The sequence below is a fragment of the Ischnura elegans genome, chromosome 7 (genome assembly GCF_921293095.1).
Source record: "Ischnura elegans chromosome 7, ioIscEleg1.1, whole genome shotgun sequence".
NCBI lineage: Eukaryota > Metazoa > Arthropoda > Insecta > Odonata > Coenagrionidae > Ischnura > Ischnura elegans.
The window spans coordinates 85552077-86397768 of NC_060252.1; the positions used below are offsets into that span (position 1 = coordinate 85552077).

Sequence of the window (845692 nt, forward strand, 5' to 3'; positions counted from 1 at the left end):
GGGAAACAAACCCACCCACCTCCGAAACTACTACCGTAATTCGCTCCTGGGTAGTGTTGAATTTGCTTAATTTATTTGACTGAAGTATATCAGATAAATATCTGCTGAAGGCGGGTGAATATATTCCTCTTATTGATGATGCATGTGTTCCCATTGTCCAGTGGTGGATGGAGAGGTAAGATATAAAATTTATTAGCGAAAATTGAGGCATTAACACATAAAAATAGCTTTTTAGTAATCAGAACCAAACGTAAAATAGAAATATTAGGAATGTACGTTAATAAAATGTTAATTTTTACAGCTTTATCGATAAAAATAATCTTTCTTCTTCTTGAGCCGTTTCAGAAAATTATTTGTGATCCTCTTCGATTTGAAAATTAGCGCGGAATTTATACACAACATAAAGATGAGAAATACCTCGAGAATTTGAACAACATTACCTGAACGCCAATCTACATTCACATGTTTTATTTGAAATGTTTGAAATTTGTATTGTGGTTAATTCATAGTGTCTGCCCCCCATAACTGTCACTCACTGCTGCAAAGTGATTGTAATATGAAGGCGCAGTATTATATTAGAGAATTATGGTATCGGAAACTAGTCGAATGAATTATAATGCCGCTGAGACTGGAACAACATCACTTGGCATGGCGCCAGAGATTTGGAGCTGATGGCTGTGACGTAATGGATTTTCATATTTTATGCACTTTTGTTCATAACGATAGTCATCAATTAACAAAATAGCACGCATTCCAAGTAAAAAATTTAAACATTAGTGAGAGGGTGAAATTTTATGAATACATTATGAAATTGGCGATGTGATTACCAAATAATTTATCACTTGCGATGCCATTTGCTTCGACGCGTAGTGATACGACCTGTTAAAAGAAGGGGTGCAATACGTCTGTATCACAATGTTGATAGCAATTATAATTTGGCAAGAAAGTTTATCATCTTAAACGGTTTAATGTTTGCTGTCAAAGGACGTCTTTGAAATTGTTTTTGGCCGAATAGCAAAGAGATTAAGTGAGAGTGAGCCCATTTTACGAGAAGTGTTAACTTTTCTTCGAAGTTTGTATAATCAAATTTCGATTTTAGTAACAATTTTTGATTGTGTACTTACTTATAACATTTGATCGCAAGTCATCACAGAAGCCTTCATTGGTGTTCCTACCGAAAATATATCTGAGTGCACGGATGGTCGTGACCTAAATTAAAAGTGAGTACCATGCAGAATTCTTTCTGCTCCTGATTGTTCATATATTTTTAATGTGAACTGATGTTTTGTTCCGTGGCAAAAATGTTCATGTTTGAGCCTTTTCGAAATGTATTTGAACTCACAGCTGAACGTTAATAGCCATTAATCGGGCGAAATTGTTCGATCCTATTTTTAGTAAGTGACAAATTAACGCGGATCGAATTACTTATAATGTGTACAATCTGTTAAGGAAAGCACAATGCCTTCAGATTTGTATTTATAATACTGCTTTATATATTACGTGTTAAAACTTGAATGTTTGGCTGGGGTTGATATCGGCTCACAATCACTTGTGCCGAAGTTGCCCTAAGGCTCTCCTCATAATCATATCCCTAATGCTATTCTTGCAGTTACATGTGTTTATGATATATTATTATAATTTTGTTTTGCCCAATGCAATGCTTTTGCTTTGGAGTCGAAATTTCGTCTGCAAAATGAGGTGTTTACTTGTTATTAATGATAAGCTTGTTCGAGACTATTTTGGTGTATAGTTTTAAAAAATATATATAATCCAAAATCAATATCCGATTCTGAAAAGGAAGAGGTATTATATGTGAGTTATGGAGTCTTGAGAGTCACACAATAGCCTATGACAGGTAGGGAATCATACCCTTTTTTCTACAAGTATTTACTTCCTATTCTGAACTTGCTGCACATATTCATAGGCACTCCACAGTCTTTATTAGGTTGGGGAAATCGATGGCTTTCTTATGCCATTTTCTATTGTCTTATGTGCAAATTTACTGCAAATTAGTTATAGTTATTCTGCATAAAAACAAATCTTACTAATTGATATGATGAGAGGACCTTCACTAAACATGAAAATGTGTCTATGTGAATAGGCTTGAAGCGTAGTGTATAGATAGAGAGTATGCAGTTTCGGAGGTTAATAGTCACATACCTCGCCGGTTACAGTTTGCAGTAGGAAAATAATTCTTATTGATATTAATTCTAAGCATGTGAGGCCGAAATCCAGATTGCCTATGATTAATCTTCATTGTATAGTGATCTTCTGAATGGCTTCTCCTTATTTCCTATTTTTTATTTCATCTCTTTGTCCATCCCAAGTTGATGCATTAATCAGTGGGTTAATTAAATATAACTAAATAGAAAATCATAGGAAGAGTCATTGGTTGGTGCAGATTTGAAAGGAAGCGTGTAAGCCAGAGAAAATTTTGTTGTACATGTTATGAAAAGATATCTATGTAGTGGACTCTTTATACTACAAAGAGAAAGGGGAAACTTAACTATTGCTGGTGAATGGAATAACATAAATATCAATTGATTGTGAACAGTGATAATGTGTTTTTCAATTAAGTTCTGCAATGCTTATTACCATAACTGTTATATAGGCTATGAACCAGCACATATAGGGGGCCACCCGTGTTGCCGAACACTGCAGAACCACAATTGTTAACTTTTGTGTATCATAAGATGGCATTGTCTTGTAAATGTGTTTCAGTATTTATGAATCAGTAGTAGTAAAACTTTCTTAAACTTTCCATGTGACTTGATTGTTTTTTTATTATGATAAAAGTAAAGGTAACTCATGATATCTTTTGCACCCTCTTGAGTTTTTTCTGTATCTGCCACTGCTATGAACTATGTCTGTAGATAGTCTGTGGTATAGAGCTTTTTAAGTATGGAATTAAATTTAGAAATGTGCACTGAACTAATCTGTCATTACAATTCATGAAAATTCTTTGCCTCGTGTGAAAGCACGGGTGCGTATGTATTTGTAAACTAGATGCAGCTTATTCCTACCTCCATTTAATTCTACTTCACTTTGTAGGTAGCTTTGATTATTGCAACAGCTACTGTATAGATTGTTTTGATTTTTATGGGATTCTTAATTAGAGATAAATGATATTGAATTATTGCTATCTAATCCAAAAATAATTTTAATGATACATTTCCCAAAAAATATCTTGAATATTGTCCTAAAAATACGTTAAGTGACATTGTAGAAAGTTTTCTATCGTAAATTATGTTAGGATGAAAAAAGTAGTAGTATGGCGAGGGAAAACAAGCCAAGTGTTGGCAATTGTTGGAAAACGTTGAAAGCTTTGGGCGAAGACTTCTATCGTGGTTAGATGATGCGGTAATGGTTCTTGGGCCTTTTGTATGGTGGTTACTGACACGAGCTGGCAGTTCATCAGTCTTCAGTGCTGAAACTGGTTTAATATTCTTCAGTCATATCGTGGCCAGCTTTAAAAGGTCCATACGACACGAAATGTATTGCAAACTTCATTGACATGTAGCCATAAGCTGTCTCGTGCATATTAATTACTTTTACGTGAAGAGTTCTTGGGATCGCCACCAGGTCAGGAACTGCATTAACTACCATTGTTTTGATGTCCGACTCGGCCATCATCCACAGGGCTATCCCTGAACTCTTAACGAGGTCCATTTGGGATAGCGCTAAATGTATTAATTCTTTTGCTAGCAGATTTTTCTAGTTTGATACAAAATTTCTCAGCATCTCTTTGCTCATTCAGGTCACTCATATTTAATCCTACCATAGAAAAAATACATGTGCCATAAACTGCCAACATGAGCTGTATACCCAACCCCATAGTCATGAAGCCTCGGTAGCGTAACTGGCTAACGCACTCGACTGGAAATCGGGGGATCCGGGTTCGAATCCTGGTCAAGGCGAATGATTTTTTGCCGGCCTCGGTGGCGGCGGGGTAAAGTCCTTGCCTGCCAAACATGAGGTATCGGGTTCGAGTCCCGCCTGGTTAGCTTTCACCTATCCATGGCATGGTAGTTCATGCACGTGTAATTGTTAAATTTGTTGAACACCCTGGCATAAAATGGACAATATGAGCTGTATTCGGTGGTTTTGGAATACACTAAACTAAACTAAAACCAAGCAATCAGTACTGATAATTTCAATCTCGAAACTGTACCTTAATCAACTAACCTTAACAAATATGTCGGCAACTAACTAGACCCGGGCAGCTCAAACAGTCTTGTGTATTTTTTGAACTGGCCTCATACAGTGAGTGCTATAGTGAGGAGATTACAATAGAGGGGAATTTTTAATAATGCAGAAACATGGGGTATTCCTAAGGAGGATATGAATTGGCCGAAGGAACTGGCGAGAAGTAGATTTGGAGAAGAATTGTGGCTGTAGCCCAAAAGGAAAATAACTAAGAAAATCCCTGGCATGTTTTTTGAAGGCAGTAGATAGAGTTGATAGGAATAGTTGGCTGTTGTTGAATCTGTAGGGTAATGGGCATGCTAAGTCAGTGGTAAAAGTAAGGGGGCTTGGAAAACAGTGGAGGGAAATAGTCTTTATGAACTGAGTGATGAGAGAATATATGCCTTGGTAAAGAGTGAATGGGTATGAGATATTAATGGCATTTATTTTTTTAAATAGTTGTGGATGATTGAGCTTTGGTAAAAGCCTTGAACTGTAGCTTGTTGGTAACTTCAATTTATTAGCTTTATTAATTTCACTCCTTTCCCTTAGGCTATCAGCTTGTTGTTGAGGGAGGGCTTGCATATTTAAATGACCCTTAGAGGTGCTGGTGATAATAATTCTCTGCTGCTCCTGGTAGGGTCTCCCATATCATGTAGATTGAAGGTAGTAGCCTGAAGACAAGTAGACCACATGCATGCAGAAGGCCTGGAGACATGGGGGAGTTAGAGATCAGAGTGGGATTGATGTCTCAGTCAGTGAAGTTTTGCGATGATTAGGCAGTGATTTGCTAGTGAGCAAAAGGCTAACAAATACTAATAAATGTGCTGGGTAAATGGGGGAAAATACTCCATCAAGATAAACCACATGTATGTAAAGGTTATGTGATCTTTGAAATAATTATTGATAAGATTATGTAAAATTTGAGAACCAGAAATTTAAGATTGAACGTAAAAGTAGATTGCCACAAATTTGTCGAGGTAGAAGATTATGGGAGGTAATTTAGAGGCAAAGAGACACAGGTGCAAGGATATGAGTTGGAGGATAACTTTAGAGCAAGAGGTGTTTTCAAATATGAAAGAGCATAAGGGAGAATCGTTGTGCAAAGAAAAGGCTTGTGAAATGTCTGATATAGAGTGTGGCCCTTATAGTATGGAAACATGGATGTGGAGGAATAAAGATTAGAAGCACCTTGAGGCATTTGAGTATGGGTGCTGAGGAAAATTAATAAGGTGAAATCAATGAATAGGGAAACAAATGAAGCGCTGGACGCTGAGGCACACATGGGGGGCGCACGCCCCCCCCCCCCCTTGCGGGGCTGCCCACATTGCCGAACATTGCAGAACCACAATTGTAACTTTTTTTATATCATTAGATAGCATTGCCTTGTATATGCGTTTGAGTTTAAATAAAATTATCTTCAACTTTGCATGTAAGTTTATTTTTCATTACCATAAAAGCATAGGTACCTTAAAATATCTTTTGCACCTCCCCTTGAGTTTTTTTTTTCTGCATCTGTTACTGGCTGGACAGGGTGGGGGAGAAGAGGAAATTGCCAGAGGAGATATGGAGAAGACAAGTTTTAAACATAACGAGTGCGAAGTAGGGAGGATATGCTAGTAGAAATAGGGACTTAATAGTTAGTCTTGATAATGATGGTATAAACGTCAAAACTAGTAGACTGTTAAAATAAAAGTTTGTGGAATAGTACTGAGTTTTGTTTCACCATGAATATTTCATCGTTCCACCAAGTAACGCCCAAATCAGTTGACTTTAATAGTTTACTAGCTAAGGTATGTTTTGATGGAGGCAGAACTAGCTTGTGTAACATTTTACATGTACCAGTTCTGGCTTTCTTACCCAATGTATTTTTTAAACTCAGTATACCATCAACCTCTTTTAATCATATCTATAAAACCTATTCTCTTTCTACATTCTCTGATATGTATATGTCCTTACCGATATTATCATTTTTCCTCTCAACTCCAATGACTTTCTTCTACCTCTTCTTTCCTCTTTGTATTCATGAAGTTTCTTTGATAATCATACCTGAATAATCTTTATTTGCCCTTGTCTATATCTAAATCCACCTTATACTTATATTCATGCTTACAGATTGTGCATAAATAGAAAAAAATAATCGCCTTGACCAGGATTCGAGCCAGGATCTCTCGATTTCCAGTCAAATGCTTTAGCCAGTTAAGCTAATGAGGAGTCTTTTCCCTCTGTGGAAATTTGTGGGCTATACCTATCAAGATGGTCTGGACTGCTTAGCGTATTAAGTTACTAGCAGTCTAAGTTGTGCGCACTATGCCACAGCTAGAGAGAAAACCCTGAACTCTAAACACTAAGAGGTGTTAGCTCTAGACAAATTTAATTATACCAGGACAAGCTATGGAAAAAAAATCAGAATCACCCTCAATGTACAAATTGTGCAAAAATTCCACAGAGAAAAAAATCATTAATCTTGACTGGGATTCAAACCTGGATCCCCCGTTGTCTGGTCAAGTTTGTGCATTGTGGGTGACTCCGTAAATGTTTCCCCATGGCTAGTCTCGGTATACTTAAATCATGAATGCAAATGTTTCAGAGAGCCTCCTGTCCACCAGCAGGGAATGCCAATAATGATGACGTCTAACGTTGAAACCATGGTCGTGAATAAATATTAATGTGAAAGCACAAAGTTCTTTTTTTAATTTAATTATGAATCACTTTCACCAAGTTACGCCTCAAACAATCAATTTTGCCAATAATGCCTAATCTTTTTTTAAGCATTTTTTTCTTTTTTTCAAGTTGTTACACAAATTACCCATCACTGAAAATATCCTAATTAATAGAGTATATCTCCCTAGCTGCGGCAATTTTCTTTGTGAAAACCTTGCCACTATCTCTCTTGATACTTGAAAAAATACATTTGGTTCTCCTTGTCCTATTAGTCTCACTGTTTAATTGCTTTTTTTTCGTGTTTCTTTTAAAACTCACTCACTCCGTGTTCAACCCGATGGTTACTTTGAAACCATCAACCTTAGTATTCCTTTGTTTTATCTACATTCTCTGTCCTATGAATCTCTAAATGGCCCACAAAGGACTGTGGGTCTATCAAAGTGCTTAGTAACTTTCATTGTAAATGGTGTAGTTATTTGCTTCTAAAATATAGTTTAAAATTAAAATCTTGTGATACTTTCCACAGATAACATGCCATTTTAATGCAAGTTTGAAAGGAAATAGCCATGATTTTTCGTTCATAGCCACAATCCATGTGAAAGTCTGGCATCGAAAATTTAACTGTGGCTTACGGTAAAAAAGCCCCTTTTTTAATGTACAAAACAAAGTAACATAGGTATCTTCAATTGATTCTTTAATGATGTTTTTAGTTATTTTTTCCTTAATAAACCCAAAGTGGTCATAATTCTGTAAGTTATTTTCCTTCAAAGGTCTTTTTTCTTTTCCCTCACCAATTTTTTTCTCCATCCGTAACATCTGAGTCTGCATTACTTTTACTTGTATTTGCTCCTTTCTTACGATATATCTTTTATATCACCCATATTAGTTGGTTTTGTTCTTGATTTAACATTCCATCATATTTTTACAACTGCTCTCATCTTCATCTTCTGTTTCTACTGCACTCTGGATTTTATTGGTTCCATTCCGCCAACACTAATCAGTGGAAATCCTCTCCAAGATATTTTGCTGCTCAGTTTTATTTCATGTTGTTATTTTTTACCCTAGGGTTATAAAGCTTGTATTTTGGGAAGTAATGGCCTATGAGCTGGTCACTGTGTGTGACCTATGATTCTGCCTTAAGATTTTGATCAATGTCAACAGCTTTGGCTGTAATTAACATACTGCTGGACATAGTACCTTCCTTAGTCAGTGGAGTGCTATTGTTTTCTGCATTGATTATGATGTTGCTGACTAGTATATTGTTGAAGGAAATAAATAATCGCCGAGGTTTTTAAGTTAGTATCAACAGTATTAACGGTGATTAAGGAGAGACGTACGGGTGTATGCTGCGTGATGCATCGGAATTGCCCCGACATTTCATGACCAACTTCTGGCCACTTCTTCAAGGGAATGTGCTTGAGTTTTGTTCTGCTGCCTTTTTATTAGAAGTGGCCAGCAGTTGGTCGCGAAACATCGGCGAAATTCGGATACATCTCGCGGCATACACACTAGGGGCGGTCATCAAACAACTTTTTTCGAAAGTCAAAGTTCGACATATTACAAAATGTAGCCCGACGTACCAAATGAACGGAGAAAAAATTTTGTTCATGTAGGTTGACATCCTACGGTTGCACCAGGGCCGTTTATGTTAAGCTTAGGCAACCCGCAACACATTCCCTCTTTTTACGCTATTTCGGCGATAAATGTCGTGATTTTAATGATTTTTTCAGCCGATTCTGCACCAGTCATGTACGAAATAGTCGAGGTAAGCAACATAGGTCGAATAATAACGTTTATTATACAATCACCGGTATTAAAATGCAAAGAAACATAAAAAACTTTGAAATTTTCTTAATTAATGGTATATATTTTAATTTGGTGTACTCGTATGGGCATGATCGCACTGATCTGACCCTACTGTTTATATACAACAACATTTTTCCCCTCTCTCATCCTAGAGTAAGGATCTCCTAATCTCCCTATGGACCGCCTATGAACTGATATAAATACACTGGTCAGGGATATGAAAAGCCCTAATGCCTTCATCTGGCGAATAGGTCTTTCTTGCCTGCAATATCCTTTGGAAGGCTACTCTTCGCGCTTCGACCCTTTCATCATTCACCAATGAGGATGTTTTCGGGATGAGCGAAGAACGCTTTGCTCTGGATGAATTTCTCAAGAACTCTACTTTTTACGGAATTGTCTTATTCTCTTAAGCATTTCCCAGATATGTTCTGCTTCTGTAATCTTCCAATTTTTCTTTATTGTGAACCCCATAGGAATATAGAGTTTCATCATAGTCTCGGTTATTGGATTCAAAGCCACTGTTGGTCGTCTTGTTTCTATGTAAACTCGGATCACTCTGTTGGCCGTCATTCCCCATCTGCTGTTATTCATTTCCCCATTATCGCGATAAGCCAGCTCTTGTGGGATGTATCCCCTGGAAATACCATGAGCCATGTCCAGCGAATAATTTTGGTATTTGCTGATGAAAGATGAATTTAGTTCAGGATCAGGTAGACCAAGATCAATCGTCTGAAATTTCATTAGAGGTAGCTGCGCACAGGTCTTTAGTTGGCGACCAACTGACCCAATGTAGATATTTGGTCCCGTCGTTGGCCGATCAAATTTCTCCATCATAAGTCGAAGAGGAAGTTCATCTGAATGCAGAAGGCACTTAAATCTATAAGGCACGCCCGAGACGCACGTCGATAAAACATATAGCGCCTCCCTTCCAGCCGGTCGCGGTGTTCGAATGTGATCCATCACAACCGATGCACCGTATGAAAGACGTGTCAATTATAGCAGCTTCAACTAATTCGAGGATAGAGTTTCCGAGCCATTCTGTTTCTCCTGTTTCAGTTTATGCATGTCCCAAATGAACCCCGCCGGGTTCTGCAAGGATGACTACATGCTCTTCGGTTATGTCGTGATGCGCACTTCATTGTTGCTGCACAATTCCCTGATTTTCGTCTTCTCTTTTCTTCCCTCGAAGAACAATGCTATCCTCGGTTGATCTCTAAGCTTTTCCATATCCTCTGAAGTCGCAAGTTCTCTGTCTTTCTTCCTTTGTCACGCAATTTTCTTCCGGTCGACAATCATCGATGCATTTTCAGGTGTGACCTGGCCGACGTCTTCAAACGCTCCAGTCACGAGGGTTGCTGCAAACCGCTGGCTACGTTGTGCCTTTTCACCGATTGGCAGGTCACAGGCAGCTTCAGGATGTTGCGCGCAGAGCTATTATAGGATGGGCGGGAGAATGGTTGCCATTCGTCGCCGAGCACAGGTGGCGAGTCATTTTGAACTTTAGAGCACTAAGACTTGAATTTAGAACCAATTTTCTGGGCAAATGATGCCCTATTTTCAAATGATTCGTCCGTTTTTATCATTTTTTTTCTTTGGTAGCCTTCTTCCTATGTTTTTTGTGGTTTTCCAATCAATGGTCCCAATCACTAGTTCTCCGGTTGATCTTTGGTCTAAAAGGAATGATACTTCTTCATTTTTAATTTACGTCATCGGCTTACAAATACACTAGGCCAATTTTGGAAGACACATTGAGGAAAATAAAACAATATTTTAACATCTTCCTTAAATTAATAAAGTCTCGATGGGCAACAGAGGAATTTTTCTTCTTTGTGCTCTTCATAATTTTTTTACATTTCGTGTTGTATCTCTAAACTGCCATGAGGATGCCGCGGTTCGACATTAAAGGTCCAGACGTGTCGTTCTACACTTGGTCCACTCTGTCGGTGACAACATGGGCAATCTCCTGGACCGATTGATCAAATTCTCATCTTTCTTGCATCTTTTCCATCTTCACCCATTAGTAATACTTCATAATATCTTCATGTGTGGGAAGATATCTCCCAAACATCTGTCGAGGAGCGCCAAAGAGATGACTCTCAACTGAAGAGCGTGTCAATACATTCATTGTTTATTTTAGTTGCTTCTCCATTAAAAAAAATCACTTCGGCACGAAATCCTTGCCTCACAAAACCTTGCGAAAGGCCATCCACATGTACAAGACAATTCATCAATAGCGTACAGGGAATATGTATATAGTAAAGGAGAATGGAGGGGAAATGGAGAAAAAGAGAGGATACCGGCAAATGTTACTTTGTTTTAATTTGTATTTAAATAGCCTTCAGCAGCTCACTTCCTTCCAATCTGTTTAATTACCATTTATCTCCACCAATTTTGGATAAAAAAAGATTGCATCTTAACTTGTACGTCATAAGACTTGAAGGGTGGGTAGTAATGGGAGAAGCTCGAGTTGGAGCGCCCTCCACGTGGCGAGTTCTGCGTCTCCCTGAGAGCCAGAGTGGCACCTGTTCTCATGGTGGGTGAAGAACTGCAAAATTTGGAACACGGAGTCATTTTCGTAGACGATGTAGCCTGAGCAGTGCGTTGACATTAGTTCATAGGGTTCATAGGCCGTAGGGAGACGAGGAGATCCTTACTCTAGGATGAGAGAGGGGAAAAATGTTGTTGTATATAAACAGTAGGGTCAGATCAGTGCGATCATGCCCATACGAGTACACCAAATTAAAATATATACCATTAATTAAGAAAATTTCAAAGTTTTTTATGTTTCTTTGCATTTTAATACCGGTGATTGTATAATAAACGTTATTATTCGACCTATGTTGCTTACCTCGACTATTTCGTACATGACTGGTGCAGAATCGGCTGAAAAAATCATTAAAATCACGACATTTATCGCCGAAATAGCGTAAAAAGAGGGAATGTGTTGCGGGTTGCCTAAGCTTAACATAAACGGCCCTGGTGCAACCGTAGGATGTCAACCTACATGAACAAAATTTTTTCTCCGTTCATTTGGTACGTCGGGCTACATTTTGTAATATGTCGAACTTTGACTTTCGAAAAAAGTTGTTTGATGACCGCCCCTAATACACACATATGTCTCTCCTTAATCACCATGAGCCGCGAAAGCTTTAACCAAGAAAGTATTAACAGTAATTATTTAATGTGTAGTATTCATCTCTTTAATTTGAGTTGTTTTTATTTGGCTTCTTATCCTTTAATTTGACATGGGTGACCCTTCTGTGTGCAGATGTTTTTCCTCCCATCCATCCAACTCTTAGGGATATTTTATAAATTAGTGGTTCTGGAGATCTGTGACTAAATAATCTAAATAATTGTGCCATTTATGTAGGTTTCATGAAATTCATATTATTTCAACTAATGTACCTGAAAATAATAAGGCACTCGATCAAAAATTGTTGTATTATATCCTTAGAGAGAGACATAGCCAATCTGTAATTTTAATACATTAGACCTCTACCAGATCAACCCTGCTAACATATTCTGTAGTCATTCGCAGGTACGTTTCATCCGCCTGCTGATATACTTCATTCTCTTAATGACTTTGGCCCGTAATATCTCATTCAAGCATCTTCCTCCCATCTCTTGCATAGATTTTCTTTCCTCACTTTTCACATTGACTACCATTTCGATTGTCTGTATTTATTTTATTTTTATTTTATGTATTGCCTTCCAACCGAAAACAGCACTATTTGGCATTTACATCATAGCATTCAACAAATAAACATGCATAAACATCTATGTCCTGGGTAGGGATGGCCTAGTGTGTTTCCACAACATTCACTTCAACTCTTCCTATTCAGCTAATCTTCCATCTTTTTCTTAGAATTTTAGATCGTATCCCCAATGAGAAGTTCTTTCTCTCTCTTGCTAGTGTCTTTTTCATAATTTTTTTCTTTCAGCAACCTTCCCTATAGAATGTTATCCATATAAATACAATTCCACACTGACTCTAAAATGTTATCTTTAGATTTCTCGATGTTATAAGACCATTTTGCTGGTTACTTATTGGTGATGCAAGGTTCTTTCTAAGAAAAGAAGAAAACAATGTAAATTAACAGTGATAACTGAGGTAGAATGTTTGCCAGGGTACTTGAATTATCAGTCATGATTGAATGGATTACAATTGAATTCTACTCCGCTACATGTGGCTATGTTGTAAGTTTATTTTCAGTACTGCAGGCTCTCTCGAAATTTCTCTTACGTTTTTCCAGATTTCCTATTCCTAGTTTTTCAAATTTCGATTGCACGAAGTATATTTGTTACTTTTTTATACCCATTGAATATTCATCCAAGTTGCAATAGTTTTTATGGTGATGCTTTTACGTAAGAATGCAGCAGTTTTGTATTTTCCGCGATTAAAATTAATCAATGCACTATCTCGGTCTTCGGGGTGAACTCGCTTGTTGATCGCTCGGTGTGCCCAGAAGGTGGAGTGCTGCATCGCCTCCGGAACGTCGGCAAAGCATGTGAACAGTGAAAACTCGACCTGGCTTCACTCCGAAGACCGAGATAGTTCAGTGATTTTGCATTTATGCTTTTATTCGTATATGACGCGGAGATCAATAGCGAAAGCCTAACATAGGCTCAGGTTTAGGCTTCTCCTTGTTACCAGTATGATGACAGGCTATATCGCTCAAGGAATGTCATTTGAACGTTTGTTTTCTCGTAAGTGTGATTTCAATTTCCATAATCTCATCGCGTGTCTGTAGGCTTTATCGTTTTGAATGTTTTGTCTGGCCGTGGTTCCGAGAAAGCTCCAGAGAATGGATTTCTTGACTAGGACATGTGTGTCATTTTCACGTTGAATCTGTATTAATGTTTTTTTGTGAGCAAAAATCGTTCACTAACAGTATCTCCTTTTCGATATACTCTTTTAATTTGCTTCTGGTTGTAGGTGCTCTGTCTGTAGGGGGGCGCCAATTAATTACGTCTGGTGATTTTGGCGATTTTTTGGACCCCCCTCCCCTTTGGTGAGATATCGTGAGATTTGTATCGACCCCCTCCCTCTAATCCCAGTGACAGACAGATGATAGTTTAAAATGCGCATTTTCAATGTATGTACGTTAATCTATTCTTAATTGCGTTGGATGTGTTAAAAAAAACAATGTTTCGTTATTTTTATTTGAGATTAGTTAAGACTTGTATTTAAGGTCGCAGCTTTGCACTGTATCTTGCCGAAAAAATTACGTGATACTTGCCAGGACCGCCACGTGTGATTGGGTGAGAATAGGCTTGACCCCCCCCCCCCCCTAACCGCCTCACGTAATTTACGGATGCCCCCTTACGGATGACAAGGCATTGGTGTCTTTTGAGCGTATTACATCCTCTTTGATTATCCTTATTATTCGTAAAATCTTTCCAGTTGTGGAATATTAACTCTGGAGGTAAGAGAGCTCACAGTCCAGAGAAACTCTGGGAGAATTGCTCTTCCCGTGGACGAACCCGGAAGTGGGCGGAACGCCTGGTCCACTGCTTGTTTTTCGTCGTTAGCTTTCCTATTCTTATGCCATTTTTCCAAGGTGAATGAACTTGTTATGGTCGGCATATCAGGATATTCCTTTTCTTTCGGAGATTATCGTTTCTTGATTCCAATCTTCGAACATGTTCGGCGTGGTTTGTTTTTCCGAAAGAAATGGTAATTTGATAGTATATATGATGTAGAGGTCACTTTTTGGATATACGGGAGAGTAATTAAGTTTCTATATGTAAAAATATATTTCTTTGAAAAATATATCTGCACGAGCACCAAGATTGTTATCGCAATAATAATAGAAATTTTTGGGTCGTCCGATTACTTACCTGTTCGATTTCTCCCTCGAAGGAACATCATAATCGGTATGAGAGTTCGTATTTTGAATGTGTAGTAGAGTTACCTATTCGGCTATCTGGGGAAGTTATACTCATGTATTACCTGGAAGAGAAGTGGTTTCATTCTGGCCTTTGTTGAGCCTTACTATTTTATCATATTCTCACAAATATTTTATTTGAATTAATTGACAATTTCGTTTAGGAAATTTTATGTGGGGGCTTTTTCATTGCGTGTAACTTATTTGTATGTTGTAAAAACCTGGCACTCTTTTTATTTTTATTTAGGGAACATTCATATGTATGGGTGGACCTACCGGAAGTTACGTTTCTCTCTACGTTTTTTCTTTATTTCTCAACGAAGATTTTAGGCGGTTGAAAGTTGGCCGTGTTTGGTTATCTGTAACAGTTATTAAGTTTCCTCTATTGTTTTCCTGTGATTTTGATTATATTTCTTTGAGCGTTTTTTGCAACCTTACCTTTTTTCGTATTTTCCCCTTTGCTCTCCTATCTGACTCTGTTTTGTTTTTCAATTGTGCGACTAAAAAAGGCCTCTTATCAGTTTTCGAACTAATCCTCATCGGCAGCATTTAGCTCTCGAAAAGTTTGAATTAGGTATTTCACTTTCGATATCGATCCTCAAAATGCTATGATCTAATCATACCTCATCATCATTAGTCAACAATCCTAAGATTGATTTGACGCAGCTCTCCATTTCTCTCTCCTATCCGCTAATCTCTTCATAGCTACATATTTATTCTCTTTTACATCCTTTATAACCTGTCCGATATAACTCATTCGGGGCCGTCCCTTGCCCTTTTTCCCTTCCACTTGTCCTTCAACGATTGTCTTCATCAAACCATCGTGCCTCAAAATGTGGCCAACTAAGTTGTCCCTTCTTCTGCTTAATGTTTCAATCATACCTATGGGACAATTTATCACTTAGCTTCAAGTTAAAGTATCAATCCGCGTTCCAAGACTGACTCCTTTACCTTTCCCAGCCTTACCGTAGCATCGTCTGTCATACGAACTTGGATCCACCTTGGCAGTTGTCTCCGTAATCATTCCGAACATTTTTCGCGGATCAAAGTTCTATGCGAAGTACTTTATGAGGATATCATATTCTTTCGTCTCCATAGTGACCTCATAGTGCTTTTTGTCCGATTTCTTCGTGGTGTTGAAAGAGGGATTGGAGAGAAAAAGTAATTATGTCCCCACATTTCGCTTCGTTAAAAAAAATATGATTCCTTGCAGTGTTTTACGAATCCTGATGATATCGAAAGATTAATGGAACATAGCATATCTGAACCCTTGCTCATGCTCAACCACCATATCAATGGCTAAGTTCCAACAACAAGTATCTCAAAAGTTGCAACTTTTCGGGAGAGCAAAAGAAACTATTTATATTTTTAATTGTACACAGAAATTAAAAACCAAAAGTTCATGAAACTGAAAAAGAAGCATTCATTTGCAAGCAAAGAATTGCTTTTGCTTGAATTTTATTTTTTTAATGTCATTACACTTTGTTTAAGATACCTGTCTCAAACCGACCAAATTTTGATGTATGTGTTGTTAAATCTTAGCCATCGATATGCTTTAGTTTCGGCTTGAGTTTGGAGTGTCCTTTGCTCCTCCTAATCGTCGAACCACGGTTTACTCCGCGAGGCATATTTCAAGCATGAGGTGACACTCTCAGCGAAATGGATACTGTAAACTGGGATACTAATCCTCGTAATGTTTGATTGTGAACGTGGAAAAAAATCAAGTGAAGAATAATTAGTTTTCCCGGAGTGTTGTGATGATAAATATTTCTCGGGTTTCCAACCGTGTTTGTGGGTAGCGACGTTTCGATAGCGTAGTCTGCTATCATCATCTTCAGGATTGATGAATCTCTGTCATCAGCCGTAACTCTATGGAAGATTTGACGCTCACAAAAATCGTTACCCGATTGAAAACCCGTGAAACCTTAATTAATTTACTTGTCTAGTGTTTTTAGGATGGTCAATCGGGTCCTCGTGCTGTTTATGAGGCACCCAGAGACATTGTTCGAATTTTTAATCCATTTTGATTGGGATTTAATCATATCAGATGACGTCAAAGCGTTACGAATTTTCAGTCGGCTTCCCCTGCGTTTTGAGGCTGCATTTCTCATGCTTTTGATCTGCGAGCGACTTTCCGATGTCATGATGTGGGGCTTTGTGTCCAACAGCACCGCAGTGAGACTCCACGCGTCGACTTCCCCCCTCGGGATGCACGTTCCCTGGGTTGAAAACTATTCTATAAAGTGTGTCGCATGCATCAAAGTGAAGGGGAGCGATTTATTAATCTTCGCACATGCCTCTGAAATTTCTCACCCACGTTCTGCAAAGCCGGTGCTGTACGGAGCGTGTATTTTCCCGGTGTGAGAAACGTGTCGATCGCTAGCTTGCCATTGTGGGTATTTATTTTAATAACTCGATAAACTGTATATCTTAGTGGCTTAGGAGTGATTTGTTTTTTCTTTGATGGTTGAAGCGTTAAAGTTTATTCGACTTGATAGTTAAAACGTCATCGGTATCCGCAGTCAGCAATCCGAGGATTGGTTTGCTGCAGTGCTCGTCACTGTCATGATGTTTGTTTTGCGGCTTTTTCTCGCACCTGTATTCATGTTAGCTCTCCTTAAGATTGTCGTTTTTCATAGAATTAAAAGCAAAAATACATCTCTTAGTGGTTAACTAAATGAAATGATCGCGGTATTTCCCAAGTCAAAGAAATATTTAATTTATACTTCCAGGTTTAACAAAATATCATTTTGTTCAATGAAATACTGTGAAATATATCTGTATGGAAATCTGCATACTTTTTGGGCCAATTCGAAGGGGAATTTTATTAGTCATTCTTCGTTTCTTTCTAGTCTCTCTGTGTATATTTGTTCGGTAATTCCTCGTGGAGGTTTTCGCGGAGGTTCGAGGTTCGGCAGAACATTTAATTGTATTACCTGTAAGATAATGGTAAATTTATTTGTTTTGACATGATTCGAAGCATGATGGTAGGTTATTTATAAGCCAGCACCTTAAATGTGAATTCTAAGTTGTGATCTCAAAAAAAACAATAAGCTATGATGTTATCGTGATCAACTTGTTAACGCCAGTCAAAAGCCGTCAATAGTTCATAGGTAATGGACTCCTCTGCCGGACGAGATATTTTCTCTGAATGTATTTCCACGTGGCGTTGTGGTAGTCCTTAGTACCTTTGTCATAAATTATCAAACTTTCGCGAATCCATACTCTCTGCCCATGTGAAAGGTAGTCAGTAATTCAGCCACCACATTAAGCGGAATCAGTTAAGCAGACGTGGGCGGTTCGCAGTGGGGAGTTCGCAGTAGATATCTCCCTTGTTTACATATTAAATTACCATTCCAACCGGTGTAAGTCTCGCACTTTCTAACCAAAAACCTGCGGCGTGCCATTGATAAAAGTTGATTCCCAATTGCGCTCATCCATCTTGCCGGGGTGTCTTATCTCATCACGTCATTTTATGCGAAATCGCGTCTCATGATATGGACATTCGTGAAGTTTTCTGCACATTCTCAAACACTACACATGAATTAGGAATTTTTAATGAAAAATTTATTTTGTATCGACACAAAAAGTGCTAGGCTCATGACTAAAACAACAAAGTTAATAACTTTCTAGTCTCTATGGCCTCAGTACAAAATGTTCTGTTATCATTATGCTCGAATTTCGGTGGTGAATGGGAAAGATTTTAAGCTCATCAATGTGTGAAACAAGTATTTTGTTTATTTGATGTAGAAATTTATATTGGTTTACTCATGTGAGAGCTGAAAACATCATTCACGACTTCTCTTCCGTTAACGGTTGAACTTTCTTGTTGATATCGACGTCGAGGGCTGGCAAGAAAGACATTAATCAGAGTCTATCTCAGTCGGAGACTAGCTGGCCAGCTCTACCCTTAGGTTACGAACTTCAAGGCGTGAAATTTGCATGAGGTTCCTAACAATGCGTTTATTTTGAGTTACGAGGGATCAGTTGCGGATCCAGGATAAGAACAAGGGGAGCTAAGTGGGGGTTAAAATTCCAGCAGTACTTGGGGTCGGAACAAATTTATCAATCTATCTAGTGTAAATTGGATACCCAAGGGGGGAGGCTTCAGTCCCCCATAGATTCGCCATAAGAGGGATGTGACTCGGCGGTATTTCTTGTCATAGGGAAGGCGTCCGAAGATCTGTTCAAACCTGTGGTGAACTTGGATGTGTTTTCAAAGGAAAAGCGGATGTCCGTCATGGTGGTAACTTTCTCCGTGGTGTGTAGTGGCTGGATCATTTCCGCTTGGCGACTGACCCATTCCTGTCGATTCGGAAAGGTAAAGCACCCCAAGATATCTCTATTATTTCTCGTCTTTATTTCACATCTAATAGTACTAGCTGTGTAAGTTATTTTAAGATAGTGGCGTTTTGGTTCAATTAGGTTCTGGGAGCTTCATTCCATATACTGCACCCACAAATTAAATATACGTATCGAAAATGAGATAGAATGAACTTACCAGCAATTAATCACAATTAAATGTAGTGATATCTCGTCTGATTTCCGTGTAGAATTATTTTTGCTCCTTTCACCCTTTTTCCGCGTGGTATTTTTTAATATTTATTTATATAATTAGGATTGGTAAATGTGAAATGATTTAGACGACTTGTCATAAAATGTGAGCATCCAGATCTAAAAATTGATTAGTTTCTCTATTTATATGTGATATTATGTTTCTCTTTGTTAGATAGTTAATGTGGCCCTCGGGCTGAAAAGTTAGGTGACCCTTGATACAAACGATGATAGAATTTTCAAAAATCCTGACAATTGTTTCCTCGATCACTTGTCCAAACATCTCGTCTTCCTGCGAAATTGCGTCTCATGATATAGCAATTTGTGAAGTTTAATGCACATTCGAAGACGCTATACATGAATTAGGAATTTTTAATGAAAACTCAATATTGTATCGTGACAAAAAGTGGAAGGCTCAAGAAGAAAACAACAAAGTTAAAAACCTTTTAGTCTCCATGGCTTAAGCCAAAAATGTGGTTATTTTTATACTCGAATTTCGCTAGTTAAATGGAATAATTTTAAGCTAACAAATGTGTGAAAAAAAGCGTTTTGTTTAATTGGTTTATTTCGGTTTACTATTTTCTCCTGTTGTCTTGGATGAGGCTGAACATTAGTTTCCATAGTCTTTCTCGTGATCCTTCCTCCCGTTAAGATTTTTGTCCCTTCCGTGTCTCGTTAACATCCACCGCGAGGGGGGAATAGCGCTCTGGGGAGCGTGGCTTATCGTCTGCTTCGCTTTCATGGGCGCTCTTGTTTCGTGGCCCCTCCGACACCCTATCCCTCCCTCCCTCCTCGCTGGTTTGTTCCGTGATCGTCACCAAGGGCAGGCGAAACCCTGAAAGTGCCCACGTGTTCCCACACGGGGCCAGCCGCTCGCCATCTTTTTAAACGAATGGTTTCTTTCTTGTGCCTTTCGTTGAAGAGTTTCTCCAGTTTGTTCGTGTGGGTGCTGATCGTAGAGAGTTGAATTCGGGATTGTGTGGTCACATTACGGGCGGAGAAACAGTATTTCCCACTGGCGATTTGGCCGGGAAACCATGATTCGCTTCTCAAATGAGGGGATGAGAAGCCAAGGGGTACAAGTGATTTCTTTTTCTAAACAGAGTTAGGTACAGAAATTAGGTATAGAAAGCAAACTAGATCAATTAGGTGTTTGGTATAGCATTTGATTTTCCACTGGATGTCACCACAGAACATAGACTCACTCGTAGCTCTCGGAAACCAGGTTTTTGTGCATTTCTTCCAATAATTAACTTAACATAACTCTATTTATAAAAAAATCACTTGTACCCCTTGGCTTCTCACCCCATCAAATGTAATTATTCGAGTCGGATATCAAAATAACGAATCGTATTCGTTCGTCGGCTCGTGCTTGCTATCTATACTGTCGGTGCCGTATAATTTATTTTAGCAGTACTCATTTTGATATGGTCCTCATTACCGTGTCATTCAACGCACCGCCATAGGGTGAATAAAGAAAATTCAATCCGGTACACGGAAGGGTTTGAAAACTCATGACATATTAGGATAGCATGGAAAATAATGGAAACCGAAATCAGAGCGTTAATATGCGACATGATCTGGGTTCTATCTCGGAGTAGTCGTAGTAAAAACTTAAATACCTATTTATATATTATTTGTTGAGGGAGGTATACATTGAATCTTCAGGTGAGAATACCTTTAAGAGAAAATAACGGCTGGCTAGTCGATAAGGTGAGAGAGTAAGGAATGGGTGGAGAGGGTTCTCTGCTAATGGACTAAAACAAATTTAGTGCTCGCAGGTTTCTTCTTATTGAAGGAATATATGAGATTTCGATAGCGGATTTGATTAGACAAAAATGGAAGAAAGATATTTAGTCCAGGTTACGATTTTACTAGCCCTCCCGCTGGTGCCGTTATATCTTAGAAATTCACCCTATGAACGCAGAAGTTTTAATACCGTAAACGACGTTGTGGTCGCTTTAGAAAATGTACGTAAATAATAATAATAATAATATAAATAATGGATTTCGTTGATGTATTTACTTGCTGAGCTGAGGGAAGTAGTGCGGTAAAAGGAGTTTGAACGCTAAACTACTGACTGAAGGGTTCCAATTCGTTAGTAAAATTAGACATTGCAATATTTCCACTGAGTTTTATTATGACACTACGCGTTTCGCCGTTACAAACAACAGTATCAAGAGTTTCCAATTCGGTTGATATCGGGTCAATGGCTGATCGTCCTCAAGAAATTTCTTCGAAAATAAGGAAAAACAGTAATCACAGTCGTGGTTTTCCAGCGCGAGGTTTTAAATCACCAGCTCAAATTAATGTGCCGATGCGTTTAGGTCTCATGTATATTTTTTCTTAGAAGTCACCACAAAATCCTCATTTGGTGATAGGTGTCTTTAATATTTCCGGGGCCGCAATTGGTGGACCGAAATCCCCCCTCGAAAAGACCTCTTTAATCTGTCCCTGGTTAACTAAATTGGCACTTTTAACTAAATTAGCTTTAATTAACTTCAGATGTTAAGTTTAGAGTGAAAATTGTATCTACATGAACTTTATGCCTCATGCTGTTGAAGTGTTAGGCTTCGATTAAAATCTTTCGGAGCGTTTATGGTACTTTTTTAAGCTTTCATAACGTCGGCCCCTTCCGAAGTTCATCATCATCATCATCATAGTCAATACTCAACAATCCTAAGATTGGTTTGACGCAGCACTCCATTCCTCTCTCCTATCCGCTAGCCTTTACATAGCGACCTATTTTATCTTTTTTGCATCCTTTATAATCGTCCATTCAATTTTGGCCCTAGCTTTCGGCTCCTGCGCACCCATGTTGTATACTCAGGTACTTGCTGTGTGAACTACGGACGTAATCGTAGAGCCGCTTTCCTCTCATTGCCATGTATACATCACTGGGCTCTTTCTCACGTCGTGAGGCGATTCAGTACAGGCGTAATTGCGAGCAGTTCCTGCGTGGAATGTGATCGCGATTGCTATAGCGCGCAAGAAAGGTCCGTGATCGTGCCCCTGGTGGTCTCGGCAAATTAGCATTTCCCTGTTTGGTGAAACTCCAGCGGATGGTAAATGGAGCGAATCGGGACACCGGATCCGAGAGAAGCCTTTCCAAGGATAGTCTTCGGCATCGGCTTCAAAGGTCATGCCGACTACGGGAGAGCGAAAATGATCCGTGCTAATTAGTCCTTTGAGTATATATTTTTGATTAATACATTATCCAAACAGTTGGTTTTTTTAGGGCTCCTACATAGGGACTTATCTTTTTGGATTGCCTTCTCCAATATCGGTTCATTTATCCCGGTGTACACTCGGTCTGGGCTGCTGTCTGAGAAGTTCAAGTTGATTTAATAGCTAAAGTCTTGGCTCTTCACCTTGAAGGACCCGGGACCGACGCAAACGTTTTCGAGGAATTCAATCGTAGGTGTTACGTTGGGCATTCAAAGTACAGTCCGTCGGATGGGACGTTGATCTGTTGTCCTCTTGGCGTATTTCGCTAATTAAGGACCAATTGCAACACGGGCATTCTTTTAATGCTCTTATTTCTCCAGTGGTGAATATGGCCCCGGTAGTCGTTATTCTCCTTCGATTCAACTAGCCACGAAAAGTTTAAATTTGACGTTTATTCAATCAATAACAGTTGCGACATAATTCGATTTCCAATTAAACGTGTACATAAATATTTCGTGTAGGTATGTGAGTTGAATTTTTGTAAAAAGGTGGGAAATTGTGATTGAGAATGTTAATTAGTCTTGAAAGCGAAGAAAAGTCCAGAAAATGCATCGGAAACCTTTCATAGCAGCCACTTCTCCCAGCTGTATCGCGTAGGCTGAAAATAGTTTTTTATTTTTATTTTCTAAAGATGTTATAGTACCTGCTGCTGTTACTGCTGTCCTTTAATGACGAGGATTTTTTAAATGCTGGATCTTTTCAGAAAACAATCCAGCTCTATGCTGTGCATACAAGGCTATGACCGTAGGCAATTGGTGTTGACCATTCCCTGTTTATTCAATTAATACCCAAGTTAATAAATATTTAAGAGAGTGCCTCCCTGTCTGTAAAAATTTTAATTAGTCTTTAATTCTTAATATTTGGATATTTATTTGATTTTACATTTGTAATCGTTTCTTCTATTAAACTTTTATTGCGTTTAGTCATATTTGTATGACTAGAGGAGCTTTATTTGGCACACGGTTTTTCTTTGTTCGTAGTTCTCTTCCGCACTCCTCTTCTCTTGTGTTTTTACGCTAATTATGCATATGTAGGTCTTGGATCTTTTTTTGAGCTGTATTTCATCACTCCAGAGTATATAAATCCCCATACGATAGAAGGTCATGCTCTTTTTTATTGGCATCTAAATTGTTACAATCAAGGAAATTCGTATTATCTATCCTCGGGGGTGTAATCCTCACATAACAGACTCCTCACACTCCTAGGCACTCTTGGTAGTACGAGGGGAAGTTGCTGAAATCGTGCTCGATGAAGTCTATGGTTGGTTTCGCAGTAGACCTCGGCAGTTTCAAAAAATTATATTCGTTTCCTATTTTTTTGCTCTTCCTCGGTCCCATCCGTCGTGTCGCCGCATTTTTCGATGAGAAAGAATGAATAGCATTCCAACACCTTTTGCCCTCTCCTCCTCGGCTGCTTACACAACGGACCTGACGGGCTATGCCTGCAGAATTACGGTGGTGTAATTGCGTTGCCTCGTCATTTTTTAGGCGCTCGCTTCAGTATTCGTGTACCAAGTGTGGTATTGCAATGGTCACGGGTGAAGGCCAGGTGGACACATTACGTGTCGCAATTGTTTCGAATAGCGCGGCCTGCTCTTGCGCACTGTTTGCATCTCCATTTAGTGAAACATTTTTATGACACGGGTTGAATAGTTTGGGTGTAGATCCTTGGAGGAAAAATGGGGAATAGGCATCAAAAACTTGCCTAAAACTTTCATACAGCCTGTTTTACGCGGGACACAAAATTGCTCATATGCAGGCTGTTTTTTTTTCAATCAGACGCGCAATAGTTTTAAAAGTAGAGCTATTTTCCTCCTTGTTTTCATGTGTTTGAGCATGCGTTAATTTAGTTCACGGATTTGCACAATTCGTTTTGAAATGTGCATTCGTATGTGTATTTAGTTGTGCAATCACAAGCCACGTGTACAACGGGCTTAAGAAAAGCGGTATCAGTGGTTGGTCCCCGTGAAACAATGCTCATTAATTAGTGCATGAGTGGTGCAAAGTTATGAAGATGGGTATGGTAGTCATAATAATTAGAATCTTTAGCATCGATTGGGTGTGAAAAGTGGGTATTTTTTTAATTGATCATAAAATATCCCTGGTCAGAATAAAACTCTTTCAAGACAAGGCGTTAAAAACCTGAATTTATATTTTGGGCATTTAGGAAGTAAAATACGTTTTAGTATTGATTTTATTTTGCTCCGGGACCCTCAAGTTCGACTATATTTTTAAAGGAACGTGAAGTGGACGTAGGTTTGACAAAGAGAACTTATTGTAAGTTGTGCATGTAATTAGTTCGGAATAACATTAAAACACTGGGTATCGAGAGCTGGACTTAATAGCGGTGTCATTGCTAATGCCTGGAATCTCAATTCCGTTCGATTACGCGAAAGGAAAGCTCTGTGAAATAGCGGTTGGAACCTTCATGGTGTTGCAATTGAAGCCTTTTGATACTCATGGTCCAAGAAGTATTTTTTCACTCGCTTTCACGTCTTTGAAAACTTCGAAAAGTTTAGGCTGTGTGGCTGAAAAATATTCTAGGTGCGAACTTCCATCAGAATTTTGGGTGAAATCTTTGGTTTTCCTTAGTGTCGGAAGTTTTTTCGAATTATGTCCACTCTAAACATTCGGTGTCTCACAATGTCTGTACAATAAAATTGGGGTTTGTATTTTTACCAAAATATCTAGCATAAAAACAAGTGTTTTAATTTGAATCTACCAGTATACTGGTTTTTAGGGAGCTCAGCTCCCATATGAATCATATGGCTTCGGACGCTCACGGTATATGTTTTTATGCAAGCTGTGCTATTACTTGGATATGATAACTTGACAATCTATTGTCACATTCACAAAATTACTTTTCGTTTTCTACTATTTTTAGTTTCTTATGCACTCCGTCGCCATTGTCCTCAGGTGTATCAGGATATAGGGTGCATTATAAATGATGCATTGATTGTGTCAGTATTTCAGTGGGCGAAAGTATATTGATATCGCGTCTACCGAATTGATCACTTTCTGAAATCATCCGCGTATCCCCTCTTTGTGTCCTATAGCGGTTGTAAACATATGTTCTCGCTTACCACGGGGCCTTTAATTCGCCCTGTAAACTGTCCACCTCGTATTTGTAGTTGAGTTCAATCATGCCATCCTAAATTATGTGTAGAAAAACGTTTGAAGCATTTAAACTCTTTTGGTAAAGGCGAATGCTGTATTTGTACTTTATAATTCAATTTTTTGACTTGGGCGTCGGATTTCTCACGTTGTATTGAGGAATACATAGCCGTGAGCAATGGATTTTTTATTCCTATTTGTAGAAAAGGAGGTATTTAAGCTAGTTTTCGTTTATCATGCCGTTGTTTGCTTAGCACTTCTACGTATTTTTTCCTGATAATTACAATTGAGAAAGTCCGTGCTTCACCTAGTAGGGACATGTTGTGCCTGGAGAAAGTGGTGGATTATAATCACGCGAGTGAGAAAAAATGGAACTTGTTGGTCGTTTTTTTGCGTACACGTTTTTTTGTTGAAATGCATTCGTCGAATTAAAATTAAAGACTGTAGATGTGAATAATTTGTTGCTTCATACGTATTATTTACAAACGTTCTCTTTGTCTTTCGAGGATGTATCTCATTCTTTTCCGTTATTCTCTTTCACATTATTCTTCCATGATCTTACTTTATTTACGCAAATTTTAATAAACAATTTGAGAGGTTATTCTTTTTCGGATATTCTAGAAACATAATTATGCTTTTACTTATGCCTATTTTTTATATAAAAGCTCGAGTGATTATCATTTTCCTATCTTTCCTATTTCACGGTTTAAAAAAGATTTTATCGATGCATTAAAGACTTTCGAAATATTTGTATATTTTTTAATCGTCGTAATTTGATGCATCGCTCCTCGTCGTTACCATTCAATTGATTGTTTGAATAATGCGGTACCGTAAACCGGGGGTACTTTAGGACAGTTTTTATTTTTTTATGGATGTATGAAAACTCTTAGCATAATTAACGGGCAAATCCAAGTGATGAAGCGGTAATGAAACCCGAATCAGTATCAATCAATTGGGAAAATAATTAAGAGCTGAAATACTCAGCATATCCGCTTAATCGGTTCTATAGGGTCTCTGTTAGGGCCTTTTGCAGAGGGGACGTGGTCATTAGGCGAGTGAAGTTGGTACACAACTATCACTCTAATATCTCGGATATCGTTTTAGGACATATAAGAGCATATTCTGCCGCACTGCGATAAACGATGCCATCCGCTTAGTGTAAGTACACCTAGGGAAGGGGTGAGGAACACGGTGATTCATACTCGAAAGGCTTCATTTGAGTAGAGATACGGTAGACGTTCTAGGAGGGATGGATCAACCAGCCAGATAGCCAACCAATGTTTGATGCATTGGGAAGGAATAAAACTTACTTTAAAAATAACACGTATTCTAAAAAGTGTATTTCTCTCGCACTTCAAGACCCTATTTATGAATTGTAGTTGAAAATTTTGTCGAGGATGGAATCCGGATAAAATAAAATCTCTTTTTGAAAATAACCTAACTTCCTGGCGTAACTCGAATGGCAAAAGTTGAATCACATTATGACTAACGTTGACATAGTTGGTGAACTGGGCCGTTTTTTGTTTAGTTACATTCATCTTTACATTTATAACGTCAAGGAAAGCTATTTAAGGCTAGATTGGGAGCGAAATAAATTCTGTCGTATTGAAATAATGCCTGTGGTATAGTTTTCCTTAATCTTGAAGTTATGTTTGCCGTGATTTCAACGAGAAGGACAACGTGGGACTAGGAAAATGTATTACGAGAATTAATTTGAGGAATATCACTTATGAAGAAGGCCTCTAATACTTGATTTACGTGTAGGCCACAGTGCACGTCTCGGCAATGCGTGGTTTCGCTTACATTTGCGTTTTTGAGATTTATTTTTGTTATCTGAGAATAGAAGCTTCAGGTCATGTGGAGAAACCCACATTCTTTTTCTCAGTGGTTTACCCGGACCGTATTCATTTTCTCTTGACAACCTCGCTGGACATACCCCGCGGCCAAAATGTGATGTCCACGCAGTTGTCTCGTGTGCGGAAGAGCGTAGACACCGGGGAACTGTTCCTGTTATTCCTATTTAGATACATTTTATTAAGAGAGAATTTTAGTATATTTGTACGATTCCTAAAGTAGATAAATCGTTTTAATTATCTCAAAATTTCCTGCTAATCGGTTTCGGCATGTCACTTATGTCTTCATTCATTTATATCAAATATAGGAGCTAATTAAGGCTGAAACACGTCACGGCTTATCTCTCTTGGCAATGGAAGAATTGATAAGTGCGGATGTTATCGACGATAAATCTCTAATTCCTGATTCTCGTCGTGAGGTGCCGTTATCTTCCAATCGGTGGGATGTGTGGAATTGTAATTATTCATTCATGCAACGAAGGTAAACCAGGTGGTATCACGTGCGTTCGTCATAGACTTGAGGGATTGGGAAGAATATGGTATTCTTTTTTTGATTTTTTTCTGCTTCCTCTGAATTCTTGTGATTTTTTTAGACGTTCCTGATTATATTCACGTGGGCATTATAAATTAGATTATTTGTATGTTTAGGGCTTATATTTTTTTAACCGCTTGCGAAATGTTGCCAATCATGGAGTACTCTTCGTCTCCTTTAAGTTAATGTAAATTTTTATTAAATTATGATGAATTAAGATTCTGCTTGAATTAATACCAGCTCTTGATTATCTTTGGGTGAAAGTTGTTTTGTTTTGTTTTTTAGGAGTTTGTGCATTATAATGCGATATTCGTTTATTTTGACGTTTAAATCATTGTCACTTATCAAAACGGAAGTCTTGTAAGTTCCCGCGTCATATTCAGAAACATTTTTGAAATATATACATGGCATCATGATATTAACCTTTTTGCGTTATTTTAGAAAAAAGATTATTTTATAATTAAAATTTTTAATGGACCAATGATCGTGGCTAAAATCAATAAGTTGGTAATCTATTACTGTAGAAATAAATACGTGGTTATTCCGAGAAGGCTTAATATTTTTTACTTCTTTTCTTTAAAAACTGCTGACTCTACAAACTGTACTTGAAAATATAATCAATGGAAGCCGTGTTAGAAACGGAGGGAACAGTAATAGAGAAATACTACGGTCATGTAGGATATTTTGGGGATGTATTTCTGGCAACGATCCCGTCGGAATTCGTTATGCTGGAATACGTCTTTATTTGGGTGAAGTCTGGGTGCTTTTGTCAGCACTTGATTAAAGCTATTAAATCAATGCCCAATTTGCAGACGTTTCAAGGGAACGTTACGTTTGAGAAAATTGCATTTAGGCTCGCAAGAGTAGTTCGGGTAAGATTATCGTTCGTTGCCCCGTAACAGCTCACTTGCTGCGTGATTGTCGGGACAATTTTTTTAGGTTTCATGTTTTAAGTATGGGTGTACTTTATGTTTGTATGGCTTTAGTGATGGATTTAAGAGAATGTCGCAGGTCAATACGAAAAATTTACGGAGACGGCTGCACTCACTATAATTCCTCGAGCTATTTTAATTTTTTATTTTGTGTAGAAAAATGTTTTGTGAAGCATAATTAATTAAGTTCATTTATGTAGAAAAAGCTCCTTTGTATCGGCGGTGTGGATAGGTACGTTCATAGGTTAAAATTGCACTGTAGTGCACTGTTCCCTTGGGTTTTATCTTTTGCGTAGGTGTATTTATTAGTGAATTAAATATTAGTTGCGCCGTTAATAAAACATGATTAAACCTTACTCACCCGTAGCCCAGCAGGTTTTCAGTTTTTCTCATGATAAGTGAATGGCTACCTGGAGTGAGGTTCGGGGTTCGCAGTGGAGCCTTTTTCGCGTCGCTTGGTGAAGATTTAAGTCGCCGCCGGGTCGCGACCGCCCGAATGATTGGCCGGCGCCGCGTGTGTTTGGGTGCAGGATGCGTAATCGATTTCCACTTGGCCCAGCCGGCGACGGCTCGTGCGAGGTCACGCCTGCGGTCATTCGATGGTCTCGGCCATGAACTTTTCGGGGGCGAAGTATGCCTTGGTGCATCTCATTTTTATGGTTGGTAGCTGTATTTCTTTCCCACGTGTGTAACACACGAGGGACGTTTTTTTTTCAACCTCAGATAGCTCAGCAAAAACACCATACAAGCGACAGGGGGGTATTGCACGCATAGGGCAACTGCGGATCCTCCGTACCACACGCTCAAGTCATTGCTGATCTTAAGTTTTTAGTGGTTAGTAGCAATCTTATTAACTACACTGCCTCAATGGATTCTCCCGCCAAGTGTGCACTGCGAAGCGACATCCAGAAAATTCGCCGAATGGCTTCAGCATTGACATGTCTCGACCTTTATGCCGATAATAGAGAATTTTTTAATGCACTGTGGCTAGAGTGTGAAACAGAGTGAAAAATTACACCCATTCCCATTCAAAACAAAAGAGGAGACATGCTGACTTCTGGAAGTGTTCTGATCCATGACAACGACCGTCATCTCAGCGCTGATGCAGCCCAACTGCTCCTCGAGTAATTTCAATGGGTATTTTCGATCATCCGCCGCGCAATGTCGACATAGTGCCGTATGACTTCTATCTTAACATTGAAGTGAAGAAATGGCTAGGAGGGAAGGGTTTTCAAACAGGCTTTGAGCTTCAGAACTAAGGCAAAATTCATTTGAGATCACTTGCGGCAACATCTTCTGAAGAGGGTATAGTAAAACTTGTCCACAGGCACGACCAATACCTCAATTGACGAGGCGATGTCGAAAGGAAAACACAAGTGTGCTCAGCATTTACGATTGAAATAATTTTTAATCAGTGTTCTGATCCATGACAACGACCGTCATCTCAGCGCTGATGCAGCCCAACTGCTCCTTGAGTAATTTCAATGGGACATTTTCGATCATCCGCCGTGCAATGTCGACATAGTGCCGTGTGACTTCCATCTTAACACTGAAGTGAAGAAATTGCTAGGAGGGAAGGGTTTTCAAACATGCTTTGAGCTTCAGAACTAAGGAAAAATTCATTTGAGGTCTCTTGCGGCAACATCTTCTGAAGAGGGTATAGTAAAACTTGTCCACAGGCACGACCAATACTTCAATTGACGAGGCGATTATGTCGAAAGGATACCACAAGTGTGCTCAACATTTAGGATTGAAATAATTTTTAATCATTCTCTTCGTCTTCTGATCATGACCCACCGGAGGTTGAAAAAAAAACGTCCCTCGTACAAAGCCGGTGGAACTCACGTGTACTATGGATGTACCTAAGTAGTGGGGCACTTCAGTAATTTAGTGTGGGGTTTTATTGCTATGTGATTTATCATGAAATTGACTGTAAACAATGTTATTTATTCCCATTTTTTATAAATTATAAGTAACTGGCAATGTTTCTCAAAGACTTCAATTTCCTTTCCTTTATGGCGGTTCTTCACTCCTTTGATACAGATTCGATGAAGGGTCACTGAAAGAGGTGTCGAAGATTGGGACCGCACACGGTAATGATTTCAGCCTTTATCGACTAAGATTATCAGTGATATGGTTTACATTATTCGCGCCTGAGTCTTAAAATTACTACTGTTTCTACGTAAATACCCCACTAAAATTATTGTTGTGAAAATTCCAAACCGGGTGACTCTGACCGTGCTTAGCGACCCAGGTGCGGTAAGCGCACTTTAATCAAAGGATTGTGGCATTAGGTATGCATTATTTATCGAGGAATGTAATTTATGATGAACAATTGAAATACTGAGTCGATTAACAGTAATATTTTCGAAAATTTTATTTCCGTTGCATCACAATCGGCTTCAGCTTTGTCACGAATCATATTTTAACGGTCGTTCCTCCTGCGAAGCTTAACAAAGACTTTTGGTTGAGATGCTGAGTTTCAAAATGTTAAAAGTTTTTTCATTTAAACAGAGATTTCCTCAGCAAACGTGGAAATCAATTGAAATAATCATAAAACTTGGATCCCTAAAGAGGCTTGGATGTAGGCGACTATGCGATGTCTACCGCAACCAAAGAACCTGCGTAAGCAGGCATCCTATTGACCGTTGGTTTGTATGCCAAGTGCACATATGTTCTGGTCAGAATAAATTAATAGCTATTTTTTTCCTCTCGGATTTCCCCGTGGAGCGATAGCTAACGTACTGGTTATGTTAAGGCTTCTTTTTGAAGTGTGAAACTCAGAAGTGGAAATTAACTGTAACGATCGCTATTATCAATTTTGCAGGTGATCTAGTATATTGGGAACAAGCTGACGTAGTTATTTCACTGTTAAACTTCATCTTGGTATCGCCTTCTTTCTTAATTCCCCCTCTCGATGTATCCTCAAAAGTATTTTTCATTATGAAGAATATCCATTATTAGCAATTCTCTAAGGGTGTACCGATATTGCCGTACACATTAGCTATAATCTGAAGGCGAAATGATTGTCCCTCTATAAAAGGCAATTTAAGGCCGCAAGTCGAGAGCTGCATTCCCTCTGTTCTCCATACCTGGTAAACAATATCCCTTTTGTCATGCCGAACTTCACCTGATTTTCTTCGGCAGCGAGTTTTCTTAGGGCCGGTTTAAACTCATGAGGGTCTCAAGTTGTTCATCTTCTTAGTATTCTAATCCTTATGTACGACATGTTTACGAAATACCCTTGACTGTCACCCTTCTGCAAGCACGAAGAAGAGTTATTTGGTGATTATAATCTATGCACCAATCCGATAGCGAGCCGAGACCTATTCCTTGCCAAGTGAGTGAATTACTTCATGTCCCTATTGACCGAAGTTATTATTTTGCGGAGACGCAACGCCGAATTCTCCGTCAGTGATAAATGCCATTTTTGATATTGCTATTAGTTTTCTCTTTCCATTTAGTGTAATTGAAATTTCTATAAAATTTTAATCAAACGATTATTTGATATCGCCTGTTTTATTTGAATTATCTTTGTCCAAATTCACGGAATTTTCCTGCGATAAGTACGAACTATATTTCCCTTCAGATGAGCATATTAATTACGGACAATAGTTTGAATTTTGATGTATTTTCATCGGGAACTAACCATCAAATCTCCTGCATATTTTTACACTTTTCGCTGAACTGTAAATATTTTTTTTATTTTTCGTGCGACAGTGAAAATACCACCGTTACGATGCAAACTTGATTACAGCAAGTAATGATTTCAGCGTGTTCACTTGTAAAGAATGTGATTTCGCCATCTCTTGAATTCAACCTATCCCATATGTTAATGCTAATTACCTTGAAATTATTTTTTTGTGAATTCATATATTGACTTCTGCATTTGTACTTATAATGCTAATCTGGTGGAGTCTCACGAATGTTTAATAATTGGTTGAAAACATTTTCTGTGGCGATGGGTGTGGAATATTTCGTACTTCACTGTGTTAAGAAAACCTTCGTGAATTCGTTTTGTTCAACGTTTTTGAACAATTGTCTGAAGCAGTTAGAACCCCAAAAAATCCACTTCCACGTTTTTTGTTGCTTATCGACTCTTTTTTATGTCCTTCCTTCATTCGAGCCTTTTATTATCTCCCTCTTCCACGGAAGCATCTGCAGCAACAAGTGGCCCTTCGATGTCCGCAGAGGCTTGGGATAGATCGATCCTCCGTCTGGGTTTCTAGACGGCTGCCTGTGATAAGCAGTGCATATCGCGTTGGCTTGACTCCGTGTTTGCGGAACGTGGGTAGTAGTGCAATATTTGTTCGGATATTTTTTGAAAGGGGTCATTTATCCGTTAATATTAAGGATAAAGTTATTTGTGTCTTATAGGAAACAACTTATCTAGTAGATCCGTGTGCACAAGGCTTCTTACACCTGATTGCGAACCTATTTTCGGTCTAAGAGATTTCGTGTGGTTTGTTTCTGTTACGTAGTTGTAATGAGCACAAATGCAAATCCGTAAGAAACATCCTCTCTTAACTGTTTTCAACGTATCAGATTTTCAGGAATTTTTGACGTTGCTAGTTTTTTTTATCCTTCTGTTGGTCGGTTCTACCCTTAAACTTTTCTTATCAAATCTAATTGTTGGAACGATTATAATCCTATTATAAACCTCTTAATGGTTTCAAACTGCCATCCTCTGTTAGTTCCTCAAAATGAAAGGGTACACAATTTGGTTCAAATTATAGGTTTCATAAGAGTTTAGAATGAAACAAATTATGTTTATGTCATTTCTTATATTAAGTGACTATTCAATCAGGTTGACTAGTTGAGTATTGATTTTGTAGAAGTTGGTGTCTATGTAATTAACTATCTAAGTGGCCCCGCCATTAGGTCTTTGTGTAATTTTAGACAAATACAAATAAGAATTTTTCGATGCCTAATTTTACAGTATTTTATCATTTTGCGTATCTGTGGTAGGTTGATACGCGGTTATGTGGAAAACAAAGGCAAATTCTGGACGTTGATTTTAGGGTGTATTTAAATTATGGTTCAAGCAGACGTATTTGATGATACATATGATTTTTAGATTTGGGGTTTCTTTGAGAGGCTGTAATTGGTATACCGATTTCGCGGTATAGCCGATGTAGATGCGTTTCGGCTGACTACTTTCCTTCATTAGTTGATTTGATGTAAAGAGTGTTTCTTGTCTAACGATTTAGTTTATTACAATGACTGACCAAATGACGTCATTGAGGAAGAATGTTCTTTAATGTTATGCTGCCTTATCTATAATGACATGGATTGAATCCCTTGGGTGAGAGATATTTTAGTTGGATAAGGACCTTGCTTTCATGCAATGATTTCATGCTTAACTCTGTGAAATCTTTCCATTATGGAAAACGAAAAAAAAATAACTTTGATAGGTTGACTAATATATTTGAAAAGGCACAACCCGGGTTTCATTTCATAGTTACTTGACGATTTTACCATGTTATGAAACCCGGGTCGTGATTTTTCAAATATATTAGTGACCCAAACAAAGTTGATGTTTTTCATTTTCAATAAGTTAATTTTACTTTCAGGTATTCTTAGTTCAGTAAGTTTGACTGGCAGATGCGTCTGAGCTGTTCTTCATTCTTTGTGTGAACCACTTTCCACGCCATAGCTTCATGTTATTTCTGTGATGAATGTATCTCACCTGCCAACAGTTTCCACTTATCCTCCGATTGCCATTCTGACATTCTGTTGGAAGTTCAGCGCTCTTGTTGAGCCAATTTCCCCTTCTGTATCTCTCTTGATGAATCCACTGTTGAAAGTGACCTTGGCGGACGACCTAGCCTTGGCATATTTATTCAAACATTCGTGTTAGTTTTATTGTGATAGCGTAAATCTCACTCCACGAAAGACTGCCCGCGGACTCTCGATCTCGGCGCTGAAGTGCGGCCTCAATGCTCCTGTAAATGACGCGGTCTAATTGTTTTATAATTCCAAGGTTCAACGTATCGTTGTAGTCAGCGTTCCACGTTAATCAGACTGTGCCACGGTATTCCTTACTTTATTAGCGCCGGGATGCGCGTAGCGGAGTGGAAGGTTGTAGTCAAGTGGATGTACTTTCTTCTTCATTCTATTGCTGCGTATCATCGATTCCTTACTGGATTACGCATTCGGGCTGACAATGAGTTTTGCATGGCAAACTCCTTTGGGTTAACTTTTTCCAAAGCTCGTAGTCCATGCAGTTTTATTTACTGCGTCTAAGATTAACTTTTCCATAAAACTTATTTTTGATTGGTCTAACCTGTTTGGATGTTTTTATGTATCATCTTTTGGTAGAGTCCGTCTATCTTGGAGAAAACCAAACGTCTAAACTGAGCTATAACTACTGCAAACTTTTGAGTTGTGTCTTACCAACTAACGATAGTTAATTTCATGGGCATATTCAACGTTTTGAGTCTTTATTTTATATCTAAAAGAAAATTTCATTTTGAATGGAATTTGAACTAGAAATTCTTTCTTAGATATTCTACTCGAATTATAGGCATTAGCATAATGTATATCATAAATGCATAAGGCTTGTTTTTTCTTCTTGAATTACGAAGGACGTTTTTCAATGGGTAAATTTTGTTCCTGATTGCAGTCGCTGCTCAAAGTTATTTATTTTGTGTATAATTCCATTCAATTCTCCTTTTTGAGCTTCTTCGTTCTTTTAGTTAGGTATTAAATACTATTTTAAATCCATATGGTACGTTCTACTCATTAGACGCGGAAATATGCATGATATTCATCTATTGAAACTGTTAGTAAAAATGTGATGATTGTGGCATTTTTTAGTGTCCCCCCCCCCCCAAAATTTCTGGTACCCCCCCCCCAGAAATTCCTCGAACTTCCTCGAACTTCCTCCGAACTTATCCGCAGAACTTCTCCCGCCAAGAACTTTTCGCGCTAAGGTTTTTTCGCGCAAAGGATTTTTTGCGCAAAGGGTCCCTGTAGCAAAGTGCCCTGTCTCGCAAAATCCTGTCTCTGGAAAATCCTGTCTCTGGAAACAGTCTCTGAAACAGCCTCCGAAGCAGCCTCCGAACCAGCCTCCGAACCAGCCTACCTGCAATGCAAGACTTATATAGGACTACTGCGGAGAAATACTTCTCCTTGGCAAGCAAGGGGAAATCGGTGCTAAGGCCTTAGTATTGCACTTGGAGTGAGAAGTTTTACCATTGTCCTATCACAAACTCTCTCTCCCTCCAACACCTCACCCCAGTATCTCCTTCCCCTCCATGTGTTCCAATGAACGATTCCTCTGAGGTCTCCAACCCAGATGTTGAGGGGAAAATTCTGGGTGCTGGCTTTGTCTCAAAACCAGGGAATGGTGTTTTGCGGAGCGGCCGTTTCTGCAGGGGCAGTGACGCATCAGTGGGCGGTTGTTGAATTCGCCTGGCTACCCCTCCACTCCCTGGAAGAAGCCCTCCCCTCAAATGCTGTCTCGCCTTGCTTAGGCGAGCCCCTTTTTCTTCCTGACCTGCATGGGAGTCACATGTCTTGTGAGCCATGGCATATTTAGAGCAATTTTCTGCTGGTAATGTTTCCTTGGGATCATGAATTTACTATCATTGTTTTCTGTAATACTTCTGATTTTTTTTTGAATACTCTACTTTGAATAGATATCGTACGGTAATAACTCGTAAATTATTTTTTGGCTGCCTTTTTCTTGTGAGCTGTTTTTCTTGTTTGTGGAGTCTTTTCCCTGATCCAGCATGTGACCGACGGTTGGAGTATTTCCCCTGTCTGGACTTACGTGAAAAATCAACCAGATTTTACGACGTAACGTTACATATTGGTAGCAGAGCGTGGTTCGATTTCCTGTCCTTTCGTCGAGGTCTCCGAGTACTGGACAATGGTGACATTTCTCCACTATTTCTCCACTTTTTGCAGTTTCTGGTTGTTTCTTCTCTTAAAAGTGAGTTATTTTATGTTCCATTAAGTGCTTTTTGGTTCGTGTGGGATTACGTGACTAGTGTTGCCGACTTTTCCTCGTGGTCATATGCCATTTGACATTAATGTTCGTAATGCTCGTAATGTTCTTGATAATTTGGATAGCAGCTAGTTATTCTCGCACCCCTCTTTTCTTATTGGATTCTTCCAGTAATAAGAGATAGTTTTATTTCTCGCTTTTTCTCTCTCTTTTTCTCGTTGTCGTTACTTCACTTTTCAAAATGCCTGGAGGTACTGACAACCAGTACGAAAAAACTTATTTAACTACGGGCGAGGATCGTAAGGCCAGGGGTACGGCTAATGTGTCCGTAGGAAGTGAAGTTTCTAATAATGAACGGGAATCTTCTTTAGAAGTGGTTCCACCTCGCCCAACGCACGAGGAAAGCAGTGATTTTCACGTCTCTCACGAAATGTCTGCTTCTCAGACATTGCCAGTTTCTGAAGGGTTAGTAATTGTCAAACAATTACTCAGTGATTTTCCGCCATTTGAAGTGTCAAACAGTGAGAATTGGTTTAATTTCATGTTAAAAGTTAATGAAATCGTTTCTTTGTCTTTGGTTCCTCTGTCAACGTTATTGTACCTTGTAGTATCTAAACTACCTGCCAGCTCTCGTCATTTTTGGTTGTCTATGTTAAACTTGAATCTCGCATGGTCTCAAATCACAGAAAAAGTTTGGGCTAGAATTGTTAGTGACAGAGAGTTTGATCGTTTGATCACTACGAAAGTTAAGAGATTTCAGTTCCCTCGCGAAACGCCCCACGATTTCGTGTGTTCTGTGCGTAATGCCACTCAGGTGCTGGGTTTGCAGTATTCTGAGTCTTCTATTGTGCGACTCATTATTCAAGGGTTAAATCCTTTAACAAAATCTGCAATTATGTTCTCAAATCAGCCTAACACATTTGTAGAATTGGACTCTGTTATCACGCAGGCTTCTAAACATTTAATGGACTGTGCTGAATATTCCAACACTTTCCATCGTATCTCTAGGAATCCGTCTTCTGTTGCCTCTTCCAGTGCGCCTAGGGAAGTTTCTTTTCCTATTAATTGTTCTTACTGTCATAAACCTGGCCACAAAGTGAACGAGTGTCGCAAAAGACGACGATTTACTCAGCCTGCCGTGAGTTTGATGAGTGTCCGTGACAAGTGTACGACTCGATTGCCAATATTATCTATTAATCTTCATTCTATGCCATGCCAGGCTCTAATTGACACTGGGTGTTCAGTTTCACTGTGTGATGAAGATTTCTTTGCTTCTCTGAAATGTTGCCGGAGAAAAATTATTCGTCAAAATGTTGACGTCGATTTAATCACGGTGTCGGGGCAGCCTTTTCATATTAATTCCTCTGTCTCACTCAAGGTTCAAATAGGCAAGTTTTCTTGGAACCACGTGTTTTATCTAGCTAATATCCCGTTTCCCGTGTTACTGGGTGTGGATTTCATTTGTAATTCAAAGATGATTATTCGTCCGGCGAACGTCAGTTTTGAAATTGCCCCGAATTCTCTTTTTTCTTTTACGGACAATTGCGAAGCGTTTAAATCGGCGCCAGTTAGTAACTCGTCCGAATCTCATGTTCTGTCGTCCACTGAAATCACGTTGTGTGATAAGTTGAAGGGCTTATTGTCTAAATTTCCTGATGTGATTTCTCAAGAATTGGGGGTCACATCTGTTATGACATACGAAATTGAACTGCTAGATTCAACTCCGATTCGATCCCATCCTTATTCGTTGTCACCTCCAAAGGCTAATTTAATGAAGAAGCACATCCAATCTTTACTTGATAAGAAAGTGATTGAGGTTTCCAATTCAAACTGGTGTTCGCCAGCTTTTCTAGTGCCTAAAAAGGATGGATCTGAAAGATTAGTGGTTGATTACCGTAAGTTGAACAAAGTTGTTAAATCAGACGGTTATCCAACACCTTCTGTTGAACATGCATTCCAATATCTTGCTGATGCAAAATATTTCACTGTTCTTGATCTCAATTCTGCCTTTCATCAAATACCATTATCTGAGAATTCTAAGAAATTAACTGCTTTTGTGACGCCGTTCGGAGTGTACCAATATAATAGATTGCCATTTGGTTTTGTAAATTCTCCTCAAATATTCACTCGTCTCATTAATGAAGTATTGGGCGATTTGAAATATTCATGTGTCTACCCATATATTGATGACTTGTGTATCTATTCCAAGTCTGCTGAAGACCATGTATCTCATGTTAATGCTGTCCTCAACAAACTACGCAGTGCCGGTTTGACGGTGTGCGAGGACAAGGTTAAGCTTGGTGTGGAATCACTCACTTTTCTGGGCCATCTCATCACAAATGGAACCTTGCAAGTTGATCCTGAGAGAGTGAGACCAATTGCACAATTCCCAGTTCCCAGAAATGTGAAGGAAGTGGCCAGATTCATTGGACTTTGTGGGTTTTACTGCAAATTTATTCCAAGGTATTCTGAAATTTCTATGCCACTGAATCGCTTAAAACGTAAAAATGTTCCTTTTCAATGGACAGCTGTTGAAAATGAGGCTTTCTGTCAGTTGAAGAAAGCTCTCACCAATCCACCAGTATTATCTTTCCCTCGATTTGACGAGGAATTTCATTTATTTGTCGATGCCAGTAATTTGGCGGTTGGTGCCGTTCTGAATCACAAAGTAAATGGTGATTTTGTCCCTGTGGCTTTCGCTAGTAAGGCACTCTTGGAACATGAACGTAAATTTTCTTCTTATGAATTGGAGTGTCACGCAATTCATTTTGGAATTCAAAAATTCAGTGTTTACTTACAAGTAAAACCATTTCACTTGTACACTGATAATGGTGCCTTGACATGGCTTTTCTCTCATCCTAAGCAGTTGGGCAAATTAGGCCGGATGGTTCTTAAATTATCCTCTTATAAATTCACTGTGCATCATGTTCGAGGATCAGCTAATTCTGTCGCAGATTGTCTTTCTCGCATTGAGCCATCCTCATCTACAAATAGTCATTTAGATGTGGAATCAATCACTCATAAGGAGTCAGCTGTTCCTTATTCTTGTGTGTTACATAAATTGCCTTTGTCATTCGTTGACATTCGAAAACACCAAGAAACTGATCTCGTTCTAAAGGATATTTTCAATCAGATTAATAATAATTCCTTGAACGACAAAAACTATTTTCTGAAGGGACAGCTATTATGTTATGGGAATTCTAAAATTAAGCGAGGAAGAGCTGTTCTGCCTACGGTCTTGAGGCCTATGATTTTTCAATATTTTCACTGCTCTAGTATGTCTGCTCACTTGGGCATGGCTAAAACTTATGATAAGATTAGCAGACACTTTTGGTGGAAGGATATGAAAAGAGAGGTTTATGACATGGTCAGAAAATGCCATCTGTGTCAAACTTGTAAACCCAGAAATGCTCCACCTCCTGGCATGCTATCATCGAAAAATCCTTCTGAGGTTTGGGAAAGACTTTATATTGACTTTGTGGGTCCTTTACCTTTGACTAAAGGTGGACACCAATATATACTTTCTCTTATTGATGGTTTTTCTAAATTCTGTTTTCTTGAGCCAGTTCGTAAGGCTACTGCTGGTTCAGTTGTTTCAATACTCACTCAAAGAGTATTCCCGAAATTCGGTTTTCCTAAATATTTGGTGTCTGATAATGCACAAGTTTTCAAATCTCATGCCGTTAAGGAGATGTGTTTGCAACTGGGGGTTAAGCAAATTTTTGTTTCTCCATACTATCCCTGTTCTAATCAGGTAGAGAGATTGCATAGAAATCTAAAATCTGCACTTGCTATTTTGTGCAATAATGCTCACCATATGTGGGACTCTATGCTTGCTGACTTAAATTTTGCCCTGAACACTGCCTCACATGAGAGCAGTGGATTTTCTCCTGCCAAAATAATTTTCGGCAGAGAACTTAAGCATCCTTTAATTAATCAGTGGGACATTCCAAAATCTTTATTCGAGAATGATCTCAGCGATAATGACAGACAAGCCTGCCTGAATCATGTTATTGCTAATTTAAAAAAGGCCAGAAACAGGTATAAAGAATCCTATAATAAATCTCACTCCCAAATCACTTTCTGTGTGGGAGATCTTGTTCTCTGCAAAAACCATCCTGTCAGTTCTAAAGGTGAACAGAAAATGGCAAAACTGGAACCTCTGTGGAAAGGACCTTTCGTCCTTAAAAAGTATCTCTCTCCTGTAACAGTTATTCTGGAAGTTTCTCCTGGGAAAGAGAAAATTTGTCATGTTTCTCATTTAAAGGCATATCATGGTGGCATTGCTAATTCCAGTAATTAAAAGGAGAGAAATATCATTGATTTTTTTTTTATTTTTTTTTTTAATGAATGCTAATGTTTGCTCTCTCAAATACTATTTGATGCTTGATTTCGGTGTTGTATTTCTATTGATTCCTATTAATATTGTTTTGATTAATGAATAATAAGTCTATTTCTATGCTTGTAATTGAAATTGTTCTGAAATATTGTATTGTACTTGCTTATTCTCATCTGCTTAATTCACTCATGTAATTTAGTGTTGGTCTACTGTGATTGTGAGATGGGGTAAGGTGGAGGAATTATGGGTGCTTGGAGGGAGAGGACGGGAGATTAACTTGGGGGGAAATCCCCGAGATGGCTCGTTTCCAGATAAGCTGTGGAGGTGGCCCCAGTTATTAAGATTCAATTGTGTTTTGTGTCACCTTTTCTCCACCAAGACTTTATGGACATTCTCACAATTCTGGACAGTGATAAGTGTCGTGATTTTGCAGTGTTCAATATTCTATCGATGGCTGAGTGATTGAATTGATCAGCTGATTTTAAGACTGCCTACTGTGTTTTAGTGTGGCTTTTGGCGTTGAGTTGCGACCTTCATCGCCCGACAAGTATGAACTTTCATCTTGTCGCAACCAGCATGTAGCTCTCATTTCTATTGTTAATTGAAGAGTGAAATTTAGAGTGATTTCTTTTGTTGATGCAATATGCAGTTCTCATTTTGTTAGCATCGCCTATGATTCTTTTTTGACTTGTTTAATTAATACTGAGAGATATATATACACATCTTGATTAAATTTAGTCAGTACTTGTTCAATAGCTGACATGAATACCATATGCCTTATAAATTGTTAATAATTATTGGAAAATCGAGGAATTTAGTGCAATCTATTGTCATTTACGTAATCTTGTTGAATTTTGGAGGATTCTTTATTGATAATTAATTATGGACTGATAATATTTACAAACATGGAGGGTTTAAATGGGAGAAATACTAATGCCAATGTATATTAATTAAGTGAGACACATATTATGCTGAATATTTTTGCTGGTATTTTGATAACTAATAATTATTTAGTGAATAACCGTATTTTTGAATAAACTTGTACTTAATGATTATATAATATGGGGTATATATTTTGTTGGTCGACCCTAACTTTCTCTTGGGTTGCAATATGAATTTTGGGTAGAAGTTAAAACCCATTTTTGTGAATCGTTGTTTTTTGATAAGGTGGTTGAACCCAACTAATGGGACAACCCAGGGTTCCCATGAACCCAACTGCTTCACCAACCCAATCTTGCCCATTTACTAAGTGGTTGGTTATTGTATTGCTTTACTTGGTTTTTAAAAAAAAAAAACCCACAAAATATCTCTGATGAGAGAAGGAACATTTGAGTTTGGTAAAGATATCCTGGTGTTATACCAATAAAAATCTTCCCAGTTCCTTCTAGTTGCTGATGGTAATTATTTGTAATTTTGATTCACTGTTCACCGAAACAAGCATCACTTTATGACATATTGATTATTAATTTTATTTTCTTGCTATGTAATACTAAATAATTTACTCTATATCTATCAGCAATATTTCTTGTCTCACTCTTGTAATTATGTCATGTTACTCACTTAAGAATTCTGTTGAATTCCAAACATCACTCCTGAGGTTATTATTTACAGAGTGATAAAAATGTATGTTCTTGTCAAAACTATTTTTGAGTGATATTTCTTGAATACTATTGTCTCAATCAATAAACTTTTTATATTCAGTTCAATTCTAACCACTGAATAATGGTTTTTGTGAAATTCATGGGGGTTAAACAGTGGGGGTTCATCCAGTGAAAACCAGTGGACCTGTGATGCCTCGATAAGTTTTCTAGGCATTAATCAGTTCTTGGTGGACGTGTCTTGGTCCCCAAGTTCAAGCAATTTTTGTGGTCATTTTCCTACAGAGGATGTGGCATTTTTTAGTGTCCCCCCCCCCCCAAAATTTCTGGTACCCCCCCCCCCAGAAATTCCTCGAACTTCCTCGAACTTCCTCCGAACTTATCCGCAGAACTTCTCCCGCCAAGAACTTTTCGCGCTAAGGTTTTTTCGCGCAAAGGATTTTTTGCGCAAAGGGTCCCTGTAGCAAAGTGCCCTGTCTCGCAAAATCCTGTCTCTGGAAAATCCTGTCTCTGGAAACAGTCTCTGAAACAGCCTCCGAAGCAGCCTCCGAACCAGCCTCCGAACCAGCCTACCTGCAATGCAAGACTTATATAGGACTACTGCGGAGAAATACTTCTCCTTGGCAAGCAAGGGGAAATCGGTGCTAAGGCCTTAGTATTGCACTTGGAGTGAGAAGTTTTACCATTGTCCTATCACAAACTCTCTCTCCCTCCAACACCTCACCCCAGTATCTCCTTCCCCTCCATGTGTTCCAATGAACGATTCCTCTGAGGTCTCCAACCCAGATGTTGAGGGGAAAATTCTGGGTGCTGGCTTTGTCTCAAAACCAGGGAATGGTGTTTTGCGGAGCGGCCGTTTCTGCAGGGGCAGTGACGCATCAGTGGGCGGTTGTTGAATTCGCCTGGCTACCCCTCCACTCCCTGGAAGAAGCCCTCCCCTCAAATGCTGTCTCGCCTTGCTTAGGCGAGCCCCTTTTTCTTCCTGACCTGCATGGGAGTCACATGTCTTGTGAGCCATGGCATATTTAGAGCAATTTTCTGCTGGTAATGTTTCCTTGGGATCATGAATTTACTATCATTGTTTTCTGTAATACTTCTGATTTTTTTTTGAATACTCTACTTTGAATAGATATCGTACGGTAATAACTCGTAAATTATTTTTTGGCTGCCTTTTTCTTGTGAGCTGTTTTTCTTGTTTGTGGAGTCTTTTCCCTGATCCAGCATGTGACCGACGGTTGGAGTATTTCCCCTGTCTGGACTTACGTGAAAAATCAACCAGATTTTACGACGTAACGTTACATGATCCTCAGACATTTTCTTTTCGTATCGTTATCTTCGAAACCATTCTGGAAATATTCTAGTCAAGTTTACTTATGTTTTTCAAGTAAATATTTATACGTTACTGGATTGAAAAAGTGACAAATTCTTTATGCAAGCGAAATATATTATTGTATTCTGAGCTTCTCTTTACCTGTTCTAGGTTATTTTTATAAATGTTTTTCACATTTCAGAATAAGTTTTATTTTGCCGTGAAAAAGGTAACCCGAAAAAGGGGACAATTCTGGTTAGTTATCATAATGTACTACACAAACCTGCTTGAATCATAATAATTATTTGTCATGGCTAATTGAACGGAAAAGCGCTAATCATATTTCGACATTGAAATATAAATTGTGCGACATTGTACTTTGTCACTTACGCCTTTTCCGGCATCACCGTTTTTATAACTGTGAATGCATTGCGTTACGTTTGCGTTACGTTACGAGTAGCATTGAGTTTTTGAAACATTTTCCATTCAACCGAAAGCGGCTCATGATTTTAACAAATTATAGTTTTTATAATTTTTTACTTCGCGTGTACGAAGATGAAAAGTACGCACTCCAAAGCGATCGAGTTTATTATATGGGATGGGAAAGTATAGCATTGAAAGATATTGTTTATTTTGAATTAGACGTTAATTTTCACAAAATTATTGTTTTTGAAGAATTTGAAATTAACTTTCATTGCGTAAGCATGTTGAAAAGGCTGCTTGAAGGATTATCATTTCGCGCCCCTCAAAAATTCACAGCTGGGCAAGTTGTTACATGGCGGCAACCTGTAATTTTTGTAAGTAATGATTTTAATATTAATGATGATGCTCTTCTCTGTAGGTTAGAAGTCGTAAATTGTAATGGTGCGTATTTTGAAGAGTTATTTAGCCACAGTAAAGTTTGACTCTTGGGTCAACTCAGCTCCTTTCCCGTATTCAGGTGTTGAGAATATATCTTTGTAGTGCGTTTTAGCCAGCGTGTTTTGTAGACAGTGCTTCCCTGTTACGCATATTGCAATGTCAATAGCGGTGAGCGTGGAGGCGTGGTGGTTTCGCTTCAAATCCAAAAGAGAAGAAAAAGTTGGATTGAAATGCAACTCGACCTCGTTCGCTTTGCACGCCGTCCGGACCACTTTCTCCTCTCCCAGCTCACGTCACATTGAGGTCTGGATCTCTTGCGTTTGCCTCGTGAACCACACCTTTGCTGGTCTTTTTGACGCCCTATTAAAATATTTCAAAGGAATAAAAAGCCCGAAACTCCTCGAAGGTCATCGCGGACATAGTTGTGAAGTGTATAAGTTGGTGCTCTACTTGTAATACATTTTCTCTTCGACATTTTGCTCTGCTCAATGCTATAATGCGTTAGGAGAGATTATGACCATCTATTTTTCCGTTTTAGCGAATTTCATATTGTGTTGCTTTCATGCTGATATTTTTTATAGTTAGTGTTTTATTTTATCGACTTATGTATTATCATCTACATAATTTCAAAATGTATATCTTTACTGTTGCAGTTGTAGGGTATAGAAGTTCTATTAGTTGCAATTTTCCTATACTCAGTACGTTAGAATAGATGATGTCCATTTATTTTTTGTTTCATATATTTTGTTCGAGGTCTTCCTTTTCCGTTCTTGCCGTCCACTTGTCCCTCGACGATAGTCTTCATCAGGCCATCATGTCTCAAGATGTGACCTATAAATTATCACCTTCATAACTTCAAAATGTTTATCTTTATAGTTACGGTGATGGAGGGTAGATTTTCTAATAGTTGAAATATTGATATTACATATTTAATATTATATAAGTCCATATAGATAGAAATAAATGTGTTCAATCATACTCTTACCGACGAATTGTGACAGAACCTTGTTAAACTTGAAAACTTACGTAGTTCCTTGACTAAGGCGTTTCATTCAAGTATTAAAAGAAGGCATCGTCTTCGTATGGTTTCGAATGCCGTTGTTCGATTCCGACTAAAGAGGTTTTGTCTGTCGTGTGCGTCAATGCTCTCGCTTTACGAGAAACGGAGTTCCAACGTTGCACAAATTACCCTTAGATCTGTCAGGACTATTGTCAAGACTTGAGTTGAAAAGGGAATTTTATTGAGTGGGTTATTCTCATTTTAAGCTGGCATAAAGTTATGGAAACTTGATTTTTATCTAGGTCTATTATTCCGCCTCGAATGAAACGTTGAGTCGATCATGTGTTCTGGCTGGCGGCTGATTTCCTTAAGCTGTGATTTTGTAACCTATTGTTATATTTTGTTAAGGATAAAATATTTTCAAAAGATATATAAAAGATATAGATGGATCATTCTCTACATGGGGAAAGCAAGGCGTGGAATTTTTAGACGGCGCGGTGCTTGAAATACTTAGAAGCTCGTAATGAAGCGTTGTAGGTTCTGGATAAATATGTCGTATGTTCTTATATAGTTATATTAGAATTCGTATCATCGGCGATCCACTTGATTGATGTGGATTGGAAACATCATCAGCTTTGAATACTATTACTAGTTCTGATGTTATTTGTCATATCATCGTTTTCTAAGTCTGAGATTTCAATTTTTCTTGCCAAAAGCGCGATCTTTTAATATTTTTACTAATGAATTTGAGCGGGAGACTATACGTGAAAACGATCAACGATACTTAGTTCAAATGAATTGTAAATTTTAAGCTTGGGTTGAATTTCTGTTAAAATTTTAATCGTATATCTATATTTTCGATTGTTTATTTTTTTAAATTTATTTTAATTTTTTCCATTTTTTTCGTCAAATTTATTTAATTACTTTTTATAGCTATGCGAATTTTCCCTGCTGAAAAATATAAAAAAATGTTAAACATAATTCATATTTATTTATAATCGTACTGTTAGTCTATTGTAATTAAATTTGCCTCCAGTTGAAAGAGCTATTAACCTATTTAAAGAATCGTACTGACGGTGATAAGGACCAATAGGGAGCGAGAGGGAATATCTAACTTCCGCATGCTATTGTTGAATGACGTAGATGTGTTTTTTTTATCCATGAGATATCAGCTGCGGACTGAATCGAATGAAGGACGCTGTTCAGTCATGAATGAATACCAGGAAAACGTGGTGCGTTACGGCATCAGCTGTCTGCGTACGCAATTACTCTTACTCTTAATATTACTACTACTATCACCTCTACTACTACTACTACGCCTTTCTACTACGACTTCCGCCCCTCGAAATGTTTGAGCTTCCTCGTGTGCGTCCGAGGTGCTCTTTCGTTCCATCAAGCGTCATGAACGAAATTTTTGTTGTTAACGACGATGAAGAGGATCTCTCGCGTGCGTGGGATGCTTTTGTGGAGAAGAGGAAAGGTTTTGTCGAAAAAAGAATCGCTCGACCAACACGCATCTACGCCTGCGTGGGATGCACTTCAACATATCGATTGTGCTCAGCGCACGGCGCCGTCCTTCAATGAATTTATTGATTTATTCAACGGTCACTCTTTCGCTAATTCTTCTTGACCTATTTTCAATTAAAGCATCTCTACTTCGCCTAATTTGAATGGATTCCCACTATTCCATTCTGGGGAACTTTTAATTTTTACCAAGAGAATTTCCACGAGTTTCGTTGAAGCCTGATTTAATTCTAACGGATTCCTACGATTCTATTCCCGGAAACTTTTAACTTTTACCAGGAACATTACCACCAGTATCTTTGAAGCCTGTTTTGGTGTATTATCGGTGTGTGTGTCGCAATTTTCGAATCGGGTGAATATCTCTCGTTCCATTTTATTTGAAAATGGACTTTCTATCTCAATTCTTATCGGCGATTTAATTTATTGGATCGGCTCCGAGAGTAATAAAGTTGCGATTTAGTAATGGAAGGGATCAAAATAATGTCATTAGACGATGATTATTAAAACTTATTTCAGAAAGGGATATTAAGAAAAATGCCGACATTAAAATTTCGTCTTCGACGGCGTATAGGTGAAGTTTTAAACCAAAGGTCGCGTGTTCGAATCCATCTTGATCAATTTACGTCTATTGCCGAGTTAGTAACGAGGAAGTCCTAAGAAGGGTAGGAGAGGAGAGAAGCCTCATGAAAACCTTAATGAGAAGACGGAACATCCTTATAGGCCACATCTTGAGACATGATGGCCTGATGAAGACAATCGTCAATGGACAAGTAGATGACAAGAACAAAAAAGGAAGACCTCGAACAAAATATATGGAACAAGTAAAGAGAGATGTGAAAGAGAAGAAATACGTAGGTGTGAAAAGATTAGCTGATAGGAGAACTGAGTGGAGAGCTGCGTCAAACCAATCCTAGGATTGTTGACCAGTGATGATGATGATGATGTTCGTAAACTAACCCTTAAAAATTGGATGTTAAGGGTCGTTTTTACTACTATTGGAGTCGTTTGAGACTATTAAATGTATAAATTTTAAAATCCCGTTTTATTTCGCCTCCATAAACTCCTGCTGATGTTTTGTGTTTCGTAGATATTTACCGCTCATTATTTATTGTGTATTTCTCTTGTTTAATAGCAAATTTTATCCTTGGTTATTTTTGTGTTTTACTTTATTTTTATCCTTAACATGTTAGCTGTAGAGGTAATTATTTCTCTTTATTTGCTGTTTTCTTCTTTAAATTTCATTTATTAAAATGAAAGGGAGTTATTAAGGTACAACTGGATCCGTTAAGACCTAAAGTATTTTATCTTTCGATAAGATTTAGTGTTGTAATATTTTTTTGGGAATTCATCGCTTATTGGGGTAGTAACTTTTCTTATGCGGTGAATGTGTGAAAAATCGATGTATTTCTCAACACTTGTTAAGGAATTGAATTTTAAATGCATATTTTTAAAATAGTTTGTTTATAGTGATGTATCCCGTGCGAGATATTGTATTCATTTAAGTTGGACGTATGATGTCTGTTGGCTGTTGGCTGTATGCCTACCTCTATGCACTCGTCTAATTTTTCTAGCCTTAAATTATCTCATCCAGCAACTGCGTTTATTTTTAGCTCATCTCAGCTTTCAAGTAATTCATGGAGAGTTATTCAAACTATTAATCTCAGATGTAGTGTCTGTATGGAAAATATCGGAGATTCCGCTCGCCATCTAATTAATCGTGAAAGTGGTGGCGTCGGTGATTTTCTGTCTTTCATGGTGTTAATTATTCATCAAATAAATTTATAGAGTCGTTTTAAATTATACATATTTATTTAATTATGAAACCAGGATATCCTCTCGCCTTTAAGAATTTCTTAAATACTTGTATCTTATAACTGATAACTTCAGGCTTGACTTTGTGAAGCCTCTCCAATCTCCACATTGGAAATAAAGGAATAAAACTTTGTAAGGTTCACTGTGATATTAATATGGGCACGACCCGGGTTTCGTAACGCAATTACATATTCAGGTGACTGATCTTACATGCAAAAGATTTTCTTCAACATTCAATATGTATGTATAAATATAAGATGCATGTAAGAGCAGTCACCTGAAGATGCAACTATGCAAGATGAAACCCGGGTCGTGCCCATACTAATATAATAGTGAACCTTATAAAGTTTTATTCCTTTATTTCCAATACTAGTTTCCTGTCCGTTACTTGTTATTTATTTCGCGTTCCAGCCGGAACTTAAGCCATTAGTATTTGGGAAGGTCATGAAATTATTCGTGTTTTATAGTTTTGGTAGATACTTGTTTATTTTAGGAAGGAAATTCACGAAAGACATTCGAAACCAAAATTTATAAAAGCACGAATACATGTAGCGTAAGTCATCAAGGTTCACTTGGCTTGGCTTGTGGTTTTCAAAAATGGCTGACATTTTTTTAAATATACCACGATTGCTTGAAATGGAGACGAAATGAAAATGAAGCCTTCCAACCCAAGGACCCATGGCGGAGGCAGATGTCCTTCGAAACTTTAATGATTGTTAAATGCAATCGAATCCGAAAGTCATGCATAAATTTAAAGTGTGACTATCCTAGGATTTATGCACTGCCTCTCTCCCTCCATTTAACTCTTCCCTATGCCAGTTCAGAATTTATTTTTTTTCATTTAATTTTAGATTTTATTCATTTTTTTGGCTCGTCATGCCTTATTTTCGAAGTCTCTAGGCACTGCGCACCGCATCGAATATTTAAACTTTTCTGGGGCTATGGCCAAAAAAAATAAATATCCGGAGAATTTGACATGAAAATCCCTCCAACTTCTATAAGTGGTGGAAAGAGGAGTAATAAGAAATGTTTTTTAAATTTGATTTTAATCAACGCGTTCTTTCCGTATTTTAATAAAATTTTTATGATAGACTGAGAACGTATTCTTGCGTTGTGGCGAAATGGAAAAAAAGTGCCATAAGGTTTTACATACATTTTTATTTCCAAAAATAGCAAATTGAGGTTATGCTCCAAAGTTGAAACTGTAAATTGCATTTAAGTTATAAAATCTTCTGATTTCTTCAATACGATTGCTGATATCCCTTGGAGGGTGAAGATATCATAGTTATCCTTGATGTCGTTTCACTATTCACCCGGGTGCCGATTAAGGAGACGGTGCAAATTCTGCTGAATAAGTTTAACTTAGACACGGCGAACCTGTTTCACCACGCCCTGGCAACAGCCTATTTCAACTATGACGACGCCTTGTGCGATCAAGCGGAAAGAGTGGCCATGTGGTCTCCACTATCTCCGGTGGTCCAGTGTCCAATTTCTTTATGGAAGCGTGCGAGGAAAAGTACTCTAGTCCCCTCCCTTGAAACTTAATGCTTCTACAGGTATGTGAACGATACCTTCATCATTTGGACACCTCTTAGAGTACTTTCTAAACCACATTAATAGTCTACATCTCAATATACAATTCACAATGAAGGCCGAAGCAGATCGCTGAATACCTTTTTCGGAGAGAGGATGGCTGTGTCTTGGACATGCTGCATATCGAAAACCAACCAATGGAAGTGCTTACCTTCTTCACCTGACTCAGTCATCTGGCGCACTCTGCAGTCAGTATCCTTCTCATAGGAGAGCAGTTTTATCACCCTGCTCCGTGGGGCAAAAGCTATTCGACGAGGAAAGTCTCCGCAAGAAGACTGAATATCTAAAGATTTTTAAACAAAATGTTTACGACGAGATTAAGATCTTTGCGTAATAGTAGCCAGTTTCTCTTTCTCAGTCTTCGGACTTCCCAAGAATTCTTTTCACAAAACGAACAGCCAGCTAGCTACTGGTTAGCTACGGAATACAGACGTACGGATTAGTGAACTTTTTTCGACCCTTTTCGACGGTCATATAATGTGCGGAATACTTATGCGACCGATCTTAGGGTGCTATAATATCGTGCTAGGTGCTCCCTACGGTTTATCCATTGACTAGCTTGGAGGTTGCTCGGGAAGGATAGTACCCAGTGAAATGGGAACTTGGAGCTTGGAATTCATGGTTACATGTCGGGATTTTTATGTAAAAGGAAGAAAGCAGGTGTGATGATGGTATAGATAGCAAACAATGGAAAGACCGATTTCCGTATACCACGCACGAGATCAGCTTATACCCTGCTCCATAATATTGATCATTATGGAATCCTCCGTTCGTTCGGAGACAAAAAACGTCGTGTGAACGAATACCCCAGAAAAAAGGCTTGCTCCAAGGGGATAAATAATTAATTGTAGAATTTTTGTGTTATGTTTTCACTTTGAGCGTGTCACGAGGTGTGACTACCCGACAGGATGTCCTACCGCTGAAATGGGGAATTCCCCTGAAAATGGATGATTATGCGATTAAAAAAATATCCTTCGTGCTGAAAATTAAAGTGAAATCAGTTCTTCTCTAACCTCCGTATTATTTGTAAAATTCCACTTTGAAAATCATATAGTAATCTTGCGCTCCAAACGACCCATCGTCATGTTGGCTGAGCGTGGCGTCAGAGTCCAGTAAACAATACGTTTACGTTGTGCCAGTAGACTATCTATACCAGTTTTAGAAAAACCTATGTATCTCAGTACAATTTATTTTTTTCATAGCATTATATGTTAATTTCATCATCTGTCATGTGAAATATTTATCCTGAATAATGGACAGGTTTAAAGAATTTATCCATAATGGAAGATGCAGCACAGTCTTGACAAATAGCACTTATTACTTTTCATCCTCCTCATCTAAGGCGATTTCCACAGTATAAGATTATTGTTCTCACTTTTTGTTCTGGCGTCACCTTAGCCCCAACAGTGCAAACGCTCAAATTTATTAACAGTTGAACCTAGCAAACTGCTGAAACACCGTATGTCTCTCTTCCAGACCTTAGGAATGATAACTAAATCGGCGTAAAATATGATCCGTTGCATTTCTCCAAAACGTTAACTTCACGTATTCCAATATTGCACCAAGTACACATTAAAAGGAATGAGTAAGTGACAGTAGTTAAATGAAATACAAACCAATCTTTAAATTACTAGCGAACGAGATTGTTGATTTAACTTATATTACATTTCAATTTCGCGGCTTCTCAACTCCGCGCCGAAAATTCTTCATTACTGGAGAAGAAACAAGCGACCATGAATTAATCTACCTTCAGAATGTTCCCAGGAAGCGTCTTTACGAAGTCGGAGTCGGCCTTGGCGCAATACACGCACCGTAAAAAACTTAAACTATTCACCACTGTTTTTCACATACCTTTGAAGTTATGAATCAGTATCGTCGTAGATGTTTGTTATCGTCGCTACTGTTTTGTTGTTGCCTTGGAGCGAATCTGATTACTCGCATTATGACGTCACAGGGCGTTCTTGTAGCGCGAATGAATTAAGTAATTTCTGCTAACTTTAAAGCTCTTTGACAACAAGAATATTGATAATTATGAAGTCATATTTTGCATACGTCAATAAATTTAACTTACTTATCTAGACATGTAACAAAGTTACCTTTTCATTTTATGGGAGCACAGAAAAAGAGAGATACGGGGTAACAACTGATACTGGGAGAACGGCGCCTAAGACTCATGGGACACAATGGAAAGGAGGTCTACAGGCTTTGGAAGCGTCATTTGCATCTATGTACAAACTTGCTATCCGCTGAGTCGTATGCAAACGCATAGCAGACAGACAAACAGACATCCTCTGTTATATACATAATTATTTTTTTTTGACAAACTGGCCTTCAAACGTGAATACATCCCTCAAACCCTCCTTCCCGCACTCTCAAACCACAGTCGGAGAAGGCGGATGGCGTGAGCCCGTATTGGTCACGTCACGGTCTCAAGAGGGTCTTTTGAGACGGCCTCGGAGAGGAAGAACGCTGACCTACCGCATGCCGCTAGATAAACGCTTCCCCGTAGTCGGGGGCGGGTGTCCAATCGATTACTTCTGCTTAATTTCAGCGGCGATAGATATTCCGGAGAGGGTGCACTTGAAGTGGTTACGTCGGTGTGTATTTCCTACACGAGGTGGCGCCTCTTCCCGCCCACGGGATCGCGAGGGAATATCATTAATCCCCCTTCCAGCGGGAACCAGCGATATTTTTAGTGCCGCGCCTCAAGGTTACGTTCGAGGGTATATCGCCGCAGCGGCCTTCCGTGACGTCTCCGTTGGCCGTTTCTCGGGTCATGCCTTTTTATCGAGTTTACGGTCGCGGCCTGCGATCTTGTAGTCGACCCCGGGATTCGGGAAAAAAGGTGTGATGAATCGCGGTCTTGATTTCTGGATTTTTTTCTCTCTTTGGGCCTTTTTTCCTCTATTTCTTTTGTTTTGGCGCCTACCGTCTGGTTTTTATAAATCAAACAAAACAGCATTGAATTTTTACTCTAAATAGCTGACAATAACATTACGCAATTTCATCACAGATACTTGGATACTTTACGCAAGCCGCTTCGCGCAATAATTTATAGGATATCAGGAATGAATTAATGAGGATTTATGTGAGAAATTTATGACCACGATTAAGAATTATGACCGCACATACTTGAGGTAGAATATAATTTTTCTGTATTTAGTATTCATTATTGACATTGGATCCGCTCATAATTTCAGCTATCCAGCTTGAAAAGGTTCTGCTTACATTTTATTAAAATGGGTTAAACAATACTCGGTGGAATTTGGGAGGTCTTGTTTTAATTTTTGAAGATAAAGGTATTATTGTATGATGCTGTAATATGTTGAGGATAATTAGAAAACTATTGCGATGCCGTTAGAGAGTCATATTATTCTGAGAGATGAAAATAAATTATATTTGGAAAAAATCGTACGGATTTTTGTTGAAAGCAAAAAAATAAATTCTTCGTAGCCAGAGAAAGTGTGCACGTTTGAATCCGCATATCCATAATTTACGAATCCATAATTTACGAGAAAACGCCAGTGATAAGAAGGATGTAATGTTAATATTTTTCTGTTGCAATCATCAGATTTTTATGGAATCTACCTTCCGTGATCATAAGAAATCCTTTGTAATTTTAATCAACCTTCGAGGCTTGGCTTCGAAATGTTGGGCATGAAATGTATTTACAAAATCGACTGTGATTATCGCGATTCGCTTTGGAACTGCGGTACTCCTCCCGCGTCCGTATTCTCTGTCGACATGTCTCATCAAAGAGGTTTACCTCTGTCGTAGTTCCCCCAAGTTGTCAATCTGATAACCCGTCTCAATACCTGTCCCCTCGGATTCTCCGGAGAATGACGTTGCAAGACGGAGGAATGTTGGAATTCGCGTAGCTCTTATGCGATTCGGAATAATCTACTGGCATTCATATTCCGCGGGTCGTGTTCTCCGTGGGTCTTGGGGCAGGCGAGACATTTTGCTCAATAAATCCTAACGCTCCGCTCCAGACGGTTGCAGAGAAAAAGAGCTTCTGGGAGAGAACTCATTAATCACTCCAGCAGTCTTCTCTAATTTCATCGTCCAGACGTTTCGAATGCAGAATAGAGGCGAGTGGGAGGTGCCTTTTGGTAACTCCGCCTTTTGGCAAGAAGGTCCCGAATAGATTATTGCGATGGGTCGCAAGAATTGATGACTGTCACTGCTAAATGGTTTGACGACAAGGAGATAATGCGGAGTCGACGGGATTCCATTGGTATCTCTGTGCAGCCCTAAATCGTTCCCTTTGTCCTCTTAGCCTCCTTGGAAAGGTATTTCCGTGCTTCTTCATTTACTATCATAGGTAGGTGTTAATTAAGCTAGGAGAGCACTTCTTGTTTCAAAAAGTGGATTTTAAATCCCGTATTAGTCCTAAGTGGAGATGTCTATCGACTTCGTGATCGCTATTAGTTTAACATTCCTCTGACTTTGAAATTGCCCCACACAGCACTCAAGCAGAAATCGGGCATCTTGAAAAAGTCTCCGCTACCAACGATATTAGAACCTGGTCGCACTGAGTGGTTGGCTAGCAGTGAAATCACCACACCAACCCAAATCCACCATTCGGTGGGATGCATTCACCTGTTTCAGTGAGTACCTTTAGCAGGAAATGGTGATTTTGAGATGTAGCCCCATATAATTGTTCCTTTCAACAATCGATCGGATAACACCCGAAGAAGTGTCCATCGAGGAATAATTTTGGTGTTTTTTTTTCTCAGGTTGACGGACGTCGAACCATAAAGACCTTCTGAAAATCCCCACACTAGCAACAATTGTAGTTACGACATTGCATATTTATTAATGACTCTGCTTTATTCAGTCATGGTTGAGGCGGTCATTGAAATATTCTGATGAAGAAATAAAAAAAATTACTATAACTTTATTCTGTAACTTCTTGTAAGTTATCGGATTCGTCGTAGTAATTCACTGATTGACAGTCACACGCATAATACATTCAAAGTTCCTCTACCGAAGTGATTACCTTTTTGGCTATTTTACGATACGTAACCTTCTTGATTAAAATTCCTTAGGAGGTAAAAAATTTACAGCAGCAAGTAGCATGACTCCGTGGGAGACTGTTTTGGGTTTGTATAACTGTGACGGATTTGTAGTTTTCGTTGAGTCCCAGGTTTTTTTTTATGAACTAGTGGTTATAAAGTGACCTCTGATTGTAATTATTTTAAAGAGGTGAATGTGAAGGCCGTGTGCAAATTCGCTTTATGTCGATGACGGTGTGCGAAGTCCGTTCCTGGTCGTTTTGCGATATGCAATCGCTAATCTTTTCCATGTACTCCGACTTATCTGCGGCATTGCAGTGGAAAATTTGTTTGCGCAGGAATTAATATTTCATACTTTGACCTTGAATGCTAACCATATCTATGGCGTGTTTGTTTTCATCTACATATTCCCTTGTATTTATTATTCCAGAACTATTTTTCCGGGATATTCTTTCAATTATAACTCCTTTCTCATTCACCATTTTCTTATTTATCCGCGATGGTATTTATTCCGTCGTTTAAATGCCCATATCTAGCATTCGAATTGTTGAATCTCTGAATCCCTCATTAATGGCGAGAAATTGGTGGAATTGAGATTTAGTGATAATCTGTGTATTTGAAATGCATGCAATAATGTGCATGGTGGTAATCGAAGCTGATATTTCACTTGTATTGCAAAATATTTTAGAGACGAGTATATAATAAGGTCTTCATTGATAGCTTGCTATGTGCTAATAAGTTTTGGATATGCGCCTCACTACTCAATGTCGCCGAATTAATGACTTGTCTGGGTATTTTAGTTTGCACGTTGATCCCCAGTGTCGATTGGTATACGCACAGAATACAACACTTAGACCATTAGAACTTTCCGTTACTTACTATCAACGGAATACAATATGTTATCCTGAAGTAAATTTATTCAAATTTACACCTTTGTCGTTAAGCTTTTGGGAAATTACTTATTGTTAAATATCGTTCCTTTTTGCGTTTTCTCTCATAAATATTCTTTCAAAGCAATATTTTAAACGTTTCTACCAGGGTTGATAAAAATCATGATTAAAAAAAAATCATTTTTGTTGATTTTTTTTATTTAAATCGGATTTTATTGATTTAAATCGGATTTTATTGATTTAAATCGGATTTTATTTATTTAAATGAGATTTTTATGATTCTCCCTTCATCAAAAATTCAGTTATTTGCAAAACTAGCTATTTGGGCAGCATATTTGAGAATGATCGTTTGCAGAAACAATAAGAGGCAACATACTCCAAACTTAATACAACATTTAGTCAATCAGGGGAGAGAACTGTGGAAATGCCAATGGTATCAAATTAAAAATTACACCAGCATAATATAAAATTGCCATTGGAAGTATCAAATGTGCTATATTATGCGGTTCTAAAGCAAATGAAGTTAAGAAAAATTCTGTAATTGCAACTTTGTATGGTGCCTACGCTTAGAAGTTAAATCAGAAAACAATTTTTTTTTCAACGGATACATTAGTATTTTAACCAAAGCCATTTTTTTAAATGTTCATGTTACATGCATTCCTACAGTATCATTTCTATTTAAGAGCCACCATTGTGCTGATAACTGTCGATTCATTGTATTAATTAAGAAAGAAAAATCAAAATTATACACTTACAGCTTCCTTTTCTTGACTCTTTAAAAATCAAACATCTGATTTAAATCACCTGATTTAAAAAAATAAAAATCAAGTAATTTAAATCGTGATTTAAATCATGATTTAAATCAAAGTGATTTAAATCAATCAACCCTGGTTTCTACCGTCTTCATACATTTCGCTTTTATGGTTTTGGTATCATTTTTCCATCTTTTATTCATCTACAGCTTTTCATTCATAAGCTGCACTGTTTGATATATTTCGTTGGCCATTTTAACTCCCTCTTCCTCTGTTTTTGGTGTCGTTAAAGATTCCTGAAAATACTTCTCACATTTTACTCAATTTATTGATCTTTTCATGCTGTTCAAGGATACTTAGCTCACGCTCAGTGCTGGAATGGGTGCAGACTTAATTCTGGAACTCGGTGGATAATGGGTGCAAAGCTCTAATTCCTGCAGACTGTGTGAATTAATTGTGTTTCGATTTCTTCGGAATGCAACGCCGCAGTGTAGGTGATCTACGTCTATGGTTATTAATCATGCTATCAAATTTTCTTTGAAAAAAAAATTGGTACAGAATGGTCTTAAATTTGGGTTTCACCGAGTGGGGCTTTTTTTTACGCGGCGTTACGATGTTTTGTTCCTATTTATAATGTCGAACGATTCCTGAATGTATGGAGTATATCACAGAACGGATAACGATCGGAGGTGGTCGACGTATAATGCCCGCCTTTGCCTCCGATGCCATCCACTCTAGCTCTGTGGAATAGAAATGACCGTGGTGATATTAAAATAGTATGTAGCCTTATCTTGACTCTCTTTACGACTATTCTATAATCAGCTCTTCTTATTCATGAGCGCCACTAACGCAATTATATCCTAGCTTGTATGTCCATTTCCATCTAATGAACTGCCTAAATCGGTAACCCTTCCGCCGGAGTTTTTGACCACTAATGAAAATAATTGATGGGAAAATGGTAAGCGCAATGGAATATTATATTAAATGACAGTTATCGTTTGTTACCTTAAGAATATTGGGAGGATATTGTTTGATGATAATGTGAAATGTTTCGATTTACGGAATGTTTCGATCACTGAAACGTCTCGATTAATGAAAAGTTTCGATTAATGAAACTGTTCGATTAATGACATTTTTTGTATTCTCGACGTGTGAAGTAAGTATATCGAAGACCGCGTGTCGATCCGAGGTGGTACATGCATAGTGCAAGACGGCCCCTGCCTTCTACCCTTGCTCGCATTCCTCGGCTGAATGGAAGGGACGAGTCATTGAGATGGGTGTGGTTCTCCGGCATCTCCCCGCACCCACCCCTTGCCGTTCAACACGGCCATCTCCTCCAACACACACACACACACACCCAAGCTCCCCACTGTTCCGGCTCCCCTCTCCCCCACACCGCGCTTGTCCCGCCACCTCTGTCCTAAAGCCCGTCCCCTCACACTCCTTATCCTCCGCTCTTATCGAACCACCAGGCCCCATCGATCCTGCCCCCACTCTCTCCGCCCCCGCCCGCACCCCCCCACAACGATCCCTAGGGTACGTGCCCCTCCATAACCTTTTCCACCCCCCTCCCCGCTCTCCTCCTCTTCGGCCTGCGTTGTTTTGCCACCGTAGCGCATTAGGGCCTCAGGAGTGTATTTTTTTATCCCTCTCCTCCTCTTCTTGCTCCTCTTCGACGAGACGAACGGAAAAGAGCGTTTTGTTCTCGACTGCGTGCCTTTTGTCTTCAGCGATCTCCTCGCCGAGTTCTATCCCGTGTCATTTTTCACCCCCCTCTGCTAGGATATTTTTTTTATTTTATTATTTTCGAACCTGTTTTGTTTGTTTAGATCCTAGTGGGTGGATGTCATTCGTAGCCTTGAGCGCTGTCGTGATGTGGCCATGCTGTCAAGAGTAAGCGAATGTCGTTTGGTTTTTTTAGAACCGTGGAGAAATACTGATGAAATTGCTCATCCAGAAGATATTGAACGTATCTTCAGACTGAAGGCTGCTCAGGTTTTCCATTAGGGCAGATTAATATTTTGTGTTATTACAAAATTCAATTAGGCCATCGTCTTTAGGGATAGGCTTCGCGAGGAAAAATCATGTAGTTTCTGTTTAGAGGTCAAGCCGGTTAAGCATCATATATTACGTGTTATAGCTATGCTATGTAGAATTAAAAAAATCTGATTTGATGGAATTGAATCAAGATCATATTTGAATCCAGCGCAAAAAGACAAATAGAGTTCAGCCATGAAATGGAAAAAAATATCATCGGAGGCTATTGCAAGTATGCGAATCAGATAGTTCAATAATATTACGAAAAAGTTCCTGGGAGCATTTGCGGAAGCACACGTAAGAGTATCAGCAATTATAGTTACCTTATAAGCGTAATTATTTTAATTAAAACTCAACAACTCGTTCAGAAAACCTTGGCATGAATTATGAATTCTATCTGCCATCTTCTCGTTGGTAATATTTACCAGGGTTGTAGATGCAAGGGTAAAATTGTAGGGATTGGAAGAGAACGGATATTTCTTGTTGAGATTATTATGGTCTGATCGAGGCCGCTAGCCTTGGATCCGGGTTCTTCCGCTTAGAATTCTGATTCGTGCTTTTCTCTGTGCCAGACCGTTCTGGGGTATCTCAAAAGGGAAGAATTGACTCAGTATCCCAAGTACTTGAATTTCGTTTGCCGTTTAGCTTCTGTTGTGGCATGGAAATATTCTCGCTTCGGATGAAACTACTGGTCGAAGACTGCTCTCCAGTCTGTCAACACGGCCTGTGGATTTCCTACCTAACATATTGCGCTGATGCCTCATCGTCCTGGTCGCAAATTACTAAGCTATTCCTTTTTTTATCCCGTGAGCTTTGGGGGAAAATGATGGATATATGTTTCCAGTGGTATAATAATTACAGTATAAAATTTATTGTCCTGGGATAATATCCTCTGTAACATATGAAGTATACATTCACACAATTGGACTCCGTAATATCACAATATAGGGTAATGTAAATAATAAAATGAGGAAAAAATGCGTTATTGATAAATACACCAACAAAAGAATGGGTACAGTATAAAATCAAAGTCATCAAAATGAAACAAAACTTGTCAATTCAGATATATCATAAGGATATGCAAAATAGATTTTTAGTCTAGCGCATTCAACAGTAATGCTGCTCCATTAAAGAATGCACGTAACTAAACATCGTCAATGGATATATCCAGGTACATGTAAAGAAATAATGCATTTCATACCCCTAATAATAAGCTCGTAATTAGTGAGAGAATATTTACGAACGGTAACATGGTGAAAATTATTTACATAAACGTAATAAGTAGGTAATACACAAATATCTACATTTCGAAATAATAATAAAAACATTTAAAGTAAATTTTCAGCTTAATACAAATAAATAGCTGTTCAATTAAAAAGTACAGAACATAAACGTGGAGAAGGCTGAATATATCAACTGATATTAAAAGGTACCTAAGCAAAAAAATAATCCAGGACCTCATTCATGCATGACAGCTATTACAAACTTCGTATAAACAAGATAACAGTTTCAATTAAAATTTATGTATGTTTGTAGAGTTGACAATTTCGTCCTGAATTCTATTCCATATCCTAAGCACTGAGGGTGTAGTTGACGAGAGATGAAAATAAGTTCTGCACTGAGGGATTTTATATCTCATTCTTCTGGCTCTCACTACTCTGTCGGAGGTATGAGAACGAGGCAGGAAGTTAAAAGTTGATGGACGAGAGGAAATGTTTAAAGGTCATTAGCAGAAGGCGGAAGTGTGCTGGGCCGTAGTGTGTGCTGCATTCCATGAAGAAAAGGGAAGAACGCGAACTAGGAATATATGTCCACATAAAAGTTATTGCTGGAAGATTATTTTTTCTCTTATCATGGATTATGACGAAGATGTGTGGGAATGGCATAAATTTCCTTCGAAAATGATGAGTTTTTCATATTAATATGTTTCGAAATCATTCGCAATTCAATCATTGCGATGTAATAATTATTCTCATACGATGTTAGGGAGAGATCCTTACGGGGTAGTATTGTAAGAGTATAAAAACTACACACTGAATTCAGTTCCAAATATCGTAGAAATAAGAGAGTGAATGAGAAATTAAATCTGTTGCACGTACCAAAAAGTATATGCACCTCTCATTTCATTAAAACGCGAACAAATATGTATTGATCATTCGACGCTATTCTCTCGGCCCAAAGAGCCATTCAGTAGGTATTCATTTTGTGATCGATTGAAACATACGCGGTCAAAAGTCCCCGTGTAAGCTTTAACAGTTTTCCATTTTTTCCAGTTCCCTCGGCTTGAAGGACGAGATGGAGATAATATGTAGTGGATAGGTATGAGAGTGGATATGGAAAATATACTAGCACTGGGTAGTATTTAGTTATTTTATGAAAATATATAGTCGTAGGTAACTCCAATAAGTGACCTACACGAGGGGAGAAAGAAATCTTACTGGTATCAGGGAATTAAGGTTTTTTGTTAGCCTTGTGCTTTCGTCATTGCCATCCGAGCTGCTTTTTCTGCCTCGTTCACTTTCTCCGTATCTCCTCACCTTCTCCTTCCATTTCGCCTTTCTTAATGCCCCATTCCCTCTCGAGTTGGGGAGGCGGTCGTATGCCTCCCTAAGCACTTCCGTAGCCCCTTAACCTTATTCAGCGTCCCGCTTAATCCTCTATATCCCGCTGCTCGCCTAGGTGGCGTCTCCGCATCTCATCGCTCCTTACAGCCTCACAGAGGCGGAGTGATTATGCGATTGAGGACGCGTGCTGAGATGCCGGGTTGTCAAAAGGATGCGACTTCCGTACGTGTCACGATAGTATTCCAGGGAGTCCGGTGACCGGGAGAATCGGGAATTATACGTGAATTTTTTAGTCCTGGGGATTATGCATGAATTATTCATGAATTTTCGATCCAACCCGGAATTTCGAAATCTTTAATTTCAAATTCATTTCACATAAAATTCTATTGCTTCACCGCCCAATTTCTGGCCTAAGATGTATTAGTTGTAATTTTAAGAGCAGTAGCTTAGTAGAATTTTTACAGCCGCATCGAAACGTGGAACGTCAGACAAGACACCAGAATCGAAATTTCTAGCACTCTTGTCTCTAGTAAGATTCTAAAACTTTTCTAAGAGATTCTAAAAGAATTGAATGCCAGGCGACGTCAACATCTACTTATGAGGTTCAAAGAAGGTTGCACTGAATAATTATAAACGAATTCTTTAAATTAGTTACACAAAATAATACATAAGTATTATGACGGAGGCTTCCGCGGTGATTAAATTGATGATTAGTTTCCGGGTTAATTCCGCGTCGTCTCTTTTTAGGCGGACGACAGTTTCAGGCGCGTTCCAGCTCCCGTCCTCGGGTCCAAAGACGGACCCGAAGGGTCTACCCGTTCGGGTATTTGGGCCCGAAGACGGGAGCTGGAACGCGCCCGAAACTGTCGTCCACCAAAAATTAGTCGACGCGGAATTAACCCGGAAACTAATCATCAATACATAAGTATATTAATATTTTCAAAGTTTTACAGTAAATTTGGATGCTTAAAAATTCTTACCTGTCGCAGGAATCACATATGTGTAATGTTTGGTTTGGTGGTGGAGACGATGGGCGAGTTGCTTATCGAAACGTTGGAAGGAGACAAGGAGGACCTGACCCGGTGCAAAACCCGAGAAATCTTTATTTCTAACATAAGATTAACCTGTATTTTTTAAAATTTCCTTGGAGAACCTGGAATTATGCGTGAATTTTTATTCTTTTTTCTGGCTGGACATGCTGTATTACGTATTGACCCGCTGATATATGATGGAGTGATCACGATATTCGGTTTTTCTAGGTTAAGATGGTGATTTCTCTCCTAAATTTTTTTTACAGTTGGGCATGTGCATGTCCATGCTATTTTTTTCTATTTCCGAGGTAGGTTTCACCATTTAACTATATTAACATCGATAGAATTAGGGTTCCTCAAAAATAAATCGCCGGATTAGTATTTAAATTTGTTATTCGTGATGAAAAATTAATGAAACTTTTAAGTGCTGCTTTGTGGGAATCCTTTTCTTTGGGCATTATATTTTTTTGGCTTCAATCCTCAAATTTATTTTCCAAGTAAGTCAGGCTTCTGTAATTTTCCCACGTTATCAGCTATTCGGTATTCGCATGTAAGCAGTGGAAGCAGTAATTTTATTAATTTTCCTCCAAATGGCATGCGGTATCAAAAAAATTAATCGGTGTATATATAATGTGATTATCATTTAAAATACAGCTGTAGGCGATTGTTAAATAGAGAACGAATGAGGAAGATCGATTATCGGGATTATTTCGTCCTCAGGAGTCAAGAGGATATTTTTCTTTAACTCTTAACTACTTGCGCGGTTTTTTGAGACGTTAGTACTGGCTTGGGGACATACAAGATCCCCAAACTATTTATTTAATTCCTAATTAACTACTGACATTTTGTCAATATCACCATGCATTTTTGAAAGTTTAAATTGTTTTCAATAGTTGTAGATTATTAGATTTTGATATTTTCAATATTTAATATTTTTTTCATATTTTTAGAAAAAACCTTGCATTCTTTTAAGGAGAAAGGTTAAGGAGAAATCATAGTTTTGCCGGGATCCGTAGCTACTTATTAGTATAAATTATTTTCATACCAGGATAACGCATAATGTGAAAGTGTTGCTTCGTTACTAGTTTTTCCGTATGGGATTAAGTATTATACATATATGCAATTATCAAGTTTCACATATTTTCAAGTGTATGGGAATATCCTTTTTTTCAGTTTTGTTCTTCAGCATTTTTAGCACGAGCTAAACGTGGTTGAGCACATCGAGAGCAATTAGTGCTTCATTCACTGCATGGCAATGAGGTTGTCTATCACTTCGCGGTTTCCCGCTCTCCTTTTTTGACGTTCATTTTCACAAATGAAAATAAAACGACTTTCCACTTCACAGCCTTAATTTCCACTAACATATATTCCACAACGTTGCCTGGTGATCGAAGTTACCTGACTTGTGGAAATTTGTAATTCTCAGAATCGATCCGGTAGTGTAGAATAAAATTTAATTTTTAATTTTTGGAAGTGAAGTTTCATTTCATCTCCAGTCGGGTGCATGCTGTTGTATAAAAAAAAAACTGTCATCCTTACAGCTATACAATGGCTTGGCGAATTTATTTCCGTCTACCCTACCTGTGTGAACGTACAAACTGCGACCTGCTTTTCACTTCCCCTGTAGCGTGGAAAAACTCAAAAGAATTCTAATGAAAGGCGGTAGGACTTTTCTCTTTTCTTCCAAGGTTGACCCATTTCTTGCATCGATTCTTTCATCTTCATAACGCGTGAATCACTTTGTTCCAGCTACCTTTTTCACTCGTAATATTCTCCTCCTCCTCTCTTCAAGAGTCTCTACGTGTCCGCTGCGCTCATCCATGACTTTCTCCGCTCATCCGTTCCTGTCACAGCCTTCACTCTCCTTTGTCATAATCGACCCCTGTGGCGTGGAAAAAAAGATATTACGGAAGTGACGGGGATATGGATCGGGCTCGCCGGTCGATGTGGACAGTATCGTTATCGTTTTGTGTACACACGTCTGTACGCGGTAATCGAGCCGAGGGTTGTTTTTGATGGGTGAGTACGCCGGGCTCATATCGTACCAAGCCTCAAAGGGTGAAAAATCTGAGCACTCTATATGCAGCTGTGAGCGCTTTTTTATATCATGCTCGTGGAGTGCCTTGCGTTGAGTTATAAGTTGACGTGAGCGAAAGATGAACACGGGAATAAGTGTCACTGTCTTAATGGTTTCGGTGGAGGCGGGATTAATTCATCTCCTGCTTAAGTAAAGGTCTCGATATCGTATACTTGATGGGTTTTTCACTATCATAGCATGGATATATATGTTTAATTGTTGCTATGGGTGATAAATCCGTGTAGAAGTGAAATCTCGAATGAAATATGAAAATAAATAAATGGATTTTCTTTGTTAGCTAATTCTATAGCATTTCTAGGTTAGCTAATTTTGATTAAATTTATATATTTTTAAATTTTATTTGGCATAATTCAAAACCCTACCAAAAACTACTACGCTACGTATTGGGGGGCATCCATTAATTACGTGAGGCGTTTTGGTGAGGGAGGTGGGGGTCAAGCTGATTCTCACATAATCTCACATAATCACAGTTCCTGGCAAGTATAACGTAATTTTTCCCGCAAGAAACAGCGTAAAATGTGATTTTAGATTACGATCTTAGTAATCTTAAATACTAGTCTTAATTAATCTTAAATAAATATAATTAAACAAATTGTTTTTCATAAATCCGACGTAATGAAGCTTAGATTAACGTATTTACACTGATAGTACGCATTTTGAACAATGTCACGTGAGATTAGAGGGAGGGGTCGAGCCAAATCTCACTAAGGTGGAGAGGCGGTCCAAAAATTGTCAGAATCACCTCACGTTATTAATGGACGCTCCCTCACCTTATTTTCATTGAGTGATAACCCCGACACAAGAAGATATCTTCTGAGGTGCCGAATTACACCGATTTTCTTTGTAGTTTGGTGTGATTTTTGGGCTGCGAAGTAAAGGTCTTTGTTTTTATTATAACGTACACACCTGTACTACTAATGCGTAATATGCTTCATGCTTACATTTTCCGACAGATGAAAGCTCGGCACATAAGAGATGACATAATATATTATTCCTCACGCGTGGCTTCAGTCGTGACCCACAAACAAGAAAAACCAAGGACGTCACCTTTGAATGGGATTAGTGCACAAATTATTTACGATCTCTTTCTCATTCCTTTGAAATATGTGCTCTTCACCTGATGGGGGAATACCGCAGTGCCCAACCTTTTCCTCTCGTATCCTCATGGGAACCTTAAAAATTCCCCCGCTACGCGCGGACGTTCACGAAATCCTTCGCGAGGCTGTAAAAAGAGTGACGAAATATCACTCCGAACTCAACACATGAAAGACAGAAATACGCCAACCCAGCAGAACAAAGAAAAAAAAGGCATCGCGGATCCCCAGAACTGCAGGGTGGCTGGAGATTTGGGGGAAATGAGACAGGAAGGGGGATGGACGGGCAATGCAGGAAACAATTATCGTTATACGGGAGCGTAGTGTAGTGGCGCCCCCTTCAGCGCCATACAGTATTTCCGCCAGCGTTTGCGTCGATTGTGGCGATGTGGAATGGGGCTCGGCTATACTCGAAGTGGGAAATTGAGTAGCTATCGTGGTTGAGTACCCTGACAAAGAGGTTCTTCTTCTACTACTTGCAGTACTTTAGAAGTAAGCTATTCATCAGATGCTTACGTATGGAGCATGTTTCCCTACAGGAGCGAGGCTTGGACGTTGACAGCAGCAGAGGAGTCAAGAGTGGAAGCATTCGAAATGCGGTGCTGCCGAAGAATGACGAAGTTAAAATGGATCGTCTGATTAAGTATTGAGGGAGTGCTAAGAAGAGTGAAATAAAAGAGAATTATTCTAAAAACCTTAAGGAGAAGACGGGACAACTTAGTTGGCCACGTTATGAGGCATGGTGGCCTGAAGAAAACAATCGTAGAAGCAAAAGTGGAAGGGAATAAGGGCAAGGGACGGCCCCGAATGAGTTACATAGGACAGGTTATAAAGGATGTAAAAGAGAAAAAATAAGTCTGTATGAAAAGGATAGCTTATGGGTGAGCGGAATGTACCTAGATCTACGTCAGACCAATCATAGGATTATTGATTAATAATGAAGATTCAGTTTTTTAAATACTGCTTTAACATATTTATTTAATTTCAACCGATTCAAGCGTGATATAGTGGTAGTTCGACGTATTGAAATGAAAGGCAGTTCCACTTTTCCACGATTATTACCAAACGGAATTTCACTGACAAATCCAGGCAGTTTGGCCTGATATGCTATCATAAGTTCAAAGTTCATACATTATTCTGCATAAGTTCAACAGCATGCATACATAGATCACTCTGCATAAGTTCAACCGATTCAGGCGTGATATAGTGGAAGTATGCAGTGATTGTGGATAAGTGCTAATACCTCTCATTTAAATATAACTAATTAGGTTGATTCTTGACGATTAAAGTGTGAAGAGGCATCAATAACACCTCGAATAAAAAATTTGGGAATCCACAAATGATGAAGTAAAGTATTAAAAATCATAATTAATAAAGATTCCTAGCTAATTTAATGTAACTATGAATTTTGAGGTCGTCTACTCCCACCTTCTCCTGTGATTTGCCTTGATTTCCACTTGTTCTTAAATAAATCTGCCTTGACCGTAATTCGTACCCCATCACCGGTATTGGCGCCCTCGTGCTCGATCCCTTAAGCTGCCTAGACATGTCGATTTTGGGGACGTTAATCGGATGGTTTCCTTTTATTTTTTATTGCCTAAATCGAAAGATTATTACTCTTAGAGTACGTGTTTCACGCTTTTAGATTTTTAAATGACGATATCTATTCCCTATTACATGAAAAGTGAAAATTTTCAAGCGCGCGAAAACGCGACGGCTATGTATGAATTCTGGGAAAAGCCCGTGTGACGTCATTCTGGTTCCGGCCTCCGCTGTGTGAGGCCACCTTGGTGCGAGGCTGTGAGCGCTGATACGATGCAGGCTGCCAGAAGGTAGCAGAGTACCCTGCTAGAAGGTAGCGCTTGGCTTAAGTAAGGGTAATTAATACCCTATCAAACGAAGCAAACTTTTTGTCCATAGGCAATTTTAATTGTTGATTATTAAGAGATCTGAGCTCTATGCCTAATGCATGCATTGGTAATCTCAGACGATGTAAAACTCTTATCTACTCGTATAGAATCTAAGTCCCTGTGACGTCACGTTTAGTGGCATCGCATGGGCGCCAATCTGGACTTTTTCAGATGAGGTTAAAATTGACTATTAACATTCGTCAAAACTGGGATTTCTAAAACCAAATAATTTGCATATTATGAATACTCTAACGAATCGCAATCAATGCCTTTCGTTTTCTTTGATGAAGGAAACTACCCTATTCCGGGGATATTGGTTCCAATTCCTGTCGGGGCAAATGATTTTTGCTTTGTGGACTTTTGACGCACCTTGTGTGCACTTGAGGTGAACTCCATAGAGTCGCGCGCTGGCTCTTTCGCAATTATTTCATGCAGTATTACTATTGAATTATCACGCACTATTTGACGTTTAATGCCTTTTGTATAGTGTGGTAGGTCTCGTCCTATACTAACGAGATGGAAGGAAATTAAGCGTGAAAATTTTAATCTACTAACGAATGTGAACTTGTATCAAATTCCAGATACAAAAAGAACTTAATGACTTTTCACTCGAAAACTTTGATGAAAAATTCATGTACACACACTGCGACACCCTCTTTCCTGAAGTGTTCCCCATAGTCGTAGAAAGGCGCTAAATTATTTGAGTCTAACTCCCTCTCAAACGTTCTCCCACTCTTCCTGCATCATTTTTATCGGTGGGTACTTCTTATTGGAGGGTCACAATTGATGAAATGCATGAGGATAAAGACATTTTTCATGTAATACATTCTTAGGCTTCAATTTGTGCAACCACGTAACGATATTATGGAAATAAAATCACTTCGTAAAATTTAGGGGACACCCGCCCCCCTACACCCTAATGATGAATATAAGCCAGCTCGCCTTGAAATGTTATTACCTTGATAATGGCTATTTTAGTTGAAATCTTGGTCGTTGAAATAAATATCTTTTGAAATTTACAAAGTGATGACATTAATTAATTAACAAACTGATAAAATGAAATGTTATCTGTTATATCCCGGCTCACTGCTCATTTTTTGCTTGCACTGTAACTGTTATCTGTGAAGTGATAGTACAGTATGATCTTTTTGAAAAATATGTTTTAAATGAAAAATACTAACGAATATTTGTATTTCCAGGTTTTTTACGTTTAGAATTATAGTATCTTTATAAATGGTAATTAGACAAGTCATCTCATCCTAGAATTCATCGTTTTCTACCTGTAACCGTATATTCCATGATTGCTAACGATCTTCTTCAGTGGAGACAAAGATTTTAAGCATTGCAATTATTTTTTTGAAATCTGGATTAGCTGAAGAAGTAAGTGGTTAGTCTTGTTTGGAGAAAAGCGGATAATTCTTAGAAAATTAAGAGATAAAATTGATTGTGCGACCAGGTTAATTATCGTAGTCACTTATGTTGTCGAATATTCGATTGAACCTGGCCTGGATAGTTTTTGGAGTTTTGAAATGAAATTTCAGATAATTGAGCTAGAAAATGTGTGATGGTCGTATGGTTATTCTATGACGGTTTTATTTGATTTTACCGGTATTGACTTATATCAAATTGATGGTAATAGAGTTCATTATGTAATGATTTGAATTCTGTTTTATGACGCTAAAATTCTCTAACTATATTATAAGTTTTCATTATTTATGAAAAATATACTAGGTGTTTGCAAAAAGGAGGGAGCATATTGATTTTACTATGCCGACAAGGAGAAATAAATTCATTCGAAGCCTAGGTGCCTGTTCGGTGATGAATGTGCAATAATTTGTGTGTAAGCCGATTCAATCTGGCATATCCAGGGGGTCACCGCCAATAAAAATAACATTGGTAGTTTCGTGGTCGGTAGTGATTACTGAGTAAAACAAATTATATTCAAAGGATTGTACAAGTTCTGTGAATGCTGTGAGATGTTTACTTAATATTTGTGAGCACTCAAATTATTCAGTATTACAACCTTATTTCAATTAATGTTTTTAGAAATGTTTTAACAGTAGTGATTTTTAGAAAAAATGAAATGAATCACCTTTAAAAATACGTTATTTTTCAAGACGCAAATTACCTCGTAGACTTTTGTGTTGGATGACATGTCCCGTACTGTTGTAAAATCTTTGCTTTCTGCTCTGTTTAAATATAGGAGGCACATTTTCTCTTTCCTTCGCGCAAACTTGAATTGCTAACGTTTCTCGATAGAAGTGGCGTGTGGACTACTTATTTTTATGTAGGTCGTTCAGTTCCCGCTTATTTTGAGTCGCTGTCCCCAAAAGTCGTATTCGGGTCGTGGAACTGTTGACGAAAGAACTTTGTGATATCGTGATGAGCGTGTCTCGAAATATCTCCGTATTTTGTGTTTAGCATGGATTTGCTTCTTGTCTGACGCAAAAGTGTGATATATCTTCGTGACAATTTGCTGCTATCTTTTCCGTTGATTAGTCTTTTGGAGTATAAATCTTGAAGAATTCAAGAGCAAATTTTTGCCAACGTTTCAGTATATGTTTTTGTCTTCATTAGGGCTTTTTCATTTTTTTTTATTACAAAAAATCCCTGATGAAGGTATATAAATGTACCGAACGTTGGCGAATTTTTTCATTCAAATTCGTCAAGACTTATACTCCAAGGCTCTAGTCAACGTTTAACATAGAGGTCAAGAGAAAGAAGAGAGCAACTCAAGCTATGTTTTCCGGCTTGGAATGTTTATACCACGGATATTCCTGAGACACACTTCCTTTCACCCTTGGTGGAAGTTACTCCAGAGTGTCGGTTCCAAGGGTGAAAAATGGTGTGATTTTTAAAATTATATTTTCTTACTGAAAATCGGTATGAGTTGGGCGATAATCGAAGTTCCCCCATGACATCCTAGGATTTAAACTTCAATGAAAACTATCGCGGAATGTTTTACTTATTTTTTATAAGTATTATTGTTCATGCTCATTGTCATTGAATTGTGGTTACTAATATGGTTTCGATGTTGGTATTCACCATAGTAGCATTCGTTGGTGGAAGTAACTTCAGCATAACAATGTAATAACAACATAACAAACTTCAGTGAAAACTTTCGTGGAATGCTTACGTTATTTTTTATATAAATACTATTGTTCATGCTCATTTTAATGAACTACGGAGACTCATATTTTTTATATGTATTAGCATTTCATGGTATTATTCGTCAATGGACATGCGCCTTAGCAACTTGATATGACCCACCTAAGGAATTTTGTCCGCCTTGGTTGATAATTCCGTGAATATCGTCGCTAGTTATTTCCGGTTCACTGTTCATGTTATCGCCAAGTTCTGTGACTGTTATCTGTCATCACTGTTGAGCCGTTGAGTTCAATCGAACTTGTTTGAGAAGCGCGTCGCACTTGTACATCTCTGCTTTTCATTGAGTATTTTTAGTGAGATTTGACGCCAGTGGGGTAGCCAGGAATTTCCTTCGGGGGGGGGGGATTTTTGAAAAACAGGGTACTGAGGAGAGAGTTTTAAACTAATGTTAGAACTTATAATAATCGAAAAAACTTCATTTGTCAACGAATTTTTTGTGAATTCATTATTTTTCATTATTTTGTTTTAATTTATAAAAGAAAGTAATTGTGTTTTTGTATTTCGGTAAGGAGGAGGGGGTCCGGACCCCCTCGACTTATATGTATATATATATATATAATCTTCTCTTTTAATTCTAAGAGAGCTAAGAATTTTACGGTGCTTATTTTTGTCAGGAATTAATCGATACATCCCAGTTCTCTTAATAACCGATATTGGAAAGACGACGATGGGTTGGCAAAGTAGTGACGCTAGTGAAAATAAATATAGAAATCACATCTATTTATTCAAAAATATGCCTAATAATATACCGGTCACTCATGGATTGGAATCGATCTTCTTCGAAAATCAATATGCGTCATTCTTAATGAACCCAGATCTCTGGATATAAGGTATGGAGGTTTTTCATTGATGTATTTTGATAACGTAAAGGAGAATAATATAGCAGGCTATAGAATATCAGTGCTGGTATGGAAAGGTGTTGGACGATGTGCAAGTTCGTGAAGCTCATGCCATCCAATTAAGTTCCAAATTTTACTCACTTAAAAAGTTAAGATATAATTTTCAAGCCTTATCGTAGTTGCATGATATAAATTATTATTGTATGAATTAGATTGTATAGTGTTTATTAATGGGTAGCTTACATATTTTTAGCATGGAAAAGTTCTTTTTTTGTGTTCTCCAGTTTTGTTCAAAAAGTGTCTCTTTTGTCAACTCCAGTTGATATTTCAATAAATATGCATACCAATGAAAGATCAATTAATGCAAATTTTAGCCGTAAAATCCATATTTTGAATACTCACAGAATGGTTCAAAAAGTTTTTTTTTTTGCTTTCATGATCTCTAACTTTTCGATTGCTTTTCGTGTGGTGTATGATTTCTTTTCTTACCTGCCACCATGTTTAATGATTGATTGAAATAACTTTTTCAAGTATGAAGTCGTAGGCAAATGCGCTTTCGGAGGAAATAATGTAATATCTATCAATTTCTAACTACCTCTGATGATTTTTGTTTGTGTGAGTCGCTGACTTATTGCTACGTGTTTATTTTTGCACTGTTATACGAATTTAGGTCTTCAAATTTTTAAAATTATATTTGTCGATGTTCTAGTCAAAATTTATTTTTTCCTGGGAAGTTTGGGATAGTTTTAATTTCTTATTATTTATGATTTCCTCGGTCATTTTACGTCGTAATAAAATTTGGAATTTTGTGGAATTGCTATTTCATGATTAATGTTTTTCCCTTCTACACGCAATTGTTTTTTGCAACCTTTTTAACCTTTCATTCCGTTTTTTTAGGTAAGTCGTCTGTCTGTCCCCTCTCGCTGCCGAGATGTATATTCATGAGTTCGGTAAGTAGGATGGTGCTTGTGTGTTACTTTTTTTGAAATTCAAAGTTCAATATGTATCATAAAATATAGCCCGAAGTAATACATGACATGAAATGTTATTATTTTCAAGAATAATAAATTATTACGATTGAACCGAGGCTACTTTTGAAGATATTGTGCGACTCGCATTGCACATTAGCTTTCTGCTCTATATCTCCAGCTCATGACGAGTTGAGTGTATTATTTTCTGCCAAATGAACACTTATCGTTTTCAAGTTTTTAAGGAAGTCGCAGAGGTGAGAATACCGCTTGATTGGCACATTTCCTCTTAAAATTCAATTTATCGTCAAATACATTGAAAATTTCATCTGAAACGACTGAAAACAAATTATTCACATTCGTATGGATTTAAAGCATTCGTACAGCCCTTTCTGTTGGACTAGTGCACGGTGCACACTCATCAAACTTGAATAGCAGGCGTGATTTGAGTAAATTTGGCAGAAAAGATACCATAATGACAATACCAAATTTACTTATGCGGTATGTGAACAATGGCTACTTTTTGTGATACGTCGACCTCTGAATTTCGAAAAACGTTGTATTATTTGAGCGCCCCTATCATCTATAGATAGCTTTCTACCTATTGTCTAATTAAAAAATTTTATTGATGTTTTTGTGTATGGATGCTCCGCAGTCTCTGAGGCCCTTCTTTGGCACGTATGATAAACGAGATGTCTGATTGAAGTCAGGCTGTCGTGTATTATTCTTTATTTTAGTGCTTTAAATTGATTGGTTTCCTTGTAGTTGTGTGTTTTTTTTCTAGTTCTCGAACAACTTCTCAAACTCGATCTTTGGGATAGTCTCTACGTATAGTACTCCTAGGGCCGGGGCCCAAAGGACCCGGGCCCTGTGCCACCCACAAAGCATGAGCCTTCCGCCAATATAGAGTTAAATCTCACAAATTCGGAAAAACAGAAAAAAAACATGTATGAGGGGATTCCAATTGAATTTTTAAAAGTATACCGGGACTAGTCACGGTGATAAATTTTACGGGAGTCACCCGCAATGCACAAATTATGCGAAATTTCCACTGAGAAAATATCATTCGCATTCATTCAATCGTAGTCAAGGCGAATGATTTTTTCTCCGTGGATTTTTTACACAATTCGAATTGAAGTTGGGTTATTTTTTTGTTAACATTTACTCTGGTAAACATTGAGTCAGGCATACTCCGTGAATTGGATTTCAGTGGTATTATTGCCGGCCTCGGTGGCGGCGGGGTAAAGTCCTCCTGTCCCAAACAAGAGGCCGCGGGTTTGAGTCCTGCTTCCGCCTATATCTCCAGCTCATGACGTGTCGAGTGTATTATTTTCTGCCAAATGAACACTTATTACGTTCGTAAGTTTCTAAGGAAGCTGCAGAGGTGAGAATGCCGCATGGTTGGCTCAAAATTGCTCTTAAAATTCAAATTAACTTCAAATACATTGAAAATTTCATCTGAAACGACTAAAAACATATCTATTCACATTCGTATGGATTTCGTATGGGTATCTATGGTAGTTCGTGCGCGTTTAATCGTTGAATTTGTTGGACACCCCGACATAAAATGGCCAACAGGAGCTGCATTCAGTGGTTTGGGAATAAAATAAATTAATTAAATAAACTATCAGTGATTTTGCTGCATGAATACCAAGGAATATATCTGGATTGTTAAACTTAGTCATTGTTAATAAATTTTCTGAAAACTGAGTTACTTTCACTTCCTGTTACTACGTTACAAATTGCAAAACCTTGAAACAGTGGGCCTCCCACCAAAATGGGCCCCGGGCCACCCACATGCTAAATACGGCCCTGAGTACTCTGCGTCTTCATAGTTATAGCAAAAAAAACTGCCGTAATACATGCACCCGCCAGCAGGCGGCGTAAGCTCTCGCCGATCATGCATTACGGCTCTTCGAGTTTTCTCCCAAGCTCGCAGCGCGCCCGGAATTCTATCTCTCTCTTCGCATCTCTGTATCGAGTCATTCGTGCACATCAGCTTGCGAAATGCTCCTCGGCTCCGGAGCATGAAAGTGCGGTGGTTGTCCGTGCCCCGACATAGCATGTAGCGTGCTGCCTAGAGCGCTCGCTTAGTTCCCCCTGCGGAGTGTAGTTGTCGCTCTACCAACTTCCGTCCTTACGATTCTCTCACTCACGAAAAGAATATCATCAAAATTGCCTCTAAATGTGTTGTCACCCATCGCTCATTTAAATTGGTTTACAATTGTCACCTCTCGCGTCGCTGATGGACAAATTGATCTGAGTTTCACGGGAAAATAAGGTATAATTAGGGGTGTTAACCGAAATTTATATACATGATCAGTGGCGTAACTAGGAATATGCTCTGGGGGAGATGAGTAGGGATTAGCGAAGGGCGACCTCACACCCACCCTTTTAGGAAAATTTTGGAAAAGTTGCATGACTGCAATACATTTTACATAATTTTAGCACTTAAAATTTGGGTTTAAGTAAAGGTTGCGTTAAAATTTACTATAAGTCAAAACGAGACAATAGTTGTGAATATTATTTTTATTTCTCTGAGGCTTTGGGGCCATCTACCCCTCTGATCCCCCCCCCCCATAGTTACTCCACGGTACATGGTGATATGATCTATCACATTTATAGCCTTTCCATGCTAATCCTTGCAATTTCAAACATTTATATGCAAAATATTGAAAAAAAGTGGATCGCATTGCTCTCATTACCGCGCCGCGTACATTTTTGAAAACAGATTAAAATGCGATATGAGTGGCAATAGAAATCAGCGTTCCATTGGACTCTTCTATGCAGTCCTCTTGCTCTCGCTTTTGTTTTCATCGAAAAAAATGGAATAATCTTATTGTCCTGAAGGATTTGATTCTTTCCCGGCGAATTGTGGTTGTGAACGTCTGTTAGGTTTCCCACCGGGTTATGCTATCTATTTGTGTTTACGTTTCGATGAAATACTTGAACGTCGTTCTCAGGGCTGGTTGATGAAAACCAGCCAGACAAACAGTCAACTAGCCCTCAGGGCGATGAAAAAGTGTTTCATCGAAACGTCGGCAAAAACGGAGTGCCTTACCCGGTGGAAAGCCTGAGAGATATTCCCAGCCTTCTTATCGTCCTCTCATCGTGGCTGGTTGATGAAAACCAGCCAGCCAACCAGTCAACTAGCCCTCAGGGTGATGAAAAGTATTTCATCAAAACGTCGGCAAAAATGGAGTGCCTTACCCGATGGAAAGCCTGAAAGATATTCCCAGCCTTCTTATCGTCCTCTCATCGTAGAAGTTTCGGAATTACGAGGCCGGCCTCATGATTGCATCCCAACGGTATATGCAATGTTCTCGATCCAATTTCCCACGAAAAATGCCAAAATATTTTGGCTTATGTTTCTAGCTTTAAAGGCTTATTTAGGGGCCGCATTTGATGAAAGTTTTCTGTGCTCTTTGTGTGGATAAGAACATTCATTCTCTAAGTATTGAAAACCCTTGACATTGATTAACCTAAAGCTTTGGTGTCAGCAAATAAAAATATATGCGAATGATGAAGTCACTACACCAGCCGCACCACTTGAGGCAATATAATCATTGAATTGTTATGATGCTCCTGTCGCTATTGTCAACAGTAGATTAGAAAATATTATCCGAGCATCAACACTCTTCCATGAAGTCATGAACTGCTAGCCGTGCACCACTAGCGTCACACGGCTCATGAGTCGCGCCGCGCATGCGCATTCCGGAACAACTTGATCAAAGCGATGTTATGAATGAGCCTCTCGGGTGAAAAGATAAGTAATGTGACGTCATTGGTCCATTTTGGTGTTTGAGCCAACTTCTTCAGTGGTTACCTGTGTAAAGAAGCTAATAAACGATATGTATATTATGGAAGAATATCCCAATGATTCTGGTTTTAATTGTTCTTTTAACAATCAGTTATCAGAGCACCGTGAGTCCTGAATGGTTTTGGCTGTTCCATGTGGAACCTTGCTCGTAAACACCCTTATACCCTTACCCGTCGACCTGAAGACGCTGGCAGGATAGCCAGTGAGACTGTTGTCCTCAAGTCAACTGAAGCGGAAGAAATCCCGAGAAAAACGTAGAGATCAACACCCTTAAATTTTATAACATTTCTATTTAACCAGTATTTCAACGTATTCCATTAAAAATGAATCCATATTACGCAATCATCCCTGAAACCTCCATAGGCAACAACTAATCTTGGTCAGTATTTCATAAAGCTATCGAGACATAATCTCTTCAGTTTCATGTTTTATTTTTTATTGATATTGTCATATGTGTGTAGGCGTCAGTATTTTTCTTGCCGAATGCTTTTCAGCAGATTATTGATTATTAAATTTAGTGAATCGTGTCCTAATAAATTATTTTAATCTCTCGATTAACCATTTCTTCTCGAGTGTAATAATTACTAAATTTAACGAATTCTAACTATAGTAGAATCATTGGTTTAGAATAGTGGCTTACTTAGTGACGCGACATCATATGACCACTTCCACCTTGAAGTTCATTAACTCATCAATGATGACATTTTCCGCCTTGTGCTGCGTGTTTTTCTCCGATCAACTTTTTAAAATAAAAAAGGAATGGGTTGCTCATATTTTTTGTCACGGTTATGTGAATTTCTTGCCGAAAACGTCGTCAAGAATAACCTTTGAAGCCAATGAAATGAATCAATCGGGTCAAGAAATTTATTAGCACCGAGAATTTCATTTAATTTTAATTTTTTAAATTTAATTTTTAAGGAATACCTTAAACTTTTTTTCCTCTGAATTTTTTTATTAAAACACCACCATGGTTTCGATGATTAAAGTCATCTTCTGGTCTCGTAAAGTCATAAGGGCTGTACCGGTGAGTCAAAAACTCGCCCCAACCAACCAGTTGACAAAAGCAATTTTAAAATGCGCGTGTGTACCGTTGTCAGTATTATATGTTGTTTGTGTGGAATAAGAAACTGAAATCTAGTAAACAAGAGCAACAATTATGCGTTGAATTACAAGTTCACGGTTATTTGTTGAACTTTGCTCCTTTATTATAATTTTTTTGTAATTTTATTTTTGTTTTAATATCTTTCCCCCCCCCCCCCCCAACTGTAATGGATTCAATTGAATTTATCCCTATTTTTTTCATTGTAGTTGTGCAATATTGTGTTGCAGTGAAATCAACGAGGAAGCAATACAAAGTTTAAGGTATTTATCGAAAATGTTCTGCAAATTCCATAATCTATCGCAGGAAACCACCGTCATGATAAGAGGCCATAAACAAACGTGTAATCTCGGTACCGGAAAGAGCATACGAATCAGACACTATGCGACGATACTCGGATATTTTAAGCTTGCAGGCCCCAATGCCTGATTCACCTCAAAGAGTTCATATCCCTCCCCTCTCCCGTGACCTTCTCTTTATCTGAAACTCCCACCAGGGGGCCTCTGCGATCGGCTTGCGAAGTTTTCCGCTCTCAAGTCATTTCAGGTCGCGATTTGAATTTCAGATGCGCCCTCTGCCTTGCATGCACTCTCGCGCGGGGACGTCTTAAAGAGCGCCAAGTTTGTTTACCCTCGTCGCCCACTGTCGAGGACGAATTGTTAGTTTTTTTTTTTAATTTTTTTGCCATCGTCATTGGCGTCGCCCGTCAACATGCTCATGTCTTCCGGTGCTACGAGATGAGAACTAGGCTTGAGTTGACTCCACTTTTATCGCTAGCTGGATAATTTCTCCATATAACTCGTGTTTTCGAGTCTCTTCCCCAATCATCTGACCCTCTTCACTTTTTAAAGCTAACGATAATTAATTAAATTAGTCCCATTACCGATTTAGTTATGTTTGTATGGAGTATTAAAGAAGCTTTTTGACATCCCCTTTCTTCATGGACTTACCTCTTCAATTCACGATAAGGTCTACTGCCTTTCATTTTACCGAAAATTCCTATTCCCTTCCGTCCTTTCCCTTAAGTTCAAAAGACCCAGTCACACAAGAAGGTAGACTAACATCCATTAAATCAGGCCATAATAAAAATGCAGAGACAATATCTAACCGCAGAAGGTACTATTATATGTACTCTAAATGACACTATTTTTATTAGGTAGTACTGTAAAAGCCACCCCTTTTTCTGGTATTATCAAATTATTCTACCGATTAAGGTAGGTTTCCATGGAGAAGAAATATTTCGTGCTTTCCCGGCGAATAGACTCAGCCCTGAGAACGATGACCGAGTCGGACATCGAAACGTCGGCAGTTATGGAGTTACTGACCCGGTGGCGATCCCGAGAACTCTTCACTAAGGTTTCCATGGAGTTATAAAGAAGCTTTATGGCAGCCTCGTTTACCCAACATTCTGCCATCTAACGCTGTTCCCAACTTCCCCTTCCCTCTCATTAGTCGCTCCATCAATAGTGACAATGAAAGAGCTAAAATGAGCATGTTCACTCATTTGTTATTTTTCGTATAGATAATCTATAAACGGATCCGCGTCATCCTTCGATATTTCTGTGGTTGAATTCATTCAATTTGAGGACTTGACAGTGTTTTGATTCGTTTTTTTATGAATACTTTGCGGTCTTGTCATGACAAACCTTTTTTTTAAATGGAAGCGCCAGTACTATATCGTACTATATCGTTAAGAGACTTCCTTCCACTGCTTTATTCGGCTTCTATTCATCGTTGTGAATAATACTTTTTCCGCTTTCCAATTTACTTCTTGGAGGGCTTGATGAGGATTCAGAAACAAAGCGGACATAAACCAGATAAAACTTGGCCGAAAACTAGATAAAACTTGTTCTTGAGTTATTGGATAGACGCGGAGAATGTGAGAGAGAGCTAAGTCTGTTTTCTTCAATTCCAGTACCTTGCGGAAGAGAGTGGGAGGAGTGTACAGTATCTTAATGTGTCACGCTTAAGTGATTATATCGGTATAATGTTTCCATTCTTAGTCCCCATTGAAATATTATTTAGTACCGCATTGGGTTGGCCCCCCTGATTGATCTTTCACATTCAATTCGTATGTTCGTTGAATCGCTCGTTGACTGCTCTTAAGTCTTTCTCTAAGGGTGAACGGTATTCGAAATTAGCTCTCGTGTAGAACAGATTTTCGTGCTTAAGTTTGCTACTATCCTTAGAGGAATTTGGAATGATCGGGACTGGGGAATAATTTTTGGGAAGATGTGTTCAGATAAATACCATTTTTGATTCTAAACTTAGAGGTGTATTTCTGCACATCGTGCTGTAGGAAAATGCGAAGTTGTTTCGTAAGAAATGGATGTTGGGAGAGGACCCGTGAGCAGCATCGTAGTTCTTCCGAATTCCGATCAAGGTTTTTTTAGTGTATTATCAGGGTGACACTCTCTTGGAAAACCTGTATATCTAGGGAAAGTCGTGGAATTATTATAATGCCAGGTGGAGTCGTAGGATACCAGGGGAAATGAAAAACGAATCAGGAAAAGTCATCTTTGAGATTTAATTAAAATGGTGGACTTTTCCTCATTATTGAACGCATTGGTATAGCTTCTTTAATTTAGAATACTATTTCAAACTTGCCATTGCGGTGTAGCTCCATAGTTGTTTGATATCTTTTAACATCGTCATTTTATATTATATGAGGAATATTTTATCATTTTACATCTCTACATCATAATTTTATCATCTTTTGCTGTTATTATAATACCGAAGAGTAATAAAATTTACACGATTATTTACATGAAAAGCCATGTGAATGAAAACAAACGGAAAAAAAACTTACAAGCGATATTTTAGTAAATAGAATAAAGTTGTTAAGAGAATTTATCGCGTGGACGCGGTAAGTTAGGTAATTTTTCCGCAGGGTCAACTTCAATTTGCGCTTTCGAATTCGATTTTTATTTTCAGATTTGATATGTAATTAGGGGTATTGTTTCTTATAAGTTCAACAGATTCAGACTTCAATTGGTGGAAGTTAGACATACTGAAATAAATAAAAGATCGTAGCACTTGTGGAGATCTAGCACTCTTGTGGAAAAGTGCTACGATATTTTATTTATTTAAGTTGTTAATTATATTATCTGTATAACTATGATTTACACGACCGTGGTTTCAACAATTAGCTTCATCCTGAAGACTTTTAAAATTGAAGCCACCTTCAGAATGGCGTTAATATTCGAAAACACAGTCTTTATAATTAATATTTGGTATAAAATAATTCCTTCCCCTTTCTCAAGATTAATAAATCGGAAATATATATCCAATTTTTTTTCCAATAATTCCAGCCTATCGTTGAAACATTATAAATGCCATCTATACAGACATTTTCATTTTCATTTCAGCTGATTTTTAAAAACATGCATGGCAGCATTCACATGGAGCGTATTTTAGAAAACAAGTAGACTTTCTTCAGCATCAAGGGCGTACCCAGGATCATAACGGGAGGTTGAAGGGGGCAAGCCATGGTCTAGGGGGAGGGCAAACCAAGTTGTGACATTAGTTTATGAGATTATTTCCTTGAAAAAATAGTTTTATTTTAGTTACATATCTTATACTAATGCATATCATTTTTCGTGGGTTTGAAGATAATTTATTGAATGATTTCATTCAATTCAGTACTGATTTTGCTTGAAGGCTTTTGCGATTTTTGCTTCTAGGGGGGAGGGGGGCAGCTGCCCCCCTGCCCCTCGCTGGGTACGCCCATGTTCAGCATAGTTAGTTGCGCACCCATCCGAAATGTGGTGCTAGTGTTATTTTCGGTCTTATAATCACACCTTATAGCACCTAATATATTTTGCTTAGGGTTGCGTCAACTCCAAAGAATCATCAGCTCCTGATGGACGGAAGGCGATGTCGAGGAACGATCGGTTCTCCGGAATATCCCCTTGAAATAGCAGCAGGCCGTTTTACACGGGGCGCGTGCTTGCACATTCTGACGGGTGTACGAAGGCGCAGTCAAAATTGCGTCGTGTGAAGCGGTGAATTGCTGGAACGCATGCGGGAATGCGTGGATGTGAGATGGCAAAATAACCCTTGTTCTAATGTCTTTCGTGCGTTCGCGCCATTGCCCGCAAATTGAGAGGTTCGTTATGTAAGAATTTAAAGAAAAAGTTGGCAAAGAGTCTGATCTGGAATGTAGCGCTTTACAGTGCAGAAACGTGGACACTTAGGAGGGAGGACGAGAAAAGACTGGAGGCATTCGAGATGTGGGTGTGGCGAAGAATGGAGAAGGTGAAGTGGATTGAGAGGAGGAGGAATTACGAAGTGGTGGGTGAAGAGAGGCAGCTTTTAGATGAGATACGGAGGAGACAGAAGGTATGGATGGAGCGAGTACTTACCGGGGAGGGGATGTTGAAAACAGTGTTAGAGGGTAGAATGATAGGTAACCGAGGGAGAGGAAGGAAAAGAATAGGATTTTTAGTTAGAAGGAAAGTGAGTAGGCCTTATTGTGAACTGAAGAGGGAAGTGGTGGATGGGGAGGGAGGATCCAAGAATTCTTCTCAAGTACTCCATGGAAACATACCTTAATCAGTATAATAATTTAATAATAATAATTACCCATCAATGTCTTTGAAACATATCATTCGAGTTTGAAATCGTAAGCGAAAGCGTTTCCCGTGGACCGACTTTGATTTTCCCTTTCAGTTCAATCGTATAGCATTTTCCCGTTTTCTTCATCATCGGCTAGCCTCTCAAAAACTTTCATTTTTTGCCATTGACCGAATAATCCCGAATGTGCTCCATTACCCGATCTCACCGATAGCTGTCTGCGCAGCCATCACTTCACACGTCCCGGGCTGTCGAGCGTCGCTTCTACGTCGATTTCGCCCGTGGCAAACATCTGGTGTACGCGAGTGATGTTTACGGTACCGGCTACGTCTGTGCTCCAGGATTTTATCAAAGAATGCCGAGAATGGAATGTCGGAGTATGAATCGGGTTATTCTTCTCATTTCCTTCCGAAAGAAAGGTTCGGCCTGCGATGTATAAAATGCTTTCTAGATTACAAGATTCTCTAAATGCCCACGTTTTACTTGTGGCATCGTTTTACTTTCGTCGTTTTGAAGTGCATGTTTTCATATTTATTTTTTCTTAACCGTTTACCCTAACCTTAGCTTGCGATTCCAATGAAAAGCATTAAAATTTAGCTCAAAAATGACTTTTTTCTCTTAGGATTGAGCTTCCTTTTTATCGTTGGAAAATCATAAATACCGTTACATATTTTTTCATTTGTCATTTCAGTTGTTTTTTTCAACACGCATGCATAATGGCAATATTCATAAGGAGCGAATGTTACCTTACAATCAGACTTTCGTCAACTTAGGTAGTTCTATCTGAAGTGTGATCGTAGTGTTATTTTCGGTCTGCTTTTAAGTTGACAGATGAGCTTGCTTTGAAGTCATCAAATGACCCATTATACCCGATTTCTGCGGAAAATGTGAACCATCTTCGATGAAAATTTCTTTATATCGAATCACGAATGGAGAATTCTCCTGTGGACTACTAAATTTGTTATCTCCCTCACGCATGAATGTGTGTACCGGCGCTGACGGTAGAGAGATCCGAATATCACGGGGAAACACCTTTAATTAGGGATGCTAACAGCTATTTATATTCGAGATTTTCGCTAAAAAAACGAATGAAAAAAATAAGAAGAGGAAAAAAAATAATAAAGACATGATATAAAAAAGTATTCCAACTAATGAAAAAAATATACATTTCATATGCTATTTTGAATATTAATTGTTTAAAGTATTATCAAATTCAAGATTTAAGTTTCTCTTTCTCACAAACAACATTATACACCAAGAACAGGACACGTGCGTCCTTGTAAATATTATTGTAAACTGGCTGGTTGGGGTGAGCCGAGGCTCACCGTGACAGCTTTTATTCGCGCCTTCGGCGCGGCTATGCCGTGGAATATTTTCGTCTACGTAGTCTCTCCCCAAGTGAAAGGTATTCCGTGAGAGATTCGCCATTGTATCTTTATATAGCGAACTTCTCAATGGCATTTATTGCGAGTGAAAATACTAAATTGCAAACATTGGGGATAAATTGCTCGCTCTGCGCTCGTCGCCGCTCTGCGGGCATTTATGAAAACCGATGAAAAAGCGGGCGAAATTGTGGCACTAATCAAGAGCTTCACGGGACGAACTGTGGCCTCCTATATGTAGTACCCTTGGGTTGCAGACTGGTTTCCATGTATTTCGCATCGGTTATGGGATATGGCGCAGCCTTTATATTGCAAAGCGGACCGCAAGAAAGCTTTTTCCATTAGAACCGCCGCGCACGGAGGGTCTCTCTGCCCAAGTGAAAGGTGTCTCGTGAGAGATTCGATGGTCTACTTTCTCTTCGTCATCTGCCTCCCCGCGCGCTACACCGCCGATCCATTGCGAGCAGTGGGGAGGGTCCCTCCTAACCCTCCCGGAACCAAAAGACAGCCTCGGCCGGCTATCTCACCTCTCCGATGGGATAGCCTCTCGTTCGACTTCGAAGTTTATCATTTTTTTTCTTGTGACCGTTTTAAGTCTTTTCGTGTGATTTTTTTTCGCATCCAGCCTAGAAAGTTATAGTGCTTTTTTGGGACGGCGAATTCACTAGTATGAGGGCGTTTCAAGTGGTGGTAGGGGAGACAATTTTAAGTATTTTTGTCCCATAAACATGAGGTCGCTACTCCTGAGTTACTGAGTTATGACAACGCAAACATACTGTAGGATAAACTTTGCAGTTACCATGAAAACGCTGAATAGCGTTATGGGCAGCGATGGAAGGGATGTGAAACTTGTGCTTATAATGCTTGAGATGTTTCGTTCATTTTATGCTATCCACAAAGAGAATGGTAGTCTATTTTTACAATGTGGTGAACCTGAACATTGCAATGAATTTTATTCGTCTCCAGTTCCTGTGTGTCAATCTTTCACTATTGCAGCTAATCGCCTCGGGAGTTGAAATGTCTACGATTATTCGCAGTACGCATTGCGTTATTCAGCATTTTCATGGTAACTGCTAAGTGCATCCAACATAATGTTTTCGTTGCTATAGCTCAGTAACGTAGGAGTTGCGACCCCAAGTTTACAGGACATAAAATGCTTAAATCCCAACCACCCCCTGAAGTATTGCAGACTCTTCCTGTAACATTACACGTGCACGAACAATCATACCTTAGATAGGTTCAATCTATCAATGAGGGGCTCAAACCCGCGACCTCTTGTTTGGCAGGCGAGGATTTAACGCAGTCGCCACTGAGATTGGTGTGTGTGAAAATTATTTTCATATACCAAGACTTGTATTATCAATGCTCAAGCGAATTTGAATCATTATTGCACAGAGTATTGAATAAAATCCAATTACTGAGTTTTATGAATTGACTGTCTATCTGAATGAGAATTGGTGACTCAGTTGAATGAAATTTTTGCTTAAAAAAGTTCAGGAACCGCTTTCAGTCTATGATGTAAAGAACTGTCGGACTCTGCTCGAGTTCGAGGTTTACGTCGCCGCCACAGAGGCCGGCAATATTGTATATTATGAATACATTGAATATCATATGTGTCATCAGAGGGTAGACTGTTGGAACCCGTCCAAGATAAGATGTTGGCCTGTGATCCGTAATTTACCGAATCCATCCGGTGTCTAGCTTCTCCAACTGGTGTCCGCTTTGCGTGCAGCCGAACGCAATGACATGCTCGCCCTCTAATTGGGGTCATAGCGAAGCATATTGAGCAACTGTTGTACCGCAGGGCTTTATTTAGGGCACCTCTTAGGCTTCCGAAAGTCGGGAACGATGAAGATGTCTGAGCTTCGAGCAGGTATCGAGAGGATGAAACCAAATGCTACCGATATTTTTTGTGCGGTCAACACTTATTTCTCTCTGCTTAGCCGAGGTTCTTCTTCTACCTACTACGTACAGGGCTCCCACTCAACCGTGAAAACCTTAAAACCGTGAATAAGCCGTGGATTTCCTCTACCGTGAAATGACCTGGAAAAAGCCGTGAATTTCGTCATAAAACCTTTAAAAATCTATAAAACTTGATTTTAGTGGGGATCGGGTTGGTGTGGTGGCTAGAGTGTTGGCTTTCCACCTGGCGGGCTCGGGTTCAAATCTCGGCGGTGTAGGAGAATTTTCAGTGACTGCCCGATCCCTGCTTGAATGCTGTGTGGAGGACATTTCAAGTCCAACACTCCGTCCGTCGGATGGGACGTTAAGCCGGCGTCCCCTTGGCGCCTTTCGTTAAGAGCAGGCTAATGCCGACGCCGGGTTTCTCTCCACCCTTCCTTACCTACCCTTCCCTCATGGCGTAAATGACCTCAGCTGTCTGTCGCCTCCTTCAAATACCGTACCACTTGATTTTAGAACTACGATTGATAGATCAAAATAAAAATCTGAATTTCCATCATATTTCAATGTCATTCACGCGCAGGCACTGTCCACGCATTTACCTCCACGCGTATATTCGAAGCGCAATTATTGATCCATGTGCCATGATGACACATTGACCTTAAGCCTGTACCAAAGCCGGAAGACTGGTAATAATAGTGTTCATTAACCATGGCGAAAATTCAGACACTTTTTTAATTTCCCTGGCACCCTGGTCCCTCCGTTGTCCCGTTCACAACCTTTAGCGTGAGCTGAATTTTGCAAACGATATGTGACGTCAGGAGAGAGAGAGAGCACTTTCATAGCTGCGTTTTCATTCACGGCGTCTGTCGTGGTTGATAAATTTTTAGTTAACGTGAGGCCGATGATCGTTACGTGATCAATATTTTTGCCTATAGTTCTATAGTTTTATCTAAAAACCGTGAATTTGACGACATCTAGACCGTGAAAACCTGGAACAAACAGTGAATTTTATATTTTAGTTTGAGTGGGAACCTTGACGTACCTTTAAGCCACCAAAGTGTGAGTACCTGGAAATATAATTGTCTAGAAAACTACCAGTATTTACTCATTAAAAAAGTTCGTGCCTAAAGGTAACCGGCATAAACACCTCTTTCAGCACGATTTGTGATTGTTTTTTATCTGCTTTTGTGTTTTTCCTTCCTGGCGATATTGTAAGGTAAAGGAAACCTGAAATATGTGTGGGCATATTGCTTTGAATTACTATATTAATCCATTAACTCGAATGACTGAGAATTTCTCTATGCTCTCTCGAAAAAGATTTCCTACGATAACTTGAGGAGTATTCCTTGCTAGGAATCAGCTCTTAGTTCTGGTTTACCAAGGCTTTTCCACAGATTACCTCCTTTAAGCCTGAAATAAGTCAGAGATTCCATGTGCATACCTACTTTAGTCTTCAAGTTGTAAACAGTTGTTTCCAGCGGTCGTTATCAGTGGAATAAATCCCATTCTCCTTCGTGTATGTCACCTTGAAGACTTAAAAAAAGGGATTCCTCGTATCAGTGAGAGAGATAACGGGTAAAGCATCGACTCCAATGGAACTTCTTGCTTAGGCAATTGAACTCCACCGGTATTTAGTATTTGGCTTCTAATGTAAACTGCGAGAAACATATTCTTTTAAGTGTAATTGTGTTCTTATATCCACCATTTTCAGCTCTGGGCAATGGAGAGTTGACACATGATAGAAAATGTGGCTTTTGATGACTTTTTTTAGACAAATAATATGGTCAATTTAACATGGGATGACCCTCAATTATTTTTGGAACCTAAACATGGTTGCGATTGAAATAGATCGAATGAAGTTATTAGGAAGAGGCTGAGTTCAATTATTGGGTGGTAGTGACATTTAGGAATTTGAGATAAGCTCTGTGGGGAGTTCTAGAAGATGCAAAGTAGACCTGTATATTATTGAAATGTTCCAATTAGGAATCATTAACCTGATGGCCGCATGTGGTCTGGTGTGATGTGCCTGTGAGTGATGTGGTCTGCTCTGGAAATAGTCGTAAATTATTTAATTACTTTTGACAATGTGAGTGCTCATTGAGGTTTACTTATAAATTTAGTCCCCTCTGTGTATATTCACGATAATAACTGGTGAAAATTAAAATAATGCAAATCATATACAACCTTCCAATTTTAGCATGCAGATTCTCTCTAAAGCCGATTCCTGGTGTAGATAAGTTAATTATTTTAAAAGTGTTAGGGAAAGAGATCAGTTATTTAATTTCAGATAGAATGAAAAAGTTAGAAATTTTGATTAGCTCTTAGCTTAATTTTGAAGGTCAGCTATGGTTTTGAGTTATGGAGAATTTTCCTGCTCAATTGTATGTCTATCGGCTCGTGCTGTCTAAAAATATTTGTGAGTTGATATCGGGATAGTTTCTTACTACTAATGTCAATTGACGTGTTCCTTGAACTGCTGTGACGTTTTAGGCTTACTGCAGGTTGGAGTCTTGTTGACAATTGAACGAGTTTGAGATAATTTTTAATATCTTCTTTGTGTTTTCTTTGTGATAATTTCGTATTAAAAATACTTTTTTGATAACAACCGGAACGCTATTTTCACTTGAAAAATGATATTTGTCATATTTCTGGCGTTTCCAGTTTTGCCGTGATGAAAGGATCATTCGAGTGATATGAAGTGAATGGAAATATATTATTTTTGCATACATCTGACAATTGCTTTCTATGAGTAGTTTTCAATTTTTATCGTAAAATTTTGAGCCTGAAAATGTATTAAAAGAGCTTCAATATGCCTTCTGCATATTTCATTCGAAATATTTTATTTTTCAAATGTTTGTTTTTTTTCTTTCTTTTCTTGACCTTATTTAATATATAATATGGTATTTCCTGGAGTATAGGTCATTTATACAAAAGTTAGCAGCCAACGTTTCGATTTATTTTCTTAAATCATCTTCAGGGCTATGTTAGAAAAAGTGTGAAACAATATAAAATACAGAGAATAAGACGATACACAATATTTATACATAAAGAAGGAACAATTGGGTTTTTTCTTTTATATAATACAATATTATTTAAAGAAATATGTATTTATAAACATGTATATAAGAACAGAATGGAATATACAAAAAATTTTGACACTTTTTCTAACATAGCCCTGAAGATGATTTAAGAAAATAAATCGAAACGTTGGCTGCTAACTTTTGTATAAATGACCTATACTCCAGGAAATACCATATTATATGTTTTTTTTATTTTGAAGTTTTGACGTGTTTTTAATTTGAGAAATTGGAAAATTACTATGATTATGATAGCGTTAATTCTGTATCCACCTTATGAGAAGAATTCAAGGCTGCCCATTCTACAGTTTTCCATCATATTTGCCGGTGCTGCTTCCTCGAGAACTTATTTTGTTCCACTGTATATTCGACATGTGGCTAATTCAGCTAATGGATTCGCTCGGTAATTAAATGGGAGTAATTAATGTCCCCTAGCTCAAAAAGGGAACATCGTTTCTGAAATTTGACGCGGAGTCGAAACTAGGTGGAACTTGGCCGTTTTTTTCCCTCATAGTGTCACTCTCCAGCGATTCCTCGGAATCTCGACCGCTTCCTTCCTGTGCGCTCCTTCACAATCAATTTTTTCTATTCCTAACTAAAAAAAAAGATTCTCTCGGCCCTTGCTAAAAGTGGATAAGCGTGTACATAGACGACATACTAATAAATAAGTAAAAAAAATGATCAGTGAATTTTAGAGAAAGTCGGACTGCTCGGCTTCCCCTTGAGAAAATGTGGTAGATACTGTAAAATGTACCATTGTTTTCCAATGCGTGAATTTCTCGGAAATTGCTGTAAAAACCTTCTCCGAAGCATGAGGACTAACTAATTGTATTACTTGAATAGATGTAATGTACTTATTAAGATCTTTTGCTGAGGTAATTGAAAGTGTGCTATGTTTATACCCGGCTGTGAAATGGGCTATGCGATTTGAATCGTGATTATATGTTAAAACTATGTTAAGTTTACGCATAGAAATGATCTTACTAGTATTTTTTTGCTCCACCTTGCCCATTGACTTGAAATTTAGTGGTTTTAAGTTTTCTAGTGATCTATTTTCGAGTGGCATCAAACTGTGGTAAGTTTGTGCTTAAAAATGATCCTAATAGAATTTCTTTGTTCCATTTTCCCTAACAACGTGAAATTTAGTTTCTTCTAAGTCGTTTCGTTATAGTTCAAAAATTCATTAATTCAAGGCTCTAAACGAAATAGTCAGTTCGGTGGAGTTTTATGGCGTTAGTTGGGAAAATAGGATCTTAGTGCGTCCGAGTTCCGCGGGAACGCATCGTAATATTATTGACCATTCCCCTTGCGGCGCACACTATTTTCTCTCGTTCACGGCCGGTATTCCCGATAAATACGTTGCCGTTTATTCGAGAAATTTCACCTTATTGGAGAAAGTGGTTGAGGGGAGAAAATTGTAGGTTCTCGAGTTTTGTTTCTATACCTAATACATTCTGCGATGCAAAATTGTTGGGTTACTAATATTCAGTATTTTCAAGACGATTATACTAGAAAATTCAGTTTGCAGCATGTTTGAAATCAGTACCTAAAACGTAGTGCAGTTTTTGGCGTTCTTGTTTGTCATTCATCTTTCCTTACTCTTTTACTTTTATATCTACCAACATCGTTTAATTTTATTGTTATTAGTCCAGGAAATGAAGCTCATAAAAGTGAAAAACCTTGCAATTTTTTCAAACTGAATCGATTTGCACCAAAATTTGGGATTAGACTAATTATACCCCCTACTTCAAAATCTATATTGTGCCGTAGGGCGCTTTTTATTTTTTAGGGGTGAAAACTACCCCTAAAAGCTGGAACTTAAAAAATTATTTTTTAAAGCTAAATACGTGTAAAATTTAGTTTAAATTATATGTATAATTATTTTTTTATGTTTGGTAAATAATTTTAAGGTGTTTCAACCCATAATAATCAACCCTTATTGGGGGTTAATGTAAAAAATAATTTTCAAACTGAATCGATTAGCATAAAAATTTGTGTTTATACTAATCATACCTCCTTTAAAATTTTTTTTCAAACCGAATCAATTTGCATAAATATTTGGGATTAGACTAATCATACCCCCTCCTTCAAAATCTATATTAAGCCCAAGGGTGCCTTTTATTTTTTAGGGGTGAAAACAACCCCTAAAAGCTGAAACTTAAAAAATTATATTTTAAAGCTAAATACGAGTAAAATTTAGTTTCAATTATATGTATAATTATTTTTTATGTTTGGTAAATAATTTTAAGGCGTTTCAACCCATAATAATCAACCCTTAATGGGGGTTAATGTAAAAAAGAATTTTCAAACTGAATCGATTTGCATAAAAATTTGTAATTATACTAACCATACCTCCTTTAAAAATTTTTTTCAAACCGAATCGATTTGCATAAATATTTGGGATTAGACTAATCATACCCCCTCCTTCAAAATCTACATTAAGCCCAAGGGCGCCTTTTATTTTTTAGGGGTGAAAACAACTCCTAAAAGGTAAAACTTAAAAAATTATATTTTAAAACTAAATACGAGTAAAATTTAGTTTCAATTATTTGTATAGTTATTTTTTTGTTTGGAAAATAATTTTAAGGCGTTTCAACCCATAATAATCAACCCTTATTGGGGGTTAATGCAAAAAAAATTATTTACCCTAAAAATAAAAATTATTTATCACATTGTATCATCTTATTCACTTTCTTACTCCTTTCATTATGTATTCACTTTTTTCTCTCATGATTTTAATCACAGCACAGAAAAGATATAACAATAGGATAAACAGAACAAACTTCGTCATGGTAACATAAACAAATAAATCTACATTTATGTAGACATTGCATGAAACACAATCAAACGGAGACTGTATGGCTTCCAGTCTTCCCATCACATGCATGCTCACAGGTCATTGTGAGCGAGAGCACACATACTCACATATGTGTATGTATATATACATCTTATGGGTATGTGTGTTTATTTTGTAGCAAATTTGAGTGTATCGTTAGCTTCTAACGTAAAGTACACAAAGTATATGCTGATTATGAGGAATATTATGCTCTGAATTGTGGATTTCGAATTTTTCGAAAATAAATTTGATTGGTATTTCAAACATAGCTCCTTTATTTTTTATGATAGAAAGTTCATTTAAATTGTATTTTGTAGGGTTTTTACTGACTACAAGGTCATGTGAATTACATTTTTTTCGAGTCATTATTTTTGAAAGGGGAGGGATTTAAGGGTTTAAATAAGGTGGAGCTCCCTTGGAAATAGAGATTTTAATTATCAATATCTCACCAAATATTTATTATATAGAAAATTAAAACACACCAAAATATTTAAAAATAAAGAAGCCACAATTTAATACTCTTGCATTTTTTTCATATCTCCAGTTTTTTTGGAGTTATTTTGAAAAAAAGAGCATTTTTAACGAAATTGTAGAAAATGACTTTTCACTTTTTCCTCCAATTTTTTCAAAATTTACAGTTGTACATTAAAAAAACTTCTAGGATCAATTAACAATACTTAAATAAAGAGAAATACTGAAGGGCATTGATAAATTTTGTCTAGTGTGGTAATAAGGAGTTGTTTTCCCTGATTTTTTCGTACAAAAAAGTAGGGACTGATCTTATTTTTAATCATAACTCGTTCAAATTTCATGATAAAAATTTTTTTACCTCATTATAAGAAAATTTTTTAAAAACACTTTTAAACAGATTACATAATTTTTCCTCAAAAATTACATTTTTCCCGCTATTTGGTATTGAATCTTTCAAATTTAGCGTATGGCAAACAATACATGACCATCAACAAGTTGTAGCTCGGTTCGAATTGGTCATAAAGGAAATATAAAATAACATTTTTATTTAATGTTTTACAAGCTACAGTTTTGTAATTCACAATTTCCTAATAAAATTAATACTTTTGAAGTTATTTGCCTATAATCGATTAAAATCGTTGATTTTTTCGTCAAAAAACTGTTACTTTCAATCGCAAATAACTCGAAAAATATTAATTTTACGCAAAAAATGGAAGGAACATTTTATTCTTAGAATTTGTTTTTCTATCGATTCCATTGGTCAAAATATAATTAAAATTTTCCACCCCCGAGATGGGGTGGAAACCACCCCCAGGGTAAAAGCGCCCGTCGGCATGATATAGATTTTGATTCTTGGTATATTCCCTACTTATTGTGAAAATTTCAAGAAAATCGATTCAGTTTGAAAAAATTGCAAGCCAAAATGCTTCATTTCCTGGACTATATTTTGGGTGCTAATTTTCGCTCCGCTGAATTCAGGTTCCTCACAGATACGCGGAAAGCAATGAATGATTGGGGAGAAGTGAAGGAATTTGAGATCATGAGCATTTATCAAGAAAGACTTGCTAGTGTTTGAAACAGCAGTCTCGCTGGGGCTGAAAATCTGTCAAATTTTTCCTTCGAAAGACGGGGAGGTATCGTTCTGTATAAGTATGTTCAAATCATTGCGAAAGAAGACCAACATTCAGTTGGGTTTTATTATTGTTAATTCTCACAGTTTCAATTTATGGTGCAATCCCCTTTCTATCTGATGCTCAGCGTCAACGAAGTTCTTTTTTCTCGCTATTCGAAAAAGATAAACATTCCGCCAGAATTTTACGTCGTAATTTGAATGACCGTTAGTGTAGGTACGTGTAAACATAACTAACTTATGAAACCTATAGATTCGGCTTCAACTTTGTGAAAATTCATGATAAAATGAAAATAAACTCACTTTGTAAATTCAATGAAAATCTTTGAAATCTAAATTCAGTGAAAATTTACAAAGTGTGTCTATTTTCATTCATAACTAACTTACGTTGCTTGAAGAGGTCTCTCTCACATTGATGTTTGCTCGCCCTTTTCAAATATCCTGAAATGTCTCCTCTAACCATGAAGTTATCACTTCTCCATTAGTAGTGCTTTTGAATGCTTTGAAAGTAAAAAGCGGGTATATAGAGGACACATTCAAGATAATGCTTGGAAGTTTTCATTTTATATCTATCGTCTTTGTCCCTTTTCGTGGAGAATTCGGTAGCGTTCCGTCGCTGACCATCGCTTGGGCAGCGATTTTCTCTTCGCTTTGGTTCCATAGCTCAGTTGTTGCCTCGATTGCTACTTTCTCTTTGGTGATTACGTGGGAAAACGTGGTGAAAGAAGACCAATGCTTAATCAGATGGTCTTATTTTCGTTGATCCTCCCAGTTTAAATTTATAGCGTAATCTCTCCTCCCTCTTGATGTCCAGCGTTGAAGAACCTCTTCTTCGCTATCTGAAAAATAAGTTGTAAATTCCAGCAGTGGCGTAACTAAGAATATGCTTTGGAGGGGGATGAGAGGGATTTGGGGGGGGGGATGATCGGGCTTTGGGGGGATGAGATAGGTTAGTGTGGGCTAGCCCCCCAGGGAACAGGGAGGTTAGGAAAAAATTTGAAAAATAATATGCCTGAATATGCATTTTACATCATTTTAGCTTATAAAATTCAACTTCAAGCAGAGGCAATTACTATATATCAAATCCATAAAAGATTTTAAAATACTTTTTTGATTTTTTCGAGGCTTTTGGGGGGGAGGATACATCCCCTCATCCCCCCCCATAGTTACGTCACTGAATTCCAGCATCGTTCTGCGTTGTACGATTTGCAACACTGTTGGTGTAAGTACGCAGGAGCGAAGGTGACTTCGGAAGCGGGAATAGGTCCTGGGCGTAGCGTGGAATTCGTCGTGAGGCGATCTTAAATGTCGCATAGTTCACACGCGTTCTCTGGACTCAATGGAATTTCCACTCTTATTATTGGCTGTGTCTATAGTTGAGAAAGTTAAAGGAATTTAATCGATTGAAATTTGTGAATAAGCTCTGAAAAAACTATTCGTCAACGTTAGTAGTTACTAGTGTATAAAGCGCCTGATTATTTAAAGTCAATAAACAGTAACTTTATAGTTAAAAATTTCTTTTTGAGTTACTTAATAGTAGGATTTTGTTCCTTTAGATGCTTTTAGGGATTAGTTACTTACTATTACATATTTTTCACGTTATTATTGGGCGACTTTTGAGCGTTATTAGTAATAATAAAAATCGCACTAATTCCCCTTGGTCTTGTGGGCTAGCTATAGTTCTAAATTCGGCCAGATCAATTTTCGCCAACAAGTTATGAATGAATTGACTGAAGTCAGTTTTTGACAGTTTGGTAATGCATAATTTTAACTAATAAATATTTTAACGAAGTACTACCATTTTAACAACCGTAATAAGTGAAGATCAAAGTAAATATCCTGAGTGTTTACGATTACTCCTACTCATTAATGTTTTAATCGTGTTTGTTATTCGTATTCCAATCTCTCCACCGAGCCCAGAAGTCGTCAGCGTGTGTAGTGCGTTCATCAGCTGATTCACCCTGACAGCGGCCTCCACCATATTTACAAACATCCATTGAGCGGCAAGGTGGAGGTGGATGAAGTCACTATTTGACACTGGGGATTTTGGGTAGTTGTCTGATAGTGCCTATGAAAAGACTTGATGCCTCGACCGTCCTCTCCTGAGCTCGAGTGAAACTCATTCCATCTCAAGCCGAGAAGTGATCCAACGAAATTGCCAATGCGTTGTAGGTCCCCTCTGTGCGACATATTAGGAGTAAAGATTTTTATGACCTTTGATTCATACCTAGTGGATGTAGGCCGTCAGTGTTTTCCAGGTTTTCTCTTTGTTTAAAGGTAGCCGTTTTGGGTTACCCGTCAACGAAACATATCTCAGTTTATTTCAGCAGCATAATAATAACCTTCTGCTTAGCTGGAGATATTTTCTCCCGCTGGAGAATGCATCGTGTGGAATTTGAATGCGCGCAATCAATTGTGAATCTATCACTGAGATTCGCCCAAACCTAAATTTTAAATTCTTGAATTTTAGATTGGAGAAGCAATAAGAAAATGGTACTACGTACTTTCCTTGTTGTTATTTTCGGTGCAATTGTTTGAATCGGCCCCGTAAATTGATGTGGTTAATGAATAAATGAGGTATTGGTGGAGTTGAGTTCTTTACCACTCACTAATTCTTGCTTGGATTGTGGATTTTGATTCTATCATCTAAAAGCTTTGATTCAAAGAACGCCTAATACGAATCGCTAACAGCAGAAAGGCATCATGTCCAAGTTGGGCGATTTTTCTTTTTTTATTTGAGTTGTTGCTAGGTGCAAGACTAAACGTTTCGTACTAAAAGGAAGCATGTCATGCTAATAAAACCGGGTGGACATGTTTCATTTTAGTGGGAAACGTTGAGCGTTGCATCTTGCAACAACTTAAAGAAGAAAATAGAAAAATCGTCCAACTTGGACATGATGCCTTCCTGCGACTAGCGATTCATATACGTATTCAGTTAACTTAGAGTTAAGCCACCGTTCTTACTATTGAAGTATATAAATACTTACATACTTACAAGAAGGAGAAAGGAAAAAAATCTCTTGGCGATGATTATCCGAAACTTTATTTCACTCAAAGACTGTGTATGTAGAAGAAAATTTTAGAAGTGAAATGGAGATGAAGGTAATAGGGTTTTTACCGATAAATTATAGAGATAAACTTAATTAAAAATCTTGGAAAGTACCTGTAAGAATAAGAGGAGTGATTGATAATAATCGAACGATTACTAACGAGGAGAAATGAGTATAGAACTGTAGTAACGCAACGGGATAGTTAGAATGAAGAATATCTCTTCCTCGAGCATTTTCATTAAACCTTGTGGCGTCCGTAACCCATTACCTCCTGGTGATCTTATATGAGATCACCTAAAAATTAACAGATTTCGTAATTATCTGTCTGTATATTTGCATATCGAACCTCCATGCTATATCTATTAGGTGAATTTCTCTGATGTCCACGTGATATTTAAAAAAATAGTAGGTAAAAAATTAAGAAATTGTTAATTTTTAGTGATTATTTTATTTAGTGATCATATTTTGTATCGTTATGAAGGAAGCCGGGATGTTTATTTGGTTATGTATTTAGATCAGAGACTGGATTTTAAAAGGGCCTTGCTGATGGAGTACCAATAATTCAATTATATGAAGGTGGAGATGGTTTATCCATCTCCACAACCTTAAGGAAGCGAAGATGCGTGTCATTTTCTCTCGGTAGAGCTCTCGATTGCCATATGCCATTGAATTGTATCTCTATCGTAGAAAAGGCGATAAAACTTGAGCATTCCGTAGAAATAGCGCGGAGTACGAATTCCCAAGTGCAACAACCAGCGCTCACGGTTCACGATTCAGCGGTCTTCGCTTTCCAGCAAATCCCGCAGGCCGTATAGTTTATCGCAGGGGATCACGACTCAGTTGGGTATTCCCCTTTGGCATCCACGGTAAACCGGGGAGAGAAAAACCTTTTACGGGTTCGACCCCGGGAGTACCTCTTTTCAGTCCCTATCTCTCGCGTTCTTTGCGCGCGCGGAGATTTTATCCGGCGGGGATCTCGTGCCCCGGAGAAGGACGTTTCCCGAAGGGTGTCCCGGGCGAGTGGATGCGGCCGTTCAGTGCGGAGAGAGCAACAGGTTTGGAAACCCTTTGGATCACGGGAGGGGAGAAAGGCCGGAGAGAGAGAGAGAAAGATTTCATCCGGCCACCTGGGGGAGGGTCGTTATCGAACGTCCTTTCTGAAGGACTGCGTGTGAAGGGTTTTGTGTGTCGGCCTCAAGGCCGTTCCGTGGAAAGAATTAACGCCAAATTAAGCCGTGTGTGGGAGGAGTGTGGTTTGATTCGATGAATATTAATCGTGCAATCGTCTGTACTCATCAGGGCCTATTTAGGTTTTGTAGCGTGACGTTTCGTGCACGCAGCATAAAGGTTTCAAGGAGGAATACGCCTACTGTCGGTTCCTGTTTTGGTCTTATATGTTTGTTTCGTGGTTCGCATGGAACTGTGGAACCTTATGGACACGAATATTACAAAAGAGGATCCTCAACTCGGCCTCTAAATGAGTTGTCACCCGCCGCACATTTAAATGTGTTTACAGAAGTCTCCACTCGCGGTGCTGACGGAGGAAGGGATCCGAGTTTTACGCGGAAATAAGAAATAATTACTAGTTCACTGTAATTTATATGGATGATAAATGTGATATATCAAATTCATACATTTTAAATGCCATTCCTCGCAATTTATGAAGATTACGATGAAGAATATTCGAAAAAAGCGGATCGCATCACCCATATCACCGCGCCGCGGACATCTTTGAAAACCGATTAAAATGCGTCCGAAGTGGCAACAGAAATCAGCCTTTTGTGGGATGGAAATGGGCCTCCTCTGTGCAGTCCCCTTGATTATGGCCCACCGTTCGTGCATGAGCCCACCTATGCGTTTTGAAAATATATATGTGCGTACGAATTTGTGCTTGTAGGATATAGAAACAGCAAAGTTTTTCATTCACAAATCAGTAAGATGGATTTCTACAACGTGAAGGCCTCTACTATTCAGTGCCCTTGTAGGATATCATCATCATCATCACTGGTCAACTATCCTAAGATTGGTTTGACGCAGCTCTCCGTTCTCCTATCAGCTAATCGTTTCACACTTAAGTATTTCTTCTCCTTCTTTACCCGTTCTATATAATTTCCTTAAAATAGAAATCGGAAAATGCTGTTAAGTTTATGAATTTTAAACCACTCTACATTAAGAGGGGAATATTGCGATTGCATCATCACGATTCCCGAGGTCCTTTGAAAAGAATTAATGCCACTTCCGGTGCCTTGTTGGTGATGACGGCTTTCGCTTAATATTATTACATCAAATCTGTGTTGATTACCGAAAAAATATTTTATAACTTAGGGAAATGCAAGGGTCTGCATCAAGTTGAAGTACAGACTTGAAATTTAAAAATGTCTTAATTTACTAAATCCAGGTCGTTTAGTTGGTATATTAATTCCATCGCCAGCGTACGTATCATCTCAGGAGATATTTTTACGAAATCTATTGTTCATTTTACCTTTTATATATCGTATCTGTGTTACAATGGCTGAATCGGTATCGGATAAAGATTTTAGTTCTTAAAATATTGTTTAATCGGCATTCTTTTTATTACCTATCCTTACCATCCAGCTAGCACGAGTTCACATATATTTACATTGACGTGTTTTGATTCGTATCTCTAAAATTATTTCGTTTCATCGTTAAATAAGTACATCTGCCAATAAATAAGTATATCATTATCGAATTCCTGGAAATGTTTCCTACTTCGATGGTGGCAATGCGACTTTTTTTTGACAGTATTTTTATTTTACTACCCACTATTGCTAGATCATTTTAATTTATTATTTATATTTCACTTGTTTCTCGTGCTTTTCTCACGAAGCCAGCAGAACTACAAATTCAGTTTGAAGAAGATGTGTATGGGAAGGAAAAGATTTGTTGACATGCTTATTTACGGAGGAAGCTATCTCGCGTACTTGGCCTCGACGTGTGGTACATACATTGCTTCCATCTCATTACGGCTTACCGAACCGCTCTCCGAACATTCGTTGCTTACCGAACGGACGGCTATAGCTTCGTATTTTTCTATCGAACGTCCTTTAGGGCCAGCTGTCCCACTCTTTCCTCTTCGTATCCATTCTCCCCTCCCTCTCCTGTCCTTCTCGATATCCTCTGTCTCCCCCCCCCCCCCCTTCCGCCCCAATCCCCCACCACTTCCCTCCCTGCCCATCAAGACTCACCTCGTTGGCCAAGTGTGCTACGGTGGGGCATTGAACTTGGAGAAACTTAACGGCATCCACCGCCTCCCCTGGTCGCTCCATTCTCACTAGTCCACGCAGCCTCTACCTTCCTTCCTTCTCTTCCCACCCCTCAATCCGAGTCTTCATCCCGTCCCATTCCCGGAGGTGTCCTGCACCGTGGGCCTCTAAAAAGAATGGTCCTCCGCCTTCGGTTGCGCCAGTTCTATCACCCCTCGCACCCCTTTGGTGGTCATCGCTTGAATTGGATCTTTCCTGCCCACGAAAACCTTGTGTGCAAAGGATCATGTCAGTCTAAAATTCGAGGAATCAAGCGAGATGGAGTGGAATGATTCATAATGAAACACTGACTTGCAATTTTCCACAAAAATAAAATTTAATTCGACTCGAGTTTCGATGTTACTACATCATTTTCAAGGTACAACTGAGAGAGGAGAAATGGGGTGGAAAGTACTCAAGGAGGTGGCTGGAAATTGGTAGAAGTGCAAGGCATGGGGAGGGGGGGGGGGGGAGGGGAGAGTGGAAAAACCCCATTCCACCCCATTTCTCCTCTCTCAGTTGTACCTTGAAAATGATGTAGTAACATCGAAACTCGAGTCGAATTAAATTTTATTTTTGTGGAAAATTGCAAGTCAGTGTCTCATTATGATCATGTCAGTCGTCATGTTTAAGTCAACGAAGTTACGTACCTGTTTTTTTTATAAGAAAGTTTGGCTGCGACTCCATTTTATCAGTCCATTAGCAGGCCACCGGGCGTTGCTCGGGAAGGATAGTACCCAGAGAAGTGGGAAACTTGTATTTTGTAATTCATGGCCATAAAGCAGGATTTTTATGATTTCACTTTGAGCGTGTTAAGAGGTGTGGTAGGACGTGACGTAACGAACGGTAATGAGAAAACGACGCAAAGGACGTATCGGACGCTACCGAAAGTAGCACTACTGGGTTTGGGAGCACGAGATGCACCTACTGTATGTACTAACTTTACGCTGGAATGAAGATGTGGCTGGATGGCAAGCGTTTTCAAACGGGCTATGAGCTTCAGGACAGGCATAATTCATTGGAAGTCATTGGCGGCAACATTCCATGCAGAAGGTATGGTAAAGCTTCTCCAGAGGAACGAGACCAATTGCTCAATCGCCGAGGCGATTATGTCGAAAGGACACCACAAGTGTGCTCAGCATTTAGCTATGAAATAATTTTTAATCAACCACTTCGTCTTCTGATCATGACCCATTGGAGGTTGAAAAAACAGCCCTCGTGTATGGTTAATTTAGCTGTTTTAATGTGTAACTAATTATAGTCAAATTGAGAAAAATTTCAAACGTATAATCATTGAATAATTTGTGTGCAAAGGATCTTGTCAGTCCAAGACTACGCTGGGGAGATTAAGTTCAAAAAGATATGCCAAGGCTCAACGTAACACCGGAGCTGATGCTGGAGCGAGACGGATGGCCAGCAGCTGTTTATTATTATAGTATTCTACCGATTAAGATAGGTTTCCATGGAGTATTCAAAAAGTGATCTGGGAGCCTCCCTTTCCTTCCAGAACTGCCTTCTTTAATTCACAGTAAGGCCTACTCTCTTTCAATCTATCTAAAAATCCTATTCTTTTCCTTCCCCTCCCTCGTTTCCCTAACATTCTACCCTCTAACACCATTTTCAACATCCCCTCAACGCTAAGCACTAACTCCATCCATACCTTCTGTCTCCTCCGTATCTCATCTAAAAGCTGCCTCTCCTCGCCAACCATATCCAGCACTTCATCGTTCCTTTTCCTCTCCGTCCATTGCACCCTCTCCACTCTTCTCCATACCCACATCTCGAATGCCTCCAATCTTCTCTCGTCTTCTTTCCTCAGTGTCCACGTTTCCGCACCGTAGAGAGCTACACTCCAGATCAAACTCTTCACTAACCCTTTCTTTTAACTCTTCTACATAACGATCCTCTCAGAAGCTCCTTCCTGTTCACGAACGCCTCCTTCGCTAATGCAATTCTCTTCCTGATGTCCTTACTACTGTATCCGTTTTCCTCTAACGTACTGCCTAAATAGTTGAATTGCTCAACCTGATCAAGTTTTTCACCACCCACCTTTATCTTGAGTCTCACATTCCTTGCTCGTGATGCTTTACAAAACCGCATAACCTTAGTTTTCTTGTGATTAATCCTCATCCCATACTCCTCGCAACGCTCGTATAACGCATCCACTAGAGCCTGAAGCCCCCTCGATGACTGGCTAATCAGCGCCTGATCATCCGCGAATCTCACTGATTTGAACATCATTCCTCCCACTTTTATTCCAGCTTCTAACTCATCCCACGCTTCCCTTACCATCTCTTCAGCGTACACGTTAAGAGCAGCGGCGATAGAGGACAGCCTTGCCTCACACCTCGGCCAATGCTTGCCCACCCAGATTCTCCGTCCGCTACCCTCACTTGCGCAGTCTGGGCCATATACAGATTACGAATCAGTTGTCTATCCCTCCAATCTACACCTATTCTCTTGAGAATATCCATTGACTTTACCCAGTTCACCCTATCAAACGCTTTCTCAAAATCCACGAAACACGCATATACGTCCTGGTCATATTCTAGGTTCCTCTCGACGAGGGACCTCATTATTGCTATTGCAGTTGACGAGGCCGAAAACCTTTTCGGGTTTGATTGGCCAAATGGATAGATTGACATATTGTGGTGCATGTTAAGAATGTTATGTTAAGATTTTAGTTATGTTAAGTTAAGTTATGAAGAAGTTATGTTAAGAAGCATGTTAAGAAGGTGCATGTTAAGGTTTTCGGCCTCGTCAACTGCAATAGCAATAATGAGGTCCCTCGTCGAGAGGAACCTAGAATATGACCAGGACGTATATGCGTGTTTCGTGGATTTTGAGAAAGCGTTTGATAGGGTGAACTGGGTAAAGTTAATGGATAGTTAATGGACTCATCCCTTGCGATTCTAATTTGAGTCTACCATCGTGGAACCATTTAGATTTAGATATACCACGTCACATTTTCGATGCAATATTATCTGATATAATTCTGGAAGGAAAAAATTTTATATTGGGTAAGTGCAACCTTGCTTACTGAATTATTATTCGTTCTTTGCTTTGTAAAAAAAATCAGCTCTGTGCTACTCAAAAGGAATAATTCGGTGCATTGATCTTTCTTGTTGTGATTCATGGGAACCTTTTTGTCTTACTGCGCGAATAATTAATTCTGTGTCTGTGCAATTTTTGGTGGCCAGTATGATGAGCTGAAACTTCGAGAAGTATCCTGCGTGTTAGTAATGATATTAGCAAATATGGGTAGGCTTTTTCAATAGATTTAAAAAAAGTAGAAACCCTATTTTTGTTTATTTTTTCCCTTGCCTATTTTTCGATCAGCTCGCCGTGGAACACCCTAGATGTATCCATATCGTAGGAATGCATCGATTTTGTCCACGTTAGTGGCTGTTTTTCGATTAATTCGCCGTGAAACACCCTAGATGTGTCCATTTCGTAGTAAGAGCATCGATATTGTCACGTTAGTGGCTGTCTGTCGTCCAACCGCCATGGCGCTACGGAGAGCGTCCCTTCATTCGCTTTACGAATCGCTGCTCTGAATTATTAGTATCTCAAGACGCTACGGACTTCACGTGGGTGGTGCCTTCCGAGAAATTTGTTTTACCTTCATTAACTAATGAGTCGCTGAACGAAGGTGTTTATTTCTCTTCGCGAAAATATATTTTTCCTTTAATTAACCGTATTCTTTGATGAAACGACGCGTCGAATTGAAAGAACTCATCAGGTGATATCAAATCCGAGCGGAATCGAAAAGGAATTATATATTTCTTATTGATTGTCAGCTTAGCGACAGTAAGATGTCGCTGGTTTATTTTCTGCTACGTGTGACAGAATACCAGTATCCAGCACAGGGGCTGTGCCTTCGTTAGTCTGGTTGTGCGGGTATGTACGAATTAGTGCGCGCAGCGTTCCCAGCGCTTGTTTTGTTTGCTCTCTTCTGTTTACGTCGGCTTCCAACGCGGTGGTCGCTTGGTTGCCGCCCTCGCGTTTGCTCCGGGATAAAGGACATTTTGCATGTTTGCCCGTGTTTTCCGCAATCGCTGTTCTTTGTCAACACTTTCGTGAAATTCAGTGCGGGTACGTTGAGCACGTCCCTCAAGCCCAAATTTGTGTGCTCTCATACGGATTTGCGGATTGCGGTGAGCCTCGGTGTCAAATTAAATGACCATAAATATTAGGTGTGTGCCAACTTAATTTTCAAATTGCCAAATAGATTTATCACATATATTTTCTCATAAATCGTGGCCTCTGAGATCTGCTCTGGTGAACTTGTTGGCTAACTTTTTTTTGTATGTAATCATTGAATGGTTTTGAAAGTTCGCGAATGACAATCATTCATGACGTTCATTGTATGAGGGGAGAATAACTTATTTTGGAAGAAAACTTATATAAAATATGGCAGAATATAGGACGTAACTTGTATATTAAATACACTGAACGTAAAAGTGAAATGATAAGTCTTCTTCTTGTGTATTTTATCTAAATTCTTAATTATATAATTTCTCTTTACTTATTTCAGTTCCAGCGTCTGTTATATATTCTCGCTACTTCATTTATAATGACTTTATTTACCCAGGGCAATTGTTCATCTCTATTTATTCCGCGCTAATATCACGTTATTTCCTGTTGGGATATGTTGTTATTTTTCATCTCCTTATTGCTTACTATTTATTATTGTGAAAACCGAGGAGACAGGAAAATGTTTTGGTGCAATCTCATTTTCTCCGAAATGAAAACAGATGGATAATCATGGGCATCTAATCTTCTTCCGAAGCACTGTTTCCAGTTTCTCTTCTTTTCTCTTAATTTATCGCTTCTATCGGACCTGGAAATATAGTGTGGCTCTAATATTATGTTCTCTGTGCCGCTCTTAAAGATACCCAGTCTCAATTGTTCTAGCCATCTAATCCTAGCGCGCAGCTTCCGAGTCTCAAGCGGCTCCCAGCCTAATTCGCTTAACATCTGAGTAACGACTTAGTGGTTAAGTTCGTTTCGTAGTCTTTTCTCACTTCCTTAGATACTCTGACACCTTCTTGCGAAAGTAACGCTATTCTGTGGGAGATTTTTTTCACATTATCCTTCGATTGTTAACAGTAATGAGTGTAACTAGATGTCGACATCAATAATCGAAAATAAAATGGATGGCCTCAGTAATTGTCACCCTTAAATGGAGAGGACGTCGTGGCTTCTTAGGTTTCGGGCTGCGGATCGGAGGTCCTTGTTCAAATCATGGTGAAATTTTGAGTGGATGTGTGACATTTTCCCTTAAACATCTTCGTCTTGGGTGAGCTCTATGTCCCTCCCCTCAAACTACCCTCCGGGCTGTATTGTGTCTGTGATTACGGTCTGATTTACTGCCATCGTACGTAAAAAAAAAGTTTCAAGCAGAATCGTCGGAAAATTATTTTTTTTAGGAAAGGGGTAGAATGGATGCGTATTGAGTGAACTAATCTTACAATTGAGCGATTCAAAAGTAATTATGATAACTCTAGCGGTTGTACTGTCCGTGGTCCATATATGAGCCCTTGGTCATTGCTGGCCTTAGTGATCGGTGCAGAATATTCCATAGTTTCACTGTGTACCCTGTTACGTGTCAGTCACTACCGGGACCATGTCAGACATATTGTAAATAGCGAGTCTCTATATTTTTCTATGTTATTGGCCCCTAATACCGTAAGTGGCTTCCCACAGATGACCTATTGACAAGTAGTTCTTTAGCTCTCTCTTGTAATGCTTGTGGGGACGAAAGAGCCCTATTCGTGCACTCCTTACTCGTAAGTTGTATCTTTGCCTTCAGAGTAGCCACCCTGCCGGAGAATCAGGGAGTTTCATTGTGTCTGGGAAATAATACATTGCACTGGAATTAAAAAAAAATTATCGGCCCAATCATCTATGCTGTAAAAATCAAATGGTGACTTTTCCTCTCACGAGTTGGTATTTCTTCGACGTTTGACCATATTCCACATTTACATAATACCCTACGAGCCACGTCTAAGGTGTTTGACTGGGATTGATCAATTACCAGCATGCAGCATGCTAGAGGATTCCCACATGCACACCACACGGACTGGAAGATGTTACGAATACTAACAAATTATACTTCCACATCCATGCAAAGGCAAAACTTGCCAACTGCTAATGAAGGCAATCTGCCAATACAGCTAAAACGTACAAAAAATGCTGTTAGAAATATTAAGAAAAATATTAATATCAATTCTGAAAAAAATCCGAAATATGCATAATTTAGCACTCTCTAATTAATGTGCATAAGTTAGTAGGCTGGAATACATAAGTTAGTAGGCTACACTACAAGTCAACTAACCTATTTTTAAGTTCTAACGCTGCCAGCAGTCATTCAATCTGTGCTCCATGCACGTTTGACTTAATTTAATTTCATAATATCATATTATTTAATCATACCTTCATTTTATGTCATACTTGTGCATAATACATTATCACGGAATGCTGTAGCAGTAGGCTGGAAAACAAGGGCAACTCGGGTGATTGTGAAGTGGTATTTGTGTGGCCGCAGATCCTTTGAATTTTACCTGAGGTATTTTTCGCCCACGGTTATATCGCCACTTTGGTGAGCGTTGCTTCTATCCCTGCCTTCATAGAGTTCACGAGGGAGTGCCCGCAGGCTAACTCGGGAAGCCGAAGTAGGCCACGCGCACGTTGCAGTCAGGCCGGCCTATTTACTCCTACATCGATCTGTACATTTCGCCCGCTAGCTACAAAGTTTACTCTCCACGGCTGCATGGAATTTGGGCTAATTTCTTGCAGGAGCAGGAAGTCCTGTTCGTTTGGTCGGGCATTTCGTCCGCTTCTCATTTCCCACTCCTTCCCGTTGCCTCGTCGGACGACGGTTCTATTATCACAGGAATACCTGCAGGATTGTGATCCTCCATAAATGCGCCCGATAGTCAATATGTCATCTTGTTCACCATCACCATCGTCGTCCTCTTTGTTGTTCGTTCGCTTGCACGGGTAAAAGTTTGAAGCTGCTCCCTCGCAGTTGTCGAGCGCTCTTGCTGGAAGTGTTTTATTGCTTGCGGCTTATTATTACTCGCCATGAGCCTGCACGGATTCTTCCTCCAGCTTTCCGTGATGTTAGTGATATGACCCCGCGTACAGAATATAAAGGTGGAATTTCGTTGATATTAAGTGGGTAATAACTCAACTTGTAGTTGAATGTGAGAGGAGGGCGCAATAAAAGTGAATGCACTACGCGATATATTGTTTCCAGCTTTACACCTTTGAATCCCTTTGTGTTTTAAGAGGAGGACTTCCACGGTTTTAGAAGCTTCCACGGTTCTGGATTTCTATTATTTCTTAATACTGTTTCCATTGAGATCGCGAGCTAACTCTTGATTTCAGTTATACCTGTATAGTACTTTGCAATCCCAATGCAAAATATGCGACGTTATGTTTTTTCCAGATGTACTCCTCGAAACTCCTGCGTCATTTAATAAGATATAAGAGTAATTAAATAACCCAATACATTTTAGGTCATATTTACCTGCAATCCAAGAAACTGATTTGAATTTTTAAAAACTTACTGAAACCTGGCCCAGTTACTTGCGCTACCTTTTGTGCGTGTAGCATGGTGTAAGTATTCTGAAATACTTCTCAGCTGCTGCATAGTAATTACAATGGAAGTGTTTTACTACCGAAAAGAGATTAAATATGCCTAATTTAATGCGAAAAATATGATATTACAATGATAACAAATAATGTTTGATCTTAAACCTGTTCTTCCTAGAGTGAATTGGCCGTTTTATGTCTAAAGATTTGTATTTTTCTGTTGTCACAAAATATTGGTGTACTAATGAATGCTGTGGATTAATTTTAATCTCATTTTGACTATTTTTTTAACTTAAAACTGTCTGGTTGGTGAAAAGTCTCTTCTAATGGTTTGAAATAAGCTAGTGGCATTAATGAAACGAGTGTCCACGGATTTTACTGCACAACAGCAGTTTCGCTAATGTTCTCCACACTTTTTTGGGGTTTAAAATTTATAACACGTGGACCCAAAGCACTAGAAATCAAATACAAATGAGGTCAAATAAGGAATTAATGGAAAAGTCTCTTATCTTATCGTATCATTTTCCCAGCACTTAATGATGAAAGCAAATTTATGACTATCTTATGCAGCGTCTCTTCATTCCACGACAGGTAGACTTTCTCATTCCAAGATACTGAAATTTCTTTTCAAGAGCATATACCTTACCGATTAATTCGTTGTTAGTGTGGTCAGTAGTGCAGAGAGGATAACTAGCTTGAAGTGTCTGCATGGATGCTTTCGCCAAGGGTGGTTAGCTTATATTCTATGACTTTTGTCGTATTCGTAAAAATGTGTTGTACCCCTCGTTTCCCCATCAGCCTACGTGATTTAGTATTTTTATTTAAAATATATTATTTATTATTGAGTATCGATGCAAGACACACTCTTCAAAACTCCCTGGAGGTGGTTAATAGGTTGCCTTGTAGTTACTTAATCATCTACTTACTTGGGCCAGTAGCCACAATTCCTGCGATACGCTAAATGATTCATTGATTCAGAAACTTTTTCATCCGAAGAAGCTTATTTGCGACGATTGACCTCTGCCTTAGCAGCCCTTTCATCTTTGGATCTCTTTCCCTAATCTTTTTGATTACGCCCCAGTCTCCCATACGAAGTCAGATCGAGTCGATGACGCATTGTCGGAGAATTGAAATTTCGATCAGGTCGCCTCTTCTCCGCTACTCGTCGGCCTTGTGCATGGGATTTGCGTGATTGATTCTTGTTTACCCCCTGTTGAGAGATTCCTTCCCTCGGTGTAGGGTTCTATCCGGAAGAGTAAATGAACCGAAACTCTAATTGCGTCAACAACTCATTGAAAGTGGGCGGCGATCGTCGCATTTATTTTAAAATCATGAGAGAATGGCTGATTGGTAAAGATTTCATTTAAGCGTAATCTACGGATCAATCTATCTTCCTTCCATCTATCGAATTATTTTAATGAACTGCGATTTCGGGTCTTGGTGATCTGAATTACTGCCATGGACAGGTTTCCCTCATCAAATTATAGTATCGACCTTGCACGTGGAAATCTCTAAAGGCCGTTTTACACGGGGCACGTACTTGCACAATCTGACGTGTGTACGAAGGCGCAGTCAAAATTGCGCCGTGTAAAGCGGTAAATTGCTAGAACACATGCGAGAATGCGTGGACGTGAGATGGCAAAATAGCCCGTTCTAATTTCGTTCATGCATTCGCGTAGTTACACGCCACTTTATAAATTAATGTAGTTCTAACCTGCGCAATTCCGTGCCCCGTGTAAAACGGCCTTAATAGGGTATATAGACGAATGCGGAATCTCATTTCAACATTTTTATTTCAATTTCGAAAAAAAATTAATAATGGATTAAGTCTTTTTCATTGAATATTATATCGTCTTTCTTTCCTGTTTAGTTTTTTTTCGCTGAAACTAGCCATGTGATTGATTTTATGTTTTACGTAATACTTCAAACAATAAAGTTATTCCACGCATGACATCTTTAGAACTAAATAAATAAAAGATATGGAAAGACTTATAGTAGAGTAACTTGATATGGCAGTATGTATGTTGTTGGAATCTTTGGATCATTATTCCAAATGTTTGTAATTAAGGTATTATCGGTTGTCCCGAGCCTTGACTTAAAATGTGAATAATAAATAGTTCGCGTGCCTGAATTTAGTCGGGCGGTTCTGGGTTTGGGTTTCGGTGTATAACCGCGGAATGCTGGTTCACTGGGAAGCTCGATTCCCCCGCCCCCCTCTTGACATGACTGACTCCCCATGCATATGGTAAATACGGACTGTTTAAAACGGGTACGTATTTTTGGAGCAGCTGTGTGCGTGAGCCGAATCAATAAGGGCACGACCTTGGGTTCTTCGTGAATCCTTTTCGAGTCGTCGTCGCCGAGTGGAAACTGTAATTGTCTTGACCCGCTAGGGAAGCTACTTTTTCTCCACTGTTTTTCTTTCAGTAATTCGTATCAGTGGTCGAAGGCTGCCTTCGAGATTCGCTCGGCCGCTTATCTTAATAGTTTTAGGAATAAATTTGCGTGAAATTAATTGGAATTCGCCCTCAATTTTTTATTTCCGGTTTATATTTACCATGATGAATGGTAGCACCTAAGGCATCCGATTGTCTCTTAGTCTCACGATACGCCGATAGTGTTCGTATTCGCCATAGCTTGGAAGAGAGTATTGCGGTGAATATACAAGTTCTGCCCTTTATGATTTATATCAATGGTCCAAGTCCGCCTCCATAATTTGTCTATTTCTTGATTTTTAGGAAGAATTTTTTAAATCATTTGATTGAAGGTTGCCGCAGCGGATAGTGTTTTTGAAAGACATACATTCTTGTTGGTTCTTAATTTCGATTCGGTGAGCATAAATTTTGGTATCTTAGTTACAAGAATACTGATTTTTATAGTTCACCGTGATGCAAAAGCAGTATGTATCCTAGTATTCCTAACTTGATGAAGGAAGATTTCCTTTCATTGATATTGCAAAAACAGTATGTATCTAGTTTTCCTAATGAAGGAAGATATCGTTTCTCACAGCTTTTTTTCGTTCGATGCGTGTATCGAGGTTTAATTTCAAGATTGGGTCGGTTATGATTGATATTAGAAATAAATTATTTTGGAATGGATCGAAATCAACTCATCATTTTCGTTTCCGTGTGCTACATCATCATTTCCTTAATCAAATTTGGCACCGAAGTCCAAAGGTATCTAATTTTTATTGGTCCTCCCAATTCAAGAGGATTATTCATTTTTTTTATGTACCGGGATGTGGGTCTCGTCGTGGTGGAAATGTTACGCCTGATTGCTGGACGCTCAAGCCTCATGAATTTGAAATGTTGGTGCACGTCTGTGGTACCAGCACGACCCATACGTGACCTAGACGAAGAGGATCGGCGAGAGCTATTCACCCCGTGGGAGTTTTTTTGGTGGGTGCATACGTGATGGGATGATGTAAGAGTCGAGTTATGGCTTTTTTATTTTCGTCGTGATTTAATACTCCATTCTTCATTTCATCGTAGCGATATGAAACATGGCTGAATTTTTTTGCTGTATTCGTCCCGTTGCTAGGAAGTTAACTACAACCCCGTCCACCAAATTGTCTGTGCCTTACCCCTTAGTTGCGACCCTAGCAATGAATTGCGTCGGTTAACTTTCATTCTTCACGCCATGGATAATATTCTATAATTATGGATGTAGGTATTGGAGTTGTGAATTGAAATATTGTGGTTGTATGCATACCTAACTCAACTGTGTAGTGTCCCCTATTCGTTTCATCTTTTTCTTCTACATCTTAAAACTTTCTGTCGATGAATTAAATTTTTTGTAAGAATATTTATGAAGAAATCTTATGTGCCGATAAAAATAATTACAGGGCCATCTCTATCGAATTAATAATACAAAATTCGCTCCATTTTTCATTATTCGATTTACTTACAATTCTCTTTTTTTCCCAATTATTTTATTACTATTAAATTTAAAATTCGTTAAGTTAAATACGCAGCCTAGAAATTGGCATTAATTTCAGGTTATCATTCTTTGACCTGCAAACATCCGGAACTCATTCAAATTATCCCGAAGATGAAGGTTAACCGAATGAATTCCTTGCATGCATGTACTTTCATTTTAACATTTTGTGGTCATTCCACAGCAGAATATAAGCTCTCTACAGATAGACAGACCTTTGAGCAGTATTTGCCTACCATGTGTTTATGTCCATTTCGGGAGAGTTTACTCTGTGGAGTTAAAATTTCTCCATTGGAATAATATGAGTTTTGATTAATTTTCAAAAGTTAATTCAGCATCTACATTTTTCTAAGCGGTGTCAGGGATTCATTTTGCCTCGGGCGCAGTCATGTTGTAAACTAATCAGGTTGTAATCTACCAATTTATCCGAGAATTCCAGCCGGTTGTAATCTCTTGGAAACGTCGTCCTCTCATTTCTGTGCGAAGTTGTCTCGAATACGTCCTTAGCGGCAGGTTGGCGAAGGAGTCTCTCTCTCTCTGGATACCTGGAGTCTTTTCTGTCCGGCGCTGTCACCCAGGCCCAACGATCGTTTCAGATTTGTTTCGGGACAAGCTTGCTCTGCCAGTAAGCCGCTGCCGGCCTCTCTTCTCCCGTCGCTCTCCCCAGCCAGCCTCCCACTTTCCATCTAACAGGAGCCAATGGCTTAGCGTGCCCGCGGGGGTCGAAAATGTTGCGAACCCAAGGTCAGCGGTGATAAAATTCTCTTCGCCAAGAGTCCTATATGCGAGGCGATGCTGTGGGATCGTCACCACACGCCCGTAATGCCGTGATTCGGAAAGTTGGTTAGTGCCGTCTCTTTCTTTATTGTGTTTATTTCATCAGATTTACCGCACGAGCTCGTCCCGTGATCATGGCTATATTTATAAAGAGGCTGTCCACCGAGTAACGGTTGTTTATAGATGGAAATGGAATGGCCACCAACTACCCTTAAGCAGTATTTGCTTACCATATGGTAATGTCAATTTCGGGAGAGTTTACTCTTTGGAGTTAAAATTTCTCCTAGGGATGAATGTGACTCTTGATTAATTCCAAAAATGATTTCTGCATCTTTATGTTTCGTTGCTGTTTCAAGGGTTCATTAATCCGTCGCACAATCAGGTGAAAGAATCACGTGCAATTTTCCACGGTAGTAAAATTTTACTCCCCCCCCCTGGTTTCGATGTTACTACAACATCCTCGAAGTACAAGATAGTTCCGAACTATTTTGTACCTTGAGGATATTGTAGTAACATGAAAACCTTGGTCGGAAGTAAAAATTATAATCGTGGATAATTGCACTTGTTTCTTTCAATATGGAAAAATTCCACTCCATCACGCTTAGTCCTTCTGATTTTATGGGTTGAAAACTATAGTAATCTGAAGGAATATTTCTCGGGTTTCCCACCGGGTGTGGTTTAAGGATAAATTTCCCAACGTTTCGGAGGCTGAGGCTTCCATCGACTGAAATAAATAACTAACTGTCTCCTTATTTTAATCCTGCAGACGACAACCTTCGAAACGTTGGGACCAATTACCCAAAACCAGACCCGGTGGGAAACCCGAGAATTATTCCTTCGAACTATACTCCGGGAAAAACTCAAATTCTATATCGTAATCTTATAATGCTTTGTTTATTGTACCCGGCTAAACATTACCGATTTCCGCCTACGTCTTGCTATATATTTGTAGTTAAATTTTCGGAAGTTACTATTCTTTTCAATTGCTCTTAGGTAAGTTATTATTTTTTGTTAACTTACTCAATTATGATCCACGAGCACCCTTCCGTTTCGCTTGCGTCCGTTTAATAGGGTCAGCAGACAGTATTCGGCCTAGGTGGGGATGAATGTCTTCCCGACCCACTTCGCCGCGTCCGATCCCAATTAGATGACGAGCGGGTTTACTTTTCCCTCGGTCGAGAGTCACTTGTCGGTGCGCCTAGACGCGCTAATGAATGGAAATTGGTGGGGTGAGGAGCCTGAGCCGTTTCAACAGTTTGCCGAATCATGTCCGACTGTGATAACTAGTGTCTAGTGAAATGGTCGTCTCGAATCTTGTCTCGTAGAGCGTATTTCGGCGAGTTTGCCAGAGATTGTCTCGCTGACACTATTGTGACTTCCATGTGAAAGTTTTCTCTGAAAGTAAAGTGAATGCATTTTTCGCTGAGCATATTCATATAGAGAAACCTAGTTTTTATTAATATATTTTTTAAGGAGCCATGGTTTAGCCGATAGTAGGTTGTATTTACGAAGAGAAAATGAAATATTCATAATGTCCCGTGACAAGGAGTGCACCAATCTGTCTCATTTCTTGGCGGTTTACTTTTACACGTATCTGATGGATTCTTTGCTAATGCTATCGAATTTTTGAGTTTTATTTGATTTTTTCTGTCCCAGGGAAATCTAAAAGTAGTGCTTAAAAATGGAATCTTCATGAGGTGCCGTATTAATTATATATATTTGCCGGCCTCGGTGGCGGCGGGGTAACGTTCTCGCCTGCCAAGCATGAGGTCGCGGGTTCGAGTCCCGCCTGGGTAGATTTCCCCGATCCAGGGCATGGTCGTTTGTGTACGTTTAATTGTTACATTTGTTGAGCACCCCGGTGTAAAATGGCCTATACGAGCTGTATCCGGCGGTTTGAGAATAAAATAAAAAATAAAAAATAAAATAAGCGTGGCGACGAGTGATGAATGTCAATGCGATTGGTTAATAAGTGGTGCTAGGCTGTGGCATCTACTGGGTTGAGGACCATTGTCATGCCACCTATAATGTGTTATGAACAGCACTATTGTTCCTGGGATCCAAACCTATTTATTTTCAGACGAACAGTTTACGATATGAGGGTACATTGCTATATATATATATATATATATATATATATGGTATATTAAACGTACATGGTAAAGTATTTGGAGGAGGCGAAGAAAGGCGCCAAGGGGACCACGGCTTAACGCACCAAGTGACTGACGGAGTACTTGTGTACTTCGTGCCCTCCACGAAGCACTCAAGCTAAGCTAGCGAAGTTTCTAAAAAATCTGGGATTTGAACCCTGACCCTCAAGGTGGGAAGCCAGAAACCCCTTCCCCACTTGACTTAATGTGGTGATTGTATGCTTTGAATAAAATTTGATAAATAGACTGCAGAAGGAAAATATTTAGAAATGTTCATTTACGGTACGACAGAAAGCAATAATTGATATCCTCGGGATTCTTTACCCGTAATTCGTCAGGTAACGTTACTAACTAGCTCGTTATCATATCATTCGGTGCGTCTATATTGTCCTAAAATGTAAGCAGCTTTCATTGACTCTTTTTGTGGTTCAGTATTTCTTCGAAAATCCCTCACTGTATACATGCTCAGTGAGAGACGTTCATGTCATTGTCGTAGCTCAATCCTCTCGTCCAGGTCAGTGTCGAAAGATTTTTAGAAGTGGTCGGTAAAAACTGGCAATTCATAAACGCTCTTTGATTGACTTTCTGGTACTACCTTCGTGCATCATGGATACTGATCATATTTTATCCCAACTGTTCCTCGCGAGGCATCAGAAAGGGAGCGGTTTCATGTTACAGGTAAAGTGGTGGAGATCTCATTCTGGGGGCGTTCTATATTCAAGTATCTTCAATTATTACACCTTTTTTGTTTATAATAGTAGTTATTGGCCTCGCCATCGGCTGACCAGGGTTAGAATACTGAACGGCGTCGGGATAGTCTATCGTCAATCCCTTATTTGTTGCTGTTTGGATGGCGTGTAATCCGCGAACTCGTCGGCATGCTTCTTTGCAAATATTTTTACGAGGTCCGGGTGTTGCATCCTTCTGCTGTTTTTATTTTTCCTTTATTGGTACTCGCGTGTGTTATCACTGTGGGAAACTTAAGAAATTCGGTTTGTTCTTCTCTTCAAACACCTGCTGTAAGTGTAGACGTTTTTGTCGTCTATTAGCACGTTCAATGCATGGTGAGGTAAAAACTGTATCTGAATAAAATCAACGGATTTAGGCGTTACTTGGTGGAACGATGAGATATTCATGGTGAAATAAAAACACAGTACTATTCCACAACCTTATATTTTTGCAGTCTACTAGTTTCAACGTTTACACCGTCATTATCAAGACTCTTGATATTGATTGATTAGCTATCTTGATAATGACGGTGTAAACGTTGAAACTAGTAGACTGCAAAAATATAAGGTTGTGGAATAGTACTGTGTTTTTATTTCACCATGACTGTATCTGAAGTTTCCGCGGCGTTTTTCCACATTAGTTATGGCTTTTAGGCGTCCCTCCGCGTAGTTTTGTCTAAAGGCAACGACAGTTTCCCCAGCCATCCGTCTGGCGTCTTCAGGTCGTCGCCTTTAGACAACATTACGCGGAGGAACCCCCGAAAGTTGTTTCTAACGCCAGGTAAAAACGTTTGAAAGAGAGCAAAAGGCAATAAGAGGGTATTAATTCGTCTCATTTATATCATTAAGTGACCTAGACCAACCTATCTGTATGTGTGTCGTGCAAATAGATGTAAAAAATTGTCGATGGAAGTGGAACTGCGAATGAGTGTATAATGAAAAGATCCTGGGTTGGGCATCTCTGCCGCCATCCAATGTTTGAACTGGTCTCGGTGGAGTTCTGGCCTGCGACCGTTACCTTTCAAAATCTGAGGGGCCCCCGCCAGCCTTTAACCCAGAGGTCCTCTCACACGATAAGCAGGTGCTCAATCGCTGGCTGTGGGACGAAGATTCACGAGGACAAGTGAGGGGCCAACGGTATTGGTGAGGCCCGGTTTCAAGAGTCTGGGTAACCTCTCTACACATTGATTTGCGTGAATAAACGCTAATTGCATTGGCTAAGGAGTCTTAATTGTTTTGAATCCATGCTTATATCCATTTGTTTTTGTGACTTAGATTGACCAAATATTTCTTGCCTGTAAAATTTTTTAATTGGCAGTGATACCAAGGTCAACAATCGAGAGAGCTTAAAATTAAAGTATTCGTACCGAATTATAGGGAATCAGTGGATCGAAAATGTGGGTTTTTGACTATTATTAAAGTATTCTGTCGATTAAAGTTGGTCTGCGTGGAATATTTAAGAAGTATTCTGGCAGTCTACCCTCCCTTCAAGCTTTTCCCTCTCCAATTCACAATAAGGACTGCTCCCTTCCATTCTATCTAAAATTCCTATTCTCTTCCTTACTCTCCCTCGTTTGCCCAACATTCTGCCCTCTAACACTATTTTCAACGGGTCCTGTTTTTAGTAAATAGTTTTTAGTTTTCCTAAGTATTAAAAAAACATTGGAAAGAAGTTATCGATGTATACAATTGTAACGTTTTTCTCTTTAGTTGGGCCTAACTCACAGTAGTGATTCAAATTACATTTCAGCCTATTCTTTTGTCATTGGGTGAGCGAAGATGGTTCAAGTTAATCTCTATAGTAACAGGCTAAACTTTGTGGAAGTTCATTTCAATAAATAAAAACGAACAAACTATGTATTAATCCACCAATTTATTTATGTGGTACGACTAGTTTCAACGCAGCGGCGTCATCCTCAAGTACCCGAGGATGACGCAGCTGGATTAATACATAGTTTGTTCGTTTTTACTTATGGTTCAAGTTTATGAGGAAGTTGCCGGTCTATTTGATCTAGTGCGCTATAGGAGATCGATTTTAAGAAGATGCCTATATTTGATAAACCCGTCTTTACGAGGAAACCTCTTTTAATTTTCCCGGGAGTGTTTTCTATCTTGATAGCGGTAGGTGAGACGAAACGTCGCGTCGCACAGTGGGCGGAAATCGGAAAAAGCCGGACAAAATTACAAAATGGCTTTTTTTGAGTTATAAGCTTGAAACTTCGCAGGTATACTCAAAAATGATTGAAATTTATTGATATGTACTTCATTTGACATTGATTTTACCCGTTTCTGAGATACAGAGGCTCAAACGTGAGCAAATTTCCATAAAAACGCCCGTCTTCAATTTTCTCTGAAAATCTTTCAAAGTAAGTGGATGGTGAAGTTATGGGTGGATTCTTGCCGAATAAAAAACCACGTAATCTGTTGGCATGGTGTTTTTTATTTATTTTTCCGCAATCTTAAAGAATACAGTCCATAAAATCTTACCGTGCAGTAACAAAATGGCGGATACTGTTTTTCGACGAAGTTTTACATTTAGGTGGAGTTTCAAATAGGTTTTCGGCAAGGTCGCGCAGAGTAACTTATATGAGAGCATTCTTTGAAGATTTATTGAGGTCTTTATGCAGTTTTCTTTGAAATAAGTTTGCGTCGCCGGAAATCACATTGATTTTTCGATCGCGCGGCCGGGTTCGTCGACGCGTCGTGGCAAAGAACTACGGAACCATGGATCTCTGAAAGTAAATTCTGTTTAATATTGTCCATGTAAAGTGCATCATGAAGTAACCGTCATTGGTAAGGGTTGTGAGTGTGATAAAATATAAAAATTGGCATAAAAAAATAAGACGATTGGGTAAACGATTACAATGAATGTGTGAGGATGATGAAACAGGAAACCTGTGAAGTGGATCGACAGACATTCCTGTGATGGGGAATTACCATCATTGAGAATAATAGCCATTGTTACCATAGGAGGCAGTGTTGTTGGATGAATAAAGCGGAATCGGAAAGGACAGTGTATGGAAATCGAACGAATAGTTGGCTGATGATAATGATCCTTTGGAAAAGTATTTATGTATCCATATTCTCTTTGATAAATGGAAATTTTTGGTCCATGCAAATTTTATAGAACTGTGAAATTCAGAAATAGTGGGATATATATCGATAGCCGATAAATTTCGAAATTAGTGGCCAAATAGTAAATTTTATCTTATATAGTTTGCACATTCTCTATGTAATTACTGGAAATTAAAAAAACGTTTACTTCGGTATTTTTTGCTTTGTTATAATGAATATTGGTACTGGGCAATGAAAAGCAAAGAATAATTTACATTAACAATAAGGAGCAAGGGAAGGAACAAATTTTGTTGGTGCTATGAAGGGATTGACGACGTTTCTCTTGCCGACGAAATGAACAGAATTGGAGAGCAGTGGCATTCGTGTGAATTATTGGGAAGAAAAATTCACCTTGTCCGGCTATTAAACCATGTAGTTGTATTATTTGGTCAACTCGTTGGCAACCGCGCCGAATTTTATTCTTAGACAGTTTATGGGATTCCAGCGGATCCGTGGCTGCGTCACGTATTGGCTTGGAAATCTTTACCCCTAATTACTCCCTAAGCGGGGATTTTTCCGCATTTTCCGAGAATTCGAAATAGCGCGTTTACTGCGTATAGATCACTGGTGGCACACTTTGATATTCTATTTCTGCCCTTTTTCCTCGACCTAGAACATTATCGCCTGCAATTCCTTGAGAAAAATTATTCAAAGTATTTATCAAGAAATTTGCATATTAATATGCTTTATTTTTGTTTATGAATGAAAGAAAAAATGTTTTAAAGGATTTTAATCATTATAAGTTATCCAAATGCGTTAAAATACCCTAAAATTTTTATGTTCATTTAGGAAAACAAAAAATATTTTAGTGCGGCAAAAAAGCCGCAAGCGTGCACTGGCGATATCCTCGCCGGTACGTGTAGCTAAGGTTTAAGGATCGTGATTCGATTCCCTGTTTTGATTTATTTTCAAATGCATGCAAAGGTATGGAATTATATTGCCAATTTTTACGGAATATTCCGAATTTTCACGGACATATTTATGAAGACATTCATATCTGCTCATTCATATCATATCATTCAAATAGCCTTGAAATGGAACACGACTAGTTTGTTTAGTTGTAATCTGTGTGCCGTTTACTTATGAGCCCTATTTTCTCAAAGGGAATGGTGGAAGCTGATACTGATACTTTGTGGAAGTCCATTGTAGAATATAATGTGAATTAAAGACGCTTTATGAATTTCCATTTAAATATTCATATATTGAAAAATATAGTTCATAAATATTGAAAAATTTGTCAACATGTGTCATTGCAATGCAGCATCACCAAGACTCTAGATGCTGATAGTGTGCAGTGAAACATGTTGATTCATTTTTAAATAAATATTGTGTGGGAAAATGCAAAGTATCTTTACTTCATATCCTATTTTCTCATTGGATTCACCTGTAAAATAACTTGGTCCTTATCACCCTCTCTCGTTTCTGATCTCCAGTCTCAGGCAGTGGCGCAGCGAGAGGGGGTTTTGAGGGATAAACCCCTCCCCCCCCCCCCCCAGAGCTCAGAAAATTTTTTAATTTTAATCCATTTCACTTAATTGGATTAATATTAGTTATAGAATAGTGCAAGGATTAATAAAATATTCTTCAGAAAGCCGTAAAATTCACCATTTCGAACTACTTATTTGAAAAATAAGGGCCGCCGCACCTCCCGCTTACCCTGGCGAGTATTCCACACCCTCAGACCCCCAAGTATTAGTTGCGCCTAAAACCCCCCCTGGTCTTAATTCCTAGCTGCGCCCCTGGTCTCAGGTACCCTAACGCTTGCAGGCGCCCGGTAGCGCAGTGGGGAGGCCAATGGCGGCCTCTTCCCCCTCTTCCATTCATGAATATTCGTCCTTTTTCTGGGTGGACTCACTTTCGCGGATGGCGCGTAACGGGACCGGGCTGCCTTGGAGCAAACGGAATGCTTACCGTCCGTTCCGCGGAAGATGGCGTCCGCCGTTATGGGTGCGGCGGGAGTGACAAGTGCGCGATTATAGCAGCCGGAACGGTTTTACTCGGAAAGTGGTGATCTCATCGCGTGCCCCATCGGTTTCGGTTCGTGAGGAGTTTGCCACCGTTTGTCCCGCAGTGTTGTTCGGAACGAGAGGGTAACGTTTGAGAGGCATAATGTGGAAGCTTATCGAACTTTAATTGACTCTAATCGCGAGGAAAACTATGCTAAGGTTATATTTATTGGTATGGGAACTTGGTCAATAACATTAGAGGAAAAAATTAGATGCGCAATAACATAAAAATTGTTTACTATAGGTGTGCCGAGCATAGATGGAGGAAAATGATTTTATGAACAATCGTAAAGACGGCTTGGAATACGACATGAAAGATTCGTATAGATTCCAGGGGTGAGGAGCCAAGGGGTTCAAGTGGTTTTTTTATTGACTTAGATACAGAAATTGATTGAAGAAATATACAAAGAATTGGGGGCCAAGGGATACCGCTGAGTCTCTGTTTTGTGCTGACATCGAGTGGAAATAAATGGACTAAGTACTAAATATCCAGTTCATCTCGTTTGTTTTCTTTACCTAACTCTTTTCAGCAAAAAAATATTGCATTAAATCTGCCTTAATAATTTTTCTTTATTTAGCTATTACCTGCGCGCATTTGAAAAATCCCGTAGATGAATTTTTTCTTCTCTCCCGCTTATGGAATCGGCACAAATTCAATATCCACCGCAGTTTTGAAAAAAAATCCAAGTGCGCGTAGATGATAATTAGAGGAAATATGAAAAATATCCTCCGCATAAACGTTTTGGAAGAAATATATTTTACAGCTCTGCTTTAATCGATTACATGATTCATCACAAAAAAGTGGAAAATAAAAGTACAATAAAAAGATTTGAAAAACACGCTTTTCCAAATGAAAAGTGTATAAGACATACAAAAAGTAAAACAATAAGCTCACTCGCATAAGCAAGCTTGGGTACTGATTAGATTTGGATACATTGAGTGCCAATATTTACACACCTATTGTGCACTCCTAAACTCATTTCTTCATAATCTTAATCAGCATCCTCGCTTAGGTAATTCTCCGAGTGATGAAAAGCTTATTTTGTTACTTTTTAGTGCACTTTATTCAATTTTAGGATTTTTTTACTTTTTAATTTTACTTTTCTGTCGTTTTATTTTATAGCTATCGTCGTGGTCATTCCGTCATGGGCCACAATATATTTTGGAACAAATTCCCTCTCTTCTTTATTGCCGTAGTAATGAATTTTGTACTGACCAGCTTCAGCGTCCAGCTTCCTAATGCCGTAGTCCAACAATGTATGCGTAATATGATTTTGAGCGCCTCTCACATTCGATGAGCGGGCAGCAAGAATTCTCTTTCAACAAACCGAGCAGCTCTTGTCTAACGGAATATGCGTCAGGAGAAACGCTGTGTGAGTTTGGATGATTAAGTGGCCAATAATTGATTAATGGGGATAATGGGCCATCGAGTGTGCTGTTGATGGGAGGTGTTGGAACCGCCATTTCACGGGAAGTGGCCGTTGGAAAGTGCTCCCGCATTCCCGCAATGTTTACGTGTTATATTTGGGAGTTTTGGAGGTATTGTTTAGAATGAAACTCAAATTAAAGTAGGGATGCATTCATTTACAGTGAAACCTCTCATATACGGACACTCATTGGCGGATCTATGGGAGGGGGACTAAGGGGATTATACTCCCCCCCCCCCTTGGCCATCCAATTTACACTAGATAGAATGGTACTTTTGTTCGGGCCCGCAATACTTCTGCGAGTTTACCCCATACTCAGCCCCCCCTTGTCCCTTCTCTGGATCCGCTACTGCGGACACTCACGGTCCTCGAAAATGTATCCGTAAGTCGGAGATGTCCTTAACAAATCCTCATTTTTACGCTTGATATTACCCTGCAAGTAGGATTTTAAGCCAGCCGAATGAAATCTTTTAATAAAAAACAACTATTTTTGAGAGACCGTTCAGAAAATCCATGGCCATGGTGTCCGTAGAAGAGTAAAATTGCGTCTATAAAGTGTCCATGTCCGTAAGTGAGAGAGTACGTGTACTATCTTTATACAAATTCATGTCCTTCTGCCGGGGAATTGAATACTGTCCTTAAGTTAGAGGTGTCCGTAAGTCCGAGGTGACCGTGAATAGAGGTTTCACTGTATTTTGAAATATACTCTCTCGAGTCTTTCTCGGTAAAAATTAGCTCTAATTTCGTGACGATTTTTAGTTATCATAAGCTCCCCTGGAAACTTCTCGTGCAGGAATTCTATTATATTCCGCCCATTTATCGCTTACAATATACCGTTCTTGGATATTGAAAGTGATCATCTATTCGTGTGCTCAATTACTTGTGGCAGGTCGAAATATACATTGATCAAAAAATCAATCAAACTTAAGATAATAACGCCCTTCAGTAGATACCTGCCGTGTTCGACTTTAATGAGCCTTCGATACATGCACACATTCCTTTGAATGGATTAAAGAGATAATCTGTAGAAATTAAATCCTGCCCTTTTTGTGAGGTGAGGTCTTTGGATTTGGGTTGATATATATTTTTTTAATTTTCTGCTCTTTTCATGTGCTAATATGACAATTTCCCAAACCTGTATTTTTCTCCTTGTTCTGAATACTGCATAGCTGTACTTTTTCGGTGTTCAGTAATTGACTTATTTATTGTGCTGCTTCGGAAAGAATCCCGGGGTGTAGACAGCAAAGGACGTTGGTTCAGCTCATTTTCTTCTGAGACTCCGGTGGTTTCCTCACGCGAGAATCCCCTGGGGGGTAAGCTCGTAACTTGAAAATGTCTCGGTTATCCAAGTCATTTTTAATGGCCTAAGTAGAGGTGGGAAGGAACTCCGTCTTGAGATAGTACAGTCAATACACTCTCCTGCATTATGAGCTGTTATGTACTGTGCTTCATCAATTCCTTGGTCAGCTACTCACTGTGGTGAAGCTTGAATTTTTGCTCTAAGTATCGTCTTATAATTTTGTAGAACTGAGTCTTTAATGAAAACAATATCGCCAAAATGCTTGTAGTATTCCTCGTTAAAACTTTCGCGGGTACTCTTCATGTTAGTTGAAAACTTTGTTAAGTGAAAAACTGACGTGGCGACACAGCCTAAAATGAACATAAATCAATGACCGATGAACCTCAAGCAAGCAGAAAAATATGTCAAAAATGCGAAATGGCTGAAAAATTGAAAAGATTCTCATGGGTAGTCTTAATTTCCTCACCGTATCAGCCGGTGGACAAAAATCATATGTGGTACACCTGGTGGATTCAAATACTTTTCTCTGGACAGTACAGGTAGTGTGAAACTTTGACATGTGAAAATGCATTTCTTATGACCATTTTTGTGTTTCTATTTCCTCCGCCTTTCCATTTTAGAAGGCTTTCATGACCTACTCTTCTCAGCGAAAGATTCTTGAAGCGTTTGGTGTTGATGTTTTCCTTTTGTCTGCTTGGCTTATTCCTATTGTTTTGTTTACTCTGATGAGTGATCTGCTCTTGGACTGTCATTTTTTAGATGGCTTAGAGGGATAGATTTTATAGATTTCATATTGGGCTGTTTAATTGACTTTTTATAATTTAATATTTTACTGTACGATATTTGTTTTAATTGCATCGTTAGGTTTGTTGCTCTTGTTGGGACTATACATGGTATTTTTCTGCAATCGAAGAAGATTACACTCGTCATATTTACAGCGTATAAAGTTCGTAATATTCGTTAAACCAACGCACCGAAATTGTAAACGATGCAGCTCATTATTATTTCCTGTAGTCTTCAAGGGCCTTGACTTAGTCGCTTATTTGGTTAGGTCTTTGTGGGTGTGAGTAAAAATGGATTAAAGGGTGTGTTTTGCTCCCGTGTAGACAGTTGGAAGTAAACATTGGGAGAATCGAGGACAGCCGTAGGAGGATGACTGGGTTATTTCCAGGTGATAAGCGTTTTCAAGAATTGATTTTAGTTGCGGATCGATGTCGGATATTAGCATACAGTAGTAAAAGGAAAGAGAAACTACCCCAGCTGTGACCCATATTTTTTTACGCTTTTTCAGAGAATTTTTTTTTTCTTCTCCTTTTTCTTGACCTTATTTTAATATATAAAATGATGTTTCCTGGAGTTTAGGTCAATAAATTAAAAGTTAGCAGCCAACGTTTCGTTTTATTTTAAAAACATCTTCAGGGCTATGTTAGAAAAACATAACCCTGAAGATTTTTAACATAACCCTGAAGATTTTTCTAACATAGCCCTGAAGATGTTTTTAAAATAAAACGAAACGTTGGCTGCTAACTTTTAATATATTGACCTAAACTCCAGGAAACATCATTTTATATAGAATTTTTTTTGTTGCCCGTTCTTGTCCTGTGTATGCATTTTATGCATATTTATTCTAAATTTCTCTTTAATTTCAGCATTTTTATCTGAAAGAATAGGCATTGCTTTTGTTCCTCGGAATTTCGGACATTCAATAGGAAATTTGTTCGCTTAGCAGCATGATTTTTGTGCTCCTTGTGGTGAAGTATTTAATCGAAGAGGATAGCGTGTGTGTGTGATAGCTATCCACCTAGAAGTTTGATTGTGATTTTTTTCTTGTTGTATCTCTTGGTGATGGTTCTTCATAATTATTTATGTAAATGTCCTCTTATTCCCAAGGGCTTTCCCCCCCTTTTGCACTTAAAAAATAAATGTCCATTTGTTTGTTTTAAATGGTCTCTACTTACTAAAGTTTTTCCTTGCTTTGAAACAGTTATTTTTTTCTGGTCGATTTGGATAGTTGAACTGTGACCTTATTCCCTCCATAACTTAAGTCAATGCTATATTACTTCAGCAGCATCGCCAAACAGGGTAGCAGTTTAGGAGATGTAATCAATCCAAATACCGTCGTAGAGTGTAAATTGTGTCATATGTGTACGTTCAACAATGTATCAACGTGGAAAAGGGTTTGAATTCTTTTAGCATAAAGTTTTTATTTATTTCTACCCTTCTGAATGGTTTTATGGTATCACGATCAGTGTATACTTATATTTTGTAGCCAGGGTTCTTTCTTTCATTGATAATTGCCAAATTTTTTTAATCCCTTCCGCTTCTTATTGGAATAGTTTATTTTAACCCGTTTTTTAAAATCCAAGAATACCTCCCCTTGCTTGAACACTGTCTTTAACTTTTCAATCGTCATCGATTCTTAACTCGTCAGGAGTTCTACCGTAGCGTGGGGAGCTTTTTTTCAGCCGTAATCGAGGCAAGCGGCGTGTTAGTGGAAGTATTTAGTTTTTTGGGTGTTGTAATCTTGCGGTCATAATCTTTAGGGCCCTTGCGTCGATGACATCCCCACTTCGATAACCTTCGGGCGTCGGGAAGGGCGGAATACTATTTATTATTGGCTCGTCTATAAATATTTATTGACACTTATTGGTACAGTATTCTATTGCGACCAATATCTCCGTTTTGTTGTAATATTTCTGTGATCGTGGATCTTAGAAGCCACTTACTCTGTCATAAAGAGTTGTATAGTTGATTGAAATCAACTGAGATGATTTTTACCGGATGAAGTATAATGAACCCGTGATCGTCGGCAGCCATGCAGTGCAATTTGTTTTATTTTATTCGGACATACAATTTTCGATCGTAAATGATATTTACTGATTGTCGAAGTCATTCAGATTTTCGATTGCTTTCCTCTTACTTCGATAGTCCTTGGTAATCAGCCACAGTGGCGTAACTATGGGGAGGGATTAGGGGATAGATACCCCCCAAAGCCTCAGAGGAAAAAAAAATTTAAATGTACTGTCTGATTTTGGCATATAATAACTGCTTCTGCTTAAAGTTTAAGGCCATTTATTAATTATGTAAAACGTATTAACAGGAATATAATTTTACAAAAATTTCCCCTTTGAATGGGGGCGGGGTCGCCCCCCAACCTCTCCCCCAAAGCGTATTCCCAGTCACGCGAATTATCAGCCATGTATTTTACAATGCCCTCCTGCATTTTCCGAGCCCGTCATTGAAATCAAGGCATCGATCCTCGATATCCAAAATCGCCCATCGGACAACCCTCCTGTTGGGACTGGGGCAACTATTCGGTCGTGCGCGAATCATCAGCTCCCTTTATTAGGCTCATCTATTGCATTTCTGCTGCCACGTCCTTGGGTTAACGCGAAATCATTGTTTTCGTCCTTCGACTCTCAAGATCTCCTGTCTACAGTGTGCGGATAGGACTGGCAGTTCGCGTTTTGGTCGTTTATTTGATTAATGGAAAGTGCAAGCTATGGTGCTTTCGTTTCTATTTTTTTCCTCTTCCTCCCTCTCCCGCGGGCTCTTCGAACTCTCTCTCTTCCCCACCCCCCTCGTTTGGTTCGTTTCTCCCTTCCTTTCCCCTCTCACAACCCCCCTCCCCATTCTCCGTCACTCCTCTTTTGCGTTCCTCCGGTTAGGTGGGCGGTCTGGCGGTGTGGTCGCGAGCGCCTCCACCGGGGGAGGCGGCGAAAGGGCGCAACACGACACGTTCTCTCTTTCTCTCCCCCCCAATCCCTTCCCCTCTCTCTCCGGGACCGTTGAGGGGGGGATGGAAGCCAGTTGGGCCGCCGTTGGCGTAGCGTGTGCGCATAGTTCCTCGTATCTCTCTCTCTTTCGGAGAGTCCTGTATAAGATAAAAAACGTAACCCCACGCATGGTGTGAAAGAACCGTTTCTGTTTCTCTGTAGGCCATCAGATTACTCAGTGAAGAAGGATCATAGTAGAGATTCGATTACATATTTTGTGCACTTTTCCCATCGCATTACTGGTGTGTTTTCGGTGCCCACGTGACTGCCGTTGGTGCTACCTGGCGAGTAGTGAGCACACCCCATTTAGAAGTTCTGTTACCTTTATGGTGGATTAACCCCTGATATATTATAAGTGCTACGGCGTTTTGGTTTCCACGCAAAACTCGAGGGAGGTGTTACAAAAACCTGAGAGATCGTGGACTGAGTGTTCTTTTGGGGGAAACCCGGCCCTCTCCTTCGCCAGAGCGAAGGGTGTGGATATAAATATACCCAGAAATACATGGTACATGTGATAGGCCCGCTGTTTCCCCTTTCCGCCGCGGATGGGATGGTGTTACTTAAGTCTTGAGTGTGTGTGTGAATGTGTTTGTGTGCTCGTTGCTGTTTATTCGCGGTGGAATGAGAATGTAAATACACCGCTGAGAGTCTGCGGAGGTTAGAATTTGTCGCGTTGCTGTATCGTTCTCGACCCATGATGGTCTCGGAACGTGTGGCAGGCGTCGCTTCATCGTCGGGTCCATGGCTGTCGGCGGGCTCATCGGGCCCGACGGCGAAGGCGGCTTCAGGCCACCGGCAGTAAGAAGTGTGCCCCACCGGGAGTGGAAGGGGGCTGCGGCCCCAGCTGTCCCAATTGATCACGGCAGCAGTAGAGGCACGCTTGCCGGTTCTTTCCGTAAACCTTCGGGGGGGAATAGAAGTGTTGAGTATAGTGATTGTTGTGCGGGTGTGCCTTCTTCTTTCGAGTGAGTTGTTGTTGAGGAACGGGACTACTCGTGTCCTCCTAGTCGTGTTGTGGAGTCTGCCGTAAAGGCAGAGGGGTGTATGAAGTGCTCGCACAGGAATATACCCGGATGAAATAGGACACGACCCTAAACGTGTCCGGTTGAATATAGGTCTCGCGCACGACTGCGGAGCCGCTCCGTGTTTCGTTCACGTGTTCTGTGTGTGATATTCCAGTGTACATACATAAAAGGGCCTCTTTTGACTGCTTTTAAGAAAAATTATCGTTTTTGCATTTGTGTTTGTGTCTTATAGTTGTTTCCCCGTGAGTCATTTGCTGCGATTACAACCCTGGCCCTTGTGTGTTGAATTCGCAGGGCTGGCTCGTGTGTCCTCAGGAGCCTTAACCTCTGCCTTAGCCGGCCGCTTACGGTAATAAGCAGCGGCGTTGGTGCCGAGCCGGTGTTTGAGTCGGTGCTGGTGCGGTGGCGTCGTGCAGCGGCGGGCGACCGCCTTGGTGCGGTGATGCCACTGCAGCCCCTCGGCGGTGCATCTTGGGCAGGGAGGTGGTGAGTGGCGGGGTGCTGGAGTTGATTCCGGAGGCACCAAGATGATGGGCGGTTACTGTAATGGACCCAATCCGCTTCTCAAGGGGACGCTCTCGAGGTAAGTGTTCTTGTTTTCCTTTGTTTGATTTTTAATTTACCCCCCTATGCCACAGATGGCGACAGAATCTGGAAGTTAGGTAATTCACTTGGAATTATGAAAACAATGGGTATGCGAAGCTGATTTAATTCGCTTACTGGTAGCAAGATGTGCGTAAGGAAGGCTATGCGAATTTTAATATGTTGAAATAAATACTTGCCATTTTCCGCGATCATAACATGTGTTAAGACCTAGGTTTCAGTGTCACTACATCGTCTTCAAGGTGTAGTGACATTTAAACAAAGGTTGGGAATAAATTTTATAATCGTGGAGAATTGCAAGTTCTTATAGTTCAATATGAAAAAATTCCGCTCCTTCATGCATGAATCTTCGGAGTAGTTTTTAGATAATTACGCGACTATCTTCTCAACGTTTTGGTGGCTTGCTCAACTACCTTCTTTTGAGATGAGGGGCCGCGTTCCTTACCCCTAGCGCAGTATCTTTGAAACCCTAGTATCTTTTGTCATTGGCGCGATAAGTTGAATGGTTGAGCGAACATATGGAAGAAAAGTATTCTCCTTAAGTCAAGTTAATTACGGGGCAATGTTTACCCCTTGAAATATGCACCGAAATGTATAATATCCCGCATGTTATGTAGCTGCAGGTTCCAGTGCCCATTTACTCCATGTATATGGAATCTCGACTTTACACTTTCGTTGAAAATGATGGAATAATCATCCCTGAAGTGTCTTGTACCTATAGTCTTACGAAATTTCGATGCTCTTAACATTTTTTGATCGAGGTTAAGACTCGGAACACTTCACTCATCTAGTATAAAGTTTTTTTCAGTGTTGAATCATCAATGTTACGTTTTGTCGAATCCTAACCAGGCTCGTATCAAGATTGGGGTTAAAATAAATTTCAAATGTGCGCGGCTGAGAATTCGGCCTTTCTACCGTGGTTCCTATGAATCTCACGTAGGAGAGGATATTTGCAGAATCCTGTAATATTAAGTATTAACAATGGCTGTTGCTACTGTTTTCCTCGAATTAACACCATGCGCGATGCGTCAACGTGATCTGACGACAAAATATGCTCAGCCGCCGTGTATTTTTAAATGATCTATATCGTGAGTTCAACCGATTCAGGCGTGATGTGGTGGAAGTTCGGCTTATTGAAATGAAAGGTAGTTGCCCTTTTTCACGACAATTTAATGCGTACGACGCGTTTCGGCTTAAAAAGCCATCATCTGTTACAAGACTTGGTCTGTGATCAATGGTCTATATTGTGTTTTGAGTGCATAGATGAAAGAAAGATTGACCGTGAATTATTTTTCGATTGACGTGATCTGAAAAGTACTTGGATTTGATTTGTCTACGTAGAAGTGGTTTTTTTTCTGTGCCAATATAATGAGGTCAATTGCCGGTTCAGTAATGTTTTGGCAGTTCGTTGCAGCGTTGCCGTATGGTTGCATCTTATGTATGGTTATGCTTGCATCGCAATTTTTTGCGATGAGTTTGATTGACACGTAGAAATATAAATGCGGGGGAGATCCCAGAGAATTTTACTTTCCAGCTTGTGTCGCCACCATGTTCAATTCTGCGTATCTGCCCCTCGTTCCACGCGCATAGGCCGACCGTTTTCTCGCAACGGCCACCCACCTCACCCCACCTCATCTCTCACCGTCCTTCCTCACTCAAGCCGCCTTCTCCTCCTCTTTCTCTCTCCTTCCCCTTCTTCTCACTCCCTCCTTCCACTCCCCCTTCCCTCCCGGCACCACAGGTGAGGTGGGTTCGAGCCAAAACAAACCTGTTATTGTCGCCCAAAAATGGCTCCGGGATTGACGAATGCTCCGTATCGTTGCGGGGATGATCTTCTTCGCCACCGCTACCGTTCTTGCCGCGGCCTCTTCCGATTCCCGAATGATAGCGTACTCAACCGCGTACCTTAATATATGATTATGGTCGAAGTGGTCGGGAATCATCTTCCATCAATTTCTTTTTAGCCCGGTCAATCTGGTTCGGTTTCCCGTTTCTGAAATTCCTTTTTGTCGGCAATCGACGAAAAATTGACGGTATGAAATGTATTTGGCGAGATATTGCGGTTTTTTCCCCTCTATGGAATGCATTTAAGATCGGGATGAATCCGTTATGGCAGGGATGGGCAAATTGTGGCCCAACACAGAATTAAAAAAATGTGATAGGGCACACTTGTCTCATTAAATTCATTATATAATTAAATCTGCTAACAGATAGTAATCTAACTAATACGAGGAACTTTTTTTTTCAACCTCCGATGGGTCATGAACAGAAGACGAAGTGAATGATAAAAAATTATTTCAATGCTAAATGTTGAGCACATTTGTGGTATCCTTTCGACATAATCGTCCCGTCCATTAAGGTATTGGTTGTGCCTGTGGACAAGTTTTACTATACCCTCTTCAGAAGATGTTGCCGCAAGAGACCTCAAATGAATTTTTCCTTAGTTCTGAAGCTCAAAGCCTGGTTGAAAACCCTTCCCTCCTAGCCATTTCTTCACTTCAGTATTAATATGGAAGTCCCCCGGCACTATGTCGACATTGCACGGCGGATGATCGAAAATTTCCCATTGAAATTACTCGAGGAGCAGTTGGGCTGCATCAGCGCTGAGATGACGGTCGTTGTCATGGATCAGAACACTGATTAAAAATTATTTCAATCCTAAATGTTGAGCACATTTGTGGTATCCTTTCGACATAATCGCCTCGTCAATTGAGGTATTGGTCGTGCCTGTGGACAAGTTTTACTATACCCTCTTCAGAAGATGTTGCCGCAAGAGACCTCAAATGAATTTTTCCTTAGTTCTGAAGCTCAAAGCCTGTTTGAAAACCCTTCCCTCCTAGCCATTTCTTCACTTCAGTGTTAATATGGAAGTCACACGGCACTATGTCGACATTGCACGGCGGATGATCGAAAATGTGCCATTGAAATTACTCGAGGAGCAGTTGGGCTGTATCAGCGCTGAGGTGACGGTCGTTGTCATGGATCAGAACACTTCCAGAAGTCAGCATGTCTCCTCTTTTGTTTTGAATGGGAATGGGTGTAATTTTTCACACTGTTTCACTCTCTAGCCACAGTACATTAAAAAATTCTCTATTATCGGCATAAAGGTCGAGACATGTCACTTAAGCCATGAGACTTAAGCCTTTCGGCGAGTTTTCTGGGGGGGCCATCCCCCCCAAAGGCTCAGAGTAATTAAAAAAAATATTTAAAACTAATGCTTAGTTTTGACATTTAATAACTAAATCTGCTTTAAGTTACTTTTTTCGTGCCAAAATTATGAAAAATTTTTTAGGCATGTCATATCCCTGATACCCCGTTACCTGGGGGGTCGCCGCCCCAGGCCATCCCGTCCCTCCCCCAAAGCATATTCCTAGTTACGCCAATGCGCCGTAGTAAGCTTGTTTTAATCTAATAACTGAAAGGGAAATGTTTGTTGGAATACAGTAACATTGTTGGTACAAAGGTTTTTTTGTATATACGGCAGTAGTGGACATGGTCAGCACCATATAACTAAGCGAAGGTGAGTTACGATGAGATCTTTTTCTCATCTACTCTGCTGCTACTGTCACCAGTTTCCTAATGCGGAAATACAACCTTTTAAGTCCTCTGTTCGACTATTGGCGTTATCTCTTATCTCATGCCTTTTCATGATCAAATTTAACCTTTTATCTTAGGATCCGTCGGATTAAAAAATAAAACACCAAACAACATTTTTATGTGGCCCCGAAATAGATGCGTTTAGCCTATCTTAGGTTTTCAAATTTTGGTGTGAGAGTTAACTATGTTGTGATAGGCAGATAGCGATTTCCGCTTGTATTCTCTTAAATTGATTGCTTTAAGCTTATAGTTGCTTCCTTTTATTCGCTTGTCTTAACGGACAGTTAGACCCGTCTTCAAGGAACTCCCTTGCCACAAAATGGGGTTTGAAGGAATACCAAAATTGGGCATGGATTTTAATTAGTTTTCTCTATTTATGTCTTGGTGTATACTTAATCGGTAGTGGATCGGGAAAATAGTTTTATGAAATCGAAAATTGTTTTTTAGATGCTCTGTAAAGTAGTTTAGAATCAGTGTGATTTCTTTTTCAAGACTATTCAGGTTTTATATGTATAATTTTGAGTGTTCAATGATTTAGCTATCAATTTTAAATTCTCCAATTCCTCCTGGAAAGTGGTGAGTTTCGAGAATATTGTGGTTGAAGTCTTAAAAATTCGTGAAAGCAGCGACTGGTATTTCGTTTTTAGATGTGCTATGCTTTACATGGGACAACCTTTTGAAATACTTTGGGAAGACATACATGGGACAACTTTGCGAATTGTAAGTTTTGCAGTCTGCGTTTTAATTGTTCATTTTTTGTTGACTTCATCCAGTATCATAGTACCACTATAATTATAGCTTGGTAAATATTTTACATGAAACGGCGATGTAGGTGTAGTCCACTAGTGCTACTCACCGCTCTGATTGCTGATATTGAATGTAGTGCTCCTTCACTTGCGATCGAACCAGTATCCTGCGATTAATTAAGACGAGAATTCTCATGTATTTTATGCACAAAAGTTGGCGTTAATAGCTCAGGCTCGGAATCTAAGGTTCCTAGTTTGAGATAGTTTACTTTTTTAGTGTGCCCGAATTATAGAAGAGGCCGTCAAAATGGGGAAGGGCGCTGAGCAATGTGTAATATGGTGGATAATGAAGTTAGCTTTATTAACTCTTTCCTCGTTTTATTTTTGCAAGGACTACATTTTTTTTAGAATTTGAGTTCTCTTGATGTCGTACCCGACACGGTATATTTGGTTAAATTATTATGCGTGGTTGCGGTTATACAAGCGGACAGCGAGACCTTTGACGAGCTCTCTAAAATAGAAGTAAAATTGGACATTGCAATATTTCCACTGAGTTTTATTTTTTACACTATGAGTTCTACATCTACATCTACATAATACCCTGCGAGCCACCTCTAGGGTGTTTGGCAGGGGGTGAAAAATCACCAACATGCAGCATGCAAGAGGACCGCGACATGCACACCACACGGTCATAGAAATATTATGCACACTAGAAAAATGGTTAGTAATTCCTAGAGCAAATACATGCAAGGTTAGAACTATGAAAAAACATGCAATGAGTGATTCTTGCGAGCGATGCCATTAATCCCATCAATTGAGACATCTATCTATCTACAAAGCTATCCTTAATAGTACGAGGGCAGAATGACATTTTAAATCTATCTGTTTTGCAGTCTATTTCTTTTATTTTATTCGACATGATCGCGTCTACTATAGTACGATGGTAAACGAAGGATATGATTCACGTCACCTGAGAAAATATCTTCTTCAAGTTTCCTAAGTAAGTTAAGCCTATACTTCGATCTACGCTCCTGTAAAGATTCCTATCCTAACTCGTGTAACATACTTGAAACGCTGCACTTTTTGTCGTAACAATTCATCACAAATCTGGCCGCCCTGCGCTGTACTCGATTGATTTCAGCTATTAGTCCTACCTCGTAAGGGTCCCACACGCTAGCAGCATGTTCCAAGTGAGGTGAGTTTCGTTGCTACAAACAGCATCACACTTGTTAATGTTGTTTGTAGCAACGAAACGCTTAGTTTCAAAAATAAAACTCATTGGAAATATTTCAATGTCCAATTTTTCTTATATTAAGAACTCCCACCACATCGTGCTTAACATCAAACATCTCAAAAATAGGATGCCTTGGATCGTTTTGGATGAAAATCGGAGTTTGGGTAAAACCTTGTATTGATTGGATATTTGAGCAGTAGGTGTCTTCCGACCCGCTCCCTCAGCTAAACAACTGGATATTTTACTCCTCACCATTTTTTATTTATACCTGGCTTCCTGCGTCATTCTAAATATAAAAAAAATTCTTGTGTGTTATTAACAAAATTTCCCTCAACGTTCTCTTGTGTGATTTTTTATCTTCTTAGAGCTCAAATACCTTACTCTTATTTTGCTTTTTTGATTTTGGGTTTAAAGTCTTGGTAGCCGCCATGACTTTACTGTAGATAGTGGATGTGCGAGGTACCTCGTTTATCTCTTGTTTTGTACCTTTTGATTCGGGTTAATTTTCCTAGGCTCGCGGATAATGAATAAAATGTTGTAATTCGTATGTTTTCCGTGGGTGTATAAATGGGATAATATGCGTTGTTCTACTTTATTGAATATCAAGCATACCACAGTACTTCGCTTAATAGATAGAATGACTATCGGACGACATCATTTCGTCTTCGCAGTGATTCGCCGTCACTGTCGAGTGTAACAGTCGACTTCTGCAGCAATCAACTTCGACCTGGAGACAAGGTATATAATATTCTACAGTTATCGATCGTAGAATATCGTAATGCGTATTGTTGCTGTCAATATACGATCATATGTACTCATCATTGTTCTTACCGTTACCATCGGAAGCGGTCAAACGATAGATAGTATTCTGATTAACATACCACCGAGCTAGCCCTAAGTGCTGATGGTCAGGGTCAGGCTTTGCTGAGAACAAAATTCGTATGGAAAGATATCACCTTTTGCCGTGATAATAATTGATATGGCTCTTCATACCTCCTTAATGGCCCCTTTTGTTTTGCTCGTTTCCATAGTGAATCTCTTTTAGATAGTTTCTTTATTCATGCACTTATAGTTGCTGATAATATCGTGATGTTGTCTTACCGGGTGCGAAATTATTTCAACTCGATATGGCAGCTACTTTTGTCCATGAGGGAATAATTTCCGAGCGTGAAGATATTCCGTTGCGGCCGCGGTTCGTTTCTTCGCCTCGTAAATGCGCAAATCGGAGATGAAACATTTGGCAACGGCGTACGCTGCATCCGGGTTTGTCGTTAATGTGTCCGGTCACAATTCGCCCTTTTAACTGGAGGCCGACAAAGGAATCTCGCCCTTTTGCGACATTCGCCGTAATCTCATGTCGTCGAACATTTTTAAGGCCCGAGTTTGCATCGCTAAGTCTCTTAAATGGTTCTCCTGCTGCTTTAACTGATTCATGCTTCATTCTGGGTGGGTCGCTCGAGTATTTTCTCTTTGAATCACTTCCATGGGTAGTCTTCCGTGGCGCTAATGATATTTTAAAGGTGTAGACGTTTCCATTCCGAATTAATTCCGTTGAAGTGTTGGTGTAATCCTCTTCGGAGAGAAAGACAAAGCGATCGCGGAGTAGCGCTAATGATGCGATCCGATTCGAGACGCAAGCCTCAGTAAGCATTAATATTTCAGTCAACAACTCAGTCTAAAATGTTGTAATCTTCTTGATTGTCTTGTGTTCTATGTTCACATGATCATCTTGGTTTAATATGGTAAGAACTTCTGTTTGTATGGAAGTAATGGGGATTTCGATTGGCGATTACGTGTGCGTATCGTTTTTTAATGGTGCATTTATTATCACTTGACCTGATGACTCTTTGCGTGTCATTGTTGCTTTTTTTCTCGTGCAGAGCCTGCTGATGTATTTTGTTCTGGACGTCAATTTTAATATACTTTCATTCGTCTGTGTTTTTCTAATTGCATACTGAAATAAAATAAATGTGCCTTACCGTAAACTCCTATTAAAATCATTGTACTATGAAGTAATTCTGGTTACACTCAAGAATAAGGCTTACCACCCACCCTCTCAGGAATGCACACTTTTCTGGTAAATAAAGTATCGTCCTTGTGTAATCCGGTTAAAATAATCACTGGATTGGGAACCTAGCTCTCTCAGAATACGTAAATGAAGATTCGTAATACCTCGTTGCGTGTTATGTGGAATCACGCAGTTCATAGATATTTCATCTAAAAATGTTTGTGGTGTTATATATCAATGCTGTATCGTCTGCTCCTATCTGGTTTCTCGAAGTAAGATTCCGATGTTATGACTGTTTTTCTCAAATTGAGGAATTAGTATTTTTGGTCGTTTTCATTATATTTCTTTAATTCCGTCCGCATTCATTTCATCTAATCCTTATGCTTTTATGTTTCAAGTCTTATCTGTTGGATATATCTATCTTTAGTCAAAATGTATTGCTATTTATTGTCAGTTAATAGTTACGATTATTGCTATTTCATAGGTAAGAGTTCGTATTTCGCTCGGGCCGCTGGCCTGTTACCATTTTGTCGGCGGTTCACGGTGAAATCTCTCCGGCGCCCTGGAATGCAAGTGAAAGCACTCATCCTGTTTGTGTGTGCGAATCGCCAATATGATGCGTCTTCACCCGCGGCAAATGCAGATTCTTTTTTTCTTTATTTTTCGTCCGTGACTCCCCTTTCAACGGCACCAAATTTACGTAAGTGCTCTGTAATTTAGCTTATGGCCTCCTGTCCCACCGTCTCCCTCTGTGTCGTCGTCCCCCCCTTTCTCTTCGAACGAAATGTAAATAGAAGGCGCTGTGCGTCTCTCAATTGTTTTCTTTTGTGACCGCCGTCGCCGGGAAATGTGAAGGAAAAGAGAGTGTGGTACGAGAATCACTTGGGCGGCATTGCAAAAAGGAAGCAATTGAAGTATAACGTTAGAGTCATTCTCATCAATACGACTTATGCGTATAAAATTATACTGTTAAATTTCCATTTCCGTAGCTGGTCGTGACCTTTTTCCTGTGCACGTATACCTTGAGAGTAATACGCATTTGCGATGATGCTAGAGATTGCTTGGATTGAGGCCCTCCTATCTACTTGTTTGAGATCTTGCGTGGTATTCCTAGGGTGTTCGGCATGGACGAGAGATACCGTGCCCAACATGCACTAAGCTGGTTGTTCAAGTTTTGAATGCCTTCATAGTGATCTGTACATGTATGTGGCAAGCATTTGAACCAAGGAGCGTCATTCATTCTTCTATCGCAATAACCCAGAGCTATATGTATTGGGAATGGAGGACTACGTACCCGATATGAACTGCTCACATCGATCTGTTAATACTATCGTATTATGTATATTGCCTGTTACAGTGGAGTAACTAGGAATATGCTTTTGGGGGGATAAAATGGGTTAGCGGGGGCTACCCCTCCAGGAAATAGAGTTTTCAGGAAAAATATTGAAAAATAACATGCTTGAAAATGCATTTAGCTTCATTTTGGCTCTTGAAATTTAACTTGAAGCAGATGCAGTTATTACATGTATAATCCAGACAAGATTAAAATTTTTTTTTTTTCTCTTAGGCTTTGGGGGGGGGGGGGGTCAAGGTATATGTGCACATCCCCTCATCCCCCCATAGTTACGCCACTGGCCTTTTATTATTGAAAAAAAATTAAATACTTTATTGAATGGATTTCATTTACCAAGTTGAAGATTCAAGTTCGGAAGTAAAGTCATCCTTTATGATTAACTGTTTAATTAAATGCACTTTTCCACATATCTTAAAATAAATCAATTAGCGGCACAACGTGGCGAAAGACGATATTTGAAATATAATTTGTTTCTATTTTGGTAATTTTATAATATGTCTATTCCGGGGATTTAAATAATCTTATAAATACAGGGTGATTCGCGCATGCTTTTATAGGATCCTTTCAGTTCACTCGCGTACGTGTGCTCATTGCTACTTGCGTTGTTTGAAAGGAGAATAAGAAAAGGAGGGTTGTTAGTTTTTTGTTTTTGCGTCACGTTTGTTTTGAAACGGTCGCGTGTGACGTATGGGTGGATCCAATGAGCGTCGGCATTGATTACGTACTGCGGGCGATGAAACATATTTATTTCTGCTGTCTAAACATTGTGCCGCGGGGGCGTTCTGGCTCTTGCGAAGTTCTGCTTCGCGCATTACGGCTGCAGTTTTATCGTGCCGGTTGCGCGGTGCGGGAGAATTTTTTTTACCCATCGACAGCTGCTGTCACGCTGCCGTTACGTGTTCCCCGACATCTATCGATAGAAGTAGGAAACGTCCGTTTGCTTCTTTGACATTGCCCTAGGTTTTGAAGATGTGCTGCGAATCTAATTATCATGTTCCGCTCCGCTTCTGTAGGTTTATGTTGCGTGATGTTTTTAGCATTCATTAATCTGGAAATTTCCCAAGCAGCTCATGATTCATTATTTGACCAACTAGTATCCTAACTAATATCCTCTCGACCCTTTGAAGTTGTGCTTTTTTCCTTGCTGTGAACTCATTTTCTGTTTGTGATTATTGAAAAACATGAAACACTTGAATTGTATTAATATCAATTTTTTTGAAGATTCAAGTTCAGAAGTAAGTTCAGAAGAAAATCAGAAATGATTAACTTAGAATTAAATTCATTTTTCCAGTTAAATTCCCATGTTAAAAAAATGCAATAAAAATATATCTTCAATACTCTTTTGTTTTCTAGTCTTTACAGATATTGTGTATCGAAACTAGATGTCTCATTGCAGTGGCGTAACTATGGGGGGATGAGATGGATATTGGGGAGATATATGGATAAAGATCCCCCCCCCCCCAAAGCCTCAGAGAAATAAAAAAAAATATTTAAAACTATTGTCTAGTTTTGACGTATAATAACTGCATCTGCTCAAAGTTAACTTTTTAATGCCAAAATGATGTAATATGTGTTTCCAGGCATGTACTTTTTCAAAAACTTTCCAGGACTCCCCTTTGTGTGAGGGGGGTCGCACCCCCCGGGCCCTCCCATCCCCCCCCCAAACCATATCCCTAGTTACGCCACTGTCACATTAAATCATATAAAAGTGTAAAATAGACTTTAAATCAGCGGTACATAATGTAGCAATTCCACGGCATTGACCCAAGTAACAGTCGTTGTTTCTTGCATTCTCCCTTTGGCGACGTATGATCTGTTGTTAATTGATTTTGAAGGTCCCATCTCGTTCTTGTATCTAATATGTTCTTATCTCCGACATCCCGGCTACTCTAATCGCATTGTCATATTTATTCTTCCTCTAATTCTTTCTCCGGAAATTATTGAATTTTCCCGCGTTTCCGCGAATTATTTGTCCTGAATAATTATTTATATGAGCACATAAGGTACCTAAGGTTGGAAACAATCTGCTCACCCACTCGACCACGGCGAATTTGTCCTTTTTTCCCCACCCGCTTCGAGAATCGTTGGACGCGCGTCAAGCCCGAGATAAAATGTCAAACTCGTAATGGATTGCCGCTTCAGTTCTTGCCTGCGGCACGGTAGATATCGAGCAAGTGAGCCGCGGTTCGGAGTCGATGCGGGGGTGTTGTGAAACCGTGAGGAGGGGAATAATGGAGTCGTCGAACGAACGAACGAAATGGGAATATGGAAAACGTCGGCGTGCCTTCGAAAACTGCGTCTTGGGAAACGGCTAATGGTGTCACGTTAATTCAATGCCCGTGAAGAGGATGAACGCCGTTGTAGTCTTTCGGGATGTGGGCTCGGGGGAGGGTGGAGAGGATATTGTTGGGGAGGAGACGGGAGATGTGTTGATCATAGAATGTGGTTTATAAGAAATTGAAGTTAGTTGTGAGTGCAGTGTAACTTAGTTATAACGTCATTTAAATATTGACGCTATATTATGAATTTATAAGTGTGCAAATAGACTAGTACTTTCCTTCAAGTTTTATGGAAGTCAATTGGGAATAGGCTTTTTCTCTATTTTCTTTTTAAATTGGCGGTTGTGATAAGAGTGATGGAAAGAAAGAGACCCGTATTTTTTTGTCTCTCGATCCGTCGCCAGTTTCTCGAGGTAAACTGTCGATGACCTTTTCGCCGATCGACGTCCTGGGCTCATGCCGAGCAGGTCACCGCCTCTCTGCTACTCCTCTGCTTCTACTAAGTGGTTCGTTATTGTTTTCACTATTGTGGGCGGTGTCCTCCCTCAATGAGGGCTTTTCCTTGCGCGAGTTAATGAACCAGGATTCTAATGACGTCATCAATTGTTGAAAGAAATAAAATCTCCAAGACCGCACTCTTTGCTGGGCAAAGAAGGGGGACAGGAAGGGGAAGGATCAGAGGAAGGGAATTGGGAAGTTATAAAGGATGTCGATGGGGTGAAATACAACAAAATATACTGGCAAAAATAAAACAGACACTCATATGCAAGCTCACTCACTCACTCAGATTTGCCAATGGAACTAGTTTCCACGTTGGTCTCAATCTCGCAATTTTTTAGGTTTACGAAGCTTGCGCTTACGCCAGTGACCCATTCATACTAAGAAATAGGCAGTTAACAGTGAAAATTAAGAAATGCACGCTCAAGCTTAATTAAACGGCCGTAGAACGTTGATTTACTGATTTTGTCACTAACTCACGAGACGTGGACGGCAACTTGCGCGGTTTTACTGTTTATATGAGAGAGGGGTGAATGAAGAAGGTTTTTTTTTCGTTGTATGTCACTTGTCCCATCCCATACTGAATCTTTTAATGTTTGACATTTTCGGGTCTGGTTGAGTGGCCCAATTAGAAGTTTGCAAAAAGTGATTTAGAGAATTTGTGGAGTTCAAAGAGTTGAACGAGAGGGTGGCGGTTGAAAAAAATAATTAAATTCAGGAGGTGGAAGGATGGGAATTTTGAAAACGCAGTTGGAGGAGCATGAAATATTAATTAATAGTTTATATCCTGGTTGATGAATGACCAGTGTAATGAATTCAACTGCTACGGGATGGATAGTTGCATTTATTCTTCGTCTTCAAAGTATAAATGCATGGTGGAGAACATTTGTATTAAAATTTTCTTCTCGGACTAAATTGTTAGGATTAAAGAGTCTTGTGATATCTATTATGTGAGGTCCAACTAACTGGAACTTCTTGTAGTGAGGGAAAATCTTGCAGTTGCCATAACATATTGTATTTATAAGGCATAGCTTTTGGGTCCATGTGGTAGAAATTTATGGCATCATTTACAATAATAAAACTCCTTCGATTAAACATAATTTAATACGTATCGAAGATGGTTTCAACTCCGCGTATCACCGAAACTCTGTAACAACACTATGGATGATGTTTATAAAATTGTGTGAATGAAAACCAATTATTTTACTTATTAGTGGCCCTTCGTGTTGTTTCTAAATTACTCGATTTTCAGTGGCATTACATTTTTATTAAACTTTGTTAAACTTTTCATCGACGTTATTTTTATACACGCCCTTATCACATTTGAGAAGATGAGTATGTAAACACGTGCATTTGGATGAATATGTATGAGTGTATGCGACTACGGTAGCGAAATTTATGTTTATTTTTCTCATTGATGTCATTCCATGATGTAGGAAAATAGCTTAGAAACCGTTAGATGTTTATAGGTAGGGGAACTTCAATGAATGAGCGAGTTATTTCGAGACCGCCCTTTGGCGTTTTAGCCGCATCAGCCTCAGTGATATTTGGGATGCTTTTGATATCTGAGGATGACGTCACTAGATCCAATTACGCCTTTTCGATGTTATTCTCGCCTCGTGTATCATGGCCAATCATTCACGGATGACCCGCTGCACATAATAGACTCAAATTATGGGCGTATTGAGGATACTCTAACTCACTCCAGGTATCATCGGGACGTGAGAAAATAATTGGTCTTCGTTGTAATGGCCGAGCTGTGCTGTAGAAAGAATAATACGCTACCGGTTGGATTTCAAGCTTCATAGTAATTTTCTCTATCATCTCGCGACGCGTTTGTCATTAAGAGCGTATTTAATTGCACGCATTTCCTATTTCGCTCCCATTTATTTTCAAGGCGGCTATGGTAGCGCACTATTTCCTTTCATCTCATGGAGCAATTTAGTTTATGGCATAAGGCTCTTACGTTGGGGAGTAGGATTGTGGCGACTTATTTGCTAGTAATTGTGTCAATAGTATAGTTGTGCTGAATAAAGGTTACAAAAATCCAAGAGAAATTAATTTTTTAATAAGATATTTTCCATTAAGGAAAGATTATTCGCCTTGACCTGTACTTGATCCAGTATCCCTCAATTACGGGAAGGATGTGCTAAAGAGGCCTGAGTTTGGTTGATTCTTTTGGCTGAGTAGTAATTCTTGCTGTGCAACATCAAGAATTACTACTAAGCCAAAGGTTTTCGTTTGAAAGAATCAACCAAATTTAGGCCTCTTAGCACATTCTTCCCGAAAGTTCTTTTAGTTTTCCCGCAATTTTTAAATGAAGAAGCAAGTTATTATTTTTTCATGGTCGTGTATGGGTTGAAAATTTAGTGAAGTGATGCCATATTTTAGTGGGTTTTAACCTGGTTACCTTAAATAGTTTAGATACCTGTCAAGTGGTATTTTTGAATATCGCTGGTGGCAGTAGGTTGTTGGATTGGTAAGGTAACATAGCATTAATAGAGGAAATTGAAGAACTTGTTGCGTATTGTAAGGGTCGTTGTGTATGTATCAACTATATTGCGTTTAACTTAGACACTCTTACAGTATAAATAAAGATTTAACCCAAAGTTTTCTCCGAAGCTGGGGGTTACTTGTGCTCAGCGTAGTGCCACTATTTCTTTAGAATAGGATCGCCTTCGGTTGAACACTGCGAAGTCTTCAGTGTAATATAACGATGTCATGGAAACGAGATTGAACGCTGAATCTTATTCGGACTCACTTGGTCTGCTATGATGCCGTCAGAGGGAAACCTTGGGTTGCTTTCGTTTGAAAGTTTTGAACCTTGAAAGCTTGAATAAATATCAATCGGAGCTTCACGTGTTGCCGTCTGTCATGCGCCTCACTCGGGCTGCTTTGAGGTCAGCTTTATGGTAATATCACTTTTAGTACTAAAATTTTGTGCTATCATAGCCGAGCGTATCATAACCCTTGGTGGGGGGGATGAGGGGATGTATCCTTCCCCTAAAGCCTCAGAGAAATCAAAAAATTATTTAAAGTATTTTCTGGACTTGATGTATAATAACTTCATCTGCTTAAAGTTAAATTTTAAGTGCCTAAATGACTTAAAATGCATTTCAGGCATGTTAATTTTCAAAATGTTTCCTAACCTCCGCGTTTCCAGGGACCCCACTCACCCTCCCTCATTCCCCCCTAAGCCCCCACCTTCCCCAAAGCATATTCCTAGTTACGCTACTGACCTGGTGTAAAGTCATTGAATGTTTAGCGGTTGTTTAGTTGTTGTTATGCAGTTTTATTCTGCCTGTGATGAGGGACCAATTGTCAAGCGTATGTGTCGCCTAATAGACATATCTTGTTGTACTAACTGTAAAGTCGTGGCCACACCCATGCTCGAAGCGAAATACGAACCCTTGACCTTTGTGTCGCAAAGCCAACCTGTCGAGACTGGCTTTTTTTTTTGCTTTATTATTTTCGTTATTCACCCTACTTTTCTGAAGTAATTAGGAGTTTCTTTTAATGGTTTTAGTTCGAATTTTTAATGCTATATTTTTTTCTTGATTCAATTGTTTCATTGCACCCATTAATTTTATTATGTCAACGGAACAGGTCTATGATACTGGGGACAGGGTGTGCTTTGAGTAAATGGATCCACTTTGTAATGAAGATAAGCAGGGAGTACCCTACGTTTAATTGGTAAGCACTCAAAAGAAGTAGCGGTTGAGCAGGTATATGCTCTTTTCTGTTTGTTGGGAGTCGGTTGCATTAATATCCGCCTACATAATAACTTTGTTGGTATATTTTTAGTATTAGTTTTTCTTGTAAAAGCCTCATGACAAAAACATTATGAAGGTTCCTTATTGAGTAATTAATTCAGTTTCCCATGATAGCGTCGTTATTATGCTTTTGTTTATTTTACTTTGCTCACCATATCTACGAAGCGTATTCATAAAGTAAAGGCCGTTTGGTCACGGGAAAAAATGTACTCATATGAAGCACATTTTTTTGGCACTTTTAGCCGGTGACAGACCTACTTCTCTTCTCTACATAATCGCCGATCACTTCTAAGTATTTTTCGTACCGCTGCACCAGCTTCTTTAACCCCTCTGCAAAGAAGCTCGCCGCCTGAGAGTTGAACCATTTGACAACGCCGTTGAGTTCCTCTTCGGTTTCAAAATGTTGTCCACAGAGCCACTGTTTCAAGCGCAAGAAGAGGAAGTAGTCACTAGGTGCAAGGCAAGGACTTTACGGTGGCTGGTAAAAGAGTTCCCAACGAAAATCTTGAATTTTCTTATTGGTTTTGACAGCAGTGTGAGCCTGTGGTTTAGTTCAATGGGTTCGACTCACCGGCGGCGAGATTCTATGCAGAGGGGTTAAATAAGCTGGTGCAGCGGTACGAAAAATGCTTTGAAGTGATCGGCGATTATGCCTTCTTAAGGCCTACAAGCGCCAATAAAATGTTTTTCGTATGAGTATATTTTTTCCTATGACCAAACCGCCCTTACTGTATGCATATACCTCGTATTTTCATTCTGGAATACCTTTAGCGAGTTGTTTTTTTGTCACGATGGTGCTATACCAGTGATTTTTTTAGTTTTATATTATTTGTTAGTATTTCCCCTCGAAGCATTGTGGGTAGGGTAGTCGGAGACAAGGTGCACTCTTTCATCCCCCTTCCTTGTTGTACCACAAAGAAACCGGGCCATAAAATTCTTTTCGCTCATCAAAATTTCATGGCTCGGGTAGACCATCGCCATACGCAGCCGCGTTTTCTTCCGCTCCGCAATTCGATTTTGAAGGGTCTTGTTTTCCACCTCGCCGTTTGTTTTACTGTGTCAACCGGGGTGGGTCGTAAAAGTCGCCTCCAGCCGGGAAATTGGTCCTCGTACTGGGGCGGTACTACCCCATGAAAGTAAGAAAAATCTCCCTCCATCTTTCTTTTTTTATTATTACATAGATGTGGAGCGCTCCCCCAGAGGCCGGTGCAAGCCACGCTCCTTCGGATTCCTTTTCGTCGTTTTTTTTCGTATTCATAAGGTAGTCCGGTGGAAATGTTTCCTTGAACACGCAAGTACATGGTTAATGCCTTGGTCATCCAATGTCCTCACCCCATGACCTCCTTCCTTTCCTTCGTCTACCATTCCCGTTGATCGTGACCCACTGCCATGTCGAGCTCGGGCCGGCTGGCGCTGCCACGACTACCGGACCCTGTCAACCCGTGCGCGTTTGTATTTTTTTACGTCCTTGAGTAAGATGAGGTTTGGAATGTATCCGAACGCACCACGGTCCGAAAACAAACCAAAACTGCATCATGATACGAAATATGGACTTGCAGTGTCAATGTCTTGCGATAAAATAATTTTCACTATCAGGTCCTTCCATTTTTGTGCCCTCATGTGCCATGCAGTAAGCAATTTAGTTTTTCTGTTTAGTTTTTGTATTTTATGTGGGAATACGCATTGCATTAATATTAGGCGTTAGATGTGAGTTGGCCCATTAGCTCCTACTAGTGGTTACGTTATTTTAGAGTTTTTTTTTTTAATTTGATTACGTCGTATAAAATTAAGAAATGTTGAAGTTTAATTTCATGTGTCCAATGATCTGACCAAAAACAATTCTTTGCCATTGTAATTTATTCTTTTATAAAACATTACGCAGGGCTATTTTTGTTTCAATTTTTATTTATGCATGTTTTACCCTCCATTTTTTTGCTGCTCTATTATCCTAATTTTCCATTTTCTAGTTATTTTCCATTTTCTAGTTATTTTCCATTACCTGAGTATTAAATAATCTCTCTTGAATTACTGGTGCACGTAATCTTAAAATTATCAGGCAGAACTTACCGTAATCAATCCTTCCTACCGGCGCTGTATAGTTAGAAAGAAGTCGAATGAGAAGCAGTCTATGTATTTTATTATAAGGAGTATTTTTTTAAATTTAGCCATGTTGACAACATATTATCTTCTTTTGCCGCTCATATTTCCGTAGAATGAAATTTTATCACCTGTTATTCTGATGAATGCTATCTGAAGTTCTTTTTTGAATGGTTTTGTAAACATAACTTATATTCGGTCTCTTTTTTTTAGTTACAAACGACGTTGGCATGACAGGTCGAGATGTACTGAGTAAAGGCATTGAGACCTCAGAACTCATGCAGCCACGAATTGGCAATCATTTAAATTGACTGTCATTTATTTTTGCATTCAAATTTTCCGATCCCTAGTATTGATTTCAAATGGATACTTTGTGGCTTTCACTACCTCCTATCTTTCTCCTCTCCTCGCTTGTGGCAGCAATTTATGTCAAAGTAGAACTTCTAGAGGAGTCTAGTGACGTTTTCAAGTGGTAACCACCCGTGATGTAGTCCAGTGGTATTCGTATATAATTATCCATAAATGGGGTTATACATAAGTCGTTAGAAGTGTCGAATAAATCGTCGTGAATCAGGCCGTTAAGAAAAATTCATGCAATAATTTTAGCGATAGTGGTTGATTTCGTCATAAACACGTAAGTGTTAGTGTACCTAGTTATCGCGATGTGAATGTCGGCCTTTGCCGCAGCTATGCCCTTTATTCAACCTTATCGTTATTAATAAACTCATAGATGATTACATTAAAAAAATCTAGAAATATAACCGGGATTGCGGCCCGAATAAGATCGCGCGAAAGACTTTTTAAGATATAGTGGGCATTTATTTTACGCGAACTTGTGATTGGCCAATGACTGTGAGAGATGAACAAAATTCCTTGTATGGTTCAAAGTATTGTAAGCAGCTTGATATATTTGCTGTATGCAAACGATAGCGTGCATGCCACTTGGTGTGTCGTCACATTGTATGGTTCACTATATGATTTGCGATAGGCAATTCAGGTGTGAATATTGAATGCATTTTACGACTATAGTCGCGTACACATGACAAATTTCTGTTTGTTCTGCCAAGAATATTATCATTAACTCGCTGGAAATATACACTAATTGGCTAATTCACTTTTTAAATGTCATCTTTTTGAGCCTCGGTGATATCCTTAGTGATAACCTCAGTGATAGCCGTTATCGTTTGTGAAAAGATATTTTTTTTATCCCTCCGCAATTTGTCTCGATTTTCCTAATTTTATACTTGCGTTTCGATATTATTTTAAGCCACGTGAAATGTTTTTTTACGTCAAGTAGTAGCCCGGCTTCGATGAGACTTTAATGTTTGAATTATGAGGAAAGACACTAAGTTTTGATGCTTTTGAGGGATATTTTTTTCTTACTAGCTGTTGCTTTGCCTTTGTAACGCCAATTAAATTTTTGTAGCGGTATTTTGCACTCTAGATTCTACTATAGTTTCACTTGAATGGTCAGACGTTTTTATGTTTTTGATGGACCCATTTCGTAACTATATGGTCTAGGTTTTTCTTTTAAGTTTTTATTGAGGAATAACTTGATTCAAACCATTAAGGTACTTATTTTTATTAAGTGTATTATATATAGTATAAATAGTGTACTATTCCCTGTGTTTTTAATAACATGTGTATCTCATGTGTATCGGCCTCGCGTTGTGATATCTTTTTCGTGGATGCTTTTCCACAGAGAATTTTTGGGCGACCTCGGTGTAGTGTACCTACGTCCCCACTTCATAATCTGATGCAATTATCGTTGTTCCGTTTCTACACATGTCTCGGAAAGAAATAATTCGTTCCTGAAAAAGCTTACCATTTTTTATTTATATGCCTAAATGTGTTGGGACAGTGGATTCCGAACGTCCGTCAGCGTAGCCCCAGTTGTTACGCGTTGCAGAACACAGTGCGTTCACTACGCTCAATTTTTCCTCAACTCCATACTTGGAATGAGATCTCCCTCCCCAAAAATTCCGGTCAAGGAAATTCCCTGTTATTGTCTGGAAAACAGCTGTCTGACTCATCAAAATGCAAGTCGATTCATACCCCAGCGAAGCGCAACGTTTTTTTATTTTTTTCCTTTTCCCTTTCTTGGCTTTTTTCTATCGAGGCGGTCTGCGGACGGGAAGACGTCCTTCCGGTGACATCTAGAGCATTCGAGAGAGGTGTGCTCCGTCTTCGGGAAATCGCTAAGTGGATTTGACCCTTTTTTCCCTCCCAATAACCCAACGGTGGGAAGTCTTGGGGGAAATGCTAAGGTGACAGGGTATGAAGACTGTTCAGGTGCTTTGTAGGGTGTGCGGTGGACGAGCATTGCAGTGCTGGTAAATGTGGGCTTGACCATAGTTTGACACGGAGAGTGGGTGTGAGAACTTCGCTGTCGTTATAACTTCGCGTTCAGTTCCGCGTGGAGTTTTCAGACCTGTGACGCCGGGATCCCTCAAATAATACAAACTTCCTTGAAATTATTCAAATTTATATTTCCCCTCTTTATCACACGTCTTCTTTCTTAAACTTTCTTTCCAACAACCCCCTTCTTTCGTCAACAACGCAGAGCAACGTTTTATTTAAACAAACGATAAACTATCTAAAATACCAACCTAGCAAAAGGTGCGTTTAAATATTAATGAATAATATCAAAAATCCTAATAGCGAACGAAATTAAATAAATAAAGTTAAATAAAATCAATGAAAATGGAGTTGGACGAGGCACGACGTTACAGACCATAGATGTACTAACAGCTCGCTGTTTTTGCTAGGGACGTGAATTTCCTCTCCAAATAAACTTGATAGTAACTGGGTACTATTAAAATGAAGCAAGGGAAGCGGAGACGTTTAAAATGTTCGTGGATGTGAACAAGCAGACTGATAGATAAACCGAGGAACATTTTAGATGGCTGTGCAGAATATAAAACCAAATAATGGGTTCTTTAGAACCTTATCGGTACCTTTGTTGAAAGTTGTTACCCGGCCCAGTAGAACATGATTTTAACATTGAGAGAACTATTAATTCATGGCAGAGAGTTAGCAATAATATCTATTGGAATGAAGTCTGTGATAATCTCAAAGCTTCATTAAGAACAACTTATCTGCTACCTCATATGTACGGCCTATTTGACAACAGAAGATATTACTTTAGTATTGGCTACTTAAATAAAATTACCGTGGAGATTTATTTGTAGTCTTAACTTCACGTTTTGATCCTTTTGTCGTATCCACAAATATGACACTAATTCAGTCACTCGGCCCAGAGGTTAGAGTGAGAGTGATCACCCCAGGTTAAGCCACATGCGTGTAAATGAACTATGCCTTTCGTTGGGCTACGTCGTACTTCGAGAATGTTCGATTGGACACTCGTAAACTTCGCTCGGGATTTAACCTGGGACCCTACTGTCAGTAACACTGTGCTTTAACTACTAGGCAACCACACTCCTCCGCAAATATGGTGTGATTGTTTCCAATGCCTAAGGGTAGAATCGTATATTGAACCTTTAGTACTGGCACCTTATTTAAAAATGACTTATCCGCTGTTTATTAAGGCTTGGCGAAAGGTAATATGATTAATATTTGATATATACAATGCTTATCAACTATTAAAATAATTAGCTCAATACGTTTTCTTATTTTGTATTGTTTGTTTATGATATCAAACGACTTGATCGTTGGATTATTCTTCCTAATAAGATAATCCTCCAAAATCGTTAGAATAGCGATGGCTGTTGCCTGGTTTCGCTGGTGGTAGGACCCGCCCGTCTTTGTGACGGTGCGGGATTCCTCGTCCCATCCCTTCTTCCCTATCCCGTCCCAGGAGGCGTCGTCGGGCTCCTACCGCGGCGGCGCCTCCTTCCTTTCTCCTTCCTGGCCTCCCCCTTCAGCGGTGCAGAGGTAAAAAGCGTCATGCTTACAGGCCCTGCCCCAGGAGTGTATCCTTGCGAGCCCGCCCTAGGAGTCTCGTTCCATTTGTTTGTTTATGATCAGTTATCATAAAATTATTGGTGGCTCAAGGTAGAGGTGTTTTTCCTTAAGTGACTAAAATGCGTGGGCATGCATAATATTCGGAGTATATAACTGCTAACTCACTCTGACTACTGGACTTTTAACGCTTTCTAATCCAAAGCTGCTTCTGAGAAAAATTTAATTTCAAGACTTCTCATTTTAAAAATGTGCAAATTTTCTACTTAATCGTAATTATTTTGACTTGTACTTATATCGCCATTAAACTTAACAGCGCAAAATAACTTTTAGTTTAAATATTTCCTGAATAGCGTTGAAAATTTATACATTTTTTGATGTCACTTAAAAGCAACATTGGGTTACAATGTGTTAAGTGACAACTTCGCTCCGTTTGAAGATAAAATATATGTCGGCTGTGTGTAAACACAGCAAATAAGTGGCGTTTGTTTCTATCCTTCGTCCTTCCTTGTTCCCTCCCACCTCACTCCACGGGTTAAATGGCGAAATGCAATTGCTTCCTCCTCTTCCTTTCTGACACAACGGTCGGCCGCCTGACTGACTCGTGAATGATTCACGCTCCGCAAACGCCGGAGTGGACTGACTGACTGCCCGAGGCGTTTCACTTCATCGCTTTCCTCGCGTGCGTTTCTGTCGGGGAAAAAAAGTATGAGCGGCGGAAAAATGTACGGAATTTCTCAATCGTTCGCGGTGCATAAAGGACCGTTCGCGCCACACGGAATAACATAACTGAAGAATTTAACGCGCTGTTATCGCTCGCTAATGCTCACGTTGTTGCGCTGTGAATGACTCGAAGACCTGGAGGTGACAATTTTAAAAATAATGATGAGCGGAATTGGAAGTGTGTGTATAGTATCTCTAGTTCCCTTGTTTCTCCGTTACCCTTTTTTCTTCCCATCCTTACCGCCGTACTAACGCTATAACTTTTCTAGCTGGTCTCACTAATTTTTGCTCGTTTCGCATATTCGGGCTATCAAATACTTATATTCACTTATGACTTATCAATAGCTCTCTCTTACTATGAATGAATTAATGGGAATTTTTTGTTCCTATGTCTAAGACACGTATAATCGCAATTCGAGTGGATTACATTATATTTTTATTGCTAAATTCCCTTTTTAATGACACAGTTTTGTTTAAGTAGTGCTTTTTCGTTCTCTATCCACTGAAATACAAGACGTGAAACTAACGAGAGTGAGACTTAAGTGGGGTATATTTTTTTCCCGATTTCCTTTTTGAACGTTCTCAATTCGATACTTTATTAATATCCAAGCGTTGCTGTCAGGAGACCTTAATTAATCTTTAATGACCCGTGAATTCCGCTGTGTCGTGTTGCTCTATTTGAGGAAGCCACTGCGTCAATATATTCCCTCTGTTTTACACTTACCTTCGAATGGGCGGGAACTCGCGGACCTTGCGTAATGGAATGGCGTGATTGTGCTGGAACTAGCTGGTTTGGAATTTACTTTTGGTGCCACCTAGTTCGTCCGAAGGTCGGATTGTAACGATGGGTCTTAACTTCCTATCCGGGAGGCACGGACTCGTATCTGGGCACTTAAGGCATTCCACTGTCGTCCCTAACCCTTATTTTTCGTCACTATACGTCCAGCACTTCATTAATCGAGTGGCACCTCTAATCGTAAAGTAACCACCTAGGAATTCACTCACTCGGTGATTAAATCCGGAGGTAGGTATGATTCAGTGGAGGGTAGAGCTCACCCCAGATTAAACCAGAGGCGTGTGACACACATTCGAGGTAGGGGGTTAGGTCAGGCTAACTACTTTCCGTGGGTCACCCTGCACTTTGAGGATTTTCTTTGGCCTTCATCCGGGATTTGAAGCCGGGACCCTGCGATCAGAAGCCCAACCCTTTAGCCACCGCTCTCCCATCGCCCTACAAATATTCGGCAAAATTGTCTTACAGGGATATGCCTACTGGTTGGATCCTCGTTGATTTTTTTGTGGAAGATACCGCTTCCCCATGTCCGTGACCGCTCTGTTCCTGCCGTACTTAAATGCTGCAGAAGACAGATTTCATCGGCGGTCGATGTCCTTTTCGGTCCGTTTTATCCGCGAAATCGTTTTGCAATCCATGTGCCCATCACTTTCATGTGTGAAAAGCTTGTCTTATATTTCCGCATTTTAGTATGCTGGAGATTTTCAAGGGCCGACGAATCAGCTTTTAATAATGCTCTGAACTTAAATATATTATAGAAAGGTGATTTTATCTCTTCCAATTGATCTTGTACTATGCAATTCAAATCGACCTAATCTATATCTTACCCTTAAAATTAGTCTTCTAAAAACCTTAAAGGAGAAGATGTGACAACTTAGTTGGCCATATTATGAGGCATGATGGTATGATGAAAACAATCGTAAAAGGACAAGTGGAAGGGAAGAAGGGCAAGGGACGGCCCCGAATGAGTCATATAGGACAGGCTATAAATGATGTAAAAGAGAAGAAATACGTCGCTATGAAAAGGCTAGCCCATAAAAAGGAAAAAGGAGGAATGGAGAGCTGCGTCAAACCAATCGTAGGATCGTTGACTGATAATGATGATATAATAAATTATGCTGTTTATGATTGAATGAATTATAATTATAGCAATTTCAAAGGAAATAAATATCCTCCCCAAAAATTAGTGCATTAGAATTTTCGCGAATGCATGTATCATAGGTGAATGACGTACTAGGTTGAAGGGGTAAAAATTAATTTTAAGGAACGTTATGGAATTTTCTGTGGAGTGTGAGGATATTGCATTTGGAGTTATGGAATTTATGGTGTTTCCCGTGGTCAAGGTAGTCCTCAGAATATCATCCGGCCGCATCCCTGTCCTTCAACTCCCTTGCCTCCTTAACTGTTTCCCCTGAGCACTGGTGGATGAGACTTGGTGATGAGGTGGAATTCGCGTTCTGACCTACGGCTTTTTCGGTCATTAAGTCCGAGGTGTTTCTCAACCGGTAGTCTGCGAGGCCGCTAGCGGTTTTATCGCACGCATGACTCCCTGAGGGAAAGGGTTGGGGAAGGGAGGGGATTCCGCTGGTACACTGCTGTCCTGTGTTTGTGTTCGCCCAGTGAATTCCTCTCTGTCTGATTATCTTGAACGGGCCTATTTTTTATTTTGGACACGTGTCAGAGATCTCTGCCATGCATTCTTGGACCTTTGATTGCAACGGTAACCTTCTAAATTTAACTTCTCGCTCGCTTAAGAAATTTCCCACTAGAAAGTCGTTCTAAAGATTTCGCTGGCCGCGAAAGTCTTTTTCTATTTTCTTTACGTCTCACATTCGTTTTCGACCGTGTTGAATTTGTGTTTTAGGTTGAAATATCCTGCTGGAATTATTTGATTTCTTTATATATCAGAATCGGTATTGCTGTTAGTCTTGTTGTACTGTTGTTGTATCTATATTAGAATGTATTATTATAAAATTTCTCTTGAAATGTATATCAATCACTCTCATTGAAATTCTGTTGTATCATATTTTGGTTCATGAAATTTCATGTTCATGCATTTGTGTCCAATCTTGCTTGCTTTGAAAATACGTCAGTTTTCGCGTCATTTTTTTCCTCATTACCGGGCCGATCTTATCAGAAATGATATACTGGGAATCCGCGTTTGCTTAAAATTTAATGAAAACCCGCTTAAATAGTAAAACATTACTATGGAGTAGGAAAAGATGAAGTCTTAACTAAAGGAATGCATTTAAAACTACAGTGTAGACAAAATGGATACATTGGGATTCTCCTTCTCGTCCTCAGTGAGCGTGACATTATTAGATAATAAAATAGTCGTTACTGTGCATATTTAAGTATATGTTGCATCAAGCAAGCATCCTTTTTAATGGCTGAAACTAAGTTTAAATTTTTATCGTTATTACTTGTTGTGTGCTTTTGAGATTACAGGAATTGAGTCATTATATCCCTGGCTCTGCCCTCTGGCCGCCTGTACGTAGGCAGTGTTGCGTGTGCTATTTTCCAGTCCGGCAGCGCAGTTAAATTCAAAATAGACCAGCGGGGCACGGTGTGCGCGGGTTCTACTCTGAAAACAGGTCAATCAGGCTTAAGCAACTTATTTCTTGCTTACTGACCTAGTGGAGGAAATGTTTCGCGACACAGACGTTCACTTCTCCGTCGAAGCATGAAAAGTTTGTCCTGGGTGTGTGTGAAATTCATCGCCTTGAATCGTGTCGGCAAATCAGGAACTTGTATGACCTTTATTGAAGCAGTCTGTATTGATTTTGCAACTTGGTGAAATAATTCATGTAGGAACAGTCATTTCGTTTTTGAGACGTGCTGAACCCAGAAATTTTGCTCTCGCTGAAGCCTAAAAGATTTTTTGCGAGTGAAATTAAATGTCTCTACCGCTCATTATTTGTTATTATAGTATCCCGGCTATTAACGATCATTTTTTGCTGTTAGGAATCTAATTTCGTCGTATAACACACTTGGAATTCCTCTTTTAGGTTTTTGCGTGGGAGAAGTGTGCTTGGCCGAAGGAACTTGTGTTTGATTCTCATCGAATTAATCCTGTGGCCAGTTATTGAATTTCATAGCATAGGGCAAGGTTATTAGTTTGGATGTTATGATAAACGTGTGTGATAATTTTATTCACGTGATTGATCGCTGGATCTCGTCAAGGCTCTATTAACCAGCCTGAGATAGATTGTTCTGGGGGTTTTATGTATCTCCCTCCCCCAGAAATATTAGGCGGTCCCGCCTTTCGTGAACACCCTCAAAATTGTCCAAACATAGAAACTCATCTCCCCACGTCATGACACCCGTTCCCCGGGAAATATGTGTAGACTACGGCCTTGGAACACGTTGGCATTCGTAGGTTTATCATTTCTAATCACTTTCTAATGAAATATTTGAGTATTTGAAGACAGTTTCCGGCAGTGGTGCCTCCCGTATGCCGCATCTACTGTAGAGAGTTCTAAGTGAAAATGCCTGAAAAGTCCGCGGTTGATTTCGTCGCGGTATTTAGGTCAACTCACTTCTCTTTTGAGGTTGCCCATTGCGTAATGAATTCTTTCTCAGCGTGAGCGATTTAAATATTTCCTAAGCCCCCTTCTCACGAACAGGAGGATTCATGAGGGCTCATCGGAACTGACTTTCGTTATCAGAGTTATTCTGCTGTTAGGACGGTCTTTTTATGAAAGAATATAATGAATGAAATTTCGCGTTGAACTTCCCAATTTTACTTCAAACAAGATTCTATGATATCCGCCAAAGTAGTTTGTGGTAGGGGATGAAGTCATCAGCCGTGTTAATGAGAAATGGAGTTTATTAAGGTAAGAGTATGTTGGGTCTCTTGAGACACGTGTACCTCCTTAACAATGTAGATTGGGTGTCATTTTATTTTTTGCCAATATTTTGTAGACCTAGACACTAGTAACTGATAAAATAGAAACCATACTTTTAACCTCAGATAGCAATCTTTCATATAAAATATAGTTCACAATGCATGGTAAGGATTAATACGAGAATCATCAGCATACCGACCAGGCTTTTTCCCCCTCAATAAGACATTCTCAAGGTCATCATCGAAATTTAGGCCGCTGAGTTATTATGGTTTTTTTGCTTGATGCCCTTTTCCTGTCATTTTAATTCTCCACCGTGGTGTGACCACACGTGGAAGGAATATGAAGATTATTTTTAAGGGCGATGAGGAAAATTGTTGTCGCAATACGAACAATGAGTAGTTCTGTAATTCTTGTGGTAGAGGGGACTATAAATTATTGAGAAGAAATGATGAGCATGATAATTCGCTGGTCTGTAATTTGTCTGCAACGATATGTATGAGTGATTCATGTAATTCGTGCTACCAGGAGATTGGTTAATGGCATCTTTCCGCTCTGTCATCCACCTGCTTACTTGTTTGTAACTCTTCTGCTATTTTTTTCTCAATCAGTTTCATTTTAACTACACGATGTGTCAGTGCAATATCGCACCGCGTCAGTGAAACAGTTCGCTGAAATTATGGGTATTCGAGCAGCTAAAGGAAACTTTGTAATGTTATCTCCATTAGACTGTCTCAGCGGAGGTAATGATGTCATTCGGGATCGAGCTGGTAGCGCTCGGATAGCATATGCCAAGGTCCTATTTTTTATTCAACCGCTCATTTTTTTAAAGAAAGACCCATTTTCATAAAGCAGCTTGAATAATGGTGTTAATAGCTTACGCCGTAGTTATACTTTCTCGTTGGTAATTTGTGAATGATCTCATCTAAGTAGGTATCCGGAGACCTAAAGCGAGTGCTAGTGACGATGAAAAGCTGGCGAAAACAACTGCCTGTGCTAAAAGAGATTCTCTAGGTGCGACATCGTGAAGGAATCATTACAGGCGTAGCCAACACGAAGGCTTGGGTTCCTACCCTTATTTTGACGGAATGGCGAGCTGTCTCACGATATCTCACCTTGCTGATTTTCAAATTACGGTGCCCAGAATTATCATCTGCCTAAAATAAGGTATTGGTGCTGATTATATCTTCGATTGAGGCGATCTGGTGTCACTATTTGTATCAATTTTCTGATTAAAAAGCAATTAGTTAGAATATAGCTAATCCTTTTTCATTTTCCGTCAGCAAGTCGACATCCCATTCTCTGTGCTTTCTGTTTCCTCTTATTTTTTTCGAGGACAATTTAGCGTTTAAAAATATGTTTGAACGTGGCTAAATTTGGAGTGAAGACTAATTAGGCCTTTATAACTCTACTGTAAATTGCAATGAAATATGATTGGGCTTTCGACCGGGTTGGGCACTCTATAATTGCCGACTTTTTAATTGAATACTTATTCTATCATCCTTAGCAGTGGCGTAACTATGGGGGGATGAGGAGATAGATAAAGCTTCAGAGAAATAAAAAATATAATTAAAAATATTGTCTAGTTTTGACGCATAATAACTGCATCTGCTTGATTTTTTGTGCCAGAATTATGAAAAATATATTTCGAGGCATATTTTTTGTTTTAATTCTCTCCGGAACCCCCCCTCCGTTGCATGGGGGGTTGGGGTCGCCACCCCAGGCCACCCCATCCCCCCTCAAAGCATATTCCTAGTTACGTCACTGATCCTAAGGGATGCTAAATGAGAACACTTGAGAAGTATTCCACCAGGTTACCCCCTACTTAGTCCATCCTTGTCCCTATCATGGATCCGCCACTGGTCGCAGATAAGGTCGGCACCAGCGATCATGAAGGGGTAAAACGTCGGAGAACCATACCGTTCACTTTAATTCTCCTCCCGAGTCCAGAAATGGCAGTCGACCCGCATCCTCTTTTTTTTCCTCCCTGAGCAAAATTATGAACGGACAGTCACTCCGAAAAGTGGGTCTCTCTCTCTCGCTCTTTCTCACAGGGGAAAATTTCACTTTCTAAAAACGGTGGCGGCGGTGGTGGTGGTGGTATTGTCAAGGGAGTCTGGAACTTTCTCGGAGAGCGCATGAAGCGAGCAAGAGGAACGAAATACGCCTCACACGCTAAATCTACCTTCGTACCATTCGCAAGTTTTCTTTTACGTGGTTACTAGCATATATATGGAACTGTAATTAACTTGACCGTACCTTTCGCAGCTAACACATTGCTTACGGACAGCTAAATTGTCGTCATTTAGGCACGTCAACGTAAACAATTTTAAAGCATGCTGCAGGTATTTACAATTAGTAGTACGTTTTCAGTGGTTGCTACGTTACTTACAAATGAACCTAGGCTGCGTTCAGCGTTGGTCCTTGAGGGGTTCCACTGGTTATAAGTTACAGGAGCGCAGCTAAGAATTAAGGCTGGGGGGGGGTGCAACTAATACTTGGGGGTGTGGTGGTCTGGAATACCCTCCAGGATAAGCGGTAGGTGCGAGATTAATAAATTGCGGAATTTAAGATAAATGGTTCATAATGGTGAGTTTATCCCCCAAAGCCCCCTCCCCTCGCTGGGCCACTGATAAGTTACTTCGAGGCTATTGTTTTTCATTGGTAAACCCCACTGGCGGTGATTTGTTTATAAAACAAGCCAGGTGATAGAAGAAATAATATTTTTAATGAGTTCCAGGATTAAATATTTGTGTTCGTGAAAATAATCGCTAGAGTTTCGAAGTACTGCGATGAATGTTAGGAAGACTATAAAACTCAATAACAAGATGGTTGAACGTATTACGTCTGCATTAGCCTGGTTAAGAGCCCGAGATGAATACCTGAATATTAGGTTTCAACCGATTAAAAAACAACAGTAGCTAAAGCCGTGATTCTCGTCCGGTGTTTTTGCCTGGTGGCGTATCTATTTAGGTTATCCCCCATCCATCCGATACATGTATAAAATCGCTATCAATGTCTCCTGTGGCACTATGAGGATTATTTGTGTGGCAAATCGGTGGATGGTTGTTGTTTAGATATGTGTGCATATCTCTCAGAACACTTTAAGTGGCAGATTTGAAAAATTCATGCTAGTTGGTAGATGAGCTCAGCCACGTATACGTACTCAGATGTCTCAGTTAAGGGCATAATGCGAGTGTGATGTGTGTTTGTTAAGGCATTGCCATGTATCTGACTCCTTTGAGGAATTGATATGGTGGATTTCTATGGGAAGGCTACGGAGTAACTGGATTGGCGCATGTTGCTGAGGCTGATAATACTAACCGTGAAGAAGAAAGGAAAATTGTTTTGGTATAGGGAGAAGGAAATTCCGTAGGTAACATTTTTAACTGTGTTATTAACATTACACTGAGAATAGTTATTGAAATTCCGATTGTATGTCAAATCTTTTGTACAGCCTCCATTATGGATTGCACAGGCTTCACGAGACTAATGTAATTTGTTTAAATCAATGACCAGAATTGAGGACCTCATTAGCCAAGGGAGATAAGTGCATTTTTTTATTTTTGTAGATAAGTACATATAATGGTTGATGGGGTATACACACTATACTGTTGTGGGAGAAGGATACAAGTGAATCACTCATAAGCATCTGCATGTAGATTCAGTGATTTACATGTATGTCTTTGTTAAAACACTACTGTGTACCCCCCAGCCATTCATTATCTGCAATTATCTCCAAAAATGAAAAATTGCACTTATCCCCGTAGGTTTCTAAGGCCCTCAATTATTGAATCACTTTCTCGTGTATTTTTTTACATTTAGCTTCCCAGTTTGATAGCTGCTTCAAATCATTTTCTGGGGTTTTCCTGGCATGATGCGCTGTAATCTCACCGTTGATGTCATTGCGGTTTATAGGTGACATACTTAGCGTTTGAGACTGACGTTTGTTTCAAGAATTCTTTCGAACGTTTTTGACCTGATTCTTTTCCAACTTTATGTCAATACTTCTCTTGAAGTAAAATTGAATGTTCTATTGTTGATGTCCACACTACTTGTGCAAATACCTTTGTTTCTGAAATTTGTATTGCTGTTGTAAATATCGGTAAAAGTTTCTTTTTTATCCTTATTTTGATGTTTGATTTCGCCCAAACATGGGTTCCTTTTGGGGTAAATTTTGCTTGCCGTAGCCAAGCGTGAAATTATGACTCGTTATTCGCTCCAGGAGGGTTGTGCTCGAATCGCTCGTGATAAACCAAGGACTCACTCAACCGTGAAGTAATGAGCTTTAGGGTTCATTGCATGACGAAATCAATCTCTAACGTTTCAAAGTTCAATTCAAACACGCCCCTCCCCCTTGGCAAGGGAAAATTAAGGAATTTTCTACTTCACTTTACTTTGGCTCTCGCTTGCAGATTTTATTTTGTCCTCCTTTGCCTAACCGATCGCTCATATTTTATTTGTTTTTTTTTGTTGGGAAAGAGAACAACTCCTTTACAGTTACTATTAAGATTTCGTTTTTTCTATAAATTGGGATAATATTCTTACAGCAGTTGGTTCTTTTTGGAACTAACTTATGGAAAACTATGGATTCGAAGTAGAAAATAAGTAATACTGAAAACCTTAAGCGTTTATCGATTCATTTTACCAAAGGCGGGAACCAAATTTATGATCTCCCTGATGTTTGAACCCAATGCCGTGTCCGGACCATCCTCAGTTTTGAATTGGCCGTTTTACCTAAAATGGAGGATGCGTCAAGGCAACCGAAACGTTACTTACCAAAGTACTGCATGGATCAATTGACTTTGTACGCAGTTGCGCGCACGGCTGCAAAGTTATATGCACCAAGGATGAAGTTCGCTTAGAAAAAGTATTTGGCTTTGCCGGGATTCGAATCCGGATCTCCCAATTTATGGTCAGTTACAGCACCAATCCGTCTTATAAGACTTACTTCGATCACAACAGGTTTCAATGTGTATTGCAAGATTCCCATAGAGCAGATGAAATCACTTTATAGTAACGACACTATTACACGTGTTATGAACGAGTATTTCTCTTATTTTATCCAAATTTCGTTTTTGTAAAGATTCGTTTGTATGCAACGATAAACGTGGTAGGTAGCGAAATAGGAGTACTTATTTTCCTCAACTTAATTGAAGGTGTTATGTTCTAATTCTTACACTTGCTTCCTTTCCTGCGGGGAAAGTTATTTTCAGGCAGGTCGGGCCCCCTCGTATTTCAATGTGGACGCGCTTTGAATTATTTAAGCCATCGCTGTAGCGGGGGATACTTTGATCACAAAGGCTAGGGAAATTGCCTGAGTCCCGATGGGCTTAATTGCTCAACTGCTGAGCCTCTTTTTTTCTCTTCCCCGGTTGCACCTGCTCTCTGTCGCTTCCTTCTGTTCCAGAAAACACTCGTCCGACCTGGAATCCCGCTCAGGTTTTCGACGTAAGTTCTCTTGCCCACTGCAGAGGTGTGCGTCCGTGATGCGTGACTGATTATTGGAATAATTTTCTGAGATGGGACGTCACCGCGGCTTAGAGATTATTAAGGAGAATTGAAATGTAACTTCAAAGACAGCACTCTCTTGAAATGAAAGGTAGTTGAAGAATCTTGTGCCAGATGATGGCTCCGTGATCCGAAACGCGTCGTACGCATTAAATAATTGTGAATGAGTGCAATTACCTTTTATTTCAATATGTGTAACTTCCAATGTTTCACGCCTGAATCGGTTGCTTTTACATCACTCTCTGCTGATTGCTTTTCCTCTATGGCATATTTATTTCTACCGCTTGTATATTTGTAAAGATGGCTTGCGGCATCAAAGTTATTGATTTAAGCGTAGTTTGGTGTAGGTAGTCCCCGACGGAATCCAGGTTATTAGTTTGAGCATCGTGTAATTAGAAGAAGGCACAACGGAGGTAGGTTAAGATGGAGATATTATCAGTTGATATGGAAATGAGCCAATTTTATGGCCCAAAATCATAAAAAAAAAATTCTCATTCATAATTCAGCGAAGGGGAACGACGTGATGGTACTGGAAGTGCTTCCATATTTCTTCTGATATTGAAATAATGCTTTCCTTTTTAGCACGTAAGAACAGTGCTGTATATCATTACGGAATACGAATATCTTCTGGATTTTATCCCTGCTTTACGGGTAGTTCTGATTACGGCAACCACTTGCCGGTCGTCCGTGGGTGAAAAAATCCCCTAGAACTAGCGAGAAAGAAGAGCGAACCGACATGCTAATTGCTTCTGTCTCACGAAGAGAGTAACCGCTCCCTTGTCACCGTTCTTGCTGTCTTTTTTTTATCCTTCCTCTCGGGCTTCGCGGCGTTTCTCCGGTGTGGGGTTGCTCTTATTTCTCAACTGCGACGAATTTCAGGCCCGTGCCTCCGTCGACTGTAACCGTTGGCCTCCTTATCCAGTCCAGGATCAACCTTTTTTTTTGCGCGTGAGTTTTTTTTCTCCCTTCGGCTTGTGGCATTTTTTTATTGTAGTCGTTCTGTCGTTACGTGGAACCTGTAACCGTTTCCTTTGCCCTCGCATTGCGATAATCCCCTCCTTTTTTTCCCTCCACTCGTCGCTTTTCCTCGCTCTTCAGTCCTTTTCCGCACGAGGATCGCGGCTTTACTTGATTGGATCTCGACGTCATCCCTCTCCCATAGTACGAAATCCACTCAAGGTTGTTTACGTTTTTGTCTCCTCTCCCGCAAGCCTCGGGAGTCCGCTCGGCGTCGCTATTGTTGACATGCGTCTTCGGTTGTTTTCGGGGCGGATGCCATGGCAGCGGGGGTGGGAGTGTCGGTGTACGGGTTCTTAAGCACATCATTGATTCGTGGGTAATGTTCAGTTAAGTTTTCAGTCGAAAATTGGCGTGTTTTAATTAATTGGATAGTGCTTTGAAGGAAGCAAACGTAGTTGGGAGCAGTGGTGAATTCAGAGGGGGGTTAGGGGGAATAGGAATAGCCCGCCCTTTATGTAATCAATTTACACTAGATAAAATGTTAATTTTGTTGGTACTCTCAATACTGCTGGGATGTTACCCCCTCTCCCTTGTCCCTATCCTGGATTCGTCACTGGTTGGGCGTGCGATATTTGAAGGATAATATGGTTTGGGTTGGAGACTTATGTCCACTAACGCGATAACTTACGACTATTATCTTTAGTTTTCTAGTTTAATAGCCATCAGCTTTTGTTGCATAAACGTGGGAATGAGATTAAAGCAGCTTCAGGCATTTGGTTGATGTGTTGGGAAAAATTTGTTATTTAAGTATTTGTGACGTTATAATTACGGTGGCATATGGTGAACGTGGTGGTTTAAGAGAGGCTATTATGGAAGCAGAAATAGATGTTGCGGGCTGTGTAGTCGGAGCGGTAAATGAGGGGCAAGAGAATTCATAGTGTATGTTGGGAAGATGTTGGAGAATGGGGATGCGGACAAAAGACGATTTATAGATGGCGTGAAAGGTACGTCGATTTTTAGCTGCTCTATGAATCTGGTGAGAGGGATCGTGGGCATTCGGCAATGAAACAGTAAGACATGTTCACAATTATATTTGTACGGTTGGCCACTATAATGGTAATTTTCAAGATGAAGGAAAGTTGCTTTTTCGCTAAATATAAACTTTTTCTCGAATACTATTTATTTGCAAAGGTGATCAGACGTTTAGTTGGGAAACTGATCGAATCGGAAGTATTTGTTCTTCTGATCGGAGCGACGGATATAACATACGCTTATATTAACCATCTGAAGTGTTGGTCAAGTAAAATGTAGATGGATACCATTTCGCTTAGAGGTTGGTCCAAAGTGATTGGAACCTGGAGTTTATCACTCGGAGATTACCCAAGTTTTGTGCTTAAACGTTAAGGCTTCTTTGAGATGTCGCTTTTCCCCTTTGAAACTATTCCATGTTACGTTACACCGGTAAAAGTGATGGTTATTCAGGTAATCTGCTGATTATGTACCATTGTAATTATATTCCGCGCAATTACCCTCATTTGTATTGATATTTCCCCTGTATATACATGGCCAGAAATCAGTTGTCAAGCCATTTCTACGACCTTTTCCGTGGGATTCTGAAGCGCTATTTGTTTGAATTATTAGACACTTTGTGTAATATGACGTTCCTCCATAATTTCCTCGCCATGAAGCGATATCAGGCGTACGCATCGTTCCTGGCACTTGAATGTTATGCGCGGATTCCGCATTCTCCTTTCCGTGTCTCGTTTTGCGGTCACGACATTTCCTGTGGTATTTGGGATTTTCAAGACGTGATGCCGCCTACAGAGTACTCTTAGGATTTGACCTTGGTAGTCTCTATGAGCACTGCTATGTCCCAGAACTTTCTCCTTATTAGACAAAGGTATTCACGGATGTAGTCGGCTATATCTAATCAGCTGATGTTCGTTACCTCCATTTGAAGTGATGGTTCACGCAAGTCTAGACTGACTATGCAATGCTCGATCTCATCAGAATTTCTGTCACTAAGGTTGTGTTTGGTTCTCTTTTGGGAAGAAGTAAATTGTTTCACGAGGAGTGACCACCCTCTTTACTTGAACTCTGCTTGGAGAAATTTCATTTACATATAAAATAATTGCGTCATTTTTATACAAATACACTCATTTATTCTTACGCATGCAACCATAACTGCGCTGTGTTTTCATCTTTATTCTGAAACCTTAAATAAATTAATTCAGCTGAAGTTCGAAATCGTGTTCCTGAAATCAATTTGGTAACTGTTTGGTAGGAAGTAGAAAAAAAGGACAGTCATTTGTTCGAGTCATTGTTTTGTAAGCAAAAACCCTAGAGGTGACTCACTGGGTATTATGTAGATGCACTAGTTTATTTATTTGTCTTCTCCCGAACATTCGACAAAGTGAAGTTAGACGATAACTTCGACGTGGACGGCCACCGCGTTGGCAGCGTCGGTACTTAGCAGCGAAGTACATCCCGATAGTTATGGTAGGAAAAAGGAAATAAGGACAATCATTTATCTGAGTCACTGTTTTGTAAGCAAACACCCTAGCGGTACTCGCTGAGTGATATGTGTATGTAGTACTGTGCGTATTTTTTTTCTCCCAAATATTCGATCAATCGAGGTTCGAGGATAACTTCGACCTGGACTGATAGCGCGATGGCAGCGCCAGTAGCAGAGGAATGCGTCCCCATAGTTATGGAGCCGAACGTCAGACGTCCCTTTGTTTTTCACCTCGTCCGCTTGAGGCCCCGATTTTCTCGTCCCGCGTGACCGACTAGTTTTCTTTTCCCGCCGTGGTGGCGGCCGGGTATTTTTTACTTTTTTGTTTCGGCGTCCGCCGGCAAGCTGCGACGAGATTGGGCGGCGACGGGCGAATTGGGGGCAAGGGAATCGGACACAGTTGGAAACGTCACGGGGGGTAGGCTGCGAAGATTGGCGCAGTTTGCTATAGAATCGGTGACAACTATATATTGTCGCCTTCCCACGCTTTGTTTTTAGGGTAAGAAATTGTGTTCACGGGGGCGGCGGTAATGTTTCTTTGTTGACCCAATCCCATTGCTTGGTAGTGATTTTAATTATTGGCCTCGGTGGCGGATTTATTCCTTATTGTATTTTGCGTGGACCTCTATTGAACCATCCACCTCAAGCCGTTCTTCTGAGTGGCCAGATTTGTCAGTTGCATATTATTGCCGGCCTTTGTGGCGCCTGGGGAAAGTCCTCGGCTGCCAAACAAGTGGTCGCGGGCTCGAGTCCCGCCTGGGTAGATTGCTACTATCTAGGGCGTGGATGTTCGTGCATGTGTAATTGTTAAATGTGTTAAACGTCCCGATGTAAAATGCCATGTGTATTGTTTTCGGTGGTGTGCGAATGAATAAGAAATAAAATTAATAAACAATTTGGGTGAAAATAGAATCATGCATGGCAAACCGCTATACCTACCTACGCCAGAAGGGCCCGTGATGATGATGGCGGATCCCGCAAAATAAAGAACCGCCTACCGGCCATTTAACCCCCTTGTGGTTGGCCCTTACGTGTTGCGTCGCTGGCATTAGATGTATCGTGAATTGATTTTATGTGGAAGCATAAAGTATCAAATGATGCATTGGAACGATTCTTCTTATTTTACTCACTGTATAAGGGTCCAAATTCGTGATTATGGCGGCAGTTTTTATGGTGCCTCAATCAGTAGCGGATACAGATCAAACTCAGGGAAGGGGTGCAAAAGATATCGTGAGTTACCTTCACTTTTATCGTAATGAAAAATAATGAAGTCACATGCAAAGTTTTACTAAGGTTTATTTAATATGATAATTCACATATGCAAGACAATGCCATCATATGATAAAAATAGTTAACAATTGTGGTTCTGCAATGTTAGGCAATGCGGGCGGCACTGCAAGGGGGGGGGGGGGCGCCCCCCATTTGTATCCGTCACTGTGCTCAATGCGATACCTTTGGTATGAATATTACCTTGTGATATCTGCAGAATTACTTTTTGCAGATCGTCATTGCATGGGTTGACCAAATAAAGGTTGCGAGCATTTAGGATCTTGAGTAATTAAATTTATATATGATCACTTCTCGGGCTATTCAAATGTGGGAGAACACAATGGATTCCACGTCGCAGAATGGATTCATACGCAGTTGATGGGCTTATGTCTACGTAGCTACGAGTTATCGACCTCAGAATTAAGTTTGATGCATCCCTTCTCAATTTCATAGCCAAATAGTACCATATCTGCGTATTTCAGACATTCACTGTTTGTATTATATTCCTTCGATATATTCACCTCTAGTTAATTCCACTACCTCCCTTCATACGGCTGTCACCAGCTCCCCTTGTATTTAATATTATGTAGTCTTTTCTTATCTTCAAGGTTCGTGTGAGATATCTGTCATTTGTTATCTGTGGGTATCTAATTGTTATTTTTTTTCATCGACCCATTTTATCGTCATTATCATCCTGTCTAATCATAAGTGCTAAGAAGTTTTGATTTATATCTGTTCACTTTTTAATGCAAATACGTGTAGGCAAGAAGCGTTTCAACACCTGAACACCATCCAGTTTATCTCATCGTCCGAGAATAACTATTATGCGTAGAAGCACTTTCTGTTTGTAGGCATGTTCGTTTAACGATGGAAAATTTGATGCCTTCAATTTTTAAATCGATTTGCCGAAAATGGTATCCCATTGACCTTGATTCAATTGACTCCATTCTCTTGAAATACTAATTTGATCAAGCTTCCGTTGTGATAGTGTTTCCTGAGATCAATGCATTCCAGCCATGGTGAATGTTATGGTTCGGGAGGGGAGAAAGCTGACGTTTTTTTTATCCAGCTAGGTCAGATGAGTGATGGAGCAATGCAGCTAGGTGCAGTACTGATATAATGGAGAGAATTAATGCGTGGACTTGTTTAAGGATTGAGCCTCATTCTTTGGGTCACGGAAGAAAGAGCGGATAAGAACGAGAGAGGAAATACTTGGAACAGATTAGCTTCAGTTAGGGTAGAGATATTTCGTGTCAGTGGAATTATTTTTAAAATTTATTGTAGATTGTGTTCAATCAAATCTATTACATCGTAGTGAATTAATTTTTAATTATTTAACTATTGTTAATAATTATTGCACGCTCTTTGTAACTAAGTGCTGTTATTATCTGTTGGAAGTGGTCTCTATTTTTAAAGGTTAGAAATATTCGTTCCATGCCCCTAAGGCATTTCTGTTTCTTTCTGGAAACAGAAAAAAACTAGATAGGTTTTTTTTCAGCAGAAGACAATGGAATTGAAAGTGACATTGTGTGCATACTGCACAGAGCATGTTTTTCGCTGATGCTTGTGTGAACTAAATGCGTACGTCAATAATTCGCCTGCGAAAAGGCATTGAGAAGCCGTGCGATCATTTAATTTCAGAGTTAATATACAGGGAATAACCCTATTTTCCAAGTTCTTCTCCTTATATCGTATCGTCTGCTGCATCCGAAATTTGGAGGGAGTATTGCGTCCAGAAATAAAACAGTACACTTAACGTAATGTTGGTTGGTAAATACTATTCGATGAGACCGATTATCTCTGAAGCAAGTGTTGAATGTGAGTACCTGCAGGAAAAAATGTTATTTTATGGAACTATAATATTCCCTTAAAAATCTTAGCCGGCACAGACCCTGCTGCTGTAAATCGGGAGAAAAAAATATTTTGGAGGTGCTGGGATTTGAACCCAGGACTTTCAGCATGCGAAGCAGACACTCTACCACTGAGTTACACCCCCGATGAAGGAAGGCAGCGGTGAATAGCGTTATAAATCCTACGCTGCTTTATCGAGAAAATTAGTAATGTACCTACCCTCTTTTTCGTGTAGAGCCATTGGTTATCGTTTGAGCACTTGTGACGCCTCACGGAGGCAGTTGAATATGGAGGGAATGGCAATGATGCCAAGGTGACTCTAAAATTCTGTGACGTAGCTTTTGACTGAAGCTTGGTAGGATCACATGTTTGAGCATGGTGCGCATTATGAATATAAGTGTAGTACATGATGATATAAATTCTGTTATACCAACAAACGACGACGGAATAGATGAAACTTTTTACCGAACTCTCATTGCTACTGAAGGTCTTGGTTCAAAAAAAGTTTACTTAATGAATATTATTGTAATCAATTCACATTCATCTATAGCGTTTCATTAACATTCGCAGTTTTATTAGGAATAACTCCTCAGTTAATTCTGATTGCTCTGCTGGCACAGAAAGATGTCTTATTTGCGTCGGTATGAAGAGGAATAATTGATGTTTTTCTTTGACATGTTCTTTTTTTTATAAGAGAAATTTTTTTTACTGGCTATCCGATTGATCGTTGTGTTTTGTGGCCTCGCAACTCAGGAAGAAAGGAAATGAGGGGCAGCAGATTATATTTTTCTGGAGATTATTGGTTTTAAATTTTTTTATTTTTTTTAAAATTTAATTCTGCAGATGTGATCAAAGGTTTCATTTACCATAATATCTGCTGAACTCTCTCTCAGTTGTGTAGGTTCGAAGACTTTCGCGGCGTTGATCAGACGATCTCAGCATTTTCTTCGGGTTCTTAACGCGTCCGTTGTTTTTTGTTGACAATAGGGAAACTGTTGTCAATGAAAGCCAATGGACACGGTGGGAAACCGAAGAAAATGCATATATAACTCAGAAAATGAAGATAAAGTGGTATTTTGAACTAAAAAAGCCACACCAGTGGCTTGTGTAGTTCAAAATACTCGGGTCTCTTTTAAACCTATCCTTTCGGTGGCTTTTCGGTAGTTCTTTATTCTCATCGGTGCCCACAGCACTTTCCTAAACCTAGCCTAGCGCAGCACGCTTCTAACAGGTTGGCTAACCTGTATCGGAGAATTTAAACTCGCTGAAGCTGTGTTGTGAGAGTAAAGGTAAGATCGACCTTAAAGCCACGACCCCTGGTTTACGAGGACCCTCTAAATTTAAGCCTTGATTCTTTTCTTCCTGTTTTGGCAATGCTTCATTTTTTTCTCCTGTTTTGTGGAAGAGTCTTGGGACCTCTTTAGAATTCCTAGACCTGGTTCCCCACCCCATGGAAATGTGGTTCAGGGAGGTTTGTTGACGCCTTTTCTTTTGGGCACCGGTTGTCGAGACTGGTTGGCGGCGGAAGTGCTGCTGACGTGTTTGACCTTCGTGGTTCATAGTAGTTGAGGCTTCACCTGGCTTCCTGCATAGGGTGGGCTTTGGTCTATAGATGTTGCACCTTGCAGATGTCGTATGTGACGCACAAAAGATGTGACGGCCTCGTATCTGGGTGATGCAAGGGATGATTTAACGGCCATATTTCTTTCGAGTGGTTCCATGTTTAGACTCGCGTCCTTAGGAATGCGCGAAAGAGTTCTGGAAGATGGGAGGTAGCAAAGTGGAGCTATTCTTAATTGGCCTACTTGTAATAGTGTCCATAAGGAACAGTAAGAGGCATGTTCGCTCCTTGTTCCGATTTAAGATTGGGAATAATATTCTACTTTTACTATATCAGTTCAATTAAGGAATTAATACAATTCGTTCTCACTATCCATTTGTCCGTGCTACTTAAATCATTTTTAATAAAGGCACGCGTGACATTTTTTATCGTGGGGGCCCCCTCCTGATACCGTATTGGCTTGCAAATTCAGTAATCCTTTTGTCCTAGTCCATTTAATGCATGCATATTGATTCTCTAAAACCGACTGTAATTGCGAAATGGAATGAGATTTGCATTTGCTGCAGTAAGTAAATGAGGAATTAAACTAATTGAAATCAATGTTGAAACTCATGGCGCCGGAGTTTATCCTTAGATGAAAGTTCATGATTAATGTATTCTTCACTTTTCGAAATACCCCGTCGTGTTAAGCTCGAAACGGTGTTTTCGCAGCAAAATTCCAATGTAGAATGCATTAATTTCTATGGCGCCCGGCAGGCAATATCATTCGATGCCCTCATATGTACAAATAGCTGTACTCATCCTACACCGGCACATCCTACGAGGCTGCTAAGTGGGCCTGTTGGCAATCGCCCAGCCACAGAGTACAGCGAGAGTACTCTGTTTCCCAGGTGAATGAATGAATGAGCGTCGCTTACGTTGTCCCGCTTTATCCCAGCTACCTTTTGATTGTTGAGCGAAGCATGCATGGCTTTTGTGGGGGCAGGGTGAGTTGAGTACGTGAATAGGAGCGAAGTGAAGGGAGTCGGAGAAAGTGGTGGGGATGTGTGGGAGAAGAGAGAAAGGAGGGACCGAAATGTCTGAGGGACTGTTGGGGAGACTCTTCCGGGTTGGCGGGGGTGTCGCTGGTCGACTACATTATCCCCCACCACCCCAGATATTCTCTCCTCCCCACTTTGTCCAAACTCGGAAAGAGAAGACTAACGTACGTGAGTTCAAACTTTTTGGTGGGGAGGGTGTGGGTTTTTTGGTGGCCTACGTAGATGGCAGTGGTCCTTTTGGAGTCCTCTGGGTGTTACGAAGTGGAAGAAATGGTATGATTGGAAGGCGGCAGTGTGAGTTTTGGCCCGGTGGGTGATGCAATAAATGTGTACATTTTTGAGCAACAAAAATGTACAGATCAACAATTTCGAGGCAACATAGTGAAAAACTTGACATAAATGAATGCAGTATTCACAATTAATACAATTACTTATTATTTGTTGTGTTGTGTTTTTTTGGAGATCTTTGGTGATGAGTCTTACTGAGATATAGGCCGGAAGACGAGGAGTAGACGGGTTTCTTATCTGCATTGTAATAGGAAGAAGCTGTAATGCGCAGAAGAGTTTTAATTGTTTACGGTTACATTACATATGAAAGAGTTGAAGTTTAAAATTATATTATCCTAGGGCAGACAACCATTTCATACAAGCGGGCCTCAGGTTATGTTTGGCATGTGCTACGGAAATTCTTGAATTTACATAGGATACATCTCATTAATAGATGCTTATTTGACTAGTTTTAATTACTTTATATGCTCTCAGGTACGTAGTTCTCTTAACATCCTTTGTGTGAAATAATCCATTAGTATTTTATATCTGGCCTAGGCGTCGTATATTACACTTGCAAAAACCTAGGCCGGTGAAATTTTTTTTGGGAAATGAGAAAGTGATTTTATTTTCATACTATCGGTAAGGGTCATAAATCGCATGATGCGGTATGTTTAGATTTTCCTAACGACGCTTAACATATGATTTTGCTCTCAATCCGTGTAAGTTAACGGATCACGAAGCCTGAAATGAAATCAGTTACAGGCTAATAGTAATGAGTTTAACTTTTTTTCCGCAACACCCAGAGAATTCCTTAGTTCTCGCCATGTTCCCGAAATCATTCAACATACCTCGGCCGTCGTGATTCTTCAGCAGGAAAGCATTCTTCGTCTTTAGCAGGAAGAATTCTTGGCTTCTTATCGGGTGGTAATTCATTTTTTTATTTATCAAATTGTCCACGTACAGCATAGTTTGCCATTTTATAGTTGCCATTTTATATATAATTCGTTGGATCGCTTCGTTTCGATTCGTTTACCAATAAATACACGCTGAAGACGGTGGGGGGATCATCACTCGAAACTTCGTTATCCAACCAAATTACCCCGCGGAGGGAATTACCCCTTTAAAATTTGCAATTGCTCTTTCATAACCTATCAAGGCTCTTTTGGTCCACCGTTTGGTAACCACTGCCTCAGGTGATGGAAGCTCGCTGATTTAATCGCGCGGCTGCTGGTTGGGACTTTGTTGCGCAGAAAGGCGAGAGAGACCTTGCTCTGACGGCGAAGTGTTTGTTGTGCGGAGCTGGAGAAAGTTGGGCCCGAAAAGCGAGCGACGACGTCTGTGGAAGTGCGGGGTCTTCATCGGCCACCTTAGCGCGGTGGCCAGGGTAGAACGCTCTCTCGCGGCAGCCCAAGGAGAAATTGAGGTCGGTGGGCAGCTGAGCGTACGTGCGCCTGCACGCTTATCGCACGAGAGCCACCCGGGGCTTTGCGGTTGTCGTCTTCGGTGGGCGGGAATCATGACTGTTCCTCGCAAAGGCTTTGGCTAAGCGTTTCTTTTCTCCCGACAATATGAGCCTGCAGGTGAGGGCATTGGTTGTAATCGCATCAGGGAAAGGCTGCCGGGTGCGGGAATCGGGTTGATGTGGTGGCTCAAGTGTTGGTTTTCCATCCTTTGGACCTGAGTTCAAAACCTGGGGGCGCGTAATAGGAAAATATTGTTTCAGTATATAATAATCTTCTCAGCAATTATTTGCTGATAAAATAAATGAAATCCGATTAATATAAAGTCCCATTTTGTCTGTGAACGAAATAACGGATAAGCTATGAACGACCTTTATTACTTAGCCATCGATCTGATTAACTTTTGATTATTATTTTTTTAATTCCCCATTTTCCTACACGTTAAAATCTCATTAATGCTAGAGGATGCGTACTGTTCATTGTTGTCTGTAGTCGTGTACCAATACAAGTTTTATTACCGTAGTTTCCATGAAAATATGACTTGTATACTGCTCTCCTCTTTCATGAATAACAATTTCCTTGCCACATTTTACTGTACGGGCGAGGGGCTTGAAACCTTAGCATAGCATAGCTGTTCTTTGGGTATGACTTAGTTGTTTTTCGTGATGAAAATGTCATCCAGCCATTCATGCTAGCGTCGTTCACAATCCAATCTCCGTCGCTTAGTGAAAGTTTCTGGGGCTGTGAAAGCATCATTTACGCATACCAATAGCTCTCCCTTTTGAAGCCAAGAATATCATTCGTGATTTTCTGGAAAGACTGCTTATCAAAGTGTATGAAATACGTCCAAAGGTATGACATTTGGTACTCTAGCCCATAATTCCACGCTACGGTGATATGAATCAACTTTCAAATTTTAATGCAATAAATATTGATTCTTCGAAAGTATCTTGGTGCGGTACTAAGCCGAAGTTTTTTACTGGTAGTGAATTCAAAGCGTGATTAAATATAAAGGAACGAAATTGGCGAAGAGCTTAGCTGTCATTAAATAATATTAGTCATATATTTAAGCAGTCTATGTAAAACAGTAATTAATACGCCGTAGGAATGATATTATTATCTGGGTATACAACTGAGATTCGCATAACTTCCGTTTTTTGCACCTTGTCTATTTCTTGGGTTCCTGGAGGAAAATATTTGTTGTGTAAATTTGAAATATGCCTCTGAAAACAAGAAGCCTGGACTCAACTACGAAATTATTGATGCTGGAATTAAATTCCTGGAGTTCATCATCTGGCTATTCATCCCAAATAATTTTTCTGTAATCATATGCTGCTGATTAGTATTCGTCGCCAATTTTTTATCCGACCTTCATAATTTTACTCCATTTTCATCGTTTGATTACGTCTTTGTTAATGACGCAATTGGATCAGTAACTTCGTTTCGATTGTGAAGTGCAACTTAAATGCAGTTGGAACTTATAACAGGTTTTTAAAATGGTGTTGTGTGGGTTTATAAATATAGCAGGTGTGTATAAAATGTTTATAAATGTTGTGGTGACCATTTGTTATTGCTATTTAAATATATGCCCGAAATATTTCTACATATTCTCTAATGGCTTTGTGCGGTATATTTCAATGAATTTAACTCTGATGAAGAAGGATACGAATCAGAGTGTTCTTTAAATCTATTGGTAAGTTAACTTTTGCTGTTTTCATTCCCCAAATTATTACTGAAGTTGGGGTATCAGTGTTGGTCTCGGCATTCTGCACAGCCATCACAGTCAATCCTGTTTATTTTTCTTCCATGGTTTGGACACTTACGACTACGTCTTGATCGTTGTTTCGTTCGCGCGCTTGCGAAAGGAGGAATTCCCCCGCTCTCGGTGGGTGAAGCCGATTTTTACTTTCTCCGATCAGTCGGAGGAATCGCAATTGCCGACTCTGTGGGACGACCGCGTCGGCGCGGGGTTGTTGGAGAGCAGGATATCTCAACAGGCAGGAAGAGACGCGGAGCGTGGTTTATTCAGATTCACCGCCTCCCCCATGTTGTTTTCCACCGAGAGAGAGAGAACACTTCGCGAGTACATACATGCGGTTCCCCGTCTGCCGGATGTGGAACGCGGGACCCTTCAGCGTCTTTTCATCAAGTTATAGTGGTCCGACACGTATCGTCGGTCGGTCGGGCCCTCGACCCTTCCGACTTCCTCCTCCCCTGCCGTGTAATTTGCCTTCCTGTCCTCAATCTTTGTTCCATCGCGTTAACGATCGTGGCTCGCACAATGGCGAGTTCCAGTCGTTGTTTGGCGTGAATGGACACGATCGAATATTGGGTGCTAGTGTCTCATTTGTGCGGAAAATTGAATTCGTGGGTGCGCTCATCTGATTTGTAACGAAAGGTGTATCTGGTGGCTGTGAACTGGAGCGTCATTTTCTGGAATAGGGTAGTTTCCTCCATCAAGGAAAACGAAGGACGTTGATTGCGATTCGTTACCCACCATTACTGTATTCATAAAATACAAATTATTTGGTTTTAGAATTACCGGTTTAAGACGAATGGCAAGGGTCAATTCTATCCTCATTTGAAAAAGGCCAGATTGGCGCCCATGCGATGCCACTCCACGTGACGTCACAGCGACCTAGTTTCTATACGAGTAGATAGGAGTTTTACATCATCCGAAGTTACCAATGCATGCATGAGGCACAGAGCTCAGGGAAACATGTCCTAATAATCACCTATTAAAACTGGCAAAGGTCGGAAAGTTTTCTTCGTTGGATAAGGTATTAATAATCCTTATTTAAGACTAGCGCTACCTGCTAGCATGGTACTCTGCTACCTGCTAGCATCCTGCGTCGTATAAGCACTCAGAGGCTCGCCCCAAGGTCACCTCACTTGCGGCAGCGGGAACCAGAACGACGTCGCACGGAGTTTTCCCGGCATTCACACTTAGCCGTCGCGTTTTCCCGCGCTTGAAAATTTTAACTTTTCATTTAATCGCGAAAAATAGATATCGTTATTTAAAAATCTAAAAGCGTGAAATACATACTCCAGGAGTAATAATCTTTCGATTTAGGCAGTAAAAAACATTATAGGAAACCACCATATTGATAAGAGATCTCACTGCACGGTTGATCGTCAGAATTTGCAATTTGGTGGGTAAAGAATCGCAAACAATGACTTTCGTTTTCTTTGATGAAGGAAACTACCCTATTGCTGATTATTCACCAACGCTAAAGCAATTTTTTTCAGCATGCATGAGTGCTATTGTAAATGTTAAATATCAATGAGATATACTAGAAACCTGATATAGTATTGTGTGATTCTCATTAGGTGATGTAAGTTTTTCTAATCCATGCATAAATTTCGACCTTTAAAAATTTATTATAAAAAAAATAGAACACTATGTTCTCCACCACTCCCATTGTTCGTAGAAAACGTAGACTACACTACGCCCGAAAAGTCTTCGACATCATGGAATCAGAGTGTGGCAAAACGATTCGGAATTTACAAAAATGTAATAGTGGTGTATAAGTAAATAAAAACGAGAAACAAACTCCCAAAACTTAAAAAATACTGAGTTATAACTCCTCGATCCTCCTACAGTCTGTGTAACAATAATATTTGGACGAATGCGATAGAAGTATAGCGCGACGAAGGAATTAACTAGGCAGACGGAAGAAGAGCAAGCGTGCGAATATTATACTGCCAGCGATTAATTGTAAGTCCGTGGTTTTTGTTAGCTGTTAACAGCGATAAACTCGGTGACTCAAGCTTGTTCAGGGAGGCGCCTGAAAGAAGTACAAAATCTTATAGGCTTAAATGAGTAAAAATAATGTTCTCGAACATGATAGCTCCTCCGTATTCTTCGGCCAAGAACTTATTTGCTAAGATTGATTTATTACCGGTGAAATTCTCTCGGGGTTTCCACCAGATGAGTTGCTTGTAGGCCGACGTTTCGATGGCTGCCTCTGCTATCCTCTTCAAGGTAGGAGAGAAACGTATCGTCGAGTTACAAGGAACTCACCCGGTGGAAACCAGGAGAAGATTTCACTGGTAGTAAAATAATCTTAGCGATTTAGGTCTTGACCGAAGAATACGGAGGAGCTATCATCTACAGTACTTTTACTCACTTAACCTTAAAGATTTTATGCTTCTTTCATACGTCGTAATAGAACACAATCATATATTTTTCTACCCTCTCATGTAGAGGGGTTTAGATTTCACTTCCAGCTATCTCCGGTATTCTGAATTAGATTCTTACAGTCCAATTTGGAGTCCTGTGTAAAGCAGCGGCTTTGATTTGAATCATGACTCCTCGTTCGGCGCGTTCCAGCCTCCCTGAGCTCAAAATGGCTCGGTCTATCCGTCGGTGGGGTGAGGCAGACTTTTTGTTGTGATAGGCCGCATGGATCCTACGGAGGAGCTCCTTTTAGGCCGTTACGGGGGCGTGTCTTGGGAACTGCGGGTTACTCTCGCCGTGCGTGGGCTTATGCAAAAGGATTCCGTTGGGATCAATCTAGCCGGCTGGTTTGGGGAATTCGCCGCGGGCGGAAATGCCATCGTAGTTCCATTTCTCTGGACGGACGTCAGCGTCCCTAACTGCACTTGGTGTCTCTCGCTCCATCTTTGGTTGCCGCGTGCGTCGGCGTCGCCCGGCACGTTAATCATCGCGCGGAAGTCATTGTCCCACTGATCCTCAGGCGACACCTCCTCCCGGTTTGCGCGGGAGCAATTGATGCCCATCGTTTACCTTCAGTTAGTCTTTGAATCGGTACTAATTTTTCGGCTGTAAAGCTTACGATTTGTTAAATGAATGTTTTACACTCGAAATTTTCATTAAAATTATCTCATGTTTTTAGGAAGTTGTTCTCTGTTGTTGCGCCTATGCTCACTCAAAACCTTCCCAAAAACGTCAATTAGTCGTGGATGTTCATACGTCATCAATTTGTTGTGTTTTCGTCGTATTTTCAGCTTCCGATGCCCAAAAAATCTTATCAGTTGGTCATTCCACATTAATTGGCACGCGGTCCCCTTCACGGGAATTTCATCCACAGGCAATGAACGTGAATATCAAGTCTTTATCCGGGAGAACTGAAATGCAATTTTGCAGATAGTCGGTATCTCATAAACGTGCGTCTAAGGATTGCCTCCTTATGTCAAGTAGTCCGAATTTATTTGAATTCAATTAATTTAATTGATAAACTATTACCCTTTATGTTGACAGGTAGAGTTTGGGTTTATTTCTTGTTGCATATTCCATGGACCTCCATAGCAACATCCACCTCAAGACAATATTGTTAGTTGAGAATTTTGTGAATTGCATATTATACGCCATTTGCCCCGCACATTGTTTCTGTAAAAGGTAAGGTTTTCATGTTGTTTGAGTCATATCTCTCTGAGCAATTAAATAGATAATTACTACGATACCCATAGCCGTAGAAGCAATGAGTTTGTTTTCTTGATTCATCTTGAGTTACTTTTGAGCATCCAGGCTAATTTTTTATCTTTAGCGTACCTTTTTATTATATCATAAGTGAATAAATGAGTTACAAGCGTATCGAGTCTATCTTGCTGCTGTTTTTGCAGTCTCCGAGTGCATCACTATATCCGGAATTTTCCTTTGTTATGATTGTCTTGCACTGGCGGGTAGAAACCTAAAGAGGAAAAGGATGTGGTGATTCAATTTTCTCTCGTTCTTTTGCCCAATGTAAAGAATTAACTGGCCTCTCGAGACAACGTTAAAGGTGTCCGTCTACTAAACGAGGAAATTGTTACTGCGTTCGTGGCGAGTAGCGATGTGTGAGGTTGGTATTTTGGTGGCAGGAAGTGTCTGCTCCGAGGGGAAATTTCAACCGCTAAAGTTGCACGTACTAAATTCATTTCCACCCTGTCTTGCGCCGTCGTAATCTCATTCCCCACCCAGGGGGCCCAGCACTCCTCCCCAGGTGGCTACCAAGGGTTGGCGCTTGATAAGAACTTACTTCCGTCGATTCAGTGAAGTGTGGAGTGAGTTCAACGCCTCAAGCGGTTAGATGTTCCCCGTGGATTTAATCTTGTATGTTCTATTATCCCAATTTTAGCCTTCTGCCACTCGTCGAGGCCAGTTTCTTTGCGGTTTAAAGTACTGTGGAGGCCAACTTAAGAACCGAGCCACCTGAGCCGCCGGAATTGCTTTTTCCTGCTTAAATGCAATTTCTGTTGCTATCTATGACATAGACGTTATTTATAATTTGGATATTAAAGTACAGAAAAAAGGTAATAATTTTTGTATAAAATTTGCAACTTAATTATATTTTTGTGCGTTGATATGTTGATTATTTCCTAATCATAATTGAAGGAAGCGTGTTGGCACATTAGAACTAAATTTTCAAACAGGTTTAATGCAGTTAAGGGAAGAATTTAGTGAGAATAATTTTTCTTGAATCTTCCATCTCATTAAATATTTCGTCCATATCATCGTAATCATAACAGAGAGGAGTAGGTACTCAATAACACTCAGAAAGGTTTCTTTTTTAGCGGATCCTTGGAGAAGACACATGAGCACATTGTATCGGGATTATCGAAAATGTGATTTCCGTAGGTAGGAGTAAGCTTTTGGCGTCGTTACCTAATGTGCCCACTTACCAGAAAATAATCATGATCCATGAAACCTAGAAATTATATTTTATATTCTGGCTTGTAAGTGATGCGTTTTTTGATTGGCCGGGCAGTCCTAAAAGTGTTGAGAAGATGATTTACGATGTTTCTTCACGCTTAGCCCGATATTACGTCTCCTCTCGCTCTCAGCCTATTTCTCAAGTTCACGTCAGTGTTATCGGCTCGGCGGTCGACAATCGGTCATTCCACTTTCTGGAAGCTTAATGGACGCTCGTTTCTCTAGCCTCGGCCGTGTTTACCGTGCACAAATGGACTGATCTCCCGCGTTGAAGTCGCATTTCCGGTGACACCTTTCCCCCGCTACCAGAGGGTCACTTATTGTTAGCTACCACCCGCCATCCATTGTGACGTAATATCCAGATCACTCCCTTCAGGTGTTTCTTACTCGAACTCATGAGTCGTAACAAATTTGATTCGTTCTGCGTTCTTTCATTACTGTGTACTCTTACGACTGCATGCATTTATTTACTTGGAATAATTAGTTTAGCTCCGGCGCTGTTCGTCGGAAATTTATTTTGGTGAGCGAGTTCTCGGACTTGGAAGCGTATTGTTGCTAAAATTTAATCGAATTTTTCATATTTTACTTAGATGGTTTTAGTTTTCAACTGTATATTTTATGTGAACAGTGTCCAATTAAATTAAGAAGTGCTTAGTAGAAGTGAGAATGATTTTATTGAAAATAGTTATGGTGTCGCTCCGGAAAATTTATGGTAGTCTCGAAAAGAAACTTATCTACATTTGGAAAAATACCTGAAATTATAAAAAAATCACATCTTTGTTCCGTAAAAGTTAAATTTATTCCCTCAAGTGTGAAATATTGTTGTACTATTGTGGGTGTAACATTAGCATGCATTTATTCGGAGTCACATTGAGAAGTATTGAGGTGATTATGCTGCATTGTACGCGACATGTTTCTAAGGCGTACATTTTATGATAACCACAGCTGAATGCTAAATTTCAAACATTTCCCTTAAAATGGAGTTTCACAAAGTACCTGTCACATTCATCAATTACATATTGTGGATGGTACATTTTGGACAATTTTCTGTTACGAGTACTCGGAATGTGCTGTTGTTCAAGCATATCGAGTCGCATACACCAAGTATGAAGTTCGCCATGATGATTGTGACCCGGATAAGCCAAATATTTTTTCATGGCGAAGTTCATCCTCCGTTACATTACACCCGGGTATGCGACTATCCGTGTATGAATGCGTACAAAGCCACTTGTTTCGTGCAGTGTATCAAGTCGCCTCTTTGATCAGAATTTTGCTTAGACCGAAGGAATTGAATTATTCTGGGTCATGAATGTCGCGCACCACATTTAGGAAAAATGTTGGTGTCAATATTTGGAATATGGGTAGATTTCTTCGTTAAAACTTTCGCGAGTACACGCCATGTTAGTTAAAAACTTTGGAGCTATGTCGCCGCGTCAATTTTCGGTTGGCCGCTACGTTTTCCAACCAATGCTGGTCGTTTTTTTTCTGACATATCTGGAAGATTCGCTTTAAATTCACTTGCAAAAGCGACAAGCATCGGTCAGGAAACGTTGGGGCCACCCGAAAATTGACGCTGCGACATAGCCCAAAGGTCTTTAACTATCATGGGTCGATTTGGTAAAAAAAAACAAAGATATCCTTGTGTTGAAGGACCAGATGATGACTTTCGTGGTGGTATCTCGTTCTACGGCGGTGTCGTTTGTCACCCGTTTTTGAGATTCAGCGCTCGCATCAAACCGGTTGCCTCTCTCCAAAAAACCGCACGCTCGGCGATGTCGAGGAAGACCTCCCGTCCGAAGAAAGTCTTCGGCGCACTCCCGGTGACAAGAAGACCGGGGGAAAGGCGAGCATGGCCAGCCAGCACCACGCTGGGAGGGTCAACAACCGAGACGGCACCCGTGCGCGCGCTAATGGCCGGCACAGAAGTTATTTTTGCCCGGCATACGCACGGCACGTAACACTTGCTCACATTTTTGCGATCTTTCTTTTCATTCTTTCTTTGTCTCTCCCTGCCTCGTCGCTCGCTACAGATGTGACTCCGTGCGCACAAAGGAAGTACTTCCTAATCGGCCCCAGTCGGTTTCCTTCGGTTATTTTCGCCCACGCGCGGCCAATCAAAGAATAAAGTTAGGAATCCAACGGTTGGGAATGCACGTCTTCTGACGTGGCGCGTATCGCACGTGTTGCTAATGATGGAGTGCGAGAATGTTGCGCTTAAGTGATTACAATGGTTCTCCCAGCTGGTGCTTACGAATTAAATTTTGGCTTATTACGGTGTGGCTGTCTAAGTGGACTATGTATAAACTCTAGTTGCAAAGCAGTTGAAGTTGCAATCACTTCGGAACTCGTGCAAATGAGTAGCCGCATACAGGTCGACTGAAACGCAGCCTATTGAAATCGGTTTCCAATTAGTTGCATGCAACCGGGGTTTCAGGTTTCAAAACCCATTCATTTGCATGGTGGCATAGAGCTAAAGTTTTATCAAGCTTAGCCCGTAAATACATTTTTTCTTTCATCATCATTAGTCAACAATCCTAAGATTGGTTAGACGCAGCTCTCCATTTCTCTCTCCTATCCGGTAACCTTTTTGTATTTCTTCTCTTTTACATCATTTATAGCCTGTCCGATGAAACTCATTTGGGGCCGTCCTTTGCCCTTTTTCCCTTCTACTTGTCCTTCAACGATAATTTTCATCAGACTACCGTGACTCAAAATGTGGCCAACTAAGTTGTCTTCTGTTTAAGGTTTTTAGGAGGCTTCTCTTTTTTCCCACTCTTCTTAGCACTTTCTCGTTACTTACACGGTCAATCCATTTTATCTTCATCATTCTTCGGTATCACCACATTTCGAATGCTTCCACTCATTGACTTCTATGCTGCTGTCAACGTCCTAGCCTCGCTTCCACATCTGTCATTTAAAAAAACATTACGATGGGAGCCTCCCGGCGTAGATGGTAGAGCGTTCGGCTACTGAGATGGGATTCCTTGGTTCAAATCTTGATTAAGCCTATGGACTTAACCAAAATCCTTGTGGTTCGAGCATCCCTGATTTGCTAGGAACTCTCGGCGTGATCACGCGTCGCCTGCCTTCACGGCAGCTAGTTGGTTTCCTGGTTTCTTGTATTGCCGTGCGCGATCACGCTCCATGATCTCAGATCCGCGTATCGCAGCAGTTGCCTCCCGGGCAACTTTAGCGCGACGCGACTGCGTGGCATGATGCCTTGCAATGTAGTTTTCTACAACGCGCTGTGGTTCTGACGCATTCATGCAAATCACTCCCCTGGATCTGTGATCACGCCGCCTCGCATCACACATTACGCCAGGTCGAGCTACACCGACAAAAGTTCAACGTATCTCTTATTTTATTTAGGAATTTTTTTTAAGAAATCAGGAAGAAAGAACATTTAAGTGCTTACAAAAATAACAAAGATGAAAAAAGTAATTTTGCTATACACTTAATATGCAACTACCATAGGAGCGATTTTAAAATTAACATTTTAAAATTTTGCAATGACTGTCGTTAATTGGACTCTAGAGAGCAGTCAGGACAGTACTCTTATGAATGAATATCTTTACCCATCCTTTTCCCCTATTCTGGCGTCCGTTTTAAAATTCATCAAGTAACTAGGTAACATTAATAAGATAAACAGATGTAAGATTTCACTTTTTCCCGGCGTATGATGGCGGTGAATTCTTCTCGGGTTTCCATCCGGGTGAGCTCCATCTCCATCGCTGCCGACGTTTCGATATATAAACCTGGCACTTTCCTACTGGCATCATCGGCCCTGATGACGATAGAAAAGGATTCTATCGAAACGTCGGCAGCGATGGAGATGGAGCTCACCCGGATGGAAACCCAAGAAGAATTCACCGCCAAGATAAACAGATCATAATTTGCGCCTGAAGATGATGATAATTCATCGAAACCCGGGTCGCCTTCTGTAAAAAAGAAGTGGTGTTAGTAATTGTGTAATATCCAAGAAAACTCAGAAACTTTTTTGTTAAATTCCACTTGGAAATAGACGCCTGGAAGGTGTTAGGCATCATGTTCCAATTCCGATTTGTAATTTTTGTCTGTTTTTTTAAACAAAATTGATGAAAGAACTCACGCTGCAACAAGCGTTGGGTAAAAAGTAGACCAACTATTTTGTTTTTCTTTCTTCATCCAAGGCTATAGGTTAACTGTACCTGGAAGAAGTTTGAAACTTTTTTTTTAAGGATTTTTATTTTTGCAATCTAAATGCTAAAGATTCTTATCTCATGACAATCAATAATTTCATGTAATTTAATTATTTTGATCCCCGAAGTTGATATTTTTATCATTCTTCTAAATTAGTTTTTATTCTTCTAGATGATTTTTTATTAATTTTCTAAATTTCTGTTGAAGTCTTATTGTAATTAATTGTCGGTTCAGTTTACCTCGATCGATATATAGTGATGGAGGTTAGAAGTACTTTTTAACTATTTTTTGCGCTATTTGTTTTCTACCTAAAGATATCCTAAACGTATAGTAGGTACAGATGAGTCGATCAGCTAATCAAATTGCGCGGAAGTCTTGGATCTCCCCGTTAAAGAATAGCTATTGTATCATCACGTTGGCATTGGGGTATTGTCCTCGCCTGCCTAGTGTAGGAGCAGCGGCTCCCGTTACAGCTGGGTGGCTTTTTCACTCTATAGGGCATGATTTTTGGCCTACTGTTTGTCGGTTGCTGCTTAATTATATCCCTTGCTCACTTGTTTTTTTATCTTAATAATACAGCAATTCATATTTTTTCCACATAGGATCAGTACATCATCTTCTTCACAATCGTTCTTAAACCAATTACTCAAATAAATGAAACAACACGGTGCACTCTATTATTGCCCAATCGAGTTAATATAAACCGCGTTTTTTCAACTTCAAACCTGGATGGTTCTCTCCATAATTATGCCGCCCTGGCTCGGGGGAGGATGGGGCCGGATTGTGGCCTCACCCGAGCCGGGTAAAATAAAACAAAAGTCAAGTCCATAATTATTACTAGTTTTATTATATCTGCCTTCTATTTCCAATTTGCCGACATAATTTAATTATTTTATTGTCTGCGGCAATTGAAAGAAATGACTTTTTGAGGAATCGTCATCTTTTCCAATATTTTAATTAATTTAGTGTTCATCCGTGATACACAAAATCTTTGAATAGCAATCTCTTTTTTTCTTCTTCCGATGAGAGTTGTGATCAGCTGTCCCTTTTTTTCTGCGAATCATCGTGCGGGAACCATTATCGGCCTTCCGAGCTGAGCCGTGTGTATGGCGCACGTTAAGTGCCCTCGTGCATTATGAAGCCAATTTTCGTCTTCTCCATTAGCGCGGCCTTTTTCAGCGTCTCCTTCTCCCCGAGGGATGGCTGCCGTGCGTATGGGTGCTCTCTTTTCACCCTCGGATTAAATTTGTATCGCCGCGAGTGGCCTTGCAATTTGCTCTTCTCGACATTCTTTGTCGATTATCCGCTGACCGGCCTCAAAATGGATTGATGGCTAGGGAATTACAGTGGAACGCCTCAATTCACTTTTGTTAAGACCGTATGGGGTTGGATAACCCCCTGGTAGCTAAGTTTTCGTGCCATCATCGGAATAAATGGTGGACACATATCAACGACCATACGCTTTCGGTTTCGGTGGAGGTAATGCTTGAGTTATTTCCGGTGTCGATGCCCTGTGCGCGTATAGCACGAAGATCCTACAAATCAACAAAGCAGTGCGAGGCCTGAACGATGTTCCTTAAAATTTAATTCGTTCCATGGCTTAAGATAATCCCCGCGAATATCGTTTTAAGGACGGTCATATCAGATTGGGTATTCCGCTTTTGATAAAGTAAATTTAACTATTATGTTGTGTATCTATGCGACAGGCTTATATTCGTCCTACCTTTAATCTCAGTAAGCTCTGGTATTATCGTTGATAAAATGTCTAAATGATAGCATTCTTCCTGCACAAATCTGTAGCTTGGTTCGGCCATTTATCTGTAGTTTTGTATGCAATGGAATAATATATTCGGCCCGAGGGAATAACTTGCAATGTAGTTGTGTACTGAAAATTCTTAACGGGCGTTTTATGTGCCACGTCACTTGGCGAAAAACCGCCGTAGCGACGAAATTGAAGGGCATTGATGGTACGTTTAGGCATAGTATATACGAACTACCTTGGGTTGAACATGGGTTAGGTCTCTGAAAAGAATATGCCTTAAATCGTGCACTGTAACCTATAATATAATTATGTTATCGATTCATAATTTAAGTCCACATCTTACGAGAAAGAGGATATTGACCTTCATCTTGCGCCGTTTTAAATGTATTTATTCTTGAAAATCGTCAGCATGGTGAAAAATATTGCATCAAGTTCCTAGGCCGGTAAATCTGACCTCGTAAAAGTAAGCGAAACGGAAAGAATAACTTTTACCCCCTTTAAAACTTTGCCCATCTATAGTGAAGTTTTGACCGTAGAAATGGATCGATGGTCTTACTTAAGCATACAGATTTCTCCGAAGTAGCCTTAAACAGTATGATAAACATGACTAATTTTCGCCGTATCTCGCGTAAATCCGATGGTACGTAGTCCTTCGGGATTTGTGGGACCTTCTCTGTTGAAAAATCTAGGGGAAGCCTCGATGAAATGTTCAGTCCGGAGAAACGGGCTAAACCGGTATTTATCCGAATCTTTCCGTGGTTTATCAAAGGGAGTTAATGCTAGCCCATACAAGTTCTCGGCGCATGGTGTGTCAAGCACGCTTTTCACATTTCGGAGTCGTCTGATTTTTTCACAGTCGCTAACGAGGCAGTAATCAAGGAGGATTCGGAACGCCTAGCGGGAAGGATTTGATTAGCGGGGCAAGCGCGTAGACTGAGGTTTTCGGTTCTAAGCCGATTTCGAACCCGGATGAGGAAGAAGAGTCGGCAGGGCACACAAATCGTGTCATCATTTGTAGGGTTTCGCTTCTCCAGCGACAAAGGGGGCATTCCCCGTGCAGGGGCAGGAGCCAAATTTGGCCCTCCTTAAGTCAGCCCCTTAGGGGAGTTATTATTAGAGTGGTTACTGTCAACCCCTGCCACACCCGGGGTTTGATACTTTCCCTCGATCAGGCTGGTGTTTAGGAACCTCATCTGCCCCCGTTAATTGTCTCTCCGGGAGAGCTCTAAATTAGTCGCCTGGGCTGTTTTTTTTCGTGATTGAAATGCAGTGAATTTGCTAATCGTTGAATATATCTACTAAGTAGTCGCGATACGAGGTGGGTTAGGGAATGGAACTGTTCCCCTAACCAAGATATGTACAATTTTTTTCGCCTTTAATTTACTCTGGGGTGAGCTCTACCCTCACGTATTCAAATCAACCTTCAGGCTGTAATAATGAGTGTGGTAGTTGCTTTTATCTCCTCTTGACTCTGTTTCATGTTTGCAAAGATATTTTGAAAGATATTATTTATATCTCCGATATCTTATAATGTATGAATATGCTTCACGTGTACGTGAAGCCTAAATACGCCTCCCGCATGTTGTACGATATTTTTAGATTTTAACCCCCAATCTATGCTATCTAAAACGATACTTAATCCGCAAATTACACCAGGTTATAGAAATCCACTCCTATGAAACTCAATTGATCTCTTTTTGTCGTTCTTGCGATCTGTTAATTCTAATTGTAATGCACTCTTTCACATCCGTGTTTACGCGAAGTTACAGTGTGACCATCTTAAAAGATGTCCTTCCAAAACTTTGTTGCATTTGAGACAATGCCCCAATCGTTGTTACATTTCCCGATATCGCTGTCTATATCTTTGTTGAATAAATCACGACAAAGATCATCTGAGGATGTCATCACAGGGGCAGTCAGTCACCCATTAGAGTCTGCGGCGGGACTATCATGCCATTCGAATTCGAAAACGATTCGGATTCCGCTAGCGGTAAAACTAACGGAACACTGAGCAGTTATCCAATGTTCTCATTAGTTCTGCCAAGTGTTTTATGATCCCTACGCCTTTTTCTCCGGTGTTCCTGTCATCGGTGATGCGCTGCCGAGTCAATTTTCGGGTTGAGTGACGAATGAAAGTTCTTTGTCTTTGACGTGAAGACAACTGATTTTGAGTAGTCGCTGGCTTCTTGTTCAGGTATTATTTGTGTACAACCAACCAAATAGAGACTACTGATTGAAAATCAGTATCTTTATGAGGAAAATTCAATGAAACTCTTCATCTGATGGGATTTAAGTCTATTAGATATGTTGAAGGGTAGAAGCCAATCCATAGGTGGTATCTAGTTATTAACGATGATAAATGGAATGTGGAACTGTAACATCCCTCATTCCCGAAAATACTGACAGACGAAACATCCTACTTGTCTGGAGGGGTAGGAATTGCGCTAGCGGGATCTAGTAGTTGATATCGGCAAAAGTTAAGTAAACGATGGCTGCTTCCATAATTTGGGCTATGCTTTTTAAATTCTTATTCTGTAAACTAAAAATAGGTTATTCCTAAAAGAAAAAACTGTATTTTTACCTCTCAATTTTACTGAATATCTATAAAGCTTATAATTGTGCAGATTTTAAACAAGGCTCGTTAACTAGCATTTTTTACAAGTCAGTCGAAGTTTGAAGATTTAAATGGTCTATAGTATGTCAATTATTAAATAAATCGTCATTTTCGGCGATCAAGTGGCAAAGAATGTGGAAGTTTGAATGCTTCTCAGATTGACTTGGGAAGGATTTGATTTTCGCCGTTACTTGTTCCCAATTGCAGTGGGCGCTACCGATCATTTCACTATCCCTTTCCTTTTTCTTTCCACGTTATCTGTGATGTCACGGACTTATCAATTGGTATGTGTGTTGTATGTCATAGAATTTCTTTTTCGTTGAAAATCGATGTATATGGCCTATAACAATGACCAATACAATTGAGATAGCGATCCGATTGCTGTGTGTTAAAGGCCTACACTCATGTGATGTGCGATTTCCTTGAGTTTATTCAGGTATGACTCATTGATAAAAAATCGATGAATGAAACCTGAAAGAGCAATCTCTTTATGCACACAAAAGGATAGTTTCCTTCATCAAAGAAAACGAAAGGCATTGATTGCGATTCGTTACCCACAATTAGTGTATTCATAATGTACAAATTATTTGGTTTTCGAAGTCTCAGTTTGGACGAATGTTAACGGTCAATTTTAACCTCATTTGCAAAAGGCCTGATTGGCGCCCATGCGATGCCACTCCACGTGACGTCACAGGGACCTAGATTCTATACTAGTAGATAGGAATTTTACATCGTCTGAGATTACCAATGCATGCATGAGGCACAGATTTCAGGGGAACATCTCTTAATAATCACCTATTAAAATTGCCTGAGGTCGGAAAGTTTTCTTCGTTTGATAGGATATTAATAATCCCTATTTAAGCCAAGCGCTACCTGCTGGCTGGTTACTCTGCTACCTGCTAGCAGCCTGCATCGTAGCGGCGCTCATTGCTTCGCACCAACGTGGCCTCACACGGCGGGAGCTGTAACCAGAATGACGTCACATGGGCTTTTCCCAGCATACATAGTTAGCCGTCGCGTTTTCGCGCGCTTGAAAATGTTCACTTTTCATTTAATCGCGAAAAATAGATATCGTCATTTAAAAATTTAAAAGCGTGAAATACGTACTCCAGGAGTAATAATCTTTCGTTGTTAGGTAGTAAAAAAATAAATAGGAAACCACCCTATTTATGTTGAAAGTGTACCAAAATGGAAACGTAGGTCATCGCCGTCTGTGTAACGTTAAGAAGTTGCCTTATTTTTATTTTTCACGTGGAGTTTCATAAAACATCTGACATGAGACTGACACCTCCAAGACTTGGCGCGAATATTGTTCCCCGATTATTGAGAGTATTTTCCGTGTCGCGATGGGGACGTTGGTCTCACTATGGGACATCAAGTCTAGATGTCCGCGCTCCAAATGGAGAACGCGGAAAACGTGGCAAGTGACAGGGGTCTGCGGAGTTCCCCATTCGCGGTCGACTGGTCCCGGAGAGGGGGGTGCGGAGTGCGGTGACGTCATTTTTATGGACTGTGGTCTACATGGCGCATTTTGATTTGCCGAGTTGCGTATCTGCCGTATTTACTTTCCCGTCGGTGCGTGTTAAGAGTTGATCGTAACGCTCATTTTGCATTCCAGTTACATTGCAGTCCTTGGTTTTATTTTTAGGTTCATCAGTGTTCTTACCATTTCTTTAAATAGTATCTTTTATCACATATACCATATATTGTGAGGGAAGGTTTATTGGTTGTACGTAAAAAAAAACGTTCTTTCAATCATGAACGGCCAGGGTGACGGTAGGTTTTTTTGGGTATTCACAAGGTTATGTATTTTGTTGTAGACCAATGCGTGTTCATTGTAATAGCCGTTTTAAGACCAATTAAAAAGTTTTGTTTTTCATTGCAACGTCATGTATGGGTTAAACCAATTCATGTTACTCGGTAGAATGGTTGACTTGTAACAATATTTTAAATAATAGTATCCTCTTAAGATTAATTTTGGCCTAGTAGTCCAATTCCCCCATCTCTCTACTTTTAAACACATTTTAGAGATTATATACAGTTTTCTTGTTCCTCGTCAACATGTGATAATTTGCTAGTGGGTTGTATGATGCTATTTTCTAATTGCTTACGCGTTTTCTTCCCATTGATTGGATACTTAGCCCCTTGAAAGGTTGTAAAAGTGTGCATTGTGTGATAGACACGAGAGTTAGTTGCAGATAGGAAAAGATACGTCGAGTGGAAGAAGAAAGACAAACGTGGGTGTGATTCGCTACGGGAGTAAGGCGATAGAATATGAAGAGACGAATGAGCAATATGTGTTAATGGAGCGTGAACCTGTGAGTAGGAGGATTCTGAAATCCGAGATTGAGGGAACGGTGGTAGATGTGCATGGAAGGAAACAGAATAGATTACCTATATAGTCATGGTGAAGGAAGTTCTTTTTCTGCGTGGATACGAACTCTCTCGAACTAATGGATGAAATCGCGTAAGGAAACTGAGCCAGCTCCCTGTAGATGTTATAAAAGTTAACTTTCCTTCGTCAGAACATATTCTAATCGTTCAATAGAATGTGATAATTGTAAAGTGACAGTTTTGTCAATTTTTAAATTGGAAAGCCACGAGTTAATTTTTAGTCTCTTTTCTTATTTTCTTCTCATCAATTACCGCTTTAGTAGGTGGTTTGAGCCGAATATAATTCAGTTTCGATAGTACACTGAGTGGTAGGGTTGTTGATATTATTGGACACGTTTTCGTTTTGATCCATTTTTTATTACTTGATTACAAGGAACTCATTGTAATGTTTCATACCATTTGGTATAATTTAGTCACGATAGTACACCGAGTGGCAGGATTGCTGAGATTATTTTAAACATTTTTGGTATAAACACATTTTAATTAGTTAATTACTGGGAACTCATTGAAATATTTCATGCCATCCTTTCAATAGGAGAGTGCTCTTAATAGCTCCACTAAAATTCACGCGAATAATGTTCTGAAGATTATTCTCACACCTGCGCGGTCAAAACCCTCCCGCAAAAGCGATCGATGTCCCTGAGAAGCAAGGCCTGCGACGTAATCCCGCAGCCGTCTGTTCAGACGAGTATTGAGAGTAAAGACGGAGTGACGAGGGGAGAGTAATGTCTCCTCAGGGAACGACTGGGTGGTTGTTCCGAAGTCCATTTTATGTTCATTTAGTTCGAGGAAGGAAATCGCTATTTTTTCGCTCCTTTGTCCGTCTTGCCCGATTTTGTGAATCTCCTCAAATGCACTGGCGCTTTCAGGGCGTGTGCCAAGGGATTTCGTCGCTCAAGAAATCAGCAATGGTTGGGATTGGGAGAAGAGCTATAAGGAATAGAAGATAATTGTTGTATTTTATGAACTTAAGTTCTTTAGTTGTTATAACTTCAAACGGTTTAGGCGTGATGTAGTGAAAGTTCGACGTATTGAAATAAAAGGCAGTTCGAACGACGAGTTAAATAAGTGTGGAAAAGTGCAACTACCTTTTATTTTAAAATTCTCTCGTTTTTGTATATTTGTCTAGAATAATTCTTTGTATATTTAAATGTCATCGTTGGGAAATAAATTAGCTCTGGTTAACCGTCGAAACTTCGGACTTAAAAGGAGAGAAATTCCATTAGCTGTGGAAAGGTATGGTTCTCCCAATCCACTCAAACGTGTTCCAGGTCTCAATTATCCACTCAGTAAGGATCGAGTAATAATGTATTAATGCGCCAAAACAACTCCCCTGCCTTCACGAGGAACTCAATGATTTCATCTTTAGTATAAATTTAAGCCTGTGTTTCTAACGGCATAAATGGGGGAGCAACTGCACTATTATGAGTAGGCTTTCCTCTTGTTCCTTCCTGGTTGCAGCTCTAGGTCCGTAGCAGCTGCAGAAGGAAGATGTGTGATTGCGTGTTAAAAATAACATAAAAGGGGTTTTATCAATCGCCGTCCGTGAGATGATGGGGCTTGGTCTTAACGATACGTTTATGTAAGATTTGGTTTATAACCTCTTTAAGTTTCTCCTTGCTCAAAATCAAACCTCCAGAGTGGCACCGCTTCACCGCCTGATTATTCATGTGAACGAGTTACAAATTCATGTTTTTTTTAATCTCGTGGTTCACGTACAATGCTTTCTATAGCCTATTTGAGGATTACTCACTACCTCCAACTACCCTTACTGTGGCTCTTGGGGTATCATGTAGATATATAGTTATGCTTACGAGTCCACGTAAGTGCATACTTCCACGGAAAAACGTCCTCATTTGTTTGTCTTTTCTTCTAATAACCACACGACCTAACTATTTTATTCATAGCATACACAACTGCCTGCTCATTCGTTCGCGCCTTGTTTTTTTTGCTATTCTCTTTATCATTGCCGTAGTTGGGACCATATGGCGCGGCGGATCAGTAATTCCAACGAAGCGTCGCGGCGCTAAATTGACAGTGAAACTGCTACGGCCCGAGAAATTTAATTATGCATGCGATAATGGGGCGATTTTTCGCTTCCGATATGGCAATGTGATTCGGGTCGATCGCTTCCCACGGAGTGCGTTCTATGGGGTGGAAATGTCTTATTCGCCTACGTAAAATTAGCGATCTGTGTCTAGGGTGATTACCATGTATGAAGTGAAGGTAAGCCACTCGGGGGGAATTGGGGATATGGATTTCATTTTCATAAGAAACCTTCTATTACTCATCAAGATTCAAACCAGGATTCTAAACGAACATTGAAACTATTTTCAGCCCAATAAAAAAACGAGTGCTTGGAGATACATGGTTTTCCACTACTATTTCAGCCGCGTGCGTAGGACTATTATTGCCATTGGGGTTGGAACTACTTGTGGACATAGTTGAACTAAAAAAATAAGGAAACGCTGAAGTAACTTATTGCCATTATCTTACACCGGCGCTCTTGAGACCCAAAAGCATGGATACAATAGTATCATACCACAGTAGCATGCCGGCCTCGGTGGCGGCGGGGTAAAGTCCTCGCCTGCCAATCCGAAGGTCGCGGCTTCGAGTCCCGCCTGGGTAAGTTACCCTTATCCAGGGCATGGATGTTTGTGGTTGTTAAATGTTATCAACCCCGATGTAAAGGCCGAGCAGTGCTGTTTTCGGTGGTGTGTGAAATTAAAAAAAAAATAAAATAAAATACCCTTGCTGTTCAATCAAACTGTTAAAATTGGGTACCACATTTTCATTTCCCTGAAAAATCTCCACTCTTCGTTTTGAACCCGGGAAATTACGATATGACACCAGAAGAGTCTCTTTAATCGTAATAAACGGTAAAAGTGTACTTCGATTATCTTTCCGCTCCAACCGACGAGGAATTGTAAGTAGTAAATGATTTAATGCTGGACGTTAGGATAGAAAAGAATTCCTAGACCTGAGGTTGGGAGATAATTGGCGCATAAATTTTTCCTGCTCGCTGGAAATGGTGCTATTTCATTTTTATGGCTGGAAATCAAGTATTTTTTCACGGTGAGCTAATCTTTATTGCTCTTATTAATTAGTATCCTCAAGTTACCTTCGTTGAAATGAATTATTTGGTCATTCTCGGACCGTAAGTCGATTTTTAATTATTAAGTATACAATTGCTGTTGATCCATAATCGGATTTAAAGCGATGCATATTTGAAGATATATATGCCTTGGGCGACATATGCCTGTATCTCTTTAGAGTCGTGGCTCACCGAAAAGTGGAAATGAGTATTGAAAATGCTCAGAAAAAATCCTAAAAGGTGGTGACGTAAGGTCTTATGGAAATTCGTAAGTTTTGTCATAACATTGTATATATAGGCATTCTATTGTGTAAATGAATTGGTAATAATTGATTTTGCCGTATATCTTGCGAAAGAAATGATAGTCATTTGCACTGTGGGAAAGCTGTCGATTGCGCCTTTATCTCTATATAATGACTTGATTGGATGGAAGTGAGTGTTTTAAGTTACGCCTCCTCGCGTCATTTGCATTGTCATGATTATTTGTTATATCAAGGTAGTGTGGTGGAACAGGTGAGCTAGAAAATTCAATCCCTTTCTTTTCTCATATTTTCGTATCGTGTCGCTTGTAGACCACAGTTTCTATCTATATTTTTGCTACAAATTTTCCATATTTGTCTTTTCTCCGTGTAGCTTAAATGATATCTCATCCAGGTGATATCAATTTCGAGTCCATCATGTAATGATGGCCGATGAAGTTAAGATGCGATGTACTAATTTGGTATTTGTAAAAAGCATATAAAATGTGTAGCAATTATTTTAGATTCCGAAGTTGATTATATTCCAAGGAACTGAAATAAAAACGATTCCTTCCTTTGTTTATCATTTCTAATGTTCTGTTATTTTTTCTTACAGGTGAGTCGCACATGTTCTCGTACTCTGAAGCTGGAAATTATCCAGGCAAGGTGTTTCATGTTCAAAGTATGTATTTCCTTTGGTTTATTGCATTATAGGAATATATTTGGTATTGTGACATTGTTATATTGTAGCCAGAAAAGAGCTTTCCACATTATTTAATTGATCAGTTAGCATTTAATTTTTTATATTTAGTTCACTCTCTTGTGTTTGTAATAAACCAAAATACAGTGTTTAAAATTAAAAGAAATAGGATTAGGAGTCGTCGAAGAAATTACTTTAAATGGGCGTTGATGATTGAGCCTTCCCGGACAAACTCAAGCGTTCACGTTGTGCTGTATGAACTGTGCATGATATTGATATTTGTGGTCTATCAGTTAAGTCAGGGTGTCAGTGGAGTAGGTATAATATTACCATAAGGTTGTTTCTTTTGATACCATTTCAATCTTCAGTTCCGAGCGAATAAATCTCCTCGTCTAGTAATTGTCGTTCTTTTCTTGTGCTTGCCTTCCTTATACCAGATGTCAATCATTAAATCAAGGAATTCAATATTCTCTCGCCCATCAGTGCATATTGCTATCAATCTCCTAGTCTATAGCTGTTCAAGTTTTTGTTAGATATTGCAAATATTAGAGCCTATGTCGGTGATAATGAAGGGCATTTTACAGTGTCTTTTTGTATGTAACAAATAGCTAAGCGTTGTGAAGCCTCTTGATTGTTATTATAGGTATTATACCTTAACGATTGTCGCCAAAATTTTGTTTTCAGTGGTTAGAAAGGTAAGCCCGAAATCAGGAATATTTAGCCTCTGTGGGGATGTACTGTTGGGGTGCGAGCTTTTAGGGCGCGGAGCTTCGTGCAAAACGTGGTTGGGAGTGGAGTGCGGCATCGAAGCGCGTGTACGTGCGTGACAGAGGTCGTACGGAGCAAGGGAGAAGATGTCGGTGGAGCTGAGTGGGTGTAGAGCAGTGTAGGGGCTGCTGGAGAGTTATATGATTGCTCGCTAATGGTAGCTACGCTACCCCGTTCAAAATCATCATCATTTGCGTTCGTTTACTTTTTGGTTGTGTGTGATAGGTTTTCGCGTGATATTTATGGATTATTCTCGTGTTTTCCTCAAGCTGTAATGATTGCGTAGCAAAATTTTTCTTATCTCCGTTTATTTTTTTCGAAAATTGTCTTCTTAAGATACATTTTTTGCTTTAAAATGTCTCCGATTGTAGTCCTATGACATAATACCGTGTATATTCGTTAGAGGGTCATAGTTTCAATTAAGGTGTATTGCGCGAAGTCATGGAATTCTAGTTCGCGGGCAAGACTGAATAATTTATGCAAATATTCGCAAGAATTCGTATTTCCGTTGGTAGTCATCGTAATTTAAGGATAACATTAGTGCATCTACCAAATTGATGTCCTCTATCATCCATCAACTGGTCTTGTATTCCCTATAAAAGACATTTCAATGCCTCTTTCACTCAACTAAATGGTTGCTTCCCTAATTATTCTTACCCTAAAACCTTTCGGTGGTTCGTAGTTTACGGAAACCTTAAAATATCGGGGAGTTTGGTCGTATAGTTACTATCATCTTCATGTTCCAGTGGATGGTTTTGACGTATGCGGGACTATCTACCACACCCAAAAAATGAGTCTTTCTACACAATGGAATTTCCGACTACGAGTCCTCCCCTTTTTCATCTTCCCGCAGTCCCTCATCCTTTTTACGATCTCGCATACCTACTTCCTTCCCACTATAACGTACTACTTCAACTGTCCCGCGACCCTCAAAACCTTCTCCAGCCCATTTCTCGCGTCCCTTCCGTTTGTCATTCAACTGTTTCATCTCTTCTCGAGCTATAGCGAGTATTTCCTTGTTTGTTTCCCTTTCATCGATCATCCTCTTCCACACCCACATTGCGAACGCCTGAAGAATCCCATCCTTCTTCCTTATGGTTAACGTCGTTCCCTGGTTAATGTGATGGCTACGAGACGCTGGTACGACAATTATCTCAGCAATTTAAAGTCCATGCATCGATTCTCGGTAAAAGTGCAGAAAATCCATCTTAATGTCATTTCTGTTCTTGTAGCTTGCTTGAATTTACAACATGTGGTTCTCTCTACGAAAGAGTGAATTCTAGATTTAAAGAATATCCTTAATGTTATGGGAACAATCTGAATGTTCAGGTGTTTGCGCTATCATCAAGCTCGATGGCCAGAAAATTCTTCTAAATACTGGTCGTTTAAAAAAATTGTTTTACATGTAAGTTACATGTATGATTTAAATTTTTGATGCAACATCGCTATTTAAGCCTCGAGAAAGAGGATACGATGCCTTGTGCTCATCTCTTCGTACATATGCCGGCCTCGGTGGCGGCGGGGTGAAGTCCTCGCCTACCAAATAAGAGGTCACGGGTTCGAGTCCCACCTAGGTTGCCCCTATCCAGGGTGTGGCCGTTCACACACGTGTAATTGTTAAATTTGTTGGACACCTCGATGTAAAATGGCTTTATTCGGTTGAATGGGAATAAATTAAATAAAAAATAAAAATATGTTCTGTACACTCGTACACTGTTTGCCGCTCATTAACTCTCTACTGTTACCTTTGCTATTGCTGCGCCATCCCTAATGTGTTGACCCCCGCGACCTCCGTCCTTATGATAACGCAGTGACCTGTGGTTCTCTCACTGGCGATGGCGCTCGGGTTGTTTTCCGAAAGCGGGGACGTTGAAAACAAGTGGAGGCCTCGACCGCGGGTGGTGGCAGGCATTGGTGTGGTGGACCAGAAAGCAGTCAGGGGCGGGCGTGGTGGCGGTGCGTCGGAAACTGAAAGCTCGGAGCAGCGGGGGTGGGGAAGGCTCATCCCCTCCCACATGCCCACCCCCATCGGGGTATTGATTGAGCCCTCCCGCCCCACCGTGTGCCCAACCCCCTCTTGAAGGCTACGAGATGTAGAGGGCGTTTTGGAGAACGATGAAGGTTGGAAGGGGTTGTAGAGGGAGGGAGATAGGGGCTGCTGAGGGAATGTGCCTGCCTATCTTAGGCGAGTGCGAATGGAGATGGTCGTATCGAGTGAATGCCCCATACGTTCGTTTCAACACCATTTTTAGTATCAAGTTTTATTTATGACAACTGTTTCACCTCTGTAATCATCCCCTCCGTACGCAATCCCCTTGAGGTCTACGGGATGTAGAGGGCTTTTGGAGAACGACGAAGGTCGGAAAGGATTGTAGAGGGAGGGAGACGGGACGAGCAGATGAGGGAATGTGCCTGCCCATCTTAGACGAGTGGGAGTTGTGATGGTCGTATCAGATGAATTCAGTTGCATAGTAAAACAATTATGTTTCTCATAACACCAATGGTATTCTCTAAAACTTAGAGGATCGGGTTAGTGTGGTGGCTTGAGTGTTGGCTTCCCACCCCGTGGGCTCGGGTTCAAATCCCGGAAATGGTAGAGAATTTTCAGAGATTGCCCGATCTCTGCTTGAAAGTTGTGTGGAGGACATTTCAAACAACACTCCGTCCGTCGGATGGGTCGTTAAACCGTGTGGTCCCCTAGGCGCCTTTCGTTAAGAGCAGGCTAACGCCGATGCCGGGTTTCTCTCCACCCTTCCTTACCTACCCTTCCCTCATGGCGCAAATGACCTAAGCTGTCGGTCGCCTCCTTCTAATACCATACCTTTAAAACTAGAATTTACTATTTCATATGGAAAACCGCGCGTTGTAATTGTTTAGTAAAGGTCGTATCAGTTGAATCAGTCCCATTCGTGCGTTCCTCCAGAATTTTTAGTATTAAATGCTATTATTGGCAACGCTTGCATCTCTGTAGCCCTCCCCTCTTTGCGCATCCCCTCTGAAGGCTACAAGATATAGAAGGCATTTTGGAGAAGGATGAAGGTTGAAATGGAATGTAGAGGGAGGAAGATGGGTGAGAAGAAATGAGGGTTTGGTACTCCTACGACGAGTGCGAATAGAGATGGTCGTATCGGGTCAATGCCCCATACGTTCGTTTCACCACCATTTTTAGCATCCAATGTTATTTGTGACAACGTTTTCATCTCTGTAACCATCCCCTATTTGCTCAACCCCCTCTTGAAGGCTGCGAGATGTTGAGGGCGTTTTGGAAAACGATGAAGGTTGGAAAGAGTTATGGAGGGAAGAAGATAGGGGCGAAGGAATGAGGGGGCTGGCGAGGGAATGTGCCTGCCTATCTTAGACGAGTTCGAATAGTAATGGTGTACAAGATGAATGCCCCCGTACGTTCGGTCCACCACCATTATTGGTATCAAATGTTATTCGTGACAACAGATTCACCTATTTTACCCTCACCTCCTTGCTCAACACCATTGAAGGCTGCGAGATGTTGAGGACGTTTTGGAGCACGATGAAGGTTGGAAATGATTTAGATTAAGGAAGTGGTCAAACGAAGGAGCTGGATTCTGCCTATCTAAAGACCTGGTTACTCGACACATCAACCCATTCGAGTCAATGTCTACTTGTATGAACGCAAAAATGCACCGTTTCGCTGCCAAACTTATGCGAAGGCATGTACAGGAAATATAACCTGTTCTTATTTGGTTCATGCGATCGTACACTTTTCGTTCCGCTCCGCCGAAATCGTTCATGCATTTATACATTAATTATTTATTGCAGTTTAATGTACCGCGTAACCAGGCCGTTAAGGCTACTATTAACTGCGCGGTGAAACACCTGAAAGCATGGATAATTCAACGTGGTAACACCACGATATCAATCACTGTTGTAGATTCTTGGTATCCGTTGGCCAGATTTAATCCATGTTGAAGAAGTTGGGGAAAAGTGGAGAACTTTTATAAAGCTAAACCCGTCTTCACCTTATGGTTGTCACTTTTACGATCATTCTGAATAGTCATTCTTCCGATTTTGTATTTTCGAAAAGAACTTCCAGCTGGCGGAGTGAGTGAGTGAGATCACTCTGACTGATGGGAATCACTTTGGTAACTCTTATAATTGTTGTTGAACTCTATGACGCAACTCCGTATCTCCCTCCGTTGCTGATATAACAATTCACGAAATTTAAACGATTTTGCCAAAATTATAAGTGCTCCGATCGGTATGAAAATTATTTTCTCGGCGTATGACATGGTTTAGATTTGAAAAGTAGTATTTTTGAACAATCGATTTTTTTGACCCGCAAAAGGCATATAGGCAGAGGCATGGAGACAGATGGCAACAATATAATAAATAGAAAATTTTCGGCAAATATTCCTAAGGTTAAAGACGATTTTCTTGGGGATCGATATTATGATTTTTTTGTCGTATCTCGCCTTATTCACCCCAAAAATTTGTATGAATCAGTCAGTAACTGGTCGGAAGTGAGTACATTGATAGTAAATATTGAGAATGAAAGAATCGCTCTCACCTCATCGTCGCGCTCAAGGGGAGTGCTTAGAGGAGGCTAAATTCAATGTTGTAGAAGGCTGATTTCTATTGCCACGTCGGTCGCATTTTAATGTTGTCAAAAATGTCCGCAGCGCGGTGATAAATGCTATGCGATCCACTTTTTTCCAATATTTTGCTGTATATCGTTCGTAATTGCGAATAATGGCATTATATAGTCATGAATTTGATCGGTCACATCACCACGTATATAAATTTCGGTTGACACCCCTAGTTATGCCTAATTTCCCCGTGAAATTCGGGTCACTCTGTACGTGAGCGATGCGAGTGGCGACTTTTGTTAACCCATTTAAATGAGCACAGGGTGACAAACACACTTAGCGGGCCGACTTGAGGATCCTCTTTTGTAATATTCGTGGCCGCCCTGATGACAATTTTGAAAACCGGTTAAAGTACTCTGAAAGTGTAACAAAAATCTATCTTCAATCGGTTGGTGCCCACTGTAGGTATTGCCTTCACTTCACCTTCATTTGCTACGACCGCGTTTCCGAGCGCCCCGGCACTGCGCTCCACGAGGAGGAGAAATAAGAGATAAAATATTGACGCGCGGGAGTTGTGTCTGGGACGGGCGAAAGGCGGAACGTGGGGGTTGGGTTGTGGTGGTGGTGGGATTTGGTGGAAGGGAAGGGTTGCGGTGGAACAAGTCGGTTGCATGCAGAACCGGATCTTTTCGTAAGGACGTTCGTCGTCTCGGGTTTTAAACGTCCCTTCGCTGGGGAACAGGATTGTATGTATGTACGTATGTGTGCGATCTCATCGAGGTTTATTTTTGGTCCCGAGAAGGGTGTAGGAGATATCCACTCGTTCTCAAGGACGCCTTTGCGCGTTGATTTTAATTGAGTCGGCGAGGAATATTGTAGGGATAAGCTCGTTGGCCAACTCGTGGATTAATTAAATTAAGCCGCTCTTGTTGTATCAGCTGGTCTCTTCAATCGTCTGCCGATTGAGTGGATCGTCGCTTTTCAGTAAAGTCTTCCGTGCCGTCAGTGTGACTAAAAATTGAGTCTGGCAAATGTGTTCTCAAACCGGTCTTGATAGAGGCCGAGCGGAAAATCGGCAGATTATCATTTATTAGATGATATTTCTCTTTGTAGCTGGGTTGCGTGATTAGTTTGAATATTTTTGTATCTTCCGAATATCTTCTCAGGCATTTGTATTCCATCTGGTCTTCAAATGTATGCTATGTACCCTAGTTTTGCGAAATAAACGATTTTTTGTGCAACGCTTTACGGTTTGTTGTCCTTATTGTTAATACGACATAAAACTTTATTGTGATTATTTTTAATGATACCAACTGTAGGATCTCTACACTTATTATTTCTTATGGGGGTAATTGTCGTTGTAATTTGGTATGTACTGGTCTTATGGTATGCTCCCTGAACTTTCTCACGTTGATAATTTCAGTGTTGATTCTACGAACTTATCGTTTGTGAATCTTTAATATTGTCTAAAAATTACGTTTACTATTTATTTTTAATTTTTTTCTCTTCTGCTCTTAAGCCGTATATGCGTACAATTTTATTTTCTCTGGGAAAGCATTATGAGAGTTTGAAGGAGAATATATGCTATTTGTTATTTGCTATTTATTCGTGGTTTTCTTATTGTTCTTTTTAACAAAATCTTGTCCCTATTTAAATTTGTTCTTTCGGCTGAGCGTTTATTATCGAATAAAATTAGTTCAAATTTATAGAATTTTTGCATTATTTTGCATTCAATATTTTTTAGCTGATGTTGTGAAAACTTTTTCGAAGAGTTTTTTAGTTGTTAAAAGATTGTTATAAATAATTACTTTTCTGACTTAAAGCTGCAGTTAATTTTTTATTCGCATCGAAAGCGATTTCGCTTCAAATTTTATTCTTCAGTCGAGGAAGTACACTTATGTTTGATATATCCACCGTGAGTGAAGGAGCGGAGTCATCTTTTCGCTGTCTCCCCCTTAAATTTTCGTTTGTGTATGAATGTGGCCATTTATTAGTACCAGATAGTGATTTTGCGAACTTGGAAATCCTCCACAGGATTTTGCTGATGAGGTATATACATTTTAAATGACTGGACTTAAATTACTATTTAATCGGTGTGAAAGCATTTTAATCTCCTTCTTTGGCATTTCATTAATCCTAATTAGTGAATGCTGGCCAGATTTTCTCTTGTCACTTGAATGAGTGAGTGTATGTTTTATTGCTAATCCTTTTAATGTCTATGGTCGGCTGTTGAGTTTCCTTTCTGTCATAAAATAATATAACTGCTTTATCGAAAGAATGCATCTTCCCTTCTCGAAGTGTGCTTAACTATTTTCTTTCATACTGTCGCATTTAAACTTACGGCTGCCCTTTATTTCATCGTGGTAGAGTTTTAATTAAGCATCCTCCCGTTGCAAGATGCACGAAGTCCGCCAAAGGAGCATCTTTGAAGGGATCCCGGCGAAGACCGTGACCATTCCTTTGATCACTGCTTTGGTCGCTTTGCAGTTGTGGATGCGTATTAATCCAAGTATGACTGGCGCACGGTAAGCTTTTGAGCGTTCATATAGAGCTTTCGCAGCGGGGACCACGGTCGGACGGCCTCTTATTCACGGGATAAGAAACTTAGTGGTGGCCTTATGTCAGTTCAGCGATGGTAATTTTGTTTGATCATTACCATTCCCGCCACTCTCTGAACCTATCTTCGGAATTATTATGAAAGATTTACCGGGATAATTGTATTCTCGTTTAGGACGTAATGGGAATCTATATGTATCTTTTTCTTTTGGTTTTTGTACGTTATGATTAACTTGAAAGCTGAAAAACTGTTGACACCATTTCGGGCACAGGATTGTTTTTAATAATTACTTTTCTGCCTATGGAGAGATTGTACACGTGTATATTCGAGTTATTACTTGGTAGGTACCCGCTCACTAGTAATTTTATCAATCTTCAATACCTGCTATGTGAGGAAAATAAAAGCTTATTGCGTCAAAGTAATTCCTAAAAACGTACTTTAATGAGTTGGCAATAGCTATTTATGACTAATGAAGCATTGGAAACCTTGTTTATTAGTTGATATTTTTTTGCCTTTAGTTTTTCATCTTTCATTGCGTACAGAACCCTTAGAATGGCAAAGTAATCAGCGATAAAAATGATAGATGAGTACATATGGTGAGTAAGATTTGGAAAGGTACTGGTGCCTGGGAGCCTGGGCCAGTTATATGAAGTACCAGGATAAATACGTCATTAATAAGTGGGAGAAGTGTGACGAAACATCTCGAATCGTGGTATAGCGCAGTGATTTTTTTGTTTTGGGCCAGCTACTATCTACTACATCCAGCTGCATGTCTTATCTACATCTCTACTAATTGTACATGAGATACGTAGGGTACAGAAGGTATGTATGGAGGGAGTACTGAGTGGGGAGGGATATTGAAAACGGTATTAGAGGGTAGAATGTTGTGTACACAAGGGAGGAGAAGGTAGAGAATAGGATTTTCCGATAGGATAAAAGAGTGTTGGCCTTGTTATGAATTGAAAAAGTAGATCCACTGAGAGAATCGAGACTGCCAGGATACTTCTAAAATATTCCATGCAAACCTATTTTTATCGGTGGGACACTTGTATATATTTTTTACTTACTAATTTATGTGGAGACGAAATGTTCTTAAAAATGTTTTGGTTCACCCGCTTTCGCACATTGAGTGGTTCAATCTAATAATGTCAACTTGCATCGTGTTTCGAATTTCATTTGGAAAGCAAAATTATGTGAGAGGAGGGGACAATTGCACAGAGAGAGGGTGTTGAGATTATTTATGTCTACGGCTACTTTGATGCTCTTTGCGGGCGGCGGAGCGATAACGACATCTGGTTGGTTGCTTGCTACCTCCGCGCCGTGTGTCGGTCTCGTCGTCATTAGCGTCTGCTGTGCTGCCGGGAAGCGTTGTAGGTCAGCAGAATTCCATACCTCTTTGTGGAGTGCTCGGGGTTCTTTGAATTCCGATTAGTTTCCAAGCTCATGGAACCTGTTCTCAAAAAGGTTAGGCGCTCCGCGCACGCTGCAGTTCCTGCCTCCTTAAAAAGCTTGTAAGGTTTAGCGCACGGGGAGTGTCTGGCAGTGCTCGACTAGTGTTGAAAATCCCCCACAAAAAGGTTCCTCATGTCTCGCCTTTGACGGTCGGAAACCCGTGTCATTTTCCTCGATTTTTCTTCCTGTAAACCCACTCCTTGTATCTACATGTTCCCACCACGAGCTCCGTGAGCCGATCTCGTTTACAGGTGTAAGTGTCTCAGTCGGTCGTCTGCGTGAATCGTTTGTAGTTTTCGCACCCGTCTCTTGGAAATAAATGCCTCTCGTTGTCAGATGTAATTCACTAGCTTGGGGGCAACATTGCCTTTGTTATTGGAGTAGTTTATGGAAAAAAACATGTCTTACTACATTATATATATATTTGAAATGCGTTACTTTATGTCGAGTAAATTATTGATCTGTTCCACTAATTACTCTTTAATTTAACTATTTACAGATATTTTTTTTATACATTCAACGTTTATTCCTTAATGTATTTCTAATTCTCTCCCGCTCCTATTACATGTGCGATGGGGAAAAATGTTCTAATCGGACCTAAGGAGCGATATGCATTGCAAAATGATATTCGCCAAGTTCTTGCATTGATTTTGATTGATATAATGGTTATTTACGGTTTCTCATTCCGTGTGCCATGATGATCCTTCCTTTGCGATGAAAATTTATTCGGTGTATTCTCGAAGTCTATTTGGTGTTGATGTTATTTCCTCCATGAAATCTTGATATTATACAATGTGGAGAAGTACGTAATTTGGATTTAATCCGTGAAATGGTGTTTTTTTTAACCTCAATAGAATTTAAATTAATTGAGAGTTTGTTTCCAGCTAAGCCTTTTGTTACATAAGCTTTTATTATATTCGTTTTCCGATGGTATTATTTGAGGTGGTGACTTACGGCTCATTCATACGCTACCAAAATCGATTGGTTTCAATCAGATCTATGGGTCCACCAGCACCACTTACTTGCATTCGTCTGTTTAATCCACGCGATCCTTGTACTTGCGCCTCTTAGGAGCTAAATAGATGCGGTGGTATAACGTTAGGAGGATGTCGTCAAATGAATGTCTCAATGAAAATTTATTTGCTCTACCTACATTTTCTTGCCCAACTAGATCATTAGCAGTACCAGAACCGGATTATATTGTGAAGCCACCGAGCAATTACCGCATAAAACGTAAATGCGAGCGGTTTATCCCCAGCTTATCCAGTAAGTTATGTGATGCTCACGGATGAAAGCGGGCCATTGAGGGTCCCACTTTATTCTTGTAAGTATGGGACGGCCTCGCGGTGCTCACTGGGATTATACGCTGAAGCCATGACTCTGCATCATTGGATTAGCATCTAAGAAGCTCGCAAACTCCGCCGTTGTCATAAGACTTTTGGCTGACTATAGGGATCTTTTGTCATTAAGACAGCTTTCCCGTGACGGGCAGATATATCTCTTAACTCGCGGCAACTTATTAGGATTCGAAATGTGAAATAAATGAATTGGCTAAGTTCTTTTTATTTTCAAGATAAAGGGCATGATCATTTATGGAGGTATGTTTTGCCATCGTCTCCTCATTTCATCTTAGCTCTGAGACAGTTCGGTTTATGTGGCCATCATCGGGTTTAGTCATTCAAATCCTCTACTCCATTAAATCCTCAACTTGGGAAGAATATGGACTGATGGAAATCAGCGAGCCACGACGAAAAGTTTAGCACTTGGCCCAAAAATTGGCCGTACGTAAAAAACTGTAACTCTCTGGAATATATTTTAAATGGCAACTTTGGGTAAACAGTCAGTGCTTCCTGTAAATAGCAATTTTACTGTTACTATCACTTAAAAGATGGCCAGAACTCAGTTCAAACTTTACACAATCGTGATGAATAGGTTAAATTTTCTAAAATCGAGTATTTTTTCATTATTTTTTTAGGCAATGTATCATCTCATTCGTTTCGATATTTGGGATTTTGCTTTTTATAGAATTATTATAATAGTATTCTACCGATTAAAGTAGGTTTCTATGGAGTATCTAAGAAACATTCTGGGAGCCTTCCTCGCATTCAATCACTAACTCCTTCGATTCACAACAAGGCCTACTCCCTTTCATTTTATCTAAAAGTCCTGTTCTCTTCATTCCTCTCTCTCGTTTACCCAACATTCTACCTTCTACCTTTTCTCTGGTATCTTCCACAGGTACTTCCAAGTCTCCTTCCCCGAGGTCTTCGCTTTCGTGGTATGAAACGATGCAATTCTTATCGCTCTCATGTCATCTTCGTGTGTCTGTAATTGGCAATTTTCTCAATTTTCGTGGCGTCAAGTGTTGGTAACAACTCAATGCATTAGATAACCCGATAATTTTTTTCTGTTATTAATAAATGTCATCCAAAGGTTTTCAGAAGCGTTGAATTGAGTTTCCTGAGCAAGTTTTCCTAATCCCCCTATTTAAATATGAGGATATTCTTTGCTCTGAAATATAAATTCTATTCCTTAAGGTATATATTCTTTATATTATCACCATTTTCAAGTTTTGTATTTATTAGGAAAATGGAAGGCGCGAAAGACGGCCATGTATGATGTCTGCAAAGTATATATAATGTTTGAGGAAGAAAATTTTCATTGACCATGTAATAAGAAGTAAATTGAAACTTTTTTTATTATCTTCATTCATTTAGGATAAAATATGGTTAGAAAGGTCTTTACAAATGTAATGAAAGCTGTTGTGTGGTTAAGTGTAAACTGTGATTAAAATTGTGTTAGAAAACAAAGACTGACGCATTGGTGCATGGGAAGGATGATCCTGCTTTTACTCGTAACTATTTTGTTGTAGTGCTAATTCATTTTATGAGAATGCCATTGTCTTGAAATAATAGCTGGTGTTTTTAGGCCACTTGCAGCTTAATGACTTGAAATATGAGTGACATTAGTAGCAAGCCCTTTAGGAAATCATTCAAGTCACTATCGATTCGCATGCAAAGCGTTCCGCTTGGCGCAGGTATAGAACAGATTGTACTGAATGGAGACATACTGTTTAATCGGTGTACCTGCCGTCATTATGATTTGATGCCCCCAGTGCATGTCTTGAAAACATAGACTTGAGTCGGTGAGGTCCGGTTGGATAGCCGTATTCCTACATCCTTGAATTGAGCTATCAGCTCTTGATGTGCATTCAATGTCGCCTACTTTCATTGTGGTGACCCTCATGGCGACACTTACTTCCAGCCATAATCCACACTTCTAATTTGAGGTATATCCGGTCGCGCAGAACTCATTGCTGTATTAGTTACTGAGACTCTTGGTACTGATTTGGGCCCGTATTCTTAGTCGACCCTCTTGGGCCAACCGACCCTGGATACGTCATCAAAAAGCGATCTCGCCCTACATACGCCACATCAAGCCCTATATATGGCATTTTTTGGAACTAAACGGGCCCTACTTGATGTAGAGTACCTGAACCAGCCCTACACCCTACAAAAACATGGCGGCCAAATTTCGTCCGCTGATCATGCTGCATGCTGTAGATTGATCACCCCCTGCCAAACACCCAAGAGGTGGCTCGCTGGGTATTATGTAGATCACTTCGGTTAAAGAATCTACGTTACAATGGATATTAAGGGAGACGAGCTCACGCGAACCATTTTAAAATGTACAGAAACACAGCAGAAAGGTAATAATACTACCACATACCCATCAAGTGAAATAAATAATAAAATTGACTGAGGTATAATTAGTACAATATAGTGCTATACATCACCTTGTTCCTGCGAATATATATTAATATTATTCTCGTTTGGCACTTGGTACGCTTTTATGAAACCAACATCGTTTACGTACTACCATAGAAAACATTTTCATGCCGCTATTTGCCACATAATAAACTTACTTAGGGAAGAAAAAAGCGAATGACGAACCTTGATAATGCAACGTAAGTTCTCACGTCAATGATCATATTTGCCCCGCACTTATCATTATCTAGCACATGCTGCTTTTGAAGTAATTTAAAGATAATATGATTTTACTTTTGGCTCGATATGAGAGTATTTGTAGCGAAAGTTAATGTATCGACACGACCTGGTGGACGACACCGATTGTTTATTTACCTTGAGCCGTTGCCCTAACAATACGCCCAAAAATTATCGGACGTCTTTTCATAGTTAGGTCTCATTATCTAAGCAACCAGAGTGGAAAACTGGCGGTGTGCCATCATCTACGTCATTTCTCAGAACTTGACGACGGAATTACCCCCTACCACTTATGTTGGGTCGACTGAGAAACGCATGTAGGGGCGTCTTGCTACGTAGGGACAGATATGTAGGATCGACTAAGAATACTGGCCTAGGAGTGCCCGTTTTTACTTTTTTCCTATTTTTATCTCCTTCTCGAAACCCATACCATACTTCATAAATTGCAATCTTATTACTTCAAAGTTATGTTGAGTGGAGAATGATGTCTGACCTTGCAGACTTAATAATAATGAGAGAAAGATAACCCGAGTAATAAATATAAGGCAATATTTTTGGAGATATTTTTTCCATCATTCAAGTCAGTTGCACCTTAGATAAAGAGGCGGTTGTCTTCGTGTAGAGGGAAGAAGCGGAACTTACGAGTAATTTTTCCGCAGTGGATAATAAATACGGGAGTGGTAGTGTTTAATGGCAAAAAATTGGCTTTTCGCCTTGGTTGCTATCGTAATATTATCATATTACGATAGCAGAAGTTTAACGTATGCATTTGTTGATGAACAGGAAAAGTTAGCTTGTTCTAGAATATCAATTTCTTATCAATTGACACTCCTGGATGAAACATTTGTTGGGAGATATTGGTAGCAAACGCTTCCGAAATAAATATGTTGGTTGACGAAATGCTCAGAGGACACGAAATTGAGAAAGAGAATGCCGTTAATTTAAATAAATGCTGTAAATTAATTTGTGAAAAATTAGAAATCTTCGATGTAGCAGCTAGCTTAACTTGCTTTGCATGAAGACTGTCGAAGTGATTCCAGGAGGTTTGATTGATAATTCCGGAGGAAGGAATTGAGGATGAACTCTAATTCCCGACGGCAATTCCGTAGACGATGCCTGGGGGTTGAAGATACTTTTATGAAGGAAATTAGGCAAAAACTGCTTTTGCTGTACATCTACATACTACCCCACAAGCCGCCCAAAATGGCCTGTGGCAGGGGGTGTTAGGACACCATCAGTTTACGTATAAAAATACCAATGCTCAAACAAAATTACGACCATTATTCATTGAAGTCCTTTATGGGTCGGGGGAAAAACAATTTCCCATATATATCCGTTCGTCAAAATATCTCCTTTAATTTTTCGCTTCTATGAGACCTGGAAATTTAGTGGAAATATATGATGTTCTCCGTGTCGCTCTTTGAAATAACTATTTTCTATTATTAATTCTATTGCTCAATAAATCTAAGCCTTGCGCGCAGCCTCCGAGTCTCCAGCGGCTCCCAGACTATTCGCTTAACATCTGTGTAACGCTTTTTGTACTCCCGTAGCAGTTGTTGACTAATTGCGCAGCTTTCCATAGTATTTTTTTCAGTTCACGGATTATGTTTTTCTGCGCCGGATCCCATATGCTCGCTGCATATTCAAGGTGTTGTCGGACGAGTGCGAAATTGTACCTTTCATTTACTTAACCATCAGAAGATGTTCCCACAACACGCTTGATGTTGTCCGTGTCTCTCTTAAAGATGTCCATTCGTGTGGAATGTTTGGTTAATCCCGCATTCACTGGGCGGAATGCTGTATGCTTAGATTAAAGGTCCCGTGGAGACTCAATCGTCTGGTGGAGGAAGTGATTTAGTCGCTGCGATCCGCTACGTAGGCAATCGCGTTTCTGTCTCGGGCGTGGGCGGATGGATACCTCCCGCATGCCCCGGTGCGTCACGGTCGGGGGAAGAAGAAATCACGCCGCCACACTGTGTCTCTTGCCGTGGGGTTGGAGGGATGCGCTTCGTAGTGGAAGGGCTGCAACAAGTGCCTGTGGCTCTCTTTTCCTCTGGCCCTGTTCAAGATGGTGGGGCCAGGAGGAGCGGTGGGGAGAGACTTCTTTTTTTTTATCGCGCACTCCCTTTTTTTCCCTACCCTCCCACGCAGAGAGAGCTCGTCTCCGCTTCCAATCTTTTCGGAGCCGAGCGGTGACGAAAGCATGACGTAGCTCGTCTCCAGACGTCAGTTCGGATTTCCCCTCCGAATCGTCCCCTTCCCTCGCCGGGTAGTCGCGCTATCGTGCTCCCCCTCCCCTCCGCGATACACCTCCCCTCTCACGCTCCTCGCGGTGGTGACGTACTACCGTTGCAGGAGAGGCCGGTGACGTAGTAGGTGTCCCGTGGAGGGGAGGGAGCGTTGGGGGTTAGCGCCGGCGGAGGGGGATGTGCGGTTTTCCCTTGGCCCCGTGGGGATGGGGTTCGGCGGGGGTGAGGTTGAATGGCGCGGGGGTCGCCCTCTTTTTTTCTCCCCGAGGCGCAATTCCCCTCTCCGTGGGCGTGTGTGGGGGGGCGGGGTGGTTGCTGAAAATAGCGCTCTTTTCACCCACTATTTCGGTGGGGTCGTGTGGGGGTGGATGATCGGAAGATAGTGGGCGTCGCTTACGTGTGTCTTATCCGCTCGCACCCGCGTCGTAATAATAGTGGCGGGGCAGGCACCTCAGCATTGGTGCAGGCCGTTCTCCCCCCCGCTTTAAATTTGCTCGAGAAATTTATCGAAAATTTTAGTAATCGAGTTTATCCTCGAAGAAAGTCTGACTAATTGTCTCATTTTAACCAATTAAAGATTTAGAAATTTAATGGAAAATTTTATTAATCTATTTCGTTTCTTGACCTCAATTATATAATAATTAGTAAAGTTTTGGAGTTAGTTCTGGGAGTGAAATGCAAAATCTTTCATGCCTTCATGTTTTAATTTATTTTTAACCATTATGATTCATAACGCTGGAAAAGATATAAGAAATAGGCAAACAATTTTGCATTTCATTCCCAGACCTTTACTCCAAGACGTTGTTTATTACTGAAAACTTTATAATAAATAATTACGCAACTGTAAATATATATTCACACACCCAAAGAAGCAAGACATTATATAATATAAAACCCAACTGGATATAGCCTAATCTAAATAAAACATCGGTACATGAGAAAGAATATAATAATGCTCTTACGAGTCTTAAAAATGTATTGATCTTCGAGAAAAAATTGAGTGCTGCATCATATTCTGATTTGAAATTTTTGCTTTTGAGTATTTGACAATCAAATAAAAGCAGTTCTTAGGGCGAGGCACTATGGCGTTAATTCGATTTTTAATCATTCAAACATAAGATGACGAGCTCTATTTTATGCTTAGTTTCCGTTAATTCTAAAAATAATAAGCCTTTGTGTGTATTTTGTTTAGGTAATGCAGATTTCACCGCAAATATGTGGAATAAAACTTGCGAATAAGCGTTGAAATGCCGTCAAGCGTAGAGGAATTGGGGTGGGCATACTGTAGGCAATACTTGAAAATTCATTATGTTTTATTATGAGTCTAAAGAAAACGACTGCCATCGACGCGTTTATTTTCCTTGTTCCAAACCCTTACGTAGTTACGTGTTACATTGTTGAATAACGAAATTAAATGAATGAGTTCGGGGAATTTTTAGCTTCATTTAATTTCGCCCGAAAGAACTTGCTTTCGGATCGACTACCAGGTAATTGTTTATCCTAATAAATTCGTGGCGCAAATGAGGAAGTTTTCTGTTTCAGAGTTGACGAAGTTTGCCTTCTTATAATTAATTTGGTTGTATTCTTTTAATTTCCATCTGACCTCGTCAATTTGCATGCATAGATGAGGCATTAATTCAGAAAGATTGTGGCGGAAAACTTCGTCCGAAGTCGTGAATATATTCTTGCCAAGTGAACAAATAGTAAGCAGTTTTGAAACTGGTGGTGGAAAAGTGATTTCTAAGCAGTGATTTCTTATAAGTGATTTCTAAACAAGAGTTACGAACAGAAATTAGGTAAAGAAAAAAAAATGAGACCAACTAGATATTTACCAGTGCATTTGATTTCCAACTCAATCTCAGCAAAGAAAAGAGGCTCACTCGTATCCTTAGGCAACCAAGTTTCTGTATATTTCTTTTTCCCCTTATCTTGACCTAATTTAAACAATATGTGCAAAACTAAGCCCTAATGAAGGTTTTAAAATAAACCGAAACGTTGGCTAACAACTTTTTTGCATTATACATTATATATGACCAATACTCCAGGAATTATTTAATCATTATATTTCTTTAATCAATTTCTGCACGTAACTCACTGTTTAGAATGAAAATCACTTGTACCCCTTGGCCTCTCACCTCCTCATTTGTACACTATCGTCATACCTGCTTTGTTCCTTTACCTAAAATTCCTGCCATGTGACCATAAATTCCAAGTTCAAAATTTCTCGCTTCTCTGGATACCATCCCTCGCGAGCAACGCCTGGTGGCCTGCTAGTATTTGATAGAGACAAATGTTTTGTGGAGTCGCGTATCATCTACAACTACATAATACCCTGCGAGCCACCTCTAGGGTGTTTGGCAGGGGGTGATCAATCACCAGCATGCAGCATGCATTTGGACTCCCACATGCACACCACACCGTCCAAAAAACGTCCCGTATACTAACAAACTATACTACTATATGCTGTTAGAAATAATGATTGAATTAAGAAACATGCATTAAGTTTTACATAGGTTAGTAGGTTACACTACAAGTCATGCAATCTATTTACGAGTTCTATTGCTGCCGTTATAATCTCTTATTGATCGTGGAAAAAATGACATTTGTAATCTGTCTGTTCTACAATCTATTTCTCTTATTTTATTTATATGATCTGATCTTCCGTAGTATGTTGGCGTCCGTAAGATATGGTTAACTTCGTCAGAAAAGACACTGCTCTTGAATTTATCTAAAAGGTTTAGTCTATTTTTCAATCTACGGTCCGGCAGAGATTCCCATCCGAGTATATCTAAGAGGTCAGTTACACTAACAAGACTATCGTAACGACCTTTCACATACCTGGCAGCTCTTCTTTGCACGCGTTCTAACTTTGTTATTAAGCCTTTTTCATGAGGGTCCCAAACACTGGCAGCGTATTCCAAATGTCTAACGAGGGAAAAGTAGCTAATTTCTCTCACTTTGTCGTCGCACTTTCCTAATATTCTTTTAACAAAACCCGTTTTACGATTAGCTTGACCGGTTATTTCTCGAATATGTTTATTCCACGGTAGATCATTATTGAGTCTAACTCCTAGATATTTCACGGATTCAACAGTCTCTAATTGGGCACCCCGAATTAAATAGCTACGTTGTAGGTAGTTGTTCTTCTTCCAGAAATTCATTTCGTTTTCGTTTGCGTTTCACGGTGAAAGAATGATGATTAGCATAATTACAGAGAGCCCTCTTTATGTCATAACGTAACGTTCAAGATTCTTTCCACTGCATTTCCCTCTCGATGCGTCGGATATCCGTGAAGGGTGTTGGCACGTGTGAAGGTTGTTTATGGCGCAACGCTAATGGTGCACGGTCGAGTAAAAAGCGTGACTACTGACTTCCACGCGGTACCTCTCAAGTGGGTAAAGCCCCGCCATGGGTCGAGCGTTACTTACGAGAAATTACGAAGGAATTCGTGACTCCGAAATTCAAAAACCAATACTTTTCCCGTATTAAATGAATAAGGAATTTTTCCATAAAAGACGACATCCTTTGGGCTAAATTAATTCATAGAATTTGGATTATCCAAACCTTGCATTTTTTTATTTATTACCTTATCCATCTATTTGGGGTGACCGTAGAACCATTTTTGTTGTGAAGAACGTGATTTGGCTTCAATTTCAGCATTCATTTGCTTAGAAGTTATCCTGTAACTGACTTAAATCATATTTTTATCATGTTGCCTCTTGCATAACGAACATGACATCAGTATTTTGTCGAAACGAAGCATATTCTAACATTTACCGAAGGTTTTAACATGATTAGGCAAGTATCGCCATAATAAACGGTATTAAAATGCGGGTTTGTGAATGTTATTTCACGGTAATATTGTAGGAGGTCATTTTTTGCCGCCGTCATAACTGAATAAGTTTAGCTAGAGTAGTATACTGTGATATTTTCACTAGGTATGTGTTTTTCCGACCTACCTACTTAAATTCATGTGATCAATTAATTCCTCAATTCAATACTCCTATCCACAAGAGAATTTACTCAAGCGTCTACTCCAACTATACCCTGAAGTTGTAATGTGCCTTATTCATCACTGAGTGTGATGTTTCGGTAGCCTGTTTTTAAAAAGTTGTGTTTTTTTACCCTTCGATTAGTCTAAAGGCTGATCTCCTTGCCTAATAAATAATCCTTGGTAATAATCAATGCCTTGGGCACCAACCAGTTTAGGAGTTGGCACATAATCTTCATAGTTATGTTATCTTATTGCTTCTCTGTTGATTATTCATCAACATCTGAGCTGTCTGGATCGTGGTAATATTGCGTTGACTATTATGGTGTTTCTGTGCTCATGTTAAAGCACTCGAATGATGTCACTCCAAATGAATGCTGCTCCAGTTTTAGACTGAGGCAAGTCAAACAAAATCTCATGTACCTACAGTATTAGAAATTTCTCCCGTAGTAAATAGGCTATCCTATGCGGAGTATTGTGCTGAACTTGATTCAGGACTTACTTGCCCAATTTTAGTTTGTATACAGTGATTATGAAGGAATAGTGGACTCCATCAATTTTACTGATGTGCATGACGATGATTGCAAGCCAATCGAAAAACGTGTATTAGAGCTGTGATATACATTTTAGTGGGCATTGCGATATCTTTGATATGCTGTTCCACGATATCTCTCCAGAAAAAGTTGAATGTATTATAAGTACTGGTGACGAAACGACGGCGGAATTGATGTTCACGATCAAAATGTCAGCTTCGACCAAAACTCCATGAGAAATTCTCTCTTTAAATAAAATCGTGGAATCAGAAGGGGCATAAGAACATTGCCAACTATAGGTTAGTTAGTTAGTTAGCTAGAACCCACCTTATACGGCGGCTGCTTTCAGCATCATCCCCAAAAACGGAATGTTTCTCCAGCCGTCGATTATAAGCGAGAAACGTTTTACAAATGTAGGACTTTTTGCATGATTTTTAGTTTCTTATTAATCAGTCATCTCTTACTGCAGCCCTCTTTTTGGTACTTTCTGTCGAGATGCTGCGGATAGTCCAGCAATATTTTTCCTATTGTCTTTTGGGTATATTCCTCTAAAATAAAGTCTTATATGTGAGTATTTCATGTCGCTTGATGTTCTACTTGGGGATAGGATCGATATACATTCATTCTTTCCAGTAGAAACGAGTGCATACTTACCCTCTAATGGTCTTACGAGAGCTTTCAAACTGCTGAAGCTGGCCTCCATCAATTTTACGTTCAGTTCATTGGCTTTTGCGTGGCTGACAAGGATGGAGGGGTCCTCCCATTTTTTTGGCATCATGTCCAGTGGGAAAATTCTTGTGTACGAAAAAGTTGACGTCCGCGCGTCGGCTGACATCGGCGGTGACCGACCGCTAATTAGATGCGAGGGTAATGCGCAGTTGAATAATCTCTTGTCCTAGTGAGCGTGATGCGTCGTGTTTGTTTTTTCCCCTTCCCATACCTTCAGAGGGCATTGCGTGTACCAAACAAGGGGGCTGGGCCTCTTCATTTACGCCCCCGGGCAACCGGCCACGGAATGGGGTCGGGAGTGTGATGGCCCGGCGCCCAGAGTGGGCACGCCGAGATAAGGGAATTCGCGTGGCGTGCAGCGCAAGCGGCCAAGAGCCGTACATTCCGGCCGTGTTGGGACGAGGATGTTGGGAAAAAAAAACTTAACCGAGTTATGATTGAGGCTGTTTGGGAGTCCCCGAACTGTCATCATCATTCTGGGTTTATGCCAATTTCATCCGTGACGAAGAATGATGCTAGCCGCGCCAAGGGCGTATGGCAGAAAGTGTAGGAGCTCCTTCTAATGTGTAAATATAAATTCGCAAATGATGGAGTCTATTTATTCTTAAACTACAGCTGTTTGGGAGTCCCCAAAGTTTCATCGATATTAGTTAATGCCAATTTCGTCAGAGACGAGGTATTATGCTGGCCGCGCCAAGGGCATATGACAGGGAGTTTTTGGGGTAAATATAAATTCACAAATGTTGCCTATTTATTTTTTAAATTGTTGAGAAACGAAAGCTGTTTGGGAGTCGCAGAACTGTCATCATTCTGGGTTTATGCCGATTTCATCCGTGACGAAGTATGATGCTAGCCGCGCCGAGGGCATGTGGCAGGGAGTGTAGGGACACCTATTAACGCAATAAATACGCAAAAATTGTCGTCTATTTTGTTGTAAATTGCAGAGGAGACTAGAGAATTTGGATGAAGCAAAATACTGAGCGGGGATGGGATGCTAAAAGCGGTGTTATATGGAAGACTGTTGGGAAACGGAGAATAGGAGGAAGATAATAAGATTTATGTTCGGAATTAAAGAAGGTAGGCCTTATTTTGAATTGATAAGGGAAGTCCAGTGGGGAGGGGGAAGAGCGAACGGCGTGTTTCGCAAAATGCTCCATGTAAGCCTACCTTAATCAGTATAATAATAATGATTAAGGTATTTGTGAATAAAAAAGGGAACTTGCCTAGTGCCAAAGGGAAGGGCGGCGTGATTCGTAATAAAATGCCCTATGCAGATCTGCATCAACTGGTAGAATACCTTAAACAATAATGTTATTTTTCTATCCACTACTTTGTCAACTAGGTCCATAATGCGTAATAAAACTACACCAATTGATTCTTGTTTTATACATCATATCCCACAATATGTGGCCGGATTTGATGATTTTGTCTTTTTATCCGTGCTAGTATTGCTCCCATGGCAACCTCGCGGTTTGGCTGGGAGAATGAATTAGATAGAAAGAGCCGCTGTGGTCGTATCGGCGATGCCTTCAGCTACAAACGCAACTAATAGTCAAATGATTTTCTCAGCAGCACTTGTGCTAGTTCATATCTATCGGTTTCTTTTTCAGCTTGTGTGGGTTCGATTTAAATCTGAATTCCATGTATCGCGCTCGATAATTTCTCATTCAATAAATGCGTGGCAGGTTGTCTACCGGATTAGGTGTTTTCATTTGGAAAACCCGCAAATAATTTACTGCATTAGTTCACCGGAACATAGATAAATCCTAGATAACTTAGCTGATCACAAAGGGATTGGTCATCATTCATCTACAAACTTAACATTTGATTTTTACTTTTGTAATTCTTTGGTAAGTCGTTATAAAAAATGCATTCTGATAATAAATGCCGTTATTTCTTCAATTCCGCCACCAATCAGCTGTTGATTTATAAACAGTGTTGGTTGTCCGCTGATGATAAGGAACTATGTTTATGGGTCGTTGATGGTCGACTCCTTGCATTATACTCTTCCCTTTCAAATATTTCCTTCCTTTATTTTTTTAGAATCCCCCTTTTCAGTCTGAAAACCTGCAGTTATTGCCATCCCAAATTGTCGAATGAATCTGGCATCAATGCCTGAAATGTTATCACACTATTATTGAGTAGTGCTGTTTCTGGCTTTGCGTTGCTTCCGCCTTATTATATAAGCTCTCTATCAAATGTATATGTAACAATGTAAAATTTTTGTGTACTTAAGCGGGCTTGAAAATGCATTTTATCCGTAAATATTAAAATTGGAAGCAGTAAGATGTACCCTTCAACCCTCGTATAAAAATAACTTACGTGTTTTTTGTTATTTTTCTGTTTTCTTTGAATATCATGACGAATATAGTTATTGCTGGAAGGTGGCATTTACATTATCACCTCTGTCGTATCCATCGTAATTGTTACTTTTTCTGGTTGGATAATTGCTGGCTCCGATTTTACTTAGCTTTCGCCTTATTATTTCAGATCTCTCTTCAATTTCACGCATTTCCTCTCCTTTATATACTTCTGCTTTATCGTAGCAAATGGATTTAACGACATAATTTATTTGTATTCTTGCGTTAGCTTAAAATGCATGCATATGGAAATGTTAAAACAAGAAGCAGTAGACGTCCGCTATAAATATTATTCACCTGTATTCTGTTATTTTTCTGTTTTCGCTGTATACTATGACGAATAACGTTATTTTTTAAAAATAGGTTGGCATTTTCGTTCTCACCCTTGTCGCGACCATCGTGTAAGTCACTTTGGGAAAGTCTGGGAACTTTTTCGAGGAGTAGATGCCGAATTTCATTCTCGTGCTAGCAATATTGTAAGGTGACATCACTGTGACGCAATTTCATTATCCTCGGCTCTTGTTGAGGGAAGGATGTGGGTGGATGATGGAAGGGAAGCCAGATCTATTTATGGGGCCAGATGCATCTACCTCCAGTTACATATTCTCATTTCGAGTTCCATGAACGCTTTGGTATGAGTGGCCGTGGTAATTTTAGAAGCGCTCGGTTCACCCCGCTAAGGAAGTGACTCATCTTGGGTCGATCCCATCGATGGGTGCATAGATGCTGAGTTTCAATGATACTTTAACGGGTGAGGTACTGTACCTGAATTTAGGCCGCTTGTTTAAATTTTTATGCTATGCTTAACATTTTTCCGCTATATGTAAATTATGTTGTTCAGTAATACCTGCGCAGTTGTGGAAGATGTTATCCAATCTTGATGATAACATTGGATACCATTTATCATAACTTTCACTCAAATGTTTAACATGTGTCTGCTTAAAGGCCGAGATAGTTGTTATTTAATCTTACGAGATTTTATCTTTTTGCCAGAATCAAATTTTATCCGTTATCTTTTCAACAATTTTCTCTTTTTCATTTTGGCATCATTTAACGTTTTCAGTATCTGGTATAAGCGTGTTTTATGTGGTGGAAGTTTTAAAAATTCTAACCTTAATTAAATGGATACCCACTTCATCATTTTCTTGCGCGCATGAAGTAGTTTAAGCATTTGGTTACCAAAATCCATTGTGGGAGTGCTTGTTCAGGGCTATAATTTTGTATGGTTTCTAATTATTTTGAACAGACTGTCTCGACCATTCATCTTAAATTCATTTCTTTCTGCAATGGAAAAACTCTAACGATTTGTGTTTTATCTATGCTTCGAGAGGATTGTCATCATTTTCTTCTTGGAAGTCTCTCTTCGTGTTCCATTTTCAACCATGTGTTCAGTCACGACGAGTTACCATATCTGTGTTCATATTCATAATTATTAATCTAAAGTTTGGAATAAAATTCATATATTTTTTGTGTACGAATGCTTAAAGTTATTTTAATTATATTATTTTGTTTTAATGAGCACGGCAAAACAAAACTTTAAATTAATTTTTTATGCCTTGAATTTGCTGCTGTTCTATTGTTTAAACCTCCAAATATATTTGTGGTTACTAAAATAGTCACAAGCATGTGATATGGTACTTCATTTTACCGCTCTTCATGTTAATGCATATTTTAGTTAGTAGGTATTCATCGTTTTTAGTATCATTTCAGCGCTGTGAAATACTCAACTGAAGTCATCGGAGCGTAATTAATTAAAGCACAATAGAGATTAATTGGTAATGTTATCGGGGTCTCGGAGCGGAGTTTCACTTTCACTTGCATCAATTCTCGCGCTTGGCATCACTGCTTTCACCTTCACTTCCACGAATCTGTCAGTATCGATTATCCGGTGAATCGCTTTAAAGCTGCTTTCAAGAAATACTCGCAAGCCTATATTAGCCTGTGCGTATTCGATTATAATATTGCGAAGTAAATGTTATCAAGGCATGGGTTGACACGGGTGGATCTGTTTCTTCGTGGCAAGTTATTGTGACGTAGATGTGCCTTATTGTTATTATGCTTGACCGCACTACACGCTACTGAGAATTTGACCTTCGAAACTGGTAATGTGGTACGCCCTTCCCCTTTATTGAATGAAATCGCTTAAAATTAATCGAATCCCCTATTTCTGTGAAAATATTTGTCACAGGCCTTCGCTGAAGGAATAGACTTTGTGGACATATTTTTTGGAACAACGAACGTGTCAAATATCATGGCTATTAAATCGAAACTTGAAGCTTTTCCGTGGTGGAAGGACTATATATTATTGATAGCAGACACTTTGTTACTTCCACAATCTATTTTTTTATTTCTATTTTTGTCCGGTCAAAAAATTGCCATTGGCTGTTATTGATAATATCATGGCTATGTTGATACTTATGTAATTTTACGTCAAAAACATTTTTATGGATGTGAATTTGATTTGGTTAGCATAATTACTAATTCTCGATTTTTTACGTAAGATTAGTTGTTTTCTTAGACCATTTAAGTAGGGGGGAAGGGAAGGGAGCGGAGGGGAGATGTTGGCCACACGGCGAGCCATGGGTAGGGGTGGGGAACGGCGGGTCTACTTACTTATATGGTCTAAGGTTGTTTTTATTTCAGATTTTGTTGTAATATTTGTGACAAACCACAATTTGTTTTATTTTATTAAATTGGTTTTGTGGGTACTAATCGATTTTGAAGTCAATGTAACACCCCATTAAAATTTTTTTTTTCACTTTTCATTTGACACTAAATGTGAAGTGTTTTCATAGTATGAATAATTCGGATTCATCGTCGCAGAAAACCTGGTTCAATCTGGTCGACCAAACGACTGCTCCAAAATTTATGGGAAAGGATGCTTAGATCATTGACGCTTGAATTCCATATGAGATGCCGTTGTGTGTAGTAATAATTCGAGTTATCTTATGCTGGGGACTTATCATGACGTAGGGTGAAAGAAATTATAATTTATTCCACACGCGTAGCGTTATCGGGTGATATCCATACCGCCTCCCATCTTCCTCATTTCTTTGAACGGCGTTGAGCAAGCCTTCTTGGCTCGACGGTCTTAGTCGCCTGAACGATTAAATCCTATTTGAATTCTCTTCTTTACTCGTCGGCTCCGCCGACTAAGGGGTATTTAAGTGATGCATCTGAGTGTCTTATTTACTTATTTAGTTGGCGTATTTACAACCTGTCACGGTCACCACCCGCGCTAGCTGGTTAGCAAACCAAGGCAGCGACCTCTCGCGTCCTCTCAGTGTCATCCGGAGATGCTAAGCGATCTTGTGATTTCAGCGTGCTGGGAAGCGATCATCTCCTAAGAATCACATTAATGGAGTGCATAATTCTGTTCGTTTAAGGTCTGTTTGGTTTGCACTGCACGGCACGTGTTTGTAACCGGGTTTGTCTCGAAAATGTAATCCATGTTCACCGAGCTTGTTGAGTCCCTATGTTTTACACACGTAATATCTATTAATTAACGATGGGACGAAAATAATATTTTCAGTGAACAAATGCGATTTTTTATATTTTAATTTTTTTTTGTTTTTTATATTTTAATGTTTTAAACGTTTTTAGTAATCCTTTACATCCTGAAAAGAGGTGTATTGATTAACGGATATTAGGATGCGTCATTAAAAGTGGTTAATAGTTCTAGAAATCACCATGCTGTGAGATTTGACATTTTCCATAGTTTTTCATGAAAAACAAGTCAAAAAGTTTTCAAGTTTTCTTCAAAATTTGTTTTTATTTTCACTTAATTGATATAAACAGCCGTAATGTTACTAAATGTTGTGCAATCATGTTGCCACGGGAGATAATAATCTTACCCGCAGCAATGAACCAGCTTTTCTATTTATTTATAATAAATTAAAGCGGAAGAAGGGCGCCCTGTCAAAGTAACAGACTTCCATTCTTTCATTTTATCTAATATAATTTTTCTCGCCATGGCTTTAATAATTAAACGCTTGTTTAGTGATGCTGGAACTTAGTAATTACCTTTAAGCACATTCCCGACCCTTTTTTCTCTTCTGTCAATGCAGGCCTTGTTACTGATTGCACTTTTCTCAAATCTTGCCGTGTGATGTTAGCTCAAAATGAAAGCTGAATACTGTCACAATTTTCCATCGAAGTTTGTGGAATTCTTCGGAATTTCGCCGTGGTAATTGTTCGCGCGAAAATTATCGTGCGTACAAATTTGCAATCTCTCACTTTGTTGTTAGATGGCCGTAAAAATATGATTGAATTTCGCTGTTGGCTGCATATGTGAAGAATAAATTAGTGCGTGGTGATATTTGGCCTCTGTGGTCGGGTATCGTCGCAGACTTTCTGTTTTAGTGGGTGATATAAATTTGAACGCCGATTGAACCGCTTCCATTCACCTGAGCTCTGAAAATGTCCTTCTCCGCAAGTTGAAAGAGGGGATTTAGCTACATCTTTTTCACCAAACAGGACTCCTGTTTTGTTCAGGTTAGCATCAAGACGGTCATTGTTGTCTTCACAATTGCCATTCTATCAAATTGTGGGAAAGGTCAGTCTCAACCATTGATTTGGTTCACAATGGACTCTTGGAAATTATTTCGGAACGTGACACCCTTTCACATATACCATTTTTTACCCTTAGTCGAGACACTTGCAGAAAGTATATGGTATTTTGCTGTTTTAATATTTCTGCGGTGAGGTTGGTATCTGAGCGTGTTTTTTCGGGGCTGAAAAACAGATCCGAGTCTCAGGACGTATTTCTTTTAATACTCGATGACGCTTTATATTAGGAGAGTAGTAATATCAGAACCTTGTAATTGAAGATGAGAATAATGAAGGGTTAGTCAAGGTGGAACGTAGCCATTTCTCAAAAGCACTGTCCTATTTGAATGGAGTATGAGCTCGTGGTATTGTTCATTGCGGTACAAATGGTTGTGGAAGTGAAATTGAGATGAAAGTTCGGAGGCAGGTGTAGAAATAAACGTGTTGGAAGCGTTTTTTCGTCGATCAATATTGGATTCATCCCTCTTACCCCGTCAAAGTAAATGTACGGAACACGAGTATATTTAGATAATTATTTTTAACAATATGATAGGAAAAGATACATAAAATCGTGGAGCATCTGTAATAATGTTACCTTTCTGTAATGTAAATTAAAAATTATATTATACTCAAGTGATGGGAATTCTCTCCAGGGAAAAGATTTTGTCTAGCCATGCCGCATCAATCTGACCGATGCAGTTTTCCAAATATAGGTGTGTAGATATTCGAAATATAGTCTAACAGCATCTCAATATTGTCTTTTTCCCTTTGTTACGTCGTCATCCGCGAATAATATCCGCACTATTATAAATTTGCAGTGTGTGTCCTGGAGGCAATTAAAATATGAATCAGTCTCCAAAGGAGACATGCACTTCATGATATGTACTCCCAATGTTTATTTCAGGCTATTAGCATCTCCTCATCATCATTTTTGTATACTCGCATTGTTCACTTATAGCATCTCATGTCTTTTAATTCATGTCGCGAATATTTCGCGTGCCTTTGATTGGTGAATCATTGAGCCTTTTTCGCGGTACGGGTTACTCTGCCCATCACTTACCATGTCGCCTTCGCTCATGACTCACTGGGACTCATCGCGGCCTCAACTTCCTCGTGGCATTTCGTAGGCGAATGTGGTCAGAAGAGCGGTGGTAGGGGCATCCGTCGGCTGTAACTGAAAAATTGCATTGGGCAAGTTGATTTATTAGAAATAATCCATAGTCTAACTAAACTGGGCCGTGTGGTACAGCCATTGGAGTTATTTATACTTAAGAATGTTAATGAAAAAACTATTGCTTAGTGACTTGCGCAAAGTCAATTTGGTCATTAATCCCGAAATTATGTATGCGTGTAGTTTTTAATTTATGAAATCGATAATGTGTGTAAAATTATATATTTTTTTAAGAGAAGTAGATTTTCTGCGGTCAACCAATCGGTCATTGATACGTAATAGGTGTCCGCGAAAGTTGTCTCACGCTATAACTTAGCGATGGCACTAGATATTCACGGGGTCCAATCTTGTTCTGGTCCTCGCTTAAAGCATTTCCCATATAAGTATTGTTTTTTAAATTTATTGTTTTTTTTGGTACTGAATGAACGATAAATTTTGAGGTGCACCACGGAGCTTCCTTCCTTGATAGGTAGACTCGGGAATCTAATGGTGAAACTGCAATATTTATTGTTTGGTAGTGGTGTGGTGCTCTGCACAATTATTAATGACTGTGTTGTTATTTCGTCGGAAATTATATTGTCCGAGACTCCACTAGAAAGCTTTAATAGATAGCCCGCAAAATCTTGATGTGAGTAAACAATCGGAAAAGCGTTCGGGAAAATCCCAGCAAATTCACGCGGTCACCGGAAGAGCTAAAAGGAGAGGCGTAGGCTTTACCAATCGTCCCCACTCCGGATTTTTGGGGTTTAACTCTTACGGTGTGTGCGTAAATTACGTTTTCGGCATTCCGGTAAGATCATCCTTTGCAAGCAGATTTCGTTCCGTTGATAAGAATGGACGGACATAATGAGGAATCGATTCAAAGAGTGTTGCAAATTGGTTTTCGGTGGTTCGCCGGTCTTAAACGTGATCAAGGAGTTCTCAGTCATTGTTCTGTTGCGTTTCACTACGTTAACTTTTATTTTTGGTTTTTCTTTGGTCGAATATTTCCGTAGGAATACCTCAATGCGACTTTTAGTGGCTGACGAAAACTAAAGAACATTGATTTTAGATTTTGGCCACTCATATTTAAAAGACGTGGAAAGAAAGCCTTTGCCCCTAATTCGGGCGATGTGTTAAACCCCAATTGCTCAATATATTGTTTTCACCAATATTTTAAATCTAATACTACAATGTGCCATTGTTTAGTAACAATTGCGGGCCAGCCATCAGTAATGCATCGACCCCACTGCCTCACGCCCAGCCACAATTGATAATCTCCTGTGTGCTGTAGCTTGTTTTGTTGCAGTTGGGAGCGCCATGGTTCGTAATAATTTTTATTTAATTTTCATTGCCGTTTCAGAATGTCAGTTCTCACAATTACCTTTGCATGTGCTAATGTATGCAGTATTACTGGAGATGTGTAGGGTGTGTAGTACTCCTAGTTGCCGTACCTCAAGCAAGTTATGGATATTATATATTATAAATGTACATATCGGTGAGCGGCTATTCTTTGGTTGTTTCTAAATAAATAACTTAATATGGCATGAAATTTTCACGAAAACAATTCATTTTTCCAAAAACAGCCGGGTACCATCGCTTTCGTTTTATGGCATGTAATGTTAGGATCAATTTTGACGAGGGACGTGCATGCAGTTCTCGCACCCACTCTGTATGTGCTTATTTTAAGTCTTACTTTGCATTAGGTGGATATGGGGTGCTCTTTAGTGTGCCATTTTTAGTCATGGCAGTGCAGATGCATTTGCCTTAATATTATCTCCTCTCACCAAATCCCAATAATCGGGGATAATTTAGTTCTAGAGTAGCCATCAGTAAGGGTCCAATATTTTCCCGGTGGATGGTTCGGTTGGATTCTCATTGGGTTTCCCATCGGTTTATTTATTTATTTATTTAATTCAGTCCAAAAACAGCACGAGGCCAATTACAGAGGAAAGAGAATAACAAGAGGATAATTTACTAATATTAACCAACAACGAATAAATGATATTCAACAGTATTTACAAATAAATAACAAAGATTGGTAGACTTCATCGGGTGGTGCGAGGAGTAGCGGGAGAATTAGATTCTGCATGATAGATGCCGACGTTTCGTGGTACAGCGTTGAACGCGCCTTCGGCGCGACAGATAATGTGACTACGTTGAGGAAGTGTGCCATGGAAACAACATCCATTATGCAGAAATAGTTGTTTAGGACACCCGAGAGCAATTCACCTTTAGTTCCATTCGATGATGTTGTTTAAACAAAATACTTATCAGGAGATGTAGTGGGCGGTTGCAATTTCTGCAAGCCGGTTGCGTCAGCCCAACTCTCGTGCGTAAAGGTGCGTTTACACTGTGTAACATGTGATATGAACACGTCAAATGTAGTATGTTACAGATTCAGTCCTAGCTCACCCGTCAACTGGCTATCCCCATCATGCGCCTCACCTCTTTTCTGTAACATGTTACGCATTTTCCCACTTCGTGCGGGAAACCAAAAACTTGTTATGCAACACGAATTTTTGTTTTGTAATACAATGTTACATGTAACTTGTTACACGGTTTTGTAACATTTTCGTAAAACATGTTGACTCATCATTTGATGCGTCGAAGGCTGCCCCGGTAAACCATATCAGAGAGGAGAACCATCCTCACCAACCGTCCTCGACCATATTCACCCTAACCAGCCAGTTCTCATAACAATAATTATTGTGCGCCTATGATCGTGTTGTATGGTGTTTGTGTGAACAGAAACTTAAAACTAATACTTTGTTTGGCGTAAGATTTTTTGTGATTATTATTTTTTCTATTATATTCTTTTTTTAATTTTTGATTTTATCTTTTTTGTTGCAAGTAGCACTTTTTCTTTTCTTCTTTTTTGTTATTTTTATTCTTTTTTAAATATAATTTACAAAATTAGAACAATACATGTTATATGTAACTTGTTTATATAAATTGTTACACGGTGTAAACGCCCTTTAACTCTTGAAATACACGCCCGCGGAAGCTTCCCTCCGTAATTGTTGTCCGTAATTGCAAAACCGGGTGTGTTATGACTTCGTCCGGTGTGTTTAATAAGTGAGTTTGAGAGGGAAATTGCGACGGAGGAAAACCGCATGGGGCTTGGAACCGGTTCTTTAACCGGTATACAGAAATATTTCGGTCTTCAAGAATTTTCAGTGACGCAGTTCCCTCTCTCTCCAACTATCCATCGAGAACTCGTTTTTTGTTTACCACCGATGTAAATCCTTCAACAAAATTCTTTCTCCTTGTGTCAGTAGTTATTAGATTTGCCATCTATCGCTACGGTATTTATGCCTGTAACCCACTTCCTGTTAGGAAAATGAAAACGTATCCTTCCCTGGACAATTCTTTCAGAACACCGAGTCAGATAACTTAATAATGTGAGTACAAATTTAGAGAAAACCTACCTGTGGACGCTGTTATTCAACGAGTGCTAAATTTCGTGAATCACTCTATTAGGATGAGCTGATAGTGTAAATATCTCTGTTATTTTACTTGATTCAACAGTCTTCAACCATCTTAAAATTATTTATTTAGAGTAAAATATTATGGGAATACGCTTTCTATTGTAAATTTTAATGGGCTATAGATTAATGACTATTGTGAAAATGTTCGTGACAGGTTAAATTCTTCCCCTAACTTTCCTTACGCCAGATTTTATTTCACTTTTGTGCACTTTTTATCTTCTTCATTTTTATACGTGACGCTCTGAATCGTGACATTTCTCAAAAAAATGTCTGGGGTTAATTTTTTAATACCATGTTGTCAGAGCGGTGTGATGTTTCATAGCCAATCCGCATCAGCTTAACCTGGATGTATTATTAATATTTTGCAATAAAAGTTTTCTTCTTTCAGAAATTGGAGAGTTAAATTCATATTGTCGAAATTCCATCGTATAGCGCCTGTTGGTGTTCATGTTGTAACTTCTTTATTATTAGGTGGCGGGTTAAATCTGGGAAATTCTCAAAATTTATCGGGGTTACTGTTTTGTGATAACCTTTCTATCGCAGCAGTGGGAGATGCTTTTCCTGCGGACGCCTCTTCCTTCTTATCTGCCCCTGTGTTCTTGAAGAAATCGTGCGATTATTCTCAACCCCGCGTGATGAAGTTGATTCCAATTTATGCCTTTAGCTTTTCCTCTCACATACCTGTTTCGTAATATGTATCACCCAGATTACCGTTAATAATGGGATATAGATATTATTATTCACGGGAACTTGTTAAAAAAATGTTTTTATCCATGGAACACAGCGGGATCATCTGCTTGAAATTCGAGTTAATGGTAGTCGGGGGAAGTTCACTGGAGGCTTAGTAGTATCACCGGACCTTAACAAAAGGGTTCACGAAGATGATTTGTATCTTCAATGGGGTCCCACGAGTTTTGCAGTGGACAGAGATAATTAAGTCTGAGTGGTATCATACCAACGATTTATCCTTGCTTGAGCATACTGTAGCGTTCCATATTCTCATACGATTTGGAAAAGAAATCCCCATATGGGAATATCTTGATGTTGAAATAAAAGCAGAAATTGGAATAGCATTAATGTTACCTACCGGTGAACGTTGGAAGTAGAAAACAGAATAGAAATCATTTATGATAAGTTACGGCTTTAAATATGGATATATGCACGTCAAATATGAACGGAATAACTGTTTCCTTTAACGTATAGGTTTTTGCTGGTGCCAATTTAGCATCCCGTCATTTTCTAGGTTGCAACGTTATTCTTTTGTAGTATATACTTAAGCGCATTGATTTATGTCTTGAACTTTTGTTTTTAATATGTTCATTCCGTTACGCATTACGGCCGATGATCCGTTCTCGATCATTGTTCGCGCCAAAGGCGCTTTTCTTAATGTGTATCGGTGAGTCAAAAACTCGCCCCAACCAGCCAGTTTACAAAATATCAATGTTAATTGGCGTATGTGCTTGCGTTGTCGGTTGTAAAAGTTTTTTATTGTGTGAAATGAAAGCTTAAAATTAATAATTTTTCACAAAATACATGAAACAATCTCACCAGTGGCAACAGAATGCAAAAATCGACAATATTATAGCTATATAGTACGATGCTGGTGAGTTAAAACTACTTCTGTCGCGTGCCGTTCACAGAGGGTAGCGTACAAAGTACCCATCATAATTGAAACTCATAAAATTATCCTCGCAGCGGAACTCCCTTGGTAGTCAGCGCTTTACGACCATGGGAGAAGTCCGTGTTTTGATCTTTAGTTGGGATCTTTAACCAACAGGGCGGCGCCAGTGGTCCGCGCGCTCCATGCGCGCTCTCTCTCTCTCTCCTCTCCGCTTCTCGATCGCTTTGCTCACTCCCCTCCCTTCCTTTACTCCTTTTCCCTCACTACCCCTCCCTTCCCACTCCCCTCCTTTCCCCTCCTCGTACTTTCCCCTTCTTCGTCCGCCCCCTCTCGCCCCGGCAATCGCCAGTCGGTGTAGAAGGACGGGCCGTCTCAACATGGCTTCGCCGACCGCGGTGGTTGTGTCGTTGTGATAAGTGCATGACAAAATGGACGTTATTGGTGTTTCCCGTCGCTTGGTGTGATGCCCCGCTGCCGTGATTTCGGAGTGACTCACCGGGGTACGGTGTGACGTGTTTTCTCGACAGTTTTTACAAACGCAGGATCAGAAAGTGTTCAAGGAGGCGGACGGTCGTCTTCTTGCCCACGATCACGTGTCGCGTCGATGTCGGAATACTTGTGGAGTGTTTTTGCCTCTGGGATGGGAGGTGTTGTGTGGTGATCCTTTGTGAGTCGTGTCGCCGCGCCGGAGACGGACTATGGACGATCTACCGTTGCGACGCATTTGCGAGCCGATTCTGAAGTCGTCGCGACAGTTCCCGCTTTAATTTCATCTGCATCCGAAACGGTAATGTTGCAATCCCCCGTCCTGCGGCCTTTCCACATTCTTACCATCCCTTTAAGTGGTCGGCAAAGGGATCGCGATGAATTGATGCGGATCTCCGCCGTGTATTGGTTGTTTTTGTTTTGCAGCCCAAATGAGTCTGAAGGCCGCTTTCAGAGTTCCAATTGTATCTGGCACCGGAACGATAAGGTGCTCTTGCAGTGCTGCGGTTTGTCATCATTCGCAGTCACGAGGAGTTGGTTGTAAAGGGTTTCGGGATGAATTTATTAGGATACCACCCTTGTTTTGTTTGTTTTTCTTCGCTCTGCATTCACTTTGCCAACCTTCGCGCTGTATCGTTCCAGTGAGCGATTCGTTTTTGCGTCCCGGCTTGGATTGGTCTCTCCCCCACCGATTTTCGCGAATTCCCGTGACGTAGTTTGCCAGGAATCGGCTCTCCAGTGCGCGTTTGCGAGACTTGGTTCAAGTTTTACGGAGGGTGGGGAGGGGGGAGGAGAAGCAAGTTGATGATCGCGATGAAGAGCGGGAGGTCGTGTGGCATTGGGAAAGGGGAATCGGCAGCGCGGAGTGGGGCGGGTAGGAGAAGGAGGAAACTGGGGAAAACCTTCGGGAGTACTTCTGCGTGTAATGAAAGTGTTTGTGCTCGCTCCGAGAGCGGAACGTTGTGTTAAAACTGGATGGGCATAATAATATTATTCTCCCTTTTCGGCCGTCAACGATCTGGGAGAATGGCCAAAGTAAAGGGTATCCTTACGAACCTTTCAATTGGCCGTTTTGGGATGCATTCAACTCAATGCGATTATTCAGTGCGGCCGCGCATAACTGGATTAGTGCGTGTATCAATGAGAATTTAAACGATCCATTCTGTACCAGCGGTCGTAGGAAACCCTACGTTTCAATTATCGCCACCTGTGGACATTTTAAAGGGGTACATGATATTTCGATGCTGATAATCGTAGATTACCCATTGTTTGGTGGAGAAGGGGTGAAAAATGTAGGGATAATTATGATGGTATTATTGTTTGTGTGTTGTGACACATCCTGGTGGTATATGGTTTTTTTTCGGCGAAAGAATTTATAGCAAATGTAAATGGACGTGTAGTGTTTTATCTAAGTCAATGTTAATCGGTATGGTGCCGTATTTTAAACATAACATTTCAATGTGACTTTGTGGGACTTGGCTTGGTTATCGGAGAAACGTGATGTTGTTCTCTGCTTTGATCTTTCCTCCACCGGCTCCATTAATGAGCACCTCTTTATCCTCTTCGTGTTGAGGTATGCTGTTTGTTGCCTCCTTGTTGTTTACTTTTTTGGCGCCACCTGGGGCTCTACCGTGAAAACTGGTGCCAGCCCTTACTATTTGAAGGCGTCCCGTAGATTTTGTTCCAGGAAATCTTAGTGAAATCACATTCTCAAGGTTGCCGTTTACCGTCACTGGCATTTTTCGCATTTGAAAATAGCCTCTCTCTTTCAGTAGCTTGTTCTTTTCAGCATCATGAAAATCATAGACTACTCAGTTTATGCGCTACGGAATTTTGTCTTGCGGGAACTGCTGAGAGCGTGCATGAGGTCTTTACCGAAAGGATGTAAACATAAATAATCATGCGCCAAAAAGTCAGAGAATAAGGTACGCCAATTCCCAAACGGCTTGATCATTGTAATCAGTGGCTTTAGGTGCTTTTGACTTATTGCCAGTGGTGTCATAGTGCCAGGACGCCGTTCCGGCACTGGTTAATTAAAAGGCATAATAGTCAGATAACACTTTTATCAATTTTACGGCCTCAAAATTTCTAATTTATACATTCATAACCAAAACAAGAAATTAGTTATAAAATGTAAATGATGGCTGGTAATAATAAAAACACCCAGAGTAATATTTCACTTTTAAAGACGGTTAAGGAAAGTGCATGCCGGCACTGCTAATTTTGCCATGACGTCACTGCTTATTGTGTTCGTGAAAACCTGCCTGTCTCCTATATACACGCTTAAGCTTCGTTTACATCATCTGATCAACCCTTAATGTCAGGTGTCGAGATAAGTTTCGCGGAGTGGTCTGTATGTGTCCCGATATGGTATTGCTGTGAAGCTTTGTCACTTGATTGATGATTCAGTGTGATCCCACGTTTGTTTACATGGAAACCTTCAAAATTGCAACGTGTAATAAATACAATTTCCCGGAATACATGTGTTGGCATAAACTTTGTTAAATATTCTAAAATTTTCCCTTTTTTCCGCGCCTGTTAATTACTTTTTTCCACCATGGATGGGAACGAGCTCATGGCTGTGAGCTGAATAATATCGCTAATAAGGTTGTACTTTTTGGCAGCGATCTCATATCTCGTGATCGTCTCAATGCGGTGCCGAGAAGATTCTCAGTACGTTGGCATTTAACCGATGCATCTCCTTCGATAAAGGTTATTGGTGTTTTTCTCCCCGGTGCGATTCGATTGCGAAATGTTGGCGTAAGCGTCGATCGGAAAAACGGGAGCGTGCAGTCGGCGACTTCCGCACGTACTCATTCGGTTCCAATCCAGTGTCAAGATTTTCTGTGGCCATCTCGTGGTCCGCACGGGCCCTACTATAGGTGCAGATGCCCGTGCTGTTTTCCTGCGACACGAATAACACGAGTTGCGCCAAACTACTCCCGCCATTTGACTGGTCGAAAGCGGGAGTCGCTCGCCGCAACTGCGCGAAGAGGATCGTGCGTTCGAATCCGAAATCTCAGTTCTTTAGTACAAATCGGTAGTAGACGGGAGGAAAAGATAAATTGTTGCAAAAAAATTTATATTTTTTTTGTTTTTATTTATCCTCGCCTCTCCGAAAACAGCGCATTTAAGGACTTAATATCAAGGGATTCTAACTGTAAACAACGATGGCCTATCACAAACACCCGTGACATAAAGACGCGGATATAGCCGCCCTCTTTTCACGATTTAGTGACGTCATTAGAGTTCTGCATCATTAACTTGTAAGGGAGAAATTTTCTCCATGGGAAAGTATTGCTCACAAGATTGTAAGCAACAAAGAGCCACTCTCGGTCCACGCATAAGACCGAGGGTTAGCTGAGAAGCGGTTAGGTTATGACGTCATCAATTAGTCCGCTAAAGGGTTAAGTCCATAGATATTTCATCGCAAATAGCTCGGGAAGTAGTAGACGGAAAAAAGGAGAAAATGAGTGGTGTCTTAAGTTTCAAAATTCAAACTTAATCGATATTAGTAAATGGCGAACGAGCCGATTGTTATTCGTAAGGAACCGCGCGCTTCTCCGCAAGAAATATCTCTATTCAATCGCTATAGCTTCGTCGTCCAGGGGATCCTAGATTTTCGTGGCTGGTAGATAGGAATGCCTCCTTTTGGGGTTCCCTCAAGCTGTTTCTTTTTCTGTTTCGACCGGAACTCTCCCCTCCGCCTCTCCTCCTCCAGGAAACTTGTTATCAGTTGTTAACCTTCTCCGACATGGGAAGTCTAGTCGTCAAACATGCGTTTGCTGGGTGTCTCTGAGAGAGGCGTTCTAGGGGTCGGCCTTAGAGATTTTCGGATGAATCTCTGGAAATATCAGTGAACTATGATACTTGTTTATATTCAGCATTAGGAAGATCATGGGAGTTAGTTGGTGAGCTTATGGAGCGTTTTATTGGGTGGGCGGGTGATAACCAATGGGTCCCGGGTTCAAAGCCCGCGTGTAACGTATTGATTTTCGTGCTCGTCATGGTAAAAATTTGTCATTATTACTATAAATTTTGATGGAAAGTAGAGAAAAAATTGGCTATATTTTAGCTTCAATAAAGGGAACTAGGAATTTATTATTGTCGCACTCGTGAAAGAAGTTCGTTTTTTATTAGAATGTATTTACTTAGCTTGAGTTTAGAGGCGGAATGGCTTCCCTTTAGAAGATAAATGTCTTAATTACAATTAAAAAGTCGAATATTGATGAAGAGGGAATAATAAGTGTATAGGATAGTGAGGAATAGGCAATGGCACTATCATAAATTGCCTGTCTACGTAATGTGCATGACTGAATTTAGTTATTTCACTTTCAATTTGCAGTGTGATGAGCGTTGTTGAGTGAAATTTTTGTTATTTCTGTTTATTTTCGACTTCCTAAACTTCAGCCATTGGTTTTCATAATTAGGTCTGAAAATATCTGGAAAAATTGGCGACTCAAATTTTTTCTATATTTATAAGTTGGAAAGTTTCTCAAATAATCATGGTCGAGTTAGTAATGGTATATTAGAGATCGTTTTGGTTTGCAGAAGTGGTACCAAGTTGTTTTTCGCCGTAGTAAGTTGACAGTGTGGCTAACGGTTCCCTGCGTGTGGTCGGCATCGCTGCCAGATACATCGAATCCGGAAGTATGTGACCAGAAGAAAGAGGAGGCGTCAGGAATGTGGGTGAAGCTACCGTCCAACGAATTTGATCGTCATCGACACGGGAACTGCGGTCACGTGAGAAAATGCACCACTCAGTGAAATGGAATTGTGTCATAATTTTGTTATTTTAAGACCTCGCTCATATAAAACACTCATTAACGTGTTTAAATTTCCATTTCTCAATGGCCATAGCGGAGAATTCAGTGGTGGTTTAGCGATGGGCGGTAGTTGGAAAGGAACGTGATCATTAGTATTCCCTCAAAAGACCATTTAATCCCCTGTCAGACCATAAGCGCGAGTAGTCGTCTGCCTTGCTCGTAAATAGATTGATTAGAATTACTCGTTGGGAGATTATGATCTTTTTTTAAAATATGACGATGTAAATGAGTACATGCGCGAAGGTGGGAAAAAAATGATTTATCAAGCATGATGGTGTGTGTGGGTGTTCAAGTATTCCTCCGCTTTTTTACCTAATGTCGTGGGAGAGGAGAAACGTATGGGATACGGTGCCGAAGTGCTTGTAAGCTATGAATAGTATAAATTATTCCGAGTATAAATAGTGATGCATCAATGGGGAATAAGAGAGAACGATTACTAGGATGGAAATTCAAAGCATGTCAAATAAAGCTAGGAGTGATTTGGGAAATATGAAATTCGTAGTGTATACACTTTATCTGGTGTTCAGATTCTTATTTTTTATTCAATGCATTGACGAAGTTTATATTATTTTCAATGAATCTCATGAATTTCTAGTATTCAGGAATCATATATGAGATTGTCAATCAGAATCTGGCCGATTGCCGGGTAGAAATAGCTACTGTTGAAAGATTGGTCGTAGATTGCAGAAGCAGCGGATAAGTATGGCGAATGGCATTCGTTATATCAATAATTGTAATAAATATTAACCTATTGGTTTGAAAGAAGCAAATATTTTTTTTCCCACTGGGGTGGGGAAAATTTTCGCGATTAAAAAGATACCGATTCTTTTTACCATTTGCATTTTTGTACTATATTATAATTTAGGTACACTCGAAAAAATGTTTGTTGACACTGGGCAAGGTTGAGTTGTTAAAACTTATAACGGGGGAAGGAAGTACGGTAAGCAAGGAAGAATTTATCTACTTTTTGGAAGACTAGAATATAATCTCATGGAGAATTCGACAAGTAACGCACTACAGCTTCAATCCTTGTGAGTACATAGTGTTGGTATCTCTGCTGCCCTCTAAATCCTGCGAATCGCTCCACTCGTCATATTCGCCTGAATCGTGTGATGGAGAGATGAGGGACCACCAAGGCAGACGAAGTGTTGATGTTCACCCAGCGGCTTACGAAGGATTTAGAAGTGGGGAATAATTCAGGCTCTAATGGCTCGAACGAAGGGGTTTGATGGAGCGGCGAGCGGGACAGGGAACCAATATCCGGATTGCCCGATGATTCTGGAATGTGGGTTGCTCGTTTCGTTTTGGGGGGCTTTCGAACGATAACCGCGAGCCCTCGGGTTTTATGCGAAGCTGGCGGAAGCCGGGGAGGCGTGCGTGATCCGCTGCGCTATTTCATTGCGGCGCGGCGTCGTCTCGCCTTTCCACTCAGCCGGTTGTTGCTTTCCATGCAGTCCGGGTGCAGAGTAATCTCTTTTCATACGCTTCCGCTCCTCTTGAGGGCATCAATGGAGTGCCGCGGGGGGGCGTAACAGGTCATCAATGCATGTGTGCGGGAATATGTTGACGCCGCGGCATGGGCCGCTCTTGCTTGCCGCATGGATTTCGTTTCTGCTGCTTTCGAGCAAGAGGAATTTACTCGAACGTAGAGCTTAGGTAGCCGTCCGTATTGTGCGTGTGTCCTAAGGGTGATTGAACGGCTAGCTAGTGCATTCATTATGAGTATATGCCGTTGACCGAGTGGGTAAGACTGCTATGTATGCTCGATTTACTGTAATAGGTAAGTATCTATTCTACGTACGATGAGTCCCAGTTGGAGGCATTATAAATGTGGGTGTGGAGAATTGTTCCTTTGTCATCCTGTTGCATTCATATTTTATGTATTGTTATTATCTCGTGGAATAAACATTGTTGAACGGAACTGAGGATGGAGAAGGGGAAATGGACAGAGAGGAAAAGGAGCGACGAAGTGCTGGATATGGTGGGTGAGGAGAGGCAGCTTTTGGATGAGATATGGAGGAGACAGAAGGTATGGACGGAGGAAGTAGGTGCTTAGCGAGGAGGGGATGTTGAAAACGGTGTTAGAATGTAGAATGTCAGGTAAACGAGGGAGGGGAAGGAATAGAATGGGAATTTAGATAGATTGAAAGGGAGTAGGCCTTATAGTGAATTGACAAAGGCAGTGCTGAAAGGAAAGGGAGGCTCCCAGATTACTTCTTTAGTACTCCAAGGAAACCTACCTTAATCGGTAGAATTTAATAAAAATATTTAGTCTCAATACACATTGTAGAAATTCTGGCAGACATTAAATTATATGGTTTATCGAAACCAGTAACATATTACAAATCATAAAAGGAAAAATTTGCCATTTCCTCCATGTGTGGAGAACGATAGTATACGGATTATTGCATTTATTCAGTTTGACGGAGTAATGTTATGGTTGAGAAATATGTGTTTGTCTTTTATTCAGTTTTTGTCGTTCAACGTGTCCTATGGAATAGTTATAGCGAAAGAGGCAGGGGGATTTTTTCTCTCATTTAGTTTTGTGCGGCATCAAAATATCAACTTTGAATATTTTTCTTTCCTTTTAACGGATACATCAATTTTCCATGACATTAGATAATTAAGGAAAAAAATATTTATTCATTTTACTTTGTTAAGTCAAACCATGGCATTTTTTTGTTTTGAATAGTTTAATTTACTTTTGATATGTAATATCTGCTTCGAATTTAGACATGTTTCCCTTGATCGGAATTAATGAGATGATCATGACACAAGTTTTTTACGCGTTGAAAATCCATTTAAAATAAGTGGAGTCCTGCCAGTTATCGTGTTGATCATTAATATACAGCAATCAGTGCTTGTCAAATGAATGTTGCATATACTGAAAAAAGAGCCATCTTCACCGATGAATCCTTTTATTTTATTCGCAACTTTGACGTATTCCACTGATCCGTTTGCTGTATCGTTATCTACGCGTGAAAAAATTGGAAATTTTTCCTCTTTTTATTTTTAAATGTGTGACGATTAGTTTCCATTTTCTTCATTAGTTGATAGTAAAATGATTTTCCACCATTGCCAAAAATACCTCACGTTTTATTACGCTATCGTTTCGAAAATTTCGGACCTAAAATGGTTGACTTTTTATTGGAACTTAAATTTTAAGCTGGAGATTTTGTTTGCCATTCTTCCGTGATACTCAGGTTATGAATGTTCATATAAGAGATTCCGGTATTTATTGACATGACCTGACTACAGAGAGACCCTCAAGTTAGGACACCTCCGCTCATGGTTAAGACTAATTCCTGCATCTCGGGGCTAAACCGTTATATGGTGTCCGATCACACGTCAAGAAAAGTCCTTCGGTAAGGTCCTCGAGTCTTAACCCATGGATTTCAGGATTTTCTCGGGCCAGAGCCGAGGCTATCCTCTATCCATTTTTCCGGCTTTTATCGCGCTAAGTTCTCCCTCTCACTTTTTATCTCTAGTATCGCTTGTTTTCCTCGCTGCTTTCTAATCCTGTTACGTACATCTACGTATACCTCCTCGGCGGCTCAGTTAGCTTTTCTCTAAGTTTCTTCCCAATGGAATGTATCGTTTGAAGTGGCTATTTTTCCATTATTTTCCCCGGATTCCTTCACGTTTCTTGAATATGCGTCTCATTTTCTTATCTTTTTGTTTAAATGGACCAAGTTTAAAGATTCGGCACGCAATTTCATCGCGGTTACGGTTCAATTCACTAATGTAGTTATTTTATGTACGCTTCTTGTAAACGGTTAAAATTAATTTTTTGGAAGTGAATGCACTTTAAATCGGTTTCTTATTTAACTGCATCATTCAAGTATGATGAAATGGGTGTAACTTGACGAGGTTTTGACAGATCCGCGCGAAACTAAGTAATTTTCGTGAATATAGGTACCGGAAAATTTACGTGGATGGTCAAATTGCTTCTGGTTTAGTTGGAAATTTTAAAAAATTCATGTTGAAAAAGAATCCTTCTTTCTCTCTTAAAAAACAACCTCTATTTTCTTGGAATCTAGTGATTAAATTGAGTGACTGGTTACGTGAATTCATGAAAACCTACGTAAGTATATCGAAGTTTGATTATTGTCGAGCTTCCTTCTCTGTATAATTAGCCTTCATAGGCCCTTAATATTATCTTTGCTGTATCACTATCAATAAACATTCTATAATTATTACTTTCTTTTACTTATTATTCATAGAAAATACATGTTCTTTTTAAAGTTAAAAATACATCACCTTGGCTCTTGTGCGAATTACGAAATTATTTCTGGGAACTTAACTGGGAAAATTAGGAATCCCGCTTGAATTCCTGGAAGGATGATTCAGGGTTTGTACTTGTCTGGGAAATCGGGAAAAAAATCGTGGAGCTGTCGGGAGATATTGCTAAATGGCGGATATCAGTCCCATGATCAGTGTACAACGAACAACAACTCTGCGAAAAGTTAAATTTTTGTCTCAATTTTGTCTTCATTAAATAATATTTTTTAGCAAATTTTATGAGTTAAAATAATATTAATGTGTTTTTTCAGCTTTCATTGGCACGTAACCATTTTTTCATAGAGGCTTTCGCGGTTCATGGCTGATAACAATAAACTTTTTCTGCCCTTACGGCGTACTTCAGGTTATATCCCGACGCTTCGGGACCCCTGCTGGTCTCTTCTTCAGAGGTGTTAGGGCTGCTCTTGGTGTGGGTTGAAATATATGCTATACCCACCAACTTGAACAGTATACGTTTCAACCGTCACCGATAGCAGCCCAATCACCTCTGAAGAAGCGACCAGCAGGTAAGCGAAACGTAGGGATATAAATTAACTCGACACTTGAAGTTTGTGCGTGGTGGAAGGGCTCCATATTAGCAATTAAAACACTTCGTTACTTCCACAAATTATTTGAAAAATATTGCCGGTTTCGGCTGTTTCGCCATTATCGACTTATTGCTTAGCATCGCAGAAGCTACCGGGGTACTCTCTCAACCTATCTGCCGATGAAAATATATGTAACAATGTATGAAGCAATCTATTAGGGTTTAGCGTATTCTTGTACTTGATATGGGCGTTACAGCCGATACCGGTAGTAATATTTAAATAAACTTTGGAAGTAACATAGTATTTTTCATGTCGGGATATTACTTGAATTACGCGGTAACACGAATAAGTTTATTTTTACGTATATTTACACGGAAATAATTCTGCCGAGGGAAAATTGAAAATATTTGTCAGGTAAAGGATCAGGAGGTAAGCGTCGAGGATGTTCTTTTCCACTATATTTCAACGTCGATGAGCATACTTCAGTTTAGTATTTCGACCTTAGTGAATAGCCTTTGGCGTTTTCTTTCCCCAATCTTTGAAAGCGCCACCAAGTATCGTCCCGTCTGTTTGCGTGGTTGCCAGGGCCGATACTTCCTGCTCTCCTCCCGCGCCGCTACGCCCTTAATTAGCACTCCCGCCCTCCTTCTGTAATTATAAGAAGTCAAGGCGTGCTTTTCTCCACGACGATGCGATAGGCGGGTAAAAGGCGGCTGCTGGGAAATATCATTAAGGGGTTGTAATTTTTATTTTTTCATCACTTTATCTTTGGAGATGAGACTTGGACTCAGTTTTTTATTTATTTATTTGAGAAACAGTCGGTATATTGGGTATTTAATGCGTTGCATCGTGTTAATTGTGAGTTCAGACTGCAAAGAGAGCCCTTAAAATTATTAACTTCGATTGTCCGTCGGTATTTAAGGTTGTAATAAATTTACCTCATTTTGTGATAACGGTATTGTTAAGTTTTGAGGAACAAACCTATATGCCAACGGAAACTTCATATAAACTCTATGTAGTGTAGCATTTTCTCCTATGGGTATTCTTTATAAAATAAACAGAATTTTATGCATGGCTTGCAACATGATCGCATCGAAACCGTTTGACGTCATTGGTCCGGGTAGAGGTTGGGACAAAATGCTATTGTCGCGAAGTGTACGAAGGGACGTGTTTATTTAAGTTCGTGATCCAAATTCCGCATGACTCGTGCTTTGCCTAATGAAGTGTCCTGTTGGTACTTTTCGACGCCTCTAGGTCCCGCTTCATCGGGTTGTGGACTGGGTGGTTACGTCCGCTGCGGTGGCTCTAGGACTTTACTCATTTTTTTTCAATCGTCTGTCCTTCTTGAGCGCGGCTAATGAGCGCTTCCTCAGGAATTTCGATGAGCTGCGGCCGGCGCGTGAGCCTGTGTTCACGAGGGCTTGCGATGTGGCCCAGATCTTTGACCGCTGGGATCGGCGGGCACGATCTTCAGCTCGCTTTTTTATTCGATCTTTGTTGCACCATCTCTTCCCTATACGTGCCGTGTCCCTGCACGCGTGTATCGTGATTTGGTTGGCCGGTAAAGGAAGTCGGTGTTTCCGTGGTGATCTTAACGATGATGAATGGGAGAATATTTTTTTTAGTCGAGAATTTTTGGGCATTGTAGAGGGTTATCATAAAAGATGGGTGCGGTTTCAGTGATTAATAGTAGGAAAGTAGTGAAATTTCAAAATGTTGTATTGGATGACGGCCTAAATTAAAAGTAAATCAATGATAAATTCGCGGCCTTAACCTCTTAATGAACATGATTAATGAAGCAATGGCCATTAACGAAGAAATGTTAACTAATGTTTGCACAGAAGTTGAGTATCGTTGGCACAATTGTCGAGCGACTTAGGGCTCACATATTGGACATTATTAAGCTTGTAAAAACTGTTTGAAACGACAAATTAGGAAAAAATAACATAAACTGTAGGTGATTCTGTTTTCATTTAAACCATGTTCAAAACCGCACCATTATTTCATGATAGCCCTTTATTCGTAGTTTAAAGGGTATTGAAATTGTCATGCGCCCAATTTCAGCCGTGATACTTCAGACTTCCAGACCTGTTACAATCATCCACCTCATTTTCCCTTAGAGGGTAATAATTCGGAATGAATGTTGTACTCGAGGCTTGGAAGAGGCTAAGAGGTTATTGAGGTTTGGTGAATGTATTGTGTAAAATCTTTCGTGAAGTGTAAATTCTCAACGGAAGGGGACGATTTTGTATTGAATCCATCTTCATTGCGTACCTACGTATTTTACTTTCAGCCATCCCCTCTATATTTATTGCTATCCTGTGGGTTCCGCCATTTTTGAGGAACTTGTATTAATCCTCAAAATACTCTCCTGTCCGTTAAACTTTTTACTGTGAAGTAGTGCAAAGTATGGCCATCGGATCAATATCTTTATAAGTCTGTTCCATAAATGTGTTGTTTCATGCTCTCCGTTATCCTCAGTGAAAAAGTGCCAATCTTTACGTTTCTTGGAATTATTATCCATCTCTTGGCTGCATTTGCGTCATCCGTGCATCGTTAATTATCTTATCATTTGCCTAGGTATTCATATTATCTCACGAGGTACTCAATTTGCGTGCAAGATGCGTTCCACTTATGTGTGTATTTCTTGGAATAGATTTTAAACATTGTGTTATAATGTACGAGTGCCTTTTTCATGAGACCGAGAATGTGCCTCACGTATGTGTGTATATGTTTTATTATTTACAATTAAAATGATGATTGAAGCTTAATTTGTGGGCGTGAAACGAGGAGATCCGTGATAAAACGTCAATTCGTGCATCATTATTTTGTCATCTCGAGATTGGTTGTAATGAAATTGTTAGCTAATATATTTGCTATTTCGCTGAATTTTAAGTGTAGCCAGCATTTTTTATATCGATTTATATTTCTCCACAAATTGTTTTTATCCATTTTATACATTATTTTTAGGACTTCTAATCTGTTGAACAAATCGCATATTTAAATTAGGCCTCCTCAGAACCGTAAAGTATTGGTAAAATTGCCTAGGTCTGTATCGTCTTCGATAACATTATTTTTAATGCCCTCAGTACATAAGTAATTCTATCCTCATGTGTATTGAGAATTATATTTTGGCGTGTTTGTGAACTTAATTTTCTCCAAGATTTTTCTCGCAAGTTGTTCTCTGCCAATCCATATCCGGTTCTAAGCAGTATTACCCTTTACTATCCTGCCTTTGCATAATTTTAAGAGTTATGAGTAATTTGCAATTTGCAAAGGGTTTTCTTTTGAGACTGTTAAGATTTGAAATGTTAGTTCACGCGTCTGGATGAAAGCTCTTTTTCGATCTGGGTAACGTGAAACAAGTAATTGAGTGCTTTTCGCCGGTTCAGTAGTGCATCGGGAGAAACATTTCGTGGAAGGCAAAGTTTTCGCCGTCGTCGCTTGTTTTCATCAACTTCAAAGCATCGTTTACCTGATGATAAATTTTGAAAGAGAGAGAGAAAGATAAAATTCTCAAAACGGTTCGCGGGGATAGGAAGCACTTTAAGTCAAATTATGAAAGTTATACACTTCGGTTGCTTCCTGTAGTTCGCCTCTCGACTTCATCCTGCTTTTTAAGTAAGCTTCTTTTCACTTGAGGCGCAGTGCAAAGTGCTTGAAGCACTTTAGATAACGAGAAAGACTTTTCGTTAACGGAGTTTGCTATCGATTGATCTTTTTTTTGGTGTGGAGTAAATACTCTTTGGTTCTTCAAAAGGTGGTAATTTACTTATTTGTCATTCATTCCCGGCATACATGAACAAATATATTTAATTTATAAAATGATGAAATAAACTTTTTATAAAGCGCTTGCCTATCATTACTGGTAGAATAAAGATTCTTCCGCCTTGGAAATATTTTGTGCTCAATTTGTTGTTTTAGTTTTATTATTCTTAACGAAAGAACCGCCATTCGGTAATACTTTTGTCGCTCGCTGTATTATTTGCAAAGCTGTTGTTCCGTGAAATTCTGAAACAATAAAAAAATTAATCCCTGGCGACCATAATTAAAAACTTATCTTCAGTGATAATTTTCTGTTGACATCGGCGAAATTTTTCAGTAGGCCCGTATTTATTTGCTCTGAAATGTTATGATAAATAACTCATATCAGCTGTGCATGATATATTTCACGTACCCTCTCTTTTTTTCATTCCTATCCCTCCTTATTAGAGATACAAATGATTCCTCTCACAAAAACTATTCGAATCAATGCCAAAGGTTTATGGAAGATTCGCCGTAAGTATTGTGGCATGGGCTGTTACGTCCTCGGTGAACGTACTTGTGATGGTGAGAAAACGTCGTTAATACCGCCTTGCTCATGCTTCACCCACCCTAGTGTAGCTCTTAATAACGGTCTTGTCTTAAAAACGGGCCATTTTCCCTTTTCATGAACCCTAAATGCGTTACGTTTCCTGGAGAGACGTAAAATATTCTTTGATTATTGTTCAGGGCAGACGTCCCAGCCTCCCGAGTACCTCTACATTTCCTTTGTTAATGGTTGAGTTCCGCGATCCTCTTAAAGTTGCTCTCTTAATGAGGCTTTCCACTAATCTCTTTCCAGCGCGAATGCTGATAGGTCACGGCGTCGACAGGCGCTTCCCTTCATTGGAAGCGGTAATTCTTTTAACTGCTTTTATCCTCCCGTCTGTTACACCTCTTCCGTGGTGTCAGTAGTCATTTCCCCAGTGATTCGAGGTGATCGTTGTGTTCGCCCAGATTGCAGTGATGTTATTTCATCGTCTGCGGCTTGATTCATTGAGTAGACTAGAAGTTGGATCGAGGAGGTATTAGGTTGTCTAAATGATACTCTTATAGTTGAAAAATATAATTGAAAATTCATCATGTGGTTTAAAATAGTGTTTTATTTAAATTTCAAAAAAAATGGAATGCTATATCGTATTATATTTATAAGGCATTTCAGGATTTTTACGTATTTTGATTACTTTCTGTCTAATGTGCGTGGTTTTATAAATCTCAGGGGAGATGGTATGGGGACTCATTTTGGAGGAAAAAAAAGTTTGTGAAAGATATTTTAAAAGAAAGATCATTTTTTCTCTCCTTCCTGGGTTAACTACAGCAATATAGCTTTTCGGGGACCGCAATAATGCTAGTGCTTCTGTCAGCTCACCACGTCGCTTCATTCGCGTATCGATTGTCGAATGGTGATTTGTCTGACACAATGTTTTGTGTTAAGCGGTCGTAGCCCTTAATTATGATTGAATATGTGTCAAAAAATCGCCTCGGCATGGATGCATATGAACGCCATGGAATCATGTATTTACCTTTATTGTGGATCGCTGTAATTTGATAAAAACGGTGTTTCTGCTGAAAATTTTATAATTATTGTCTTCTTCCGAGTGTGTGTAATATTAATTGGTTATGAATTCAATTATTAGGCGTTAAAAATTATTAAACATCATTGTAAATTACTCGAAAAATACCTATAGCATTTTCGATCTACGGTCCCTGAACTTTGATGTAGGAGTGAAAATTTTTCGAGTGAGTGGTTACTTTATGGTATAACTGGGATCGGAATGCTTAACTGGGTGTGGATGTAGATTCCGTTACTTGAGTTTACAAAAATCGACTTTCGAGTTCGCAGTCTGACTTTTTTGTTACTCGCAATTTGGTTTCAAAATTGCCTTACATCTAGTCAGCCTTTCATCACCGTCCTTATAAATTTTGTTTCCTCGTTCTGTGGCAGTTTAAGCATGCTCGATCTAGTCCGTGTAAACATCTGCAGAACCGAAGGGTACGGAGCGATTAGTTTATCTTGTAATATCTCGGGTTTGGAGGTCGCCTTTGTGATGGTATGTGCTGTTGCGTCAAGGGCTTCCGGTCGAGTGGGACGCGATCGAGAAGTCGTGCTGTTTTATTCGCGTCCGCAGATAACTCTCATCGCAATAACAATTCCCAATGGAGTTTTTGGGGCGTAATTTATCCTAGAAGAAAATTGCTGCCCCCCTAAGGGGGGCATATCTTCTAATCTTTAAAACCCCCCTTCTTAAGGGGGGATATCTTCTAAGATACTGCAATTAAAGTGAAAAATGATAACTTGGTGGAAGTAGGCGTAACATTGTGAAATACTTTGATGGTTAAAATAATAAAACTTCAAAGCCTCTCCATAACTTTACAAATTTTGACTTTACTAAGACTTTAATAGGTTTTTAAAATTTTTCTTATCATGCTTAATATTTAGTTGTTGAATTCTTTTCTCAATCTTTAATTACATAGTTGTAAATAGCATGTCAGAAGTCACTACAAATGGCCCCGTGGCATTTCATCAGCTACTTCTACCCTATGTATCTTTTTTCATTCGTATTGTTTTTATAATATATGGAGAGGTGATAACTTGGTTGAAGTAGGTGTAATCGTGTGAAATGTTTTAATGGTTAAAATAATCCAATCTCAAAGCCTTTTCATGAATTTACAAATGTATTCTGTGTTGGTCATTTTCTAGTTTTTAAATTTTACTCTTACATTAATATTTAAACGTAGAATTCTTCACTCAATCCTTAATTACACAATGGTTCATAGCATTGCAGATCTCAATACAAATACGCCCGTGACATTCCCTTGGTTCCTTCTACACTAAAATCTACCTTTTTTCCTTCGTCGTACTACCGTAATATTGGTTTTAAATTATCATTGCGGTACGGAAATACGCGTTTAAATAGGTTTTTATTAAGACAGTAGGACAAATATTGGCTTGTTAGGTTAATTAATTGAGTATGAGTGTGCAGTGTAATTTTTTCGGAGTTCCGTTTCGAGGTCTCTATCGCTGATTTTTTGTTTCTTTACGAAATTTCGTAGATTTTTATTTTACGTCGTACTTTATCCTTAGGATATTGAATGCATCGTCCTTGCGTTGGGATACGCTTTTCCTGAACTTGATCACTGCGATGTATGATCTTAGGTTTTCCCGGCGTATCAGTTGCAGAAAAGTTTCTCGGGTTTTCCACCGGTTGAGGATGGCGCGAAAACCTCAACAAGCGTGAACCAATCAGGTTACACCTGAACTCGGATGGAGTGTATATATACGGGAAAATTTTGAAGAACGGCATTCGGAAGATCCCCTGAGGATGATCAGCAAGTCGCGGATCGAAACGTCGGGAGACATGGACGACATCAACCGGTGGAAAACCCAAGAAACTTTTCTGCAATTGATCACTGCGAGTTTGGATGTGTCTGCTGTGTATGACGGTAACGATTTCAAGGCTTGATTATGACCCTGCCACGCCTACATATGGTCAGGAAGGGCGGTGCTCTTGATAGTTGTTGCGTTTTTGGTCGACCTGTTTAATCACGAAGGAAAAAACTGAAGGTCTGTTGACGCTTTCTTTATACGTCATTGCATTTAGCAGATTGAGTATTCTGATCGCGATTTATAGTGTCACAGTCCGTTTATAATTTTGCTCTTCGGCGACCGCTCAGTATGGGAGTGCGGTCGGCTTGACATTATGAAACCAGTACCAGTTCTTCTATCTTGTGTGCAGGAGAGACTTATTGCTAAATTCTCGGGGATGCAAAAGAGAATCATCTCATGACGTACAATGCTACTGAGCAATATGCTGTTCCCTGTCGTGATGATGAGTTTCCTAATTTTTACGTTTTTTTATCCCTATGCAAGGAAAATGATTACGCATACGGAGCGAATGCTGGAGTGTCCTCTTCAGTAGATAGAAATCAATCTCGTTAATGCGTTTCGTAATTAAACCAACATTAGATATCTTGTGTTTTAATGATTCAGTTTCTCTCGCAGAGGTTTTTGAAAATGCAGCTTGTATTTTTAAGAGAACATTTATGGCTAGGAAGTTCTTATTGATTCAAGCATTTTGCCAAAGAGGCTTTCCTGATTTAATGGATGGTAAAGACTATTTTGGCATCTTTTGTTAGCAGAATTGAATTTAGCAATTTCAATGCTTCAGTAATGATAGCTCGTAAAATATTGAGAGCGGTTTCTGAAAGAATTTCGATGATGAATTTTCATCGTTAGCGAGTAATTAAAATATCCTTTGCCGCAGATTTCCTGCAAACCAAGTGTTATTTCCATGCCGATGAAGTCACTATACGTTGTAAACATGTCTATTCTTATTCACATACGTTCACCTATTGCTTCTCTGGGTAATTCTCTGATAAACTTTGCTCCGTTTTCACAAGACCTCCACGGGTGCTTGGGAAGTTAGCTATTTTATCTTTTTCGGCTTATCTATCCAGTGAAGTAGAATAGCCTTTATCTTATTCTTGGCGGGCGAGGTAAAAAGGCCTTCCTGGGCTTATTTTGTTCCACAGGGAAGTGAAGCCTTTTTTATGTATGAGAATAGCGAACACGCGGGATGTCGTACCTTCTCCGTGCCATGTGATCTACACTCTAGGATCGTGCCGTATTGATTTAGTTTTAGGTATTTTGGGCGTGACCATCTGATTTTTAGAAATCCCCTTATATTTCTTTGCATATTTTGCTGAGGATACTTTTTATTAATATTTTTTGTGTGTCTGATATTTTGTTCCCCTAGTATTAATTTATTTGCTACAGAAATGTGATAACTAATCTGAGTACGAGTACTAATGTCTCGTTTTTCTTTCCTTTTCAGGTGAGTCGTGCATCACTTTTCTCTTAGAACTGCATTCCAAAACAAGGTAATTATTTTCATTATAAAATCAGTTAAATATCATTGCGTGCTTACATCACATCGCCGTATTCAACGAGAGAAGCGTAATTCGACAGGAGCTTTTTATTTTGTTGACATTTTTATCCTGCCTTTCCACTGTCCACCTACCCGCTATTAGTCACCCATAGCCAATATAAGATCTATCACTCAACGATGTGATGGATGTGACAAAATTTTTAACCATTTTTTAACCGGAGTTAAAACTTAATTGACCGACCCGTTTCATCGCTCTGCGAGATCTTCAGGTGTGTTTGATTTGTTTAGATCAGAATATGTCTTATGGCGACGAAAATGGTAGTGCGTTAAAGTTTTCATCTATGTGAAAATTGTGGTTAAAAGTTTTCTTTAATTTTGACATTTACGATTTTTTTACTGATTAAATTCTTCGATCAGGAAGCCATTTCGCGAAGTCTTGCCTGCTGCGTTTCGCTTCTTTATTTCTCCAGGAACCCAGTTTATTTCCTAGATTTTCATCGTTTATTCAATACCCTTTGCTCTGACACGGTTAACTTCATCATCTCTTACCTCAGCACATGTTCTATTCATAACTAATATCCTAATCCTTAATCAGCCAGGAAAACCAGATAGTTTGAGTCCCGGCCATCTTCACTCATGAAAGATGATTTCCTAGTTGAAAATTGAAACGACGGCCGTGGAAAATCTCCACCGGGAGAGAACCTGAGAAGAATTTCTAATAGGATTTTTTTTAATCGTAATCGTTTCCCTTTCATTTACCGCATTCATTTTTTGAGTTGCGACTTTGGGTTTGAGTGAAACCCCTATTTCGGCAAAGTTATAAAAGACTTTTTGAATCATTCCGTGGTGCATAAAAAGGCTGCACGTCGATTGGGTGACAATTAGAAGCCGGGAAGACAGAGAGAGAAAGAGAGGGGCACATCTTGCGCTTGCAATGGCTCTCAAGGCCGCGGGCGGGGAGTGGGAGGGCCGTTAATATAGCAGCCAATCCCGCGGTACCCTGCGGAATCTCACCGGTTCCGGTTCAAAAATATTTGTGTATATCGTTCCCGCGGCCAAGTGTCACGCGTGCGCGCGTGCGGTCTCGCAGGGAATCGTGTGAGGGTAGAGCATGGAGTGGACCGCTGCGAGGGCGTTCTAGCTCTTTGGCGTGTTGTTACGCGAGGAATTTCGTTGGCTATCCAGCCAATTTCTAAGTGAATGGTTTCACAGCGGGTTCTCAGTTCAGTAGATGTTGTAACGTTTAATTATTGATGCTGATAAAATTCTTTTTTTTTTTTTTAACTATATGGTGTTCCATTTTAAGGTTTATTGGATGAGTAACTATTACCATTTCTTTTTTTTTAATAAAGCGACCCGAGTTTCGATAAACAATCTTGCGTAAATTATTAGCCAATGAATACATGATAATGATTTTTAATTGAAATCCGGATCGCTTTAATTAAAAAAGGAAGTGGTTTAAGTAAAAGATATTCATCCAAGAAACATGAATGCTGATGTTGTTAGGGAGTTGTTGATGGAGGAGAGGGGGGATTGTTGAGGAGAGGAAAAAAGGGAAAGTTCCTCGGAGTAAGGAGGCAAAAAGAAACTGTATCTTTAAGATGAAAGACAGAAAGAGGATTTTGAGTAAAACAATCGTCTGTTGTTATAATTTAATGCATTTAACGATTTCTCTTCGTAAATAAACGGGCCTCTCGTGCAATCGTTGTTGTTGTGTAGTTGCTATAACGTATAATATTCTTTCCCCCTCTACGGAAACGGCCTATGACAATGGACCAGTTTTAATTACGTATTCGTGATTGGATATTCAATACATCCCTTCAGTTCAATATTCCTTTGTATCCATTGTTCTGTTATAAATTATGTCTTATTAATAGTTAATCAGTTAATATCGATTATGGCAATGCTGAGTTCTTCCTCTCGTTTTTGTCCGGGATGTTATAAATTTATCATTCCCCTTTTTATGGGCCAATTATTGTATTTATTTATTCTAGATGACTTTTTAAGAAACCCAGATGGGTATATCAGTTTTTGTACCTGTTGAGTTCTTTTTTCCGATGAATTCTCTCTCTTTTTTTTACGAATTTTTTATTAAATGTTCATTCATGCGATTATATGAGGTAAGTGTCGATGTAGACTTGAGCCACATTAGCATTGCCTGCGATTGCGTTTTGTTTTTGCATTCATATATTTATTGCCTTTTACTGATTAGGCCGGAGTAAAGATAAAATTGTAGAAGGTCCTGCAGAGTAGCTTTAGGTGACCCAGAAAAAGGACACGTTCCTCCGAGCCTTGTGCAACTGCTGGTGTCGGTGGATAAGGTGCATCCCGGAAATTACTCGGCGATCTAATCCCAGTGTTCGATGCATGTTTATTGACTGGTTTTCTACCAATTTCCGGTACCTCGCGCTATCCAATTCTTCCAATTCACTCCTTGCCTTGTGATCATCAATGGTCAGTCGTCGCTGAACTACGGTCTCCTTAGTTGGTCTTGATTTGAATCACGATTTCCTTTCGTTTTAACGATTTAAGTGGTTGCTGTGGACGTATTTCAAAGAAAACATCTCAATCTGGACTACTGCTCGTGATATTTCCATCGCTATTGAAATAGAAAATTTTACTGCCTGCGCGCCATAGCTGTATACGATAATATTTTTCGTCCTCTGTTCATTTCAAGATCTGACTTAAGTGGGTCACCCGTCTCTTAGCCGTTAAAAACGTAGAAATTGTGCCGTGTCGACCTTCGACGTTCCAACGTCATCGCGTTGCAGTGTGCATTGCAAAGCAGAGCAACGATTTTGGTTGTTAACGACGGAGTTTTCGGATTTGCGATTTCCACATTGAATGGTATATGATTTTTTTCTGCCGGTGATGAACTTGGGAATTAGGATTAAAGACTGATAATAGGATTCTGTCATGTCATGTTTCACTATGCTATACCATTGAGTTTGAAGATAGATGGAAAGAATACTGGAAAATGCAGATGGACTAAATAAAGGAGAATGTTGAGTTCTAGTACTTCTAGATGTACGACTTGAAATATGAATTGTATTAGTCGTAAAATTCAGTGTAGCGAATCGATTGTGAGATAAAAAGAAACGAGGAAGTTCTACGTATGGAGGGTAAGAATGAGAAACTTCTTGGGGAGATAATGTAGAAATGGAAAACATAGAATGTGCTAGAAACACTCCATTTGGTTCGAGTCAGTACTGATTGTAAGCTGAGATGAATTGTTGGGAGCCGTGGTGCAGGGAAGGCCCCCGGCCAAATTTTTGTAATTGGAAAATGTGGGAAATTCGAATGTGAACGAAGTGCTTTCTCGAAGTGACCTCGAATTGAAGATCTTGAATGGTCATGGTGACTGATTTCTCATCACATTATAAGTTGCTGTTGTGTTATGGTCTGAGGAAAAAGTTCCAAGTCGCATGCATTCCTCGTGCACCGAGCACTATGCTTGGAGGTCCTCCCCAGCATGGCAAGATGGGTAACTTTTAGGCTTCACTTAGGAATGGATTATCGCAATTCGATTGTATTGAGCTCAGTGCTGCACAGTAATCGAAATTAAGCAAGAAAATGTGGAAACTTTTATTGAGGTTGTATCACTTTTTTGAATGGCTCGCATTATTGAAGCCCAACAGTTAATCATTAAAATCCAAATTTGAAACGAAAAATATATGCTCCGAAAAAAAAATATTTTCACTGCTGGATGCATTATGCAGGTATTGAAAGGGTGCGCGCTGCACTGACGTCTATCCGTAGATTGCCGGATTCTCCATTCTCTGCCTTCACCTGCAAATGGGTGTCGTCAAGTCATTGTATTGGGCTCATTGCTGCTCTCGGGAATGCGCGTATGAAGTCTTGAAGTTGTATTTTCTCCCCGCAATGTCTGGACCTTGCTCGGATTGTCTCTCATGCGGCTTCCCCTCCGCGCCCTTGGTGATTGACGAGTGATTAATGCTGCTGCCTCTTTTCGAGTGTTGACGGCTTGCGCTGTGTTGTGTCATCGCGCGGCGCAGCCAGTTGGCGTGCGCATCCCTGCCCGTCTTCTCTCTCGGAGACGAAAGCAGTGCCACCGCCTTCCCCCCTTGAGTCGCACAGAGCGCTGCGGTTTTGTTGATGCACGAATATTACGATAGAGGAGACCCCAGTCGCCCTCTGAATGTGTTGTCACTCACTGTGAATAGGTTTATCATAATCACTGCTCGAAGACTAGAAGGGAAAGGGTGAAGGCACTGAATGATCAATTGGGTTACCATGGTGGATACAATATATTGATAGCGCATATGGAGAATATATTGACTGCGCATTGATTAGTGGCCTTTGCGTGAGGTTGTTACATGTATATTTCGTTCTGCTAGTAGTTATCACTTTTGGATTTGCCTTTTTTGGATGATTTTGCCGTTTTGGAAGAAGTATTTAGCCACTCATGATGCTGAATATTTAACGGACAAGTTGTCAACGTCATATGACGAATTATACTTGTTGATTAATTATAATTAACCTTGTTGATTGCTGATTTCGATTGAGTTTAATTTACCAGTTCGATACCGTCGTTGAGTCACTAGAAAATTAAGAAAAACCATTATCCACTCAATACGATCCTGTCTGAAGTCAACTTTATTAGGTCGTCCAGGTCGTCTCAATTAGCTCTGTCCGTTTCTTCAATCCAACGCTGTCACGGAAGGTACTAAAGAAGTCTCCATCGAATTCATGGTTCCCTTTCTTCCCTTGGGACTATACTATCTGAATTTCGTATTCAAAGTATGATTCATATTTGTCCTACCATATTTGTATTCCCCGATTCACATTTTTTTCTCTTCTAGACAAGTACTTGTGGCTGACAATTAATCTGGAATGTATATTATGCATCGCAACATCTCGTATTCGACTAATGTTTTTTCCTTGTGGACGTAGACATGCAGTGTCAATTTTCTGAATTTTAGCGTATGCTTAGGAAGTTTAGCACTTCCACGGGTCGTATTAGCGAAAAAGACGTTACTTTGGGGTCATCAGATTCAATTAGTGGAGTAGTAAACATGAGACTTGTATCTACTGTGCTACAAGGTCTATTAATTATCATGTCTGAGACCTTTAAATTATCTTTTTTTTTTAGTATTAATAGACGGAGCATGGACCGTCCATTTAACCGCGGCGACATGCGAGTTAATAATTTTTGTCAACAGTGACGTTATTAATGCTAGCGCCTGATTCACAATGATCGATTTCTTTGGCATTGCAGATATCCTCCTTTTGTTATGTAGGAAAGCGATGGCTACTGAAGGGCGATGAGATACTGAAATCCTTGCTTGACTGAAGAGTGAGAAAGAAGAAATAGGTTTAAAAATGTGATGAAAGGATATTTCTTGAAGTTATGATATAAGCATCTAATGTTTACGGATAATGGCTGTTGACGCTGTGGAGAGTTAGGAAGTGATACGGTATAGCTTCAATCGAGACCTATATGAAGTTGATTTCTTATAAACCCTTGGGAATGTGATTGAAGTCAGTAATAAAACTTGGTGCCAAAAATGGCGTAGTTGAATTCAATAGATTTTGGCGTGATAAAGTTGAAGTTTGACGCATTGAAAGAAAAGGTATTTGTCTATCCTACAATTCTAAATTACAAATGAGCGGATGAAGCGTTCATAGAAGTGAAGTATTACGTGATATCTGAATGTATTTAATTCAGGTTTGTTGTTGTTGTTTCTTGGTATACTTCATTATTTAACCATTTGTTAAAAGGTCTCATGTACTGCTTTTGGGTTTATTGCAAATAAATAAATAAAAATTATTTAAATTCAGGTGACGCGTTTTGGCTCACAGATCCATCATTCTGTACCAGAGTCATGTACCAGGTGATAGCTCTGAGAGCCAAAACCTGTCGTTCCCATTGAAATATCTGTGGAAAAGTTCAACTACCTTTTATTTCAATAGGGCGTGGTTAGTGCAGTGAAGGTCCAAAAACATCCCTGTCATTCGTCGGTGATGGTGGTCCTCATCTTGTTGGCGGACGTGTCGTGATTCGGTGGGAAAATGTATCTCAGAGGAAGCACCCGTGGTGGGCTTTTATTTTTTTTTAATATCTCGGGGTTCCCCAGTTCTCGCTACCCCTCCTCCCGCCATGGCCATCGCGTGAGCGGAAACTCCTCGGCGTTTTGTGCGATGCTCTTGAATCTCGGCTCCCAACCTTCTACCGTCTTGTGTCCCCCACCCCTCCTTCCTAGGCGGCTGGAAATCGCTGTCTTATTCCTCTCCACCAGGATCTTTCTCGCGTGGGATCCGATGTACCTATCTGAGATCCATACGATGTTGGCGCATTTCGAGTGGCAGCGCGTGCAACGAAAATCGGCGTATGTGTGTCCAGCGTGGTCCATTGGATAATTTATTTATCACATTTTATGATATTTCTTGGAGTTTAGGTCAATAAACTCCAAGAAATATCATAAAATGTATTAAACAAGGTCAAGAATAGGAGAGGAAAAATAATTTATTTATCGTTTGGAGTCCCTCGCAGCATGTATTACAAACGCCCCTCTTTGATCAGTGTGTGATAAAATCATTTATCCTCTAATTTTGGGAAGTTATAGGATATGCAAAGGCGACCTATGAAATATTTTGAGAAATCTCACTAACTTCACTTCTCTATCTTGATTAGTTAGATAAATTAACGAAAACAATTAATTTTTGCATGTTACCAAAGCAGTTTTTATTTTATAGACATGGCTTTCTTTGATGCTCTTGAGGAATATTTCGGTTGTATAGATTAAATCTGATTCAATTTGAATGCTTCTTTTTTATGTTGACGGCTTTTTTAAACTTGACGTATTTTGTCCTTGGTTGCAGATTTATCTGCAAGTAATTGATGAAGTAGTATGTTGATGTGGGTTAAGTTTTATATTACTCATGACTCCTACGCTTTGACGCAAATTTGATCAGTTTTTGCTACAATTAATTTTTTCTAGTAATGTACTCTTTAATAAATATGAGATGTGTTTGGGTATAGTATTGAGTCTCGTGAGTATCAAATAATTTTTTTATGTACGAGGGTTATAGCTTGGGAATATATTTTTTATTCAAAATTGTATTTACTGCGTCTCTTTTGGAAAGGAAATGTAGATGAACTTCCTGTCATCCCTGGGCTGTTTCGTGCCTTGTACTCCTGAGTGTGTGTATTCAAAGAGGCGCGTGTGACACCCGACAGCTTCTTGAAGGACTTTTTTTACAGGAGGTGGGGGTGGGAGGAGCTAGGTGGGAGAAGTAAGATGGCGAAGGGCGTCGGGTCCGCGATGAGATAGTGTTGGGGCGGCCTTGACTGGCTGTGTGTATGTGTGTGTGTCCGATGGAATCGGCGTCGTCGTTTCAACCTTTATGCGTTTAGCTAGCTGTTCATTTCCCCTTTCACGACCGAAAGGATTTGCTGCTACATAATGACGTCCTGGTCCGGTTAATGCGATTGTCTGTATGATAGTTGTACTTAAGGGGACTGCATAGAGGAGGCCCAATACCATTCCTTAAAACGGTGATTTCTGTTTCCACTTCGGTCGCTTTTTTTATCAGTTTAAAAAGATGTCCTCCGCGCGGTGATGAGTGCAATGCGTTCAATTTTTTGTGATATTGCGCATTATTTTGTTCGCAATTACGAGGAATAGCATTGAGCTTTGATTCATTTGATGGATAGGCATGGATCCCCCTGCCAAACGCCCTAGAGGGGGCTCGCAGGGTATTATGTATATGTAGATCACATCATCATGTATGGAAAAGTCAGTGAGAACCACTAATTATACCTTAATTTCCCGTGATACTCAGTTCACTTTGTCTGAATTTCGAAACCCATTTAAGTGACGCGAATGATTTTTTACGCGGTGGTTGACAACACATTCAGAGGCCGACTTGAGCATCTCCTTATGTAATATTCGTGGTGCGATGGTTCGACCTAAAGTGAGCATAGAGTTTTTGGCGGTCGGCGATGCGGATTATATACCGTGATGTAATTGACTGTCGTCGATTCTATGCCTGAAAATCAACAACTGTTTCAAGCTAACAGAGTTACACAGCTTTCATTTGAATTAGGGTGGGGGCAACTGTAGAATAGGGGGGCTTCAATCTAGTATTTGATTTCTTGAGCAGTTAAGAATAAACATATTTCAGAGCGACAAACATGGGAGCTTCATCTTGGAACTTGACTGTAGTTCTACGTCCAGAGAAACGGTAGAATAAAGAGATTTTACGCTGAGCGGATATTTAAATGAATGCGTTCGTTTGTCATTTACGTATTCGAATTTTCGCCGTCCATCATTGATATTTAAGTACCGGAATAGACTGATTAACCTTTTGCCAAAAACCTGCCTTGGTACTTGGTTAATGTCAGATTCCTGTACTACGTGCGCAGGAATGCACGTTAAAATCCTTAGTAGAGAAAATTTTCCGTCTCTCGCTGTTATCAGTATGTTGCCAATAGCGAATTTCTTTCCTCCTTCTTGCCCTTCCAACATATGGTAGTATCGTTTCGCCCCTGATCTATTACCTCGTTCGCCATATGCTTGAAATTCCGATGGAAAGTCAGGCGAAAATGTACACTATTTCGTTGGCGTTAGGTCAGGGGCTCGCAAAATCTGATCTCTCCGTACTCCACCGTTCCCGCTGATTGCACTCGAGACAGACGCTTGATTCGGATCACGTTCGAGGGTTCTCTTCAACATGATAGCATTCCACTATCGTGTGACACTGCGTGCTTGGAAACGTTTCGGACTATCAAGCGTGATCTCTATCATGCTTTCGGCGAGTGATTTAATTTCATTTTTGTTGCTGTACTATCAAGCTGCCCGCTTTTCGTAGTAACTAGTCCTTCGCCTATCTCGTTTAATGTTGCAGTTGAGTCAAATACTGTGTTAGAATTGGCAGTCATTGTGAATGGAGCGTGTGGTGGAGGACGAACACTTGCTATGCCAAAGGAGATTATTTACCGGGAATAGTGAGGAAGGGAACGGAGTTCATGTAATTTGGGTCGGATAAACTTGAGGGGGCACACAGGTTTGTGAAAGTGAAAATCAGCCTCGGAATATAGGGGTGCGGATATAAATAGTAAATGATTTGTGTTGCCTCATAAATTAACCTATTTTTTGTACTGAATTACCCATATGGCAATTCATTTTAATTAATTTTCCGAAGGTTTCGAACATTAACATACTTTAGTATGTCATTGGGAATGTGATGTTGAAATAGCTTAAGTGGGCATTGAATTTTGGAATAGGGCCTCTCAGACCTGTAGAAAGTCTTAATTGGGATTTTCTGAAGCCATTAAGACAATGGGAAGGATGTATTCAAAAAGGTAAAGAATTGGTGTCGTGCACGAAGACACAACCTTGGGGCGTTGGTAGATATTGCTTCCCTCAAAGCATCAACCACAATCTTAGCACACAAGATAAGACTCAGGCACCGTCAGCTGCTGTTCCCATGTTTCCGGTGCTATAGGTTCAGCGCTGTTACAATGATTTCCTTTACAGAATATCCGCGATCGTTGTGTTTATAGATTTCTATATTCGGGGTAGTCTAAGAAAACCTATTTTAATTACAAACTTTTTATTGACTCCCTTTTTCGTTTGTCGTCCTATATGGGCCATTTATCGCAGTTCAATTTTAACCCACTTTCCTATTCAACTCGGAACCAGATGACAGTGCAATATCATATCACTTTTATTATGATTCGAATTGTATCTCGATTTTTTATTTAGAATTTAAAATTACGCATCGAGATTAGTTCAATAAATGAACCCCAACACCCGATGGCAGTGCTGTAATCACTAAAAGGAAGGAAGAGAGTAGAACTTGACAATATTTTTGTTTGCCTTTTTTTGTAATACCTGCTTCTCTAGTAAGCGCATTTATTTATCAGGTACTTTCTAAATTTTCTTATCTTTCTTAATTTCTAATCACTTATCAGGTACTTGATTGTCACAACTCTGAAATTCGCTTTGGATGAAGGTGGCTTGATGGTGTAAGTAACCAGTGCCATAAATGATCGGCAATTGGGAGATATGGGTTAGAATTCCGGCTAAGCCAAATGATTTTTTCATGACGAATTTCATCTTGGTGTACATAACATACATAATAGTATTAATATATATTAAATAGGGTGTTAAAGCGGAACATGAGCCCGACGTTTTTCGTTAATGAAGCAATTTATCAAAGACCCGGTCAGGCTCATTGAAAACTTATTTTGTTCATGTTAGTTCTTGAGAAAAACATTGCTATTTTATTAAAATTTTATTTTTGTGTTGTGATACAATTTTCGTGCCATTTAGCATTTATACCTTCTTTTTTCTAATATGTAGCAGCTTCTCCAGTAAGTGTACACGCTTATCATTTACTGCATTGATGTTAAGAACAGATAGAGTGATACAGTGGCATATGCGCCCAAAGTTGTTCGCTGCACGTGAAGAAATTTATTGAGAGACTCGGTGAGGCTCGTTGAAAAATTATCCTTTTCCTTTTAGTGCGCGAGGAAAACTTTGTTTTTTTATTATTTATTTTTATATTTTAATATCATCTTCTTGCCTTTTAGCATTTCCATTTTCTTTCATTTTTCAATCAGCTTCCTTGAGGTTAGCCGGACGGGGCAGGCTGGCCCTGGCGCATTCAAACAGTATGTGATGACGAGTGGGCGGAGGGGGTGGTGGCCGTTGGCTCGAGTTAGCGGAGAGCGGTTTTGATTTCCACGAGGGGAGGTTTACATGGCCGAGGACAATGAGCGAGCATAATGAGAAGGCGCTAACAATGGCCCACAGTCACGTGTCTCCCCGCCACCGCTGGCTTTCCTTCCATTTTCACCACCCCTCTTTTTTACACCACTTCTCTCTCTCACTCTTCCTTCTGCCTCCCTTTTTTCATCCGCGGAAACTGCTCCCCTGGCGGCGAATGAACGGGTTGCGTATTAAAAAAAATAATATGCGAGCTGAGCTCTTTTTTCCTCGCGTGGTTCTTTTCATTCTCTCCCGGTCCACCAAGCTGTACACCCATGATATTATGGTCGAGGGAGAGAGTTTGTGGGCGACAATTATTGTGCCTCCTTTTTTATTTGGCCCCCTTGTGCCTGTTTCCGTGGCGTATCCGGAAAGTTTTTTTTTCGTGACGTCGATGTCCACCTTTTTTCCGGCGATGGAAAGGTTGAGCTGCTGTATTTTAAACTGTACTGATGGGTGGTTTTTATTTGTTCACTCCGTAATAATGTAGGTAAATATTTATCATTGTAATCAGTTGGATATTCATCGGTCGGACCTTATGTTCCACGGTGCCGAAAGTGCGTCAAAACTTGATTCTTCATGTGCACCTGCATGAATGTTTACCTTTGTTTTTTTATAATTTCTACATATTTTGTTTACCATTTGGTGCGCATTCTGCATGGCGGTGGTTGGTTATTCCTGCCAACCGCCTTGGAGGTGGTCATCAGGGTGTAATGTAAATGACGATTTAGCAATGATTGATTAATTGTAAACAGTCACGACAATTGAGCTGTAAACAGATATCTACGACTTTATCATATAATCTCATGGAAAGTAGGTTTTTCTTAAAATCACAGTTTAAAGAGGCGTATCGGGGTTGCTTTGTCAATTTTCATCATTGTAATAGCCTACAGCTCTGCTTTTTATGGTACTTTAATTATTATTCCTGCGTCCCATGGAGACCACGAAATCTATGGGAAACCAATCAGTGCGGCGGAGTATGACTACACATGGTTGTGGTTACTGGCATCCGTAGTATACTACCAAAACCCGCACGGTGCACCTTACACTTCGCGCTTTAAGTTTTAGTCAAGGTAGTGGATAGGCTTTGATTCACATTACCTTGTATTGTAATTATTCGTGCTATTTTTTGAAATAGTGAGCGCGTTGTTAGTGCCTTCGTTGTAATCAGTTGAATTATCGTTGTTGATGTCCTAGTGTTGATCCAACTCTGGTAGTACACAATACCAGTGGCGTAACTATGAGGGGGATAGATCCCCCCCCCCCCCGAAGCCTCAGAGAAATAAAAATAATAATCAAAACTATTGTCTAGTTTGGACAAATAGTAAATTTTAAATAACCTTTGAATGAAACCCAAATTTTAAGTGCCAAAATTAAGTAAAATGTTTTTGCAGTCATGTCGTTTTTACAAAATTTTCCCAAACTGGGGGGGGGGGGGAGGAGGGGGGAGGTCGCCCTTCCCCATTCCCCCTCAAAGCATAGTCCTAGTTTAGCCGTTGCACAATACTGAAATAAAATAATAATTCAGGAGGGGGATTAAATTTCTTTAGTGCAAAGGTTGAGTCACAATTCTTCGGAATATGGAAGTCATGATTCCGTTTTGTAGATAAGTATTTCCTCCCTGATTCTTTGGAATCCTAATATTTTAGAGATTGTACTTTTTGGGAGTACATAAGGAAGTGATGAGAGGTATAACTTAATCCAAACTTTCTTTGTAATCCTTTTGCCCGATGGAGATCTTGAAAGTGTGAGGATAATTGTTCATTGTATGCCCTGCAATTAAAAAATATTCTCGCTTACGCGCGAAGTGCATCCAATCTAATCCACGCACTTCGAATTTTTACTATTTCCCGTGTAAACGTCTGTTGTATAGAAAGCTGTCGGGTAGTTTCTCAATGCACTTGCGAGAAATTAACTCAAGCAATTTTTATGATGAAGTTATGATTAATTTCAAAGCGTTTTACTGATTGACACCCTCCGCTTTAGCTGGCAAAGGTTGGCGAACATAATTCGAGCTATTTGTCAAGGAACAACTCCAATGCATTCACCTACGACTTGAGGGAACAATGTAGTTGTCATATCTCAAGCCGATTCACCGAGGGAAAGTCTGGCTGGAGCGCCGGAGTCGATCGGTTCATGCCGATAACTCGAATGTTATTAACGACCTTCCCCTCTTAGCTCCAGCGTTGCCGCCTCTCTCGCCCACAAATACGCGGACATGCTCCGTCCGATGAAGGATTTTTTCCTCCCTCCTTCCGCGCCCGACTCCGCCGAGAGGTTTTAACCGCTTGATGGGAGATTTATCGCGGTAATTAACCGAGCCGCGCCTAAATATCAAGGGCCTTCTCTTTAAGCAGGGGGGTGTTCCTCTTTACTTCTCCTCCCCTTTTCCCCGCCTCTCTTCCCATTTTGTTTGTGTGCAGTAGTGATTCCCCATATCGGCCTTAAGCTCTCCTCGTGTGTTTGTGCAAGCCTTTTGTGTTTGCCGTCAGTCAGGCTCGCTCACCAGCCCGGAAAGTTCCTTCGGATAAGCATCGCCCCCCTTCCATCTCCTGTGTGCCGGTCACCTCGCTCCGAACGTGAGAGATATTTCGAATTTTTTCGCTTTCCCAGAACTTGAAGTATGTCCAAGCAAAGTCCTCTAGGAGGAGAGGATACAGAAATTTTTTCGCATATTTTTATCGGTATCCGCACTCAATGTCGTTTACCTTACTTGTTCCGCATTTATTGTTATGCTTCCAATACATATTTTATGAGGTTTGCAATCTTTTCCGTAGTATAGAGTATTGGCGAAGTACCGTACGGATTTTCTTTACTCGCCCGTCCATTGCAGTTTATGGCATTATGATTTTCCATTAAATTATTTTTTTCCTAATAACTTCTATGGGCATTTTGATTTCATGTCTTATTGACCGAACGATGTTGTAGGAACTGTCCCTTTTGGCGTTGGTTACATAATGATGGGTGTATCAAAGTTATGATTCACTGCTTAAATGACTGAGAGATTTTTTTAAACATTTTCGTTATCAATTGAATGTTGCTATATTTTCGCAAGTTTTGCTTTGACGCTTACATTACTTCTAATACAAATGTAATACCTTACTTTCCCGAGGATTCTCGTTGATATAGAAAACAACCGGAAATTTCCGTGTTAAAAATCATCATAAACTTTTGGTATGCCCGAATATCTTATGGATTTCAGTTTATAGGTCATAGGGTAACTTTAAATCGATCCACCGTCAAAAGAATGAGTCCTGTGGTAATGTCCTCTTAATCTTCTTAAGGTGGAAATGGAAAAATTATTTTCGTCGCATGCAGCAGGGCAATGAGTCAAAACGGTCAATTTGAAACGGCATTATGTTCTATAATTTACCCCGTTTCGTCATGATACCGTAAAGGGTAATTTACTCGCGGCCTTGAACCGCCGCTTGGCAGTGTGACTCTGCGGAAATATTCTCTTCCTTAACTTTGTGTGCCTTTAAATTAACGTTGATTTATGGGTGTCAAAATTTTATCGTGCTTGAAATCCTCTTCGCTGGGACTGGGAACAGCAAATGTCGCATTTTTTCGCAAGGTCACCTAATTCAAAATGTTTCTTTATCTTTCATCAAACATCAGGGAAGATTTTTTCGTATTTGAAATTTACCGTATTTGACGGAATATAAGACGCACCGGCATATAAGACTTACCCTCATTCCGGTATGGCACGCACCAGAAAAAAAAGTCCGCGCGAAGACACGGCACTCCTACAACTTAGTTAGTTCGTTTTAGATATTATGCGATCGTATAATTCGAAGCGAGATATCAAACAGGCTTGATCGAATTAAAGCGGTCAAGCTCGCTCGATATCTCGCTCCCAACTCCTTCGATATCGCAGAAGCAAGCGAAACGATAGTAATATGCAATATCATTAATAAATGATAAATAACATCCATAATTTTAATGAGCTCAATAATTACAATGAAAACAACCATTCTTCAGTTGAATAAAAATGTATTAGTAAATATAATTGAGTCAGTGTTGAACTTTGACCCATGGAGGTCGAAGCTTCGCGTGTAAAGGCCGTTTTACACGGTACACGGAATTGCGCAATCTGACGTACGTGCGAAGGCGCAATCAAAATTGCGTCGTGTAAAGCGGTGAATCGTCAGAACACATTCGAGAATTCGTGGATGCGAGACGGCAAAATAGCCCCTGTTCTAGTTTCGTTCATGCATTCGCGCAATTCCGCGCCATTTTAGAAATTAATGCAGCTCTAACCTGTGTCCCGTGTAAAACAGCCTTACGGCGAAGGTGATTTTTTTGAGCTTTTATTTTGAAGAAAAAGTAACGTTTCATATGCCATCAAATACGTTATATGTGTACTCACTAAGGGTATGCTCCATTATTTTTAAGATATATCAATATTTGCGTATGCTGTTTCTTGAGTGTTTCCGCAATGTCGGTTGAAGCGTTAAATGACTTGACGAGTCGGAGAAATCGCCGCGTTCTTCCCCTCCGCTTGGGTATTAAGGGTTAAGGATTAGGTGTTGGCGTGGTTCATCGGTAAATAAAATTAGTGGGGGCATTGAGGATCGATCCTTCCCGATTTTAGATTCTCTCAGCGGTAATAATGGCTTTTCTCTCGGATTATTTTGGTCGAGTGCTATTTTGGGTCGCCCTTCCCTTTATTGAATGGTTATTGGCAATTGGATTTCATCCGCCAGCCACTTCAAAGGAGTAGGAAATAATGTTGCCTTCGGTAGCTCCATGAAAGGGCACTGTAGTAAGGAGAGTTCGTCCTAAGCTTCTCCTAAATCCGCACGAGTTCGGTGAGTGGCCCTAAAACTCTCAAGTGTATTGACAGTTCATACAGTTAATAACGATAAGGTTTTACAAAATTAGCCCCTTAAAATAAACTAAAGGTACTTAGGTCCTAATTTGTTCAGGAGTATTAACTCAGAAAAGACTTAATATTTATGCTTTTATTGTTATGATACATTTCTGTGTCTTGGAAACGAAGTAATTTGTACGTTTGAGTAATATTTGGCCAGAATGAGATGGTTCTAATTACTTCTCCTAGAAATCAATTGACATTTTTAGTGAAAGAAAATGAATAATGACCGCGCAATGATTATGGCTGGATTAAACTCTCTTGGAGAAATAAATATGTTTTCGCTCAATTTTTTTCAGTTTTCAATTACGTATCCCTTCACCAGTAATTATTTATTCATTTGTAATTGATGACCTGTCGAACTGAGCCGCGAATCGCACATAATTCCGTGAGGTGCGAAAGAATTTTGCCAAAAAAATTATCGTGAGTCACTGATATTTTTAATTCGATTACACTGAACTGGAATTATTATTTCTCAATGAAAGTTTTAATATATTAAAACTCTGCGGCGGGATGAATACCTTGTCACATGACTAAATGACTAAATAAATGCCCTTCCCCTTCTCCATGCTCAAATCGTCCTGCAGCGGTTTTATATATTAATTTTTTTATACGCACCTTTTCAGAATTGATGCATGCCACCATTTGGGTGTCAGTAATTTGAGGAAACCCGAATCGCATTGCCCTCTGCGTCGTACATAACCTCACCGTTCATTGTTCGTTGTTAGTTTCGGCATCGCTTAACGATCGACTCTGTTAAATATTTGATGAATTAATTACCTAGATTTCAACCCTTTCCACTAATTGTGCCCATATTTCATTCATGGGCTCGGAAGGCACCCCGTGGTCCGGTGATTTTTTTTCTCCCCCCCAATGAATCATTTTTCACGCCGGCCTCGCCCAGCTGCCGAAATCCATTCGCTTTCGAATTTGGAGCGTGTGACAGAGGACCGGGAAACGTCATCTGCCTTCCCCGGGAAGCGAGTGGACTCCGCTTTGCTTTTGTTTTTTTTTATATTTTTTGTTGACGGGAGGCCCTCCGATCGGGTATCGATTTTGCTGCGAGTGGCGATTTCGTAGAATCTTTGTGTGGACCACTCCCATGCAACCGGCTGCCTCCCTGTCCACGTGTGGCACATTGAATCCCTCCCTTAACTTTGAGCTGAATTTAATGTCAAAAATATGAATGAATATTTACAACGTCTACAAATTCAGGCCCGAAATGATTCCTCATAAATGTTTAGGTTTGTTCGGTAGGGAGTTTTCACGTGATACTTTGGCCGTCTCCAAAATGTAACAAAGAGACCAATATAGGGTGATTGCACCGTATGTTAGAAACTTACGTTGCCAGACCCAGTAAAATCCATAAAGAGAAAGAGAACGCTGCCGATCGGGTGTCTTAAATTATTTATTCAAGGAAATTCTTTTGGTCATTTATCTTTTGTCCCATTTCCAATTGATTGAAGTGGAGGATCGTCGAGATTTCAATAAGAACAAGTAAAGAATATCTAATTTCACTGGGCTAGTAATCACGTGATAACTTTCATAGGTGGCATGTTATGCGATATGATGTTAAAAATGATGATATAATAAATGAGATCCTGCGGAGAGTATAATTATTCCTGACTTTGTTACGATAAAATAAGTTCACATTGGTCCGCGCCTGCTGAGTTATTGTATTCGAGCGTCAATTAACTATCTTATCCTTTATTTGGGGTGCTATTAACAGTTTAGGTAGGCAACGCCTGACACAATCAATTTGATTAGTTACGGTGGATTTGCAAGGAGCACTTATCACCCAGGCTTGTCCCCATTTTCAAATAGAACTTTCCCACTCTAACTCGCTTTAAGACCTATTTCTTTTTAATCTATCCATAATACCTTTCCTCTTCCTTCCTGTTCCGCGTTTGCCTTCCCTCTGACACGATTTTCAGCATCCCCCATCCCATTATTTCTCGCCTCTTCAGACTCTGTCTCTACTCCTTTAAATTTAGGATCCTCCTCGCTCGCCACATCTAGCACTTCCTCGTTCCTTTCCCTTTACGTTCATCTCACTAGGGACTATCACAGCATCCAAACGAGAACTCTCCGCCCGGATTTGTGCGAGAGAGGGAAAAAGTGACCCTATACTCTTTCCTTCCTCTTGATTGGAGCAGGGCCCCCTAAGGTTTTGAGTCTGCATAGCTTCTCGGGAGGTCGGTTGCTACTTTTTCCGAAGGGTGCTCCGTGAATTCTGCATTCCTCTTTCGGGAGAACCTCCGTCCCAATGTCGGAATGCTAGCGATATCCCGGCCGGCACGTGCTACCTGGTACTTGGGCGGTCGGTCGCGGGCGTGCATCTACGTCACTGGGTCTGGTGTCAACACGGGCCTTGGAAACAAACGGAGATGGGGAAGAGATACCAAGTTTTTCGAATGCCAAGACCGATACATGTAACCGTCTCTTTATCGCACTCGTTTCCGCGCTGTAATGTGCTAGTTACCCTAAATAATTTTAGGCCGGCTCAAGGGCGTACCCAGGATCAAAACTAGGGGGGGGGGGCAGGCCATGGTCGTTTAATTTGTAACATTTTAGCATGGAAACCTTAATGAAACCAACATTTTAAGAGTGTTTTATTATTTTTACAAATTATTTGCTTGAGAAAAAACTTATTTGGTTACATGTCTTGTACATATATCATTTTTCGTGAGTTTGAAGAAAATTTCTTGAAAACTTTCGTTTCAACCCAGTCCTGATTTTCCTTAAAGAATTGAGATTTTTGCCTCTTAGGGGGGGGGGTCAGCTGCCCCCTCCTGTCCCCCGCTGAGTACGCCCATGGGCCGGCCTCCCCGCTCACTATGAAGGTAAATCTAGAACCCGCAGGGATCTCGTGAAGAAACGCTATTGAGCCGGGATATGCTAGGCCGAGACTTTTCTACCCTGCTCAACGAGGGAGAAAGGGAAGAGGCGCCGCTGCTATGATGAGCTCGACAACGCCTCAAGGGTTGGGATAGGGAAGGAGGTAAGAGAAATTGAAGAATATCCCGCCGTCATTAAGACGATACGAGCCTACCATCAGCGAAACCAGATTTTAATGTCCCTATAGAGAAAGGGAAGATCATCCCGTGAGATTGATGATCCAGAGATTTGTCACTCCATTACCCAGAAGACGCTGGAAATGGATATGATTCGGTGACGGTGTGTTTTTTTCTGCGTTCTCGATCGAGCGTTGGACGAGATGCGTGTGACCGCCATTTGCCCGTCGTCATTTGCTTCCCGCGTTTCGTCACCGATGACGCGGGAATCCGCGGCGGGGAGGAATCGGGACGCTGCAAGTAGGTTAAAACATTGCGGAGCGCGCAGTGTGCATAAGTGGCCGTAACTCTTTTTAGTGTCGCGTCGGTAGGAAAAGCTCTCGATTCGGTTGCATCAACCAGCCAAACCCACCTATTGGCAGTGTTCGTTTCGCTGGGTCGAGCTTTCGTCGTTCCCATATTTCGCACCGACGGAGTGCGTATAGGAGGCTGCATGATTGAGCGGCCTTGATTACGAGAGGTAAATGGGTTGGAGAAGCGCGTTGGACAATCGAGATGGCTCAAGTGCAGGATTATCCGTCAATCCTCTGCCTATTTAGACTGTTTGAATGCCTTAACAGGTGAATCGTTGGAAGGGCTGTCCGGAAATCAGGATCGGGGGAAAGAGTGTAATATATTTTTATGAAATTTTCAAATATATAGTCTTCTAATTGTCCTCCGTCGATTGAAGACCGTCAAGATGTATTTTTTTGAGCTTGAATTCCTGAATAATGCATTTGAAAAACCGCATTATTAAGCAGGCATATGTGCCAGTAATGGCTCTACCAATGGTAACCATAATGATTTACAAATCATTGGGTGATGAAGGTGGGGAAATACAGGTCACATGAGATAATTTGTCGTAAGATGTAGCTATAAATTTTCGAAGTAAATAAATCCGGACGTATATTTTGTGATTTTGGCCGCATTGATATGCACTTGTCCCTGTATTATTTTATTGCGCGGCTTGGCGTAAGTCATTTAATCATCACTATCATTAATACCCATTTAGGTTGCCTGACTGGTTGTGTAGAGGCATGGGTGACGATGATTACCGAAAAATAATGTTTTGCGGCTTTGAATGAAGCCGAAAAATCTACTCACCTTCTCTTGCGTTGTTGCAGTTTGAATTTTTTGTGACCCATTACTTAGTTAATTCCTACTTTATCATCTTGGAATTTTCAGGGTATATAGACCTTTTTCAACATAAGCCAGCGTGTCAAATACTTGGTTATCATTAAAGAATGGTGTGGTTTTGAACACGGTTTAAATGAAAATCGAATCAATTACAGTTTATGTTTTCTAATTTACCCTCATTTGTCGTCTCAAATGCTTTTTCTCGTAATTAATAAATTTAAATATGTGCGCCCTCAGTCGCTCGACAAGAGAAAAATCGGCGTTGACATTTGCCTTCTCTTGACGAAAGGCGCCAGAGGACCACGGCTTAGTCCCATCCAACGGACTGAGTGCTGTACTTGATGTGCCCTCCTCAAGACACTCAAACAGACAGGGATCGGTCAGTCTCCGAAAAATCTCTAACCCTATCTTTGCTATCTTCCTCTGAATTACTGAAACCACAGCATTCTTTTCTGATAACACTATAAAAAATGCGTATTTGGAAGAAATACCTAGGTAAAATTTTCGAATTTGAGTTGCGGGCAAATGTTGTCCTGGGCGTACCTTCGGTAACCCGAAAATGTCGAGATGTTAAAATAATTTTTGAAACGGGTCGTTCGTCGCCAAAAATTTTGATGACAGGGAGTGATTCGGATCGTAGAACTCTCAGATTTTCTGTGTTGAAGAGAAAAACGTTATAAGTCTGCTCGCACGCTCTCTCCCTAATAAAGTCCAGCATCAGAGCTTCTTCCAATACGTATTTCCCCCAAGTTTCGTAACTCATCGTCCGTCCGCTGGGAAAATCTCAATCCTGCTTCCGCTTACCTCTTGAAAGCATTTGCAGCCATTTCCACCCACGGGCGAGCGGATTTGAAATTTAAAAGCCGCCATTTCGTCGACGCCATAATGTATGCGCCTCGATCACGATTCTGACCGACGAATAAACTCCTCCCATCCGTCGTCCCCACGATAGGCGCGGACTCACTGTAGCTGCATCCCCGGGACATCGTCATCTTCAGGGAGCCCTCCCCAGTGACGGTTGACCGACAACGCCTCCTCCGTTGCCGCTTTGAAGGTAAGAGCGCCACCGTCAGTGCGCTGCGTATACCGACCTTGTCCTCAATCTTCTGTTAAATCAGAGTCGCAACTGTGTCACCTCCTCCGTGTTCTCCCCTAACTTCGTTCTCGTTGGTTAAATAGTTTCCACTTAAATGTAAAATATGATCACCGTTATTTTTTAACAGAAAATATCGAGTCTCGCCAGTCAACTGTTTCGACCGTTTGGTGATTGACATCATCAAGGATCCCGCGATCACAGGTTTATGGAGTTTGCAGTGATACCGTTAAACTGACCATGAAAAAAGGATTGGCAAATTAGTTTTGGATTCGGTGTTACTAAAGACTTATATTTTTTCCGTGGACTCTCTTACGGAATCGAATGTAGTCTGTTAAGATTGGTTCAAGCGCTGCAGGTTTCAGTTAAAAGTTGACGTAGTTTAGCCGGCATCCCGGTGTTTTACTGAAAAATGATGGTCAGTTCACCATCATCATCATCATTAGTCAATAATCCTAGGATTGGTTTGACGCGGCTCTCCATTTCTCTCTCATATCCGCTAACCTTTTCATAGCTACATATTTCTTCTATTTTACATCCTTCATGACCTGTTCGATGTAACTCATTCGGGGCCGTCCCTTACCGTTTTTCACTTGTCCTTCAACGATTGTCTTCATCAGGCCACCGTGCCTCAAAATTATGTGGAATATTATTGAAAAAAAGTGGTCAATGAGAAGAAGAGTTCTCGTTGGTGCTGCTCCGGGTGCTAGCACCGCCCGGTGCGGCTTCCGAGTCGGGTGCTGCAGTGCGTGTGTGTGATGTAGGCGAGCTAAAGGGGTCGCCGGCTAACCGTTTCGTTTTCGTCGGTGCCCGAAAGAATGGCGTCCGTTGCGTCATATTTGCCGGTGGCACGAGTCCGGCCGCGTTGCCCTTAGCGGCACTGGTGACCATAACCCCGTTTTCACGCCGTGGAACTTTCCGCGTTTCAGAAGCATGTGTGTTTCACGGTCGTGAGTCGTGGGTTGGTTCTTCTACCTGAATTCGAATCTTAATTTCAGTAGCGTTCCCGGAAGGATTTATCTGTGCGAATTCATCGACAATTGTGAAATTTATTTATTTCTACCTTAATCGGTAGAATACTATAATAATAATAGTAATTCAGTTTAGCTACAAGTGGGCTATTGCCTGGTAGCAGCACGAGGTTGAAATAAATCAATGGAAAATATGATTATCGGAGAACAAAGTAAGCGATAGAAAATACACATATTGTACAAAAAAATGCATTAATTCGAATATCATACCACTATAAAATGAAGTTCCAGCCAAATAACCCAGTTGCTAACTCTCCAAAATAAATTACAATGGCGTCAACCAAGAATCGATGAACACTTACTCTTAAAAAGTTAAGCATTTGCGGGTAAGATCTTTGAAATATCCTCTGGTAATCCGGTCCACTTCTATTTTTCTCTATGCGGGATGGATTTCTTAAAAATATCTGTTTTTTGCTTCTGGAACTTAATTTTGAATTTATGATCATTCCTTCTTTTGTAGCAGGGTGAGTCCAGCCTTTGACGTATTTCATTCCAACCACGCTCGTTTATAAAGGCTTTGTAGAACACTCATTATCTATTTATGGTTCTTCTTAATTTTAATGGTTTTTAATATCATAGCTGTGACCCTTTCCCCCCCCCCCTCTATGCCTCCCCAGAGTTTGTTGTTAGTTCTTATGGTACAGAATTGTCCCTCGAAATTTCTCCGTGGGTTTGTCATCTAGTTTGCTCGAGGCCAATTGATTTGTGGATTCTGATGGTTTTTTTACGAACTGAAAATTGTTTTACGACCTTGAGATTTTATTTTATGCGTCGTCCATGTTTAGGGAAGGCTAGGAGAGAGAGAGATGATTTTTCTATCGTGTAGTTTCATTGATTGATAATTTTTAAATAATAGATTTTCCAATAACTTCCAAATTGTGTGGTATGGTCGACGGACTTTTTAAAAATAAAAATGAAAGTGATTCCACATTTTATCTGCTATAGCCGAAAAAATCGGCATTTCTTGTAGATGAATATGCGTGAAATAGAAATTCCACGATGAAATAGGCGTTATACGCTTTAACCGGATTAAGTAATTTTTACGTTGAATTAATATTGGAAAAATTATTTTTTTAAAGTAAACTGTGCGTAATGGACTGCTTCTCATCAGTTCTCATACTCATTACCACTCGTTCCTTTTGAATGGTGTTACTGCGTAATTTATCCTACCACATGTCGTTCCGGTGGCTTGCAGGAAAACCTCTTTTCATGAGCTGTATTATTATTATTTTATAACTAATACTAGCGGGCGTAACTTGGTGGAAATCCTTACTCGTAGTAATAGAAGGAATAATAACTTTGCTATTTCCACATGGAAAATTTTTGAGACCGAATTTATTGGGTCTTAATAAATTACCATGTGGAAATAGCAAAGTTATTATTACTTTTATTGCTACTATTATTATGAGTCGTCTGTACCCTAACTCCGCCTTGGATTATTTTGTAACTGAATTGTTGACACCATTCACTCATATAAGATTCCTGCGTTCGCGAGTGCTTTCTCTTCGTCATCTTCAATTTTTCTCTCCGTTCTCCTTTTATGCCTACGATTCTACGTACCTTGGACGTTTTGGTGCCGTCACCATCTGCACCTGGACTTATCCTTCCGATTCATTATAGCAGTCAGTTCTCTCCATTAGGGACAGCAAGTCTTTCTTGGCGTTTAGTGTTGTCGTTTGGAATTGGGCCGAGGCCTTGATCCAGCTCCATGGTGAGTGCTCACTAGGCTTCTCTTCGTAACAGTGTTACAAGTATTGTTTAAGAGTGCGATAACGCCGTGGAGAGCTTGGGTGGGTGAATGTCGTTCGAAGGCCATCTCTTGGTCGTGGAAGGGAGCGGGTAATTACATCGTACTTACCTGTGAAAAAATTTTTCGCCAAGGTCGGACGCAATTACTCCGTAATATTTCACCTTTCATATGCGATTGCTGGCCAATTTCTCTTCGTACCGATATGAAATCGGTGCGGTTCAACTGTGAAGATAACTAATCGAGTGATCTCAGCACCCCATGAAGGGTCAGCCGTTGCGTTGGTTGATATTTGGTTAAATATATTGCGTTGTATAAGGAAATGGAGAGATGGACCCTAATGTGCCTGTAAGTCATTCTGACCTGGAAGGCTTTACATTTTTAGGGGCTCACTTCATGTTTTTGCTATTATGTACACGTTATATGAATTTTTATCCATCTCCACCCATTATGACGGTGTTTCCATAAATACTGAATATTTGACCCTTTTTCCCTATCCCCTCTGGCTATATCGTTTTGAAACAGTTATTTTCGAATGGATATTTTTCAAGAAGCACTGCGTATTGGTCTAAAAGTTCCCTGAGACCACCTGATAAAGATTAACGGGTGAAGCTGTGACTCTGATAGTGCAGGTTGAGATTTTTTTAAATCTCTCTGAAAGGGAAGGATTTAATTTCTCAATACTTGAAGAAATCTTTAATGTACATCTTACAAAAGGAACCTGTTTGGCCATTTTTAAATTATCTCTAATTATCCCTGTACAGAAGACTACAGACACCAGGGGTACAGCCAGATACACATATGCTGTATTTTGTAGCACACTGTAACACGATATGCAGTGATTCTTTGGTATCATAATTAAGTGATGAAATTTATCACAAGTGCATTTAAAATACGTAAAATTAAAATCTTTTTCTTAGAAGTAGAAATTAGATTTTTCTAAATTCGTGCTACCAAAGTTGTTGTAATTAAAATACATATTACGGAGTTATTTTGTGATTTATTTTGGTATCGAATATTCTTAATGTGGTATTGTCGCACTTGAAAATGTATATATTCATGCTTAAGTTACTATTTATTTGATTTTTCTCTTAGGAGTTAGTACTCAGAGCGGTGAATGTATTACCAACTTACTTTCTCACGCCCTCATTTCTATGCATATTGATGATCGGTTGGTTGTGGTGGATCCGTTGTTTTCTATTATCCTTTCTAAATAATCATTTTCGCTCTGCGGAAACTGTGGCGTCAGAATCAAGGCTACATGGTGCTCAAATGAGGCCTTCAATGAATTTGTTTTCATGGGCCTGGATGTGAGCTCGTTGTGAGGAAGAGTAGTGGTTGTTGTTCTCTTTACTGACAAGATTCATCCATCAAGGTGCCCGTGTCTGTGTGAGACATGGTAAACATTCGTGGGAGGGAGTGGGATCACTAGGAGATATGATTAATGGTTAAACTTTCATTTGTGAATAGTATGTGTTACACGATGTGGGAACTTCTGCATAAATTTGTCTAGACATCAGCTTGATTTCTGGAGGGTTCTTGTAATTATTTGTGGCGATACCTTACCCATTCTTTGGATAAGGGTGTCATCTTGGACTGCTGGATCTTGTTATTTTGTATTTAAATATGCACCTCAAATATACTGGTAGCATTTAAAATATACATTAGCATGAACTATTAAAAAATGAACTACTCACCTTACCTTTGGCGATGACTCAATGTAACCAGGTATGTTCACAACAAAATTTTAGTATAAAGAAACCATCACGATTTGATTTGTCCACAGTATTATTATATAGCTAATATGCAATGATGATCCCTACGTAGGAAACCCAATCATTTCGATTTTTTCTCTTCTTTCACGAGGCTTCATTTGTTTATTGAAATGGATTTACAGAAAAAGCCTGCGAGTGCAATAGTCATTTCATGTTCATCTGTTTTTATCAATTGAAAGAGTGACATGCCGCATTTTAAGAATAGAATTAAAATCGCTTCAGCTGTATGTTCACGTTTTTTACTGATGGCGGATAAATTTCCTTGCTGCTGTATAATGGGTCTTTTATAAACCCAGTTGACTTTCGTTCACGACTTCCTTGCATTGTATTTACCGAGGTGAATACTTTGTGGACCAGTGCTTTGCAGCTGCGTTATCTTATCTCGCGGCAACACGTCATCACCTTGGAAATAGGCTCTCGTGTTGGCCGAGGTAGATCTCAAAAAGAGAAATCTCAATGCGTCTCTCCATAGCTACGAATCCTCAATCAAAAACTGATTTGTTCTCGCGACTCATGATTATATCCATGTCGATTTTGTCAAAAGTTTCGGTTGCATTAGTTTTCATTGACGACGTGACTTCAGCTGACAGAGAAATGAAATGATGTTTTGTAGTTTGTGATCAGCGTAGAACAGAAAAATAAAAAAAGTGATTATTATTTCATATTGTAAAGTATCTATTTAAATACGTCGAGAACACAGCTATCGCTACTCGTATAAAATCATTTTATACCTTCCAACTTCCTATTTCATGAAAAATGATTTCTTTATTCATTTACATAATGGATGTTTTAGCATAGGTAAACTTTCAAAATATCAATATTGTTCCTCTAAATTGTGCTAAAATTATGAAAATCTTACGACGAACTGCACCCTTTATTTCCCTCTATGGCGTCGGAAGTTCATGACGACCTAGACTCGTCATTTCAGTGCAACGGGTTAAGAACGTAGCGTTTTGTATCTCTGTGAACACGTCGTACATAAATACGAATGCATAAAATATATTTCACACGACGTAATGATAGCTCAATACCGACAAATTAACTGGAAAAATCAAAAAATAGCCAACAGTGTCAATGATTTCTCAAGGTGGTTTCGTTAGGTAAATGCATGGTATCCTCGACGCTCTACTTCCGAATTCGGCCGATATTTGGCGTCTCACTCGCCTGGATTCTCGAGTAGTAGTAGTAGCGAGATATCGTTTTTGAGGGAGTATCATTGCAGTCAGCTACGATGTGTTAATTTTGTCCTGTGATCCCGTGGAATGTCGCCTGCAGCTGCCCGTCCTTTCCTATACGGTGGCCATCCTTCGTGAGACAGCCCACGGCGGCGACGTCCGGTGCGCAACAGAGTTTTATTTCCTTGGACAGACCGGGGGGGATTATCTTCCCCTCACCGCGTCGCTCTTGAATATGGTCGGAGTGAGATTCCACGCTGTCTTCACAGTTCTTGAAAAAATTTCCATCCGCTTCCCGGGGCACGAGGACAAGAAAGAGATGGCGGAAATTTGGGTGAGATGGGTGAAGACCGCGCTGCATGAGTTGAGGTGACTTCATGTTCGCGATGGAGGTGGTTGTTTGTCAAAAGCGTGATTGAGGAATTGCAGGAGAATTCTGGAAGGCATACTTTTTAACCAAATATCGGGTGGGATCATATCTTTCGATGTCTTTCTTGGAAGGCGATGCCTTGACTGCTAGACACGGAACGAAGGTTGGAAAAGAAGCCTCGTGCATCAACCTAGCATTTGTTTTATTGGTTTTTTTATCGATGACTAGATAAGATGCTGAAGAATGTGGAAGTTCTGAAGTCAGTCAGTTATGCAAGGAAATGCGATGTTGGGAAAATAGGGCAGGGGATGTGCTTTTTTTGTGTGGAATATAGGAGTTAAGATATATGGAATACTGAAGGATTAAATGCTGTTATAAGAAAATAGTTTGGATCTCGAATCATGATTCTTGGCCCTGCTATCATGGAGCGAGTTGTTTCTCTGAGAATCATCCACCCAGAGCTAACTTTTCATCTTGAGTAGGTACCCCTCGACATTTTCGTGGTATAGCAGCCTCCTTAAGGTTATCTTTGTTGCTGCAGTCACGACTTCCAACAATCTTTTTCCAGCCTTCCTATCTTGTCATTGTAAGATGTCATCCCTTTCTCAACACCATCACCCCTAAGCTATGAAGTTCTCGGACGCCCTCTCAATATATTTCGTGGAAGTTTTCCTTCCATATTATTTTATTTTATGTCAGTTTTGAGCAAGTGTCCGATGAGATTTGCATTTCTTGTTTTAATTGTGTCCAATAGTTCTCTTTCTTTGTGGACTTCATTCCTTGCTCACTAGTTCTTCTGTCGGTCCGCCTATTTCTTGTAACCCTCCTTCAAAACCACTTTTATTCAGCTTCAAGTTTGGTTTGTGAAAATGCGGCCAAACAGTCCAAACCGGCAGGGTATGGATTACGAGGATTCCGGTGAAAATTAATGAAAAATAAAATAAATAAATGATGAGAGTTTTTGCTTTACTCTATCGCGGATATGTATTCACTCGGAAGCAGATGACATAGATCGACTAGCAAACACAAAAGAACCAAGTCAGTTGATGTGAACGCGTGGCGCGGCTCGACGGAGTCAAGTTCCTATTGTGTGTACAGTAAAAACTGCTTATAACGCGTCCTGCTAAACCGCGTTATCTGATATACCTTAGCTCTTTTCATTTCCCGCGAAGTCATGACATTATGATTTAGATTTAACTTTTTACTCTTCTATTTATGTTTTAGGGTGACTTTTCGGCAAAATTCATCATACCAACTGCCGAACGCGCCGAAAGAAAATATCATATTGTTTTAGCATCTCCCGTTAAAATAGATCGCGGACGATACCTTTGGCGACTCAAAAACATTGTTTTAAGCAAAGCAATTTTGCAGTATAAATATAGCAATTAGTTTTCGGGGGAACTCCGTGTCGGGAGAACTCCGTCCCCCCAGATCCGCATTATAACCGGATTATTTTGCCTCGCCGAGGTTTATGCTGCTTACGCAATCGAAGATTTGTGGATACCGCGCGCTACGCATGGTGATCCCTTCTGTCCGTTCGGTTGAGAGTTGTTTAATGCTGGTGGCCTCCCGCCTCCCCCCCCTCGCTCCATTTCCCCTTCTTCAGATCCCCCCTCCCCGTTCGACCTCCCCCCTCTTCGCATTTAGCCATCTTTCCCCTCGGCCTCAACGTTTCGCAAGACCTCTGACGTCAGGAGGAGACGGTGTCGTCGTTTGCAGTTCAAACGAGCGGGGGCAAGAGGGGGGTGGGTATTAAACGTGAAGCGGAGGAGGGGAGGGGGAGTTTGTGTATTATAGCAGTGGGACAATGGAGCTTCCTTCCCCCTCAGATCGAGAGTATGAGGAGGTAGGATGCACAACGGAAGAAACTACCTTGGCGGGCGGTAGCGACAGCTCTCCACGTTGGCTTTGTGTCGGCACAAAAGGGGCGGGAAAAGTAGGAGTCCGCTCCTTGTACCCTCCGTTGGAGATTTAATGAAATCATAGGCGATGAGTCGGTTTACCTGGCGTGCGCTGCTTGAGATCTGTTGCATGAATATGCGAGGGCTCTTGTAGCTGAGACAGTTAAGGATTTGACGCAGTTTCGGTTGCGCCTCCCCGAGATGCAGTGAAAATTGTACCATGTTAAGTTTCATATGTTGGTCTATATTGAAATGAGAAAGGTGGTAAAATTCCACTCTGAACGTTTTTTAAACACCGAGAATGGGTTCAACATATAGTGTCATTATTAAGGCCAATACAGCAAGTCTCAGGTATATGCACTTTATAATGGTACAATTACTCTGGTATCTCAGGTATATTTATTGTGTCATGGTTTCAAAACATACTGTCGTTATCAAGGTGAATCCAGCTCAAAAGTCTCTGTTATATACACTTTTATAATGATATAATTATCCTAGTACCTCAAGTACATTTGTTGTGGTGTTCCAATTTATAGAAAATCCGCGAGGAGTGTGAGTGTGTGTTTCTTTATTTGTTTTTTGTCTATTTTATCGTGTGAGTGAGGCACTTGCTTAAGCGAAAGCTTCGTAATCCTGTGTGATTGTGTGACGTGTCATTGAGACTTACGGGCAAACTTGTTCCCTTGGCTAATCTGCTAGGTGAGCGATTGAGCTTGCACTTTTGTCGTTAAGATTGTACTTTCAGTTTCTTTGTAGTATTTCATCCCATTGGCATCATCCTTGACATTGACTCTTCCCAAACCTCCTTATCCTCACTCTACCTGACCCCCCTTTTTCGCCCAGTAAAGAGTACGGACTAGTGGAATTTATTTCTTTCAACTACATTTATGTTCATAGTAACAGTGTGTGTTGAAACCAAGGACGATGTTTAATAAACGTTTAGTGTGGAATTTTACCAGCTTACACATTTCAATGTGGATATTCAGAATTTCCATAAAGTAACGCCTGACGTTGTTTAGTCAAATGTTGGTAACTAGCCTTCGAATTTGGGATGGAAATAATTTCTATCATTGATGAGCGTTGTTCGGGTGGCTGGATTTCAAGATTATCTGGAGAGTAATGGTATGTCAGGGAAAATTTTGATTTTTCTCATCCTATGTTGCAGACGTCTTTCGCCAGTATTTGAAAAATCCATTCCTAACATGTCATTTGGTAGTCGTTTATAGGTGCAAAAATTCATCTTTATAACGTGGTTTTACTTAATATAATCGAAGGTACGACTTGTAGGGTAGTATTCCGCCCATTTACCCATTGCATTAATTTCATACTTAAGGGAAAGGAGTGACGCCATTAAGAGTAAACATCTTCCGTATAAAACATCAAATCGTCTGTATGATTTTGTGAATGTCTGAATGACTGAACGGGAAGTTGGACTTGCTCTAGCTTAATTCATAATATTTATTTTTTCGTTCATTCGTTGAAGATGAACTGATTAATCATGCAGACTGGCTTTTAAGTATGACTTAGAAAAGAGTTATAGAATTCAGAGTTCTACCGTCTGTCTATTACGGTCTCTAAAGATCCTCGTGAAGTTTAATGAAGCACCGAATAAAAGAGAATTATGAGTTAACCTATTTTTCAAACTAAGGCAGCAACACCGTTGGTAAGTGAAATTAATGCCTCGTGAACCGTCAAGGACGCTGGATGCAATGCGAATAAAAATTTGTTTGCGGTTTGAAAAATTACAAGGCCGCGTTGATCATTCCGCTAATATATTTGAATCGATTCAGTTTTATCGAAATTGGGGCAAGGATATATAACACGTTTTATTCTTTTTATTGAATTTGATTCCTTCTAGATGTAACCGATCTTGTGAATTGGTTCCTCGTCGAGGTGTGAATGCACCTCTGAATTAGATATTATCGAGTGTTGGATCATGGCTTGGTTCCCTCATTGTCTTTCATGACTTCTCCTTACTTCCCAATCATAAGGCACCTCACCGTGAACACATCAAATTGGGATTGTGATTCACTATTTCACTATTTCAGAAATATGGGTTATGACGCGGATGTCACTCCCACGGGAAGTAGGTATTCGAGCTATCTATTATCGTTTGAATGTTTTGTAGAATCTATTGTTTGACTTTTAAGACCTTTTTGTAAAACAATATCCGCTGTATTTATGTGCTGTATTCATGTGTTCAGTACTGTGTAATATTCTTTTTTTAATGACATTTAGAAAGAATAAAATTTGCCCTTGATCAGGTTTTGATCAATGGCATATTTGATTGTTCATGTTTTTGGAGTAACTTGGAATTATGTATCATTTCTTTGCTTCTTTTAATCAACGTGATTTCATCGTCGACCTTATTGTAAATGGCAGCATTGGAGGGAATTTTGGAATTCTTGAGAGAATATTATACTCGGTCATAAAATAGAATAAATTTTAATAACTCTATTAAGAAAAATAGAGAGATTTGTTTTCGAACAAAGACCATGTTAATTAAAGTTAGAATATACAAAATCACGGTAAAATCAGTAGATAAGCATTTAAAATAACTTGTAAATGGTTATCCGAGATCAAATTATCATTTTTAATGTTTTCTATGAATCTTTGTAAGGTGATCCGATAAAACTGATTATCTATTTGGATTAAGCATCAATATATTGTAGTTCTGTAATTTTTATTTGATATATTAGGAGATGTCTATCAAACACACAAATGTTAGTTTTCAAATGCCTTTAACCGTACTTTTATTTCAAATGCCTTTAACCGTACTTTACTTATTTCTTCAACCTCCCAAAGGGATTCTATTTGCGTGGTCGTTTATTTGAGTTTTTTTCCGTTAGAATATCACTAGGTTTAGTTTTAGTTTGATACGTTTCATATGATATTTATTTTAGGAAAATGTCCTTTGCTTATTTCTTCAACCTCCCAAAGGGATTCTATTTGCGTGGTCGTTTATTTGAGTTTTTTTCCGTTAGAATATCAGTAGGTTTAGTTTTAGTTTTATACCTTTCATATGATATTTATTTTAGGAAAATGATCAGTTAAAAGAATGTGCCGATGGATTGAGAGGACCACTCGAAGCATGATGGGCCGGTGTGGGAACTATTTATTAGCGAGCGCGCTGCAAGGGAATGAGGTCTTTTGTTTGTGATTCGTTGGGGGTGATCCAAATCGGACTCCGCGAGGTTCTCCATGGGCATCGCTCGCGACGGAGACGTGGATCGCAGTATTTCCATTTCGAGGTGGCCCAACAAGGGCATTCGAGGTCATGACCTCCTCACCTCAGGATCAGATCTTATCTAGAAATCAGATTGACGGTTTGGACCTTCGATCATTTACGTTTACCAATATGTCAATGTGGACACTTAAGCATGGAGACAGTTGATCTGCGGAACAAAACCCCGAACATTAACGTTTAGTTGTTTTTATTTTCACCTAAGGAACCAATTCATGACAAGGTTGTTTCAAATTGTTCGGCTCATGAAGCCCCTGACGCTTTCGGTCCAGAGAAAACTCCTCATGAAAAAGTTCTGATGTTGGGACCGATACTGGGCCCTGGAAACGTATCTTCAGTTTGTATTTGTCGCACTGGTGGCAAAATGACGCTCAGTTGGTACAAAATGTATTGTTTTGTACAATTTGTACGATGTAGACGAAAACCATTGAAGATGTTGTATTAATCCATGAGAGTTGTTATGATGATTCCAATCCCATAAAAAGTGAGCGCATTTATTTTCACGATTCTATAAAGAAGAGAACGACGAAGTGCTGGATATGGTTGGCGAGGAGAGAAAGCTTTTAGATGAGATACGTAGGAGACAGAAGGTTTGGATGGAGTTAGTGCTTAGCGGTGAGGGGATGTTGAAAATGGTGTTGGAGGGTAGAATGTTGGGGAAACGAGGGAGGGGAAGGAAAAGAATAGGATTTTTAGATAGATTGAAAGAGAGTAGGCCTTACAGTGAATTAAAGAAGGCAGTGCTGGAAGGAAAGGGAGGCTCCCAGATCACCTCTTTAGTACTCCATGGAAACCTACCTTAATCGGTAGAATACTATAATAATAATATAAAGAAGAATATTCGTGGGCAAGGAATATTCACTATAAACGTATTACTATGATTTTAATGAAACGGCAACCACAGTAGATCAAGCGAAAAAATAACGACACATAATCTTAAAAAGTAGTATCTAGTAAAATCTTGAGTTGAAATTCCACTCAAGATACCGGTTTATGCGGTAGATTTTAATCCGAATGTAAAGTTAGTCATGCAAATGTATTAGAAGTTTACAGAGTTAAATTTATTTTTCAATCAAATGAATTAACCTACAAACTATTGACGAAATCGTCTTTCATTCTTAATAAGTTAATGGAAACTTGTCGATGTTGGCCAATCATTTTATGTAAACAGAAGCCGACACATTTGTTTCGAAATGTGGCCCTCCGATACCTCATCCAAGATTGTCCAGTGAGCATCTAAGATCTTCTCTGATGGGCTGAATTTTTAGCGGCCAAATGATCTAATTCTATGGTATGACTGTAGTAGTAAAATTGTTCTGGCGTCTTAGCGGGGTCCTTGGCTTTGCTACAGTTTCCTGATCGAAGAGTATTTCATGACTTGTCCATACAGCGGTTAACCTGCGTGCTGATTGCAGCCAGTGGAAGGATGTTTCTCTATTGAATCCAAAGGGTATAAAAATAGATATTCTTTTTGATTGAATCTGTCGACAGGGACGGTTTTGTTTTCTTCTCACGCGATGGATACGCTTTAAACCGCTCCCGGCCTTAGCGCGGAAGTGCGCTGTATACATTGTCTCCTCTTGGCAAAGAAGTGCGCGTCTTTTTATTTTTTGTAAGAATGCACCGTAAGCACCCAAGGTGGGGCCAAGTCGTTTGCGCGGCTCGTGGGAAGATCGTGAGCGAGGCGGGGAGGGTAGCGGGCGGAAGCATTTCGCGAAGAGGTCCCCAGTGGGCGGACGCTTCCGTCTCAGCTCGAGAACTTTCCCGCGAGTCCAACTCCCAAATGACTGTCGCGCTGGTGTCGGTGTCACTCCTAGAACCTCAAGTACGAGAGACCTCAATCCATTTAAGAGTTTTAGATGCCCAATATCTTGTGTAATATTCGGCACGATGTGGTGCAGTGGCGTAATTAGGATTATGCTTTTGGGGTGGGGGGGATGGGATAGCCTGGGGTGGCGATCCCCCACTCCCGTTGGGGAAAATTTTTGAAAAATAACATGCCTGGAAATACATTTTACATCATTTTTTGCACTAAAAAATTAACTTTTAAGCAGACGCAGTTATTAAATGCCTAAACTAGACAATAGTTTAATTTTTTTTTCTCTGAGGCTTTGGGGGGGATCTCTCCCCCTCGTCCCCCCATAGTTACGCCACTGATGTGGTGGTAGTTCTTATTACTAGTTAAATGAAACATTGCAATATTTCTACTGGATTTATTCAAAAAATACGTGTTTCGTTGTTACAATTATTAAGTTGCCGTGACAACGAAACGTGTCGTGTTCGAGTAAATCGTGTGGAAATATTGCTATCTCTCATTCAACTGGTGGTGGATACCCGATTTTGGAGTATCGTAGTGAAATAACTACTCGTCCGATTACAACGTCCTTCACATAATAATGTGTGGGTTCTTTGTTGGTTTGTGGCACCATAAAAATTTTGCGAGGCAATTTTTATTCAACAATGGGAGGAAAAAGTGCCTATTTTTTTGGACTTTCTGCGCAGTCTTGAGGTTTGCGCCCTTTATTAGCCGAGACTTATTTCACAGGTCTGCAAAAAATATTTTGGAGCCGAAAAGTTTTGAACGGATTTTCTTCATTTATCTACTTATTTGGAGCGCCGAATATGGAATGTATAAAATCAATCGATACGGCTTTAACTTTGTGTACTTGAGAATGACGCCTCAGCGTCGAAACGCGTCGTACCAATAAATAATTTCCATTGAAAAGTTACCAAGGTTTTGTATTTTTCAACATGGAATACATGGAATCAGTTTTGTCTATTAGTTCTACTTTTGAGGATGTAGCATTTTCATCCCTGAAGCATAATTTTCTTTTTCATCCCCGAAAATAATTTTAAATTGAGTCGATAACCATCTGTAGTTTTGGACCAGCTCCGAGTGAGTTGTTTAAGTCCAATCAAAAGACAAGCTCAAGTATTACAAATGGCGGCTCGTAATTTCGATGATTATTTTGCGGTAATCCCTCCAGATGTCCACTTGCGGTACGTACATGCCCATTACAATTCAATGTTAGCGTGATACACATTGCGATCCTGTCGGTGCGAATGAGGCATCTCTTTCGATTCGTGGTCGTTGCAGTAGCTACATTCATGCGCAGCGGGACCGCGATAGGGGGCGTTACCCTCGCAGGAAACCACTTGCCCCCAATGCTTTGCGATCGCTCTGGGTGGATGTTTCTTGGCGTGGAATCTTCTCTGATTTCATCGGCAAAAGCGTCGTGCGTCGATGCAGGGTCTTCAACCTCCTCTAGCCGCGCGATGCCCACTTCCTCTGAAAATGCCTTTGTTTGGTTTGCTGGCGAAGTTTGTTTACCGATTCGACTGGTTTACTTTCGTAAGCATTTGGTTTTACGGAAGTGATGATGCTTTGAGTGTAAACTGTAACCAAAGCTAGGCTGCAACTGAAAAATATGATTCCTATTGTGTTATCCTTATTCTTAAAAGGTGTGATAAAGTTTTATTTTCTTGGTTTCCTTTAAATGGTTCATTAGATCATAATTATGTACAGTGCAATTTGGAGTTCTGGTGATCTGCAAGCTACGTATCTTCTTATTTGCATCTAAAACGTGATTTCGAAAAGCGCCTTAATTCTTGATGTTTAAAACCAGTGACTATTTCTCCTGTCAGAGCGTTTATGATGAATAATGGTTAGACAAGCGTGTTATTCTCTTAATACCGGTAAACTATCGTGGTTGAAACTGTTGATTTTACCGTCTAGACAGTACAATGTAAAAACATGTCAAGTTATTGGATGTTATTTCTCTTTTGTGGATGGTGGCTGCCTCTTGAGTAATTTTGTCACTGAAGTTTCAAGGAACTCGACGTCAAGGAGGCAGTATTTAGTCACTAGGCGAAAGCCCTCTCCTGGATTGGCGTATCTACGTCCTCAAACACTTTATTTATTTATTTTATTTATTTATTTATTTATCACATCCCCCGTAAACAGCACATAATGGCCTTTTACAACGAGGGTTTCGAATTTTAACAAAGTACAACACAAACATCCATGCCCTGGATAGGGATCACCTACCCAGGCGGGATTCGAACCCACGACCTACGGTTTGGCAGGCGAGGACTTTTACCCCACCGCCACCGAGGCCGGCTTTAGAGGATGCATCGCTCTTTCTCGACTTTCTCGGCGTATTTTGTTTTTCACCTTCGTCGAATCACCTTCTTCAAATTAGCATTGTTATTTTGAAGTTATCAAGGCATTTAGTTTGTTTTTCTGTCCAATTACTCGCTTCAAAGTAATGATATTATCTTGAAATTTTCAGGGTATTGAGCGGACCTTTCTATACATTTACCCTAATCTCAAGTCAATAAAAAATACTTATGAGAAAATACTGGGTTAAAAATTTCAATTTTCAGAAACTGATAAGAGTTGAAAAGGTTCTACTTCATATTCTTTAAACACATGACGACGGCGTAAGTGAAAATAAAAATACGTCACGATGAAAGAGCGGTGGAGCAGGAATATATCGTCCCCGTAAGATTCTAATAAATTCTCTCTTTAACAAGTCATCCTCTTTTAAGCCTTCAATTGATATGGGCCTTTTGAATCGCTTTTGATTACTAGCAATGATCGTCGTGCTTCGCGTCATGTAAGTTATCCTATCATCTATTCTTTCGAAATGCCGCCTAATCCCCGCAGGGCGCGAGGATGCTGTAGAACAGACGTAGGCACGTACGAATGGCGAATAGTGTTAGTAAAACTGTTTGGACTCGCGTTCGCGTTTCGTGTTGTAATTTTCGGCAGTCGTCGACCTTGGCACCGAAAATAGCCGCGGTTATGAAAGTGTTCGTAGATGCTGGGAGCGGTCACTATGGCAACCTCGGAGGGTGATTCCGGAGGATAAGTGGTTGCACGGACCGCTCAGAATGTTGATCGCCGATCTGTATTGTTGCGGTTTGCTTGGAGGGAGAAAAAAAAGAAATAAGTGTGTGGTACGGACTGAAGTTGGCTGGGTTCCGTTTTCAATCGCTTTAATAGAAGGCTCTTGTGGCGTCCTTGCGTTCCAGTTCCAATTCAGTCGTGAATTAAATCTTTTTGTGTGCGAAATGTATGTAGGTGCTATGTGAATCGGTACTGATAGTGTTTTCTCAGTTGTTTTTGCTATCGCCCGAGAGTTTTAATCATGCCGTTTTAATGTCGCCGTCTAGGAAAATGATTTATTTACGGTATTAGAGGTGTGGAGTGCTGGAACTCGTTGATATCCTAGTCAGGACGTAAAGATAGGAATTATCTAAACGTTTGATATGTTTACTGCTCTATATTATGTGCTGTGACATGTTATTAGTCTGGGTTCGATTATTTCATTTTATTCGGCCACTCAGTGATTTGACGAATTACCACAGGATACTAAATACAAATATGAATACGATAATAATATTGGAAATTAATAGATAATTTACCTTCGAGTATATTAATACGTAGTTATTCGAAAGTGTGGCTCCCTGCTTCATCGTTTCGACTATATACAGTTTTAAGTAATAGCTCATGACAGTTGATTAAATATTTTTGCTTACAATAGCTGAGATCAGTGTAGACAAGTTGTTACATTCAGAAAAATGAGATTTGATGAGACGCATACCCTAATAACATTGAGATAAAATTGATAATGAACTAATTCACTCATCGGAATTGTATTAATTGGCGTAAATGACGCAAATGATGCCCAATCACAGAAACAATTAAATATGTATCCTATTTGAATTGAATACATACCTATGTTGAAATAAAAAGTGTGGAAATTACCATTTTTGTTTTTATCATGGACATCTTGTATCTCATGCTGTTACTATGTTATTTTTCGCTGAATACAAGTTTCAACGTAGATGTGCATCATGTATATATTACCCTGGGAAGTGCAAGATCCTTTGGCTGCGTGCCATATTCACTGCACTAGAGGAAAAAAATCCGTCCTACCTTATGTTCAGCGAATTCGCCTTCCTCTCGTGAGAGGTACTTCACCGAGAACCATTCTGCGCCTAAGTTGTCTTTGGGGGAGGGACTCAAAAACGGCGCTCAAGAGTAAAATAGTTGCGGCGCTCATTCCGAGTGAGTTGAAAGTATCGATCCGGTTATTGGTCGCCCTTCCGCATCGGTTGCGCAACGGTTGAGTGTCTCCCTGCCGCCTCAGTCCTCAGCCGGAAGGAAGTCTGCGACATTCCAGCGTTGCAAGCCGAGTGAATGAACATTGTCGCTTACGCGTGTCCATCCTGCCATCCTAGTGTTGACTATTTTAACTACTCACGGGATAATTGTCTTTGTAGCTCCCTTCTTGCTCAAGGGAGCTCATAGATGACGGCAAATATCTCATTTCGAGGGGTTATGGCGATTATCTGAAAGAGTCGACGTGAAGCTCGTGGATAATGATGTTTACCTGTTTTTTTGCTTGCTTTATTCATTAAAAAAAACATCGTTTAAAACTTTCTCATACTAATTTTGTTCATTATTTGTTCTCATAATTATTGGCTCTCGTGTTTTTATTTAAGTTTTTTTCTCTCTTTCACAAGTTTTTATGACGAATTTTTATGGAACGAGTATCACTTCTTACCTTATTTTTTTACTCTCTAAGAGAATATATGATGAAAAAACCTTTGCGTGTTAGTGTATCATTCATTTTTCACGATATATATGTCCGTTGCTCTAACTATTTTACTGTCTCTCTCTTCGTTTTAGGGTGATACACAGCGCGGTCCTCCTTACATTATTCTGTCTCGCACACCATCCCTATCTATAATGCTAGAAAATAAATTAAATGCATTATTCGCGATAGGGATTCTTAAAAATATTCCCATTTTGCCCACCCGAGTAGTGGATGATTCGAAAGACAATGTTTAATGCAATCCGAGTCATTTTTTCGAACATCTCGTTATTTTTGTCCATATCTAGTGTCTCTTACTATTCTATATGGCTTAATTACTGACGCCCTAATAACTAGTTTATGCGACTAACTGGAAAGTGTGTACCCTTAATTATTAATCGCATCGAAACAATTTATTCTTGGTCCTCAAGGTACCATCAGTGCCATTTTTATCGCAGAATAAAATTTAAACTGACATAGAAATTACTTTTGTTTTTGAGTTCATCAAAATAGCTGAGAAATGAAGCGGCATGGTTTTACAAGAAGCTTATTGGATAAACGGTGGTAATTTAGTGCGTTAATATTATTTAATTTCTTAGGAATGATGTATTGAAATATAGCATGTAAATGATGAACATTTACGTGTTGATTATTAAGTGGTTGGCATTATTTTAGCTTGTATTCATTTACCTCTTGTAAGATATAGCCATTGCATTAATCTGCGTTCCAGTACAACGCCAGATTCGTGCACTATCTCTTGAGAAATCGAGGGCAACCGATCCGGAATCAGCTTCCGCCTCTACGAGATACACGGAAGTTATCTTGTTGCAGAAAATGTCTTCGAAGGCCAGAAGTGGAGCATAAGAGGCGTGAAATAATCTTGTCTCTAGCCATTCTTACCCCTGGATGGCCTTCTATTAGTTCCGTCTTTTATCTAACTGTGAAATAAAATTAATGCGTATGAAAGGAAATACATTTAAGTCAATATTTTATTCACGAAGCACACATGCGGTACAGGAACGGTCATGGGACTGTCTATTTAATATACGGAGTCTTAAAGGCAGCGTGGGTGGAAATGTCCATCGGAAGCTATGTATATTTAGGAAGATAGTAATGCATCCAGTGTCCAAAAGAAAGAGATGCCGTTTTGAAATTTGCCGTGAAACCATTATTGTAACAATTGCAGTTAAAGACAGTAGGAAATCATCGTTGGTTCAGTGTTGTTTTCTTATCAGCGCAATGTAAAAATTTCCGCGCAGCCCGTTCCTCCCTTGCCTTCGCCCTTGTAGGGATAGAAATGGAATGTTTTCCTTTCCTATGTGTCCTATCCCCTTATCAAGATGTGTGTACTCGAATGATGATAACATAACTTTAATTTCATTTTTTCGTCCTTGAAAAAAGCAAATGGGGTTGTCCACTGAGATCCAAAAATGTACTATACAAGAAGAATATTGTAGATGGAAGGGAAAAGCAAGCTACGCCGTGAGGCAAATCCTTCCCAATCAGCCATTCTCTCTCAAGTTTAGCTGGCAAAGCACCAATGTTGCCGGCCACTTTTTATGAGTACGATTCGTCATTAATGTTTTGGTTCATTTACCTGATCGGGAAGAACCTTTCGTTGAGGGAAACGGTCACAAGAGTGTGAACAACAACGAGCCATACGAGGCCCCATGCGCATACGAGTCGGAGAAGTAGAAGGGACGCGGTGACACGCCAGACATGATTTCGTGGCGTCATCAACTTAACTGCGAAAGGGTTTGGACCATAGATTTTTCGTGGCGAATAAGTTGGCTTCGGATCGGAAAATGGAAAAATACGGGTCTCTCTATTTTTCTATTGCAATAATTTTTAGTAAATGATTAAGGGAATGTAATTTGCCGGCCTCGGTGACGGTGTTTGGGCATGATTGTTCGTGCACGTGCCATTGTTTTTGTTGAAACCCCCTATGGGATATGCTGTTTTCGGTAGTGAGTTTTTTTCCGCAAGAAACAGTGTAAAATTGCGATCTTAGTAATTTTAAATACTAGTCGTAACTAATCTTAAATAAAAATAATTAAACAAATTGTTCTTTTTACGTGTTCAACGCGATGAAGCATAGGCAAACGTATTTACACTGAAAATACGCATTTTGAACAATCTCACGTGAGATTATTGGGAGGGGGTCGAGCCAAATCTCACGATATCTCACGAAGGAGGTAGCGTTTCAAAAGTCGCCAAAATCAGCTCACGTAATTAGTGGGCACCCCTTGAAAATAAAAACTGATGAAAGGGCTCATTATCTTCGTGTCTGTAATGCTGACGAGTCAACAGGTGACTGAGTCGTGGCTTTCCGGTCATTGGTAAGAAGACATTGAGGGGTTGTGCGGGAGTTGAGTCTCTGGTTACCTTCTCGGCGGGGTCGAAGTTTGCCTGGAGAGAGTTGGAGCGTGGATCGGGCAAATGAAGGACCCGGAAGTGTCCAACTCACCGGGGAATGGAGTGAAATGGAAGGTCAGCCCCTTGGCACACTCGTGTTTGCCTGCTTCGACCCCTTGCCATCTCCGTCGGAGCGCTTCCCGGCGTTCGGAAGCTCTGACGTGATTTCATCGGTGTGCGAAAGCTATCCTATCGGGATCCCCAATCGTCTTCTCCTCGATCAGCGGTTCCCAACCTTTCTTTCCTCCCGTACCCTTCTAATTGTGTTCAGACTCCCATAGGTCGTGTGCCATTTTGACCTCTAATTTTAGTAACTTTGCAGCGAGCAGTAGTCATAAAAATTGGCACACTTATGGGGAAAAGTTCTAAGTTTTGTTGAGTGTAAGCAAAATGTTACAGTTTTGACCTTTTGACTTCTCAATGTGGGTCCAAACCAAATATTTGAATTTGCCTTATGGGGTTTAAATGTAAAAAAATCGAGATGGAAAAAAGTCTGAATTTCATTGACCAAGATGTCAATTCTTAGGTTTTTGGACACGAGAAAACCTAAAATAACACTTTTATTTACGAAAATTCAACCGATTTAACTAATATTGTACCCCCAAAAATGTTACGAGCACATTTTATTGCATAATTTCACTGAGGATAGGTGACACTTTTTGCTATCGTTGTATAAATAAAAACTATTTAAAATACCCCTTAAAATATATCCTGGTTTATAGATTCTTATTTCCTGGCGTCCGCCATTACCGATTATTTTCGGCGTTACCCCGACTGGATCGTCTCGTACCCATAAGGGATACGCATACCACCAGTTGGGAACCGCTGTCCTAGACCAACGCAATGGGGTCGTTCACTCGGATACGAAATCGGTAGATGGGTGATATAGATAAGTTTCGACGTAAAAAACTGTGTTTATTGTGTCTTTCTCTCGTAATATTTAAGTAAAAGAAGGTACAATTTTCCGCCCTCTTTTCATGAGTTGTTTACGTCATTTTTGGAAGTTTGGGCTCATTTACTCGTTGAGAGAGAACCGCTAATCGGTGGAGGAAATCGATTATAAGAAAGTAAACAACAACGAACTACGTTAGGTTAAGGAGTATCTGAAGAGCGGTGATCCCTTCAGCTGAAGTTGATTACGTCATAATTTTTATTTGACACGAGAAAGGGTTAAAATAACTCGTGAAGTGGGCGAGGGATTGAAATATGGATGAATAAGGGTCTTTTAATATTTCATATACTTTCAGACTCCACAATTCTCAAAATATTGGTGGACGATCCTATTCGTGGGACCTGGGTTTGAATCCCGATCGAGGAGAATGATTATTTTCTCTCGGAAATGTCAAATTATTCGTAAAGTTACGCCACGTCGCTACAGCGCGCTGGCTATGGTCCTCTGTTATTTCCTTGAGTGAAGATAAACATGGCCGGCAGGTGGGAGTGCCGTTGTCTCGGGTGGTAGTGAACTCTGTGATGATGAACATGCCTCCTCCCGTTCTCAGAGGCGCCTCAAAGTAACCTCAGCCGTGGGTCTCCTCCTCCCTCGACTTCCACTTAAGGGACTCTTCTTGTTGTGGTTCCTCGGCAGCTACTCCTCCTCCACTGGCCGAATTCCGAGGATTCCGCCTCCTAATGGGGGTATGGGGGGGGTCTCTCCACCGCCTTTCCACCCTTCCGCCCATTCTTCGAGGAGAACCTCCATTTGTGGCCGACGGGAACGATCTCGAAGGCCACGAATTCATTCATGATGACGGACGGTGGTGAAAGACTACCATGCTCGGGGCTTTATCGTGTCACTCTAAACTAAACTGAGTACATAACGTATAAAATCGTTTCAGACTTGATTTTGTGGAATATTGCTATATCCATGATAAAACACAAATGGTTTCGACGCTTAGTGCCATTTTCATAATGACACAAAGTGTCGAAAAGCGGTTGGTCTTTAAGTGTTAAATTAATTAGTGTGGAAATTACCATGTGTGTATTTATCATGAGTACATAAATGCGCGATTCATATAAAATTCCGGGGTTGCTGTCTAGATGTGGAATCATTTGGTTACATTTCGTGATTGTTGTAACATTTTGAGATGGTAAAGAACATTGAACATCACTTTCTGAATCTACGGAAAAAATCTTTTGTAAACATCTCTAAATTTGATGAAAAAAACAAAGCCTTGTGTATTAGTGTTATTGGCGAGTGGCAGGTTTATCAATTAACCTCGATAATGTTGAAAATTCACCTGTTATTCAGACACATCTATTTGTGGAATCAGTGAAAACATTCGCTATAGAAATAAGAAGTACTAACTGAGTGCATAAAGAGCACGATTCATATGGAACTCTGGGGTTGCTGACTGGGTATTAAATCGTTTGGTTCCATTTTCGTGATTGTTGGAAAATATTGAGGTGATTAAGGATGTTGAACATCACTTTCAGAATCGACGGAGAAAATCTTTTTTATACATCTCTTAATTTGATGAAAACCCCAAGCTTTGGTTATTAGTGTCATTCAACTCCGCCATAGTGATTTCCACGTGCATTAATTTACCTCTGAAATTTTTAAAAGCTGCCAATTTTTCCGGAATCTATTCGCAGAATCCGTGGAAACATAAATCGTTTGGTTCCATTTTCGTGATGATTGTTGGAAAATTTTAGGTGATTAAGGATTTTGAACATCAATTTCGGAATCTACGAAAAGAAATCTTTTGTGTACCTTACTAAATTTGATGAAAAAACTAAACTTTGTGTGTTAGTGTTATTCATCTTAACCCTGGCGTTTTCCACGTATTTTAATTTACCTCTAGAATGTTTAAAAGCCACCAGTTTTTCACCCCTCTATTCGTAGAATTCCTTCAATGAATCTGTGGAAGCAGTCGCGGATAAAAGAAATCTGTATCCAGCTTTCGGGGTGAGGCTTACACTCGAGCGAAAGCACGATAATGTGTTCCCTGTTCTGTTTCCTTTCTAAAGTCTCTAGGGTTCGGGGAACGGTCCCCATTGTCGAGCGGGAGAGAGTTTCTTTTCTCCGTGGACTTATGGGGATGATTCGGAGAAGGCGCCGTCCTCCCCTAGCCGCCCCTTATCGGTGCCGGAAATTCCCCCGAAGCAACTGGCTACTCATTTCCGCGTATGAGATGGCTCCCCGCGGTGAACTCCAGGAATTCTTCTCGGAAACCTCGCCCTAGGATTAGATAAGTCACTCCTGCATGAATCACTCTTAGTTTCTTCAGGTCGACTCGCCTCGATTCGATGTGGAAAAAATCGATATACGCGCATCGATTCTCGTGTATTGCTCGAATCGGAAATAGTTTTGTTTGTATAATTTATGTTGTCAATAAACGTGAAATCCTTTCGTTGACAACGATTTACGTATCGATTTATTGACTTCAATGTACATTACGGAATATTTTTAACTGTGGACAATATTCAGTCGAGTCTTAAAATTTTCTTGTCTCTTGAATGGTGTTTGTTAGATCTTAATGTCTCTAAATGTTAGAGGACTTCCTTTCAAAAACTTTAGATTCGTAGGAATCGAGGGTCTACCTTCGGTTACATCTGAGCTAAAGTCTTACCTGAATGCGGCTCTTGTTCTCAAACAATATAATTTCATTTTCTTATTCTAGTTCCATAAGTGATAGTTATCTAGTCATCCATCCTAGGCATTTTCAATTAAATTTAGGGCATTGCTCATGTATATGGTCACCCTTCACTACATGACGACGTAATCACTGCGATACTCTCTCAGTAACTTCAAGTCATGGATAAATCATCTTTTTCTGCTAATTCCGCCAACTTCTTAAGTGAGTGTTTAATGCGGTTAAATCCTTTTTCTATATCTTTCATTAAAAGTCCCGGCCCTCTGTGGGTAATTTAGTTTTCTGTGATTTATCTTCTTTTATCGATGGATTGCATCATTCACCGTGTGTCTTCTTTCTTTCTTGCTTTCACTGTCATGACGGTGAAAGCAAGAAAGCTGCAGCTGCCCGATTACTGATCTTATTCCTTTCGTCTGCAAATTTCAACTTGACTGCCGCACTTTCATTGCGAGTATGTATTGCGATTCATTTGGTGCGGAATGGAAGCCTAAAATGTTTCGTTTTATGTTTTGTTTCTGCGGCGTCGTGTCCAACGTCTACCATCTCTATCCGTTCGCAATTCAGTTGCTACGAGGTGCAGCAGGTATTGATTGTTGGAGGTTAGTGATCCCCCCTCAGCGTCCCCATAGGTCGTATGTAGTTACTGTCGGGTACGAACCTCTCCCTTAATGTTTTCATTCATTATTTTATTCACAACGAGGTCTCGCTTCGTGCTTTTCAATATGGCGTGATTACTCAGTCTAGTGCCGAGTAGGTACGAGTATTATTTTTTGTCAGTGCCCTTGTTTTTCGGTTCAACATTCTCTATCAACTGTAAACTACGCGATATTTTCTGAATCTCATTAAAAATCAGATCAGTACTCACTGCAATGAGTGACATACAGCGTATTTTCTTTTGATTTCTCAATTGTTTGCTATTGTATTAGACTGGAGACCTCTTCTGCAAACTTATATCTAACACCACAATCAAAATTATTGAAGTTATTTTCTTAAAAAAATGGTGAAAATCGCAAAATATTCATCATGTGTAATCATACAAAGCCTCAGACTAAAGTCGTGGATTCGAGACCTGTGCATCATCATATGTTTTTGGAAATGGCATTCCATACCGAAACTAGAACCACCATCGAAATCATGTTATATTTCATGCTTTTCTATGAATTGACGTGAAAGTGAGGACAGATATTTGTGTATACAGGCAAACCGAACTCAATCGCGCCTTTTTTCCATGTATGAGAAAATGCGCTAAAAATTAAGCGCGAACTTGGACCATCGTGTCTACATAATACTGTGAGTGTCGTCGGCTGGATATATGGTTGTCTCGTCCAGGGCCTCTACTTAAAATGTGAAGTAAGCTTTCACTCTCTCTTGACTAATGTTATATTTATTTCGTATTACTTAAGGGGAAGTGCGGTGATCACGTTTGCGCGCTTCCACCTGTTTTTGTGTCCCGGAATATACCTACTTTATAAAAAGCCTTATCGACCACTCGTTCGAAGTATGGTGCCCGTAGGACTTGACACGTGATCATAATCATTTTCACGCTCCTGTCTCAAAATTCCGCTTGCTGTTATTTTCGTATCTTCTTTGTTTCTGTTCACTCACTAGCACGCTTATCTGAGCTTTCCTTTCGCTTTTGGGTGAAATGAATCCCAATGGTCCGTAGTTTTGCTAAAATGAAACGCTCACGTGGATCGCCAATCCACGCATGTTAACTGCTTGGATTAAATGTATTAAATTGCTCCTACCTCAACCACGGAAGTAAATTCACTCTGCTAATGACGAGGAAATAATTTAATGGGTATATACTACGTGTGGTTATAAACCGTTGCCCTCTGTAGTTCACTTAATAATTTCAGTTAATTCATTTATAGACCGCGGAAATTTCAATTTCGACACACAATATGTATGTTTCTGTAAGTTTTTTTTTTAGTTTTCCTGTCGATAACATTCAGGATGCTTTGGAGCTTTAAATTCTAGGTGTACTTAAACATATCTGACAATGAGTATTGATAACTTTCTAATGACCTAAGTGGTCGTTAGAAAACTGTGATCGAAGATCGTATTATATGATTTTTTTATTTTCTTATACCCAGGTTCCTCAAATTTATGTCGGAAACGTTCAGTAGTGTTAGGGACATCATTATTGTCTATGTGAGTTGTCGTTCCATTTCGTAAAAAAGTAAATGTAATTTTCTTTGTTCTATGAAAATTATGTTTGGGTTGGAACTCTTCTTCGAGAAGCTGATATCAGTGTGGAAATATTGACTTTTCATTCCATAAAAGTATAATTTGTGTGTCAATTTTGAAGAAAATGTTAAAAGTATTGCTATTTGATCTTTGGCAGTATCTATTTTCATTTGGGATGGATTAAATTTTAGGCACCAAACGGGGCGTCAGAGGAACTTCATTTTACTCCCAGGTAAATTCGGAGGTATGATGGCATACTCTAAAAACGTGGCCGGATAGGGATTTCAATACGAATGATACGCTCTAAGCTCCCCGTAATACAGCACATATTTAAAAAAGGTATCCCTGTTGTGCTTCATTGATGCTTTGATTTGGAAGTGTTTCTCCGGAGATTAACTTTAATAAATGGACATTTTTGTCTTTTAAAAATAACATTTAATTAATCTATCTGGCAGAAGTCCGCTCAGACATTAGATGATCTAGACGGTTAGAATTACTCTGAAATCTATGAATTTATGACCGCTTGCGAGCGAAAAATTACTCTCTAATCTTGAAACTTTTTGGTGCGGAAATTTTTATCTTTCATTTAGGCGTTGGTAGTTTATAATCCCTGGGATAACAAAAAATTATAATGCGGTTCGCCAAATCTTTGGTCCGGGTGGGTATAAGGGTGGTTGAAAATTTAATTTTTAATTCCATAATGGGTGTATTGCATTAATTCATTTGGTCAATGTGATATTTCAGTGAGTGCATTAATAATTAATGTTGGGATTTTAATTTATTAAAAAATTAAAATCCCAACATTAATTTCCAGCAGTTTGTGGGGAATATGGATGCATCTCGCTCTGCGGTACATTAAATATTTATATGATTTGTTCCATGCGATGAGTTTCCATTCAAATTTGCTGTTGGAAAATACTATTTAAATTCGTGTACATTAACATCATTCTAAATGAGCTTGCTAATGATTTACTGTGAAGCTCCTAATCTATTATTAATAATTTTTTATGGTTGATATCCGTTAGAATGTTATTTAAAATCCGTGCAACTGTTACGTATTCTTGTTTTGTGCAGTATGGAGGTTGGCGTTTGCATTTACCCCTATAATTACCCACCATAGTACTAATGGTCAATATATCAATCATACAATCATGACTACATTTTCCCTCCTGTTAAATAGTAATTATTCTCCTTTTGTTTATTTTCACATATTAATTTAATTAATCCTGAGATCAAATATCTACTTACCTCTTTAGCAGACATTTCAAACCGTAGAGTTATTTGTGGAGTTGATTCTTGCAGACTACATAAACATTTTTAGCTCGGGAAGATGAGTAGAACGCCGGTTAAGGCAGCAGTTCTTTTAATCCTTGCATTTCTTTCAAAATGTTCTTGACGTCTCCTCGAAATTGCGTCGCGTGAAGCGGTGAATTTCTAGAACGCATGCGAGAATATATGGATGCGAGATGGCTAAATAGCCGAGCTCGCTTTCTTGAAATTTCAAAATTATTTTCCAATGCTAACCTGCGCAATGACATGCCCCGTGTCGTTACTTCCAATTCATCATATTTTATGAAATATGGATTGTATACATTATGGATGTTTGTAGAATCGTTAAACTTTCAAAATATTGTTCCTCCAAACAGAGCAATGAAAATTAATAATAATAATAATAATAAATAATTTTATTATTCCACACACAAATTACATGACTATAGCAAAATTGAGTAATTTTAGGTAGCCGCGAAGGATAACCTGTTTGAGGCTACCATCCAAAATAATAATAATTTATGCTTTACATATAGTGTAGCTCATTTTGTGTTACCTTGATAATCTATACTAACAAAGCTTAAGTGCGTACATGAAAAAAAACAACTTAAGCAGTATTTATAATTCGTTTATATCAATATTTTTTAACAATATTTGTTCTACACTTTCTTTAGTGAGAAGCCAAGAATGTGCATTTTGCAAAAACATTTTCAAAGACTTAGAAATAAAGCATGAATGGGGTAACAAATTAAAAACCTTTGGTCCTACGTACATGAAACATCTTTTAAACAAAGTCAAATTTGGTTTTGGTAAGGGCACACTTATTTTACGCAGGGTAAAGGGAGAAGTCAGGGACTGAAATATTTTAGGTTTGCCACTTCTAGCATAAAAACATATGAAATTATGAAAATTTGATGGCGAGCTACTCTAGTCTGTGCACGATTTGGCCACGGAAGTTCGTTACGAGATAGACTCGTCATTTCATTGCAAGTGGTATTTAATTTGTCGTTTTATTTTTTTCGTTGCAGCGTGGAGCGCGACCGGCTTCGTGAGAAGGAGCGGCAGGCCCGCGCTCAGATGTCGTCGCAGGCGGCCGAGGAACCGGACATCCGCCACATCCTCAACCTGCCGCCCGAGCTCTCGCCCCAGTCCGCCGTGATCCCGGTGGCGGGGGCTGTTCCCGTGGGCGGTGGGGCGGCGGTGGGAGGGGCCGGGGTCGGCGGGGGCAGCGGTATGCCCCTCTTCGCGGCCCCCGTGAGGGTGAGTGCCACATCAATTCTACTCTCTTGATAAGTCCAACTTATTCAGGCGTTACACAGTGGAAGTTTGACCTATTGAAATGAAAGATAGTTGCACTTTTCCACATTAATTTAATTCGTACGACGCGTTTCGGCTGACAGAGCCATTTTCTGGTGCAAGTCACTGTAGTGCATAAGAACATGAAATTTGACTCCCTCAAAGAGATAAATGTCATGTTATTATGTACTACAGAGTCTTGTGTCAGATGATGGCTCTAAGAGCCGAAATGCGTCGTAAGAATGAGGTTATTTTGGAAAAGTGCAACTACCTTTCATTTCAATATCTTGTGGTAGCTTAGTACAGCGCTGCAAGATCGTGAGGAATCCAAGAAAGAAGAAATATGGAAGAATTCACGAAGAAAAACGGAGTGGGGAAGTAAATTAAGGAGGGGCCGGGGTCGGCGGGGGCAGCGGTATGCCCCTCTTCGCGGCCCCCGTGAGGGTGAGTGCCACATCAATTCTACTCTCTTGATAAGTCCAACTTATTCAGGCGTTACACAGTGGAAGTTTGACCTATTGAAATGAAAGATAGTTGCACTTTTCCACATTAATTTAATTCGTACGACGCGTTTCGGCTGACAGAGCCATTTTCTGGTGCAAGTCACTGTAGTGCATAAGAACATGAAATTTGACTCCCTCAAAGAGATAAATGTCATGTTATTATGTACTACAGAGTCTTGTGTCAGATGATGGCTCTAAGAGCCGAAATGCGTCGTAAGAATGAGGTTATTTTGGAAAAGTGCAACTACCTTTCATTTCAATATCTTGTGGTAGCTTAGTACAGCGCTGCAAGATCGTGAGGAATCCAAGAAAGAAGAAATATGGAAGAATTCACGAAGAAAAACGGAGTGGGGAAGTAAATTAAGGAGAGTGAGAAAAGTGAATGTACAAATATGAAGGATATTTCCTTTTTCATCCCAACCTTATTAGAGTCAAGTTAAACGCTTATACCACCAAAGGAGCATGTTAAGGGATGAAACTTACATCCGGTACGCTCTATTCAACTTGGACATTTGGATAGTGATGGAAAAATCGAAAATCGAATTTTAAATGGCATAGATCGAGGAAATCGAGATCGATCCATGATTTTCGAGTTTCGATCCAAAAGCGATTTTTCAACTTAGATCTTAACCATTTCGTTTGATATCAGTATATTCAGTACCAGCCCGTCATAACGTAGTGCGTCCCGTGTGAAAGACTTTTCTCTGAGGCCGGTAAAGTTGGAAGGACACGCCCCTCGATCATAAAGAAAGCATCTGAATAAGTTGATTTTTCCAAAAAAAATAGTATAGCCGAATGGTTCCAAGCGTTGATCCCAGAACTGGGTTCAAATTTCAATTTTTATTGAAAAATCGAGTTTTTCATTTCGATTAAAAATCGATTACTCCTAAAATCCATTTGGACCAACATTTTTCCATCACTACATTGCGAGTGTAAATTTTTCTCGACTTAATTGTCAAGGCTCGTTCGCAACTACGTAACGTGGCGTAACTTCGCCAATTAATGCCGGGAGGCGTAACTTTGAATGAGATCAGGAGGATCCTTCTTTCCCTTCCCACAGCTCAACTTACGAATTAAAATGCTCGTACGTTTGGCCAAATACATGTTCATGTCTTTATCTTTAGGTTAGCGCAAAACGTGAAAATTTAATGGAATTTGTCAACAACAAATGTGGAAAATAAATTAAAAAATCAATAAATAAATGGAACTGAAAATCAGTGCATAAACATATAAACCAATATGAGGGAACAGTTTACCACAACTATTAAAACAAAACAGGAGAATATAGGGTAATGGGTGAATGGGGAAGATATTTTTTCGTTGTAACTTATCTTTCTATTCCAGGGTCCAAATTCTTTCTATGGAATGCGATTTCTGGTCAGAGGGAACGGCCCAATTTTCCACGTTCTGATATACGTGCTTTTTTCCTTTTTGCCATCAACCGATATTATCTTCTTTTTAATAGCACACCTCAAGCCGCCTCAGTATTCGTTTTGCGTGGTTGTAACGACACCAGCCCTTAAAAAGAAAAAAAAATGGTATGGCGTTGCGCGTACTAAGTCCCACCTGGCATTTATTGAAATCGTTTATTACGCGGAGGAAAAACACATTCCTGTACCCATCTGTTCGGCTAAATATCTCAATTAATTTATCGTTTTTGTCGGACCTAGAAATATGTTGAGGTTCTTAGATGCTGTTCTCAGTGTTCCTCTGAAAAATCTATACTGTATTGCTCTAGCGATCTCAGTTGCCATCTATGCGAGCAGAATTAATAAAGCTAGTAAGCTATAAGCATTTTGATATTCATTCGCGATGGAAACTCCCACGAATATTACGGAATAGGATCCTCAACTCGGCCTCTTTTCTGTTTTTTCATCCACCGCGCACTTAAATGGGTTACAAAATTCGCCGCTCGCGGTGCTGAAGGACCAAGTGATCCTAGTTTCACGGGAAAATAAAGTATAATTAGTGGTGTCAACCGAAATTCATAAACATGATGATGTGATCTATCAAATTCATAACTTTCAATGCTATTCCTCGTAATTATAAACATTATGCAAACTATAGGAAAAAAGTGGATCGCATTTCACTCATCACCGCGCCGCGGACTCTCATTGATGCTAAATAAAGCTTCACAACATGTAAAAGGCCTATATCATTAGCTCTGCTTTGATAAATTCCACCATTCTATTCAGTCTTGGCATATCTAGAACGGAGATTTCGGGATTTCCCTAACATTCTCACCACTGCCTACTCACTGTGGGGTTGAAAACAGATAAAAATGCGACCGAAATGGCAACAGAAATAAGCCTACTATGGGATGGAATTGGGCCTCCCCTATGCAGTCCTCTTGGAAACCCCTCTCGCTTTTGCTGTCGCCTATCGTGCACCTTTTGTTTCTTTCTCTTCGTTCCCGTCATCTTCTTCGCTTTCTTCCCCCCCTCGCGAAGTCGCCATCTCGTGCGCGCAGTTTCTCTGCGGTGGCGAAGCGCAAGGTCTTCGTCGAAGGCCACTTAACGTCGTCTTCGTTTTTATTTGTGATCAAATAATGCAGTTCCGCGGACTGCGGGGAGTGTGGAGAGTGAGAGCCCAAGGCAGTTACGTTTTTTGCCGATCCCAGGGCTGAGGGGGGTTGAATTTACTGTTTTATTTATTGCGGCCGCCGCCGGGACGTAACGGTCTCCGTAGTCATTTTAAATGAAGCCTCTCTTCTCACACGCTTGTTATAATACTCGGGATTAGGGGGATACGACAGTTGATTGTTTATTTTTTTAAATTATTTTATTTAAAGGTCTATTTATACGGGTGCACAATAACTCCTTGCGTGTTATCCATATCGCGGCTGTTTAAATTCCGTGTCGGTTTTGCGACCGCGTTTTAAATTCACCTTTGGATTCCGCGATATTTCTCGCAGTTCAGCGTTACAAACGACGCCGCTGTTTCTTTTATGGCCCTATAATTTTTTGTTTTGCATTATTCGACGGAAGTGAGAGGAATACAATATTCCTTATAAGCGCCTTATATATATTCCTTATAAGCGCCTTATAGATGCCACAGATGACTCTCATTTCTTACGCCTTCTTACTTCCTATAAACTTCATCGCCCATATTTTTCTGTACCATAATATTTAAGGAAATTGAATGAATACGACGTCATTATTGAGTCTCTCGTCATATTTCTTTTATACATTGTATAAACAAGAGGCGTTTATGTTTCTAGTGAATCCCACTTTTACGTCGTAAAGGCTTGGAAATTGTTTTTATTGATTGAAGTAATATCTTGCTTGTACTTACGAATCCACACGGTCAACCCTTTTTTTTTAACCAGTAAACATTCAGGAATACTACAAGGTCATCATCCAATACATTTTGATTTTTTAAAACATCGGTTTAATAATTATTTTCATATTTAGTTCCTAATTTATTATAGATCCCTTGTTTTTTTAATGTTGTGATGCAGTTGTTATTTCATGTATTTTGTGTTCAGGGGTTATAATTACGATACTATTATCCCACTCAGTTACACTGTACAGCACAAATAAAATATGCGCCAAACGTAAATATATTAATTGTTGATCATTGGATATCGGGTCCCAGTATAGTAATGATCTGGAGGATTAATGCGGAATCAAAGATCATCGCTTAAGATCCCCAGGGTAATGTTTTAGCAAGGAATAATCGTGAATGTCTCAGGGGACTCTCAGATTTGTTAAGTTCGCTTGAGTCTTCCATATTCCCAACCGCGACAACTGGGTAGAAGTGCTTCCGGAAAAAAGTACTCTAGGTACTTCATTTAGAAATTTCTGTTTGAAATTTTCAATTTATAAAACGTTCATCGTTATCTAAAAAAAACTGATTTCTCGATGAATACTCTAAATAACCCTCATTCTATTTCATGGAATGCGATGGAAAAAAATGCACCGAGGGATATGTACCTGGGGTGAAAATTATTTTCGTGGAAAGGTATTAGGCTCCACTGGGCTTGGAATCTTTCCGCCGTAAAATGAAAGGGACATTCGTTAATGGTGTCAACCCACGCTCGAATTTTCATCAACCGCCCAAGCTCGACGAATGAATTTTTGCGATGAAACGGTTGCTCACCCGGCCGAGAAAATACGCTGTTTATAAAAAAAAGTATGAATGGCGCGCTGATTGATAGTATTGACGAATGTGTATATAAATTCTTTTATCGGCTGGGAGAGGGAATAAAAAAAAAGTAATTTTTTTTTGGAAATGAAACCAGCCAGTCTGGGATGCTGGGAGTCGCCATTTTCGCTACGGCGGTGAAATATGGATCGCATGGGCCTTTCCCTCGCGGCGGATACTGTCGGTCCTTCTCTCTCCCGCTTTCCCGAACTCTCCATGGTTTTGTGGATCTCTTTCTCTTCCTTTTTGTCCCTCTCGCCCTCTGCAGAAAAAGGCTAAAACTCCGTCAACCTCGGCCAATCCGGCGCTCCCGAAGCAACCTGAGGGGACTTTATAATGAGACGAACGTCAGCGAAATAATTCAGCCATAAATTTCTCATCCTTTCGGCTCGAAAAATAGAAGAGAAAAAAATCGTCATCCTCTCCGCTTTTTCGTGCGGCGCACTGGAATGAAATGGGCGTAGAACACGATGGTTATTATCATGGAGTAGTGTTGGCTGAAAAAATTGGCGTTTCATTTAAATGAAAAGGACCTTTGATGAGAGGAGTAATAAAAGTGGTACATAAGCACGCTGCGTAGGATTTGCCCATGATACAAGCGAAAAAAAAATAGGGAAGAGATGACATAGAATAGGAGATGAAGGAGGGGGAATGCTAAAATAAGGGGACGATATTTAACTCATCGGAGAACGGAAAGAAGTGCAACAGTCTTCATAGGATTGGTTAATGAAGGGAGATATGACTGCAACTCTGCCCACGTTCTACCTGACTTCATTTTTCATATTCTCCTTCAATCCATATTCATGAACCCTATTTTTTTTCCATGGTCAATTACAATGTTTAATGTTACCATCTTCGTTACCATTTCCTCACTTAATCGATAAGAATCGGGTTTATATTTAATTGATGATGCCCCGTCTTGAAACCTGTTTCTTAGGCTAAAAAAATCATTTGCGCTTAAATTTTTCCCTGCTCTCTGAACGTCATAATTCTCCAGAGGGTTGTGACTATTGTTATGTAAGAATTGTTGGGGAATTTATTTTCCAGAATTTTTAACGACAATGCGTTTCGCTGGATTTTATCTTGACAATTTTTGTGTGCAAGTCTACGTCTGCAAACGTTTTCCGACGTATATTACGGTAGTGGCCATTTTTAGTGAATAGCATAGAATTTCACCGACTTCCGAGAAATAGAGTTATTGCAACAGTAGCTTGCACACAATAATGACGTCCTTCACTCAGACCCGAAATCTAAAATCACTTAAAGAAATCGTTAGAGGGAAGGGAAAGATAAGTTTCGGCGAAAATATAATCGTACTCATTCAGCCATTTTTTTAAATCTCAAAGTAAAAACGCGAATCTTGCCGAACGATTTTCATGAGTTGGTGACGTCATTTGAGTTTCGGAATATTTACTTGTTGAGGGAGAGTCGCTCGTTCACTGGAAGGATTAGCCAAGCACAACCAAGGAAGAATAATCGCGCGAGGCTGATGCTACCAAGGCATGAGTAGGTAAGAAGCGGCGACCCGCTCTGCGGAATTCGGTGACGTCATCAACTACGTTGCGAACAGGTTAAGTCCGTCGATGCGTATAGCTCAAGAAGTGGTCAACGGATCTAAAAAAAGGATAAGAATGTGTCTCCTTATTTTTCAAACACTGTCGCAATCGACTGTAAAAACAAATCCTGGGGAAAATCCATTGTCAGTTTAAATCTAGGTTTACACTCGTTTTTTTTTTGCTTTAACCCACAAGCTCTTTGATAGGGATTTATTGGAGGTAGTAAGAGGTTTACCCTTTATGAATCTACGTGTGCATAGGGGGATCGCATAGAGTGGGCCACCCACGCGGCGTCGCCCCCGAGAACGGAATCACCTCCGCCCCCGCGTTTGCCCGCGAAAACCTCATCTCTGACCTCGTATCCCAATCCTCCCCTCCCGCCCTTTTGAAGGCTGGTCGCTGGGTTGCGAAATGTAGCTCTCTTGGAGGTCATCCCTCAGGCCGGTGCTTGCATGTTAAGTGTGGGTCGTCGTGGAGGGATAGCTTTTTATAGATAGCGCTTGGCATTTCAGATGCATGGATGCACTCTACCCCGGTATCCTGACATTATTCATCATAAAAATATTTGCCTATTGCTGTGAGCACGGCCTGTTCGTGTATTCGGATGTCACACTGTGCCGTGTCAACGCCAGAAGCCTTTCCCTTATGAGCTCTGTTCTTTAGGGTAACCTCAGCGTAGTAACGTCCGGTGTAGAGCAATTAAATGCTTATTATCCCCTGTGCCTTCGCAGCCCGCCAGAAAATTCGTAGCGCTTGGATTCTTACGATAAGGTCGGGAAGGGAAATTATCCATAATGCCCAGGGTAATCGCCAAAGGCACAAATGCTGAAGACAAGAGAATTTGTTGACGTCACAAAATTTTCCTTGATTTTGTCTAAATGAGTTAAGAACTTTAGATTTGGAAATTTAGAATGTTTCGCATGATAAATATCCACTGTGGTTTAAGATTTCAAAAAGTCTAGGTTTTTACCTGTAAAAGTATACTTTTTCGACCAAATGCACTTGGGTTAACGAGTCCACTGCATCCATTTCCGGGTATTTAATTTGTCTCCGTCCCTCACTAAAATAAAATGTCATCAATTTGACCGTTTCTTCATTTTCCTCGTCCAATTAGTCCCTAGTTTCTCGCTACTGCAGCGTTATTTCCTCGTTAAGCTAATCTCTAACTAATAGCTGTATATAGCTTCTCTTTAACCCGATTATTTGTCATCAGACGAATTTGCCGTCTCCCTTCCATCTTAATTCTACGGCGTCTATCTTTCTATGTTTACGAAGGTCCTTTTTATGGAAGCAATACTACCATGAATGGCGAAATAAAGGTTTATTGTTGTCTCATTTTTCCAGCATCAGCTTTCATCGAGAGTAATAGTTACCGGGTTGATACTTTTTCCGCTATCCCTCCGGAAAAAAGTGGTCGTATGCATGGAATTCTTGGAATTTAGGCTAGATTCTAGGAATTTTAGCGGAAAAGGAGCGCGTGAAGAATTTTTTTAAGGGCTTGGGAGTTTTTCCTCGTGATAAATACGGTGTGGTTGAAATATCAACTCCTATTAATCGTGTTACGTTGTTACTCGCAGTATTTTACAGTCAATTAGAGTTTTTTTTCCGATTGTACTCTGATGAATTATGGAAGCATTGAATCAGACTCGTGGTTATTATTTTATTTACATATTTTAACATATCAATAATGTTTATTCTCTTTATACATTACTAATAGTTATTTTTTCCATCGTGTGAACAAGCAAAATTTATTTCACGGAAACAATTGAATCAAATTTTTCGTTTTATTTCGTAAAATTGACTGAACAATAAGTCTACATCGTGGGAAATAATACATCTGGATCCTCTCAATGACTTCATTGAATGTTTTACCTACATATCCTTAGCCGTATAGCTTCCAATGAAATGTTTAATACCCATATCGCTATTTTTTCGTGTGCTCTTCGGAATTTTAGTGATTCATATTTTTTTCGAATATGATTCAGATTAAATAAATCAAATGTCACTAATATTCATCAATTAAAAAGGAAATTTTTTTCTGTATTTTTTTTATTCTGACCTCAAATGTGTGTAGTCGCCGCTATAGTGAGACCGTTGTTTGACAGTCGATGCGGCCCTACGGATGGAACGTTTTGAGACCCCTGGTATATTCTTTCATCGCCCTGTCCTCAATGACAGAAGACTCTTCATAAATATTATTTATGGCAAATACAGATAATCTGACCTTGTTTCTCTTTTCTCTCTTCGTGTTTCTTCGCGCACGACGAGGTTGAGTGACCTATTTCATTGTTTCACCCCCAGCCTTACTTTCTTAAAACGTTCTCTTCTGTTGAGACGCCCTTATTTCTTTTACTCCAATTCAAAATGTGTTCCCAATTTTGATCTTTTTAATAGGTACATCCATCATGTATATTGCACCATCTCCATATTATTTTTCCCTTACTCCTGGAAGCACCGCCCTATGAATACTATCATTTTTTTATTATTATAAGATATTGCTGTTGAACATTATTTTTTTCATTGTTGTCTACATGTTTCTTACTATTTTTTTATTTGTTTTCATTGCTACTATGAGGGATACAGCTCGGAATACACAAACTTTGTTACTATGAGGCATTAAGTTCGGAATAAAAAAATATAAAAATATAACTTTCTTTTAAATTATTCACGGTAGCATTTGATTTATTTTACCAGGATCTAATTGAAAAAAATATGAATTAATAAATCCCGACAAGCTTTGGATTAAATAACGCTGTTGGTATTAAACATTTCATTGGAAACTATGTGGCTAGGGCCTATTGGTGGGTAAATAATTCAATAAACTCATAGCGCGGATCCATAAGTATCATTTCCCATGATGTATACCCATTGTTTAGTCAATTTTACGAAATGAAATGAATAATGCGATTCAATTGTTTCCGCGAATACGAAATAAATTTTGCTCATTCACGCAATGGTGAGTTTTCATTTACCCTCCTGCGTCGTACGGCGTTTTCAAATGTCGTTGGCGGTCGTGAAGCGCACACGTGAGCGCGGAATCCGCGCTGGAGGTGTTGGGATTGGGAACGGGATGTTCGCCCATTTGCGTGGCTGACTGAGTGGGCGGGAGAGCCTGCAGTCTCATTGTCTGGATCCTTCCTCACCCACATTTGACCTGAGGGCGCGACTAAGCGCGCAAGCACCGGAAAGAACCGCCACCCACTCGCGGCACGAGGAGGAGGTGCGTTATCTCCCTCTAGACTCCGACTCGGGAAATTTCTCGAACTGCCGGAATCGATGGAAATGTCACTTACCCCGTTTTAAATGTGCTTTGTGCGTAGTTCCCCCCCCCCCCTCCCTGCTAACCCTCATGAATGTAATCCGAAAATAATCGATTGCCATTAATGTGCTTCGCAAATGAAATTCAAACATTAATGCGCATTTTTAAACATGATATGAGTCTCATTGCCTAGGACAGGGGTCTTCAACCTTTTTTAATGCAAGGGCCAAAAAATTAATTTCACATCGTCGGTAGGGCCAAAATGATCCACGTCACTTTACCACCACATCAATAAAATAAAAACAAACATAATGTCAAAGTGCAATTATCTTTAATGGTTAAAAATTTTAATCAATCAATGCGATTGATGCGTAGTTTTCCGCGGCGTTGTCTAGACGATGGCCTGAAGACGCCGGTTGGAATACCAGATCGACCTGAAGACGTCGATTGGAATACCGGAGAAACTGTCGTCGCAAAAAAAATCCACGCGGTGAAACCCAGAAGCATGGAGAAATGAATGCAATTTTTATAGCGAAAAACGCGGGCGCATAGACTGTATCTCTTCTAACTAGGTGTCGCTAGCGCCCTCGGAGTGTCGTTCGCAGGCGCGGCGCGATACAATATTTTATTTAGCCTCTAGGGGCCGCAAGAAATTAGTCAGCGGGCTCCTGGTTTAAGACCCTGGGCCAAGGATTTTTAGCAGCTGTCAGGAAGTTATCTGTTTATCGTGCACGGTTCCCATGTTCAAAAACTCAAGTTAGTGAGAAACTTTTAGGCTGTGATTTTATTGAGTAACGTCAGACGTTTGAATTGTACATATTCCTCTTTATTTCCTTTAGGACAGTCTCTCTTTACCTCAGTACTTCGAGCAACTTTCCCTTTTTTCTATTTTCAGCAATCAGTTATATATCCTCTCATCAACCCCCTAGACATATATATTTAAACATCAACTTATATATTTAAATATCAAACGTTACAATGGAGTGATACTCATATCTTGATCTTTTTGATATTTTTCCATGATCATGTTTTGTAAATGGCAGTCTTTTTTTAAATTATTCTAGATTCACTTTTATCGGGATGAATTTTTGTTTCCATGTATCAAAGATATGTCCTTTTTTGTGAGAATTCGTCCATTTTCTAACATTTTATCGCATTATTTCATTGTTATCATTTACTGTTTTAGCCAGTGGCGGATTTAGGGAGAGGATAGGGGGAGCTATATCCTCCCAATGGAGTATACAATTTACAATAGATAAAATGGTAATTTTGATCGAACCCCCACTACTCTTGGGAAGTTACCTTTCAGTCCCCCTTCTTTGTCCCTATCCTGGATCCGCCGTTGGTAGTAGGAAAATATAATTCTCCTAAACGTTGGTTGAGAATCGAATAGTTTCACGTAAAATTCTCCCCCTCGATATTTGTCATTAAATGATAATTAATCTTGTAGCGTACTTTAGCCTTACTTGCTGTTGAGTTATAAGTAAGTTGACGTTGTCCTCTTTTTCTACTAAATCCGTTTTCAGTGTCTGTAGGAGTGTTGCTCTTGTCCCTTCAGCCTCGCTTCGCTCCGTGTTCTTTTCCCGCGTCTTCCCCTCGACCCCGTTAGCCTCGTCACCTGTTGTTCTTCCCTTTGTACCGTCCTCAGTCCCTGCCGCTCACCTCAGCCGCCTGCCGCAAATTTTACGTACCTTGACTCATGTTGCACCGTGGATGTGGGCGAAGTTGCTGTCATAAGACGGTGCTAAGTGACTTATGAAGTGACGCCTCGGGAACACCCGTTTTGTGCGTCTTCGCAGGCTACTCTTTCATTTCCAACGTGTGAAAGATTGCCGAAACGTCGGCGAAACGGTCTAGGAAAATAAATGCATGCGTAGAAAATCCCGAAAAATTAGCAAAGCTTTTGGAAGCAGTCCGCTAAAACTATCATCCATAATTGCTTACTCTGTAGTTTGCTGGTCTATTTTTTGGGGTTTCCTTCGCTTTTAATTAAGTTCTTTGGGCTATTTTTCGCTGCACTATCCTACAGGGGTGCACAGGTTACGGACTCATGTCAGATCAGTGACCTGAGGAAGCCTGCAGGATAGCTCAACGAATTGCCGTCCTTATAAATGGAGTGATGACTTTTACCTGTCGTCCGCTTCGATTTTTATGACGCATATGCTTATAAAGCCAATCCCCTTGTATGTAGATAACTATGCATTTCCAGAATGATTGTCCGTTGTATTCGTTTTCGTCATCATTCTATTACCCCAAGGTGTGATCAGCAGTTATTTGCTAGACCGTTTACTTTGCCGTTTTATTCGTCAAAGAAATCATATGAAGACTTTCATAATAAAGGCTATCAATTCCAAATTAGCTTCATTTTTGTTCATGTATATACAACTACGTTATTCGTATCGGTGTTTGTTCGATGTCTTATCAAAAGTCTTAGCTTCAAGCGAAGGAATAATAACGCGTAGCTGTGTTTCTTCTCATTGATCATTATTATTGTAAAAACCATTTACTTAGCAAGCGGTTGGGAAAACAATCAGTTTTTTTAAATTCAAAACTCATGAGGCGTAGTTGTGCCTTGTAGCCTTCCTTTTTTTCCCTCATTCGACTATTTCGGCTTCTTCGTTCGAAGGTAAGGAGAAAGTTTTAGGTTTGGGAGTCGTCGTGAACGTTTTGCGCTGCCTACTGCTGTGATTAATCGTCTCACTAAAGCGTGAGTTTGTTCTTTTGGCGCGGGCGTTTTTATTTTCTTGTTTCATGTCAGAAGTTTCCTGCCGTCGTCTAAACTACGCTTAACTCTTCGTTATCTTGGCCGAGAATAGATTGGTGGAAATTCTCCTCGATGAAAAACGAGGGCTCATGTGAATCTTCATCAAAGTGAATGCTTTGGTGCCGCTGGTCGGAGATCTTCTTGAGATTTAGGATTCTAAATTCAAACGAGAAGAAATTGCGAAATGGTAATTCCATGAGAAGAAAATTAGTTGTGCTACACTTTTGGAAACTGATAGTGCTCAGGATATATTAAACCGAGTTACTATAAGCATTTGTAATGGAATCGTTAGAGAAAGAGGGCATTCATTTAAGGGAATATAATTTTATTCCTCTTATTTTTATGACTATTTTCCATCCCGTGATAATTATAATGTTATAACTATGTGTAAAAATTAGGCTATTTTTTTAACACGGAAGCCGCCAGAATGCTTCTTAAGTACTCCATGTAAACGTACGTGAATCAGTAGAATCCTTAAATAATAACTGGCTGCTAATCATTTCTTGACTTCAAGGGTTATAAAGGCCTCTGTTCTGTGTTATGACGAAAAAATGTGGTTTTGGTTTGAAATCATTCGTGGAGTATTTTTTTTTTCGGGTGAAGGTGGTGTTACATAAGATCCGTAACACCTTTACTACTTATCTTTAGCGGTTTCGCCGCATTTTCTTACCATCCAACGTGTTCTTACGGTTGGAATTCGTTCTACCTCCTTTAATCACAACGAAGTAGCTTGTTTGCTCTCTGTGCTCTTTTCCTCGGCCCCAGCATGCGTATCGTACTCATTTCTGCATTCCCTCGCGCTTTCAATCCCAGTTCTCCTCGTCCTGATATCCTCCCGAAGTTTCCTCTCTTGTCTCGAGAGTTTCCTCGTTCATGTAATGAAAATTTCCTTGTGACTTCGCTGTATTTTAATGCCTTAGTCGTCGTTTCCCGTAACTGGAGAACTGTGATGGAGGTGTGACACCGGCTTCTTCCTCGTTTACTTATTCACTTCCTTCTTCCTAAGGTTTACGTTTGATTGTGCGTACATCTGGGTGGCTCAGGAAACCTGGGAAGTCATGTGTTTTCATTTTGTCTGGAAAGTCGGGGTTCGTCTGGTAAAATGGAAGAAAAATCCTTAGAAAATCATTTTTGCGGTAAATGCCATTGGGTGACTTTTCCTCACCCTTTCACGTATTGCTACACCTCCGACATTTGAACATCCTGTCCTTGTGACGGTCCGAAACTACTTTTAAAATTGATTTTTATATTACGAATTTACTTTAATCGTTTATAAAATGTTATTTTGCTAAACTTAAAAAGTGTAATAATATCTCCCGCTGCAAAGAAATTCCGTGGAAATTCTTTGCAGTACTACTGAAAGCTGAAAAAGAGTCCGGAAAGTGCAAAAAAAGTTCTGAATAAAGGAGATATCAGGTTGATATTTGAGTGGCCATACCAGGATATTTATGTAGGGGAGGGATATTCTCAATGGTAACCAATAATTTTCTGCTAACACTAACAACACACTTTCACACAATACAATCAAATGCTCTCCATTTTTTTTAAGTTTACCGGTACAGCCTTTGACGCCTAATAATCTAATAAAAGGTAATTTAGCTCTACGGATCTATAGATTAAAGAAAGAATAAGAAGAAGAAAATTATCTCCAACCGTCATAAAATTTGGCACCACTCGTCGAACTAAAAACCAGAAAACCGTCCTATGGTAATTTTCGGGAATATTACTTTCCCACCAGGGACCACCACAGACCACTCCACCACCCAGATGTAAAATACCAGATGGTAACCGGAGTTAAAACTTGTGGTCCTCAGCGACGTCCCTACAGCCTTGCAAAGGTTTTCAGTCGGTCTTTGTTTATACCGCTGTGGTAGTCCCTGGCGAGGAAATGATATTTCCGTAAAGTACTACTGGAGGATTTTTTTTAAGTTAGACGAGTGGTGCGAAATTTTACGGTCAGTGAAGACCCTTTTCTTCATCTGTTAAGCCAAATAATGTGATTCCATGGGAATTGTTTCATATCGCTCCAGCTCGTTGCGAATGGGATCTGCTCTGGCAGCCGTTGGCGTTCTGGCAAGAGTCGCCATATGGCTCTGTGGCCGCGGCACCACTGACCTAGACAACGCGAAGACGTAAACCCCCCGCGGGTGGATGTGCCGTCCGCCGCGGGGGGAAAAAAAAGAGGACGTGCGCGCGATGATGAATTGACAGCCATAGCCGCGTTTACACTCCCCTCCCCGCTTCCCTCTCTCGAAGATGTGCCTTCCAGGGTTCTCGGCGGACTTGGTCATACTCTCTTCTGTCCAAGTCATCGACACCTGGACGCGAGCGTTCTTGCGAGATTAATATCCTCACGGTTGGATGTCCCCGAGTCGCGAATCGCTTCTTGGCATGATTACGTGTTCAGGTGTCATTGGAGGGGAGGAGGAAACTGTTACAATATCGACTACGGCAATGGGAATGCCTGTATGATTGGAGGCGATAGTGTTTTCAACGTTTAATTTGCCATCCTGATTAGATATTGAACTATGTTATAAAATATTCATCCCGGATATTGAAAGTGTTAAAAACAAATAATGCGTTAGGTTAGCATGCAGTGTAAAGTCTTACATTCAGCCATCATATTGGAAAAATATTAAATAATTGGTTCCTCGACAGCTTTTATTCCCAGCTTATTTCCTCGTTGCGTGTTAGAAACAAATTATTCGTGAGGTCCGCATTTAGTGTAACGTCTTACGTCTTCAATCAGCCGTGCTGTACTTATCACAAATCTGTATGGAGATGAACGTGTGTATTGTTTATACGGAAGTCGGATAAAATCGAATCATCGATTTAACCATTTTCTGGTCCCTCTAATGTGCATCATATCTTTCATTTACGGGTCCTACGTGAAGTTGAAATATTTCCTTTCAAGATTTATTTAATATTGTAAATTTCCTTCTGTTCCTCACCTTAATGATCGAAATACTTTTTAGGCGTTACTAATTTTGCATTGTAATTATGCCATATTTAGAGGTAATTTAGGTATTGCAACTTGCATTCATTAAAAAGAAATGGTTATTTCTTATAGATATTCAACACTGCAAAATCGGCCCGGGTTTTGTACAAGTCCTGTTTCATAACAATACATACTGTTCATGAGAATGTACGATTAGATAATTATTGCTAACTAATGAAAGGAAACTCATGTGATTCGGCATTCTCCTGCAGTAGGTCACCGACTTTCAGGTTGTGCAAAAAGTGCAGAAAATTTGCAAGAATCACCCGATTTCATACTCAACTTCTCAACTAATCAAACTATTGTGGGAGGGCGAATCAAGCAAAATAGTGAAAGGACTGTGCCACATTGAGGGTTTCTGGTTCCAGTCCATATCATGGCGAATGATTTTTTTCTCCATAAAATTTTTCCTTTTAGTATATTTTCTCGTTATTCCGTAATGGTATTCCCATTGGACTGCTGGAGACCAAGGGAACGTTAGATCATCCACGCTTGTTTCTAGCATAGTTGGGTAGGTAATTCAGCGATCGGTGTGGAATAAACGATATGATGAACGAAGATATTGTACTCCCCACTAATTTTATTTTAGCAGCTTACGACACTTGTTTCGATTGCTACACAATCATCATCGGCACCTGATTGTAAGCTGCTAAGATAATGTTAGTGGGCGGTACGATATCTTTGTTTATCATTCAACATTATGTTCCACGATATCTCTCCCCAAAAATTTGACTTAAAGCGGAATAAATGATAGTTATCCAGCATTTTGTTTACTATGCCAAACCGTCCCGCATTCCCTGAGAAAATATAAGTTATCTGTCATGTTTTTTTTCAAGTTCTTTGGTCGCCTCTTCGTAACTTGTGCATCCGTTTTATTTGTCTTTTCCGCAGGTGGTATTCCTCTTCCGCTATCACCGCAATTCTCCCGTATACTCTCTCGTTATTCCGCAATGATATTCTGCTTGGACAGTAGGAGACCACCATAGAGACATCAGATCGCCCGCAGTTGTTTCTGGTGTGGTTGGGTAGTTGATGCCGTGGAATAATTGAGTGGTATCCTACATTTTGTTAACCGTACAAATCCATCCCGCTACCCCTGAGAAAATCAAGGTTACGTATATGTTTTTCAAGCTCTTGGGCACCTCTTTGGCTCTTGTGCATCCCTTTTATTTGCCTTTACCGCGAGTGATGTTCTTCTTCCGCGATAGCCGCCATTCTCCATCGTGGCCTCATTTCTCCACACGTCCTCCAGCCACTTGAGTCGCCTTCTTCGACTCCCCTACCGCGCCCAGCACCACAACCGCCACCGCTCCTTCCTTGCTCACCCGCCCTCCACATCCCCGTTCTTCTCCGCTCCAATTCTCCTACGTATAGGCTCACTCTCTTCTTTCCGCAGTGATCACGTCTCCGCACTGCATGCCTCCTTGCTCCGTATTTGCTGTTTGAGTATTACTTCGACTGTTTTATCTTCTAGTATTGACATTACCGCACCACTTCGCTGTTGCAAGCAGTGTTGAAGTCAAAGTTACTCCTATTTTTGCTCCGAAATGTTTTCTCGTGGGAATTTGTATAAAAAATTCTTCAAATAACAAAAAAACAGCTAGAAAACATAAGATGTGGATTTCCGTTCATTTTGAACTTTTTTACGATTTATATTGAAGTTTTCCATAATCAGTTCTTCAATTAATACATTAAAAGTAGTAAAAATTTATTACTATGCAAGAATTCCATCTGGGCAAGTCTGAATCAACTCTCGATAAGAGTTTCCCTGCAAGCTTCCGTGGAGATTTTGACTGACGGCAGTGATTCTTCCGGTTTTCCTATCGCGTTTATTCATTTTTCTCGATAAATATTTCGCCAAGGTTCCATTTGGCCTCCTCAAGTGACCTTCAGTGAACCTGAGGGAGCTTACTGGAACTTTGGCGAAATATTGTCCAGAAAAATGGATAAACGCGGAAGGAAACCGGGAAAATTCACTCACTACATCACTATAATACTTCTTCAAATTCGAGAGATTCGACTTCTTATTTAAGGTCCGCAAATACTTGCTACCTACATCCCCCTCACACGAGAGTGACAATGGTGAAGGAATGATGAAAATAATAGGTCCTGCTAGGGCGGATGATGAAAATGTCCGAACCGTTGCGGAGTGGGGGGTGTGGCCCGCGAGTCTTCGTGGGAGGAGGGAGAGCAACGTCGCGCCTGAGGGGGCGGCGCGGAGTCGCCGTCGTTCTCTTCGTTTTGGCGTTCCCGCTCGCTCGCTGGCTCGTGTGTGTTCTCTCGAGAGGTGGGGGCGGATTGTTTTTCCGTGGGCGGGGCTCCGCGGCGTTAGGAGGGGTTGGAGGGGGCTAAGATGGGGGTTGGTGGGAGGGGTGTTGTGGGGTACCGCCGCCTTCGGTTTACTTTCCCCTTCGTCTCGCCACCGCCACCCCCTCCACCACCACTACTATACTACACCCCCGTCATTTTCTTCTTTGTCGCGAGTTCGGCAGGGTAGTATCTCGTTTGCGTTACGGGGTGCAGGAATATAAAGATCCCCCCTGCCCGCGAAATGAGGAAAATGTTTAGCGGTGATGCAGTCTAGCACACGCCAATTAATACCTGCCCGCCGCAGAGTTATCTATGTATTTCCTATCCATCAGATAATAAAATCGCACTTATGTTTGCATAAATCTTTTATTTGAAGAGTACAATATCGTGGGCGAATACAAAGAACATCACACCTACACATGAAATGAGGAAAATTTTAAGCAGTCTACCACCCGCTTCTTAATCCACTCCGTAATTCTTAGCACTTCCTATCCATCTGCTAATACAAGCCTACCTATTTTTGTAAAATAATTTTATTTGAAGTGCAAAATATCGTGAGACATCCTTATATAATGCACTAAACCTAACCTCATATTGATCTTGCTCTCCCAAATGTATATATATCGATATTCATCACCGTGTGCAGTGAAGGTGGCTTTCATTGATAGTGGACAGATGATGGACAGTCCAAAGAGTCTTCTTAAAATTAATGATATCATTTAATCCATTAACGTATTTTCCGCTAATTTATGGTCATTAACATCACGAGTCGGCAATCCTAAATTTGGTTTGAAGCAATTATCACTCATTCCTCGTGTGAGCTAATTCTTCTCACTCACACAGGTCATGTCTCATTCTCTCACACACATAACCTTCATTACATGCCCCCACTCTTCTTGTGACTTTCTTATTACCTACAATGTCGATCCACTTGATTTTCATAATTCGTCTTTTGCAGCTTATACCTACTCTATTTTAACGAAAGAATGTACAAGGAGGGAGTTCTCCGTCTTATGGTACCCCTTTACGATTTTCTTCCGCACTGTATCTCCTAACTGCGGCCTTAAATGACAGCTCCCTGCCACTCGTGTGCGTCTAAGTGTCAGGATTTTGACGCTAATGAACATTAAGGCAGTCGGGCTGCCTCGGTTCCCATTCCGTTCTCCGTGGAAAAAGCATCGTCTGGGGAAACCTCCCGTGCCACACGCACGTGTCTTGAATGTTCCCGGAAGTCTTTCGCCTTCGTTGCTTCTCTTGATTCTTGCAGCCTTAGGTCCCTAATCTCATGGATATGTCCTCGTGTGCAAGGAGGAGTGTTAGCTTGACTTTTTCCCAACTCGTGCCTCCATCGGATTTTCTTGCATCGCTCTGATTTTCTTCTAAGTCATTCTTTAATGGAGTTAGGTGGTTTTTGGGTTGATTTAGGGGAGAAAGTAGATCTGTTTCATGATGGAATTTGAAAATTATGATGAAGAAATCAGTACAATATCCTTTTTTCCTTCCCCGAAAGAAGAATAATTATTTTTTCGCCTTTTGGTAGTATCGTGATATTGAAACGCAACCAGATAGAGAGTTTTTATGGAGCAGTACGTGTTGTAAATCAGGATAAATTTCGTTGGAAAAACGTAGGTGTGAAAAGATTATCTGATAGGAGAATTGATTGGAGAGCTACGTCAAACTAATCATAGGATAGTTGACCAGTGATGATGATGAAACATCATTAAACGACCCCAGAGGGATTTGTAAATTAATTTTATATTGTTGTTCGGAAACATGTTTTGCTGCTGCTGCCGGCGTCGGTGGTGGCGGAGTAAAGTCCTCGCCTGCCAAGCAAGAGGTCGTTGGTTAGAGTCCCGGCAGGATATGTTGCTTCTATTCAGGGCATGGTTGTTCATGCTCGTGTAAATGTTAAATTGTTTAAAAACACCGACGTGAAAGGCCAATTTGCTGTTTTCGGTGGTATGGGTATTAAAAAAATAAAAATGAAATGAACGTTGGAATACCAGTGGCTTGAGTTTCTGCAATAGGTAAGTTTTTTTATTTAATGGCTGTGAAACCTCTGGTTTTCAACTCAATCTTCGATTATCTCGAACGAATCGGAAACGGCCATTGCGGTCAAGCGCACAGTTTTTTTTCGCTGTTCTGCGCTCCCAGCCAGCAGTCGAAGCAATTTTCAAGCCCGAGCATTATCTCTACCTTTGTGAGTCGCACGTCTTGAACGTAATCATGTTCTTATACACTACTAATACTGTGATACAAGATTTAAAAAAAAACATTTTTTAAAAGAAGTTTTAGGCACGTTTTCGTCAATACAAGAATTTTATCACTATCTAAGTGTGTGAAGTGGAGGTTATAAGCCACTTTCCCGCAAGTTAAATCTCGATTACTTCTAGGAATGAATTAAAATATGAATTATTTTAAACCTTCGTAATTTTGAGCAAATTTTCTTTAAATCCAAGAAAACTGATATAAGTATAAAACATGTAATGAACATTTAAAAATTTTATTTTTGAGCAAACCATTTTAAATACTAATGAAGCGCTGTTGTAATTTTCTTGAAATTTTAGTTTCCTTTACCTTTTTTGTGTTACAACTTGTACGACCACGGCTTGCACCCCTTTAGTTTTGATCCTGGGTACGCCCTTGAATATGATTGGCGCATTGGTTGAATAATGGGTTTGTAAATGGTGCAAACCCATAGTGAATGTAGTTAGTATCAAAATCTATCTTTTTCTAACGTTTTATATTCATAGTTACGTCTATAAGGGCAAGTGTCATTGGAAATATAATTTATTCATGATGCTTTGGAAGGTATTCTATTAGATTAGGCTAGTCTTTTCTTGTTCCCTCTGGCATGCTTATGTGAAAAAAATACTTATTATTGGAATGTTTTCTGGAGGAAAAACACTTGCTTGTGACTACTCCAGAATATGAATCGGTCGATAGTGCCATGCGAACATTATTTCGGCCAATGATGAGAGAATAACTCGTGGTATTAACTCGCTTAGGGAGTACCTAGTGTGGGCTGGAGACAGCGATCTTGAAGTGTCGTAGTTATTAGTAGATAATTTGCGGAGGTAACTCAATTGGTAGACATTTAGAGGAATTTGTTATTTTCATATGCTCCTTTCAGGCAATTACCAAGCCAATCTATTTCGTAATCTTGGTGAGGGAAAGGCACGCTTGTTCATTACAAGTCCTACGCTCGAGTCGCCACGTACTTGTACTGTCCTTAACCCCCATTGAAAACAGACATTGACTCATTGCTGCTTTCACCGCCAGCCGTATTTGTTCAGGTGCTTGTTCCTCCTGCAGCGAACGTTCAATCGTCGCTCAATCTCCGAAAATGGTGTCTCTAGAGACTACTTGAAAGCAGTCTGGGTCGGTAATATTTAAATTTCGTATGTACTTATGCTGAGGTGGAATACAAAGTGATCTACATCTACACAAAATCGTGGGAGCCGCCTCTAGGATGTTTGGCAGGTGGTTATCAATCACAACCATGCAGCATGCAAGATACCCACATGAACAAGATACTCGGTCATAAAAATATCACGCGTACTAAAAAATTATACGTCCACATTTATGCAATGGCAAAACTTACCAACGGTTATTAATTCCTATAGTAAATGCATGCAAGGTTAGTACAATGGAAAAAAATACATTCTATGAGTCATCTTAGCGAGTGACGCCATTAATATTACTAGTCGAGACACCTTTGCTGTCCTGTTGCTATCAAGGTATGTGAAGCCTTGCCGTCCTCACTAGCCCCTTGCCTTTCAGTGATTATTCATCAGATAATGCCTCACGTGTTCAATTAAGTTGCCCGGTCTTCTGCTCAAGATTTTCAGATTACTTCTCTTTTCTCGTACTCTTATTTGGGCTTCAAATGATATCAATATTTTATGAATGAGTCTTTTATGACAATGCCGGTCCCAACATGAAGAATGTAGTGATGATTAAGTGAAAGTTCTCCGCCCGTGTGAGATCGTCTTCTAATCAGTCGACCTATGACCTTATATGCGTCTCGCGCCCCGAGCGAAAAAGAACGTCCCCTTGCCTTTCGGCATTCTCCGCGATGTTCCAGTACTTTGTGATGTGCCGAGTGTGTGTGCTTGATCGTTTTTTTTTTCGACGGAGGATTTGAAAATAAATCTATTCCTTATTTCATGTACTCAAATCTACCGTCGTACTGTCTTTACTTTGAATCATAAGTTACGTTTTGCGGTTTTTGCCAAACTCGTTTCACGTGAAACTAATAATTTTTATTTCCGTGCCGATCTTCCTTTACAACGATCATACGACTATTTCCGGGGTCTTCAGTGAGAAACGAAATTTTTTCATTCTCTTTTATTAGATTATATGTTAAGGAAGAGATGCGGGAATGCCAGCAAATCTATAATCAGACTTACATGAAATACTATTTGTAGACATCGCTATGACTAACAGTCATCGAAAAAGAATGCGAAACCTGACTCGGTTGTAAATATCTTACGCGCGTACACTTTTTTCGACGGGTGCAAGTTAGTAACTTCGTCTTCATGCTAGATTGAGGTGTGAATGATGTTACCTCTGTTGTAAGATTGCAATCAACAACTGAATCTTTTATTTAATTTTATCTACATTTTCTTTGTTTCATCTGCATTATATATCGCATCATAATTTGTACCGATATAATTTCCATTCTTAATCAAATTCTGTGTGTGATATTGCTATAATCTCGGTAATATTTCAAAGAAATAATTAATCCGCAGTTGCGGTAAGGAAATTGAGAAGGTTTTGGCGTAAAATCCGTAGAATGTAGTGGTTATTATTATCACCGACTTTAGAAAATGTTTTGAATGTCATGATCATCAAAATCTTTCATTATTTTTATTTTTTCTGATCGTTCCTATTTCATGGATTCAATTATCTGTCGTGGCCCTGAAGAAGTCCTCCTGAATGTCTCATCCATTGCGATGGAATCCTATCTCGTGAATCACACTTACGAATTGAATTTTCCTGCCGGTACGCACCGACCATTGCATTTCGGGGATGCTTCAAATATACTTCAGTGGGTGCGGTTGGGAAGAACGGGGAGGGGCCGGGCGAAGCATGTGTGAAGCGAGGGATCCTTAACCCAGATATCCTCGGCAACCCCTGGTTGGTGCTGCGGGCTGTGATCGTCTCATCTTTCCCGGGAACACCATTTGATTCCCCTGGGAGATCGGGGGGATCAGGATCTCCTGTTCCCCCCACCCCTCAATGAATCTTAACCTCATATTACACTGGCGAACGGCCATTTCGTTGCCTTAGACATGTGACTTGTTTTTGACCAACTTTTGGCCTCTGTTAAACAAAATAACCTCCGTTTTCTATCTATCACGTCAGGTTTTTAAGGAACAGGATGTCCTCTTTTTGTCCATATGTGTCGTACAAAATTTGCATCTTAAAAAAATTGATAGGAAACCTTACCAATTATACCAACCATGCACATTTTTTTTAATCTATACAAAATATATGGCTGATTTAATTTAAGGTACGGTCTGTCAATTCGTTTAAATTATAACATCAAAATATGGCGTTTACATCGCGCTTATAACATAAGCTCTCACTATTGTGTTTCCTATGTAACTATAACACTAGTCACCTGGCGTCAGTCGGGGAAGTTTAATGCCAGCCAATGGGGTAGTTTCCTTCATCAAAGAAAACGAAAGGCATCGATTGCGATTCGTTACTCACCATTAGTGTATTCATAATATACAAATTATTTTGTTTTAGAAATCCCAGTTAAGGCAAATGTTAATGGTCAATTTTAACCTCATTAAAAAAGGCCAGATTGGCGCCCCTGCGATGCCACTCCACGTGACGTCACAGGGACCTAGATGCTATACGAGAGTCAGGAGTTTTACATCGTCTGAAATTATAAATGTATGCATGAGGCACAGAGCTCAGGGAAACATCCCTTAATAATCATCTACTAAAATTGCCTAAGGTCGGAAAGTTTCCTTCGTTTGATAGGGTAATAATAATTCTTATTTAAGCCAAGCGCTACCTACTAGCAGGGTACTCTACGCTACCGCCATGCTCGGCAGCAAGCAGCCTGCATCGTAGCGGCGTTCATAGCCTCGCACCTCGGTGGCCTCTCACAGCGGCAGCCAGACGTCACACGGGCTTTTCCTAGCATTCATACTTAGCCGTCGCGTTTTCGCGCGCTTGAAATTTTTCACTTTTCATTTAATCGTTAAAAATAGATATTATCATTAAAAAATCTAAAAGCGTGAAATATGTACTCCAGGAGTAATAATCTTTCGATTTAGGCAATAAAAAATCATAGGAAATCACCCTATTAAAAAGTTATAATGCCTCTTGTGATCTGCACTCAGTCTAATAATTCGGTCACAGACACGCAAGGAGTAGGGATGAAACTTGACATGGTGGACGTTAACTAGCTAAAGATTTGAAATCAGCATGCTTATTTTACTCTGAATCAGTTTGAAAATCTAAGGTGACAGAAAATATGTTAAGTAAGTCTTTCCTCAGTGTTATTTTTCATTAGCTCCCCCTCCCCTCTCTTCCACCTCTTTTCTCCTCGCTTCCTCCTTTCTCTTTGACCCCTCACCTCTAACTTATACGTCAGGCATTTTGTCGCCAAACCTCCCCGCCGCCCGATGCTCATATGATTTCGTGCATGGCGTCACGTAGGTGGCGCGGGCGGGCGGTCGGACGGAGCGGGAAGTGGCGGCGGCGGCGCGGGCGGCCCCATTTCACGCTTCCCCTCTCCTCTCTGCCGCCCTTCTCGTCAAAACAAGCCGCAGCGCGCGCTGGCTGGCTGGCTGGAGTGCTGCTGTGCCTCACTCTGTTTTTAAGCGAGTATCTCTCTTCGCTCAAGTGGAATGTATGCATGGTCGCTCGAGCGCACTCATATGCTGCGGAGATGTTCGTTCCTCGAGTTTTCTTTTTTCTTTTTCGGCGGGAAAAATTGAATTAATTTCGCGATGTGACTTCTCGTCGGTGCATTGATAGTGTGAAGAGCACTCGGTGTTTTATTTGATGATGATATTCGTGGACTCGCGCTCGGCTTCCCGTGAACCTCTTGATTGATGCAATTAGGTGAACGACCTGAGGTTGCCTTTTTCGTGTTTTGGAAGCCCTTGTTTTCTTCGATTCACTCGAATACACAATTGTGTGCTCATTAACTTGTTGTACCATGAGAGCCTTTGTGGGAAGGTGAAATTATTATCTAATAAAAGCATAGCATCGATCTATTTTGCACTCCCGGAAGTGTTTTTTTCCAACTTGGAAAATGCTGTGTTCTGTGATATTTGTGTACTACGCGTTCTGCGATGCTGGAGTGGGGACAGTCTTATCATAAACTCATTAGCTGTGGTGAGGTGTACTAAAAAGGTACTGTGTATTTATGGACACCTGTGGAATATTCCGATTTAATTCTTTTTGAGCTGTAATTACTCTCTGAATAAGTGAGTATACTAAATTTTTTAATACCTGTGACTTTATGGGAGCTTTTAGCGACGCCAGGCTTACTTTTTCTCGTGAGAAAAGTTTATGATACCCGGTCTTCGTCAGACGCGTGCAAGTCGGTTATTTTTTGTTAGTGATAATCCGATATCGAATATTAATAGGTCAAACAGTCAAGAAATGTGAGCATTACACATTGTGCTATTTTCCTTGGTTGAAATAAATGTTTTAAGGGAATGGAAGAATTGCTGTAACAGAGTTCTTGCTCTTAAGAAAAATATCTTTTGGATCTTTTCTTATTAGGTAGACCATAATGGGGTTTTTCGGGTTAAGTTAGGTGACCAGTTCGTGCGTAGTTCCGATATTCATATATAGTTCATTAATGTAAATGGCTACGATATTATTTTTTTCATCAGAATGATTGATTCGATGAAAGCTCTTTTGGAAGCACCATGACTGTTGATTAGAAGGCATCTCACCTCCACATTGTGTCGAAATTAAGATGTCGTGTTTCACTTTAGGTTTCGTAATGAATAATTAGATTCGTTCCCAATACCCGCGTTACAGACCATACCCACATAATATTCTAATTCGAAGTACAGGTACGCATAACATCGTAACCAAGACCTTAATTAAAAGTTGTCTCTCGCTTTGCGCTTTGTGTGGACAAGTTCTGTTAGGGATTGGTTGAAATGATCGATTTAATGACTGTCTCACGTTCTTCATGGCTTTAGTTTCGGGTGGCGGCGCGTTCTCGTAACTACGGTAGCTACCATCTCCTGTCGCTTGAAGAGCCCCGATGTCACCCTCCGTCTTTCAGTTGGCTGTCACGGTGTGGCGGTCGCCCTCCTCCCCATCGGTTCATATCTCCTTTGTCCGTGCGCCTAGCGGAAAGATTCCCTTTTCTTTTGTTTTTGCTTTTCCCCTCTTTCGGGCATCCGAGGAAGATGATCCCCCGAAGTTATCCCTTCCCCCTGAGGACGTCCTACCGCCAAGGTTTCAGCCTCCCCTCTTTGTTTTTTTTGTAATCAATGGAGAAGCCGAGAAGTGTGGGGTCGTGCTGGAGTTTAAAAGAAAAGAGGACCTTGTTGCCCAGATGGCTTTGTGAATTTATTTTTTTTACATCTGAGGAATACTGGTGTTTGTGTTCTTTATCTTATTCTTTATGGGCTCGAAATTATCATGGTCAGAAATGATCTCCTGTAGCATTTCCTCAAGAGCAGCATAATGCACTCTCCAAGTTTTTCCGTACTCTTTTACAGCCATATCCCTGCATTGCAGTAAAATAGTGTCCAGTAGGAATGTTTCAGGGTTATTGTTGCTTATTATGTTATTATGCTATGATGTTTGTCTTCTTGGTAACCCTCACGCTTTTGCATATGATTACGCGTGATATAATTAGAGGTTTTTCTCACATGGTAGGTGGTATTCAGTCTACCTCAAATTTTACGTAAGCTGATGTTAATGCCCCTTTCAAAGACCCTCGAGGTGGCGTGAATCCCTCGATGTTGATTTAATTTTAAGTGGTGATAAGCATGCGTGCGTTTCTTAAGGCGAATCTGAAGTATCTTTGATTCATTTCAGTGCGTTGAAAGCTATTATTCAATGTGTAAACGTCTTCTTACTATTTTCTCCTTGGCGGGCGTGAAGATTTTCGTTTATTTCTTCCGGATTTCCCGCCTCAGTTTCAGCGCCTCCACTTGTTATTTTCGTGATTGAAGTTAGCGGTATTGGCGCGAACGTGGACAGAAGCGAAGCGATTATCTCTCGAGCGCAGGGGATGAGAAGGCTATCGGATCAGATGTCTGGCGCGGTTAGTATCCTTCCCCACGATACTTATCTCAATCCAGGAGCCGCGTCGGAAATGGGACACTTCAATTGGTTCTGTTTGGAGAACAGAAAGTAGTTCAGTGTTACGCTGCTTTCCTTTGTGGTCCCTCGTGCACATGAGCACTAGCAAATAACCACATCGAAAATCATTGCTCCGAACGTATTTTAATACACCTATTATTGTAATTTTTTCTATACTTCTTTACGTGTATTGATTGGTGTATCGAAGGGCGTTGAGGAAATTGCTTTAGAAAAACAATGAGGCCTCAGTTTCGGAATATATATATTTTTTCCTTCGCAGCGGCTAGATGGGGTAATCCACTCATTAATGAAATCCTAAGTGAGAGGAGATAGATGGTAATGGATTAATAAAATGGCCTGCCGATTACTTTGCACAATTTTGTATCAATATTCTTTCAGTGTTATTTTAGGGAAATTTTTATAGTAAATTCTCCTTGATGAATCAAAATTCATATTGGTATGTTCTAAATATAAGTGCCTGTCGTTTTTAGGTTTTAGTCAGTGGGACTAATCAATGGTGAAATAGTTATCTGTGATAATAATTCGAGGTTGGAATAAATTGTTTCATTTTTACTGTCGACACTCTCCTGATACTATTGCTTATACTTAAAACGTTGGTGGTAATAATTGAAACATTTTCGTGGTATCTTTTCCGTGGGCGTTTTCATGTTGGTCCCGCATATTAAATTTGTTTTACCAACTCAGTTTCTATAAATCCAAGTTTGAGACACTTTTAGAGACTAGAGAACACCTTTTTCGTCTGTTATTATGTTGCGCCCTTGTTGCAAAAAGAAAAAAAAAAAACTGCCGACATCCCTTTTTCAGGGCACTGTTGTCGTGTGCCGTGTTGCTCGCCACAGCTCGGCGTAGATTATGGCTTCCTCGGCTTATATAATTGTTATCTCGTATTCACCCTTTCGAGAGAGGCCCTCTCCTCTCACTCCCCTTGCGTTTTTGTTTTGTTTTGCATCGATCAGGGCGAGGCTAACGGTTTTAAGGTCGTTGTCATCTCAGCCGAAGGGGATAAAGGGAGGGGAAGGAAGTTGCGAGGAGGAGGGGCAAGGGTTGGGGGAAGGAATGAAACCTGGCGCAAACCTACCTCTCGCTTGCCCTTTAGGGTTGTTTTAGAGGGAAAAGTCAGGGAATTTCGTCGACGGTATCGGAGAAACTTGACATGATGTTCTGGTTGGACACCTGCGTTCCACGTCTAAATTCTTGAATTTATACTTTTGGATTGATTGACTGTCGATTGAAATTTGACTCCGTAGGTATTTAACTTCCACTCGACTTCAATGAAATTTGCAAATACTTAGTTTGATTAAAATTAAGTTAGCATTGTTAATTACGAAATTAATTTGTTTGTGTTTTCTGTGTGTTAGTCGCAAAGTCTTTTTTACGTGCCCATTTGTATTTGACACCTTTTATTAGAAATTAAGTTTACAATTTGTCAAATTATTTGATTCAAGTAACTGTTTTTCTAATTCTTCATGATAAATAAATGCGTTCTAAAAGTAATTTAAATTTATTGCATATAGAATTCGCATTTTTAGACTTTTGCCCCTCAAAAATTTTATGTGATTATAGAAAAGAAAGTCAGGAGAAATATAGAAATTTGAGATTAAGTGTGGGAATTTGTATTGTGAAATCTGGTAATAACCCCGGCCTTGAGTTGATGTTGACAAAGCATGTTTTGGTTTTTTCAACGCGTCTTTTTCATCTATTTTCCCTTTCTTAGATTCACTGAAAAAAACGACCAGTATCGGTTGGGTAACGTTTGGGCCACGTGACACTGTGACAAACACTGGAAGTTCTTTTTTCTTTCAAAATGACGAGCACACGCGAAAGCTTTAACGATGAATTCGTCTTGAGGCATTTCACGCCTTGCACGCCCACAAGCGAATGTGTCGAAATTGTATGCTTGTTCGAAGTTAATTAGACCGTGTTGTAATTGCCGTTCGGTCCTTAGGGCAATTTCTCAAGCGGTCATGCATTTAAACATTTTACGCTGTAAAATGTGTGACTTAGATGGGAAAAAAAATATTTGGAGAAAATCTAAGAGAAGTTTCTTTAGGGAGACCGATTCAAACCTACACCTATTCCGTGTTCAAACCGGGTTCAAGTAATGATGAGGTATATTTACTCTATCACTATTTACATTATTTAAGTACAAATAACACGGAGCTTTAATCGAAGTAGGGGATAGCTTTGCATGAACGTCAAGAGATTATGTAAGATTTCACTTTTTCCCGGCGTATGATGGCGGTGAATTCTTCTCGGGTTTCCATCCGGGTGAGATCCATCTCCATCGCTGCCGACGTTTCGATAGAATCCTTTTCTATCGTCATCAGGGCCGAATTTCCAGGTCAGGGCCGATGACGATAGAAAAGGATTCTATCGAAACGTCAGCAGCGATGGAGATGGAGCTCACTCGGATGGAAACCCGAGAAGAATTCACCGTCAAGAGATTGGCTTGTAGTTAAGTAAAATGAATGAATGCAGTGAACCTATCGTAGAATCAGGGCAGTTTAAAAAATGAAAACCTAGCCAATCGATGTATTATAGTGGATATCGAAAATCGCATATCGAACGTAATTGGAGACGCTCGGATCCTGTCGCCTAGGGATGCTCTTCGAGCCAGGCTACCCGACGTGTGTACCTACCCTTTCCAGGTCACGGCGTGCGCCATTAACTATTTCGCGGAGACGCCGTCATCCGGGGCGTCAAGACCTCCCCCTTCGAGCACGCTCGTAGCATTATTTAATGGAGCATCGAAACCTTTTCGCGGCGTGCGAAAATGTTACGTTGGTGGTAAATGAGCGTGGGCGTTTTTTCGGGATTTCGTAAAACGTGGTCTAAAATTGATCGAGCGTGACCTTTTTAATATATTTTTTTTTTCATTTTTTTCGCGAGTCGAAAGAAAAAGGAGAAACCGATTGTGAGGGGAACGGGGGTTGGCGTATCCGCTTATTGTTTGCCGATGCCGACCTCTCCCTCCCCTAGACTTTCTCCACCACTCCCGGCGTGTCATTATCTTCAAATTGTCCCTCCATTGTGCGGGTATTGATTTCTTGATAGGGACGCTGCCGCGGCGGGACATGATCCCGCTAATGTCCCTCGCCTATCTGGGGGTCCTGTTCTCTCAAAAATCCCCCCTTTTTAGGAAGGAGGGAACGAAAACCTTTTGTGTGGGGCAAAAAGAGCTGAGTCAATCGTGAATTGAGCGCCAACTTAGGCTGGTGAAATAATTGTGTGTTGACGGTAGCATCTTCCTACCTACCAGCAGTACCTATTTCAATCTTCGTTCCAGGTGCAGTAACTATTTTTACTCCTTGTTTATAATAATAATAATAATTTCGTTTATTTTCGTGGGCACTGAGGCCCATAAGAAAAAAAAGTACAGCTTTTTACATTTTCAGCTTTGGCAGATAAATAGAAGAAAAGAAATAAATAAATTAATAGAATTACAGACAAATGCAACCAGTGCAGATCGCCAAGAGCATGAAAACAATTCAGCAAAAAAATATTTTCTACAAAAGAAAAAAATCGCACTTAGATGTAACAGACTAATTACAAGTACAATAATAACTCCCTTTGCCTTTTTAATAGCTACTCAGATTGACCAGCAGTAGTAGGCGGTAAAGTTCTAAAGTTCAAGGCGGTTTTCGATTGTGTTTAGCAGTTTCGATCGTGTAAACACTTGGTGCATTGCTAAGACAAAATATGTTACCCAGCATGACTCCATGAGTTGCTCTCTATATTCTCGATCTTTTTCTCGGTCCAGACGCGTCACATCATTTCGTTCTTTAGTCTCGTCTCCAAAGAGATGTATGAATTTTCGCTTCAAGATTGGTAATAGCATATCGATGGCTAGGTTCTAACAACACCTACGTCAAAAATAGCAACTTTTCAGGAGAGCAAAATAACCGATTCATTTTTTTTATTGCATATAATTTTAATTGAAATTAAAAACTAAAAATACATACTGAAATAAACTGAAAAAGAAGCATGCATTTCCAAACATAGAGTTGTTTTTTGCTTGAATTTTATTGTTTATTAACAGTATTAGCAGTGTTATTTCAGACCTGCAAAAATTTGAGATACGTGTGGTTAGAACTTAGCCATCGATAGCCTATTTATTTTATACGATATCATTACACAAGGAATAACCGCGGACTTGCCAGCGGTGAACCTTACGGAGTGTCCCGCTTACGAAGGGGATTGGTATTACCGTGAAACCCTTTTTTAAGGGCTGCTTAAGTAATCAGGTAGGTAAAAGAGGCATCGCTGATGTGTGGCTAGCATGCGGTCTCGGTGTATGTGGGGAATCCGTCCGCTGTGAAACGTTTAGGTTCGGTTTTGAATTGTTCGTACTGTTCTCTCTTATTGTGCTAACGCATTTTTCGGATAAATATCTGATTCAGCGTTCCAAGACCCTTCTCCTCATCGGATAACTAGGGTAAAATAGGCATATCTAGGGCAAAGTAGTCTTCTATATCTCATTTTCACTTGTAGACTCTTCTTGTGTGCGTGGTAAATCGTCGTTTCTTCATATCTCTGCCGCAAAGTGATGCGATTCCGTTCCAGATGAGGATGAGTGGATGGGGCCTTGCGAGGAAATTAAAAGAAAAGGAACGACAAGAGTTTCAGTGCGGGATGTAGCGTTGTACGGTTCCATAACATGGGTTCGGGACGAGGAGGAGAGCGGAGCATGCTCTGCAAACCTTAAAGAGACTTCTGGTTTTGGAAAAAGGATGCTGAATGCGTGGTAGGAAGGAAGAAAAGAGGAGCACGGAAGCACTTGAAATGAATGAGTGGGTGAGGAGAGGGAGTTATTGAGAGAGATGAGGAGGAGGAGGTTGGTGGTTGGAGCGGGCACTCACGGGAATGGGATGTTGAAGTCCGTAATGTTGTGGGGGAGAATGTTGCGCAGAGGAAGAGAGAATGAATGGGATGACGAAAGAGGAGATTCCGCTTGCTCCTTGAATTCCCTTCTCTACAAGACCCTTTCGGGGACGAAGAATTAATTTGGCAAGGAGAACGCGTGTCCTTTTGGACGAGTTGGATACACCTGCTCCCACAACCTAACTTCGAAGTCGTGGATTGACCGGCAGATCTCTCGGCGATTATCAATCCGGTTTTACGCGATGATTTTACCATTGCAAGCTCGTAGCGGGGCAAATTCTCGTATAGATTCACGATATTAAAGCTGGGAATGCTCTCTATGCATGAATTTGTGAAATTTTGGATGTTTACAAGGTTAATCAGTACCCGCGCGGGTAAATGCATCGTGTAAACACGCCTTCATTATTACGTTGGATCCGTTCGAAATAATGTTGTGGAGGGGAATGTAGAAATTAAAGGGGACATTGAAGAAAAAGTCCGCGGAAGTGCTTGAATGGACGTCGTGTATGAGGAGAGGAGACATGGAGGTGATAAGGGATGTGGATAGAGCGATTACTAAGTAGGGATGCTGAGAGCAGTTATTGAAGGGATGTTGCGTTTAAAGGAAATAAGTAGTACCTAAACAGCGCCTGTAAATGGGAAAGCACTAACAGGGAGAGAGGATGCTGGCAACAGTGTTAAGGATGTTAGATGTGCGTCGAAGGGGAAGGGAGAGAACATTTGTTTATTTATTACATATTACTGCAAGCAGGCCATTGGCTGATGGCAGTATTAGATTTGAACGAATGAATGACAATTCTACCTATCTAATAACAAAGTAAAGAAACAGAAAATGCACCTCTAACATGAAAAATATATTAATTCATTGATAGAGTAAGTGGTTTATGTCTTCACTGTTAACGTAACAGCCTCAGGTCTATAACTGGAGAATTCATCCAACATGGATGTAGAAATAAGATAACTCAATAGGTAGATGGAATAGGGAGAGTGGGCGGGTAGATCGAGTCGGCATCCTAAAATTCAGCTGAGAAAGGAGTTCAGTGCAGTCAGAAGATGAGTTTTAAATATTATGAAGAATTGAAATGGCATTGAACCTTTTTAAAAAATTAGAGCAGGACATTGAACGATATTTGCGTTCCCATATCTATCCGTTGCGAAGAGAATACCCTCTTGAGTAGAAAGATTCTCTGTTTTAACTTACCAGAACCATTAGGAGACGATTTCAGCCCACTGTTGGCCGCGTAGAAGATTCACGTGGCTGAGCGTTCCCCGCCGTCTGAGACTATTGTTTATCTCTCCCAGTTCTAGGGAGCGTTCTTCCCCATGCTGAAATGTCTCGGCGCGTTCCTAATAATATAGATAAAGTGTCCCGAGGGATTTGTTTGTGTCCCGTCATCGTTTCGCCCGCGGGTCCCCTCAGCCCTTGGCTATTTTTCGCTTCGTGGTGCAGAGGGAGGGGACGACGGATCCGGAACCCAGCGACTTGGACCTCTTTAAGCGTCCGGAAAGATTTCGATGCTTATTTAACGACTTCGCCACTCTCTACGATGGTGGTGTTGTTGTAGTTCTGAAGGACGCTCTACGCGTGCCTAATTATTCTATCACTACCGTTTTCACTATTCTATTAATACTGCTATTATTTTCTTTGATAACATTTTTAAAAAATGAGTAGAGTAGTCGCGATTCCTAGTGATAATGATGTCATAGTTTCCTCTTACCTTCCATATCGCTCTATTACAGCTGTTGCAGTATATGAATTGTGTTCAGGTTTTGTTTTGAGAGAATGTGTAAATCCTATAAATTACTTTCCTTTTTCTCTGAGTGATAAGTGGTCAAACGTTTAACGGTAAATTTGACGTGTTGTAGGATTATTAACTAATAAACGTAAAGGTTTCTGGATAGCTTTAAAAAATGCCTTTTGGTTTACTCGGTTTTTAAAATTCCTTATGTATGATATTGAGCGTCATGATTTTATGACGTGGGTAAGATTATTCAGCTGTTGTTCAAGATGTGTGAAAGAAAGACTAACACAGTAATGTTGAGACTCAACGTTAGTGTCTTAGGGAAGAGAAAGTATCTAGATCGAGGATTTAATTAGTATTTAGCTTGGAGAAAGTTTAGAAAAAGGTATAGGATTATTAAATTATGCCGTGATGGACCAGAAGGTGGCTTAAAAGCCCAAACCAGTCCTTTTAAGGTTGAAAAATGGGCAGGTATTACTTCCTTCGGCATCTATGAGTAGTTTTATTTTTCTTCAATTCGGCCTAGAATGGGACAAAATATCTCTTCGGTAATATTCCGGCCGCAGATGCCTTTATCGTTGTTTATTTTTCATCCATTCTCTCTCCGTACCTCCATTCAACTCATGCAAGGGTCGTGGGTGCCTGTTCTTTCCGTTTCCATGGAAGCGACTTTCTTGTAAGGTTGAGGCAGATGCTCTTTTAGATTTTAATTGGTTTTCGGTGGGAATCCAGTGCTTTATGAAGAACTGGGTATCATTGCGTATGAATGGGGTGCTTTTTTTAAACTCAAGTACGAAAGTATACGAGTATTCGGTCTATAATTAAACATCCGAGGGAAGTTTATGTACCTGTAAGTGCATTGACCGGTGGTTAATGAGGATGAAAGCCTAGTTACGGAAGTATTAGAATCGGTAATTGTGATTTCTTAATTCTCGTCGTTTGAGGCGTTAATCCGATTTAGGAACTTTCAACAGGTTTTGATACACAATGGGTGAACTTTTAAGACAGCTAAAGTTAGCCGATTTAGCACAGTATATTGCCAAATTGAGTTGAGTGTAGCATATGAAATAAACTGTCTGATTAGTGAGAAACGTCGTAAAATACCGGGATATCCCCATTTCCGACCAGGCATGCTACCATTTACACCACTTAGTAATCATTTCTCGAAGCGGAAATCGAGAGGTCCGGGTCAAATAAAAATATTTTTTGTGGAAAATATCTTCCTTTGGCCCTGATTTTTTTACCCCTCGACTGCTCACCGAATCACTTTTTCATGATATGCTCTTTCCCTTTATTTTCATTGGCATCGTAATTTTCTTTTTAAAAAAATAATTTTAAAATTTATTTGGCGTATTTCATGAAAATTATCTTGGCAATTTTTTTTTCTTTTGAAGTTCTCAAATTTGTGCAACGATTAATTGAAAAATTCTGTAGTGCAATGGGCAATTTAAGGTATGCATTAAGGTATTCATATTTCTGTGACCATTTATATCCAAGTGTTCCTGTCATCGCCCACATCTTGCCCTCTTAACATTCGATATTCAGCATCCGTCTCCGTAATCATGGCCGTGCTCGTCTTGTGATTAATCCGGCCTTTCCGTCGTTTTCTGGGCTCATCCGCAAGCGTATCCCGTCTGGAATTTTGTATCGGATGCGATTTACGCCGTCATCGTCTAAATCTGCGGTGACATGCACCGTACACCATGAATATCCCGCCTTTGGCTTCTGTCGCCAATTTTGGTGGTCGCAAGCCATCCGCTAGCCCACTGGTAATCTACGTGACTAATGCAATTTGGTAGTAGCTGCTAATCATCGCAATGTTATTTGCGTGGAAAAGTTAGTATATCATTGGATGTTGACTCACTTTGATCTAATTGTGCCTATGCCTATAACCTAGTTTTATGGTGAAATTCATAGCGTGACTATTTTAAACGAAATTATGTATTCAAGACTATGAATATGTGGCAATTACTGCGTTTCATCGTAATATTTTTCCTTAAAACCCGCGAGAATTAGACTAAAATAATCGTAGTTTGATTTTTCAGTTGGTCAGACTTTTGCTGAAAACCTACGACAGTGAAGAGGAATCCCTTGACCTGAACGTTCGGATTTCTCAACCTTCGTTAGGGACGGACTGTACCTTCTCCAATGTAAGAAAAGTTAGGTTGTTGTGAGCAGGCAGCCCGAGTAAGCTTCGGGATATCTTGGGGTACAGAATTGCATTCTCATTAGGCCGTACGGTGCGAAATTAGTTTTCGAAATCGGGGTCTTCCTCGACGTAAAAGTTTCTGTATAGCTTAAAAAAATGCCTTTTGAGGTCACTGGGTTTTTTATATTCCTTATTTATGATATTAAGCGTCATGATTTTATGACGTGGGGTAAGATAATTCAGTTGTTGTTCAAGATGTGTAAAAGAAAGACTGTAACGCTGTAATGGTATCCCATGTTTAGACTCAACTTTAGTCTCTCAGGGAAGAGAAATTATCTAGATCGAGGAGTTAATTAGAGTTTAGCTCGGCGAGAGTGTACGAAAAGGCTCAAAAATACATAAAAGTGTATTTGTAATACATTCGAGGATTTAAGGCTTCTTAAATTCTTGTTTCATTTATTCTCTTGCCTTTGTGGCATGTCAGGAGATCATTCAGTCATTTCGAGACGTTCCGGGTGAAAAAGGAGTGTCGAAATGTGGTATTCTGTATGATGAATCAATTTTTGTTCCTTTTTTCACGGAGACAAATTCGCACGACTGAGGGGGGTTGTTTGGCTCGACGAGAGTTCCGTTGGAGTGTTTTCGCGTGAGAAATTTCGCGACGGGCGTGTTAGGATTGTTATGGAGGGTGTTTTGTGGATCCCATGCTGTGGTTGGATCCCATGTTGGGAAGAGAGAAATTCTATACCTCTGTGGGAATCATTGTTGATGGCCTTAAGAGATAAAACTGCATATTAATGTTAATCTATTGATGTATTATTTCGCTTTCCTTTTCCGGTGAAAACTGATTTCACGGCTGTGTTCGGTGGTTTTTATTGAAATTATAGGGTCTGTTGAAACTAGTTTGTTTATTTTTTTCGTTATTCATTCCCGTTTGACGTTGGTTGTTCTTCTCGAGTGAAATTGCTCCATGTAATATTTTGTCGGAGTGGAATACGGTCATTTAGAGGGCTGGGGGTCCTTTCTTAAATTCCTTCAGTGGACATTTTTATGTATGCTTATCATGTGACTATAGCATTCACTTGCATATTTTTAATCCTGTTTCTCTTACCTCCATAATGCTATCTCTTTCCCTGAATGAGAGTACTTTCTATCGGATAATCCCAAACAGGATTTTACCCTGATCTGGAATGCCGTCGGCTCAATTCCGAATTAATCAGTGTTGTATTGAAATACTCAGTAGTGTCTTGGCGCGTATGAACTTTGGTATTTATTAAGAGCAGTACCAAATTCGACATGAGGATCCGTGTGTAGTGAACACATGCATCAGATCAATTCACGCCCTTTTTTCCAATAGATTGTTCTCTGGAAAGGGCGATAGAATTGTAATCAATGTATGTTAATGAGTTTGCATTGTAACGCAAATAGAGTTGGTGCATCTAGTACTCTTCAAGGCTTCCTGAAGGGTATTATCATAGTTATTTACCAGATTTCCATCGAATTCCTAACGTTATATTTTTAGAAAGGTGCACAATTTGCTATTTTTGATGGTGTATGTAAATACGTGCATATACGTTGAGAGCCTGTACTATTCATGGACTGTATGCTTTTCATTTATCCTCATGAGTAAGGTGGACTCACTGATTTAAATTATTCCTACTTGTTAATTGCTGAAATTTAATGTACAAGCATAGTTATTTTTATTAATTATACATAATTATCCTCTTCGTAATACATGTATCCACGGAGGTGTTCTATATTGAAGTAAGTGCTCGAGTAAAAGGAGAATAATTGAAGCTCTTCGGCGCACCTAAGTCGTCAATTTTTTTAGAACGCGGGAAACTCGCTCACTTCCTGTTCCCAAAGTTGTTACCCCAGGAATTCCTATTTCTTCCGCGCACTTGTTTTCTTTTCGTCAAAGATCCGCCACTCTTCCCACTCGCCGAGTCGTTTTTGTACGCAGTAACTGGGAACTCGTATGCTTCCGCCCGTTGCTGCCGTTTAATCATAGATTCACTGGAGGGCTTTCCGACTTAGGATGGATCCATAGATTCCTCAGCGGGGTCTCGCGTCGAAATTGAGGTCACCGGGCGTCCAGTGCGTCAGTTGGTGAGAAATCGTTTGGGAAGCATTTCACAAATGCGCTCTGAAGGGCCGTAAAATTTTAGGGATCACGAATTTCGCAGTATTGTCGGGGAAAACCTCGAAAAAAAGGGAACGTCCTTGGGTCTGAGTAGAATTCATGCGAAAGCTTATTTTTAACGTGAAGAAATTTATGTATACCTGACTCCGTTTGGTCGACTTTGCTATGATTTACTCTGCTACTTTATCACGCTGTAACAATCTCTCTTTGACGATGGGGGAAAAACGATGGAGTCGAACAATAATGGAATACAATTGTTTACGACGCGGAACAAAGAATCCTGGGAGTATTTGACTGAAAATAATGGCGTTCGGGTGTACGTCGCTCCCAATATTTTCGCCGGAGTAACGTATAATAAGTGTTTGCAATTTGTATTGACCTAATTTGTGAAGTTACGTAGTAAAAGGGAATGTAATAACGCTCTTTAATTTGTATTTTTTTAAAGTTGCCGTGAACGCAACGCGTGTTTCCATCGTACCCTAAGTCCCTTATTAAGAGACTCAACGTTGTATAGTTGAAGGTGTTACCGTGGTTACTAATGCTTATGCGTGGTAGGGTTTAAGTCTCTCCGAGAATTCACCATTTTTTCATTGAAGATAGTTGCACCCATAGTTATGTACATCCCACAACCACGGACATGCCAAAAGAATTCGCTTTTTCGAACCTACTTGCTTATTGCGTGATAGAAATGGATTAGGAAATCAACCAAGTATCTGCGAATAAAACATTATTCAGTTTCTCACGTTAGGGGAATACGCTCCCTATTAGGCGGCTAGCGGAGTGTTTTTCATTTTTTGGTATCAATGAATCTATTTCGTGTTTCTCCTAACTACCCCGATCACAATTAGTCGTCCCCTTTCAACGGCGAAGCGTCGCGTAGGATTGGATTTGGATAGACCGAAACGACTGTTAAATGCGTCAAAATCAATCACGTATTTTTGTACCTGCTTCTCTTCGCTCTATCCACGGTCAATATTTATTACACGTGAAATTTAATAATGATGGAAATGTTGAACCAAGATTTCACTTCTCGGATACAGGTGTGAATTCGAATGTTTTTTTTTTTTTTTTTTTTTTTGACGCTTGTTACAGCAAAATGTTATCGATTAAATTTGGAAACGAAGGATTGATGAGATTGTGTTATCGCGGCCAACAGCTTGAAGTAATTTACGTACAATATACTGTGGGTCGATGTTTAGTCGTTGAACCTCTCCAAGCGTTTCCGTCCACGCGTGCTAATAATTTAATTCCAAATTTATTCCTGAAAGGCTTTGAGTTCGCAATTTTGCCCTGTATATCTCGCCCGCTGAGATTTGAGCAATCGCTCCCTATGTTTCCAAAACATTTCTTTGTCCTCTTTGCCATGAGAGTATTTTTCTCCCTCTCGTGAGGATATAAAGGAAAGAATTCCTTGATGGGATGTAGGAGGAGTAAATATAGCGGCCGAGTTGCGAAATCTTGCGAAGAAACTGTTCAGTTCGCTTGAGAGTGTGTGGTAAATAGGGAGTATTTTCGTTCATGGCTGACCGAACTTGCCCCTTCTCGATGGGACTTCTTCCTAAAGTTCTGATGAAATTTCCATCATATCCCTATGATTATTCCCTTTACCCTCTGTTCTTGAAGCTCCCGTATTATTTTCTTGTTATTAATCCTGATAGTACAACATACCACCTGCCTCCAGTGCTTCCTGTAAAATATGTGAAAGGACTGTAATGGGTCCGCAAACTCTCCCGCGATGGCGTTTAAGTGGGGAATGTTAAAGCTAAGCGCATGGGGTGTGGTAATTGCCATTAATGGGGATGAAAGACAGGGGAATACGGTGTACGGAAGTTAAACGTATGTATGCGATTAAGCGTCGGAGCTGTCTCTCTACGTTTTTTTATGTAGTCTTTTATTGGCGGTGAGAATAAGTTAGAGTACCTTTCGCATTAATGAATTCGCATATATCATGAGGAAGGAGGATGAGGAGAAGCTGGAGGTGTTTGAGATGTGGGCATGGAGGGGAGTGGAAAGTTGAGATAAGTTGAGTGGAAAATAAACAAGGAATTTCTAGGCATGTTAGATGAAGAGAGGGAACAGCATGGGGCGAAAGAGGGTGAGGATGGAGCAGGTAGCAAGCCGAAAAAATATGTACAAAACCGTGATACCGTGAGCGTTGATAATACAAGTCTATGAATATGAAAATAATTTTCACCCACGCCAATCTCGGTGGCGGCGGGTTAAAGTCCTCGCCTGCCAAATCAAAGGTCACGGGTTCGAGTCCCATTGAGTAGGTTGACCCTATTAAGGGGGTTGTGCTTGACACTGTTCGGAATTATTCCGATCGGATATTATTCCGAACGGTCGATTCAGATTGACCGCGATACGATCGGAATTTGTTGATTGAAAATTCTCTCTCCCGAAGACTCACTACGAGGGCTTGCATCGACATCAGAGTGAAAAATTTCGTTCGTAGGAACTTAACCGTTCCTTACCTAATCATCTGTTGTTCTTGCGTGTGGCCATCACCACATAGCTCTACTTTTTATCTTTAAATCCTTCCCTTAACAGGCGTTTGATGGAAAGGTTAGGACGATGGTTAGATGTTACGGTTCTGTTGCTTAAATAAAGACGATTTACGTAATGTAAGCGGGCAATCCTGAGATTTATATGGGAAAATCCTTTACCATGGATATGACTAAATCACATTTGTAGCAAAATAGAGCGATGATCCCCTGAAATTCTTTACGAGCGAGTTTTACTGTAAATAAATAAATAAAATTTTTACCAATTTAAATTTCCCAAACAAACTCTGCGAGCCAAAGATCCGTTTGCACTCGAGTGCCATCAGATGTTAATCGAAATGTTGGGGACGCGGATGGCGGTGTCGCTTTGTTGCGCGGACACCTGAGTGGAGCGCGGGAACGTGCGAAGTTCCCGCCACAAGCACCGCTGCCCCACTCCCCCGTGTGCACGCGTGAGCGGCACCACGCGTGGAGAGAGAAGCAGGGAGGACTCCTCCAAACACTTCTTTTATTAGACGCGCCCGCCGTGGCGACGATCCCGCTGCTCATTTGGGTGCGAGCCAGGGGAATGCGAGGTCGCGAAAGTTAGCTGTCAAAGGCATCCAATCCTATTACCCTTACCCCATTTTCTTAGCTGCCAAGATGGTTGCTTGGTTTCCTTCTTTCCCTCCACTCTGCTCACGGACCCCTTGTTGCGCGGGAGACGACGAAGTGCGGTGGGATGTGCTAATGGGAGACTATCAAGGGGGTTAGATCAAGACTAATCCTAAGAAAACTGTTGCTATTCTTTCTAAATGTTTAGAGTTATAATTATTTAATGTGTTGCACTATTAATTAGTAAAATTAGAGGATATTGTACGTATAAATCAGAGTTTTTATTGTTTCCTGTTATAACACACATATTTCGATCATGATCGATCGTAAGCAAACTATTTGTTTTCTACTCTTTTTTAATATTCAAAGAAATTATAATTTAATAAGTGACATCATTAGGCATTAAAAGTCATAACCATCCCACCTAGCATGGAGATCATTCTCTATAGATATATTTTTATTGAATATTAATATCATCATAGGTTCGATCCTGAGCAAACTATTTTTCTATGCTCTTTTTAAATATTTAAATGTATAATCTTTCAATATGTGACATTATTAAAACTTTGAAGCTATTATACTTAACGAATTTTCATTGTTTTCAATAGTAACCCACATTTTTCAGCCGTATGAGTCGACCTTGGTGCCATTTTTCATCAGAACTCATATTTTCTAATCATTTACAACATTTGTTCGCAAATGACTCCACCACCGCCAATTACCTCTTATACGGTGGCGGGAACGCTTTTTTTATGCTTTCAGATTTTTTAAACTCAGCTTGTGTTTAGTTTGTGATGTCGTAGGATGTAGTGAAAAAAACGTCCCAGTTAGTGACTTCATTCCGTAGATAGTGCCATTTCACTTCGTCAGTCATCTTCTTTTTCATCCGTGTCTCCTCAATTCTTTTTCATACCGACATTTCGGATGAGGTAGAGCACCGCTATTGATAATTCACTCGTTCACCAATTTGCTTTAACTGTTGATTGTGATAGAGTTTGAAAGTAGAAAATGTGTATCTTTTCTGTTTTTCGATTTGCCGCCTACTTCTTTAACTTTTCGCGGCGAAATATCGACGTCCTTAACCCTCCCACTATTGTTAAGTTGATGACTTTACGCGATCCTGACGAGTTTATGAACCGAAACTCTAATGACGTCTCCAACTTAGGAAAAGTGGGCGGCAACTTTCGCGTTTTTTTAAGCAGAACTTTTGAGGGAAAGGCTGAATGAGGAAGTTATTTTATTTCATTGCATTTTTCATCTTTCTCTTCCCTCTGCTCTATTCTTGAATGAATTTTGATTTTTCGACATCTTCGTGATAAAATGAGGTACGGAGGAGACAGAATGTATGGATGGAGCGAATACTTTGCGGAGAGGGGATGTTGTAATTGGTGTCAGAGGGTAGAATGTTAGGGAAACGAGGGAGGGGAAGGAAAAGAATAGGATTTTTAGATAGATTGAAAGGGAGTAGGCCTTACAGTGAATTGAAGTAGGCAGCGCTGGAAGGAAAGGGAGACTCCCAAATCACTTCTTAAGTACTCCAAGGAAACCTACCTTAATCGGCATACTGCTATAATAATAACGTGATAAAATATCACTAATGTTAACAAGTATATGTTGCGTAACCTTGAAAGTTTTATCAATACTTAGGAATGCATTTATTGATATTATTGGAACTTGTCAACCCGACCTGAACGCATAATCTGGATCGCAACGGTCTTCCATGTGTGTGTGTGTTACCTTCAGGGAGCGTAGGGACTCGATGTTCGGCCCACCTGGGTCGGGGGGTTCGCAACTGTGCATCCTGAACACCCCTTACCCCCTTTCTTCCCCCCCTCCGTAAGTGAAAGGCCCGGTTGCCGGTTCCCTCTACCTTTCGCCGTTGCGATCCTTTGTGGGGGAATTGCCGAACCCTGTGGCGTCACAGAGCTTGAGCTACCTCACGAGTCCCTCTCAAACACGCGTTGCTCTGTGAGGTACGGTTGAGATACGTCCGTCATATTGAAAATTGACCAAACATCTTACGGATTGTTTTCATTCGTCAGTGTCGCATTATGTCTGTTTTCTGCGCTGATCTTAACGAGGAGGAGAGAAGTAGGGTAGTGATTTCAACTCTTCACTGGTATGAACTGCAAAATTTTTGCGGAACTCAGGACTGAAGTAATAACCGTGCGTCTGTCGTCACCCTGTGATGAATTTGAGTGTGGTGATCCTCGTGGAGAATTGTTATTTGTGATGAAATTTGTTTTAGCGTAATTACCTGGCACAAATCGTATCCCACCAGCGGCAAATTCAATGGTTTCTCTAAGATGAGTATGAGGAGCCGCAGGGTAGGGGAACCAATACAGTTTTGAGGTATGCTAACTCAGCTCTGCTGTTATATCGTGTTCAAACGTGCTAAACGTTTTTACTGCGGAAAGGTGTTTGTTGATAAATCAGAGATTTATCTAAATATTATGAAATGTGTTCATACTTCTCGCTCCTCGAATATGCTGACCACTAGTGACGTGCATAGATATTAAAATTGAACGATTCGTATGTGGCTTAAGTGAAAGGATTGACTACAACCCTCCCCTCCCCTTCCTCATTACTGGGAAACCTGTTGTTTCTTCGTAAGCTTCCGTTTTCTAATGTGCTGTAATTTTAGTTGCGAACATAATTTGGGGCGTTCCTCAGGAGTTGAATTTCCTCGTTATGCCTGTCATAGTTATTTTATTTTTAAGTCGTTCATCTCTTAAATGTGTGCTTTTAGTTTCCCTCAACTTTTAGGCTTGTATTCTCATTAATATCTCTTTGTTGTCACATGCTCATAGTGTGTCGTCCTTAACCGTCAATTATCCCTTCCGATCATTGGTCATGTTAGTGACAACACCTTTTTCCAGCTTTAGAGTTTTGCGAATGTCCTTCGTTTCTTTCCGTGAAGGATGTGCATTCGTAGATACAGGGCTCCTTGATTTTCGAGAATGCGCATTTTAGCGATTTCGGTTTTTTTTGCAGTTTTTAGATGTGTCATTGGGGTCTGAAAACCGTTCAAATCGCGACAAAAATTGTAACAAATCGCAACAAAAGCTAGTAGTCATGGAAAAACTGCAAGCAACAATGAGTCAAGAAAATTATTATTCTCGAAAATCAAGGAGCTAACAAGTAAGTGACATACATTTTATTTTTATCTGGTGCCGCCGGTTATTCAAGCTCCTGTCAATCACTTTCGGGAAAGTTATCTTTTGATAAAAGACGTCTTTATTTGGAATATTTTGCATGCGTTATCGTCAGTGCTTAATCCGTCGCGAGTCAGCTTCATATCTTGATAGCAGTAGTCTTCATATCGTTCTTGTTGTCGCTGCTTAAGCGTCATTTCCACTTTTATTGGTGTGTGCTCGAAGTGTGTATAATTTTATTTTCCCTAGGTGATGTGTGCGGTCATTGTTTTTCCATAGGAGATAGGCTAGATACTGTGGGGTTATTTTTTATTTAATGTGCATGAATAACCCCTTAAACAGCACTATTGTGTCTTAATATTGGGAGGCGGATATAACAAATATCAAATGACTATCAAAAACATCCATGCCGAAGATTGGGGTTATCTATCCCTGCGGGACGCGAACCCGCGACTTGTCAGTTTCGTAGGCTACAAATGTAACCCGCCGCCGTCGAATATTAACGCAAAATGTTTTATTGTGTTTTTGGAGGACTTTGATTTTGTGCTTTTTAATTGCACGTTTGTTTTGGTTTAGATCACTTATTTTTATCACCGAACCATGAGATTTTGTATTTACAACGAGGGAGGTCTTTTGTTGTGCTAGAAGATCTGTGACTCAGGTGTGGTTTTATTATGGCTATTCATTTATCAATGATAAGTAGTAGAAACTACATCGTATATCATGGTGAGGTGTTCCTTAGCTGCCAGTTATCTCTAAAGAAGCAGGAATTGATCAATGCATTAAAAGAAATTTTCAACTCTACTGAAACTATGTGTGAAAATTTTGCCGTGGATTATTGAATGCATGCGTCTATGGGGTAATTATTCAATTGGATAACTGCATGGCCCACTTATTTTCCTTGAATTCACATGTTTTTATTAAAAGAGATAACTTTTTTGCTGCCCTTAATGAAAAAAATAATTAATGAAATCTATTTCATCATGTGAACATCAGTATGCAAAGTGGTTTATTGAATGGAGGGGAGCTATGATTATTGCAGCATTGATTTGGTTCAAAATTTTCTCCAAAATTCATGAAACAATACCTCTCATAAAATCAGCTCCCGTAAATAATATTCTTACTCATCCATGCAGATTCTTAAGTGTACATATCTTTTAATTGGATTGGTAATGATATTGTGGTGATGCATTTTTTGGTGACAATGTGGATGGACTCTATACTTTCCTTATGTCATCTAATAGCATACTTCCTTCTGCAGGTGACCTCACCCGATAGCATGACCAAAGAGATCCAGCGCACGCTTGGCGACTATGAGCACGTCATGCCGCACCTGCTGGGCGAGCCCAAGGGCCTCTTTGGCGTCGACCAGCCCCTCCCGAGCCCTGCATCCAAGATGGCCGCCCCCTCCACCCACTCGTTGTCGACATCGGGACCAACGTCCGAGTTCTCGGCCCCGAAAAGGCCGTTGGTCCCGAGGCCGCACATGGAGAGCAAAAGCCAAACAGTGCCTTCCCGAATGTCCTGTGGCTTCGCTAAACCCACCACAGAAAACAAGTACAACTCGAGAGGTATCCACCCACGTCCGAATGGTGCTCCCATAGCCAATGGTGCATCGAAGCTCTCGCCCAGCAATCCCCCCAGCAGCTCTTCCTTAAATCCTCACCCAAGCGTTCCAGGGTCGAGGATGAACCAGAGCGGAAGGGGCCTTCCACGCCTTAATGTGGAACCACAGGTGAGTGTTCATCATTCTTTACATCCTTCCTAATTTGGGCCTATTCCTCTCCAGTTTCCCTTGGCCCTGCTGCTCAGAGCCTGAGAAAATAACTATAGGGTAGTGATGAGTCCCCTTGATTCCTTAAATCTATAATTCTAGTGATAGAATTCAAATCAAGTCCTTCAGAAGGTGTAAAATTGTTATGATTACTTTAATATCACTGCCATAGTCACCATTTAGATTTTTGCACCTTATTCTCGCTGTGGAAAGTAACATCTTTCAATCGTTTGAAATGCATAATGGTTTTTTAAATATATAACCTGAAATTTGTGACAAAAATGTTGCTTTTTGGGGTAAAGTCACTCTTCCTGTGATATGTTCTGACATAAAGCAGTTACTATCAATTTTCCTGTTGATAGATGATAAATGTTTGTGGGAAGTGGGTCCTTTCTCAAGTTTTTTCTATCATACCTGATCTTGAATGAGGCGTGAGGATTAGCTGTATATATGTTTTGGATGAGATGGATATGGCATCATTTGAATCAGTCAGAATTAATTGAGATTGGAATTCCTAAAAATTCTGAATCACTCATCAATACAAGGCAAATTCATTGGCTCCCAGTGTTTTTAGAGGTAATTTTTCAGATTGACCTGATGAAAAATTATTGTAATATTCCAGTTGAACTCATGATCATTTTTATATTTCTTTGGGTGATTCAGAAATCTAGATGATAGCCATAATTTGATTTGAGAGTTTCCTACATTATGTGGTTCAAATGTATGTAGATATTGCAAAATTTTGGAAAAAGCTAATGTGTTCCAGATGTGAGTTATTTTGGACAGTATGACATTGCCCTTGATTTTGTTTTAGGATGCTTAAAAATAAGATTAAGGCTCTGCTGTATACCCTCTCCATTTAAGTGACTTAGAATTATTTTTTTACTGTTCATCAGAGCAATTAATATTGATTATCTACTCAAAAAAGTATTTTAAATGGGTGGAGCATTATTGGGAATGCAAATGTGTTGTTCTTGAAAAAGCTGCCATTTATCATTGAAAATATATTTCTGCCACTATAAAAGCAATATGTAAAGTTAAAGGTCGGGCAGGATGTACAAAACCATCTAAACAAATATGTTCACCAAACAGGAATCATGGGTATAGAGAGATTGAGCTTCTGCTAAATACATACAATAACCGTCCGATATGTAGCTGAAGGGTTAACACCATTAATTTATGGTTTCACTTAGAATGAAACAAAATTGTAAATTCATGAACCATAATAATCATGAGGGATGAGAATGAGTCCATTGTAAATAATTTATTTTAGTATTGTTTGTGATTTATGTTGTGAAACATGCTGGAAATTCACTAGTTCACCATAATTCCACTACCAATTTATATTTCTTAATGTGTGAGTACTATCATTCAGTGCAGTGGCGCCGACTCCATGGGGCCTGAGGGGGCCCGAGCCCCCTCAAAGATTCGTTTGGGGGGGGCGGAGCCCCCTCAATAATTCAAGAAAATAATTAAGTTATATTATGCTTTGTGAAATCACAAAAATATATTGGTAATTTTTATTTCCCATGTTTGACGATAGTTACCTTTTAAATAAATTCAACAATGTGTGTTGAAAAAAATAATTATAAGGTTAAGCAGGTTAACTGAATCAAGTGGTGTGAATCATGGTAGTGTTTCGGTGCTGCGACACACTTTGAATTTAACCTCTTCCCGGGGCAAGACCTCCGATATGGGCCCCCCCAATATTTTTTATAAGTCGGCGCCCATGATTCAGTGTTGATAATTAATTCTTGTACATGAAATGCATGTGAATGTGAGTATTTCATTAGGTATGTCATTCCTTCCTAGATATGATGGATTTGCAGTTTTGCCTTTTTTTCTGGTGGTCATGGAGAATCAATTGTGTGGCTTTATCACATCAAAGATAACATTTTTTTGTGGTAATTTACATGTCAAAATGGCGATTGCAGGTGATATAGCTCACACTTTCCTAATAATTCTTGGTGAATTCTTAGAGCCTCAATCCAGAGTTATTTGGCTGCCAGTTAATAATTTATTACTTTTTTGTTATGGCTCAATTTCACCGATGATATATTTTTTGCAACAGCGAAACATGTCCCTACTAATTAGCATAGAATTTATGTTTCTTCATTCCTGAAATTGATCCAATGTCTTACTAACTGTGCTATTTGTTTAAACAATCATTTATAACTTGACAATTTGGACTGTATTTCTAACCAAACTTGTGCATTTTAATTGGAGGCACGTGAAGCTAATTTGTCATTTCTTGTTATCTTTGCGTGCCAGCTGGATCTTACTTTAATGAGATACTATTTTCCATGAATATGAATGAAGTGACTTCTAGGTGCTTTAGTTAATACAGCTTTGAAAAAAAATGATTGAAATGTATATTTTGTACATTAATTTCCTATAAAGCAGTGCTGTAAATCCTTTTTAATCCATTTTTATAGCTCTGCTTGTGCAAGCTTTTCTTGAGTCAAGGCGTTTTTTTTTAAATTGAAAATTGTTTGAATTTACCTGCCGGTCTGATTTTGGTCTAAATTCAAAGTTTTTATTTCCTCTCTTCACACAGTTACCACCTCCTCCCGTTGCTACTAGTGTCTCTGGTGGCCACACAGCTTCTGGCAATGGGACCGCTGAAGTAGAACATATACTTAAGGTTTGTAAAACAACGTGTTTCTTGGCTTTACTTCTTCAGCATTGCGGCCTGGAATGGGCTTTGCCCTCCCTCATAATGCCTGTCAGTTCGTCACTTTCTCTCAGTACTTCATGTAGGAAACACTAAACAGAGAATTTGACAAATCATGGTTACAGACCAGGTTAATTCTGCACTAATTGCGAGAACCATGTGATCATGTTTTTGATGCTTTGATGGATTGTTCTATCTATAGTTTTTCAGAGGGTGTGGAAATAATAGCTCAGATCAATTATTTTATGGATCACATGGTCATTTTGGACATCTCCACCCATGATCCATTGGTTACCTTCAAATGCTTAAATTATCACTGCTCTCATTCTATTTAATGTTAAACGTTGCTATTGCCCTTTACGGATTTGATCGCCTTGATAAACATACAATTTTGGTCTCTGTGGTTAAGATTTTGGGATGAGAATGGCATCGCTCCCACCATTCTGTACCAGTAGAAAATGGATGGGAACTGAACGAGAGAGTGTAAAGAGGGCATTTAGGCTACCCAATATGCATGGTGTACTTCATGGTGCTTTTGTAACTGATATAGGGAGGAATAGGTGGTAGGCATTCAAGATGTTTAAATTGTGCTTGTTGGAGGAAGGAGGACTTGGAACAAAGGATGTAATTTAGTGGGTCAAGAGTATGACAGATGATAAAAGGGAACTTCTACATGGAGGAAATATAACTGAAATATGGAGGAGGCTGAGATTATTAATTAGAAGTGAGCTGAAGGAGGAGTAGATACTGAGACTTCCCTGGAAGTAATCTTATTGTATATACAGTAAATTTTGTAGTAAAGGCAGAATAAAACAGTGAGTGCTGATGCGGGATTTGCGTCTGGTAGAAGAAACAATTAGTGTGGGGAAATAATTAATCAAAGCTGTAGTATGTATTGTGTAAATTTACTTCTGCCGCAATCAACACATACCTCAGCTGGTGACAACTTAGTGTATGTTATGATATTGCATGTTTATATTTGTTATATGAATGCTTTTCGATTGGCTCTTAATTTTGTAAGTCAGCTTGAAATTTTTAAAAATTCCTGGGAAATTTTAAATAATTCGGCACAACTTGAACAGTATTTTATATCTCTCCAATAAGGTTTTTATGTTTTGAAGAAATAGTCTTGTTCAAAGTTAGGTTTTTTTTAATTTATTGAAAAGGTGATTGTGATATATTTGTATTTTTTGGGAGTTGCTCAGCTCATTTTGAATGCTGTATCAATTTCATGAGAAATTTTCACATATTTTTATGAAGTTTTCATAATTAAAATGGCTGCATCAACCATAAAAGATATGACTTTGGAGTTAAGAAAGCCTATGACTGCTGTTTGTTTGGGTATTTGAAACATACCAACTGCATCATATTTTTTTACCTACTAATATTTATTTTGGCCTTTTCATTACTAAGGGAAGGAAAATTTCTTGGTCTTAAATCAAAGTAACTTGTGAACTATCATTTTGAATTCATAATGGACTTGTAACTTTTGCCTGTATTCTATGTGGCAAGTTTGTCAATGCATATCTAATATTGTGTTTTTAATATTCATTACTATGTTTACTTTCTAGGAAATGAGACAAGTGATGACTCCACTCACTGCCATTGCTACACCTCGCAAAGAACCCAATGAATCTAAATTCAATTTCAACCTGATGCCTCAGGCCAGAAGCAGAAAGGTTGCCAGTCCTCCTCCAATTTTATCTACAATCTCATTGGTAAGAACTCATCAATTCTTTTTTATTCAGATGAGATAAATCCATTCTATCTGTGTAAGCTGGCCTCGGTGGTGGCAGGATCAAGTCCTCGCCTGCCAAACCGGAGGTCGCGGGTTCGAGTCCCGCCTTTGTAAGTTACCATTATCTAGGGCATGGATGTTTGTGCACATTTGATTGTTAAATGTCATCATAAACCCCAAATTAAAGGCCGAATAGTGCTGTTTTCAAAAGTGTTGAAAATAACTAAGTAAACATTATGTGTGTAACATTCCAAATTCTACATAGGCTTGTAACCTAACTAGGTGAGAAGCCTAGGTTAAGTTGTCCATCTCCATTGGTGTTCTAATTAAGGATTTTCAGTTTGGTTTGAATTCCGATCAATCTGAGTTCATTTGGTGCATGTAGAGATTTTCTAATCAATGCTTAGGCAATATTTAACTGTAATTCTCTTCACTGAGAAAAACATAACTGTCTTCTGGGATAAAGTATATAAGATGTCCTAAGGGGAAGTAAAGTGAATGAATTAAGCCACTCAAGGGCAAGGTAATTATTTAAAGACAGAATTCCTTGTCAAATTGCAAGCCACACTAATTAAATGTCATGACTGATGGTATTGTTGTAATATATCATTTCAGTTTCCTAATATACTCTGAATATTTGGCTATTGACTTTGACTGAAGCTCAATGCTACTCATGTGTAATATCCCAACTCACTAACTGAATATGATCGATTGAAGGGAAAGAAAATTTACAATGAAAAAATGTCTCCCTCTTTATGCCATTTACTCATAAGTTTGGAATAATAAAATGTGAATGTTGTCACTCACTTTGCGTGAGTTAGCATTGCGATTGAAATTCCGATTCATTACCTCAAATTGGGAAAACTGCTTTTAAAGATTGAACCGCTCAAAAAAGTTTAGGCAACAAAAAATGGTGTGAATCCTATTTGCTTGGCCAAAGACTACCAGAGCCACTTAACAGAAGTTTTTGACATCATTAACTTATCTACGAAAGGGTTAAGACTATTGATTTTTTTTCTTTGGGAATTGCGGTGGTGGTCAGTTAGTTAGTTGTTGACGGATTGGAAATGGTAAACTATGAGTTTCTTCATATTTTAAACTCTATCACATTAAATAAAAATAACAAGATTGTGGGAAAGCCAATTGTACATGAGTTGAATGCAAAAATCAGTGCCTGTCCTTCATTAGAGACATATTATGTGTCACTGGCAGCCACTCAAAGTATACAAATGGAAGATTTCCTTTTCTTACAGTCAAAAAATCTTAACACAATTCTAAAATTATGTGATGTTTTATTTTTCTTCTTAATTTTCTCAACAATGAGGTCGATTTCTCTATAATGAGAGTTTAATATAATAAAAATTGTGGCGATAAATTTGTCTGGCTTCCAATGGAGTGGCTAAGGTCATGGGTACAGGTAACTGGCACCTCTTGACGTAAAGATAAAGGTTTTAGTCAAGAATTTTCCTAGAGTCTAACCAAACTCACTTTATATGGCCAAGGGAGTTGAGTTGATTGCTGTTATTCTCATACCAAATCATTCTTTCATGGTGTTCAATGTGTTATTTTACTGCCTTCTATTCTAAGAACATCAATTGGGTCTGAGTACATGAATTGCATAAGCAAATCCAGGCAGCGGACAATGTCATCAGATTACCTTAATATTTAGTTATAATACGTAATTAGACATGTTGTGACAGAGAGAAGCAGCGTAGAAATTGGAAGTTGAGTTTTATTCTTGGAATATGCTTGTATTGTAAGGATTTTTTTCTTGTAAGTAGGTGGTTTATGTTACCATTTTGCTTTTGCACAATCTTTGTTCCAAAGAACAATCCTTTATGGGAAAGGTATTTCATTGTATTCTTGCTATATTTCAATACGAGCTACAATTACCATTCTAAAAAAATGCTGGCAAAATCATATGTATATACTATTGAATGAAGCTGTATGCAAGCTTCTGTGGCTATAAATTTTGGGCTGTTTGTGTGGAAGATTTACTCCTGTAGTGGGTTTTGCGTTCTCTGGTTAGGTACATATTGTTCCATAATACCTGTAAATTTACCCATGAGCTTTATTCGCTACTGTGTAAACATTCTATTTTGTGTATAGAAATGGTGATCTCCTTGAAAGAGTTTTGTACTGAGTTCCACGCCGAGTTCCCATTCTTTTGACTTGCATTTTAATTATTATTATTTATTGGATCACATGAAGTTTTTACACAATGGTTTAAAATAGGGACTGACAGATATTTGCGGCACTATTTTATGGATTGCGGAAGTGTCTTTGTAGTCACTGTATGGAAGTATAGGGAAAGATAAGTTAGAGTAAAGAAATATGTCTTCCTCATTAAGCCATTATATCATGAGTTTAAAATAATAAAATGCTGTAATTGCCACTCTCTTTTCATGAGTTTATGTTGTCTTTTTACATTTATTCAAGGAATATAAGTTGGAAGGCTGCATAAACATTTATGGTCCATTTATCATTAGGATTGAATTAAAATTTTGTGAATTGTGATAGAACTTTGACAGTCATATCTTGCAAATGCAGTTAAATGACCTATAAATGATACCTTACTCCTCATTCAATTTCTTGTGTTGTTTCCTGCCTTCAAAACATTCTTCTGGCTATTCAGTACAATGATTTTTAATGCAATATATTATCAGCTGCTTAACTTTTCTGTATTTGTTAATTCATCTGGTTCTTGTGGTTCTTGGCTTGAGGGAATTTTTCCTCTTGATGAGTAAATCAGATAAGCCTCATTTCTTTTTCTTCCCATTTATAAAAGAACAAATATTACGGGGTGTTTTATCATGGATGAATGAAATGAATTATTTATTTTAGAACAGACTCTGTAAAAATGTAACACACACTTTTTAAACATGACCTTTGCTAAATTTCTATATACACAGTTAGTAACAGTTAACTAGGTCATCAGAAGATTGAAGTAATTAATATTTCTCATTGCGTGAGGTAGAAAGGTTGCATGCATTGTATTGATTGAAAGTTATTGTAATAACTGAGTACCATATATATCATAAAGTACCTTATTCTAGAGGAAAGGTGAAAATTATTTAATTAAATTTTGAGAATATCATTAAATTTTGTTAAGCTTTATAATAGCTCATGAAGAAAAATATCTTAAGGAATTTGGAGTGACCTACCGATTATTTTACATATTTATCAGATCATTTTCATGTCAATGTGGATAACAATTGTCATTAGTTCAGCCAATTCTGGATTAAATTTATACCATGAGAAAGGTTTTCCTAAATGTTTACTATTTTGTAATCATGAATTATTTTTTAAGGAAATATGTTAAGCATATTTTAATGTTTGACCATTGGTTGAGTTGAACATATGTTTGCAATTGATCATGACCGGTTTTATTAAATGAAAGTCATTGTGTCTTCTATAACACTGCAGTGGACGTTAGCATGTGGCCATCAGTTTAAGATGCTTATGAAACCACCGAAATTGCAACATGCAACGAAGAGTCCTCATTATTATTATCATTAAATTCATTAAACATAATCAGTCAATTCGAGAAAGCCTTTGATGCTGGTTGGATGAGGTTGTGTGAAGTACAGTACAGAGCATATATGTCAGCTTTTGTTTTCGTCAAGTGATTGCATCATCTCTTTATAGTTTTCTTGCTTTCTTGAGGAAACACTAATAATTTTCAATACATCGATTAACGACACGCGTGCGGTGCATTGAGAATTGGCAATAAATGAACCTTCATGATATCATGAGTGGCTTCATATGCCTCTTAAACTGAAATTGCTAAACTTAATAATAGCACGTGAATAAAAAAATGGGAATACATAATTGCCGTTGGATGAGTATAATAATAAAAATTATGATTAGGGGCTTTGTGGCTTATTCTAAAAAGTTGAAATCATAGTTAGGACGTCAGATTTCTCAGGTCTCTCCCTCCTATCTTGGAGCTCATTGTAAGAGAAAGTTCGATTCAAGGCATTTGGAAAATCATGTGGGTCATAACCGCTGACTTGAAGTTGGCTTCTGGAATCAGAAAACCAGATAAACTATTCGAAGGAATTGTAAGGCATAAAATTATCCTTACAAGAAAATATACAATTATTTCTAGTGACAGCTACTGTTGAAAACTAGGGATGGTCGGATCGGATACCTCGGATCCAAATATAATATCCGCAGATATTGCCCTTCATCAAATACATCGGATCCAAAGTCACGGAAGACATCGGATCTGGATCCGAAATTTTAAATAATAGCTTCAGTGAATGCAACGCCCCATTAGGGTGGAAAGAGTTCCAGTTCTATCTTCGAATGCATCGTCGCATGCGATTCTTGTCCTACTCATGAACTGTTTTGTTTGAAAGCTCTCGCAGAGGTTAGGTAGGAGAATTTCAGCAGTGGAAAATAAAAAAGGCAAAATACGACTGGCACATAGTGTGACTCTTCCCAAGAAATTGAACAATCATCGGGGGAATCTCAACGTCAGGAATTTGAAAATTCATTTGAATCCGAAAATATCCAATCCGAAAGATCCGGGTCCGAAAATCAAGGATTCGATCCGAAAAATATCCTGGATCCGTCCATCCCTATTGAAAACTTCCTCTAAATTGATATTATGATTCAGCTACCAAGTAAAGGGTCTCTCGGTTGATATTTTTCCCTGAATACATGCAATGAAGTCTAAATCCCATTATATTCAAAGGCTATCTTATTTTAAAGATTGTTTTCATCTAAAATCTTTCACCTTCGAGCATTGTAAATATATCACAACCAATGGGAATTCTATAGTGAATTAATTCTCGTATAAATTAATTAGTACTATCTGTAATCGAAAATAGATGAATTACATACTTTTTTAGAAGGGTCTAAATCACAAGTGTTTGTATTGAGTTATTTGAGATAATTTCTTTGTGAAAAAACTGTTTATGTTTCCAAAATTTTGCCCATGTCCTCTTCACCAAGTCCTATTCACTAAGGTAATTTTTGAGCATTAACGCTCAGACAGGGTGATTTTCTGACCATTCAGTAAGCCCTTTAATTGGAGCTGCTATGATTTTGCCACCAAAGACACAGGGGGTGCAGCATGAAAAATTGAGACCTCTGACAGAGCTTTTGAGAGTGGTGCCCCTAATCTAGGCCCAAGTGGTTCATTTTTTTGCCCAATATAACCATAGATTTAGTTTAATTCAATGTTTTATAGTATAACTAACAGTGAGTTTCTACTATGTTAATATAAAACAGTTCCTTTAGGACTTAGTATTAGTTTTGGAACATTAAACGATTCCTTTTGATGGAAGAAAATTCTTAAAATGTAAATGACTGTGAATGAGCTGCCTTGCTTTTGTAGGGAAAAAAAGTATTGAAATTTATATTAGGTAACACTGATGGAAATGGCCAAAGCTAATAAGCAGGTACAAATATGTGTTAAGTATGGCCAGAATCCATTAAAAAACTTAGTCCGAGAGGAACCGGTTAAATTAAATTAGTTCTCAAATAAGTTTAATGCTGCTAATATATTTCAGTGCCTCATATACTCGGCCTTAGTAATTTTTATTGTGTCATTCTTAAATACGATGGAATTCAATATTTTTAGACAAAGGATGGAAAAGCAATCTCTTTCCAAACAAAAGTTAAGAAGGCACTGGGCTCAGTAAATCAAGATTGAATGCCAATAGTTTATGGCTTCGGTATTGGAAAAGTGTTTTGAAAAAAAAACTGAAAAGTTATGTCTCGTAAAGAAGTCTACTTCAGGAATGTATTCAAGAGGTTTCTGTCCATCTCTAGTTTTCTTGACACATTCAGCTTATACCTGGTGGAATAGTTAGCATCTTCTCTTTATTGGTTCTTCACAAACTTATGTAATGTAACCTTATTCATTGTTTGTATCTTTCCTTTTTACAGTTATTTTCAATGAAATAATCAAACATCGCCTGGGTAAAAACACGTAATTTTTATTAGGCTTTGATGTTAAATTTATTTTATGGAAAAAGAATCCGCATTATGAGTACCATGCTTTTAGATGGTCTTCATCTGAAGCTTTTTAGTATAGAACATGAGTAGTAGTAATGATAGATGTGTCAGGAATGATACTTCTTGGGTGGCCTCCAACCAGTAGTAGCTGGTGGGCATTCTTGCCTCTAGTGTTAGTGGTGATGAGCTTTGTTGTCATGTATAACCTATCCAATATGGAAATGGAATTAGGGTTACAGTATTTAGTATTTACATAAATATCCGGAATCTGAATTCAGACTTCTACTTGGGGCTTCCAATTGATGTGCATGAGCTGAATGCAATTGTTGTGATTGATATTGATTCAATTTAGTGAACCATTGAGGGAATCTCTCCATTATGTACTTATCCTTCACCCTGCTAAGTCCTATGAACTTAATAATTTTTTAATGCCTTATGTATTCTGTATCATTTCTGAAAGAGAATATTGCAACATGGGAAAACAGGTGTGTTCTGTGTTGCTGGCATGTTTCACCTAAGTTCCTCTTTGGTTTATTTTGATATTTCAATGTTATTTACTCACAATTTTGTAGGTTTAAATCTGTTGGGTGTAGAGATATAATGACAAGGTCAATCATTTGTTCTGCTGAGAGGGATGGAAGTTTTATTCCGTGAAATTTCAATTTCTCTGTAAGCTTAAAAAATTTCATTAGAGCTATGAGGACTTCATGCATTTAGCTGCGTAGGCATATGGCTGACAGGTCTGCAAAATGTCAGTTCTTTTATGAAGACTCAAATTATGTGACTAACTTGGTACATGCCTACTTTCTTATGGTGGCTTTTGGAGTTACTTGAATTTTCAAGTGTTTTTTTTTGGGGTTTTACACCTCCTTGGTCTATTTTTCCAATATTTTCATCTTGAAGTGACTTGACTCTAGCTGCAACAATAGAAAAACATTTTGCCATGCAGAGGGACTAATATGGTGAAAACCCTTTTGAAAACTATTTTTTTGACTTTTACGTATCAATTGTTGAAATTCCATGACAGTTGCAACACCTTGATACCATATTCAATTTTCAATTAATAGGTTGAAGGTACATTCTCGGGCTGTAACATTTTGGAGGGAAGACATGCATAGGTTCACATCTAGAACTCAAAGTTTTTAGTTTATTTTTGGTGAGTTAAGTCCTCATCATCCACTATCATTTTTTGTATTGAAATTTTCTCAACATATACAATGCTAGGTTGGCTTGGGGGAACTTATATTTATAAAATTTATTTGAACGCTCCAATCCCATATTTTTCCCTTCGATGGGTTTCCGAAATAATTTGCCTTGTTTGGATTGTAAACAATGTGAGTTTTGACTGTGGTGAGATAATCACTTCAAATATGGAAGGAATTCTTAAGTAAGTATGGATATTATTAGAGTTTTTGCTATGCATTTATTAATATGTCCAGACTGATGTGTGAATGTCAGACCCTCCAATGAATATAATGGTGGGATAAATACTTGCTTATTCTTTTCAGATTCCTGATACAATCCTTCAAAATCCTCCTCCACCTATTGAGCCCATCATGTCCCGTGAGTACTTTTGCTTCAGTATTATTTTCTTTGACTTAAACCATACACAGTTACTTAGGGAGGTCTAAGTGTGACTGAGCAGCTCAAATCCCATATGTATTTAGCTGAAAAAAGTTTTCCTTTTATAGTTTCCAGCCTCTAATGTGAAAGAGCTATACATATAAGGTTACAGGGAATTAATGTCACATGGAATTGATGTTACATGTTAGAAATTACTCAATAATAAATTAACAAGAGGTTTTTATGGCATGTGTATTATTACATTTTTATGGCTTATTAATACGAATTATTAGGAAGAATGAAAAATTGACTATTGTCTTGTCGTGAAGTTCATGGGACGTTTTATCCTAGAAATTATGTTTATAAAAAATTAACGATTCAGTGCTCTTGCTTAACTAATGCTTTTTCAAGGTGTATCATCATTTAATAAATGTTTTCTAACTTCCATCACAGTATTTATTTGCCCTTTATTCATAAGTATTCTAGCTGTAATGAACACGTCAGGATCTCTGTAGCAGCCTTTGTCAAACTTCTGATATTTAAATGCAATTTGTAGAATATATGGTATGTAGTGAACTGAAGAGCAAAGTGCTTGAAGGAAGGGAGGCTCTCAGAATGCTTCCTAAGTACTCCATGGAATCCTATCTTAATTGGTAGAATACTTTAATAATAATAATAGTAATGGCATGGAAAGCCTTTTTGGCCAGTCAGGAACGTTGCCAGGTAGTGGCTTTGTGGAGTGCTTGGATGGTATGTAGTTTGCCAAAATGATGTTTTGCTGTAAATTGACACACCTCAGAAAAGCGTGCATTTCATTAGATCCAAAATATATTTTGTTTGCATAGTGCTGAAAGTTAAATTCATCGTTAGTTATTTGCAGGCATTATAAAATGTTACCACATACATATCGAAAAATGGAGTATCAGAAGAAGGGTTTCTGGGCTAGTCAGATATATCCTTAGTAGTTACCACAAAGGAAGATGTTTCAGTTGGGGAGGGATTTAGTGTCTCCAAAACCACTCATCTACCCCTGGCTATGTGCCTGGTCATTTGGGTACAGTTAGAAGTTCATCATCATCATCTGCAGTCAACAATCTGAGGATTGGTTGATGCATCTCTTTGCTATTTTGGAATTTTCCTGAAAATGATAATAATTTTTTTTCCCAGAGGAACATTATTTGATATTTTCTTCTTTCAAAATGATAGTGTTCAAACTAGAATTCATCCTTAGCGAGTTATTTTTTAGTTTTTGGTTTCTGTGTCAATTTTTGTTGCTTGTCTTGAGAATTCAGCTAAGTAAATATTTCTTCCTTCCACTCATATTTGCTATAAAAAAATCAACCATTTTTCTAACTCTATGAATTATGAGGAAACATGAAAAATTGAGTGTCATGTCTTGTCATGGAGTTCATTGGTTGTTACATGCTAGAAATGTTGCAATAAATAGTATTTGTTTTGAAGTTAACACCTTCGTATTTTCTTCCTCATAAATCTTTTTAAAAATTTACCCAGATACAGATTTCAGTGTGGACTTCTCTATGAAAAAACATAAGTTCTTACTTTTGGTATTTTAGGATGTCACTTTTATGCATGCCATAAAAACCTCTTGTAAATTATATTTTACAGGATTTATCATCTATTAGATTATGTATTTTAAAGCAATGTTTAAAATATGTCTCTATTCAATTTTATATCATCGACATGCATAGGTACTAATAGAAAAATAAGTGGCTGGCTTCCTAAGGCAAGTAAATTGCTGTGCTGAGGCAGAAGCTCAATTATCGACGTAATGTTTTTTGATGCAATCCTGAAGCAAATCACTTAATGGTAAATTAAATGTTCAGTTTCCACGAGTGAGGGGCTATTATATTGCTAGAATTGTGTGCTACTTAGGCATATGAAGGCTATTGGCAGTTTGTAGGTTTTCCATTTCCATGTTAATGTATAGGCTTTTCACAAACATTTTATATTGGTCTGTGTATAATTTAAACATAATTGCTCTCCTTGTGTCGAAGTTCAATGTCAAGGATAACATTTTTCCACTTATACGTTTCATGCCCAGTTGCAGACTTAAAGTATTGTGGCTTAAGAATTTATTTTTTTGTTACTAACGTGTTATCAGGTCCCTATTTTAGAATCCAATGTCTCATTGAAAATTATTTTTGGAATAATCCACTAGGTTCGTATGATTCTTGATTATATATGTCAGAGGGGAATGAATTCGCCTATATGGGTGTGTTATGATTCTCATGGTAAAATAACCGTATGTCAATCATAGGTGTGGTAATTCTGCCTTCCGTTCGAAATTTGGAGTGTTATATGCTATAGAAGTGGAACTTGTGAAGAAAAATAGGTTAAGGAAAGAGGTGTATTCATGACTTGAAATATATGCCTCTGCATGAAATAACGAAATAATAGAGTGATTTGACTTGAGCCGCAAATTTTTGAATTGCGTGTTGATATGAGCGGTATTCGGACTGTCGTCACTCGCGTGTAAAAGGTGAAGTCGATCAATCGAAATCCGATTAGTGGTTTGGGCGTCGCGACGTGTTGAAATGTTACTCGACCTGTGTTCTTGAAAAGAAAAAAAAAACGCGTCGTTTGAGGGACAAGCGTGTGCATGCGACTGAAAATATCGTCATCTCGTATCTAAGTTGGGAACATTATGTTAATGAAGGGTTGTTAATTGTTGATTTCACTTACGACCAAGGCGATTTTTGAAGTGTTATTCGCCGATTTTTGCTGATTTAATCAGTTAATTTGCAATTCCAAGTCTTGGTTTAGTCGTTAATGAGTTCGCTGTACCGAGTTTTTTTTATCAATTAGCTTAAAAAATCACCTTCATCTCTCCCCAAAAATTATTTCGTCGCAAACATTACCGTCAGATTTGATAATGACCATGCTAATGTCAGCCTTGATCACTTTACTGAACTTTTCGTCGGGTAAAATCTCTCTTTGCTATAAGTTTTCAGCGTGTCACACACCCACAAAATTAATCACCGTGTTATATGAAGTGCTCTTTATTTTTTCGGTTCCATTATTCACAATCGTTACAGTAATATTTGAGATATACCTCCTTCGCTATTCTACAGTATTTCGAGATGGTTTTCCTTGAAGGAACGCCGGTAAGGCAAAACTCAAATTCTAACACTGTGGTGCAAGCGATGTAATTAATGCGTCAGTCAGTATTTGGGATTAACGGAAGCAGTATCTAGACGGTTGCGAAACTTTTCCGTTCCGATGCGTATCGAGATGGCGCTTTAGCACTTGAATGATCCTTAAAATTTCGCAATTAGTTCGAATGCGTCACACAAAGCGAAACCGGTCGCGAAGTGCAGCTGCCACCCATTTATTTCGTAGTGTTAGGGACGCCTGTTGCGCCTCGTTTTTTGTTCTATTCCATTTGCGATTCCCCTCGCCATTGCTATGGATGTGTTCATTCCGAGCTTATGCAGATCGCGTGCTAAACGGTCGGCCTTCGGCGGTATGCTAATGTCATATCCTGCGTTGAGCCGTAAAGTCGGAGAAGATTAGGAGCGAACAAAAGCAATCGTGACGTCGATAGCCCTGGAAGAAAAGAGAGGAAAGTGTTTACACGCTTACTCGTCTTCAAGATATGTTCCAATTTCAGGTTTCCACTCTTTTGTTTGCGCGCCGTAATGGCTGAGGGTTTGGGGTGTATTGATCTCGCTCAACCTCCCGTGATATATATATTTTTTCCCCCTTCCCCACCGCTTCCCGAAGCTCTCTCTCTCTCTTGCAGACGTTGTCTCCGTCGTGGGTTCGGCTTGGCAACGCAGAAGATTTACACCCCGGAACACTGTCCTCCTCCCCGCGTCGATGCACGCGGCAGTCCGTGACGCTGCCGGATGATGGCGTGAAAAATCTCATTGGCCGCTGTTGTTTCCCTCGCTAAGGGTTTTCTCGTGACTTGCGGAAGTTCCTACTCGTTTTCTGGATCAGAGTAATGCTTCTCACGTTCAATGTGATCAGCTCACGGTTACTAAAATTTTCATCACGCATCTCGAAGCATTAATCTAATTTTATATTCGGAAATGAATGGCCTTTTTTGCTTTTATTGATTTATAAGTCGTTCCGGTGACTTCCGACTGTTGTATCATAAACTTAGTCTTCTGTTGTTTCGTTAACGTGCATGATGTGCGAATAAACTCCAACTAAATCGAAGAAAACTCGAAAACCCATTTTAAAGGATAAATGTAATTGAAAATATGGTTTTTATATCACTTTTAGCGATTTATTTCACATTATATTTCGGTGAATTTCGGGTGTAACATTATATATGTGATCCTCTGGAATTGCGTTAGCCCCCAATCCCGCTTCACTATGAACTACATGATCTAACTCCAATTAAAACGAAAAAAGCATGGTGAGTTCCAATATTTATAAAATTTTTGTGGTCGACCAGTTTTGGCTATTGAGACGTCACCAGATAAATGCTGCAAGTCGTATGAAGATTAACTTTTCCTAATGTTAATTATGGAATCCTTCCTCCACAACGCAGCTTAAAATTTGTTGTAGTATTTTTTGGAACCGGAGCATTCTTAATGATAGCAGGAGAACAATTCAACATTTTTATTGCCTTCGTGCTCCTGCTATGAGGACAGTTTTATTTAAATGCCTTTTTAAGTAAATTCTGCTGCAGGTATTATTTGCTCTTTACTTCGCCGAAAGGCTCTGGCGTTGGTATGTGTAGCATGTGTTTCTGTATCGTTCTTACTTCTCTCTGCCATTCCGAATCCTGTTTGGTGGATCCTATAGAGGATATATGGCACGCATTTGTGGGACCGTAAGGCGAAACTGGGTTGTTGAAGAGAATCGGGAGTCATTCTCTGCGTTTTATTTCGCGAATCCATGCGGGTTGCGAGGGAGAGGAGGGAATTGCCCCTTTCCCGTGTTTTATTGACCGCGTGCCGAGTTGTGTATGTGTGTGTGTGTGTGCATGAAGAGTTCCACATGACTCTCTCTCTCTCTCCTCGGCGTCCCTCGCTTCCTCCGTCCTCACGCTGGCCACACATACTTAAGTACAGTTATTCGAGTATCCATGCGGGATGGAAGTATCCAGCCGGATAAGTAAATACCCCGATGAGTTGACAAATAAATACGTAGTTACCTGCCTGATCCTGGTGCTGATATTCGTGTATTTGTATACGGTTGAATACTGCCGCGCACCTCTAGTCGTGTGATTACTTATGTGCCCGATCGAATGAATTGTTTCCCGCGAGTACTTGCGTGTTTTTTAGGCTCTCGAGTATCCAGGAGATGCATCAAACGTGTTATTGCCCAGTTTGTTTCAGTGACCACATGTTCGAGATGAGGAATTTGTGTTCCGCATATAATCCCGATCTTAGCTGACCGATTTCGTATGTTTTTAATTGGTGTACTCGTTTTCACCTCCTCCTTTTTTGGTCACTCTGCCAGTAGTTAAAATTTTTGGTGAACTCGTATCTCCCTCTGTTGCTGAGGTGATAATTCACGAAATAGTGAAATTGCACGATCTGGCCAAAATTAAAAGTGGTCGTATCGGTCTGAATATTAGTTTCTCGACGTCGATTTAAAAAAAATTGCATTTTTGAAAAAAATCGATTTTTTTTTTACCCCCTCCAAATGCCCTCAAAAATTATAGGCAAGAAGAGTCAGTTGGCAATACTTTTAATAGGTAGAAAATTTTATGTTTCGAAAATTTATCCTAGTGTTTCAAACGATTCTAACACTTTTGTGTCATATCTCTTTCTCGTTTACCCCCAAATGCCCAGTGGTCGGAAGTGGGTTTCGTAATGTATAGACCAGTTGGACATTTGGTGTGGGTGCGTCTCGTCCATCGCGAACATTTCGTGGCCGCCCTCCCCACGATTCTTCCTTGCCCAATTTGATGCGCGCCCCACTCCTCATCCCACCCCTTCCCACCCCCAAGAGGTGCACTTCCTCTCTGCACTTTCCGTGCTCAATCATCTGAGGCCTCCTCTATCCTGCCCCTCCCCCACGCTTCCTGCCTCTAGACCACCATCTTCTACACCCCTTTCCTTCCTTCCCTCCCTCCCATATGCACCCCCCCCCTCTCTCTCTCTCCCCTTCCTCTTCGGCGACCTGTAATTGCTTTCAATTTGCGGTCCCACCGAGTGCTCGCCGTGAACTGCCGAGGCCTCCGCTTAGAGTTTCAGTAAAAAAACAAGAAAAAACAAATAATTTTGATTTGTTTTGGTTTTTTTTTTGTCCACCGTGCGTGCCTCCCTAGGCGGCAGCGCGGTTTTAATGAAATTCTTTTCCCGCCATTTCGCTCCGCAGTCGTCTTGGCGCCATCTATCGGATTTATAGCAATATGGCTGTCGCGCGCGCGAAAAAAGGCCATGTCTCTTAAATGGGCGCGAGGGATGAAAGCTATTCTGTGTACCATTAGGGTGGTAGTCTCTTGAGTAAAGATAGGGAATAGCGAGGTTTGGGTGCTGAGAATACGGCTAATATTAAGCTATACCGAGCCATGTGACCTACCTCCACTCTTCCGTATTTTCGTGACAGAGCAAGGGCGTACCGAGAGTCATAACTACAGGGGGGGGGGGGGCAAGCCATGGGATTTATGAGATTATTTCCTTGAAAAAAATAGTTTTATTTTATTTACATATCATCTACATAATACTAATATATATCGTTTTTCGTGGGTTTAGAGAAAATTTGTTGAATACTTTCGTTTCAATTCAGTACTGATTTTGCTTAAAGACTTGTGATTTTTGCTTTTAGGGGGGGGGTAGCTGCCCCACCTGCCCCTCGCTGGGTAAGCCCATGTGACAGAGAACGCTTCTTATTGGCGGAATCGTAGTGGTCAGTTCGTTGATTTAAGAGTGGAAATTTTAATTTCGTTTAAGTTGGAACACATTCCTGGAAAATAAGTATCAGGTTATTATTTTGATGTGATATAAAACAAGCATTAGTAAACTTATTCCATTTTCCGCTAAAATTGCGCCATTCTTTTCCGTATCCACATGGTTTCAAAGTTTCCTTCAGCTTTGGATCAGTGCTCTTAGACGTTTTTCATTCTTTTTTAATATGCTTAGAGATTATACTCTTTATGAATATACTTTGAGGTAGTGGCATGGTTTAGGCTAATGGGCGTGGAGGAGTCATGACTGTGATAGTCGATAATGTGGAGGTCGCCGTATTCCGCTCATTTTTTTCAGCGCTCCGCACGGTTGAGTGATAAGCGTCGACTGTCGGACGAAAATAGCCGTCACTTGTTCGCGCTTCGGAGAAATGCATGCTCGTGGAGGCGGAAAGTTGGGCTTATTCTACCCGCCAATGGGAACGCGTTTCTTATGTGTGCGGAATGATCAAGAAGTTGGACTTTCGTCGTTTTTTGCGTCTGTTTATTACTTCGAATTATCACGTGACTAAGTGGCGTGAAGGATGTAATTCTCGGTAATATTCTCTCGATTGAGTGTTCCCTGTCAACGTTAAAGAATTTATTCTAGCTTACTGTAGTAAACGAGGTGTTTAATGAAATGTTTAAACGCGATTTACGCTGAAGTGTTACAGGTATGCAGAGATGCGCGCAAAGGATAACTAGGTTGTATTTAATTTATTGAGTCTATAGTTTTCCCAACAACATTACTTCTGGGGAAACTCAAGCTCTCTTCTCGTAAATCTGACAATTGTTTATGAACTATGAGTGGTCATATTATATCATTGAGTTAATATATTTATAACAATTTGCCTCCAAAAGGCTGCGATTTTGTGTCTTCCTGCTTAGTTGAATTTTGAACTAGTAATGCGAAAGTCATCATAAGAATAATATTTCGTAATGATAAAAAAATTATAGTTTAACGGCAATATTCGTAAATTAGACCAATTGTTTTCCTCCGTTTGAGGTAAATTTAAATTTTAAACAAAAATTATTCGATAAAACGTTTGATCATTTTTACATTTACGTTTGATCTTCGTTAACATGATTACCAAAATAAACTCAGACAGCAGTAAAATTCCGTTTATCTCATTTTATTACGAAATGGTAAATAAAGACATTATGTGTGACGTCTGATTATGAAAAAATATGGATTGTAGAGAGCCGTTTAGATAGCCGACATCCTACCTATCTCGCGGACTTCCTTGTCTCTAGGGTTGCTATGGAGTAACGTAGCTGTTGGCTGACTTATGATGAGCTTAACATCGATATCGTCCCTCTCCTCTCCGCTAATCCGTCTGGCTTGTTAATTCGCGGAGTAGTCCGTGGTGGCATTTTCAGAGCGCTTTCTTTGCCTGCTAGGTTCAGTTTGCGGTGGCCGCGGAGCATAATGGATGGGGTTGGCTTTAATTAAAGTAATGGGGGTTGTGCAGCGCTCGTGGTTTCTTCCGTCGGAGTTGCCTCTGGAATAAGATGACGCCAATCGATGCGTTCTTTTTTTTTCTTTCTCCTCCCTTTGCGAGTTCCATCTTCGCCTCTTGCCTCTCCGACCTCGCGCAGAACTCGCCCCCGCTCTTCCCTCCCCCTCTACGTCTGCCTAGCACTCTGCGACGTGCCCCTAGGGTGATTGGCAGGGATTGTGTAAATGCTTTTACACCGTTAGGGTCGCCAACTTTTTCGTTGAGTTGTGAGCCTGACATTTTACGTGCAGTGAAAGACATGCTGAGTCCATGCATACATCAGCGTCCATCTTCCGGGTATACGTTGCGTCGGTTGATTTTTCGTGACTAGAGTTTCGTCCCCTGTCCTGGAGATTTCCTCAGATAGTGTGACGGTGGTTAGGGTTTTTTCGAAGGAGACCCTATCCCTGCTTGGTTGTTGTGTAGGGAGCTCCTCAACCTCAACATTTCGAGCGTGGTGTTCGACGTTAAATTGTTGTCCATTCAGCAACTTTTGTTGACTGCTGACTGTTACTCAGGGTGCACTAAATATGCGGACATACGTATTAGTGGTGAGGGATGATAGGAAGCAGTTATGGTACTGGGTGTTTTCCTTCGATAGTTTCCACTTAAGTAATTCGATAGATGACCTCCTATTATTTACTGTGCGCAGACATTTCGGTGTACATAGGACCAGAGTCTTGGTTATCTAACCCCAGATGCATAATGTAATGCCAGGAAGCCCTTATTTCATTGCTCGAATCAGATTTTTTGACGTATCCGGTGCGTATATATTCTAGAATTCGTGAGTGCGATGAGCTCGTGTTCCTTTTGTCTTGTGCTTCCGGTCCATGGAGGATGTTGTTGATTTAATTCGAGGGTAAAATAAAAAAAGCGGCGGATACGAGCAAAAAAAACTTATATTCCCCTTCCACTGAGGACCATCTGGAGGGCCCTCAGTTGCAGATAGCGTTGGCTCGAGAACTTCCTCTGGTGTGTGGAACTAAGGAAATTTAGTCATGGGCTTCGGGCAGATCAGGCTTTTGTTGCGATTGTATTCCTTTACTAGGACGTGGATTTATCACTCGGTGCCGAGATTTACTCGAATAAAACTTCTTCGATGGATTTTCATTTGGTGGGTTACAGTGATGCTATGTAAACGTCAGCAACCCGCAACCTTAGCATCTTTCATCTATTGGAATAAAATGACTGTGTCAGGGATGCTTACGGGCTATGTATTTTTTGGCGAGCTAGAGGCTAACGCACACGTAGAATAACGTTAAGAGGGCTCTCTTGTCGTAAATAAATATCTTACTTGTGGAGCATGTGCATATTGTGGTTTCTTTGCTTGGTTATTTTCTAACTTTTCATTTTATGAAACGCTTCGCTGATCAACCTGCCGTGAGCAGTGTAGTATGTCTTCTTTATAAATTGAAAGTTACGAGAACTTTCCACAAATACATTTTTCGATACATTTTGAATTATCTTCAGGTAAAAAATCAAAATATATTGGAATGGGTAGTGAAATGCAAGTAACTTATGGAGCCAATAACTTCTTATTTATTTGCATCTTAGAATTCCTCGATATGAACCGAGGAAAAATATATTTACGTGTTCCCTTGATTTATTGTGCTCCTTGGTCGTATGGTAATTCACGGGAAGCTTATCACGGATCATTTTCGAATTAGAATATTGACGTTAACTGCTCTGTTTGTCGTGCGGGAGATGCAAGTACAACTTTCAACCGATTTTCTCGTATTCATAAATGTGGTAGGCCTGTTCTCCCACCGTCCACGGGCGTAGTCCAGTACAAGCTCCCAGTGCTCCGAAGCACTGGAAGCGATTCTTTTCGTGGTCCAGTAGAAGCTACAAAAGCTCCCGTGGCGCTCTCGTACGTCACGCATGACGTCACTATATTCGCTTCTCTCTCGCTACAAACGCTCCCAAGAAATAGGTAGGGCGGCTGGAGCGAACCGGTTTTCAGCTCGAATTTGAACGGGAAGGAAGGCAAAAGAAAATGGTGTTCATAACAATTGTGGACCTGGCCGGCTATAATATGACCATTTGGAGTTGATGGAAGAAGTCGCTAAGAGAGCCTGGATAGTAAATGCTAAAAACAAATGGTTAAAGAACTATTCGGGGGATATTACGGTGAGGCAAATGGCTGTAACTCAATGGTTTCACAATTCAGAGTCGCCACGGGCCAGATCGGGGAAGAAATAGAGCGGCAAGACCAAGATATCTTATAAAATTTGTTGTGATAATTAATTATATATAATATTATTTAATTATTAGTGGTTTAAGCTTGAGCTAGCGAGAAGGGGAGATAGAAAATGGCTATTCGAAATTAATAAGACATGTAGTGAGTGAACTTTCCGGTCGAAGCATTCCGTCAGTTACATATAAGATTTATGTTAATTTTGTAAGTTATATTGATTTATTTGTTATTTTGATCAATTATTAGTTATTTGAACTTGATATTGCGTGAAATTGAGATAGAATATGACTTCTTAGGTTAGGGTACGTGAACTTCTAGTCAAAGCATTCCGTTTGTTGCTTTTTGGCGGCCAACCTAGGTTTTCTTCAAGCTTTCCCCATGAAGATTGTATTCTCTGTTAAATGATGATATCTTCCTCTAATCTTCAACTGAAGTTTAATCAATTATTGATGTTCAGTTGTATTTTACTTATGTAATTTTCTTAAGGTCAGGTTGACACGCATTGCATTTATGCTTAAGGCTCGTTGTTGACGAGATTGGTTCAAGTGTAGGACTGCTTTTGAGACTGTCATACAATGTCATGAGTGCAATTGATAAATCGTATAAAGGACACTCCACTTAAGGCCTTTTTACACCTACATAAATCCGTACAAGTCTAAATGTATGAACGCGAGAAAGAACACGAAATGTACCGTACGGTTGCGTTGTTAAGTGGTTTCACGTGTAACCACTCAACTTGTGCAAATGCATGATCGACAAATTTAACCTATTTTAGCTAGGTTCAAACATTCGTACATGTTCCGTTTCGGTCCACAAAAATAATTCACGCAAATAGGCATTAACTTGTACCTGTATCGTTTAAACGCAGGCTTTTAGGTGAGTTAAGTTAATTAGGCTTATTTTTCGTTTAATTGAAATTTCTCTAATAAGGTATTTAATCAGTCTTATCTTCTTTCATATGTATCATATGATCTGCTCTTTATAGTTTAAGTTTATCACCTTGTTGTTAGAGGATTTGCAAATCAGTGGGTAAAATCCTCAGGACAAGCATCGGTCTGCTGTGGTGCCCGATCATGGTATCCAATGAAGATCTAATATTAAATAGATTTCTTGTGGTGTACCCCATGGTCATATTCTTTTTGTCATTTATATTACTGACCTCTCTAACAAGCTAAGTAAAGTACAAGGGGCTATAACAATCCCTAATTCAGACGATCTAATATCCGAGCAGACGATACTAGTAAAACAAACGACTAACAAATGCTACAATCGCTCCAGCCGTGATCCAGTAGGGTAGCACTGGGAACGATAGGAGCGAAAGTGGACCACGAATCTGTAGCGTCTGTAGCGGGAGCACTTGGGAGCATTGGGAGCGTGTACTGGACTACGCCCCACGACTGTTGCTATGTTACCTCTTGCACCTCTCAATCCCTCTAAAACCCTTCTTTTCCGCTTTATCCTTCCTCTCCGTGCTTTGACCCTGCTCCCTGAAGCCCCTCCTCCCCTCACCCCTCCGTGTACCCTCAGCAAAAGAAGAAGAGAAATTCCTCGCTAAACTTCACTCCCCTAAGCTTCCGCGCTCGCTGGAGTCGTTGCCGGCCGCCTCCCCCTCCGATCCCCGTGTTCCTTTCATCTTCGCTTCCTTCCTGCACTCCGCCTTTGTCCCATCGACGTCTTTGCTCGACCTACCTCCTCCCTTCGTTGCTACCTCTAATTTTCCTGTTCTCCTCGCCAACTCGCCCAAAACAATTTCTTCGTGTTTATCGGAGATCGCAACCGTGAGATAATTTGGTTTATCCATCGTCTTTTGGACCGGAAAATTCAGATGGTCGTGCAATCGTAAATTTTTAGTTGCTGAACTAATCGTATTGCCCTCTTCTATGATTAGCGCTGGCGTCGCGGGACGAAATAGTCTATTTTGATCCGTTGTTTAATTGAGGACTGCGAAGTTTCGTTGAAACTCGTCAACTGTTGTACTCCAAGGCATTTGGAGGAATATCACTTTAAAATGAAAAGATCCGCTTGATATCTGATTACGTAGTATGAGATAAAGCAAGAATTTAATCTAAACTATATGAATCCATGAGGACAAGAAATTATGTCACTTTTTTGCGTAGTGAACTCCTGTCCGAAATACTAGGAGAGCAGGGTACAATCGGCTTTCGCGTTCGTTTGCCGGTGGCGGCGTAGTAAAGTCCTCGCCTGGCTAACAGGCGGTCGCGGGTTCAAGTCCCGCCTGGGTAAGTTACCTCTATCCAGGGCATGGTTGTTTGTGTACATTGAACTGTTAACATGTTAATAATCCCGATGTAAAAGGCCGTATAGAGCTGTTTTCGGTGGCGTGGAAATAAATAAATAAAGGTATGCAGGTCTCGACTAGAAGTAATTTTTTGGGCCTCTTCAAGTGGACACCGTTAGACCCGCATCGCTCCTGAGTTGAGTCTTGGAATGGGGAGCCACGTTTACGTGCTTTTCTCATGTATACTTACTCTTTCCTTTGCCTTACCTCCTTCTCCCGTTCCCCCAACGGATTCCTCAATATTCCTTTTGCTGTACAAACCTTCTTTTCATTCCAGTGCCTGTATAAGTGCTCCAGAGTATTCAGTCTTTTGAAATCCACCCGGTTCTCATATGTTCTCTCGATTTTTCCTTCGGTGATCTCAGGCGGATAAATCCGATAGGCATTTCCTTCCCCTCATGTGAGACGAGAGTTTTTATGTTCTTCAAAATCATGACCTTTGGGAGTTCCCAGTTTAATTCTTGATCTTCTCTATCCCAACCTGAATTCACCACGTTCTACCAACTGCAAGGACTTTGGCGAGTGAGCTACTTCCGTTGATTTGGCATGAGACGGCCGCCTTACGGAATTCAAGCCTTCGGTGCCGTAGAAGCCATTTTATCGTCATTGGCCACGAATTACCTTGAAGAATTTACTTTTGGATACTGTACGCTTTTTATAGCTATAGATTTAACTTCATGCGTTGGCCTTATATTTTTCAGTTATCATTCTTAATTTTTATCACCTTTTTTACGGGAAGGCGTAAGCATGAAGGTATTGCCATCATATTATATTTGCGTCCTGAAATATTTTTTTGTGTGCTCGCATAAAATATTTTTCCTGGTTGCCGATTTCATATTTTTCCGCATTATGCAAGTTCATTTTGACCTCAGAAAAATATCGGCAATGGAAATATGAAAGAAAAGAAGTGCCTAGTCATAGATTAATCGTCTAGAACCGGAGGGTAAGGGAAACATTTAGCGGTATATCGTCATGTGTATAACTTCCAAATTTCGGGAAAGTGCGTTTTCGTATGGGAGAGAAAATGGTCACGGATGATAGTGGTGACAGAAACGGTAAAAGAGGCCGATGGATGGTTTGTGGAACTTTTGATGCCGTGTAGGAGGGAGACAATGTGAACTGCGGCGAGATCTTAGGCATAAGATATGAAAACATTTGTATAACTTTCACCTGCGTGCTTTCTTTTTATGATTATTTTGACCTTTTTTTGTCTATTTAGTCCTTAAATCCTTTGTCATCGACGTGTTTATCACTTTCCGGCCTTTTTGGTAAAAGTGAAAGGCCTATAAAACGTTGATTATCTTGTTTCTTTTTGGACAATGGCTAGGCTTGTCATGTGAAAAAAAATTCAATCAATATATTTTATACTGTGCTATTTACATGCAGGCGTTCTGACTTCATGTTAAGGGATTTTTTGGTGTATTTTCAAACATAACGGATGCTTATAAATGCGTGAAGCTCTTATTTGGTTGATGAGTGTCTCATGGTTTTATAATGGAGTTCAGAAATCACCACCGACTTGATTCATACTAGTATCTTCCCTCTACTCTTTTTGATTTCAATGAATAATGCTTGCCTGTGTAAGTTTTTTATGCATAGTGTATGAACTATAATAATGACATTTATTGACTCATGACATTTAACATCAAACACCATCAATGTAGTGTTACGTATTAATAAACGAAATAATTTCTTATATTCATTAAATATGTATATTTTATAAATAATCGCTACAATTATTCAAATTACATTACTTAGAACGATAATTTTTACCTGAATACGCTTCCGCTCTCATGCAATTTTCATTTGCACTTTTTTCATTCTTTCTGATTTCTAGTCGCCCTGGAAATAGCTTGTGGCATTAGTTTTTTTCATTGCGTTGATTCCATTTAGTTTAAGAAGAAGAAGGATCCAGGTAACATTCACGTGAAGAAAATGTACACGGAGGAATGCTCCAGACGTAACGTGTAATCATCCGAGCGACGCAGGCATGGAGCTATTTATTGGTTCAACGAGCTGTCAATAAAGGTTGCACTTAACCGTGAATCAGATCGCATCCGCTGCCTCGGAATCCCGCTACAAATTTTCCCGATAGATGCTGCGTCTTCGCGCAGAAATATGACATTTACGGTTGCTTCTTGGCTTGGCTCACTTTCTCCCGGGAATGGAAAAGGTTGGCGAGCGTCAATTTGGAGGAAGTATTCGAAAAACGAATCCCGCACCGTCTCGAAAAGTCGTAAAGTTAAGGATCCATGAACCGCGGCGGGAGATGCTATCGCATATACGCTGTGAGTAATCATAATAGACTTGGAGATGTCTGCAGATTTTGGTCCGTGATTTTCTCTCAATTTTATAGATGATGTTTTATGGACATTTTTTCCTTAAAATTTGGAATAATTGGAAATTTGACTCTCTCAATTGTGGATGTATTGATATATGGACATTTTTTCCACTGGAAGGAGTTTATTTTTTTCTGTGACCTTTAATTTTTTTTTAATCGTGGAAAGAAAATTTTAGCGATTAGTCTTTTTATCACATGAATAGATAGTTATGCAATTAGTATTTTCTCGAGGAAAACTTCCTTTTCAATTGATTTTTTGTCTTCTATATTTCCGCTGTAAAGATTCAATTGCTTATTAATCACAAATATTATACGAATATTAAACGAATTGAAACCCCTTTCAAAATTCTACATTGCGTAGATAATAATGGGTGTTTGACTATGACATCTTCAGCTACGTTTCTGTGAGAGATTTTCTTTGAGAGTCATTAATTTCATTAATAATTGTTTACTCTATTTATTTTCTTGAGCAGTAATATATTCACAATTCATTCTTAGGGCATGAAGTGTGTTAAGGACCCTGCAAAACTGAACGTTTTCAAGCTTTCTTTTGCAAGATCAAAAAAAGGAATAGGTAAGAAAATCGAGGACAAATATCTGCTAGCATCTCTTGGTGTATATTGGTCCTTAACCACGTCGCTGTCTCTCATGGCCTTCGCTGATTCCTTTGACCTCTCCTCGCATATATTCTACGCATCAAAACATCGATTGCAGTCTTCAGAGCCCTCTCTGTTACTCATTTTCCGTATGGGGTTGGTGCTGGTTCTCATGTCGACTGCGTCCTGAATTCTTAATGAACGAAAAATGGGTGAATGATTGCCCCCTGCATCAGCTGTGTATTCCAAGCTGTCGGCGTTGTGCTAAAATCGAGTTAAAATCAATACATCGATCGTAAAGTGTGCGCGCTTTTAAAATATACGTTACTGTGATTGCCCAATCACTTGAACGTGCACGAATAAATGGTTTCTTTCTCTTTCTTTGGGCTATTCTTAGGGCTCTCAACCTCTACAAGTGCACATCATGCCTCTTTGTGCTTGCGTTTGTGTTAAGATAGAAAATATATCGACATTTTTATACTACCTCGGCAACGGTTTCCAAAAGAAAGTAAAGCAATATTTTCTGTTAGTAACTAATTCAACTGAAAAAAAATAAGAATTGAAGCTTTGATCGCCGCAGAGTTCAATTACGTAATTGAGTTGCGTCGAATCTAATTTTTCGCAAAATAATTCAGCGATGCAGGAATCATCCACTATTACTGGCAGCATGTTCACTACATTCTTCCTATCACAACTGGAAAACATTACAACATTAAAATTCAGATAAGTCGGTAACTTCTGGAAAAAAATGAGGAATATATATTCACTCTTGGGACGCATATTTCAGCGCGCTAATTTTTTAAAATTTACATCCTACAGCATACAATTTTTTTTATGGTGTTATCAACATAAACGTACGCGATTAAATCGGAAAGCCGGTAATGAAAATTTGATTTCGAGAAAAAAAAAACTATTTTTGAAGCCTTTTCTTCGAAAATAACCGAAGACAGCGATAGAAACCTATAGAAAGTTAAAAAAATTGTTGAAGAAATTTTAAAGCGTAACTACGCGGACACAATAGGGAAGTATTTTCAAGGTAATCCAGTTGTGGAAGGATGGATGAAGGGAAAATTAAGTTTGAAAAACTCAACTTTTGTCACAGTACAAACAGCTATAGTAATTTTGCGCACTTTTTAATGTGCTCAACCGGTTTCAATTTTTTCATATTAATATCAAGAGCTGTCTCTGGCTAAAAAAGTGTGGAAAATTACTACTGCTGTTTGTATTATTAGTATCGATGAATTTCCACGAAGTGAAATCGTCGACAATCAATCTGAAAGTTAGTCATTTGTTACCGATACCGAGTGTGTTTGAGAACACCTTTTGGCATGCCCTCGGTCCAAGCGGTGCTTTGCTTCGTGTATAAACGCATTGTCTGTTCCACTCAATATCCATTCCCCTTTGTGCCCCGAACCCACCGCGCCTATCCCCCACCTCCCCTCCCCTTCGCACCACTCCACTGCCCTCGGTGTCCTCCCACCTCGACCGTCCGTACCCTTCCCACCGGACTCTTCCCATTCTCTCGTGGAGAACACCCTCCCCCTACTCCTTAGCTTTCTCTTCCTTCCTCACATCTCGTCAAGGGAGAGATCCCCTTCCCCCATAGATATCCTTCCCCTTTTCAACGCTCCATGTCTCTTTTTGTGTAATGCTTGCTTCACGCTGCCAACACGCCGACCATCTTGCCATCGCGAGCTGTAAAACGTCTCCTTTTTTTCTTTCCTTCGAAAAATGGTCGCTCATCCTATCGTAAATTTTAGTTTCCATTATTTCTGACTTGGCGTGATTAGCGCTATCATCGCGAGAAGAACGACTGAGCTGGAGTTCTTCCATGTCTTGCAATTAGTCAGTGAAATGATGTCGTCCTGGTCTTTCCTTTTGTTCGTGCATAATTCTGGGTGCTAAAAATGATGAATGAGCTGGTAACGCGGGAGAAACCGGAAAAGTTGTTGCATTTTCCCTTGTCTTGTGCTAAAAATGGATCACGCGTTGGTAGCGTACATTATCTCTTTGAAAGTGTCCTCCTGGTGTCACTAGCTGGGAGTTGATTTTCTTAGAAACGGGAGCACATCTCATCAGTTCTTGTATTGATGGTGAATGAAAACGATCTTTTCGTTAAAGAATCATTCTTTAAACTCAGTAGCAGAAGGATGCACATTTGTACCTCCTTTGTGCTGTTATTCCGATGCATTTTGTTTAGAAAATCCTAGATTACGACCCTTGATGTAAACTGTGTTAGGATGTAAGATAGATCAAGAACTTTGGATTAACAGACAAATCTTGTTCAAGTCTTCGATCAATATATGAAAAAAAACTGTAATTATTATGTTTTGCTCACAGTTGGTAATTATGGTTTCCTTGCAAATATATCTGTTGATAAAAAAGTCGATCCTGAAAGGAATACGAGCTATGCAGTATGTTAATTGCTGTGCATTTCTTTTGGCTCATCTGTAGCAGAAATCGGTGTTTTTCAAACGAGTAAGCTTTAAGTTTTTCAGTGCGTTGCTGAAGAAATTGAAGTTCGATGTTTAGTTGAGTTTAACGTCTTTGGAGAAATAGAGAATCGATATCACGATAAAGAAGAGCAAGTTGTTTATGTAGACATATTTTATATATAAACCTACTTTCTCGCTTTTCGACAATATATACACTGTCGAACCTTGGTAGTTGCAGTGTATATTTTCGAGGTCGGTTAAGAAATAAAATCTGTGTAAATAAAACAACTGCAATATCTTTATCGTGTCTCAAATGTTTAGTTTTTTTTGCATGCGAATCCTTTCGATAAATCCGGTGACGTCTTGTCTACTTAGTTGCGTCGATCGCTTAAGCTGGTGCGTGCAATTGATAGCGTGTGAAAGGGGCCGAGCATATATCCCTCTTTCACTCCCCACCCCCCTCCTGAAATGTCCCCTCTTTATCCCCCCTCCCCCTTGGGCACTTTCGCTCCACGCGCTGTGTGCAGTGCGCAGCTGCTTCGAGTCCTCCACAGCGCTTCACCGGAAGGACTCCCCTGACCTCCCCCTCCTCCTTTTGCCGCCCCTCCTCCTCCTCCTGTGTATATGTTCCTTTTCACCTCCCCTCCTCCTCCGTCACCCTCCCCTCCACCGCCTCTCGCCGAGAGAGCACTCCGGAGGTGGGCTTTTCGATTCATTTCGGTGATTAGAGTCGTGTGAGTTCGTTCATGACGAGGAGTCGTTCTTTCGAATCGTTCATTTTGAGATGTAAATTAACCCCACGGACCATCCGAATAAAATGAGCACAATGAATGAATGAACGCTGCCGATCAAAATTGTATCTGCGAACTAAATGAACACTGCGAATGAACATGGCCTCTGACATTATTATTGTGTATTTCAACGAACCAGTAGCGAAGCTTCCGAATCAAAATGAACCCTATGGATCTAATTGTTAAAATTATTCATAATAATGAGACGAGAAACAAATCCATTGAAGAGCGCATCTCGAAGTGCTTTAGTTTACATCTACGTATTATCTTTTGACTCTAGAAAAAAAATGTAGATTTTAGAGTTGAATACTTAATGTTGTTTTTATGAGAAGAAATGTAAAATGTTACATATGCGATTATTTAAATTTTTGATGTTTCAATTCTGTTACTAATTTAAAATTTTGATTTCAATGTATTCTTTATTATTGTGTCACACATTGCCTGAAATTCTGCTCGTCGCCATTATAATTGAAACTATGTTTGAAGTATCATCGCGTTAGGCCCAGAAACATTACTTTAGTATATATTACCATGTAACAACATATTTTTTGCTTGATTTCATTTCTCCAAATGCAACCATTCTTCGTGAATCAATTTCATTAATTATGGGCCATTTAAAACAAGAAAGTGATTCAATCCATTCGGTTCATAGCCATGAATCGTTCATTTGATGAACGAATCATTCATGAACGACACAGCTGTACGCTGGAGAGGTGGGATAAAGCTTTTCCCTCTGCTCGCGCGCAGTTAGCGGGCAGAGTGGCGTGCGGAGTGGTGGTCGTCTTCCGTTTTCTTGTGTCGTATTTTCGGGTGAAGGGGGGAGAGGGGAAGGCGGCGGAGGGGGGCGTGGTGTATCCGTGCGTTTGTGTTCCCTCGCGGCGGCGCGGGTGCTTGCGTACTCGGCCAGTGCGTAATGCGCGCCAAAATGTCCCTCGCCGACTCCATCACGCGCCCCCAGCGCTGCTCTTGTTGTTGTGGGCAACCGGGGAAGCTCCCCGTGGCAGTCGTGTGAGGCGTCCCGTGGAGGAACGTTGATCTTCCCTCGACCCCTCAGGGCGTCTTTTGTTTTTTGTTGTCGGCGCTGGTGTTTTTTCTCTCCTCACCGTTGCTTGTTATTTATTACGATATAGTGTGTTGTGTTTGTGGTTGTGTGTGATCGGGCTCGCAGAGCGTTGTTGCGTTGCATTTTATTATTATCATTGTTTATTATTGAGTCCTCCGAGGTGGATTTGTTGGGGAAGGGAGGTGACATAAACGCAGTTTTTTTCGCTGTTGGATTGAGTTCTCTCCCCTTCCGATGCACGGTCGACGTTTCCGGAGGTTGTTTCTCGCTGGTGGATAAGTGAAGGAAGAGAGGATCTCGGAGACATATTGAGGTCGGCGGGGGGGAAGTTCTGTTTGGTGTCTCGGGGGCCGTTGGATGGTGGTGGCGGCGGTGTCTGCCCCCTCTGCTGCGCATTCCCGCGGTCCGACGGGGGTGGTGGGAGGGGACGGAAGTGGAGGAAGCGGCGGGGGAGGCGGTGGGGCAACCGGAGGATCATACCACGCCCTCGGCCGGAGGATCTCCCCGCCTTCACTAATGATTCGGACTTGGTGGTCGACTGGTAAATACACTCCCTATCCAATAAAACATTATCACAGCTACTTCCTCTTTGCAAGATCAAGTCAATTTCAATTCGGTATGCTAGGGAAACGTGTTGATGGCACCTTGACCATGTATTTGTTTTTAATTATCCATGATTTGCCGGATAAATAGGCACGTGTATGTTCCCATCTCAGTGGAGGACGGGGAAATTTTAATTAAATTTTTCTTTAGGGAGATTTCATTACTACTTCTCCCACTCTGGATAATTAGTCGATTTCAATTCGTTTCTGTGGGAAATATGATGGTAGCTTCTTGTCTCTGTCTTTGTTTTTAATTATCATTGATTGGTTGGGTTAATCGGTACTTACGAGCACAACCCATTCCAGTGTCTAACGAGGGAGTTCACATCGATGAAATATTTAAGCGATCCTTATTTTGTGGGAGATTTCCTTATTATTTCCTGTTATTGTTAAGAAATTTTCTTTGAAGAAATTTGGCGTACCTGCTGTATATTTCCAGGCTTTCTTCTTAAATTAATCGTACACTTTTTAAAATTAATCGTCGTTTTTCATCCGTGCATATTATTTTTTATATTATTGTTACATATTAATAATATTTTCTCATTTCTCCGGAACACTTCCTATGCCAAACTTGTCTTGCATTAGTGAATGCGTATTACAGGTTAATGATGACTTCTTCTCTTCTATACATTCGGAAACCAATAATTTTGCTGTTGAGGATTTCATTGTGAAATTAACGTATCTAATACCTGGACTGACTCAGACATAATTTTCGCATTGAAAATAATCGTCGCATGTGGATATCGTTGCATGCGAGCTTCTCTGCTTATTTGTCCAACAGTATCATCATGTCACGACGCACGTGTTTGTGTCCATGCTACAATGCGCGTCACGTCACCATTCTTTTCTTCCCCTCGACATCTTTGAGTGCATGCTGAAGTCGTTGCCCAAGATCTAGAAGGGCACTTCCTTCGTTGGTGGTCTCGGGAATCTCGTGGAAAGAAGAAAGGGTTCGGAGCGGATAAACTCCCACCAATGTGGGGACGGGGGGGAGGGGGAAGGGGTTACCACCATGATGAAAGGGTTGAAAGGGGCACCTCACCATTCTTTTTAGTCGCTCGTCTTTTTTTTCCTCAATATTCTCCCTCCCGCACTCAGAGCGGCGCGGTGTTGGCGCCCTCTTCCCGCTCGTAAACTCCGCGCCTCTTCCCCTCCTCCCACGCGACTTGACTCTTTCGAGAACACGACATCGATGGACGGCCGCGTCGACCTTCGGATCTCGCATTAGAAATCACAACATCTCCATTTTCTCGACTCTCGCGCGGGGAAGAGGAGGAGGGGAGTCTTGTTTGTTATCGGTCGAGCGTTAGTTCGTCGTCTTGTTTTTCCCTATCCTCTCTTCCCAGCAGTGGCGGGTTTAGGGTCTCCGGAATGGCAGCAGGGTGTAAATACATAGCCAAGATCTTAGTTTTCTCTGTTATCGCCGCGACAGTTTTTCGTGCCAGTATCTCTCTCTCTCTCTCAGGTGCTTGCGTCGTATTGAAAGCGTAACGTCATAGATGGCGCGTGTTCAATTCCGGTTTAGGGATATTAGTTTATTGCGGTGGCAATGCGCAGTGGGTTATATAAAAGTCACTTAAGTGAGGTGATTTGATTTTCATTTGGTTAATTATAAGTTGTTAGGTCTCTTTAATTATGGCATAATGGTCATTGACTGTTATCGGCTTTTGTTGGCGTGTGATATTTCAGTCAGCAATTTTTATTGGCGTGGATGACCCTAGTCGACTACCGTGATTAGCGCTTAATCCAGCAGTTGTTCTGCTATTGTCGTTGGTCATTCACTGAGGATTCCTCCGGCCGGTGTCTCGAAAGGAATATTTCATATGCCGTTTGACGTCACAATTTTTTGTGTGAGCGTCTTCAGCGAGTGGCCGCCATGGGAGATTGTTTTATAAGCCGCTGCATTTGATCGCAGAAATGATGTCGTATCAACGGTGACTTGCACTTCGTAAACAGTGCGCACTGTAATGCGTTTGCGGAAGCGTTTGTTTTTTAGCCGCTCGCTTTGAGATCCAGATAACTTAACTTCCAGAGATGGATGCGAGAATTGGAGCGCCAATAATAAATCATGTTTTTATGGGCGCAAATTATCTCCTGCGCCTTTTGCATGAGCTGCAATCGATCCGTGGTCGCTCCTTGTTACTCCTTGTCGGCTTGTACGTCCGAGAGGAGTTATGAATGGGACGTAATTATGCTCGGCATGTCTTATTCACCCTTGGCGATGGTGTTACGTGCCTCATCTTCTCCCGCCGAATGGCGGCTCGGCAGTCAATGCGTGACGTCACAGGCGATGCGAATCGTCTTGTCGCTCAGCTTGGATTACTCTTGCGTGCGGAAATTTTGTTGTTCGTGTGGCCGGAAATTCTTTTACATGGAATTTTTTTATTAAACTTGGTACACGTGTTTTATTTAGTGATATCCGGGAACAATCGAAAACTCATTTTCAATTCATCGATTAATTTTATTGATTGCATTTTGACATGTTTTATTGCGGAGCATGATATAAATCTCCCTGTGCTCAATTGTAGCAATGTAGGGTAACAAAGATGAATTCAAGAAAGATCTTCTACGCAAAGAATGAATTAGGGTTCCTTAGAAAATAAGAACGGAATTCTTGGACCAGTAGTTTGTAAAATTGCGTTTCGAAGACGTAAAATGTTAATATGTTTGCGGTTTCCGCTGCTGTGACATAAGGAGTCCCGAGTCGTAATTATTCTGACCTTATGCGTAACTAAGATCCCCTTTGTATCGACGTATTTGTAGAATTTATTAGTACGTGGGTTACAAGACGATTACCGCTTCAACGGGTACACACATTGACGTCTGCGTTTTATTTTAGTGCCTGAAAAGCAATTTCCGCCCTTGTCGCAATGTCTAATTCTAAACCAGCGGTGGAGCAGACTAGTCGACTTTATTTAATAAAAGTCCTTACCGTATTTTATATAGTTAACCTTACGTCGAACTTAAGCTTCAAATATATTCTTCAATCTGCTTTTAATTGACTGTATTTCTTATAATTACGATTGATTTTTTTTCCTACAATTTTTTCTTTGTCCACTATAGTCATATGCATAAACACAATCTCGACTCGCTCAATCGATATTTCTGATTTCATAAATTTATAGAAAACTACGAAGAGACTTCAAGTCAGGATAGAGAGAAGTTTTTAATTCTTGTCTGTATTTTTGAATGAAGTGATAATCATTTTGAAACGTCCGACTCGACAAAGGTATCAGCTCCGTTTGTTTGCTCTTGCGATTAATGACTTACATGTCATATCCGGTGATGTATATCACGAACTTACGAGACCTTTTAATGAGCCTGGCCTTGTTTCCATATATTCGTGGAGGAATATCATTAATGACTTCGCCGCAATTATCAATAGATATGCAATGAAGGGACTAGGCAATTGGCCTCCATCAGGTGCAATGCAGCCAGTGATATTCTTTCTCTTATAGCTGTTGTTAATTCTTCCTGGAAATCTGGATTTTCTACCCGTAAAGAGATCAATAGGATATTAAATTACAGCCCTCCATTAGCTTGATATGTGACTTATTCGCGTGCTCTCGGGGTTTTTTCCTTCTCGGAATATATTTCTGTTTATATTAACAGCGCGGAAGGCAGTAATGGTGCGCCGAGGAATAAATTATGAACATACCGGTTCTTTATCTTCATCACTTTGGGCGTTAGCGAGTTGCTTTAACCGTGGCATTGAGCCTGACCGCGATTATCGTTCCGTTTGCTCCCCGTTGGCGTGGTGGGGGATTATGCTTAATTTAGCTTGTTATTATTATCAAATCCTCTGATAACCTTTCCTGCGCTATCCTCTCGCTTGGTTTGCGATACGAAATGATAACGTCGGGCAGTGTAACGCTATCAAGAAGTGAAGGACGGATAGTGGTGTCACCAGTATATTTTGTGTATGGTGTTGAGATAAATAACAGGTTCGAATGTGGAGGTTTTAATGTTGTTGTTGAATTACCGAATGGTGTGCTGTTTATGCATGGATGGGGGTGTTGGATCCTTGTCAGTCTTTTAGAAAGATAAAATAGTAGTTGGCGTAAGAATGACATTCAATTTTGAGTTTCCTTTTCCAATGATGGCACCAAATTGGAGGATATTTATGGAGATAAAATATCTGGAAGGATATTAGGGGAAGGAGCAGAATTTGAAAACGATTGGATATTTTTATAAGTTTATTCTTTTCCGGCGTATGACACTGGTGAAATCTTCTCGGGTTTTCCACCTTGTGAGTTGCTTGTAGACCTACCTTTCGATAAATGTCGATAAATTTCCTAATATTTACCTACATATATCTCAAATATCCCGCCTAAATTTATCTAGAATCTGTGTTTGTTGTCCGAGGGTATAATTTTCAATGTAAAGGCTAGTTACACAGTCACTAGCGAAGTGTAACCCATTCACGGTGGATGATCCTTATAGTTATATAGCGGCGCGGTGAAGTGCTTTTATTTTTAGCCCTGGCGTGTTTTTTTCCCCTCCCACTCTCGAGGCAGGTGTAATGGTGTTGGTCAGTATTAATGTCGCCGCGATTAATTACCCGCACCTCGGCGTGCGGCTGTAGTTTGAATGAGCCTACACCCACGCACCTTCGCGATCCTTGTCACCTTGGTGCGTTTTCGGAGGTGAAGTGGGTGCCAACAGGTAGGGGCAAACGATGCTTATCTATCGCATCCGCCCACTTGTTTTTGCGCACATCTAGATGTTGAAGGTTGTGCGACAGAGGGCGAAATTACACACAAATGATCGCGATGCCGCGCTCGTTAAGGGATTTGCTTTTTTTTTTGGGAGGTCTCGGGAAATACAAAGGGAAACCTGTGCTATGTAAATGCCTGCTCTATTTATTTCTGCACGGTTCATTGCGAGGTTATTTATCACGGTCTATATTTGTCCCTCTTTCAGATGTGTATAATCAAATCTTTTCACTGTGCTTAGTTATTTCATTATTCCAGAAAGTTTTTTACTGTGTGAATAGCCCTCGTATTATAGGTAGATAATGTCGTTAGAAGATCAAATGGCAGATGCTGTGTCAGAGTATCTGATGATAATGATGTAATGTAATCGAGTAATTTTGTGTAGAGAAGAATCAATGCCAATAAGTATCGAATTGTGGCTTCATGTTCTGGGAAGAGTTTTTTGTATCAGATATTTAAATTTATTCGATGAAGCTTGGGGGATAGCAAGGTATTTTTGTCAGATCCATAGATAAGAGTGGAGAGCTTGACGTAGTTTTGTATTAGGGTAAGTGCGAATAATTATTTTCGCATTTTTTTACAGCAAATGCGAAAACATAGTAGCTGCAATTTTATCTAAGTGAACAAAAAAATGATTGATCGTGATGATGGTTCGCTGAGATTCTCAAAGTATTGCCATTTATCCTTCATTTCGTAGGTTTTTACTTCGGCAATATCGATATAATTTTTTTCGATTGAATATTTCATTTTTTATTCCTTCATATATATATTGTATCTTGGCTTAGACAGTGGGCGAATGCGAATAATTATTTTTCCCCTTTTTATAGTAAGTGTGAGGTCATGGTAGATGCAAATTTATCCGAGTGAACTTTAAAATAATATAGTGCGTTATGATATTTTGTGCATTGGTATTTTTCCATCTTGTAGATCTTTACTCAGGGATTACCAATCTAATTTTTAAATGGAATATTTCATTTATATTTCTTTATCTTATTTTTCAACTTGACCTCTCAGTGACAAAAAGCGTGCTTAGTGTAGTTCATCCCTTGCTGAGATTTTGTGGAATCGATCATTGCTTACAATAGAAAAGTAGTAACGTTCCCCTCATCCCATCCCTCACTCGCCTCACCTGCTTCGGCATTTCATTCTTCTGTGATTCTGGCGGCAACTCCTTATGTTTTTTTGTCTGTTTCTTTTATTTTTTCTCTCTCTCTCTGTGGGTCCGGCAGCCACGCTTGCGTGGTTGCCTGCCACTTCCCTGAAGTAGCTTAAGGTCATGACTGTTTATTGATTGGCTCCCCTGATACGAGGCCAGAACAAAGCGTCGAGTTAGTCTCGCCCGTGTCGCCCTATCCAGATCCGTATCGCGATGGCTTAACCGTTGGTCGTGCTCGGTTCTAAATCATCCTACCCCTCGCTGCCGAAATTTTTATGCAAACATACTCCTCGTTTTTGAGTTTTTTTTGGACTTAAATGGGATCTTTGTGAGCTGAAATTCATAACCTGCCATAACCATAATTCCACTTGTAAAACTAAGATCATTTTTATGTCCCATACCGTATTTAAACGATTGCATTACCGGTGAATCATATATTATATCGAATAATATATGTGAAATTAAACACCATGTGGAATGTGTTACCATGGATGGCGTTCATAAGTGTGACTCAATTTTTTAAGTTCCTCTATTCTTGTTCCTTTGTACTCGGTACCTGTATTTTGAATTTCATATAAATGAATTCATTTAATAAAAGTTTCTATTGGGATAAGGCACGGGGATGGGGGTAATATTCTTAGGTTAATGAAAGATGGCGATTTAGATTGAATATATCTATCCGCATGTGTAGACAGTACCCTAGGCATGCTTTTCTTTGCAGAAATAAGATTTCTAACACTTTTCGCGGGTCGTTGTTGACTTAGGCATAAGTATATACCATGGTAAGTGGATCAGAAAACTATAAACTGGAATGAACTCTCAACTATCGAATATCACCTCTAATGAACAGGCGTTTCGCTATATAAGGTATTACTTGTAGCTGCTAGCATTTTAGAAACGTAAAATAGTGTCACGTGTTCCTCTTGATGTTGATTACTGCAAAGTCTTGGACGTATTTAGTTCAGAACTTTGGCATATCCGTGAGGAGGATTTATTCTAATTTTTCTATGATCCGCATTCCATGCGGTAGAAAGGTTTTCCATAAGGAATGTCATTTGTAACGGTCCACAATCGGGCGGAGATATTTTAAATGTTAACAAGCATATTCGACCAATGCTTGATCTTGGTTTTCTCAATCATCTGCTGTACACAAATCATGGCTTGTAAATTATGCGTCGTGTTCTGTATCTCTGTATGAGTAACCTTATAAACTACGTTTAGACAGTACATGAAAATCACAGCCTTTGATGTTTGTAAGGCCGTCCTTGGTTTTTCACCTATTTCCTAAATCTTAGTTTATCTATCATTCATAAACTTAGACCCCGTTTGCCCACTTTGCACCAATTTATTTGGCATAAGCGTGGTGGCTTTCATCCGATTTTGTTATTGCTTCAGCGAATGCAATGTAGGAAGTGAAAAAAATCGCCATGACCGAGTTTATCTTCCCTAATACCAAGAACGGTTAGAAAAGTGTATACTCTTTCAAATTCAAGGAAATTCAATTGCTTCAATCTATCACGCTCTTTTGAGAATCAAATGGAATAAAGGGAGTGTATACAGTCTGTTATTTTTCTCGAAAAATGTTTTTAAGAGATGATCGCCAATTGGGTACACATCCGAGACCTCTGAGCTCTTGCGTGTCTCGGATATCATGTGATACACATCTTTTCTTTACCCGTTCACTTTGGTAGGAGGTTGTTTCGTGCGAAGGAAAGCGTTTGAAGGGTTCGTGAAATGCATCGTGAATTTGGGAGGAGTCCCCGTCGTTAAGACCTTTCCTTTGTTCGGAGCTACTCCGAAACATGTCTTTATTCTATAGGTCCTTATCTCCCGGTCCAGGCTTATCTTTATTGGACGGGGCTCATCGCGAAGTAGCTTCCGTTCTATATTTCCGGAGTGGTGTGCGTACAATGCCGATGTTTTCCAAGGACACGCGTTTGCGATGTTTCTCGGGGGCCCGGTCTTTTCATCGACCTTGTGGCGATGATGGTTAGAGAAAGATTCAAAGAATAGGTGCTTGCAACAATTGAAGAAGAGCTTAGTGGAATATGGAGTGATTTTTTTGTTGAGATTGTATGGGATTTCATAAGATTTCCTTGCCTGAAACCAAGAAATATCCAGTTAGTATTATCATTGTGTAAGGAAGTAATGAGCTATTGAGAAAAGTCATTTTTTATTCAGAAAATCCCTTTCATGAATTGTTTTTTATGAAACTTTCATTTACGTGTCGATACTCCAAATGCTTATTCCTAAAAGCCCTTCAATCGAAATATATCGAATATATTACACCACACGCATGTATATTCAGTAATATTATTGTTGGACTTTAATTCATTCATTATACAATACTCAAATTCCACGTTGAATTACATTCATTCAAAATGCAACACTGAAATTCCACATTGGATAACATTCAAAGAACTTCCTTGAATGTGATCCTGAGTGTCATCTTTCAATTCATTTGGTGATTCAAGTGGAATAAGATAATCACTGCAAACGTTTGGGTGTAAAAAAAAGAAAATGCATAATTTCTATGCATCTCATAATCATGCATTTCATCTGTGCTCAAAAATACCGTTAAATTAATAGGATAGATGGGCAATTGATAGGATTGTTGATGTTTATGAGCATTCATGCGTGCTGTGTAATAAATTCTATATTTAACTTGAAGGGCGTTAAGGAATCAGAAGATGAGGTGTGGAAAAGAGGGGGTTTGTATCCGAAAAGAAATGTATACAATCGATTGCGCTGCGGAAATGGAGATTTAATCAAAAAAGCTTATTATTAAATCAGTGGGAATGATTTTTCTCTGATCAGATTTCGAGACGTTTTACTTACTCTCTGTTAGCAAGCGTGCTTTATTGCTATTTTGTATGCCGTGTGAATTCGATCGAATTGACGGATCGATGATGTTTCTGGTGTCATTGCCCGTTTGGCGTCCGTCAGCTGTTGTTGTTTTTGTTGTGGTCCCCTCCTCCCCCCCCTCTACTCCCCACGTCGAGCGTCCGTCGGCTGTTTTTGTTTCGCCGAGTGCCTTGCGTTTTTGCTGACGAGGTTTTGTCGCCGCGCTGAGAAAGGACTTGAGCCCGGTCCCTCTATTCAGCAGATTCCCAAGGCCGTTCGAGGACGGTCCCCTACACACTATATGAGCGAGTTCAATGCTCAGCCTCCGCTTGGATCCACCGTCTTTGTTTGACGATGATCCATGTGCTCGGAACCGGATTCATTCCACGTGAACATGGACATTTTGGTACATTACGCTCTTAAGGCCGTTTTACACGGTACACGGAATTGCGCAATCTGACGTACTTGCGAAGGCGCAATCAAAATTGCATCGTGTAAAGCGGTGAATTGCTGGAACACATGCGAGAATGCGTGGATGCGAGACGGCAAAATAGCCCCTGTTTTAATTTCGTTCATTCATTCGCGCAATTCCGCGCCATTTTAGTAATTAATGCAGCTCTAACCTGCGCAATTCCGAGCCCCGTGTAAAACGGCCTTTAGAGTCTTGAACATGAGCAATATTTGATCGCTCAAAATAACTTGCGGCCCAAACGAACGATGGGGATCGGGTTAGTGTGGTAGCTAGAGTGTTGCCATCCCACCCCATGAGCTTGGGTTCAAATCCCGCTGGTGCGAAATAATTTTTAGACTGCCCGATCCCTGCTTGATTGTTGTGTGGAGGCAATTTAAAGCGCAACACTCCGTCCGTCGGATGGGACGTTAAGCCGTGGTCCCTTTGGCGCCTTTCGGTTAGAGCATGCTAATGTCAACGCCGGTTTCTCTCCACCCTTCCTTCCATATCCTTCCCTATGGCGCAAATGACCTCAGCTGTTGGTCTCTCCCTCCAAATATCACTAGGACGGTGGGATTCGACCGAAAATTACCGGTTAGACCCTTTGACTACCTCTGTCAACATTCGATATAATTTAACGCGCAGTCTGACGGTGCTTGATGTAGATGAGTTATAAACGAACGAATATTTTCATTCTAAGCAAATTATACGAATATATTAAGATAATGCATGGAATATCAATTTAAAGTTCCTTGGGGATAATGAATGGCATTTAGGAATTAGAAATATCATTAAACTATTTTTTAAATGTCGTTTTAAACGTAGCTGACTAGTATTTAGTAAAATCATGTTTCGAGGTAAACAGAAATATAAAATGCGCCTAACTCTTATTTCTTTTTTCAATAACTCATCATATTCAATCTATTGTGACCACTGTGACTACATAATACGAGCGCATGTATCCATCTTGAGAATCGTCAATTCACTCCTACTTCCTCGTTATATAGAATGACTGCTCACTCAGTTCGCGCGTGCACAATTCGCCCTGATATTCGCGTATTCATCGTGCTGGCAAACTTCCATGCGTCGTCACCTTCCAGAAAATCGTCCCACTCCGCCGCGCTGGGAAGGAGTGAGTCCCCGTGAACCTATGCGGGAGGGAGGAGGGAGTATCCGCGGGAGCTGTCGGTGGGTGTTGTGGGTAATGCCTCGCGGTCGCGGCCTTCGCGTGTTCGTATTTTCGGCCGAGTGAGATCGCATCTAGCGGAGCAAAGATGTGCCAGGACACCCAAATGTATGGGATGTTGGTGGAATTTGACACATGCGGAGAGAGAAAGCAGTAAACTTCGGCCACCGTATGGGCTAGGTTTATTTTTCCGCCCAAGTCCTGCCGTTTCACTTTGTCACGAAAGGCTTTTTGGTCGCTAAGAGACGGAGATATGTTATCCGTTTCTGGATTCAAATTCTTCCCCTCTAAGCCTTTCGTTTCATCCGTGTTCAACTGCTTCGTGAACGTCGAACATCAACAAATAGTTGCGAAGTCACAAGTTACGAGAGCTGACGTATTTTAAAAAATTCAGCGAGAGAACACCTATTTTAAACTCATGGTATTTGTATTTCGAATCGGAAACTTATATTGTTAACGAAAGTCTACCTTTTGAACATTATAAAATGCTGTTGCGTAGAATATTCTTGTACATTTTACATCTTTACTAAAGATCTCTTGTGTTCAAAATCGAAATAACATCCAATCTGTTTTACATCTACTGCAAAGTTAATAAGCAGTTTCTTCTTGACTGTGGAATTGACTGACTGAGTGAAGTAAATACGTTGATAACCCCCCTCCTCCCCCGTGATGGTGTCTGACGTTAAAACAAATAGCATTAGTGGGAAGTGTTCGAGCCTGCTTCATCATCCTCATCGGTCAATTGCTTTTCTTTAACGCAGCTCTCCTCTCAATTCTTCTATCAGCTATCTTTTCACACCTACGTATTTCTTCTCTTTCCATCCGTCTTTACCTGTGCCATATATTTCATTCGAAGTCTTTCTTTTCCGTTCTTGCCATAAACTTGTCACTCTACGATTATCTCCATACGGCCATCATGTCTCAAGATATGGCCTATAAGGTCGTTCCGTCTTCTTGTCAGGGCTCTCGTGAGGCTTCTCTCCTACTCACGAATGAAAAGACGATTTCGTTGACTTCCACTGATTAATTTCCTTGCTACGACATGTTTCGATCCATACAGGTCATTTTCAAGTATCGCTTGTACAGGTACAGGTACTTGGAAATGACCTCTATGGAACGAAACACGTAGTACCTGGGAAATAAATCAGTGTAAGTCAACGAAGTCGTATTTTCATTTGTGAATATCCACGTCCACATAGTTGAGCCTGATATCATTGAACGTATTCTCTTCTGCTCTTCTCAGGACTTCCTCATGAGGTGCGTACGGAAAAAACGTCTTTCCCGAAGAGTCAGGAACGTGCGCCGAGAGTGATTCGCTCAGCCTCCACTCACCTCGGAGGGTTGGATTTTGGTAAACCTGCGTTTCCATTTATGAAGGCTGATTGCGAGCGCGCCTATAAATTATCGCAACCGTACCATTATTGACTTGCAGCCGTGAACGCCCTCGTAGGAGCCGGTGGTTGATTGACCTTCGAAGCACTGGTTGATCGAGCCTGATCGAGGACCGGTCGTAAAATCCAGGCGAATCTCGAGCACTGCTCGTGTGAAGCCCCCTCAGGCATACAAGAGCATCGCTCGCGATAGGTGTTCGCAGTGCGAAATCTCCGAGTTTTATGCATCCGTTTTAAAGCCCCCCAGGGCGTCATAAAACTTGAGCGGTCATAGCCACCGTTCCTGGCGGCTGGCCCTGTCTTGTGCCAGCGTGTCGTATCGCGCGCGCTTATCCAGGGGTACACATATTGCGGCATTGCTTTGTTGGGGTACCGGGCCAGGGTCCGTGCCCTCGTTTCGTCCCTCAACCTTTCCAGGTACACAAACATCCCCGTCATCCCCTCTATAAATTCCAAATGCGAGTGTTCCCTCACCACCCTTACCCGTGTTTTGAAACGAGGCGGTGAAAAAGGGGTTGATTCTGTGCCGTGTTGCCAGCTCTCACTTGTGGAGTGTGTCGGTTTTTAATAGGTTATACGTCGCTGTCATGTTTTTGCGGCCTATTTAAAATGAGAGGGGTGCGGGAGAATGGGGGACTGGTCCATTTATTTGCGAGGCCGCGGAGGGGATGAGGAAGTCATCTAATGAAGAAGCGCCGGCCTGGCTGTGAATTAAAGGGAATTATTGGAAAAGAGAGTGAATTGGTTGGAGGATATTGAAATACGTGGCAGATGGAATAGTATGAGGCTATGAGAAAAAGTAAAGTAGAGAACAAAAGTTTAGAACTGTATAAATTCCTCATTAGTAAATTGTCAATTTCTATCTGCTCTTCCATGATGCGTAACGGATTGGCCATATTTACATGTAGGAGTTCGGTAGTTAAGGGTATGGAGATAGGTATATTGTTTTTGTTGCATGCGGTTAGTTATACTTTGCGGCTAGGAATTGATATTCACTTGATGGAAAATTGAAATCGCTGTGCAATTGCCGCGAGCTTCCGAGAAATTTTGATTGCTACAAAACCCTATCATTAGTTAATTGGAGACATCGAATTCACTCGTAGTCTTAGCTTGCATATTGTTGATCCGCATTGAGATATGCGAGAACTCATGTACAGGATCGCCATAGTTATCTTGTTTCAGGCAAGCTTAGCGATGGTTTACGTTAGAGAATAAACTTTTTAAGTATGAAATAAGTTGGTGGAACATAAGGTCAGGGCTAAAATAACCTGTAGTATGTAGCCACGCTTGCATGAATCTTTTGATAGGTATATCTAATTTTCTTTTTCTGCGCGGAGTCAATATAGGCAATAGTTCTTCCGATCATCAACAGATATTAATGAGGCGACTTCATAATGCCATTCTAATTCTTTTACCAAATGACTGAATTATTTCTCTTGCATGTGGGAAGCATTGCGTCTACCTGCTCATTTAAGGTTCAATGTATTCATGCTCGTAATGGCAATATTGTTTACCCCCCTTCAAACCTAACATTTTGAAAGAAAAATACCAAAATATTACATTCTGATCACGTGGAGTTTTCGAAGTCCATGCACCCCTCCCCTCCATTCGACGCGTCGTTGTTTACGTCATGTGGGAATGATTAATGAGGTAATTTAGTCTCCTCTAATTGCTCGTGGTGATTTGATGCGTGGAAGTGACATTAAATTTATCCAAGCGTGAAATGATCGGTTATTTGGAATTCACCCACAGCCAAAAGAATCGTATTTGTGATGATTTTCAATCAGGTGATCTTTTTCCTCTTTGAATTATACGACTGCTCGTCATTGTATCCCATAAATTTCCCCCGCCAGGTGTGAATATTTACCTTCGGAATTACACTGTGGCGGCCCTCAATCAGAACTAATTGACTCGGTATTCATATCAATTGTAGAAAGGTTTTGTATCACCGCAATACAGTTTGAATTTAATGGATGGAATTCTGAGGTCACCGTTCCCCACAACGGGAAATACGGTAGGGTTAGTCATGTTTTGGTTTCCTCTGTCTTGTCTTCTGATTTCCTTCCTTTTGTAACATTTATGCGATGGCCTGGTTTTTCTCTGATTAGATTTTATGCATTTCGATCGAAACCGACTGGCCTTTCTTTCTCACGTTGATGCACTAGACTTTTAAGGTGCTTGCAGGTATTAATGTCCTTACTTAACAAAGGTTAAATTTTACTAATTGTAATTCGTATTTATTTTTGTCAATTTTTCACTCATATTCCTGTAAGTTTCACCCGTGGCCCATCTGCGTCATTATTCATTACGGCGTGACGCTTATAATTACAACCATCCGCGATTTTTTTTTCCGAGAAGTATAATTTAGAACAGCGATGTGATACCGTGATACTCCTCTTTTTGAGTGAATTTGTTACGTATTTGGGTGAATTAGTTACGTATTTGACGCATATCAATGTGGCCGTAATTTCTTTATCCTCATTATAAATGTATAGCTTATTTTCTATACTTATGAAAATTTGGTCAAGTTACATCGCTTGAGACTCAAAACGATGAAAAACTGATTGTTCTTTTCATATGTTTATTTTCAAATATCCCTTGAATTTCCTCCTTCGTAAGACTTCCCCCCCTAAGATTACTTATAAATCATGCGTTAGCTTGTATATTGTGTTGTTCATGACGCCAAAAATCAATTCTCTTAAAAAAAAAGCATATTTTGAATCGGCGTATATTTGGGCGATGTTGTTTTGCTTGAAAGTGAAAAAAAACTTTGTTACGCCTTTTGGTAATCTCAGGTGAGATTATAGAGGGAGGGGGTCTAGCCAAATATGTCTCCCTAATGGGGCAGAGAGGTTCAAAAATTGCCTAAATCACCTCACGCAATTAATGGACGACCCCTTGTGAAGTTTATTACTCCAAAAAGCAATTCTATGAAAAAGACGCATCAATTGAATCATCGTATCGATGGACGAAGCTGTGTTGCTTGAAAGTGGAAATAAAATGTTAGGAACACGTATCACTTACCGTTTCGCGGGCGATCTGTGCGTGTTGCCTTTTCGTCTATTTTGTTTCGCGTCCAGTGGGCACCGGAAATGGGAAATTTCGAGAGAGAATGGCGGCGTGTGATTTGCCTCCGACCACCCGCCATGTTTGCCCTTGGCGGTAAATTGCGAAGAGGGGGTAATCGATGATTTTCAGGGTGTTTTGCCTCAGGTTGCTACGTTTCTCTCGGAGCCTTGGTCGGAATGGCTCCGCGTGAGCTCGACCGCCCGACCCGTGGTCCTGTTATCGAGCGGAAAGGGGTCTAGAGAAATTGTTTTCCCTCCCATTGCCGCGAACTGGCGCACCGGAAGTTAGGCGATCCAATTGAATGATCCCGAAGTCAACTTGACTGCCTCGCGGAACCGTCTTTCCTGCGCTGTGTAGCACGCCAGGTAGCTTTCGTAGCTCTCCGTAGCTTTGGAAGCTATCCACTTTCGTAAAAGGTGATTTTTAAGGCCTTATATTTGAGCGATACTAATTAAATTGCGGAATAAGAAAGCGGGAAGTTATTTTTTCATTTACTGGTTACAGAGCAGCCTGAAACTGTATTATTGTTCAATACCTCGAGTGATTAAGTTTTAGCGCAATTCATCCTATGGTATCCCTACCATTCTCAGTTATGTCAACGCAAATTCTAGCAAATAGCGTCGTGATTCGCCGGCAATAAGTTTATTTAGAAACTACGTTGTTCCGATGTAGACGAGTATTTTCCTCTTTTTTGCGCGTGTTTTTTTAATATGCATTCACGATCCTCACACGGATGGGAGGTTAAATGTGTGGTACTTTTTTATTCCTTGTTTACTCTTGCAATACGATTTTTAACATCTTTTGCCCCACTTAAAATCGACATTTTGCCGATAAATTGTATCCAAGCATTACTATAGTCACATGCTTTACGGTTAGTTTCTTTTCGTTTGAAACGTGATAGGGATGTTTAGCTTGGTATTGTATTTTAATCGTCTCTGTGTTTAATTATAATGCAGCGGTGTTCAGTCGAGGCTCGTTCGGAAAGAGGAGTGTACCTCGCCCTTTTTTTCCGTGACTTAGAACAATCAGGTGGTGTCCGTCGCTCTTCGTTCGCGAGTGAGTCACCGTTTCGGAGTCGAAATGTCACCGACTTCGGTTTCCTCCAATTTCGTGACGCCGCGTATCGGGAAACGGTAGGCTCGTTCGTAATATCGAGCAGCGCTTCTACGTATTCTAAGCCCTTTCTTTCTTTATGCTTGGTGGAAAGATTCCAAGACGCGACCCCTCTACTTTCAATCGTTATGATTTACTCGGGAGTGTCCCCGTCGAGGTTAATGAGACCTTACTTAGTCTCAAGATATCTTATGTGTGTTGAGAATTCGTTGATTTTTTCGGGAATACATTTGCATCGGGAAAAGTCTTTGACGTTCATCCGCTCACTCACAAATTAATTTTTAATTTCGCTTCCTCTTAGTCCACAAAAAAAAGTCGATCGTGCCCATCGATCCGTAGGAAAATACACCCTTGCCAATCACAGAAAAAAAATCATTATTCGGATAGGAAGCTTGAACGGTTACCGAGCTCGATGAAAGGGTAGGTAGCCCATAGATTCTCATTGCGCGCGTAACAATAAAAAAAATAGAGTACACTTACACATAATTTTGAAATGACAGCATTCATTTCTCAGCACCGCCCACTGGCTAATTTTAATAAGTAAGTTTTGCTGTAACTTTGTAAAGTGTGATGGCAGGATGATAGATCTAAAGAGAATTGGATTGTGGTAAAGAAATTATGGGGTTTAACGACATGCAAAATGTAGTAATTCCGTATATATTCAAGGGAAGAATGCGATTATAATAAAAGAAGTATAATGAAAAAATAAAGAGCAGTAATAAAACACTTATTTGGTGTGCTGGCTTTTTTTAACCTTCCATGAAAAGATAGTTTTGTGCAATAATTATGTAATTAATATTTACTATTCAATTGCGCCCAGAATCTCCGACGGAACAATGGGTTATATCGTATTATGGGTTATATCTCCGTATTGTCGTTTAGGCTTGGTGGCAGTGTGTCCATGGGTGTTTGAGCCCAAAAATATCTTTTGTATCCATCCCCTCCGCAATCATTTTGTAGAGCTCTTTTCCCAAGCGCTGTCGATCAGTCCTAGTTGCTTGCCCAAGCGTTCGGAAATCCCCCACCCTATCTTCTCTCCGTCGAAGGCTAAATTTAGTGCATTTCCATCGAAGCGTCTGGGGAATGTGCCTCCAACTCCGTCCTCTGCTATCAATTTATTTATAAGCTCCTTTGCAGCTTGTCAACCTCGCGCACAGAAATTACCCATTATCAGTTTCGTTTCTACGATTCAATGCGTTTTTGAGTGACGCTTTCAGTACGTCCACTTGGCTGTGAATCGCGATGCGTGTCAGCATTTTAGGAGGGAATTCATTTTAAATTATAGAGTTCGTGTGATCGCTTTGGATCAAAAGCGCCCGGCCAATCCTGGAAATACTCAGAGACGTTCTTTTGTGTTGAGCTGAGCAGCAACTTGGCAGCTTTCTTTTTTTCTCGAGATATCTCAATCGATTTTATTCCCATGCTTGTTTTTTTTTCCTATTTCCTCGCTAAAGTAAGACTGTCATGGTTCATCGAATCCAAGATCAGCCGTTGGAATGCTTTTTTTATTCCTATCGTTGTAACTAAGTTTCTGTTAGTCTGGAAATTCTCTTCCTTCGCAGAAAAAATCAGGAAAAAATGTTTATTTTGAGGACGGTGATACAGTGCACTTCTTTAGGGAGGTAACGCTGAAAATGTCAATTACTCCCTCCAGAAAGTGGTTTTGCATTATTTTTTCCCTGTCCTTTGCATACATCTCAATCCTCCGGTACTCGGAAGTCATCGGAATGCGTCCTCATATGGACCGTGGGATCTGGTCGCGAGATGGTTCTTTGGGTATTCTTCTCCCCTGATTCCCGTGCATCTCGGCTCAAGGTCGTGCAACCGGTCCTTGACACCAGCGGCGTTGGAAGGGTTGAAAAACCTCGCCGAAAATCGTGGCTAGTGGGTGTTTCTGAGTCATCACGGCTTCCTTCTCGCATGCTTTGAGGGTGATCGTTCTTGGAATACCTTCATAGTTCAAAACGCATGCCCTTTCTCGATGTATTTTTTGAGAGCGCTCTGCCTTCTTTTCCTTGTTCTTTTCTGGCATGTCATTTACGTTTTATTAGCGTACTGCATAATCTTGGTTGGGAAGGATGATCAAGCCGGTGGTTTGTGTTTCTGCTTCGCCTTATTATGTGATTAGTATGCTGTGGTCCTATCGAGTAAAGATTGATCTTTATTTTACTGAACATCTATATACGCTACCTATTATTTTTCGCGTATTTGTCCGAAAATACATTTTCCTTTTTCAAGTAGTCCATCCATTCACTGCCATCTGTGGAACTACTACGCCCACTCGGCATATTTGTATGTTATAAGGATTTTTGATCGGTAGTTAAGGTGTTTAAATAACGACGTTACTCTGTTTTTTATGTCATTTGCTTTGTACACAATGTTACTGCGGGCCATAAGTTTTCAGGCTTACCAGTTAATTTGTTGATTTGCGCTTATTCCCAACTCTGCTTTTAATCGACTCTGGAGTAGCTACGAGCGTATTTTGATTTGAAAGTATGGCTAATTTATCATTCTCCGATGATATTGTTGCTCATGTTTACAATTATTAGCTAGATTGAATAACTATTTATGTTTTCCCTGCCTCCTAATGGAAAAGTGCGTGTATCCGCGGAAGAATTTCGTTTTACAATGTGAAGGAAATTCGAGGTTGAGTTATCATCGGGGAGGGGGAACTATTCGTCTGAAATTAAGCAGGTTGGTTATGGGGAAATTTTGAGTTGACGGAATGATCGCGTTAGGAGCTAATGCTTTATAATACCGTTCTGTGATGAATGGCCTCTTTCCTCCGCATGAGTGGTCACTTCCGGTCTGGGTATTTTTTCTCACCCTAGAGTGGGAGGGTGTTCCGCGGTCTCCGGCTTCTCAGTATTTCACTCGCCTTGTGCCTTTATAGAGACATATCGATTGACCACGTTATTCAGCCATCATTTTGAAATCGTGCCGAAACTTGTGTTTTCCCGTTCTAATCTTACGAGTTATTTGTAGCTTCTTTCCAAGTCTTTTTTTGATGAATGATTTACGTTTGTTAACTAAATAGTTACCTAACACTTTCTTTAATTGTTGGAAATAGTTTATGTTGACGAAAACGTTGGGAGTAAACTAAGCGGGTCAATAAGGTTTTGCTAATCCGGGCTCACTACCAGGAGGAATGTTTCCAATTTAATTCGAAGTTACATGTTCAGTAGTCTCTTTTGGTGATGGTACTCTTTAATTGATATCTATTTTTCTGTCGATCAGTTTGTCAGGGGACGGTCATTATTCCATCTTTAGAGAATAGTTTGAGACCTTGGGTATCTCCTCTGCAGGTTGGCTCATTTTTGCCCGCGGTTAATGATATTATACGTAGGCGATTTCCACGTATCCTTTTCCTACCCCTTTCCTGAAAATCTCTTGCGGTGCACATTTATTGAACCCATCATCAACTATGTCTCGTAAAGCGTTTTGCTTTTAGCATATTTTCTATGGCTAAATTAACGATTCTTTATTCTTTCTCTACGTCGAATGTTTCGTGTTAGTCGCCTTAAGTTGTTACTTCAATCGTTAGGGAATTATATCTGTGAACTGCATGAAATATTGCATTTAACGTGCATATAGGTGTCGCTATAAAGGCTGTTTTAGGTATAATGTACTCTTCATTAGGTGAAATTTCTTGCATAATAGTAAAAAGCACCATTTTAAACCCGTATGTGACCATGAATGTGCTGTGCGGTTGTCCTCTGTTCTTAAACGTAATTAAATGCATCGTGGCGTGGTGAAACTTGTTTAATTCTTTCGTTTTTAGAATACCCGTGGCATATCATCCCCTATCCACTTACCCGGCCGTTTATTGAATGAAACGCCGCCACTGGCGCTATTATTTCAATGAACGTCACAGTAATTAAGCCGTCCGCGCAGACTTTTCGATATTTGCCGTGCTTCCTCTTTCCTTCCCCCTGCAGTTTGCGAGTAAATTGCCTCAATTACGAAAGTTATTGTGTTTACATTTATCTTTCCCCTCTTTGATTAGTTCACGGCATAAAAAGTGTACGTATTGCATTTGGAATCGGGCATATGGAATTAAAGTGTGCCCTTTAAAAAAAACAACACTCTAGCGTCCTTTTTCAGATTATTCATTTTAGATTAACCGTTAAAAATGCCATAACAAAGTCTTGAAAAAACTTTCCGTTGGAGGACGCGCTTTTAATTTTTGTGAGACGTGTTGTGCGAAGCGTCTGTAAAATTCGCTCAGTTACTGCGCCAGTCATTTTGATTGTAACAAACGAATGATCTTCCCGGTAATGAGTAGCGTCGGGTCAATTGGTTTTGAGAAAATTAATTTTATTAAACCCATCCCAAACTACGTTTACAAAAAAATTGTTTTCATATCGATGTTATGCTGGAGAATCTTGGAAAAACGCCCTGGATATTTTTCTTTTTATTTAATCTTCAGTTTGATTCCAGAACTCTTTGAATACGGTTCCTGTTATCACTTTTATTCAAACAGGCGCATCTTTTTTTTTCTGTGTTGTGATTTCTCTCAGAGATAGAGATTTTCAAATGTTGGTCTCTGCCTTTTCATTTTTTTATCACCCTTATCATGATACTCTACTTGGAAAACTTGATTATCTCCCTCTTTAACTTTTTTAGCGTCTGCCATCAGTGTTTCCATATCTGAAGAAATTCGTATCAGTATATTGGGAAGCGCGAGTCAGTGTACTGTGTTTGGTTCCCACAATGTTGTTCCTCTAATCTACTGGCACTTTCACGTCTTAGGTCATTATTTTTGTCTTTTTAACTTTTTTTTTACTTATCGTTTCTCCTATCTACGCGTTCTTCGCATTCTACCTTCCGTTTTCCCATTTTGAACCTAGAAATTCTTTGTCGGTTGAAATACGAAAACAATTTTTATTAGTCGACGCTCTGTTGTAGTTATAGTACTTAAAATAGTTTGCGTGACTGCTTTCTCCCTTTATGTCGTGGTAAAGAAAATAGAAAGCTGTGTTCGGCGAGTTGAATACTACTAATAATGCTGTTGGCAAATTACTTTCAATTTGTTGGCCTTCGTTTCGCAAAGAACCGATGGGAAATATGTTCGGACGGCTGCTAACACGTGTTACCCTTTTCTATCCACGGCAGTTTCAACCTTTTCAACCCCTTGCCTACTTCGAAGCATTCTCTATTTTTGCTGGTGGACTTCCTCAAAGTCTTACCAAGTAACGTAGATCCTGCTCTGGTTTAATTCGCGTTGCGTCAGCGTTCACGTGGCGAATGACTCATGGAAGAAAACTTAGGAAAGGATTCGCTGTTCCTCCTCTTCCGTGGTACTGCCGCATATATGCGTCACAGCTCCATGTTCCTGACGAGAAAATAATTTTATTCTTGAAGTTCCTTTAGTCTTGAAATGCTTATTTAGTAACCTTGGTCTTTCGGAATGTCTTGTTTAAAATAATTTTTTACTTAGATCCCGAATAGCTGTTCACAACACGGTTCTAATTGCGCGTATAGTACAGGAAATAAAACAAAAATGAATCAATATTCATGTATCTACAAAGATTTCTCTCGTCCCAGATGGTTTTCTTCTATTCCTTACAGACATTACTATGAAATGATCACACTTTGAAGGTGTTTTATGCCGATTAACACTTTTTCCTCGCTGATCAGTGAATAGCATAGTTTTTCAAGAACTGATTTATTTCAATCAAGCGAAGATTTTTATCTTCTGCGGATATCGGTCGATTTTTTGTACGTAGTTACTTCTGTCGCTATCTCCTCTCCGTTTGAGATCAGCGAGTAAGATATAATATGTTGTATAATTCTTTTTAGGCTCGTTAAAAAAAGGTATCAGTGCGCGTTTTTCTATTTCTCACGGGTTATTCGTTTTCGTTGAATTTCAGTGCGCATGAAATTGTTTAAAACGATCATTTCTAGTGCGAACACCACCTCTATGGTTTTAATACTTGTGCGTAATTTATGTTTGTACATCGAGGAATGATTCCCTACTGAGAGTTGTAATTCTTTCGTCATGAGCGGGTACTCGCCATGTGGAACATCTGAAAAAATAACGAGTGCTCTTAGAAGTTAAGCTGTAGGTAGGTAGTAAATTACTGCTCATCTACTTATACGAGTATTTGATGCGTGGTAGATTAATAGATCAATCGCTATTTACTGTATTTTACGTATCGAAAACTTCTTTGTCAGTATACCTATACACTTACCACTGTCTGCCATATAGTTCTTTCCTATGAAAATATTTCGTTAATTTATCGAGTTTTTTTTTCGAATTAATGCATATTGTGGTGATTAAATGTAAGTCACTTAATGTTCGTTGAAGATGATCCAACATCCTTTGTGTTAATATTCTTTTTCTCACTTAATCACTTATTATTGTGTGATAGACCTTTTACTCGACTCTTTGTCTTGTTCACCCGTTTTAATTCACTTTAGTAATCACTCCGAAAGAAGGCCATTTTTAGACATCGTTTGAAGCTGCAAAGGATGGTTTTTTTTTTTGAGAGGACAGGATCTGTCTGTGGCAATGAGTCTCGTACACATTGTGGTCGATGTACACGTGACGATTCTTGCTATTCTCCTTGGTGAATTTTCGTGGAGCGTTAATTCAGGTATAAAATTTCCTCTAAAATTCCAAGCGGCGTCGCGTCGTTTCGCTCTGTTTTTCTCTCTGCATTGCTCACGATCTCTCTCCACGACGAAAATATAATTTCGCGCATTCCGACACGGATGACCGTGTAACTGAATTTTCTTATTGTATCGGTGAAATTCCGGCGAGTTACGACAATATTTTCGGGATCGTTGGGGATAGTTATACGGAAATTATGACCGAGTAAGTAGTTATCATCACAAAGAAGTGTTAGAATTACCCATTTATCTCTCTCTCTCTGTTATGACCTCCGTTAAGGAATAGGTAGCTGGAAGTTACTTTAAGCTCGCGACGCCAAAATGAGTCAAGGTTGTTGAAATGGTTATAGCTGCTCTCCAAGAGCCCATATTTATAACTGCGTCCATAAATACTAGGTTCATGGTACACGGAGGAACAGGTGAGTAGAATTTGGGATTCATTGATGCTTTAGCTTTGATAGCTACGGAAGAATTTTATTTTAAATTTAGTCTTTTTTAAACATGTATTGATACACTACTGGCCCGTGTCGTCAGCACAGAATATATTAGTAAGTTCATTTTCTCTTTTCATTTAATCGATTAAAATGCCATTTTTTGTCTTCGAATGCACTGTAAACATATTATATGACTGTATTCACAAGAAGACCTTTATCTCTACGTTTGTAACGGGTTTTCGTGGTTAGGTATATGTATCTTGCTATTCTAGACTGCGTTTTAAAACTGAAATGAATATCTATGAAACCACTCGGCGTAGTATACTTTTTTTAAAGTTTTATCCTTGGATATCACAAAAACAACATGTATTAGAAGTTTCGTACAAATATGCACATTATCAAGAAAACGCTTCTACCAACTTCAAATATCTTTTATCTGTTGAGGAACCGACTCCCGACCGCAAAAACGTGAGAGGTTTTCGGTGGTGAGTGGTAGTGGAGGTGGATATTTACCCGACGGAGCGGTATGGCATCCTCAAAGTTGAACAGTATCAGTTAGACCAAGTTTTCGCTCTTAATCTATCACTTTCGGAGTCGGGACGTTGCTCAGTTGGCCGCGAAAAACCACCACTTTGAGTCGTCGGCGGCGGAAGTCGTTGGCCGAGAACCAGACTTCTGGGTGATTCACGCTCGAACGTATTTATTTTTCTCGCGGGAATTTTTCGCGCGCAACTCCCAACGAAATGCTTGGCCCCCCCCCCCCCCAGCTCTCCCCATTCGGTCTCTTAATGAATAGCAGAGGCGCCTGAAATTGGAACGTCGTCATTTGTTTTGTCCCCGGCGACATGATGGCCGTGCTCATACGGCGGGCCTCTCGATATGAGGGTTGCTCTTGAAACAAAAAAGAGATAATTCCATTTTTCTTCGTATGTGGGCAACATAAACGTGAAAATAAAAAGCCTATCGCGTTTTTGTGCCACGTGTGTCGTTCCTGCTGTGAGGAACTTGAATCGAATGTTCTGGAGACAGGAAATTACGTATCCTATTTGTGCTTTCGTGAAATATTCCAGCCCAGGAAATTCCAGGGCGACTCACTGTGGTAACTTTTTCGCCCTCACTGCTGTTGTTGGTGACATAAGAGTGAGGAAATGAGAGTATGTCAGGGGATATTTTCGTATTCTCGCCCACCATTTATAACCGGAGCTTTAGCAGACCGCCATTAATAAACGTAGCCATATCATGTATTATTGTCTGTCTCAGCCATGGCATCCCAGCGATGATTTGCGGTAAATGTTAAATCTTTATCATCTTACTTTATTTTTCCCTTAATACTACCTTAAAATAAGCATGTCCGTACAACTGGGTGAGTCCCTTTACATTAAGTCGTTGTAAGTCTTTCTTTAGGGTCCCAACTCTTTTCGTCTCAGGGGACCTATGTGCTCAAACGCGGATAATTCATTGCACGAGGAAAAAATTACTAATAATTCTTATTGTCGATATTGTCTTATAATGTATTGTCGTGGTAGACTTTGAAGAATCAGGATTCTTAAGGAAAATAATCCTTTGTAACACAGTGTTACCTATAACGACATCAAATTTGATGTCTGCCAGTTTGAAAACGCGGGCGTTTTCAGCTCCATGAAAGATAGATCTAGCCCACGAGTTATTTTTAACTGTAAAATGAAATCCTCAAATTTGTTGTTGTCGTAATAATAAGCATTGAGTTGATAGTGTACACCTTTTTTTGGATTAATAAGTCTACGTATTTGATTTTTCTCAGTTACAACTGATAGAGTACCTCACATGCGTAATATGCCCACTAACACCATTCTAACTTCTCTCTCCATTCACAATCTTCCTTCTGTATGTCTCAAAAGTGACCTTAAATTTATCTACAATATCCTAAACTCAATCACAGACTGTCCTGAACTCCTTTCTTTTCTTAATTTCCGAGTACCCTCCCGCCCCACGCGCACCCACTCACTGCTCCACACACCAGTTCCCCGATTATCACTCATTCAACGCTCACTTTTTTACCGCCTTCCTTCACTTCTGAATTCCCTTCCTCCGAGTATTGATCCCTTTTCCCTATCCCCGAAAGTCTTTACTAAACTGGCTCTATCTTATCTCTCTGAACATCAGTAACAACGCTTCCCATTTCTTACCATTGCTACAATTTTCCTTAGTTTAATATACTTGTGTCCTTTAATTTCGAGGTTTTGATTCTCGTTATATTCTATGTACGTGATTTTTGCATATCCTAGGTTGATGTGATTCCCGTAACATTATGTGTATTTTATTTCTTGTTATATATTATTTATTATCTTATTATTGCGCCACTGTAAATTGGCAATAATTGCTGTATGTGGGCTTTTGAAATAAATAAATAAATGGTATAGTGATTAATGGGAAATGTGGATTATAGGGAATAATGTTGTCGTGTCTGCAAGTATTAAACCAGGAAATGACAATCAAATTGTGCGCGGGTGGGGAAAAACGCTTCGCGTAAGCTTCATTGAATCCACCGCGTGGTAGGTATTTCGTCGATGCAGGAAGGGAAGGGGTGTGTGACGGAGTGGCGTCCTTTCACCGTCTTTAGGGGACCTCTGGAGAGCGGGCGTGAATCAAGAACCGGCGGGGATCATTGACTGCAATCGATTCGGGCTCAATCATGTCGGCGTTTAATGGTGTGCGGTCTTCGCGGACCGAGAGGCAGTTGCCGTTTTTCGGGGAATTGGACGACGATTTCTCGCCACTGGCCTCCGCGGGAGATTCCTTTCGGCGTTCTCCTCTTCCTCCACTTCTCTAATTCTTCCGACTTACGTTCGGTTTTTTTCCGCATCGAGATGCTTTCGCGGAAAACAGTGGGTGTGAACAGTGGAATCGGAATCCAAGGTTGGAATTATGAGAAATCTGCGGTGTGTAAGCTCGTCGGTCGCGAATTATGAAATTTGGCGAATATTTCGAGGAGAAAGGTTACAAGTTTTTAAAAAGTTTTTTCACTTGAATAATTTAGTTCCTTCCGCTCATTATATAACCTAGTATTCTCTTTTTCGGCTGGATTTATGTTATCAAGTTTACAGAAGGAGGAAGAGAGAAAAAAAGAGGAAGCTGGGAAGTAAGTGCGCCTTTGATTATATCTCTACTGTTTATTTAGTACCACGCCTACTAAAACAGCTGTATTTGGCCTTTTATATCGAAGTTTTCTTAAGACCTAACAATTAAACGCTCACGAAAACTCATGCCCAGGATAAGGACAACTTATCCAGGCGGGACTCGATCCCGCGACCTTTAGTTTCGCAGGCGAGGACTTTCCCCGCCGCCACCCAGGCGCTCAAATTATAAATGATTTCAAATAAATATTCCACGTTTCACGGCTAAAATTAAGTGATGTCACCTGTAAATATCTCCATCGTGTCCAAGAGTTATTCTGTATCCCTTTGCAATCTTTAATTAATAAACAATATGTGAATCTGCTTTCTCACCGGCGAACGCCTTTTCGTCTCCCCAAATCAGTCGCGGCATTGATACGCGCTCCGCAGGTGGCCTCGGGATGGGTGAAGATTCACGGACACTACCCTGATGGGCAGGTAGTTTCCCGCCCACCTCACCGGCGCCGGCACCAGCCTGCACACCAATCGATGGGAGTCCTCTAATTGATGCATCGGTGCGCCTAATTTACGATTTGACGTGCTGCCTGCCGCCCTCGTGTAACGGTAGAGAGGCTTTCAAGTCTAGGATCGGGTAGTGTTGTTCCTTTTTTTTGTATTCCTCCTCCCGCTGGTTATTCATGGCGCTCACAAATGAAAGCGGAGATGTAGCAACCCCGCCTTGATAACGATAGCATGATGGAGTGTATGCTCAGAGGCGAGGAGGGAAGCTGTTGAGGCGGGCGCGTGGTCCGCCTCCTCCTGGGGCTGTAAGGCCTCCTCTCCCCCCTTGCAAGAGATGAATGAGATGATGATTCATCACCTCCAGGTGGTGGGCCGGGAAGGATTATAGTTCGTTAGCATACGGGGCCCTCCCGGGATGTCTCTCCTCTTCTTTTACCAGCGTTGAAACCTCACCTCCATCCTGCATTGTAAAGCCGACTTCCTAATTGTGAAATGATTCTGAATTTCATAATGATCTCAAAGACGTCTTTATGTCAGGCTTGCTAAAACTTAAGGGATTTGACGCCCTCCTTAGTTGCTTTTAGTTTCTCCGCCTGAAACGCCATGTATCCCTGGATCAAGCAGGTAATAGTTTCTAATTGACTGATAACAATTTAGATGCAAGCACCTTCCTAATTCCGTTTCTACTTTTCTATGTTACACGTGCTTGTAAAAGTAATGTTTTTTGTACTGCATAATAAACATATTTGTACGTGGAATGGTACATGTTGCGACTGAAGCTCATTTCTATCAAAAATGTTTGTTAACACCAGTTGTGATGTCAATATATATTCAGGCCGAAGCTCACGTGTACATTTAGGTTACTTGTAGATAAATAAGTGAAATATTATTTTTTTGCATATCGATGATAGTATTTTTCTATAGAATCCCGTCACTTCCTTTTGATGCAGGAGTTCCTTGAACTGCACGTGCCAACTCGCAGGATTAATTTTTTTTAGAAATGTAAGAGAATATTCAGTCATAGCGGGGTGAATAATCTCTCTAACCAATTAAGGCCTTCAGGTTTCATCCATTTGGGTGTGAGGTGAATGCGTAAATTTAGCTCGATAGCGGCGAAACATGCGGAAAATATAAGGGGATTTTTTTTAGGACTGGAATTTAAAAATTTTCCTGCAGGCGTAATTTTGTATAATTTCCGTTGATAATTATCTATTCTCAGATATGATATGGACGAAATGATAATGTGCATGGCGTGGAAGCTCGTACATTACTGCCAGCGATGATGTCGGAAAAGCCAAGTTAAGCCGGGGCTGATTAGTCCGTGCAAATGCATTCAGGTGTATAATCTAGCTGAATGTGATAATTAAAGGGACCGTCCTTTAAAAAAATTTTGTACGAAACCTGTAATTTTCCTGGATAAGTGATTGGTTTCCTCGTTGTACGATTTCTTAATTACGTTTCCACAGTAACCATTTCTTTTGGCCTTTCATTCGTGAAAAGCGGAATTTATTTGAATGTTTGGAAGTTTTTTCTCTTATTTACGTACGTAGCTTTAGATATATGAAAGAAGTGTTTGGGTTTTGTAAAAAAAAGGTCACAATCGTGTCAATCGTTTCAATTGTTTTTATTTGGACTGGAATAAGAGGTATGGTTCGAGGAATTAAAAGTGTGGTATCTGTGTCGGATTTGTTTTTTTAACGACCGGGATTTACTCCATTCGTGGCATTTCTTAAGATCGGTGTTTTTTATTGACTGTCTTATCTGGTCGCCTAGTCATCGTAATCAAATGACAAGTCAATTCGCCGTTTCCATTGGAAACTTTCTGTTATGTTAGCGGTTTCTGTTCCTTTGAAGGCGCCAAGTCTCTTCATTGTACGATTGGGAACGTTACGAAAATGCGCGAAAGTCCACGGAGAGAGGTTTTACGATAGGTTGCGACACTTCCGAAGGCGCATTCTCATATTGGTCTCTCGGAGGAAATTCGCAGGGCAAACGCTTTGAGTGTTAAGGGATTTCTCGAAAGTGTTGTCGGTTGTAGAAAAAAAACTACATTCAAAGGAGCGGCAACTGGCTGAATTAATACGCTGGCAAGGAAACAACGCGGTGATTGGGGTCTCTATGATAAAAACCAATCTAATTTGGTAACTGCACTTACCCATATTCCAATGATAAAACTCGCAAATTTGATCTTATCGTCATCATGTCGAGTGAATCTGTATATAAACTTGTTCCCTTTTCAAGTTTGGGTTTTCATATTCGAGCGTCCTGCGTTGTTGTCAACGTATCGTTTGCGGGGTCGAAAGGAATATCGATCTCCGTCTTCTTTTGTTCTCATCTCGATATCGGGGCACTTACTGCATAGTTTTTATCACTGCATTATTGGTGCAGCGGAGGCGATATCGAGTGACGGAATTTTAGGCATGCGAGATCTGATATTGGTATCGATTTGCTCTCATGTATATATTTGCGTGTTCAGCAGCGTAACTAACGATTTTTCGTGACGGAAGACTGACCGCTATCTCAAAGCAATTCGGTACGTTTTATTGCGACCTTCGCGATGTCATGGGTGAATATTTATGGGGTCTCCTGGGTCAGGTTTCCCGTATCTTCCGAATTCACGATTAACGGGCTCTTTTCATCGTGTTCAGAGATAGAAAATTTTTTCCTCTTAGATTCCGAAGCGACGATATTTTTATCTCTAATTAAAATTTATTTAATATACAATGGGGTAGTTATTTTTCCGACATTTCCGATGATCTTAGTCGAATTCCGCTCTGCCTGACAAAACATATTTCCAATTTATTTGCGAATGCATCCGTTAGTCTGAAATTGTTTCATGCCAGCGAAATCCATTGTGATGGAGATTGGATTTATCGTGAAGTCACATCTACATCTACATCTACAAATTACCCTGCGAGCCACCTCTAGGGTGTTTGGCAGGGGGTGATCAATCACCAGCATGCAGTATGCATTTGGACTCCCACATGCACACCACACCGTCCAAGAAACGTCCCGTATAATAACAAACTATACTACTATATGCTGTTAGAAATAGAATATAGAATAGAAATTCAGAAACATGCAGTAAGTTTTACATAGGTTAGTAGGCTACACTACAAGTCATGCAATCTATTTACGCGTTCTATTGCTGCCGTTATAATCTCTTATTGATCGTGGAAAAAATGACATTCGGAATCTGTCTGTTCTGCAATCTATCTCTCTTATTTTATTTATATGATCTGATCTTCCGTAGTACGTTGGCGTCCGCAAGATATGGTTAACTTCGTCAGAAAAGACACTGCTCTTGAATTTATCTAAAAGGTTTAGTCTATTTTTCAATCTACGGTCCGACAGAGATTCCCATCCGAGTTTATCTAAGAGGTCAGTTACACTAACAAGACTATCGTAACGACCTTTCACATACCTGGCAGCTCTTCTTTGCACGCGTTCTAACTCTGTTATTAAGCCTTTTTCATGAGGGTCCCAAACACTGGCAGCGTATTCCAAATGTGGTCTAACGAGGGAAAAGTAGCTAATTTCTCTCACTTTGTCGTCGCACTTTCCTAATATTCTTTTAACAAAACCCATTTTACGATTAGCTTGACCGGTTATTTCTCGAATATGTTTATTCCACGATAGATCATTATTGAGTCTAACCCCTAGATATTTCACAGATTCAACTGCCTTTAACTGCGCGCCCCGAATGACATAGTTACGCTGTAGGGAGTTATTCTTCTTCCAGAAATTCATTACGACGCATTTTTCCAAATTTAATTCTAACTGCCAAGCATCGCACCAAGCTTGGATAGCAGCAAGGTCACGTGGTCATGGAATTAATTATCTTTTTTGACTGTTTTGTGCATGAGCTGTGTTAAAGTAGAACTGATATACACTTAGTTATTTTATCGATTGACAACAAATGAAACTTTGCAAATTCCGTGAGACGAATTTTGATGCTAAAAAATCGTGACGATTTTATCAATGCTTGTTTTAAGTCAAGGAAGCATTGTTATTGAAATCCTAACTATTTAATGAAGTCTGTATTAAAATCCCTGCGTCCCTACGAAGGAAATCCATGTACTTTATAATAATAACTTGCGATTTTCCACGATTATTGTGGCAAATTTGTTTTAAAGTATTTATTTTTTAAATGGAAAAATTCCACTCCATCCCGCTTGAATCTTCGGATTTTCATTTCATGCAATCCCCACTAATGCAATTTATCATTCATTTAAAAGGTATATTTCCAACATACATTTGGATTTCAAGGTCATTTTCCTGTTGATTTATTGACTTATTAATGTTCGTATGGATTTATAGTTTTTATAGTAAGCGGTAGTCCCAATTTTTGTCCCTCAATTGATTCCGTTCATTGGGCGCAGCGTGTGGCTCTCACGGGTCCAATTCCATTCCAGGACTGCGTTTCAATCGTTTCAGAAAAAAAATAAACTGATTGGATTCCGCGGGATGTTACAATGGCGCCCTTCTCGCGCGCGCGGGATTTGCATTCGACGGCAGCGCCTCTCGCGTCGGTTTTTTTATGTTACTGTCACCGAAAAGAGCGGGCGGCGATTATATTCGCGAAGCAGCGACCTCTCCGATTTGCCGGAAAAAAAACTAGTGCTCGAGAAAAAGCGAAGAGGGTCGAAAGGCGATAAACGAATCTGCCGTTGCGTTGCGGTATTGCTCTGGAGGGCAATGCGGCGTCCAGAAAAAGAATAATAGTAAAGGCAACCTTACTCTTCCCTCTCCACCTTTTTTGCAGGACTTCTGACGTAATCGGAAACATGCAAGAGACTTGTAAAACCGTTCCCTGGCGTTACTTTTTTATCTATTCCTTCGCTCGGGACCTTTTTTTGTGCCCCGCACTTCAAATTCGCCTTCCGATCTCGCCGAGGATTCCATGGGGTGTTTACAAGTGGGTAAGAGTCGTCACAGGTTTTTTTGCTTTCTGGTAGGCTTTTTGAGGTGTAATGGATTTTTCTCATCAAAGTGTGTCCGTGAATGATCGAAGTCTTCCTCTTAGTTTTGCCGTCCCGGAATGATGGTGACATTTTTATAAACATGCCACTCTTGTCGCGGCATAATTTCGTCATTTTCTTTTCGTCCTTATGACACAAATGCTTTCGAACTACGGTTAACCAACGTACGGTAAGCGCCGAGTTGCAAGAATTCACTCTCTTGAATTAAATGATGATTTTTCCCTCTCGTTACAGACAGGGTTCCGTTTTCCAGTGTCAAATGTAAAAGTTAAATATCCTCGATAAGTTCCCAATGGAATTAATGCTCTCCTTTTTTATCATTTGAGTTGAAAAAAGTTTTGACGCGATGGTTCTTTTAATTTTCTTCATTCTGTAACTTTTAGTTGAAAGTTCGTTGGAAAATGTTTCGGATATAAGCTCATATTTTTGTAGACAGTGAAACCTTGTTCGGAAGTAGTTCCATGATTACTTAGTGAATGATGATCAGCCAATTCAATCTAAAAAAAATGTAAGATATAATTTTCATTTCTGCTGCTAATTTTCAAGTAATTGGAAGAGCGTGGTCTTCGCGGGGCTTAATTTTTTACTGGCGTTAATTCGCGTTTTCGTGATTCCTAATCCAAAGCTGTAACTCGAGGTGGTGTCTAACATGGGATTATTTTCCTTGTCTCCTCTCTCCAATCCCCCGATAAATATCACTGGTCACTATTAGTGCCTAATATTGTTATTGATATGGTCGTGGATCCAATGATTAGTGTCGTTAGTCTTATATTGACGTGTGGAACCGCTGAATCCCGCTTTAACCCGATGAAGGTGGTCAGAGTCACTGCAGATTTTATTTCGAATGCTCTATAAGCCTGTGATATGCATATATTCTGTATGCATGGTGGTCGGCTTCTTTGATTTATTTTCAATCGCGAGGTGGAAAATCTCTTGACGCGGCCTCAGGTAGGTGGTCACCGTGACGATTGATTTATCGTTCCTACGAGGCTTACCGCAAGGATTATGTGGAGGGACTTCTGGGAGCGGGTTGCGAGGACCATGCATCTCTTGCGTGCCTACATTACGACTATTGACGTCACCGGCGTACAAACTCATAGCGTGTAAGGAAATTACGTTTTAACTTTATTTGCTCTTTTGAATCGTATGCTGTGCTGTGCTATGCCTGTGGGGAAGCCGGAAAGGGTTGCAACGTTTTTTTTTACGAAAAAGTGCATTATTTATGTCGTCACGTATTGTGTATATGTCTTAAAGTTAAGTTTCATTTTTATTATTTTCTCAGAGTAATGCAAAATGTTGAGAACTCATCCTTATTGTCAATAGGGCTTTGATAAAGTAACTAATGGTTAACCTCATCGCATTATGTAAACTTAAAATGTATAGTGGCTAGTGGTGGTGGTAATGTTGCAGGAGGTACCTGAACCAGAGCTCCTTCATTGGTTTTAAGTTATCCAAATACTTCTTTGGAACTTTCCAAGTCATGGTCATAAAATAACTGAAACTGTCGTTGCAGAAGTTTTTTTTAGAGTAATTTAAACTCCTTCAATATTTATTTGCGGACAATCTCTCGCGACATCTTTGATTATACTTATTTTTAAGCTTTCGTAATTTATTTTTTATGTCTTGTAATTTGGTGTGAATAACATTGGATCTAGGCTAACTCTTTGTTTACAGTCGAGGGCCACGGTCTATAACACAATTTGGCCTAGTTCTCTTACGTTTCATTTCTCTCCATCCCATTTTAAATTTCCAATTTCCGGCAGTTATTTGCTCATGTGATGCAATTGCCCTCCTGTGCTTAGTTTCGTTCGTAGTTTCACGAGATACCTTCTTCGAACTTCATAGACCATATTGTGTGGACAGAAGGGATTGTAATAGGGAGTAGATGCCGTGTGCTTGAAGCTGCTCCTCGTCAACCATTGCGTTGCGCGAGTGTAGTACAGGAGCATGATAACCGGCGTGCGGTAGAATCCTTAGGGTTAGGACTTAGGAGCCTCAAAGGGGTCACGCACCGCGGGCATTTGCAACGAAACGACGCGGTTACGTCACCGCTGTCCGTGCGTGAGGTGTCGAGGATGCTCCTTTTCTTCTTTTATTTTGTTTTGTTACCCTTGTTGCGTTGCATGCCGGCCGGCACGGGGGGGTATGGGCGGGCGGGCGAGAGAAAGGGGTTTATACGGCACTGTTTAGTCGCGGGGAATCGTTGGGTCGAGATGCGGGATAATGGCGGCCGTATGGCCGACCGTTTTCGTCCTTGCTTATATGCCTCTCTCTCTCTCTGTCTCTCACACCCCCCACCATATCTTTCTCCCGCTCCTCACCCTCCCGCTCCTCTGCCACCGCCGTCGAGGGGCGAAGCCTCTACCCCAGGGGCGCCTCTTTAAGTATGCGGCGTGTATAGCCTTCCACCCACTTAGCCTCCTCGGCCAGGGTCTCGGCCAAAGAATTTTCCCAACCACCACCACCACCACCTCGTTCTCTCCCTGCTCCTGCACTCCCCTCTTGCTTCCCATCCCATTGCGACTCCCATCCCTCCCTCCGTGAGGCTAAAACCTCCCACCCCCACCATGCGCTCTCTTCTTTCATTTCCCTCTCTCTTCTCTCGCGAGCAATCCTCTTCTTCATGCTCATTTTTTTTCGAGTTCAACTCCTCCTCCATTTCCTTCTCTCCCTTTCCTCCTATATCTTCTTCCAGTGGCGTCCGTCCTCCCGTATCACGCTAGTTCGCGTGTCACTCCGAAAAAAAGAAATGAACCCTTTTCGGTGGATGGTCTCTCTCTCTCTCTCTGCAATGTTGTTAGGTTTGTTGTTATTGTTGCGCGCTCCCCAAGAGGTGGGGGGAGAGGTTCAAGGGGGCGTACCTTTGTCGCCGGAGGTATTATAGCCTCATCCGGACTTGTATATGTGTGGTCGTCGCGTCTTTTTATCCTCCGCCTACCTCCTGTCGTCTTTTGTGTCTACATGCTCGCGATTCCGCGAATTCCCCGCGAGTTTTTACATGCGTCCCCGAGGCCGTAATAAAAAGAGAGGGATATGTGTTCAAACGTGTGTGGAATCACCCGTCCGACTAATTCCAGTGGTGATTTGTTTTATCTTCCGTTTTGCTCCTTCGCCTTCGTAGATGAGGATGATGGGGAGATTTAGGGCCGTGTTGAGCCCCTTACGAGGATAATAAGAGTGCTGCTGTCGCAATTTAGCTCTTGATCCCATTACTTTCCCTTCACAGGTCGAGGATGTATTACATTCAACATTTTATTGAAATCGTGCGTTAGGTGAAAATTGATTGTCATAGTTTATAGTCGTATCAGATAATGATAGTCCTGAGATAAATATTTATTTGACTGAGAAATCATATTTTGAGTGTTTTATCTAATACTCTCTTTTATTAAGACAATTGGGAGTTTTTGTGTGTCTGCCACCTGTTTAGGACCATCTGAGGTCCATTGACAACTGAAATGCGAATTGACTATTCATTTATCTTATAAAAAGCCAGCAAAGGGCTTGTGCGTGCTATCCCTACGAAATTACTATAAATATAGGAACCATTGTAGCTAAAATTTATTCCTTTTTTTAAGAGCTCTGTAAGTGCAGTCTTTAAGATGGTAGTCGAAATGTGATGATGATCCGAAGTGCTAATTGAACATCTTCCAGCTAGTAAGTATGTTCTCTTAGACCATTTTCCTGCCTGGAAAGGGAGATCTCTCTTTCTCTCCACAGAGTCGACATGGTCGCTTTTGCTGTCGTTTAGCACGCATGAGCGATGGTTTCTTCGAGACCTTGATTCAGTGTCAGCGATGTGTGAAGCCTTTATTTTCCAAGCGTCATAATTCCCGCGCATTGACGTGCGAAGCCCTTCGTTTTTCCTTAGCCCCGTCTCATGCTCTCGAGGAAACCATTTTAGCCACAATTTAGTCCTGTTTAAAGACTTTCCTCTTGATCAATGGAAGGCTCGCCCTTGGTCTTGCGAAATAATGCTTTTGCTCTGCTGTATATATTTCTCATTATGTTAGCAAGTCCTTCGATGCGGAATTCGCGGGGAATTCGCGGAATCGTGTGCATGTAGACACAAAAGACGACAGGAGGTAGGCGGAGGATAAAAAGATGCGACGACCACACATATATAAGTCCGGATGAGGCTATAATACCCCCGCAAGCAAGTCCTTCGATGATCCCCCTGCCTTGTTTAATTTTTTCAATGCGTCGTGGTGGAGATAACATTTGTCTTCATGTTCTCACTTTGTGCTAAGTTTAAATTCATATCAATTTTGTGCAAGCTACTTAAGCAGGAATTTCCGGATGAATTCAAGTTTAATTAATACTGACGGGGAATATTTGAGAAGTTAAAACTACATAATAACCTGAGAGACACCTCTAGGGTGTTTGGCAGGGGGTGATTAATCACTAACATACATCATGCTAGAGGACCATAAGAGGCGTATAATTGCAAAAAATATGTATTCATTCATGTTAATTTCAGTTGGTACGAATGTCTTGCTATTTGCCGACACCATCTTGTAGAAGTAATTGTAATTCCCTAACCTTTTCTCTATGAGTCGATTACAGAAGGTGATGTTTGCGCTTAAAAACTGCCTGCGTAAATCCAGCTTCACAAGCATATCGACCTGTCGTAAACCCAACAGTTTTCCACAAGAGGCGGTTTAGTGGGTGCTTTTTGTGATACTGCTTACGGATCGCGTAAGGGGAGGCTTTTATCGTTCAAGTTTACTCTCTGCCGGCCATCGAAATGCAGTGTCATGGACCGCCTATTCAATTCCTCCTTCCTAATCCTTTTGTTCCTCTCGTTGACAATGCCCCCCATATGATCCGGTGCGCTATGCTATCGACCGTTGCCAAGAGAGACCAGTTGACTTTCGATTGGTAGCCTAGTGGAGGGGAAGGGATTTCACGAAGACCGCCGGATCGTTAAACTTGGGGTTTCATGGTGAACCAGCCGGTCGTCTAGCGGGATGAACACGGGTTCAGTCCTTGGCGGTCGTCTTTTATCGGGAGTTGAATGCACAGCGGTAACTCAGCGGTTCATTGTGTACCGGTTCTCTGAAACGAGGGGAGTGGGCTAGGAGTATTTACAACGTCATTAGCGATGCTAATCTGACCTTTAGGATGATCTTGCTCTGGTAGTCTCTATGACGGCTCGGCTCCATGCATTGGTATCCGTTTTTCGGCTTGGTGGTGACAGGCGTAACTTGGTGAATATCCGTGTTGGAATGAAAATATCATATTGACTTATCAAGCAGGTGAAACATCACTAATTTTCAATTTTTCATTATCCGTTATAGTATGATTTTGATCTTTCCCGGCGTATGATACTGGTGAAATCTTCTCGGGTTTTCCACCGGGTGAGTTGCTTTTAGGCCGACTGCCTCCGCCATCGTCCTCCGAGCATGACAATCCGAATAAATAATACCCGAATCCATTTTCGGATTGTCATGCCTTGAGGACGATGGTAGATTCAGCCAACGAAATGTCGGCCAACAAGCAACTCTCCCGGTGAAAAACCCGAGAAGATTTCACCCTTATCCGTCATAGTTTTTGTTACTGGTGTCAATTATCTCTTGCAGTTTCGATTTGTTTTTCGTTGTGGAAGAGATTTCGGTACGCCTAAGAGATGGATATAGGTAATTGTATTGATGAATGGATTAAGTGGGGGATATATATTTCCTTAGTTAATATTAATGGAATGGTAATTATGATCTCACGCATATTTTAATGTTCACTCATTTTCATCTCTGCGAATCTTCCGGGTTAGCCATCGTAACTCGATCGAGGCTCATTACCGGAACTTACTCATGATGATGGCCGCGGCGACTTCTGTTTATTTAGTTTTTATGTCTCCTCGGTCTCCTATCTCTTGCTCTGCATTGACCCACCGTCAATAAAGCCGGCGTTGTAACTAACTTCAGGAAATAATTTTTTCGAGCTTGGTATCTCGTTTATTTTTCTCGAGTTGGTTTAAAATGCTCCGCATTTATCGAGTGAAATATGAGGTTTAATACTTTTTTTCTCAGCTCGGAAACTGAAGTTTCGCTTCTGCGAACTCTCTTACTTTTTCGTGGTATCAATTTTTGTGTGAATGTTTTCCTTTTTAAATGGGTTGGTTTGAGGCTGGCGAAATGGTTTAGAAATGTAAACCTTTGACCCCTTGTACTCTATGGCATCCGTGGTTGATATTCTCATCGCGCCGTCTTGTTCTTAACGCACGTCTCATCTTGCGCTCGCAGGAGACGCCGACGGTCGTTGCACTGTTCTCGGAATCGTGCGAATGCGAAATAATATACTGACAATGAGCGCCTTTTCTCGATTGCTTAACCCAGCCAAAACGCTCGCTATGCACATCATCCCAAATAAATTACTGTTTCTTTTCTTCGCTTTTCATTTTTACAAATAGTAATGTTTTTGTGCCTTTTTTTGGTCTCAAAACTTTCTTGCGTGGAATTTCCCGTGAAATGATGTTCTTATAGGAGAAGACAATAATATAATTAGCGTTTATTCGACCGCTGTTTAATTTCAGCTTGTTATTTTGATGATTAAAAAAATATTTTTCTTTCACAATTTGAAATCACGAGAGAATTATTACTAATGTTTTATCCAATATGGAATTTAACAATCCATTATTAAGTGAGCAACTTGTAAGGACTTTCCGAAAATTGATAACTGTTTATGATGAATTCCAAAATATATCGCATCCTTTCGCACATTTCGATGGTGGCGGATTCATTGATGTTGTGGTGTGAACACAATGGGTTTTATGACCGTACAAAATTGAAAATACGCCTGTTTTGGCCTTCTGCTAATGGTTCTCTAGAGGCGCATTTTGTGTACGAATAGTAGCGTTGTGTGTACGAATGGTCAATTATTTTTTTGGTATTGTGTTACTACCACATATATTTGACTTGCGGTTCGAACTGGAAATTCTAATGGCCAAGATCTTTGATTTACGGATCTCAATATTTAACGCGTGATATTCCCTACGTAGTATGGTGGAATTTGTTGCCTGTTTACCTTTTTATAAAATTAACGTTGCCATTTATGATACAGTTAAATATATATTTCTTCCTTTAGTATTTACACTGTGTCAGGTAGGTGTTAGATGTATACGTTTTTTATTGGAAGCTCTGTGACTGCTGATTGAACATTTTTTTCCTCAACGATCGTGTCATTGTCCAAAAACGTGAATAGCTTACCCAATTAGCCAAATTACGTGTGAGTATACATAGTGGTGGATAGAGGTTGATAGAGCAGGGGTATTTTTGGACAACAAGGAACATCATGCGAACTAGTCTAATGACAAGTTAATTACTCCCATCCATCCCCCAATTAATTGGAATAAAATGAAAGCAACATTTTATTCAATGCTGAGTAATTGTTTCGTCAACACATTTATTAGAAAGTTTTATTAAATTTGTAGGATGATTAATAATAACACTCGAGTGATTTTCTCATTGGAACTCATCCTCCTGGTTAGAATGATAATTTATCATTCACTTCTCTTTCTCGCCCCCCATCATGTGTAGCAATAATTTTGAACGGCGCACTCTAAAAATAGTGCTATTTGTGTACTGTTTTATTCTCGCAAACCTTCTAAACGCGGTGAGCTGCGGATTTATGCGGTATCCGTGCCCTTTTCGTGCGTATTCGGGATGGAATGAAAGCGCTGTTAGCAGGAGGGAGAATGGTCGACGCTCTTCCTTAAAAAATCGATCCAATTCCAACTCCGCCACGCGACAAATCACCCAAGCTCGCGAGAGATCCTCATACATCATGGCAGTGGAGAGGGCGCAGTCGGCGTGTTGTTTAGCGCGCCGCGTAGCCCGCGCGCGGGAAAGCTACGGGATGCAGATAAGTGAACTGCTTCCTATAGCCCAATCTGCCTCCTCGTTCGAGTTAATGTCTCGTACGTTTCTGCGTGTTGGAGTCTGTGACTTTTAGCAGCGGTTTAGGAGCACGTCGCGGGGAGGGTGGTGAGAAATTTGTCGTCACAGCCAGTGGTGTAGCCAGGAATTTCGTTCGGGAACGGGGGTCCAAAACCAGGGAGGCCAGGGGGAAAATATTTGAAAAACAGGGCACCAAGCACACAAAGGTTTTTAAACTAATTTTTAACAATGTAGAATTTTAGGTTTTCCCGGCGTATAGTTTGATGAAAATTTTCTCGGGTTTCCCACTGGGTGTGGTGTTGGGTTAATTATCCCAAAGTTTCAACAGCTGAGTCTACCATCGCCTTCAGGGGTATACTTTTTACGGTACTTATTTATTCATTTCCTTGGTTGCCCTTATTGTTTTTATCATCTTTTCAGCCGTTGAAACGTTGGGAGAATTAACCCAATACGACACCCGGTGGGAAACCGGAGACATTTTTCTATAATTTTCAACACTTTTCTTAATCGAAAAAAACTTCATTTTACGAAGAAATCTTTTGTAAAATCATGACATTTCGATCTTTTTATATTTTTCTGTGAAAAAGCAAAGTAATTGTGTTTTTTTATTTCGGGGAAGGGGGAGGACCGGACCTCTCCCCTCGGTACGCCACTGGTCATAGCGAAACGTCATATAGTCTAATGCCGTGGTAGCGGGCCGAGAAAGGCCCCTGTCGGTCAGTGTGTAGAGAATCGAAACACTAGATCCCATAATCTTCACGACGGTAATCTTTATTTTTGCTTTCCATGGAACGTGTGATTCTCGTCGAGAATATTCCGTAAGCCGTCACTTTTTGAGTATCCACTTGTGACTGCATGTTGATGCCAAAACTGTGAAACTGGCGAAGGATTTCGTGCAGTGGGCGAGGTTTATTTCCGTGGAGTCACGGACACAAAGACATTTTCCAAATGCGATAGTCCGGGACCCGATCTGAATGCGACTGAAAGGTTCTTCTTCCGTGTATTTTATTAATATTATTCCGATTTATTTACAAGTATCAGTTGAATTCAGTACGGTGAGGTTGCGATGTAAAGTTAACTCAAAATATACCGTGTTATACGGATTATGAACAAAAAAATAATAATAAACATTAAAATAAATATCAATATATTTGATAAGATTGTATAAATGGTGCTCATCAATGTCAGTATTTGATAAGATTGTATAAATGGTGCTCATCAATGTCCAAGCATTAAAATATCATATTTATTTTTTAAATGCCTGTAAGGGTTTAAAACAACTCTCCAGGTAACTGGTTCAATTCTACACTTGTCCTGTTGAGGAATGATAATCATTTTAACGTTTCTTTTTTTAGTGATCTCTGTTTCACTTTGAACATGTGATCATTTTTGTTCATGAAGGAAGGATCTTCGTTTTTTTCCAACTTAAATGTCGCGTCTTGAAAGAAATCGAAGTTTCGTGATCGTGTGGGGGGAAATCGGCCATCAATGTCAGGGAATCGTTGCGTGCACAGTGAGGATGTATGCACTCCTACGATTGAGCGTGTGCTTAATTACTGCGAGTGCACTCCGACAAAGGTATTGTTCGTGCCAGTTCCACGGCCGACACTGATATTTCTCGGCGATTCCTTCAGCCTTGATTGATCGATGACCTGAATAGTCCGGCGTGTTAGGTCTGTGCAGCATTGCTGGTTCGCGGAAGCCGCTGCAGGTGCTTGCAATTGGTTTGGCTCTCCCTAAGTTATCCGGATTTCGAAGTGTGAATATCGTTGGGTTGTAATTCTCTACTGATACGCGGTTTTTATCAATTACTTCTCTTTTATTTGAAGATACCTCAATCTACTTTCCCCTGCCAAACACCCTGGAGACGGCTCGCAGGGTTTTATGTAGATTTAGATGCACTAAAACTCAAGAAATGAGTCAGGTAAAGAGCCTCGTGTTTAACCTGCACATTTTCCGAACACACTTGCCCTCTGCACCTATTTCTTTTTTGAAGTATTTTTTTTCTTTGAGGTGCTCTTTGTTTTTTGTGATTTTTTAAATAAATATTTGTTAGGAGGCTGTATAGAGAAGGCTCCAGTCCATCCCGTAGAATCTTGATTCCTGTATTTTCATGTTTTCAAAAATGTCCGCCTAGTAATGTTGAGCGCTTTAATATTCTGCGTTTTCTACGGAGTATTTGCACCCGTGAGGCATAGCATAGAAAATGTATGATTCGATGGATTATATCACCAAATATATGTATACATTTCGGTTAATATCCGTAGTTGCAGCATTTTTTACCTTTGAAATTCGGATCGCTCTGCCATCATCGTCACTAGCGTGTATTGTTGGAAATCCATTCATACGCGCGGAGGGTGACATCGCAGTTAGTGATCGAATAAAGAATCCTCTATCGTAACATTCGGGAACAGCGGTATAAGCTGCATGAGTATACCTCTTTTCGTTGCCTTTATAAGCAATGGTGGAGCTGAGACCATAACATTACGCAATGTGAGCCTCAGATCTTACTTAATTCAATTAATTCATCAGTGTCCGTAAGTTGTTGTTAAGTGAACGAAGGGAAAGCTGCCCCCTGCGGCGTATGAGGAAGAGGGTAGCTATTACACTCTGTAGCTGGCAGTGACGGATTTAAAGAAGAGGTGACCACCCTCCCGTAATTCCTGGTGAAAAGAGAAATGTTTTTCGTAAAGGAGGTGTTTCGACGATGTTTTCTATGTCATTAGTTCAACTCACGCTGTGTCTATATTTCAAATTTATTTTGTTATTTTCCTGAGACGATTCTCCTTATTCAAAATTTAATAGCCGGCGTTGTACTTCGTCCAGGCGCCATGTAATGAAGTGAAACATCAGCCTCCAAAAATTACATCTTTGTTCTGTCTGTCATATCTGGCTGCCATGGTTAAACTGTCGAAACACATTTGTTTCCAGGATGGTCATGTTATCTCTATAAAACCTCTACGGAACGGCACTAAGAGAGTAGTGCTGGACTAGTAGTGTAGTGGCTGAGACTAGAGGTGTTCAGGAACTAGCTATTCGAATGTTTGTTGTCTGATTTTATCGTTTTTCTTGCTTACTACATAACTAAGAGCAGAAGTGTAATTATGGCCAGCTTTTGAATATAAGTTGTATTTTGCATAGCGTTTTCCGCCTCTTAGCAATTATCAACTCGTGAAGTGCGATGCTCGGTATTAAAGTTTTTTTTTAATCCCTGTGGTTAGCCCAACGTTTCTCAGTTAAAAGTCTGTTACTGTTTATCAATGGCAGTAATCTACCGGTTGAGGGAGGTGTGAAGGGAATGGAGAAAAAATATTTGCCTCGTCCAGAATAGCGTGTGTTATTCCTCGATTTCATTCCGTCTCTCTTCATTTCATCAATTATTCTTGCTCCTGCTCTTCCCATGAGAATCCGTAAGCGTTGGTTGTAAGCGCACGTCGATTCTTCCGTATCCATTGTATGGAATTGCGTCCGTAATCATCATGGCATCTGTTTTGATGATGTTGAAACTGTCGGGAGTAGCGTATAGCGGTTGAAATGTTATGGCACGCGGTGATGAAGGCAATTGAAAACTCGGTAGCTTACTAATGAAATGAGAGGATGGGCGTTGCCCTGTTGCTATGCGTGAATCGCTCGTCACAGTCTGTTGGGTTAGGTATTATTTGTTCATGAAAGTCCAGCATAATTATCATGAACTTCCTCCCTGCATGAATTAGGTATTTTAAGTACGAGCTTTTATAGTGACGCTCAGGACATGTATATTTGACCATCGATATGAAAACGTGTTCGTTAAGCACACAATGACTCATTTACATTGAACCATTTTTTTTCTAAGTTTTTGGTGATTTAATTGAGGTCGGTTTAGTGTCAATTCCGGAAAGATTTTTCCTTTGCTCGACATTTTTACCCTTTCAGTCTTCAAAACGCATGTTGCGCCCACTCCTTTCAGCGGTGGTGCGGTAGTGTTGATTTATCTTGTGCTAACGGAAGTGTTTTCTCCCGGTATTTGCTCGCAGGTCTATATTTTTCTTAACCTTCTTCAATTCTAGTTTCGTTTTGCGACGTTTCATTCTATAATTTGCTGAAAACTTGTTGGGTACGAAATGAAGTATTTTTTATTAACGTTCTGGGTATCCTTCTTGTTTATTTTCGGCGTTTAATAAGCTAGTTATGTTACCATCAGTGTAAATGCAATTTGAGAACGAGGACATGCAGAAGTGATTAGTTGAGTCAGGAGGAATATTGCCTTTCCGTATAAACCTAAGTATCCAGTATACAGTACCTGCATGGTAATAATTCTTTTACCGTGGTTTTTCCGCTTTCGTGTTGGTACCCGCTGAACATGAACAGGGGTGTTTGTCAGCCATCTCCCTTCCTTTGGCCAGGGGGCACGTACAGTCTTGTTTGTCCATTTAATAATTCATCTTTTTACACAGGATTGTCCCAGTTTCGTCCATTTTCCTCTGACAATGTCCCATTGGTGTCTTGTCGGTGAGTCCCCTTGAGTTTCAGCAGATGTTGCTTGCGTGATCCACGATTTTTTTCGTTGACATGCTCCGTTTGTTTGTCTTCTTCGATTCGCGAGCTCCGTTTTAATTTCTTTATTTCCCGGACACGGTTCTCTTCCCCCTACCTTCTGGGCGTTCTCTTGGCTCGCCTGGTTTGAGGGTTCGACACATTTTCAGAAAGAATGAGCACATTTTTGCATTTCATGTGCTGGAAGGGTTCGAAAATAATAGCTACTACAGTTCTGCGTTGTTGCTATTAACCAAGGGTAGCTTTTATAATTTTTTTGTTTGATGAACATTTCATAAGAGATTGTAGCACTGAGCCATAAGCGTATGCGTGTCATCCTCAATTTTTTTATGTTAATAATGGTAGAAAAAATAATTTTTTAATGGCTTCTCCTTAGAAGAGGTTAGGCACTTGAATAATTGAGCCAGTATTGTGGTATTCTATTTTGTATCATGTTACCATATGATTCATGCACGAGACGGCTGATTGCTTAAGCACATGCTTGAATGCTGAAATGTATTTATATATTAAATATTTCGAGTGGCTGGCTACTGGTAGATCATTTAATGCCAAACAGAAAAAAAGGATGTTGGGTTAATGGGAAAGCAAGGGCATTAGTCAAACGGATAAAAGTAGGATAAGGATGAGATCTGATAAGTGAAAGAGTTAAGTCGGTAAAAAGAACCTAGGCTACTAAACATAAATCAAACGTTTCAGATTCCATTTTACACTGTTGATTGGAAGCGGTCAGTTGATGAAAAAGATAATCTTGTGTAGACAAGTAACAACCTTAAGTCGAAGATGGAATCCAAAAGTGCGTACGATCTTATCTTCTATGTGTAAATAGATGGAATACTATGTCAACTTAGTGTCATCACTAGCTTTTTACTTGCTAAACTTCCTTTGATGAAATGAATTTGGCGTAATATTCTGTCTCTTTATTTGGTGAAGGTAACATCGTTTTTTCGGAAGCGACCTTAAATGGGTGAACGAAAAATGACAATCGACGGTCCTCTACAATCAGCAACCTGTAACAGCTATTTACTCCTTCGTTGTAGTTGTCAATTATTTGTTCCCGTAACGGAATTGTTCTCATGATTTCAGATTGGAATTTTATTGTAGGCTCAGTGGTTGCTACCCCACCCGCGTTAACGTACGACGATGTTTCTGGTGGCTCTTAGCCGGCTATTATTAGAGATCTCGGTCGTAGTGTGACCTCCGTTCGTCCGAAAAGTGACTCGTGCAAAGCGGCGCTGATAGGCCCTCCAGTGCATCCTGACACCCGCGCGAGTCGAGTGTTTGTATCCTGTTCGGGGTTTATTTTTCCTCTCGGAGTCGACCAAAGGCGTGATACAGTAGGCGTTTATTTGTACTACTTCCCGCTTAGAAGTGCCCTTGTAGGCGTAATTTAATAGTTTGGCATTGATTCCTAAAAAATATATATGTTTTAACGTGTTTTTTCTTTAAAATGGATTTAAATTCCTGTAGTCTCATCGGCAGAACTAGATGCTTGGGGCGAAAAACAAGTGCATGCTATTTCTTTGAAAAAAGTATTATCATTTTTAGAATTCAAATTCGTACCAGTGATTTTTTCCGTTTTTGTTAAACTTAGTTCAAATGCATGTATTTACACCTTTATTGATACAATTTACGACGTTTTAACGATAATATTTTATATTCCCGGTTGTGGATGGTTTCATTTAGACGTGGGATATGTAGCGAGAACAGAACTAAACATGAAAAATTTCTCAAAATTTATTTCCATTTTCCATTCCAATTTCAAAAGTGACAGTTGGAGACATCCGTATCTCCTCGGTATCATTCGATTAGACTGAAGTTTAATTACTCATGGAGAGCATACTTTTTGGTAATGTTTTTTTTTACGACGCGTAGTGTAGATTTTATTTAACATTTACAGAAACTAAAACGGATCTGAATTAATAATCCATTAAGGTGCTCCATTTTGCTACTACATACTATATATTGTACGCAATTGCAGATATAAACTGCTCCTACTGCTTTATCTTTTACCACAATTTAACTTTAACTTAATGCAACCTCAATGCTGCATGGAGACGTGTTAAAATTCTTATTGGGGTGATTTATCATTTTATGTTGCAAAGCTTCTCCTTTTATTACACTTGAAATTATTTTCCATTAATTTCTGATCCAGTTCTTCGGGACATTTTATTAACAACTACCTAACTGGCATGAAAACCTTCTCTACTGTCCTCATCTAGAGCTGTGGATTTCTATACGTATAATGCTTGGAATGCAATGCTACGCGCCCTCACGTGGTAAATCAGGTAAATAGAAGATTCGAAGAACTAAATGCGAATCAAACGACCAGTACTTTTAAGAGTATTATAATTCTTCATGTGAATGAGCCTTCGCATTTTTTTCCTAGCCACGAATTACGGTCAGAAACCGTAAAGTGTTACCTGTTGACTCCTTTCTGCTCATAGAATGTAAGCGTCAATTGCAGGAACATAATTACTGCACTCATGCCTACTCATTTTTTTCCGCTCATGTGAAGCTTCCGTAAGGGAACTGGAGCAAGCCACGCTCACACTTCCTATTGCTTCCCCCTACTGCATTCATTCATTCCTTTTACGGCTATCTTGAGTGTAACATGACATGATTAAAGGCTTCTGGCCCAACACACTACCTTCACGGTGGAGTTATGAGTACTTCGTTGATATTGACGTCAATTCTGGAGACGGCGTGGCGTGAGAGATGCTAATAATGCCGTTTTGATCTATCGGGTATGATAGTCGGTAATCTTCGTGAGCGTAATATTTATACTCACGATAAGCTATGGGAAAGGTCTAGTACCCTTTATTACTTAGTACACATTCCGTTGACGATTACTTTATGGTGTGATTCGGCACGCGATGCCCTTCTAGAAATGAATGTTTAGTTATCCACATCTGCGCAGTTCCAGTAGTCACGTGCATGCACTGGAGGTTATTGTACAGAAGGTGAATTTGTTATGATAGTAATTCGGGCCTATAGTGAAATTTTTCCTTGCCAATGCCATCGATTTAGCTCATCTACAGAAGTAATACCCAGGGAGTATTCAACGCATAGAAGGGATAATGTTCAAGAAGCAAATAATTATTTCGTAGGTGGAGGGGTAGAATCTCGGGTGGAGCCTTGGGCGGAGAACACATGTGTACGGACAGTATACTCTGTATGTAAATATTTTTTCCTCGTATCAGAGGAGGCTCGTAGAAACTTAACACTGTCGCAGATTTTCATAGTTCGCGAACATGGTCGTCGATTCAGGGATATAAGTGTCTCCTCGAAGCATTTTTTAATTTTTTTTTGCAAAAGGTTGGAATGTTAAATGGGTTCAAATTAGTGGGATAAATGTTCAAAATATATACATATATGTGACGGGAAAAGGGGCCAGGTGAAGATCGGAAGAGATTTTAATGGGTTCAAATGCTGGTGGGAAATTTTACCAAGAAGGTTAACTTTGGTTTCAAAATAGAATGTTAAATTATTTGTGCTTGGGAAAACTTCATTTTATAATTAATTTAGATATTTTAAAAATTATGTATGCTTTGTTTGCTACCAAGCGAATCCAACGGTAGAATAACATTCACTCCAGTTACCAATGTAAAGTAAAAATTAGTAAATATGTGTGGGTGGAACAGCTATTTTTTCAGTAGCTATTCCTACCGCTTGTAATCGCATTGTACATTCTATGTATGTGGCGAGGTAAAGGAATGGTTAAAAACTACACTTTTTAAGAAGGGAAAGGACGTGTCGAATAATAGTTGGTTGCAAAAATTCGTAGTAGATTCAGTAATTAACGTCTTAAAAAATTTTCTAGAGAATTGCCGAAGAGGAAACTCTTCAGTAGGAATTATCTTTAGAATTATCCGGCAGGAGTTGTTAATTTTTTTAGTGTTAGTATTATTCTCGATGCGATTTCCATATGGTCTTATTGCAAATATTCATGGTACTCACTGTTTGTATTGTGGGTCTGCACGCCCCAGAAAACTGGTTCACTCATACGGAGAGTGCATTTTTATACGATTAATGCTCCACGAAGTAAAAGAACACGCATCTTCGTGACTGTTGTAACTATCTGCGGGCGACTGCCCATTACTGTAGGGTTTCAACTTTGTGATCTGTGTAGCATTAACAAATTGCCGTAATTGAAAATTTGAAAAAAAAGGAATTGCTTTTCCACCCCTGCCGCATTCAAGTTTCGTCGTATTTCCTATTTATTTTTTATCGTAGCTCAATTTTTTGCCGTTATCCCCTTTTACCGAGAAACCATTTTCACAGTTACGCGAAACCCAAACTAGCGCATTGTTTTTGTCTCGGGATTACTCTTCACATTTTTATCGTTGTTAGGGGTAAAAAAAGAGCTTAGAGTACTCATCTCAGTCCCAATTGTGCGAAAGGTTTGTGGCCCTAGAAAAATGAAAAAGGCTTATCGTAATCATTCTGGTAACATTTAATTTGTATGCTTAGTTTATATGGATTTATTTTAGGTGTTATGATGATTGGTTCAACTCTTTTGATTTCGGACTCGGCTTTTTTTCGTTTTATACTTTCACCTAGTGTGTTCTATGTATCCTACGAAGCTAGTTCTCCGCAAATCAATGTAGAAGCCTCCACCATTTCTCTTCAACTAATCCGACCTGGAAACTATTAATTTTTTTAGGTCTTTTTATTTTAATTGGCAAATATTTACCCGAACGTTATTCGTGCTTTTTAGCAGCCGGCGAAGAGAGGAAATGTTTCAGCAGTCTCATCGATTTAACCTTATCAACGGTAATAATAGTGTTAATTTACTTTTGGTACATAACTATAACGTTCATTAGCATACGTAATCGCCTCATACTCCTTATACATTTACATTAAAATTTTGTTCTTTAATATTTTTATCATCGATTATTGTTGAATAATTTTCTTTGAACTTCTCGTTCATATTTTTTCTGTTAAAGTATTTTCAAATTATAAGCTGTAAATGGTGTTAATCATGTTAAAATTATTTATCATCAGTGGTCAAAAATCCTAAGATTGGTTTGACCCAGGATTCCACTCAAGTCTCTTATCAGATAATATTTTCGCTCATCGACGTATTTCATCTCTTTCACATCCTCCTTTAACTGTTGCATTTACATATATGTATTTGTTCGAGGTCTTCCTTTTCCGACTTTGGCATCTACTTGTCCCTCGACGGTTGTCTTCATCGGGCCATCATTTATCAAGATGTGTACTGTGTGTTGTCCAGTCTTCTTATCAAGGTTTTCACGAGGCTTCTCTCCTCGCTTCTTAATACTTCCTCGTTACTAACTCGGTCGATCCATTTGATCCTTATCGTTCTTCTGTAGCATCATAGTCATTGGTAGTTTGAGGCGTGACTTGGTAAAATTGCTTCGTGTTGAATCCATGGTAAATTTCACAAATGAATTGATTAACGACCAGCTTCGTTGCTGTGCGACATCTACAGATGCAAATACAGGAAAAGTATATAGTGTTCGTCGTACATCGTCAGGTTCAAATAAAGGATACAGGAATGTTACATACTCTTCCTGTTACATTCATTTGCACCAATCGATGTCGCACTGCGACGAAACGTCGTTATTATACTCATTTATGTGAAATTTACGAGATTTTTTTATTCATCCGTAGTCGTGTATAAATTGGAGCACTCATGTGATCATTTTGGCATCAATCAAGTTTTCATATCGGTAATCAAGTAGCTATGAGGGATTACTTTTGACACGCCCCTGACGACTGCATGAGTTGGCGGCCCCTCGCCACAAGCGGCAACTACAGAGATCGCCCCCGTGTGACATAAGCTTCAGAAGGAGTCGGTCGAGGAGGCCTCTCGGAGGGTCGGGGCGTGAACGAAGAGGCGACGATTGCCACATGCCGTCTCTTTTGTCTTCCCTCTCCCCGCTCCTTAAATTCAGATTAGCTCCATTTACGGTCTCCGCGTGTCGCAATGCCTTTCTTCCCTAAGACCTCGCGGGGATGAGGCCCCTTCCCTTCTTCGCGAAGGCTATTAAGTTGTTTATTCTTGCCCTCCTCCACGTAACGACAACAGGCATTGCGCCGCCGAGAGGAGTATGTGCGCCATTTTGTCAACAAATTCGCGCCATTTTATCTTTCGGGAGCTTTTCCGTTTCTTCATCCGCGGCGTTGACCCGCTAAATGGTCTATTAACTTATGCTAGACCCTCTTTTTCTCAAGAATAGTGTAATTGTAGCTGTATCAACCATTTTCCTGTGTTTGGGCCTGAATTGCAGTTACAGCCTTTGTAAAATATCTATCTATTTGGTTCCATCTCACTGAACTGAACGATGGCCTTTTACATCGGGGTTTATTCAACAATTCAACGAACAATAGTGCCCTGGATGGGGTTTACCTTCCCAGATGGGACTCGAACCCACGACCTTTTGTTTCTTCGGCAAGGTCGCCACCGCCGCCACCGAGGCCGGCAACTGTTATTCAATTCTAACATCCAGATTGTGTAGCATGATAAGTCCAGATTTTTTATCCTTAGTGAATGTAGAAGAGCATTTTATTTTATTTTCGTGAAAATGAAGGATTATTCGTTTCCCGTTGAAATCTCTATTTTAATAATTATTATTTACGCTCCATGTCGTCCTGGAGAAGAGTCCTAGTAGTCTGTATTCTGGGTGGAACAGAGTTGGAGTATTTCCGCGAGTCCTCGTCCCTTAAGCGTGGAGGTTTTATCCATCATTATCATTTTTTTCCTTTTCCCTGTCTTTTCGCCTGTCTCTCATCATCAAGGTTTTTTTTTATTCTGCTTCCTCCTCGTCGTCTAGAGTCGTCCCCGATAGCGTGCGTTTCATTCCCCGGGAACGCCGCGGGCATTTCCGGCGCGAAAATGTCTTCCACTCGTCCTCGGATCATTCTGTCTCATTTTTACTCTCCCGTTTTATTTTCCCTTCCTCCTCATTTCTATTTGTCGCGTGTTTCGAAAAAAATCCGCTGCCGTTTTTTCGGCGCGTGCGCCAATATAGGTTCCTCGTTTTGTTTTCTCATTTCCGTTTCTTAAATGTTTGACCGTACTCAAACATTAAAATGAGTTTTTAAGCGAAAAAATAAGTGTAGATTTTATGGAATGTGCAAGGAAAAAGGTATTCGAAATGATAATTTGGAGTTTTTCGGAAGCTTTTATTAGGGAATGTGAGGGTTTTAAAATTGATATTGCAAGAATAGGATTTGTCCGGCGTGGGGAATATTGGAGAAAAAAAACTTGAACTGTGGGGAAGATTGTGCAAGATAGCCCTAAGAAATTACTAGCAATGGATGATCAAGGGATAGTAATAAAACCCAAGAATGTTCTACAATGATTGACCAGTTTTATTTCACATTGGGGTATTTTATCGTGTTGATTCGATAATCAACGAAATTGCGAAGTTTTGTCCTGGTTATGAGATCTTGCATTTTTTCACCGCATGTACTCTAAATACTTAAGTATTGTTGAAAATACAACCTATGCTACAGCGTGTTGTTCATCTACAGGTAATAATTATACCCCACATGCCTCACATATTTTTAAGAAGTTTAAGAATGTACCGGTGCTTCCACAAGGCTCAACGACTTAAATGTTAAGTTTTTCTATGGTGGTGACTTTTCAGGTTCGGCCTTTGTCGTTGCTAAGTCCGTCGTTTTTACTCTTTTTGATTTGTATCTCAACCTTGCTATTTCATTTTTTTTCTCTCGGCCTCACGGCTGGCTGCTTCTTCGACGTTTATAAGGGAAAGAGGGGTTGGGCTGGGAGCAGTGTATTCTTCTTCCAGTTTTATATACCTCATCCACTCGCTCCGAACCCCGCTCTCCCATGTGTAATCCCGGCACAGCACAAGAGCTCTTCATGGGCGATGCACTCTTTTCATATTTTTTTACCTCTTTTCCATCTCCCGCTAACCCTCGCCGTTCGTTCTGCGGGCCTCCACCCCCCACCAATCTCTTCTCGTTGCTGTTCTTCCTATTCGCCTTCCACCCCACTTTTCATTCGTGTACCTCCGCTCGATGGCGAGAAAAAAGGAGGATATTTTTATTTTCGCGATTTTTTTTTCGCAATTAAGGGCCCCCGGGGGCCCTTGCCGCGCGATTCTTTCTTTCTTTTCTTCCCCATCGGGGCTCTCTCTATATCTCTCCTTCCCTACCATAGCGTTCCATTCCGCCGTATTTTCCAAGTTCGCCACGGGATGGATGGATGGCGAGCGTTGCGATACCGTGCCGCGAAGTGTGTGCGTGCGCGGGGAGAGATATTCATTTGTTTCGTCGTAACTCCGTAACCGTCCGTTTTGGCGTGGGAGCGGGGCGCGCGGGGATGATGCACAGACGGAATGTCAATAAGAAGCCGAGGGACTTGTTTCTCCCGCCCCTCCTGCGTGAAGCCATGCTTTGTTTTGCTGAATCGAAGGTACTTACCGGGATCCGTAACTCAGTTCGCAGTCCGAATGCATTCCGCATCCTTTTTATTTTTCTCGGTGCCTTACGGAAACGGAGAGTGGCTCAGTCCAGTGGTTTGCGTTGACCGAGGCTAATCGCATTCTCATAGGTCGTGCGCTTCAGTCTCAAGCACTCCTTTGCTGCGATTTTAACGGGAATGTTGACCGATAGCTCCTTTGTTGATCAGCATCCTTTTATTCTCGTGGGATGGAGGTTGTCTTGGTTTCACAGATGATACCGGTGAATGCTCTGTCGAATTAGCTTTAAGTATGGTATTGGAGGTTTCAGCCTAGCAAAAGGGAATAACCTACTGTCAGGCATCCTACTTTGAGATTTGATTTTCTGTTGTTCTGTGAGGGATCGCGCAAGGCTTGCATTCAACCTTTTCTAACCCAGCGTTGCTTCCAAGTAACATCGAATTTGAGGATTTGTTATTTTTTTAAATGTGCATTTTCAGCTCCACCAAAGATAGACCTGAACCACGAGTTATTTGGTGTCGTTAGAATTAAGTGGTCATGTTCATATGTAAATACCATGATAATTAAGTTCAAAACATATACGTTTTAAAAAGTAAATTGTCTTAAAATTTGTTTTTACTAGGAAGAAATGCAGGGTTTGAAAGGGTTAAAAAGAATGGATTTCCTCGGAAGTCGGTTACATTCACATATGTGTCTATGTTGTTGGGGTTCCTCTATATCCACGAAATAGTTTTCATCCGCGGGGGAAGGAAGTTCACCTCTGTGTATCTTCGACTATTTATCGCCAGCGATGTTCTTGGTGTTAGATTTTTTAGCTCAGCTAGGGAAGTAAGGATCACTTGTCGCTAAAGACTTGTTCGGAATTAACTGTAAGTAGATCATAGCTAATGGGAAATGGAGGTCTAGTGTCATTGGCGACTCCGAAGACACCCACATTAATAATGCATTTCAATTTTTTTTTTTAAGTATTACTGCTCTAAAATATGTTTTATCGTTGGAGGAATTAAGGCTTCAATATACCTCATCCCCAGGCTTTTAAGTCTTTTGCTGTCCCATTCTTCAGGCCTAGGAAAGTCATACCTCTCCTCATCTCTTATATTTAATCCTTTTCGCATCAACCTCGCCCCGTTTTCCGAACCCCCTCCGTCCAATACGGATTCAATGCTTGTCATAGCCCCTATCCCTCTTCTCCCTATTTCTTTCATTGCTTTTATTCCCTTTCCCACCCTTGAGAAAACTCTTTCTTCACTCTCCCGGTCTATTGAACCTTCTGCAACCTTTTTCTGGCGCCTAGCACCAACTGATCATCATCATCCATCCGCAAGATTCACGTTTTAAACATTGCTCCAACATAAGCTCTGTATGTGGAATTTTTTCTCCTCGTGTCCCCTATTAAGTCTCTCCCCATAAAAAAAGCCACCTTTGGTGAAGTAACTTTCTTTTTTATTTCCTCGCCGGTGAGTCATTTCTCCATCAGCGTAGCCCTCAGAGTAATTTAACTGCTCATCTACATCTGCGTTACATCTTGCAAGGATCTTGAGGGTGTATGGCAGGAGGTGACCTATCACCATCATGCAGTATGCAAGAAGATCCCTACATGCGCACCTCACGGTCAAAAAAATTTTACGCATTACAACTTAGAATACGCGTACATTCACACAAAGGTAAAACTTGCCAAGGGTTCGTAATTCCAATAATAAATCCATGCAAGGTTAGAATAGTGGAAAAAATAAGAACATGCAATGAGTCGTCCAAGCGAGTAACGTCATTAAATCTATCTAGGGATTTAATCTTTAATAGTTCGAGGAAAAAGTGTATTGTTAAAGATGTATGTTCTGCAGTCTATTTCCTTTATTTTCGTATCGTAATCACGTATATCATATTACGATTCTAAACGGAAGATATTTTTCATGTGGTCTGAGAAAAAAATCCTTTCTGTATTTATTTATTAAATTTAGTCAATGCTTTTCTCAACGCCCCTAAAAAGATTGTCTTTCCAACTCGCCTGACACATTAGAAACGCTGCACTTCTTATCGTAATAACTCATCGAGAATCTGGCCGCCTTGCGTTGCACTCTATTGATTTCATATGTCAGTTCTCCTTCATTAGGGTCCCACTCGCGAGCATCATACTCCAAATGAGGCTTTACTTAAGTCAGGTTGCCTACTCCTTTCACCTTTACCGAGCATTTGACGAGATTTCTTTGTACAAATCCCAGTGTACTGTTAGCTTTCCCGCATACTTGGCATATGTGTTTATTCCACGAGAGATCCCGAGTATTGGTGACCCCTAAGCATTTTATACATCATATAATACATCGAAACCGGCCGATATTATGTTTCGTATCCTCGCAAAATTGAGAAAAGCAATTATTGTATTCGTTGCATTCTACCATATCACGTCCTTATCAATATGTCTATGAAAATAAGTATTTTAAGTATCCAAGCATCTATTTTTTTCGTATTGACATAAATGCTTTCAATTTTCCACGATTATGTAATTACAAGTATTTAATTCAGTATGGAATAATTCCAGTCCGTCTCGCTTGAATCTTCGGGTTTCATTTTCTACACGTTAACCCAGGGCGCGTGATATCCGAGCTTCTTAATTAAGCTACTGTAGTTTATGCATATCATTTGTCGTTGTCTAGCGTTCACTGCCGAGAGGCGGTTTTGTAGCGTAGTACCGTGCAGCGTTGTGGGCGCTCTGTAACGGCGCTAAGGCGAAATTGCGGTTGAGTGCCAGTCTCCGAAATTTCGGATGCCCTCACTTCCTCCCCGTCGCCGTCCGACAAAAGTTTTCCCCGAGATGGCGGCGTGTCGCCCGCTTGCCTATTTGCTCTCATTGCGTGCGGGGGAAACTTAACCAGCGGCGCTCCACGGGTCGCGAATTACAGTTCTGTGCGCAGCCGACCTCTAAGCCGAGAGACACTCTCGGCAATCCTGCAGTCAACAGAAGTTTAAACAAGTCTCCCCCCCTTTTCGAGCGGGGGGCAATCTTTTATTCAGCAGCGAAACAGCGGTTTTCGGGAGCCTCGAGATAGGGTACCTGTCGAGAAGTGGGGGATTGCACGTAGTATATATTTACTAGGGGTCGTGGGGGTGGGGGAGGATGGTGCTTCGTTGGAGGAAAAGGCAGGCAGCAAGAAGGGTCGCTATTTGCTTTTTATTCATTTTTTATTTCTTTTATCTCTCTCTATCTCTCGGGTAGCGATCGAAGGGCGTCTGAGGTGTCTCTCACGGCTTTGCTGGGTGGTCGTCTCCCCGTTTCTTTGTCACCATTATACGCCGGTAGGAATGTTTTGAAAGCGAAATGAAACCGTTCTTCCATCCTTGCTATGCTTGAATTGAAGGGTCGCTTGATACCATCGTGATTGTCTGAACTCGCGTCTAACCCCAACATTATACCGTGCAAACCGTTTTGGGATGGGTAAAGGAGCAATTCTTGCTGAATATGCGTGTTTAAATATCGTTCTGGGAACTCGAAATGTCTAATTATTTAAATTGGATCTCAGTAATTCTTAGAGAGTGGTAATCTTAACGTGACCGCCGTAAGAGAATTTTTACCGATAAATCAATACCAATGAAACCGTTCTTCCGTCCTCATATGCTTTAATTGAAAGTTTGCTTGATACCGAGGTTATTGTCTGGACTCGCGTCTAAACCCACGTTATACCTCGCAAACTGTTCTGGGATGGGTAAATTCGCAATTCTTCCGGAATGTTTGTCTTAAAATCCGTAGCGGGAACTACGAATCGTCTAATTATTTTAATTAGATATCAGTTATTCTTAGAGAGTTGTAATCTTTGCGTGACCAACATTAGAGAATGTTTACCAATAAATCAATACCATTGCAATTGCCTTTGCATAATAATTTTCAACCTTCAGTTTTTCCCTACGCGGTGTTTTATCACAAATCCAATCATTTTGAATCCTATTCTTATATTCCGACGCTTAGCAATCTTACTCATCTCATTCGCTTTTTGGTCCTTCTGGCTGTCGCTAACCTCTTGTAAATCAATGTGAAAGTTTTCCTTTTCGTACCCATCATTATTTTATGTTGTAGCATCTCATAAGCAGTCAATAATATCCTTTACCCTCTTCGCTCCCATCTGCTATTGTTAATGGGACTAATGTTATCCCTTAGGGATTAAGGGATTAAGGGGTTAAGGGATTTTCTGTATTATAAATGGTTAACCTCTGCGATTTCGAAGCGTTCCAGTTTTTTTTTCAGGTTTCCCTCTCTTATGTTTGATCCGTCCAGCCTCTCCTCTGCACAAAAACGATTCAGCTAGATTTTTAAGGGAAGAAGATGGAACTGCTGTATTATTTCCTTTGGAAATTTAATAAGCGTATAATCCCTATCTCTTAGGGATTTTGAACCAAACCATAAATTAAGTGTAGCGATTTATCATCATCATCATCATCGTTATTAGTCAGCAATCCTAAGATTGGTTTGACGCAGCTCCCCAATCCTCTCTCTTAACCTCTAGCCTTATCATAGCGAACTGTTTATTCTCTCTTACATCCTGTAGGAACATGTTCTATGTAACCATTCGGGGCTTTCCTTGCCCTCATTCCCTCCCACCTGTGCTTCTGCGAATGTTTTTTTTTTATCAGGCCATCATGTCTCATTATATGGCCAACTAAGTTGTCCCATCTTCACCTTGAGGTTTTTAGCAGATTTCTTTTTTCTCCCACTCTCCTTAGCACTTCCTCATTACTTCCTCATTACTCGGTCGATCCATCTCATTTTCTTCATTCTTTGTAAAATTCACTCCGTTGTAATATTTGATAATGATTAGGAGAAGGTCTGCTCCAACTTCGCCCTGTGTGGATCAATAGCGAGAGCTTACGGCGGAGGATCCGTTGTTGCATAAGATGGGAGTCGCGGTTTATTGTGGCGAAAGATTTCGAGACGACACGAGTGCAAGACTTGCATATCATTTTCTTGTGGGATGCATTGTGCTTCGTTCACGATGGTTTTTTTCTGTCTTCTTTGTCATTGCTTTCGCCCGCACTTGTGAAGCATGTGTTATTCGCGATTGTTTGTGCGAAAAACGCTATTTTCGTAAACTCTCTCTGTGTTGCGTAAAACCTGAGGGTTCATTGCAGAGGTGAGTAAACCAAGAGCTACGCTTTTTTATTGATGGTTGTCTTTTTGTTTCACCGGCTCTAAATAAAGTCTCAAATGATAGCATAACGATACATCTCGTGACAATGGTCTGGTTTTTCAGGGTGTGCTGATCTTTTGATATATATTTCTGGTCAACTTTTGTCTAATTTTTTACAGTTGTTAATTATCTTTTTTGTTTTCCTAAGAAAAATTTTAGATCACTTTTATCATGGAGAACATTACATTAATTGCTTGGATGAGTATTAATTTGATAAATTTCGCTTTTATCACGGATTCAGGGGTGCCCCTGACCTGCCCGTGTTCCAGTCATGATCAAATTGCTTGTAGTTAGTAAACACGATCGATGATTAAAAGAACGACGGGTAATTCAATAAATGAAGTGTGTTTATTGATTTAGCCTAATATATTCGCAACTTTTTCTCATATGTTGAATCATTGAACTATTTTGCTGAACGTATAGGTATGGTAATTCGTTTTTCGCCCGAACTATAAAGGACTTTAATAAATGCCAGCCGTAATTTGGTTTGAGCATTTGATTTTTATGTGGAAACGACTGGTATCATTACCACCCCCTCCACACGCCTTCTTAGGCGGCTTGCGGGGTAGGTTATAGATGTGTATGGCTTTTTTATGCGTATTTTTTTACCCGTTCCGTCAATTTATTGAGTAATTTTGGTGATTTTTGATTTTTGGATCAGCAATCTGATGAAGGTTTTTTCTTTTTCTTTACAGAGCGAGTGGTGGCCCCAACACCTCAATCATCGTAAGTACTCTTCACGGACTACATTTCATTCATCCGTATTTATCGTGAATTTTATTTGCCCGAAATGTACCAGAGGTGCCTTGTTACGTATGTCAGTCAATCTTGTTATTCGCTTTTGCAGTTTTGACTCTTTTTTTCTTGTCGTGAATTTTCGGATTTCCATCACCATTTTATCAATACAAATATTCTGCGATTCCCAGCATCAAATTCAATGGTGCTTGAGTTGGGTAACAACATGGTTCTCTTCTTGGGATTGTGTTATCCCTTGAGGAAGAATATATGTTTCATTAAGAGTTTACTTCGCTTCAAGTGGTCATCGTTGACGTATTGTGTACGCATAAAAAATCTATGAAATATCTCAATGGTTGTAGCAGTAGGAAATGAATTTTGTTCTCCTCAAACTTCAGGCCATTTCATCAATCAATTTACCCGTTCATTTATTTAAATCGAAGTCCGCTGGTTATCTAAATATGACAGTTAGCAACGCCTTTATCATTGTCCGGCTCTTTCGATACATAAAATTCGTTGTGTACTTTCTCTTGAGAGTGTTGGAAGAACTGGAACATTTTTATGAGCTTACGACTGGAAGACTTTTTCAGTTATCAGTCGGCGAATAGATAAATAGTTTCCTTCTTGGTAATGACCTCGGTTCAGTATTAATTACGCGCCATATTAGTACTTTAAATCGTGCGCAGATGCATTTTTATTTTTTCAGCGTGAAAAATATCGGCATCTATCAAATTCAGAGTCGTAATTTTGATTTTTGTATTCTATTTTAATTCGATTCAAAAAGTCGAATCCGTTCTAATTTTATTTTCTAATTTCGATTCTCATTTTCGTTTGAATTTGACAAAAATGAGATACCCTAACTTAAATGATTTTTTTCTTGCATGGGATATTAATTATTTCCATTTAGAGGCAAGTCGAATCAGGATCGGTATTGCCTTTAATTTTAAACGTTGATTAGAGTCTGGTAATGTAGGACTTGAAGAATTAAATTCAAAATGTTATGGCCAACGTTTCGGTATATTTTGATACCTCCTTCAGGGCTTTTTGCAATGAATATACTTTGTTTTAAATCATATCCATTGCAAAACAAATCAAATTGATTGAAGAAAGCCCTGAAGAAAGTATACCTCATGTACTGAAGCGTTGGCCAAACATTTTCACATTTCATTCTTAAAGGCCTGCAATACAAGACACTAATCAACGCTAAAAATTGAGGTCAAGAGATTGAAAAAAAACCTCAATTTTTTATGATAAAATAATCCTTGGAGTATAGGTCAAATGTTTATGATGCAAAAAGCGTTTAGCCAACGTTTCAGTTTATTTAAAACCATCATCAAGGCTCTGAATGAAAAAATGAGAACAAAATAAAATACAAAGATATACAGTACTGTAACATAAATAAATGTTACGAAAGAGTTTTTTTTATACAATAATATATTTTTTTTTAATAAGAAGAGAATGCACAAAAATTTTGACATACCTTACCTTTGCACATATTTATTGACATTAGGTTATGCCCCGTTCACATTATGATCGTCCGAGCCGTCGTCCTAACGATAGTTGACCGAACTAGCCGTGTGAATGCAAGTCCTGACTATAGTTGACGTAGTTCCGAACGTTGCCACTTTACGATGGTTAGGCGCTGGGAGACCGGATACGGAAGCGACAAGAGAAAGACGAAAAGCTCGTGAAGCTCTATTTTTTTCACGGATTTGTCCTAGGAAGGAAGAATATGGGCGGAAGAAAAATTATTCGGTAAATACACGTTGAGCACAGTAATATCTTGTCCATGCATACCTCAACAGCTTTGCTAACCGTCAATTTCCTGTTCACTTTAGATGTCAGCACTAGAGCGCAGCACAGGTTTTAACCATCGTAATGTGAATGCACGATAGTTCCGACGACGGCTCGGACGATCGTAATGTGAACGAGGCATTACTAAGCTATTACCAAACCTAGTTACCATTAAAAAGAACTTCATTTATATAAAAAGGCCACATAAGGAAATTAGACTGTTTAATATAGGTGCGATAAAAGAATTGGCATCGTATTTTATTTTATTATTATTATTTTTTAATATATATTTTTATTTAACTAAATTTATTACAACAATGAGACTTAGCAACCAAACATTAAATAAATCAATATTCAGCCCTGAAGATGAGTGCCGAGACGGTACTTGAAACGTTGGCCGTTATAAAAACATTAACCCGGTGGAAATCCCGAGAAAAGTTTACCCCCATAGTTACCATTAGTTTCAACTTTTTATTTTATTTTAAAGAAATTGATTTTAGAAAATATTGTCGTAACTAATTTAAGTGTAGATAAAGTACTACGGGTTTATAAATGCTGCTATTCTGTTATGCTTGCGTTGCGCAATGCGTTATCAGTATCGGTTGGGATCGTTCAATGTCATGATGGCTGGCTCCTTCCTTCTCAAGCTTCCGCGTTCGGGTCCTGGTGGTGGAGAAGCATTTTTCTCGGGAACACCAATCCCGGATTAAGTCCTTTGAGGATGGCACTTCAAGTGCAGCGCTCCAACCGTCTAATGGGACATTTAGCTATAATCTTCATGGCGCCTTTCGTTAAGAGCCGGCTACCACCGATGCGGTGCCACCAGATACTGATTTACTCTCGGGTATTTCTCTGTCCGGGGAACGGCACTAGAAATTCCAGATTCTCTCGATGTATTTCAAATATTGATGAGTCGATTCCACTTTTTTCGACTCCGATTCTTTCAAATCCATTCTCTATTTCATCGATTCTTATTCATGTTAACAGGCGGGATATCGACTTGTCTCTAGTATTGCTGGCATTAAAATTTGAGAATCAGATAGAATAAGATAACAAAGACAATTAAGTGGCCCACTAAGTATATTTATTCAAAATATCGAATTCATTTTATGGTAACATATTCTCAGATTTGATAAAATGGTAATCACTTTTACTGTTTCAGACGCAAATTGCTTATGTAATAATGCGCACTGCACAGTGGCTCAGGTTTGTGGCGGCCTTGATGCCCCAAGCTTATAGAGTATGTTTAAAATATTTATCTTCCTGGAATAGATATTGACATTAGGCGAGGTATCGGGTTGGTGTGGTGGCTAGAGTGTTAGCTTCCCACCAAGTGGGTTCCGGTTCAAATCCTGGCAGTGGCAGAGAATTTTCAGGGACTGCCCGATCCCTACTTGAATGTGGCGTGGAGGACATTTAAAGGACAGCACTCCGTCCGTCGGATGGCACGTTAAGCCGTGGTCCCCTTGGCGCCTTTCGTGAAGAGCAGGCTAATGCCGACGCCGGGTTTCTCTCCACCCTTCCTTCCATACCCTTTCCTCAAGGCGCAAATAATGTAAGCGGCCCGTCGCCTCCTCCAAATACCATACCTGGCATTAGGCGATCGATTGTCGATTCCGATTCCGTGGCCGAGAATCGATGGAATCGAGAATCGAAATTTGGAATCGACTCATCCCTAATTTCAACATGTATGCCGTGTCGAAGGATCTAAGGTTGTCCCGGCGAATAGACTGGAGGAAGAGTTCTCGGGTTTCCAGCCGGGTCCAAGGGTTTATCAGCATCGACGTTTCGAGGGCTAAGTCCGCCATCGAAACGTCGATGCTGAAAAACCCTTGGACCCGGCTGGAAACCCGAGAACTCTTCCTCCTGTATGCCGTGTCTCTTAAATGCAGTCCGTCTTTAGAAAGTCTCCCCTCCCATTCCTTAAGGCAAAAATTACTGCGCACTCTCTCGACTGGCAAGCCCATTCCGAGTGATTGATCGGCGATATTTTTCTTTTTCCTTTTAATGCGATGAACATTTTTCGCCCGTGTTTTTCACCGCACACCTCCCGAATGGGTTTCGTGAAGACGTTGAAGGGCACATCGGGAACCTGATCCTGGCTCAAGCCTCATTGCCGCTAATGGGATTCCTTAACTTCGGTGTCAAAGGAAGTTGCTCGAGCTTCCCTAGGGGCCAATGGGGAAGTAGCCGTACCTGGAGATGCGAAACCATTATTTTTTTAGTCTTTTTCCCGATCCTTGAGCTCTTTCCTGAATTATAAAAATATTTTCCTTTCGCGGAAGAATTTCTCACCTTGCAGAATTTTTAATGCCTATCGCTGAAATTTAATGCTTGTTGGATGCATTGTGCTTTCTTTGTCTAAAAATTTTGAAATCTATTTATAAAGGTTTCCATATCCCTTTAACTCTCCCATATTGAAAGCCTTCGAGGAAATAAAGGGGAGCAAAATATATTTGTAAATGTATCTTTATTTTCCGCATTCAACAATAATTGCCTATTTTTTAAATGGAAAGTATGAATAGCATTATGAACTTACGTCTAGAATTTCGGCTTTTTATTTTATCTTTAGGCGTCTGAAGATGATTCTGCGTTTCAAATCGGTTCTTTTAGTTAAAATGCCCTCTTCACTTAATCACGTTGTATTAATTTACCTTTGATGGTACTTACCCCGTATTAATGGTAATATTATCCCATTTTGCAAAGTTGAATGTCGTTGTCATGACGTAGAAGGTCAGTGGCATGAGAGAATACAATTTAAAACCACCCAAATTACCTGGAAAGCACGTCATTCGGTTGATTTTATGGTGATGACGCCGATTACAGAGATTGCGTTTTTCCAGTTTTGTGGTGTGTATTATTTTCAAAATTTCGTTGCCACTCTGTGTGTCGAGCGTGAGAATGGTTGGTCGTTAATTGATCACCAGGGGTGGAAAAGGTTAGAGTGATTAAGAGGTGGAGATAACAATATCAACTGCATTAACCATCTCCGGCTCTCTCGGAACGTGTGAGGTTTCCCCAAACCTTCCATTACGAACCCTTTTTTTTCTGGCCCGGCTAAGTGGGTTGTTAATTTTACGGATCATATCGTCCGTGTAATCGTTAAGGAGATGATGTAAGCGCTTCCAGAGTAGTTCAGATTAACCCGATTATATAAGTTTTTCTCGGGTGTCTCAAATTGGACTTTCCCCTGTTCAAATGTGTAAATGCCAATGATAGAATTTTATTGAGGTTTGGATGGAGAGATAGCCGCATATTATAACATTGTAATAGAGGTTGGATCTATGTATAACTCATCTCTTTGCGAATTGTAATTTCTGTACGTTTTACATCATATTCATTATTTACCTCGTGTATAGCCGTCATAAATTTCTTAATTTTTTCTTTACCTTCTACATCTTGTTTTCTGAAACTGTCGGTTGGTAAAAACGTACCGTGATTTTAAATAAGCTTCGTATTGCGATACGCTTTGCTTTTGCAGATAGGATCCCGTTTCTATCGAATCTGAAAACCTTACTATTATCTTCAGTTTATTTCGTCATTCAAGTATTTCTTAACGTTTAAAATATTGTTTTGGAGATATTTATGAGGGTAATGTACTAATATATTTCTCATACAATGAAACATGAAGATTATAGGCTACCAGTAGTGTATATATCCGACTGTCGTGTATCATCATACAAAAAGCTGGATTTACTGATGGAAATTCTTAATGGGTGCACGTGTTACATTTCCTTCGCCTCTGTCCTTAAATTCTTGTGAATTTTCTCCATTTGTTTTGAGTGTGCTCCTGTTTTAGGATCATCCAATTTCTTCGAGGGGCATATTATTTCCTTGATATTATCTGGACGAAAACTCGTGTTTTGACGAAATGATTTCCGTTTCCCCTTTCTGTACGGCGGGTCGGGGTGGCACACGCAATCCGTTGGCGGGAAAAAATATCTCGCCAACACTTCCCGACCATAAATTTCTATGCCTCGTTGCCAAGTTTATTTGTACACGTGCTTGCGATGGATGAATTGCATGTATGCTGTTGCGGGCAGTAGAAATGATCTAATAGAGATAAAGCTGGTTTCCGCCATGAAGTTTACGCACATGTGAATCTGGAATGAAGCGATCCAATAGCTTGTATCGATAGTTTTCTGGCACAGTTCGGACTAGTGTTTACGTCGTATGTGGTCGTGTAGAAAAATAACAATGTTAACAAATGAGTAATGCTAATTTATTGAATTTATCCTCCTTCGTGTGTTCCTCGTTATTTAAATCGATCAGTCGCTGCCGGTCTGTTTTGAAAAAAAATATTCTTTGAGCTCTTACTGGAACATATTGGCTAATTTTTAATTGCAATTAGTTTTACTATCATAATTACAGGAGAAAACTTGTCCTGGATTCAATAAGGATATTAATTACGAATGAATTTATGTTTTATATATTACGCAAGCCGAAGTGCATTATATTATTTCATAGACAAGTATGTAGACATGCTCATGCAGCTCCGAAAACGTCACGGTAACTCGTGGTATCGTTGAAATGCTCATTCAAGATTCTTTGAATCATTAATGCAATCGCTCTAAGGAGTTCTTTCGTGTACAGTTCTGTAATAACAGTTCCTCGGAAAATCCATTTTGTCAAATTAATTTAAAATATGCCTCAATCGGAAGGCAGTAAAATGTGGACAACAAGCTTACCTAGAGTGGAGATTATCATTTGCATGTTTGAGTAGTCACTTTTAAAGAACGGGGTAATTTGAATTGAAAGCAGTGTGAACGTTATTTCAATGTATAGAAGTGTTGGATTTAAATTATTTGGAATGCATATCAGGTTTAAATAGTCTCCATGGCAGCGAGGCAAATGCGATGAAGCCATTCGTGAAGAAAAGTCAAAGTAATGGCTATGGTTGGTCGAAGATATACATAGAAAGTGGTTTGTCTCTTAACTTTGTTGAATGAATGTTAACTTTTATGGGGTTCACGGTTCCAATTGTTAATAAACCGAATGTTACATCAATCCTGGTGTCTACTAAATCTCCAGTATTCAAGGAAACGCCCGTCCGCGGCTAAATGTGCTGTCACCCATCTCGGTGGACGGTATAGCGATCCGAATTGTGCGAGGAAATAAGCTGTGATAATAAAGGACGTTAACCGAAATTTATATTCCTGATGGCATAAATTATCAAATTCAAACCTTTGTGATGATATTCCTCTCGCGAACACAAGTACTCTATTGTAAACATGGGAATGTGTACTCTGCGCTAATTGGGGAGCCGTGGTCATTTTTTGAGAACCGAATAAAAAGCGGAGGAAGAGTTTTCGGGTTTCCAGCCGTGTCCAAGGGTTTTTCAGCACCGACGTTTCGAGGGCGAAGTCTGCCATCGTCTTCAGGGTGAAGGATTCACACGCTAGGTGCTGAAAAACCCTTGGACCCGGCTGGAAACCCGAGAACTCTTCCTCCAGTCTATTCTCCGGGAAAACCTAAGATCCGAATCAAAAGCGTCTTAAATAACAGCATAAATCAAGCTTCTACCTGGGCCTCCTTTTATAAAGAATCCTTGGTGTGGCAGCGAGCTTTCTGGGGTCGGCTCTACGCCTCGCGCTGCGCTATAGATGGAAGAGAGAGGCTGATATTCTCCTCGTCCTCTTTCAATGGCTGTCCTTAGGGACACAGGGAAATCGTCAATCGATATCCGCTGGAAGATTTGGAACGCGAAAGGGAACTCCCTTATCCACGTGTGTGTGATGTGTTCCGTGGCGCAGGCGTCCCTCACCTCCACCGGGGGGCGCTTGCGTGCGGACAGGGGGGGACGGGGGAAGCGAAAACTGCCGGTGACGCACCGTCCGTGAGAGCGGGAATGGGGCCGTCACCGCCAACCGATACTTTTCGTCCAGAGCGCTGCTACTGCGTAGGATATCTTAAAATGTGCACTTGACATTTCGCCTGGTCCATGTCTAGCGGGTGGAATATTGCGTTGTATAATTATTCACCAAATAAGCCGAATTTCCTTGCTAATAGGCGAAGGCACAAAGGTCGAATGACGTTTTAAATGGACGAAGGTTAACATTTTATAATAACAATGTTATTCTGTAATCATTATTACTTTTTAAGAAATAAAAATATCGTTATTAGCAGATAATTTTCAGAGATTTTTGTCCCCGATTTCTGCGACATTGGGGACGATGAAAGTAATTTTTTTTGCATTCGTTTTTACCGGCAGAAGTGTTACTACATCCTTTCATGCCTTTTCATCAACCCATGGGACTAGAATCAATCGATTGAAATTCTTATATATATATTTGAACCTCTAACTGCAGAAAGGCATCATGTCCAATTTGGCGAACTTTACCGGAGAGAAAGAAAAAAACCTAGTCAACCCATATGCACCACGTATATAATTTTTTAAAATATTCTTTTTTATATGACGTGGCATTAGGAACTTGTATATATATTAATAAAGTAAGTGAAATGTTTTCAAGAGAGTTGGCTAAAGATTTTCGTCCAACCACCCAAAAATCAACTTGAACATGATGCCTTTCTGCAGTTGGCGTTGCATTTGACATTCACGTTTTTTAATCGGCAGCGGTCTTTTTAATTCCAATTTGAAGCCTCTCTATTCTTATTTTTTCAATTATTTCCCACATTTTGCATCCATTTTATTGTTTATTGAATTTTTGGCACCAATATCATCGCGTTTAAATGATGCTAGTGTTCTTATAATTGTTTCCGTGGTGATGAGTGCATGGCTTGCCGCTATCCACTTGAATAATTAAACTCTGCTGTAGATTATGAAGTTAGCTTATTGAGAAGGCATTAAAAATTGTTGCTGCTATTAAAACGCTCACCGCACTGCAATAGCGGGAATTATGAATTTTAATGGGATATTTGTAATCAATAGGATAGCTCTTATTTTTATAGGATTACGATTGAATATAAAAAATTTTACGAAATCAGTCGTCTTCAACCTCACCGTTGCCGATATTTCCGCGATATAATTAGCAACTTGTTGCATATTTTATTGATTTCATCATGATTCTTCGTGGCTTGGTGCAAAATAATCAGTAAATTTTTCGTTATTCCTATCCAATTATGACCGAGTTTCATTGTTAAATGTTGTCGAAAGAACGAATCCCAGTTTTTTTTTCTTTTTTGTTCAGTTTAAACTTTTTTAAAGCCTCGGAACTTCATTTTTCTCATCCAACGTCAAATGCATGCTTTGGAACGTGCTCCAAATCCAACGCAAATTTCAAATTTTTCGTACTTTGATTCTTAGAGTTAGTTTGAATTGAATGGGAGTTAATGTGAATGATTTTTCCGAGAATGTCTGCTCGGTTCGTTTTACCCATCGGTGGGGTGAGAAAACTTTTTCATTGGATCGGAACTAATCGCCTGGAAGAAAGTTCACGGAATACTCGTGCCTATAAATTTTTATTGCACCTGCCTGCATGTCTGCTCTGAGCAGGTGTGTCTAAACTCGGCTATTTTAAAAGGCAGAATGAGCAGCTTGCTAGCTCAAAGGTGTCCGTCAAATTAAAGTTAGGAGAATATAAGATATCTCGTGCCATTAAATGATGTAAAATTTAATGATGAAGTGATGCTTGTCCAAAGTAATTGGATTAAAGTTAGGATATTATTGCTCCGTGTTGAATTCTGTGTTCTAAAAGCAACTTTTATGTTTTTTTGCTACTTGCGAGTAGAAGTGGTTCATCTCAGTTTCTTAAATTATTGTTTTTTAATTTTAAAAAATATTATAAACAAGAAAGTTTTATACGCAAACCGCCATTGCCGACAAGACAATGACAACTTTGATTATGTAAAAACGCTATGTATGAATCGTGCTTATTTTTTGTTGGAGTTTATAATCATGAACTATCGACACGGAAATTTTATTTCAAATTAACTAAAAAATTCCTACCTAGATTTCAAAAGACCTACAACCAATCGGACGACACCTGAGCCGCATTGTTGTCCTCGGTAAACGGTCGATCCACTTCAGTGTGTAATTGGACTTCCATAAGCAGCCTTGAGGAAGGGAGACAAGTCGTCTTCCGAAACGTCGGCTTGTATAAAAGCATTAACCTGGCTGCAAACCCGAGAAATATTCGTCAGAAGTATTCACCAGGAAAAATTTAAATCGTTTATCAAATGCACTCGTTTGAATGATTCTTTTTTTTAGTGTTTTTTTTCGCAGAGAGAATGGATTTTTAACCCGATCTGTTCTCGATTATCTTTATGATTCTCGTTTCCCTGTTGATCTTTTTGTTCACCCTCCAATCTACTGTGGTGATTTGGATGTCTTAAAATATCTTTCCGTAAGTTTGCACATAGTCCACCCTTAAACTCATTCAAAATATTATTTATGAGATTTTAGCCACGAAAAATTCGATCAATGATGACCAACCTAGTTCTTGTAGCTTATTCGTAACGTCAATTAATTGAAATAGATTGATGATTGAATAAATTAAATGTGCTGATGATCGCCGGACAGCATTTTTGTGTGGTTGATGCTCTTTTGTCACATGGGATCCTCCCGTTCCAGTCTAGAGATTACCGAGACCTTTCGCCTTATCGTACCTCCATCACATTCCCCTCCACCGGACCAAGTAATGCGAATGACTGACTCTCTCGCGGGTAAGGGACGAACGGCCCTTGTCGGAGGCTTTGTTTGATAGCTTAAACTAGGATGTGAATCATATTGCCCTATCCTCGATCGTTTGCCATTGGCTGTCATGTTGGATTTTGGTCACATCTGCATCTACGAGGTACCGTGCAATACACCTCCAGGGTGTGTGGCACGGGGTTACTCCACATTAGGCGTGCAGCACTCATCCTAACCTGAGTCAGAAGCGCGTGGGAATCGGGTTGGTGTGGTTGGTAGAGCAGGGTTCCCACTCAACCGTGAAAACCTTAAAACCGTGAATTAGCCGTGAATTTCCTCTACCGTGAAAAAACCGGGAAATAGCCGTGAATTTCGTCTTAAAACCTTAAAAATATCTCAATCTTGATAATAATACCTTCCCAGAAATTTTCATCTTCGTTCGTAGCTAGCGCACTTCTATTCATTGTGGCGAGCATCGTCGCATGCGGTCGCATGGGTCAGAAAAGCGTGGGAACGAATGTTGCCTGAAGAAAAAAACATCTTTCCCCAGCGCAGGCCTTTTCTCTCCCCCTCCTGAAATATGACACCACTTCTCATCAGCTTGTTTACTTTCCTCAAATGGCTTGGTTTCCCCTCCCTCGGTCACTGCTTAGTCCCCCTTCCACCCAATTAGCCTTCCCACTGGCTGCAGCGACCACTTTCGAAACTAAATCTAGATGGCCATTGTGTCGAAAAATTTGAACGTTTATTCAACACCCTCAATCCTATGACTGGAAGACCGCTAGCCTTGACAACCTGCCATGCGCTGTGGACACTACGCTCCCTGCGTTTGAACCGGGTGACAGCGAGCTTTCGGCGTGACGTTACTAATTCTCGCGCATTGCGGCCCTGAAAACGAGAGAAGATTTCCGCTTATGGCAACACAGCATTACACGATTGTCGCATGCGTCGACCTGGAACTTGCCAGTTTTACGTCGCAACCGGAAAGTTTGTGTGGAGTTATTTACTGTCGGTGGTGATCCAGTTCCTCCGCTTTGTGCTATCTAAGGTAATGCTGTTTGTTTGTGTCGTTAAAGCCTCAATGCCGTCGCGATATAAACTGCTACATAGTCTCACGAACACAAGGATCAAGAACTTTGCTATTTCCTTGATCCTTGTGTTCGTGATATTATGGATTTCCACCAAGTTACGCCCTCTACGATTAATTATGCTACATAGTCGTTCCATTTTTCCCAGAGCAACGGTAAGAAGGGAACATGATATGCCTCTGATTAGAGAGATCGATTCAGTTTTGGTTTCAGAGTATTACAATAGCAGAGAAAAGAAGTCATTACACTGCCGCTTTCAAAAGAAAGTTATACGGTGGAACCTCGATCTATCGTTCCCGCATTGATCGTTCGCCGTTTCTGGTCCCAAATAAAGTTCCTTATAGACAATTTAGTTTTTTCCCGCATCTATCGTTCCCCGAAGTATCGTTTCTCGCATTGATCGTTTGAAGATCGCGGTTCCGACGCAGAATTTTCCCGCATCCATCGTTTGACGAAAATGAGACGAAATAAATACAATGTGTCATTTATGGCTAATAACGTCAAGCACGTAGTTGGAATCCTCTCCAAGAGATGGAACTACCATTGGGAGAAGCTCAGTGCCGTGGGAAAGTAACATTAGCGCATTTCCCAAGAACCTTTATCCCCCTCCATTCACCATTCGCCTCCCCCCTTCTGACGCTTTCCTCTTCTTCAAAATAAAAACAGGTCCCAGCTCGCGCAGGGATCTTATTACGAAGACCTTAGCTTCGAAAAAAATATCGAGTTACACGAGAACAATAGAAACGTGTTTCGCGCTCCCCCCTCTTCTCACCAACTGACCTTTTTCAGCCTAACTGCTTCGAAGTTCCCAGTTTATGGAGGTCAACTGCTGCATGAATCACCTATTAGCCCAAAAGGTATCTAACAATGATATTCAGTAATTGCTATTATGCTTTTATTAGATTGAAATGTTAGTAATTTGCACGTTAAAAAAAACGAGACCACACATGACGTATTTTAAGCAAGGAAATAGATGGAAAAATACGATGGTGATTTTTGGCGAAACGCGATATCCTCGTAGCTGAGCTTACGGCAGTTAATTCGGCATTTTGTTCCGAAAACATGATACCAGGTTGTTATCAGTTATCCATAGGGTAGTTTCCTTCATCAAAGAAAACGAAAGGCATTGATTGCGATTCGTTACCCACCATTAGTGTATTCATAATACACAAATTATTTGATTTTTGAAATACCGGTTTAGACGAATGGCATGGGTCAAATTTTATCCTCATTTGAAAAAGGCCAGATTGGCGCCCATGCGATTCCACTCCGCATGACGTCACAGGGACCTAGTTTCTACGCGAGAGGATAGGAGTTATACATCGTCTGAGGTTACCAATGCATGCATGAGGCACAGAGCTCAGGGGAACATGTCTTAATAATCACCTATTAAAACTGGCTAAGTTCGGAAAGTTTTCTTCGTTTGATAAGGTATTAATAAACCTTTTTTAAGCCAAGCGCTACCAGACAGCAAGGTACTCAGCTATCCGCTAGCATCCTGCGACGTATCAGCGCTAAGCCTCGCCTCAAGGTCACCTCACCGGGCGGGAGGGGGAACCAGAAATACGACGTACGGATATATTTCCCGGCATTCACACTTAAGCGTCGCGTTTTCGCGCGCTTGAAAATTTTCACTTTTCATTTAATCGCGAAAAATAGATGTTGTCATTTACAAATCTAAAAGCGTGAAATACGTACTCCAGGAGTAATAATCTTTCGAATAAAGAAATAAAAAAATAATAGGAAACCACCCTATTTACGAGCTATACTACTACAAGTAGTCTCACTTGTCAGAGTTTCTGACGAAGGGATATCTTCTCAGGATTTTTGTTTCTCCCTACTAACAATCCGAATTCATCTGATCATCTGGCGCTACGCTAATTAGAAAAGAATGGGCATCTTTAGGGTAAAAAATTTCATGGCGCAGTCCTATGGTCACGCTTCGCCCTCTGCAGTGTGCTCTGCGTACCCCCGTACGCGATAGCATCAGTTCCGAACTTCACCTCGTACGAGTGGTTCCCTACTTTCCGGGGTGGCTGGACTTCGAACCACCGAGTGTTTTCCATGTGAGTTTAATAGAGTCATTTTCACTAGTTTAATTTTAGTCGTCTTCCGACCATGGCCCCCCCGAAGAAACTATTGAGAACTTTAAGAGATGGACTGAAAATAATTGAACATGAAGAAAAGAATCCGGGCTAGATGCGCGTGAATATTGCAGAGCGCCTTGGGTTGTCCGCTAGCACATGACGGTAGGGGTGGGGGTAGAGTGAGCTACCTGGAGAAAACAAGTAGAGATATGAAGGCGAAGATCCAGGTGGGCGTGCCGCTGACGATTAACGCAACATTGTTCACGCTTTACACACTACCTCAATTGTATTAAAAATATATTCATTAGACAGGAACAATTCAAGTAATTGACTATTTTTGGCCTTCGTGATCCATCTCACAACCAGTCACTGCACCGGCGAATGCGGTTGTTTTAGGCACAACATGCACATTGCTCTCGTGAATACGTGTATTGGAAATGGTGTTTGATGGATAAGAATTTTTACATCTGACTGAAATCCATAATAGCAGTGTAAATGCCGAGTGGAGAGCAAACATTCAGAATTTTTAAAGAGATATGGGTCGAATCAACAATATGACGTATGTGTCTTGATAAAGTACTACTATTCCTGTTATTATCTAAAATATTGTTTTGAAACCTTTAATGAATTTCTTAATTACTCGCCAAAATCCTGCGTTTCCTGGGACATAGGCAATCCAGCAAAAAAAATGAAGCATTGATCGTTTTTCCGCATTCATTTTATAATCGTATCATTATTAATAAAGAAAAATTGTACCCTAGTGGAGTTCCAAAAAAGGAGGGTAGTCTTAGAATCGCGTTCGTCTTAGATTCGTGCTAATACGGTGTACGAAATTGTTTTTCGATTAATTATGTTCTATTAACAATTTTCATAAAATATTTTCCGCTGAATAAGAAAGAATCAATTTATTATATTCTATAAACAATTTAAATAAAATATTTTCCGTTAAATAAGAAATATTGGGGTGGGGGAAATTCGGTTACTGTGCAGTATTAACGTGCGCAAAAAACAATCTCTCAGCGAGGAATTAAAAAAGTACCTCGAGTGTCCGGACGGAAGAAGGTCCGAAGGGTATTCGGCGTCCGGGCAAGAGCGCGGTTGGGCTGGTCCTTTAGTCGGCCCTGAATTTTGCAAACGATAGATCACGTCATATCAGATATCACTTTTCATTGCGGCGTTAACATTCACGGCGTTTTTCGTCCACGTTAATTTTCTGTTGATATACGGCCAGTGATTTTCTTATTGTTGGCTTATTAACGGACCGTGAATTTAGCAAAATTGAGACCGTGAAAACCTTAAAAAAAACCGTGAAAACGTGAAAAATAACCGTGAAAACCTGGAAAAAGCCGTGAATTTCATTGTTCAGGTAGAGTGGGAACCCTGTAGAGTGTTGGCTTCCCACCCCGTGGGCTCGGGTTCAAATCCCGGCGTCGGCAGAGAATTTTCAGAGACTGCCCGATTCCTGCCTGAATGTTGTGTGGAAGACATTTAAAGGACAACACTCCGTCCGTCGGATGGGACGTTAAGCCGTGGTCCCCTTGGCGCCTTTCGTTAAGAGCAGTCTAATGCCGACGCCGAGTTTCTCTCCACCTTACCTACCCTTCCCTCATGGCGCAAATGACATAAGCTGTCGGTCGCCTCCTTCAAAATACCATATACCAGAAACGAGCTCGCTTGCTGGACAAAGACCAAGCTCACAGGACGTCTCGCGGTCAGGTCAGAAACTAGGAGAGTGCTAAGGACACGAATATGCTATCATGCAAATGGAACTATTAGTTAGAAACCGAAAACGAAAAGTTTGCGTAGTAACTGATTCTTGCGTGAGTTATAACTTACCAGTGAATGCATGCAGCTAATTAGTATTGACAATTATTGTAAGTTATGAATTCATGACATGAATACCCGTTCGCTATGAATAAGTTATTACTGCCATCGAATTTTCTGTCCGATACGTTTTTCAATATAAGGATGTTATATTATTGATTCTACCGTGTGTCTATCCATGTTATTCCTTCATAATATCGGTTACAGTATTCTTCAAATATTATTTGCATTTTTTTAGTTTCCGAATACGTTTTTTTTTTCATTATTCCGTAATTTTTTTTAGCAAATCGAGTTTTAGTTACGTGCTCCTCTTATCTAGTCATGTGTGCTCTTGGTTTCATAGTTCTCTCGAGAGCAACCGTGTCGCTGTTTTACACAATTCTTCTGTTACTTCTTCTTACTCTTTCATCCCCTGTTTTCGAATATTTTCACCAGACCGTCGTATCTATTGTCCCTTCTTACCAAGATTTTCAAAAGACTTTTCTCCAACTCTTCTTAAAACTTACACGTCACTTACACGATTCAACTCAGAATTTTTCTCGCTGACTATCCTGCCTGGGTCTTCATGAATAACTTCACTTTCCACCGGAAGAACACCGGAGAGATAAATGCAGAGATCAAACCATCACCGTGAAAACCTTGACTCTACATAACACGTTATTTATATTTCATCTTCATTCATTTTTATACCCATCAAATATTTTTGCGCGTTGCGTTTTTCTTGTCGTAGACGTGGATTTCATTTTATGGTAATGGCGGGATCTTAACCCGATTTCTCGGATGAGACAGCGAACGCTCCTTAAAGTCTCTCAGTCGAACATCTTGAACGGACTGCTCGCCCATCTCTCTCTCTCTCTCTCTGTCCTTTCGAGATCAAGGATTCGGAAATGCGAGGTTTACGAGATGGACTCCTCTGCGCTAAGGCGGAAAACCGTCCCTCCAGTGTTTACTCCGGCCTATGCCGAGTGTTACGACTCGTACGCGCCATTACCCTCTGATCCATTTATGTCGGGGGGGTCCTTCAAGCACCCCCACGATGTGGCGGAATCTCAGTTTGCGGTTTCGTCTCTTGTTTTCGTCCTTCCGATGCAGCCGTTTGCCTCTCCATCTGCTTGTGACTGGATCTATGGTCGCTGTGGACTTGAAGAAAAGCAAAGAAAGGCCACGAGTGGGTTGGATAGGACAAGGCATTATGGATATGCGTGAAATAAAAAATAAAAAACAGGCTAGTTGATGGGAGAGTGGAGTGTAAAGCTGCTTGAAACAATTTCTTTGGATTTTATTGTACTAATTGTGATGATGCGTTTCAAATATTTAGTTATTTTAGCCCAGGTGTCCCCATGCAAGAATTCTTGTTGTTTTGTTTATTGTGATGAATGCTATTTTTCTCCTCCGTCATATGTTTTTCATGTGTTAATTATTAAATGCGGCCTTTTTCACTCATTTAACAACATATTGAGATAAAAAAAAAGTGTGGCTATACGATTGAATGCAACAGTTTCCGATTTTTAGAAACATTCGTCCATTTAATTTAGCCAGTCAAAGTTTTTTAGCTTATATGTATTTTGAAGAACTTATTTGGTATAATGGGGAAGACACATTTTTTTGGACGGTTGATCTTCTTGAAGTCTCTTTACTCGATTATAATGACGATATCATTTGCATTGGGATTTAACCTTGCAGGTGAACTTCCTTGTAATCTGTCATTTAAACGAGTTATTTACTCATTAATGCGGGTTAGAAATTTTTCACTTATTGCTCGAATTACTAAATGTTAATCGGCATAATATACATACAGTTCCCAGTCGGTACGTAATTTTATATCGTGGAAATTATTTTTCTTGGCGGAGTGTTTTTTTCTCATTTCGTTGATTCCTGGTCAAACCCATTGGAAATTATTGTTTCGGGAGATGTGTCTGATTATTGCGTCTTTCTGTGAGGTCGAGTAAACAATAACATTTTCTGAACACACAAAATGTATTTAATGTACTGATATAGTTATCGTATACCGAGGGAGTTTTGAGATGAATTATTGCCTCTCGCGTTAATGTATCTTTGTCATTTTGATGTCTTTTCTCGCTTCGCCTTTTTAGGTTTTCACCCCTTTTGAAAACATGTTCTTAGAAATATCTGTGATAGGTTATTGGAAAGTGTTATCGGGTATCTGAGACTCATAAAATTGTTATGGAGTTGTGCTGCAAAAACAAAGGTATCGCAGTCGTTCGAAATTAATATTGTTTTAAGTGTTTTGTATATCGTTTCATCCGAAAATATTATTGTGGTAGAAGATTTAAGAAAAATTCTCTCAATTGGAAAGAGAGGACCTAATTCTATGTATTGGGTAAAGTTGCCGTCGGATTAAGGTGTCAACTTCCTGAAGCAAAGACCGAGTCAATCTTCCTCTCCAAACTTGGCGTATAGTCAACATTCCCTACTGTCCACGTGTGGAATAGAGATCGTAGATTAGGAAAACCTGGCACGCTTTGTGAGTGAACTTCACGGCTCGTGTATGTGCTCTTCCAGATGGGACAAAATCCTTAGTTTCAATGTCAACGCAACTCTTTCAATTGAGTATTTTCAATTGATGGAAAGGTATGTTTTTATCCTAAAAATTAGTTGTTAAAATTTGCCATTTGTAAAAACTGAGAAATATTAATACTGTGGAATGGTGTACCTGCCTTAAAATAAAATCTATTTTTGGCCTCTGCGCATTCGAACAATATTGAAATGGCAAAATCCGAGATCACATGATGAGTTCGACTGGCTTACTACGACTAGAGAGTTTGTTTACATTCTGTTTATTTCGTTTACAAATTATATTTTAATTCACTTCAATGCTGACAATCAGTTACATGGAGCGGAATAGGCATTTAAATTTTATCTGTGAACAGGAATCGAATTTTCTTTACTTTTCCATTTCCTACAATGGTACTGAAGTTTTAGTTTTATTGCTATTTAGTTATCCTTAGCTTTTGCTTACTGCGCAATAATCTTAAGGGCTCTTGTACGAGGTGTTTTCAGAAAATAATGGGAGTTTTGGTTTTTGGAAAACGATGTATGTTTATTTGTCTCCATGAATGTTGTCGCCTTCATAATTGTCCCCATTAGATATTATGCACTTGGGATTGCGCTCCTTCCAAATTTCGAAAGGCCGTTTTACACGGGGCACGGAATTGCGCAGGTTAGAGCTGTATTTATTTCTAAAATGGCGAGGAGTTGCGCGATTGCATGAACGAAATTAGAACAGGGGCTATTTTGCCGTCTCGCATCCACGCTTTCTCGCATGTGTTCTAGCAATTCACCGCTTTATACGACGCAGTTTTGATTGCGCCTTCAGATTGGGCAATTCCGTGTACCGTGTAAAAGGCCTGAAAACTCCTCAAACTCGATCTTTGGGAGAGACTTCCGCTCAGTCATCGATTTCTTTTAATCTCTTCCATGCTTATCAAACTTCCCCCTTTCTCTTCATTTTTGTTAATAGGAAAACGTCTCCCAGTGTCATGTCTGGCGAATATGGAGGCTTAGGCATCGTTTCAGTATGTATTGTTGTTGGCCAAAACTTCACGAATCAGCAATGATATGTGAGCCGAAAATCGCCTAGCTCATCAAAACACGTATTTTATTAGCGGCTGCCATAGGCAAAGTAAACAATGAATGCATCTGAAAATGTTATCATACTCAAGTTATCATACCAACATAATAAAAAATGACAGCCGTACTCTCCGAACTCGCGGGAAATTTAAAAATTAAGTTCCGGTTATTTTATGAATACATGTGTGTTTACTCTGAGGTCTCAGTTCCCTTATGAAATAGTTTTAATTTGAATTTCCCCTTGCAGGTGCTCCGAAAAAGGGGGCCGTGTTTTGTGACTTATTGACCTCCAGTTTCGAACGGAAGTGGAAATGAAGGGCTTACTTCTTACGATGTCGGACCGCGGCAGATGTCATTAGGCGGGTGCCCGGTGCGTCGATTATCTTTCGTAGCCCGCGGGCCATTGCCTCTGACCGGCGCCTCATCATCTTTCTCCTAATCCACGATTACCTTAGTCTCTAATACGCAGTCCCCTAGTCTCTCAGTAAAATCACCAGCATCTTTGTCGATCCCTCAGCGGATTGACTAACGTATCTTATCCGATTTCATTATTGAAATGAACATGAATATATGATAATAATTGAATAGTGTCATAATTCTATCGTGTGTGTAAATCGTGCGTCTTTGTTACCGTAGCGGCCTATAACACTGCGCTTCCGACTCCTGTCCGTACGGATCTGGAAAGATGTACCTCATATTATAATCGTGGCGTGAAAGTCGTTTCTGTTAGTTGACCGCTATATGGCAATTTTTATTTACCCTTCGAGTGCCGAAAGTGAACAATCAGCTTTGCATAATAAAAACCATATGAATATATTCACATGAAAATGTTTAAACTCTAATAGTTGTATGCTAATGAGCTCTATATTCACGCAGTATGAAGTTGCTCATGCACGATATTGGGAGAAACATTTCGACATTGCTGAGAGAAGTTAACCTATGGTAACCTAAGGAGAAATAACCTATGGCTACATTGACATACTACCCTGCAAGCCACCCTCACAGGTGTTTTGCAGGTGGTGTACTATCAGCAACATACACTGAAGACAACACCTTCCATGGGAATTAAAGTTTACTCCCACGAGCATACACTACGAGGCTTTTAGTTTTGGTACGTCGATTCGTGCAAGATGTCGCGTGGGACGTAAAGGGAGAAGTGTTTGGATCTTCGTGGAGGCCCACTCACGTCGAGACGGACGGAAGGAAGTCTCCATCGGGGTGGGTTTCAGTGTATCACCCACCCCTTTCCTGTGCTAGGGGGGGGGAGGGATTGGGTCTGGAAGGGTGGACCCACGGTTTTATAATCGGCGGAAGCAGGTGATCTGGTTCGGACGAGCACGTGCCCGCCGCCTCCGGAGAAGAAAAAAGTTGTAGGCAGCGTCCTGCTGTTTCCATTCTCAAGTTCGAAATGTATTCACGTTTTCTCTATCTCTTTTTGGGGAAGCGTGGTATCTTAGTGCGTAGAGCACCTTGCTGCTGATCTACATATTCACAATACTCTGCGAGCCACCTCCTGGGCATTTGAGAGGGCAATTAATTACCAGGATGTTGTAAGAACATCTAATGCGCACTACATGGTTAAAACGAATTACAATAACAAATATGACTGATACAAATTTGTGCGCCCTAACCTAAAATGCATCTCCCTATGGAATACAAAAGTCTTACAGAAATGCACCCAAGAAAATTTTTTGTTATTTGTTTGTAAGTAAAATAAGTCAGTAACTGGTTAGAATCTTACAAAGGGTTTATGATGTTTCTAATCTTGCTATAAACTTGGGAGATGCATGCACTGATAACGGGGACCTTTTAGATCTAAGACGTGAATCGATTAATTACTGTTTTGTATAGTCTTACTCCCTTACTCTATCATTCACTTGTTACGGTTGCGATCGTGGATATTATTAGTTCGTTTCTTGGAAAAAAGTTATTCCGTCAAAGCTTGTGTATGGCACTCTAAAATCCCCTTCATCTGTGAATGTCAGTGTCTTTAACCACCAAAACCTTAATATCAACATGCATTTCGAACACGAATAAACAGTCTAAGCTACGAAAGGGGAATTTGATTTTAATGTCGAAGTAAGGTATTGCGTCAGATATAAATATCAATTGCCTGTTTCTTTGGTGTGGAACTACCAAACTTTTTGATTCTTTTTGCGCATTATTAGGTTTCAACGCAAATAAAAATTCAGCTTGGGTTACTTATTATTTACTGGGTATCTATTGTAGCGAAAGGGTTGTGCTCTTAGTTGAAAAGTTAAAAAAAAAGGCTCGGAAAAATTAAAAAAATGAGGATAGAAAAATCTTTGAAATTTTTCTATCGATCGAGAATTTTTGTTGAGATAAATCTGATGGATGCCTAATCTTTTTATTATCACAAATGTTCGGGAAAGGCCGGGTTTAAAATTCAATAAGTCTGGTTTTGAGCGCGATTTATGTATTTTCGATGGCATTCTGAAGCTTGCGCTCGACTCTCCCAGTTTCGGGTTAATGGAGTCGACTCCGCTAATGCTACTAATTAATGTGCTCGTGCAGGTGGGAAATCACCTCCGAATCGGGGTTCCAGCGGGATGGAAACTTGATGGCTGCGCCCTTGTAGCGAATGTTTAATGGCTCTGAATAATTTTAAGCCGGCAACTTGAAGTGAAAGGGCTGGAGGTTTAGGAGTTCTCCTGAAATCCTCACCCATCGCACGCTCTCGAAACTAGGAAATCCTCGCCAGCCATCCAGGCGGAAAGGGAGGGAGCAGATACTCAAGGGTGATTGAAGCTTTTCTCTTGAAAATCGCGTCGGTTGGAATAAAAATTAAAATTACCAAGTTGTAGCCGCCTCAATGCTTACCGTTCAAAGATACTGCTTTAGCTGATAATTTTCCTGTAAATCTTCAGAATTGTAAATATGAAAGTTCGGAAATCGTCTTTTTTAAATCTTATTGTATAGTATTATATATATCAATCTCGGAATTTTTAGCTGATTATCAGCCGATTTTTGTGTCATTCCATCTAACTTTGAATTTATTATCTACTGTTGGAGGAATCCTCGTTTGACTTCGTTTTTTGCCGAAATTATCTTAAAATTATTTTTTCAAAGGTATTGTTATCGTTGAGCTACATAAATTTCTGTTCGGCGAAAAAAAATGCATTTATACTCCGTTTTTACAAAGAGTTGATGAAAGGTCCCTCATAGCGCGATACTTAGTGAAAATGAAGCATTGTCTTATGATTCTCATTTTTTATCGGTAAACTAATGCTACAACTTAAGTCCAAATGTGTTAGTCGAGTGAAATTTCTGTCGCAGTTCCTCGAAAAAGTGTCAGTTCAATAAATTTTCATTTACTTTTCCATATTTTGTGTGCCCAAATTTTGGATTGCAACGTCGAAGAACGTCATGTGCGAAAGCAATAATGTTTACTGGGCACAAAAGGTAATTATTTATTGTTGATAGTGAGTAGTCACTTAGGAGTCTCCTTGAGTCGCGTTTAGGAATGATTCCGGGGGCGTAGGCAAAACGTCGCAGGCATTGTTGTGAGGAAATGAGCGGTATAGCGTAATGCGCAGTCCCTCTAGCGTCCCTCTCTCTCTCTCTCTCTCTCTCGCTCCTTCGAGGGTTGCGCAATCGCCTCCATTATTTCGACATTGCCTCCCCAACCACCCTAGCTATGCCCCGCAATCCGTGAGAAGGTGGTCGATAGCTCGCTTCGATTCATAGAACAGCCAGAAGATTTCCGTTTCCCCCCTTCAATTTCCGCTCAGAAGTTTTTTCTTCGTCTGTTTAAAAACTATCATCTGTTTCATTTCCTTGGAAATGCATTTGTCGGATTAGAAATAGAACAGGGATCCTCGAAGCAACTGCACATGGCCAGCGCAACTGTGGTTTGGCATCGTTTTGTACAGAACGTAATACGATTCCGCACAGTGGTGTGTGAATTTAACTTTAATGTGCCTTTATACAAACCGCGACCGTAAAAATATCTCGAGAAAATGTTAATACTAGTACTTTCTACCCACGTAGCTTTGTTAATCTGAACAAGCAGTCTACAAGCATGAATAGGCTCTCAAGTTTGGACTAAACGAATCAGCAGAACGTATTTTACATGTACTACATCGTAGAACATGTAGTGCATCGTGTTCGACAAACCACCGCATAGGCGTGTGGCAGTGGGCCTTTTTGGTTTATCACTCTATTCTGTATGACAAGCACTATTAATATGTAGGGATCTCAACATCCCCTAAATATTTTCATATTTTCAAAAAAAGATTTCGTGTAGCTTAATGTTGTATGGTTAACATTTAGTTATTGGTATTAAACATGCCATTAAGTTAAAAAGAATTGGAGAAATTCTGTCGTGTCCACAGTGTCTCATTTTGTTTTGCGTGTCTTCTCTGGCGTGAAGTTTTATTTTCATCGACGTGCACGAATATTTTCATGCATGCCTTATTGAACACTGCTAATTATTACAGATTGTTGGACAAGTGGAATTTCTAATCGTAGCGAAAATGAATTTCGTCACCTGAAACTTTCAAGTGGTGTCGTTTGATAGTCGCCTATGAGGAAGTCAATTTTTGTTTTACCAAAAATCCTTTCAAATTTCCCTATCTCATCCTTCGGTACCTGAAGTTTTGTGCGGTGGTATTTTGCGGGTAATTAGAAGTAAAAGTAAACTGATATCAAATCCAGGATCTCGTGCTTAATTTATTCGTCGGTGTAGGCGCGGTTGGTAGAGCCGGTATCTCTGGCCTTCGCTGCCAAGTCACTGAGTCCATTGTTTTCCATTTGTGCTTTCAAAGGATGTTAATTAATCCTGGATCTTGGTACGGAATTTTGACACCAACGCATCGTTCCACTAAGTGAAATGCGTAGTTTTATTCGTGCGTGGTGATACAGTGGAAGTTAAATATTGTATACTCTATATAAGATTTTCTGCTCACAATTCACTACCACAAGCTTGCAGGATATTTTTTGGAATTATCTAGTTCGGGTTAGCTGTCACCAAGTATTCACACACACACACACACACACACACACACCACTCATTTTAACGCTTGTATTTTTCAGTGAGGCAACTTGCAACGTTGTTCATATGTAAGTATATATGAGAAATATTGTGCGTATTTCCTTGGTCTTTCACCATTATAAATCTTCCAATTCACCCGTGAAACAGCCTCCTCTTGCCTGTTATGCCTTTATCGAGATGACCCTGCGCTCCGTGTTTGTCGTTCCCAGTAACCCCATATGTCTACGATCATCTCCCTAGCTCTTTCCTCTTCGTTGCCTCTGGTCGCATTCCCCCCCTCCCTTTACATCAAGTCCATAAATTGTCATTGCTTTGTCCTCACCTGCACCCTCGTCTACTACCAAATTAATAGATGGAAATACTGTGCATGAAATAATAATTAAAATATTTGATTTAGGCATGGATAAACATGTTATTCCGTAATTTTACACCTGCGGATGAGGGTTATGTAGCTGGAATTCCCTGTCGATCTGCGTGCGTGGAATTCAAAATTTCACTTTTGATATTTTTCTCAAACCACCGAATACAGCTCATATTGGCCATTTTACTTCGGGGTATTCAACAAATTTAACAAGTAAACGTACACGAAAAACCATATAACTATACTAAAATATAACGATTACTCAAATGTAACGATTACTTGAACGAGAGTCGGAGTAGATTACAAGTAAAAAATTTCCAATCACCAGCATGCCTGAGGGTGACCACATGCGCACCACACGGTCATAAAAATATTACGTATAATAACAAAATGTACTTCCTCATTCGTGGAAAGGAAAAACTTAAGAACGGTCACTAATTTCTATCGCAAATTCATGCAATTTTATGACATAGGAAACATTTATTTATTTATTAAAGTATTCTACCGATTAAGGTAGGTTTTCGTGGAGCATTTATGAAGTATTCTGGCCGCCTCTCCTTCCTTCATGCACTTCCCTCTTCAATTCACTATCTGGCCTACCTTCCTTTAATTCCATATAAAAATCCTATTCTCTTCCTTCCTCTCCCGTTTACCCAACATTATAGCCTCCAACACTGTTTCAACATCCTATCCCCCCTCAATACTTGCTCCATCCATACATCGTCTCCTCCGTATCTCATCTAGAAGCCTCTCCTCACCCACCATGTCCGATTTAGACAGATCCAGTAAGTTTTTTTTCCACGATCAATAAGAGATTATAACAGCAGCGTTAGAACTCACAAATACAAAAATTTAACTAACGAATGACCTTGCTGCTATCCAAGCTTGGTGCGATGCTTGGCAGTTGGAATTAAATTTGGAAAAATGCGTCGTAATGAATTTCTGGAAGAAGAATAACTCCTTACAGCGTAACTATATCATTCGAGGCACCCAATTAAATGTAGTTGAATCCGTGAAATATCTAGGCGTTAGACTCAATAATGATCTATCGTGGAATAAACATATTCGAGAAATAACCGGTCAAGCTAATCGTAAAATGGGTTTTGTTAAAAGAATATTAGGAAAGTGCGACGACAAAGTGAGAGAAATTAGCTACTTTTCCCTCGTTAGACCACATTTGGAATACGCTGCCAGTGTTTGGGACCCTCATGAAAAAGGCTTAATAACAGAGTTAGAACGCGTGCAAAGAAGAGCTGCCAGGTATGTGAAAGGTCGTTACGATAGTCTTGTTAGTGTAACTGACCTCTTAGATAAACTCGGATGGGAATCTCTGTCGGACCGTAGATTGAAAAATAGACTAAACCTTTTAGATAAATTCAAGAGCAGTGTCTTTTCTGACGAAGTTAACCATATCTTGCGGACGCCAACGTACTACGGAAAATCAGATCATATAAATAAAATCAGAGAGATATATTGTAGAACAGACAGATTCCGAATGTCATTTTTTCCACGATCAATAAGAGATTATAACGGCAGCAATAGAACTCGTAAATAGATTGCATGACTTGTAGTGTTTGGGAGTCCAAATGCATGCTGCATGCTGGTGATTGATCACCCCCTGCCAAACACCCTATAGGTGGCTCGCAGGGTATTATGTAGATGTAGATGTAGCCTACTAACCTATGTAAAACTTAATGCATGTTTCTGAATTTCTATTCTATATTCTATTTCTAACAGCATATAGTAGTATAGTTTGTTATTATACGGGACGTTTTTTGGACGGTGTGGTGTGCATGTGGGAGTCCAAATGCATGCTGCATGCTGGTGATTGATCACCCCCTGCCAAACACCCTAGAGGTGGCTCGCAGGGTATTATGTAGATGTAGATAGATAAGACGACTTTTAGTGTAGCCTACTAACTTATGTATGACTTAATGCATTTTTCTGAATTTTATTATTATTTCTAACAGCATGTGGTAGTATAATTTGTTGGTATGCGTAACGTTTTTTGGACCGTGTGGCGTGCATGTGGGAGTCAATTGCATGCTGGTGATTGATCACCCCTTGCCAAACACCCTAGAGGTGTCTCGCAGGGTATTTTGTAGGTGTATGTGTCCAACACTTCGTCTTTCCTCCTCCTTTCCGTCCTCTTTACTTTATCCATACCCACATTTCGAACGCCTCCAGTTGTTTCTCGTATGCCTCAATAAAAAACTTCTGATAAATAAAAACGTGCATGCCATGGTATGAAATGGCCATGCTGTCGAGACGTCCACTTTTCGTAAAGTTTGCCCGTGGAACATGCTCAAATGAGTGTTCCTTTCGCAGTGGGGAGTTAGGGATTCCGTGACCCGTCTCCCTCCCCGAGCAGGGCGTGAATCGAGCAATGAGGACGTGTGCAGCGGGCCCCCCTCCCTTCCGGCCTTCCTGCTTCCTCATCCATCTGCCTCCTCCTCAAGTCCCCTCTTCCACGACAACTTCCCTCTCGCGTGCCCCACATACCCCCGCCCCTTTTTTCCTTCGTCCTCCACCTGCACCCCCTTCCGCCTCTGGGTCCGCCATTAACAAAGTCTCCCTCTTTGTCAGCGCAGCCCCAACACCCGAGTTAACCTCCCAGTAGGATGCAGAATTCCTCATGTAAACCTACTTCGCCACGAGGGGACTGCATAGAGGAGGCCCAATTCCATCCCATTGAAGGCTGATTTCTGCTACCACTTCGGTTTACAAAAATGTCCGCGGCGCGGTGATGAGTGTTATGCGATCCACTTTTTTTCAATATTTTGCAATATATTGTTTATTATTGCGAGGGTTAGGTTTTAGCTTTTATGAATTTGATAGATCACATCATCATTTATGTAAATTTCTGTTTACACCCCTAATAGGGAAGTGCACTAAATTTTTTTTATTGCTGAATTTGAAAGTTTAGCCTAAAAAAGAAACATTAGTATAGTCACTTTTATTTTCTGCATCTGGGGTATGCACTTTAAAACGTTTTGAAAGTCGGAAAATTTCATGTTGCGCTGAAACACAGTGCCTCCATCTTGATTGAGATGTGACGTCACAAGGCAGTAGTCACCGGTAGAGTATCGCTGTATTACGTCGCCTTCTTTAGCGCGGCGAGAGTTTCCGGGAATCGGTGGAGTTTGCTTCCTAAAAATGTCGTCTAGTACCGAAAACATGAATTCAAAATAGAATTATAAATGATTTTTTATTCCAAATTTCATCTCGACGTCGAAACAAAAGCCTGGATAAGATATTCATTCCCGTGCCTTAAGCACAAGCTATACGGAATAAATGGTTCAAGGCTGCTCCTGACTCTTACCTATCGATGATATTCAGTTTTGAAGATCATTTGAAGGTATTGTAAGATCAAATTGATATTTATATTATAATAATTTACTTAATAGGTACCTCAGTCACATCAGAAAGTGTGTTGAGTCAAAATATAGCATCTTCCGCGTAGACCTACGTAATTTATAAACTGAAAGTAGTTTGGTTAAAGAATTATGGCGCGACTGTTTTTTTACACGACCGGGCAAAATGCGTACTTTGCCCATGATATGTGCATATATGATAACAAACGATTTTTGTTAAAGTTAATCTTTATTTGTTGAAATTAGTACATTTATAGGTGATACAGATATAAAGGTACACGGCAGGTCGCGCGGCGTAATTTGTACTCCACTGGTGACGGGTTCATCTTGCTGATCTAAAAAATTAGCTACAATACCTCGAACTTTGAAAACTCGCAATATAGGCAGTCAAAGTACATTTTAGGAATACACGAGACCATTCTAGCCCAGAATGTACGTACAATGTTGAAATCCTTGGTTTTCAAAGATTGACGTATTTTATACGCCAGCGCGCCCAGTCCAGGGTTATCAACTTTTATTTCATCTTATTTGTTAATTGAAATTATATTTCAGAATGGTTCTTTTATCACTGCTACTGAGGTAAACTGGTAGGTACTGAGTACAAGGTACTGAGTAAGTAAACTCCCTTTGGAGTAATGTGAATTACAAGTGTTCGAGATATATGGCATTTTATATTCGCTTTGTGTTCTTATTAATTATGCCTGTACGCATATTGTTGCTTGCCGCGAGCCTTTAATGGTATGTGCTCTTGCTAGAGTGGTTTTCATTTTTAATGTGGAAGTTGGTCAGTATAAGCAAAGAAAAAATTAACATTTTAGCGCACACCAACCCTTGTAGTCATCGTATCTCTGCGTTTGTAATGACACTGCTAAAATACCTAAACGCCATAATGATGATAAAAAAATTGTCTCACGTCAATGATTGCTGCAATTATAATTAATGATAAACTTGATGCCGTATGATCACAATGAAGACAACAAAAAATATTGCCATGTCGTAGTCTTGAACCACGGTTCTTCGGGTGAAATATTCCCTTTGAGTCGTGCACGCTACCACTACCCCAACCGACCCATTCCGTAATCGATGATATTTTGAATTTATATATATAACTTGTAAAAAGTAACGCATGAAAATTAATCAATTACAGCCTAACTAACGCCCTAATTGAAAAAGGTGCGGCAAGGTACGCGGTCTCCCCTTGTTAGCCTTAACGTCTCGCATTTCTATGGAGCGTTGAACCTGTTCTCCTTATTCAAAAATTCAGTAACCATAAATACATCAAAGTTTGGTATACCATTTATAAATCGTTGGAATTTTCCTTCTCCCAACCAAGATTATCTTTTCTTGAACCCATCCTGGACAGCGAACCATTGCAACAACCAGCCAGCTCGGAAATAAGGCTAACATCCCATGATTCTAGTAGCGAAGGGCGAACGTTCCGGCCGGCGTGAATACATACGCAACGAATAAGTCTTGCAGCAAACGTCTGAAATAGGTTTATTAGTTTGACTCGGTTCTTACAAAAAAAGGTTTGGCATGATAAACGGCATTGTGCCAAAATATACCCAGCGAAAAATAAATGCCATCATGCATTTATTAAAGATTCAATGTGCTATTCGTACTACTCTTTCCAAACTTGAAGTTGACACGTAAATGAATATTAATATATTACGCAATGATGAAGTCGTTTACTCAAAAGAGAAGCAGCCACATATATATTATAAAGATATTTTATGACAGCAAAAAACGGATACCCTCAAATTCTGTAATTTTTCTATGCAATAATAGTGGTAGAACTAAACGGTGTAGAAGCTGCCCTCTGCTACTGCCTTGTGACGTCACGGCCAATATTCAACATGGACACCCGTTTTCGCGGCCTTTGAATTTTTCCATATTTCAGACGGTCATCTCGAATCAAGTATTCACTATTAGGATTTAAACTGTGGTTTTACGACATTATGTTATTCTGAACTCTAATTTTAAAAATGTGTTTGGTGCATTTGAAACACTAGTGCACTTCCCTATTATTCCTTAATTCCCGGTGAAACTCGGATCACTTTGTCCGTCAGCGACTCATGTGGCGACTTTCGTAAACACATTTAAGTGCGCGATGAGTGGCAACACATTTAGAGGCCGACTTGAGGATCCTCTTCTTCAGCCCTTAAAATACGTTATAATTTCGCCAAAATTTGAGAGGGATAAACATTATTGTTTTTTTATGAATAAGCATGTATATTTTTCTAGTGTGCATAATATTTCTATGACCGTGCGGTGTGCATGTGGCGGTCCTCTTGCATGCTGCATGTTGGTGATTGGTCGCCCCCTGCCAAACACCCTAGAGGTGGCTCGCTGGGTATTATGTGGATGTATCGACAAGGCATTTTTCGCCATTCGCCTACATCTACAAAACGAACCCTGCGAGCCACCTCTAGGGTGTTTGGCAGGCGGTGATCAATCACCAGCATGGAAGAGGATTCCCACATGCACAAAACACAGTGCTTCATGCGCATGCAACACTCATTTCAGCGTGTTCAGTGGAGAACTTAGCGAAAAATGGGTGTCTCGACAGCATGACCATTTCAAATGTGGCATACATATTTTTACTTATTATAAGTTTTTATGTTTCCTTGTTCGAACCTTGCGTGGATTACTTGCTATTGGAGGGTTCGGCGAATGCTTTATGTGAATAAAAAGTTTCTCTCACCAAGTTTTCTCCTTGCGAAGTCACGGTGGCTATACGGTAAATACTTCCTTCTGCCTTTAACCAACATTAACGAGACAACAATATTAACCAAATTCTCCTAATGATATCTGAAAGTTCGGTCATAATAGCAGAAATATGTTTTCCATGAACATTCATTCTCGCGAAAAAAAATCGGGTTCTCTGCCACAATTGCTGGCATTGGAGTATAGTTTAATGTCGATTCCGATGGAAAAGCATCGTCAGGTGTATGAATCACAATGAGAGCCGCCACTCAATGTTCGCCGAATCGACTACTATAAAATTTATCGCACTCCTGGAAGCTTTCAATTATTCTCGCAGGAGGGCGCGGGATCGTGATTTCGAATGGAAATTCCGTTCACCGCGTTGACGTGCCCAAATTTGAGTTTTCTCTTCAACGTCACGGGAATAAAAAGGAATCGGGCTAAGTAAGTGCCTTGTCGATTGAATGGGTGAATGATTCCATTCAAACCTCATCGTGGTCGGAATATGTGGGTACTCCTAAGTTCATTCATCTACGCTTTTAGAAGGAAATTTAAAAGTAGTCCCATTTCATCTTGTAATCAATTCCTCTTCTGTTTTGTGTGAACATAAAATGACAAATTAGAAAAGAATAGCCCAAAATGTTCAAATAATCATTTCATATAGTTAGCACAGAGTGTACAATAATTATATTTTTTTGTTAGTTGTTTTGGGAATGATTTCTCTCAGGCTCTTCTCTGGAATTGCGGGAAAATATATTCTTGTATATTAATTTTTGTGTATTTTATTTTTTTTTATTTAAAGGTATCTCATTAACATTTACAGTTAGTCATTCTCGGGTTAAATCATAGTAATATCCATATTAGAATTCTCCTAAGATATTCGCGGCGAAATATTCAGACATCGAATTTGAATTTGCTTTAGAAATGGCTCGTTAATTTTGATGTAGTGCAGCCGATTCTGATTTAATTTTTCGAATTAAATTTGAAATAGACGTTTTACACCCCTTGTGTGCCGTGAGTCCTTTAAAGTGATCACTCTCGCGTAAATAATGACCTTGGGTCCTAGAAAACATTCCCCTAGCCTCGCTTTCCTGGGAATGAATTATACCTGGCCCAGGGACCTGATAACGTCACTCACTTCTCCGGAAGGTGATATTCGCTGTTTTTAGTGATTATTTTACGCGTGAATTTGGATGAAATGTTCGGCTTATACTACCCAAACCGGTAGAATAGCTTTAATAATGATTGTTTTTCCTTCCGTCTTTGGAAATCATGAGCTTAACTGCTTTTTCGGGTAATGGTGAGCGGCCTATATACCGTGAAAAGTCAGTCAAACATTTGTTAGTAAATTTCAGTTTATTTTTACCTCGCTGACATGTGAAGTGACTGTGGGAAACTAGGAGAGTGCTAAGGACACGAACATAGTAGCATGCAAAAAATATTAGTTAGTAATAGAAAACGAAAAGTTAGCGTAGCTAGTGATCCATGCATCTACATCTACATAATACCCTGCGAGCCACCTCTAGGGTGTTTGGCAGGGGGTGATCAATCACCAGCATGCAGCATGCATTTGGACTCCCAAATGCACACCACACCGTCCAAAAAACGTCCCGTATAATAACAAACTATTCCACTATATGCATGTGTTATACCTAGACATGCATGCGGATAGCTATTATTGACAATAATAGTAAGTTATTTACTATACATGCGGAGCCAATTTCACCTAGTTCGAGTCAAACTATCCTAGAGAGAAAATATCGCGGGTATTATGGTCCCATATTGTTCAGTAATTGGAGTAAGGGATATTTGTGTGTCCACCCTGTAATGCCTTGTTTTTTTCGCTCCATATTATCCTCCTCAGTCCCGGGACATGTGCCATTTTTGGTCTGATCTTGTTTTGTTAATCAGATTTTAGCTTACAACATCAGCGATTTATGTGCCTCTGTATAAAGCTGTCATCTACATCTACATCTACAAATTACCCTGCGAGCCACCTCTACGGTGTTTGGCAGGGGGTGATCAATCACCAGCATGCAGCATGCATTTGGACTCGCACATGCACACCACACCGTCCAAGAAACGTCCCGTATAATAACAAACTATACTACTATATGCTGTTAGAAATAGAATATAGAATAGAAATTCAGAAACATGCAGTAAGTTTTACATAGGTTAGTAGGCTACACTACAAGTCATGCAATCTATTTACGCGTTCTATTGCTGCCGTTATGATCTCTTATTGATCGTGGAAAAAATGACATTCGGAATCTGTCTGTTCTGCAATCTATCTCTCTTATTTTATTTATATGATCTGATCTTCCGTAGTACGTTGGCGTCCGCAAGATATGGTTAACTTCGTCAGAAAAGACACTGCTCTTGAATTTATCTAAAAGGTTTAGTCTATTTTTCAATCTACGGTCCGACAGAGATTCCCATCCGAGTTTATGTAAGAGGTCAGTTACACTAACAAGACTATCGTAACGACCTTTCACATACCTGGCAGCTCTTCTTTGCACGCGTTCTAACTCTGTTATTAAGCCTTTTTCATGAGGGTCCCAAACACTGGCAGCGTATTCCAAATGTGGTCTAACGAGGGAAAAGTAGCTAATTTCTCTCACTTTGTCGTCGCACTTTCCTAATATTCTTTTAACAAAACCCATTTTACGATTAGCTTGACCGGTTATTTCTCGAATATGTTTATTCCACGATAGATCATTATTGAGTCTAACCCCTAGATATTTCACAGATTCAACTGCCTTTAACTGCGCGCCCCGAATGACATAGTTACGCTGTAGGGAGTTATTCTTCTTCCAGAAATTCATTACGACGCATTTTTCCAAATTTAATTCTAACTGCCAAGCATCGCACCAAGCTTGGATAGCAGCAAGGTCATTCGTTAGTTCATCTGTATCTTTGCTGGAACGAATTTCTCTGTAAACTACAGCGTCGTCTGCAAATAATCGTAACTTACTCTGCACTACTTCGCCAATGTCGTTTATATAAAGAAGGAATAGGAGTGGGCCAATGACACTACCCTGAGGAACGCCAGAAGTCACTCTAACCTCATTGGAGACTGCACCGTCTAATACTACTCTTTGGACGCGGTCGCTCAAAAATTCTCTAATCCAGGAAGCGCTGAAAAAGTTGCAATAACATTTCTCTTAGCGAAGCGGTAAAAGATTCAAACGTTGACGCATTGTTATCGATACGCTAGGACCGAGGAGTTCATGGAAATCCCATATTTTTTATTGGAAAACATGGTAACCCCAATGCCGGGATAACCCACCCCCAGGTTCTCTCCCGAATACGAGGTCCCTCCCAGGAGACCCACCTCACCTGCCTCATCACTCCCTTCGTCAAGGCGTCTTCGACTACTCACCCTACTAGCGGTTTTTCCCTCCCCCTCAGATGACTACCTCAACTCCTTTCGCCTTATCGCTCCGTCCATCTCCTCTCCTTGACCATTCTGGTGTCCCTACTCCTCCGGTTCATACCCTCCCTGCTTCCCTTATCACCCTTGCGGCGTGGAGCCACGAATTCTAGAAGTACCCCAGAGTCATCAGGGCCTCTCGCCCTGACTCATGTTTCGCCGTGTTTATGTGTTGGAATCTTGGATTGTGTTCGGGCTTGTTGTGGTCCCTCGCCTCGCCGTCAGTGACGTTGCTTACCACGGGCGAAACCCGATAATTACTCTTCTGAGGAGCGAGCGCATGCTATACACCAGCGATGACGAAACTGTTGAGAGTGTGCGCGAAGATATCCCTTCGTACCGCAAGGTAATTCCTCCGCCTCGTTTTTTTCCAAACTTTTTTTTGTCTCTGTCAGTGTGTGTGGAAACCCAGAGAGGTTTAATGGAAGTGTTTGCTATTAACATTATTTATGGGTAGTTTGGAGTAAGGTCTTCGTTGCATAATCTTGAGCGATCGTATTCTCAACTCTTTTTCTCTTCTTCCGCAGGGACCTTGAGAGGGACCTGAGCCTCTCGGAGGACAGCGATGACAGTGAGGTAAGTCTGGATCAATCTTGTAATTTTTACCGATCACGGAAATGATATGACCTTCGCATTCCCTTCCGTGGCGTCCTGCTGTTGACGCTTGCATTGTTTTGTTGAGAACTTGGAACATTTATTACGCAGAGGCGCTATTTGATCATGAAGTGTATCCCGAGCTAACTGAGTCACCGGTACGCAAATTACGTTGGAGATGGTGTACTCCAGAAAGATTGCATACGGGAATTTCATTTGACATTCAGCCGATTAAAATCATGTAACCGTAACAGAAGGCATGCACTTGAAATTATTAGATGTATCTTGCTCTGACGACCATGCCAAAGCATTAGGCGGATAATCTGTGCCTATTCTATGAAATTAATGTTCTAAAGCAGAATAAAAGTGTCCATGTCAATAAGTTGAAATTATTCTACTAAAGTCAACCAACGCTCTAGAAGTCGATAGAGAAGTTAGCGACTTGAATTCGTACGTTTCAGTGAATTTTAAGGATGCGTTCTTGTAAGTCTTGTCATTTTGTTCGTGTTTTTTAATTTTGCCGTTGGCATGCGAATCCTGGAGCATTAATCATTATAATCTAAAACCTTGAATTGAAAGGAAACACTCTAATCAAAATAGCATTTTTGGAATAATTTTATTTTACTCGATTATTTTAATGCGTTTTTGATCGTGGGTTCATATCTTCAATATGTGGCCTTCGAATGTAAACAGTGAAAAGTTGCAGTTGCTGTTAATATTATGCCATAGTCAATTTTATTGCATTATCCTCAATGAAGTTTTACACTAAATATTTTCTAACTATTTTGAAAAAAAGTTTCTCACTGTTCACGTGGTGGTGAAAACGTTATTTACTTGGTGCTTACACATGATTGTTTTTCTTTCCCATTGTAGGCTCCACCTAAGAATGACAGAGGTGGTTCCTCATCTACCAAACGCAATGAATCTTCGTAAGTATTTATATATATTGAATTTTTTATGTGAATTTTTGAATTTCTCAAGTTAACTTAGTTTAAGACACTCAGATATAAGAGAGCTTCATCTATTTTATATCCTTATCTTTGAGTATCTGATACATACCTGTTGTTGAAGATTTATGCTTGTCCTCCAAATCCCTATTTACTGTCAAAGCAAATTCTTTTATACCAATACAAGTTTAGCGCGAATTAATGGAGAGTTACTTTAATTTTTTGTTACTTTAATTTATTGTTACTTTAATTTATTGTTACTTTAATTTATTGTTTACAATTTTCTCATGCTCAGACTATTTGTTAATCTTCTTGGTCCCCTGTTGTCATTCAAATCTTAAATAAAGAAGTAATTTAGTGCATTTAAGCTCCTGAAGTTTAGTGAATTGTTTCTGTTTTCCTGAGAAATGTGTTGCTTGTACAGTTTCTTTTTGGAATGAAATTATTTTTATGGTAGACTAATCATAACTACTCCATTCCACTGTTAGAATTCCTGTTGCGTTGATGTTTTTCAGTCAATTTTTCTCTTCCTGGAGGCATCTTCAGATTGCTCTTTGACCTAAAGATGCATCTTGGACGAGTGGGCTATCTTTGCCTGAAAAACAACATTTATGGGACAACAGCGATCTAAAATGCCAAATGGAGCAGTTAATTACTTCTTGTGAAAACTTCAGAAGCCCAAATTCATAACTACTCTTGATTTTTTTTTCATTTTTATGCCCCCCATAAACACTCAGAGGGTAGTTTATCGCTAATAAAACCAATTAAAAGCACACTTCAATAATGAATGAGAAATATATTGCCAGCCTTTGTGGTGATATCGCTGGAGGTAGTGTTTTGCAATTTTTGGGTCTCAAGTCGCATCTGAGCCTATCTCGGTTCAGGGTGGTGGTATGTGACTTATGGTAGTTACTTTCTAGAGGTGCTGGTGAATAAGCCATCAGCTTATCATTATCTCAGGGGAATATGAAACATTTTCATTGTTTCCTCAAAGAAAATATATATGCTTGGATTGAAAATTTAAATAATTTTACTGGTATAACGTTGGAATAATGCGTGACTGTTACTTTTCCCCTGTTTCATCATAGGTCCCTGTCATCCAACCCTTCAATCTCAAGGACGGTACTGAATCCGCCTGCTCTTCTGGATCGCCTGCCTTCTCCGATTGGCGAAGGGTCGATAGGAGATGGTTGTGGGAAAGTGCCGGCGGTCGAGGACCCAGGGGGGGGAGGGGGCGGTGGGGGTGGAGGCACGAGTTCCTGCTCTTCGTCGTGCACCACGAGCGAGGACGAGGAAGGCGAGGTGATTGATTCGCCCGATGAGGAGCCCACCAAGTGCAGGACCCCAAGGCCCGAATCTCCGAGGTCTTCCCCGCCACCGCTCATCCCCCCACCTGAAGCCGAGGTGAGACTCGGGCGCTCGTCCCCGTTGACTTTTGCCCTCCAGGATTCCTATAGTCTAAGCTAACACATGTGGTCTCAAATATCGAAAGTTCATGCTGCCATATAGTGTTTGGGCCAGTAGCGTAGCCTGGATTTTGAAATGGGTGACTATACCGGATACTTTGTGGCCCTTCAGGATTGTATGGAAAACATCCCTGGGCAAAGGGGGTCCGGGAAAATTTTGGGATTTTTGATGTTGAAAACGTGATTTTTAGGACTCAGAAATAATAATTTTGGATGAGTATTTATTAAAATAGAATACATTTTAAGTATTCTACCAGGTTACGGTGCATTTACATGAAACATTTTGCAGATTACCATGGTCTGTCTGCCCTCCCTAATTGGACTTCACTCTTCAAATCATAATAGGGTCGACTCCCTTTCGTTCTATCCATAAATCGTATTCTTGTGCTTCCCCTCCCTTGCTTAATCAACATTCATCCCTCTAATATTGTTTTCAACATCTCCTCACCACTCACTATTTGCTCAATCCATACCCTGTCTCTTCTGTATACCATATTGATGCTTTTGCAATGTATACTTCATATGACTTGATGTGAAAGAAAAGTGTCCTTAAATGACTGAAAATTTCTCCTTTGTTTATAATTTTGTCACAGGTTAATGTATGTCACCTTAAATGTATTCCTATCGTGAGTCATTAGAAACATTTTCGTAGACTTTCTCATTTAAAGGATGTTGAAGGCATTCTTTATCGTACATTTTGATATCACATTGTAAGAATAGAAAGTAAAATTCATGTTGCTCTAACTCTCCACTTGAAAAATATTTACTAAGAAGCTGAGGTGACGGTGTTACAAGTGAATTTCCTGCTGATGACACAGTATTCTGTTATAATGGTTGTATTCTCATGTGTTTAGAATGCTGCTGTATGAATGGGAATGATATCTATCTAGTGGTTCTCTTTTAGTGTTGATAATGATAATCTTGTCTTTTCCCTGATACTAATAGTGAAAGTAGATGTTTTACACAATGTTTCTTTTTTCTAAAATCAAAGTATGAAATGTGCTGGTTGGTGCATGATAGCGCAACCCTTCCATTTCTCTCGTCATGGAATGGAGTGGTTAATGAGTGCTTTAATCTGGCTAATTGTAGAGATCAAATGGATTTAAGGGTTATATGACATCCCAAATGAAGGCCCAGTCATAAGAATATTGGACTCTGTTGTTTCTAGGAGGAGGTACAGCGACCGCAATGGAACTTGCGCTACTTCCTCAACTCCTCCATCACACCAACCCCTGGTGCGCAGAATGGGAGATCACCCCAGCCTCCACCATCCACGAACACTACCCCTGCCAAGTCGTCTCGGGTGAGTTCTGCTCAAGGGCTCCCTGTCACATCCTCACCATCATCTATCATATGGCACACATTGGACACCTCTTCATTTATTTTTATTCATTTGCTTTATTAACTCCTATCACTCCTCATAACTACATCCCATCAATCATGTCTCATCCTCCATCTGTCTGCTTTCATTTCATCCAAATTCCTATCCTCACTACCAAGGCTTCATTTAAGTTATCTACCTTTATCATTTCATTCATCATTGGTTATGTTTTGGTTCCTGAATCTCCTCATAATGTTGATCACAGCGGTTCCTAAGTTCTGTTTCTATTGGTGACCCTAAATCCACCATAGCACCTGTTCTGTTGTTGATTTCTTTTTTAGATATTTTTATTTTCTTTTTTTTCACACTCAACACTATTTCGTTCAGAGGAACAAGTTATTGATACCAGTTATACATAAAGCAGTCATGTGTCAATATATTTTCTGGATAAAAACTCAAATGATCATTCCAAAAATGATATTTGGAAGCTATTGTGGTCATTTATCCAGTCTCCTGATACTTTTTTTGAAAGAGTAGACTCATAGGCTCTTGTAGTTTTCCTGGGTCACTCTGGATTAATTTGTTGTCTTTTGGAATGAAGTCTTTCAAATAAATCCTCAGAATTAGCATATAATTTGATTTCTGTCTTTGGAACCCCGTTTTCATGCTTTTGTTTGGTCGACTTCCCCACAGCCCTCGACCAAGGAGACCTCCTCGAGCAAAGGGGAGAAGGAGCAGCACGTCTCCAAGAGTAGCCGTGGGCAGGAGAGGCTGGAGGTGGAGGGAAAGAAGAGCAAGAGGCAGCAGCCGCCGCCACCCCCACCGCCCCCGCCACCTCCCAAGGAGGAACCGGAGGAGGGGGAGGTGGAGGATGGCGACACAGACGAGGAGGAGGAGAAGGAGCTTCTGGCAGAGGTCAAGAAGCCCCCTGAGCCACTCCTCTCTGCCCTCTCCGACTCGGATGACCCAATCCCTGTGAGGGGGCGCAAGTCGTCCGGGTCACGAAGGACCCCCGCAACCATCAAAGATGATGACGATGATGAGGACGATGTGATCCGGCCACCGACCAACCGCCGGACGCGGGGAGGTGCGGGCCGTTCTGGTGGGCCCAGGGCAGGACCACCAGAGCCTCCACCCTCGCGGATCCCCCCTCCCAAGCCACCCCCAATCTCCAGCGACTCGGACAACTCTGACTGGGACTTTGGTTCCCCGCCACCGAGGAGTCGCAAGGCACCAGGGAGGAGTCGTGGTGCACCGGAGCCCTCGCCAAAGCGGAGGCGACGGAAGAAGGGTGCTGATGGGGAGCGCGGTCCAGGACACCGTCGCCGTGGTGGCCTCAGGGTGAAGAGTGTTGAACGGCTCTCGTCTTCATCGTCGTCGGAAAGTGTCGGGCCAACTCACCGTAGCAGGGTCGCGAGTGATTCAGAGGATGATGCGCTGGTGGAAATTGGCCGGCGGACTCCAGGGTCATCAACCAGGCCTCCAATTGTGTCCCCACCACCGGCCGCTCCCCCTGTGACGCCGAAGAAGTCTCCGCGTGGGGGTGGTCGCGGGCACGGATCGGTGCGGAGGAGTCCCAGGGTGGGGAACGCAACATCGCCGTCCCCTTCTCCGGTGCGTTCCGAACACGGTCCCAGCGTTGAGGGTTCGGGTGCGAAGGGGTCAGGGGGCGGCCACAGAGGCGGCAGGGGTCGTTTGGTCGAAGAGGATGCAGAGGTGCCCGTGACGCCACAACCACACCTAGGAAAGGGCAAGGGGGGTAAGGGGAAGAAGGAGGAGAGTCCGCCCAAGTTGGATGTGGACGGGAAGGCCATTCAGGACAAGAAGAAAAACGACACCTTGATGAAACTGTTCTGGAAAGGTGGCACCACGGGGAGTGGGGAGAAAGGTGCGGGCACCGGTGCCAAAGGAGGCGCGAAGGGAGGTGCCAAGGGTGGTGCGGGAGGGAAGGGGGGTGGGAAGGGTGGGGGGAAAGGCGGGAAGTGTGGTGGGGGAAAGTCGTCGTGGGACTCAGTGCGGACTGGGGAGGAGGATGCGGATCCTCCCGAGGCGAAAGCGCCATCGGATTCTATACCAAAGGCCCCAGTGTTGCCTCCCCCCCCTCCTCAGATCGAAGTGGTGTCCCCCAAGGTTGTGATAGCCCCCTCCCCCGTTTACCCCACGGACCTAAAGCCCCCTGATGATGTGTTACCGATTCCTCCCCTCTCGTATTCCGAGGAAGGGAAACCCAGCATCATCTGTAGGATATCCCTGGCGAGACTGGACTCAATTCTGCCCCAGCAGGGTGCGGCAGGGTGGACAGAAGGTGAGTTGAGTAGCAACGCAAGGTTGCTATCTCGGCTGATGGAGCTAGTGAGAGGTAACTCCAAGAGGGATTGCGTGTCTCCAACTGAAATGGGTAAAAGTTCCCTGTTGTTTGGGGGCCGTGGCAGTTCAGAAGAGAGGTTGGACTTGTCGGGTAGCGTTCAGTCATCATCGGAGCCCATGGATGTTGTCATGTTGCCAGTGGAGAAGCGCAGGCCTCCTCCTGTGGTAGATTTGGAGAATTCTAGTGCAGCTGCAGTCACATCTTCTGAACGTAGTAGTAAAGGGTAAGTACATTTGAAGGTGACTACTTTTATCTATTTTTAAATGTTGGCATTAATTTGTTTGTGTTTTCAAATTATTATTAAATTCTAATTCTTTTTTTCCTGGAAATAATTTGTTAAATAATTCTTGTCACTTTGCCTTATGTTTTTATTGAAGAGTCAGTCATAGTTTTCAAGTATATCTAATTAGTGATAATGCTTAAAATTATTGCCAAAACAGTAACTTATTAGCTCCGGGATAGCTATTTTTTCAAAGGTTATCATGTTATGGAAATTGTTAGGTATATGGTTTTTTATTCAAATACATGTTTTATGTTCAATGTTGAAAAGTTTTCAAACTATAAATTACTATTAAAAGTATGATACATTAGAACCAAGACTTCCCAATAAGACAAATGGAAATTTTGTTGGATGTTATACTTTCTTATATTGCCATACTGAGGGAACTTTTGCTTTTAAATGCATATTCATGCCCTCGACTGTTGGAGATATTGATTCAGTGATCTCTAAGTTTACATACAGGAATGCAGACATGATAAACAGGTTGAATTTTATTATGTTCCATGCAATTGTATACGGAATTCATATGATCTATGCCTCTTGAGGTTTGCGTTTATATTTTTATAATCCAAAGGTGAAAGATTATTGAAGGTTTCAGGGAATTGTTAGTGGGATTTTAAAAATTTTACCTAATGGAAGGGATTCATGCAAAGTGGAACTCTTTTTTTAAACAACCACCTTTTTGTGATCTTGGTTTCAATGGCAACTTCTTCTAAATCAGTTCTAAAATTTTGATGGCAGGGATTCAAAGTAGAATTATATTCACTTCCTGTTTGTAATTCTGTTCAAATGCCATCCATTATTCATGGAAATTTTCAAAATTACGAAGAAGTAGGAGTTTTTTAATCTCCTGTGTTTCTAATTGCAATGTTGCTCGGTTTAGGTCCTGATATTGCTATTTCAGTCTTTATCAATGTCATTAAAATTTGCAGGGAGAGCATTTCTAGGTTAGTGGAAGAAGAGGCGACCCCTGTGTCGTCACGGTTGCAGCCAGCGACTGGGGTCACGCGGGAGAGGAGACCCAGCTCGGGGTCTGTGTCATCAGCTTCCACGGCATCATCTAGCCGAATTTCTCGGTCTTCAGGGCACAGCCGCAGTAAGGACAGTAGTGTTAGGTCTTCAGGAGGGTTGGACGCAGTCCGGTCAGGGGGGGAGAGCCTCGGTGGGGGTCGTGGGTCACTGGAGAGGAGGCATCGCAAGGAGAGGGACAGGAAGAGGAAACATCACGACGCGTCGTCTTCATCATCGGGCATTCCACACCACTCTGAAGGGGTGAAGAAGAGAAAGTGTGAGGAAGTTGGGGAGGATAACACATCCACGGTCTCTAGTCGGGTGAGTTTCGACTTGCATTCCATAGTGCAGTAAGTCCTCCATTAATGACGTTTGAGGACAACTTGTAGTTACGACAGGCTTCATTGGTATAAAAAAGTTATGTACTACTGTGCATGCTTAAGTATTAACTTTTAAAGAAAATTCACACCAAATTACATCAGTACACTGTAATATGAATAATACTGTGTGTGCCAATACTATAGATACGTACAAGAAAGTGAAAAAACCATGCACCGTGAAGGTTGCCTGACATTAGTACCTAACCCAAATCTAGGGTCCCGATTAACGACAAAATCGCTACTTCACAACTAAGATGTTAGGGATTGGGTTGATGTTGTAGCTTGACTTGTGGCTTCCTTCCATGTGAATCTGGGTCCAAACCCTACGGAAGGCAGAGATTTATTCGGAGAATGCCTGAACCCTGCTGTGAGTGGTTTGTGAAGGTCATTTCAAGTACAGCACTCAGTTCTTCGGATGGCACATGGAGCTATTTTCCCTTTTTTATTTGTCATATAGGGCAGGGTTGTACCGTCGCCAGGTTTCTCTTCTCTTTTCCATCCCCTCCCTTCCCTCGTAGTGAAAATGACCTGAGCTGTGGGTCTTCTCTTCCAAATATCGTACAATGCCATGCCAATATGTTTCTGTCTGGTTGGTATTTGTTGGAGGCTTTTGACAATTGGTCATTGTCAATGTGTGGAACGAAGAGTGGAGAGAAACTCAACATTGGTATTAGCTTTTTTTACCTGAAAGGGGCCTCATCTTAATGTCGTACCCAATGGATAGGATTCTAAACTTCAAATACTGTTTGAAGCGTTTGGATTCAACCAATGAAAATCTTCTCATTGTGTGGTGGCCCAGGGAATGGAACTGGCTTCCTTCCCTGAATGTGTGAAATTCATTTATCTCCAGCGAAGGCTGTGGTGGGCACCACCCTCACCTATTTAAACTAGTGTTTGGGTTGAAGCATGGAATAAGTGAGTGATGTGAGAAGTAGTATTTGTACTGACACATTTTGCTGTTTAAAAGAATTTTTCTGTATTCAATATTACATTAGATCTCTGCAGTAAAAATTGTCCAGTCCAGAAAACTATGTTGATCCATTTGTGAACATACAGCTAGAGTAACCACTCTAATGCAGTTCTATTAATAGTCTTGTGTCAGGGGCAAATTCAGGATTTCTTTCTGGTGGGGGGGGGGGGGGGGCACAAGGATACCTCGTAATACAAAACGAACGCAATGATAATGGGACTGTATTAAAAATCTTGCATATTTTTTAAGGGTCTGGGGGGGGGGGCACGTGCCCCAATCCTCCCCTCCCCCTAGATCCGCCTATGTGGTCTTGTGTGGTATACTCCCCATATCTCCTTGTTAAGTTGTACCATTCATTATTGTGATATGTAGATTATGTTAGGTTTATAAGACTCACAGAATCTATGCAGCTGTCCATTAGTCAAAACCCTGTGTAAAGAATATCTTAATAGATACTGCAGCTTCTGCCTGAACCATCTCTCTCCCACTCCATCTTTACCTGCTGTTGGTTTTTTGGCTGCAGGAATCATAATTTGTGAAATACCTCTGAGGTTGCAGGCGGATTTAGGGGGGGACACAGGGGCACGTGTGTAAAAAATAGACAAGATTTTTTAATATGGATATCATTACATTTGTTCTTGTGTAATACGTAGCCTCAATCATGTAATTTCATATTGATGACTTTCATATTAAAATAAAGAGAATATTTCATATAGTAATTGTTGTGTGCCCTTTTTAATCTCAAATAAGAGAAGACCCATCGTGTCCCCGTCCAGAAAAAAAATTGTTATGTACCCTTGCAGGAGGCTCTATTTGATTTTGCCATTTTTGTGAATTTAATGTTTCTATTTCATTTGCAGGTCCTCATGGAGCTTGGACCACGGCCAAGTGCGTCAACAGATGCGCCGTCAACCAACCATGACCGGGAAGGCAGTTTGGGTAGTGCCGCTGATCCAGAGGTGCCGTGGGCAGAGGAGTCGAGGGCCCACACCCCTCCATCTCACCTTCCTGACTGCTCACCGAACGTGCTGCCCTCATCAAGCAGCAAAGAAGTCCCGGACAGTATGTGGAGGGATCCATCTGTTCTTCCATGCAACCGCTCCTCTGGGTCTCATCAATACCAAAAGGTTTACCATTCATATTTTGAACGGTCCGAGGATGACTACCCAGATTTGCAGGACAGGTGAGCGGTTGGTTTTATGTGAGATCTTAGATTTTCCTGGCTGATCAAGTGCGGAAAGGATTCTTGGGTTTTCCAGACCAATTTGTGAGATGGCATTCAGAAGATTTCCTGAGGATGAAGAGCAAGTTGTTCTTCAAATTGTCGTGAGACATGAAGCCAATTAACTGGTGGAAAACCAAGAATCCTTTCTGCAGTTGGTTTTACGTTGCTTTCTCTATTTTGATAGGCAGTTCATCATGAAGATTATGTAATGAACTGTCTGCTTGTCAACTTCCCCTTAATTTTTGGGGCTCTTAAACAAAGAGAACAAATCTATTTTCCACCATTTTGTATGTTTTACAAGAATCAACTAAATCCATTGAGTAATCTGTATGAATTTACTCCTTGCATGAGCTTTACTTTGGTCAGAAGTAACTCTTACTTGACATGTAAGGGAGTGAGTTGGAGCCTACTTGCCCACTTTTTTGTTGACGTAATTACGTAAAAATTAGCTAATATTGTGTCAATTTGTTTAGGGGAGACTTTAATCCAATGGATATAAAAATCACCTAAAGTCAAGAAAATAATTCATTATTTATTCTGTATTGGACTGTAATTGGTGTGTATAGGTCTTGTTACACTGTCAGTTTCCCTGTTGAATGATTGAGGAAAATGTTGATAAAATTATTGGTAGAAAGGCTGCATGTAGACTAACTAATTTTTCGGGGGATTTTGTGCATGGAAACATTGTGGGTAATGTATGAATTTCAGTTATAATTTGCTAATTGTATGCCACTCTCCTTCCTCAGGGACCAGAACAGATACTTGACTGAGGCTAAAAGACTCAAACATGGAGCAGACCGTGAGACTGACCACACAGCTCAAGCTATGCAGTATTTGGAGGCAGTGCTCTACTTTCTTTTGACTGGGAATGCAATGGAGCATGAGGGCATTTCAGAGAAAGCTGCATTCACTATGTACAAGGATACACTGAGCCTTATCAAGTGAGTATCTTTTTGTGCTTAGCGGTAATGCAAAATTTGATCAGGTTTGACCAATGTATGTGGAAAAACCTGGAGAAACAAGGATCTCAGTGTTAGCTATATATGAAAAGAGTGAGCACTTAATCGCTTCTTAAAATGTAATTGTTTACTCATGTAACATATTTGTAAAAAGCAATTAGCTTCCATAGATACGCTCCCATTTGAAAAGCATGATATCCAATGCCAGTGCAGAGTCCATCTTTGCATCAGATTGGTCTTTAAGAGGGAACGTATCCATTGAAACCAAGTATATTCTACGTAATAGTGTCAGATGATTTCCTTCGAATAATATAGAGGGTAGTTATATAGTATTTTCTGTTGCAAATTTGCTGCATTGGTTTGACTTGGTTTTAACTGCCCTTATGCTCATTTCAGAAAATAAATGATGATGATCTCTTGTTATGGTTTTATTTATGATGCAATTAAGTCATATTTAGTGCTATTAGATTCTCATTTCCTTTCCTCCAGATTTCAGGGAAGAAAGTCAGTTTTTCACTTATATTATATCTCAAGGGGTAGTTTCTCCGCGTAACTTATCCACAACCAAAATGTTACTTATAAATCTTGCCAAACGTATTAGCAGAGTCAGTGGAAGTATGGGAAAGAAATATTCGGCAATGGAATTTCATTGTGCTATTTTATGCTAATATTTCATGCACAATTGTCTTTTGTAGCTGTGCTTAATTGTGCAGTTAATTTATTTACTCTTTCATTGAATAGCTAATTAATTTATGTATTAAATATGCATCATCATTTAAAAAACGGATAGGGAAGTAAAGCGTAATTTATTTATTTAGTAATTTTTGGGTTTAATTGAATTTATCTCTAGCCAAATTAAGATTACATTTTATTTCTTGGGTTTCTGCTGATATTGGTAAAACCTTGACTTTCCAGATACATCTCATCAAAATTCCGCAATCAACAGAATAACTCTCAGCAAGGAAGTATAGACAACAAGCTGGCAGTATTAAGGTATGTTTATGTATTTTGGTTTTTGGAATGCAAGTAAGACAAGCCAATCAAATGAATTTATTTTCTGTGCTGTATTTTGAGCAATGTAACAGGAAATTTCTTTTTTTCCAGTCTTCGGTGTCAATCTCTACTCCATCTTAAGTTGTTTAAAATGAGGAAACATGAAGTTAAGGAGTACCAAAAGATCTTAGCTGAGTATCAACAGAAGGTAAATTTTGTTTATTGTCTTTATCTGATTATTAGCAATCTTATTCCACTGAATGAAGAAAGGGCATGGGAATGAAAAACAAATGAAATAGGATAGGAAGAAAATTCCATGTAGGAATAACATTTTTATTATATTTATGTATAATAAGTTTTTTAACATAATTAATACCTATGGGCATTTACACTTTCTTCACAATTTATACAGTTGTTAAAAGTCTTGCCTTAACATATGAGATAGGGAACTTACATCTATATTTTATGAATATTTGCTCTTCTTCCACAGCCACCAATGACTGCACCACCAACGTTGCAGCAGCCTCTCCAGGAGCAGCTTCCCAATGGCCAAGCAGGGGGGCAGCACCTGGCGTGCAGTTCGGCCCAGTGGGGCAATGGTGGTCCCTCTCGCACCACGGGAACACCTTCTCCCCTCTCCCCGACCCCTTCGCCTGCGGGGTCGGTGGGCTCTGTCGGGAGTCAGTCGTCTGGGTACAGCAGCGAGTTGGGCGGGGTGGGCGTGAGCCGTGCCTGCGGACCGAATGGGGTGGGCCGAACGCCACCCCCTCCTCCACCCCATGGGGTGCCGTATCCCCACAACCAGGGGGGGAACGCTGCTGGGGGAATCCTTGGGGGAGGGGGCCTGCCCCCCCAGCAGCCTCCAGTGGCCAACATGGGGCCATGCGTTTCCGTGCCCCTTGGCGTTCACAGTGCCATGCAGAAGCAACACCAACATTTCAGCTACCTTCTTAGCTGTCATGACTTGTGGGAACAAGCAGACAGCCTGGTCTACAAAGGAAACTCGAGAGGTTAGTGTCTCTATATTGTCTTGATGTTGCTGGAGGTTGTGCCATGGTTTCTCTTTATCTTACCAGTGGCTTAGCCACGGGAGAGGGTTTTCCCGGGATACAACCCCTTTTTCATGCACCCCAGAAGAGCCCTAAAATCTCCGCTAAACTTCATAATCCTGGCTACGCTGCTGTACTTTCCATGGACATAATTTCTACCAAACTTGTGGGCACTGTAGAAGTAATATAGAATAGTATATATGGTACATTATATTGACAAATGATGTATAATAGGGATAATGGAGAATGTGGTCGGCAAGGCTATGGATTTCAAGTGACCTTCTATTTAGAGAGGAGACGTAGATGTCCTTTTCCAGTTTGGGATTAATATTTTTCAGTCTTCATGGAATGTATTCCTTAATATCTTCTTTTAATGTCTGATCGCTTATCACCATTCAACTTTATCCTGAATGCTTTAATAATTGAGTAGTATACAGTGAAAAACAAGGCATAAGGCTCTAGCCTGAAAGACAAAAGTGAGGACAGGTCCTCAAAGTAGTTCAATTTAAATTTAAGTTTCCATTATTTCAGTTCATTTTGAACTGTTTCAAAATTGAAATCATATCATCATTTATTTTCAACATGCTATAGATATATTCATATTATATCGACAGCTGAAGAAAAAACGGCTTTACTTGCTCTGCTTATTGCCCCCTAAATGTTTTGATACTTCCACTGCACAAGCGCTCAGCAATCGCCCACCGAATCAAATCGGCTCACATAGGAGCCCAGCAATACACATACACTCAGCTGGCAATGGCCGGAGAGCGAACGCCCACCTATGATGCTTGGAGAATTGGAAGTTAGCGTTTATGTGCCAGCTTCTGCCAGCTGAGCACATTCGTATTGTTGGGCTACTAGCTGAGTGGATTTGATTTTGTGGACGATTATTGAGCCCTTGCGCTGTGGAGGTATCGGTTTTCCCAATTATGAAAATTTCTTGAAGGTAGATGTGGTCCATGAATAGGAAAGGAGGAAAGCTTGACCTTAGAGCCAGTGCCAGGAACCAAACTGAAATCAGAGTAGACAAGTTAGCGGAACCAGTCCATTCTTAGTGAATTTGTATTGTTATTTCTTGATGACGTTGAATGCAAAACCAGAGTTGTTTACCAATCAGCTGTTATGTGGAATTACCTATTCATTAGTTGCATACAGTCGGATCCGGATTTAACGTCTTCGCATTTAACGTTTTTCCGCATTTAGCGTTTATTTTTTGGGGTCCCGATTCATTCCCTATTAGAACAATGTAAAAATAATCCGTATTTAGTGTTTCCGCATTTTGCGTTTTTCCGCATTTATGGTCGTAAAAATTTTTCCCGCACAAGATTTTTTTGCCCGATTTAACGTTTTTTCATGACGGTTCGTGCAAATGATTATCCAAATCTTCGAATTTCTGCTTGTCAACAAGAAGAGTCCCATAGATGTTTACCAAGAGTTGATAGAATACCGGGGAACGCTTCTTCAACTGCTTTCTTCCGCGAATGCAGCGCTGGGACTTTCAACTCGCTAGCTGGGTGATGTCTTCTCGTAATGTTTCGCTCCCTTTCTAGTCCAAACACCAGGCACTTTTTGGATCAGATCCGATCTAATGGAGCAAAGTCATCCCTTAATAACCTCAAACTACCTTATCCTTCACTTTTGGAATTTTACTTCTATGATAATTGACGATTGATGACACGAGTTTTTCTCCGAGGGCCGCTACAATGACGGTTTTCTCGAAATGTTTTCACTTGATGGCTTATGCCCCTTTCAACTCTACTCTCTACGGGCAGTCCAATTTTAGCCCAATATTTTTCCAGTCAACTACTTTCTCTTTTCAAAAGAGGAGACACAATATCATTTGCGCAGTTCACCAGATGATTCTTTCTACAGATTTCAGTTTCCACGGAGGAACAGAAAAAGAACCAAGGAAGCGTTTCCCCTGTCATGATCGTGAAAGAGAGCATTCTTTCCCTACGGAACAACATTGTTTCACATCGTAATTTAGATATCCTGGAGCCCATTTACCCACATGCGGTTGGTTGATATCGCTGTCGATTCAAAGATATTTATCTGGGGCTATTTTATGTCAAAAGGTAATGACAATCGGAGTTTTGACGAACTATCACGGTCCATGACTCTAAATAAATCGCTCATGCCGGAAAAAAATCACCGCATAATCACGGTAAAAAAAGATCGCGGATAGAGCGCGGAAAAATACGAAAATCCAGCAGGATTGCCCATGGTGGTTGACTTCGACATCTTCGACATCACAACTCGGACGAAGTTGCCAAACTCTAGAGGCACTGGCAATTTGTCAGAAGAAATCCAGTTCTGTTGAAGATTAAACCTTTTCACTTAACAGAGTTTAGCAAATCGCTATTCAAGGTCCAACCAAATTTTATTAAAGGCTGCGGTGAAACAAGGTGAGTCGGCGTCAAGGTGATTAGCGCGCCGCGTAAGCAACTTCTCCCGGCTCCATTCGACCTGCATGAGGCCGCGGATATATGACAATCTGGTGTTATCATTGAGTTGAATCACCATCGACTTGTAGGCATACTAGAAATAAGATTCTCCTTTTTTGGATGACCTCGAAATCCAAAATGTGCGCACAGGAGGCTTTTTAAAGGCTCATAAATCCCTCGTTTCGCGGAGGCTACAGAAAACTAGTTTTAAAGTATACCGGGATTTAAGTTTTAAAGGATCCGGGTTCGAATCCCGGTCAAGGCGAATGATTTTTTCTCTGTGGATCTTTCGCACGCTACAGAAAACGTTAAGTTGACAGAATTCCAATAAACCTCCCTTTTACTAGTTATTCGGTAGTTTGGAATTCGGGATTAGCGATCTTCTGGTGTCATTTTATTTCACTCATCTTTATTGTTGCAATGACGATTTTTTTAGGACTTGCTTACACCTTTTCTTATTACATTAGAAATGCTATAGTCACTTACATGTCACTTGTATAGAAAAAATTTTAAAATTTCATTGAGACGACTGAAATATGAGTAAAAATGGAATCACTAACGTCCATAATAATTTTCCGTGGGAATACTTTTAAGTTGATGTACATTATAATTTTCTTAAAATATTTCATTAAAGCAGTTGTCATCCTCTCATTACCTACTTATTTCCACTACCCATTTTTTTAGCTGATTCCTGAAAAGTATTATCCAACCCTCACTGGGCAGAGAAAATTTAATCAATGAATTTTTTGCTGCATGCAGCACCTTTTAGTTGCTTAAAATAATATATTTTATTCATAAAAAGCCATTCCATTCATTACAGACCCTAAAACCTGAAAAAAATGGCATGTCCTCATTTAGTGTTTGTCCGCATTTAGTGTTTTAAATTGTGTCCCCCCTGAAAAACCTTAAATCAGGATTCCACTGTATTTCTTTTTGATCTTGAATTAAGTTATATATGCCTGATGATAAATATAATAATAATGTTTATTGGCCCCATTGGTTTGTGTGCAATTAGGCAAGTCAAATAAAAGTTGCAATAAAGAATTTGGAAAAATTAAGCATGAAACATATTTCGTTATAAAATGACAGTATTACAAAAAAATTGCTAGAAATGTAACCAGGGCTTAATACAAATATCCTAAGGACATTTCTTGAGTCCTCCTTTTTTTCCAAGTTTGGAAATCATACTTTTTATGTTGAAATTTGTATTTGATTTTTTGTGGTAATAATATTTTTTTTTCTCCTTCATTCAGAATTCTTTGTGGAGCTCGACCAGTGTTATGGGCCTTTGACCCTTCACAGCTCTCTGAACCACCTGGTAAACTATGTTCGACTTGGAATAAGAAGGCTTAAAGGTGTATAGTACATGATACAGCAAGTTGAACAAGCAGACGGCCAAGTGAAGAAGTGAGTGGAGGGTTGTTCTGGACAAATTGAACGAACAAAGTCACAAAGAATGTTCTGTATATTTTTGTACATATTGAAACAAACTTAGTAGTGTTGAGAGTTCCATATTGATGTTGGCTGGGGAGTTTGTAGAAGGCACGACTCACTTTTGGTGTGTGCTATCGCACTCCTATTTGTGTCGAGCGAATGAAATGACCTCTCCGTGCTGCCTGTCATTCATCCCTCATTTGGGATGGCACACACTAGTGTGGTGTCGTCGATATCGTTGATACACAGCCGTCGCCTCTTTACCGAAGAATTACCAACAATCTGGCTTCGTAAGAAACACCAATCTTAAAATTCTGTTCTGTGATTTGGTAATGGAGTCTGGGAAGAGACAAGATCCCAATTACGATGTAGATTGTTTAGTTGACTCCTTTTGTTTTTTTTATTTTTTTCGACAAATGCATGACTAAAGGGTAGAACTGTCGAATTGAACATCAAGATGGAAAACTGTCAATGTGTGTTGGTGTGGATGTGAGCGTTTGAGTATGATTGCATGCATTCGTGCACATTTGACTGAGTAAATAGAAAATTTATTATTTATATAGGTTTATACATATGGCAGGATGTGCCGCCAATTAAACGAGGTTGGTATTTTGGCATGGGAGATGGTTTGTAAAGTGAATGAGGTGGGAGTGTTGTATGATAACTGTCACAATGCTCAATATTTATTCCCAAGACCTCCATGAAATAAAAGAAAATGTCCTGGCAAATTGTTTCAGTACTTGGTCCTTCAGGTGATTGCTTACAGCTGAGTGTTGGTTGGACTTTGATTGGTTTCAGATCACTTTCAGTTAAAGGGGAGTTCCTCAGTGAAAGATCCTTTTTGGTGGAAACGTCGATGCTTCTTCATTTTAGGTTTTAAAAGTGCTATAGGCTCTTCTCATGGCATAATTTTTTTTGGAATTCGCTTTATGGACAGACATTGGTTGATTGGTGTATTTATGTTTTGGGTATGTCTCAACACAGCCTTCGAAATGAAACTATAGTTACTGTAAGTCCACACCTGATGGAGGCTTGGAAAGAGCTCCTCGTTATTTATTCATATTTATTGGCTTTTTGAGTATTTATTGGGCAATTGGTGAATTAAATCCTTCCCTCCTGTCAGTGCAGTTATCGTTCAAAGAACATTATCAGATGTGCCACAAATGGGAAGAGGTATTTTTTCTCTTGTGCCTTTGTGATTTAGCCATGCAATATGCTGTGTAATAAGGCTGTCAATATCCAGTGTTCGTTTCAAACGCTTTATCTGGGCACTAAAGAATGCCTTGTTGGTGGAACTGCTTTCTTAAGAATATAAGGGCCCGACCTAATTGACTGATTTTGGAAAAACTAAGGAAATCCATTATTATGAGGTGAGTAATATTTGTCAGGAACGGAAACATTTTATTTTTGTGCTCTACTTAAATTTTTTATATTGTTTTAGGTTGTTGATTTAGCACAAATCCCTTATTTCTTGATCACTAGTGTTAAAAATCTTGTGACAGTTTTTTTACATTGCCTTAATATTCCCTCTCACTGGATTAGCTTATTGGATCCAGCTTGATGTGTGGTACTTAAATGATTGTGGGATGATTTAAAAAAATATATGTATGCGCATTTATGCATGTATATACATACATAAGTGTATATATGTATATGCCCTCTTATTTATATACGTATATATTTTTACTGATATATATGTATATATAAGTGAAGTAGTATATGCATATAAATATGTATGTGGAGGCAATGAACTTGAAGGGTTACTTAAGGTTTGTTGTTGTTCTGGAGTTGTTTGGTCTATCAGGATAACTTGGGTCACTGCCCATTGGTCAATCCCTAAGTTATGTTAAGGACTGCGCTATTTTGAATGATACCATAGCCCACATATCACTTGTGTGAAACTTACTAAGTACATGTTAATGCTGGGTCAAAACATTGAAATTGTGAGCATTTCATTCTAAAAATTAAAGTGATTTATGTTGACGATTGAATGGCATATTTTTGTAATTGTACTCAGCTCATCTTAGGAGTTCGAATTGAGAAATAAGGGAAAACCAGATAAATTGCTGACTATGAGCTTATTTGTTTTTCTTTTGGGATACCCTTGAGTGTAATAAATGACTGCATACAAAGTTAATGCCCTTGTTGTGAAATCAATTGTGCCTGGAAAACTATGCAGCTTTGCCATTTGTTTGGCTTGAACTTGGTTATTTATAAGCATGTCAGTTCTATCTTGGTTTTTTTTATGGTATGATGGAACCTGAAAGAATGGTGAAAATGGAAAAAAAATTTAATTGGCTCTGGATTCATATTTATGAATGTTCAACTGAGGCCTGCATATGTAGTCACTCGTGTGAGACAAGCATTATTGACTGTGTGCAATGGAGGCCCATGAATCAACGAAATATCTAGAATGATATTCTCTTCAATAGAGGCTTTGGGATACACAAATTTAGGGGTTGATGACAATGGATGTGCCGGAGAGTATTCACAAATAAAATTACAATTGCCGAGAAGTGACCTTCTTGTATTAAAAAAACAAGTACCTTGTGCATAGAAATGAGTACATACAATATGTAAGACAGAGATCATATATTTCATCCATGGAGGATCAAAATTGTTTTACAAGTTTATTATATACATGTAAATATATAACCATTATTTAAAAAAAATACTTGTTGTTTTTATTACCCTAACTGTCTTCATTCCACATATCTGAATTAGCATCATTGACTCCTTTGTTGAATAGATTTAAGGCATCATTATATTTTCCCAGCACCATTCTGAAAGTAAATTTAAAATGCAATGTAGGATAATGCAATAGTTGAGATTTTATGATTCAATAACAATTAAGTATTCACGATTTATTTAGAATAAGTTAATGTATGACCTAATGACCGTATGTTTTGTTGAAAATGTTGTTGTGACTATTAATGTCGTAGCTGTCTTCTTGATGATGTTACATAAGGTAGTAAGTTTAGATCAGTTGGAAGAAAACCTATTATCACAAGCTTCTCACTTGGAGCCAAGGACATCATCAAGTTCAAAGTCAAGGCTTTTCCTCTGATTATCTATTCAAATAACGTCATGTTGATACCTTGGTTATTCTATACAGGCAATTGTTTTTAAGGCTAAGGAATGAAGATATTTGGAGAAACCAGAAATTCTTTTGGCAATATTCTATTCATTTATTGTAATTAAGTACTTAGGGTCAAAACTTCCATGTATATTAATGCAATAGTATCATCGCATTGCTTGCATTTTTTTTACTATTACCACTGAAACACAAATTTTTATCACTTAAGCTTATAATGGAGATCATGCATGAAATTTGTTCATCGTGCTAGTAAGACTTATTGAATAGACAATTTTCTCACGAGTCCACAAATATAAGCCTAAACTTTCCTAGCACTACACAAATGTCATTAAATGCTTATTAAAAGTGATCGAATACCGCTTGATGTCACATGACCTGAAACGCCCTCTGACGTCATCGCTCGGTATACCATTCACTTCGCTAAGAGAGTAGAAGGGCAGACTCTTGATTGTAATATATCGAAGTAAAAATCATCGTCGAGCTTTGTAGTAGTTCCCAAAAGGACAAATTGACTTAATAGTGTTTTAAGAAAGCACAATACGACAGTTTACTTTTGGTCGACTCCCTTATGGCGGCTGATTTTCTGAAAAATAGTGATTGCTTCAAAATTTCACCAAACAATCCCCATCATTTGTTTCAATAACACCTTGGTAACCCAACATATTCACAATCTGACGTTAAAACAGCAATTATTTATGCTATATTTGCATTTGAGCCCCTGCATAGACCGATTTTCTATCCACTTCCTCAGTCTATCATCAGTGATTACCGTGCCGTGACGTCACGTTCCGATGACGTCGTGTTTTCAAGCAGCCGATGAACATTAATTTTCTAAGACTCATAACTCAGCTAAAAAACATTATTCACCCGCAAAATTTTCAGCGAGTATATTTGAGATAGGGACCTTCTTTTTCTAGTACTTTGAAAAAATTGTGCATGTTCCCCATTTCAGGAAAATTGGGGTATACTTGTTTCATTTCTTAACTCTGGTGTGTTATGAGGAAGCAGTGGCGTAACTAGGAATATGCCTGGGGGGGATGGGAAGGCCTCAGGTCCCCCTCCCCCCCCCAGGCAACGGGGGCTCCGGGAAAGTTTGAAAAATGACATGCCTGGAATTACATTTTGCATCATTTTGGCATTAAGAATTTAACTTTAAGCAGATTCAGTTATTATATGCAGAAACTAGACAATAGCTTTAAATATTTTTTTTTCCTCTGAGGCTTTGGGGGGGATCTATCCCTTCATCCCCTCCCAAAGTTACACCACTGTGAGGAAGTAAATAAGTATGAAATCAATGAAGACTTATGAACTATTATTATTATTATTATAACTGTGTGAGCAGAGCCGGCCTTAGGGCGGGGCGGCCGCTCCGGGCCCCGCATTCGTGAAAAAAATTAAAATATACGATAGTTTTGAAAACGCAATTTCAACTACTACTGTATTGTTAAGTACGTGATTGACAAAAAAATAGCATTATGAAAAAGGAATAATAATGCAGTAATTTTTATTGTGCAATGCGTTTGTCAGTACAGTACTGTGTCGTGTGAGTGATTACAACGAGTGAGAGAACTTGGCATGAGTGAGTAATTACGAAGTCCGAATTTGGGAGGGGAACACATACTTAGCCAGAGAGTGGTAGGGATTCAAAATGCTCGAGTTTGTTGATGGGGTATAGAGTTTAATATTTTAAGTGAAGGGCCCCGCACTGAAGGTTCGCCCCTAGCCCCGCACCTGCTAGGGCCTGGCCTGTGTGTGAGGATATAATTTTTGTGTGTGCATTGCCTGTATGTAAGCAATAACTATCCTATGCTCAAGCGATAATTATAATAGTTGGAGGACTTAATGAATTGCCAGTTACATTTCCCTACTTAAGGGTGGACCCAGGATATTTTTTTCTGGTGGGGGCACAAGGGTCTGACATGCAAACGGCCATCTCGTATTTGAGATTGAAAACGAAACACAACAATTACTGTACGAAATATTCCCTTTATTTTAATGCAAAAATTATTATTATAAAATTAAACGATTGATGCTCCATAATGCACCAAACAAAACGAACATAAAAATTATAACCGTATTATAAATCTTGTCTACTTCTTGAGCATCTGGGGGGGCCTTAGCCCGTCCCCCCCCCCCCCTAAATCCGCCTATGTCTCTACCTTTTTCATGGAAGCACACTCCCCGTAAGCAGGGTGATGATAAAATGACCAATTTCTGCAGTGCAGCATATATGTATGTATTTGAAACAGATTCATAAAATTTTCATCCTCCCTCACCATGTTTAATCGCTAAGAATACAGCGTTCACGCTTGATTCTTGTTGTATTTTATGGAAAGACTATCCAATTTTTATTTATTTATCTTTATTGTTCATCATCATTACACATATTGAGAATCTCTTCATACTCAGAAATAGCTATCTGAAGTCTCATTATTTTTTACTCAATATTATACTATATGGGCCAACCTAACTTCTCTTCTCTTAAAAGAAGAGTAAATATGCCGTGGGGTTTCTTAGTTACTTTGAGTTTGTGGCATTATGGATTGACCGTGTGAGTAACCAGGAAGTGCTAAGGAGAGTAGGAGAAAAGAGAAGCCTCCTAAAAACATTAAGCAGAAGAAGGGACAACTTAGTTGGCCACATTTTGAGGCACGGTGGTCTGATGAAGACAATCGTTGAAGGACAAGTGGAAGGGAAAAAGGGCAAGGGACGGCCCCGAATGAGTTATATCGGACAGGTTATGAAGGATGTAAAAGAGAATAAATATGTAGGTATGAAGAGATTAGCGGATAGGAGAGAGAAATGGAGAGCTGCGTCAAACCAATCTTAGGATTGTTGACTAATGATGATGATGTGGCATTATGCTCAAATGTGGGGTATATGTATCATGCCAAGTACTTACATGTGAAATTGGGCATACTTACAGGTCTGGAAGACTTATTGCTCCATTCTCTAAGGTATAGCTTGCCTCATATTGTATTTCATTATTAGCTGTGTACACTGATGCTACAGTTGCCTTATTTATGTTGGCTGGAAGCAAAGCCAATGGTATGGTAGCCTGAGCCGTCCAGTGGCTGGCATTTGTTGTTATGTTGACATCATCAAGTCGATGGCCTCGAGAAATCATGTGATATGGTAAATTGTAGAGCTGAACATCATATTGACCATAGCTGTAAAAGAAGTTCTTGATCAAGTTTTAACAGTGTGTAGAATTATACCTTTTTATCTGAATCATGGGTATTGATTACAATTAATGTCCTATGTTGGGCACCCTACTTACAATTAGACCATACCTAGAAAATACAAAGTAAGAGAGTTATGTATCTGCTTCTTATGGAAAAAAATGATAAGCAGCTTCTTGTAAGCTAATTAGCTTGCAATCTTCCCTCCATGACCATTTTGTGCACTTTCGCGGTAATTTCTGGAATAGTGACACATTTTGGCCGACCACTGTGAGGATTATCGTCTAAGCTCTCTCTCCCAACTAAATTTAAATTCATTTGTCCACTTAGCAACTGTTGAATATGAAGGAGCAGAGTCCCCCAGTATATTCTGAAAATCAGCATGAATGCCCTTTGCTTTCATACCTTTCTTTAGAAAGTACTTAATCACTGCTCGAATCTCTATTTTTTCCATCTTCGAAACTCACCACGAGGGAACTACAATAGAGCCACGTCACCGCCGAAGCTCTCATCCACCATCACTGACGATGCATGTGTTTACATGCAACAATGCAATGGATATCACGTAAACAACTCGTTGCGCTAGCGTTGACCTATCATGGTGATTCCGAGAACTTTTCAAACCACCCTCGTACCACCCAGACTCCCCCAGTATTAGTTGCACCTAAACCCCCCCCCCCCCTATCCATAATTCCTAGCTGTGCCCCTGGGCGTCACTGTTGTAAGGGTACATATTTATATATATGTCACCCATTTTACATGTAATGTAATTTATAGTTTAGTCATTAGCAATACATATTGTGATAGATTTGCAATATTTTTTATTTTTGCTAATGCACAATCAATAACTAGGTACTTATCCCTGCTCAAAATGCAGAAGTTAGCTTAGCTCTAATTTCCTAATATGCTTTAGGGTTTTGAAAACCAATATGGAAGTTTTAAGAAATCATTTTCTTGCAAGTAAATATACCTACATAAGTAAATGGTAATGCCCAGCTAAAGTTGTGATCATGTACAGATATGGTAATATTCTGTGCATTTGCCTTTTTGCAAATTCATTTGATGCTTAAATCTAATTGTTTGATTTCTATAGCAATGATAGTAAATCCCCTTCGTTTTTAATACTTACGGGCTAAAAATCAAAACCAAGAATTTTTGTTCGCCATTTGCAATGTAGGCTCGTAGGGCTGCAATACAAAGGAAATTTGATTCAGTACCTGAAGTAATAATAATAATAATAATTTTTATTCACCGAAGTGGCAATATACATTGCATGGTTTCGTCACAAAATCACTATGATACAAATTACATAAATACAATAATACAAATTACATAGAATCATTTAAATAGTTTATCATTTAAAAGTTTGGCGTATGCACCTAGCATATATAGTACATTTTCTCTTATACTATTGAATTGCAGCATCATTTAATGCTGAGGATATTTTACAATCAAATTTAGGTCCACACTAGTTAACAGATAAATGCTGCCAAAGTGAGAAAATGGAATGATGGCCAAAGAGACAAAGAAAATAAGTTCTTTTTCACCGAAGGGAATTCATAAAAGTAAATTTACTCATTATTTTTAATATATTTGGAGCTCATTTAATGAGATCATCTTTGGGGTCAGGATTAATGAGGAATGGGAAAATGGTGTCATCCATTTCTTCTATGATAGCTGCTTTTTTTTTGAATTGTTCAGAATTTTTCCAACTATGGATTTATAATTGTATATTAATCTAGGTGACTTACTTTCATATGAATCCAAATCCTCAAATGGCAGGGGTGTGTCAGCAGATCCTGTTGGTACCTGTGATTCAGTCCCCATAAATACAGCTGAAAGGGTGACTTTGAGCCAGGCATTTTCGCCATCCTCTATGCCTTCCATCACTAAAGTGCTACTTGCATTTGAGGGCTTCCCTTGCAGATCCACATTGTTTAGTGAAATTTGAACAGGTCTTGTTTTCCTTTTTAAATTAAGCATGCACATAACACATAACTCAGTGGGTTCAAAAGGAATTGAAGGACATGTACAGCAACCAGGGGTGCCGACTTACAAAAAATATTGGGGGGGCCCAAACAGGGGACCTTGCCCCGGTAAATTTTATAAGTTGTGAGTTTTAAGTTTTTTAAGCATTTTAGAAGAGTCATATGATCAACATTAGAACCCTGATATCTCGAATGTTGATATCTGGACACTCTGGGGAAAATTGACATTTTTTCCTCACATCTGTAATGAATTTTTGGGGGGGCTCAGGCCCCATGGAGTCGGCACCACTGATAGCGACATATGTAGGGAACACATCAACATTGGGTTATTATGAGGGTTGTACCAAAAATAAGGTTCCCATATTTTTTACAAATAGAAAACTAAGTTAATTGTTATTAATTTTCACATCGTTGAAAAGCTTACAATTTTGCCTATTTTTCAAGGTATTCTCCATTTTTTTCGACACACTTTTGAAGACGGTACTTCAGCTTTTGTATCCTTGAGTTGAAGTCTCCCGCCAACCCGTTGAGGAAGCGTGTGACCTCTGCTCGGACTTCATCGTTGCTCTTGAAGCATTTGCCACCTGGGTGTTTTGTTTTGAGGGTGTAACGAAACACCCACGTTTCATCTCCCATGACGATACAGTCCAACAACTTCTCCTTATTGCCTCCCCCCTCATAATTTTGAAGAAATTTGCGAGCACGGTCAAGGCGTTGCTCCTTGTGCCCGTCAGTCAGCATCTGGGGGACACAGGGAGCACACATCTTGTGATAGCCCAACATTTCTGTTAAAGTTCCGATGAATTTCCATGGGCGGTAACTTCCTTGAGCGGAGAAATCGGATTGCTGCTTGAACCACACACTTGACGGCAACACTTTCATTTTTGATGGTTGCAAAGTTAATAATTAGCATCATAGTGAATTGTGGACGGGCAGACTCGAGAGTAGGGGAACCACTGTGCACGGTGCTGTTGTGGGATTCAGCCTAGCACCTTCCCTCAACATTGTAGCTCACTGGGAACCTTACTTTTGGTGCAACCTTCCTATTATAGTATTCTACCGATTAAGGTAGGTTTCCATAGAGTACTAAAGAAGTCATCTGGGAGCCTCCCTTTCCATCAAGCACTTCCCTCTTCAATTCACAATAAGACCTACTCCCTTTCATTCTATCTAAAAATCCTATTCTTTTCCTTCTTCTCCCTTGTTTACCTATCATTCTTCCCTGTAACACTTGTTTTCAACATTCCCTCCCCTCTAAGTACTTGCTCCATCCATACCTTCTGTCTCCTCCGTATCTCATCTAAAAGCTACCTCTCCTCACCCACCATGTCCAACACTTCATCCTTCCTCCTCCTCTCTGTCCACTTCACCATCTTCATTCTTCGCCACGCCCACATCTCGAATGCCTCCAGTCTTCTCTTGTCCTCCTTCCTAAGTCTCCACGTTTCCGCACCGTAGAGAGCTACACTCCAGATCATACTCTTCACTGACCTTTTTTTTAAACTCTTATTACAATGATCCTCTCGTGAGCTCCTTCCTGTTCAGGATTGCCTTCTTTGCTAGTGCAATTCTCATCCTAATGTCCTTACTACTGTATCCATTTTCCTCTAACGTGCTGCCTAAATGGTTGAATTGCTCTACCTGTTCAAGTTTTTCCCCACTTACTTTACTCTTGAGTCTCACATTCCTTGCTCGTGATGCTTTACAAAACCACATGACCTTCATTTTCTTGTGATTAATCCTCATCCTATACTCCTCACATCACTTGTCTAACACATTCACTAGAGCCTGCAGTCCCCACGCTGACTGGCTAATCAACGCCTGATCCTCTGTAAACCTAACTGATTTAAACATCATTCCTCCCACTTTTACTCCAGCTTCCAACTCATCCCACACTTCTCTTACCATCTCCTCAGTGTATACGTTAAAAAGCAGAGGCAATAGTGGACAGCCTTGCCTCACTCCTCGGCCAATGCTTGCCCACCCAGATTCTCTGTCTGCTACCCTCACATGCGCAGTTTGGGCTATGAACAGATTATGAATCAGTCGCCTATCCCTCCACTCTACACCTATTTTCTAGAGAATATCCATTAACTTGAGCCTGTCTAAAAATGAAGTTGTGGATAAGGGGGATGATAACATTATAATTGAACCTGTACAACAAAAGGAATCAATTCAAATTGTACACTGTATTTAAATTCTTTAAAGCAGTTTTCTAAAGCAGGGACAGACCCTTCCATTGATCCCCCATGGTTGGTGTGCTTTCTGGAAGGCCTTAACTCGAATATACTTTTGATCACATGTAGTTGCCTTTTGCATGACTTCAATGGTATGAAATTAGCACTCCGTTGCCCTACTTTTAATGAGAGGAAAAAGGAAGAAGTCTGGTGGTACCATTTCCAGACTACATGGTGGTTGCGACTGCATTTCCAAATTGCACTTCACTATGAACTTCCAGATGGATGGAGTGGTTATGAAAAATTTTAAAGTAGCTGGAAAAAGCTATGGGAATTTTCAAAAATTCATTAAACACTTTAAATAGATATGCTCTTTGGAAATTTATGCTACCACATGAATATTTGGTTAAATACTTCGAGCAACAGCTATTCATTTTACTGCAAATTTGTTGTTGGAAATACCATAAATTCTTCATAACGTGGCACAGGGGCGGATCCAGGATTTCTTTCTGGGAGGGGCACAAGCAAGGCTGTATCCAGGATTTTGTTCAGGGGGGGGCACAAGGATACTTTGTTATACAAAACGTACGAAATTATAATGGGACCGTATTAAAAATCTATCATATTTTTAAGGGTCTGGGGGGGGCAGGTGCCCCCGTGCCCCCCCCCTGGATCCGCCTATGACGTGGCATATTTCACTTAGGACTGTTGGTGATCCATATATGTGGTATCGCTTGGACTCAGTAAGATTTTTGGTCTGGTCTCTCAGGCAGCACTGTTCACATTTCCTCAGAGTTTATCATGCCATTTCTCATTTAAAAATAAATTTCTAAAGCTATTTGATGATTTGGAAATGTTATAGCATTTAGTATGCACTTTTAGGGCTGGCACCATAAAATTCAAAATTTCCCTATTTTCTGGGCCACCCTGTACAAATCTTGGCTATGTCTATGCACCATAGCTTAACTTTTGAAATGCTTAATTCATAAGTTGAGGGTTAGAATAAGCTCACAAAAATATTTAGTCCTTTGTCCTGATGTTCTGTATCTGGCTTATGATGGCTTTCAGGGCACGGAGAATGTGGTAATGTGAATAGGAAGGATCAAGCAATTTCATCCTCAAGGAATTCTTTATACTTTCCTTAGATGAGTAACTAAAATGCCTACATTCTATGTTCCATAAGTAATGCAACCTATTTTTTCCTAACGCAACGGTTCGCTGTAGGGTAGTGTTCTAACCTACTGGGCTAGGTGGAGGGGTATGTAAGATTCAAAATGCACACAGTCTCATTCAGCTCTGAGGTGCCGGAGAGTCAGCCCAGTGAGAAATGTGTGGTGGAACCCACGTGGAGATGTAACGTGGATACCACGTGTTTTTGGTCGTGGAATCAACGTGGAACCCACGTGGAAATTTGGTGGAAAAATTAAAACAGCAGTAGGTGCTGTCCTAAAACCATTAAAACCTCAACCACTCTATATCTAAACCTTCTATATATGTGTCTACGAATTTTCATGTGCTCTCATGGCTGCCTTTCCACGAATTATATAAAAATAGAATGCGCGATACATTTTCACATAACTAGTATATGGTTTCAGGATGATAAATGACGCAATGTCACCAGAGAGTTAAGTTCCACAAATTAGAAATTCTGTTTAACATTTAATGCTAATCACCACAAATCCACTTGAAATCAACGTGGATTCCACGTGGGTCCAACCACTCAATATCCACCACCACCAAATATCCACCACTCAACGTGGATTCCACGTGGGTTCCACGTGGATTCCACCACCCATTTCTCACTGGGAGGACATGAATTCCCTTAAACCCACGACCCCGTTTTGGGTACATGTGATACAGGACAATGAGTCGTTCTGCGGAGCAACAGTACGTTATCAAATTTTATGTTAAACTTGGAAAATCTGCCACGGAAACGCATCCATTAATTTAGCAGGCCTTTGGGAGGGATTGCTTCACCAAATCACAAGTATTTCGATGGCTCAAGTTGTTAATGGAGGGCCGAGAGGAGATCACCAACAAACCACGCAGTTGTCGACCATCAACCTCAAATTCATGGATCCAACCAGGATCAAGACCATGCTCAATGCTTTTTTTTGACGTCAGAGGTATTGTCCACCACAAATTTGTACATCCCGGGACAACAGTGAACTCAGCTTTCTCCATGGAATAGCTCAAAAGACTGAAATGAAGGGTTGCATGCTGCCGCATCAACGTCGAGTGGAAAGTTCATCATGACAATGAGCCGAGTCACATTGCCTTCATTGTCAACGACTTCCTGGCCAGGGCCCACACCCAATTGGTTCCGCAGCCTACCTACAGTCTTGACCTGACTCCCACTTGCTTTTTTTTGTTTCCTCACTTGAAAGGAGCCATGAAAGGAAAACAATGGGACATGATTGGCACCATCCAGGCTCATTTTACCTTGGCACTAAAGGACATTCCGGTAAAGGCCTTCCAAGGCTAGAAACAACACCTCCAGAAGCATATTGACACGAGAAGGTGCTATTTTGAAGATTTTTGATTCTTTGTACGAATATATTCAATAAATGATTTTTTTAAGAATTTGGTCGCGTTACTTATGGAATGTACCTTGTATGTGTTTTTGGTTACATGAGACGAAGGCAGAAGCAAGGAATTATTGATAATGGGAAGTGGGTGTTATTAGAAAGGACAGATTTGAGAATAGAATAACGAAGAAATTTCAGGTAAGACTTTCCATGGTTATAATGTGTATTTAACATATTGATTGCAGGAGTTACTATGAAAACTTGCTTTAAAGTACGTAAGTAAGTAATTTTTTTAAATCATTTTTAAATTTATTAGCAGAGGGAAAGTCTGCAACTAGATGGGAGTAAAGGTGAATAAGGAAGGCATTCAAATTTTACAATAGGGATTCCATTTCCCAAAATAGAAAAATATAAGCACAGTTTGCTAATTGGCAAGTTAATTAATTAATTTAAGCCATATATATTAGCTGAGACTCAAATATTTAATTTGAAATCATTATTTATTACAATCATTGCTATAGATTTAATTGATTAGGTTTAATAGACTGCTGAAATCAATTTATTCCTCTCAGCATAAGCATTGTTGGATCTTTAGTATTCACTTCTTAATAACATCACCATCTGATTCTTTTTAAGTGTTGATGGAAAAGCTTTATTGAATAAGGGTTGTTAAGACAGCACGACACATATATCACCACACAGACATAACAGCATTTACAAAACAATTTCACAGGATGGATTCACAAGACACAGTGTATGAGATGTACAGAGGATCTTATAACAGGCAACTCACAACTTCCGTGTGGAACTTGACCAAACTTCAGGAAGACTAGCAGCATTATTTCCTGGCTGTAGCAGCTCAAAATTCAGAGGTCTGAAGTAGTCCAAGCGATGGCTGAAAAGAGAGTTGGAGTCATGGTTTGTGATATGAATACACGGAGAGAAAAGTTTGCGAGGGAAAAAAGTTCAATACCACCAATAAACACTCATGCTATTATGCAAGATTTCAGTATTATGATCCAAATATTAGGAACAGAAGGTTGAGGACTATATTTGAGAGATTCATGCACGATATGATTGATCTGAATCAAAAGAACTCTATAGTTTCACCAAGGTTTGTATATTCTTTTTTTTTGTTGTTGTTCCATACATTAGATTTTCTCTGCAATAAAATTTATGCACTAGCAAAAAATATAAGGATGTAGATAGCGGATGTATCAAAGTTTTAATCAATATATTTTCTTTTGGAATGAATTCCACCTTTGGTTTAAGTTTAAAACAAAGTTATGCTAGCCTTCCTGCTACCTTTGTGATGTTGTCTGAAGTAATATTTATTTTGCTCGCTGTCTTCTATATGTATCAGTCTACCACTTTTACTATACTTTTATCCCAATCTCTGAGAATTTCTCTTTTGTTTTTCCAAACCTCTGAATGCTCCAACACAATGCTGCATGGGTATTTTGGTTATGAGACAGTTTTCCTGGCTTCCTTGGAAGCATTAAATGGATATATATTTAATATGGAGAATTTTTTCAGGCTATATCTGGCGGAGGTCTAACATACTAATAAAACTGGCAAATTTCTGCATGAAGTTTATTGTCAGAAGCAGTTTTCATACGTTTCCTATTTCTAGACATCAGGCACAGAGCCAAAAATTAGCTTAGGGGATTGCTTGTGAGGTATATGGGTTGCCAATTTAGTATTTGTTGTCAATTCGCACGCATTGAAAAACCATACATTTCAATAAGTCGGCTAAATATTTTGTCTGAATAATGCTGAAAGTTCAATTCATCGTTCATTATTGGAGGACATTGTGAAAAGTACCTATCTATCTAGTATATTGAAAAATGGAGTGTCATAGGATGTCCCTGGGCTACTGGTCTCCTCAGGGGATGTATTGAGGGTAGTTGCTGCTAGCAGTGGCATATCTATGGGGGGGTCTAAAGGGCCTATTAGCCTATAATAATACCCTTAAGGGCCTCCATTGGGTTGAAGCACACACTAAATAAAGTTAATATCTTTGGAGGTTGACACTTTGTACAAAAGTATATCATATTTTCCGATATATTTACCTACATTTATGGAATTAAAATACATATTAGCTCTAAACTTAGGGCCCTTTTTTACACGCTTTTGGTATGTTAAAAACCAGGGGCAGATCCAGAAAGGGGCTCTGAGGGGCTATAACCATCCTCCCTTGGGTATCCAATTTACACGAGATAAAATGGTAATTTTTTTCAGACCCCCCTCTACTGCTGGGAGGTTATCCCCCATTTAGCCCTCCCCCTTATCCCTATCCTGAATTTGCTACTGGCCGCTAGAAAAAATTTAGAGGGAAAGGGGGTTGCTGAAGCCCTCAAAACACCTGTCTACATGTTGCCCGTCAATGATACAAAATGCATTCAAACCAGTAGCGTTATTAATGTTTGCATGGATGTTTAAGGTCATGTACAAAGCGAATTTTGTACTGTTGTAATCTTGGGTACATGGGCGTAACCAGCGAGGGGCAGGAGGGGGCAGCTGCCCCTCCTAGAAGCAAAAATTGCAAATGTATTTAAGGAAAATATGTAATACTTTTTCACGCAAATAATTTGAAAAACTAATAAAGAGCTGTTACAGTTTCCTTAAAATGTTGATTTCATTCACTTATTCCATGCTTAAATCTTACCTACAACTTGAACAACCATGCCTTGCCCCCCCTCCCCCAGTTTTGATCCAGGGTATACCCTTGCTTGGGTAATTGAAGTTTCTCAGATTCTACTGAAATTTCACCACTAGTAATCAGAAATAAAGGTAGAAGAGTTAGTATTTATGTATTATTAATGATACTCACTAGTCAGCAGATAGGTACTTTCCTTGGGGAACTGGGAAGAGGGCTTCATATCTTCTAGGATCTCCTTCCTCACCCAGTACATCATGGATTGCATACGCATTGAATCGAGTGACTTTAGGTGGGAAATAAGCTAATGGAATGATCGCTCGACCTGTCCATCGATTCCCATTTATCTCTGCTGTGTATGCAATGGGTAGTAAGGTCTTTATAGCATTTTTGGCTCCATCCAGGAGAAGAACTAAGTGCTGTCCCCACCTGGCATAAAGATGTTAACAATTATACTTAAATTAAGTTCATTTTTCACAAAAATATATCTATTCCCTTCAAGGACTGAATAAAAATCTGTAGATTATATTGTTAAAATGAATTTTCTGACAAACAAAACTTTTGAAACTTCTCTAGATAAAAAATGATCTCATTCACATCTCACAGCTTGAGTTTACCTTTAAAAGTGCTTAGGTATGCTCCATTGAAATATAGTAGTGTCTGTATTGTACATTATCAATTCCTATCATTCTTTGACAAATATACTTTCACCTTCCTTGTAAATCATAGACAAATGGTGAGGACAAACATTAAGAAAAATAATAGATTACTGTTCAGTGAGTTGATTTTTAAATGGGTCCTAATTAGTCATGCCAAGAAAATAATTTCCCATATTTTCAGGAATTATTTAGAGTTTTCTGCCATAAAATCAACTATGTAGTGACCTGGGAACTTACGGGCTGAGTTCCACCTCTAAATATTTTGGCTGAACTGGATCACCATCAGCAAAGAACACTTCCACAACTGGAAACAAAATAAAGGTTCATCATTGTATATTACTACATATGTATAACTACATCTAAGTACTACCTTGCAAGCTGCCATAATAGGCACATAGCTGTGTAAGGGTGTTAACAAAACCAGCCGTTAACAAAAAAAAGAAAAGGAGATATTTGTCTGCCGAGCCCCACGATGATTGATCGATGGATTTTTCTTATTAATAGGAAAATCGACCAAAATTGTTGGCACATCAATGGGTGATGCCAGGTTTCGCTACTAAGTGGGCCCTGATCGTTTCTATAATGGTGGGGGTATTTCCCCATCCCTCCCTTCTAACCCTATCCCTATCCCAGAGGCATCGTCAGGCTCCTATTGCGGCGGCGCCTCTTTCCTTTTTCCTTCCCATCCTCTCTCCTCCCCGGGTGCGTGGGCATATCAGTTAAGTTACCATGTCCCGGCCCCTGTGTGTTGTAACCTTCAGGTCCCTTGGGTCCTGATCTCTGCCAAGCCCCATCTTTATGAGAGTCCTCTAATGTTTAAATTGTCCTTAATATTTAAAAAAAATTAAAAAAGTCCTTCATTGTAAAAAAGTTCGTATACTTATCCGTTTGGCAAAATATATCCTTGTTTTATCATTCACTTATGTCTGAAACATAGTGTGGTTTTTAGGTGATGTTCTTTAAGTCGCTCTGAAAGACATCTCTTTTTAATAGCTCAAGCAATCAATCCTCATATCTCCTTGTGATAAATCCTCACCCTTGGAACTTTCCTATTGTACAGAGGTAACAAGTCAGGGGAATAAGGGGAATGTGAGAGATTGCCAAATAAAACTTGAGCAGATTTCAAAGGCTGATAGGAAGTAGTATCATCACATCGTTACAGAATTTTCAGAGTTTCTTGCAGCTGTGGATTCAGCGTCGAATTTGGGGGGCGGGGGGTTATGACCTGGGTCTGGGGACTATGGAATAACCCCAAGAGAGAGGGGCATTCTCCCGTGTAAATTTTTTAAGATACCCATTTTTAAAATGCATTTTTGTGTCTAAAATTTCATTTTGATTCTTAACAATAGATGAGATCGAACAATTTCAGACATTTAAAGACACAAAAACTATATAAGTCATGAAAATAAAAATTTTTCGATACAATTTGGGGTGAGATAATGACCCCCAAATCCGCTTTTGGTTTTTGTTGTACTTCTCATATGCGCCATGTTATTTGTAGCATGTTATATTTGTTGCACAGATCTTTTGATTTAGAGCGTCAAATACTGGGTGGAGAAAACTTGTGACACGAAATTCCCTGGATAACTCATGCCAGTAAGAACCAAAATTTCGTGAAAAAAGGGGCAATATCGCGTGAAATTAAAACAATTGTTGCTGAGAGATTTTCGAGATGAAATTCTTTGGCATATCCCGGACAAAAATTGCTATACCCTATGGCATTTAGTATCAGGAGCATGATGGTCATTACACCTTGATAATGTTACGCTGTAACGAAACCATGGTCGGTCACAATAAATTACCAAGTGGAAATAGCTAAGTTTTTATTTCTTCTATTCCTACAGGAACTTTACGTGCGCGGAAGTGTCAAAAAAATACAGGGTGCAGAAAAATTGTCACGAAGTTTTAACCAGTGGCGGCTTGCTCATAAGGATTCTCGGACGCCGCCCCTCCAAAGATTTGAAAAAGAAAAAAATGAACACCCATTCGATTATAATAATACATCTAATTAACCAGACTGTTTTTTTTTCAATTGCATACATCGAAAATGTAGGAAAATCACGCAAAAATAGCGCGAGAAGTTCGCATTTGTAGCCGTGGGGCGCTGGCCAGAACATCCCAATCCATCACCATGCAGTTATATGAAGAGTGGTAGCGGTGGGGACTGCTGGTGCTATGACGCGTCTAAGCTTGTGCCTTACGGAAGTCTTGGGACGCCGTCCGAACATGCGCAGAGCGAAGTATCTAGTGAGATGACATCGCCGCTACGGGTGGCGGCATTATAATCTGGCGTATACTTGGTGCTGCAGAGTCGCAGAATACCTTGTTTTGGTTAAAATTTTATTATTATAAATATTTAAATTATATTATTTTAAATTAAACAAATTTTATGCCTAGATCACAAATTAAAAACTCACTTAAATACACAAAATATTAAAATATTTTGACCCCCTGGTGAAGTGTGCCCCCCAGAACATTTGACTCACGAGCCGCCACTGGTTTTAATCCTTGACAGCTGATGCCTTTAGGAACCAAAGTAATTGATGCTGTTTCGGTCGACAACGTGCCATTTTTTAACTACAGAAACTTTGATCCAAGCCCACTAATTGGCCGCATGTTTTCCTAGTTGCCAGATGCCTCGGTTACATCGCGATTTTCGGCAGCCAAAGCATTTCAGGTCATTATAGTTGTCCAGAGCATCCGGCAACAGGGCAAACTCGCGGATAATGGGAGCGCTAGGCTCAAAGTCTCTTTAGTTTAAAAATGGTGCGTTTTCGACCCAAACATTAACAGTGATGTTTGGTTCCTGATGGCATTAGCTATCCGAGCTTAAAATTTCATGGCATAATTTTTCTCCATCCTGTATAAAAAGCCCTCGTCAAGATCGTTCGACATACTCCTTCTCTATCGCTGTGAACGAGATATTGCTCAGCCCTTTCATACGTCATTAACTTTTGTCCTACGTCGCCCATTATTCTCTTTCGTAATTCGGTCCCACTGATACATTTCTTCGATGCACTGTCTGTGATTCACTTTGATTAGCAGTGGGAGTTAATCCCAATGATTGACAGCTGTGCTAGCGCGTGCCTTATTGATAGCAACCGGCAAGATAACGATCGCTTGTATGCACAACACATCTATCGCAGGAGATCTTGGGATGGATCCGAGAAATATCTTCTCCGACAACTGGACCAATTTTCCGTACTCTAGGATGACATGATACATTTGAAAAGTCATTAGAGCAATTCTCGCATTCACAGCTGGGACGCCTTGACTCAATGAAAAGAAACTCTTTGCAACTTCATGACGTTTCCTTATAATAGAGTAGTTTCCTATTTTTTCATTGCCTAAATCGAAAGATTATTACTCCTGTAGTAGGTATTTCACGCTTTTAGACTTTTAAATGACGATATCTATTTTACGCGATTAAATGAAAAGTGAAAAATTTCAAGCGCGCGAAAACGCGACGGCTAAGTATGAATGCTGGGAAAAGCCTATACGACGTCATTCTGGTTTCGGCTGCCGCCGAGTGAGGCCACCTTGACGGCAGGGGCGGATACAGAAAAAACTCAAGGGGGGGGCGCAACATATCTTGAGTTGTCTTTACTTTTATCGTAATAAAAGATGATCAAGTCACAGGCAAAGTATATGAAAATTTTATTTAAAGTGATTATAAACATGTAAAACACAATGCCATCTTATGATATAAAAAGTTACAATTGTGGTTTTGCAATGTTCGGCAATACAGGCGGACCCGCAAGGGGGGGGCGCGCGCCCCCTGCGCCCCCCATCTGTATCCGCCACTGCTTGGCGGCCATTAGGGTTAAGGTTCATTGACTGGTTCAGAGAGAACCGCTTATTGAGGGAAGAAAATCACCCACAAGAGTGTAAACATCAAAGAACCACGTGAGAACGATGCGGAAGGTATATAAGTAGCGGAGATGCGATGAAGAGCTTGGCATGGGTTCATTGCGACATCAACTTATCTGCGATGCGTTAACCGTTCGTTGATTTTTTGCCGCGAAATGCTCAATAGGAAAGCGATGGATCGAGAAACGGAAAAAACAGGTCTATTTCTGTTTTAAACCCCACTAAAATCGATACCAAAAATGGTGAAAATTTTTAATAATTCATCATTTTAAACAGTATAAAACTATTCCTACAGCAGAATTATGGAAATGAAGTTGATGCACCGAGAGAGTTATGAGGATGTCCTTGGAAGAGTAGGAGTGGAACCTCATGGAAAATTATAGGACGGAACAACTTAATCTTGAGGCTTGATAGCTCGCTGAACAAACGTCGTTGGACAAGTGGAAGGAAAGAAGGGAAAAAGATAACTTAAGATAAAATATACGGTATAGGCAATGAATGATTTGAAATGGAAGACGGAACACCTATGTGGAAAAGATTGGCTGATAGGAGACTTGAGTGAATAGCTACGTCAAACCAACCTTACGATTGTTGACCACTGATTATGGTATTATTAGGGCAATTCCATTTGTGACGGAATTACCTTTAGAGAAAACTATGCAATAGATTATTTAGATTGAATCGTAAAATACAAAAAAATAGTAAAAATTTTAACTGTGCATGATCAAAAAACATTTATGAAGGTGATTTTCATGTACATAAACAAAATTAATTATCGAAATATCTTCTAAACAAGCCCATAATTAACATGTGACGGAATTACTGCGAGGTCAACCTCCTAAGTGTAATGATTTTAAACATCTTCAAAGCTCTGTGAATCGATGTATAGTTTGAAAACTTTAAGCAAAGCTGTGAATAATATTTTAAACATCGATTTCTTGAAATTCAATCAATTGGCTGTTGATTTATATAGATAAAATATTTCCAGCCTAAATTTTAATTTGTGAGAAAAAGTTGACATTTTCATGGAAATGCTCATTATTATTTCAAATTTGAAGGCATTAGTGCAGGAATTAAAGAATAACCGAAGGTGATGTTTAGAGAAAAATGAGAAAAACAGTGGTTTTCAACTATGTCTGCCGGAAAACAATGTCGTATTTATTTGTAAATTATGGTTGAAAAAAACAATATCAGCTGGAAAAGGGGAGGAGGGGATTCATATGTTTGAATAAATCTCATTTTTGCAAAAACTGGATATCTTCTGGTTCTTGAACTCAGGTCTTCAATTTCATTCGGATTGCGCTTAAACGTGGATAAGCATCACATTCCACCTAGATGAAGATTTTCTGCATTATTTGTCTGTTTCTTGGACATGTAGCTGGTGAAAGCGACGCTCTCGGGCTTAGTAGTTATTTTTACGTTGAGCCGAAAGACTTAGTGGACATCTGTTGTGTTGGAATATTCTCCAATTGAGCCCTGTGATTTCCAACAGATGGCACTACAAGTGATCACGAGCGAAACAAGTAATGCCGCTGGCCCAGTGCTCGAAGCCTTCAAGTCCGCCTTTGGTATTTTATCTTCTTGTTTTGATAAAACTGTCGCCCAAGGCCGCAGCGAGTCCTACGGGAGGGGGGTCTGAGGAGTAGGGGGGATAAAATACCTCCCCCCCTGAAACTGATGGATGCGGTGTCAAGTTTTGAACTCCCACGAAATATACTGTTATGTAATGTAAATCAGTGCTCAACTTCTATGCGGAGTACCGTCTAAAATTTCCCAGTTGGTATAGAAATGAGATCGGCGAGGTTTCAGATTGACACCGTAACGCTAAATAGTGCTAAATTTTGGAGGTTAGGAAAAATAAGCTTTTAACCCTTTCTAAGCCAGAGCTGCTCCGGGGATAAATAAAATTTCAAGACTTCTGTGTTTTAAAATAGTGAAAATTGTCTGCTAAATCGTAATTATTGTGGCAGATTCGTATTTCACCATTTAACTCTAAAGCACAAAAGAACACGCAGTTTAAATCTTTCCTGAATGGATCTGAAAATGTGTAAATTTTTGATGCTACTTACAATTAGAAGCAACATAAGGTTAGGCGAAAATTCGTAGTTTTTCCTCTGTTTAATGCTTTGTTTCAGGAAATTAATTATAGAATCCAGTTATAAATATTTATGTAGTCTTTAAGTTTCGTCTCCTTTCCCTTGGGCTACAACCTAGTCGCGGTGGAAAAGCTTGCGCGTTTCTATGACCAGTTTGAGCAGCACTCGCGGGATTAATTGTCGATTACTCCCTGTAAGATCACCCGTGCCAGATAGCTCGAAAGGGTTGGATGTAGTATAAATGATGGAATCACGTATAAACACTGCAGGAACGGAAGTGGGGAACCCTACCAACTAACTCTTCCCTGAAAACATCGAGTACAATAAAATGAGCCTCGTAATTTCATCAAGCGGGGTATCAAACGGGGCGGGCACCCTCCGAAAAGGGCGGGTGACGTTCACAGTAGCGAGGCATAACACCAGGAACCCTTTTGGTTAAAACCCAGCTGCAGCGCTAGACCCTCAAGGCTTTGTATTCTTTGAATACTTTTTCCAGCGTATTGATAATATTTAATAAGCGTAGAATCAAAGATATATAGTTCTGTCATAACTTCTTTATGTTGTTTTCCTTTTCTTTGGTATGGATAAGAACCACATGACCGATGTGGTAATTTCTTTATGTATAAAGGTGGATGTCTTTTTGTCTGTCCGCTATGCGTTTCCATACGGCTGCACGGATTGCAACCTAAGTTAGTACATAAATGCATCTCATACTCCAAAACTTCGTATTGCTACTTTCGGTATCGTCCGACGCGTGTTCCAGGACATTTCTCATAGTTTGTTACGTCACGTCATACATATTTTACGGATAGACATCCTGGCGGGTATGCACACCTCTCTACACGATCAAAAAGATATCATAAAAATCCTTTATGAGCATGAAATCCAAGTTCCAAGTTTCCCACTATTCTGGGTGCTATCCTTCCCGAGCAACGCCGGTGGCCTGCTAGTATACATGTAAAAGAGGATGTCTGTTTCTGTCAGCTATACATTTCGATATGGCGGCACGGATTGCAACCAAAGTAAGTACGTAGGTGCATCTCATGCTCCCAAACCCCGTAGTGCTGCTTTTAGTTGTTTCCGACGCGTCCTTTGCGTCGCTTTCTTATTACCATTTCTTACGTCACATACAACTCCTAGGATAGAACATCCTGCAGGCTAGGCACACCTCTTGGCACGCTCAAAGGGAAAACTTAACTCAAAGGACACTGCACTCGCCTGTTCAGGACACACGCAGTTCTCGGTGCAACCTTTTTGCTGGGGTATGCGCTCACACGACGTTTTTGGTATACGAAGATAAGGACACACACAATGATCAATGTTGCGGGGTATAAGCTGATCCCGTGTGCAGTATACGGAAAGCTTTTTTTTTCCATTGTTTGCTGTTATATACGTATTCCATCATCACCCGCTTTGTTATTTACCCAAAAATCCTGCCATGTGACCATGAATACCACGTTCCAAATTTCCCACTTCTCACGGTTCTATCCTCACCGAGTGTTTTATAAGCGTGGAATGAAACATATCGATGGCTAAGTTCAGGGGTGCCGACTTAAAAAAAATATTGGGGGGGCCATAACCGGGGAACTTGCCCCGGTAAATTTTATAAGTAGTGAATTTTAAGTTTTTTAAGCATTTTAGAAGAGTCATATGATCAACATTACAACCCTGATCACTCAAATCTCGATATCTGGACACTCCGGGGAAAATCGACAAGCCTGACACATTTTTTCCTCACATCTGTAACGATTTTTGGGGGGGCTCGGGCTCCCTCAGGCCCCATGGAGTCGGCGCCACTGGCTAAGTTCTAACAACACGTATCTCAAATTCGGCCGGTTTGAGACAGGTGTCTTAAACAAAGTGAAACAACATTTAAAAAATAAAATACAAGCAAAAAACAACTCTTTGTTTGCAAATAAATACCTCTTTTTCAGTATTATGAACTTTTGGTTTTTAATTTCAGTGTACAAGTGAAATAAATCGATCATTTTTTTGCTCTCCTGAAAATTTGCTATTTTTGAGATACGTGTTGTTAGAACTTAGCCATCGATATGTAGTTCTGCGATTACTGCATTATGTTGCTTTCCTTTTATTTGATATGGATATGGACCTTATGGCAGATATGGTAACAGTGGATAAAAGCTTATAACATGGATATGACCTTATTTGGAATGAGGAAAAATGGGAAGGGATGAACCAGATCCATCAACATCAATGAGTTTGAGTTTCTCGCATCAAGTTTCAATAAGTGAAAGTAAGCAGGGATGAACGAAATAACGGCAGCACTGCTCAAGAATTTAGAAGGGCAAGTCAGAGTCAATATCACGACGAAGATAGATTGCTGGAGGATTTTTACTAGAAGCGTCACTACAGTGTGGAGAAAAATTGTGTCACGAAATTTTAATCATAGATAGCTGATGTCAGTAGGAAATTTGCTGATGTTTTTTTGGTCGAAAACGGACCATTTTTAAACTACAGAAACTTTGACCTTTATTTGCAATATCTATACAGGGCTGACAAAAATTATGTCACGAAATTTTAATCATAGATAGCTGATGCCAATAGGAACCAAAATTACTAGTAATAATGTTTAGGTCGAAAACTCACAATTTTTAAACCACAGAAACTTTGAGGCAAGCGCTCCGATAAACCGCGGGTTTGGCTTATTGCCGAATGCTCTACACAACTTGTGACTTCGAACGCTTTGCCTGTCCGTGATTGCGATGTATCCATGCAGTGGCGTAACTAGAGATATGCCATGCGGGGGGGGGATGAGGGGGATTAGTGGGGGCTCCCTTAGGAAACGGGGAGTTGAGGAAAATTTTTGAAAAATAACATACCCAAAAATGCTTTTACACCATTTTGGCACTTGTGATTTAACTTTAAGCAGAGGCAGTTATTATGTACAATGTATCAAGTTCAGACAAGATTTTTAAATAATTTTTTGATTTCTGTGAAGTTTTGGGGGGGATACATCCCCTTATCACCCCCCATAGTTACGCCACTGTATCCATGGCATCCGGCAACAAGGCAAACTCGCGGCCAATCGGAGCGCTTGCCTCAAAGTTTCTGTGGTTTAAAAATTATGAGTTTTCGACCTAAATATTATTACTAGTAATTTTGGTTCCTATTGGCATCAGCTATCTAAGATTAAAATTTCGTGACATAATTTTTCTTTACGCTGTATAGACATTGCAAATAAAGGTAGGTGGTGTATTCACATATAATTTTACCCATATTTGGAAATTCCATCAAATTCCAGTTCGGAACTAAAGTTCGTAGTAAAAAAAGGCTACTAATGCTATCAATATGTATAGTTAGAATGGGAAGAATAACAAAAATGGCATAGATCTCATAATGAAATGAGACCTCTTATTTACAAGAACACCATGCACTCCTCTTTCCATTGTTGAGTCTTATCCAGCCAATTTGTTTGCATTTTGAAAACGGCTCCCACGCACCTTCGTGTTCCCACAGTTTGTCGAATGGCTTCCCGGGCTCTCCTCCTGGGTTTCCCGGCACTCCGAAGAATGGGGCGTCCACCTTGATCTCGACGCCTTCGCTTCCTTTGCCGGCCAACGTGATGATCACGGGTTCGTGGTCCACTGGTCTGTCGTCCCAGGTCGTTTGAATCTGATAGGTCAGCTCCCTGAAAATCGATGATAAGGAAGACGCATTCGTATTTAGCTCATTAGGAGAAGGCATACTTCCCGCTTGACCGATCTTTTACGGCAATAGATTATTCGCTTGACACTGGAACAATGAATGTTCGTGTACGTTTAATTGTCAAAACCCGATTTAATCGCCAAGTAGCGCTCTTTCCGGAGGTGTGGCAATAAATAAATAAATTGTGGACATTTTCGTACACATTTATCAGCGGCCGAGGTCATTTCGCTCATTATTTTCGCATTTTTCCAGTTTTTTTAGTCCCCTACTTATGTTAGGCCATGTTTTATTTAGGGTTGGAAGTTCCCCATGCCCCATTTGACGACATAAATTAAGGTATGCAATACACATTACTCAGAATCAGATAGTTGCTCTTCTCTTTTTCTTAACCGACTCTCCTTTTTTCTATTTGCAACTATTACAGCGATATAGATAAAAAACTTAGAGCATGAAATTAAAAATATGTATTGCATTAAATTGTTTAGGGCGCAAGGAACAAAATGATGTTTTTCAAGAAATTCGCGATGAACTTATGCAAATATTTAGGCCTGGCCAAACGGGGATAAAAATAAAAACTGGTCAAACGAGGATAAAATTTCGTATGAATTTTACAAATTAAAAAAATCTGTTTTTCATGAAAATTCCAAAATAGCCATTTCATTATCAATATCATTTGAAATGGACCACTTCCCTACGACCATAGGGCTTAGATGGAACATGTGACTTTCTAGTCCCAATCTCGCCCAAAAAGACGTTTTTTATTATTTTTAATATGTTCCTCACCCCGTCTTTAATAGAATATTGGCCTCCATGGATCTATGGCCTCCGTCAATTTTCAATAATCACTTAAATCATTAATCCAGCTGAGTATCATGGTTGATTCACTGTTCATCACAGTTTTCACCGTTTTCGCACGTTTTAATTTATTAAATGTAATTAACTGTTTAGTAATTTAAAAATTGCTAATCTTATTATTAATATGTAAATGCATCGAATTGAATTTACTTCTCTGGTGCTCATCTTATATCAATAGGCATAGCCAGCATTTTTTGTTTTCACCGATTTCGCACACACAAAACCCTGTGGACGTAGTGAGAGTCAGTGAACCGCGGGAAACAACCGTTAGCGTGAATATAAATACGATATTCGCGTTTGGGGACTGGGGAGGGAAGTTCACTCACCTGGTCTCGGTGCTGAGCGTGTCGTCAGCCATCGTGCCCGGGAAGGTGGCCAACAGGAGGAGGCCAAGGAGAGGCGCAACCTTGAGAGGAAACCTGAATTGCATTGGGAAACAAGAGACGTGACGGAATCAGTGACGTAGATCGAGATTTGCGAAGCTGAGGTCAATGTTAAAGGGGTTGCATAACGTGAGGATACGAAAAAATACCATACATTGCTGAGAGTTGGTTTAGATTCTTTACGTTCAAATAGTAATTAATATTATTTACAAAGCCACTTTGAGACGTACTAGATGTGGGTAAGCAGTCAGATGGAATAAAAAACGAACTGCCGGGCGAAACAACGTTAATAGAAATTTTACTGCGGATGCCATGGTATGCACAGGCAGGTTTCACAATGACGTATGATTTTTATTTACGCGAAATTCATGAAAATATAGCGGTTCAGACGAGACTACTCATGGAATATTTTTTCATAAAGTTATCCATTTTCTAATCCGGATGCAAAAACAATACTCTGTAAAAGCCAAAAATTGGCATGGACAATAGAGATGAAGCTCTAGTATGGTTTTTTATTAGGTATTCGTGATAATCTATTGCAACTATGAAATTTGATTTTGTAAGTGCAAATAACTCTTCGTATTGTTGACTGATGTAAGTAATCTGCTCACTCAATCAAATCTGACGTTTGGTTACAGATATACAAATGGAGTTATTGCCTAATTTCCCGCAACATGTGTATCATATCTACTCTCAATCGAATTATCTCAAGGTAGAAAATCTCCCAGTCATTGGTTTAACAACAAATAAATTGTATTTTTCCGTCACTTTCATCATCAGCTTTTTATTCGTCTTTTACCTCTGTTTGGCAACTGCGTGAATACGTCTTGATCTTATGAAAGGAGAGAAATGTGCAATTTAGTTTTACAAATTTTTGATTTTAGAAAGGTATCTATAACTTAGAATCATTGAATAAAAGTTGGGAAATTATTCCGTAGGACGATTTCCTCCATATCCCGTTCACAATAAAATCCTTTTAGTGCACTTAAAAGCAGAGCCAGCCAGAGAGGCGGTTTGGGTCCTTTTTTTCTCAGTGCCCTTTAGGGATGTGGGAAGCCCCGTGGAAAACATAACTCCTTGTATTTAATAGGTTGAAGTTATTAAAAATGCTATAAATACCAACATTTCTTATGATTTAACCCTCATTATGGTGTTATCAATTTCAATGATGCTTTAAAATTTATTTAATCCTTGTTTAAGAAGTAAAATTATTCAAATAAACAATGTACCTGAAACTTTAAGCGGTCTCCAAGATCAAAAAACCGGTAATTGGTTACCAGCAGCATCAAATATATACATGGCATTAAAATTAAACGAGCTACTGCAGTCACGGTAGCAGTCTTGAATTCACAAATTATGGAAAATAAAACAATTAAAATAAACATTAAAAAATTTCAAGCTTAAAAAGCTAGCCTTTCATCAGTTTTAGAAAATACTTTTTAAAGGATTTACAGCTTTCAACCAAAGCGGAAAGTGTGTAAAATATCATCACCCCACGTAAAAAAGTAACATTTAAGATAAAAAAAATTTCGTTTGTTATGCTGGCACAGTGTAAGATCGTAAAGCAAACCACAAGCTTAGGATTTCCAATAACTCTTTCGGAATATATCATGAAATGGCCGAGACTCCTTCTCGTGTATCCCATTCCTTACCACTTCCTTACTCCTTCCTTAACAGAATATTGGTGTGGTCTTATTCAATCTGCAACGATCATCATTTGTTCATTGAATTGAAAATAGCTTTCCATCAACGGAAATATCGTAACGATGATTTATCAAACGCAGTCATTCTATTAAGCAAGTCATTAGTCTCCTTTAGAATACACATTTTTAATGATGAGAGTGAATCTTGGATGGTGATGCATTGGTCAATTGGTCATGGATTAAGGCAATTACAACTACATTTTGCGAGGTTAGCTAATCAATGACGATAAGACTGAGGCAATCACGAATTTCTTTTAGGAGCAACTGTAAAAATATACTTGTTATCTCTAAAAAACCGCGGTTCCTGTTATCATTCGGTAGCGTACTATAGTTCAGAAGTTACTCGTCATTTGAGGATGAAATGTTGTAACTCCTGACGAGCCAAAATAACACTAAACCTGTAAGATCTATCTCGAAGCCCTAGAAAATTTAATAAAGAAATACCACGAAGGACTTTTAAGCAGTTGAAAAAAAAATCGATAAAACCTTCTTTTCAAGTGATGAATATACATTTTTATTTTTGGAGTTGGCGGAGAGTTATGTAAGGTTTATCTAGTGATACAGCGTACCATACAAAACGCAGACAAAATTTTATACGGTGCACAGAGTTTTATTAATTGACCCAAGAGTCGACAAATAATGTTAATAATGGCATAGTTATCCGAAAACTGAGACTATAAAAGTCTTTGGACAATATAATCTTATATCTGTAGTTATGCTTCCTATCACGCGGCTCCATAAAATATAGCAATATACCCTTCAGTGGAAGATTCTTATCACTCTCCTAAAAGATCGTAAGCTTTTCCGGCGAATAATATTGATGAAATTTTCTCGGGTTTGCCACGAAGTAAGGCTGTTTAAGACCCAAACAGCCTTAAAAAGCCTTACCCGAGAAGTTTTCATCCATATCACTTTCTTTAGAAAGAGTGCCTCAGGCGAGGAAAGGGTCAAGGAACAATAGGATTACTTTCTCATAGTGAAAGTAAGCAATAGTAATGGGAGTATTTAGAGTCGCACACTTACATGGCTGGAAGTTGAAATGGCTCTGACGATGGCGCCGCGATGCGAAGTTCGTCGACGAACGGTTAATCTGATCGGCCGACCGGCTCTATCTGGCGTCAGTTCACACCGGCATCACGCTTTTTATCTCTTTATCACCTTTTGCTTTTTTTCCCAAACGCAATCTTGCCCGCATCAAGAACCTGTTTTGAATCTGAGAATCCTCTCCATGTCCGTTATTGGCCAACCAATTCATGTAATATTTCTCATGGCAAATCATGTATACAGTAGCGTAACTATGGGGGGGGGGATAGATTCCCCCCCCCCCCTAGAGTCTCGGTGAAATGAAAAAAAAAATTTAAAACTACAGTCTAGTTTTGACGTAAAATAACTGCATCTGCTTAAAGTTGAAAACGATTTATTGATACCAAGGCAATGAGACGAGTCACTGTATACTAACCGGTGATTTACCCCCGGACACCCCGTTCTCTAGTGGGGTTAGGGGGGGAGACGCCCCCCAGACCGTTACATCCCCCAAAGCATATTCCTGGTTACGCCACTGCATGTATATATACAACCTATACATCCCATCCAATTGGATGAATGAATAGGTGATTAACTAAGATTCGCAGTGTCGTCCTAGGCCACGAGGAAAATATAATTATATATTTTAGAAGAGTGGGAGCAAAGAGAAGCCTTCCAAAAACTCTAAGAAGTGAAGAGTTCTCGGTATCAGCACCGGTCAGGAACTCCATAATTGCCCGTTATGGAGTTTAGGCAGTTATGCAATTCCTGACCCGGTGGCGATCCCGAGAACTCTTCACTAAGTCCATTCGCCGGGAAAGCACGAAATCTTTCTTCTCTAAGAAGAAGACGGGATAACATGATTGTGCATATCATTCGACATGATGACCTGGTGAATCGACGAATAGAATAGAAAAAAAATTGTAAACGGCATTATGTGCCGAAACCTGGGTCTGTTGAAATAATTCATCATCATCAGTCAACAATCCTAAGATTGGTTTGACGCAGCTCTCCATTTCTCTCTCCTATCCGCATATCTTTTCATAGCTACATATTTCTTCTCTTTTACATCCTTTATAACCTGTCCTATATAACTCATTCGGGGCCGTCCCTTGCCCTTTTTCCCTTCCACTAGTCCTTCAACGATTGTCTTCATCAGACCATCGTGCCTCAAAATGTGGCCAACTAAGTTGTCCCTTCTTCTGCATAAGGTTTTTAGGAGGTTTCTCTTTTCTCCCACTCTTCTTAGCACTTCCTCGTTACTCACACGGTCAATCCATTTTATCTTCATCATTCTTCGGTAACACCACATTTCGAATGCTTCCACTTTTGACTTCTCTGCTGCTGTCAACGTCCAAGCCTCGCTTCCATAGAGAAACATACTCCATATGTAGCATCTGATGGATTGTTTCCTTACTTCTATGCTGGTATTTTCAGCTGTAAGAAGATTCTTCTTTTTGTAGAAAGCCCTCTTCGCCTGCGCTATTCTACTGTGTATTTCTTTCTTTCTCCGTCCATCGCTGTTAATTCGGCTTCCCAGGTAAGAAAACTCGTTCACCTCTTCAAGTTTATGCTTTCCTAGGTTGATATTTGTTTTAGCCTCATCTCTTTTGCTGCAAAATAATATCTTAGTCTTCTTTTTGTTGATTTTCAGCTGATATCTGGCCATTGTCCTTTCCATCTTTGTCAACGTCTTCTTTAAATCCTTCTCTGTCTCGGCTATGACTGCTTTGTCGCCAGCAAATCGCAGAAATAATTAAGTGTGGAAATAGACAAGGACTTTCATTATAGTAAATATCGAACCGAATTCGACCGAGTCAAACCGGAAAATGTATCTTTTAATAGATGCTTTATGCTTTGGGCATCGCACTTGGAGCAAAATTACTATTTACAATAATTGGCTCGCAAAAAAGCGAATTAGGTACATGAAAAATAAAACAGAAAAAAGCTGTTGATAAAAAAATAGTTATGGCAGTGGGAAAGAGCAAGTGGATGGGAAAAAGGTAAAAGGTAAGCCCAGAATAAGTTACTTGAGACAGGTGATTAAGAATGTCAATGAAAATAATTACATAACTATGGAAAGATTAGCTGATAGGATTGCGGAATGGCGAGCTGCGCAGAACAAATCTTCGGATTCTTGACTTTTGATGATAAGATGCATTGGCGTCGATTGCAGTAAAACTTTGTGGAGGACAGGCTTCCGGGAAATGTGAGGGATATGGAATAACTCCCAGTGGAAAGGGTCCGAGGGCCCTCCCCCAGAAATTAAAATATAAATAAATCATCAGTATTGTGATTTTAAAGAATTGTTGACTACATTTTATACGATATCAGGAGAAAAAACAATATAAGGTTTAACTTTTTTATTCGGATGTTATTTTAGCATTCGATTTAAAGGATACTTTTAGGGTGTTGAATGACACAAAACAAACTGTTTCAACGTTGTGAAGCTGAAATACTGTTTTGACCGATTGATTGTGAGAATCATACGATTTCCGTGTAAAATAGCGCCCTAAGAAGATGGTGCTTGAAAACACAATCAAGCTAATTAATAATAACCGCGATTACTCAAATTAATGAATACATTTTCTGGCGGAATTTTTCTACATATCAAATATTGTGGGGGACGCTTCCCTCACAGGGTCGGAGCCAGTGATAAGATGTTTCCTACCGGTTATGGGTGATTGAAATTTTCGGAATCACGTGAGCCCAAACAAGTCAATCTCCATGCCCTATCGCCATGCCCTTCAGAACGATTTCGCTCTTTAAGTTTGGTAAACGTTGTTGCTAATCGCACTGCCAAATTTTTTTTCTTAAAAGTGAGGGGAAGAAGGCTGATAAGATAGGGTCCTTGGCAATTATCCTAAATGTACAAATTCACCATTTAGTGCCAACTTGAAATAAACCTCTTCTTAATTTTTTTTAATTACTGATATTTACATCTTCCATACCTAAATTACTCTCTTTTCTCGATATGAATGAAACATTAATAAACTTTTGAAAGTCTTTGAAATTGTTTTCTTTTAGGAGAGGGGAAGGAGATTGATTAGATAAAGTCCCTGAAAGTTATACTGAATGTACTAATGCACCATGTAGCGCCAAATACTGATTAATATCTTCTAAAAATTTTTAATGGCAGATATTTACAGCTTCCATGCATAAATTATTTTCTCTTCTCGTTATAAATGTACCATTAATAAAAAATTACGAACTCTAATTTGAGGGATATGGTGGGTAGAAATAAAGAACTTGGTAGTACTCCAAATATTTGATTACTATCTGACTGGTCAATACTATGGCGGAATAATTCCAGGGTGAAAAATAAAGGGAAATTTATACCCTTAAAATGACGCCCCAGAGTTTAAAACCGTAGGTTAATGAATAAGACGGAAACTTCAGTAACCTTAATATATGTGTCGCTAGGGCCATTTACGAGTGGCTTATCAGCTTATGACTTCAAGTATTCGAACGTTATGCTAAGGACTCTAATGCTCACGAATACGATGAGGGACAAAACAGAGTAATTATGTGTGAAGCTTGAGGCGCTCTATTTACGGAACATATTATTTCACAAAGTGCTAAAACAGAGATATCTTAGTTACGAAATTTTGGAGCGGGAAAGTTAAGATACTAGCTTGAGATTTATCTACGCTTGATCGTTCTAGTGATTTAAAATGGAAGCATCGCGCAATTACCGCTGAAGCTGATTCTATGAACTATGAGAGGAAAATGCTTATTCAACAGTATAATTCTGCGTTCTCTATTTCAACCATTCAGTGATTTAACTCTACGGTTTGTTTGGATAGGTGATGGTAGAGTTCACCCTGGACTAGGTCACACGCATATGAATTTATGACATTCAGAGTAGGGGTGACTAGAGTTCCTTCTCTATGCCATCTTCGATTATTTTTGTTCTGTGTGTGCTAAGGCTTCACCAAGGAGTGGAACCCAGGACTCGTAGGCAAGCATCCAAGCACTCTTTTTACTAGGCTACCACGCTCCTCTTCGGCGCCACAAACCACGTTCCTATTTATATACCTAGACGTCAAAAACTATCTTCAAGAATAGACAGATATAATTTCTGTGACAGTGACAGAGACAGATAATAATAGAGTTTCTACTAAGAAAGGTGGCTTAAAAAGTTTACAATAAAAGGTATACTGTATATTCTATGTATTTAATTATGCGTTTATATAAGAAAAATAGTTATCCTTGTGCAAATATTTGAAATACCATATTGTAATAATGAATGCAATCGGCAAGAGAACAAAAAAACTGAATGCAAAGAAATTTTACTTCTCATGTGTGCTAGCACCAGACCTATGTAAAAAATTTAAGATGGTAGCCCCAAAACTATACAATAAGGGGTACCTATATATTCCATAGTTATTTAAGTATGTCCTAATGTAATATATTTGAATGTTAATGGAATAAAGTTATATATTATATATATGAATTTCATAATTTCCTGGGTGTCTATAATGGCCGCGAGGGGAAATGACTGATCGAATTATTCATTTGTTTGAAGTGTTACTTTTTATCAGAAAATTGAAGGAGAATTTAGTGACCTATATACAAACGCGCTCTTTCACAGAGCAAAATCATGCGTTGGACAGTTTATCAGATAACGACCAAGGAAAAAAAAGAGAAAAATCAACATAAAATGACATTTCCGATATCAAAAGCAAAAGCAACCTCGTGAAATGTCAATGCTACCTATTTTTGCAGCTTTGTCCGAAAAAGCCTTGTGAATGAAGTAAGGAATCATTGTATTGGTAATGATTTATATTTTAGTGGTCTAGCCATCACGAAGAGTCACTCGCAGCCTTGATGACAGAGAGAACGAACAATAATAATTTCTCAATAGAACCACGGCAACACGTCAGAAATACTGACGAGAGTGATAACACGGAAAGTCTTATCTATGATTAATGAGAAAGTCCATTATTATCAGGATCATATTAGCTAAAACATAATGAAAGGAAATACGGATATCCAAATCCGTTTGGTTACTACAAAGTTGCAAGTGCGATTTATGCGTCTGTTAGCCGTAAAAATGCTCTCACATTTTGTTTACGATCGCAGAATGAAATTTTATTTACATCAAATAAGCATAATAACCATAAATGAACGTAGAAATATGGAGATTTAATGGGATTAAGTCAATTTAAAAATCGAATTAGTGTTTTTTAAATACATTTTGTGGCTCCAAGAAGGGGTAGTACGTACAGATACCTTTGTTTGCTCTTCCGCCTCTGTAACCATCGGATTAATCGCTGTCCAATAATTCCTAGCTCACTGATATATGAAACACTTTTGCTTAATTTTTTTTCACGCATTTGACGGTTTCCCAATTACGTTATACTATTTTTGCGTGCCATTATAAAGGCTTTGCTCGATGCCTTCTCGGCTTAAATACATTTACAAATTTTCATGGTGAAATAAAAACACAGTACTATTCCACAACCTTATATTTTTGGAGTCTACTAGTTTCGACGTTTACACCGTCATTATCAAGACTAACTGAGAATAGCATACAACATCCAGCCTTATTTATCCAACAATAGTGTGAGGGAAGGAGGGGGGAGGGGGAACTAAATGAGGAGGAGCATTGAGCATTGTTGGTTGGATTGGAGGTTCAAAACAAAAAGTATAAAAGCTTGGGGAGGTGGGGTGGGGGCAGGCAGATAAAAGTCAGGTGGTAACGAGGTTAATGAGAAGGGGACAAGGGAGAGAAGGGGATTTACAAATGACTATAGGGTGGTTTCCTATTATATTTTTATTGCCTCAATCGAAAGATTATTACTCCTGGAGTACGTATTTCACGCTTTTAGATTTTTAAATGACGATATCTATTTTTCGCAATTAAATGAAAAGTGAAAATTTTCAAGCGCGCGAAAACGCGACGGGTAAGTATGAATGCCGGGAAAAAGTCCGTGTGACGTCGTTCTGGGGCCGTATTCTGTAACTCCAAACCGATCGGTGCGGCACCGATTCGTCGGGTGCGACGTCACACCGACTCCCGGTAAGAAGTCGTGTGATTCTGTACGAACCCGGTCGGTGCGGCACCGACGAGAGGACGGGAGATCGTCGGTAGCCGTACCGACAGCAAAGAGGTGTCCGTACGGCCACCGACTAGTGGGTTTCATGAATTCCCCGGTGCGCATTGTTCGTTTTATTTTGTTTTTACCTCATCACCGAGTAAATAATGAGGTTTTCTCCAATGTTATCTTTTTCTGCCCCTTCGAATACGCCTCTATAATTCACTGTGTCATCATCTATATTAATTACCTTGACAGAAATATAAGATAATGGTTAATAAAAATGAGGTTTGCTAACATATAATGACTCTCTCATTTATGTTACCGCACTTTCACTCGCTTGTAATAGGCTTTATTTCTCTCTATCATCATTTACTTGCTCCTTTGACATAAAAAAGATATTTTTGATTAAATATGAGTTTTGCCGCAATGTTATCACTTTATCTCACTATGAATAGGCAACTATTATTTCACTCAATCATCATTTGGCGTTTCTCTCGGCATAGAAATAAGATCTTTTTATTTAAGTATGAAGTTTGCCACAACGGTATCAGTTTCTTTCATTTTTAACGGGCAACTATATTTAATTTCATCGTCAGCCATTGATTCCCTTGACGATAAAAGAAGATATTTGTTAATATGTATGAGGTTTACCGCAATATTGTCATTTTCTCTCACTTGGAATGCGCAACTTATACATATGTATTTCACCCAATCACAATTTATTTACTTCCTCGTCATTACACTTCTTTTAATTGCACCCAGCTCCATATTTTTATAACAATTTCCTAACTTGTTCCTCTAATATTACATTTGCATTTGAATCCTACGTTCACGTTCCATGGTATGCTATTTTCGTCTGCTACGGTGCCAATGGCATAATCTTCCGTTGATAACATTTATACGGAACTTACTTAATGACAACTATATTACCAAATCATGAATAAATAGCATTATACGGAACCAATATTTAAAAAAAGAAACTACGATCTCAAGGATAGTTTCAATAATTCATTCCAGCAACAACAATCTCCATCACATACAAACTTTATTGTGATGTTGTAATATTGTTTCCTTCGATTCTGTAGGTACAGCATTACTACCACACATTATATAAGCATTGTTAACAACTTATCCAATATCGTTTATCTTAATCTAGCAATAAGTCGTAATTTCCGCAAATAAAAAGATTGAGAATGATGACAACAAACTGTGCCAATGAGTCTTCACTTGTTTTTACCCTTCTTTCATTGGTGGAGACACGTGAAACTTCGGATATATTCGGATTTTCCCTGTTTGGGAAGGAAGGGGAACCGTACCGACTGGTTTGAAACCGACGACCTTACAGAATCGCTGAAAGTGTCGTCGTCGGTGCGGAATCCGTTGTCGGTACGGTTTGATGTCCAGTCGGTGGGCTTGAAAGGGAAACCGACCGGTGCGGCACCGACGAAATACAGAATACGGCCCCTGGTTCCCGCTGCCGCAACTGAGGTGACCTTGGGGCGAGGCTCTGAGCGCTAATACGACGCAGGATGCTAGCAGGTAGCAGAGTACCATGCTAGCTGGTAGCGCTTGGCTTAAATAAGGATTATTAATACCTTATCAAACGAAGAAAACTTTCCGACCTTAGCCAGTTATAATAGGTGATTATTAAGACATGTTTCCCTTAGCTCTGTGCCTCATGCATGCATTGGTAACCTCAGACGATGTAAAACTCCTATCTACTCGTATAGAAACTAGGTCCGTTTGACGTCACGTGGAGTGGCATCGCATGGGCGGCAATCTGGCGTTTTTCAAATGAGGATAAAATTGACCATTACCATTCGTCTAAACCGGTATTTCTAAAACCAAATAATTTGTATATTATGAATACACTAATGGTGGGTAATGAATCGCAATCAATGCCTTTCGTTTTCTTTGATGAAGGAAACTACCCTATTGTGAGACTAGACACACTTGCATGAAAGTTTAAGGCAAAAAAATTGGAAGGGGTTTCAATTTATGGGGATGCGGTGGAATGCATTGTATTTCTTTATTGGTGGGTCGCTTTGGGGTGGCCGGATCCCCCCTCCCCCTAATTCAAGCGAAAAAGGGCATCAGTTCTTGGCAACCATTATTATTATTTTAGGCAAAGAGATGGCTGCCGAAAATTATTTCTACGAAAGGGGCCTGGATGGGCCTGGTTCACTTGAGACTTTCCCCCCACCCCAAATCCTGGGGGAGGGTATGAACTCCCTGATTCCCCTACCCCACAGCTTGCCAGTGATAAAACATTATTCTCTCCAATGGACTACTATATTTTGGGTTATCACCGGCAGAAGCGTATGTAGATCATATATATATTTTCGGGAAGGGTGCAATTTCAATAGAAGGGTAAGTGGCTTTAAATAAGGACACCCACTGAAATTTTACGATAAAAATAAATGTGAATAAAAATTAATAAATGATAAAGTACAGTAATATTATTTTTTGGATTGGAAATACTGCGATAGCTGTAAGCGGCGGGCGGTAGATAGCTTAAATTTAAAAAAAATCCATATTTCGTATGGAGTGCGAGCCCTCTGAAGGCCATCTGTTACATCTGTTATATGCTCCTCTCTTTTATAATCTATACAGTAAAAGGTCTTCATTGGATAATAATTAATTGAGTTTTTCAAAGGGTAAGAAAACTGATGAAAATCTTACCCGCTCCTTGGTGGCCGCGACTCCATGCTTTTCTAAAGAGTAGTAACTTTGGAACAAATAAGCAAAGAAGAAACAATGTAGTTAAGCGAAGTAGCTGGTTATGTCCAACGAGATTCAGCAGTCGAAGTTGAGCTTCAGAATTGCCGCTATTACCAAAAAATATACTGCTAGAGCGCAGAACAGGGTGTGCGCTTGCGCGTGGACAGAAGAAAATCGAATTGAACGACGGAACGACGAGGATGCGCGACGAGTACTCAACCAGTGCAGTAAAAACTGCCGACGAAGGGACATCTTATGGGGAATTTAAAGGAGATACTGAGAGATAACGAGGCTCGAAGTCAATGGGAATACACAGACGCTGAAGGCCACGTTTTGGGATGCGAGGAGAGGTAATTATCACCTGAACGATGCCCAATCCGCCCCTAGGAAAAGTGAAGCAATACATTACGAAACATTCAAGAGTTATTTACCAGTTAGTTCACGACTGGAGGACGTTCTCTGCTCACTCTCACCAAATCCGAGGCCTCTTGTCGCCTATCTCCGCCGGATACACTCGCAGTTAGAAGGAATAATATGTGTGATAGTGGTTATTTTCTTTTCTTCAGCACTTCCTAAACTATCAAGTAGTTCAACTATGGTCGCAAGATGGCATTCTTATATTTCGCGGCTGGCGGCATATTCGTAACGTTCGAGTCGTGTACACGATCCCTATTCCTATATATTATCCTGGGGGTATTTTTCTGAGGGGATTGGCGCTTTGAATTATATCTTCCTGGAATTTTGGGGGGATATTGAATTTCTGGGACGCTCGGCCGACAACTTGAATAAGTTTCAAGTGAAGTATCAAATCCTCCAAGTCCGTGGAATTAGTTGTGGAAAAGGAAGGGTTACCCCTGGTAGGTGTCTGTATTACAGATATGGGCAGAATGTGGCAGGGAGAAAGGGGGAGCTGGTCCTCCCCCTTCTTTCTGCCAAGGTTCTCACAAGGGCGTACCCAGGATCAAAACTGGGGGGAGGGGGACAAACCATGGTTGTTTAAGTTGTAGGTAAGATTTATGCATGGAAAAGGTGAATGAAATCAACATTTTAAGGAAACTTTAATTGCTCTTTATTAGTTATTAAAATTATTTGCTTGAAAAAATATTATTTTCCTTAAAAACATTTGGGAATTTTGCTTATAGGGCAGGGGGGGGGGAGCTGCCCCCTCCTTCCCCTCGCTGGGTACTCCTCCGTGGAATTTCCAGGGCTGCTCAGCCCAACAGTTGGAATGTCCTGACTGTGTTTTATGACATAAGTTTGTTTGTTTTTAATCAGAGCAGATTAAAAAGCAGCACTATCATAATTTCCGCCAGACCTACACCTTCCCTGAGACATCGGTCCTCATTACTCCCCCTCTCACCACCATCTCCTTCTCTTACCCTCCTCTTCCCCTATTTGGCTTCCCCTTCAGAGTATTAAACATTATGATTTGAGGAGTTACCCGGATATAATACAAAATGTATTGAAACCAGTGGTGAAATAAAGTATTTGTGGTAAATATTTTATAACTGCATTAACATGTGAATTTGATTTACTCAATTTTAAAATCAAATGACTGGCTTTTGTGATCGAACTCAAAAATTGACGTCTTCGAACAGATATGGTACAATTTTGTGGCATAAAGTAGAGTTAGTACGTATAAAAACCTTCGTTTGTCTTCTGCCTCTGTAGCTATCGGCTTCATCGCTGTCCAATAATCCCTAGATAACTGCTAGATGAAACTCTTATGCTCCAGTTTTTTTACACAGTTGACGATCTTACAATTACTTTAGGCTGCTTTTGAATGCCATCAGAAAGGCTTCGCTCAATGCCATCTGGACTTCAATACCTTTGCAAGTGATGAATGACTATATGTTAGAATTCCCCAAGGTTAAGCCTGAAACAACTGTCTGCATAAGGCCAAAAATTTTCTTTTGAGGAGTTCACAGCTATTATATTTGATACTTGCTGATTCATATCCTGTAGTAATGAAAAGGGTGTGCTGGTCTGGTGAAAAGGGTGATGCATGTGAGTGTCTGACTCTCAACTTCTATCTCTTATAAATACCTCCAATGACCACCTCCTGGCCATTCATATTCTAAGTGGATTTGATGTTATTTTTGAAAACAAACTTAGTTTAGTAGGAAGAGAGGATAAAATAACCAACCGTGGTGAAGAATTAATATCTTAGTTAGTCTTGAAGTTAATTTCACTTTTAAGGAAGCATAAATATCCAGGTAATGTGGAGGTCGTCATAGTGTAACTTTGCTACTGCTAAGTGTGAATTAATGTGGAGGTTTTGGGGTCACTTATATAGTGGTGTCAATAATTCAGCATCTGTATCATCGAACCTTGTTCTCGATCCAAGTACGCTTTGACAAGAAGAGATACTTCCATAGCCTTATTTACCTTTGCATCTCCTCCTCTCATTAATGAAACAATCCAGACTAGAATTCTTCTGAATTCAACTGGATCATTACCTTTGCTATTTATGACCATCAAAAATGAAAAAGCATCTGTTTTTTTCTTTATAAGATATAGTTATCTGAACACACTGGGTATGTTATGGTAAGGGGATTGACTGCTGAGTTCAGTCATACCATGAGGGTAAGGTGGAAAAGGATGGGTGGAGGTAAACATGGCTTTTGTGTGAACCTGCTCTTAATGGAAGGTGCCAAAGAGACCATGACTTAACATCCTATCTGATGGATGGAGAGCTATAACTTGAAGTGCCCTCCATAAAGCTTTCAAGCAGAGATTGGGCAGTCTCGGACAACTCTCCAACATCGCTGGGATATGAAGTTGGACTCACAAGTTGGAATGCCCACTCTCTTGCCACCGCACACCAGCCTGGTAATTAAATTCGAAGATTGAGAGATACTGAAGCTTGAAGTCCATTTCTAGCACACTCTTTCCATTTATATATGAGTGGGTTGGAAGCCAAGGGTACAAGTGTACAATTTCTCTTTTCTATACAGAGTAAGGTACAGAAATTAGGTATAGAAAACAAACAAGATCAATTAGAGACTTAGTAGTGCATTTGATTTTCCACTCGATGTCAGCACAGAACAGAGACTTACTCGTTTCCCTTGGCAACCAGGATTTGTGTATTTATTATAACAATTAACTTTACCAAACTCCCATAAAAAAAACACTTGTACCCCTTGGCTTCCAACCCACTCATGCGAGATCTTCTCAATATGGAAGCCAAATGAGGGCCTTTAACTCCCTCATTTGAATTGAAATTATCTTTTTCCTTTTGATAATGGTGGCAGAGTAGGCCATCGAAACAATGAAGTAAAATGTCCCAACTCGGTTGCCGTCCTGCAATTTTCTCAGAATATCCTATTCACCAGGAAAGCACCAAGTAGTGCATCTCTCCTGATAGCAATTTCTTTAAAATTCAATTGTTTGTTGCTCTTCAGATCAGTACCAAATTTTTTACTATTAACTCTGGTGAATTAATACATGAGATTTATATTGGAGAAGTTACTTTTGGTGTAAAAACCATTATGTGCTACATGCAGAGGATCTCGGTCTTCCAGCTGCTTTACTGTAATAACAGAGTTTATTCAGTATGTTCTCTTTGTAAGTTACAGTATATAGTTGGTTTTATTAAATTTTGTGGGAGAACTAATCATTCCAATTGAGAATCTGGAAAACATTGACTTTACTGAATGTTTGACTCACTTATTTCACAATATCAGGAGTTTTCATTGAAGGCAAATGACTAGATCCAGCTACTTCCTCTAGCTCTTTCGCAATCACCAATGAACTTCTTCATTATTTGTTAAGATTTTGATAGTTCTGAAGTTCAGTAGGCAGGTATGCATTTGTTCGTAGACTTCTACCCATATGATGTAAAAAGCATTCAATTGATTCCCACGACAGTGACTTTTCAGGAAAATGGAGGGATTTTGGAATGACTAGGCACATTTAGCATCATGATAAACTTCTGTAACATACATTCAATATCTTAATTATTAATGGGTGTAAATACCACATAATATTCAGGTACAAAGTATTTTTGTAAATGGTCCAACATAAATACACAATTAGGTTTCTACACCCCACTTTCATCACTCATAAATAAACTGAATCAGAGATCATGATGTACGCTGCCACGATTGAATGTTTTTTTGTGGAGTACACGATCAGCAGACAGTGTAAATAATTCACTGAGAGTGTCTGCATGCCCAACTCCAACTATGCTCAATGGACGGCTGAGGCGACGTGGATCAACCACTGTTAAGGAGAGAAAGAGAGGCATCAGTTGCTTTCTGTCAGTATTTTTTTGCCATGAAAGTCAATTTATGATATCCAAAAAGTCGTAGGAAACCTCACTTATTATTAACAGAATAATATAAGGAAAAAGAAACTTTAGAATTGAAAAGCTATCATTTCTCAATAAAATGGAACAGGTAAAAATATGATGAAAGAATCATTGAATTTCCTCGACTGAATCTTATGTGCACTTCAGTAAATATTTTAATTAGTGTCTGCTTTTTATGCATTAAAAATTTCAATTATCACTGAAATTCACTTCATGTGTAAAGATGTACAGCTTAAGAACTTCAACCATAATGCCTCCTTTCAGCATAATTAAATGGCATCAAAGCTAGTATTTAGTTACTTACCACTGGGCCTGCGCTTGTGGATGACAGCAAGTTCCTGTGAAGGGTTCGATGGCTCTGGATTTCCTCCCTCGTACATTCCCTTGAACCCCAGATAAGGCGTGACTGCCCTGGCCACCAACGTCTCCAATTTCAAACGTTCACTACTTGGTGGACAGCTTTCGTTGACTCCCTGTCAGAAAATTATATTTTTTTTAAGAATGTAGTGTTTGGGTTTATTCATTCAATCTGTGATTCGACTCAATGGCTGATTTGGATAAGTGAGGGTAGGGCTCTCCCCAGCCTTGGCCACAGGTATGTAACTAGTACGCATTCAGGGGAGGGGGACCAGCTCTTTTCCCTGGGCTCCAAGGGCGTATCCAGGATCAAAATTAAGAGGGAGGGGGGGGGGGCAAGCCATGGTTGTTCAACTTACAGGTAAGATTTAAGCATGGAAAAGGTGAATGAAACCAGGATTTTAAGGATACTTTCACAGCTCTTTATTAGTTTTTAAAATTATTTGCTTAAAAAAATATTATTTTCCTTAAAATCATTTGTGACTTTTGCTTCTGGGGGGGGGGGGAGGGGAAGGGGGGGCAGCTGTCCCCTCCTTCCCCTTGAAGGGTACGCCCATGCTGGGCTACCTTGCGCTTTGAGGATTTTATTTGGGGATGTCTGGAAACTTCATCCAGGGACCCTTTTCTCACCAGTTAAACAGAGTACCCAATAGGATATCAGGGAAACACCCCACCCTTATTTTTGTACTTTCTGATGTGTATTAAATAAAAAATCATGAGAAACCTCAGTTGTTATTAATAGAATAGTGTTCACTGATTTTTGGTTATTATTATCAAGGAGGTTTGAATATGTATACTGGAGGCACTGTTTCTGAATTTTTAGCGTGGTCAAAGTTCCACCATCTTAGTTTGACAATTTTTGGACTCTGTCTCCTCCTGATATTTTGAGGTGGCTAAGTTTTGTTTTGAAAATTCACTGTAACAAATGAAAAATGCTACCATAATCATTAGTATTTTGCCGTTGATTGTCATTGAAGTTTTCCCATCATTTGCGGTATTTCGATTAATGTATAAACTTTGTGTCCTGTTAGCCACTTTATTGGTGGGGATATCCTTGAAAATATACTTTTATTCTGTAATTGTTGGATTTCCATTGCCTATAATGAATTAAATACCAATGTTAGTGCAGGAAAATGACTAGTTTACAGTCGTAAAATTTTATTTTCTGCTAAGCTGATTGCAGAAAGTAACCGATGTGATAATAATATTTTTTCCCTGGAAAAGATGTTTAAGATGAAACTTTGCAAAGCCTTCCAATGAAGTAAGAAAAAAAGGTTTACAGTGTGGGTTCCATAGTTTATTTTTATGTAATGATGAGTTATGACCAAAATTTCTCGACATAGTAATCATTGACCCTTATGGGATTGTCAATGTTTTGGTCTACGTAGGTGTGGCTAATCCTACCCAAGAATCATTCCTGCCACACTTCGCTCCACGCTCGGTACCAGTGGTGCCCCCTCAAGTACATTACAACCTCCTTGATTGTTTTATATTATGGCTACAAATGTGAATAAAGGATTTTTTTCTTGGGGGGGCACAAGGTCCTGACAGCATGGGCATACCCAGCGAGGGACAGGAGGGTGAGCCCCCCCTGGAAGCAGAAATTGCAAATATCTTTAAGGAAAATAACATTTTTTCAAACAAATGATTTTAAACACTAATAAAGAGCTGTTACAGTTTCCTTAAAATGTTGATTTCATTCACCTTTTCCATGTTTAAATCTTACCTACAACTTGAACAACCATGGCTTGCTCCCCCGTAGTTTTGATCCTGGGTACACCCTTGTCTGACAGGTCTTCTCATTTTTGAGATGAAAAATATCATGCAACAATTACTGCATGAAATATTCTCTTTATTGTAATATGGAAGTTATAATCATTAAATTAAAAATTGAGGCTTAATGAAACGCAAAACAAAACAAACATAATGATAACCGTATTAAAAATATTTTCTATTTTTTAAATGTCTTGGGGGCATGTGTCCTAAATCCACCCATGCATGGCTATATTCTGTGTTCTACTGCACTCAGGACCTCATCACCACTATGGCATCTCAAGTTGGCTTTTTTTGCCATGAAAACTTATTTCTGCTATAAAATTCTACTGTATTCTCTCCCTTATTGTTCTGTATTCCTAATCCAAGTTCTCCTCTTTCATTTCCATCCCTCCCTTTCCCAACTGAGGCGCTCCAGTTCCCCATCACTGCTAGATTTTTTTACCCGCGATTTCCCCGATTATTTCCTCAAGCTGTTCTTACACCACCTTTACTACCACACTCCCCTTCCAATATCCTGTCAGGTATTCTCATCATATGGTGACAATTGATAAATAACATTAGGATGTGTCCAGGGGCGGATCCAGGATTTCTTTCTGGGAGGGGCACAAGCAAGGCCGCATCCAGGATTTTGTTCAGGGGGGGGGCACAAGGATACCTTGTTATACAAAACGAACGAAATGACAATGGGACCGTATTAAAAATCGAGCATATTTTTAAGGGTCTGGGGGGGGCACGTGCCCCCGTGCCCCCCCCCTGGATCCGCCTATGGATGTGTCACTCGTTATTATTATGATATCATCATGCCTTGTCAAGTAGCCAGGAATATGCTTCCATGCGCTTTGTTGATATGCTGGTTGCCTGGGTGGGCAATTCTTTGTCATTTCCCACACATCGGAAAACCATCAATTCAATTAAGCTATAAATTTCATTTGCATAATGCTGGAATTTAATGTCATTGTTGGTTTTTAACCAAAATGGCCATAGCTGTTATGGTTTAGTGTCCATATGTGTTTATTTCTGTAACCTGCCTGATTTCTGGAAAATATTTGAACTTTAAGGCATTGGTGGTAGTTGTTAATATGTAACATTATTTTAATTTGAGTGAATTTATGATCTGAGATCCTAATCCAGGCCTGGAACTAGTGCAGGTCAGGGGAGGCACGTGCCCCTGGTGGCAAAATTTGAAAATTTTATTATTATTATTTTTAAGAGAGCTATTTAATTTTTCTGATTAAATTATTTAACAATAACTATTACATCATAAATTATTGAACAATTATGTAAATCACACTCCTCAATAGTAAACATATGGCGTCTAATTTCAACTACCGCATCCCAAAACAATATCTTACGGATGTTTTATATTTTAGTGGTGGGAAGGACAAGGGAGGGAATGAGATCGGATCAGGTAAGGTGGGCGGCAAACTGAACTTTGCCCTCAATTATGACTTGACCCATTTGCATCCACATGGGCACTGGTATGCGGCCTGAAGCTGTCTGCAAACTCCACAAGCGAACCAGTGAGCAGAATGCAGAGTGATATATATATCAGTTGATCCTGCTGCTGTCTTGAGAGTTTTTTTTTTGTAAGTTTTTGGCCAGATAGTGTACCTGATAGTAGCTGCCATCTGGTGGCTATTCAGAAAATTTTTTCCACTGTGAATTACCTTAGAAATATTTAAACTTCAAAAAAATGTAAGAGCTGCTAACTCTGAACAGCATATAAAAATTTGGTCAAAATCAGTCAACAAATAGTCTATTAAATGTCTCATGTAAGCCAGCACTACACATGTATTAAAATTCTTTAAATGTCAGTGTTGTTTGGGGTTGATTTAAAGCTAATAGACAAAACTCCTAGGTCTAGGGGAGAGGGAGGTGGAGGGTGGGAAGTGGCCGAAGCAACTAGGCCCTTCCCTCCTCCTCCTTGGCTAAGGCCAATGAGATAATGGCGTAAAATACTGTAGGAGTAAAATTATAAGCATATGGCATGAAATACCATACCTGTAAAATTATTAGCATCTGCTTGATAACAGGTGGTACTTCATTTTTTGAGCCTTTATAAGTTTCTCCGGCAGGCTTATATCCATCTAGTAGCATCTCAAGTTCAGCTTTCAATGGAAGAACAATGTGATCCCTGAAGATCAGCAATCCAGCCTGACGAATGCCTAAGTTTCTTGACTAATAAAGAAAAGAAAATTAGACTCAGAGTGTGGTTATATATAATAAAGTATCTTATATTGGCTTGCAATTCTTTTAAATTCAAATCGCTCTTTTTGATACATACTCTTCCTCATATCTCGAATGCTAAAAAATTTATATTTATTAAATAACTGAATATTTTTTGTTATGTGATACATTCAATTTAATAGCAGAAAATATGTTTTAAAATGAAATACATTCACATTTTTTAATGATGTCTAATATCCTTAAATGAAGTATTTTGGAATTAATATTGGGTGGAAAGAAAGAAATACTTTTCCTGTTAAAGTAAAAGAAGTGGAATTTGTCCATATAACATTAGAAGCTGGGGTTTGAAAATTATATCGAGTGAGACTTAAAAAAAGGTGGTGTATTTGTGTCGTTCTGAATGTTCTATTTTATTAGAAACCAATCTATATCCCTTTGTATCTCAATTTGGACTATTGATGCAAATTTTTTTACTTGATGATCATGAAAAATTATTACCTATTACAATTACCTCCTTGGTTCTGATATTGAGGGAATACCAACTTCAGTTTCCATGAGTAAAGGTGGAGCATAGTTCATGGTCAAGAGACAAATGTAGTGAGTAATATTTTTTTCATAAATGGAAAAATTAACTTAAATTGCATTTTCTACTTCTAAATCATTATTATTTCTTTATTAAGGCATAAATTGATGAATTTCCTTATAAAGCCTTTATAAGGTATAAATTTAGGTGGAGGGGAAGCCTGGTGGGCAGTGTGTAGTTTGCTTGGTTTGGAGGACATTCCTAAGATGGCATTTCCACTCCTAAGACCTGTCTCACATCTGTTTGTGTCAATCCCTTGTTTATCCAGCCAACAACATTCAGACAGCAGACATGAGATCCACTGTTAAGGTAATCACTTTTGCTTGCTTGGGGGCTCTGCCCTCCTCGACTCCCCTGAAAAGGCCGGCGGCCAGTTCTTACAAATTTTGTCTGCCCTTTATTCTTTAAGGATTGTTTTTTTCGGTAGTAGCTTAATTAAAAATATGTTTTTACTCTCAAATTAACACTAAAAGAAAACAAGAATATAAGCGTGTAGCAAAAAAAAGAATGCTTCCAGGTTGGGTCGACACCACCAATCTTTCGGTTTACGGCCGGACACACTTGCAGATTACACCATTGAGGCAATGCAAAGAGGCTTCCAATAATCTAAAGAACCTTTAATTTTGGTAATACCTAACCTCAGCTTGATCGAAAATAGAGAGAAAATTTAGTTTTTGGACAATTTTTCCCTATGGAAGGGTGAATTGGTGTGTTCAGACACAAGTTCATGCTACAGCCTAAGGGCTTTAACGTTATTTTACATTTACATACTGCCCTGCAAGCTGCCTCAAAAGGTGTGAGGTAGGGTGTGTTGGGACATCAGTCATCGATAAATATTAAAGAAATGTGCGTATGAAGTTCTGAGCATTTCTTAAAGTCCTACATTGTTCAAAGGAAAAAAAATTCCTACACCTATTCGTCAGGGAATTCTGTCTTAATTTATCATCTCTGCAGATGTGAAAATAAACTAAGGTTCTAATATGATTCTTCCCTTGTCACTCTGAAAAAAAAATGTTTGTAATTTTTCAGGTATTATAAGCCTAGCACACAGCCTCTGAGTCTACAGTGGCTCCTAGCCTAATTCATTTTACTTCTGTGTAATGCTTTCTATATGTATGTGCATGTGTAGCAATTTTTGGTGAATAGGGTGGTTTCCTATTATTTTTTTATTGCCTATATGGAAAGATTATTACTCCTGGAGTACGTATTTCACGATTTTAAGTTTTTAAATGACGATATCTATTTTTCGCGATTAAATGAAAAGTGAAAATTTTCTAGCGCGCGAAAACGCGACGCGTAAGTATGAATGTCGGAAAATTTCTCCGTGTAGTATATTTCTGGTTCCCGCTGCCGCCTTGTGAGGTGACCTTGAGGCGAGTTGAGCGCTGATACGACGCAGGCTGCTAGCGGGTAGCTGAGTACCCTGCTGGCTGGTAGCGCTTGGCTTAAATAAGGATTATTAATACCTTATCAAATGAAGAAAACTTTCCGACCTTAGCCAGTTTTAATAAGTGATTATTAAGACATGTTTCCCTGAGCTCTGCGCCTCATGCATGCATTGGTAACCTCAGACGACGTATAACTCCTATCTTCTCGTATAGAAACTAGGTCCCTGTGACGTCACGTGGAGTGGCATCGCATGGGCGCCAATCTGGCCCTTTTCAAATGAGGATAAAAATGGACCATTGCCATTCGTCAAAACCGTTATTTCTAAAACGAAATAATTTGTGTATTATGAATACAGTAATGGTGGGTAACGAATCGCAATTATTGCCTTTTGTTTTCTTTGATGAAGGAAACTACCCTATTGTGCTGCTTTCCTTTGTATTTTATTGAGTTCACAAATTAAGTCTTTCTATGCTGGATCCTATATGCTAGCTGTATATTCAAGGTGTGGCCAGATGATTGAAAAATAGCACCTCTCTCTTACTTTTTCATCTGAAAATCTTCCCACTATATACTCTCGTGATGAATCCTAGCTTCTTCAGGGCTCTGCCACAAATTTTTCCTAAGTGTATTCCCCACTAAAGGTTCAAAGTTATTGAAACTCCCAGATGCTTCACTTTTATACTAACCCTTCCGTGGCTGTGTGTGGTAACTCGGTTACCCCAAATTATGTTAATGTTGTATACATTTTTCATTTATCCCTATGATGAAAATTTTACTATATTATAATTTCAATGAAGCCAATATTCCACATGTGGCACCTTCTGCACTCGTTTTTTCATAGCATGTTAGTCAATGTACAGTTACAATAGCAAATTATGAAAGATTCCTGCCATTTCGCACAAAATCAATGCAAAACCCTAAATGTATAGCCTACAATGTATTCATAGATTATACAAAACAAGATATTATATCGTTAAAAAAAGAGCTATGGTGTTGAACTAAGGGTTAGACTAAAATACAACACATAATTTATGAATTATAAATGGGGTACCTGAGATACACAGTCGTTTGCGTAAGTTTTCAAGGCACAGTCACAGAAGGGTTAATACTAGAGATGTGCGAATAGTATCCGCGAATACTCGAATACCTCGAATATTAGAAAGTATTCGATATTCGAGGTTTCGAATAGTTATGCGAAAAGTACCGCCTCGAATACCTCGAATACTTTGAATTTCGCGTCATACACTGTCGCACGCACGTCGTTGGTAGTTGACTCAGAGAAATGTAGAGAACTGTAGTCATTTAGTGCTCGCAGCGCCGTTTTACGCAAGTTGACGAATTACATCAAATTCGTGGATTTTAGCGGTGAAAAGAGTTCGACGAGGGGAACCGAAAATGGTCGGGTGAAAAAAATCCGAAAATCCCCGATTCCCCCCACCAGGAGAACTTCAGTGCCGTGGGATAGCAACCTTAGGGCATTTCCCACGATCCGCTATCCCCCTCCATTCAGCACTCGCCTCACCCACTCTGACGCTTTCCTCTTCTCCGAAATCAAACAAAAGGTCCCAGCTCGCGCAGGGATCGCATTACGAAGACCCCTGCTTCGAAAAAAATATCGAGTTACGAGAACAATAAAAACGTGTTTCACGCCCTCCCCCCTTTTCTCACCCACTGACCTTTTTCTGGCTACCTGCTTCGAAGTTCCCCATTTCTGGAGGTCAACTGCTGTGTGAGTACCGTGGGATACTTACATTAGCGCATTTCCCAAGATCCGGTATCCCTCTCCATTCAGCACTAGTCCCCCCCCTCTGAGGCTTTCCTCTTCTTCGAAATAAAAAAAAGGTCACAGCTCGCGCAGGGATCATATTACGAAGACCTTAGCTTCGAAAAAATACCAAGTTACACGAGAACAATATAAACGTGTTTCGGGCCCTCCCTTTTCTCCCCCACTGACCTTTTTTTTCCTACCAGCTTCGAAGTTCCCCATTTCTGTGGAGGTCAACCGCTGCATGAGTCATCTATTAGCACAAAAGGTGTCTAAGAATGACTTTCGTCAATTGATGTTACACCTTTATTGAATTGAAATATTAGTAATGTGCGCGTAATTTCAAAAAGAATAAGACCAAACGCGACGTATTTCTGTGTTTATTTATGCATTTTACGCAAAGAAATAAATGTCAAAATACGACGGAGACTTAGCATTCTGGCGAAACTCGATATGAGCAGCAGAGCTTCTCGGAAGTTGATGCGGTATTTTTTTCCGAAAGCATATATCAAGTTACAATTTATGAGTGGTGCTATAAATCTTTATTGTTACAGTCCCAGACAAAGGGATATTTTCTCAGAATATTTGGTTTCTCCCTGATAGCAATTCCAATTCATCTTCTTATCTCGTGAGAACTCCCAAAGATGGACTGAAAATAATTGAAGATAATCCGGTGGAATAGAGCTTGTATTTTGCAAAATGCCTCAGATTGTCAGCTAGCACTTGGCAGCAGAAGTGGGGGTAAAGCGATGTTAGTTGAATTAATGATATGCCCAATTGTTTCCATAAAATTAAAATATTCATTAATCAGCTAAATTCCTGTTCGAATCATTTAAAGGAAATCAAAATTACTCCCCAAAATCTTGTGTTGCCTGCTGCATAGGCAACCGAGTCAAACATTCCAGCATTCATCATTTAGTATTCGAGGTATTCGAAATTCGAGGTATTCGAATATTCGAGCAATGATTTAATATTCGAATTCGATATTCGAATTCGAGAAATCTGCTATTCGACCCATCTCTAGTTAATACCATCCACAACATATACATGTAAATAATATGACGACCTATGCAAGAAATGTACTGCTGTGCATTTGCTCAAATTTAGTTTTAGATGTAGGTATATACCCATCCTTTTTTCATTGAACATTTCAAAAGCTCTCAAAGTTATCTGCCTCAGGGTTATATTCATGGCTATGGACTTTCAACATAAAATAATTGACCTCAAAAGAGAAATAATTCTTAGAATATGTGTTCATTGGTCCAGTAATCTTCTGTTGATCAAGTTATCTCTGAATGCTATTGGTACTTGAAATTATATAGTGGGAACATTTACGACCACCTTGATAAGGCAGTAAAAGTGGATAGATAAGAGATATTTATGGATACAGTGTTGAAGATATAAGTTGGGATTGGAAGTCAATGGTCATGGCAGATTCATAGTCTTTCCTAATTTATTAGTTATGGTTCCTTTGCTCTTCTTGCCAGATTTATTAATATACTTTCAGTGTGTGCTGACATATTATTGTAACATCTTCATCAGTGATGTGTGAAAGGATATTAGAGTGCTCAGACAATTTTTACTGGACTTATTTGGATGCAATTGCTAGGAGTTTTCTTTTCATGATCAAATGAAAATCATAGACCACTTATCACCACTTAGACCGAGATATTTCATTTGAATTTGTAAAGTTCATGATGAAATCCTTGAATGAATCAGAGAGCATATTGTGGTGTTCTGACCAGCCGGGAGTTTTTATTCAGGGGGGCCAAAATCAAGGGGGAAAATGAATGAAAAACAGGTTACTAAGTTCAGGGTTTTAAACTAATTTAAACACTTTTCATGATCGAAAAAACTTCATTTTTCAAATAAATATTATGTGAATTCATGATTTTTCAATATTTTGTTATATTTTCTGAAGCAAAGAAATTAGGTATGTTTTCATTTTTGGAGAGGGGGGGGACCCTCTGTGGCAGCTAAATTTCAAGTCTTTATTATGAGCATTAGGATTTCTTTTATTTACTGTAGGAGGATTAACAGGAGTTGTTCTAGCAAATTCATCCATTGATATTGCTATACACGACACTTACTATTTAGTAGCTCATTTTCATTATGTTCCATCAATAGGAGCCGTATTTGCAATTATAGGAGGACTAATTCATTGATTCCCACTATTTACAGGACCTAATATAAATAGACAGATACTAAAGGTGCAATTCTTAACAATATTTATTGGACTAAACTTAACATTCTTTCCTCAACATTTCCTAGTTTTAGCTGGAAAACCACGGCGATATTCAGATTATCCTGATTCATACACATTATGAAATATTGTATCTACTTTGGGTGGTTCAATTTCCATAATAGGAGTTATCATATTGTTATTTATTATTTGTGGCAGCTAAATTTCAAGACTTAAAATTTAGCTGCCACATCATCATTTGAAGTAAAAATTTCAAAGATTCGTTTGACTCAGCTCTCCACTTCACTCTCCTATCTGGTAACCTTTTCATCACACCCTTCCTCTCTTTAAAATGTTTGAAATTATATTATGTAACTCATTCTGGGCCACCCTTTGCCTTTTTTTCTCTGTGTTTGGGAAATACTTGAAGGAATCGTGCCATTCTGAGCAACATGGTAGGTAAAAGATCTTTGTAATTCCCTTTCACACCTTTTGTTGGGGTTCATTGCGATTCGGATTGACTTTACGATTCCGGAGTTTGTTGTGCCCTGATGGCTGAGAGCGGCACAGGTTAGAAGAGATGGTTGAATGCACCAGTGGCACAGCGAGGTGGGGGGTTAACAGTCCCCCCCCCCCCCCACCCAAAGCTCAGAGAAATTTTTAAGTTCAATCCATTTTGCTTCATCGGATTGATATTACTTTAATATATAATAGAATAGAGTAAGGATTGATAAAATATCCCTCAGAAAGCCGTAAAACTCACCATTTTGAACCATTTATCTTTAAAATTCCGCAATTTATTAATGCACCTACCGCTTATCCTGGAATGTATTCCATACCCCCACACACCCCGATGTTAGTTGCACCTAAAACCCCCCCAGCCTTAATTCCTAGCTGCGCACCTGGAATGCACAAGTACAATTTTCCTGCAGTTGCTGGTACACATGTACTGACACATTCTGTGCAGCTGAAGTGTCAACTAAGGTGCAACCTCACCTTGACCTGGTAGAATATGGCCTCCAACAATGTCAAGGAGTGCGAGTAGAAGTGTTCCCAAGTCGCTGACAGCTCTGAGCACAGTTTCCGAGGGTCTACGGCTCCCTTTGCCTCATCAGCTGGGTCCACAGCACTCCGCTTTCGTATCTCTTCAAGCACTTTGGCTGCCGTCACTGGCAGCAGCTTGTCCTTCAAGTACTCAAAAATGAATGCCCCAGCCTCCGTCCGAAGGAGGACCCTCACATCCGAATGCAGAGCAGAAAGTTCACCATCAGCCAGTGGGCTAACTCCTCCACCACCTGTACAGTGGCCTGTTGCGGAAAACAAAAGTCGGGGAACAACGGTCAGAGTTTTGCTATTTTTTGAAAGCAGTGTATTGGGAGTATTTCACCTGGGAAAATTCCATCATGTTTGATATCATTAATGTGCAGAGTAATGTACCCATTGGCGTACCCAGAATCAAAACTGGGGGGGACAAAACTAGCTGTGGTCGTTCAATTTGCAACTTTTTTGCAAAGAAAAGGTTAATGAAACCAAAATTTTAAGGAAATTATGACAGCAATTTATTAGTTTTTATAATTATTTGCTTGAAAAAAATAATGATTTTTATTTTAGTTCAATGTCTTATACTAATATAATTTTTCTTCAAAAGGAAAAGTTGTTCATAACTTTTGTTTTGAATTAAATTTATTTTCACTTCTAGTGGATGCAATGCACTCCCTGTCCCCCACTGGGTTCGCCCATGCTGTGGCCACTCAAATACAGGTGCTGCAGAAGGATGGTGAAGGTAAAATGGATCAACCGAGTAAGTAACCAATAAGTGCTAGAAGGAGTGGAAGAAAAATAGAAGCCTTATATAAACGCTTATAAATTGACGGGACAACTCGATGGGCCACAACAAGAGGACAGTGGCATAGCCAGGGAGTGGGTCCGGGGGGCCTGCAGACCCCCCCCCCTAATATAAAAACACAATTATTTTCCTTCATAAAAGAAAACAAAATATTGAAAAACCATGAATTTACAAAATATTTCTTAAAAAAATGAAGATTTTTCGATTATGAAAAGTGTTAACATTAGTTTAAAACCCATTACTTGGTACCCTGTTTTTAAATAATTTATTCCCCTGGTTTTTGGACCCCCCCCCCCCCCGCCTCCTCGAAAGAAATTCCTGCTTACGCCACTACAAGAGAAATGATGGCTAGTGCATTGGAAGAAAGGCAAAGGGAGATACAGAATGAGTCAACATGGGCAGGCAATTGAAGGTTACGAAAGAAGAATTACGGAAATGTGTAAAGGTCAGCTGATAGGAGAGGGGAGTGGAAAGCTGCATGAAACCAATCTTTGGATTGTTGACTAAAGGTAACGAGTCAATTTAGGACTGGGCTGCAATAGTAGAACTTGAGGGGGTAAATTATAGTTGTTGCATGGGTAAACAGATATGCACTTCTGTGAAGGACTGTTCCCAGATAGCACAAAGTATTTATCCGTTTCTTACAAAAAAAATGATAAACAGCTTATCATAAGCTAAGGGGGTTATATAAGGCAAGGGTAAGATTTAGGGAAGAACAGGTACGGAATGCCGTCAAATATCCTCATACAACGTAAGTCGCTTCTGTTGGAGCGCGCTATAAGCTTGACAAAACTAATATCTCCGTTATTATTCAACGTAGATCCACGATTTTTTCGATTTTCAATTATTTTTACCTCATAATCCGATTCTAATGTTATTTTTGCTCTAGAACAATCAGGGGCTTCTCTAAAATAAAATGGCGGAAACAGTAAAAATTCCCTAATTTTAATATTAAAAGCGCTGCATGTTAGATGCTTATTATATTCATACAAGTACTATCACTGACTTAGAAACTTTGATACATAACCCTAAACAACTTCACCGTGATGTATCGATACATCATAGAATGTATAGATGCGTGGTATCTATGTAATATTAAGGATATGGATTTTACCAATGTATTCCACGGAAATTAATGCAAGTATTTTTCGATTATTTTCATTAGAAGTTAAAAGTTTAAAACCATATTTCTATTTCTGAAATGAATGACTAATGAAATGGAAATAATGCATACCTGAGTAAATACAGTTACCTATAGGTCTTCGTTACCTGAATCAATCTCGTCTCCATCTGACTCAGCGTTCTCGTCAATCAGAAGGAGGTTCCTAGCTCCCTTAGGTACCTTCACATTTCCGTGATTCGAATCGATTGATGAGGATACTATTGCGTCCGAAGATAGAAGAAGTCTTAGAAAAATAAAATTTTGTACTGGAAAATTTTCTGGAGTGCTGCTCTTTGAACCTCCTAATATCCTTGTGCCTCGATTCAAGGGCCTCCTTCGACAATTGTCCAATGGGTAGCACTGCTGCGTTTACAATACACGCTCCATGTATTAGAATCTTATGCACAGTTGGGGGTATATAATACCATTCAGAGTGCTCCACATAAAGGGCGGCAGTGGAAGAGTAATACTCGCGGAAACGAAATTCATCAATTAGAAGTCGCTAATTTCCCAAAAAATCCTTTATCTCTGCATCTCCCCCAATACTAAAGTTTTTAATAGAAATTTGAATGCCAATAGTTTTTTCGAACCGTCTACACCATACCTTGGCACATAGCATCGTGCAGTTCTTTTCGAGTCACTTTCCTCCTCTTCATTTTCTCCCCTGTCGGAGATAATAGCTTCTAAATCTACAAGCCACAAAAAATTGCTACATTTTCTAACGTTGCCTTATCGACATAAAATATTTCTACAACTAGTGGTGTTAATCATACTTGTGACCGATTAATGTATTTACTCCGTCGTGTACGACCTCTCTGTATTAGAATAAGTTCAACAACCGGTAACCAATCGATGGGCTCACCTAAGAGAACTCCTCTGTCAGTAGTCACTGTGGCTAAAAGACGCCGATGTTTCAACACTCACCAGCTAAGTTAGACTGACCGTATGAGTAAAACTGAGGAAGCAAGACATTATCTAAGACAATAGAGCTTGTGAATTTTTGGGAAAACCGCCCGGTAAATCGCCAGCTAACTCGTTCACTAGCGTGTTCCATAGAAGCGATCTTTTGGAGGGCATTAACCGATGCACGTGCGCTGCGGTGGTAAAACAAATAGCGGCGAGTTTCAAAGAAACAACCTAGCCCCAAACACCAAATTCAAGAGCCCCACATTTTGAAGGAACAATAAGCTGGAGTAGTCAAGAGGTGTTACTTAGAGAACTACTAGTAGTGGAAGCGGATTACCGCCCCAAGGAACAATTGCGGTCTGTCGGTCGTGTGCACTGACCGCGCCTGCTTCGATTCTTTCCCTCTCCTCAAGGTCGGAGGGATTTCTAGTTTGAAGGGACCTAAAGTGCGGGAAATTCCCTGTACGTACATATGTATGTGAGAATAAGTACGAATAAGGGAACAAAGCACTCTGCCGACGTATGGTCACACGTCCTCATAGGGCTCATGGGTGACCGGCGGCAGCGGCGAATTTTCTACTTTCTATGTGCAACAAGAGAGTACGAAATTTTTTTGGACAAAATATTGCCTTTGCTTTTAGATTTCACATCTTTCCTAACAATTGGGGTAAAAATAATAGTGGTGGAACCATTATTTGCTTTAAACTGGAGCAAAAACCAAATCAGGGTAATCCGCGGCCGGGCCGGGCGGCAGCGTTGACTTTTTATACATATCCCATCAACAAGCAAGGTAGCAAGTTGGAGCAAGATTTTTCTTTTGGATCATATAGTCAAGATTCAGGTCTTTATTTCCATGTGAATTTTAAGATCGAGTCTCGTCGCCCTCATAAAGTTTTTTTCCACTTTATGTCAAAAATAGTCCAAAAACAATGCACTTTTGAATGTTTAATTTTTATATGAACTATTGATAAAAATAAATAAACTATCCCGTGTAATTCTTAGGAAAGGTTTACTCTTTTACAAAATATGCGTTGAAATTTATGGAAAACCATATTCATGGCTCAATAGCGAAAGTAAATACTCGATTTTTGCAGAAATTCAGAATTGACATTTTTTATAATTTTTTCTCGTCTTTAACGGATTCTAATGATTTAATGGGTGAACCAAATATTGAAATAGCCATAGTTCCTTAATCCTTGGACATTATTCTATCGGACTTTACCATTTTTGTTTACCAAAAAAATAGTGAAAATTTAGGGTTTTGTCACACTTTTTTCGATTTCCGCCCACTGTGGAGCGTCAAAGGCGGCTGCACGGAGTACACTACACATGCTACGCTGCTCAGGCCGCCATGAATTTAAAGCCTACCGGTGAAATTCAGCGAGTCTTTATAAGAGCTTAACAACTGATAACAGATTTTTCCGTAAATAGGAAAACATTAACAACAGCAAGCGACTGGCTGGTGAAGATACAAATCATAATAGAAGTACTTTATCCTTGTGGCGAAAAGAAAAAAAAATCTGGGAGAACTGAACGTATGACCTACGTATCCGCAGCCTTACACCCTATCTACTAAAGCACGGTGTCCGATGAGTGATGAGGTCGTAGTTACCATTTTTAATTCCAGTGATATAGAAAAACTTAGCTGGCGCGTGAACGAAAAAACTGAAATTATTCAAGGTCCAAACAATCTAACATTTATGAATTTTTATTTATTGTCTGATAACCCGATGAATACAATGTATCTATTAGAGATTCCTTACGGCATTTTCATATTATTCTACGTCGCTATTCTTGTAAAATTATGAGTTTTCCTTACGACTATCGTTTCGCCATCATTTCACAAATGTGAATAATTTTTAAATTATGGCCGTATGATGTTATTTCTACTCATATTATAGAAGCGCCAAGAATAAAAACATTATTCTTAAACATAAATACCTTAATGAATACTCTGAAACGATGAGATAATTATAGCATCTACGGAAGTGCTGAAAATTTGGCATCCATTTTCTCATTACTCTGGATGTTTGTCGGCCTGGCCGTAAGAAACCCATAACAATCTTACTTGTTAAGCGCCTTCCTAATTTCTTCCTTTCACCTTATCTCAATGATTTATAATGTGCTAGCTGGGTTGGAGAAGGTTCGCCGGTCTATTTTCCTCAATGTCCATTCCGCCGCACTTCCCTCTTGTGTTCAGTGTCACTCGGTGAGAGGATACCGCATATGCAGGCAGTGGCGCCGACTCCATGGGGCCTGAAAGGGCCCGAGCCCCCTCAAAATTTCGTCATGGGTGTGAGGAAAAAATGTGTCAAGCTTGTCGATTTTCCCCGGAGTGTCCAGTTGTCGAGATTCGAGTTATCAGAGTTCTAATTTTAATCAAATGACTCTTCTAAAATGTTGAAAAACTTGAAACTCACTACTTATAAAATTTCCCGGGGCAAGATCCCCGGTTTGGGCCCCCCAATGTTTTTTGTAAGTCGGCATCCCTGTATACAGGGTGGAGACAGGGGCGCAGCCAGGAATTAAGGCTGGGGTAGGTTTAGGTGCAACTAATACAGGGGTGTGTGGGGGGTATGGTATACTCTTTCAGGATAAGCGGTAGGTGCGAGATTAGTAGATTGCGGAATTTTAAGACAAATGGTTTGAAATTTTGAGTTTTACGGCTTTCTCAGGGGTATTTTATTAATTCCTACGCTATTCTATTGGTAATATCAATCCAATTAAGTAAAACGGATTAAACTTAAAAATTTCTCTGAGCTCTGGGGGGGGGGGGGTTTATCCCCCCCTCGCTGCGCCACTGGGTGGAGAAATATTGTGTCGCGAAAATTAAACCTTGAGTAGGAACCAAAAGTAATGATGATGTTCACGTCGAAAACGCACCGTTTTTAAACCACAGAAACTTTGTGCCTAGCGCTCCGGTTGGCCACGAGTTTGTCCTGTTGCCGCGCTACCACTGAGCTAGCGATCGCTCGAGCTGCCTAGAATGAATCACGATCTCTGGCGTGCAAAGCACTCGAGGCCATGAGTGGTTCAGAGAATTCGGCAGAATGATAATAATAATCTGAAAATATACTCCGCCGTGTTGCATGATAAATAATAAATTTAAGTCAATGAAAAACCCATTATGCAAAAAAATAACTTCCTATTAATAATGAATGATAGATATTTATCCACTCGACAGTTCATCGAACTACTGCAAGAGGCTAAAGTTGGTATTTTTCAGAGAAATCAAGGGTTTGCTTTTTTCGCGAATTTTTTCAGTTTTGATCCGATGTATAAATGATCAAAGTAAGGCGACGGGAAAAAGTAAATGCGATCTGTTGCTCAAGTTTTTTGACAATGTTTACGCAGTATCTTAACTCGCTATCACAAAAAATAAGCCATTTTTGGTGCTTTGGTCAGCTTTTTTTTATTTCGGCCCTCTGCGCGACCTTTCGAAAAATGGCTTCATCATTTGGATGTTTTCTTTCCTTTCAACTAGTTTGAATCTGGACAATGCATGATGAAAACGTCCCGATGAGATGAAAAACAACTGCTTTTTTTAATTCTGACACCAGTAGCGTAGCGAGGGGGGAGGTCCGGGGGTCCGCCCCCCCAGAAATATAAAAACACAATTTATTTCTTTCATGAAAGAAAATAATATTGAAAAATCATAAATTTCCGAAAGATTTCTCTGACAAATGAAGTTTTTTCGATTATAAAAAGTGTTAAAATTAGTCAAAAAGCATCAATTTTGTACCCTGTTTTGCGAAAAAATTTCCACCCTTGATTTGGACCCACCCCCGAACGAAATTCCTGGCTACCCCACTCTCTGACGCTATTATTCAAAGCGTCACTCGGCTGGAAGTCCAGAAGTATTTTTAAAATCTAAATTTGTTTATTTTCCATCTCTGTAGTAACAACGGATGACAGTTTGCATGGAACCCGAGTAGAGTGAAAAAAAACAGAAAATGTTCGTGTTTATTTATATTAATGACTCTTCAATCACAAATCATGTTTAACTTCACGAAAATATTATATGAAGGAAGTAATACATGGAATGCTTACCCGGCATATGTAATAAGCAGGCACATAGCTAGAAGTTTGCTTCGGGGAGGTGGTTTGGAGTTGTCCGGGTTGCGTTTACTGAATGTTTTTTATGTCAATTCGAATTTATCGGGATACCATGCATTTCATTACGTTAGCAATATATTCAGTTTGCATAATGGTGAAATTCATATTCGCCGTTAGTTATTGTGAGACATTATGAAATATAACTAAATCTTAAATGGGGCGTAAGAGGATAGATGTCCCTAGGCTATTGGTTTCCTTAGCAGATGTATTGCGGGTAATCGCCACAAGGGAAACGATTTTTGGGGGCTATAGAGACAGAGAATGATAAAAGACTTTGACAAATATGAAAAGGTCAATGGCCAGATATCATCTAAAAATCAACAAAAAGGAGGCTAAGATATTAGTACGCAGCAAAAGAGAGGAGGCTTGGACAAACAAACTTGGACAAACGAACTTGAACAACTAGGAAAAAAAAGGTTGAATAAGGAGTTGAAAGTGAAAGAGTTTTGATATCTAGGAAGGCGAGTTACCTACGATGGACGAAGGAAGAAAGAAATAGTAGAATAGCGCAGGCGAAGAGGGCTTTCTACTAAAAGAAGAATCTACTTGCAGCTGAAAAGACAAGTACAGTGAAACTTGCGGTTAGCGAACGCCTCTGATAACGAACAATTCGGAATACGACCAAAAATTTCGCTAAAAATGTGGCTCGGATAGTGAACAAAATTTCGGTTAGCGAACAGATGTGTAGCTCCCATGTTTGTGTTCGGTGCTGTGCGATTCCAAATGGATACAAAGTAATACAATGTCTGCAATAATAAGTCTACAAGTAATTAATGTTATACAATACCTATATAGCCTGAAACTTTCATATGATAGCGAATCAATAGGAGCTAGGAAACAATAATTCGTATTTCCTTAATTTCTTATGTGGAAAAGTGTTTCGGATAGCGAACATTTTGGATAACGACCAGCTTTCTGGGACGGATAGTGGTTCTACTGTATAGAAATGAGGAAACCATTCGTGGGATGCTAAATGCTACACATATGGAACATGTTTCTCAAATGGGAGCGAGGCTTGGATTGGTGTGGAGTAATCAAGAATGGAAGCATTCGAAATGAAGTGCTACCGAAGAATAATGTAGATATAAAATGGATCGACCGTGTAAGTAATGACTAATTAGGAAGTGCTAAGAAGAGTGGGAGAAAAGAGAAATCTTTTAAAAACCTTAAGCAGGAGACCGGACAACTTAGTTGGCCACATTATGTGGCATGATAGCCTGATTAAAACTATAGGGTGGTTCCCTATTGATTTTTATTGTATAAATCGAAAGATTATCACTCCTGGAATACATATGTATTTTACGCTTTTAGATTTTTTAATGACGAAATCTATTTCTCGCAATCAAATGAAAAGTGAACATTTTCAAGCGCGCGAAAACGCGACGGCTAAGTATATATGCTGGGAAAAGCCAGTGTGACATCATTCTGGTTTCTCACTGCCGACGTGTGAGGTGACCTTGGGGCGAGGATATGTGCTCCGCTGCGATGCACGCTACTATCAGGTAGCAGAGTACCCTGACATCTCATCGGTTGGGTCTGTCCAAACTGATTTACGCTGGTAGTACTGGTCACACGCCTTTCATCGAGCCTTGACACGCCATCATCTCCTGCCATCGCTCCGCAGCAAGAGAACGCCGATTGCGGCAAGAAGAAAGCGCTATTCCCATACTGCCATCGGCAGTAGGTCCTTAAAAGGACCATTTTTGAAGACGTCAAAAATTTTCCACATTCTACGCCAAAACCTTCCAGACACCAAGGGAAGTCGAGCGCCCTCACGGACGCAGGCCTCCGAGGCCATTAAGAGGACCTTTTTCAACAAACAAGAAGAAAACGCCATTCCCTAGTCGCAAAGAGGGCGCCCGAGGGGCTGCGGTTGGCTGCGTCTGTACCTACCATCAGGCGTAGTCACTGCGGTTCTCACCTTCGGGTGGCGCCATACTTTACAAGCGACATTTCCCTTGGTCTTCTCGGCCGTTAGTACCCGGGCTTCTGGGCCGTTAGCATCGCCCATAGCACCCCCGGAGAAAGCGGCCGGGTCCACTTCTTAGGGACCCCAAACTGCCCTCCCTGCCCTCCACCACTTGAAATTGGCCGCCATGGACTCCATGGCGGCCTCTGCCGCCAACGATGGAAATGAAGAATCCGTCAGCAGAGAAGATGAAGACATGACGTATACTGATGAAGAGGTTGACTACTTATTCTCAGAAGCAGCGCAAAAGCCTCATACGAACCAACTAGAAAACGGAAAAAGCCGCCAATCAAGCCCTACTCCACAAACCTCAACTAACATTTCAACCCCCGCACCACCATCTTCAGCCACTTCTGCACCACATAGAAAGCTTATAACCATTACAGTTCCTGAAAAACTCACCCACGATCCCCGTTTTCGCAATTTTCTCAACCTACCTGCAGAGGCAATGCCTGAAATTACCTCAGATTCTGAACGGCCCCCTTTAGGGCCTTTTACAACTCCGTCTAAGCGTAGGCGGGTTAGAAACACGCCTTCGCCACCGTCTCCGGCTCCCATTTTGCTACAGAACCAGTTCGCACCTCTTTCAGCAGACGATACTGCAGCCCCTGCAAAAGAAACAACGCCACCCGCGCAACCAAGACTTCAGAAAACAATCCCACAAAAGAAATCATCAGTCCCGCCCATCTTTTTGAAGGAGCCCACGGGCTGGTCCGACAAATACCGAGCCATTAAAGCCGCCTGCGCATACCCACCAGTGTGCCACTCCACCGGCTCCTCGGTAAAGATACAAACATCTTCATCAACAGACTTCCGCGCTCTCGTGCGCCTTTTTACTGAAAAACAATGGGCGTATTTTACCTACCAACTACCGGAAGACAAAAAAACATTCCTGGTCATTCGCGGACTCCGCATAGACACGCAAATCAGCGAAATCAAAGATTCCCTATCAGAAAGGAACATCCAAGTTCAGGAAATCCGCCAGCTAAAAACCACCCGGCCCACTCAAAAACAACAGAAAGAACTGGAAGCCACTCCAACCGACGATCCTGCTTACCGACAGCAACAATACCCACCACGGAACCTTCCGCTGTTTCAGATTAAACTAATCCACCCAAACGACGTAGAACGCATAAAAAACGTCTCTTATCTCTGTGGCCTTTCGGTAACTATAGAAGATTACAAATCATCACCAGGACCGCCCCAGTGCAAGAAATGCCAGCGAATTGGGCACACAGCTAATTCCTGCGGCCTTCAAACTAGATGCGTACGCTGTGGCGGCCCACATTCCCACAGAGAATGTACAGTCGCAAAACCGGAACCAGCTAAATGTGCCAACTGCGGAGGGGAGCATCCTGCAAATTACCGGCAATGTCCAGCGTACAAGTCGTATGCCGAAAGACTGCAATCCGCCAAAAAGCAATCCTCTACCCCAGAAACGCCTGACGTCAACTCCACAACAACCTTCCCTTCTCTTCCGTCTCCTGCTCCTGCTCCCATTCAGCCACAACCACAACCCCCTGCTCCACCACAACCGACCTCTCAACCTTCTCTTTAAGAAACAATTGCCTCCTTCTTCACTCCTTCTATCAAATCGAAACTGTTCTCCTGGCTAACTAACCTTGTCAAAAAATTAATAACTCCATCGGAAAAATCCAAGACAGACATACTACTTGAAGAAATCATCCAGGCAGCGCTGTTATTCATCAATGATGGATAAACGCAAGGCCATTCAACTAAGAGCACTGCAATGGAATATGAATGGAATTGGATCAAAAACAGAGGAACTTATGAACATTCTACATGAACATGTAATTGATATTGCAATCATCCAAGAAACATGGCTAAATAACAAGAAAAGAATCTACACCCCCGGGTATCACCAACTTCGTCGCGACCGCGAAGAAAAACAAGGCGGTGGCGTATTAATTTTAATCAAAACCTGCCTTATCTTCAGCCAAATTCCATTCCCAGAATTGGAATCCTTGGAAGCAATCGGCGTAACCGTCGGAACCAACATTGGTAGCATAAACTTTTGGAGCTTCTACTATCCCCCCAAAAAGATCAATATGAATGACCTCAAATTTATAACAGAAACATTAACAGGAAGAACCTTCGCCGGTGGCGACTTAAACGCGAAGCATACCAGCTGGGGAGCTTCAACCACCAACGCCGCTGGTAGAAAAATTCATTTCATTGCCGAAGAAATAAATGCCAAAGTTCTCACCCCATCTACCTTCACCCACTATTCCGTCCATGGCTCCGCTGACATCCTCGACCTAGCTCTCACAACCAACCTCCCTGCAATAGAAAACCCCATCACTCTGGACTCATCTGCCTCCGATCACCTTCCACTCCTCTACTGTATAAACTGCTCCGCATCCGCCCGTATTCCAATCCCGAGAACTGGCATCAACCTTAATAAATTCAACCGTCTGGTTGCTGATAATATCTACAAGCTCGAAAAACTTCCGCTCTCCACCCGCACTGATGCCGACGCCTGCGTTGAACAGCTCACGGCAACAATCCGCGACTGCGCCGACGCTTCCAAATTTTCCATCCCAGAAGACAAAAATCCGGATGCTCTTCCACTAGAAATCCTCCAAGCCATTAAAAACAGAAACAAAGCCAGGAAACTGTGGCAAGCAATCAGAACAAAGGAAAACCACGACCACTTCAAGATACAGCGAAACAAAGTCAATCGCCTCCTGAAAAACCACCGCCAAAACCGTTGGGATAAAAAAGTCGCCTCCCTTTCCACGGAGGACAACTCAATCTGGAAGATGGCCAGAGCCTTAAAAAACCCCCTCAACCAGACTCCACCTCTTAAATCCGGAGACACAACTGCCTCAACAGACTACGAAAAAGCAAATCTCTTCTCGGACATGCTCGAGGCGCGATTCACAAACACCCTAGAATCCGAGCTTGAAGAAGAAGCAGAAGCACATTGGATGAGCCTAAGCTACTGTCCAAACGACCAGCCAGCTCTCACCTGCGACCACGAGATCATCGAAGTAGTCAAAGGACTCAAAAGGAAATCTGCGCCTGGCCCTGATGCTATATCGAATCAGCTACTAAAAAACCTTCCAGCCTCTGCCTTTTCCTTTCTTGCCACATTCTACAACTTCCTTTTTCACATCTCCTATTTCCCAACAGCATGGAAGCGCGCTAAAGTTATCATGCTGCCTAAACCTCAAAAACCTGCAACGAATCCTTCCTCCTACAGACCTATTTCTCTCCTCTGCACTCTTTCCAAACTGTTTGAAACTCTAATCCACAACCGCCTCAAACACCACCTATCCCTAGAACATAGTATCAGGCCAGAGCAAACAGGCTTCCAACCAAAAACATCCACAACACACCAGATCCTGCGACTAACTGAGAAAATTGCAAATGGTTTCAACGCCCGACTCATCACTCAGGCAGTCTTTCTTGATCTAGAAGCTGCGTTCGACCGGGTTTGGACCTTGGGCCTCATCTTAAAAATCTCATCCTTCCCCATCCCAATGTACCTGCAAAAAATAATCAAATCCTTCACCACAGACAGAACCTTCTACGTTAAATTCAATACAGCCTCTTCTATTACCCTTCCTATTACCTCCGGCGTCCCGCAAGGCGCCATCCTATCCCCCACCCTATTCAACATGTATGTAAATGACCTTCCCTTAATTCCCGGCAACGAGGCCTTTCTTTACGCAGACGATACCACCTTCATAGCTCAAGGTTCAAACCCGCGAACAACATCTGACTTGCTTCAACGACAAATAGACGCATACGAAGACTGGGCAGACTCGTGGAAGCTGACGGCAAATCCTACCAAATGTATTCACATGACCTTTAGCAGGCGCCCAAAAGCGGGCACCGGAAATCCCATATATTACGGGACCAAAGAAATCAGAAGGCAAGAAACATCTAAATTCCTAGGTGTAACCCTCGACAGAAAGCTGATCTGGAACCACCATATCAACAACACCATCGGAAAAACCAAAGCCGCTGCAGCAGCGCTTGGGCCACTGCTCCAAAAAAGGTCGAAATTATCGCTAAAAACTAAATGCCTTCTGTACAAAACCATGCTAAAACCACTCCTATCTTATGCTTCCCCAGTCTGGCTAATGGCTTCAAAAACCCACCTATCAAGACTACAAAAAACAGAAAATGTACTACTACGGAAGATCGTGGGTGCCCCATGGTACATACGAAACAAAGATCTGAGGAAAGACCTCAAAATAACTCCGCTATTAACTGAATTGAAAGCAAACCTTCCCATATTCAAAAGGTCTCTCATACGCACAGGAAACGAAAAAATAATTGATCTCTGGGAATATACCCCAGATCTTCACTTTAGACATCGCACGCCTCTCTCTGCCCTAATCCCTGACCACATCCCCTCCCCATGAACAAAAATAAGTAGAAACACTGAAATATCAATGAAAATATAAACAGTAGACGTGAACCCTGAAGAAACCCACTGGAGACAGCCAAAAGGCTGGGGCTAGTGACTCATAAATAAACAGAAATTCCGGCGAGGCGAGGCGAGCAGAGTACCCTGCTAGGAGGTAGCGCTTGCCTAACATAAGGATTGTTAATAACCTATCAAACGAAGGAAAATTTCCGACCATTTCCATTTCCAAACTTCTAGCTATGTGCCTGCTTTTTACATATGCCGGGTAAGCATTGAATGTATTACTTCCTTGATGTAATATTTTCCTGAAGTTAAAACATGATTTGTGATTGAAGAGTCATTAATACAAAGAAACACAAACATTTTGTTTTTTTTCACTCTACTCGGGTTCTGGGCAATTTTAATAGGTCGTTATTGAGAGATGTTTCCCTGAGCTCTGTGCCTCATGCATGCATTGGTAATCTCAGACGATGTATAACTCCTGACTACTCGTATAGCTTCTAACGCCCTGTGACGTCACGTGGAGTGGCATCACATGGGCGCTAATCTGGCCTTTTTCACATGCGGATAAAATTGACCATTGCTGTTCGTCTGAACTGGGATTTCTAAAACCAAATAATTTGTATACTATGAATACACTAATGTTGGGTAACGAATCGCAATCAATGCGTTTTGTTTTCTTTGATGAAGGAAACTGACCTGTTGCAGAAGGACAGGTGGAAGGGAAGGAGAGCAAGGAACGACCCCGAATGAGTAACATCGGTCAGGTTATAAGGGTTGGAAAAGCGAAGAAATAGGTTGCTATGAAAAGGCTAGCGGATAGGAGAGCGGAATGCAGAACTGCGTCAAACCAATATTAGGCTTGTTGGCTAATGATGATGATGCTGATGGTGTTGATAATGAATGCCCCAAATCTGTGGCTCTTGCCTTCTAGTCGGTGACCGATTGATATACTGGATTTCGTGTCAGTTTTTCTTTACTGACTTCGCGTCGTGACGTTCCGATGGTCGAGGCTTTATTGTCGTGGGAAGACGATGTAAAACTGGGACCATCGAAACGCCGACGCGTCGGCAGCAATGAAGGAAGTGATTCGGAGTCCCGTACGCCTCGCTTTTATAAAATTAAATTCATGAAAATTATATAAAAATGAATTTAAAAAATAAGTTTTAATTCAAATATGTATTCTAAATAAAAGTAATAAAATTGAAAGAGATCAAAAAGACGCTTTTTGCCAAAACAAACGGTGTAAAAAGTAAAAAAAATAAGCTTTTCACCACTCGGGGCATATGGGCGCTGATTACGTTAAGATATTAATATTGCGTGCCAATCCAAGTTCTCCTATCAGGCTCTTACAAAAAAATTTCCAATAAAACTTATCAGCTTTAATCTGCGAGTGATGAAAAGCTTTTTTTTTAATTCTTAGTGTACTGTACACAGTTTTTTTTAAAAGCGTGTTTTCTTAATCGTTTTTATTTTATTTCAGTTAAGCTTAGCGTAGACGTTTTTGCTTACCATAGGGATATGATGGATGTTAAACTCGGCGTAAGATCTATTGTTGGTAGTGGAATGATTTGTGCGTGCCTGCTCAGTGCTAACCCATACCACGCGATTGCCCGTTACACTGGGTACTTAAGTCAGACCCGAAATCATTATTCATTAAATTGATTTGGAAGGTGGAAGGAAAAGGTGAGTTACCTCGAAAAAAAACTTTTGTTGCGGCCCATTTTTTCACGAGTGGGTGACGTCATCAGAATTCTGATTTATTCGCTCATTTAGGGAGACCTTTCATTGGGAGAAGTAATCACCCAAGTAAGTGAACCGCGCCAGGTTAATGCGACGAAGAGAGGAGTGGTTTAGAAGTGCTTACCCTTTCGGTATGAGCTAATGGCGTCATCAACTTATCTGCGAATGGGCTAAGCCCATTACATTTTTCGTGATGAATAACTCGAGAAGCAGGCGAAAAATCGAAACACGGAAAAAATACGGCTCTATTTTTTAACGTTTTTATCAACTCGCTTTGTTGTTTGTCATCTTGTCAAATTTTGCTACTCAATTTTTACCCACTTTCCGAATAGTTATTGACCTGAAATTTCAGTATCACTCTGAACCAGATTACAATACAATATTCTAACACTTTTAATATGATTTCAACTGTATCTCGATTGCTATTCTGAACTTAAAAATAAATATAGAGATTTGTTCAAAAAATGGCCACCAAAATCCAATGACAGCGTTGCGATCATTTAAAGGGACGAGAATGGTAGAGAAATAGAAACAAATTTGTTTACAACAAAGTTCATTGAAAAATTGATTGAACAAAAATTTACTAGCTAAAGAAGAAGAAGAAGAAGGAGCTAAAACAAAAAGAGGAGACAGATAAGGCAGTATATTTACAATGTAATTTTTGAAAAGTCAAATTCTTCATGACTTGTGTGCATATGAAAAATTCCACGCTGAAATTGTTTAGTATTCTTTGTAGTTAGCGGCAAAAAATGTTGCTTTATATAAAAACTTATTTTTAGTTCTTGTGTGTGTGTGTGCACACAAAAATCATAACACTCAAAACAAGCTTCTTTACACAAAAATAAAATCAGAAACCCCTAAAATTCTGAAAAGTAATATAATATATAAAATTTCATGCCTCGATTGTGGTACTTGCTACATAGGACAGACATCGCAATATTAAAAAAAACAGGATTTCCCAACATAAATCATCAGTAAAAAATAGTATAACATTATGTGCCCTCGCTAACCATAGCATAAACAATAGCCATACTTTTGATTTTGACAACACCGAAATTTTAGATTGTGAAATTAATTTGAAAAAAAAAGGATTATTCAAAGCAATGGTTCATACATTGAAAACCAATAACAGCTGTAATAAAAGACTAGCCATTGAGAATTAAAGTAAAATTTATTTCTATTTAATTTATCCAAATTGATGGTAACTAAGTTAGGTAATAACTTGGTTACTATCAATAAACAATCCTGTACAAAAATAAGGTATGTCAAAATTCTTGTGCCTTCCCTTTTTTATTATATTATTGTAGAAAAATATTGCTTTTAGCCTTTCCTTAATGTATCAATATTGTACAATCATTTTTTCATTTAAAGCCCTGAGGATGGTTTACAAATAAACCGAAACGTAGGCAAAACACGTTAGCATCATTTGGCCTAAACTCCAGGTACTTTTGATCATTAATAAATAGAGGTCAAGACAAGAAGAAAAAAAATCTAATTATTTTGAACTATCATATTCGAAAATAAGGAGAAATTTACGGGGTATCATGTCTCTGTAGAAAAATACATACCATTCGCCCCACTGTGCGCCGGTTTCCCCCGGCAGCAGTGCTGCACCACCCTGTCGACGGCGTGTCGGATATTGGCCCACTGCTCCCCGCACCGTCCCTCGCCGGGACCGGCTTGGTTCTTCGCCTCCGCGCTCCCGCCCTCTTCCTCCGGCAGCCTGGTCAGGGAGTAGCGGAACATTGGATCGAAGGACCTCAGACCCAGCACTTCCTTCCTCAGCAGCGTTGCGAACGTGGGGGTCCGCTTGAGAGCCAGCGGCTTCTTGGGCCGCGTCTCCACGACAACCGAAGAGGGCCCCTCTCCTCCCTTGCGGGAAAGCCGAAAGTTCAGCGGCATTGTTGGCGTATCGCGGGGTGACCGCGTGGGTGTTTGTTGTCGAACGGAGGAAAAACCCTCGCGAGTAGTCACGGGTTGTCCAGCCCACTTCCTTTCTCCAAGGAAATGAACTCCTCAAGGAAGCAGGCGCGTCCTGAAGCTGGCGAACATACTCCGGCAACGGCCAATCTTTTTCTCCAGGACTCCGAAAGTTTTTCTCATCTCGGTAACCGATGACACTCAGATTTCTGCCTACACTTACTTTGGATCACTCTGTCAGAAAAAATCACTTGTCTGAAATTTATTTTTAAGTCTTCACTGGAGTTTAAAAACGAGGAAAATCCGCAAAGAAACTTCCTTTTGGTCCTACATTCTGTGATCTGTTCCACTAAACAGAGTTCATCCTCTCCCGGGGTCGAATGACCTTCTCATTCGGTGGTCGTTGACAAGCAGACGTTGAATATCTGCCAGTACTTCTTTTTATCACTTGGTCAGATAAAGACCTCGTCCGATATCCATTCTAAGGCTGTCCTGGGCGCAACTTGAAGGGAAAGCACTAAGGATATTCACAAGGAAATAATTCCTCAAACGAGACAAGAACCATCCACTCACTAATGGGTCAGTCACTCCCCGGACGATGATTCCTCTCATTCGGTGGCCTATGGGACGAAGACCGCGTCGAGTGTCTGTCTGTGCTTGTTTAGGAACAATTGGTCAGTTTAAACCCTCCTCTGATATCATTCTCAGTCACTGTTGGAGGTTAGGAAAATACACAAGGGAACTTCTTGGCCCAAAATACTGCTACAAAGTACCCCTCACCACTACGTCAATTTCCATAACATAATGATGCGTTATCATCTCCCGGGGTTGAAGTATCTTCTCATTCGACGGTCGATAACCCGCGGAAATTGAGCGTCTTCTTGTATGCACTAGAGTAGCATCACTTGATCAGATAAAGCCCTAGTCTGACATCTATTCTTAAGCCTCTAATGGTTGCAACTTGAAGTGTAAATAAAGGGGAATGAATATCCATTCACAGTTGAACTTTTGCTCTGGTGTATTTTGCTCTTTGATTTGCCCCCTGACTAGAGTTTGAGTCTCTTCTGTGGTCGAAGATTCTTCTCGTTCGGGGGTCGATGACACGCGTACGTATTCGTTCATGCACTAGTTCAGAATCACTTGGTCAATTAAGGCCCTCTTTTCCTGCATCTCTACCGCTCTACTGGGTGCAGCTTGAAGGGTAAAAGCGAGGAAAATCCACAAGGTAACTTCTTCTTGGCCCAAAATACGATGGTACGTTCCCCTCAGGAAGAAGACAACTTGGGTTACACGTCTGGGTTTTCGTTAGTAAGTCATCTTTCCCCCTTTTCCAGCCTTCCGTGGTAGTGCGCAGGGAAAAATGGAGGAATTTCCATCGAGAGAGAAAGCTTTCCCCTTTTCCTAAATCACCTCAGCATCACCAAGTTGGTTAGCCGCGCGCGTGCACAAGCAAAAGCGATGACACTCATCCCCACCCTGTTTCACGCCGACTAATTTGCAAAGGTGACTTCACCCTGCTCCGATAATCGCCGTCTCTGGCGCAATGTTTTGGCTCGGCATTCCTCAAGTAGGTCGTCTCGACTCGATATTGACGAATACCCTAAGCCATTCTTGCTCTCCTGCCAGCTTTGGCTCATGCGCCTGTTCCGAGATCAGCGGTCCAGCGATCGCCTATGTTATTGTATCCCCATCGCTCCGTCGGTATTTGACAAACACTGTCGCTTTCTTATCGTTTTTTTCCGCGACGTTCCTCTCTGGACGCAGGCACCGACACGGTCCGGTCTCCCGCTAAGAGGTCTCCCCGGTGAAATGGCTCAGAAGTTCTCACTCTTGGTCCTCCGCGCTATCTCGGTTCGGCTTTGTCGTTGGGGTGCGTGAGCTTCTTCGGTTTTTTTTAGGGAGGAGTCACTTTTCTCTCCCTCTCCTCCCCTTCCGTGTGCGAGCTATCTTTTTGAGTTGCGCAGTGTGGGAGTCGGTTGATCATGTGACCAGTGGGTGACGAAGGATACAAAAGGGAAAAGCACAAAGAGACGGCTGATAGCGACGGAATGCCGTGTCCCCGAGCCTCATCTATACCTCCCCTCCGCGCCCTCCTCAACTTCTGATTCAACAAGTGGCGTCACGAGGGCTAGTATCACCCAGTGCTGTAACTCATGGGAAAGATATCAATGAAATTCATTGTGGGAGTTTACCACTGAAAAAGTAAACTAATTGAAGTAAAAAGTTAATTTTCTGGAAAATAAGTGCTTAAAGTTACTATCGAATAACAGCGTCTTTTTCATTTATAGTGACCCTTTCGGTTACTTTCAGGTAGGTTTTCCAAACTTCATGCCATGTTCATATCATAATTATAATTGGAATGGCGGAGGATAAAGATAGTAGGTTTGGTAAGTAGTCGATTAAAAGTAATAGGATTACTTGTAACGCTTACTTTTTACAAAATGAATTTTCATTTTTAATTTACTCCTTAGGCCTCGTTCAGATTACGATTGTTCCAGCAATCGTTGGAACTATCGTGCATTCACACAACGATGGTTAAAACCTGTGCGGCCCTTTAGTGCTGGCATCCAAAAGGAACGAGAAATTCACGGTTAGCAAAGCTGTTGAGGTATGCAGGGTCAAGATATTACTTTGTTCAACGTGTATTTAACGAATAATTTTTCTTCCGCCAATATTCTTCCTTGCTTGGGCAAATCCATGAAAATATAATAGAGCGAAGGGAGATTTACGAATTTTTCGTCCTTCTCTTGTCGCTTCCTCTTCCGGTCCCCCAGCCCCTATCGTAAAGTAGCAACGTTCGGAACTACGGTAACTATTGTCAGGACATGCATTCACACTGCTAGTTCGGCCAACTATCGTTAGGACGATCGATCGGACAATCGTAATATGAACGAGGCATTACGGAAAAAGAGGAATCGTTACTTTAGTTGTAATCCTTACTTGCTTGTTATCGGCGATTGCGTTACTGATGGCACCATGGGAGGTACCATAATTTGCTCGTTTAGGTTCAACCACTCTTATGTTGTAGCCTATTTAAGATCGGTACAAAATATGGCACCCCTTGTGTTGTTACACCAGTTGTTATTGTATGCATTGGAAGTGAAATTACAATTAGCATTTTATATGACTCAGTTATTCCACATTTTTACTGCAATATTCAACAGTTGCCTGGTGGGCTATCTTACAAGAAGTAATCGTAATTACAATTGAAATTTTACTGGTTAATTTTCAAAATCAGTCATATTCACTCGCAGTTGATTACTTTTTGCACGAAGTAACTGTGTCTGAGACTTTTGCTCAGTACTTTTACCAACACTGGAATATAGATTGCAGAGCGCCTTCTGCTCACAGCTTTATTTTCTTCCCTCTCAGAATGGCGGCAATAACAACAATAATGTAAACAAACTGTTTACAAACAACAGATTCTATAAATACTTCCAACAATTATATCTTTATGTAAAAAAAGGTGGAAAAATGGTATCGGTATTTTCTGAGATCCCTATAAGGGAAACACGCGTGACGTGTCAAATCATTCAAACTGTATGTCTTGATTGTTAAGAGGAATTTTGTTTTTTAATTGTAAAGTCAATTGGACAGTTTTTTTATGGAACGATCGTGAATAAATTTAAAGTCATGGGAGATTATTTTGAATATTTAAGAAAATTCATATTTTGCACATCGTGTTTAATTGGATGATAATTCCATTCATGTTTGTTTTTTAAAAGAATGATATTGACTCTTACAGCCGTTTTCTTTATTACGCTTTGGATTCAAACCTGTCATTAACACAGTGATGTCATTTTAAATTTGGAGAAACCTGGTTTTTGGGGGGTAAGTCATCAAAGTTGAAAGAACTGGGTAACCTTGATTGGTAGGTCACTTCTCCTTTTATTTTCCATAGGAGTACAGGGAATTTGTTTTATTTATGGAGATACTCGGAGTAAGTATGAAGATGTCGTGGAGTGCATTTTATACAGTTTTTTTGGACAAGTGTGTTTTGTTAATATTTTTTATTTTATTTTCATTTTATACTTTTTAGAATAGCATCGTGAAATCGAATATACCGGAGCTATTAAATCAATTTCTGCCAAAAAATATAACTAATACCATCCATTGAGTAGATTAAAAACTAAATTTTTACAAATGTAAATTTAATTAATTAATAAGAGCGCAATGGAACAAAATTTTAAATGTCTGATTATTTAATACTGTGTTGTCATCAGAAGCAAGCATTTGTGCAACATTTAAAGTCGATCCGACAATGGGATGTGGCGCCAATTGTTAGCCAATGTTTAGCCCGGGCTAAAAATCGATTGCAACTGTCCATCGATGAAACAGACGAAGCAAATTAAGAAAAAAACGTGTAAATAAATAAATCATCAGAGAAGATGCCGAGGTAAAATACTCATACTTGAGATAAAAGAAAAATTTGACTAGGGCCTTCTCTACACACACTGAAAATTTCAAGAAGATAGCTTTACAAGTTTTAAACAAATATAATTTCAGGAAAAAATACGGGAGTTCGAGCGAGAGCGATGCGTGATCTTAAGCACTGAATGTGGATGCACATTAGCCAGAAGATGAAGCTCTCATTCATACCAAAATATTTGTCGATAATGCTGTTACTAAGGCCCAGTTTCACCAACGAGGATAATATTCTCTGTAATCTCAGTTTTCAAAAACTCGGTTAAAATTAATATCTCAGTAATGTGATGATCGTTTTTCACCAACGACGTTTTATCTTAGTTTTCAAAAACCGAGATAATCACAATAATTGATTTGTCTCGTACGTTTTTCATAACTCTGACGAGGGAAAAATAAATGACGGTAAGCAACCGTATGACATGCAATCAGCTTTAATCAGCCGGTAATTGTACAACCAAGTATAGAATGAAAAAATGAACAGCAACTGTGTTAATACTGACAATGAGAGTTAGAAAAGCTCAAATGTGGCGTTTTCGTGGAAGGATTTATTAATTTACCTTGCCGATTGCCACGCACGGGTAATAAAAAATAAATAAAAGACAAATAAGGTAACCACGTTTGGAAAAAGCAAGGAATGCGAGAATATTGCGGTAAAAAACTTGTGAGTACCTTTGTTTAATACATCGTTACTTAAAAATGAAAATTTTTAATTTAAAGAGATTCTCAGATTTAAATAAACACAGTACTTGCTTATTTTGCGCTACAATAATTAATTACGTCTAACGGTGGTTTCGATTTCGAAGATAACGATGCTGTTACATTGGTATTAATTCAAGGAAAGGACAAAGATTAAAGATTTTGTATGTATATGTAAGAAAACTCAAAGAAAGGCTGGTAAAATTTGTGGATACGAACATATTTTGGCAAGAGTTGTCGGAATCATTGGCTCAAGAAGAGCATAGGCATCGAAAAGCTCAAGTTAAAGAGAAAGAAACGTGAAATTGCTTTGACAGGGGAAGATGACGTACCCCATTATGATGATAAAAAATCCTCATGTCCGAGCTGGCTTCAATTAAAATCATTCATGTACTTTTTGCCGTTTGATCCAAATGAAGACATTATGAACAAAAACTTTTGTGCTTTGTCGCCGCGTCAATTCTTGGGTGGCCCCCAAGAATTGACGCGGCGACATAGCACAAAAGTTTTTATTCATAATGACGAGCACCCGCGAAAGTTTTAACGATGAATTACAAAATGAAGACGACAAAAAATACTACTTTGAAGAATCCCCGAATCCTGGCCCCCTTTATGGAATTAAATCAACTGATTTTGGTGTGATTTTGTGGAGCGATGAGGTATTTATGATGAAGCAAAAACCCAGTACTGTTTGTCTTGATAATGACGCTATAGTCGTCGAAACTTGTCGACAACAAATTAATTTGTTTTTGGAACAGTACCTGCTGGATTTTTTCTTCACCAAGAATTTATTGATTCAATTATTCTACTATTAATATTTGGTAATAATTTTGATAACAATTGTCTTTAAAAATTAACCTATTAATACTTGCTAAAGATGCGGTTAATTTCGTCTCGGAGCTGTACCGATTAATTTTCTTCGAAAATTTACCTTTTATTAATTATAGTACAGCTCTTTTCTTTAATACTCTGACCTTAAACACAGTGCAATAATTCCTAAGTGTAAAGGTTTTAAAAAAGAGTGCACTATGTGAGCTATTACCTTCGCACAACGCTGTGTATGAAGTAAATTACAGTTATGGGGAGCGGATAGCCGAACATGCCATGAGTGCCTATGAGTCAGCAGTGTGGTGCTTGGAGGAAGGGATAAGACGAGGACAGACTTATCCAGTTACGCGGTCCTATGCACTGCTTACGCTTGTAATTCGTTCTTCCGTTTCAAAACAGTGTTTTTACTATTATTTAGGCTTATTCGAACATGGTCCTTCCCCATAACATGGATAATAACATCCCATCCCCGCTCAGTACTATCTCCATCCAAACAATCTGTCTCCTCCGCCTCTCATGTAGAGGTTTCCTTGCCCACCATGTCTAACACTTCGTCGTTTCTTCTCCTCACCGTCCACTTCACCTTTTCCATTCTCCTCCATATCCCATTTAGTTCGTAGTAGGCTAACACATCAATAAGATTAATACCAAGCCTATGGAGCGATTTACTGTCCATCACGGCGGAATCTCCTGCCGCGCGCCGGTCATGCTTTGTCTTTTTTCTGATAAGTTATTCTTTTAAATCTGACGGAATTTTCTTGAATATTTTGAAAGCATGTAGAGTGAACTTCTCGAGATTTACCTGCTTCTGAAATGTAAAAAAAATACCAGAGAGAAAATATTGAAGTAAACTTGAAATACTTAGTGAAGATATGTGAAATTATTGGTAAGGAATTACTCTCAACCCAGTGGCGATTTCAAGATGATAGCGTTTACTTCCAACTAATATGCGTCGAGGGAAAAATGAAAAAAAAAACGCGTACGTTGAAGAGGGAGTAATGTGTCGTCTTAACGGAAGCAGGTTCCACAGAGAAGCTTACCAAACGCTTCAAGGGTTTGGCTTTATTATTAGAACATTTACATCTACATCTACATTAAACCCTGCGAACCACCTCTAGGCTGCTTAGCAGGGGGTGATCAATCACCAGCATACAGCATGCAATTGGATTCCCACATTCACACCACATCGTCCAAAAAACGTTACGCACACTTAAAAATTATACTACCACATGCTGTTAGAAATAATAATAAAATTCGGAAACATGCATTAAGGTATACATAAGTTCGTAGGCTACACTAAAAAGTCATCTAATCTATTTGTGAGTTCTAACGCTGCCGTTATAATCTCTTATTGATCGTGGAAAAAAAGACATTCTGAATCTGTCTGTTCTACAGTCTATCTCTATTATTTTATTTACATGATCTGATATACCGTAGTATATTGGCATTCGTACGGTATGGCTAACTTCGTTAGAAAAGACGCTGCTCTTGAATTTATCTAAAAGGTTTAGCATATCTTTCAATCTACGGTCTGACAGAGATTCCCATCCGAGTTTATCTAAGAGGTCACTTACACTAACAAGGCTATCGTAACGATTTTTCACGTACCTGGCAGCTCTTATTTGCACGCGTTCTAACTCTGTTTTTAAGCCTTTTTCATGAGGGTCCCGAACACTGGCAGCGTATTCTAAATGGGGTCCAACGGGGGAGAAGTATCTAATTTCTCTCACTCTCTTTAAAGCCGGTCTAAATAACCATGAGAATAAAGAACGAATGGTAAACTTTCACACTATTTTATTTGAATGAAAACCGACCCGGTTTCGACACGTAATCGGTGTTAATTTAAATAAAATAGTGTGAAAGTTTACCATTCGTTTTTTATTCTCATGGAGATCAAACATTTCCACCAAGTATCGCGGACGCTGTTACCATAGAGTAAGTATATACTTACTCTATGGTAACAGCGTCCGTATATACTTACTCTATGCTGTTACTTACGGTCTAAATAAGCCCACTGACTGAAAGAAGAATTAAAGAAATTATGGACTAAATAAAATTTAGGCTCTCAAATGCAATGCGTCTTGGGACATCAGTAAATGAATTCTCTAATTCAAGTCACGTTAGTTTCTGCTTCACTTATATAAGGGGGTGAGAAACCGAGAGGTGAAAATGTTACTTTAATGTGATGGTACTTTGTGGAAATGTTTGATCTCCATGAGAATGAAGAACGAATGGTAAATTTTCACAGTATTTTATTTAAATGAACACCGCCTACGTGTCGAAAATAGGTGAAAGTGATTTTTTCCCTAAACAGAGTTTGGTACAGACATTAGGTAAAGAAAGTAAAAGAGAGCGACTAGATATTTAGTAGTACATTAGGTTTTTCACTCGATGTCAGCACAGAACAGAGACTCACTCGTATCCCTTGGGAACCAGTTTTTGTGTATTATTCGTCTATCAATTTCTGTGCCTAACTCTGTTTAGAAAACAAACCACCTGTACCCCTTGGCAGTGGCGGATCTAGGATAGGGACAAAGGGGATGGGAGGGTTAGGGCAAGTGGGGGTTAAAATTCCAGCAGTAGTGGGGGTCTGAAAAGATTGCCATTCTATCTAGTGTAAATTAGATACCCAATTTGGGGCTACAGCCCCTTGACCCCCCCATAGATCCGCCACTTGTAAAGTATTCATTTTGAATCCCGAGGAGAAGCGACCTCCTTGAGTCAAGTTTCCGTGAAGGAGGCCTTCATTCGTCCGCGCTTACAATCTTCTCCGACGGCCAAATACCAGACCTCCCCTTCTTCCTCTCCATCGCCCACGTCGAGATTAAAGGGCAGGAATTGGAAGATAATGGAGGCACCTCTTATCACTTGTTGATGCATGCGAGTGTTTGCTCGGATAAAGTAATGATACTACCTCCTGGCGTGCTCCGACACGATAGAGAAGACGGAAGGCCAATGCGAGGATCGTATCGCTTTCTCTCTGGCCGATTTCGACTGCTAGAACGTGACTTTCCGAGTGATCTTAGGAGTCGTGGACCCAGGGCGGGATTCAGGATGCGAGTGGCCCGGAGCCCATTTTGGTGGGAGGCCTAAATACACAAAGAGTGGGGACTCAAACTTAATATGAGAAAATGCACGGAGGTACATTTTTTTCGGAGTTCGTCCGACTATAACCATGTTTATTCTGTGGATGGATTTAAAATAAAGGTAACAGAGGAAGTGAAGTACCTGGGAGTTACGATAACCTCGAAACTCTCGCGGGGAACGCATAAGTATATAAGGAATATTTGCGGCAAAGCCTTGAAGAAATTAAGATTCGTCAAGCGTATTGTGGGAAGATTGTCGGATGAAAAAGTGAAAGAAAGGTGTATTTTGCACTCGTCCGACCGCACCTTGAATATGCAGCGAACGTGTGGGACCCGGTGCAAAAAGACTTAATCAGCGAACTGAATAAAATACAAAGGAAGGCTGCGCGGTTCATCAAAAACTGCTACGGGCGTACAGACAGCGTTACCCAGATATTAAGCGAATTAGGCTGGGAGCCGCTGGAGACACGGAGGTTTCGCCTTGGGCTTAGATTGCTTGAAGAATTGAGGATACATATCTGTAATAGCGACTCGGAGAACATTATATTCGAGCCCAACTATATTTCCAGGCCCGATAGAAGCGATAAATTGAGAGAGATATTTTGCCGAACAGATGGAAATGGGAATTCGTTTTTCCCTTGAACTATAAAGGACTTTAATAAATGCTAATCGTTATTTAGCATTACCTTTTTTGTATAAACGGCTGGTGTCCTGCCAGACGCCTTTTAGGCGGCATGCGGGGTAGCATGTAGGTGTAAATGGCGTACTATATTTCCGGCGATACCGCTTGGCGTGCCACTGGTTGCACTCAGAGCTACATTAACAACGCCAACAGATAAAGTGTTTATTAATCAGCAGAGCAGAACCATTTATTAACAGCAAAGTTGATGAATAAATGTTAACCAAAAAACAACGCAGCTTCACTTCGAATTCCCTCATACATGATGGTTTATTCTTTTTTCCCGATTTTGTGAGATTTACCTCTATATTGGCGAAGGGCTCATGCTTGGTGGATGGCCCAGGGCCCGGGCCACTCTTTTTGATCCGGCCCTGCGTGGACCCATCGCTCGTCTTTTTTTTTTGCCCTTCGCGCGGATAAAAAGGGTTTATTTCCGGGATCACTGGCCTTCATTTGGGCATTTTGAAATTTTGAAATACGAAGGAGCATATCTATGGCTAAGTTCTAACAACACGTATCTCAAAATTTGGCCGGTCTGAGTTAATACTGCGAATACTGTTAATGAAAAATAAAATTCAAGCAAAAAACCACTCTTTGTTTGCAAATGTAATTTAAGCCTTAATTCCTAGCTGCGCCCCTGGCTTTGGGAGGAATACCCGCTGTCTGGGATACTGTCCGATTTCAGTCATCAAACTCGTGGCGAAATTACTTGTGCCCGTACATATTAGTGCATAGGGCCTTTTTATTTATTAGCGCACTTGACTGTCAACTCATTAAGACAATGGTTATATCAAGTCGCAATACATTTAGTGTAACCCGTTTTTCAGATTATCATTATATTTTTTATTAACTTTATTTTCTAATTATGAGCTCACAGCCGTCCATTACATCCATTCCTTTAAATAGTGTTTGTGAACTAAGGTAATTTATTTTACTGGAACTGCAATGTGGAATTATTAGGGCACATTGATTTTCACGAATGCGATTTTTCGCAATCTCATAACTGCCTGCATAAATGCTTGAATGAGGTAATGAGGTCCGAACGCAACCCAAAATCACGAAAAAAAATCGTAAATTACGCAATGGTGTCTTACAATCGTGTAAAAATGCGAAAAATAGGAAAGGACAAACAATTTAACTATCGGAAATGATGCAGCGCTAAAAATTATCAATGGCAGACCTTCCGCAACCGTTAACGCATGTCGGGGTCAATGGAACTCACAAATGAGCATTTTCCTCACTGACCGCTTTCTTTAAAGTGGAATCAAACATAGACAAATAGCCGCCTGTGGCTAACAATTTTTCCCAACGTTTTCCTTGTGGGGCTTACTCGGATTTCCCAACTCCCTGTGCTAAGCTAAGGTCAACGCGATATAGTAATCTTCCTCAGTATAGAGCCACAGTATAAATACTGTTTTATGTACCGTTTGTGCACTCATTGAAAGGAGGAGATCAGAGTTTTAAGAAGTAAAGAGGTAAGTGTTACATTTCCCTCATACGTTCTCCCTTTGACTCCGAAACGAATATTTATTTTAACCGAATGAATGGATATAATTTGAAAAATGAAAGTATTAATCTTTTTAATTTCACTAATATATATTTGAAAATAAGTAACGATCCGGATTTCATAACATAGTTACATCGTAAATGCATCGATCATAAGATATCTCCTTTCATACCAATTTGGGAGCGACAGTAAGGACGTCTATGTGTCGGGAAAGAGTGGGATGAGGATATATAGGGAAACATAGTAAAGGTACACTGTTGTATGTTCCATAGAAGTTTTAATAACCGACCCAGGTTTCGACAATACACTATGTCATTTTTAAAGGTTTTCATTTTTAAAGGCTTTTTGATGTTTTCTAATGTGCACTATGATTTAATATACAATAACCTCATCCATTTATTCGCAGGTACCGGAAAATTCGTCGTTTAGGACTGCCTGTGCTTGTATTATAAGGTGAATACCTGTGGATACAACTTTTGATTGCTACTTGGAGATTTCTTCTTACCTATTTTGTGCCAAAATATTGTCGTTTTCAGTGTGACATTTTTAAAGGTTTGAAAATGACATAGTGTATAGCCGAAACCTGGGTCGGTTATTACAACGTCTGTGGAACATACAACAGTGTATCTTTTCTATGTTTTCTGTCACCAAGTTCCACCAAATATCGCCGTCCGGCCTTAAGTTGATATATAAGGAGATGTATGCATGATAGGTGCACCTGACGATGCAGTTAGTGGTAAATGAGGGGATGAATCACCTCATTTACCACTAATTTCTGGTGGTTCATACCGTTCATACTCATCATATAATTGTTCTTTTAAGAGCATTCATTAACATATTCATTATTATCATACATTTTTCACTATTATCTATCATCATCAAAAATATTATAATGCCCAATAACATTCGTTGCAGTAGTCTGAGCCACAGCCGTTGGAGGTGGATATGTTGATTGTAAGTTGATGTTATCGACGGTAACTCATTAATTTTTGTAATTAGAACAATTTTGATGCTTTCTAATGTGCACTATGCTTTTATATGCAAAACCTCATCCATTTATTCGTAGGTACCGGAAAATTCGTCGTTTAGGACTGCCTGTGCTTGTATTATAAGGTGAATACCAGTGAATACAACTTTTGATTGCTGCTTGGAGATTTCTTCTTACCTCTTTTGTGCCAAAATATTGTTGTATTCAACGTGACAACTCCCGTTAATCTTCTGCTGATAATCACAGGAGAAAAGGTTGTAATACACAAAGTTTGACAGGGTTGAAAAATATCGGCCAAGAGCTGTAATTATCAGTGTTCTGTTGTGATTGAATTGTAAATAGTGCTATTACGCTATCGATAACTGTCTGGCAGTAATGTAAAAATTGTCAGTGGCGTGTTCCTTTCCGTTGCTCATCGTAAATATGACATTTCACGATCAAGCTTTCAAGATCAAAGCTAACAATGCTGTTAGTTTTTCTTGTATATCAAAGAATAGCAGTGAGTAAAGTCTGCACCTGTGCCACTTGCTTGAGCTAATTTAAGGCTCTAAATCAGGGAATAAATAGCAGTTTTCATCTTAACGAGTTTTTGATGATTGTATTTGCCCATTTCCCACTATATTTTAATGGTGTGAGCTAGTATAACGTTTATGGATTTACTTATATTATTGAAATACGCAGGGACGCCGACTTACGAAAAATATTGGGGGGGGCCCCAACCGGGATCTTGCCCCGGGAAGTTTTTTAAGTAGTGAGTTTTAAGTTTTTTAATCATTTTAGAAGAGTCATATGATCCACATTAGAACCCTGATAACTCGAATATCGATATCTGGACACTCCGGGGAAAATCAACAACCCTGACACATTTTTTCCTCACACCCATAACGAATTTTTGAGGGGGCTCAGGCCCCCTCAGGCCCCATGGAGTCGGCGCCACTGGAAATACGATGTAGCTTGTGTTTGTGTGTGCGTGTTGTCAGCGGAACCGATTCGCGACCTCACACGTGAATTGTATGCAGACTGCTTTGCTGTGAACTGGAGCTCGAGAAACCAAGGAAATTGTGAAATTCTGTCACATTATCATGAAAAAAAAGGTTCATTTCATCAATAAGTGCATGTCTTGTGTTTTTAAACTGTCTCTTGCTTTTCATAGATAACTGCCTGAAAAGGAAAAAATTCCAATGATTTGTGATCCGTGATTCGTTCGGGCAGATATCCTCGGTTGCCTCTACAAAAACATGTCTCGATGCTTGAGTACCAGCATTTTCGGATGTAGGTACACTCCCAACGGGGAAAATTCATGATTGATCGATACAACACTTGTAAGTGATGGAAAAATCGATTCGGATTGAAATCGAAAATCGAGTTTTAATTGTCACAGATCGAGGAACTCCAGGTTGAGGCACGACCTTCGAGTTTCGATTCGAGTCGATTTTCAACCTCGGTCTTCACGTTTCGTTTGATATCAGCAGCGTCACTACTATCCTATGATAACGTCATCCGTCCCGAGTGAAAGACTTTGATCCAAGGCCGGTAAAATTGGAAAGGCACTCCCTCGATCATCAAGAAAGCATCTCAATCGGTTGATCTTTCTGAAAAATATTAGTAAAGCCCAATGGTTCCCAGCAGTGATCACAAAACTTTAATATGCGTGCAATTATGATTTTCTACTACTTAATTATTCAATCATGTATTATGAGTAGATTTTTTGGAATTTTTTTCTGCATCTCAAATGTGTGTTTTTAGTGTTTTTAGAATTAGTAGTAAACATGGTATTGTATGAGATTTACTTAAAAAAAAAAGGATCTTCGATGCTTTCGATTAGTCGATCTTTGGTTCACATTTAGATTTTTTCGCTAAGTCGAGCTTTTCATTTCGATTAAAAATCGATTTCTCGAAAATAAAATTGCCATCATTGACAACACTCTACTGGGTCGAGTGTCGTAATTACCGGGAGAGGTGTCATGAAAACTTTGGAAAGAGGTCGGGACAACTTTCTCCGTCACATGAGTCTCGATGGCCTGTGACAACAATCAAGCAGTGGAAGAGAAGAACTGAGTTAAATAAAATTTGTAGGTGAAACTCTGCTGATTTCGTGGCTTAAACCATATGATGTGTTGCAATATTTTGATTGCCCTAAATCTAAGAGCTTCTTTATTCGCTTTGACAACGACGGCAAAACAATGAATCACCTCCTTATCATGACCGCGAACTCACCTTTGAAAACGACGCAGTAACACCGATTAGGTATTACAGCATTGCCTTATTAATGCTATCGATACACAGGATTAGATTATCTTTGACATGATACAATCGATGGTCTGATGAAAACAATCAGACAGTGTAAAGGCCGTTTTACACGGTACACGGAATTGCGCAATCTGACGTACGTGCGAAGGCGCAATTAAAATTGCGTCGTGTAAAGCGGTGAATTGCTAGAACACATGCGAGAATGCGTGAATGCGATACGGCAAAATAGCCCCTGTTCTAATTTCGTTCATGCATTCGCGCAATTACTCGCCATTTTAGAAATTAATGCAGCTCTAACCTGCGCAATTCCGTGCCCCGTGTAAAACGGCCTAAAGGAAGGTACGGAAAAGGGAGACTATGGTAGAGATAAATGAAGAAGGCGATGAAGGATATATGCGATTTTTCCCATAATCGTACAAAATTATGTCTAAAGACTGCCATAAAAAACCAAAACTGTTAGATCAAAACTAAACTGGGATATTATTTTATGCACCCTTTTACTTATTTTAGTGACAAATGAGTATAGAAAAAAATTATATTCCCCAAATTTTCGAAGAGGTTTTTATTTTATCAACAACCTTTACTAAATAATGTATTATAAAACCTATCGTTAAACAAGTCACAAAAATATAAACATTCCAAAATAGCCTTCCTGAGTTGCTCTTATTTCATAAAACTTTTTACAAAATAAAAAAAACATTTGTACTACCCGAAAAAGCATTGACATTGGACACAGGAAACTGGGGGAATTGATAATAGGAGATTTTTTTCTACCGCTAAAATGGGTATTTTGAGTGTTTTTAGAGTAAAATCGAGACAAATTACATATCAAATACCACGATAGCGGTGAGCAACCGCTGGAAATATTTATGGAATAAACTCGGACCTCTAGTTTGCGTTCGACACAGAATATCTGATCCTACATTTTAGACTTAGTCCCAGCGCTTTAGCACGAATAGTAAGCATTTTATTTTTGTACAAACTGTTATTTTTAAAGAATCGTCAATCTATCGATAAAGCGATCTTCTGGTTTGATTTTGCTAATAAGTCGCGCTTCTCATTTCCATTACAGTTCGATTACTCGAAAAATCGATTTAGACAGACATTTTTCCATCAGTAACTGGGTGGGAAAAATTAACTGGTTATCAAAATATTATTTCAAATAATTTTTTAGCTAGGATATAGTGGATTATTAAGCCACATAAATAATGAATCTCAAACAGAAAGTATTTACGGTACATTTCTTTTGTTCCATCTGTCACTGCATTCGCACAAAAAAACCGTTAATTACAAGTTGATTAAAACTTAAAGGAAAACCTAATTAGTGGCTTTTATCATACAATTCCATGCACTATTTTGATTACCCTGCGTCTTGGAGCTACATCATGCACTTGACGACGACAAAATAAATTATCAGGTCCATATCATGTCCCCGAACTCACCTTTGAAAACGACGCAGTACCGTCGATTAGGAATAAAAGCATTATCTTAATAATTTTATTGAGGCAAACGATTAGATTATCTTTGAAATAATGCACTCTTTGATTGCGAAAGAATCATTTTCGAAGGTATAAATACCTGAGAAATTTGGCTGCGTCTCAGACCACTCTCAAGGTTCGTGGATGGTATTTTGACCACCATTTCTTCTGAAGTTTGAACACCTAACAGGTCAGTAAAAATACCCTTTACTTGGCAATTGGTGGGAATATTAGGGTTGATAATTTCAGAGTATGCGCCTAAACCATTATTCCTCCGTAAAAATATAGGGTAAAGCAGTCAGTCATATTCTATTGTTCTCTTAACACATAATACTTTATTTTCATCTACAAACATATCGTAAATTTCAATCTTTGGAGACAGGGAAACACGTGTAGCCAATACAATGATACACTGAATTGTTGAGGCCTTTACTTTGTAGAATTCCATATTTAATGTTTGGAAGGAAATTTCTTAGCTTTTCTACAAAAACACACACTTTATTGCCGACTAGTTTCGCAAAAGATGATGAAATGATTTTCAAAATTGTAAAATTTTGCTTACACTCAACAAAACTTAGGACCTTTCCCCATAAGTGTGACAATTTTCATGAATATTGCTCCATGCAAAGCTACTAAAATTACAGGTCAAAAATGACACACGACCCTTGGGACAGTCTGTATGATAAAAATTCTTGCTATGGTCCTGTATCCCCAACCGCTTATTTTCCCTCAGCTCCCAATCGTAGCCGGAGCTGCATCCGGGCACAAAACACCGAGATTTACCCATGATATTTCGTAAATATCTTACTGGTGGAGAAATACTAAAAAAAAACACTAAAATCGGTGAAATTCTCGGCTCACAGAGGATGATAACAGCCGATCACTCATAAGTCGCCACTGACAACAAGCCAAATGAAGGGGATGGTAGTGTCGGTCGCGCCACAAGTGGCAAAAGTTGGAGTTTGAATTAATGCGCGGGACCCGTGTTCAAATTTTGACTGCTACCGCCACCTAGTGGGGCCTCCTTAGTAATGTAAAATCTATGGTTTCGACCCTGAGTTGAGCTCCCCAGGTTTAAATCCATTTCGTTTCGTTTTTACATTTCGCTCTCGGGAACGAAACTGTTGAAATGTTTTTTGGTTTTGACTTCCGTTTAGTTCCTATTGCCATCCTTGGTTTGACGTGCCAATAGTAGTTTAGAGAGTTATGCAGTATCTGAACCATCAAAGCGAATAAAATTTTTAATAATAATCTCATGCAAAATATGAAGGTAAGACTATCTTTTCTCTCAACAGGATACACAGTCCGATTGACGACCTAAATGGCTACCTCGAGCTGCACAAGTTCGGGTTTTGCCACGGGGGAGAAGTTTGAAGGCCATGGTTATCGAGACAATAAACATGGTTTCGATTACCAAGTGTCGCAGTTAATTCTTATAGGTTTGCGAGCCTTGAAGAGTGGTACTCACAACTTTGAGCTGGGATCAGATGTCAGAGCCGCGGACAAATGGGACGACATTGTGTACCGCGTACCAAAGGATGACGGAGAAGGGAGGTGAGTCTAATTAAAAACCCTCATCATCATCATCACTGGTCAACAATCCTAGGATTGGTTTGACGCAGCTCTCCACTCAGTTCTCCTATCAGCTAATCTTTTCACACCTACGTATTTCTTCTCTTTCACATCCTTCTTCACTTGTTCCATATATTTTGTTCGAGGTCTTCCTTTTCCGTTCTTGCCTTCCACTTGTCCTTCGACGATTGTCTTCATCAGGCCAACGTGTTTCAAGATGTGGCCTATAAGGTTGTTCCGTCTTCTTGTTAAGGTTTTCATGAGGCTTCTCTTCTCTCCCACTCTTCTTAGGTTTTCCTCGTTACTAACTCGGTCGATCCATTTGATTTTCATCATTCTTCATTAAAAACCCTATGCGATCATAAATCTATTTCCCCTTATACATACAACGGCATGTGTGACACACTCACTCACGTTTATAAATTCCCGACCACTTCCAGAATAGCTGGAGAGGTGAAATTTGGCTCACAGGTGGGGGACCGGAAGTGATCCGGAGGAAAATTCCGAAAACCGGAAGGTGTCTGTCCCCTGCCATAGTTACGACGTTAAAATGGCGGGAATTTCGCGCTTCTTCGGGATGGAATTTTGGATTTTATTTTAATGCTTCCGAAAGCAAGCTTATGAAAGCTAATAAATATGGCCAAGTATGCTTGTGATATATTCAGTAGTTTTTTCGGTGAATTGTTGTGAAAAAGCCGTCCGAATGTACTTTTAACAGAATTTTTTTGTTTTTTTTTCCGCACTTGGTGCTGCCCTCGGCATAGTTTTGGGAGTCCGACGGCGGAAAAAATAGGAAACCACCCTATTGAAGAGGGAAGTACATGAAGGAAAGGGAACTACCTATCGGAATACTTCATGGAAACCTACCTTAATGGGTAGAATCCTAAAGTATTTCATTCCAAATATTTATTTTTCTGGTTTCCGACATCAACCGACTCCTGTCATTAATGCCCAAAATCTTCGACCATGCATGTGCGTTGCCAGGGATATTATGCCAGAGATTCATAGATTCTTTCCATGCTAAAAGTGAACTGCGTTGAGAGTAGGTACTGTTTTACGTAAAAGTCAGGGATTTTAAACGGGAGGTAGGTAAACGTCCAAGGTAAACTATTCCTAAAACTGATAAACTTTTTTTGATGAGTTTTCGAAAAATTTTATCTTGAACGAGAACTTATCTCAGGTTGCGAAAAATTTTCGATACAAATTACATATCAAATACCAGGAGAGCAGTGAGCAACCGCTGTAAATATTTATGGAATAAACTCGAATCTCTAGTTTGCGTTCGACACAGAATTTCTGCACTTACATTTTAGACTTGGTCCCAGCGCTTTAGCACGACGCACAGTGGGCTAGAATCGAAAAAAGCTGGCCAAAACCTCAAAATCGATTTTTTTGAGCTAGGAAGTTGAAACTTCGCATACACATTCTCAAATAAATTGTGCATAACTACCCATATTATTTTGGTCCTGTGTTTTCACTTTAACAATATATGTGAGGTCAAAGTTGAGCAAATTTAGCGAAAAACGACCACCCTCGATTTTTTCTGAAAATGTCCGACTTTATCCTCGTGCAGTGGTTTTATAAATAGTTTTATCGACAAAACTGTTATACCATCTCAATTAACACTTCCTATTCTTTCATTTGAAAGGTTTTTAAAGATTTTGTTTCATCAATAACCATAGATACATAACAAAATGGCGGAGCCTTTTTTCAACCCATTTTTTTTACATAAACGTAGAAAAAAAGTAGACATTGTCACCGGCTTACACTAAGTAACTTATATCATGTCGTTCTTTGAAGCTTCTACATTGTGAATCTAAAGTCAAACCTTGCACCAATTTGCAACCCCGAATTTTAAATAGCTATAATTAGCTTTGCTATTATATACAGAGTTTTCCTTGCGCGTCGAATTTAAATGGGTAGTCAGGACGAGTAGAACCAACGAGATAGCATTACAGAACAAGCAGAAACAATATTTAAAGAACAGGATTTCTCAGCACAAATCACCAATAAACAATAGAATAAAACTATGTACCCTTGAAAACCATAGTATAGACAATGACCATACTTTTGATTTTGATAATGCTGAAATTTTAGATTATGAAAATAATTTAAAAAAGTTATTTAAAGGAATGGTTCATATCTCTAAAAATAAAAATAACTGCGGTGAAAGATCGGAAATTAGCTATCTCAGTAAAATTTATTTTCAAGCGATTTTAATTTGTCCTGGTGAATACTATTGATGAATATTTCTCGGGTTCTTAGCCAGGTTACTTCTTTTATATAAGCCGACGTTTCGAGAGACGACTTGTCTCTCATCTTCAAGGCCGTGTTACTCTATGGAAGTCAAATTTCACACTGAACCGGCACGACCGTTTACGGAGGACAACAAGAAGGCTCAGGTGTCGTCCGATTGGCTGTAGGTTTTTTGAAATTCTTCACGTCCTTCCCTTACGATTTTTATACAGCTGATTACAGGTCTCCATGTATTGCTAAGATGAAAGTCGGTGTCCCGATTGAAATTTTTGGGATTGAGGTGGATCTCTATCGCTTCCTTAATTATGCGGTCCCACCCAGACGGCACAGAATCCTCCGTATCGAATTCGTATGCAGATAGTATCCATTGACGAAAAGCGACGGAGCGGTAGTCAATGGATACTATCTGCATACGAATTAGATACGGAGGATTCTGTGCCGTCTGGGCAGTAACGTTGTGCGTGGCAATGGATTTTTGTATCTCCCCATCTAATAGCATGGTCTTCATTAATGCTGTGTTCCGCCACGGCCTACTTTTCTGGTTGCGCTAATCTGAAAAATCTTCGGTGTTCTTTTTGCCTCGTCTCAATCGTTCTGCCTGTCTCCCCCACATATATTTTACCACATTCACAAGGAATTCCATAAACCCCCGGTGTCTTCAGGTCGATCGGATCTTTCGCCCTCAACAAGCGGTGCCTTAATTTAGGTGGTGGCAGATGGATGGTTTTGATGTTATACCGTCGTAGAATGCGGTGGATCCAGATATGTTTGACACATATGGGATTAAGGCTTTAGACAGCGGTTTTTCAGACGGCTCATCCGGGCTACTCTTTTGTTTTATGTTGAATCTACTGAGGGCCTTAAAAATTTCTTGTTTTCCATAGCCATTCCGTAAAAATGTTTGTTTAAGGTGGTCTAATTCGGCTTAGATGCTTACATTATCTGAATATATAATATAATATCTATATAAAAGAATTAACCTGGCTGTGAACCCGAGAAATATTCATCAAATTTATTTTTATTTAATAAATCCAAACTGATGGTAACCATGATATTTCACTAGCCTAGTTACAATCTGTAAAAAAAGTTTCAATAGGGTATGTCAAAATTGTTGACTTTTATTTTTAATTTATGAGCGAAAGAATTATTTTTGTATTTTATTTATTTTATTATTGCGAAAACCGTTCAGGCCTTTTTATATTAATTTATTGTAACCATTATCCAGAGCCCTGATAAAGATATTAGAAAATATCGAAATGTCGGCCAACTTTTTCACATTTATTAATTTTTGTAACCGATATTCTAAGACTATATTAATTACTAGAATTTCTTACGTTCCATATGTTGAAAGCCGAAGTGTTTTGCTATGACTGATTCTACAGATATGAACCAGTAATCAATAACTCAAGGCTTCTTAATTTTTACAAGTATTAGTTAACATTGATGCGAACAATTCTATCAGCAATTTAAAAAATCTCTAAAATTTGATCATTGGTTCCAGATTAGCCGAAATGAGTTACTTAAAGATAAACGACTTTAACAAACAGCTATTTTAGGTACCACGACTCTTCTAGTCCACATCATCTAGTGATGTTACTTAATCGGCTAGTGAACTAACTAGGTATTTTTTTATTTTCAGATGGGTGACTTTCATACAAGTGAAGCACTTCAGTAACCCCGATAAGAAGATAAGTATGAAAGATTTACTGGAGTCTGATGGTGCTTTTAGCTTGCCGAAATACTTCAAATCATACTTCAACATCAAGAGGAATGGTTCTCCGACTGATCTCCTGACATCTGGTGACATCATCAAAGATTTGATTGTATTGACCAACGCTAACTTTACGGATATCAACGATAACTTTACGCTAACTACGGATAATACACTACATGAAATTTTCGAAACTCTAGGGGAGTATCCCATTGTTTCAAACAATGCTATTGGATTCAAATCAATGTTCAATGGTAAATTTGAATTGGTACTTTGCCTAAAAAGAGCTATTATTGACATACCATATCAATTTGCACTTTGTGTTAAAAATAAAAGGCAATTCGTGTACAAAGCAAAAGCAGAACATATAACCGAAGGTGAACTACGTCGTAGGTACTGTTTGCAGTTAAAGTCGGAGATTTTATACGGTAGATACGATAAGTTTTCGGAAAAGTTTATCTTGGACGAGAACTTATCCCAGGTCGCAAAGCATTTTCGGGACGAACTCTACGCCATATTTCAAGAAGAGCGCGATAAAAAACCGCAGGAAACTTTTACAGAATACCTGGAAAGGCAAACTATTATGCCACCAAAATTCGGCAATCTTGATAGAGACTGCGAAGCGAATACAAATGATGATTGTGGGGACTCAGCCGTAGTGATTGGCGCGGATAGTGCAGATAGGGACGGTTGCTTAGAGGATGTAGTGCAAGATTTTCTGGCCAAACTGAAGTTTGTTTTGAAACAGGCGGACTATCCGGAAACTGTTGAAATGTCCATGAAGGAGCTGTCCTTGCTGAACGGCTTGGACGAGAACGACCCTATGACACAGATAATTTACAAGTTGCTTCGAGACGAGGTAAATGAATGGATGGGAGCCAAATCGGCGAATTTCTTAACAGCCAATGATCTCGAAATGTTCCTCAGGGATCGTAGGCGTCTTATTAAAAACTCGAATAAAGATTACTTAACTTTGTTTCAATCACGGTTTCCGTTTAACGTTGTTGGTACAGCATTAGTATTCAGTGTGATACCAAGATTAGCATGGCCATTCGGGCGTTACCTGGCCCGATTATGCGCCAAAATGGTACCTCAGGTAATGTCACTCTGTTTGTCATTGTCAGAGTCTCTCGCATGATGAATGTGTGTGTGAATGTGAGGAGTAGATAAGTGTAAATGGTTTTAATTGACGTTAGCCTTATGCCACTGCTTTCGGGACGTCTTCTCAATTCGAGGGGCCGCGAGTCAGAGAAGCGCGCGAACGGTTTGCGGATGACATCTTGCACGATAAACCGATTCAGTTCGTTTCACTTTGTACGCAAGTAGAAATGACTTCCACCCCTTGCAATGAAGCTGCGATGGCGAGGCTTCATGTTCAGAGGAACATGGCCGCACGCTCCAGTCTACTGTTCAGCTGTCTCTCTCGCGCCATCCGTCGTGGTGGTCGTCATTTGTTTCTGGGCATGCTATTTCATAGCCTGCCCGGGAATAGGTGACGACCACGACTCGCCGGGCGGGCCCGCGAAACGCAGTGAGATGGAAGATTTCGAAGTTGTCGTCATTTTCGGCAGAACATTTGAACCTTCACTATTAACGTCTGCGTTGCACGAGTCGAAACTCATATCTCTCAGAGCATCAAATATTTACGAACTGAATCTCGGGATAGTTTGTTCATGTAGGTTTCCCTGGGTTGCAATCGCATTTTCATGTTTCGTCTCTTGAAATTCAGAGGTCGCTGGTGAAAGCAGGGATATCTGGTTAACGTTTGTTTCATTCACGAAGCTTAAAGAGTGGGATTAAAAATTGATCCAAAACAGACTAAATTATGGCGGTAAAGACTTCACGTGTATTTAATCCATTAGCGGGTACAAAAAATCTGAAGGGGGGGGGGGCGCAAAAGTTATCTTGAGTTACCTTTACTTTTAACGTAATAAAAATAATCAAGTCACTGGCAAAATTTAAGAAAGTTTTAATTAAAGTGATTAAGGAAGTGATGGGAATTAAGGCTAGGGGGGGTTTCAGGTGCAACTAATACTGGGGGTCCCTGGCGTATGGTATACCCGTCAAGGTAAGCGGGAGGTGCGGGGGCCCTTCCCCAGAAAATTTTTAAGATAAATAGTTAAAAATGATGAGTTTTACGGCCTTCTGAGGGATATTTTATTAATCCTCAAACTTTTATATAAGTAATATTAATCCACTTAAGTAAAATAGATTTAACATTAAAATTTCTCTGAAATTTGGGGGGGGGGGGTTATCTCCCAAAAACTCCCTGCGCCACTGATATCAGCATACCATTGTTTGGAGGTCAAAGTAATAGACATATTGACCGTCGACTGTCAATGCGGACATCGACAGTTGGCAACTACCGACTTACCATCGACAATATTCGTTAGATTTTTTGATTCTCACTGATTGCGAATCTCACGGCAATGGTCGCGCCGAAGGAGCGATATAGAGGCTGTACTGATTTTGAGTCAAAACTTACTCCAACCAGCCAGTTCACAAAATCATGTTAACCCTTTCTATCTCAGAGCTGTTTCTGGGAGAAATTAAATGTCTCCCAGACTTCTCATTTTAAATATGTGAAAATTTTGTACACAATCATAATAGGGTAGTTTCCTTCATCAAAGAAACCGAAAGGCATTATTTGCGATTTGTTACCCACCATTACTGTATTCATAATATACAAATTATTTCGTTTTAGAAATACCGGTTTAGACGAATGGCAATGGTCCATTTTTATCCTCATTTGAAAAGGGCCAGATTGGCGCCCATGCGATGCCACTCCACGTGACGTCACAGGGACCTAGTTTCTACACGAGAGGATAGGAGTTATACATCGTCTGAGGTTACCAATGCATGCGTGAGGCACAGAGCTCAGGGAAATATGTCTCAATAATCACCTATTAAAACTGGCTAAGGTCAGAAAGTTTTCTTCGTTTGACAAGGTATTAATTAACCTTTTTTAAGCCAAGCGCTACCATCCAGCAAGGTACTCAGCTACCCGCTAGCATCCTGCGTCCTATCAGCGCTCAGAGCCTCGATCAAGGTCACCTCACAAGGCGGGAGGGGGAACCAGAAATACGTCACACGGAGAGATTTCCTTACCCGTCGCGTTTTGGCGCGCTTGAAAATTTTCACTTTTCATTTAATAGTGAAAAATAGATATCGTCATTTAAAAATCTAAAAGCGTTAAATACGTACTCCAGGAGTAATAATCTTCCGATATAGGCAATAAAAAAATAATAGGAAACCACCCTATTATAGTGGCAACTACATGTTTCGCCATTAAAATTTACGGCGCAAAAGAACACGTAATTTAAATCTTTCCTGAATAGAGCTGAAAATGTATATCTTTTTGATGTTACTTAGAAGCAAAATGGGTTATAGTGGGCTAAAATGGCCATGGGTATCGTTGTCAGTGTAATTTGATGTTTGTGTGAAAAAGGATACATAAAACTGATTCATTTTTGTAAAAATTTTGAATGCAATTCAACAACTTGATCTGCTGCTGCGAATTTCAATTAATCATTGTAATTTTTTTCTATTTTCTGTTACATTTTTGAAAATTAAAAACGATATATTTCTAAATAATAACCTGTGATTAGAAGAAAACGATGACATTCGAAAGAATCATTGAAAAGGATATGTTTAAACAGTGTAAAGTTGTTCACCAAATTCCTGAGAGGAATGCGAAGGAAATTAGAAATTATTTTTTCATTTTAATAATTTTTTAAACCAATCTGGTTATTTTCTTTTGATATTTTTTTAGCGATGTATCAGAATTCGCTGCTGCGAATTTCAATTAACCATTGTAATTTTTTCTATTTTCTGTTACATTTTTGAAAATTAAAAACGATATATTTCTAAATAATAACCTGTGATTAGAAGAAGACGAAGACATTCGAAAGAATCATTGAAGAGGATATGTTTAAACAGTGTAAAATTGTTCACCAAATTCCTGAGAGGAATGCGAAGGAAATTGTAACTGTTTTTATTTATTACGTTTGTCCTCCGAAGGTGTATGGAGAAAAACGCCCATTGAATAAGCTTAGTGCTTATTGGGCAAAGCATTAGTTCGTCTCTAGCTGAACTGGGTCAATCGCTCCCACCCAACTTCACAATTTATAACATAAATTGAATAAAGATGTTGGTTTGGATGTCATAGCAAGCACCAGAATTCAGCCAAAAAAATTGTAATTGTATAACGGTTATTCACTAAAAAGGAATTTTTCTCACTGTATCCTTGCTTGATGAGATATATTACCCTTGTGGGAATGTTATCAATTGCAACTGTTGCTTTTATTTTAATTTTATCTACGACTCCTCAACTCAGCAGCGTCCACCAATCATCTACATGAACGAGGTAGCGTGCAAGCCACCACCGTGGTGTATGGCACGGGGTGGTTGCGCACGTGGCGTGCAGCACTCATCCCAGCCAGTATTTACAGGACAATCACATCTTACGGTATAAAAAAGTTACAATTGTGGAATTTTCGTAAAGCGGGCTGCCCCGCAAATGGGGGGGAGGGGCACCCCCCATACGTATCCGCCACTGGTCACAACGCGTGGGTTTATGGCTCTTCTCTTCCCATCTACGTCGCGAATTTTTGCTGTCGATGATAGGAGCAGTGGCGCAGCGAAGGGGGGGGGGGGATAAACCCCCCCCCCAGAGCTCATAGAAATTTTTAAATTTAATCCATTTTACATAATTGGATTGATATTACTAATATATTAGTGTCATCATCATCACTGGTCAACAATCCTAGGATTGGTTTGACGCAGCTCTCCACTCAGTTCTCCTATCAGCTAATCTTTTCACACCTGCGTAATTCTTCTCTTTCACATCTCTCTTTACTTGTTCCATATATTTTGTCCGAGGTCTTCCTTTTCCATTCTTGCCTTCCACTTGCCCTTCGACGATTGTCTTCATCAGGCCATCATGTCTCAAGATGTGGCCTATAAGGTTGCTCCGTCTTCATATTAAGGTTTTCATGAGGCTTCTCTTCTCTCCTACCCTTCCGAGGACTTCCTCGTTACTAACTCGGTCGATCCATTTCATTTTCATCATTCTTCTGTAGCACCACATTTCAAAGGCCTCTATCCTTGCTTCCTCCGCTGCGGTCATTGTCCATGCCTCACTTCCGTATAGGAGCATACTCCAGATGTAGGTTCTTATGAATTGTTTCTTTACTTCCATATTTAAGTTTCCCGCTGTAAGCAGATCTCTCTTTTGGTGGAATGCTCTCTTCGCCTGGGCTATTCTGCTGATAATTTCTTTCTTGCTTCTCCCGTCACTAGTTATCTTGCTTCCCAAATAACAGAATTCATCCACCTCTGTCAGTTTTTGCCTCCCTATTTTAATGTTGGTCTTGACTTCTTCTCTTCTGCTGCATACTAAGATCTTTGTTTTCTTCGTGCTTATTTTCAGTTGATATCTACTCATTACCCTACCCATACTAGCCAGAATATTTTTAAAATCCTTCTCTGTTTCTGCTATAACGGCCATGTCATCGGCAAATCTTAGCATGCTAATTTTTTCTCCATCGATATTCACTCCCAATTCCTTTTCTTTGATTTCATTAATGGCTTTCTCAATGTAAACGTTGAAAATTACGGGTGACAATGTACAGCCTTGTCGCACTCCTTTCTTAATTCTTGCTTCTTCACAGCTGGGCCCTGATTTTATCACGGCTACTTGGTTTTTGTATAAACTTGGACTGAAATTTGGAGGAAAGACCCAATAAGGGTTTTGGATAGTAGGCAGGTAGGGTTACCCTAGTGAAAAATGAAGAAGCAGGAGCAATTTCCACAATTTTACATTTATTAATACCACCGGATTCGCTTTTCAGCATCATCAGGTACAAAAATATCATGTGCGCTACGCTTAAATAGGAAAGGCAGGTGGGGGTGGTTAGACGGGAAGGCGGGGGAAGGGGAAAGGAGGGAGGGTGTATAGTCACGGAGCTTGGGAAAACCGAGGAAGGAGTTGGAGAGGAGTATGACGAAAACACTAATTGTCCTTAATGTCTTCCTCCAAGGGGATGGTGGGAAGGCCCCTGGTACCCTCTCCGCTGGGTTCCAACTCTTCCAGTCGCTCGGTCCGGTCACCTACCCCTGGATGCTTCATGGTATCGGACGTCGAGGAGGATGGGGGTGGGGGCGGCGGGCAAACCGCATCCTGGTGGAAAGAAGGGATGGGAAGGGGAGGATGGAGGGTTAATGGAAGTCAATGGATAGGAGGGGTGAGCTGGTGTAGTATAGAAGTTCGTTGAGGAGGGACCTCTTACTCTTTTTCCATATGATAATTTCTATTTGTTCCAGGGCATCAAGTTTTCTTACTTTGTCGGCTACGTGGAGAATAACCGGATCAAATTCGCAATCATGGCCCGAATTTAACAGATGTTTCGCTAGGGTTACCCTAAGTAGATGCCTTTAAATTGCAGCAAATTTAAAAAGGCAACAATATTATTTATTGGGAACAGGTACAGTCTTTTATAATAATAACATAAATTAGTGACAAGACAGTGCAGTATAAATTATTTCTTGAATGAAGTTCTTCAAAAACCCCTACATAAAAAAGAATGGAAAGAAATATAAAATTAGTTCACTACATTTAAAAATTTTCAGACATAAAAGGAGAACAACTTCTGAAAACACAAGAAAGTTATGCAAAATGGTAGGACTTAATAAGATTTAAGCACCATTAGCTATGACTAAAATAGCCGTAAATAAATACTGTTGAACTGTGAAAATTTTTTTTGGTAATATCAACAAAAAATAAGTTAGGGAAGACAGAAAAATTATTTTATTGATAATTTCATACTTCAAAACTTTTGTAAGAGAGAAGACATAGAAATAATAAGTCCCCTCTACCCTCTCCTCGTCTCTCAGTAATTTCTTACAAGATAAAGTCCCTGAAACAGTTGCAAAGAGTATTTCAATACCGGTTCAAAATTTAAGAAAGATTCCCATGCCGTCAGCAGAAAAATGTATATAGTTAATTTCACTATTAGCATACACCATGGAATGGAGACATGAAAAAAGAAAAGAATTAATTGAAAATGTAATTATCTCAGGTTTTCTATCAGTTACAGTACATTTCCATTGAATATATGATATCCATTTCAATATCATCCAAACCAGTCACCTATTCCACAGCACTTGTTTCTTTAGTCAGGAAGATGACCTAGCACTCCCCACTGGCAATGAACCTATGCTTCTTTATCCCCTTTCCCTCTTATCAATCATCCTTTCCCGAATCATCAGCGGTGTCCGCATGTGGATCTCACAGCTTGCAGTGTACTACTCCACTTCCCCTCCCATTCCTTCTGGCCCCTGACTTGACGCTGCTACCCACTCCCCCTTAACCTCCCCACCCTACCACCCAATCCATGACGCTGTCAACCATTCCCCTAACTTCCCCTCCTTCCTCTTGACTACTATGTAAATGGATACAACTCTATCAAATGTGCCTGATGATGATACTAAGTATTCGAAACCGGTTGCAGTAATTATTAAATTGTGGAACCTGCCATTGTCTTTCCTCTTTTGTTCCATCATACTCGAGAAGGATCGGAAATTTGAAAAAAGATTATGTCCGAACACGACGAATTTCTGACTGTATTTATAGAAGTTAGGCGCATAAATTAGAAGCCCGTAGCTTTCAGTACCTTTACGTTTAGAATCATTCCTAAAGTTGAAATTCGAATGTGATGGAAGACGATATGTATTTGGTAGCATTTTTCCAGTCCTTGGGTGACAAATGAACCGTGGCTCTGGGATGAATTATGCGTCGCTGAACATGTTTTCGGTAGCAGTAGTTAATAAAGTATGAAGCAAGTGACACTAGATTGTTAATTATTTGTAAGGGGAAGAGTGCCGGATAGATTAAAGGTAGATCACCCAAGCAAATGCTAACTTATAATAATAAATTTATTGGGTCAATTGGAAACTTTTTCTCGCTTAGTTTAATAATGCTGCTAAAGTTTCTTTAAGAATGACGAAATTTGAGATAGTATGAGACCAAAGAAGACGTAACTCTGACATTATTTAGCTTTATTCAGCGTGTTGCTAATGGTTAATAACTCATGGTTTATCCAATATAATTCAATGCATAGGTAATTTGATGTGTTTCTGGATTCGTACCAAGTAAATAAATAAAATGCCGCATCCGTCTTTAATTGAGGTAGTAACAAATATGCGGTAAATACATAATACATAGACAATAAACATGGCGAAAGAATTATGTGGATCAGCAGCTGCAACAAATACTCTTTTTTCCTTTCCCTCGAAGACTATCTATATTCGAGCGCTCAAATTCAACAGTTTGGTTGATCAGATAGATAAGGTGATGATACGGAGAAATAATAGCAGACAAACAAGTGGTCAGCCTTTAATCAAAGAAGATACGGACCGGCTTTTCAGATAAAAATTTGATTGGCGATTCGTCGATCTGGCTTCGCAAGCGTAGAATTTTTCCCGAGTTCTTTGAATTAGCAGACCTGAAAGCCATATAGTTGGACGCTTAACTGGTTCTCAAACAGGTGCGTGATATCCATTTTAAGTGGGTACATGAAAATAACGGATAAGTGATCTTTTACCTTAGCCGTTTGTGATTAGGATAATGGTAGAGCTAGATTATTTGCAACTTGATCATATGAACGGTGCATTAAGCTGGTTACCTGCTAGTTTGTGAAGGAATTGGTGCATTAAATGGTTGGCAGCGGTCGATCATTCTTACGTTTACTTGACGTAATTCACGTCATAGGGAAATACCTAATATTCACTTTTTCTACACCGACAGTTTATTAACGACTGTAGTTTGGACTCTTACGTCATTATCAAGGACCTTGATAATGAAATTGAGCGACGGCAGAATTACGGCGGACACGTAAAACTCACCGCACAGTGGTCGAAAATGCCATACAGTCGGAAAAAATATCCCGAGGCAGAAATTTTTGGGTTTTTGCAATAGAAATCGTTTTTTTTTTTTTTTTTTTTTTAGGTTTTTGACACTCGTTGAACTCGATTATGACTTCATATTGCGCCAGTGGCTTTATTTAATTGCCATTTTTGACCCATAGTTATAGAAAATGAATCACTGGACGCCAAATTCCTTTGTAAACATGTTATAAAGATCGCTTAATACAAGTATTGCCTCAAAATAGGCCACTGGGGAGAGCATTTAGTTTTCGACTCGCATATTTTCAAAGAACTCCCGGGAGGCATATGATTTAATGGCGTTTTGCAATGGGAATGTCATTGCGCAGGTTAGCAGTGAAAAACATGTTGAAATCAGTGGCGGAAGCAGATGGGGGGCGAAGAAGGCGCCCCCCCCCCTTGTGGGGCCGCCCGTACTGCCAAACATTGCAGAACCGCAATTTAAACTTTATTGTATCATAAGATGACATTGTCTTGTATTTTTACATAATCATTTTAATTAAAACCTTCTTAAACTTTGAATGTGACTTAATTATTTTTATTACGATAAAAGTAAAGGTAACTCAAGGTATCTTTTGCGCCTCACCCCTTGAGTTTTTTCTGTATACGCTACTGGTTGAAATTGCGAGAATGCGAGCTTGGAATTAGAGCAGAGAGGCTATTTTGCCGTCTGTCATACACGCATTCTCGCATGCGTTCGAGCAATTCACCGCTTTGCACGATTTACTTATGATTGAGCCTTCGTGTACATACGTCAGATTGCGCAATGAAGTGCCCCGTGTATAACGGCTTTTAGAAATGGTCCCTCGGATCGATGTTCCATACTCTATTACGATTGCGTCACACATTGAAAATATTCGAGACGAAAGCATCTACAATCTCAGCTGCAAAACACTTAAATCCTTGCCGCCATCACATGACGAAATCCGTGCGTCCGTCGCCAGTCGGCTGACTGTCCAAGTGCGTTCTGGGCTATTTTTGCGATCATCATTCATTATATGTATTGTGTGTGTAATGTACAGTGGCGGATATATATGTGGGGCGCGCCCCCCCTTGCGGAGCCGCCGCCATTGCCTAACATTGTAGAACCACAATAGGGTAGTTTCCTTCATCAAAGAAAACCAAAGGCATTGATTGCGATTCGTTACCCACCATTAGTGTATTCATAATATGCAAGTTATTTGGTTTTACAAATTCCAGTGTAGACGAATGGCAATGGTCAATTTTATCCTCATTTGAAAAAGGCCAGATTGGCGCCCATGCGATGCCACTCCCGGTGACGTCACAGGGACCTAGTTTCTATACGAGTGGATAGGAGTTATACATCGTCTGAGATTACCAATGCATACATGAGGCACAGATCTCAGGGAAACATGTCTTAATAATCAACTATTAAAACTGCCAATGGTCGGTAAGTTTCCTTCGTTTGATAGGGTATTAGGTATAATCCTTATTTAAGCCAAGCGCTACCCGCTAGCAGGATACTCTGCTACCTGCCTGCATCGCAGCAAAGCACATACCCTCGCCCCAAGGTCACCTCACACGGCGAAAGCGGGAACCAGAATGACGTCACGCGGAGTTTTCCCATCATTCATACTTAGCCGTCGCGTTTTCGCGCGCTTGAAATTTTTCAATTTGCATTTAGTCGCGAAAAATAGATATCGTCATTTAAAAATCTAAAAGCGCGAAAAGCGTACTCCAGGAGTAATAATATTTCAATTCAGGCAAAAAAAAATAATAGGAAACCACCCTATTGTAACTTTTTTGTACCATAAGATGGCATTGCCTTGTGTAAGTGTATAATCAGTTTAAATAAAACATGCTTAAAATTTGCATGCGACTCATTTTTCATTAAGGTAAAATTAAAGGCAACTCAAGATATATTTTGCGCCCCCTCCTTGAGTTTTTTCTGTATCCGCTATTGGTAATGTATTAATCAGGGAAGTCACGCCGCGGCAAATCACACATCGGAAAATTTGGAACTAGCATTGCGGCACACTCTGCTTAATTTCTTGAACGAAAGTTTAATATCAGGCGTGTTCATTTCCATCTTCTGGCAGGCGCGTAGCCAGAAATTAGCTTAGGCGGAAAATTTGGTGGTATGAGGGTTGCCTACACTGATATTTTATAGTCAACTTGCACGCATCAGAAAAAAAATACAGTTCATTGAATCACCTGTATATTTAGTTTGCATAATGGCGAGAGTTGTACCTGCCATTGGCGCAGCGAGGGGAGGGGGGGGTTTTGGGGGATAAATCCCCCCCTTCAGCGCAGAGAAATTTTTAAGTTTAATCCATTGTACTTCATTGGAGATTGATATTACTAATAGAATAGTGTAAGGATTAATACAATATCCCTCAAAAAGCCGTAAAACTCACCATTTAGAACCATGTATCTTAAAATTCCGCAATTTATTAATCTCGCACCTACCGCTTATCCTGGTGGGTATTCCATACCTCCACACATCCCGGTATTAGTGGCACCCTTCGACCATATAAGCTAAGAAGCTTATATGGTCTAAAGTTGCACCTAAACCCCTCCCAGCCTTAATTCCAAGCTGCGCCCCTGGAATGCACAAGCACAATTTTCCTGCAATTGCTGGTACACGTGTACTCACACATTCTGTGCAGCTGAAGTGTCAACTAAGGTGCTAAAATGGTTTTAAAAAAACTTAAAAATAGTGAATTTTTAAGTTTTTTAAAACCATTTTAGAAGAGTCATATGAACAACATTTGAATCTCAAAAACTCCATTCTCAATAACTCGACAAGCCTGACACATTTTTTGGCTTTTAAAAAAGAAACAAAACATGAAGATGCACTGTATGTTTTCGCAAAAAGCTAATTTAATGTATGGTAATAATTATGCTGAAGGACAGAGCAGAGCATTTGTAGCTCTGATAAGACTGAAATTATATGTAAATAAATCCTAACTACCATTAAAATTTATTATAAATTAAAATAAAAAAATTGCTATAGTAGATTCAAATTATTTAATTGTCTTTAATTATTGGGGCTCCACCCCCAAACGAATTTTTGTGGGGGCTCGGGCCCCATCAGGCCCCATGGAGTCGGCGCCATAACAAAGTCATCAAAACAAGTGACACATTAAATGCCATTCATCACAGATAGCACCTTTTGGTGCCTGTGTTACTTGAAAGGAAAGAACCTCTTGAGTCTATGAATGAGTTCTATATGAGCAATCACTTTCCTCAATAGCATGACCATTTGCCCACCATGAGTCTTCTGAAAGTAAAATGCTTTGGTTGAAATGCTACCATTCTATTTCCCTGCAGTGGAATCTTGAAGAAGTTTTGGTCACTACCCAAAGCACAAAATGGAGAGATTGGAAGGCAAGATTGCAGTGGTTACAGGTGCAAGCGCCGGCATTGGCGCCTCAATAGCGACTGCATTGGTGGAACATGGGATGACCGTCATTGGCTTGGCCAGGAGAAGTGAAGCGGTGGAGGTGAGCTCTTTCAGTGGTGCAGCAATGGTTTGGGGGAATAAACTCCATCCCCCAGAACTCAGAGAAATTTTAAAATTTTATATTTAATTTTACTTAATTGGATAAATATTACTAATAGAATAGTGTAAAGATTGATAAAATATCCCTCAAAAAGCCCGTAAAACTCAAAACTTTGAACCATTTATCTTAAAAAATTTCTGGGGAGGGAACCCTCATCTCCCTTATCAATACCCTCCAGTATAAGTTGCTCCTAAAAACCCCCTAGCCTTAATTCCTAGCTGCATGCCTGAGCTCTTTGACAAATTGATAAATTATAGGCACGAATACGATGAATAAAATATTTATTATCCTACATGGCTACATGTTCCCTCCTATATGCCATTCCTGATGCTTTTGAGTCACTGTCACCAGTGGCGCAGTGAGAGGGGGTTTTGGGGGATAAACCCCCCCCCCCCAGAGCTCAGAGAAATTTTTCAGTTTAATCCATTTTACTCAATTGGATTGATATTACTAACAGAATAGTGTAAGGATTAATGAAATGTCCCTCAGAAAGCCGTAAAACTCACCATTTATCTTAAAATTCCGTAATTTATTAATCTCGCACCTACTGCTTATCCTGGTGGGTATTCCATACCCCCACACACCCCGGTATTAGTTGCACCTTAACCCCCCAGCCTTAATTCCTAGCTGCGCCCCTGACTGTCACTATCAGCTGATTGGTCCAGTGCCCCTCATCCTCTTTGTAACTCTCCTTGCAAGAGCCTAGGGAGAAACGTCACATGGAAACAATGGTTAAATGTGAATTTCTAGCAAAAAATTGCAGCCACATCAACAGGCCCATTTTACTCATGTGCATATTATGCTCTTTTGTAAATTTTGTATTGAAATAAATGATTAAAATGGACCATCCCAGTGTAAATTTGGTCTCTTGTAAGGAGAAAAAATTTACATTGCTTCAAATGGAAGTGGGAGCATTGAGATCAACTGGATAGAACATTTGGTTATTTTATTTTATTTTATTTTATTTTTTTAAATTTTATTTTATTAGCAAACCACCGGATACAGCTCTTATTGGCCATTTTACACCGGGGTGTTCAACAAATGTAACTAGTAAACGTACACAGACAACCATGCCCTGGACCGGGGAAACCTACCCAGGCGGGACTCGAACCCGCGACCTCTCGTTTGGCAGGCGAGAACGTTACCCCGCCGCCACCGAGGCCGGCGGAGGTTATCGAATTAAGGGGCCCAGGTTCAAACCAAACCATTGTTCTAACCTATAGGGAATTCTCCAACAAATTCTTCACAATGGGAGATGGTCAAGGATAAAAAACTGGTCCCCCTACCCTGAATTAGTGAGAAACGCTTAGATAACTTTGGCTTACTATTAGTCAGGGATGAGTTATACACTAACCCACCAGTGCCAACCAATAGAAATTGCAAATAAGAAACTTTGAACAGATAAGTTAAATAAAATGATGTTTATGCAGGAGAAATTTCTATTAGTAAGTAATGATTTCATGCTTATATAAAATATGTATTTTCACATTTCATCGTACATTAACATCAACAAACAACAACAAAAAGGAGTTGAGCAAAAGCCTGGTTGGGAAAAAGGGCAAACTACATGCCTTCAAGGCTGACATAAGCAAGGCTAATGATGTGGTGGAGGCATTTCAATGGATTCAGAAGACATTTGGCCCACCACAAGTCCTCATCAATAATGCTGGATATGCCCCATTTTCGTCCCTTTCCAACCGTGAGTACTACTGACCAAACTTGGGTATAAATATTTTAGCATTCAGAATTAGAATTGAATGATAAAAACTTCTGCACTTTTTACTTAACTGTAGTTGATTGAATCTTGATTGCTTACCATAAGATTGACTTGGGATGTAATTTCTTTTACTTAAATGTGGGCTATCAACCCCATTTTCTGCATGAAAAACTCTTTAAACTACTCTTCTAATCAATATAATGAATGATTTATCTGTAAGCTTACTTGTAACTTTTGTGACTAATCAGGCAGCAAGAAATGATTTTAGGAGGAGTCATGCACTTTGCCTAACATCTATGATGATTGGATATACAAATTTCTGACCTTAGAAAGCTGATATGTGCTTGGTTATTTCATGTGGTCATGGGTTACCATCACCATTTATGTATGTACTATGTTAGAAATGCCACTTTCAAACAATGATTTTCCTATTTCTCATACATTCCTGATGAATTCAAACATCATTTAAAATTAATATTCCTACAGAGTGCCGTGAGAACAATTTTGCGAGAGTGGAATTATGGTTGAAGACCATGAGCTTCTGAGAACTAAGAAAGCTTGGTATCGAGGAGATTTGTGCATTAATCCTGTCTGACAAATGTCTGTTGTTTCATCCCTTTCCACAGAATTAACTTCTCTTGGCAATTTAATGTCATTCATGCCACATTATGTGGGCTGAAGTGAAATTATTAAAAATTTTCACTAATATTTGCTATCATTACTTTTTCTCCAAATGCCATAAAATTCATCCTTGAGACAGTCCAGAGGGATGATTATGAAAAGATCCAGTTGTGCTTTGATACCAATGTGATGGGTGTCATCATGTGCACCAATGAGGCTATTAAACTTATGAAAGAAGGTGGAATCCATGATGGGCACATTGTCAACATCAACAGGTGGGCACACATAATTTTACTCATTCTTAATACATACATATATTATTTCCAAAATAAACTGAGATTTGTTAATTTTCCTTGATAGATACATCTTTGTCAATGAGGAATAACAACTTACATATTATCACCAGTCAATGGGGTAGCCAGGAATTTCATTTGGGGAGGGGGGGGGAAGGGTAAGAGGGGGGTCCAAAACCAGGTGGAGAAGTTTTTGAAAAATAGGGTACTTAAGTAGAGGGTTTTAAACTAATTTTAACACTTCCATTAATCAAAAAACTTAATTTTTCAAAGAAATATTTTGTGAATTCATGATTTTTCAATAAAAAGTTTTCTTGTAAGAAGAAAGTATGTAATTGTGATTTTATATTTTGTGGGTTCCGGACCCCACCGGGCCTTCCCCCTCGCTACACCACGGTCACTAGTGGCACATACAAATTCTCATTTTGGGGGAACTCAGGACCTCTCTCTTACATTCAACATTGAGGGTACTATAAAGAGGGATTTAGTGAATTAACGAGAAACCAGCAGAAGCCATACATTGATCAACCCCGTTCCTTGAGTTTCCTGTAAGCATGCATGTTCAATAAATCATCAATATTGCTCCAATTTTAGACTGCCAAAGAATTCAAAAGGCACAGTTGAGTTTTTCAGGCATATTTATCATGTCTCTGGGTATTTACACTACACTCAAGACATAACAACTTGATGGATGTGTTAAAATGGTATGTCTCCGGACATCACTTGCCATTGGTAATGAGAATAGCTAACACTTTCCCAAGAAAGCTATATGGTATTCCAGGGACGCAGCTAGGGCTAGAGGGGTTTCAGGCGCAACTAATACTGGGGTGCCTGGGGGTGTGGTATACCCACCAGGGTAAGCGGGAGGTGCAGGGGCCCTCCGCCAGAAAAACATTTAAGATAAATGGTTCAAAATGTTGAGTTTTACGGCCTTCTGATGGATATTTTGGTCATACTCACACTATTCTATAAGCAATATTAATCCAATTAAGTAAAATAGATTTAACTTAAAAATTTCTCTGAGCTCTGGGGGGGGTTTTATCCCCCAAAACCCCCCCTTGCTGCGCCACTGTGGTATTCTCTCACGAGAGGACTAACATTATCAGCCCCAAAGTAGAGGGCAACCTTGATAAAGAGAAGTAATCTTGCTTGTCAGGATTATTTTGAAATAATTCTCAATTTCAGCTGGTTGATTTCTACTCTTTGGATAAGCCTCAATCACTCAATCCCCAATGAAGATGTCCCCACGTGGGTTGCAACAATTTATTCTCTCTCAGTACAGATGCACACACAAAAATTATTAGAGAAATTAATGATTTTTATAGAATCTTTACTCTAATAAAGTATCATATATCATAATTCATCTTTTAAGAGCTTGCCTATACGGCTTCTTTCCTCCGGGTGAGGGTATGGGCATTTGACATGAGAAGTTCATACATATATTTCAAGAAATTCTCAATTTAGAACAGATATCTTTCATAGAAGCATGGAGAACACCAATTACAAACCTCAGTATAATTCCAATTGGTCAGAAATGATAAAATCAGAGAGATATTTTGTGGAACACAAAGGCATAAGAATAGCTTTTTCCCCTGTAAAATAAATCATGGTCGAACTCATGCTGCCAAATCTCTCGTGACGTGCACCATCAATTTTTAGTGTGTTTGTACAAGTTAAAAGCTTATGTTCTAACATCTCCCACCATACTGCAGCCAGTGGAGTAGTATGTAGATGTAGATGAACACATATTTAATGGAGAGCTATAGTTTACCTCCAAAAGCAACCTAATACTATGCATGTAATAAACTATCTCCCCACTCTTAGGCAACACCCATAACCTGAGTGGCTGGACCAATTTGCTCGTAAAATTTTTTTTATACGATATACCTAATTAAAAATATGTAATACAGCCTGAGAAGAATAAGTCATCGGAATTTTAAACTATGTATAATAATGCAGAAATATTTTTGTGCACTTACCTTTGTTTCAAAATGCCTTTACAGTGTAGTTGGCCATTACGTGACTAATAACACTGGATTCTTCGCCTACAATGCCTCGAAGAATGCACTCAGGGTCATCACTGAAGGACTTCGTCGTGAACTGGCGGAAGCCAAGTCAAAGATAAGAGTATCAGTAAGTACCATTCAAAAACTTTAGAACCTTTTATACATGGAGTCAAAGCAGGCCTGGAACTAGGGCTTGGCCAAGGAGGCATATGTGCCCTTGAGCAGCAGATTTCAGGGGGCAGCAAAATTTGCAAAATTTATTTAAAAGTTTAAATTTTAATTAAATTTTTAATGTAAGCTAAAAATTTTCTAATCAAATTATTTAACTATACTTATTATTTATTTTACAATAATGTTAATAAAATTTCTTAATTGCAAACATACAGTGAGTAATTTCAACTACAGCATCTAAAAAAAAATAGCTCACAGATGTAATATATTTTGTGTGTGGGATGAGAGTGGGGGGGAATCAGTGGCAGGGAGTGGCAAACTGATTTTTGCTGCCCAGCAAAACTCCTTGTAACTCCGGCCCTGAGTCAAAGGAACCAAAATTTCTTAACTTTGTAAATCAGAGGGTTTGTAAAAGGAATGTTGTCTTAACCCGCCAGCACCCAAAGTATTTTTCAAATCACACATCGTTCATTTTTATAAAATATGATACATATGAGCTCAACACAATGGACACAATCGGGGCGCAGCTAGGAATTAAGGCTGGGGGGGGGGTTTCAGGCGCAACTAATACTGGGGGGCTTGGGGTATTGCATACCCGCCAGGGTAAGTGGGAGGTGCAGGGGCCCTCCGCCGGAAAAAATTTAAGATAAATGGTGATTTTTACGGCCTTCCGCGGGATATTTGATTAATCCTCACACTATTCTATAAGCATATTAATCCAATTAAGTAAAATAGATTTAACTTAAACATTTCTTCGAGGTCTGGGGGGGGTTTTATCCCCCAAAATGCTGCGCCACTGGACTGAATAATAGAGGAAACCTTCTCCTACGTATTGTAACGGCAGCGCTAATTATCATTTAAGAGTAGCACTTGTCACAATTCCTACCCTTTCCTTTTTGTTACTATTTGAGTGTATTCGGTATAAATGTAATTGTTTCGTGTGTGCGTGTGAATAGCATTTTTTTTTAAATACCGCGCAAACAAGGTGAATCGCGACCCGACAGAGCGCGCTAGTGGAACCACTGCCCTCCCCTCCCTTCCCCTCTCACGAGACAGTCAGTGATGGGACACTCAACATCGGAGAGAGACAGCCAGTCTTTGAACCACTCAACATCGGAGAGAGACAGCCAGTCTTTGAACCACTCAACATCGGAGAGAGACGGTGGAGAGGAGTCGGTCGAAGAGTCATTGAACCACTCAACATCGGAGATAGACGGTGGAGAGGACGGTCGAGATTGATCGAGCCACCAACGTTGGAGAGAGGCGGTGGAGCATTGGAGCCACAGGCTACTGGAGATAGAGAGGAAGCACCTTGGCAACTCCTCAGTCGTCGGCTTGGAAAATGCAACGAGGAACCATCACGAGCGCATGAGAAGTCTACTCGGCCACGTCATCACCTCGTGTTCCCGAATAAGGTGCAGTAATCAACCGTGTCCCCACCACTGTCCCCGGTCGAAGCAGCGTCGAGAACGTTTCTCCCTCCTATCCCTCTCTTTTCCCATTGCAAGAAAGCGCTGGAACGATTAGTGAATCTTCAATCTCAAAAGTGCAGCAGAGGACTTTTTAAACCTTGCGAAAAGATTTAAATGCAGTTCATTTCAAGTTTACTTTTATGTTATCAAGCTGATTTTTGGTTTCTTTGTATTTTGTATTTGATCCTTGACAATCCGGCCCTACTAACATTTTTTTTTTCAAGTGCTACTCCCCATATTTTTGTATGTTAAATTTAATTATTGCGATCTTTGTCAATAAATGCATTTCTTGTGTTCGCAACCCAGGAATACGTGTGGTCTTTCACCCTCAACCTCCCCTTCCAATTATCCCGTACGTTTCGCATCCTCAAAATTACTCGTTTTTTACGTCGCCCCCGCTCTGAGGTGTTTCTTGCTCTATTTTATAACGGACGCAAACCCGTTCGTCACAGTATGTGCACCATAATGCACGCTAAAATTCATATATTATATGCATTGCAGGAGTATTGGCTCCGCACTGCACTGGGTGCCATATGACACCCGTGGGCGTTGACAGGTTAATGTGCATGTCACCTGGGAGGCATACTGAAAAATACCCTGAAAAATATCACTCCAATCACTATTCTATGGCTGGTAATTGAGTAAAAACTGGGACCTAAGTTGAGCATACACAATGTGTCCGGTGTGGAGTGATAAATATTAGAAGGTCAAAATGTGCACATCCATGATTGAATATTTAACCACCGATATGAGAACTCACAATAAAGCTGATACAAATAGTTAGACCACAATGATGACCATCAGACATTAATTTATCTCATCATCTGATAATCAACGTTGGACAACACTCCACCAAAACCAAAGCCCATGACGTGTGGCAAAAATAAAATGTTAAAGCTATTTTTTATCGTATTAGGAGATTATTTGGCAGCTGCATGTGAGCTTATTTTTTCTGAATAATGAACTTCAAGGCTTTCTTAAAGAAGATGATCAAATAGTCAGTGCTAATCTCTATTTGTTAAGATTAAATTGTTATTAAGCTGCAAAATAGTTAATAAACACATAATAAAACAAAATATAAACAGACCGCTTGCATAGCAAAGTATGTGTATATGGGTGTTCCCAGCAGGGAACACACATGAAGAAAAAGAAAATTTAGTAAAGCCCCCCCTAGAAGAAAAAGTATATTTAGTAAAAAGCAATATTTTTTAAACCCTAGAAAATTGATATTAGTGTAAAACATGTAATTAAAGTAAAAATATTTTTTTCGATGCAAATAATTTTAAAAACTAATAAATCGCTGTTGTAATTGCCGAGAAAAAATTGTTTTCCTCAAGCTTTTCTGTGTTGCAACTTGAACGACCACGGCTTGCCCCCCTCTAGTTTTGATCCTGGGTACGCCCTTGTATGTATAGGAAACTTCTTAAATGTTATGCATAGAAAATACAATTAACCTTTTAATGTTGAACCCTTTCAGAGCATCAGCCCTGGTTTTGTGACATCAGAGATGGGGATTAAAAGTGGAATTCCAAACCTAAATGAACTGATAGCAAAGCACCCCTTTCTTGACCCAAAAAATGTTGCCAGCAGTGTTATTCACGCCTTAAGTGCTCCTCCAAATGTTCAGGTAAAATTAATATGTACATGCATACTTATGTGGAAAAACTTCAACATATGAATAGAAAATGTTCAAGTGATCAAGGAAACAAGAGTAAATTGCAATCACTTAACAACTCTAGCTGAAACTAACAATCTAGTAGCCAAATGGACAATCATAACCTCTTATTTAAATTAGATTCCATATTTTAACCTTATAATAAGTTTTATTCATATTCCTTGGCTAAAAAAATTATGGTTAAAAACTGTTTATTGTACCACAATACTAATGTTTTCAGCACATTTGGGCACAGTTTTTAACTGTTGACAGAGTCTACACAGATTGTACCACACTGTCACTGACAAAAAACTATATATATTTGTGAAAATGCGGTACAAACGGTATACATTCAATAAACACCAGTTTTATGTGTACAATATAGTAGTGCAAGCAGTGTACATTAGGCCGGCCCTTATTTTTCAGAAATGCCAAAAGTTATGTTTTCCCAGTCTCAAAATGATTCAAATGAGGTTTATATTCACGTGTTAAAATTTGGTTACTTTAAAATAACGGCAACCCGTGCCCCAAGGGCCCCAAGTACTGAGGACCCTAAATTGAGTTTTTTGGGGCCGAAAAAGTGCTATCCTTATGTAAAACGTAAAAGTAAAGTACATTAGGGCCGATTTTCTGTTTGTTTTGACCTATCTCTAAGCGTTTACGAGATATCGTCCGTCGTAATGCAATCCATCCCCCAGGGCGCCACCTCGCACCGCAGCGCCGCTGAAGTACGGCCCTTACCACTTACTACAGACTTTCCCTCCACTCCCTCCCCTCCCTCGGCAAACACTTTGCTCATGATGACAAGATCTAGCATCTGAAGAAATAAGCTTACGTTAGAAAGAATTTAATTGCCATGACAATATTTCTAATCCAAGTGATCAATTTATTTTCACTCTGTCCATGAATTTCAGTATATATAAACCAAAATAAAATTCATTTTTAGTGTATTTCAAATATTTCACTGACTCACAATATTTGGCAATTAAAGTGTCTTTGCGCACGTTAGGGGTTGTGCTACCATGGAAAATCACACTTAGTAATTAATTTTGAAAGCTCTCTTTCGTTTATGTGACTGATTTAAAATCTTGAATTAGTTTCACCCCTCTCTCTGCACAATAATTTACCACTAGAGGACCCCGAATAATTTGTAAATCGTTCTAGGATGTTCATCCCATTCTCACATGGGCACATCAAAGAATGCAGTGCATATTTACAATGGATTAAATAGTTTTCTCGAATTGGTAGTGACAAAATTTGATATAGATACCTTAGTCAAGTTTTTTAATGTTTACAGAATGCCACAAGTGGTCTGAAAACCTCTTTTGTACTGCTTTCGCTATGTCCAGGTTAACACTTTCGTAATTAGCGAGTCCTTTTAGGAACTGCGGGTCACTGTTGGGAGCAGATGCACCACAAGGAGAACCACATCTTTTTCTTTCTTCTTGAATATATTAAAATCTGTTCCACCAATGTTGATGCTTAGTTTTCCGCGGCGTTGTCTAGTTGATGTCTCCATGTTTCTGGGTTTCACCGCGTGGAAATCCACGCGGTGAAACCCAGAAACATGGAGACATCATCTGTTCCACCAATAACTGCATTTCGTGCTCCTCTTTTAATGCGTAAGAGATTTACTTCTTCAGCCGAAGCACATTTATCCGTGAGATTAACTGCACTTTCCTCCTCGCACGTCAAAAATTCAATGGTAACTCTCCTTGCAATGTCAAACAAATCATCAAGTTTCGCTACGAAATATTCTCTTCTCTTCATCTCCACTGTAGTTCCCGCTCTCTCTCTATGTCGTCGCTCGTTCATCCATTCTTTGCGTAATTTTTCAATCGCCTTATTTTCCGTAAAATCAGGAATTCTCGCTTTGTACCATGGATGAAACGCGTTTCTTACGGTTTTCATGCTCTAAGTCTCATACATTTCCAAGCCATTAGGAAAAGAAACACACAGTACTATTCTCACTGTAGGTAACATTGAGCCAAGTATTTATTCACCTACTTTTCCAACCAGTTCAATGCCTGGATTTAGTCTTGATTTCATGCCTTTCCTTGTTGGCCTATTCTTAAAATGAACGTCACGTGTATTCATGATAAACTATGTAGTTATTTCACCACTTTTCTCCTTAAATCCTAAAAAAAACTCGTCACTTCCTATCCTTTGCACACTAAACACACGAATTAACTATTTCTCCACATTGATCCGTGAACTGACTGTCTAATATCTTCTTTCTTGAATATTTCTATCTACTATTGGAGCCCTGGAAGCCCTGCTCATTTCCTTCATTCCTGTATAATTCTCCGACACAACTGTATCACATTCTTATAATATATTGTACACAAAGAGCACTTTGGAACAAAGCATGGTGGAATGGTTCGCGGCCGTATGGTGGCAACAAATTAAGGTTTAAGGGCTTGGTACCCAGTACATACGACGGTGTTGAAGGGTTAAAATTGACATTGTAGGCTTTAACAACATTAATGATGACAGAAGAGGAACAGCCTGTTCAATTCTGTGCCGCTAGCATGTAAATCTTGTCATCAGGAGCAAAGTCTTTGCCGAAGGAGGGGAGGGGGTGGAGGGAAAGTCTGTAGTAAGTGGTAAGGGCCGTACTTCAGCGGCGCCGCGGTGCGAGGTGGTGCCCTGGGGGATGGATTGCATTACGACGGACGATATCTCGTAAACGCTTAGAGATAGGTCAAAACAAACAGAAAATCGGCCCTAATGGACTTTACTTTTACGTTTTACATAAGGATAGCACTTTTTTGGCCCCAAAAAACTCAATTTAGGGTCCTCAGTACTTAGGGCCCTTGGGGCACGGGTTGCCGTTATTTTAAAGTAACCAAATTTTAACACGTGAATATAAACCTTATTTGAATCATTTTGAGACTAGGAAAACATAACTTTTCGCATTTCCGAAAAATAAGGGCCGGCCTAATGTACATTCTATGTGCACCTTTCCCGCTCCCTTCATCTGGATTGTGCAGTTCTTTTGCTTTGAACCCTGGAGTCAGAGTTAACTCACAATTGTGATAGGCTAGGGAGGTACCTATCAGAGGTGGATACACATGGAGAGTGCAGGGGCCCCATTGCGGGGCTGCACACATTACGATTGGCACACATTGCCTAAAATTGCAGAATCACAATTGTAACTTTTTTATATCACAAGATGGCATTGAACATGTCTTGAATATGCATATTATCAGTTTAAATATAACTTTCTTAAACTTTGCATGTGACTTAATTATTTGTCAATATAATCCACTGATTTGGGAGTTACTTGGTGGAATGATGAAATGTTCATGGAGAAACAAAACCAAGAACTGTTCCGCAAAACTTTTTTTATTATTAGCTGAGACTAGTTTCGACGTCTATACCTCCACCTGTTTGTCTTGATAAAGACGGTATAGACATCGAAACTAGTTGACAGCCAATAATAAAAAAAAGTTTGTGGAACAGTACTTGGTTTTGTTTCACCATGAATAATTATTTGTCATTACGACAAAAGTAAAAGTAGCTCAAGATATCTTTTTTGCACCCTTCCATCCCCCCTTGAGTTTTGGAATTAGTAATCTTAATGAACTGATAGCAAAGCACTATCTTGACCCAAAAAAATGTTGGCAGCAGTGTTGTTCATGCCTTAAGTGCACCTCCAAATGATGAAATTAATACATGCATACTTATTGCAAAGCACCAAGCACAGAGTCAAATGAATTCTTGCTCAGTGAAAGGCTCAAGATTAAGTCTCTCGGTAGAAAACTGCCATTGAAGTCACGAATGTAAAAATAAAATTGTTTCACTCGCCAAAATGACTTGTAAGCTATTCTATGGCACCTAAAAATATTTTATCTTGGTTCTAAATTCTTATTATGAATAAAAAAAATGTAGGTACCTACTCATTTTCTGACCATGCTTAATTAAATATAAAAGAGAAAATATACACAAGAAGTGCCTTAGTTGAAACGTAAACTTTTGGAACCTATCACTTTTTAAAGATTACCATTAATTAAAAATTACAATAGTCGAATCTTGCTAAGGATAGATTACTGTGTATACTGTAAATGAAGTTGATCACCTAATTTCGAAATGCTTGTATACTTTCAGATTGCTGAGGTAGTGGTCCGTCCCCTTGGACCGGGGAAAGGGGAGAAAAATGAAAAATAATGGAAAAATCTTATATTTCTATTCAGAGAAAATGACAGTCAAAAACTAATACTCATAATGCATCCAATAAAAAAAAGAAAAAAAAACCTATTTCATCCTGATGTTTGAAATATTTAATGCTAGAGGCACCCAAACAACCAAGGAATGTACTTTGTGTCATTATTTCCAATTATTTTGATTAATTGATGTGCTTAATGTGAAGACAAAAAATAAATTTTATGTATGCACCAATAAATACCTGCCCAGTCAATAGTTAATGGCTGCATGAATGTACTCATAAGTCAATGAAAGGACATTAATTATTGCATATTATTAATATCCATTAAATAACATACAATATCATAGGCTGATTTAGGGGCAGTCACCTGCAGGGGCGCAGCTAGGAATTAAGGCTAGGGGGGTTTTAGGCACAACTAATACTAGGGAGATAGGGGGTATGGCATACCGGCCAGGAAAAGCTGGAGGTGCGGGGCCCTCCCCGGAAAAATTTTAAGATAAATGGTTCAAAATGGGGAATTTTACGTCCTCCTGAGGGACATTTTCATAATCCTTACATTATTCTATAAGTAATATTAATCCAATTATATAAAATGGATTAAACTTAAAAATTTCTCTGAGCTCTGGGGGGGGTTTTATCCCCCAAAACCCCCCCCTCGCTGCGCCACTGGTCACATGCTCCCCCCTCCCCCAGATGCTTATTACATATTCAAGATTTTGAATACGTACATGTAAAATGAGTTGCTCCAAAAGCCGTAAGGAGTTACACTTGTCTATTTTACACCAACCTGGATTTGCTGCAATTGTTTGCGAAGATGGAAAAGGACTGCAGGGATCAAATACAGCCTCTCAACCAGCAAGCCTTTGCACTCACTCACCAGGTTTGCTGCAATGGGTCGGCGTAAAACGGACAAGTGTACGCTTCTCACTTTCCTATTATACATCTGGACCCGCTCTTCTTGCGCAGCTCTCCTGGCAGTTTCAGCCTGTGTGTCTTGGTGTTTACGTGTGAGTGAGTGCCAAGGCATTTTACATTTACGTTTGCCTGTCAACGCCGTAGAGCTAATTCCTTCACATACATTTTTAATTTGGTTATTACTAAGTTTGTCTTGTGTTTTACCGAGCCTCAAGCCCAAGTCATGAAGACAGATTTGCCAGTCATTGCTCATTCGCTTGTCAGCGCTTGAAAAAAGCATCGCCCTAGTGGGAAAGGGGCTCAAAAACCGTTGTTATTATATATGTAACTTAAAAATATTTTCATTAATAACTTCCACATTAAAATAAAAAGAATATTTCTTACAGTAAATTTTGTGTGTTGCTTTTAATCTCAAATACATATGTGAAGACCAATTGCCTGTCAGTCCTTTTTGCCTTCCCCAGAAAATAATCCTGGGTCTGCCCTTGTACAATATATGTATTTTAGTCTTTTGAAAACCCAGGGTAGACAATGGGACAATTTAATTGGCCAAATGAGGGGACACCAGGGGGGTCTAATGGAAACAATCCTGGAGGGACAGTTGGAAGGGAAGAATGGCAGAGGTAGACCACGGAGAGGGATGGCAAGTGAAACGAAACGAAGATGTTTTGTTTCGATCCGGAGGGAAACGAAAGTACGAGGCCTAGGTTTAGTTCCATTCCCGAATGACATAAAAATCACCAAGGAGTTTAGTATCGACCCGAGATGAAACTTTACTCCTGGGAACGAAACTAAATTAATCGAAACCTCCCTGCTCATAGTCAACCTGTCAGCGCCCAAAGTTTTTTAAAATTCACACATATTTCACATTAAAAAAAAAAGAAGATAAATATGAGCTCAACACAATGAACACAATTCAAACTGACTGAATAATTGAGGAAACCTTCTACTAAGTATGTGCACCAAAATGTATGCTAAAATTCACATATTAAATGCATTGAAGGAGTATTAGCTCAGCACTGCACTGGGTGCCATATGGCACCCGTGGGCGTTGACGGGTTTAGTTTCGATCCCAGACGTTGAGTGGTGGGGGGAAAGAGGGAATAGTTTCAATCCATTTTATGACAGAATGTGGAGAGGTTAAACTATTTAGCTTCGTTATATTGCAAATGAATAGCGCATTATGAGTGGAAGAGAGCCCCATACATCTAGAGGCAGTCTGGTGAACCTCTACTCCATTCCAGTGGTGCGGCGAGGGGAGGGTTTTGGGGGGAAAACCCCCCACCCCCCAGAACTCAGAGAAATTTTAATATCTAATCCATTTTACTAAATTGGATACTTATTACTAATAGAATAGTGTAAGGATTATTAAAATATCCCTCAGAGAGTAGTAAAACTCACCATTTATCTTAAAAATTTTCTTGGGGAGGGCACTCGCACCTCCCTTAACCATACCCTTCAGTATAAGTTGCTCCTAAAACCCCCTCCAGCCTTAATTCCTAGCTACGTGCCTGCTCCATTCAACCATACTTCGTACTCAGGGTGCGGGTTGAAACTAAACCATTCAAAGGTGAAGCATGTGGTCCCTTTGCAAAAAATTAGTATCTGTGTTTCATTTCATCCCAGAGGTTTAGTTTAGCTTCGAGCCAAAGCAGTTTTGTCTCTGATTTTGTTTCGACCCAGAGTTTACCTCCTTGGGTATTATTCTTTTATTGTTTTTTTCCAACATTTCGCTCCCAGGAACGAAAATATTGAAATTTTACTAGTTTTGACTTTCGTTCAGTTTTGACTGCCATCCCTGGCCACGGATGAGATACATCGAGTAGGTGGTGAAGGATGTAAGGCAGAAGAATAATCCAGTTGTTAAAAGATAATCTGATAGAAGAGAGCTACTTCAAACTAATTAGGATATAATGACTGTTGATCAGGGATGGTTTGGGGTGATCGGTGGTAGTGATGGCATAAATGACTCTTTCTGTGGAGCTGCCTCACTGCTCACACCACACTCCAAAGAGCCAATCGCACAGCGTGACTCAGCAAAGTGTTTGGAAAATGCTCAGAGAGAGAATTACGACAAGGGTCATATGAGATTCTATGGAGTAATACCCAGAGAATGAATCAGGAGAATCTTTCAAGCGATGTGAAAAGGTGAGCAGTGAGGCTACCTGCGAAAAGTGCCATGTGCCCACCCACCAAACGTGCGATGAGCGTTACACTCAAAATGTATGTGGAAGGAGTCATGTGGGCATGAAGTACGACTTCCACCGCTCACGACTCCAACGTGCACAGTGTGCCCTGAGGCAGTTGTGAGCGTTGGGAGTCTGCCTTCGCCTCGCACAATTCCAGCACGCAGTGTGTGCGAAGGGAGTCGTTGGCGCATGGAGTCCGACACACACTGCTCATGACTCCAACGTGCACATTGTTTGCCGAGGGACTCATGAGCCCCAGTTGTCTGACTTCGCTTTGCACAACTCCAGCGCACAGTGTGCACAGAGCGAGTCATGTTCAGAGGGAGTCGCGACTGACCAAATAATACTCTCTCGCCTCACAGCTCAATCTGCTGAGTCGCACATTTGAACTGACTCACTCACACAGTGCCCATCACTGATTGGAGGCCTTTGGTTGGGGATCTCCTCAGTGGCATTTGGGAGTCCTGCCCTGGAAAATTTTAGGAAATCGCATGCCCGGAAATGGATATTGACGCTACTCTGGCTCTGAGTGAATAACCCTTTTGAGTGAGTGACCCCATTACCCCATCCCTCCAGTTCCACCTCTCCCTATAGAGTGGTATTCCTTCCCCATTCACACACAATATACACTGTTTCATAAATTCCTACTTTGTACCAGATGATGTGCATGGCAATGGAAGAAGTTATATCAATTGCATCCTTTCAAAGGTTATTAGTTTCATTAAAAAAAACTTTCTTTTAAATAGGTAGCAGATTTAATCTTTAGGGATAGGAGTGCTGTCAAGAGATGCTTCATGAAACATTTCCCAGCCAAGGTAATAAAAAATCTATTTTTGAAGTAAAGAGTAGCAACACTGCAACAAAATTATAAATTTGTATATTAAATTCATGCTCAATAACTTTCTACTACCTTCCAATAGGGTAGTTTCCTTCATCAAAGAAAACAAAAGGCATTGATGGCGATTCATTACCCACCATTAGTGTATTCATAATACACAAATTATTTGGTTTTTGAAATACCGGTTTAGACGAATGGCAAGGGTCAAATTTTATCCTCATTTGAAAAAGGCCAGATTGGCGCCCATGCGATTCCACTCCACGTGACGTCACAGGGACCTAGTTTCTACACGAGAGGATAGGAGTTATGCATCGTCAGAGGCTACCAATGCATGCATGAGTCACAGAGCTCAGGGAAACATGTCTTAATAATCACCTATTAAAACTGGCTAAGGTCGGAAAGTTTTCTTCGCTTGATAAGGTATTAATAAACCTTTTTTTAAGCCATGCGCTACCAGACAGGAAGGTACTCAGCTACCCGTTAGCATCCTGCGTCCTATCAGCGCTCAGAGCCTCGATCAAGGTCACCTACCAGGCGGGAGGGGGAACCAGAAATGCGTCGTACGGACTTTTTCCCTTCATTCCTACTTACGCGTCGCGTTTTCGCGCGCTTGAAATTTTTCACTTTTCATTTGATCGCGAAAAATAGATATCGTCATTTAAAAATCTAAAAGCGTGAAATACGTACTCCAGGAGTAATAATCTTTCGATTTAGGCAATAAAAAAATAATAGGAAACCACCCTATTGGGTTGATTGAAAAAAAACAAGTCATATTGGGAAATCTCCTCCATTGACATTAATTTGTGGAACAGACCAAAAAATAAAATCCAAAAAATTTGAGACCTCTAGGTCAAGCCTATACCCTTGTGTCGGGACCTTACAAGCTGAAAATTTCATAATTTTGCTGTCATTGCCAATAGATTTAGCAACGCTTTAGCCGCTTCTGCCCCTTAACAAATTCAACCTGGAATTTTTTCTGCATGTAGTCATGAAAAATGGATGTTTTTTTCTGCCGCATAAAAAACAGTCTTTCAGAGACATGAATGCACCTTATTTGGTGTCTTGGCAATGCAGCCTGGACACACATTTGCATCCATCAGGATGAAGGTGTTATTTTGGCTCTAACTATGGTATGATAAGAGAAGAAGAGAATGCAACTACATAGTTTGAGTTTCCTCAGGGATCCTTGCCTCAGAAAAATATGCCATCAGAGAGGAAATCAATTTGTTTTAGAGGCACAAATGTTGCTAGGATACTTTTTTCGTTTATTGCCCCAGCCTGTCGCTTTACAACACTATCTCCTATCCATGAAATTAGTTCTCTTCCTCAGTCTTCCATACTTACCTAACATCCATGGTTCTCAGAATCCCTTGCAGGGCCGCCCATGGGAGGGAGGGGGGGCACTTCTTCACCATCCATTTCACCTTTCCCATTCTTCCATACCCCAAATTTTGCATGCCTCCAGCATATTCTCATACTCCTTTCTCTGTGTCCATGTTCCAGCTCCGTAAATTGCTATGCTCCACTTCAGACTTTTCGCTACTCTTTTCCTTACACATTTACAAATCAAAATTGTCACCAACTTTTTCATATACATTAATGTCTCCTTAGATAGTGCTATTCTTTTGATTAACATACCTAAAAAATACTTTCAAATGAACAACACATCAAAAATCAATGCAATAACATCTGCCTATTGATGAAAAAAGACCTAAGAATTCCTACAGATAATAACCACTTTAACTTATCTGAATAAGACAGACTTTTATTAGCTTTGCTTTGTTTGGGCATCAAAAATAAAAAAATGTTCAAAAGGGAAGAAAAGAAATCCAAAAATAAAATACATACCTGGGCCATAAAATCTTTAATTTCATTTGGCAGTATCAACACCAAATCCTTGATCGCTTCCATACATAAAGGCTTTTACTCTCTCCACCATATTTTTTGTTTCAATACAAAAATAACAAGGAACTTCGCTAAAAGTGCAACATCAATACAAAGTGATAAAATATTTTAGCTAATCCTGATAACCAGAAATACAAAAATAAAGGCAACATTTACTTCAGCTAGCAAGATATTTCCTCATTGCAGCATTGGTTTTCTCAGGCTCATCCTGCTGAACAAAGTGATTTCCTCCTTCAATAACTTCCACTTCAAGGTTTTCTGCATATTTTTTTGTGTATTCTACGATTCGAATGTCGAGGAAGAAGTCCTTACTACCCCACACAACCAAGCCTGGGACAGTTATTTTTCTCGTCTGACGTGGACTGTCCTTATTCACCATTCCCACGAAGTTGGCTCGGTAGTAATTGATTGGTCCTGTAAAAGCACCTTTAAAAAAAAACACATTTACCAATTGAATTCAATCATGCTAGCATATAATTACACAACTCTTTTTTTAAATTTTTAACTCCAATAACAGTCACTATTAAAACCTTTAATATGTCTCTGCATCACTGTTTGGGTGACCCCAACATTTCCTGAACGATTTTGATCGTTTTTTCGAAAGAAATTTTTACCAGACTCCAAGGGGAGATCCAGGATTTTTTTCTGGGGGGGCACAAGGGTCTGACAGGCAAACAGTCTTCTCATATTAGAGATTAAAAAAAACATAAAACAATTACCTACTGTACGAAATATTCTCTTTATTTTAATATTAAAGTTAATAACCTGAAATTAAATAATTGAGAACTTGCAATACACAAAGCCAAACTAATATAATGACAGCCATAATAAAAATCTTTCCCATTTTTTTGAGCGTCTGGGGTGGAGGGCACATGCCCCCGCCCCCCCCCCTAAATCTGCCTATGCCAGACTCCTATGAAAAACCAACCAGCATGGTTTGGAAATTGTTAGAGCCACTAAAACTGTTATGCAGAGAAATATCAATAGATTATACTAAAATGACAAATACCCACTAAAGTTTTAACAAAGTTTGATAAACATAATATAAAAATAACAATAAACAAAGTTATTGAAAAAAGTATTGGGATTGTATACATAACAGTTGACTTCAAATTAAAGAAGTAGATTTTGTATCACGTGAATGGATTCCAATAATTTACTGTTAATAATTTTTTAACGCTAAGCAATATTGCAATTCTTTGCAGCAAATGAAAACATCATCACTGAATTGACTGAACGAATTACAAAGCTGCAAATTACATACATTGCACATTAAATTATGGAAGTTAATTACTCACCTGGTTTTCCAAATGTGTACTTGTAGGCTTCAATATCTTCGTTAGTCACCTTACTGGATTTGTTGCCAGCTCTTAGTATTTTAAACATTCTCATGTCATTGCTTTTAGCCCATAATTCAGGCAGATATGGAAGCTGGTAGAAATATATGTACCTACAAAATTAACCATATTTGTCAATGCTCTTCTAAACTGAATATTCCAATAATGATTATGTAAATCAATATTCCTTTCAGCTACTTTTAAATTAAGGACGATTGACTACTAAGATCCAGCTGTAAGAATGAAAAAGGTATGTAACCAGGCCAAAAACAAAGATTTTTCTCAGTACTAGAAGAGAATCCAAGACTTAAAGTAAATAGAAACATTGACAAGCACGGCAGATACTAAATAATAATATCGCCAAAATCACTATACATATTGATAATTCAATTATGTATGCAAATACACAGCTCAGGTATCACATCAACCTAATTATTAATTGAGGTCTAAGGTATTCGTTTGTAAATGTTGTACAAAAAAATTAGCAGTCTAAATTAAAACATCAATTTCTTGTATTAGCAGTAGAAATTTTAAATAAGCATTTAACTACAAGGCTGTTCACAGGTAACCACAACTCTGAGGGCTACAATTTGTGCTGAACCACTTCAATTTTCCCTCCTTTAAATTATTTCTGACGATTTATGTCATACCTACATGAAAAACAATTATTTTAAGCTAGTATAAATGCAACTTTTAACACTCATATACATAAAAGGACCAAGTCCCATCTAAATGATGGACAGAAAGTTTTGCAACAGTACATATATGTTATCATTCCTTGCCAGGGGCGTAGCTAGGAATTAAGGCTAGGGGGGTTTCAGGCGCAACTAATACTGGGGAGCTTGGGGGTTGTGCATACCCGCCAGGGTAAGCGGGAGGTGCGGAGGCCTTCCGCCGAAATAAATTAAGATAAATGGTTCAAAATGGTGATTTTTACGGCCTTCTGAGGGATATTTTATTAATCCTCACACTATTCTATAAGCAATATTAATCCAATCAAGTAAAATAGATTTAACTTAAAAATTTTTGTGAGCTCTGGGGGGGGTTTTATCCCCCAAAACCCCCCTTCGCTGTGCCACTGTTCCTTGCTATTTACCCATATTCACATCACATGTCCTCCTTACACTATAACTTTAAAGAGGTTTTTGCTGAACATATCTGCATTTAACACCTCTTAGTGCATGTTTTGAAGGTGAGTACATATTTTTTTTCCATGCTGAACGCAATGTTGCAACCAATTTCCCTGGCCCTGACCTATTCCCACTCTCTACTTACGTATGATGAAGTAAATCTACGCGTTTTCTACCCCAGAGACAATATAAATGCCTCAAATAAAAATGCATTGCCTGGTTGCATTGAATGACATTGTAAAATATGAGAGACAGTACAAATGACTATCTGGGCCATGAATCAGTAATCCTATTGTAGCCGCTCGGAACAAGGGAAAATTGGTATTTTATGCGTAAATTCTCACTTGAAGACAACTCACACAGTTTAATTTCGTCTCAGCATCAAAAATATGTTGAATAATGTTTTGCTCACCTAATCCACTCATTGCATTTTTTGAAGCTGGTATAATATGTGTTCCAATATGTGCCCATACTTGCAGACAGAGAAGAGTGAAAATCAGAACAACAATTTGGACGCATTCTATCTGATAGTGCCTAATTTTTTAAAAAGTTACCTAAGGTTTGAAAGTAAATATGTAAAGAGTTCCTTTGTTCTAAACGGTTGCTGGGATGATTTGAGATTTATTACAATACAGAACAAAGGACTCCCCTAATAATAATCTAATGTGTGTTTGGGTTTGCACAACAATTGATCTTGAATGATCAAAACAAACCTCCCTATGTCATAAAATTTTTAAGATGGCTCTAGAATAAGAAATGGATACGCATGTGGCACCTAGCTATTTCCTTGCAATCACGTCAATAATCACTGTCCAGTGTAATAAGTTATAATAAAGCAAACAGTTACATACCATGACAAGAATAGTTGCTTTTTGTCGTTGAGCACAGCATCTCTGTAAGCAAGGGACATTGGTCCATTCATGATGATATACTTCTCTGTCATTTCTGGGTACTTCATCAGAAAGCTCCAGGCAACGACACCTCCCCAATCATGGGCCACAAGAATGCATTTCTCTTTTCCTTGAGGAATAAAAATAGACAATGACAATTATTAAACATAAATACTCATTCTTATAACATATTTTATAATAATTATGTACCATGCTGAAGCATATTTGGATTACATCATTGTATGAATGATCTTTAAAACAAATAATTTGGGTAAATATTCAATTTTCTTTCAGGGAATAACAATTTCTAAGTTTTTTTGATGAGATAATTATGAAATTTAACAAAACATAAATAAGTTACCAAGGCATGGGTTACAATTTTATTAACAATAGCAGAGTACGCTGTGATCATTAAATTTCTGAAAAGAATGGAGTTTAGCTCCAACTTGGTGTTTTAATATTGAAACAAGTTATTGTTTTTTCATTAAGGGGCTGATTAACTCTCTTAGTGCTATCCTTCTTCATGGGGTCCTGGCGAGAAATGCAGGGGGTATTTTTATAAAATGTAGCAACCAGGAAAAAAACAATACAAAGCTATTTTATAACATTCCTATATAAGGTTATTTTAAATTGATGAGATAAAACTTGTTAATATTGACAAAATATTTTTATGTTTACTGAAATAAGTAATAGCAATGTACTACGTTATAGCAAATTAAATAATGGACTAAGTAAGAGCCTATACATATATTGGCCTGCCAGACTAAATGGGTTTAATAATTAACCATTCACCCCAACATACAATTTTCTCTGCAGAACCTGGTGACTTCGGTAAGGAATAAGGCTGCTCAGTAAATATTCAACTGTACATCTGAGTGTTGAAGATAATTGAATTTATGCGGTTGCACTCTAAAATATACCAAATGAATCTTAGGACAGAGTACATGCAGCCAATTCACTCTGTCTTTGGTCTGAACTGCTGAGGTTCAAAACTAACTCATACATGGGAAAACAAGTAGAGGAGGTTTCATCATGATAGGATAACACAAAGCAAATATGCACCACATAGTTCATCACAAAGATCAGCCTTCATGGATGACAATCATTGATTTTTGGGTCAACAATTGGTTAACAAAACCTATATAAGCTCGGGACGAAAAACGGTTTCCCTCGCATTCTCTTCAAAACGTTCCCAGTAGGAGGAGTGAAATGTGGAGCAGATAATGTTACTTACGCAGCATTTCCCGAAAGCAACCACCAACATTGACAATCATTGATGTAAAATATTTTTCAAATGTTTGACATCAAAAAATTTAAGACAAGGGAATACTTGATAAGAATTTTTGTGTTCTTTAAATGGTATTTTCCAACTTTCTAAGCCATATTATAAATAGCCGTAAAGCCATTATTATAAAACTTCCCTGATTTGACATTAAATGCACATCATTCATTCGTTAAAATAGAACCCACAAAGTAGACGATGACCGTCCTACATTAAATTTTTTTACTGTGATAAACTTAAAATCAGTTTCTTTTTTTCCAAAGTAGCATATCCATTCTTTTTATTAGTAAGATTGGGCATTGCAATATTTCCACAGAGTTTTATTTTGAAACTACGCATTTCATTGTAACAAACAACATTATCAAGTGTAACATAATTTCTTAAGAGTTCTTCCTTGTATAGGTGTTGGTGCTTGAAGGGAGGGAATCCTCGTCCAGACTCTTCTTCTTCTCCTGGGTGGCTGACCCTGTGTCCTCCTCCTATTGCTATTCTATGGTGTGAAGGGGGGGTTGGGTGGTACAGCTTTTGGGTGAAGGGCTGGTACAAAATTTAAAAGCCTTTGGACTCCAATGAATTTTTTCGGGGTCAATGGGGACGGTGAGATATATAGGGTACAATCCACATGCGTGGAGAAAGGGGCTGACGGAGAATGGCTTTTAATGCTTCATGGAAAGAATTGTTATTTTATGCAAATCCAAAGGTTTTATTAAATTTTTTACCAACCCTTCACACAACCTCACCCAAATGCGGTACCACCCTACCCCCCTTCACACCACATAAGAGCAATAGGAGGAGGACACGGGGTCAACCACCCAGGAGAAGAAGATCATCTGGACAAGTACTCCATCCGGACGACCACAACGTGAAAGAAGACAGTGAAGACGTGCGTGGTACCCTCACCCACCCACCTTGGAACCTTCCTTCCCCTCACCCCACCCTGCTCCTCTTCCGAAACCCTGAAAAAACGACCCTTTCTCCCACTACCCTCAATATTCTCACTTCTCGACACCCATGTCCCATCCTCCACCTTACCCCCTCCCTTCAAGAACTAACACCTATATCAGAAAGAACTCTTAAGACTTATGTTACACAAGATAATGTTTTTTGTAACGAAGAAACGAGCAGTGTCAAATAAAACTCGGTGGAAATATTACTATGTTCAATTTCACTAATATTGAGAATTTCCACCACATCATGCCTCACATCGTACAAGATATTTCCATTCTTGATCTAAAATTGATGTTTTTTCAAAGCTTAGGAAATCATTGCCTGAAGAGGCTAACTAAAAAATCTTATTTTGTAATGAAATTCCAGAAAATATACGTAGCAGAGAGTTCTAACCTTTTATTTATGGCAATAGCATAAGTAACAAGAAGGGCATACTTTGGCATCTTCATGAAAATAATATGTCCTTCACAACTGGGTGGTACCTCCTAAAACAGCCCATACTCCCAAAAATTGGCAGGGAGAGGGGAGGACAGTATTTGTACATGAGAAGCAAGCATTTAAGATGGCATGTAGATAGCTTAAGTCTAGGAAAATGACAGGCATATAAATGATAGTTTTTCAGGAGACATAGTAACAAGCGAGTTTAAATAGATAGGGCAACAAAAATATAGATTCCTACGCAGCGGGGGAATAAGGATATGGAAAAAGTGGTGAACTAGGCGGGAGGCCTAGGGGGTAAACTCCAAGCTGTAGTGGGGGTCCAAACAAAATTACCATTTTAATCCAGTTTAAATTGGATACCCAAGCCCCTCTCTGGATCCGCCACTGTTCCTAGGGCATAATAAGTTTGCTGTAGAGTATAATACTGTGGGAATCAATTTGTTTATAAATCCCAGAGCATGTTGAAGGCCCCAACAGTTAAGATGATTCCAGGATGTAGGTAACAAGAAAATAATACAACTAACCACGGAGGTTAATCACGTTTCGGCTTTAAATCTGAATGGAGATAGAACAGGACCAAAGATAAAGCAAATGCATGTTTAAAAAAATGCAACTGCAGAGATTCCCCTCCTTGCCAAATCACCTGAAATTCTTAGTTTTTGTCTAAAATCCCAAATAGGCAATAGTCAAATTCTAAGAGTTACTTAATAGTTAGCGAGAATATGCAAACTCATACTTTCACTAGCAATAATAAATCACAGATAGACCCATTGCAGTAAGGAGATACTTCAGGTCGCAAGATTTGGAGCATTAACTTTCTTACTTATGCAAGCCCATTTGAAGCCAATCTTTGAGATAAATCTGGGTTGTATTTTAACTGACTGCATGATTGCCTTAATTAAAAGAAAAAATTAATTCCAGCAATCTGTTCTCACCAAGTGCAATAATGAGATCCTTGAGGTCATCTACTAGGTTAGTTTTCGAGTAGTCAGCTACATTCTTTGGTTTCTCAGAATCTCCATAGCCTCTCATGTCAATGGCAACAGTCCTGAGAGGAAACGCATGCAAAAGATGCAATATAAACATCAATTCGTTGTTAAGACGAATGAAAGTGTTCTTTCAAACAATTATACCGTTAAAACTCACCAGTAATCTTTAGAAAATTCTTTCATCTGATGACGCCATGAGTACCAAAATTCTGGAAAGCCATGCACGAAGAGCATGAGAGGTTTTTTCCTGTCACCTTTTTCCACATAATGGAGTTTCACATTCTGAAATAACAGTTATGGAGTGAAAACGATGAAAAGATAGTACTCAATCAAGGTGAAAAGGAGTGATAACGTACCTTTAGTTGAACGTAGTGATGCTCTCCAAGACTGGCATCATTCAAACATTCAGGGGGTGTCGGCCTTTCTTTCACCTTAAATATGTTTCTCGTTGGGTGCCGAAGCCAAGAGAAAAACATATACACTGCGACCAAGGACCCATAGAAGAATGCCAGGGAATACACGAAAACCCTCAACAGTATCGCCTTCATTTCGGTGCACTGTAGGGAAATGCCGGTCCAACAATAATGCAATCCTTCTTCCTAGATTTGCTTAAAATTAGTGTCAATTCTGTAATCACACCGGCACTAATACGCCTAGGGTACACACAGGAGATAAGAAAACTTTATGACGACTTTGACCCTGAAGAGTCACGGACCCAGTCGTAAACCAAAAAGCTAAAGTCAGTGCTTCCTGAACGACTTGATGAATGTAGTCTTCCGATTGAAACCTACCGACCGCTCTCACACAAAGAAAATGACCGACACGGACCAGCTGAAAGGACTAACGGGAACCCCTCTTCACGTTTTTCTGGGCCAACAGCACAAAATTCTCACTATCACCGGCTTTCGAATCCCATCGCTGCCTCCTCCCACTCACATATCATCCTTCCCGTCGCCCGGTCAACAGCCGAAAGCGCTACGCTACGAGTGCCGCTTACGCTCAACGTATCTCAACAGGTTGGCCATGGTGCCTCCACGATTGGTCGCGCGCCCCCCTCTGCTTCTTACCCTCACAATCAGCTGGGCGATCTTTCAAGGCCAAGGGCGTTTGCACAATGGGAGAGGATGGAGTGAATGACTGGAAGTTTTTAAACTCCGTACGGAGGTGTGGGAGGGGAATAGGGTATAAAGGTCCATTTAAACGGTACGTTAGCTCGCACAAGTTAATTTCTTAATGTATGAACGCGGGAATGCAACGTGTAACCACGCAACTTGTGTGATTGTATGCGCAGAATATACAACCTGTTCTAATTTGATCCATGAATTCGTACCCAGAGGTGGATACAGGGGGGTCGCAGCTGCGACCCCCCTGTATCGGGGTCACGACCCCCAAATTTTTAATTAAAAATTTATAATTTTTAATAGTTTTTATATCGCCGTAGGGGAGTAAAGGGAGTGTATATGCAAATGCATGGCTACAAGTCCCAAACATGAGTTGTATTTATCGTAGCCATGGGCGTACCCAGCTAGGGGCAGAGGCCAAGTCTTTATCAAAACCAGTACTGCATTGAGACGAAAGCATTCAAAAGATTTTCTTACCCACGAAAAATGATATGTATTAGTATAAGATAGGTAACTAAAATAAAACTATTTTTTCAAGGAAATAATCTCATAAACTAATATCCAGTGGCGCCGACTCCATGGGGCCTGAGGGGGCCCGAGCCTCCTCAAAAATTCGTTATGGGTGTGAGCAAAAAATGTGTCAGGCTTGTCGATTTTCCCCGGAGTGTCCAGATATCGAGATTCGAGTTATTAGGGTTCTAATGTTCATATAACTCTTCTAAATTGCTTAAAAACTTAAAACTCACTATTTAGTTATAAAATTTCCCCGGGCAAGATCCCCGGTTTGGGCCCCCCAAAATTTTTTTTATGTCGGCATCCCTGCTAATATCACAACTTGGTTTGCCCCCCCCAAGGATCATGGCTTGCACCTCCTCAGACCATGGCTTGCACCCCCCCCCAGTTATGATCCTGGGTACGCCCTTGATCGTAGAGCGTAGCACTCCCTTCCGTAAAAACGCCCATCTCTACATTCCATACTTCCCGGATACAGGTCATGACCCTCCCAAATTTGATGCCGATGCCGCCCCTGCATGTTCCGTTCCACCAAAATCGTTCATGCAGTCAGACAGTAATTCGTACGTGTTAATGAATCGTGTAAACAGGCATTAACCGAAGTGTAGGACCTGGATCTAGCGAATAACAGAATAGGGTAGTTTCCTTCATCAAAGAAAACGAAAGGTATTGATTGCGATTCGTTACCCACCATTAGTGTATTCATAATATACAAGTTATTTGGTTTTAGAAATACCGGTTTAGACGAATGGCAATGGTCAATTTTATCCTCATTTGAAAAATGCCAGATTGGCGCCCATGCGATTTCACTCCACGTGACGTCACAGGGACCTAGTTTCTATACGAGTAGATATGAGTTTTACATCGTCTGAGATTACCAATGCATGCATGAGGCACAGAGCTCAGGGAAACATAATCACCTATTAAAACTGTATAAGGTCGGAAAGTTTTCTTCGTTTGATAAGGTATTAATTATCCTTATTTAAGCCAAGCGCTACCAGCTAGCAGGGTACTCTGCTACCTGCTAGCATCCTGCGTCGTATCAGCGCTCAGAGCCTCGCCCCGAGGTCACCTCACTTGCGGCAGCGGGAGCCAGAACGACGTCACACGGAGATTTCCCAGCATTCATACTTAGCCGTCGCGTTTTCGTGCGCTTGAAAAATGTTACTTTTCATTTAATCGCGAAAAATAGATATCGTCATTTAAAAATCTAAAACCGTGAAATACGTACTCCAGGAGTAATAATCTTTCTAATTAGGCAATAAAAAAATAATAGGAAACCACCCTATTGCGTCTCGTGTTTTCCGCTAGCACGCGTGAAACTATGAATGAGGGACAGGAGCGTGTATAAGGGGGAGCCAAGGGCGGTTTGGGGTGATTGGAGGCCCTCGGCAGGGGCTCATGATGAATCCCACCTTACTGGGGATTCGGGAAAACTTTTGGATAAGTATATTATGCCCGATAATGGATTTTACGCTATTCTGTTTATTAAAAACTAGATAAAGTTAATTAAAAAATAGAAATTGCGTGAGACAAAATACTTTGAAAAGTGAGAATTTCGTAGCTTATAAATAATAATTATGCGTTATGGTTCTATCATCTCTTTATTGAATTTTGTCACAGAAACTGCTCTGAAATTTAGAAAACCTCTTAAATAACCTTTTCGAATGACCCTATCGAAAAAGCATTCGGTTTTCTTTACCTTCTGACTCCTTTTTTTATATTTTAATGATATTTTTACACTGAGTATGCAGTAAAGTAATCAAATAATGAAAACGCAAAAAACTTTGGTCCAACTAGTCTGAGAATTTTTTTATTACCCTTCACGATAGACGCGAGCATTGTGAGGGCCCTCTAAGCTCGGGACCCTCGGCGATCGCCAGCCGACCTGGCCAGACGGACCCTAGGGGTGAATAAGGGGCCCGACCAGTGGCGGATACATATGGGGTCCCAGGGGCGCCCCCCCCCTTGCGTGACTACCCGCATTGCCGAACATCGCAGAACCGCAATTGTAACTTTTTTATATCACAAGATGGCATTGTCTTGTATATGTGTATAATCAGTTTAAACAAAACTATCTTAAATTTTGCATGTAACTATCTGTTACAATAAAAGTGTAGGTACCACAAAATATGTTTTGCGCCCCCCTTGAGTTTTTTCTGTATCCGTTACGGCGCCCGACCCCCTAAATAATTCTCCTCACCCTTAGCCCCTTCATCCCCCCCCTCCCCAAAGCATATTCCTATTTACGCCACTGCCTGGAGCAATCACGGAAAATGACCGCGTGAAATGGTCATTTATTTCCGCAATCATTGGTATGATCGCTGGAGCTATCGCTCGAAAAAGACGGAAAAAATGATCAGAGCCTTGTTTCAGAATGGTGCAAATCTAAAATGAGGGCGTGAGAAGCCAAGGGGTACAAGTGATTTCTGTTTTATTATACACAGTTAGGTACAGAAATTAGTTGTAGAAAACAAACGAGATCAATTAGATACCGTACTCCTCCGAATATAGTCCCCTCCCCTACTTTTGAGGCTTGGTTTTCGGGAAAAAAAATGGGTTTGAATATAGTCCCCCACTTAATTTTATCACAAGCATTTTTGGAAAAAAAGGGGGGACTATATTCAGACATATACGATACTTAGTAGTGCATTTGATTTTCCACTCGATGTCCGCTCGGAACAGAAACTCACTTGTATCCCTTAGCAAACAAGATTTTGTGTATCTCTTCTAACAATTAACTTTACCTAACTCTGTCGAGAATATAATCACTTGTACCCATTGGCCTCTCAACCCCTCAATTCTAAAAAGTGAACGTCGAAAGCAGCACATCTACCCTGCGTAAGCCCGATTACACATCTCCGTAGTAATATGCCAGGATAAAGTCCATTCATACCAGATTTATTAATCACCGTATCCCAATTAATTTAACTCCTAACGACGCGACGCTAAAGCCAAATATGTATGTCAAAGATCAACAGTCACCGTAACACTGCAAATACTGATCCCAACTGATAAGTGGGAGATGATTTCTCATCGAGACTCTTGGAACTTGTTGATTTCAAGTTTATGAACTGCTTGATGTTGATAACGTTATATCATGGCCGTAGCGAGCGATGGGGCAAGGGGTTGAAACTCCTCTTCCTCCCCCCCCCAAAAAAAAAACATGTTTCGGAGATACGGTGTTGGAGTACCCCCTCCAAATGAATCGCCCCAAAATATATCCCCTTTCCAAAAGAAACCACTTCTGAAATCTCTTTTCTGGCCTAAGACTTGCGTTACATCATTTTAAAGTCTCGCGTTCGGATTGATAAATGAAAAAACTTTGTATATGTCCACAGTTTTTATTAGAATCTGTACAGTATCTGTGCATTTTGTAACTGATTTTGATACTGTAAAAATACAGATGTACAGTATCTGTTCATCTGTATTTTTACATTATCTGTTCATCTGTATTTTTACAGTATCTGTACCTGATGATGGCGAAGCCGATTCGCTGAAATGCATAGTACGCTAGTAAAAACTGTGGACATACCCAAAGTTTTTTCATTTATCATTGCAATATGTTCCACAAAATCTCGCCGAACACCGTTGAATACATCTCGCGTTCGGAATTTTTTTTCAGATGATATAGGAAAGGGACAAAAACCACATTACTTTATGATGAGAAGTTGAATATTTATACTCCATGTTGATTGCAGGACAATGTCTATACTGAGATTCACTTCAGCCTTTTGTACACTCTCCATAATCTTTCCCATACCATCCAACAATAAAATTTGTATTTCAAGACGCATTTTATCTCAAAATTTCTGTGTTCTCGCTATTGCTTTTCCTCAGATAAATTTCCCAGTGGTGAGAAGAAATTAAACAAATTCACAGTTTCACAACATAATTTTATTCACTATCAGCGCTATTTTTACAATTATTAAAGGAAAAGCTAATATAAGTCCGACTCTAGAGGTATAAACCACTTTCGCATCAAATAACATAAGTCGTCGTACGATTCATCTACCGTACCTCCAAGCCAATGGCGAAGCAGCATCTGGCAATATATACTCACGAACTGTCTTGTCCTTTATTCGCTCGGAATTTAAAAGCTTAATTCTGACTGTACATAACAGCTTCCCGTATTTTTATCATGAGTATACTTAAAAAAATTTTACACCATTAAAAAGCAGCCGAGTCCTTTGTGTAACGGGAATAGAGAGTGAAGTTTTTGGCGATGGTTATGGTTGATCAATTTCTCCCAAGGCTCTAAGAAAAAAGTTATACCGAAGCTTCAAATCCCAGCGTTTAGGTACCTTCCGCATTAATCGCATTTTTAAAATTAATTTTTCCCATCACTCCCTGGCCCAAGCATGACGAAAGTTTTGCATAGGATTTGACGGCCGCTTGTAAATAGCTCGTAGCAACAATCGCCATATAAATCTACCATGTACACCAACGGTCTTCAACCCTCGGCTCCCGGGCGGCATGCGGCCCGCCGGCTAATTTCTTGCGGCCCCAAGAGGCTAAAGAAAATATTATATTGCCCCACACAATATAATATACATATCGACACAGTCGTCAAAAATAAACAATGCCAAAAATAGCATCGATTGATTGAACTTTTTTTTACCAATAAAAATGATTGCATTTTGAAATTGTCTTTTTAAAAATTTTATTGATATGGTGGTAAAGTGACGTGGAGCATTGTGAGCTTTCTGACGATGTGAAATCGATTTTTGGCCCTCGCTTCAGAAGAGGTCGAAGACCCCTGATGTATACTGTTCATGTCCAGATGTCTTAGTTCTTCCATGTGACCGCTCCTTATACTGAGAAGTTACGACGGACCCAACTGCTTTCTACACCTTCTCATTATTTTCATCCATTTCCTCCTCGTCTTCTTCTTCGTCTTCTCTGGCCCATTTCTCCCTGGAATAATAAAAGAAAAGCATTAGTGTTTTGCGTTTCACTTGCAAGTTTAGCAAGATTTTATTCTGTAGATGCCTACTCGAAGAATATCCGCGATCACAATAACGATTAAATGGACGCATAACGTACTTTAGACCTTATCGTTCCTCTTATCGTATCAAATTACTTGCTCAAAGCTTACGTTATCGTGCGTTTCCTCGTATGACATCTGCTGTTATGTATTAGATAGTGAATAATATAAAAAACAATTGCCCGGAATGAATACAGCGTTCACTTTGCCAACGAGGTAAGAGTGGCATTTGGATTGGACATGCGAACACAAATTTCACATCACGGGGGATAAATTGTTTTGCGAGATATCAGCTTGAGCTGTTAATCACGGCACACAACGAGTTATGATAACGAAAAATGGGCAAGGTCATGACCTCTGACAGAAAACATAATGGAAAGGGCATTCGAGCATGGACCAAAGAATCGAGGAGATAGCGTTAAGAAAGAAATTCGTTGTCACAGTACTCTCAAGGGCAGACATATGTGGTAAAAGCAAAAACTTGGAAACGCTGGACTTCGCATACCCATCAAAAGTAACACGTCTATTTTGATCTTAAGCCAAATTTTCAGGAATTGAATACATTAAATATTCGTGTGGAATTACAACGCTCTCTTTACTTTTCATATTTTTAAGAGATTCCATTGAGTCACACCTGAAACAACTAATTATATCATGTGCGCAAGTAAAGCAATGTTAGGATTGCAACACTGCTGATGAAAATGCGGTATAATTTCGAACACTCGTGAACATTTTACATTGCACAAAACAAGAGGTCTGTTCCAAAATTTCATCGCAGAGAAGGCTGCAGAACGATTCGTCCATTTTTGTAGTCTTGCTCATCGGAGTATTACGTTTTAGTTCTGGCAGAGCATGAAGCAGAACGGCTCTACTTAGGGAGTGCTCCAGATGGATCGGAGCGTGGAAGGTAACCGCGGCAGAAGTTGCGGCGCCCATGCTTACATCAATGCTCGAAAAATAACGCTCCGTTGATTTTGAGCTTGAGTTCAGGTTAAATTAGTCGCGTAATAGATATTGTCCTTCTCATCGTTATTGCGACCGTTTTTGGAGATACCAGTGGCGCAGCGAGGGGGGGTTTTGGGGGATAAAACCCCCCCCAGAGCTCACAGAAATTTTTAAGTTAAGTCTATTTTACTTAATTGGATTTCTATTACTTATGGAATAGTGTGAGGATGAATAAAATATCCCCCAGATGGCCGTGAAAATCACCATTTTGAACCATTTATCTTATTTTTTCCGGCGGAAGGCCTCCGCAGTCCGCACCTCCCGCTTACCCTGGAGGGTATGCAATTCCCCAAGCACCCCAGTATTAGTTGCGCCTGTAACCCCCCCTAGCCTTAATTCCTAGCTGCGCCCCTGGGAGATACTACGTCTCGCCATTGTTGTAAATTACGTTTATATAAAAAATTGGCTGAAAACAGGCTCCGCCATTTTGTTATATATCTAAGGTTAATAATAAAACAAAATCCTTGAAAAACCTCCACATGGAAGATAAAGAAGTGTTTATTAACATGTTATAACAGTTTTGTCAACAAAGCAATTCATAAAACCACTGCACGAGGGTTTATTTGGCAATTTCCAGAGAAAATCGAGAGTGGTCGTTTTCGCTAAATGTGTTCTACTTTGACCTCATATATACGTGACGGCACAGGAAAGAATAAATTGGGCACAGTTTATTAGAAAATGTTTTTGCGAAGTTTCAAATTCCTAGCTCAATAAAATCGTTTTTGAGGTTTTGGCCAGCCTTTTTTGATTTCAGCCCACTGTGCGGCGTTCTGAGGGGGTATTGGTCTATTGTTGAGTTAGGTAGGCTACTTAAATGATTACGAAACCTATGAAGGTGCCGTGACTTGGCAACGAGAGGACGCCAACAATTATGCTTCCCATCACCCGGAGAAGAGGATAAGCAAGAGCAATTTTGGGCTACAGCGAACGAGACCAAGTTTGAAACTATAAAATCCGAGGCCAAGTGATGAATATGATTGACTGGCGACAAAGAGAGTTCTTGTTTTCATGCTGTTTATTTCTATTTAAAATTTTATTTCCATATCTTAGCACTATAAAAGGAAGAAGATGAATCAGAATTTTAAGGAAATCGAGAGAATTAATTTGCTTACTTAATTCCATTTCCATAATAAAATTGAAGTCGGAATTTTAATGATGACCCATAATTTTCGTACCGAGCTTTCTATTATCTCGAACATCTTGAACGCTCTTTCATAAATTTCCTTAGAATCTGTAGGTCGCCTCCCACTGATATCTACCAACCTACTTAAATAAGGTCGTCTTCATTCACACATATGGTGCAACTTGGCGGAGAGGACCTCTTCCCAAGATTTTTACAGCGGATGAACAGAAAAGAGGCACAAAAAACGACAATAGTCTGAGGGCGTACGATGTCAAAAAACTTATTCCCAATCGTTTAGGAGTTGTGTTCGAGTGGTGTAAAGGTCATTCACGCAACGGAACGGAAGAATTGGAGGGAAAGTTGTGCAAAAATGAGGATACTAGACTCGGTTAAAAATAGCAGAGGAGAAAACCATTCGGTCCATTCAGTTCGTTCGCGTGATAAGGTCACAGCTGTGGAAAACTAGGACGAGTGTCGAAGAAAGCAAAAGTCATCGTGAAAGTTGCCACTTTCAAGACCAACGCTTGGCATAGAAAATGTGAGTTCAAGGAAAGGTGTCAACAAGGAAGAATCGTTGACTCCTCAGAGAAATTAATAACAGAAGCTTTCGCGCAAGCGAACAAGACTATTATTCGGTGTTATTCGGCGCATGACTTTGTTAAAAAACTGAAGTTAAAAATTGCATATCTGTTAAAACATTCAAACTAAAATATGATTGTTAACTGTCTTGGGAATAGCAAAAGTTGCTCTTGTTTCGTTTTAAATTTGTGATCCTGCTATTATTGTTCAGGGGCCTGAAATCATCAGTTATACTTCTCAAGTACTCCACGGAAACCTACCTTAATCGGTAGAATACTTAAATGATAGCTCACCTGTTCCTTTCGCGAAAGCTGGCGTATGCCTCGCGCCACCTCCTCGACGCCTCCAATATATCGTTGCGGTGGTCCACGGGCTGTACGACCGTCATCTGCGGACTCCGTCGCCGCGCTCCGCGGGGTCCGGCAACGGTCGCCCCAGCCTCCGGGACGGCTTCGCGCCTCTTCTGGTTCCTCCGGGCGAGCATCCGGTTGGTGAGAAGAGCCGCAGCGATGTTCCCGCACAGCGTGACACCAGACGTCAGCGAGCTGGGAGCTTCTTCGGGCAGGGCGAACGAACTAGGGTCGCCTCCATCGAAATCTTCACCTCCTGCAAAAGGGTTAACTCTGCCAACAGCTAAGCGACGAGAAATTGGACCAATGAATTATAAATATGAATGGCAACATTTTACCTGAGTTATACAGGGTGGCCAGAAATTCACTGATACGCCACCATGGAAATTACAGAACAATTTTACTCTCCAACCAATTCGAACAACGAGCGCCAATCGAACCAAAAATCTTCGGACTGGGAGTTTGACTTCTTGCCGCTTGCGCTACTGAAACACATGCGTTGTTGCGCTGCTGAAACACCCATGTTCGTTTGGTTCGAGAGTAAAATTCAATTTTTTCGATTCGTGTCGCTGGTGCTTCGAAACCACCACGAATATTACAAAATAGGATCCTCAATTCGGCCTCTAAATGTGTTGTCGCCCACCGCGCGTTTAAATGGGTTTACTAAAGTCGCCACTCGTGCGGGTGACGGACAAATTGACCTGAGTTCCACGGGGAAATAAGGTATAATAAGGGGTATGAACCATTAATTAACGCCGTTCCGGCACTGGTTAAAAAGAGACATAATAGCCAAAAAACACTTTATATTTTGGTGCCTCAAAATTTCTAATACTATTCATAGCCAAAATAAAAATAATTTTCAATATGTTTACTCTATATTTTTTCTGAAATAATTGAAACACACAGAGAAGTAGTTCGCTTGTAAAAAAAGTTAGGCAAACCGCGTTCCGGCACTGATAATTTTGCCATAACGTCACTGGTATTAACCGAAATTTATACATATGATGATGTGATATATCCAATTCAGCACTTTTTAATGCTATTCCTCGCATTTGCAAACATCATACGGCAAAATATTAGAGAAAAGTGGATCGAATTGCAGACATCACCGCGCCGGGGACATTATTGAAAACCGATTAAAATGCAACCGATGTGGCAACAGAAATCACCCTTCCATGGGATGGAATTGGACCTCCTCTATGCAGTACCCTCGGTAACCACTTTCGGTTCGACAACACCTCCTCCCTAAGGACGTTCGTATTCGTCTGTGCTACGCTCTGATTGTCTTACTTAAATCGCGGATAGCTCGAATATGATTCGCGAGAACAAAATATTTTTATGTAGTTTGTTGGTAAGAATAACTTACTCTATAGTCCATGGTAGTGTATCAGCGAATTTACGACCACTCTGTGCATCGTAATATGTATATATCTGCATTTGTATTATGAAATTCCAGACTGATTTCAGCATTTGCAATAACAAACTTCGGATAAAAGTGTCGATTTGTAAATATAAAATAAATTGGGCAAAGCTCCCTCACCGAGCGAAAGCGAGTGCTAACCTTGGTATTGCAATGCCATGAATGCGAAGGCAATGGGATGAGGATTGATCACAAGAAAACTAAGGTTATGCGGTTTTGTAAAGCATCGCGAGCGAGGAATGTGAGACTCAAGATAAAGGTGGGTGGTGAAAAACTTGAGCAGGTTGAGCAATTCAACTATTTAGGCAGTACGTTAGAGGAAAACGGATACAGTAGTAAGGACATCAGGAAGAGAATTGCATTAGCGAAGGAGGCGTTCATGAACAGGAAGGAGTTTCTGAGAGGATCGTTATGTAAGAGTTTAAAGACAAGATTAGTGAAGAGTTTGATTTGGAGTGTAGCTCTCTACGGTGCGGAAACGTGGACACTGAGGAAAGAAGACGAGAGAAGATTGGAGGCATTCGAGATGTGGGTATGGAGAGGGTGAAATGGACGGAGAGGAAAAGGAACGACGAAGTGCTGGATATGGTTGGCGAGGAGAGGCAGCTTTTAGATGAGATACGGAAGAGACAAAAGGTATGGATGGAGTTAGTGCTTAGCGGTGAGGGGAAGTTGAAAATGGTGTTGGAGGGTAGAATGTTAGGGCAACGAGGGAGGGGAAGGAAAAGAATAGGATTTTTAGATAGATTGAAAGAGAGTATGCCTTACAGTGAATTAAAGAAGGCAGTGCTGGAAGGAAATGGAGGCTACCAGATCACTTCTTGAATACTCCATGCAAACCTACCTTAATCGGTAGAATACTATAATAATAATGAATGAATGAATTACAATTGACACTTTGTGAGTCTACCTGCAGGTTGCCTCCACGGCCTAGCCGTTTGCGGTCGCTTCTTCCTGGCGCCGGTCGCACACTCCGGGAGAGGCGTTGTCGTCCTGCCGCCATTGCTCTGCAAGCGGGCGACCGCGCTCGCCGCCCTCCGCACCTTGGTCCCGCCACCAACAGCGGCACCCGGACGCGAGGGAGGGAGCCGCTCCCGCACACTGGATCCTTCTGATCCTCCCGGCCATTCGGGCTCAGCCGACGAGAACAGCGAGTCCTTCTCACCATCCTCCCCGTATTTATTACCTTCGACGGGATAAGAATTTTTCGGATGTGAATAGGGTGGTTTCCCATTATTTTTTTATTGCCTAAATCGAAAGATTATTACTCATGGAGTACGTATTTCGCGCTTTTAGATTTTTTAATGACGATATCTATTTTTCGCGATTAAATGAAAAGTGAAAATTTTCAAGCGCGCGAAAACGCGACGGGTAAGTATGAATGCCGGGAAAATTCCGTGTGACGTCTCGTTCTGGTTCCCGCTGCCGCAAGTGAGGTAACCTTGGGGCGAGGCTCTGAGCGCTGATACGACGCAGGATGCTAGCAGGTAGCAGAGTACCCTGCTAGCTGGTAGCGCTTGGCTTAAATAAGGATTATTAATACCTTATCAAACGAAGATAACTTTCCGACCTTAGCCAGTTTTAATACGTGATTATGTTTCCCTGAGCTCTGTGCCTCATGAATGAACCTCAGACGATGTAAAACTCCTATCTACTTGTATAGAAACTAGGTCCCTGTGACGTCACGTGGAGTGAAATCGCATGGGCGCCAATCTGGCCTTTTTCAAATGACGATAAAATTGACCCTTGCTATTCGTTTAAACCGGTATTTCTAAAACCAAATAATTTGTATATAATGAATACACAAATGGTGGGTAAGGAATCGCAATCAATGCCTTTCGTTTTCTTTGATGAAGGAAACTACCCTATTCGTGATTTTTTATGGCAACTAAATGGGCCACATCATGGCAGAAGCGGATACAGAAAAAACTCAAGGGGGGGGGGCGCAAAGGATATCTTGAGCTACCTTTACTTTTGTTTTGTCGCAATAAAAAATTAATCAAGCCACGTTGCGAAGTTGAAGAAAGTTTTTTTAAAGCTCATTATACACGTATATAAGACAATATATTACGATATAAAAAAAGTTGCAATTGTGGTTTTACAATGTTCGGCAATGGGGGCGGCCCCGCGAGGGGGGCGCGCGCCCCCTGCGCCCCCATCTGTATCCGCCACTGCATCATGATCTATGAAGTTAGGATCTATGAAGCTGTTTAGTAATGAAGCTATCAAGAGCGTATTCAAGGCTGCGCATGAAGCTATTTAATTCCATTGAAAAACCTCTTGAAAGGGAAATCCTTAAGGGGGAAATAAAATATCAAATGCTTTTTTATGAGAGGAAAGATGGGCTCGTGAACATACCAACGATGCAGCATAACATATATAGAACCGGAGTGAAATATATCACTTTTATTAACATTTTCTTGGAATTCATCCGTCCAATGAGTCGGTTCGAATGGCTGTGACCAGCTGAAGTGCTGTTTTTTTTAATTCACGGCTTCAATTTTTGTTCTCTTCAATCTTATTTGGATGTATATAGTAAACCTCTTGTAGTGCACTGAGAAAACTAATTGATTCATAACACTTAAAAAGTTAGTAGTGAACTTAAACTTACTACCACTTAGTGTTAGCAACAGATAAAATCGGAGCTGAGAATGTAGATAACCAGCTTTGGAAATTCAAGGTGCAGATTGATAATATTTCGACACCAGACCCTTACTCCTTGAAGCTATCAATAGAATATTCAAGGCTACGCATAAAGCTATTTAACCCTTTCTCACCCAGAGCTGCTTCTGGAAGAAATTAAATCTCAAGACTTCTCATTTTAAAAAAGTGAACATTTTCTGCTCAATCGTAATTATTGTGGCAGATTCGTATTTCACCATTGAACTTTAAAGCACAAAAGAACGCGTAGTTGAAATCTTTCTTGAATAGAGCTGAATATTTTTATATTTTTGATGTTACTTAGAAGCAACATTGATTTAGAATGGGTAAAGGCGTGAGGTTAATTGAAGTCATGAGTTCCAAAAAAACGCAAGTCCACTTCATAGGGATGTATTTTTTGTATGCTTTTTGAGCGAAGGAAGCTGTTGGTTCAATTTTTTCTAAAGCTAGATATTACGTGGGACGGGCAGAAAGGAAAATTAAAGCCCCGATTGAGATTAATAAAACAAGGTATTGAGCATGGTCCTAATATACGAACCAAGGTATAAACCCTGGATCTATAAATCTTCGTAATTTTTACGAGGCGCCAAATTAAAATTCCATAGTATTGGAAAATGCATTTTGTAATAAAAAATTACGTATTTTACGGCATTTTAAATATTTTTCCCCAGCGCCTTACATCAAAACATTTTATTATAAATAATATTAAAAAGAATCATTAAAAATACTTCCTTTGAAAGACATGACTTATACTTTAAAATATACATTAACTATGATAAAACTTTAAGTTAATTTGCTTTTAGCGCAAAAATAACATGATTGGAAGGTAAAAAAATAGCGTCATCAAAATGACGAACGTATAGTGACCACGTGACACTGAGTCAGGTTTAGTAATCTAGGGTTAAGGATGCAAAAGGGAAGAAATATGGAAAGGTTAATTTTCAGGGGAGCGGATTGGCAGAGAAGAATTTGAGCGATGTGAATTCGTGACTTCCCCTGGACCAGCGAATCGCTTTCAAAGTAAAAGGATTCCGGTCAATGTGCTGTAAAACCCACTTCCAACCAATCACTGCTGACTCAGTCAAACAAGTGTTTGGGGAGGACGAGACGAGGACAAAAAGTCATAGAATCGACTCTTTCTAACATCGCCTGAAACCCTAGGAAAAATTGTGGAGACACTAAATTTTCTACCCCGAATGGGATAAATAGGACAAGTTATTGAGGATGTAAAAGAAAAGATTAACCTATAAATATATTGGCTAGCCTATGGCATAGCGGATTAATAGAGGCTCGCAGAATCAATCTTCTTATTGCTGAATTATGATGACTGAATTTGTAATAACGACATTAAGTACATAGCTTTGCTCCATTGCCTAAAATTTCTGCCATGTGATCATGAATTCCAAGTTTGCCACTTTCTTGAGTATTATCCTTCGCGGGCAACGCCGAGTGTCCTGCTAGTTTATAATATTTCGACATCAAGCCCTTCTCCCTTGAAGCTATCAAGACCATATTCAAGGCTAAGCATAAAGCTATTTAATTCAACTGAATAACCACTTGAAAGGGAAATTCCTAAAGGGGAATAAATTATCAAATGCTTTTTTATGTGAGGAAACATCAATGATGATCTCATGAACATACCATTACAGATACAGAACCGGAGTGAAATACACAAGTTTTATTAATGTTCTCGTGGAATTCACCCGTCAAATGAGTCGGGTCGAGTGGCTGCAGCTCTAAATCTTTATGCGAGAGCGCTCTAAACTGACCTCCATTCAAGGAAGTGGATGGTTCAGGATCGGCCGCTGGAAAAGCGTCCAAGATGAGAAGAGACGGGAGCATTTTGAGCGTTTTCAGGCGGTAGTTGTGCTCCCTCGTCACCGGACACTCCAGCAAGTCCAATTCCTCCAGCTTGGGGCAGACGCTGAGGAATCCAAGGCGCTCTACATCACTTATCGGATTCCTGAAAAGAAGGAGGGAAGAATCAAGGTAGGAAGAAGATTTTTTTCATCCGAAATATTGCACGATATTTATTTATTTATTTATATCGCACCAAAACCAGCACTAAGGCCTTTACATTGGGTTCATAAACAAAATGAATTATGTAAATATAATTAATAAACTTGTATAAAAATAATCTCATAAATAACAACCATTTTCAGCATATAAAATTACATACAAAAGGTCGGTGTCAAAAAGATAGTCTTCTCAATTGGTTATTAAAATTGGTGCGGCAGGAAAAGATGTCAAGAGAAGAAGAAGTAGAAGTGGAGATTGAATTGAAAATAGAAGGAAGGAAGCGGTAAAAGAGGGATCTATGAGATATTGCCAGACGGAAATTGGGCTGGTGTAGAGCCTCAGTATTGCGGGTTTTGCGAGCTGGAATGCGTAGTGAAAAGAATGTTAGGAGATCACTGCATCTGAAGGACCCATTCATGATGCGGTGCCTAGAGATATAGCCCCTGGACCTTCGAATTGCTTTCAAAGAAAAAGTTTACCGGTTTATATGCTGTAAAACCCACTTCCAACCAATCACTCATAGAAATGTTTGGAGTGGACGAGACGAGATACGACAAAATTCATAGAATAGATTCCCTCTAACATCGCCTGAAACCCTAGGAAAAATTGTGGAGATACTAAATTTTCTATTTCCTACCCATGATGGTGTTGCCAACTGCCTACATGCCTCTACTTTTTGGAGGTATTCGGGGGTCAAAAATCGATTTTTCAAAAATGTCTCTTTTAGAACCTAGACTACGTGAAACGTCGAAGAACCAATCGATCGAAGCACTTTTAATTTAGGAAAAATCATGAAATTTCACTATTTCGTGAATTATTATCTCAGTAATTAAGGGAGATACAGGGTTGGGTCATGGAGTGGCCAGAAAAGGCAGCAGGCGGGCTAAATGGAGTACTCAGATAGACTGATGTGCTCGGTTGGATATATAGTGAAACTTCTTAAATAAGGACAGTAGCGGTCCCTACGTAAGTAAAATGTGTCCTGCATGCAAAATGAGAGGGGTGCTCAATTTAGAGGTTAACATAAAAAACTGTTATTCATGATGTTTTCACCGCGCATGTATTTTAAAATAGGAATCAAACACAACTGAAGTAAATATTTTCATTTCACGTATTCAAGCTGAAAAATGAAATGAAATAAGGAACAATGAATACAAAACAATTTACTTTCGCTAGTTAATACTTATGTAAACATAAACACATTTTTCTGAATGTGAGCAGAAAAATCTCAATCGCGTATTAAATTCAATTACTTTGGTTTAAATTTTTTTTAAGGCCCTGACAGGTTCGTGATTTCACGTTTTCCTACGTGGAGTGGTATCAAATCATATTAAAGTGTAGAAATAATATTTTTATAATACCACGTTTTGTTAAAAAGAAGAAAATGGCATTTTTTAGAACTCAAAATTTAATTTTTACTTTTAAATGATACTCGAGGTACTCTTCAAATCGTGGTAAAAGAGTAAGAACATTACAGTTTCATCCAGGTCTGAGATATCCTGAAAATTTCTGTGCGTGGTATAGACTACTGGCACCACGTAAACGTATTGTTTACTGGACTCTGACGTCACGGTTAGCGAACATGGCGATGGGTTGTTTGGAGCGCAAGATTACTAATTTTCAAAGTGGAATTTTACAAACAATACGCAGATTAGAGAAGAACTGCTTTTGCTATAATTTTCAGTGTGGAGGATATTTTTTTAATCGCATAATCATCCATTTTCAGCGGAATTCCCAATTGAAGAGCAATAATGCCTCCTGTGATCGATCTAGCAGGGAGTGATTACAATTACACAAGGAATACTGAAAAAACTTCACGTAGTAGAAGAAAACTAACTGCAGTTTTGAAATCAGCAGGCCTATTTTACCCTTAAGCAGCTCAAAAATTGGAGTCAACAGAAAATAGGTAAAAAATGTCCCCCAGTGTAATCTAAGTGTCATCTACCCTTCAGGCTGGGTCTCAACTCACCCCTTCAAATCCAGGAACCTCAGATTTTCGATAGCGGAGCACGGAGCGACGTCCCGTATCCTATTATAGGAGGCGTCCAGGTCCTTCAAAGCTGGGAATCCGAAAGTCCCGTCCAGAGTGGGTAAGCCGCAGCGGCTGACGCTCAGGACCTCGAGGCAAACCAGGCCACAACCAAGATCCCTGGAGAAAGAAAAATCTTTTAGCCAGACATAGCTATATCTATTTTATATTCTAAGGCGTTACTACGCTAGAAGTGGTAACTCTGAAATATTTCAGTGCCTGCCTTCTCCCTTTGCCCTACACAAAAAAGTATAACCTTAACAAAACCAAATTTAGCGTCGTTTAAAATATGTTTTTTTGCAAGGATATACAATGTGTTACAATGTGAACTATTTCAAAGTCTGATTTTTTTGGAAAATGCATATTCTTGGCTTCTCACCAAAGAGAGTGTAGAGCATCAAGGCACACACACTGTTAAGAGATAATCATGGTATCACTCTAAGAGCTCGTATATCTTTGGGCAAAAGCATAACGCATTACTATTTGATGGTGGCCCTAAGCAGGTGCTCCTTCAAGGCTACCTCAAATTACTCTACATTTGTAATTGAAACTTAATTTATTGCATGGAGAGATAAAACTTACTCTTATTATTGCATGCTGCTATTGGCAGCATTTCATTACACTTTAACTTTTTAACTGTGAACAATTATACAGTTATAAGAACATATCATAGCGGCTCGATTTTTTTTCGCTACATATTAATATTCGTTCACGACAACTTTTTTGGCGTAACTCTGAAGTTGACACGTTCAGATGGATGTATGCTGGTTCACAACCTCCTAAAGCGGAAAGAATCGAATTGTCACGGTCATGAGCCTTGAAAACAACAATTTTTTCTTTAAAGTAGCGGTCAGGAAGTAAAAAAAGTAATGCAAATCAAGTGTAATATACACACTCGCAAGTTCATTTTAATCAGTTTTTCGATTGATGCGCGGTCAGACCTTTTACTTGTTTAACATTTCAGACATCGATCTGGGTCATAACAAGCTAGTTACACTAATTTAAAAGTAGGTGTGAACCAGACTCATCTCTTGATAAAGTCTTCCCTGAAGACGATGGCAGAGAAGGCAATTGAAACATTTGCAGCAATGTCCATCCTTACCCGGCTGATTCCCAGGGATGCCGACTTACAAAAAAATATTGGGGGGGCCCAAACCGAGGATCTTGCCAAAGGAAAGTTTACAAATAGTGAGTTTTAAGTTTTTTTTAAAGCATTTTAGAAGAGTCATATGATCAACATTAGAACTCTGATAGCTCAAATATCCATATCTCAACACTCCGGAGAAAATCGAATAGCCAGACACATTTTTTCCTCACACGCATAACGAATTTTTGAGGGGGCTCTGGCCCCCTCCAAGCCCCATGGAGTCGGCGCCACTGCTGATTTCACTGGACGGCATGAAAATCGGCCCTGACACCATGCCCGCATATTCTTCTGTAAAATGACCTCCTAAATCCGAATATGAACTCCGTTTTTCCCCATCACCCACTATTTTCGGGGGAGCTCCCCCCCTCCAATTTTTATGACTTTTCGGTCATTTGGAGGAATGAGGATCATTTTTATTTTATCATTTAAAAACTTTCTAGGGGTTTTGAGAGGGTGAAAATTTCTAATTATAAATATTTATAGTAAAGAGGTAGTTTTATTAGGAATTAGTCTCCGTAAATTGTGTAAAAACGCATTAAAAATTATCAATTTTGTCATTTTCTCGCGAATTTTCACGCATTTTTAAAAACTCCCAGCTTCCATTTCATATCATCCTCCCCGAATGATAAAAATATACGGCAACAAGAAACAGCAGTAACAATAAAAATGTATTGTTGCATAGCATAGCAACAATAATAAAAATATTTCGCAATAGCTCGGAAGATTCACTTTACTACGCTGGCCCTCGCAGTGCCTTTCCCGCTCCGGCATGGATGGCAATTCTCTTGCTTTCGCAGCTAAAAAAGGAAAAGTAATACTTTCTAATTCCATGAAAAATATAAGATTGAGGTTTTTATATTGTCATTGGAGTTAAAAAGTATTCTTTCTCCTTAATCATGGAGTTCCACGAAGTACCATCCTCTCAAATCAATTATGTATATTGAAGTTGTCGTCATCTTCCCTCGGTATACCTCTAGTGATACCAGAGTCAACTCTTTCGGTGTCCTGTTGGCCAATGGGAATGAGTTACCTTCTGTCCTATCTACATACTCTGCCAATATGAAGGATACGTACGGAAATATCAGCCGAATCCTTGAAAATATTTACTATCGTGATTATAATTGGAGAGGTTGCGCTGATCTGAACGTTGTCGCTCTACTCACGGGACTGCTCTCAGGCTTCACGAAATACTGCTGCTTCCTTTGTGAATACCTCAGCCGCGCCCGAGAGGAATGGCCTCAGAGCGAAAGCTACACTCATGGTCATAAACATTTCTCTCATGTTTCCCTGGTTCCGACAGAAAATATTCACTTGCCACCATTGCACATCAAACTACGACAGATGAAATAGTTTGTGAAAGCAATCGGCAAGACAGAAGCTGAATTTCAATTTTTAACTTAAAGTCCTCGTCTTAGTGAGTCTAAAACAAAGGAAGAAATTCTAGGTCCCCCAGTTTAGGAAACTTTTCCAAGATTCGACGTTTATGAAACACCTGAATCATAAAGACAATCGAGCTTGGCTTGGATTCTGAAACGAGTGTTAGAACTTTTTGGGTGAAAAAGAAGTGATGATTATGTCGCCCTTATCGAGGAATTTCTGTCAGCGTATTAGGCCATAGGGTGTAACATTACACTAAATGCATTCCTTTCATTCCCACCTAGACCTTTTCATAGAATATTTTGGAGCAGTTTCAGATTAACATTGGGGACGGTTCCATGAAGATAACACCAAAGAGAGGAGATTTTCAGATAAGAATAATGCGGCCAATTTGGTGTGTATTTTATGCCTGCTGCTGGTTTTTGCAAGAGAAACATCTACCTCATTGTAAAAAGGGAAATCAAATACCAAAAACTTATGTTATTCACCGCTATTCACAATAGTTATTTTTATCTTTCTTATTGCGCAGGTGGTATTGAGAGCGCCAGCGTGGTAGCGTCCTTCTGAACTGTTGGCACACATTTTCATTATTTTTTTTCTATGCCGTGTTCTTAAATATTTTTATTAATGCCTATTTAAGCTTTTGGTACATTTTCCATTATTCTGGGGTATTTCAGACAGGGAAATATGAAATGGGAGCTGAAATATGAAGAAAATAAGTGAAAAAATAGCGAAAAAAGAAAAGGTTGATAATTTTTAATGTGTTGTTTTAATCAGTAACGGAAACTAATCCCCCCAAATCTACATCCTTACCATTAATTACCATATTTTAGAACTTTTTACCTCTCAAAAATCTAATAAGAAATATAAATGTTAATATAATCCTTAAAATTCGTCCAAATTATTGCAAAAGTGATGAAAATTAGAGGGGGGCTTCCCCCCAAAAATGGTGGGTGATGGAGGAAAACAGATGTCATATTCGGATTCAGAAGGTCATTTTACATAAGAATCAGTAGGAATGGTATCAGGGCTCGAGAAAAAATTATTTTTTGCCGCCCGGTGTTTCCCGTGAAGACTTTATCAACAGCATTCGCCTGGAAAGCACCAAATCCTTCTTTAGACTCACCTCTATAAAAGTAAGCTGGTCTGGAGGCTATCATGGTATATTTATAAAATGGACCCTTATGAAATTTGCAGACTTGCCAAAACTTTGCGAAGAGCTTTCCACAACATTGTCTCAGACGTTAAATTTAAATATTTACGATATGAGTGACAGTTGACAAAAATCTATTCCATTCACCTTCAAAAAAAATGCGATAACGTTGGTTTCTAAGGGGAAATTATTCGCGGAAAAAAATGCCATCGTACGAGAGGAAGTGATTTGTTTTCAATTTTCATACATAAAGGCTTTTGAACAAAGATTCCTGAGCAGTCTATTATTTAATTGGAACTCTTGAGGAAGAGAGAGATTTGATTCTATTTCCTCGAAATGAGACTTCGAGCGAGTGTTCATCTGATTAGTTGGTATGTTGGAACCAGAGGCGCCGACTTATAAAAAATTATTTGGGGGGCCCATATCGGAGGTCTTGCTCCGGGAAGAGGTTAAATTCAAAGTGTGTCGCAGCACCGAAACACTATCATGAATCATACCACTTGTTTTAAGTTAACCTGCGCACTACCTTATGATTTGTTTTAACATATTGTTGAATTTATTTTAAAAGGTAACTATCGTCAAGCATGGGAAATAAAAAATACCAATATATTTTTGTGATTTCACAAAGCATGATATAACTAAATTATTTTCCTGAATTGAGGGGGCTCCGCCCCCCCAAACGAATCTTTGAGGGGGCTCGGGCCCCCTCAGGCCCCATGGAGTCGGCGCCACTGGTTGGAACTCGAAAAATTGAAGTGCCATGTGTCTTTGGCCTCACCAACAAAGCGCCTCCACATCGTGCGGTCGCCTTCCATAGTAAAATGTGGTATGTGTGCCATATACTGCCAAACCATATAGCGGCAAAAATAGTAAAATGTACAAAAATTGTCGTGTGGAAAAAATATTTATTTAAAATGGCAAGACAACAAGCTGTTAAAACGGGGGGAGAGGGCGGTATAGGTCTAACCGACTTTCAAAACAAGGTAACAGCCTTATTTTACAATGGTATTTTTAAGACCTTAGAATATTCAAGTATTTGGGAAAAATCCCTTTCAAAGATTGCCATTAACATTTTAGGAAAACCTCCAACGTTTAAAAAATACATCAATGGTGCAATGAACTTTCTTGAAAATGCAGACATAGGAAAAATCAAAAATGTCAAAACAATTTACACTCATTTATTAAAAGGGAAAGTTGATGGGCAGTCAGTAGGCCTCACTGCAACAAAGAGTATGCTAAACTGTAAAAGAGTGTGGTGCAATCTAAAAAAGATAAACCCTAGTATGGAGAATAAAGTGTATATTTTTAATGTGGCAAATAACCTGTGTGTAACGAGAGAAAAACTAAAAAAGATTAGTAAAGAAACATCAGAAAACTGTAAAATTTGTAAGGTAGAGGAAGATCTACAACACAAATTTTTTCTACGTGATAAAGTGAAAGATACTTGGTGCACAGTGAAAAAGATGTTTAAACAACTAAATGTTTTTGGCGAAAATGAGATAAGTGATTTAAAAATTCTATGTCTGGATTACAATCTTTTCTCCAGTTTTAAGACTGATGCTATGGGGCTAATAACAGCAGGTTATATTCAACAAGTTGTGAAAAATAATGGAAAATTTGTTAATAAATTTGAAAATATGAACTTAAAACTATTATGTGAAGACGCAAGAAAAATTCTGCAAGGATACACCAATAACTGAATTGTATGTAACTTTTAAAAATTTTGCCTTGTTTTCAGAAAAAAATTGCTCTTGTATTTAAAAAAAAATGTACTTGTAAAAATGTACTTGCAATTAAAGAGTTCTGAATGCTGTGACCAATAAAATGTATGAAAAAAGAAAATCTAGCTGGGCTCCCCTCTTCCTCATATTCTTCTCCTCTTCGTCCCTCCAGCGCATTCTCGGCCTTCCTACCGGGCTTTTACCTTCTGGTTTCCCTTCAAGGTCTTGTTTCATCATTGTTTTTTCACTTCTTCTATGGAGGTAGCTCAGCCATCTAAATATCCTGCTTCTGTTGATTCTCACGATATTTTGTTCTTTGTATAAGTCTCTTAACTCTTTGTTTTTTTCTAATTCTCCATCATTCTCCTTCTTTCATCGGATCGAATATTCTTCGTAAAACTTTGTTTTCGAACGTTATGAGCTTCGTTTGTAAAATCCCACACTTCAGACTGTTGTTATATATGTGCATGACTGTTGTTTTATAAATCCGATTTTTTATAAGAGTTATTTTTAAATAGTTTTACCAAGCTCCAATATTACCCTTCAGCTGCTGCAAGTCGGGCATAATCGCCAGTGCAGAATCGTAATCGCTACGTTGTTTTTAGTTTTTTGAGTCACGAAATAAATGTTTGTGCATTCGATCTTCTCAATGGATGGAATATGCTCAAATGAAACTTCAGTTCGAATAGATTTGGGAGACTTTTGATCACACGAACTCAGTGGAATGCTGCTACTTTCTTTCTCATGAAAAAATTAACGAGAATGACAAACCAGTGGGAGAGACTCGCTCCAATAATGCCGTTGGTGCTCCATTCCTCAATTTTTTTCTACATGCGTTTCGGCGTGCAGTTGTTGATTGCGACGGTCATCAGTCTCCCTTGGTTGCACAGCCATCAACTGAATGCTTTTCCTCATACCACAAGACCTCTTCACGGTCAGTGGCAAGGACTGCTTTAGCAGTAGTTGTCTGATCCAAAAATTCGAAGGGCCCGTATTATAAGTTGGCACTGAGATTTCCTCGAAGCTCATATTTCTTTACTCCCTCTTCTTTTTGCAGTTGCTTGTTCATTCCATTTCTCGGGTTCTTTTACCGCTCGTGTTGGCAATATCGCTTCATTGGTTTGACAAGGTTCAAACTGGAACAGAGTTAGCTAAAAAGAATAGGTTCAACCTTCCGCTAAGGGTATTTATGATGAGGTATATAAGTCATACGTTATATTATTATATTACTAATTCCTAGCGACGCTGATTTATTCGACAAGGTTATATTGGAATTCTAGTATGATATAGACGATTATGGCTTCAGCAATCATCTTCCCTGTCATTGAAAATAATAGCTGTAATGAACACTGGAATTGTATGTGATAAAGGATAGCGTGCTTCAGGCTTTATATTCGACAGTCATAATTTGAGTTGTCGTTGCCGCTATCATTGGACCTTTTGCCTGAATCACACGATCATTTTTTCCGTCCCTTCCGAGCGATAGCTCCAGCGATCGCTCCAATGATTGCGGAAAAATGACCGTTTCACGCAATTATTTTCCGCGATACACCAGGGATGGGAATCGCATCCCTTTTTCCATCAGTCGAAACGTCCCTTTATCTGTCACTGAAACCATCGTCGTTACCGTCTATCAGTCAATCAGAACGCACGGCCGCTAACAGCGATTGCAAGGCCATTCTTGGCTTTTAATTGAATGACAATTGTAATTACGAAAATTTACGGAATAAGCGATGGGAATGACCGTTAGGTTAAGAAAATGATGGGTAGAGCGATCATTCTTTTGGTCCCTGGAAACTATCGCTGGAGCTGTCATTCTGAGGTACGGGAAAAATGACCATGTGATTCAGGCTTAAGGAAGAAGTAGACGGTACATGATGCTCTTGAAAATGTTGTTGTAACTTCGAATCGCGTCTGGCGAAAATAAAGTTTGTGGAAAACAAAATTTTTTTCTCCATCCTTACATTTTAATTGGACTAAAGTTGTAACGGCGGAAAGTGACGGAATAAGCGATGGAAAAAAGGATGGTGGGAATGACCGTGTGATTCAGAAAATGATGGGTCGAGCGATCACTCTTTCGGTCCACGAAAACCTATCGCTGGAGCTATCATTCTGAGGGACGGAAAAAATGATCGTTTGATTCAGGCTTAGGCGTGAAAAATGGTTGCGTGATTGGCGAGGCTGAAAATCCTCGAGAAACAAGCACCTGAAAATTACTCACCTGAGGGATCCGAGGCAACTTCCCTGCAGGTCCAGCTGCAGTAGGTTCGGGGCGAAGAGACTGATCCGTTGGATGCTGACCTCACGCGTGATCACGCGGATCTTTAAGTGCCTCAGCTGAGTGAGGTCATCAACGCCCGTCACGTTCCTCTGCAAAGGGTTACAAGGCAAAGGGTGACATAGAGAGAATGACATAAGCTACGAATTACAGTGCTTCGTTCAAAACAACTTATCATGACTTAAGCCATATGCAGTGGCGTAACTATGGGGGGGAATGAGGGTATAGATCCCCCCCCAAAGTCTCATAGCATCCCCCAAAGCATATTCCCAGTTACGCCATTGACCATACGAATTAGTGGGATTTGACTTTCAACTACTTGACTGCATGGTGTACCCGAGTAAAAATTCTTGCCGATGAAAGACCATTTATTTTTTCGTTGATTTCCACTGATTTATTTCGTCCGTACGACATGTTTCGAACCATAGAGGTCATTATCAAGTACGCTTTTATCTTTAGGAACCTGGATAGCGTAGTGATCTGCTCAGTACTCTGGAGAGTAATCCTTGTTTCCATGACCGACACAGGGGAATTTTCCCTAGGCAATTAATGAGAATATTTCATGCTTTCCAATAAACTAACAGTATTACATAAAGGTACTTGATAATGACCTCTATGGCTCGAAACATGTCGTACGGACGAAATAAATCAGTGGAAATCAACGAAGTCTACTTTTCATTTTCGTGTTTTAACTTCCACATAGTTGAACCTAATACAATTGAACGAACCATTTATTTTTAGAAAATTAATTTATTTATTTTAAGAAAGATTAAAAGAAATTAAAGATTTAAAGAACTTTATCTTTAGGGACTTGAATAGCGTAGTGATATTCTCAGTTCTCTGGAAAGTGATCCTTGTTTCCATGTCCGGCACAGGGGAATTTTCCCCAGGTAATTAATGAGAATAGTTCATGCTTTGCAATGCACAATCAGTATTTCACAAGGTCATAGCGGTAGCAAAGATGTAAGAATTGCATACATGGAGCAAGAAACTAAACACAGGTTCCAATAAGACTTTGTTCTTTCGCGGCTTATGGTACTGGTGAACTCTTCTCGGATTTGAGATGCTTGTAAGCCGACGTTTCGATGGCAGAGGCAGCTATGGAAACGTCGGCTTACAAGAAACTTACCCGGTGGAAAATTCCGAGAATTTTTTACCTGTAAACACATACTCAATAATTGTGTTCTCCACTGTATTAATGATCTTCCATCCCACCTTCTATCCTCCCAAACACACACTCTTCTCTACGCGGACGATTTCAATATCTACAAGGAAATAAAAAAAAACACCTCTGACTGCAGAGATCTCCAAATTTCCCTTAATAAAGCTTCGCTGCGGGGTGACACTTGGAAATTAAAGCTCAACCCTGAAAAATGCAGCATCATGACTATTGCGTTAAAAACACAACCCGTCACTTTCAGTTACACCATTAATTCATCTCCCTTGACCAGAGTTACGACGATGAAAGACTTGGGCGTTATAACCGACCCAAAACTAAACTACTCCGACCACATTCAGGCTGTAAAAAAGAAAGCCATGTATTTGTTAGGCCTTCTTTACCGCTTCACGGAAATTAAGGATCTTATTGCATTCCACTCCTATTTCTCATCGATTGCCCATCCCATAGCGGCTACAAAGATGTAAGAATGCTCTCTTTATTGCTCTGCAATTTGGTCCATGTCAGCCCCGACTAACCTAAAATCACTTGATTGCATTCCCCACTCTTTGTCAAAATTGTTAGGCATAGAGTCCCTCACTTACGCAATATGTCCTCTGATGCTGTATTGGCTTCTCTATCCTTGTCTAATCTGCAGAATCTCAGACGTAAAACGGACTTCAACTTTCTACGCAATATCTTCAACTCGACTTCTGACTGCCCTGAACTCCTTTCTCTGTTGCACTTTAGGATACTGACTCGCTCCACCCGCTCGCTCTCTCTACTCCAACTGCCTATTCCTAGAATCTTCTTGACCAAGCGCTCGCCTTCATATCGCCTCTCTTCCCTTCTAAGCTCCCCCTTCCATCGATCCTTATTACCTGTCATGCAAAAAATTCACCGCACAAGCTCTGTCCCATCTGTCTGCCAATTGAATGTTTTACTTTCCCTACTGGTTAATTCTTTGTTTGTTTTCATATCGTTATTTTATTGTGTCTAATTCATGTCATTGTTGAAAATTTCACTGTAAATTGGCGTCACGGCTGTATGTTAAAATTACTTAAATAAATAATTAAGTAAATAACGAAATAAATAAATAAATAATATAAATGAATAAATAAATAATGATTTCGCTCCTACTCCCAATGGCAAGCAATTTTCCTGACTCATCTAAATACTGTGACTGTGGCGAACTAACACATTTATAATAACATTTCTTTGCGCAACAACCTCTGGCTGATTGGTCAAAGTATCACCTGATTCTATTCGAGTTAGGGGTTCGTAACTCACCAGATAATCGGGCATCGTGAGTTCCATCGGTAGCCATTCGGAAGTGGGCAAGAGGGGCGAAGGGTTGAGCATTTGGTGACTGCGTGCCACGATGCCGCTGGCCCCCTCGGGAACTGAACCCATGGCCGTGTTCTCCGGTGGCGACGGCGGTCGCTGCCCCCGGGGGTGACTTGAGAAGGATGCGTGGGGGGCCATCCAATCTCCCGCGGCCCGCCTCCTGGAAATTTTCAGAAAAAAACCCACCAAAAGTGCATTGTGATGAATAGAATGCAGCGTTATCTCACTGTGCCATCTCAATGACCTTGGAGATATTACAAAATAATTTGGGAAAGTTTCTTAACATTTCACAGGGTTCTTGATTTTGCATCTGTTCTTTCGTTGGTTTTCTCACGACTGGAGTCCCATACAAGTCGATTCCATCTCTTGCACATTATTGTTGAGCTATATCATAGCCAAAAAGAAATCCGTGTCATGGCCCATGTAAACTCATTTGCTTGAGACTCGGCATCGCGAATTTTCAAAATTTCTTTTGCTGGAAACAAAATTTATCTCGTCCAGAATATATTAACTTTTCACACGAAACAATTAAAATAAGTTCATGCATATCAAAGATACATTTCAGGCGGTCTTCTACACGATAAATGCATCTATCCACTAGAGTGCCCGTCCCTGCCGAAAATTCAATATTCAATTCAGTTTAACGTCATATATTTTTTAAAATTATTACAAGCCTCATATTCAGTAAAAGTAAACTCGTCAAATGTGTAAGTTGTTTAAAAGATGAAACTAAATATAATAAAGCTTTCCTTTGGCCTTTGAATATTTACCTTCACTTGTGTTTCAGACATAATTTTTTTCTAAGCTACTACAAAATCAGCAAAAATGTCTCAGCAATTTTAGCATAGTACCTAGAGAACCGGTTGGCACTTAAGGGCTAAAAAGCATTGACGATGGAACTAAAGGAGACGACAACAAAAAAGAACTAAAACAACAGTGTAATAGCAAAGTTTCACTACCTACTGCTATCGGGATCAGTATTTATTTCAAGAGCTTAAATGAAATAAAATTGATCTTTAATTGGAATTAGGGTGGTATGCAAAATCGGTTGGTAGTCAGGGAAAACAACTGATCATAAATGGAATCGGGTACAGACAACATGATAGTGGTCACAAATAGGTAAAGACTACGTACAGGTAGTAAGAAACTAAACATAGGCTCAATATGTGTGCTCTCTACTAGTGATTTCACTCTTATTTTAAGTGGAAAGCAATTTTCCTGACTGATCTAAAGACCGTGCATAAGGCTAGCCTACACATTTATAATTACCTTTCTCTACGAAACAACCTCTGGCTGACAGGGCAAATATTATTTTCCTAACTCTTAGCACATTTCTATTTCACTTGATACTACTACAGATGGTGGAAAATTATCCTCTACGGACTATATTGGAAATTCACGGATAATTCCAAGCTGAGCGAACACTTTCCTCTCAGGCACCTTCTAAGTTTGCCTACTGAAGCTCGATAAGCGCGTACGAGCCAGTGCCGGGCGCCAGCGCCGGTATTTTACTTCCCATGGAAACGTGTAAACAGTCGGCTGTGAATCGGGTACGAGGGGTGCCATAGGTTATTTGGGACTCACGTGAGAACCTATTGGATAGGGGAAGAGAGTGGAACTCGATACAATTTGAGTAATCGATAACTCAATCCTTGGAGTTTATATATGCATTCTCTTTTTACGCAAAGTATTCGGAATTCATTTATTGCCAGTCATATTATCCATATGAGACTTATATTTCTCTCAGCCGGGTAAATTTCAATTTTCGGCCGTAATCAATTTTCTGTCCACATTTGAGAAGCTAAAACGTTACTGCACTGTTTCATCTCTTTGGGCGACGTGAGTTGGAATTTTAAAGAGTCGAAAAATTTGTTGAATTGAATATAAGAATTCATTGTTTTGGACAGCCGTAAAATTTTGCGGACCAGTCGACACAGTGAGATTTACATGCTACAATCATGCATTCGAATGCTGACATGCATTTCGATAGCGAAAGGTGAAGTTCACTCAGACATAAATTAGTTGTTCATCAGAAGAATTCGGTAGATAGAACGAAAAGATAACTAACGAAGAAAAAAATATCCTTATTTCATCCATTATAACATAAGTTTGAAATGAAAAGAACGATAAAATTCCCGTCCATTTTTCACGAGTTAGTGACGTCACTTGAGTTCACGTTCATGAATTTGTTTCGGGGAGTGCCGCTCATTAAAGGATGGAATCGATCACGAGAGAGTTAGCAAAAACGAACCATTAAGGACGAAGCGCCAGGTCGAGGAGTAGGAAAGAAGCTATGACACGCTTTGCCGGGGTTAGTGACGTCATCAACTTAGCTGCGAAAGGTGTTCGATTTTTCGCCTCGAATAGCTCGAGAAGTAGGCGACGGATTGAAAAATTCGGGTCCCCTCATATGTTAAACCTCTCAAAATCAACGCTTAAAATATATGCTGAATAAGGCTATTTAAAGAAGCATTACTCCTAAGGATTATAGAAAAAATTCCAACGCGTCACTTCCTTTCAGAAAATTGAGTAAACGTAAATCAAAATGTCTCACTACACTGAAATTTTGTCTATCTACACTATTGCGACTAGTTGATTTATGCCACAGCGGACGCGGTCTGAAATAATAACTATTCACTAACACTATACTTTTATTTCACCACCACGATTCCAATGCGATTCACCATACTAGGATTATCACTTGCATATGTGCAACTACTACTGATTTAAACTGAACACCATCATGATTTATATTTTAAGGGCAATCATGATGTTATTAAACATTAACTAAGCTTAATTCTTATATTAATATGACGTTAGAATATCCTCTGATTTATTTGTAATCACTCGTACATAAGCTACAATTTTCTATAGCCTACAATGACCAATTGAATGTTCTGGAAACCTAGCTTTATGTGCAGGTATTTAAAGGTTTCCATTAATAAGGCTATAATAAAATAGACAGTAAATTTTTAGCCTAGACTAACATAACCTGTAGGCTTAGGTCACGTGAAATGTTAAAAAAATTATATTCAAATACGAGCCATAAAAAATAACAGAATATTTATTGAAATTAAGCTGTGATTGAGTTGCCACAGTGGAAAGACCGATGGTGGCCAAGATTGGAATATAACACTCATTTTCTCATCAGTGGAAAAAAATAAAAAATGGTGACCATATTGTTGAAATTTGTGAGACCAAAGTTGGCAATGCAAAGGAAACCAAAATTTCTGCAAAATTATCTTGAAATGAAATGATATGGCCATGGGAGCACAGAGATTGAATGGAACTTCGATTGAGCTCACGAAAAAAATATGTTATTATCCTGCAATTAACTTGCATTACTCATTTCTCGCATTTTGCTCACGACAGTGATTGGACCGAAGGCACTCTATATTTTACGGGTGAGGGCGCAGATGGAAGGAAATTAAGACGTCCGCCAGACAGTTGAATAACTGTCCATCGAGATCAATAAACTTTGCAAGGCCTTATTAGCGGTATTACATCTTGAAAAGAGGAAATACACAAAGTTTTTTCAATTCCAAACACTACAATGGCGACTTTACGAGGGTCATTTTTTTCGACCTCCGATAGCTCAGAAAAATCACCATACAAGCGACAGGCGGGTACTGCGCGGATAGGGCAACTGCGCGTCCTCCACACCACACGCTCAAGTCATTTCTGACCGTAAGTTGTTGCTTTAACGTTCGTGGCAACATCATTAACTACACTACATCAATTGATTCTCCCGCCAAGTGAGCACTGCGGAGCGACAGCTAGAAAACTCGCCGAATGGCTTCAGAATTGACATGTCTTGACCTTCCCAGTGAGAAATGGGTGGTGGAATCCACGTGGAACCCACGTGGAAATGTAACGTGGATACCACGTGTTTTTGGTTGTGGAATCAACGTGGAACCCACGTGGAAATTTGGTGGAAAAATTAAAACAGCAGTAGGTGCTGTCCTAAAAACCATTAAAACCTCAACCACTCTATAGCTAAACCTTCTATATATGTGTCTACGATTTTTCATGTGCTCTCATGGCTGCCTTTCCACGAATTATATAAAAATAGAATGTGCAATACATTTTCACATAACTAGCGTGGTTTCAGGATGATAAATGACGCAATGTCACACCAGAGAGTTAAGTTCCACAAATTAGAAATTCTGTTTACCATTTTATGCTAATCACCACAAATCCACTTGAAATCAACGTGGATTCCACGTGGGTCCAACCACTCAATATCCACCACCACCAAATATCCACGAGTCAACGTGGATTCCACGTGGGTTCCACGTGGACTCCACCACCCATTTCTCACTGGGTTAATGCCAATAAAAGATAACTTTTTTAATGCACTGTGGCTAGAGTGTGAAGCAGTGTGAAACATTACGTCCACTCCCATTCAAAACAAAAGAAGGGACATGCTGACTTCTGGAAGTGTTCTGATTCATGACAACGCCCGTCATCTCAGTGCTGATGTAACCCAACCGCTCCTTGAGCAATTTCAATGGGAAAAATTTCTTTCACCCGCCGTACAATGCCGACAGAGTGCCGTGTGACTTCCATCTTTACGGTGAAATGAAAATGTGGCTCGGAGGGAAGTGTTTTCAAACGGGCAATGAGCTTCAGGACAAAGGTAACATTCTTTGGAAGTCATTGGCGGCAACCAGAGATGGGCAAAATACACATCAAATGTATTTTAGATACAAAATACAAATTACTTTTAAAATCTGTATTTCAAATACAAAATACAAATTACTTCTAAAAATTGTATTTTCGATACAAAATACATATGTAATTTCAAAATGCATTCTTAAAATACAAAATACATACCTTCACAGAAGTTTTTATGTAATAAAAAATTAAAATCAATTCAAATATGAACTATTTTTAGAATGAGAGGCTCAAACATTCTTACAACGTATTTATAAGTAACTGGCAATCAGACCATTATCCAGAGCAAAATCTCTTACATAATTTGGGGAATATATGGTAATAATTTGTTTATTTCACTAGTCTCACTTACTCCTCCTTAATGCTCCTTTCCCTTCGAAAGCAATAATGTTTCAAACATAGAGAAATACTTCTTTTGCAATTGTGATTAAAACCTGCAAAAGAAAATAACCTTTCCACAGGAGCACTGGATGTGAGGCCAGAGTTATAACGTACAAACAACTTTTTTACAGCCGGATATGCACTTGCACATATCGATTTGTCACCTAGAAATAGCAATACTTCAATTTCATTCCTATTTAAAACATTGAATGAGGATTTTCCCGGGTCATTTGAAAAGGTTTTTACAGAAGTAAATTAAGGGGCAATTTATTGTCCCATAGATGGCAGGCTAATACCGATTCGGTATCCCTGCCATATCGTCGCGCGCTCTTACAAATTATACACAAAAAAATTATTTGTATTTTGATTTTGAATGTATTTTAAAAATACAAATTACTCTTTAGATGTATTTTCATTACAAAATACAAAATACTCTAAGAAAATGTATTTCCGATACAAATTACAAACTACAAATGTATCGAAAATACGTATTTCAAATACAAGTATTTTCGATTCTGCCCATCTCTGGCGGCAACATCCTATGAAGAAGGTATAGTTAAGCTTGTCCACAGGCAGTGGCGTAACTACTGTCTGTAAAAAAAAAGCAAGGTACTCGAGTTTGAGGAGCTCTAGCGTCTAAACGAAGCAATCAATTTCAATGCAAACAAAAAGCATACGAAAGAGAATTTATTTCTACGTCGTATCATGTAATTTAAAAAATCTTCGGCTCAATAGTATTTCCTGTACTTCATTTTTTTCTCAAAAAAGTACCCGTTTTTTGCGCGTAAAATCAAGTTGCCCAACTTTGAGCGCTTGGCATTCTCGTACTTTTCGTTCCTATACCTTGAAATTTTGACACAAAGAAGCCACATCTATTATTAGCAGTTTGCCGAAAACAAATTGTTTATACCACTAAAATTAATGGAGTTGTTGTGAACAACGCAAACCTCTGTTAACTTCGAAACCAGTGGGTCAATTGAAAATTGATTGGTACTGTAGTAGGAATATGCTTTGGGGTGGGGGGGGGGGGGGATGGAATGGCCTGAAGCGATCCCCCCAGGCAACTTCAAGGAAAATTTTTATGTAAATTGTACTTTATATAAAATGTCTTACTAGTAGACTAAAAATTGCGCAACACATACGCACGGGATTAACTCAACACTGCAGTACTCAAGGTAGTTCAGGAAAATTTTTGAACAATTACATGCCTGGAAATTTATTTTTCATGATTTTGGCACTAAAATTTGAAATTTAAGCAGATGCAGTTATTGTGAGTCAAAACTAGACAAGACTTTAAATTATTTATTTTTATTTCTCTGAGGTTTGGGGGGGGGGGGGGATCTATACACTCATCCTCCCCCATAGCTACGCCACTGTCCACAGACACGACCAATTCCTCGTCGATTTTGTCGGAAGGACACCACAAGTATGCTCAATATTTACCTATGAAATAATTTTTAGTCAATCACTTCGTCTTCTGATCGTGGCCCATCGCAGCTTGAAAAAAAACGTCCCTTGTACATCCTTATCTCGGGAGATAACAGGAGATTATACTCGTCAGGTCGCTTCAGATTTATTTAAGCGATTTTGGCCTCCTGATCTTTCCTTTCTCTATCTCTCGTGCGCAGGGGCGCAGCTAGGAATTAAGGCTGGGGGTGGGGGCTTAGGTGCAACTAATACCGGGGTATGTGGGGGGTATGGAATACCCACCAGGATAAGCGGTAGGTACAAGATTAATAGTAATATCAATCCATTTAAGTAAAATGGATTTAACTTAAAAATTACTCTGAGCTCTGGGGGGGTTATCCCCCAAAACCCCCCCTTCGTAGGGGGCAGGACCATTTCGAATTTACATTAATTCATTTCAAATAAAGACGCCCCATGATATGTTGTGTATAAATACAGGGTTATCATTAAAAAATGCACCATTAGATTTCAGTAATTCATGGGAAGATAGCAGATATCATATCTTGCGATATTTTCTAGTGGGGTTGATTTCGCACAACTAGTGGGGTTATATCAAAAGTGTTGTTTACAGACAAAAACATTCGGACGCTTATTCGGACCCCACCAGGACGCTTAAAAAAATTGACAATATTTTTAATGCGGTTATCATTACGTTCGCTTTGTTTAGTATGTTACGGAGCCTTAATCATTTAATTTCATGCTAATAACTTTCATATTACAATAAAGAGAATATTTCACATAGAAATTGTTGTATTTTCGTTTCCCTCTGGGTTAAAACGAAACATTTTCGTTTCAGTTGCCACCTCTGTCAAAAAGTGTTGTTATCCTGTGCGCCTGCCTGCCTTGACTTACTGTCCTATAGTGACGCGTCTGTGGTTTTCCTGATTTAATGGCGATCGCCTCATACCACACGCGGACAGTGGCGCCGACTCCATGGGGCCTGAGGGAGCCCGAGCCCCCCCAAAAATTCGTTACAGTTGTGAGGAAAAAATGTGTCAAGCTAGTCAATTTTCCCCGGAGTGTCCAGATATCGAGATTCGAGTGATCAGGGTTCTAATGTTGATCATATGACTCTTCTAAAATGCTTAAAAAATGTAAAATTCACTACTTATAAAATTTACCGGGGCAAGATCCTCGGTTCGGCCCCCCAATATTTTTTGTAAGTCGGCACCCCTGCACGCGGAGCAATCTTAACCTTGAACAACATATTTGGATGGGGAAATAATGTAAAATTCTTACGTGAGCGCAATGCATTTTGAATATCAAAATATGCGCAAAGATGATGAGTAAATTATTACAGTTATAGATTGTAGGAAGTGCGTTTTGGCAGTTGACAGAACCCTCATGAAGATATAAAAACTGTATGACACCAGTGATTGGGGTAGATAAAGGAAGCCACTGCCTAAATGATGAAATGTAATAAGGGGCATATCGCTTTACGTTTAAGACCGAAGCGCTGGGTATATGGTGATCGTCAATGTATTGTGTACGAAAGCAATGAATGTTCAGTGATTCATGACTCGATGCACGATCCATTGAAAATTGAATACGGGGTGTGGGATCGGCAAGAACTGACCTTGAAGGCAGCAATATTCATTCATGGGGCACCTTGAGAGATAAGCTATCGCAGCTTATCAACTCGGAACAGTAGAGCGTAATAGGCCTCATGAGTCACGCGGCGCATATGCATCCCGGCACTAAAAGCTGAAAACCACGTCATAAAAGGGCTTCTCAGGGAAAAATATAATCAGATAATCAGTGTGACGCCAGTGATCGGGATAGATGCAGGAACAGTGGCGCCGACTCCATGGGACTCCACTCCATGGCCCGAGCCCCCTCAAAAAATTCGACATTGGGTGAGGAAAAGATGTGTCAGGCTTGTTTCCCCGGAGTGTCAAGTTATCGAGAATCGAGTTTTCAGGGTTCAAATTGATGTTGTTAATACGACTCTTCTAAAATGCTAAAAAAATTAAAACTCGCTAGTTATAAAAAGTTCCGGGGTCATACCCCCATTATAGCCCCCCAACAATAATTATTTATAAGTCGGCACCCCTGTGTAGGAACCTTGAAACCGGGAAAACATTGAAACCACACGCCGGGGCGGATTTTGGGGCCTTCACGGGGATTCACGGGGATCATGATTCCCCCCCATGCAAATTTTACCAAAAATTTTTAAATTTTATAAGTTTAATAGTTTTTATATACTTGTAAAGAAGTAAAGGGAGTCCGTATGCAAACGCATGGCTACAAGTCCCAAATGTAATAGAATTTGGATTGTATGTATTATATTTATTTATATAGCACTCTCTACTGTAAAAAACGACCCTCTTTCCCTCACTCCCCAGACCCAGGTCAGGACCCACCCCAAATTTGATGATGAATCCACCACTGACCATATGTCTTTCCATATAATCTTGGGAGATAAAAAATGTTATAAACTAAATAACAAAAGATGAGAAGCTTACAACAAACAATTAGCATATTACAAATACTTCCGAGATAAGTAGTTATATCCCATTAATTGCTAACTCCGCACGCAATTGATTCCATGGCGCGTAATCTTCCATCTGAATGACCATCACTTTCAAACTATTATCGCGGCATGCAGATATGAATAAACTTGCAGAAATGAGATGGCGGGGCATGGGTGGGCGGGGCCTGCCCATTCCTTAGCCCTTAGACTGCGGGAATGTTTTTATATGTTTTGTGTGCTGAAATGGGCGTACCCAGCGAGGGGCAGCTGCCCCCTTTAGAAGCAAAAATCGAAAAAGTCTTTAAGCAAAATCAGTACTGAATTGAAACGAAAGCATTCAATGAATTTTCTTTATTATTATTATCATTAGAGTATTCTACCAATTAAGGTAGGTTTCCATGGAGTATTCAAGAAGTGATCTGGGAGCCTCCCTTTCCTTCCAGCACTGTCTTATTCAATTCACTGTAAGGCCTACTCCCTTTCAATCTATCTAAAAATCCTATTCTTTTCCTTCCCCTCCCTTGTTTCCCTAACATTCTACCCTCTAACACCATTTTCAACATCCCCTCCCTGCTAAGTACTAACTCCATCCATACCTTTTGTCTACTCCGTATCTCATCTAAAAGCGGCCTCTCCTAACCCACCATGTCCAGCACTTCGTCGTTCCTTTTCCTCTCTGCCCATTTCACCCTCTCCATTCTTCTCCATACACACGTCTCGAATGCCTCCAATCTTCTCTCGTCTTCTTTCCTCAGTGTCCACGTTTCCGCACCGTAGAGAGCTACACTCCAGATCAAACTCTTCACTAACCTTTTCTTAAAACTCTTACATAACGATCCTCTCAGTAGCTCCTTCCTGTTCATGAACGACCCACGAAAAACGATATGTAATAGTATAAGATATGTAACTAAAATAAAACTTTTTTGTCAAGGAAATAATCTCATAAATGAATGTCACAACTTGGTTTGCCCCCCCCCTAGACCATGGCTTGCCCCCCTCTAATTATGATCCTGGGTACGCCCTTGTATAATGACTGCGGAAAAACGTTTTAAACGTTTGACCATTGCTCGACTACCTTCTTCAGTTTCCCAAAATTTTTATTGTTACCTGGGTTGAGCCCAAGTGCACTTTTCCTCACTGTAGGGGTCGCTATTTCAGCTTAACTCTCCCTGGCCATCCCAAAAATACAAAAAGTTTATAAAGGTTCCCGCAGCCTAAGGGTTAAAACTGGGCAGATTCTCAGAGTAAATAAATAAAAGTGCTCTCCGGGTGGCTGTACAGTAGTCAAAAGTCGAGGCAAACATGGACACTGCATCTTTCGGCATAATTTTGGGAAATGGGAAAAGTTAGAAAATTACATAATTATAAAATATATTTTAACAAATTCTCATACGTCCTTGCGAATACTATATTCTAAGGAAAAAAATTCTGTTTGAAATAAACAGAATGAAAACAAATGTTATTGTGGTAGTAAGCCAATCAGACTCATCACGTTATGTCGAAAATCGCCATTTCAACCCTTGTGCTATGAGAAGAAGCAGAAAATGGCTTTTAGTAAATTTTCCTCTGAGGTTAGTCCTGTGCGCCAAATGTATAATTAGTTGATGCCGGCATCTGAAGGCAATTTTTGCAGTAAACGGGTTTTATGCATGTTTTCTATGACATGAACTGATCTATATGCATCCGTGACTTGGTACCTTTTGGTAGGTTCTCCATATCATTTTGAGCAGACTCCACTGGATCTAAAGTCGTACATATATTCTTCATAAAAGCAAAATAACTGATGCATGCTTTAATTTTACTGAAGATGGTTGTGGGCTATTGTAAAAATGTTGGTTTTGGCTCAAAAGCCAATGTGGGCAATAAGCCCATTTACCTAGTGTAAAGCCTGAGAAAACTTCATAAATTCTAGTGGCAATGGTTAATAATATGCAATTTTGGAAAAAAAGTTATGCTTCTGAAACCCTAATATCAGTTTTCAACTTTTCTGCTCACAGCAAAGTTGATCTACAGAAAAAGCATTTTTTTCTCCCAACCTATTCAACTCTGCTGTTTTCACATTTTTCAGGGTAACAACCTCACATATAAATAATGAAGACACTGGAACAGAATTATTGTCTATTTAAAAAGCAAAAAGGCTACATATGTATTTAACAATTAACAGTCATATAGAATGCCTCTTCAACTTTCTCTCACTAGCATGTTTTTTAGTCTCCCCTGTTCGTATATACATAAAAGATACATTGCACTTCATCAACCTTAAAATTATGCAACCAAATTTTAGATGAATGATAGAGAATTGTCAACATTATATCACAGGAAAAATCATGGGGTAATTCAAAGACATTTTTCAAGAGAAGTTTAAAATGGTAATTTGCATACGCCTTTCATCTGGTATTGTGATAATAATACTCACTTAATATTTTACATCACCATTGATTCCTTGGCCCAACAATTCACAGTTAATATGCAGTCTAAAAATAGGTTTATATGTTTTTCATGTTAAATACATACATTGATACATATTCATTCAGGCAAAATAATGAGAAGAGGAGATATTAAATGTGTCCTGGGAGAACAACTCTTTCAAAATGAAAGCTCAAATGAAATATAAATATATGACTGTACAGGAAAAATATATGCACTCATGAGCAACAAAAATTCTGATGGAAAAAATGGAGAGCATAAAAATAAAATAAAATCGCAAAATATTTTTGCACAGGTATTTTGACCTGAGCCAAACCTAACTTTCTTAGCCAGGTAGGTTAGCCTTTATTGTGGATTGCAAGAAGCATGCTTCCTTTCAAAGTAAAGAGAGCAAAAATAATATGGAGGGAATCAAATATAGGACCAGAGAGTCAGTCATATGTCTTAATTTCTTCACTCCTGGGAACCAAAGGAAGATTACCGCTCTAGAGTGGAGCAACATAAAATTTATTGATTATACTTGGCATAGAGCTGACTCTTTGTCTGACATAGAGGGGCCCATGTACTCCAGTTTATTGGATAGCTAAGGTAAGAAATTTCTGGTCATATCCCAGGAGTGAGGGACCAAAACTTTCAAATTGCGAATCTCAAAAATTTCAATAATTACGTTGTATGTCTTTGGGTTGCCAATGTATTTGATATGGTACAATTTTGCCTTTTTCCATTAAATTGGAGGATTTGTTATGTATTTTGAACTCTCAGTGCCATTGGGTGTCTTGATTTATTAATGTTAGTGGTAAATTATTTGTAATAATTATTATTTACATTTGGTTTTCACCATCTTCATAAATGGCTACCCAGGCTCTGTTTAGTTATATTAGATAGGAATATAATCCAGCTCATGAAAGATCTTGCCGTTCTCAAGTAGAACTTGTTTGGCAAAAATTCTCCTCACATGTTCACTTTTCAGTGTTTCAGCTAAGTGTTGATTTCCTGATACTAAGTGAAATCTTAACGACTATGGCCCAAAATATTCTATTCATACAGTGATGAAGACGGATAGAATTTGCATAGGTAACATACAGAACTGATTTATTGATATCAGCACCACATCTCATACTCTAGATATCCCTGTCATACAACACTGCGCCTATGTTTGCACTTACCCATGAAAACGAAAATTATTGTCTTAACACATGCTCTTATGGCATCATTTTTCATCCTTAACATTGCCAAATTATGTTCTGAAGTAATTATCTATGGAAATTTTACCAAAAACTGGAAAGAGATATGAAAAATGACATTGTTGTAGTGTACTCTTAGGGTGGTGCCCCTTTCATAGAGTGAGTTGGTACCACTGTATAATCAGACTTCCGGTCATCCCCGGAAGTGTTGTTGTTGATGTGTGCCTTGACTGAATCCTGTAATGGTGACTGTAGCATTAAAGTCCTAATTGTATGTAATATCTTATTCGTCTTAATTAAAAGCGACAACATATAACAGACATTCTGAGCCATCAAAAGGAGGATGAATACAAAAAAAATCTTACTGTACTTACTAAGTTTGATGTGGCCTATTTCAAAAATTGAATGTATAGACTGAAGTAAATCATTTTTGCATCATTGAGATTGCTAGTCTCTTCTAGTATCTCCTCTTCTTTCTCGAAAGCAGCACTGCATTACACACATTATACAAATATTGAATGAGTGCTTAAAGAAAAATTTTCCTGTATTTCTCCTTATTGTGTGTATAAGGAATGAACAAAAATAACTGAATAGAGTTTGACAAAATTAGGAGCCTCTGCAATTGCCATCATCATCCGGCAGATTAAGATGTGGAATCTTCGGGAAACCTTTGGTATCAAACACTTATAGCAGATATGCAATTAAATACTCTTTTACATAACTCATTGACATCCAAGCATTAAATAAATATAGATCCTTTTCATTTTCCTAAAATTTATCATTTTTGTCTCTTTGAAAACCCGTTAACCTCTGGGGTCCTGGGGCAAAGTCCTGAATGTCTCTTTCAGGGAATATGTAGTATCATTGAAGGCCCTTGGCTGGTAACATATGTAGTTTTAAGGTAGTTTTAGTAAATGATTGTAGACCCAAGGCTTCGTGCAAAGAACCATTTCTGAGTGACCCTTCTGAGTGGTTCAGGCCAGAGGCCCTCAATGATGGTTGACATTGAGTGATTTCCAATTGGCATAGCATATACGTCCTCCATTTCTCTTATTCACTTCCTTCCCTTGACCATTGGCTAACTCTGTGAGGGGCTATCAGGAGCTAATGACAAAGATAGATTACAAAAAGCCCAAGAAATGCAACTGAAAATAACATTCAATTAAGCTAAATATTTCATAAGCAGCAGTAATTGTGGTACAATGAATACTTCAAAAAATATGGTAACATTAACGAGATGAAAAGAAAATTCCAACTTGGAACATTCACCAACAACAAAATTTCACTAAATTTGAAAACGGACATCACAGTCATCCATTTTGAAGACGGGTTTGGCTGTAAAAGGAGCATTTTTGTTCCCCTGATCATATCCTCTCCATTCCCTTGCTCCCTTAGCACAATGGAACAACAGTTGTTGCCATAACAACCACAATTTGAAAGCGAGAAAGTGCACATAACTAACAATTGGAAACAGAGGTGGATTAAAGTCATTGTTTTGCGGGATTAAGGCCATTGTTCTGGATCATTACTTTCCGTAGTGGCTTAGGGGTATGCAATACCTCTCAGCGATAATGCATCTGAGGTCTGCATAGACAGAAGGTCTTTAACTATTTCTGAATTAATTAAAACATTGTTGGTTAAGCTGAAGGTTGGAGAGCCACATAAAATATTACCCCAAGTTTTCAATTCTTCCAGAAAGTTCGGAGGGTATTGTCACCCCCCTTACCTACCCCAACTCCTTTTATCTGCCGCTGGTTGGAATATGGCCATAACCTGACAACCCTTTCAGCCATCGTAGAAAGTTCACTGATCAAGGCCATAGTGAGCATGGGGGCTTCAAACCCCCTCAATTGCTTGTGATATAAAGTCTTAAGCATATTGTGTCCCACTGAACCCCCTCTGAATTGTAACTCTGGATTAAACCCCCTCTGAAAGATATCACTGGCCGCAGCCTTGATCTTGAGGGAGATCTATTTCTGTTGATCGCCTTGCAATTGATTACTCTTGGATTTTGGGATCACACGTTTTCAGTCTTCTCATGTTTTTTTTCTGGTCAGCTCAATGATCACCTCCCCCCACCACCTCCACCTCCCCCTCCCCCTTCTTTGTGACCCCCTCCGCCACCACCTCCTCCACCTCCGCCTCCACCACCGTCCCCTTCACTGTGGCCGTACTTCTTGTGGCCAGCCTTCCCTCCCTTCTTCCCGTACTCCTCCTTGTGTCCGTGGTGTTCCTCGTGCCCGTCGTGATGTTCGTGCCCCTCTTCCTCGTCGTAGTAGTGTCCCTTCTTGTGGTGCCCCTTCTTCCCGTAGTGATCTTGGTGTTTTCCCGACTTGTGGTGCTCGGATTTGTGGTGTCCACCCTTCTTCCCTCCGTACTCTTCCTTGTAGCCTCCCTCCTTCTCGTGGTGTCCCTCCTCGCCGTCCGAGTCGAAGAACTCGTGCTTCTTCGAGTACTCGTCCTTGCGGTGCTCCTCGTGGGTGCCCTTGGTGCTGTGTCCCTTCTTGTATGCGCCCTCTTCGTCATAGCCCTGCCCTTTCTCCCCCTTGTGTCCTTCGTGATGCTCTCCATAAAAGTCACCTCCGTCGTGGTAGCCATCCTTCTTGCCCTTCTCCTCTTCGTACTCACCTGAGGAGGTTCAGAGAGGAATGAGAGCAATGGTATAGATTAAAAGATGCTTACTCAATAATTCTGTCGTGTTTACTACACCAAATGTTGGAGGATTAATAACACACGGGATACTTTACACCGATTTATTTAACACAATTCAACTCCGGCCATATGGCCTCACAGCACACCGGATATCCGGGAACCACACCAACGCCACCTTGGTCTCCAACACTTAAGTCACAAAAACAAGTGACACACAAAATGCCATACTTCACAAATTCAAAGGTCAACATTTTGAGAACACATAGTAAAAACATTTAAGTAATAAAACAAAAGGAAAAAAATGAAGCATTCCACAGAAGAAAAATAATTTGCCTTGATTGGGATTCAAATGTGGATTCCAAATTTGCTCTGGGTGTATTTACAACCTCAGTTATGAAGACATCTTATTCTTCTGCAAATATTTTTTATAAAAGATAGCTTGGTAGCTTAAATGGTAAGGCTCCTGGATCAAGTTTGGTTGATCTGGAATTGAATCCCAGTCAAGGAAAATGTTTGATCCTCAGTAGAATATTCAAAGTTTATGTACACTTACAGGGTACTCCAAAAGGTAAACCACTGCCTAGTCTGCAATTATAACAATGCAACAAGTAAAGACTATGTATTCTCAAAATAATGACCATATGAAAATATAATTTGAGGAGCAGAAAAAATATGAATTAATACGTTATGCAATCTTGGACCTTGGAAGAACCTAGTTCATCAGATGAATAGTGTTTACTATGGCTGGAAAAATAATTCTGTGAGCTATGCATTTTCAAAATGATAACCATAAGAAAATGTACCATTGGGGTGTTGGAAAATGGTGGACCCATACTACATGTAACTCATGGGCTCAACACTTAGAAAGAATAGAGTACTTCAGCTACATAGCATTCGCTTGGAGTAGGGTAGACTTCCGGGTTCCGTTCCACGTTGTCATTTTGATGGCAACATTTCACTTACTGTGCTGTAGGCATCTTCAGGCCAGGCTGAAGTGTAAAGTGCTTCTAGTTGTCTGATATTTATTCAGTAGCGCCAGACTGATAATGTGCATGCCTGTCCCCCATCTGCTAAGCAAGAGAAGGGGGGAGGCCTTTCTGGGGTCCAGAAACATGCGTTTCCAAGTGCTGGAAAGGGTGTAGGTTCTTTACGATTCATGTTGCATGGCCTTTTGAATATTTCCACCGCCTCTCTCATTATTTTTGGTATATATTATTTTTCTTTGGACAGGATTTTTGGTTTATCAAAGTTAATTACATGACCTGGCCCTGACAAGATGTGCTGAGCAATTATCTTCTTGTAGCAATCTTCTAGCAATTTATCTTCTTGTCTATTCTTCAGTGCTCGAGCATGCTCTATTTTTCGGCATTGTATGGCCCTCTGGGTTTGCCCTACATATGATTTATAGAATAAATAAAATAACTTTGTTTTATTTCACACTTTATTTTAAATAGCACGACCCGGGTTTCAACATCTATCCGGGTCGTGCTATTTAAAATAAAGTGTGGAATAAAACAAAGTTATTTTATTTATTCTATAATGAAGCAATTCCACAGAATAATGCCTGAGACAGTGTCTTATATTACATATGATTTCCCACAGCTGCATTGGACCTCATATACACCCTCGTGTATCTGATATGGGAGGTAGTCTTTCGCTGGCCTGAGTAAACTGGCCATTTTATTTCCACATCCAAACCTAGTTTGAATATTACGTTTAGCATGGACTTGTGATATCCTATCTGTGGTTACACCGATAAAAGGGATGAAAGCACGAGTGAAAGAATCAGGATTCTCGTCCTTAGGAGACAGATTCTTCAAGCGAAAGGCCCTCTCTGGTCCTAAAGCATAGTTTTGTTTCCTCTTTAGCATGATGGTGGTGTATTCATTAAATTTTAATCCCCTTCCTATCTGCCATGATGCTTTTCAGTGCTGAAATCCATAGGTCTGTTTGTTTTGCAAATAAGTACTTTGAAATTTAAATCATCAGATATTTTCAAAAAAGGCTATTCGGTCTTCAAGCCGGGTGGTCTCCCTCCATCCTGCCGACGTTTTGGAACACGAAGATACACTCGGCCCTAAAAAGGAGCATTAAAAATCTAGGCTCTTTAAAGGAGGAAGAAAGACCAAAGCCCATCGCTATAGCCAAAATTCCCTATGTGTCTACGGTGTCCGGGAAAATTTCAAGGATCCTCAAAAAACAAAGTATTGACACTGTTTTCCAACCATGCTCCAAACTAAGAGATCGACTTCTTAAAGCAAAGGATCCTTGTGGTTTTGAAACTCCAGGGGTCTACCAAATTCCTTGTGAGTGTGGGCAGGTGTACGTGGGGGAAACGGGAAGAACTATCAATACAAGGATAAAAGAACATAAGAGACACCTTAGGCTCTGCCAACCGGAAAAATCCGCGGTTGTAGAGCACGCCATTGAATCCGATCATAGGGTAAAGTGGGATAACGTGAAAATTCTATGCCGCGAGACTGATTTCTGGAAAATACTGGTAAAGGAATCCATCGAGATCCGGCTGACAACTAACACCCTCAACCGTGACACAGGGTATTCACTGAGTAATGCATGGAAACCGGCACTTAAGAAAATAAGATTGGCTGCCTCCCAGCCAATCACGTTAGACCTCACAACCAACTGAAGAGTAAACAAGCTGGCAAACTTCATCCACTCACCATTAGCCCTGAGGATGGAACCCGACTCGTGTTCCGAAACGTTGGCAGAATGGAGGGAGACCATGCGGCTGGAAGCCCGAATAGCCTTTTTTGAATATATTCGCCGGGAAAGCATCAGGTTTTACTTCATCAGATATTTTGTTTCAAAATTGTTAGTTTTATACAAATTTGATAAACAAGCGTCAACCATAAGAGAAAATGTGAGCGGTATTAATATCAATCGCATTATGTAGAAAATAACTCTAGATGGTTCATAAAATCTTTTATAAAATAAACACATCATTAAAGGCGATTGTAAACTGTGTGTGTATTTTAAATGGAAAGACTGAAAATTACTTCATCTACCGTATAAAAATTTGACTGCAGAATGTCCTACATTGCAATCCAAGCCAAATCCCCATGGTACTAAATATTATTTATCTCTTGAGCTGGCTGGACACTCTGATGACGCTCATCAAGTTTTCTATGGCTTGCCACTTGGCAAGAAGTTAAAATGGCTGAATTGGCTACATTTGAACTACTAACCTGGTGGTCACTGTCCGTGTACTTGTTGAACGCATTCCTGAAGCTTCCCACAACACAATTGAAAGAACTTCAACAGAAACTTTGGGTTATCGCAAGATGTGTGCTCACTGGCTCCCCTGCATGCTGACTGACGGACACAAGGAGCAACGTCTTGACTGTGCTCGCAAAACGCCTTGACTGTGCTTGCATATTTCTTCAACAATGTGAGGGGGAGGCACCAAGGAGAAGTTTCTGGACTTTATCATCATGAGAGATGAAACGTGGGTGTTTCATTACACCCCTGAAACAAAACACTTAGGTGGAAAATGCTTCACGAGGGACGATGAAGTCCGAGCAGAGGTCACAAGCCTCCTAAACGGGTTGGTGGGAGACTTCTTCAACTTAGGGACAGAAAAGCTGGAGCACCATCTTCAAAAGTGATTTGAAAAAAATGGGGACTACGTTGAAAAATAGGCAAATATTTAAGCTTTTCAACGATGTGAAAATTAATAACAATTAACAAAGTTTTCTATTTGTAAAAAATATGGGAACCTTACTTTTGGTACAACCCTCGTATGTAGGTGTGAAAATATTAGCAGATAGTAGAATTGAGGGGAGAGCTGCCTCAAGCCAACCCTAGGATTGCTGACCAGTGATGATGAACTGAGCCAACCAAATTTATAGCTGACTTACTGAAATGAATGGTTTTGCAATGCATGCGAATTGACAACAAAATATCAATAGTTTCAACCTGTGCACCCATTGGGGTAGCCAGGAATTTTGTTCTGGCTGGTATCCAAAATCAGGGGGAACATTTTTGACAAACAGGGTACTAAGTAGAAGTTGTATACTAATTTTAACACTTTTCATTATAAAAAAAAACTTCATCTGTCAAAGAAATATTTTGTAATTTCATGATTTTTCAATATTTTGTTCTCTTTTATGAAGCAAAGTAATTGTGTTTTTATATTTCAGGGGGTGGGGGTCCGGACCCCCTGCACCTCCCCCGTGGCTTCGCCACTGCGTGTACCGCCAAACTTCCTCCCAAAGCAAATTACCGCCTTTTTGACTGCTTGTGACTCACCTTGGTGCTCCTCTTTGGCATGCTTGCCGTGTTTCTTCTTCTCAAAGTCGTGGTGTCCCTTGTAACCCTTGTCCCCTTTTTCTCCGTGCTCGGCGTGGTGTGTCTCTTGGTGCTCCTCCCCCCCACCCTTCTCGTATTTCTTGTCACCACCACCCCCACCTCCTCCTCCATCACCCTTCCCTCCACCTCCACTGCCCCCAGTGGCAGAGGACGTCTGGTCACTGCCGAGGGCCGCTGGCTCCGAGGGCTCTTCCTCATCCTCCTCCTCTGCCTCCACGTAATCATCGCTGCTCTCCTCGGCCTCTTCCTCCTCCTCGTCTTCCTCCACCTCCTCTGCTTCATCCTACACACGCAAAGAATGGGTAATGTACATCAGTTAAAAGTGACCAAGGCTGTAGTGAGTGAAGGGGAGCGCCACTTCTTAGACTAAGGATAAAGGTGGAGGTAGGGTAGCCATCTCAAGCAGCAGAAAATATCCATCAGCTATCTAAATAAGGCTGATATATCCAAACTTCATTCTTATTACATGATGGATATTTTGACGGCTTTACGTAGATATCCTGTTTGTAACATCCATGACAAGTTGTAAAAATAATGTTATAATATTATCCAAGTTATAATATCCGTGATATTTAAAAAATTGTTATTCCAAACAGTATCTATAAGTAGTATATATTCTATGTGGAGTTGAAGAGGAGAAATTTTTTGTAAGTATGCCTGGCAATCACTAAAACCATTATAAACACACCCATTACCAAATCATCAGATATTGTGAAGTTATCAAAGAGATGATGTAATAAAGACCTCCATGTCTACAGTTGGACCATGCTGTAATGTTTTTTGATGAGTTCTTTGGATATTGGACTGATATCCATGCAACCTTTGTTGGATTAACATGGATATTAGACAGATGTCATATATTAATGCTGACAATGTTGTATGGATGTTGCTGGGATGTTTATTGCTGCTTTGGATCACCCTCTTCAGTAATCAATGTTCCCATCATATGAATCACGTGATGTGGGAAATTCATGCATCAATGACCACAGGAGGAAAAATTAGACACTTATCAAAATGGAATACAATATGTATACAAATCTGTTGTTTTGGGCATGATTTCATGGAATCGACTTTATATAATGAAAAGTTAAAATTTGTAATTGCACATAAATTCATTGAAGGATGACCTAGGTTTTGATGTGGCACATCAGCTTTTGGTACATGAGAATGGAAGACAGACATTGTATAGTCACACAAAAATTGATTTCTCAAAAATATTAAAAATGATCGCTAAGTTTTTGAGAAATCAATTTTTGTGTGACTACATATACTCTCTCTTCTATTAAAATGTACCAGATATATGATATACCACGTTGAAATCTAGGTTGTCCTTCAATAATTTATGAGGTCAATTTACTTTCCATTACAATGAATAAAAATATTTTTAATTTTACTTACCCAATAAAGGTCACTGAGTTTCCCTTGAATGATTTTATTCAGCACCCAAATGCACCTTCGCATTTTTATCCTAATTTCTGAATCAGGAATACTCTTTTTTTTGTCGTCACCAATCTTTCCCTTCCATCATCATAAGATTCACTAATTGCATGCAAGTCACATGACACAATAACACGCCACCATTGAGACGCTCAAGGTATTTTGGGATCAAAGAGGTGACATCACTCACCCGCTACCAATTTAATATGCTATGGTATACATGCTCAATGATTCAACCGTTAGGTTGGTATGGATAGCCGAGGGTAGAGCTCATCAGTAAGCAAGCCAAAAACGTGTGAAGTTCACACATGCTAGGAATGTCCTAGTGCTTCTCCCGGGAGTTGGACTAAGGATTCTTTGATCAGAAGTCTAGCACTCTACCCACCAGGACACCACGCTGCCCCCAGGGAGTATCGAATCCCCACAAAAATATTTTGGAGACACTGTCTTGAGAGTGCCCACTTCCATGAACTCCCTGAAAAGCAGCAAAGCCACCCCAACTGAAATTATTTCCTGGCTACGGCTTTCAAGGGTGATCACTGTGGTCCATGGAATGGAGCCGTTCACTTGGACCTTGAATCGCAATTAATATAAAGAATTCGGCAGATGGAAGGGAAATATTGGTGACGACGGAAAAAAGAGTACCTATTCCTCATTCAGAAATTGGGACGAAAAATGCGAATGTTTCTATCCACTTTTCCCGACTTTGTGACGTCATTATTGTATTTGCTCATTAACTCGTTCTTAGAGACCCGGACATTGATGTAAAGAATCGCTCACTAGGGCGTTTATGACGACGAACCATGAGAGTAGGACGTGTGTGACCAAGGAGTTACAAAGAGGCGGTGAGCCGCTCGGGAAGAGTCAGTGACGTCACCAACTTATGTGCGAAAGGGTTAAGGCCGAAGATTATTTGCCGCTAATAGATAGAGAATCGGGTGACTGATCAAGAAACGGAAAAAGACGGGTCTTTTTTATTATTCGAACACTATTAAAATCGACAATAAAAAAATTTGGTGAACAAGCCCATTTTTGAAGCGTGAATAAAAAACGTGATCTTTACAATGAGCTAAACATCCAAGAAAAACAGACTGTAAATAAAAAAGCTGCCAACAAGACGCATTTTTTGGGTAATATATCCTTTACTATCATAAAAATCAAATTCGCAGCCACCCAGTTCGCCATTAGCGGTTATACAGACATAAATACAAATATGTGGAAGGTTAAAGAAAGAGATATATATGTGTACATGACGCTGACATAGCAATGGCGCGGAGATGAAATGATAGCCGAAAATACATGGAAAAAGAATCACCTTGACCGGGAATCAAACAAGGAATCTTCTACTCTCCCGGCAGATGCTGAGGCCACTAAGCTACCGGCTTACTTTTACTACCACTGTTTCCGGAGGTGGGGCAGTGGTGGATAAAAACGGGAGGCGCAGGGGGCGCGTCCCCCCCTTTTGGTGCTCCACGTATTGCCGAACATTGCAGAACCACAAAAGATATTTTTTATATCAAAAGATAGCATGTATGCATCTCTTTTGTACGCATGTATGCGTATAATGAGTTAAAACAAAACTATCTTAAATTGTGCATGTAACTTGATTATTTTTCAATACAATAAAAGTATCGGTGGCTCAAAATATCTTTTGCGCCCCCCCCTTGAGTTTTTTTCTGCATCAGTTAATGAGGTGGGGGGGGAGGTAGTTTATTCAAACCATTCCGCCCAGATGTGGCCCATTGTGTTGGCCAAGAGATGGCTCTGGGCATGGTTCCTACCACCAGATATATATAGGATTTGCGTTTCGGGGAATGTCGTTCCCAGCAAGAAGAAATCAACCATTGATTAATATAAAAATTATCGATTTTCATTAACACGACTCCAAGTATGAAGAAATGATTCGATAAAAATTGATGGGAGAACGGAACACCTAATGTCTGTGACGTTAGAAGATTACGTGAGATTTCGTTTTGAATGTATCATCCCAGAAAATTATCGTTCGGAAATTTCCCGGGTTAAAGTAAAATTTCAATGACCGCAGTAAGTGATGAAAAATAGCACGGTAATTAAAAAATGTTTAAAAAAATCGCATTCTCTAAAGCTCAAGTATTTAATATAATAATTAGTGACGACGAAAGTTAACGTGAACAAATACGTTCAAAGAAACGGCTCGCTCGCGCCTGTATGTTTAAAATACATGTTTGACGAATATATGGTACATAGAGATGCATTTAATCAACTCTCTAAATACGTCTATGTGACTTAAATTAAAATGAAACAAGCAAAAGATTAAAGTCGAACGTGCTTGAAAATGTTTCTGACTTCTTACTTGATGAGGCGAAAGAAAAAGTTTTTCAATAACGTACTAGGGAATTATATAGAGTGAAAATAGATTAGCTCTTCATGAAGAGAAACCAACTCGGAAGTCACTTGAAAGTTTTAGCTTCTGAAGCAGAAAAAAATTTACGGTCTAGGCATTTAACTACAAATTTACGTTCTAGACCGTAGACACTGTAGTATACTAGAGGGGAATGTGGCTCATAATGACATTTCTTTTTCAGGATCGACTCCTTCAAATCACGTCCCGAACAACCATTTTCCCTTCCACTCAAAATAATTCCTCCTATTGATGCCTAGAAAGACGAATTGCACATCCTCTTGCAAGGACGGATTCAGGATTTTTTTCTGAGGGGGCACACAGGGGTCTAACAGGCGAACGGTCTTCTCATATTTAGGATTAAGAGAAACACAAAACAATTAATGTACGCAATATACTTTTAACTTTAATATAAAAGTTATCAATATGAAAATATTAATAAGTTACACATATATTAACGTCAGTTTTCTAATAAGTTTCCTTTAGACAGCTGATATTGTTTTATTATTAACTCGCGATCAAAAGCGGATAAATCAACACGGATTATTTTTGTGGGATAAATCAGCACGGATATTTGCGTGGGAAACTCGCTGTCGCTTTAATAATTTTCTGACTTTCGCGTCATACCTTCTCGGTTGGCACCCTTCTTCGTTTTTATATTACTTGGGAAATAACTTTTGATTCCAGAATTTCATGCGAAAGAAAAGTTGTTCAAGTATCCTCTAAATTTAACTCTAATGCTGATTGCAGAAAACAAAATGAACGTGATGTTAACGTGACCGCACTAAAAATTCTGTCTATGTATTTAGCGTCTGAAGGGGAGGGGGGTCGTCATCATCATCATGATTGGTCAACAATCCTAGGATTGGTTTGACGCTGCTCTCCACTCAGTTCTCCTTTAGGCTAATCTTTTCAATCCTACGCATTACTTCTCTTTCACATCTCTCTTTACTTGTTCCATATATTTTGTTCGAGGTCTTCCTTTTCCGTTCTTGCCTAGCGTACATAGCATATATGTATATGTTTCCTTCCTCTATACATTTAGACCTATTTATACATACTTAAAATGCCTTTTGCATCAAATATTCAATGGTAGAAAGAAATAAGGAAATAAAAATATTAAAAACACATTTCTACGAGAAAAGAAGCCATCATCATACCCTTGAATTCCCAAAATTATCACTTACTTCAAAAATCCTATGTTAACAATTTTGCATCAAAAATCCTCTGTTAACACAGAGGATCCTCTGTGTTAACAGAGGATATTTGGTGTAAAATTTAGATTAATAGTTAGATTCTGTAGATAAAATCGAGTAAAAATTGAAAATTGGGATATATTGTCCGCTATACAAACATTCTTAAAATCTATGCTGGTATAGAACTTGAAGAAAATTAATATAGAAGCAGAAGATTAATGGTCTCAAGCAATTTGGACAATTAAATAGGATTAGTAAAGAATGAATAAAAATAAGATGCATAATCTTACAGTGCATCTAAACTCATTACAAAAACAATTTAATTAACATAAGCTGAAACAGAAGATACGAAATATTTCTACCAAACACACCCCTTTGGACGATATCTATTTTCAGTCACAGAATAAGTCTTTGTACCAGTGGCGGATACAGAAAAAACTCAAGGGGGAGAGCAAAATATATCTTGAGCTGCTTTTAATTTTATCGCAATGAAAAATAAGTCGCATGCAAATTTTAAGCTAGTTTTATTTAAACTGAATATACACTTATTCAAGACAATGCCCTCTTATGAAATATAAAAGTTACAATTGTGGTTCTGCAATGCTAGGCAATGGGGATGGCCCCGCAAGGGGAACGCGCTCCCCCTTTGCCCCCCATATGTATCCGCCACTGATTCGCACAGTGAACTTTTTAGGCCAAAAATATTGCTATTGCATGGCAAAACCGAATTATGAACCCAAGCTCTAAGGAAAACATTCTGAGAAGAAATTAATTGGATGCTATTATATGATAGAATATCAAAACAAATTCTGATGGTAAGGGCATAAAAAAACGGGCAAAAACAGGGGTGTACCCAGGATAGAAACTAGGGGAGAGGGGCAAGCCATGGTTGTTCAAGTTGTAATATTTAAGTATGGAAAAGGTGGATGAAACCAAAATTTTAAGAAAACTATAACAGTGCTTTTTTAGTTAAAAAATTATTTGCTGAAAAAAATTGTCTTAGTCACACGTTTTATACTAATATCATTTTTCGTGTTCAAAAAAAATGTTGAAAACTTTCTTTTCAATTCAGCCCTAATTTTCTTCGAAGACTTTTGTGATTTTTACTTCTAGGGATAGGGGGGCAGCAACCCCCTCTTGCCCCTCGCTGGGTACGCCCATGGGCCAAAATAGAATCCAAGAAATTGAGGGTTGATGTAATCCTACTGGAAATTATGTGGTTGGATGAAATTGAATTGAGCGTAATGAAGATGATAAAACGAAGGAATCGGTAACTAATTTTGCATAAAAGATAATAAAAAGACAAAAATGCAGAAAAAAGTTACTATTATTTAACCACTATCGCAGCCAGAAATCTGCTTTTTTAAATCCAACACTGAAAATCACAGGGAGCTTAGGCATAAAAGTATCTACGATAAAAAAGAAAATCTATGTAAAAATATTTCGCAGGCAGTTTTTGCTATGAACTGCGATTAAATTCCGAAATTTCTTAATTTCTTTTCTTCTCAGTTAATATGTTTCGATGAAAAACTAATGTTCACTACAGGAGAAGTCATCGCACACAAAACTCAGCCCATCCCAGACTGTGTACTGATTCAGAGTTAATCTTGTAATACAATGATTCTGAAATACGGATAAACCAGTAACGTGACTTTTTTTTTTTACTTCCCCATTTGTATGCAGACCTGTGCGCCGACTAAACATTCGATGATGGCGTCCTCCGTAGGTCATTTCCGCAACGTACGGCGGCGCGCCGGAGTCCACGCAGATGCTCTCTACGCTACGATTGGCCATAACTAGTTAAAAATTGAGCTCCAAGATTAAAAAAGTGAAAGATAAAATATGCGGCTTGTATTATTATACTCAGAGATGGGCAGTATCGAAAATACTTGTATTTGAAATACGTATTTTTGATACATTTGTAGTTTGTAATTTGTATCGTAAATACATTTTCTGAGAGTATTTTGTATTTTGTAATGAAAATACATCTAAAGAGTAATTTGTATTTTTAAAATACATTCAAAATCAAAATACAAATAATTTTTTTGTGTATAATTTGTAAGAGCGCGCGACGATATGGCAGGGATACCGAATCGGTATTAGCCTGCCATCTATGGGACAATAAATTGCCCCTTAATTTACTTCTGTAAAAACCTTTTCAAATGACCCGGGAAAATCCTCATTCAATGTTTTAAATAGGAATGAAATTGAAGTATTGCTATTTCTAGGTGACAAATCGATATGTGCAAGTGCATATCCGGCTGTAAAAAAGTTGTTTGTACGTTATAACTCTGGCCTCACATCCAGTGCTCCTGTGGAAAGGTTATTTTCTTTCGCAGGATTTATTCCTAATTGCAAAAGAAGTAATTTAGCAGTCTCTATGTTTGAAACATTTATGCTTTTGAAGGGAAAGGAGCATTAAGGAGGAGTAAGTGAGACTAGTGAAATAAACAAATTATTACCATATATTCCCCGTATTATTTAAAAGATTTTGCCCTGGATAATGGTCTGATTGCCAGTTACTTATAAATACATTGTAAGAATGTTTGAGCCTCTCATTCTAAAAATAGTTCATATTTGAATTGATTTTAATTTTTCATTAGATAAGAACTTCGGTGAAGGTATGTATTTTGTATTTTAAGAATGTATTTTGAAATTACATTTGTATTTAGTATCGAAAATACAATTTTTAGAAGTAATTTGTATTTTGTATTTGAAATACAGATTTTAAAAGTAATTTGTATTTTGTATCTAAAATACATTTGACGTGTATTTTGCCCATCTCTGATTATACTTAACTATTTAACCCTTTTCTGTAACCCAAATCCAGTGTAAGAGGTCTTCTGGACTGTTTTTGGTTTAAATGCAAATAAATAAATAAATAAACATCATTATATCATGTGATACTCCTTGTTAAAAATTAAATCTAAAATGTGTGTTCCATGAATTGGTTGTTTTCGGTTTCAGTTTATTTATTTAAAAAGTATAACAGATGTAATCCATTGTTGTTGTTGTGGCCATATGAAGAATAAAAAAATAGCGCAAAGGTCTATTCGCAGACTTTCTGGTGAAATAAAAAAATGAGGATTCTATCTTTGATCGAGAATTTCTTCACGTATTGCATTAACAAGTGTACGTTACTTATCAGTGATATCTCGTTGATTGGTCTCGAAATATTTTTTGTACACAATGACTTACGTATGGGTAACTTTCATGAACCATAGAAAAAAGTGCATGCACAATATAATGAGGGCAAGAACAAGTATAGCGTGAAAAATTAAAGGTTAAAAAATACCGACCATAAGAAAGAAAGACTCTAACTCGTTTTTAATAAAAAGCCATTAGACCGCTATTTATTAAGTTCAAGCACCAATAACAAAGCATACTCTGCCTTCTATTTGCGCATAATTTAAATGGCACATAAATATTTAGCCTCAGTCAAAGGGAAGGATAATGCATTTCAAAAATTGAGTAAGCCATCTTAATTCCAATATATATATTTCTTTTGGTGGCAATAAAAAACATATTAAGCAAAGTAAAATAAATTTAACTATCCCTGCATCACCCGGTATTAATCCTGTAATTGAGGTCACAATTTCACTTGGATCGGTATAATGCACGATTCATGGTCAAAAAACCGTAATTACTGTATATTTCAAATACATGCCTAGCAATTAACCTATGTAATTAGGTAGTAATCAGTGCAACTCAATGCTAACCCATAGAAGCTCCAACAACGGTAGACGCACTTAGTTACCTATTTTGTATAATAAAATGCCAGTGTGAAAGTATTTTGTCTTGAATTTTTTTTAGAAAGATTCAATATTTGCAGGCCATCATACGTCTACAATAACCTATTTAACCTAGCTATACACGAATGAGGGTACTACGTTTAAAAATGTCATGTGACAAACGCAAGGGATCTCTCGGAATGGACTGAAATGATTGCACAAGGCTTCAAATATCAAAAATCACATTAAAGTAACTAATTTTTATGTGTTAAACATAATTAAAAAACATTAAATTCCTAATTAGAATAGTTTGATCTGGAAAAAAAATAAAAAATACCCTTTTCCGAAGACAGTATAAATTGCTCTTAAATGTAAAAAGATAAGCTTTCCATATCTGGGAAAATGAAGTGTAAAATACCGTAATTGGTGAGTAAGGATTGGGACGCTATATTAATATCTAAACCTAATCAGCACTCACACTTTATTCTCCGAGCGAAGAAAAGCGTATTATTTTTTCTTTTTTGGGCATTTCATACGGTTTTTTGGAAAAAGAATGCTTTTTTAAAATAAATTTTTGTTTTATTTTTTCTACTTATTAGTGGTGAATCATATAAAACGGTGAAAGGAATCATATAAAACTGTGAAAGGAATCATATAAAGCTGTGAAAGGAATTTGTGCCAAAAAATTTATAATTACTGCCATAAATTGAGAAAATTAAAATGCTATTTTTCCGTATGGAAATTTATTTAACAAATTAGAGCGATTTCACAAATTATTGCTTGGAAAATTTCAACATGATATTAATTTATTTATCGAGACTATAAATTGAATGGAAAATTGGCAGCGATAGTATGCATATGATGCATGATCTAAAATTCCGGACTGCTTGGCCCCACCGCGTTATATAAAAGAAAACCTTGTTGACGTACCTGCCGCCTACTTTCTGCGGGCCTGTGCCTGGGACGTTCCAATTCCTCAGACTTTTCTCCTGCTAATTCATCCTCCCCATTTCCTGTCGGCCGCTCGTTTCTCGAACGCTGAGGAACCCTTCGAGGGTTCTCGTAAACCCTAGCCGTCTCCGTCACCTTCCTGTCGAACCCTCGCCTCCTTGGGACTTCTTCCTCGGCCTTAGGCGTTGGCGTTGGTACTGGGGTGCTCCCTTCCACGTCCTGAGAGACAGTTTGCTGCATAAGTACCGGTCCCCTGCGCTGTCCCCGTCTCCTCCTGGCGTTCCAATCCTGTCTCGATCCTTCTGCTGCCGCCCCTGAGGACGAACCTTGAGATGCAGGGGTGGCTTGAGTCGGAGTCGTGACTCGAACCCAGGAACTCCTCCCGGGTCTTCGCTCCATCGTGACGTAGGTCGTCTTTGTCGGGGTAATGGTGTTTTCTTTGACTTGCAGGGCCTCATCGGTTTGGTGCAATACGGTTGTCCTAGTCGTGCTCACCGGACCATCACCGTCCGGCGAATTCCTCGTACCGGCCCTCCTTCGCTGTTGCGTCCAGGGTTTCCTCTTTGCCCGCTCAGGCCTCTCGACCACCTCTTCCTCATCTTTTTTCTGCGTCCCATCCTCCTGCCTTCTGGGTTCCCTTCTAACACTGCGACCTCGCTGGTCACCATACGTGAACTGCACCGGTCCCCTGGAGGTGTTCTGCTGTTCCGAGCGGTCAACTTCCGCCTCCGGCTCGGACCGCTGCACCCCTTCGCGGAACTTCATCCTCCTCCTCCCCGGCGCGTCATCGCTGTCGACGGTCCGTCTCCCATCACTGACCGCAGCGGGACCGTGTCGGGTAGCTGGTCTGTGAACCGATCCATCTCCGATTACCTTAGCGCGGCTTGCGTAATCCCTCCGACCACCACTCCGAGTCCCCTCGCCTAGCACGGCTGGTGATCGCGGGCCCTCTCTTGCGTGATGTCTGGGGTAATCGGTCTTTTGATTCGATTCCGCGGTGGTGGTGAGGCCGTCTTTCGACACCTCTTCGCCCGGGCGGCCACGAGAGCGTGGCACTGGTGAATACCCTCCCTCTTTGACAGGATTCTCTCTAGGAGGAGGGGTATTCTCTTCAAAATTTGCGCTGCGCACACTACCTTCAGTTGTAGCGCCAATTTTCTGTTCGTCCAGACTCGACGAAGGCTCGTGATTTTGAGGATTGTCGGTGTCGTCTCTCAGCAAAGATGAGCGTACGTATTGTCTAGGCTTCAGGTCGGCACTAATCAAATCGTCACCGTCCTGGTAACTGAATTTCTGGCCTTTCTTGGGCTTCTTGAAGTGCCTCGGTTTTAAGATGGTGGCGTCTTCTTCCTCTTCTCCTTTCAATAGTTCTCTTGATTCACTACCGTGGGACATACCTCCGTCGGAAGATCTATAATTACTTGGAGAGTCCTTTATTTTTTTGTCGGGACGAAGTTTCTTGTAGTGGCGGGGATTCAGAACTTTCGGCGCTGTCTCCTCACTCGGACTAGGCCTATGGCTTGCAGGAAGGGGAACTTCTGTATCTTCTGAAGAGTAGAAGCTGCCATGGTTGCGTTGCGTTTGATAATTTCTCGGCTTTTGAGGTCTGGAGGTGTCTTCATCTGTAGGACCTTCCCTCAAATGGTTGCCGATAGATGGAGAGGACGAAGTTGTATCGTCTGTATTGACCCCGTAGGGAGAATGACTTTCTTTAAACCTTGCGTACAGATCACTGGCGGAGGGACCATCACTATTTTTTGGATTCCATTGAGCATCAGTTTCTTCCTCTTTGGGGGAGTTCTCACTGCTATCGTATCCATCGGAATTCTCAACATATTTTGCAGTCTTAGGGTTCACTTTGACATTGTCCTCCTCATCCTGGTATCTAAAGTTCTTCTGGTTATCAGATTTTTTATAATGCCTTGGCTTCGGGATCACTGGCTCTTCCTCTATATCTTCTTCGCTAGTTTTATACCCTCTTCCATCATTGCTACGCGGTGTACCACTGGATGACGATGAGGTTTCTGATGGCTTTTTCCTTCTGTTCTCCGCTTTAGGTCTATTATATTGCCGCACACTGCTAACTTTCGTATCAGTAACTTCACTGTAATCAGGTTTATGGTTCGCGGGGATGGGATCCTTGCTTTCCCTGGAGTAAGAGTAATCACTTCGATTGCGATGGAGCTTTTTATATCCTGGTTTCCGGGCCCTAGGAGGGTCCTCCTCCGTCTTCGACTCTTCAGCATCGTCGCCGTCAGCAGGAAGAGACGTACTCAGACCGCGGTACCTCTCGAAGCTGATGGTTCTCTCCTTAGGTTCGGACTGTTCCGCTTCCTTGGCAGGAGTTTCGTCGTAACTCGAGTCCGAAGTGGCACCCACGAACCTACCCTGACCAAGTACGGGATAGCCTTGCTCTTCATCATCATCAGCGTCATCTTCGCTTTGCCTGTCGGCATTGCCTCCCCCGAAGTCGTATCCACCACTCACTGCCTCCGGCCTTGCGTACCTCGGTATTTTGCTCTCAGACCTTTTGTAACTTCCACCTCGATCTTCTTCGTCGTCCGCGAAGGGAGAACTAGCTTCTGCGTAGTATCCAGGCGCTGAGGCATCCCCGTAGTCCTCCGGAGAAGAAGGGGCGTATCCTACGCTTTGGGGCCTTGGAGCTCTCTTCTGCACGGGGCCTGCGTAAGGACTGTACCTTTGGACGGTCGTCACGAGCCGTTGTGGGGGCGGAGCTTCCGTCACGACGTGCAGTATGTTCACTTCGTAAGGCGACGCCACGGCGTCCGGTGGAGACACCTTTCTTTCGGTCGAAGTCGAGGCCGTGGTCGCGACCGGAGGCTCCTTCAAGACCTCCTTCGACTCGAGGGACGAATCCGACGGCTCCGTAACGATCGGTATCGTCGTCGTTTCCGTGGTGACCATAAATTCGGGCCTTCGACCGGACTGGAAGGCGATCTCGGTCTCCTCCTTCGCTGAATCGTCTGCATCCCGGGTAGTCGAAGCTTCGGTCGCCTTCGTTGGTGCGTAGTCTTCCCTCACATCCCTGTGATCGACGGGGGTTGCCGAACTTCCCACAATCAACAGCAGAAACAGCGTCGTCAAGACGCAAACGCGGGCGAGGAAGCCGGGGGGTGTCCTGCCCCAGCGACCCATTTCCGAATTCACTATATTATCCTCCTGGGGGCTGGTTGCGGCGATGTTAACACAAGGGAACGTCGCGGTAAACTGTTTAGTCCTTTCGGTTCACGAGAGGCTTTTTATAAAGAAATCCAGGACGAGAGGGAGTGGGAAAAGTGGGAGGGGTTTGAAATCGGCCAAGCACGCTTTATAATCGCGGTGATGCTATCCCCACCTCCCCTCATACCTCCATCCACGGCACAAAAGGCACCCCTCGCGGCCATCTTAGATTAGTAAAGTTCTCTCTTCTCGGAGGAGAGTTCGCGCGCTATGCTCAAGTACCCCCGCGTGTGGCCAGACGTTCCGATGTTTTCTTCTCCTCTCCCTCCCCTTCCCCCCCAAAATCTCAGCGCCCCCCTCACCTGCCTCCTACTCCGTCCGCCACGCTGCTTTGAACTTCCGTTCCTTTCGCTTTTGCCCCAGGGCACCAGCAGCCGAGGACGGTCTCCGACTGCCGCTGGGGTAGATTTCCGAGCCGGGTACCGGCGGACACAAAACAAATGAAATGCTCCCTCGCGCGAGGCGTGTGATGCAATTTTCTCGCGGGGTTTAGGGAGAAATGGAAGGGGGGTGGGTAAATCTTTTGGCTGCCCGATTCTGAGGGCGAAGCCGCATATCGGTGTTACCTAGTATAGAGTTGCAAATCGCCTCTTTAAGCTTGAGAGGCGACATCCGTGAGTCACGCTTCACTGGTCTGAAACTTAAACAAACATTAAAAAAAGCTATTTCTTCAAACTTTATACACATGAGTATAATAGATTCCAAATTCAATTAAAATACAAAAAAACCAAAGCCGCCCCTGTGCAACATATAGCCAGTGTTGCTTTGATCATAAATATAATTTATGCATGAAATTAATATTTCATGATTCTAGTCAATTATTTTTTGCAAATCATTCCTGAAGCCCTTACATATTTCACCCCAATCAAGCGGCCACTTTCCTTCAACCCGTTTGGTATCCACTGACAGAAGGTTCCACTTTCTTTAATGTTTTCAGTAACCCATTTAGTACGAAGTTCATTTACTAGTAAATTATTCATTGCTTCATTATTCATTGCAATAATAATAATTTTATAATATATCTCAGTAGTCGCTTAATTATTTTTCATCGCTATATTAATCGCATAAAAACGGTTTTACAAGTATCCCACAACCCTACTGATTTAATACGATGGAATACTTAGTCAATACTATACCCGAACTTGGCAAACAGACCTACAGCAAATATTGCGCAAAGCTTCTATGTTGACATCCTCTGATAACGAGGTACTAAAATACTCAATACTTACTTTAAATTCTATGGCATTTTACATTATCCTAGGCCCAACAGACATTTAATTCCTTGTCAGGTGAGAGATAAACGCAGTCAAAGAGGTTTTGGGGTCAAAGCCTCTTTTCCAAATCCGAAATGAGCGAAAAATCTGAATACTTCAAAATGAATTAATTGGACAAAAAGGATAATTAAGCTTTACTGTGGTATCATCGCTGTCATTATAGTTTTACATAATCCTATGTTTAATGTTTGTTGAGAATTATTAGATTTTTTTGATTTCAATTCATATACCTCTCTTCCAAAGTAAAACTGTGCAAAAAATTCAACGCACTGATTAAATATTAATTATTTTAAATAAACCCATCATTTGGATAAGACAATTTGAACTCTCATTTCTGCCGTTGAAAATAACCTTTCTTTAAAGCGCAGTCATCCATATTGACAAAGTTTTCTTGAAATCAAAATGAATACCCCTTTTCAGAGTAATTTTCTGGCTGCGCTGGCGAGGAAGAGGTACCTGTGTGAAACAAAACACCGGATATATATTACGACTCTATTCGTACCTCTCCCGTGAGCTTCTTCACGCTTGTTGACGCGAATTCACAGCCTCCCATTCGTGTAGCGGGGTGGGGCTGAAATGCTGGGAGGGATAATTGGGGAAGGGAGGAGGGAGTCCACTTAACAGAACCACCACCTTTATTGCCTTTCACGTGCCCCAATGGGGAAGTCATCGGCACTTCGCGGTTTTGCTTTTTCACGCCCGAACGACCGAGGGGTATCCCGGGCGAGAAAGCACACGGTTGCCCCGGCGACGGAGAGACAACAAGCGAAGTCGCTCGCTTCTTACGAAAGAGATCGAAGTGTCCGCCCGCGGTACGATGAGCTTTGCACACTCAGGAAGTGGAGTGGAAAAAACGCGGGTACCACACTTGAATTGGGAGGTGCGGTGGTGGGGTGCAGTGCAAGCGATCCGTGCTGCATCTCGGCGAAGCGAATGCACAGAGTGTAAAGGAATGTATAGAACGATGCCTTTAGCTCGAATTAGCACGTGTTGTTTTTTTTTATTCACGGCCCAGGGAAGCAACACAGTGGAACTTCCGCGAGCACTTTTGCGGTAGCGAGGCGGTACGTCTTCGGGATGAGGAACTTTTTAGAAAGGATCGAACGGAAGAACTATAAGGATGTAGCCTCGTTTTAGTCACATCGAGGTCGGATATTGCACTTTCTAGAACTTAGAAGAAAAATGTCTGAAAATTGTTTCGTGGTTTTTCCCGAAAAGCCGGCAGAAATCTTGACACTTAAAATTTGAACCACCCTCAGCACAGCTTGAAACCACTATCAGTCCGAAATCGGATTTAACTCCGATAAACCTTTTATCATTATTAGTGTATATCAGAGACCAAAAGCTCCATCCGAATAGTTGGCTAAATAGATTAATAATTAGGCTTCTGTCAACGATGACTTTTGGATAGAAAAGTATCGGTAAATCCTTTTGTTTTAGCTGTGTTATGGCATATGCCTTCCGAGACGTAATGGTTAACTGTTGATAAATATTTCAGACATTATTTTGTCGAATGATTAAAAATATGTAGGTATACTAGGATAATGGGATATTATTTCTTCGCTTTGTAACTCATTTATTATTTTTATGCCACTTTTTTACTTCATTTTCAATGGTAAACATGGATAAATTCGTTGCGATTTGTGAACAAGGAAAAAGACATTGAGGTAAATGAAGGTTTTAATCAAGGACGCAGGTTGGCGACTACATGATCCATAACGGAAACGTTTTTTGTATAGGCTATTAAACAACTTTTTGCTATTTAAAACGACAAACATCGAGTTTATAAAGCAAAAATGAGTACGTAGAATATATGCACGTTACTCAATTACTCAAAAGTATCAATAGTTCATTTTTCAGCTATTTGAGTCAACCATTTTCATGCAACTTTTGTGCTCTGATTTCAATTGCATCACTCATTTGCTAATAAATAATCAATTAAAGAAGTAATCCAGTCCCGTGTTCGCATTTAATTCTTATCGTGATACTTATGCTATATCACTTTTTGTCAAACCAATGTAGTAATAAACAGTTTTCAAACTCTAAGACAAATAATACCCTGCGTAGCTGTATAAAATTGCTGATTCTCAAATTAAATTTCAAAAAATTATGTCCCGGAAGGATTATTTTATTTATTATAGCCGTCAGTAGTTATAGCGCAGTTGTAAGAGAATATTTTAAAATTGTCATAAGAATGAGGTATGATTTGTGCCTCGTACCAACCTCTTTAATACTTGGCAAGACACAAATCCGATAAATAATATTCTACCATCCTAATATGCATATTTTTGTTTATTAAACAAATTATTGCCTGAAATATATATCAACCTGTCACTATATACGTCTCGGAAGGCCTTAACACAGGTGATAGGGGAGACTGGGTACGGTTGTGACAATTTTAATTTGATCGCCTTTAGTTCTGTAAGTAGGCTACTAAGCTGAGTGTTTCTTAAGGTAATTTGTACATTATTACCCATTTAAATATTAAATGTGTAACCATGAGCACAATTTTTAGCTCACAGGAGCAAGTTAAAGAAAATTTTGTGTCACAACCGACCACACCCCTAGGGCGTTTGCCATATCGATACAAAATAACTTCCTAATAAAGTAACCACAGCTATTGAACCAATCTTATATCGAGGAAAGATTCTTAACTTTCTGTCTACATTCATGTAACAAAAATCATGACAAGGAATCGAACAAAAATATTAACTTTTGACTGTTGAAAACCAACATGGGCCCCCGCTAGAGTTTACAGCGCGCGATGGCTGACGCAATACTGTGACATAGGTTCAGATGTGCAAGCTGCTCCTCTATCCTCTTGCATAGTCCACTATTCCGACTTTCACTACCCTGTCCTGGCACAACCGTACCCTGTGTGCCCTATCCATCGATTCACTATGAGTTTTTTCAACCAAAGGACATCGTGGACAGAAGCCTAATTGTTAATCTCTTTAGCCAACTATTCTAATAGAGCTTATGGCCTCTTGCACACAGTAATAATGACGAAAGGTTTAGTGGAATTAAACCCGATTTCGGAGGAAGAGTGGATTCAGTCTGGGCTTCAATTATTTCATTTATACTATCGTCCTTTGTCACATACACGACCAGGTAATTAGCCGTCTCAAATCTGTGAAATGAATGAGAGCCAGTGAAGTGATGAATAACCAGGAGGGGTTTGCATGAAACCTTTTCCATTGCAAATGGAGGGTTTTATGCAACACTCCCATTAGCGTGTTTCACGTGTGAATTAGTGAGTATAGGACAAATATTTCTAACCGTAGATAGTTCTATTTCTAACCATAATAAAAGCATGAAATGGTTTCAGATAAAAAAAACGGTAAATAATTACTTTCAACACCAGAGTAATGACGTCATACGCATGGCATAAAAGGGCTTACTGTTTATTCGAAGATGTAGCAAAACGAGTGATATTTTTGATGAGGATGAGTAAGCTCTCCAAGCAAAGGAACATTTTCGAGGCAAAACATGGCATCGCTAAAAAATAAATAAGTAAAAGGAGGAAAAAGTTAACACGATAATAAAATGGTGATGAAATTCTTGTTTCTTGACCAAGAATTGGATGAAAAAAATATAAAAGCCAGGGGAATGATTTTAAGATGACTTGGGTCATCGAGAGACTAAGAATTTATTTTTTACTGAATAAAATGTAGTAGCTGAAATGAGTACATGTGAAATGCTATAAATTCAGCCATATAAACGAACTACTCGCTTCAAAAGAGCAAAGACAAAAAAATCTCAAAAAAATAGTGGCAGCTTATGTAGGCAATAGAATTTTTTTCTTTATATTTTTTACACAAAAGCAAAGCAAAACCTATCCAAGAGGAACGATTATTCAATTTTCTCGCGCAGAAACGTTAACAAGGTTCACTCGAGCAAAAGCACTTTTTGCCCTTATATATGTCTCCAAGATGCTTTGACCAAGTTAAGAAAGAATTTTTTCCCAAGACTCGTTCAATGCCATAAAAAACCCTGAATTGTACATATGAATTTAAACAGCATTAACCGACGTCTGGCACATGATGCCCGAGTGGCAAGATTCAGAATGGACCTGAGTGAGTTTCTCACGCCCAAACGAAACTGAGATAGAAGAGTAATTTTCGTTCATCAGTGTGATAGCGTATTGAAAATACTCTAGAGAAATTTTAGCTAAGGATACTTCTCCACGAATGACGTCCAAAAAGAAAGCTGCTAGCAATCTTGATCGTCTGACTGAATCCTGAAGAAACAGATTTATCCCACACATTTCTTGGAAAGGGAAGTATTAAACTTCTTTTTACCGATAAAAATTAAACTAAAAATCCAATCACTCTATACTTTTAGGATACTTTGGTTTACTCAAAATCAGATTTTGAATTATATCCGTTAGAATTGAATAGAATTTCATAATTTATGGTGCCAAAATATTTTCCAAAATCCGTATTACTTCAAATGCTTCATAAAAAGAGGACCTAAATTTAAAAAATACGTATTGAAATGATTGATTAGGGGATTGTACTACGTAAATAACTAGTGTATACAGTCAGTAGTCGGTAAAAGTTGCCAAAAAAGTCATGGTTCCTTATTCTAAAATGTTGTAACTGGTAATTAAAGATAAAAATATAGAAGTTTTATTCTGTTATGCTTATGAAATTTCTGTATATTTAAATGTTGATGAATGAAATATTTAAGGAAATGATCTCTAACGCAAGAAAGCCCTAATGTCATTAGTACTTAATGATTTGTAAACAATTCATGACATGAGTTGGATTTCGTATTGGAGTGTTCTCTTCTTGTCTTTATGTTCAAGCGCCTTCTTATGATAATACTTGTGAATAAAGCAAACACCTGTTTTGTTCAAATCAATGTGAAATGCTTGTAAAATTAGTAGAAAGCAAATTATTGCTATCATAATGTGAGGAGAAAAGTTTTTGAAATAACGAAATCAATTAAAAATGGTATTTCCATATGGAGCAAGAAACACTGCACAGGAATAGGCCTATAATTTCCAATAAAAACAAACTTTAAGTGATAATTCTTCCCTACGCTCAACAAGCTCTTATTTACGCATTCGTCCAGATGACTTCTCATTTGACGCATAGACCGGTTGCCAATGAAACCTGCGACACCCCAATTGGCATCATGGAAATATCAATCGCCAGCTGCTGATCCAACTCCTCTCAGCCACACACTATTAGGTTTAAAGGGAGTTGGAGAATTTATAGAAACCAACTTACCTAGTCAGCAGAATATTATACTCTCGCTTCACGATATTAAACGTTTCGGAGGACTAATCGTAAAGCGAATTCCAGCGAATTCCATTCCGTGTTGCATCTGTATTACTCTCAGGCGAGGAATCAGTTCAAAAAGTATTGAAAAAGTGATCTTATAAAATCTGATTAGTTAAAAAATAAGATTTAGAATTACATATTCGACATGCGAGTGTAAACAAAGTCGGAGAAGAAGTCATCGGAGGCAGGCGTCTTGTCCTGACCTGAATAATGAGGAATCGGCCAAAGGCGGGTGAACTTCACATAATACAACTTTAGGGGTAAGCATTTTCCCCCAATCCACTTCTGCATGTTTTTGCTTTTGGGGGTGCTCAAAGACGTCATTCAGATTTGAATGTACGACTTTCAATCCGTAGGTATCCGTAAGTCAATTATTCCCAAAGTACGTCTCATGCTATATGCCTGACTTGATCAATGAGAAGACGCCTGCCTTCGAAGATGTGTGTTAAAGACGGCCGATACCAACACACTGTACTTCAGTGATCTGAGGGAAGTCAGCTGTGATGCCGGCGAAACTGTTGTCTACCCAAATGGACACACGGGGTGTAAATCTCGTATACCACTCCGCTGGGCTGACGTGGAGATCAGCTACCTCAATGGTACAATGTCTAAAAGGGACATTTTTGGTCACACAAACGGTCGAAGATTTTCGCGTACCCAGGAATGGCTCAGATCAGTGGCGTAACTATGGTGGGGGGGATGAGGGGATAGATCCCTCCACCAAAGCCTTAGACAAATAAAAAAATATTTTAAAACTTTTGTCTAGCTTTGACGTATAATAACTGCATTTGCTTAAAATTAAATTTTAAATGCTAAAATGATATAAAATGTATTTCCAGGCGTATAAATTTTCAAAACTTTTCCCGGAACCCCCATTGCCTTGGGGGGGGGGGGGAAGTCCCCTCTCGTGCCCCTCCAACCCCCTCAAAGCTTAGTCCTAGTGACTCCACTGGCTCAGATGAAATAACGCATGTGCTCACGAGCATGCACTCGAACAGCTGCCAATACGGAAAGGAAAACCGACGGAGCACGTCGAGACCACATCCGTCTGTTCCGGCGAATAGGGGAAAGTGGTCCATTGCTCTCGTTCACGGTACGTTGCCCTCCTCACTGGTTTTCCTTCGCTTCCTTCGTGTAATACAACCGTCGTAAATAGGGCACTCGCACCGGGGTGAAGGTCGGAAGCGCAGATCGAGATGAAGACGAGGTACGGCGTAAAACATTCGTGACCGCAGCACGTAACACTTGATGCCCTTCTTCTTCAATGCGGTTCCCAACAAAGGAGGATGTTTCCAGAAACAAAGTACATGCGTATCTTCTCCAAGAAAATCAAAAGGAGCGAAAAAAAATAGGATGCTGCGCGATAAGTTTGCTTGCTTGAATCATTGAGAATAGATATCTTTAGGAGCGACCCGGGGAACATCAATTTAGAACCCGAAGAAATTCGTTTTTACCCCGAAGCTTAAAGGACTTAAATAAATCCGAGGTGCAATTTTGTACGAGCATATCCTTCTAATTTGTCAATGGCTGGTGTCCTGACACCCCCTGCCACGCGCCTATTGAGGTGACTTGCCATGGCGATAAACAGTGGAACCGTATGACAGGTAACATAATCACGAACAGATGTTTGAATGATTCATAGATTTATATTAACTGACCCAGGTTTCGACAAACTCTACCTTTATATAAGCTTTTAGCTTCATAATCACATAGGCCATGCTAAGCAAAGGGCAGGCCGAAGCGAGAGTGATAGCATCTAAAACAGCGCACCATGTGACGTTATATCTCAACCCTAACAAAATTTCACGAGGTGAAATAGGTGGATGGGGAACACATTTAACAACTTTAGCTAATTAGGGAATACATTTTAAGCAAATGCTACGGTGCACTCCCATCTTACGTGGACGTGTACCTTAGATTAATAAAAATTAAATTCAGCCGAGAGGCATGTTAAGATTAGGTATCTAACACGCTGCTGGAGTTGGCGCAATAAGTTAATAGGACGAGGATTTACGTGAGATATATCAATGCGCTTCAATGCACGTATATGACGATGGGAAAGAAATTAGTTTCAACACATAAAATGTTTAGAAACCCTACCAATGATGAATTTCTGAAGAAGTCTATAAACACATTTGGGAATACGAAGATTTTCATTATACAAGAAGGAAATCCTTAAATTAAGCAATGATAAAATTGTAGTCCTCAATGAAAATGAATCTTCGACGACAGAAAAAATATCGAGGACAATTTCATCGAAGTTCTTTTCCTCTAATGCACGCCTCAGTGCATACAAATTATTCTCCCTTTCGGAGCTGGCTACACCCGTAGTGGAATGCCTGTAATGAACGGAATGCAGCTATGCTACTGAGCAGCGAATCGTGTCAGATCGGAAGGACCCAATAGCGAACAAAATAATGCTTCGTTTTCTTTCTTTTAAACCCTTCAAATGCAGGGAACGTACACTTGTACTGGAAACGCCGGGATAAACGTACTTCTACGTTCGACCCTCTCTCCTAGGTTCTTTCCTGGCCCCATCTTATCCTTAGGGCGAAAGCCTTATCCTTAAGCCGAAACTATTTTTTTCGTACGAAATTCGGTTGTCAACTTTCGATATTTTCCGAAAGAATCCCTCACGCTGTCGGAGCCGCATTACATGCCATGAACTATGAACCTTTATTACATGCATCTTCAATGAGTTCAAGTTGTATCACTTGAAGCGACAAAATATGAACAGATTTTATCAGTTGATTTATATATTTTCTTTGTGTTCTCACCGCAACAACAGTCCGTTGGCCGGACTGTACTGTACTGAAAAATTACAGTGTTTCACGAAATATCACTTTCAGTGTATTTCTTAGCAAATCGGTATGGTTCAATATTTTAGCCAAATTGATTTTTAGAACCTGTACGATTTCGAATCTGTTTCTCTGATTTTGAGAGGGTCATGAAAAAGTCTACAAGAGCCAACGGACGCGGTGAGAACCCGAAGAAAATGCGGAAATCATCTCATTAACGCAGCGAAAATCTTGGAACAATCAGTGCTTGGTATAGAATCAACCATAAAATTACGAAAGAACTCGATAAAATGCTAGCATTTTTAGATATTCGGCAGTTAAAAGAATGGGTGCAGAGATTTTTAGGTGTGATGATGCTTTGCTCAATAGGGTGGTTTCCTATTATTTTTTTATTGCCTTAATCGAAAGATTATTACTCCTGGAGTACGTATTTCACGCTTTTAGATTTTTAAATGACAATATCTATTTTTCGCGATTAAATGAAAAGTGAAAATTTTCAAGCGCGCGAAAACGCGACGCTCAAGTATGAATGCCGGGAAATATCTCCGTACGTCGTATTTCTGGTTCCCCCTCCCGACCGGTGAGGTGACCTTGAGGCGAGGCTTAGCGCTGATACGTCGCAGGCTGCCAGCGGGTAGCTGAGTACCTTGCTGAATGGTAGCGCTTGGCTTAAAAAAGGTTTATTAATACCTTATCAAACGAAGAAAACTTTCCGACCTTAGCCAGTTTTAGTAGGTGATTATTAAGACATGTTTCCCTGAGCTCTGTGCCTCATGCATGCATTGGTAACCTCAGACGATGTATAACTCCTATCCTCTCGTGTAGAAACTAGGTCCCTGTGACGTCACGTGGAGTGGAATCGCATTGGCGCCAATCTGGCCTTTTTCAAATGAGGATAAAATTTGACCCTTGCCATTCGTCTAAACCGGTATTTGAAAAACCAAATAATTTGTGTATTATGAATACACTAATGGTGGGTAACGAATCGCAATCAATGCCTTTCGTTTTCTTTGATGAAGGAAACTACCCTATTGCCAAGTCCTCACCGCGAGATAAGGTTCTGGAGGGGATTGAAAGCGTTCTCCCTGCCGCGCCACTCGCAGGGGTTGGCATCCTTACAGGCCGTTTTCCACGGGGCTCGTACTTGCATAGTCTGACTTATGTACGAAGGCGCAGTCAAAATTGCGTCGTGTAAAGCGGTGAATTGCTAGAACACATGCGAGAATGTGTGGACGTGAGATGGCAAAATAATCCCTGTTCTAATTTCGTTCATGCATTCGCGCAATTCCACGCCATTTTAGAAATTAATACAGTTCTAACCTGCGCAATTCCGTGCCCCGTGTAAAACGGCCTTAAAGCACCGTTCACTGCAACTTAACTTGGCGTAACTTAAATTATTATGAACTACTGGATGACATTTTCACTCAATCACAGCACAAACCACGTTTCCATTGTGAAATTGAGTTAAGAGGACTTACTATAACTTCTGAGCTTCCCAATTATATCAAAACATCTTCCATGCTCCTGTTGTATTTAAAATAAAATTGTGTTATCCTCAACCAATAACTATCCTAAGCCTACTTCATTCCTTCTAACTTACTGTGAACCAAAATACGTTCTATTTGAGTTTTCTACTTCACAATAATGCACAGGTAAATCTAGATAAGTTGTGGTGAACGACACTTGGCCCTCTCCTAGACTGCTCTTTTTCAATTGCAGTCAATGAACTATCCATCAATTCCGGTATTTTTTTGGTACCTGCATTAAGTTGTTCGACCTTATTGTACTCTTTTGCAACAAGAAAATGATTCACCATGATGATGGCATTTCTCGCACGCACCGGCAGACTTGCGATCAAACTGCCACAGCTGTAGCTTTAGGAGAAGTTTGGATCCGTTTGTTGAATCCTCCTACACCCACCTTTTCAACCTTCCATAAATGAGACAATGCCCCCATACACGTTTCCCCCTCCCTTCCCGCGGCCTTCTTTTCTGGCGTACGCGCAGAAATGGCACATTAGCAGGAGGAAGCGAAGAGAGGAGGTCGCCGGTTCCCCTTCGCTGGTTCAGCTCTCCTTCTTCACACAGCCCAGCGTCACGGACGAGGGAGGATCGCCACTACGATGAGTCGCGGCACAATAGGTAGAACCCAAAGCACGCGACAACGAGCAGCAACGTAGGTTACATGTACATCTATCTTCACCCTGCGAGGCACCACTAGGATGTTTGGCAGGGGGTGATCAATCACCAGCATGCAATAGGGTAGTTTCCTTCATCAAAGAAAACGAAAGGCATTGATTGCGATTCGTTACCCTCCATCAGTGTATTCATAACATACAAATTATTTGGTTTTAGAAATCCCAGTTTAGACGAATGACAATGGTCGATTTTAACCTCATTTGAAAAAGGCCAGATTGGCGCCCATGCGATGCCACTCCACGTGACGTCACAGGGACCTAGTTTCTATACGAGTAGATAGGAGTTTTACATCATCTGAGATTGCCAATGCATGCGTGAGGCAGAGAGCTCAGGGAAACACCTCTTAATAATCACCTATTACAACTGCGTATGGTCTGAAAGTTTCCGTTGTTTGATAAGGTATTCATAATCCTTATCGAAGCCAAGCGCTACCTGCTAGGAGCCTGCATCGCAGCGGCGCACACATTCTCGCCCCAAGGTTACCTAAATTTGCGGCAGCGGGAACCAGAATGACGTCACACGGGCTTGTCCCAGCATTCATACTTAGCCGTCCCGTTTTCGCGTGCTTGAAATTTTCACTTTTCATTTTATCGCGATAAATAGATATCGTCATTTAAAAATCTAAAAGCGTTAAATACGTACTCCAGGAGTAACAATCTTTCGATTTAGGCAATAAAAAATAATAGGAAACCACTCTATTGGACTTCCACATGCACACCACACGGTCCAAAAAACGTCACGCATGCTAACAAATTTGAGATAACGTAACTAAGGTCTAGAAAATTCGTTGCCCCTGAATTTCCCCTTGAGGTCAAGTAAATGCATTGCCCATCCAGGACAGAACTATAACAGGGGCGGCAAAAAGTTCTATAATGCAATCCATTTTCGGGTTTACTGCTACATGAAATGAAGTTTTATCGTCAGCGTTTCAATCTGGGAACGACTTCAGGAAACCGCTTTTAGCCGGATTTATAAAAGAAAGCAGAAAATATGTCAAGTCCTGATTGATACACTCATATTTAGGGAAAGGTATGTTTTCCAAGCATCGCTCTGGCGATGGCCATCATTCCTATTCAAATTTATAGTCCATTAAGAAACCTCGACTACCTCTCTAATTAACCGTGGATAATATGATCACGTTCTTGCGATGACTTTGGCCTCAAATTATGGTACGGACTATAAATGATCGGCGATCATCCCATTCTAATTTATTCCAACAACATACACTGGGCGGCCACTCAAATTAATATGAAAGGTATCCTTACAGTTTAGGTAGATAGATGCAAATGGAACATTTCGTGAATCACTCCGTTGAACTTCCTTCTTTAATTCGCAAAACGGCCAATTCACTTCCATCCTATCTATACTAAAATACTATTCGCCTCCCCCTTCCTCTAACAGTTTTTACATAACCTTCCCGCTGAGTATTCACTCCATCCAATTAATGACTATTGTAAATTGTTACATTCTTTTAAGGTGGAAATATTTAAGGGAAATACCCCATGAATCAATTATATACGCAAGTAAGATAAACATATTTTCAATTAAATTCTGTTTTTCCTCGACGGATAATTTTCAAGTTTCCGTTCACGTCGAAATTAGAAACAGCCAATTTCACCGCAATAACAACTTTCCCCACGTAATAATAAACACAGGTCAAGCACGTAGCACCATCATTATTGTTAAAACTTTCCAAAAGATTATGTGTGGCATTGCTTAATTCATTATTGCTAGGAAAGTTAATAAAAATTTTGATGTTGAAGATCAATCAATCAATTAGAGAGGTAGTCGAGGTTTCTAAATGGACTATACATTTTGATAGGAATATGGCTATCGCCAGAGTGATGTTTGGAAAAGATACCTTTCCCTAAATATGAGTGTGCCAATCAGCACTTGACACATTTTTTATAAATCCGGCTCTGCTTTTATAAAGCGGTCTCCTGACGACATCCCGAGATTGAAAATTCGTCCAGGAAATCAAGACTGATACCCTTAAAAAATTAAAATTTTTGAGATGACATTTTCTTCATCATGCTCCAGGTCACTTCGTAAATATAACAATATCATATTTTGTAAGGGGTCAACATGGGTGGTATACTTTGCGTCTGGGCATCCGGAATTTATAACCAAGACCCTGCTCTCAACTGTCGCCTAGGATACCCTATCGCGCTCTGGAGGCCTCTTTCATTAGGGCCGCTCGGAAGGTGTACACGTCGCGTCGCGATGGTCTCTCCCGCAGCAACGAAGTCGCTGAGAGCCCGAGTGGATATGAAGAGGCGTGAGATGATCAACTCCGTCGTCCGACTCACGTCCGCGTGTCGAATAGAATCTCTCAGCGCTTTAGTTGGATTTTTCCACGCTGCAGCTGTGGTCCAAGCGCTGCAGTAATTGAGGAGGCGATAAGGCAAGGGGTACAAGTGATTTATTTCTCAACTGAGTTAGGTAAAGTTAGTTGTTAGAAGAAATACATCAAAACTTGGTTGCCAAGGGATGCGAGTGATTACATGTTCTGTGCTGACATCGAGTGTAAAATCAAATGCACTACCGAATATCTAATTGTTCTTGTTTGTTTTCTATACCTAATTTCTGTACCTGACTCTGTGTAGAAAAAAAATCACTAGTACCCCTTGGCTTCTCACCCATTCAATTGTAATCCCAAGTTTGGGAGTTCCAGTCCTGTGTGAAATAATAGATAATTCTACACAAACACCGGAGTTTTAAAGGCCATTTATCCAAACCATGGGATTCATACAATGATTATCAGGTATACCTACTTCCAAAAAAAACTTTCTTATGTCGTTTTATTTTGTATAATGTTGCAGTAGCGCTGAAATAAGCGTTTTTCCTGGGAATTCATCCTATGGTTTGCCGGTGCTCCTGTCACGGATATGAACATGAAGCGAGAAGAAAATGAAAGAACAAATGACATAGTTATTTACAAAGGCTCAATATTTCAAAGGCAGTGATTCAAAACCTGCATATGATGAAAGGCGCCTTCAATCTTAGTAATTTTGGCGTGTGACGCGGTCAGGGGTAATTCATAAGAGCCATGTTTTGCCTGATTGTGAATAATATCATAATTTGATTGCGTGATTAAACTCATACGGCCTTTTTTTTTAAGTTTTTTGGTTGGCTTACAGATGCTCATCACGGGTATTCCTTCTTTGTCGATAATCTTCACAATTGAGGAGGGGAAATAACCAGGGCAATAGGCAAAATGCTTGATGTAAATGTACCTTAATCTGTTGAATATTTTTAGTACTTAAACTGCAACAATAGCTTATGCTTACATAAAATTTTACATTCCACGAGGACCACGGCTCGACGTCCCATCCGACGGACGAAGTGCTGTACTTTAAGTGTCATCCACACACACTCAAGCAGGGATCGGGTAACTTCTGAAAATAATCTGCCGCCGCCAAGACCCACGAACCCGGGCCATCGGGGTGTAAAGCCAACACTCTATTCGCCGTACCAACCCGATTCCCGCCGAATAGGGTGGTTTACTATTTTTTTAATGGCCTAAATCGAAAGACTATAACTCCTAGAGTACGCATTTCACGTTTTCAGATTTTTAAATGACGATATCTATTTTTCGCGATTAAAATGAAAAGTGAAAAATTGCAAGGGCGCGAAAACACGATGGCTGGGAAAATCCCGTGTGACGTCATTCTGGTTCCAGCTGCCACTGTGTGAGGCCACCTTGGTGCGAGGCTATGAGCGCTGCCACGATGCAGGCTGCTAGCAGGTAGCAGATTACCCTGCTAGCAGGTAGCGCTTGGCTTAAATAAGGATTATTTATCAAACGAAGGAAACTTTCCGACCTTAGGCAATTTTAATAGGTGATTATTAATAGAGGTTTCCCTGAGCTCTGTGCCTCCTGCATGCATTGGTAATCTCAGACGATGTAAAACTCCTGACTACTCGAATAGCATCTAGGTCCCTGTGACGTCACGTGGAGTGGCATCGCATGGGCGCCAATCTGGTCTTTTTCAAATGAGGTTAAAATTGACCATTAACATTCGTCTAAACTAGGATTCCTAAAACCAAGTAATTTGTATATAGTGAATACACTAATGGTGGGTAACGAATCGCAATCAATGTCTTTCGTTTTCTTTGATGAAGGAAACTACCCTAATAGTTCTTGGAGTAGTCAATGGTATCCCCCTCGTAGGAGAACACTAGGGAGGGCCCAGTGAACCCTCCCCCACCGTAGTGAAGATGCATATGCACTCATCATCATTAGTCTAACAATCTTAAGATTAATTTGATGCAGTTCTCATTTTCTTCCCCATATCTGCTAGAATTTTCATAGTGACGTATTTCTTCTCCCTTACATCCTTAGTATCCTGTCCCATGTGACTCATTCGTCCTCCATCGTTCATGCCCTCCTTCCCTTCCTCTTGTCCTTCTGAGATTATTTTCATCAAGCCATGATGTCTCATAATGTGGACAACTAAGCTGTTCCATTTTCTTAGTACTTACTTCCCATTCTCCATGGTACTTCCTCACTACGTACTCGGTCGATCCATTTTATCCCCTTCATTCAGGAATTTCGTTCGGGGAAGGGGAAATAAAAACAGGTGGGAACATTTTTGAAAAACAGGGTACTAAGTAAAGGGTTTTAAACTAATTTCAACACTTTTAATAATCGAAAAAGCTTCATTTATAAAGCTGTTGCCATTTTCCGGTGGTCTGCAGCCACGAGTTTATCAAAGTTAACAAAATCGTTATTTTTCATCGCAGAAACACGGTTCAAAGACGTACTTGATCGCACGATTGACAGGAGTACGATGCAAACAATCATTTTTTGGTTAGTGGATTGATTGATTGATTTACAAATTGCAGTCATAGCGGTCACTTTTCGGGAGGGAGGCCCCCCGCTGGGAGGGTCCAAGACACGGGCCAGCGAGGGATAACGCGTCGAGGAAAGGGTTGAAGATTAAGGACCCTTCGGAGGGTGTACCACGCCCATCTTCGGACTACCTGCTCCATGGCCCCACCAAACGCACCTTAACCTATTTTGCAAATTCATGATTTTTCAATGTTTTGTTTTCTGTAATGGAGGAAAATAATTTTGTTTTTGTATTTCGAGGGGGGCGGTCCAGACCCCCCGGACTCCCCCTGGCTACGGCACTGCCTTCATTCTTCGGTAACACCACATTTTGAATGCTTTCACCCTTGACTTCTCTGCTGCTGTCAAAATACAAGCCTCGCTCCATGGAGAAACATGCTCCATATGCAGCATCTGATGTATAGGTACACACTACTGCACTAAGGGTACGCTATTAAATTCTCATGTAAAATGGCTCGGAGAACTCGTAGATGGAAAAACTGTCGAGAAAAGGCGATGAGGAAAGGCAGGCAAAATTTCACATATGGAGCGAGGCGTAGCGTGAAGCGGAAACGTTCTCCGAGGTGGGACTATCTGAATAAGTATCATGTTCTTGACCGTTATACTTTTGCGTTTAGATACGGTCGAATGAGATGGTAGAAGCACTTGGGAAGGTCAAGGTCGAAAAATAGCATTCGGACGAGTCATGGACAAGTTTACACGGAAATAGATCAAACACAAGAAGAAGAGTACCTACTTGCTGATATGATATAAATGCAGTACAGTGTGAGAAGGACTTAATGTTCGGTATGAAAAGCAAGACCCACTGTATTGCTAAATCCATGAAGAGGACGCATAGATCCTGCTGGAATAGTATTTTTGACCTATTACTTGTTAAAAACTTGCGCCATCATCTTGAAATTTTTAGGGTATTCTGAGACCCATTGCCAAAATTTTACTACATCGCAACTTTTGTAAATTTTGCCTTAGTATTTTCTCATATGTAGAATTTTTACATTGTTATTTTATCGTCGCTTGTTCATTCAGGACCGTTACGTATAGTCGGACACACGCGAAAAGTGAACTCCACAAGAAGTCGACGAATATATGTTTCCTTCATATATCCGGGTATATATTCATTATAAATATTATTATTTGTACACCAATAATTGGTCTCTTCATATGTCCATAAATGATTGCATCACGGACTTTTTCAACAAAAGGTATTTCTTCGAATTCGGAAGCAATGACTCGATCGCTATGGATATCTTCCAATACCTATTATAAAAAATTCCTCAGCGATAAAATGAGCATCTATATAGATAAATTTGAGCAAATAGCATCTGAAGTATTGTCTGGGCGCTGAGGTTCCTTGTATCGTAGGGCGCGTAGCGGAGTCGCCGAATGATTCTCATTCTTGATTACCCTCTGGTCGGAAATCGTATTTACAGTACTCGATTAATAAACAAAAATATCATAATTCTTCCTCTTTAAATATATTTCTGCAGTTTATTTCATAATTCTACCTCTATATATGTATAGGAATAGACGAAACTATCTTTAACTCGTCAGGAAAATTGAAATAAAGCATCAAAACGTTTGGTACAACTCCTGTTCTATCGTCTATCTTCCATATTATATTTTTATGAGGTGATCTACCGTAGTATGTTGGCGTTCGTAAGATATGACTAACTTTGCCGGAAAATAAGCAGCTTTTAAATTTACATAATAGGTGTAGTCTAGTTTTCAATCTACGATATGACAGTGATTCCCATTGAATTGTTTCAAGAGATCAGTGACACTAGCAAGACTATCGTGACGGCTTTTCACGTACCGGGATGCCCATCTCTGTACACGTTCTAAGTCAGTTTCTAAGCCAATTTCATGAGGATAACAGACACTGATAGCGTATTCCAAATGTGGTCTAATGAGGAAGATGAAGCTAATCTCTCTCACTTTGTCGTCGCACTTTCCCAGTGTATCTACGTGCAGTACCAGGGAAGGGAGAATGAGGCTGCTCTCCGCGAGTGGCTCAGAGATCCAAAACTGACGATAAAAACTTTCAGGGAATTTACCGAGTCAACACGTTCGCCAAGAATTAATTCAATCAGATATGCTGACTGTTTTGTCGCAGAGTGACACGGAGCGTACCCTAGGGATGACGGGGCAGTTTCAATTTTTGGAAGCTTCCAAAAAACTTTTTGTCGCATTCTCACCTCGGGAAAACGGAAGAGGACCAGCGTCGGAACTAATGACAATCTCCCGGTCACTACCCCAGGAAAAAACCGATGTAGAAACTCATGCTCTTGTTCATATGCCCCGCGGGATAAGTAATCAATAAGGGTTTGTACAAAAGTTGTATTTGGAGGAGGCGACCTACAGCTCAAGTCATGCGCCATGCAAAAATGGAGGAGAGAAAATCGGCGTCGGTATTAGCCTACTCCTAACAAAAGACGCCAAGGGGACCAGGGCATGACGTCCTATGCAACGGACCGAGTGCTATACTTGAAGTGCCCTCCACAGGGCAGGGAACGGGAAGCCTCTGAAAAATCTCTGGGATTCGAACCCGGACCATCTGGGTGGGAAGCCAGCAATCTAGCCACCACACCAACCCGTTCCCCTATGCAACATTGTTTCAATGGTAAACTCAGCAATCGCGACCCTGAACGATACGACACATTAAGAGTTTTCACGGGTTTTTAGGCGACTATCAATAAAAATAGAAAAATTAAACAGAAAAAATGATCGCAAGAGAAAATATTTGCAAACTGTAAGCTAAATACGTTACAAACACCATGTTAAAATTTTCAAGTTATGAATTATCATGATGGCGCTTCAAAACCTTGAAAGAAAAACCGTCACAACGTCATAAAAATCGCGGTAAAATATTGAAAAAGATAGTAAATTGGAAATTTAGTCTAAAAATAAAAACAGAAAAACTATGGTACAATTATTTTTTCAGCGCAATATTATTTGTGAATGTAAGGAAGACGAAAGGAATGGCATTTAAGAAAAGTAAAATAAATCTTGCATTTCCAACCAATTATTGAATTGTGCACCTTACTACGTTAGGCGGGAAGATTCACTTGCCATCTACTGATCCCATCAATATCTGGAAGAAGGTTACACACGTAATTCCAACGCTGCGAACAAAATGTTGGGTAACCAATTAGTAGCTAGCAATTAGTAAGAAAATAGTATAGGTAATGAAATAAAAAATACAAATTTCACCGGTACTTGCATTCTAGTAAAAACAGAAGACTCCTCTCTGGTAATACTAATACATTTTGCGTAAAAACCGATCGCAGGGATATTTTATATTTACAATTATTAAGCTATAAACTACCAGATGCTAAGCCAATTAACGACCTAAGCATACTGATTAACGCCCCTCTAAAGGAAGAATTGTTATAAAGTTATCTTCGTGAATTAACCGGAAAAATTTATCACACAACAGCACGTTGACGAAAAAAATCAAATTTCAAGAATATTCCGAATTCAATGCTCGTTGCAAAATTATCTCTATCGATAACGCTATGAAATAATGGAATCGAAAAGGACTCATATAAAAAAATGCATAAATATTAGAATTTACATTTTTCCTCTGTATGCGCGAGTTAAAATAACAACAATATTTGATAACACGACATGATATTTTAGGTTACGGAGAGTATGAATAAAACGGTACACATCTATAGAAAAAGTATCATTTATTATGCCATGATTTTATGAAGTTGGACTCAATTCACTCTAAAAATAAAACCGAATTTCAGTCACTTTAACACGCAACTTCCTTTAGTATATTAGCTTTAAGAATGGAATGAGCATAAACGCTTTAATGCTATATGACTGTTCATTCGAAAAATTTAATTCAAAATCGCGTCGATGGAAAATTCCAATTATGCAGGGACATTCAGATGCAAAATTAAAGGCGTGAACACAGCTTATCGTCAAATGAGATTTCAATTGTGGTATTTAGGAGCAATCCTGAATCCGAACTCATTGAATGGATATAGGGCTTAATTGAAACTGAGAAATGGTGAGGAGAACAACACTCGTAATTGTCTTGAGTACGATTCCAATTTGTCCCACGCTTCGTTACTGCGAATGCAATTTCTGCCGCGGAGAATTGTTTCTCAGACTGGGTTCGTGCCCTTCTAAGTGCAACTGAAACAGCAAGAAAGCCATGCTCTGAGTAACTGATTTAAAATTCTCTATAAATGAGCTCAGGTCCCTAATAGCTACATGAAGGAGCTAACAAAGGAAATCTATTGCCTTTGACCTTAATTTCCTGACTTGTTAAGCTAGGCGAGATTCGATAGAAACTAATGCGATTTGTTGGATTAATTGAGAGTGTAGAACCAAGGACAAAGGGGAAACAAATAAATACTATCATGATCCGATGGAAAGGAGTGCGCATTACGACATTCCAAATAATTACCCACTGGGAATTCGTTTGAACCACTTCAATAAGTTGTTTATGTAGGCTTCGGCGGGGTGGTGAAGTAGGCCAGCAAGGTTTCAGGGTTGTCTTCCGCGTCGATTCACTTCACGACGACAGTTTCGCCTGCGATGTAGCAGACGTCTTCAGGTTTGAAGTCAAACTTCAAGCTTTTTCAGCTTCTTGAAGTAAAACTGAAGCTTCTTCAGCTTCAAACATGAACACGCCTCCTGCAATGCCGGCGACACAGTCGCGACAGACATGTCGTCATGAAGACGAATCTGTGCGTAGAAAAACTGCGCTTGTTTCAATAAGTTATCTGCGATTTTTTAATGTTGAGGCAGACTTAACACATTCCGTGCTCACCGTTTGTTTTAGAAAAAATGCTTAGTGACTGACATTTTTGCAAAAATTAATATTTTCTTATTTTAATTTTAATGAAGTGCTCTCATAAGATATGATACTGGGGCCATTTTTCACCCTTTTCCTCCTAGAGTAATCCCTCATTTGTTAAATATTTTAAATAAAAATTTAATATTTTATTTTATATTATATAAAATTTTTATACGTATATTAAATTTTATATTTTATAATTAACATTTTATATTATATAAAATCCTGTCACACTTGAGATACCTTCCCGCAATACACGTCTATTTTTCCGATATTTTTTCAATCATTGTAAGTACTGTGGCGAAAACCCGTTGGGACATAATCATTTTTTGAAAAACTGTAAGGAAAGGAGGATGAGATCCCGTGGGCATAAAACCCACCGCTTCATTATTACCTATGCAACCTATAGATGGCTTTTTGATTCATGAACCGCTAACTGCAGAAAGGCACCATGTCCAATTTGGATTACTTAACAGGAGAGAAAAAAAACTTAGTAAAACCATATACAGCACACATATAGTTTAAAAAAATATTTTAGTTTTATACGTATGGGCATTTAGAGCTTGTGTATATTAATAACTCTTGCATCTAGCAACAACCTAACGGAAAAAAAGAAAAATCGTTCAACTTGGACAAGACGTCTTTCTGCAGTTAGCGATTCACATTTTAGTAATATTTCTAGGTTTTATACCTTAAATACAAATATATATGCAAACAATGGAAACTAAGTGAAGAAAATTGAAGAAGTTCTGTTAATCAAGAATCTCTGCATTCCTTAGAAAGTCCTCTAGTGTGTCTGAGGCATTTTGATTGGCCACCACGGAAGGTATTCGAAGGTTTCGAAAAAAATTCTCTTTGGAAAGACTCTTGGGAGTTTCCAACACCCTCACATAGTTTCGAAAGCGAACTGTCGCATCTCAGAAAACGGTCAACGGGATGATATATGAGAGACCTTGCCTCATATCTTCCGTCATTAAACGTTAGCTTAAGGGTCAACGAAACTTTTAACAAAGAGTATCAACGAGGGGGTGTTCAATTCAAGGAAACCTATGAACTTGAGCCGAGGTAATCTCAACGTAACAGTATTCTCATGGCATACAAGGGAAATAAAATAGACGTCCGAAAACGTCGTTGGACGGAGGGTTGCTAAGGTAAATGACCTGAGGCGCAGATCGGCAACTTGCACGCGGCCCTATAATCAACAGTGTGTGGTTTTCACGTAGAAAAGCATTAATCTACCTTTGCAAGTATTGAGAGCAGAATATCATATCTTAAGAGCAGAAAATGATAAAAAAACATAATACACAACATGGAAATAAATTAGAAGTAAGTAATGAGAGATTATCGCCGATGTGGAAAAGCCATAATTTTTTTTGACGTGGGAAATTACGGACAAATGTAGGAATCCTCGCATGACGACTGTATTCTCGTATTAATGGAAATGAAATGATATTGTCTTATCTGTCCAGCTGTTCAAAAATGTATACTACTATCTATCTCTAAACTATGCTTCAAAATTGTATTGCTGTTCTTCAAAATACGAATTCCGCTAAAAATAATACGTGAACTGACGTCACGAAACAAAATTTACGTTACTTAGAAAAGTTTTGTTTCTTTTTCTGACCTCTATATTTAATATTAAATCAATTTATTGGAGTGAAGATCTTGAAAAAAATGAAATGCAATTTTTGCCAACGTACCGGTTTATTTTTAAACATTCATTGGGGCTTAACACGAATATCAGTGTAAAGAAAGAAAATAAACAGGTATAAATATATTTGATTCATAAAAAAATAATGGGTTATAACAATGTATTTTACAATACGAACCTTAGAGTCTAGGGTATTGCTTATTTACTTGAACAAACGTTGCACAAAGGTATGTTAAAATTCTAGTCTCTTCTAATTTGCCAATTTACAGCTGAATTTGTTTATTTTTTATTAAATTATTGCAAAAACAATGTTTTTTTTTTAAGTTTCACGCCTGGATCTCATTCCTCCTCCACAATGGACAAACCATGCCTAACAGTTTTTCCACTTATTGAAACAGTCCTGGTACGCTTCTATTGAAATGATTTCAGCCACTTCGTTGTATTTGCCTTAATCTTGAGTATAGTCTCCAGTCCTCTTACAATCAAGCATATTTTGAGTTTGGGGAGCAATAAAAGGTCACGAGGAGCAAAGTAAGGTAATTAGGAACAGTGTGTGACCCGGCACGGCTTAACTTTTCATCCTTTTCTGAATTTTGATCTCAATATCTTAAAATTTACTACGGGGAGGTTAATTGTTTCACATTTAATAATGTTATTAAAAAACGTATTTAATTATAAAAATAGGTAAATTTTTCACATTATGGGGTCGTTCAAGAGCACTAAATGGAGGAAAAATGAATTTTTAGCGACATGAGTTTATTGTTTCTGTGGGAAAAACGAAAAGTTAAGTACCAAAAATTCATCTTCGAGGAGGTGCTATCCGATATATCCTAATGCGAAACGAATAATAGCCTCCAGGATAATCACGATAGTAAGAGTTAGCTTCTAGGATAAAGAAGATAAAAATGGCAACCTCTAAACCGTTGTTGCAATTATCACCGAGAAACTGATGACGATCAGGTAGAAATTTTTAACCAAAAGACCGATTGTAGTGGTTAACGCTGCCCTCGAAGACTTGGTTCTAATGAAAAAGGCAGCGGGCAATCAGCGACGTGGAGTACGGTAAATAATATAATTTGAGCGAGTAAAATACGAAAGTTTTAGTGGGTATATACCCACCAAATGCTTCCTGCTAGGATGCTTCATCATCTCGGAGCCAGGCGGAAAACGTTATCGTACCGACTAGACTACAAATATGCTTCCAGCAAGTTTAAAAGGTTTAAGTTCTCACAACGAAGAAATACAAAACTCCAAAACAGAAAAAATGCTAAGTAACATTAAGGGGGCTAATAATTATCTATTTACCTATTAATTACGTGGGGAGCTTAGGGGGGAGAGGATCAAGCCGACCCCACCTAATCTCAGGGGGGATTCTGGCAAGTATCACGTAATTTAAATTTTCCGAAAGAACGAGTGTAAAATTGCGAGAAAACTGGGTTGTATTGAGCAAAAATATTATATATTAGAATTAAATAATCTTAAATAATAATAATGAAACAAATGTTTTGAAATAAGTAAAATGCCATTAAACATATATTAACGTATGTATATTGAAAATAGGTATTTTGAAGACTCTTACATGAGATAAGAGAGAAAGGGAGAGAAGGTCGAGCCAAATCTCACTATATCCCACAATAAGGGGAAAGGGAAGGTCCAAAAATCGCCAAATTCACTTCACGCAAGTAATGGACGTACCCAAATATATCTAAGGAGTCCAAAGTGTAGGAAAAAACGCGAAAGCTTCAGAGCAGCCCGACAACTGTGCACAGATGCTAGCTTAGATATCTTAACGCGAGAGGGCTTTAACTATAGTCAAGAGAAAAATAGCAATGCTATTAGTGCTAATTGAGAAACTGAAGATTAGGTGGAAATTTGTCATTAAATGAGCAATTGAATGAAATTTCAGAGAAGTCACTGCTGCACCGAAGGACGCGATTCTAAGGAAAAGAGAGCAGACAATTAACGACGTGGAGTATGGTGACAAATATCATTTACGCGGAGTGGAGCAGTGTAGGCGTTTGCATTTAGGATGCTTCTTCAAATTCCGCGACTTAATTGAAGCCAGGTGGAAAACTTTATGGGAGAAGGAGGAAAAGAGGCGAGTATCAGGTGCCACGGCCCTGGAAGAGGAATTTTTCACTGTCCTCAAATCCTTATCCGGGTAGATTGCCTCCGCAAGGCGGCGGATTTAATTTTCTCCGACCTGATTTGAGCAGGCGAGTGACAAAGAGTCGAGAGCGGCCACTCCAAGACACCGATATTGCAGTTCACACTTCCTCTCGTTGGCTCGTCGACTGAGGTGACAGCAAGGAGAAAGCCTTAATCATCAATTATGAGGGTGGATGCAAGAAAAGAAATATTTTTGCAAAAATATTTACGGAAAAAATCAGAAAAAATCAGTATTGAAATAAACACATGCAATTTTCCACGACTGTAAACATTTAACCCTGCCTTAAGTTTCAATATAATTATTATTACTATTATAATTATTAAAAATATAGTTACCACCCGACCGCAAGTCAACCTTGTGGTCAAGACGTAACATCTGCACAAAACTATACTTAGTCCAAAATACAAAATTATATATGATAAATATCAAGATCATTACCACACTATGAGGTGGTAACAAACAGCACAAAGACATTTAGGTCATTATAATCCAGAACATAAAATATGAAAAGTAAAATCCCAAAATATAATCAATACAAAAAAGAAAAAAAATACACAAAGGACCTCACACTTTTAATTATTGCTATTATTTTTTTCCGACGTGACTCTAATGATCTACAGTTCAAAGTTTTTTTTACATCTCCGTTACAGTTGCCTTCCTATTTTTGAAATTTCTCGTCACAAATCTTGCGGTAAAGCGCTGAATTTTAGTACATTGTATGAGCTCCCCTTTCAGATGAGGATCCCTAACCGACATTTGCATACAGCATTTGTTCCCTAACCGACATTGGTACACAGCATTTGTTATACCGATTATAAAATCGGTATAACAAATGCTGTATACGCAAAGAACAAATGTTGTGTACGCAAAGGAAAAATTTCATACGCATATCTGTATTACTACATCATCTTCAAGGTACAAAATAGTTGAAATGAACTATTGAAATATGTATATTGCACACATAAATAAATATTGAACAATTGAAAAATGAACTACTTTTTACCTTGAGGATGATGTAGTAATATCGAAATCTTGGTCGTTAATAAAGTTTACAATCGTGAAAAATTGTATTTGTTTCATTCAATATGGAAAAAAATTCCACTCCATCACGTTTAGTTCTTCTGATTTTACTTTAAAAATCTGTCAAAACTCCTTTTCGAAACACCTTTTCCTACGTTAATTTGATATCGCCCGCAAACCGCGATCACTCAATTTATTCAAAAAAGGCGATAAATTTAGAAAATGCAAATTAAAAAATAAACTGGTATTTGAAATGAAAATATACAACTTTGGTAACTTTTCACTGAAAAATTATTTATTGGTACGATGCGTTTCGACGCTGAGGCGTCATTCTCAAGTACCTAGTGTAAACTGGTATTTATTAAGAAACTCTTCCGGTTACGTAATTTTAAGCGAAGACCCCATGGTAGGTAATACTCAAAATAAATAATAAAATTAAAAAAAATAAGGAAGCACCATAGATTGATATAGATAGATAGAGGAATTACTACTTAGCTCTAAGCGGCGGGCGTCAGACAACTTAGACACCAAGAGTTTCCTTATTATGGCAGGTGTGGGCTGCGCCCATAATGAGCAAAAGGTTCTTTTAACTCTTGATAATGATCGGAAAAGGTCAAAACCGGTATTTTTAAAAAATACACACCGTGAGGAATAAAATAAGTATATTTTTGAATAAAATATGTCACCATTTCACTAATTTACCTCGAAAACCACTGACTTATTTAAGAAAAACCTGATACACCACGATCACAGCAAATTCTGAGAATCCTAATTCATAAAATTAAACTTGTGGCCTTTGTACAAATTATGGTGTTCCACTATAAAAATAGAAAAAATATTCCAGGTTTAAAGTCACCCTTGGCATCAATTACCCCAAAAAACCAGTACAGAAACCGCAGAGCTAAAGAGCAATGATAACTCTCACCATTAAAAATTGATTCAGAGAAGATACTTTGAAAGGTTAGGAGAGTAGGTCGGTTGGTCGAAACATGAACCTCTGTTAGCTACGTTAGCTGCTTGACTGAATTCACTCTCATGCATTTCCAAGTAGGAATTTTGAATAGCAGCATCACCCTATGAATGCCACCTGACAAGATCTCACCTTCAGTTTGCCTCGCTCAGACCTTCCTGCCATTGTGACTTCGAAAGATGTGAGGAGGGCAGTGTGCCAAGCTTCTTCATGTCAGTGGCACCGGAAAGTTTGGACGGGAAGGATGGGAACAGAGAGAGGCGAGCGGGCTTTTTCGTTGGAATGGGTTTCGTTTGTAGTTTGATCTGCACTCAGAAGACATGCTAAAGACAGCCTTACGACCTATTTTTTCGATGACGACGAAGACTTAGCGTATTAAATGCTACATGTTGGTGTATACTCTAACCCTGCCAAAGACCATTGAGGTAGCTCGAACAATATTATGTAGATGGAGATGAAGCAGGTGACGTCGAAGTATGTGGACTGAACATAAACAATATCATCTTTTCTGATGACAATGTGCTATAGGCTGTAACTCTAGAAGGATTACCGCAACTTCTCCACAAATTATCAGAAAAAAGGTGAGGATTTAGTTTGACTCTCAATGTATGAAAAATAGGTGCGTGGTGATCTCTAAAACCCATGAGTAAAAACATAGTGAGAGCGTTGGCCAAGTTTAGTGACACAAATATTTATGAATGCCATGCAAGTGAGAAGAATATTGAAAGAACAGAGGAAATTAAAGGCAGGATAGGTCAGGTCCGAAGTGAAGAATGAAGAATGACAAAATGAAGAATGCCTTCTGCTCGAGAGACCTTAGTTTACGTACTAAAGTAGGTAAGGCTACTTAGATGTTATGCATTTTCAATTCTATTATGTAGATTGGAAGCCTAGACCATGAAAAAGAGATGTGATATGGAAAGAAGCTTTCGAAATGTGGGCTTATAGAAAAATTCTCAGAATCAGTTGGTGCCAAGCATCGCATACACAGAAGACCTAGAATAATGGGTAAGAACAAATAAATGAAAAACATAATAAATGTATGAAAATTAAAATATCTAGGAGATCTGATGAGAGTAAAATGTTTTTAAAAGTTACTCTTCAAAGGAAGATTTGGAGTAGGGTAATTTAGGGGAAGATGACGCAGGTCCTGGATGGGCAGTTTAGAATGATGGTACAACTACACCAAATCAGAACTATTCCCGTCAGCTCAGTCAAGAAAAGTGGATAGCCACCATAACACAAAACCTTCTAGGAGGAGACAGAACATAAATAACAAGAAGGGTAAACGGGGAAAGGGGACTGCTGGATTGATTACGTCAGGCGAAACTTAGTGGAATTTGTAAAGCATTAGAAATAAACAAAAGCGACAAAGTTTTTATTCCACATAAAAATAAATCTCTTCCTCGTTCTAAACTTTCTGTCCGTCCACGTCAACTTCTCCATTCTTCTAACGAAAACACTGTCGTGGCCAAGTGGCTACAGAGTGCGACTCCTACGCCGAGGTTCTAAGGTGGGAGAGTCTCGTCTACGACACATTTTTTATCCTATAAAGTACTGCGACGAAGTTGTTAATCTAGGATTGATCATTGATGAAAGTCTGTCTTGGTCATGTCATATAACTAAGATATGTAAAGCAGTGAATAAGTCATTATTTTCTCTAATTCGTTTCAGTCAGTTGTTATTTCTCTCTCCTTAAAGAAGCAATTAGTTTCGAATTTAATTTTTCCCCATTTTGACAATACCGATGTTGCCTTTCAAGACATATCTCAGGTGCTGTCAAACTAAACTTCAACGCTCCTTCAACGCCTGCATTAGGTTCATATTTAATTTACATATATCAGATCATACTACCAATGACAATCCCATCCGGTTAAAACTTAGTTCACGAAGCCGGCTTATCCTTGGTCTTCTCTATCAAATTTTATAAAAAAATACACCAACCTACCTCAGAGGCGAATTTCGAACACTTACAAGTTAGTAGAGTACACGACTCAAATACGAGGGGAAATGAAAAAACTCGTTATTCTTCACCACCGGACAGTCAGAATCAATAAATCATTCATTATGAATGCATGCCGCGAGTGGAACACCACTGACTTATCGCTACGTAAATCATCATCACTTGCCTCCTTCAATCACTCACTGCACTTAAAATTTCTTCGAGAACTACAACGATGCAACATCATGGGAACAGTAGGAAAGATTCAACACTTATCTCCTCCGGCTCCATCTAATTTTCTCTTCCTTCCTAATACTGGGTGACATTTCCTTGTAATTTCTTGTATGTGTAGATACCAATGTTAACATTGGCTTTTTCTCAGTAGGTTTTCAGGTTTCTTAAGCCCCCTTCTTATGTGGGCGTTTTCCTGCAGTGGTTTTTTTCCAATAAGGACGAAAGTCAATATCCTTACGTTTTTTCCACGTTTGATCACATCTCTTTACACTTGGTAAATGGTAACTTTGTTAACTTATAATTTTGCTTGTCGATTGAAAAGCAAGCTTCTATGCCTCTTAATGTAATTTCTCTGCATGTAATTTCATGAGCATCTTGACAATGTATTTAACTGCAAAAATTTAATATTTGACGAGGGGTTAGATGGAAGATGGGAATTTCATGTCCCAATCTCGCACAATAAAGACGAATTATTATAATTGTTTTCTAATAATATATACCCACCTCTCGAAGAACTTAACATGAAACTGGCGCACGTAACATGTCAGTTGGCTAAAATTGCTGAAAAAATTATTGATTTTAAAATATAAGGATTATAACTGATAAAATCAGGCTTAACTTTATGAAACCTCTCCATTATAGAAAATAAAAGAATAAAAAATTGTTAGATTCAAGGAAAATATTTTAATTGGCACGATCCTGGTTTCGTAACATAATTAAATATTCAGAAATTACATAATTAATATTCATCCACAATTTTTGCCTACTCATTTTTCTGTTTTATCTTGATGGACGTCGTCTATGATGGCAACACTTTTTTTAATAAATAACTTACGAGGAGAGCTTTTGTTTTTCATTTCACAGTCGCAACTTTTCCACCTCATAAAATTATGAATTTCAGAGTTCCATTACTCCTAAGTGCAGCAAAAAGATTCTTATGTGTATAAATCTAATATGTTATAGAAGGTGATATTAAAAATTTTTAGTGCATGAAAAGGAACTTAAAAGAATGATGGCTTAATTTATAGGGAGCCTTAATATGGGAAAAAGTTTATTATCCAAGGTAGAACAAAAAACACATTACAGTTCCAAAAATTATATGTTAATCTAAAATAGTTTCGCTGGCTATAGCGTCATTAGATAAATTCACTAACTCATGGTTAACTTTGTGGTATTCCATTATAAGTTTTCTTGGATATTACACAATTTATTTATTTATTTTACACACCTCCGAAAACAGCACTGTTCGGCCTTTTACATCGGGGTTGATAACATTTAGCAATCACAAACATCCATGCCCTAGATTAAGGTAACTTATCCAGGCGGGACTCGAACCCGCGACCTTCGGTTTGGCAGGCGAGGACTTCACCCCGCCGCCACCGAGGCCGGCAAATACTTATACCACTTCTTTTTTTAAAGAGCGCGACCCGGGTTTCGATGAATTATCATCATCTTCAGGCGCAAATTATGATCTATTTATCTTATTATCCCGGAAAATATTATTATTTAGAATATTATTCAATATTATTATTATTATTATTTCCCTTATATTTTCTTAACCCGGGTCGCGCTCTGTAAAAAAAATTGGTATAAGTAATTGTGTATTGTGTAATATCCAAGAAAACTCATTGCGTCATTCTCACGACAATCATTTATCATATACACAGTACCACGAAAATGAGAGGTAAAATGTTTCGATAAATGTATCTCTTTCGTTTTCAACCCTCGCCATGAATGACCCAGTAATATTACAATTAATTAGTTATTGTATTGGTAATAAAAAAGGGAGGATACTGAAACGATGATCGAGAAAAGAATATCGGTTGATCGGTGATGAGGGATGAAAAGACACGGTTTACGGCTAAAGGCGCCCTTACCCGATTTTAAGCCAAACAGACAAAAATCAATCAGTAATTTTTTTCCGCAGCACTACATTTCTAGTTCCGACAGCAGAGATACAATTGGAGAGGCATTTCACCGAACGGATAGGTTTCCCCCATGTAACAACCTAGGTACCTACCAACCTAAGGTGTAACCTATACAGTAAAATCTCCTACAACCCGAGGCTAAATTTTTTTGCACTATCGTAAGGTTAACGTCTATTTCCTACCAACTACAACCAGACAAGTGTTAATGCAAACAAGTGTTGAGTAGTAGTATGTATATGTAGGATTTGAGACTCACTATTTACTTGCAGCAATGATATTCACAGCAGAATTATTTTTGTACATTTTGGCCTTTCTCAAAACGCAATTTGACTTAAATCTCTTCCGTGGAGCAGGAAAAATATTATTTTAACATACTTTTAGATTATTTCGATCGGTAGGCAAAGTTGATTTTTCTGAGAAATCTTTATAATTAAACAATTGTAAGTATATCTTACTTAAAATGTAATGTGTGCCGTTCTACAGAGAGACTGGTGTTTTAGAATACAGAGGTAGGTTCACAATTATTTATTATGCATATCAACAGAAAATATAGAAATGACCCGAACAATGATTCCTTATGACTAACATAAGGAAACTACTTCTTATCAGTGTCATATATATTTGAATATATTTTTCGATAGGTAAGTTAACTTATATAACTTTTATAAAGTTTTTCTATGAGCCTGAAAGGGTCTCTAGAAAATATAACGTAGTGTACAATATACAACGAAAAACGTTGGGCGTATGTTCTACTACATCCCTCAATGTATGCGTAACATCAATTAATATGATTAACTGTAGTTTATTATATTTCGCACTTTCATTATGTTGTGATGTTAAGTATAAAATGAGAGTTATAACGGAACATGCGCATATTTTATTTCGCTGCTATGAAGCAAATAATTTAGAAAGACTGTGACGCTCGCATAAAATTTATTTTATTTTTTAATTTCTTAGGAAAACGTTGTTTTTTAATTAAATTTTAATGTATATACTATACATTCGTTTTACCACTGAAAGTGGAACTATTAATTATTTATACTCTAACCGTATGAAAAACGATACTTAAGTAACAAACTGCTGAAAAAAAATGGTAAGAACTGGCAGAGTGACCATAAAAGGCCACAGACCTTTTCCGATAAGGCTCTGGGGGGGGGAATGGAGTTGTCATATTATAGTCCGTATTATATCTGACACGGAAATCTGTGCCTTTCTATTGAGACGGCTTGCGTGGTATTACGTAGATGAGGAGCCAAAACTTTTTACTTCCGCATTTCAATGGGAGATGACATGACCGGTGAAAAAGATTTCGGAGATTCCAATCGCGTTTCATCCCCAAGTCGCAGCAAGAAGATCCAAGAGCGTGCTTGCGCGTGGGCGGCGGATGACGTCACAGACAGGAGTGGGATGACGGCAGTTGCCATGACGTCACTGCAGCGTGGGCGGCCAATTGGGAGGGGGCGAGAAAGTATCTGGAAGGTGTCACAGGCGAGACTGGGAGGGAGACACCCTGTTTGTGGGGTTTAGAAGGGGGTGAGGGGTCGCTGATACCCCATCGGAAACGGAGCGGGGCGACTCTGCCATCATTATGTAGCCCCATTGAACGTGGGTTGCTGACGCAGAGGGCGACTTGCGACCTCCCTTTCAATGATGAACAACTATGCCCCTCTCAGGAAATGTGAAATAAAAAGATATGCAACACCATTTGATAAAATAATAAGCCCCATCTCCAGAAATTGCGCCTGTTTTTTTTTTAAACGAAATGAAATATGTTATCTAAAATATCAACGCATCACATTGCAACCAGCTGAATCGTAAACTAGTGAATTTTTGGTTATAAGTGTTTACCGTCCAAGCACTCACACCACGCATCAGCGGAGGTTTAGAGGGTGTGATGCAATTCTATGCCTAACTGCCAGTTGTGATACGAACTCCTCTAATGGCAAGATTAGAACGCGTGCAAAGAAGAGCTGCCAAGTATGCGAAAGGTCGTTACGATAGTCTTGTTAGTGTAACTGACCTCTTAGATAAACTCGGATGGGAATCTCTGTCGGACCGTAGATTGAAAAATAGACTAAACCTTTTAGATAAATTCAAGAGCAGAGTCTTTTCTGACGAAGTTAACCATATCTTACGGACGCCAACATACTACGGAAGATCAGATCATATAAATAAAATAAGAGATATAGATTGTAGAACAGACAGATTCCGAATGTCATTTTTTCCACGATCAATAAGAGATTATAACGGCAGCAATAGCACTCGTAAATAGATTGCATGACTTGTAGTGTAGCCCACTAACATATGTAAAAATTAATGCATGTTTATTAATTCAATTATTATTTCTAACAGCATATAATAATAGTATAGGGGACGATTTTTTGGACGGTGTGGTGTGCATGTGGGAGTCCAAATGCATGCTGCATGCTGGTGACTGATCACCCCCTGTCAAACACCCTAGAGGTGGCTCGCAGGGTATTATGTAGATGTAGATGTAAATGTATACTCAAGACTTTAGTCACCCTATAGTTATTAATTTGAAAAATTAACTGCCTCGAAGCTAATATTTCGGCTCGTGACACTTTCGGCTAAGAGTAAAAGCCGACATATCGGCCCACGGCACTATGAGGGTTGAGGAAATAAACGTACGAAATACTATGATGGAAATCATCAAAGCATGTCACAGTGTAAAACTGCCTGAAGAGTGCTCATCAGCCTTTGCACATGGGGCTAAGATTCAAAAGGTAAAATTCGAGATGGGTGCATTAAGCTGACTTCAACGACCACGTTTGTTTTTATGTTGTTTATTTCGATTGGAAATGTCCAGCGATTTTCATCTTTGATTAGTTCCAGCGCCATGTATTCAAATTCCAACGTTTCGTCCTCGATGCTAGAGACTTCCTCAGGGCTAATGATCTACCTTTATTGCGCGTGGACTTTAAATTTCATCATTGGAGCGGGAGGGATTGAGGGTTTAGGGCTTTCTGGAAGTTCCTTTCTTTCCTGGAGAGTAACGGCAACCAGGATGAGCTTATATTTTGTCCCACGCCTCTGCGAATGCAAATTTTATTTTCATTGAATGGAATACAGATGGAGAAAATAATGATTTTTATAAAATCTTGGTCACAATGATCAAAACTGGTCAAAAATCCTTACATTGGTTTGACGCAGCTCACCACTCAATTCTTTGATCAGCTAATATTTTCGCACCTACGTATTTCTTCTCTTTCACATCATTCTTGACCTGTTCTATATATTTTGTTCGAGGTATTCCTTTTCCGTTCTTGTCATCCACTTTTCCCTCGAAAATTGTCTTCATCAGGCCATCATGTCTCACGGCCGATCGACAGAAGAAGGATGAGGATCGATCCATTTGATCCTCATCCTTCTTCTGTAGCACTACATGTCGAAGGCCCCTATCCTTGCTTTCTCCGCTGCTTTCATTTTGTATGCCTCACTTCCGTACATATCACACTCTAAACGTAAGTTCTTATAAATTGTTTCTTTACTTCCATATTTAAGTTTCCCACTGTGAGCAGGTCTCTCTCTTTTGGACGAACGCTCTTCTCGCTTGGGCTATTCTGCTGATCATTTCTTTCTTGCTTCTCCCGTCGCTAGTTATCCTGCTTTCCAAATACCAGAATTCTTCCACCTGCTCCAAGCCATGCTTAAATCAGATGCAGAACCTATTCACGTTACCGACAGGCCGCTGATAAATTGAAGCCGTGAATCCCACAACAGCTCAGTTCCATTTAGCAAAGTTTTGTGACACACTACTTTTTATGCGCAACTTAAAACTACCACAGTCATTGCGTAAACATGTCCTCAAGCCATGCTTGGTTGGAGCTCACCTGACCCTCATATAAGGGAATATGTTCAATTTTTTTCAGCTGCATGTATCTACTTAATGTATTGAATGTAAATGAAAACTCACCCTCTTCCAAGCTCAATTTATGAAGATCTCATTGCAAAGAATGTTTCATAAATGCAGAATAAAATTCAACTTTTAGTGAGGGACGTTTCTAACGTAAGTTGCTACCTAGCCAGTAAACATATTGTCTATTCAATCAAACATAAGGAATCCATGTTCGAAAAGCGATTCGTAGCTTAGTATATTCTAAAAATATATACATTAAGATCAGGGGACACAAAGAAGCCAAAGATATTACCTTGGGATGTCCTGGTTCATAAGTAAAAAGTCTTGGAATTCTAATTAACCCCTTTATACTCGATATTCCCCTTTTTTTGCAATTGATGCTTTGTGAAACTAGATTAGCGTATAGACATCACCTAGTACCATCTAAATTAAGCTGCTGAATGGATAAATAATGTTGATTTTTCTAGATTCTGGCTAAAAGATCATTTCTACCCTAACCAAAATTTTTAAAAGAAAAAAATCAATATTTCTTCTCAATGACTCATCTGGAAATTTCTGCTTTAATTATCATTATGCTTAGAATATTGCATTATACATTGTGTTTCTAATTATGAGGAATCGATCGTTCACAAGATGATATATAAATCCAAAAGTAATTCTAATTAGAATGCAAAATAATTTTTAAAATAAAAAAATTACGTTTTAATTGCCAACTATAAAGAATACAATAAATTTTTCTATGAGCCTAACAGGATGTCGAAATAAATTGCTTCATACACAATGAAAAACGTTGGGCGCATATTCCACCACTACACTAAATTTATACTTATCATCATAAACCAATGAAACTACGAAATACATTGAACTGCATTAAATTAAATTTTAATGTAAATTAATTATTAATTGAGGGTTATAGTGGAATGTGCGCCTAACGTTTTTACTTCAATATGATTTAATTTATTTAAATACCCTGTCAGGCTAGTAGAAAATTTATAGTATTTTTTTAGTTCGCGATAAAAACGTTTTTTTTTTTATAAAAATTTATTTTTATTTTGGATTATTATTTCTGTAATTAGTACAGGCACTGCCCGGATAAAAATAGCGAATTTTTGAATGCAATTTCTATAAATTATAGCACAGAAAGCCTTCATTATGTAGCCGTAGGTAGAGGAGAAATACTTTGACGATTATGTTAAGAAAATTTAATGAATATGACATATACTTCGCTTTTCGCACCAAAATCCAAGTAACATATGAATCCTAGACAACGACTAGATCCGCGCGACTTACGAGGCTTACAACAATGCTAAGCGCAGGTCGCGATAGAGTGATTCCTGACTAAGGTCGTGCGTTCATCCGCTGACAATATGCCCTTCAACTTCAATTCCCCGCAAATATCGTCCGTAAGGCTTTATTTGAGTTCATTACATTGATGTAAGGAATATATAAACTAAAGAAAACATAATCACAGAGTAGGGATATACAGAGAGGACAAAACGGCTGAAGGCGGTAATCAGCTCATTGCGCATTTCACCATGTTCTAAATAAGGAAACGTGGCTTGAGTTGCTATTTGGTTGCTACCGTTGCTATCATTCGCGCTTGGCGTGGAGTGTTGTCGCACAAATATTTTTTTATTCCTCCACTCTTCAATGCTTTCACGTAGTGTGCTAGTGTTTTAAAGAAACGTGGAAAATAAGACGAGAATAAAAGGTTTTGCTTGGTATTCAGCCATTAACTGCAAAAACAATGCGGGCATGACGGAAGCAAAGTTGAGTTTCTTCAGTTTCCCTAAAGACCCTATGAGGTAAGTAATTTCATATTTTTTCTGAGTTACATTGCTGATCGAAGAAACTAAACTTATATTCGAGTATTATTTTGCATGCGAAATGAAATTGTCGAAAAAGTTTAATAAGAACTTGTGGTGTTGGCGCAGGTCCAAGGAATGGGTGATTCGTTGTCGTCGGTCGGATTTAGAAAACAAGACTGTCAGTTATTTACATAATAACTGCCGGATTAGTGCGTGCGATTCAGCGTTCCTTGCTCTACCTTTACTAGCAAAGAAATAATTAGGCTACTTTGAATTTTAAACCCTCTTTTTTCGGTGCATGGTAAGTCGTTAGCACTATTTGGTTTGAATTTACCGCATAACTTTACTTATTTTCAAGATGGCCGCGTGCGCATTTTTCATTACAGAGAAACGTATGGTATTCCAACCTAATGTCCCCTCTGTATATATCTACTCTGTGACATAATGACGCTAAATGGAAGCACTTTCTACTAAAAAATTTCGAGCTCACTTTCCAACAAAGAAGATGGAAGCATTCTTCCGGATTTTGCCTCATTAGAGTTTTTATCATGGATAAATCATAAATTTAATAGATGCTGCCCTTTTAAATTGCACAGTTCTTCATCCTCACTGCAGCAGAACGGCACTACAATGACCAGAAAAGCGCTGCGGGGGCGACATCGGCGGCGGGCAGCTGAACTCCTACACGGATCAGTCAGGTGCGACCGGAGGCGTGCGAGGGAAGGGCAGCGACGAAGAGGCAGCAAAGAAAGGAAAAAGTCGCAAGGACATGGCAGGTCTCGAGCTGAAAAACCGTCGAAAATCTGGGAGCGGAGAAAGAAAGGCATGATGGGAAAAAAGGGAGATTCGAAGAGCGGTGCCGAAGGTGAAAGTGAATCCGATGATGCCGAGGGAAATGGAAGGGATGAAAAAAATCAAAAGAGGGAAAACGATTGTTTTGAGGCAGTTGTTAGAGCGCAGTGGCGGATCCAGGATCGGGACCATAGGGGGGGCTAAATTGGATGCCCTATGATTAGAGATGCTTGAAGATCGCAAATGCGATATAGATGCGATGTGCGCAAATAAATGCGACATAGATGCAATGACGGGACTTCTATGATATTTTTACGCAAATTTGCCTTTTCGGCGGCAAAATTCGTGCATTTTGTGCCGAGCACAGTTTAAATGCTCCGCCGACACTCACCGCTTAAAGCATGTGAGCGACTGGCCAGCTGCTATTTGGCTGGGACTCTACGTGGCCGCGAACTACAAGTGGGCGCGGGCAAGCTACACCTCCGTCTTATTCCTTAATTTATTATTGTTCTACAACATAATTATTTTATATATTCTGTATTTTGTAATATAACTGTGTTTCGCTACACTTTATCGTCATCTACCTCATTATGGAAATAAAAAATAGACGCTACAAAATGCGAGAAACTTTTATTGAAAGTGCGATAAAATAAAAATGAGTGAGATTTTCACGCATTTGATAAATTGAGGGGGGGAGCTATAGCCCCATCGCCCTTCTCTGGATGTGTCACTGGATTGTAACATACCTTAAGCGTGTAAATTAGGCCCAAAGTTCAGAACTAATTTGCATATCAATTCGTAAAAATAGTTTAATGTATCGGAAAATATAACTAAATACATTTGTGCAAAGTGGTAACCTTAAAAAAATTCGATTTTATCCAGTGTGCACTTCGACCCAATATGGGGGGGGTCTATACCTCCCTTAGATCTACGCTGTGTAGTTCGGAATGTGTTAGTATTCTGAATGCCTTTGCTAATGTGCATGGGGTCATGGATAGTAATTGCCCCATGTGTTGATGGAGTTTATATCCGAGTCGGTTGCCCAAAGTGTTATACCAATTGCATGTTATTTTTATTTCCTTTTATGTTGTGGTTATATAACTATGTATAACACTTTTAACTTAGAGCTATAGCCCCCTCCCCATAGATTCCCCACTGTCAGAGCGCCTCGGTAATAGTAATAAGAATGTAATGAAAATTTGATCACATATTCTGTGAAACTTGACGCACTTTCAATGATCCTAAGAAAAAGGGATTCCCATTTGCCGTGTTTGAGATATTTGACGGTAAAGTTAGGATAATTTAACATAGGCTCTTATGAAAAAATACGTTATTTGCGAAATATTGTGTGAAACTGGCAATATCGCGTGGTACCAACATCGCAAAACGAAAACCACCACATAGACTTCGCCTAAGTTACCCAAATACATATGCATATTTAGTTTCCCGGCTGCTATACACGTCTTGCATAGTGTTTATAAATAAAATTTTCAAATAGAATTTACCACTTAGATTGTGAATCTTTAGTCAAGGTATATCGTCAACAGTTCAGATACCACGCTCAGTTCAGATAGCTCGTATTACCAAAGAGGATTCTCAAGTCGGCCTCCAAATGTGTTGTCACCCACCGCACATTTAAATGGGTTTACAGAAGTCGCCACTCGCGTCGCTGACGGATAAATGGATCCGAGTTCCAAGTAAATGAGGTACAATTAGGGGAATTAACCCAAATATATGCACATGATAATGTGCTCTACCAAATTCATTTCTATTCAATACTATTCCTCGCAATGTCAAACATGGTGAAGAAAGATTTCGTGCTTTCCCGGCGAATGGACTTGGTAAAGAGTTCTCGGGATCGCCACCGGGTCAGGAACTCCATATCTGCCAACGTTTCGATGTCCGACTCGGTCATCGTCCTCAGGGCTGTGAATGTCGAGTGAGAATTTGACTTGCTTATATACAGTCACTCTGGTGGTCAGGTGACTGCTGATTGGCTGTCGTCAGCGGCATGCTCTGATTGGTAGTTTTGCCTAGCCTTTTGTATAGTCTTGAGCACAGGTTTCCAGGTGCTGCTCAAAGCTAATATAAATAGCTATAATAAACATAGTACTGCAAAAAAAGGGATCGCATTGCACTCATTGCTGCGCCGCGGACGTTTTTGAAAACCGATTAAAATGCGACCGAAGTGACAAAGAGTTTGAGGGTTCAAGGCGAACCCTTCGAAGGATGCAACACACCGGGGCCGGGAACCAAGCCAGTGGCTTATACGCCCGATCACCCGGGGAGGGGCTGGAGAGGAAGGAAAAAGGATAGAGGCGCCGCCGCGATGGGAGCCCGCCGACGCCTCTGGGAAAGGATAGGAACGGAAGGGACGGGACGAGGGAAACGCACCCCAACGCTATAGAAGCGAAGGGACTAACAGCGAAACCAAGCGAAAAGCAATTAATATTCTACCAATCCTAGTGGATTTTCCTATGAGGAAGAAAAATCCATCGATCGAATCGGTAGATAAGTAGACCGAAGTGACAATAGGAATCAGCCTATAATGAGATGGAATTGGGCCTCCTCCATGTAGTCCCCTTGTTACAAAGGTTCAAAGCAGTGTTGAAACCAGCCAAGTTTACCCCTGCAACTACCTTTTAAAAATAATATTTGACGTTTGCATTGTTCTAAGGAGCAAAATTGCACTCATATTTCATTTCTAATTATGTTTTCTTATGTTCACTGTTTTTTTTGGCGACTCTTTTGCGTAAGGAATAGGTAGACCGAGTGCATCACTTGATTTCAGCTGATGCCACTCCTTAAGTCCGTTTTCCACGGGGCACGTGATTGCGCAGGCTAAAACTGCATTTCTTTGCTGCACGGCGTGGAGTTGCGCGAATACACGAAAGAAATAATTAGAACATGGACTATTTTTCCATCTCAGGTCCATGCAATCTCGCACGTGTTCTAGCAATTCACCGCTTTCCACGACGCAAATTTGACTGAGCCTTCGCACACACGTCAGACTTCGCACGTTATAACTGCATTTCTTTCTCAATATAGAATTGCGCGAATTCACGAACGAAATTAGATCAGGGGCTATTTTGCCATCTCACTTCCACGAAATTTCACAGGCGTTCTAATTGAGATTCGCCGTTTTACACGACGCAATTTAGACTGCGCCTTCGTACACACTACAGATTGCGCAATTACGTTCCCCGTGTAAAACGGTATTTTCAAGTGGCTACTTGCGCAGAAATTCTGAATAAATCTTGAATTGTCTATGGAGGACTATTATGATAATGGATATCTCGGACTTCAGGAAGAGGTTACTCCGCTAACGGAATCCAACTGTTGAATGCCGAGGTCGTAAAATACTTTGGGGTCACCATTACTCGGGAATTCTCGAGGGGTTAACACATACGTGGAGTATGCGGGAAAGCCAACCGTAAACTGGGATTTGTGAAGAGAATTCTTTGTAAATACCATAGAAAGAGAGAAGTTACTCAAGAGCTAACTGACTGTAATAACGTCTCAATTAGACTAAGCTGCTTGGGTATGGGACTCTTACTAAGTGCGACTATTAGTTGAAATGAATGGAGTAGAACGCAGAGCGACTAGTTTCGTAATGAGTACTATTAGTAGATAGTGCAGTAGTAAAGATAATAGTAGCAGAGTAGTAGTAGTAGATAAAAGTTGCAGTGTTTACAATATGTTAGGCAAGTTAGAATGACAATATTTACAGAAGTGTAGAGCAAAGTATAGTATAGGGCAGGGGTCGGCAACCTGCGGCTCGCGAGCCACATGCGGCGCTTTGGATATGAAACTGCGGCTCTTTAGTTCCATACGCAAATATTATTTATTTAAAAAAAACATTTAAAAACGATTTTGAATCGACTAACGAGGATTGGGCACCATTTCTCTCTCTCAGCCCATTGTACTCGCTTTTCACTCCACCTCTTCCCCGTGACACGCGTTGTCACTGTCGTCAGTAAGGAAGAAGCAAGCTCTCGAATGACGCCGTCGCCGCTGTGCTGTGGATGTGCGAAAGAAATGGGGTCCAGTCCGGCGCGAACCACGGTTCACGACGTAAGCCAGCAATTGTCGCTCTCATCGTCCGTCACTACTCAAACCGACCTTCGCCTTCCTGCCGGCTTCGCTCCAACTCAGCAATACGGACCCGCGTATCGTTGTACAAGTAATTTTAATCTAGCAAGCTTCGTGGTATCACTAGAAATTGCAAAAAAAGGCAAACCATTCACAGATGGTCAGTATGTCAAAGATTGTTTCATACGTGCATCTGAAGAACTGTTTCGTGACTTCAAAAATAAGCCAGAAATCTTGAAAAAAATCAAAGATTTGCCACTATCTGCTAAAACAGTCCAAGATCCATCAAGTCTAAAGCTATGTCCCTCTTAGGACTCCTGTTCCGTTTCACTGAAATTAAAGACCCCCAAGCTCTTCGAACTTTTTTTTCGTCTATCATTCTTCCAATTCTTACCTACTCTTGTCCCATCTGGTCTATCTCTTCACAAACCAACCTCTCATCCCTGGAATGTGTCAGCAATTTCTTTGCCAATATAGTAACAAAATAGAATACCGCATTTACGCAACATGTCCACTAATGCTATTCTCTCTTCCCTCTTCATCCCTAATCTCACTACCCATAGGCTCACAGCTGATTTAAAACTTATATATAAGATTCTCAATTCCACCATCGACTGCCATGCATTGCTCTCTTTTATCAATTTTAAAGTTCCACCCCGCCCTACCCGTTCTCATCCCCTAATCCACATGCCCATTCCGAGACTTTCACTCACTAAACGTTCGTTTTTCTACCGCATTACTTCTGTGTTGAACTCACTCCCTCCACACATCGACCCCTTTGCACTTCCATTGAAATCCTTCATAAGCCTTTCCCTATCCTATCTGTCACCGAAGTAGTCTGTCACTGCAGTTTCTTGTTGTCCTTTTGTTTTTGTAAATGTAATTATTGTTTTCTACATGTTATATTGCGTCTTCGTCCTCTAATTTATGTATTGTTACCTGGCCACTATAAAATGGCAAGTATATGCTGTATGTGGTTATATTTCTTTAAAATAAAAAAATATAAAAAAAAATAAAATAAGATAGAATAGCTAAAATGTCTTCAAATGTGACATATTTGCAGGTGGAAGACATTCAACTGGCGTCTGCCTTATCACTTGCGCCAGATGAGTCTTGCAACATAAAAGACATGGCACAAGTTGCCCTTTTTGTCAGGTATATGTCTTCCCCAGGACCAAAAGAAGAACTTCTAGGATTGCTACCGCTCTCGGGACAAACAAGAGGGGAAGATATAGCAAATGCCGTGCAAAAATGCCTCGAAGATAATAAGATTGATTTAAATAAAATCGTTTCAATAGCAACTGATGGAGCCAAAAGTATGACAGGAAAAAATAAAGGGACAACAACGATTCTTCAGAGCAAAATAAATCACGAAATTCTTACGTTTCACTGCATAATACACCAAGAAGCGCTTTGTGTCCAAACATTTCCGGCCGAAATAGTTGAGGTCATGAATTTGGTAATCAAGATTGTTAACAGCATCTTGTCAAAACCACTCTACCATCGTCAGTTTAAAGAATTCTTAAATGAAATGGAGACTCAGTATTCCGACCTCCTTCTTCACAATAAAGTGCGATGGCTTTCCAAAGGTGAGGTGTTGAAACGTTTTCCTTTGTGCTTAAATGAAATAAATACATTCCTCAATGAAAAAGGCATTAATCACCCTGAATTAGAGAACGGCAAATGGTTGCAAAAATTTTATTTCATGGTAGATTTCACGGCAAAATTAAACGAGCTGAATCTAAAACTGCAAGGAAAGGGAAACCCAGTCTATGTTTTGGTAGAAGAATTGGTTTGCTTCGAAGAAAAATTAACTATTTTTGCAGAAGATATTCAGAGCGGTAAATTGCTTCATTTTCAATTTCTAAAGCAATATCGCGATAAAACCAGTGCAACTGTTGACACGATTTACTTCAGCATAGTTATAAAAAAAATTAAAGATGAATTTGCTGACAGATTTCAGCAATTTAAAACCAACAAAACCACTCTAGCATTCATAGTAAATCCTTTCAACACAAATATTGACGAAATCCACATTGAGCCATTTGGAGTTGATACTGGATCTTTAGAAATGCAATTGATCGATTTAAAAAGTAAAGCTTTGTGGAGTGGAACATTTACAGAGTTGAAAAGCAAGTTGGAAGTCCAGAAATATACGTACGTAACGCAACGAAAATGGACAGCTTTAAAAGAATTGCCGCGAGTTGAGGCAATTATATTCGACGCATGGAATAGTCTTCCAGATTGCTACAGTGAGGTGAAGAAGTTGGCATTTGGAGTACTGACAATCTTCGGATCGACGTATTCGTGCGCGCAAGCGTTCTCTTCCATGAATATAATTAAAAGTAAAATAAGAAGCCAACTAGCAAATGAAAATTTTGAGTCGTGTATGAAACTTAAAACAACAAGTTATGAGCCAAATTTATCCGAACTTTCTAAAACCATGCAAAGCCAACGCTCCCATTGAATTTGTTTGTTTTTATTTTTAAGTACAAGTTACATTGTTTAATAAAGTTTAAATTTTTGAAATGTATGTTATTGTTTGTTTTTATTTTCACATCGATAGGACATGTGCTTGCAGAGCAACACTTTGCCAATTTCAAAAAAGTTAAAAAATGGATTAATTAATGGTTTAACTCACAGGAGTTACAATTCTTTTAGAATGTTATCCATAAATTACTTCAGAGATGGTAAGATGTATAGAATCGAATGGTTAATACTTTGATTAAATAAATTTTAAGTAAATACTTGAAATATCGTGTTTTATTTTGCGAAAAATCCGGTAAAGACTTTAACACACTCCTGATATATTACCTAATTTGTCGTAAAAAACACTACTATATAAATAGATATTTTTCTTATGAATAAATAGATTCGTTTTTTTTTATAAAAAAAAATATTTATGCGAGTGCTATTTATTGTTGGCAAGAAAAATTTTTGTGGCTCTTTAAAACTTTGAAATTTTGTAAATTGTAATTTTTGGCTCTTCCGACTCAAAAGGTTGCCGACCCCTGGCATAGGGGAATGATCGCAGGCTTTGTGGGCGTATAGAATCGTGGGAGGTTACTCGGGAATTCCACAGGGTCAGGTTCTCCAACACCATCTCGGACGAAGTTTCGACGTACGAATTGACCATAGTCATCATCCAACGATTTGAACGATGGGCTTTTCTCATTTAAAGGAAAATCCTCCAAAATCGTTGGCACATCAATGGCTGAGCCAGGTTTCACTCTTTAGTGGGCCCTGGTCGCTTCTATAGCGGCGAGGGTATTCATTTCCCTTCCCCCCTTCCAACCCTATCCCTATTCCCTAAATCCCTAACCCTATTCCCTAAAGAGCGTCGTCGGGCTCCTATCTCGGCGGCGCCCCTTTCCTTTTTCCTTCCTTCCAAAACCCCTCCCCGGGAGCGCGGGCGTATCAGTTGAATTACTGGGTCCCGGCCCCGGTGTGTTGTAACCCTCAGAGGATCCCCCTTGGCTCCTGATCTCTGTCCATCGTCATCATGCCCTGATGACGATGGACAACCCGTACATCGAAACGGCGGCCGAGATGGATTCGGAAAACCTGACCCGGTGGAATTCCCGAGTAACCTTCCACAGAAAGTATAACATGAATTCACTGAGGAAAATTAAGTGAAGAATATTTCTCAGACGACGTGAAAAATATCCTTCATTTAGCGTCGGGCTATGGTAGAATCGAACACGAGACGAAAGTACTGAAATATCCTGCAAAAAAAGAGATAATTATAACGTCATTCCATCCTTGCACTGTCAGGGTGTCTCGGTAAATAAAAATAATGACGTCATTCGCTAGGACGACTCATTGCATGCTTTCATTTTTCTATAGTTTCATCTCGAACACGTCGTATTTTAAAATCGTTTTTGATTCGTATAATATATTTAAAAATTTATACTTCGTCCATTTTCTAATCAAAGATACAAACACGTTTTCATAAGTCATGAATCTTAAAAATTTAAAGATGATAACGCAGTGTTGAGGGAAATAATGCGAACGGAAAAAAGACCAGCCGGGTGGGAGTGATGTGTCTCCTAGATGTCTCAAAAAGTTTAGTTTTGAATGGAAGCGAGACTTGACGTAGAATGCAGAAGAAAAGTCACGAATGTATTCATTCGAAAAGTGCTGTCGAAGAATGAAGATTATAATAGATGGATCGACCGCGTAAGTAATGAGGAAGTGCTAAGAAAAGTGGGAGAAAAGAGAAGTCTTCAAGAAACCCTAACGATAAGATGGGACAACTTAGTTGGCACAATTATTAGGCATGATGGCCTGATGAAACAATCGTAGACGAGCAGATGAAACGGAGAAGGGTAAGGGATGGCCCCGAATGAGTTTAACAGGAAAGGTTATAAAAGATGCGAAAGAGAAGAAATACGTAACTATGAGAAGGCAGATAAGTGAGCGGAATGAATACTCATGTTGTTGATGATGATGACGGTCGCGTTACTCGTTTAAAAATTATGCCGTAAATTTGAAATTTTCATGAGACATGGAGCAGCTTTACTGAAGTACTGCTCCCTCGCCTCGCTCTCATGCAAACTGCATCTAAATAATATAAATTCAGCATTCTAAAAAAGGGGTATTTTGAGAATGAGAGAAAATTTTCAAACATTAGATACATGTAAATTTTGAATACGGTCCACTATATTTGCTCTCAATATTTCTAGTTGATTGCGAGGGAATTAAGCTACAAATTCATCACAATAAATGCCAGTCGAGAGGAAATAATGGTTAACCTTAAGGTGACGCATAAGGCCTTACGACTGGCATTATATTGTCATTTTTCGTGACGCGGAGCTGGTTAAAAAGTTAAGCCATGTTATCTTGAAAATTTCGGGGTAAATTTTTATCAAATATTTTCTTGAAAGTTCCAGAATATATAAATTATATCATTGTGGTCATAACCCATTCATATCTCGAATTAGAAAACGTTGCCTCATAATTGCATCAGATGTTAAATTAACATTAGAATTATCATCTATATATATAAAAGAAAGTCGAAAATCGTGTTAGTTAGAACACTTATAACTCGAGAACGGCTGCACCGATTTTAGTGACATTAGGCTCTTTGGATTCGTCTCAGCCCCGGATAACATATAGGACATTAAAAAATAGGAAAAGTTAAAAAAAAATTCAACTTTATCTTAGAGATAGGTTTTTAGGAGTTGATTGTTAAGACGGTAAAAAGATTTTTTTTTCGTTTTTACTGATGTATTGACTGATCTTTTTAACAATATTAAAAAAAATTTAAATGTTCAAACGAGTTAAAAATATTAAAGTAATATTAAAATAGTATTATAATAATTTAATTAGAGGTAAGGTCAGCTCGAATTGAGTTGTCAACAAACACATAACTACCGTGTGTGTAAACAAATCTCCAAGCAATTGTTGATTATCAGTAATGTCCGTGTACACTGCATGAATTCAAATATTTTAACTTTGTAATAAACGAAGACGAAGTCACCAACTATCTATCTGAATATTTAAAGTCCTTGGACGCACCTGGCTTACCACGGCATGATTTACAGCTAAAGGTAGGCTCTGTGTTCATGATCTTTCGAAACCTAAACCAACCAAAACTATCCAACGGAACGTGTTTGGTTATTAAAAAACTGACAATGAAAGTGATTCACGCCACTATACTCGAAGGAAAATTTAAAGATGAGGAAGTTCTCAATCCGAAGATTCCATGATCCCAACTTATATGCCCTTTTGAGCTTAAACGTATTCAATTTCCAATTCGTGTTGCATTCTTGATAACGACTAACAAATCGCATGGTCAGTCTTTCAGTTTTTGTGATGTTTGTTCTCATGTGTCAGTGAAAACCCATGATTTTCTCATGGTAAATAAAATGTGGTATGTTTACGAGTCGGTAAACCATCCGCTGTATTTATTCCTTCGCTTCAAGGGCGCAGCTAGGAATTAAGGATAGGCGCAGCTAATACTGGCGGGTCTGTAGGGTATAGAAAACTCGCCAAGGTAAGCGAGAGGTGTGGGGGTCCTCCCCAGACATTTTTTAGGGTAAAGGGCTCAAAATGGTAGGTTTTGCGGCTGTGTGAACCGTTAAATATTTTGTGACTCATCCGTCCCCCTAATATTAATAACCAAATGTTTTACAAAAAGATACTCTGAGCTTTTGGGGGTCTTTTAACTCCCAAAAACCCCCCTCGCTGCGTCCCTTCTTCGCTTAGCTATTTTTATTTAGCTTCATTCGCTTTATCATGCGCCTGATAACAAAACAAAAACTGTTGTTTATCAGAAGGCGCTTGACGCAAGACATTAAACCCGAATGTGTAGGGCACACCGTGGTGCGTTTACGCATGCAGCACGTTTACGCAGTGCATTTTTTCCAAACAGAGATACTATAACTGGCGCGCCTAAAGTCATTTGATACGAATGCTGCTTCATAGGGGCTTTTCTTACACTATTTTGAGCATCAGTCAAGCGTCGGTTTAGCGTTGCGTTAACCTGCCCCCTGAAAGAGCCAAGTTTACGCTACGGAGTTAGACCTAAAAACATTTTTTTACGGTTAATAACACAATTAGCCAACAACTGAATGCGCATAATTTTTATTTCATCAATATTTTCTCATTTAATTTATAATAAATCAAATGTGATTAAAACGATACAGCCGCTCTTTATTTATGAATGGTGCAACTAAATTATAAGTCCATTGAATGTTAGGCGGTACGAAGTTCGCCGGGTCAGCTAATTTGCTATAAATTAATAGACTTAAAACCTGAGACAATGATGAGTAAAATTTTTATAATTCGAGATACAAGGCTAATGTACCCAAGGGTATAATTTATATAAGTACTGAAAATTACAAGCTGATAATGAAAAGTGAAGCTGCCAAAACATATCACTTGTCTGTTGAGTGTAACTTTCCTTTGTCTGTTTTTGAAAAAAAGATAACATACAAAAGTCTTTAAGAATGAAAATGTATGTTAAAAATAAAAGAAATAAAGACAAATATTTATGAAAATCCTGATAAAATAAAAAAAATGAAGAATAAATGGACTCAAAACAAGATAAAAAATATAATAGGATATAATAACAGAAAAAAACGAATAAATGTTCAATCCAAATGTTCTTTTTGTTTTTAGGATTAGTTATTAAATGTTAATTCAAAAGCCAATTCGTTTCTATTTTAAAAAAACAAACAACACATTATACTCGACATTCTTAGCAACAATCATTTTTTCTACATTATTTATTAAACTGGCAGTGTTGCCTTAATAGGAACCGAGACACTTGGTTTTAGAACTGCTTAACGAAAAAAAGGCCAGCCTCGCGTTCCCTTAAGTTTCGTGCGCAACTCTCACCAGCGGATACTTACAAATTGCTCCACTTAGGCTAGGGGAAGAAGTAAGTAAGCGGAGGAGAGATGAATGAGGCAAGGAATGAAAGGTGGAAAGGAGGAGTGTCTAATCACGGGAAGGTAAAAAGCACGAACGACGAGCGACGTGGGGATAAGATTTGAAGGTGGTGCCATCTAGCGACGGCGGGTCATATTTTAAAACTCGAAAGGGAAGGGGCTATAGATAAAATATGATCAGCCACTGCTACGCGGTGGGTTACATTGGGGAATTCATATTGTAACATTAGTCTTTCTCAGCTTTCTCACCCAATTACGCGACAGAGCGCCAAGACAGGAGGGAAGGGAGGGAGAGCAAATTTCTAAGAATTTCGGCTCATTTCCTGCGTCGGAGGAACATCGACGTCTTTTGAAGATCTCAGGGGCCAGAGATGGCGACGATGTCCCTTCAACAAAACAGATTTAAACTTTGAACTATATGCGAATAATCCACGATTAGTGACGCCTGGTCTCTCAGAGCGGCAATTCAATCTCTAAGATAATGGAGGCGAGGAATAACAAACAACAGTCTTTAGAATCTTCATATTTAATACTACTTCTCAGCTTTATGAGTTTAAATTTTACTCTGCGAAAGAAGTTGAACTCATAGACTCAATTGTTATTACGACCCAAAATGATTGGCCGTTATGCTTTATTCAAGGATTGGAAAAAGTATTTGAAACTTATAAAAATAGAATAAGATAAAATATGACAATTAAATTATTCATTCGCACGCAGGGACAATAATTTTAACTAATAATATATTTTAAAGAAGTATACTTCTTGAAAATATGGGAAATTACTCCATCCCATACGCCTCAGACTACGAGAAAGTGATTTAAAATCATTCAATAAAGTATATTGATTGATACTATAAACATTTCAAAGAAATTCGGCGCCTCTGCCCGTAATATAGGCTCCTGTAACGTCAGTAAAGTTTTTCTTCCAAAACCTTTATATTTATTAAAAAATAAAATTTATTTCCTCGTGTCCTTCCTTCAAGATCTTTTCTTGATGGCTTCTCTCTCAAAAACCCCATGCTCAACCCACAACAACCCCTAAGCAACCATGCATCCCTCTTGATTACCCATAAACATCAAATTCAACATAAAACTCAAATCAATAACAGCATTAATAGAACATAAATGGGCAATTCCATTTGTGACGGAATTACCTTTAGATATAATTATGCAATAGGATATTTCGATTGATTTGTAAAATAAAAAAAAAAATGGAAAACTTGTAACTGTGCATGATCAAGAAACATTTACGAAGGTGATTTTCATGTACATAAACAAAATTAATTATCGAAATACCTTCTAAACAAGCCCATAATTAACATGTGACGGAATTACTCCGAGGTCAACCTCCAAAGTGCAATGATTTTAAACATCTGCAAAGCTCTGTGAATCGAAGTATAGTTTGAACACTTTTATCAAGGCTGTGGATAATATTTCAAACATTGATTTCTTGAAATTAAATCAATTAGCTGTTGATTTATAAAGATAAAATATTTACAGCCTAAATTTTAATTTGTGAGAAAAGGTTGACATTTTCATGGAAGTGCCCAAAATCAATTATTCCAGGTCTAACACACTTTTTCCCAGACAGACTGGCCGTTACGTTGAAATTAACGTTAATATATTACATATATAATTGTGAAGTTAACTCCAGAAATGACCAAGAAACAATTTAACTTACCGTTTGTTTCAATCTTTCATGTGCTGCAGTTTGCTGTTATACTCCAGAAAAAGAATTTTAGTTGGCGTTTAGCCAACTTAATTTTTTTATAAGAACTTGAAGCTGTGAAGGTAACTTTTTCGTTAATCCTAATTTGTGGATGAATGGGAGAATAATTTATTAATTTTCCCGGGGCTACACTCCTTAAAAACAAAAACAATTCACATATTTGTGGCACAATAAAGAGAAAAATCAACAATTTGGAACAATAACAAGGTGAAATATTAGTATATTATTTTTCTGATATTTCCATCGTAAAATTAAAAATCAAAACTTGCAATTAAGAAATAGATTGTAGATTAATTACATCGTCACAGTGACATTAGAAAACTGTTCCTCCAAATTAAACGTACTCCTGGCAAGAATTCATTATCGATTTCTTTTCAATTTACATTGGGAACTAATACCCATTACGTTATCTCTTATTCAAGGATAGGAAAAATTATCTAAAACTAATAAAAATTGATATAAATTATTACTATTTTCACAATTATCATGCTGAATGCTAAGTATTTTGGAATTCATGTAACAAATTCTTCTGCATAATTTTTTTTCTCAAAGTTTATATGTAATAACTAATAATGCGTATTATAAATAATAATATAATACTTATATTAATTTCTATTTTATTATATAATAATCATACTATTTAAACCTGGCAAATTCAAGCATTCAAAGAAATTTCGTAACATCTGTGGTTTTCTTTAACCTCAATTCGGTGTTTTTTTGAACGATTTGTTGTTTTTATAAGAGCTCCGCCGTAATTAAGATTATGTATGGTGTAACTGTTCCACTTGAGGTCGAACATAATGTAGACTTGGTATGAACTTTCAATATCATGACGATAAGGAAAAAAGGGCCCTTGAAAGAGCACTGATTTTCGCCATCGAGCTGTTGAATTCTCTCGCTTTACGAGAGCAATCGATTTTGCAAACAACATAACCTGCAAGAAAGGCACTGTGATCGCGTAAGAACGACGCTAGCTATAAAGCCTTCCAGAAATTTCCTCCGAAGGAAGAAATTTCCGCATAAACTATTCAACCAAGTCTTGGGTTAGGACGGACGCATGAAGGCAAATCTGGCAATGAGAGAGTAGGATGCAGTGTCAAACCCCTCAGACAAGAGGGCGTCCGATGGAAAGCATGTGCAAATCTTCCTACAATGAAGGGGTAAAGATCCAGAAGGAAGGAAAATCCGGTAATCGAGTCGATAATTTATTTTTAAATTCAGCACATTCATATTTTTATGCACATCACTTTCTCGTGGAAATAAAATAACTCAAGAAATGTCATAAGTTCTGAATACTTTTAAAAATGACCGCTCATTTTGGAATGGAATCTTTCAGCAGTGGCGCCGACTCCATGGGGCTTGAGGGGGCCCGAGCCCCCTCAATAATTCGTTATGGGTGTGAGGAAAACAGTGTCAGGCTTTTCGATTTTCCCCGGAGTGTCCAGATATCGAGATTAGAGTTCTCAGAGTTCCAATGTTGATCATATGAATCTTCTAAAATGCTTAAAAAGCTTAAAACTCACTACTTATAAAATTTCCCGGGGAAAGATCCCCGGTTTGGGCCCCCCCAATATTTTTTGTAAGTCGGCGTCCCTGAATCTTTGACATGATAGATTTCATGTTACTGGAGTAAAATTCAATTAAAAACATTTTAATTCGACAACAGAAAAACTTCGCTAAAGAATGCATATACATATAAGAATAAATAAATGAAGACCATACACTTTAAAGATAAAAAAATAGGTAGAGGCTTGTCTATGAAGCGAAGTAATAAGCATGCATATCATCTTAGTCTTTTAGAGAAAGCAAATACAATCTTGCATGCGCAGCATATTTTTCGTCTTGGATATTTGAACTGTTCTTCTAAAACTTATTGTAACTTTTTCATCAATCATATTTGAAAACTTCAATGATAACTAAAATTGGCCATAGGTCGTTATTGCATTCTTTGTAATAAGTCGTGTTTTTTAAATAAAAATGATGTTTTTGCATTGTAATATCATTGCAGTTTTAGAATATCGACAGCCATTGCTACAGTCCACGTTATTGGCTAGAAGTAAGAGAAACCTGTTTTATTCTCTACTTCCGAGTCGAGAATCGCCGCTCGCAGAGTGAGTCAGCATCGATCCTTTCAAATTCTCAACTCTGAACCCTACCTCCACATAAAAATTATGTTGATTTAAGTTGTCGAGAACGAGGCTTCCAGTAATCACCGGGGACCGTTTTATCGACCCAAGAAATTTTGTTGCCTTACACACTTATCTTAACTATCGGAATATTTGCACTGAAATTTCCTCAAAACTAGCATTTGAATGTCCATTCGTCAGTGGCGCCAAGCTGGATTCCAGCACTAATGACTGTGCAAAATCGATCTCTTACAGCATAATGCCCCACAACTGAATAATGAAATACATTCCTCCTCGGAGTACACAAAAATATCAGGAATGGAAATGCGACCGTGGCTCGGTCGTGTGGGGGAAAGCATTATAAAGCGTGAAATAATGCAAATTGGCGAGAGTAAGTGAGTTTAATTACGAATAAGCACGCTTGTTCCAGGGGGAGCCGACGGAGTGAGCTTGAAGGTGCGATGTAATTTTCCATACCGAGGCAGAACCAACTCTAAACTTGACTCCGAAACCACACCGATAGAACCATGAAAAAACCGAAAAATAAGATGATTTAGCGATGGAAATTAAAAAATCTACACTTTGCCTACCGTCAAATGGGATTACTTCGGTCCAATTTTTCATGATTTCCTGAAAACGAGCATACTAATCTAACTTAAAAAATAATATAGTATATAAAGTTAGTTATATTATTAACAGGCCATGTACTCACAATTTAAGGCTGTGTCTGAACCTCTAACTAATTTATCAATCTGGATTTATTTGTCAAAAAGGTTCAAAGTTAACTTAAATAGGGTGGTTTCCTATTTTTTTAATTGCCTAAATCGAAAGATTATTACTCCTGGAGTACGAATTTCACACTTTTAGATTTTTAAATGACGACATCTATTTCTCACGATTAAATGAAAAGTGAAAAATTTCAAGCGCGCGAAAACGCGACGGCTAAGTATGAATGCTGGGAATAGCCCATGTGACGTCATTCTGATCCCAGGTCCCGCCGTGTGAGGCCACCTTGGTGCGAGGCTATGAGGGCCGTAACTATGCAGGCTGCTAGCAGGTAGCGCTTGGCTAAATATGGATGGCCATATGGATTATTAATACCCTGTGTAATATTTTCTTTATGTACTTATGTCCTTTCTCCCTCGCGTTGCCATCCTTGATGGACCGCGAGGGCCTAACATCTAGTGCCATGAGCCTCGGTATAATTGCCATGGGAATTAAAGAACCTGGATAGCGTAGTGGTCTGCGCATTGGCCCGGAAAGCCAAAGGTCCGTGGTTCCATTCCCGGTCAAGGGGAATTTTTTCTCATGGCAATTCTTGTATATTAATACCCTATCAAACGAAGGAAACTTTGCGACCATAGGAAATTTTAATTGGTTATTATAAAGAGAGGTCTCCCTGAGCTCTTTGTCACATGCATGCATTGGTAATCTCAGACGATGTAGAACTCCTGACTACTCGTATAGAATCTAGGTCTCTGTGACGTCACGTGGAGTGGCATCGCATGTGCGCTTATCTGGCCTTTTTCAAATAAGGTTCAAATTGACCATTAATATTCGTCTAAACTGGGATTTCGAAAACCAAATACTTAGCATATTATTAATACACTAATGATGGGTGGCGAATCGCAATCAATGCCTTTCATTTTCTATGTTGAAGGAAACTATCCTATTGAGGTAACTTTGGCCCAGTCTAATGAAAACATACATATTTAGCTCTAAATCATGAGTTAGAGCAAAGATACTCACACAAAATATCTGTCAGGGCACTGTTTTCAAGTGCTCCTTGAGTTTAACATGTAAATTTATTACTTTCGGGTCGCTGCACAGTGGTCCGAAATCGGAAAAAGCCGGACAAAAGTCCAAAATGGCTTTTTTTGAGCTAGGGACCTGAAACTTGGCACAAATACTCACAAATGATGGTTGATTATGGATTTGTATGCCATTTTTCATAATGTTGATCCGTTGTTGAGATACAGCAGCTCAAACATGACCAATTTTCAAAAACTCGCGCGAACTCGCTTTTCTCCGAAAATCTTTGAACTTAAGCAGGTGGTGTTGCAGTTGTATGATTTTTATGGAATAAAAAACACAATATTCCTTTGAAAAGATGCTTTGGCTATATTGTTCATGATTTTTGAAGATTTTGGTTCACATTTACATAGTTTTACAACACAAAATGGCGTACCCATTTTTCGCGTGAAATTTCAAATAAAGTAGACATTATCTTTCGTTTACGAAATATGGTAATCGGGAAATTTACATCACAGTGTGAAGTAGACATTTGTTAAGAATACTGCGAAGAAATCTTGGAAAAAAGTTTGCGACCACGGAAATGAGAGCGATTTTTCGATCGCGCATCAAGTCTGAGCTACGCCACGCGGGACTCTGAGGCTTGGTAACTGCGGGCGATTTATCAAGTTTTTTTCAGAATTGCTTCTTAAAAATCGCCATTTGAAGCATGGCACATAGTCAGTATTGACATTAAACACTATTACCAAGATAATGGATCGATCGATTAACCGTGTAACGCATTACTCTAGTGAAGATGGTAAGGGTTAGATTTTTGTCCGTACCATTCTACGTTCACGAAGGATGCTTCGGATATTGAAGTATTGTTAAGAGATTCAGTTGGCATGCGAAATAAAGAGAGAAGTAAACAGCTTCTGGGAAAGGCAACTACCTATATTCTTTGTCCTTACCAGTAACTACCCTCCCTTTTCAACCCCCGCCGAGGAGGGTCGCGCGGATTGTTGTAGTAACCTCCGTTATTAAATCCACGGCTGCAGTATTTCCTTCCTCCCTTAAACCAAGGGTGGTGGCTAATGCCAGCTCAGCTACTGAAGAAGTACTTTTTATGTTCTGAACTTTTCTTCTCTTAGATCTGTAACACGAAGAAGTAAAGTCTTTCTCGGGCCGCCCTAATGAGCCTAACAAAGCAATAATAGTAGGATATAGAGTGGTACATAAAATGCATTACATATGGAATAAGTATAGATATTCAGAAATTAAATTTACTTTAAAAGTTCAAAACATAACGTAAATATAATACATACCTGTTGCCTTTAAGGAACCAGGAAAGTATTGACGGACAGATTCAGGGATAATTATTGGCTCCGCGAGCCATTCCTTACTTCGCAATAAAAATCGTTTATTAATACGGCAACATTTGTTCCATAATTTTTCGTAATATAGCCAAAATTCCAACCTAAGAAATTCTCGGAGACCATCAACAGCTTCTTCATAGCTCTGGACATTCAGTCTCCGCGACAAAAAATCCAGTAAGAGTATTTTTTTCTCGCCTGATGTTTTACTCTTCATTTCTAATATTTTATTATGCAACTCAGAACGATTTATTTGACATGAATCCATTGCTACCCTAGAAAACAAATCAAAATGATAATTGCCATGATGACAATCTAAAAGTGATATAACACATTGTTTAAGAAGTCGGCAAAAACACGTATATTTGGTATGGAAATTGGTAGAACTTACCTTAAAAATTTTCAAGCTGGAAAATCACAGTTCCGTCCAACTCCGAGAATAGATAGTAATTATTAGTGATAATTCAATAAAGGTCGAACTAAATCACTGGGCTAGATGAATTTCAGAATTGCACTAGAGCACGACACGTCACTAGGGCAACAAACATGACCTTTCTTCACCGATTCCAAAATAAAACTGCAAGTTGACGTACGTCTTTGCCTTGAAATCCACCCCACCAATGAATTTACTATAAACTAACACACAAACAGACTTCCGAGTCACTTTTTTGATTTTCAATACTATTGCCTTTTCGTAGGATCCCCAATTATAAAAAAAATACCACACACAGGAAGTACACCCGATGAGAATTTCAGCACACTGCCTGAAAGTACACCACATAGCTTGAATGGGTCCTGATATACGCTGACTGTTTACATGGAATCCTATATTCGTTGATTGCTGTCCAGAAAAAAAAATGCAGAGCGAGGCACATGGCCCCTTCGCTAAGGACGCTAAGGACTAAAGACGCAGGCCAAACACACTTGGGGCTCGAGGTGACGACAAACAAGGAGGAGACAGAGAGAAGGCATTGAGCTTAGAGGATACCGTATCTCAAGCTAAAGTAGCTGACCGAGCTGAAGATTTAAGAGATCTGCTAGATTTTGGATGATGTTGAAGATGAGGACTCAGACATCAGTGACGACAGTTCATTCGGGGATTGAAAGTTGAATTACCGTTAATGAAAAAAGACAATGTAAAATCTCATAAAAATGCGAAGTAAAAGGTGAATTCCGAAGTATGTATCCTCTCTATATTCCTGTTCATAACTCTGCATTAAATTAATTCGTAAGATTTATAGCTAATGATTGGTAATCCATTAATGCTACATTGTTTTTTTATTGAAATATTCCACTACGAATTTAAAAAACAGGTTCCAAACTTAAAGAACGCAAGTGTTTGATTTCATAATGATTTTTGCATTAATCAAACGTGTTTCTTGTATGCTGTATAACGATGGATGAAAAGTGAAATTTGACAAAATCAATTTAACTCTTTATTTACCAATTTAATATAATATTTAATTATAAATTAAAGGATAAATCATTATCTTTTCTTTCTCCTTCAAACATTCTCCTAGTGTATGGTGATATCAAAGAGTAAAAACCCGTGTAGAAGGACCCTTTACATACCTTTGCCTTTAAAGGCCTTGCGTGGTCATAAAACGCCACTATCCGCGCGACCCTCCTCGGCGAGGGTTGAAAAGGGAGGGTAGCTAGTGGTAGGGACAAAGAATATAGGTAGTTGCCTTTCCCAGAAGCTGTTTACTTCTCTCTTTATTTCGCATGCCAACTGAATCTCTTAACAATACTTCAATATCCGAAGCATCCTTCGTGAACGTAGAATGGTACGGACAAAAATCTAACCCTTACCATCTTCACTAGAGTAATGCGTTACACGGTTAATCGATCGATCCATTATCTTGGTAATAGTGTTTAATGTCAATACTGACTATGTGCCATGCTTCAAATGGCGATTTTTAAGAAGCAATTCTGAAAAAAACTTGATAAATCGCCCGCAGTTACCAAGCCTCAGAGTCCCGCGTGGCGTAGCTCAGACTTGATGCGCGATCGAAAAATCGCTCTCATTTCCGTGGTCGCAAACTTTTTTCCAAGATTTCTTCGCAGTATTCTTAACAAATGTCTACTTCACACTGTGATGTAAATTTCCCGATTACCATATTTCGTAAACGAAAGATAATGTCTACTTTATTTGAAATTTCACGCGAAAAATGGGTACGCCATTTTGTGTTGTAAAACTATGTAAATGTGAACCAAAATCTTCAAAAATCATGAACAATATAGCCAAAGCATCTTTTCAAAGGAATATTGTGTTTTTTATTCCATAAAAATCATACAACTGCAACACCACCTGCTTAAGTTCAAAGATTTTCGGAGAAAAGCGAGTTCGCGCGAGTTTTTGAAAATTGGTCATGTTTGAGCTGCTGTATCTCAACAACGGATCAACATTATGAAAAATGGCATACAAATCCATAATCAACCATCATTTGTGAGTATTTGTGCCAAGTTTCAGGTCCCTAGCTCAAAAAAAGCCATTTTGGACTTTTGTCCGGCTTTTTCCGATTTCGGACCACTGTGCGCTGTACGGACCTTGACCCAGGAGTTAAGCCAATTATCCTACCTGTCGACTGATGAAGAACTAACAATAAGTTGATAACTCAATGTCAATGGTAAAATACAAAACTATGAACATTTTTAAGTATCTCGGCCAAAGTTACCTCAGTTGACGGTATTTAATGGTAGAGAAACGACATACCTATGTATAGTAGGTATTGAGATTGAATATATTTTCATGAGAAAGCCTGAAAATGGAAAGGTTCTTCATTGGAAAAACTAAATGGTCTTTAAATATCAATCAATGATGCAGAGTATACGTAAAAATACGTTCAGTAATGGTGAGAATATCATAATCCTGCACCAAAACATGCGTAGTCCACAATTTATTTTTCTTCTTTCTGCCACATTTGAGTATTCACATCTTTCCGAAACCCACTAATTATAATGGTAAAAGAGATAAATGAAATTTATGACAATTAGGGCAAACTGCCTTTGATTTAAACATGGTTAAAAGCTAATGTATAAAATATAACTTTATCTGATCAAACATACGATTCGTCGATTCGAAATAAGTAACGAACACCTTAAAAAGTAATTAAAATACCTTTAACATGCTTTAAAATTGTTTAAGTGGGCTCGCTTAATTGACGAGAATCTTCCTGCCAAGGTTTCCGCGGCTATGTTTATGATGAGTGTAGTTTTAATTACTGTAAAACGGCCTGACTTTAACTCAAGCGGCCTGACTTTTCCCCACCCCGTCAACAATGTTTCAATTCATAGAAATGGATACTATGTTGTCGATTGGGAAGGTTATTTTCATTTTTCTAGGATTCTTTGGCAACACTGCAAGACATTAAAAGGTTTTTCCAGTAGTCTTGCATGTTCTAGTGAAGGGTGCTGTTGACTTTGTGAGGAGGGTGTTTTTGTGGTACTAAAGTTTATATGAAAAAAGTTGCTGATTGTCCGCCTCCTAGACGCTTCCAGAAGGTGAACTATGTATTTTTTTACTCAAAATTTGCCATAGATCAGCTGCATAAATCATATTTTTGTTCACATCAATCACGTAGAATTATATTAGCAAGTTTCTGGGACAACGTACCTTTTCAGAGAAATCCGGAATGACTTTACCCCAGACATATTCTTGGGGAAAAGTCCTATAGTTTCTCATTTCATGGGAATGTTCAATGTTTTATCGTAAAATTACTGTTGAATTTGAGTTTTCTGTGGTATTGTAATTATTTAACTATGCAGATAAAAACATGTCGGTAAATGAAAAAAATCTATTATTTTCAGTTCATGTTTCGACGCAAAGTGCTCACCCGAAAATAAAGTATTTTCAAGAGCATTAGAGGATGCTAAATGGAATAAAGCTATGATGAAAGTTGAAGATATTGATCGAAGATTGATCGGATGAGCTATGGTATATCTGAATAATGGATGTATATCGCCCATTGTTTCATGAAGTTGAAAGTGTCGAAGAAATGGAATGACAATGAGAATTCTTTCGCTCACCCTGAGCTCGGAGGGCATGAAGCAGTAAATTTCCCAAGTGACCTTCATGTTTTTCGAAGAGCAGTCAGAAACGAGGAAAAGTGAAATACGATCATTCATACGCCCCTACTCACCTTCATACTACTTTGACGCTCTTTGAGTCCCAACTGGCCTTGAGCAACAAGTTGTAGCATTTGTATGTATTCTCTCACGATAGGTACAACACCACAATTGCCACATAAATGTAGGCAAATCCTTTCGTACAAATCAAGAGTGTAAAGCGCATCCCTGCGTCTAAAGTTAGGATCAGTTTGATAAAACTATATTCCATGTTTAGGGAATAAACTCACTCATTTTTATCCATATAATTTTCAGTGTACCAATGAAAACTATAAAGCTACTATCTGTGTTGATGGGAATATCTACTACTCAGCATTGTTTTTGCCATCAAGGCGAGGCGGAGTTAATGCCTATGCCATTCATTTCAGGCTAGATATTTCAAATATATTTATCACGTAAATTTAATAAAATTAATCCATAGTTACCAGTTTTAAAGACTAAGAAGAAAAAAAAACAATTTCTGTACATAGGTTACTAATTACGCGGCAATTCAATAATGGATAAATTGAAATTTAAAATAGATAAACAGCTCTCAAATATGGACCAAAATTATATTTTTTATGTGATTGTCTTAATCTATTTTTCGGGAGTGTTTCATATTTTTGAACAATTAGAGAAAAATGTATTGTCGATAGACACAGAATTCTATGGCAACTTTTCCAGTGGAATAGCTGGACTTGGTCTATGATAGTGAGCAAAACTGGCCGTGAAATGAGAGTGATTGTTACAGAGGAGTGTACTCGCTATGTCTATTGATCTAAATGAAGTAAACGGATCTCCAGAGTGCATGTGGGTGAGTTCTCTCAGACAGTCCACAAAGGAGGAATTGCTGAAACAAAGGAGCATAAAGAGGAATTTCTCAAAGAGTCACCTGACCTTGGATTCGTTTTGCCCACAGACGAATGAGTCTGTATAAAAAGGACGCTCTGTCCACGAAAGAGTAGAATGTTCAATGTAGCTATGAAGGAAGGTAACCAAAGTCATCATTTCACACGCAAATTAGGCTCATGAGTATTGCTAAAGTTCTTAAAAAAACTGCCATTTACTATATAAAAATATCAATTAAATTTATTAGGGAAAAGCTAAGAAACTTGAACGGATCGTACAAATTCGAGCAAAAAGCTTAGAAAGAAATCGCTACCATTTTACTCGCGATTAAAGCCTGAACTTTGTACTCCGTGGGCGTTTAATCAACAAAGTATACCCGAGACATCAATTTAAATGCGAGCACTTACCCTTTCAATTGGGGCTTATGCCTCTAGAATTCTTTGAAAACTATCGCAGTATTCCATGGAGTTACGTAATACATACACACATATTCCAAGGAGTTAATTACATGCACATTAGCAAAGGCTAGCGAATGAAAAAACACATGTAGCTAAAATTCTGTCGGAAAACCAAAATTCGGCTATAAAAATTCTTAATAGTTTGTCTCCCTTTCTGGTAAATGATGATACAAATTTTGAGTTTTTGCTATCACAAGAAGATGGGAATACACTCTCATAGCTTAGCATGAGTGCGATAGCCTAGCCTCCCTTTTTTGTTCGTTTTTGATTTTATCGTTATTGCCTTATTCTGAAAATAATACACATTTGTGGCGAAATAGAATTGGTTATCACTATCCTATCAATAACTTCTTCACTAATATGAATAAAATATACGACTTCATGTTCTTCGTCTACATTTATTATTGTCCTAATTTCCTTATGGTTAATGCCTTTCAAAAGGATTTACCTATCTTACCACAAATGTAAACCACTCATTAAATCAGCATTCCCTATTGAAATGGGCCCAGAGAAATCGTTTAGAGAAAAGGCTCAATTTTCTCCTGAGTCTTATTTTCTAAGTTATGACAGCTTTGTTAAAACTTCCTTCTTTTATTATTTTATGTATATTTTTTATATCTGAAATTATCTCAGATATCTTTCTGGCTGAAAATCGTAATTCAATTTCATTTTCAATCTCTCAAAGTACTTGATTTATTACAATTAAAAGTTCAATTCAGAAAAAAACAAAGCATAACACAGAGATAATTACTCAAAAATATTATTATGCGTGCACCGGTATATTAAAGGAAGAAATCGTTCGAAACAAGTTGCTCACGTGCATATAAGCACACAAAGTTCCTGTATGTGCACCTAAAGGCTTGTAGCATTTAAAAACGTGTGTCAGAGTGTCCGAAATCATCGTAGAAGTTACCACAGATGAATGAGGATATTTGGTGGTCCGATTTATGGGAACTCAAAAAGTCATTGGGGGATTACAGCGAGCGCTCCCATAAGTAATTTTCATTTGAAAATTGATGTAAAAATTGAAAAGATTTTTATCTTTACGGTTGCTCACCAATGAAAGATTTTATATCAACAGCTTAAAAAAAAAATAGTTTCGAAATTATGTTTCAAAACAATTGAAACCTCAAAGCCACTAAGTAAGTCACTTAAAGCCATTTAAGTCTGCGCATATCAGACCTCAGAAGCATTATCGGTAAAAGGTATGGCGCCACGGAAATTAATGAGCAGCTCAAAAAAAAAAAAAAAACTTACTGCTCCCTGCAGTAGAGGTTGTTTGTGTTCTCTTAGGGAGCATATTCCGAGGTATGGGTTAGGTTGAAATAACAGGTAGTCGAACTTTATCACAATTATTTTATGCGTACGTTTCGTTTCGGCTCACAGAGCCTTCTAACACAAGAGGCATAATCTGGTCAACTGTGGAAAATACCTTTTATTTCAATATGAACTTCTAATACATAATCGGTTGAACTTATACGGGATAGGAGAAAGAGGTCGAGAGGTTAATTTGGCCATTAATGTGCAAAGTTTTTCCATTCGAACGACAAATGACTTCCGCAACAGACTGAAGACGACCCCCTTAGAATAGGCACCTCCGCATCCGACAGCGTGATAAACATCCACGTAGTAGGAGAAAAGAGGTCGATTGCTTTCGAGCGATCTTGCGTTGAAGTGAATTATTCTCTCCGCGGAATGCAAGATGGGATGCTGACCCGAGGGTAAAAATAGACGGGGTAGTTTGTTTTTTTATATACAGGGTGGCATCCCGCTCTTCGTCGTTGAACCCTGACATCGCGGAGTCATAGGGGGAAGGATAGGGAACTCTCCTCCTTCCCCCTAACGTTACACCCTCGTAAGGATACTCTTCCGGGAACTCGAACGCTTCGGATTGGCCAATTGCGCGGCCGATGCGTCAGAAAACGTACGAAGGGAAGGAAGCGGAGTTATGGGAAGGCATTTCTCCTCCTGCAATCTCCATAAAAATCTCCCGCTTTTAATCTTGGGGAGGTGTTTGCCGGAACTAACGGAAAAGATAGCGCTCGCATGACAAGCGTGACGGGACCGCATTTAAAATTTAATCGGGGCCACGAGTCAAAACGGGCAAGGTACTGAAAATAAAAATAATCGGATCACAGAGGAAAAGTTGGAGGGGACACAAATCGCGGAGGACGTATGCCGAATGCAGCGAAACATTCATCAGTATGACGATCGCCGCAAAGAAAAATTTCGAAATTTTAATCGTATCAACCATAAAGTGTTGTGAGAAAAACTCCACTGGACTGGGAATCGAACCACGTACTTTTGTCTTTCCGCTGCGCAGGCAACTACGCTATCCAATCTCCTGAATTCTTGAGGCAATTGCACAGAGGCTTATGATACTAGATGTTAAGTCAACGCGGTCCATCAAGTATGTCAACGCGAATTACCTCACCTCAAGCCTCACCAAAAGCCTGGTTATCTCATATTCGGATATCCAAACGTCCGCGGTTCGATTCCCGGTCAAGGGGAGTTTTTGCTCATGGCAATTCATGTATATTTCACCGCCGTTCACGCGGAAGGCTTCGAAATATTACGCTTAACACCATTAGCGGCTTTATCGTAGATATTCAGAAGAATTTTTCTCATGGAAATTCGTGCTTAATTCAACCGGTTGTGGCTACATTGAAACCCGTTCTTTCTCGTGTTGCCATCCTTGATGGACTCTGAGGGCCAAACATGTAGTACCATGAGGCTCGGTACAATTACCATTGGCACTAAGAAACCTGGAAAGCGTAGTGATCTGCGCAGTGGTCCGGAAAGCAATAGGTTCGGGGTTCGATTCTCGTTCCAGGGGTATTTTTTCTCATTGCACTACGGGTATATTTCACAGCCTTTAACCGCAAGCTTCGAAATATTACATTTATCAACCGTATTTATCAAAGTTTACTAATGAACCGAGTTGATGGTTTGAGGCGCAACTTTGTGAAAGCGATTCATTGTGAAAAATAAAAAAAGAAGAAACTTTATGCTTTCACATAAAATATTTATTCACACATTTACACGACCATGGTTTCAACGTAAGACGCCATCATCAGGTGATGACGTCTTACGTTTACGTGATGATGACGGTTTTTAACAGGAGCAATAATAATTTCTCACGGAATAGGAACCAAGGTGTGCGGGAAAACAGTGAAAGGATGTAGGAAAGAAACGGTATCGGGGGAGAAGTAATACCCAAACTTACGCATTTCCGGTGGTGAGGGAGCAGCGAGTAGGTGAGGGCAGCTCTACAGCCCTTAAAGGGACAAACACAGCAAAAAGCATTGATATAGTAGATAATACTTTCCTTGTAATTTTGACTGTTGAATAAAATGGTTTCGTCGGCTTCATTAAGTTTCATTCACGCGTTTTTTTCCCCGATAAAAAAGAGATTATAACGGCAGCGTTAGAACTCACAAATAGATGAGATGATTTGTAATGCAGCCTAATAACTTATGTATACCTTAATGCATGTTTCTGAATTTTATTATTATTTCTAACAGCATAATTCGCTAGTATGCGTGACGTTTTTTTGGACCGTGTGGCGTGCATGTGGGAGTCCAATTGCATGCTGGTGATTGATCACACCCTGCCAAAAACCGTAGAGGTGGCTCGCAGGGTATTATGTAGATGTATCATTCCACCATTTAGTGTCCGATTACAGTTAAAGGTTAATGTTAAATAATAATTTATCAGTATAAAATTCTGATTTGACGCTAGTTTTTCAGTGGGCTATTCTACATCTACATACTTTCCCGCAAGCCGCCTCATTAGGCGTGTGGCGGGGGTTCCTGGGACACCAGCCATTCAAAAATAAAAAGGAAATACAAAAAAATAATACGACTAGTATTTATTGAAGCCCTTAATAGTTCAGGTTATTAACAATGAAAGACTTTGTTTCTTCCACAAGTTTATAAAAATTTATATTTTATGACGGGTTTCGGCTATTACACCATTATCAAATACCACATTTGATAATGGTGGAATATTCGGGATGGTGATACATAATAATGCTATAGTATATCTATTGGTTAATCTTGTGGGCCATAGCAAAGGGAGTTTTCTGTGTATAAACGCCCGCCGAAATCATGGTAAATCTAAGCGTCCTGGTAGCGCAACTGGAAGAGCACCTGGACGGCAACCAGGAGGTTCTGGGTTCGAGTTCCAGTCAGGCCGCATTTTTACCCTCTGATTTCTGGCTTTTTTCCATCTACCACAGCACCGTTGTCCTTGTCCTTTTTCCATTAGAGTTCCTATACCTTTCTTTCCTTACCTCTGAATTTATATGTATGTTTGCGCTTAAGGCGCCGTGTGAATGAATGAAGTAATATATAGTATAATAATGTATAGTATATAATAATAGTATAATGGTGCGGAATAATATGTAGATGTAAAGTGCCGAAACCCGTTTCAAAATATAAATTTTTATAAACTTGTGGAAGAAACAAAGTGTCTTTCATTATTAATATATAGCCCTTCCACCACGTACGTGCTTCAAGTTTCGGTTTAGTTATGGGGAAACACGAATTCGCGTGCCTATCCGTTCAGAAAAACATCTCCCTTAATTTATCGTTCCTGTCGGACCTGGAAATATATTGCGGTTCTAATATGATGTTCTATACGGGTAGCTCTTAAAAGATATCTATTCTCAATTGTTCAAGCAATCTAAGACTAGGACGCAGCCTCCGAGTCCCCAGCGGCTCCCAGCCTAATTCATTTAACATCTGTATAACGTTTTCTGTACGCATGTGGCTGTTTTGGACGAATCGCGCAACTTCCCTTTGTATTTAACACAAACTACATAGCAATAATAACTTAATAATCATAATATTAATATATCTAATCTTTTATAGTATGAAGGAATGAAAATTATTGCGCAACTGGGGCTCAAAAATGCATACAATATTTATGAATACGAGGGAAATGAATATATGCTATACACTCAATAGCCAAACGCCCAATTGAATGGCACGGCGAAAATAAATATGCTTTAATCAATCAATTTTATAGCATTTTCTCTAAGTAATGCCCCTGGCCCGGGTGAAGAGTGGACCGGATTGTGGTCTAATCCGGTGCCAGATAAAATAAAACCCTAGTCAAGTCAAATCAAGTTAAGTGCTATTTGAATAAAAATAACCAGGAAAGAATTATTTTCTAAATTCGTTAATAGAAATAATAATAAATTTTGGACAAAGGTACAATGGAAAACTAATATGGTTAAGAAATAGTTACAATGGAAAATTAACTAACAAAATAAAAAATATATGTGTAGATTGCGTCAAGTATTATATTTTCTCTAAAATACCCTCACAACCTTCACAGCTGTAATTAATGCCTCCGTCAAAGTGGGAGTTCCGTGGAAGAGATTCTATGTGGTTCTCGTTTCCAGTGATATTGAGAATAATATATAATGGACGTCAGCATGACTAAGGTCAGGCTTGAAGGAACTATGCTTGGAGATCTGTTCGCGGGTCCTTCAATTCCCTTGAAAATCCTACAGTTCATTCTTTATTTTTAACTACTAATACTTTCACCAAGGTACGCCTCAAACAATCAATTTTACTACAGTACAGTTCTTGATATTATGATCACAAAGTATAGGCGAGGCTAATGTGCCACAGCTTCAAATTACAGTATTATGTCCAGAAAATCTCTGACAAAGTAATAAGGAAATATTATTTAATGTTTAAACATAATTAGTTTCTGATTCAATCAGTTACGTAATTTGTTACCGCATAATTTACGGAAGTGTCTTTGAACGAAAAATATTTATAGCTGAATCTGAAATATGTAATAGCAAAATATATGCTCGAAGAAATTCAATAAATCTTATAACAGGGTTTTATTCCCCGTTAGTAACCCTGTGATCGATCGTAGTATCACATTTATTTCTCGTGATTAACGGCAGCTCACCAACTAATTGGCAAAAAACTCTTAATTGGCCTATAGCGACATGAGTTATTACAGTTGGAAAAGTATCCCTCATCTTTTGCAAGAGCCACGACGAAAAAGTTTAAAGTAGATAGTTGTGTGATGCACAAAAAGAGGATTATTTTTCAGGGTTTCAACAATACATAGAATATCAGTTTATAGTGTCTATACCATTTTTGAAGAAGATATGGGAATTAAAATGCCGCGAATCCATTCAATAAAAGATAATAAAAAGAATTTAAATGTGTATGCATGGAAGATAAGTCTATGGATACCAGGCTTCATGTTTAATTCTTAGGGCCCCCGCGCAATGGAAACTTTTACAAAGCAATTGGCAAGGTTTACAAAGCAAATATTTAGTTGCTTTATGGAAGTTTCAATGAAACACACGGATTTGACTGTGGCTTCACGCATAGGCGATTTTTTAGTTGCCGCAACTAAAAAGTCGCCCGCGTGCGAGGCCACATTCAATGCCGTGTGTTTCATTGGAACTTCCACAAAGCAACTAAGTAGTTCTTTTGTAAAACTTGCCAGTGCCCGGGGGCCCTTACTCTCGGCCTCGCTCAGTATTAAGTAACTGTTCTACGGTTTTACCCTTTGCTATACTCCTCGATAAAATGTTTCCATCTTTCGATACTGAATATGATAAGTAATCAGGAAGTAACCCACTAATAAATTAATGAGACTTCAAAATTATTCCGAACAGTAAACTTAATCATTATGGGATCTTGGGCTGATCGTGGTTAAAAAATATAGGCGCATTCAATAATTTCACTTGAACATAATCACAAGAGAATAACAAATACGAGCCAATACTAATGAATGTTATCCAATAGTACTAAAATGGGCATCTATAAGAAAAGTTTCTCAAAAAGGACTAAATTTAACAACGGTATTTAGAAATGTTGCATATCATTGTTCTACCTGAGAAGTATATCTGATCACCATCCTTGTTTGTCTCTTACAGGGAAGAAAATGGATATAATATTCAAGCCATGAAAAGTAAAAAAGAAGAAAAGAAAATAATTTGCTTCGCGTACGAGGCAGGTGTAATACATTTTTTACATATTCAGTTCATTAGCTGAAAAAGAAAATCGTGGACTTTATATGCACAGATTTCATTTCGACAGTGCATGTATCAAAACCCAACATTATCTACATATGAAGAACATCAGTAACCGTAAAAATTCAAGCAAGTCTACGAAAAGTTTCAGTCAAGCCTATGCAGAAATACTGTAACAGTATTATTAGATAAACAATAAAATAGCGACTACTTAATTGGAGTCAGTAGTTGGCATGATTCTTGGTATGTCTCATTTAGAGCCTGTTAATTTACTTCCTCGATAGATAAATTACACCAAAGGAATTGATGGGCTCATGGCAATAGCTCATCTAGCTTTGTCCTTCATTAGGTACCCTACAGTGAATTTTAGCGAGTTGCAGCGAACTTAGATGTGAACTGATTGGTGAATAATAGTGCCTCCACAGTTCAAATTGACTCGATTAATTGTCTGCCCACACTAGGTGCACGCAATTGAGCCGTCTCTTGCCACTAATTAAAGCGTGGGTAATGTGGATAAAGGATTCCTGGCCTATTCAATCAATGGAAAATTCATCGGTGCCTAAAATAACTTCAGATGCATCCACAGGGGGGTATCACATCGGCAGAGAAAACTGCATAGGACTCCCGTAAGAACTCAGATCAAGGCCAAAAATGCCGTACTACAGATGAAACAGGGCATAAAAAACGTGATGTGGTCATTCTCAAATTTGTTGGGAAAGGATGAAGATATCTGCAGACATATGGCTCTTCGCACTGTTTTGCTAAAGTTTTCCCAGATCCCAACGTAATAGTTTTTTTTATGACCTGCATTATCTTTTTACCAATCCGCGTGATATCAATTTCCGTTGACCGATTTCATGAATCTATTTGCCGACTACATAAAGTGAGAGGTATTATTATGATGATATAAAGTCCTCAAAAGATAACTACTATTACATTCATCAGTTAGCTGGATAGTGACCTTAAATCTGGAACAACGAGAGACATGTTTAGTGACATTTACGACATCATACGCTGTGACTCAGGAGGCCTTAACACCTTGTAACGTCCCTGGTTATCTCATATTCGTTTTAACTCCTTGCTGCCACGATTGCAGTGTCCAATATTGCGTGTTTTGATTATAAATCAGTGTTTGTGTCGATCGTGGTAACCAATGGATCGTGTAATACTCCGTCGGTTATTAGTCACTGACCCAACTAAGCATGAGTAAGTGCGATGCATTTTCCCGCAGAAGATGAGTAGCATAAAAATTGATAGGGCGTGGGAAGTAATTTGGTAAGGAGGAAGAGGAAACTAGGTTAAGTGAGACGTATCTTAACAGTCGACACATTTCATAATAGGCTGATTCACGAAATATAATATCAAAGAACAAATATGGATCAAACGCAATCCCTAGAAATATAAAGTAAATATGTCATTAATTATCGCGTTTATCATTTAGAAGTTAAGGGAAATTTTGCGATAAAATAGAGACATTGTGTAATGTAGATATTGATTTGATAGGAAACGTTTCGCCCACAATTTAACGAGAAGACATATCAAAACCCTTCACTCCAGGATTGAAAGCGTAAAATTAAACTTTATCCAACATGTTACAAACTTTCAACTTATAATTTACGATAAACTTAACTGCGGTGATCGTTCGTTTACTGTCCCTAACAATTGTTTGTTTTGAAAATTCATTCTGAACGGGAAACATTGTATGTAAAAATGAGGATGTGACGGAAAATAACAAAGAAATTTCTGAGAAATATGGGTTAACGAGGAAAAAATCAAAGCGTTTTGAAACTATTCTCATAATAGATTCCTTTACTTAAAAAAGAGCTCTCTTATCTCTCTGGATATGCAAAAAACACTACCTTCACCTTTGGAAATGCAATTAGGACTTTCCAACTTATTCTTCAATAAACTGAATTTCAAATCACATCGTGTTCTTTCATTGAGAGGTTAGATCCATACTAAGTGAACCTAAAATAACATCAATTTTCACATAGAGTTAAATGTGAGCCGTAGATTTTCATTTTAAGAGCTAACCTGAAAATTGAAATTCATGTGGGTTATAAATTTGCGTAGAAATGACGTTTCACTCGAATTATCTGGCTGCAAAAATTTTCTTTTTATTTTTTGCATCTTCAGGGGTAAAACAAATTAATTATATAATTTTATTCGCCGTGGTAAAGAATAATGTTGCACGAACATTGCGGAGTTCAAAAAAGTCTCTATTTTACAAAAATGATATAAATCATTATTCTGCATTTTCGGTATGAAATCAAGCATTTTGATATTTTTAAGACGCTAGTGAAAGTGCATATTCGGTGAGACCACTGGTGTATATCAGTTATATCAAGTAAGCATGTACATTATGTGTTGTAATAGGCTGTGTGCATTGGTCGTATAACTAGGATAAAAGTATTTAAAACAAAATATCTATGCTTTGCAATAAAAATCGTGGTCTCAGTGTGCGAAAGATTGCAAAGAAAACAAATAGTATTTTGCAGAAGCATGATTGATTATTTACTTTGTACCTATCAAGAAACTGATTTTTATCTTATATGATTAAACCGAGCATCAGTTGATTATAAAAACTATCACGTGGGATTTCGGATAAATTCACCGTCATGGAGACATACTGAAAATAGATTTAAAGATTTGTATTCAAGCTAATACAATATGTAGTAAGTAAGAAAGAATTGATTTATGGTTTTTCCTCAAATATAAACTCAAGCGTATCATAATAACTTCGTTTTTTGAGGAATTTTCCTTATTTACTTTTTTAAATATGCATTAATACATCATTTAGTGATTTTTACTCAAATTTTCATATATAAGGAGTTGAGAAGACAAGGGGTTCAAGTGATTTTCGTTTCTAAATGGAGTTAGGCAAAGTTAATTGTTAGAAGAAATATATAAAAACTTGGTTGCCAAGGGATACGAGTGAGTCTCTGTTCTTCACTGGCATCGAGTGGAAAATGAAATGCACTACTAAACATCTAATTGATCTCGTCCGTTTTTTATACTTAATTTTTGTACCTAATTGTGTGTGGAAAAAAGAAATCACTTATTACCCTTAGCTTCTCACCCACTGATATAAATACAAAATGGTTCTCAGACCACCATGGAGTCATTAAAATAAGAACAATATTGAACATGCCACGTAACAGTGATGAAAAATCTTGCTAATATCTGCTAACTCGACCTCTGATCGTCGGGATCACAATCTCAGAGGTTAAGAGATATCGCAGAAAATTTTCCCGCGGCTTCGCTTTCCGAAATGCGTGCCTTTTGAAACATGTCCATCAGTTTGCATGAATCCCTGAACTGTCGAAGTGCACGAGCGAAACGAAACTAGCGGGCGGCGGCAGTGTGGGAGGAAAATATTTAGCCCGTGACGTACGTGCATCACGCGCCGGTGCGATTTCCGCGCCGAACGGGAGGGTGGGAGTGGGGTTGAAGGTGTTCGCTCGTGTGCTTGTATGTGTGGGTTGTGTGAAGAGGAGAGCGTTAGGAGCACGGAAAGCGGGTTAAGAGCTGAGGCGAGGATGTGCCTACATTTGCACGAGTATGTTGGGAGGGGTTGCCACAGGTGAGCAAAAAAAAGGTGAGCCAAGCTACATAAAAGGTGTTTGAGACGAAAAAAATATCTTCTTCTCTTCTCGCATCGGTATTTCGAAACTAACAGGCAAAAATGTGGGAAAATTCAAGATTATTATTTCGTAAAATAAATATAGGATTTGAATCAGTGTTTTTATCGTGAAATAAAGTGAAGATGAGAAGTGTAAATTGTGAAACAATGAGCGTGGCCCCACTTGTGATAGAAATTGATGCGATTTTACGAAATAATTACAAGTTGCCAATATTATCCTGTCATTGTGTTTCATATAAACCTCAAAGTGGATCATACGAAACCACAATGACAATATAAACCACAATAATAAAAGCGCAAATGTTAATGTGAACCACAATGTGTATGAGACGTGGAATAAATAATTAAAATACTCTACCATAAAATGGTAAAAGGACAAAATGACCCACCATTCATCAAAGTAGAATATAGTTCATGCACATGCTTGTAGTTCGTTGTGGCTATTTGTTTTTCAGTTACTAAACAGGAAATAATGATGATTAAAAATTTCAGAATGCCTTAAAAAGTGCTTCACCACCATGTCATTTTTTGTTGAAAATGTAAACTCTGTAGCGTTTTTTTGCTGACCTGATTGTGAAAAGATTTCGGTGTGGTAATAATAACGTAAATCATCTCATAAAACAAGAAGTTGATGAGGGACGTAGAAGTTATTAAAAAACAAATGATTACGCAAGAATAAATAAAATACACGTTAATAGACTAATTATAACCCAATAACGCAGCAATGATAGGCTAAATATAAAATGTTAATATATTAATCACAGTTGGAATGGGTCTCACTGTCTCTCCCACAGCTATGGAATGACACTTACTTGGTAATTTGAAGGAAATACTTATGCCCAAAATAAGCCCCTGCTTCACTGAATAATAAATAATAGGAATACCTACACCATTATTTATGCCATCCACAACAAAAAATCTAAACTTTTTCTGAGGATTTACGATGTATTACTACAAAAAGCTACATAGCTTATCATATTATCTTGTGAGGTCAAGTCACCACTTTCTTAATTAAATACTTTTCTTTGGATCCTATGTTTTTCTCTCTACCATAGACAACATTAGGATTAAATATAACATTATCAAAGTAAGCGTTGCGTATTATTGTTTCCCCCGGCATATTTTTTTCACAATGGAAAACACACGTATGAAACGTGGACATAAAAATAAAAACTTATCCATAAAAAGGTAAATTAACAAAATGACCTTACAGTTATCAAGGTAGGATAATTTTCATGCACGAGCTCATCATCCTTTGTATCTATTTGTTTTCCAGCTATACCTTAGAATTTTACACTGTGGAATAATTACACAAATCATAGTCAATTTTGTAGTGTTATTCATAGTCCTGATGACAAATAAGTAAAAAGGGAAAATTACAAAGAAAAGTATTCAGATAATTGATGAAAATGCCTGAAAAAGTCTCTGATGAAAATGACGTATACATTGAAACGAAATATAGAGGCTTCAGGCTTCTTTTTTAAGGAGTAGATATTATTCATGTACTATAAAATAGTATTTTGAATTTATTTCATTTTTCCCACAAGTGCCACCTTCATACGGCATCATCAAGGTATTGTATGAATTTATCTTGTGTAATTGTTATTCGTGAAATACCCTGATAAGGCCGGAGGTTGACGAAACGCGTCGGAAAAAATACAGAAAACAAGAACGTATGAGTATGAAGTTGGTCAAGAGGAGGAATATCTAGTAAATATATAAATAGGTCACAATTAGTTTAAGTGGTAATAGAGTTCAATCCCACTTGAGGCAGAGAATGGACTCTAAAACATGCCCAAAGCAGAGATAACGAAGAAAGAGACGGGAAAAGCATTGTAAAGACAACTCGTTGCTGTCAGAGGGATATATATTATGCTATGCATGCATAAGAGTCGATGGGTAATACACTGCTATTCATGAAGTACCCTAATGATGCCGCAGGTTGGCGAAACGCATCGGAAAAAATTAAGAAAACTATAATGCACTTTCTAAGATGAATACAGATAAAGTGGTCAAGATGAGAAATATCAAGTAAATAAATAAATGAAACACAATTAGTTTAAGTAGTAAAAGTGTAAAATTCCACTCGAGGTAGAGAATTGACTCATATAAACAAGCCCAAAGCAAAGGGGGATGGTGAAAGACAGACGGAAAGCATTGTAAAGGCTATTCGTTGCCGAGAGAGGGATAAGGGTTGAGGGGAAACAGAAGGTACGGCTGGAGGGAGGGATATTCGTTGCGTTGCCGTGGGGATCATCCCGGCCGGACGATAAATAATTGTCGCAGGGAATCCGAGAGCCGATGATTGGTCGGGACGCTGCGCGCGCTTTGCATCATGGGTTGAGGCGCCGACCGCGCTCGTGTCTTATTAAGGACGGGAAAGCACACGTATTGGCACGGATGTCACGCGTCGGGATGTTTATACATTGGGGTTGGGCATGGGGAAGGACATGCAAAGGTTACAGCTCCAGAAGGATTAGTACCTACACCGGCTCGCTGAATTATCTCTCTTCGGAAACCCAAAGAGATGGGAGAGCGGTATTAGCCTCAAACACGGGGAATACAAAAAAATGTACGTTCTACGTGTTAAAAAAAATTGGAAACGCCTGCTTTCCGATGTTTTAGCATCCGGAAGAGTAGGCGTGAATAGTGATACGTTTTTTTTCTTTCAAGTTTCGGTTTAGTTAACACAAGGTCGCTTACGTAGGACGACGTTGCCGACGCTACAAGCAAAACTCCTCGTGTAAAATGTAAAATGAGATTTATGGGGGCTTTTTTTCTCTTTAAAATTCTTCTCCTATGCTGAAACGCGTAAGCAAGGAGGTGAGCGTAGTTTTCTGAAACGTCAACAAGCGGGCATAAACTCATCATGTAATAACTCATGATTAAAACTTTTGAGGATGCTTTTGAAAATTTGCAAAAAGGTAATCTTAACTGTTAAGGATTTTTTTACTTCTTAATCTACGAGTTTCTCATAATTCGCCAGGGTCTGCGAAGGTGGTTACGTCCTCGTCTGCTAACCCTGAAGCCGCAGCTTCTTAACGTACTTGGGTGAGTTTTTCTCTACCCATGGCTTGGTGGTATGATTTACCTCACCGATTCAAATGCAGTGGAGACTTCAAAATCAAAACTTTTCTAGTTAAATAAAGACATAATAATTATTATCATTATCATTATTTATCTCCCTGGCTAAAAGTCGTTTTAATTCTCGATGTATTACAAATTCCGAGGATAAAAACTGTTGAAGGTTAATTCAAGTACCGGTAAGGCGCAAATAATTATTTTCGTGCTAACATACAAAATAACTACGCCAGACGTGAGGAGCTAAATAAGACATTCGAAAACTGTGTCTGAAAACGTAGCATGAAATTCTCTATAATCTACTTTCTCCCCTCGCCTCATCAAGTTTGTATTGTCTTGCCCATTCAGTTAATGAAACCACTTGTTTGCTTTTTATTTATCCATTTGCCTTAGAAATTATCAACCTATACATTTACCAAAGTGAGACTCTTCTAACCGTTTACCATGCCAAGTAGTACCTTTGTGTTCGCACGTGGTTTCCTATGGCAGTTCCGTTATCAACAATGGTAATTCCTCAACTGCCTTATTTTCGGAAAATTTTGCTAGAAAAAGTAGACAGCATCGAATTAACTGCATATTACATTCTATAACGTCGAATCTCTGACAAACGCAACTCCTAACTGCAAAGAATGTTTACATTAATCAATTGACGAATAAAAATAAATAAAGTAATAAATATCGCTCACTGAAAAAAATCACAGAATTTACGATAATTTTCCTTTTATTTCTTCAAGCTTTACGCTGAAGATTTCAATTTATGAAGGAAATGCTCACGAAATTTTAAATTATGGGTCAAGAGTTATCTTAAAATGGCTATATGTTCAATAAATTTCATAATTATCTATTAGTAATGTGGTGTGATACGTGGTGACATAGGTATACTTTTCCGACACCGCTTAGATATCAGCATTCCTTATTCGATTATTTCTTTCAGGAAAAAATGTTCAATGACATAATTAGGAATAAGCGAGATTGAGGATATACTCGAAGCCTGCTACAATGAAATAACGCACGAATTAACAAATTTTTTTTACAGCAAAAATGTTTAAAAAGTCATTCGGGGGAATGTCTCCAGCTAATCTGTCCTCAAATTAACAAATATGACCGCAGGGGCTATTTAAAAAATTTTAAATCAACATTTTTGCCTCACAAATACATCGTCATATGTGGAAAAGTACTTTATTTGACTTAAGTAGTTATATTTCAAATATTTAACTTTTTCCATGAAATATGCAGACGATTTTGCTGGAATATCCCTATACTTGGTATTGCCGTCATTATTTTCTTACTCTTAATTTTTGATAAATTTAATTTTTAATTTTTTAATAAATATTATGATTACTTTTAGCAAAATCTTTCTCATGCCAACCAAATTTATCTTTCACTAGGCATACGACCGATAAAAATTTACTAAAGTCCGTATAGTTTTTGAGGTTGACACTCTATATTCTACTCCATCTTTAAAAAGCTCCTCAGCATCCTCATCGTTATTTTACGGTTACTTAACATCGCTATAGATTACATTTTGTTTACTTGCATAAGAGTAAAAATCATCCTTTCATTATTCAAATACCTCCATCCAATCGTTTTCGGATATGTAAACTCATTACAGGTACTTACCGAAATTGTTACCAGGAATACTGGGTAATCGTTTCCAATGGAAGTTATGCTGCTTTCCATCTCATCTGAAACACTTTTTTTTTACGCGGACTCTTAGATTTTTTACAAACTTTTTAAAAGTCAAAGGTGGCCTTCTTAAATAAAAAAAGAATTTATACCTAAGATGTCACTTTTAACAAAGTAATAAATTCGAAGAATATCAGTTTAAGGAAGAGAGGAAGGTAGAAGGAATTTCATAAATCGGGCAAACATTAGGAATTTGAACCTTTGCAAAACTGCCCCACGTGACATTTTGAATCTGGCAAATTAGATGGGGACAAAACCCCAAAAGAACCTGCGTAGCTAGTGACCTTATGTCTGCGTCCAGAAATATTTATAAGATAAATTGGTGGGAAAAAGAATTAAAATACGATTTAAAGTTATTTAAATGTATGTTTAAAGCCACATATACTGATCAATAAATACTAAAATTACATGATACGTCACCGGTTGATGACGTGCCAGGTCGAAACCTAGGTCATGCAGTACAGAGTTTATGTGAGTTAAGTTTTTTTACATTTCATTATGTTAAGTCGATTCCATGAAGTCACGCTCGAAGAATCGAATTTTAGTACTGATTGATCAGTACAATTGGCTCTAAATACGTATTTCAATGACTTAGATTAACGTAATAATTGATGAGTAAACAATATCAATAGTTAATGACGAAAATGTCAATAGTTAATTATAATAGTTAACAGTAATAGTTAATGACTTAACAATTTCAATAACCTAGGTCGTGCAGTATTGAGTTTGTGTGGATTTATAAAGTTTTTTTCACATTCCATCACATTTTTTACCCAGACATTCTGATTTCACAACGCCAATCACGAAATCACTTTCAAATGACGGTGGAAAATTTTAGACTATCACCCGGCCTGCGCTTGAGAGTGGCCCGAAGGGATGTCGATCATGCAGAGGTGATTGTCAGGGGATCAAAACTCGAGTGATCTTTCCGGGCACGCTCCATGGAAACCAAAACGACGAGCACCCAGCCACACAACCTTCGGGATTTAAATGTGAAACAAGGCAGGTGAAGCAAGGCTCTCTCTCTCTCCCTGATCCCTTTTCCGTGGAAAACTAACACACACATAAACACGCGCGCGCCTGAAACGAGTGGTTTCGCACCCATGCGGGAAGGCTTAAGGTTGTGGCGACCTCTCCCTCTACCGTCCTTCAAAACAACGCAACGTTTGGTTTAATAAACACGACGAGGCGCGGCAGCGATTGAATTTTCGCCCGAAGCTTCGCGTCATGGCGCAGCCGAGTTTGGACCGGATTGAAGCACGTGGAAATGTGGAGAGTATAATATGTGTTGAATATTCTGACGATCTCGCCGAAATTGACTTTGCATACTCAAAATATGTTTCCATCGTTTTTTTTCGCGCTTTAATTTAGTTACAATCGGTTTTTGCCAAAATTATACCTACTATCGGTGAAAAAAAGGTAGAACGGCTAAACTTTAAGCCTTTGTACAAAATCCTGCCGAAGCTCCATAGGGTCGTGTTAAGGCGAAATTCTTCCCGCGGCAATGTACTCTACCAAAACAACGATTTTCGTATTTTTGGTTTATTTTAAGCAAGAGGAACAATATCAATTTTCCTTACATGAAAAGTTTAGAAACATTTTTTACATATAGCATGCGTAACTGCGATATTCATTTTCTTTTCTACATCTCGGAAATTGAAACCTAATTTTCGGCCATTCGAAAAATTAAAGAATATGTAAAATTTAATTTTACAAAGCTATATGTAATGCTAAGATGACGTTATTTCTTTAAAATACATTAAAAAATCAATCTATATTTTTGTATTATGAAATTCTAGTTATACGTTTCTGTTTCTCACAAACAACATTATACACCTACAACAGAACATGTACGCCATTGTATATGATGATTGTAAACTGGCTGGTTGGGTGAGCCAAGGCTCACCGGTACAGCAATTAAAACGCCTTCGGCGCGATCATGACGTGACTATATCAGTAAAATATTTTGCCCATGATGTTTCGCTGTTCTCATAGTTTTTCGCGTGTTCTTATTAACTCTTTTTGCCATAGAAGCTAAACGTTCACGTTAAAAAAATGTTTAATGATTTATTATTGCATTCGAATAAACAATGAGTAAAAGGATAAATGACGCGACCCTATGGAGCTTCGACAAGATTTTGTACAAAGTCTTAAAGTTCAGCGTTCTACCTTTTTGCGGCGATAGTAGTTATCAAATCCTACGGGCATGGTTTTATAACTTCCTGACGCCTCAATGGAGAAACAAAATTGCTCAGTGGTACTGTAAATGAAATATTGATATAAATTCTTGCAATTATCCACGACTATTAGGTATAAATTATACCTGTTAGTCTTGATAATGACGGTATAGACGTCGAGACTAGTTGACAACTAATAATAAATAGTTTGTGGAACAGTACTGGGTTTTGTACCACCATGAACATATACATATTTTATGTATACGAAAGAATATTGCAAGTACTTACTTAAATATGGAAAATTCCACTCCATCACGCTTGGATATTCGGATTTTATTTGTAAATGGCATGACTCCTCAAAGTTAAAGATTAGATCTAGTTGTATTATGTGAGATTTTCAAATTAAATCAATTCTTGATTAAACATTTTCCTTGCTAGCATTGATTAAAAGGTTTTGCTCAATTCCATTAGTTAGGTTACAATACGAACGGTAAATATTCCAGCTATGCTTAAAATACTCTAATCCATGTCAAATCTGGTAAAAGATACAAAAGAATCGCCAGTTTATTTTTAGTTTCAGTTATAGAAAGAATATTTTATCATATATCTTCTAAAGCTATTCTGAATCTGATACTCCATTAATATTTTAAATTTTCACGTCTCTCCAACGATATTAGGGGACTGTATTTAGCAAAATATGACAGTAGAGTAGTAGTATCAGCGTTAAGGTCGTAATATAAAGCTTCGCGTCGTTGCGAAGTCGAGTTTGAACTGGATTGAAGCACGTGGAAGTGTGGAGAGTACGATATTTGTTGAATATTCTGCCGATCACGCTAACATTGACTTTTCATACTCAAAATATGTATCCATCGTTTTTTTTAGTGCTTTAATTTAATTACAGGCGGGTTTTGCCAAAATTATACGTAGTCATCAACTCCTATGGGTAGAATTCAACAACTTGCTGATGCCACGAGGTAAAAAAACGTTAGGTACTGTGTATCAAATGACTGCATAACATTACAGTTTAGCTCGTGGAGTATTCAGAATGATTTTCAAAGATACGAATCTTTCAATACACTGACCACTCCTTCATTAAAAATACAGTTTTCAATGAAGAAGTGGTCTAGTTTTCGCTGACACCATTGAAATTAAAAATTTCTCTCAGATCCATAGGTCTGATACGAACGGTAAATACTCCAGCTATGCTTTGAATACTGTAATCCATGTTTATACTGATGAAAAAAAAAAAATAATCACCATTTTATTTCTAATTTTAGTACTGAAAAGTGCATTTTAATAATAAGTTTTTTTGAAGCTATTCTGAATCTGATTCTCCATAAATATTTGAAATACTCAGGACTCTCAAATGATATTACGGGCCTGCATTCTCCAAAAAATGATAGTAGACTAGTGGTATCAGTGTTAAGGTCGTAATATATAAAGCTTCGCGTCATGAGACAGCCAAGTTTGAACTGGATAGAAGCACGTGGAAGTGTGGAGAGTATATGTTTTGAATATTCTGCCAATTAAACTTGAATTGACTTTGCATACTCAAAATATGTTCCCATCGTATTTTTCGCGCTTTATTTTAGTTAAAATCGTTTTTATTACCAAAATTAAACCTAGTCATCCAGTCCTACGGAAATAGTTTGATAACTTACCGACGCCGTAGAGGTAAAATGAAATTGTTCAGTACTGTAAATCGAATGATTGCACAAAATTATAGCATAGCTCGTGGTGTATTTAGTACGGTTTTCAAAGACACAAATTTTTTCAATATACTGACCCCGTCTTCATTAAAAATCCGTCGCTAGTACTATTGAATTAAAATTTTCGCTCAATTCCATAATTAAGGTAAAGATACAAACGGTAAGATTCCAGGGATGTTTTAAATACACTAATCGATGTTTATTCTGGTAAGATATGTAAAAGAATCAACAGTTCATTTATCATTTTTGCCCTGGAGTGAATTAAATTTACGTATATCAATATGAAGTCGAAGGATTTTAAAAATATTCTGGTTAATATGGGCAGGGCAATTGGGAAATATCAGCTGAAAATAAATACAAAGAAAACCAAGATATTAATATTGAGCATAAGAGAAGAAGTCAAGACTGGCATTAAAAAATGAAAGCAAAAAATCGTAGACGTGGGTGAATTCTGTTATTTGGGAGGCAGGATAACTAGCGATGGGAAAAGTAAGCAAGGAAGAAAAGCAAGAAAGCCCCTGCTAAGAGAGCATTCCAACAAAGGCTTGGCTGCAACAACCTGCTTAAATCGGGAAACTTTAACATGGAATTTATAAGAAACTACATCTGGAGTATGCGGTAGTGAGGCATATGTAATGACAGCAGTGGAGAAAGCAAGGATAGAGGCCATCGAAGTGTGGTTCTAAAGAAGAATGATAAAGGAGAGAAGAATGAATTGACTGAGTTAGTAGTAAGTCCTAAGAAGAGTAGGAGAGAAGAGAAGCCTCATTAAATCCTTTATAAGAAGACGCAACAACGTTATAGACCACATCTTGTGACATGATGACCTGATGAAGACAATCGTCGATGAACAACTGAATGGCAAGAACGGGAAAAGGGGGGGGTTCCAACAGTGGCGCAGCAAGGGGGGCGGTTTGGGGGATAAAAACTCCCTTAGAACTCAGAGAAATTTTAAAATTTAATCCATTTTACTCAATTGGATAAATATTACTTATAGAATAGCGTAAGGATTAATAAAATATGCCTCATAAAGTCGTGAAACTCACCATTTTGAACCATTTGTCTAAAACATTTTCTGGGGGAGGGTACCCATATCTCCCGTGTTCCATACCCCCAGTATTAGTTGCGCCTAACCCCCCTGACCTTAATTCCTAGCTGGGCGCCTGGGTTCCAAAATATCTCTTAAATTTCTGGAGTTTTGATTCCGTTGACCCATCTGCCTGGATCCCGTCTTACTCCCACATTGCTATACTTAGTTGAACATATTGAAATCTTAAGGCCATTTTCAAACTCGCTGTGAATGAACAGTGTGATTTTCGTACTGCTGTGCATCCTGAAATAATACTTTCTAATTGAGCCTAATCTAATGAGAAATTGGAGCGAGGATCAACAATATGAATGTGAAATCTCCTCCATTTTGATATTGTTTCAGACAATATTATAATCGCACATTTTTGTCCAACCTTAATTATTTAACGGACTTAAAAATCCAGAGTGTTAAATAAAATGCCGAATAAGCCGGATACCTTCGAAAAACCGTATTCATGGTAACTACAAGTGCATCCAAAATAATTTTGCTTTGTCATAGCTCAGGAACTAAGAAGTTGCGATCCCATGTTTATAGACAGACAATGCTAAACCTCTTCTAACCTACTACCTCTTGCAGTGTTGCAGATTCCTCTCGCAACACCCAGTATTTTTTATCATTCTACATTGGACCCAATTACTTTCATTGCACTGTGATATTGATATTTAAAGGAATCAATCGCTATGAGAACACAGCCTATGTATTATACGGTTGAGCACTGGCTTATAGCACTGAATTATTCTGTGCATCCTTAAAAAAATCGTATTGCTGTTCTAGTAAATATTACGCTCAACTCATTACAACCCAATGTTGCTTCTAAGTTCTGTCAAAAAAGTAAAATTTTTTAGCTATATTCCAGCTAGATTTCAAATACGTGCTCTTTGTGCTGCAAGTTTTAATGGTGAAATATGTACCTGCCACGATAATTATGATTGAGTAGAAAATTTTCATTTTTTAAATTATTAGACTTGAAAATCAATTCCTCCCAGAATCAGCTCTGGGTTATAAAGGGCTGATATATCATTTCCAATTCATTTTTAGGTACAACGAAATGTTATTTTATAAATCCTTTACGCCTTTTCTATCAACTTTGTTTTTAAGAATGACTTAATGAATCAGATTTGCAATTGAGAGCGGTACAGTAAAAAAATCTCGTTTACTCGTCGCGTACAGAAAAACCGGGAAGAAGTTAAGATTAAATTTGCGAGAACTCGGGAATTTTATCGATAACTAAATGGTCCCACTGGCTATGTAGGTACTTTGCAAATATGTGCGTACATACAGCTCCTCCACCGCGCGCCCATGCGTCGCGAGTTAGTCCCGCCAGCGAGCAGATTATGCTACGGCGCAGAGGACCAAAGCCGGGAGGCCCGCCCGTTGGTGTGGCTGGGAACATTATGGGATTTGGAGGAGGTCCACGGCAATTTGTTACCCGCCGAAACGTAAAGAGAAATAAGCGCGCGATGAGTAACGCGGCTTACCCTTCTCTTTTTTATTTTCCGCTCGCCTATTTTTTTATTTTACCTCGCCAAAACCTCGTAGGATGAAAAAAAAATGAAATGAAGGCATCCATTATTTTGCGAGGAGCAACACCCGGAAACAATGAAGACTCATTTTTTTCTATTTCGCGCGCTGTTCGCCGTGTTCCTTTCATGAATTAAATAAATACTCTTCATTTAATTTTCATTAATTTTTACCCATCCTGCGTTGGCCCGAGATATTAATGGAAAAATCCCCGTCGTGGTCGGTGATTCCTGTTTGTAGTCTGAAAATGACAGGATATATATAGTTGTGTACTAACAATGCTTGGTTGCAATCATTAATGAGTCTAAAAAAATGGCGGACATGGAAACTCTTGCGGGAAGAGGAAATGTTATACCTCGCCAGTTTTCTATTATTATTTTATATTTTTTTTATGTTTTCACAGCATTTTTGCTGGTTGTAGGCGAGGTACGGGTATCACCAAGTACTCTCGTCTCTTTACTCTATTTTGAAAAATTTTCTGACAATCCGGCAAGTATTTAAAATTGCTGCTTTTTGTATGGTAATAAACAAGTTTTTCGGCAGTCCAATAGTTTGAAGACCTTGATGGAGTGAATGAGGCACTACTCCTGTGGCGGAGATAATGATGGGTATTATGTGTACTTTATCTGATTTCCACAATCTCTTGATTTCATTTTTAAGTTCTTCATACTTTTCCATTTTGCTGGTGTAGGCTGTAGTGATATTATGCGAATTAGGTACGGTAATGTCTATCAAGTACGTTTCATTGTGAGTTTTATCTTGTACTACTAGATCAGGTCTATTGCTATGGACTGTTTTATCGGTAATAATTGAACGGTCATAATAAATCTTACAGTGGTCGTTTTCAAGGATGGTTTTAGGTGTGTACTTATAATAAGGAACTCCATTTTCTATGAGTTTATACTTCAGAGCTAATTTCTGGTGTATGATGTTGCATATTTGATTGTGACGGTGTAGGTAGTCTTTTTGAGATAAGTTAGTGCATCCACTTGTGATGTGCTGTATCGTCTCAGAGGCATGATCACATTTTCTGCATCTGTCATCCAATAAATTTGGGTTTTTAATTATATATTTTTCATAATTTTTTGTTTTCACCACCTGGTCTTGTATTGCGATCATAAATCCTTCTGTTTCTGGGAAGAGTTGCCCATGCCTGAGCCATGCGTGCGATGCATCTTTATCGATTTCAGGGGCCTCCAGGGCATGAGGGTGTCTTCCGTGAAGGGATTTAGCTTTCCATATTGACATTTTACTGTCTATAGTAACAGTGGTTTCACTAACTTGCATACTTTCGTCAGATAGGTTTAACGGTGTGTATTTATTGTCTGCGTCACAGATAGTTCTCAGGAGATCCGAGGTAGATTTCTTGCTGAAAAAATATTTCCGTAACTGAGAAAGTTGTGAGTTGTGCTGATTCTTGATGTCTACGATACCCCTTCCACCAAATTTTCTGGGCAGCGTGCTCCTCTCTATATTTGAGCTTTTATGGAGCATATTTTTCTCCGTCATTTGGGATCGAATTTTTCTTTGTAGGTCGTCTAGATCTGTTTGTGACCATTTGATTATACCAAAGGAGTATGTCAGGAGAGGGATGGCAAAGGTATTAATTGAATTAGTGAGGTTTCTGCTGTTCAATTCCGTGCGAACAAGTTTCTTGATTCTATTTTGGAATTCAGTCGAAAGTTTTTGCTTTATCGTAGAGTGGTCTAGTCGTCTTGCTTGTTGGAATCCTAGGTATTTATAGGTATCTCCCTCATCCATGGCCTCTATTATTTGCCCATCCAGTAGTGGAATATCATTCCTTTGTACTTTACCTCGGAATATTGTGATAGTTCTACATTTATCTATTCCAAATTCCATGTTTATATCCTTAGAAAATATTTCAGTTAAACGGACTAATTGATTTAGATTATTATTAGATCCTGCATATAGCTTGAGATCGTCCATATAGAAGAGATGCGATAGAGTGTGGCATCCTGGTTCTTTTCCTTTTATTTTGACTCCATATTGAGTATTATTCAGGAGGTTTGATAGAGGGTTTAGCGCAAGGCAGAACCATAACGCACTCAAAGAGTCACCTTGAAATATTCCCCGTTTGATTTTGATATTATTCGTCTGCAAAAGACCCTCGTCAGTTTTTATGTGCAAGATGGTGCTCCATTTTTTCATCACAGTATGGAGACATTTAATAACTTCTGGGTGAATTTTATAGATGTTTAGTACTTCAATAAGCCAGGAATGGGGAACAGAGTCAAAAGCTTTTTTGTAATCTATGTAGCAACTGTGTAGGTTCCTATTCTTTTCTTGTATTTGTTTAAGAATAATTGAATCAATTATCAACTGTTCCTTGCAACCTTTGCTTCCTCTGCGACACCCCTTTTGCTCTTCCGTAAAAATGTGGTTCTCATCTATATGGTTGTTGATGACTTCTGTTATGCAAGAGGTGAAAATTTTATAAAATGTTTGTAGACAAGTTATCGGTCTATATTTTGATGGATCGTTACATGCGACTTCTTTTGGCAATAAATATGTTTTACCTTCCATTAAAAAAACTGGAATATTTTCTGGAAACTTCAAAAATTCGTTTATATATTTCAGTAGATGCTTATGGCAGCTGGTGAATTTTTTGTACCAAAAGTTGTGTATATTATCACTTCCTGGACTTTTCCAGTTATGGGTTCGGCTAAGAATTTTTTCCAGAATTTCCATTGTAATAATGGGGGGAAGCATAGTTTCTATGTTTTCCGCTGCTGTTCTTTCATTTCTCATCCAAGGCGCATTTCCATTATGGGATGTATCATTCGACCAAATATTTGACCAAAATTTCTCCACTTCCTGAGAGTTAGAATTACTTTGGTTTTTATTTTCACAAGAAATAGATTTCTTCTGTTTGTTATTGCCCAATGTTCTGTAAAAATTTCGTTGATTATTTTCAAATTGGGAATTCTGTTGTTTTCTTCTTGTGCATTTATTATATCTGTTGAGTCTCATTTTTGTGGCTGCAAGTTTTTGCTTGAGGGTGTCAATAATTTCTTTTATATTTTCATTGGGCTTGTCGTATTGAGTGTGGGAACGGTATTTTATGAATGCCTTCTCAACTTTTTTTTTTTAATGATGTACTTGGATTACCAGTCGAAAACTGGATTAAACGTGCAAGGTCTTGTCTTAAGGCATCCACTTTCCGTTCTAATCGGACTTTCCATTTTGGTTTGCGCCAAATGCGTTCTCCATTGACCATCGGCGGTCTTGGCTCCTCCCCATTGTTGCCATTACTGCTATTCGGGACAATCCTGCCACCATTGCACAAAACAGCTGTGGCTGCTCCGCAGTATATAAAATCGTGTAGGTCTTGAAATGTTTTTTCATCACTTAAATATACCGGTAATAGTTTTTCATTTATTATACTAATAATTTTTGCAAGCTTGACAGACGATTGTTGTTTGGGTATTCGTGGTTTGCCTGTGGGGTCTAGTCCTCTATACTTGATAAGGCACGTATTGAACTCATCTTCCACACGTTTGTACAGTGCCTCTTCACAAATTGAAGCTTGGTGTTCTATGACAACCGTGTCGATATTATCCTGTTGTTCGCCGCTGATGTTGGTCTCCCCGACGGCCGCGCCTGTTGTCTCGCATTCAAGGTGATTTCCCATTCCTGTGCTTATGTCATGTGAACTATTATCCGTAGCTAGGGAGTCGTAGACTTCTTGTTTTATTTTACTTAGCATGGGCTTTGAGATGAGGTTATTTCTGAATATTGTTCTAATTTGGTCGGATAGTCTTTGAGGTGTTACATTACAGTTGGGGTACATTTCTTTGAATTTTTCATGCAGCTTTCCTCGATATGCCGTCATGTCAGTTTCATTATTTGTTACGAAAAAATACATACGCATGATAGAGCAGTTTATTTCATGGTTCCATTTCATGCGCATACGTTTACGGCCAGCTTCAGTGGTCTCAGGAAAAAGTGGATTCTGGGAAGCACTTTCAGCTGTCGCAGCCTGTGTAGGTGTTGGGGTGCTGCTTATGTGGCGGGCTGTATTTTCTTCGGGTCTCCCGGTCAGCACCCGCCTCCTCAGTGCATGACCACCGTCGGTTCGCATACTGTTACCTCCAGCGACGGCTCCAGAGGCACCCTGGCGATCCCCAGGCAGCGGCAGGCCATCCGAGGCTTCCGATTTAGTCTCCATCATTAAGAATGGGTATTGCCTTTTATACCTACGGCCAGGTACAGAGACAGCCGCCCCTAACATTGGGACAAACGCTGACCAGGACGCCGCCCAATATGGGATCAGACGCGCCTGGATTTCGGTTTCCGTTTTGGTCCGCGGGTGGTATTTTATTTCCCACCTACCCTGCATATCTGCCGAGCATTCCCCTATCCGCCACCTGGGGACGCGCCCGATGGGGGACGGAAAACCCCACACCCGCGGTCCAGCAACATAAAGATCACCATTTATTATTATTATTATTATTATTATTATTATTATTAACTATTCAGTGATGATTAGTGCACTGCAAATATTACTGCCCCGAAGGTAGCCTTACATTAGTGCACAAGTCATGCCCTAAACCATAAAAGTATTTCAAAATTTACGGTAATGGGAGGAAGTATGGCTTATGGAAGTTATATGAACCAATTGAGGGTTTTTTACTCTCTCTTTACTTTTTGCTTAATTATAGGGTTCTATTGATATATTCTCATTGATATTTCGATGGAAAACTTTCATCTCCCATTTTTAAATTATAAATTCATTTACAATTCTTTTTACGCGATGTAATCCTTTTACTGTCCAAAGTCGTACATTTTCAGTTGATTTCCTCTGCAGCCATTACTTTTGATTTTAAATGGATAATTTTGCTTTAGAAGATGTGCTTAGGGCTGTGTATTATTATTAAATTTATACTCTTCAGGATAAGCATCGGATGAGATCCTTTTTCCGCCAATATTTCTCATACCGACTCGGTCCTCGTTAATAGGACACCATGCTTTAGATCTGAAACGCTGATTCCAATGGAAACGATATTCGAATTTTACACTTCTTGTTTCGGCTGGGATCCTCTCATAAAGCCTTAAATGCTTTAGGAGTCGAAAATATCCCAGTCGAGGAATAATTTGACTTCATATTCATCATCATCACTGGTCAACAATCCTAGGATTGGTTTGATGCCGCTCTCCACTCAATTGTTCCATCAGCTAATCTTTTCACACCTACGTATTCTCCTCTTCCATGTCTTTAACTGTTCCATATACTTCGTGCGATGTCTTCCTTTTCCGTTCTTGCCATTCAGATAACCCTCGACCTCCTTTCCGTTTAACTACTCGTAGCTGGTGGCGTCTAATTGCAATTTGTTGAAAACATAGCAGCCATAACGGAGACTGAGGAGTTTGAAGAATCATCCGATAAATGTGGTAACAACAATGGCCATGTATCAGCCGATTATCCATAAAAAGAGAGCTAAGTTATTGGTCCTAAATAACTCGGGGATTTTCACCGAGTTATGAAGAATGTGAGTTATTCCCGGTGAACGACTTGAATAAATTATCCTCGGGTATCCAACCGGATTAGATTCTGCATGTTGTAAGCTGACTTTGTAGGTCCAGCAACATAAAGATCACCATCCGTGAAGATGTTGGGAAAGTATCCCATCGTAACGTCGATCTACAATATGCAGTCGCTAACCCGGTTGAAAATCCGAGGAAGATTCTTTTAATCTAAGCTGATTTTTTGGGGATAACGTGTCGGAAGAACACTATCTCATCATAATGATAACAGCAATATTTCCTTTATCTCTACGCTCAACATAGATACATAAAAGCATAGCGAGAAAGCACTGCAAATATTACTGCCCCGAAGACGACGGAAGAGGGTTTTGTCGGTAGGGTTGTCACAAAAAAAATGTCCGGCAAGAACCCCGAGAGTTACAATATAATGCGACCAAGGTTACCTGATATTTTTGAATGACTAACTTAAAATGTTTTGCATAGAATGTATTTTTATTAAATCACGGCAATAGTTTAGACGGTTAACGTCACCTTCTGATCAGATTTTTTGTTGAACCACTGTCGCGATTTAATAAAAAAATACGTGGAAAAACAAACCGTAAGTTATTCCTTCAAAATTTTCGCCAAATTCCAAAGGATACCACCAAGTTTAGGTTACTTGATTATATTTAGCGCTGCCAGAAACGGTCAACTCCACGAGTTTTTGCCGGTTTTCTCGCAATTCTCGAAAACTACCGATTTTTCCGAGTCGTTTCGGAGTATCCCGTACCCAGCCTCTGTCCCGCCTACGTGCATCCCGTTTCGCGTGAAACGACATCGCCTGCATGAGTAGGAGGAGGGAGAGTCTGCCTTGCCGGCGTCAGCGACCGTGGGCCGCCGCGAGGGGATTCCTAGCGGGCTCCCCCGGCTTTTAGTGCTGCGTCGGTTCGGTTGTTTGGCGTCAGCGGAGCGGGAGTGGGTGGGTGGGCGATGGGCGGGTGGTGGCCATTAGGGACCCGTTAAATAAATCACCCCTCGCCCCTACTTTCCACCCCTGCACCCCCTGGTGGGCCTCCTCCGAAACGTCCCGCGCATATCTGTCACAATTCAAAGTCATACCACCCACTCCCAACCCCTCCTTGACTTCAGACCCGAATCAATTCGGGGTTGTTACAGGCCGATGGAATGATTGAATTAGCGCCAAGAGTTTATCCTGAAACAGGTGTCGGGATATTGGTTAGGAAAATTACAAGTTTATTGTATACAGACTTCTGCTAATCCCAGTTATTTTTTAGTTTACATTAATGCGGACTCAACAGGTGAAATTATATTTTCATTGCGCTATCTTCTCTCTCCAATAGAACAGGACGTAAAATGCAACTCTTTTATCTAATTCCATACCAGAACGTCACTATTTACTAGGAACATTAAATAATTATGAGATAAGAAGTGCGGGAAAAACATTGATTTAATCAATTCACCAAAGATGAAAAGTAAAGTTATAACACAATTATTAGGAAAAAACTAAAAAAAGCAATGAAACTCACCAAAGCAACAGGGAGTAAAGGGCGCTCCTAAAATTTGACATGCGGAGAGCAAATTGATGAAATCTAGGGATTGGGCGATCGAATGCATAGAAAAAATGCAGTATCAAATTACGATAAACCCTTTGAGGAAAATGTATATCTATAGAGCAAATAAGGACTTCTTCTCTAAATGTTTTATGAATGGAACAATGACTAAAGTGACGATATGCTTATTTTTTTTAAAACTTGTAGAGACTAATGTAAACAGACGAGGGTTCAATTGGAAGCAACTCCGAGATAATATAGTAACACTCGCTGTGGACACTTCATATGCTGCAAGCCCCTCTAGCAATAATGAAGAGAATTAGCTCATGATTATCTCCCCCTGATATTTGGTCTTTGAATCTCTTGAGTCAAACACGGAAGCGGAAGCGAATAACGTTTTCATCATTGGTTATTCCTGTACGCTGTAGAGATATTTAAAGAGCGTGATTGAGCTTGCAAAAGTCAGACTAGTGGATTAAATAATTTTATTTATGCGTGAGCAGGTTACCAGTTGGTAAGTCAAATAAGCCGCATTCTTTCGTAAACATAGGCACAATCGGTCAGTGACATAGTTAAAATTTGCGGGATATCAAAGCTTGTGATAAACGTGACCGGAATATCAGAAATGACCTTCTTACTTTTAATGCTGAGAGTAGGAGTCGTGTCATGCTAATCCCCAAGAAAAAATGATTATTTGAGACCCAATTTCTCCACGATGGCACTTCGGATGTTCTCGCAGTAACTACAGTAGACACTAGAAATGTTAGTAAAGGAAATTTCCAGAAGGTTTATTAAAATAGCAGGTAGAGGGTTTAATAAATAATTTATTGCTCGCAAGAGGAAAATTATTAAATCAAGGGTTATGTTTACTGAACAAATAATAAAAAGTTTTCGTCATGCAATCGACATTTTTTTTTCTATCACCTTAGTTTTTTATTTTTTGACTTGGTCTTCCATCATCTATTTTCAACTCTACACAGTAAAATCTTAAAACTTACTTAGTTGTAAAATGCCTTTCGGCCAAAGCTCAAATACCTAAGGAGAATATTCAAGAGTTGACTTATGAAGCGCTCCATGGAACAAGACGGGCTTAAAGTATTATCTGATCAAAGTATTGCCTTTCGAATTTCCATTTTTCATTCTTCTCCACTAAATTTCCGTCCAACTTCTCAACGCTCAATATTTCTGTCGCTTCACATATGGCTTTTCCTAGGTCTTCATTGTTATATGGCTGATTGGTGTATTTTGTTTCCATCACGCTCCAAAAGCAAAAGTTAAGTTTTTTTGACGCATAATTAAATGTCTTTCGCCATTAAACTTGATTAGTAGCTAAGTTTCATCTTCCTTGCCTTTAGGTTTTGAATTCTTTGTAATTTAACGCAAAATGTTTGGATTGTATTGTTTTGCTCAAACTACCAATAGTAAGCGAGTGGCCGTCATCGGCAGCGCCGCCACCGGCCGCTAGGATAGATATTCAGTGTGTTCCCAGATGGTCTCTACAGAGACACGAGTATTTACAGCTTAACAAATAACTTTTGTTTTCACATTAATAAAAGACCAACTTTACGCCCACTTTGCCTTTATTGTTCACCGAAACTCAAAATGTCGCTTAATTTCCTGCAAAAGATTCTTGTTGTTCCTAAATGCCCAAATTTGTTTATGTACTCAGCAATATGACATTGTATTACGCCCAGTTATACAAATGGTATTTGGAAAATCTACAAGTAGGTGAGAGGGGTAAGTCCTTTTCCTTGAGTCACCTATCACCCCCAGCATTATATATTGGCTTAATAAAAATCACAAACAAGCACAAACGATATAAATTCAAGAACCCATTTTTTTAATGTTACATTTATATTGTCCGTTTAGAGGTCTGTTCTCGCTGTGTAGAACATCTAAAAACACCCAACAGTAATGCACATGGATTACTCAAATGTTACGGTTTCGACTGGGTATTTGGAACTTGAATGGTGAATGAGTCAATGGCGAATAAGCTCTGAAAACATTTCCCCTTGTTATTTGTGACCGCACTTTCTGCTCCAGTTTTCAATGGATGCTTTTCTTCTTTCGCGGTTCTTATTTCTCACGCTGCGGTTGAACGAACTCATTCCGCAATTTCTTTAATGCATGGATGATTGCGGGACTGTACGTGCGTTTCCATATGAATAAGCCATTGTCTCCGCAAAACCGCGCGAATTACATTTCCCGCAGCGTGCCCTATTTTTATTCCCGTGACGCCTCTCTTCAACAGAACGGCATGAAGGGGCTTCAAATCGCTAAACAAATGTTTAAAGTTCTATTTTGCTCCCCGATCACACCTACCCTTATTCCACGCGCTGATTTGTTTTACGTGAGAACAATAAAAATGGAGCCCTACGCTGTGGGCGTACCCAGAATCAAAACTAGGGAAGAGGGTGGGGGCTGTGATCGTTAAAGCTCGATAAAGCTCGATCGTTAAAGATCGATAGCTGTGATCGTTAAAGTTGCAACTTTTTTTTTGTACAGAAAAGGTCAATGAAACCGAAATTTTAAGGAAATTATGACAGCATTCTATTAGTTTTTATAATAATTTGCTTGAAAAAATAATGATTTTTATTTTATTTCCATGTCTTATACTAATATTTATACTATATAATACTAATGTATATAATTTATTTTCGCTTCTGGGGGGGCAGTTGCACCCCCTTGTCCCCCGCTGGGTACGCCCATGCCCTACGCGAGATAAAATAAAGGTTCGTTAAAGAGTGATAACTGAGATGGACACGGTAGTGCGAAATTATTTCAATGATAAATAAAAATGTAAAGAACGATCCTCCCGTATTTCATGCCTTACTAAGAGAACAAAATGTATAGAGTGTTTGAAAATGAACAGCGAGATTTCAAAGCTTTCTAATATTTACTACACTAAATTATAAGTCATACATGAAATGAAAGAGAAGCTCAAACAGTTTTACATTAAAGCCTACAAGTGTTCAATGTATGCAGCATTCGTCACAGCTCACGTCAAGAAGACATGCGAGTTCTTCTCAAATGTTGATTGGTCTCTCTAGAGTTATCTAGAGTTGAAACAGCTGCTTCAATTCTGTTTCTTAATTAGGGGAGGTCAGCTGGTAGTGAAGGCACAGATGTTATTACCATCTGGAGTACCAAAACGCACGTACCGCACGTAACGCCTGGAACGCACGTTGCACAGTAACTACAGATTCCGTCTTTGCACATTGTAAAACACAAAAGCTTTTTTTTTCCTTAGTCGCCATCTTTGCTACTAGCGCTTTCTAACGGATGGCGGCGGAAACATGACGTGCGCATAAGTATTTTTGCCTGCAAACAAAACTGTTTGAGTTGCTCTTTCATTGACGTATCACTTATAGCTTTACGTTAAGTATGATATATATAATAAAACGTTAAAATCCCGCTATTTATTTTGAAAAACCCTATATTTTGCGTTGATTTACATATGAATAGGAAGGGCATCGGGTTAGTATGGAAGCTAGACTGTTGGCTTCTTATCCAGATGGTTCGGGTTCAAATCCCGGCGGTGGCAGAGATTTTTCAGTGGCTGCCCAATACCTACTTGAGTGTATTGTGGAGGGTGCGTCATGTGCAGCACTCCGCCCATCGGAAGGGACGTTAAGCTGTAGTCCCCATGGCGCCTTTCGTTAAAAGTAGGCTAATTTGCGATAGGCCGGGTCTCTCTACATCCTTCCTATCCTTCCCTCATGGCGCAAATAACCACAGCTGTCGGTCCAAACACATAAAATGAAAAGGAATGCTAACATTTTCATTGGCTTTCTCACACCTACATCTACATCCAGTGGCGGATCCAGGATAGGGACAAAGGGGAGGATAGGTGGAGAGGCTGGGGATAACTTTGCAGTAGTAGTGGGGGTCGGAATAAAATGACCATTTTATCTAGTGTAAATTATATACCTAAAGGGGGGACTATCTATATAATATCTATAAGTGATACCTATAGTCTTTCTTGCCCCTCCCCGGAACCCACCACTATCTACATCCTACCCCGCAAGCAGCCACAATGGACGTGTAGCGGGGGTTGTTAAGACACCAGCTGTTGACAAATAAAAAGGAAAAACAAAGTTCTGCCTAGAATTTATTAAAATCTTTTACTGTTCAAGATAAAAGCGAATTCCCATACACATCCGTTATGCAAAATATGCACCCTAATTAATCGTTTCTGTTGGACCTAGAAAAAAATATGGGGGTTTTAATATGACGATAAAAATGATAAAGTTTTTCGGTTCTTTCCACGTGGGTCGGGATTTATCCCGACGTTTCGCGACCCTTGGTGGTCGCTTCTTGTGAGGTGATTGGTCTGCTCTCGGTGTGGGTTGATATATATAGTCTTCAAGTTGATGGGTTGGGTATGATAGTGGGAATAGGGGGAGTTTGAGGAGGATAGTGTGTTTAAAACGTATACAGTGGAACTTGGCTATAACGTCATCAAGGGGACCAGAAGATTTTTAACGCTATATCCAAGTGACGTTATAAAAAAAGCAGCCTTGAATCTGAGTGAAAGGACAAAGTAAAACGCAAATGTTCTGCTATATACAACACTGTTTATTGAAATCGACTAGTACATTGGAATATCTAATAAAAAAACCCTAATAAAAAAATGATATTCACAATTAAATATTTTATAGACTAATATAAATCTTACTTTACTGTAGAAAAAATCTGTGATCTTCTTTAAACAAAAGAGTTACATCCCGTCACCAGCTCAACGTCCAGTTTGTGACCTGTTTTTGCTTTTGATGTTTCTACACATGGTTTCTATGGACTTTGCGACATAATAAAATCACAATACCACTTTTGCAACCTAAGAATCGCAGAATTTTTGACGCTATACCCGAGCGTCGCAATATTTGTTGACGATATAAACGGGTTTTCGTACAACATAAAATGTTCAATTTTGGCTGGTCTGTATAAAATGTGACGTTAAACCCGAGTTGACGTTACAGCCAATGCCGTTATAACCAAGTTCCACTGTATATAATATACTAACAATGATCTGTAAACCCGAAAAAGTTTATTATTTTTATCAAACATGGACCGCAAGCCGCAAGACTCAATAGACGTGTGGTGGTGGTGTTAGGAGACCAATCTTTAAAAAAATAAAAAGAAATTGCGTATAAAAAGTTCGCCGGGAAGTTATTAAAATCCTTCATCGTTCGCGGGAAAAGCTTATTCTTTTACACATCCGTTCCGCAAAATATCTCTCTTAATTTATCGTTTCTGCCGGATCTGAAAATATTGAGGAGTTCTAATACGAATTACTCCGTCTCGCACTGAAGAGTCCGAGTCGCTCACCTTCATCGTAGCAGCATGTTGGCACGAATAGCGCCAATTTCATACAGGTACACCGTCTACTTAGCATGAAATCATCTTAATTAATTTTTTGCCCGAGGTCCGCCATTGACAGTAGTTTTTTTTTATAATAGAAGGATAACTGAGTCAGTACTTCATTTTATAGCATGTTTAAGATGCGTATTGCAACTTAATTCAACATAGCTTAATTTATACGATATTCTCATGATTTTAATCACAGAATTATATGTTTTCGCAATCTTGAATTGTACTTGTATCACAACTATGACATGAAGTACCGCCATTTTTGTAAAATGTGTTTCTGAAATTTTGTAGCAGTTGCTTAAATGCACTTCACCTCGCATTTGGTACGAAGGTTCTCGGGTTTAAATCCAGAATGAAGCCTTCGTACATCCCCGCGTCTACAGTTTCTGGGACCAAGTACTAATGCTTCGGAAATTTGGAAATAGTTACTAAAATATACTATAACTAGAATTTGGTGCGAAAGTTTTCGGCAAAAAGTCCTGATTGAATCTTTTGGACATTCCCGTCTTCTGGTACCAAGTACTACTGTGATTATTGAGAGAACGAAACACACCCTCTCAAGCGCTCGTATTTTGTCTAATTTCATGACGAATTATTTGTTCAAAATCTAAGAATATGTTGGAATTTTGAGGGCACAAGGGGTATGCCTTTTTTACCATTTGCTTGTTTCTCATTAAAAAAATTGACGTACAGAAAATTAACGATGAAAAAATTTTCCAATTAGAGATAAAGACAAACCCTTAAGAATGCGTAATCTCTATACCCTGAGAATTATAACACAATAATACAACTTTTAAATAAACAATTTCTCGTATTTCTTATATTTACCTGACGAACAATGCATTCAAAATCTTAGAATTCAGGTAAAGTTTTCAGGACATAATGGGGACATACCTTTGTCGCCCTTTGTTTGTTTCTCAAAAAATACATTAGCCTCGAAAATCGAGGTGATCCAGGGAGAGGAATTAAATGTCCTCCTGCCCTGAATTTCATGAAAACGGAATAAATTTTTTAAACGGATTCCGTTGTCTGCTTTCACCGTGGAAATAAATCCTGCCGTAATAGAAGCGGAAGTTATGTACAAAGGCCTTACGGAAATATTTCGTTTATATTCAAATTAGGGAAGAAAATGAGGGACCATGGTAGCCTTGTGGAGAAGCGCTTCGATTCAAACCAGAGGGTTACGGGTTCAAATACCCTTATGTTGCATCGCAAAGGCGAAGAATTTGAACACGCATGACTAAAATCCTCAGGTACTATCGTCAATGATTGTGAGAGAAATGGCTCAGGGAATGGAACTGGCCCTGAATGTCAGTGTTTCACAGGTCAGTGCCGTAATTTAGAGATGGCAGTGCACGGAGGGGTAGAGCGCTTGGCTTCTGATAGAAGGGCATCGGAGTTCAATATTAAATGAGGCCTTCGGACACAGCCGAGGTAAAGCCTCGATTTTCGAGGTGGCCACAAGGAACTGATTGTCCTTCTACATTCTTTAAGTATAGCGAAGAATTTTATTTATAAATTTACAGCCGAGGCCGCACTAACTACTTTGAGGCCGTTTTACTCGGGTAACGGAGTTGCGCAGGTTAGATCTGCATTAATTTCTGAAATGGCGTGGAATTGCGCGAATGCATGAACGAAATTTGATCAGGGGCTATTTTGCTATCCCACGTCTACGCATTCTCGCATGTGTTCTAGCGATTCAACGATTTACAAGATGAAATTTTGACTGCGCCATACATACATACAGTACATACTCCAGATTATCTAAGCACGTGCTCCGTGTAAAACGGCCTTTATCCAACGAAATTATCGATGGATTATTCTCACGATAGAGTCATCTTATAATTTTTCTGGCGCATTAAATTATGGTTTCCTAAGTAGTGGTCCCCATCGTTCTCGTGGCGGCGCAATTGTTTTCCCTTATCTACCCCTTCCAACCCTATCCTCACCCCGGAGGCGTCGTTGGGGTCCGATGGCGTTGGCGCTTCCTTCCTGTTGTCCTTCCCCTCCACTCCCCACCGGGCGGGGCGACTGGGCGAATCAGTTTTTGGTACTGGGTCCCGGTCCCGGCCCCGGTGGTTTTAACCTTGAAAAGGCCCACCCTCGGCCCTTATCTACTGTCCCTCCATCCTGAATGTGCAGAAATTCGAACGCTCTAAGCTTATTTAACGCGAGCTCTACCATAACCCATCCCGACCAAACTTTTGTCTTAACCCTTTATAAATCAGAGCTGCTAATGAGAGGAATTAAATTTCAAGACTTCTCATGTTAAAAAAGTGATATTTTTCCACTCAATCATAATTATTGTGGGGCGGCTACATATTTCACCATTAAACTTTGCACCACAAAAACAGGTACTTTAAATCTTTTCTAAATGGAGATGAAAATGCATACAATTATGATGTTTTTTTAAAAGCAAAATTGGGTTTTAATGGGTTAATCTGGAGTGACATCTTCCCTCACCTATCCCCACCAAAATCTTCCGGTTGAATCACGCACTTGGATTAGAAAGAACCCTTAGGTTACATAAAAACGGGATAAAAACTTTTTAAGGATTCCCTTGTCTGCTTTCACCGTGGAAATACATCCTTCCGTAATAGAAGCGGAAGTTATACACAAAGCCCTGCCGGAAATCTCTCTCCGCTATACAAGTCCCATAAAGTTTTTCATCCCGAACCGCAATCGAAGCATCCTTTGCCTTTTCCTTCCTTTCATCCGCGAGGATCAATCCACTTTACTCTCCACTACTGTGCACGCTTTCTCTCTCTCTCTCAGTACCAAGAATTCCCAACAAATACCCATCCCAACTACCGCTTTCCCCAACCGTCCACGCCACTTTTCCTTCCTCACGCACGCTTTCCTCGCGAGTTTCATTTTTTTCATATCGCAGGCCGCAAACGTGCCTCCTGAATTTATAATCGCAGGTGAGGAGTCCACAAAGGGAAGGCCGTTTCTCCTCTCGCTGTTAACGCCCTCAGACGCACAAAAACACAGACAGACGGGGCAGAAGCCAACTCCGGTTCTTCTAATGAAGCCGGTGGCACGCTCCCGCACTCCTCCGTGTGCTAAACACGTGTCGCAGCGTGGAACGCGGTGCTGGATATTCATATTTTTCATACGCGTTGACCTTGGACATTTGAATTACTGCTGTGGGTGGGTGGCAAAATTGAGAGAGTTAAGGGAAGCCTTCACCACCTCCATTACACGTCATAATAAGAGAAAATAAGTGCAACAATAAGCGAGGAGCTCTGAGTTATCCTTAAACCTTCTGGTACCAAGTACTATTATACTTACTGAGGGAACGAATCAAACTAGCTCAGACGCTCGTATTTTTTTTCTATTTTATACTGACGAATAATTTGTTCAAAATCTTGAGTATTATGTTGGAATTTCCGGGCTAAAAAAATAATATACATTTGCTTGTTTCTCAAAAACGAAGTTCCATACGAAAAATTAAAGAGGAGAAGATTTTTTAAGAGAAAAAAATTTTGAAATTTTTAGCGGGTAAGATTTTCTTACAAAATCTTACCCACGCGGTATCCCGAGATGAGTTCGCCCCGAGGTATTGTTCGCCGGGAAAGTGTAAAATCTTACACAATTTTTACACTTATCATAATCGAAAAAACTTGATTTGTCAAAGAAATATTTTGTGAATTTTGTTTTTATATTTCGGGGGGGATCCGGACCCTCCGGACCCCTCCCCTGGCTACGGCACTGCGCGTTACCCAGGACTCACCGTACTTTTGTCCGATGCCAGATTACTACAGACATGCTGCAAGCGTTTATGAATATCTAGCTACCCTAGTTTTCCTCCAAAAGAAACTCATTCACCGCCCGGGTTTTTGGAACGCACCTCCGGTAGGGATGCCGACTTACAAAAAATATTGGGGGGGCCCAAACCCGGGATCTTGCCCCGGGAAATGTTATAAGTAGTGAGTTTTAAGTTTTTTGACCATTTTAGAAGAGTAATATGATCAATAATAGAGCACTGATAACTAGAATCTCGTTATCTGGACACTCCGGGGAAAATCGACAAGCCTGACACATTTTTTCCTCACATCCATAACGAATTTTTGAGGGGGCTCGGGCCCCCTCATTCCCCATGGAGTCGGCGCCACTGACCTCTGGTACAGACGTCCGTTACAGATATCCTCCGTTTTAACAGTTCGGTATAGCGCGGTTACCCATTAGAAGTCAATGCAACTATACGAGACGAAGCGAGAATATATGAAAATATTCCACAAGAATTGCCAAATTCTTCCGCTATCATTTGAGCGATAGCTGGATCTATGGCTTGGAAGGGAAGGAAAAATGTGATTCAGCCTTAAGAATAGTTTGGATAGTCGTGTTAGAGCTCATCCCAGATCAAGCCACAGGTATGTAATAACTCGACTCAGGGTTAGAGGGACAGCTCCTTTTTCTGGAGGATGATGCTCAAAATTGATCCGAGTTATTCCGATCGGTTTGCATTCCGAAAGGTTGATTCCGATCGGTTGCAACGCGATCGGAATTTGGTATGTTTGTGTTAATAGAGTTAACACAAGTGGAATAAGTTTACTCTAAAGTCCTGCTACAACAATACGTGAAAAGAGTAAATACATTTCATGATACAAGTTGTCATGTAAACATAACAACAACAAAAAACTGGAGAAAAGATAGAATATTGAAAGTTGTTAGATTACAAATTCAACAGTTTGAACATTTTTACCGCTATGACTCACTATGAGGGTCCATATCCCCATCGGAATGAAACTTTCAAAACGAAATAAGGTCCGCTAAACAATGTTATATGCTGCATATTATTGAATTCATTTCGTATAAATCCTATTCTCTTCCTCCACCCTCCTCCCTCACCAAACATTCTTCTACTTATAATGATTTAAAGCACCTTGATACTACCCTTCTACCTTTTCTGAACCTTCTCCATAATTTTTCTCTCATAACCTACCATGCCTAATACTTCCACATCATGATTCCTCCCCCTTTATCTCACATTGTGCCTTATCCTCCACATTAATATCTCGTGCATTAGTCAGTCACAGGGTTTAGAATTGTTTCGCATCGGCAATATGATTTCCCACGCAAAATTAGTAAAAAAAGCCAATTTGGACTGACATTTAATTATTCACACCTCAAATTTAACCAAGAATTTAATTTTTTCCAATTAGGAAAAAACTTTACATTGACAAAATATATAGTCGGCATTTAAAGCTCTCCCTTTGGAGGTTCTCAATTACGCTAAAGTCAAGTTTTATTTCAAAGTCCACGACTCTTATTTTTTTGTAAGTTTTTCATTTAACATTTAAGCATATTAACCGGCTGTTCGAAATGCCAGAGTAACATTAATTGATTCTCATGCATAAATGATTATCCGATCCCATAATATTAGCTCAGCAAATAAATATCCAATTTTCAAAGACGTAAGCAGGTAATCGTACGGTAAATGATAAAAACAGTCGGTGACGTGGATAAAATGCGTCACTCGACTCGACAGGGAGAACCTTAATTTAATCGGAGCACTTAAGTCGAGTCTTTGAGCGCAATGAATTTGCGGTGAAAATAATACAAACTTATATACGTGGGTAAAGGTTTTCAATGGTGTCGTAATTCTTATAATAAGCCCTCCTTTTTATGACCGTCTATCTTTGTGAGTTAAGTGCTGTGTTTTACAGATGCGTAAAGCGAAACGAGAAAGTATAAACTTAAATACGAGGTCCAATACTATTTCCGAATATTTTTCTAAAGTTTCTAAAGAATGTAAGTCCTAGAAGTGCTGAATGTTTTTTATATTATACAATGAGTGACGAGAGCATTAAATGATACAAAATACGAAGTCCTAATAAATCATTTTCTTCTTCAACTGATAGCTGAATTCATGACATTATTCCTAACCTTCAATACTCAATTCCGAAATGAAAACCACTTGTCGTTTCACTTAATTTTATATCCAGTTCTCAGGCTTTCATTTTGTATTATTTTAAGCTCTTAGACATAAATTAATAAGTAATGCACATGGATTTTGCTTGGTACATACAAAATGTAGTAGTTTTTCATCGCATTTTAGGCTGCTATTCAAAATGTCAGGCAAGGGACCCAGAAGGCAGACAAGTTTTCAGGAACATTTAAGCAGTGACTGATGATATTTCAGCCTCTATTCAATTACGCTAATGAATTTGTTTTATTTAAAAAGATGGACATTTACCTATGGCCTCCCAATTATTATTAATCTTAAAATTTTGAGAAATATGGAAAGCATAATGGAAAAACGACGTGGTGTCTGTCGGTGTCGGTGCAGTATCATACTTATGAAATTACATCTTTATCCCCTAAAATATTGAGGTTTGCCGAGGAATGCCAAAAATCCAGGCGCAACGTAAACCCCCAATCATTTATGATGACAACTGACATTAAATCACATATTTAATATTAGGAACCATGCATGGGATAAATTTTTAAATTATAAAAATATATTTCACCTATGAATACCTCAAAAATCCTTTGGTAGGATCAGTGGCGCAGGAAATCAAGGGGTTGTTTTGAGGGTTAAAATCCCCGCCAGAGCTCAGAAATTTTTTTAAGATTAATCCATTTTACTTAATTGGATCAGTATTACTTATAGCAGAGTGTTAGGATTAATCAAATATCCCTCATAAAGCCGTAAAACTCGCAATTTTAAACCATTATTCTTAATATTTTGCTGGAGGAGGGGCCCCGCAACTCCTGCTTACCCTGGCGGGTATTCAATGCCCCTACGTATTACTTGCGCCTAAAACCCATAGCCTCATACCTTAGCTGCGCCCCTGGGTAGGATAATCTGTGGAGTCGAGACAAAAAAATTACTTCCAATGAACACCAAAGAGTGGATTATACCATTGTACCGAAACGGTGGGAGGAAAGAGAAATTTATCGTCCTGTGCCTAGAAGCTAACAAGTGGCAATTAATGAATGTTCAGGGTGGGCCACAAACGTTCAACTCTTTGGTTAACGATTGAGGGGAAACGTGGGAGGGAGGTGATTCATTGTGGGAGGCGTAATGTCTCGGGGAGAGCCAATGGGGGTTGAAATGGAACGACAAGGGGAGCAGTTAGCAGCAGTTTGAAGTAAGGAGGGGGTTGGGCGCGTCGTCCTGGCTAGGAATGGAATGGAGAGGCTACTCTTTTCGTTCAGGAGGACAACCACAATACGAGAATTGTTTTGGCGGGAGGATAGCTGCAATATTGGGGCTGAAGGAAAAATCGCGCTGGAAGAGGTCGACCTAACGAGCGATCATGCTGCTTCCGAATGTGGGTTTTCTTTTTCGGCCGTCGCTTGAAAAGAAAGAAGAGAATATACGACCATTGTACGCATTTGGGGAGCAGTGTAGTGTTAAAGACCTAAGCGAACAAATAACTTCTAAATAATTCATGGCAATTCTCTGCTTAACTAACCATGCTGGTATATTCATCAAAAGTAAAATATAAGGAAAGAGAAAAGTCCTTTGAGGGTTTGTCTATCAAGCGAAGAAAAACGAAACCAATATTTCCTATTTTTCAGGTGGAAAACAAGATAATTTTCCTTCTTAAATTTTTCATCGCAATTCCCTGTATTACTAACCATGCAGGTATGATCATTTCCTAATTTAATGCGTAAAATAATTTATTGTTAACCTTATAAATAACATTTAAATAAATATTTTCCCTATGTTAATTATATGTGAACATTTTGGACAGCTGAACTCCCAGGTATCGGGATACTATTGAGTATATGTATTTGTACACGAAAATCTCCTATAGTTAGGAGTAAAACAGGATTATTTCTGGTCAATATTAGGTACTAATTATCAGCAATTCTTAATGACTGAAAATAATTATTTTCATAGTGGCATAAGACCGAATTAAAATGAAACTTTTTCATACTAAGAGGCAAAGAAAAAAAATAGCCATACTTCATTTTAAAAATCTGTAAAGTACTACAAGTGAAGACGGACAATTAATACATTATAATATTGGTCGGCAGTTGAGACAGGATAAATATATGGAACCGATAAATAATGATGAATAATAAGGCAGAGATATGAGAATATGAGGAACATTGAAATTTATGGAAAAATATAGAGGCTCAGAGCACTGTCAAAATTAGTTCTGATAAAACTCACCGCTTTGGTGCCGAGAGCTACGTATAATATTACTTGATATTACGGAAGTAATTGACAAGACATAATTTAGAAAAAGGAAACTTGGTAACTATTCAAAGAATTGCTTCCGCATTTCCAATCATGATACCAACTAAGTCGGTATCTTTGCCGATGATTAATGCAAAATAAATAATATTGAGCCCGGCTTCAAAATTAACCGTTACATCTGACCGTTAATACATATTTTTTGAGATTGGCCAATCCAAAAATATTGCGCAATCGGTGATCTTAAAGTTGCATTAAAATTAAGGTAAAACAGGAGCGTTGGTGAAATTTGGAAATCATTTCGTTATGATTCGAAAATTCAACAGGTTTCAACGCAATAACGTCATTACGAAGGGTATTAGATCGATTAAATTGGATTGCGAGAAGCCAAAGATTACCGATGGAATTTGGCGGCGGCAACGAAACCTACAATATTGGTACGAAACGAGACTATCGCGAGCCATGCACGCCAATAACTAGTCATTTACTGTAAAGATCAAAGTTCAGACGAAGCCGTTTTTTTTTCCAAATCATTTTGCTTGCACTAATTTCATTTACAGCCTATTCCATGTTTCGCGGCCTCGACCGAGTTAGGAACAATTATTGATCTGTTGGTATGTATTCTTATCTAGCAGAGAATATAATATACCCAGAAAATAAAGCATCCTTGTATCCATATCCAGAGAGGGAATTCAATAACAAATGTTAGTTACAAGGGAAGGCATTTACCTAGGTAAATGAATTTGGAAACAACGTGGTAATGACTGAATAATTCGAGGAAGTGCGATGCCTCAACTAATTGACCGTTTTTGTTATATACAAATATTTGGCATGAAAATCATGGTATAATTAAAACATAACGTAAATAAAATATACATCACATATATGGCTTATATACCTTTAGAATGGCTATAAGCCTTTATTCCAATAAATGAGTTACCTACTAGATTATTTAGAATGATTTGAAACGATTCCGTGGCTGGAAAAATGAAATCGGCTCTTATAAGTAAAAGGGTAAAAAGGTGTTTTCTAAAAATTATGCGAAACTCGAGTTTTAGGAAATGTTTTTTTAAGAAAAAAAAAGAAAAAGAAATTCCGATTTGAAGGACTCCTAAAATAGTAAATGTAGATGAATGGATTTTAAAGGTGTCAAAATTGCAGTCATAATCGAGGAAATGAAGGAATATATTTCAGTTCATAAAAAAGCTTCTTTGTCTTTCAAAGTATTCACGAAGAGAACAATGAAGGAGAGAGAAAAAGTCAATGGAGGCATCGAAGGTAAAGAAAAAGGTAAACGCCATTTGGCGTTTACCCTTGTAGTATACTTTAGTAGAAATAGTAATAGTACCTTGTAATAGTACTTTGAAGTAGTGCATTATCTTCGAGTAACTACTTCATAATGACTTTCTTCGACTTTACTGATTGACTCATATTATCGTCTAATAGAAACATTAAAAATAGGTATCTTTTTATAAATTTCACATTTAAAATATTAGGTGTGTTGAAATTACGATAAAACACAAGAAACGGCAACCAATGCTCGATATAGTTTTTTTGGGCACGACTCTTCAGCAAGGTTTTTTAAATCACTAATTTTGTACGCTACATTGCTGCTTTTTTAGACTTTTAAAGCTGATTAGATTATGATTAATTTATCTAAAATAAGGAAGAATACAAAGGAAATCAGACTTTTAACCTGAAAATAGCAGTAATTTCTCCATTATCGTAAGCAGCTAATATGAAAAGGGGAGAATCGCTCGGAGAACGAATAAAAATAAATAAAGATTCCCTTTAAGGCCCAAATAGTAGAAAAAATCGTGCCAGCGTTTATTTTAACACAAAAAAAAGTAAAAGCTCTAAATATTTAGCCACAGTTGATCAACTTGAAAGCTCGCTAGAACTTTCAATCACAAATGAGAGAAATTAGTACCAAATAAAATTTTTTGAAATGGAGATCTTTGCTTAAAATCACTCAAAGCAGGTGGTAAAAAATGAAACATTTTCACTTGAAAATGAGCTATTAGCTCACATGCTGAATGATACCCAATAGTGACATAGGGAAATAAAAATGGGCACTTCCTGATCCGAGGAAATTTAGCTACTGAAAGTGATCATGCACGAAGAGGCGTTCAGTGTATGAATTACAAGCCAACTTCTAGAAAAATTTTAAAGTTAATTTGATTTCAATTGAAACTTGGCTTTTCAGAATACAGCGAAATACGTCAAAAGCTACCCAATGGAAGCAGAACATGCGCAATTTATCGCACGGTGTTGCGTGAATGAACGTTAGAGTAAAGAAAAAAGCTGGTATTTTTTCAGTACTTACCCAAGGACTTGGTTACATGAGAGGCTCACGTTTAAATAAATGACATCTATGGTAAAATGCGGTAGTTCAAAATATTCTGTATTTGCAAGAAAAACGAAAAATTGATGGATTATATAGTTCACTGTGTTGAATGGATTTAGATAAAAATCACCGCTGCATTCGTGATTCCGGAATATATTGGAGTCATAAAAATTTGGAAGAATTTGTAAAATAAATTAATTTTCCCAATGAAAATGGAAATATAAATTTAAGTAAAGTATCAATGCTACTTACATACAGCTTTAAAAACCTTCAATAATTTGAAACTAAAATTAAAGTTATCATCAAAATGGTTCTGGTGTTGACAGTATTTAACACAGAATGAATGCTAAAATTTAATGCCGTCTTAGTGAACTATCAAGAAAACACTGCTTCAGAAGATAAAGTTAGGAAATACAAAAAGGAGTATCATAATAAAAAAGCAAACACTCTTAGGAAAATTACAGTGAAACACTAAATTAAATAAAGCTACGTTTTATATGGAACACATAAAATATTGAAGCCAAAAATGAAAATTTTTTAAGGAAAAATTTTAAAGTATTAAGACCAACGAATATTATGAAAAACTTGTTCAAAGTGACCTCTCATGCCTTACTCCTTGGAATTTTTGTTTTCCAGTATTGTCGAATGCCAGTGTTTTGAGGCCAGCCTCTACAACCTCAGGATCGGAGAAGCTGCTTTATTATATGCCTTATATTGAAGTGGTCCAATAAAACCCCGATCGATAAAGCAACAAAAGAAATAAAGCCGGCTTTGGGAGGAAAAGAGTTCCCATTATGAAAGGCTTGGCCTGTCCTAAGGTCTCTATATCTTGGGCGACATGTATCTTAGGTATTATCCCAAGTTTAGATGGAGGCTTCCGCGAAGTGGCACAATAGGCGAAGCTTGGTGTCCGGGTTATTCTCCGCGTCGACTAATCTTCGTGACGACAGTTTCAACGCTGTTCCAGCAGGCGTATTCAAGTTTGAAGATCACTCAAACCTGAAGATGTCTGCTAAAACACCGGCCTAAAATACTGTCACGAACATGAATATACGCGTAGGACACCCCGGATCTGTTCCTATCTGATCACTTCAAACCTGAAGACGCCTCCTGCAACACCGGTAAAAACAAGTCAAGAAGATGTATCGACGCGGAGGACAACCTGGAGCTCTGGATGATAATTTCAAACTTGAAAACGCCTCCCGCAACACTGGCGAAATTTGAGTCACGAAGATGAATCGACGCGGAAGACAACCCGAAAGCCTATCTGATCATTATAAACCTGGAGATGCCTGCTACAACACCGCATTAATCGTAGTCATGAAGATGAATCAACGCGGAGACTTCAAACCCGAAGACGTCTCCTGCAACACCGGCAAAAACGAGTCATGAAGATGGATCGATAGGAGGACAACTCGAAGTCAAGCCGTGACTATCCCCGCTACTTATAAAATTAAATGCGAAGCTATTTCTTCATTCAGAGGAATCTGAAAAAAAATCGTTCTCACATCTGCCCATTGCTAGTCATTTAAGGGGAAAACTTCTCACATGCTAGTATATGCAATCTTGCAACTTGTGAGTTACGATCATCAAAACTAAAGATACTGAAAATTTCACTCTCTCAGTAATTCAACTCGAAGGTTGGTTTGGATAGGCGAGGGTAGAGCTCATCTCTGACCTAGCCACAGACGTGTTAAATCACACATTATGGGTAGCGTCCTTTTCGTTCCTTTTCCTCGATCACCTCACAATCGATGATTTTATTTTTGCCTAATAATTTTTTTTAAATAACGCCTACTGTAAACCTACCTTAATCAATAGAATACTTAATAATAATTATTATCTCAGAAACCACTTAGACATTTTTCATCACTAAGCACTCACGGGATTTGATAGAGGACTCATTTTTAAATGATAAACTATTTTTTGGGACAAAATACTTTTGATGATATTGAATAAAATCAAGTATATTATAAAGTTATCGGCGCTAATGAATTTGTATTTTGGAGGATGTTTGAAAGTATGAAACCCAGAGAACTCACGGAATTCATCTTCCTTCCTTATTCTGGGGGAACAAGGGAAAAGATTACTCACCTTCTCTCAAAACGTGGTTTAGTGGCGAGATTTAATTATGTTACAAAAACCGTTCGCCATCTATGAATCTATGAAATACAAAGAATAGAGTTCCCGCAGGAAACCAATGCGGAGTATTCCAAGTTAACTGAGGCCGTGGCATGTGTGCATGTAGAGGGCAAACTAGCAGATCTCTCAATATATGGCTCCAAGTATAGTAAGTAAATAAAAAATTGTATGCACCAGCACTGAGAACAAATAGCCAGCAAAAGATCTGCGCTATGGAAGCGCAATGCTTTTCAAAATTCATTAACGGCCTTCCTCTACCATTAAAATTGGTGCTAAAGGGTCAAAAGCACCAATCATCAGCAAAAAAGCCCACTTATATGGGAGAAAAGCAAGAGAAGTAAAGGATGGAAATTTGACGTCAATAAACAGATTATAGAAGGATAAAACTGATTCCGTTAGCGAGGAAACACAATTTAATGTGAGGCAAAATTCATGGCAAAGATAATAAGGAAAGATGAGTTGACTTATGTGATTTCAACAATGAATTAATGAGCAGAGCATAAGATAACATTTGCAACCTCGTAACGAGAATGGGACGACTTCACCCACGCTCTGTGAGCAAGACCAATAACAAATACAATACCGTTAGTTTTCCACATGAAGGCCTACATTAGAAAACAGCTACTTTTTAAAGAGAAGAACGGAGTACCAAACGGAGGTCAAAAAATACTGACCCCAACCTTTTTTTAGCCATATGATCGTGCAGGATGATAATATTTGGATAAGCCATCATGTGGTGTCAATTACTGATAAAATAATTGAAAAATAACTATATTCATTTGGTTATTAAATGAGTAAAATAAAAAATCCAAAGTCTTGTTCATATATTTTGATAATTATTACGGTAAAAATGTACTATAAGAGTAGGGGCTAAGATGAACGTTAGAATAGGATCAAAAAAGAAGCGAACGAAGAAGCTTAACGAAGAATTAGGATCAAAAAAGCTCATAGAGATGAAAGAGTTATGCTATCCGCGAAGCCGAGTGACTAAGTGTGGACGAAGCAATAAGGAAATAGTAAGTGTAATGGCGTAAGCGAAGAGGACTGTCTTCAAAAAGAGTAATCAACTCACAGCCGGGTAAGTTAGCACTGAAATAAGGAAGCAATTAATTAGGAATTACATTTTGGGCATACTTCTTTGTGGAATTGGGGCAATAATGATGAGAGCACCAGAAAGGTCAAGGTTGTGAATGTTTGGAATGCGGTGTCCCCGAAGAATGGCAACGATAAAATTGTTAGATGGAGTGAGTAATGCGGCAGTCTCAAGGAGTTGCCGTTTGGAAACCTTGAGGAGAAGACGGGGCAAAGTAATTGGCCACATCATGAGACGCGATGGCTTGATGAAAGCAATCGTTTAAGGAGAAGTTGACATCTACAAAGAAGATATCAGATGGGATGTATGGAGTAGGAGATGAATGATGAAAAACAGAAGAGTTATTACGTTTTTAAAAGATTAGCTCAACGAGAACTGTGGGGAAACGGCGTCAAACCGGCCTGGAAATGATAACTGCTGATAAAAATGAAGGTGATAAGGAAGAATTTTTAAATGGCAATCGAAGAATTACCACACAGTAAAAGGCTAAGTGACTATAATTAAGTTTAAGTTTAAAATATAAGGTACTACTTCCAAGAAACAATTTCCATTTGCTGGAGCTTGATGCCAATAACCGTTAAAGCCTTTACAATAAACGGAAAATCAAAGTTTTGAATTGTTATTTTCCCGATGCTCAAGAAAATCGTTCCTGGGGTACTATTTGATTGATTGGAAAAACAGATCATACACTCACGGCCACTTTTTTAAATCTTTTGTTCAACAATTTCATACGATCTGCATTTAATTGTATGTTCATATCTTATATCCTCTGTATTTAAATTATCAAAATTAAATATTTGGTTGGCACATTTGGGGGAAATGGATACAGATGTAGGGATTATGAGAACAATAATCAAGTTATCAAAGGAGGCATTTATGAAGACAAAAGTTCAGATGAGAGGATAATTATGTAAGGGCTTTAAGAAAAGGCTAAAGACGAGTCTTATCTGGATATAACTGATTTTAGTTCGGGAACGTGGACAATTAGGAAGGAGGGCGAGAAAAGACTGGAGGCCATCGATATACGAGTGTGGGGGAAATCGGAGAAGGCGAAGGAATCAGAAATGAAGAGGAACGACAAAGTGCTGGACAGGGAGGACGAGGAGGCGAAACTTATAGATGAGGTACAGAGGAGGCAGAGGGTTAATGGTGCAAGTACGTACTAAGCAAGGGTGGGAATTCAAAAGCCGTGTTGGAGGACAGATATAGGTTATTGTCGAGTCCAAGTTGGTAGGGAAGACAGGCCAGGCTAGCTCAATAAATGCCTACTGTAAACCTACCTTAATCAATAGAATACTTAATAATTATTATTATCACAGAAACTCTTTAGACATTTTTCGTCACTAAGCACTCACGGGGTTTGTTAGGAAAATTATTTTTAAATGATAAACTACTGATAGTGACACAATAATTTTGATGAGATTGAATAAAATCAAAGTATGTAATTATATAATATAAAGTAATAAATTATTAAGTTATCCGCGCGAGTAACAAGCCTAATTCCCTTCAATAAGACTGTCACTACTTCAACATCTCCGGGCTTTAAGTTTTCCCGATTGATCTCATGATCGCCCTCGATTATAAAGTAGCACGGAACATACAACATAGACGCGAGACATTGGCGTAAGGCTGGAGCTATTGCACACAAGGTGGCAATAACCGAGCACTGAACACCCTATAATATAGACGCGAGGCGTAAGGTATATTCGAACATGATAGCAGAAGGTTCAGTCTTAGTTGGGCCAAGGAGTCCAGGTTAAGAGGAATTAAGATGGATGGGATATAAGGAAGAGGTGGATATGAAGGGGTGAAAATTGAAGTTGGGGGGGAGGGAAATGATCATTTTCTCGGAAAGGGGTTGAGGTCGGCTCTCCGGTCAGCGGGTGACCGAATGATGCAAGATGGTCGGGGAGGCATCCCTATATCGTCACCCGTAAAGCAAGGGAGGAGGGGAGAGGAAGAAACGGTGACCGGAGTATTATTATTAGGGCGCGGGTCGGAAGGGGACGCGAGAATTATGGGCATTCTGGACGGCAATGACGGCGAAGAAGGGGAGAGGAGAGAGATTAATCGCACGAGGAAGATGAATTGGCTGGGCCCATTCCACGCCTCCGTCGTGGGCGAGAGAGATACACTTCCAGCCCCGGCCCTTGGGCCTGACTCGCTTCGAGTCGAACGACTTCCTTCCTTCCGCCTCCATAAATGCAGCCATCACCTTCTGAGAGCAGCTGATTGGCGGGGTGAGTAAAAGGGAAACGTTTAAAAATATATCGTTGGCTAAGTTCTGTCAACACGTATCTCGAATTCGGCCGATTTGAGACAGGTATCTTAAACAAAGCGTAATGACATTAAAAAAATAACATGCAAGCAAAGAACAACTTTTTGTTTGCAAATGAATACTTCTTTTTCTGTTTCATGAAGTTTTTGTTTTTAATTTCAGTGTACAAGTAAAAAAAGTAGTCGTTTTTTGCTCTCCTCAAAGGTTGCCATTTTTGTGATACGTGGTTTTAGAACTCAGCCGTCGATAAGGCTATCAAGAATTTAGCCAAAAATGGAATAGTTCAAAGTGAAGAGGAAAAAAATGGCATTATTCTAAAGACGAAAAGTATGCACTCAGTAAAGCCGAAAAGCATTACAATACGCCAAAAATGGACCATTTTGATAGCTTAGGAAGAAAGGTGAAGTTTATAGCAGAGGTGTTATGGTGCCGGAGCGTGCCGGATAGTCAAATAACACTTCTCTCAATTTTGGTGCCTCAGAATTGCTAATATTATTCTTAAAAAAATAAAAATATTTTTCGATTTGTTCATTCTATATTTGCTGAAATAATTGAAACACACAGGGTGGTATTTCACTTGCAAAAAAAAGTTAAGGAAAGCGCATTCCGGAACTGCTAATTTTGACATGACGTCACTAGTTTATAGGTAGAGATTTTAAGCAATAACGAACAAAGGAATGTAGGATTAAGATCCCACGTTAAACTTGATATTCAAGGATTCAAGGAAATGAACGAGAAAGTTTAGATGCAAGGTTTCATGAGCAAAATCGAAGCAAACAAGAGAATGTAAAAAATATTGTTCATGTTTATTCGATGGCAGTTAGCATTATTCGTAGAAAAAAGATGAAAATCAAATGGATCAATTGAGTGAGCAATGATAAAGTCCTAAGAATATTAAGAGATCAGACTCAGAGAAGGGTAGAGCCGTGTGAAAACCTAGAGAAGAAGGTGGAATAACTTAATCGGGAAGGCGATATCTTAGCTCATATTGAGTGACAACAGGGTGGCATTAATAGAAATGGGGAACATGAAATGAAATATAAGGAGCAGGGAAAAAAGAGTATGAAAGAGAAGAAATATCTGTCAGTGAAAAGAATTCCGCCAAACAAAGCTAAGGATTACTTGCCGCTGATAGAAAATAATGAAAAGTCTATATTTCCATAATTAAGTGATTGATGGCTCTCTCCAAATAAAATATTCTTATACCTCTACCAAGCAATTATTAAAAAAAAGCAAGCCCAAAAGAATTAAGTATTTCCTCTAACTGACCGCATTAATAAAAAATATGAATTGAGTCTAATTGCTGGAAGATTAAAATCCGAAAAAATACAACTAATTTCGGTTCTCATTTATGAATGAAAAAACAAAAAAAATGCAGAGAGCGATGGGACTTATTTTCAAATACAAAACAGTCACTATCTCTTATTTTGGACGTAAAAATATTTAATTTGGTGGGCTTCTCACTAAATACTACTTTTGACAGTAAACTGTCGTCTTTATCAATAGAATAATCCTAAGAGGGTAGTCAACGGCTGAAATCATGATTAGTAATGACTTAGTTCCATAGAATTGCGTTTCAATAATGTACCATCTACAAATTGCCAAGAGAAAGGCCCTGAATTCAAACTGATTCCTTTCATGTGAAACCCCATGAACCAATGAAATAGGAAAAATACTCTATTTCAATCGGATCGCCACAAAAAAAAGTTTAGAAAAGCTGAAAACGCGGAATTAACTTTGAAACGTATTTAAACATGTGGTTGGATGCGAGAGTATTGTCGGGCTTTTTGCCAGGCGCCATGTGGGCCCCTTTTCCCAATGGATTCCCCTGCCTTTAAATTCCTTCCCCCGGTTCCACCAAAAGATCCTCCCACCCCCATAGCACAGAACAACGCCAACACTATCCCACCATCAACTGCCTCTTCTTCCTGGAACAGAGGACATTACGCTATGCCACAAAGCTCAGCCTATAATGGATACAATTGAGAAGGGTGTACAACATTGCGAATTTTATGACGTTATCATGAAAATTTAAATATACGATCACCGACCGATGGATACAAAATTATGTCTAAACATGCTAAATTGCAGAGTCATGCATCCAAAAATTCGCATTAATAAATTCGCTCTTTCGGTAATACTTTGTCAAAAATGATGAATGAAATCGTAATAAATTTAATCAATTTGATGAAGGACATAAAAATTAATTCAATTGTGTAGATGAACTTTTAAAAGCCCGGCACTCGCTGACAAGTCATAACGAACTTAGAAGGACGAAAATTGTAACGCTATTTACTCAAGATGAAAAATTAATGAATATAAGAAATTATTTTGTCTATAAATCAAATGTGAATAATGTTATACTGCATTTATCATGTATTATCTGATATCAGATGTCAATAAATTTCATAATTAATTTTGTTTATACATTTCGTCAATACGTCATACTGCTTTGAACATGCACTGCTTGATGTTGAATGTCAATAAAATTATTATTATTAAGTCTAATTCCTAATAACTCAGTGATTCCATCAGAAGGTTCATTGGGATGATTGGGGAAACGGTCACACCAGATTTAGCCACAAGAGAGTGAATTTCACAAAGTCAAGGTATGGGAATCAGAAAATCTCCCAACTAGGACTTGTCTGGGATCTTCATTAGAGATACAACCCGTGATACTTCGATCAATATGCAACCGATCTGAACCACAATTCCCTCTGTATAAGTGTTCTAAGCATAGGATATTGTGTTGATTACTGCTAGAAATGTACTTTCCGTTTCGAAAAAAAAAATGGTTTAAGCGTGTCATAATAACTTAATAATCAAGATAAACATGAATCCACACTCATTATAACGACCCGTATTTTTCATCATGAAATCGATGGATATCGTTTATGTAGGACAAATACTTTTGAATAAAAGTAACAAGGGAAAGACCACGTGCCTTGCTCCGCCTTTTTCAATGCCGTATTTTTTATGGCATTCGCGATGGCGGACACATATTGGAACTGGTAGTGGTTCCATTCAATGGGCCTTAGTTTGGCTCTAATTAATTAATTTTCATGTGGTACTTTTAACAAGCCTTTTATAATTCTAAAATAAATAATAAACGCTAACCACTGCATCAAATAACCCGTCTATAGGGGTTACGCTATTTTGGAATTATATAAGGATTATAAGGTTTATTAAAAGAATCGCATGAAAATTTATTAATTACGGCATTTAAAAGGCGGAGCAAGGTACGCCGTCTCCCTTTATAAGATTAAGCATTTGTTTTGAATCCATCACCCGCGAACTTACCTTAAAGATACGATTCTTTCCCAATAGACCAGCACAATTTCATCTAATCTGGTGGATTATTATTTGATTAAAACTTACGCCATGATCTCGAATTATTCAGAGTACATAGAATACACGTTTGATATGCAAGCAAATGTCGACAGAGGTCACCACCGGCAGAGCAAATGTCGACAGAGGTGTATACCACCAACATCTGAATAAATATCATCGGTAATTAATTTTGGAGCAAATTTTATATATCATAATTGCCATGCACACAATCATTATTACTTTATTTGTATTGTATCTTGTTGTAATATTTGCACAAATGGTTCTGTACCATTTGTTTTAATGTTGAGTGCCATTTGTGTATCATTGATGAACCTAAGATGTCATTGATGGGAGAGTTCACTCTCTATAGGTATCTTGTATAGGTATCTTATTGACCTAGAGTCCATTGAACTAGATTCCATTAAGTCATTATTCATTCAATCATAATTTGCATAAAAATTTCTGTGCAAAGCATAAGCTTTACGAAAATTTGACGCGAAAAAAACTGGTCCAGCGGTGGTGATGTGTTCTTTTAAAGATGCAGAGCTGCAAGCGAGGGCGTTGTTGGGCTTATGGCTGGCGCCATGTCAGGGACATACAGACCCTTGACGCGAATCTTCCCATGCAACCCTTTGGCCGTTCCCTCAAAGAGAAGGAGATCCTTCCGCCTCCCCCGCATCACAAACCCCACCATCACAAGTGCCCGACCGCCTTTTCTCTCTCTCAGAGAATTCCAACCGTTTCCCCAACCCCCTTCACCCTGCTCCATGCTCCCACCCCCAATTGGACACATTAAGATCCCTTCCCTTAAGACCCGTCCCACACGATTTATTCCTCTCTTTTCCGAAAAGTGTCGGCGAATGGTGGGGATGATTGCTTGGTGGTGGGGGAGGCGGTCCCTTCCGAATGTAGTTTGCCGAGCGATTAAAGGATTAGCCCCGCGCTGTTGATGTTGCTCCGAAGGAGGAGGAAAGCTTGGAACGAACACTGCTCTGGTGAAAAGGGCGCGGGGGTGGAGCGAGCGGAAGCATTTTACTTTGATGAAACGAATTTTGTTTTGAGTCGAATAAGACTGACTCCGAGTTATCCATTATAATTACTTTAAATGGTAATTTCCAAATTTAAATACAAAACTCAACTGCCGACCATGATTTCAACATGCTATGCCATTTTCAATGTGAAAAATGAGCCATGAAAATTACATAATATGCTGAAACTATGGTCGGTAGTTGAGTTATTTACCAAAGTGAGGAAATTTCCATTTAAAGTATTTATCATGGACATATCGAACTTCCACCAAATCAAGCCTGAAACGATTTAATGACTCCGAGTTATTTCAAGAAATATTAATTGACAGAAATAATTTAGGACGAAAGAAATTTTTCGAATTCAGCTGTCCATCGCTCTATAATTTTTAAAAGCTATTATCACATTAATTACAAATCTTTTTGACCAAATGAACCTGCATGAGACAGTGTACCAATAATACGTTTACAGGTGAACATTGGGTCTCTTTAATATTCTTGCGATGTTAACAAAATTTTAAATGAAAATGTAAGAAAAATTGTAATTCTTTATAAGTTATTCATAGTAATTGATCATTTCGTATAATATTCAATTTTGAAAGAGATTAAAATGGAGTAAAAACTACTCTACAGTTATTTTCTTAGAGAGGAAATTCACTGAAAAATAAAAAAAATGGATGTTCCAGCTAGCGATTGAATCAAACGATTAGTTTGCATGTGATATGGCAAATAAAAAACGCACCGACAGGATACAATGAAAAAATTAAGGAAATAAGAATAGGAGTACTACGATTGTTTCCTGAGCGAATTTCCATAAAAAATATGTAAAATAAAAAAACCTAATTATACTCAAATTAGTATGTTCAACGTTCTCCCAAATCAATCCGAAAAGAGAATTGGAACATCATAATGGAAAAGGATAGCCTCGGTTGTAATGTATCAGATAATGACGGATGTAAAACAAACAAATATAAATTCTTAAAGTAAAAAAATACGCAAAAGGAGAAATGATTTGCGTCAAACCAATCTTTGGGTTACTAACTGAAGACCATTATTCCAAATATTATTAATTTTTGTTCAATTTTTCCATGAAAGAAAACAAAAAAAAACTAAAAATAATATCAAACAAAATCTATTGGATGTTAATTTATATTTCAAGCAATATTACAAATTTTACTCTAAATTCGACTGTGCCCAACCTTTCACAAAAGTTTTCGTTTTTAATCGGAAATTTCACAGAGAAATGAAAATCAAACAGAGTGACTCCTTTGAAACGAAAATCCTTCATATGTAATCAAAAATGAACACATGAAGGTGAAGAACACATGAAGATCTTTCTGGTGATAGCTAGAAACAAAATAAGATACCTTGGTAATATTTTTTTATTTCCTAGCCAGATTTTGCCTATAAAAATGGTTTATATCAACCAAATCTTCGGTCAAGAGAAACAAGAAAGACCCATTTTAATTGAATACAACACCATCAAAATAGATGTCAGCTCTACAAAGTAAAAATCATTCAAATAATTTTGAAAACAATGAAACCTATTTTTAACCGAGCTCTGATTACTCCATTTGAAAAACATTATGAAATTGGCCTACAAACATCCCATTAAATACTCTAGACGGTTCTGCTACGAAATAATTACGAATTACGTAAAATATCCTTTTCCGAACACCGATTTCAACGAAACAGAGAATTTCTTTTGCCGCAAACATCTTTTAAATGCAGCTCTGGCAATACTGACACTGAGGTATTATTATTACTTACAAATTAATTGTTTTCTATGCGTTAATATATTATTTTAGACGATAATGAGAATAAAACATGATTACTAACTGAAATTTAAGCAACATAAAATTTAACGATAAATCAATCATCCAAAAGTAATGTTCAGCATCTTTTCCCAAAAAAATCTACATTGCCAGGAAAGGGCTCGAACAGTTCCAGAGGAAGATTTTGCAAATTTAAGATAAGAAAATGGATTTGAATACACTGAACTTGATAACCAAATTAATATACAGGCACGATGATAAGAACAACTGTCCTTTAAAGAAAGGAAAACATAGCAAACTATGTATCTTTCTGAAAAGTTTGCACTGAGATTAGGGTGATGTTTGTGTGATAAATTTGGGTTTTACCTGAATGTGGTACTAATAGAGGAATAGAAGGGTAGATACTTTGACACAATAGACTAATAGTTTGTCATAGAGTTATAAATTATGCACGGTATTAAAAACAACGAATATTTTTCACAAAACATGGAAATATTTCGATACTAAGCCAAAAGGAACCCATCCACTTACCCATTTCATCTCAGATAAGTGATCGCAGAGCGGTTCGCTAATTGATCCAAAGAATGAATGAATCCAAAGGAACAAAAGACGTGAATTCATTTGAAAGTGAGTATGAAATGCACACTATTGAAATAACGGCATCGAAGGTAAAGAAAATTTAGACACAAATGCAATAAATTAACTACTACTTATAATAAGACTGTTTTACTAAGCATAACAAAATGTAAAAATTCTTTAAAGTATACCAGTTTTTATTATCAACAAATATTCAAAACAACATAATCACTCATTCTTAAATTTCGCAAACTTTAGAAAGAAATTTCAGTTGACGATAAAAGACATTTGCTAATTTGGCATTGTGTTAGGGAAAAATTGAAGTGATTTTGGAAGTCAACTTTATCTAATAGTTTTTAATAAATGCTAACTGATTTATAATAGTTCCGGAATCGCTATTCAACAAAATGAACTCCGAATAAAACGTAAAACGTAAAGACTGGAAAAAGCATTTCATGACTTGACTTTATTTCTCATCCTACAAGGTATGCAATAGCATTTACTTTGGTTTGTTGGGGGTTTGCCAAGAATTCAGGAACGAAACTACCGGTCAAGGAAAATGCATGAAATAAGCGGAAATATTACTAGCTTTAAAGGAAACTTTCATAGGACAATTAAAATTGAACAAAAATAAACTTTATTCCTTATAATTGTATTATTATTTAAATTATGTTTAATTTACGCAATTCCTCCTGGAAAACTAGAAAATAAAACTTTTCTCTAAAATCAATTTAAAACTAATCTCGAAACTAGAAAAACTAAACTAAAAATTCGAGACCAATTTAAATTCCAGTTTAACATAACCTTCGCAAATTGATAAGACAGAATTCCGAGAAGACTGCTTTTAGCTTCAGATAGGGCCTCAGGGTTAGGAAAGGATAATTTCGCGGAAGAGCTTGAGGTTAGAAGGCCTCGTGGTTCTTGGTATTAATGGTCAAGGTGATAAAGGAAATTGACCCATAAATCTCACTCACCACCGTATACTCTCCAACAGATAATGCCTTGGTTCCAGGTCATTGTCACTGATGAAAACGACAGGTAAAAGTGTGGTGAAGAGCTTCGTGGAGATGCTTCTCAAGGTAAATGTCACTGCTTGATATGTAAGATGAAATTTTAAGAGAATTCTATTCACTGTATATTAAAAACTTTAACGGATTAATGACGCGATAGCACGTATTAACGACATGAACTATTTTAAATAAGAATTAAAATGGATATAAAATTTACTCTCAGATGAAAATTTAGGAAAAGATAAAAAGGAGCAGGTTTAATGGGAGGTCATTTGAGATTGGCATTTATACCTGTTGATTAAAAATCTTGGATAAGTACATCGATTCGAATCCGCATCGGATAATTACAGAGATTTATTGTATTAGCATCATTAATTGAAATTAAAAAACACGAGAGTTAATAAAATGGATATAGAGATATTTTAAAATCTTAACTCATGAGAAACATACTAAGCAAATTGTCGATGACCTAACTTGATGGAAACTCATCTTATAATAATTAGACTGCCAGCCTAGTAATTTTACATAATATGTTGATTAAAAATCGACTTGTTTCGTCATTTCTCAAGTCACATTATTAAGAAAATTATTTAGATGAATCTTGAGAATAACGAGAAAAAAATAAAACGGGTTGAGTTTTAATAAACATAATTATGTGGTAAATTAATACATTGTCTTTCTTATTATTATATGAGATACATAGTTGGTTCATCTAAATGTAATTCATAAAATTGATTGCAAGTGAAACGCTTCAAGCGCTGGAAACAATGAAGCAGTTAATTTAAAGCGTTGATTTTTTTCTAAATGAAATAAAATATCCATACGAAAGGGAGGTAAAAAAACAAACGTTTATTTCGTTCCGCGTTTAAGAACGGCAAAAAAACTAGAATAGGTCTGACGAGCTATCTGCATCATTCCGAGGCCTCGTTTCCCAAAAGCCAACTTGAAGAGATCACTTAGTCGATCGTTGAACTTTTACGAATGTCTTTATTGTAACTGAACGTGAACTGGCGAAGCTTAAGGGAAAACCTCAGTAATTACGGAAAGGTAAGGGACGATGAAAAAATCGGTTTCTTTTCTCTCTCTCTCCCTCCGGCACAAGTGACCTTTTTCTCCGCAACTCGTTGGCCTTCTCTAAACCTCCGCCCTATTCTTCCATTTCCTTCATCGCCTGAGACTGAAATCACACCACGCCCCTCCCTATCTCTCCTCGGCCCGATCCCTTAGCGCCAAACACACCCTCTCTCCAGAAAGAGACGTCTCCATTTGCAGCCGCCGTATCTGGAGCGATTCGTGGGAAAGTAACCATCGCACTCTCCACACGTTTCCCATGTTTTTCCGGCATTTGTGTTTAGCAAACAGAGGTGTATAGATGACTGAAGCACGTATTGGTGCTTGGTAACCCTAGGTGTGGATGCATCTCAATGCATCTACATCTGGAGAATCGAAGTATCTTATTGGGTTATTTAACTCAAAATCGAATCAGACGAGATCGAATGAATGGACTCGCTTTTAAGGAATTAATACTATTAAAATGATATTTTTGCTATCGTCGATTGTGATAGAGTTTGAATAACCATTAGAGTCCTATTTTATTAGCTCTTTTAGGTATTTAGCTATTCGTGACAAGAAATCTGCAGCCTTTCCCAGTTAAGTTGATGACATTATCTACTCATGTTGAGTGTCCACCTACGTCTAATCTTGCCTTTTTGTTATTTCTCTCTGTGTTACTATTGCTCTCGTGAGGGATTTTCTTCTTCATTGAGCCCCTCTATGGTCGTATAAATGAACAAAAAAAATTGACGTCACCAAATTTTGAAAAGTGGGTGGCAAATTTTGCGTTTTTCATTAAACTATGGCTGAATGAGGAATATTTGTTTTTTTGTCGTTACCTACTTATCCTTTCCCTCCATCTACGGAATTATTTTGGTGAATTGCCGTTTTTGGTCTGAGTAAACTACATGTTCTCACAGTCATCCTCACATGATTTTAAAATTAAAAACAGATTACATTTCCGCGAAGTAAAATTGCTATAAAAGAACAATTAAACGCAAATGAAGTACTATTAGTTGCCAATTTACTTTTCCAAAAGCTACTTTATCTATTAAAATAAAATTATTAAGCATTATTTCCTAAAAATCCATCATAACATATGTACTACCGTAGGATGAAATAGAAAATAGATTGTGCGCACCTCAATGCGACATGAAAAATTGCACTGAAATAAATTCGTTACGCGGCTTAATAAGAATTTTTATGCAGGGCTTTCCATTCTAAGGAGTCTTGATAGTATAGGACCAAGATTTCACAACACCGAACGTTGAATATATAATAGCGGTTGGACTTAAGCTGCATCATAATATTATGCATTCATTTAAAATTTTCACTGGATTGGAAAAAGTTTAATGATTTTATACTACTATCTTAAAGCCAAGTTTTCAAGCACCGAAACTTTCCATCTATTCATATTCAAAACTGTCGCCTAGGCTAGAAAATGAAGTCTTTTAGATACAAGTTCAGTATGCAAACACAAATGAGGCCGAAGCTCCCAACAACACAGGGCAGACGGAATGGCCGGCGTGGGTGGCGAAGCAAGGCGAAGTTCGGAGTTAGGCGAGGCATTTCCTTTGGCCCATAAGTGGCCAAAAACAGGAGAAACTCCAGTATATCGCATCCAGCAAACCAATTCGAAGAGAAAGCTCCTTTACTTAGGGCGCGGGCAGAAGGGATGGAGAGTAGGATGCGGCCATTTTGTTAACGAGAGTTCTCCGAGAGCAACAATACGCCCGCGGTGTTGCCACGTCTCCTACCGCGGCGCCGCTTAATCTGGACTCCTCACTTCGGGTCTCCGACCCCGTCCATACCTTCGTTCGCCTCATCGCTCGCCCACACTCATTTAGACCAGCCTATCCTGAGCCCGCCCCTCAAAATGGGTTCAAGACTAAAAAGAGTACAAGACACGCTAAGCCGGACTAAAATCACTTTAGACTCAGGACAAAATTTTTATACAAGCTCTAATTGCAGTACTTTGCTAATCTTTGTGAATTATGTGTAACGTTCACTTTCGATTCAACAAATACAAAGAAAATACATTTAAAAACACACTTGTCCATGAAATGGACTCACGAAGAAAATCGGGAGCGATGACACGTACTGTTATTTCACAAATCAATTTGACTCAAATTAAAGATACAATCGTCCAGGGTTGTTACTCACGTAGAAAAATCGGGGAAGACGGCGCGCGCGTACAACTGAACGCCACTATTTTCATTACAATACTCTCTTTATCTTTTTTTTAGCGTCGTCAACAAGAATTGTTGCCCATCATAACATGACCTCTATCGTTTGTTCGCGTCATCAAATTGAATTCTTACATAATATTGCTACTATCCAGAAAATAATTTTGTAAAAAACTAATATTATGTTCATTACTATAAGCACCGCGATAAAATAAAATGTTGGCCCATTGGATTGCTAATTTTGAAAGCATAACCTAAAGAATGCTATAACTGAAGTGAAAAAGTTGGTTATGTGAAAAGATCGTCACGGTTGGGTCAAGTTAAAAAATGTAAATGTATTTACTTAAAATATACCCAGACGGCACAGCACCCTATCTAATTGGTATCAAGATAGTATCCAATGACCAAGGCTATTCTATGCCGCTCCGTCGCTTTTTGTCCACAGATACGATCCACGCGCAGCCTGTCTACGAAGCGCGTCCATAGCATGGCAATGTCCGCTAAGAAGTTCGTATGAAGGGATACGAAGCGCTCAGGAATACTCAGACTGGTCGCAGTTGATATACATCAGGTCGAAATTTTAGATATATCGAAAACTATCATTACTATAAGCACCACCAAGCAGCTATAATGATATAGCTGCTTGATCGAAAAATATATCGAACGTAACACAATCGACGTCAGAGCCAATCCTGACACTTGTGATCGGGCCTCCTTTCTAGGTGGCTATGACCCCAACCGATAAAGAAAATAGTCCCAGGCCGGATACGAATCATGTACAAAGGGTATATTTGTATCCATGTATGAACCGGATAGCAGTGTATCATATGTTAATTCACGAGTTTTTAGGAAATTAGGGTGTGTGCGATAAATTTTTATCGATGCATATGAATTATCCTGTACTCTTGTATGATTTTAATAAATTTTATTTCGTCATTAAAGGAAAAAAAGAAACAAAACCTTTTCACAAACTTCCTTAGCGCAATTTATAGTATCTTAATGGTCAACCCTCGTATCCGCCAAACTTAGAGGGATACTTTCACGTGTGGCAAAGCCGAGGCTAAAGAGATTTTCCTCTTGTTCTCCTGTGCTCGGCGATCCGATTAAAATGTCCGGTCTGAAATGCTTCCTCCATTCCCCTCATATAGAGCCCAATTTTCCCATCCCAATACTGAAACAGGTGTTCTGTGGACTCACCACTGGCTCCTAATTGAATAAATCACTGTAATTGTATTTTAGTAGTGTAATTCGTAGCAAAGTTGGTAAGAACGCATGGATCGCCGCGCCTTTTTTCAAAGAAAGCACTGGAAGGCTCGATGACCGCTTCAACAGATTGTTTCCCTTACGTATACCCGTGCAGTGTACAGTGCAGAAGTGATTTGAAAACATGAAAAACCAACAGTTGAAATATTAAATCAATTCACTCCATAAATTAAATTCATCATTTAAATTTTTATGAAACTTTTAGTCGGAGGAATATTTTACAATGTAGGAGTGCTGTAAACATTTCCTAGCACTATTCCTTTGAAAAAGTGACCAGCAGTCGGTCGCGAAACTTCGGGGGTATCTCCTTTACGACACGCGGCATACACCCGTATGTGAGTTATTTTAATCATCATGAGCCGCGAAAGCTTCAATCAAGAAATTTTACAATAGTTTTGATTCAATAAATTCTGTATACTGCTAATGGGGTGGTTTCCTATTATTTTTTTATTTCCTAAATCGAAAGATTATTACTTCTGGAGTATGCATTTCACGATCTTAGATTTTTGAATGACGATATCTATTTTTTGCGATTAAACGAAAAGTGAAAAATTTCGAGCGCGCGAAAACGCGACGGTTAAGTAGGAATGCTGGGAAAAGTCCGTGTGACGCATTTCTGGTTCCAACTGTCGTCCTGTGAGGTGACCTTGGGGCGAGGCTTTGAGCGCTGATACGACGCAGGCTGCCAGCAGGTAGCAGAGTACCCTGCTAGCAGGTAGCGCTTGGCTTAAATAAGGATTATTATTACCACATCAAACGAAGGAAACTTTCCGAACTCGGGTAATTTTAATGTGTGATTATTAAGAGATGTTTCCCTGAGCTCTGTGTCTCATGCATGCATTGGTAATCTCAGGCAATGTAAAACTCCTATCTACTCGTATAGAAACTAGGTCCCTGTGACGTTACATGAATTGACAATTATCATTCGTTTAAACTGGGATTTCTAAAACCAAATAATTAGTATATTACGAATGCACTAATGATGGGTAAGGAATCGCAACCGATGCATTTCATTTTCTTTGATGAAGGAAACTACCCTATTACGAATTTGAGTATACCGGGACCAGCCACGGTAAAAAACTTACGGAGTCACCCGCAATGCACGATTTGTGGGAAAATTCCACAAAGAAAAAAAATATTCGCCTCGAACAAGATTCGAATCCGGATCCCGCGATTTCCGATCGAGTGCTGTAAACATTTCATCTACTAAATGGAAATTTTAAACACTTAAAATATCCGGGGATCCGAGTTCAAAACCCGATCAAGGCGAATGATTTTTTTAGCATGTGGAATTTTTGCACAAAATCTGCTAATAGGGTAGTTTCCTTCATCAAAGAAAACGAAAGGCATTGATTGCGAATCGTTATCCACCATTAGTGTATTCATAATACACAAATTATTTGGTTTTGAAATACCGTTTTAGACGAATGGCAAGGGTCAAATTTTATCCTCATTTAAAAAAGGCCAGATTGGCGCCCATGCGATTCCACTCCACGTGACGTCACAGGGACCTAGTTTCTACACGAGAGGATAGGAGTTATACATCGTCTGAGGTTACCAATGCATGCATGAGGCACAGAGCTCAGGGATAAATGTCCTAATAATCACCTATTAAAATTGGCTAAGGTCGGAAAGTTTTCTTTGTTTGATAAGGTATTAATAAACCTTTTTTAAGCCAAGCGCTACCAGCCAGCAAGGTACTCAGCTACCCGCTAGCATCCTGCGTCCTATCAGCGCTCAGAGCCTCGATCAAGGTCACCTCACAAGGCGGGAGGGGGAACCAGAAATGCGTTGCACGGACTTTTTTCCATCATTCATACTTACCCGTCGCGTTTTCTCGCGCTTGAAAGTTTTCACTTTTCATTTAATCGCGAAAAATAGATATCGTCATTTAAAAATCTAAAAGCGTGAAATACGTACTCCAGGAGTAATAATCTCTCGATTTAGGCAATAAAAAAATAATAGGAAACCACCCTATTACGAAAATGCTCACCCAAATGTTTTGAAGAATCTTTTGATGACGGCAATTTTTTACAGTTCACCCAGCCTTAAATGTTTTACTGCAAGCAATTAATAATTGCCGCCGCTTTGTAATGACTTCGGGTCTCTGACCTTGTCCGCTTCTTTGAACTACCCCACTCATGCCGACCGGCCTGCGCTACAGTCTTTCTCGACCTCAGACCAGCAAAATGGGTATAGATATTTAATGGGTAGAGAACACGCAAAGCCATAGTACACTCACTTTAATTTTCGCGTTTAGGGTGTTTTGGTGGGACAAAATCGGGAAAATTGCTCAATCATATGACATTTGACTATGACTCAAGACTTTCAATGGTACTGCCACAAGTGAAAAAATCAATTTAAATTCAATGTAAAGCATTTTATAACCAAAGTTCAACTTTATAAAAGACTTTTAATAAAAATTTAAGGTTTTGTACGCCATTAAATGAGTAAAAAATGAGAAGTTTGAATCATGACCAGGCAGATTTAGGTAATGAGATGATCCATGTAAATTGCTGTAATGTCATTAACTATCCCATTTTATATTCTGCAATGGGCTTAAAATTCTACATTGAAATTAGGGATGGGTGCAAATAAAAAATGCTTGAGAATTAGGTAATAAATGATCTATACATAGTATTTTGAAGACATTTTCATCTAATTACTGCTAATATATTCTAAAAACTGAACAGTAAAATCATTATTCTAAAGGTAATAGTAAGTATTCTTGAGGAAATACCATTCTGTAGAAGTTATACCTTTTCATTCAACCTCCAAGTAAGAGTTATTATCGTGGCAAGTGGAAAAGCTATAGCAAAACTTGCACTTGACTAAGCAAGAATAAATGTACCCGCGTTGTGCTATAAATTCAACGCAGCCTCAATTACGTAACTCGTTCAGAGAATATTCAATAGCCCACCGACTCCCACTTGCTTTCACCTGTTTTTGGACTTGGGGCATATATCTCACCATCTCGCAGGAATTCTCCAAGAATTATTCAACGTCCTCAGACTGTGCATTTTCTATTCCTGATTCACCGTGCACCAAGTGGATTCACCTTCGACACATGGCATCACAAGCGCCAACTTCCCATAGATCACGAATCTAATTGTGACCACAATTTCAAACTCCAGATAATGTAGTAAATCACTTATTTTCCTCCTTAAAAAATGAAATTAAATCGCATTTAACAGCAAACTACCACTATAAAACATGTACAAAGATTTCTGCGTTCGAATAAAACTTGGAGCTTTTGAATCCGTAGCGAAATTAATGACGTAATTAAGACCAGGTTACCATTGTACTGATGTCCATGTTATTGCTCAGATTTTTACATTGTTTATTTCAAATTGAATATAAATATTGATATTCAAGATAAATATGAATATTGATTAATGCATCATGTTTCGAAATAAGAGGATGAATTAAATTATATTATGGATATATTATTACGGTTATAATATTTTCAGGCATTCGACTACATTCATATTATTTTTCCAGGTGAAAATGATGAAAAATACATTACTATCATGCTCTGGAAATATGTTTTAATAAAATTCTAAGAGGATTTTCAATGAAGGAAGTGTGAATATTTTAAGTATTAAGTTATATCGCTTAGTGACGAAAATAGCAGCTAGATAACATTCCTGCGTTCACTATGCTTCATCGCCATGAAACTTGAAATATGAATTTTTTATACTGAATTACATAGTAACTCACTTTGCAAACAATTCAGTATATATTGGTCTAAGCTCAGCGGTGGTTAGACAATACCTTGCCAGAAAACGGTATGATTTTTAAATCGTAACATGCATTGCCTCAGCCAAAATTTTTCGGAATAATTTAGAATACCCCCTAAGACAGAAAATACAGAACATCCAAACTCCAATATGATTATAGTTCCAATAGAGGCATTAGTTCTCTTGATTCAAAACGCCTTTTTAAAATAACCTTTACCTTAATTAAATTTGAATCAATAAATATTTAGGTTCATATAAGTGAATAAAAATTTAATTTTAAATATGGAGGCCAAGGAAGAAAAAAAATTAGAAAGTAAAAATGATGACCACGGAGGGATTGATTTGATGCGATGAACCATGTAAATTGCTGTAATGTTATCAGTTATCCTGCTTTACATCTGATATGTACTCCAAATTCAACATTGAAATCAGAGAATAACAAAGTAAAGAATGCTTCAGGATTATTTGATGTAATGTCTATATATAATATAGTGTACGCCTCCATTATCTGGAATTACGCTACTCATCTGCAATTAACAAGTGATTCAATAGAGAGCTGGTGAGTCTACAGAAAACCTGTGTCAGTATTAGGATGGGAAAATTGAGCTCTATATGAGAGGAATGGAGGAAGCATTTCAGGCTGGACATTTTAATCGGATCGCCGAGCACAGGAGAACAAGAGGAAAATCTCTTTAGCCTCGGCTTTTCCACACGTGAAGGTATCCCTCTAAGTTTTGAGGATAAAGCAAAAAGCCTGATTTTCAAAGTAGCCACTTGAGCATTGTAAAGCTCAATTTGCGTCACTCTCGACTGAAGCAAAGCGAAATATCTAAGAGGCTGCGTAACCTTCATTATGCCGTGGGAAAAGAATCAAAAGTAAATGATAAACATTGCGTTGGCATGTAAGATAGGCAATTTAAAATACGAACACACGGAAGAAAAGGAAACCTCACACAAGGCCTAAGCAATGAATAATAATGCTTTCACAATACCAACCGCTGGTGATTCCTTTACCTCAATTATGAATTCACGAACTGAAGAGTCAGTCAAAGAAATAATATTTTTATTTAGAGTTTAACAGATAAAATGATAGGAAAAGTCGCATCTCACTTCGTAATAGCTTCGACGACAGTAGCTCTGATAGAAGCATATATTGTTGGTAAACGAGACCATTTCATAAACCTGTGAAGAGCATATAACATTTTTGGCTCCATAAATAAAATCCATGCACTACTACTCACGACTTTGTTTTAAATATACCAGAGTAGCATAAAAATTTCATTATAGCGGCTGAATGACTCTAAATATTAATTATCCAGTTGATACATAATATTTCCTATGCCATTTCTTGCACAGGTCACCGGGACAAGTTTATTGGAAATTTAAAATCCCAGAACGGAATTATTGATATTGTGAGCATATAAAATGGCCTTACTGATTACGAGAGAATAACAGTTTTCCCTTTATTAACCTGGAATCTGATGATGTTAGTACGACATCTTCATTCCTGCTAATTTTCATTGAAGAACCCGCCAGAGCCCTCTAAACGGACAGAGCATCCGCAATGCTATTTTAACTTATACCATCTACAGCAAAATAATAAGAGCGATTATAATAATGAGGATACATTAACACTGATATCCTCTCGTCATCCCATTTTTTAAGAAGGCAAATTCGAAATTAAACCCTGTTATCGTCTTGGAGAAGACAGTTTAGTCTAGGGGACGATAAATAACGAAGGAAAGGACAATGAAGACTCCGTAGGCATGGACGTGACGGAATGGTATCTGTGGATGGTTTATGACAACTTTTTTTCAAGCCAGTCTCAATCGTTCACTCCTTTTTAATTTTTTATAAATCCATTAAAACTCGCTTATAACAAATTTCAGGGGACCATCTTTCTATTTTTTATAAAAAAATTCATTATATCTATTGTTAAGGATTAATCTACGCACAATACAGGATTGCCGGCTTAAATTCCGTGATTGGTCTTTATTCAAGCAACTATTCCAAAGACCCAAAGAATTATTTGTAATACCAGGGATTTGGTATCATCCGTATTGGTTATATAGGAAATTATCACTGCCTATGACAGAAAATTTCATGGGACCGGGAACTCACCTCGTTTGTGGCGGGATTTCACTACATACGTGATTGTTATAGGCGAGTTTTACTGTAATGATTATGATTAAACTCAGTTTCCTATATCCCATAACATTTCCTATATAACATCGCTGACCGTGAAGGATACATGGGGAAAATAGAATAACTATTCTAATAAGAAAACATTATCAATGACTCTGATCTCGGTCTTTTATTTTTAACTTAAAGTTTAATATTCTTGGCATTGGCCATGCACTAGTAGATCTTTGGTGTCAACTGCTCGATATAAGGGAAATATACCAATTGAAATCAAGAAGTAGGAATGAAAGACATTTTTTAACGTAATTTAGTGATAATTCGAATTAAATTATTCTATTTTCACACAATGCAGTTGATGACGACAGTGAAAATAAGACTAATGGATGCCGCCAGGCTAACGTATTGATCGTTGGGGATATTTTCTCAATGCCTCCAAAGCTATATAAATTTCCGGTTGTATTTATAAGCACCCGTTTGCCCCTCTGTGAACCCAACTTTGACCATGAAATAACAAACTAGGACTCAGGATACACAAGGACCCTGTACGTGACCTTTCCCCTACCTTCTGGCAACTGAAGAATTTACCGTAATCAGTGGGTTCTAACATCTGCAGATAAACGTATCACACAATCTAGCTTCGTTAAAAAATTCAATTCCGGTTCATGAACAAATTGATAATACGAGGGGTACTTCAAAATTAATGCACACAAATTTCCTGACACTACAATTGTTACTCTTTGAACTTCCAAATAATAGAGTGTATATTCTTTCCAGTAAATTCGCTTCCATTAAAATTTATTTGAACGCATTACAGATTGTGGCGTGGTAGGGGGAGTTCTATAAGATGGCAAATGCACTTGATGTCCGTCAAAAGCAACGCGTTGTATTTTGATTCCCTTGTTGTGAGAATAAGACGGTCGGAAAAATTCGCGAAAAGTTAAAGATGGAGTGTAGAGATTATGATTACGATCGTAGTACAGTCATTCAGTCGGCATAACGTGTGTCTTGTGAGAATGGGCACGCTAATATTGAAGATCGTGGACGCAGCGGTAGACACCATACTACACGAACCAGGCGCGCCGACTTAAAAAAAATATTGGGGGGGCCCCAACCGGGGATCTTGCCCTGGGAAATTTTATAAGTAGTGAGTTTTAAGTTTTTTAAGCATTTTAGAAGAGTCATATGATCAACATTAGAACACTGATAACTCGAATCTCGATATCTGAACACTGCGGGGAAAATTGACAAGCCTGACACATTATTTCCTCACACCCATAACGAATTATTGAGGGGGCTCGAGCCCCCTCAGGCCCCATGGAGTCGGCGCCTATGACACGAACACCTCTCATTGTTCAGCACGCCGTGTCAGAGTTTTACCGAAGAGTTTTACACGCCTTCGTTCCAAGGGGGCGTAAAGCTATTGAAAAGGACGGAGATTACGTTGAAAAGTGACATCGGGTTTCTAAAGGATGAATAGGTGCTAGAATGTATGGCTGTATAGGTGTTACGTTGAAAAGTGAAATGGTGTTCCTGAAGGATGGATCAATACACTGTAAACATTGGAAGTGCCTATAATAAAGGTTGTGGAGTCAAGAAAATTTGGACAAATTAGTAATGCAGTGACCCTCGTAAATATAAATTAGTATGAACGAAAAAATTAGTTTCGCAGCTTCGGGGTGTGCAAAAAAAATTAACAAGGGCTGGATGACATACCTATGTCATTCTTCTGCGGAACTGTTATGGCACACGGCCTCAAATAAAATATTGGAATTGAATGGAGCTCTTTCGATTTATTCTGCGGTGTCTGATTCTTAATTCCATATTATTTAAGGGTGTTTTTCATTCCAAAGTGACATCTTCCACTATTCACGGTAAAAAAAACTAGCAAAAAACGGCCGAAAAGCGCATTTAAAAAGTTGAATACGACATTCTTTTATCATGGATATCGCCTGTTGTGATAATTCCCTCTTTGGAGCGTCATTAAATTTTGATGACGATGAAAATACTAGAAATAATAATATTTCTATTCTACACTAATCAGAAATTTAATTGACTCAAAAATTCAAGACAGACCATGAGACATTGTCTTCATAAATTTATGATATTTTCAATAAAGATTTCACTTGAGAATGAACAAACTGAAAAAATAACTCAGAGGGAAAGTACGAAACAGCGGTTTAAAGAGCATTCAGACTTTTATCAACCTGATTTTTGCCTGTGAATCATCATTACATCATTTAGTATACTGAAGAAAGAGTTCACTTAGATATCGTAAAAAATATTTTGTGTATAAGGAAATTTATAAATTTTTATATGTATATTTCTTTTTTCATGACCAACACCTCCAAATATTTAAGGTTCCACTTTGCATTTTGCTATCCACCTTACTCCTCAAATCCATGCTCACAGCTTTGTAGGCCTTCACTCTTCCCAACTTAGTCCCTATACCTCTCACCCGAGGGTAATGAAAGGGCACTAAACCTCTCTCTAGAGTTGGAAGAAACTCCCGTAACTACCCTCACGTACTCCGATGCATCATGCTTTCTTAAAATAAAAATCGTTTGCCGGGAGGAAAACCTTCTTCTTACCCTTCTTGCTTTTGACCTTTCAAGACCTTTACACGGCATCTCCACCTTCACTCCAGCCGATGGATCTCACTTCCACTTGTTTGATGGTAACGAAATCCATTCACCGATGAATTCACTCCTCCCTTACGCCCCTCCATCTACGCCTCCTATCTCGAATCAAAGTAGTTTCGCTCCACACTCGCGGTGGAATGGTGATTCAAACATTCGCGCTGCATGTTCAATGCTCCGTCTGAGACCATTAACTCCAATCTTCCCGCCTCTCCTAACAAAAGGATTCTAGGAAAAACCGACGGCGCTCCCTAGAAATTGGAGCTTAACCGTAATTGCTAGACATTTTGCAAAAATTGTACGCCAAACGCAATGGAGAGTAGTAGTCTAAAAGAAAATCATCAGAATGGAAGACGCCTTAAAAGTTGTAAGGTTTCCTGTTTCGGGAAATCGATAAGAGTAGCCAATTTTACGAAAACGAAGATGGTATTGAGGAGATGCATGAAAGGTTGGGCCACGCTGGGCTGTACTTGGAAATTACTTTCAAGTAGAAGTGGATATGTGGTAGAGAATTTATGCTCCACGTTAAGCATAAGTGTATAGTGTATTGCAAGTAAAGTAGAATAAGTGATCATAGTCTAATTTATCAAGTGAGGAAGTCCCAATCGATGGTAGCACAATGTGTTAAGGTAAAAAAAACATTAAAAAGGTATATGTATAATTTTCAGAATGTTGAACTTCACACAAATGTACCGAATGCGTAAATTGTTCATAAAAAATGAGCAAATGAAAGGTTTAATAAAGCGAATTTTACATTCATAGTGACTTGTTAATAACAGGACACCCGAAAGCAGGATATTGAAATAGTGCATCCAAACTACACAGAGTAATATCATATAGGGTAAAAAAGTTAGATTTAAGCCAATATATGAATTCTTTAATAAGAAATACAATAAATTAACGGAGTGTTTACGCAATTTAATACAACTTAAGTCGCGCTTATTCAGTATGAGAAAACAGTGCGTACCATATGGATCAATAAAAATGTTCAAAAGTCGTCATTGAGTCTATATGTTTCGGCCATTGTCTTACCAATTTTAAGAATAAGGGATAAAAAAAGGTTTAAGCAATAATTAGATCTTAATATAACCATGTCTTGATGTCGCATTATAAATCGTAAAATGAGTGCGATGTATATTAGATAATGAGTCAGATAGACCCCAGTATTGAAAAATTTCAAACAGAATCAAATAATAATGAAACATGGTAAACATTCCATCGCTTTTGAAAAAATAAGCTAATGAGTTATTGAAGCTATTTGGAGCTACTTTACTGAGTGGTTTGTGTAGTAATATACGGCGAGCAAATTAGTTCCATTGTCGACTCTGAAAACGACCTCGTTTGCAATATTCGATTACAATATCCCGGGAAGCATCTTAATTGAATTTTAGGGCCACTGAGTGGACATAATTTTTCAAGCAAATCATAATTGGGATAAATTAAAAGTTACAATCAAACGTAGGGTCTAAAAGTATTAAGGAAAAAATAGTAACGCTGCGATATACGAGCATTAATTCCTATTTATTAAAGTGCTACAAATTGATATGAACTGCTTTATTTATAGCGCAAAGGGAATCTAATGAGAAGAATATACCGTTCCTTTCCAACGCTTAATTATGAAAACTTTAGAATAAAAAATAATGACAAGTGCCTTCTCCTTGCCTTCATGGCCGTAGATATTATTATTCATCTATTTTAATTGGCATGAAAAATAGAAAAATGTCGTTACTCGTATTTCTTTTAGAAAATGGAAACAATTTTTAATTGAATTATTCAGCAAAACGTATTTATTTCGCGGCTGAACATAGATTGTAGTCATATAATTCCATTTCGATCCTTTATATAAATTAGGAACTTAACGCGTTCATTCTGAGTTGTAGACTGTGCTTTATAATTTTCAGTAGCTCACAATTAAAAGAAAATAACCAATAATATTCCAACATTTCTGTGAATTTCCAGGCATTGCAGGTCCTTAGATCCTCATATAAGCCGACTTAATTATGAAATAATTGGAAAATGATGAAATCCATGGAACTGCTCATGAAGAAATACGCTGGGTATCATGCATATTATTAAAAAAATGAATTCATTTCCTAATTGTCCAAAAAACCGCTATCCTTATGAAACTTTAAGCCTAAACGACCGGAAAAGTTCATACTGCCACCTTAACTGGTGAAAATATTAATTGTATGCATAAGGTGAAATACGAGGCATATTCATAAAGAATGTGGGGAAACTGATCCATCATCTGCTGGTGAATAGATTGCGATTTTATTTCTTATCTACCGTAATCTGAGATGAGGTAGCTGCAGAAGAAAATGAGAAAGTAGCCCGAAAATGATACAGCGTATGTGAAGCTGATCGTCTCTATAAATAGTTATAAAACAAGAAAAGACGAATCTTATTAACCAGATAGAAATTACGGTGACATTAAGAAGATTATACAACGTACACTGCTTTGAAACCAATAAAATATTAAATTCAATTTTTTTTCCTTTTCAGTAATAGACTTTAATTACGTGCCAATGGAAATTTGTTCAAGTGCCTTTGGCAGACAGTAATTCCCTGAAAATTAGGAAATGCGCATTGCCTTAGACATCGAAAATAATTCTTGATGAAATTAACCAGGCTAGAAAGGAGACTTCGTCGATATATGGGAGGCGGTAGGCGACATTCTATCACTTTAATTCGTTCTAACGTCGCGAGCTCGGTCGTCTCGTCACCGCTATGCCCTCCATTACTCGCAGATTAAGCGACATCTGCCATTCATGGCCTCCTGCATCGCGAAGGCTGTAAAATTACGAAACTTTGATGAAAGGGGAAGTGAGCAAAAACGGGCGAGTTAATGAATGGCGTCAGTAAATAAGCGTTGCGAGGGAGAAGGTCCCCTATCCGCGATTCCCGGGACGATAATGGTTTTTTGGAGAGAAATAATTTCATGAGGTACGATTATTCATGTGGTTTTGTATCTTTTCAATGACCCCCTGATACAGAGAGGGTAACCGAGGAATAACAATGAATAAAGCCAGAGCTTTCAGCACTCAGCATTAACCCTTAATTCATGACGAGACTTCTGGAAATTTCGCTTGAAATATGCGGACAGCGTGAACAACGGAAGGAAGGAAATTCATGAAATGATCCCAGCGTTATCATTTACAATGAAAGGCAGAGAAAATAGTATAATTTGTGTCCTCTAACCATATAAGCATTATCATCCGTCATTTCATAAATAAAACAAAAAAAATACGAATAGAGAACTCTCGATAGGAAGTGTTTATATACCACAAAAATATTATTTTTATGATTTTGGAATTATTGACAATGGACAGGAGATTCCCAGCTTATTCGAGTGAGCAATTAGCTGTGTCTCTCTTCTCAATTTTCTTCGCTTACCGACATCGTCTCAAAATATCTTTGAAACCTCGTACCTAGTCTATAAAGGTGACATAAACAAGGGGAAATGTGACCTACCCGCCAAATAATTGGTATAAATTATTGATTTTGTTTGCCTTAATCGTAGATATAATTTATGATACAATTAGTGGCCAAAAATGACCTAAGTTTTTCTGGGTCTTCTAATGAAATTAAAATTAGCCGTTCCTCTTTACAAAACACTTAATCAACAACCTCTTTACCAATTTAGAAGTATAATACAGAAATACAATGCAAGTAAAAAGGACAGAGTCAAACAGTTTCGACAAACTTGAGCAAAAACATTAGCTATTCAATTTGACTTTGAAGTATGTCAAAATGCCTTTGGATCAAAATTGAATTTCACTTATTGCTATCTTAGCCCCTCCTTCTACAGGTAAAAATAAAATACAAATAATTAGCAATCAAAGAACGCTAAAATATACTCGCAAAAATGAGGAAATGTAAGCAAGATACATAAAAAATTGGAGCAAATGACTACCGTTGCTTTGGAGATTAGCAAACGCCACCGATAGCTTATGTCTATCAAAGTGCTTAATCATGCAAGTCACATCCACGTGACCTCCCTCGGATTGCAGGTAATCAATAGGTAATACATCTGAGGATTGTTCGTATGTCCTTCACACTACAGGCTCAAAGCAGTGGAGGTGGTCGGAGCTATATAATAGCGTAAACCAAATAAATTGAATGTCATAAATATGACAAAGATCGAAATAGCCGCCTTAGATTACGGAGTCAACGTAAGCAATCAAAAATATGCAATAATTATCTTGAAATCAATACATAATAAAACAATCAGCAGACTAAGGTAGGGGTAACTACACCAAGCGAAGTAGAAATTATAAACTGAAATATGTATGACTCTAATATAAGATTTATGCATCGATGGAGTACTTTAAATCGTTACTAAAACGTAAGTAATACCTTAAGGTCACGTTTTTCTTATGCATAGGCATAGTACACGCCATTGATGCGGTGAATTTTCTTAATTGAGTTAAAATAAATACATTTCAGCCGAAGGCAGTGGAACAGCATAGTTATACGAAGAAGCATCTTCTGAGTAAGCACCAAGTTAACTTAAATGACGTAAGTAAAAACTTTCCGCTTGAAAAGACTAAGAAAGCAAATGCATTCGTAAAAAGGGATTTTTTGTTTATTTAGTGAAAAAAATTTCTCATTCAGAGCAAGATTGGCTTTAGACACCTTAAATTGGTGTGATTAGAAAATTGAAAGAGAAATCGTGTGTAAATTCCGAAGTCAGGAGAAGATTTCTAAAACCCTTCTTCCATGGTTTTAACCTTGACAATTGTGAACGCAAGGGAACTTGGATTACTAGATCACTGATGAGAATGAGCGAATCGTCCGTCGAAACGTAGAAAGAAGGTATGGAAAATCTATATCCGAAGCCAGAGAGATCTTATATCACATTTGCTGACCTCAGGGGCCAATAGGAAGTTAAATTAGGCTTCCTCAGCTTCCCGATCAATGAGCACCACATTCTTCATATTTGTCCCTCCATGTAACATGGATCTAGTATTTTATGGACGCAGTTATTGATATGGGATTTCTGAGAAATGCAATTGCAATTTCAACCGTCGTACGCGATCGAGATTACTGTTGACCTCCGTAGCTCGAATATTGTAGTTGACGTATTAAAAAAAAATCAGACTCATCCAAGGCTTATAGGGACTAAAAATTGAGTCAGACCATCAGACCCAAAAACAAATGACTCCATATGACAGCGGAAAAGCAAGGGTGTGAATATCATTTTCTATAACTTCATATAATCCGGTGTTAAACGCATGAGATTATCGACGGGAAATCATCAGACATTTAAATCATTCCGAATGTACACATAAATCATTTCCACCATAATTATTTAAATTTTTATTTACTCACTACCCTGCAAGCCACCGGTAGGATATGTGACAGGAGGTGAGTATTTATTCCCAATGTGCACTTAGCTGTACTTTGGTGCTTCCGCAATTTCACGTGCAAATACGTGGCAAAGAAGTTGCAAAATGAAATGCGCAAACCAAAATTCATCAAGCATTGTTTAAAGTCCTTTATTGTTCTCGGGAAAAATGAATTCCCATAACTTCCGTTCGGAAAAAATATCATCCTTTAATGTACCGTTTCTGTCAAACCTTGAAACATAGTGGGGTTAAAACGTGATGTTATTCTCTCAATAATCATGCACCATTCATTCGGATTATATTGATTGTACCCCTTTGGTAGAAAAAAAAATACATCGAAAAATAAGGGGAGTGATCATTTTTCATATCGCAGCTAATTCTCTTGTACATCTTTAGTCTCTCGGGAAAAAGAATTTATTAACCTTTCCGTTTCCGAATCTGTTTCCCTGATTTTACGTTCACATCCTATCGGCAGCTCGTGTCCTCGGAGATGTAGATATTCTCTCTTCCGGTTAAGGGTCCGCGGAAGGAAAGACACACTTTACCTGTCTCGACGTACCGCAGCGCGCTGTGGCCACTCGTCAAACTTTCGATTCCCGCCTCCCCCGCATTTTTCCATGTGCTCAAAACCATTTGCGACGGGAGCAGCATCATGGACAAAATGGCGTGGGCGATGGGACGGGTTTTGGCGGGAAAACAAAAAGGCATCGCCTCTGCGCGTCTGGCCGGCTCGACAGAGCGGAAATACGTCCACAGTGTGGGATTAGGATTTACGGTTGCCACCAGGGGAGAGAAAGGACCCCTAGCTGTTTCCTCCCCTTTCACATCTCTCCCACCTAGATTCGCTCGTCTCTTTGTCTAAAGCAAATTGAACGAGACCTACGCGCGGCAAACAATGCAAAAACCTATTAAAACATCCCATATTATTGCAAGTTTTTAAATCTGATACATTTTGTAAAGGTGAAGCAGAGAAAACATTTTTCTTTTCTGTGATAAATTTTCAAATTTTACTAAAGATTCACAGTTAACTTTATCCAAAGCCATCTTGACCAAACCAACGTGCGGTAGCCAACGGAAATAGATGATGAAAATTATTTTAAGCAACTAAATCTATTTTAAGGGTACGTACCCATATGTGGTAATTGAATATTGTTTGATATTCAAACTATCGATATTCTGGAAAACTGGTTACTTTCATGAGAAGATATTTTCCACAGGGATAATGAGAGGAATGTCTCGGCCATCTCTAATTCCTCACACTTTGATTTCAAATTCATGTTCAATCATCGATTTTTTTCAATTAAAACATGGACGCCCGGAAGTTTGACTCTTTTCCTTAATGATAAAATTAATTAAAAAATCATTTGAAATACATCACAGCACTCTCATCGGGCACATATTTGCAATGGAATCTATGAAGTCCCTTAAACACAAAATCTGATGGTATAGTTCGAAGACATGAGTCTAACATTTTTTTAGATTATTATTTAGAAATCAAATCCTAAAATCCACCGTCAAATTCGAAAATTTGCAGGAATTAATCTAATTGACCATGGGATTGTGTTTAACTAAGTGTCAACGTAGTTAAATAGACCTTGACACGCGAAAAAAAGAAAAAAAAAGTGAAATTAATGCTAGTTTGCCAAAGCGTGGGCTATTAATATCAGGATGCTTGAGTAAAGTAAAATGAACCATTTTCAAGCAGGGTAATTGAAAACTGAGTTGTTAATAATTTGCATAGAGTATCAGTGATTTAAAAGACGTATACGAAACTTACGAGATTTACGATATCATTTTATCAGTAAATTGAATCAGTGCCATAAATCGCTATAACTATACCGGATTTTAGACATATTGCGGATATTTTACAACCATTATGTGCATTGGAAAGTATCATAATGTTCTTGGGGTCAAAGTATAGTAGATAATTATTTTGTGTTCATCTCTTTACGTATTGGCCAAATTAAAAGACAATTTTTATGTGTATAGAAATTAGATTTGCATTTTATAATTTACATACCCACTATCATTAAGTTGTAGTAATCCAGTAATATTTTTAAAATACAATAGTTGTAGAAAGATTCACCCAAAAATCATCATAGCACACGATAAAAGATATTTAACCGGAGTATTGAAGCCAGAAATTCAGCACAAATGGGGTGAAAGGTGACTGTAAACCTTCTGAGCATTCTCCCACGGCTACTCAAGTGTCAAGGGTGGAGTCCATCCTTGACTGACCATCAGGGAAACACGTTGCTTCGCTATCTCCATCGGGACACCTTTGACTTTGACGGATGACGTATGGGATCTCAGAAGGGATATGGGAGAGGATTTGTAGGAAGCTCTGTGTTCTACATCCCTCATCCCCTTAACGACCGGCCGGGCCATGGTGCTACCTGTGGAGCTCTTCGCCCGAAGATTAAATGACTAAGCTCTTCAGAGAGCTCCATCAAACTATCTACCCACAGATATCCATCATCTCTGATGGGGATAATGCGAAAACAATTGAGCGTCCAAAGTCATGTCCAAGCTTTTAGCATCACATGATTGTAAAATAATATCGAATAGTAAGCGATGTCCCGTCTAAGTAATTGCTAATGAATGAAAATTGATCTACATTGACGATTGACATAAATATTTATGGGGAAAAACAAAGTTCAATTTTCCTTCATTATGAGTAAATTCATGAAAGTGACGCCTCAAACCATTAACTCCATTAAGTATTGCTATTCTGTACTACTAGGTAATCCGTGCGAAAAATTTGCGCTTTCGAGCTATCAGGGAATAAGTATGATATGGAAACGGTTTCATTGGGTGTACGTATTTAATTGGGTTAAATAGAAAAGGTGTGTCATATTTGTAAATCTTTTTTTGAAGTTTAGAACAAAAAAAAGTGAGGAGTTGATAAACCCCGAGCAAGCAATATAAAAATCGAAACTTTAAAGTAAAATTAATGGGTAATTTTAGATTGAAACTATTTTGTGTCAGAAGCCGGTGATTAGAAGTTTAAAATGACACCTCATTCATAACTGTAGGTGCAGTATTAACGGAGCGTACACGGTATGACAGAAAAAGGCAATAAAAATTATAATAAGACTATTGGATTTTTTTACTGACTGATAAATTTTATTTACAGCGAAGAAATCGTATTACGGGATTCCTTTTTTTTTAAATGAAGTGTATGGCTACATTACCGATGAACGCTAATATTACATCCCATGAATTCATGACAAAGGAATTAGGAAAGGGATTAGTAAATATTGATTACCTTGATACTGTTTTCATGGGAGTCATATTGTGTAAAGCGTAGACGGCACGAAAAGCATCAATATAAGAGCAAGAAATTTTGTACACAATATTATAGTAAAATGTGGCGTAACCGTAGCGTTTAGGCAGCGATAAATTCCCAAAATTTCGAATAATTGTAAGAAAATAACGCCAGGATTGTTCAGGATGGCTGAGGTGATTCATTCATTCGCAGAATCGTTTTTTCAAAACGCCACTTAATAATTTAAGCCTTCGTTTTCACGAGAGGAAAAATATCTATAGAATGATGATTAGAAGAGGATTAAATAAACCATGATGAGCTAAATTAAATAAAAAAGTGACGTTAACAGCACTGCATTATCTATTGGACATGAACTAAAACAACAATAATCTAACAGATTTGTAAAATGACTTATGATAAACCTGTTTAATACTGAATCTTTTCGATGAGAAAATGTACGCAATTGAGTCTATGTGTATAAAATTGTGTACAAAGGAAAAAACCTCAAAAAAGCTTAGAAAATGCCAACATCTTTCCCAAATTCAGGTGTTCCCTGCCGGTTACTAAAAATTCTATCGTACACCTCATGTGAGAAGTAAATAAATATCATTTTTATTAAGTTCTCTTTGATAAATGTGTTTCCCTCTTAAAAACTTAATAGCAATAAGCTGATCGATTGAAGAGTCATAAAAATGGGGGAAACGGATTTTTAAATGTCCCCCTTACATAAACCCACTAAACAACTTAATTAACCTAATATTATAGGCAAATGATTGGAATCCCGAGCAGATAATGTTTTTCTAATAACACGAGCGAGGCCCTACACTCGGAGGACACAAATCATGATTAGCGCAGCAAAGGTCGATATGCTGTGGATCACATCAACTGGTACAGCGTCCCATTGTCGTTGCTCTTCATTAGGCGGTGAAAAATAATTAAAGGATGCCTATAAATCTTAATGTTCACGACTATTGGAAAATCGTTGTAATCTGAGTTCATCTTGTTGATGGACATCATTAAATATGACACAGAGGCATAAGGCAAAGGAGTGCTTAAAATCGATATATCGCCCGAAATGGAATGGTTTCATCAGGAAAACTGCAGGAAAACGCTTCTAACGGCCAGTTAGATGACGGACATGAATTTTTGCTCTACAATTTGCAGTACTCACAGCACTTCAAAAACCATAACGCTGCTGTGATTTCTCTCCTCTGTGATATACTAAAAGAACCAAGATAAACATTTTACACCAAATTTTTGCCCTTTCGACAGGATCACATATTCTAATATGATCACTAAATATTCCTTTAGAAACGTAAAAGACACAATATAAAATAATTCAAAAAAACAGGGATTTAATTTTACAAATCTTGCATCCATTGGATCTTCAAATTGCATAATAGGTACGCGCTTAAAGTGACACCCGATCGAAAAATAGCAAAAAAGACATTTTAAAGAAAGCAAGAATGGAACAGATGTGCATTCAGCAGAGGACACCATATCTAGAATCATCCAATCACAGTCAGTCAGTGATTCAGTGATCAGAGATCAATTCAACCCAAGATTGGTTAAATCGATATAGTACAGTAAGCCCCAAACTAAGCCACAAGCTTATTATACCATACTTTTAGTGTTCATCTACATACTTCCCCACCTGCCGCAACAATAGGAACGTGGAGGTGTTAGGAACCGTTAAAAAAAAAAAAAATGAACCTGCAAACGAAGATTCGCCTAGCATTTATTAAAGCCCTTTATTGTTATCGGGGGAAAAAAGAATTCCCATACCTATCCGTTCGGAATAATATCTTTCTTAATGCGACGTTTCTGTCAGACCTTGAAATATAGTGGGGTTATAACGTGATGTTAGGGTGAAAATAAACATTCGTCTTTATTGGGCGAGGTTGGGACTGGAAAGACTTATCTTCCATCTAACCTTTCGTCTTACATGAAATATTTTCGGAGGAAAAAATTCTCAAGTTACTTTGAAATTAAATCCTCTCACATTAGAAAAAAAGAAACATAGGGGTATGCTTTTAGGGAAACAACAACATAAAAAATGCAAAGTGAACAATGTTGCATTTACCAGGTGTAAAAATATGTGAACAAACTTGGGAAAATCTCAGATATAGGGGGAATTGACGGGAAAGGGAGCCAATTCCTTTCCCTAGGCCATCTGGCCCTTCCGGTATGTTTCCGAAGGCTTCACCCGGGATTTTAAACTCAATACCCAAAGTTAGAAGCCCGACGCTCCGCCAACTTGGCCACTACGCTCACCTCAGGTACCGCCAAACAAAAATTGGTAATTTGTAAAAAAAATTTCGCATTGAAAAGAAAACAGTCCCATTCTACTTTAACTTTGAATATAGATAGTTCTTATGGGCTTAATACGGTAGATTTATTAGATACTTTTGCAATCAAAGTTGTCCGAAAATTCCACAGAGAAAAAGCCTTCCGAACGCGAATCCCGGTTTATGCGAATCGTTTTGCGGGTGCGGTTCGTATCGCGAAATCCCGGAAACCAAGGCGATTTCCGGTCTAGAGATTTAGCCAACTAAGCTACCGAGGAGTCATTCTGCTTTGAGGGAAGTTGTGGACCTAACAGGGCAAAGCGGTTTGGACACCTGAGCACATTATGCGACTAGAGATTCAATTCACGCGCACTGAGCGAGAGCCGGAGAGCAAGGCCCGAACTTTGTACACTTCAAGGTGTTTGCTCTTGACTAATTATGTACACAGAGATTAGCTACGGTGGTAACTATACGGAGTCACCCGTTATACACAAATTTATTCGGTAAATTGGCTGGATAAAGCATTCGTCCGGAAATCGAGGAATCCGAGTTCGAATCCCGGTCAAGGCGAATGTAATTTTTTACCCTGTGGAGTTTTCGCAGAATTTGTGAATTGCGGGTGACTCCCGTAAAAGTTATCACCGTGGCTAGACCAGGTATACTTTATCGTTGCTAACGGCTTCCGGGTGCAGCTGTGTTGCGCTTTGTCGTGCAAGCTTTCACGACCGTTATAGGGCGCATCATCAGGCGATGAATGCATCATCGATGGTTCATCGCCTGATGATGCGCCCTGTAACGGTCGCGAAAGCTTGCACGACAAAGCGCAACACGCAACTGCACCCGGAAGCCGTTAGCAACGATGCTTCTCGCTGCGAAAACCTACGTTCAAAGCAGGTATACTTTAATTAGCATTAAAAGTTATTGGGAGTTTTCAGCAAATTTGTGGAATAACGATGGTAACTATAAATTCACTTTCAGTTTTTAACTTAAAATTTGATTTAGGCACAAACTTTATAAATAAAAGAAGCTCACGAGAGTGGAGGGAATCACTCGTAGTTGAGAAAAGCAGGGACAGAAAGAGCCGCCAGAGGAGGAAGAGAAGAAATTATCCGACGAGGGAGTTTGAAATGGGGAGGCAGGGCCGTGAGATTCTGATCATCCTCCTTTATTTTTGCCCGTTGCTACGTTATTTTCATCCGGAAAAGTGGCGCAAAGGATTAACGCGGTCGCGCAGCGAAATGGATCGTTTGAATGAAAATAATCGTAATGAGATGGGTTTTATCCGGCTCACAGCGGGACATGGTTAAAGTTTAAATGGGCGAGGGAAATCGAGTTCTGGGCTTAAATTACAGCGAAGGAGAGAAAACAACAGGAGGATTGGCGAGATACTCCAGTCGACGGAAACTGCGCATTAATTGTTACGAGTATCCAAGGAAAGGAAGACCCGTCACAAAACCTTTAAGGACTGCATTATCCTTAAAAAAACATTCTCCGAGAAAGGTAGTAATAGGGAAGTGCACTAGTGTTTCAAATGCACCAAACACATTTTTTAAATTAGAGTTCAGGATAACATAATGTCGTAAAACCACAGTTTAAATCCTAATAGTGAATACTTGATTCGAGATGACCGTCTGAAATATGGAAAAATTCAAAGGCCGCTAAAACGGGTGTCCATGTTGAATATTGGCCGTGACGTCACAAGGCAGTAGCAGAAGGCAGCTTCTACACCGTTTAGTTCTACCACTATTATTGCATAGAAAAATTACAGAATTTGAGGGTATCCGTTTTTTGCTGTCATAAAATATCTTCAGAATATATATGTAGCTGCTTCTCTTTTGAGTACATGACTTCATCATTGCGTAATATATAAATATTCATTTACGTGTCAACTTCAAGTTTGGAAAGAGTAGTGCGAATAGCACATTGAATCTTTAATAAATAGATGATGGTATTTATTTTTCGCTGGGTATATTTTGGCACAATGCCGTTTATCATGCCAAAACTTTTTTTTAGAAATGAGTCAAACTAATAAACCTATTTCAGACGTTTGCTGCAAGAATTATCGTTGCGTATGCATTCACGCCGGCCGGAACGTTAGCCCTTCGCAACTAAAATCATGGGATGTTAGCCTCATTTCCGTGCTGGCTGGTTGTTGCAATGGTTCGCTGTCCAGGATGGGTTCAAGAAAAGATAATCTTGGTTGGGAGAAGGAAAATTCCAACGATTTATAAATGGTATACCAAACTTTGATGTATTTATGGTCACTGAATTTTTGAATAAGGAGGACAGGTTCAACGCTCCATAGAAATGCGAGACGTTAAGGCTAACAAGGGGAGACCACGTACCTTGCTGCATCTTTTTCAATTAGGGCGTTAGTTAGGCTGTAATTAATTAATTTTCATGCGTTACTTTTTACAAATTATGTATATAAATCCAAAATATACACAATTTCATAATGGGTTGCTTGGGGTAGTGGTAGCGTGTACGATTTAAGGTTAGATCTCAGCCAAAGGACCATGGTTCAAGACTTCGTCATGGCATTATTTTTTGTTGTCTTCATTGTGGTCATACGGCGACAAGTTTATAATTGTAGTAATCATTGACATGAGACAATTTTTTTATCATCATAATGGCGTAAAGGTATTTTAACAGTGTCATTACAAACGCAGATATACGATGACTACAAGGGTTGGTGTGCGCTAAAATGTTAATTTTTTTCTTTGCTTATACTGACCAACTTTCACATTAAAAATGAAAACCACTGTTGCAAGAGCACATACCATTAAAGGCTCGCGGCAAGCAACAATATGCGTACAGGCATAATTAATGAGAACACAAAGCGAATATAAAATGCCATATATCTCAAACACATGTAATTCACATTACTCCAAAGGGAGTTTACTTACTCAGTACATACCTCAGTACCTACCAGTTTACCTCAGTAGCAGTGCTAAAAGAACCATTCTGAAATATAATTTCAACTAACAAATAGGATGAAATAAAAGTTCATAACCCTGGACCGGGCGCGCTGGCGTATAAAATACGTCAATCTTTGAAAACCAAGGATTTCGACATTGTACGTAACATTCTGGGCTATAATGGTCTCGTGTATTCTTACAATGTACTTTGACTGCCTATATTGCGAGTTTTCAAAGTTCGAGGTATTGTAGCTAATGTTTTAGATCAGCAAGATGAACCCGTCACCAGTGGAGTACAAATTACGCCGCGCGACCTGCCGTGTACCTTTATATCTGTATCACCTATAAATGTACTAATTTCAACAAATAAAGGTTAACTTTAACAAAAATCGTTTGCTATCATATATGCACATATCATGGGCAAAGTACGCATTTTGCCCGGTCGTGTAAAAAAAAACAGTCGCGCCATAATTCTTTAACCAAACTACTTTCAGTTTATAAATTACGTAGGTCTACGCGGAAGATGCTATATTTTGACTCAACACACTTTCTGATGTGACTGAGGTACCTATTAAGTAAATTATTGTAATATAAATATCAATTTGATCTTACAATACCTTCAAATGATCTTTAAAACAGAATATCATCGATAGGTAAGAGTCAGGAGCAGCCTTGAACCATTTATTCCGTATAGCTTGTGCTTAAGGCACGGGAATGAATATCTTCTCCAGGCTTTTGTTTCGACGTCGAGATGAAATTTGGAGCAAAAAATCATTTATAATTCTATTTTGAATTCATGTTTTCGGTACTAGACGATATTTTTAGGAAGCAAACTCCACCGATTCCCGGAAACTCTCGCCGCGCTAAAGAAGGCGACGGAATACAGCGATACTCCACTGGTGACTACTGCCTTGTGACGTCACATCTCAATCAAGATGGAGGCACTGTGTTTCAGCGCAACATGAAATTTTCCGACTTTCAAAACGTTTTAAAGTGCATACCCCAGATGCAGAAAATAAAAGTGACTATACTAATGTTTCTTTTTTAGGCTAAACTTTCAAATTCAGCAATAAAAAAAATTAGTGCACTTCCCTATTGTATTCTATTTCCGTTGTTACTGGCAACAAGGCACGACAACTACATCGTCACTTTCCAAAGTTAAAAAAACCATATAAAATTTATAGATCATGTTACTGTAGACATGGTACATGTGAAAAAAGGTAGACCATTGCACATATCTCGGCGCTCCAGCTACAAGCTCTTTACCCGGCCCAAATTAACATTTATTAGGCATTGGATAAAATACTCCACCTGGCGTGAATTCGAAATTTCAACTGACTTTAACCCCAACTGATTTTTAAAATACTTTTTCATGTCCTATTTATTTTACAGCTAATTAAGAGCTGTTATGAAAGTAAACCTGAACAAAAAATTTTTTAATACTTTTTCCCCAAATGGAAACGAATCACAAAATTTTGCAATTGCTTGAGAAACAAAAACCCTTATTTTAACAATAAAATTTATATTGATCTTTTAATAAACGAGAGTTTGTTACTGGAGATCGAGTGTAGGGAAAAATATCGAATAATCCACATGCTCGCTACAGAGGTGATGACAATAACCAATTTTGAAAAGGTATAATTAATGACCAATGCATACAAAATTCACGCGATTCACTTTAAAAAATACTTCAAACACTTTATTTACATTGACTATTTACCCGTGAGATACATATTTTGCATTATAATATCAACTTTGTGGAAATGTCAGATATGTGAGTGTGGATTGGAACGCAATATTTATTTCCAAGCCTAATCAGCATCTACGCTTTCTTAACCGAATGATTTAAGGCATATTATTTTGCAGCACTTCCTGTTGTTGTTTTTTTTTGGAAAAGATGAGATTTAATTACTCTAAATTAAAATTCTATCTTTGCATTCTACTTTTTTGGAGTGAGTCACGCAATCGGCTAAACCAGAGCTGTTACAGAAAGTGAGAACAAAAATTTAAAACTATCGCTGTCTATTGAGAAAATTTGTTACTATTTTCTGTGACAATTAAGTTTATAACTAAAAATATTTTTAGTTTTTTTAAAGTTTATAACTAAGAAAACAAGCATAATTTCAAATGCCTTCTAATGAATTTTGTATTGGTATCAGAATAAAGTTAGTGTGCAAAATTTTAAGGCGATCCGACAATGGGCAGTGGGTTTAAAATCAATTAAAAGAGTTCATCGATGAGACAGGCAGACGAAGCAAGTTTAGAAAAAGCGTGTGAAAACAAAACTAGTAGCAAGATTATTATTGGTAGGATGATTATAATAGATATAATGTCTTCACAATTCTTTTCGACAACTGCGGTTCCTATAACAGTTTGTGATCCAACGTCGAGGCTGGCTCGACAAGCCTGGTATAAGCATCAGGCCCAACGTCAACTTGAGCTCAACATCACATATTAGGGTTGTATAAGGGGATTATACAAGGATTGTGAATGTGTCACGAGATGTCACACATATGTTTATGTTTTAATAATAAACTCTTTAATTGAACCTATAGAATAATATTAATGTCAGTGGAAGTTTACTTTAAACAAACAAATTAAACATTTAAAAGGCACCAATAAATCCTGTCAAATATTTATTTATTTTTCTAAAAATTAATTTGGACCAAACTATTTGAATTGAAAAAAAAAAATGGTCCGCAAAGCTTTAGTGCCTCAATGAAAAATGAATTTCTGAACCCATCCGTTCGGCAAAATATTTCTCATATTTCATTGAAACTGTCTGGGCGGGAAATAAAGTTCGGTTGTGAGACGATTTTCCCCGGGTCACCGGAAAGGAATCTGGTAGTTGTTGCTCCAAAAATCTTGGGCCAAGCATAATAAGCATTACATTCGCGGTGTTTGACATTCCGCAATGGGAAAAAATACCTTCTAACTTGCCTTTTTATATTGCCTCTCATATAAATCAAAACCGTTATGATTCCGCGAATAGAATAAAAATGTCAACAATAACTTTGATATCGTTAAATATTAAATATTCTGAATTATAAAATAGCATAAACACATTTTATGGTGCCATTTTCCAAAAAATGATTTCTAGCTTGGATTAGGCATTCCCCACACACACACACACACACACATTAATTTTTCACAAACAAGATGAAATTCTGTTTTTCGTATTTGGAATTGAACGAATTGTAAGTTATGAGATATTTACATACCGAACGGGTAAAATAAAGGGTAATTGCATAATTAGCACCTGCCAATTATTACCATTCAGATTGATTGCTCCTTTCAACTCATAATAGAATATTTCAAAGCAAACAGATACACTAATCACACGATTTCATTAGTATTTCAAGAGTTAAGTTTAACATGCAAAAATTAAAATTAGTCTTTAAGCACTAGTGCTATTTGCTAATTATCACGAATTGATTGAAAGCCACGAATAACTTCATGATATATGCTTTTAAAGGGCGCATATTGATACCGTGATCAACGGGACGTTAGCTCTAATAAGCAGATACCGTATTTAAAATTAAATACATAAATCCACAACACCCTGCATATAAATCAAATGTATTATAGAATAATTTACGACCAAAATACAGTCAATGAAATGACTAGCGACTCAAACACATTTTTGGAAACAATTGACGATTTTTAAAGAAAGAGAAAAGCGTTTTTGGCACCACTAAGATGTATTTAAATAGCGGATGCACACAAGAGTGGGACAAACACAAATGCTCATTAGATGGTATAGCTTGAACGTGTTTCTGCTCGTTGATGAAAGATGACTAGGCCATTAGGCAAAATACCAAGGTTTACAAAAACACTCAGCGTGATTGGAAGTGCTGTCCGACTCACGATTATATACGAGTGACACGGCGGATATATTTTAACGTGCACCGCCTCGAGTGAAGAGAGGAGAAATTATAACACGAGTCGGAAACCAAAAACCCCTCCACATAGCAGCTGGACGATTGTAACAGATTAATCAGCCGACTCGTGAACGAGGAAAATGTTTCACAATAATCAGGATCGTGATTGCATTGAGCAGAAATTATTATAGATTATGAAGACCAAATTACCTATTAACACGCACGGGTTGAATACATTTTTATTATCCTAAGTTAATATGCTATGTTATCAACTGCAATTCAGTGGTCAAGTTGACATTCATGCTCTGACTCGGGCACTGGAGTTCATAATATGACAGGCTAAGGTGCAGCTCTGATACTAGCATTCCTATAACTGTATAATCTTTTTGAAATAATTCACCATTCTGAAATATCATTATCTTTGTCTTCGGTGAAAAAATTAATAATGAAAGACACTTTGTTTTTTCAACGACTTTATAAAAATTTTATATTTTATAATTTCGGCTTTATATTTTATAGTTTCGGCTATTACACCATTATCAAATACTTCGGCTGCATTAGCCGAAACTATTGTAATAGCCGAAACCGGTCATGAAATATAAAACATAAAACACTTGTTGAAGAAACAAAGTGTCTTTCATTATTAATATGGAGCCCTTCCACCACGTACGTGCTTCAAGTTTCGATTTAATTTCGATGAAAAAAAATGATGGTGCGAAAAGCCTCAACATCCAGCAAACCATGACACGATCAAAGAGCGTTTTTTTAACAATCTAGAATGAATATTTGTCTTGTATTTCAACCTCGACACATCATTTAGAACACTTCAATTGTTGTGATCTAAAACAATTATTTATCATGAAATTAAGTACTTCTTCTTTTGGCATCTTAGATTCCTTATTGGCATAAATTCAAGGTTTAAGATTTCTAAATTTCTATATTATAAATTTAAGTTTACCGGGAATAGCCACGGTAACCGATACCGATAGCTTTTACGGAAGTCACCCTCAATGCACACATTGTGCGAAAAATCCACAGCGAAAAAAAACATTCGCCTAAACCGGAATTCGGACCCGAATCCCTCAATTTTCGATACCACCTTGTCCGGTATATTCCACAAATTTCAACTGGGGAGAATGACGTCTCCATAGTTTAACCGGCTAAAGCACTCGACCGGAAATCGAGGGATCCGTATTCAAACCCCGGTCAAGGCGAATGATTTTTTCTCTGTGGATTGTTTGCATATTGTATATTGTAGCCATACTGAGAAGGGAAAAAATACCTACGTAAAAATTAACTCGGAATGAATAGATGGAAATAATATAGTCCGTTCAAAAGTTTACTCCTATCCACATAAAAGGATTAAATTTAATTAATTTAAAATTATAAGTGGAATACTAAAGCATTGGACGTTAAAGATGCTATGGAGAGTAAGCTCGCAGGTTTTAATAGCATTGAGCGTTATGCAACACACAACAAGAGAGAGAGCAATATTTTCTCAGTCTGAGTGATTCTGCAAGATTTGGCCCTAAAACTCCTCGCATGATTGCGAGTGCGATGGAGCGGTATTGAGGATCTAAGTGCACATCCCTGAGTACCGGGAATAAGACAGATATCGTCCTGCGTTATGAAAACTTATGAGAAATCTAAAATGGTGCGAAATGACAGCGAAATGAAAAATCAGAAGCTGTGCCGGGGTGCGCAGGGGTCGATATTTCATTATTAGACAATGCGGAGAAAACTTGGCCTTAAGAAAGAGCTTGGATACTTCATTTGACCTTATTCTTGGGAACATCAACTGCCGTGTTATGGAAACGTCAGAATCCCTGGAGAAATAAAATTTTAAACGCATAGGAATGGACAATGTACCATAGGAAAACCATAGAAGCGATATTCGATCATGTAAAATAGTAGATGCGCCGCTGTAGATCCATGGGTGGAATAATTTTCCCAAGGTCACAACTTTTTTACGAGTAGTTTGGACCACTAGGCTCGTAAGTGCGCAGGCGCAATTCGAAATAGCTAGCTCAAAATATTGTGATGAATGGGTTCCCCAGGTGAAAATATTAACAGAGTGACGTCAGTAGTCAGAGTTGATGCCGAGACCAACTGTCTCAATGGTAAATTCATTCATTCATTCAGAGCGTAGTTGAAAATCGTATCGCATTAAAAGATTCGAAAACCGATATTAGATTCATGTAAGAAAAATTCAAAGAAAGAGACCTCGAGAAAATACATACTCTCGCCTTACATCGACGCACACAAAGGTATTACAGGGACAAATATTTCCATTTCAATATCCATTTTAAAAATTAAATGTTATGCAGTATCTGCTTAAAATTTCAACCAAAATTAATTAAAATCATTTAAAAAATCATTTAAAATAACATTATTTCCATTCAAGAGAAAAGAATGAGAAAGAGAATGGTAAAATTCTGTGTGTGTCTTGTTGTGTTATATGGATGCGAAACGTGGTGCTTGTGAAGAAGAGATAGGGAAAGGATCAACGCTTTTGACATTACGGTGAAGAGAAGGCTGGAGAGAGTAAAGTGGGAGTATAAAGTGGAAAATGAGGAGGTGCTGGAAAGAGTTGGGGAGGAAAGAACATTGTTGAAAACTGTGCTAAAGAGATGGGGAAATTGGATAGAAAATATTTTAAGAGGGAAGGGGATTTTAAAGGTAAGGGGAGGCAGTAGGGTCCGAGGATGCCGAGGATAACCAACCCTTCAGTGCTGTCAGTAGCCTTGACTCTGATGATGATGACAGCGACGAATCTGTACTCCAGGCATCCGATGAGATATTGTCTAAAGCCTTAAAGGAAATTGATGACGGGACCGATATCATGTCCTATTCACAGTCTTCTAGCATTGATCGTATGGCTTTATGTAGGGCGCTTAGGAGCGTGATTTATTATATGACCAAAAAAGAACGAAATTCAAAGCGTAAATCCAAAGTCATTCATCTCAAGCAGCGTCTGCGCCGGGAGCTTCCGGTGAAGGAAACCAATTAATTTTTTTCCTCACTGACTATCATTTTATTTAAATAAATAAAAGATAGTAGCAATTTTCCACAATTTTTATACTGCGTACAACGCGTTTCGGCTCACTGAACCATCATCTAGTAAAAGACGTACATATGGTACATGTCTTGTACCAGATGATGGCTCAGTAGCCGAAACGCGTTGTACGGAGTAAAAAAATTGTGGAAAAGTGCTACGATCTTTTATTTATTTAAATATGCCTAACTTTCACCAATTGAAGCCTGAATCTGTTGAACTTATCATTTAATTCATTAAAGATCTCAAGTAACTTCATTCGTACTCTTCACTGATTTTTAACTCTGTTTCATTGAATATAACGTTTATATTTATTTAAGTATACCGGGACTAGCCACGGTGATAACTTTACGGGAGTCACCCGCAATGCACAATTGTGCGAAAAATCCACGATTTTCGTATCGTGTTATTCTCTATTCGTTATTCTCTAATCGTATTATTTATTTTTACTCTCTATTTTTATATCAGACCTACATATAATTTCCACATGTTGGTCAACATGTTTTCTCTCAATCGTCTATATTAACATTTATATGTCCTAATGAAAATTTATTCATTTATTTTAATCATGTGAACATAAAATGTGCTTAGTCCCGTGGTGCCGACTCAACGGAGACTGCATAAGTTATATCGGTGACCGAAGGGAGTCTCTCCACCAGGGACGCCGACTTACAAAAAATATTGGGGGGGCCCAAATTGTGGATCATTCCCAGGGAGATTTTATAAGTAGTGAGTTTTAAATTTTTTAAGCATTTTAGAAGAGTCGTATGATCAACATTAGAACCCTGATAACTCGAATCTCGATATCTGGACACTCCAGGGAAAATCGACAAGCCTGACACATTTTTTCCTCACGCCCATAACGAATGTTTGAGGGGGGTCGGGCCCCCTCAAGCCCCATGGAGTCGGCGCCACTGCTCTTCACACCGGCAGCCTCCTGACTTGACTGACAATCCTGGCATCCAAATAAAATGGACTCACGGGCATGCGTGCCAATATCATGCTTCTTAAATTACCATCACATGTAAAAATCCCTGGCCCGGGGGAAGAAGGGATCGGATTGTGGTCTCACCCGGGCCAGGGAAAATAAAAAACAAGTCAAGTCAGTCAAGGAAGCAGTGAGCAGAAGCAGAAGGAGAAAAGAGGGGAGGAAGAAGAAGAATAGTAATGATGGTAGATTCAGTGAGTGACGTTAGGAAGAAGGCATAAGGAAACCAAGAGGGACGCCATGGATAGGAGGAGGTGGAGACGACTTCGGTGTTCGGACCTGCCAATGAAAGTCAGCAAACCAGTTCATGATGATTTACGTTTAATCATGCTAAAATTTATCAATCCATTTATCTCTCAAGAAAGAAATTTTATGATAGTGAATCCGCTAAACGTGATGGGCTGTGATTCACCGGCGATTAGAATTCAATCGGAGATATGGTCTCGGACTCTAGCGATGCGGGACACAACAAAACGCATTTTTGTCATGAGACACGAATTTGGATGATTATTTTTTCTCTCTCACCTCTTGGCCGTGAAAAAACACACACTAATTCACGTGAGAACGATTCATTTTATTAAAGAATAGGTGATCCAGATTAGGTGCCCCAACTGGATGCAACCGGCAGATTTTATCCGGACATGTGTCACAAAAACAAAAATCTGGCCGATTTCCTCGCGTTGATGAAAAAAGAATCCATCCATCGTTTATGCTAGGACGAAGCGTTCGCTTGGAACATGGAGGAAAGTGGATCATAAAACAAATCGAGATATACAGCTCAAAATCACGTATCTAAAAGATAAACGTGAGGAAAATAAGTGTTTCTACGGGATTCATCGATTCACGTTTTAAAATAAATTCCGTTTTCTCTGAAATGTTCCAGAATGCTGCAAAAATTTTGTCAGGTAAACTAAATTATAGTAAACAAGTCGGTACAAACATCAAAATTAGGGAAATAAAAACTTCTACGGGACGCACTGATTCACGTATTTCAATAAATTCCTTTTTCACGGAAATGTTCCGGTTTATATCAATAAGTTCAGAGGAAAAAAAATTAAAAATTGAAAAAAAAATGCAGAAATAAATATGAGGAAAATAAAAAACTTCTATGGCATTCATTGATTCACGTATTTAAATGAATTACTTTCATTTTCTAACGCATGATATTTTCAAGAAGAATTTACCGATGGAACTACCTAACTAACTAAAATTGTACCCAATAAAGTGTATTTAGTTGAAACTTTCAACGTAGCGTACTCATAGAACCAGTGGCGCAGGGGTTTTGGGAGATAAAAACCCCCAAAACTCAGAGAAATTTTAAAATGTAATCAATTTCACTTAATTGGATAAATATTACTTATAGAATAGTGTAATGATTAGTAAAATATCCCTCAGAGAGCCGTAAAGCTCATCATTTTGAACCATTTATCTTAACATTTTCTGGGGGAGGGCACAGGCACCTCCCGTATTCCATACATCTCAGGCCCCCCAGTATAAGTTGCGCCTTAAACCCCCCAGCCTTAATTCCTAGCTGCGCACCTTTATGGAGCAGTCCCTTTTCGATAAAGGTTATAGGTCTCGTCACCTGGTTGAGTCGATACGACAGGGAATCATTAAAATGAGGAAGTGAGGAATTAACTTGCTTAAATGGCAACGTTCTCTAAGTTAAAAATTATCACTCCTTCCGAACGTAAAAGCGTTCGTTCCTACCTCATTCATAGCACACTAATGAACCTCATCAGATCACAAAACTCAGCCTCAACCTACGATCCTGCTTTCCGCAATCTTTTTACAACATCGGTCCTATTTTATTTCGCCTTCATGGAAATCTGTAATACTTGCATGGCAATTAGAGAGGCGACTGAATATACGATTTATTTCCTCCTTAAAGAAACAAAAGAGGCCTTTATTGGGGGTATTAACAACACATATAGAGTGAAACAAAACCTATGGTGTCATGTTGAGAAAGAGACAGTTGTTTGGTCTTACATGCTGGAAGTTTGTCTTCATTACCCTAAGTATACATACACATATATCCTTTGCACTCCCTTAATTTCACACACAGGTTCAGCAGAAGTATACAGGCGCAACCAAGAAAATTATATCTGGCTGACTCGGCAGAGGTTGAATGCTGCGACACTAAATAAGGGATTATCCAATGAATTTAAGGGAAAACTATCACATGAAAATCTTTATTAATCCAGTTAATCTTTTAATTATACCACAACGATATATTTCAAAACACCATTCAAAACAGTATAGGATGCTTGCCTTCCTTTCGACAGAGATAAAAATAATTTCTATTTTTACCGGTGCCCAGGCAGGAGGAAAACGTGAAAAAAAGCATCGAATTTCATCCTTTTTGACAAAATACACCAGAGACATGGCGTCTACTCTGATGTTAAAAAGCGGATTTTAAAGAGTGAACGGGGACATATGATGCGAATGTCAATTTGAGCATATGATCAATTTGTTCTTTGTGGGCATTGATATGCACTCAAATCATGTTTTCTACAAGCATGACAGTTCCTAACTCCCATTTTAGATGGATAAATACAAAGAGCTTAAAAAGAGATCCCATTAGTTAGTCAAAAAGTTTGATGTTTCGTCCATCATTTAAAATAATTAACATACATCACAAAGCATATGCAATCCTTGAACAACTATTATAGGTAAAAAATCACTCCTCAACAAATGAGAGAAACTGAGGATCATGATAAAAACTGAAACAATTGTGTCATGACCAGCAAGAAAAACTAAATTAATCGGCATACCTCTAAAAAACTTCGAAAGAATTTTGTAGAAATTGAGATAAAGCGACAGACGAAAATATTTACGAGCCGAAAAAAGTTTCAAGAGCAGCGTAAATTACTATCCAGCTAAAATGGACTTCCAACCCCCATTTTTACTTTATTTGGCGCTACGAAAACATTTATAGAGAGATGTACTTAGGAGAACATAAATATGGAAGTAGTTCAGCATGCCCTTGAGAAGCCAATAAAAGGAGAGTGAATTGAAAAGGTATTATTTTACACTGAAGAATTTGAACATCAAGTTAAAATAAGTCAAGATAAAAAGAATCAGGCAATCGATCCCAAGATAGTCCGGTTAATATTTTTCCATGTTCTTGACAGGATCCTCCATTAACGCCAGAAGAAATATCTGCCTGCTAAAAGGTCATGCCCAAGGGCTATCAAAAGAACACTCAGCAAGTGTTTCAGCCAACCCCTCACCAATAAAAATTAAAAAAAGAATTTATAAGTCCACCTACGAGCTTCAATTGTAATAAAAAATGAAATGTTTGCACTTATACTTACCTAAACGATATAACTGGACTTGGTGATTATTTAAGAAATTTGAAAAGACTGCATCTTTCACGTATTTTACTATCACTAGTTTTCTTTTTTTTCAAGGTGAAGAAGACGGCTCTTAAAGCGGAAGAAGTCGCATATTTGTGATCCAGGAAGTTCTACTGAAAATAATATATACAATTCTTAAAATGCTTATACACATAGCTATTCAATACTATCCTGACCACAAAGACAAAATATTTAATTATATACGAATGAGTAAATCTTTAAATCGAAAAACTACCATAAACCAGCATTATTAAAAGTCCCTCAGATGTTTTCGTCAACGAATATTTTACCCTAAAAAAATTCCTTCATGTGCGTCATCATGTCTTACCACATCAGCTTACGTCTAAATTCATCCTGGAAACCGACACCAGGACTTCCTTCACCCACCAACCATTCAACTTCCTCCCTCAAGCTCCTAATACGCCTCCACAGCGTAGGACAACCAGCGATTTCGGATCGTTTGCGTGAAGAAAAATTCCTGGAACACGGTGATTCCCTCTTCCATACATAAAATCCCACGTTAAAAAACTACGGGGAAAAATCCATTGACTTTATCTCCCTAAGGGCACAGCTGGATAGGGAATGCCTTCCTCATTTGCTGAAGGCTTAGACAGATGCTCCCGGGAAACAAGCTACAAAAGGAGATTGTGGGATGGTCATTCAAGAATAAACTTTTTAAAGTCAATCATCTCTCCAAAATTCGTGATCTGGCTAAAAAATAAGACACATGATTAACACCATGGACCATTTCTTATACATGTAGCACTGATAAAGTTGCTAAGGCAAGGAATAAAAGGAATCCATGAGAGGAAATAAAAGGCTTTGGAGAAGAATAAAATGGAAAGATTTAGATGAGTCATCGGTTACCCTCGCTGCTTTTGTATTCGCAAATAGAGCGTGGAAGAACATTCACGAAGTGAAATTCTTAAATTTTAAGTACTTCTTCGATGTTTTCAAAAGTTTTTGCCCTGAACTATTTAACCTATACGCTGAAAATTGTGATTTTCCATCTCTTTAAAATGAAAATAAAGAGACAAATTCATTCAGTTCAACGAATTTGATTACTGGTTATAAATAATCATCCTATCAGAGAGGGAAAATGAAATATAATTGAGTACTTTTTATTCATAAAAAAAGGATTTAATTGGATCGAAGCTAACAATTGTAAGTTAAAGTACTACAACCACTACCACAAAGTAGAAGCAAAAGTAAAATATGTTATTCGTAACGAATGAGAGAAATTTAATAACGAAACTAGTGATAAAACTCAGCATCAGCCAGGAGTAATTATCGGAGATGTTATAACTCATTTGGAAACTATTCAAACAAAACCATATGTGTGCTAGCTGGATGTAAAGCCATGAGGAGAACGAAACCATACAATTTGAATTCGATTAGGATTTATTCACGAGTAAAGTGACTAAAATCAAAAGAGAATGTGAAAATATCTCTTGCGGGCTACCAAATTGTTTCGAACGAAATCCTCGAAAACTAACGAAAAAAGTGTAGGTAAGGGGGAAATGAGGAGAGATACATGTTTTTTGTGCTATGAGACGAAATATTGGTAGACAGTTTTCTTAAAAAATACTAGACGTCCAAGAAAAAGTGACGTAAGGCCCACGAAAGTTTTTTTTTAAAGCTGATAGTAAATGCTGAAGGTTGTCGGGTGGTGTTGTAAACACGACTGGTTTTTGGAAGAAAAAGGGAGAAAATAATAATAGGCATTTTGAGATAATACGTTGGAAGTAAGTTGATGGAGATGACGATGAACTAAATATTAACAGCGGAGACACCTGCGATGACAAGAAAACAAGGGACTGTGTCGTCTGCTAAAACGATGAGACAGTAAGTGTCGGAGAAAGAACAATTTGGGGCAATCTTGGGGGAGAAAAAAGGAGAGATACAAAATTTAGCATGGAACTTACGAGAGAGGAAGTTACGAGGAGAAAATGAGTACTACTTATGAGGCAAATGACCAGTTCCATCCGAATATTTGTGGTCTAACATGAATAAACCAGGGATTCGAACAAAGCAACAGGTGGGAATAGCTGCAATGGCGGCAGGGTTGTTACCCCTGGGAATGCGATAAGGTGAGCCCGAAAGGATATTGCCCATAATCAGTGGCGGAGCGAAAGTAGATGTCCCTCCCTCCCGAAATATAAAAAAAAACAATTTCTTTTCTTCATAGAAGAAAATAAACCTTGAAAAATCATGAATTTACAAAATATTTCTTTGACAAATGAAGTTTTTTCGATTATGAAAAGTGTTAAAATTAACTGATAACTCTCTACTTCGTACCCTGTTTTCAAACATTTTCCACCCTGGTTTTCGACCCCCCCCGAGCGAAATTCCTGGCCACCCCACTGCCCATTACAGATAGTCTTACTTTGAAAGCTAAAAAAAGCAATACATTCTTCTGATTTTGGGAGTCATGTAATTTTGAGAGTATTGAAGAATGGATTTAGTAAGAGCAGCATTTTGAAGACAAATTCATTGAACACAAATATTTCATCCGTTTTCTCTGTTACTTTAACTATCAAACGACATGCTCCGGTGGATAGCATTCATGAATATTCTTTGAAAAGCCACTCTTCATCTCTTTGGAAGTTTCACTCAGAGTAAGGCCGTTATCTCCTATAAAAATTTAAGAATGGAAGCAGAAAAGTAACACATTATATGATTGTGAGAAAAAAAACTAACAAATATTTTCATGCCTCTCGTTATTATGTTTTGAAAGTTCTTACCTGACTAATCTACTTCAATAGTAATATTTTTCACTTTATTTAATACGAAAATCAATAACTTATACAATAAATAAATTTGATTTTACATTAGCCTGCTTTGATCATTAAAGTTTTCGCAAACGTCATTCAGTCTTAAGATCATCGCATTTGAACAGCCCAAAAACTAACGCACAAAATATTAAGATTAATACGCGCTGAAGTCTGGATTGAAAATAAGGTAAAACGTTTTTATCTAACGCTTAAAAAGCTTACTTAATACGCTTAAAAACGTATTTCTCACTTATTAGTTTGATCTTCGCCATTTCCACGTGCGAAAAAGGCACTTTAGCCTCTTCGTTTCTATGGTCGCTCAAGAGTTTCCTCATTGGACTGGTGACGGAGAGCAACAGGACTAAAAGTGGACCGATAAGGGAGAAAGCCATCGAGTGTCTCGGTTTGAAGTCGGCGGAGAATAGAGTGAGAGACGTCAAGTGCTCCAAGCGGGCCCTTGGCCGGTGGACGTCTGGGAATTTGAGAGTGCGACAGCGAAAAAAAGGCCAGGCCGATCGACCGTCTGTTAAGTATAGGTCGCCCATCGCCTGAGCAGAGATGCATTGGAGAAGGTCATGAATGAGGTAAAGGCTGAAGGTCATGGTCCAGAGAGCCATTTTCAGCCAATTGGAAAACGGGAAAACTCTACCAATATCCCCATGAAACACTCATTTTCTTTTTTACAATAGATATAACTTGTAGCCTAGCATTCTCCCAACGTTTCAAAGAATTGTTTTCCTTGTCTTGCGCCTATTTGGATTAAAATACACTCGTTTGAATGGGTTAAAAAACTATACGTATGATATTCACTCCTATCAAAAGTAACGAAATCATTTATCCTCGAATAAAATATATTTCTCATTATTTGAAAAGGTTTTGTTAAAATATGTGTGAATGCAACTTCAATGTTTATTTTTGTGAGGTACTATGTGCATTGCTGTTTGTTGGTAAAAAAAATATAATTTTCAGTTGTGTGAATCTTTCAACAGGCAATACATGTGCTTTTAAGGTTCAAGTTAATAATTAATTTCCATCCTTGAAAACCAACCCGGGACAACAGGTTTGAGGCGTTGATGGAACTCCTTCGTAACTTTCAGGAAAGAATAAAACTTATGCAAGTTCCAAAATTATTTATTAACCCTTTCGCTGCCGTTCAATCTCCGAAAACATTCTCCTGACATGCGGCGAAAAGGTTAAAATGCTTTTCGTGGGCTCATGGAGCAGGTACTTCAATAATGGTCGTGGTGCACCCTATCCTCGACCAGCTCACCCACGCAAGACCGTCTCATCGACCCTACCAGCCTCCCTCCCGAAAAGTGACCGCTCTGACTGCAATTCGAAAATCAACCAATCAATCCGATCATCAAAAAATGATTTTTTTCAACGCACTCCTGCCAATCAAGCAATCAAGTACGTCTTTGAACCGTGTTTTTGCGATGAAAAATAACGATTTTGTTAACTTTGCTAAAGATTCACAGCAAAGAAATGGTTAAAGGCGCACAACTATCTGTTTCCTTCAAATAGTTATCATTTCACTAATTCACACTCAATTTTATACAGGTAATAATTTTTGAATCAGCTGTACGGGGAGAAAAATGATACAAAATATACTGCTGTTGAGATTTAAATGATAGAAGTAGGAAAGAATAGCAAAAAGTCCTCCAAGAACCTCGTATTTGAGCTTGTAGCGCCAAAAAGATTTCAAGATTCAAAGATGCTTCTGCCGTCTCTTAAAAAATAATTTATCAAACCATTAAGGAGGATGGAAATATTTATTCAATTTTCTATGAAAATTTATGTGCCAGATTATAGTATCGAACAAGTTACATGCTCGAACAAAAATGAAGGGTCAATGGAAAGCATCAAGGTTCAGAAGTTACGCGAAAGTTTTGATGAAATTAAAAAAGGGATAAATGTAGGGTATTTTATATTTTTCAACTCCTGATAACGGAGTAATAGTTACTGAGAAGCGCATTTTTTTATTACAACACGGTAATAAAGATAAAAGGATAAAGCCAACGATGCGGAAATCTAGCCCTTAAAAGCTCTGGAAAAGTACAAAGGGGGAATGAGCATAAAATCTTGGAAGATTATGTAACTCAGGGCCAAATTAACACTACTGCATGACATAAACCTACCAACGACTGAGGAAGGAAGAATTTCTATGCGTGAGAACAAGATTAGCGTCAATAACTGCTTTATACAAAAGGACATTAAAGAATAGGCATGGGGAAGAATAGAGTTGGTTCTATTTAACTTCTGCCAAAATATACTCCTTTAAGCATATCAGGAATTTGGAAGGTTTAAAAAAATATATTTGGGAGCTATATCTCACTATTTCTTTGATGAGTATTTCACTGAAAGACGACAATTATATGAAATGCTCTTGCATAAGAGGTTCATATTTATAATTGGATTTCGAAATTATGATGAGCGCGTGATAAACATTGTGCTGTCATTAGATAACGCCAGTAATAATCTGTGATAGCAAATAATAAATATCCTAGTATTCACAAGATAACGCTATAATATGCAAAAGCAGTGATGAGTATTATCGGTGACTCGGTTCCCGTAAAACTATTTCTGAGACAATCTAGTTACTGATGTCTGCAGGCAGAAAAAAACGTGTTGCTGAAACTATGGATCAAGAAAGTTCCAAGAGCCAGACATACGATGAAGGCCTTCCTAATCACCCAAACGTATACGCCTTCAACGGTAGAGAAAAAACCCGTATCGTTTAACATTGCGACGATTTCATGATGCGGCACCGTCGAAAAATGAACTGGGAATAACGAGTGAAATAGTGAAATATGTCCCTATCATCGCGATAATTTAATTCACTCTATCCGCGTAGGTACGTTATTTCCTCTCCCTTATCTATATGCACGACAGGGTAATCGTAGTCAATGTGAGGGAACAAAAGAAAATTCTTATTCACTCGGAACTGAACAATGAGGCGAGACGCATATTTAAATCCGTGGGCAGTAATTTTGCGATGATTATTATCCAGGGAGATTCGGGAATAAACATGTCTTTCACGTGCAATATGAAATAAAGGGTTCGTGAGAAAGAAAAAAAATGAGTGAATAATGGGCAGAGGAAATGTGAAAAAGGAAAAATGGAGTGAAAAAGAATTCATTGCCTTCATCACATTGAGGAAAAAGAGACGCCTTAATTAGAACGGACACAATGCTCCAGAAGGTCATTTTGGAATTGTCTGTCATCTCGCAAGAGTTATCGCATACTCTGCATAGTCCGGTTCACCACTTGCACGTCTTTGTGGGGTAGGAAAATTCTTCAAACCGTCGTCTTCTCGGAAGGCACTATTCTGCTATCTATTTATAGTTCGGCGCAGAGTATGGAAATGCCCGGAAAATCTGGGCATAGGTAAAATAATTAGTAACGACATTGGCATCATGTGCTTCCCTCAAGGAAGCAATAATTGGTAATGCCAAGTTCACTTCAAGATTGGATCCTAACCGTGAGCCGTGTACTGGACGTGTACCTGAGCAAACGATTGATAATAATAGTTTTTGGAACCCGACAGGGAGAAGACTATTTTTCATGAATTTTTTTCCGAAGGAAGGTAATCCATATACCAATCAATGTTACTAAAACCGCTTAATCACACTGGAATACTGGCTGACGATCAACACTATATATAACATAAAAACCGAGACAATATACGTACTAGGAATTCCAACGACATATTACTCGCTACGGATTCCGCTAAACAAAACAGGCTAAACAAAAAAAATAAGAATAAGAACGGAAAATTAAATCCTGATGCAATCCTAAAAAAAATCCTGATGCAATTACTTTATACAAGACCTTCCAATGAGTTTGATACTGTCTAAAAATTTTCAGCTCAACATTTCTCCCACGAGGAGAGGAACAAAATAACTTTCATCAGCGTTTAGATTTCCTGCCTTCGGTGATATTCAATTGCTAATATCCAGTATTTTCAGAAACACGACTTTTCCGGAGGAATAATCTTATTTATCAAGTCAAGAAGAAATTTATTAAATTCCTTCCTCCGGTTGAGGTGAATTTATATGGAGCATCTGCGAATCACCCCGGTCTATTACCCCTACCAAATTAAACTTCCCTATTTGATTCTAAGCAAGGCCTATTCACATTAGTAGTATCTATTAACGGCATTATCTCTCTCCCCATTCCCCTCTAGCCTAAAATTATGCCCTCAAACACGACTTTTAAAGTCCCTTAAACACTTAGTGCTAGCTTAATCCAAACCGCTAAGTCTCCTTTATATCTCTTACGCAAGGAGTTGAAGGAATAAAAATTTTGATTTTTCCTCTCGGTGATTTTTTATTTCTTGGTGATATCTTGTCCGACCATGGATTCATTGCAACGTAACATTTTCAAGTAACGAAACCATGGTTGGACAAAATAAATCGAGAATTTATAATAATGCCTGATGCATTGTGTGATGCTAAACAAGTTAATTATAACTTCGTTCGTCGTATAAAACAATGAAATTGTTTCATTCAAAGCAAGATAGAGCTTTATCATATCCTCTATCAAAATTAATATTATACTTACTTTCAAAAGAGAGGCCAATTTATGTGATGCATTGTAAAAACTAAAACTAAGATAAAAACATTTTTCCTAAAACACCTTTCCTCGTTTTCTCATGAAAAATACTAAATGCACCTGAGAGAAAATTTGGATTTGAAAATCTACTTCAATACGAAAAAGCAACAAGGTTATGATTGGAATATAATTGTACACCTATGAATGAACGTGGTTGTTAATTAATGCTTCCCATATACATTACCCTATTTGATGATATCTGAAATTACAGTAATTGCCGCAAATATAACCCAACGGCACTCCATTATGGAAATTCCAAGTGTAGTGGAAAACTCAATTGCTGAATATCGTAAATGCCTCAAATGGATAAAATCAAATCACGCAAAAAAAGCCACGGGCCAATGTTAATAAAAAGACAGAGCTTACAGCAATCGTACCATGCGTGGAGTAGGCGCTGAATTTCTTATGATTTTTTTAAACTCAAGGAGATGAAGAACATGGAATAATTAGCATTATTACAACCTTAACCAATGACATAATCTACTTTGTATACATTATATGTATGGTATAACGTATTTTGTCAAGTCTTATGGCACCGAGGCTTGACAAAATAGGGGTATAAATATATGAAATCATTCGTCGAAAGGAAGGAGAGAATTCATTCATGAATAGAATGCGCGGGCAAATCAAAGAAAGAAAAATCTAGGAATAATATTTGGGCATGAGAAAATATGGGCAAACTTCCAAATCCTGATAGAGTATTTGATATCAAAATAATGCTAACAGCCAAAGTTGTTGGGAAGGTCAAAAGATAAACTTTCTTTCACGAGCTTATCTCACTGTTAGAGCGGTAACGCGCAAAATTATTTGGTTAACTGCAGCCATCAACTTATCATTATTTTTTTATGCTTTAATTTTATGACAATCTCTCGCATCGTACCACACTACTCTTAGGTAACTAACAAAATTTTCCAATATTTGGAAGAATTTTAGTATTTTTTCAACAAATGAGGTGATATGTTTTAAAGAATTTATTATAAACTACAAGAAATAAATGCGTATTCAATATGAGTAGTAATTTTTTCCTTTAAAAAACTGAAATACTAAAGTTGGAGAGATAAGCTTATTTTCGAATGGTACCAGGTAACATTTTTCATTTTGTCTCTCACCTTCAATTTACAAAAGAACAGTATGTTTGTGTGATAATTACCTCAATCAAATCTCCTTAAACATTCTCTCCAAGACGTAGTGAAGGGTTTTCACTCGTTATGAGTAATTCATGCATCGGGCCATCGTAGCTCACGAGTCTTATATTTCCCAAACTCATTTGACACGATTTCCAAGTATCTTTAGGTGTACTTTATCTAGAAGCTACATTTAAAAAACATTGATAGACCGAAATAGGGATTAGCGAATAAAGGCGTTCAAGAAGACAAATATATCCTCGGAGCTTTTACTTTAAACCTAAATTTATTTTTCATTCCAACTTACAGCTTTTCATGATACCTCTCGCGGAAATATAGGGCTCTGTGATACAATCAACATTTTCAAGCTGATTACTTCTACTGAGAGGTCATTTGGGTAGCATTCAGTCCAGAGCTATTTTTATAAGTCAAAAGTGACATTGGAGAAAACGGAGAAGATTTAGCTTCCAATCTTGACGAGGAAATATCAACTTACGAGAAAATTCAAGGTGATAGTAAAATGAAAAAAGATATGGCTTTGAAGTCGAGCTCATGATGGCAGGGACACAAACATTGCAATAGATCATACATGATAACTAGAATAAGGGATGCATGAGAGTTTAAAGAAATAAAAAGTCATTCGCTAAAATTAGAGGAACAGACATGGTTTCTAACACCGCTCAAAACAAAGAATTGATCATAGATATATGATATAATATCTAATTGAGAAATTTGTGATTTCAATGAGTCGCTCAATTTATTTTTCCCATCTATCCCAATTGCTATTTTTATGGAAGCAATACACTCATTCCTCAGTTGTTTTACAGTGATCAATACAATATGGCACATTATATTTCATTGCAATAGCGTGGTTAACCTGGTACGGGATGTATTCTCATAAAAAATTTGCATTTATTAACTTTAAAAATAGTAGCATCCTAATGAGGATCAATTTTAGCTAAAAATAAGTGGATTTCAGAACTTTTAGGAAATCGCTGGTGAATAGCTGAGGAGCATAGTTGGAGGGAAAATTATTACGTGATGCACTGACGCTTAAACAGGAAATTATGCCTTCAGGGGAATTTTACAAAGGAATTCGGGAACAATAATGAACTTCGGCCATAATTTTAAGCAGAGGGGATTGAATTCGCTGAATACGCGTGGAAAGACTGAATGAAATTGCATTTCAGGGTCTGAATTCACCAAGTTGGACCAAATGGCTCCACCCATTGTGAGAGTGGAATTTTAGGCAGGCCGTGGAGTCCAGCCGTACGGTGAATTTGCGTGAGCCAGGTATGCTCCAACAGGAAAATGAGGAAATGCTATAGAACGAGACATTGAGGCCAACGTTGGCGCTCATTTCTTCAATTTATTCCTACCCACCCACGGGTAAAACGAAATAGATACTGCACACTGGCCAGATAGTGAGAGAAGTGAGGGGATGGATTAGAATATTAGCCGAATGAGGTGATGTATCTATTATCTTTCGATTCGTGACCTATATGCATTAATGATATCCATATCATCATAGATAGGGAGACGTGAGATCGATCAAGTATAATGTTCACAGTCGGAAATTAACGTCCATTTTCGAACACTAATTATGAGGAAAAATATTGTTAATTCCTTACTGAAATGGAAATTTGGATATATTCAGACAGACCTAACTTTGAATCCTATTCAAGGCATCAATGACTATTTGCGACGTTAAAATGTAAATACAAGTAATATGTCGACTAGAATAATTTAGAAATCGATATTATGAAAACAGTTTTGACTGATGAAGAGCAAGTTGAGGCCAATTAATTGGCTAAAAATCAAATGACATTAAAATTTACTGAGAAAATTTGGAATTTACTATATTGCTCCTATGGAATCATAAGACGTCTTCGATTACAAAAAGCCACGGCAAGTAAAATGTCAACCGGTGCGGTCTCCCAGGTAACAAGCAGTGGCGGAACAAGGGGGGGGGTGGTCACAGGGGTCATAAATCCCCAAATTTTATCGAATTTTTTAATTTTTAGTATCTTTATGTCCTAAAATGTTAAAAATTGTTCAATTTCACATGTTTTCAAGAATAATAACGAAATTTTACGCTCCAAAATGCGGAAAAATGAGTATTGTGAAGATTTTCCACGGGTGAACGCCCCTCTCCCCCGGTGGGTATTCCATACTCTTCGAACTCAGGTCAAAAAGGGTAGGTGGTCATAAGGTAGAGTATTCAAACATGAGTTAGAAATGAGTATTAAAAAATCTTGCAAACATGAAAATTTGTAGATGATATCATAAATTTTAACCGAGTAACGTGACACAAAAACAGGCCATTGTAGACGAAAGAATTATACATGCATAAAAGCAGTGTATCTGGCTTAAAGTGGTAGAAGTACTTAACGTCCATTTCATATAAAACAGTAGGTATAAATTTCCTCAAAATATGTAAAAAAAAAGTTAAATTCAACCGACTAAGGTTCCCACACGTAATGCCATTATTAGTTTTTTTATTTAAAACTTTGATAATGGTGTTACGTTACAAAACTTTGGTCTGTTTTGTCTAACTTGTTTTGTTTTTGAAACACATTGTGTGGAAAGATACGCCGTCTGTTTTAATTGAAATGGAATATGTTTCATTTTATTTCCTAGAATATATTGAGCTGTAGATAGGACAACGCTCTCCGGGGCCTCCTGATCGAAATAGCTGTGGCCAGGCTTCTGACCCAGGGAAACGTGCATCACAATTTCCCAGAGTGTTGCATCCCGCGGTCATTCTTGTTGGGAAAAGGAGGCATATGGACTTCATTACGTGGTTACCCGCCGGCAATATATATGCCCAGACCATTGTCGTGAATTTGGCGACTTTCTGCGGTCAACGGGATATCTGTTTCATGTACGGCTAGACTGTTCTGCTCTAAGTGGCGAGAGCACTTCCAAACGCGAGATCATACGTTTGGAAAACATTGAGAGGAAACAGAGGAAGCGTTCCTATCTACCATAATATATACACTAGATAATGTCATATTTTAATGCTTTCATGTCTTAAATTCTCATGAAAAATCAAATTTGTTTGTTCAACTGTTATAACTACCAACATTGAGACACTTTTGTTCAAATGTGTAGCGACACCTCCCAAGCATCAAAATGTAAAACGAGTCGGTAACCGCAAGACGGAATCTTAATTCCAATGGGATACCTATGTTCCAAATCATACATTTAAAAAATTGTAATTAGGAGTGAAATAGACATTATTATAATTAAATATGCAATAAGTTAAAAATGAATTATGTTCAACACTAATTTCCATTAAGATCTATAAGGTATTTTACTGGGAAGTAAAATGATTTGTTTTTCATTAATGACGGATATCGTAAACTGCGGCTGCGAATGTAAGGAAACGATATTTTGGTCATTTTTTCCATAGGTTAACTAATGAACGTGGTCTAAATGGTGGCTATAAGACTTATTCTTCTTCAGCCAAACATATTGAGGAGCCTTTTAAGCAGGGGGAAAGCAGTTAAATAATGAAGAGACAAAGGGATCATAGTTGATTGGCGGCATAAGCGGTAGAGTTAAAGATAAATGCGAAAGACGCATAAGTTTAAGACTATCCCCATCCTATGTGGTATTTAATAAGGCTAAAAAAGATGTATATGATGCCCTGTTCACTAGAACAAAACTTAGTGCAACCTGAATCGTTAAGTATCAAAACAACGAATGATATATTCCTTCAATCACATAAAAAACCGTCCATCAATCCTGAAATTACTTTTAGACGACTTAGTTTTTAAGTCTCTAAATAAATAAATTTTTCTTTCCTAATACTTGATAATTTTACAAAATTTGAGTTTTTTTTATGATCAATGACTACCTTCAGTTGTGTTGCACCATTTTAAGTTGCTGTGTGCAAACAGACTTTCGTTTATATTTCGTCTCCATAGCTACACCAAGTTACGAAAAAGCTCGTAAATTGTAATGCACCTTTGAAAAGGCGAAAGGACCTTGGACACAGCATGTTAACTCATAGTATACTTATCAACCACTTTTTCACAACTATGTTGGGGCTTTTTCTACACAAAGTTTTTTCGACCATGGTTCTAGAATATTCTCAACATGCTTGCCACAAGATACTTAAGGTCAGCGGGTATTCTTCAGAAACTTGGACCTCCATAGTGGACCACTGGAACGCTTTGAAGGTATTTAAGATGCTATTACAGAGGAGAATAGAGAATGCAAGGTGAGGGGAGAGTTAAAGTAGCAAGTCAGCACTCGATTCTGTGGAGGAGAGGATAATATTGGTTAAGACACGAAGGATGTCGAGAGAGGGACAAGAGGGGACGCATAAGTTCTAGAGCAGGGAAGAGTATGTTATTCCAAGAAGGAGGGTTTTTAGGACGGGTCGCAAGGAGTTGAACTAACAGGAATGACGAATCAAATCATAAGGACGAAGAGGGTCAAGGAACAATGAAAGTCAAGCGGAGGGTAAAAGTTCCCATCAAATCCACTGAAAACTTACCTGACCGTTTGAACCGTAGGATGTTAACTAATTTAAATCTAATATTAATCTAATGTTGATCTAATTATTAACCGGCACGTGCGCAGGTAAACGTAGAGCGAGATAAATAAGGTAAATATTAAATACATATTCCCTTATATCATTACATTTTTTGAAACTTCTTGTTGCTCCGAATACGTACTCTTTTTTCAAAAGTGCATCTTCATTTCTTTTTCCCAGTAAAAACACCACTAGGCAATCCAATGCGATGGTGAAAATTTGTATTTACAGCGGAACATACTTCGATCATATGCGTAAACATATGTTCTCCTTTACAAAAAATACTATTGAAGCAGTTGATTCCAACATGATTCCTGAAATACTTCATATTTTCACCCGAAGAGCCCATTTTGGACTTGGTTTTCAGTCAGTCATTTGGGATTGTGAATGTGCAACTGAGGCGTGACATTAGTGGCCCATAGCAAGCCATTCATGACTACTCATGGAGAAATTGCGATGTTGAGATCCATATTTTTCTGTAGCAACGCGTCTATAGTCAAAATGTCAATTGAAGTGTACAAAATATGTTCTAGGGAGCCGTTCAACCGAATTAAACGTTAACCTAGAGAGGTTTTTTCGCTACGAATTTTATAATCTTACCAACATCTCCCATTGGATCAACATGTGGACTATTGTTCCCTTGTTTTTTTTTCTGACCAAACTGGTGAAATATATCAGAAGTTACAAATGTTGTTAAATTCTGTATGATACATGTATGATATGA

General features: G+C 39.4%; 9 protein-coding genes and 1 non-coding gene across 14 annotated transcripts; 4 read left to right on the plus strand and 6 right to left on the minus strand.

Moving 5' to 3' along the window:
- The first annotated feature begins 579 nt into the window (after positions 1-579).
- Positions 580-295702, plus strand: LOC124163029. The gene is made up of 4 exons (XM_046539812.1): positions 580-1220; positions 127857-128145; positions 295195-295426; positions 295658-295702. Exons 2-4 carry the CDS (start codon positions 128090-128092, stop codon positions 295700-295702), a joined length of 333 nt encoding a protein of 110 aa, XP_046395768.1. The 5' UTR covers positions 580-1220; positions 127857-128089.
- Trnaa-cgc lies at positions 167213-167284 on the minus strand. The gene has a single exon. It is a non-coding gene; the product is annotated as a tRNA-Ala (tRNA).
- A 153-nt stretch (positions 295703-295855) lies between the features above and the next one.
- Positions 295856-485118, plus strand: LOC124162419 (protein PRRC2A-like). Of its 3 annotated transcripts, XM_046538949.1 has the most exons (18): positions 295856-295906; positions 340758-341231; positions 343828-343914; positions 345516-345662; positions 353161-353215; positions 432191-432221; positions 466620-466668; positions 467560-467615; positions 468722-469037; positions 470268-470402; positions 471114-473011; positions 474001-474400; positions 476290-476612; positions 477401-477595; positions 478529-478606; positions 478718-478814; positions 479097-479616; positions 483353-485118. In XM_046538949.1, exons 1-18 carry the CDS (start codon positions 295880-295882, stop codon positions 483460-483462), a joined length of 4998 nt encoding a protein of 1665 aa, XP_046394905.1. In that variant the 5' UTR covers positions 295856-295879; the 3' UTR covers positions 483463-485118. The 3 variants fall into 3 exon arrangements, with proteins under 3 accessions (XP_046394905.1, XP_046394907.1, XP_046394908.1); XM_046538951.1 differs by lacking the exon at positions 470268-470402; XM_046538952.1 differs by lacking the exons at positions 295856-295906; positions 340758-341231; positions 343828-343914; positions 345516-345662; positions 353161-353215 and adding an exon at positions 373093-373848.
- A 990-nt stretch (positions 485119-486108) lies between these two features.
- LOC124162420 lies at positions 486109-522716 on the minus strand. 3 transcript variants are annotated; one of them, XM_046538955.1, is made up of 10 exons: positions 522616-522716; positions 510637-510729; positions 509251-509438; positions 500061-500127; positions 499339-499593; positions 497299-497400; positions 491564-491778; positions 490942-490999; positions 489555-489800; positions 486109-486316 (listed from the first exon to the last, which is right to left on the minus strand). In XM_046538955.1, exons 2-10 carry the CDS (start codon positions 510666-510668, stop codon positions 486226-486228), a joined length of 1254 nt encoding a protein of 417 aa, XP_046394911.1. In that variant the 5' UTR covers positions 510669-510729; positions 522616-522716; the 3' UTR covers positions 486109-486225. The 3 variants fall into 3 exon arrangements, with proteins under 3 accessions (XP_046394911.1, XP_046394909.1, XP_046394910.1); XM_046538953.1 differs by lacking the exon at positions 522616-522716 and adding an exon at positions 522146-522383; XM_046538954.1 differs by lacking the exon at positions 522616-522716 and adding an exon at positions 513420-513522.
- Positions 522717-525816: 3100 nt separating this feature from the next.
- LOC124162343 (proline-rich protein 5-like) lies at positions 525817-556911 on the minus strand. Its single transcript, XM_046538847.1, has 5 exons — positions 554448-556911; positions 537732-538042; positions 530631-530807; positions 526801-526969; positions 525817-526408 (listed from the first exon to the last, which is right to left on the minus strand). The coding sequence occupies exons 1-5, from the start codon at positions 554779-554781 to the stop codon at positions 526263-526265; spliced, it is 1137 nt and encodes a 378-aa protein (XP_046394803.1). The 5' UTR covers positions 554782-556911; the 3' UTR covers positions 525817-526262.
- Positions 556912-570866: 13955 nt separating this feature from the next.
- On the plus strand, positions 570867-578134 carry LOC124162742. The gene is made up of 3 exons (XM_046539375.1): positions 570867-570926; positions 572032-572290; positions 576204-578134. Exons 2-3 carry the CDS (start codon positions 572058-572060, stop codon positions 577411-577413), a joined length of 1443 nt encoding a protein of 480 aa, XP_046395331.1. The 5' UTR covers positions 570867-570926; positions 572032-572057; the 3' UTR covers positions 577414-578134.
- A 6247-nt stretch (positions 578135-584381) lies between these two features.
- On the plus strand, positions 584382-601118 carry LOC124162738 (farnesol dehydrogenase-like). The gene is made up of 7 exons (XM_046539365.1): positions 584382-584821; positions 588513-588685; positions 590273-590444; positions 591223-591358; positions 593380-593509; positions 596503-596652; positions 600790-601118. The coding sequence occupies exons 2-7, from the start codon at positions 588554-588556 to the stop codon at positions 600847-600849; spliced, it is 780 nt and encodes a 259-aa protein (XP_046395321.1). The 5' UTR covers positions 584382-584821; positions 588513-588553; the 3' UTR covers positions 600850-601118.
- A 5520-nt stretch (positions 601119-606638) lies between these two features.
- Positions 606639-614697, minus strand: LOC124162490 (epoxide hydrolase 4-like). The gene is made up of 6 exons (XM_046539044.1): positions 614068-614697; positions 613869-613993; positions 613658-613770; positions 610013-610181; positions 607993-608144; positions 606639-607120 (listed from the first exon to the last, which is right to left on the minus strand). Exons 1-6 carry the CDS (start codon positions 614257-614259, stop codon positions 606852-606854), a joined length of 1020 nt encoding a protein of 339 aa, XP_046395000.1. The 5' UTR covers positions 614260-614697; the 3' UTR covers positions 606639-606851.
- A 5319-nt stretch (positions 614698-620016) lies between these two features.
- LOC124162402 (leucine-rich repeat-containing protein 56) lies at positions 620017-641847 on the minus strand. The gene is made up of 7 exons (XM_046538924.1): positions 641641-641847; positions 639138-639286; positions 631459-631638; positions 629240-629433; positions 625720-625995; positions 623333-623645; positions 620017-620262 (listed from the first exon to the last, which is right to left on the minus strand). Exons 1-7 carry the CDS (start codon positions 641833-641835, stop codon positions 620193-620195), a joined length of 1377 nt encoding a protein of 458 aa, XP_046394880.1. The 5' UTR covers positions 641836-641847; the 3' UTR covers positions 620017-620192.
- A 14524-nt stretch (positions 641848-656371) lies between these two features.
- On the minus strand, positions 656372-674138 carry LOC124163030 (filaggrin-2-like). The gene is made up of 3 exons (XM_046539813.1): positions 670962-674138; positions 661228-661570; positions 656372-656934 (listed from the first exon to the last, which is right to left on the minus strand). The coding sequence occupies exons 1-3, from the start codon at positions 674136-674138 to the stop codon at positions 656372-656374; spliced, it is 4083 nt and encodes a 1360-aa protein (XP_046395769.1).
- Between the last annotated feature and the right edge of the window lie 171554 nt (positions 674139-845692).

What these genes read in the sequence shown, in the direction of transcription:
- LOC124163029 (XM_046539812.1), top strand. Translation starts at nt 128,090, where the DNA reads ATGATGGGCGGTTACTGTAATGGACCCAATCCGCTTCTCAAGGGGACG. An exon ending in CTCAAGGGGACGCTCTCGAG is followed by an intron (nt 128,146 to 295,194) that starts GTAAGTGTTCTT and finishes TTTTCGTTGCAG; the next exon opens with CGTGGAGCGCGACCGGCTTC. An exon ending in TCTTCGCGGCCCCCGTGAGG is followed by an intron (nt 295,427 to 295,657) that starts GTGAGTGCCACA and finishes TATGTACTACAG; the next exon opens with AGTCTTGTGTCAGATGATGG.
- LOC124162419 (XM_046538949.1), top strand. Translation starts at nt 295,880, where the DNA reads ATGCCCCTCTTCGCGGCCCCCGTGAGG. An exon ending in AAGTAGAACATATACTTAAG is followed by an intron (nt 343,915 to 345,515) that starts GTTTGTAAAACA and finishes TTTACTTTCTAG; the next exon opens with GAAATGAGACAAGTGATGAC. An exon ending in AGGACAGCGATGACAGTGAG is followed by an intron (nt 466,669 to 467,559) that starts GTAAGTCTGGAT and finishes TTCCCATTGTAG; the next exon opens with GCTCCACCTAAGAATGACAG.
- LOC124162420 (XM_046538953.1), bottom strand. Translation starts at nt 522,171, where the DNA reads ATGGAGTCGCGGCCACCAAGGAGCGG. An exon ending in CAAACTGTGGGAACACGAAG is followed by an intron (nt 500,128 to 509,250) that starts GTGCGTGGGAGC and finishes TTTTGTTTCCAG; the next exon opens with TTGTGGAAGTGTTCTTTGCT. An exon ending in TTGGTTTTGATTTTTAGCCC is followed by an intron (nt 489,801 to 490,941) that starts GTAAGTATTAAA and finishes CTTCTTTTACAG; the next exon opens with CTATGGTCAATATGATGTTC.
- LOC124162343 (XM_046538847.1), bottom strand. Translation starts at nt 554,781, where the DNA reads ATGCCGCTGAACTTTCGGCTTTCCCGCAAGGGAGGAGAGGGGCCCTCT. An exon ending in GGCGCACAGTGGGGCGAATG is followed by an intron (nt 538,043 to 554,447) that starts GTATGTATTTTT and finishes TTTCCGCAACAG; the next exon opens with GCCACTGTACAGGTGGTGGA. An exon ending in AGATGCTAATAATTTTACAG is followed by an intron (nt 526,970 to 530,630) that starts GTATGGTATTTC and finishes ATTTTCTGACAG; the next exon opens with GGAGTCAACGAAAGCTGTCC.
- LOC124162742 (XM_046539375.1), top strand. Translation starts at nt 572,058, where the DNA reads ATGGCTACCTCGAGCTGCACAAGTTCGGGTTTTGCCACGGGGGAGAAG. An exon ending in AAGGATGACGGAGAAGGGAG is followed by an intron (nt 572,291 to 576,203) that starts GTGAGTCTAATT and finishes TTTTATTTTCAG; the next exon opens with ATGGGTGACTTTCATACAAG.
- LOC124162738 (XM_046539365.1), top strand. Translation starts at nt 588,554, where the DNA reads ATGGAGAGATTGGAAGGCAAGATTGCAGTGGTTACAGGTGCAAGCGCC. An exon ending in ATTTTCGTCCCTTTCCAACC is followed by an intron (nt 590,445 to 591,222) that starts GTGAGTACTACT and finishes TCCTTGAGACAG; the next exon opens with TCCAGAGGGATGATTATGAA. An exon ending in AGTCAAAGATAAGAGTATCA is followed by an intron (nt 593,510 to 596,502) that starts GTAAGTACCATT and finishes GAACCCTTTCAG; the next exon opens with AGCATCAGCCCTGGTTTTGT.
- LOC124162490 (XM_046539044.1), bottom strand. Translation starts at nt 614,259, where the DNA reads ATGAAGGCGATACTGTTGAGGGTTTTCGTGTATTCCCTGGCATTCTTC. An exon ending in GGATCTCATTATTGCACTTG is followed by an intron (nt 610,182 to 613,657) that starts GTGAGAACAGAT and finishes TTATTCCTCAAG; the next exon opens with GAAAAGAGAAATGCATTCTT. An exon ending in AAGCAACTATTCTTGTCATG is followed by an intron (nt 608,145 to 610,012) that starts GTATGTAACTGT and finishes TTAATTTTGTAG; the next exon opens with GTACATATATTTCTACCAGC.
- LOC124162402 (XM_046538924.1), bottom strand. Translation starts at nt 641,835, where the DNA reads ATGGCCCCCCACGCATCCTTCTCAAGTCACCCCCGGGGGCAGCGACCG. An exon ending in GCCGTGGAGGCAACCTGCAG is followed by an intron (nt 623,646 to 625,719) that starts GTAGACTCACAA and finishes ACCCTTTTGCAG; the next exon opens with GAGGTGAAGATTTCGATGGA. An exon ending in AGCTTTCGCGAAAGGAACAG is followed by an intron (nt 620,263 to 623,332) that starts GTGAGCTATCAT and finishes TTATTATTCCAG; the next exon opens with GGAGAAATGGGCCAGAGAAG.
- LOC124163030 (XM_046539813.1), bottom strand. Translation starts at nt 674,138, where the DNA reads ATGGGTCGCTGGGGCAGGACACCCCCCGGCTTCCTCGCCCGCGTTTGC. An exon ending in CCGCAGAAAGTAGGCGGCAG is followed by an intron (nt 661,571 to 670,961) that starts GTACGTCAACAA and finishes TTGCGTGTGTAG; the next exon opens with GATGAAGCAGAGGAGGTGGA. An exon ending in TGCCAAAGAGGAGCACCAAG is followed by an intron (nt 656,935 to 661,227) that starts GTGAGTCACAAG and finishes GAACCTCCTCAG; the next exon opens with GTGAGTACGAAGAGGAGAAG.